Here is a 1153433-nt window from a genome sequence, read left to right on the forward strand (position 1 = left end):
TCGATTTATGAAATCCAGACTTTTGCATGGTTGGGGCACATTTAAGGATTAAAAAAAAATGCAAATTTAAGAAAACTTTTAAAATTGAAACCTTTCAATTCGAAACCACGAGTAAGACCGGAAAAGAGATGGTTGGAAGATACTACCAAAGATCTTACCACCTTGACGGTGAAGAACTAAAAGTTAAAAAGCCCAAAATGTGAAGATTTCGAACGATTTTGTTCAGCATGCCAAGAGTCACCGCTTATTGCAGTGCTGTATAAGTGCGTAAGTATATTACGGCTAGAAGCTATTTGATAACGTTAGTGAAATACAAATAATTTGTATCAAACCTAACTAAAACTAAAACATCCGGACTTTTTTATCAAGATAAATCTCGATTTATTAAATCCAGACGTTTGGTACTGTTGGGTTTCATTGAAAGATTAAATGATAATAATTTTTTTTTAAATATTTTAAAATTGAAACCTCTTAATTTGAGACCACGAGCAAGACCGGTAAAGAGATGGTTGGACGATACCACCAAAGATCTAACCACCTTAACGGAGAAGAACTGAAAGTTAAAAGTCCAAAACGTGAAGGTTTTGAACAATATTGTTCAGCATGCCAAGAGTCACAGCTGATTACAGTGCCTTATAAATAAGTAAGAATATTTTTGCTAAAAGCTACTCTATAAAGTTTGTAAAATACAAATATTTTGTATCAAATCAAATCAAAAATATTACATTGAGACATTTCTATCCAAGATAAATCTTAAATAAAAATCTCTCGTTCTTTCTAGTATTAAAAATAATTCCAAACATGCAAAATATGTATAATCGCATTTTAGTTGAATAACTGACGCTATAAACAATCTTTTCAACAATTATTTAACTCATTAAATGTCGCATAATTACAAATTATAATAACTTCAGTTCCTACATTGCGAAATATTAAAAGATAACGGCCAAGTATAAAGAAAATTGCTTCTAACACAAATTGCACCCTTTACTTTTAGGTAGTGGAAAAATCCATTATGCGTTAGAAATAAAGCCAAGGCCGGCTTCTAGAACTTGAAACAGATGAGTCCACGTGAATAATTCTTACGTCAAGAACGGCTAGAACTCCCATTGCCCTTGTTAATTTCATTCCCTTAGTCAGAGTTTAATGACGCTTGAGTGCGAGGAGTAGAAGTTGCGCTTAGACCGACGGATGGACAGTTAACCTTTCAACACTGATGTGGACCCCAATTCATCAGGGGTAACTTAGATCTTTGTGTTCATGGTTAGAGTCATGCACTTAAGTTCAGTACTTCTTTTCATGAATTAGAAAGATAGTTAATTTTCTTTCTTGTGGTAAACTATTACATTTATTCTCATTTCAAGAAATAAGGGCTTGGAATATTTCACACTAAATGAATTTATTTCGTTTTATAAACTAGTTCTAAAAAGGACAAATGAAAGTTTAATACATTCTTTAAATTTAGGGCATTTCATGTATCTAACTGGAAAATGAACATTTTCCAGAAAAAATTAAGTATACAAAAAAATAATTTTTTTATTAATTTAAAATGTTATCATATTTAAAAATAATTCTACAAATATATTTAAATATAAAAAATTTTGTTAAAAACAAATAATGTTTTCTGTTAGTTTAAAAATTTTAACTTTTTATTTCAAACGACAATTAATAAATTCTCAGGGAGAAAAAGAAGTTTTAGAGATTTTGCAGTAACTACAACTCGCAATTTTAGCAGGCGAAATTTGTCTATAGACTTGATAACCACCTGGGTCTATTTACGTTTTATACTAAGTATACAAATTCTCTAAATTTGCAGGGGATGCTGATTTCGGTCTTTTTGAAGATGCTCCATTATGTACCACGTGAATTAGCAATTAAGAAATAGGTTCAGGTCACGTGTGTTAGCAGGTCAATTGTGATGTAAGAAGGTATGTGAATGTTCGTAATACAAGTCACGATTTTTTTCAGTCTGATGTTTTTTTTTTTATTTCCTATGAGCTGCACTATCAGTCTTCCTGATGAGCAGACCTAGTGCGTTCTCCAGAAGTGGTATTCACTCTTTCAGGACCACCACAATAGGTGAGATACCGTTGGCCATGTTAATTTAGACGTCTAGTTTCTGCCACACTAGATGGCAGCACCGATGCTGCACTATTAAAAAAATAGCGATGCTAACATCACATTCATCTTGAAAATGTTGAATGTAAAGCAGTACATCACAATACAAAATGCTCAAATAAACATGCAGGCTCATGGAATGAACGGGATAAATTCCGAATAAGAAAACCCACATCCCCCTGCCGTAATTCGCAGTCAGACGATCTTACTTTTAACTTAATGGAGCTTTCCATTAACGGTGCTTTTCAAAATTTTTACCATTCTAACATTCACTCTTCTTAGCAAATTAATATATAAATAATTAAACCTAAACACTTTCGTTAATGTCTTGTAAAAGAGTTTTCTAAAACAATATTTTAAATATCAGAAGCATATTAGTTTTTCTCACAATGAAACAAAATTTACAAACGCAAATTATCTCGGTTTGGTTGTTATGATTTGAAACATAATGTTATTGTTATTTGTGGACAGCATTTTAGATAATTTACAAAATATTTAATGCTCTGATGGATATTTTTTGAACAAGAGTTGTACAAATGCACTATCTATTGATTGCGTTACTCATTTGAATCATTTTTATTTTATGAGATAAATTGAACAGCAAATGCAGTTTTATAATTCAATTTCTTTGCTTAGTCTGTTTGTTTGTGAATTGACAACAAATTTAAATTACCCACTTAAAACGAATTTGTTTCCCACATAAAAAAACATCGGCCAAAACTACATAAATTATGTGAAATAATTTTCACTAAAATATAGATTTAATATAAAGCGTAATCAAAGGTGAACTATAAAAATTAATACTTAAAACAAGATTAGAAAATTTTTATGCTTATTTCGTGCAAAATTCGCAGGAGCTGTCATTAAACCAATATAAATACTAAGCAGTTTTTCAACTTTCATAATGTATATTTTTTTATATTTAAGACACTTAATTTTAAGAAACACTTAACAGTTTTTCTACTTTCATAATGTATCTTTTTTAATATTTAAGACATTTAATTTCATTGTCAAAATTGCTTGAATGTTTCAAATTGTGTAAATGTCTAACATCACAATATTAATCTAGGAAATTATGAAATTTGTTAAAATATTTCTATGTATTTGTACTATATGTATTTGTATTTATAATTTACATTATAAATTAAATTTTCCAATAAAACTTCACATTTTTCTGGTTTTATGTTGTTAATTTAAAGAATAACGTTTCACAACGCTTTGTACACAAAAGCTAACGTAAACAAGTTGTTCCCAATTCATATTACATCCTTAAAAAGTGCATGATTTATAAGTATGAATACTTTTTACAAATTATTTTTCACTCAAAAACAAGTTCAAGAAGCGAAATAAGAGACCCCATATTTCATGAAAAATGATATTTTAAAAAATTGCGGCAAAGTATAAGTTTATTTCTAGAAAGAAATGCACAACAGCTATTATAATAATAATTTTATTAATACAACCATCGCATTTATCACTTTATTTTTACATCGCCATCTTCTTAAAAACAGTTAGGCTCTTTAACTTGATATTTAGAAGGTAATTATCTGCATCGTCTTAGCTTAAATATCAGGCAAAAGATAGGAGTCAGTAAAAAACACTTGACACAATTACTGTGAAAGAAATATTAGCGTTTTAAACTTTGAAGAAAAGAATATTATCTCAGTTACTCATTAACATACATATTCGACTACAGCGGCATCTTTATTTATATCCTTGGCATGAAAAAGTAGATTCTATCTTCCGTCTTAAGATTAATCCTTTTTAGCAGTTATCTAGGTTGAGTTATTGGTCAACGGTGTAGGTTTCACATTTTACACCACTATCAAACTCATGGCAGGGTCCTTCTCTTCTTCCTTAAACCATATTCTATCGTTCTAGAATTTTATTTTCGAAGGAACGTTAACGGAGTGAAAATAAATGTCGTCCATTAGTCTTGTCTCCTCATTTAAAAAAGAACAAATCTAGATTTATTACTATGGCTAACCGGTTTTATTCGGGTATTAAGAACTGATAATAAATACAGCAATTGAAAATTATTGAGAGCATTAAAAAGCAAGAAATTAACTTTTTTTTTTCTTACTTTGCGTGCATTCGGAGTTTCAGCAGGGATGAACTTTCATTTCGTTAAAAAATGTCAAAATAGTGATTTTGGTTACAGAAAAAGTTTTTTGATTGGAGGTTTTCTAACTCTGATTAAAACAGACTCGGTTCATAATTGCGTCATTTCGGTGAGTATAAAGGTTTGATTGTGAGCCATCGTAGCGTGAAAAATCTACTGGAGCGAATATTTCTAAAAACTCATTCAAACAGTTTTTTTCGTTGTTTAAATTCTTTTGAATCTTGTTATGTTTTTTTTTCGGTTCTTTTGGAAAATGACATGAAGATGGAGAATATTTTTATTGGCATCATTTTGATTCCTTTTTAATTGTAAAGACCGTTCCAATTAAGCCTCAGCTGAAATAGTAAAAATAAAAAATAGTTTGTTTTAATAAGTTTCTGAATAAATCTAGCATTCTTCATTTGTTTGGGACTAAAAGAAAATTCTTCGAAATGCATTAACTTTTTTAAAATTGTGAGTCTTTTAGAGAATTTCTTTCACTTGTTTGGAAAAAAAAATAGTAAAAAATAGTTTTCAGTAAAAGCAAATATCAATACTCGGTATATAATACCACTAAATTGTTTCATTTTCTATTATGTCGAAAAAAATATTTTTAAGGTACTTTGCAAATTCATTATTTATCTTTTTATGTTAACCTTGTAATAGAACTGCCTTTAATGATTTTATAATGTTACAAATACCACAGTCATTTTGCACAAATTTGGTTTCGTATGAAATTTCAAAATGAAAGAAATTTACATTTAGTAGTAGACTATAATAACTATAAGAAGCTATGATTACCCTCTGATTTCCATTTTGCATGTGCCACAGTCAATGAATGAAATGCCGATATTCTACAATGTTAAAAATTACGGATCAAATTGCGGTATAAAACACCGGCATTTGAGTATACCATTCGTAAAATCCATTTTACCGTGAAATATTTTTACCATGGAATATTATACCGCAATATTTATTTTAATTTTTCTCTGATAATTTTTTATTCGAATGATTCAATGATTTCCTAGTAATCATAATTTTATAAATTACGATATATCAGATTTTTTTTTCCGTAACATGTTCCTGTATAAAAGGATTTTCCGGTAAAAAATAGAGGCACCCTGAGTGCTAGTCCTTTTTACCATAATTTGATCTGAAATTTTTTTACAGTGTATATGGCCCTTGTCGTTTTTAATTCAAATTATGAACTACCACACACATTGCTTAGTTCTTGTATAAAGTGCATAGATTTTCTATAAAACGGTAATTGTTTACGCTCTTTAAACGCGCTCTTCAAAATTTAAAAAGATCACCTTTAATAATTCCTTAAAAAAAACTTTAACTTTGAATTCACATTTTCCTTAAAAATTGAAATGTAGACAAATTTTAACGAACTTCAATAAAATTAGTAGAGTTAACCATTAGAAAAAGGTCAACTCTCTTCTTTGAAAAAGAAATTCATCGAACATAGAAATACCTTGAATAAAAATCCTCGTGGCCAGCCTTTGGCTATTATACATCATAACCCTATATAGAAATTTTACAAAATACCAGTATAGAAATTTTACAAAATAATCTGGAACCAGTAGAAATGATACTACAATCTGCATAAATATACTGATAGTTAAAAGCCCAGAGGTGGCAACCATGCCATGAGTTTTGAATCCTTGTAGGCCACCATGCTAGAAAATGTGTAACCACTATGGAATTAGAATAGCAATTTTGATACCAGTTTCTTGAAATATTTGAAATTTTTAAATTTGTTTAGAAACATTTTAAGAACTATTTACGACAGTATGCTGGTTAATATATTTAATATGTCCCTATTCTGTAGGCAATAAATAAGTTGTGATGTTTTTAATCTACTAAATATTTGATACTATGTTGATTTACGAAAGTCACAAATAAATTATAGAGCACGTTGCTTCAAGGAAAAAGCTTTATTTTTAGAGCTCTTAATTGTAATTGCATGAATTATCTTGGCGTATGACCCATTGCACAAATAGCTAAGTTTTTTTTCTTTTTGTAAATCAATTTCTTAAGTCAATAAACTCATTCCAACTCCACGATCATAACATTTCTCTATTGATTTCACTGATTTTCCGGATGTAAAATATGCATATGCTGTATTCTTTAATTTTTTGAAGCAGTTTTAATACACTACTGGGTTACAAAGTATGTTTCTTTTTTAATAAATGCTGATGTGATTGATTTCTTATTGATATGTAGGCTTTGCATGATAAGAGGAGCTATATTAAGGAAATAATCTGTATTTTATGTAAACTGAAAATTTAGTAAATAGTCCCAAACTAGTAAATAATCTGGGGCCTGGATTGCTTGGTTGGCAGGGCGCTGGATTGGACGATTGGGAGTACGGGAATTTGAATCTTGCGGGCCGAAGACTTCCTAGGTAGTAGATTGTGACTGGTGCGCGTTAAATTTGTTTGGTCACAAAGTCATCCATGTTTCCAAAACAAATTATACCACTGAGAGTACTGAATTGGAGATTGAGCGAACTCTGGTTCAGGGTAAAATTGTGATCTTTGGATGAATGATTGGATGTATGAATGGGTCCGCCCTATAAACGGGTATGACATATGGGTGTGGCAGAAGTCTAATTCTTGGCCAAAAATGGCGGCACTGGAAAACAAGAGCAATTGCACCCCCCCCCCCAGCTTTAATGGCCTATGACTACAACAGTAAATAATCTCTAGTAAAATAATCTCTAAGTGCTTGGTGATATGTTTATTGATGTAAATTTAAATTAAAAGATTAATTATAACAATAATTTTAAATTTCCTTTGTATAACGGTTATAATTTAATATACTAATATAATACACTAATATAATATAACTCTAATATAATATAATACTAGTATAATATAATACTAATATAATATTATAATAATATAATATAATACTAATATAATACTAATTATAATACTAACACTAATATATAATATAATGCTAATTATAATACTAACACTAATATATAATATAATGCTAATTATAATACTAATACTATTATAATCTAAATTACTATAATAGTTATAAAAAAATTATTTTTCGGTAAAATGTAAAAGTTTTTATAAATTCTGCTCTAGATGTTTGCGATTAACGAAGTATGCTACATGCCTCAAAATTGCACGAATTAATGTATTGTTTTACTAAAATTTTTCAGCATATATTATAAAACAATATTCTTAAATATATACTGTAAAGGTATTGGGCGTGTGTTCTTAAACATATAAATAGAAAATTTTAATATTTATTCTTATTATCTTAAAAGAGTATTAAGTTTTATTTTCACGAATTATAATAGTTTTTATATTTAGTTACCTAACAGTTTTTATATGACTAAGTTATTTCCCTTAATAGTTTTATTTATTCAGTTTTTGCGAATACGTTTTCACAGAGTAGGTATAGATGTGAGCTAAATAAAAAGAGAGTTTTAAAAATTGTTTAGAAAACTTATCCAAGTGTTATCAATTCAACTTAGTGTGGGAAGCAGAAGAATCATAACTCGCTGTGTTTCCTTAAGTAACCATACGCTCCAATGGTGTGAACAGAATGTGCTATAATGGAAGAATTATTTATCATGAGCCTTGATGCATACTACATTCAATATATCTCCATCGACTTTGAGTAAAGCTAATGCAAAGAATTTCCCAATTTCTGCTTAATTTAAGTCTTCTTTCATTTCACCCAGGTGGCTCGTTTCCAAGAGTAGTTTCTGCCCTTCTACGCTAAATTGAAATAGGATGGGAACAAAAAAAAAGTGAATGATTTGTAAAGGCAAGATTTTCACCTCCACTAACTCCATCGTTTTGATGGAACTCAGAGACTCATCTTCACTTCTCCATAAATTCTTCTTAAATTGATTTTCTGAATGAAAGATAAGCCTTGAAACCAAAGAAATGAAAGGTAGTGAAGTTTACTTAGTGAACAAGACGTTTTTTTCCGTTCAATGTGCAAATGCGAAAATGAGGACAAATGCTTAATTTTTAATATATTCTGATGGATGGATTTTGTTGCTCATTCTTTTAAAATTTTGGATGAGAGCACTGTAAAAAAAATTTGATTAAGTTTTGAATGTGCCCTTTTTGTACACAGAGCAAAAATATCTTTTATAATTTTCTATCAAATTTCTACTTCTGACAATTAAAAAATTCCGAATCAAATTACGGTATAAAGTACCGGCGCACTTTGGGTGCATCATCCGTAAAATTCATTTTAACATAGAATCCATTTTTACCGTAAAACATTATACAATTACATAATTAATTTGTACTGTAATATTTATTTAATTAGAGAAGTTCAAGGATTTTATGGTAATTATTACTGCAAAAATTACGGTATATCAGATTTTTTTTTAAATTGATTTTACGATAAAAAGTACCGGCACTTTTAATGATTTTTGTGAGTAACGGTAACTTTTATCGTAATTTAAACAGGAATTTTCTACAGAGCAAGTACTCCTTTTATTCTATTACAGATTCTTTTGAGGTATTTTTAGAATAATGGAATTAAAATTAAATATAATAATATAATTATAATAGCATAATTAAAATAATGTAATTATAACAAAATATAATTTTACAATTATAATGAAATATATAAATAGAAAAACAATTTTTTAAAAAATATAGAAGAATTAATAAATGTTATTTAGATGCGAAAAGTCTCTTTGAAATTTCCATACTTAAATCATTTAGTTGCTCTTGATATTTTAGTTTCATCTTTTATAAGTTTTTCTAAAATTGAAACTTGAATTGAAATATAATTCTTCATAATAAAAAAAAATATTGTGTTTATAGATGTAATTATTATCATTATTATTTGTGTTATTATTATTATAGTGTTATTATTTTGTACAGTATGTAAGAGAATAGAGTTATTCTTAAGAGCTTGAGAGCAAAAATAAAAGCAAATTCTTAAATCTTAGTTCATTTTTATATTCTTTTGCTGGTTATATATTGTTTTAACAATACATACTTTATGTCTTGAAACTCAAAAAAAGTGTAAATGATGTAAAAAATAAATGAATTAAGAATTAGATTTCAAATCAATTAAAAAAGAGAATAAAATAAAAAAATTTCCGACACTTACTAAAAATTACTATTGAATTCAATTTTACTGACAAGTTAAAGGTGTTGAAAAATTACAATTATAAAAACAATGATACTTTAAGCTTTATGATTTTATTACGTATTAGTTTCTAAATTTGATAGATTTGTAGTTATTTTTTATCAATAAGTTGTATCGACGCTGTATCTCCTTTAAATATATATTGGCATTATTAACTAAACAACCATTAAACTAGCAAACTATTTAAAATACTATAATTCTTAGGGAGTGGTATGAATTATATCACTGTATAAATAAACAATTTCAGATATTTAAGTTGTTTTTTTGGACAGATGGACAGAAAAAAACAGAATTTTTTGAACTTGATAGAAATACGAATGTATGTCAAACACTTTAATTAATAACTTATTTATGTCAGAAAAAAACAAAGCAATTAAACTATCCTATACGGAGAAAAAAATTCTGATTAAATTATCGCACTATATGATAATGACATTGCCATTAACGGTAACGACATACCAAAAGAACCATAATTCCGATTAATAAAAGCCGAAATATACGGTATTAAAATAATACATTTGGTCATTTTTCTCATTTCATATCTCATCATTCATGTTGTAACTGTTTATCGGCAATTCTGGTTTTTAAAATTCCAGTTTTTATCACCACACATTTACTAATAAATACAAAACTGAAAAGTAAATTTAACCAATTAAATGTTTTTATGTCATGCTCTATTGTGTCATGATAAAACTACCATTTTTAACCACATTTGCCAAATTTCATCACGTATTATAAACCATATTTTATTGCTAACTTTAAAAATAATCATTACCAAAGCACTTTGATAAAAATATCGTGCTTTTTAGTCTTCCCGTAGAGCCAGAAATATCCATAAATTGTGCCATATCCAAGTAGTTTTTACCATTCAATTTTCTACGTTTTAAAAATTAAAAACACTTGTTTCTATGGAAATTCTTTTATTAAGTTAATTATGGAAATTGCCATAGATACTGTACGTTACAATAGACGAATATAAGGATTGCATTTATCCCGCAATATTAAAAAAAAATCAGAATTCCGCTTGTGTGATTTTAAAAATACTTCAATGCAACACTCTAGAGTTGGCTTTCGTGAAAAAAGTGTCCCCAATAAAAAGATATGGAGTCTCAAATAGACCCAGACGGTAGATTATAAATCAAAAAAGATCTCTTTTGATAACACTAACTTTAGATAAATTTCAAACCATGCCATGGGTCGCGCAGAAGTTCATCCCCGCTGCTTACAACTTCTAGAGCCATCTTCAAAATACACCATAAATAAGGTTTAGACGCTGCAGCGTCGGACAGCCAAGCACCAAATCTAATGAATTATTTAGTTTGCTCCGCAGCTTCTAAGCCCAACGAAGGTTAATAGTAACCTAATACGCAGGTGAAGACATACAATACTCGATCATAAAGCTGCTGAACCTAAAGTTTCTGTTAGCTCTCCTGTGTCTATAATGGCTAACTGAAAATGAGTGGGGGGCAATAAACTCTCATAAAGTTTTATGTTTGCTTTGTGTTTTCTGTTTTCTTACTAGAAGAGCAGATGGACAGTTGGACATTTAGGTTTTTACTGCCACAGAAGGACCAGCGTTGTTCCTATTCTAAAACCTACAATAGTTTTTTTTGTTCTATTTTTTTAAATTACTGACTAGATGGTTATATACAACTTTTGCTTTGCTGTTTCTGGCGTTTTATCTGTAAATATAGAACTCACATCACTACGTAATGGTTCAATTTAGTTGATGCTTCTTTTTTTTCTTATCAAGAAATCATAAAGTGATTCAATTTTCTTTTCTTCAGGGAGAGAATTGTTATTGGGCACGAAAGAAATTCTTTTTGATACGAACAAAATTAGGGACTTTTATCTTATTAGAGGCAATAATGGACTTTTCTCATTATTTTTCTCTTCGAAAAAAGATTCTAAAAAATGTGCTGAAAGTTTCCATTAGATTTATTATTTATTTTAAAGGCACTTGTACAATTGAAAGAAATTCTATCGTTCAGATGTTTTCTAATAAAAATCTAAACATTAGATCCCGAAAGAATAGAATGAAATAGGATTTTATAACCGTTATTTTCTTTAATTTTTTATTATATGTTGTTTTGTTTTCTGCTGATAATTATATTTTTGCACTTAAATATTCGTGTAAAGAATTATAATCACAGCAGTTTTAAGCCCTTAAATTCAAATTCGAGATTTTTTAAATAATAACAAACATTTACTAAATTATATGGATACTCAAATTTCGCGAAACTTTCTATGTTTTTGACGAAACCATTTCCCGATATATGATCTCAAAGTGGATTAAAGGCTGGAGACAGCTGAGAGATAAAAATACGCCCATTCTCAAAACGGGATTCAGACAAGAGATCTTCCCAGTACGAGGCCAACACGTTAACCACCATACAGGTGGACTGATTACTTTTCACTTTATTTTCGATCGTCTAGATTTCTTCTTAGTTTTGTCATTTTACTTAATCTCTCACAATGCACACTACGATAAGGTTTCGAGTTGGGCAACCATTTTCGTCATACATTTGAGCAATCGTGTTTCGTCACAAATCACGTGATTTCGTGACGAAATGATTCACTAAATAAACGAAGTAAAGCCCAAGGATGGCTAAATTGTCAAAATTGAGAGTTTAATTTCTGAGAGTGTTGAAATTACATAATTAACAGGACTCACATTCAAAAAATAAAATATATATCATAGATAAAAGATATCGATGCAAATTATATAACTGTTGTTGTTAAAGAGATAATTTCAGTAGATATAGAAAGTTAACTCTTTCCAGTCGGATCGCAATAGCACAGTCGTCCAAGCTAAGATAGAGATAAAAACTTGTCCCTTAGCCTGCACGCTTCGTAGTTAGTCAAATAAAAAATTAGGTACCAGATAGGTACCAGTTGGTACCAGATACATCAGACAACCTATCAGCACCTTGTGGAATCAATGCCTTGGCGGGTGCTAGCAGTTTTGAGGGCTAAAGGTGGTCCTACATGTTATTAGCAGGGTGGTCATAATGTAATGGCTATTCGGTGTATAGTAGCTAAAAATCCGTGCATGGAAAATTTTTATAGTACAGTTGCATAGAAAAAATATCCAGAATCAATTAGTTAATATTCTCCAATACCAGTATATAATTAAAATTTGTAATTGAAATCGACATTTTCTTAATCAAATAATTTTAAAGTAGAGTTTCAAAACTCAAAAACACAATGAACACGCCAGTTATCAATTCTTTTGCGAAAGTTATTTAATGGATGATCCCTCCATTCAACATTTAAAAATTCTATGATATGTTGACTGGAATTGATCATTTTTAAAATCACATGAAAGAAGCAAATCAATAATAATGAAATTACGAAAATTCACCCAACAAGATTTGTTACTTCATTTGCTTAAAATAATAAATAGGCGTAGTAATATGTTTAATGGTTAGAGGCAGACAATTTTATTATCAACTTAAAGATTCGAAAAAATGAATAATTACACGTATTTTAGCTCACTGTATTTAATCATTGTTTAGACAAGAATCTTGTTTGAATGATGCAATGACCTTACGTTTTCTTTTAGATTAACATCACAACGAGATCAGTATGATCTTAGAAAATGTGAGTTTTCTTCAAGCTATATTTATCGGACTTTATTAAAGTTGTTAACTGCCTCAACTCTTATCGACAAATCAAGACCTCTGGGGGTACTGGATTGGAGATCGATCGTTCTCTGATTCAGGTCGAAATTACAATCTGTGGATGTATGAATGGGTCCGCCTTATAAACAGGTGTGACGTATGGTGTGGCGAAGTCGAATTCTTGGCCATAGATGGCGCCACTGAAAAAAAAAACAAGAATCGCACACTCTGCCTTAAATTTGCTCGGTTTCACCAAGCAGGCTTGCTCGTGTGGCAAGAGGCATTAGAACCAACCAATATAACTTTATAGTGATTCATTTTTTTCAATTTTTAAGTGTTAAGGTATGTTAAAACACCTAAAACAGCATCAATATGGGCGTCTCATATGTGCCCCGCACTGATGTTCTTGCGACGTTCGTCACCTTCAAACGCCCCAGACTGTTTTTGGACTTTCACAGGAGAATAATAGGCTAGCTATCTTAGGGATGCTGCTAATTGAACTATATTTTGATCAGAATTTTTGAGTTTTGGTTGAATGAATACTTCATCGACACCAAGACAGTTGCGTCTAACATGGCGTTTCATTAATATTCAAATTAAAGTGAGGGAAAAAAAATAAATTGCATTAAATTATATCAGCTCTTTTTTCCTCTGACAATCTTTTTTTTTAATTAGTTAAAAGCAATTGTTAAGAAATATACTAGTGTTCTAGAATAGTATTCGAAGTTACTATACTTAAACAACACACTGAGAACAAAAGTATGGTCAAAACTATCAGAATATAGTAAAGTTCATCGAGCTTCTAGCTTTATGGAAACACCAAGAAACTCGGCTATTTTTACTAGAGTGATGATTTTTTTAAAGTTAAAAATAAAATATGGTTTTATTACCATGTTGTTTGGTGAAAATGTTTCAAAATCAGGTAATTTTATTATAATGCCTTAGAGCTGGGCATTAAAAATGTTTATTAGGTTAAAATTGCTTTTTAATTTTATAATTTTCACTAAATGCGTAGCTATAAAAATCATAGCAGAATTCCTGGTAAACTGTTACCATATTAACATAAAAATTACCAAATAAATGTTTCACTGTATATTTTAGTTTTATTAACCAAAATCATGTTGTTGTTTTTGTCAGAAACGTGATTATCATACAGTAATATTATCGCAATTTTCTCCGTGAATAAAGTACGCGTATTCTCTAATGTAATAACATTTTGTGAATCATATTTTCGCAGATATTCATAGCTTTTAACATAGTTGTTCACAGTCGTTAATGGCAAATACAATAAGCGTTTAAATTTCTGTGGTAACAACTAATAACCTAGTTTGAACAGCTTAAAAGCGTAGTCTTACCAAATAGTTTTTATTACACTTCCCAGTACAATCCATTGATTTCGATTAAAAATATTAAAAGCATTCTTAAGGTGATTTGAAATAATATACACTGAATACTTAACAAAGTCTAAGAGATTGCATCTTTGAAAATATAGAAATGGCTGAAGTTAGAATACTTATTTTATTCAAGCACCTTGATAGATATCCAAGGCCTGGGGGTTGAAAGAAACATACCGTTCCAATCATCAGTGTCAAATCTGGAGGAAGGCTTTTTGTATTCCCACTCGACGTTCAGAATTTTTGCGTTTCTTACTATACCGTAAACAAACTTGAATTTTTTTTCTTCTGATATTAAAACTGTGGATGCGGTGGTGAAAAAAAGGCTTTTAGCGCTTAAGGCATCAAACTTCAGACGAAGAAATTTGAATAAATGGAAAACAAGGGCAGCAAGGTTACTTCTTTGTTTGATCACATTTTTAAACGATGCATACCTAAAAATGCGGTTTAAAGTGCAATTGATTCGCCACATTAAATTTTACTTTATCTTTTTTTGTAACATGAATATTTGGAAAAAAACATAAATATTCGGTATCTGAATGCAGATCATTATACAATTAACTTATGAGTCCTTCTTTAATTTATTGGAAGGAAATCTTAGATTATAATACAGCATGTTCCATACCTTTAACATACAATTTTATAATAACATACATTTTATAATTGAAAAATAAATTTATTAAAGGTCGCAAATTAAAGATTAATCGAGAAAGAAACAAAAATCTTTAGTAAAGAAAGGCAAGTTTCAAAACAATGAAACCGTTAGATTCTTATAATTATCTTTCAATGTGTTCTCCGGCTATCAAACGTATCGAGATGCTTTTAGTCCCGCTTCTTTCTGTAGTGATTTGTAAATTTCTAAAAGGACTCTCCTTTTCCTGTCTTAAATCATATTTTTTTTTACCCATTAGTATTATCTTTGCTATTTTAAAAATATAAATGAAATGAAATTTTACAAAACAAACGGCATGCCGCAATTCATTGGAAAAAAAATTAAACTCGAGAATTAAGATTTTAATAAGAAATTTTTAAGATAAAAAAATAGTATTGCTGCCAGATTCAAATTAAACGAAGAAATAAATAAATATAATATATAAATTCAACTTTTAAAATTTATAAATTCGCGTTTTAAATTGTTCTGGTTTATTCTTAAATGTTAAATCCAAATTTTAGCTCCTTGAATTTCAATATATCACTGATAGCAATCTGTTAGCATACATACTTGAATTTGTTTACAACCTGGATTTTAAGACTAAATCTAAATGTTAGGAAATTTTTGATGACACAAAAACTTTGCGCTCTCATATTACAGCAGAACTTTCGAATAGTAAGAAGCTTTCATTGAAGAATCTGGATTTTTCTTCTCTTAACTGATTTAATACCAAGTGCTACTGAGTCTAATTACACATCTGATGCACATATTAAGTTTCTCTTTTTATATTAAGCTTACAAAACATCTCAACAAATCTTTCTTTTTTTTGGAAATGCATCTCTTAAATTTATCATTTAATTGAAACTCATCTTGTGTAATCAATTAAGTTAAATAAAGGAACAGTAAAATATATAAAATGTTTTTTTTTTGGTAATGGAGTTACAATTAAATAAATTTTGAAAATTTAGCTTATATGCTTTGTATATTATTATCTTACTATATCATTAATATTAAAAAATATTCGGACCATTAGTGTTTGGTTCATGTCTGCTTAGTGTCTACAAGGAAACTATATTTTTTCTTAAAGTTGTTGAGTTTATTTTCTGCAATTATATTTCTAGTTTTTTATTTAATTTTTTTAAACGTAAGAATAAGAATCGAATATTTTTTTTTCGTTTTTCTCCTCAACTGTAGTGGAAGATCGGAACTAAAAATAGCAATGAGATGAAAGATCTGCATCTCGACGAAGATATAACTTTTTCCCACATCGCCATCTATTGCAGAAAAAAGAAAGTTGTTTATTTATGTACATGGTTTACTAACATTTTAAGGTAAAAATCCAAGCAATGCAGCATAAATTTTGGTATTATTTCTTCTAACTGGAAATATCATAACAATTTCAAATGTACCGATTACACACTTTAAAAATAGTACATTATTAGTTACCAAAGTAATTAAAAATTCGAAGGAGAAAAATAAAATAGAAATACAAAATACAGTACAAAAACATTCCTTTCACTTAAAATTTTTTAATACAATATTAACAGTAATAAAACAGATTGTGCACAAACATATTCCTTTTTAATTCAAACTGCACAGTCATTTTCGTTTCTAAAATGCATCCCTCTAGTCAGCTTTAATGCCTTTGTACACACTTTTCAGTTTCGCGATTATCAGAACTTTACTTTTTGGAATGTGCACATTTTCAAGCACTGTATTTACCACATATTACCTATCTGTCTATCCACATATGGTCCATCTATCTATTCACATATGACTTATCTATCTACCAGTGCATCGAGATGTTTTGCATTGATTGTATACGTACAATGCAACAAAATTCCGGATCAAATTACGGCACTTTGGTCGAACCATTTATAAAATCCATTTTTCAGTAGAATCTATTTTTATTGTAAAATATTATAATAAAATAATATTTATTTAATTAGAGTAGTTCAGTGAGTTTATGGTAATTATAACTGCAAAAATTACGGTATATCAATTTTTTTTGTTCCGATTAATATTGATTTTAAGTTATCGGCACTCGAGATATTGATACTTTGTACCATAATTTGATCCGAATATTTTGCAGTGTACCACAAAATAACACAGACTTTGAGGATAAACCGTATCTTTTCCTAATTGTGTTGACCAAAATTCAAATCCTACCAATAGCTGGTTTTAAGAATTACTGATCCTGACTTGAATAATTACACTACTAATTAGTATTTTTAAAATAAAAATTATATATTGTGCTGACAGTGGAGCACTGTAAATAATTTTCACGTTAAAAAGTCTAATAGAAATCTATTAACTGTAGTCATTTAGATTAATGAGAACAAAAAAAAACGGAAAGTGTCTGCAGAACTACGGAAAAATATTTAAATATTTACATGAGACTTAGTAATTTAACATAAATAAAGCAGATCAGATTCAGTAAAAAACTTTTTAGTTCTTAGACATTAAACCTCTAAAGTTGGAATCAGAACCTTTTTACACGTGATTGAAAAAAAGTTCAATCAAGCTTTCAAAAGTTCAGAAATCAAGCTTTTAGAATAGAGAATCGAACTCTGGACTAACGTTGCTGATTCTACCCATGACATCAACAAAACTGTATGTACCAAACTAATGCAGAGAAAGAAATTTCGGTAAAATTACAGTACTGTATTTTAATGACATATCTGGTTTAAAAAATCCGCAATTCTGGTAATAAAATCAAAAATATGCGAAATTTAAATCTTTGATTTGGTAATTTTTCCTTTCAGATAGTAACGGTTTACCAGTGATTGTGGTTTTCAATTTTACAGTTTTTATTAAAACAAATTTAGTAAAATTGCAAAACTGAAAAGTATATGAAACTAAAATAATAATTTTTACGCAATAACGTATCATGATAAATTAACCAAAATTTACCACACTTACCAAGTCTTATAATGTATTATAAAACCATGTTTTATTGTTAATGTTACCTAAATCATTACCAAAGCGCTTCGGTAATAATTACTGAGCTTTTTGTTGTTCCCATTGAGTCAAAAACGCAGAAAATTTCCCTATATTCTGGTAGTTTTGACCATATGAAATAAATTACAGTGAAAAATTTGAAAAGAGAGTCCATTCTGCAAAAAGGAAAAGCTGGTATACCCCGTAATTCGTTAAGGGGAGACTTATATGCGTTCAAATTAAAACTACGTAATTTACTCCTCTTTGGAAAATATATTGCCTGTCATAAATCAATGAATTGTCATATTCTAAGAATTGCATACTGATTTGGTTTCCGTGCGACAGGGCTTTGAAGTGAAAATTTCTTTACACATCAGCTGTTTAACGCTGGTAAGAAAATAATATGAATTGTAAACCTGTACAATTCCAATTTTGATTTTAGTCCGTAAGATTGCAAACTGATCAGTATAATCCTCTTTGCTTGCCCCAAGTATGTAGCATGCACAAAAATGCGCATTGGTATACTGACCATAAGTTCAAGTAACATTATTTGTCGTTTTAACTTTCGAAGATTATCTTTATTTTCGACTCCACAAACCGGAAGAGCATGCCAGTTTCTGTCTTCTAGGACTATTTCAAATTCTATATATTTTCATTGGATACAGGTTTTTCGCGAAAAACAACTCTAGGGTGTTGCATTAAAATATTTTTGAATCTTGTTTGTTGCAGAATTTAGAAGTCAATTTGTCTTTTTGATCAGCTGTTCAACGCCGGTAATAAAATATAAAACTCTGAATCTAACTGCACATTGATAATTTTGTTTTTTGTCCCTGCGATGACAAACTGATCTCCTACATGCACCAAGCGTATAACAAGCTCAAAATGTTACATTGGTATACTGATCATGAAATTAAGTAACATTAATTGTTCTGACCTTCAGAGAATATCTTGATTTCCGACTCCATATATCGTAAAAACTGTAAGTTAAATCTATGTTTGCTTCAAAAAATTAATTTGTTTTTTGGGTTCAAAATATTAATACAAGAGGTTGGGAAATAAGATTCATTTACATGCATAAAGTCCCAAAACAACAATTCATCGATCAAAAACGAACTGTCCTTGCATCAGAAAGGTCCTGGGTTCGAATCCTGGGCAAGGCATGGATGTTACTTTCCCTCTCTCTGTCTTCTATGTCTTTTCTCCTTTGTGTGTGAATGCGACCCGCCCTATAAACGGGTTGTGGTTGTGTGAATGGCGTGGCAGAAGTCGAATTCCTGGCCATAGATGGCGCCACTGAAAAACAGGAACAATAGCACCCCACCACCACTGCCTAAACGAGCATACGAAAAAAAAATCTATCAAAAACAATTCCTTTTATTAATTTCAAAAATCAAAACCAAACTTTTAAACTCGCGTAAAAAAGTCTTTAATTCTTAAAATGAGCTTAGAAGTTCATAATAATAGTTTTTTTATTGTTTATTTTAAATTCTCCTAACGAAACTACGCTTCAAAGCACTATACTCAAACAAAAATTCAATGTTCCTAAAACTTGTTTTACTTCTATAATACATAACTCTTACATAAGATTTCGAACAGACATTCTATGAAAATAGCTTTTTCTATATAATACACATGTATCAACTTCTTGCCAGGAATACAACTCCATTATCTGAACGAAGCTAAACTGAAATCTTATTTTTTCTACTTCTTTATTACGAAATATAATCTGTATACTTCCTGAGACTCCACGTCTGCAAAAGATGGATAGGAAATTTTGTTGTATACTTTCCAGGTGCTGTGAGTCCCATATTTGCCAATCACGCGAAAGCTTATTTTGTAAAGAGAGTTTCTTAAAACTTTCTAGAATCACATTTTTTCTCACATTTCTTTCTCGTACAGTAATATAAAATTTCTAAACTAAATCATTTTTATAAAGATTTTATAAAGCTCAAAATATATGAAGCTTCAACTTTTCGAAATATTTAATAACCTTTGATGTTTATTAATTATACAAGTATGCAAAATAAACGTTTTGTTTGTTGTTATTATATATGTTTACCGTATTTAATTCAGATGTAAATTTAGTTATAAATATTTTTACCGTATTTAATTCAGTTTTAAAATTCTTAAGATAATTGGGCTAAGATAATTGGGCTAAGATAATTGGGCTAAAGCTTTAAGATAATTGGGTTAATTTGCAAGAAATATTAATCTACATAAATAGATTTCGTTTAATCAGAAACAGTAACTTTTCTTTAATCAGAAATAATAGCTTTCTTTTCATCCGCAATACTTGTTTCCCTCCCCCCCTCTTAATTTCGAAAATGGCTTTCTTTTAAAGTGAAAAAATTACTTTCTTTTAAATTTTAAAAATAGTTTTCCTCTAGAGTACAAAAATAACTTTCCTTTAATATGAAAAATGTCTTTCCTTTAAATTTCCTTAAAAATGGATTTCCGTTAAATTACAAAAATGGATTTCCTTCGTCCCGAGATGTGCGCATGCGTTAAGTTACGGCAACATGCGATTTGTGGCTGTTGCAGTCGGTATGAAGGCCCCTTAAGAGTATGATAGATTTGCCTTATCTCCTATCTTGCCAAATTTAACTTGGTTTAAAATTTACTTTCTGATATAATTTTCCCGGTGGTTTCAGAATTGAAGAAAGCTTAATGTCAATTCTGAGAAGTAATTGACCAAACTTTGCAGATTTCTATAAAAATACTGAGTTTCTTGTGAATTTTATTCTATATTTCTAAAAGAAACTTTTCCCAATTACTTCTCCACAATTTAATATGTGTCTCTTAATAAATAATTTTCATTCGATTTTTATGTAAAAAAAGTAATCTCGCAGTTGTCAATGTGTAAATATTTTAAGTGACATATTTTTTAATAGTGTTAAAGGTGATAGATTCCATTAAATGACATCAGCTAACCAAGAAGAAATTGATGGGAACCGCAAACTTTATTCTTTTATACATTCTTCGCAAAATAAAACGGAAAATTAAATTAAGTAGTCAACTGTTGTTCTTCTTACACTCGTTTTTAAACTTCTTTAAGCATGAATGTATTAAATTTGTATCAGCGATCATTTGCCGTTTTCTTATTTATTTGATCGCAAAGTTAGATCTGTAATGAAAAATTCCTTAATGTTATTATTTTAGTGTATTTTATCAACAACTTATAATCGTGCTGATAAAAATGGATCTGAAAAACGATCCTAAGATGCATCAAGTTTTCAAGTATTTAACGACAAATTACATAGAACCAAGCGAGCATTTAAAATAATATTTTCAACTTATATTAAAATTTGAGGTATCTACTATTTATAATGCCAATAGATTAGAACGAACACCTTAAGGAAACAAAGTGACTTGTAAGTAGTTTTATGTATTCGTCGAACTTTTGTGTCAGTAATTGCAATCTTCATTGCAGAAAAAACCTTTTAGCATAATTTTATTAATTGGTGTCCAACATAATTGAGTTATCAACTAATTATCTTGCTGATATGAATAGTAAAATAGCCCAGAATATGATCACGATCAGACCAAGTTTTAATGCACTTAACAGCGGTCTGAATTGTTTAAGAGCTTCATTTTAAAGTAATTTGATTAATTAGTGTTAATTAAATAACTCATTAATTAACTCAAAGATAAAATGTCCCTTTTTTCGATTAACCATAGATTTTTTATCAAACGCCAGACTTTTAATCTGCAAATTATGAAAGAAAGGATTCGGACTTGATTAAAAAAATCAATATTAAAATTGTGGAAAATTTGAATAGGGAGTCAACGTTTATAAGAGTTCTCGAAAGATTGGAGTGCTTATTATATCTTTATTAAATTTTTTCATGGAAAATAATAAATCTTCAAAAAATTTTATAATGATAATTGCTTAATTTTTTGCTATTATATATAATTCTTACTGCATCAAATAAATATTGTTGATTTGATAATCCAGAATCATAATTCAATTAAATAGTTAGAATCATTCTTTTAAAAAAATAAAAAGTAAAATATATTGTTTTTCAGAAGAAAAAAAATAATTAAAATAATTTTTCAATATTTTTTTCAGCGATATTTTATTGAAAACGGAATTTATTCAAGCAATTTTTTTTTCAAATATTTCTCAAGGCAAATTAAATTGTTTTTTATTTAACGCTGAAAGCCGGTTTAAATAATAAAACTATTAAAGCAAAAATTTAAAAATTTGATTTCCTTATAAATACTAAGAAAAATCAGGAAAAATAAAAAAGGGTTGCAGTAACAGAGCAAAAATATTAAAGACGAAAGCAAAATTATTTGAAAAAATTGTTTTATTGTAACATGAATTTTTCAATACTTATAAAAATAAATCCCAAAATCATGTCTATTGCCAAGTCAATCCATTGCCCGCCATTTGTGAGACACACATGGCAGGGCAATTTACATTTCGATAAGTACCTTTTTCATGCTATTGATATAATTTTAATACTTTAGCTTTCTAATATTATCTATTCATAAGTAATTTTTATATTTGCTTCTACGTGGAAGGCTATTGACAACAAAATTAATTTAAAACAGACATAGACTTTTTGGTGAAGAATTTTATAACTTATGAATCATTATGCTGTTAACTTACCCGGACTCGAAAAGATCATTTTCCATAGCGTGAGACTCGATCCAGGTGCTGATCTGTAATCTCTCAAAATTCATAAACTGTCATAACAGTTTTTAAATCATGTCAGCTATCAAGTAGTGGATGTAACTCATTAATTCTGCTTGTGCCATTTTTATATCTATGCTTCAATGTTTTTCAGCGAAAAGTACCTGGACTTTCATGTCGACAACAAGATGCTTCTGCACATCGTGCTGCCTTGCAAAGTACCTACATGGAAACAATTCTGTGAAAAATTGTCCCTTTTGAAAAAGGTGTAAACTAGGCTAAATAGCCCAAACTTTTTTATTTATTCTCATCACTTCACATGATGTCACAAATAACATGGCAGAAATTCACTGTAAAAAGGGGGGAATTGCGGAAAAAAATTCTAACACTTAGTGTACCTGTCTTGTCCATTTTAACAAGTCACGGAACAAAAAATCTGATAAAACCTTAATTTTTATATTAATAATTATCATAAAATCCTTGAATCATTCTAATTAACACTAGAAGGACGGAAAATTAGTATATACCTATATTGCCCAAAAGCAGTCAAAATGACTGGATTTTGAATGCGTAAATAAATTTGTTTAAAATTAATTTTTAACATTTTCTATATTATTTACAGTTATATAACAAGTTATTAGTAAATATTAACTATAGAAAAAATTACATTTTGCACAGAAAGTCACAAAATTCTAAGAAATCGTGTCATTATGTACATGATTGTTTTTCTAATTGAAATTAAAAGCAGTCAAAATGACTTCCTTAGGCAATCTAGTGTTAAATAAATATTATTGTAAAAATTACGGTTTAAATATTTACGGTAAAAATGAATTTCAAGGTAAAATGGATTTTAATGATGTGCCCAAAGTTCCGTTACTTTATACCGTAATTTGAAACAAAATTACAGTGTATATTATTTTTCCTTCCAACAAATCAAAATTTCTATGTTATCGATTAGTACTCTTCCTCAAAAAATATAAATATATTTATCTAATTTACAAAAATAAAATTGTTTTCTTAACTCTTGAGGGAGTCTTTTACCTCCATACTCTGAATCAGGGTCATTAGTTCGTTTACTATGAGCTGGTATAGTATGGACAGTGGTCATTTCAGGTAAACCATATGCTATAATTTAAATTTTTTTCTAAAAAGGACATATAAATTTTTATATTTTTTATAGGAAAAACTTGTAGTTAAAACAAATTAAGGAAATTATTAGCTTACGCTTTTAAACCCTAAAGTGCAAAGACGCTTTAAAAATTAATTTTGTATCTTCCTTATAAAAGCACAAACATGAGAACTATATAAAAAAACATTTTATTGCAAAACATGTTTTACCTTACCTAATTCATATTAATCTAAAAACTCAATTTAATTATACATATTAAATTTATAAAAATATTTCTCGCTAAAAATTCAAAAGTAAGTGAAATTATTGATATAAAAAAGGAGAGAAAAATTCCCTTTTTTTGAACCTGCACATAAATAAGTTATTTTCGTTTTCAAAGTTTTGCACCTTTTTGTGAATCAACTTAAGAAAAAGACGGATAAAAATAACAAAATATTTAGTGAGATTTAAATGAGCAAAATCAGAGAATTTTTTATTTTTTTAAACAAAAGACGCTCTCCTTTTTTTTCCGACTTTCATTACACTTTTCAACTCCAGCTGAAAAATTTAAATCCCCCACAAGTTGCACATACATAAATAATGTATCTTCATTCGGTTTCACTTTTCATTTATCTATTTTTTTGCTTCCTACTTTTTTTGTTTGTAGCTTTAAAATGCCAAAGGTAGAAAGAAAAAGGATTTGGAAAGGAGAAAAAAAGGAAAGCGTAGTTGTCCGAGTAAATAGAAAAAAAAAATTAAACAGAGAAAGCCTGACTTCAAAGAAATCAAAAATTCTTCCAGATTCACAGAAAAGTGAAGTGTTTTCCTATTGAAAGGATTTCAGTAACTTTCACTGAGAGTTTTGGAATACTTAGATATACATAAGAGGATTGGTTCTAATGATACTAAGTCACGTATGAGAAGGAACTTTAGAATAACATATTTCCCAGCCAGCGCCATTTTTTTTTTGCTCAAAGAAACATGGTCCCGGGGAAGATAAATGGAGGTAGGATAATCAGACGTAGAACAACCAATCTTTCCGGTATGATATTTTTATATATATTTCAATTTTCAAACATTGAGGAGATATTTATAGATGATAGGTATTAATATTTCTTATTTTGAATTTCTTTTTTCCGTTTCAAGATATAAATAAAAATAATTTATTTTGAAAAGAATGAAGAAGTTCCATTGTTTTTCTTGAATAAAAATTTTGGATTAAAGGATCCCTAAACATAGTATTCAAGTTAAGTTATCATAGTATTCAAGTATTCATTTACTTTTGCTGTGGCTGTATACGAAATAATTTAGGCTTTTGATGCACAGTGTGAAAGAAAAACCCGGACAAACAATTTTTAATATAATTTTTTATATATTTTTATTAAAAAAATAGAGTAATAAAATATGACAAATAATATGACCTTGTAAAATATTCCAAGTCAAATTACACTGAGACTAAAATTACATTTTACATAGATATGCATAAGAGAATTGATTCTAATGATACTAAGTTATGTATCAGAAGTGACTTTAGAATAACATATTTCCTAGCCAGTGCCTTTATTATTTTTTTTAAGAAGAATTGTGCAGGGGAAGATAAATGTAGGTAAGTAATCAGATGCAGAATAACTAATCTTGCAGGTATAATATTTTAATAAATATTTCAATTTTCAAGCATTGAAGAGATGTTTATAGATAATAAGAATTAATATTTTATTTTGAATTCATTATTTTCTCCGTTTGAAGACACAAATGAAAATGTATTATTATGAAAAAACTAAAAAAAGTTTTTCTTGAATCAAGCATTTGGATTCAAGGATCCCTAAACAGAGTATTCAAATTGCTAATATCGATTACTCATTTAATTTTGCTGTGGCTGTTTACAAAATAGCTTAAGCTTTTGGTGTAGAGGCATCAGAAAAGCCCGGGCAATTTTTTACATAAATTTATTAAAAACAAGTAAAGTAATAAAACATATCAAATGATAATGAGAGTATATTGCAAAAAAGCTTGGGACAAATTACGGTAAAAAGTACCATCATTCGTAGTGCCGGTACTTTTTACCACAAAATCCATTTTACTGGAGTATGTTAGGAAATTAAAAATTTGATATACGATAGTTTTTACAGTAATAATTAGCGTAAAATCACTGAATCACTCTAATTAAATAAATATTGCTGTGAAAATTGTTTTGCAGTAAAAATGGATTTTACAGACAACGTACCTAAAGTGCTGTTACTTTATACCATAATTTGATTATGAATTTTTTGAGTGCAGGCATTAACTAATAAATAAATTTAATTGGTTTGAAATTAGTCGCCTTTTGCAGTGGTGTAGAGGCGCAAACGCTTATTGAAATTTTCAGCAATGGTTCACAATCTTTTAACCTTTCTCATTCCCCCTGAACCAATTGCTTTAGAGAGTCTAATTGTTTTTATTTTGTAAGTAATGTTCATGACAAAAAGAAATGAACACACAAATTAAAAAGAAACTAGTTAACTTCTATTCTATGATGCAATAACTATGTCTGAGTGTTTTAGCCGCGGCCTATACATACTTTCGTGAGAAATAATTTTTATTGCTATTACTATAAATGGAGGCGGAATAAGGCAAAGTTGGACAATCAATCATGTCTGTATAATGTTTTTTCTTAATATTTTAATTTTTAAACGCAAAAAAGATGTTTGAAGATGGTAGTTATTAATATTTAATTTATTTTTTATATCTCAAGATATAAACAAAAATAAATAATTTTGAAAAGTGCAACGAAGTTTCATTGTTTTTTTATGATCCACTAATGCGTATGCAAGAATCCTTAAATCCAGTATCCAAGCTTGCAGTAAAATATTTCTATTTTGTTTTATTTCCTGGAAATGTTGCAAAATGTTTAAAATTTCAACGATACATTAGTAAATGTTTAGATTTTTCTTTAAAATATATAAATCTGAATTTGTTTCGAAACATCAATTACATATTCTTTTCCAACTTTTTAGATTATTTATTTAAAAACTAAGGAATACGCAAGGGCGTAATGTAACCATGCACAAAAACACAAATATTTGAAAGAAATACGAAATTTTAAAAACTGTCTCGTAGGATTTTTTTTTTAATTTATCATTTCATTCAATTATATGTATCTGACTGTTCTAATATTTAATTGAATTCGATACTCAACCCATATTTAATTTTTAATCAAAAATGGCGCAAATGGCACTTTTGATATGCTATCAATTAAATATCAAAGCTTCTTATTAATTAAAAATTTTTTTTTTAAATATTAAGACCAGTATGTGTGTTTCATTAGAGAATATTCAAATGGAAATCAAAACTGAGTTTATGAAACTAATAAATTCTAACCTTTTTTTAGTAGAATAACTCCCAATATCAATTTCTCTTCTCTACTAAAAGGGATGTAACAAAAAATAAAAATAAAATGCTAAAACAAGTAAAAACAGCCTCATTCCTGGAAGAATTACAATTCAATAAAAAGGAAAAAAAAACGAAAATCTTAATCACGTTCAAATTTAATAACACTAAATATTTAAGCACAATTTAAGGACGTGTAATTTCATCTCTTATATTTGGTTAGAAAGTGAGTCCGCAAAGTTTCACTCGTACTTCAAATTCATTTAAAGGCAATCGTGGAGGACTTTATTTTTCAAAACCACCATATTACAAAGCTGTTAAATTTAGTGTTTTACCAAATATTCCAACATGCACCATAGATTGCCGATGGCGTTCAAGTCAGGTGATCATCCAGGCCATTCGAAATGTAAGAGAGCGTGTGAGTATTAATAAAGATCATCGCACATTCTTCCAAACTAATAAACTTTGCTGTTGTCATCTTGAAAAATAAGAGTACCTGTATCAAGTACAAAATAAGTAATATGTGCATAAGTAATAGTAATATATAATATAGTATATCAGCCTGCATCATTATGACACTCATTATGATGATGCAGACTGAATAACAACTTCTGATTATCCATTATGTCAAAGTAAACATGTATGTTAGTGGTAACTTTAGTGAGTCTAACAAGGAAAAATATTTCTAAAATTTCGCAGACATTTCGTAATTTCTTTATGGGTGACTAATTTTTCATCCAGTTAGCTTATAGCAAAACCAACTTGGGTAAGTTCGAAGTTTTGTTCCTTTTATTCCTAGGCAGTAAATTATTGTTTAAAATGGTTCTTAAGTAATTAAATTCTTAATAATATTATCATTATTAATAGTATTATCATTATTAATAGCAAATATAGAGTTTCAGATTTTGAGTATTAGTAGTGTTTATAGAAGTACTGAGTATTAATAATATTTGCGTATTATCTTTATCTGGGTACTTAAATAATAAAATTAATAAAATTACCTTCGACTTTTAGTGCCCTTAAATTCACTTAGTGCCCTTAAATTCACTTACTTGACTTATTTAGTGCCCTTAAATTCATTTAATTGCTTTAAAAAAACTATTCAAGGCACTCCTTGAATGATTCAATATCGCAATTATGTTAAAAAATATAAAAAAATAAAAGCATGGAAAATTTTGCTTGTATGTAATTTTTGAGTAAAAATCCATGTCAACAAATATTTAATTTAATTCCATATACCATATTTTTATTTTCTAATTACCATAATTTTTTTTTGCCTTTTGTCTATTTATTTTCTTTTGATCATACTTATTAGAACAAAACTGGAGCTTAAGTATAATCAAAAACTCACAAAAACAATAATTTTAATCCACCACAATTCAGTTATTTCCTTTTATTTAAATAGTTATCTTATTTTTTAATTACTTATTTTCATTGCTCTTAGACAAAAAACAAACAAAAAATATTAAAAATCAAGAAAAAATCCATTAACAATACCTCCTGATATAGTCATTTTAAATAATGCATCTAAGATAAAACAAAAATACCATAAAGTACTAACTGCGATTACTATCTAATGATTAACCAAATTAAATTCAATTTTTCTTAACTAGAATAAAACTAAACACATTTTTATATTTAAGCCGCAGGGGTTGAAAGGAATACCAGAGGATAAGAAGTGTTATGTTGAATGGATAATGATTTAAGAGAAAATTGTTCGCTTTTTCTTGTTTTAATGGAATTTTTGCCGTTTTTGAAAAGGCCATTAACAGATATTCTTTCCCATTATCATAAAAAATTCCATATAATTCTTTCGTGGCCTTAGTCTGCTGTTGAAACCTTAGTAGAATAATGGATTTTGTCTTGAATAACGAAATAAAATATGCAATTTGTAAGTTGAATTATGTATGTAAAAAGGGTTTCCTTTCATATGATGCTTAGAGAAGAATAAAACTTTTTAATACCTAGAAATTATTCTAAGCGAATGTTCTAAAAATTGTTGCGCTTTGGAAAGAATTATATTTTAAAATTATTTTTTTGCTGCGTATATCATTTTTCAGTAAATATTAAATTTAAGTTCAAACTTCAAGATCTTTTTATATAGCAATTATAAGTATAATAGTAATCCGGGAAACGAAAAAGATTGTCAAAAATGCGGAGATTTTATTTTGCATTTGAAAAGACGGAATAAAATACAAAAACACAGAAATAATAAATACATAGTATTTATTATGAGCATGAAAGGAATCATTACTTTTTATAATGTAATATTAAAATATATTTTACTCATTTAATTCAAAAACTGGTATTTGAATCATCATTATCTACGAGTCAATCTCAGAAACTGATGACGTTAAAAAAAATTTTGGCTACATTATTACCGGAAGCGAAACTGTTGTAAATATTTTTATATGTAAAATTAATAACATAAGTCAACGAAATTGAAGTTTTTGAAAAATACAAGAGAAGTTATTGCTGATTTATATGTTACATGATGTGCTGATTCCAAAACTGACCATCATTTTTCACCAACATGTCAGGATTTTTTGTAAAAATTATATCGATGTTTTTACTAAAATCCTATTTGGAAAAGAATTCTCTCAAACAATTGCGCATGCACTATCTGGTAACTGGCATCTTTATTAATTTCGATCTATGTTAATTTGAATCTAGTTAAGGTAAACTAATTTTTGAACGACCGGCTAATTTTTTATAGGTTAAAGTAAATGAAAAATACTGTTGCCAGATCACACAAGTCACCTCTGGTGGGGAGAAAAACAATAAGTTCCTTGAGTTAAAACTTTTTACATCAGTTTCTAAAAGAAAATCACCAACATACCATTTTAATTTATTTTTATTAAGGTAACTTACGTAAAATTGACGATTGGCTAAGAATCGCAAATATTGTGTATGTGTACATGAAAGTTTCAAACAGAAAGCAAAACAAAACAAAAAAAGTTTCGATATAAGTATATACTCGTTTTCTTCTGAAAATTATTTTTGAGAATCTTCTTTTACGCTTAATCTCAGGCCTATCTCGAGTTTACATCTAACAGTAGTCGGCGAGCAATTTCTTGTCCCAACTTCCTTGATATTTACGATCCATATCTCAGATATCTTCATAAAACCCCTTGTTCTTCGCTGACTGTTCCTACATTTTTGGGGGAAAAGTCCACATGTGAGTGAAGGAAATGCATTTGGACACTCATGGAGTAATTCAAAGTTGTAAATTTGTCCAGTATTTTCTTTATGATTGCTTTACAGTCAGTATCCTTGCAGTTACCTGGTAAACGTACTGACAACATATTTGAAGGCATCCCAAGCTTCTCTTTCCATTGTTGTCATGTTAGTCTCAAAATCTTTATCCTTCATGAGTTGCGAATATCTGGACCAACAAAGATTCCCACTTTCAACTTAGCTTGGGATAAACCTAAAAACATTTTGCACAGGTATTTGAAACATATGTAGCAAAAGTCACCTGGGAAATTTTCACAACGTCTCGAGCTCGAAGACATGTTTCATGAAACGCACAGAGAAAAGTAGACGCTAAAAATGCTTCCAAAAAAATGACTCCCGATTACGTTTGGTGGTTTAGTGTTCCTGAGTGGCCAGTGAACCGAGATACGAATTCTTGTGACGGTATTGGTAGAGAGATACTGTAACAGAGAGGGTACTTTTGTGAATTTCACTAAAGGAGAATGCTGGTCAGGCAAGAAGGGAAAAAATTCAAAAACGAAAAATTTTTTATATTAAATATTCATAAAAATTCCGATAAAATTGAATTTTTTAAGAAAACGTTGCTTGATGGACATTTTGCATTACTTTTTTCTCATTTCTGCACCAAACAATAAATAAAGTTCTGCTATTATTCTCCTTGTATTTTTTTACATCGCAGGACTGTGTAATGTATAAAAAATCCTAATATAAAATCTTCGATTATTCTTTGGACTATTTCTATGCATACAAAATAAAGTTACATATTTTTTAAATTTTTAAATTTGGAGATCATAATTTATATAATTTCTTAGTCAGAGCGCAACAAGCAGTACATTTCTCTATCTTCCTATTTTTATTTAATTGATTTTTGCAAATCATTGCTTATTTATGAGTTATTCAGTAGAATTCTGTCAGTTGAAGATACTAAAATATTTCTGAACAATTTTTAAGTTCAACTATCCTATTAGAAGTTTGAAATTGATTCTGGCACTCTAGATTCTCAAATTATGGGCAAAGTCTTCCAATGTCATCTTCTCCGGCTAATTGTAAGTGACTAAATTGATGTTCTCATTGATTTGATCATTTCAATGTTTCTCATATCATATCATCATGATAGGAGCATTTTTCTTCCATTAGATTGAGTTTAGTTGTCTAAATCGATACAAAGAATTTAAAAAAAACTGAAAATTAAAATCCAACAAATTTTGAAAAAAATGAATAAGTGATTTTCTTGATACAGTGCTTACTAAACTATGCTTTGTGTATTAATGATATAATTGCGCAATTCTATGTCACAGTATTATTTCGACTCATGAAAAGTAATCAAATTTCAAAACTAATTTAACATTTTATTTCATTCCAAGTTATTTATTGGATTATATTTTTTCAAAGAAAATGTCTCAAGAATCTGTTTTAAATAGAATGACGAAGGCTTTACCTTGCTTGTTTTAAAATAATAATCAATGATATTTCTCATCTCATAACAATATACAGACATTGTTCCTCAATTAACTTGAATTTTATTGACTGAGTTGATAAAAGAAAATCATTTATTTAAATTTGAGTTGCGCTTTTTATTTTGTCTTCTTGAATAAGGTACTAATTATCATTGACTGTAAAGTAATGAAACATTCCACTGTTCATTTTTTCATTAACTCAATTGATGAAAATTTAAAACCCTTTTAGAATCGTTTGCTTTTGTTAAAAGCCTTTGAAAATTTTCAATATCATTTACATGATGCAAATTAAAGCATTATTAAATTCCTAAGAAATTCGATTTTCTTTCAAAAGATTTTATTCACTTACACATTCCTCCATCTTTTTTTTTCTTTTCATTTATCGGAAAGATTTTTTTTTCAAGGAAGATATTCGGTTTATTCATCCACATATCTTTCTTAAACCGAAGTGAAGTGGAGAAGAGGAAAACAGCGCGCGGAACGGAAGATTCCTAGCTCTTCCCTCAAGCAAGTCGGAGTCTTTAAATAAAAGAAAATAACTCTGCTATTTAAAAAAAATAAAATTCTCAAACTGAATGTGACTTCGTGACCAGTTGAAGTCGACTGAAAGGGTAATGCTAAGTGGTCACGTTCCAGTGGGTGTTTTGGAAGCGAAATAACAGTAAAGTTGCAATAGAGACCCCTGGTGAAAAAAAAATTAACTTGTTTATTTTTTTTCTTCATTCCTGTACCATGCCTATCGTATTCTGAAAATACCTACAACGTAAAAGTTGAATTGCTATGCTGCTATCAACTGGGGAATTTATTCATATCATAATGCATTTCCAACTGTTTATCTTTCTAGGAAAGTTGTTTTTCCTTTCTGAATGCGAAATCTAACAAGTTGAAAAAGTATTCAAACAGCGTGTATACATAAGTATCATTTTAAGAAAAATATACTCTAAAAGTAAAAATGTTTGAAATGTTTAAAAATAGAAGATAGCATAGAAGAAACATAGGAAATAGTAGGAGAAAACTGGAAGATAAAATGTACCATTGTACAAAAATCAATAATTTGAAAGAATGTTTTATCAATATACGTGCATAATTTTGTTACATTTTTCCCTAGAAAAGATGGATATTGATTTATGCTTTAAGCATCAACAGGCAGCCTGTAAGTGTAGATCAAATAAACTAATACGTATTCCTTAACTGTCCTTCAATACAAAGCGTAGGAACATGATGATGTCCTTAACATTCAAAAATGAATAATAATGTCTAACTGTGACTAATATATACATATTTTTTATTTTTAGCTATTTTCTCTTTAAGAGAAGAACATGACTCATTAATTTTTAAATTAAATGAAATTTTCAAACTGCATATAATTTCATCCTCACTTGAGTTCTATTTAAATGGTGATACTAAGTGAGCACGTGGCAGTGGGTGCCTTGAAATTGAAATGACAGTGAAGCTCCAATAGAAAATCTTGGTGGGAAAAAAATCAACTTATTTTTTTTCTGCACCATACCTTTTATATTCTGTAAATTCATCTTAAAATCTAACGCGTTATGTTGCAATTAATTAGGAAATTTATTAGTATTATGATGTATTTTCAGCTGTTTATCATTCATTCTAATCTGTATCTGTTTCACATTTTAAAGCCAAATGTAATAAGTTGAGAAAGTATTCAAACAGACTAATAGTAATAAAAATAGAGGATAGTAATTTTTATACAATGCGGTCTTTTTAATACTATCACTTCTTCGATATTTCATTTAACCACCCTTTTCCTTTAAGCCAGCTTTGAATCTTCGCTGCATGGAATTGATTTAAATGAGGCAAACTAGTCATAGACTCAAACTAGGATAAATGGATTGTGGCGCGTTCATAATACTTTTAGCAAGAGAGAGACTGGATGACTGATAAATCTTTATGACAATTGACACTTTCAAATGTATACCATACAAACACCATAGGATAGAGAACTGGGTGTTTAATTTATCAACGCAGCTAAGTAAAATCTCCATCTTGTTATTCAAACCTTTAGAATACCAGTAGTAGGACTAAACGTATTATCCCGTTGAAAGTACCACCTGGCATTGATATAAATAATTAGCATTAAAATATGTACTCTGTCAAGAACGATGTTTGAATGCTATTGCACGCAAAATATAGGTATTAAACCATGCGACCATTACACTAATTTTCTAGCTGTAATGAAGAGATGCAATAAATAATCTGAAGCAAAAACTTTTAGGTGATCAGAATACGTGGCCTTTCACTGAAAATAATAAACAATTTTGTATCAATATACTTCTATAACTGTATTATATTTATTTTTCAGGAAAATAATACGTAAATCAGGTGTAGATGCCCAATTTTTCAAGCAGACATGTATTCATGGCATCTTTTGAACTGCCAAAGACTAGAAACAATAACAGGCTAATGGAACAGTTACCAAATTCTATTAAAAATCAAGAACATTAATGCACCATCATTGAACAGACTATATTTGAATTTGCCCTTTGAATTATTTTTATTGTTCTTTGCCAAATTTTAAATTGTTTATTGTTCAGTTTCGAGTTTTTTGTTCACTGTTAATTGTTTAATGTTCTTCCCAATAACTTGCGTTGCAAAAAGCTATTATAATTATGAATAGGCGTCCAAATAAAGCCATTTCTAACACATACGTATAAAATAATCGAGTTTTCTTCTTTGAGTATTTGGTATATACATATATATATATATATATATATATATAGTAGTATATACATATATATGAAGTACTGCACTATTTTTAGATAGTTCCTGAATATTCAAAAAAGTCTCTCCTTATTTCAGGCTTTTCTCTAGCATTTTAAAATTTGTTTGAATTTCTTAATTTTCTCCACTCCGTTAAAATTATTACTAATTTAAAAATTATTTAACCCCTAAATGATCTTATTATTTTCAAGAAAACTGTCATGAAAGTTCCTGTTTTTTTATTCAAGAAAATTATAAAGAAAAATTGTACAATACAGATATGTACAGGTAGATGTATGTACAAACATTAAAAAATATATTTTGTCACAGAACAAAAATAACGCGTATTCTCAAAGAGCAAATGTAGCTGAGCTAAGAGTACAAATGCATGGCACAAATACATATATTTGGATAGTTCTGACATCCTGTTTAAAATAAACTATGTCCAATTACATTAAACATAGTTGGGTGCTGCTATCTAGTGTGTAAAATAATAAATAAAAAAATTCCTTCACAAAAGATGGATATATTTAATAGTTGATGCATTACTTTTGAAGGCTCTAGCCCGGAAATATTGCGGGTACGAGAAATAGGAAGCGAAGGCTTACTTCTTGATTTTAACGGAAGCGAGAGGGAAGGGGTAAATATGATACATAAATTCCTTAAATAATAAAAGTATATATATATAATGGATAATTAATAATTTTTTTGCATAACTTACAACTCAACAGCAACTAAATTACAATTATTTTTCTTTAAAATTTAAAAAAATAAACATTCTAGTTTATTATTCAAATTATCGCCTAAAATAAACAATGGACACCTCGAGAGAAACTAACTAACACATTCATTTTTAAAATTATTGATAAACATAACCTCAAGTGATTCATTTCAGAAAAATGTAATTAATTGTTGGATAAATTATATTCCCAAAAGTAAGGTGAAAAATTAGTTTATATCACTATTTTTGCTTCCATGCATTTCTTAAAAACAGAAAATGTATATTATTTTCAACTGCCTTACACTTAACGATTTTTAACTCAAAATTTAAAGATGATTAATATCTTCTAATAATAATAATAAAAATAGATATAAGTTCTAAGCTTCGATGTGCAGTTTTTTTGTAGTATAATATGAGAATAAATTGAACTTAACTTATGTCATCAGAGCAATAAAAAAACCAATAAAACTGACAAATATTTTGTCGAATTTAAAATCAAATGAAAGAGAAATAAATTGATTTCCCATGCGTAAATCAATACGATTTGCTTTCTCTTTTTTAAATAAATAGTATTTTAACTTTTTGGAAATTTAAAAGTGCAATACACATGTTAATGCCTTTTTACACACGTTAATAATTTAAACAAATCTATATAATATGAAAATATACACAACCGACCTAATTTTGGGTTTACGACTAATGTTCAGCTCCGTAGCCTTGTCATTTTGAACCCTAATCCAGAAGACATGTGAACCCTTGGATCAAGTATTTAGAGAAATTTGCCTTTGAGGATAACTGTTTGGTGGAACTAATCCGCATTTGCGTATCATGGAGAGGAAAACAACCCACGCTTAGTCTGACGGTTAGGGGACTCTAACTCATGATAGGTCTGCCACTGAGGATATTTTACGTCGATGAGAGCTGGTTGTGGTATTTTTAACGACCAGCTATAGCTGGGATTCGAACCCAGTTTTCCTCATTGGAATCCAAACGCTCTGTCCCCTGAGCCAACGCGGCTTCGTACGACAGTTTTAAAAATATCCAACTGGACATTAATTTTAATATTTCGCATTCAAAAAAGTGTAATTTATTTCAGTTAGTGTCTATGCTATTCGCGATCGCAACGCTCGAGTACGCCGTCTAGCGGGAGCCTGTAAATATCAGACATTAATTTATCACGTTTTCATTTAGTTCCATCAAAGTACAAAGACTGAATCAGACGCCATTTTTTAGCAGCAAATAAGAAACAAAATTTCCCTAAGGAAAAGGCCGAAGAACTTGAAAAAAATCTCCAGAATATTAGTAAATCTTTCAGGAACAGAACACGCCAAACATTTGAAGAAAAATTCCTCAATAATTTTTAATTTCTATTATCAACAAACTTGCAACTGATGACTTCCGATTTCGGATACTGTTACAGATGTGTGTATTAAGGTAAAATGCATTTCTTCTGTCTTCAATTCATTACGAATTAAAGTGAAGTCAACATTGCTTTCGTCATTCCAGTGAATAAATATGAATTCAGAACATACAGAATTGTAATAGTTATAGCATATTCTTCTTCGTTATAGAATAGTATATATTTCTGTATCCATATAATTCGGAAAACAACAATAAAAAATTATCCAAGTTACTTGAAATAGTGCCATTTGTGCTGATTCTTAATTAATTTTAATCGTTTTCTTGGTAAGTATTTTTTAGTTTTGAAAGAATAAGTTCAACTAGAATTCAGCTATTCTGTTTTTAGCTACATATTCAAATTCATATCAATTATAAAATTTTGCTGTGTAGTATGTTATCTAAAAGTAATGAAGGTATAAACTATGTATCTATTATTTGAGAATAAAGTTTTCAAACAAGGAACTTATCATTTTGGAATTCTCCGGGAATCATAAATCAGGTAAGTGCAATGATTTTTACAATAAAAAATTTGCTTGTAAATACTTTTTTTTTCATTTGATGATGGTTCTCTACAGAATGGTTTTTTACGTCTGATTAAGAACTATAAGAATAATAAAAAAGAAACAATATGAAAGTTTTTATTTCAATGTTAATAATTCTTAAAATCGTTTTTTTTATCCTAAGAATTCTTTATTTTCCGTTTTTTAGTTTATAATTTTTTGATAAAAATTGTTCTCAAAATACTTTTGAAAAATTAAATGGTATAACATTATGTGTTTATGTATACTTCTTGTATATTCCAATGTTTGAAATAATATGATTCAGAAAAGTATGGAATAAAAATTCGGTACTTACGACGTATTAACGCCACCGCCGCTACAGATTTGGCGGTTTTTAAGTGCCGCCAATCTACACTTAAAATTTTTGCGACAGTTCATAAAATAAAACACTTTATTTAAAATCAAAATAGTTAATTGGATTTCGGTGGAAAATGAGCCGATATAGAGTTTAGCATAGATTCAAAACAATCATATCGCCATATGAACTCTGATGAATAAGATTCCAAATGAAATAACATTTCCAAAACGTACGTTTGCCAAGATAAAGTTTTATGTTGTGAGAATTGGTACATTTTCGTTTTTTCGGTAAAATATTTCCCTCCTGAAAAAATAAAATTGCATCTTGTTTTGTTTTTGGCAAATCCCAAAGACGAATATTCGTAGCACTAAAAATGGCGACAAAAAAGAATTGTTCTTTTTTTTTTGTTTTTGTTTCGTCAGCATTCTTTATTTTACGTTTCTTAGTTTCCAAATAATGATTTTTATTGAAACTTGAAATTTTTTGATAAAAATTTTTGTCAAAAAACGTTGTTTACAAAATTAAATTTCATAAAATTATGAGGCTTATGTATACTTTTTGTTCATTTTAATTTTTGAACTAATATGATTCTTAAAACTATAGAATGCAAAGTTTAAATGGGCCTTTCATGTTATATCATTAAATTTAGTAATACTATTTCTCGGGCATTAGGTTTTAACTCTTATAAGAATATACATATTTTTTTCTGTTAATGTACAAATATTTTTCCGATGTGTTTTGGATATTCCTTCTCTAATAAAAAGAGATACCATTTTGTTTTCGGTTGTACAAGAAAGAATATCAAGCATTTTTCTTCTTTAAATTTAATAAGCCACATTAAAGAAGGAACGTTGCAATGCTACACGCTACATTAACGACGTCTCCAGAGTAACTGAATGACGGTTCATATGGAAATCGCAGGTAAGCGTCTCATACAACAACGCCCCCTATAGTTCGTTGCGATCGCGAATAAGTACGCCGGCAATAATTCATTGGTCTAAAAATTATTTTTGATAAAAATTTATTTTTTCTTGGAAAAATTGGATGTGCTAAACACAATTTAATCTTTATAATCCAGCTGATCAGCGTCATACTCACGAGGTTTCCTGACGAAATAATTCCAACTCTATGAATGAATAATTAGAAGTAATGAAAGCTATTTTCTGAATGTACACTATTGCAACAGGTTCTTATAGCGCAATAAATATTAATTAGTTTCCCTCAGAATATTCATTTGTTATTTATATATTCGTTACTTTTAATGCTATATTTTTTTAATAAATTGAAATAGTTAAAAAACATTTTGTTAAGGAAAGCGTCTTAAAAGAACAACTAAAATGAAGGATCGTATTGAAACTTAAACAATTGATTCTCAATTCAGGTTTCTAAAATGATAAAATATGTGAAAAAAAATTATAAATCATTGTGTAAATACTTAAAACCACGTTAAATGCTTCAGCTAGAGAAAAAATGGTTACAAAGAAGCGAAAGATCTTTAAAAACTGCTATTTAAAGAAAATTAAACATAATTATACACAAATCTGAATAATTTGCCGATTTTCATGCAAATATTTTAGCAACTGTCTACAAAATAAAGATAAATGAAACCGACAACAAATTAAGAACAATTATACTTCGAATAGATCTGAAAGAATTTATTTTTTTGAATAATAAAAACTATTGTTTGAATTGTCTAACAATGCCAAAAGGAGCAAAGATTTGTTCGCCAAACGCAGGTGCATGTCGCCCAACCAATCAAGTTCAGGTATCGCGTGCTGCTTGAGTGACACAAGCTACTACGCCTAAAGCATACACTTCGGAAAATTAGACTCACATTTCCTTTTGCTGACGTATACCTAAAGTTTTGATGAACAGTAAAAGTGGCATAAGCGAGCTCTTGAAATGGAGTCTGAAAAAATATGAGAAGTTTTTATATTTTCATTTTCAATTAAAATAATTATTATAATGAGTGTGACGATTTCACAATTCATTTCAATTCTACAGATAAACGCAGATGTCTGTCTTTGTCGAGATTAAGTTCTCTAATTACTGGAGAACGAGAACACCAATTTAGAATTTTAGATTTTTTTAAGCACTTATCAAATTTTGAAGGGGTGGTTTGGTTTGGTTTGCAATCTATCATATCTTTCCGGTGTTATGTGTTCCGGGAACAGTATGGAGAATTTCATTAATGAAAAAAATCAAAGCCTTAAAAATTCATTGAAGAAAAATATATATATATATTAAAACGAACGCTGTAATAAAAGCACCATTTTTTAAAAAGTATTTTGAAAATGGAAGCAGACAAAATCATTAGAAAAATTAAATACTCCTAAAGCTCGTAAAACTCATAGTGCAAAGATAAAGCGTGCTAGAAAAAGTATGCAGGCTAACATAAGTCATCGGAAAGTGATTAAAATTAACTTTCACCATCAGTGGTAAGGTTAAACATGAATATGCTTATGAGGCTGGGTTAGCCTTGCTCAGAGGGCGTTGAGACCATGTCAGAAACATAGTGAGTTCAATCCCAATACATGAAATGGTGACTGGTGCACGCTAAGTCTGTCACTTTGCAAAATCCTCCAAGTTCCCATAACAAATCTGAAGCATACTGAATCGGAGATTGATAATTTTCTGATTCAAAAAAGTTAAAATTATGATCTGCGGATGGATGGTGTGTGAATGTATCTTCTCTGTCAAAGGGTAAAGGGCGTATGCATGTAAATATAAACGGTGCCGTATGTATGAGTAAAATGTCGTATTCTTGACTCTAAATGACAATACTGGATATCCTCAACCTTAAAAAACCTAGTTAATGAAAATACAGAGCTATACGCTTATGTAGAGATCTGTGGGGATTTAATTTTTGACTGTGTCAACCTTCATCTATCAAAAGGTATCTCTGATTCTCTCATGAGGTACCTTCTGATAGATGAAGGTTGACACAGTCAAAAATTAAATCCCCACAATGATGACCTGCGGATGTGACAAGAACTTGCCAATATTGATGGATGATCCACATTAAACAGTTGATTTGCTTAAAAATATACTACTCAAAAAGAAATCCAGTGAAGTAAATAAAGTCTCTCGGTCATTAAACAAAAATTAAGAATAATAACAACAACAAAACAAAAATGATATTTTATCACAAAAATGAAGGAAAAAATAACGAGCGAAATGCTATGAAGTAAAAATATAATGAGCAAAATATGACATAAATTTAAAAAAAAATAGAATGAATCAACTAGTGGTATCCGTTCATCTAATTCTATCACAGATAAAATTGTGGAAGGGGAGTAATGTGACATAACTAACTACCGCTACAAATATTAAATACCAAATCGCTAGTGTATAAGACATGTTAACTCGATTCTATCAAGAGGTACCTTTTGATAGATGAAGGTTGACACAGTCAAAAATTAAATCCCCTCAACTATTCTACTAGCAAACAAATAAATATGCTTATTCTTATTCGTCCAAACGACATTTCAATTCCAAGGCTCTTAATTTTTGTAAGTAATTGTTGTAATTGCTGTATACAAGTAATAAAGTAATAATAATACAAGAAATAAAGTCATTGTTGACATTTTTCGATCACGAATTTTATTTCCTTGAAATGAAAATATCACATACTTTTTTTTAATAAAACCAGTAATCGGTTAGTGATAATGTGACAGTAAGTTCGCCAACGAATGGAACAGCTCCAGGTTCTGATTTACGCTGGTCACCGGTTACCCGTAATACATATGGGTACATCAAATAAAAATCTATCGTGAATATTATGCCAAGCAATAGTTGTTGAATATGACATTATTGTGAATGCTGATACATTTTATTTGGGTTGCAAAAATATTGACTACGATGAAGAAAATAGATAATTTGAGAAAATATCGCCATATATTTTTGACTATGTATCGCGATATTAAAAATTGTATTCATTGGTCATGGATGTGAATTTTTGTTCGGGTGACAACTCGAAAAGTAGTTGCTAGCACATGGTTTTTATAACCGATAAGTAGAAGTTGAGATTTTGGATACAACAGAGAAGGATAGATGCCCCTAACATACGTGAATTATATATTCGAGTACACACATGTAGGACTTATATCAGTTATGCACCAACTCTTGTGTCTCAATATTAAAGAAAGGAAAGATTTTAACAAAAATCATTCATCCGGGCTTAAAAAGTTAAATAAAAATATTTGTCAAGCCAAAGTCCGTTTTGATTACCAATTAAGCGTGTTAAATAAATGTAAAGATTGAGATTAACTTCCAAACTTAAATAGTCAGTTACTTGGTTACGCTATCTTTTAGTTCTTGAATATCACCATTAAATCTACATTACTTTTTCAAAATTTATTCTTTAAAATGTAATGTTTGCTATCTTAGATCTGTGTATTCTTTTTACTTAAAGAAAATTATTATAGCAGCTAAGTTTCGTTTTGAAGAAACGTTTCGTTTCGTTTTGTTCGTTCAAAACGAAACGTTACGTTTCATTTTGAAGAAAAGAACTTTACAAAAGAAATTCATTGGTTCGCTTAATTAACAGTAGCAAATAAGTACTTAGTTCAATTTTGACAATGGTAATTTGATTTATTATCCATCAAAAATGTCTTTGAAAAAGCTAGTGTATATATATATATATATATATATATATATATATATATATATATATATATATATATATATATATATATATATATATATATATATATATATATATATATATATATATATATATATATATATATATATATATATATATATATATATATATATATATATATATATATATATATATATATATATATATATATATATATATATATATATATATATATATATATATATATATATATATATATATATAATCATAGCATATGTTGTACTAAACATTTTAATAACAAATTCATCACGATACCCACTATACTATTCGAACATTTGGGGGACAAAAATTAAATCCACTCTACTCTCACGTGAACAGTATGAAGTTATTATACTTACATATTGCATATTCAGACTTTGGACTGTACCATTTTAAACCTCGAAGTAAATTCTACTTATTTAAAAGGACAGACCAGTTGGTTGCTGGAGTTGGCTGTTAGAAATATAAAAAGACATATTATATATAATTCCTTAGTTATTTACACATTATTCAGTTTCACTTGTAACTTTAGTATTACTAATATTATAATTCCACAAATGACTTACTCATTATTTTCTTTAACTTTACAATCACATTTTTTATTTTAATTTGTTGCTGAAACATTGATCAATTTCACTTATTACTTGCATATTAATTTGTTACACGTTTTTCATCTCATCGGCCACTTACTGCTAAGATTCATTTTTTACCAACTCAATGGCTAATTTTATTTGTTTCTTACACTTATCTTTAGTAAAATTTTTTAGTTTCGTTTCATACTATCCATCTCTTCAGCCTTCTCATGTGTTAACTATAAATTTCAAATTCCAATTCAACTTTCTTACTTTCTTTTCTTCCTCAGAAAAATTGATTTTTTTTGTTTAGTTTCACATGTTACTTATACATACGTATTTCCTTCTTACGCATTGTTTCACTTTCTAATCACGATAAAATGTACAAATAATGGGTGGATGAGTTAAGGACACAATTAAACGTCTTTGAATTTTTTTCAACTTTTAAAATCTAATCTAATTTAATTCTTTTTACTATCGAGTTTTAGAACAGTCCAATTCGCAGTTTCCACGTGACGTTATAGTTTATTATTTTACACTTTTCTTTTATCTATATTTTAAATAGTTTCGCCTTTAAGAACACGCTAGAACAGAAAATATTAAAATTTGACGTAATAATAATATTCACTTCATGACATATAGAAACTTAAGGATATTTCTTGCTGTACCTGCCTCTAATGTTCAAACTAAAAGGCGTGAATCTGATTTTCAATTTTCCATAGCATATTCAGTATGAATTTTCATTTTGATATAAAAAGTTATTGCAAAAGATGCTGCTGATCACACAGCGTCAGAAAATATTTTGCATTACAATTAAAATTTTGTTAATTAAAACATTTTATTTAATATAAGAATGCTTGTTCATATAAAAGAAACTCGGATTTCTCCATTTTTTTTTTAATTTTAATATTGGTTCAACTTTGAAAATCCTTTAGAATGTTAGAATTGCTTTAATGATTTGAGAGTGATCTCTACTAGCTCATTGACTGGGAATTAACCTAATATATGTTTCTGATTGCATATCGATTTGTGGGTGAAGAATGATACCTACAGCTACTGAATTTAATATGTTGATTGACAAATTAAAGATGAATAATGATACTTAATTAAACGTATAAGAATACGAATAATGTAGTTTTAAAAAAAATAAAACAAGCATCACTACTACATCTAAGTAACACCATCTTTTTCTACTTAATTTAATGCCAGTGCATGCAAGTACTTACAGATTTTTTTATGATGGTAGATTATGACCCATATTTTTGTAATTTTTTATTAGAAATATTTTAAATACATTTTGAATTTTACATTTTGTCGTATCAGCTATTTTTTAAGCTTTAATTCTTAAAAAATTATATTACCGAGACATTTGATATTAAGATTACTGTACGAATTTAAATGGGGATAAATTTGACTTAAATTGCTATGTTTAAATTACTAAACTACAAAACTTCCATCTGATGTTTAATTGCTACATCCATATTTTTAAGATTCATTTTATTTTTACCCTTATCTCAAGTATATAGAACGATAATCTCCATCTTCTATTCTTCACTGGCGCTACAGCCCAGAATGGGCCCTGGCCTTCTCTGGGAGTTTTGTCCAACTTTTTCTCTGTTTGGTGACTGTCCTCCAAATTTTGATTTTCAAAATGTTAATTTCCCTCTGAACACAGTCGATCCAAATAAGACGTGGTTTTCTTTCTCGTCTTCTTCCCATAAGTTTTGATAAAAAATATTTTCTTGCAGTTTCAGTCGTAATGCATTCTGATTAAATGTCCATCCCATTTTACTCTTAGTATTTTTATATACTTGCCAACATCAGAATACCGTAATATTGCATACGGCTCTGAGTTAGTTCTTCTTCTCCATGAGCTGTTTACCTGAGTTCCACCACAGATACTTCGTAGAACCCTTCTTTCAATCACTATCATATGTGTTAAAAAGAAATGGCAAAAATATCTAAGCTGATAATTTCTTAAAAGTCTTTTCAAAAAAGAAATTTAGAAATATGTATCATGAAGCTTGTAGTTAGTAATAAAAACACCTGAATTATTCCATTATAAATTACTATTCCAATGATACAAGAAATAAATAATTTTCTTCGACGAAATTCTAATTATTGCAAGACAGATTTCTCTTTTTGGACGAAAGTACATTACCTTGTAGTTAGTTTATTAACTATTCAAATTTCTAAATCCCCAAATTCTTGAATCATAATACAAATTAACGTATTTACCATTAACATTCTTGTAACTTAAAAAATTGAAATTATTCATCTGAAAACTAAAATCTAATTTATATCAATTCAAATATATTTTCTTTTTCCAGACAATCACAGATCGTTCAAAACGTTTGTTCATGACATGAAATCTATTTATTGGTTATTTTCATCAACTTGTCCTGATATAGTCAAGGAACTGGTAATAACTTCATTCTTATATCATTAGCTTTGCTCTATGTCAACAAGTTATGGCTATAGTTTGAAAGACTATATATTGAAACTGATTCTAGAAGGAGTGGTCTATTTTGGAAATGCGTTCTTGATGGATTTTTCACTCATTAATAATTCTTTATATCTCTCGACATACAATTTCCCCGACCTTAATCAGATAAATGCATCGTGGCGTTTCCTCCTCTTTGTATGCACCCCCAAACAACAGCTCAAACTTTTCTAATCAGCTTCAGCTACTTAAACGTACTGGGGGGCGACAAAGCGAGACGTACCCGCAAACGAAATCCAAATTTCTCAAATTACAAAACTCCAGAAAACGAGTTCAACGCTGTCTGGAGAAGTTTCATGTCTTCTTCTCTATCCAGTAAATTCCACCACGTGCAAAATTTTAGCATATTTGCAAAAGAGTTGGTGGACGCAGAGGAAATATAGTTCGGTCGGCTTTCTCCTCTATTTCCTTCTTAATGCGGATTTCTATCATCAGTCTAGATCTGCAGTTGAATATGGAATGCAGAAGCTGGCGCACGAAAGCGATGATGGGGGCAGAAAGTTATTCTATCCCCCCATCTCATTATTTACCTAGACACCCCGCTCGAATCCCAACACGAAATACATAAACGCAACCTTTTAAATAGATGGGCGCGTTTTCGGTCGTGTATGGCGGGCGTTGTCACACTTATCCCAGGAATACCGAATTAAGTCCGTTTTTCTAAAAGTCCCCAGATAATTACATGAAATCCCACATAAACCTAAACAATCACCGAGAGTATATTATTTTCTTTCATGAGATGGCAATTCTTCCTTGGAATATTTTGTTACCTCATGCATTTGTTGATAGCGTATTGTAAATTGAATTAAATTTTTCGATCATTGACATGACTATTTTTTCTTATAATATAAATTGTTCACGATGCTTTGTTCTGCAAACAAACTTGGTACTACCTTAGAAATCTGAGCAAGAAACTTCGAATTTGAGTCCAATTTAAGCCGTAAATTTAAAAGAAAAATCTCATAAATAAATTATATTCTCTCCCGAAGGAATACCAAATTAAATCCGTTTTCGTAAAATCCCAAGATAATTCCGAAAATGCCCCATAAACCTAATCAGTCACGGATGGTATATTATTTTCTTTCATGAGATCACAATGTTTTCGTGGGATATTTTATAACATCATGCGTTTGTTAGCAATATATTGTTAAAAAAAAATAATAATTTTTCCGTTTGCTTACATAAGTAATTATTTTTTATAATATTATAGATGGCATAAAAACAATTATGCTTTGTAGTATAAAGATGATTGTGAAAAGTTGAATCGAAAATTATTTTAAATGTATATTAAAATGGAACAATTTAAGACTCAAAATGGTACTAAAATGATGGAATTAAACTTTATTATTCCTAAAAGAATTACCACATTATGAGTGGGAAGAAAACTATTTTTTGCTTCTCTTATCAATATGAACATTTAAATAAAATTGCAGTCATGATCTGGGAAATTTTCTAAGATGTCTTAGTTTTAATAAAGTTTAGACTCAACTTTAAAGAAATTTACATCAACGCGCAATAAGACCCTATTTACATACATTCTACAACATTTTAAATTAGATTCATAATCATACATTCTTGAAACTCTTTGTTGTATTGCAAAAATAATCGGGAACTCATCCCAAATCACACAATCTTTACTCTGATAATTGCTTTAAAAGTCATTCTTTCACTTTATTTTTCGCTTCAAACTTTCCTTGTATGTAGCTAACCTTAATCAATTCAGCAATATCTTCTATGCTAGAAATTCTATTATTTTGATTATTGCTAAGTCCCTATCACTAGGTAGATATGAATGGATGAATTGGGGAAGAAACTGAGTTATATCTATAAATCGATCCGAATCTGTGAATGCAAACAAGAATTTAAAAATGCAGTGATTTTTCAATCGAGGAGGACATTTCTTACCTTTATTTTTAGAGCCATTATTAAGTTGATAGTATAGAAAGATTCCGAATCTAAATTCTGGTTGTTGTTTTTTTCTAATTCTTTATTTCCTATAATTTCCTGAAATTCCCAATATTGTTCAATTATTTTAAATATTATATCGTATATTTGTAATTATTTACAATACTATAAGTTGAAGATACAATTCACAATACAAACTATATTGAATACAATTCTGTCAACTTTCTAATTGATTTCAAGCCTTGAATATAGCCCCGAATAAAAGATTACTACAAAAAAATTAACCATGTGCCTCTTCTGAATCAATCCCTGAAATGACGATATTCTTATATGGATTGATAGATAAACTAAACTAAGTGGCACGACAGCCCTTAGAGGGCCAAGGACTACTGTGCCAATTTCAGTTTTCTTGACCTCTGGAGTGCAGATGTTCCGGTTAAGTGGACAGCCGAACGCGGAACCCCCAGTGTTTAGTTCTCAAGCATGTTTGGTACTCATTTATCGACCCACTGAAGGGATGAAATTCTGAGCATTGATAGATATCCCCATTAAATAGGCTAAAACTACTGTGATTTCAATTTTGATTAAAAGAAAAGTACCGTAGACATTTCTGCATGCAAAGATTTAAAAGCAGTTTCTCTGGTTGTTATGAACATTTCCTTCAAAGCTAGTGTAGAAATACTCTCAAATGTGACCCACGTTTAAAAACCGACTCCAGCCCTTGTTTTTATTTTATTTTACACACTTTTGCGGAAAAAAATGGCCTAATAATAATTTCCTTAATTGTTATTTTACCAATTTCAAACAAAACAGGTAAATAACCATAAATAAGTTATGAGCTGTTAACTGGGAGAGGAACCATTTTTTCACCTAAAAATTTTATACCACCAGAATTTCATCGCACCAACTAGACCCACCTAATGAAGCCACTTAGTTCCTTACGCATGGGTACATATTATATTCGAGAGAGGGTCCCGTATTAAATCATTTTAGTCGATTTTTTCTTCCAGATGTGGATTTATTTCAAAAGTGTGAAGTACTTGTGAAGAAGTGTGATCAAGAACAGCAGGTGGTGAAAACAAAAGTTGTTATAAGAGCCGGCACTGGAAGATGAGTCTAGAATCTAGATGGATGATGGACTCATCAAAGCGCATAGGTGCTTTAACTCCAAGGAATATTCGATGAAATGACACTGTGATGGCGCGTCCTTTTGCGAATTAAAATTAACTGTTGCAGTCACCTTTTCTTGTGTAGTGCCGAGGAAACATATTTAATCCCCGGACAGAAACACTAGGGTAGAAAATAAGACCTGTGAATTTTATTTCTTTGGAAAAGTCTTGGCTTTCATACCTAAACTTGTTTTTGCGAAACATTTTAAGATTTTAGACTGTCTAATTTCGCCTTAATCGACACTACAACCATAGTTTCAGTAAAGTGCTAGAAAAAAGGCATGTTACAACTAATACCAAAAAACTCAAAAAATCGCACGTGTCAATCAAAGAGACTGACAAACAGAAGCAGACGACTCGCAAGAGGAAATTCCAATGCGGCTGGCGGTAAGGAGGGAAAATGTGAATATTGGCAGTGGTAACTCGGTGATCCGATGTCCCAGTCAGGGCTAAAGAGAATAGAAGGGCTAGTTCACTCCGCTCTTAGAGCTGAAGCTACGATTTCCCTCCTTATGACGTCACTGTGTCCACAGATCTCGGAGATCGCAAGCAAAGATATTATGATAACTTTGCATCTTTCTCTTTGTAAAAATAAGTTTAGACTTTTTCTGGTTATTAGCTTTCAAACTTTACGTAATTAACACATTATTTCCGTTTATGAACATAGTTCAAAAAAACTTTTTTGGCCATTATATTAAAAAAAATACCTTTTTAAAGTATTTATAGTGTCATGTTAGCAAACTATTAAAATATTTTTATAAGTTTATTTTAAAAAGTTCAGTTTTAACTTTAATTATTAAGAAAAATGAAAGCATATATCGACACTTTTTTTATCTACATATTCTTTTATAACAATAAGTTGAGTTAAATTTAGAATCCCTGATTTTAAAATATGCCGTTAATAGCAATTTGTTCATACTTAATCATTAGGAAACATCAACCTTAAACGCTAATTACTGAAACAAAATAACAATTTAGGTTCATAATGATATTAGAAATTTTACAATTGTTTATAGATATTTAAATTTACGATGATATAATTTATAGATATTTAAATTTAAGAAAATATATTATTTAAGAAAATCATAAATATTTAGAATAACTGCATTGAAAAATATGTTATGAAATTAGGAGAATTTCAACTATATACTATATATTTTATTTATACTTTTTATTTACATTTTAATTTTCTTTGACTTTATCCATTTTTTAATTTCTTTCACCTGCCTTTCCTTTTGAAGTAACGAGGTGGTTTCTATTTAGATAATGATTTTTTATAAAAGTTCTTAACGACAGAATAAACGAATTGCTGTTTTATATTAACTGTGTCATTTCGGAATCCATTCTTTACATAGTTGTTCATTTACTTTAGGGAACACGCGGAAAATTATATTTTTTCCTTTATTTTTCTATCAGAATTTTTGCAAGTTGCAATCGCGCAAACTGGCATTTCGATAATAGTTTTGAATTCTTGTAAATTCACTGCAAAACCTGAGGAAAGTCATTATAGAAAATAACAAATGTCTCTGAATATCTCGCGAAAAGAAATGCTCCAATATTAGTTAGAGCTAATAAAGCCAAACGCTCCGTTCTTGAAGTAAAAGTGCGAGCTTTGCGCCAAAGTGACGTCACTGTAGAAAATCGGAGGATTGGCGCGGCGAGAGTTACTTCAAAGGAGTGAACCAGCCCTTCTATTCTCTTTAGCCCTGTGTCCCAGTATCGTTTGAATCAGCATTAAAGAAACGGAAAAAAATTCTATCATACTCATCACTGTTTTATTTGATCATAATATTTAAATTTGAAAGAAGATCTTTATCTTGAGCTGTTTTGTAATTCGATCAAATTACAAATATTGATTGAATATTAGTTCCCTTAGAAATGAATTCATTTCAATAATATATAATTTTAAAAATTTCTACTCACATAAAATATATGAAAATACAGAAATTGTTTGTTTTTTTTTTCTCGTTTTTTTTTTTTTTTTGTTAGATAAAAAAATATAAAACTTACATACCAAATTTTTATCGGTTTCATTTTAGCTATAATTGTGGAAAACCTAACCTTAAGCATTATACTATATAGAATTATATGTGGCACTTTATATTAAATGAAAAATAAATAAAAGACACTAAAGCAGATAATAAATAAAAGACACTAACTGACAAAACTAGATAAATAAAATAAGGACACTAAGTAAGATATTATTTGATAAAAAAAACTTACTTCGGGTCAAAAATATACAAATTGGAAATAACAATCAATTTCAAGCGCTCAAAAACAGGCTCCCATTTTCAAGACTTGCCAGACATGAATGTTCGCATGATTGTTAAGCTCAAAATATACACGGTAATAGTTATAATAACCTTGTTAAAACAGGAAGCAACAAATGCACAATACATTTATAAAAAAATAGTAGAAATTATGAAAATGTAATTATAAAGAACGTGAAAAATCATTTAAATCTGTACCATGAATAAACTTAAAGATTGCACTATTGTGAAAATAAAAAGAAAAACCATCTTGGAAAATTCATTGGCATGCATTAGTTCCAAACATTTTTATTTTAACCTTTCTTCATAATCAGCTTTCTTAATTTTTTGCCCGATCTATATTTCCACTTTTTATTCATTACAATAAAAATATTTACATATTTCAAAACTACGGAAAATTAATAGACAGTTTGATACCCTGATCATAAATAAACGATGATTATTTTTATGAATTTATATAGTTAAACTTTTGACTTTCAAAGTGTCTCGCAGCAGACTATAAACAAAAATAATTTTGTTTATTAATGTTGTATGCAATGCGTATGTTGGCGCGATATTTGAGAGATGAAGAACAGGTTCTTAGGGAAATTTTTCTTGATGTTCGAAACTTTATTGCAAACTTTTTTTTCCCCTAATTCAGTTTTATTATTTTTCAGAACCAAGAGATACAGAATTATATAGCGATATTTTTGCTTTTTTTTTCATAATGGTTTGTTATGATACAGATAACACTTGTAGTTTAGGTTCTTTAGCTACTTATAAATTTAATCACCGCTTAACTAGAAAAACCCATAAAATATTAACTTCTAGTGAATTGGAATAAATGTAAGTAGTGTATGCAGCAATATAATTATTTTTTCTTTTAAAAATAATTATAACAATATAATTATTTTTTTCTTTCCTTTCCTTTTTTTTTCTTTTAAATTATTTTTTCCTTTAAAAAATGTCCAAATTTAGCGACAAGGAGCTTTATTCGGCAAACCATTAGAAAGTGATATAAACAGGCTGCTGTAGCCTGGATAATACGTAAAAGTTAGCTTTGTTGCTTGATAACGATTTCACCAAGAGATTTTCTGATCAATCTTTATTGTTCTCTTTTTTTCTGATTTCGTCTTTGCAATTGTTTACTTTATTAAAATTGATTAGCTTCAAAATTTAGTAATTCAAATTGATGAATATGACTTGCAGTTCAATAATTATCTCAAGAAAAGGTTTTTCTTCTGAAAAATACTTATTTATCTAGGAGGTATCTGAACATCCAACAATCTCAACATTTACGATGAATCTGAACGATATCTGAACATTTACGATGATATTTTTCATAATGACGATACATTCATTACGATTTTCATTTACGATGATTTAACATAAATAACATCTCAGATATTTTATTAATGAGATAAATTTCGATTTGATTGATAAAAATTTTCGAAGTTTAATAAATGTGTACTTCCTGATAAGTGAAATTCAAAAATAGTACTTTTCATAAAAAAAAAAATCATTTCAACCTTTGAAATATTCTCTTTTTTGTCTCGAGTGTGATTCAATTTAGTCATTCAATTTAGTGAGAAAAATACATAGGGATCAATTCCCTACTTGTCAATATAGCATTGTAAGATGCTTAAAAAAGTGCAAGTATTTATTTGAGCCTTTTATGCTTCGAAACCTTCATAATGTCTCAATAATTTATCTTATTCGCTCTCGGTTTGTCTAATTTATAATACCATAATTATGAAAAGATCTTGGGTTCTTCCATTACGTCTAATTTTATTAGACTAAATATTTGCAAGGAAATTGTTGAAAAATTTATGAAAATAACTTACGATTTTTAAAATAAAAATTCAAATTTTATAGACAGATTCACACACAAATACTAGAAATATATCAATAATTCGAAATAAGAAGATTTTTTAAAAGTACGTTTCTTGGAATGCAAAGTTTCAGTAACTAAACAACTATAAATTTCCCTTTTACTATTTAATTGATTTTAACTGGGAGTGAAACAGTCAAAAAGCGTAAATTAAGTACTTTTCTTTTTAAGTGAATTTCCTTAAAAATTCTGATTTGGCAAAGAATTTGATTCAAAATTTCTTTCAACCTTTGATGCCGCACCAAATTGTTCAAAACAATTCTAGAAAAGAGAAAAAAACCATAGAATAAGTGATTAAATAGAGAATACTTTATTTTACAACTAATTAAATGAAAATCATTTCGTTTGAAATAAAGATGGAAATAGTTATCAATATCTAAACTATTATTTAAACTTACTTTACTTTAATTTCACTTTCCTTAACTATTCATTACAATATTTTAATTTCCCTTAAACATCGCGAATCCTGCGTAAAATGTAGAGGTACACAGAGCAGCATATTCTCATTTAAATATGAAATTATAACTTCGAAAATCTCTTTGATGCCCAAATTGAAATTTGCTCCTTCCTTGAATAGGAATGATTTACTTGCAAAAGCGCGAACTTCCTCTCGCGACGAAGTAATTTCTTCTAAACAGCTTTTCTAATTATTTCCATGAATGACTTACACTGAAAACTTTTGTAAACGTGAAGAAACAATTCTAGTTCAGTTAAAAGTACAACCCAGATTTACTAATTGTAATTGCGAATTCCGAAAATTTCAAGTCTTTTCCTGTTTCTATGGATATATGGCGCATTTAAGAATACGCAAAATTACATTAATTAGTCTCAGATATTTTATTACTTTTTCTCGCATTTTTAATTAACTCTTATTCAAATGTTGATGACAAATGCTGAACTGAGACTAGAAATTTATTTTACAGAATAAATAGTCAATGATATTTAAACTCGACTAAGTAAACTCTGTGTTTTAGAGTACTAAGTGAAGGAGAAATTTTTTTCGTGATTTTCGAATGATATAACACCTGTAATCAATAAGATAACTTAGTTATATTTATTATGTATGCATTTTTTAAGGATTTTTAATTTACTTAAAGTATTTTTATTAGTTCTCTCGGGGGAAATATAATCTTTCAATCGGAATTTCTGCCACTTATTTCAACCACCAAATTCAGAGGGCTCCAATCTCTACTGGAGCTTTATGCATTACGACAATGCGAGATTGAATTGTTTTATGGTCGAATAATTCCCTTACTTTTAAACTGAAATTTATTATTCCCTTAAAAAGAACAATTTGCCAGTAAAAGCTCAAACATCCACTCATTGAGAATTCTTTCTTTTTTTCATTCATTAAGAATTTTTTCATGACTTGAAATCAGTATATCACCTATAATCAATAACTTAGCTTAGTTACATTTTTTGCATTTATTTTAGTACTATACAACGAGTTTTTGACAAAAATTGTTGAATTTATTCTTTTAATTTTAATACATCAACAAAAGATATAGTTTCGATACGACGCAGCTCATAAAAACTATGATTTGTTTCCTAGTTTTTTTTCTACTATGAATGCTTTAAAACGCCTAAAAAATAAGTTTTCATTTTAGCGTTAATTCATTTATTTACCAAACTTAGATAAACAGAAGTCATCGTCAAATCATCAGCATTTACATAGGAAGAACAAGAAAACTAATGATTATTTATTGTCATGCTCATAGTCGTCTCATGAAAAGAAATGAAAAGTAAAATTTTTCAGATTGTTAAAACACTACTGTAGCATTTAAAATCAACATAATTTAGTTATCTTAGTCATCTAGCTATCTTTGCCAAGTTGAAAATAGTGTTGTAAGTATTTTTTGAGACATTTAAAAAAATGTTAAAAACTGAAAATGTACCTCCGTTATTGTAGGGTAGTGAATGCTCGTGTCAAAAATATTTTTTAAGGGATAAAAGTAGTATGATGCACAGTTACACAAATTAATTTCAATATTGAAAATTTTATATAATTGTAATAAATTCGTACCAAACTATTTCATTAACCAATGTTAAAAATGTATATGATTATTTTAACAACATACTCAAAAAGCATGTGCCTGCCACAGACTGCCTCATACTGTTATATAGGGAAAAAAACTTGGCCTTTTTTAAAAAGGCCTTCATAAAATGCACGTTAGGTAATGTCTCTTTTAACATAAGAATAAAAACTTAGATTTTTTTAACGAAAAAAGGTAAAATAATAAGTCGAAAGATAGAAAGATATAGAAAAAAACGAGAAAAAAAAAACATTAATGCGGAAATCGGCATAGATATTTGTATAAAAAATGCTAAGACCTTTCTCTGAAGCAAAAAAAGTTTTAAAAAAGGTTTTTATTAAAATAATTATTTTAAGTAACAAAATTTAAAATCTTTTGAACTTATTTATTTACTAAATATCAAATAAAAATATTGTTTCAAATGAGATATTTTTTTAAGCTTTTAAGAATTTTTATAAATAATTTAAAACAGAACAGTGAATTAGAAATAGAAATGCCAAAAACCCATTGCTACACTTCATGTGTATTTGTGTATTTTACATCAGAAGACCCTGGTTCTTTTTTTTTCAAAGAAGACTTAACGAACGTAGATAAGAATTTCCGTTCTGAGATAACCTGAATTTAATGATAATGAGAAAAACGATTTTCTGATGCTATTGATGTAAAAAGACTTCTCCATTAGAGCACGGTTCTTTGCATTTTTCTACAAAAAAAAATCAGATCTAATCGAGAAAAAAATCACAACTTTCAGCCTTATCTTATACCCCAGGCGAAATGTAATTAATTCCTCATTGATCAAAGAAGAGCAAAAAAGTATGCTTCTTCAACAATTATTTTGCTGCCTCGACTGAGAAAGACTTTTAAGGAAAAATAGCAACATGCATAGTGAAGTGAGAGATTTAATATGGTTGAGAATAGATATAGTTGAAGCAGTAAAATGAGATTTTTAATTAAATGCATGATCTGTTTTGTAATGATGTTTTTTAAAAGAGATTGTTTGCCAAATACTTGAACCCAAAGATGTCGGATCTTTTTGTGTATACATTGTTGCTCAAACTTAATTTGCGCTTTTTGAGAACTGTTATTACAGCAAATAAATTAAAAGGTCAATTGTTTGGTCTTATAAACAGAATCATGTAGTGTAAGTGTCATGTCATTGTTTCATGCCTGCCATCTAATATCTCTGTATTACCTAACAGGAAATGTTTTAAGTTTATTCCTTTCTTCCTTGCTTTCTTTTTTTTCTTTAAAGGGAAATATAAAATTTAGTAGATTTAATGCTTACAAAAAAAATCGATACTAAATCATTTTATAATCTTATGTGTCGCAGGCTAATTAGAAAATCAGGCTTTTCGCAGATATCAGGCCACTTTTTAATTCGCCTACAAGGCTCACTGCAATAAGCTCATCAAATGACGTCCGCAGTTATCAAAAAGCTGAGTAGCTCAGGGAATCGAGCGTTCGCTTCCTAACCAGGAGAACTGGGTTCAAATCAAAGCCATGGCTATTTCATACGAATTACGCACCCAGCTCGCAACGACCACATTGCTGACGTAAAATATCCTCAGTGGTAGACGGATTATGGGTAAGAGTCCCCTAACCATCAGGCTTATCGTGGAAGGTTTTCGCGGTTTTCCTCTCCATATAACGCAAATGCGGGCTAGTCCCATAAAAAGTCCTCAACGTAGGAATTTTTTTCTAATACTTGATCCAGGAGTTTGATTCTCTTCTGGATTAGGTACAAAATCACAAGATTGCAGAGTTGAACATCGGTAGTCTTAAACTCAAAATAGGATCGTCTGCTCAACAATGATTATAAAATAAAAGTATCTGGATCCCCTCCAAATTCGGTGAAGTTTGTGTTATGGTCTCGCTTTGCTTCTCTTGGTATAGCCAAGGATCCTTGGTTCAAATTCACGATAAGAATTCGTGATTCCTACACCTACTGCATTATATGGAATGACAATGTGATTCCTACTGTGAGGCAGTTAAGCAGTCATCCATGTTACTTTCAGAACGCAACGCTAGCTGTCATTTTGCGATGTTCACAATTAAACCTTTGAAGCAGAATTTTCATTAATTTACATTTTTCATTATTCTGTATTCATTTACTTCAAAATAAGTGAAAAACATTATGTTTAGCATTTTAATAATTTTTGATTATGAAATACCGCATTGGACATCGGCGTCCCTTGCTTTACAGGTAAAAACATTTAAACGTGGATCACCTTCAAACAATATTTTTTTGAAACTTTGACTTATTTGGATTTTTTTTAGGTCTAAGACAAGCATTAATTAATCATTGATTTTTTTTTAATTTTCAAAATCGATTATTGATAGAATTTTAAATATGAATAAAAAAAAATTCTGACTACTTTTTTGGTTTTTTTATTTCAGAGTATATAAAATTCTCAGAACTTAACAGAATTTTTTAAAAATTAGTTTCTCGGAAATAAATTTACACTTTTGACGATTTTGCAATCGTTGAGCTGTTTTCCATCAATTTTGAGAATCAGTTCAGTAATCTTGTGATTTGTGATGAAACGCGAACTCTGAAAAATATGATGAAAATGTGTCCTCAACTTGAAACCTCGTCATAGAGCATAATGAAAGATCGTTAACTGGAATGATAAAACTGGGATAAAGACTAGATGATCAAAACTAGAATGATGACGCTAGCCGACCGAACTGTATGGTGGACAAGGAGTCAGCCTAACACCTGGAAGATCCCATTATCCCGCTTTGGATATGGATGTACTTTAACTCGCTGTTCTATTTGTCCTTCTTGTGTTGTTGGGGTGACGATCCTTCATCTACATGGTTCTCACGAAAAGGTGATCAATGATGTCACGCGCACTTTTTTTTCGAAAAATAAAATAAAATGACGAAAGATTTATTTACTTTCGATGAAATCCATTACTTTGAAGAAGAAGCTATAATTATGTCGTCAATTTGACGAAATGTTCGCTGGGAGCATATACCAGGAACTGATTTCGTCAAAAACGAAGAACGTTTCGTTAGAAATGAGTATTCATTTTTTAAAGTGATGATTTTTGTAGCACACATTAATTTCAAAATTATATAATTAAATTCTGCCATAAATTCTAAGCTCTAATTGTGACCACATTACTGGCTTTTCTTTAATTAAGATATTCGGCATCGTAAAATATTAATAAAATGCATTTCTTCGTAAAAAGTAAGGAAAGAAAAAAACAAAAATAAATAAATAAATCAAAAAAATATATTTTTTACGGTATGATAGGTCTTTTCTGGTGCAACTTATTCCCAAACCTATTGTCAGTGTAAAACTGTAATTACATGAAATTGAACTCAAACTTGAAAAAAAAAATAGATTTTTCTGTACCTTAGTCACTTTTTCCCATTTAGGACGACAGAAACCTCGGATAATTGACATAATGGGAAGGAATTGAACTAAAGTAACTCTCACGGCAATTTAATGTCAGCTAAACAATGTTGTACAGATTTTATTACTTTTGTTCTCTTCTCAACAATTATTCAGAGACATGATGGAAATGTTCTATAATTAGAAAATTAAACTTTAATTAATAGAAATTGAAACTGAACAATCCTTAAACCAATAAAAAATTATCGTAATTTTAATTAACATTTGATTTTTTCTTAGTGAAAAAAAGGTTTTAAGTAGAATATCTTACGTTTTGTTTCTACCGTTTACAGCGCCAAGTATGAAGGGAATAAAAACGTGGAGAAAACCTCTGTTTTTTTTTTTTTTTCAAATTTCATTCGTATTGAACAAAAAAGTTAGATAATTGATAATAAAATAATTATTGAGTTAGCTCTTAAATCCAATTAAAATGAAAAAAAAACTTTTTCTTTCTTCTAAAGTAAATGAAGGTACGACCATATTTTTTTTCATGGTGGACAAATGCTTTAAGTGAAAGATACATTTTCGTTTTCTGGGATAATATCGTTTCTCGAGTGTGAAAATAACAAACGTCTTTTTTTCTACTTTATTTGAATTTAATGGAGAAAAGAGGATGGATAATTTATATTTAAAAAAATTATCAGGTTAGTTTAAAAACCAAATTGAAAAAAAAAAATTTATAGCTACCCTCTTTTCCCGAAAAATTCCTTAAAAATTTTAGCCAAGTAAATTTTTTTCTTGGTGAGCAAAAGGTTTTAAGTTATGGTGAGTTAAACTTGCTAAGTTTTACTTTTTCTTTTAGGACAAAGGTAAAATATTAAGTATGATATCAACTAAAACATTTATTTCCTGTTTTGCTTTATTTGTAATAAACGGCGAAGTTATGTTATGGTATTATAATACCTAAAAGAACTTAGGTATTAAAATACTTATGGTATTATAATACCTAAAATGGTATTATAATACCTCATAATACCTAAAACCCTTATGGTACAATAATACCTTATAAACCAAGTACTTTTATACCTGAGATTTTTTCATACTGAGAAAAATTCTAAACGAAAAATTTTCTACATTTTTCCCCTCTTTTTGTTTCACTGAAAAATCATTATTATTAGAACAACTATTAGCTTAAAAATCTCTGTATTTTGAAAGAAAGTAATAAATCATGGTAGAGATTTTGCATTGAAGCTGCAAATTAATTTTATTCCACTGGACTACAATCACTCATAAGAAAAATGAAGGTAAAAGGATGAAATGCATATTTCAACACTTTTCCCAAATGCATATGTTTAGCTGCTAGCTTTCTCTTTCACCGAAAAAGAATGGTTCTTTTGAACTATTACTTCTCGTTTTATTACATTTCTCCCATTTCGAGTAACACAAAAGAGCCATTTTTTCTATCACAAGTGATGAAAAATGGCAGACGATGCCAGTTGCAAGTTTTGTTCCACCATTCTCTCACAGTTTTCAGCTTTTGCGAACGGAAACTTGACGAATGATCATCCGTAAAGAACCAGATTATTCCGGATCCTCGTCGTTTTTTTCTTATTTTTTTTATCCTATCCTGGAAGACAAAAACAAAATTGCTTTGTTTGAATTTCACTTAGGTGAGTGTGCTATCAACGACCAAATCAAACAATTTTGAACTTTACCTGATACTAAAGTTTCTTTTTTGACTGCACAGTAGTTTATTTTTAGACTAATAATACTAGATTGAGGAGAGGGTAGATTGAAGGAAAGGTTTTTGAAAAACGGGTCCGCAATGATTGATTGGGTAGACAAAACTGATTTATTTTTTACCCGGCATTGAGTTTTTAGTAAGAAAACAATGGAAACTTTTTTTATTAAAAGAAAAAGTTTGATGGACGCAATATGGCAGGAAAATAATGAGTATTATACCTTTTACTTCCTTTTTCCTTTGCGTAAGTAAAGGTAAAAACTGAAATAAATGAGGTAGCATTAAAGAAAAAACGTGGATAGTTCTTTCAATAAAATGGACTGTTAACTATTATGAAAATTTTAAGAACAATTCTTCTGACATTCTAAGAGAAATTTAAACTAAAAATTATTTAATAAATACGAAATATACTATATAATGTTGTAAAAAATTTAGCGAATAATACATAAATTGATATCTATTTCACGTATTTGTAAAAGAAACAGTTATTTACTGAACATACTATTTTTAACTACTAGTATTAACTCGGCTTACCAGTAATTACCCTATTCACAACAAATTAATTTTTTCTCTCTCTATTGTGAGTCTTAATTTGATACAAAACCCATTGAATGAGTAGAACTGGAAAACCCTTATATAAATGAGATAATTTTTAGTAGCTATTTAAAACCGTTCTGATTTTACTCAAGTGTTTCTACAAAAAGTTTTACACAATATGAGTTTGTAAGCATTTTTCTGATATTATTAGCAACTGGAGTTTAAAAGTAAAAACTGAAAAATAAGCAAAATAAAATTGAGGAGTTTAGAATAGATTTTGTAAGATTTGGTTCTTAACGGGGCGCTTAGGCTGCATTAATGGACTATTGGCGATAGTCTGGCTTTCATTTATGATGGCACAAGCACATACTACGCAACCGTAATTTAGATAAAATTTTAGATGGTGGTTACTTATCATCCCGGCCTTCGCAGAACGTTCCCCAACCACCCAAACTCACTTCAACTTTTCTTGCCTCGCACTCCGATTAAAAATGGTGGCTCCAATTGATCTTGAATATTTAGATGCTATATGTATGTATGAGAAAATGCTAAAAATATGTTCTTTTTCACATCTGACAAATTTTGAAGGTTAAAATATAGAAATTTCGTCATACCTCAATTCATTTCACACTTTATCATATAAAATATAGAGGACATAAGTATACTGCCATAGATTATGTCAAAATTCTAGACCATTTAAGATCTGCTATTTTCGTTTTGAGCGTTTTACGTAATCTCGTTGGACTGAACTAGACGTTCGAAAGTCTATGAATACAAACAATAATTTTTTGTTAATTATAAAAGGTATAAAGGCTTGTTTGCTCTGATTTGAGTAAAACTTGTATGCCGCATGTATGGTTTACAATAACCGTTTCAAATTTCACTAGGAATGATGCCAGCGGTAGTCAAACTAGTTTCTATGTCTCAAATATTCCTAAATAAAATAATAATCTTGCTGTTACTAGTAAAAAAAAAGAGAAGAAAAGCCCTTTTTTTCACAAGTAACAGCAACACTTTTATTCGTTTTTAGTGATGTATAAGACATCGAACCTATTTTGCGGGTAAAGGACAATGTAGAACAGCGAAATGGTGAGTTCATATAGGCGAACCAGTCTCAAAATAAAATTTTGAAAAATGATTCATAAAATTCTTAGGGATTACTTTTCAAAACTTTAATGTTTTATTTTATCAAAGAAACAGTTAAGAATTTTGTTAATTTCATGAGAAATCTAAAAATCGCAAGTGCAATTTCAAAAGTAAGGTGTTTATTTTAGAAATAAAAAATCTAATTTCCAAAATATTATATAATTTATAAATTGAACATTCATCTAAATTTCTTTACACACCACCCATTTCGCTTGAAACAAATATGAAAAGGCTGTAACTGTTTTTGTAGGCAATATAATACAAGCTCCCCCTTCACATCTTTGCAATGAACTTCATTTTCTTCCTCGTCATTGGATCTGAATCTCTTCCATGACCAAATATTCTTTCAAACTATGTATTAAATGTCGGCCACTAGTCTGAAGTATAAGGCGAGCAGTAGTTTGTGTTCCATTGAAACTATTGAAGGAGAGCGGAAATTGAGACGAAGAGAGCGCGAGTTTCATTTCTTCATAAGGACATGGTGGGGAACTGAGCATACCAAAACAGAGAATGCGTGGTGGCTCAGAGGATAGAGCGTTCATTTTCCAATCAGCCGAACCGGGTTCGAATCCCTGCAATAACTGCTTTATACAAATTCAGCTCCCGGCTCGCACCGACCACAGTAAAATATCCTCATTGGAAGTCGGATTATGGGTTAGAGTCCCTTTGCCTTTAGGTTAACAAGGGGTGGTATTCGCGGTTTGATAATGTAAATTATAAAACTTAAATTAAAATAACTTGCAACTTAAAATGATGTTAATTATAAAAAACAAATTGATTTTGTCCTTAAAATGGTGAAGAATTACTTTTAAGATTGCACTCAAAATATGTATCATCTCCCGGTAGAGCTTTGCGTGTATTATGATTTAATATTACATGGTTTTTTACAGTAAGCACCATGAAAGCACCACGGATTGCATTCATATGGTTAAAATATGTGTATAAGTAAGCATTTGATTAACTTTCTGTATATTATTAGTATACAATATTAGAAGTTTTGGATAATGTTTAACAATTATATCGTTCAATTTTGCTGAATCATTAATGCGTGCTAAGTCTACCCATATTTTTGCAATTTTTAGACTCTTTTACAATATACTATGGTTAAAATTTAAAGAAAGTGTAGTTTAATTTATTACTTACCTAAGATTGCACAGCTTTGTACCATATTATGATTAAAGGGAACGATATTATACACCGATCAAAAAAATATGGTCAAAATTACCATAATATAGTAAATTTAACTGTGTTTCTGGTTCTATGGGACCACCAAAATGATGGGCAAATTTTATTGAAGCATTTTGGAAATAATTTAGAAAAAAATAACAATAAAATATGGTTTTTTATTACGCGATAAAATTTGGTGAATGTAGCAAAACTTGATAATTTTATAATGTTACCATAGAGCATGGCATAAGAACCATTTATTCAGTTAAATTTACATTTTCAGCTTTGCAAGTTTTACTAAATGTATGCTATTACAATCTTTAATTTCAAAAACCAGAATTTCCGGTAAAACTTTTCCATATGAAAAATTACTTAATTAGTGGTTTAAATACCATTAAATATTTTGGCTTTATTAAAAATAATTATGTTTTTTTTCGAAATATCCTTATCATATAATACGATATTTTTGACAAAATTTTTTCCTCCATGTAGCCTACTTCAAGCCAGTTTTTCTGAGTTATTCTATTAAGAAAGTTTATGCAGGACTCCAAAGCAAAGATTAAAATTGATGAATATTCAGAGGGAAATATTTTAGAGCTTAAATTATGAATATCCTTAATAGTGATTAATAAATTTTCGCCAAAAGTGTAAATTCCAGGCTACAGAAATTCACCAGATTAAAATAGCACCATGGTTCAAATCTATACACAATTTGAAACTCATATTCTCTCTCTTAATACAGAAATAAGGATAAAGCTAAGCTTTTCCAAATAAATAGCAAATTTTCTATTAGAAATGTGGAATTTTCAAAACCTGAGAAACATTAGAAGTGGAGAGCGTGAAATTAAGTTCTCACAATCTCTTAAAGGGAAGATTAAAATAAGCCTGTGTGCCCTCTTTAAAATCTTGGAGCGTACATATTTTATCAAAGCATTGAATATTTTCCAGAATTTACATTTCATAGGATTTTCTCCAAAACCACTAAGAAAATATTTCGCCTTATCGTGTTTTGTTTTTAATAAATGACAAGAATTTGTTTCGCTTTAAAATGGGTGTGGAATTTTTATTGCTGAATATGAGAAAATATACTTAAATTCAAAAACTGTGCATAGTATTTTTTACATGCAAAATGTAATTTATTTACAATTTTACCACCCATAATGAGGCGTATGTTGAAGTGTAGTCTCCATTTTAAATTTTGCATTTAAGCTATTCCAGAGATGCCAACTTGCTCCAGGCAGCAAATATATATTTTACAGTGGTAGTTTATCAATTGTGATTCTTAGTTTAATAAATTCAATTTAGTGGATTTTTATTCACCACTATTTCTAAATAATTCTTAGGCTTGTATAATTCACCACTTTATAGTCCTACCTATACCTTTTAAAATGCAAGCCAAAATAGTCAAATATTCGCAAAATTTACTTGCAGTTACTTACCGTTTTTTAAATTATTTTGGCGTGTCCGGAGAAGTTGGCATCTCTGCTATTCGTATTTTTTTTCTATTATGTTTCTAAATAAATCGTTAAGGAAATATATATTAACATAGGTGACTTCAATTGTTAAGGGTAGATCATACCCCTTTAGCTGCAAATAATTCCTCAAAAGTCTTCGAAATAAAAATTGGAAAGTGCAAAATCTGCAGTTTTAAAAAATTTCAAAATTTGTACCTTTGAAAAGAATATTACTTACAGACGAAGGGAATCAGATGAGAAACATTTAGATGTTCTTGAAAAAGTAAAATAAAAATCAATCATATATACAAAAGAAAAAATAGTTATATACAAGAAAGAAAAAAAAACTCAGTCATATTACCAGATCGGGTACGTTCTTAAAGAGAATTAAATTCTCTATATTTAATAAGAATCAGTTTAATGTAGGATTTATTACTCATAATTAATCCCTTCCTTCCCGCTCCCGTGAAAATGACGGGGTGAGTTTTCGCCCGCTATTTCTCACTCCCGTGATATTGACGGGCTGGAGTGTTCAGTTGCTCTTTTGTTCAGTTGCTGGAGTGTTCAGTTGCTCTTTCAGTTGCTTATTTCTTTTGCTCGAAAAAATTTTATTTCCCATTTTACGCACCAGATAGCAGTACCAGGATATTTTTTAAGGTAATTGTAGACAGTTTATTTTAAGCTAGATTTCAGCACTAATCAAATACGTTATACAAATACAAAAGCCAAAACAATAGGCACTTTTATGACCGTTTTCTTAAAAATTAACCGATCGTTAAGGGGTTAACTTATTTTCATTATATTTAAAGAGATTTACTGAGATTTTTATATTAGATATAAAATTAACTCTCTGTGAATATTATAAATCATTGTCAAATGAATCATCCAAATATACCATTCGAAATTCGTGGTGAATGTGAGTGACATAACGTGTGCACAAGAAACATAAAACTTATAGAAATGTATTTAATTTATATTGAATTTCTCAGTTACAGTATCCATTTGTAACAACCACCGTATAGAAATAACAGCATCACCCAACAGAATCAGTTATACATAATTGAAGCGAAAATATTTTAAGAACTTCTTTCTACTAATAAACTGAGAGAAATAAGCAGAATTATTTTCTAATTTTAATATCTTTTCATTGGTTTTTACCTTTTGGTATCCGCCACTTTTCACGTTCTTAGAGTTAATTTCTAGTCACTGATCGTATATTTCTCGCTTAACAACCTACATTTTCAAGTATATAGAGATAAAAACATACGAGATAATTTTTACCTTTTCTGCATAAAATATGCTATCGACACTGGACAGTAAAGGAAAATGTTGTACCATGGGACCCATACAGTTTTTAAGAACGAAATGTCAACATTAGTATATTTGAAGAATCCAGGTCAGCATGCTTCGAGTTTATACGCACTAATGCTAGATACAATACGAGCTAAAGGCTCGTTGATGTCGAAGTTTGTAAGGTGAGAATCGTGAGATTACGTATCATGGCCCTGAAGATAAAAGTATCCGAAGTAAGTATAAGATATAGCCCTAAACTAAAATATTTTAAATTATTTGTCATTTTCTCATTTCACTTAAGGGAATGAAAATAACAAAATCAAATTATTTATAAAAAAAAAAATTCTAATGTAAATCAAGAAATGAAATTAGAAACTTAATTTTAACTCCAACTTAAATTTACGTCTTGCTTAAATGTTTAAACAGCTCCTCAAAACTACGAATAAACTTAAATAAACCTCTCATAATATACTAACTCACAGAATGATCTTAAATTTTTCATGCGAAAACTCGTTAATTCAAGGTATATAATTTTACCTGAACATATGCTCAACAAACGTAAGACTAACCCTATTTGATGCTAAATAAACAGACTATACAGGAAGCTCCTCATTTCTGAGTTACATTGTATTAAGCGATGGGTAAAACCGTTGCCAACCAACGAGCTCAATCTTTATAGGAAATTAAGCTCTCTACTTATTAATCCACTTTACTATGTTTAGGGTAAGTTGATTATTTCCAATGCCTTCCTTGATTACGATAAACCTTCACACCAAACTCAATTTTCTTCCTCATTTCATGGTTATGGCATGCAACCTAACATAATTTCTCCCATATTGCACGGGAGATATTTATTATCTACTTTATCAACATACCTGCGACAAAATTTGCGATTTTATTCTGTAAAATTTTATACCTGGCCAAACGGATGGATGCTCTTAAAGCAGATTTGAAACAGCTGCTTTCTAAAATTTCAGAATTGGTTAAAAGGCCCATTGATCCACCTTTATGACCTTAATTTATTAATAATTAAATTAAAACTAAATTTCGCATTCATTTCATTCATTATAAGATATTCATTATATTCTTTACCAGACATACAAATCAATTAATTCATTATAAGACAAATAAATGCATTCGCATTCATTTCATTCATTATAAGATATTCATTATATTCTTTACCAGGCATACAAATCAATTCATTCATTATAAGACAAATAAATGTTAGCTAAAATAAACAAATATTAATAGTTATATAGTCATTGTTATTTTAAATTCATGAATAGCAATTAGATTTATTTCATTGTATGCAGAGTAGGATGATTTAACTATAAGAAAAAAATGAAACTTAAAATGAATAAAAAAATTTACAAAAATATTTATAATGAATAAAAAGTAAAGATATTTTTAAAATGAATAACATCTAACATATGTTTATTAGGAATAAAATTACTATGCTATAATTCTTACTAGCCCAACCAGGTGGCCGAGTGGCTAGCGTGCCTGACTGCTGAGCCGATGGTTGCGGGTTCAAATCCTGCTCAGGGCATGAATATTTTTTTCCCTCTGTGTTCTATGTCCTTTCTCCTTTGCGGTATAGTGTGAATGTGACCCGCCCTATAAACGGGTTTGTGGATGTGTGACGTGGGCGACGCTACTCCACCACCGTGGCTTCGCCACAGCTGCCCACTGGGTAACGAAAAGGGAGTAGCAGTTCTGGCATTGTCAATGGGACAATACATCCCAAGTGCCCGCCATTAAAATAATAATAATAATAATTCTTACAAAAAATGGGCATATTATTATTGCGAGTGTCATAGACAAACCCTTGATAAAAGTTTTATAATCTTATGAAATACTCATGCACCTATTTTGTTTTCTACGCACATTGATTTTAATTACTATATTGAGGTTAATAAAATCAATCTTGTTTCGTATTAAATATAAATCTCAGATAAATGCGAAATCATAATCAAATCAACAAAAAATTAGAAACCCATGCAATTTAGACATACATACAAAACAGCATAAATATGTAGTAATCGTCCCTGAAGGATCCACAATCATTGGTAAGATAATAACTTTAGTCACTATGCATTATATTTAACTTATTTTTCAAATTCATTGCGATGTAATATAACTTCTGTATAATTTAAGTAGAATACAGTTGGTTGTTACTTTTTGTTCATAACTGATAAAAATATGACTAAAACTAAAACTGTATTAAATAGAGTTTCATAGTTAAACAAAGCTTCCTAGTTTAATTAATTATCCGTTTAATAAATAATAAATTATCAGTTCTAAAGCCCAAAGCTCAACAAACAATGTGAAAACTATTACTATTTACTTTACATAAATTTAATGCGCTGTTCACTAATGTTCTTATTAATTTTAGTTACATTAATTTATATTTTGTTAGTTTTTTATTAGCTTATAATGGTTAGTAATAAGAATAAGAATAATTTGTTATAATATTGTTTGTAAGTTATGTATTACATTCTACTTTTTAATTATCCGTCTAATAAATAATAAATTATCAGTTCTAAAGCCCAAAACTCAACAAACAATGTGAAAACTATTACTATTTACTTAACATAAATTTAATGCACTGTTAACTAATGTTCTTATTAATTTTAGTTACATTAATTTATATTTTGGTTAGTTTTTTATTTGCTTATAATAATGGTTAGTAATAAGAATAAGAATAATCTGTTAATAATATTATTTGTAAGTTATGTATTACATTCTACTTTTTAATTATCCGTCTAATAAATAATAAATTATCAGTTCTAAAGCCCAAAACTCAACAAACAATGTGAAAACTATTACTATTTACTTAATATAAATTTAAAGCACTGTTAACTAATGTTCTTATTAATTTTAGTTACATTAATTTATATTTTGGTTAGGTTTTTATTTGCTTATAATGGTTAGTAATAAGAATAAGAATAATTTGTTAATAATATTGTTTGTAAGTTATGTATTACATTCTCCTTTTTAATTATCCGTCTAATAAATAATAAATTATCAGTTCTAAAGCCCAAAACTCAACAAACAATGTGAAAACTATTACTATTTACTTAACATAAATTTAAAGCACTGTTAACTAATGCTCTTATTAATTTTAGTTACATTAATTTATATTTTAGTTAGTTTTTTATTTGCTTATAATGGTTAGTAATAAGAATAATTTGTTAATAATATTGTTTGTAAGTTATGTATTACATTCTATTTTTTAATTATCCGTCTAATAAATAATAAACTATCAGTTCTAAAGCCCAAAACTCAACAAACAATGTGAAAACTATTACTATTTACTTAACATAAATTTAATGCACTGTTTACTAATGTTCTTATTAATTTCAGTTACATTAATTTTTATTTTGGTTAGCTTTTTTTATTTGCTTATAATAATGGTTAGTAATAATAATAATAATATATTGTTAATAATAATGTTTATAAGCTATGTATTACATGCTATTTTTTAATTATTAAGCCTTTTATGCCATAATCATAACACGCAATTATTACCAAGCACCTAGTCTCGTTTTCTGAGGTCTAACTTTCTAAAGGTCACCGTAAGAAGTGCCTCGTAATTTCAACCCCAGTCAGAAGACGTGGACAACGCCTAAGCTAGTATCTTTCCTTCTAAACTTTCGCATCACAACTAACGTGAAAGCTTTCAGCCACATACATACATTCCTACGCCATGCTTATATATGCCAGTCGTATAGTAAGGCCAGGATCGAATGCATGAACCCTGCTTTTAAGTGAATGACGCCATTTCTTATTGCGATATAAATATTCTGCTTATTATATATATATATATATATATATATTGCATTATTCTGTTATAAATATTACTTGCTTGTAAACTTGTAATTTGTATGCTCAAAATTAAATTAATGAGAAAAAAATTTGTTTCAATAATCAACTTAAACTTTAAATTAATAATTATCTCAACAAAAGCTACTAAAATCTTTCTAATTCTGTTAAGAAAATAATAATAGCTGAATGTCTTTCTCTTCCAGTTGCTTACAAAAATCAACAATCATTAAAAATGAGAGCAAAATGCTATTGTTTGAGATAAATATACATTCGAGAAAAAAAATTTTTTTTACTTACTTTAGCGTTTGAAAATGCATTGTTTCTATACAATGTTTGTTTAATGTAAGAAGTATTTGAAATTAAAATTTGCCTTCATGACTGCATCTCCGTGTACTTTGAGAACAATCATACGCAATATGCTTTATATTTTGTCAATTTCTCTAAGGTCATGGATAAACATATGTAAAAATATTAGTCATCAAAAAGAATTATTCATGAATGTAGAAATTAATGATAAAAAAAAACTATTTGATGAAAATCAAATTCATTTTTCCCATCCCCTCCTAGAGTGATAATCAAATTTGAAGAATAATTATTGTACTTTAATTTCAGATTTCTTAGAGAAACTGCTTCATAATCTCCTTCAAAGAAAAATAACAGGATTAATTCAATTATAATGAGTAATGATACATTTGTTTGGGGAAAGAATCTCGCAGGAAAAAAATTTTTCCTGTTTCTGCCTTTTCTTATTAGCTTTGCCAACACAAAGGTTCTTAATTTCCGCCACATTCAGTGACAGCGCCATCTATTGCTAAAGGTTGCTACTTTTAGGCCATAAATTTCACAGAAACATATTTTAAAAAAATTTATTCCTGATATACTTTAATTAGAATCTGATTGCTTTCAATTAGTAATTGAAAACGCTTCGAGAATATGAATGTTGAGAAGCATGTCGTCTAAAAAAAACTTAACTTCATTAAAAAAAATTTATATTTTTATTAGATGGACTTTACTGGATGCTTCGTAATGATTGATATATATATATATATATATATATATATATATATATATATATATATATATATATATATATATATATATATATATATATATATATATATATATATATATATATATATATATATATATATATATATATATATATATATATATATATGTATATATATATATGTATATGTATATATATAATATATAATATATATATATATATAATATATATATATATATATATATATATATATATAATATATATATATATGTATATATAATATATATGTATATATATATATATATATATATATATATATATATATATATATATATATATATATATATATATATATATATATATATATATATATATATATATATATATATATATATATATATATATATATATATATATATACACATTAAAATGTTCGGAAAAGGTATCGAAATAATATTCGAAAAAAATTCAGCTTTCAACTTTTATGATCTTCTTCATGAAACTATACAGAGTTCAAATTTTTTAATCCCATTTTCCCTGAAAGTAGTTCGTAAAATTTCAATAGTACTTTAGTGTTCTCGAATTTAAATATTAATTTGTGTTCTCTAATGTGTCGGACTATATTTCAATTTTGACAAAGATTTTAGAATATGCGTATAAAGGGAAGTGATTATAAAAAAAACCTTGCATATTCAGTTATAATTTTACTTTGATGGCTATGCTATGAGGTTATAAAACAAATAAAAATATTGCCGACAGTGATACGAAATTTTTATATTATTATTTTTATCACATTCAAACGAATATTTAATCAATTTTTGGGGAGAGTCTCTTAATAAGTCATTTATTTTTATAAAGCAAGGTTTAACTATGCAGCAACGAATTCACCGTATGGTGAGATTTTCGCTGTATAATGTAGATAGAAAGTTCTGTCACTTCTTCTCTGCTCTTTAGATATCTCATATGTTAGTTACAACTACGTATGACATGAACATGCATTAATTAAGAAGTTCAGGATGGTTCAAATTAAAACTGACGGTACTCAGAAAATTGTAACTCCTTTTCTGCTGAATGAATACCATTGAAACTTCAAATATATTCAACGCAAATCAAGGAGTGGAAGTTTTTGACAGAATAAAAAAAGTCAGCCAGTGTGCTCAATATGAAATGAAAGATAAGAGCTTAAAACTCAGGGAATTAAAAAAACTTTGTAAGCACACCTGCAAGCTCTATAAGAATGCCTTACAATATGCTGAAACTGTAAACGGCCGCACACAAATCGGCAGGAATAAGGGTGGCATGGTGGTTTACCTTTCCAAGTCCATAGTCTTAGTTATGTGTGCATAACTCAAAAATGAAATATATGATAATAAAACCAAACAACCTGATGTCTCAAGTGTTCAGATTCAATGATGACATAGAGAGAAAAATTCCGGCAACTGTATGCTAATGAACGTACATTACGGCGCTAAGCTTATCATTAGTCAAGATCCCTGTCAATACCAGAAGAATTAGTACTGTAACATAATTCCATATTCTGATATGCTGATACATATGCATGCCCAAATAATTATTGATTGATAGTGGATGAACCTAATTATGAACCTAAAGGTAATATTGTGAGAGCAGACAGTGTGACACAAAGAAAAAAAATCTTTTTTTGTGTGACATTGCATTTATTCACAATATTACCTTCAGGTTCATAAAGTACCGTATGGTAATGACATTCCAGATACAAAAAAAAACATAACTATGGTTAATGAAACCAAAATATAAGGCACTTCAACTGCTCATTTGATATTTTTTCCCGTTCATATGGTAACGGTTTGAAAGAAATTCTAGCTATAAAAATTATAGTTCTTCTTGTTACCACATATTTTGTAAAAAATACAAGACTTAAAAGTAAATTTAATGGCATATTCTAAGGTATCTCGCTAAAATTACCAACTTTTATCACATATAATAAAACCTTATTGTGTTGTTAATTTTACTAAATTACCTAATTGCTTCAGTAAAAATTGCAAAGCGTTTTGGTGTTTCCATAGAGCCAGACGCACTGTGAATGTTGCCATATTATGGTAGTTATGACAGTTTGTTTTTCTTACTGCATTAATCCTGACATGTTATATTTTATAACCGTCGTTGAACAGCTGACCCAATTTTTGGGGCATACGACTACTAATAACTAGCTTAATCCCCCCGCCCCCTCAAGGTGGCATCCGAGGACACACAGATAACTAGAAATGCGTGCAAAAGTTCAATCACGTAAGCAAACATATTCAAAATTTTCAAATAAGAGTTTTAAAAAATTGGGAGAACGTTAAATATGAAATCCAGAAGGCAGCGTTACTTAGAAATGAACTAAATACAACTACTAATAAATACATAAACACATAATACTATTACTAATAAAACTAATAAAACTAAATCCGTACAACTACTAATGTTCAACTCCATAGTCTTCCAATTTTGAACCCAATCCAGAAGACAGGAGAACTTCTGGATCAAGTATTGGCAGAAATTTGCCATCGTGGAATACTTTTTGGTAGAACTAACCAGCATCTGCGCTACATTAAGAGGAAAGCCACGAGAACCTCCCCCGGTTAGCCTGACGGCAAAAGAACTCTAACCCATGATCCGGCTACCACTGAGGATATTTTAAATCACCACTGTTGTCAGTGCGAGCCGGGTACTGAATTTGTGTCTACCAGCCATCGCTGGGAATCAAACCCAGTTCACCTCATTAGAAGGTGAATGCTCTTTCACCTGAGCCACAGCAGGCCACCGTGTTATATTTATAACGATTGATTAATTTCACTATTTATTTGCATAAGAATTTAGTAGTACTATCTTTTTGTTTCATTCAAATCCGTTCAGTAGAAATGGAGTTATGTTCCATCGAGTTCTAGCATTTTTAGTCATAATGTGCTATATTTTTAAATCTATAGACCATAGTTTTCCAGCCATATAGCTATATTTTGATATTACAGACAGCATTTTATCATATTAACAAATAATCTTAGAACATGCCATGACGATTTTGTTTAACATGCCAGTTATCATCAACTATAATAATCTTTCCCACAACTATATTGGAAATTTTGAACGATTCCATAGTGCCATAGTGTTTATCTGAAACACAGTTTTTATGAAATAGTTTTAATCGATAACGAAAACTTTAAACGAAAACCATTAAACAATTCATCATATTTCATGTGAAATTTGTAAGTTTAAAATGAAATTCACCAAGATATAAAATTTGAAACAGGAGGAAACCGCCTAAAGCATTTTATTCAGTCAGATATTTTTGCATGAAATTTTTAGTTAACAGTTAAATTTTAAGAACTAAAGAAAGAACTAAATTTAAAGAAAGAACTAAAGAAATACAGGTTTTCCCATAATTCTGTTTATTGCATACTCTTTCTTAGATATATAAATCCTCATGTATATGTAGATAGATAATGTACGCGTAAATAAATTTTTGATATATAATTAAATACATAACACTTTAATGATTGGAAATAACCGCATAAACGAAAAAAAAAAACAAAATACTATCAAAATCTGTTAAATTACTAGTAAGGAAAGCGAGATGAAAACAACAAAACCAATAATACTTAGTTACCTTATAATACATGGATATGGTAGTCTATTTCTTCCGACAATCAAACATCTTTTGATAGTTTCACAAAACCTTTCTCACTAATATTTCTAAAGTGTTTGTGTTCATCCTTTGTTTAAATATTATGTGACTTCTATTCATTTACATAATACATATTAAAATCATACATTCAGGACAGTTTTTCAGTATTAGGCAATTAAAGAGATTTTAATGACAACTAAGGTAAGAATTAAAAATTTCACAACTAAACTTTTGACACTTAAGAATTATACTTTCAATAAACAAAATCCAAACATAAATAAAACTGTATTTATTCTAGGTATTATTTTTTTAAACAAAATAAACAATTTGCCTTTATTACAATACTGTGTGCTTAAAATATTTACTTCCCTTTTCAAATAATTCAAATATTTATTCAAGCATTTTTGATGTTTTGGAAGGGACAATTTATTGGTTTTTTCTCCCGTTTCTTTCTTTAAAATACTATTCGATAGCATAAATATAATACTTCCCTTGAAGCACGTAGATTTCCTTTAAAAATATTTATTACTTTGAAATATATATGACAGTAAAACAACAACACTATTAATCTTATTTTATGCAAGTTTTATTCAAGAATCTATTTCCAGAAAATTCATGCTTCACTATGATTCTAATAACAACAGAAGTATCAATTCTTGGAATACATAAAAGACAATCATTAAGCTCCCTTTACAGAACACGCCAGCTTTTAAAAAAAATATATGCTTTTAAATCCATACAATTATAATTACAATAATTATTAGTTAGCTGTATAATAAACTAAGGTAACTAATTAGTATAATAAACTAACAATTATAATTACAATTATAATAAATACAATTATATTTTGCTGATATAACAAGTTACAGTACAGCAATTTGAGTATAATATTATTGAATAATAAATTATAAACACTATATAATAAATAAAATCTGCTTTATTTTTCACTGCATTAATCGCTATTTTTTACTTGGGCAAAGACTTTTGCACGCTAATATACATAAATGGAGTGTTCCTTTTTAGATATTGACAACCATCAATATCTAAAAAGGAACACTTCATTTATGTATATTAGCGTGCAAAAGTCTTTGCCCAAGTAAAAAATAGCGATTAATGCAGTGAAAAATAAAGCAGATTTTATTTATTATATAGTGTTTATAATTTATTATTCAATAATATTATACTCAAATTGCTGTACTGTAACTTGTTATATCAGCAAAATATAATTGTATTTATTATAATTGTAATTATAATTGTTAGTTTATTATACTAATTAGTTACCTTAGTTTATTATACAGCTAACTAATAATTATTGTAATTATAATTGTTAGTTAGCTGTATAAGTTATTATAATTGTAATTTAACTTTGCTTTCATATGATTCCGTTAGTAAGTATCTTTACACAGTTTTGCCATTTAAGAGGCTAATTCTGCAGTGATTTGTTGCCAGTATTTTACCATGTGTATTCTAAACATTTGCGCAATAAAATCACAATCATTAAAGAGTCATTTGAGCCATTATACAAACCTGTTGACAGATGTATGTTTACAGGCCAACTTGTCCCACTGTTAGTTGGGATGAAATCTGATGATTGCGGAAGCCACAACATCACTAAGAAAATTTTTCATACATATTTCATGTTTACCCAACTTTATTAACTACCGAACATTCTTTCTTCAGCATTTCTTCGAACAAGAATTTGTTATTGCTTTTTCTAAACTACTTACTTAAATCATTGATGCAAAAAAAAATTCTTTTTTCGCTTTTGATTTTTTTTTTAGATTTTTGATCTTTCTCAGTCAAATCAAGACGTTGCACCACATTTACTATCTCAAGAAGAACTTGCGGCAAAACATAAGATTATTTAAATCTTCCTTACTCTGTCACTCTTTCATTTCACAGTATGGATTGAAACTGAAGTTTATTATTTATTACTTCAGAGACATGAGTTGCTCCAAGTCTTTCATTTAGTTTGTACCTCAAAATAGTATGTTTTAATTTCAATTTTTGGTGTTCAATTTTTGTGCCATTTATCCCTGTTAATTTCCAAAGAGTCAACGTATACGTGTTACTTCGTCGTTTAATTTTCATTGATTTAGAAGCTTTTACCGAATGTAACCTTCTTGAAATAAAAGTTTTATTTTTCCGCCCTTCAGTTGAGAATTCTTATTTATAACAGTAACCGAACTAAAATATGTGTAATTATAAAATTTTATGTGTGAAATGTAAATTAATGTTAGTGTAAAATGATGTTAAAAATAGAATGTAAATGATTGCTGTAAATGTTAATGCGAAATAAAGCTAAAAAATGCAAATGGGTGTTGACGGATTATGAAAACAAAACTATAATCATGTTAATTATCCTTTTAGATTATTTTATTAATTCCGAAATTTCTCTAGAACATGTTGTTGTTGTTAATTTACGTCGCACTAGAGCTGCACAATGGGTTATTGGCGACGGTCTGGGAAACATCCCGGAGGATGATCCGAAGACAAGCCATCACAATTTCGATCCTCTGCGGAGGGGATGGCACCCCCGCTTCGGTAGCCCGACGACCTGCGCGCAAGTCGAGCACTTTACGGTAGCACAGTTTAACGAGGATCAATACCGCACACCCTCGTCTAGAACACGAAAGAATAAAAATTGATTTCATATGAATCCAGGAACAATATATCAGGGACAACTTACACTCACTAAGACGCTTATATATAAGCTTACAAATCTTCAGAATTATAGTTTACATAATATGACGTGCATCAAGAGGTTTTAGAATCTAATCAAAATTGATATTTGTTTTGAGTTTCATAACATAAATATTAAATAAATTATTTGGGAAAAGACTTTTGCACGCTAGTGCATATTTATATACTCGGCTTTTATGATATTAATTTTAGAATCTCTCGACACAATAGTTATTTAGGGTAGTATCTTTCGTTCTAATGATCAGATTTCGTGTATCAATGCCAATTTTAAAGACACAAAGTTACATATGCTAAATATATTGTGCTAAATATTAATAAATTTACAGAATTACACACAAAAAGCAAACTTTATATAAATAAACATACCTACATTCATTTTTTGTTGTTGATATAGTATTTACGCTGAGAAAGTAGAGGAAAGTTTTGACCTCTTAATGTTAATTTCGATGTTTGTATATTTCCCACTATCTCAGTAGAGAATCACAACAGTTTTGCTCTCATGTAAGACTCGTTCATCTAAAGTTATTTCCTTAACAAAAAATAATTTTCAATAATTCTTTATGAATTTAACAATAGTCTAAATAGTAATTAATTGTCAAGGTGACAGTTTCTTACATCATTTTAAACTACGTAGTTTTGAATGACATTATACAAAATGGAAAATAAAGATTAATAAATACGACTTTTACTTATTTTTTTCTTACTCATAAACCATGCGACTGATTCCGTTCAAATGATGCTGCTTCCATTATTGAAAATTGTGTTAAAAAAGTGCATAGCTAAAAGTGTAAATTTTTAATTATTAAATTATTATTTGTTTATTAATTTGATTTACTTGTGCAACTTGCCTCAAGATATTGTAACTGCATAGCCCTTCAAATAAAGTTGTGCTTTAACAAACAGACAGTTAAATATTATTCATCAGTAGTCAATTTCATCGCTAAGACTTGGTACTGAAAACGAAAGTAATTTAGCATCAGAGGATATGCAATCAGAGTAAATCAGAACTTAGCACACTTTGAATTACGTATACCATTTTAAACGTTTGCTTTGGATGTAATATTAATAGTAACTCCTCTATCGAAACGTCGATACTATCTTTGTCATTATAAAATACTCTAATATTTGTAATTTACAGAATTGATTCAGCTAGAAGCTCGAAGCCACTTGACATATTACTGCTTATAGCTTTCAAATGTTTTAGTGAAGTTGAGTCCGCATTGTTTAGTTTCAATTTCATCTTTAAGTAGTATCACGGCAGCCTTTAACAGTCCTTTTTAGATTGCTCTTTATGGAACATCAATTTAAACTATAGTTTTGAAAATAAGACTAGACTCTTCTTGAACTCAATACCCTCGGAGTTCGTAGGAAAATATGAACTGTGATCAATAAATGCTGAATCTTTTATTCAAAAAGATTGAAATCATCTTTCATGTGATTCTTATAATTTATGCCAAAAAGAACATTTTAAGAAATAATTTTTTTCCCATAATATGGGATCAATATATCATCATAAGAACTACGCAATACATCATCATAAGAACTGGATAATAACTTTTTTGCTGGAACTAACCCGTATTGGCGTTACACGGAGAGAAAATCCACGAAAATCTCCTCAATTGCTGGGAGATTCCAACCAACGATCCGTTTACCCCTGAGAATATTTTCATTGGAAGGCGAGTATAGCGCTTTTTTTATTTTATTTCATAATCGTCGTTGAGCAGCCATCCCAATTTTTTGGGTTTACGACTACTAATGTTCGACTCCGTAGCCTTGCTATTTTTAACCCAATCCAGCAGATAAGGAAACTCCTGGATCAAGTATTGGGTGAAATTTGCCATTGTGGATTACTTTTTTTATGAAATTAACCCGTATCTGCCTCACATGGAGAGGAAAACCACGAAAGCCATCCACTTTTAGCTTGATAGCAAGGGGTCTCTAACCAATGATCCGTCCACCACTGAGAATATTTTACATCAGCACTGTGGTCGGTGCAAGTCGCGTGCGGAATTCATATCGACCAGCCATCACAGGGATTAAAACCTAGTTCACCTCAGGGGAAGGCGAATGCTCTAACTCCTAAGCCATCATGGCTCAGAGTACAACACTTTTTATTTTATTTTATAACCGTCGTTGAGCAGCCGACCCAATTTTGGGTTTACGACCACTAATGTTCAACTCTGCAGCCTTGTAATTTTGAACCAATAGAAAAGACAACACTCCTGGATCAATACCCCTTGAGGTATGATTTGTTATGGGAACATGGATGAGTTTGTGATCCGACAGATTTAACGTGCACCAGTCACCATTTACTACACTGCCGGCGGGGATCGAACCCACAACCAGAGTACAACACTTATCTGAAACGTTGTTGGAATTTGTGGCTCGATGCAAATTTTTAAATCGCCTGCGTCCTTCTAAACATCAACCATAATTTTTAGTCGCTCCATAACAAGTACGGAATTATACAGAAATGGCTTATAAGCTATGCAAATCTTCAAACGAAATGCATCATATTCCCCTTGGAATACATAAATTTATAGTTTTCTTATAAGCTTATTACTTATTGAATTTTTAAAATCAATATAATTTTACACATTTCGTTACATTTTGCTATTAATTAATTCTGTTGTAAATCTCGTTTTAATATTATATATTTTAATATAGGATATAAACATTTAAAAAAGACGATAGCCTTAATAACTGAAAATAAATACATTTTTAATGATTTTCTATGCGGTAAACAAAATAAAATAAGCTAGTGAGAAAAAAGAAAAAACCAATAATAAAAGATATCTAGACTTCAGCAAAACTTCTCTTTTCTTAGATCAAAAGAGTATTTATTTATATTTTTTACTTTCAGTTCCATTCATTTACTCCGGAATGTAAAAACATGACCCAACACCAGTACAATGTTCTTTGTTTAAATCTTTTTTTTCCAGAATCGCTGTTTATCCACAGTAGTTGGCTGAAAATAAAAATGAACATATATGGCCTCCCACATAATCCTTTTTGTTTCAACAACAAACTACTTTATTTTTAGTTTAAAAAAAGGAGCTCCTTTATTTGACTGTGTTTTCATTTTTAGCACACAAATGATAGCGAGTCTGTGATGTGATGTATACATTTTAAAAATTTAGAATTCCATATAGTATGTTTTTTCGGAAATTTTGTAAACGTGTAAAATAGCGTGATATTCTATCGAAAAAAAAACATTATCTGTTAACATTTGAAATAAATTTAGTTTCAAAATTGATAAAAGTAATTTTATTTTGCACTTCTTCGTCAAATGAATAATTTTTTTTACTGGACTCTTTAAGTATTATTAAAATGCTAAACAATAAAGTAGAAAATAAATAAATCGCAGCCTAACTAACTGCTATATTCACACTACGAGTAATTTAAATTTGGGCCTCCTGTTTTCCAACAGTTAATCATTTAGTCAATTTCTTTTTTAAAAAAAGCTGGCAGCCTTTACAAAAAAGAAAAAATTATTTTAAATTGACCCTCTTTTTACTAAAATGGATATTAGAACATACTATTTATGTACAGAGCACGCAAAAATAAATAAATAAACGGACCATCACGAATAACTTTTGATCTAATGATCGGATCTTCGAGCTTTAGGACTCCATCTTAATGGTTCCAGGGGCGTGACCTCGAATAATTAGTGCTAATTAATTAGTGCAGGCAATATTTTAAATTACTAAATTAGATACAAAAACGTAAGTTATCTGAATACCTTTTATTAGACGTACTTGGATTTCTGTCCCAAAAAATATCGGGGGTTCTATTCCTAAAAATAGTGGAAAAGGATCCAAAGTTGAGACATCTTAATGTTAATTTTACTTTTCGCGTATTTCTCCATATCTCGAGAGCTTTCTAAGAAAATAGAAAAGTTTTTGCCAACAAATATAAAATTTGTTTCTCCAAAGGTAATTGCTTGCAAAATATAACTCTTAATAAGTGTTTAATATTTTTTAATTATTTCGTTTAATAATAGTGGAAAAATTTTGAATTGTAAAATATGAAATTTTTAATATCGCTTTGAAGATGCACTTTTGTTTTTCAAAATGCAAATGGCGAAATCGGTAAATAGTTTACTAAAAATCAAATTTTAAAAGCACGACTTCTTCACCAAACTTTAAGCTCTCTCGACCAAAATATTAATTAGCATACTTGAGGTCACCTTGTCAAGCCTTTAAGATTGAGTCTTAGAACATGAAAATCTGATCTTTAGATCAAAAGTTATTCAGGCCAGTCCGCTTTTTTATTTTGCAAACTGTATTGTCTTATAATACATAGTTCTATTTGGCGCAATTTAGCTTTGTGCTAAAAAAAGTAGAATGTAATTAATGGCGATAATTTCATAAATTTGAAATTTTAATACATCTCAAGAGAAATACCACCTGCCAACCACAAATAAAATCTACATATTCGTTGTCTCAGAAAGAGTTATTTGGAGTTATTCTGTTCCCTGAATAATCCTGGCTCAGAGTACACAGTATTACAATTTTTAAATTAATTGTATTTGAAATCCTTTGTTTTTACATGAATCTCTACAGGAAACTTAAAAAAAATTTCTTATAAATTTTTTAATCGTATATGGTTAAAACCTTTATTATTACATAAAAGAAAAAAAACATCCTGAAGACTTTACTATTCCGAATATTTTTTTTTTTTCATTAAGAGCAACACTTTTTAAAAACAATTCGAATTCGCAACCCTTAACTTTTTGAACAATTTAAAGCAATAATTTATTGTAATGGGTTATTTTTCTGCAGTTTGTACGGAAACATTTAAAACTTTTATGTAATTAAGACATCTTTTGAGCAGCCAAAATTGAGTTAAAGGTTATTTTCTCAATTATACAATTAATTTTATTTTTTAAGTCTTCAACGCTTTTTTACTTTACCAGTACAGAGAAGCAAAACTTAATCTGTCTCCAAATTATAAATAAAAATTTTAAAAAAAGATTATTTTTTGAAATTTTAAGAATTTACAGAAACTCAAAAATTATTTGAAGTAAAAAAACTTAAATTACCTATAAAGTTTAGTAATATGAAGTACTTAAAAAATATTATTTTCTGCAATTTTAAAAGTTTCACTTTTATTAACAATATTTCTTCAATTAGGGACATCCCGATTCTTTCTTTAACTAAATATGTACTCCAATAAAAATTTTTTTTTAGTTTGCTAGCCATAATATGCTAAATCAAATTTAAATAAAGGAAAAATATGATCCTACAAATAGTTCTGGATTTTTAAGTTATTCAACTAAAACTATATTTAAATGAATTCCATGGCAGTGCTCTCTAATCCCAAACTAATGGAAATGAAACTTACATTTAATAAAATATGTCCAACCCAAGATATTAATTTGTTTTTATATGAGCTTTACTATAAACACTAGATAAGATATATACAAAAAAAATAAAGACTCTCATGAAAAATTCATTACTTTTTTTTCACTTAAAGAGCTTACTTCCTTAATCTTCCTTCAATTATAGAAATAAGCATTCCTTTAATTTAAATTAAATACATTTTTATTGAAATTTATTCTTATTCAAATAGTCAGATTCTTTTTGATAAATCAAAAAAATACCATCCAGTTTTACTTCTTTGTTTTTCGGTAATTTAATAAAGACTATCTTTGAAAGAATTGACCAGAGATTTATTATTTAAAAATCCTTTTTTTTTATTCGCAAACTAAAAGAAAGCCGTCCACTAAAACGCAAGGTTTTGTTTTCTCAAAAAATGCACCCATTATTTCCAAAGAAAATATCAAAGAAAAACTAATTATTAAATTTATAACGTAACCAAAAAGTAAGCTTAGGATGAAAATAAATATTCATTTCAAAGAGTAAAAGGTCAAATAAGAAAAAGGGAAAAGACCATTTTCTTAAAAAAAAAAAAAATTTAAGAACAAAGAGGGTATCATATTACGCTACGTTACAAACCAAACTGAAAAACCCGTTAAAGGAAGATTAAATTACATAAAAAAAAGTTTTTTCAAAAATGTCTACATAAAAATATATGGAAAAAAACACCCAATGCTACTTAGGGAAAAGAGCTGTCATGCAGGTAAGTTAATTTGAAGAATACTCATTTTTTTGTTAAGCTCTCAAAGATGAGACAGTAAAATAAACGGACAGTTAATTAACTTTTCCGTCCCTTACCCTACCGTTTTTAAGGCATTATTTTTCAAGAATCTTTTACCCCCAAGTACTTTTCGTTCCCGAAGCTGAAATACACGTTTTTTGGTTCGGTTTTTTCTTATCTTTCAGCTACCTCAAAAAGCTGACATCAACATTTGTCATATTTTAAAACTGCAGCCATGAATAATACTTAAACTTCAGAACAAAACAGACGACTCTTTTTCCTATGTTTAATTAGGATCTGAAAAATGAACCCGAAATACTTACAACTAAATACAACGAGAATCATATTTTTTATTTGCAAAATGTCTAATAACATATTCATTTTTTTTGGTAATTCTATGATATACATATTTGTAGGAATTTAATGATAAAACAAACTGTCGTATCGAAATAATATTCCGAAATATTTCTTCATTTAATTATCTTTCACCTAAAATATTTTTGTTTTTAACTCATTTCTAAAATTTAATTTTAAGAAAAAAACCTAGGCCAACTTTTTTTACTAATTTAACTGAGTACCTATAACCATCATTTCACCCCCCTTTTATTCAAAGCTTTCTATTTCTTTTAAATAATTTCCTTTAAAATTCAAAATTAATCGCGAATTCGAACTACAGATAATTGACACATTGCCATTTGGCATCATTAGAATATGCTAATTTTCAAGGTTTATTTCAAACAGCCTCCAAACATTTTAATGCTTCCAATTTAATTATTCTCTGTTATTTTATGGTTCATATACATCTTCCTGCTTTTGCCTCCTTTCAAAAAAAAATAGAAGTTTTTTTTATAAATTTCTGCAGATGATAAATGAGATATTATTATTTCTCAATTATTGTGGTTGCAGCTAATACCATAATCACGGCATTTTCATCACAGTACGAACCTAATACGGTATAAACTTTGAAGAATTCTCATTATTTTCAAACCAAAATAAAGTCTCCCACTTAAACTCAGGATATTTTTTTCCAGAAACGTACCTATTACTTCAACAACAACAAAAAATACACGAAAGAAAAAGCTCGTTATCAAAATTATAAAAGAACCCAAAAGTAAGCTTTGGGTGAAAATAAATATCCATTTCAAAGAGAAAAGATCAAATAGAGGAAGGGCATAAAACCATTTCTTAAAAAGTTTGAAAAAAGGACTCAGTATCATATTACGCTACGTTAAAAACCAAGCTGAATAACCCGTTAAAGAAAGATTAAATTACACAAAAAAGTTCTGACACAAAATTTCTACATAAAAATGGAAGGAAAAACCGTTCAATGCTGCTTAAGGAAAAAGAGCTGTCATGCAGCTAAGTTAATTTGAAGAATCTTCATTTTTTTGGTAAGTACTCAAAAATGGAACACAAAAATAAACGGACAGTTAATTAACTTTTCCGTCCCTCAGCGTTTTCTAAGCATTATTTTTCAAGTCTTTTTCACCCAGCCAGTAATTTTTGTTCCCGAAGCAAAAAAAATACACGTTTTTTGATTATTTTTTCTCCTTCAACTATCACTAAAAGCTGACATCAACATTTGTCATACGTTAAAACCTCCCGTCCCGAATTTTATTTAAACTTCAAAACAAAACAGAAAAATATTTAGGTTTTTGTTATTGTTTTCTCACTGGCATCATACGTCAGTTTTTCTAATGTTTAATTAGAACTTATAAACTCGAATATTTGCAGATAAAGTATGACTCGAATTATAACTTATTCGTAAAATGACTTGAACATGCAATTTGTCACTATTCCGACATCTTTGTTAATGAATTGAATTTCAGTATAATCAATGAGGCTTATTTGTATTTTAAATTAAATCAATGAAGCTTATGTTTAAAATTATAGTGCAAATAAACTCATGCAATTTTAGACTCACATTCAAAAAACTTTTCTCTGAAAAATCAAAAGGCCTCAAAAAATAAAATTAAATTAACAACATTTTTCCGGTATGTTCATTTCACATTAAAGGTGTAAAATTCTACAGCACAGAAAGTAATATATTAACTTTGTTACAAAAAATAATTACTAGGCATTAATAATTACTTACACTGTAAAAATAGGTTTAGATATGGTATGTATACAAGGTTTAACTATATGGGGTTTCAAATTTGACTATATTTGTATCGAAACTATTTTGACTTGCTTTTGCTCAATTTTGTGAAACCCTTAAACTTTTTACAAACTATGACATATAGCCCTTATCAGGTTGAAGGACAAACAGCAAAAGATAGAATATGGGCATCACAAAGTTACGGGTTATGTTAGGATATTAACCCGCTAACTCCAGGTTACACTACGGTGAATGTATTTTCGTAATTGTATTTCTGTTACTTGTGCTATTTGTTTTTCAACTTGACTAAGGCTTATTATTAGCCACCTTGTAATCAGCATGTGGGGACGGAGTTATCGACCGTGCCAACCTTCATCTATCAAAAGGTTCCTCGTGATTGAATCAAGTTAGCATGTCTTATATACCAGTGAATTGATGCTTAATATTCGTAGAGGTAGTTACGTCACAATACTCCCCCACCAGAATTTTATCAGAGATAGAATTCGATGAATGGTTACCACTTAGTTGCTGTACTTGTGAAAGACCGGGAGAGCTGGAATTAAGATCACCGGGTTTTTGAGTGCTGAATGTGAGAGGTGTATTAACTTCACAGACGTGGTCACTCCTGTGTTGCCTTTAGCAGTCGAGTGTTTGCTGGCCGACGTTGTGTGTATGTTCGAGACGAGACTGAGCATCAGGAGTGAGGAGGTGGATGATGCCGCTATCACAAGTAGCAAGTCAACTGTTCAATGTGGATCATCCATCGAAGTAGGCGTTACTGTCAAGAGATTGCGAAATAGGCGTTACTGCGTGCACAAATCACGTCCGGAGGTCACCAATATGGGGGCGGAGTTATCGACCATGCCAACCTTCATCTATCGAAAGGTACCTCGTGATTGAATCAAAGTAGCATGTTTCATATACCAGTGAATTGACGTTTAATATTCATAGTGGTAGTTGCGCCACAATACTCCCCCACCGTAATCAGCTGAGCTTAGTTAAGTATTGCTTATAAACTATTGTCAATTAAAAGAAGAGATAGCACAATACAGAGAAGGACAGCTCGAAAAAACATCCAGGGAAACAGAAGGATACGAATCAGCAATCATTCATATGGATGTGTAACAATAAATTATATCTAAGACTATTTGGTTTATTTAGATTTTACTGATTTTTTCTCATCTGTGAACATTGATAGAAAGATAAGCAATATTCATTTTAATCTTCTTGCGACGTTTTAATCTCTTGCGAAGTAAAGAGTTCAAAATAAAACTTGAATAAATTATATTAACTTTAAATTTTCCATATGCCTCCTGAGTTGTCTTTTAATTCTTGAAGTAAAAATTTTACAAAATGTACCAAACAATTAAAAAAAGCATTTTAAAACACATTATTATATTTTATTTAAGAAAATTATATATTCATCAACTTATAATGCATTCAATTTCTCTTCGTCAAGTGCGTTATAAATACATTAAATATGAAAAATAATTGTTCCGTAATGCATAAATCTATTTTTCAAAGTAATGAATTTTCAATGATTTACATTAAAAAGAAAGTTATTTAATGTGTTTTTCGCAAGAGAAAGAAAAATAATGACTAATGTTCTTCAAAGAAAAATAAAATCAATCTTAAATTAAGCAGAATTAAAAAATTCTTTTGACATCTATATATTATTCATTAACAGTTATAGGCGTTTATATGAATATTCGAAATTTGCATTGTTCAAGATGCTTTTACTTCAGTAATTATTTTTTATGTTTATAAAAAAGAAAAATATTTAGAATTTCTATTGATTCAAAGAATTATTTAAACCATCTTAAATATCAGAATGGTTTAATTCTATTCTCTGCTTGCGTAAATTGATTTAATTAATTTAATAAACACTGTTTACTGTTTTGAGAGTTTAACATTTTTTTCAATTAAATATCATTTCCAATATTAAAAAATGTATATAATAAGGTTAAATTTAGCTATTTTGTAGATTTAATCAGGTTTTGGGAAAAAAATTTGTTTAAGAAATATAAAAAAAAATATTTCCTTACCTACTATCAACTTTCTCATTGCGTCTTCAAAATAATTGTCTGTTTATTTTAATCTATTGTCTTTAAATGCAAAATGCAACTTGTTTTTACGCAACTATTCGAAAGCTAGCCGAAAGCTTATTATTTAATAGTAAAACTCAACGATCAATACTTTCAAACATAAAAAAGCACACTCTCAGAAATAGAACTCTCACTTTTGGTCATTCAGTAATCCGTGAGCTGTATTTCGTTAATTTTGAGAATCATTTCGTCTCAAAATCAAGTAATTTATGATGACACTCTCATATATATGACGAAACAGTTTCTTTAACTCGAAACCCCATTACAGTGCATTGCGGGAGATTGTTGACTATTATGACAAAACTAGAGTGAATATCACACAATCGATAATGAAGGTGCGAAATAAGTCGACCGTGCTGTATGATGGTCAAGAAGTTTGCCTCATGCCAGAACGATCCGGGTTCGATTCCCACTTTGGGCATGGGTGTAATTTATCTCGCTAGTCTATCTATTTTCCTTCTTGTGATGTTATAGTGACATTGATACGTATGGTACCCACGATAAAGTGTTTATTAGAGAAGTTAGTGTTTATTAGAAGGCACAACAAGACTTTTTGGGGGAGAAAGAAGAGTGACGAAATAATTCTTCAATTTTGACGAAATTCGTCCAATCGAAAAAGTGATGATACTTATTTTGTCACTTTGACGAAATTTTCGTTCATGGCATAACACCAGGAAATGAGTTCGTCAAAAACGGAGACATTTTCGTGATATTTGAGTAACCATTTTTTACAGTAGAGGTTTCCTTATATGTAAAGGAATATTTTAAGACTTTAAGATGATAAGACTTTTCAAAATTAATCTTTGATACAAAAAAATAAGTTTGTTTACTGATAAAATCAACTGATAATTTTAATTTTGAATTTTTTGCCGTTCAAGTAACGTTTCAATTATAGTTTTGCATTTAATATACTTTTTATGATATTTAAATTTAAACTCAGAATCAAAACTGAGATAAAAACATGAAAAATTCGATTGATTTCACTCAGGATATAAATAAACTGCCATAAAATTCTCAAAAACTGGAATAAAGGGGAAAAAATAAAACGGAGCTGGTTTTTGAATTAAATTAAACTTTCCTTATCCAAACAACATTTTTATAAGGATTGTCATTTATGAGTATTTTTATGAGATTCTTTCCTAAAAATTGGGTCAAAATTGGATTAAAATTAATGCAACTGAAAACTTTTTACTGCGATTTATGTAAAATTTATAAACAAAATTTTATGTTTTCAGTCAGAAAAATAAGTTTCGAAATAAAAGGGATTGTAATTCAAAAAATCTTTCTTCAAATGAAACTTGATTCAAACTCTTACAACAAATGTCTTTGTTGACAATTTTTAAACCCTCTATATTTCCCAAGGGTCTTTGTTAACATTGGATCTCCGCTCATGGGTTCTATAAACTCGCTCACTTGGTTAGCTGCAACCTCGTATTTTTATCTATTTATTCTCTTTTTAGAACGATTATTAAATTTAACCTTTTATGGTGATGCTTCCATAAGCCTGTTTAGTGTTTAGGATAAGTTTTCTCCAGCATGGGTTTTCAAATATAAATCCTTTTCTTATCTTAACAATAGATCAGAATTTTAAGCATTTTATACATCAAATCCAAAACAGAAATCGTTCTCTAAGCCCATGTGAGTTATTTATTACTATAACTATTTATTCCAACAGGCATATACAAAAAGATTATTTTCAAATAACTTACTATAATCTAAAATATTCATGAAATAACAAATATTACAGTATATGCTAATAAAAGTACTATTTTTTTATTTTGTTTAGGGTATTTAAATTCCATCATATTTATGAGAGCAGTGATTCAATTGAATAAATTCCTTTGGTGATTTGGGCACTCTTGGATTTTAGATAACTAAGCATCTACTTATTTTTTATGAATTCTTTATTTTATTTCATTACTCAAGATTGATATAAAACCCTACACCGATGTAATTAAAAGTGCAAACCAATAGGAATTTTTTTCGAGAAAAAATATGATTAATCAAGTAACTCTTTACGATTATAACTCTGGCTTTATAATTTTGTTAAAATAATTTCCAATAAAAAGAATTCAAAAACACATACAATTTTCTAATATATTTTGCTTTGTTTTTTTTTTCTTTAATTTTAAAAAAATAAAGTGAAGTACAAATACTTACTCTAAAGCTGAAATTCAAACAATTTGTGTTTGAATGAAATAAAAGTATTTTCAATAATTTTATACAAAAACACAGAAATTTATAAGGTTGTCAAAATTGAAATTTGTAGAAAATAGAAATTCAATATTGTCGAAAATTCCGGATCAAATTACGATAAACAGTACCGACATTAATGATGCCGATACTTTTCCGTTAAACCCATTTTTACTGAAACATATTATAGAACAAAAAATCTGATATACAGCAATTTTTACAGTAATAAGTCCCTTAAAATCATTGAATCACTCTAATTAAATAAATATTACTGTATGACTTACAGTATAATATTTTCCGTTAAAAACTGATTTTACGGTAAAATGGTTTTTCGTTAAAATGATGCTCTCAAAGTGCCATTACTTTATTCCGTAATTTGATCCGGAATTCTTTAGAGTGCAATCGGTTGGTAGCTTTCAAATATTTATTTATTTTTGTTAATGGCGGGCACTTGGGTCTATTTCCCATTGGCCTCAGAAATACTAGAATTGCTACTCTCTTATCGTTACCCAGTGAGCACCTATAGCTAAGCCACGGCGGTGGAGTAGCTTCACCCACGTTATACAACCACAAACCCGCTTATAGGGCGGGTTACATTCACACAATATCACGGAAGAAAGGACATGGAACACACAGAGAGAGAGAGAGAAAGAAACATCCATGTCCTGAGCGGGATTCGAACCCGCAACCATCGACTCCGCGTTCACGCTAACCACTCGGCCACCTGGTCAGCGCTTTCAAATATAAGGAACTATTTCATTCATCAAAGTATGCATCCATATTTTCTCTACAATTTTGTCGTGTAAACAGTAGGTTGTTCAGACCAGTGCTGTAAAATCTTGACAGACGAGAGTCAATGAATTCCTAGACAGCCAACTTTTTGCAGCCATTTCGGAATTTAATTGTTTGTTCATAAATAAGAGGAGGCTATTGGGGGAAAGGTCTAGTGATATGAAGCATGATGAAGAAGTTCTAATTCCTGTAGTTTTGCCATCGTCTATGCATGCTTGTTAGAGCAGTATTCATCAATTGACTTATTTTGGGCTAGGTTTCTGAAAATTATGATGATCACACCTGCACTACAGCACCAAACCTTTACCATCAGTTTTTTTATTGAAAAATTCACTTTGAAGTGTGTTTTTGTCTTTCATCCTAGTATAAACAACATTAATGTCGATATAAATAGAGTCAAATATATTATTAATGTGACTTTTAGTCTGCTATGTCTTAACTCCACGTAAGAACTCATCTTTCTTAATAGCGAGCACTTCGGACTATACAGTAAAAAACAGAGCATTGTCATTATTATTCGAAAACATCATACAATTAATTTTTTCCTCTTCACAATTGTAATTTAAAGACACTTTATTTCCCAGAGTACAATTTAAAAACATTTAAAACAGGTTTTTGCAAAATATAACCTGGGAGTCTTAAATTTCCGTAAGAATTTAAAGCCTTTTTATTGTCAAACATGTATTTTACATTAATTATTAGTAAGCATCCTTTTAAAATAATCTCTTTATAATATTTGAGTTAAAAAAATTTATAACATCATAGATTCATGACTGCAAGATAGGAAAAATCTAACAATATTTTTATATCTCATAATTATTGCTTAAACTGCAAAATTTTATAATGTTCATGCTTAAAGGACATAAACCAAGAATATGTACTATTTTTATTGTTTTTAATGTTATTAAAATTATTTAAACCATAGGGTTTTGAAACTTGTTTACCTCAAGAATAGATCTCAAAAAAGTTTAATATTGTTTTAATACCTTAGAAGCCTATTTTTCTATTAAAGAAACCGTTATCTATTCTACTAGTAAACAGCAAACAAAAAAGATCTATTGTTATCAGAAGAAGAAAAAAAGCATCTCATTTGCTGTTTTCGTATCCGTAATTGGAATTTGAAGACTCTTTATTCTTCAAAATCCAATTCGCGAAGAATAGAAAACAAGTTCTTGTTAAATAAATTGAAACGGATAGTTAAATATAACCTGCTACAAGATTTTCGAAATAAACCTCCCCCACCGTAATTGAACGATCAATCTTTGTTTATTTGATTTTTACTCCTGTCATAATAAAACTGCGTATTTCTAAAGAGTTTCACCTCAATGCTCTTAAAAGTGTTTGCAGACCTCGTTAATCTTTATTTGCAAGAGTAGAATGAAAATAAATCGAATCATTTCTCGACCACTACTTTTCTGTTTGCCTTGGCGTTCAATTAAAAGAGTTTTGGCGAAAAGGCTTTCTCCGTGTTCCCTGATAATACGACCAACTGCATCCTCAGTTGGCTGTGTTAAAATTATAGACGGTAACGGGCCTGACATGTATCCGTTCTGATAAATGCAAATTGTTATGAGAACAAAATAACTAATCTGCTAATAATCTGAATTTTATGTCTCAAGATAATTTAAATTATGAAAATCTCTGAAAGTCCTGTTTCATTATTATTTCAGGTGCATTTACATGCAGAGTGAAAAGTTGGAGAAAATTTAAAACAGGATTATTAATTTATTTTCACTTCTTTTTAACTGTAATGATTTTAAACTAAAGTTTAATTGTAATTATTAATTATAAATATTGAATTACTTTCATGTATCTAATTTTATTCATTAAGCTTTATGTGACAGTAATTTCTTACTTGATTCGGCAAATAAATTTTATACAAAATTATGTTACATTATTGCTATAAATAATAATATTTTGTTTAGAAAGTGAGTAAAATATTTTTATTATGGTTACAATAAATGCAAATTGTTACGAGAACAAAATAACTAATCTGCTAATAAACTGAATTTTATGTCTCAAGATAATTTAAATTATGAAAATCTCTGAAAGTCCTGTTTCATTATTCTTTCAGGTGTATTTACAAACGAAGTGAAAAGATTAAGAAAAATTTAAAACAGAAACATGTAGTTCTTTTCAGATCTTTTTAAGTACAAAAGTTATGAACTAATAGTTTAACTGTAATTACTAAGTCTAGTTAAATAAATTTTGCAAACTGTTTTTTAATTATTATGAAATTTTAAAAGACACTATTTTCTTATTTGATTCTTCAAATAAATTTGGACAATGCTGTCGAAGTACGTTACGTTATTGTTATAAATAAAATTGTTTGCTTACACGTTGGATTAATTTCTAAGTATAGAGCATAGAGAAATATAGAGAAATATAGCATAAATAAAACGTGTGAAAAATTCGAATGTGTATAAATTTTCGTGTAAAATTAATATCACTCAGATAATATCTTAACTTAGATTGATTTCTTAAAAAAATAACTGAATAATTTAGAAAATTAATTTTAAAAGGGATACCAACTTTCCAAAAAATAATATGTTTAAAATAAATATAATTCCACAAGTATTCGCACTCTTTATCCAAAATAAAGTTCAAAGTATTATTTTTAAATGTTAATGAAAGTATTGTAGTGTTCGTTTTTGCAAACAAATTATAAATCCTTTTCGACTTCTAATATTTTAGGTATTTTCAGAAGTTTTTTCTAGCATCCTCTTTACTTAACTCTTACAAGCCAGAAATATTTTCCACTACAACTCGTAAACCCAGCCTGGAAAACGGTTTCATGTAAAAATAGTCGAAAATGGCAACATACTTCTTGCATTAAAAGTTATGGTAAACTATATACCTGCGGTTAAATTTCCTTAAGAACATAAGATTATTACTTTTTTTCAGATAACATAACAAAACATCGTCCTAAGCCTAGAATTTAAAACTAAACAAACAATACTAAAAAACAATTTTATTAAGATGAAACAGTTAATTTGTTTGTTTGTTTTTTTCAGAAGCTTTTCTTCTCAGAATCAAAGTAAATTACCGGATAATCAATTAACTTATTATCTTGAATTTTGCTCTACATTAATTTTAAAAATTGTTTAGTACAATTTCTCTTATCAACTCTGATCGTGAGAAGACAGGGTTTGATCCTCGACTCCGCTAAGAGCCACTGAGGACACGCGATATACGTGCTCGTAAAATCTGTGGAATCGAAAATTTTCTACTTATCACTGAGCATGTACAAGGATAGGTACAGGGATCAAAAGAAAACTTTCCTTCCCCTTCAGCTCTTTGTCTAAATTGAGGAAGCAGCCTCATGGTGCTGCCATCTATACGTGAGGATTTGGGCTAAGACGTATTTTCACTCTTGTCAAACGAAAGGAGCTACCTCCTAACTTAATTTGCAAAAGGCCAATAGCTGGCTAGCTTGGCTTTTCCAAATGTCATTAAAAATGACAAATAATCTTTTCTTCTAGAGTTTGTAGACTGAGGCATATATTCTATATTTTGTTACGGCAATAAATTTCCTGATATTATTTATGATATAAATCCTAAAGAAGAATTAATCTAGAAATAAATTTTTTCAATCAACTCTTAACATATTTTTAGTCTGAAGTAAAGTAATGAATTCATTTTTTTCTTTTAGTACAATGATGTTTCAATTATTTTCGACAAAAAAAAAGGAATACAATTTTAAATGTTACAGAAGATTTAAATCAGAAAAGTTTTGGGGAAATCATCTTTTTTCTTTTTTTTTGCGCACATAAATTCAGGCAGGACACTAATAACTGAATGGGACAATTAAGTTTTATTTTAAACACTTTGAATGAACTCCATTTGATTTAGCAAAATAATTGTCATAAAATTCCATAATTGTGTATTATTGATAAAGTTGAATCCCTTATTGTTTCATACAATTTCAAACAGTTTTAAATGTCTATTCAGCAAAAAGGCATCCCTCAAAAATTGGGAAATAAACGAAATTTTTGTTTGCATTTAATTATAATTTTGAAGAAAACAACATACAACAGAACAATTAAAAAAATGCTTAATTTATGAAACCTTTTATTAATTTTGAAATAAGAGTGGCTTATTTTTTCTCTTGAGAAATAGAAGTGAGCTAAATAGCTGACAGAAATTGCATGTTTTACTTTACCGACAGAAATTAATTCTTCCATTTTCAATTCTTAATGACAGATTTTAACTGCGCTCCAATGATTCATTGCTGAAACTCCGTCTCCATCCAATTCCGTCAAGAATGGTTTTAATGCTTCGTAAATAATAAATCACAACGGTGCTTAACCGTTCCTAAGAAATTTTTTTCTTATAATATTTTTTCTCCTTCTTTGTGAAATGGAAATATTTATCTTTCATTCATTAGTTTCTTTTTTTATATTTCTTTTACCTTTAACGCTAAATTGGTCATTGATATTTTTTATTCCAGCTTTTTTAAATGCCGCCAGAGCTCTTTGACTATTAATTTATTTTTTGTTTAAGTACATAAAGATAAAAAATAAAAGTAAAAAATATATTTTTTTAAAAGCTTTAAAAAGAATACTTTTTCTTCCTATTTTGCTTCTCAAGCAGAAAAAAGGGTGATTATAAAAGTTTTTACTGCAAAACTTGTCAGTATTAAAACAATAAAATATCAAAGATTGAGTCTGTTACGTAAAATTAAGATCAAATTTGAATGCATAAAGATTTAATTAATTTTTTTACATTAATTATCCTCATACGAGTTTAATTATTTAAACTAATAGTTGTCAACAAGTTTTCAACAGTATTTGTGTACACGACTTTTTTTTAGCCTATTTAAAAGTCGCATGTCTTTGGAGTTTTATGGAAGAAATATTATTAAAACTGAACCTTACAAATGAATTAACATATTTTAATATGTTGGAAGAGTTATCATTAATCACAAAAAAGCAAAGTATTTATGAAGAAGAAAACTGAATTCTTACTTTTAATATTTTCAAAATTTCGAAAGAATTTATTTCTTATAGAAGCAAAAGTTAATACATTTCCAAACTAAACGATATTTTTTTCACATTCAAAGATTAAAATGTACTTTTAGCTTCTCGAAAAGTAACTAAAAATACTTTCTTAATTGCTCTTTTTGGTAATTATCATAGTAAACGACGTTTGGAATTGCATTTTTTAAGACCTGTTAAAAAATTTGTATACTTGTCCGACGCTAGAAAACGTAAGTAATAACAAAATGGTACGGTAGCGGTACAGTAACAGAGGGTACAGTTGCACACAAATGATGATTCACTAATAAAAATATAAGGTAGACAATATTAGCACATATACTTAATAACACAAAAACTTTTGTTCAAAAAATTATAAATGTGGATGAAAGTCGACATCTTTTGATTGTTCAAAAAATAGGTGCTTATTCTAGACTCCTCAGTACCTCTCCATAACACGTGGAAATACACCGAAGAGCCATTACATTATGACCACCCTATATCTATAGCAATGGGCTCGCCCAGGTTTTCTTGGTTTCACGCCCAGGAACAATGTCTTCATGGGGCACATTAGGACCCATAGTCCTCATAGAACATTCCCTGACGTCTGTAAGCTACTTGAACAATAGTTGCAGACCAGGTTCACCCATTCATGGCAACAGTTTTTCCTGAGGGGGGGATGGTGTTTACCAACAGGATAATGCACAATGTCATAAGGGTCGAATCGTCGAGGAACATTCCAGTGACTTTCAAGTCATGTCTTGGGCCCCCAAATTCACCTGATCTTAATCCTCCAATAGAGCATTTGTGGTCCTTCTTGGAAAACCAAATTCGTGCCGCCACGCTACCCCCTCGCAATGTGAGGGAATTGCAGGACCAGTTGGTGAGCGCTTGGTACCAGATACCTCAAACTACCTATCAGCACCTTGTGGAATCAATGCCACGGCGGGTGCTAGCAGTTTTGAGGGCTAAAGGTGGTTCTACATGTTATTAGCAGAATGGTCATAATGTAATGGCTCTTCGGTGTATATTTTGTTCTGATTGACTGTCATTACGGTTTTGTCTTCGCGCTTATTTATTTTTAATTTTTTCGTTGACAACTTTACGTTCCTTATTGGAAATCTCTTTTGTTTTTCTCATTCGCGTCTGACGAATCTTGAGAATGGACGCCTATTTTAACTTTCGAAACCTTTTAACTCTTAGCACTTTCATAATTTTTTGACGAAAATGAAATTTTTACATCATCAAGCATATGCTTCCTCTTCAGTTTCTTGTAATCATTTCATTTAATGTCATTATTCATTAATTTTATAATTGTATTCCTCCATTAGTTATAATTAATTTTTATTCATCCATTTAGGTAACAATAGGTAAAACACCAGAAACTGTTGATTTTAAAAAATTACGTTTGACAAAAACATAATAGTATTTATTTTATTTTTAAATTATATATACTTTCATGAAATAAACTTATTGAATACCGGAAGCTCATCTTTATGAATTAAATACAGAAAAATAAGATAAAAGTAAACCTAAATTAAGCATTAAAAATTAAATATGAAAAATATAACAAAACATGGTTCAATCGGTTATAACTAAAAATTTTTAAAATGTACTGCAATATTTATTAAGGAATTAAATATCTTAAAAGTATATCATTAAAATATAATAGATTTTACTTATTCTAAATGTTAAGTAATTGAACATACTTTCAATTAAGGTAAGAAAATGAGTTTAAACGTATTTTTCAGATTTCAAACTAAAACTTTTCAGGTCGAATTATTTCTAATTTTTAATTAAACGTAATTTCAAGATTTTAAACTGAAACTTTTCAGGTCGAGTTATCTCTCATTTTTAAATATTTCTTAAAGTTTCAACATAATAATCCGGTAAGAATATCTTACAATTATACTTCTCCAAAAAGCAATTTTTGCAATTTTAGCATACTTTAATCAAAGTATTTAGTTTTCCTTAATTGACATTTTTCATTAAAATATCATAACTAACAAGGAGAAAAGGACTTTCGGATTGATTAATTTATAATTAGACCACTCGATGAAATGGTTTATTTTTGGAAGCAGAAAAAAAAATGGAAGCTTCTCAGAGAATGGTAATTATTATCGACGACAAATTATCAAAATTAATCACAAGTTTATCTCTAATTAAACATTTTACCAATTTTTCTCAACTAATGAATATCTTTGTCTGACTTCTCAGATTTTAATTATTCTGAACTCCAACTAAAGAATTCCTATTAATGATTAATGTTAATAACAGCTTATAATACTTTTATATTAAGTAAAATTTGTAATCAAATATCTTTATGTTTCTAATTGATGTCTTCATTTTAAACTTTTCTACAAGCACCTATTATTGCACTGGAATAATTATAGTTTCTTAATATTAATTTCAAGCTTGTTTTTAATATGCTGTTTACTGTACATTAAAACCACCTTTTTGTTAATATAACTTTCAAAAGTTGGTTAGCGTACTAGTTGTATTTTCATGCTCGTAAAACTATTGTTAGCATTTAATCAATGACCATAAGTAAATTAAAATATTGAAAAAATATATAAATTAGTTATTTGCATACTTCTAATTACTTTCATTATGCGTAAGTTTAAACGAAAATTATTTTTCAAAAAATTATAATTGGTTTAACTATTTTGACTAAACTCTTTGGATAAATTTGAGTTTGTAAAAAAACATTCACTAAGTAACGATCAAAGCGGACACGGGTTTCGAAACAAGTGGAGAAAAAATGAAATAAATTGGCTGTGTAACGTTTTTATTATTTTTTATAGACTTTTTTAAAATTATTACCATTAGTTTTAAAAGATAATTCTCACGAATAAAAAATAAATGCATAAGTAATATATATTGTGTTGTCAATCTCTGTTAGCATTCTACGGTGTAAACTGACTTTCTTTTTTAAAAAACTGTTTATGCGTGCTTATATATTAAGTCAATCTTAGTTTCAGTGCAATGATTGGTAAACAGAATATCAACTCATTCTGGGCTCAAACCAAATGTTGTAAGTGAACTTAATTCAAAGGATTTCTAACTTACAATGGATGATTGAAACTTTTTGTTTTGGATGATTGAAACCTGAGTGTCACTCTCAAATCTAGCTTAATATTTTTACATTTTGCTTTATTTGGTTAGGAAATAATACATATAAAACATTTTGCCTGTTTCTCAACGATGGCAGGCATATAAGTTATTGAAATTGTAAGTTTGGGTACAAGAATTAGAACGAATTACTGAAGTTTCACCAACTGATAGATGTAAAAAATTTAAATCCAAGCAATATTTATAAAAAAATATAATTTCAAACGATTTCTCGCAGGAATTCTTATTTAGCTAATAAATTTTAACTGTAAAAAAATTACCTATAAAATTTCTAACTATGCATTAATTTCACAAGACAATGCAATTTTTATTTCCCGTTTTCAATTTAATCTTTAAAATGCAGCTTTTTAAAAAGCAAAATCATTAAAGTTTGTGATTAAAGAGTCTTAAAAACTGCTTAAGTATCATTTTATAGCCAACAAGTCTTTTATAAGTCTTGAATTAAACTTGATAAAGTATTTAAGGTAAACATTGCCATTTTTGATCATTATAATTTATAATTACTCCAAAGTAGGCAAAATAACTTTTACATAAAATTTAAGAACCTAAAAAACTATTTAAAAATATGTCTGATAAATAACTGATGCTTTACCTCTCATGACAGTTGTTTTTCACAGATAAATGTCTTTTAATTAATCTGTGGAATGAATTTTATTTGACAACGTATTTCAGATAATCATTGCCACTTTTTATAATTACAATTTAATAATTACTCCGAAATAGACAAAATACCTTTTATATGGGTCATTCTCACGAAAACTGTCATTTTTCAGTTCATAAAATCCCAAAAAAGTAAAGTGCATAAAAAGCTCTGAAACTTTTTATATTAATAGAAATATGTAATGGCATTATAGAGAAAGTATATATCCTATAAATTATACTTAATATTTTAATTAATTAATTTTTTAAATAATTAATTTATAATTAATTAATTTATAATAATTAATAATTAATTAATTAATTTAATAAATATAAATTAATTAATTTAATAAATTAATTTATTAATTTTTTAATTTATTTTTCAAATTAATTAATAAGTAAATTAATTATTTTCACTATTTAAAAAGTGAGGGAATGACACTAATAGTGAGGGAATGATATTTTATTTTAATACATGTTTTTATCTAAGTTACATCTACCTAAAGTTTGAAAATGATAACATACTAAGTATATCTAATATTTATTATGATTTAGTCTTATATGTTTAATAGTTTTTACAGGTTTGGGAAATAAAATTGGCTGGCACGATTGAACAAAAAAAAATTTAATAATATACTCATCTTGAATCATTCCCTCACTTCAGCGTCATTCCCTCACTTTATACACTAGTGAGGGAATGACGAATTCAATAAAATTTAAAAATAACAGTTAGGCCTAATTAATTTCTGAAGTCAATCACATACAATTATATTCATACAAGAAAGCAACATATAATTATCCACTTTCTCGATGAAGTTGTATTTTATTTAACTCTAAAAAATGACATGAGGGAATGACAAATGTAAAAAATTTTACCTGGTTTGATTCATTCAAATTTATTCCACAGCAAAGCTTCTTTAAGTTGAAGATGGAAACATATTGCAATTTTGTTCCATGATGCCAGTTGTTAACTGCTGAAGTTTTTATTAAAATATTTTTATTCAAAGAAGATTGCAGGTGATAAGAACATTGTTGTGAGGGAATGACGCGAAACACTGGGGACGAAGTTTAAAATAGTGCTGTGTTAATATTTTTATCAGAAATTAAATTTAAAATTGATTTTCTGAATTCTATATTTCAGTATTCTGAAATAAAAAAACACGAATTTGTAAAAAAAAAAATTGTGTCTCAGAAACAATTTTTTTCTTTTTTTAAATCAGCAGTGGGGACAAGTGAGGGAATGACATATTGGTATATTTTAATTACCTAAAATAAATAAAAAATAAAAATTGATAATTTTATTTTTATTCTTTTGTTAGCTTGCATTCTGAAGGACACTTTTCCTGAATTTTTTTTTTTCGTAAGCTGTAAAACAAACATAAAATATACTGGGGACATGAAAATGACTGTTTTCGTGAGAATGACCCATATATGTTTTCAGAACCCAAAAAACTATATGTTAAAAAATTTCAGCCCGATAAGTCCCTGATGCTTCAAATTCCTTCCTTGATAATTCTTATCTACAGTGAAGTGCCATAATAATAAACGTAGTAACGTTGTGGCATAATAAACGTAATATATTATTCGAATTTATTATATAAGAACCTAAAAAATTATCTCCAAAAAAAATCAGTCCGATAAGCGAGTGGCACTTAGTGTACCTTCCTTCTTAGTTGTTATCTAAGATGAAGTGCCATATAGTTAGTTTCAAACCCATTTTAAATGTATTCTATTAACATTAGTAAACATGCGACGCTGAAATCGTTGGAAAAAACTGGTTAAAAGAGTATTGTGCTTTTTATTAGATAATATAATTATATTTAATAACCCTCAACTTATTTTGAAGAAAAAAAACTAGTTGTGAGTTTTATATGGTTAGGGTTATAATGTTTGCAGTATTGATGAAGTTGCAGGTTTTAGTATGCTTTTATTCATCAAATAAAAACTGTAAGAAAGATGGTAATAAATATTTCAACGATGAAGTTAGAAAAATGCTTATATGGTTAAAAAATTTTGTAACAAATGGAAAGGTAATAAATTTTATTTGCGTATTCAACTACACGAGAATTTTTATTATCTGTATTTGTTTCCGTCTTACTGCGCATACGTATATAATCTTGTTTTGAAACAAAAAAGAAACACAAATATAAAAATACGAACAATCTCTGTTAAATGAAATAATACAAAAGGATACGTAGCGATGTATTTTTATTCGTTTTACTCATGCAGAATCAGTAAAATGAAAAATAAAAAATATATATTTCTTTTTCTTAAAAAAAAAAAATCTACTCCCGATGTAATAAACGAACGAGTTTTAATATTTACGAGTGCATTCTGTAAAGAAATAAACTTCTTGGTGAGTTAAATTTAAAGCAGATAAAAAGTCTTGTCATGAGACAAAATTTAATTCCACCGACAAAATATTTCATCATTTGAGGAAATTCTTGAACATGAATAACTGAAGACTTTTTAAAACTGAAAAGTAATTTCAGTTGGAGAAAGAGAAGTAATTTTTATTCTGAGCTCGTATTCTCTGCGTATTACCGTAAGAGTTTAGAAGGAAAAAAAATTAAACTTTGGTTTCTTATCATAAATCTTATTTGAAAAATACATTTCATCGAAAGGCTTTCAGAATTAGTGAAATAATATGGATAGTATATTAAGATAAAACCGAAGAAATAATGGAGATAATAATCAAATTTATATTCATATTAGAATGTTTTATTCTAAAATTAAAGAGATAAATTTAAAAAGGAATTTTTTGTACTAAATTTTTACTTAAAAATATGAGTGAAATATTTATTCATAAGAAAAAAGAATCTTATGAAATGATTTTTTTTCCTAATTTCTTATGTTCTTCGAATTTAGATTACGATCATTAAAAATTAAAAGCTGTGATAATTTTGACGTTAAAATATTATAAATTACAACTAATTTAACTATAAGATTCACTTATGAAAATTTTATCATAGTAACATTTTTATCTTAACTGAAGTAAAAAAAATTAATTCATGTCGTAAGTGTTTTAATTTTAATATATATCGTATGTAAAAAGAGTGTCAGCTTTGATAACTGCCTAATTGCGAGTGAAAAAAGTTAAAATTCAAATGAAACACCTTTCTATAAAATTGAATTTAGTTTATTCTGGATTTCATTCGCGGAGGCTAAAATTCTAACTTTCACTTGTAATTAGAATTTACGTAACAATCTTGTTTACCTAAGTATATTGGGAGATAAATATAAAGATAATTTTTTGAAGTGGAGGTACTATAATTGGTTTTTACCCGTTACTTTAAGTTATACGAACTCAATTGTTAAGAGTGATTTCAATGCAGGTGAAAAGTGAAAAGTAGCTTATAAATAAATATTTTTTTTTTTAATTTTTCGGTTATTTTATTTTAATAATAGAGATTGCCACACTGGAATTGTGATTCATAGCGAAACACCAAAAGTGATTACATTGCGTCATATCTGTAAAACAAAATTTGGCACTATTCGCAGTTTTGCTCTAACAAAAAATAATCTCATTGACTATTTTTACTTACATTACGCGAGATACACTAACATATAAACTGTATCAAATTTTGTCCAAATTTTTCAGAATTAATTAGCCTTTATTCAATAATATTTTTAATTAAATGCTAATATTTTTGCTCCATCAGAGAAATTTCGAAAATAGATTAGGAAATAATTTATCCCAAGTGTGCGTTAGATTCTCATTACTAAATTCTATGCGCTTATAACATATAAATACGCCCTGACGTATTTAGGAAAAATTATCTTTTATCTTATGTAGAAGTTTCATTTCTCGAATTTTTTTATTTAAATTAGTTTATTAATAATAACGTAAATTCTGCCAGCTATCCAAATATGCATGCATGGGCGTACACTGTAAAAAATTCCGGAACAAATTACGGAAAAATTATGAGCACCTAGTACTGTTCATCGTAAAATCAATTCTTACAGGAATATGTTACGGAACAAAAAATCTGACTAACAATAATTTTAAGAGTATTAATTACCATGAAATCACTGAATTACTCCAATTAAATAGATATTACTATAAAAATTGCTGTATAATATTTTATGATAAAATAGATTTTACTGATGATACAACAAAATTGCCGGTACTTTATACCATTATTTGAACCGGAATTTTTCACATGTACGCAATTACTCTTTAAAAAGTAATTACTTTTAAATAACTCTTAACTTACGAACTTATTTCTCATGTTCCTTGCACATAAGAAAAATGTAAGTATTATTCATAGAATAACATATAATAACACATATTCTCAGCAAATATATTTTTAAATATAAAAATTTACGCATACATTTTTGAAGATAATTTCAAAACATAAATCAAATCTTAAAAGTACATATATTTCATTTTTTTTCATAACTTAATACACTTTAAAAAAAAACTGCGGATAAATAAAGTGTATAATTCTGTATTTAATGCTGTACCGAAAACGTAGTAATTTCGTGTATTCAGGGTAACTTTATCTTAACAATCGGGAAAAGAGGAGTAATTTTTTCCGGTAATCAATGAAAGAATTAAGAACGAAATTTTGATTTTAAATAACAGATATTTTAATTAAAAGAGATTTTTAGGGTTTTAAAAATTTATATGCGATTGCAATGGCAATATATAACAAAAAGTGTGTAAACTCTGCAAACTTTTAACTGAAATAGAAAAGCAAAAATCATAGTAAATATAAATATTGTTGTAATAAATATTTGTTAGAATAATGCCGCATTATGGTTTTCTCTTTTTTTATGAAAAAAGTTATATTTTTTTCATAAGAAGTTACTTGGGGGCCAAATTATCCCGAGTCTGCATTGTACACTTAATCCTTATGTAACTTAGACTTTATTCTTGAAAAGTTATTTAGCTATAACATTAAAAAAAATTGTTTTCAGTGCTAAAACAACTTTTATTAGCGTTTGACAATATTTATGATATTTAATTCAATGTATTATTTTCAAAAAATTTTTCAAAATAAAGTTATTTTTTCTAAAAAAAATGAAGTTTGTTTGCATTTCCTTTCAGAAAATTAAAGCAAGTGTTTCAATGATTTTTCAAACATATTTTAAAAGCAACCCTGTATGAGGTAGAAAATTGGTTCAATATATAAAAATGCAATTTCAGTTAAAAATACATTTAACAAAGTAACCCGAAAGAAAGAGTTACTTTGATAACAGTAACAAATTAGTAACAAGACGCTACTGAACATTGATTTTTTAAAAGCCTATATTAGTCATTTATTGAGCACATACTTTTGTGACAAATCTGAAAACTCAATATTTTTTAATTGGCCAGAATTTCCTAAACATTGTGAAAAAATTAGGCTGAAAAATTAAGGTGATAAATACCTACCTTGCTTTTATCATTAGGATACAAAAGATAAAATACTATAACAAATTCTACATGCCTACACTGTAAAAAAAGAAGAAAAAACTGTTAAGTTTACGGAAAGAAAACCATCCCTAATTGTGCCAGTATAAAACCATTTATTTCACAGAAAAATAGTGTTATTTAAAAACAGACGCTTGTTTTTTTAAGCAACTAAGTACTGTAATTGTAAGAAACTCTGTTAATTTAATAAAGAAATTCTGTTATTTTAACAAAAATTTCTATAAAATAACTGTGCCAGCTATGTAGTCTGTGTGATCTGAGAGCTGCACTCGTACGATCAATTGACACTGGGATTTGAACCTGAGTCACCTCCATAGATATAAAGTCCCCCTATATTAGTCCCTGGTCACCTCATTGGGATGTACCCGTTCTATCCTCTGATCTTCCGCAGCTCTAAAATCTCCGAATGAATAAATATCTTACAATGTTATTTTAAAACTCTTACTTATTGGAATAATATTTAAGTGTGAAAACGCTTAAAACTGCGGTAATCCACCAGTATAAAAAAAGACCCGTATAAAATTAGATTTAAAGAAATATAATAATCAATTAGAGTACCAATTTGACAACAAAATCTAATCACTTTTTTTTATATACGATATTCAAAACCGTAAAGTAATTGTTCAAAAATAAGTACACAAAATGAATTGAAAAATAGGCAGAGTTACCGTGAAGTATTTAAATCTCCATGGAAAAAACTAGAAACTTAACTGAAGGTTTCAAATCATTTATGATTAGAATAAAAAACTGGAAAAAAAACTTTTTATTAGCAAAACAGTTTTAAACAGTCAAATATACAGAGAAAGACTGTTAGAAGAACGAGATCTTTTTATAGTGTATAAATACTTCTGTAAAAAGCCCATTTTAGGAAAAATATATTTTTTAACTTGCGATTTTCCTTGATGTCACGGAGTTAAAGATCTTGCTTCTTAGCGTAATAGAAATATCCATTAATAAAAAAGAAAAGTCACGAAAATTCTCTCTTGCTTAAACTTTAGTACCTCACATATGCCCACTCATAACAACGAATCAGAAAAAGAATATTAAACTTTCACAACTAATTAAACAATATACAAGCTATCAAAAATTTTTATAAAATATGCTCTCAATTAATTCACTCTTAAATCTTTAACAAGGCATAGAAAAGCAACAAAATTATCCACTTCGTGGAATCTAACCTCCATCATGAACTAGCAGCGCTTAATAGAAGAAGGAAAAAAATCGTGCCGAAGAGAGCTTCAAGCTAACATCGTCATAACAGGATTTTTATTGCGTTTGTGTCCTAGACCATGTGGTGAGCGAACAACTTTATCTTGTACCGGAAAGGAAAGTTTACCTGACATTAACTATGTACTCTATCTTAATTAGCCGTCAAATGCTCCAGCTCAATATAAAAGAGCTATTCCCCTAACGAACAATGCAGCCCTCCAAATTTATGGCTGCACTTTTAAAGTAAATAAGATTGCCAAGCACTTATGTACAGCCTGTTCCAGATCACGCGAACTCGTATTCTGGGATGTTTAGTAGCTGTTTTGTGTAATTATATTTCGAATTAGAAGAACGTTGGCGTCCACAGATTTGTGAGGTTGGATGTTGATATCGATTCTAACTAGGTTAAGATGAACTTGAATAAAATAAAGACATAAAGTTCTTTCAATGTTGAAGATGTTAGTTGCTTGTTACAATCCATTAGGTTATTTAATTAATATTGTTTAAATTCATCATATGTTTTCAGATATTCAAAATAATTAGAAAAATAAATTGATGCAAAAAATAAAATTTTGAGATAAGATTTTGAGATCATTTTGTCTTTTAAGAAATATTTTATGAAACTTGTTCTTTGAAAATACATATTTTGTCAAAATAGATTTCGTCAAAAACTCAAAATATTTACTGCATCAAAAGCAAAAATGCATTTTGAAACACGTTTCTTGTGTCATTTTGAATAAATTTATTACTGGCAGCAAGCCAAATTGCATCTCTAAAACAATATGTAGGCAAATATTCTACGAATTTTTGTTAGATTTCAAAGACTTACAAATTGTTATTAGGCTCCTATGTTTCTTTCAGATATCAAACGAATAAAAGTATAGTAGTTTAATTTTATAATATCAACTGAGATAAATAATATCAATTTACTAAAGAAGTTGATTTCATGACAAAAGCAAACGTTTTGCACCATAAAATAGTAATCCTAATCATTTTAGAACATTTTAATACTCTATATTAAAAGTATTATTGTTATTATAAAGTTTTTTTTATCAAAATTGAATACAAATTGTGATATTTCTACTATTGCTAATAATAAAGTAATAATTTTATTTACCCTGCAAAAAATTGCGAATCAAATTGCTGTGAAAATACCGGCACTCAGAGTACCTGTACTTTTGTATCATAAAATTCTCTTTCACCGGAACATGTTGAGAATAAAAAAAATCTGACATACCGTAATTTTTACAGTAATAATTACCTTAAAATTTAATTTAACCCCGCCCCTATTGGGGGCATTCGGGAAATACAGAAGTCTCGAAATGTACGTCTATGTTTTATCAGTACAAGAAAACGAAAAGATAGTGATGAGCAAAGGTGGCCTTCTAGTGAAACAACCCCGAGAGGTATCCTGATGGGTAGCACAGGCGTAAATTCACAGATGAAAAGATGACAAGTTACAACTGAAGAATGTTCCGCAATATAAATTACAGTTGTTACATGCCCAATAGGCCACAACAATAAAATTTGGAATATAATATGAACATGAATTGTAAATGGTATCAAGATGTGAAGATGAAACGTTAACATCATTGACTAAGCGGTAAGCAGTTAGTAAAGTTTCTAAAGCAGCAAGAAAACAATTGTAAAGATGACTGTCTAGTACAAAGCAGAAAGACTGCAGTTGAAAAAATCCTCAATGTAAGATGTAAAGATGTCCTGTTTATAGAGCTCCAATCTAAAGCTAAAGAATTTTCCATAATATAAATTTACAGATGTAAAAGTATGTTGTGAAAGTCAGTATACAGGAGTTAAAATTTCTAAATATATATGACGTTCCTGGAAAAAAGTACTGTCACTGAAAAATGTTTTACAAAAGTAAAGATTAATCAAATCATATTACATAAATTTGCAGCTAGTTAAAGGTATAATGCATGTGAATTGATGACCAATGCCTATTGTCTTTGCAAACAGTTTCACTGAGTTTCGAAACATAAAGAAGGATGCATGAATGTAAATTTTATGACGTAATGATAAATTCTATGATTTATCCATTTTAGTATTTGAATCAATCGGAAGGCAAGTCTCAATAAAAGTTTCAAAAAAATAAAATCAGGCAAGCTGTATCTTAAAATAAAAGTTGCATGAATATTTGTGGTTAGGTAATTAAAGTGTCCATATCATTTCCTGAAAATAAACCACGCCTTCACAAAACCCGAGATTTTGAAACGAGAGTAACAGAGCTTTGATTAGTTTTATAAATTACCTTAAGATCATTAAGTCACTCTAAATAAATAAATATTACTGTAAAAATTACGGTGTAATTTTATACGATAGCAATGAATTTTACGGATGATGCACCCAAAGTGCTGGTACTTTTACTCTAATTTAATCAGGAATTGTTTCAGTATATAATGAAACTCATAAAGCATTGATTCATTGTCTTATAAAACCATTAAACATTTATTAACAACTTCTTCAATAACCATTTGAAAAGCATTATGAATAGTTGATTAAAAATTCGTTAATTTCTTTTTTTTTTACATTCAAAAATAATATTTTATAATTCAACATCTTACAAAGTTCCAGCTTGGGCAGGCTTAAATAAATTTTAAAAAAGCTATGACATTATATTGTAAAAAAAGAAAATAAAAAAAAAATATCAATTGAAATCTATTGTAATGTAAAGTGTTATTAAATAAAGTGTCATAAATTGTCACTGTGTCATTAACAACATATTAAGTGCCATTAAAAAGAACTGAAAATTTTGCTTATAAAATATCCGATGCACTAGTACCGATGCATTTTTTGTGAACTTAAAATCTTGATGCATCTTTCTAAATTACTGGAAATTTCATTGAAAAAAATTGAATTTTATACTTATGCAAACAAATAAAAATTTAAATTGGAAATTAATTAAAATTTTTTATATATATTAAAAAAGTATATTAAAATTACAAAACAATAACTCGTTTAAAAGTACTTAAATTATCATTTGAAAAATTACTTCCCTTCAAATAAAGAAAATTTAGATAAAAGTATTATTAAACAACTACTTCTTGTCAAAATTAAATCTAAATTACACTATTTTAACTGTTACTTAAAAGAATTAATATTTTTTCAGTTAATGCATATTCCATGAACACAAAATACTGATTATTTTGCAGGAATCAATGAAACCTATATTAACATCTACGTCATTAAATCTTTGAATACTGAAATAATATTTATTTTCTAAAAATTTAAATAAGAAATGAGAAAGCATAATCCTTTCATTTTTTCCCTTTAAAAAAAGTATATTATAATTAAATGTATACAAAAACGCTCGTTTGGAAAAATACTATTTCGCAAACATTATTCTTTTCATCTTTTAAATATTTGTTTTAATACTTTGCATTAGCTTTGGAAAAACCACTTCATTACGCCACTGAAGAACAACTAGCTGAAAAATGTTATGAATTATTCATCCATAAATTTTGTTCAAAGTCGGTAAACAGAAGCTTGCCGTCAATTAATTCATCCGTAAATGCCACAACATCAACCTAAAAACGAATATCTTTGAAACTAGCAATAACTAAATAATTTAAAAATAAATTTCTCCCTTTTTAGTCAGATTAAATTATGTTTTTACTCGAAGCTTGAAGCAAAATCTAGATGGTTGAGTGAGCGTGAATTGAAATATTCGCACTTAGGCTTTGAATAAAATTGATGAAATAATATTATAAACAAAACCGCTGATTTGCATTACAATATTTGTGTAAAAATTACTCTATTAAAAGAGAAAAAATAATGTTTGTTTGTTGTGGTAAGGTAGAGTGAAAATACTTATACTCTGATAATAACTTAAGATTTACTTTTAATAATTTGAAAAAAATTAATTTAGTTAAAAAAATTGCCAAATAAAATTCCTCCTTTGAATCCTTTTAATTATCATTTTTTAATCTACATATTTCGGTTTGAAAAGAATATTTACGTATGTTTGTTATTATATTTTTGTATCGTTTTTTCAAGAATGATTATTTGATATTTGTAGCCGATATAGGATTAACCTAATTTCTAGGCTCAAATCAAAACATTTAAATAATTAAAGACAATAAAATTTAGACAATTATTTTCATCTAACAATGAAATGGTTTTAGCTATTCGAAGGAATTTTTATACATAATTTAAACATTTAATTTAAAAATTTTAAAAAAATCCAATTTTGTTTTAAATCCCACCAGAAATCCAGAGTTCTCATTTATATAAATATTGTCATATTTTATATGTTTTAGCTTGTCAATATTGTTATATATTTATATAAATATTGTTACTTATATGAATATATACATTTGCATTTAAGTTAATATTATTAAGTAATGAAATGATCTTACAGATGAACTATTATTGCAAACATTGTTTCAAATGTGTTTGATATGTTTTAAATGTCCATGATATTCTTTGCAGTCTTCGCTTTGAAGAACGTCACCTTCGGTTTATTGAAACTTTTGTCTTCCTTTTTTTGATTAGTTTACTTTCAAGCGCATTATTTTATTTTTAAACGGACAAATATAAGAGAGGCTTCCGATTATAAACTATTGCCGAATTCCGAATCAGATTCTGGTAAAAAATATCTACTGGCACTCAGACTGTAGTATCTGTGAAACCCATTTTTATCGTGAAATTTTATACCAAAATTTTTTCAGTAATATTAATTGTTAAGTTAGTTACACTGCCTGAGTAATTTCACAGTATATATTACTGTAAGAATTATGATGTATGAGATTTTTTGCTTCATAAGATTTTATTTTCAAAATGAATTTTTCGGTAAGAAATATGGGCACCTGAGTGCCGGTACTTCTTATAGAGTGGATTTTACCAGTTTTTTGGTTTTCTTATAGTGCAGTCATTTATTTAATTTCTAAAACGATGGGAAAGAAAGCATTTATATATTTATATCTAAAATGCATTTATAAGCATTGATTCCATAAAAATTACGCAAGCACTACAGAAACACAATTTTATGTAGACATTGTAACAATAATTGTAAATATAAGAACAAATTTAATAATAGCTAATGTAAACAGTATAAAAATAATATTATTCTTAAGAAACATATTCTGTACACATAATTTGTATAATATTTTTTTGGAATTTTAAGGAAAGACTGCAACCTAATTACAAACTGAAGATGTATCACTTAGAGTAGGTTGTATGCACACGTTTATACTATGAACTATTTTCAAGACACTATGTAATTTTATTTTGGTTAATATGTATGGGAATAATTTATTGTAAGTTATTCATGAAATAAACATCATTTTAATCCATTGACATGATTAATGTCACAAGTAATTATTCAGGGTTTAATGAAAACTAAAATGCATTAAACCCTGATATTCTTAAAATAAATGTTCAGTAAGTTATTTATTTGCCTATATTGGTGTAATGATTCATGATTAAAAAAATTATTGCATAGATACACTGTTAAAATTTCCATTCTAAAATTACGGTAAAATAACCAGCAGAAGCCTGTCCGTACAATTAAAAGTAAAGTTTGCAGTAAAAAGAAATTTAACTTTCCGGTTTTGTGTAAGGAATCATGAATACAAAACTATGCGGTTCTTAACTATTTACAACTAGCTTGGTTTCATAACTATAAAAAAGAAATTTGATTGTACATTGAAGCTAGACTTTTTGTTATGGGCATTATGAGCATTGGATTTAGGTTGTAGTTGAGTTGTTTTTTTCCAAATGAATTTAGATTATTTGGTCGTTTCCTCTATCGTAAGAGCTGGGAAATACCAGTCATTTTGTGTTAAGCAGCTTTATGGTGCTACCCTCTATGTGTGAATAAGTATATTGAATATATTGTATTCTAATAGTCCAGGGTCACAAATCAGGGAGTGCTGGATACTAGATACTCTTCATATGTTGAAAAAAATGATGGAATTATTTTTTTGGTCATTTCAATTTAAAAGTCAATGCGGGAACCTGTTCTGTTTGTCATAAGATTGACATATTAGCCTTATTGGCTATAATATGCACCCAGCAGCAAGAAATTAAACGGCTTCATTAGGTTGGTCTAGTTGGTGCTATAAAAGTCTGGTTGTTTAACCATATAAATTTAAATCAGTTGATAAACTGGTTTTTTCACAGTTAACGGTTTAAATAGCATCATATTTATGATTATTTAACTGTTTTGCTTGAATATGATAAAATAACAATGAAATAAGCTGCCATTTAACCATTTTTCCCCAGAAATTTCCAACAGTATAGAACCTTAGTTCATTGCATCCAAAATATTTTTAATTTATGTTATTTGGATATAGCATTTTCCTTATTATAATACTAATTAAATATTTCTTACATCTATATTTCGTACATCTATATCCCAATTACGTGTATATTTGATAATAATTTTCACACTAAAATGCAACTTTATGATAAATTTTATGAAAAGTTTTAATTTTCATGTTTATGTTATTTAAATTCTCTACACCTTATTACAAAGGTATGAAATTATAATAAAATTAGTCCACTACAAGTGTAGCATTCTTAAATCATGTTATAGGGCAATAAATTTTTCCTACTATGAAGATCTTCATCTATATACCTTGTGATGGAGTGTAATTTTACATATAAATAAAACTTCATTTTTATGTGAAACCTTAAAATTAACCTTTAACATTTTTTTTTATTTTAACTAAACTTTTCTACATTCATTACAAATCTGGAAAATAGTTATAATAATATAATAATTGTTCATTATAATTAGGCATTTTTAATTTATGTTATTAGACTATAACTCCCTCTTAAAATATTTAACAAAATGTTGATGTTCTAACTCAAAAATATGGTGTGTTTTAAAGGAAACAACCACCTAGATATTTTTCACGTTTATAGCATACAATATTATCCTATAAATAGTTATATTTTTTTATTTGCATAACATTTAGTCATTATCATACTTGGCTAGACAACTCAATGTAAGCCAGTGCATTCATCTAAATTTTGCCCTACTGCATTATATTTTTGATACTTGTGTGCTAGTTTCTTTCCTGAGTAGTGAAGAAGTTAGATTCCTCCAAATCTATCCATTTTAATCTAGGTCTACCCCTTTTCCTGCTAGTTAACGATGCATAAAAATAAAAAAAATAAAAGAAAGAAATAGCATTTTTAATGTGGAATCATCATACATTCTTAATATATAATCTTCTAATTATCCGGTTTATTTTTATGAACTTTACAATATCTGACTCTTTATATATTTTATATAGTGCATACTTCATAGGATCCTACTTTATGGGATTATTTCTATACTATGATTAGCATGTTCACTCACAAAACATTTCAAGGTCTCAAAACAAATATTAAAGCTTTTTATTTATTAGTTTGTTTGAGATAACTTAAAGTACTGAGTCACTAGAATGAGTTAATCAAATCACCCAGACCCAAACCAAATTTTCAAGTATATATAAGTTTGCAATGTATTAATAAAGTACATATCTACATACAAACATAATTTTCATGATAAAACACAACTTTATATTTAATTAAAATTTTGTAAATATTCTCATTTAAAACTAAAACTTTTAACATCCATTTTTGTGTGCCTAAAATTTTCCATTGCTTAATAAATGTAAGGAAAATTATAGTTCTAATAGAATATTAGTTCCTTTTCCCCAAGGCGTTTTTAATTAATATTATCCGGCTATAACATCATCGTAAAGTGTTTATTTAAATGTTTTCGTAATAACTATTTTAACTCAATGTTTACTAAAAAAACATAAAAATAGATGTCTGTGCCACAGCTGTTGGGAGTAAATGAATTGACTTTTCTTAATCACCTTCCGTGATTAAGGAAGGGAAATTTATCACCAGTTCTTTTTTATTTATTTTCAAACTTAACAAACACCCTAAACAGTATTCTTAAGCTTCTTTTTTTTTTCTATTTTATACACTAGCACAATTTACAATGAGACAATAAATTAACTTTGAAAGGATTGCAAGCTTTTTTATTTGTTAAAAAAAAGAAGTCAATTTTAAACAGTACCGTATAATAATGCCTTATTTGTTATTATAATATTTTGAACAATATTGTACATCTATAAAGCGAAAACAATGCGCACCATACATTATTCGAATTTTCATTTTAAAGTTACTCAAAATAAATAACTGGCAGTATCCATTCAATTGACCCCAAAGTTTAAGGTTCAAAGCATTTCTTTAACTTCACGGGTTTGAATCCGTTTTCATTTAGTATGATTTGAAAACTGTGAAAACAAAACATAATGATTTTAAAACTATTTTCATTATACCATGGTTTCAATATCTTAAAATAAAGTTTAAATATACATTGAAGTTAGATTATACTAGGCTTTTTATTAGGTAATGGATATTGGAGTTAAATTGTGGTTGAGTTGTGTTTTGTCAAATAAACCATGGAATGTGGCTCAGTTAGCTTATCTAGTGATGCCATCTATCATGAGAAATATGGAATGTTGGACTGTTTTGCATTAAGCAACTTTGTGGTGCTGCCATCTATGCGTGAATGAGAATTTTGTTTTCCAATGGCAAATGATCACCAATTACAGAGTGCAGGATACTAGTAACTCTGGATCTGTTGAATGAATGGAGAAAATATTGTGATGTCAATGATAGCATTCGAAACCCCGTTCATCTGGTTATGAGAATGACGGAATGGACTTCCCGGCTAAAATAAGTACCCTGCTGCAAGTAACTAAATGGCTTCATAAAGTGTTCATCACACGCTTAGGTCGGTAGGGAGCAGGGCCTATGTCCAAAAGTTCGTGGGTTCGGTTAAAAAGTATAATGTCCTTTTATTTCCTTCTTAATATTCTTTTTTTCATTTACTTTCTGTTAAAAAGAATAAAGTATAATGCATAGTATATTCTGTTAAAAAAAAAATAATTCCGAGTAATGTATTCATTGCTCTGAACAACTTGTAATAGTTAACTTTACTATTAATTTGCGAATGAGATCGCATTTTTTATTAATACATATGATCAAAAGAAAAAAAAGAATTTATATTTTTTATAAAATAAAGAGAGTTGCATAACATATTTTAGTATTGCATTTCCTCAAGTTTGTACTTAATAAAATAATAATATATTATTCATAATATTTTTTCTGAATATGAATGAAATTGAATTTTGGAACTTAAACTAAAAATTTCATACCAACATTATTCCTTCTAATTTTTAATTCTCATTTGACAATACCGTTAGAGACAGAAGCATTTTCATGTTAAAGTAATACGATTTTGTAATTTTGTTTATGGAAGTTTTTTTTGGTAGCTCAAACAAAAACCATAAATTAAATAAAAATGACAGATTAAAGTTTTATAAAACAAATCATAAATAAAAATCTAAATATTTCAACACTGTGTCTAAAATTCATCCCTTAAGAGTACGTTGTAATGTAATATAGTCGTGATATGTGCGTCCGAGTAGTCAAGCGGTGAACGTCATCAACCTGGCGAAGCAGAGGTTCTGAGTTCTATTCTCCTAGAATCTAGGAGAAGTGAACGTCATCAACCTGGCGAATCAGAGGTTCTGAGTTCTATTCTCCTAGAATCTAGGAGAAGTGAACGTCATCAACCTGGCGAAGCAGAGGTTCTGAGTTCTATTCTCCTAGAATCTAGGAGAAGTGAACGTCATCAACCTGGCGAATCAGAGGTTCTGAGTTCTTTTCTCCTAGAATCTAGGAGAATAAAAGCTTAACCAGTTAACATATATATATTTATATTTCCATCCATCTAGAATCTAGGAGATGAAAAGATAAATATGTATATGTTAGCTGGTTAAGCTTTTACTTGAATGTCTTCTGGAAGTTTTTAAAAACTTCTATTACATCATTTCCCGCTCCTTATTTATTTCAGTATAAGTTCAGATGTTTAAGAAGAAATGGAGTTACCTTGTTCCATGTGTGTCAGGCGTGTTCAATAAATTTGTGTAATTAATCATCTCAATTCCACTTTTTTCTATGCGACAATAGCAGTTACCTGGATTTTCTTAGCATTCTAAAATTTTTCTCCAAAAATTTTTTGTTTCTAATAGGATTTTTCATTCAAGATCAAAATTTTCATTTTTTAAATAAAACATAAATCCGCTAGAAAAATTACATGAACCCAGTTGCTAAATTACAGTTATTTTTTTTTCAAATTAATTGTAAAACAGAATTTCTTCTCAGGTACTTTTGTAAATTAATATATTTCTAAAGAATCCAATAAAATGGAAAAATTCTCTTTAGCGACCATCGAAAAATATTATGTGATTGAACCAATACTTTTCGTAGCATAGAGTTTAATAAAACGCATTTTAATAAACCAGGACTTGTGTCACAGGTGGCAACTAAATCAGGTTTTTGAAACGAAATACTTGCTTGATTTTTTTTAAAAATTCTTGAGCTGGAAGAAAAATAATTGAAGTGTCTAATAGATAAAAGTTTTTAACGACATTTTTGAAAGTTTAGGAACAGCAATTTTTCGAATCTGTAGCAACTTTCACGAAATGCAGTTTTTCATAAAAAACTGTCCAACTTAATCCAATTTACGAGTTTATTTTATAGATTCCATAGAAAGAAATGCACCTCTACTTAAATCTTATTTATACAAATGCACATGGCTTGTTTTTAAATCCGGTATTTTGAGCTAATTAAGAATGCTGTTTGGTACATTCATCCACAGCACTTTTCAACTGTTTTCTACTCAATAAGGCAAATTTCTAATCCATTGTTTCCATCAGTAACTTGTCAGGTTGCCTTCTTTATGAAATACACAATTCCAATTCCATAACAACGATAAGATGCTTCGAAGTTGGCAATTATTATTTGTTATTTGATCTTATGTTTTGTTTCGCTCATGTAATTATCAGGATGCCTTGTTTAAAAAAATTGCAATTCCGACTCCAAAGCAACGGTAAGATAATTTGAAGTTGGCACTCATTGTTTGTTATTTGACCCTACATAGTCTTTTGTTTTGTTTCGTTTAGGAACTTACCAGTGAGTCTTATTTACGGAATGTACAATGTTAACTCGAAAACATCTACAAAATACTTTGGAGTTGTCATGTATTATAATCCCCTGTTGGACGATGCCATAAAAATGAGACAAATAAAAACCAAAAAATGGTACCCTAGATGGCGTTATATATATATATATATATATATATATACATAAAATAAATAAATAAATACAGGAAAACACTAATCGTGTGGGCTAAAGAAAAGATTATATCTTTTTTTTTCGGCCTTTTTTCCGGTTTTTAATTAACATTTCATTTTTTTTTATTTTTTTTTTATAAACTGTTGTTTGTTTTTTTTTTTTTTTTTTACTTATTATTTCCCACCCCCCTTTTTTTCATATGTCTATAATTTTTCTTTGTTTTATTCTTCATTTTTATATATATATATATATATATATATATATATATATATATATATATATATATATATATATATATATATATATATATATATATATATATATATTCTTTTCTTTTTTTGAAGCCCCTAATGCATGTGAATTTCCCTTGCCCAACCAAGTCTTATCTCTATTGCTTTGTTCAGAAACTTGTCAGGGTACAAAAAAGTATATCCTGAAAACTTTGTAAAAAAAACTAACAAAACTGCCCAACTGGAAAACTGTTACCAGTTCATGGTTTGTAAAATTATCAATTCCAATTCACTAATAAGATCTTATCTTCTTAATTTTTTATACATAACTTTTGATTATTAATCCTTTACACCGTAAAACTCATTAATACATTTTTTTTTTATTTTTGACTAAATTAAGCTAATTATTAGATTATTAAATAAATATGATTAAGGTCTGAATCTGTTTTTTTATCTAAGGTAACAGATTTATTGATGCTAAAACTTCAAAATTCAAAAAAACTTTATAATTCTAAAAAAAAAGCATAAATATTTTAAACTCGTGTATTTAATGTTTAAAGAAATTAAAATGTACAATTAAAATGTAAATGATCGCACAATAAATTCTTTTTACGTGATATTTTTAAATCAATCGCTAACCTTTGAAATTCCATTTAATTAAACTTATTGAACAAATGTATTGAACTAACTTTTAAAAATAACATTTCTGCAAAATTTACTGTGAAAGTAACTAAATAATCTTACTTAAATGAAAAATAATGTTTCCTTCAAACTTTATTAATATTAAATCCAATCAAGTTTTCAACGCGAATATATGTTTCTCCTTTTTAACCAAAAGTTAAAATAATTTTTATTTACCAAGCTTTTGAACAATTGCTCCAAATTAGCCTACAATAATTAAGTACCGGAAGGACTAAGATAAAGTAGAATTTTGGAAACAAATTAATTTTTAACGAATCATTAATACAACCTTCATTCCCTAACCCCATATTAAGCTTTCTTAAAACAGAAATAAATTTATTTAGCACTAGCTAAGAGAAACTGTATAGCTTTTCAATCATGAAGCTATTCCAATATTTTTTTTTATTTTTTGAAAATGAATATATGATGAAGAAGCATAATTTACAATAATTACAGGTTACTAAAGTCGAAGTGCCTTGCATCAATGAAGATGTTTGTTTTATGGATTTCTGCAGGAACTTTTATTCCTATTCTGCTTTCAGAATAAATAGTGAGAATTATACAAGGAAAGGAGAATTTTGAGTTACTACTGAAGTGTAAGGGAAGGCCGCGTTTGAGATGGGCTGACTCAGTGGAGTCTGATTTTCTCGCAAATAATGAAAAGAACTGAAGATCAAAGATAAATCGGAGGTCGTCACGGAGAAATCTTCAGAGGAAGGCATTGTCTCACATTGGGCTGTCTGGCCAACTATGATGATGAAGAGTGGAAATCAGTTCCACCAGGGAACCATTTTTTTCCTGTTGCATGAGGGTTTCTTTAGCGGGTCTTGGATATTTTCACGTCTTTGATTTCAAAGCTGCACTCGTGTCGCTGTCGAAGCTAATGTTTTTAAATGACATTTTTAGTCTATTTTTTGTTTAAATGTACAAGTTTAAAAACGAGATACATAACAGGGGGTCACGTAAATTGAACAACAAGCTTCTACGGGAGTTAGGGCATAACAGGATTAAAATTGTATAGGAACCCATTCCTGGAATTGCCATTCGCCATTAAGGGAGCTTCCCTATAATTAACAGTTTCTTCGCTTGCTTCTGATCAGATCATAATAGAGAAACGCCCCAAGTCGTATTTGATGACCGGGCAGGAGTTCCTATGTTATTTTAACCCTTACGATGTGCCGGAACTCCCTTTATGCTGCTCCTTGTTATATATAACGTTTTTAAACTTTGTCAATTCGACAAATATACGCTAATAATATCATTTAAAAAAATGTTTGGCTTTTATAATAAAACTAATTTCAAATTTGAAATCCCTACATCCAAATTAGGCAAAATCAAGTATTTGTCTAAATGCAACAAAAAATTTGTTCCTCAAAGTTATGTATCTAATGTAACTATTATAAAAATTGCTTCATTTCTCAAAATACACAGGTAAATCTGCAAACCACCTAAATAATCTGCATATTACATACTAGACACTATTTGAAATTTTTACTGAAAAAACAGCAACTTTTCTGTGCTCTCAAATGCACGCAATATTATCCATTTATTTTTCACTATCATAAAAAATCAAGTTATTGGAATCAAGCAATCATCATATTTTTCTACAGAACCAATCATCAATTACTTTTAAAACAACAATACAAAGAATCAAAGGGTGAAAAATATTATTGCAATTAAAGAAATTGACGTAATGTTATTCGTCTGTTTTTTAATGTCTAAAGAATCAAGTCAATACAATCAAACAATTGACAAATTAGTTGATAGATATACAGAAGCAAACTTATGAACATTAAATATACGGAAACAGTTAATACGCTTATTGCGTAGGTAAATTATAGAACATATTTGATTCCACACTTTAACGGATTACCCTTTATAATCCGTAGATTAGCTTGGTAAAGTTCCCATTAATGGTCTTCGCGCTTTAGTGGTAACATATCTGTACAAACTGAAAACGTATATAATAATATCGTTTTAAGTTTAATCTGAAAAAAAAAATTTAAAGCAAGCATTAATGCAATGTTTTTTCACCATGACTTATTAGCTTCTTGAACTTCTGTTCCAATTTTCTGTTCTTAAAGAAAAATAAATTTGATTCCCATTGGCTTGAAGAACCTGAATGACTTTTAATCAAGAAAATGTTCAGTCCAGTTTCTTAATTTTTAAAAATAAATATTGGATACAGAACGATAGTTATTTGCAGGTTTCTAAGCGTCAAGTGGAAAGTTTTATTAAAAGAGTTCCTTTTATGTATTTCAATTAGTTTTCCCTGGGGATTTTTTTTTACCCCATTATACACAATAATGTTAAAAAACTTAACCCTATTTAAAAAATTTTGAATAACAAAACGATTCTTTTTATTCCACACGAGTTTTAAAGATTCTTTTAAGAATCGTCAGCTTTTGCGAATTGGCCGACTAGTGCCAGGTTATATCTACACTTCCTTTTCGGTTAAATTTTACTTGTGATAAATCTAACTTTAGATATTTTTTTCTAAACGCTGGCAGCTCTTTTTCTTTTGTGTTTGCTGGTGAGCTTGGAGCAGAAATCGCTTATTTCAGCGCCATTTTGCCTTAACGAAAAGGGCAGCTCCGCAAATAAATGACTACTTTATACTGGGCCAGCCATTTACACATGGGAAACATTTATTCTTTCATTGGACCCTATAGGACAGCAAGTTTGCAATTTTTCTTCGCTTCCCTCCCTCAGTTTATGCGAAAAAGTCCCGTGGATATGTTTAATTAAAGCAGTTCCCTTTTTATCGAAAGTAGTTTGCCCCTAGAGATAGTTCTGCTAGCTGATAAGCTCCGCCTCTATTATTTTCTTTGCGTTTTTTTCCTTCTCATCGGAGTTTTAAAACAAAGCAGCTTAAAAAACACTCGTTTGTACGAAGAGTATTTTTTAATAACGAATACGAAAAATTATTGTAGCTGTAAATCATAAATGCCTTATCGTAAGAATCTTTAAATACAAGGTCTTTTTTCGCTCATTATATTTAGATGCGCCTTATCTGCAACGAACGTGAAAATTAATCCTTTTCCTGAAGTTTTAATGATTATTTAATGTCTAATTCTCGTAGAAGAACAAGAATTTCAGTACAATAAAGTTTAAACATAATCCATGTGCGCTCTATGTGTGTTATGTCTTTTCATAGTCAGTTTATTTGATCGCTTGCTTAATAAAAGAAATAACTTTCGGAGTTATCATGTTATCGCATTTGCTTACATTTCAGTTTCACTTCCTTTCTTTGGATATTTTTAGAAGTTACTTCAGTTAATTGCTTACACCAGTCAAGTTTCAAAATTTATTTCAGTTTGAAAAAATGCTATTCAATTTTGCTTTCTGTTTCTTAAAATTAAATACATAAATATCTCGATAAATTTATTGTTATTATTATTTTATTTAATTTAAGTGGATTTAAGGAATTTTTAAATAGAAATACTTTTTTAATCAAGACAGAGACAATTTAAATGGTAAATAGTATTTATAACTACGTAAATAATTTTGTTGAAAGTATGATCTCTAAACTATAATTGTTAAAATAAAAAAATTAACACTGAATGGTGTCGTAAATAATTTTATCAAAATAGAAAAAAAATTAAAAATTTCTTTCTTTCCTTTAAATTAATATTCAGAAGAGAATGTGTTTAAGCACTATTTTTACGTATATTTTTAATTGATTTATTTAATTGATTTATTTAATTAATATAATACATTTTGTGCATATACGGAGTTGAAATTCTCTTAAGCGCCCGTACTCTTTATGCGATATTTTATTCATGTGCATTTGCAATTTATCAATTTCTATATAATTTTAAGTCGTTCACGTGTGCAAGTGTTCCAAAATATAAAGAAGATATATTGTTGTTGTCTGCTTTCAGCTTAGGGAAATATGAAGTTCTTTCTTACCAAATTTCAAAATTAACTACAAAATTTGTCATTTGATGGCTCTGCTAATGGCAAAAGTTATAAAACAATGCGTTTAAGTCTTTGAAGTAAAATTTTTTAAGAACATTTAAAATGATCAACATCAAGTCATAAAATTCTGACCGGATTTGCGTTTGTTATATTTGTACTCAGTCTGCGCACCTGTGTTAATGCAAATGCAAATTATTTCTAAAATCATTGACTAATAGTAACAGCGCCATCTATTGAGAAAATTGGTAAAAAACTCAGTATTATATGATATATGGTGCCCTAAGTAGAGCACAGTAAGCAATTTGCTTGTACATTTCTATTAATATTCATTTTTCATTCATTAAATTTTACAGATCTTTGGTTATCTTTGTAATAGTCAATACATTTGCTCCTTCCTATCATTTTAAAGAATTTAAAAACATACATCTTAGAGACAGACACAGTTACATGATATTGATCATTTTAAATGTTCTTAAAAAGTAATACTTTAAAAACTTAGACATCTTAAAGGAGTGGGGGGAAAAAACTTTTACTTTTTAGTAATCATGAAAGTCTGACGATCTTAAAACATTTGAAGAAAGGTAAAATACTCAGAATAAAGCTTTTTAAACGTTGAAGAAAATTACTATTTCTTTCAACCACCAACCATTTGACTGTATATTTTAAATTTAAATGAAATAACTCAAATGAAATTCCACTTAGTTTTAAATCATTTTCGAATTTTTTAAATTAAGAAAAATTGCAACATTCTATATCAAGATGATTTTATATTACTCAGAATATTACTGGATTCGTTCTCTTATATTTTAATCAGTTTCTCATACCAAAGATAAGATTAACTTAAATTATTCATCCAGTTAAAATGTCTACAAACTTTCATCCTTGAAGTATAGAGATTATGCAAGGTGTGCAAAATAAAAAACGGTCCACTCTGAATAACTTTTGACCTAATAATCAGATCTTCACGCTGCAGGACTCAACCTGAAAGGTTCAAGAGGGTGACCTCAAGTATGCTGATTTTTAACTTTAGTGTAAACTTTCAACTACAAAATCAGGCACAAAACGAACTTTCTCAGTATCAGCATACATTTTTCGAGGGATTCAGATTTTTTATCCCTAGAATCTGGGAAGTATGGTCCCAATAGTTTGATCAGTAAAACGGTTCAAAGTTTGGATCTTTAACGTTAATTTTAATTCTTTCGTCTTTTTACGTAAATCACCAGATCTTGACACTTTTAAGCGAATTGAAACATTTTTGTGCACAATTATAAAATTCGTTTATCTAAAGATAATTTTATGCAAAAAATCCTTTTTAGTAAATATTTATTACTTTTTATTATTTCATTTAATACTAGTCAAAACGATTTTGAACTGTTATGCATGCAATTTTTTACATCATTTTAAGGAATGTAATTTTGCATGACAAAATCGGTCGAATTGTTACTTAAAAATCGAATTTTAAGTATAAACGACTATTTTAAAATTCGATTTCTCAAGAACTATTTGACCGATTTTGCTCAACTTTTGTATTTTTTCATGTAAAATTACACTTTTTAAAATGATGCAAAAAATTACAATTCAAAATCTTTTCGACTAGTATTAAATAAAGTTATAAAAGTAATAAATATTTACGAAAAATTAGTTTTTTAATGAAATTATCTTCGGATAAATGAATTTTATAATTGTGAGAAAAAATGTTTCAATTAGTTTAAAAAATTCACAAGATATGATATAATACGAAAAAGGGGAAAACATTTAGTGCTCCGAACTTTGTACCGCTCTCCCAACTAAAATATTCTGGTCATATTTCTGAGGTGACGACTGCCCCCTATATTTTGAAGATCAAAAATCTAAATCCGTCAAAAAAAAGCATGTTTGTATACAGAAAGTTTGTTTTTGTGTCTGATTTCGTCTGCACTAATTAATCAACATATTTGAAATCACCCTTTTGAACTATTAAGATTGGCTCCTGGAACATGAAGATCCGATCATTAGATCTAAAGTTATTTAGGATAGTCAGTTTATTTATTTTGTTTTTTGCGCTCTGAACCTCGACTGCCAATAACTTAACATTTTGAAAAACTATATTATTTTTTTTAATCAAATGCCCTAACATTTGAAATTGTGGATTTATTGGCATTTTCAAATTGAATGTGTTTTTTTAAACTGGTAAAAACTTCACAATAAAAATCTAACAAAAATCAAAAGAATTTCTCCAGATAAGTTTTATTTATTTATTTTTATAGTACATTTTAAGATCTTTTGGTACACTAGTATACGTTGTACGTTATTAGTTATGGTTTATAAAACGTTTGCTTTTCGTTCTATTCAAATAAGCGCTTGATATGATGCTAAATATAGTTCCCATTTTGGAAGCTTAAAAGTCTTGTATAAAAAATCGAAATCTGGTTTACATTTTGTTTAATATTTACAAATGATGCATATATGTTGAAGACCTCACAAGTTCAAGTTTGTATCTTCATTTTTCTCTGGTGCTATTTTAAATAAACTTTTTATGCGAAGAATCATTAGAGTAAATATAAATACAAATTAAATAACATAATTAAGCAGCGCAGTCATATAAACTGTGTTATGACGCACAGAAACTATATTTAGCACACTGATAAAAATAAAATTAATGTACAGTTATCTTTAAAAAAAAATTAAATGCAATGTGGTAGATCTGATTACAAATTAAATGCAGTCTGAATAAAGTGTCAAAATAAAGTATTATCTTGCAAATTAGTTGTTCGTAAACCTAATCGCCATTTAATACGTGATCCACCTGCAGTTCAAGTTAATACATTAAATTTTTGCAGCAAACTTACACAGTAATTATAACATTGAACTATTATTCCACCAGTGAAAAATAAAATAAAATCCTTGCTTCACGGAATATAATTTCTTTAGGGTCGCTAAAAATATTAAACGCAACATAATAATCTTGTAGCGTAGCATTGTTCGCATTAATATCAACATTAATATCAGCGACAGCTTAAATATTATTATAGTTAATACTTTAAAATTACAATTCATATGCGTGCGAAATATAATGAACTCACTTTATTTTAGATTATAATTTTCAAATTTGAATTTTGTTTTTTATTGGTCAGCATCACCGCACCTCACAGAGTTCTAGCTTTTCATACGGATACAGGGATAGTCGACTTCTAGGCACCCTAATCATCCTTCCGGTTTTATTTTGTTTATTTCCTTTTTATTTCAGTTTATGCATCAGACCTAGTTTATACCACATTATTTAATCGCATTCCCTTAAAGTGTAATATCGTATGTGTTTAGCCAGCATTAACTGTACTGAATTTCGTGTCATTAAATTCTGCATGCAATTCAATTTAATTAAAGAACCTTATTTCAAAGTCCTAAATTAATAAATTCTCAAAATTCCCTTTCACGGAGAATGCAAAAAATTTCCTTAATTTTGTTCAGTAAATGAGCCTTACATTTATTGAACATAGTATTAAATGTCCATGTAGAGTATTATATATTATTTAGAATTTCTTTAAAAATGCCTTCACATCAATATTAAATCCAAGACAAACTATTTACTTAAATAGAAATGCTTGATTTATCATTTTCTATCCCAAGCTTCGTAAAGTATTCCAGACGGACATCATTAGCATCAATGGATGAATAGTACAGCTATATTAATCATCTTTACAATGGCTAAGACTTCAAGAATTTTCACTGTGGCTAGAGATTTATTAATTTTAATGAGAAGCCAGTTCTGTTTTACGTCTTTATTCCAATATATTTAATAAATGCAGGTAAGAATTTATATGATTATCCAGATTGTACATTTTACATCAATTTGACTCGTTCGACACTAACCTCGCGTAGGGAATAACCTCACGTATTATATATATGTAACCCGCGTATATTATATAACCTCGCGTTACGAAAGCAATTATACTATTTATTTTTTCTGCTTCCGTTTAGTTTAAATTTAAATTATTAGTAGTCAAATATAAGCTCTGATAATCGTGTAACAATTTTTAAAATAATGAAAAATTTTGAAAATTTTATGACGAAAATTAGTACAATACACTGAGGAATAGACAAAATACACTGAGGAATAATTTTTTTTCGTTACATGAGATTTTTTAGCAGATACTTTAGTATCGCTGATTTAAAATCTGCAATCGGTTTCTCTCTCCAGACTCAAGTTTTTTTTCTATTTTTATTTAATGATTTTTTGTTTATTTTTCGTCAAAATGTATATAGTCAGTTTTTCTCGCTAAAGGTGTTTAATAATATTACCGGGCATCGTAACATTTCCGTTAACGTTTTTAAATTTGCACATTTCGATAAAAAGTACACAAAGATGCCATTAGAAAAATAAAATTCTGCAGCCTTAAGAGAAACACTAATTTCAGATTTAAAATCCCTTTACCCGAATTAAGCAATATCGAAATACTTGCATAAGTGCAAAAAACAAAATTGTTCTCCAGTGTTATTGATATTTTTTTCAATTCTCTTAATAGAACATAATTTTTAATGATTTCACTATCCCTGCGAAAATTTTTGTTCGGAAATGAATTTCAATATCCGTCTAAAGCTAGTTCAAAAAATACTACTTGATTATGACCTTCCTAGTAAGCATTCCCATTACGGGAAAGCATTCCCATTGCGGGGAGTAAAGCCAAATAGTTAATCACTTTTTCATTCCTTGATGTGGAAAATTGATGCAATACCATTCCTCTGCTGTCTATCTGTTTAAAATTCTGGAATCTTAAGAACGTTGTCTTCTCGCCGATGTCTTGGAAATATATTAAATATTGTGAATGAATTTATATTTGTTTTTAAAAGAAGCATGACCGTATAGAGAAAATGAATTTTCCATTGTTCAAAAGCGAGTAAGATCAAAAAAAATCATCAAGAGTTCAACATATCCTACGAAAAAGGCAAAAACAAATTATGTGTAATTTTATTGAAAGTTATTATTAGAAATTTAAATGTAAGTTGTATTTTTTTTAAAAGAAAATAATAAGTAAATAATCAATCACTCGTTTGCGATGTATTAAACTTAAATTAATAATGTTTATGCGTATATAACATGAAATAAGAATCTGAAGTAAAAAAATAAGTTCATTGAAATAAATTCAATTTTTTCTTTAATTAGTTTTTTTTTTTTTTTTTTTTTTTTTTTTAAATTTGTGTTTGCAAAAAAATGTTGCAATTGGCTAAGGGTAGAAAAAAGTAAGAGATTTTTTTTTTCAATCCTAATTCGAAGAGTCAACGAGATTGAGAAAACATGCGGTTAAATTACTTACCATTTGCTACCAAAGCTCCCATCTCAGGAATAAATTGCAAAATTAACCCATTTACGTTTTTGTATGAACTCTTTAATTTTGTTTTGCATGCATATCATGAAACTCAATAATTCTATAAATATTTTTAAGAAAATTGTCAATTGATAAAGCAGTGGTTAATGGGTTAACAACTAAAGTTTGCATTTTTGTTGACAGGCCAAAATCGGCTTCAGTGTCTTTTGTGAAACGTAAAAAACGAAAGTTTTCGGATAACTGGAGGTGGGGGGGGGGTACTGGAGTGGAATTTTTGGTGTGAATATATAAAGTACAAATCGCTGACCTGCTACTACTCAACAATAAAAGCAAAATTATCCTGGTCTACTTGAGTATTGGTAAGATTTATATTTATATTGTTTAATCAAGTTAAGATATGCAAACTTGTTTATTATTAAACGTCTGCTTTCGTATATTTCTCAAATTACCTTATAGGTACAATTAAAGGTTAGGAATCATATTAAACGTTATAATTAAACATTTGTGAACGCGTATTTTTCAAGTTACCTTATCTGTACCACCTGTATCATATTAAGCGTTAAAATTAAAGGTTTTTTCACGAATAATTCTTAAGTTATTCAACCAATACAACCTGAATCCTATTAAACGTATGTATATTTCTCCAGTAACCTTGCCGTTACATCCTGAATCATAACTTTGGAGCAGAATCAGGAAGTATACCATTCAATCGAAATTTATACTTGCAATAACAAAGCAGCAGAGAATTTTTTTCTCTTTCGAATTAGAGATAAGAGAAAGAAATATCCATTTTGTTTCAACATAGTAAATAAATGGTCAACCATTTTTTACCCATTGAGTAAATGTGTAACTCGTACAATCTTGCCAACTTGGCTTTAAATGATTAAAAATTAGTAGAAAATTTTAAAACTTAAAACGTTGGTGCTTAGATAAAGGTTAAACTAATAGGTAAAGAGAGCTTCCTAATATTTACCATATATTTTGAAGCTGAACAATTTTATTCTTCTTCCAATATTAAGGTAGAAAATTTGTAATAAAAGAAATTAAGATTCCTTTATAATTTATTACCTTCCACATAAGATAACGCGTAACTTTTTTTTGAAATTTAATGGCGCAGTAAAATTAGCCAAATCATAAATATTTGCATCACAATTTCTTAACTTCAAAAAAAAAAGAAGAAAGAAAAGCAGGTTTCTAAGAATCTGAAAAACTTTTTCCCTCCTGAGCTGTGGAAATTTTATGCATGAGGCTTATTAACAGTTTACTTCACTAAAGCGAATGAATGAATTTCTTTAAATCTATATATATATATATATATATATATATATATATATATATATATATATATATATATATATATATATATATATATATATATATATATATATATATATATATATATATTGTCAGGGTCACGTGATGTAATAACACGCATTTTCTGATGTTGCGAGCTAAAAGCTTGATATTATAGATATGATCATTTTTTCTTGTTTTGGTTTTTTAAACAATGGATGAAAAAGAATAATAAAATGGTGAATTAGTTTTTGTAGAATTTTGCGTTATTTCTTTTGTAAAAGGTTACGACTGACAAATGTGCGGGGAAACCCCAATGGATTTCGAAATAAAAGATTGGTAGTTGTTGGTTCTATGAATTTCAAGTTGTTTGATGGAAGATAGTGAGTTATTTAGATTGTCTTGAAATTGGTTTAGGAAGTGGCATTTTTTTTTGTAAGAAGGTGCAGTTTAGAAAGTAGTAGGTGAAAAATGGCATTTTTAGGAAGAGCTTTAAAAGTAGATTTGAAGTGTTTGGCGGAAGAGTTAGGAGAAACGGCAACGGAAGACATGAGAGTTACCGAATTAAAGAAGATTATATTGGCAAGTACGGAGTACGAAGAGGAGTTTGTGAAGGAATTATTAAAAAGAATAGTTAGTGGAAGAGAAGAAATAAAGCGCCAACAAAAAGAAGATGAAATTAGGCGACAAGAATATGAAATTAAGCAACAGGAAAGGGAAGACGAATTAAAGCGGCGAGAACAGGAAAGGGAAGATGAATTAAAGAGGCGAGAACAGGAAAGGGAAGGTGAATTAAAGCGGCGAGAACAGGAAAGGGAAGATGAATTAAAGCGGCAAGAAAAGGAATATGAATTGGAGAGGTTGAAGATAGAAGCTTCATTGGTACATACTGGTACTATAGGAGAGACGAGCAGCTCTCGAAATGAAGAAACAAGAGAACATGTACCTGGTGGATTGCAAAAATTAATGCGTACTTTTGATCCAAAAGAAGGTGATATAAGTTTTTATCTAATATTGTTTGAAAGACAAGCACGAAGAGTCCATATAAAAGAAGAAGATTGGGTAACGCATCTTGTTGGATTATTGCCTCTAGAAATGGCGAATTTAATTGCAAGGGAGCCTGAAGAAAAAGCAAATGATTATAAACATGTAAAATGTATGTTATTGAAAAGGTTTAAATTGAGCCCAGAAGCATTTAAAATAAAGTTTAAGAGACATTGTAAAGCGGCTGAGAGCACTTGGCGAGATTTTGGATTTGAATTGGCGAACTATTTTAACGAATGGGTTTCGGGACTAAAAATTAATGATTTCGACAGCCTGAAACAACTTGTCATTGTCGAACAGATAAAAGAACGAGTACCTGGAGACATACAAAATCATTTTATTGATGAGTGGAGTAGAATTTGCTCAGTTGACACACTTGCTGAGAAGTTAGATGAGTACGAGAATGCAAGGAAATATAACCAAACTACTAAATTCATTGCTTCTCAACCATATAGGAACTTATACCGGGAAAAACCAAACATGGTTAGTAGAAGATATCATACATTTGGAGAAGGATATAAACATGAGCATAACAACCATGGCAGAATTGATAAGCGGAGTTCTTCCCAAAATCCAGTCACATGTTTTAATTGTGGACGAGTAGGACACTTGGCACGATTTTGTCGAGATAATAAAGAGAGGAGAAGAAACATTGAAGGCAAAGTGGCCGAGGTTCAAGTATCGGAAGGGCAAGTATCCGAAGTTAAGGTACTCAGAAATGGAAATATCGAAAGCAAAGTAGTCACTGCAAGATTTAACGGTGAAGTCATGATAGGAAACAAAAAATGTAAAGGCGTTCAACCAAAAATAGCTGCCCTTAAGAAAGTTAGAATTTCATATAATGGAAATGAATACGAAGCTGTAGTAGATTCTGGTGCACAAATAAGTGTATTTAAAAACGATATAGTGGGTAAGGAAGTGGATTACAAAGGACATATAATACTACAACCTGCGTTTGGCGAAAGTCTAAAAGCTGAATTAAAAGAAGTGGAAATCGCTTTGGTAACGGAAGGATATATTACGCCTATAATTAAAACGATGATAGCAGCCGTCAATGGGTTAAATGCTGACATTTTGTTGGATGCTGAAACTTATGAGGCATTATTAGAACAAAAAAGAGTATACAATCCCAGTTTTACTGCTGCTATGAAGCTAAGATCAGATTCCCGAAAGGAGCAGTTATATATGAGTGCAAGTGACGGAGAAGAGCAGCAGGAGCCAACAGTAGGTGAATGCGGTGATAAAAAGAATGGAAATGAAACCGAACGATTCAAGATACAACAACAAAGTTGCGATACTCTCCAAAAAGCATGGAAATTGGGGAAGCAAAATAAAGGAGGGTATGTGATACAAAATAATATACTATGCCATGAAGAGCTGTTGGACGGGAATAGAATACAACAATTAGTAATTCCCGAAATTAGAAAAGGTAAAATACTAGAAATTGCCCACGAGTCAGTATTCGGAGCACATCTAGGAGCTCGTAAAACAATTCAAAGAATTAAATTTTCCTTTTATTGGCCAGGGATGGTCAAGGAAATTAAAGCTTATTGTAGCTCATGTCATGGGTGCCAAGGTAGAAGAGTTGTTCGTTCAGTAGACAAAATTCCGATAACACCTGTGTCACGTCCTGAACTTCCATTCCAAGTGGTGAACGTAGATCTAATTGGTCCTCTAGATCCAGTATCAGCACAAGGACATAAATATATCCTTTGTTTGATGGACCAACATTCAAGATGGCCTGAAGCAGTCCCGCTCAAATCGTTAACGGCAAGGAATACATGTGAAGCACTGCTCGAAATATTCTGTAGGACAGGAATTCCAGAAGTAATCGTGGTGGATAATGCGACAAATTTTACGGCAAGTTTAACGCAAGAGTTTTTGAAGGTTTTAGGAGCTTGTCCGCGATTTTCAACGCCATACCATCCGGAAGGGAACGGATTGATTGAAAGATGGAACCAAACTTTCAAAAATATGCTACATCACATTATTAGAGAAGTAGGAAGAAATTGGCATCGACATATACCATTTGTACTATGGGCTTATCGAGAAGTTCCAAATGCAACTACAGGAGTACCACCTTTTCTGCTAATGTACGGGAGAGAACCGAAAGGCCCGTTATCTATATTGAAGTCAATTTGGGCCGGAGATATGTTTTTACCTTTGAATATGAAAGGATCAGCGGAGGAATATTTAAAAGAGTTAAAAGGAAAATTAGAAATAGCAACCGAAAAGGCAAGGTTAACAAGTGATGTGCAACAAAGTAATTATGCCAAATATTACAATAGAAGGAAAAAATACCGGGAATTTGCGCCAGGAGATCAAGTACTTGTGCTAATGCATGATTCATCCAATTCATTATATGCCAGATGGATAGGTCCAGTAAAGGTAATTAGAAGAGTGAAACCGAATTCGTATTATTTGCAAATGCCTGAAGGAAATTTAAGATTATTGCATGTTAACAAAATGAGAGAATACAAAGCGAGAATTCAAACAGTTGGAGTTGTCTATGATATTGATGATGAATTTGGTGAAATATACGAAACACCAACTCTTCCTACAGATGTGGAAAGCTATGAAGCATTGAAAGGATTAAATTTGGATTACTTACCCAAAATGCAACAAAATCAATTGAAAGATCTTTTACATAGACGCAAAACGTTGTTTTCGGGGAAGATAAGGATAGCTAAAGTTGGGAAACATGCGATAAAGCTGAAAGCTGAGGAGGATACGATGAAACCAAAAACGTATAAGATACCAGAAAACTTAAAGGGGAAAGTGGATGCACAGATCAATGAATTGCTAGCGTTAGGACTGATTGAACCGGTGGTAAGTGAGATAGCACACCCGGTAGTATGTGTTCATAAGAAAGACGGAACAATCAGGTTATGCATTGATTTCAGAAGTTTGAATGCTCTTACCGTTCCGGATGCATATCCAATGCAAAATATGATGGAGTTGAATTTCTTAGTAGGAAAGAAGAAATTCATTACTGTGCTAGATATGTTGAAGGGATATTGGGCTATACCGATGGAGAACGGCAGCAAACACCTCACAGCATTCCGAACTCACCGAGGCCAGTACCAATGGAATGTATTACCCTTTGGATTAAGAAATGCTGCTGCAACCTACCAAAGAGCTATGTCTAAAGTGGTTCAGTCCATGTCTGATTTCACTTGTGCTTATATCGATGATTTAGCAGTATTTTCTGATACGTGGGAGGAACATTTGATTCATCTTGAAGAAGTTTTTAAGAGATGGGAATATTTTAATTTCTCCGTGAACTTGAGAAAGTGCGAATTTGCTAGACAAAAGGTTAAATACTTAGGACATATTATTGGTTCAGGTAAACATGCTCCTGACAAAGAACGAATAAGAGTAATACAGAAATTAGAGGCACCCAAAACCAAAAAACAACTGAGAAGTGCTTTGGGATTATGCAACTTTTACAGGCAGTATATTCCAAACTTCGCAAAGATTGCTCTTCCACTAACAGAGCTTACTAAAAGGAAAGTTCCTAATGAGATTCCTTGGAGCGAAGAAGCTGAGAAGGCATTCAAGGAATTGAAGACGTCGCTATGTAAGATCGCAGAGTTACAAGTCCCAGACATAGAGAAACCATACTACTTGCATACGGATGCATCTCAAAATGCGGTCGGATGTTGTTTAGGTCAGTTAGATGAAGAAGGAAATATTCGTCCCATAGCTTTCGGTAGCCAGAAGCTGAATTCAACTCAACAGAAATGGTCTACAATTGAAAGGGAAGCTTATGCTATTATTTGGGCTTTGCAGAGATTTGAAACCTTACTCTGTGGTGCTAAGATTATTTTATTAACTGATCATAATCCCCTAGTATTTCTGACGAGTGCGACACCCCAAAGCCCGAGGTTGCAGAGATGGGCGTTAGCCATTCAACGCCATGATATTGAGGCAAGTCACATCAAAGGATCGAAACTTAGTAATGCAGATGCATTGTCCAGACTGTAAATATAAACTAAAATAAGACTCTGAACATTTTTTCCTATTATTATTATTAGGTGATTAAAGTAAATACCTAGTGTTAAGTTAAACCTAAGATTCAGTGAATATTTGGGTGAATGTGAAACATAGTTTGTTTATGTGTAAAGTGTGACCCTTAAATTATTTGCCATATTCGATCTTTGGATCTAATATGACTCTGGGGGGAAGGTGTCAGGGTCACGTGATGTAATAACACGCATTTTCTGATGTTGCGAGCTAAAAGCTTGATATTATAGATATGATCATTTTTTCTTGTTTTGGTTTTTTAAACAATGGATGAAAAAGAATAATAAAATGGTGAATTAGTTTTTGTAGAATTTTGCGTTATTTCTTTTGTAAAAGGTTACGACTGACATATATATATATAAAGAGAGAGAGAGAGACAGACAGAGAGAGAGAGAAAGAGAGAGAGATAAGTTCAAAATGAAGAATAAAACAAAGAAAAATTATAGACATAGGAAGAAAAAAAAGGGGGGGGGGAAATAATAAGTAAAAAAATAACAAACAACAGTTTATTAAAAAGAAAAAAAAATGAAAGGTTAATTAAAAAACCGGAAAAAAAGATATAATCTTTTCTTCAGCCCACACGATTATATCCGCAAAACAGTGTGGGCTGAAGAAAAGATTATATCTTTTTTTCCGGTTTTTTAATTAACCTTTCATTTTTTTTTTCTTTTTAATAAACTGTTGTTTGTTATTTTTTTACTTATTATTTCCCCCCTTTTTTTTCCTTCCTATGTCTATAATTTTTCTTTGTTTTAATCTTCATTTTGAACTTATCTAATGAGTTCTGTTTACTTGCAGCCTAAGCGCAATAAATGAAACTTATTGTTTTTCTTAATTTTTTTCGTGTTTTCTTGTATTTATTTATATATATATATATATATATATATATATATATATATATATATATATATATATATATATATATATATATATATATATATATATATATATATATATATATATATATATATATATATATATATATATATATATGCTAAATGCAGCTGCCTGCTATATATTTATCCGAAATGCAGCTGTTATATATTTATTCTTTTTAAATGTAGTTGGAACATTAACTTTTCTAAAACAATTGGGTATACTATAGCCTACGTCACAGGTCGTGTTATTCCTACTAAATTTAACTAGTAAACAGCATTTACTGCGAACCTGATTTCTAGCGACAAGTAAACATTAAACGAAATGTGTTGTTATGAGTCGCTACTTGTCAGGTTGGAAATGTATTAGTCTAGTTCCTTTTGAAATAATTTATTTTGTTGTTTTGTCTAAGTTTATGAATTTAGTAAACATATTTAAAACTCAGCTTTTTAATTAAACTAAAAGGTAAATATTATTCCTAGAAAAATTTTCGGAGTGGAAGTAGTTGTGCTTTTTTCATATTATACCCAATTAAATATAGGTGGCTTAAAGTTTTTTTTATTTGAAATCTATCTACAAAGACTTTAGTCTGGTCTTTGATCGTGCTGAAGATTTTAGTGTTTGAGATTGATACAATATACTAGCAGTTTCGCTCTTTTACTACTTTAGCACAGTTGCGGGCTAGCTTTTAAGATTTGACTAAGCGCGTGTTTAAACTAACCTCATTGAGCAAGGTTTCTATACGAGGGCCTTCGTTTGTATAAAAATTATAAGCTATCAGAATAAAAAGCTTCATTTTTTAAGAAAGTAAATTAAGATTTATAATATTTATAAGAATAAATTAAATTAAATTAAATTAAAGTTCTCGAACGATATTTGGATGACTAGAAATTCTAAAGGACGGGGATAGTCTAGTTGGGTAGGACGTTGGACTCTTGTTCGTGAGAATCGGAGTTCGAATTCCGCCGGAAAGAATGAAACGGTAGATAATTTCTTTTTCTTTTTTTTTTCAGTGCACGTCAAATTTTAATTTAGTGCGATCAGTTTACGATTATAAATTTTTTACAGTTGAAGAAAATTATCAGTCTAAGGAAACTGCGGATAGCTATTAAACTTAAAAATATTTTAGGAAAAAAAAACATAAGTGTATGAATTACCAGGCAATGGCTTTTAAACTTGAAAAAATATCAGTGTATTACCGAATAATTGCCTATTAACCTTGAAAAAACATAAGAAAAATCGGACAAAATTATACTGGGGTTATTCCTATTCATCTTCTATACATCTTTTTAAGGTAATATTTAATGTTGAAAAAAGATGTAAGAAATGCCTTGCAAATATTTGGCTGGTAATGGTATACACTTCCCTATCAGGTTACCATCCCAGTTCATATTAACAATCGAAATGTAGAGCTTTCTTATTGAATAAAAGATAAATTAAAAAAATAGAATAAAATAGGGACCCTAAAAGCAGTTTTTTTCTATTAAAAATAAGATGCATAATCATTTTTTAATCTTGCCGGTTCGTCATTGAGCATTGTATACTGCTTAGTATACCTAGGTAAAATGAGAAATGTTTAATCATCCATACTTTGCTGGTTAATTTTCAACATTGTATGGAATGCTGGATTTGTCATTTTACCGATAAAGTATTAAAAATAAAAAAAACTTCAAAGTAAAAATAATTCTTAAGCGAATAAAATTTTTAATAAGCTACTATTTTTCTTAAGAGGATTAAGTCTTAGAAGTTATTGTGTATTTGATCTCACATGTAACTCATATGCTTTGAGAATGTATCCGCATTTGTGTCCAAGGCCATTCATACTGTATGCGAAAAATTCTCGTAGAATTTGGTTGTTGCTGTTGTTGTAGTTCATTTACGTTGCACTAGGGCTGCACAGTGGGCTATTGGCGACGGTCTGGGAAGCATCCCTGTGGATGATCCGAAGACATGCCATCACAATTTTGATCCTCAGCAGAGGGGATGGCACCCCCGCTTCGGTAACCCAACGACCTGCACGCGAAGTAGAGCATTTTACGGTAGAACAGTTTAACGAGGACCAGTATCGCACACCCTCGGCCCCTACGTAGACTGACCCAAGTGGTCACCCACCCGCACATTAACCGCAGCCAGTGATGCTTGACTTCGGTGATCTGCTGGGAACCGTGTCTTAACGATCAGTCCACTGCGGAACTCGTAGAATTTGGAGATTCGGGAGAGAACCTGATAGGTGATCCCGCAAAAAACGTACCTATTAGGATGCTGGTTAGTTTTTAATCAGAGGCCCCACTCGAAGTTCGCAATATGAAAATAAATGAATATATATGTAAATAAAAAAAGAATCAGTTGCATAAATGAAAACTAAAGTTATCGCGATGGCAGTGACGTCATTGAATGATGGACCGCAAAAATATCACGTACTTGTAAGTGTTTTATTTAAATGTGTTGTAAGTGTTTTATTTAAAAGTGTTGTAAGTGTTTTATTTAAATATATATTTTTCGAATAAAATGAGCCTAAGCAATTTTTTTTCTCACGTGCAAGTACGAATATTTAAAAACTACATATGGTCATTTTCATGAACAAACGAATGTATCCTCGCAGTGCACAGCTACTTTTACTGAATGCCGTTTCTGCATTTTCAATTTCCGATGAGGAAATATTACATGATTTGTGAGTTTTTTTTATGCAGCAAAAATATATTTCCCAAATCCTTCGCTTTCCTCTGTGGTAATCGAATGTGACGCAACTGCACTCACTCAGATCTGAGTGAATGCTACGTGCGATTGCTGAAAAACCTCTAGCAAGACTAACTTTTTGCGCACGCCTGAAGTGAATTTACATGGACCCCAAACCTCGCAGCTTTCGGACACGGACGGTGACGTCACTATTCCCCGGAGTCTATTCTATACCACCGTCCGATAGTAAAACAAAATCCAAACCTCGCAACTCCCGAAGAGAGCGGTGAAGGGAATCCCAGCCCTCGAACAAAGGTTGGGACCCTCCCCCTAGGAAGTGACGTTTTGTATCGATAGTTATAAGAAAGTGACCAATGGCTTTTGTTTATCCTTTAATCGTTCTCCCTTCGCTTAGGGGTCGTGACCTCTATCCCAGAGTTTACAATGCTCTTTCAGAAAGATAATGTATTCTTCTTTCATTTTGACAGTTACATACTTAGTCTAAAATAAATATCTACATATTTTAATCTTTGATCTTTCTTCAAGAATTTAATATGTAGTATTCGTTTTAAACTTGTTTGCATTATTGTATTTATTATTAGAGAATCGATTTACTTATAACTATATTTACTAACAGTTTGCCAAAAAAAAGTATTCTTAAAATAAAAAATAATACGTCAAATAAAACAAATCCAATACATCTTTATTTATTACCTTTTCTAAAAATCATACTTTGAATGTTGTTTTAAATAAATGTAATTGAGTCAATCAGAAATTTTATCACTAGATTTTTACTTATTTTATTATTTATAAAATTTTTATTATATTTATGATTACTTTATTACCTTCTATTATTTATAATTATTATTTTTTTTATATTATTTGCAATTGATAAAATGAGTAGCTTTATACTTTATAACACTAAAATCTTTTAGTTTTAAAGCTACAATAAGTATCAAAATAACGCGCAATAAATAAAATTTAATAAATCGGTAGAATGCATGAAATAAACTTTAAACTAGCATTTTTTAAATAATTGTTAGTTTAAATAATCTTAAAAAAAATTTGCTTTACAATTTTAAAAGAAACTGCTTTTTCAATTTTTCACTTTCTTTTTTGTTATGATTCCTCTTTATTAATTTTTTTTTTTGCAATTGCAAACTTATACATTTTAATAATTGTAAGTTATTTTTTCAAGAAAAACATTATTTTCTTCTTTTTTATAATATTTTTTATAATAAATTACAATTCGCAACTCAAACAATGCAATATTTATTTTTCAAATTTAATCATTTATCTCATTTTTGGAAATGGTATTTTCAATCGTTGTGTTATATTGAACTAGATTTGGAAAAAAATTCTCTGCAATGAATTTTTGGCCTTACATTTCCCTCTTACATTAAACCCAACTCAGAAGACAAGGATGCCAAGTAGTTGTACTTTATTTAAGAATTTCATGCTAGAGATTTTTTTTCATAAAATATTACATAATTTTTAAAAAACAAATTTTTGAGTATATTTCGATGTCATAATTATAAGACTAGAAATATAAATAATTTTTTCTTGGAATATTGAGAACAGGAAAATTAAGGAAAAAAATAATAAAAAAAGGTTTCTTAATTCTGCATCTAAATTTACCAGCAACTTTAAAACAATTAATTCAAAAACAATTTTATTAAAAAAGTTTTCTTTCTTTACATTCCGGTCTTTTTATTATGCTCTTATATGGAATCCAACTCAGAAGACAAGGGTGCCAAGTCATGAGAACTTTGTTAGAACTTTTGGGAGTTAGAACTTTTAGTTATACATTTCCATTGTACAGCAATGGAAAATGGTCTAGCCATAAGGATTATTCGTGATTTTATTTTATCACATATTAGTGTTAGTAGTTTAGCTCGATGCAAATATCAACTAGTTTTTATTGCACACATTTTTAAGAACAAAATTTTCTCAATTGTTTTTCTGATTGACGCAGGATATTTTTTTCTTATGATTTACCATTCTGTATATAATTAAATTATGCTAAAGCAATTCAAAAGAAATTCTCTCTTTTTACACGTCGCAAAAATTCGAAAAAAGCTTTTTGAAGTAGAATTAATCGCATACATTAAGATAATTTAAAGTATCACTTGAATAAAAACATAATAACGCTAGTTTAATAATAACAAATAAATATAAGTGAATATCTTTAGAATAACTTAGCTGATACTTAATGGAGAATCTCAAAACAGAAAAGAAAATAATGCTTAAGTTTTTTTTCCACCCTAAAACTTATTATTTACCATTTTATTAAAGGAGTAATTATTTTAAAAAGATCAAATGTCAAACAGAAGATTAAGAAATAACTCTAAAACGCTTTTCTTATTCAATTGCTTTTTTAATGCTATTTCTAACAAAAAAAAATGTAAAAAAGGTGATTTTAGAATTTTTTTAATCTTAATCTTAACAAATTTTATTCCTAAAAATAATAGATAATTTTTCAAAAAATAAATTGTCGAATATATTTTGGCATTATAGATAGATATAAGAGTAAAAATATCTTTTTGTCTTAGAAAATAAAAGATGAAATTTTCGCATTTAAAGTATGAACAGAAAAATAATAAAAATGTTTCTTAATTATGCATCTAAATTTAACTGCAACTTAATAATAATTCAAAAACCATTATATCGAAAAAATTTTCGTTCTTCATATTCCATGCTTTTTATACCCAACTCAAAAGACAAGTGAAAATAAATGAAATTATGCTTCTTAATGATGTATCTAAACTAATCAACTACTTTATAAAAATTACAAAACCGATCATATTCTAAAAGCTTCAGTTCTTTCAAATCTCTGATAGAAAATTGCATAGCGGATTAAAAATAAGCATACAATTTATAGTAATTCTTATTTAAATTTTATACGATTTAGTTATAGTAATCTTTTCTATTTATTGGCACTAATCTCAGTCATAACTCACCAATTTTTTAAAGAAAAAAATTCCTTTTTTTTTCTGCAGATATTTTGAAAATATTACGAGGTAATTAAAATAAAAGTTAATAAAAACATGGCAATAATTATACTAAACATATTATGGCTAAGAATACACAAAAATTTGGAACAGAAAAAATTTTCACGTTTTATTTAAAGTCGTGCAAGATTATTATAGATTTTATTATAAGTTCTGCTAGAAACCGAAACTAATTATTTAATCCATTTATTATATGAAATAATAAATTTGTGAGAGAAAAAATTATGTCTGAAATATTTTCATAAAATATCTAGGTAAATGATTATAAAAAATCATAAAATATCTGGGTAAAAATTATCTTTGAAATCGGAAATCTAATTTAATCCCAGCTTTAAACGCATCCTATTCGAACGTTCGAATCGCTTTCACCAGCAAATTGTTAGGTGAAAGCTTTCCGATAGATGGGAGGGAAAATGAAGATCGCAGCCCGTTAGCAAAATCCGTTCGAAAGCGCGAGGTTTCAGATGCTATCGCAGATGCAGTGATAGTTACCTCTTACGCATTTGTGTAAACTGGGACAATTGAAAACTGTCAAAGGTCTGTTTACTTTGCATGCAATTCACACGTTTATGAATTTCGTCAAGTGAGATATATATTTAATCAGATCGGGGAAATATAATCTTCCCTCAAAAGCTAATCAATCACATTCTCCATTTTTCTCGAAGGCTCTCAGAAAGGTTTAAACGATATGCAGTTAGAACGACCCTGTTTTGTTTTAGGGCTATAAAGCCTTAATATTTAATTTCAAAATTCTCACATATATATCAGGGCAGAAATAAGTAGCGTAAACCCATTGAACAATAAAGTAAACAAACATGATTTTTAAAAATATTTCATTTTAATTTTTAAACTATTACTTAACATTGCCTCTTTTGATTGTTAAAAAAAATATATTTTCACTTAATAAAAAGAATATAATTTGCTTATTGTTCAGAATCTTTACTAACTTCCATTTAACTAAGTTATTGCTATGTATTCGGCATTAAAATTTATAAGAACACTTAAGATTTCCCGTTTAAGTGCATTTTCGACATTTCAGAAAGAATTCTGCTCAAGTAGTTCAGAAGGTTGCACTTAATTTGTTTAATATAATATTGTTTAATTATAATGTTTCAGTATAATAAGTACATTTAATTTTATTTTAATATTGTTTATATTATAACTTAATTTAGCAATTTTATATACTATGCTATTAGATACTTCAAAAAGTGCTTTTCTAAGTTGAATAATAGTTATATTTCAGGCAATGAAAGTAAAGAACATTATTTGGGGAAGATTTCCATATTGTGATCTGCCGCAGAATAATCAGGGGTGTGTCTAGTTTTTTTTGAGAGGTACCTATTTGTGAAAATTTAGACATAATTTGTGAAAATTATATTGAAATAATCAACCCAAAAATATGGATTTATCGTTTCTTATGAGATACAAAAATAAAATTTTAAGATAAAATATTTTGTGAAACTTCCATTTTTCCTAAAGTTTAATTTGTGAAAGTACCGCTAAATGGTAGTAAATTTGACCTAGACAGATCCCTAACAATGATTTGTAACCATGTTTTGGCCACTTTCAAGCGACAGTCCGTGCGAAACTAAAAATAAAAACATCACAGTAGAGAACCAACTCGAAGAGTATAACTCGTTGCAATTTCTAGGCATGCTTCTAAATTTTTTTTCTCTATTTTTTAAGTTTAAAATAGAGATGCTCAACCTTTGGAGAGATTTCCGTATCGTGATCTGTGGCAGAACTATCGCCAAGTCTTGGAAACTTCTGGGCAGTGGCCCCCGAGAAACTAAAAAAAATATTACAGAAAGGGACCAACTCAAAAGGTATAACTCGTAGCCACCTCCGGGCAAACATCTACAAGTTATTTTGAAAAAAATTTGCAAGTTTAAAATCTATTTGGCATCTTGACGATTGTTGTTGGCAAGATAGATCATGATACAGAAATATCCCCCAACCTTCTTCAGTGAAGGGCCACTTACACCAGATTAACTAATAAAGGGCCACGCACGTATTTAGAAATTTTGAGGCAAATAATATTAGTATTTAATTTCAGCGGTAACTTTTTTTAACAGTAAACTTAATACTATATTTGTGAATTGTGCAAATATAATTATCTTATTATATTTATTTCATCACACTGAATTTATCATATTATATTTATTTCAGACGTGGTGGTTGTTACAAAGCTGAAAAAGTTGCATCTTATTGGCATTAATAGGCCTGAGAAGAGAAATGCCATTAATACAGAGACATCTAAACAGTTAATTAAAGCATTTGAATTATTTGAAGAGGATAATGATGCTTATGCTGCAGTTTTATATGGCAAAGGTAATTTATTTTGATTCTAAAAAACCTTGCTTTTATTTTGTGTTTGCAATTTAAATTAAGCTTGCAATTAATTAAAAGAAGGCCTGTTTATTGAAAAAGAAATCGAAAGCATGTCTGAGGAGTATGAGGTAGGCTCTTTTATTATTGCCTTATACTGTGGAAAAATAAAAAAGAGGAACTTTTATATGTATTCAGGGGTCTGTTTAGAGGAAATTTGGGTCCGTTAGCGGAACCTTCACAAAATATTTTAACTTAGAAACAAGACCCTTCACAAAATGTTTTTTCTTTTAATCAGACCCTTCACAAATTTGTTTATCTTCATTATTGTTTTGTTAATCGAATAAATCCTTCCCAGGGCCGAAAACAAGAAAGATGGATGTAAACGAATTAAGTTTTGTCTTCGGCAGACGATTCTTCCATTATTGGTTCAAAATGAATATTCTGCGTTCAGCAGTATAGGCTAAATATGAAATATTTGCATGTTACATCTCTAATTTAAAAGCAGCAATTGCTGTTTATTTTTGAAAATTAAATTTTTTTTTTAAAATTTTACACTGCCGAGCATAATCTTGTATCTATTTACAATTTAAAAACTCCATGAAAAAGTTTTTTGAAATAACCAGACACTATTTTTACAAATTCATAAAAACGTACCCTGACTGAAAGAATGTGAGTAATTTTTTCACAATTTCACGAAAAACGGACCTTTCACAAAATGTCTGGACTGACCCCTGGTATTATATAAATTAATTTGATAGACAAAGAGGATTCAGATGTTGAAGTACTAAATCTAAGAAGATGGGATAAGAATGGATTTGTATATACCTTTCCCAAAAAAGAATATAGATGTGTCACTGCCAGGTTAGATATAACCTAGGTCAGGGATGGCGAACCCATGGCACGCGTGCCATTTATGGTACGCGACACAATATTTTAGGCACGCCACCAATCACAATTGTTATTGCACTATGAATTGTTATTACACAAATGTCACACACTATGAAGCATATGTAACAATTAAATTAAAATTCACAAAAAACAAACAAAATAATAAACAATTATTAATAAAAAAATTTACAATTAATGCTAAAGGAACAATTAATAACCATAAAAAACAAGCTAACAATAAATAACTAGCAAAAAAATCGACAGTCCTGCTTAAACTAATATCTTACAACCTAATATAAGTTATTTGTCATTTAATCTGCTATAACAGAAGTCCCACTGATGCTACTTCAAGTTGAATTACGCGTATAACTGAGACATTGCAAAGTGTATTTTCTTTTCAATGTAAATAAAGAGTTTTGAGTTGATAGTATTTAGTATTATTATTTTCCCAATAATCATGAAGTCAAAATTATTTGACGGCACGTCTGTGATTTCATTAAACAATTTTTTAGAAAAAATGGCACGTTGGTGTATAAAGGTTAACCAGGCCTAGGTTAACCAGGTTAGAGCAACCTAATTTTCAAATTTTTAGAAATGGTACCCACTATGTATTTGAAGAACCTTTAAATTGTGAATGAATAGTTTAAACTAATTCTGTTTATCAGTTACTTGCAAACTAATTCTGTTTACCAGCTACATTATGTTTATCATTTACACCTAAAAAAAAAAATTCATGACGTAGACACTTTTTTACAGGAGGCATAATTTTAATTGTTTGTCATTCTGACAGTCATTTTGTCACAACAAATAGATGTTATTGCTAACCTGAGGTAAATTTTTCAAATTCACATTTTACAATGCTTACACATTATATTGAAAGTAAAAAGTTGTTCGGAAAAATAATGGCTGCATAATTCACTGAAACTGTCAGCTCTAAGCAGCATGCTGAAAGCTTGATTGCCAAGTCACACAAACAAAAAATTCATTAAATTACAGGGAAAAAAATAGAAAAATGTTTTTTTTCTCCCCTTATTGAATCACATTCTGCCAGTAATAATGATATACACGCGAAAATTTTTTTGTTTATTTGGAATTCGATGCATAGAATCTCCATTTAAGTATTATTTTGCAAGTCAAAATGCCATTCCGTCACAAATGGAATTGTCCTCATTTGATTATTTTTAACTATAACACTTTTTATACATTTATTTAAACTTGTAATTACCTGTTTTCTCCAAAGATGATTGTACTCTGGAACAAATCCAGATTTATGGATTTTCCGCTAATCGCCATCCAGACGTGTCCGGAAATCCATGTTCCAGAAGTTTCAAGAAATTATCTATCATGTTTGTGTATAGTTTGTATAGTTATTTTTGTATAGTTTGTTTAAAAATATTAGAACTAGAATTTGTACTTGGTATCTCTTTCATTTGTAAATATTTGTAAATGTCTCATCTCTTTCACTGGTAGAATAATAAATCTGATTAGACATAAAAGTGAACTTATGCATAATTATTTATTTAAATTATGTTGCATATCATTTATTTAGAATATGAAAATATCAATGATTTAAATTTATAAAGACATGAATTTTTTGAAATGCGTCTTTAATTATTTTACTCAAGAAATTTTCAGGATTTTTGAGTTGGGCTTGAAATCTCCTCTGTTTCTCTAACTTATGTTGAGCAAAAGTCTTGTCAATTGCTAAAACTAAGCACATTATTAATAAAATAGTTCTAATTACAAAATTTATTTTTCTTTGCAATAGGTTCTAAATTTCAGATTTTGATGGTTTTGCAAACAGCTGCTTGAACATAAATTCATATTTTATATTCTTCCCTTTTATTTTGTGGGAATTTTGTGTTTGATTTATACAAAACTATTAGTTTAGAGTTCATTTACTAATGTATGTATATCTTAAGTTTATGTTAACATTTTATTTGTAGGTGGAAATTTCTGTTCTGGTTATGACTTGAATGAAGTAGCTGAAGGAAAAAGTTTGAGTGAATTATCAGCTGAAACAGGACCTATGGTATTCATTACTTTCTATAATGTTTTCTAATATTATTTGTGTACAACATATATTTTTTTCTATTTTGAGCTTTTATGATTATCTTTTATAATTCTTGTGAATCTGTGAAAATCAAGTGTAAACAAATTAGTATTCTATTTAACCCTGCCTGATGCCATTTCCGTCAACCACATATTGTATGATATATATATATTTACTAAACTGTTTTTATCAGTTGCGATCTATGATAAACAATAATAATAATATATTTAACATGCAAGAAAATGCCATAGAGCAAGGGTCGCCAAACTTTTTTGGTCATCGACCCCTATATAATTTTTCGAAATCGCTATCGACCCCCATAAAAGTAATTTTCTGCTAATTAAAATAAAACTCTATTAGATACTGTGTCTGTACATTTATTTTATTATTTTAAACATTTATTAAAGTAATAGTACAATGTGTAACAATAGTTTTATGAAAAATATATTATTGTTGAAGTTTAAATTCCTTAATATTTATTAAATAATAAATAATTATAAATAAGTAATTATAAATAAGTAATTATAAATAAGTAATTATAAATAAGTAATTATAAATAAGTAGAAATAATAAGTAAAGTAACTACAGATTTATTGCTTCTTAATCAATGAGATGGGTGTGTCTGGTGTTTTTTTGCAGGGTTCGCTATATTGGGTTCGAAATTGGTCAATTTTAATCTCAAATCCCCTCGAAACTCCACATTTAATTTATTTCTGTACCTAGTTAAGATTGAATTTACGTGACTGAAACCGGCTTTGACCATATAGGAACTTGGAAATGCTAGCATGAATGGCTGAGCTATTTTGTAAAGTTTTACATAATTTTGCATTGTATTTATAGTTGTCCAAAATTTGGATACTGTTAAATTTTAAAAAAGCGTCTTTGCATCAAGATCCGATAATAATTCAGCAAGCTCATCTTGCAGGTCAATGTCCACATTTTCAATTTGAGCAGAAAATGGCACAATAATCTACTCAGGGATGTCGATGTTTTCCAAATCAACAAAGCGCAGTTTAAAATCGTCGCTCAATTTTTGAAGATGACCTGTATATATTTCCAAGTCTTCTTCTTTTATTTCTAATTGTCGCAGATTTGAAAAATATTGATAATCCTTACGTAGCAATGAAAATCTAAATAAATTTAATTTTACTTGGAAGCCTAGCGGTATTGTTTGAACTTCGATTATTGCTACATCTTTTCCTTGCAGCTTTATTTGGACATCAAAAAATTTTGTCAAATAAGTCCTCTAAATAAAAAATATGGTTCTTATTGTTTTGGAGTTCATCACTCAGAACAGGATTTATTTCACTGAGAAATTCGGTCGTGGAGTCAAATATTTCAACGAGCCTTTGCAAGCATACACCTCTAGACAACCATCTAACTTCGGTGTGCAGAAGTAATTGGCTAAATAACTCGTCGTTTTCCTCACAAAGTTTGGAAAATAATCTTGATTCAAGAGGTTGGGCTTTAATTTGATTGATACACTTCATACAAAGCTGTAAAGCTTTATGTAACTCTGAACTCAGATATTTTGCTACTAAATTGTTTGTATGCAACACATGATGAATAGTACGTATATCGGGCACTTTTTCTTTGAGAAATGTAGCAAAACCTCGGTAACGCCTTATCATAGCAGGTGCCCCATCTGTGGCTATCGCTATTATATTTTCAAGCAGAATATCATATTTACTTAAATATTTACTTAAATATTCATATAAACATCTAAAAATTGTCTCTCGTTTTCCATCTGTTTCAAAATATTTAGCAAATAAAAATTCATTAATGACTTGTCCTTTTATTTTACTGAAATATCTAACGTACACCATAAGAATAGCAGAAACGCCAAAAACAGATTCATCAAGTTGAATAGAGAACTTGCAATTTTTTACGCCGTTTTACAGAATTTGCACTAATGGCAATGACTTTAAAACATTAACGTAGTCTCTTTTCATTACATCCTCAATGACGTCTTTAATTGCAGGTATAACAATTTCTTCAGCGATTGTGTGTGGTTTCCCCCTCTCTGTTATATTAAGCGAAATCTTGAACGAAACTATTAATCCTCCTTCAGTTTCAACTTCAGTAGACTGCTTCATAAAACTTCTTATAGTTGGTCGAAATGTGAATTTTTCCTTAAGTTTTTTGAAAAATTCAAGTTCTTTATTTTTTTTATCTGAGTGAACCCTATCAAGTTTATCTTTCATTTTTGACTGTTTCATGCAGTCATTTCAGAAAGTTTTTTCGCATAGAAGACACATAGGAATCGTTTCATTTGTTTGTTATAAATGTCTGATGCTAAGTCAATTATAAAAAAATTCACAAATTTTACATACTCAATTAGGTATGTGTGATTTGCGTATTAAGAACTGTTTTTTCTTTAACCCCAAATCGATCCTTCCGATTCGGATCGACCCCCATTCGACCCCCTGGCTCAGATCGACCCCCGCTTTTGCTAAATAGACCCCTGGGGGTCTATATAGACCACTTTGGCGACCTCTGCCATAGAGGAACAGCTATTTATTTTTAGAAGATATTAAGGAATAAAAAAGAAATTTGTTTTATTTAAATATCTGAATAACAAATAGCTACCACAACTTTGTTCAGACGCCTATGCTCCTAATTTGTGTAGGCCTCAATAATATACATGAGGTAAAACCTGTTTAATTTGCTAGAAAAAAGCTTGATAAAATGCTGAAATATTAAATGGAAAATGAGTAAGGCTTTATTTTTATTTATTTTGAAAACTTAATTTTTATTTAAAGCTTTATTTTTAAGCTAAAATTAACTTAAATAACTCAATCAATTTAATAATTATATTCAAATAACATTATTTTTCTTTCTCTTTTTTCATATTATTTATTACTTGGTTATTTATTAAGGGGCCAACTAGAATGCTACTAAAGAAACCAGTTGTAGCTGCTGTTAATGGATATGCTGTTGGTGGAGGTTTTGAAATGGCTCTATGGTGTGATCTACGAGTAATTGATGAAACGGCTGTTATGGGATTTTTCAATAGGAGGTTTGGTTAGTTAAGTAATTTTTTAGAAAACTAGTAAATTACACTTAATTGATTAAGCTAAAAACAGAGCAGCATCAAAAAAAAAAAACTTCAGTTTGACAAAAAAATTTTAGCATTTAAAAATTTTAACTCACAAATTACTTAAGTACTTATTATAAAAACTTTTTCTCTGCTTTATTGGTTTTTTCATTAAAAATTTATCAAATTTTCTCATTAGATTAAAATTATATATTGTGCTACTTTGATATTATACTGACCGACTTTCAATCACTTATGATAAATATGCATGCCTGTCTTTTTAACTATGCAGTGTTAAATTTGCCATGCAAGTAAATTAAATATTTCATGGCTGAAAGTAAATTTGGTACAGTAATACACGGAAGTAAAAAATTATGTGGTTGTTGTTGCTCTATTAAAAATAGAGCTTACCTAAAAAATAGTGCTTAGTGCCTGACCATGGATTGTGCTATGTGTAACTATACAGTTAATGTCTTTTATCTATTGTGCAGAGCACGGGGGCTTGTTTTAATTGGAGATAATTGAAAAAGTCCTTATTGCTCCAAAAATTTATTATTAAAAACTTTCAGAAATGCAAGTATTTATAGCACTTAATTACAGCTCAAATAACAGTGTAGTGTAGCAAAAGACGGACTTTACAACCTTAGATCAATGATCTAACTCAGGTGAGAACAATACTATAGTCACGAGCAGACTACTAGTACTCCGAAGAAGTACACTCATGTAGACTTGGCGATGACATATATGGACATCATTTTAAACCATAAATATTGGTTCAACTGCTTTGAAACTCAAAGTTTTTAGAAGTATCGTTTTGTTGCCAAGTATCACCACATTGGTAAATAGGCTCCAAACTGAGCATTCCATAAGAAATACATTAGGTGTTATTTGCTCTCTAAATTATGTCAGAGTTACACACCTTTCTAGCAAATTTTCGAATTAAACTGTTTATTTAGGGACTGATAAACAAAGAATATTTGTAAAACTATACAAATATTTTAAAATTTGTAACGCTAAAATTATTTAGTTTTCACTATATTTATTTCTATTCTATCTATAACTAATATCACGTAATGTCATTTTCTGTATCTCCATTGTTTAAACCATTGTTTAAAGTGTTTTTGTTAACTGCTTTATTCTAAAAATGATTTTGTTTAAGGTGTTCCTCTCATTGATGGTGGCACTGTTAGATTACCTCAAATGATTGGTTTGCCTCGTGCCTTAGACCTAATACTTACCGGCAGATCAATTAATGCAAAAGAAGCTTTTGAACTAGGGCTTGCTACAAAAATAACAGCATGTGGTACAGGTAATTTTTAATAATTATTAATTTGATTTAAAATTTAGCGTGTGTGTAATATAATATGTAAACTAACATTTAGTTTTATTCAATTTCATTTGCAATATTTCTTTCTAACAATGTCTTCTCTGCAATTAGAAGTAAAAATTTAATTTACACAATGCTTATTGCTTTGACCATTAACTCTTTTTGCAGGGTGGCCATAAACAGGGAAAAATTAGAATTTTACTGGCAAATCTTTCATGTTTCTATTTGAAATTTCAAAAGTCTTTTATAATCACTTTAATTCTAAGATTTAAGTTTATCAGTTTTGATACTTAGATATTTTTAGATAGATATTTTATTAAACAAAACCATTCTATTTTAGAATGATGTATTGTTTTCTAAGAAGAGTTAAATGAAATAAAAAATGACTGATTTAGAGAATTACCTTTCTGTACTATGTGCAGTGCGCTAAATGAAAAAGACATCACCCTAAATAACTTTCATTCTAATGATCAGATTTTCACATACTAAGTGACAATCTTAATGGTTATTGGAAGTGACTTCAAAAATGCTAATTAATTAGTAGTAACTATTGATTAAGTTATGAAATCAGACTTAAACATGCACTTTCCATAAATGAATCTATATTTTTTTTTCTTATTTGGATTTCTAACTCCTGAAATCATGATCTTAATAGTTTAGTCTGAAAAGCAGTTGAAAGTTTGGTTCCCTTAATGTTAATCTCACTTTTTGCCTCTTTGGTCATATCTTTGAAACTAATTGCACAATTTAAAAAAAAAAATTTCACCCAATCATGAGACTCGTTCACTTCAAGATAATTTTTTGCAAAAAATAATTTTTAATAATTATTTCTTATTTTTTATTGTTTAATTTAATACTGAACAAAATAATTTTGAAACATGAACCATAAAATGTTTTATCATATTGAATTACATATTATTCTGTGGTGAAATCTAAAGTTCTAATTGAATGGAAGCATTTAGTAGGAATAATATATTTATGAATCAGTCAATATATATTTTAATAACTAAACAATAACAATATAAACGAAGATACTAGTTATGAAAAAAGTATCTTAATATGGTCTTATACCTAACGTTTGATATCAACAACGATTATCTGAAATATTGATGTAAATTTTTAAGTGTCTTAAAATATCTCAGTATCATATATATCATCCTAACATCTTAATTTCAAAATTAAACATAGCATCCTATGATTCACAGAACTCTTCAAACAGTTATTTGATTATGCTTTTGCATTTTTCAAATTCTCTTTCTTTATTCTACTATGTAGATTATTTCCAATAATACACTGATCTGTTTTGTTTAATTTTTATTAGTACTTAAAGTTTTTCTTTGAATTAACTCTCGTTCTAAATAATTATCAAGTTTTTTTCTAGTCTCAGAACTATAGCCAGTTAACTGATAAGAATTACAGAGCATTTTGCTATATTAAAATTACCTGGAGGAAAATGTCTGACTAATACATTAAATGACATTAAATAACCGCATCCTTTTTCTCAAAAAATGAACAAACAAATTATTTACTTTATTGTTTGTTTGATTTGTGAACATAAATATTTAATTGTTTTTAAAATGCCACTTAAAATTTTTTCAGTTATAGGAAAGAAATAGTGTACATTGTATAAAACTTTGTGAATGTACATTAGAATCGCAATACCATCTACATTTTTATCTGGCACTTTTTCTTTTTGTTTCTTTAAACTTTCTTGCCTAAAAGACTCAATCAAAGCTGTAAAAGTGATTATCTCAAAATTTTTTTTATATAATTACAAAAAGTTGCGTAAATTTGATTTTGGTATGAAATCCTCATATAACAGTAAAAACAATGTAAAAAACACAAGTAATGTCAAATGACAAGTGCACATGTACCAATTCTAAAAACTTGAAAATCATACATAATTTATAAATCAATTCAAATTTTCTTTTCGAAAGAGATTAACAGGAAAACAGTATTAGCTTTTTGATCAAAAAATCATCTCAAAAATGTCTTGCCAAGAAACTTTGAGATATTTTTCTATTAACTATTAATGTTGAGCCTCTCCAAACAATTGCAAAGCATTATTTTTTTATTGTCTGAACTTGGTTGCTTAGCAACGGTGTAAAATTAGGTATTGCTCTCTTGAATTTGTCTATGATTATATTAAATTACTCATTTGCGACGGCAACATCGCATGGCTGCTTTTTGAGACTTTATTTGCACACTGTGCATGCTAAGGAAATTGAAATACTGGGCACAAACTTATTTAAATGAATTTATTATTTTATATTGATTATTATATATTATTGGAAGTAACTTCAATTAATATTTATGAAGCTAAATTACAACAAGTTAAAGTTAATAATACATAATTACTTATTTACTACTTGCTGTCAAAATAATTAGTTTGGCATTATTAAACCTTATAAAAACAACTTATTGTTGTTATAGTAATATACTTTATAGTATTACACTAGTATTTATACTTTGCAGCTTAGAAGTATGAATTCTGCCAAAACTTCATTTAATTAATTAAATTATAAGTTTATCATCCCTTATTGACTATGGGTTTTCTATCCCCAAAAAAATTTTGCAGTTGCAGCTTTCTTCTCTTATATTTTTTAATCTACAAACTTTATTAAAAATTATGATAAATATCTTTTTTCTTCGAAGAAAGTAGACAACTAACTAATTGCCATGCTAGCTGAAACGCCCTCCAGTGGGTGGGTAATAGAATTCTCTGACTCTTGAGTATTAGTTGTGTATATGAAAAAAAGAATAATTAATCATTTAATTTATAATATAGTTGGCTTTAATTTACCTCATTGGATATTCAAATTTTTTATATCATATTGATGTAATTTTACTTTGTTTTTCCATTAGTGTTACAATATTTTTAATTATTTATTAGCTATAGGAAATGCTTTAAATTTAGCAAACAGTCTATGCAAGTTTCCTCAAGAATGTTTACGAGCTGATAGGTTATCAGCATACAATTCTGCTTATAATTCAGATTCTTTAAAGGAGGCATTAGCATCTGAGTATCAAAATTCTAAGCATGTGCTTGAGTTGGAGTCAGTAAAAGGTATGCAACATGAAATATCTACATTTACAATTATTACTAACATCATCTTAGCGATTGAATGGGCCTAGCTCTAATCCCGCATGTCCTTAATAGCTGAGAAATGCTTTTTAACTCTGGTTTGTGTTTAAAATTTTAGGCCTAGTTGTTATGTTTACAATCTATTGCAACTCTGGAATTTTAATTGAATTTGAGTTTTAATCTGATATAAGTTTTAAAAAATTTAATGTGTTCACAATAAGCAACAATAAGTAATTTCTAATTAATAAGGTTACATATTGCACAAATTGTTCTCTCTAAACTATTTGGATTCATAAATTTAAGTTCAGTTTATTTTTCGCTTTACCGTTAATTTATTTTTGCTGTTTATTAAATTGAGACACCATTCTTGTTGAGGTGCATGCAGCCCTTTAACAAATTACTGCTGCATCAGTATTGTAATTAAGTTATCTTTAACTTTAAAATTGGAGTTTTTAAACCAGGTGTTTAGAGTTATTGAAATTGAACATTGTGGAGAATGTAAATGTAAGAAAATACATCATTCTTGTTTAATATATTTTAGGTAAAATGAAAAATTATAAACTAATTAAATTTGTATTAATTTCGTGTAATGCCTAAATTTCAAATATAATAAATCATGTTGAGATTAAAAGAAAATTATAAGAGTTTAGTGAGGCGCAAATTATAAGTTTGTGATGTTGGAGGGCTCAATCTTCTCAAAAGAGATTCTGAACTCTTTTGATTGCATAACTGGGAAAAATAAATGTCATTCTCTCTTTTTTTGGGTTTATGTTTATGATTTAACTGAACTAGAGCTACTTCTTACTTGTACATAAAACTGGTCATAAATATAAACTCATTTGTCAATTTCTTATGAAATTTTGTATAAAAAGTAATTAAATGTTCTGTTTGCCCAAAAATGCAATGACTTGTAACAAGTGAAGTAACAATATAAGCAAACTTCTTTAATCTAGTGATTGCTCTTTTTATTCCATCTTGATATTTTGATTTGCAAAAACTATGAATAAACTCTACAGCTTTGAACAAATTTTTTCGTTGCATTGATAAAAACTATGCCTTTTTTTTCTTATTGTAATTGTAAATGGGACCAATTATCTTTGATTAAATAATTTTATGGATAAAAATAATTTTATTTGTCATTAGAGAAAATGCTGAAAAATGTTGATTATGCTCTTATTGATTGTTAAAAATTGATAAAAATTGGAAACTGCAATACTATGTAGTGTATGCAATTTATCTTACTCATTACCTCTACTTTTATATAGTGTACACAGTTATATATTTCTTTCCCCTTCATAATAGGTGCAGAAAAATTTGTGCAAGGTGTTGGTAGACATGGAACATTTCATATAGATGCTAAAGAAGATTTTGTTTAATGAATCTGTAACTATTTAACTTTAATATTTGTTACAAATAGTACTCATTTTTCATGATTTGTACAGTGATTAGTGCATAAATTATTTTTATATTTCTTCTAAACTCAATTTAGCCTCTTTTCTATCATTTCATTTTATATAATTTAGTTTTTTCTGCCTTTTAATCCTACAGTTACGCCATTTTTAAACTAGATTTTTTTTAAATATAATTTACAAAAATATGAAGAATATTGTTTCCTTTATAAAGATGAAAAACGTGTTTATATAAATTGAAGAAAATCCTACATATTGAATTTTTAATATTTGTATGAGGAATTCTTATAACATCGATTGATTCGCCTTTGACTTGTTAGTTATATTAAAAACATGATAATCTTATTTGACACACAAATTTTAAAAATTTAAAACAATTTTTTTTAAAGTTAGCTATTAAAATGACAAGTTCCATCAAATTTTCTGCATACAGGAATAAGATTTTTCCACCTTTTTGCCAGATTTGCTTATTTTTTAGTAAAATTTTCCTCTCTTTCACCCTTTGGGTCATCGTTATTTCTCATTTTTTCAGTTTTTTTTTCTGATAAGATAAACCACTTATTTTATCACGTTTCAATAAACTGTGTTTCCTTTCCACTCCTTCCTGATTTCCTATGTGTCCGAACATTCGACTTTTATACTAACTAAGGCTTAAGGAACTAAGGCTCAATATTTCATGTTTAACTAATATTGTTGTAATGTTTAGTATCTATAAAACTATTTTATTTGATTTTTGCACGCAATTAATGACTTAATATTTATTGATTTTGCATTAATAGGAGTAATCCCTCAAAATAATAACTGTTCAAATTTCCCCTGTTGTTGTTAGATTATAAAAACAGGATGACATTTAACATAGGTTAAGAAAATTGCATTTAAATAGTTTTTTTTTTCAGTATATTTTCTTAAAATATATTAGTTGAATATGTAGCATTTATTTTTAAGATTCAAATGTTTTTAAATGATACAAAAAATAGTTGCATATCAAACTTAGATTATAGTTGGAAAATAACCTTAAAAATAAAAGTAAATTTTTATTTGCAGATTAATTTTTTCATACAGTTTATATACATTTGTCAATAGACATGCATTTCGGGCTTTATTTGTATTTCTGCTTTTACAATGAGTTATTCTTAACAATTTTGTTGCATTATACTTCTTTCAGTGTCTTTCATTTTTATGTTATTTCTTCTCGGTGCTCCTCCCTTCTTCATTTGTAATCAAAGATTTATCTGTGAAAAAAAGTATTATTTTTTAATAATCATTGATGATTGTGATTATACTTATACTATTAGGATGAATCTAGTTTAAAATACTTGTATGCAATATTCCAAGAATTTAAGAAAATAAATGAATTTTCACTTTTAATAATTTAATAGTCACTATTTTATAGTTGACTAAAAATAGCTAGCACACTCGTTTTTAAGATATTGCTTTCAACATGAAATGGAGGTAAAAATAAGGAGGATATATTAGTGAAAATTTTTCTTGTAGTCAAATTTTTTTTTCTAAAATTATTTTTATTTTATGGTTAATTTGGAGTTAAAAAATCTTATAGGCGATGTTTATAGGATATTCACAAAAATATTAATCAAAAGCCTGTGGGCTCAGCACTGCCTTGAGAACAAGCCAGTTCCAGCTATAATTTTAGTACCACATCACATCCAAACAATCTGGGAACTAATCGAGTGATATAAGAGTGTGAAATTCCTCTCTCAATTTTCTTTATTGGCAATTAGAAGGTTTTTATAGCATTAGTGTGTCTGCTGTACCGGATGCTTTGATGAAAAACAGAATTGAAAATTTTACACTGTCTTTTAAAACATATACAGTTAGGTGACAGCAAGAATTAGAATCAATATCGCCTAATCTTAATCATTTTCATAAAATAATATTTTCTTACCTGTAATGAGTGAAGTATATAATAGACTAAATTGAAATTTAATAAATAATAAAGATTAAGCTAAAAAAATATATTATTAATCTCTATTTTAGTGGTGATATTAAGATTAGGGTGGGCAATCCTAAATAACTATAACTGCTTATACTATAGAAAAAGTGAATAACATTAATTTGGAACCAGAATAAATACAACACTTTACATAAAATTAATCAGAATTAATTTTATGAAAGTAATTAATCAGAAGAATCAGAAAATAAATATAGAAGAATCAGAATATTAATAAAATTAATCAGAAGAATCAGAATCACTTAGTGTTTTTTTCTTCTTCAAAAATAGCATCATACTAAAGAGTGATATGCCATCCTATGTAAAGAGAAAAGTTTTTAATCAATCTGTATTACTTACACTTACTTATGAAGCAAAGACTCTCGTTAGCAAATCCATGCATACGCTTAATACCACAAAAATGGAAATGGTGAATGATGTATGGAAAGTTGTTTAATTTTTATTACAAGAAAAGGAGAAAACAAGTAGTGTGAATTAGATAACAAATTTTTTAACTATCATTGGAAGAATTAAGGACCTAAAATGATAATGCTTTGATCATATAACTTAAAGAACAGACAATCAAGTTAGACAGAGAAGACCTTTATCCAAAAAATGGATTGCAAATGGAGATAATGATATTAAAAATTAATCCAATTGTTTTGATATAATATGACTGAAAAGTTAATTGAAATAGTTGAGGAACTTACCACATCCAGCTTTGTATGGTGAATCACAGACTTTCAAATCTGCATCAAAATGAAGACCGGGTGAACACTGTTTAGGATAAGATGTCCATTGAGAGCATTGGTAGAATCTTGAGCAGTTGCTTTTGTCAGGAAACAAACCAAACCTTGAAGGACACTCAAAACTTACTTTTATTTCGTTGGTTGTACCTAGAGTTGAGGTTTCTTGCTGTGTAATTTCTGTAGATAGTTCTTCTCTACCTTCTTTTTCATGCGTGTTTTTGTCATAAGTAGGAGATGCTTCCTCTGAATCGTTTGGTTGATAAGATTTATCTGTATAATCATTTAGCTTTGTTGAGAAAGTTGTTGATTGCTTATCTATAGTTTTACTTGTAGCAGTGAGATTAGCAGATTCTTCATTTTCTGCAGAATTAAATTCTATGTCTGTGATATTCTCTGCAAATAAAGTTTCTTAGTTTTTACTTCAGTTTATTGACTATTTTTAAAAATGATAAAATTAATTGATAGTTTCTATACATTGTTTGTTTTTAGGATTTTAAGTATGCTTTTTAATATCAGTCTGTAAAATTTTTGATTATTAATTTTTTTTCCATTTAAATAAAGATAATTATGGACAACAACATCTCAGATTGTACTACTATTATTTTTATGTATGTTAAGCTGCATAAATTCTATGATAGGATCAGACTTTTTATTCCAAAAACAAGTTATTAATTTTTTTATATTTAAGATTATTTTAATGAAAAAAAATGACCAAAATTATAGTATTTTTTTAAAAAATCAAAACTTATTTCTAATCTCAAAAGGAAATGTATCTTTGAACTATTTAGTAATTTCTATTTTCATGTTCTTCATTTGCAGTACAGACCAAGGCTGTCTCTGTATACTTTCAACAACAAAATCTACCTTTAATGTTTCCAGCTCTGCTTTTACACAATTTGACAGCTGTGATTAAAAAGAATATTTTGTTTTAAATTCATCTGTTATACATATTGTTTCCAAACTTTTATCACAAGCATTTTCATGATTTCTTTAACCATAAATCAAAAAGATATTTAATTTTTTAGATTGTATGTAGTTTAGTTTTTATTGAGAAAAAAAAATTCTTTCTAATGATTTTCCAAAATTTTAAAAGTTATGTGTTAAATTTTGTTTTTGCTATGAGATTTTTACTACAAATGTTTAAATAGCTTTAGCTCGAGTTTTTGATTATTATTTTGTATAAAAACTCTGTAGAAGATGAACTCATTTGGTCGGCCATTCACTTCGAATCATGATCAACCTATCTTTCAAGTCATAGAACTGATATAAGGTGAAGTGACACCAAAATGACCTGATCAAAGTAACCTAAAAATCAAGATAAGCTTTACTCTTTTCTTTGATTGTCGTTGTATTGTGCAATTAATCCTATATTCTGACAAGACAATCAATGAAGATTATTGTTTGATTGTTATGTACAATTTGTTGAAAATGATCTGAAATGTAGTAGCTGAAAAACTTATGCAACATAAACATATGGGGTATGCATCAATGAGCCTTTTCACACTGCAGTTATTATTAATCAATTTCGGCAAATCATTCAACAAATACTGCCCCACAAGCTCTGTGTTGGAGATATTTTCTAGTTTGATTTTTTCTTATTCCAAAGGTTGAGATATCCTTTTCGTTGTCATCGTTTTGAGTCCATTAATTCAAATTATTTTAAAGCATATTTTTGTTGATTTGAAAAATTGTTTTCTGAAGTGCATTGAACAAGATAAATTTTAACCAATTGTTTTATACCACCATTCCGAGAAATTTTTGATCACAGTAGTTAAAATAAACTTTATTTATTTTATTTTTTTCTTAGCCATATCCACAACCCCTTGAAAGACAACTGAGGATTATCTAAGTACTTAAATTTTTTGTTTGATATTTTAAAATTAGAATCAATGAATTGTTTTAAAAAAAAACAACTTCTAATTAAATTTTTATACAAATTTAGAATTTGAATTTTTCTAAGCAAATTAATTATGTCTTATTAACAAAAGAACTTAATTAACAGACTAATATATACTGATACTCCATTTTTTTTAGAAAAAAAAAGCATTCTGAAATGTTTCATTGTTTTTCCCCCCCAAGAATGAAGCTGTTTTTTTTATAGTTTTTGTAAATAAAAATATGCACTTATAATCAATAGAGGGATATATACTTACCGCAACCAGCATCAATAGGCCAATCACAAACTTGCAAGACTGGATTATAATGTAATTCTGGTGGACAATTCATGTGATTTGCTATCCATTGAGAGCACTGATAAAATCTGGAACAGTTATGTAAATCAGGATACAACCCAAATCTTGATGGACATTCAAAATCCAGTGGCTGCTCCGTTTCGTCAATAGTTGATTGCTTATTAGATGAAGTTACTGTTGTGGTATCAATACTGTCATTACTTTTTTCACTGGTTGACTTGTAATCGAAAGTTGTTTCGAATTTATCAGCATTTGTTGATATGTATTTCATTGTTACATTTTCTGTTTCTGTTTGACTTTTTGATGTAAACTCCTGTGATTCAGAAAATGTAACAATTTCTGCTCTTGTTGAGTTTGTACTAATCATAGTACTGTAATCACTGTCATTCTTTGTACTGTGATTCTGACTGTCAGAGTCAGTTGTTTCAGTTTCAGCTTCTTTTGTAAAATTAGTAACATATATAGTACTAAAATAATAATTATTTTTTGTCACAAACTCTTGCTCAGTGGGACTAGTTGTATCAATCTCAGCTTCTTTTGTGGAATTAGTGAGATTTATTGTACTGTCATCAATATTATCCTTTGTAGTAATCAATTCAGTATTGACACTAGTTGTTTCAATTTCAGTTTCTTTTGTAAATTTCATAGTACTGTAATCACTACCGTTCTTTGTCTCTAACTCTTGTTGTGTGGAACTAGTTATTTCAAAATTAGTTTCCTTTGTAGACCCTATAGTGCTATAAGCACTGTTGTTCTTTGTGAATGCTTGTTCGTCAGTGCTAGTAGTTTCAGTGTCAAATTCTGGTGTTGAGTCTGTAGTAAATAAGGTGCTATAATTAATGATCTTAGAGGCAGTTGTTTCATTAAATCTTGTTATGTCTGGTGTAGCAGTAGAACTTGGCTTGTATGTTGATTTTAAGCTTGTAAGTAATTTATTAGACTCTGAGGATGTCTCTTCTTTTGCAGACTCTGTTTCTGTTGAAATGATATCTTTTTTTGTTGTTTCCTCAGTTTGGTATTCAGAGGTACTTGATATGTGACTCGCTGTGTTGGTTTGAGGATGTGGTGTATAATCTGTATCAATTTCTTTAGATGAATCAGTTGAATTTAACTCTAAATAACAAGACATATTTTAAACTTTTTAGATATTATATTTACAAGTACAATTTATCAAAGACTTATGAAACTCATCATTTATTTATTTTAAGCCAGTGTGTATAATGATTATTGTGACCTTTTTTAATCCATATACATATTTTCCTTCTAAAGAATTGCTATAAGACTTTTAAGAAGTAAAATCTTATAAAATTAGAAAATAAAAATAAATATATATAAATAAAATATAAACTGTTTTACAATATAAGTAGGGAAATTGATGTTATTTATTTTATAATAATTTATTTTATAATAATTATTTTATAATATAATAAATAATTTATTATAAAGCAAATAACATAGAACACTGGTAGTGTAATGTGTACACCACTCCATCTAAATATAAAGTAGCTTAATTTGATTGAAACCATTTAAAATTATTACACTATTCGAAATTAAAGCTTGCAATTTTTTGTATTATTATCATTAGTATTATTGAGCCGATGTATCTGACATAAATATTACACCACTAGTAAATGTTTGAAAATAACTTTTGAAATCTGTGAATTGCGAAAACGATTCAGCAAATTCTATTCTAACTTTGATTTTTTTTTTTTTTACATATTTGTTTTTAACTTTATTATGAAAAATTTAAATGCCGATCAATTTCTTCAACCTTTAAACTACTATTTTTGTACATTAATTTACGATCAAAGAATTAAGTTACAAATTACCAAGAAAAAATTTATAATTTTTAGAAGTTTAAAGTCAGTACTGATTACTATTGAATTTAAATAGAATATTAATATAATATATTAAATAGGCTAACAAGAATATGGTAAAAGAAGAAAGCTGGCATAAAATATTGTATTTGTCGATAAATGCATTGAAATATTTAGTAATCAAAATATTTAATTGTTCTCAATGCCAAATGGTTAATATCTTGTTTAATAAATGAGGCAATGATATAAGACCCAAAAACTATTATAAAGGGAAATAGTACTTATACTTAAGAAAGTAGTTAAATTCATTTTGAAAAAATTAGCTACTTAGATATTGTACCTCAATGCATCAGTGCTACCCCTGATGACATGATTTTGACATAGCTATAAATTTCTCTCATTTTTGGGTTATTTTTATATTTTGTTTAAAATAATAGCAAAATTTATGCCTTCTTATTTCATTCTCCATTTAATGAAGTATTACTCCCATTATCTATAATAATAAAATGAAGGGTTTGTGTGTAAATTATTGACTCTTATAACTTCAAAATCATTTGTGCCTGTATCTTAAAATTTAAATGGTGGGTAAAAAGGACAATTTTAGCTCCTGATCCTAATAATCGTTCAGAAATTTTATTAAATAATTCAGGAGAGGCTTCTAAATATTGAAACATTTTCATTAGTTGAGAATTGCCATTAGTAAAAATGAGACTGCAGACAGTTTTCCTTCAAATATTTTAAAGATTACATCAGTGATATTTGCTAGCTTATAGCTCTCATTAAAAAAAAAGAAGTTTTTTGTATGTTTATTATGCTTACAACTTAAAGTAATTGGTTATTTATTATATTTTTATCATTTATAATTTATTTTTTATTTTTTTTTAAATATGTGAGTTAATATATAGTGAGGTGAATATACACAGTGTGTCTCGTTAATATTGTGACAAATTTCTTGGGGAGATAAAAGGAGTTGCACAGGAATTCATGATCAAAATTGTCATTGTGCACCGCTAATAGCGCTTCCCTATTATGAACTGTTTCTTTGTGTCTTTTTGAACAGGTACTTTTATTTACCTAAACAGTGTTGCCACAAGCGACTAAAATGCAACCATTTTTGGCATGAGGCGACTTTGGCAACTTTTTTTGCCTGAAAAGGCTAAAAAAGCAACTATTTTCAGGAAGAGGATTCTATTGGGAGACTTTTCTGTACTCCTAGCGATGTTTGTTTGTTTTTTAGCATAAACTGGGTTCAAAATCTGCTGCCCACGATAGCTTTCGAACACACTGAACTTTTTTTTCGTAAAAAATTTTGAAAATTTTGAATTGCACATTTGAGTCTTCACTTTTTAATTCGTTCAATCTGCAGATTCCTTTGTGAGTCTATTTCGTTTCCCGGTCACCTTCTCAATGGCTATTGCTTCGAAATTCCGCATGATTTTTTAAAACAAAAAAATTTAATACATTATTACGATGCATGAATTTCGAATTTGAGTAATCACTTTTCACACTATATATATATATATATATTTCATAGATAAATTATTGATTGAAGGGAAAATTGTGCTAGAACATTAATGTTTATATAAAAATTATCATATTTGCCCCCAACTTGAGTAAATGGATAATGGTATATGACAATTGAGTCTTTAACAAAATTTTAGTCATATTTTTGTTCTTATTTAGGCCACTATATTCATAGTTTTCGGCAACTATTTTCATGCTTTAGGCTACTAAAAGCAACTATTTCGTCCATTTTTTTTCTATGGCAACCCTGCCTAAACTATCTTAATTTTATGTATTCTTATAATTATTATTAAGAATTGCATTCAAATGAATTTAGGATTAACTACTTTATCGTAACTTACTAATTTGGCGACTAACTTGTCAATCTTACCAGTTTTCAATAATGTTTATTAGAGGACATGTAATTAAGATCAAGAGAAGTACGTAAGAAAAAGCAATTGAGAATCGTCCCTGGCGGCATATGGTAACGTTTCCTGTCATGGGTTCCTAAGCAATTCTCAATCTCTATCTGTGCCTTAGAAATTTTTCACCACATTAACAAGACACCATGAATAGTATTAATTGTAATGAATATTACCACAACCAGCTTCATATGGCCAATCACAAACTTGTAGAATGGGATTGAAGTGGAGATCAGATGGGCACTGAATGTGATATGGAATATAATGAGAACACTGATAAAAGTAATTACAATTTTCTGGATCAGGGTATAGGCCAAATCTGGAGATGCATGTAAAATTCTGAACAATTTCATCTGATGAAGTTTCCTCTGATAAAGTCTCTGTTGTTGTAACCATTTTATCAGATTGAGATGTTTGAACAGTCTGATTAGTTAAGACATTTGTAGTTGATTCTAGTATTTCGCTAGTGTTTTGAGTTGAAATATTTACCACAGGCACAGGGCTAGTGGTGAATGTTACAAACTCTTGTGTTGCTGTATCAGTTGAAGTTATATTTTCTTTCAGGGTAGAAATTGTTTTTTGATTATAATCTAGTGTTGTCATATTATAAGTTGTAGAAATAATTTCAGAAGCACTGGCTGTAAAATTATTTTGTAGTGTGCTAGATTGCAAATCAGTTACAGTTTCTGTGTATTCAAAATCTGCTTTTCTGGAGGAAGTTTTTAATTCTGGTGCATCAGTTATATTTTTAATAGTTTCAGTTACATTTTCAAAAGTTGTTACAATTTTCGTTTTCATGGTTTCAACTTCTGATGCAGTGTCAGTTTCTCTGGACCCAGAATTGCTGCTTGTTTCAATCTCTGATATAGTATCTGTTTCTCTAGATTCAGACTCGCTACTTGTTTCAACTTCAATTGTACTATCAGTTTCTTTAGGTTCAGACTCGCTGCTTGTTTCAATTTCTGATGTGCTATCAGTTTCCCTATGCTCAGACTCACTGCTTGTTTCAATTTCTGATACAGTATCTGTTTTTAGAGACTCACTGCTTGTTTCAATTTCTGATACAGTGCCTGTTTCTCGAGACTCACTGCTTGTTTCAACTTCAATTGTACTATTAGTTTCTTTAGGTTCAGACTCACTACTTGTTTCAACTTTTGATGTGCCATCAGTTTCTCTAGGCTCAGACTCACTGCTTGTTTCAATTTCTGATACAGTATCTGTTTTTAGAGACTCACTGCTTGTTTCAATTTCTGATACAATATCTGTTTCTAGAGACTCACTGCTTGTTTCAACTTCAATTGTACTATCAGTTTCTTTAGGTTCAGACTCGCTACTCGTTTCAACTTCTGATGTGCTATCAGTTTCTCTAGGCTCAGACTCACTGCTTGTTTCAATTTCTGATACAGTATCTGTTTTTAGAGACTCACTGCTTGTTTCAATTTCTGATACTGTGTCTGTTTCTCGAGACTCACTGCTTGTTTCAACTTCTGATGCAGTATCTATTTCTAGAGACTCACTGCTTGTTTCAATTTCTGATACAGTATCTGTTTCTTGATACTCACTGCTTGTTTCAACTTCAATTGTACTATCAGTTTCTATTGGCTCAAACTTGCTGCTTGCTTCAACTTCTGTTGTAGTATCAGTTTCTCCTGGCTCAGACTTGCTACTTGTTTCAACTTCTGATGTAGTGTTTGTAGGCTCACTGCTTGTTTCAACTTCTGATGAACTGCTAACTTCTATTGGTTCAGATTCACTCTTTACCTCAACTGAAACAGTTTTTGACTCTGGATTTAATGTTGTGCTATTCATGTCATTTTTTCCAGTAGTTTCTTCTGTGGAAAAGTATGTTACATTTGATTCCTTTTTTGTTGTATCAGTTATGGTAGTTTCAAAATTAACTGTTATTTCAGAAAAATCTTTTTTTGTTTGTGGATTCAAAGTTGTATTAGTAATGTTAGAAATATCAATTTCTGTGGTAAATTTACTTGAAGATGTTTTTCCTGTTACATTATCTGCTTTTGTTATGCTGTCAGTTACAGTAGATTCAAACTGGTTTGTTTTTTCAGTTGAATTGGTCTTGTTTACAGATGTTTCATCATTGTCTGTTAGTGGTTGGATAGTGATGTTTTCATTTGGAGAAATATTATCTGAAGATACTTCTACACTAGTAAAGTTATTTGGTTTACTTGTAGTAGTGATATCTATCATTGAAGAAGTAGGAAGGTTAGATATCAATGTTTTTATATCTGTGCTGTTTTCAGTTATTTCATTGACATCCTTAGTACTAAGACTTTCTTTTTCTGTCGAAAAAGTGTTCTTGACTGTAGATGACACATAATCTGATATACTAGTTGGCTGAAATGTTGATGAGGCATTCATAGTAGATGTGACGTATGTTGATGTTTCTATATCTTTTGAGGTCGTCTTTTCTAAAAATAGAATAAAATTATAAGAGGAAAAGGAATTTTTTTTTCATTTAATTTACCTACTTATTTATTAAAAAATTAAATTTTTTTTATATTTTTGTGTTTTTATTTTTGAAACAAAAAATTTAACAGTGGAAAAAGTGCATTATTTAAACCAACACATTTTTGCAAATTCAGTTAGGTATTTATTTATTTTTTTCTTTTTTTAAAAAACTTGTTTTTAAAAGTTTAGAAATATTTATAAATTATAAAATATATTTTTTATTTAGGTGTACTTTTTATTTCTTTATAACAAATTTTACAATGTTGGAAAGAGTTTTTCTAATTTATTTATCTTTTTACTACAGACTTAATTAATTTATATATAAATATACATGTAATAAAGTTTGGCTTTCTAATTTTTCTTCTTGCTTTCTAATTTTTCTTTGGCTTTTCATTTTAAAAATAATAATTTTATTCTAAAGTTTCATTTTGTTTTAAAAAGAAACATTTTGCATAATGTCTTGTTTTTATATAAATATAAATTGCAAATGAATTAATGCAACTTTAACATACTATTTTTTAAGAAATTTAAGGATCTGTGAAGACTATACTTTTATTTCCTATTTAGGGATACATAATGAAATCTACATTGTCTTGGTTTAGTAAAATTTGAAGTGAATAATTAATACTACAGTTTATCTCAGTCACCAGGTTCAGTTTTACAAAAAGGCTGAATTTCACATATTGTATAACTGCATACTCGAATATATTTTATAAAATACTTTCCTTATCTTTGTATGAAATTGGTATATTTAAATTTCGAAACAAAATAATAATAGAATAACTTTTATATTAATTTTTATAAACTAATGAAGCTATTATTAATTTTAAAGAACTATTATCTTTTTATTTATTTATATTTTTGATAGTTTACTTCTATAACATACGTTACAAATTTGCAAGAAGTTTAAACAGTTTTAAAATATTTCATCAACTTACCACAACCAGCTTCATATGGCCAATCACAAACTTGTAAAACTGGATTGAAATGAAGATCTGAGGGACACTGCATGTGGTATGGAAGGAAGTTGGAACACTGATAGAAGAAATTGCAATTTTCTAAATCTGGAAAGAGACCAAATCTTGAAGGGCAAGAGAAGTTGTAAATAGGGTCATTTCCATCTGATGTCTCTTCAGAAGACTGTCCTTTTGTAGTTATGTTATCAGGTGGTGTTGATGTACCATAGCTCTTGCTGGAGGAATCAGAAGATGTGTCAAAAGTTATTGTAGTGCTCTGAGTAATTTTGCTTTGTGTTGTTTCAGTATTAATTTCGCTTATAGTTGTTTTTTCAGTTATTGGTTTGACTGTTCTTTTAGAGTGTTCTGTAGATGAATCATCTATAGAAACTGGTACCAAAGTATTTTCTGTGGTCTCGTCATTTTTACTTTGACTAGTTGCTTCAGAAATATTTTCATCTTGGCTTTGATTGGTTGCTTCTGAGGTATCTTCATCTTGTCTTTTGCTGGTTGCTTCTGAAGTATCTTTATCTTGGCTTTGGCTGGTTGCTTCTGAAGTCTCTTCATCTTGGTTCTGGCTGGTTGCTTCTGAAGTAACTTCTTCACTAACTGGTCTTTGGTCTGTTGCATTTGCCTGCAATGTAGAACTTACAGTTTCAGGATCCATTTCAGAAGAACTTATTTCAGTAACATTTATTGTTGATGCACTTGTAGAGGTTTTGGCTTCATCTTTATCTGCAATTGTTAAAGTACTACTGCCATCTGTAGTTTCTTGCTCATCTGTTTGGGATGATGATGCTATATCGTTTACTGTTATTGGAGTTGTTTCTATCTCTGACAAATGTGAATATTTAATTGTTGAGTGAAGTTCAAAGTCTTTGACTGTTGAAACTTGCTGTGTGGATGAAATTGAAGGTGGCACTTGTGTCCTATTTTCTGAAAATACAATAAATAATTTTTATTTTTGGGGTAATTGTTGTCGTATGCCAGCAAAGCAAAGGGGGTGCCATCTATGGCCAAGAATTCGACTTTTGCCACACGTATACATCGCAACCCTCTTTATAGGGTGGATCCATTCATACATCCATTCATCCATCCACAGATCATAATTTTGACCTGAACCAGAGAACGAACAATCTCCAATTCAGTACCCCCAGAGGAGAGGTATTGATTTGTTTATAGGAACATGAAAGACTTTGTGACCTGACAGATTTAACTTTCACCAGTCATCATTTATTGCAAAGGGAGTCTTCTGCCAGCAAGATTCAAACTCAAGACCTCTTGACCATGGTCCCAATGTCCTACCAGCCAGCCTATCCCGGCCGTTAGATAATTAAGTATTATTTTATAATTTACTCCCTTAACTCATTACTCATGTATCACAACTGTTCCTTTCACTTTTCTGAAACATTTTAAGTGCTTAAAATTTTTTTTTTTTCATCTCTATATTTTTTTAAAATTGTTTCTTGAAAATATAGCATTTAGGTAGTGCATGAAATATATTTAGATGTTTTCTTTTAAATATTTAATTTTAATACATTTTTAACTTTTTAAAAACTTTTTTAAATATATTTAATGCTCTAATAATTTTAATAGAACTGCATCTATATTGAAAATTTAAAAACTATGTCTCACTATTTGAAATGCATCTTCATATCCTAGCTTGTCATGAAATTTTGATGATGTTACTCTCATAATGTATAATAAATATAATATCAAATGAAAAATATCTATAAAAAAAACCTTTTACTTCTCATTAGTAAAAAAATCTATAAATTTTTAACTTTTTAAATTATTTGCTAAAAGCTTTATTTTATTTTAATCAAAATTAATAAAAATAAAAAGAGCAAAAATAAATGCCATTTTGGAGTAGGATTAACTATCTCATTGATTGATTTTAAATTAATACGCTTTAAAAACATTGAAAATACGAGTCATAGTTTTTGACAATAACAAACCAATTACTTAAATAAAATATTTTCAAATTAAGATAATTTAAATAAAAGAGTTGAGAAAGAAACAATACTCTCGTTTTAATTCAATTTGGGAGTAAATTTCAAATGTGTTTTATACTAGAAAAATACTTATTAAATTATTCACTTACTACAATCTACGTTGTCTTTATAGTCGCATGTCAGATTCTCTTCATCAAAAAGCAGGCCAGAAGAGCAACTAAATTTCTGTACCATATCATCTATACAGATATAGTAGATACTGCAGTATATTTTACTGGGATGAAGACAGGGGCACGAATTATTTGAGCAGTCAGGAAGGTCATCACATTCTATACCAATGCATTCTGCACTGGACACTGGAACAACCAAACCTGAAAAATAGTATTCGAATTGTTATAGCTTGGGAATTTTTTTAATATATGAACTTAAAATCTGTAATGGATTTAATTAATCTGAATTTGGCAGTTGGATTGTACTTGTGGTTAGGAATATAAAGTTTTAATTACTTTTTTTTAGAAATACATTGTTAAAAATTCAATGATTTTAAATAAACATAAAAAGTGTATTTGATGTTCATCAAATGAAAGCATTTTTTTTTATTGTATTGATCAATGTATTCATATTGAAATAATTAACGTTTATTAGTTGCTTACAAAAGAAAAAAAACCTATTTAAATTAGTTTTAATTGAATTACACTATCTAAAAGTGACTTCACCCTATCACATTGATAGCATTTTTACTCACTCACCCTATTTGTCTGACATCTTGTTTCATTACAGTTTTCTTTTAAATTTTTTTTATAAAGAACCTTAATCTGTACTTTGCAATCACTGCTTTACTTGTAATGCAAAAACAACATTTGTGTGCTATTCTGCCGTTTAAAATTATAATTACATTGTGTATGGTGCAAACTAAGTAAATTTATTTACTTAATTTTACTTAAAAGTACTTATTTTAAAATACATAATGGATTGAAGTATGTATATGTACTATGTAGTATGCATGAACAGGCAATTATTGAATTCCATAATAAACAAATTAAGGCCGAAAATAGAATCAAAAGTAATTAAATTAAGGGGATCATTAAGGAAAGTGGTAATACAATGCTATTGTAGGATAACAATAAACCAATAGGTCACGTGAGCACTGTGGCTGGCTTGCACCGACCACAGTGTTGACATGAAATATTCTCAGTTGTAGACTGATCATGGATTAGAGTCCCTTTGCCTTCAGGCTAACTGTGGGAGGTTCTCGTGGTCTTCCTCTCCATGTAACGCAAATGCGGGTTAGTTCCATCAAAATTGTCCTCCACGAAGTCAAATTTCTCTCAATATTTGATCTAGGAGTTCCCTTGTCTTTTGGATTTGGTTCAAAATTACAAGGCTACGGAGTTGAACATTAGAAGTTGTAAAACGCATAAAATTGTGTCGGCTATTCAACGACGATTATAAAAATAATAAAAAAATAAAAACAATAGATTCAAATAGTCACAAAGTGTGAGGTTTGAACAAATTGGATAAACTGGTATCACCAAATTTAGAATAAGGTGTAAACTAAAGTTAATCAAAATCATAAATAAAAGATAAATAAGACAATGATATGCTATATCCAAATATAAATGTATATATCATAACGCAATTTAGAAATGATTCCAAAAAGAAGGAAAAAAGAAATACCCATAACAATAATTAAAAGTACTCACCACACACTGGAGAAATACAAGAAATACCAAAAATCAACAAATGAATTCACACATTTCTTTAATTTCAGCTCAACATTTAATTATGAACAGACTAGCATATTATTTAGTAACATATCTTTTGATACATTTAGTAACATACAAAAGGTCTTTATTCTAAATGGGTGACAAGAGATTTTTTTTAAAAAAAAAAAAAAGAGTTTTGCATAAAAATAAAATTTAGGAAAACGAGAAATTTAACGGTTGAAACGGATAAATACCGAAAGCTTAAATTTGAAAGGGTCTTTAATGTTAAAAAAAATGAAAGTTTTAAATGTAAATATTTAATTTACAGAAATTAATTACGGTTTGTGGATTTAATTAAAATTAAAGGCTAAAAAAAAGGATATAAAAGTAAATTCCCTGGAAACGGACATAAGTGCGCATCTCGCAGAGAGAGGCAGAGGGCACCCCTTGGTGTAACAAGCTAGCATGCACGATTGAAAATGTGCTAAAAATCTTTAAAAAATTCATTAACTGGTGTGAACCCAGAAAACCTTTTGTCAATTAAATTTATAGAGGGGAGAGTTTGAAAATCAAATGAAAGAAATCTGTTAATTTAGCCCTCCTTAAAAAATGACTAAAGAAAAAAGAAAGGCGGGAATAGAGGGGTATTTCTACTCACAGGAAGTGCAATGACCGCGTTGACCAGTGAGGTAGGGGGAACAGAAAGTTAATATTTTATGAAAAGAAAAGTGAAATTTTGCCAGGCAAGAAATTTTAAGAAAATTATTTGAAAAATTTTACATGAAATAAATTTAAACTGTTATATAAAAAGAATGGAAATAAAGGTTTAAAAAAATTAAAAGATTAGATTGTCACATTACGCAAAGTGTACATGTGAGCTATTTTAAAGCAAAATATCCTATAAAGAATGTTTCTTTAACTGAATGAAACTGAAACAGACATCGTGATGAATTAGGGGGATGTATCCGTATGGTAATTATTGCGTTATACTCAATTACAACTTAACTTGATGCAAAGAAAGCCAATGAGAACCAATTATGTGTGGAGGATTAAGAAAACCACAACTAAATTGTACAACGGCACCAGAGATTCGGGTAGGGAAAATTCCCGCTGCCTAATTTTTATGAACTAAAAGAAGCTACATGCATTCTTTCTACGATGCTGCGTACAGACATCTTAAATTTAGATATACTTAGCTTTTGATGTCTCTAATTCATTGTTATGCCTTCTTTTTTAACTATTGCCTTTTTTCCACCTTTGCCTCACATTTTACAATTATAAATTATGGGGGCTTGAGTCCGTGATTTTAGAAACTCCGACCGAGCAGTGAATTTTTCCCTTTTGATATCTTGTGCAGGGCAGGGGATGCGTATTCGTGCAGCAGCATTTAAATTTCATTCTCTCTTAAAAGATCAGTATAGGTAGGGGAGAAGGGGGTACAGTGGGTCAGGAGGTACAGTGGGTCAGTGAAGATATTTTTGCTTCAGTAAATTGTTTTCAGATGAAAAAATTTTGTAAAGTAGACACGAAACAGCTCTACTCTGTGTAAAAAGGTAAACAGCTCAATTTGATTGTGAAAGGAAGAAAGAGCCATTTTATTTTCTGATCCTCTGCAGGAAATTTGAAGTAAGTAAGACTTTTTGTTATTACACTTTAAATTTGTCAATTAAATATGAGTTATGTGGTATGTTTATATAGTCTAACTGATCTCATTTTGTATGATATTTTATTTAAATGAATATTTTAAAGAGTCAGAGTTTGAGGTGAAATATAATAAAATGGTACATGTGGGGCACACTGGGTCACTTGAAATGGGGTACAGTGGGTCGGTGACCCACTGTACCCCCATTTATATATTCATTGTCCTTCTTTTAATCTTTTACACTTTAATGTTTAAATTACCTTGATTTAATTTGTATTCCAGTTTATTAAATAAAAGAGTTTATACATACATCGGTGATACATTTATTAAAATAAACTACTGAAATTCATTTTGTTGACGCTAGTCTGTGGAAATGCAAAAACCTATTAGCTATCTTAAGTATAGTCAACTAAATTAGTATAAATATTTACACTTAAGTAAGAAATAAACCAGGGAATTGTTATTCAGGAAATTGTTCAAACGAATCTGACTTTGAGGATTTGGAACTTGAAGAAGTAGAAGATTTTAATATTGACATTGGAGATTTTATATTAGTAACAGTTCATGGCAAAAAAAATACAGTTTTAAACACTATGTTGCTGAAGTTGTAGGCAAGAAAGAACATGAATTTGAAGTTCACTACATGAAAAGAATTCTGCCAGGTTAAGCCTTTATCTTTGATGAGGCAGACATTTATACAGCAGACAGTAAAGATATAGTGAGAAAGTTGCCCAAACCAAATGTATTTCAAGGAGCTAAGAGAACAATGACAAAACTGACTTTTGCTGTAGATTTCCTGTCATATAATGTTCATTAGTTATTGTAAATTAAGTTATTGTAAATTAAGTTTTTGATTTAATGTCTTAAAAATAACTATACAACCAAAAGTTTTGTAAACTAAATAGCACTTAAAATAAAGTAATGTCTAATTAAAACCTTTTTCTTTAATTTTTTTATGCAATGTAGTGTATGTGTATATTAGAGCAAGAAAATATACTTTTCATTTATAAACATTGATCTACTTTACTGTCTAACTTAATACTAAATATTGTCAGGCAATAAAATAAGTTTAAAAACTCAATAATGAATGAAATAAAATTATTTATTGTATTTTTCGTTAGTTGACCCACTGTACCCCTTTATGGGGCACAGTGGGTCAGCAAGTAGTACTCTAGAAAAATGTCTTTTTATTGTAAAAAAACATTTTGCTAAATTGTAATAAATTTAATTAGGAGAGCTAATAGATTAGAAAACATAATGCATAAGTTTGATATTCTTTTCTAAGAATATTTTTAGAATTATATTTAAATATCTTAAAATTGACCCACTGTACCCCCCACTGTACCTACAAAGAAAATTAACTTTCTGAAATTCTTGGGAATGTTATTTTAAACGGAGAAATTTTTCATATTGCTTTGTCGTTAGTGGAAACTGACGTTTGACTAGTGCTTCAAAGGATATATTGTGGACATATCCCGGATTCAACTTCAGCTTAGTGGATGCAACTAAAGAATAACGTTGGCTGCCTTTCAGAAAATGAAAGAGAGGAGAATGCATTTGTTATGATAAAGTGACTCCGCCGACAATATTACTAAATTGAAAGTGAAAATAGAATCAACCGAGATATTTAAAAAAAGAGTTACAGAATTTTTTAAAAAGTTTATAGCTACCGCAGTATTCGAAAGGAAACAGGTATCGAACAGGGAGTTGAATTCTTGAAATAAAATGAAATTCTTGTTCAGTTGGAAAAACAAGAATTAGAAAGACTCGAAAAAGAAATGCTGTTACTGGAGGCGACAAACAAAGCGGCTGAACTTAATCCTCTCAAAATGAACTAAAAACAAATATCGACCTTACAAAAGCCGAAAACTTCAATCTTTTTTTTTTTCATTGTTAGAACGAGCCTTTGCCAGTTTAAATATTAATGAGGAACTAAAAGCCGAAATTTTAATATGCTAAGCTCGTGTCTTGTGAACATTGAAGAAAATGATATATATGTTTAAAAAAAAAATTAAAAGCTTTAATGTAGGCGTGATTTTCAACAAATTCCTTAAGAATATTTAGCGAATTTTTAAAATTTAAAGAAGAAACATTTAAGCAATTTGCTCTCGATTAAACTTTTATTTTAAGTATTATTGCAAATTACGGAAAGTAGACTCATTTAAAACCTTAAGTAACTAAATCGTATAAGATAAAATTATTGAGACGTTTAATAAGGAGGTGGCCAGTCATATTTTAATTTGTCAGGGAGATGATTGTCCTGTTGATTTAGTTAGCGCGAGAATCGAACATTTATATATTATTTAAAACAAAGAAACTTCAGCAAATATGCAGGAAACACATTTTTTAGAAGTTGCAGAAGAACAGAAACTTACGGAAAATGAGCATTTTCCTAAAAGTTTTGATAGACAACTAAGCGAAGGTAAACATTGCTTCGTGTGCGGAGACATAAATCATTTTGCGCAATATAGTCTGATGGGATCGAAAGAAACCACTCATCTTTCGAGAAGAAACAAATTAATCCTCATCGGAAAAAATCGATAAACAAACATTATAGTGTTAATTCCTGCGGAGATCAAAACGAAAAGATAAATAATGCGGGACCTAACACGATAATTCAAACTCTTTCAAATTAGTTTTTGCAAAGTGCAAGAAAAAGGTCCCTCAAGTCAGGAATTAAAGTTAGTGGATATTTTCGCAAACATTCAAAACCTTTATGCGACTTAGCGGTTGAAATTATGGTTTTAAAATCGAAACTTGCAAGTGAGGAAAAATCAGATTTTAAAAAAGGGTATGAAAAATATAAACCTGACTGTTTTGGTTTTAAGACCGTGGCAAAAATGTTCGATGTTCCTATGTTACTAAATTAAAGATCGCCGAAACTAAAAACTAAATGCGAGATAGTTGAAAGTCTGAATAATGAATGTGTAATAATACCCCAGCAGATCTTGCAACTTGAGAAAGTGGGTTTATTGAAAGAAAAATGTTGTATTTCTCTAATCACAAGTAATTTTCGAAAGTGTAAATCCTCTTCTAGTGTGAAAGAGAAATTTATTGCATAATAATACTTCTTGTATCAAAAATGATGGATATGCAGATTTAAATAGCCAAGGTAAACAGAAGGTAGCAATGAGTAATAACTATGTAAATGTTAATAATCGATGTAAACAAAACGTATTTGTCAATAGTAATAATAGTAGTCTTATCCCAAAAGTAAACAAAGGAAACGTTTTGATCAATTAACTAAGTATTAAACTTTTTCTATGGCTAATGATAGATTAAAATCTAAAATTGCTGTTTACCAGATGTTGTTATTGTCGTCGGCTATTAAGGCAGGGGGTGCAATTGTTTTTGTTTTCCAGTGGCGCAATCTATGGCCAAGAATTCGACTTCTGCCATACCCATACGTCCCACCCGTTTATAGGGCGGAACCATTCATTCTTACACAGATCGTAATTTTTGACCTGAACCCGAGAACGATCAATCTCCATATCAGTAATCCCCGAGGTATTAATTTGTAATTGAAACATGGATGTTGGGACTTTGTTACCCGACTGATTTAGCGTGCACCAGTCACCATTTACTACACGGGGAGTCTTCGGCCGGCTGGATTCGAACTCTCGTTCTCATAAACGTGAGTTCAGCGCCCTGCCAATCAGGCTATTCCGGCCGCTTGCCAGATTAATAATGCTTATTCCAATTCCGGAGAACGATCAATGTCCAATTCATTAACCTTAGAGGTATTGATTTGTTATGGGAACATGGAGAACTTTGTTACCCGACAGATTTAACGTGCACCAATCTCCATGTACTGCACTTCACATGTACCATCTTCGGCCATTTGGATTCGAACTCCCGTTCTCACAATATCGAACAATATTCTTAAAATTAATCTTCCTTTTTTTCTTACATTTTTTTTCTCCGAAATATCTCCAAACCAGGTGAATACGGTAATTTCTGAATTTAGATTAGGTTTAAAATAAATTTCGTTACGGTGATGCAGTCAAATACTCTTTGTTTATAGTTTGTAGTCTTCATTGTTAACGGAGAACAATTTAAATGTACACAGTAATAAATTTTATTCCAAAACGATTCTTTCAATTTTAAAAAAATCTTCATCTTTTGATATTCTCTCATACAAAACGTAATTTTTAATTTATTAAGTTCATTAAAAAAAGAAAAAAGAACTTAATGTTTGTTTTTGTCTTTTTGTGTTACGATATTTGAAATATTAATTCGAGGAAAAAAATAATTTTTCTATAATAATTTTTTGACTTGTCAATTTTTTCTATCATCAAAGTTAGCTCGTTATTATTAACAATTGTTTCTATTCTTTGGTTTGATAAGTTATTTTAGTTTCTAATTCCTTAGCTTTTACAGGTTTCATTTGCTATAATATGCATCAGAATTGCTTTTTACTTTTGATAATATAACACATAATTGATGTGCCTTTTTCGTTAAGCTGCCACTTAATCTGGGTTACCATCATCTCATTTTTTAAAAGTGCTCTGATATAATTAATTAAAGTCTTCTTTTAACCCATTACTTTTTAAATTATACTTTGTGCAAAGTTTAAATGTAATGTAATTCAAATTTTTAATTATGTAATGCATTTCACTTATTCAAAAAAAAATTTTTTTTAGGTATTTTTAATTTTGTACATAAATTATTAAATAGAGACACATTTCATTATTTTAAACCAGGGCATAGTATAAATTACTCGATTTAAATCAACTAGAATTTTTTTAAAAAAATAATTGGTTAATAAATATTTTTATAATTATTTTTGTAATTTTTATTATTGTTTTTATTTTAGGGTGTCATTTTTTAAAAAATCTTATTTGATTGATACGATTTTTTTTTGATTTTTTTGAAAAAATTATGAATTTTACCAACCCTGTTTAAAGCTTAATAAACATATTATTTAATTACTCAAATGATAATATGTAGTTATTTATGTGTTTTGTGTAATGCCTGATGTAATCAAAAATATCTTATTTTAGACATACCCTGATATTAAAAGAAAAACTTAATATTTGCCACTCTCTAATTACCTCTCTAGCACCTCTCTAATTATATATTTAATACTCAATGAAGGTCATTATGATTTATAACCGAAAATAAATAATCTTACCTTGGTACAGAAGAAAAGATGTGAAAATGTAGAATTCTAACATATTGTGAGAATTATTTTCAGAGTTGTAATATCTCAACTTTCCATGTCATTGACAGCCACAACAAAACTATCATTACTGGTCGTCAAGCTTTGTTTTTGTTCATATAAATATTTCGCTGCTCTTTTTGATGAACGGTTCCACCAAAACAGTGACATTCAAGATTGGGATGGTCATAAAAATTTGTATATCTGTATTTAGATATTGCTGAGTCAACTTTTTTTTCTTTCTTCTTTTAAGCTTTGTTGTGATAAATTGCATCCTTTTATTTCATATTATATTAAGAATTTAAAGATTATAATTGACACGTTCCGAAAGGATTGCCTTATCCACTTTTTTTTTCTTCAAATTTTTTCCTTGAATTTTCTTATTAGAGGAATTTATTTGACCTTCAAATGTGACACTTTTTTACCCTTTTATTTTAATACTTATTAAAATGTAGCAGATAGTATAATTTTATTTGTTTTTTTTATAAGATAAGATCATGTTTTATCAAGGAATAAAATTTCTTCAATGATAGAAAGTGGATTTTCTTGTCTTATTATTTGCTGAAAGGCAATAAAATAAATGGATTTTTATTTATTACTTTCTTCTCTTGAACACCATCCTGTTTCATTTTTTTTATTTATTATTATTTACTTGTTGAGGTATTTCACCGAATAATATCTTAGTTTGGTGAAAAGCCAATACTAAGTATAGCACCATTAATGAAATATTTCCGTCGTAGAGGTAAGCCGAGTACAAACGAAAAATATTTAATCGAAAAATTGTTCTGCAGCTATGCTTCGTACGAAACCGGTCTTAGCGAACTATAAGAGTAATCCCCAAAACATAATATTGGTTTGAAAATTTTAAATAAATTAAATGTTTAAGAAAAAATTTCTGATAGGGCAGGAGAATGACTTTTAAGTAATTTTGAATCTTTTTTTAGGGAACTATAAATGAATAAAATCGGGAAAATTATGTTTTCAAAGGATAAAAAATAGTAACTTTCTATCTCTAGCCAATCTTGCGATATCTTATTTCGCCATGATATTTTTAGGTTTTTTGAGAATCACTCATATGAAGTATTAGGTTGCTATCATTGGGCCACTTATTTTTGGGAAATAATTCGGTGACAGGCCAGGAGAATTAAGTAATTTTAAATCTTTTTCTAAGGAACTATAAATGAATAAAATCGGGAAAATTATGTCTTCAAAGGATAAAAAATAGTAATTTTCTATCTCTAGTCAATCTTGCGATATATTATTTCGCCATGATATTTTTAGGTTTTTTGAGAATACTCATATGAAGTATTAGGTTGCTATCATTGGGCCACTTATTTTTGGCAAATAATTTTGGCGTGAAATTTAGCTGTATTATAAGTATGTACAGTATGCAAAAAATAAACAGACCATACCCTAAATAATTTTTGATGTAATGATCGGATCTTCACGTTCTATGACTCAATCTTAATGGTTCGAAGGGGAGACCTCAAATATGTTAATTAATAAGCTCAGACGATATTTTAAGTTACGAAATCAGACACAAAAACGTACTTTCTCTAAATAAACTTACCTTTTTTATGATCGATTCTAATTTCTGACCCCCAAAATATATTCCCAATAGTTTGGTCAGGGGAGAGCTGTCCAAGTTTCGGACCCTTTAATTTTACTTTTTACGTATATAACCATATCTAGAGAACTTTTTAAGTGAATTGAAAATTTTTTGCACAAAATTATAAAATTCATTTTTCCAAAGATAATTCTGTGCAAAATATAATTTTGAGTAAATATTTGTTGTTGTTTTCTTATTATTATATTTAGTAATTGTCTAAAAATGTTTGAATATTGAGGTATACAATTTTTTTTACATCATTTAAACAAACGCGATTTTAAATGGCAAAATACAAAATTTAAGTGAAGTCGGTCGTATACTTCCTGAGATATCGATTTTTCAAAAAAGTCGTATTTTAAAATTCGATTGTTTAAGAACTTTTTGACCGAATTTGCTCAAATTTTGTATTTTGCTATTAAAAATTTCGTTCTTTAAAACGATGAAAAAAAATTTTTCATTACAATTCAACATTTTTCCGACCGTTATTAAACAAAATGTTAAAAAAACAATAAATTATTTCAAAAAAAATTTTTTTCGTGGAATTATCTTTGGATAAATAGATTTTATAATTGTTTTTCAATTCGCTTAAAAAGTTCTCGAGATGTTGGGAAATACGCAAAATCGTATGAGGACCAGAAATCAGATTCCATTGAAAAAAGGCATTATTATTCAGAGAAAATACGGATTTATGTCTTATTTCGTAACTTAAAATATGATTTGCACTAATTAATCAGCTTCTTTCAGGTCCCACTCTGAAACTTATAGATCGAGTCCTAGAACGTGAAAATATATGATAATTAGGATCAAAAGTCATTCCAAGTGGTCCGTTATTTATTTTGTGCACTGAATATGTTATAGTAATTATTAACTTCCATACTAAGCAAACCTAAGTATAGACGTTATAGTTGTAAATTATTATATAAGTAAATATTGGAAAAATAAGCAGGTAATTAATACTTTGTTTTCTTATTTTAATAACTTATTGTGTTACTACGAGTCAGTCAGTAAAATGTATAAAAATATTATAAGCCTGTGTCACTTACATGGAATAGTATAATTTCAATACTTTTTCGAGTGAGTTCTAATGTTTCGAGAATTTTATTGCGTGTATGATACGATGTACCAAATAGGAAAACAAACACTCTAAGTAACATTTGATCTAATAATCGCATTTTCACGTACTAAAACCCAATGGTTTGAAGGCTGAACCTCAAATATGCTAATAAATTTGTGCAGGCGATATTTTATGTTACGAAATCCGACACTCCGACTTTCTCTAAATAGATATCGTTTTTCCTTTTCTTTCTTTCTTTCTTTTTTTTTTTTTTTTTTTTTTTTTTTGGAGGATCTGGAGTTTTGACTCTTAAAATACAGTGGCGGAAATCTAAAAAATGTAGTCCCAATATCTAAGTCAGGAAAACAATAAAAAGTTTAGCCTTTTTTCACTTTTTTCATATTTTGCCAGATCTCCGGAAAATACCAAATTTATACTTTCTTGTATAGAATGTATAAATTTGTAATATATAAGCTTGTGCGTGAATAAGCTGAAGGTGATTTTCAAATTTATAAAGCTTGCTAAACGACATCACGGAGCGCTTTGCCAGTAACTACATAAAAAACGATGCAGTACGACGATAGCAGCCTTTCCTTTAATACAGGGATTGGAGAAATAAAATAATACGCCCCATTCTTTATTTCAGAAAGCATTTTTGGTAAAAACACAAAGATTTCCTTCCGTACAATAAAATAAATATGTATATTTCTGCCATCTAGTGGAAATTCTGAAAACTTGTGAACTACCAATCTGAAAACAATACTTATGAATTTATGTAATCTATAGTTTGATGTAGAAATGACACCTATGAAAAAGTGTGGCTTATCTCTTATATTACTCCAGATTCTTTATGAGTACTTTTGAATTATGATTTTAAAATTCATTGAGAAACATAAAATAACTTTAGGGTCGGTTGTCTATTAATGTAAAATGATTTTCTCAATTAAGAAAATATCAACTGAATGTGTTGTTTAATTTTTTGAACGTTGAATAAAAGCTTTTGGGAATGCGAAGCATTTAAATCCCATAAAAGTTTCCTATAAAAATATTTTTTTCCAGATCACATTACATTTTCCTCTTGGAATAGTATCCATAATTTATATTTTACTTTTTGGAAGATTTCCCAGAGGCGATCTATAAAAATGTATTTTGTTTCATTCTTTCGCTTGCATGTTTGTCAGAAATGATAAAATACATCTACCCAAGAGAGCTTATAGTATCTATCATCAAACATTTTTTAGTGTTTTGTTATAGCAAATGCTTTTTCAAAATATATTTATTGAAATTCATACAACAGGGATTTGCGTGTTGGGCTATATGTTTTCAAAATAAACCACCTTTAATGCTCCCGTAAGCTCTTCAGCATTTTTTATGGGAATATTGTTTTCTTAAATGGGATTATTTAAAATATTTAAAAATGTCATTTCCAAGATTTTTGGATTCATAGTATTTTTAGTTCATGCAAAAATTAAGTCTACTTTCAACTCTCATGTGGATTGCACGGCCGGATAATTTGCTTCCTTTAAGTTAAGCAAATTATCTTTCTTTTTTACCTTTACCTTTCTTTTTTAATAAATTTTAATGAAAAAAGAAAATAGACATTGCTCAGAATTCGTGCTTAAGAAAACGGACACCGGTCAAAATGCATGATTGAAAAAATGGACACAACTCGAAATAAATATTTGATTTAAGGAAAACAAAGCTTTTAAAAAATGAAGGCAGAGACTTTGCTCAACACCTCCTAGAAAAGAGGCCTTCGCATAGATGAATTTAGAAGTTCGCAGTAATAAACATAAACTGCGCAGTGGTGGTTTTTCGAAAGATGTCACTATGTTCGGGATACTAAACTGCGCTGCGCGGGAAAAATACAAAAGATTTCACTACGTTTGGACTACTAAAGGATACGATTTCACATTTCTGGTAATCCGTGAGAAGGCCATCTCATTTCTGGAGGTAAGGCTTTGCCACACAACGATTATGCTTGTTTACGAAAAGAAAGTGCGAAGTTCCTCATTTAGTTTGAGCATTGAAACGATGTATTTCGAGCTCATTTTGAGCTATGTCCGTTTTTTTAAACGTATATTTTAACCTGCGTCACAATACAAATCTCGCCGATGTTTTGCTTTTTTTCTTTGTTTTTCATGAAACTTCGTTGTCATCATGAAATAATGTTTTTGCGAGATATTACTAACAATTATTCTCAACTGCCTTTTAGGTTTAAGTTTTTGCCACTGTTAATCAGTGAATCGGTGATTATTCAAAATGCACAGAAACCTATAGTTATTTTTTAAATAAGTATTTGTAACCTTGTTTTTTCTCTTATGAACCTATGCAAAATGTTTTTCTCGATTTTAGGGGAACGTAAAACTCGTAACTAGAACCATTAACTAGAAACCATTATATTTATGAATATTTATTAAAGCTTCTGAAACAATGTTTCACAAATGGGATGCTTTAAATAATTTTAGTAAAAAATTTCAATATTAAGCACCAGTTTTAAATTTTTTAGTTATTAAGTTCATTTTAATGTTTAATGGAGCTTCCGACTAAAGTTATTGTATCAACCATTCGGCCATGAATTTGGTAACTTCGGCATAAAAGCAACTTTGAAAAGGCTACTTCGGGTTACAACCCCAACGTGAAGCGCATCGCCGAACATTTCGATACGAATTATCGAAGCATTCCGAAAATTAAAAATTTAATAATTCATTAACTTATGACTCTGCTCTCAGATTGCCTTGCTTACTAAACCAAATAATTAATGTAATAATACTTTACCTTAATTATCACCTATCGCTTTGTCAGTAGTACCTTAATAATAATAACTTATCGCTTTGTCAGTAGTACCTTAATAATAATACCTTATCGCTTTGTCAGTAGTACCTTAATAATAATACCTTATCGCTTTGCCAGTAGTAGTTCATTTTTGTCGCACTAGAGCTGCACAATGGGCTATTGGCGACGGACTGGGAAACATCCCTGTGGATGTTTCCGAAGACATACCGTCACAATTTTGATCCTCTGCAGAGGGATGACCTGCACGCGAAGTCGAGCACTCTACAGTTTAACGAGGACCAATACCGCACACCCTCGGTCCCTACGCAAACTAATCTAAGTGGTCACCCACCCGCACACTGACCGCAGCCAGTGATGCTTGACTTCGGTGATCTGCTGGGAACCGTGTCTTAACGATTAGTCCACAGTTGGACATCGCTTTGTCTGAGAATATGGCTTTTATACATCTAGCCTTTTACATTTAGAAAATTCCCTTTATCAATTCTGACATTACACTAGACTTCGGATGGGAAATTGTTAAGTGAAAGTCTTGTGTACGTTGATGTATAAAAATTGACATCACATGTCTTTTATAGTGAAGGGTGTTGGGGTGAACACAAGTTTTAAGTGCATATATTGAATAACTTTTATTTACCAGTAGAAGCCCTTCTGTGAAACATCGTAAATTGGCAACACTGGTGTAAAATTCCATGTGCGATTGCTTAATCAATACTTGAAATTTGTAAACGAAGATTTTTAAGGGGAAAAAGTAACCTTAACCTTCTTTTTACTACTCATTTAACATATTTTATTATCAGAATTTCAACTATGTTATGATTGATACTATTTTATTAAAAAATTTTTTTAAAAAATTATCATTGGCTCTGTGTAGCATTATGTATAAACGAACATATGTCTTCGTGGTAGGGCTAATATGGACATACTTTGAGTTGATTTTTCATTTATATATTATTTTTCTATTTTAAATCGCAATGATCAGATCGATATAAATGAATTGAAACTTCTTGACAACACTGACTCAATGGAGTTAATGACACTTTGCTAGTAAAGTTATTAAAATAAAGTGTTATGTATTAAGTTGAAAGAGTGGAAGTTGTTTGTAGGTTTAGAGATAAGAATGTTCAATTCTTAAAAAAAATGATGGGTATAGTTCCTCTAATCATGAATCTTTCCTTTGCCAGAAGAAAAACTTCTTTCAAATCTGAAAATTAGAAATAGTTACCAATTTCCCCTCGCTAATGACTAGTAGAACTACCAGGACTGCATCTCAATATCCTTTAATTGTTTTTTTTTTCTTCTGATAAATTAGAAAGAAACATTTATGAAATAAACCAAATTGAATAATGGTTTTAAAATGTGTGATGTGCGTCCAAAATGTCCTGTGAAATGCTCTATTACAAATTAATATTTTAATTAATATATGTAGCGTATCTACCACTACAAAATTACAACTACAATTCACTAGCATAATAAGACATGTTAACTCGACTCCATGTTGGGGATACCTTTTCATAGATGAAGGTTGACATAGTCGATAACTACTCTTTCCCTACATTGGTGACCCGGACGTGATGTGAACATGCCTACCTTGGTTGTTCGAAATGAACACGCCTATCGTGACAGTAACTCCCACTTCGATCTGGAAACGTCTACTTCGATGGATGGTCCACATTGAACAGTTGAATTGCTACATGTGACTGCTACATTATCTACATCCTCGCAATGTTGCTGCTCCGTCTCGTCTCGATCACGCAAAACGTCGGCTTGCATACACTCGACTGCCAACGGCAACACAAGAGCGACTACGACCGTGAAGTTATTACACCTCTCATATTCAGCACTCAGAAAGTACGGTGATATTAATACAGCTCTCCCGGCTTCTCACAAAACAACAATGAAGCGACTAGTGGTATCCGTGTATCGAATTTTATCACAGCTAAAATTCTGGTGGAGGAGTACTGTAGCGTATCTACCACTACAAAATTGCAACTACAATTCACTAGTATATAAGACATGTTAACTCGACTCTATGTCGGGGTACCTTTTCATAGATGAAGGTTGACATAGTCGATAACTACTCTTTCCCCGCTACAATATATATTAATATATATTCTCCAATAAGGCTTAGATTAAAATTAATTTCATTTTGATTTTTGATATACCTTTTTGAGCTGTACTAAATTACTATTTAACGAGTTATCAGTCTAGCCGCGTGTAGTAAGACCAGAATGACAAAAAAAATCTTTTTTTTTGAACAAATCATAATGAAAAAACTAAAATTAAGTTCAGATATGAACCAGAATGCAGTAAAACTTCCAAATTATTTCTAAAAAATGCTTCACGAGTTAAACATTATATTTAACTAGTTTTTTTTAAATTTTTTTTTTAGCAAATTTGTAAAATATGTGTGCGTATCTCTTGCCCTCATTTTCCTATATGAATAAGTCACAAAGATGTTATGTATTAATGTTTTATTCAAAAACACAACTTTCATTATAAAAAGTAAACAGTTAAGTGTTAATACAAAAATAACATTTGTAAAATAATTGGAAAAGGTCCTATATGAAGCATAAATTAAAATCTATTTACATTTGTTTGTTCGATTCTGCTTTATGGATGCAGAGAAAGCCCTGCGATTCTCAGCACTAGTCCTAGAAGAAAAGTAACAGCAAATTTATTTATATATATATATATATATATATATATATATATATATATATATATATATATATATATATATATATATATATATATATATATATATATATATATATATATATATATATATATATATATATATATATATATATATATATATATATATATATATATATATATATATATATATATATATATATATACATACACCAAAGAGCCATTACATTAAGACCACCCTCCATCTATAACAATAGACTTGCCCAGGTTTTCATGGTTTCTCGCCCAGGAACAATGTTTTCATGGGGCACATTAGGACCCATAATCCTCATAGAACAATCCCTGACGTCTGTAAGCTACTTGAACATAGTTGCAGACCAGGTTCACCCATTCATGGCAACAGTTTTTTCTGCGGGGGATGGTGTTTACCAACAGGATAATGCACCGTGTCATAAGGGTCGAATCGTCATGAATTGGTTCGAGGAACATTCCAGTGACTTTCAAGTCATGTCTAGGCCCCCAAATTCATCTGACCTTAATCCAATAGAGAATTTGTGGTCTTACTTGGAAAACCAAATTCGTGCTGCCACGCTACCTCCTCGCAATGTGAGGGAATTGCAGGACCAGTTGGTGAGCGCTTGGTACCAGATACCTCAGACTACCTATCAGCACCTTGTGGAATCAATGCCACTGCGGGTGCTAGCAGTTTTGAGGGCTAAAGGTGGTCATAATGTAATGGCTCTTCGGTGTATATCTATATACACAATGGATATCCAATTAATGTAATTAAATTCTATATAAAATCATTGAGTTAATTGAATTGTTATAATTATTAATAAATTTATTTAAATTTTCTTTGTTGACTAAATTTACTTTTTTACCATGTTCAAATCCTTGGCTAAAATTATTCTAGTATTTAATAAAGATTTATTAAAATGAAAAAACTCTACATTTTTATAATATTTATAAAATCAATATTAAAATTTTATAATTTAAATTAAACTTTATTAATTATAAACTTTAAATTATCCAGGATATCATCTTGCACATATCCAGTTTCAAGCCAATCTGAGGTAAGTAAAATAAATCAAACGCGCTTTAGTACTTCAGTAAGAATCCGCCATAAAATGATCCTATCATCCTCTATTTACGCTTCCATTTTCATATTTTGTAATCTGGCAAACTTGTCACGAAAATATTTTAAATCCTTTTTGAAACACTGCGGTAAGTGGAAGTACATGAGAATTCGCTACTCACTTTACTACATTTTGTGTTTGGATCTGTAATTTTCAGTGATTATACTATTGCGATTCTTAAATAATGCTAAATTAAAACTTTTAGAAATAAAAAATAACAAAATAAAGGAAGAAAAGATTAATATCAAATTATTAGAGAGAATTACGGAAACACTTATTCTATACTAACTCATTCTTTCATATTTTTCAAGAAGTACTTCATTTTGTTTTTTAAAGCTTTATTGATCTTGAACTGACAATCAAATTGAATCTGTAATTTTCATTGATTATACTATTGCGATTCTTAAATAATGCTAAATTAAAACTTTTATAAATAAAAAATAACAAAATAAATAAAGAAAAGATTAATATCAAATTATTAGGGAAAATTACGGAAACACTTATTCTGTACTAACTCATTCTTTCATATTTTTCAAGAAGTTTTTAATTTTATTTCTTAAAACTTTATTATTTTAGAAGCGTTTAAATCATGTGATTTCTCATACACATCAATTAAGTTAAAAGCCTTCAGAGATTTGAATGACTGGTAATAAATTACAATCGGAAAAAAAAGATTTTGGACACCCTGTTCCAAAAAGTATTGCGAACTTCTATTTATATAATTTACTTTGGTTATCAAACCAATGCAATAACTGCAAAAAATTTCGTAAACCTAGCTTAAATAAAATGGGCATGAAAAGATTAGTTAGCTTAGAAGTGTTTCCATGATATTGTCCGTGTAATCTTGATTTCCAAATATTAAAGAAAATTCTATATTCGCATATAGAAAACGAAATGTGTTTGAATTAGTTGGGAATTTTGAAATGTATTTCTAACTACTGATGTATGTCCATTTGAATCATAAATATCTAACTTACTGTGCTGAATTATTATTATTATTATTATTTTTTAAGGAAAAGAGCACTATCATGTGAGAAACAATGCTTTCTGAAATATGACCGACTAAGTCACATTTTGATTTACAAGTTACTATACACCACTATTTTGGGATGTCTTGTTAAATTTTAAAAATTTTACAAGAATTAAAAATTTTTAAGCTATTTTTAACATATTTCTTACAGAAAATGTGATCTTATAAAATAATGGAAAATGTGATCTTAAATCTTATACGTTCTTATTAAAAATTTGAATTTTTAAATGCTTTTATTACTAAGAATTTTAGCAAGATAGTTTTCATACAGGCATATTTTTTTTCAAATTTATACCTTTTTCCATGCTTTTTCCTTCTTGGAGTTTTAATTTGTTTGATTTCATTTATTTATTATTTTTTTTTTTGAAAAAAAGGAGTTATGAAAAATTTAGAATAGAAATTTTAATATTAATTACTTCAACGTTAGATTGGCTATTTTTTTTATCCTGTAATAATTTACCTGAAATATTCGAACCCCATCAGAAAATTGCTCAGCTTACCTCAAATTCAATAATATTTGTACTGCCATATGCATTTATTCCGCCTTTCATCGAATACACGACTTCTGGAGCAGCAACTTCTGACTACTTTATCGTGATCACAGCGATAGTAACAGCTTCTGTTTGCAGGATCTTTCATGTGACCCCTTCTCTTATGTTTGCAGGTTCCTGCAAAATCTTTCAAGCTATACGAATCTCCATCACCTAAACAAAAAAGTTTTTTTTTTAATTATTAAAAAATATATATACTATTTTCATACTTATACCACGAATTTGTAAATCATATTCTAACTTTTTATTCCCTCAGAAAACACTGGCATTAATTCACTGCCACGTTTTTTTGCCAAATATTTTTAGTGATTAAAAACTAAAGCTTTCAGAATTTTGGTTAACATTGTTTTTATAAGTTCGTAGGTTAAGGAAAATAAACAAAAAAAAACAGGATTATTAAGAAAACATTTCTACTTACTAGTGTTGCATCTGACATTTTGTGGTTCATCACATATTCCAGAAACAGCATTAAAGTAAAGCCCTTTGGGACATCTTCTGGAGCATGGCTTCCCCGTAGAACAGTCATAGAACATATCACAATGAGGATTAGCTAGATTAGTTCGATTTTCTAGACATTCCACATGGCGATCAAATACTCGACATCGTCTCTGGGAATGCTTGTGTGTATCATCTAAAAAGCAAAATTTATAACATACAAATCTTGTTTATTCATCAAAGGTAGGTATTTCACATAATTGGGATGTATACTTCTTAAGACTACAGTCTAAAAGGTAAAGTTGGTTTTATAAGTAGTGTTAAAAATATGGGAATTGGATATTATGTACTTCGTTTAGCTTATTTTGCTTTAAAATCAGCTATGGAAAAATACCCAAATGTTCTGTCAAACATTTTGAAATTAGTGTTCAAATGTTTAATATATTACTTCAAATTAAGATTTAAGATAAAAACTTCGTAGTTATGTTTTATTAATATAATAATAATGCATGAAATAGAGTATGAAAAATAAGATATTTGAAGCAAACGATTCTGTAAATACTGAATGGGATGCCTGCAAGTGACGTAGTGTGGGTATCTCAATGCGGATTGGTTGTTCAAACGTGGCATTTGTTTAAGTTAGCAACTTTTCCATTCTATTTCGAGTAAGCCTAGCTCGTTAAGTATCAATTCTCGTGACACATTTTCTATTCTTTCAGAAAGATTTCAATTATTTTAACATATATTGCTTACTTAACACAAAAAAAAGCATGAAGCGATGTAGAACATAAGCTAATTATGCATCGAAGTTGCCAGTTTCACAAAACAAAATCTATCACGGCTACACAACAAAAAGCATAAACGATAAGTAAATCTAAGTAAAAGAAGTAGACGAGTAAGAATTAGGTTTCAACAAATTTGATGAGCGATACGGTGCTCTATTTAATAAACTTCACAATAATTAATGTCGAGAAACTTAGCTCAACTTTAACATGGCATTTTGTTTATAAACAATCAGCTGGTTCTGACGTAATAGATCACATGTGTGGGTATCCATGATCTTCTTGTAGTGAAAGTGCCAAATTTTCAGAATCGTTTTTTATGTTAAATTTTACCATTTCCATGGGAGTTATATATTTTCGTTTTGAAAAAATTTTTCATTTAAAAAGATATTTTTTTGAACGATTCCATTTAAGACAAATTTGTCTTGTTTTATTAAAGTAATAATTCGTGAAATGGAGTATAAAACAGGATATTTAAAGCAAATGGTTTTAGAAATAATGGAATGTCGGAATTGCTTTCTAATGTTAAATTTTACTTTTTCTATAGGAGTTATACTTTAGTTTTAGAATAAATTTTAATGTAAAAAGATATTTTCTGGAATATAATATTGTATAAGTTGTATAGAATTTGCAATATATTACAGAGGTTAGATGTTAAAATCGACCTTTTTTTCTAAATTAATGGAATTTACTTAAATATTCTAGAATATTTCATAATTGTAATGTAATATTTGTTCTTTTCATATTAATTAAAATATTATGCAAGCAAAGATATTTTCAATAAAAAAACATATAAATCTTTTGCATATTATTTAGTATAGTTAGGAAACATATCAATATTGATCTTTTCCTAACTTTTCATAACATTTTTGCATTCTTTCTATTTTCAACATATATAATGGCATTTAAGCATTTTAATAATTTATGATCAGTAACCAAAATATTTCATCTGTTGTATAATTGGTTAAAGAAATGGTTAGTAGTAATTTTTTCCTGGTCCTGCTATTGATACTAAAATAAAGTTAGAAATAAGTTAATTAAATGTAGTGTGTACTTACGGCATTTTACATGTTTCGGCCAGTCACATGTGTTATGACTTGGATTAAAAAGAAGGTTCTTGGAGCAGTTGTGCTCATGCTTCACCCCATTGATGCAGATGTAAAAATTATTGCAATCCCTAGTATGACGGAAGTATCCGTAACTGCTGGGACAATTCCACTCCTGGTGGACAAAGGATTCAGGTACAAAATTGACACCTTTCATGAAGTTGGACTTACCATCATTCGCTTTTGTACCTTTAAAAGAAAGATTACTCACATTCAATTATCATCAACTAAATTTAAAAAAAACTTTAAGATTATGGAACGGAATTCGAATTATAACTTAGTAATATTTACTCGTTTTGAAACTATCGTAAAAATTCGATTCTAAATGGACAGTTATTTTGGACATCAAATCTTAAAACGTTGACATTTTAATAAAGATGTTTAAAAAAAATAAGGGAGAAGAAATCAAAAATTTTAATACGCATTTTAGTGATAAAGTTTTAAATTTAAATACGGATGGTTTTTTTAAGAATGTGCTCAACACAATCACAATAATCAAAACCACAAAATAAACTATATTTCTTTCAACTTTTCAAAATTTTTACAAGTTGTTAAAATGTTCGATTGTTCGAAAATGGAACATACAATTTTGAGGCTTGTTGCAATAACAGCGTAAATCTAATCTTTTTTGACTGTGAACAAGATAACTATCAGCTTCGATGTGTGCAAGAATCAGATACGAATATGAAATAGTTTCACTTCTGTGTAAGTATTAAGGCGAAACTATTAGCCAATTTTTAAGTTTCACTTCACTCTCGCTAGCATTTATTTTTAATCTGGATGTACTTTGAATGAAGCAAAATAACGTACATGAAGCACTACTAAATGCACAAAAATGAGCTTACTATTTTGGTTCGATAAACAAGAAGCTTGCATTGAAACCCAAAATTTTGTGTTTTACACTGAGAAAAGTTCTTGTTTAGAACCTTAACTATATTGTGTTCATTTTTGTGAATTTATTTGGGCTTCAATCCGTTGCTTTGAATTATTTATACGTAGCACAAAATATGCCATATCTTCATTCGGACTGGACACATTTTGTTATTGCATAAAACCCTTGAATTATATTTGAATGCAATTTGCCTTTAGGCTCTTTAAACGTTTGAAATTGCATGGTTACTTAACTATCTAGGACAGAAGTAGAAGTAAATGAAATACTTTGCCGAGATTTATTCAGTGTCAGGAAATAAAAATTCTCAGGAAAAAAAAATCAGCTAGTCATTTCACTAAAAATAAGTTACACTGTTTAGAAAAAAAGGACTTACCACACTTTCCACTTGACCACTCACATCTCAATGTCTGTGCATCAAACTCTAATCCAGCAGGACACGTCTTGATGTATGGAATGCCATTAGAACAGTGGACAAATTTATGGCAGTCTGCTCTATAAGGAAACAGACCATTTCGTCTGAAACAGATATCACTATGTCTACAGTCAACTCTGTGAGCCCAGTCGCATTCTCGTCTCTTACTGTCAAAGGTCTGTCCCCGAGGACATGTTTTTACAGTAGGTTTTCCATTTTTACATTCGATGTATTTCGTACAACTTTCTTCACTTGGCTGACGACAGTTAATGCATAAACACAATGGATCAGGTGTTATACCAGGCATGTTAGTTGTCTCTTCTGGCTGTTCAGTTGCGACACAGGCTAAATAAAAACATAACTCAAAAATGTAAAAACGACGAACAATTTTATTAAAATAAAAATTGCATTTGCAGTTTATTTGGTTAGGATTTCATTGCATAAATTAGGAAACACAGTGTGAAATCTTTTTTTATCTTTAGCAAAAAATCGCCTTAATCAAGAACGAAACAAATTGCATTTTTCTAAACTAATTATTCTGAACCTGCAAATGGCAACGAAAGTTCTCATCCTTTTTACGAAGCATTTGGACTATATCAAGGACTGGTAAAGGCCCCTTGTTCTGTGGATATGAAAAGCTTTAATGATATTAAGAAATAACTTTATAATTTTCAGAAAAAATTAGAAAATGGCAAAATGTCTGAAAAAATAATAACTTTTTGAAATTAATATTAATGGTGAAAAATTTTGAGTTCATGTCTCAAAAATTGGTGATTATCTTGGCATTGGTCTCCACAAATTTCCTTCAAAACTTGATTTTAGATTTTTTATTTTTTTTTCATTTATTTACTTTTTACTTAAGGTTCGAAGTTGCATGAGTTTTTCTGTTTTTTTTCTTTGAGAGAAATTTTTGCCTAAAGTTAACAATTATTTGTGTTAAACGAGAAAAAAATCAAGCCCTTTTGCATTTATCCAGACAGCTAATTATTTCACCTACTATTGGGAACATTTTTTTAAGCTTCTTAATTAATACAAGGTAAAAATTGGCCTGCTTTGTTCATTTGTCTAAAAATGTCCTTTAAATAGACCTGTTTTTTTTTTTCAAATAAATGTTGCTTTGTAAAAAACACCGAGTGCTAGAACTTATTTTCCATGTAAAATTATTTTGAACTTGTATTGACTGTCTGGAAACATTTTCTCAATTCGAAAGCTTGCAATTTAAAAGAAAATCATAATTGGCAGCTTAATGCTAGTAATACTTTATGCTAGTAATAATTTTTCTAGTAATAATTATGCTAATAGTAATGCTGACAATTATGTTACCACTAATTATTTCCTCTTAACATATTAAAGCTTATAAAATTAATAATATCCAGGAAATTGAAGCAAAAATGCATTTGATGATTAAAAAATAAAAATTTTGCTTCGTAATATGCAAGTTAAAATGGAAGAAAGGTCTATATGTTTCGATCACCACTTAAACATGATATGCTAAAGTACCGACCTATTTTCCATTTCTATTATGAAGCAAAAAGAGTTTTTTTAATTTTGAAATATATTATCTAAGTACTTTTTTAGATCTAAGTAAGAGGGATTATATTTTAAACACCCCTTATCATAAATATGGTAGAAATTTAAAAAACAATTGCTTACAGAGACTGGAATCACATTGTGCAAAACATGGATATTCACAACGTTCTGTACGAGTGCTAAAATGCAGTTTTCCAGGACAAGCTTTCACGAAAGGCCACCAATTAGAACAATGTATGAAAGAGCCACAGTTGTTAGGATTTCTAAACATTCCATTTCTTTGAGGACATTTAAGTTCTTTTGCTGTAGTGGTTGTCGTTGGAGTGGTAGCAACATAGGTAGTAGGTTTGACTGTGGGTGGTGTCGTAGCCGTAATTTCACAAGTTGCAGCATCAGCAAAGTTGCAAGTATTTTTATTTGCATCGAAAAGTAAGCCGTTTGAGCAGGTCATACGGTATGCTATCTTATTCACGCATAAATAGTAATCATTGCAGTTTTCTGTTGATGGTTTAATACATGTTTCACACGGGCATTGCATCCGACGATCTGGACGATACAATTGATTAGCTGGCTCACCTAATGAAATAAAGAATTTTAAAATTAGTTATTTAATGAAATTCCCTTTATATGGATATATTCAAATAGAGTATTGCTTTGGCTCATACAGTTTTACAAAATTAAGAGGCCATCTCAGCTTATTGGATTAGAAAATCATTAATTATCTTTTTTGTAGTCTAAATATCTCTTTAACTAGAAAAGTAATGTTATATATATAATTCGCTATTCTGATACGAAAATTTTCTGTATCTGCTATTGCTGTTAATTTCAACCAACCTGCTATTTTTTCTATTTGCTTCAATTCATTTTTCTAATTTGTTTGTTTTAAATTCATTTTTACTAATCCAGAACAAAAATCCTTGTTCCTTTTTGTTTCAGATGATTTTCCACCATGAAACTTTATATTTTAAGCAGATGGTCTAGTCACTCGGTGCAAGATACTAGCAAATAGTTGCTGTTGTCGGAACAGATTTTTTTAGCACTTTATGAACGGTATTCCTCCATAAAAATACTTAGTGACGAACGAAATAGAGTTTCATTTATCGTTTTTCCATTACCTCTTAACTAAAGCTTCCATGTCTCGATAAATATTGATCGAATACATTAAGAAAATTCGAGAAATTCAAAAGCTTTAAATACTTAAAACATTTTCTGATCTTGAAACTATTTTTAATTTTAATAAGCAGAATCAGAAATCATATTAAGGGATCATGCACGAAGTAGTTGCATTTATAATTTAGGGATTGCTTAGTTGCATTTCAAATTTATTCCTTCATATAATTTTATGCGACATTTTAACTTACCACAGTTTGCACGTGAAGGAAAATCACAAACTCTGCTTGTAGGGTTAAAATGCAGTCTAGGAGGGCATTTCATTTTCTTTCGAATACCATCCGTACAGTTGTAGAAATATGCACAATAACCTGGCACTGGCAAGAAATCTTTAACCGGGCATATAGTCAGTGGTAATGGCGTAGATGTAGTAGCTTCTTCGGGAATAAAGCAATCTGAAAAATTAAAAATAGATGGATTCGTTCTGTGGTTTTCTGTTCATCATTCAAATATTTCAGGAAACATTAGGGGAAAAAAAGTCGCAACAGGTTCTTCAGGACTATAGCAATCAAAGAAATTAAAAAATAGCTGAATTCGCTCAGTAGTCCTTTGTTTACCAATTAAGTTTAAAATAGCAAATATTGGACGAAAAAAATAAATATATAAAATATTACATTAACGAAACTGTAGAGGGCGTAACGCGAGGGGTTGAAAACTCAAAAGCCGATAATAATTTTTGAAAGATATTAAAACTTTTTATAAAGGTTTTTGTTAAATTTTTATCGCAAATTAAGATTTCCTTTGTTGATGTTGCAAAAATTTTAATTAAGAGAAAAATACAATTTAACATAAAGTCATATTTTATTTAATAGGTACTAAAATTTTGACTTAAAAAAATGCAGAAAGTTCGATAATCAACGCTCTTAATATTCACTCTTGATCAACGCTCTTATTTTTATAATCCATTTTAAAAATAAAGTGCAAATATATAAATCACAAATTTTAATAATATTTATGTATGGAAAAGAAAATCTAGAACATGACGAAAATCTGACTAATCACTGTTATAAAAGCCAAAAGGAAAACATAAAATCCAATTTGATTACAAGACAAAATTAGGAGTTATTTTTCATAGGTTAATAGTTTACTTTCACCTCCAGAAAAGTTTTGAACAATTTAATACCTCATGCCGTACTTGTTAATGACGAATCGCCAGCTTTTTAAATTTTTTCTTTTTCCTTGCTGAAGTAATAGTTTGTGCTTCATATATTTCCGATTTCATTTTCGAAAAGGGTTCAAAAACTATTAAGGGCAGTAATTACGAAATACCCTTTATTTGTAAAATTGATAAAGCAATAAAACTTACCAAAATTTGGATCACACTTAGCTACGCATGGATATTCACAGTGCTTAGTGGTTGGACTGAAGTGCAATCCTTCAGGACATTTCATATCCCGTGGTTTTCCCAACATGCAAGCAATAAACGAATCACAATCTCCTTGTTTTGGATATACACCGTCTCCTTGTTCACAGATGAGTGGATTTATAGTCGAGAAAATTTCAGGCTGCATACTGACTGTATATTGATCAGGATTTTGTGTTTTGAATTCAATGGTTATAAGTTCATTTCCTATATCTGAAGTCGAAACTGTTGTTTCCAGTGAACGAGCTATGTCGGAGGTATCTTCATCGGTTACAGAACTACCCGTCGTTTCAAAAATGAGTGGTAGTATACTGAAATTCGAATGACTTTCCTCCGTATCTGTGTGTAATGAAGGAGTAGTTTCATCTGGCATTTCAGAATGTGGTGTTGAATCACTAAGAGTGATACCTTCAGTGTTTGGTGAGGTACTCAAAAGATTTGCGTTTGTGAGAGTAGCTGCTACGCTGATAGCCACACAATCTAAAAATTATCCACAAAACAAAATATAACCGTTAAAATATGAATGTTTTTAGTTTTGTAATAAGGATATTTTTATTTCAATTTTCAAATATCTGTAAACTGTATCTAATAATTTTATAACTTATAGTTTCTATCTGCTTCTGTTCTGTTAAGCCTAATTTGAATTCGTCTTAATATTCTTTCTGTAGGGGAGAGTGGGGTCAATTGTAACATTTATTACTTAACTATTTTTAACTAACAAAAAATCCTATATATTATTAGTATTAATTGACAGACGAGCAAAGTAGACTATCCTCTACTAGAAAAAAAAATAAATACCTGATTTTAAATGTTATTATATTAGTTATTAACAATTTTTGACAGTCGTGCACTTGTTACAATTGTCCCCACTTACGGGGTCAATTGTAACAGTTCATAAATTCAACTACAACATAGTTAATTATACATATTATCATAGTTGTGATATATTTTTTTATTGACCAAAATAGTAGTGATATTTTAGGAGTAAAAATAATAATGAGCAGAGACCTAAAGGGTTAAACTTTTAACTTTAAGGGGTTGAAAATTTTAATTTATGCTGTGAAAGGTGACAAATAAAATAATGCACATGCAACATAATATAAATGATGTAGGAAACTATTGGTGGTTCTTAAAGAGTTAAGTAATGGTTTGTAAACTTAAGATTATTTATTTTCAGCTGTTACATTCGTCCCTTTACTTATTGTTACAATTGTCCCCAAGACGCCATTTCAGCTTCATTTGCTAAAAACAATGCTAGTTAATTAGCAAAACTAATCTTTTTTTTTTATTGAAATGTTAATTAAGGTGTCCACTTACATATTCGGATACTAATTTTTATTTGTTTAAACAAAATTACTTTGTTACAATATAATATTCTAATACCAAAAAAAGTACTTTCGGGGAGTGAAAATATCTTTTGTGATGTAACTCTTTCAAAAGTACATAAAAATGGTTGCCATCAGGGGTGTACATGTAGATTTATTAAATACACCTTGTGCGCTACCTAGGAACCAAATCTAGAACCCGATACTCGAAATTTTTGCTCTGTTACAATCGTACCTTGTTACAATTGACCCCACTCTCCCCTACTAAAAGTATGCTTGATTTGGAAACTAATTTTATTTCAAGAATTTGTATATTTTTGCATCCGAAATTGAAAAATAGTACTTGAATGTTTTCTTGTAAAAATAACTTTACCGACTTTTTTTTATGTGTCTTATCTTAGTATAATTATAAATATTTGTGTTGCTGAATACGAAAAATGATGGCACCAATTTGTGTAGAACATCATTGGAATTTCACTACGCCTATTCTCCTTGGTTAGACACCACTTTCGTGTAAAGTAGTAGGCACCATTTTCGGTAATTAAAATTCATTAAAATTTTTACAGTGTAAATTTTCAATCTGATTAAGAAATACTTTTTAAAATAATAAACTCTTTTATTTGATTTCAGGAATTTCAAAAATTATCAACAATTGGATACTTACTACTTAAGAAGTAATTATGAGAAGAAGTAATATTGCTTATCCTCGTGATTTCAATTAGATTTAATTGGATATCTGTAAATGACGTCACGCGTCAACTTGATTGGATTCTGAATCGATAATTGCTACGATTTACCTACGATGACGTCATTTTAAGGTATCAAATTGGAAAAACCAATTAAAAAAGCAGAAGGAGATAGAAATGTACGATTTACTCTGCTCTACGTTAATAAAAACAGGATTTTTATTGCAGCCAAATTTTAAATTAGCTATAAAGTTTGCCAACAACTAGCACTACCGTCTCGGAAATGAATTGTTCAAATAATTATTATATTAAATATAATATTGTGCTGCTTTCAAAATAATCATATTCAGCACCAAAATTAACAGACGTTTTTGAAAGAATTTTATTAGTCTGATTTGTAGTAGAAAAAATTGTTTTATTGCGTCTTCCAGTCAACAATGCCAACTATCGATGAACTTTCTGATTTATTTTGAAATTTTCCAGGAATAAATTTTCAGTTTTATAAGCTTAGTAGTGGAAACCTTACTTTTTTTCTCCTTTCGTTTCTCTTTAAAATTTATTTTTACATTTCTCAAACTATTATATTATTTTACGTATGCTAGATTGATATAAAAACCAAGTTTAGTAAATGATGCATTTTTTAAACTTATCAAGTTATTTTAACTTATTTCAATCTGTTTGTTCATTGTTGTAAAATACATAAATGTCATTAAAGATTTTGAAAATTCTTACCAAGATTTACATCACATAGAGCATCGCATGGATCTTGACAAATTTTATTAATCGGACTAAAATGATCATTCCCAATGCATTCAGACAAAATAGGCAGATAATCCACACACTTGTAAAACTTATTGCAATCTGTTGGATGAGGATAAAAACCATTCGGCTCTTTGCATACTGAGGCAGGAAGTGTAGTAGATGTAGAACATTCTGCGAAAAATAACCATAATCAGATATTCGTCAAATTACAGAACTCGTGCTCATTTTGCAGACAGGAACAATTTCACTCTTTAGAAAGTAAAACATAAGTCTTGATTTTGCTGAAAATGTCAAAACAACTGAATACGACCGTACTTTATCCTATAAAAAGCCATACAATACAGTGTACACTTTGTCCCAGAACTTTAATTCAACCCATTAAGACCGTGAAGTCGAAAAAAATTTCCTTAAAAATATTAGAAAAGATTTTAAAAGCTTAAATTGCAGAGACAGAGACATTGCAGGGAGATAATTTAGCTTTTTGAAATAAAAATATTAAAATGGAATTGATTATAGTTCAATGAAATTGATATAAATACATACCCAATGATTTATCACATTCTGCATCACACGGATCTTCACAACTGTCAGTGGATATGCTGAAATGTTGATTTACATCGCAGCTCGTTTGATATGCAACTCCTCCAACGCAATGATAATATTTCGAACAATTTCCAACAACTGGGAAGAATCCATTTTTCTCCAAGCATTCCGGTGAATACTTGGCGCACGAAAATTTACCAGGATAGTCACAATATGATGTTTCAGGATTAAATTGTAGACCATCCTCACATTTCAATTCATATGCACTGTTATTCAGACAGAGATAGTATTTGGAACAGTCATCCGAGTCAGGTAGGGCACAATTTTCACACTCGCATTCAACATCATAATTTCTTGATGTTGGCAGTGCTGGTTGCGTTCCTGAAAATTTCAAGATGCACAAAATTTTATCTTTAATAAATACTCTCAATCTTATATATTACTTTTAAATCGTTTCAAACACTATTTTTGTTGAGACAGAGATAGTATTTGGAAAAATCATGAAGATTAGGTGAGACAAAATTTACACATTCAACATCAATGATCAATGTTGATTGCTTTCCTGAAAAGTTTTTTAGAAACTGAGTTTAATCTTAAAACAATTCTCTCATAACATTAGTTATTTTGCAAATGTTTATTGTAAAGCAAGGCCTTAATATACATTTTTAGAATCTTTGTTGAAAATGGAGACACTGTGGGTTGCAAATCAATATGTAAGCGAGAAAAAAGACAGAAACGTTATCAGAAATTTGATCATATCATCACTCAAATCATATCTCAGATCAATTGTTTTGCATAAAATATTGATATATTACAAAATTTTTATCTTATAGTAGAAAAACATCAGCGCCCTTAATATTGAAATAAAAATAAGGGATCAATTATGAACCAGAGATCGCCATTTACCTAACGATTAAACTAAATGTTTGTTGTTAAAAATTTTATGTTTCGATACTGTTTAAAGCGGATTATTGCAAAACCATCAATAATAATTTTGATAAACATGTTAGCCAGTTTAAATAATTTTTCGTTATTGAAACCACAGCTGCCAAGTGTTTTAGAATCCATAATATTTAAAACGGTAGTCTAGTAACATTTAGTTAAACAAAACTATTTTTCAAACTTCATCCGTATATAAAAACACTCTCATTGTTATTAAGATCATCGAAATTTTAATTTATTTTTGTAAGGGATAAGTAATTTTTAGTCGAAGTTACTTGTATAAAAATGAAGTTTTTAAGCTTAAATGTTTCTAAGACTTAAAATTTCTAGAAATGTTTTTGCTAAAACATTTAAAACAGTAAATTTGTAGTATTGGAACAAGCAAATTATTACTAAAGCATGAAAATGAAACTTACCACATTCCGATTTTAAATCACATGTTCGTTTCGTTGGATTATAAAAGAGTCCTTCCGGACAAGTAATCTTGTAAGCAACGCCATGATAACAATGCAGGAAAGAAGAGCAATCTTCGGGATCAGGATAAAATCCTTCTCTATCAATACATTGACTTGAACTAGTGTTACAGGAAACTTTATCAAACGTTTCGCATTCTTTGGATATACTGCTAAAGAGGTATCTCAGTTGGCACTGTCTGGATACTTTAGACCCATTTTGGCAATTAAAATACTTAGAGCAGTCTGAAACATCTGGTACATTACAGTCATCACAATCTGGACACTCTGAATTAATATGTTTAGTAGTGACTGTTGTGCTTTCTGTTGCTTCAGATTCTATGCTGTAAAAAGTTCCATAGCTATCTGTTTGAAACTTTACTGTACTGTAATCCATAGTGTCTTTGTTGGATATGTCTGAACTAGTTTCATCAGAAGCTTGTGACGTTGCCTTTAATATATCATCAGTCGTATATGTATCAGGTTCTGAATGATCTACAGAAGGGAATGTCTGAGTTGATGTATCAAAATCAGTAGTAATCAAATACTTAATAGTAAAATTAATGGTGGGATCTCCTGTCAGACTTTTAGGATCTCGAGAAACACTGTCAGTAGACGAGATATCAATGCTGGATGTAAGAAGTATAGATGAATTAGTTGTAAGTTGGGTTTCAGTTATGTGGGAAGAAATTGGTTCCATTACAATGGACGTATCTGTTTCCATTTGGGGAGATATGGAAGTCTCCGTCTGAGAATAAATTTCAAATTCTGAATCTGTTGAAATTTTAAGGTTACTCCTTGTTAACACCTCAGTACTAACCACAGTTGAAGCCCTCGTGGACCACTGAGATTCAGGCTCTGTCGAAGACTGCACCTCGGGCTCTGTCGAAGACTGCACCTCGGGCTCTGTCGAAGACTGCACCTCGGGCTCTGTCGAAGACTGCACCTCGGGCTCTGTCGAAGACTGCACCTCGGGCTCTGTCGAAGACTGCACCTCGGGCTCTGTCGAAGACTGCACCTCGGGCTCTGTCGAAGACTGCACCTCGGGCTCTGTCGAAGACTGCACCTCGGGCTCTGTCGAAGACTGCACCTCGGGCTCTGTCGAAGACTGCACTTCGGGCTCTGTCGAAGACTGCACTTCGGGCTCTGTCGAAGACTGCACTTCGGGCTCTGTCGAAGACTGCACTTCGGGCTCTGTCGAAGACTGCACTTCGGGCTCTGTCGAAGACTGCACTTCGGGCTCTGTCGAAGACTGCACTTCGGGCTCTGTCGAAGACTGCACTTCGGGCTCTGTCGAAGACTGCACTTCGGGCTCTGTCGAAGACTGCACTTCGGGCTCTGTCGAAGACTGCACTCCGGGCTCTGTCGAAGACTGCACTTCGGGCTCTGTCGAAGACTGCACTTCGGGCTCTGTCGAAGACAGCACTTCGGGCTCTGTCGAAGACTGCACTTCGGGCTCTGTCGAAGACTGCACTTCGGGCTCTGTCGAAGACTGCACTTCGGGCTCTGTCGAAGACTGCACTTCGGGCTCTGTCGAAGACTGCACTTCGGGCTCTGTCGAAGACAGCACTTCGGGCTCTGCCGAAGACTGGAGTTCTGCAGACGTCAACGACGTAATTACAGTTAGCAGTTCTGTAGTAGTTTCTAAAAATTTAATTTTTCTTGACGATGCAGATGTGGCTTCTGTAGACATTATAATTGTTGTTTCTGTTGATGCTGAAGTCTCTGTCTCCGTTTCTGCTTCTGAAAACGGAACTGCCTCAGAAGTTTGTTTGGTTTGAGAAGAAGTGGCTAGTTCTGTTTGTTCATCTTTAAAATTTATCGTTTCTTGTTCTGATCTATTTTTGGGGTCACTTTCAGTTTGAAACCCAGAATCTATCGCCGTTGACATTTCGTTTTCAGTTCCTATTGAAGTTTCAGAAGTCGTAAACGCTTCGTTTACTGTTTTTGTTGACGTAGTCGTTTCGATAACTGTCTGTATTTTTGTTTCGGTTTCAGTCTGCGCAGTCGAGCTTTCGGGTGAAGACTCGCTTGAGATTTCGGAAACTGATTCTGTTGATGCTTCGTGCTCTGCATCTTTTGACGTTTCTAGTTCAGACTGTGTAGGCAGGGTAAGTTCATTATAAGTAGACATTACTAAATCAATCTTTGTGGATTTTCTGACTTCAGGTGTTGTTAATACAAGCTTGGTTTCAGTTGGAAAGACAGACTCTGTTTCTGTACTCTGTATAAATTCAGTTTCCTGAGTTGAAGTAAGATACAATTTTGAGTTTGGCGTGATTTCGTCGTTCACAAACTTAGATGCATTACTCTGAGTGGTTTCAAATATCAACAGTTCTATATTTGTGGAAGTCGAGGGTTCATTGCTGTTAGATACGATTTCTGAAGATGTGGCTGTCACAGTTTCTGTAGTTGTTTCTAATTGTATTTTTGGTGTATATTTCGTAGATGTTACTGATATATCTTGAAAAATTTGTTCTTTAGATGATAGTGATGTGTATTCAGTTGTCGATCCTGTAGATGATATTGTCGTATCTTCAGTGGCCAATTCTTCAGGTGTTTCAGGAGTGTCTTCAGTGACCGATTCTGTAGATATTACAGATGTATTTTCAGTGGCCAATTCTGTAGATGCTACTGGTGTAACTTCAGTGGTGAATTTTGAAACAAACGTAATATTCGTGATTTTCTCTGTTGTTCCCAACTGAGCTTCTGAGGACGTTGATGATCCAACTTGTGTAGTTGACTCAGAATTGAAGAGCGAATTATCTTCTGACGTTGTAAGCATAGTTCCAGCTGACGTTAGAGGTGTAATTTCAGAAGATGTTATTTCTTTTGACTTTACAGACGTGGCTTCTGTATTCTTTTCAAATGTGATTTCTTGAGAATCAGAAAAATGTGTTTCATGCTCTGTTTTTGGAAACATGGTAGACCCCTCTCTTTCTGTAAACTGGGTTGTTTCTGTTTTAAAAGAGATGAATGACTCCGAAGTTTCTAATATTGCATGTTTGGTTTGAGAAGATGTGGTTGGTTCCGTTCGTACTTCTTTAAATTCTGTCGTTTCCAGTTCAGTTTCTGTTTCGAACCTTGAATCAATCCCCGTTGACATTTTTCTTTCAGTTCCCGTAGATGTTTCAATTTCTGTTGATGTTTCTCTTTCTATTCCAGTTGTCGTATTAGCTATCTTCAATGTTGTTTTGTTTTCAGTCTGCTTTGTCGTTTCCGTTTCAGTCTGCTCTGTCGTTTCCGTTTCAGTCTGCTCTGTCGTTTCCGTTTCAGTCTGCTCTGTCGTTTCCGTTTCAGTCTGCTCTGTCGTTTCCGTTTCAGTCTGCTCTGTCGTTTCCGTTTCAGTCTGCTCTGTCGTTTCCGTTTCAGTCTGCTCTGTCGTTTCCGTTTCAGTCTGCTCTGTCGTTTCCGTCTCAGTCTGCTCTGTCGTTTCCGTCTCAGTCTGCTCTGTCGTTTCCGTCTCAGTCTGCGCTGTCGTTTCCGTCTCATTCTGCGCTGTCGTTTCCGTCTCATTCTGCGCTGTCGTTTCCGTCTCAGTCTGCGCTGTCGTTTCCGTCTCAGTCTGCGCTGTCGTTTCCGTCTCAGTCTGCGCTGTCGTTTCCGTCTCAGTCTGCGCTGTCGTTTCCGTCTCAGTCTGCGCTGTCGTTTCCGTCTCAGTCTGCGCTGTCGTTTCCGTCTCAGTCTGCGCTGTCGTTTCCGTCTCAGTCTGCGCTGTCGTTTCCGTCTCAGTCTGCGCTGTCGTTTCCGTCTCAGTCTGCTCGGTCGTTTCCGTCTTAGTCTGCGGTCTAGTTTCCGTTTCAGTTTGCTCTGTCATTTCTGTTTCAGTTTGTGCTGTCAGTTTAGTTTCAATTTGCACTGTCGATATTTTGGTTAAATGCTCGGTTAAGGCTTCGGGTTCTGTTCCTGTTGAAGTTCTGGGTTCAAATTCTGTTGTCTTTTTAGGTTCAGTTATTGTTGATACTCCGGGTCTCGTATTTGTTGACGTCTCAAATTCATTGTGAGTAGATGTTATTAATGTTTCTTCAGTGGTCAGTTCCGCGGATGATACTAATGTTTCTTTAGTGGTCAGTTCCGTAGATGATATTAATATTTCTTCAGTAATCGATTCCGTAGTTGATACTGATGTTTCTTTAGTTATTGATTCTGTAGATGTTAATGATATATCTTCCGAGGTCATATCTGTTAAAGTTTCTGGTGTGCCATCAGTAATCAATTTTGAAATCAATGTTTCATTTGTGGAGCTTTCTGATATTGCTAACGTAACTTCTGTAGATGTTGCGGATTCAGCTTTTGTAGGTAATACAGAATTGGAGGATGGTTTTTCTGTCCTTATGGGCTTAGATGTAGTTGGTGTTACAGAGCTTGTTGTTCTTTCTTTTGTAGTTCTTGTTGACCACTCTGTTACAGTTCCTGCTAAATTATCGGTTAAGTTCCCAATAATTGTCTCTGATGTACTTCCAGTTATTGTTTCTGTTATACCTTCCGTTTCAGGCCTTGAACTTTCAGCCATAGACCCTGTTGAATATTCAGCTACTGTGTTTATAGAACTCACGTTTACTATACCTGTTGAGCTTTTGGTTGCAATACTTATTGAGTTTTCCAATACTGCAACTTTTGTATTCTCTGTTATTATACCAGTTGAACTATCGGTTACTGCACTGGTTGAGTTTTCATCCATAGTTTCAGGTCTACTTTCGGTTACTGTCACAGTTGATTTATCCATAATATCACCTGTTGAATTCTCAGTTGTTTTAGTTTGAGCCTGCGTAATCATTTCAGTTTGAGTTTGTGTTATCGTTTCCATTTTACCTTCTGTGGTCGTTTCCTTTCCTGCCTGCGTTGTCGATTCGGTTTCAGCCTGCGTTGTCGATTCGGTTTCAGCCTGCGTTGTCGATTCGGTTTCAGCCTGCGTTGTCGATTCGGTTTCAGCCTGCGTTGTCGATTCGGTTTCAGCCTGCGTTGTCGATTCGGTTTCAGCCTGCGTTGTCGATTCGGTTTCAGTCTGCGTTGTCGATTCGGTTTCAGTCTGCGTTGTCGATTCGGTTTCAGTCTGCGTTGTCGATTCGGTTTCAGTCTGCGTTGTCGATTCGGTTTCAGTCTGCGTTGTCGATTCGGTTTCAGTCTGCGTTGTCGATTCGGTTTCAGTCTGCGTTGTCGATTCGGTTTCAGTCTGCGTTGTCGATTCGGTTTCAGTCTGCGTTGTCGATTCGGTTTCAGTCTGCGTTGTCGATTCGGTTTCAGTCTGCGTTGTCGATTCGGTTTCAGTCTGCGTTGTCGATTCGGTTTCAGTCTGCGTTGTCGATTCGGTTTCAGTCTGCGTTGTCGATTCGGTTTCAGTCTGCGTTGTCGATTCGGTGTCAGTCTGCGTTGTCGATTCGGTTTCAGTCTGCGTTGTCGATTCGGTTTCAGTCTGCGTTGTCGATTCGGTGTCAGTCTGCGTTGTCGATTCGGTGTCAGTCTGCGTTGTCGATTCGGTTTCAGTCTGCGTTGTCGATTCGGTTTCAGTCTGCGTTGTCGATTCGGTTTCAGTCTGCGTTGTCGATTCGGTTTCAGTCTGCGTTGTCGATTCGGTTTCAGTCTGCGTTGTCGATTCGGTTTCAGTCTGCGTTGTCGATTCGGTTTCAGTCTGCGTTGTCGATTCGGTTTCAGTCTGCGTTGTCGATTCGGTTTCAGTCTGCGTTGTCGATTCGGTTTCAGTCTGCGTTGTCGATTCGGTTTCAGTCTGCGTTGTCGATTCGGTTTCAGTCTGCGTTGTCGATTCGGTTTCAGTCTGCGTTGTCGATTCGGTTTCAGTCTGCGTTGTCGATTCGGTTTCAGTCTGCGTTGTCGATTCGGTTTCAGTCTGAGTTGTCGATTCGGTTTCAGTCTGAGTTGTCGATTCGGTTTCAGTCTGAGTTGTCGATTCGGTTTCAGTCTGAGTTGTCGATTCGGTTTCAGTCTGCGTTGTAGATTCGGTTTCAGTCTGAGTTGTCGATTCGGTTTCAGTCTGAGTTGTCGATTCGGTTTCAGTCTGAGTTGTCGATTCGGTTTCAGTCCGCGTTGTTGTTATGGTTTCAGTTTGTGCAGTTTTTTCAGCGTCAGTTTGTAGTATTTCTTTATCAGCTTGGGTTGTCATTTCGGTTGCGGTGGGCCCTGTTCTAATTTCTGTATCAGTTGTTCTCACGGCTTCGGTCGGAATTGTCGTTTTGACTCCTATCTGAATTTCGATTTCACTTTTTGTGGACGTTTTCGATTCAATCTCTGTTTCATTTTCAATTAAAATATTTGTTGAATTTTCAAATACAATTTTCGTTGAGTTTTCGGTAGTTGCTGATTCCGCTGTGTTTAAGTTTACAGCCGTTGTTAAACCTAATGTTACAGTCGAAGATGTTACTACCTCTGATTTCGAAACATGGTCTAACTTTGTTGAGTTTTCAATCGACGTTGCACCTTCCGTTTGAAATGACTCAGAATAATCCGTATTAGATGACGTCTCAGTCCTCGGTGATGTTGAAGAACTGCTGGAGAGTTTTGGTTCATTCAATGTACTATTTTCAGTTGAGCTAATTTCAACGCTTGAGCCTGTGGTAAGGTTTAGATCAGAGTTTGATGAATTCTTTGTTGCGAAAGATGCAGTTGTACTACTTGAAGAAACTTTCATTTCAGTATTAGAAGTAGTGGATATTTTTGTAATAAGGCTTGAAGGAGAATTCGATATGCTCTTAACTGTTGTTTCAATCTCTGTTACTGTGTAAGTTGTTAAAGGTGTATCAGTTGTCTTCAAAGGCATTGTGTCCGTCGATAAATCTGGATTAGTTTCAGTCATAGAAGGCAATTTTGTGTTTGAAGAACTGTTAGCGGATGGTGTTGACTTTGCTTCACTAAAAGTTGTTGATTTAGTATCTGCAAGATCATTAAATTCTGTTTCTGTATTTTTTATATTTTCAGTATTTATCTCGTCGTATACGGCAGATGAGGTGTCATTATTCAAAGATAATGGGCTACTTGAGTAATTATATGGATTCTTTTCCTCACTGCTAACAGTATCGATTGTTGATGGAAAATCAGTAGAAATTGTTGTGAATACTGATATAGTATTTGGCTCATATTTGGATTCTTCTGTCGTAGTTTCCGGTTCAGAATCATTTTCTTCAGACGGTTCGTTCTCTTCCTTTGAGAAAGAGATGAAAGAATCTGAAGTGCTTTCATTTAACTCAAAGCTCTCATCATCTGTAGTTGTATTTGTGTATTCTGATGCAGTTATGTATGTATCATCAGTTTTAGAACTATCGTAAGTACTTGATAAATTATCATACTGCGTTTCTTTTTCGGATGGTTCATTCAAAGTTTCTGTAGTAAATTCATTCATACTTTCTGTTACTTCACTTGTATTTGGAGTGAGAAGAGCTAGAAAAATAAAATACATAGTAGGTACTTTTTCAATATTTTTATGACTGAACCTCGCATGAGGAGAGCACAACTTAGAAAATTCAATTTTGGTGAAATTTGGCATATTAGTAGCATATTCATGAAGGTGTCTATTCTTTAAAATAAAGCGCTTTAGTCAGTCAATTCGAACACAAACGCATTTTAGGAATTTAACAAACCTTGTATATTAGTTAAATCTTTGCTTTGTTAACTGCGCTGAGACCCAGTGGTAGTATACTTTCCTACAAAAACGAGATGGCTTGCGTTCGATTCTCACAGTGGATAGCTTTCTTTTCTTTTGTTTATTTGTACAAATAGTATTAGTTCGAAAATAAAGTTATGTATTTTATTTTTTTACTTGTTAAATTTAACTTTTAAATTTCAGTGATAATACATTTTATTAAGAAATGATAATGGTAAAAATATTAAATTTATACGCAGTAATTATAGCAATTAAAAGTTAGATTTTGATTCCTCCAAAATTTGTTGGTCTTGGACAATTTTGAGATGTTTTATATTTATAAACAACTAATGAGTCTAGCAAAGTGTTTACAGAAGTCTGCAAATTTGAATCGAAATTCTCATGAAGAATGTGTGTTAAAGTCTAAAAAGCAGTTCATCGTCAATTTTCAATGTAAATTTTTGTTAAAATATAAAAAGGTTTGATTGGTACGTTTTTCAACTTACAGAGGATTGAGAAATCTTTTTGAATGTTAATAAAGTATGTTTTACCACAGGTTAACTACTAAACGTTGTTTAATCAACTTTTATTAACAATGTAATATGCTAAGTAATGGTCAATAATTATGAATTTTCATAAATTTTACCCACAGCACCACATTATTATTCATAAAATATATATATTAAAACTAATAAATAAAAACTACCTTCTCAGCCATTACTAATGAATATTAATATTTTACCCATAATTGTTTTATTGAAAGATTATATTATTGCTGTTTAAATATCAAAGAATACCTTATAATTAAAAAAAATTTATGAATTAGATTAAATGATTTAAATTTAACTTTATATTTCTAAACAGTAAAGTCTAAATAAAAAGTAAAAGAAAACAAAATATAAGAGACATCCACCTCGCAAATCATCACTATTCCTCTTGTTACTAGACAGGTTTCCTACTACTAGGCAACAGGACCGTTAACGAAGTGTGAAATTTACTGGTATGTTAAATGTGTTTACATTTTCAAATGTGTTTCCTTAGAAATTTACTGTCTAGTGCGCTTTATTATTATAAGAGGTGAAAGCCCTACGGTATACTAATATGCCAAGTTCAGTCCAAAAATTAGCGTTCCAAAACGTGTTCTCCCCTTGTGAGTTCAGATCTAGGAATTTATAGTTTTCGCATTCTAGCAACTATTGGAAAAATTTTAAAATTATCTCAATTTCGAATTTTTAAAACGATTGGATTAAACGTCCACGCTATAAAATTTTAATATCAAACACATTTTCTGTAAAACGTGTTAAAAATATGTAGCATGTGTGAAGTATAAAATCAATCGATTAATGTATTCAATTTTTTAAAGAAAAGTGCATTTGAAAGGTACTTAAAAATAAATTAAAATGTTTTAAAGCAAAATGTCAAAAGGAAGAGAGATTTCGCAAACTTGCGTTAGATTCCGTTCGTATGAAAAACGCAGTATGATGCATTTTTCTCTATGCCCGTAAACGAAGACTTAGTTTATTTAATCAAATATATCATAATTCAAGAGTAAACTTAATTATAAATTCCACATGAACAAAAAATGGGCCACAAAATATAAAAAATACGCGTGTTATAAGCATTTTATCACTAGTTATATCAAAAATAACTTTCATAACAAAAGTACGACCTGGGCTGAACTAATTCTCTAATCTTAGAATCTCAAAATATTAACGTGAATTGTCACAAAAGCAATGTTTCCTACCACTAAGTAAATTTTAATATAAATAAAGTAAATAAATAGTAAAGTTAAGTAAAAGTAGTTGTAAATCGATAATTTTTTTTAAATATTTACCGTTAAGTAAATAACGGTAAATAACAGTTGAAGTTGTATGCTAAGCTTAGTCAACAGTTCTGATAATGTCTTGTAACGCCAATTCAGGGAATGATTAATAATTTTTAAGTTAATTAAAAATATAATATGTGATTTTCTAAGTTCAAAAATTATTTGTGTCTTTCAATTCATGGTTAAAAAAAGGTTGATATTTTATTCAAAGACACCAATTTATGATTCCTCAATTTTATTCTTCAATTCTCAGCTGTCCATTTTGATCTACTTTCCAAGTAAGTCTCTCATAATTTTTTGCAGATTCATTAACATTTTCAACTGGTTATAAAACAAAGTATTCAATGTTTAGCTTTAACTAAAATTTCATAATATGGTGTAGGTCCTAAATTAATTTTATAAAAAAATGGAAAATACTGAAAAAAATATTTGTTAAAGTGTAAAATAAACATTACTTAATGGGACAAAAAGCTTCAAAGATGGATCAGTTTTTAATAGTTTGGTAAATAAAAGGTTAAAAGCAATAAAACTTTACAAAATTAGACGATATTTTACTCTTAAACTTACGTTCCGCACATCATTATTTTAATCACAGAATTCTTACGCAGTATTTTTTATTGTACGAAGTTCCTTCACATCAATAAAAATAAAATTAACAAGTTTTCAAAAAAACTATGTATCTACTATCAAATCACTATCACTATCAAATCAATCAATCAATATCAATCACTATCACTATGTAACCACTATCAAATCAAACTAAGCCCAAATTGAGCTCACAGCGTCAATGTACTATACATCTTCAAGCAAAATTTAGTTTTTTAATTTGAAGTAAAAGGGCCAACCTGGTGGCCGAGTGGTTAGAGTGCCTGACTGCGGAGCCACTGGTCGTGGATTCGAATCCTGCTCAGGGCATGGATGTTTCTTTCTCTCTGTGTTCTATGTCCTTTCTCCTTTGTGTGTGAATGTGACCCGCCCTATAAACGGGTTTGTGGATGTGTGACGTGGGCGACGCTGCTCCACCACCGTGGCTTCGCCACAGGTGCCCACTGGGTGACGAGAAGAGAGTAGCAGTTCTGGCATTTCTGTGGCGAATGGGACAACCCCCAAGTGCCCGCCATTAAAAAATAAATTTGAAGTAAAAGTACAAATTTTTTTCAAATATTTTTTTAATTTAATTTTTTTGTCAAAAAACGTGTGTAGCTTTCTTAAAAAATTAACAAAAATTAAGATAATTCTTTCGCAAAGCTATTATTTATTATTCTAGTTTGTTATTCTAATTTTTTATTCTCAGCTCTTAATACACTTAGAGCAAATAAAAATGATGCTCTTACAGTATACTAAAAATACTTACAACAATCGACATTTTCTTCATAATCGCAGGTCAGTTTCTGCTTGTTCATATAGAGACCTTTAGGGCACTCTTCCTTATATGCAATTCCATTTTCACAGCGGTAATATTCTGAACAACTGTGTTCACTGGGATATACGCAGGTGCACGTGTCCGTTTCACATTGAACATCGCTGGATGGGATGCTGATTCGATTTTCAGTTTCTTCCGGTGGTACATCTGGAAAAAAAAAATCATTCTAAAAGCTTTTCATGTGAAAATATTCACTCCCCTATCAGCGAATGACACTGAGGAACAATTTTTTTGTTTTCTGTTGTATGAGATTTTTTTCGTAACAGATCTTAGATCCTTTTGTTTCGCAGATATGAAATCTGCAACCTGTTTCTTTCTCCAAGCTCCTTTTTTTCAAATGACGTTTTTTAGTTTATTTTTTGTCGAAATATAGGGTAAACCAACCAGTGAAGGAACACTACCCAGTGAAGGAACATTTCATATATATTGATTAAAAATAAGAATTTGAAAGTTTTTCTTTAGATTGATTGGTTACAATAGCTTACTGCCAAACAATAGGAAGTCATCTAGCAAGGTTTTGGATTACCTGGTCAAATAGACTTCTCTGGGAAAAATTTTGAATTTGTTATTATTTCTGCAACAACTTGTTTCTTTGAAAAAATTATAAGGTGAGTGTTTGTATTTATATGTTTGAAGTGGAATTAATTGCAAGTAATAGTTTTATTTTTCTCACTGTGAAAAAGAGAATTCAAAACATAGTTATTGAAGTTACGTTTTATTTTTTTAAGCATCATAGCATAATAAAGTACTGAGGTAAGGGGTTGTTTATTCACTGGATCACCAAACGATGAAAAACCAGTGAAGGAACAAGTGTTCATTTACTGGCTTTTTCTTTCTAAGTTAATGAAAATAAAATATAAATTTTAATTTTCTTGTACCTTTAGTGATGTTCCGCATCAAAAGTATGTTAAAAATACGAAAAACAGCTTCTAACCAGTGAGGGAACAGGCATGTTCCTTTACTGGGCATAGATGTGATTACAATTTAATGAACAGTATGTGTTAATATGTTAACACTTTAATTTTCAATTCATGATTACAAAAATAATTTAACATTTTCCAAGTATTTATATGTTATAATTTCAAGAATAGGCTTGTTTTTGAATATTTGTATGACTTATAAATTCATAAAGAACATTAAAAAATTACCAAAATTAAGTGTTCCTTTACTGAGTGTTCCTTTACTGGTTAGTTTACCCTACAAGTTTAAAAACGTTATACATAACAGGGGGTCTCAAATGTCGCGTTAAACTTCCAGAAGAGCTAGGGCACATTATCTGAATTAAAACAGTAAAAATCCCTGTCCGGAAGTGTCATTCGCTAAAAAGGGAAGTTTCCCTATTATGAACTGTTTCTTTGTGTTCTATTGAACAGGTCGTAAAGGAAAAGAGCCCTTAGCCACCCACTACGACACTTTAGGCAATTTTGCTATCCCCTGATGATATTCCCTGACTCTCCTAGAAGTTAGTTGTAACATTTATGCACCTCCTGTTATATACAAAATCTTTTAACTTGTACATTCATTCGAAAAATAGACTAAAAATGTGCAACTTTGGGATTAAAACTAATTTCAGATTTGAAATCCTCATATTCGAATTTAAGCAAAATCAAATATTTGTATAAATATTAAAACAAATTGTTTCGCAGTGCTATTATTACAGGATGTCGCAATAAAAAGGCAAGCTTAAACAAATAAATTGAATTTTTAATTAATGCCAATATTTTCCTTTAATAAAAACGGTGACATGTTGCAATCGTATACTAAGGAATGCACATTTAATAAATATATGCTGATGCACTTGGTGCTTTAGAGATTTTCAGAGGATTTGATCATTTTTCTTCCATTCCAAGGTAATGTAATTTTTTCCTTCGTAGACGAGAACTTAAAGTGGTACGGATTTTACTTTTTTATCGTTTAGTGTAAAATCAAGGTATATCTAGTGAGATCGCTGTCCTTTAGCATTACTGTATTTAAGAGTACCTTCTAGAACACTCACTAGAGCAATATTTATTTTTTCGAGGTAAATTTATAATTTGATTTCATAATTTTATTTAGAATTTTCTAGAAAACTAATTTACGGGCTCCATGGTGCACGTGGGCATAGGGTTGGGAACTCTTTGTATAGATTTCCAAAATTGTAAAGTAAATATAATTAGTAGGTACAGGGAAGCACATTCATAAATTGATCACTATAGGAGTGCATTGCATTGGTTTTTTATTTTTTCAATATTGTTAATTTTATTCATGGTGTTGTTCATTTTATTACATATTTTATACATTGCGATTCTAGATTAACACAAAGTAAACTAAGTTTTTTTTTGAACAGGACTTCAAAATTTTACTAAGCAAGTACTACATAGGAAGTAAATTCTGTAGAATATAAATTGCATCTTATGATAGATAATTGGATTCCATAATTTTACCATAATTGGATTCCTTTTTTTTTCCATACTCGGATTGCATTTTTTGATTGGGTTCCATGATAAGTAATAGCGCAAAATTCGTGGGGATATTTATCGATGAATTATTCAGCTTATCGTTTCATCAAAACTGAAATAATAAAACAATAAACATACCAGTTCGATCAATAAACGCAAAATTGCACGTTTCGCAAACCAAAATTTGGAGGATACTTTGAATATCGTAACTGAAAGTATTTTACGCGATATTGATAATTTCTTAGTGCATAAAACAATGTCAAACCTTTAATTTAGTTTGAAATTGTTTGAATCATTTATGAAATGTATTTTTTATTTTGTGAACTTCGTCTTAAATCCCTGTGTACAATATTTCAGATGCATAGGTGATTTCTAATTCATTTTTATGCGATGACAACGCGCATCTACACTTTAATGAGTTGGTTGAGGATTACCTTGAAATCATAGATATTCAGAGGAGGCAGTGATCAGTGAGATATCCCGACATTAATTCCATAGAATATGAAATTTTCTTGACAGAGTAATTTGGCACCATCCGTCCCATTGTTGAGAACTGTTTTTATGGTGGAACGAACCTTTACATGAGCTATTTTACTATACATGTTTATATTTCTTGCTGAAATACCCATTTACTTATGTTTCGTACCATTCCCTTTTGTTAATAATTAAATGGATTTTAGATAAAATGTCACTTTATTTGATTCTCTACTTTTTAGTGAACCAGGAAAATGTGTTTGTTACTTAGACCTGAATGAACTTTTAAGACCATATTAGGTAAAATTTTCATCTTAGTTAACAATAAAATTTCGATTGAGTACTATGTTTGAAACTCATTTTTGAAATTTGTGAAAATAACATGGTAATTTTTGTGAGGTCAACTATTGCTTAATTTCGCATGATTGAAAAAAAACAGCATTAAAAAAAACATGGTCACTATTTTTCTAATTATTAAATTCTTATTCAAAATAATTGTTCAAAGTTAAAAGGATGTCGGTCTATTTTCGTTAAGAAATCAATTCATTTTGTATAAAACTAGTGATATTTGTTCATTCAGTTAATTTTTGGAAAAAAGATTTGGTAGTTTCCCTAAGCATCCTCTGCAAAATGCATTTTAATATCTCCATGTTAAAGAAATTAAGTTTCAACACATTTTCAGAACTTCCTGAGTCTGAATATTAAAATTGATCTATTCAATACGCATATCACCTTTCTTTATTAATGTTAAAACAGATAGTTTAAAAGCTATTGAACGATGGCAATTCATTGCATTGATTCTTATACATTTCATATTGAAGTCGATAAAGTATTATTTCTTTTGATGTATTATACCAAAGTTAGAAATTATCTCCTAACACCAGAACAAGTTTTCGCAAGATGTGCTTGCTATTCTTTGCATAGAATTGATATTTATTTAGTCGATAATAATTTTATTCAGCGAAGTCTCGACTTTTGTGTTACGTCTTAGAATTTCCATAAGTTTTGTTGAAAGACACGCTTGCATCAATTTTGGTGTAAATTTAAACATTCCATCATCGAATTTCTTTTTATGCGATAATGATTAGTTTTACAGATTGAAATCAAATATTTCTTCTTCATTGTCACCGAAAAATTAATAGTCATCGAATTAAAATTAAAAAAAAACTTTAATGTTGGAGTAGTTTTTAAATGTAAAATAAATGTGTTCAGCTGTAATTTTTTTAAATTCAATCGCAGTTTTAAACAAACAAGTTTCATAAAGTATAGAAGATAAACAAGGATATAATTTTCTATGTATAGAAAATTAATTATTTCGATAGTATAAATTTCTATCAATAGAAAATTATAAATTAAAAAATTTCAATATCGCGGCAAATACTTTCAGTTGCTATAATCAAAGTATCCTCTAAACTTTGGTCTACTAAATGTGCTCTTGATTTTGTGTACATTGACCGAACTAGTATATTTATTCTTTTATTATTTCCGTCACATACTCACTGTTTGCAGAATAATTTTGCTGCTGATTTTGAATTATATTCAACTGAAATATGTCATATAAAAAGAGGAATAGTTCTAACATGGGCAGAAGACTATTTATTTTAGGCCATATTTAAAATCAGTCTATATGGTCTATCCATCGTAAGAATACTATATATTCTCTATAAGTTCATCTATACGGGAAGTAATTATTGTCATGAGTAACCATCATTGGTGATAAGTTTTCCCCTCACCAACCATAAACTTCCCCTAACGCGATTGTATGTAATGCTAACGAAAGAACTTGTGGCATGGTCTAGCCTTTAATCTGCTAGCCAAGATAAATGAACTATTTAAAGAATGTATCCGAAATGAAATGACATATCTCAAACGGAACAAACTTTTCAGTAGTATCATTTCCAGATCGATACTTTGCAGGTCTTAGGAATTCCGTTAGCTAGAATTACAACACATAAACCCATCTTATTTCCTTAGATAACATGTTCTTCATCAAAAACTCTCATCAAAATAATTTTGAAATGTGATATATTACTCTGTTCCTATTCCACCACTTGCAGAATATTATTTACATTTCGCTATGAAACCACACATTGAAATTAAGAGTTCATTTCACTTTAGAATGTACAAAACAATATTTCGAGTAAAGGATTTCAGTTAATAAATAGTTATTAAATCATTCAAACCGTCAGCGGGGCAGTTAACACTTGTGTTGTAGTCACATGTTCTCTTTAAGGCATTAAAGAGAAGTCCAGTTGAGCAGGTTAACACTTCATAGGAGGTATCTTTGGCACATCGAATGTATGAGGTACAATCATCAACCTCTGGATTTGGGATGATGCAACCTTCTTTACCCTCACAAGGATTAGTTGTTGCTCCTTCAACAGTTGAAAATGCTAAAATACGAAAAAATTGCTATATAACATTTTATAATGTAAGAAATTTAGCGTTAAGATGAGGTTAAGAATCATTGTTATGAAAGAAATGTATAAATACATCTTAGATTTATCAGCTTTTAAGATATAACTGTTTTTTTTTTATCTTTTGGAAAAATAGTTGATGGGTTGAAAGTAGAGTTTTATGGCGTAAAAAGCAGAAGCGGCTAATGTGAAACAAAGGGAGCGTTCTCAATTTTATGTAATCATATGATAAGCAAAATTAAGTATGTTGTAAAAATCAAAAGGGAAATGAAATGCAAATGTGACAGACAACGGGGATGAGGAATCTATGTTTAACTGCTGCTTTCCACGAGGTTTAAATTCTAATTAGTAATTTTTAAACTCTTTTTAGTAATAAATAACTGAGAAACTTAAAACTGAAAATTAAACGTTTAATTTTATTAGGATTAATTTATTAAATTAAAGAAATTTTTTTTTTGTTAAAATGCATATTCACAAACAATAAGTTTATTCTGTGTATTGCTAGACAACTATCGAATAGCACCTTATTCCTCTACCAGCATATTAAAAATCGAATTTCGGTGCTATATATTATCTTGAATATATGTATTTCTCGTCGAAAACTCTAAATTGTCGTATAATCACGGATTTGCAATTCCACAATAAAATATTTTATTATAGTGATATATGCATTTTTAAGTGTTTAGTAAATCTGCGTACTTAACAATTCGAAACATATACCCAAACAATTTTAAAAGGATAACTATATAAGTATAATATCATTTTAAAGTAATATTTCTGATAATTTCTGATTATTTTCATTAAATTATCAATCGTTCATATATATGTGTGTGTTCTTAATGCTAATTTTAAATAATATCCAAATATGTAAAAATTCATGTTTTTCGTACTTAGGACAACTCATTTCTATAAATAAATAATAGACGAAATTTGAAAAAAAAAATTTCGACATTTAAACAGCACTTCTATTTTATAACCTTTCAAAAGGATTAGAATAAGACATTAAATCTCACATAGCATTAATTGTAAAAGCAATATATTGTTGTAAGGGGTATATCGCATACTTTCATATGATATATTGATATGATATTGTAGCACGCATAATTTATTTCAGTCATGTCGTTGAACAATTTTCATTTAGCGAATGTGAAGTCTTACAAAATCAAAACCTTTCCTATAATTTATTATAAACTGAATCAAGGAGGCCGATGAATTGATGGGTCAGAGATACGTATTGGAATAAACCTTTTTTGAAGATAACTTTTGATAAGAAACTACATTTGCGTTGCATTAAAAAATGCACGAAAATCTCTCGTGGTTGTTCTGAAGGAAATGTTATTTTGATCCATAACTTATCAATCTTTAGAGAGATTTTTCATAAGCACTGTGGTCTAAGAGCAACATCAGTGAGTAACTTACGCTGCACTAAAGTTGCACAATGGGCTATTGGCGACAGTTTGGAAAACATGTCTGAGGATGACCCGAAGACATAACATCACAATTTTGATCTCAGAGAGGATCTCATTAGTGAGGGCGCTTCCCCAATTTAAGCATAGATTTGAAGGGGAAGGAAATTTTCTCCAGATCCCTGTACCCATGAAATTACTCTGGGATCGATCACAGGATCTTCGATTCCACAGATATTTCGAGCACGTATATCGTATGTACTCTGTGTGCTTAAGGATTGAACCATTTCCCCCACGGACCTTAGTCCTATAATTTAGCCACTTGACTATCACTGCCCTAAGAGCAGCATGGGAAAGACCTGGGTTGTCTAAATCAGAAATGAGTGTCATATTTACATAAGAAGTCCACTCCATTAACACATTATAAAAATAAATAGTAATAAATATTAAGTTAGGCATAAAAAATATGTGACTAACTCATTATATCTCCGAAGCGAACAGTGGTAATTTTATAGAACTCTGCTACAGTAAATCAAAAGCAATAAAGAAAATTAGTGGAATTTTTAAACTATATATTATGCTACAAAATTTATATCTTAGAATATAAAAATTTGAAGTTATTGGTTTCATAGATATTGAGTAATAATTACTAAAAATTTCCTTAGCCGTTAATTTGGATTTAGTTTTTAAATTTTTATTTCACAGAAACTATAACATCAATTTTCAAATGTAGATTCCTCGTATTAAATATTACCGACAAAAATAAAATTTAAGAAATAATATTAATCTTTTTATTTAATAATTTTTTTTTAGTTTCTAATAAGAAAAGTATAAAGTTTTATTTTTTTATTATTGTCTATTTATACTCTTTGTATTAATAAAAGGTGCTTGATTTTAAATATCTGCACATTGTTTCAGAACAGTTTGCTTGAAAATTTGCAAACTTATAAACACACGAAATTGTTACGAACACATCAAATATTATAGAAGTAAAAATTCCTCAGCAGAAAGGTACTTTTCGGTTTTTATATCTTACTAACATTAAAATTTTAAGCCATTTTCATACAAAAAATATAAAACTGCAATGAAAAAGTTATCAATTTTAAACAAGTAGACAAATATTAAATATTATTTTGATTGTTGAAAAAATTATATAGCTTTAGTTTAAATATATCAAATACAAAAGTTGCAAATAAAAAGATATTGCTTTATTTCTCTCAGCGATTCTTGAAATTAGATTCCTACTAAAATTATAATGCAAAGCAATAATAAATAACTGTAATAAAACAGCAATAAACATCGAACAATTTCTAAATAGCAGCAGATAAGATAGCTGATAAGATAATGTAGCAATAGATAAAATATTTGATTAGAAAAAAAGATCAGCTTAAAATTTGAAATCATTAGTTTAAATGTGAAAATACCTCTTACAACCATGCAGGATTTCTGTAAAAGTCACATTGACATTGTTTATAGATTGTATTTAGTTTATCTTAAATATCATAACATACAGCATGGCACAATTATTCAAAAGATCATTAAAAACACTTCTATATGATCAGATAACTTCAAATGCAAATTTATAACATCCTAAACCAAAGTAAAGTTAATGAAATAACAGATATGATTACAGTGTTTTTTTTCTAATCGGGAATTTATTTTTAAAAATTTACTAATATTTGATTCACAGAATGAGTGGGAAATATAATCTAGAAAACGAGATACATTAATTGTGAGGCATAATGCTTTAAAAGTGTTCAAGAGTTTATTTTTCTTTTCATAGGTGGTAAAGGTTTTCACTATATGGATGGTTTTAGAAACATTACAACAACGTATTTATGAAAATAAGATTAAAAGAAGAATTAAAAAGTGCTTCAAGATAAATGAACAGTTAAGATTAAAGTTTTATAAATGAATTTGTATTTATTTAATTACATAAATAATAGTTTAAAATAATAGTTCAAAAACAACGCACATAAGATGCGATATTTAATTTAATCTTAAATGAAAGCAATGAAGTAAAGACACTTAAAGCTATTTTTTATAAACATTTCAAACCTTGAAGCAATCCCCAAAATACGACAAAATACAACATGCTGTTTACTGTGTATTATGTAAACTAATCATTTTCTGACGATATAATTTTGGAAGAACTAAATTCTCAGCTACGTGCATACGTGAAAGGAAAAGTACCAACTGGCAAAACTCAGGAGTTAAAAACAAACATAAAAGATAATAATAAATTAACGCTTAAACAGTAAAAAGTTACATGAAGTAACTTTCTAACTGATATTAGGTGGAGCTGCATTCTGTCAGAAAATGTAACACTTTAATTATTAAAAATAGGTAGGTTCCCGCAGTGGACTGATCGTTAAGACACGGTTCGCAGCATGTTACCGAAGTCAAGCATCACTGGCTGCTGTCAGTGTGCGGGTGGGTGACCACTTGGATCAGTCTGCGTAGGGATTGAGAGCGTGCGACATTGGTCCTCGTTAAACTGTTCTACCGTAAAATGCTCGATTTTGCTTGCAGTTCATCGGGCTACCGAAGCGAGGGTGTCATCCCCTCTGCAGAGGATCAAAATTGTGATTGCATGTCTTTGGAAGCATCCACAGGGATGTTTCCCAGATCGTCGCCAATATGTCATTGAGCCGCTCTAGTGCGACGTAAATGAACTACAACAACAACAAAAAATAGGTGGTAGGTATTTCATTTACGTCGCATTAGAGCAGCACAATAGGCTATTGGTGACGGTCTGGGAAACAACCCGGAGTATGAACCGAAGACTTGCCATCAAAATGTTGATCCTCTGCAGAGGGGATGGCTCCTCCGCTTTGGTAGTCCAACGATCCGCTCTCCAAGTCGAGCACTTTACGATAAAACAGTTCGACGAAAATCGATACCGCCCACTCTCGGTCCCTACGTAGACTGATCAAAGTGGTCACCCACCTGCTTACTGACCAGAGCCAGTGATCCTTGACTTCGGTGTTCTATTGGAAACCGTGTCTTTACGATCAGTCCAGTGAGGGTAAAAAGTAATTAAGCGAAGTAATTTTTATCACTTTACAACCAGGCAATTTAAGGAGCTTCCACATCCAAAGAGTTTAATCCTGATGACAAACGCTCTGAAATGAGAAGTCAACAAGTTCGAATCTTACCGTAACGTTAAACCGTAAGCGGAACCTATCGTAACCTTTAATGTATCTTTTTGCTCTCCTAATTTGCGCTACATATTTCCCCATTTAGCAAGGGCTTATATGTTGGTTATTGAATTGACATTTGAAGCCTGTATATGCATATATGAACATAAATCCCTTTATCACGTATAATCTGTTTGATTTTTTTGTTAATGTCGCACCAAAACGTGGCTAATAGATTCTTGTTGAAGGTTTGAAATTGATTCTCAGTAATAATGCATATGTACACAATACAACCCTAATTTAGACCATAAAACAGATAGTGGTAATGGTCATCCAATCTTCGCTCCCCGCTTCTGTCCCGCAGTGGACTGATCGTTAAGACACGGTTCCCAGCAGATCACCGAAGTCAAGCATCACTGACTGCGGTCAGTGTGCGGGTGGATGACCACTTGGATCAGTCTGCGTAGGGACCGAGGGTGTGCGGTATTAGTCCTCGTTAAACTGTTCTACCGTAAAGTGCTCGACTTCGCGTGCAGGTCGTCGGGCTACCGAAGCGGGGGAGCCATCCCCTCTGCAGAGGATTAAAATTGCGATAGCATGTCTTCGGATCATCCTCAGGGATGTTTCCCAAACCGTCGCCAATAGCCCATCGTGCAGCTCTAGTGCGACGTAAATGAACCAATCAAACAATCAATCGCTCCACGCTTCTAAATTGCTCAAAAGCGTGTGATCATTCACGGGTCTGAAAGCTTCAGTAACATTTCTTTAGAGTGGATTCCAAGACATATTCTTCCCGCAATGGACTGATCGTAAAGACGTGGTTCCCAGTAGAGCACCGAAGTCAAGTATGACTGGCTGCGGTCAGTGTGCGAGTGGGTGACCACTTTGATCAGTCTGAGTAGGGACCGAGTTTGTGCGGTATCGTGCCTCCTTAAACTGTTTTATCGTAAAGTGCTCGACTTCACGCGCAGGTCGTTGCGCTACCAAAGCAGGGGAGCCATTCCCTCTGCAGAGGATCAAAATTGTGAAGGCATATCTTCGGATCATCGTCAGGGATGTTTCTCAGATACTCACGAATTGCCCATTGTGCAGCTCTAGTGCGACGCTAATAAAGTACTTACCATCTAAAACATATTCGAAGAGAGTGCAATCGGATCAGGGATTATTGGCCAGTACTGTGGGGAATTGATTGTTTGAACCATCTGTTTGTATAGATCATTCAAGGTACAGTACAGCAGATTCAGTTAAGAAGTTGTTGCCTTCTTTTTTTAATTTTTTTTAAATGGATCCGTGATGATCCAGTGATTAGAGAATCGGACTCCGGTAGGGAGGGTCCGGGTTAGATCCTCGACTAGGGGTAACTCACTCGCATACTGATTACAGCCAGTTATGCTTGATTTTGGTGTTCGACTGGGAACAGTGTCTTTACGATCGTGCACTGTAGAGCAAATGCTAGATTGTCAAATTGTATTCCGTTTTAATTAATGTCACGTTAAATATCTTTGTATTGATTCCTTTGTGTTTTTCAGTTGCGTGACATTACTGCTTGATTATCTGATAAAATAGGTCTTGAACTATGATGAAGAACATCTTGGTTTCGATAACTTTGAATTCTAAATAACATGACTGATTTATTAAGTTAGACAATTATCCGGTTTATCATTCTTTATTTCTTACTTATACACATTTGTAGTATGGTGTCTATCTAAAGCACAGCTGTCCCGGGGTTTAACACTATGTGTAGTGTGGAGGTAGCGAGTTCGAATCCCGCTGTTACCCTGGATGTATTTCCGTGCTGTCCTTTTTCTGTATTGTGCTATCTTTTCTTCTACTATACAGTCCCGCAGTGGACTGATCGTTAAGACACGGTTCCCAGCAGATCACCGAAGTCAAGCATCACCGACTGCGGTCAGTGTGCGGGTGGATGACCACTTGGATCAGTCTGCGTAGGGACCGAGGGTGTGCGGTATTAGTCCTCGTTAAACTGTTCTACCGTAAAGTGCTCGACTTCGCGTGCAGGTCGTCGGGCTACCGAAGCGGGGGAGCCATCCCCTCTGCAGAGGATTAAAATTGCGATAGCATGTCTTCGGATCATCCTCAGGGATGTTTCCCAAACCGTCGCCAATAGCCCATTGTGCAGCTCTAGTGCGACGTAAATGAACCAATCAATCAATCAATCGCTCCACGCTTCTAAATTGCTCAAAAGCGTGTGATCATTCACGGGTCTGAAAGCTTCAGTAACATTTCTTTAGAGTGGATTCCAAGACATATTCTTCCCGCAATGGACTGATCGTAAAGACGTGGTTCCCAGTAGAACAACGAAGTCAAGTATGACTGGCTGCGGTCAGTGTGCGAGTGGGTGACCACTTTGATCAGTCTGAGTAGGGACCGAGTTTGTGCGGTATCGTGCCTCCTTAAACTGTTTTATCGTAAAGTGCTCGACTTCACGCGCAGGTCGTTGCGCTACCAAAGCAGGGGAGCCATTCCCTCTGCAGAGGATCAAAATTGTGAAGGCATATCTTCGGATCATCGTCAGGGATGTTTCTCAGATACTCACGAATTGCCCATTGTGCAGCTCTAGTGCGACGCTAATAAAGTACTTACCATCTAAAACATATTCGAAGAGAGTGCAATCGGATCAGGGATTATTGGCCAGTACTGTGGGGAATTGATTGTTTGAACCATCTGTTTGTATATATCATTCAAGGTACAGTACAGCAGATTCAGTTAAGAAGTTGTTGCCTTCTTTTTTTAATTTTTTTTAAATGGATCCGTGATGATCCAGTGATTAGAGAATCGGACTCCGGTAGGGAGGGTCCGGGTTAGATCCTCGACTAGGGGTAACTCACTCGCATACTGATTACAGCCAGTTATGCTTGATTTTGGTGTTCGACTGGGAACAGTGTCTTTACGATCGTGCACTGTAGAGCAAATGCTAGATTGTCAAATTGTATTCCGTTTTAATTAATGTCACGTTAAATATCTTTGTATTGATTCCTTTGTGTTTTTCAGTTGCGTGACATTACTGCTTGATTATCTGATAAAATAGGTCTTGAACTATGATGAAGAACATCTTGGTTTCGATAACTTTGAATTCTAAATAACATGACTGATTTATTAAGTTAGACAATTATCCGGTTTATCATTCTTTATTTCTTACTTATACACATTTGTAGTATGGTGTCTATCTAAAGCACAGCTGTCCCGGGGTTTAACACTATGTGTAGTGTGGAGGTAGCGAGTTCGAATCCCGCTGTTACCCTGGATGTATTTTCGTGCTGTCCTTTTTCTGTATTGTGCTATCTTTTCTTCTACTATACAGTCCCGCAGTGGACTGATCGTTAAGACACGGTGCCCAGCAGATAACCGAAAACAAGCATCACTGGCTGCGGTCAGAGTGTGGGTGGGTGACTACTTGGATCAGTCAGCGTAGGGACATAGGGTGTGTGGTATTCATCCTCGTTAAACTGTTCTACCGTAAAGTGTTCGATTTTGAGTGCAAGTCGTCGGTCTACCGAAGCGAGGGTACCATCCTCTATGCAGAGGACCAAAATTGTAATGGCATGTCTTCGGATCCTCCTCAGGGATTTTTCCCAGACCGTCACCAATAGCCCATTGTGCGGCTCTAGTGCGACGTAAATGAACAACAACAACGATCTTCTACTATACAAAGGTTTATAAGCCTTAATTGAGCACACAAACCTACAAATGTATGTTGTATCAATAAATCAGTCAATCAGCACCTTGTGGTTTTCTCTAGTATGGGCAATTCGTATATTTTAGTTATTGGCTGATTACGTTCTCCGTACTAGATCAATGACGCGTCTTGCTTAGCGACACAGGAAAAAAAATACACCAGAAAGTATTATTAGTAACAGAAACTATGACAGTGAAATTTATGAACTTGTCACTTAAAACTTTTGCTGCAGAGTAACTGATAAATATTTACAAGTTAAGTTATATAAGTGTTTGTCGACAGAAGACCAATCACGATCAATTATCACGAACTAGATGACAAAGTGAGTACAGAAAAAAATCTTAAATTAGCAATTTAAATGAAGATTTTTTATTTCTTTATTTTATGACAATTATATGTACGCAAAACATTAAAAAACGCAAATAGTGTAAAAGTATAAATCCGTTAAGCTCTTAGTTTGCTTTTAAAATCTAGATAATAATAATATATACATATATAATTATTATTATTATCACACATAGGTAGAGAAACTTTGAGCACTTCAGCATGTATTATGTATTCAGAAATAATTTTCAGACATTTTTTTAATTTCGCAAAATCAATATATCATTTGAGTTGTGGAGAAATGTCTTTGTAGCACTTCATTTTTTTTAATGTTTTAGGGACTTGCTATTGAATAATTATGATAAGGAATTTGAAAAATTTAAGAATTCAATATTTTTAGGACTAAATAACATTTAGCTGCTTTGAAAATTTTTGAATGCTTCCAATGGGACAAAACTTAGCTACTTTAATAAAACAGTAAAATCAACTGAAAGCCACTAACACTTGTTTCTAGTAAAAGGTTTTTATAAAAAATATGATTTGAAATCTCTAAAATACTGCACTAATGGGTTGTAATGTTATATGCACTTGTCTGATTTCAGCAAATTTGTTCCAACGTCAATATTGTTCCTCGGAACAGGAAGCAGGGTTTCATCAAGAAAATTTTGATTTATTCAATATTTTAAAAAAAGTTACAGTTCGTCAAATGTCTGGGATTTTTTTGTATTTAAATTTGCTAGTTATCATTTTAACTTGAAAAAAAAATGTAAAGTGTAATTTCTTGAAATTAAGCTTATTTATGAACTGGTGCAAACTTGTTACAAATATTTAAAACTTCATATCGCTCATTTTTCTACCATTACATTACGCAATTAAATTTAATTATTTGATTGACTATAAATCGTTTAATAAATCTCTAAGAAGATATTTTAATTTTATTCAGCTAACTGTGTGTTTAATACATAAATTTTTAAAACTAATACCGCCATTTCTAAAAATTAAAATCCTTATCATTTTCACTTTTATTTTATTTTTTTGTATTAATTTAGGTCAAAGTAAGAGATAAATATTATATTTAGCATTTTAATAATTTATGCTTAGAAATACAACATGAAACAGTGGTGTTTTTCTCCTGTTTTAAAGGTAAAATCCTCCATGCATGGAGCATTTCAAAGCAATAATTGTTATTGTTAAATTGCACTTATTTACAATTATTTACATCTGGGTCGGGATAGCCTGGTTGGTAGGGAACTGGGCTTATGTCCAAGAGGTCGCGAGTTTGATCCCCCCCGGCTGAAGACTCCCCGTGTAGTAAATGGTGACTGATGCACTTTAAATCTGTCGAGTCACAACGTCCTCCATGTTCCCATAACAAATAATACCTCTGGGGATATTGATTAAGGAGTTTCTTTGTCTTCTGGATTGGTTCAAAAGTACAAGGTTACGGAGTTTAACATTAGTAGCCGTAAACCCATAATTGGTTTAAATTATTTACATCTAAGAAAAAGTTATTCATCTTCGAATTTTTTTTTAATTTAAAAAATAAATTAGTGCTACATTATTTAATGTAAATGAACAAAAAAATGAAACTTGCATTTTTTGGACTTTATATTTTAGTACAAATATAATTCTGGTAATCTAACAGATTCTGTAAGTAACTGTAAGACTGTTTTCTTATAATTAAAAAATACCAAAATAAATTTTTGCATGCAATTAGAGCATCAGGAAAAAATACATAGGGTCCCGGTGTTCGATCTGCGTTAAATGGTTAAGGTAAATCAAATTGGAAAGTTTTGTTGAAAGCAAGATCTTTTTTTAAGAGATTTAGATTAAATTAGAATGTTTATAAAAGCTTTTTAAACAAAGGTTACAGTTTACATCAATAGTACGGGTGTCAAACTACTTTCAGAATTGTTTTTAAGTTAGTTACAACATACACAGACTGCGACAGAAGTAATTTTTTAGAAGAAAACGTGGTTGAGGTGATAAATTTCTGATTGCTTTATTCCTGAGGTGTAAACTAGAGATAAATTAAAAATGTTCAACCGCTAATATTGCTGATAGGGAGGTAAATAAACCTTGAAGTTTGTTTTTCCTTTTATTTCTAGATAAAAGGATTTATGGTAATCTTATTATTTAGATCTTTCTCAGTCTAACGCCTACAGATCCGGAAAGAATATTTGCTTAAATTATAGTTTGGAAATATTAAGAGTTTTTAAAATTTACGACCAACGTTTACCTTAGTTATTAGTTTTATTATGAAATAGTCAAGATAAAAATCTGTTTTATTTTATCATTCTTAATCAATTAAAATTTACCGACACTTATAAAATCAATATTAGACCCTCTGACTTTGTAATAAAACAAAAATCTGATAGGAGACTAGGGGTGATTATTCGAACATAAATTTTCACAATTTAATCAAACTGGTTTTGTTTTTGTTTAAACCCGCCTTCCTCAACAGTGATGCGACAGACTTGATAAAAATTTTATTTTCCACACTTAAATACTAATTTGAACTCTAGCAAGCGTATTTTAACCATACTTTTGGAGAGGATTCCAAATATGTATATTAAGAACAATAATTACGGAACACCTTGTATAATGAGTGATATTATAGCATTCTTACCTTATTGCTCAAATCTACTTATGCTTATTCCGAATTGCATTCTATTAAAATTTATTTGCTTTAGAATGTTTAAGTGTGACGTTTCTATTTTATTGGAATATGCTTACGGCAACGAAGAGAATGATTTTAATTCTCAAACTGAAATGTAAGGTATTAAGCAAGCCGCAATTTAAATCAACAAATTCTATATAAACATGCTAACAAACTAATGAATAATTGTTTTAAATGAATAATTGGTTTAAATGAATAATTGGTTTAAATGAATAATTGGTTTAAATGAATAATTGGTTTAAATGAATAATTGGTTTAAATCAATAACTGGTATAATTCAATAACTGGTTTAAATCAATAGTTGGTTTAAATCAATAGTTGGTTTAAATCGATAGTTGGTTTAAATCAATAGTTGGTTTAAATCAATAGTTGGTTTAAATCAATAGTTGGTTTAAATCAATAGTTGGTTTAAATCAATAGTTGGTTTAAATCAATAGTTGGTTTAAATCAATAATTGTTGTAAATCAATAATTGTTGTAAATCAATAATTGTTGTAAATCAATAATTGTTATAAATCAATAATTGTTGTAAATCAATAATTGCTTTGAATCTATAACTGTTTAAAATCTATAACTGTTTTAAAAAAATAAATTTCGCTTCTTTTATACATTTGTATTAAATAAGTTTATATAAACAACTGGAACATTAGATTACAAGTTATTGATTGGATATAAATATAATCATTACTAAATTAATAATCCCAAGAAACTGAAGTGGTAGGGTATTAACTGATAAAAACTTTATCCGCTTCAAAAGTATATAAACAGAAAATAATAGTGGACATGTTTCAAGCACTTCAGAAACAAGTGCCCATTTCCAAGACTTGCCAGAAGTGAATGAGAAGAAACGAAGCTGATTTGAAATAAAAAAACGTTTATATAAATATTGAAATTAAAAAAACCCTAATATTTTCGAAGTGAATGAATTTTTTAATCGGATTAATGATTATTACTGGTTAAAAATATCCTAACTTTTGGAACCTTGTTCGAAGGAACCTTAGGATTTTGTGGAATACCTCCTGGAAACTGCTGATTCAAAACGTTCTTAATAATACGTATATTATTGTTTTTATAGAGAAATAGTAAATACCAAAAAGTCTTCAATAGTTTACAAAATTAGATTTGAAATGAAATTGAGGAAACAAACATTTGAACGCCATTGAAAATTTTATTTCTTATTTTGACAATTTTAAACATGGATGCGTAACAAATGGATGCGTAATAATAGCTAATGAGTAAAAGTTTCCTTGGATTATAATGGTTTTTAGTGAACTTGAACTTTGGGAAATGTTCATTTTTGTATGGACATTAATTATTCAGTAATTATGTGAGTAATAAATACACACTCCCATTTTGACTCATGTCATAAAACTAAAACAAAATGCATGTTTTATTTTTAATTTACTTAAAATAACAAACATTAAAGGGTGATTGAAGAATTAAGTTTTTAAAAGATACTTTTGTAAATTTATAAAATTCATTTTATAAATTTTTATATACTGTAATAGAATTGAAAAAATTTTGTCGTAAAAATAAAAATCATAAGTCAATACAATTGATATACAATTGATATCGATGCAAAATATTGACACAATAATGATAAAAGTTACAATTGATAACAATTGATATTTACGCAATTTTAGAAAAAGAATTAAGTAGAATGAAACAGGATTCCCATGAACTTTCAGTAATCTAATAGGAAATTTAAGCTAAAATGACTGCCTGCTTTAAGATGACAGATTTTTCTGAAATTATCAATTAATAATTTATTTATATATTTTTTTTAAAAAAATATTCTTTTCTAATTTTCAGATAATTAGAGGCAAAGTTATTGCTGGTTTAGAAACTTGAAACGACATTCTAAAACACTTGAATGGAATTGAAACTTTAAAACTGAATGTTCGCAAAGTAGTTATAAACTATTAATCTCAGTTATTTGTTTAAAAATGTCCTTGCAGTGAGTTTAAAAATGTTTAATTAAATCTGAATCTCTGAAAAACTATTTTGGAATATTTTTATTCAAGAGAGTCATTATTACTCATCAACTGAACTCAGTGGCACAACAGCCCATAGAGGGCCAAGGCCTACTGCTCCCATCTCAGTTTTCTTGAGCTTGGGCTCTGGGGTGCATGAGCAGATGTTCCGGCTGTCAACTGAACGCAGAAACCCCAGCGTTTAGTCTCCAAGCATGCTTGGTACTCATTTTATAGACCCACTGAAAGGATGAAAGGCTTATTCAACCTCACCCAGTCCGAGGATCGAACCTAGGACCTGTGGTAGTAGAGCTGAAGCGCTATCACTTAGCTAGCGGGCGTCACTTCTAAGCTAATGTTTTAAAAAATCATGGGTGCGTTATGAATTATATTTACAGATTTTTGAACGAATGTTTTTTAAATATGAGTATTTTACATCAATGTAAATGGAAAAAAGGGTAACAAAACTAAAACATAAATGAATATTTTAAAACACTTTTGACCACAAATACATATTTTTTTAAAGAAAATATAAGCATGAAAATTCTTAGTTTTCAGGTATTTTAACTATAGAGTGGTATTTGAAAAACGGAAATTTTGCAAGTTTTAACAAATATTTACAGTCTATAATAAATTTTCTGAGTATCTTCTTCATACGGGGTTAATCGCTGGAATTTCTATACATTTTAGATAAGATTAAACTAATTTCGTGGTTGGGAACAATATGAAACTTAAAAACGCTTTTACTTATCATTATCGTGCTTTATTTATAGTTATTATGTTTTATTCTTTGATCAGTAAACATGGTGAATAAATTATAAATGCAGAACTAATATGGAAACTAATATAAAAATTAATATAGAAACTAATTTAGAAAAAAGTGTATTTGTTTTTGAAAAGTTTTTACTTTTTAATATCATGTGGTATTTTACTGAGAAATGGTTTTAAATTTTATTTCATGAACAAAATAAAAACCAAAAAAAATTTTGAAGGCGAAGAAAATTTATTACTGATAGTGTGTTTTAGACTTCTAGCCAGCGAATGTCAAAAATTATGCAGAGTACGCAAAAAAAACTCAACTATGCTAATTAGTGCAGATGATACGTTGAGCTATGAAATTAGACACAAAAAACGTATTTTTCTGAATAAACATACCTTTTTTTTCTCGACGGATTCAGATGTTTTACCCCTAAAATCAATGGCCGCAATCTGGGCAATATGGTTCTAATAGCTTGGTCAGGTTCAAAGTTTGGACCCCTTAACGTTAATTTTAATTTTTGTGCAAATCACCATGTAGACAACTTTTTAAACGAATTGAAAAATTTTTGCGCACAGTTATAAAATTCATTTATCCAAAGATAATGTTTTGCAGAAAATTAATTTCTGTAAATATTTGTTATTTTTTAATATTTCATTTAATACTGATCGAAAAGATTTTGAAATATAAGGTATAAAAGTTTTTTTAAATCGTTTTAAAGAATGTAATTTTATGTGACAAAAAAAAGTTGAGCAAAATCGATCGAATTCATCCTTAGAAATTGAATTTTAAGTATAAGATAATTTTAAAATTCGATTTCTCAGGCACTATTCGACCGATTTTGCTCAAATTTTGTTTTTTTTTTGTCATGTAAAATTACATTCCTTAAAATGATGTAAACAAAATGATATGCCTTACATTTCAAAATCTTTACGGCTAGAATTAAATGAAATAATAAATATTTGCTAAATTACTTTTTGATTGAAGTTAACTTTGGACAAATGAATTTAATAATTGTGTGCAAAATTTTTTCAATTTGCTCAAAAGATTCTCGAGATATGCTGGTTTTCGCAAAAAGTAAAATTAACATTGAGGGGTTCAAACTTTGAACCACTCGTCTGACTAAACTACTAGGACCATATTTTTCAGATGGCAGATTTTGGGGGTAAAAAAACGAATAAGTCGAAAAAAAGGGTGTGTTTATTCAGAGAAAGTATGTTTTTGCGTCTGATTTCGTAATTTAAAGTATCGTCTGCCCTAATTAATTTGCATATTTGAGGTCACCCCCCGAAACATTAAGATTGAGTCCTAGAATGTGAAGATTCGATAAAGTTATTCTGGGTCGTCAGTTTATTTTTTGCGCACTCTACATTGGGGTCTAATATTTAACTGAAAAAGAATGACAATTTAAATGAGATTTCTTTAAATTATTATTGGGCCAATGATATTAAAAGGGAGAATAATTCAAAATCAGTATATTTAAGAAAACAGATATATTATGAGTTTGAGCCTTAAAGGCGATTCGTAATGAAAGGTGATTCGTCTTATATTAAACCAGACAAGTTGACTTTTTTTATTTTTAACTTTAATCGTTATTGCTTTCCCCTACCTTGACCTCGATTAATAACGATTTGTTATAGTTTAGGAGCATTTCTTATTGATTTTAAACATTAATTTACAACACCTAAATGTGTATAGATTTTTTATGCCCAAAGATCCAAAAAACATATGTTAATGGTAGAAATTGTTAAACACCCTGCATTCATGTAACTAAACACCTTGATGAGTCACTGGATGAATAGTCTGTGAGAAATAAAGTTCAGAATGAAGTATTTATTATGAAAAATGCCAGAATTTGTATCTTTTATTTTTTTGAGATATTATAAAACCGTTTCGTTTCTTTCTAGATATAGCATAAACGGTCAAAAGTTTAAGAACAAAACAGAATCTGGTTAATATAGAAAATAATTTTTGAGTAGGAAAAAATAGTTACGTCAATTAGAGCTTGTTTAGGTGTTGCCACAGTTACAAAGACAACGAACCCGGCATTGTAAAAATGAAGAAATAAATTTGAAATAATGAGTGTTTAGAAAGATTCTTTTTCAGTTGAGTCATTAGTAAAATATTTTTCAACCAGAAAAGTAATTTACATTTTGTGAAAATAACACGTAATCAAGAGAAGGGAAATTAACGCTTGAAAATAATATAATACAAACATATTGTGCTCCAGTTTTAGATGAAGTATTTCATGTATTGAGTTATTTATATATTTTAAACACCTCCTTTTTACTTTTAATTACCTCATAACACTATACATATTATCTATTTTATTTCGAATTATCAGAAAAAGGACTTGTACAGGGTAAATTATCACAGTGGTTACGAACTTGAGGAAAGGTATGCCGCATAATAAAGATTTAGAGTTGAATAGCAGCCTCGTGTCCTACTTAGCATTTTCGGTCTGACCGTGAAAATACAATTTTATTTATCTAAATTATCTTATTTTATGACAATTCAAAATTTTCTGGGAAATATTGTCAACAATTGCATTTAAATAGCACCAAAAATAGCTATTTTTATCGTAATAAAATCATGGCAATATACTATCTGAGCTCCTAAAGTGAAGGTTTTTTTTTGTTTTTGGAAATTGGTGGCAGCGTTATAATTTGTATTTAGTGTTTTGAACTAAAATTAATTTGCTGTTTAAATATTTGATCATTTTACATCTATGTAAAAAGAAAACAAGGCTAAGGAAAACGTAACAAAAGTTAATGTTTTAATACATTTTTGATGTGATTGAGTCAATTTTCCCCCGCTTCGAACTTTGCCCCTATTACGACCACTGCTGCACATTACTTTTTGAAGGAAATGAAATTTTTGAAAATTCTTGTATCAAGTATTGAATTTGCAGAGTATTATTTTGAAAAAATTCTACAAATTCAAGAAAATTCTACATGTTCTAACACGTACTTATCATCCATTATAAATTTACTTGCTGGATAACCGTTCGTTCTTCATATAGGGTTGATCACTAGAATTTATTTTGAGTTATCAGCAAACAGACATGAGAGGGATGACAGTGATTGCGGAAAGAAGCGGTTTCATAATGATTCAGAATTGTAAACCAACCTCGTAGCATTCTTATCATTTAGGACTGGCCATTGAAATAGTACTTTTATATATCTAAATTATCTTACATTATCTTAATTCTACGTTTTTTTAAAATTATTGTGGAAAATTGCATTTATTTAGACCCAGAAATAGCTATTTTATCACAGTATGATTTGGTGACCAATTCTTGCATATCGCCAAAATGATCGCCAAATCATTAATATGCGATGAAACAGCAATTTCTGATCCTATTAAGGCTATTTTTTTTAAGGCTACGTAGTAATATGAAATAATGCTTTTTTGCGACTAATACTATTTTTATAACTGTTGTGAATTTGCAACAGTTACTCATGACCATTAGGCCATATTTAGTTTATCTAAGGTCAGCGCTGTCTACGTTTACTTTGAAAATGGCACAAAACGTCAATAAGGAGAAAAGCCCTTGTTTTGTGAAAATGAAAAGTGCTAGTGGTCTAATTTTTTAATATTTAAAAACTGAGCCGTGATGGCTCAGGAGATAGAGCGTTCGCCCTCCAAAGAGGTGAGCCAGGTTCGAATCCCAGCAACGGCTGGTCGATAGGAATTCCATAACCAGCTTGTACCGACCACAGTGCTGACGTAGAATATCTTCAGTGGTAGACGGATCATGGGTTAGTCCCCTTGTCAATCTAACCAGGGCAGGTTTTCATGGTCTTCTTTTCCATGTAACGCAAATGATGATTAGCTCCATCAAAAAATCCTCCACGAAAGCAAATTAACTGGAGTTCCCTTGTCTTTCGGATTGGGTTCAAAATTACATGGCTGCAGAGTTGAACATTTGTAGTCTTAAACCCAAAAATTGGGTCTGCTGTTCAACGACGGTTATAAAATATTTAAAAACTCACTCCAATGCTTCATTATCTGGGCTCGCAAAAATTTGCAAAAACTGAGAGACAATGATTTTGACAATTTTCATCTAGATGGAAAAATGTCGCCAAATTGACAATTTTCAATAAAGTTTAATAACTTTTAAATATTTAAGTTATTTGTTTGCTCTAAAACCCAGATAATTCTTCACTGTAAGATTATATATATAGTTTAAAATCATAGCTTTACTCCAAGTGTAAGATACTTAAAATATGTTTTTTTTTATTGTCCTTGGCGGCAGAGCTCCGAAAAGCAGCGTTAAAATATAATATTTAACAATAATGTAAAATTGACGAAAATACAGTTTAGATAAATAAAAGTAACGTTTCAAATGCGCATGAAAAGTCTTGCGTTAAGGAGAAGGCGCTTTTACGACGTACGATGACATTTATGGTTCGCAAAATTTCAATCCTTTGTTTACCTCTTCTCTAAGTTTGTAACCGCCGCGTAGAAAGAGCTCAGTGCAACGACAAGTATTATCTAACATCTAACAACACGTATCTTAACTCTCTAACTACAAGTATTTATCGATGTAAATAGAATAGTTTGGATAGAGTACGCTGTCTCGATCCAAACTGATTTTGTTTCTAAATAATACAGTTAAAATAGAATACATGTTTAGAATAACATATATTTAAAATATTATATATTTAGAATTATATATATTTATAATACAATACATATTTGTCAAAAACAAAATTCTTTAAACTTTATAAAAGCATCAGTTTTACACGAAATTCCTGGATCAAATAAATTCACGCTGATCTTATTTGTTCTTAACCCTGATTTCATTTAAATGTAAATGGAATAGAAATAGAACATTTAATGGAAATTTAATATCCGTTAGAAATCAAGCAGTTTCAGACATTTATTCTACGTACTTCATTCTTTTAAAATTTTAAGAATTATTTTATGATAATACAAAACAGTAGACACTACTGTAACAATTAAAGTAGGAATAAATGCAGTAAGAGTGTATATATGAATAAGTATAAATTGTAATAGGGTATAAATTGTAATAAGGTATAAATTGTAATAAGGTATAGTTGTAGTAAGGTTTAGTTTTTGACATGTATTATCGAAAATTGAACGTTGATTTAAAGTTCTGCTGACATTTTTATTGTTTTAAATATTTTTTAAATTACAGCATAACTTTTTCTGAGTTCTTATAACTTTAATGGTTGAGGTTTTAAGTTATATTTGATTATGTATTTAAAATACACTTGCATATTATCTTGAAAGTTGCATCCGGCAAGATTAAATGTCTATTTTTGATATCAATGACTGATTATAAAAAGTTGAGGAAAAAAAACAAAGTTTAAGTCTCCATATCTTATCAATGAGGTGAAAATTGATAAGAATTCGTTTATTTAATAAGCAACTGAATTGTAAATTTGTTTTATATCTAACATTAAATTATTTAAAATTGATTTTTAAATTTTAATAGTTTTATTTACTTTTTGAAGAAAACTAATTTTGTTCCTTATTTGTATTTAGTCAATTGTTTTGAGCAAAAGTAATTTTAAAATTTTTCTATACAAACGAAGTGAATATATTTATGTTAACTGGCTTAAAAAGTAATTTTTATTTCAGATTCATTTATTAAATTAGATATCAATAATCAAAAATTATATTCGTGATGCAATTTCGTAGTTACTTTTATAACAATTTCCGGCTACACATATGATGCAATTTTTACTTACCGTTTATAAAACTTCCTAAAATAAAAACTGCAATATGCAGTTTTTTCATCATTTCACATAGACACCAATTATTTTTCAACACAACAGCTAGGAAATCCTTTTCTTAACACAAAGTGCTTTAAAGGATTATCAACAAATGAAAGGATTTTATCATTCTTTTCCTAGACCTTAAGTAATCACGTAGATTCAAGATCACACTACGTCTTTTGACAGCACTTTATCTTATCTGAAAAAGGACAGTTCTATAATATGACCCTTACAATGCAGCAATTTTTACAGAGCTGTAAAGTGCCCTACAGATTTTACAGAATCACAAACAATTATTTTGCATTGTAAACGAAAGATATTTTTCTTCTTACATAAAACTGACTACACGTTTGGAGATAATGAATGAGTAAAAATTGTAATTTTCAGAATCGACCCTCTGAATTTCTACCATTATGGGGGAAAATAAAGTAAAGAAGACCGGTTTTTATTGTTGTTGACTGAGTCAACGATGCGCTATTGTCGTTGTTTACATCAGGGGTTTTTGTCTTTCTGCTATGGGTGTCCTTGCGAATTAAATAATATCTAAAAAAAATATACTTAAATACTTTTCTGGGTATGAATCGTTATTTAGTCATTTTAATTAACGCACTCATTATCTGAAAGTTTATTTTTCTTTCAAAAAGATGGATTTCTTATTACTTTATGTTATAAGACAAATAATTTCGTAAGTTTTTTGAATAAATTTATTTCATTGTTTTAAAATGTTTGGCTAAGTTCGTCTTCAGGTATATAGGAGTTCCTTGGTCTACAGTGATCTTTTATTTTGTATCCACCTTGTTTTTTTTCTTCTTTGTCCTGGCAGATTTATTAGAACTGGTTTAGAACTGGCAGATTCGAACTGGTGCTATTAAACTAAACATTCCTATCTTCACTTGATAGACTGCTTATACGGGGTTCCAATATTCCTAAGTTACCAATGATATTTCTTTTTACTTTGTTTCCTTTTTTCTTTTCCCATCACATTTAGTTTATTGCATTATTTTACTTCCTTCTGAAGTTTGACGCATTGCCATTATTTCATTTACTGGTACAATTAAACTATACGTTTAATTCAAAAATTTGCGTATAAATTGTTTCTTCTTAGCAGTATAGATATTTTGGAAACAAATATAGTTAATATTTAATTTATTAACCCCTTAACGATTGGTTAATTTTCAAGAAAACGGTCATAAAAGTGTCTATTTTGCCAAATACACGTATTTGATTAGTGCTAGTATCTAGTTTAAAATAAACTAACTATTTACAATTACCTTAAAAATATCCTGGTACTGCTATAAGGTGTGTAAAATGAGAAATAAAATGTTTTCCGGGCAAAAGAAATGAATTAGTTTTATTCTTATTGGCGCATTACTACGGAACACTCCATCCCGTCAATATCACGGGAGCTAGAAGGAAGGGGTTAATATAGTTTATATTTTCACAAGAATGGTAAAAATTTAAGTTAAGTAATAAAAAATAAGAAATTAAAATTTAAAAACTAATTTCCTACTTTACCTTCCTCTTTCTTCATTCTAAAGAAAATATTTCGTCATAAAAAGTTTTTTAAAGAAACATATGTTCTCATTTTGCTAGTTTGCCAAATTACCGATTATATTAAAATCAAACTGATTAAAAATAAAATTAAGTTCAAGCGATTCGTTTATTTTCAAAAGTGTTTTAGATTAACCACCTTTAACTATTTATTTTAAAAATCGTAAGATGTTCAAGGTTTTTGAAAAAAATAAATAAAAAAATGTAATTTAAAATAAAAATAAATTATGAAAACAGTATCATTATAGAACACTATACATAAAACGAAATATGTTTGTTTTGTCAATGAGAAAACTACATTTATTACAAAAATATTTAAAGCTTTAATATTCAATCAATCATACATCAATCATCGGTGACTCATATTTTCCGTTTAGGCCGTTCAGTCTTCTGTTATTGATAGTGTGAATTATAATAAAAATCAAAAAAATTTACATTCTCCTAAAAATTTATTTAAATTTGTTTATGAAACTTTGTTTGTTAAAAAGCGAATTTATATTTATTTCAATCTGTAAGCAGTACGCTTTATATTGCTATATCACAATAAGAGCCCTTCTAAGCAACGCACGTGACCTAATGAGGATTTCCTTAAAAATACGCTTGATGCTCAACGTGTTAAGGTAGAAAGATTCGACAGATTTTGAGCTTTCAAAATTATTGTTTCTTTTTGACGTTGTCTCTTTTCAATAATATCCCATGTTTTTAGTTCATCGATTATTTAAAACTCTGGTTTCAAGAATTTCACTACCTTTTATTAATTCCTGAATCGAACAAATTGCTTTCAAATTCTATGGAAAATGAGATAAGTGGATTGATTGTTTTGTCATAGAAAATCTTTTCTCTCATTTCTTCTCAGAAAAATCTTTAAAATTGTTCGATTCACGTTTGTCAAAAACTAACGATACATTTGTCTAAGTTCACAGCGAAACCGATCTTCAAGGGTTTATCTCTATTGTCACTTTTGCTAACTCCTTTAATCCATTTTATTTTAGATGCTGAATACAATTTTACTAAGCCTCTTTATAAGTCCTTGAAAAATGTTGTCATATTTTTTATACAGTCCCTCGTTACTTCTAACCACATTAATTGTCAGAAAATTTCTGCATTTTATACTTTCGTTTTACGTGCAGCTAGTCTTTGCTCCGACTTTTTCTCTTTAAATTATGAACTCTACTTTTACCGCCCCCTTGTTGCTGATTCCGGATTTAATGTAACTTACATAATTAATTAAGAAATAATTAAAAATATAATTAAAATGACATTTTTAATAATTTTAAATATCCCATTTTTAATTTAAATTAAATAATTGGTAGATGTCGGAAAAAAGCAAACCTAAGTTATTTAAAATCTTGCTTCTATTAACAAGGCAGATTGTATTTTCTAAATTGCAGAACATAAAAATCAATTTTTAAATAAAATTAAAGCATAAATAAATGGGCACTTTAAGGAGTCTTCTGTTTTTAATTTAATTTGCTTATCAGAAGCTATTTAAATGAGTTTCTTCTGAACAAACAAACATTTCTTGCTATGTGTGCATCCGGGATTTTTCGTAATCAAGAGTGTAAACTCACTGGCAGATAATGAAACAAGTCAAATAAGAGAAAGTGTTCTTATGTTCCTGGTGATAAACTAAACTACCCAATTGATAATTTGGCGAGAAATAAATAGAATTGTTTAAATCATTAAACTCAAATTATTTGTGAAGGTTTTTCTTTAAATGGAAGATAATGAGGTACATTTACACAGGAGAAAATTTGCTCTTTAGGTATCAAAGAACTTAATTAATTACAAGGAGGCAATTAGTCAGTGCTTGCGGGTAAAGTTGATACAATTCATTAAAAATAATGATTCCAATTCTCCTTTTTCCATTTTAAGTTTACTGTGATTAGAATCGAGAAAATTTATTACCTTTGTTAGATTTAAAATATTTAATTGCTTAACACGTTGATGCACACGTTTAATTTGATCGCACTCAGAAACACATTTTTTTTCTATTATTTATGACCGCCATATGCAAATGAGTCAGTCGTATGCTTGGAGGTGAAAATTATCACTTTTATTTGAGTTATATTCATTAAAGTTCTCGACAATTTTAACCTTCAATTGCACATCACATTTTTTTCCTTCCACGACAGCGGAATGCTATTTTTTAAACTACGTATTACTGAATAATTAATATATGTGTTGGTGCACATCGTACTAGTGATGATTTTTTATTAGTAAACTATGCAAGGCGGCTATAGGCCTACATATCTTCAAAAAATGGATTTACAATATTTTTTTATTAAATAATTTTTTCTATTCATATTTTTGAAATTCATTTAAAATGAAACAAACAATTTTATTGAAGTTGAAATATATTTTCAGGCATACTACATTCATCAAATGATATCACAAATATTTAATATACTGTTTAAAAAATAATGAAAAAGCTTCCAATTTAATTTTTACTTTTCAATCAATTTTTTTAAATGTAATATTTTATGTTTTAATTATTTTATAACAGCACGGAGGGCGGAATTTTTTTTATAATCTTTAATATACAAACTAACATTTTATGATGGAAAAAAAAAGATCGAAATTTCTTCTTTTTTATGCATCTAATGTCTTCGGGCTGTGACATTGATAATATTGATGCCTAGACATATTTTTATTAAAATTAAAACATTGCCGACAACTTTTTGTATTTAGTGCACATTTAAATTTACATCGTTACTTTTATTACTTTTGTCACAAATTCCTAAGGTTTTTTGAATTTGAGTACAATTCCATATCTTGTGATACCTACAGGAACTGTGTTACTAATGAATCTCTTTCTCAATCTTCAAAAACTTTTCAAGTTTATTGCGAAATTAAGTTTGTAGTGAAACTTAAGTTCTCGCTAATCAAATTTTGACTCCTCTCGACCTAGTTGGAGTTCTTCAGTCTATTTTTGTCATGAATTACAGTTTATATTTCTCCGTAACACGTAAATGCGATCCTTAACAATACGTCCTGGCGATGCCCTGTATTTACGTGTGCCGTATTTAGCCGGCATCCACGCGACGCCCTGTATGTACGAGAGCCGCATTTGACTGGCATCCACACGATGCCCTGTGCTTACGAATGCCGCATTTAGCCGGCATTCACGCGATGATGTGTGTGTATGAGGTCGTGTTTAGCCAGCTATCACGCACATTTGGCAAAAGTTTGCCTGCCTTGTTTTAAAAATTATCGTGCTGAATTAAATTGCATAGGTTTTTTTTTTAATCATTCAAAATTGCATTATTATTTATAATGCTTGCAAAACTCCAAAGATATTGTTTTTAACACTCGAATAAAAAAAAATATCCAAGCATCAGCTTACCGACATGCATTATATTCGTGGTAAGGTACGCAGTTCAGTAGTGTCACTTCAGAGAAGCTTACTACCAAACGAAAAGATCAGAAAAATGTAAAACGTTATTAAAGTTTATTATACGCATTAAATATCTTTTTAATTTCTAACATTTCTTTATGAAAAAATCCACTTTACGTTTGAGAAGTTAAATGCGAAACTTTTATGAAAGGATTTAATTAACAAATCGAAATAAATTTATTCTTCCGCTTCTTCAAATCATACTTCAGTTTATACATTATATTTTTCAATGATTAAGTACGTAATGGACATAACGAACTAACTACAAATTATAAGAGTTAGAGAAGAAAAGCGCACATAGGTTAGGGAAAACGAACTGCACGGATACGCCTTTTTATTGCTCTCAGAGGCCAAGGTATCTTGCGCTGCAAATTACATTTTTACGAGAAAATTACACTGTAATCTTTATTGGAAGAGGTAGTTTTATTGTCTATTTCATTCTAGGGTGGTATTAATACTTAGTTGTAATTGAACAAGGAAGAAATACCAACCCGTGTCTGCTTTATAGAAGTTAAAACATACTTATTATGACAATATTATATAAATTGATGTTTGAGCATTTATATTTAAAAATGACGTTAGCCAATTAAATTTCTAATGATTTAAGCAAAACAAAATATCATTCAAAACATTGAAAGAAAATTTGGATGATTTTGTTTCATTGAAAAATCAATCAGTAAGAGTTAAAAGAAATAAAGTGAGTATAATATGGACATTTATAAAATTAAGATATTTTTGTGACATAAAATAATTTTTAGCGATATTATAAAACTTAAGAAGATTTTTCCTTTTATGAAACATTTTCGAATAAAAAATAGGTAGGTGTTTGTTTTTAATAAATCTTAAAATTTTTACTCTGTAAAAAATAGATAACAAACATTAAGGAACTTCCTTCGCTTTTGACGAAATTGTTCCCTGGTGTATGTTCAGATCAAACATTTCGTCAAAGTGATGAAATGACTACCGTCATTTCTTCAAAGAAAAATATTCGTCAAAATTAAAGCAAAATAAATTTATTCTTCTATTTTTTACCCCTAAAAAAGGAAAAAAAATCTGTTACTGCCTAATGAACTTCTAACTTTTTTAATTACTTTATTGTGTGTTTCATGTAGGTGGATCAATATAACGCTAATAACTCAACAGTAGATGTAACAGAGATAAATTACACACATGCTTGAAGTGCTATTCGAACCCGGGACCTACATGGCACATTGCAAACTCCTTGATCACCATGCAAACGGTCGACTTATTTCATAAATTTATTTTCGATCGTCTTGTCTTCATTCTAGCTTCGTCATTCTAGTTAACAATCTCCCATAATTCATTACGATGAGGTTTCTAGTTGAGAAGAAACATTCTTCTTTTATTTGAAAGAATACGTTTCGTCACAAATCGCGTGATTGCTGAATCGTCAAAAGTTAATTTTATTTCTGAGAGTGTAGGTAAAAAAAAAAAATACTGTTAAAAATAGAATGTGAAAACTTTCAAACCACAAATATGTTGAGAAATTTTGGTTGGTAATTAATTCTGCCAAATCATGAGGATATTTATTTGTAGCCAAATGAATGTTATCCTGATGATACAAATAATAACGCCCTAAATGTGTGTTAAATGTAATAGATTTAGCAAAACAAATAAAGCAATTTTTTTTTAGATTTCGCTAAATGGGGTACATAATTCTCGCATTAGTGATTCACTTATTTACCACTTTTTTACTTATCTCAATTTTAGTATTATTAAATTTTAAAATAATAATGAGAAATACCAAATCCTTAATTAAAGAATTGAAATAAAATACTATAAAATCCATGATATAAAAAGTATTGATCAAAACGCAAGATCAGGAGGACATATTGAATTTATACATTTATTATATAAATTTTTTTAAGGTCTGCAGAAGAGAAGTCACGTAGTTGCCAAAATGCTGACAGCTAAATAAACAAGAAGTCCCAGCTCAGAGATCTCAAAACCCATTAGTATGACGTTTCAATCCAATAAATCTAGAAAATATCAAAATTACTGTCACACGTAAAAATTCGATCTGTTCTGATTTCAACTGAACTTCAGTAGCAGTTTTATTTTGTCATTAAACTTAGAGTGGTGGAAATATTTGAAAATATTACCAATGTGGAATTCCAAGAGTATGAAAGAATACCAATTGTATTGATATTATATGAAAAAATATTGGTAGTTTAATCACAGGTATTTTTAATTTAAGAACAAATAACGAATTGTTGTTATAAAATTACTTATTATTTGTTTTTCATGTTATGTATGCATAGATGTTTTCTCTTTCTTTTAAATAAATTCTTTAGTTTTCTCCCGTTACGTTCGAAAATAATCTAAGACAGAAAACTACATTTTTCAGTAAAGTAGGCTAAATTTTCTGCAAAGCAGGATTTCTACTTTTTATGTGTTTGGTTTTCTTATGTATTTTAGTGTTTCTTTCAAAGCAACTATGCTATTCCACCGAGGTGGCTTAAGGGGATAGAGCATTCGTCTCCCAATAAGACGACCCTGGCTCAAATCCCAGAGACTACTGGACGATACGGATTCCACACACGGCTCGAACCAACACTTCCTAGAAGTAGAAAGGCCTCAGCACGGATCAATTTAGTAGTCCGATGTGACGAAGTTAACTGCGCAGTAGATGAAAAATAAGAAAGATGTCATTACGTTAGGGGTACTAAGCTGCGCAGTGGTTGAAAATACAAAATATGTCATTACGTTTGGACTGGGATATTTATGGTAACCCGTGCTGAGGTCAGTTCTATCTAGGAGGTGTTGCTCGAACTGACCACAGTGCAGATGTAAAATATCCTCAGTGGTAAACGGACAATTGGTTAGAATCCCCTTGCCTATCAGCTAATCGAGGGAGGTTTTCGTAGTTTTCCTCAACGTGTAACGCAAATCAGAGTAAGATACATTAAAATCTTATCTATGAAAGCAAGTTTGATCCAATACTTGATCCAGGAGTTCGTCTTCCAAGTTGGGCTCAAAATTGCAAGACCTCGGAGGTGAACATTGACAGTCGTAAACTCAGAATTGGAACAGCTGTTCAACGCCAGTTATATAAAAAAATATGTTATCTATTATTTCATTGAAAGAGAATTGAAATGAAAACTAAAGATTAATGAATTAAATATGCAAAAAGAAATTGCATACAGATTGTTTTTCTATGTTATATTTGTTCAGGCGTCTTCTTTCAAAGTAATTATTTATGTCAGTTGTTTCCTATTACATTACAAAATTACTAATAACAATGGAAAAAAGTATATAGAAATCGATTGTGTTTTTATGTTATGTTTTCATCAATATTTTCTGCTTTATTTCAAATAACTCGTCAGCTTTTTCCTATTTCATTCAAAAATATTTGAAATAGAAACCACTGTAAATTGTTAAGTCATAGCTAAGAAATTGTATACTGGATGTTTTTAACGCGATATTTGTATTGGTGTTTGTTTCAAATAATTTATGGCTTGTTTTTGCTCGCAAAATCGAAAATTTGAGGCAATTCTGCATTGAGGGGGGGGACGGTAGATTGTGAACTCAGAGGTGTTGTAAGTCACGCAGGCCAAGTAAACATCCATAATCTTTTACCTCAATTCATCTCCAAATTAATAGAATCAAAGCAGCCCCGACGTTTGCAAGAATGTCCGGAATGTCCAAGGATGTTAAAAAATATACTAATGTACTTTAATTTCTATTTTGTTTTTGTGTTTTAAAAAAATTACAACAGAGATCGCCAGGCATAGTAGGCCCACAGAATTTAAATACATTCTTTTTGAATTGAAATATTCATTTTTATGATCTTATTTAATTCAAAAATTAGCCGCAAAAGTTTGTTGATATTGTTTTAAAAAATACAAATTGTGAATTTTATTCTTCGATTAAAAATGATTGGAATTAGTTTCCTGCATCTTTTTTTTTACAATATTTCGAACACGAAAAATCTCTTTGATTTATTTTATTTAAATATGTAGAAATACGTAAAATAATATTTTTTGATTAATGTTTTTTGAGTGTTTCCTTCAGACTACCTGTGGTTTGAAAGAAAAGCTAAACATAAACGGTTTTTATAAAAAAAAATTTTAAATTCATAATTTTAAATTTTTTTTAAGAAGTAAAAAATTATGTTTAGGTAATTCAATCTTTTAATTATGTTCCAAAATCTTGAAATACGATTTTAAAAAAAAATTGGGACTGATGGAAAATAAATATATAGTTTATTTCATAATATTTCGAAACAAATAATGAGCGTAGAATTTGTTGTATTTTTGTCCTAGAATAAATCGAGTTAGAATGAGTGGAATCTAGTAGGATATGTAATGTTATAAATATAGAACAAAACTGCTATTTAAATCTAAAATTTTTTTTACGCAATTTCGTTTAAATAATCCAGGAATTTATTTTTTAAACTAATTGAAACTTTTAGGTTGATAAAATTCTAACATTTGTGGAATTTATTAGTAACACGCTAATAAATCCCACAAAGTAACAGGGTATTCCATTATCGTAATAATAATATGTATTTTAAGTATTAATTAGAACTTTTTTCAAATTAATGCATATTGAGCAAAAGATTTAACTAACAGATAAAAAACTTTTAATCTAATGTAGGACTCGGCGGTTCTAGGGGATGATCTCAAAAAATGCTAATTAGTTTTTAATGATTATATACAATACCTGATTTAATGCTTTTTTTATTTTTCATGTTTGAAAACAAATACGTTTATTTTTTATAAGTTATTCATGCATTATTGATTATAAAAGTGCGCTACTTTGCTTTAAGTTTAAATAGAAATTTAAAAAGAAAATTACAGGGAAATAGTTACTATTTAATTTGTCATCAGGCTCGGATCTCTGTATCAGGTTTGAAATGGATCAGGATCTATTAGGATTCAAATTTTTATCAGCAATCAATTAACTTTGAGATAATGTGGTGATTAATTCTGATTGTTCTGGAAAGGATTGAAACTTACATTGTCATCAGGCGCGGAGGAGATTTTATATCGTTAATCAGAAAGTGGTAGGAAATTTCACCGACGATAAGTTTCCTTTGGCCAGAATTTCATGATAAATTCTGCTGGTAACGATTGCGAAATAATTGTAACTAGTATTGTAATTCTGTATAGAATTTCAGAAGTTAAGCTGGATCGGCCAAAAAGTGATTGAATCCTGAATTTACAGTAAACAAGGAGCTTTTGTACTGTTTCAAGTGCTCTAGCTGGTCTGAAAGTGATCTAAATTTTGACTCCGAGATTTCCCCGATATAAACATCCATCTATCAAAATTCTATCACAAAGGCAAGATTCCATTAAGTTAACATGAAAATAATAAAATAAAAAGGTTAATTTACACTAAGATGAAAATATTTAAGTGATAAAAAATATGTAAGTCAAAGTTTTTTTTTTGTTAATCTTATTATCTTAATTTCAGTAAAATTTTCAATAATTTAGTCTTTTAATTAAAATGCTATTTATTTTAGTTCAATTTTTAACATATCTTTGACTTAAGCATCACATGATACTAAAAAAACGAATGTAAAATACCAATACAAATCACTGTGTAAGCTATAAGTTCCCAATACGGAGGAAGAAAAAGATTGTGGAGAGGTACCGCCAAATGTGGTAACCATTCTATTATCTTTTTCTTTCGCGACTCAGCTGTTTCGGACAATTTTGATTTTAAAAATTCGGACAGTCTTGATTTTATTTTTATTTCGAACAATTTTGAGTTTATCAGGAACTCTAATGCTAATGATATTACATCTTCTGTAATACCAGCAAATGACTTGCATTATGAAGGTAGTTTTACGACTGATTTTTTTGATAATGCATTTCTTTTGCTTAGCAATTAATTTGACTGAAAGTAATTAGTAAATTAACTACATTTTTCAATTATTAGCAATACTGAATTATTAATCTTACTAGAAATAACCTAATTTTGTTTTATTTTCGTGACTGAAATGTTAAATTCGGAAAGGTTTATCAAAATTTCTTTTAAATTTTATTAATTACAAACAAAAAACCTTTTTTTATTTCACGGTTGTATAGATACATTAAATTATTCTGAAGGATGTCAACGGCAATGTAAAATTTTTTTACGACTTTATATTTAAAGAATAACGTAGCTCTGTTTTAAAAATAGCATGAATTGGGAAATACTCCCTACACAGAATTTTACTTTTATTTGATGCTGTTTTCCGTTTATTAAAAACATATCATAGTTTTATGAGGCAGTTGCGTCTTTTACACCAGTATCCGGGAAAAAAACGTCATTATAGATAAGAAGTGAAACGATAAAAACTGTTAACTTAGTACCTGTGTGAATTATAACTTAAAAGAGCCCAACAAACTTACTGAGTTTTTATTAAATTCAAATTTAAAGGGTAAATCTTTTAATGAAAAGTTGCATGAAAGATAAATAATAATAAGCAGATAAATTACTAAAACTGATATAACTGATTGAAAGGAATTGATCTAAGCATTTCTTTAATGTCTTTGCTTGAAGTAAAGATTATGCCAGTTTATAAAATAAAAAGTTATAGGTGCAAGTAATATCCTGAAAAAACTAGATTTGGAGAATATAGTGGGTGTGGCAGTAATTTATATTCAAGTTGTACGAGAGTTTGAAGATTTATTAAAATTGCGAGAGATTTCGCATTATCATGTGTTAATAATATTTCTCCATATTAATTATAATTTCTAAAGCTCAATAGATGGCGCTCTGCGCAGTAATGTAAAATCATTAGTTTCTAATCAGTTTCCTCCCTGACACTGTACCATTATCATCATCCTTTTGTTATTAAATATATATTATGTTAAAAGGCGTTTGTTATGATTGAAACCCCGAGGTCTGAGATCATATCACCGTATTTAATATTGGCGCACCAACCGGGAGCTAAGAATTTGATTAAAGGTGAGTGCACTTGATTTAAATAATGGATTCATACGATGATTTGAAGAATAAAAGGAAAACAATTCGCTCTTTAACAACTCGATTGATAACAAAAATTGAAAATTTAATAAATGATGATAATGTGGAATCTAAAGAAAAAATCGAGGAATTAATAGATTGTAAGGAACAGTTAATAGATAAAAATAAAAGATTAAAAGCAGTAAATAATCGAATTGAACCACTAATTGAAAGTGAGGAAATAGAAAATGAAATTACTGTAATTGAAGAATATACGGAAAAAATAATAAAGTGGTAATCTCGAATCGCAAATTTTTCTGAAAGAAAACAATAAAGAAAGTAGAGGAGGAGAAGAATCATTTAACAGCGCACAATATGAAAAATCTAAATTTGTTCCAAAAAGTAATGCAGTTAAACTCCCAAAACTAATCATAAATAAATTTTACGGCGAAACAACATTATGGCTTGAATTTTGGAATCAATTTCAAATCGCGATCCATGCAAATGAAAGTTTAACTGAGGTACAAAAATTTACTTATTTAAAAAGCCTACTGGGCGGAATTGCATTAAATGCTATTAAAGGGTTTGCTTTGACTAAAGAAAATTATATGAAAAGTATAGAATTGTTAAAAGATAGATTTGGGCTCGAAGATTTAGTGATTAGTAGTCATATGAATCGTCTATTAAATCTTGAACCCGTAAAAAATTCTAGTGATATTAGAGCATTACGAAATTTATATGATAATTTAGAAGTAAACATTAGATCTTTAGAAAGCTTAAATGTAGTCTCTGGAACATATGGACACTTATTATGCCCTATATTATTAAAACTAATACCAGAAGATTTAACTTTAGGATACAACCGCAAACGAAAATCAAAATCAGAATTTAATGTTTCAGAATTAATTCAATTTATTAAGGAAGAAATTCAAGTACGCGAATCATCTACATTATTCCATGATAATGTTAAGAAAAATAAACACTATAACTATTATAATCCCAGGGAAATAATAAATAACAAAAAACAGTTCAGATCGAATATTCCCACAGCTTCAGCATTGGCTACTAATGTAAAATTTAATTGTGTATTTTGTAAATCAGAACACGATTAATTTATTTGTGAAAAAATGTCTGTTTCTGAAAAAAGAGATAGATTAATGCGCGAAGGTCGTTGCTTAAATGTTTCCGTAAATCACATTTAAGTTCACAATGTAGGAGTAAAATTACTCCTTGTAAAAAATGTAATAGTAAATCTCATCACGAAATAATTAGCTTTGGAATTCCGAAAACTCAAAACGAAAGTTCGCAAGAAACCGCAGAGAAAAATACAATTGTAGCCAGTGTTTCTCATGTCGAAGAGGGACAAAAAGGGGAATTTCAATCAGTGTTTTTACAAACATGTGTTGCGAATTTGCATTTGGCAGACAAAACGCAGGAGATAAATATTTTATTTGATTCCGCATCGATGAGGTCATTCATTACTGGAGAATTAGCTCAAAAGCTTAATCTCCCGATAATTAGAAAGGAAAATTTATTAGTTTATACTTTTGGAAGCCGTGAACCGCAAGAAAAAACATTTGATATAGTAAAGGCCAGTATAAGCAATAAAAAATATTCTACTCGAAGGTCAGAGTTCGAATTATTGGTTACAAGTACCATAACACGTGCATCTTTCCCACCGCATAATAATAAAATAAAGTTGCTGCTTAAGGATTTTGCGCTTACTGATTTATGTCTTTCGAAAGGAATAAATTCCATTGATATATTAATTGGAGCAGATTATAATTGGAAACTCCACACTGGGTACATAAAGGAGTTGACTAAAGATTTGTTTTATGTCGAAACATTACTCGGAGGAAGCATAACTGGGATTACTCATTCAGATTTAAAAAATGACTCTATCATTGAATATTTGTGTTATTGTAAGGAAAAATTTAATTGTGAGGAATTAACTAGTGGAAATAATTCTTGTGATGATATAAATTAACAGTTACGGAAATTCTGGGATATTGAAAGCTTAGGCATAAATGATAAAATTCAGAATACACCTTTAGAGCAAGAAACTTTAAAACAGTTTGAACAAAATATAAAATTTCAGGATATCAGATACGTACTTAAATTACCATTTAAAGATGAGGTAAACATTTCTGACAATTTTAATTTATCTAAAAGAAGGTTAATTAGTTTAACATCGCGTTTTAATTAAAATCCTTCTTTGCATGATAATTATGCTAGTATTTTTAAAGAACAATTATCGGAAGGAATAATAGAACCTGTTAATGATAAATCAATAGTTCCAAATATGGTTTATTATTTACCTCATCATCCAGTAATTAGAAATGATAAACAAACTGCAAAGTTACGGATAGTTTTTGATGTTTCTTCTAAAGAAAAAAATTGCTACTCTCTAAATGATAACTTATTATCGGGTCCCAATCTAAACCCTAATCTTTTAATTTTACTATTAAAATTTCGCGAGTTTAAAATAGGAATAATTGCTGATTGTGAAAAGCCTTTCCTACAATTGTTAATTGATGAACATGATAGGGACTATCTTAGATTTCTTTGGTCAGAGCAATTCCCTCCCAAGAAAATTGAGGTTTTTCGCAATAGAACCGTAACTTTCGGAGTAAAATCATCAACATTTTTACTAGCTGGAACAATAAAGTATCATATCAAAAATTATAAAGAATCTCATCCTTTGGCGTGTAAGGTTTTAAATAAAAATTTGTATGTCGACGATCTTATTACTGGTACAAATACGATTGAAGATGGACTACTATTATCCAGGGACGCTAAATTAATATTAAAGGATGCATCAATAAATCTTAGGAAGTGGAAGAGTAATTCTAAGGAGTTATGCCAAAAATGGCAAGACACAAAATTTGAAAAATATCCTAGTGAAGAAACAGTACCTTTAAAAGTTTGGAATACTTTAAAGGATAAGTTTAATTTAGATTTAAAATCTTTAATTGATTCTTTGGAAAATGTGAAGAATACTAAGAGAAGCGTATTACGCATATCATCGAAATTATTTGATCCAATGGGATATATAACAGCATTCACGATTAGAATTAAAGTTCTTCTTCAAGAAATATGGGAACAAGGCTTAGAATGGGATGAGGAATTCGGAGATATTTTAAGACTGAAATGGCAAAAATGGTATAAGGAAGTAAATGTATTAAAGGAACTTTCACTACCAAGATATTATTTTCATGAAGAAGATAGCTGTTCCGAAGTAGGGAATTATAAGATAATTATATTTTGTGACGCAAGTGAGAAGGCGTATGGAGCGATTGCATATATTCGATATGAAAGAAATCAAAATTTTTACCTAAGCTTCGTTACTTCAAAGGCACGCGTTGCACTATTGAAGAAGTTGAGTCTACCAAGATTAGAACTGATGACCACTCTTATAGGTTCCAGATTATTGGATACTTTAAGGAAAATGTTTCAAATAAATAACAACTATATTCTATATTCTGACTCAACCATAGCCCTTAGTTGGATTCGAGGAAATGCAAATCAGTGGAAAACATTTATTTCAAACAGAGTAACTGAGATCCAAACTTTAACAGATCCTACTAATTGGAAGTACATAAAGGGAAATGATAATCCAGCTGATATCATATCAAGAGGATGCAGTGCTAATGACTTGCTCTCAAGTGCAATTGTATTTAATGGACCAACATGGTTGACATTAACCGAAGAAAATTGGCCGAAAAATGAAGAAAATTTTAGAAGAGCAGATGTAGATGAAGAAAAGAGATCGAAATTTATTGCAGTTAATTATGCAAGTGAAAATAATGTTCACGATTCAATTTTCGATATCCACAAATTTAGTTCTATTGAGAAGGTTTTCCGATTAACAGCCTGGATTAGAAGATTTATTACAAATTTGAGAGTGAAGGAAGAAGATAGAATCCAAAATGTTTTAACTGCAGAAGAATTAGAAGAAGCTGAAAACTTTTGGTTGAGACACGTACAAGCAAGGAACTACAGTAAGGATATAGATTGCTTAAAGGAAGGACAACATTTACAGAAGTGCTCAAAAATCAGAGACTTAAATCCGTTCATTTCTGACAAAGGGATTCTACTTGTGGGTGGAAGACTACAGCACTCCAATTTGAACTATTATGAAAACATCCTATACTATTACCATCAAAAACTAAATTTACTGAACTGATAGTGAAAGAAGCACACGAAAAGACCCTACACTCTGGTGTTTCAAACACATTAACACAGGTTATATTATATTTTAAATATTGGTACCTTACATTTGAGAAAAATAACTTTGATTAATATATGAAATGACTAAATTGTTATGAACTAAGAGTTCATCGGGGGGGGAAGTGCGTTAATAATATTTCTCCATATTAATTATAATTTCTAATGCTCAATAGATGGCGCTCTGAGCAGTAGTGTAAAAACATTAGTTTCTAATCAGTTTCCTCCCTGACACTGTACCATTATCATCATCCTTTTGTTATTAAATATATATTATGTTAAAAGGCGTTTGTTATGATTGAAACCCCGAGATCTGAGATCATATCACCGTATTTAATATCATGATAGAATACTTTATATTTTCGCTGAGCAATCTTTGATTTTTCTGAATGAGCGAATCAGTGCACAGTTAATAGCAGCATACTTCTGTATTTATCGTAATATTTTTCATAGAATTATTTTTAAAAAAAAAACCTATCCAGAAATCCTATTAAATATTTTTTGACAGGACATCAAACAAAAACTGTAGAATAACACTTTTTCACAAACTAATCTTTCTGTAGATGCTTTCAAATATATAATGGCAATGCGATTTAAATTTGAAGTTGTTTTACTAACAAAAAAATTAAAATTTCTGCTCGAGCTCTGTGTCAGATGGTAAAACAAGGACCAATCAATTCTTAACTGCTACAAAGGAATTTATCATTTTATAATTAGCTATAAATTTTGGGAATTTATCGTCTATCAAAATTTTATACCTGACAGATTAACAGAAGGCTCAAATTTTAACTGGAACTGGATGTTTGAAGAACTTACAGGTTTCAATAATTATCTGACTGCTTGAAACAAAACTTATAACCATATTGTCAGCGAAGATAATTTATTGATAATAAAAATTCAAATAAAAACATAATTTTACTTTTTGGTATAAATATTGATAGTATCTTGTCTTCTTTTTTTTATTTATAAAATCTAAATATTAAAGAAAGAGAAATAATCCTTAAAAAAACAAGGGCTTAAATTGAACTTTATTAAACTGATATAAATTAGATTGATTCTTTTTATTTAAATAACCCAGGAAAGTTTTCTTTTATCTCTTTTTTTTCTGAAACATCAGACTTAAAACCTTTATATATAATATGAATACGCATATTTAAAAAAAAATATTAATGCTCTTGTATAATTCTAAAATTCCAAAGCTTTCTTATGAAAAAAAATCCCCGTATCTCCTCCCAGTAAGTACACAGAAACATGTAAGAAATATGAAATGCATAAAGAATTTCTTATTCGCAACATCGAACAAATCCTTTCATCCTATTGAATATAAAAAATATTTTTAATCGGATTCATGCTAGTATTTTGAAAAGTATCTATTTTAAAAGTAATCCTATTTCTTCTTACTCCAACTTTTATTATAGTTTATAAGCAACAAAAAAAGATTGCATGAGTTTTATTAAATTTTTCTTGAATTTAAAAATTTTGAAAGTTCATTACATTTTTCCGGGATTTAAAAATACACTTTTTAAAAAACATTTCTAATTCACAAAATCTTTTTTTCTGACAGTAAAGTTTTTGCCATTACAAAATTATTTAAAAGTGACGTGATGTTAAATTGAGAACACCCAGCAAAGATATTTTTTTGAAAATGTAGGAAAAAAGATAGCTATAGATAAAAAAATTATCTATTAAATCTCTCTGTTAAAATATCATAAGCTCCGTCACATATAAATGTTAGTTAAATGTAGTACAGGAAGATGTGAAGGAGCACGGTGGAAAAAATAATTTAACATTTGATTATTAGCTCGAGAATTATGAACTTTTAAATTTGGTAAGATGTACTGTGCAGGCTGATCTTCAACCTACAACAATACAACCAAAAGCGCTAAAAATTTTACCTGATGAAAAAGCGATTTTTAATTTACCATCTAAACACAAATTGTATGCGAAAATTCAATTTTTTCAAATGTCGAGTATTTTTTAAGTAATATTTTTTTAACTTTAAATAATGTCTATTTATTCATTGCTGAAAAGTTTTTTTCACGACATTTTTATTTTAAATATTTATGCTTAATTTGACGTCGAAGGTAGCAAAAAATAATTGAATAAATAATTTAAAGAGATCAGAAGTAACATCTTAACATATAAAAAAATCAAATAAGTTAAAAAAAAATTTTTTATTTGAATTAATATAATGACTAAAGGTTAATATAAGTATCGTTAATGAGTAAAACTACTTTTTATTTTTCTTCTTATTTTGTTGCACATTCAGTTTTGGTAACTTTATGATTTTCGAGTTCCATTTGATTATTTTTCAAATCCAGGTACGTGGGTGGATCAACTATAAATGAGACTTTTTAAATAACTAAATATAAAAATATTTCTTTCAAAATATACAAAACTGTTATATTTCTATATAATTTCCGTAAAATTCTGCACAGTTTTTCCAACGTTTTGGACCCTGTGACATAGAAGGAAAAAGGCCGTGTAGTTAGCCAATTTCGCGCAAAATTTTCTACCTCTTCACTGGATGAAAATCTCCCTCCTCCCATGGCTTCTTCAAGGGACCCAAACAATTGATAGTCTTCAGGTGCCAGGTTCAGGCACCTGAATTTCAGGCACTTTATCGTATTGTCCTGTTGCAAGAGCATTTTGCGAATCAACACTTGACATGTTTTCAACTTCTTCATTGTCTTGTTTCAATAACTTGTGCCATTTGCCTGTTTTAAAAACCTTGGACATTTGCCTTTTTTAACTTAACTTAGAGGGAAAGGGATCTCTTGAATTATGCGCACTAGGACCAAATTGCTTCGAAGTGTTTTTTCATTTCAAAAGCTAACCAGCAAGTGTCTTACATAAAAAATTAAAATTACTGAAACCTTTCTCTGTTAGCGCAACAACATTTAATCCACAAATCGTCTTCTATAGGTAATATTTTGAGTTTGGACTATGTTCAGCGTAAGACGAGAAGCGTGTGGAAATTAACAACCCATTGGCGAGTTTCATACCTTGTTCACCTCAAAGAGAAACTGTTATATCCTAATTGTTAAGGGTAGGTCATGATGGCTCAGGAGATAGAGCGTTCGCCTCTTTGAGGTTGCCCAGGTTCGAATCCGAGCAACCACTGGGACTCGAATCTGGCAATTCTGTTTCCGATTCACACCAACCGCATCACTGACGAAAAATATCCTCAGTGGTAGATAGATCGTAGGTCAGAATCCCCTTGCCTTCTGGCTAACCATGGATGGTTTTCGGGGATTTCTTTCCCATATACGAACTGCGGGTTAGTATCGTTAAAAAGTACTCAAGTCTGTTCGAATGCTAGATTCAGGAGTTCCTTTGTCTCTGGAATGAGTGCAAAATCACAGGGTTACGAACCTAAGCATTGATACTCGTAAACTCATAATTGTTCCGGCTGTTCAACGTTGGTCGTTATAAAATATTAATAGAAAATATAAGTCACGGGTCACTAAATACCAACTCATATGAGTCATCATTTGGGTGTCAACATTTATGTCGACGTTTAATTCACGAAAGCATTAAAGGTATTGGCGAATTTCAAATGTTTTATCGAAAATATTAAGAATGCGTTTTGGTATTCTTGAGTATTCTTCAGTAAGTGAAGGGTTACCTGAGTCATGATTAGTACGTTTCATGATTGGGTTCCTAAAGTTTTCTAGTCAAGTTATATTCGAACTTTACATTGAAATTTTAGATTTCTTCATGTTTCCTTTTTTCTTAATGGGGGTAAAAAATTTAACGATTACTTAATTCTTGTTAATCAAAGATTGCATAAAAAATAAATCACTCCAGCAATATCAGGTTGTAGGAAAAGAGGTCGTAGGGTTGCAAGGCTCAGCTATTTTGTTACCAACGGCGTGAGGGATCAGCATTGCGGTTAGCATCTTGCCTGCATTACTTCCCAGAAAGCTTGATGCCATCGGTTAGAATCTAATTAAGCTCCAAACCGCGACTAGGTATAGGATCACAATCATTTACAGTGAGAGCTCAGTGCATTACCCACTGTGTCGTCGTTGTTCGGTGATGAACAAATAGCTTCCGCTAACTTTTCTTCTTATTCACCTTATAACTTACGTAGAATTTAGCATAGTAAGACTATTTCGAAATTGAATGTTTGTGATAAGACTTTGGTTTGAATCTACAAAAAGAAATTTAAACTAGTTTCTAGTAGCTATGTATTACTTTTGCTAAGATTGAATCTCGTTATAGCTGATTAATATAAAGATAAATAAAAAGTAGAATTTTCAATATTTGGATAAAAATATTATTATAGGCAGTTTAAGACTAAACAGGGAGTCTCAAAGATAACGATATGAAATATCAGTTACGGAAAAAAAGAGACAATGATGTGTGTTTTTCGGCATTCTGCTTAAGAAACCAACACATTATTTTTTTCAAAATGCAAAAATAACTAATACATTCATTAGCAAATGACACTAACGTGAAAATATATAGAAATAATTTTTTTTTCTCCAACTCTCCAATGGACTTTCTTAAATTTCGATCAGATTGAAAAACGTTGTTGATGCTAGTGTAGTTTTCTTTTTAAACTTTGTTTTACAGTTTTTCTTGGCAAACTGTGCTTCGTTTTGAGAAATAAAAAACTTTCATTAGCCTTGAAACTTTGAAGCAAAATAACTAGGGGATTTAAATAGAAGCAGCAAACCAAATGTTTCTAAGTCATTAAATTTTAATAAATTGTTTTTTCAAATGGCAGTCATATTTGGCATACCAAAGTTCTTCTCTTATTAATATATTAATAATCCGAAATCTTTTTTAATTGTTTGCATTTAATGATTCTCCAATGTTATTACAACAAGATACTTCAAATGGGAATCTTTTTTACTTTCTTACAGCAAAATCAGTATTTATTGATCCATTATGTAAATTAATTTTATAATCTAGAATAAAAAACAATGACTGTTGTATAAATCTTAGGAAGTCCTTATGGGAATTATAACTGTAAGGGAAGCTTATAGAGTCGTTGAGATTTTTTAAATATTTTGCTGATGTAGAATAAGCTGTTTATAGGCCTATATCTAACTTCCTTTGATTAACATAAATTTAATTGACAACAAAAATTGACTTTCTAATGATTGCCTTCCTATTTGTAACTTATGGCACTTTGTTCTTTTTCTGAAAACAAATGTTTGTCACATTTTTTATGGCTCCTTTCGTATCCATGACAATAAAAAATTACGTTAAAATTTACCAGTTTAAAAATATTTTTTATGCTCCCTTGTGCAACAACTAGTGCTTGCGCTATTACTGCATTTATCTGTAAATGTTTATTTGCTAAAAACGCATACTTTGTAAGTCATTTCCTAAAGTCAAGGTTCCGATTTGCACAGTAACTAACCTAATCAATTTTCACATAGTTGCCAGATATTTTCTCCCGGAAAACCATAGCTTTCAAGTCAAGTCATCGACCAGCATATTGCAAAACTACGCCATCTTGCTTTCTATATTTTTCTTGGCATTTGCTGTTATAGCGAATCTGTTTTAAGTGATGGATCAAAACAATTAAGCAAACCGATATATTGAGCTTTTACAATATATCAGCTTGCATCTACTACAATGTATGTATCTATTCGCTGCAGTTACTACCCATTAAAGAAGAGCGGATAATTACTTATTCCTAGAGGATCAGTATTTTAAGAATAAAATTCTATTGTTTTTACATTTTTTTACTTGAAAACCTGTATTAATCATAACTGACCTCAGTGGTCCTTCTAATGAAGTAACCCAGGTTTGAATCCCAGCGATGGCTGGTCAATACGAATTCTGCAACCAGCTCGCACCAACCACAGTGCTGACGTTAATTATTCTCATTTGTAAACTTATCATGGGTTAAAGTCCTTTTGCCTTTAGGACAACCGTGTCATGTTTTCTTGGCTTTCCTCTCCATATAATGCAAATTCGGATTAGTTCCGTGAAAAAATCCTCCTTGAAGACAAATATGTCCCAATATTTTATCGCAGGAGTTCTCTTTTCTTCTGGATTAGATTCAAAATAACAAGGCTCCGAAGTTTAACATTGGTTGTCGTAAACTCAGGATTGGTTCGGCTGTTCAACGACGGTTATTAAATGTAAAATAAAATGGTATGACTTGATTTTTTGCTTCAGTTTATATCACCTTTCATAGATTAGCACTATCATTCATATTTAGCACAGGATTATCTATTCCGTTCTTATGCCATTGAACTCTTATCCACTTTTATGATGCGAATTAGATCAAAAATTTGATTTGAAAAGGAATTTAAAATCCCGTACTAGAAAAAAAATCAGAAATACACCTATTTTTAAATTAATCATTGTTATAAGATTTCATTTGTTTCGACTTAAATTTTTTATTTAAAAAAATTAGTAATATATCAGAATGCGCAGAAGGCAAATAAATACAATTACAGATGAAAACACTTTTAATATGAAAATATTACAGACATTCAATAAACTTCATGTATACAATAATAGTCATTGTATATTTATAATATGTACAAGAAAAGTTCTGAAGAACATTATTTTGAAACAGCATAGACAAACATAACATCACAATATGCAGAGTGTATTGATGTATTGTCCACACACATTTCGTCATTAGAAATGTATACAAAATAACAGCGCAAAACAGTAGGCGTTCAAAAACTTGAGTTACTATGTCTAATTGGGAATTAAAAAGAAGTTGAATTAAAATTGAATACACTCGTATTGATATGTACAATACTTTGAGAAAAATCACTAAAGAAGCTAACAGAAATTATTTCAAATTTCATAAGTAGATTACGGAATTATTTCAAACGCCGTCTTTATGCTGAATCAAATTGGATAAGATATTAAAAGAACTTCTGCAATAACTTTTCGAATTATATTTAAAATTAACTAGTAAACAGGGAAAGGGAAATAAATTATCGCTGTAGTAAATTGGTAGCATTGAAATATGTAGAACAAAATTATTCTAGGCATACTTTTATGCTCAAAAACAACTTAAAATACTCAATTTTTTCATTATATATCATAAAATTAGTTATGGCTGAGAAATATTGTAACTTTTTCACTGAAGTGTATAAAAATTTTGCTTCAATTCAGGATAAATGGGAAAGAATGTTTTATGTAAATGAAAGCTGATTCTTGAAACAAAAACGAATTTCAAGTTTTAGAATTTTCAGTAGCAAATATTCAATTGAAATCGTAAAGATAAAAACATGTACGGTTGTCTCAGGCATTCTTTTACATCTTCTAAAAGTTTCAAGAAATTTAAAAAAATTCACATCATAAATTTGATGTTCTCGCCATCGTCTTTACTGCACTTTTCTTGCTCCTTGTTTTCTACTGTTGAACAGCAACCATTTTTGTGCAACTCTACCCATTTTCACTGTTTAATAACTCTCCGAGAGAACAGATTTTCCACGTTATTGGTTTGTGAAAACTTAGTAATCCTCAAAATAAATAAAATAGTGAGACCGTTCTCCCCTCTTGATTTTCAATTATAATTGAGAATCGTATTGATGTATTTGATTATTATATACCTACCTACTGATTGAAAAAAGTTATTAACTGTTTGAAGTTTTAAAATACCGTTAGATAAAGAAAGGTCGACATCATGTCTTTAATTAAGAGTGTTTTTTTTTTCTATTTTAATCAATAATTTAAAAATTTGATACGAATAGTTTGATTTTAATACCTCATGTTTTTCCAAATGTTTAGTCAAGGAAATTATTTTAGTAAACAAGAAAGATATGAATGCTATCAAAAATTAAATTTACGAGATATGCAGTTTTTTATATTATAATTAATAATCGTTAGAACAAAACTATGAATTGTAGATAGGAATTAATGATTATTCCCCTGTTTATAACATTGAAACAGACATGTCTTCAAATAGGATTCCTTCAATTGTTTCTTGTTTTAATTATATTAGAACGAATCTTTTTTAGTACGGTTGTGTTAAATTGTTGTTTCCAAAAAGTGCTGTTCCCAACAGGTAAAATTTCCATTTTTAAACAATTCTAATCAGTTAATCAGAAAATGAAAGTAAAATGTCCCATTTTTAGTCAGAAATCTTAACTCTCCTTAAATAGCTCGTTTTGAAAAAGAAAAAAAAAAGAAAAAATTAAAGGAAAAAACAAAAATAGCTGCAACATTTTGATTCAGCATAAGAAAAATAAATCAAATCATGAGCAGATATTTCTACAGCTAAAAGGATGAAAAGCATCCAAAATATTTGGCACAAAAATATATATTGGCGAAGGAAACGTAGAATAATTCTGGAGTTATAAATGCGTAATGTTAACCAAGCAATTGGTCAATTATGCATTCGCTTTCAGCTTTGTTGTAGAGATTGGTTTAATAGAGAAAAATATTTTTTTTTATTTCAAAATGTAGAATGAACTATCTAAACATCTAGCATTATATCTAGAAGTTTATTTTCTACTATAATTTAAGAATGAATATTTCTTAAAACATTAAACGTTGGAATTTTTGAAGTTTCCTTTTTTCGTAGAAACGCTTAAAAAGAAAAGTAGTGTAATTGAAATTAAACTTTAATGCAAGTCTTTCCTCTCAAAATATCTATTCCACATTTTGTAGATTGATAACAAAATTTCTAGATTATAAATTTTTCATTTTTATCTCTTAAAATTGATTAGCAAGCTCATTTGGTCATTGTCATCTCAATAAGCAAGTACTTTTTGCAATAAGTAATCGAAGATAACAAAGATTTCATTTAAAAAATATTTCACTCTTCCATGTAAATAATTGTCCCAATCATTTAAAATCAAGTGATATATTAAAATTTATAATCTTCCTTAGAGTTATAGATTTTTTTAATGTATATCTACCATGTTATTTCATTAATAACATGAACTAAATATATAAAGCTTTACATTTTTTCATCTATAAATTACATTTGCTACGCTATTTTGTACTTATTAACATTCATATAAATATTTTAAAATTTTTAACTTTTATGAATAAGCATTCAAAATTGAAAAATTTCATAAGAAAATTAAAATAAACTTAAACATTTTTAGTTTCTATATTTATAGCAGCTATGTTTATTACTACTCTGATAACACTTTGAAATAGATATTACTTTGTAATAAAAAAACACCAAATGAGTTAAAAGTAATATAAAAGTAAGTCGTAAGATTCTGTTATCTTTAATATTACTTTTTACTTAATGCATTTCATACAACAATGTTTAAATTTAAATTTTAGTGAATTTAACAATCTTACTTTTTCTAACACATACTTTGAGATATGTTTAGCAAAAACAGTGTAATACAAATGCATAAATATATATAGTTTTTTCACTCAATCGTGTCGGCACAATTATTGATTTAAAAGATGGATACGAAATATAAATACAACAAACATGTGTACCACACAATTCTTATAGACATTCATATAAATCGCTTTTATTTCACATTCAACAATACATAACACTGTTATTTGACATCAATCATACTTGCCGAACGCAACACTAATCAAGAGGTACTTTTTATTTCATGTACATGATGAAAAAGTATTTTAATAATGTCGATTTTATTTTACCTTATTTTAAATAACATTAGTTTTTTTTATAATTAGTTTGGGTATAACTAGTAGGGATAATTTTTTCTCAAAAACGAAACAGTTATATTTTAAAAGTATAAATAATTTGAATGAAGATGAAATTATTAGAAAGAAATGATTTGAATGAAGTTGAAATTATTAGAAAGAAATAATTTTAAACTAAGTAGTAATTATTTATCAAATGTTTTTTAGAAATGTAGAAAATATGCAATTGCTTCTATAGAGACGAGATAAATCAATTACTGGTTTTGCAAACAAGTTTTGATGTTATTTGAATTTTATTTAAATTATTTAAACTAAAATTAATAAAGAATAAATTTTATTTAATGAAGTAATTTAGTTACGAGTATAATTAAGTTAATAGACGAAATAAATTTAAATTCATATTGAACCGCACACTAAATTAACTATGCTCAAAAATAAACTAAACATTAAATTAACAAGTTAGTTCCTTGTTAATAAATAAGTTTTTGCAGCAGCTCTATTACTTTTGAAAATTTTTACTTTCAAAGTTATATTTTGCTTCGATTAATGATTTCATAATATTCAGTAAGAAAACCAATTGAAACAATAAACCATAACTAAAAACTAGAAAGAGTCAATAAGTGTTATTTAAATAATTGCAATTGCTTTTCTATCATATGAAATTATATTCGTGTGCACTAACTCTAACCTAAAAATAACATAAAGACAAAATATAGTTTAAAAAACATAATGCAAAAAATTTATTAATCAAAAAGAAAGTTATTAGTTTTTTAAAATTTTTGAAGGTCTCAAAATATTTTTTATGGATTAAACTGCATATTTTTCAATTCATAATTTGATTTTTTAATGAGCAAGTATTCGGATCAATATATTTTTTTTTACAATATCACATATGTTTCCTTCAAACCTCTGTTTTAATATTCATTTCGTGTTAATTAAGAATAAAGATAGTTTTCCGTAATAGTTAAACTTCATTTCTATGGACAAAGACACATTTGACTAGATTTTATAGATTTAAAGGCGAGTATAACATTGACATATAAAGAATACTTCGTATATAAACATATGCTGAGGATTATTATTAAAGCAAACAGATGAAATCCACAGCGAATTTGTGTAAAAAGGTATTTTATGCAAGTTGAAAAGTTTGTGCATAGTTTTGAAAGCTGCAGCTGTTACAAAAATGGCTTTGGGACATAAAAATAAAATTTTTGTTAAGTTTACTGAAATTTTAGCAGGAATGTTCTGAGCGCATTTATCAATTACTAAAGTGTTAAATTTTTTTTAAAATAAATATTAGCTGAAAAACTTAAAAAAAGAATGAAGCTGAAAAACGTTAAAAAAGCATAGCACAAATTATGCAGCGTAAGCATACACAGTTTGGGTTCTACAGTTAAGAACCATCTTCAGTTCTTCCTCATAGAACCGAAATCTTTCAAGAATGCCACATAAGTACTAAATGTGGCATTGTTTATGTTCTTTTCACGTTGCTTAGTATTAAATCACATGTAGCTACAAAGTTAACCCTTTATTTACTTTGATTTATATAACATAAATTTAGTTGTTAAAAAAAAGGAATAAAATGGCTTTTATTTTTCGAAAAATAGAAGAAGGAAATAATATAAAAATTTGATTTCGTCAAAAGTTTCTACCTCCAAGAAATTAAGATAAAAGAAATATGACAGAACATATTTATTACGATGACTCATTTGATTTGATTGAAATGGTAAAACGCAATTTATATTTTGTAAGAAGGCAAAATAACAAAAATTGTATCTGCTTCAAATAAAAATTTAATTTCGTATTTGTTTGTTAGAATAATGATAAATTTTATAATTAACATTTTCTGAAAAAAATGTGATTTTTTAAAAAAATTTAAATTGAAGATGGGGGGGGGATAATAGCCCAGATTCTTTTCAAAAAATTGACATTTTTGTATGAAGCTGTTCCTCATTATTGTTTTCAATTCATAAACTTTAGATTTTTGGGAATTTTACTAGTTATAACATAATATACAAAAATATCCTATTTCAATAAATCACTGTATTTTTAATTCAACTATCTCCTAAGCAATTTGAAAGTTTTACTTATCGTTATGGGGTCCTTTAAATAAATTTTCTTTAATTTTTGTTTGATTTAGATAAAACCAAAATGTAATTCAAACATAGAAAATCATGTAGCTTCTACTCTTAAATTATTTTATATCATATAGCATGAAATTCTGAAGCATTTTTGATCATAAAATATTTAGAATTTGTTGCATAAATATAAAATTATTTTTAAGTAAAAAAGAGAAAATATAAAAGTAGCAAAAAATGAGTTTTATAAGTTTGTTATTATAAATTTCAAAGCTATTCTCAGCTGTGCTTAATAAATAGTGTAATAAAATATTTCATTATAATGATCAAAATTTAAATTTTTGTAGCAGCTGCAGCCAAGTGCTACATTATGATAATTTGCAGCAAAAATGGACAGAAAGACTTTAATGGAGATATATTTCTCCGATATTATATTACCGTAATATAAGAAAAATAGCATCTGTTAGGACAATATAGTTTAAACATATTAACCATACAATTATAAATGCTAGAAGCTTTTACGTTTTATTTTAAGAGTAAACTTGGATGATTAAGTTTAAAACAAATAAAACTTTTTAATTGTTAACTTTGTGATTTTTTATTTTGAGTTGACAATCCTTAAAAATATATATCTCCCCAAGATAAGTTCTTCTTATTATAAGATAGCCCACTTTATAAACTCCTATAAAATTAACTCAAATTTTGTATTTTGCGTTGTAGTATTAACACTTTGCTGACCGATAACTTCATACAGAAAATAGGTCATATTAACGACTATTATTTTGCAATTGAATATAGAAGTAATGTTAAAAATTCTAAACATTGTCTTCTGCCCAAACTTTGTTGACCGATTACGAGTTGCTTCTTATTGGTCAAAGCGTTCAGACATGTAAAGAATAAAATTAGGTAAGTCAATTCTTCTATTTGATATTTCTTTCGAAATTGTATGAATATGTTTCTCGAAACAATATTTATAGTTGAATGCACTCGTTTGTTAGGGTAACAATTGCAATATATAATAGATTCAATGCATTTAATTAGAAATCTCATTCACTTTGGTATCGTGAAACAATCTTTAAGTTACGATATTCTTACTATTCATTATAATAAGTCATTAGCAAAATGAAAACAAAAAGTATTTTTCTTAAACTTTCTTCATAATAAATCAGTAACATAGAAAGATTTTTTTCTTTAGTTAAAATGTGTCCGATTATCAATTCTTTTATAAAGTTCATATATTCTGTCCATTTTTACTACAAATGTTTAGAACGATGATAAATATGAATAAACATTTAGACAAACACGGAACGAAGTTATTTTTTGTTGAAGTTTTTTCGTCATTTTTCTTGAAATGCTGCAGGATCTTGCTCGGCCACAACAAAAGGACTTGGGGGTGGCGTTGAGCCGAGGCTTTTGCCCAGTCCAGAATCTGAGCTAGCAGAATGGATATGATCTCTGTTCAATCCCCTGGTAGGGGAGGGCTGCCGATGAAAGGGCAGTTGCGGCAAAGGAGATGAAGAAGCACTCCTGCTTGGTCTGGCAGCAGCTTCCGCTCTCAATCTATTACTTTCCCCAGAGTGATGGTCAACCTGCAATAAATAATCTACATTGTCACTTCTAATTATGCTTCATATATTCATATATTAATAAGGTTCCACAATAGACGAGGGTGCCACCCGGCCTGTGTAGGGGGCAGGGAACTGTCCTTGCATCAGAAAGGTCCTGGGTTCGAATCCCGGGCAAGACATGGATGTTTCTTTCTCTCTCTGCGTGTTCTGTGTCCTTTCTCCTTTGTGTGTGAATGTGACCCGCCCTATAAACGGGTTGTGGTTGTGTGAATGGCGTGGCAGGAGTCAAATTCCTGGCCTTAGATGGCGCCACTGAAAAACAGGAACAATCGCTCCCCCACTGCCTAAACAGGCATACGACAAAAAAAAACAACGAGGGTGCACAGGAACATTCGCTTTTTTAATGGGAAATTAGCAAGTTGCAAAGTAGGGTTTAATTAATCATTTTTAAAAATGATGGTAGCACAGTTACATACGATAGCACAGTGCTCTTAATTTTCAGTCAAATATTGAACGTATTGTTCAATATTTGATTGAAATTATTCTGAAATTGAATTAGCAATAAAAGTAATTGAAATTATTATCATAATTATAATTAAAGTTACATGCGCAATTACAATTAAAAAATTTATATTTCAAAAATTCAAAAAAATTTGAGTGATAATTAAAATAATTTGAGTAACCAATTTTGTTAATACAAGCACGGAAAAGACAAAACTAACAGGATGAAGTGCATGTAATGACGATATTGCCAACATTATTGATTAGTTTAGAAAAATAAGAGGAATTGTACCAAATCTTTTGAGCAATTGCAATAACGATAATATTTATTTTCCAATGCCGGATTCCACCCGGATATTGACTTTTGTCATTCGGATATCAGAACAGCAGACATGTTACCACTTCCTCGTGGACCCCATAGTAAGTGAGCCAACGTTTCTCCTGCCGAAAGCAGGACAGATAGTACAGGGATGAGAAGAAAAGAAAACTCATGTCTTATCCGGGGTTTGAACCAAAGACCTTTCTGACTTGAGGTCAGCTCCCGGATCATCATACAGACAGGCCGACCCAACTTTTATATTCGACAAAAAAGAAAACATGTAACATTTTTCCCTTTCGAGATTAATTTGTAATTGTTCTAGTTCCTCAAATTTCATTAACTTCAAATTTTACCCTATGTAAGTCACTTTTGACAATGATCACTTCTGAATTATATGATATTAGTACTCTATATTGTAAATTAATTTAGCATTAACTTCCCAAAACTAGTTAAGATATAAACTATTTATTTTCTCAATTTTGAACCAGCTTTTAAATAATTATTAATGGGTTCGACAAGTCTCAAAATCTTAAGTAGCCGGCCAGGGGACCAAACGATTAGCTTGCCAGACCTGCGAAGCCAATGGCTGCGGGTTCGAATCCCGCTCAGGGCATGGATGTTTCTCTGTGTGCTGTCCTCTGTTGTGTGTGATTGTGGCCCACCCTATAAACGAATATCTGTGGCAGTGGGGTCATGTTACTCGCCTTTGTGACTTTGATCACAAGGTGCTCACCAGACAACGCAAAATGAACAACACCAGTGGCATCTTTCATGGCAAAGAACGATAATTTCAGTGCCGGCCGTTAAAAAAAATCCAAAACTTTAGTTTGATGAAATTGAGGTGCTCTTGTGTCCTTTTATCTTCTTACTTTTTTTTGGACTCAGACTTAGCTTTAAGCACCTTTCTTAATATCTCTTAGGATTTGTAGCAATGGTTAAATTGGAAACGGCATAGGTGATTACAGCGCCTGCTCCTTTATTCTACTTTAATTCAATTATATTCATCCAATTTTAAATAATATATTTATTATCTTTTATATATGTAATCAGGAACAAAAGTTGAAATTTTCAAAAATAATACAAATTATATTTTTCCTATTTCATTAAATTAGTTAAAATGAGTTTTTTTCAAAATGTTAAAATTTCAGCAGTGAGATTTTGATTTAACCTATAGAACTCTAAGATTCAAATTTTTTTTCCGAAAAAGCATTAAACATTTATGAGCTATTTTATTATTTCGGCTATTGCTATTAAATAAAAAAATATTTATCTATAGAAAGAAAAATAATATATATACAAAAATCAGTTTGATTTGTTAAAAATCTGTAAATATGATAAAGAGACATGCTTTTAATTTTAATCTAGATGGTCTGTTTTTTACTATTAAAACGATAAAATCAAGATTTACTCAAAATACGGAATGAAATCATGTAACTTTATAGGCTCAAAGGATCTAGTTTGATTCAATCAAATTGAAACCTCAATAGATTCAAACGATTGAAAGTGAGATTGAATAACATAATTTTAGCATAAACAAATAGCATGTCTATATTTTTTAATAGAAAACACGAAAAGATAATAAAAACTGAGGCAGTGAGCAATGGCAAACTGAGAAATGAGGCAGTGTCTGTGCTCGCATAAGCAATTAAAACTTAACGAACTAGTAATAAATTGTTGAAATGTATGTTAAACTACCACAGTTATTACTTTGTTTTACTAAATAACTTATGACCGGTTGATATTTAGTCGAGTGTGTAGAATTTTGTTCTACTGCATATGAGCTTAAACGTTTTAAATATGGGTAATGCTCTGCTAATCAAACTTAAAATGCAATTTTTGAGAATAAAAATCGTACAAATTAAAAAAATCTTTTAAATTAAAGTCTTGATAGTACAAAAGTTTGTGAATGGGTGGATATATCGAAAGCAATGATAATTAAAAATGCATTTAAGTGAATGCTAACGAAGATACTGAACAAAAGAAACAGATTTACGAAAATTTCAAACTTAACTGGAAAATATGAAGTTTTGTTGCGTCCAAAACGCGCGCAATGTTAGTGTACGCAATAAGTTGAAAATTTTGCTTTGACTGGTTTAAATGTTTTTGGACAGGAAAGGATCCACTAATGGCAAACTACTCACAAAATTACTCTAAACAAATTTCACGATTGGTACCACCATCAAGCAAGGGAGTTGCTGTTGAAAATTACTATTAGATATTGAAGAAGTAGCTTGAATTTTCAAGAAGAAACATAATTCACAAATATTAAGGGAAATTAAAAACTGTTTTAATCTTGTACCGCGCATGTATTAAAAATGAGAGTCATTTGAATTTCAATTGATTTTAAAAGATGCACTTATTAATTCCAGCAGCTTTAACAAAAAAGTTGAAACCATATTGTGGCTAAATAATGCTTGGGGATGAATAATGGATTTTTTTTCTATGTTTTATTTTATGCTTCCTAACACCAAATTATTTGAACTAACTTAGCTTATATTTAAATTCTCTATAATATATTTACAAAAATAAAATTACCTTCGTCGTTTCTGACATTTTGAGCTTCTCTTTTATTCCTCACAGCAAAATTCATTAATTTTATTTAGATACATCCTTACATAGAAACAAATTTTCCGTAACGAGTTTTTCAAAAAAATCCTAATGAATAAAAAAATTTAAAATCTAAAGCATGTGGGTAAGTTTGTATAAAATGTCTCTGCCATGCATATGTTTCAATAATATTGATCAAAAACAAATAGGTTAATGTCAAAGAAAGCCAGAAGTGAACTTGCGATGATTAAATATTTACAAAAAACATTCCTACATAATCAATTAGTGCTAAGAGTTCTTTTCCAATACACTAATATTTTGAATTTATTAGTGGAAAAAATTTAAAATGGTGCACATCACTTTAATGTATGCCTTTGAAAAATAAACATGCACTAACAATCTGAAAAAAGCTTTAGCCTTAGTACGTGTTCAACCGAAAGAAAATATTAACCCATTACACATTCTATGTTCTTTTCTTAATTTACAATACACACTTTCTTTAATCTACGTCTACAAAGTATCGAAGATGGAAATAATATTCACCTAAAAATTAATACCAAACTGGATGCTATACCTGTGCGTCCGGGGTGAGGTAAGTGAGACCTGAAGAAGTGGCATTGAGCATTGAATTGGTAGTTGGGGTTGATGGAGTTGGAACTCTTCTCTCACTGGGTGAGCTTCCAGTTAGAGACGTGTATGAAATGCGAAAGATTCTGAACGGCTTCACTCCATCAAATGGATATGGAGCGTAGCCACCCATAGCTGCAAAAAAGAAAGAGCTTCGTTATTGTAAATAATACTTAAGATGTAATTCTTATTTCTAACAAGTTGTGTTTTCTTTTAAAATTTTTCTTTTCTTTCATTCGTCGACAAAAAATAAAGTGTTTATGAGGCTGTTTTGAGGTTGACAGGTGTAAAAAAAAACACTTGAGGTGTAGAAAATGAAGTTATGTGTTGCACCAAAAATGACCTCCATAATCCTAAATTTCAACCTCATTTACACCTCATAAAATCAAACCTATATATAATTCAATAATATTTTTAGTTGAAATCTGGGAATATTCGCATTTCAAAGATAGTTATTTGATTGAACTGCAAAAAGAAAAAAAAAATGCAAATCTCAAAAACAACTTTAAGCCGGTTGTTCCAAGATAGATTTTTTCAACCTCAAAACAACCTAGTGTGACTAAATTAGCTTTATACACCTTGATTCCTGTTCACCAATGATACCAGGGAAGGTGTCCTGGTTGTGCTTTATCACTCAAGTTTTGTAGGCGGGACAGCCATCAGGCTTATCAGTTTGAATTTGAGACCTGTCTAATTCTAATATGAAAAGGGTTTTCCCAAACTGTGATATACTAGATTATCTGGGGCTTTCCAGAGAAGATCTTTTCACAAACTCGATTCTTAGAGGGACCATCACACTCTCTTACTGTGACAGACTTCATAGACCTGATTTAGCGTTGATAAACAACGGAGATATGCATCAACAACACCTTGATTATAAACCTTGGGAGGTTGTTTTCTTATAGTAGTTATTGAACTCAACTTCAAATAAATCTCAAATTCACCCTAACATCTCAAATAAGTCTCAAAAACACCGTTAATTGTTATAAGGTATAAGTTGCAGAGTGAAATTCAGCAAATGATCCAGGGAGTATTTAAAAGGTCAGGGAAATACAGGACTATAACTTCTTGAAGAGCATAATCTGAGGCAAAATGAACATCTCTTTATGTTTTTTGATCTATCTGCAAAAATTTGTTAGGGCAAAATTGACATCGGTTAAACGTTGGAGCTTTCTCGTTCAGTTAATTTCATATTTTGTATTGCTTAAGTTGCAATGCAATTACAATATCATGAGAATAGTATTAAACCAGATAGTTCTAAAACACCAGTTTCTAGAGTATAAACGTTTTTTTCCTATTTTGAGGGATATATAACCTGCCTAATAACGATATTCCTACTGAAAAAAGACTGGAAGAAAACCTACTGGAAATATTTTTTTTAAATCTTAACAGGGATCTGCTTAGAAGAAATTTGGGTCCGTTAACGGACCCTTCACAAAATATCTTTTCATGAAAACGGACCCTTCACAAAATATTTTAACTTAAAAACGGACCCTTCACAAATTTGTTTATCTTCATTATTGTTCTGTTAATCGAATAAACCCTTCCCAGGAAGGGGGGGGGGGAGAAAGACAGACGTAAACGAACTAAATTTTGTCTTCCGCAGACGCTTCTTCCTTTATTCGTCCGAAATTAATATTCTGCGTTCAGCAGTATAGGCTAAATACCAAATATTTGTATGTTGCATCGCTTATTTAGTAGCTGCATTTGCTGTTTATTTAAAATTTAATTTTTTTAATTACAATTTTACAGCATTGAGCATAATCTTGTATGTCTTTGCAATTTAGAAACTCCTTGAAAAAGTATTTTTTTTTGCTGTAACGGACCCTATTTGCACAAATTCACAAAAGCGGACCCTGGTCGAAAGAATGTGACTTAACGTTTATTTTATATTCACAAATTACGAGTAGTTTTTTCACAATTTTACAAAAAACGGACCTTTAACAAAATGTCTGGACAGATCCCTGCTAAGGTAAAAAATTTTTGACTTGTCATCTAAAAATCTTTTAAAGCAAAAATCCAAGTTTCTGCTAATCTTTTTTTTTTTCAAAAGATGTTCAATTTATAATTAATATAGACTATTTTTTTCAAAATATTTTTAGAAATGTGAGTTTTATGTTGATTTGACAGAAGAATTCAAATTCTCGTATATATACAAATTCCCGTATATACAGGGTTATTCATAACTCCCTTCGGGTTTTCGAAGCGTTATAGTAAAAAAACGAAGACGAATATGGCAAAAAAGAACATATGAATTATTCCGAAAGTATTCAAGTTTTAATCTAAGCAGTTGCCGGTAGATGGCAGTAACATGTACCACTGAAGCCAGTTGTAGCAAAGAAAAATGGCGTTTACAGGCGGAGGTAATTATGAATAACCCTGTATATATATATAAAGGTTCTAATTCATGCCGTCTTCAGTCTTTGGCGATATTGGATGAGCATGTGGCGAATTGACCAGCCTGATTTGTCCAATTGGAAGTAGAGAGCTTTATCACTATAGCCCCATAGCTATCTCGGATCGAAGTGCAGCCATTGTACAAAATATATATGAGTAAAATGTGTTAAAATAAATGACAAATTCTAGTACAAGTAGATGCGCCACTTACAATGAGGTGAGGGTGGAGGGGAAAGACTGGGATCCCGGTCCATCTTATCCACTTTAACTCGTTCTCTGCGAACCTGAAAACTTTCCGGTGCTGTCGTCGCAAATATTATATCACTCTGTAAAATGCAAAAGAATAATGAAAAAACATTAAGAACTAAAATATTAACATCCGATGGAAATTAATAAAAATTTTAAGAACGTGACGTCTTATCAAACAATCATCTTCATATGATTTTTAATTTACTTCTAATAAAGCTAATTTTGATTTGAATTGATAATTTCCCAGATATAGTTTAAAATGTATTAAGAGAAAATAGGATAAATCAGAGGGTGAGAATTTCTACCAGACTCTATTTTGCATAAACTGTTAAATATTTCTCTGAATTAAAAATAAATAAATAAAATTATTGCATTCAGGAATTATTTTTAACAACTGAAATTTATACTATTAATGCCGTATCTGATATTCTCTTTCAAGTATGGAAAACATTTCTTTTATATTCCCATTTATGTTGGTATTTTAGTTCAATAACACATATTATTATACCAATGGAGGGAATGCTAATTGGTTTTCAGGCTTGAGAGAAAAATAAATATTTGGAAGCAATTGCAAATTTAGCTCCGGTCATATTTTATCTCTAATGTCTTATTGATTCAGTTATGTTCAAACTATCTTAAACTAAATACTTCTAATCCATCTATACTCTATGATTGCTGGAATTTCTTACAGATTTTACTTTGTAAATTTTCAAGACTTATAGCTAAAGAAATGTCAGTAGAGAAGTGCGATGAAATTCCTTTTTAATTGGTTCTGATAATACATTGAAATATTATATTATAAATTGTAATATCGTTTCAAAAATTGTTTTGTGCGAAATAATATTATGCCTTATTGTAATACATAAATTAAAAATAGTTTCATTTCAACGATTGTTATGACGGAAATCAAATTTAAATGTAAAAAAAAATAATAGTCTAAATTACACCATACTTATCTTTGTCTGAAAAGTCTTTGAATCACTTTCAAGAAACATTTCGTAAATCAAATATTTATGAATGCCATTTAAGCCGTAATGCCATTTAAGAGAACTCTGTTCTACAAGATCAATTTGATAGATGAAATCATTAAAAACTAATTGAATAAAAAATTGCAGTTAAACATTCTTTAGATTTTTCCTTAAATATAAAACATCTAGTACAACACTCTTATTTTCTTTTAATTAGATTTATTCATATTATTCTTTTATAATATTTTTTAAGATTAAAATAACTCACGCAGCTCTCAGATTGCACTAGTTTATTACAAATTGCTCATGTAACGCTTTAGTTAAGCATTTTTCATATTGAAGATCTAATTACTTACCTTTGCTGTGATCAACCTGAGGCTCGGCATAACCATGCTTTGTACTAGGTTACCATTAATCACTAGACGAATCTCTATGTTATCTGATGTAAACGCCATGACGTATGGAAAGGCACACACTAAAAATAGATTTTGATAAAATATCTCTCATTAATTTCAGCAAATTAGGAGTAAAATATAATTTATGCAGTTTGCAGAGTTTAATAGTAAATTAAGCAAGATTCACTTTTTCTCGAAACTGTTTTATGAGCTCCTTGCAAGTTTTAAGCCTTTGTTTTACTATTAACCAAGTGTAAAATGAGACATGCAAGTTTCGGATTTCATTTAAAGACTTAAACATTTGAAACAAACTGCTATTATCAGTTTTGTTATTTCAAATTTTTGGTCACTTGAGCTAGCTACTGATTAATACCAATCAGTGGATAGATTAGTGAAAACGTAAGCATGGCATTACGGAAGGCTAGCTCTCCTTAACAAACTGCTAGTTTTCGGTTGTAATGAGCTAGCTCTGGCGAGTGGTCAAGCTAGAAACGCTGTTTTCTTTGCTAATTGGATTATTGTTCGATTTTATTTTATAATGCCGAGTAGTGTGAGCATTTTGATTTTACAGTCGAACTCGTTTATAACGAGCTCGGATTTAACGAGAACTCGGATTTACCGAGGGAAACGAGAATATTTGGTTGGATCAATGTTAAGTTTATGGAACAGAAGTCGCTTTTAACGAGCAAGACCCGGTTTTAGCGAGCAATATTTTTCTGTCTTGCAATCTTTTTTTTAAAATGATAAGAAATGCGCTCAAAATAAAAAAAAAACCGTTAACTGAAACTTCAAAGTAAGCTAACAAACTACTATTTTAAATATGTAGATTAATGAAAAAAATAAATGTTTTGGTAAGAATCTTTTCCTTTATTTTTCTTTCCGTTTATTGCTTCTTTCCTTTAAGACTGTAGCGCAACTAGAAATTTTTTGCTGGTTGGGGGGGATAGTTATCATTAAATTAAGAAAAGTATTTAATTAAATTAATTAAAGTAGGTAAGTATTAATTAAATTTTATGCAAACTCAATAATTTGACCTCCCAACCCTCTTCTGGTTGCAAGCCTGCCTTAAGGACCCGTTTATTACGAGCACTCGGATTTAACGAGTACATGTTACGGTCCCTTTGTGCTCGTTATAAACGAGTTCGACTGTACTTTAAGTAAACAGAATTTCAATAAGTTTATTTTTATACTCCGAAATGCTCTGATGTATTCTTAAACAGAATGATTTGTAGTCGATAGAAGAGAATATAGAAAACAAGTTTAAATAATAAAGCATGGTTTGCAAAGTTCCCTATTGGGGGACTTTTTTTTTTTTTTTTATCCCGGATGACCTGAACCCAATGCAGGGCAAAACTTTCCACGGATATTCGTCAGCATAGCCGCTCCAGGTTTTTATTTCTAGCAAACACGAATTCATGACCTGAAGGTGCCCCTGTTACTCTTTTTGTGTTTACCTTAATCACGGTTTTCCAGCACTATTTAAATATTCTTTCTTCTGAACGTATAATCGTAAGTTTCTTCAGTTCAAGTGCAGCGTAAATTTTATTTAATTTTAGTTAGACGCTCATTATACTTGCCTGGTTCGCTTGACATTAAATGTGTATTTAATTCTATAAATGTATCAATGAGACTAAAAGCAGGTAATCTCATTTTTTCAGTTCATGGATGACTTTTCGAACTATCAATTCATTTAATAAGGATGTGGCTAGTTTATTTGGTTCAATTTTGATTTTAAAAAGTTTCACTTAATATGCAATCTTTGCTTAATTAGTATGCAATATTTAAGATTTCGTAAAGTGATCCATATTGCTTTTGCAAAAACAGTTCAAAATGCAATATAATGTATTGAAAAATACATTTTGTCTTTAAATGTTACTTTTGTTGTCCACAATAATTGTTTCCTGAAAGTATTAAAATTAAATAAAATTTACGCTACACTTGAAGTGAAGAAATTTACTATTGTACGTTCAGAAGAAAGAATATTGCACTATTTAAATATTCTTTCTTCTGAACGTATAATAGTAAGTTTCTTCACTTCAAGTGTAGCATAAATTTTATTTAATTTTAATTTGACGCTCATTATACTTGCCTGGCTCGTTTGACATTAAATGTGCATTTAATTCTTTTAGATGTATCAATGAGACCAAAAGAAAGTAGTCTCTTTTGAGTTCATCTATAACTTTACGAACTACTAATTCATTTAATAAGGATGTGGCTAGTTTATTTGGTTTAATTTCTACTCTAAACAGTGTTTACTTAATATGTATGTAATATGTATGCATATGTATGCTTAATATGTATGCACTTAACATGCAATCTTTGCTTACTAAGTATGCAATATTTAAGATTTTGTAAAATAATCCATAAGAATAGTTCAAAATGCAATATGATGTAGAAAAAAATACATTAATTTTGTTCTTAAATGCTACTTTTGTTGTCCACAAAAATTGTTTCTTGAAGGTATTTAGGTATATCCACTTTTTTTTACAACAAAATTTTGAAAGTATTGATATTTTTTACGACTATCTTAATTTCACATTAATATCAATTTTTTATTTATCTATATTACTTTTACATTTTAATAAATTTATATCCACAATACAAAAATTTTTTGTATTTCAGATTAATTAAAAAAATAAATCATGTAAATTATAGTATAAGTATATAATCTAAATTAGAATTGTAACGTAAATAAATCTTACCTATAGCTTCTGGTACTGCATTCCATTGAAAATCAAACTCGCTTGTGCCTTCTTCAAAAAGCTTTTGGAAATGCGTCATATCTGAAAGGATTTGCAATGAGTTGATACTTTTCATAAGTATAAAATAGTCTTCAATGTTTGAATTGAAAATACCATTTTAAATTAAATAGTGTTAAACAGAAAGCAGTTTTCAAGATTGAACATTTCCAATATAAGCTGCTAAAGGGTATTTCCTTTTTGGAAAATAATCATAAACTTCGTTTGATATCCGTAATTATTTTTATAAAATATTTTCGGTTTAAGTAGATTTATAATTACTGCTCATAGCCTTAAATAAATCACATTTTTAAGTTGAGCGGGAATAATAGAAATTTTCTTGGGTGGTATCCTCAGTCAGAGGAAAAACTTCAATAAACTTGATACGTTAAAATTAACTAAAAAAGGAGCTTGACTTTATGAGAAAACAGAAAGTAGCATAGACTCTAAAGAAGACAAATATTGAGAAATCTGCAGAAAAATGTATGGACTGGCAGATTCTACGATAAAACTTAGTTTCATATTCAATCGCATTGGTTCTATTTCTTTTATATAAATGCTAGTCGATAGCCAGCAGGTAAAATGTTAGGGCAATACTTAGTTCACACACATTTTAATACCACAAAATTTTATAAGAATACACGTATACTATGGAGACTGTTAATATAATATTGTATTTAATTTTATTTATTTTCTTAGAATTTAAAAGTATGTATATAAATTTCTTGTAAAAGAAAAATGTTTTATTTACTTTTATGAAAACGTGCAAAACTTGTCTAAGAATCGTATTTTTTTAAAAAATACATAACTAATATTATTTTTAAAATATATCTAATTATTATATTCTCAATCTTTATCCTAATAACTGTAAAATCTTCATAGCTGATAACCATTTTTAATTAAGTGTTTTTCTTTATTAAATCTGCTATACAGCGAAACTTTTAATTATTAAATTTATTAATCTTTAATAATTCTTGTTAATTATTAATAATTCTTGTTAATTATTAATAAGTATTGTATTAATATTATTAATAATTCTTGTTAATTATTATTAATTGCTATTAATTATTGATTATTAATAGTTATTAATTCTTCTAATTCTACTTAATTTAAGAGTAATATAGAATCTGTATTCTAAATGCTCCTCAAATGTTTTGTTCGAATAATGTTTTATTTCATCGTCAGTTTCCCAATACAGTTGGCAAACAACGGCACTCGTTTTATTTTTTTAATTAATTATTGAGTCGGTGCCATGTCTTGGAGCTGTTGGAGCTCGCTCAAAATTCCGTTGAAAAATTAAACAATCGTTTAGTCAGTTTATTGAACACTCCAATTCATGCTTTTCCATAGAAGTCATTATTTATTTAAAAATAATTAATTTATCAAAATTTTAATTCTATTAGAAAAACAACTACAATAAAATAAAGTTAAAATTTTAAGGAATAATAAAATAAAACAAAATTCACGATATTTTGAACTGGAAGGAATATTCCTACTGAATTTGATTTGATCGTTCCGCTTAAAATGCACCAATCAAATTCTCAATTTCTAAATGGATATTTCATAGGAATTTTTATTTTGATGAAAAAGCTACAATAAAAGATACTGTTGGAGCAGCCCTGGTAAATGTAAGTTTATTTTCAAAATATTTTAATTCACCACAAAATTATTTATTTATAACGAAGAAAGAAGTGTGGAACATCTCCAAAAATTAAGTTTAAAATTGATTACATTTGTTTTCTCCTCTTTCAAACGATACCGTTAAAACATCTTAGAGCAAGCTCCAAAATTTCCAAGTCGGGGAACTAACCCATTATATAAGTTAGCGACTTGTTTAAATATAACAAAAGTACCAAAAGTGATACTTACGATTATAACATAGTAACAGTTCTGCTTCATCATCTTCATACACATCGATAGCTGCAATGAGATTACCCTAAAAAGGAGAAAACAAAATTAATAAGCTGTCATATAAATAAAATTCTTATATGAAAAATTCCTAAAAATTCTTAAATGAATGAATTTCTTATTTAAAACTAGACATCTCAAGAGAAATCAGTAAAAGCTTATTTTAATATTATGGATCTGTAATGTTTTGTGGGTGTTTTGTTTGGACTTGACCCATTCATTAAGATGAACACTAACATGAACCGTCATTTTCAGTTTAACGTTTAGATGATCAGGTGTTGTCTTTTGGCCAATCTCTTCACCATGAGTGTGCTCCTAAACCTCTAATTTTCAAGATGATCACAACAGAGTTCATCAGGAAGAAAAAATATTTGCTTGGTTTAACAGACACTCACAACCTTATTCATTTAGCCTGGTTGGTAGGAAACTGGGCCCATGTCTGATAGTTCGTGGGTTCGAACCCCACCGGCCGAAGACTCCCTGCGTTGTAAAATGGCCACTGATGCACGTTAAATCTGTCGACTCGGAAAAGTCCTTCATGTTCCCATAACAAATCAATAGCTCTGCTGAATTGGATATTGATCGTTCTCTGATTCAGGTCTAAATTACGATCTGTGGATGTATTTTAGGGTCCTCCCTATAAACGTATGGGTGTGGCAGAAGTCAAATTCTTGGCCATAGATGGCGCCACTGGAAAACAAGACCAATCGCACCTCTCTGCCTTAACAGGCATACGCAACAACCTTATTCATTTCGTTGGGCATACAAATTAACCGATTTCGCTGGCATACAAATTAACGGATTGTTAACATTGAGAAACAAATTTGTGTTGCATTTGTATAAATACTTGATCTTTTGTAACTCTAGTGTGGGAACTTCAAATATAAAATTAGTTTTCCCCTAAAACTGCATGTATTTTTTAAATGGTATTTTTATTCCATTTTTTTTTTCAAAATGTTAAAAATTTTAAAACGTTAGATACAATATTTCGCATAATTGCTACGAGAAACTTCTATTGGGAATTACGGCACATCATCAGGATTAAAATTGCATAGGAACTGAGGTCTAGGAATGTCGTCGTACGTGGTTAGGGATGCTTCATTATTGTGACCAATTCAGAAGCACACGAAGAAACTCGTAAGAATATGGAGCGTATGACTTCCCCTTGCATTGGTTCCTATGCAATTTTATCCTGATGATGTACCCCAACTCCCCTAAAAATTTGTCGTAGCATTTATGCTACCCCCCGTTATTGACTATAACGATTTTAAGTCTATATATTTTAAAAAATAGAACTAAAAAGGTCCCTGAAAAAAATTGTAGCTTAAAGCGTAACCGATTGTATATTTAAAATAAATGACGTGAAATTATCAAAATCTCATGCTACAGAAAAAAATATTCTCCGGTGTTATTAGTGGTACGTGCTAGAACATCGGTTAATTTATGCGAGACAGAATTCAGCATCATCGTAATTTGGGAAAATTGCATTATTAAGTCTTCAGCGAGTGGTTTAAATTGGATGTGACGATCTGAAAATTTTGTGGAGTTTCAGTAACAGAACAAAATTATGTTTATCGCAATATCTCTCTCGAGAGGCCTAATTCTTTCTTCTGGCGAGATTATTTAGTAGTTGATAAATTAAAAACAAAAATTACTTTATTTCCCTCGATCACATGAAGTCGTTGAATTTCGCCTGTTTTCTCATTCACCAAATCGAACTGATGCCGGTAACCAACGCATATCTGATTATCAAATCCAGTCACAGGACTATCCACTAATGTAATAAGTTGAGGAGTGTCTGAGAGGGAAATTTCCTGAAAAAAAATAACAGTTGATTATAAACTCGTGATATAAAATGAATATGTTAAGCAATTATTTTTTTAAAAAAATGGTAAAAATAATAATTAAAAAATAATAAAAAGAGAAATCTTCTACAAGGACATAAAGTACCTTTATTTTATATCTTTTCAAATCTGGTAGTGATTAAAAATGTACAATTCAAAGCAAAAATAAATATGTATTAAAAACAATTGCAATTGTCCATTGCCTTACTGTAAATTATGGGTTTATATACTTTATTTATTTACAAACTAATTAACGCATTCCTTTATTGGACGATTTATATGTTTTTATAGATCTTCTTCTCACTAATTCTCTTCCTTTCTTCTTGATTTATTTATTCATTCGTTATCTTACGAAGCATTCTTCGATATATTTTTCCAAGCAACTGGCTGTTCGAAAACAAATTATTAATGATGACCGCTATTAAAATAAAACTAAAGCTCACAATCTTTCTTCTAACTACCAGAGGTTTATAAGCCGATACAAAAAATACTTTTTAATTAATTAATAAATTTTTTAATTAATTTGATAGTAGTAGTTTTAGATAAGTATTAGGTTTGAATGTTACTTTTTTAAAAATAAATACTTTTTAAACATTAGCTTGCAATTTAAAATGCTTAAAATTTATACAGTACAGAACCCGTTTTCCGGAAATCAGAAAACCGGAAAACCAAAAAACCGGAACGAAATTCGATAAATTTCCCCCCCCCTATTTAAAAAAATTTTTTTTTTCCTCATAAGATTTTAGAAATTTTCTTTCTTTTTTGAAAGATGTTTACCTTACCATCATTTTGGAAATAATCATTTGTGATTACTCCATCGTTTTTTCTTCTTTTTAAGATTATTTCCAAAAAAAAAATTTTTTTTAGTTGGGTTTAACAATAAAAAAACGGCTTTTTGTAGCGATTCAGAAAACCGGTAAAATCAGTTATCCGGAATAGCGATGGTCCCGATCTTTCCGGATAATCGGTTCCCTACTGTATTTTATAAAATGGGGAACAGGGGGATATTTTATAAAATGGGGAAATGTTAAGAAGAAATTTGGGTCCGTTAAGGGACCCTTCACAAAATATCTTCTCATAAAAACGAACCCTTCATAAAATATTTTAACTTAAAAACGGACCCTTCAAAAAATAATTTATCTTTTAATCGGACCCTGCACAAATTTGTTTATCTTCCTTATTGTTCTGTTAATCCAATAAATCCTTCCCAGGAAGACAGATGTAAACGAACTAAATTTTGTCTTCGGCAGACGCTTCTTCCTTTATTCGTCCGAAATTAATATTCTGCCTTCAGCAGGATAGGCTAAATACCAAATATTTGTATGTTGCATAGCTAATTTAGTAGCTGCAATTGCTGCTTACTTTTTAAAATTTAATTTTTTTGAATATAATTTTGCAGTGTTGAGCATAATCTTGCATGTCTTTAGAATTTAAAAACTCCTTGAAAAAGTTTTTTTGCTATAACGGACCCTATTTGCACAAATTCACAAAATCGGACTTTGGTTGAAAGAAAGTGACTTAACAAATTACGAGTAATTTTTTCACAATTTTACATAAGCGGATCTTTCACAAAATATCTGGACAGATCCCTGGGGAAGTTAAATGTCGTGAAAATCATTCATGCAAAAGTGTCTCATTTTCTTAGTAAAGTTAAGTGGATTAAAAAAAAATAACTGCTTTTAATACTAAAACCATTTAGCTTTTTTTATTCTTGATAATGGATCAAAATAATTTATAAGCTCTTTTAGTGCACACATATTTTCACAATTCTGATGTTTGTGATGTAAGGTTGTAGAAATAGTTTCAAAATATTTAGTTCTTACCTTTGTAAATTGAAAACCATCAACAGTATCTGTATCTGATGCGGCACACCAAGTTGTCCATGCTGCAGAATGCCTCCATTGCAAAATAACGAGTTTCCGTCCCAAGGCGACAGCCATCCGCAAATGACTTCCACCTGGTCTGCTTAATGCATATAAATGGCAACCTGAAACGAATGATATGTCATAAGCGAAGAAGATTTGCTGATGCTTTAGTATCATTTGCAATAGCACTTGAAACTTTATATTTTGATATATTTAAAAACTAGGAGGAAATTTACTTCAATTTACTATTTTTTTTCTACAAATAATTTGCTTATTTCTATCGCACTGAAAAGCAATGATATTGAAAGTAATAATTAGCAAAATAATAATAATGAAAAATAATCAATTATGAATTATAACAACACTGCCTGAATACCCGTTCATTGTGTGGGGTGAAAATAAAGAAAATAACCAATAAATCAAATCTGAACAACATTACGAAATCACGCTCAAAACTAAAATACACGTGCCAGCATAATAAAGCTTACATAACTCCATTTTTTTAATTTGATATATTTTCCCCTTTCCGATAACTTTCCTTTGATAGATTAAACAGAACACGTTTTGAGTAGTTTATCCTATCAAGATAAAGATTAACTGTATCTTTATTATTTGGCATGATGTTGTTGCTCGAAGCCAACTAGTGGTAGTCATTGTTTACCATAATTAATTTTCTCTGGCATTTACCCCTTTCGAGGGCACGTAAAAACCCTTTCTACAGTATCTATACTAGAACTGCACTATATTGATGCAGTTTTAACAAATATAATATTAGTATAAGTTTTAATAAATATCATATAGAAGATTTTCTTATATGATAGATGAAATGAAAAAAAGAGTAAATAAAAATATGACAAAAGTATTTTTTAGACATGATTGAATTAAAATCTAAAATAAAAGATTTGAAACAGATTCGAAAATTTTATGCTTCCTCATAAATGCACGTTTTATTATTATCGAAGATTAAATTTCATTATTATAAAAGTTTAAAATCCTTTATTTTTATATATATATATATATATATATATATATATATATATATATATATATATATATATATATATATATATATATATATATATATATATATATATATAATATTGATTTTTGAAAATATACTCACTAAGTAAAAAAAAAACTATGAAAAAAGTGTTACCTTTAGATCTTTCAATTTTATGATCTCTGATGTCCGATTTCGTTCGTACTAGAGACTCGTTCTGTTCTCCTTCGAAATCGGATAGGCGAAATACATGAATTCGACTATCACGACCTACAAAATGAAAAAAGAACTTATGTGCGCAATTAAAGGAATATCAATCCATATTCATAAAATGATGTAATATTCAGTGAGTGTAAAATGCAACTTTTTAGTTTTCAAACAAAACCTACTTCTTCAAAAATATTTAATTTAATCGCTTGAAGCATAACATTTCAAACTGATAAGTAAACGATTTATTTAGCAGAAGTATAGCCTTTAATTTTAGACTCCATAAAAAGGAGACAAGAAACTGAATGTCTATTTTAATTCAGAAGACACGGAACACTTGAATCTTATATCAGAAAGATAAACGCGATTTGTGTAGAATTGTGTAAAGGCTAACTTCGTAGTTTTATTTTACGAGAGAAGAAAACGCAAAGAACCTCTTAACAGAGAGCCTGCAACAGCAATAGATATTTGTCTAGTACATAGAAGTTTGTATTGTAATCAATTTTGCTAAAGTAATAATTTTAACTGAAACTTGTATTCTAAAAATAGTGTGATTTATTGAAATTTGTTTTAAAATTGATGTACCTCCTACACGTTTTAAAACCAAAATATGCCACTTTTCATAAATTTTATTTCATTAGTGTTAAAAAGCTAAAGTTTTAAGTTTTTTATATTGAGCTATATTCTTAAATTTAAATTTTAAATTATAGAATGTTTCATTCAAAGAGCGATATTGAAAAAATATGGTACTTCATTATCTTTCGAACCAAATAATAAATCTATTCAAGGAGTGAGGTTTATTTTATAAATGGTACAGGGAATTTTAGAAATTGATATTACGACAATTCTCTTTGAAAATCACTGGATGCTTAGTATTACATTTAACCGAAGATTTTAGATAAATTTGTAGCAGTTTCGAATAAAAAGTAATTGACCGAAAGAATTTTTCTTTAAAGTTTCAAAAATAAATTATGTTTACAACTTAGAAATTATTATTATAAGACAAGGACGGCTATTAGACACGATTTGAATATCTTTTCAATGGTTTATTTTTTGGTAAAAATGTAGAAGGGGTGTTAGAAAACCAACCAGTGCACCATTTCTTTTTGCACAAGTGAACTGTTCTTTGTTAAATTGTAACTGAAGTTAAGAATTGATTATACAACAGCAAAATGATGTTTTTTTGTTTAATTTCGCTCCTTTTGTATGCGATGTTTAATGAAGAATTTATTTTATCATGAAATTTGCGCACATTTCATGTATCATTTAAATTTAAGCGTCAACAAGACAGGAAAGAATCATTAAGTATTCATGACCTAGTTCGAACATATAAATGAAATTTAACTGGGATATCTGAAAAGAGCAGTGTTTAACATTTTCTGTCTATTATAAATGAATCAGGCATTTCAACCACACAAATCTACATTTATAAGTATGTAATTATTTCAGAGAGCTACTTTTTCTGGCCGCAAATATTTATTTACATATTTTTTCCAATTTCGAGTTCCTTTGCTCTCCTTTGTTATTCAGTCAGGTTAATTATACATCATTTAGCGTTGCTGCCTTAGACATTGATTATGATTGCTTGAATTGGATAGAGTATAACCGAACGAGATCTTAGACCAATAAACAAAAACCAGTCATAATCAATTAGACCAATAAAGAAAAACAACCAACCTTAGCCCACAAATACAAAAAAAAAAAAAAAAGCAAAGACTCGTAATAGTTAGGTTGAAAAGTATGTGCATAACAGTAATTTCTATATTTTTCAAGCACAAAATAGTAGATAGTTTGCCAAGGCAGAAATTTATCTAAATATTCCAATAATTAAATAGTAATAAAAATAAAAGAAAAATACGCATTATTTGATATGTATTATTCTGTACAAAAAAATTCGTCCTTGATATATTTAAATTAGACTTTGTACCAAATATATTATTACACATTATAATACACAACTTTATATTTGGTATGAATAAATAACAACTCAATGTAGAACGAGTGTTCCGCAAGAACTTTCTTACATGAATTAATGGTTAAAAAAAGAAACAATATTTGTTTTGTGTTTTAAATACTAATATAAAAATCAAAATAAATATGTCATAACGAAATATAATTTTTCAAAATTTAAAATATGTATACCTTTATCAGCTCTAATAAGAAGTATACCGTGAGCTTCAACTACACTAAGTTGCTTGACTTGTACAGATTTATCAAAAATTAATCTATGGCTAGCACCCTCTGAAAAAGAAAATGCAAAATTATGTAAGCAATATTTAAATAAAATAAAGAATCAATACAATAAAAAGGAAAGAGCTTAAAAATCTAATTAATTTAGTTGTTTCAAAATTGTTATATGAGAAAATTTAAAGAATCATTAACCCCTTAACGATCGGAAAATTTCCAAGAAAATGATCTGAAAAGTACTTATTTCTTGTATCCCTGATTAGTACTGACATCTAGTTTAAAGTAAACTAACTATCTACAATTACTTTAAAAATATCCTGGTACTGCCGTCTGGTGCGTAAAATGAGAAATAAAAATGTTTTCCGGGCAAAAGAAATGAACTAGTTTTATTCTTATTGGCGCGTTACAACTGAACACTCCAGCCCGGAAATATCACGGGAGCGAGAAATAGAGGACGAAATCTCACCACGTCATTTTCCCGGGAGCGAGAAGGAAGGGGTTAATAAATTAAAATAAATCCCCTTTAAAAATTTTAATCGTGAACATTATAATTTAAATCATCAATAAAATAATAAAATTTCTCTTTCTTACGTTTTTTGAAACGGCAGTGTTCCATTCATGAGTTTTTGAAAAACTTTTTGTGCCAGAATTTTTATGTTCCCTTTATACAAATATTAATTTATTTTATAGCGCAATTAATATTTGCATAAAGGAAGTATTCAAAATGAGATGCAGGCATTTCTAAGATTAAAATAATCGATATCAATATTCTCGAGATTAAAACTTTTTTTATATCTTTTCTAGAATTTCGGGAAAAATATTTCAAAAATTTAGAATTTTTTTTTTATATACATTTTAAATTTCTTAAATACTTTTTTTTAGTGATAATTCAATAATGTGATTACATAACGCTTGATAATGACTCTAAACTGAAATCTTCTTTCTTCTTTTAGTAAGATAATAAACAGAAACTAAGCTGATTAAAATTTAATTAGCATGGCTAAAATTTAAATTGTTAGTGCAAATATGAAATGATTTACAGAACAATGCGTATGCGGTAACGCAGCGTGACAGACTAGGTGAGTAGAGAAAAGAAAATTATTCAAACGAGTGACTAATAAACATAATAGGAGTTTCAAATCAGCAAAAACATAAGCTGTGTTTTTTATATATCTAGTATCTGTACCATTTAGAGCATGACAGATCTGGTGATCGTGGTGGAAAGGAAACAGGTCACCAGATAAATCTATTACTGACGATATATAGCTTTTAAGTAATTTCTGGCAAAGGCAATTAAAGTGTGCCAGTGCTTTCAGACGCAGCGGTCAGTAGTTTGAGCAAAACCTGTTGCTAGAAAAATGAAGTATTTCGGGCCTTCCTAGTTAAAAAGAGTCAAATTCTACTACCTTCATGTGGTTTCGAATTCTACTAATTAGCGTATTAGCCAGCGGCTTAATTTTATATATCCTCTAACGTCTTTATGTTGCAATTTTAGCCAGAAAGTTTTGATCATTTGATCACCTTGTATAGACAGTAAATGCATTACCTTCAACTACAAATGTCCCATCCTCTGTGGCTAGAACTAATCTATTATCACCTAAAAAAAAACAAATTTATTGGTGAAATAGTGAACACTTTCAAAATGACCGTTAACAATGATAAATTTCCTTACCCCAAGAATCTCCACAAACAATTTCGTGTGGAAAATCTGGATAAAAGCACTGCGGCTCCCAGGGCTAAAAATAATAAAATAAAAATTGATTATGAATCAGAAGTGAAAGGCAAATAGATATTTAAAAATTAAAAGGGAATAATGTGAAAATAATTTATATGCCATTTAATTACTCCATGAAAAAGTGTGCAAATGTTAACAAAGGGTATGGTACTCTAGCGCATTACTTGAAAAAGAGGTAATTTCATAAGCAATAAACATGTTTCTATTTATAATAATTGTGTAGTTGCTATAAAGATATTTTTGGGTGAAGTATAATAATTCAACTAGTAAAACTAAATATTGTAATATTTACTATAATAAAGAAAATATTTAAGCTGTTATATGATTTGCGTTGTATAGTCATTAAAGTATTATTAGAAATGATATTTATATTTACATAAACAGATATTTATATTTAATAAATAAATTTTAAACTTTTTAATAGTCTTATTTTCTTAACGTACTTAAAATACGAAGTTTAAAATTAAAATATATATATTAAAATGCTGTTTTGGTTGCAAGCTCTTTATTTAATAATAAGATTAAATCACAAAAACCTTCCATCCTCCATTATTACAAATTAAATTTGTTACCAAACATACATTTTACAGGAGCTATGATCTCACTTTTAATTTTGACTTCATGTGTTTCAAAGAAAAAATCAAAGAAAACAGGAAAATTTTTTATTTAAATGTGTCGCTTAAATGGCGGTTTTAAAGAAAAACCTTATTGATTAAATTTATTTCATACTTAAACACGTTTTTTCAGTTAAATCGTGGGTCTAATTAAGTAAAAGCTTATATGATTCAAACATACTTGAAAATTTTTAAAACAATCATATAACAGCTTAATAAAAGTGGTTTAAATGGATAAAAATACTATAAAGGTTAATAAAATACGTTAGGCTTCTAACCAAGATCTAAACTACCAAAATGCAATTGAGCATGCTGTGAATATATTCTTACCCTGCAGTGCGTGTTCTTTGGCAGCTTGAACAAAATTAATACACAATTGCAATACAAACTTACTTATTATACTCACTAACCTAATTTTTTTTTTACACATCGTATTTGCTTTCATTTTCTCAAGTGAATGAAAACAAATTCAAATTTCAATATATGCAATAAGATATGATTAAAAATTATATTAAATACCATACTGACTGTTTGAAACTGTGTAAAAAGCTCACTACGGAAAATACTAAAAATATCTCTTACAATTATTTTCAATAAATTCAAAGTATTGAATAATTACGTATTTTAAGTATAATTTAAATAAACTCTGCGATTGAATATTTACTTATTTTTATTCAATTTGACGACTTTTGGTTTTACAAAATGTAAATTGTAGTTATGCCATTGAAATTGTAGTAAAATATAAAATTGTGTTGCATCACATGAGTTAACTTGTATAGTATTATGAGTTTGCGTTTTGAAAAATAATTGTCTATGCTCGTAATTTTAAATTGCACACGCACGCACTAAAGTATAGATAGATAAATTTATAAAAAGCTTTCATATATTCGCTAATGGAAGGGAGAAATAATATAAAATCATCAAAGATTTGTTATTTTTTAATATATAGAATGACCGACAGAATAAGATGATTTCTCTGAATCTTGAGGAAGCAAAATATGGAGGAGGTCAGTCGAGGTTTGTTCCAACTGTTGCTCATTGTGCTTTCCAGTGCGTAATCTTCTTATTTATTGAACAGGCGGGATTCGTTACATGCCCGCAGTATTCCCCGGATCTCAACCAGTGTGAATTTTCTCAGTAGGTCACCTTGAATTACTGGTCTATGTGATGCCTGCAGGTCCTAGGTTAGATCCTCTTCAAAAAACCTCAAAAGCATACCTGGCATCTGTACGCATGTCTGATGTCTGAGAATTGCTTTTACGTCATTGTAGATTGGGCAATGATGTCAGTGAGTTCCATTTCTATGAACTCTATCAATATTTAATCAAATAAATATTTTTATAGGGAGGAAGTTTGTAGTATCTTTTTCAGTTTCTAGTTTGGCGTCAAAACCTGTATTTTTTTTTTTTGCGATCCTTACCTCTTACCATAGTTTTTAAACCTATGTTCTGTGGTAAGATTGTATTAACTTGACGTCTTTTATCACTCCTTTAAGTTTGTCTGCCAAATTTTAGAATACACGGTATAGATGTGTTTCAAATTATCTATATTGATTCTTCCTAGGAAAAAAGATATGTAATAATTGTCAGGAAATTGCAATAAGTCTGGGTCATGACTAGCAGAATTATCTATAATTTATTTAAAATTTTGATTTGGTGAAATTGTAAAGAGAGAAAATTAAAGAAATATATAAATTTATTAAACCACTAAGATGCTAAGCCCCTTGTTTGCTGACGTTCACAAACCCCGATTCAACTGAAAATATATGTACTAAAAAGAGCACTTGTCCCAACACTTCCCACGCTCAAATATTTTCCCTTATGGTTACAATACCTTTATGACTTACATCAATTTTATTCTGATGACAACCAAACCATTTTGAAAATTAATGCGAGAAAACTGGATGCCACCATGTGATTTTCCGGCCAATAAAAATACACCGTTAGGGATGCAAATATATTTATAGGAAAACAACACTATTTTTGACTTATATCAATTTTATTCTGATGACAACCAAACCAATATGAAAACTAATGTTGGAAAACTGGATGATTTTCCAGCCGATAACACTGCCCCGACAGCAATGGAAAACTACGACACCTTCATTAGAATTTATATATAGGTAGACATTAATTACTTCTAAAAGCAACTTACAATCTCTTCAAAACCAACACCAGTTTCGTTCTGTTCTAAAAATTTTAATATCAAATAAAAATAAACTTTAAACTCGACGTTCATCATACTGCATTGCATGCTTCATTATTTTTCTTTCTTTTTTAGCTTTACTTTCTTTGAAGTCCTAAGAATAATCTTAAAACACTTTCTCCAGGCGCTTAAATCGTTGATTCCGTTCCAGAGTTATTACAGTACATCTTTACATAAAGACGTGAATAATATTTTTGCTGTATTAAACACAGGGGTGATTGTGAGCCCAACTAAAAATTCCTGAAAATTTCTTGAGTAAAATCGTTAATGACGCATTTAAAAAATTCATGTCCTTATAAATTTAAATTGTTGATACTTTCAAAACATGAAATTCTAAATAAATTATATAAATAAATGCAGCATAATTTAAAGGAATAATTATGCATAGGTTTACTTATATCTCTAATCACATTTATTATTCTACCAGAAAAAATATTTACAAATGAAACAGATGGCCAAATATAAATTTTGGTTCTAATATTTTCAAAAAAAATATAAAAGAATTTTTATACATGATAGATAATTTCTTGAAACTTCTAGACCTTGGATTTCTGGAAACTTCCGGAATCCGGAAATCCGGATTTTTTCCTGGGCACAATCATCTCTGTAAACAGTTATTCCCAGAAAAGATCCAACATGCATTCATGTTTTTTTTGTTCGATTTTTAATTTTTTTCCTATTTCAACCTCATTGTAATTTTTTAATCTTTTTATAAATTAACTGATATTACATAGTCAGACATAGAAAAATAATAGTTTTCTTATCAAATACATATGATACAATTCAAATTTCACAGATTCATTTTTAAACCAAACGTGAACTTACTTCTCTTTTAAAAAGACTAGTTGTGGCCAAGCTAGTAGGAGCATCCCCTTTTACGATCGTGTCTAATTTCAATGCCTATTAAACAATTTATAGAAATATAACAAACAAAATGTGCAAATACAGTAAATAAATTGCATATTCTGCGAGGTTAAACTTAACGACATAAACCTCCTTTCCGCTTCATTTTTTGTTTTTATAAATATAATTCTATTCCAAATGCTTTTTTTATTACCTTATGTAAGAAAAATGATCAGCGATTTTTAAAATTAACTAAAAACGCAAAAAAAAAAACAAAAAAAAAGAAATTAGAATTGCATTCTTCTTGGTAAACTCGTTTCTATAAAATTTAAAGTATTGTACAAATTTCGATTCCTAATGCTGTTTATATTAACTTATGTCAGGAAAATAAACAGCTATTGGAAAAATTAACTGAAAAGTGAAAAAAGAAATAGAATTGTACCGCTTGCTGCGTTTTTGTAAACGACGCGTTTTTTTTCACTAAAATCCTAAACTGTGTACAAAGTTTGAAAAAATGGTTCTGCTTATTTAAATTTATTGTGTTTTATTGCTCGTATTATATAAATTAATGCGTATTCAACTTATATTATTATAACTTATTGCACTTTCTGCATGCCCACCATTCCAATTGAAATATTTGCTCAGATTTTTGTTGTTTTTTTCCTCAGACAGAACCTCGCTTATTGTTGCTCTGCAAAATGTGATACTTAGAAAAAAATAAGTTTAAAAGCATAGTTGTAGACCAATTGTGCGACTGTTTTTAAGACTTAGAGAGAACTAAGAGCAACAATCAATATAATTATCAATTAGTCATTAATTAATTTTTAGTTATTAACTGATTTTCAATTATTAATTGATTAAATGATTTCTATATGTAGTTATTAATTTTTAAAATAATCATTTTTAGGACACTATGTAGCAGTTTGAAATTATGAGGTTTAGGTAATATTCCGTTTGGTAATAATCGAGTGTAAATAAATGTCAATATACACAGGAAATACTGTTCTGTTATCTAAAAAATTGCTGGTTTTTATAAAAAAGTAATTTGAATAAAATCAGTGCATTCTGAGATACGGAAAAATTTCAAGCAGTAAAATACCGTGAAGAATTTATTAGAATCATAATTTGTTGAGGAAATGGAAATTAAGCGATTTCTCTGTTGAAAAAATGAAAACAAATTTAAATTTAATAAAACACTAATATAGATTTAATAATTTTAAAACCAGTTGAAAATTTTTTGGGCCCCTTATCTCAGTTGTTTTCTTTATTATAATAATTTTCTAATCCTTACTCATTTTTCTTATGATCTGAAAGAATTGTCTAAAGCACTTATTTTAATGTTCAGTTTTAGAAGTAACGCTCAATTTATCTGATATTATTTTAAATCTTTTTAAAAATAAATTGAACTAAAGCTTTCTTGAGAATTACAAAAGCCTTTTATAAGCTTAAAAATATTACTGTATAACGTACGTATTGAAAGCTGTTTATTTTTGATATATATAACGGGGATAAAACGATGAGCCATGCATTTGTTTTTCATTTTTGATTTAAGTTCTTTATTTTTGAATAAAAGAGAAGTAAATTTTTAAAGAAAACAAAACTTTTATTCTAAATCTTGTTATCTCTTAAAGATTCATAAATACTTTCCTTGGAAAAGTGGATTTCTTTAAAAAGATCTTTCAATTAATTAAAAAAATATTAAAATGTATTTTGCGAACTAATTTAGATGTCGCCAAATACGAAATAATTCATTATTTATAACTTTTATAAATGCATGGACTTTGTGATATATACATCTCTTTTAATTATAAGAAATAATTAAATATTTCTTCAGAACTATTTTTTCATCATTATATATATTTAGGTAAAAATAATATTAATTAAATAAAATTAGTTTTTAAAAGTAAATTATTTCTTTCTTCGATACTCTTTTGCTTTTATTTAATAATGCAAGTCACTTCAATAAATTATTCATGTTCCTAGAAATAATTCTTGAGTTATGTTTGTAAACAGAGTAATTTTGTTTTTTCAGCTTTAGGCGATTCACTCCTTGTTTTGAAAGAACTGAGAAGATTACAATTTTTAATTAAATTTCACATTTATGTTTTCCGAATTTCATCGAAATGATGTTTATATATAGCTCTTTTTTATGTAGATAACAAGTTATGCATGTTGCTTCTGGCAAACATAAATAAAAGTAATCTCTTATTTTTGATAAGGATTCTAAATGCAAGACACTTCAAAAAATTAAAAAAAAAAAAAAAAAAAAAGCTTAAGCCTTCATTAAAAAAGTATCTTGAATATAAAAGTTAAAAGTATGTTGATTGATTTTCACTGGGATAACAGTATCTTAATTTTTAACTAATGAAATTATTTATTGCTGATTTTTTATTTTAAAAGTTTTATAAACTGCGGAAAATAGATATAAATACAACAAACACGGTTATAATTACTTTGTAAAAGCAAAAACGAATTAAAAAAAATATATTTAAAAGCCTTTATTTGAGTTGAAATTGTTTTTATTTAACTTGCTGAATATCCGGAAAAAATACGTAATTAAAAAAATAAATATCAATCAAATCTGCGAATTAAGATAGGAACTAAGATCTACACTACGAATTAAGATTTAATTAAGCTAATATAGGTCCTATTTTTTATTTGTTGTCCCTTTTTATTTGTTGTTATAACCTATTAAAAAAATATGAATTAACATAACACCAGTGGTACTTATAACCGGGGTAGCAGAAACCCACCTGAGCAGCAGGTGACACTGCAGATAATTACAATACCTGCAAGTTACTTTTTACCAATTTTTTATTTTTTGAAAAGGAAGGCAACAAATGGAAAGACATTGCTGAAACTCCTTTTTTTTAAAAAAAATTATAAACGTATTTCTTAAAAAAATATAAAGCTGAAATGATAGATCACTGTAAAGAACAAAAAGTAATGAACAGTTTCTGTTTCTTCATTGCAGACTTAACTGTGCAGGATTTACTCCATTCTTTGAGTGTCATTGTATAAAATTCAGTTTAAATTTAAGCAAAATAAAGTTTTTGTGTGTAAGTTTTAAGAACCTTATTTTTGTAAACATTGCAACAGGTACGTATGATTAACTCCTTCCTTCTCGCTCCCGTCAAAATGACAGGGTGAGGTTTCGCCCTCTATTTCTCGCTCCCGTGATATTTCCGGGCTGGAGTGTTCAGTAGTAACGCGCCAATAAGAAAAAAACTAATTCATTTCTTTTGCTCGGAAAACATTTTATTTCTCATTTTACACACCAGATGGCAGTACCAGGATATTTTTAAGGTAATTGTAGATGGTTAGTTTATTTTAAACTTGATGTCAGCACTAATCAAATACGTGTATAATACACGTGTATAAAAAAATCGGCACCTTTATGACCGTTTTCTTGAAAATTAGCCGATCGTTAACTGAGTTTTTACAGTAAAAATCTCTGACTCCATTAAGGTTGGAGAAAAAATTTGATTCGTGAAGACAATGCTGAGAATTCTCTCAGTAAATTACTAAAATCACATAATTCAATTATGTTAATTAAATGATGGTTTTCATCAATGGTTAATAAAAATTTTTTTATGATTTTCCATTATGAATGAGCTCCTTCATTCCAATAATTTTGATTTTTAGTACGAAATTTACCTTTATTTGAATTTCTACCAACGTACCAAAATTAATTCTTTTCTTTTGAAAATAATTAGTAACGACACTAATACTTACATAATTATTTTTGACAAATTATTTTTGACTCTGAAGACCATCAAAAGTCGCCTAAGTATATTTGACGCCAGTGATGTGGTATTAAATACTACTGGAAGAGCTTCATTTATACTGTTGTAACCAAAAGCTATTATGGCCAATGTAGGTGTCGGGTAACAGGTTTTAATCTCTGTGGTAATAGGTTTCTTATATCCCAAAATACCATTTTTTGCGAAACTGATCCGTATTCTAATATCACCATACTACACAGTCATGGTAACTAATCCACAATCTTTTACATTTAAATAAAAATGTTGGTAATAAAATTTTTCATATTGATTAAGGCATCCGTCTGGTTTCGACAATTTTTTTTTTATAAAAAGGGCTTATTTATAATTTTAATTTTATGATTGGTAAGCAGGGACCCTAAAATTATAAATTTAAAGTATAGTCTAAAAATTGTAATAAATATTTCCAAATAAGGGTAAATTTGAGCTTAAAAACTAAAAATTTTTCATGTCGAGCTAAAAGCTCTACAATAAATTATAATGCATAAATTTCAAAATAATTTTTTAATGATCAACAATCACGAATTTTTTTTAAAAAAAGACAATGCAATCGAACTAAATATTGTTTAATATTGAAATTGTCAAAGAAAAAATTTAATTCTTATTTAATGCTTGATAAAAATAACAAATTCACACTTAGACATTAGCATTCTGTTCAAAACATCATTAACATTATACAAAATCTACAAACAAAATTTAAAGAATTCTTAAGTAAACTTTTTTTGTAACGTTTGTTAGCATAAAGACATTTTCTCAAAATCAACGTTATTCGGAAAATGTATTTAAAATGCAAGAAAAGCTTGAAATTTAAGAAAAATCTGAGAAAAAATGAAGCTTGTTTCTATGATTATTCTACGAATAATATGAAGCTTATTTCTGAAAATGAATTTGATTTGCCTTAAAAATGTATTTAATTCCAATACAAAACATTAAAACACTCAAAGTATCAGAAATAATTTCATTTTAGAGAGTTTAATTCCGGTTTCAGTTTCGTTTGTCAGCAAACAAAAATACTACTATAACTTCATCTCTGAAATTTATAGATCAAAAATTTAAAGGATTTTATAAAGATAATGAATTAAAGTTTAAGAATAGATGAAAAAAAAAATTTAAGTCGAAATTACCATTTTTCACTCAGTTGAATGCCTGAAAAAATTAAACAGTCATATTTAACTGTTTAAATAAAATGTGTGTTGTTAATTCTATAAACACCTCCGTCTTACTAAGCTTTACCATTCTATTTCTGATTTAATAAGCTTGAGTATTGATTTTAACATATTTAAACTGGACTATATTTAAACATTTTAAACAATTACGTAAAATCTATTAATTATGTAATGAAATAAAATGGTGACTAGTTGGAACAAGTGAAGTTAATTTTATGCGCTATTTTTCTACCATTTGAAATATTGTGGAGTGCTAGGACTTCTGGGATAGTATCCATATAAATCGGTGAGTTGTTAAGTCATAATCAATAACAGCGGCGTAATTAAACAATACCATTTAAAACGTTAAACTGTGCGAATGCAAAATGCACCGAATATTTATTACGGTGATAAGTTTTGTCTCAGCCTTATAGAAAATTTTCTGAAATACTCAAATTGTTCAATATTGTAAAAATAAATATTAATTAAAAAAAGTACACTATTGATTAAACAATGTCTAATCAATTATTGATAAATATTTTTATAATTTTATTATAAAAAATAATACATAAATAAGCATTTCAGACCAAACATTTACATAACAAGCGTTTAATAAGAAAAAAAATTAAATTTTGCATGTATTGTGACTTTTCATCATCATAATTTATAAAACAAGATTAAAAAAGGGCGATTAAGATTTTAGATTGTTTGACTTTAAATCTTTGACATGAGTAAAGGTTTTCGAAGATTGATAAATATTTTGATGATTTTATTAAAGAAAGGAATACATAGATAAGCATCTCTGACCAATTATTTGTATAACAAATTTTTGGTACAAAACATTTTCTAAAATTATGCATATATTGTGAATTTTTATTCCTGTAATTTCTAAGGCAAGATTAAAAATTGGCAATTAAGATCTTAGAGTTGTCTGATTTCAAATCTTTGACACGAGGAATTTTTTATTTTGTATTTGAAATTAACACACAATTATATTTCAGTTAAAGTACATATTTAAATAAACAATTAGGATCATACTTGTCCAATCCTGACGAACTCAACCTGTCTTGCTTCCTCTTTTCTTCGTGATGTTTTTGATGCATCAGAAAGCACATCACTGAAAGCTCTTCGGTTTAACATTGTCTGTAATTAAACAATGTATTGAAAGTTTTTCGAAAGAAAACTGAATCTTAATAACAATTTTTGTTTTCTACATTAAGAAGCTAATTAACTCAATAATGCTGGATATTAGAGTGACAAGAGCTCGAAAGGAGAGGATTTTTAATCATGATTTTCATTTAAAAATTTTTAAAAAAAATCTTATCTTTAAAAATTAATTTAAAAAAAACTAAACAACTGAAATCCTCCTTTTTAAATTCATTCCGTTGCTTAAAAAACCACTTACCTCAGAAACATCGATAACTGTAGTCAATAATGCAGTTACCGATAAATGCAATACCAACTATTGTAGTCATTGGCGCAGTTACTGATAAAGGCAATACCGATTATAGTTGTCATTAATACAGTTAAAGATAAATACACTACGGATAATTGCAGTCCTTAATGCAAATCATTTTACTCCTCTAAGTGTTAGTATCAGCATTTTTGTTCATACTTAAAGCTTCAGGTTGTATCATAAAGCTGGTTTTCTTCATATTATTCAGTGAAAAGTAGTATGTAACGGGAAAAATACTGTTTAATTTTGCCCAGAGATTTATGGTTTGAACGGTGAATTAGAGTTTTATCAAAAGAACTTAAAAGAATATTTTATTTTTTAAAATCTTTAAAAAATCAAAATGTTATTTTTAAGACAATCAAATTTAAGAAAAATGAAAACATTGACATTAAAGGAAGAATAAGTTCGTTTGGTAAGTTAAGCTGTAATTGTTGCCACTAATTTAATATCTTAGCCATACTTGTGGTCGTCATTTGAAATGTGAGGAACTCTGGTTTTTCTCAACATTTTCAAAATCATTGAAATCTCGCATCGAAAATTATCATTAATAGCTCGTTTAAAACTAAATTCCTAAATTACTAACTTGATTAATTGATTTTAAAACACTTACCCCTCGATTTTCTGCCATATGCTCTGTATATAGATCCTTTATCAACATGTCTAAAGTCCTCTCCCTTTTCTGAGCAAATGTAGGTGTGTTAAAAGCAGCTTTTTCACCATTTATTACTGAAACAAATATGAACTTCTGTTATGGTCTGCTTCAAAAAACATTTATAAAATTGGAAGTTAATTTGTTCCGATTCTTTTTCTATCAAGCTCTGTTTCATTTAAAAATGAAATTTGTTCTGAATATAATGAACTAAAAATATTTAATTTAATAATTCATTAATTTTATTTAGTAATGAAAAACCTTTCCTTGGTAAAAATTCACACGAGTTTACTTAGTAGCTCACTATAAGAAAATTCACGTAAGATTAATCACTAAAAAATCATTGGAGTTGACGCTTAAAAAGTTTAGGAAAAGAAAAAGTGATATTTTTCTAGATTTAAACGAAATAATATTATGGGCGAAAGTGTTGCGATAAAAATAGAGAACCTAAGCAAAATATTACTTTTAAGCAGTTACTTCAATTACCATTTTTTCAATGCAGTACGAATTGAAACTAACGGTAACAAATAAGAGGTAAGTTATAATAAAAACTATGCTTGACTATTAACAACTTGACATTTAATTAAAAAAATAACTTTGCAGCTAAATTTGATAAATAAAAGCAATTTTAGCAACAACAATGGTTTGCTAAACTTTCTAACTGCCGTGGCATAATTAAAAAAAGCAAAATATTCTTGTTATTTTAGAATAAAAGCAATAGACAAAATAACAAATAAGGTTAAATTTAGCAAATTTATTAATTCAATAGACTTTTACAGGGTATAGGGCAAACATAAAATGTAGAAGGAAAGCGAGTGATGAGGAAATTAAATTTGAATTAAGAGCAAAAAAAAAGTATTAAGAAAATTTTTCAGGATAGTACACAACTCATATTAAACATAGATTAAAGTAAAACTATCATCGAAGTTATTAAACTACTGTCAATAAAAACATTAATATGTAACGAAACTTCATTTTATCAACCAATGAAATTGTATAAGACTGTTCTTTAAAATATGAAACTCCATTAAAATTGTTTGACAATTTGTATCTCTCGGCAAACACTTATTAAATAATCAGTAAATGTTTCTCTATTAACAACTAAACATTAAATTCAAGCAACAACTTCACAATTAAATTTTTTAAGTAAGTGCAATTTTAGTAAAAACAATGGTATGATGAATTTTCAAATTACAGCGCCAGAACTACAAAAAGTAAAATACTTTTGCTATTTTAGATTTAAAAAAATAGACAAAACAGAGAACGGAATTAAATTTAGTAAATTTGTTAATTAGATAGCATTTTTCAAAGCATAGGAAAATTATTTAGAATGAAGGCGAATCAATATTTTATACTAGTATGAGATGGATATCTTAAAATTAAACTTAAAAAAAATAATTTGATTTTAAGAGAAAGTTTTAGTATTATATTAATCAGATATTAATAAAGTAAAACTATCATAAAAGTAATTAAATTTTTCTTAATTAAACATGAATGAACAACGAAGCTTTAATCAACCATTAAAGTTGTAAGGAATATTATTTAAAATATAAAACTCTACTCAAATTGTTTGACAATTTTTGTAACTCAACGAAAGCTTATTAAAAATTCAGTAAATGTATACCATCCAATAATTTTATATCAATTCAAACTCAATTTTGAAACTTCCAAAGCACCACAAATGCAATATGTAGAAGGAAATACGACGCTTTATTTAATGAGTGTTAGCAATATGTACTTTGGAAATGGTATTGAATTCGATAGAAAATTGTAATTTTAACAATTTCAGATTGGTACAACAACGGCATTTGCCTTCCGTGAAGACGAATAAGTCTTTGAGATTGATTCCTTTTGCAAATTGCATTTCTAAATAATTTCCGCTATCGTTATTGAAATTGTGGTTCAATCTTATAGTCTAAAGCGTCTTCAATTGCTTTGATTTTGAATAGGGAAACAGCTATTAATCTCTTGACTGTAATTACTTTTAACTAAAACAATTTCACTTTGAGTATTTCGAAATGTAATTAGATATTGTCAATAGGATGAAGGGGCATATTCAGAATTTAATTCTACTTTGCGTTTGACATTTAATGATTTATTTTTATTGCGAATTTAAATTTAGATTGCATCATATTTATTTAAAAGTAGTAATTTGCGTTTAATGACATATTTTTTTTAAAAAAATTTAAATGTTTGAAAGTGTTGGCTAATTTTTTGATACTTAAAAATTGGATTCAACAGTATAACTGATTTCTACTGCTGTTTTTAATAAAAAAAACCGATTGCATATTTTATAAGAGAGTAGCAATTACTCAAATATTAAGACATTGTAAAGAAGTAAATTATTTTCAGCGAAATAATAATTCCAATTTTTATTGATTAAGACAAATATTTATGTAGGTAATACTAAAGTTATCAAAATCAGACAGTATATATATTTTAAAGTATTTATGCCAGATTTTTTTTAAAGATTGTTTAAGAAATAAGACTAAAACCTATTGGAGTTAATAATAATAAAATAAATAAACTGTCTTTTGCATTTAAAAAATTAGAAATGGATTAGATTTTTTAATATTTAAAATATATTTTATAACTTTGTAACATTAGCCTTAGTGCGTATTTTTATAGTAAAAATATGCATATTTTACTAATTTACAATTTAGCAAAAGGAAAACTCAAAGTTAAAACATGAAGTTTTGAATAGTTTTTGAACATGGCGTACTTTGAAAAAATAAGGTTACAGATAAAACTTGGAAAAAGTTCTGTTTAAGGCTAAAAAAAAGTATTTTTCTATTGATAAAAACAAACACAAACTTACATTTTACGAGAAGAAATTCCCTAAACTCTTGATGGTTTTTGAAAATCGGTGGATTTGGGAGAGTCGGGCCAAATAATGGAACTGACTCCTCTGAATACACTGATAGTCTGTAAAATTTTGAATTTAAATAAATATATAATAAAATGTTGACATTTTTCATAAAACAAATTGATCAAAAAAGGGAAATACTATTACAAAAAGGAACATTTCTTATTTATTCTTTTTAATATAAGTTCAGTGGTCGGAAAGACTACATTATTTTTGTAGTTTCCTACAACTATTTTGTTACAAATGTAGTTAAATACAACTTCTTTGTTTTAAATGTAGTGACTACAAACTACTTTGGAATTGTGGTAACTACTTCACTACTGTAAGGAGACGACTTTACATTAAATGTAAAGTAATGTAAATGTACAAAATATTTCACGTTGATATGAATAAAAAACATGATATATTTCTTCAGTGAAATATTTCTATAATTTATAATATATAATTTCGATAATTTGATGTATAATCAAATTATCGAAATTATATATTATAGATTATAGAAATATTTCACTGAAGAAATATATGTTTTTTATTGACGTTTACATAAGCCAATTTAATATTTCAAAACATTTTTTTCGAATTTGTTCATTTGATCTTCAATATTTCCTGCCTTTCTCGACCGCGAATATTTAATTTAAGAAATGATAAATTATCATACTTGAAATCTTTTAATTGTTTAATGGACTTTTATTTCCTTTAAAAATAAAGTACATTGAAAATACGTTCCCTTTTTTTAACATAACATCAATTTCTCATTTTCATTACATTTTTCATAAAACAAATGGATCAAAAAAGGGAAATACTATTACCCAAAGGAATATTTTTTATTTATTCTTTTTAACATATATTCAGTAGTAGGAAAAACTACATTTTTTGTAGTTTACTACAACTATTTCGTTACAAATGTAGTTAAATACAATTTCTTTGTTTTAAATGTGGTGACTACAAACTACTTCACTACTGTAAGGAGACGACTTTACATTAAATGTAAAGTAATGTAAATGTACAAAATATTTCACGTTTATATGAATAAAAAACATGATATATTTATTCAGGGAAATATTTCTATAATTTATAATATATAATTTCGATAATTTGATATAAAATCAAATTATCGAAATTATATATTATAAATTTTAGAAATATTTCACTGAAGAAATATATCATGTTTTTTATTCACGTTTACATAAGCCAATTTGATATTTCAAAACATTTTTATCAAATTTGTTCATTTGATCTTCAATATTTTCTGCCTTTCTCGACAGCGAATATTTAATTTAAGAAATGATAAATTATCATATACTTTAAATCTTTTAATTGTTTAATGGACTTTTATTTCCTTTAAAAAATTATGTTCATTGAAAATACGTTCCCTTTTTTTTTACATAACATCAATTTTTCACGAGTGTAATTCACATGTCAAAGTGTGACCAAAGTTATTAATTGTCTATTTTTTTGTAATGGCAAGTTTAAATGTTAGTTATACGTGATTTTAAATACGTAATTCCTGTTAATGCTCAGCTGCAGCAACATGGTCTTTTTTATTGCATTCACTGACAGACCCGCGAGGATTTTTACCCATAAAATTTGAAAAATTAGTTGCGAAAATTAGTGTGTGTTCGAAAAATTAGTAACAGCAGTGTTTTTTTACTAAACTATAGTTAAAAATAGTTTCCGGGAATCGCTACAAACTACTGTTTTATTTGTTTTTGTATCGCCCTACTCACTACACTAAATTTTTAAAAAAGTAGTTCACTACACTTCAAACTACGAAAAAAGTAGCGATCACAGTACTTATAGTGGGAGTTACAGTACTTGAGTTTCACTACTTATAGTTAGCTACTTTCGACCATTGCATATATGCAATGGTTGCATATATGGTTGCCTTGCATATATTCATTGCATATACACAGTATCAAATATGATATTGCGTACCATGACATACGCAATCATGACTAGCAATGTTAGTGACTTCAAATGCGCTCCAAATGCATTTTAATATAGTGCTTTTAACTACAGTATTTTACAAGTAAAATAAGAACTTTAAACTATGAGCATTTTACTATAAATCTTATAAGTAGTGTCTTAAAACCTAAGTTTTAATGTTATGAATGGCTTAGGAAAATATTATTTCTGATAATTTATTTTTCCGCACTATTTTTAAACTTGCAATTATGGTGTTAATTAAATTAATATGCATGCCATTATATAATTGATAAGTACATCGTAAATAATAAAACAGTTTGAACCAAATAATGATCACCAAATCAAGAATTGGAGATAAAAATTATCATTTTAATGGTGTTGATTGTACTGCTTTAAAAAATTCTCATTAGTGCTATAATTAACTTGAATAAAAATATTTCAGTAAAAAAAAATTATTTCATTTCATCACGTCATTTTTTGACTTGCAGTTTTTAATCCTATTAATTTGCTTATCAGTTATTCTCAAACAGTATATCATAAATAAGAAAAGACATCATTTCTGCTTGAAAATAAAAAAATTATCTCCATTTAGTTAGAATACTGAAACATCTTTTAAAAAAATATTACAAGAAAATATTCGGTAGTTTTATTCTATAAATAAATACAGCTGATTTCATCACTGTACAGGATGTAGTAGTGAAACTTTGAATTTTAAAGTAACTCACAAGAAAAATATTTTTGTTATTGTTTTTATTAAAGCAAGTACGCGTAAGCATTTTTCGTAAAAAAATGTCTCAAACTGTAAATTTCATAAAGATGACATCAAAAAAATCATGGAGTCTGCTATAAATACACTTTGAATGATTGTTGTTGCTCATCTTTCCCATATAATCCCTAAGAAGTAATGAGAGAATACGTGACATTCAGTAAATGATGAAGACATAAATGGGGCATAGTACGCGTGGCAACTAGAGCCTCGAATATATCTTAATCCCTTCTAAAGGGAAATTTGAAAATAAATCTTCCCTGATCAAGGGAAAGCTCAATCAGATTGGAAATGAACATGGTGATATAAACAGCATTCCGTGGAATCTATAAAATTCGGCAATTAGTATATAATTAAATAAAAATTAAGGTTTTTTATGAGAATATTTTGTGTAGCTTATGTATAATTGTGCTGTTTAATAAAACTGTAAAAGAATAATTGGGAAATCACTACAATAGTAAACAATTTAATCAATCCGATATCGAATAATTATTTCAGCATACTTGCACTTTCGTCTATTATTTTTTCCTGCCTTTATTTGAGCAAATTATGTAACTTCCATTTTCTTGTGCAACATTCATAATTATTAAGTACTCATAAGCAACACGTTAGAAATTAGTAAAATATTTGAGTATTTTGGGTAGTTTACGTGTAATCATGTTGTTTAATAAAGTTATAGAAGAATAATTGGAAAATCACTACAATAGTAAACAATTTAATCAATCCGATATCGAATAATTATTTCAGCATACTTGCACTTTCGTCTATTATTTTTTCCTGCCTTTATTTGAGCAAATTATGTAACTTCCATTTTCTTGTGCAACATTCATAATTATTAAGTACTCATAAGTAACACGTTAGAAATTAGTAAAATATTTGAGTATTTTGGGTAGTTTACGCGTAATCATGTTGTTTAATAAAGTTATAAAAGAATAATTGGAAAATCACCACAATAGTAAACAATACACCTAACCTGATATAAAATAATTACTCAGCATACTTGCACTTTCGTCTGTAATTTTTTTCTGCTTTTATTTGTTCAAATTCTGTAACTTTCATTTTCTCGTGTCACATTTTTAGTAACACTTTAGAAATTAATAAATATTTTTTTTTATTATGTCATATATTATATTTAAAAAGTTAAAAGTAAAGCAATTAAATTGCGAAACTCGTATTCATAAATAATGAATTTAAGGTTAGGGCAATTATGGCAAAAAATTATGCTATTAAAATGCGTCATTAAATGATGTCAAAGAAAATATAATTAGGTTATTATCATTAAACTTGGTTTCATACAAAAATTCATTTGATATATGGAAGTTAATGACTTCCTATAATAAAAAAAGCATTCAACAATACATAATTAATTATCTGTCTAATTATTTTGGGATATTATTTTAAAAAAAGAATGATTCATAGCGGCTAATTCTATTTTATCTTAGAGGTGAGCGAAGAAATTTCTAAAGAAATATTTTCACAGCCAAGAAGCTTATGATAGTAAAAAAATGTATAAGGCGATATGAATTGCCAAAATATTTTTTCCGTATACCACAAATTAAGATTTTATGGAAATAAAAAATGACTTTCAAATCGGTTTTTTAAAAATTCTTAGATCACATTTATTTAAATTAATGATAAGTATTTTTTGATGAAATATTTTTCTAATGGCAAGTATAACTTATTTTAATCCTATGGAAAAGGTATATAAATTTCAAGTGAAGTACAAGTCATTATTTTTATTTAATATATTTTTTTATTAATAAATAACTTTATTATTCATCGTATATAATCCTATTTACAATAAGAGAATTAATCAATAATTAGTTAGGATTAATGATATATTTTTAATAAGTATTTTTTTGGTTGAAAATTCTTTAATCAAAACCTATGTGAAATGTTAATATTTTCAAACAAGATTCGAAAATTTACAAAGACTCTATTTAAACACTAGAAAGAATAAGGTGCCCGTGTAAAAAAAATTTTTTGTTCAGTAATCTTCTTATTACTACGCTTTCAGAAATGAAACTCTCACTTTCATCAATTTAGCAATCTATTGTATTTCCTTAATTTTGCAAATCAGTTCATCACGAAATCGCGTGATTTGTGACGAAACTCCTACTCTCAAGCATATGACGAAAATGTTCCCTCAACTGGAATATCATCTTAGTGCATTGTGGGTGATTGTTAACAAGAATAAAGACCTGACGTTTGAAAATAGAGTAAAGAAATAAGCCGATCGGCTTGCATGGCGGTCATGAACTTTGCCTCGTACCAGGAAGATATCGGTTTTGATTCCCACTTCGGGCTCGGGTGTAATTCATCTCTATGTACTATCTATATTTGTTGTGTTCTTGGGGTGACATTGATTCACCTACATGGTAGCCACGATAAAGTGATTATTAGAAAAGTTACACTAGATACACTAGGCACTACAAGTTTTTTTTTTTTGTTGAAAAAATAGAATGCCGAAATATTTCTTTAATTTTGACTAAACACATTTCCTCAGAAAAGAGACGATAATTATTGCGTCACTTGGACGAAATTTTTGCTCGAAGCATATATCAGGTTTCGCCAAAAACGAAAGTTTTGTGATATTTGAGTATTCATTTTTTTTAAATGTATCTAAAAAGCAGTACGATTTTCTAAGTTTTCATATATGATCTAAGTTCGAATTAATTCATACGTGTAAATATTTTTTTTTATTTCCAATGGCAGGCCAATTTAAAAGAACAAAAAGGATAAAATAACAAGAAAAACAAGGCAAAAAGAAATAAATAGAATTGAATGCATAGTGACATGCTTAGCCCATACGAGCCCTGGCTTCCCAGTAGCGTCCACACACAGTAGTGGAGATGAGCGCAGGACAGATGGAAATATGGGGCAAGTCCATGTCCTCCCCAAGGCGACAGAGCTTGCATTTAGGAGAGTCAAAAATGTTTATGCTAAAAAGGTGTTTGGCCAGACAGTCATGGCCCGTTAAAAGTCTAAAGAGAGCGACTGCCGTAAACTTGGGCTGATTTGGGATAGTTAAAATACGGTTGAACCAGGTTTTGTGTATATTGCTTGTACGGAAATTCTCTGAGAGCATGTTCCGGAATTGGTTTCGGACCAGCAATTTAAATGAGTGCAGAGAGATGGAGCAACGAGATGCTTGGGCAATAGTTGTTCCTTTCTTGGCCAAGAAATCAGCTTTTTCATTACCCCAAATCCCGCAATGTCCCGGGATCCATTGGAGGACGATTTGCTTGCCTTTCAGTGTCAGGTCTTTCAGACAGTCAATGCATTTCTGAATGGAGATGGATTGGGGAATCAGTAAATATATATACGTGTAAATATAAAAAGGTGTATCTAGAATGGCGACTGGGGCAACAGTGGCCTCTGGGGTGTTTTGCCATCTTACAGAGAAATTCACTGTTCCTCGGAATCACAATAACATATTTTCTAGTACTAAAATACGTCCTCGTTTACATTTTCTTTATTTGTTTTCTTTTTGCTTCTTTTTTTTCAATTATTATGTATATAACAAAATTCGCTTCATTTATTGTTCTCTTTGCTTCAATTTTTTTTTTAAATTTAACTAATGTGATACGAATTATTGTCATCTTTATTGTCATCTGTATTGTGCAGTTATGAATTTTGTAATGGCTTACTTATGTGCCGAGTTTTGTGCGAGCTAGACTGTCGTCCAGACGTGGACTATACGGTTAAGGGTTTTACAAGCTTAGGTACGTGTCCACGTCTGGAAGAAAAAAAAAGAAAAGTACTAAAATAAAGTTTTATATATATCATATATAAATCTATTGAACTTCAGTAAGAAATATGAGGAAATAATAAAGAGCCTGATCGCACAATACTTCAATACTTGACTTTTTTTCTTATTCTACAGTAGTTTCAAAAACAGAATTAAATAATGGATAAAGACTTTATGAAAGAGAAATCATACAAGGAACATATATCCTGATTACACAATAAAGCGGTTTAAAGTAAATGCGCTTTAGAAGAAGTGTAGTGTATTGAATGTTTTGGAGGTAGTAAAAGATAACATATAAGTGTCATAAATTTTCAGTTTCATCAATTGAAAAAAAAGTATTTCAGTTTATTTTTTATCGTTTTAATTTTATCATTTGTAAAAAATGGAAACTCAATTATCTGAACAACGAAAAAATACTGCATGATTGAAAAAAAGACTGATACCATAATATTCCCATTTATCTGACGTTTTCGTTAGTTAAATAGAAAAAAGCTGTACTTATTGAGCTTCTACAATTTCTTCATTAAATGATTTTTTGGTACGTCACATCATTGGTTTAAACAAAAAATATCTTGGAAGGGTCCTACTGGCTCCCTCAAACTATCAAAGTACAACGAGAATTTCAGTCTTTAGTGTTCAAGCCAGATATTTTATTCAGATAAAAGAAGTTTAAATTTATATCTATATTGATATAAATTAATTTAAACATAAATAAAACAGATAAATTAATAGTAATTACCTATAGGAATCTTCCTCTCTCTCATAGGAAACAACTGCAAAAATATCTTATAATAGTTAAGAAAATAATTCCATATGTTACTCTAAAAATAATTAACTTTTTACAAAGCAATTGTAACAATTGAACCATAATATTATTTCAAAAAGCTAAATACACATGTTAGTTCCATGACATTATAAAATTACATATTATGTGTTTTTAACTAAAAACATATTATTAATTTTATCAAAGATGTATTCACAACTCTCATTTGAAATTAAAACTTTCCTAAAGTCAATGATGAATAATTCATATGCCATTGCCTATTTTTTTATTATAAGCAAATGATATTCACATGGGTCTTTATGGCCCAGAAGTAGGCGTTCAAGGTAGGTGGTCGAGATTTTGTTCAAAACGGAAGCTCCTTTATTCAATTCAATTTTAGTTTAAATAATTAGCTTAGTTTATATTTTACAGATTTAAAAAAAATGAAATTAAAATTTGAATTATTAATTTTATGAAAGCTTTAAATAAACAAAACACCTATTTGATATTAAAACATTAAAGCTTTAACAAAAATTACTTATGAATATTTGATATAAAACAAGTAGGAATTCCATGTAGGTGTTAGAGGTGTTAAGACATTCAATTCATACTTCAAATTTTTAAAAAAAAATTTTTTTTTTCAAATTTAATAAAACTTTTTGCAATATTTTTATGAACATTTCCTATAATTATTTATAAACTAGTTTTCATAAAATTTATTTTCACTCATTTACTACATTTACTGAACTTAAAAAAAACTGAAAACTATGGTTGAACCACTGAGGATATGAAAATATTCAGTGGCCTTTCTAATATACTTAAACAGGTAATGTGAAGAGAAAAAAAAATTTAAGGAGTACGACTGGTTTGAAATTCCTTTAACCCCTTGGGGACGGGTGATTCAGAAAAGCATTCGTACAAAATCAGAATCAGGATGTAATTAAATAAAAAACGGTAACTTTAATGTAGTCGTTTCTAATTTGACAGACTTACTTTGCTTTTATTTTAATTATTGTTAGTTTAATCATACATATAATCAATGTTAATTCAAAGTACAACTAAATAGTTTAATTTTGAACAAAGTAATGGTGAATAAAATAAATCAAACAATTATAACTCCGCCCACAAATAAACTGCTAAAGAATTGCTTTGATTACCAGTTTTATCTTTTTACCCTGGTTGATACGGTTTCATGCTGTCACGTATTTGTGACAGTCGGCGCGAAAGGGTTAACAGCAAATATTGAAGAAACTCACTTAACTTACCAACAAAACTCTTACAAATCAGAACCAAGAAAGTAGACATAAATTCGAAAGTAATCATCATAAAACCAGCTATGACGAAATTTTTTGAACAAAAAGAGGAATATTGAATGGGTTATACGATATAATTCAGTGGCTTGTCTTACGAGTATATACCTAAACTAGAAATGAAAATGGGAAATTAATTTAAAGAGTACGATTAGTTTAAATTTTCCTTTACCGAATATATTGAATGGACTTGCACAATTTACCAATAGAGCTCTCGCAAATCAGAACCAAGAAAGTAGACATAAATTCGATAGTAATCATTATAAAACCAGAGCTATGACGAAACTTTTAGAAAAGAAAGAGGAATATTGAATGGGTTATACAATATTATTCAGTGGCTTGTCTTACGAGTATGTACCTAAACTTGAAATGAAAATGGGAAATTAATTTAAAGAGTACGATTAGTTTAAATTTTCTTTTACCGAAGGGACTAACACAATTTACCAATAGAGCTCTCACAAATCAGAACCAAGAAAGTAGACATAAATTCAATAGTAATCATTATAAAAACAGATCTATGACGAATTTTTTTTTTTTTTTAAAAGAAAAAAAATATTGAATGTGTTATATGATATGCAGATATGAGGAAAATGAAACTCAGTATTTTTTTCCTTCCTCTTCCTCTTGAAGAATCATAATTTTATAACGCAGTTACTAAAATTATCGAAGTACCGATTATTCGACTGTCACAAGAATAGGGGTATGTAGTAAAATCAATAACATTAGATAATCAAGGTAACTTTTCAAGTTGAATTTTTGAGTATGAAATAATGAATAAAATTATGGAATAAAGTTAATAATTAGAGTATGTAATAATGCTTATTAAAAAGAACCTGCGTATTAATTTTCTGACATAAATAACTATGCAATATCTTGAAAAAATTATAAAATTGTTTTCAATTATTTTCAGGAAGTCAGATTTACATTTCATCGACATAAAAGCAATATGATTGGATTTTATTGAATTTTTAATTTAATGGCACAAGGCCTATAAAAGCAACACTTAATCTGGTAAAATCAGCTGTAAACATGTTGAAACCTGTGGGGGGGTCATCGAAGGGAGTGCCGGATAATGGGAGAGTCGTATGTTTTGGTTCTACCCCTTGTCAAAAAAAGAAATTACTTCAATTGTCTAAATGAAGAGAAAGTCGTTTGCTTCTTAGAAATGCAGGCCCTGACATCCAGAAATTACTCTTAAATATCAAGAATACTTAGATATTTGATTTAATGGTTTTAATGTAGATTGAAACCTATACCTATAGGACCACATTATGTAAACCTATAGGATCACATTATGTACCACCTAATTAGACTATAAAATTATTCCCTTGGTAGGGTACACTACTACTCGGTAATACTCGTATAATACGTGGTTCAATTTGAATATAGTAGTAGGAGTATATTTTTACATAAGAATCAAGAAGTTCTGGGGGACATCATTTGGGTCTCAAATATAATCAAACAAAATTTTATGTTTTCATGCTATTATAATAGATTTAACTACCTTAAGTTGTTTTTTTAAAAATAATTTTTCCTAACAGTTAGAAATTGAAAAGAATGACTTGTAATTGATAAAATGGTGATTATAGTATGATTAAGCTTACCACAATGCCGCTTCGAAAATCATGAATTGAAGTTATTTTTTAATTTTATAAATCACCTTTACTGTAGAAACAATGTACAGCGAAGGGAACCAATATGCTAGTAAATTATACTGTTAACAATGATGCGAAAGTTGGTGAGAGGTATAAAAGTTTGACTTGATCTCATCTAATCTAATTGGTACACAGCTTAAGAGTTAACGTGTCTTAGGTAAATTCAGATCCATTTTCTATCAGTAATTTTCTTGCTTTTTCTTGCTTTTTTCAGTGTTTCTACGTCACACTCAATTTAGAACAATTAAAAAGCACAATTTTATTCAAAACGTAATATCGTTCATTTTTTTAATTTGGTCTTGGCACAGAGATTCATTAATGTTAGGATCTTTGCGAAATAAAAATAAAAATATTGCATAATTTTTCATATGATTTAGCAAATGGAGCAGTATACTAGTATATGGATATATACTAGTTTTCTGATTTGCAACAGAACGAGCTCAATAATTTTTTGTTGTAAGAATAGCAATACATATTCTACATTTTATTTTAAAACCTGCTAAGTTTATGAAATAATCTGTAATTTATGTGCCTTTTAAAATTCTAAGCGAAATTCAAACATGTTAACTTAAAAAAACATAATAAAGAGCAGTTTAAACTAATATTTACCGTTTCATTATTTGAAATCTTAAAAAAATAATATAAATGGAACTTATATCTACAATACTTAATATCCGCATTTTATATATTAAAGATTTAAATCTTTCAACATTCATTTATAACGAATAAAAAACATAATAATTGAAAATTTTTGATATGAAAAATTCAAGTTTTATTTAAAATTTCAAAATACGTGAATGTGTTTGATCAAACTATTTTTAGTTTCATCTGACATTTTAATGCAGCCTAAAATAATAAGATATAAATTACCGAAATAAACATTTCTGATAAAATTTTACTTTAACTTATCTTCCTTATAACTCATAAAAAATTTATTCAAAATCCAGACTGAGATGAAAAATAAAATATTGAATGTGATGAAAAATTTTAAATACTTTACTATTTTTTGGCAGATTTAATCTTTCTGTTGACGTAATGCGCAATCAAATCTAATTATTTTCCTTTTTGACGAAGCAATTGGGGCTGTAAGAAGGATGATGTGTCACCATAGCAACTGGTGAAAATGCTAAAATAATAAAATGATGAGAACCTCACGATTAATTTTGAGCAATAAATAAAATTTTCAAAAAAATTCTTTTGTAGTGGGCGTAAGCGATAGGAAATATTTTAAGTTAGCGAAACACAATTTGTTTCTAAAATACGTCTTATTATGCTGAGCTACCAAAATTTCATGCAAAATATTAAGAATAAAGGACAGTTTTTAAGAATAAAACTAATAATTTCCTTTTTGGGTTCACTTATTAATGTAACTTTGAAAATTGAAAATTTTACAGCATATTTATTCTTTATTTATCATATTCTTTTATATGTGGCATTTCACGAGTAAGGTGTAGGTTTTGAAGTTTAATAAAATATGATACCGATATACCCTCCAACTGCTGCGGAATATCCGTAGTTTTACACAATATTTTTTCTAGTGGTAGCAAAGAGTATGTATTAATATTTCAACAGTTTTTTGTTCACCACTACACATAAAAAAATTTAAACAAATGTATACAATGTCCGCCGTGACTTTAAATCCTTATATAAAAGCTGTTAAAATTTCCACTTGTCTTGAAAATTTCTGGTTCCGTTCTCTTTCACTGGAAAATATTTCCGAAAAACCTTAAATGTTGGAGGATTTGAACAGCAAATATTTTTGTGGATAGAACATATTGTCGCACATAGAATAGGTATTTCTAAAGTTTTTTTTTTATCACTGATAAAAAGATGTTTGTTTTGCAGAATATTTTACACCAGATTATCAAAAAATATTATGGATCCTATCTGTAGAGCAGAGTTATGTAATGACCTGTTTTTCTGTTTGTTATAAATGTTTTAGTTATAATAAAATTTAAAAACTGAAAATTTAGTCAAAACTAGAATCCTATGTTCATCTTACTAAGCAGAATAAATTAGCATAGAATTGTATTTGAGTTCAATTTATGTGCCAACGATACGTGTTTTTAAATTCTTTTACAGCAATTATTTGAATCACTCGGTATGCCTCTTCTACAAAAGTGAGTGTGAAAATGTATGATTATTTAGCTTATTTACACTTTAAAGTATTACATTTAACAAGAAATTTAAAAAAATTCTTTGAAAGAATTCAGCCTCTCAACTATATTTTATTCAAGTTTGTGCCTCACTTCAATCTATTATTTATCCTTCATTAATATGTAATAAAAATACAAAAACTAAAATTAACTAAATTAAAAAAATGAATATCAGAAATGGATTCTTAATTTACAGACTTTCTTTAGTTAAAATATTTCTAAATACACATTTATAGCTATATTTTCTTATCTAAGTTTTTTTCTCAAAAGTTTCCAAAAATTATGGCTTTGCAATGTATTTGAAACTCCTTAATGAAAAGTAAATTAAGTTTTAAATTAATTTATCTTTTCTGAGCACGTTTCATGAATATGGGTTTTTTAAAATAATCTCAAATATTTGGATTTAACCACGCATTTGATTGTAAATCAGACGAAACTAATTATCAAATGAATTAGTACTTTTTTCTCCTTCTTTTAGAAAGTACATTTCTTTAAGCTGAGTGAAACCAACAATTAATTAAAATAGTTATTACGTTTTTTGCAATCAAATTAATAAGAAATGTAGCATAAAAATTTAACACTCCATTTGGATTTTACGAAGCAAATTTTGCTTTTTACTCTTATTTGATTAATTTTAATAACGTAAACAAGATATATAAGTTAGAACATTTACAAGATAATTGGAATTAGTAATAGTCTAATAAACTGTTATTTCAGATCAGCTTACATGTGTGGAATTAAATATCTTTAATAAAGTATATAGAATTATCAGAATATTCCTTCTATAAATTAGAATTTAAATGCATATATTAATAATTTTAAAATATTCTTAACAGTTAGTTTTTGTTATTCCCCTTTACGAATTATAACTTTGAATAGAGCATTTGAGTATTTTAAAAAGCGATTTGTATAATAAAATTTAAATTTTTATCTCAATTACAAAATGCTATTTTTAATTTATAACATATATAACTAAATTTTAAAATTTTGATGTATATTTTTTTTCTATTTTGAACCGAATGTTATTTAAAAACTTATTTCAACTAAGCAAATTTTTAAGAATGAAAATTTTGCATTTAGAAATTCCTGACAAAGAGATATCTCGCACACTAAGGCTTATAATTTATAGAAACTGTGAAGACTTGAGAAATAAATTATTATTTTTAAAAAAACTATGCATTCTTTAGGAGATTTGAAATCATTTTGTGTTTAGTTTTTTTTTCTTCAAAATTATCATTTCTCTTGCCGACCGGCCTGCCTAGGGGGCAGGGAACTGTCCTTGCATCAGAAAGGTCCTGGGTTCGAATCCCGGGCAAGGCATGGATGTTTTTTCTCTCTCTCTGTGCTCTATGTCCTTTCTCCTTTGTGTGTGAAGGCGACCCGCCCTATAAACGGATGCGGTTGTGGGAATGGCGTGGCAGAAGTCGAATTCCTGGCCATAGATGGCACCCCTGAAAAAAAACAGGAACAATCTGCCTAAAACAGGCATTCGACGAAAAAAAAAATTTCTTTCATTCCCATGGAACTAACGCAACAAATCAAACAATAGATAGATTATTCTTTCTCAAAACAAGATGCACTTGACTAATGTTTTTTTTAATTCAGAGTTGCAGATGATGCTTTTCTCAGTTTAAAAAATTTATTTAAGAAAAATTTTCACATTATACATTTGAAACATTTTGTTAGAAAACTTGAATTTTAAGAATCTTGTAGATGGGTTGTTGGAATATTTCAGAAACAGAGATTAATTTATTTATTTTTATTTTATGCGCAGAACTTCAAATATATATATATTAAAAAAACATTATTTCAAAACCTTTCTGTGAAAACGAAGCTTTGCGAACTTCTTCTGGTAGGTTCTTGTTTTCACCATTATTCCTTGTCAGACAATGAATTTCAATGAACAAGGTTCGAGTAAGAGTCAGAGATCACGAGTTCGAAAAACCTCTGAAGGAGGGAGTTCGAACATTTAAAAATAATTCGAAGACAGAATTTGCATAGTATTAATTTTGAATGTGTAAGTACCCTCATTATGCAAGTGTTATTTTGTATATACATAACAAATCAAGATTGGATTTGAAGTTTTGTTTCGTTTGATTTTCATTACTGTATGTATTGAATTCGTTACCTCATGTTATGGAGAGGATTGTTTTCCTTTATGATGTTTAAGTTAAGTTATGATTTTTATTGCTTAATAAAATTTATGATTAGTTAAAAGATGACTTTTTCATTATGCTTGCTGGGCATTTTCCACAACGCACTAAACTCTGCCAGCAAGGTTATGGGCCATGCCTGCCCAGCTTAGTTAAGCTTTTGTCGTCTTTGGAAGCAAGTTTATTATAACGCTACTGGGGCCGTTTAGATAGATTGGAGATGGCCGAAAATGACAGCAGCTCCATATTGGGATTTACAAAGCTAAACAGTTTCAATTATAGTAGTTGGAAAGTAAATATGAAAGTGTTACTCATCGATAAAGGATCTTGGGAATTTGTTGGTGGTACAGAGAAGCCATTACCAACTGATGCAACAGACAGAGACTTACGCTCTTATGAAATGCGAAAAGCTAGAAGTTACTCTACTATATTCCAAGGAATTGATGAGCAGTTTCAACCGCTGATAGCCGACACAGAGGACGGAAAGACAGCGTGGACTATTTTGAAGAAAAACTTTGAACCTACCTCCCGAGCACGGTTAGCCGGACTTATTGATGAATTCTTTGAATTGAAGTTTGATCCAGAGAAGGAGACTATTGGCATTTTCTGCAAGTTAGTAAATGAAAAAAGGAAACAGATTCATGAAGCAGGTTTTGTAATGTCAGAAAAGCTCACATGTTTCCAATTAATTAGAAGATTGCCAGCAGATTATGACAACTTAGTTCAAATGCTTTATCGACTAGAAGATAAAGATTTTTCGATTTCTAATGTTGAAAAGGAGCTCCTAATCGAATCTGGAAGGATACAACAAAAGCAGAAAGAGAGAGGAGAGGACATAGTCGCCGATGCTTATACTACTTCATCTACTAGAAAGCAAGCCTATCGGAAGTTGAATGGAAATAAAAGCAGTGGTCGCGTCCTGGGCAATGATACAACAACAATTATGTGTTCCTACTGCAATAAGAAAGGACATAGTGCGGAAAGATGTTTCCTGAAGAAGAAAACCACGAAACGGAATTCTAAAACTCAAGATTCCAAGGAAACTTTTTACAGTGATTTGACTACGATAAGGGATGCTGAAATTCACCAAGGGAAAGACAAGCAGTTTGTTGAATTCCTGATTGACACTGCCAGCACAGCTCACTTCTGTACACAAAGAGACTACTTTAGTAACTTCAAGACTTTGAATCCTAGTCAAGTACTTGTTGGAGATAAAAATAGTAAGTCTGATATTTTTGGTATTGGTGATATACATTTTAATGTTAAAGATAGAGATAAATTTGTTCCCATAAAATTAGAAAATGTATATTTTGCACCCAATATGCGTAGAAATTTAATAAGCGGTTCGAATATGGATTTAGCAGGGATTACTGTAAAATGGGGCAACAACAAAATGACTGTATTTGGTAAAAACCATAATTATTTATTTACTGTACCTAGAATTGATAAGTTGTATATACTTAAAGGCTATGTTGAAAAAGTGGTAGTAACTAAAGAATTAGCATTTAGTACAGGTCTAGATAGGGAATTGGTTCATAGACGATTTTGCCACTTAAATATTGGAATGTTAAATCATATGAGTCAAAACAATGTTGTGAATGGTTTAGATAATTTGTGTGGTAAATTTGATACTTGTAATACTTGTAAAATAACTAAATCGACTAGAACTAGTTTTAAAGTAAATCACGGTATAATGACTAAAAGTGTATTAGAGAAAGTACATATGGATGTTTGGGGTAAAAGTCCAGTAAATTCAGTTGGTGGAGCTGAATATTTTGTATCAGTAATAGATGATTTTTCTCGTTATGTTGAAATTTTTACTATAAAACATAAACATGAAGTTTTTAATTGCTTTAAACTGTATTTAGCAAAATATGAAAGGCAGTTAAATACTAAACTTAAATCTGTAAGGTGTGATAACGGCATGGAATTTTGTAATGTAAAATTTCAAGATTTTCTTAATGAATTAGGTATACGCATGGAGAGAACTTCAGTATACACTCCAGAGCAAAATGGGATAGCCGAATCTTATAACAGAGTAGCTGGAGAGGGAATACGCTCAATGTTAGCCGATAGTGGTTTAAAAGGTAGATTTTGGGCAGAAGCACTGCATTGTTTTGTTCACGTAAAGAATCGTAGTGAACACAAACTACTGGAAGGTAAAACACCGTTTGAAATTTTCTATGGTTATAAACCATCAGTTAAACATTTCAAAGTATTTGGATCTTTAGCGTATGCTCATATTCCTAAAGTTCAGAGAAACAAACTACAACCAAATGCAAAAGTAGGAATTGTAACTGGATATGCAGTCAATACTAAAGGTTATAGAATTTACTTGCCTAAAGATAGGAAAACTATAGAAACTATACACGTAAAAATTGATGAAAGTAAAAACGGAGTTAAAACACTATTTGGTAAACCTAGTAATGAAAACTTTTTATTTATAAATCTGAATTCAGATATCAATTTTGATGATAACAATGATAATGTAATAGATAAGGTTCATGCTAAATCTCCAGATTTAAAATTAAAACCTTTAAAAATAACAGAATGGACTAGAGTTGAGAGACCGCGTAATAAAAGTAGCAGAATAGATGTTTACTATTACCCTCCAGGCGATAAAACCAGATTGAGATCAAACAACCAAGCTAAAGAATATTGCGATAAAAACCAAATTGAGTATTATCATTCTAAATTTAATTTTAAAGCTTTAAGCAAAACTCAAAATTTAACTTCTTCCCATAGTGACACTGATAGCGAAAGTGAAGATTCGCCATCTAATTCTTTTGTAGATAATCAGATAAGTGATATATTTGAAGGTGAGGTATACAATGCAGAAATACCGAAAAACTTTTCTGATGCACAAAAACTACCAGAAAGAAATCAGTGGAATAAGGCAATGGAAAAAGAGTTAAATATTATGAACGAAAGAAAGGTATGGGAAATAGTTGATAAACCTCCCAATGCTAAAGTAATAGGAAATAGGTGGGTTTATGCAGTAAAAAGAGATGAAAACAATAATGTTAAACAATACAAAGCTAGACTTGTAGCACAAGGTTTTAGACAACAGCATGGTGTTGACTTTCTTGATGTATTTTCACCAGTTGTGAATTTTTCTGTTATTAGATTACTATTTATTATTCTTGTGTCTATGTTATGTTGGAAATATGCACAGCTAGATGTGAAAGCAGCATATTTGTATGGAAATCTTAGTGAGGTAATTTATATGAAGCAACCTCCAGGTTTTGAAATTAAAGGTGAAACGAATAAAGTATGTTTACTTAAAAAGTCGATATATGGACTTAAACAATCAGGTAGAGAATGGAATGCTGAGTTAGATGCTATATTAAAATCGATTGGTTTCGAAAAATTCAAATGTTGTAATTGTGTATATAAAATGAATAATATTATTTTATTAGTATACGTTGATGACATGGTGTTATTTTGTAAGACTAAAACTATTTTAGATGAAACTATTGAATTGATTAAGAGTAAACTTGATATTCAAAATTTAGGAAAAGTCAAATATTTGTTAGGTGTTAACTTTGAGAACAAAAACGGTAGTTTGTATTTACATCAAAAAACTTATATTGAAAAATTATGTAAACGATTTAATAAATTACCTAAAACTCATGTTACGTCACCAATTAAAGTAGGTTTTAAATTGCCAAATAAAGTAAATGAAATTGTTGAAAATAAAATAATGAAGAAATTTCCTTTTCGTACATTGATAGGGTGCTTATCTTTTATAGCAAATCGTAGCAGACCAGATATTTCATATGCTGTGAACGTTATGTCACAATTCTCGAATTGCTATAATTACCAACATTGGACTGTAGTTGTAGATTTAATGAATTATGTAATAAATACTAAAGAACATAAACTTTGTTTATCAAATCTTAATAATTCTTCTTTGATAGCTTATTCAGATGCAAATTGGGGTTGTCATTTAACAGATTTTCTACATCAGGTTATTTGATATGCTTAGCAGGTATTCCTTTTAGTTGGAAATGTAGCAAACAAAAATGTATTGCATTAAGTAGCATGGAATCAGAATTTATAGCATTAACCGATAAGGTTAAAGAACTTTTATGGTTTACAAACATATGTAATGAGTTAAACATAATATCAAAAATTGAAAAACCTGTTTTGTATTGTGACAATCAATCTGCAATTTATTATTGTAAAAATAATGTTGAAAATTTAAAGACGAAGCATATTGATATTAGATTTCATTTTGTGAGAAATTTGCTTAATGAGGGAAAATTCGAAATTAAGTATATTAAAAGTAAAAGTAATTTGGCTGATTTTTTGACTAAGGCTTTAACTAAGACTGAATTAAATAAAATTAAAGGAATTTATTTTGAAATGTTCGATGGGGCCGCATGTCAGACAATGAATTTCAATGAACAAGGTTCGAGTAAGAGTCAGAGATCACGAGTTCGAAAAACCTCTGAAGGAGGGAGTTCGAACATTTAAAAATAATTCGAAGACAGAATTTGCATAGTATTAATTTTGAATGTGTAAGTACCCTCATTATGCAAGTGTTATTTTGTATATATATAACAAATCAAGATTGGATTTGAAGTTTTGTTTCGTTTGATTTTCATTACTGTATGTATTGAATTCGTTACCTCATGTTATGGAGAGGATTGTTTTCCTTTATGATGTTTAAGTTAAGTTATGATTTTTATTGCTTAATAAAATTTATGATTAGTTAAAAGATGACTTTTTCATTATGCTTGCTGGGCATTTTCCACAACGCACTAAACTCTGCCAGCATTCCTCACTAGGTTTCAAAACATGAACTAATCTGTTGATACTATTTGACATATTGCTATTAATATCGATCAAATTTACTGCATGTTTATTAGTAAAGTGCCAGATCGAATATTTTTATCGCTCCCTCATCTTGAAGCGAACTTAATTCTCATGAAAATTTTCTTATGCGAAAATTTAGTTTTTTAAAGGTGATAATTCAATAGAAAATTTGACATATTGTATTTTGTTTGTTTGTTATAGTTTTGTATTCAACTTGATTACGGTTAAAAATTAGCAGTGATATTTTCATGTAACAATGTTTTTTCATTGAGGGTTTTTTTTGCGATTATTTTTTAAACCAGAAAAAAACCCTTAGATTGTTATAATTTGCATATTAATAAATGAATAGATATTTTTTAAGCACAGTTGAACGGAGAATTGATATTGAGCCGTAGTTGAATTGAGTACTCTAAGAAGCAATAAAATTGAAGCACTGAGCATCACTGGAATCTTTAACAGCTCTTGAATTTTAGCGTTTCAGACCTATGTTTCTTCATACAGTTAAACCAAAAATTTAAACGAGACATGTTCTTTAAGTTTAAAATTTAATATTTTTAAGCAGTGAAACTTCTTTGTGCATTCTAAATTTATTTAGAATTTGGCACAAAATAGTTCTCTGCCATCAATGAAAAATTAGTCAGAAATTACTGAGTTATTAAAAAGTGAAAGCGGTTTCTTGCGTGTTAATTTAAATATTATGCAAGAGTTGCAAATATCTAAATATCAGAAGAAATTTTATCAGGAAGATTCATAAAAAATAGCAATGCTTTTAAGAGTGTCAATTTGAGGAGTACATAAAGCTTTCCAATGTATTTATATCAGGTCGTGGGCTTAAATAAACAAAAAAAAAAAAAGAACAGGGTTTTCTCTCAGAAACTAGTTAAAATTAAGGTGCCAGTGTTGGGAAGTTATAGCGGTAAATAAGGCACGCACAGGTTTTCGAAGCTTACAGAAAGTTTTACTGTTTTTGGACGGTTGCCCGATGAAAGGTCTAATTCTGGTCACGGGAATTAAAATGAGGGCAATACTGAATTGCGCTTTTCCATGTAAAGAGTTCTGAGGTTTACAATTGCACAAAAAAGGCAATAAACTCCTGATTTATCTATAGAACGTGTAGTAAAACTGAGAAACGCAATTAAAATATCAGAAGTTGTAAGAAATCATTTTGCTAAGTATTTCTTCATTTTCCCTCATTAAATATAATTAAAAAAAAAGTTGCATTTTTACCGTTTTTTTCTTCAAAGTAAATGTGATAACTAGAGCTTATGTTATTATGTTTGCATTAGAAAAATTATTATACTTACTACTATTACTATAAGATTAAGATCAAAGTTGTAAATTCTTGTGTATGTATAGTATTTTTTATAGTTAAAATTTTGATGATTTTATTTCTATAAAATGTGTATTAATTAACGGCAAAATTTCAAGAACAACCAATACGCATAACTGTTAGATTTAATTTAATATTGATCACAATGACCAAACTGCCAGCGTTATTATTGATTTAAGTTGCAACTAAAAGAAGTCAACCTCTAATCCCTTAAATACATTGCTATTTCTCAAACTTACTCCAAATTTCTGGTGTAAATCACCAGTAATTCGCAATAAAGAGGGAGAAATCAGGTAGACGTTCTATACAGATTTAAGTGTAAAAAATGGCGCATATCATCCTGAATAACTTTTATTATGATGATCGAATCTTGATGATATAAGGGCTAACATAATAATAAGGGATGATATAAGGGTATGATTTAATAACGCGTCGATAGATCTTTCTTGGAATTATTCATCAAAGAATTAAAAAAAAATAGTGCAATATTTATTACATTTTACAAATAAGATTCCCTGTGAAAAAGATGAACTAATGAACAATTTTCCCGATTACTACGGAAGACATTTTAATATCTTAAAAATAAATTTCAATAGTTCGGTTCATTTAGTGCTTTTACCAGAAGGTGTTGCTAACTTCTATGTTTTATCTCTAGCACACTTCAGACTTTTACTAAGCCACGTTGGTAAAGCCTAAGTATTACTGGTAAAACTTAAGATTTACCATACTTCTGACTTTTGTAGTAATATATACATATTTATTTCCGTTTTCTATTTGTGAAAGTCGTTAATAAGGACTATTTTGCTAAAGAACCAAAAGAAGGATAATTTTCAAAAATTTCTAAACAAGTGGGACACCTATGTCCCAATATTGTACAAAGAGTCAAAGGATACGAGTAAATTGAGATTTTATCATTGTTGGTTTGAAGTTTATGTGGTCAACATGAGAACCTTCAAGAAATATTATATTCACAATATCGTTGCCTATATGCCTCTTTCTTTCTACCTAAAAAAGATTATAAATTTATTAAAAACAAAAATTAAATAAATGATTTCACATGCAATATAATTTAAAACTATTACAATTATTAAAGGGTAGTAAAGTTAAGGTACTATCTATTTATTTCCTTTTTAACGGCAATTCATCAAAGACATACTGTCAAGATGGACTATTCATTTAATCAAATCCATTATCTAAGTAATTGACAAACTTCTTATCGAGATTGTTCAAGATCAGTGTGTGTTTTATTTTCTGGAGACAAAATTTAATCAATCATGACATTCTTTCCTTATTAAAGCAACTCCATGTTAGAACTCTAGCCATAATCACCTGATTACAGTTCTATCTTGTATTTATTGTTTTTCTCTTCATAAATCAAAGACCAGATCTAATGTAATATGATTTGACTCCAGTACCAGATAAAAGTTATTGTTATTCCCATAAAAATAATAAAACTCATAAGAAAGGGTATCCCTTTATTAAATGCATAAAAACCCAATGTAATCAAAAAGAGGAAGATGATGACTCTTGTATAATAATTGGTAACATCATCATTGCTGAAACATAAAAAAAAAAAGAAAATAGGGGAAATACCACAGAATTATTCGAGATAACAAAAGATATTAACTTAGGAAATGCTGGTCAATAAAGAAAGGGAACAAGATTGAACAAAATACAATGATTTAAAAGAGCGTTGAAAAAAAAGAGTAGGGTAGGAAAAGACAAACGATGGTATCAAAGTGATAATAGCTTTTTTTTCTTCAAAGAAAATATTTTAAAAAGTTTGGAAAACTACGTTTTAACACTAAACATGCCATTACCGGTCAAATAACCGTTTAAGAACTTTCGCATCGAAAATGCGCTTATCATCTTATCGTTTCGCTCATTTGACTTAATGACTTTTTCTAACAATTATATACAGTTAATATCCTATCATTATTTTTTTTTGTATTTTGTGTGTTTCGAATAATATTTGTCGTATACCTATTTCTACCACAACCGGTCATTTGACCGGGAGAACAATTTATTGCTTTATAAGGTTATCGGATCAGAAATTACGATGTATTGCGTGTTCAACGTATTGCATTCGATTAGTTGTATATTTCTGCTAAGACTGTTGCGTAGCTAGTTCAATCAGAATAACTGTGAATTCAAATTTCAAAAAATTACCTAAAATTTTAAATTGGCATTTTTGCGTAAGAAAAAGTGACAAAAACTAAATGTTTTGGTAAGTAGCTTATATTTTATTTTGCTAGCTTTACTTCATTTCTAACTAACTTTTCGTTTCTACCCAGAAAAATATAGAAACAATTAAGACAGCACAAGTTCTTAGAAGAAATAATATTAATTATAAGAATAATTATAGGAATTATAATTCTTATAATTATAAGAATATTTATAAGAATAATTATAAGAATAATTATAAGAATAATTATAAGAATATTTATAAGAATAATTATAAGAATATTTATAATAATAAATATAAGAATATTTCTAGGAATAATTATAAGAATATTTATAAGAATATTTATAAGAATAATTATAAGAATAATTATAAGAATATTTATAAGAATAATTATAAGAATATTTATAATAATAAATATAAGAATATTTATAGGAATAATTATAAGAATATTTATAAGAATAATTATAAGAATTATAGAAATAATAATAATTGGAAGAAATATGTTTGTAGAAAATATACAATGGAAACACTCAGTATATGTAAAAAATGCGTTGAGCAATGAATTAAAAATTCTTATTCATTGTGTTTGTAATACATAGAAATTGGCAATATGCAATTTTGTTTTATTATAATTAGTTTTTTTTAGTTTATTTCCTTCCAATCAAGAAACATAAAGTCCACTCATTTGGTAGAAATAGGTATACATTAAGTGTTGGCATGTTTAGGTATATTTTGTTACAAGTATTTGTGGATTTAAGAGGAAGAAATCACATACATTCTAATAGTTATTTGGATGCCTGATGTGATGACAGCAAATGAAACGCAACTACTGGTGACACTCAATTCTATTTTTATAGAACAACGGTAACAGTAACTTTTGTTTTGAAAATTCTTTACACGCACACTTGATAGATACAACTTTTCAAAAGTACAATAAGACTGAAGCAATATGTTGGAACTAGTAACGATAATACTTATGACAAAGAAAATAAATAAATCAAGAGTTATTAGAGCCTCTAGAACAGGAGATTACAGCCTCACCTATTCAGGGTATGTTATCCATTAGTTAAGTAAGTTCTTATATGTTCTTATATGACGATAAGTTCTTGTATGACTACCAGTAGTACTTTCTTATGAAATGATTGAAGAAGATTTCATTATCTTTGACGATTTCAAATAGTCGTCACATTTCTTAATTTTGCTGTCCAACTCTTCCCTTAAAGTCTTGATAAGGTTCTGGTCATATTATAATTTCCTTTATTAAACTTTTTTGGTCACACCAGTCAGTACGGTTGACCCCATTATTGCCACACCTATCCATCATTGGTTTCGTAACATGACAGCTTAAGCATAGTCCTAACATAGTACCAATCCGTAAAACAGTTAACAAAATTAAAAAAATTGTAAATCTTTCATGTTTCTAATTAAAACATAATAGTTACGATAGTATAAATCAATATACCATCAATCAGGCAACGAAGTCTACCTCTAAAAGTAAACGTATAACTCTAAAATAACTAGTTAATAATCGTGTAGCGAATTTCAAAAATTAAATTAATAATTAGACGCATTTCAGCATTTAAATCATTTTACGAATTTCAACAATTAAATCAAAAATTTTCAGAGTTTCCAACAATGAAAATTTTATACGTTGGGAGTGAGAAAGATTTAAACGAGATGAGATAAATTTTTTAACCATACTTTTTGCTGTATAAATCCTATTTAATAGGTACGCCTTATTCTTAAGGTTTGTTACAACGAAAATTTTACTTACTTGTTGGCGATTGTCTTTAGAATAAGGCAGAAGGGTAGAGACATGAAACATGATTTCGTGACCTTCGTAAATTGTATAGGCTGAATATTTACCCGTCATATCACCTAAAATGTATATAATGAATAATTAATAATCTACGATGACAATACAAATATGATAATTCGTTTAAATATGTTAGATTATTATAAGTCAAAATAAGATGTAATTGAAATATTGAGATAAATTGTATAAATTAATTTATTTTATTAAGACATAAGAACAAATTTTTATTTACCATACGATTTTCAGTAGTTAATTTTCATTTTTAAGAAAAAAGATACTCTTCAAGTAAACAGACTAAATTATTGAGATTGCAAAATTAAACATAGCTAATGTGAACTAAGGATCGGAAAACCTGTTTTAACTGATTTTATTATAACAGTAGGGGAGAGTGGGGTCAATTGTAACAGGGTACGATTGTAACAGAGCAAAAATTTCGAGTGTCGGGTTTTAGATTTGGTTCTTAGGTGGCGCACAAGGTGTATTTAATAAATCTACATGTACACCCCTGCTGGCAACCATTTCTAGGTACTTTTGAAAGAGTTACATCACAAAAGATATTTTCACGCTACGCAAGTAATTTTTTTGGTATTAGAATATTATATTGCAACAAAGTAATTTTGTTTAAATAAATAAAAATTATTAACCGAATATGTAAGTGGACACCTTAATTAACATTTCAGAAAAAAAGATTAGTTTAGTTAATTAACTAGCATTGTTTTTAACAAATGAAGCTGAAATGGCGTCTTGGGGACAATTGTAACAATAAGTAAAGGGACGATTGTAACAGCTGAAAATAAATAATCTTATGCTTACAAACAATTACTTAACTCTTTAAGAACCACCAATAGTTTCCTATATCATTTATATTATGTTGCATGAGCATTATTTTATTTGTCACCTTTCACAGCATAAATTAAAATTTTTAACCCCTTAAAGTTAAAAGTTTAACCCTTTAGGTCTCTGCTCATTATTATTTTTACTCCAAAAATATGACTACTATTTTGATCAATAAAAAAATATATCACAGCTATGATAATATGTATAATTAACTATGTTTTAGTTGAATTTATGAACTGTTACAATTGACCCCGTAAGTGGGGACAATTGTAACAAGTGCACGACTGTCGAAAATTGTTAATTACTAATATAATAACATTTAAAATAAGGTATTTATTTTTTTTCTAGTAGAGAATAGTCTACTTTACTCGTCTGTCAATTAATACTGATAATATATTGGATTTTTTGTTAGTTAAAAATAGTTAAGTAAAAAATGTTACAATTGACCCCACTCTCCCCTACATATTTTTCACAAATTATAAGTTTAATGATGTTTTTATTTTTATTTGTAATCTAACTTTTCATTTGCAATATTTCATTTTGCCTTTGCGATGACGTCTTTTACTGTTGTAATCATCTAAAAGTATTTGTATGAAATAATTCGTCTAATTGGCAAAAATTTAATTATATTGTTCAAAAAATTCTGATCGTAAGTTCTGATTGACACGCAGTCCAAAAATCGATAGTTTCCGAGATAGAATGACTCAAATCATAAATAGTAATTTTCAATTCAGTAATTCCATCCCAGCTAGTATCAACTAAGAAAATTGAATAAAAAATTTGTTAATAATGAACTTATTAAATAAAAATTGAAAGTAAGATTGAGTAATAAAAAAGCTAGTAAATGCTCAACGCTAAATGACTACTCTTTCGCGTTCATGCACTGTGAGCTTCATGCACTTTTATTTCACCTCGATGACCGATGCCTACATCTACTATGTTTAAAGCTTTTGTTAAAGCTCGTGTATTGTATTGATACACACTATTGGATTGATATATTTTGCTTTGGCTATATTGATACGATATTAGAAAGCACTCTTTTTTGCGGATATAATCGTGTGAGCTGATGAGAAGATTATATCTTTTATTTTCCAGATTTTTAGAAATTTTTTTAAATTTTTTGTTCTCTTTTCTCCGGAAATTTTTTTTCTTCCGGTTTTTGTTATTTTTATTTTTATTCTTTCCTCCCCCCCCCCTTTTTTTTTCATTGTTCTGTAATTTTCCTCTTGTTTTCTTTACATTTTGAACTAAAACAGAATTATATACATATATATATATATATATAGCCTGAAATAGTTTGTGTTTTTATTTTTTCCAAATAGTTAGTAATGTGAAAAGAAATCAGCGCGTGCTTTATTACAATCACATGTAAAATTATTAGTGATTGTAAAACTAATTTTAACATAACTGGTTTTTAAATATAAGCAGGTGCATAGAAGCAATTTGATCATGCCACCACTCTTAAAGAAATTTAAATCATAACTTTCTCAAGTTATTTTGAAATGCTTATAAAGATTTAGTTTCAGTTAAATTTGAAACAAAAAAATTCGTTATTTTCCTGCTTTCTGAATTAATTTATAATGCGTACTAATACCAACTGAGTAATTTCTAATTAAACTGAAGTTTATGTAAATAAAGTATTTTTGTTTCATGATTATCCTTACGTTCAAAATATGCTCGACTTAATTTATTGACGAATAGAATCTTGCAAACCATATACCGTATAAGCATTCCTTTTCAATACAGAATCTCGCAGCTTAAAGATAAATATCACATTCATGAGTAGGATCAAAAAACTTTTGGGAAAAGTGTATAGCAGAGAAGCGCAAACCCCCTTCCATGAACTTTGACATTTAAAAGATTATTCAAATGGATTCTATAAGACTTGTTTCACCATCGATTCCCCATTTAATGTAAACAAAGAGGAATGAAAGTTTTATTATTTTGAAATAGAGGATTAAGAGTTTAAATATGAAACCCCTTTTACTAATGAGAGAAACTTTTTTTTCTCCATCCTTTTAAACTTGTACTGCACTTTTTATCCCAAGCATGAAGAAAATGGTTTGCATAATGATTTTAGATTAGTTGTTTGAAGTAATGTTATAGCGCTTTCTAATTTGGGAGGAATTAAGTGGAATTAAAGTAAATGGTATAGTTTGCATTTTCAATTTTAATGTTTTTTTAGCATTTTAGTTGCATAATTATTCAATTAATAATGTTTGGTTATAATATAAGTATTAAAGATCTAAGTATTATTTCTTTTAAAATAAAAATTAGTTTTTTTTAATAATTTATTGATAAATGTATAATTGGATTCACTTAAGGTGTATTAAAATTCCGTGTACGCCGGGATAACCTGGTAAGTAGGGCGCTGGGCCCATGTCCGAGAGTTCGTGGGTTCGAACCCCGCCGGAAGTCGCAAAAGTCGTCCATGTTCCCATAACAAATCAAGACCTCTGGGGGTACTGGATTGGAGATCGATTGTTCTCTGATACAGGTCAAAATTACGATCTGTAGATGAATGAATGGATGAATGAATGGGTCCGCCTTATAAACAGGTGTGACGTTTGATGTGGCGAAGTCGAATTCTTGGCCATAGATGGCGCCACTGAAAAACAAGAATCGCACATTCTGCCTTAAATTTGCTCAGCTTCACCAAGCAAGCTTGCTCGTGTGGCAAGTGGCATTAGAACCAACCAACCAAAATTCTGTGTGGATAAAACTTTTTGATTTCGGGTTAAGAAAATCTTGCAAGACAAAAGTTTATTAAAAATAAATCACTTATGATCTTCGAAAACATTCTAGTAGATGCAATATTTGTAGGATTATAATAAATATATTCAAGTGAAATTTTGACTTTGTGGGATCATACCGTTTCCGAATATTGAAGGAACTCTAGTAATTGATTGGGTACCACGAGTTACCAGGGGTCTGTCCAGACATTTTGTGAAGGGTCCGTTTTTCGTGAAATTGTGGAAAAATTACTCACATTCTTTCAACCTGGGTTCGCTTTTATGAATTTGTGCAAATAGGGTCCGGTTATTGCAAAAAACTTTTTCAATGAGTTTTTAAATTGTAAATAGATACAAGATTATGCTCGGCACTGTAAAATTATAATTATAAAAATTTGATTTTCAAAAATAAACGGCAATTGCTGCTTCTAAATTAGAAATGCAACATACAAATACTTGGTATTTAGCCTATACTGCTGAACGCAGAAAATTCATTTCGGACGAATAATGGAAGAATCGTCTGTCGAAGACAAAACTTAGTTCGTTTGCATCCATCTTTCTTGTTTTCTGCCCTGGGAAGTGTTTAGTCGATTAACAAAACAATAATGAAGACAAACAAATTTGTGAAGGGTCCGATTAAAAGAAAAATCATTTTGTGAAGGGTCCGTTTTTAAGTTAAAATATTTTGTGAAGGGTCCGTTTTTATGAAAAGATATTTTGTGAAGGGTCCGTTAACGGACCCAAATTTCTTCTAAACAGACCCCTGGTTACACATTGTAAATAATCAAAGAACGTATTAAAACTTCGCGTGGACAGAACCTCGGGTTGAGATTGTCTTGAAGGAACGAAGTTTACATTTTGTCCGTCTAAGTTTAATCCTAAGAAATGTTTTGTTGAATTATGTTTAAAAGGATATTGTTTAAGCGAAGATACTGGCTACGTGAGATGATGCCCTTATAGAATATTGACAAAGCTCTACAATTTGGCTGGATATCAAAAGTCACATATTGTAAATAATGAAAGAAAGTCTTAAAACTTCGCGTGGACAGAACCTCGGGTTGAGATTGTCTTGAAAGGACAAAGTTTTCATTTTGTCCCTTCAAGTTTAATCCTACTTAAACATAATCCTACAAAATGTTACGGAGAATTATGTTAAAGAGGATATTGTTTACCCGAATATTTTGACTACGTGAGAGGATGCCTTTGTGGGATATTGACAAAGCTCTACAATTTGGTTGGATACCACGAGTTACATGTTGTTAATTATCAATGACTTATTAAAATTTCACATGGACAACATCTCACAATCTCTGGTCGAGATTGTCCTGGAAGGGCAAAATTTTCAAAAAAATAAGCCTCACGAGTACCACCACGTGCTATAATAAATAGAATTTGATTTCATTGTATACAATAAGCTAGATATTTTCAAGAATTAAATATATATTAAAATTTATTTTATGCATTTAAAATTCCTTTATTTCAAATAAATATTAAGGTTATTTTTATTTTCATTTAAGTCCTATTGAAATTTTAAAAAAATCACACGAAAATCATACTTCGAAATAGTTATCAAAACTAATGAAAAAATTAAAAGTGGAAACAAATTTAAAGAAAAGCAATTCTGAACAAATACATGAAGTATGAAAAATTCTTAATGATTTCTAAACAGTATAATTTTTTTTGTAATGGTTTAAAAAATCCATAGTAGAAAAATAAATTACCTTTGACATCAAGTCCTCCCCTGTATTTATCCCAACTCTTTAGCCTTATTTTTTCACCCAATAAGCATACAAACTTGTCAAAATCTTTTGTGCCAACTTCTGAAATAAAAAATATATATATATATTTATTATTCACGAATATTTTAAGAGTATGTTTAAGTGCAGATCAGATACTGATAACGATATATTGAAAATACTATTATCCGTTCTCTGCACACATATTTTTTAACGATACGTTGATAGATTTTTATTTCATGTATTGACTTCCAGAAATGAAAAAAAAAAAACTTTAAAAAGAATTACTCAGAAGGAAATAAAATTACTTTAGTACATTTATATAAAGGAAAAAAATAGAAATAAAATATTCGATCATCCAATTCGGTGGTTTTCTGTTTTTAATTATGAGGGAAAAGAAATCCATAGTGCTGTATTACAATGCAATGTAATGATATTTAGACTAAATTGCTGAATTGCGTGTGCTTGTGACAGTGTATGTGGTTTTTCATAAAAAAAATTTAGTCATTAGATATCACTTGAAAAAGCATTATATTCCGTAGATAGATTTGTTATCGACTAATAAAAAAAGGTTTCATCTAACAAATAGAATTTTATTTTACTGATCTGAAATTACCATGTAAAAAAATGACAAACTGTCATCATTCAATCGAGTTGTTTTGGTAGAAAATAGTGCATATTTTAGTTCGAAAAAGAAAACTTATTTTCTTATTAACGTATCTCAATTAAACAATCATTTCTACGATCCCAGAACAATAAACCTGATGACACAAATTGGAATTTCTTAAATCTTTATTGATGATGCATCCCAAAGATTATATTATTCAAAAACGCATAATATTTAGTTAGTTTACTAGCATAATATCATAAAACAATTAATAGATCTTAGATTATTTGACTTCGTGATATTTCCAATGGTTGCAATGTTAACCTCATTTGCCATAATCATGTTGTTGGTCATGCCTTAACTTCAGTGGCTCAAAATGAACTGTCTCTGGAATGCGAGTGCTTCACTTTGAAAGAAAAATATTCGTTGGAAATATTAAAGTGTTTGAGTTTAAGGAAAAAGAAATGTTTCAAGAAAGTAAAGCTATGATTGCTTTGATTTGAATAATATGATTATATATCAATAAGAAAATATTCTGACTAAGGAGAGATTTCCTCTTTTAACTTAAGTACTTTGACTGATTGTGCAGCTCATTGGAAACAAAAAAAAAATAAATAAAAAAAACTTAAATAAAAAATTCTAGCAGAAATCCGTACATTATTTCAATTCCTACTTTTTAAACACCTTGTGAAAAAAACGTAAAATTGTATAACAGATCAGCCAATTTTCGCAACAGAATTTAAAGGGGATTAGAAATATTGATTTTGGGAACGACGATTTAAAATGAAAGTGCTATAATAAGCTAATCTCAAAAGAAAAAAAATATATAAAAATAAGCAACAAACGTATGGAATAAAAATAACTGTACGTATTTGAAGATTTGCGGAGTCAAAGAATAAAAAAATCGAATGCTGGCAAACAGTTGCTTTACAACTTGATAAATCCTAAAGCTTATTATTATTATTCAATCATAAAAGGATGTACTCTTACTCCAGTTTCTTATAGGAAGCTATGGCAAATAAACAATAAAAGATTAGTACACGAGAAAACTAATTTTCACCATAAAATGCTAAAAAATTGTTGAAAGTTTTATAATACACCTCACAGGTGGGTTATAAAATAAATTTTCATCTAGTGTGTGACTTGGGCATGACCTAGCACCCTAGGGAGATTAATTGCACTCATCGCGTAAGAAATCCTATAAAATTAGGTGAGCATGGGGTCAATTTCAAAGAAGAAATGCCATCTTGAAGGGCATTTTCTACCCAGTGTCGTAAGTAACACCCGCAGGTCCCGTGGTGTGTGACGAGGGTATGATGTTTGAGGATGTACGATCCAGGATAATGCACCATGTCATAAGGGTCGAATCGTCTTGGATTGGTTCGAGAAACATTCTAGTGACTTTCAAGTCATGTCTTGGCCTCTAAATTCTCCTGACCTTAATCCAATAGAGCATTCGTAGTCCTACTTGGAAAACCAAATTCGTGCTGCCACGCTATCTCCTGGCAATGTGAGGGAATTACAGAACCAGCTGGTGAGCGCTTGGTACCAGATACCTCAGACTACCTATCAGCACCTTGTGTAAACAATACTAAGGCGGGTGCTAGCAGTTTTGAGGGCTAAAGGTGGTCCTAATATATATAGTGCAACCTCGAAAATCCGGACTGCTAGGGGGTTTGGAAGGTCCGGATTTCCGAAATTTCCGGATTTTAGATACCTTACTTGAATTGATAGAATTATTGAAGTTTCGAATTCGCCAGGCCGATTTCGCGATTAATCACGCGTGTGTAGACCTCCGACGTCAATTTTAACATAAATATACTCTTTAAATAATAAATAAAAGACATTAAAAATCAAACTTTCGTCATTTTTCCCCGCAATCGATCGTTTAGATAACATAATATTAGCAATTAAAACTAAAAATATAGGCTTAAAACGCGAGCTGAATTTCAACTTATAACCGAAACAGATGCTTCTAGACTAGACTGTACCAGCTGATAATAATCCTTTTTTTGCTGGGGGATGAAAGAACTTGTCCCCGCTTCCTAAGCTTCAAGGTTAAGAAACAACCAGTTTTTTTCATCACAAGGGGGAAAAACAAGGAGATGGAAGAATTCCTCCTTCTGAGGGGATTCCCCTTCAGGAGGAGGGGGATTCCCCTTTATATTCTTTGTTATCCATACAGAGCTGATAAGAATGACTGGAATTTCCTTATCAGCTATGAGCTTTCATTCAATCCCCACCTCTACCTCTTCATTTACTGCTTCATTGTTGCAAAAGAGTTGTGGGATTCCCCTTCAGGAGGAGGGGGATTCCCTTTTATATTCTTTGTTATCCATACAGAGCTGATAAGAAAGACTGGAATTTCCTTATCAGCTATGAGCTGTCATTCACACCCCACCTCTACCTCTTCATCTACTGCTTCATTGTTGCAAAAGAGTTGTGGGATTCCCCTTCAGGAGGAGGGGATTTCCCTTTATATTCTTTGTTATCCATACAGAGCTGATAAGAAAGACTGGAATTTCCTTATTAGCTATGAGCTGTCATTCACACCCCACCTCTACCTCTTCATCTACTGCTTCATTGGAGATAAGTTGTGGTTTTGCATTAAAATTTTTATTTTAAGCGATTTTTTTAAAATTTTTCTGAGGAACTGGACGTATGAGTCCGGATTTTAGAGATTTCCGGATTTCAGAAGTCCGGATTTTCGAGGTCGTACTGTATATATATATATATATATATATATATATATATATATATATATATATATATATATATATATATATATATATATATATATATATATATATATATATATATATATATATATATATATATATATATATATATATATATATATATATATATATATATATATATATATATATATATATATATATAATCTTCCAGTTACATACGGCAATGGACTTTGCTAGAATTTGATAAGATACTTTCCATTCCAAAACTTATTTAAAGGCATTACATTAAAAACTTTAGAAATAAGATTAATAAACGTAATTATTACATTAAATCTGAATCGCACTTATTTCGCCACGCTTTTTGTTTTTTAAGAAGGAATTAACAAAACTCAGAAATATAATAATGGGATATTTTTGAAAATTTTTCTATAATTTAAAATGCTGCTAAATAAATTATTCTTAAAATTTTATTATAATTTTTAATTTTAGCCAGTTTTATTACAAAAAATCCCATTTAACTATGAAATGTAAGCTAAACTCGCCATTAATATTGCAAAAATATTAATTGCCTCTTTTCTGTGGTACGATTTGAATGTTAGAACAAAATTCTAAAACGTTAAAAAAAATTATTTAATACGACAAGAGCTTAAGAATGTATCTTTGACATTTTAGTGGAACACTTCAACCAGTTATAAAGGTTGTCATCCTTAGGTAAGCCCGGTTTAATAGGATTTAGGTTTTTTTTGACGAAAATGAAACCGATCCAATTAAATGTTTAAAGAGGAATTGAAATAAAGGAAGGAAATGAAATTAAAAATAAATAAATAGATGGGATTTTCTGGCAAAAATAATGTTTTATTTAATTTTGTTTTCCCCAAGATGCACATATTTTTTTATGTAACTTTTAAACATAGTGTGTCTTAAATTGCGTAAGATTTATTAAAAGGGGGAAAAACATACATAAATTGATTTCTCATTCTGGAATTAAGGGTTTTAATTCATAAATTGTACGACAGTTTGCTCTGTAACTATATTCGATCCGTTTCCCTGTTGCGTGTTGATGCATGTGTTGAGTTGCTTTTAGGTTATGTTATTGTTTGTCGAACATAGTTTATTTTCCAAAATAAGTATTGTTCGGACTGTGGTGAAATATTTTATTAAAAAAAGATGACATGAAGTTTTGTAGTTTCAATTGACTGAAAAGATTTAATTTTTTTAATTCAATATTTAATTCAAAAGATGAATGAATAAATAAATGTTAACTTACCATTACTGAACATTTCATCGTCTGTTGTTTGCCGTGCTTTCGCAAATAAAACACCAAACTTAAAGTTCACAGAACCCTATAGAAATAAAGATTTACAGTGAACAACATCAATCTTTGAAGTGTTAAATTGTATTTTTAAAATTATGAGAAACGATATTGCTCCAAATCAGTACTGAAATTTAGTGATAAACTAAAAACTTTTATAGTTAAAAATTATTAATTCCAAGATAAAAGTTAGTTTTTCCTACTATCAATAATGATAATAGTTATCTGTTACTTTTTCACGTTGTATTTGAAAATTATTTGACTACTATATTTGTTTCTAAAGTACATAATAATGTTAAACTGATTATATCTGATATTAATTTAATAATTCGCAACTGTCAAGAAAATTATTATGATTTATGATTTGCAATTAGTTACTATATTCTAAGTTAAGAAATTTAGATGAGCAAGAATTTACTTGTTCGCCATTTGTGCCGTGTATTTGTGCCAATTAAAGAAAAGAAACAGTGACAGTTTGTAGTTCAGGGTTAATAAAAATAGAGTGCTACGTTGCAGAAAAAACCGTTTTTATCATTCATAAATATTTTGAGTACTTTTCTGCTTATTTCCTGCTTTGTAGTTTTTCGTTTTTCATCAAACTTAGCTGAAGAGATAAGGTAATTTAATGACACTTTTTTGATCAGAGTTTTTCCTTTAAAGGCTCAAGTTTATGCTAACTAGCATCCGATATACTCGGAAATTCAGTGCTGTATCATCGACATTCAAATACACTTATGAAAATGGTCACAGAAAAATTTTATGAAAAAAAGAGTGCGTCTATGATAGAACACCTTCCTCTATAATCCGATAAGATATTTAATACATTTTTCTATATTGTTTACTTTACGAATCACAATTATTCACGACGAATTCAGTAAGAATCACAACTATTCACAATTTCGAAGTAAAAACCTGCGTTTTATTGAACTTTACTTCTTGTGTGAGTTTTGAGACTTCTTGTAAATCATTTTACGGATTTTTTACCCCTCCTAATCTTTTCTAAATTTAATGAAACTCAATATTGGATTACTTAAACCTGTTAAAAAGAACAGCTTCAGAAAAAGAAAGTAACAACAGCAGTAATCAGGAAATATAATTAAAATTCATTAATTGTGATAAATAACTTCACAATTCTTAACTCTGTAACAAATATATTTTTCTTTTTTATGTGAGATTTCTGGAGCCTAAATAATAAACTTCTTCGTTCTATTAGAAAAAATAATTTTAGAAAATATTTTTTTAAGGTATGAAAAACGAATAAAGGAACTGGCATATTTTATTAATTGTAAACTCTTATTCAAGAAAAATAGTTTTGATATGATTTTCTTCCTCCTCTTTTGGCTTTGAAGAAAAAAAAATTCTACCTAAAGAGCAAACTTTTTCGAAAATTAGCCCATTAGTGAATTACAATTCATTAATTGTGATAAAAAATAACTTCACAATTCTTAACTCTGTAACAAATATTTTTTTTCCATTTTTATGTAAGATTTCTAGAGCCTTAATAATAATCTTCTTTGTTCTATGAGAAAAAATAATTTTAGAAAATATATTTTTTGAAGTACAAAAAACGAAAAAAGAAACTGACATATTTTGTTAATTGTAAACTCCTATTCAAGAAAATTAGTTTTGATATGAATTTCTTCCGCTTCTTTTGGTTTTAAAGAAGAAAAAATTTCTACCTAAAAAACAAACTTTTTAGAAAATTAGCCCATTAGTAAATTACAACATATTTTTAATGAAGTGTATACTTTTAACCAGTTAATGATTCATTAATGATTAATGATCAATCCAGATAAATGACGCGTCAAAAAATCTAAGAAAATCCTCACTACTCATTTTGAAATAATAAATATTATTTTTTTAAAAATAAAGTGTTTGCTAAAGAGCATAAAAACTTGTTTTAAGAAGTTCCAGAATGAAATCTGAGGTTAAATATTTGTGTTTCTCATAAAGATATACTAGTATATAGTTTTTAAATCGTCTTTTAAGTTAACTGCAAATGTAAAAGAAAGAAAAAGTAAAATAAAATGACATTTAAATACAGATATTGTGACAATGCCACATTGATTAAATCTGTCAGGTATTGCGTGGGTAGTATTGTAAGGAACGAATTGCGTGGGTATTTTAAATTTTTCAGGCTCATAAATATGTTTATCTCTAAAAATGCATATTTTTAGTAACTTAGTAGAAGTAAATACATAAAGGTAAACGAAACAAATTAAAATACGTCAAATCATTAAATTTTAAACGAATAATTTAAAATAATTGAGAAATATCATTTTACACAAAATCAAAATATTCATATATTTTTGGGTTCTTCTCTTCATTTTCTCTTCTTAGTTTTTATTGCTAAGTGTCATTGTGTTATCATTGAAAACTTATATATATATATTTATTATATTATCTTATAATATTATATTATCTACTATAATGTATTTATTATATACGTTATTAAATATCTATAGATATATATATATATAAATATGTATACATCGTGTTTTCTTTTCTTTTTTAATAATGAAAGACTTTTGTCTTGAAAATAAAATTTTGAGTTTTTACAAAGTTAGAAAATAAAATAGCCAGAAATATTACATTAACTGGAAAACTAGTGATTTTTTTTCATCCAGTGCTTGCATTATAATAGAATTGAATCTCAGGAATATAAAACAATCGCTTATTTCAATTATCCTAACTATACCCTAAAGCATTGGGCAAACTCATAAAAGTTCTGAACTATTCACTATAGTACAATTTTAAATTTATATAAGCCTTTTAGAATATATTTTAATCTACTTACTTCTTGTTCTTCTAGCAAGAGTAAATCCTAAAAGAAAATGGAGCAGCAATAAATTTATTGATAAAAGGAAAATGGAATTTCAAAAGGGAAAAATTTTAATATAAATCTAATTTATTTCAAAATTATTATGTTTGAAAAATCCCTCAAATTATTTTCTTATGCTTCAGGATTTACACAATGTTTTCAAAATGTTTATTAATTGCACAGTAAAACACAAAAGCTCTTCTTTGAATTAAAGTTATTCAATAACTTTTATTCAAATAGGTCTGTAAATCTGTTCAAAAATTAAAAAAGTCAGTTCCCATTACAAAAGTTAGATATGAGGTTAACATCTCTGTAGTGACGATTGGTTAATTTAAAGTAGAATTTAATGGTAAAGTAAACAGGGGCAGCAATATCGCGTACCTCTAACCCAAGTGTATTGATTTGTCAGCTTTTGTTTGGTTTTAATGCATCAGTGTTTACGCACAATGTTTTTAAAATGTATAAAATTCTACGACAAAACACAAAAGAGCCATGGCTAAGGGGATAGAGAATTCGCCTCCCAATGAGAAAACCTGGGTTGAAATCTCAGCGATGGCTGATCGCTACGAAATCCGCACCCGCCTCGCACCGACCACTATGGTGACGTAAAATATCATCAGTGATAGATGGTCATGGGTTAGAATCCTCTGCCTTAGACTTAATAATGGGAGGTTTTCGTGGTTTTTCTCTAAATGTAACGTAAATGCCGGTTAGTTCCATCAGAATGTCCTCCACGAGAGCAAATTTATTCCATTACAGTATCCAGGAGTTCCCTTGTCCTCTGGATATAGTTTAAAATTAGAATGCTATGGAGTTGAACATCGGTAGTCGATAACTCAAAATTGCGTCGGCTATTCAATGACGGTTAGAAAATAATGTAAAACAAAATACTTCTTGTTAGAACAATAAATAAATGAGTACTTTTACTTTGATTTTAGTGAAGGAATAAAAAAAATATCCATCTTATTAAAAATGCAGAATTTAAGTTCTTAGCTTTTTCAGCTATGATCGATTGTAGAAGTAAAACTTAACGTAGAATTATAGATAAATTTTTGAATATGGATTAAAAAAATTCCATCAACTTCATTATGATTTATTATTTTAGTACAAACATAATTTCGATAATCTAACAGATATTTTTAGTAACTATTAGATGTTTCTTATAATTGAAAAAATACCAAAATATATTTTTGTTTGTAATTAGAAATATTTATGTAGAACAATAATAGAAATGAAATATGTATACAGCCAGAATATGAATATATATATATATATATATATATATATATATATAAAGGGTTAGTCATAATTCCCTCCACCCGTAAACGCCATTTTTCTTTACTACAACTGGTTTCAGTGTTACATGTTACTACCATCTACCGGCAACTGCTTAAATTAAAACTTGAATACTTTCGGAATAATTTCATATGTTCTTTTTCGCTATATTTGTCTTCGTTTTTTTACTATAATGCTTCGAAACCACGGAGGGAATTATGAATAACCCTGTATATATATATATATATATATATATATATATATATATATATATATATATATAATTATTTTTTTACAATAAAAAAAAATTAACTTTATATAAAGTTATATAAATAAAGTTATTTTTTTATTATTATTTTCCTTCCCCCCCTTTTTTTTTCATATGTCCGTAATTTTCCTTTGTTTTATCTTCATTTTGTATATTTATATATATATCGCAAGAAAATTGACACAAGTCAAAAAACAACAATTTTAAGGTTATGTCAATAAATAATATGTATGAAGTGCCCCATCAAGCTCAAAAAGTGTCACGTCACATCTCTAACTCGCAGTGTTTATCCAGCTGAAGATAGTTGTGTCTAATTCAAAATAAGCTCCTTAAGTTAATTTTTCTCACATTTTTCTTCTGCAGTAGGAAAAAAAAAAGATTACGCTCAACCATGATGCTCAAAGCTTTCTAAATTATAGTGAATAATGATCTTTTAAAATGTAAAGGCTAGTTCAAACCAAAAATGCATTTCGTTAATAATAAGACTAAAATGAAGGAAAATAAAGCTTTCCTAACCGAAGCTTACCAAACAAAAATATTACCATGTAAAGGAGAAAAAAATGGAAGAATTATTATAGTTCGAACAAATTGAAACTTTCAACAGTTCACGTTATTCCAAAATTCAATTTTATGTGCGAGAAACGTTCCTTATTATATATTGTTGTATAAAACAACAATTTAAAAATATAAACTGCTAAAATCATAGTTTCCCGTCATAAAAACGCACAAAACTTCGATCAAATACAAATATCTTATTGATTATTCATTCAAAAATATTTTTAAAGAAAACGAAAGATAGTATTCTATTATTTTTTCTTTGTTGAATGCATATTTATTGGATTTTTCCAGGTTTCTTCGAAAGCCTGGCGACACGAAAGAAAAAAAATCTAAAAGTGAAAATAGAAACAATTTTTTTTATCAATCCCCCTAGAGATTTTGTCGACAAAAATAATTTAACAAGATTTGAGATCAATTCAGAATGCACTTTCGAAAGAACCTTCTTTCGAGAAAGTCCAAAAAAATCTCCTTACACCTTCACCTGAAATGTGTGGTGTAAAGTGCTTGGGAAACTTACCGAAATTACGATCCCCAACCTTTTCCCAATCCGTCTTCGAACAAATCAATTCAAAGAGAGTCTTGGGAATAAATAGAAACTGCAAAGTTTCAAGAAAAATAGAGAACTGGAGAAATATATTCTGTGGAGAAACGTTGGGAATTATTTTTAGAAAAGCTTAAAAAATAAAGAGCTGAAAAAAAATGCTTTAAGATACCTGTAAAAACTCTGTGTTTGACAAAAAGGATTAAATTTACGACGGACTTGCGTCGTTGAGTAAAAAAAAAAATTATTGTTTGAAAGCATCTGATCATTGAAAAACTAATCTGAATCCTCCGAGCGAAAGAATTTTCTTTTACGGTGATTTAGGTTTATTTTTGATGGAAGAACTCAGCGTAAAAACACGATTCCTTGAGTAGTTAATATCATAATCTTATTTTAATTTTGATTTTAAAAACAATAACTAAAGGTAAAATTAAAACTATTAGTTCTGGAAATAAAAATTACTTTAAAGATTTTAATCCATAAATGGAAAAAAATAGTGTTTGCTTGCCTTTACCGCGTACCGTTTACCGAATTAAAATACACTGTTACTGATACACTCATAGTTTGAAACACGGAGAAAGTAATCATAGGCATTATAACATTATTCTAAATCATTTCGAGCAGGTCGTATGGAAAAAAAATTGTCTTGGAAGTAGTATTACTCATTTTGCAATTCAAAATGTCGACGATATTTTTCTTTAAAAAATGGAATTAAAAAGAAATCCCTTCTATACTCTGTTGCAAGTTAAGAAAAAACCATTATCTCTATGGAGAGAACCAGTTTGCATCTAAGTGCACGCCTAATGGATGCCAAGCTCCCAGCTGGAACGTATATCAACACTGCCAACTCTTGAAACGACGCTGCACTGCCTCTTTTATGGTTGTTTTCTTATGAACAACATCAATTAACAAGAATTAATAAACATTATATCTAAAAAATAAAAAATACACGCCTTACTACACTACACTACCATGAAAGTGAAATTTGTAGGATGGATAAAGCATGTTGTGGCATGCAAATGATTAGCTTATCAGCGCATTCATGCAAAGCAGGCTGCGGTAGTGACATCTACAATGTGTATTAAAAGAAGAGATTTAGCAGTAAGTTTCTCATACAGAGATTGAATTTGAGCGTTGTTCTTGTGTTTGGCAAAAAGAATTTTATTACGACGGACTTGCGTCGTTGAATGAAAAAATATTGTTTGAAAACATCTGATCACTGAAAAACTAATTCGATTGCTTTGAGGAATTTTTTTACGATGATTTAAGCTTATTTTTGATGGAAGACAAGATTCATTGAGTAGTTAAAATCATAATCTTGCTTTTGAGCTTTGATTTAAAATACAATAGCTAAAATTAAAATTAAGAATATTTTTTCCAGAAATTAAAGGAACTTTATAAAAATAATGATTTTAATATATAAATCCAAAAATTAATGAATGTTTGCTTTTACCGCGTACGTTTCTATAGTAAAAAATGCATGTTCAAATATCGCGATTATTTCTTCGCTTTTGACGAAACCTCTTCCCGGTATATGCTTAGAGCAAAAATTTCGTCAAAGTGACAAAATACCTATCGTCACTTTTTCGAAGAAACGAATTTCATCAAAATTAAATCTTTCATAATTCAATTTTTTTTAAAAAAAAGAAGAAAAAAAAGATTTGAATCCCAATGTATCAAACTTTTTCAATAACTACTTTAACAAGGGCACCATATAGGTGGCACAACACGATAAGGACGAATAGAAGATAGCTTAATCGGATGCTTAAATCGGGATTCAAATCCCGGATCATCCTGCTACGAGGCCTAGTCCTTGACCACCATACATGTGTTTAGCTTAATTTGTCACTTAATTTTTTATTGCGTAGTCGTCATTCTAGTTAACTATCCCCCACAATGCACTACGATGAAGTTTAAAGTGGAGGAAACAGAATATTCATATATTTAAAAGTTCGCATTTTGTCACAAATCACGTGATTTATTGACGAAATGATTCTCAAAATTAACGAAATACTGCTCAAGGATTGCGGAATTGTCAAAAGTAAGAGTTTTATTTCTGAGATATGTATCGTTTTCAGAATTGAAATTAAATTTAATATACTGATAGCATGAAAATATTGGCATTATAACATTAAACTAAAAACCATTTCGAGCAGGATGTATTAAAAACAAATTTTATCAGGGGAATAGCATTACGCGTTATTGCAAATTAAAATTCAGACAGCTGAAAAAGCAATATTTGAATAAAAAAAGCTGTTCTTTTTAACACCTCCACCTGAAATGTCAAGTGTAAAGTGCTTGGTAAATTGATTGAAATTACGATCCCAACTTTTTCCTAATCCTTCTTCCAATAAACCAATTCAAAGATTGTGTTAGAAATAACTTGAAACTGCAGAGATTTAAAGAAATAGGGAAATGGATAAATGTATTCTGAAAGAAAAAAGTTAGGAATTATTTTTAAAAGAGTTTAAGAAATGAAGAGCTGTAAAATGCTCTGAAATAACTGTAAAAACATGGTATTTGACTTAACGAATTCAATATGCAATGGGCTTATGCAGTGGAATAAAAAAATATTTTTTGAAAGAATATGATCAATGAAAAGCTAATCTGGTTATTTTCAGCGAAAGACCTTTTCTTAACAGTGATTTAAGTTTATTTTTTTTCACTTAATTTTTAATCTTTGTTTTTAAAATGAAAGTTAAAACTACTTGTTTTGGAAGTAAAAATGAATAAAAATTTGTTCTTCTTTTATTTTTTTATAAAAATTACAATTTCATAAATCTAAAATTTTAATTTTCGATTTATGAACATTTTGAAATCCCGGGCGTTCCTAAATTGTTCATCCAAATCCCAATGAAATTTTGTTCACTTATAAGACAAGGAAAATCTCTTAGGATAACATTTAACATGATAACATTTAACATGCTAAGTTTTAGCAGGAGAAGATAATTTTTATCAGAGGATTACTTTTTTTATCAGAGGATTACTTTTTTTTCTAACGTTAACTGTAAGTGTGGTACTTAATCTTTTCCCCAATCCTTATAACAAATCATTTCAAAGAGAGTATTTGGAATAAAAGGAACCTAAGAAATTTGATAAAAAATAAAAAAAGCTGAAGAAAAATATTCTGCGAACAAAAGTTGGGATTATTTGGAAAATGCTAAGATATGCCTATGGCATCTCAGTATTTGATAAAAAGGATTAAACTTGAGATGAATAAAAATATTTAAAAGCATCTGATCATTGAAAAATAATCAGGTTGCTTCAAGCGAGGAATTCTTCTTATATTATTTAATTTTTTTTAAATAACACTGCGTAACAAATTCAACTTGTGGACTAAGTAAAAAAAGACTTGATATTTATATTGTCATGTGGATTTAGAAAACAATGGATGGGAGTATAATTATTTGTTTTCACAGTAGCATTTAATAATACAGTGCACCCCCGATTATCCGGGTTAATCACCGGGAGAGGTCGCATGGACAATCGAAAAACACGAATAATCCGAAAACTCCTTTTATTAAAGAAAAAATCAATATCAATACAAAAAATATAAAAATTACTGACATTTGCATGCTATATAACATCAAACTAGGAATTTTCCTTTTAAAAAAATGTGTAATGCGCCATATATTGTCACAAATTTTACGAACCGCATTAATATCACCGCAATCAAGTACTCCCATATAAACTAATAAAGTTTCCACAGAGCAGTAGAATGAGAAATTTTATTTCCCTCATTTACTACATCTTCTGCATCAGTTACTATCATCATTATTTGATTTAACAACATAAGGACGTCTTCATCTGTCAAATACTGGATGCCGGGCTCACATGCCTCACTTTCAAACCAATCTTCTAAATTTTCTTCATTAAGAATTTTGAAACCTTCGATTTCTTTTGCTTGTTCAGGAATACTATTATCATATTTTTCTTGAATATCTGAAGAAGATTGTTCAACAAGCGGTATCATCTTTCTCCACGATCGTGATAACGTAGACAATTTTACCTTTGACCATGCTGCTGATATTCCATATACTGCAATCCAATAACAAATATTGTTTCCAAAAATTGGGTCGTGTTATAACTTCATGAATCAAATCTCTTTAAATTTTTTCTTGATTTCGGAATGAGCATGGATAATCCGCAAACCGGATAATCCACGCACCGATAATCGAGTGTACTGTAGATACTGCCGTATATAGTTTTTAAAGATTACATTTCGATCACTATATAACTTTAATATGTGATTGTGGGAATAATTAAATAATTAATAAAAAGTGGCATTATTGAAAAATTATTTTACACTTAATTTGTAAAATAACTATAGTTGAAATCAATAGATTTTGTGTCATTTGAATTGATCGAAACATAAAATCTGGAATTTACTAAGGAAAAAAAAATATTTATGAGAAGTGTGATAAAGCAAACTCGTTTTACATTTGAATGACCCTAACAAAGTTTTTATTTGAATTAGTGTGAAAGGAAAAAAATACTGATTCGCTTTTAAGTCTATTCGCCTATTTTTTTTCTAAATAATCATAACAGAGTATAATTAACAAAACTTTTATTTGAAGCATTGAAAAAGTTTCGGAAATGTTAATCATTTCACTATGGTAACAAAAACTATAACTTTGTATTAGTCACTTGAATGAGTAGTTTTTTTATTTTATTTCAGAGGAATAGCTGTTTGACAGTTAGTAATTTAACTCTTTCATTACTAACTATAATGCAAGTTAAATTATGATTTGAACCTTTGTAAAACAAAATATTTTATTAAATGTGAAGCCCTGTAAACATGAGCATTATGATTTTTAAAAAAAATTGAAATTTACGTTGCAATTACTTTAAAATAATCCCGTATCATATGGAAAAAATTAGTGCGTACTTACTTAATTCAGAAATTTGAAATTAAAATATGCAAACCATTATACGAATTTTTTAATTAAGAAACTGTGTTTAACGAAATTTTTGTTTCCCGTGACAAAATCTTTTTAAAGACAAACAAATATTAGTAAGTAATATATTGCACTTTAAAAAACATCTACAAGTTTGCAGCTAATTTCTTGCATTATTTTTTATTTTCAAAATTATTATTTTTTTAATAGTTAAAGATATTATTGATTGAAATAAAAACATTAACACCTAATAATAAGAATAACTCTATCCGATTTAAAATACTAGCTTTACTTTTTAATTCTTACAATCATTAATTAGCAAACAAAAGGCTCGAAATCGATTCAACAACATTCCATCTAGCACCGAAATTTTTTTATTTACTACAAATTTCCAATCTTTCGTCTCAGCTGTCGCCAGGAGCATTAACAACAACGCCAAAGTTACTTAATGCTACGTTATTGGCGATTCTTTCACCCTGTTCAAATATCGGAGGTCACAAATGTCGCGATTAATTCCCTCAAACCGGTGTTTTGAGATCCTATTTTGGGACCACATGTTTAGCCGCTATTGAAATCGGCATAGAAATTGAACATGCGTGTGCATAAAGTGCCTTGAAGACAAGCACTTCAGACACTTCAGACTTCGTAGAGTTGGTTTATTTCCGTAATAACCTGGAATGCCTCCATGTTATTACGTGATAAAGCGGTGGAAACTCATTTGTGCAAAATAACTGCGGGTAAATAAAACACCGCGGAATATTGCTTCTTCTAAGCAATTTTAAGTTTGTTTGGAACTCGTGATTTTATTTCAAAAAAACATTTCTTAGATTTTGTTACCCTTCACAGCTTTGGAATATAAAAGATGAAAATGTGTTTTAAGATATTTTTCGCTAAATTTTTATGTAAAAATGTGAGTTGTTCGCATTGAGGAGGAAAAGATTTGAAGAAGTTTATGAAGTAGGATTGTCAAAATATATCAATATTTAGTTATGAAAATAATGCGGGAGTTTTATACATATAACGAAACATAACAACGTTTTAAAAGATTAGTCGTAATTTTATTCGGAATTGTTTACAGTCTAAACTTACAGACAGGGGTGCAGGTCCTATTTACCTTAAAATTCTTTTTCATCGCTACATGTTACGGAACAAAAAATCAAATATACCGCAACTCTTACAGTAATAATTTCCGAAAAATCACAGAATCACTGTAATTTAATAATTGTTACTGTAAAACTGACACATTCTGTAACTTAATTTTAAAATTAAATTCACAACTGAAATATGTCATAAGAGACATAGATTTTACCCTTAGGAAAGAAACGAAAAAAAGGGGATCTGCTGTTACAAGGAGTCAATTCAATTTTTTGTTCATAACAGATCTATTCTATAACCGAACATTGAAACTCAAAACTTTCAAAACAAAAAGAACTTGTTCAAAGGGAAATCAAATCAAAGGTTTTGCAGTAATTTGGCATTAGTTCAATTCTTACAGTTTTAAGATGTCAGAAACAATTTTCTTTATAACTTGAAATTTAAGTAAACTCTTGAATTTCAGTAAATCAAGTATTTTTTTAAAGCAAGAATAGGCAATTATTAGAAATAGTTATTTTTTTATGTTAAAAAGAGTAAGAAATTAAATAAATGTGTCCATCGCAAAAGATGGTAGTTTATTTAAATAATATTCTTTGAATTTAAACTTGCGAATCAACGTGATAGGCATTGTCTCCATACTATTCAAGTCGTAAATCCTTGGATAAATTGCCCTGAAGCCTGGATTCGTCAAACTCCTAACTTACCCAGTTTTTTATGTTATTTCGAAGAAATTTATCACATAAAATAAGAATCTGTCAGGAATCAAAAATGTTGCTTTATTTTTTGTATTAAAAAGTGTGAAATTCAGAATGAAATGTTTCATTTATGCAAGCATTCCAAGCTCAATACAAATTCTAAATGCTAATTCAATTTGTAAATTAAAAAAACAAACAAACCAGAACCATACCGATACATATTTCCCAGAAATAAATGCCAAAGTATATTTTCTGAACATTATCCAATTAATTAAAAGAGGAAATAAAATAATTAAATATTTACACAAAGATAAAATATTTCCTCTGAAAACTATTTTCCTGTGTTTTGAGTTTCAATTACGATAAAAGAATCTCTTTTTTTTCCTAAAGTAATTAGATTAAAATATTTCCACTAGAAAAATTCCGTTGGAAAACCCCGAGAATAATTTAAAAATATAACAGTGCATTGTTCTCTTGTTGAAATTTTTTTTTTACTGATTAAATCCATTCAAGAAATTTATTCAATTAAAGAAAGAAATTGGATTACTCAACGTTGATTGTTGCGAAACATATTTTTGTTTTAAATTCTTTTAGTTCACAAGGAAGTATAAATTTGCCTTTCTTTAAGCTCATGCATTTACTTGTCATTAATGTTTAAACAATATAATTATACGCATAAATAAAACTCTGAATTTCTAAGTAATAAATTATTAATGGTAAATTTAAACCTTGAAAAATTCAACATTTAAGAATAATGAATAGTAAATGGAAATAAGCTAAACCGAAAGGATGCAAGCTTATTGAATTTTTAATGAAAACCATTAGGATTGTTTTACATTTTTTGGCTGATTAGTTGTCCTTTATTTACTATTTTTTTAAAAAGATAAAAATACTTAAAAAAATTTAATAAAGCTAAGCGAATTTCACAGTTTGTTTTGCATTCGCTAACTGAAATGTGATAAACGATAAGCAGTTAAAAATTTGTCTTTAAGTAGCTGGGTTCTCATGACTCAATAGCAATACATATAAACAGTATTTAAATAACCTTTTTAAATCTGGTGTCAGAGCATCATTACGTGTTAATAAAAAATCGAATTTATTTCGAAAAAGTTTTTATCTCTAGGAAATGTTTTAAAACTAAAATAAATTTTTGAATTTAATTCAAGATACAACGGTTAAAATAAAATTAAAAACAGACTGTTTGAATCAAGTCTGAGAAACAGACATGAACGCTACTTAAAAAAACTTCCTCGAAAAACTCATTTTTCCAGTCTTCAATATAGCATAATAGGTCTAAAGATCATACCCTATCATGATTAAAATTTCTTGTAGTTCGAAAACTAGAAATAGTGTGCACTGTTAAATGCATCAGCTTATATCTCGTATTTATTAAGGCTGTTTTTTGAAGACTCCGTCGTAATATGAGATAAACCATTTTTGGTAATAATATGCTATTCTTAGGACTGCTGCAAATTTGCTATTGTTACTCATGACCGTTTGATCAAGTTTAGCCTATCTAAAGCCACCTCTGTCAATGCATGTTTAAAAAATGGCCCAAAATATCAATGTTGAGAAAAGCCACAGTTTTGTGAAAATGAATTGCTTTTGTGGTGTAATTTTTTAATATTTAAAAGCTTACCCGAATGCTGCATTACCTAGGCTCATAAAAATTTGCAAAAACTGAGAATGCGGTGGTGATTCTGATAATATTCATCTAGGTGAAAAAATGTCACCGATTCGGCAATTTTTTGTTTAATAAAGTTTAAAATTTACTTTTAACAACTTTTAAAATATTTAAGTGAGTAATATTTAAGATATTAAGTGTATTTTACCTTGACCTTATTATAGGGACATTTTTACTTAAATTTGCTTTATTAATAATTAAAAATTCTGAGCAATTTAAAACTCAGATTTAACTATAACATCTAATCATGAAGCAAAAACAATAATACAAGTAATTCAAATAAAGCACGTATCTCTACTAAAGAATTTGTTTTTAAAACTATCGCTCACTAAGTCAGGCTTAAAATTTTCTTTCAAAGAATTTATTCAACATCGTTATATTTACAGGAACGTCATCACACAAAAAAGCTGCACAATAACTATTAAGTTATGGTACAGCTTTTAATAATTTTATTTTAATATCCGAGTGTTGGATTCATGAACTAAACATCAGAAGTGAAATGGTATACGCGTGGTTGAGTTTAAAACACTCAATAAATATTTTCCTCATATACAACATTTTATATTAAAAAATTATTTAATCTCATTAATATAAGTAATTTCAAAGTTTAGTGATTCTAAATAATATAAATACAATGAAAAAATTTAAAAGACTTCAGTTTAATCTCCATAAGATCATTCAACTCATTTAACAATTGATTCATATGTAAATTCGGTGCCAAACAGCACACTTTAGAAATTTAATAAAAGACGATGTTCAAAATCCCAAATAGTAAAATTTATTAAAGCACGTATACTTGTAATATACACCTTTTAACGTTTTATTTGTAAATTTGAATGTCGTTTTTTATTAAATTGCAATTTTATCATAAGAGATTACTCTCGTTGCTTTATTAAACTTTTATTTTTAAAATGGGAAGAACTCATTCAAATTTTAATCTGTTTGGAATATAGTCAGCAACAACAACAAAAAAAACTTTTTAGGAGTATTTTGACTATTTAAACTATAAAATTCGTATGGTAAATCGATACTTGCGACGCACATTATTAAACTGCATGGAAGTGGTCCGAATTTTTTAGAGTCTTTTTACGTTTAAGGTTTATTATTTCAAAGTAATAAACAGCTTACTAAGAGAAAGATCTAAACTGCCAATATCAAGTTAAATTACTTTCCTATCCTGGAATTGCTAGTTTTATTACATAATGAAAAATTGTACTGTCCGGAAGTTTTTAATTAAATAAATTCCTCCGAGTGTAATTAAACGTTAAATAACCTTTTTTAACGATTGGATTCATTATCGGTAAGAAAAGTTCGAAGCAAGATATTAAATTCTCCAAAGAATAAAAGTATCTTTGTCAGCTATTTCTTGAATAAAAATGTTTTTTTTTCTTTAATTTTTGGAGAAATATCACAAGATTGGCTTAAGCAGTGAAAGAAAAGAAATTTAGAACATCAAATAGTTTGAATTAAAAGTAAAATAGTTTGAGGAAACGTAAAATAAGGGAAGATAAATAATAAGAATATTATTTAGGCAAACATCATTAGGAATAGGCTGCACATTATTAGGAATGTAGTGAAGCCTGATGTCGCCGAATTGTCGACAATATGACTCGTCAATAAAATTATCTTTTGCCGAAGTATCTATAAAAAACTTTCAAAGAAGTGATTGTCGCCGTAATATTAACCCCGCTTTAATGTTTTATAAATTAAACACTAAAAAAAAATAATACTGGTTTAAAATACACGATTTAATGTCATGTTTTTTTGATTTTCATGAAATTGAAAGAAAAAAAAATAAACGGCTCAAATAAATTTAAAAAACAATAATACCATAACAGAGAAACTCGTATGTTAACTTTAGAACGTAGTAAAGTTAAAAACTCGCAAAATGCATGTATTTTTTCAAACGCTGAAAATTTGTCGCAGATCTTATTAATAAAAATTGACATGCAACTTATCTAATGTAAATTATCTTGTTTCTTTTTTTCTGCAGTTAATCAGTCTATAGCGACCACGTCTCTTCTTAATCAATTTACACAAACCACCCACTCATTCTTTTATAATTTTGTTTAACGTAAGGGTAAAGAATTTAAAAATATTTGAGTCAAGTAAATTTATCAATAAATTTAAATTTTTATTTATGCGCTTTGTATGCGCTCATCAAACAAAGAAACATATAATGTATATATTTTTTTATGTTTGTCATATCGAAACAGCTCTTATATTTATGTGAGTACCGAATTGATGTTTGTAAAGAAAAGATCAGTTAACTATTACATCAATTTGGAACTAGCCTTAAAGCTGATAACCTTGAGGCTCATACTGTTAACTGAATAACAGATATTGCGAAACTAAGTATGTCATCTATGTTGCATAAATATAAGAAATTACCTTAATTTTATGGCAAGCGATACTTTTTAATTTGTAAAAAGGAATTTAATCAATATTATATTTTTGTTTGATATCATCTTTTAATTAGTCATATTATTCAATCTTTTTGTGCCATTACCGTCCACTAACATAAATTGAGTAACTTACAGTGTGGTAACATATAAACTTTTATTCTTACTGCGCTTCAGCCGTTACAAGACTTTTCTTCTGTAAAGTATTTTGCATCAGTCATAATATATCAGGAATCTAAAAACGACCGAATTTTTCTTAATTTTAAGAAAAATTTAAGCAAACAGAAAAGTACGAGTTGCTGTAATCTGCAAGGGAATATATTCCCTTCTCTCTTAGTTTTAATAGTAGTTGCACGTCTCGTCAAGAGAGGGCGCTACAGACAATTTTTTCCCATTGTCTGTAGCACTTAGATTAGCTGGAGGCCCTATCGTTATCATATCTATTGTCTATGCTTTTTGTCTGTTAGCAGCGCTTCTTGACAATTTTCTGATTTACAAACTTGGTGAGAATAAAATCTTTATTCCCTAAGCAACATGCTGCAAAGCAGTCTTATTGCTTCCTGTTTTTCTTTTAATATATATTTTTCAAGTTATCGGTCTTTTTGGGTATACCTGGAACTTCAGTTTACAATTGTCCTGCACAAACTGAAATTGAATGAACTAAATTCATTTTTATGCATGATCTGAATTTTGATACCTAAAACAAGTTTTGAGAGTGAATGGTATGTATTTCGTCAATACATCTATTTTACTAAAAAATTTATATCTATACCGTCTATCCGTTTTTAATATCTATATATATACCACTAAAATCTAAAAATAAAATACTGGTAGCAGAAAAACATTTTTTTCCCGCTTATTTAAGAATAAAATTTTAATTTTGGTGGAAGGTTTTAGCTTTAGTTTAAAAAAAAAGTATCAGAATTGACCTAAACAGGAAATAAATAAAAAAAAAAAAAATTACTCAACCGAAAAATTTCAAGCTCGATAAATTTCAAAAGAATTTTCAAGTAGTTGTAGTTGAAGGTAAAAATAAAAATATTTCACTGATGAACTATCCTAAACACTAAGACAACCTGCCTTTAATTTTAAAACTTTGAGAAAAGGTGCTTTAAAATATGAAAGAGGGAAACTTTTATTTTACTTGAGGAGAGAAAAATCAAAACACTTATCTAAAGTCAAAAACATAAAACATCTTCTACGTGCCTTTTATACTAATACGTTTTTAACTATAAAAACAAGATCGTTAGTCTTGAACAATGTTTTACGTTGCAGAAAGAAGAGAGACTTGTCAAGATTAATGAGTCTGAAGAAATGGGGTAAACTAGAAGAAAATTTTTCATTTTATTATACTTCATCAATCACATTGTCCAAAAAAAAATAGATAGTGCTTGTGTTTTTATTCTTATCCACGTAAAATTTTTCATCAATTAAAACAATAAGAGCATGGTATTGTAAAAATATATCTTCAAGATATGTTGGCTTAATATTATATGTTATTTGCATGTGATTAGTGAAGTTGTATTTTATTATACATCGTCGATCACATTGTTTAGAAAAAAATTGTATTTGTGCATTTATCTTTATTCATGTGTTTGGGAGTATGATTTTGCAGTTTTAAATGCATGCACCAATTAGTTCGTATATTTAATATAATAACTTTAATATTGCATGTTTGTAAGTGATAATCTTATCATTAGAGCAAAATTTATTCCAATGTTCCAAATTTTATTCTGCGCTTTCCTAAAGGGAGGCTCTAAAAATATTTTTTTCAATTCTAATCCCTTCTTCAGAAGGGATAGTTTCATTAAAATACATTTGTAATGTTAATGTATTCAATAGATAAAAAAAATTAAAATCATGATTGTAAACTACAATTATTTAATTCTAAGGAATGTAGAGAATTATTGAATGAAGTAAGCGCTCGAATAAGTGAGTGAGAGTGATATCTTAGATTTTACATAGTAACATATTTTATTTAGCCTATTGATGTGCCTAACTAAAAATAAAAATTAAAAAAACAGCAACTAATGCTATAGCTTGAATAAATTTATAACTGATTTTTTCTTTACAAATTTCACTTAGTGCGCGTGCTAAAGTGTAAATTTTTAATATAATATTGTTATCAAAACAATTAACAAACTCTTATATTTCTTCTTTTTGTGCATACTTTAAGTTATTTTTTTCTTATTCTATAAAAATTAAATACTTAAAAATGATATTTATTAATATTTTTAGAAGATGTAGCTAAGATTATAAAGAATATTTTTCGATGAAGATAAAAATTTCTTCAAAGAAATCGCTTAAGAAATAATACTACAAAAATAATCATATGGAATCGCAAGACTTTTTGAAGTTCAAAATAATTTACGGCAAAAAAGCTCAGTTATAGCAAAAAAGAAACCTGTTTTTATAACCAAGATTAATATTAAATGCAACGGCAACAAGCTAAAAAAAAGTTGCATGAATATTATCAAAATAAATAAAAATCTTTTCATCAAAAATACAAAAATAATCAACAGACTTTAATTAAAAAAAAGGGGAAAATATCTCAAGAGAAAAAGCTTTCTTCTCTTTAAGGATAAAATTTTGCTAATTCTTTTTGTTTCTTTATAGTAAATTAGTTTTTTCTTTCGTTTTTGAACCATCTAAAATAATCCACTCTTAAGATGTATCAGAATATCTTGTCTGGAAAATACTTTAATTACGGTCTGCTTTTTTTTTAACACATGCCAAAAAAGCGTATCATGTTGCAGTATGCTAATTAATTCCTCTTACAGTTTTCAAAAGCTTTCATTAGTTAATCCTTATCCTAGCGTGGTATAGAATACTCCGGGTAAAAGTGATGACTTCCATTTGCGTAGGAGGGAGAGCTTTCTTCAAAAGGGTAAAAATAATGTTTAGTTGAGTGCTTGCTCATTCGAATTATCCATCAATTAATTTTAGATTGCATACTCGAGAAGCTCCTATTTAGAATATAGAGAAGTATAATAAAAGTCATTTGTAAAGGCAATCGGAGTTGTATGTAAAAGGATAATAAAAGCAACTGCAATTTGTTTTTCAATTCGGTACTAAATTTTAGATATTAGTTGCCTGATACTATCTCGCATAGAAAATAGTTTAGTTTTAAGGAATTTAACTAGTGAGAAAGTTAATCATGAAAATTAACAAATTTGAGAAGTAAGCAAGTAAAGGCAATAAGTAAAAGTGAACATACAATTTTAAAAGTATAGCTAGAGTCAATCAGGTTGTATGTAAAAGAATAATAAAACCTATTTTTTTACAATTCGTTGATGAATTTAAAGTAGTAGTTTAATTAGTTTCCAGATATTATCTTTTATAGAAAATACTTTAGTTTTAAGGAATTTAACTAGTGAGAAAGTTAATCGTAAAAATTAACAAATTTGATAAGTAAGCAATAATAAGTAAAAGTGAACATACAATTTTAAAAGTATAGCTAGAGGCAATCAGGTTGTATGTAAAAGAATAATAAAACCTTTTTTTTTTTCAATTCGTTGATGAATTTAAAGTAGTAGTTTAATTAGTTTCCAGATATTATCTTTTATAGAAAATACTTTAGTTTTAAGGAATTTAACTAGTGAGAAAGTTAATCATGAAAATTAACAAATTTGAAAAGTAAACAATAATAAGTAAAAGTGAACATACAATTTTAAAAGTATAGCTAGAGGTAATCAGATTGTATGTAAAAGAATAATAAAACCCTTTTTTTTTCAATTCGTTGATGAATTTAAAGTAGTAGTTTAATTAGTTTTCAGATATTATCTTTTATAGAAAATACTTCAGTTTCAAAGATTTTAAGTAGTAAAAAAATTAACCTTAAAAATTAACAATTTTGATAAGTAAACAAAATTATGAAAAAGTGAATATACAATTTTAAAAGTAAAGCTAGATTTTAAACTTGAATTCAAAATTTAAGTTAGTTTATAATAAAATATTTATCTTAAAAATACTTATCCTAAAAATATTTTTATATTCTTTCCGGAAAATATTTTAATTTTGGTATCCTTTTTTTAGACATGCGCAAAAGGAGAATCATGCTAATTAATTCATTTTGCAGTTTTCAAAATGCCGGGTTAGCCTGGTTAATAGGGCGCTGGACTCACGTTCATGAGAACGGAAATTCAAAGCCAGCCAGAGGAAGACTCCCCGTGCAGTAAATGGTGACGGAAGTACGCTAAATCTGTCGGGTCACAAAGTCCTCTTTGTTCCCATAACAAATTATACATCTGGAGGTACTGGATTGGAGATTGATCTTTCTCTGGTTCAGGTCAAAATTACGATTTGTGGATGAAGGAATGGATGTATGAATGGATTATTTTAACGAGAGGAAACATTTAAACAAAATTATTTTTTAAAGAGTTCTTAAACATTTAATCCAACTTAATCACCTTACCTCAGTTTTAAAGTAAGCGAAGATTGGTTTGATTTTTTTAAATCTTATTTCAGTTCCATGAAAATATTTGATTAAATATATTTAACTTACATAAATAGTTACTTTGTACTTTTAATGTGAAAATTGAAAAAAAAATCATGTTTAATAAATTTTAGGCACTAAAAAATAAAATACAGAATTTAAAACTCCTCAGCACTTCTGCAGTTAAATAGTTAACTTCAAATAAAATGCAAACTTAACACTGAGTGATAATGTTTAAAATGCGGTAAAGTTTATGCTACCCTGTTCGATAAATAATCAAAAATTTGATGCTTAATTAGACAATTTATTTTTAATTAAAGTTTTGCAACAAGAAATCACCTCTTGCGCATCAAATTGTGGGCGCACAATAACCTCCCAAGGGAAACTTAAATTTTCAATGACTACTAGAAATCTGAGATCTCGTCTTAAATGACGTCATTAAATTGTGTTTCGCAGTTATCTCCTGGTAAACAATGGGCTTGAGTTAATTGAGGGTTAAAAAACGAAATATTATTCTCTATCCTTAATCGGCAGGTAACCCACGAGTTTAATCGCCGAATCTGGCTTACACGTTATTCTCAGTCTTTGAGGGGTTATCAGTGGGGAAATCGTGCATCGAGCTTGTAAAAAAACAAAACAGCCGACCTCGATCACTGCTTTCGTGTTTGAAGATTTTGAATTTCGTAAAACTGTTGACAGAAAGGAAATATACGTAATGACAATAAGAATGAACTTTGAAGAATGGGAGATTGAATCAGAATGATTGAAGAACTAAGATCGAAATTTAACTGTCATTTAGAGTTACAAATAGATCGTAACAGAAAGTTTATCTGCTGCTCGAAATTTTTTCATGCGTTAAACTAAAAATAACTGTTAAGGTTACTTAGAAACGGAGCGAACGTTCCAGCAATCGAATATTATATAAATTTAAAATCTCAAAGTATATTTCTTTTCAAAATATTAATTTTTAAAAATGTTACGAATAAGAAAATCAATGAAAACAATGAATTTGTATTACATAATGTAAAAAAAAACTATTTTTTAGAAATGTTACAATCATTTATGCAACAAGTGTCTATTGTTTCATTTTTAAAACTGAAAATTTTAATCAGTAGATTTAGCATAGAAATAAATGCAAGTTTTTTTTAACCAGATGTACGTTTTTTTAGTAAAGTTAAATAAAATATGTATGTATAATAATTTTACAGTAATTAAATTTAATTTTATAATTAGAAATTTTGCACCCAGTTAATTTCCAATTACCTTAATAAATGTGTGTTTTTTATTATAAATTATCAATATTTAATAAATTAATGTATTTGTTTTTAAATAAATTGTAATCCAACATAACCTATAAAATTCAACACTTTCTCTAAAAATAATTAATAATGTTAAAAGGAGAAAATATTAAGCAAATTGTATGAAAGTTAAATTTCGAAAATGATGTAAAATTATTTTAAAGACTAGGTTTTTCAAATAAATTTTTAAAAAAAAGGAGAAAATGATTTGTTTTTGTCGGACCAAAAATATATAAAAAATGAAGAAGGGATTTTCGATGTTGATAACAATTTATTACGGAAATGAGAAGACGGAAAATTTTTGCATCTGGTCTGTCAAAAACATAATTCTTTTCTCCTGTTGTAGTCCACTTGAAAAACGAGGTTTTTAAAATTTAAATTTCTTTTTATTATTTTTTTTTTCATTCCTTTTTAATTCTCAGTTCTTTATCTGTAAGTTTGTTTATGGTAAATCCTCTAAAAATTCTTTTTCGATAAAATGATGAAAATGTTTCTCTCAGAATTTAAAAAAATAGTAGTTTGTATTAACATCAGACACAGAAATAGAGTTAAAATTTGAGCAATTTAGCTAATCGAAAAGTAGCCGAAATTTCGATTGGCAGTAAATTCAAATTAACAATAAAAGGGCGACATGATTTTGTAGTAGCAAGGACGATTGAAACTTGAATCGTCATTAATCATGAAAGTGGCGAATCGCGTGAATCATCATTAGTGAATCGGGAAAATGTCGATTCGTATAAGCATAAACAGTGCGCAAACGAAAAACTTATAGTGCGTCAAAATATGACGGACCACAATGCATCATTTTTGATTTAATGATCGGATCTTCACCTTCTAGGACACAATTTTAATAATTAAAAGGGGTGACCTCAAATATGCTGATTGATTAGTGCAGACGATGCTCCGAAATCAGACAGAAAACGTACTTTCTCCGTATAAACATGTTTTTTTTCCATCGAATTTGGATTTCTGTTTCTCAAAATCTGGGTGGTAGCAGCATACTGGGAAATATTGTCCTTATAGTTTGGTCAAGAGAGCGGTCCAAGGTTCGAACCCTTTAATGTGAATTTTATTTTTTACATATTTCGCCATATCTCGCGAACTTTCTAAGCAGATTGAAAAATGTTTGCTCACAATTATAAAAACACATTCCAAAGATAGTTCCATTATCTAAAGATAGTTCAGTGAAAAAAATAAATTTAAATAAATATTTAATTTCATTATTTTATTTAATAATAGTCGAAAAATTTTGAATTGTATGGTATATAATTATTTACATTATTTTAAAGTATATAAAGTAATTTCATATTGAAGTACATAATATCAGTGGAATTGACTGAAAAGTTCATTAGAAACCAAATTCTAAATATACTATTTTTTTTTAAAAGTTTGAATTCTCAGGAACTATTCAACTAATTTCGGTCCTCGTTAAACTGTTCTACCGTAAAGTGCTCGACTTCGCGTGCAGGTCGTTGGCCTACCGAAGCGGGGGGTGCCATCCCCTTTGCAGAGGATCAAAATTGCGATGGCATGTCTTCGGATCATCCCCAGGGATGCTTCCCAGACCGTCGCCAATAGCCCATTGTGCAGCTCTAGTGCGACGTAAATAAACTACAACAACAACTAATTTCGGTTAAATATTGTATTTTACCATGTAAAATTAGATACTTTAAAATGATGCAAAAAATTGTATTCAAAATTTTTTTTCGACTATTACGAAATAAAATAAATATTTTTTTAAATGTAATTTTTATATGAAACTATTTTTATACAAATGAATTTTAAAATTGAGTGCAAAAATGTTCAATTCGCTTAAAAAGTTCTCGAGATATGGTGAAATATTTAAAAAATCAAATCAACGTTAGGGGGTACTCTCCTGACCAAACTATTAGGGTCACATTATCCAGGTTGAGGCTACCCAACACATTTTGAGGATCATGACATTTGAATCTGATTTTGTGCCTGATTTCGTAATTTTAAATATCGTCTACACTAATTAATTACAGACTTTGAAGTCACCCCTCGTTCCAATAAGATGGAGTCCTAGAACGGGAAGATCTGATCATTAGATCAAAAGTTATTCAGAGTGGTCCGTTTTTGTGCACTGTACCTTATAAGATTTAGGATCACAAGTTTAAGCGAAGGAAAATAGTTGTACGCATGGTTCTATTTAAAAATTTTTGCAGTAATTTTGTAAACATACCCTTAAATGAGTTTATTTTAAAATGATTAAGAATTAGCTTGTGATTATAAACAAAAATAAAAACTGAAAAAGGATAATAATAAAATAAAGATTAAAGCATGGTAGTATCGCTACAATTGTTGACCTTTAGAACTATTAATATTTAATCTAGTTGCTTATAACTCAATAATAAATAGTATTACTAAAATCCCCATAAGCATTAATAAAACAATTTATTTACCTTCTGTATTTCTGGAGAAAATATCTCTTTAGGACCTTTTTCAATTTTATCCATATTTTGAAAATTGCTGAAAAAGAATACAAAGTTTAAATGTGATTATGTTCTTAAATACTTAATGTTACAGATATTTTTGAAAAATACAACTCGTAAAGCATATTAAATGCTTTAAATTATTAAAATCATATATGTATTATTGTACAACAGAAATCATCGTATTATAAGCTTACATAATCGAATAAGTATCAGTAGCATTACTCTGTGTAAATTCATTAACGTCACTTTAAATGCATTTGAGATTTTGGCATATAGTTTTGGGTATATTAAATCCCTTGAATATGAAATAATCATTAATATTCACATCATTATCTGCTAATGATGAATATGTCACAGAATACTAAATATCTTTGAATTCACAGAAAGAGACAAACCATGTATGAATTCAATATCAACTTTGTACTGTATCAAGTGAATATTTAATGATTTTTTTTTTAAATTTTTAATTATAATATGTTATAGTTGTATTACTATCATTTTTATAAAATATCAGGTTAATAAATTCTAGTGAAAAGTAAGAAAGAAGTTAAATATTTATCGAAATATAGTAATTCAAATATCGTGAGATTTAAAAATCTCATATGAAGGTTTGTAATTTACCCAATATATTATTCAAAAATGCGATTGAAATTCACGCGGTTTTAAAATATGTAATTGTGAATTGTTTAATATAATCTGGAATTAAATTGTATAAAATTACCTGCTTGTGTATGAGCTGTAGGATAGTTGATTTTAATTTTATGAATATTTTATGTAAATGAATACGATATATAACTACTATTGAATATTTTTTGATTTTGTTTATAATACTGCAAATTTAATTATTGATCACAAGATATTTGTATATCCACGTCATTATAAACGGCGTTAATAATTTTTGTTTCATTATGCAAGTATTTGTTATTAATTAAATAATTTCATATTTAGCCAATCCATCGATCTTTTTCGCAATTTCTAAAATAATTCAACCTTTAAAAAAATTAATAATTTATGAATTTAAACTACTTGTAATTGTCTGTATATCGAATTTATGTGGGATGAATAAATACATGCATATATGTATATACATAGTCCAGTCAGATTAATGGGATCAACATCTACTTCACTGCTTTTACAATGTGAAATAACCAATTGCAGAAGGTAGGATATTAAAGTCCGAAGGAATCGGAAAACGCTGCAATTAAATTTCAGAAACGGAGTGGTTTATGAGGCGTCTAAAGGGCATATGCATTAATTTCTGAGTTAAGGGTGGATGCATTTCCGAAACGGTTTTTTTGCTAACTGTTCGCATGCTGCCACAATAAAAGTATAGCGTACATGACAAAATGGCATTTTCCGTAATCAGCATAGTGCCAAATGTGGTCACCACGGGCTATGGATGACAGAGCTGAGCAATGGCCACGAAAACGTACAACTGCTGAGTAACTAATCGCGCAGATAAACCATGGGGCTACCAACAGAGTCTCCACAACGACTGTTCAGCGAACGTTACGGCGTATGAGTCGTCCCACCTGACGCGTAATTAATACACCAATGCTTACTCGAACTCTATGAAAGCTGGAATTTGCACAACAATAATGCAACTGAATGTCCAATAAATGGAGAGAGATAGCTTTTCCAATGAATCACATTTTATACTCCATCGGACTGATACACGTGTGACAGCGTGAAGTGTCTGAAAGCAAACAATGTGCAACAATTTTCGGAAGGGTCCAAGCATCATAAGAGACCAATATGGTCTGAAAAACTATTTCGTAGCATTCTTCGAGTGCACTCGTTGTTGTTGAAGGCACGATTGAGCAATACAAGTGCAAATCTGTCATTGCGGACCATATCCACCTTTACTTGAGAATCGATTCTCCTTAGGATAAAGTGACCACACGTCCCGATTTTGGCGGGACTGTCCCGCTTTTTGGTGGATTGTCCCGCGTCCCGCCGATTTTTAAAAATGTCCCGCTTTTTAGAAAATATCTGCATTTCTTATTTTAAATGTACTGTAAAAATATATTCCTATTATTTAAGTATTATGGTGAATATAAAGAAATAAAAAATACATAAAATGAGTGCTGAGTAAACTAAATTAGGCAATGTACCAAGTTAGATTTACTCGGTGGTGTGCGATCATTGTCTTTACGTCTCGGCTTAATCCAGATAAGTGCGGACTGCCGTTAGACAGCGCGGTTTGTTGTATTCAATTTGACGTTCGGTTTGACTCATTATTTGATTGACAAAGGTTGAGCAATAGTCGCCACAAAGTAACGGTCAATAAGGTAAAAGCCTTTGTAATAATTTTTTTTATTTATTTCTAGTATTTACCCACAAAATAAAAGATGAGTAAAAAAAGAGGATGAAAATTTAATGAAGAGCTAAGCAAAGAATTTCCATTTATTAAAAGTACCAAAATAGACTATATGGTACGGTGTGATAAACGCAATGCTGAATTTTGTGCCTCACATGGTGGAAAAAACGATATTACAAAACATCTAGCGACAAAGAGGCACAAAAGATTTTGTAATAATGCCGCTTCCTCATCTAAAATGGAATAGTTTTTTCGCAGTGAACACGGAAAAACAGCTAGCATTAGCGGAAGGGCTATTTGCTTTCCGCACCATAAACCACGATCAAAGTTTCAGATCAATGGATCGTACGTCGCAAGTGATCAAAACATTATACGACAAAAAATATGCATGTGCAAGGACAAAAACCGAAGCAATTATTTGTAATGTTTTTTCACCATATTCGTTTTCACAATTGCAAAAAGAATTAGAAAAATGCGCATTTATATCCATATATTTTGATGCTTCCAAAAGCAATGATTTAAAATTAATCCCACATATATTTTGATGCTTCCAAAAGCAAAGATTTAAAATTAATCCCACATGTGTTAGATTTTTCGATCCAGAAACAGGAATTAAAATTAGAATATTAGATTTTGTTTCATTGCCTGATGAAACTTCACAAATAATTTTTGATTTAATAAGTACTATTTTAAAAAAGAATAATTTTAACAATAAAATTATTGCCCATTGTGCGGATAACACTAACGTAAATTTTGGTGGAAAAGCTAGAAGAGGCATCAATAACGTTTTTACGAAACTTAACGAACCTTTGAAGCAAAAAAATATTCTAGTAGGTTGTGCAGAGCACATTCTATACCTATACTATTCAAACAGCATCCGACTTACTTCCAGTTGATGTTGAAAATATTTTTGCAAACATTTATTCGTATTTTTATATATATATTGTGCGTGTTGAAAGTTTGACTAAATTGTAATTCTCATTTCATCCCATTTGTCCCGCTTTGTCTCAATAAAAATGTGGTCACTTTACCTTAGGATGATGGCATCTACCAGCAAGACAATGCAAATTTGATATACAGCTCATACGCGCGTGACTCGAAGAGCACCAGCATGAGTTTACCGTAATCTCCTGGTCACCAAACTCTTCCTTGAACCCAGTCTTTAATCTGTGGGACCACCTTGATCGGGTTGACAGCGCCATGGATCCACAAACGAGTAACCTAGGGCATCTGGCTATGATATTTCAGTAGGCGGGATCACTTTCAAGAACCTAAATGCCTCACCTTGTAGTGGTCCACTCTTCTGAAGGTGGTTATTTTAGTTTTAAATAAGTGAACGTATTAATGTGACTGGTCTGTGCATTGAATACATTTTTCCGAGATAACAAGATAGTTCGATTTCTTTCTTTTTTTTCCTTCTTTTCATTATGTAGATTATTTGCTAGATTTAAGATGTGCGTTGATAAAATAAGCTTATTTTTTATAAATCCTTTAAATAAATATTTAATGCAAGTAAAAAAAAAATAATTATTTACAAAAACAATCTTCGTTAAGCCGAATGCGAAATTTAAAGTAAAGTTAGTTTTCTAATTTCCACGCTTTCGTTAATGCGATTATATATAATTTAATTTAAAAAATAAGTAGAATTTGCTTACCTTAAAATAGATTTCACAGTCAAAGGTTTGCCGGGAGAGTGGGAAAGACAAATCTTTTGTGCGCCCTAAAATAAATAAGAAATTGTGATCCAACTGTTTAGTTGGAATTGTTTAAGACAACATAAAATCGAAATATACAAACAGAATTCTTAATTAAGAGTTTTGTTGGTTACTTTGGTTAACCGTTACATAAACACTGCAAATTTTAACAAATGAATTAAAGAAATCTTTCTTAACGAGAAAAACAATCTTTATTATGCTTTTACGATAATATCAAACAGCAATTAAAGAGCTTAGTGAAAGAAGTTGCTAATGGCAATTAAGTAAGTTAGGAAAATCGGCTTTCAAGAATATAGAAAAGCAGAAATCTGTTTAAAAATGCATTTTACCATTAAAAACCATCTTAATGAAGTAAAAAAATTCGTGTTTTATCCGCAGTTGATAGCAAGCATTTTTTAATTCGAAATATTGAGTGTTTTAAAAATGTCAAGTGAAACTTTCTTTTAAACTTCTCAATTTATAAAAATAAATAAAATTTTAGGATTGTTATTTAAACTAGTTTTTTTGTTTCAGTTTAATGGGAGTTTTATGTATTAGGAAACCATTTAATTTATCTATTTTTAATAGAAATGAATTCGGTTTTGAAGAATTTTGCTACCAGCAAGTAGCATAACATTTTCAATTTTGAACTAAACTTCTCAAACATTGAACAGCATGAAATTTTTGAATTAGTATTTTCTATTGCACATTTTATCATATTTAAGGAGATATTTTAATAAAATAATAGCTATTTGCATTAAATGCCTTGAAACTTTGGGCAACTTTTTCATTAAGTAAAATAATTATATACTAATCAAAGAAACAATCTAAGAATCATCATCAAAAATGATCATCATGATAATTTAAGATGTTATTGAGTCCACTTACTTAAAAACTCTGGACCGAGAAAGCAGTTTATAAATTATGTGAAAACATATTTCCTTCATATGAGCATCAATAAAAAATTTTCTCTAACTTCATTTATACCAAATCGAACTACTTGATATTGCCTAATTCGGATGTGGGGATTTCGAATCGGAAATTAGTTTTGCTACTAAAGCTACAGATATTTTAAAAATGACTATCGTTTTTTCTGTCGCAAGTTTACTAAAGTTATATGTAACAGGAGTCGCGTAAATGTTGCAATAAACTTTTAGGGGAGGTAGGACACATCATCGGGATAAAATTTGCATGGGAACACATGCCCGGAAATAACGCCTCTATCGGCATATGATGACATTTCCAGGCATAGGTTCCGGTGCCTTTTAAATCCTGATGATATAACCTAATTCTTTAAGAGTTTGCCGTAATATTTATCCAACCTACTCTTATATATGCTTTTAAAGTTGAACATTTTGACAGAAAAATGACTAAAAATGTCAATAAAAAAACTGTAGCTTGGAGAGGGAAACCGATTTCAGATTTGACATCATCCATACGAAAGTATCTAAGATATGTTAAAAAATCTTATGGTACAGGAAACAAACAGACAAAAAATATCCCCTAGTGTAATTTATCAATATCATATTTAAAAATTTAATTTCGCCAAGACTGTAATTACGAATCTAAATGCATTGGGTGTCAAAAAAGTATGGAAATGGTCGCTTTCAAAAAAGTGCATTGGATTAAAATTCAAAGAATATATGAATGAAATATTTTTAAAATTATCCGTTTAATGACACCAAAATTGTTTCCCCAAACTCCTGGGGTGGAGAAATCTTCAAAACAATCTTCGGAATTCCTATTTTTAGTGACAATTTGGATTCTAAAGAACAAAAAAATCTCACAATTTGACTAAAGAGTCTCACTAGTTAGATTGACTAGTTACAGTTCTTACTAATTTTAGTTTAATGGTAGGTTATATTTTCTTAAAATGGAAATACCTTGAAAAATAGATCTCAGAAGAAAAAAATAATTCTTGTGTGATTTTTTGAGCATTCAAATTAATAACACCAAACTTAATTCCTACTTCGTTAACTGAAAGGACTGCAGGGGGGTGGATACAAGTTTGGAGCGTGGGGTCAAAAATGACTTTTACGTGTATTTTTCAATTTCATATGTCACAATTTCTTAATATATTTGACTGTTTCTACACTTTTTAGACACCCTGTAGGTATTTCAACATTTATCATATTTTATATTTTATGTTTCAATATTTTTTCTTTATGTCTCATTAAACATTTTCCCATTTTTACTTACCGTCTTTCGCCACAAAATTGCCCTGTACTGCTGTACTCCTTGGGAGTTCGCATCTGTGAGGACAACTGATAGAAAGAAAGGTATTTTTTCTGCATCAGCCCCAACATAATTCTGATGTACTGTAAGAAACACAATACAATATAAATTTGTAGATAAACTAACGAGGGAAAAAGTACGAGCAAAATTATTTATACTTACACTTTCCTAGAAAGAACTTGAAATACCAACGCGTTTGATATTCGGGATTTTCTAATACAGGAGTACTTGGAGATCCATAAACCTAAAAAAAATCAAAAGAAATGGACAATTCTCAGTATTTTTAGTTATTTTCCAATAAAATTTTACAACATTTAATTTCACTTGAATTTTTTTCCGTCGTGAAGCAAAAAAAAGCACTTATTGATATTTTTTAACTGTATGAATATTTTCTTCTGTTGGCTACTACTTGATTTTTGAAAAGAATCCAAAAAATAATTGCTTGACGTGAAAACAATCCATTTTGAGATAAGAATTCTCGTAATTCGCGTGACGTATATGTCACGTTAGATCAACATGTGTTGGAGAATAATAATGGAATTCACTGAAATAATTTTGATCTGATAAAAGGAAATAATTTGAATCTCATGCATAATACGTAAAAAAAAAATTTTTAAATAATCAAATTCTAAGAATAGACATAATCTTTTTTCTACTCGTAATGAATTTTCAACATACACTAAAGATCCAAAACATTGTGATCACCTACTCAATAACGCGTTGCGCTATCTTTGGTCTTCAAGAAAGCTGCAACTCACCTTAGCATGGTCCTTGGTAAATAACTGGAGAAACGTTTTACTAATGTCTAAGCAGTGGTCACGCAAACTGTAAGTAATTCCGAATGAAGTTACGGTAAAATGTAGTTGCACCCAGATTGCAGTCACTTTTTACATAAAAATCCTTTTTTATCGTGAAATTTAACGGAACAAAAATCTGATTATGATGCCACAATTGGTATTACATATTTATTTCCTATCTTTTGAAATATCTTTGATTACTTGAGCCTATTTTTATTAATAGAATTATATATTTAAAATAAATCAGAGACTTAAGCTTTTAAAACGAACATAAAATATTTATTTCTTCCCTTATCAATGTAACGGATACTTTTTATTTCAATACTAATGCAGACTTATTAATTCACTGTCGCGCCTAATCAAAAACAAAAATCTTATTTATAACTTCTTATTCTAATTTCTAACCGTAAAAATGTTTCAGTTGCATGATTGTAATAATTCTCATAAATTTGTGGGCGACTCGTGATCGCCAAGGTATTTTTGAACTCTATATTGATAATGCTGGGTTGGCTTTGTTTTGGCTACGTTATATTTTAATAAATCGCCAATTTTGGATCTCCTACCTATGCTTCTGTGCCCGCTGGGAACAAATTACACGTACTTTGAATTTGGCTTTAGTTTAGGCAGGTTGTGGGGGGTTTGTCTCCCATGGCCTGTCCTTATTAATAATTATTATGCAAAATTTATTCAACTGAAATTCTTATAGATAATAATTAATTTTTGTATCTCGAGCTCCGCAAATAATACTAAATAAAAGCTTTATATCAGTTATGATCCGGTTTTCATTTTCAAGTGTTATTTTCATCTTCTTCTGTTTTCATCACTATCTTTAGCTAGTCCACTATACAATATACCATACAAACTCCAACACCCTGAGATTTCCATCTTCACCATACTGATGTAACATCATTTTTACACAGTGATACTTATTGTAAAATCACTGTAGTTTAAAAATTATCACTGTAAAATATACGGTATCAAATTTTACGATAAAAATGGATTTTACTGTAAAATTAATTTTTCCATATGATGCACCAAGGATGCGTGTACTTTTTACTGTAATTTGATCCTGAATTTCTTTGCATTGCAGAGTTTATATATTCCGACATCCGTGACAATCATAATTTATTTGTGAGCTGACTTTCTGTCACATCCCAAGTGAGATATATTTGATTAAGATCCAGAACTTTAGGTGTCTAGGACGTTTCTTGTAATTCATTATTATGCTCTTTAAAGCACTCCATATTTCGAGCTTTGTAAATTGAGGCGTTGTCTTGCTGTACGATTCCATTGTCAGTTGGAAACACAGACTCCACTCCATATATGGGTGCGCAACTGATCCGAAATTATGTTCAGATCATTCGTAGGTTTAAGGGGTTCTTTTTTTGCACAAACTGTGTGCCTTAAAGCCCCCTTCCCCACGAGAACGATCTCTAAAGCTTAATTACTTAATTGAAAAAATTCATGCAAGAAAACTTCATGGGCTAAATTATAAAAAAATAAAATAAAAATACTATGGATTAAAAAAAAACAATCTTATATATAACCTTGCTTTCCATTTTGGATGTAGACATCTTATAGGCAGAGCTTTATCGATAAAGGGATCCAATTTTTAAAATTAATAAAATGTTGGGTTAAAATATTCAGATCTGATTGTAAAACTTACTTCATCTTTCTCTACTTGTTCCCCATTTTCAACTCGGAACCTTCTAACTAAACTTTCAGATCCTTCACTATCACATGATGCAAGCTAAAACATAAAATGTAAACTGTAAATGATTTTTGTTTTAATGAAATTCTAAAAAGGTCATTGACCTGACAAATCACTTTTACTACATTGATTGTTATGCTTAAAATATAAAATTTTGAAATTATGCATTAATTCTTTTAATTCTGCTATTTTAACCTCGTGTTTTGCAAAATTATGCAAGTTGATGCTTATATTCATAGTTAATGCATTTTTCGTTAAATAACTCAACGATAATTGAATATAAATCGATAATATCTGAGCTACTTAAAAAAGGAATGTGTTTTTTTTATTTAACATAATGTTAAGTTTGTTTGCATGAAGAGTAATTAAAAGCAGGATTGGTTTAATTATTTTTCTAATAAATTTTGTGGCATTGATTCGCTACCGTTAGCTATAGCTCGCTATCGTTAATGAATTTAATATTAATTTAGTTTATTAAAAATTCTGGGATTATTTAAGTTGCTTTCCTAAAATATTAATGTCTGAATCCCAATTAATTAACAATATTTTCTATGCTGGTGGTAAATGTCATGAAATTAATAAGAAAATTTTGTAAACAAATTCAGTTAAGAAATTTTTTTTTTTGTTAGATATAAAAAAAGGAGGAGAAAAAAAAGAAATTTTGAGATGCAATTTAATAAATTTAAATCTTACAAATTTTTTTACTAAGTTATTTTTATAATGAAAATCAGTTAATTTTTAAGCAATGATTATGCTTTTTCAGGCATCAAAAAGAAAAAAAGTACTTTTGTTTCAGACATTAAAATATTGTCAAAAATAATTATAATTTTGTATTATCAACAAGACTGACTTACACTTGATACAAATTTGAAGAAAAGGAAAATTTATTTTAAATTTAAGTCAATATTAATTACTGCAACCTGCTTTCACATTTTCACAACCATTTTTAAAAAACAAACTGCATTCTTTAACATATTAAATTACGCTTGGAAATCAAATATTATGATTTTTTTATACTTATAAAGTTCTTTTTTGACAGTAATTATCTTTTATTTGGCTTGAAGATTTGTTTCTATATGTGATGTGTATGTTATTTCTTTTTCATTTTTAACAGGAAGAATAACTCAAAATTAACCTTGAAAAATGACGAAATGAAAGAAATGTGCTATTTTTAATTGTCGCATAGAGTGTTAAAATAATATTAAAAAATTAGAATTCATTTCTTTTTATCATTACCTTCATAGATTTTACGTAAGGGAATGGTTAGTCATAAGTTTCAAAAATTTAAGATGTTTCAGGAAGTTGAGAACACTGTCTAAATCATTTCGGGATAAATATTTCTTTTATTATTTCTCTTAACTTTTCAAATGTCGTGTAATGTCCTTTAGTAGTATTGATTAGATTTAGGAGAAATACTTTTAATATTCAAAAAATGCAATCATATTGTCAATAGGCATGAATAGACTTTTCAGAATTTTATATAAAAATGAATCTATGTTTCTAGTTCCTCATATAGCAACATCATAAAAATACTTTTAGACACTCAAAAATATTTTTTTTCTAGAAATATACATTTTTGTGTTGTAAATTTAACTTGGAACATTTTGTTTCAATATCTATTTATCTATCGCCGATGTTAATAGTTGAATAAAATTGTTGTAAAACGAGTTTTGGAAGATTAAAAAATTAAAATGTGTTATACAACACAATTTCCATAATACTTGCTTACTTTCGTTTACTTAGGCGCGATATACTTAAAATTCATATTTCAAACATGTAGCAACAAATTAACATTTTCTAGTTATTCTTCACAGATATTTTAGTTGCGTAACTATTTCGTGACGTAACTCCAAATATTATGCATAATGTATTTTGTTATTTATAGAAATTTGGTCAATCAATAAAAAATGAAGACCTCACATAGTTTAAAAATTTATATTGATCATTTTATACGTCACGTCTGTGCTAACATTAAAAGTTTAAAGTTTTATTACGATAACAGCATTTCATTTGAGCCAAACAAATAATCTTAAAACATATTTCCTGATTTTTGTTTCTGAATAAATGATTGTCATAAAAACAGTTTTAGAAAAAAAAGAGAAGGCTTTAGATGGTATTTTTTCTTTATTTCTTTTCATTCATATGATACCAATATTCGATAACATTTTTTCCCTTTTTCATGAATCAATTTTCAGACACGAACCATAAAATTTACATTTAAAGTAACACTTCCATGTATTGACGAACTATGAATATACCCTGATTATTCTAAATGAATAATTTAGTTTGATGATTACTTAATTCGTGACGCAATCATGAATTTTATGGAAAATTTAGAATGCTATTTATAGATCCTGGTTGGTCAATGAAAAAAATTAAAGGCCACGCTAAGCTTTTTTTATCTTTATCGATCCTTTAATACAGCACGTGTGTGCTAACATTCGAAAATTAGTTTCGCAATGAGAACATCATTTTATTACTCTGGAGTGATTTTACCTGGAAGGTTTTTACGAAAAATTAGTTTTATGATATTTTAAATAGCCTACTTAAATATATATTAAAATTGCTTTTGAAAAGCCGATTTTGTAGATAAAAAACGTGTTTCTTTTTCATTTTTAGGAAGAAATTGGTGTTTGAATCTTTTATTGTTTCTTTTTTACTTTTTTTTAATGACGGATTACTTTTGAATAATTAATGTATCCGAACTTAAATAATATTTACATTAATCAACCAATTATCAATATCAGATAATTATTCCTTGTATACACCTCAATTTGATGAATATATAATTTGTGATGTTTTTGTTAAGTAATGTGAGGAGTTATTTATGATTTCTTGGTCAGGGTAAAAATTAAAAGCTTTAAGTAGTTTTTCCTACTTATACGGGTTTGAAGGTTGTCTTATGTTTCTACTAACAATCGACTTTTTAAAAATATCGTTATTAAGACTTCAATTTACATCTATCTAATAAATTATTTTTGGAAAATGCTTCATGTAAAAACTGGGGTTTTAAAATATAGGTTAGGTAGAAGAAGAAGTAAAATAATGTAAGGGGTTATTTATCTTTTCCTGGAGAGGGAACAAAAATCAAAAGCTTTACGTAGCTTTTTTGCCCATGCATATGTGCAGATTGTCTTATCCAGGTAGCAGGTTGTGCAGGTGTTATGTGTTGTACTAGCAATCAACATTTTAATAATATAGTTATTAAAGCTTTAATTTATTTCTCTCTTATAAATCATCTTCGGAAAGTTTTTCATGTAAAAATTGGGGTCTTAAAAAGTTAGGTAGAAAATAAAGTAATCGCTTTCATTGGTACATGTTCCTCTGTTTAACCTAACTGTACACAAATATCAACAAATGAACTGAAGTTTTAAAGCACTTTATAATTAAGGAAAGAAAAAACCCGTTGTAAGCCTGGGGTTCATAGAGATAAGGGCAACACAATTTCGTGACCAATGGCATTGTGGTAAGAAGGTTTGCAATACACACAGGCCATCTATGCTTCCCAGACAAGCTGGTGCCTATCAGTCTGTAGCTTTGTTGGCTATAGGCCACTCCTGGATTGAACCCCAGTTCTTTACAAGGACAGTTAAAGGCCTTAACCAATGAGCTATTGCAACCGCCACTTAACAAACCATAGCAAAAAGAGATTTTGTTTTTTACCAAGCTGTTAAATTATAACACAGATTTATATTACTATTTAAATAGATTATAATATTAGATAATATTTAAAAAAATAAAACCACTGGTTAAGAAATTTTTTTAAATTAAAAGAAGTCATGGTTTAGTTGTTGAGTTAGATAAGTTTTTTGATAAGATTTTTTTAAAGTTTATTATAGTATTAACCGTGCGCCATATATGTCTTAGGGCGTGTATTTTAACAAGAATTGTAAGAATTGTAAGAATTGTTACGTTCGACTTTAACTCATAATTCTTTTTTAAGAATAGCGTTAGAGTATCATGATAGGGTTAGTTCTTATTACGTTTTTAATAAGATGAAATACAAATTTCTTATTAAGGTGCTTTTGGTGCTGTTTTGAAGTTGGCAGGTTTAAAAGAATACACTTGAGGTATAAAATGAGGTCATGTTTTGATCCAAAATTAACCTCATCAGAGAATTTCAACTTTAACAACCTCATTCACACCTTATAAAATTAACCTTATATATAATTAAAACAATATTAGTTAAACGGTAAAATTATTCACACCTCAAAAATTATCTCATTTGTTTGAAGTGCAGAAAAAGTAACCTGTAAACCTTAAAAACAACCTCTCCAAGCTACTTCCTCTATGGTAGATTTCTCTTTACCTCTAGTGTGAATAAAATAACTTTATACACCTTGTTTATAAAGGTTAAGAGGGGGATTTTTTGAGGTTGTCTTTGAAGTCAACTTCAAATAAACCTCAAATCAACCTCAACACATAAAAATTCCTTAAATTTTTGCAAGAATCTATTTGTTGTTAGAAGGTGTCATTTTTATGATATAATCTACTTAAACTCTTTCGTAATTTCTGCTTACAATAATTTTTAATAGAGGCGTTATGGCTCAGCAGATAGAGCACTCGTCTCCTAATGAGGCGAATCCCAGTAATGGCTGGTAGTTATGAATTCCGCATCCGGCTGATATCGAGCACAGTGCTGACTTAAAATATTCTCAGTGGACGATAAATCATGGGTTACAGTATCCTTTCCGTCAAGTTAACAATGGATGGTTTTCGTTGTTTCCCTCTTCAAGTAACGCAAATGTAAATAAGTTCCCTCAAAAAGTCTTATAAGAAGGCTAGTTTGTCCTAATGCTTGTTCCAGGAGCTCCTTTGCTTTCTGGATTGAGTTAAAATTACAAGACTTCGGAATTGAACATAGGTGTTCATAACTTTAAATTGAGTAAGCTGTTCAACGATGGTTATAAAATAAATATAAAAATTACTGATAATCTAATTATATCTGCTAATACAATAGAAATTTTGATTTGAAAATAGGTTCTTAATTATTCTGAAATGTAAAAAAATTAATTATATATAAAAAAAAATTAAAAATAAAACTAAATAAAAGATTTTTTGTATTAATTTAATTTATTTTATCACATACTTTATAATTTTATTTCCTCTTGCAGCATGTGAGTTTTTTTTCCAAAAACTTATTTTTTTTTTTGAAAAAATACACTTAAATTAGATACAATGCCATTTCTAGGGGACTTTACTTTGAAACAAAAGAACCTTTTCAGTTATTAAACTTTAACAAAAACTAAAATTTAAATGAAGAACTAAAAAAGCAGAACATTTGATTCCGAGAGAATAGAACTAAAAATTGAGCTAATTTTTTTTTTCGATATACAGAGAAAAATAATTTGAGAAAGAAAAGGAAATTGTTTGTTTTTACCTAAATAAGTTTGTTCGGCTTATACGGGAAATAAAACATCAGATCCCCTTACTCAGAAATAAAACTCTGAACAAAGGAAAGGAAAAGTCATTATATTGCGTTTCACCTGGAAGCAATTCTTTCTCCAACAGAAATTTTTGTATGAAAAGGAAAGATTTCTTTTATGAAACTCTTTATTGGGAAAGTCATAGTTTCAATTTACATTTTTAATAAAAAATCTTAGTAGTTTTTTTTATTTTTTTTTTATAAGAAATAAGTTGAAATGTTTTTCATTGAATGGCTGCGGACAGGAAGCTAAGTAAGAAAAACGATATGTCTAAATAAAAAGTTCAAAAAGCACTTCCTATATGTCTTATCAATGCATTTGTGCATATTTTTGTTGTATTTATTATATTAAGAACATATTTTGGTTTTTGGAAAGGAGGTTTAATAATTTAAGATTATTTACAGCTAGTTATATTAACAAAAAAATACAACACATCTATGATAAGCTACAAATATAAACAAAAATATATTTTATTAAAAACGATGAGCTAAATAAATTATTCGAATTATAATTAATGACCCTGGGGAACAATTTGTTACATTTGTATAAATACTTGATCTTGCCAAAATCGAGTGATGAAATTTCAAATCTATAATTAGTTTCGCTCTAATAGAATTTTTTTTTAAATTATATTTTTCGTCTATTTCTGGAAATGTACAAGGTGAAAAGCGTTATATGTAACAGGTGGTTACGTAAGAGTTATTCTACAGGATTTTCGATACATCATCGGAATTAAAATGGCAGGCATACTAGTCCTACTAGTGACCTAAGCACACGAAGAAGTAGTTCATATCAGGGAAGTGCCTCTGGTGGCGTATGAAGATATTTTTGGGCATTTGTCCCAATACAATTTTAATCAATACAATTTTATTTGCTATAACTCCCCTAGAAGTTTGCCGCAATATTTAGGTGATCCCCTGATATATAGAACGTTTTTAAACTTGTACATTTCGACAAAAAATTGATTGAAAATGTATCTTTAAAACAAGAAAAAGTAGCTTGGAGAGAGGAAGCGATAGCAGATTTGAAATCATAGACGAAAAAATATCCAAGATCAGTTTAAAAAAAAAAAAAAAAAAAAAAGGGCTCAGACAACAAAAAATTTCTTTCCCAATGTGTCCCTCTCCACAAAATGCGATTTTTTTACGTACAATTATATTTCTTTTTAAGACACGGATACGGAAAGCAATATACTTTTACCGCACCAATCCTTCAAGTACTAAAAATTGTATAGAGGAAAAAAGATATGCACCATTATTTTTTATATAATATTTTACTTCCTTCAATAGTTTTATCTTCAAAAAAAATTTATTTGAACTATTTTTGATTTTATCTTTACACTACCATATTTCAATCAGACTTTTCTTGATCTTATTAGAAATTCATTTCTTAACTTGTAATATCTCTCAATATTATTAGATGAAATTGAAATATATATTTGAAGGGAAGGTATATTTAATATGAAATAAAGTTCGCAAGGAGCCAAAGCTATATAAAACTATTAAAAATTGAGAAAGTCATTTGAAATTTCGTGTTTTTTTCCTCCAAAAATTTAAAAGCAAAACTGTTCTTCCTTAAAAAGAAAGAATACTACAAGCTTAAAATGAATTTAATATTAAAAATCTTAAAACACAGTTAAAGCTAACACAATTAAAAAAATCAAAATCTTTAAATTTACTAATTTATTAGATCCCACAGAACTGACTAAACCTGATAGACACACAATATTATTGATTAGTTTTGAGATAAGTAATTGTAAGAAAATAACATATTTTTATTTTTAAGCAATAGACTACTGCGTTTGTTTAATAATGCGTTTTTTGAACAATTATCTCAGTTTGTTTGTTAATATAATATTTTCTCTGTATATCAAACTCATAATTAAAGGGTTAATTTAGTTAAAGGCTTTTTTTATATATACTTAAAATCAAAGTTACATTTTTCAAACAATAAGTTTTTCTTTCCATATAATACAAATTCTGTTTAAATATTCTTTAAATAATAATAAAGATTAAAGCCACCAATGGTCATTGCATAAAAAAAATAAAACCAAACTATGAAAATATCTGTAATGTCTACAATCTAAATGTCAATGTAATATTTTTGGGGTTCATAGTTTTTCTATTTTATGGGCAAATCGAAGAGTTGTCATTTTAGTTAAAGGATTTAATTGTCAAAATGACATAAAAAGTAATTTATTAATTTTAATTTTACACTTATTTTTGTTTCATTAATGGGCCCTTTTTCATTTTTTATGAAAAATGTCAAAATAGAGTCATGGAGTGTTATTCGAAAATCATAGATATTTTCTGATTATGTGACTAATTAAAATTAGCTTTAGGCTAAGTCCGAAGGGTCTTTTTTTTCGCATAAGTTATATCATACACAAATATGATGAACAAATAAATTTCCATCGTCAATCTAGTTCAGTTTTTTTTAATTGAAAACCTTGAACCAATCTCATCATTGTAAGCAGTGGCATTCGCTGTGCCAGGATTAGACACATACGTGTGACGTCGCTTACTGGTATATAATTAAATACGATCCAAATATCGATTCAGCATGATAATAAACCAAGGCGAATTGCTCTTAACCGCTGGAAAGTATAACTATTCATATAAGAATCGTAGCATTAGTCGATTCATAAGCCAATCAGGTTCGACACACACGCGTGACGTCACTTACTGGTATACAATTAAATCTAATTTTAATCACATGGTTAGGCATAATTATTTCACTTTTTTGTGAATTGTAACTACCCGATTACAGATTCATGTACAGAAAGGAGTCTAGAAAGTCTTTGCAGCAAATATCAATGGTGGAAAGTATCTTTCTTACCATTTATGTTCGCCAAGATTTATACTATGCTATATCAGCTTTTATTTTGTTTCTCTGTTTCAAGGAAGATTTTTTTTAAAATAAAACCTTATCCAAATAACTTTTATTTTTAATTTTAGAGGAAATATGGTAATTTTGCTTATTAACAATAAAAAATTATTTAGAAGTAGAATCGATGAAAAAAATATTCTATAATTTTTGAATGAAATATATCCAATGAAACATTTTTGAATGCACAATACGTTTCTCAAGTATTCACAAAGTTTCAGGTGATATGCAAAGTCAAAAACGAAAATTTATTTCGTTGGAAATATGACTTTAAAGGCGACACTGAAGATAACTGTTCCACGAAATAAGACGGAGAATTGTTTTCAAGAATTCAGAAAAATGGAACAGTGTGTTACACTTAAGTGCTGATGCAATCTCAAGATTCTGGGATTGTCCATCCGAGCGGAAGCAAAGCTCTCCAAGAAGGAAGTCAAGACATGCTCTATGATAGAATCAATATACCCAAGAGAGCTCCGTCCTAGTATCGAATACACTCCCGAGACGCCATTCTTTCAAAATGATAACGAATGATGGATACTTTCCAGAATAGGAAAATTTTTGTGTTATAATATATATATATATATATATATATATATATATATATATATATATATATATATATATATATATATATATATATATATATATATATATATATATATATATATATATATATATATATATATATATATATATATATATATATATATATATATATATATATATATACAGAGCAAAATAAATTAATACAAAAAAACATGAAGAAAATAAGGAAAAACAATAAGTTTCATTTATTGCGCATAAGCTGCAAGTAAACAGAACTCATTAGATAAGTTTAAAATGAAGATAAAACAAAGGAAAATTACAGACATATGAAAGAAAAGAGGGAGGGAAAAAAACAATAATAAAAAAATAACATACAACTTGGGGGGGGGGGGGGAAGGATGATATTTTTTTAAAAATCTGGAACAAAACGGCCAGAAGATATTGATATATTTTGCTTTGGTTATATTGATACAATATTAGAAAGCACTCTTTCTTGCGGATATAATCGTGTGGGCTGATGAAAAGATTCCATCTTTTTTTCCGGATTTCTAAAAAAAATTTCATCCCTTTTTCCCCCAGTTGTTTGTTATTTTTTTATTATTATTCCCCCCTTTTTTTTCCTCATATGTTAGTAATTTTCCTTTGTTTTATCTTCATTTTGAACTATATCAATCTATATATATATATATATATATATATATATATATATATATATATATATATATATATATATATATATATATAAAAACTGAATCAATGACGAATACAATAACTTGATTTCTTTTAATCAATTAAAGATATAACCTCTTTTTCAACTCATACGGTAAAATAAGGTGCTTTATAATAGCATTGTATAAAGCACCTGAAAAAGCATAAGGTGCGTTATAATGGCATTGTATCAATAACGTCAAAGCAAAACATATTTATGCAAAATGTATGTTGATGATATGATAATAACAAATACTAAAAGACAATAACAATAAGAAAACACAGGGAATTAATCAAAAGTAAAAAAGAACAAATAGTTTAAAAAAGCAAGAAGAAAGTGAATTTTTTGATTAATAGACCAGGAAAAGATACAATGTAAGTATTTCCGTGTAAAATCACGGAAAAGAGCACTGAGTGCTGGCACTCTGAGTGCTGCATCCGTAAAAAAAATTACAGTAAAACTGTCCGCAAAATTTTATATTGTGATTTTTACAAAAATATTTATTGAATTAGACTGATTCAGTGTTATGAAAAAAAAATGCAATTTTCATTATTTTTTGTACCGTAAAAGTGTACGGTAAAAATGGATTTTGCGATATTTTTCTTGCCGGTACTGCCGATACCCAGACTGCAAGCACTTTTTACCGTAATTTTATATGAAAGTTCTTACAGTGCAGTTTAAACCAGGTTTAAAATTATTTAATAACTTTTTTCTGTGACAAAATATTTCTTTTTTTTACTAAATATAGTCCATAATTTATTGCTGTCTTTTTTTCATTTTTTATGTTATAGATTTATGTTTTATAGCTAAGGCTGTTTTTTTAATAGTTAGTACTAAAGTTCGTAAGATATTGAAATATGCTTAAACAAAACATATTGTATTTGCAAATATGTATATGTACAAATGTGCAAACAAGATTCCCTATTGAATTGCATCGGTATTTTATATCTTTCTTTAGTTTTATAACGAAAAAGAATTTCTCATACATTTCTCCATTTTATATTCAGTATTCAATTTCACAAGATATCGAAAATTATTATAAAGGAATATATAAAAATACATTTGACTCTTTTCTGCACTCGAATAATATCGCTGTAAGCAACTTTCGAGTTATGTCAACAAAATCAAAGTTCAAGAAATGATAAAACTGAGCATGCCAAGATTATAAAATTGTATACTTTTGATATCAATTTAATATTTTCACTTCGGAAAACATCGTCACTTAAAGTAATTCAATTTGAATATTTATGCTTAACAAATCAACAATTCTAAGAATAACCATTCGACTTAACATTATTTGTCGCTCCTGCAATCCTTTCAGCTCTGCTCAAAACCCGCACCATTCCGTGACTGCATTCATTAGTTAGTTTGCAGTAGCTCTGGCGTGATGCTAACTACCTACAATGGGAGTCCAATACCCTTACAACAACATCATTAAGACTTGGGGTGACTAAGGTTTTGTGGCAGACGTGATAGTTGATTTTGGATAGGCGTGTTTTAGAATTTCTAGGGCGGAGAATGGATCAAGAGCGTAAATAAATCAGAAAGGATTGCCCGAATATTAGATATTAGATTATTAACATTTAAAAGTGTGTGGATTTAATTAATCATAGCTGTTGCATTTTCTACAACAAGTACAGAAATTTCTGAGTCATAAAATATTCCCTACTGTTGCTTAATTTTTACATGATTAAGATGGGTTGACTACTAAATTAAATTAAAACCGATAATGATATTTAGATAAAGTTAAATTTTTATGCATTTTCCTTTCACTATATTGATCTTAAAAAAGGATTTTAACCATCCTAATGTGAATTTGTTTAAAATGAAATCAAATGAACTACCATCAACAAAAGTTGTTCGTGAGTTTTCTAAGGAGCTTTTTTGTAACACGTACAAATCAAGAAATATTTGTGCTGTAATCCTGAAACTTGGACAGCGGGTGCACAGAGTAATTTTTGTCCCTAATTCTGAAAATCCTTACGATAAATCTAAATAGTTAGAAAAGAAGAAAAAGAGTTCAGCACTGAAGTACCTGTCTGCCAGTGCATCAATGGATCTGTTTGATTCTGTCAGACTGAAAATGATTTTGTTCCTGACCAGCGGAATCATGTTTGGCGCTTAAATCGGTAATCATTTAAATTTTTTCCAGCACAATATATCTAGCTTTTGAGGAGTTGAACTTTCGAAAACATATTTTGCGTAAACTAACAATATAAATTCAACGGGAAAATAAATAAAACGAAGTTATTTTAATATGTTCAACTATGCTGGTATATACTTTCAGTTTCGTACACGATAGTGTAACTTTAATAAATGCCAATCCGTTGATCATTTACCATTTTTTCTTTAGTTTCATCATTTTATTTTATAACCACCTTTGAACAGCAGATTCAGTTTTTGAATTTACGACTACCAATGTTTAATTCCGTATCCTTGTAATTTTGAAACCAATACAGAAGGCAAGGGAACTCCAGGATCAAGTATTGGGAGAAATTTGTCTTCGTGGAGAACTTTTTGATAGAACTCAGCCGCATTTGAGTTAAATGGAGAGGAAAACAAAGCGAACCTCGTATGGTTAGCCCGATGTCAAAGGGACTCCAACCCATCACCCGTCTGCTACCACTGAGAATATTTCACGTCAGCACTGTGATCGGTGCGAGCCGGGTGCGGAATTCGTATCAAAAAGCCACTGCTGTGATTCATACCCAGGTCATCTCATTGGGAGGCGAGATCTCATTGATGGTTGAATAAACGTAAATTCAAAATTGCTAAATGACAAACGTAAGAAGCATCTCAGACCTCTTCAATCATTTCCATTCGGCCTAACTTTGCATATCTTTCAATGTAGATTCAAATTTAATTTTTTTCAAAAAATCTCATATTTTCATTTTTTTGAAAATTGATTTTTCAGGTGAATATGTTCGTATCAATATATATCGTCATAGTCCTCCGCCATTAATTGATACTCATTTTTCCCCTTTATTATATGCATATGTAAAAATAGATATGATGACAGTAAAATGCATGTGTACAGGTGTTATTTTAGGAGAAATTTTATTCCGTTAACGGTATTGTGACTAAATGTTTTATCCTAAAAAAGAATCTTTAGCAAAATAGTCTTCCGTTAAAACAAACCCTTTATAAAAATTTTATTACAAAAGCAGATAAAAATCTCTACTTCCTTCAACAAAAAAAAACTTTACCTATAACTGCTCGAATTCATAATTTTAAAACAAAACTTCCTTAAAAAACGCTTTTATGTCTCTTTTCCCAAAAAAAAAAATATTATTTACAGGAATTTATTAAAATTTATTTTATCTTTTTTATTAGAAAAATCTATTACACAAAGTTGTGAATAGATTTTTTTTTAGTTTCATAAATAAGGTTCTTTCACAAAGACTAGAATAACCCTTGACCTTAAAATATTCGTATTAGTTTTACGAAAACGTCTAAAATATTAAAGAAGAAAATAGTTCCTTAGCAATTTTTAGTTCAAAGTAAAAAAAAAAATACTGTGTGAAACTCTTTTCAAAAAAAAATTATTTGAGTAAAATTTTTGTTCCTCAATTTTTAAATGAGAAAAGAAAGCCACAGAAATGATGAATTATAATAAATGGAAGGGGAAAAGTTTGAATATAAGGCACCTTGGAATCATAATTATTTTTTACTGTTTTATTTATTTTCCTTGCAATTTTATCATGGTTTCGCAGGGAAAAAAAGTGTTTCTGAAGTACCTGCTTTTTTAGGGTACATGAAATTAAATTATACGAAAATTTTCTGAAAATGAAAGCAGTTTTTATAATAATTGAATTTATCCAAATATTTTTTCCCGAAATAAAATCGAATACTTGATGGAATTTACAAGCAGCTTAAGTCAGGTATTTAAAATAACAAATTGAAATTTATATATATATATATATAATATTACACCAATATTATCTAATAGTAGTTTAAATTGTACTTTAAAGATAATTGAATTTAAAGATAATAATTTGCTTAAATGAAAATAAAATAAATGCTATTGACATCAGTTCTGTACTGAAAAATTAAAAGGTAATTTTCATGTAACGTAATTGCCTGTCAGTTTATAAAAACTAATTGCTAAATGCAAACTTACATAAACATTAGTTTATAAATAGAATTTTAGTAAAAGTATTTAACTTCATATTTATGGGCCTTTAACCATCCAAATTTACTTGTCAACCGCCAAATCACTCAAAAACTAATTTTATTACAAACATGAATGTATGAATGACTCTTTTACGCAGACTTTTTATTAAACATAATTTCATACTTTTTTCATTATTTTGTTTTAATTTAGGCAAAAATAAGTGAAAAATATATGCATAAATATAACAATTTATGGTTAGGAAAAACTGCATAAAACAAAGGTATCTTTTTCAGAGTTAAAGGTAAAATCTTTCAAACACGACTTACTTCCAAACAATAATTTTTAAAATTTGTACTTATTTGCAGTTGTTTAGACATAAGAAAATATATTCATTACTAAAATTTCTTTAATTTACAAAATCAATAATTAGTAATTTTTTGTAATATGAAATGTTATTTGAAAAAAAAAATTTCTTTTCTAACTACTTTTTTTTGATTTTATATTTTAGCATGAATATAAATTCGATAATTTAATAGATGTTTCTAGTAACTATTGGACTGTTTTTATAAATATAAAATATTTTTTCTTGTAATTAGAGATTTAGAAAAAATATATATCGGTGTCCCATCTACTTCAAAGGGTTAATATGTTACAATAAACGGTATTCTAAAAACGATTAGAAATCTTTGTTCCCCTAAATTTGAATGCAGTGAAATCAAAGGAAAAATGTTTAGCATCGCATCAACATGCGTGGGAATTTGTCTCAAAATTAGGGTTGTCTCGAAATTTTACTTGCAAAATGTAGCATTGTAGAATGAACATTTTACTGATAATACGCAAATAGTATAATGCATTTTAATTTAACAAATAAGAGAATTCCTTTTTAATGCCATATTACTTAACATTTACATACTATTTAATAAAAGGTCTTAAAATATTTGATGGGTGTTTATTTTGGGTAAGAAGAATTAAAGTAATTAAAATATCACTCGTAAAAATTGAAGGAAGTGTATTTTTTAAAATTTTTTTGTTAGAATATCAAAGTAGAAAATAAATTGCTTCATGAGTAACAATCACACACATATTTAATATTGAAATTTTTTAAGCATATGATGATACCATGGTACACGATATTGTTGTTATAATTTTGGCTACATACTGCATAAATGATGTTGATTAAGATGCTAGTGTTGATTCGATTGTGTCGACTAAGTTCGGCACATTTTCTTAAAGCAGCCTTAATACGATTTTTAATTTTATTTTTAGTAAGCACAATTCCTGACATTATAAATGAGTAAACTTTCGAAATTTTTAAATTTTTACTTCGAAATTAAGGAAAATTTGAGCATGACAACTGCAAATTTCTTCTGTAACCCTAACAACGCTTTAGCACGTTGTAAGGCATTAGTATGTATTTGTATGCGTTTAATAATGCATAAGTAATTTTCTTTCTTAATCACTAGTATAATTAACTGCATTTTGAACTAAAATCTTTAAGCAATCTTTAGGAAAAATCTTTAAACAATCTTTGTTTGAAATATTTTTCAAATATGCAATGATAAAAAATCTAAATATTCTTACTTAATGTGTGACAGGGTTGGCAGGTTTTTGACATGTGACAGTTTTTGACAGTTTAAACCATGGTTTAAACCGTCACGTCAAAAACCTCACTGTCAAAAATGTCGAAAATGTCAAAAACCTATATTCATATGTGAAATTTAATTAATACATAAAATTTATATATTTTTTAAAGGATAGTGTTTCTAAATATGTTCTAGAAAAAATAAATTTAAAATTTTGAAGAAACACTTATATTTTGAATAGTAACCGAAATCTTGTACTTTTGAAAACTCACATCTTTTGTAATATTATGTATTCATTTTCATGTGTTCTTGAAAATCTGCAGTGATATTATTAAGAAATTTATTTATAACCAAATTTAGTGTATAGTATAGATTATACTAAAAATTAGACATTTTTAAAGATAAACATTAGCAGTTTTGTACATTAGACATCTTCTTTTAAAGAAAAATCTTTTTAATATTCTTTCAAATCTTCTTAATAATCTTTTTAACATAAGACAATACAAATTTAAGTGCTTTCTGTTAAATACACAGAGCAGTTAGTGTCGATTTACAGTATATTCAGCCTATTCATTTACTATGCTGAAAATTTAGTTTATCCAAATACTTGTGAATTTCATTTTGCTGAATACGATATAGTTTTGTTGAATATCTAAATATCCAGCTGTTGAATAATTACTTCTTGCTTTCAAGATATGCATTATTTGTATTCTTAATACAAGTGGAGAAAAAAAAATTTAGAGATAAAAATTGTTTTAAAATGATAAGTGTAATAATTATAAATAAATATAATAAACAATATGAATTATATTTATCATTATTCATAAATATTACTTTTAAATTCAAATTAACATACTGGATAATAAAGATATTCGGTATAACATAAAAATTTTTTTTTTATACACTTGTATCTTGTATCAAGTTTGTATTTATACAACATAACTTGTAAGTTCCTTATGCATAGTAATAAACTTTTAATTTTCTTAAGTATCAAAAAGAAAAGAAAAAAATTTTAAATATAAATATTTAAACAATTTTTGTGCAAAATTTTTCTGCACATGCATTTGAATATAAATTTCTGAGATTTTAAATCTGTTATTTTACCTTAATTTTAATTAAAAAATATTTTAAAACCTGCTGATTACCTATAGTATAATTAAATTTCAATATAATGCATGGCAACTGTTGGTAGTTTTGAAGTTTATATATTTTCTTGGCAAACTTCAGTTTTTGACATTTTTGACGGTTTAAACCAGTATTATACCCTTGTCATGTCAAAAACCACTTTTTGACGTCAAAAACCCAACCCTGATGTGTGATAAAAGTAATGAATTCACATTTTGAATTTAGCGTCTAGTTCAAAGCATAGCTAATTATCTACAAAACCTGCATACAAAGTTTCCAAGAATTCTATAATAAATTTTATTTGTAATGTGTTAGCGTAAAGAGATTTTTTTTAAATTTGTCATTCTTTCTTATTTTCTTATTCTGTTTTGTCTGTCAGCAAGTGAAAAAACATCTCTTAAACATTTGATTCTAAATACTGAAGAACAAAAGTTTAAGGAAATTTTGAAAGCAACAAAAGTTGAAATCTTTAAATATATAAATAAAAAATTAAAACTCGAAATTTTCGTCGAAACTACCGATTTTTACTCAATTGGAAGCATTATGGTACATATATATATATATATATAGTATATATTTATTATATTTTTATTATGCATGTATTTATTATATATTTATTAGGTAAATATTTATTATATATAGTATATATTATATAGATTTATAGTATATATTTCCTTATGAAACTAGAAATACTTACTTTTAAAGTAAGGTGATATTTAACCTTTACTAAGCGAAATTTATAACTGGAAAAAAATTATTATTAAAAAAACTAAAGTTTTACAAAATGCAAATAAATATTTTAAAAATTTAGCAGAAATATATTAGCAGTAACCATTTTCAATCAGATTCTGCAGACAATGCATTAAAAAATTTTTTACATTGAATGGTATGCTTAGTTGTTAAGAATTATTATTTGAATGCAAACTTTTTCTGCTCTCTTGGGGATTTTATAAAATATTTTCCATCAAAGTAAGTTTACGATTTTTTACTTACTACGTGGAGAGGATAACACAATTTGTTGGTTTGATTCAGTTAAAAAATATGAATTATGAAAAAAGTCTTTTCTTAAAAAGAAACTGCAAAGAGCTTTTCATAGACTTGAATATTTCGAACAAAATTTCTACACTTTTTGAAAAAGCCTTGAGCGAAGTAGTTTTTTTTTTTTTTTTGACAAAACTAATTCAAAGATAAAATTTATAAAAAATTGGAAAGAATTCTTCTTATTTTTACTTAGTTTACTAGAATAGAAATCGTAGAATAATTTTCCAATTAGAATGTTTTATTCGCAGTAAAAAATATTTAAAATTTATATAAACTTACAAAAAATATGTTTAAGAAAAAAATTAAAATTTTTCGTGTTTTATGTAGTTTTTGAACTTTTATAGGCTCAAATTCCTAACTTCACATTAATGAAAACAATCGTAAAAAATGTCAATGCTTTTAAATATAAAATTAATCTTGCTGCCTCTATCTCAATGTTTGAAAATGAGAATAATAATAATGAGGCTTACGCCAACGAATGAAGTGTATGAACATCTCTATATGTAATTTTAGTTTGTAGTATATATCTTTGGCACATTGATCCTAACTGACCACCCTCAATATACCTGTTTGAAATTGTTGCCAAAGTAAAAGAATGTTTTGATATTTTCATTCCACTTTCCTCACTAGTGATTCATCCTAGCTTAAATATTAATTTACATATCCCCATGAGTAGATATTTTTACATCGTTTTTGATAAGAATTCGTATAATAATAACATATACGAAACGCGTTGTACATATTTTAAATATTATGTAACCGCATTCACGTAAAATTGCTTGTTTGGCTTAATTCTTAATGAATTAAACATATTATTTGAGGGAATCTCTAAAAAAAGTTATTAGGTAATTGAAAAAAGTTTCCATGATTCAAATAATTCGCTTTAAAATTAGACTCGATTTTTCACCTCAAATAATTCTCAAGTACGATCGAATTTCTATAACACACGAAAGAAACTACAATTAAAGAATGAAGAGTATACGATGGAGAATTGCAGTTAAAAGGCATCTTTTAAATTTAAGTTTATAAGCTTTTTGGAATTTATTATATTATTAATAACTTTTATAAAAAAGGGCTCAAAAATTAGATTGTCTACTATGCTATAATGGAGCATGTAAAAAATCCCATAGGGCACATTTTTTATTATCAATACTTACATGTGCGGACATGTAAATATTGAATCAGAAATATACTATAATAGCAATTAAGAACTTTTCAAGGTTTGATAATAGAGGAAAATTGATTATAAATAAACAAAAAAACAAAGTTAGCTCATTATTCTTGCTCCTGCGCATAAAAATAAATAAATAAATAAAAAATTTAAAACTGAAATGTTTTCGGCAAAAGAGGGAATGATATCACTTTAATTACATTAACTTAACATCTGCTTTGAATCTTTAATGAAATGAAGGAGCAGGCTATTTTTTTTTTAAATGCTAAAACTCGATCCTACTTAATCTTTTTTTAGAAGTTGTTTTGTCTTACTGGTAAGTGCAGCGGATTGTGTGATAATAAGTACCTTTAAATGAATAGTTACACTTAAATGGGTGCATTCATAAGTTTTTATTAATATGCAATTAAAAAATAAGTTAGGATAGGTAAAATATTTTTTCGATATGTATTCCGTTGACTAACATGACCTGTAATTTAAAAACAATCTTTACCCCCATTCAATCTGAAGAGATATTGCGAGCGTTCCGATTGGATCATTCGTCAACGTCATTCATGACGTATTGCTGTTCCTTTATCCAGAACTCAATATTTCTAACATTGAAAGATTTTTGTGGATAAACTATTTTTTTAAACTAGCAGCATTAGCCTTTTCACCATGAAAACAAGTCCCTTCATTAATAATGAAATTGAATTTATTTTGACAATTATCGAGAATATAAATTAATAAGAAACTGATATTTATCCGATTTATTAAATGGCATTGAAAGGACAGTTTTAAAGAGCAGTTTCTTATGGATAATTAGTTATAAAACTGATATATTTTACTCATGGTACGCTCTTTTATTATGGAATTAGTAAAAAAGTAGCTTGAAAATTAAAAAACTTTAAACTTGTAATTAATTTAAATATTACCGTTCATTAGTTAGAGTTTTAATTTTTTCAAAACAAAAACATATTTAATTTTATAGAATTAAAAAAAGTATTTTACTTATTTTTTTCTGTGAAAAAGTCTTAACTTGAATCTGAATAAAATCTTATCTATTTATTTTAAACAATTTGCAAAAATATAATAAAGTACAAGGCAAATGAACAAAAACAAAATTGAAGTTTAAGTCAAATGAGATTTCAAAAAACATGCTATTATTATTCAAAAAAACCTAGTTGGTGCTCTAAAATTTCTGTAATAGGAATTTTCCTTTGAAAATTCATTTGTGAAACAAAAATCGTTTAACATGTAAGAGCTGATTCGTGATTTACATTTTGTAAACAAGTTTTGCAGAAAGGCTAAAGATATAGTTAAGAGGTTCTGCAAAAAACAGACAAACCTAGATTACTTTGAAAGAAAAATAAATCTAAGTGCTCAGAATCTCTATTCACATTAAGATGTGTTAAGGATCGATTTTATGGACATTTAAAAATTTCGTGACTTTTCAAATTCTGATCATAGTATCTATATTTATAATAACGCTTTTGAGAGAACACTTATTATTAAACAATTGTTTGTGTTGTAGAATTTTTTTGTGGCAAAAAATCATGAGGCAAAGCAAAAATATGAGTTCTCTCTTAATAAAGTAATAATTTTAATTAAGAACTTAATCACTATATTAATCAAATATTTTTCTACGGGATCTTGCGAGCAATTTATGATATGAATAAACTTTTCAATCCAATGTAATATTTCTTTCAATGCATTTCGTTTGCATATAATAAAAAAAAACATATTCACCAATCTAATACTTTATTTATTTCCACATGTGTTTAAATGCTTTTAAATGTATTCATGCTATCAGATTCGATATGATTAAAAATTGAACTAAAATAAAATTATTCATACCATTTCAACAGAGCCATATCTGCGTCTACTAAAAACGCCTCGTCTAGCTGCTAGATCTGTTGTTGAGGAGCTGAAAGAGGAAAAAAACATCTATTGAAACGTGCAATGGTAATATTTGCATATTTTATTGATAGTTTTAAGAGCATCATGAAGGAAAAACGAAACGCTCTATTCGGTGAATTTTCAGTCCCTATTTATTGAAGATTTATGCTACTTCATTTTGAATTTCAATTTAATTATTTGTGTTGCGCGGATTTAGAACTGAAATAGATTTAGTTTAAAAAAAAAGATTTATGGACGGTAGTGAAACACACAATTAACATATAAACCGAAAAATTTTTCCAAAATAAGCATTTTATTTCAAAATTGGTATTTGTCTCTGTAACCATTAAGGCTTTGAAAGAAAACAATTTGTTTTGCCGTTCAGAGTTTGTATTTAATAAACAAGTATTGGCAACAGGCAAGAAAATTTTTTGATTATGTATGTTTATCCGAAGAAAGAAGTTAACAATATTGAATTTCTTAGTTTCTTCAGTTACATATCTATTCTATTTAAATGAAGTCAAAACTGAATGACAATTCTTTTGATGGGAAAAATTATATATTTCATCTAATTTTAAATGTATACAACTGTCAATGTTCTTACGAATACCGAAAAAGACTTAACTTCAATTGTTTAAAGATAATGACACAAACATTTAAGACAAAAAAAGTATTTTTACATTTCTACAAATAAAAGAAAAAAAATAGTAGTTTCGGCCAGTAAGAAATAGATATTTTCTCATTTTACGAATAAAAAGTTTTTTTTCCCTTTATCAAACGGATTTTTGTGAGTAACCTTTAATAACACACATTTTCAAAACAAATTTTAAATAAATAGCTTATGTTACCATGCATAAAATATGACTTCCGAGTTACTAGTGTAATATATAATCTATAGAAATGTGGATAAACGTTGTGCTGAAATAAATTTTAAGGTTCTTCTAAACTGATTTTTATGAGTTTGGTAAGTTATATTTATAACTTACAGTGCTTAACACTAATTCTTATTGCACAGGTGCCTATTTAAATAAATTCTGCTTGCGAGGTGAAAAATTGATTTATAATTTTAGAAATGATTTAAATGTATTATTAAAGTATTCAAATTTAAAGCTGATCATAATGAATTGAAAGTAGAATTTTATGCACAAAGAGCCTGTAGCGATTAATCAATAATGAACATTACACACCTAATCTAGAAAAATCAAACAATGCTTATTAATAGGGTACTTTGGGGAAGTGGAGCTCGTTATCACCTCTATTCACCTCTTATAAAAATTCTAAACTAAAAAAGACCTGAATAGCAAACCTTTATTTCGATTGAGTAATAATCTAATTCGATAATAGCTTTATGCTTATTGAATATTTCTCACATATCAAATGATGAATAAGTTTTCAGAAAAATATAGTGAATGCAAACTACAAAACAACAACAAATATTCATATTTCTTTTAAATTTGATAAACAGAAGTTAAAATCTCCGGATAAATTTTTGGTTCGGATTAATTTTTATCTACAACAAAACCATTTAATACTATATTTATTCCTTTTATGAAAATTAAACCTTTATTTCGATTGAGTAATAATCTAATTCCACAATAGCTTTATACTTATTCAACATCTCTCACACATTAAATGTTGAATGAGTTTTCAGAAGAATGTTGTAAAGACAAACTACAAAGCAGCGTTTCGTGAAATTGCATTTGCATATTTAACAAATGTATGACATAAGATCTCGTAACAATACGCGGTGTTGTGTGCCATATCACGTGGGCATCATTTGTAATGCTTGGACTGAGCTGTGAAATTTTATCAGAGCTGTTGTCACCTAAAATCTGCTTCTCATTTAATTACTTAATGGAATAAATTTCAGTGAAAGGTTACACACATAATCACATTTATTCTTGAAAAATATATTTTTTTCACGTTTATTTATTTTAATTTTCTTTCATAACAATATTTTTAGAATAAAAATATTGTTATGAACTGAGTAAGAATAAAAAAATCTAAACTTTTCGTTTAAAAAAACAACCTTGCAGTTTATGCTCATGAAAAAGTGTAATATTTATTTAATCTTAAGTATAGTCAGTTCTTCCAGAACATTCAAACTTTCCAAACTTCTGACATGTCTTTGCCAGTAGATATAAGGTTTGAATAACTACTAATCTTTAAGTGTTAATTCCTAACTAAAGTAAATATCTAACTAAAGTGTTAACTATTAATATAATTACCAAATTATATTAACTTTCTTCAGCATTTAATTTATTTACATCTTTTTCACACTTTAGGCTTTTATTTAAAAAATAATAATTGTTTTTGTACACTGGAATTTATGGGAAATGTTTATGCTTTAATATATTTAATATTAAGATTTAATATTAAGATTTAATATTAAGATTTAATATTAAGGAGTCTTTTATACAAATTTTTTGATTGAGAGTGGTTTCAAAAATGGATTGAATGAGAATCCTAACAAATTATGAGAAACAAATCCACTTTTATGATTTCAGAATCATTGCTGTTGATAATTTGTTGTTATGGGAATATAGGTCAAAAATAAATTTTTTAGCATAGATTTAAAAAAAATCTTTTTTGTCAACATTGCGCGCAGATTTAGATATTGCAAAATCATTCTATAATAATAAAGAACTTTTTAAATTCAAATTTGAGTTCAATGATCAGCTATCATTTTCTATGTCATTCAATTAGGTTACACTAAATTTACAATCGACTAAAAAATGAACAGACAGAAAAACTTTTGTTCTTGATCAGATTCTCTTTCAATAGGAAAAAGATTACAGCCTTGAAGTAATTCTTTACGTCATGATAAAAACTTCGTCCGACAATTAGATTTTACTTTCTTTCAAAACCCTACGTTATCATATATAATTTTAAAATTGAGCTTAAAAAAAATTATTAAAAATGAAGAAAAAAATTTAGTAATTCATTTTTAAATAATAAAACTTCATCTTCCTACCTTTTAAATTTCATTCAGCTCGTTTAGTTGAGACTTAATAAATCATGTAAATAAAGAGTACATAAAATCTTACAGGAAAACATTCAATCCGTTTCCTTACTTGCAATGCTTATTTATATCTTTTAAATCAATGGGTTGACATGGAAACGAAATTAAATTATAGCATGAAAAATAAATTTTCCTATAATCATTTATTATAACAGAAACAGCCTGCTGTTAAATTTAATTGGAAGCTTTCTTGTTAAATACTTTGAGCACTCAGTTAAAGTTAGTAATTAAAAGTAGTTAATGTTCTCAGCAGGAGTTTGAAAGCGAGGGTGTAAACAATTTACTTACTAATTGCACTATATTTAAGGAACATGAAGATTCATATTTATATTCATTAAAATCTCAGCAACTTATTATACATAACTTAATAGCTTATGATAAAGCATTGATTGAAAAACTTTTCTTTAAATACATAACTTGAGTACTAATACAATAATTCTTTTTAATGGATTAATATTTTCTAAATATTTGGTAGGTCAAAAGGGGTTTATTTATTTATATATATAATCTATTAGTATTAATGAAAAATTAGTATTAAAGGTACTATATATATATATATATATATATATATATATATATATATATATATATATATATATATATATATATATATATATATAATACCTTTAATACTAATTTTTTACAGTTATAAACTTATAAAAATCAAATCAATAATACAATTATTAACTTAGGTGCAAAATGCCACAATATTATTTTTCTAAATATATCATTTTTATTGAAACTATAGTTTTTTGAAACTGCTAGAATTATTTTATAAAATTATTCATCATAATTAAAAATAATTAACTTAGAACATTTATACGCTTACGGCTTAAGATTTTACTTATAAAGTAAGCGGGTAAACAAATACTATTATAAGCTTATTTTTCAGAAAAAATAAACATAAGCATTTGGAGATTAATCATACATTTAGCTTTGTAGAACAGTAACTGAAGGGTGTTCTTTGAAACTTTCTCATGGAAGAAAAATAAAATAAAAGACCCCCCCCCCCCCAGTTTCAGTGCTTTAAATCGAAACGACTATATTAACTATCTAACTAACGAATTTAAACGAATTGACGCTTATTATTTTGAATATTTGAAAAAATGATTGTTTTAAAAAAGAGTTTCCAATTTGAAGATATAGCTTCATTTAGAATCACTTCAATTGCTTGGAAATATCATGAGCCCCTATTAATGAGGAGTGAAAATAACTTCTCAAATGTTTCAAAAAGTATATTTTACATTTTAAAAAAACTGAGGCTTTCCTTCATGAGTGCTAATTTGAATATCGGATTAGATATCGCTGGCTGGATATTAACACAGACAAAACATAACAGTCGTGAGTAACTCATAACAGTTTAAAAAAAGTAATATTCTATGTAACAAAAGTACCTTAATGAAAAGCCTTACAAAGATTTGATAAAATTGTTTTAAAGCTAAAGAGTTTCAAATATTAAATATGTTTTATTAATCTTTTTTTCACAAGTAAGTAGTATCTGATAAAAGTGAAACATTTAATTTTTAAGGTATTTATGTGCATATTTTACTTTTTTTATTAAAGCTCTTACAATCTCTAACATCGATCTAATCTTTGTCAAACAACGAGATCACATTTCCACAATAATCCTTAACTGCTTTCTTCAAAGTCCTTGGATTAGAACTAACGGGGAAAACAAAGAGGTTGTTAATGCGATTGCAAGCCCAGTTTCCGTTTGTCTAAGTCCCGATTGAGTGAAGCAAAACATCGAAAAAATAAAAAGCAAAACATCGAAGCAAGGAATACTTGTACGCTTAGCTAATTTGTTAGCGAATTAATAGCAGTTTTTTTTCCTGAATAATAATGTTAGATATATCATAAATATTACTTTGAAAAATCTAAAAACTATTTAAATCTACCTTAAAAAGTTTCTAAAATATCTTTAAATATTATTTTGGCTAATTAATTACATGGATTATACAAGCTAACAGATTAATTAATATAATTTTGTAATGCATTTCTTATGTCACTTAGATTAAGTACACCGTACTGAATATTATAAGCTTTGTGCTAAAAAGTACACTGTACTGATGACTTTAAGCATTGTGCTAAAAAGTATACTGCACTGATGACTATAAGCATTGTGTTAAAAAAGAACACGGTATTGTTTAAAAGTATGACATTTTATTGAATAAACGCATTTTATGCCAATTTTTATAGTGAAAACGGCTTTATTACACCAAATATGAACGCTATTAAGTACTCAATGTAACAAAATTGAATTTTAGTTTATACCATTGTAGCAAAAACATGCGACGAATTGTGCTCGTGACGAATTGGGTTCCGCGGAGAATTAATTCACGATTAATTGTACTTGACGAATTTTCACCGCGTCGAATTGTGAGCGACGAATTTACGTGGAACCTAAATTTAGCCATGCATTAGTATTGTAGAGACAAGATTACCACGTAACATACCAATACCAGATAATTCAAAAGTTTTCCCAGTTTAGTACGTAATTTTGGTTGTCACCTCTATTTTTATATCCATGCTAAGATAAGGTATTAGATAACTAATCATTTTGCAAATTCTCTTATGTTATAACATAATCAATAAAACCTTATTATTTTAATGATGATATCGTTAGCAGCAATTTGAAATAAATGCTAACATTTATTTATTATCAGCTAGAATTTTACACTATTTCTCTTATAAAATACAATAAAAGACGAAATATTGCTATTACTAAGCGCTATTTTACACTAACATTTGCCCATAGAAAATGAAATTATACTAATAATTCACACCATTAATAATTCATATAATTACAGTCTTCGGAGTTAATTCAATATTCAGGAAGATATTTCAAGAAACTAAACGAAATTTATGAACGCACTTAAATAAATTAAGCAAACAAGTATATTAGTATCGTAGAGACAAGATTACCACGTAACGTACCAATACCAGATAATTCAAAAGTTTTCTCAATTATTCCCAGTTTAGTATGTAATTTTGCTTATCTCCTCTATTTTTATACCCATGCTAAGATAAGGTATTAGATAACTAATAATTTTTCAAATTCTTATGTTATAACATAATCGATAAAACTTTATTATTTCAATGATGATATCGTTAACAGCTATTTGAAATAAATTCTCATTTTTATTTATTATTAGGTAGAATTTTACACTATTTCTCTTATTAAATACAAAAAAAAAGACGAAATATTCATATTACTCAGCGCTATTTTACTCTAGCATTTACGCATAGAAAATGGAATTATAACCATAATTCACACCATTAATAATTCATATAAATACAATCTTCGGAGTTAATTCAATATTCAGGAAGATATTTCAAGAAACTAAACGAAATTTACGAACGCACTTAAATAAATTAAGCAAACAAATATTTTTTTTTTTCTTTTTACTGAAGTTCATTATTTCCCATTTTAGTAAAGTTGCTGATTATTTCACATCGCTTCTGAGATAAGTGAGTTATAAGAGCTGACAATATTCAATAATGATATTCCCCCTTCCCTTCACTTATCATTTTTTTTGCAATCACTTCCAATCCCATCAATCTGCAAAAGTTATTTTCGAAAAGTTCCCTCGAAAGATTTTTAACAATATAATTGACACGATTTCTTATGCTGTCATCAAAATCCATTACTTGACTACTTTTGAATTGACAGCTATAATTGACGTCCAAAGTTTAAAAAAGTATTCGTCATAAATGATACTCTGCAAATCTTATGGCTCCATTCAAAAATTTTTTTGAAAAGTTGAAGTATATGAGTGAATTAAATGTAAAATGTTTTATTAAGTAATTTTTTATCTGCTAAAATTCATTGTAGCAGATTTTGTACGACTATTCAATGGTTCACTATAGTTAGAAGGCACACTTCTTCTGAGGAGAAATTTTTACTGTCAAAACAAATTCTGAGTCTTTTTTCCTAAATGGTACTCTACAGGTTTTTGAAATTTTCTTAAGAAAACAACACAATACGCTGTAGCATTTTACTACTTACATGGAAGTTTTAGTATTTTTTAGAAAAATGCTCTTAACGATTTTCTGAGCAATTTGGAAATGAAAATTACCACAATACTACCCCATTTCTTTACGTTTCTGCAAAACAAAAACAATTGTTTCAGTTACTTATACAATTGAATATTTTACCGAAGTATACTAATAATAGCCTTTCTCATTTTTGTTACCAGGGGATAGAACACTCACCTCCTAATGAGGTGACACTAGTTCGAATTTCAGCGATGACTGTTAGATACATATTCAACTCCCGGCTAGCACCAACCATAGTGGTGACGTATTTTAGTGTTAGACGGATCATGGGTTAGACGAGTCATAAATTTCTCCAAATACCTGATTCAGAAGTTCCCTTGTCCTCTGGATTAGATTCAAAATTACAAGGCTACGGAGTTGAGCGTTGGTAACTAAAAATTTGGCCGGCTGTTCAGCAACGGTTATAAAATAAGATAAATATTATGTTTTATTTTAAGAGAATATTAGAAATAAGATGCTATGAATAAACTTGAAAATTTAAAATGAAGTATTGAGAATTAAAAATAAATGACTCTGAATACGTTATTTTTTACGCAATCTAAATTCTAATTGGACTTTCAAAATAAACAAGCTTTTTATTCACATAAACTTCAAAAATAAAGACTGGTTAGGGATATCAATTTCTAAATTATACGAATAACATATTTTTGCTTATGTGCGTATAACCTTTGGAATTTATTTTACTCTGTCAGCAAAGTTTCGTAGAAAAATCTATTAGAATTGTAAATTAGGTTCCTTTACTTCAAAATATTTTGAAAATGATATTGCTAATTTTATATGCAGTTTTAGAGTAGATTATAAATTAGGAATATTAAGTGATAGTCGGCTTTATGTTTCTGAAATAAGTAATCTTGAATAAATATGGAAAATTATACATGAAATTAATATGCTGTTTAATGCCAGAGGCTATCTCTGAAATACTGCTTGAATAACTTAACTCAAAATTAATACCCACCTGCATTATATGAATAAATTTATTAATAAAAAAATCCCATTCTTGCATTAATTATTTTTTAAACCATTTTTTTCTTCATAAAATAGTTACGAAATTTCTGAAATCTAATGATTTGATAATTGAAAAATCTTTTTCTGGAATAATTAAATTACGTTTTGAATTTTGAACAACAGCTATAAATGTGTTTTAATTAAAAAAATATTTCATTCAATATTCACTAAGTATAAAATCTAAGTATGAAATCAATTTTTAGAGTTTTTCAACACAAACTTTGGATAGGTATTACACCTCAATTTTTACAGTGAACAGAAAAGAAAATCATTCTTTAGATCGGAGGTCGCAACATTAATGCACTATCTCGCCGTTTATAAATGATAATGAGATCTAACAACCAGGAGGTTTACTAACTTTAAAAAAACAAAGAACAAATATCGTTATACAATATCGTCAATACAAATATCGTCAAAACAAATACATTTTGTCATCTAGTAAATATGATATCACGTTTATTTAAACTGTATCTATTAGAGAGAAACTGAAACTCAATTGTGATTGAGATATTGAAGTGCAGTTAGTACTAATAAATAACAAATCTTATATCTGATTTTTTTATTAGACTAATTAATTTTAATGAGGAAGATGGAACTGTTTTTTGCTATTAACGATTACCGCCCAGCAGAGGAATAAAAGTTATTCAACTGGAGCGTTAATGCGATATATCGAAAATGTTCCAGTGAGCTACTTAGTATGGCTACAATTGACGATTGGGAGATTACTGATTAAGACAGAGGTCCGTCTGCGAATTTTTTGCAGTTGTTTCGTTTATTATGAATAACCTGACGACTCACGTGACTACTTATATGAACCAGCATGTTTATTTGAACAATCTGAACAATCAGGTCTTGCATTTTACTCCGCATGTTCATTGATGATTATGCTGTAGATACACTTATTTTTCAGAATGGCAACAGAAAATTCATCGCTCAGGAAGAATATGAGATTCACATACCCATTACATCTTTATTTGCTTGAAAAATCACCTGACATGAGCCGCAAATAAGAACTGTAAGACATTTAGGAACAGCTGGATAAATCCCGTAATCGGCCAAATTTATGATGCTCTTTTTATTAGTGGCTTACTAGTTTAAAACCAAACCTAAATTAAGGAAGTATGTAGAACCTAGGGTAATCAAAGAAACATGTAGGGTCTTATAGGTATGCAGAAGGCTCTACATACATCACTGTCTTAGGTTTGGTTTAAAATAAGTAAACCCTAATTTCAAACCAAGCCTTGGCAAAACTGAATTATTTACTGTAATTCCAAAATTGTTTATCCAAACGTTTCGATAAAGAAAGCAATACAAATTTTTAGCAAGCAAGACATTTAGAAGTAGAAAAAAGACGAAAAGAAAAAAATTATACATCTGAAATAAGAAACTATTAAAATTTTAATAAATAATCATTATGTGCTAAAAAATTCATTACTGCTATTAATCTTTTGGTTAAAGTATTGTTTATAATAAAATTTTTCTGCCAAATTTCTAAACTTGTTGGGCTAGGCAGATAAAATAAAGCCTATATACATGGCCCTGGAGGTATAAGAGGTTAGTTCTACATTCCTCTCCACTTACATGAATACCTATTTCAAAATATACGTTCTTATAAATCATTTTTCTTAAGTCAATATTTATTTAATTTATGGCAAAGTATTTTTTTCTAACCTATTAAGTGCCGTATGCAATTTCCCAAAATCTTTAAATCAAATTTAATACGATCTTAAAAGTGTATCGAAGTACTCTGAGAGTGAATTTATATAAAAATGTCGAGGTTCCCTGATGCATTATGCATTAAAGCTCTTAGCCGAGGAAGTGTTAAGGTATCAGCTCAATCTGCTATTCCTCAGCAGGTATCCCTCTTAAAATTAATATACCCCGCCGATCCTAACAGCAAAAGCGTGTCTACGATAGTAAAGCAAAGAAAAAATAGGAAATAAAAAGCAACATATCTTGATAATGAAATCCTGTTGTAATGGAACCCCATATATTTTTAGCGGGTAACCCCGTCATTATCGCGCTTTTGGGATGGAAATGCAAACACAAAAAAAAGTAGTTGTCACGCTAAAAAGAACCCCTGATGTAGGATTGTTATTCTATCTGGGAGGAATAAAGCTTTCATCTTATTTGCTAAAGTAAATAATTCTAATGCGGTTACATTTATTTGTCTTGAAGGTTTGAGTTGAAATGATTTCTTTGCCATGAAAAAAATAGAAAAGTTTCAGCATAAACAGAATAAGAAATCGGAAGAAAATAAAAACGAAATGTGTATTTTTATGCTCATATTGAATAAAATGTTACTCTTATCACAAAATGCATTAGATATATATTTTGATCTATTTCAAAATATATCAAAAATAATATATTGGATACCTTTTTAAAATATATATCACATTGGAAATTTCAAATAAATCATAAAATACCTTAAAAATAAATTTAGGATTAATTTAAAATAATACGCACTAAGACTAACTCACAAAATACATTTTAAACTATGTCATAGCATACACTTTGCAATAAATCATGTTTTTGTATTAAAAAATAAACTATAGGATGCATTTTCTCAAACCATCATAGGATACATTTTTAAATAAATTACAGGATATATTAATAAAATTAAAAAATTTATATAAATCGTAGGAAGAATTTAATATTGAATACATTAAACTCCACTTGGAATATATTTTAAAAAACAAATAGTTCGTAATCATGTAATTACCCCAATTATTGGGATAATATAATATAAGCTTAGATATATACACATAAGTTTAGTTATCTCCTACTCAAAATTAAGTTGTTGTCACTTAAAAAATAAATACAACCCAATATTTAACTTCTTTCACATGAGTGTACTTAAAAGGCTCGAGACTATATAATGATAAGCCAGACCAGAAGACTATATTTGCCCATTGGCTCCTAGCTCCTACATTAGCATAAACAGTACAGTTTCTGATTTGGCAAAAGAGATATTGTGTATCTATCAGGAAACAGTAGTTGCATGTAAAAATTTCGCATTTCGAAAAATTAATAGCTGATCGCTGCTTTGCACTCATGCTCACTCGTAATATTAAAATTTCAATTAAAAATATAAAATTATTCTTAACGCAGACATACACAAAAAGTAAACAGATATAATTAGATATTTTTCTTAAATAAATAATTCCAAGTAACTGAAGCAGTACGCATTATTTCCTGGTTGGAAACTTCATTCCCTTCAAAAATAAACAAATCTGAACAATCGACGTGTTTCAAGCGCTTCAAAAATAGGTGCCCATTAAAAGACTTGCCAGACGTGAAAGTAAAGAATTAAAATAAAAAACGCAAAGGTGCCAGCGAAAAATGAAAAAATATAGGTAAGAAACAAATCTGGAAAAATCATCTAGAATGCCGAGAGATAAAAAATATTAAAAAAAATTTGCAAGGAAAAAGGTTAACATAATTAATTTAAACCAGAAAAGAACCTCTTTACCACCATGTTTTTTCTTCTTCTGTTTGTCATTATTTTTCTCTTTCGGCTTCTGTGATTTTTCTAGTTTTGTTTCTCACCCTTATATTTCTTTTCGTTGGCAACTTATCGTTTTTTTATTTATTTAAAATAATTTTTGTTTTCTTTACTTTCACGTCTGGCAAGTCTTGAAAATTGGCGCCTATTTTTGAAGCACTTGAAAAATAACGACTGTTATTTTACACTTATTTATTTTTAAAGCGAATAAAGTTAACAATCATGAGATAGTTTCCATATTTTAAATTTTCAAGTCGTCATTTAGTATTGTTTGTGTTGTATAAATTACTACGTTTGTTCCTAGAATCATAGAAATATTTGTCAATAAGCTATAAATAGGCCTTTTAAAATTAACCACGTAGCTCGTGAATGTGATAAACAGCAGAATAATGGAAATACCTCCCACATAAATGCCAATTAATTAGACATATGATGTAAAGCCTACGCTTTATTGGCACTTTCATTACAATTTCTAACAGTTCGTCCAATGTTCACATACTTAAACCGATTACAATTCCGTTTAATTGAAATTCAAATTAAAAGAGATTATTAACTTTTTGAAGCAGTTTCGAATTGAAATCTTTAATTTAATTGAAATGAAAAATGTATATTAAGTTAACATAAACTAAAACAATTTTTGCAAAGTAGAATGAAAGATTACATTACGAGTTAAATTAATTGAATCAGGATTTATTGATAAATTGAAATATTTTAATGAATGTTGCAGTCTTAATTATGTTTCGACAAAATTTATTTGGAAAGTAAAAAAATTTTATTTGGAAGAAATTCATAAATTAGTCAGAAATTTAGTTATTTGTTGGAAAACGGACAACTAAAGAAAAATTTTGAGCATTATAACTATCTATTAAAAAATAAAGTAAAAAATTATCTATGAACAAAATATATCAAATTCCATAAATGTTTTACACGTATTTATTAGCTTCTACAAAATTCTCTATCAGTTGTTATGTTACAGAAGATAAGCGAATGTTACATACATGGGTTTGCTTCATTAATATATATAAAAAAAATATTCAATAAAAAAATAGCAAAATTTGTTATTGAGTCAAAACGAATTTCGTAAAACAGATTTAACTACCAATTTTGTTGAGGGAAATGTTCACTATTAATTTACTTATTTACTATTGCAATTTCATCCACAAGCTCTTGTTTTTATATATAATTATTTAACTTGGATACAATTCATAGGTTGTTAAATATTTTTCACTAAAGTTACAATGTCACAGCATTATGAAAAGTCAATTCTTGATTTAGTTGTCACTATAATTTTAAAAATTGTAATAATAAGCAAAAATGTCTTTAATGAAAGGATGGCAAATAAATATTGCTGATAAATAACGTTATATATAAAGATATAGTCAATAATAATTTACAGATTAATATCGTTTTAATTTTCCTTCTGTGATTTTCATGCCTAATAAGAGTTCACGAAATCGTAAGACCATATTTCCTATGGTATATTGAGATATTAGTTTCAATCAAGTTTTAATTTTAAAATAAATTCAAATTGTTATTTTAAAGAAATGAAATATTTAGATAGAAAATCTTTTTTAAACTTCAATTTTATTCATATATTTTAGTAAAATATTCATTTAGCTCTTTCCAGAAAAGTACCCACAGAAAAAATTTCTATTTCTATGTCCGGATTTTTCTAATAACATTTGTCTGAAACTAATAACTCAATTCAAAAGTATACTCACAAAACAAATTTCACCGGATAAGTTTTTTTTCAATCACCCAATAAAAAAACATAGTGGCTACATAAAGTCAATATACTACTAAACACTTGTTTAGAATTTTTATGGATGATTAAAAACTTTCTGCTGACACCTTTTGGATGAACAACGAGAACTACAATTGGTTATAGAATGAATGCAATTATAATTACGAGCATAAGAAATTAATTTAAACTTAAACACTATTAAACCATCCTCCCAATATACATCGTAAAAGACGCCAGGAGACGCTAAAATTTCAGCTTCTCAAAGAAAAAAAAAATGGTGGTCTCGTAGAAAAAAATTTTAACTCTTATAGTTAAAATAGAAATGGCTAAAACCATTAGCCTTAAAAAACATTTATGGCGAATTCACAAAAGCTTAGTCTTTTCAAAATAAAATTAATTTTAAAACAGTTATTACAAAACTGATGTTAAATTGCTTCGCGTAGGATTTTTTTTTCAATTTAAAAAACTAGAACAATTATCTTTTAAGAAAATGAAATAAGATCGTATTATATTTTACATATTTTTCAAGTAATATATAAAATTTAAATTCTTGTCATGAAGTAAAATGTTTATGCGAAAAAATATGGACATTATTTGATATTCATATTTTTCCTTTAACATTCCATAGAATTTTTACCATAGATTAAAAAAAGTCACTTGAAACAACAAATATAATAATAGTTATTTGATATTTATATGAATGCTTAAAATTTGTTATTGATATTGTTTACATAAACAATGAGAACTGGGTAAAGGAAAAATTCATTTATGTTTATAACCATGAGCTTAAATTAAACTGAAATTTCTTTGCGTTTTTTTAAATGTGCAATATGTTACAAAATTATCATTAAACTTTATTATTTAATAAAATAAAATTGAAATTTTTTAATGCATTTTTAAATAAATTATACATTGTAAGTTCTTTTTGTAGGACTATTAATATGGAAAAAAAACTTCCACATATTTTAAACTCATATTTTTTCAATAATTTGTCTTAAACTATTAATCTTAAGCAAAACTATGAGCAAAAACAACTTAGTTCGATAACTTTATTTTCAACCATTTAAAAAAATACTATTTACAACAACTGTAATAAACGCTGATTTAATTTATTTTTGTAGATAATTATTAAATTGCTTCTGATATTCAGTTTTAAACACATTTTCAAAATTTCTTGGTACTTTTCTGAATATCTAATATGATGCATTAGCCACGCGAAATTTCTTACAATTCACAGGAATAAAGAAAATTATGATGTTTTTCTTCAGACACTTGTGAAAAAAAACTTTAGTTCTTGAAGATTGAATAAAAATGGCGAATGCCATAAGCTTTAGCAAACAATTATGGCGAAATCCTCGTAAACCTAGTCATTTCGAAGGAAAATTGATTTTAAAACTGTCATTAGTAAACTGAGGAGAAAATCACTGATATAATAGAGATTGCTTTCTAATTTTAGTACGAAACAGATGTTTATGGATTTTTTAAGTAAATGCCGTTTTTATCTAGTTACAAGATTTTAATCTTTATGCGTTCGAACAAAGAAAATAGTCTTTCCAAAAGTGATCGTTAGGTAAAATAAAGAATGTGTAATAGTAAATAAGTAGTAAAGCAAACTGGGAACTAAGCATAAATAAAAATGTAGTTTTTATCTAACTTAGCAATTGCATAATGAAAAATTAAGTATTAAAAGTTTCTGAAGAGCTTATAAGTCAAATTATGTTAATTCATTGACTTAGAATTTTCTACTTTTTTTGAAAAAAGAAGAGTATCATTTCTGAACAAACATTTTCATGATTAACTGAAAGATTATATTTAGTTTCATCAAACAATCAAAGTATTAATTATTCAGATACTTTATGTTAATTGAATTGAAACACATAAGATTCAAAATGTATATACAGTACCGTTCACTGGACACAGCATTATTACAGTACCCTTCACTGGGATACAGCATTATTACAGTATGTATCGCTTATTAAATTTGCATGGGAAGAAACCCTTCATGGCGAATTTTGTTTCTCTCCATTGGTAGTTAAAATTCATAAAATAATAATATTAAAAAAGCGTAAGTCATGAAGCTTTAAATGCTGAAAAGATTTTTTTTCTAAATTATCAAAATATAAATAAATTATGGTAGGATTACTTTATTTCTGCGTGGTTATGTAAAATCCTGCTATAGTTTATTCATATTTTGAAACAAAATCAGCACTTAAAGCTTCATGGTTTATACTCTTTATATCAAAGTTCACTCTGTATATCAAAGGTCACTCAGTATATCAAATTTTAAAAAGTTTCCTCTTGTAATTTAGTGTACTCTTCATCACTGAGCAGCAAACCATGTTAAATATTAGGAGACATTTTGCCTAGATAAGAAGCATTACGCTTGAAGCTTCATGATTTACATTTGGTTTATCTAAATTCAAGTTATCCTTATTTTAAATTACAAATAGAGGAAAAAAAAGAATTTGTCATGAAAGGTTTCTCTTTCAGCATAGTGTATTCTTCCCATCAGAGCCAATAACTACGTAAAATATTAAACATTTTGTCAAATGTTCAGTGGTTTTAAAATATATTTCTAAAATGGATTCGTATAGTGTATAAAATAATTGAAAATTACAAATTTCATTTACGGAATCATAAGTAAGTTATTTTTTAACATAATGTATGCAAATAATAACTAAATGAATTATTAATTCAAAACTGATGAGACTTTGTAATCGGAAGCATTTTGAATTTATTTTTTAAAAATTATTTTGTAGTGATTTCTTTTTATTATTCCAAATTTTCCATTTTTACCATATTGCGAAATTCAAACTATGAATAATTATTTTTTATTATTATTATTATTATTATTATTATATATATATATATATATATATATATATATATATATATATATATATATATATATATATATATATATATATATATATATATATATATATATATATATATATATATATATATATATATATATATATATATATTTAAATGGTGTTATATTGTATAGAGATATAACACGCTTGATTCAAATTATAACTGAAGGTATGAATAAAGCAAAAATTAGAAGAGATGCTTCCGTCAGCACTTAATTTCTTTTGACAAGATGACATCCCTTTGAAGTAAACCTTAAATAAACGCATTATTATTAATATTTTTAAGAGTTTATATGGTTCTTATATGGTTATATGGTTCTTATATGGTTTGCTTTGCAAACAAAGCTCGCTTTGCTCGCTACTAACTTAGGTACATTGCAAATGCACAAAATTCTAAGACTTCAAAACAATCATTCAAATCCATATAACAACTTTTTTTAAAAAAAAAATACATCTTTTTAGTAAATACTAAGTCATTAAAATAAATTTGAATTCAAATAAATGACATGTAATTCGTTAAACCTGTTAGAAATGTGCTATATTATGAAATCTTAAGATAAAATTTCTAAAACTGATATCTCTTTAAAAAGGTTAAAATTTTGGATATAATTAAGTCTATTAAAAATTGAAATAAGTGAACTGCAATGGAAAAACCTGCATAAACAAATAAATTCTAGTAAAACAAATAATTTCGTGATATAAATCAAAAATCGTCAAATAAATTCGTAATATATAAATTCGTGAAAAAAAGCGCTTTCGACAAAATTCTAAAACAGAGATCTATCGACAAAGACTACTCACTTCTGCCTAGCTTATGCTCTCTCTGGTTATTTCAGTTTCCGTTTTTAAAAGCTCTATATGTTGAGCCATCTCAGCTAGATTTGTCACGTGACAAATTTAGCGGCAATCATTGGTCGATTTTCTAGCGTTGCCATTCGGGGAGTTGTAATGAGGCTTTTTTTGTCGCCGTGTAAGAGAAATATATATAAAGATTTGTTGTGAATTTATATTAACAAAGTGATTAAAAATTTAAAAATTTCATAAAATTTTGTATCTCTTAGAAAAAAAATTAACAAAAACAAACATTTTAAAATATTGTTTAAATTAACAAGTTCATGGCATGTTTTAAATATTTTATAACAAATCAGGATATGATTAAAAGACAGATTTGTTTATTGTTCAAATCGAATTCTTGTCATATCTGGTGGGTCACGTTTCCCTTAAAAATGAACTTTATATCTATATCTATACACATTTATATGTTATATATATATGTATCTATATCATAATATATATATATATATATATATATATATATATATATATATATATATATATATATATATATATATATATATATATATATATATTAAATATTATTGGTGAGGCTAGAGTGGTCACAACTTTGAAAATAGCATTTTTAGCTTCATTGATTACATTGATTTATTGAAATCGTTTAAAATTTCAAGAAGAAACGTAGTTTGATTGACATGTTTTATGATTCACATAACTAAGAACGAATCTCTTGAAAATATTTGGTGTTTATGCTACAAAACTAATTACAAATAGAGCAAATGAGTTTTTCTGTAGAAGTTTTTTTTAAAAAATATCTGGTCATTGTAATGAGATGGAAAAAGTATTTATTTGAAAAACATGCACTTAAGATTAAAATGTTGATTAACAATGTTTATAATAACGTTAAACAAAGGTAACAAAATATTTGATACTATTGTTTTTTACTTAAAACCAACAAATTGATGGATTTAAGAAACTTAAACTTAAAAAATATTATTTGAATTAATTATTTGTTCGGAACATAAAATTTATTATTTAGAAAAATATGAATTATTAAAATTGTTTGTGAGTCTTTTATTTTCTGTTCGAAAAAAGGAAACTTTTTATTTCAAATAAGAATTAATGCATTGAAAATAAATATACAACACAAAAAAAAACGAATTATGCAGAATAACTTTTGATCAGATTTTTACGTACTGGGACTCACTAATTCTTCGATGCTATGACTATATATTTGCGCAGCAGAAATTTTAAGTAATGAAATCAGAAAAAAACATACCTTTTTATCGACAGATCAGAAACTTTGACCCTTTAAAATGTAGAGGAAAGTCGTAATCTAGGACAAGTGGTCCCAATAGTTCGGTCTGGAAATCGGTTTAGAACTTTTACTACTTTATGCTAATTTTAATTTTTGTTGTTTCGCTAGTTCTCGAGAGCTTTTCAAGTGATATTAAGTTTTTTTCACTCAATTATAAATTTCATTTATCAAAAGATACTTACAGGCAAGAAATTAATTTTTATAATTATTTATTATTTTTTGTCATTTTATTTGATATTGGTAAAAATAATTTTTAAATGTAAGATGTACAAATTTTTACATCATTATAAAGAATGTTTTTTTTTTTGTATTTTGACTTATCAAATTACATTCTTTAAAATAATATAAAAATTTCCTTACCTTACATTTAAAATTTTTCGACTGTTATTAAATAGTAAAATATAATAAAAAATAATTAAAAATAATTTTATTATCTTAATTTATGTTTCGAAAAACAAATTTCATAATTGCTTGCAAAAACTTTCTAATTTCCTTGAAAATTTATCGCGATCTAGCGAAATACGCACCCTTTGTGAAACCGTAATAACTTATAAAGAAGGAGAACTGCAAAAGCAAATTCTAATTCAATGTGTTGTGAGGCTTCTCTTTTTGGACATGAATTCAATTTTTTGAAGTCATATAAGAAAAATATCAAACATGATTAATATATTATTTTCACTGTTTTTCTATTTTGTGTTTCGATGTCGTCAGGAATTAATCAAAAGCAGGCAGTTTTGTCAGCATATTTTTAGATTATTCAGAAAAATAAGTAAAATTAAGTTTTCATGCTTATATGATTGAGATATTTTTTTTTCAAAAGCAAAATGTCTCGAAGTTAAAAAAAGTTGAATAAATCTGATAATTATTGATTCAATAACGTTTATATATGTATTATGAATATTATTGTATTAACAATCGTTCCAAGAAAAATACTGAATGGTTCAAGAAAAATTACTGAAATTATTTTAAATTTAAAGTGGTGTCGATATAGTTTTAGTTTTTTGCTTAATTGTGTTGTGCTAATTAATCTCTTTTTAAAGATTTTACTTGAATGGATATTCAGCCAGTTCATTTTAAATAATATTGAATCAACAATGATATTTCAGCAAAGGAATAATGTCTTTTTATTGCTATAGTGTTGATACTAAGCACTTTTTATTTAACGGGTATAGAAAAAATCGACAGATTTACAAGTAGATCAAGAAACATATTATTCCTTGATTTTACTATAGGACAATATTATTATCAAAACTATAAGTGCTCTTTTAAATTTTGTATAGGTGCACATTATAAATGTGCTTTGTTACAAAATGTACGTGCTTAGGATGGTTGAAATCAAAAACCTTTAAAATAATATATTTTTACCTTGAAGATTCGCATTCTTCTAAAGTTGTTATAAACGGGTAGAAGAATAAACTTAATTAAAACTTAATTTAGAAAAATATTATTTGGCGATTTCAATATAATACAATCTTATTTTCAATATAATAAGTACATTTTTAATTACAACGTATGCGCAAATTATAAATGAGCATTGTCTGTTACAAAATGTATGGTGTTGAATCAGTAATAATATAAAATAATATAGTTTTCCCTTGGAAATTCACATTCTGCGAAAGTTGATAAAAACGAGTAAAAAAGTTGCTATAAAAGTGAAAAATGGATGCAAAAAATAAACGTAATTACAACTTAATCAAGAAATATATTATTCAAAGATTTTAATAAAATACAATCTTATTTGCATTCTAATTAGCACATTTTTAATTTCAACATATGTGCAAATTATAAATGTGCTTTGTTTGCTACAAAATGTGCGTAGGGTGGGGTGCAGTCATAAACATATAAAATAATATAGTTTTACCTTGGAGATTCACATTCTGCTAAAGTTGCTGGATGGCACCAAAGTAGCATATTTGTTGTGTGAAAAATTCCAACAATACCACTCGATGAGCCCCTCCGTCCTAAAAAGGGGGGTGATGCCTTTGCTTCCCATTTTGGTAATAAGGGAGTTGCTCTATCAACGCAAAGGGATCTTGATCTGTCTCGTTTGGGAAACGAACCTTTGAAGTTTGCAATCTGAGGATTTGGATGCTGTCCGTGCTTTAATGGCATATTTTTAATATTTGAAAATTTTACAGATATTAAAAGTTAATTTAACAGCAAATTTCAAAGTTTTTACAGTTGTCATATTGTATATTGCAATTTTTTTGAAGAAATATCAAGAGCAGAAATGTGCGCAGTTTTCTTACTTTTGAATATTTTTCCTCTTCCTCGACTTTTAGCGAATATATAAGTATATATAATAAATTATTCCTACTTTAGTATTTAAACAAAAAGATGGAATAAAATTTTCGTATATAGAATAAATGTCACGTTGGACGATTGCAACTAAATCCACAGGTGTGCAAAAGTCAAGTCGAAGATTTTTTCCTCTATTTATTTTTGCTTTCAGAAGAGAGGATATATATTTTTTCTTTTCCACTAGAAAAGGGTGAAAAAATGATTCACTAGAGTTGCAATAAATAATAAATAACAGGAGATGTGTCTACTTTTTCGGTTGAAAATCCAGGTATCTCCCCGCGTCGCTTAGAATCTTAACTGTGAAATACCTTGAATCACTTTGCAGATAGGCTACCCTAACTCCGGCCACGCGTGCGCACTCTGCTACATCGAACGCATTTCTGGCGTTCGGCAGCGCTTCGACGAAAGAACACCCTTTTTTACTGAGAGTGGAAAGAAAACTGCAACAGGGGGAAGGCAAAGCGCGAAAAGAAAAACAGGGAAGAAAAAAAAAGAAAAAACAATGCCTTGAATGTCGGTCTTCAGTTTATCAGGTGGATCTCTTTTAGTTGAAATGATTGCAGTTGTTTCTTAGAAATGAAAGCAAGAAAAATATCGTCTGAGAAATAGAAATTTTTCTTGTTCTTTTTTATTCCATACAATTCTGGTTTTTCATTTCGATAGGCTGTTTGTGTCAATCGCAGGTGCGATGTGGTGTAAATGTTTGATTCATATTACGGTATTTGTCTGCTGAAAGAAATCTTTCCACGTGAAGAATTTTTGTATGAAAAAGAAATGCTTTCTCTTGTCAGATTTGATCAAAGATATCATACAAGTAAAGATATCTCAAATTTTGCATGACGCAGCGTTGCGAGCATATAGGTTATTGCTTGGAATATTATTTTAAATTACAAACATATGGTAGATTTATATCTGTAAACATAACATCTGTTGCAGCTGACATGTACCATTAAGAAATGAATATTATAAGTTTATATATCCGTTTAGTCTGTCATTAGTGTAAAGTAAATTATATGCAAAATGAGCTTCAAACTTAATCTTTAATTTCTAAATAGTAAAAGATTTAATGTTTTCAAATAAGGACTTTACTTCTAAGGACTGCTATTCCATACAAAATTAAATGTTAGAATATGGAGAAAAAATCAAATGTTTTCACAAAAAAGTCTCAAAGTTTTACAAAACATTATTCTCAATTTTTTTGAGTTATAAATTTCAATATTGCTTTTAATTTTTTAGCATATTTTAAAGATTTAAAATAATCGTAATAAACTATGCCTTGAATCCGCTTTTTCTTGCAAATTTAAATGTCAGAATATTGAGGGGAAAAAAACAAATTTTAAAAACGACATTTAAAAAAAAATAACTCATTGATAAAAAAAAGCCTACAAAACATTTAAAAAAATTAATTTTCTAAAATAAACTCTTAATTTTTTGAAAACGCGTTTTTCGCAGAATGTATTATCTGGTATTGTTTTTATTATTTTCTTTAATATGTATGCATAATTTTTTTTGAGCTTAATTTTCTTTTAAGTTTCAGTACTCTGTCAATTTATTGTATGAGACATTTCTTTCAACATATTTTTTATTACAAAATTCGATTTTATAATCCAAATCTTTACACTATTTAAATAATTTTTTAAAAATTTAAATAAATATTTTAATTGTAGCCAAAAGTGTAATTTTCTTAGAGATTATTTCTTAATTTAATATGAGAGTTGCTACTTTGAAATTAACCAAAATATTTTAATCTCGTTAAAACAATTATGCTGAATTTTTATCAATGTAAAAAAAATAATATTTCTGTACTTGAAATAAATTTTGAAAACATTGAAGAAATGAAGGAAATGTAATGAATTCTCTTTTTAATTTCCAATCATTTTACAAGCTTTAATTTATAATTTTATCAATCTACTAGCTGAAATTATTTTAATTTTTATTTAAGCAGACAATTTTATTAAACAAATCTTGACACTTAAATGTATGGAAAGTCAAAATCGTAATACCTATAAGCAAAATGTTTTCCTTTATTAAGTCTGAAATTATAACATTATTTATTTACTAACTCATTATTTATTTATTATATCAATTTCGTGATCTTCAGTTACAGTTTTACTAAAATTGAATTAATTATTGATAATTAATATAATTTCCCTCTTACTACTAACTCTATACAAACTATCAATATTACTATATGAACTATCATTATTATAGCAAATGATTACGTAATGAATTGTATAATTGAATCTTATTAAACATGTAAGAAAGATTTCTTTTAAATCTTGCTTTGGGTTTCGTAATTTAAAAGCAATTGTATAGTAAAGTTAAAAGTATCGCATTTTAAAAGTAATACATATTTTTAAATAAACTATTTTTACATAGAATCTTTGAAAACTTAACGATAGATGCGTTAAGTTGGAGTCAGTTTTAATGAGAGTGTACTAGTATATAATTCTTCGCTCCGAGTATATACTGTTTACTATGTAAATTCCAAGAAAATGATTAATTTATCTAATCATCCTCGATGAATCTTCTTTGATTTATTGATTATCTACTTATCTTGATTTACTTATTTCATAATCTAATCTTTGCTTGCTGCAAAAATAAATTGCTAGTGATTATTTTTTAAAAGCGTTCTAACGTGTTTAAAAAGTTCTGGTGAGGACATAGACTCCACACATCTTCTCTGCTGCTCTGCACTTTGCAGGAATTCTATCACTGAACGCTATTGAGAAGCTAGAGACATGTCGTGATTAATAGACTCTGTTGCAGCATCTTTTGTTTGTGTTCTTTTTTTAGATGTTTATGGATGCTGTTATTGTTGACATGAGGTATGAGGACATTGAGGTATGAACTGCCATTGGAAATTAAAAAAAAATTTAAAAATTTACTTAGATTCGATTCTGCATTACACTATTTGCAAAAAAAATCAAAACTTTTGAGGAGATAATGCTGCTATTCTTCGTAAAGAACAATATTAATCCATCAATGAGTTTTCCTTTTATGACCTTTTCCTTTCATAAAGAGATACAGATTTAAAATATAATTAATCAAATATCTTAATGTAATAATATTGATAAAGATTAAGTTTGTTCACTGGAAATTGTGAGCAAATCTCATGCATAACTCTAACAATTTTCTTAAACCAACATATGGTTAAATAAAACTTGTTTAAATAAAAGCGACAGCAACTGCCACATCTGGAAATAAGTATTCGTGAAACCATCACTTCCAGTTCCTGTTTAGCATAACTATCCTCATTTTCACATTATCATGGAAACTTAGAAATACCACTCGCGGTCTCTCGAACAGAATTACAATTTACATAAGTATCATAATGTTCGAAGTTCGAAATGGGATCAGAAGGATTCGCCATGTAGAAACCACCCAAAGGACCAAATATGTTGAGGACATTGAGGTATGAACTGCAATAGATTTGATTCTGGAATACTAATATCAGAAGTACAAATTCAAATGAAAGTGGGTTTCTAATAAAATGGTTAGGATGAAATGTCTTAACAAGTTATAGTTCAGAGAAACTTCCTACTTTTCAAGAATGCATTTGTAATTTTCAGATAATTTCAAACTTGGCTTAAAATAATAATTTTATTCATGGTGTTTTGTTTACAATACTGAGGCATCAAAATATAGGAAAACTAAGGTAAATATTATATAATTAAAACAATAATTGTCTATCTTGAATTGTAATTTTAAGCTAAATTTTAGTTCAAAGATGTTAAAGCCATTTTAAATGCAGATAGCACCAATTTTTTTTACAGTAATGGAAATAATTTCTGTGTCTGCCTAAATTATTTTGTATAAGTGCTAGTTTCATAACAGGTTTAACGAAATTCAGCAATAATTCGCAGCATTAAAAGAAGTATTAACTATGATATTATTCTGTAAAGCATGCTTATTTTAAAGTCAATTTAGAAAAATTTTACGAAATATTATAGTATTATTGGAAACTTTTGCTTTGAAATAGCATCAAGTGCATTATTATTTCGTGGATAATGATTGCTTGGAAGCAGCTTTACATAAATTTGGCAAAATTTTCGTAACTTCAAATATCGTTTGCACTAATTAATTAGCATATTTTAAGTCACACCCTTGAACCATTAAGATTGAGTCCTAAAGCATGAAGATCTGACTATTAGATCAAAAATTATTCAAGGTGGCCCTTTTTTTTCATTGTTTATAAAAAATATTAAAAGTATTATAAACATTATTAACTACACTGAAAATTATTTCTCATTCTTTCATAATTACTAATCCTTCCTATGCTTACGCTGAATAGAATTAGCTAATTTGTTTTTGATATTGTTATTGCGGACAGGTACGTAACTCAGATTTTGTTTTTGTTTTGAAGAAGTAATAAAACTGAAAATTCAATATAAAAGATGCATATTGAATCTTTAGAGTTCATTTAAATTTTAAAGTAATGAAAATATGTTTTTCTAAGCATCAAAGGATATTATTCTAAAATTAAAATTATATTTACGAAAGATTTTAACAGTTTTTTTTTTCATTTATTCGTCAATTTTAAAGGTTAGTGTTTAAATCGCTTCACTATTTCTGCAATATACTTATATTTTCCTTTACTTAATCTTTAAACAAAATATCTTGAAACTTTAAGTCGCTATATATAATCTAAGATTATTAAAGTTTGCCTCCTTTTAATGTTCTGCAATAAAATGTCAAATGTTTTTAGATATTTCATTGTAATTGCATTCTGATTTATTTTTAAATGCTGCAATGAATACAGATAGTTTTCTATAGAAACTGTTTGTCTCAAAAACTAGTCAGACTGGCGACATAGAGATTTACTTGGATCTGAGCCAGCTCAAAGTTTGAGATTTAGTAGAGATCAATAACTAAATTGAATTTTCATCTCGTTAAACTAGGCAGAATGTAATCTTAAATAAATTGCAGAACTATTGCTTCTGACATATTTTAATCATCGTTAGTGTTAAAATTCAACGTGAGCTTAACATCCTAGTTAGATAGATCAAAATTTAAAAATAAGTTAGCAGATCATCGTTACTTTATTGAGCGTAAAACTAAACATTTAGAAAATTGAAAACGCCTCCCTCATTATACTCAACATAGTCGAAAGAGAGTTTTATCTTTTTTCATTCTATCTTGTGACAAATCTCAGTTAAAAATATAACTTGAGAATCATTTTTTTTCAATCTTAGATCGTGTTAAAATGCAAGCAACATGACCTTATCCATGAAGTTTTGCGAATTAAAATTCAAAAGTCATTAACAGCATGTTCTAAACATGACCAAGCATTTTAAAAAATGATTGAAAGATACAAAGAATAAAAGATAACAAATCTCGCCTTCGGCTTCACAATATTTATTTATTGCCACTAAGTTTCGAGTTTAGTTGAAAAGCACGTTAATGCTGCTAACTTGAAATTATAGCGCTGTTTTTTGAAGCTCTGTCGCCAAGGAAAATTAAAAAGTCATAGTTTAAATGCCTTACACTTGAAGTAATGCAGTGATTTTAAACTGTATATATAATCTTGCCTTTACGAATTATCTGGGCTTTAGAACACAAAAATAACTTAAGCATTTTAAAAGTCATTAAACTTTATCAAAAATCGCCATTTTGGCGACATTTTTCCACTTAGATTTAAATTATCAAAATCACTGCCTTTTTCTCAATTTGCGCAATTTTTATGAGCCCAATAAATGCAACATTGGAGTAAATTTTTGAGTATTAAAAATTTAGACCACAGTCGCTTTTTTTTCGTAGAACTTTGGCCTTTCTTCATATTGACGTTTTGCGCCATTTTCAAAGTAAGCGTAGATATCGCTGTCTTATGATAGTCTAAGTATATGATATTATAAGTATTATGATAGTGACTACTTGACCAAGAGTCATTAGTAACAGTTTCAAGCTCGCAACAGATATAAAAATCGAAAAAGAGCCATAAAAGGATTTTCTCGAAATAACCTTCATACAGCAACAATCTTTTGCAGTCTATGAACAAGTTTAGTTGACTCACATTCAAAAGCTGCAGATTGAAAAGTTTAACACGCAGCAGAAAATATTGTTTTCGTACTTTTCCCATGTATCTGTTGAACTCTGATTAAAAGAGTCATTAAGATGATTTATTGATACTGTAACCCCATCTATGAACAAGTCTATGAACAAGTTTAGTTGACTCACATCCAAAAGCTGGAGATTGAACAGTTTAACACGCAACAGAAAATACTGTTTTTGTACTTTTCCCATATATCAGTTGGACTCTGATTAAAAGAGTCCTTAAGATGATTTATTGATACTGTAACCCAATCACTCATAAAAAATAGTATTAAGGAGAATATCTAAAAATTAATTACAAATGTAGCTTATGATGCCATCTAGCAGATAAATTCAAAGTCAAGAATTACATCGTTCAGATCGTAAAAATAAATAAAGAAAATTGTTGGTTTAGCATAACAAAATGGTGATACGTAACCATTAATGTTAAATAAATTTGTAATTAAAGTAAGTTTGCTTATACTATACTTTCAAATTTTTTGGGGATATTTACGTGTCGTGATATGTCGCACCAACTACAATCGCCAAGGTGCCAAATAGATTTTAAACTTGCAATTTTTTTAAAAAAAAAGACATGTAGATGTTTTCTCGGGGGTGGTTACGAGTTATACCTTTCCAGTTGGTCCCTTTCTGTGATGTTTTTTTCAGTTTCATCCCGGGCCACTGCCTGGAAGTTCCCAAGACTTGGCGATTATTATGCCACAGATCATGACACGGAAATCTACCCAATTTTTTTACATAACGATAAAATGTCACAAAAAATCATTGTTTACTGTTAGCCATTTTTACAATTTGTTGATATGTTAATATTTCCTAAACAGGAAGATTTTTTTTTCATGTGACGTGTATCAATAATTGTTTGTTTTTCTGAGATACGTAAAAGGTGCAAAGGGCACTGCTAATTATCCGATAAAGCACACATATTAAGTCGTTTGGGTTAATTTAAGATTTTTTCTTTAAATTTTGTGATTTTTTATAACTTTTACATAATCAATGTTGATCATGTCAAAGTTGAAATGATGAAATATCTTTATTGTTTAAAATGTAAAAAATTCTAACTAAATGTTTCTCAAATTTATTGTTAAAATTTATGCATCGAAACATTGGCATAAAAAAACGTATGAAACTTAGCCTAATACATGCAACTTAAACTAATAGATGCACATGCTTATAAATATAAACTTCATTCTTAGATCCAGATAACAAAATGTTTTGAAAAATATCACTCAATTCTGTGCTTAGTAGAAATGCACATTTTACATTATTTGTTTAATATCAGTCGTTCTCTAAAATATGGAATATTAAATTTAGGGAAAAGGTCTGTGTGTTTAACTGAAATGACAATTACGGCTTGGCCTCGTTATCAAAATTAATTGTCATGAGGGTAAAAGCTGATTCAGCTATAATCTCCAAACTATGCCACATTAATCCCTCTTAAGGAATTATTAATAGGTATTATTAAAACTACATTTTCTTAGATATTAAAAACTTGACCTCATTTAATATGAAAGCTTTGAAAACTATACAACTGATCAGATAATTTAAATTTGGAATACTGATTGACAAATGGTTAAAAGTAAATATAGACTTTAATTGAAGTTAACTATTGTATGGAAACAAAAGAATTTTTCAGATTTAATAAAATTACATTTAATAAAATTTAAATGGTTTTTAAGTGCAAAAACAAATTTAGCTTAATTTAAAAATTATTGCCCCAAAAACTGCATATTTTAAACTATTCTGCTAACATAGAGTTTTGTATGAAACGGAAAAGTATGCAGATTTGGAATCGATGGGTTTATCGTACGTGAAATGAAGTTTAAATGAAAATATAAATATCACCTTTCCACTTTTATATTAGTCTTGTTTATGCTATTCTATCTGCAGTCACACTTTGAAGGCAATTTTTTTTAAATCATTTAAAGCAGAGGGGTGTGCTTCTTCTTTTCCAGTAGCGCTAACTACGGCCAATAATTCAACTTCCACCAAATACATACTTCTCAGCCTATTTTACAGGAAAGACACATCCACACACTATCCATCCATCCGCAGATAATACTTTTGACCTGAACCACAGCATGATCTATCTTCGATCCAGTACCCCCAGAGGTACTGATTTGTTACGGGAACGAGGACTTTGTGTCCCCGACCGATTTAGTGTATACCAGTCACCATTTTGTACTCATTTCGAACTCACGACTTATTGGACATGGATCTTATGCCCTACCAAACAGACTATCCCAGCCCAGTAGATTTAAATATAACATGCAAATAGGAGGATATATATATATAATATAAAATTCCATAACTGTTACAGAATATTTTACAATGGAGATATTAAGGAGGTATTATGGATATAATGAGCCTTAAGTGAAGGCTATACTTATATAGAATTTTTTATTAGCTGCAGAGAAAATCAGCCGATCACAGGCGCAATTTTAGGGAAGATTCGCCTGGTATAGTAGTTGCACGAGATTGAATTGAATGAAATGAATTTGACCACTATGACACGTAAATAATTAATATCATTTTCATTAAATCATATAGAATTTCTTAAGCCGTGGCTCCCTATCCTGACAAATATTGCAAGACCTGTACCAGGGATCACCAAAATCGTTAGCAATTACGATTCTTCCTTAATTTATTATAATTAATTTTTATATACTGTATCGGAAAATAGATTAAGATAGGACTATATGAATAAAGAAAAAACGAAAACATTCCGACGCATTTTTTATTGTATTTTATTTTTTAGCTTGTGACTTACTTAAAATTTTCACATTGCTCTATGTCTTAAAATTAAAAGTTAAAGCTAATGACCAATGTAGTATATTGCGAGTAAAGAAACTGACAGCTTTTTTACGTAATGCATATGGAGTCCCCCGCAATGTTCTTAAATATAATATGGTATTCATTCCAAAACATTTAAGAAGCCCAGATCTAGTAAGATAATAGGTATGGTGATGATCTGGTAAAAGTATGGCACTGTATTTCACGTCTCTAACAAAATATCTCAAGGATCTTGGGAGGTTAGAGGAAAAAAACAGGTCCAACTTTACAAAATGGAAGTGTTTTTGAGGTTGAAAGGGGTAAAAAAATATACACCAAAGGTAGAAAATGAGGTTATGTTTTGTACCAAAAATAACCACATCAATAAACCTCAATTTCAACCTCATCTACCCCTGATATATTTCTCAGCAATACTTTGAGTTAGTATCTGGGAAATTAATCATACCTCAAATATGCTTATTTGCTTGAAGTGTAGAAAAAATAACTTCTCTAAACTGATTGCTCTAAGGTAGATTTCTATTAGCTTCATAAAAACATCATGCTTTTCGATTATTAGCCTTGGGAGACTGATTTTTTAAGGGTGTTTTTAAAGTAAACTTCAAATAAGCCTAAAACAACCTCAAAAACACCTACAATTTTTGTGAGGGTAGAGTAAATTATATAATAATCAGTCGCGTATGGAATTTTTTAATATCAGTAGTGGGAATAAATCGATTGCAGTGATAAATTACACTTCTGAGTGGGTAGAGGAGTGGCTTTTTATAGTTCTTATGCGAGGTCTGAGCATCATGATTGGTAAATGGGATGTGACCTCCAGGATACGTGGGAAAAGTAGATTATCATTAAATTCAGCGCTTTTAGTGGAAATCCAATGAGCATTTAGGTAAATTACACTTGCCATGTGTCTAGAAATTTTGCTTGTACAGTTATTATGAGACACCTTGAGGGCCTTGTTTCTAGGATGTTGGATTCGTTTTCGTGAGAACGGGAGCTCGAATCCAACCGGCCGAAGAATCCACGTGTATTAAATAAAAACTGGTACTCGTTAAACCTGTCTGGGTCATGAAGTACTCCAAGTTCCCATATCAAATCAATACCTATGGAGGTACTGAATTTGAGATTGATAGTTCTCTGATTCAGATCAAAATTACGATATGTGCATGAATGAATGGGATATGATTGAGCCCTCCCTAAAAAACTGGCTGTGATGTTTGTGCGGCTAAAAGTCGTATTCTTGGCTATAGATGGCGCCACAGGAAAAACAAGAAGCTCACCTCTGCATTAAAAATTCGCTTGCTTTTTAAGCAGGCTTTCTGATGCTGGCAAGTAGCATAAGTAACACCACAACACAGTTATCATACATTTCCCGTAGCCAAAAGGTTAAGATATTTTTTACCATTGATGTATACGTAATTTAAAGTGCTTAAAATGTCCAGCATTCAGAGACCATAAAGTTTCTGTCGAAGATTAAAACAAATTTTCTTATCTTAACAGCTAACTACTTTTTTTTTTAAATTTAGAGTGTGGAATATAAAATATCAGATTTATCAATTGTTTTTTTTTAATTCTTCGTAAATGCCATGTAGTTTCCTTAAAAACAACCAATTTTTTTACTAATAGAAAAATGTTACACATTAAATATTTATTTGTGATTCATTAAACTTGGTGTAAAATGACTTGAAACATTTTTGTATACAGTTAAGTTATTCCCAACACATAAGAGACCTGAACAGATAATTAATTGATATTGTTTCCAAGCGTTGTAGACATTTCTTTTTTAAAAAATAAGTTCATTTTGAAACCCTAGTTCACTGCAACTAGGAAATATATTCCGAAAAAATTTGAAATGTATTAGTGTATAGAACTTTCTGATATCATTATCATTGAGAAATTAAAGGGTTTTTGCGTTAATATATATGATTGTAAAACTGGTACACGCGTTAGTGTTTTAAAATTTGCCATAAATATGAAAAAACAATGAATGGTACTTCCTACCATTTCAAAACAATATTTCCTTAAAATTTGATATTCAAGCTCTTTACATTTTCAATATGATAAATATAAATTCTATTCAATTTTCTTTTAACTATGACCTGCTATGACAACCACTAGTTTTAAACCAATGATATTGATCATGAGTATTAAATATAAATAAGTTTATTGGAAATAATAAAGTTCAAGAATAAAAAATAAACTAAAAGATAAATAAGGCTCAGCACTGCAAAAATAAAAATAAAATGCTTGTGCACTTTAAAAATAATTATCTCGTTTAATGGACGTATTCAGAATTTTTTTACAATTATTAATGAATTTAACTTTAATAATTATTGCAATTAAACTTTTTTAATTAAAAAATAATAAATATAGAAATTTACTTTTCTTATTATAAGCTTAGAGCATCATTATTTCTATGAAAATAAACAGTTTTTGGCTTCTAAAATTTTCCAAAGAAAAAGCATTTAAAATAAACCATACGTAAAAACCTTTATTTTTTAGGTTCCTTTTTCGGAAAGCTTTCAATCCTACGACTTAAATTTTCGTGACTTTTTTAAGCCAAGAACATTAAAAATGAAATTTCATTTTCTTTCTCGTGATTCTTTTCAATCTAGATATATATTATGACGACTTCTTTTAAGAAAATATATTTGTTTTGTTTGCTTTCCTTTTTATTATTATTGTTTTTTTAAGAAAGTAACTTTTTTTAATAAAATCTTCAAGGTATCTAACAATACTTTATTTTTTGTTGCCTTTCGTTTCAAAATAAATCCGGAGAAGCAAAATTAAATTGGGAAAGCTTATGAGAAATTTTAAAAAAATTAATAAATCTTTACATTTTTTTAATAATTTCTCATCTCAAATGGTAGCGAAGTTCGGATTTCTTTTTATATGAAAATTGGTTTCAAAAATTATACCTAGCGTTAACATTTTTTTACTGAACTTAGAGACTGATAAATTACCTTAAGTTCACGAAATTTTGAAATTGCACAGCTAAAATTATTCATTTTTTTAAATTTTATCGCACACAAAGGTTTTATAGGAGAAGTTAGGGTAGATTTTATCATTTTACTGTGCTATTACAATTCTTATAACTAAAACACATTAAACGTCACATATTTTTCTAAAAGAACTGTCAACAAAAGCTTTTATCTATTCACATCGTTAAGTTATGTCTAAACAAGAAAATGACTTAGACAAATCTTATCGTTTTGGGTGACTGATGATTTAAACTTTTTTTTTCACGTCTGATTTCACATAAATTAGATAGATGTTAAAACACATTTCTTGCAGTAGGGTAAAATTAGGTACAGTGACAATGAAAAACTATGCAAATGTTTCGGTAAGCGAAAAACAATAAAAGACGAACGATTTAAAATGTAAGTCATGCTTTTAAATAAATCAGATATGTATGTTTCATAGCCAGATTTTTCTTAAATTTTTTATTTTTTTATTTTGGTGATAAATTAATGATGATAATCAGATTGTAAATAGTAACTTGTAGTGTTCAGAAAGTTTACTTCAAGTCTGAAAAGGTAACGTAATATTTTGAATGCATTCAAATCAAATGTATACATATCAAGTTATAATTATGTATGATAATATAATTAATTATTAATAGGCGCTTATTAATACGTAGTTATAATTAACAGTTAATAATAAATATTACGAAATTTAAGTAAATAAACTAAAATTATGTCATTTAATTATAATTCATTATTATAAATAATTTATATTAATCTATACATAATAATAAAAGCGGCTGTGTGTGTGTGTGTGTGTGTGTGTCTGTAATCACAATATATCGCCCCAGAAGCCTCGCCCAGGCACGAAACTCGGCACATAATTGTGTTTTGACATAATGAAGAAGTTTTTTTTTTCTTTTTCAAAAATTTGGATTAGTTTTTTAGTTATCAGTCATTTTGTAAGAAAATCTATGCTTTTTCGTCTTCAAAGAGCCATATTCAAAAAACTATTAAAAAATGCATATCTCTTATAAATGTATGCTAATGCGAACCTTACAAATGAAACATTAATTTTCGACAACTTAAACCAATAATATACGAAGGAATTAATAATTTAATTGTAAGGTTCGCATTAGTTTACATTTATCAAAGTGGATAAAACTTTAACTTTTGTACTAAAAATGTGGCAACATATTAGATACGTAAATAGAACGCTACGCTTTGATATATTTATCGCTGTTCATAATTGTTATAATAAGTTTTTCTTCTTCTTTCCACGCTCTTTTTTTTTTCTTAAGCGAAGACGATAAGGGAAAATTATACTTCAGGATGCCCCTTGGCGAAATTGGTGACTTATGTTTGGCGCTATTCCTGTTTGCGCGGAACACCGTGGTAACAGAAATAACGGCCAAATCATAATGATATTTCAAAAAACATTGGAAAATTTCAACAAAGCATCGGATAAAGCTTGCAATGAACCCAATATAAGCAAAATTAATGAATCCAATAAAAAGGATTTTGAATCGAAGCAAAAATTAATGGAGTAGGTGCAGAAAGAAAAGGAAAAAAACAACAACTCACTTCTTCATTAAGCTTGAATATTCTCAGATTTAGGTGCACAGAATTATCTAATAACAGTTAGATACGTACTGTCTAAATTTATCGTGAATAGAATCTGTGTACCTCCATCGTCACATAAATTCGGCGAAATATGAATCGAAAATGGCGTTTGTGGTACCGAACTGGTGATGACATTTTCTTATAAAGTCCCTTTTTATGACTGCCCACATACCTTCGATCTTATTGACCAGAAGTAAAAGTAACCTTACCAGCCGGTATCTAACGAAGAACTAATGGACCTCTGAAATTACGTATACCGTTGAACATTAATAACGCTAAAATCTAAACCGTTGAGAATCACGATTGGGTTTCAACATCACCCAGCTTGGCGATCACAACTTGGCGAGAATCAAGGGGCACCCTCAAATATAGTCTACCCGACGTTAATTTTTGTAGCGATATAGAAATAGAAATTGATACCATAAAAAAATTATAGAGAAATAGATACCATAAAAAATTAATTCGTTTTCGTGTTCTTTTCATGTATTTAAAGCAACTTTTGTATGCTTTTACAATTTCTGAGGCCTTTTTTTAAGAAAAAAAAAACAAGTCTCCACCTGATAGTTATATTATAGGTTAGGTTACCATAGCAAAGTTACATCTTCAAACATCCTCAAGAGCTATAACACATCTGCAGCAGAACTGGATATGAAGACAAAATTGCAGGACAGAAACACTTTAATTGTCCACTAATCTTCAGATTTCCTGCTATGTTTTAAAAAACTTTATTTGTGGAAACCTTTAGCGTGGCGGACAGCTGGCCGCCTTTGCGGCTAGTAATAAATAAATATGTTAATTATATACTTTAATTAATTATTAATTATAATAAATAATTAATAATTAGCAATTGATAAGTATTAGTTATTAAGTATTATAATTATTATTAATTATGCTCATTAATAAAAATAATAATTAATTAAAAACAATAATAATAATTAATTATAATACGTAAGGAATAATGTAATTGATAATTCATAGAAATTAAAATTTGATTATAATTAATAATTAGCAACTATTTATAATTAAAAAATATAACTGTTTGATAATCAAGATATGTTAATTATATACTTTAAACACTTAACTACAATGACATTTAAATTTGATGAAACCACTTATCAATGATCTCTAAAAAATTATAATAAACATATATTTTTGTTTTTACTCCTACATCTCACGATAATGCATCTTTAACACATGTCCTTATTAGATCAGTATTGGACACGTATATTAATATAATTGATGGTATCATTTAGTATACAACTTAGTAATATTTTTAAACATAAAATCGTCACTGCCATTAAACTTACTAACTAATCTAACTAACACAAAAAACTATTTATTTCACATTATTATTATTATAATTTAATTTTAACGTTATTCTAACCTGTCTTATGTAATGAACATTTTAAGAAAAAAATTATATCCAAATTGGCAAAGAGTTTTTCTAATATTAGCATAAATATTAAAAGTTATACCGATTTAAACTGCATAAATGCATCAAAATTTCGAAATCAATAAAATTATTCATTTTTAACTATTTAAAGTCTAAAAACTAACTTCTTTTGTTTATATTTCATTTTCAAACTGAAAAAAAATAATTACTGATGAAAATGTATTATAATTTATAGATATATTCTATAAATGTATATTTCATTTAATTTAAAGTATTATTAATTATTAAATTATTTTTAGATTCTTTACTATCAAATATGCTTGAGCGGTTTTACGTATATTTGCATAGATACTATTTCAAGATGTTTACAGAGACTGGAAACATTAATCGTGTTTTACAACAAATCCAACTAGAAATTTTTTTAACAAGGGTTTTGTTTTCAACCAATCAAGTGATCAACTATGTTGTTAACAACCTTTTACCAAATTTGCAAAGCCTGAATGCTAAATTCCGATTGGAATTGATCTCCGAAAATTGGAATTGAAAGATATCTGGAGATATTATTTTGAATATCATCCAATTTTTATATATTGTACACCTTTGAAGAAATTAGAGGGTGCAATATAGGGTGAGTATGTTGTATGAGACAATACTTCCCACCCCAATTCACCATTTTTTTCACAGTTTGGTTTTTCTCAGTGATTAGAGTAGAGGATACCAAACTACCCCATTTGACATCTGCCAAGTACAATGCACTTGAAAGAGCATTGCAGATGTTTTTGCTGACAAATGTTACTTTATTACACTTAAGAAACTCAAAATGCATACAATGCATGATGTGAACTTTCTTTTGTATATGGCTGACACTTTTACTTCAAATTACAAAAAATGAATAAGATTATTTTTTATGAGCAAAAACAAGCCACTCTAGCCTTATAATGTCTTTACAAAGACTTTAAAGTTCACAATGAGCTCATAAATGGCAAACGGATATTGAAATGTTCGGAAACGACGTTATTTTCCGGTCTTCGTAATAAACTACAAGAAAATATGAACTACATTAGAACAATTAAGTTTATACGAAACTTACCACTTAGAAGGCAATTTCAATTCTAGACACTGTTCCTGTTTCGCTAATGAGAGGAAAATAATTTTATTTTTTAAAACAAAAGAAATGGTTTTCAGTAATTAGGTCTAAGGCATATGTCAGTTTACAGAGCTTTATTTAATGAAGCTACTCTATATACGTCCATTTTAATTAATAAAATAAAGCCTAACTGAAAAGGTCGGAAATAAATTTACATTTCTATCCGGGGTTTGAGTAATCTTTTTAATTAGCGAATTTTCAGTAACCGTGAGATTCTAACTAAGGACATTTTTAAAACTTAATAATAATTAAGGTATAAATAATTATTAAAATACATTTTCTAGAAAGAATGGTTTTTAGGTTTTGAATCAACAATATTAGAGCAATTTTTAGCAAGTCTAAAAATTAATCTCATTTGTCCTTTTTATTGCAAAGTTTTATGAAGCAAATTAATATTCTAATTTTGTAACAATTCCTTCATTTTATACGTTGAACACCTTTAATATAGCAGGAATTCAATTATACTTTTTAATATTTTTGTTCTTTTGATGGTATTTAATAAATTTTGGCGAGGATTGACCCTTTGGGGAAGGGTGAATCATAAAAGCATTCGTACAAAATCAGAATCAGGATGTAAATAAATAAAAAAACTTTTGCGTAAATGTAGGCGTTGCTAATTTGACAGACTTACTTTGCTTTTACTTTAACTATTGTTAGTTTAATCATATATATAATCAATGTTAGTTCAAAGTATATTTAAATAATTTTATTTTGAACTAAAGCAATGGTGAATTAAATAAATAAAATAATTATAACCCCGCCCACAAATAAACTGCTAAAGAACTACTTTGGTTTCCAGTTTTATCTTTTTACCCTGATTGATACGGTTTTATGCTGGCACGTATTTGTGACAGCCGGAGCGAAAGGGTTAATAAAATTTTAGAATTTAAAAAAAAATATTTAATTTATGCATTAGAAACTGATAATTCATTCATTTTTTTATGTTTAATTCCAAGAAAATAATTATCTTTCCGTATTTTAAAGACTGAAAATTCGAATTCGATTATAAGTTCATGACTATCAATGTTCAACTCCGTATCCTTGTACTTTTGAATCCAAGAAGAAGACAAAGAATTTAGAAGGCAAGGGAACTTCTCGATCAAGCATTCTAACAAACTAGCTTTCATGAAAGACATTTTGATGTAACTAACACGCATTGCTTTACATGGAAAGGAGAACCAAAAAAAAAAACACTCATGGTTAGGTCGATGACAAGAGGATTCGAGCCCATGACCCCTCTATCACTGAGGATATTTTACTGCAGTTACGTACTAGGAGCAGAATTCGTATCAACCTCTGGATCACCTTATTAGGAGGTGTACGATCTATCTTCTCAGCCACCACGGCTCTTTTAAAGACATTTAAAGTTGGGCTCTCAAACTACTAATTCTGAATCCTAATACATAAAAATTCGATCACTAGACCAAAAGGTTCACTTTTTGCTCACGCATTTTGCAATACATTTTTTTTATCCTTAGCATATACATACGCTTAGAAACAATGTAATTATCTCAGTAAAAACAATTTCAAATATCGTTTCCTTTTAATTGCATTTTTTTTATTTTTAGTTTAAATTTAAAATTTATTTTATAGAATAATTTTATATCATAAAATTTTTTATTGAATTTTTAAAATTAGAATTAAATTGATTTTAGGAACAGCTCACAATTACTTTATCTTTTTCCATAGAGATACTCTACATTTTTTTCCCTCTAGTTGACTCCAATATGCTATGATTCGTATAAATTATAAGTATAATGTAGTCAGTAATGAAAACAACACAGATTTTAAAACAATAAACGTAAAACTACTTAATCTAAACGTGTTTTTGTGTCATCATGTAAGAAACATTAACAGGGTGATTAATTCTGAACTGAAAATGCCACCGGCATTGAAGAAGATAAGTTTATGAGTTCAAGTTACCCACATCATTTTATAAATGGCTTTTATTTTTATAATATTTTTCCTTGTGCTTCATGAACACGTGATTTAATGCATTCATATATTTCGCTTGTACAGGTTGGCAGTAACAGAGATGCAAAAGTTTAAACTTTTAATTTTTACGCAAAAAATGCATATATTTTAATGGTTAAGTGTAAAAATATTGAGTCTATTTTGATTTCATAAAAATTAAATATAAATTTAATTTTGAAAGAGAGTGTTAGGATGTTAAAAGAGTAATAGAATTCCATTTAACAATAAATAATTTCGTAAACGAATGTTGTATAACACATTCCATGTTCATACATTAAATTCAGAGAAGATTTTAAAAAATACATATGTTAGTTATATGGCGAGTCTGAGCAAGATAGAAAATCTGCTAGAGGAGGTAAGGCATAGGGCATGTCAAAAGTATTAAGAATAGCACAGGAACCCATGACTGGTAATGTCATATTACGCTGCTATTGGCGCTTTCTTATTATTAAGTTTTTGTTTGTGTGTCGGTGAATATAAACTTACATTTCTATAAATTATCCTAATGTCATGTTTTCTAATAATCAGTGCAGAAAAATTAGTTCGGTACTATATTTTTAATCACAACTTAATGATTTGGCGACTAATTTGACAATCTTGTACTCAACTGTTTATACAACTGTTAGGGATGTTTTTGAATTTTCGTCAATATTTTCGAATTTATTATTATAGATGGTATTGAAAATGGCTGATTCAGAATATATTTTCAAGGAAAAAAATGCCTTTTTTAATAATGTTATACTACTAATCAGTTATAGTTAGTAGTCAGTTATCATTTAATTCCAACTATAGTAAACGTTTTTTTTTTCTTCAGATTTTTGCTCAATTTTAAGGAATTTATCGAACACATATGCGTAATCGTAATTAAAAGAGCCTTGTTAAAGAGTTTTATTTTATAATCTTCGTTGAACAGCCGACCAAATTTAGGGCTTACATCTACTAATGTTCAGCTCTATAGTCTTGTAATTTTTAGCCCAATCAGAAGACAACGTTACTCCTGAATCAAGTATTGGGAGAAATTTGCTTTTGTGGAGGACTTTTTTTGATGGAAATACAAGTGTAATATTTTTTCATAAAGAACATATACAAGACATTTCACGAGGATCAAAAATGTCAAGTATCGAAACCTGCATGATTTGCAAGATTTTAGAGTGAAAAACTATTTGAACGCAAAATACTAACCGACTTCAACGTTTTTTTTCTCTCTATTTTAACAAATCTATTCTCAGAGAATTAGAGATAATAGGTTGACAATATTATTCTGGGCATTTAAAAATTGGTAAATTATTTAAACAATAATTACTTGATAAGCTTGAGTTTAAAATTGTGTGATGCCATAATATTCTTTACATATTTCCTAGTTTTAAAATTTCTTAAATTACTTAAACTTATTATTTTTCAATCATTATTAATCGAATTATATTTAAATTAAATCAATTAGTTAATTTTTACAAAAAGCGAACATAAAATATTGTATACTTTTCTTATTGATCAATGTAACGGCTAACTTTTTATTTCAATACTAATGTAGACTCATTAATTCACTGTCTCGTCTAATCGAAAAAAAATCCATTTATAACTCTTTATTATTAATTTCTTATCACAAATATGTTTCAGATAATAATTCTCACAGTCTTGTTGGCCATTCGCTATCGCCAAAGTATTTTCAAACCTAATATTGATAAAGGGGGGGTAGGCTTTATTTTGGCTATGTTATCGTTCGATAATTCGCCAACCTTGGATCTCTTTCCCGTGCTCCTAACAATCTGTTGGGAACAAATTCATTTATTTACAATTTCAAATTTGTGGCGACTAGACCTCCCAGTACCAACTGTTAAATGATTCTCGTTCAAAAAAAATTCTCGATGTAGGGAATGTTATCTTTGATCCCTTTAAGCGATTTCCTTTTTTTATTATTTTTATATTTTAAATATGGCCATTTTTAATATACCAATTATGAAGACGGGGATCGCCATTATTAATATCATAGTGTTGGTTGAAATATGTCTAAAAATATTATTAAAACCATTTAAGTAAAAATTTGATTTATTAAGTAAGAATTATTATATTCAAAATGGCTATATTTAAAATATACATACCATAAAAAAAGGGAATCCCTTAAAGGGACCAATATAACATTCTCTACATCGAGAAGTTTTGTTAGCATGAAAAAGATATTTTTTAACGGTTGGAACTGGGAGGCCCAAAAGAGCACCCCCTGCCGCCACAAATTTGAAAGTGAAAATGAATAAATTTGTTCCTAACGGATAAAAAGAGCATGGAGAAGAGATACAAGATTGGCGAATTATCCAAATATAACATAGCCAAAGAAAGCTAACCCCCATAATCAATATTAGGTTTGAAAATACTTTGGCGATCGCGAATCGCCAACAAGACTGTGAGAATTATTATAACGATGTAACTGAAACATATTTGTGGTAAGAAATTAACAATAAAGAGCTATAAATAGATTTTTGTTTTCGATTAGGCGCGGCAGTGAATTAATGAGTCTACATCAGTATTGAAATAAAAAGTTAACCATTACATTGATCGATAAGAAAATAAAATATTTTATGTTCGATTTTATAAAGATTAACTAATTGATTTAATTTAAATATAATGCAATTAAGAATGCTTAGAAAAAGTAAGTTTAAGTAATTAAATATATTTTAAGGGCTAAGAACTACGTAATGCCAATTGTAGCAGCGCACTAATATTTGCTTAATAAATCAACTTTATACTTAAACGATTTTATTCATCTCCTTAAGATAATTATCAATTTATTACATCCAAATTAAGATGTATATGTAACTGCCAAAAGTCAATGATGATACTTCAACTACCATTAAAATATTAGCAATGGCAATCAGCGCCACCGTAGAGGGATTTAAATGTTCTGATATCTACAATAATGTTATAGGTTTTTACAGAAACTTTTATAAATAATGATTTATCAATTATGAAAGAATGAACAGCACCACTTGAAATAATTCTGTACTATAAAGAATAGTAAAGAATTCTTTTGAGTTACGTACCTTGGCACTAGGTTACATAAGTGTTTATGTCTGTGTAAGCGTGTGTCAGTTTTTCAAATGTTTTGATATTTTCGAGTGCATTTTAAGACATTTTAGAATTTAATAATGAAAGCAGTTTTATTCTCATGGTAAAAATGTTTCATATAAATTCTTAGCTGTCTTGTAAGCAATTCACAAGTCTTACTCGGTAGACATTTATAATATTACTGTTTTGACAGGCATAAAGCGTGAAATATTCAAGAAACAAGAGACTTAAATTCATTTTTTATTACAGCATACATATACAATAAATATTTTCTAAAGATTTGAAAACTTCTAATTTTAAAGTAATTAAATGAAGTATGGAATCGACTCAAATAGTAAATCGAAAATTGCGAGCAAAATTGTTTTCTTCCAGAATACTTCAGACTGATCACGCTGCTTTCATGATTAAAATGATCTTACGCATTTTTAAATTATTTAATGAATTAAAAATTACATTACGATATTTTTATATAATAAACCATCGACCGCAACAAATGTTCATAAAATTTCTCGAAAGTAAATAGTTAAAGTGCGATCTAAAAAACCAGCAGCGTCATCTGTAGTGATATAGTTGAACCAAACCAGAAATTCTTGGAGCAATAATTATACATTACATTTACACTGAAAGAACTTTTTTTACTCATAACTGTTTCTCTGACTACATTTTTTTTCACAACTGCATAACTGCTTATAATTTTTTGTAAAGCATCAGTCTAATCTAAAAAACCTCTTTGTTTTAAGTTTAATAAGCATAGAAAAGAAATATCTCTTCATTTTAAATATAAATATGAAGAGTCTGAAATATATCATATTGAAAATTTTTTAAGGCAGAGTATATGTCACTTCTGCTTATATATTTGTATAAAAAATAGCAAAATATTTATTTTTATGTTCTAAATATCCTTACCAGGCAATTGTTCGTTTATTAACGCATAAATACCTTGACGAAAGTTACTGAATCTCAAAACCAAACAAGATTAATTTTAAGACCTCTTTAATCATGCGTGAAATTATGAATGGTGCGCTTAATGGGGATAAATTTTTCCATGGAGAGAGGCACAATTTAACTTTTTATTGGCTCTTAGTCGAGCTAAGGGATTGTACTTTGACTTTATTGTTCACTTCGCTTCGATGTTCCGGAAATTAAAACAGTGGATTTTAGAGCATACGAATTGAATTATTTCTCCTACTTAAAACTTAATTTTATCATCTGTTATACTTAAATAGAGTTTTGAAAAGGTATCAGTAAAATGCTTTTGTGATAAAATGCACTTGTTTTTGCAGTGCTCAGAAATTTTTAAGAATAATAAGCTTTCGAATTTTAAAAATTTTAATTAAATGAACTTTTCCAGAATTGTCTACTTTTAAATACTTCTAAAATAAGTCGTCGATCTTAATAAAGCGGATAATTAATATATAGTTGGTAGAGTCAAAGTAATCAGCTAATACGTATTCGCATTAACGATTAAATTCAGGTTAAAGAATTGTTTTAAAAATATTTAATTTTGTTTTAGGTACTTTCACAAGTAATATAAAATTATATATATATATATATATATATAACATCTAGGACCACCTTTAGCTCTCAAAACTGCCAGCATCCGCCATGGCAGCACGAATTTGGTTTTCCAAGTAGGACCACAAATGCTCTATTGGATTAAGGTCAGGTGGATTTGGGGGCCAAGACATGACTTGAAAATCACTGGAATGTTCCTCGATCCAATCCATGATGATTCGACCCTTATGACATGGTGCATTATCCTGTTGGTAAGCACCTTCCCCCGCAGGAAAAACTGTTGCCATGAATGGGTAAACTTGGTCTGCAACTATGTTCAAGTTGCTTACAGACGTCAGGGATTGTTCTATGAGGATTATGGGTCATAACGTGCCCCATAAAAACATTGTTCCTGGGCGGGAAACCATGAAAACCTGGGCGAGCCCATTGTTATAGATGGAGGGTGATCATAATGTAATGGCTCTTCTGTGTATATACATATATATCTTCGATGCAGATTTTGAGGGTTTTGCATAGACACGTCAAGGGCAGGGGAAAAACCAAGTCGTAATCGATCTTGCCCTGAGGGCAGAGATTTATTGAAACGAAACAGAACAGTGACAATATCGAAAGAAATACTTATTGTTTGTTAGAATATGACTCTTCAGTGAACGTATAATGAGCTGAATTGAACATAATTTTTATAACTGTAACAACCAATAAATAATTCTAGGTTAAAAACTTGAGACAGCAAAAGAAACACACCTACACAGAAGCCGTGAATTAATCAGCTCAAGAATATAGTAGGTTCTTAGTAGTTAGAAAACAGAACTAATTTCCACACTATCGAGGTACCCAGTCTCACCACACTACCTTGTCTTACCCTACTTTCCCCCATATATGTAATAATTAATTAATCATCTAAATATTAAAGATCATTATCTGAAAACTGAAGTTGAGAGTTTTTTCTCAGAAATGTTTTATAATTAAATAGATTTACCTTATGATTTATTATTTTATCATGCGATTAATTGATATTAAACATTATGAAATATTCCACCTACGCGTATAAGATATTCTGAAGAGATATACTTATTTGTTCTTATCCTCTTTCTCTTTTCCAGAAGTTGGAGATATTATCTTCGTTGATGCTTCGAAGGTGGGACATTTTATACAAAACATGAATTAGAGAACATCATGTTAAAGACTTTAATCATAGAACATGCAGATACAGAGAAATTAAATGTTAAACTTTTCATTCTTCACTAAATTTCCACTCAAGAATTACTTCCTGAAGTCCTTATATTAATTTTATTGGGAGCAAAAAAACCTGCATTTATTTTCGGGGACCTTGTTACTATAAACCAAGAGCACAATAAGGGACGAAAGCTTAAATGCATCCTACGGACACTAACATCTTCCTGGAATGTTCAAATAGTTTGTCATTTAGAATTTTCCTTTTAAAGCGATTTTGTTAAATCCATCATTTGATTTAAAATCTAACTATTAATTAATGATCAGTATCTACATTTCAAACTCATTACATATAAATTACTCCAGAAAAATCAGTTAACATTTTCAGTATATACTTATAAATTATCTTTTGGAAATATTAAGAACGGGAACATGAAAATAACGATACCGTTTAAATCGTTAACGAGAAATGAGTGGAATAAAAAAAGTGAATCTCTGCAGAAATACATATATTGACAAGATGTATTCATAAAAAAATATTTTTCGTAGAAAAATTAATGAGATGCAGACACAAATTCATTATTCCAATGCCTAAATCGTACTCTATTATCAAGATCCTTATTATTTGCTTAGAGATGATCGAGTTACTTGTCTTGTCCTTTCAATTGATTCCTTTTAACGAACAAAATTTTTGCTCCCTGCGAAGCTCTCCCTTAATTACTTTCTGCAACATGTTCCTCTTTATGTAAGTAATGATAATGATTCTGTTTGCACAGTGCAGCTGTAGATTGCTAAGTATACAGAAAGGAAAATAATGATGCTAGAGAAACGAATAATAAAGTTTTAATTATTTCTCTTTCTTCGGCATTGTTAACACCTTCTCTAGTACTCTTTTTTATTCAAGTAAGCAGTTCGATGAATATTCAACACGAAAATATTATTTTTATAACTCTTTTGAGTTAAAATGAAATAGATTCAGCTTCGTTTAATGTTAATTGCCAAAAGTATATAAAACATTTGGTTCCAAATCCGCTATTGTTCTATTCCTTAAGTGTTGCAAAAGAGAAGAACCAAACGTTTATTTCAGATTCTATCTTTTAAATTGAAAAATCTAATAAATGTGTTTAAAATAACACAGTAACAGATTATTGTGTGACGGTTTCAGGGTAAAAATTTTAAGTACAGTGAGCAAACAAGTAAATGAACCATCCAGACTTGTTAGTGACTTGATCATGGAATTATCTTTAGATAAACGAATTTTGTAACTGTGCAAAAACTTTTTAACTCACTTAAAAAATTCTCGAATATGCAAAAAAATTACTTTAAGGGGTCCAAACCTTAATCCATTCTCCTGCCCGAGCTATTGGGACAATATTTCTCAGATTGCGGCTACCCCCTAATAAATATCCATAAAATAGTAAACATTTTTACATATTTCTTTTACTTGCATGCATTACATGCGTAAATTCACAATAATTATGATCTTATCATTCAAAAATGCTAGTTTTATATTTAATAATTTTTAAAATATTAGTGCATTATTTTTTATATTTTTAAAAATTAATAATTCACACAATTAAAATACCAAGAAAGAAGTAGTAGTATAATATAATTACTTTAAGTAGCTGAAATATTGCACATTAAATCTAGTTCAAATTGAAATAGAAATAGTGAATTTTCTTTATTTTAAAAATGCAGAGTTCATCAAGGTAAATGTCTCTACAATGAGGATTACATTTTTCTTTCGTCAGCAATTTTTATTGACTCAAAGGATTTAGTTATTCAAATTCAACATTTTTGAACAAAATCTATTTGCACATTTGATAATGGAAACCTTTTGAAGAGCTAATTCATCGATTAAATATAGATATTTGAAATCTAAATGACTTAAATTTTCTTCGATAAAAGATTATAGGAAATAATTTAAAAGGCAGTTTGTTTATAGAAAGAAACGTTAAATTTGCAAAATTTACAAAAATAAAATTTATAATATTAATTATATTAAAAACAAGCATCTATTATAATACTCTTTACAGAATGAAGTTTGTTGCAAAATAATATACTTTTCTTTTTAATAATATCCAAATTTCCAATGCTATGTGAGTTAAATTAATTATTAAAAAATGCTGAAACTTAACTAAGCCTTGCATCAATATTTCAAAATTTTGATGTAGCTATGAGAATATCGAATGTTTATAAGAAAAGAATAAAATAAGTAAAAGCAATACGTTGCACATATACCCACGAAAATAAGTTCTATGGAATGTGAAATAAAGTATTGGGATATCAGAGTAAACTAGGTATAATTTTGCCATTGCAAATATTGAAGAGTCCATGAATCCATGACTCCTTTAACTCCATGAGTTAAATGTAGCAAAAGTAATATTTTTGGAAATAATTCTTTTCCTTCTTCTGTCTAAAACTTAATTTATTTTTGAAGTTGTTTTATTTTTCAAGTCAAAGTATTTAAAAAATATATATATTTTCCATTTATGCAATGCATTGATATTTAAATTTATTTATCCTAATTTCATGGTATTTTATTTTAAAAATTATTTCTAAATAAAGTAAATATATGTTATCAGATTTGCGATTTATCTGAACCTTTATTTAATGCACAGAAAGTCATTTTACTGTATAAATAGTTCGAAGTATTTTGCAGAAAAATATTTTTAAAATATAAATTATGAATTAACATAAATTATGATTAATATTAATTTGCAATTCGAAAAATATTTTTAATTCATTTGTCGAAAAGTTAGTAGCCCATATTATGCTTTTGGTTTCCACTATTTTTGGCTGGTGATTCTAATACAAACATTGTTTTAATAATAAAAATATTACTAAATATGCATAGCATACCAGGGAAATAATATTTACATAGATACTTAAAATGTTATTTTCCATTCATTTTTTACACTTACATTTAACTATGTTTTAGATTTAGATTATGTTTTGAAAACTAATAAGTATTGTTAATTGAGCCACTCAGAATTTTCCATTTTGTCTTATTTTTTCATAACCTTCTTTTTTTTTTAAATATTTTGCAATTCATGTTTTTATTTAAGATAAACTGAGTTTTGTAAAGCCAAATAGATTAAATAATTTTTATTTCTTAAGTATACCTTCAATATTCATAATTTCTTAAAAAATCAAAAATACGTGACGTTTGAAAAGCTTCAATTAAATTCACACAAACATTCGAACATCTCTTTTCATTTTAATTTTTTTTATCCCAAAGACAGTAGCGGCAGAGGAACACAAAAATGAATATTGCAGTTCTTTCCGGTGAATCGAAAAGGGTTCATGATTAAATTAACCTCCCATCATAAATAGTAAATTTTCCATCAATTCTTATGACACTTTCTTTTCTAAAAAAAATCATAAAATATTACAGGACACATAAAAAATTCAAATAACAATCTTCCGCCTTCTATCAAAAGCAGACAGAGCCACTCATTCAATTTCTTTCCTCCCTCTCTACACCATAAAGAAGAAAGAAATCTGTGGGAATAAGGTTGATATATGGTATGGGGTAGCTGGCACATCTTCGTGGTGGAAATATGGGCATGTGTGTATGAATAATCGATAATCGTCTTGTGTGTTTTCCTCCTCACCTGTTATGAACTCCACTTGGCACTTTGGGCCATCCATCATCCCCAGCTGTCGAAGAGTGTAACTGGAGGGCCTTCCTCAAAGTATCTATCAGCCTTTCTCAAAGTATCTATCAGCCATGCCAAGGTTTAAGTGGCAGTGTTTCTCAAAACTTAAACCACTGAAACATGAAGAAACCGATGAGTCTGAGTATGAGAGCTTTAGCATCGATCAACCGTAATAAAGTTTGAGAGGAATTCAACTGTGACCATGCTATTAGGTTTGGGTCAAATTATAGCCTATATCAATCCATATTTTTTTTTCAATTCCATAAGGAGAATTTTTAAGTTTTTAAGATGTTAGTCCATTTTATCTCAATGCATGATTTTCAGCGATCAATATTGTCCCTATTTCTATTTTTTTCGTTTTACCATCGGTTATACTTAATTTTTCTTTGTAATTTTTATTGGAATTATGTGTTTTGTTTAAATGTACCAATAATACCTTTTATTTTATTTTAAGTTCAGAACTTTGAATTGACTTTCCAATAGGCTGTTTATTTAAAGACGACCCAGTTGAAATATGTAGTAATACCAACTCACACTGATACAAGCAGTCGTACTAATTTTGTTTTAAATTTTTTAGCTTCTATAGCACTTTAATGCAAATTCATTTTTTTTATATGGAGTATCAGTAGTTTCTAATATCTCTATAAGCTATTAAGGCCAAATTCAGATTAACTGTGGTTAACACACGTAGGTTGCAATTCTATCCCTATTCTTGATTCACGTAACCATTAACTTATGTCCAGGGAAACTCTTCCGATTCATTGCTAGGAGTAAAGCCTCTTTATTTGGCAAGGTTGACTTCTCAACTTGAAGGGAAAATACGTTGGAAATCAAAAGTTTTCATAAGGCTCGGCCACTTACTCAGCCATCTCATTAATTTATTGCCGCATTTGAAGGAGCGCGAGGAAACCTGCCTTTGATGTTTTTGAAAAATGATAAATCTTTATTTTGTTAGTCAGAACAATTTTTTTTTTTTTTTTTTTTTGCAAATGCTCCTGCAAACGGGAAGGCCTCATTAGATAAAACTTTGTTATAAAGTAAGGACATAGATAGTTGAGAGTTCGACGGTGATTGAGCAAATCTGAATTTCAAGTACGTGGCACTGTATTGACGACACTTCTTTTTGTTAATTGGCATTGTTGGCGGCAACAAATTACAAACGATGAAAGAAAATCAACTATTTTTCAAAATTAATAAATAATTTATGATAAAGAACTAATTCACGCCCGAGTCTGACCAAATAAACAATGAAATTTAATCGAAACTGGGGAAAAAACTGAAGGGAAGCGAACAAAAACCACTTTTCATTTAGAGTAAAATTTCAAGGATGAGAGAATGCAGTCAACAACTCAACTCTACTCTATGACGTGTGTATGGAACACGGGACAAATCAAACATACATACTGGAAGCACATGGTGCATGCAATTCAATTTTTGCCAAATGTCTTGAATGAGTCTGAGGTAAAAACAGCTGACTCATGAGCTATACTGGTTCGGATTGGATAATATGCGTCGCATAAGTTCGTTTCATTGCTGGTACAAATAGTGAATCAGATATTATTAATTTATTATATTAACTTAATCTTTTTTCTTCAATATTAATTTTAAATTTACTTTATTTTTGAATTTATAATAATTTAATAATTTTATTTGGAGGTTTTAAAATTAAATTTGAATGACAAAACATGCTCCCCCCTCCAGCCAAAAATATATCCACCGCCCCCAACGCCCAAATAGAGCTCACCGCCCAGCAACATACTCCTATCGCCCCCGTTGAGAAGCAATGCGCTAAAGTAACAGCATAATGAAATGATGCATAATTTCAAAATATAATATTGGAAAAGCCTTACGTCTTATAATTTGTAGTTATTAAAATTATGTTTCACAGAACATTATACAAAGGAAACATTAAGCTTGTTTTTAAAGTAATTTTGTGCTGCTTATACAGTATGCGTGCAAATGTAATTGCGTTTCGTTATTAATGCATAATACATACTTTATAAGTTAGTATTAAAATTACACATTTATCTTTGAAGATTAATTTGTATGAATACATTTCGCCTTGAACTAAAAGGCATATAAGTATATGTTGAAATTATTGTTCTGTGATTAAAGTGTGTGCTTTAGCAAGCAGAAGTCATGTTTTTTTTTAAGAATTAATAATATTTTTGAAGAATCAAGTCACAGAAATCAAAAATGTTCAAATTCGGTCAAATTAACCACACCTTCCGAGTGATGAATGAAACAGTAACTTAATGAGAAGTCTGATATGCTTGTTATTAAAATTCCTAAAATATTTTAATGATAATTTAACTATTTTCTGAGGCTATTAAAAATTTTTGTACAAATTGTTAATGCAAATTATTACTTTGAAAATAAGAAAAGATGTGTTAGAAATTATGTAAATGTAACAAATCTTAATGGATACACCCTTGACACCATTTATTTTATTTAGTGGTGATTTCATATTTCCCCACTTCATTATCACATTGCTACCTCTTATGTGTAAGGTCGTCTTACCTTATTTCTGACAAGGAGTCTAAAACATACATATTAAGAGCAGTTGTTACAAAAACCTGCCCTGTATAATATGCATTATAATGCAATAAAATTTATTAAAAAATTATCAAGAAATTAATATACATTAAGTGTTAAATAAATTACCTTCTGATTAATTTTATTTTTTTAAATATTAAATTAGTTTTTCTGTACACCAGATGTGTATTAAAATATTAATGAATTCGTATATAGTTTTTGAAATTTTGCAACTTAGTTGAAGAGAAAGCAGCAGGTGCAATATCTCACAAATTTATTTCGGAATTTAATTATTTTTTATATTTGTGTAATTTTTTTATTGCTAAGAATCGTATTTTACACAAGAGAATTAATTATATATATTTCTTTTAGTAGTTGATGATACTTAAGATTCAAATTTAACATTGCATTTAAATTGAATGTTGTACTAATCTTAAACTAAATCATAATTAATTTCTTACGGTTACGAAAGAATTGGAAATAAAGGGAAAAAAAATTTTTGAATATTAATCTAGATTTTTACTTCATTACTTATGGAATTTTTACTTATTCGCTATCTTGGATTTAGGCAGAACCGTAAGGGAGCGAAAACGTAAGTTTAAATAAGTTTTAAAGGAGAATTTATTGTTTTCAGAGAAAAAAATATCATTTGGAAAATTATTGTTGCTCTAAAGTTAAATTGAATGCTTTCGCCTTGACTAATTGAGTTACGTTACGTAAATATTAAAAAAACTAATGTTTAATTTGGTATGTTAAACTGATTTGATGGATTAAATCAATATTTGTTTGAAAATTAAAGTTTAGGGATTAGTTAAACTATATGAACTTATTTTACGTAAATAATTGGAAGAAAATATCCAATTCTCGATAAATGAAGAAATTATGCGTGTAGTATTAAGTAAATTAATCAGCAGATTTAACACTAGATTATTTTTAACAAACATGAGTTTTTCTCTAACTTTTAAATCAATATAATATTGGACAACACTAAGTGGTGATGCTTATTATTTATTTATCTGTATTTTTCATTCATTAAAAGATAAATTTGCTGAAATGAAACCTTGAAAATAAAATGGCTTCGACGCTAACGACTCTCACCATTTAGCTCTCCCACCATTCGGATCATAATTTTAGATGTTTCATGTACATGATCCTATGAATAATCCTGTCTGTGATACTACGGTAAATTAAAAAGGTAAATTTCGCTCTCTTTATATATATATATATATATATATATATATATATATATATATATATATATATATATATATATATATATATATATATATATATATATATATATATATATTGAATATATTGAATATATATATATATATATATATATATATATATATATATATATATATATATATATATATATATATATATATATATATATATATATATATATATATATATATATATATATATGTATACAGGGTGTCCCGAAACGACCGCATAATCTCTGCATAGCTAGACTCCTCGTTGGGAGTACATAAAAACTGCCCAAAGAAGCGTTCCTGTACGATCCATAGTTTACGAGAAAAATACGAAAAACAAAGTATGACGTCACTGCCGGTGCAAGAAGAAAACACTTTATTGGACATATCCACGGCGTGCTCAAGCCTGCCTCGACATGCACGGCGGACACTTTGAACATCTGCTTTAAATTGTGCATAATATACTGCTGTTGATATGTTCAATTAAGTGTTTTTTTCTTGCACCGGCAGTGACGTCATACTTTGTTTTTCGTATTTTTCTCGTAAACTATGGATCGTACAGGAACGCTTCTTTGGGCCGTTTTTATGTACTCCCAACGAGGAATCTAGCTGTGCAGAGTTTATGCGGTCGTTTCGGGACATCCTATATATATATATATGAGAGAGAGACAGAGGGAGAGAAATAGATGACATTTAAAAATGTTTTTCTTCCACATATATATGGTTAAAACTTCAATTAATTAAACTTAAAGGATTAATTGAAGTCATTGACCCTTTCATTCAAAATAGTTAGATATATTATTTAAACCATCAAAGAAAAGATAATTTTCAATCGATAATGTTTATATACACACATTAGACACATTTTACTTCTTAAAGAAAAGCAAAACATTAGTCTAATCACTAATCCAAACACTTAAGGCATATTTTCAAAGCAAAGAGATATTTAAATGTTACTGCGAACAATTGTCAGTTAATTTAAATGCTTCAGGTATATTTTTTCAATTAGCGAAGAGTCGAATGTGTTTTGCCCATTTACAAAATATTTTTCCTTACTTTTCCCGGATAGTAAAATATTTCTGTGAACAATTATGGATTAATTTAAAAGCTTTAGGCATATTTCTACCATTAGCGAAGTGAAAAATGTTAGTCAAAGGAAATACCCATTTTTATAACATTAAATCTGGCTTATTTTCACCCAAAAAGTGTTAAATATAATTGGAAAATATTTATCTGCTCATTTAATTGATTCAGACATATTTCTACCATTAGCGAAGTGAAAAATGTTAGTCAAAGGAAATATCCATTTTTATTAGATTAACTCTGACTTATTTTCACCCAGAGAGAGTTAAATATAATTGGAAAATACAGTGGTGGCCAAAAGTGTGGACACTTTTTGAAAGTTTCATGTTTTTCAACTTTGTGTGCTTGTAGAATATATTAATTTTCACATAAATACAAACGTTTACATATCAAATTGAAGGTAATTTAATGTAGAATATAATAATAAATGCAGTATTACAATATCTGTATTACAAAAAAAGTTATGCAATTAATAGTAAGATCTATCTTAGATTTGCCTTTTTTTTAAAGTGATACTTACACAATCAATACGTTGTAGGATAGCCCTTAATTTTTAAGACAGCTTCACAGCGTCTTTTCATCGAGTCAACGAGTGTTTGGAGTTCATCTTTCGTAATCACATGGTGCCAAGAATCAATTATAGCTTCACTTAGTTGCCTTTTATTGGATGGACGTTTTTTTCGTACAAGAATTTTCAAACGTCGCCACAAATTTTCAATTGGATTGAGATCAGGGCTGTTTCCCTGCCATGGTAATATATCTATGCCTTTATTTTGAAACCATGCTTTGCATACTTTTGCTGTGTGGCATGGAGCTGAATCCTGCTGAAAAATAAATGGTTCGTTGTTGGGGAAGAGATCCGAGATGGAAGGTATCAATTTTGGTTTCAGGACAGTTCGTTGTTGGGGAAGAGATCCGAGATGGAAGGTATCAATTTTGGTTTCAGGACAGTTTCGATGTATTTTTTGGCATTCAGGATGCCAAATCAGGCCTAAAAAAATGCACAAGTGCTACTACAGAGAGAAAAATTAAATGGCTATGCCTTCAAGATAGAAAAATGTCATCAGATGCCATTAGATGTGAAATGAATGCAGTTGGTATTGCAGTAAGTTCAAGAACAATAAGAAGAAGCTTATCAGGACTTGGACTACAAGCTAAAATTCCAAGGAAAAAAACATATTTAAATCAAAAGCAACGCGAAAAACGAGTTAAATCGGCAAAAGAACACATTAAATGATCAGATTAAATGGTCAGAAAATCAATGGAAGCAAGTAATCTGGAGTGATGAGAGTAAAATATTGCTCTTTGGAAGGGATGGTAGAAAATACGTGAGACGTAGAGTAGGTGAAGCGCTTCATCCTGATTGCATTGAAGCAACTACTAAAAATCCAACAAATGTCATGATTTGGGCATGTATATCTGCAGATGGTGTGGGCCGAATTCAAGTGATTGATGGCATCCTAAATGCCAAAAAATACATCGAAACTGCCCTGAAACCAAAATTGATACCTTCCATCAGGGATCTCTTCTCCAACAACGCACCATTTATTTTTCAGCAGGATTCAGCTCCATGCCACACAGCAAAAGTATGCAAAGCATGGTTTCAAAATAAAGGCATAGATATATTACCATGGCCAGGAAACAGGCCTGATCTCAATCCAATTGAAAATTTGTAGCGACGTTTGAAAATTCTTGTACGAAAAAAGCGTCCATCCAATAAAAGACGACTTATTGAAGCTATAATTGATTCTTGGCACCATGTGATTACGAAAGATGAACTCCAAACACTCGTTCACTCGATAAAAGACGCTGTCAAGCTGTCTTAAAAATTAAGGGTTATCCTACTAAGTATTGATTGCGTAAGTATCACTTTAAAAAAATGCAAATCTAAGATAGATCTTACTATTAATCGCATAACTTTTTTTGTAATACAGATATTGTAATACTGTATTTATTATTAAATTTTACATTAAATTACCTTCAATTTGATATATAAACGTTTGTATTTAAGTGAAAATTAATATATTCTACAAGCACACAAAGTTGAAAAACATGAAACTTTCAAAAAGTGTCCACACTTTTGGCCACCACTGTATTTATCTGCTCATTTAATTTACTTAGGCATGTTTCTACCATCAGCGAATTGAAAAATGCTAGTTGAACGCATGTACCATATTTATTACAATACATTAACACATTTTCTTACAGAGTGTTAAATATTACTAGAAAATAATTGTCTGCTAATTTAAATGCTATAGGTATATTTCTATCATCAGCAATAAGAAAAATACTAGTCCAATGCTCGTATACTCGTGTGATAGGGTTATATGCTCGTTGAATACTCGTGGGTAGAGAAGAATCGAATACTCGTGTAAAAGGTTTACATGTTAGAAAATTGATAAAAGGAAAAACATGTACCTTAAAATAAGATGCATCTTTTAAAATAAGATGAAACTCGGAGAAACATGTTTTCCTTATCTTCACACTAATATGAATGGCATAAAACTAGTTATGAAAATGCCAGGAATAGCATTTCACTTCGTGAAAATGTTTTAACTGAAACACGCTTCAAATGAGTTTGTGAGAGGGCATTCGTCCGAGAAAAATCTTCGTTTATTAATACAAGAGTTAAATTTGGAAACTATTTGATGTGTTTGGGCGTTGAAATTCGCCGAAGGAATGGTATTGTGTCTTTTACTCCCAGAAGAATCGATTTCCATTGTCGAGTTTAGAACTTCAGAATTTAGAATAAACTCTTATTCTAATGTTTGGATAGATTTAAGAATAAATAGAGCTGGTTTTGTCAGCTGCCAAGCATTTGCAAAGATTTGTCGGATGTTGTATAGAATTCATTCTAAGAATATTATTCAAGTTGTTAAACTTTGGAAATACATTTGGAATTTAAACTTATTTGTTATACAACAATGCGCACACATAATCTCAATGGTGAAAATATTAAAATTTGTATTTATTTTCAAATATTAAAATATTCATTATATTTGAAATTAGAAATACTTCGTGATGGGAAAAAATAAACTTATGAAAAATTTAATGAATTAGGTTTATGTTTTTATTTTGAATTTTATTAATAACAATTAATGCAGAATTCACATAAGACTTTTTATTTTAAGGTAAATATAGATGGAATGTCCCTAATTTCACCAGTTACCCTTCATTTATTTTCTCTATTTTTTTCTCTCAACTCAATGTATTATACCGTATGATGCTTATAGCCAAATTTCACTATAAGATTATATTTGGCGTATTACAGATGACCCCTATTCTAAGTAACTTAAAGCAACAGACAGTTGCTGGTCAAAGAGGACATGGAGACTACGGTTAATGACATAATTGAGACAATGTGATAGGCGTTACGAACTTTTCATTTTTACTTCTCTTATATTTATAAATCTAAAGCTGAATGGGCTTCAAGCCAATCAGGGATAGACCCGAGCTCTTCACACTGACTATTGTTTACCTGAAACACTACTTCATCGTTCGTTCTGACTTTTGTTCTTGAAACAATACATTCAATTGAATTTTTTTATGCTGCAGAGCTGATTAAGTATTCTGAAGTTTTGTCTTCCCGAATACGAAGTAAAATTTTTAAAACCTAGAATTAACATCAGCTTATAATCAGCAATTGAATTAGGGATACACTTCTGTTGCTGCAGATTTTTGTTGCGGATATTAAAACTTTATATCAAACTTTATATAAAACATCTGAAGTGTTTAGCACTAAATCATGATAAGTACACACTATGATGTAACGGCATCAAAGAAAGCCTAATGCTGCAACACGCAATGAATAATCTGGATCATTTATTAAGCCACATAAAGTTTCTTACTTAGTTTAAAACCGTGTTTGGATACAAAAAAATTTACATAATAGCCAATTTAGAGTAATTTATTAAGATCTAAATAATAAACAAAAATACCAATCATTTAGTCAAAGAACAAAAAATCGAGAACAAGAACACGCTTGTCATGTCAGATTTAGAAAATTATTAGAAAATCGCGATTCTAGCAAAAACTTCACTATATTGATGCTCGTAGTAAGCAAAAACAATGCCAAATCTCTCACTAAGTCTGAAACGTTATTCTAACGTTTTGTAATGCATTTTTTTTTTTTTTTTTTTTTTTTTTTGCATGAAGACCAACATCACAATAAAATATGTCTGGAGTTCCCCAGAGTTAGTGCAAATAGGATACCGGATACTTTTTCTTTATAGTGTTATCATTGAAATTTTTTAAAACTTAATATGGTTCCAAGTTATATCATATCATAGCACTACTTAAATTTGTATACATGGTGCTGTGTTTCACTTCATCTATGTTTCAAGTTCATCTAATAGCAAAATATTAGAAAAATGTTTATCCTCAGAACACTATTTAATCCTTTGACTCAGATAGGACAACGATGTCACTTATATATACATATATATTTTCTGACACACTAATTATAAATAAAAATATATATGTTGGCATTTTCGAATTATAAAAATTAGTCTAATAATTACTAAAAAAATTGCTAAATCATCGGAATTAAATTTGTACAAAAATATAAAATCCAAAAATAAATTAGTTTGATTTTTTCTTCGTACATATTCAACAACTTATCAATAATTGATTTTACAAATTCAAGAAATTTCAATGGCGAGTAACTGTTTCTCTTAGTTTCTCTTATTAGTAATAATTGTAAATAAGTGCAAATTTAAAACCAGTGTTTGGAAGTGAGCCGTGTTTAGAAGGTTTTAAGTGAGATGCCGAAAAAGACACTGGTGTTTAATAAATTATTAAAATGATAAAAGTAACATTTTCCATTTATCTTAACCCACATTAACAGTAATAAAAAATATGTTCACTAAAAATTCTGCGTCAAAAGGTTAAGATGCGAAAAAAATTAAATTGCTAATATCAATATTTAAATTTAACATTAAATTAAATCATAATAATGTAAGAGGATTGAAGATTATCCATTTAAAGTAATCAATGACAACATTTCTACTAAAAGGCAAATGATTGTTGTCAGAAAATTAAATTAAAATCACTTGTTTTAAAGATTAATTTTACAATTCAAAGGTGTTTGAAACTTTATATATAATTTATTTTACACCATTGACTTTCCTGCGTGCCTAATATTAAATCCAACATCTCTAATAATTCGAATGCAAATTGAAATGGACATCAAATCATCAATCATTACTCTGAGTTTCATTCGGCAATGTTCTCTTAAGGCATCGAAGAAGAATAAAATAGAAATCCTTCTTCACCACTGAATGATGGTCGTGTAATTAAGATAAGAAAAAAAGAAAAGAATTCTAGAATTCTGATGAATGGGACTTAGGGTTGTTAGAGGTCTAGAATAAATGTCTGTTGGTACACGAGACACGGAGGTTTTTCTTGGACTTAATGATTGATTGTGATGTCAAAAGGAATTTAGAGTAACTTGTGATTAATTAGAATGGTAAGATTTGGAGTGAATGTGTGTGTGTTACGGAGGAGAATTCGCAGGGTTAGAGAATTAATTATGTTTCATTTCAATTAATTTCAAATTTCACGAAGGTTGGTTTAAACAGAAATATGCAATAAATTAAAGCTTATCATAAATAAATGCAATTTAATATTTATAATAAAGTCAAATTTATTTAAAATAATTTAATTTAAAGGTAAACTTATTTTGTAAATAACCTAAAAGTTATGAATAGTGAAAATAGAAACTTTTCACATCATGCTGAAACAAAACAAACTCGTGTTTCTTGTTATTCCCTGATATTCCTACTGTTTAGTCTTATTTAAAAGAAAGATATATTGATGAAATGTGAAGTTATGTTTGTAACGAATAATAACATCATGAAGAGAAATTTGGATACTTAATATAATCAGTGAAATACAAAAACTTCCAACAAAATCTATTTGCAGCTTTCAGTGATATTCGTATCAGAATTACGCAGTTTCTTCATACACGGAGGCAGGTCCAGAAAGTACATACTGTTCTGGAAAAACTAGCTTGAAAATGTTTTTTTTTCCTTTTCAAATAAAGTTTGTTCTTACAAGCAAAAGCATTTCGAAAACTATTTTTCTACATAGTTAACACATTATCCAGACATTTACTAAATTCTCGTAGTGAAACTAACTTGTCTGTACTCTCTTCAAAAATAAAATACCTTCATTGAAGATAGTCACTTCTAAACGCAGTTTTTTGCGTCTTCATCACAGTCAAAGCGCTTCTCTCAAAAAACAAGTTTCAAGTTCAAGAAGAAAGTAATCTGAAGGAGCAAGGATGGGGCTGTACTGCAGGTGATCAAACCGCTTTTAATCAAATTGTTGAATAAAGTTTTGAGTTACAATAACAAATTGGGGGCATGTGCAGCCATGGACACTAGCGCATTTATCATTGAGTAGTCAAACTCATTTTCTCGCCATTCCATCACTTACTGCATGTTCATCATAAATCTCTATAAGTTGATGACGAATTTTAGCTGGCTTAACATTCTTTGCACTCAAAATCTTTATTTCAGAAGGTGGAATCTATTTTAGCTTTAATCATTTCGAACGCTCTCCAACACATGTAATCACAACACAATGCGTAATGGCGTCAGTGGACAGACAATCATTTATAGACGCAATTTCGCATCCATGAAACCGACACTACAGCTACGAAAGCGATTGAGTAAAATGGTACTTACTCTCCGAACATGCCTTATAGTTACCATAATCGTAAAAAAATTCATCATGTGTGCTACGTTCCTCATAAGAATCTCGCTACATACGCTAACTTGTATGTGTTTACAATTTAATATGAATAATAATTTAATATTAATAATAATTTAATATTTATAATATTATAGGTAAAATTTAATACTTCAATATATTCTCGAAAGTTCTTGAAATATTTAAATGAAAATGATAGAAGTATGGGCATCTATAACGTATTTCTAAATATTTGAATCCATCGCCTTTTATAATCAGTGTTTAGTACAAAAATGAAATAACATATTCTTCTTCTGTTATACTACGTATAAAAGGAATTTATGACTCGACATAAAACTACTTTTTTAGATTACATTTTGCGATTGTACTGTACGTAGAAGTTACTGACTAGTTTTATAATATTTTTTGATAGCTTAGTTCCTGTCACTAGCCTACAACTATGACCGGTGTAGTTTAACCTGAAATTCTATAGGTTTCAGTCTAAAATATGTATTTTCGTGAGAAAGAAATTTAATTGCGCATGGCCAAACTTATTCATGTTTAAAAAAAATGGGCTTCTTTGCATGTAAATAAATATTAATAGCTTAGATTAAGAAAATTTTTTGTATGCATTTTTTGCAGATAATATTTTTTCCGATAGTGCTTCTTAAAGAGAATGGGAATGTTTGTACATGCTCATGGGAAGATAAAAGTGCTTATACGTATAAAAAATCCCGACATGATTTGATTTTTTATAATTAAATATAAAAACTCAAATAAGTTGTAATAAATTGGATATATATATATATATATATAATCATGACATATTTCGAAACAAAGAAATTCGTGAAGGAACATTAGAATGCATTGTCGAATTGTTTAAGACAATTAGTTTCATATTTTTATTTATTATTTAATTGCATATTTATTTCGTTGGTGATATGGAGCTGTCTTTAAGGAAATTGAGAAGTAAATACATTCATATAAATGTGTATTTTCTAATTATTTCAGAATATGATAAAAGTTTATCAATAATATTCCAAATTTAATAGAATATTAAAAGATCTGATTAAGTTATGATCTTGCGAGTTATGCTTCAATACAGCCTCTTTGCACGCAATTAGTTTTTAAATTTAATTTAAAAGCCTTTGTTTAAATTAAAGTTCACAAATTTTCGCTGTTATCATTTATATAATATCTACCGATTTAAATTGGACTTGATAATTATTGAAAGTTTTTAAATTACAAAGCAGATACACTCTTTATCTGTTTGGTTTCGAAAAAAAGAAAACTTGAAACTTACGTTATCCCTATCCAATAATATATGAAAATTGTTTATGCTATGCGACTTCGCAAATCGAAAGGAGTCATCTTTCATCAAATAGATAATGGGAAAACTTGAAGTATTTAAGAAACTTACGATTTCATCGTATAGAAAACTTTCAAATAATAATAATTTAAGAAAATATGCCTAAACTAGAAGCGCGCTATACCACTCTTAAGGATATACAAATGTTGTTTCTCCCATATGCTGTTTCACTATCTACTGACATGGGAGCATTTTGGCAGAAAATCAATATATATCTTTTTTCACCAGATAGACAGTTTTATGACATATATTTCAAGTTATGCTAATTAATTATCAGAAAATTTTCAAAGAAATTTATCTGTGTAGCAGACCTGCGGATTCGCTGCTCTTCGGCGGACACTTCTGTGGTCTTACTGCAACTCCGGCTTATACTTAATTTTAAATTGAGTGGGAATTTTTATAGTCCATTTCGTGTACGATTAGATAAAATGGAGTTTTAATTAAAATAATACTTTACATAGTAAAAAAAATGAAAATATATATATTTGAATAAAATATTAAAATTGTGTAAAATCATTATAAAAAAGAGCTGAATTTCAATGCCATGCATCCGGTAAATTTAATAGACCCTAATGCCTGGTATCTGGGCCGGTATGTTGTCTTAAGACAGGGTGCCTGGTACCCGGATTCGGCCAATTTTACTAGATATCCAGAGCCGGGTAACACTCATTTATTTTCGACGCACTCATTAATGCCATTCTTCACAATAAATTCAAAACAATTCATGAAATGAATAAATGCATTGCTTCTAATGTTGGAGTTTATAAGCTTTCTGTTTTATCGAAGTATAACAGACTATGGTTGCAAACAAAATATTTACGTAAAAATAATACTTCAATTATTCTAATGTTATTAGTAGTTTAAAAATTATAAAATATTAATTTCTTAGTAAATAACAGCAAATGCTAGAAGCGTGACTGTTTCAATAAAAATTATTAAATACATTTTTAGAAAGATTTTATTTGAAAACAAGAAACTTAAGTTTAATATAAGTCAACAAAAAACTTATAATTAGAGTGCAATAAAGCATTTTCTAATAGGTATATTCGCGTTTATATTCAAAAGAAGTATGTATAAATAAAATTGGTTATTGGTAACTGTAAACTATTCTTTTGGCTAGAAAACCAGTTCTGAAGTTCCCAAGTTCTATATTTTATTTTTTACTTTTTTACCGTCGAGATGACCATATGAGGTTTTCGTGGATTTCCTCGTGTTATGCAAACACGTGTTAGTTTGAGAGAAAAAGTTTCATGAGAGTAAATTCCCCCTTGCTTAGTTCTTGATTGAGGAGTTACTTTATGTTTTGGGTTTTAAAGTAACTAGGATACGGATCGTAACATTAAGGGAGGCAAAACCACTATATGAATTTTAGATCACGTTTGGCTATAAGAAAAAATCCCCCCCCCGCCCGAGTATCGAAAAGATCAAGAGATTGTGCTTAGATCGTTATCCGTTTAGATCTATATCAGAAAAGTTACGTAAATTACGTTTTTAAACTTTTGAATAAAAGCTAATGGAATTTTAAATAAATCAAATGAGAAGTTAAATAATTACAAAGTCCACTTTCAGCAAATGTCTCCCCTTCGTATCAAAGCTTTACGTTTTTCATTCTATATCTAAAAAGTCATGAAAATTTCTTTTTTTAAAATCTTTTTTAAACATACTAAAAAATTAAAGCACGCTTTCTTTTCTTTTTGTGTAGATCTTGTAAAATATTTATTCAATAGAAAGATACACGATTTTTAGATCGTTTTGCATAAATGTTATAATACCAGGTAGGTACACTGAATTCCAACCGCGTAATAATCCAACTTTTACCAGATATCCAGAGCCGGTAAGCGAAAAGATTTAATTTTCATCGAGTACTTGAACCCGGCAGCGATTTTCCTATCCAGCGGCTTTTAACTACCACTTCCCTTCTTATCATTTTATTAAATAAATAAATAAAAAATTATAATAAAAAGAATTGATTCTAGATTTTTTTTTTTTAATTTGGAAAACATTTTTTTTTCCTTTCATAAAAGCTTGCATTATAATTTCGACCCATTACAGCCAAAAAGAAAACTCCACAAAAAGAAAGAAAAAAAAAAAGAGAGAGAGAAAGGGGGAGTCCTTAGAAGCTGCTGGATTGCAAATTAGCGAGACGACAACATTTAAGGGTAAGGTAAATTTCTACGAACAATACACTACTCTAACTAATCGAAGTCGAGGTCTAGAAACATTTTTTCAGAACTCCAACTCATGCAATATTTTCTTCGTCACCATAGTTCTTACTAAGAGGTCGCATTACTACAAGAGAAACGCATTATGCCAAATTATTTTAAGTGCTATTTTTTTTCTTTCAAAATACCAAATTATAAACAAATTGTGACTATATTACTTCCTATTTCCATCACGGCAATTAATCCTGCTAATTTTTGTTCCACAATTTTATATTTTGAAAAAAAAAAAAGCATTTTAAACTTCAAAATATACTCTTATTTTATCTGAACTGAGTTTTTGGGGACATTAAATTTTAATTTGCTAATGTAGCTGAAGAGAATTTGCTATAAAGACTTTCTTTCACTTTATAGTTGTCCTCTTAAGGAACTAAAAGCAAATCACAACGAAGCAGTTATGTTGGCCAGCGGTTAAGTTGACCGTTTTAAGCCGGTAAGTTTTGTAGGAAGGCTGAGCTGGTTTCGAAGCTATATGCATTCTAAACTAAGTAGTAAACAGAAGTTGTGAGTAAAAGTGTGAATATAATTAATTGAACACTAAAAAAATCATAAAAAACTAATAATAATAAATAATAATTAAAAGTAAAAATAATGAAAAAATAATAGAAAAAGTATTCCATTTATCTGTGAAATATTCATTATATTCGAAAGATTACAAATGATATAAATACATTTAAGATATATGACATCCAGGATATGAATATGATCCAAAACTATAATTGCAGATATGCTTTCCTTAATGATAAATCTACAATTTTCAATCTAAATTGGAGTATATCCAACTTGACAATTATCCAAGTCTTAAAACGACAAAAATTTCTTTCTTTCTTCTTTTTGTGTACTAGTGTGACTATATTTGGCACAACACCAGTTTCTTTAACGAAACTATAGTACTTTAATGACTTCAAACATGAAAAATTGTTACTTAGTTTCATGAAAAAAAAAGAAATATTTATCTTTCCTATGAGAATTCAGCTGATTAACTTACCTTTGAAAATCGTACCAAATTGTTGAAGTCATTGTTCTCGGTTTCTTGATAGTAAGAGATAGCCATCGCTGCTTTCTGTTCATTCGCGAAAAATGAAATGATTAGTTTTAGAAGAGCAGAAACATATTGTTAAACTCACGTGTTCAATTAGCATTGATAAGATATGAATCTTATCAAAGGTTTTTAATTTCTCTACGAGGCGTGAACAAGAGTAATTTTTTACTGTAAGAAAAATGCATTTATTTCTTCAAGCTAGCTTATTTAGAACATTATTTTTCTGTCGTTCATTTTAATCAGTGAAGTCAAACAAAATTATTTCTATATAGGTAATTTAAGAATAAATAAGATTTAAACCATCCAAAAATACTATATTTAAAGAAATATCCTTTTTTTTCCTCCAGAAAAACTAAAAAACTTTCTTGAAATTATTTACTGTTTAATAAAATTGTCTATTATGAATTTGAAATGTCTTATTTTATTATTTTATTTAATAGAAGAATTACTTGTTTTCTAGTGGCAGCGTTTTAACACGTGTGCGGACAACTTGCCGGGAAAAGTGAAAATGCTGGTACGGGAAAAGAGAAAATACTGTTAGAAGAACTATTTCAATATTAGATAATATTCGGGAGGAGTTATTCTATTCTCAACAATAACAATTCACTGTAAGGAAATTTATCACGGCGAAGAAGCAATTCAATATAAAAATTGCATCCGTTAAAAACAATGGATTTTTATGGATTTTTATTATTCCGTGGAAAAAAAAACTAAAAAATGAAATTTATTGTTACCAGTTTTTACTCCGGTGCACTGCCAAGGCAATCTAGCGTGACCCACCGGTGGGTCACCCCGGCGTGAACGTGTTAAAGATCTTTTACACAAGTTTCCCTTGCTCATAGGAAATTTTTTTGATTATAATGTTTTTATATATTACACAAAAATATATTTTAAAGATTGAGATTGTAGAGAGATAAAATTTTTCAGTTATATTTCCATTTGTATCTTTAAATTTTTCTCAATCTCCATTAAATATAAGCAGAGAAAATGGCTATAATTGATTTGTTATAAGACATTGTAGAAATATTTTTTCTCCTGAAAGCTTTAATTTGCGAAAAATGAAATAATTCTCACATTTACATTTATGAACTAAATTTTCATGATAAAAAGAATTAATTTTTATAAATAAGCTACATAGAACTTTCCTTTGAAACTGATTTTTATCCGCTGAAGCAATAAAAAGCAATAAATGAAGCAATAAATTAAATAAGGAGCGATTAAAAATTGTTGTTAAAAACGTCTTTGAATTTACACGCATCGTTTTACAAAAAGCATGTTCTGAAGGCATACACTTAATAAACCCTAGAGGCTATTATTTTGATAAAAAAATAATAACTTCCTTATGTGTACTATTTCCCTAAAATATTCAAATAAGATATTTTTCTTTTAAAATATATATAAATGACTAGATAACTACGTTTTAGAAACAATGAAAACATTCATAAAAATTGAAAAGTTAGTACGCAAATATTTTATCGACTATGTAGTCCAAAATATCTTTTTTTCCACAAGTTTATTTTTCACATGTATGTTACACTGGAAATTTGATTCCCTTAATTGAAGAAAATAATTCAAAGTTGTTTATTAAAGTAAGAAATATTGATATTAAAAAGTAGCTGTTCTGAAAATTAATTTTTAATTGACAAAAAAATATTTCCATGTATTTTTGCGGAATTGTATGATTTATTTAGTAAAAGAAAATAATAAATTGATACTAAATGAAAATTTAAAAAAAAAAAAAAAAAAATGACTAATTTCTAAAAATTTTTTAATGCAGCAAATATGTTCCTTTTAAGCTAACAGAAAAATATTCCTGTATGGTAGTTTAAGAAAGTGGGTTAAAATTATGTATTATAATTTTATAAAGAATAGTGATGGGATATCTATTCTAATATTAATATAAAAATTTCATGTAATATTTTGTTCTAGTAATTTTTTTTAAATTAAGCTATTGCATGTTAATTATTTTAGCCGTACTAATTTATTTAAAAATAGTATTTAGAAAAAAAATTATAAACAATATGACTAACTAAAAATATTTAGGTCAAAATATATAATTATACTAATTTATTAAATCGGATGATACATGCAAATAATTTTTTATTTTTTTATATAAGTGGAATCAATAATTTATTTTTTAATTATTTTTTAACATTTATAATAAATAATTTTAATATTATAGCACTTTCGTTACTAAAAAGAAAACAGAATAAAGAAATTACTATAAAATAATTTTCTTTATAAAATAATTAATCTAAAAAACTGAAAAAGCGTGTTTACTGACGAGTTACTATTGTCACTGATGTAATTAATGTAATTGATTACTATATCTTGTTAAAAAACAATAAGATAAATCATCATACATAAATATTTTATAAGAAATGCATAGATATAAATTATTATACTTCGCGTTCAAGTGAGAAAATACAGATGGCAGCACTAAAAGAGAATTGTATTATGTCATAAAATAGCTGCCGTTTTTCTTCTTAAATTATTATAATTCCTAGTGAAGATTATAAATTACCTTTCTATGTCAAACCAGTTATAAAAAAAAATTATCATGTATCTCAATAAAAGTGTGTATCAAATTTAACACACAAAATACAGAATGTTCCATTTTTTTCTTGAATAAAAAATATTTTGCATGTTTACTATTCACATCATCTATTAATTATTTTCAGCTTTTAAAAGATATTAAAATCTTATGAATTTAATAGAGAGAGAAATTCAAATTTTATTTAAAATATAGTTAAATTTTTAAGGAGGTTTATAAGTTATTAGAGACAAAATAATTCAAAATTAAGCAAACACGCTACAAAATAACAGTCTATTTTATAACAGTCTATTTTAAAATTAGCATGTGAAATGTCTCTCATTATACATCTTCCAGATATCGGAATAAAATGAAGTTGTAAAAAAGAAAAGTTTCAAATTTCCAATAGTACAAATCATTAAATAATTTATTTAATAACTTTTTAGGAAAAATTGTTCTCAGCCATATTTTTTTCTTGATATTGCAAATGATAAGATGAATAAAAGATTTTCTGAGTTGTTTTTAAATTTTGTTAATGGATATAACATGTTACATCAAGGAAGGCTCTTTTTCAGATAATGATTGTTATTTAGCTAAATTTTTAGAGTTTTTGACTTTTATCAAGTATATATGTTGACTTTATCTAACCAATTAAACTTTACTACTGTGGAGCATGATTTATACCATGATTTACTTGACAGAAACGATGAAATTCCCAAGTGAGGTACCCCCAATCTTATTTTAAAAGTTAATTTTTTTCCCCAAATGATGTCACCTAGATAACCTGAAGATTAACTGATTTGCTCCGTCAAAGTGCACATCACCTAGATAATCTGAAGATTAACTGATTTGCTCCGTTAAAGTGCACATCACCTAGATAATCTCAAGATTAACTGATTTGAACCGTCAAAGTGCAGAATCAAGTGTTTTCTGCTTTTCGCATAGGTAAATTGCACATTAACGAATAACGTACTGTTTAAGTTCAAAATTTCTCTCATTTGATCGACTATAATGTTGATTGTTTTGTCTTAATTCTTTAGGTACGAGAAATAAATTAATGACATAAATTCAATTTGCTTAATAATAATAATATTTTAAACTGTTTGATTTTTGGTATTACAGTGCTTAAGGCGGTTGATGAATGTTTTTATCAATTAAAGGGTTTGTTTACAGTAAATCGTAGTTTTGGATTGAAAAAAAATATAAAATTCCATAATTTAAGAACGCGGAAATATTGTTGTTGTTCACCCCTACCATGCACCTTCATACTACCAGAAATTTTATTTTATTTTTCCTAGTTGGGGTAATGGACTAATTAACTAGGTGGTTTTCACATTACCTAGATAATTTGAGAAATGAAACAAATTGTTTGGTACTTAAGTGGATCATCCGAGTAAATCTGGGTTTTACCTAGATAATCTTCTGAATAGCTGATTTCTAAACTTCAGTGGTGACATAGAATTTTTTTTTTATCTTTGTTGACTGAGAACGTCTCTACCTGCTGCAAAGATATAAAAATCCCAAGAATAATGATGCCAAAACTTAATGATGTTTAAAAACTTTTGAACGGAAATTCTTTTCTCGTGGGGACAATAAAAAGCTAAAAAAAATGAGCTATAAGTTAGGAAGCATTGGAAGGTTTAAAGCAAATAATTCATACCTCCAAAAAAGTGTTTTTTATTATGTTTTAAACATACTTATTGTTGCATTATGTTCTGTACTTTGTTTTAATTATAATTATGCTTTTTCATTATAATAATTAACTGTCTCAAAAATTTTTGTTTGATTTTCGATTACAACAAATCAAAGTTAGAAAGAACAAATCTAACCCGATAGAAGAAGTAAAAAGAGAAATAAAGATGATACCATGATGTCATAAAATGTTAAGAGGACCAAAAAAAATTGATTCACGTTAGATCTTCTTAGCCTTTCCTGATTGCGGAGGACAAGACAAAGCCCAATAATAACATAGCAAATACAAATGTTAACGGATTTTAAAAAGAGCCAGAATTTGGGGAGCATAGAAAAGTTATCTGATTGATAGTACAAACTTCATTGGTTTCATAAAAAAAGAAGATGGTAATAAAAGCTGGCATGTTTCGAGTGCACAAAAATAGATGCCCATTTTCCAGACTCGCCGGACATGAATGAGGAAACCATAGGTGATTTGAAATAGAAAATATAAAGTTGCCAAATAAAAATGGAAAGTAAAGGTGAAAAAAAAACTAAATAATTCATAGTATTCGACTGAAACAGAAAATGAAAAATAAATAAAGGCTTAAAAAACTGGAATGGTCGAGTGAAAAAAGGCAGCGGCCGAGAAAGGCAAATCAGAGCAGAATTTTTATCGACGCGCATAGAGAAATTGTGGGAAACTCATGTCATTAACAAGGGGTTAGATATTAATATGAATAAAACAAGATTTCAGAGCACCAAGGGTCCATTTTCGTTAGCAATCTTAAATTTTCTATTTCAAATTATTATTTCCCTCATTCAAGTCAGACGAATCTATGGAATAGGCGTATATTTTTGACGTAGCACGTCAACTTTTATTACCTTCCTCACTTTTTTTTCTATTTAATGTAGTTTTTATAATCATGTGTATCTTTCCGCATCATGTTCTTGGGATTATTCATTTGAAGTTATCTTAAGTGCCAAAAGTGCCAAATGATTAAAAATGCCTTAAGTGCCAAATAGGAACTTAAACAGAAAAATTTTATGATTATTAACTATTTACTAAACTTATAGAAGAACCCTTTACCATGCTCAGTTTTAAAGTGTATTAGCTTTTTTCAGAATACCATGCATCAAAACAAATCGAAAGAAAAAAAATGACTCATCATTATTTCGCTGTTTCATTACCAACTTTATAAAAAACTTTTTTTTTATAAATATTGGTACTCTAAATATTTATTTTTGTTCTTCTTTCAGAATAAATAGCTAAGGAAGAACCAAACAAATAAAACCAAACATCCAATATCGACAATTTCTAAATTAATCATATCTGATGGATCTAAAATAGGTAGCAGGAATTGACAACATCGGAACCATTTTTTTATATTTTACTATCACGAAGAAGAAAAAATATTCCTTTAAAAATATTTTCTCCATGCCAGCAGTCATCAGTCATTTAAATAATAAGAGGAGGGTGAAGCGAAGTGTTGGTGGGAAAGCATAAAGAAAAAAAAATGGAATAAATAATAAAAATGCTCTTAAACGACATCATCATTGATTTTAATAAATAGCTTAGCCATCAGAATGTGATTTATGGCATGGAGTATTTGTGAAAGAGTAGTTTTCCTTATTTTTCATGGTTTTTCTGTTTGAGACAAGTTCGATGAATCACAATTTTCTTCCAGTTCATCAAAATTTCGTTTGGTCTCATTTTTTTTAGTCATTAAGAAGCGATAGCGTAAGCACCGATACCTGGTGTTGAACAAGTTTTCATAAAAAAAAGGTCAAGTGTCATTAATACATAATTTCCAACTTCAACTTTTCCGTCTACTTTCTTTTCAGACAAAGGAAGTTTTGTATTTTTTACCCGATCAACCACGATTTAAATTGAGTAAATGAATTATTTCACCATTGTTATTATTGTGGAGCATAAAATCCTGACTCACGATAAATAATTTAAAGAAAACATCAAATCTAGCGTTAAGTTTCTGTATTACTTTATGTTTTCATTAGGAATGATTTTTAAAAACTTAGCCCACATATAATTTGCCGTGCTAAATTAGTGCAAAATGTGTTTGAGAAGAATGATGAATTGAATAAGAAGGCTATATTTATTGGTAAAAAAATTTAAAAATTGTAAACAGTACAAACAAACAATATGATGGTGCGGTATTTGTTAGGCTTCCAAATAAACCTTCCTTTGTAATCCGTTGCCTGCCACACAAATGAAACTTGTTGTAGAAAGGTAGTCATATGATTCACTGAAAATAATTAATAACTATAGATCTCGTATTCAGTATTACGTCAGACCTTCATATAGATTGATTCTTTAAGAAATTTACCAACATATGATCATTACATAAATATTTCGTTGGAGAATACGAAGACATTTAAGGCATGTGCTTATAAAGGTAATTCAGCTTTTTATAGATATGGTAAACGAATCATAATATCGAAATTTTCAAGTAATCACAGCCATTTTTTTTTAAATCAAAATTTAATACTTTTTGCAAAAGATTTAAAATGGAATTAAAAAGGTATTCAGATAAAATAGACCACGGAATGTGGTGGACCTAGGTTAAGATGAATTTTCTTTTATTTTATGAATTTTTAAATAAGGTTCTGGTTTTGTTTACCTCAATATGGACCGATTTTAGTGCGAAGGATTTCATCAATCTTTACGATTCGAACGCTACTTTAAAAGTTTTTGCTTTCAATTTAATTTTAAGAAGTAAAATTTGAACTTTTAAATTCGTTAGTGCTTATTACTCCGAACAGACGCTTCTTTTGAAACTGTAAAAAAGCAAACTTCGACCAATTACAGAGTTGGTTCAGCTCATGTGACTTTTTATAATTTATATCTTTTTCAGTTTTGATAATCAGAGATATTTAACCGAAGATAGGTGCACTGCCCTGTGTACCCCACTCTAGCGTTTTTCTTAAGGTTAAGTGCCACTGCTCGGTATAAATTTACCAGGCTTACACTACAATGATGTTTTTTTTTTTAAATTTAAGTATCACTGCCTGGTAAATGTTTGTCCAGCATACCGTCCTAATGAGCCGAACTCATGCTCGGATTGGTTCAGGTAAGTGGTTTTGTTGCCAAAAGTCGTCTGAATAGCGGTGCAGATATTCTACTGAAGATCGGTGCAATTGCAACTACCTTTAAATTTAAGAAATTCATATAGATCATTACAAAGAATTATCTTTATAGTTTTTTTTAATAATCCTTTTTAACTTTTCATTTGTTCAAAAAATGACAAAATGTCATTTTTACTATTAAAAATTGCATTATAAAATATTATTTATAAAAATTTATTAAATCTGCTTTAGTGAATGAAAGTTTCGCAAATGAAAACAAAATAATCTAGAATGTTGTTGAATTAGAATATATTAATATTTTGCAATCGAATGTTTTCAGACATTGCTTTCATTTTTAATAACACGAATAAGTTAAAGAAAAATTATAATTGAACTTTATTAATATAATGCATTTGCATAGATCTGCAAATGCTTAAGGGAATAAAATTATACTTATTTTCTTGGTTATTTCATTCTACTGAACAATTAAATTATTCAAAATAAGAAAAAACTGTGCAATTCAAATAACCTGCAATTTACTAACTAATAACGTTAGAAAAATTGGAGGAACAAGTTTAAAAATGTTTTCCTCAAAAAAATCTCTACACCGGACATTTTGATATCGATATTTCATAGTTACTGATAACTTGTTATTTTTTTAAACAAAAAATTATTAGGCTTATGTGTATTGAGTCGAGCCAGATATATATCTTGCTGTTTATTGTCCTGTGCATTTTTTTAGAGGTTTTAAACGGCGTAAATATTTTTCTAGTAACTGAATTCCTGTTCACAAGAAAATCTCGTACAGAATTGCATGGGAATAGCTAAATTTATAAATCCGGAAAATAAGCAAAAGTAGGTATAGTTTTCGTAAAAACAATTTACTTTATATTGTATAAAAATAAACACCCTTTTTTATGCATATAATATACCTATGATTTCTTCAATAAAAGAATTTTGAGATTTAAATAGCATTGCAAACGTGTAGTTAACATTTAGCAGTGATCTGATGAAAGTTATATAATAAAGCAAATTTGAAAAACGTGTTTAAAATTTCAAGGTTTCTTTTGAAGCACTATTATTCACAAAATTGGCGTTAAATTATGCAGAGAGGTTTTCCAACCCTAACATTATTTTGGTTTTATTCAGCAGCGTTTAGGTTTATTTTTAAGAAAACAAACATCCATTCCTTAAGAGTTTGTTTATCTTATTCCTTTATAGCAGTTCTCCAGGGATTCCTGTCATGCAAATTTCACTAACATCTACATTTTATTATCCGCATTTTTCAGCGAGCATCTATATTTTATTCATAAAAAAATTACGTTGATATTAAAAGTTTAATTTTAATTTATTTCTCTTCTATTTACATGCAATATTTCAAGCCATACTAAAAAAATTTTAAACACGTATCGATGCAATCGTATACGAATTTGGATGAAATCTACTTGCAAAAATGTGCCGAATGTTTGCAAAAAAATAAGTAGAACGATTCAACTGCAGAAAAATTCAGTTTTGAAAATATAGTATAGATTCAGTTTTCAGTACTTTATACCAATCCTATTTTAAAAAGCGCTGTTTCGTAATCGCGTTTCCACAATGCAATGGATTGCTCACCGAAGTACCATTTCGAAAGTTGGAAATGCTTCTATTTTATTGCATACATTCCTCTATGTCATACATTTTTTATCAGGCTTAGGATATTGTTGAAGGGATTTATTCATTACACGTGTATATCTCGAAAGTTTACAGAAAAGAAATACCTTTATTTTGAATTAAATATTATCCGTAAAAATTTATCGAGGTATGATAAAAAAAGAACAAGTATACAGTTTCTGATAGTAATTGTTTGCTCAAAAGTTATGTTATCTTTTTATTGGTGCGTTAAAACTTAGTTACATAATATATAGATTTTTTTTAAATAGTAGCTGCATATAAAAAAATTTATATAATGCATTTTCAAATATTTATATATATATATATATATATATATATATATATATATATAAAGTTCAAAATGAAGAATAAAACAAAGAAAAATTATAGACATATGAAATGATGACAAATGAATGACAAATTTATATATATATATATATATATATATATATATATATATATATATATATATATATATATATATATATATATATATATATATATATATATATATATATATATATATATATATATATATATATATACATTAGTATATGTCTAATTATATTTTAAATTTCTTTTTAAAAATAGTTTACTAACACAAACGGTTTAAAAAATGTTATCCTTCAGAACGCAGATTATTCATTTCTAAGAATATTATTATTTCAATGAAAATAACATATTAATGAAACTAATAGGTCTTCATGCATTTTAAATTGTATTATAAAAACTTACTGTTATTACATAATGCTTATTTTGTGAAAGATTTACATAAATAAGGTAAACCAAATACATAGATATAGTATAAAAATGTAAACACAATAAAAGTTTTGTATTTTAGATAATTACCTAATATTTAATAGTGAGTATTTATCTAAACAAGAAACCGACTTTCATATATACTATAAATCCGTTTATAAAGTAATCTAGTTTATTGATAAAATGCTCCAAATGTTACGTATGAGGAGATAGGCTCAAAGGCTTTTTATTTGTTCAAAAATAAGATGGTTTAATTATTCATCTAACCGATCAGTTTAATTCTGTTGAGTAAAATTTAACTTTCAATTTCTGCAAAAAAGCAGGAATAAATTTCAACAGATCTCCTTTTATTCTTTTCCAACAAAGGAAATTTTGCCTGCAAATTTTAGACAAACAACACATTAGCAACTACCAACTACACTTAGTAACTACACTAAGTAAAGAGACTCACCGGACAAAAACTTAGTCAACCTTATTAGACAATGCACAAATTAATACAGTAATCTAAAGCAAAACTTCATTATTGTATAACTGGATATACTGCAGTTTTGGTTCTCTAAATAAGAATCTTCTTCAGCGTCTGTACACCTTGCGTGTACCAAAGCGTGTACAAGTGGTAGTAGATCAGTAAAGCGTTAAACTTTGCTTTTCTACAGTCATTAGAGGTTTAGTTCTTTACATTTCTACTGCCATTGGGTGTTTATCTCTTACTTTTCTACTGTCATTTAGTACACATTATCATATTAACCTTGTACACTTTTAGTACGAAAGAGGATTTGGTATGTATGTCAAGACTCTTGCTTAGTGAGCCGAGACTAGAGTATGTCCATTTCTCTTCTTTATTTGTGCTTTATTCATGTAGTTTTTTGCTTTTATCTACGTTACACAAAGTATACCATATTTTCCTTTTGGATAATAACATGTAATTTCATCTTTTGTCTCTACAACTGCATGAAACTGCAGTGACTCACAAGTTTATGCAGCTACTTCTCATCCTGTTTAAGTAACTGGCTGATGATTCATCACGCAAATCTACCGAATTGTAAAAGTAATGATTTCATTTTTTTCTACTACGTCTTTCTGATTTTCTATGGGGATCAAGTCAGGTGATTATGCAGGCAAATTCAAATATTATAGGGTATATGAGTGTTCATAAGACCTGTCACATGTTCTTCCAAACTAAAAAAACAGCTTTGCTGTTGTCATCTTGAAAAAATAGGGATATCAACAACATATTCCTGATTAAAATGTTGATGAAAGGCCACACGTGACCATCTTGAATGCTAAATTAAAAACGTTAGCTTTAATTTTAGTGGCTATCTCCTTGACGAAACATCACGTTTTAAAATCATGCTCTTCAAGATTTCCCGAGATAAGATACATTTTTTTAACATTTGTAATGTTGATCAAAGAGGTTTCTAAACAAAAATGAAAGTCCAGTGGAAATTTATACATTTCAAGAGATTCATAAAATTCGAAAAATTAAATGGTTTCTAACAGTATACTGCAGGCTGTGTCAGAACGGAAAATCTGCTTTTTTGACGAAACATTTTTGACAGTAAATGATGGACAATGATAAAAAATCTGCATTTTAACCTTGATTAGCAATATGCATTTTTGACAACAATCACTATACTTGTTTTTTTTCTTCTTCTTTTTCCTTTTTACTGCGTATTTATTGTTTTGATTGCGTAAAAATTTGAATGGATAATTGCAAAGTTGTTATCGCATTACAAGATATATAAGATGCTGTTACTATATCAGTTTAATAGTTGAATGCTTAAGACCATGAAAAAAATTTTATTCAAGTTGAATTGAAATTAGCAATTGTCATGTTTTTTTAAAGCAAATTGAAAATTTTGAAAATTAAACAGTGGTAGGATTAAGGAATTAGCTAGAGTAAAAAATATACAAAGGAAAAAAATATATGATATTATTATTATCATTATTATTTTTATATCTTGATTTTTCATTCCACAAACTTAAATGATTCCACTAATGATTGATTGAAATAACTAAAAACTAAAATTGTGTAAAGGTTTTTCTTTTATGAATAAGAATGAAATTAATTGTATGTAGCCTCGTTTGCTACGAATATATTTCAGGCATAGATACATAATTACAAGATGATTTATGACTAGTATAATAATTAATTTCATACGTCACGAGCAGGACAGAATCGTCGAATTTCAATATGCATTTCTGACAGTAATTCTTTTTAACGTAATTGTTTAGCTGTTAAATCATTTAAAGACCCGTATTATTGTTTATTAAATTTATTTTTACATTAAGTAATTTCTATCCTTTTCTTTGCAACTATGTTTTGCGTAAATGGTGTTCGTTTTTCTCTAATTTTACTCCAATTTACCTCATAACTTCGAGATGCTTTTTCATTTACTTCATGATTTTTTTAAAATCAATATTAAAATTGACAAAGGAAAATCTGTATTTTTTTTAGATAAATGCTATCGAAAGAGTGTATATCTTCTTTAATGCATTAATTTAATTTTAAAAAAAGCTTTTATGCTCCTTTTTGTAGTATTTTCTAGAAAAAAAAGAAATTTATTTCAAGAAACTGACTATTGCCTATGGGATTTTTTATAGTTAAAAACAAAATATAGCGTTTACAAAAATCAATCAATTGAATTTTACTGCCAAAAGGAAAACTTGTTATTACAGCGACATCTTATTTTCTCCAGGAATATATTTTAATAAATTTTATTTTCAATAAATTTCTTTGATTTATTTTTGGAATTTATTTACAAAATAGAACTGGATGGAAAAAAAATTTAATTTCGATAATAGGCAGTTTTATTTTACGAAAAGTAAGATGCAAACAAAAATAATTTTTACCAATATTTTTAACTCTCAAATTTACTTTTATTTCCCCTGTGAGATATCATTTAAAAACATTTTATTTTTCAAGCATTAGAAATAGAAGCACAGTGGCGAAAAAGCTTTAGAAAGTAAATACAATTTTAAAGCAAGATACGTTATAGAATTTTATTTTTTCTTCCATTACACAAAAATGAAATCCACTTTCAATTCTTTGATTAAAGATAAAACCTGAAGCAGGTCTATTTTAGAATTGTATTCCGAAAATAAGTGGTTAAAAATGGCGGGGATCTTCAATTTAGGATTCCAACTGAAATCATCTAGTTTCGAAATAGTAGAAGAAAATTGGAAAACGTATTATGCTCTAAATTTATTTTTTATGCCAGAGAAATTTATATAGATTGAAAACGTAGTTTATAATGGATCACAAGTTTAACAAGACTTACCACTTCTTACAATCTTTTTTTTTCACTAGAAACAAGTTTGTTTATTTTTCTTTGCCGGTAAAGGATTTATTAAAACGTTGAGTTTAAAACAGCTATTTAGAAAATTTTCACATTCACTTTGTAGCGCTGCTTTTTAAAGTATTTCCTGAAGAATTCTATAAAACTTCAGAGAATTTTGCCCCACTATTGATTTTGTATTCTATTTTTATGTATATAATTTTCAGATGGGAAAAGTCACTTTCTTTAGATAGAATGTTAATGGGATGGTTTTTTATTCTATTTTCGGGATGAAAAAACACATTAAAAAAAAATCAATTGACTTCCTTAATAGTTTCATTTATTAGTCCCATTTACTACAGATTGTGAAGGACTTGATATTTTACTATGATGGGTTTTTATTCTCTTTCAACATTTGTGTTGAATAAAAATAATATACAAGCTTTCATTTGTTAGAAGTTATAGGAAATCTGAAGCTATCTAATGATAATCATATGCTTATAAGCTAAACTCAATTTGAAAATGCAACATACATACCTTTGAAGTAGTAACTTTTTTTATGCCCATTTCTTAGCGTGTGGTGACAGCCATGACTAAAATGATTCGTACCGACTCAAAGTAGTTTCGTTTATAAAGCTATCATTGAATCGGTACAAATCACTTTAAGCCAAGAATTCTGGTTCTTGGTTATAGCTAGATCTTCTCGCTCAGCTTCTTAATGTATATTGGAATAAGATATACCAGCATAATTATCATTTTTCACAAAAGACTTACTGTGAAACTAATTATAATAATACTATATATCCTAAAGATAATAGAACTACATAGTCAAATATGAGATATACTGATTGCTTCACTTGGAGCTAAATATTTCACAAAGTGGAAGTGCATTAAAATATGAAACTTGTAGAATTTATTTTAAATTTCACCATAACTTTAAAATACTCACGACTAGAAAAGTGACACAAAATAACGTTTTATATATTGCATAAAAAACGCTTTTTTGTATTTTTTTTTAATTATTTATATCAAGTGGTGGGTGAAATAACTTTCCATCTGATTTCTTGAACCATGAATCATCCATTAAGGCATTTCATTTGTTACCGCAAGTAAAAATTCATCCTCAAAGAAGAGCAAGTTGGCATATTTATATAATACTAAATACCACATAAACAAACGTATATATAACTAACGAACATTCTCTTAAATATACGACCTCTTTGAACTTAGAAAAAGTATTTATAATTCTAAGTATTATATTATGTTTTAACATCAAACATGCTCATGTATCTAAGTACGTAAATAACATAATATAATTCTAAGTATTATATTATGTTATAACATCAAACATGTTCATGTATCTAAGTACGTAAATAGAATAGTCTTATGCAATATATCTAAATACTGATATTTGATGCAATTGTTAGAATATATGCTGCAAATATTAAATTTCCAATAACAAAGATTTTAAGGACTCTTTAGTCTCAAAAATTCCTCTGATTTAGGATCAAAATTGCAAGGATATTTAGGATCATAAAAATATAAAAATATACTAAAAAACATTTCAACTATTTTTAAATTAAACTTATATTCCAAAGAAGTAAGATAGTTTAAATGTCATAGAATGACTATAGGATTATTTCTGTAAAATTAGCGGTATAGACTATGTATTGAATCGTCTATTTATTCAAGTAATCTACTTAGCAAATTACTCATGGACTAATGCAATTTTTTTATTAAGTCATGCATTTATTATTGAAATGAAATTTAGTAAATTCAGTGCGTACTATTTCGTAAAGTGCGTACTATTCGTATTATATCAGTTCCTTGGAGCATAGTTTATGATTGATTAAAAAAAACGCGTCTTTAATGCATTCATTTCTTAACAATATATTTCAAAATTATACATATTGTTTTTAGATTACATGTTTAATTAGAACACTAAGATTTACATTATGTTCTTTTGATGGTACAAGAAACAATCAGAGAATTGCGAAATTAAATATTTCAAGCTGAACTTTTCATATCTGAAATAAAGAGTCTGTTTAAATAAAGTGTAGTTGCTAAGAAAATGTTACCCCAGTATCTGTATCAAAACCTCTTTTGGCGACGTAGAAACCATTAAAAGAATAAAACTTCAAACGTTTCTTTGATACAAAATGAGGAAGTTTTGAGCATTAGTTAAATATTTGCAGATAAAATAAATATAATGACGTAGGTAGAACTGAATGCATTTTAAATGTAATAAATTTAATTGCTGTGGTATAGTGGTTCGATATAAAGTTCAGTAATTAATCCTGATGTTTAATAACAAAATGCAAAATGATTTTCAACTAACATTATTTTTACTTATCGTTAAGTAATAACATCAATTATGTCTAAATTAACATCGCTTTCCATTTTAACATAATGGAGTCTAAGTACATACTTTTTAACCATTCAAAAAGTTGAGAAAAATTTCTTTGTTTTATGAAAGTTGGCAATTGTACAAGAACAAAGCAAAATAGAGGTATTGTTTTCATCTGTTTATCTTTGTGTGATGAAGGAGTGGATAATATTTTTAAATTTGATATTAAATTATTTGCAAAGACTGTAGTACTTTGATTACAACAGAAAATGATTAAGTAGTGGTATAAATTAAAAATTTAAAAAAAATTGACTTAAGAACAGGAACAGAACATATCATAAATTAAATATTCGAGATATTTGCGATAGATTAAAAATAGAGCTTTAAGTCAACCAAAAGAGGGAGATGAACGGGAGGAAAGTTAGTCTGCATTATTAATGTAATACAATTACCCAATTTAAGTATATTTTCTTTCAATCTCTCAGGAGAAGAGATCGTACTTCGTATTACATTTGAATTATTGATCAACTTTTCCTTACTTTTTCAAACATCACAAATATGATTAATTTTCTTGAGTTCTCTTTTTTGTTGAAAGGTAAAGTATTAATTTGTATCATATTTAGAACTAATGGTTATCTTTTAACATGTAGTATTGTTTCCGAGCAACAAAATTTTGATGAATTCTCCCACATTTTGTTTTTGGATTAAAAGGTATTTTTTTTTAATATTCGGTTTTAATTTGCATGACGTTTAAAATTATTCCGTAACTTTTAAACATGCGTTCTTGTTTCTGAACAACAAAATTTTTATAAATTCTCACAAATCCTCTTTTTTGTTAAAAAAATCGAGGTTTTGTTATATCATATTTTGATTTTGTTCGTATCATATTTAAAAATATTGCCAGACTCTTCGTCATTTAGTGATGTTTCCAAACATCACTTTAATGAAAACTTATTTATTTTCCTTTTAGTATAAAAAGAGAGATTTTTTGGACTATGACAACGCTTCTTTTCTTGTAACTTTAAAGTTCGAATTTGATTGCCATTTTGAGAATGTATATTTTAAAAGTTTGTTGAGAAAAACGTTGTATTTTTTTAAAACAAAATTTAAAAAAAAGCGAAAGTGCTCTGATAGGTCATTAATGATCGTAAAATCAATGTTTATATTAGAGGAATTTTTTTTTCCCCAATGACCACCTGGAGAATGACCTTTCGTCCTACAGGCATCATTGGGCAAATTTGTTAACCACTCTTTCAGGGTCATCATACTGGATGAACCAACGTTGCCCCCCCCCCCTCCCAGTAAGGACAGATAGTACGGAGAATGAAAGAATATCCTTGCCCGAGATTCGAACTTAGAACCTTTCTGATGCAAGGACAGTTCCCTGAGCCCTACATAGGCCGCTAGTCAACAAAAAGGTACAAAAAATAGGATACGTGTCAAAATATTAAAAAAAAACACACACACATCTTTATGATTCTTGAAATGCAAAATTAAAAATCTCTAATTGTTAAGAAACATTTTTAATTTTATAAAAATAACTAGATGCTTGAACTTATTGGGTAAAGATATTGAACTTGATTCATAAATAATAAATGCTAATTTATTAAGTAAATAATGACTATAAAACTGTAAACAGATCAGAGGAATTATTAAACTTGCTAAATTAATTTTGATTCATACAAAACACATGTCAAAAGTACGAGTATGATGCCTGTCAAAAGATTCCATCCGTAAAATTGATTAAAAGCACAAAACCAAATTATTCAAAAGCAGAAAATAAATTCAAATTTCTGAGAAATATTTCTAAACCTCCTAACAAATAAAATTCACTTTTGAAATGTTGACAGATGATTTTTTTAGTGGTCGAAACAATTTTCATACTTTCATTTAAAAGCAATAAAGGAAATTCGTTGGTTACATCTTTAATCAAGAGAATAATTTAAATGAACGCATTACAAAGAAGTGTAAAAACTTTTTTTCGTATAAAAAAGATGAAACGAAGTATTCCGTACAAAGTAAAAGCATTTCATTCTCTTTTTACAGAAATCAAAATGCATTATCAGAAAGAATTTAATCAAAAGCTTTTCCTTTTTCTTGTAACGTCAACCTACATTACCGAAAGTTTCGGATGTTTGAGAAACACAAAAGTAGGTAGCATAAGTAAATTATTTTTAATGTCAACTGAAAAATTCAGATTCATTCTGATTTGCAGGAAAAACATTTAAAATTGGGATACTGTACAAAAGAATAATCAAAGCTTTGGAATTATTTTCATTCATAACGGAATAAAATATTTTTTTTCTATGGATAATATTTAATCCCTGTTATCAAGCAATTTTCTAAAAAAGCAGAAGTTTTTTTGGGTATATGCTGATTATATGAACTTCTAAAATTCAGATATATTTTGAATTACAAAAATATAATTAAAGGTTATGATATCGTACAAAAGTTTGTAAGTCTACATGCACTATGGTGCCAAAAATATCATGGTTAGGGACCAATATTTCTGTAATCTAATGGATGAATAGAAGAGCAGCGTCATTCTATTCTTCGCTGTGTTTGTTTCTTGACATTTTTAACTTTTTTGGGAAGAATTTGTTGGTAACTGTTTAAAGTTTGAATAATTCCGTACAAGCGATTTTGAAACGTTATATTTTTTTAAATTTAATTTGAATGAATTAACATTTTTATTATATTCTCGCCCCACGCTATAAAAATCCTGGAGCGTAATGTTCATGAACACATATTAAAATAAGTCTAAAAAATATTTTTATGTTAATAGCTAAAATAAGTAACAGTAAAGATAAGAAAACTGTTAATCTCAATACTTCATTTTTCGTTTTATTTATTAAACTTTCAGCTTATTTTTGTGTTGCATAACAATGTCATAATTTTCGAACGAAAACGTACAAAAAATAGATCTTCCTTTTAGACAAAAATGGGTCAAAGACATCTTTTTATGGCATTTGAGACAGGAATGGAACACATTTTCTGTTCTTTTTCTTAAATTCTTTTATCTAGTTTCACCAAAAAGTAGAATTCAGTTTTATAAATTACCAACAAAAACTTACTAACGCACAAAAAAAAGAATGAAGATATATTTTCTTCGTACTACGTTTTTTTATTGAAAATATGAAGTCCATTCTTTACGATTATCATATTCAACATTTTCTTTCTTTTGCAGTTGATAGCTCTAGACTCTTCATTGAAAAGAATTTCCTACTAGATCCGGTAAGGAAAAAAGAAAACTCTTTCGAAATATCATGCAATCTTTTTCTTCCTGAAAGGTGCATCAATTCAAAGATAGTAAGTTGCTCTCAAATAAGAAGAGGCAGCAAAATTCTACAAAAAGTAAGTTTGATGCATTTCAAAAAAACACGAAATATTTTGAGTTTTCTACGCATGCATTTTCCATCCATCAAATTCTTAAAATAAATGCAATATTTCAATTATTTTCTGGAAAAAACCTCGGATTTAACACTTTTATAAAAACGAGAAAGTGCCTTTCTAAGATTTATTCATCTTTTAGGAATGTTTATATAATTGATTATTTTATAAGAGACATTTTAATATTTTAACATCTTTATTAGAGAAATAAAAGATATATATATATATATATATATATATATATATATATATATATATATATATATATATATATATATATATATATATATATGTACATCTTTGTTTAAACGGAATCATATACAGTAATTTCAAGCAATATTTTCGTACAAAACGATAAAACAATGAAAAAGAATTGAAATGATTAAAAAAATGAACCACTTAAAATAGATCAAAGAATTTGAATTATATTTGTTGAGAAATATTTTAAGATCAATTTGAGGGTTGTGGTGGCTCAGGGGATAGAGTACTCGCCTCCCAATGAAGTAACTCGAGCTCCAGAATCCCTGGCTGGTTGAAACGAATATTGGACATGCCTCACACCAACCACAATACTGACGTAATCCAAACGGATCATGAGTTAGAGTTCCCTTGCCTCAAGGTTAACCATGGGAGGTTTTCATGGTTTTTCTCTCCATGTAACGCAAATGTGAGTTTGTCCTATCTAAAAGTCCATCACGAAGAAAAATTTATCCAAATACCTTAGCACAGAAGTTTCCTTGTCTTCTGGATTTTATTGAAAATTACAAAGCTACGGAGTTAAACATTGGTAGTAAACTCAAAGTTTTTGTCGGCTGTTCTGTGGCACTTAAAAAAATTTCATTTTGAGATTATCAGTATGCAGCATTTAATTACGGTCAAAAAAATAATTGTTATTCCGTACTTTAAAGTAATCTCTTAAAAAAAATAAACACTAAAATCGTATAAAATATCCCAACCAGATATCATTCCTAAACGCAATCCTAAAAATATTTCCTTTCTACTCATTTTTACAATAGAAGCTTTAACTCAACTATAATCAACGACATGTTAGCTAGCAAGTCAGCCGCTGACAAAAACATTTCAACATCTGTTCTGAGTGTTGAGTTTTCTTGTTGTGCGTGTCAAACACTTTAATTATTCTTCGTAAGAACCACAAATTTAACACACTTAGAATAAACAGGAATAGTTCCATTTAAATAAGCTGTTAGGAATATTAATGTAACATATCGTTTTGCAAAATGCATTTTAACAATTTTATTATATGAAATATGAGATATTTAAGAAATAATAAATACTAATAATAATTTTCTTACTAGTGCTTATCGAGAAACATTTACGGTTTAACTATCTCCCCAACCATAAGCTAGTTGCCTTACCCTTGTTAAACATGTTTCTAAAATTTGTGCAAATAGTTATCTCCTAAATGAAGAGCTGCTTTATTTAAAGCTATCGCTGTAGACCGTTGCCTTCCTTTTAATGTTATTACCTATAGAAAATTAGCTTCGCAATCCAACCCACTCTCCAAGTATAAGTTAAACAATTTGATTGTATCAATGCATTATCCGAAAATTAGTTCTCGAATCTCTAAAATTTTGAATAAACTAAATCACAGCTATCTTAGAGACCCTATTGCTGCTATTAAGATGTGGTATTTATCAAATTTCATGTGAATGTGTTTCTTGCGTAGATATTTCATAACCGTTGTTGAACAACAGACTCAATTTTTGAGTTTACAATTACAAACGTTCAACGCCGTAGGCTTGTAATTTCGAATTCAATCAAGAATTGGAAGACATTTGTCTTCGTGGAGGATTTTTTAATGGAACTAACCCGCATTTGCGTTGCCGCATTGGACAAACCAAACGTACCTTTGAACTTTACATTCAGAATTAGGGATTAATGTATTTAATTGATTGATTGATTGGGTGTATGTTTGCGGACACACAGTTCTAAAAATGCTTCAAAATAAATTTTATTTTACCATAAATATTTAAAAGAAATTAATACAACTTTTTACATTTTCAGCCGCTTGTGGTATTTCTGCTGTAATAAATAAAGTTCTCATGGACGCAACGATTACATTGTTATATTTTTGTTTTTCTAGTATACAAGACATGTAGTTTCTTTAGAATATAAGACATGCTAACTCAAATCTATCTCGGAGTGCCTTTTGATGCATGAAGGTTGACGTAGTTGATAACTCCGTCCGGATCACCAATGTGGGGAGATTCATTGTAAAATCACGTCATCCTTCATCTATAAATTGGTACCCCAAGAATGAATCGAGTTAGCATGTTTTATAAACTAATGAATTGATATTTAATTATCGTAGTGGTAGTTGCTCTTTTTTTGGGGGAATAAATAACATCTCGATTTTTATTGTTGGTTATAAGAAGAATCTGTACTTTATGTGGTTACTTAGAGTGAATTTAGAAGAATTATAAAGCACATATTAAGATATAATACAAAAGTACGATTTGATGAAAGTCTTATTACCCTAGAAAAAAGTAGGGCTTTGATCTATTATTTGCCCAAAATAGATAAATGTGTATATTATATTTCAAGTAAAGCAGAGAAATTTAGATTTTAATATGAAACATGTAATTCTATGAAGTAGTTTTGTACGTTAAATTACTTTTATTCGCTATCTTGATTAAATTATTTTTAACTTTTATGAAAATAACAAGAATGTTTTTAAATACTTCTTTAAAAAACCTTTTATTATGCTGATAGCTAAAAGAATAAAAATTTCACATAAAAACTTTACAAAATGTGAGATCGTGAGTGAAAATTAACCACATCTATAAATATTAAGTTCAAACAGGAAATAGTCTTTAACCATCAAAACCGATCTCAAGTAAAACTTTTATGCCCAATAAAATTCAGTTTTAGTGCCGTCTTTCGACACTGCAGCTTTCATGATCTATGCTACAAACAGTAATTCAATTTGTGCCTTTTTTCTACTTAACGGAAATCTTTTCCGTACTGATGAATACTTTTACGCTACTTGGCGAGATTGGCTATTTAATTAAACTCATTTTTAGCGGTAACGGCAACAATCAAGAGTTTAATGACTGGTATCCTAACATTCTTTTAATATAAAATTGAATTCGCTTTTTCTACTACAAAAGAAAGAAACATGTAAGGTAAACGAAGATAATGGTAATAAATAGTTAAGAGACTTTGAAATATTTAATTTTTTTAGAGTTACTTAATCAATATTATGTAATTTTCTTTATTCTAACGTAATATATTTGTAACGAATTTTTTTTCAAGCGTATCTAATTTTTAATACAAGGTGAATCTGATAAAGACAGCTAAACTAAGGGAGATAGGGCACATCATTAGGATTGTACGCCAATACGTGATATTCCATATCATGAACTGAGTACCTTTGATCAGGACAGGTGCTTTTATTTATATACATTATATTGATTCTACGTTTTCTAATAATTAGTTTCAAAAATGACCTTTTAAGTTGGTTCAGTATTAGGTTTTTATCCCTAATTTAAAGATTTGGATTAAGGGAGCTTGCCAAATTAATCTCCAAATCATTTAATTATGATAAAAGATTTAATACCGATTTCTACATTAATTGATAGAATACCTGAAACTATGAGAATTTAGATAAATAAAATCATCTATTCACTGATACACGAGCACGAGTTCATAATATGGAAGCACACCAAGCAGCGTATGATGACATATCCAGTCATGTGATCGTTTGTAATTTTCAATACTTATGATGCGTCCTACTTCCTTTGCAAGATATTCAGTCTGTGTTCTCCGTTTTTGTACTGCTCTTAAGAAACAAAGAATTCAAAAAATTATACTTCGTAAAACTTTTCAATAAAATGAAAAAATACATATTCACAAGTGATAGTTTTACAAATCTAATTATATGATTTATATCTTATTGATTTATATGCCTATTGATGTTCAAGTTTTTATTTATGCATAAAAGTGACGAAAGCGTAATATATCTTTGTATTCATTTACGCTTTGCTATTAAAATTTCCTTGAGAAAAAGTATTTTAAATAATTTTAATAGACCTTATAGCAGTATAGAAAACCTTACGGGATCTACAAAAAGGAATGTATATTAAATCATGTGATAAGTTAAATATTAAACAATTTAGTGTTGCAGTAAGAGCTGGACTGAGCAATACCGCGTCAAACGTAAATTGCACTGAATTTTCTATGTATTCTGATTAAAAGACACTGAATTATATCTGAGAAAAAAGAGAAAAAAAGTTATGAGACATCTTAAAGGCATATGGCTACACTTGGCTGTTAACTTAGCATATATTATATATCACAGTTATATATTTACTATGGTGATAGTTAGTGATCAGTGAAATAGATCTATAACGTGGTGATTACGAATACTTCTAATGAGGATTACGTTGTAATAATAAGTAAAAATATATCAATTTTATAAAAATAGCAAAAAGTAATGTAATTTATTAATAATTAATAAAATTTAAATTAACACTCTCAAATCATAAAATTCAATTTCTCTTCTTAAAATCGCGCCATATTTGTCATTTTAATACACTTTTAGAGTTAGTTGGATAATTTCAGCGAAAAAGCAATTATTATTATGTCATGATTATTATGGAACTTAAATTTGTTTCCTTTCATTTCTAAGGTTTTAAGAGACTAGTTATTATTTTAAGAAAATAAAATTCACAATCATACGTGACATAGCTTCCGATTTCTAAAACATGATTTAAGTTCAATATTAAACATAAATGCAAATGACACCGATTGCTAATGATTCATTTGCTAAAATCTAAACGAACAAAATTCCCTCGCTAATTTGTGCACCTGAAAGTGATAAGATTTGATGAAAATTGATAAATATTTTTCTCAAAACAGCCAGATGCGTTTCTAAATCCAAATTTATATTCCATTAGACACAATTTAGCTTGAAAAATGATGTTTTTAAGCTAACATCAGAGTAAACAAATTGAATTCCGGATCATTAATAACAAACGGAGGAATGCAAAGTTTGCCCATACCTTCCCATACCATTACAGAGTACACACGATTAACATTATAGATTTATCGGTACCCACCCCCTCTTTTATCCTAACTGTATTTAAGAGAAATGAATGAGTTCTCTTCATCACGTACAGCGTAGGCTAGTAAATTTCAGTAGGCGGCCATCTTGTTTATTTTTCAATAGCCGTTAAAAGATAGGTTAAAAGCTCGAGCGAAGAGAATTCTTTTGTTCATCATCGTCCTGGTTGTGAAAGTACTTGGTAGTCAAGCCCTGCATTAAATGAATTTAAGACTTTCTTAGGACTAGAGAGAGAATTTCTTAATGGAAGTGGGTCTTTGTTTAATGAGGGATGTATAATTCAGTTTGCACTTCTGCTCAACCCATAGTTAGTAGATTGGTAAAACCGTTAAGAAGACGATGAGTGCTCCTAATTTTTCTTGGCATCTATTCTTAAGAATCAATTAGGCCGTTTCCATTAGATTTGCAGTGTTCTAAAAGCGATTAAAATTTACATTTTTAATGTTATTGTGTTCCAAGTCCATATTAATACATGGCGTTGAGTCTTAAATAGGCATATTGGATTAAAAATTATGTGGATTACAGAGGACAAAAAATGGTTGTATAGTGGATGTATTGAATTTTTGAATTTTTTTAATTTTTTATATTGAATTTTTTTAGAAATTTAAATGTTTTGGTTTTTTGGTTTGAATTTGTTGTCGTGTAAAGTTAATAGATTGGCAAAACCGTTGAGAAGACGATGAGTGCTCCGAATTTTTCTTGAAGTGTATTCATAAGAATCAATTATACAGTTTCCATTAGATTTAAGGAGTTCTAAAAGCGATCAAAATCTATATTCTGGATGTTATTGTGTTGCAAGTCCATTGTAATACATGGCGTTGTTTGAAAGGGCATACTGGATTAAAAATGCGGATTACAGTGGAGTAAAAATGAATGTATAGTGGACGTATTTAATTTTTTTAGTTAAAAATATATATTAAATTTTTTTTTAAATATTAAATTTTTTTGCTCAAATTTTTTTATTGTGTCAAATAATATAATGCAGCATAGAAGAATGAGAAAAGGGATTTTCTACTTTTATGTAATTAAAAATTAAATTAATATTGTTTTAATGCTTTTAATTCTTCATGATGATAAACTAAATCTGAATGACATACGTAATATTGTAAAATTGTGCTTTAGTGTTGTTTGAAGTCAGGCATCTTATAAGTACCCCGGATGTTACCTAGATAACAGTTGACAGTTCATCTAGATATCAGTTGATTGTGTAGTTAAAGAATCGGCTTGTGTAATTAAATCTTATCTTAATTTTAAAATAAATATTGTTTTAATTACATAATAAATAATTAAATGTTATTTATTTAACGGTAAAATGACCAATTAAAGGCTATTAGGGTATAGAGTGTAAAGGGCACCTGCTGTCGAAACTTTATGCAACGTTTATCCAATTGCATTAGACGTTTTCAAATACCAGTAGTAGTTTTATAAGTTTAAATATGGTAATCTTCATATATTTTCGATTTGTATTGATCAGTAAGACCAAACCCAGAAAATAAAATAATTAGAAGTTGGGAGTATTGTCCCAGTCATTTTATTTTACTCATCTGATAATGCATTAGCGCGATTCCATTTATTCCAATTTCAATAACATTTGCAAAAAATTAAAAAAGGAAATGAATGATACCAAAACTTTTGATCCAGATATTTTTCTCTAAAAACAATAGATAATTTACAAAATTTTCCAGCTGCAAGGAAAAAGGTAGTAATTATTGAGGGTAATTGCATGATTGATTAAAACAATAACTTATTAAAATTTCACCTATTTGAATTTATTATTAAAAAAGCTATAATTCTTTCAGTTATTTTAACAGAATTTTTACGTCTTTAAACAAATATGCATGTAACGAATTCCAGACAAAATTACGGTATAAAGTTCTGGCAGTTTAGGTTTTCAATCAATTTACTGTAAAATCAATTTTTAACGCAAAATATTATACAATAATTTTCACAATAGCAATTTTTTCATTTCAGTGATTTAATGATTTTACAGTAATAACATGCTCCGGTAAAATTGAATTTTACTCTACTCTAAGTGCCGGTACTTTTTACTGCAATTTGATCCAAAATTTTTGGTGTGTATAAATAAATTCCAGCACTCTAATCTACATAATACGATGCAGAATAAAAACTTGTTAAATGAAAAAACTCTATACTCTGAATAAATCCCCAAATCAATTTCCATTAAAAATAACATAAATTTATTCTTCAAAAAAACACGTGAGTAAAGGCTTAAGACAATGACTAAGAAAGAACAAGGTTTATGGTTCATAAGAAATACATTTTAGTATACCAATTGAATCATGTCTTAGTATTTAGACAATTCTTCTGAAGTATATTACTAATATCATCTCTTAAATTTAACTAATTAAAATCTGAGAATTATTTCGGAGATATAAACAGTTCAAAGATTATAAACTCGAATAAATACATTATTCCCCATAATTTATACACAATAAAGAACTAAAGCTGGAGATTTTATTTTAAGGCATATTGCTTTATCAAAGTAACACTCTCGTAAAAAGAAAAAAAAAGATAAAACCTAATTCCCCATAAAATGGCATTATTCAAATGAAGTCAACGAAATGATTGTGGAAAAAATCACCTGGATCCCGGCCAGCAAATTCTTTCCTATTGAGCCATATATTTAGAGTTTCGAGACTTTGCCTGACACCATTAAGTAAGATCTTCCTTTTTTGGCAATGTCTTTTAAAGTTCTTTGTTATCTTCCCAGTTGCATTTCTCCTGAGGTGGGTTAAAACTTACATTTTTAACTCATAAATAAGAGATTTGTCGTTGATAATTTTAATGGGCAATAAGGCATTTTGTCTTTTACTAGCCTATTAATGTAAGCAAAAGGGTATTTTTATTTTCTTTAAAATAAAAGCTAGTTAAGACTTTAGTGTTCATTACGCTTTCCATCTTCAAAACTTCAGTAAGCTATATTTATTTTTCTGTACGTAAGAATTTTGAAATTTATGAACTGATATTATTGCTGCCATTTAAGCAATTTGTTGTTATGCTTGCAAGAAAGAATGAAGAAAGTATTTTTGAATAAATTTTGCATTTTAGTTTCCCCTTTTTGGACAACTTATTTAAAGATAAAAATGAAATGGAACGGGAATTGAACTTTCAACTATACTAATGTGTATATGTTTATACGAAAGGTATTAAAATTAAGTTATGGACTAAATAAATCTGATTCTGCAATTGTTGTTAAGCTTTTTGCATTATGAAGGATATTTTAAATCAGGATTTAAATTTAATTATTCACTTCTAAATTCATAGATCAAATAGCTGTTACCTAAGTTTTTGACAATTGAAAAAAAAAACTTTATTGAAGCATTAAACTGTTGATGCTCTTCTGTAAAAAATATTTAAGTTATTATGATTAGATTATTTTTCGTATTTCGAAATATTGGAAATGAATACGGTGAAAAATATTTATATTTATGACACCATTCTTTGCACTTTGAAAAAATTTAAAATGTAATTATCCAGTAAGCTATGAGTTAAATTAAAATAAGTATAGATTATGGCAGTTTTATTAGCCTTGTATAAATATTTTGAATAACAGTCACTTAATATTAAACAAAATATACTCAAGCAAAAATCGTGCACTGAGAAGAGAAGTATAGCAAAAACAACAAGAATATGCTATAAAAGTTACCTTGTTTCTCGCTCCATAGGAACAACAAAAATTTGGAAATTTTTACCGAAGCACTCTGATAAGGATTTTAGTAAAATTAACTATAAAATATGGTGTTCTAATATGTGGTAAAACTTTGTAAATATGGTAAAGTTTGGTAATGCTATCATGATATATACTTTTGAGCATGTGATAAAAAATCATTTATTCTGTTAAATTTACTTTTCAGTTTTGTATTTTTTACTAAATGCGTGATTATAAGAACGGCAATTTTGAAAAACAGAATTTCTAGTTAACTCTTACTATATGAAATACAGTAAATTTTGGTTTCGCTGACTGAAATTTCTCCGTTTAGGACACATATCCAAAACTTTATATTGATTTTTTTAAAAATATTATGAAGGTTCAAGTAAAATTTTACTTCCCATCAGCGAAAACTTTTTATGATATGATATGAAAGATAATTTTAAAAAATGCAAATAATCAAAATACCAGAAAATGCATTCAAATATAAATAGTACAAGCGATGTCTTTTTTCAAATACCTACAACTCAGAAAATAATAATTGAACCAACAAAATTGCATCACTAATTAAACGAAAAAATTTTCAAATATTTATACTAGTAAAAAGTACTTATTTTTTAAAATTTCGTATTATTATATAACAATTATTTTCATTACTACTTGAAATAGTTAATTGTTTTATTACTTTTATAATTAATAAAATTGTTATTAGTTTTTTATTAATTTTTATTGTTAATTTTATTATTAAATTATTTTACAATTTATTATTATCAATTATTATTAGTTATTATTATTTATGCCAGCTATTTTTAATTTAAGAAGGCTCCTTGAACCAATATTAAATATCAAAAAAAGTATTTGTTGTTAAATTTGTTCTGAATGAAGGCTTGAAAGCAGAAGGAATTTAAATTCCTACATGTATAAGAAAATGTAACCACCAGAATTTCAAAATAAATAAACTACACATATAAAGAAATCAACTATTTAATTGAAATTGGAAAACAAGATAACTTAATTATTTATGAACCATTCATATTTTTGAATTACTTATATTATAATCTTTTAATATATATATATATATATATATATATATATATATATATATATATATATATATATATATATATATATATATATATATATATATATATATATATATATATATATATATATATATATATATATATATATATATATAAAGAAAAATGAAAGCATTGCTATTACTTAAAACTTGGACAGCATCCAATTTTATTTTATAATTGTCATAGAACAGTCGTCCCAATCCTGAGCTGAGCTTGCAAATATGAAAATTCAACTCCGTAGCCTTCTAATTTTGAACCCAATCCAGAATATAAGGAACTCTTGGATAAAGCAGAACAGACAAGCCTTTGTTGGAGAGTTTTTTGATTTAATTAACTCCCATTTGCATTACATGGAGAGAAAAAATAGGAAAACCTCCTACGTTTAACCTGACGGCAAGAGTATTCAAACCACTTACGATATTTTATGTTGACATTATGGTCCGTACGAGCTGGGAGTAGAATTCGTATCAACCAATCACCATTGGGATTCAAACCTGGACCACCTGCCAATCCCCTGAACCTGGATTCCCTGAACCACCGCTGCTCGAACTCAAATAATTTAAAAATGCTAGAGTTTCATTTAGTCTCCTGTTATTCATGTTTATTCGAATTAAATCTCCAGAATTTCTTATTCACAAAAATATAATAACACCAATTTTTGAAACTCTTATTCAAAAAAATTCAGAAAATAATGTTAGATGGGGAATATTTATGTTTTATCTTTTACTCAAATGTTACAAAGATTATTAAAGCTTATAAAGATTAAAAAAAAGTGCTTAGAAATATTCACAAAAGCGAACTCCAAATCGAGGACAATATCTTGAAGTTTGTTAGAAATTCCATCACACTACTTTTCCCATTTTCTCCTCCTGAGTGTAAAAAAATCTTTCTTTTCTCACATGCTAGGGAAGAGTTTATTAATAATTCTTATAGCATATTTCAAAGCTTCTTAGCTATTCGGTTTGCATTTTATTCCCTCTTTTTGACGAAACGTTCTGTACTTTTTTCGAGTGATCGAACATAAGATTATTCTATTCCAGGAATATATATTTCTATTCAGAATATTTCCGGTGAAATTGCTATTTCTGGAAGAAGTAAGAATATTCGATGTACATTAGTAGATTCATTTTTTTAAGCAATTGTTTCAATGTAGTGAGATAAAATTATTTATTTCAAATGAAATTGGCTTCATTTATTTAATTTTTTTTGTACATTTCTGAGAAAAAGATAAATAATTATTTTTCTAAATTTTTCACAAAATAATCACAAATTATGGTTTATTTTTGTATCATTTGTATGCAACTTTAAAAATAGGAGACGACTTTAAAGTATTTTTTGCACAGGATACCCACAAAAATCAGTAACCAAAAGCTGCTTACAACTCCAGACTGAGAAAAAAAGTATGGACAAAACTACCAGAATATAGTTAAATTTACCATGTTTCTGGCTCTATGGGAACATCAAAGAGCTCGGTAATTGTTACCGAGGGTAATTGTTTCTTTGGGGGTGTTGGTAAAATTTATGGTTTTGGTATTTATCAATAAAATATCGTTTCTAATCTGTGATAAAATTTAGAAATTAGGAAAGTTTCGTAATTTTTCCAGACACCTTGGATCATAGCATAAAAAAAATTTATTAGATTAAATTTAACTTTCAGACTTGTATTTTTTACTAATTTGAACTATAATTTTGCAAACCATATGTATATGAGCGGAAAAATTACAATAGGAAATGCTTATTTCTGTTTATATCGTCCTATTAACAAGAAGGCTTTTTTTTTTACCAGAAATGTAATTACTATACTGTACTATAGTTTTCCAGAAAAATTGCATGATTAGTGTTTTTTTGGGAAAATAGTAAGATGTATGGAAGAAGGATAAATTGAAAACTTAAAAGCTATATCAAAAAAATATGGTCCCTAAGAACATAATAAGAAGACTTTTAGAAAAGTAAGAAAAAAATATTTAATGTTCAATATTGCTTTTTTTTCCATTTTTATAATTCAGAATTTGAAGTATTTTCTTCTAAATTACTTCGCTTTGTGAATGCTAAATTAAACATAAGTATTTCTGTATATGTTTTATTAGAATAGAGAAAAAATTATCGCATAAGGTCAGCAAATTAAGCATAAAGTATTAAATAAAAATAATTAAATTTTTCTAAAGTAAAAATTTATTTAATATACAAACTCATTTTTAACTGGAACTCTAGTTTTAAGTAAAAGTAGCATGGGGAGAATAAAAAATTGATGCGAATGCTTATCGAAAATTAATATAATAAAGAATATAATTAAATATAAACAATACAAAAATACATTACTTCAAGAATAAAAAAAAACTCATTGTGCATATATTTCAATAAACACGCTCAAATAACTAATATATTGATATATACACTTGCTTTCATAATTCAAACGTAATAGTTATTTTAATTATTCAGACAATTGTTGTTTATAAACCTCTCATATTCAATAAGAAGGTTTTGATACTACATAACATTATGACAATATGTATCAAAAATCCATGAGTTAATGTATTTTTAAACGTTATAAAATTGAAATGAAATATAAATTTAAGCTTATCTTATAAGACTGTTAAATAAATTGATGCGAAACAATTTAAGTAAAGAATTGATAAGCAAATTTGGAAAGTCAAATTGCCGCAGGGATTTTGTCCCATATTGGTACTAACATTATTTAAGCTGATGAAATCTCTCATAGCTTATGCTCTCTTTTCCCTATACAAGATGCTGAAATAATCCTTTGGCATTTTCCGTCATGTTTACAGTATTTACTATTTTCCGCCTCGTCATTATTCAAAATTAGCTACTTCATTTTAGGATTAATAGAAAAGTAAAAAGTAAATCATTAATGTTAATTTAAAGCAGTTTGTGAGATTTAAAGTAAATATTTCAATTACATTTGCCTGAAACTAAGGCTTATTTGTAAAGCATATTATAGAGTGTCTTAGCGTTAATTTGTACATTTTTGAATGTCTTTATTTAATCCTTTTTCTAAAATTGATTATTAAAAAATATAATTTTTCCTAATACATTTTATTTATAAATAAAAATACATTTTATTGATTTCCCAATTTTGAAATGATTGTTTTTCAAAATGAAACTAATTTCCAAAAATATTGTGAATTATAATGGGATTTAAATTTACCATCTCATATAAGATAGAAACAATGGTAATGAGAATTGAATATACATGTGCACATATATATTTTGTTACAAAGTTTATCCTAATACAAAAATTAAAACATGATTTCATTCATTCTAGCAAAACAAAAACAAAAAAAATCAGTGTTTCGCATACTTTGACGTTGAGGCCAAAATAAAATTAGTATTATGTTAACGATTTGTACAAATCTAACAAATCAGTGCTCATGTGATACTTTTTTTAAATTTAATTCTACAATATTTGAGTTTCGTTTGAATAATTATGAAAATAAAGTAAAAAAAGAACTTAAGTTATTTATTTTTTATTTATTGAAAGGAATACCACGAGACTGGTAATTTTTTTTCTTCAGAAACCACAATTTAAGTTAGATTTTTCACTTTATCAGTACATTTTACTTCAAAAATTTCTAAAACAGCAAACAAAAGATATAATAAATTAAAATAGAGAGATAGATGAATAAAATGAGCTCTATGTAGTTTAAAGTATATTATCCGTACATATATTCAACTAAATATCTGAACTAATGAATTTAGAATATAGATAAAATTTTAATCATTTATAAACAGAAAACTTAAGAAAGAGAAAACAAAAACATTTTTATCAAAATTGCAGCTACGATTTTTAGTGTTTTCCTTACTTCAACAAACCGTTTCATTATAAAAGTAAAACATAATTATTTTTCTGGAAGTATATCCAACTCAGAAAGTTCAGGTTACTTTTATCTTCCTTCTAAAGAAAATCAAGTTACACGTAAAAGTCTTATCTTTTGGAAAGTCTGTTGTTATTAAGGTAAAAATTACAAGCCAGATATGACATTAGCTTAACGGATAAGAAGCCATCTGCACAAAGCTCCCGTGACCTTTTTTTTTTTACATTTAGAAGTGCTTACTTAAAGAGAAAGAACACATAATTTGTTCTTCGGTCTTTTTAAAAATAAATACTTCCACCTTTTAATTTCCAGATAAAATGAATTCAGTTACTCATTCAACTGCACTAAATCTAGTAAATTTAGACTTAATTACATAGTGTGATGCTGTGGTGCATAAGGGGGAGGGGGAATGAACGGCAGTCGGATAGCTTTTTATTATTTTATTTTGAACATGACTATATATATAAGCACTCACGACATTCACAGACACAATGCATTAAACCAAAAAAAGAAGAAGAAAATAAAGGAGCGCTGCATGGCAGGCTGCTCATTGTTTGTCCACTATTTCCTCTCTCTCTCTGAGTTTTCTTTGCTAGTTTCTCACTAGGAGGTGTTGCTAGTTCTAGTTTCTTCACAACAGTTTAAAAAAATTGCCCCGAATAAATTTCTCCAAAAATGTTGAAAGAGAAACGTATGACAAAAAAAAATGCATGGCAAAAAAATTAGTTTTTAGAAAAATACCTATATATCCATAAAAATGTAGGCTAGGCTTACGAAATTTAGAGCATTTATTGCATTTAATAGCAGAATTAGGTGTTACAAGTTACAAATTTATTGCTACATTTTTTGGCACAGGATGTTCAAGACTCTATTTTCCGTTTGTAATTTATCGTCGGTCTCTCAAATCTCTAAAAGCTTAAAACGTGATTAATAAGTATGAGAACTTTAGCCTTCAAATAGAGTCTTGGAGCTGCCATCTAGTGTGTTAGAAACTAGATGTCCAAATTAACGTGACCAACGGTATCTCACCCATTGTGGTGGTCCTGAAAGAGTGGATACCACCTGTGGAGAACGCACTAAGTCTGCTCATTGGCCGGATCGATTGTGCAGCTCATTGGAAATAAAGAAAATAGGTATAAGAAATCGCATAACCTAAATAAGTTTAGATTTATAAAATTATTTTTTAAGAAAGTATTTTTTTTATATATAGTATTTTTTAAGAAAGATGAAAAATGTGTTAGTATACGAGTAGTATATATATTTATAAGGTAAATATATAGAGGGAACATGGAGAGAAATATAATAGAAACATAATTTAAAATGTCAATAAAAACTAAACTATCCGTTATGCGCGATTATTATCAGTGATATCTGATATTTTAAAATTTTTATTCTTGATAACTACTTTCAATTAAGCACTGATATTAAGAAAACTCTAACCCAAGTGGAGAAAAAATAAAAAAATAGACCATCTGCCGATGAGTGGGATTTATTTCTCAATTTGCTACACGATTTTCTCATTTGATGTTACACAGCGTAAATCGCGTAACTTAAGGAATTGAAAGAGGTATCTGCGTGAGAACTGCCCAGAATCCTTTTATCGAAGCTGCCATTTGTCAGGTCGACCTTGTTTCAGCTACGAGGACAGGAAACAGATATTTTCAGTCTTCAATTCTGTAATTTACTTGAAAATCAATAGAATTTCTTCCATTAAAGTCATGTAAAATTGCTTTCTTATTGTTATACTTCAAATCCCAAAGCAATTTTGACGGAAAGGAATTTGAGAATCTCATCAAGTTTTATGCCCACATTCCAAGACGTGGACTAACTTTTGAAACTGAGTTTTAGACTTTTATTTTTGGATATAGTGAAATAGTTAAAGATATATTTCTTTAAGAAATGCTTGCAAATTCGTATGGATTCAAAGTAATTTTATTTCAAATGAAATATAAATATTTAAAAGTATCATTGATTTTCTCAGTTTTTAATTTTTTCCTAAATTTTTATAATAATTTTTAAATAATTTTTTCTTAAAAAATATCCTAAAATCTACAAATTTTTAATAAATGAATATGAAGGGAGTACAGAAATAAAGTTACATTGAAATTAATACTGCAGGAGTCTTAATTAATTCGAATTATAATTAAATCTTGGAACATAATGTTTATATTGCATTTGTTTACAAAAAGAACTATAGTAAGTTTAATTATTATTTGATTAATTCAATTTTTTAATATATTTTGAACTTATAAGTTACATGCTTTTGTTTTATTTGTATCAACGTACTATTATAATTAATAATGAATCTTTACTATTACTATGCAACTGCTGCGTATGTATTATCTATTCAGCATTTCTTTAATGTTGAATTTCATTAATGGTCTGCGCATTGTACCCTTGTATTGGTAATTGTACCCTCTGAAATAAAACATTTTTCCTATTATTGAAATTAAATAATTTTTAATATTTGTCTTTTAAAAAAATGCTTTTTAATACTTTAAAAGCATGTTAATTTTAAAAGGATTTTATCAACATATGCTCATATGATTTTATCAACAATATATTATTTTCCCCAAGAATTCTTTTATATTTTAAATCTATTTTTACATGACATGTTTATTTAGAAGCGTAGAATTCGCTATATATATATATATATATATATATATATATATATATATATATATATATATATATATATATATATATATATATATATATATATATATATATATATATATATATATATTGTTAAATTAGTATTTCACTATTAAACCTAATCCACATTTTGCTACACGCCGGTAAGTTTAGTTTCTGCTTCCTTTTATTTCTTGTTCTTTTTCAACTAATTTTTTAGCGATATCGACGCATATAAAGATCTATATATATATATATACATATAAAGATCATGTACATTTCTGGTTACATAAATTTTTTGGTGCTGTGGGTAGAACTTTATTATTATAATAATAATAACTTTATTATAATATATATATATATATATATATATATATATATATATATATATATATATACCATCGCGCGTGCGTGGCGCGCGCAGCGCCCTCTGAATTGATGCTGAAAGCGTATAAATAAAGTGCTGTAGCGGGACGTTGAAAATAGTCTATGATTATTTGTTAGTGGCAAACGTTTAGTGAGACCTGAGTATGCCTCCACGACGGAAGAATAAGAAATTCAAGCAACTTACGGAGTTTGAACGAGGGAGGATAATCGGCCTTCGAGAAGGAGGATTTTCCTATCGCGCAATAGCAGCTCGTATGCAGCGGAACAGTTCCACAGTGATGCGAGTTTGGAAGCAGTGGACCGACGAGCACCGAACAACTCGAAAAACAGGCACTGGACGACAGAAGGTGACGTCAGAGCGCGATGATCGACACCTGCTCCGCATGGCGGTGAATGATCGCACAGCTTCCTCCAGGCAGCTGGCAGCACATTGGTCTACTGCTACAGGTGTACAATTGTCGGCTTCGTCAATTCGTCGTCGTCTGCTGCGCCGTGGATTGCGTGCAAGGGTGCCATTATACAGGATTCCCCTCACGGCGGATCATCGACGGCTGCGTCGGCAGTGGGCTCTTGAGCACAGAGACTGGCGAGCTGATTGGCACCAAGTTGTCTTTTCAGATGAATCACGCTTCAATTTGTGGACCCATGATGGCCGTGTTCGTGTTAGACGTTATGCCGGTCAACGCTGCCTTCCTGAGTGTATTATTGAACGACATAGTGGTCGAACACCCGGAGTTATGGTCTGGGGTGCGATTTCGTATCATGGACGATCCAATTTGATACGAATTGAGGGTAATCTCAATAGCAACAGATACGTCCGTGAAGTGCTACAGCCCGAAGTCGTTCCTTTCCTTCAAGGCATCCCTGGAGCTATCTTTCAGCAGGATAATGCACGCCCACATGTTGCGCGGACTGTTAGAGACTTCTGTTCAGCACAACGCATGCAACTTCTTCCTTGGCCTGCTTATTCGCCGGATATGTCGCCTATTGAGCACGTGTGGGATACGGTTGGTCGGCGTCTCACTCGTGATCCGCGTCCTGCAGTTTCCAAAGACGAACTTTGGTTGCGCATACAAGCGATATGGAATTCTCTTCCTCAAGCAGATATTCAACATCTGTTTGACTCCATGCCACGTCGTATAGCAGCACTTATTGCAGCGCGTGGTGGCTGCACCAAATACTGATTTCGGACGCTTAATTTGTTTCTTTTGTTTTGAAAATTTCATCATTTATTTGTATCAGTACAAGTCGTTTCTGCATTAAATTTCATTTGATTCTGATGATTCTTTCATGGTGTTGCATTTTCTACAAACAGCAGTTATATATATATATATATATATATATATATATATATATATATATATATATATATATATATATATATATATATATATATATATATATATATATATATATATATATATATATATATATATATAAACCAAAATACCACGAAGCTACGAAACATAATATAAAGAGTATTAATCTAAAATCATTAATAACGTCTTTCAAACTAATTAACAAACAATTTTTTTCTTTCCTTTTGGCATCAAAAATATTAAATCTGCTTTACAATTCTAAGAAGTGTACTCTAGAAACATATTTCTTTCAGTGCAATACTTGATCTTCAAATAACCTTATAATCACCCATTTTCCAGATACCTTTTTTCCCTTGCACTATATCTAACATTAGTTTTTATTTCTTTTCCGTAACGAACAAGAAGAAGAAAAAATACCCATTCCGACTTCTCCTGAATATAATTTGAGGATTTGCCAAGAACGGAAATCAATAAAAACATAGGGTAGAAGAATCGCAGTTGACTAAACGTAAACATATATTTACCAATAAATATTCTCATTTATTGACCTTTATGTATCTTGTTAGAACAAACTGTGCATTCATATATACATCACTCAAGGAACACAATCACCGAAACTCTAAACTGACAGAACATGTTTCAAAGACTGGTTGAATAGCCACACCTGCTTTCCATTATTAAGGTTTACGCTTTACCCTTGTGATTAGACTTCCCCGTTGAGCAGCAAACTCACTAATTAAATCATTTAATTAGAGGGCACACGTTTCAGTCGATAGTGCATTAAATTTTGATGGTGCTATGGATGCATGGAGAAAATGTCCTGGATATTCGATAGGACACCTCCAGGAAATGGTGGTCTAAACCTACAATTATTTATGAGACCTGATTGGTAGGAAGAATGGATTTTGGTTCAATAGTCTTTCCTTGTAGAGTCATTCACTGAGAATAAAAAGGTAGAATGAGGTAATTCATATGTTTCAGAAACGAGAGATAATCAATTTTAAATAGATATATTTTAAAGTGGTTTTAATGCATAATATTGTTTTCTTTTATTGGTTTCATTGCTCTAGGAAATGATTATGTTTTAAATTTTGGTCATTTCTCTAAATTAAATCTTTTTTTTTCATTATTATTCTGTTGTTTAATTTTTTTCATTATTATTCTGTTGTTTAATTTCTTCTTGTTTTTTTTCATTATTATTCTGTTGTTTAATTCTGTAGTGAAATTAAAAATATGCTCTATTTGGGTTTGAATATTGTTAAATGCTTACTTTTTTTGGGAAATCATTTAACAGTTGAAACTAAATAAATATAAATAAAATAATTAATCTCTTTCAGATTTTATTTTAACAAAATAATTTTTTCTTTATATTAAGCCAGAGAATTTGTCAGAGAATAAGCCAGAGAATTGTTTGTATTTTTTTTTTAATTCAAATTAATCTGTGTACATAAATCAAATTATCTCCAAATTGTCTCTACACATAAGAAAATTCTCCTTAGAGCTTTATTTTTTTTTCATAATATTTCATGTTATGCAATTCAAGTATTTGAATAGCAAATGCTTTATCATTAAACATATTGTACTAGTTTTTAACGAAAATAAAATCTTTAGTTTTCAGGGATAGATTGTAAGCAATTCTTTTCTGTCCTTAACACAAAGAACAACTTAAAAAAAAACAGTTTGTTTTTGCCAAGTTGCAATCCCCCGAGACAATTCTCCAAAATATAAAACACACACGTGAAAGGAAAAAAAAAACAACAAAAAAACTTAAATTTCTTCTCTCATAGTAAATAAACTAAGAAATTCTGTACAACGTAAAATGGGCGTAAAGCACTCAGATGAGGCCTTAAATTCATTTTCCTTTCCCCATGGGTGACATTAAAGTAGAAGCGTACTCAGAATTAAATCAAGTTTCTTGAAAATCTGGATTTTTGGATTCTAAGTGCTGATTAAAACAGTTTGAAAAAACAATCATTCGGAAATTGCAAGCATGAGCAGGAAATAAGAATGCAAGCTCGTAAGATTTTAAAAAGGCAATTATAGGGTTGTGAACTGCTAAAGCTAATGACTAGTTTGCTAAATTGTTTGTTTTTAAATGTTAAATTTCGATAAGAAACGAAGGAACTTTCTGTTGCTTGAATACATAGAAACTTTGTCTTTGTTACTGTTTAAAATGTTTCAAACTTTAATTATTTATATGTATTCTTAATTCAGATTAATTACGATTCAGTTCTTCCAAGCTCAGCTTAATAACAAATAATGCCCAAGTGTGTCTTTGTTTACTATATTTACACATTTAAAAATTATTTATGTTTATAGTTTTGGAATTTTAACTACGATTTTAGTTTAATCCACTTTTTTTTCATTCTGGCTCAGCGAAAAACTGATTGTATCCAGCAATTATAGATATGCCTTTGTTTTCATTTTTATTTTTAATTCCAAATCTCTTTTTAAAATTCAGTAAAATTTAAATTAAACTATATAAACAGTACAGAAAAGCATTTAAGCAGTCAATATTCAATACTACTATATATTTAAATTTATTACTATCATGTTTATTTCTTTAGAAACATTTAGAATTAATGTTTTAGACGTTGTTTATAACCAATACCAATATGAGATTAGAGCTAATTCTTTTCAAATGTAAATACATATTATTTTATTTAAAAAATCGAATTTTTGATTCAATAAATTAATATTTTATGAAATGTAAATTCTCATTTGATGGGCTTATTGGATTAATAATAATAATCAGTGATTACTATTATAACAATTTACTAATTAGGGTATAGTATGAAAAAGATTGTTACAAGTGTATATCGAGCAATATTTCGCACATACTATTTTCCATGTTATTGCTTTAGTTACTGGAATAACAAGTTTATAAAATGAATAAAAAAGTAAAATTTTGTTTTCGCATGTGAACCTGAAAAGATGTATGGTATAGCGTATGCTAATTCTTAAAAATACAGTAAAATCACAGTTTTTTTCGAATGCTTGTATTGAGATTCGTTAAAATATACTTTAAAATATATTTTTTCATATTGCAAATGCATTTTAAAAACATTCTTAAGTTTCAAAGTAACAAAAACGTCTTATTGATATGTGTACATAAAAATAAATAAAATGCAATTCTCAAGAAAATTTATTTACTTACTCAGGTAGATGAAATGGTTTTCTAATTTCAAACACTTACCTAAAATGAAAAAACAAAAAATTGTTAACAAATATATCTGGAAAATGCAAGTTTTAATCATAAAACAACAAGAAAACTGTATTATAATAAGTACAATAATAAGAAATTAAATTACACAGCAAGTTAGCTTTATATAGATTTAAAATTTTTTTAATTTAAATAAATTTTACGAATTAAAACTGCAATTAAGTGGAACTGAAATGAAACCTGATTCAAAATTGGCTTTTTTCCCTCTCTTCGATTTTTTTAAAAAAGCGTTATTAAATAATTTCCATTCTTAACTATATGCTTTAGTAAATGATGTAAATTAAAATATGGTACTGTAATTACAAATGCGTAACTTTTTTAATTAACTTATCAGTAACTAAATAGTATTTCTTCTCATTTTATCTTTTAAGAAAATAATATCTGAAATTAAGTCATTGTAATTGAAGAATCATTTTTTAAATTACGAAAATTATATAAAACGCTAATTCTACGCAGCTAGGACATTAAATGCTCTGAAATATGTTAACATCATTTAGAAACTCCTTAAACTTATACTTAACAGAAATTTTGTGTAAAAGAAGAAAAAACTTAACTTAAAAGCTAGAAATAATCTATATCCAATAAACATAAAAGCCATTTGTTAAAAAGAGCATTTTTTTTAAAATTTTTTGTTTTTGATAAGATTACCACTCATTATGCAGATTGCATTAATTTAAAGTCTTATAAAACTAGTTGAAGTATTTTGTTAGAACCGTGTATACAGTTATAGCATAATTATAATTGAAAATATTTTTTTAAGCGTACTTTGAAACCAGAAAAAATAGTTGCCGAAATCTGAAATTAATCGATAAAATAAAGTAAAAGTAGTTCAAATTTAAAACTTATTAGACTGAATAAATTGATCTTAAATACAAGCACATTAATTAAATGTATTTTTCATGGGTAACTATGCCTATGTTTCGTTATTAGTACTGAAACTCATGCCGTAGGTATAGTTTCACTTTAAGTCATTCATAAATATTTTAGAACAATACGAAAAATCAAGTATCAAAGCAGAAAATCCCATACGAATAAGTAAAAGTAACTTCCTAATTAGAGAAAAATTATTTATATTAATAAGGGAAACTAATTAGTTTAACTGACATTCACTAAATGTGTTTTCAATGAGCAACTGTGACTGTGACATACATTTTGTTATACCTAAACTCATGCCATTCCTTATAAAAGTTTAAGGTGTTTTTTAAGTTTATTTGAGGTTATGTTGAGCTGTTAAGGTTGATATGAGGTTTTTTGAGCTTGGTTCCAAAAACAACCTTAAAAATTCTCTGTCTTAGAAGGTTTAAAATCAAGGTGCATGAAGTTATTTTATTGACAATTGGTATTATTTTAGGTAGATAGAAATCTATTTTAGAGCAACCAGCTTAGAAAAGTTGTTTTAGAGATATACAGGTTATTTTTTTCTACACTTCAAGCAAAAAAGTATATTTAAGGTGTAAATAATTTCACATGACTTCAACTGAAACTATTGAGGTATTTTCTGAGGTGTGAATAAAAATTCGTATTTATATCTAAGCTTGTTTTGAGGGTGATAGAAATCCAGCCAAAGGCTTTATCACACACTTAAAAAGGTATTATACAAAAATACATGCAAATTTGTTCATTTAAAAGCTTTAAAGTATGTAATAAATCACCTTTCAATCAAAAAAAATTTACTTAATGTGTAAAAAAACATAACGAAGGTTTATATATGACAGATTCACCAGAATTCGAATGTCTGATAGTTGTAAAAAATAAGCAGAAGTTAAAATTAGGTTATATTTAGTACTGAAAATAATCTCATCAATATACTTCAATTTCAAAAGCATTTACACCTTCTATGTATCTCAAAAACACTATTTTTTAAAGAGGATAGTTAAAATTTCACTTTACGTTATTAAGTATTTTAAATAGGATTAATTGAGTACTAAGCAATTAAATTGAATAATAGTGTATTTAGCTATCTATTGGGAATCATTGTTAAAACCTGAAGCAAAAGTTTCTCTCCCAATAAATGTTTTTGGTTTACCCTTGTGGATCTCCTTTTGCCAATAATAAGTAATATAACCTATTATTAGTTCACCGAGGCATAACGTCCTTATGCATCAGCTTCAACAAATATTACTTCAGTTATGGAGCTTGCTGTTTCATCGTATTGATTCCCAAGTCCATTACGATCAGCCGGCATCCCCTTTTATTCCAGAGACACAGATCGGCATAGAAGATCCGAGCAAGTGAGTAATTATCCCCACGATTGGCGCTCTGCGTTGGATTGACAAACATAGTGCCACACATTTGGCAATAACAATTTATATTGAGCATGAGTTTGGGTTATTAAACAGGCAGAGAGCTGGGCGATTGCTAGGATTGCATAATATGGGATGAAAGCTAATTGCTGCATAGGGAACATGTGCTTCAGAACATTATACCTCGCTTCTCACTGAATAACTTATGGTATTATATATCAATATATTGTAAATATTTAAGTATTTCATTACAAGAAAGATAACAAACTGCCCACTGAACAGTTATTAAATAGCAAAAAAAAAATATTACATCAATTTCGAAATTGTATTGAGTATAATAAGCTTTATAGAAATGTTCTCTTCAAAATCATGTAAGAACATTTGTGATTAAAAGTTAAAATACAACCAAGGGAAATCGAAAGAGAGTTACAACAGATAGCTCAAGATATTTTTTTAAATGAAGCGTTAAGTGATATAACACGTTGTCATTGTTAAGAAATAGCTGTATCCTTTCCTGGTCCCTCAACGGTAATTAGAATTGACTGCCCAGATCATGCGTCTGTACCTTTTTTATGAGGAGGATTACAAAATGACACAAATGCATGATTACAAGCGCTTTGAAGGATGAAATTAAGGGCAATATCTATAGGAAATTTAACCATATTTATGCAAAACTTATTTCTGAGTTACTTGATATGCTGCTATAGGCTGTTCATAAATGACGTCACACTAAAAGGAGTTTGTGTAATAGTAATAGTTTGTGACATAGGAAAAAGAGGGATAACAAAAAGCGGGCATAACACATTTCGGTTAAATTAAAAACAGTTAAAATCACTGAGGAAATATTTTAATATTATACTTTAATTTTTTTTTCAAAATATGAATCTAATTAAATCATTATTAACGTTATGCTCATATATATTATTAAAAGAAATAGATAATTATTATAAATAATTATCTATTATCGACAGGCAAATAGATAATTATTATAAATAAGTGCGAAATATGCTTTACAAACATTTTATTTTCGGAACTGATGAAATATTTTTACGCATTTGACAATGAAGGCGGAAGAAGATGGTAAAGCAGTGATACTTATATACGAAGATAACTTTGATACGAAGGGGATGGGGCTCAAAAAAAATTTTTTTAAGAAAATGTGATCGAATTTTTAAACATGTAGCTATCAGATTTAACTTTATAAATTTTGATAAATTTTTTAAAAAAATTAAAAAATGACAATTTTACAACAGCTTATTTTGTTTTCTTTTTATTTCTAAAAATAACTTAATAAATCAGATTTCTAATCATAATACATTTAGCAAAACTAATTATCTACTTTCGTGTAAAAATTTAGAGGCTCTATTTAGTATCTTGATCTTAGTTTAGAAATTTAAAAATATATATGATTTGATGAGTGGTTTATTATTCCAATTACGAATAAAATCAGATACTTAATCCATAAAATAAAAACTTTTTTTAAATTAAATTTAACGGTGACAGGCATTCTTATAATTAATTTGGTATTCGTATTTTTAGTTTAATCCTGAGCATTATAGGAATTTCTCCATTATTTAACTTAAAAATGCACATAAATCAACGCATTAGCTGATTAATGCGCATTTATTAGTTTCGTTAAATTGAAATTAAAACTAAATTGACTTTATGTCTAAATATGTTATATGAAATAAATGATGCCCATAGGCGAAAACCTTAATTCATTATTTCTTGTCATCTTATTTTAGGGCTTAATATATTGTGATTTAAAAATCAACCTGGTTTTCTTTAAAGTAATAAGAAATTAAAAATAAATTTGAAATTAATTATCGGTGAAATATTCAGATAAGTCTTAATTATTTTTCATTCATTTTAAGTGAAGATGATTCACCAGAAAAAAGGCAATTTTCTGGTGAATAATTTTTAACTTTTCTCAACATACCTTTCCTTTACGTAAAATGAAACTGCTTTATTTCTGTAAAGCATTTCATTTTTATGTTCTTTAAACACTAGAAATAAAAGACAATTGACAACTGTAACTTAAACGATGATTTTTTCCAACAGATTATTTAACTGATATGCTACACTGAAAAAAAAATATTCGTGATTGAAATACGATATAAAGTACCGACACTTTGGTTGCATCATCCGTAAAATCCGTTTTAATTTGAATAACGTAATATTTTATTAGATGGGTTCATTGATAACAAGATATTTTATTAATACTCTTTAATTAATTAATACTTCATGTTTAATTAGAGTGATTAGGCTTTGTCCTGTACCATTAGATCATGTAATTTTACGTGATCATTACAGTAAAAATTCCAGTATATCACATATTTTGTTCTGTAGCATGGTCCTGTAAAAATGGATTCAACGGTAAAAATTACCAACATCCTGTCCGTCAGTACTTTTTACAGTAATTTGAACCGGAAGTTTTCTCAGTGTATCTGAATAACGGTTAATATCAATGAATTTTAGATTTTGGGGCAAAAATTATCGCTACCACCTACTTTTCAAGAACTTTAAAAGACTAAAACGGGACATACACAAACTCATCTTTCTATTATTTATGCTTTCATTTACATTATAATACGGCAGTACAAGTTCTCAGTTTGCATCTTGTAGTAAGATAATAACTATAAAAATATATATTTATGCAAAAAATGATGTTCTAACTTACAAAGGTATTTTAACCACCGAAAAAAGAAATTAAGATTATTAAAACGTTTACCAATGTTTTAAAATTTGTTTGATTTCGGATATTATTCTGGTGCTTATCAGATTTGTAAACGAAAATCTATGTGCAATGGTAATATTAGGGGGACTGGAAAGTGATGTCGTTTCGGTGCATTTGATATTTGTTATCAAAATTTTATTTTTAATGAATAATGTTCACTCTTGTTAGCAACAACCTTTTAATGTCGGATCGAAAACGAATCGAAATGGAGCGAAAAAAATGGATTGGTTCTTTATACCAACGAATATTTCATGCGGTGAAACGACATTACTTTCCGGTCCCCCTAACAGTTTTGAAAATATTAAGAATTAGAGTAATAGATTTGTTGAAGGCTTAGTGGCACATTGAACCGCAATAGCTCAATGGTTAGAGGCATTGGGCTGACATGTTGAAGGACCGTGTTTCGATTCTCAGTGGCGTGATTCACAGTGGACAAAAAAAAAGGAAATTTTGGCCCCTGATTCTAAATATTGTAACAAACTTCATTAATAAGTTCAAAGGGAAAAGATCGTTGAAAAATGCTTTTTTTCGTATTGTACTCGTTGATATAAATGAATATGTACCTTTTTATCCTCTTCAATTATATTAAAGATAATTCAAAGAGATATATCAGTGATGCTTGCTAGTTTACAGCTCTTTTTTTTAAAATTAAAGACGGAGAATATTGCACCCTGATAAAATAATTTGTTATTAGTTATTCACACATTCAAACTAACTTAGCACTTTGTTTGTCGAACATTTTTCATAGAAACCATGTCATGTCACCGGCAATTAATTTTGATGCACGATGCGTAAAGCTTTTGCAATATTGTATATGACCATGGGTTTCGTAAATTTAAAAATGCAATTATGAGTTAACTCGTCATCGCTCAATAACGTTTGTGCATGAAAAGACGAGTTAAGTTGTAGTTCATTAAGAATCAAATGCGAATTCCAAGTTCAGATAATCACTGAATTAGTATTCCTAAATGTATCTGAAACACGCGTTTAGTTTGTTTCTAGTTTAAATTGAAGCTCGCTTATATAAAACTAAAGTATTTAAAATCAATTGTAAAAAAAAGATAAGCTATCTACATTGGAGTAAAAAAAAAAAGTCAATTCTTGATTCTGGCAAATTGTGACCATACTATTTCAGTTTATACTGCGGCGTAACTACCACTACGAAAATTAAACATCAATTCACTGGTATATAAAACATGCTAACTTGATTCAATCACGAGGTACCTTTTAATAGATGAAAGTTGACATGGTCGATAACTCCGCCCCCTCATTGGTGGGCTCCGGACATTATTGCATACGCGGTAACGCCCAGTTCAATCTGGTAACGCCTACTTCGTTGGATGATCCACATTGAACAGTTGACTTGCTACTTGTGAATGTAACATAATCAACCTCCTCACGCTGTTGTTACTCAGTCTCGTCTCGATTAAACACAACGGCGGACTGCATACACTCGATTGCTAATGGCAATACAGGAGCGACTACGACTGTGAAGTTAATATACCTCTCACTTTCAGCACTCAAAAACCCGGTGACTCTCTCTCCCGGTCTTTCACAAATACAGCAACCAGTGGTATCCGTTCAATGAATTCTGTCCCTGAAAAAATTCTGGCGGAGGAGTATTGTGGCGTAACTACCACTACGAAAATTAAATATCAATTCACTGGTATATAAGACATGCTAACTTGATTCAATCACGAGGTACCTTTTGATACATGAAGGTTGGCATGGTCGATAACTCCACCCCCACAATACTAATATATTGCTTGCCGGTCGGGGTAGCAAACAATACTGAGAATAGTTAAATTTTATTTAGGTGAGATGAAATTCTAAAAACATATTTTGCTTAAGCCTATAAAGTAAAATCACCGGGGAAGGCAACGAATAATAATAAATTTAAAGAACTGAAATTCCATGAATTTCGTTAATAGTAAATGTAAATGCTTTTCAGTTTTCTACAAATTTCGTAACGTTAACTAATTGTGATTTATTAGTTATTTTATTTTGTGTTTATTCATAGAAAGAATGGATATTCATCCAGTTTTTTACTTAAAAAAATATTCCTTTTTATTTTAAATTTCTAAAGAGCACCAGGAAAATTATTAAATTTAAAATAAATATATACTAACGCATCATAAATCTTTAAACACTTCAAAAATCCTATTATGTATCTTATAAATACTTAATAAAAATTAATTGCTAAGCATTAACATTTTTTTCGTTAGATTTTAAGACAATTAAGAATTTTTTCACGATTTTATTCAAGCTTTTATATTTATTTTCTTCTTTATGCAAATCTTTTTATTGACTGCTACTACTCATTAGCTTTCAAAGAAGACAAATTCAAGAGATTAACCAGAAAATTCAATCAACTTTGGAAACATTTTTTTAAAATTTTTATTTTGAAAAGAGAACAAAAAAGGTTATTTTATCGCTGCTAAAATAAATTTCTTTTACATAAAATATTGATCCTTTGAGTACAGGTGCAAAACTTCAAAGTAAAAGGGGTGCAATTTTCTTTTCTACCCGTTTTGGATACAGCAAAATCAATAAACAGAAAAAGATTTATTTGGATAATAAAATAAAAACTAAATATATCGATTCCCTACATGGGCTCAGTAAACAAATAAATAACAAATACTTCCTTAAATAACGTTTACATTAAATACGTCGATATAACTTATTTTGATATTTCCGTTGTAGTTTATGAAAAGCCAAGATTTAAAAGAGGAAAATAAAATACTAAATCTCTGATATGAATATGTCAATTTTAAATATATAATCTGTCCTATTTTAAACACTTTCTGATATCAACATTTGCCTTGCCTCTTAGATTTTTTCAACTGAAAACACAAGGAAATATTACCTCATAAATAAATAAAATAATTAGTTATTTGTTAGGATAAATAATTATACCAAGGTAATATCTTATTATATCTTATTACATCATATTATATTATACTACAGCATATTATATCATAACATATATTATATCATATTATATCAAGGTTCTAACATATATCGAGACTGTTAGATGCGTTTGAATACCTTTTGTTTAACCCGCTTTCATGCATGCAAGGGAAAATTTTGAAATCATTTTTACCTTCTTTTCGACTAACTAGAACTCTCAACTCTCTAAAGAAGGTATGTGCTTAGTAGCTAAGTGACAAAATTTCACTCTTTCCTTGATGGGTGCAATCAAATTTCAAATTACATTTTTATCTTCAATCAAGAGTTTATGGTTAATCAAAATTTGAGTACTTTCTATCAATTTAGAGGGCTCAAATTTTAAGTGGAGATCAGTGCTTACTATCAATAAGAAATACAACTACTTTTTAATTGACCCAAACGGTATGTTTGCCATTTTGTGACTGATTGAAATTTTAACCATTTTGCAAAATAAAATTAAAACTATAAGACACATTACTAAAAAGAGAAAAAATATGAAGATGGAATTAAAAAAATTATAAATAACTTTTTTTCAAGTGGACTTACAAATTTAGTTTCAGAAAATATTTGGAGCTGTAAATAGCACTTTTCTAATATGTGTTTACAAATTGAAATGCATTTCAAATATAAACATACCTGGACATACATTCGATCAACCTATAATTAACAAATATTATATATGGAATTTTATAAACATTCCTTTTAGCTAAACATTTAATTTTATCTCATAATTTTGAATTTAAAATTAGTTTGTACATCATTTTAGAAAGCAATAAATTTCATGCCATCATTATTAAAATGATTGATATATTCTCATGCATTAAGTTTACTTTTTTTTTTAAACTAACTACTTAAATTATTTTAAACGACGAAAATCATTAAATAATCATTTGTCTTGTATTGAATATTTGATATATTATTTGAACAACTGAGATGATCTTAGTAGCTTTATCGCATATCTATATAACCTTAACACCTATATTAGCCTTTTTAACGAATTGAATTAGTGATTGTTATAAATCTTAAAGAAGATGCATTTTTGCTTAGTTAACTTATAAATGAATAAATATTTAATGCAAATTTGAGATTTAAAAATGGAAGCAGATATTGGAGAGTAACTGAAAAATTTCATTTAATAAGTTTCTGTGCTAACAAGAAATTGGATAAAAATTTAGATGCCATTTTTATGTATGGATAAGCAATATTATAAGGTGTGAAGTTGCTTTCATTACCGTACGGTAATTTATTGAATGAAATTATTTATTCACAATTGAATTAAAAAAGCATTTTTGGCAAAGCCGCAATTGAATTTGGCTGCTGACACTATTTTAAGATGAAAAAATATTATTGTTTAGTTTTAGAATTCATTTTTACACATAACATTAATTCTGAAGATAAATTATTCACATTTTTTAAAAAAAATGAGCTAAATCAGTATTATATCGCATTATTAATTATCATATCAACTATTAGAAATATCACTTTTTTTATTTTTTGTAAAACAAATTTCATTTTTTAAATTCCTCATACATGTATTCTTCATGCATTGCTCAACCGTATAAAAAATTCAAAACTGTACACACATTTAAAATGATATTTCAAAAATTGGATTCAGACTCTGAAAGCAAGAAAGTAAAATAGCTCTAAAATTTAAATAAATGTCATAAAACTGATTGCAAAACATTTTTTGTGGCTGTTTTGGTGTCCTGCCACAGAAAATCCTGGAAAATGTTTTACTTGCCAAAGTATGTTTTTTTTGCAAAAAAGAAAGAAGTAACATACAGTGTAAGTCAAACAATGTAATCATAGCATAAGCAAAAACACTTGCACTAAGTGAACTTATATCATTTAAAGAAATTAAGTGAATGTATATGCTGTAGTGTTAAATAAAAAACCCATGAAGAATGCCTAAATAATTTTATCTAAAGTATCTAATTTCCATATAACAATTTAATTTTACATTCCAAATTTCAATATTTTAAGTTACAATAAAATGTAAAAGGAAGAAGTTCCCTGAATAACAAACTATTGGTTTCGATCGTAGCTGAAAATGGCGAATAGTGGAGTAGATTTGTACGCTTAAGTACTACCTCAGCGCAATGTGAGGTAGTACTCCACATTGCACTGGGGTAGTATCAGTGGACACTGAAACTGGGGTAGTACTATTGGGGTAAACTCCTATTCATACATTCTTTTATAGTGATATAATTTAATTAAGTGCATTTCTTTTTAAAAATTTATATTTTTTTAAATAATGGTAGTTTGGTATAAACATCTGAACTTAACCTGAAAAAAGTCAAAATATAACGACACTGAATAACTTTTGATCTAATGATCGGATATTCACATTCTAAGACTCAATCTTAACGCTTTGAGGGTTTGACCTTAAATATGCTAATTATATAGAACAGATGATATATTTAGTTACGGAATCAGAAACAAAAATTAACTTTCTCTGAATAAGCGTACCTTTTTCTTAAACGGATTTGGATTTCGTACCCCCAAATTATACGGGAAAGTCTCAATCTAAGAAATTTGGCATCAATAATTCCCTCAGGATATCAGTCCAAAGTTCGGATCCTTTAATGTTAATTTTACTTATTCTGTATTTCACCATATCTTGAGAAATTTTTAAGCGAATCGATTTTTTTTAACACAGCTATAAAATTCATTTATTCAAAGATAACTCCATGAAAAATACAACTTTTACTAAACATGTATTATTTTTTACTATTTTATTTAATAATCAACAAAAGCATTTTGAATTGTAGGGAATACAAATTTTTACATCAGTTTAAAAAATACAATTTTAAATGGCAAAATACAAACATTGAGCGAAATCGTTTGCATAGCTCCTAAAATATTGAATTTTTAAAAAATCGAATTTTTTATTGAATTATTAAGAATCATATTGGACAATTTAAGATTGAGTCCCTGAACGCAAAGATCCGATCATCTAAGGTGGTTCTTTTATTATTTTAACTCACTGTACATGGATTATCTTAAGAGTACTACCCCAGTGCTACAAGGCATGCAGTTTAAATGCTCACTTAACTTATATTTTCTTTAACTAATAGAAACTAATTTAAACCGCATTTTAAAATATTTAAAAAAAATATCTATTTAAAAAACTTTTCTCGTGTTAAAAGGAAAGGGCTTAAAATTCGCTTCTTTACTATCCAACGCACGTAGATTCAAGTGATCTTTAAAACAAGAGAGTTCTCTTTTTTGTTGTATTGATGGCATCTTCCCTTTCACAGTTAAATCTTCAGAAAATTCTTCCCTCTACCCACAAAATACCGGCAATACGCTTTTCGAGATAAAAAATGGGATGAATACCCTATTTGAAGTACTTTGCAGTGTAAATAAAGTCTTATTTTGACGCATATTCGTAGTCATGGTGACCAATATTATTCAACCTCTTTATTTTTCCTGGAATGGTCTCTGAAATTTGTGGACTGTAAGAAAGTCTTATAAACCCCTGTTAAACTTATTTAACGTTTTTCATTCGTAAAGAGGATTATAGAAATACTTCATTGGAGTTTAAAAAAAAAATTGCACTAATAAGTTTTGGGGACTATATTTAAATTGAAATTTGCATTAAGGTCTGGAAATATAGCTTTATCCCTGGAAGTGAAGAGAAAAACAGCAAAATATTTTGAGCTGTTATTAAATAAATAAAGTATCCATGAAAGAGGATTGGATACCTGTTAGGAAAAAAAGAAAGGCTAAAAACGTTGCAAAAAAATTGAAATCATTGATTTTTTATTGTCCTCAAGGTAATTTGATGAAATTGTATGCAAATAATAATAATAATAATAATAATAATAATAATATATATATATATATATATATATATATATATATATATATATATATATATATATATATATATATATATATATATATATATATATATATATATATATATATATACATTTGAATAATTTATACAAAAAATTATTTATGTCAATACGAAAATTAACTTTTAGAAAATGTAGCGTTATTTGAATAAGATTTTACTATAATTTTATTTTATAACCGTTGTTGAACAGCCGACAAAATTCTAAATTTACGACTATCAATTCCAGAAGAAAAGGGTGCTTCTTTTGAAAGGGTACTACCTAAAGAAGAAAAGGGTACTACCTAAACAAAACTACCCTTTGTTTAGGGTTTTTTTGATGAGGGTAACCCACATTTCCGTTACACGGAGAGGAAAATCACTGAAAAAATCAATGATCAGCAATACAGAAAGGTGATTCTGACCCGTAATCCGTTCACCACTGATGATATTTCACGTCAACCCTTATGGTCGGTGCGGCTCTAGAGCAGAATTCGAATCAACCAGCCACTATAGAATTGGATCCTGGGTCACCTCATTGTGAGGCATATGCTTTATCCTCTGAGCCAAAGTTGCTCTATTATTGAAAATATTTTTGAGGGATAAAGTTTTAGATACAAATGGGATCTATCTTTGTGTTTGATATTTAAAAAAAAGTAGAGATGGTCGAGTTGAAGAACTTGAACGCACCTTGTATCAATTGACAAATTAATTGGAATTAGCAAATAAAAAGCGAAATGGGAGAAAATGCATTGTCGTTATTTAGCAACCACAAAACGCACACGATTGATTAATTGTTTGAGGACAACTTATCGAATTTAGAGTTACTTGTTTCACATATCTCTCATTATTGATGAAATATAACTCTATTAATTTTTCATTTCAAATAGTTTTGCTTGTATTTCAAACAGTTATGCCCATGCTTATCATTAAAGCATCAAATTCAGATCGATGGGTCAAAACTTCTCGCAGTCACAATGTTGATCACATTGCCACCCTCACACAAATATTGTTGAATGATATCGGTGAGCCTTAACCTCTATAGCCTAAATTGGTCAACTGCTTACTGTTGTAGTACTTTATTTTGGTATAGGGTATAGTAGGGTAGAGGATTTAAAGCACATTGTTGACAAATACTAGAAGGGCTAGAAACCTTGACCATGGAAATAATAATTAATCCCTAAGTATTTATAACATTGAATATTCTTAAGCACTTAGGGATTTGTGGGAAAAATAGTTAAATAAAAATTTATTTGTTATTTTGCAATATTAAATAAAACAGCCAAATAACCAAAGCAGACTGTGTTCAAAATGTTAACTGTCAGAAAAATTATCTAGGGGCTATTTTCACCTAATACATTTAAACAACCATGATTTTAATTCATGGTTCAACAACCGGAATAATCATAATATTCGGTTAATTTACTAGGATTAGGCCCACCTTATGAAGTCTTTTAGTTTTTTGCTGCTGGGTACCTACTATAGCCGAGAGAACTAATTTGTCAGTCTAATAGCAGACTAAACCAGGATTCGTATCATAGCATCGCAATATTTCTTCCACTCCTTCAAGATATGATGAACTTCCAGTATCCCGCATTCCCAAATTGGTGACTCTGAACTATTACAATAAAAACTCCCGTTCAAGCATAGATGGTAAGCACAGAGTTGCTTGACGCAAAAAAAGTCTGGTATTTTCTATCTCTTACGATAGATAACATAACCAGATAAACTAACTGAGCCACATTCTACGGTTCATTTGACATAACACTACTAAACTATCACTTAACTCCAATGTCTAATACCGAATGGGAAGCCTAACTCCAGTATTCAGTTGAATAGTTGAATTTCATTTACTGGTTTGAAAGCATGCTACTTGTAAATGGTTATAAAACCATGTAGTTTTGTTGCATTTTTTAACCAAACCTACTGCAAACAATTTAAAAAAACGTAAAGGTAGAGAAATGTCAGATTGCTGCCGGTTATTTTGCCGTAATTTTAGAAGAAGAAAAAATTGCGTAATGATTGAAGCATCATGGGATAGATTGACATTATTTTATTGCTAACATCGTGAGGGACATAATGTTTTCTCTTTAATGCATTACGCCAATACGGGTTAGCTTCATTACATTAAAAGTTTTTTTATTTCTTATCGAGTTTAAAATTACCTGAATACAGAGGTTGGCTATTTCGTAAACAATACTCACATGAATCGTTAATTGAGGGTAAGTACGGAAAAAAGAGTTTTAAAGTCATGAGTTTCATAACACTAAAGGTGATCTAGATCGTACCCATTGATGTAGATGCAAGCTGTACCGCTACGGAGATTATCTGGCGGATCATCACAACTCAACTCTATTTCTATCAAGCACCGGTAAGTGCAAGTTGCAGCATTTAAAAATGTTATTGACGAATAGAATATGTTACAAAACTTCTACTTTTAGTTTTGAAAGTTCTTTTAAGACAATCTAATTCTTAAAGATAAAGTACGGGAGCCACTGACAAGATGTGCATATAATTTACTAATTAACGTAGAAAAATTACTTTAGAGTTTGTAAATAACGATTCGATAACTTCAAAAGCCACTTACTAAAAAACCTCGTCAAATTATAATTAAGTTAAGAAACTGCCAGAAACTTACTTCGAAATAAAGTGCAAACTATTTTTAAATTGCTCAGATACATGAGATTGAATTTTTAGTATAGAAATAGCTTTGCTTTCGCTGTAGTTCATACTAAAATATTTTATTTTATAACCGTCGTTGAACAGTCAAACCTATTTTGGGTTTACGACTACTAACGCTCAACTCCTTAACCTTGTAATTTTGAACCCAATTCGGAAGACAAAGAACTCCTGGATCAAGTATTGTGAGAAATTTGCTTTCTTAGGGGAGCATAAACATCTTTGCGTTACATGGATAAGAAAACCACGAAAATCTCCCGCGGTTCGTCTGACGGCAAGGGGACTCTAGCCCATGATCCGTTTACCACTGAGGATATTTTACGTCAGTACTGTGGTCGATGAGAGCCTGGTGCAGAATTCGTATCGACCAACCATCGCTGGGATTCGAACCAGGTACACTTCAATGAAAGACGAAAGCTCTATCCCATGAAACAACACTGCTCTATACTAAGATATTGTTACCACTTTAATAATAACTTAATAATAACAGTTTAGTCAAATTAATTTCTCTCTCTTTTCACGCGATTACCAGCACTAAATACCTAGCTTTCTCTTTTCAAATGCTTACCAGAGCCGAATACCTAGCTTTCTCTTTTCAAATGCTTACCAGCGACGAATACCTAGCTTTCTCTTTTCAAATGCTTACCAGCGCCGAATACCTAGCTTTCTCATTTCAAATGCTTACCAGCGCCGAATACCTAGCTTTATCTTTCCTCATGCTCACCATCACTGAAAACCTAGCGGTGGAATCTTATACTGCTTAAATCCAATGCTAGCATAAATAATACTAATTTCAGACAGATCATATGTTAATATGTCGATTCTGCTGTATTAATTGAGAAGTATTTTCAAGTTTTTTTTTTTTTTTTTTTACAGAGTAACAAATAATATAAACACAGCTAGTTTCAATCAAAAGTTCAGTAATTTAATTGATGTATTCTAGGGTGAAAGAAGAATTATAACAGTTAGTTCTGTAGTTAATAAACATCAAAGATTATTTTTAAACATACTTTATATTTTTTAAAGTTAAACACGTCTGTTTTAGATTTTAAAAAAGATCTATACAAATTGCCACATATATTAATTTTTTTAGATTCATTTAAAAATAACTTTGTTTTGAATTAGAATGAAAACAACATATTTTATTCAATAGAAAACATTAATCAATCTTTGCAAAAGACTCGATAAAAGTTTCGCTTGCTTATTTAAAATAAGAGTTTCAAATCACAAAAGATAAATTAATTAAGAATTGTATATAGCGCCCGAAGAATTTTTGGGTACCTGTTTTGAATAAAAAAATTTAATTTCCATGCCGAAGAAATTACATTTATCTACATTACTTGTCAGAAGCAATTGTGTAAAAGCATATGATTAATAAAAAATATTGACAGAATTAAATGCAGAATAAACTAGTTAATCGATTTTCTTGAGGAAGTAGCCGCGTGTTGTGTCCGTCACAACATGTAAATGTATTGATTATTTAAAATATGAATTTAACTTTATCTTCGAAAGATATTAAATCCAGATTAAACTAATGAACATTTTTTTACATCAGATAAAATTGTATTTTAAAACTAATTTTCTAACTTTTATTTTCAAAGAACGATACTTATTGTTTTGCCTAAGATTGACTAATTTTAAAGAGTTTTTTTTTTCTTTTTCCTTTTAAGAAAATTTTTATGCCTTTTTTTAAAAATTTGACCAAATACAGATTAGTTCCTTAAAAGAAACACAATAACCCCAAAACTAAATAAATAAGAAAATTTAAATACTTCAAATACGATTTTTCTAACTAATAAAAATTTTATACTAATAATACTATTAATAGCAATAATAATAATGAATAATAATAATAATGATAATAATAACAATAATAATAATAACAATAATAATAATAATAATAATAAATAATAATAATAATGAATAATAATAATAATGATAATAATAATAACAATAATAATAATATTGAATAATAATAATAATGAATAATGATAATAATGATAATAATAACAATAATAACAATAATGAATATTTTCTTAAAACATTGATCATCATAATAATATGTAACTTATCGAAAAATTGAAACGTTCCAGGAAATAATAGTTACTTAAAAATTACTTTTGGCTTTCTGAAAACATTATACTGAAATTCAAATGTGTTATTGGAAAATACTCTCTTCCTCATAACTTCAGAAATATATCAGATTGTAAAACTAATCTTCTTATATTTTTTAATCTTAATCTGTTTTTTTAGAAATAAGCCTAGAGAATTTGGAACATTGTTTAAATGTAAGTCTACATTTCACTGTAGTTAAAATAAATAATTTATCACTCTTAGTATTTAAGTTTTGGCTTTTGCTAAAGTTATATACTTCGATTTTTACTTATATGTTTACATTAGGAAAACAAATTTTTTTTTCACTTATATGTTTAGGTTTCCAAATACAATAAAACTAATTTTTTAATTAGTATTTATGTAACATTTAATGTCATTCCGCCAGACTTATTTACATTATTTTTGCATATAATATGACATCTTACAAGTTAATTCGTTACGTCAATACTGAGCAAACTGTTACTTTATACCATTTGTTACCATTTGTTAACCAGATTTGCATATTTTCAGGATTATTTTCCTCTAAATTCAGTGAGGATGTATCGAAACACATGATTCCCACCATCATGATTCCAACAGTTATAATTCTAGTGTAATAAGTTTAGGAATCTTAAACTAGGTTTTAAAACCAATAGTCTTGCGGTGGAGCAAGTTCTTTACAACATTTCGACAAGATTGTTGGCAAATATGATGGGCAAATTAAGTCAGTGGTGCCGAGATTCGGAGTCCTGTAGCACTAAATTCAAGACTCATTCAAGATTCTCTCAGTTTCTTTTAGTTTTTACTCAGCAATGATTGATAACACAATAGTACACTCCTACATTCGGAAATTATTTTTTCGGATTGATTGATGTTGAGGTTGTAATTAATTCAAAATAGTACGATTTATCTGTAATATGCAATAGCGTTCCAAATTTTATATTTAGAAACTAGCTTAATATGAAGTTCAGTAAATAATTTCGAAACTTGATATTTAATTAATAGTACCCGGGAGTTACCCTTGTAATCTGTTTTATAGCGTCATACATACTAGAGCTTGATTTATGGTGGCATTCATAGTATTGGTCATGTTGAAGACCTTATTAAAGCTGGAGTCATTGGTGGTTGAATGACGTCATCAACCATCGGCAAGAAATATTTGTAAATATACCATGATATAGACCAAAGTTTCTAAAACTGTCGGTCTCGGACCCAAATAGGATCGGAATATTTTTTTTTTGCAATTTCGATATTTCTTTAATTTTACAATTACCAAACTTTTTCACAAAATGCGACTGATAATAGATAAAGATAAGAAATAGGTAGTGGTAATCTTATACAGTCTCACAAAAGTTTCGTAAATATTATAGGGTTCCCACACCAAAATTTTAAGAAACTCTAGTATAGCTCAACCTCATTAATCAACCTCAATCAATCTCAACAAATTATTGTGACGTGCAACTAATTTTAGTATTGTTCAAATACACACATAAATGTTCAAATGTTATATTTCGTAACTGGTATTAATTTTTAAATCTTCTCTGTGCATCTCGCGTATCCATGCTGTGGCAATATGTTCCCTGAAGGCTTTAATATCTTAATCTGAATGTGCTCTTGTCGATTTTTGAGATTTAATAAAGCCTTATGATGAGGCAGCCTGCATCTAGGTGGAAGCATATGGAGTAATACTTAAGATATCTTCAGCAAGAAGATAACAACACAAAACTTTAGAGCATTTTTCTTTTATTCCTCACCATAGATAACGTAAGAAAATAGTAGGCAGGACTGTACACACGCATATGCAATTATCTTAGGACTTTAATGACTTTTATAGTCTTTTCAATAAATTTGGTTTAATTTTAAGCAACTCTTTGTTTGTGATTAAAAACTAAGAAGTATATACTCGAAAAATATACGAAACATTTTGTAAAGGATTATTTTCAGTTCCGAATTAAAAAGACAAGTTAGCACTGATTATAAAACTTGTTAATCAAGAAACTATAATCTTATTTTCTAGTGTTCTATTATTCAAGATTTTCAGGGTAATTATTAATAGTAGTATTACTCAAAGATTATAATTTCTGAAAACGTAGCCTCTTGAAACCATTTTTCGTCTAATATAAATTTTCTAAACAATATTTTCCCAAGCGAGATTTCTAGCTTTTCATATTTGAAATGCATCGGAGCAATCCTTTAAAATTAAAAGTTCAGCATTAAAAGAGTAAAACTTTTAGTCTAAAACTTAGTTTTAAAGTCGATTTACTCTTATAACGACTTATATTCCGAATTAACTCCAAGAAATTAATTTATTTTATAGCATCACAAGTTCAAAACTTCTCTTTCTCTGAAATAAAGTTATGCATTTTGCTGATTAAAATAATAAATTTTGCTTAATTCTTACCCTGTCGCAGTTTAAATTTTATTCAAAATGCTTAAATCCGATCCAGTATACATTAATGGTTCTCGTCTGCCGCGTGTTTAATGCGAGAATTTAAGTGGATTAGGTTTTGAAGCGTTGCTTTACATATGTAATCGATGCTTTTGGGAGGGCCTTCATTAGTAAATTAACATATATGGAGATGAATCCGGACTACTAGTCAAAGTAGGACTATCAATTCAGTATACGAAAGATTTCTCAATTTTTAATCCTTATTATGTCATTTTTAAACTAAATAAATTTTAAAGTTAATTCAAGGCATTAAGTATTACAAAACTAATTATAGTTTCAAAAAGAATAAAAATAGGGACAAAACTAAAAAGAATAAAGAATAAATAAAAAAAAATTTAATTACTGAAATTAAGGACAGTTATATATTTAAATTCCTGAATTAATCTAATTTCAACAATGGTGTCAAAAACATGTCACTATTTTTTTTAAATCGCAGTTATATTTAAAATTATTAAAACTGACATTCTATGTAGTTTGTTTTTGGTTAGAATTGTTAAACATTTATTATAAAAATTCATACGAAACAGTTACGAAATTTCATTATTTCAATAAATGGAATTTTTATTATTTTTTTCATGTACGTTGTTTTTTTATTTCAAATTTGACATGTAAATATTGTTGTTACTGCAAAACTCTCCGCCGTTCTTGTTATAATTCAAATTGTATTTCTCATTAAGTTCAAAAATATTCTATAGAGTATCTTGTTAAAAAAATCTAAGACAAAAGATAAAGAGGTGCTTTTCCCCTCAAAGTCGTACTTTTTCAAATGCAAAACAACTGAAAAAATAATAAAAACAGAAATGAAAGACGCAGGAAAAGGAAAAAAAAGTTTCAATTTTTTATTCGCAATTGTTGTCCATTTTTTCAAAAAATTATTCTCTCTAATAAATTCATCTAATTTTCGAATATTAATATGGAATCGTCTCCTTTTAGTCAGTTACGTTGTACATATGAACTCGTGGCTGCGTGAACCTCTTACTTCATCTTTGCAATATGTAATGGCAATAACTGATAAAAAAAATTCAGTTACAGCTATACTGGATTTTAAAATTTAAAATATTAATGAGACTCCAAGAACTATTGATATTTTAAAACATTAACTAAATCTTAAACCACGTTCGCGAAGCATGCTTTTCAGAGGCTGAATTCATATAAAATTTAAAAGTCATGAATCTAAAAGAAGATAACTTTTCAAAAATCAAATTTCAATAAAATAAAAAGCTAATATTTTTTTAAAATGTCAGAAAAACAACATATTGCCCTTTAAGTGTCAAATTGAAATACAGATTTATTTTTACTGCAAAGCTTAAATTTTAATCCGACAGCAAAATAACAACTGATATTTATTTATATCTATTTGATAATTTGCAATTGAAACCTATTTAAATCCGTCTCTAAAGAAAGTATGCGTCAGTTAAATTTGGCCCAAGGTAAATAATGCCATCTTACATACATTATATCCCAGCTATATGTTCTTAAAAATTCATGAGAAAAAAATGTTTTACGTTGGGAATAAATTTGATTGTAAACTATGTAGATCTAATGGATAGTTATATGGATCCATAACTCTCTATATGAATATCAATAAAAATGATATATATATATATATATATATATATATATATATATATATATATATATATATATATATATATATATATAACTTAAACTAGAACTGTAACTGAATGTATGAATGTATAAATGAATTTGCTTGAATTTTTTCGTAGCTTTATAGTTATCAAAATACAAAACTCACGTTTATCTTTTTCTTAGACATTAAATTCTCAATTATTTTCGAAATCAAATTAATAACGACGCAAATCACCTAATTAACATTTATACTCTTTAGTTACAGTAATAAAGCAAAATTGTTGCAAATGAATTGTCTGCATATTTTGCTTCTATATCACTTTTGAAATCGTAACACGATCTTGGCTTTGCGCCATGTTCCAAAACACTAATAGAGAGTTATTATTCTCGACTCTGCTCTAAGAGTCACGTAGCTTGTATGTTTTCTAGGGAAATATTTTTCAATTTTAACGGAAATAAAAGAAACGAAGTAGCTGTCTAACATTTTGAATTATTATCATATTTGCTTTGAACTGTGCATTTAAATAGTACTAAAAATTTTAATATTCTACTATTTAAATATTTTGTTAAATTGAATTAGAGGCTGAAATAGTTTTACCTCTTATAAATAATTTAAAGGGTTCTTGAACCTCTTGCTTATAAAAGCAAATGAAGATAACAGTTTCTAAATATTTAATAATTTACTATTAATTTTAAATTCTTTAAATTAAGGTTTATGTAAAACTATTTCACCCAAAAATATTTTTCACAAATTCTTATAATATTTTGATGCACAAATTTAATTATGAATTGTGTGTTTATTTGTATTAATGAAAGTTTACTTCATCAATTACATTTTGTAAGCTATTTTTTTTTCAATTTTCTTTATTATTTTCAAACATAAGCTGATTAATTGTGTATTTTAAAAAGAACTTAATAGTAATTTTAAACAGTTAATACATACTGAAATAATTTACCAGAGTTTATTTTTTGAATAAGTAAAACAATACAAGAAGGAAATCATTACGCTTAGAATATTTACAATGAAATTCTTCTTTTGGGAAACTGAAATGACATATTCAACCATGTATGAATTGAATAACACTACACAAAGTATGATCATATAACAGATGATGTAAAATGTAATCCAATGATACATTTTAGCAAAATGTGTTCTAGAAAAATATTAAAATATTAGGATTATTTTGTGCTTTTATGTAAATTTTTGTAGCCTTAAAATAATAAGTAGCAAAAAAAAGAAGAATTATTTTGTAAAAATAACACATTTATTTTCATTTTAAAATAAAAAGCATAACTACTTCAACTTTTAAATTAACGTTAATCATTTTACTCACACTTTACCTTTAATTTAACTCAAGTAGAATTTAAAATATTGTAAACGAAATATTGTAATTTGATTGTCTTGAAAATTTTGCTATGAACTTGAAGTTGTATTCCATATAAAGATTTAAGTTATTCATAAAATATTCCTTCTTGAAATATTCAAATTAGAAATGAATCCACCACAGTGTTATTTAGACGAAACTTCATAAAATTTACACAAACAATCGAATAACATTTTAACAGGTTAGAGGAATTTCTTTTTTCATTCAATTACCAAGCAAATATCTTACTAAGTTAGCACCGGTAGCGTTTAGTTTTAGGTCATTCAGATAATTTATTTATCAACTAGCTGAATACCCGTTCTTTATACTGAGTGAAAAAAATATTAAAAATATTGAATTAATTCATTGTAATTCATGAAAATAATAGGCAATGAAACTAATATTTTTGTAATCATTTTTAGCGAACAATACAAGGTCGGTTTTTATTTCGAATGCCGTAAAAAATCGTCAAACTATTATTGACGTAGGCAAAGCTTTATTCAATGTGCTATTACATTCTTTTGGTATTTCCGTGGTTATGAGAAACTATTTTACCAAGATGCATAAAATAGGAACTGTACTAATAGATTTTTTACCGCCATTCGAGATGGTTAAGTACCTTATATTACTATCCTACACAGTCATGGCACCTATATATATATATGACCTTTATTTTTTTATAATTTTCTGGTGTGGTTTCGTAAAATAAGATTCACCACAATCTTAACTACCTAAAAGAAAGTTCACCTCACTAAGGAAATATTATTTATGCATATATTATTATTCAAAATGTTATATTCAGGACTCCATAGTTAACTTCTATTTAATTTAATTAGTTCTTGTTCAGTTTCCATTATTAAGGTTTATACAGACATGCTTTAAAAAAGCAAGTATCAATAAAAGAAACAGATCGTAGCAACACTTTTTTAAATATGAATGAAATTTGTAACGTCATTATCATATATCGTTGAATTATTAAAGTTGTTTCTACTTTGCATGATAACCTAATATATGAAACCAAAAAAAAAAAAAAAAAAAAGCAAAGCAAAGATAAACCAAACATGTACCGGAAACAACTGCATAGCCTGCATTAGTATGTTTATTTTATTTAGTTTACTTCTCTTATCTTTCTTGTTTATTAGATATCGTTCTGTATTTTTTGACAGTTTGTATGATTTAAGTTTTGTTCTATATTATGTTTTAAAGAGTGCTGTGTGTATCTAAGAGCACATACGCTTATGTACAATACCAACATATATTTAACTATAAATAAGAACATGCGATAAACTAAATTTTGATTGATTCGACCTGAAAGTAAGCAAATCACCTTAGAATAAAATATTTATCAAATCTTACGGAAAACTCCTTCTTTTGGATGATGAGCGAGAACCAGTGGTCGGAGGTAGTTTTTAAGTAGACAATCAGGTCCACCTAGTCTTAGAACGTTTAGACACCAAATTTGGAAAGAGAATTGTGGATTTGTATAAATTACATACTCATATACACAAAACATTTTGCTTTATTATATTTTTTTAAATTTTTTTTTTTAAAATTTGCAAATGCAAACCATTGCATTCATTTACTTCAAAAATTAAGAATTGATTAAAATTTAACCTTTCTTCTTCTATTCACTTTTTAAAATTTTATTAGATTACCAATAGATAACTAATTCCAAAGATTACTAATACAGATATTTCCACTAACATAACAGTTTCTAGTTTTTGTAATTAATGCAATTTTAAACTGTAAAATAATTTGGCAAAATAAAATAAAACGAAAAGAATCATCTTCAGCGTTGCAAATTTTACTCATTGATTTAAAAGAAGACATCGCTTATACTCTAGAATTCCAGTTTTGTAATTCAGCACAATATTTCAATTTTTTAAAGGAAATATCATATTTTTTTCTAAGCCTAGCAACATTTTGAAATTAAAAAAGCAGTTTGTTAGGATATCAGACCACTGCAAAAACATGATTTTGGGTAACGTTTTCAAAAATGAATTTATTAAGAATTTTAAATTCCTAGAGGAAAATAGCTTTCTAAAATATTTTACTTTTGCTTGTACTATAATTATTTACAAAGTTATAGAATTTTTTGTGAAAGGTGATAACAGTAAATAGACTAATAATTTTAAGTTTTTAAATGCGATTATTTTAAAACCAGATTTTTTCTCATTGTACGCCACCTTTAACACGATATCTCATAATATGCTAACAATTGTCGACAATTTTTTCATGCATGTTTATGTTTATAGTACGTATATTTTTAACTACAGGCTAAGAGGTGAAAGTAGAATTTAGTTTTTTATGCATGTTTTTTCGCAAATATAAATACGGAAATGTTTAGAAATTTATTCTCTTATCTACATTGATTCCTAACTCAATAGTACATACACTTGCTTTTAAGGTAATAATTCGAAGCACAGTTGATAGTCTGCTAAATAATTTCCCCAAAGAATTTTTGGTTTTAGGAGATAGAAAATATTTTTCCTGTGTTTAGCGTATATGCCCTGTTTTTACCTAAAAATAATCATTTTAAAAACTATATTAATACAAATCTTTTTGCCAGTTTTATAAGCTTTTACACAAAATAAAACAAATAAACTAATCTTTTTTTTTAAATCTTTAAAAAAAGGTGTCGAATCTTAAAAGAATAAATTTTTCTAAAGACAGAATTTTTTATCCATAAATAATTTATCTTTTTATTGTAAAATATATAGACGAATAAAAATATCACCTGTTTTCATACTTTAATTATAATTACTTTGCAGTTTTTGTCATCAATATTTAAAAGTTTTCGAAACTTATTATAGTTAAAAAAAGTTAAAAAAAGACAACAAAATAAAAAAACGTATATTTAAAAGAATTTTTAATGCGTATTAAAAAGTTAATACACGTCTGTAATCGATAAAAAGCTTCTTTGCCGCGCGGTTTAGTGTCACTTCAATTTAAAGTGAAGCGCCAACCATAAATTAAATATTTATAAAAGAACATTTCTACAGAGAAAATCCATTTAATACCAGTAAGCAAATAATACTCAAAAAAATAAAAACACAAAGTTGACGGTAAAGCACTTTATGCTAGCCTACTGTTAACAGTAAAAAAAAGAGGAAAATATTTACACCTTAGGGAATAAACAGCCTTACTTTATCCTAAGTTTTGTGAAGCAATAAAATAATTTTAAACCACGTCAAAGAATCCGTTGGCGTCTAATGAAGATTTATGGCTTACTTTTAAGTACTCTGTGATAATTAAACTAATCTGGATTATTAAATAGTTCATATGAATTGTAAGTTTACGAATTTCTCTTTTTTTAAATAAAGAATAAATGTAATGTGTAATTTAATTTACTTAACAGTGTATTGAAGATTACATAAACTAGGTTTAATTAAAACTATCACTTTTATAAGTAAAAATTGTTTCTTCCAGATATTAGTGTATTTCCAGAATTTAATGTATGTATTCGTTTCTTTATGGTAAAAATTTAATTAAAAACATACAAAACTGACACTTAATCTGCGATAATCTGCAACTTAATATGTAAATATAAATTGATAATGCAAATTGTCACTTACTTTTTTAAATTAAACTTTTAAATCACGTTAAAAACCAATTAGAAAATAATGAAAATGTATGACTTTCATCAGTACTCTATTATAATTAAACTGTTCAGAATATCAAATAGTTTATAAAAATTCCGTGTTTACGAGAATCTTATTTTTCAGAAAATAAAAATAAATATGCTGTTTAATTTAATGTATTTTGTAGTATTGAAGATTACATAAGCTAATCAGATTATTCAAAACTAAAAAAATTTCAATTAAAAAATTTTCATTATTAAATGTATTTAGTTATTCTTTAATTTACTTAACTACTATGTGATTATTAAACTGTTTAGAATTATTGAACAGTTTATATGAATTCAGTGTCAACGTGAATCCTCTTTTTCTTAAAATGAAAATAAACTGTGTACAGCTTTGTAATTAAATTTGTTGTCTAGTAGTAATAAAGATTACAAAAGCTTCCAACTTAATTAGAGCTAAAACATATTTTAATGTTTGGTAAGACACTGACGATTGCTTCTTTAATTATTTGAATATTTCTTTTATTTTTACTTCGAAATGAGACTTTAAAAATGTGTAAAGTTAGATTTAAACGATTATAAATGAAAAATTGAAAATTTAACTGTTATCTCTTTTTTTGGAAATTAAGATTGTTATAATTTGAATTAACTTTTTTAAATTATAATTTGAATAATTAATGTTATAATTGAATTTAACAGGGGAAGTTGTTGTGCCCAGAACCAGTGTAAATACTCGTAGAGGAAGTTTTATTTAGTACGTATCGTTAATTTCTGCAACAAGAAATGGTATTAACTTCTGTTTTAATGACCATAGATATTTTTCCACACGGATAAAAGAAAATAAATTCTGGTAAAATTACCTTAAAATTCTGGTAAGTTTCTGGTAAAAAAAAACATAATTCTTGTATAAAATTAATTTCAAACTATACTTTACTTAAACCATTCATTTAGTAATTTCTTCGTTCATGCTATATCATTTTATCGGAAATTCTACTTTTCTAAGTTATAATTCGTATAACCACACATTTAGTTAAAAAATGCATAAACTAAAAAGAAATTTAATCGAATAAATGGTATTTTTGCCATACTCTAAGGTATCATTATAAGGTAATAAAATTTACCAAACTTTATCACAATTTATAAAACTACAGTTTATTGCGAACTTTATTCAGGGTGCTTCCGTAAAATTACCGAGCTATTTGGCGTTCCCATAGAGCAGGGGTAGCCAAGCTCTTTAATAGTCGAGCCATTTTTTTAAATTTGAAATTTTTCGTGAGCCGCAATAAAATACGTATTTAAAAGGTATGCGAAAAAGGTATTAATTTTTTTTACATGAATTATATTTATTGAAAACATATAAGTAAAAGTGCAAGATATGCGTATTGAATTTAAATATTAAAAATTAAACACATTTATTTTACTTCTCGTGATAATTCTTTAAAATTTGAAGAATAATTGGTGACAGCACTTCTCAGTAATTTTTTTGAGATGCTGGTTAGTTTATACTGATCAGTGCTTGGATTTCATGAATTTTAAAGTGGAATAAAATGATTCACATAAGTACGTTGTTCCGAATATTGAAATAATTCGACAGGCAGCCTTTCGATTGTGGTACAAATTTCCAAAATTCAGTAATCGACGTCGTCTTTTATTTTCATTTTAGAGCTTAATCTTCTTGCATCTCTATTAATTCTAATTCCCCAGATGCTTTTTGTGTCATAATTACATTAGAAATGGAAAACTCACCTTGAATTGAACAACATTGCACTTAGTCTTTTATATTTGTTCTCAGTAATTTAAAATACATTTTGAAACACGTACGGAATAATAATATTTTTTTAAATACAATAGCACACAAATGAAAAAGGAACTCGGGTACGTTTATCAAGAGCCACAAATAATCCTTCAAAGAGCCTCATGTGGCTTGCGAGCCGCAGGTTGCCCACCCCTGCCATAGAGCTTAAAACATGGTAAATTTCAGTATATTTAGTATATTTTAACGATACTGTGCTTGCCAGACCACGCATACACTACCAATTCCTTTTTTTTGCCCTTTAATTTGCTGAAAATTTTTAATCAATTTAATTGTGAAATAAAACTATTGAACTCGCATTTGGAATTAAAACTGAGGTATATAAGATGGCATGCAATATTACTACTTAATAAGCCTGCTCATCTTTGTCACAAGTGCTTGGGAACTAAACGATTTTCTTTCATTTTCTAATATTAACACAAAAAAGTACAATTTCATTTACTGCTTAGTAATTTTATTGTTTAATTTTAAATAATTTGAAGTAAAAAATAAATTTAAATGCAGCAAAAATTATATTAACTCACATTAATTTAAATTACATTAGTTTAGATAAATATTGAAAATAATTGGAAGAATAGTTACCGAGAAAGGAAATTTTAAATATAAATATATGCGAATTCCTGAGTTTAGACTAAATTGTAATTTATTATGGATTTATTTCATATTATATATTATATCAAACCCATTTTACTCTTTTACTTTCTATTATATGACTCTAAATTATTTAATGTTTATAATAGCTCGTCTAAATTTAGTTTATTAATTAATTTTAATTTACTACCAGTTCTTTAGCAGGGCAACAATCCCCGATCTAAACTGCCTGAGAAACATCTCCGCTACAATAGCTAGGTTACGTACTAGACATTTCAAAGGTATGAAGATCTCTCACACCAACATAAAATCCTATCCCATCTGCAAGTACTGTCCTCATTTACAACTTACTCCAGACCATGCTTTTGACTGCCAGGCCATTATCGGCTCCCTCTTTCAACTTGGAGCACCCCCCATCGAAATTCTCCACGGCCATCGGGCTCCAGAACTTGCAAATCTCGTTATCAAGACTTATGGAAGACTCTAATCTTTGCACTAGCACTAATTGCATAGACACGACAACAACAACAACAATAATTAATTTATGAGCTAAACTGTCATTAATTTATTAACTAAATTAATTTTCGTCTAAATAATATTTATGATTTCGTCGTTATATTTATAATATTTCGTATTATTTCCTCCAAATTTTTCAAACCATTTTAGTTTGGTTTTAAGTGCTAAAATTATGAATTAGTAAAATAACAGCAGATGGTTCTTAAATTTATTCAATTTAATTTAAATTTAACCCATTACTTGACCCTCATGTGTTTAAATCTGACCTTGTTTAAATTGCATATAGATAATTCAAATCAAAGGCTTTTGTCTTATCTTCGCATTTCGATGCCAAAAATTTATATAAAGTCTTATGAAGTACTCTTATCTTAAAAATTACTATAAGAAAAAAAATTAAAAAAATATTAGTTTACATGCCGCATTAATAGATGAGTTCAGTGTCTTTTCTTTTCTTTTTAAACTTCTCATCAAAATTACTTTTAAACGATTGATGTCAAGTGAATTGTATTCGAATTAAACACCATTTAAACATTTACATCTTTTAAGTTACTCTTTATCTTTTTTAAAATTTATTTGACATTGTAAATAAATACATCCACTCATGATTTTCAAACCAGCATAGCTATTACCAACCCAGACTTAAGTGCCAAAATGTCTAGTTTCCAAGAAAAGTGACCGTTAGAAATTTCAACTTGAACTAAACAATATTAAGTTTCAATATTCTAACTTATTTCACTATTATCTTCGACAAAATTCTCCAGTGAATGCATAATTAAATTGAAACGATTTATTCTACCGATTAAAGGTCGAATGCTTAGTTTTTTATTTCGCTTCTCAACCAACGAACAGCTTGTTTAACATTAAACACGCTAATGCGTCGACAGCTGCACGTAAACTCAGTTATGGTCTCCAATGTACTGCCTGATCAGAAACATGCGGGAACACGTTGTTGAAACATAAGGGGTGTTGATTCAGTACCTTTATGTTTGTTTGTTGATCTCAAGAATGCTGTTCATTAATAATGAAATAGGTGCGTGACATAGTCCACGAAAAGTTATTTCGAAACTGTAGCATTAATTTTACTACTTTGTCAGATGAGGAGAGTCTGTGACAAATAGGAGACAGCGAATAACTTGTATCTTAATCAACTAAGACTACTTTTAATATGGTAAAAGCTTTTATAAATAAATAGTTTACGCACAATTTTCTTCATTACAAATTATGTTTTAAAATTTGAATGAGGATTGAAATATTTAACTGAAACAGAAGTCAAGTAATAAATAGTTAAATTATACATTTTTATTACAAAATATATTTTAAAATTTGAATGACAATTCAGAAGTTTTACTCATATGAATGGGACATAATAATTAATAATTAAGTTACAATTTTATTTATTACAAATTATGTTTTAAAATTCGAGTGCTAGATTTAAGGTTTCACTGATACGTGTATTTTGTAATAATAAATAGCTAAAGAATATTTTTTTAAAACAAAGTCTATTTAATATTTGAATGATGATTTAGAAATTTAATTGATGCATATGAATCAAAATAATAAATAGATAGATTATAATTTTATTAATACACAATATGATTCAAAATCTGAATTATTATTTGAAAATTCCACTAGTGTAGATGGGGTGAAGTAATTAATTAATAAAATATTATTTTATTCATTACAAAATATATTTTGAAATTTCAATGATGATTTAAAAATTTGACAGACACAGATGGGGTAAAGTAGTTAATAATTGTATAATGAATGTAATGAAATAAAATAACAGTTAACTATAATATTATGTAATATTATATTTAACATAATAATATAAAAAGTTAAATTAGGATTTTATTAATAACAAAATATGAGCGATTATTTGAAAGTTTATCTCATACAGGTGGGGTACAATAATAAACAGTTAAAAACTCTATTTATTTAAAGTTTAAATGATGATTCAGAAATGTGTCTGATACAGATGGGGTATACGCATTGAATAGTTAAATCAGAAATTAAGCAAATTAATTGCGTAAATTGATAAGAAGGAATATAAGAGGATCATTAAATCTAGTTGGAAGTTGTAGCGATTAAAATATAATTGAAATTATACTTTAGTAATATATTTTTCATTATATTTTAAGCGTTAGTACTTCTCTTCATGTACTTGAAGTAAATGAAAAAAATTTGAAACGCAGAAGGATATTGATGACAACAATTTTATTAGATGTAACAGATTTTTCTCAGTATACACTGTAAATTTATTCTTATTAGTTTTCACCTAAAACAAATAATTGATTTTAGCCTATTATTGTAGTATATTTTTTGCATTTTATATCATAATTAAATTACACAAAGTATACGAGTGATATTATTTTAGCAAGAATATTTCTATTTGTCATTTCACTATAAATTATAAAAAATTATAAATATTTTGTAATTAGTATACCTTAATGACCTCTTCTGAATCTTGCTGAGCAACTATTATGTAATAATAGTTGTTCACTTACTTTAAAACTAAGAGAAAATCAGTTTAAAATCATTATTAAAATAAAATATCAAGTTTTGTCATTTTTGAAATTTGCTAATTGTTTCCAATTTTCGGAAATTAATGAACTCTTACCATGTGAAAAGAAATGAGTATAATTAAAACAAAATATATATTTTTTTGACTACCCAAGTTTGTGTGTCAAGTTGTGGAACTTGTTGCTGTGCATGCACTATAATCTCGAATTATTTACTTAATTTAAACAAAGTGCTATAAAGTTAGGAGTTGAGAATACTAAATTAACTCGCAGTTTTAGACCGTATAATAAACTCCCAATGACTGCATTTTCATTTATTAAGAAATCAGTTAAGTTGTACTTATACTAATATTATCGTAAATAAACAACAAAAAATAAATAAATGTGTAGTTAAATTCGACTAAGAACTTAATATTCACTCTCTTGATATCCTCTGGTTTCATTTTGAAACAATATCAGACATTTTCATCTGCATTTAAACTCCAAAAATGACGTCATTGTTATTCTCCTGGAACAATATGATGATTTAAAAATTGCTAAAAAAAATTAAAAACCGGGAGTTAAAACTTATATTCATTTGCAAGTAAAAACAATTCGATACAAAAATGGGTTTTAGTAAGGGAACTATTTTAAGAGAAAATTAATGATTAATAGTGAATTTCTTATAGCTAATAAATTTGAAATTTATTTGCCGATAATCTAAAATTGAACTGCTTTTACTACAATTAATACAATTATTGTTGTTAGTTGGTCATTTTTTGGGGTTTACTATACAGAATTTTGTTTTCATACATTATGGGTGGGTAATTTGTAGTTGGCGATGAATAATTTTATTATTGTTGATAATTGTCCAACAACCAATTTCCAATGGATCATTTCATTCCGCGAAAATCTACATCAAAAATTTAATGTCGAAAAATTTAAAGTGTTCCTTTCTTCCCGTATATCCCTGAAAGGTTGGGGGAACATTTTAGACCGGGGCATTTCAGACAGACCCCGTGAAAATGCTGTGGCAGAATTTAGACTTGCGGTGGGTCATGACTGTCTTGCGCACCACCTCCATCGCATTGGTATTTTTACGAGTCCGAATTGCTCACTCTGTAGGAAATTTCAGGTAATGGGTAGGAAGCACTTGATGGGAAGTTCGGCTGTACACGGAGACTCCAAGATGAACAGATATTGGAGTGCTAGGCATCTGCTAATGAGTCATTGACTTTTTTGTCTTATCTATGTTTATTCATCTTGTTAAGAGTTTGTCAATTTCTGCCATTGGAAATAAAAAGAAATTTAAAAAAAATGAAAACAAAAAAAAATTTTGATAATTGTTGTTGATATGGTTGATAATAATTTTATTGACCGAAAAGTTTTATTGTTGTTGATGATGATAGTTTTTAAAAATTTATTTGTAAAAAGTGTAGTATTTCAAAAATATGTGAACAAACTTCCCATATATTCCCATATATATAAGTCCCACATACATAACAAAGATAATATATAATCTACAGGCAAGTAAGTAAGTTAGTACTTTCGTATAAGTTGGTTTTCTTGATTTCTAATTTAACATGATGTTTTGAAATATATAATTTACCCTTTTTCTCAAACATTTAAATATACAAATAAACTTCTAGAAAAATATGCTTCCAATTTCTAATCTCAAACATTCTTTTACTAAACGAATGAAAAAAAAGAAAATATTTTTAAAGATTGCTAAAAATGTATTTCCTTCTTTCATTTAAACTGTACCTTCATCAAAAGTTGAATCATAACTAACGAGTAAGGAATAATTACCAAGGGGTACGGCGCAACTTTAGAGAATTTAGTACTTTTTTGGCGATAATGAGAGAAAAGATTAACGGCTGATCTTATCACGGAGAGAAATTTTTAATTAAAACCAGCTAAAACATTTGCGTTTTTATTACTTTACTTCTATGTCAGCCGCTTTTGGCGACAGGGGGAATTTTTATTTTAAAATTTGTGTACATATGTTGCGATTTGTCACGAGAAAGGTTACGAATCATTTGAAATTTCCATTTGTAACTGTAATTTGTTTTAAAAAAATATCGACATTAATTAAAATTCAGCTCATTTGCTCTGCAGATAGGTAGGCATGGAATATTTGTTTCGTTGCCTTTTCAAATTAATTATTCATCACTTCATTTAGTTTCAAACTAAATAAAAGTATCGATTGAAATGTTTGAACAAAAAAAGTTGCATAAACTGTTATTTGAGTAGAGATTTATTTTAATAAATCAAACTTGTCAAATCCACTAAATTTGGTTAGATATAGAATAAATAAGTTTTTGAGATTCTTTCGTATGATGTTTGGATTTCATGCTTTAACATTTTTATTTATAATGATGATAAAATTACGATATCATTAAAAAGATGAGTATTAAAAAAAATAGCAAATTCAAGAATGAAATAAGTAATTAAGTAAATTTTGCAGCATATATATTTAGATTTATTAATTTTATCAAAAAATAGAAAAGAACAACAAAACAACACAGTATAAAAGTAGGAAAGCACAATTTCAAATTTCATTAAAAGAGAAATATCGTTGTTAAAAATAGTTTCAAGGTTTGTCGTTTTTTTAATTTAAATTGAAGTTTAAAATATCTTACTATTTTAAAACAATAAGTTTAGTCTTACTAGTTTCATTAAAATTTTTATTTGTGATTTTTTTAAAATCATAATTATGCTATTATTATTCATTATTATATATCTTTCTCAGTGGTTTACTTTTAAAAACTTTACATCGTATCAACCGACTGTCATTAATTTAATAAAATATGTGTATTTTCAGTAAAAAAATTTGAATATTTATAAGAATGATTCTGCCAAATTTCATAAAATCTTCTTTTAATGATACTACTTTCAAGAGAGACCACGCTAAGCAAGTGAAATAAAAAATTAATATTTAATTTTCATTCCACAAATGCTCAACAGTAATAAGTTATAATATAAGGTAGGTGTGGTTAAAAATATTAGAGTTTTCAGTAAATAAAAATTCATATTTTTAACAAAAGCTATTCTTTTTCTTAAAATATACTTTACCATTCACTTTTCCAAAACGATATATTTATTCATAATTGCCTGTCATAGGAAATTTTGGTCTTTAGAATCAATAAACTCTGATATTTATTTTTTCAGACTGCCTTCGTTTTCGTAGTATTTAGCCAGTAAAAACTATGATAAATCTTAAAGAGAAACAGAATTCGGGGAGTAAGCTGGTAGCTGCACAATTTTTCATTTTAATTAATTTCATTTTGCAATCTTTTTATAGGGTCCATGTGACCGACCATTGTCATGGAGTTGTCAAATGACTGAGCATTGTCATTCATTTTTCTTTCACTTTTCCAATTTCAAAAAAGTATCGTGATATTGTTGTATGGTCAAATTTCAGTCTGGTATCAAATTCTCTGAATGATAAAATGGGATTCAGCTTAAGGGAAAAATCTCTAGACCGAAATTTCTTAAACCTAACAGTTTGCAGGAAAAGAGGCTTGTAATCCATATTCGTAAGAAATTCAAAATGAATAACAAAATGAATCACTTTTGAGAAAAATCCATGTAGAAATGTTAATTTAGTAATCTAAATTATAACTACAAACAAAAGCATAAGGAAAATAGGGTGACAAACGTTCTTCTGTAAATACATTTCAAATGCAAATCACGCCATTTTATATACAACAATCTAATACATTTCCAATTGGAAATGATATCATAAACATCATGCCTAAATCTGCTCGAAATTGAACACAGCCTTGGGTTGCAATAGCGAAATCACACTCCTTGTACTGTGTGATAGACTGCCATTACGTGCGAATATCATAGTGGTTGTAACTGTCTATTTATGAGTGACCCAAATTAAACAACAGTGGACAAATATTCACTTGTTCAAGTTAATATACAAATTCTGTGATCTCATTTAAATATTTTAACGTTCCATTTCAGTTAGTCATTGGCATTTTCTTTCCATTGTCATTGTCTTTTAAATTTTCGATAGAATTAAGTTATGGTCATGTACATGAATGTTTATTTCTACTAATGTATTTTTTCTACTTTATTAACTTTGTTTCGCTGCTGCTTTAAATTACAAAAAGTTATAATCGATGCGTTTCTGAGTACATTTATTAGACTTTTAACGTAACTGCAAGTGCTTGCAAGTAGGCCTAAATAAAATTCAAGAGTAAGTTGGCCTAAACATACTTCAAAAGTAAGTAGACCTAAATAAGAGTTTATACTTAAGAGATGACAAACGCATTGAAACAACAGAAATATAAATTTAATTTTCAGTGCTTCGTCTGAATTGGAAAGTAATTAACGAATTACAAACAGAAACAAGTTACATGTAATTTCTTTCAAACTTTGAAGACAGTTATAAAAAAAGAAAATTAATATGATGTAAAAGGAAATTGATTCAAGGGTAAGTTTTAAGCTAAGTATGATAAAAAATTTTAATTTTATTTTAATTTTATTATTAATTTTTTAATCATAATTTTGAAAAATAAATTGGGAACTTTTATCTTGACATTAAAACGCTAACAATGCAAATTATTGGGAGTCAAAAAGAGACCTACGTTTTGCAAAGGAAATGGAGGAGAAACAGAAATAAAATTCATAGGTTAGCCGCATTCTATTTGGTGGGGATGCATATTTTGTGAACACCTAGTTTCAAAGCCTTAAACAATGGCGAAAGGCATCTCAGATCATTCAAACTGGAATATTTGGAAGGTTCTCTCTTAATTTATTGCTCTGACTGCACTATTTTGTTATTGCAAACGAATTTTTATTTAAAAAAATCAGCCATTTTTCTTGTAGCAGTTCTTTTTAAACAAAAATTGCAACTACTTCTGAAACTTATTGGGGAAAAAGTAACAAAGGTAGTGTACGAAATCAGATCCTGAGAATAACAGATACTCAGACGTTGTTCTTTTTTTTTTTTTTCGTGAATTGCACAACACAAAACTCGATAAACGGAGAAAATCTTAAGCGTAAAAATGGGTTTAGTCCATTAGTTATATTATCTAAAGTATATATTTTTCAGTTATATAATTATTTGTATTATCTAAATTCTAATTATATTTATTCGTGAATACTAAATGTAAAATTTTCATCTAGAAACAAATCATCAACAAACTATGAAAAAACAATTTCTATGCATTTAAAAGAAACTTGTAAGACGCTTTCCAATTTTTCTGATATATATTTTGCTTAAAAAGCATTTATTTTTTTATACTCTAAGACGATATATGTCAAGAATAGAATTGTGTTTACTTAAAAAAAAACGATCATCAAACAGGACATTTCCAGAAAAATAAATCTCATTTGGATGAAAGACCTCTAAGGACAACTCTTAGGAGAAGGAAAAGTTTTTATAAGCACAAAAGTCTAGCACCGTAAACAGTTTATAAGATGGCTTGCTTAGCAACGCAAGAAACATCAAAGCAAGCCTGAACTTGCACCATTATTTGCTTCGATTCAATTTTTAGTTTTGAAAAGACTTTACTTTTTCTATCTTTCCACGAGTCCAACGTTTCCTGGAAATGTTCAGGAAGAAAAAAAGAGGTGTAACGTGGGTAAAAGCAAATAAAGCGACAGAAATCGGGAATTTTTGAAACATTTTGTTTTTTTTTTCTTTATTTTTGTAGCCAAAAGGGAGTTGGAAAATGGATTAAGTAGCGCTCGCCTTCTTTACTTTAAGAAATCCTATTAAGAAAGTTAAATTTTTACGAGACTTAGTAACACTTATTTATTTACTATTTTATTTCACTATCTTCATGTATTGCCATGCAAAATTGTACATGATTATTTATGGCATTTTATTTTGCTTTTTAAATTTTAAAGATAGGCAATATAAATTTCTATCAAAATTTTAAATAAAATATACATGCATTTAATTTTTTCTGTCCCTCAACAAAACGTTAAAGATATTTCACTTGTATTTGCACTTAGTAACAATCATTTATCTACAATTTTTTCGCACTATCTTCATGTATTGTCAGGGAAAAATGCACTTTCGTATTTTATGGCATTTGTTTTCAAATTTTAAAGATATATAGTATAAATGTCTATCAAAATTTAAGTATAGAATTTTATCCAAATATTTATTAATTGTATCGTATTAATTTATCATATTATATTTATTTAGTTTAAATAATTTAGGGTTGTATTCAACAACACTAGATTTCCTATTAATATTACTAATAAAATTCTCAGTAATACTTTTCTTAAAACTTTCACAAACTTTTTTTAAGTAGCCAAAAGCATATGAACACAGATTCAAAATATCATTTTTCTTGAAAACTTATTCTAAATCTGTGTTTATGTTTATAGAAATTGAAACGAATTTACATAAATAATGTAAACTTACTCAGAAAACATTTAAATGTTTATGATGTAAAATAGTACTTACTCATGCATTAGTAACCTAAATGCTCTTATTCTATTACAGTAAACATTTACCATAAAATTAAATTCAACTTTATGATCCTCCTTGCTTTGAGTATTGAAAAGTTATATCTTTGAATCGTAAACCAACTTTTTCTATAACGGTAGTGTAAAATCTAACTAGACATTAAGGATTGTATCTTGGTTTATTTGAATCATTTATTATTTTTTAAGTGACAATAATTATTTTAAAAAATAATATCGTTGCAATTTTTTAAAAGGTAATCCTAAAATATAATTTTGCAAATTGTAATTTTTAAAAAGGTAATCTTTGTAAATATAATTTTTGAATGAACATGGACTTCAGTAATAAATTTTTGAATTTTTAATCAAATTCACTTATACAATATTGTGTGTTTTATATAATATATAATATATATGTGCTATATTATATAAATAGCTGGGTATATAATATAGCACAGAGTGTTTATTTGTTTAAATATAGGTTTTATTCTCCCTTTTTAAACACTATATTACAAGAAAAATTTCCTTGTTTGAAACCTACTAATTTATTAAAATATTTTACAATTTTTCTTGTAATTTTTAATTTAAGTTTCATTGATTCACTGATATTTCACTGCTTTTCAATTTAAGTTACTAGATATTGTCGAAATATTTTACATGTTTAAAATTCATCATAATTTGTTCCTTTAAGATCTTAAGATGATCAATACATTACAGTTTAAATATTTATTATGCCTGGAAAATGATTTACTAAGATTGGTAATAAAATCAAACACAGATAATTCGCAAATAATTAATATAAAAAATTATTAATTGAAATTTAACTAAAACTATGTAAGAAGCTATTATATCAATAATTTGTTTAGTTTTGAATAAATTGTTACTTTTAACTCGAAGAATATAAATTGCCTAAATATGCCAAATATCTACAAAGATATTAAATGAGTAAATGCCTTAGTGTAATCAAGCTATGAATAATTTAACAGACGGTTTGAAAATTAATCAAAACTAAATTGAGTTTCCATAGTTTAATTTAGTTTTGTGGAGTCTTGTAAATATTTAATTAAATTTAGTATATTCGTATAGTTCTTAACAAAAAGGATATTTTTCAGAGTACATAATAATTATTAAAAGCTCACAGTAGTGCGTAAGCGAAATATATGTTTACAAAATCCAATTTTTGATTTGATATCTCTTGTTACGAAAAAAACAAAATTTTATAAACGAATGTGAAAAATCATAAACTTCTTAAGTTTACCGGTTTTGTTCATAGATTAAAAAATAATTTCTTTTGTAAAATTTAGTCTAATATTTCTGAGTGTTTTATATATATATATATATATATATATATATATATATATATATATATATATATATATATATATATATATATATATATATATATATATATATATATATATATATATATATATATATATATATATATATATATATATATATATATATATATATATACAAAATGTAAAGAAAACATGGAAGAAAAATACGGAACAATTGAAAAAGGAAAAAAGAGTAATATTGAAAATAATAAAAAACCCGAAAAAAAGGAAAAAGAAAAATTTCTGAAAATCCGGAAAATAAAATATATAATCTTTTCATCAGCTCACACGATTATATAAACATACGAAAAAAACATTTTTGAACATTATTTTAGTTTATTTTTACAGATAATTATATTTTAGATCATTCTAAGATAATAATCATTTAATTAAGTTTAAAAAACAAAAAAAAGAGATTGTATTAAGTGTTTGTGTATGTGTAATTTTTTATTTATTGAATAACATGATCAAAAACTAAATACCATCTCCCATTTTTATTTATTAAATAAAAACATGTCTAATATTATTTTTTGTGACTTTAGTTACAAAACTAAGACTGGTTTCATTTTGACGATAATATCCATGAATTAAATGTTTCATAAACTGATTTTTATGAAATAAATAGATATGTAATTCAATTCTGAGAATAAAAATCTATTCAGTTTAGAAAATATCGCTTATCATGTAAATATACTTAGTAAAGCAAGCCCAAACATAGAATAAATTTAGGAGGTAAAACTTCCAAGAAATGCCTTTGGAAATCTTATTGATCAAAATATTGAGCGAAGAATTCAGTCCTTTGTTGAATAGAAGTAAAAATACGAAGAAACATTTAAAATACAAAAGGAATTTCTTTTATTCAACTGCAAAAGAGGTCGATGCAAGTTATTTGAAAAGTTTCAGGTTTCTTGGCAAGCGAAAGCTTCGAATTCTAGTTTTTTTAGGCAAAGTTTTAGAAAAAATGCTTCTGATGCTTTGTATTTTTTCATATATAATAGTAAAATAGAAATCTTTTAAATTATAAATTGTATATGCACTACAAAAAAAATTCGTATTAAAAAAAGTTTATTTTATATATTTAAAATTATTTTCAGAATAAAAAGTAAAAGTTAACTAGTGGTTGCAAATACAACGTTTTTTGCTCTTAGTTCAGTTTAAAGTGAAAAAAAAAACACAGGCGTGTTTTGAAAGCCAAAAAACAATGCTGTTCTTAAATTAGTTTATAATATGTTAAAAAAATAATATACTATTGTTAAAGTTTAAACGCCAGATGAAGTCAAATTTTCACAATATGTCATAAATGTTTATCTGAAGAAATTAAAATTTAGTTGTTGAGAACAAACAGAACCTCTTTCCATAGGCCTCTAAAAGATGAGTGTCTTGGCAGAAAACATTTTCATAAATCTCTTACATAAATTTTGAAGACATATTCTGGACAAAATTTCGCTAGATAATAAACAAATGATTTAACCTAAATTTTTACATAGTTGAGCTCGAAAAAAATATGCAATTGAATTTAAGGAAAACAAAATGCAATTTACCGACGCACCTTGGTAAAGATTTCGGTGTAATTAACAATGAAACAAAAAATATGACTTTATATTACTTGATAAAATTTTGTAAATGAGGTAAAATTTGATAAATTCTTCCTGATACCTTAGATCTCGTCAGGAAAAAATTTTAGTCGATAAAATTTACTTTTCAGTTTGGTACTTTGTACTAAATGTGCGGAAAATAAAAACTGTAATTTTAAAAACCAGAATGGCCAGTAAACCGTTGCCATATGAGCGAAAAAATTACGAAGTTAATGATTGGTGCATTTTGATTTTTTTTAACCAGAATTATGTTTGTTTTTTATTACCAGAAAATTTATTATTATACGGTACGGTAATTTTGCCAAAAATTTTCCCCCCAGTGTTTTAAAATAAATTGCGTTTATAAAAAAAGCAAACTTATTTTAACATATCAGCATTAACAAATTCTTATCTTGTCAAATACATCAAGAAGTGTGCAAGTTTTCAATAAGGTGGTTAAATTTATTTTCACCATTAAAACCTTTATTTCCTATCTTTTTCCTTAACAATTAGAAAAACTATGATTGATTTAAAAGTTTATAAAACTCTTCTTCACATATTGTACAATAAAATAAAATTTCCCTTTAAAAAAAATAATGAAAGTCTTAAGTCAGAGGTCAGATGATCCCTTTTTCTCTTTATAAATCCTCTGATGAAACCAGTCCTCGTTAGCGTGGCTATCAGACTTAAGAGTTTACACACTCCACAGCAATATTAGTTTCATTCACCTTCTACACTAATAGTTATATTTCTTTTCATCATTCCAGGCATTCTAACTGCAATTTTCAATAAAATGGTCACTGGTGCAAAAAAAAACCTATACTCAAAATATATACACACAAAATGAGAGAACTCATATCTTCATTTGACAATATCAAACATACTTTTGAGAAGCCAGTTACCTTACTTTTCGTACATATTACAGGTCATTAATTTGACTTTGAGAATTTTAAAACTCTTAGATACAATAAAAGATAGTATTCGTTTCATACTTTTTCCTGCTTAATTTTTTTTAGAAATCAAGATCTTTCTATACATTTTCTGAACCATACCTATTTTCAAACTGGTATGCTTATATCTTGGCTTTAGATGTTTTTTTCTTTTTCTGAAGGTACATGATTTTGCTAATCCTTAAACCAGACGTCTACATGTTCTATATTCCTTCGGAATTTTTAAAATTATAAAAATATTTTAAATTTGCTTGTTACCAACGGTTTAATTCAGAATTTTATATTTTCTATAAGTTTAGTAGCATTTGGAACCTTAAATAGCTAATGGAATTTCAATTTAATTGCTTTAAAAAATTATATTATTATTTACTTCTTATTTAAAAGGGAAAAAAGTGGTTTAAAAGGTTTTGCATCACTTTCCTTCAATATTCTTTTAATATTTAAGCGTCATGTGCTTTATATAATGTTAAATACGAAATATTTTGTGGAAAAGAATTTTTAAATTTCTTTGTTTAAGAAAATAACTCACATTTTTCTGATTTTCAAGTGCTGCAAAAAGGCAGCAAGGTGAAAATATTTGAAGCATTATATTCAAAATAATTAAAAATTACGTAGAATTAAGCGAAAACATTTTAATATTTTTAACTTTAAGTATGATATGTTTGAGACAAAATAAAATATTTTAAAATAACTAGTTAAAAATTTTTTCAGATACTAAATTTACAATACATACCCTTATAATCGATGAGAAAAAGTTCATAGAAGACACTTACCTGTAAAAAAAAATAAGATTATTAGTAAAATACTGGAATAAAATAAAATATGACATTATTACCATAAAGAATGCAGCATAGTTAAATAAATTATGATTAAGTTACAGAATTTTAATAATCGTTAGGAACGCATATGATACTTTTATTTTTAACTCTCTAAAACATTTAGAAGATGCAGAAGTCAGAAATATTAATTGCATGAATATCGTTTGGCATGAATATTAGAATTTCATAAGTATGCAAAATAGTGTGACTTGGATTATTAAAAATTAAATAATCAAATGAAAAAGTAGAAAGAATACTTTTTTGTACATCAAAACGAAATTGAAATTGCCTTGAAATAAAAAAGTGGAAAGAAGTATTTTATTTTGAAAGTTAAATTATTGGGTATAGAAAAGTGTGTTTTTGCGAAAAAAAATATCATCTCTATACTAATAGTGATTTTTAAATAATAAATTATCGAAATAAAATTGCTATAAATCAAACAATTCAATTACAAAAATTTAAATATTTCACTTTAATCATAAGAAATATGCAAACAAATTTGAACAGTATTCCATTAAAAGGTGCAATTTTCCTTTCCTCCCTTTTTTCAATATATATATATATATATATATATATATATATATATATATATATATATATATATATATATATATATATATATATATATATATATATAATAAAAATTCAGTTTTATCAACAAAAAAAATAATAATAACTCTTAAAATATCAAGCAAGGGAAAATAAAACTTTATTTTTTTTCTAAAAATCTGATTCTCAAGCAGTTGCAGACATAATTACAAAGAAACTAATAAATACCCTTTATATTTTGCTTCACGTCATATCATTGCTTATTTTCAATTCAAATTATGTTGTTCAGCCTCTGTTTAAAAGCTGCATTTTATATTATCATCTGTAATCCAATAGGCACTGAAATGTTTGGTAAAGGGTTGGAAATTCATTTTATTATCAGTATCAGTTATGTCACGTGATGCTTTTTATGGTCTAAACTTTAAATCGTATTAAGTGGCATTATTAAATCGATCATTGCTATTTCTCAGCCCAATTTGAATAAATATTTTTTAGAAAATGTACTTGTTAAGCAATATGTGTAGACAGAATGCGGTTATCGTTATAGTTATACTTTAAAAGTAATGAATGTTAAATGCTTGATTTTGAAGGTACAAATAATTTTTAAATAAAAAAATTGACCACTTAGTGCTTTCTTTGAAGCTGCAATAATTCATCAGGGAGTACATTTTATCAATATTTTTTTATGACAAAAGGTACTTTTAGTTTCAATATGTGTTCATAGCCTATGTCTTTTTTTTCTCTTTTTTTTAAGATAAAATTCCTGTTATCTTATACAACATTCAGAAAGAGGTTAAATAATACGATTTCCTTAAATCTTTCAGATACTGCATGCAATTAATAAATCAAATCTAAAGCACAAGATAATAATGTAAAATTAATAATCTAAAGTACGCAAAATGACTCTTTCAAATGTTAGATAGGATAAAAACAAAGAAGAAAAATTTCAAGATTATCAAATTTTTTCATGTAATCCTCAAGGTTACTATAAAGACTGAATTAAAATTGTAAACTCAACTTTTTTCCCTTGGATAGATTAAAAAAAAGCTGTCTCACTATATTCCAGTTACTAGAATAATGAAGAACCCATGAACAACTCTTAAAAAGTTTAATTTACGAAATATGTGTTAACGATTTTTTTCCCTCTTGATTTTAGATTTCAATATTTATTAATTGTTTGGGGATTTCGCTAAATGCTACTTAAAAAAAAAGAAAAAAAACTACACTCCAATTACACATGTAGGGTATTATACTCATGCAATATTCAAAATTAAAATTAGAGAGCACCACAAAGTTTTTAATCTTATGGTTTGATTTTAAAAGATGCGATCTTATTAATTCCTAAGCCTAACCTTAAGTAAGCCTAACCTTAAAACTAAAACTAAACTAAACTCAGTGGCGCGACAGCCCATAGAGGGCAAAGGCCTACTGTACCCATCTCAGTTTTCTTGACCTTGGGCTCTGGGGTGCAGGAGCAGATGTTCCGGTCAGGTGGTCAGCCGGACGCGGAACCCTCAGTGTTTAGTTCTCAAGCATGCTTGATACTCATTTATCGACCCACTGAAGGGATGAAAGGCTGAGTCAACCTTGCCCGACCCAAGGATCCAACCAGGGACCTGTGGTACGACAGCGCCTAACCTTAAAGCCTAACCTTAAATATGCTAATCAATTAGAGCTGGCTATATAAAATGAATGGAATCAGTAAAAATAATACATACTTAATTTGAATAAACATGCTATTTTTTCAATGGATTTAAATGTTCACTCAAAATTGTGGGAGTAGCCGCACTCTGGAATATCCAAAGTTTGTTTTCCAATTTTGTGTACTGTAGTTTAATGGAAATATATATATATATATATATAGATCAAAATCCCTATCAAAATGAGGTCAAAGAAAAAAGTACATACTTTATGCTAATTTTAAAGCGATGAAGTAACAAAAACGATATTGAAATCTGAACAATCACACTAGCGAGAAATGCTGTGAAGTTTTACAGATACTTAAAGTCAGAGCATAACTATAGAAAGAATTTTTTCTAACATTTGTTAAAATAAAATGTACTTTGTAATCTACAAGTTATTATTTTTTAAAGTTTGTTTATCTTCCCGGACCAGAAAGAAAACTTATGTTTGTTTTGAATTTATACAATATTTTTTTTCAGAAGCATCCGAAAGTAGTAAAAAACCCATACATCCCAAAGACACGCTATATGCAGTTTCGTTGTCATTAGCTTTTCTGTTGCATTGCATGCCATTCGGTCGTTTCATCAGTTCAAAAGGCTTCATTAGATAACATTTTTCACGTTTTTTTGTGCCCTCTAACTGTTCGTTTGTATTTTTCTTTTTTTTTCGCCTCGTTATTTCTCTCATCGTAACTTTTCATGTTTTCGTTCATTTTTACTCAGGCGATTTAGAGAAGAAAATCATTAATTCTAAATGCTGTTATTACCGTTGAGTTCTTCTTCGATAGTTTATTTAGTTTTTTGTGTTTATTTTCTATAGTTTTTCGTTTCATTTCGTAAGCAATTAAACGAGCATCCTCTCCACTTCATTTCTCATATCCTATAATGGTATCATACGATGCTGAAGATTGAATTCGGAGTTGAAGCTTCTGGAAAAGCCCTTTTATCTTAGATTTATTTTCTGTAGTCTGATTTTGATTTCAAGAACAGCTGCTGCGTTTCATCTTTTAAAGGAGTTATTAAACTCAATAATGCATAAACAATAGATTAAGTTAGTCAGTGGATATTTATTAAAGAATTTATTTTATTTTATTTTTAAATAAGTAGGAATTATATATTCCAATAGAGATGAAAATCACACAGAATCAGGAAAATGATACACCAATTTAAAGTGACAAAAAACGGAAGAAAATTTTTAATGTGCAACCTTTTTTAAAATAAATACCTTCGTACTAAAAGGAATACAAATGATTATTAATTACTTAAACCTATTTTTTAAAAAGAAAAAAAGAATATGATAGTCTAATACAATAAATAAGGCAAATGATGCTACAATTAACAAAACATAAATAAATAAATAAATTTATTTATTACATATCTTTATTTAATTTTTATTTATTTTTATGTTATACAATTTTTATTTATAATCTTATATAATAATCTTATATAATTTTTATTTATTTTTACGTTATCCCTATAAAATAATTAAATGTATTTACAATCACCTTTCTATTAGAGATATATACTGATGTTTCTTTATAAAATCCAAAATTTTATTTAAATTACTTTACATAACTTTAATTTAAATTGCCTGTTGCAGAACTACGTAAAAAATTATAATTCCTAAACAAGTTGAATACTTTTTATGTACCATTTAATAATTTGAGAAAGGAAATGCTTAAACTGGCAAAATAATTCTTTAAAACAAGATTTTGAAATTTTATTAATAATTTTTAAGCTATAAATGTGTTTTTGCTTTTATTTGGAAGAAAGTATTAAATATAGGAAAGTGAAAATTAGATACATATTTTATTTTCAGATGAAAAAAATGCAATCTCTTACCCGTTGCTTTTAAAAGAGATCATGCATATTTTACTACGATGTCAAAAAGTTTTTTTAGGTATTTAACTCATAGTTGAGGAGAAATTTTTCTTTAATATGAAACGTCTATTTAAGTGAAAGTTCTTCTAAATAATAAAGTATAATTATAAAAGCGAATATTTTTTTATTTATTTGTTAACACATATCTCTAGACATAAACTGTAGCAAGTAGGTGTACATCTTAAATATGTTTTATATCATTTTTTATGTCATGTATGCTTCCAGCTAAGTAACGTTGGTGTTTATTTAGTTTTTTATAAGTTTTAAAAAATACATAGTTATTTTCCTTTTATAAATAATTAAAGTCTTGTAAAGATGTCAAATGTTTAAAAAGTTGTTTTTATCCAATTAAATTATATTATATTAAGAAAATGCAACATTCGCAGTTTCTCAAATTATAAATAAATTTGGTAATATGATCTACCATAAGTTAAACAACTCAAGCATTAAGCCTAGTGCCAATGTTTTTTTGTTTATATAAAAAGATTTAGACAAGAAATAATTTACTAAAGATTTTGCAGTTAACATAGAAATAATAATTTGCATAAAATATTTCTGAAAACAGACGAGGTTTAACAATTATTTGTTTCACAAAACTGTATGTAACTATATGATGTCTTAAAAACAGAGTTATTTTTTTAAACTAACATATGTGTATTTTCTAAATACTCTAATTTGCTTGATTATGTTTAAATTTTTATCCAAATTATTAATGTCATTTACTTGATTTTTCCAAAGTAAAGAAAAAAAATTTATATTCTTTGAAAATTTAAAATTATCTAGTGTTCTAATATGATTTACATAATACAAACACCTCAAGCAATCAGTCTAGTGCCAAGTGTTTTTTGATGTAAAGGATAAGTATATAAATAATATTAATATAATATTAATGAAAAAAAATATTTTAAAAACAGGTCAGGTTTAACATTTGTTAGTTTAAAAAAACATTCAATAATTGGATACAAAAATGCTGTTTAAAAAACATTTTTATTAAACTAAGATGCATGTATTTTTAAGTACTTTAATTTGTTGAATTGTATTTCATTTTATATTCAAAATATTAATGTTTCTTACTTGATTTTAATTTTATAAAATTTTCTTTGAAAATTTGAAATTTAATTCAAGTATTTAAGCAATTTCTGTAAATGTAATATAATTAGTAACCAATAATTTTTTCAGAAGGAAAAAAAAGATAAGTTAAACTAAATTCAAAGGAGAGGAGATAAACTCTTTCCACAGCAAAAATTAGATTCTCATTTTCCTAACAAAGAAAGAGGATATATGATCCAAGCAGGTTAAACGACAGGTTCTCGGAAAGTAACTTAAGTACTTATCTGCAGTTTTCGTAGTCCTTGCGGAATCTTATCTAAAGTGGTACGGAAATTGGGGACCATATATCATAGTCATGAGATTGACTGATGTAAGTGTATAGATTTAACAACATTTATCATAACCGGGGAATCTTGCATTACACATTTCTCGCACCAATTAATATTCATATTGGACACAAAATAATTATATTTGTGCACAAATTGTAATTTACCTAAAAGTTTTTACCTTTAGTGTAATTTATTCATTAAACATTATACGAGAAACAATGTTTTATAGTATTTTCATGATATTATGATATTTATTTTGGTATTTATCATATTTATCATGATAGATATTATAGTATTTTTATGTATGATATTTATCATATTTAACATGATATTATAGTATTTTTATGTATGATATTTATCATATTTATCATGATATAGTATTTTTATGTATGACATTTATCATATTTATCATGATATTATAGTATTTTTATGTATAATATTTTTTATACTTATTATTATATTTTGTGTTATTATAGTATGATATATTATTATAATATGATACTACAGTCTTTTTATGATATTTATAGCAATTGCTTGATGATTTAAGGTAAAGCCGTTGTTGTTATGGGAACACGGTGTCAAGTTTAACGATTTTAATAAAGAGCTTGTTAACGTATAATTTTTTGTAACACAATTTTTTTCGTTCATTCTTTTTAATTTTTTCGTTTGGAGACAGGGATAAATAGAGAGGAAGAGCGATTATTAGCTTATTATCGAAAACCAAGTCATTGTTCATTTGAAATTCTGTTTTATTTATTGATTATAAGGGAGTCTGATAGAGGACATGCTTTTTTCCCCTTTTTTGTCACACGCGTTTTTTACCTATCTTTTTAATTTTATTTTGTTATTTTTCGTTATCCTTTTGTTTATAAGTGATTTGATTATATTGTAGACAAAGAGAAATCATTAATTATTTATTTAAATTCAAGTCAATGTTGTTTTGAAACCCAGTATTTTCATTAGTTTACGAAGTTAAAAAGAAAAATGATAAATGCATTATTTTTACCTTACGTTTCTTTATCTCATCCTTAATTTCATTTTTTATTTCGTCTTTTTGTTTATAAATGATTTGATTATATTTTATGGAAAGATGAATTTTTAATTATTGATTTAAATTCAAGACCCTGTTGACATTCAAGACCTGAAATTGTTGTTTTAAAACACAGAATTAATATTATTAGTTCATTAAGTTAAAAGAAAAATTGATAAATGTATTATTTTTGCCATACGTTTTTTCATACTCTTCGTACGTTATAAGTGTTCTTTTTTATTATTGCAAAATAAAAAAAAAACTTAAGCATTGTTATATTTAGCGTAAAACCTATAATAGTTTGTTTTAAATTAAAATTGAAAAATGCATTAGTTTTTAGTCATTCTTGTTCTCATATTTTGCGTTTTGAAACTATTTTTTTTGCTATTACCTAATCACTTAACTATTTCTTATTCTTAGCCACTAGTTTACCAATTGATACTTAGTTTGGCGTAATATTTATTAAATATGTAACTTTGTGTAAATTTAGTAATTTTATTTAATTATACTGAGCGGTACATCCTCGCATGTGGCGCGGATGAGCGAAGTGATACATCTTCACTATCCCATGCCACAGGTTCTTGGTTCTATCTTAGAACTCAGCAAGGTTGACTATGCCTTCCATCACTTCAGTAAGTCGATAAAATTATTACCAAGCATACTTGGGGACTAAACACTGGCACTAACCAAATCTAGCATACGACTAATGCCCAAGCGTGTTAACCCAATCAGAGCACAAAGTAAAGAAAACTGCGATGGGCACAGTAGGTCTTGGCCTTCGATGGGCTGTCTCGCTACTAAATTGAATTAACTTAAAATGCAAAGAAATCATTCTTACCAGGATTTGATACAATTGAAAGTTTTCAAATGCATTTAAATAAACGTGAGGGGAAAGATGAAACTAAAGCAAAATAACGATGTAATAAAGAAGTAAAAACGAGTAATATTGCTTTCATGGATAAATACTGGAGAAAGCATTTATTTATCTACTTTGACTAATAGCTGAACTCTTTTTTAACCTTCAAATGAATTTTGAAATAATAATTCTTAACACGTTACTTTTAATGACCAATATATATGTCCTGCACGTTTCAATTAAAAAAAAAGAAAAAAAGAACATCATTATTTCGAAGTTAGTTCGGTGCATTTAGTTTCCATTTATTCAGCAACACAATGAAAAAATTTTGAAATAACATTACAGATAATACATGCGAAGCAATTTTTTTTTAGTTGTGTGCAAAGAATGATTACATTGATCGAGATTTCAAATGGAAAAATTGTGACACAAAAGATAATTTTCACTTTCTTACACACGATTGACTTTCAATTTAAGTTTTGTAATAATTTTCAAAAACATTTAATTTCATTGCTGAATTTCTGCAGTAATAAAATTTAAAAAAAATTTGTTTCTGATCTTGGTCGTCAAATTAAAAGTGTGACACAATGCGTTAATAACAAAATAAATCAATATAACCTTAAGAAACTGCATAGTGTTTAGATTTTAGAACTTAATACTTGATTGTGGTTAGTTGTGTGTAGCCAACGAAATTCTAAAAGGCAATATTCCTTCTAATAATGCCATATTCTTTTTTTCACAATCCTTCAAAACGCGTGACAAGAAAGAATTTAACTATTCAAAAAATGGTGCAACAAGCTTTTAATTTGCCAAATTGTAAAATTAAAAATTAAGCAATAGAAAACTTCTCACTACCTGTATAGTTAGAAGTTATTTAAACTATTTTATGACAGTCGTTGAACATCAGATCCAATTTTAAGTTTACTACTACCAATGTTCAACTACGTAGACTTGTAATTTTGTACCCACCCATTCCAGAAGAAAAAGCAACTCCTGGATCAAGCACTTGGAGAAAGTTTACTTTCGAGGAAGACTTTTTTGATGGAACCACCACTCATTTGCGTGACACGGAGAGAAAAACCACAAAAATCTCCCATGGTCAGAATGATAGCAAGAGGGTTCCAATTCCTAATCCGCTTACCACTGAGAACATTTTACGTCAACATTGTGGTCAATGCAAGTCGGGAGCGGAATTTGTATCGACCAGCAATCACTGGGATTTGAGACCAACTCACCTAATTGGAAGGGTAGTTCTCTATTACCTGAGCCACCACGGCTCTATTTATACTATTTTAAAATCATGAAAAAGAAGCACTAAATATAGTTTCGTAATTTTCCTTTTATCAAAAATGTCGAATTTATGTGCTACGTTTACCTCACATACAGACATATAGGCTGAGAGTAGCATTAATTTATTTGTAAGAACAACTTTTACAGTTGTTATAAAAGAGATCTATCAGTACCAATATTGATCTATATTTTGTGATATTTATAGATAAAACCTTGTTAAAATTAAGATTATAATTAATTTAATTGATAAGAGCTGTAGTCTTAAAGAGCCAACGACAAATTTTGTTTTCCTTTTTTTTAATTTCTTAACTCAGAATTATTTAAGTAAATTAAATGTTAAAGGTAAATCATTCCCACTACAGCCCGTTTTGGGTGGGGGAGTCATGGAAGTTAATTCACGGACTAACAGCATAATTATGGAAATATAGTTAGCATTGCACAAAGGCCGCTATAACTTCATAGACAAGTTTTCAACCACTCATCTGAAGCTCAGTGGACTTCAAACTGCCAATCGGGGATCAAGACCTTCTCTTAATATTATAAATTAAATAATATTGCATTTTAAGTAGGTCAAATAATATTGAGTTGAATTACATAAGTTGTAAATATTCCAGTAGAGCTGTGCTTTGATGTAAACACCATGTTAAACCATACTAATAAATTTTATTTTATTATGTTTCATTAAAATATGCATTTTATAGCATGCATGTATTGCCAGAATGAAAGTTATCTGAATTACTCTCTCCGAATTAAATCAATCTTTAAGTTGAAGACACATATTTCTGCGCCAGAAAAATGAGGAAAGCAACTGAAGCAGAGAGGAAAAAAACGATGAATATTAAAAACACTATAAAATTAAAATTAAGAGTGAAAAGTCGGGAATTCGATATACAGGAGATCCCCTTAAACAGTTCAAACGCTTTCAAGATTTTTAGCGTCATGAAAGATCTTTAATAATAAAGATCTTTCAGATCTTTCAGATCTATCAGATCTAAAGATAATAAAGATAAATAAAGATCTTTCTTACAGCAGAATCGCAAGGAAATATTTTAACCAAATCAACAGTTTCAAATGTAATTCTGAAATCAAACAGTGATTTTGAATTATAATGAACATTACCAACCAAGTTTTCTCAACTTTAAATTTATGGAGTTGGGCAAAAATGTTTTTGGGATATTTGAATGTTTTCAGTTATATTCAAGAACCTATCGCTTTATTGCTAAAATAAGTTTTGAAATTCAGCGAAGCCGTTCTTTCGTTTATTACTTAGATTAATTCTCGATGAAACAATCGGAAAGGACAAACGAAGTATTCTTAAAACAATCGTCAATTCCAGAAGTTAATTAGAGAAAAATCAAAAGGGGTTAAGTTTTGCATTCTGATAAGGAAAAGAAAGGAGTCTGTTTTTACTTAATCCCACAATTTAAATATCAACGTTGATTATCAATCTTCAAGTCACTTGTTTGAGCCAGAATCAGCACAAGTACACAAAATCACTGGTACACATTGCATATAGATATATTACTAGTACCTACTCAATGGTAGTCGCCAGAAACTTTTTCCATCATTATAGGTTTAATTTATTTAATAACGTTGTAGACATCTAATCTTCTAAAAAAACATGTTTATGAAATCATAGTTAACGTCTACATATTTGTATCATATTATAAGAAAATCGAAAGTAATTATCCCACCTTTGCCATCGCAATTTATATAGATCTCTACTACTCCTCCATTTAATGCTAAATAAGCTATTTCCAAATCACCAACTACTCTTCTTTTCATAATACCATTTTAAATCACTTCCAAATAAAATTCCTGATCATTACCGGTAGATGAAGCAGCTTTTCAAAGACCAGAACACTTCACGATAATAGGTCTACCGAAATTCCTGGATGGCCTACAATTTAATCATCGCGTTAAATAGTCCTTTATCAAGCGCCTCCTATGTGTCCGCAAGTCCAGAATTATATTCGCAAGTGTCTAGTAAGCAAAGTAACTGGTCTGCAATACACTTAGTAATTTCACTAGTACTCAAAGTTGTTCACCGCTACTAAGTAAGATACTTACCCATTATTGCATGTTTAATATATTTATAATTATTTTAGACATTTAATCTTCGGTAACAATCATATATGTAAAATCTTTGACATTTTCATACAATCAGTCTCGTGTAATTAGTTTTTAGTAATTTAAAGTTAGTTTAGTAATTTAAAACTTATAAAGACATTAGGATAGGAAAAGGGGCTGAAGAATGAGAATATTTACACATATTTTTCGGTGAATTCAGCTTTGTTACCACTGAAGTTTACATGCCGTGCATGGAAATTTTAAAAAATGACCAAGGTGATTATCAAAGGCTATTAATATTTTTATAATTTATTTAAAAATTTACTAAGCTATACAAACCATACAAAAGGAATCATAGTTAACTTCTATATATTTGCACAATCTTAATGTCAAAAACAAAAGTTTAAGCCCTACATTTACCATCACAATTTATAGATATCTACTACTTTTCCATTGAATGCTTAATACGCTATCTCCATATCACCAACTACTCTTCTTTTCATAATACCAATTTAAATCACTTCCGAATAAAATTCCTGATCATTTCCGGTGAGCTGAAGAGCAGCTCTTCAAAGACCAGAATACTTCACGCAAACAGCTCTTCAGAAATTCCTGGACGGCCCACAATTTGAATATCAACTTTAATTATCTTTCACCAAGTCACTCCTTTGCGTCAAAATCAGTCGAAACGATGAAATGAAAAGTCAAGTCATTCTCTTACCAGGTGAATTATTTCAACCAAATAATCTTTTCGCCTGTCAACTCGGCATTTGCGAAACATTGACCACGCTTCGCTCAAAGAGAATAGTTTCGCATAACTTCTGAATAACTCTTGTTTAAATTAATAGAGATGCGAGAGGTATTTGAGAATTATATTACTTTAGTTATTTTGTGAAGAAATTTAGAAAATAAATTTCAGTTTTTGATTTAAATGTTAAACGTAAAATAAATAAAATTAAAAAAATATCAAATGTAGTTAAATAAATGCTAAAGAACGTTTAGTATGGTAGTTTTCGCCAAATTTTTTTAACTGAAATACATATTCAAAAGAGCTTCTATATTAAATAAGAACATTTTAGCTTTTGTTTATTAAGTTATAAATCCATTATTTTAATTTTATTAAAGTTATGAACATTTATAAAATTCTCTTTCATATTATTATTAATGATTTATGTAAGTTTCTTTTTATTAAAAGCATTTTTTCATTTCTTAAACCAAAAACAAATCCATATTTATGTAACATAAAAAGCTTTAACAAATCTTTTTATGTTATTTTTTAATCTAAATTTTCTTTCCTAATTTCTTATTCCAAACTAAACTATTTTTCACATTTATTATCAATATCTGGTATTTATTTCTAAATTTAGATTAAAGTATCCTATAATTAATATTTAAAGCTTTTACGTTGACCAAGTGTGAGATCAGGAGAAAAATATTATTTGAACGATTTATAAGAAAAAATTCTTTTTTTTGCATATGACTTAAGTGTTCATGATGATAAGTTTGCAAGATTTTCCCGAATTTTTAGACAGAAGTATTTTTTGTGTTACTTGCATGATTGCTCTCTTCACGATAATTAATTAAAAAATATTTCCTTCGCTTTCTTTATTAATAAATATTATATATATATATATATATATATATATATATATATATATATATATATATATATATATATATATATATATATATAGATATATATATATCTATATATATATATATATATATATATATATATATATATATATATATATAGATATACATATAGATATACACATATATATACGCATATAGATATACATATATATATACACATATATATATATATACACATATATATATATATACATATATATATATACACACACGCACGCACGCACACACACACACACACACACACACACATATATATATATATATGCATATTCAATTTAGTATAATCTAAATATATATAAACTTTTATTTTTTATGCATTAACCTTATAATTTTCACTTTTATCGATGCTTATATCTCTCTTACATTCATTTAATTTAACATTATTAGGAATACATATGCACCTTCTTTATTCATAAACTACGTAAAAAATATTTCTTAAGAGATTATTCATTGATCAATTCATCAATTTGATTGAGGCTTATAAATATTCTTATTCCGTACATAGTCAGTAAGTTCCTAATGCATTTATAACGATTTGTATTCATAAAATGTGCCTGCAAGCAATGAGTATATCCCATTACCTCAAAAGACAAACTATTGATTTCTGAACAAAGTTTATTGCATTAATTCTCGTAGCCTCTGGATACTAATTTCTCATACATTTAATGCAAATGGTTTGGAATTCATGGAGTAAAATAAAATAATAACATACTCATTTTTAAAATCCTAGCTACCTAAAAATTCCTATTTACATGTCGGAAACATTTTTAATTTCTAATAAATGCAACGTATATTTATAGTTTCTTAACAAAGATTACGTGTTTGTGAAAGATTACATGCAATTCACAATAATATATTTTAGTTCTAAATTCAATATTTATCGATTGTTTTGCCTAAAATATTTTAGCTTTAAAAATATGTAACAATTTGAAGACTTGCTAAAATATGGTGGAATAGTAATTGATAAGAAAACTTCAAAACAATTTGAAAATTCATATCAAATAGAAAATCATTACTGTATTTCTAGTGATATTAAGATAAGATAAAGATAATGAATCAATGATAATCTAGAGAATAACAGTTATAACGCAAAAGTGCAAGTTTCAAGTAAGTGCACTTAATAAAATATGGTTTTATAATACGCCGTAAAATTTGGTAAATGTTGTAATATTCGGTTATTTAATCATGATACCTCAAAGTATTACATGAAAATCATTCATTCAATAAAATTTACAAAGTGCATGGCAATTAAAACCATAATTTAGAGAGCCAGAATTTCTGGAGAACCATTACCATAAGATCAGAAAAATTACTAAATAAACTATTTAAATACCATGCATTTTGGTTTAATCAGCAAAAAAGTTTTTTTTCTTTCTGAAATGCTATTATTATACAGTATAGTAATTTTACAAGAATTTTTTTCTGCATGAAGAATGTGATGGGAAAAAAGTCTATCCTAAGATTAATATAATCTCGTAAATTAAATTAATTAAAGTTCAATAATAATATTTTATGCAGATCCAGGACTTTGTCCAGTTAGGTTAGTTTTATAGCTGATAAATGTACAGTAGCAAGATACTTTATCCATTATAACTTCTTGTGGTTGTGAAAGCAAACTTATACACCCGGAAGAATGTCTTGGCATAGGCTTGTTGAGAAGGCCAAGGCCCATCCTGGGCTGTCGTGCCAAAGAGAAGAAGAAGAATATATTTTGTAAAATTCAGTATACGAAAACTGTAAAATTTAATATAAGTAATAATTTATTATAAGTAATAATTTATTATATAAAATTGCGTATGAAAAATAAAGTATGCGTTTAAAATTAGAAAATTATATGAAATTTTATGTATGCAAAATGCGAAAATTGCGCAAAATTGAAAACCAGTTTAATAAAAGTTTTTAACAATGACCATTAATGATTATACGATATTCATAAAAATTCCTCGCTGATATGTGTCAAAAATGCAGCTGTCTTGAAGTCTACCAAACGTGAATTTCCATGATACAATCAAAAAGACGATGCAATAAGATCAAAGAGAAACTGAAAGTACTCCTTTTGTTAATTCAATGGATTAAGATTAGTGATTTTAATTAAGTTTCTAAGTTGACTTAAGTCGAATCCAGTTTCAAACGCATTTGTAATGAAATTTTGAATTAATTTTTACAACCGAAAATTTGCTGTATCGTGTACTGCATCACTTTCATTTCGCAGATAATTTAAACATTAAGTTTAGATATAATTAGACTTACTACAAAGCTGAATTAACTATATATTAATTATCATAACTATAACTAAATTATAGTTATTATAATTAGCTTATAATAATAAATAATCATAATAATTAACTATAAATTAATTATTATAACTGTATAGTTAGTATAATAATTTATAGTAATAACTAATCATAATATAAGTAATTATAATATTTAACTAAAAATTAACTATAAATTAATTATAAATATTAGAAGCTAAATTAACTTGTTTACTGGAGTTTAAAAACTTTCGTTCAACACATTTCAAAATGGGGACTTTGAAACTCTTCATAATTATATACTTTAAGTAACGAAATATTTCATCTTATAAGTTACCAATTATATAATTGATTAGAAATTGGAATATTAAATAGTGATTGGAAAATGTTAAAAAATATTTTTTTTCTATTCTTTCTCTATTTATTTATATTTAGTTAGCTTAGAATTTATGAAACAAGATTCCAAAAATAATATTTCTAACTTTAATAATGTTAAGAACTTGTACAATCTGCAATGTAAACTACCTAAAAGTGTTTCAGCATATATCTTTAATAAGTATTTTAAAACTTTTCAGTAAACATCATTATTTATATCATGCAATTGTCAGGAAAAAAAAAACATTTTCAGAAGTCTATAACCAGAGCTCTTCAGTCTTCCTACAAATTGCCTACTTAGACATTTAAGTTAAAATAAATAGCAAGCACCGCACATATATAAATAACTATAACTCTTTCTCACACGTCACATCATTAGGTAAAATTTAAGCATTTCCTAAGAAGCAGGAAACAATGATATAAATTATCGACAAGTTAGAATATCAATCTGAGAAGCTTTGAGTTGCGAGGTAGTTTCTAGCCGGAAGATCTTTTATTTATGATCCTATTTCTTTCAATTACTAAAATAATAGAGTAATTAAATATATATTTATTTACAGTACAGACTTTATAATGTAAATATAGAATTCAATAAAAATGATAGTTCAGTAATGATATTTATTTCACTTCTGAAATAAATTAAAAGCGTGCAGAAATAACAACTGAAAACAAGACTTGCTTATCGAAAAAAGAAGTTTGAAATAACTTATTACAGTAGATAGAATAGTTCTTTTCCGGCTAGTCAGTGTGCTAAGTTTTTTTACCTTCTTCTGATTAGTTAATTTAATTCCCTCCCGATGTTGATATATTTTCTTCCTGCCTTAATTTTACTTTTTGTTTCCAAAATTTCTAACTTTCATTGGCAACCCTAAGACTAGTTTCGATTTTGAGAATTTATTCCTTTCAATAAAAGCTAATATCTCTAAAAATTCTGTACTTTTAATTCTCTAATTAGCTTTGCTTCTGATATTGTGAAGCAACCACGTTTAAGGCCCATCACTTTTGCATGTTTTGCATTTTCTTCTAGAAATAGATTGTACATATATATATATATATATATATATATATATATATATATATATATATATATATATATATATATATATATATATATATATATATATATATATATATATATATATATATATATATATATATATATATTCAAAATGAATAAGTTCAAAATGAAAATGATATTAGTTCAAAATGAAGAATAAAACAAAGAAAAATAATAGACATATGAAAAAAAAGGGGGGGGGGAAATAAGTAAAAAAATAACAAACAACAGTTTAGAAAGAAAAAAAAAAAGATTAAATTTTATTTAAAAAACCGGAAAAAAAAGATATAATCTTTTCTTCAGCCCACACGATTATATCTGCAAAACAGAGTGCTTTCTGATATTGTATCAATAAAGCCAAAGCAAAATATATTAATACAATAGTGTGAGTATTATTTTTTTTAACTTTCTTCGTGTTTTCTTGTTTTTATTTTTTTATTATATATATATATATATATATATATATATATATATGCATACACATATATATATACTCACATATATATGTATATAAAATATATATAGTAATATAGTAATATTTATTTATCTAAAAAACAAATCGATAAACTGTTTCAAAATTTGATTAAAAATAATGGATACCCTACTAAAATAATAAAATTTTATATAAAATCATTGAATTAATCGTATATTTTTGTGGATATATTTACTAAACATTTTTTTTATAATTTTTATAATTTTCCCACGTGCAAATCCATTTCGGGTAAATCCATTGCCAAAATTATTTACTAAATAATTTTTTTGTTAATCTATATAATTTTTCCGTGTGCAAATCCATTTCGGGCAAATCCGTGTTAAAATTATCCATTAAAATTTTTTTTCCTTGATAATTTATATAATTTATCCATGTACAATTTCATTTCGGGCAAATCCGTGGCTAAAATTATTTGCAAAACAGGCAATTTATGTTTCTCTTTTCCATTTTATATTTTTTCTTAAATAAACATCGATTTCCTAAAACTATTTATGGTCAACATTTTTTAAATTATCCACTATAATATTACCATGCGCACATCCATTTCGGGCCCATCCTTGGTAACTAACAAATCAATGAATAACAAATCACTTCAGCAATGCAGTAAGAACGGCACTTCAAAACCCTCCAGTTACACTCAATTTGCGCTTTTGTTTTCATATTTTGTAATCTGGCAATCTTGTTGCGAAAACATTTTTAAATCGTTCTTGAAAAATTTCAAGCTCATGTAAGTACATCTGATTTCGCTACTCGCTTTATAGTGTCTGTTTCATAATGTTTTTTCTTTTTCTTTTATTTTATTTTCTGTTTTTACGTGTTATTTTTCCTCATTGTGCTCTATTTTATTTGTTGTAATTTTTGTAAAAAATTTTTTTGAGTGCTCCTCACACTATTGTATTAATATATTTTGCTTTGGCTATATTGATACAATATCAGAAAGCACTCTTTTTAACGGATATAATCGTGTGGGCTGATGAAAAGATTATATCTTTTTCTTCCGGTTTTTTAAATAAGATTTCATCCTCTTTTTTTTAAATCAGATGTTTGTTATTTTTTTAATTATTATTCCCCCTCCCTTTTTTTCATATGTCTATAATTTTTCTTCGTTTTATCTTCATTTTATATATATGTTGTTGTTGCTTTTTCCGATCCCAGCTGGGATAGCGGAGCTATACAAGATCCATGAGGGCGTGAATCTTCAAAAAATCGAGGAAAAGGAGAGGTCTCTCAAGAACCTCTTCCATGGTGAAATACAGGCAATCAAGTAGATGGTGAGGACTAGCCTCGCTGGAGTTGCACTTTTTACAAGATGGAAAAAGTTTAATTTGTCCACTGAAAGTGAGGCTCTTAGTATGCCCACTAACAAATCTACAGGTAGCGGTTTGGTCGGCACGTGTGCCCTGAAAGTCAAGGGCTCCTCTAGGACGCTTGCGGGGATACCGATTGTGATCCGGTGGAACAATCCAAGCTTTATTAACTTTAGATTTGCGGATAGAAAATAATTCAGAGTAAGTGAGGGCCGTGTTTGGAGAGGCTGGGAGGGAAGTACCTTCTTTTGCCAACTGATCAGCACATTCGTTGCCAAAAAGTCCCACGTGCGAGGGTATCCACTGAATATGGATGTCATGGGAGACTGAGAGGGCATTTAATAAGCGAAGTATAGAGACCCCAGCCCGGTCTGTTACTCTCTCATAATTGCTTAGGTGCTGAATACAGCTACGACTGTCCGTGAAGATCCAGACATTCCCAAAAGTGGCTCTAGTCCTGATATTTTCCTGACCTGTTTGAATAGCAATAAGTTCACTGCGAAACACTGAACAGAAATCTGGGTTTCTTGGTGATCTTGATTCGTTAACTTCAGCAGGATATATAGTGTAAATTCCACTGCCGGCGTGGTGTTGATCGTCACCGCTACCTTCCGTGTAGATCTTAAGATCGTCGGCAGGGACAGGGCTTATTATCTCCAAAGCCAATTGCTTCAAGTACTCCGGAGGGTGGTTGCCCTTAGTAACCTCGGAGAGCAGTGTAGTATTGAAAAAAAACTCTGGGCAAGCCCGCAATGGGACATACAGGACTGCAGATGAATCATGCAGATGATATATATATATATAAGTTCAAAATGAAGAATAAAACAAAGAAAAATTATAGACATATGAAAAAAAAGGGGGGGAATAATAAGTAAAAAAATAACAAACGACAGTTTATTAAAAATAAAAAAAATAAAATAAAAATAAAAAAATAAATAAAAAAATAAAATAAAAAAGATGAAATTTTATTTAAAAAACCGGAATATATATATATATATATATATATATATATATATATATATATATATATATATATATATATATTATTTTTTATATTATTATTAAAATTTCTACAGTGATGTTATAGTCGTCTTAAAAAAGGAAGAGGCCGACTCAATCTTCTTAGTATACAGCAATGTCCCGTCACTTATTCAAATTTTTTTAAATTATATTTAGTTTTTCTTTAACATAGTCCCTATAATTTTTAAATCGTTAATTGAAATTTTATGCGGTGTAAAATGTATCATTTTTGTGCATCTAGATAAAAGCAAGAAAAAAAACATCAACGCACCCAAAACAGTTTACTACAAAGTAGTAGCCTCGGAACAATGCAGATCATCATGAAAACATGTAGTTGTATTATAAGTAAGCATTTGTAGTAAGTATTTTATGAATTCACATGTTGCATTATTTATTATACTCCTGCTTTTTCTTCCATACAAGTCTAGTTATTCTGATTTAGTTTTATACTGACTGTTCAATGATCTAATAATAGAAAAATAAATGACAAAAAATTATCAAATATTTTCTTTCAGTTTCACACAAAGTTTAATATTTCGATCCCTGTTATTTCCTTTGGCTATAAGAGAACTTTTTGAGTTCATTTATTTTTTTTATTTTATTTTGCAGATGCTTTCTTCTTGAAAATAAATATTTGGTACGGCATGTTACTGTAATCTCCGAAATTCCGTCATTTTTTATAGTCAATTTCATATATTAACTTCCATACATATCTAATTATTTGTATAATTAGTTTTTACTGCTACTTCTAAAATTCAATAATTGTTAAGTAAATAATAAACTCTAAAATTCTTCCTTTCATGCAAAACATAATAACTCAATCCCTGTTATTTTCTTAAGCTTCAAGGTATCTTTTTGAGTACATTTTTTCAATTTTATTTTACGCATGCTTTTTTTATGAAGATAAATATTTGATACAACATGTTACTAAAAACCCCAGAAATGCATTGATTTTACTTGTCAATTTTATGCGAAACTTCCATGCATGTCTTGTTATTTATATATTTAGTTTCATACTGTCTGTTTTATGGTCCAATAATAGTAATATAAATAATAAATTCTCAAATATTTCTTTTCGGTTACACGCAAAGCTTAATAGCTCGATCCCTGTTATTTTCTCTAGCTACAAGGGATCTTTTTGAGTTTATTTCTTTCTTTTTATTTTACAGATGCTTTCATCATGAAGATAAATATTTGGAATAACGTTTTCCTAAAATCCCCGAAAGATAGGATAACCGATAAAACTCTTTACGCCTTTAGGTGACGATTGTATTCTTCTTGAATTCTTCGAGGCTTCGACTTTTCTGACGGAGAAAACATATTTCTCATAAGTATTATCCGTATATAAGAAAAGCGGATAGCTAGATAGTGTCAGAAAGGGGAATCCATTATCCGTTAGAGTAAAAAAGATTCCCTTTATTACCAGATACGTTTCTTTTTTTGTAAGCGTAAGATTGGGCTTGAATGCGGATGGAATATATTTCCTCTTTGCAACAGAGCAGAACAAGAATATTTGCTTTTATTGTACTGAGAATAAATAATTTATAATTGCAACACTCATGTTTACTAAATTTATCGCTAGTTTTGAACTTAAAAAAATTTGTATAAATTAAATTTAGAAGTTACAATTTATAGTTTCATTTAATAAACTGGTTAAATAGTTTCAGATTACATTGAAAATATAAACAATAAAATAACACTGAAAATGTAAACAATAAATAATGTAAACATAAATTAAATTTAGAAGTTAAAATTCATAGTTTCATTTAATAAACTGGTTAAATAGTGTTAGATTACATTGAAAATGTAAACAATAAAATAACAATGGAAATATAAGCAATAAATAATGTAAACATAAATTAAATTTACAAGTTAAAATTCATATTTTTATTTAAAAAAATGGTTAAATAGTTTTAGGTTACATTGAAAATAGAAACAATAAAAAAAAACACTTTTTCGATTATAAAAATTTCAAGTAATTACATACAGAGATGTTTGCATATTATTTTTTCAGCGAAAGATGAAGTTTGAAAGCTGATGGAATATACTTCTTTTTGAATTATTACACAAAGAAAGATAAAAAGGATTTACTATTGTTCAATTAATGTCTCATAGTTTTATTGTTAAATTTGAATGGAAAGTAAGAATGAGTAGAATTTTAATGAATAAACTGTTAAACTAATTTAAAATTTCTTTGAAAATATATCAAGTATCATAAGCCAATTTAATAAAAAATAAAATCTGGAATAACCGGTATAATTCTATTAAAATGTCACATTAATGATGCTTCGATTACAATGATAATAAGCTATAATTACAAAAATCTAGAACTAAAAATAATGCGAGTGATGCTGTATAAATAAGTTTAGAAAGATATTAGAAAACGCATGTTTTTTTACTAATTTATCATTATGTTTTATAATATATATATATATATATATATGTATATATATATATATATATATATATATATATATATATGTATATATATATATATATATATATATATATATATATATATATATGTATATATATATATATATATATATATATATATATATATATATATATATATATATATATATATATATTATATATATATATATATTATATAAAGCAGTAAGTCTGTAAATACAAGTGTCAAAACAGTTATATATTTCGATATATAAACATTTATATATCAAAAACATTCATTATATTTCTCTTAAAAGAATACCGAAACATTTTCTATAGCACTGTTTTTGGACATTTTAAGCGTAAAAGTAAATAGAGGAGGTTTACCACACATAATGCTCATCTAAGTAAATAAGAAACAATTAGCAAAGCTTTTATTAGTTTATTAAAGACGAACTCTGTCAGAAACTAGATTTTATTTCTTTCAAATTCTGTCTTCACTACCATTGTTATTAAAAAGTAAAATACAAGAAATTAGTTATTGACACATTTTAAAACAAAATATACCTGATATCATTATTTTTAATCTTCAACTAATCACTGAAAGATGAATTTCAATATCGGAGAAAGAATGATATTTTAAAAAAAATATGTCTCATTGCAAGACAAAATAACTCTGTGAAATCTTAGTTTTGGTTTTGGATTAAATTGGTTTAAAACAACTTCATAGTTTATAAGATCTTTTTATAAGACGGCAAGTCTATAATTACAGTATGAAATAAGATATCAAAAACATTTATTATATTTCTTCTAAAATGATACCAGAATCATTTCTATAGCACAGTATTTGGACAATTTAAGCGTAAAAGTAAATAGATGAGGTTTACCACTCACAATACGCATCTAACTAAATAAGAAACCTTCCACAAAGCTTTTCGCAATCTATTAAAGACGACCTCTCTTTGTCGGAAACTGGAGTTTATTTCCTTCAAATTCTGCCTTCACTACCACTATTATTGAAAAGTAAAATACAGGAAGTGGAACCTGTAGAAAGGGAACATTTTCTCTCAGCCGATCAAGTTAACAAGGGTGAAAAGGTAGGGAGGATGAGCATTCAAAAGACAGAAAAGACCAGGATAAACAAAACTTCATAACAGCAATTGCTATTGATCGTATCCCCCCTGCTTTTCGTGATGATGAAAAAGGAAGAGCAAGAGGAAGGATTATATCTACTTCATCTTTCGAAGAGCAATGAGAATCACAGAATGATTCAGCTTGAAAAGGAGAAAAATTCTGGAGAAAGATAGAAGAATATGAATGGTGCAGAGTGGAGGAGTTTCCACCAGCCCTATGTTTTCATTGTTGCAAATACAGTGGAAACAATGGCATCAAGATTGCGTGTATTGGGAGTTTAGCAGACGGGTCATGTTTTTGTCAGTTGAAGATTCGCATTATAATACATCACAGATAAAGAATGTCAAAGAGCAAATATACGGAACGATATATAACGAATAAGAATCTTTCAGGGGGAAATACGATTTGAATCGATGAAACATTGGAGCAAAATATTGAAGTTTACATTTCAGTTTTTTTGGGGGGTAATCTTTAACTGCTGGAATCTAAATAAATAGATAACGTCAGATTGTTCTGATACAGTGTTGAAGAATATTATTTAATGCTATGTGATTTTTGGCAGATATCTCAAATACTTCAATTTACTACTTTTATTTACTGTATGTTTCATTTCTTAAGTATTTTAAAAAAGGAAACAGTAACTATGCAGCATTTAAAAATGTATCAAATATATGTTAACGTGATTCAATTTTATATTTGTAGACAAATATTCTTACACTAACAAATTACTAATACGTTATTTCAAGGAAGCTTGAGACTTATCTATCTTTACTCAGCTGCAGGAGCTTTATTTTTAGTAGTTTTAGTAATGTTATTATTATTGATATTGCGACATAATTATAATTAAATATCATTATTTATTTATTATTTTAGGGAAATATTAAGAATAGTATTTGTGTAGTAAGAACTTTAGAGACACAACGTTCGCCAATAAGATAACCAAACTAGATTAAAAAAGAATTTATTGAAATATTTATCTTTTTAAGAACTGTAAATAATTAATTGCAAAATTGAAATTCTATGTTGAACTGAAATACATTTAATTTTTGTTTCTTTTCTAATTATAGGTATTTTCTATATTTAGATTTTATATGTACTATTTTTAAATTTACATGAGCTTCGTACTTTATGAGACATAAAATTCTCAGTGGCATGTAAAATCAAATTTTATCTTATTTTCTTCTTACGTTAATGCAAGTACGAATAATAATTAGCAATTTTGAGCATTAGCTGAAATTTTGTCAAAATTAATTCGTGACTAAAATTCCTTTCAAAATTAGAAGATTTTTTTTAATGAAAACTGCATTAATGCTTAAAAACCAATGCTTGAAGGTATCAGAAACTATTATTGTTAAGTTTAACTCCAAGCAATTAAAATAACATTGAAAATTGTTACTATAGTAGCGTTTTTTTCTGTAATTTCAATTTAGCTAGTGTTTTTTTTTAAATATTTCAAACCCCTGCCAAACTTATGGAACCGCATTATAGTTGTATGCTGTTTTATACTGTGCAATTTCAGTTGAAAAAATAATATTTCATGAACCAATAATTTCAAAGTAATAACATAAATAATTACCCAGCAATTTAATACATTTTTCTGTTAAAATCTAACGACAATAATTCTGCGAACAAATCCGGTACAGACGTTGAATAAAATAACACTGTTTTGACGTATAATAATTTCCTTTGCTAAAGCACATAATTTTTAAAGTAAAATATGTATATATTTCATGTTAAAATAAAGTAAAATCAAAATCTATTCATTAGATATATTAAGAATAATATATATATATATATATATATATATATATATATATATATATATATATATATATATATATATATATATATATATATATATATATATATATATATATATATATATATATATATATATATATAAGTTCATAACGAAGAACAAAACAAAGAAAAATAATAGACATATGAAAAAGGGGTATATAATATATAAAAGGGAATATATATATATATATATATATATATATATATATATTATACACCGAAGAGCCATTACATTATGACCACCTTGCTAATAACATGTAGCACCATCCTTAGCCCTCAAAACTACTAGCACCAGCGGTAGCATTGATTCCACAAGGTTCTGATAGGTAGTCTGAGGTATCTGGTACCAAGCGCTCACCAACTTGTCCTGCAATTCCCTCACATAGCGAGGGGGTAGCGTGGCAGCACGAATTTGGTTTTCCAAGTAGGACCACAAATGCTCTATTTGATTAAGGTCAGGTGAATTTGGGGGCCAAGACATGACTTGAAAGTCACTGGACTGTTCCTCGACGATTCGACCCTTATGACATGGTGTATTATCCTGTTGGTAAATACCATCCGCCGCAGGAAAAACTGTTGCCATGAATGGGTGATCTGCAACTATGTTCAAGTAGCTTACAGACGTCCGGGATTGTTCTAAGAGGATTATAGGTCCTAATGTGCCCCATGAAAACATTGTTCCAGGGCGAGACCATTGTTATAGAATGAGGGTGGTCATAATGTAAAGGCTCTTCGGTGTATATATATATATATATATATATATATATATATATATATATATATATATATATATATATATATATATATATATTATTCTTAATATATCTACAAAAAATATGTCATAAGTTTTATTATTTTAAAAAATGAATAATTGACGATATAGATTAGATAATAATTGAAGTTAATAGATTCAAAAGAAAATAGTTTATAAATTTTACATTGTTATTTAAAATTAACTCTTTTTTTAAAAAAAATATTAATGATTATTTTTTAATACACATATGATAGTGCTCTTTTTCTTCTCAGCATACAAAGCTGTAAGAATAATATGTATAAACAATATTTATATGTTTTCAAATTCCATAATCCTATTTAAAAAAATAAAGTTTTTGATTTTAACTGCAATTTAAATTTATATCTATTTCTTTAACAAAGTCCATGACTTTGCAGACTGAGATAACTGTGATACTGAGAGTTCTTGAAGTGAAATTTATGCATTTATTCATGCCCATGATCCGGAAGTTACACGTAAAACAATAGAATTCTCACCAGGAAATTAATAAATGCATGTTGACAGCTACGCAATCAGTGTAACGAACAGAACAATTACAATGACTTGCGTAAAACTGAAAGTGAATTTACGATTGCCGTATCTAATAGAATAGCTGCCAAAAATTTGAGTGACGCAATAATTATATTTAAACTGATTTATTCCATCGAATGAAAAAAAATGAAAGTGAATTTGATTTATGCTGCAATGCAATTACAAATATGAATCAAAAATGTTTTTTTTTATCCTATTAGAGAACTCTATCTGTAAATCACGCGATTAACTATGAAATAAATTTTTGATTATTTTTTCTGCCGTTACACTGTAAGAAATTTAATATCAAATTACAATATAAGGAACTGGCACTGTGGGAACATCATACGTAAATTTCGTTTTAACGTGAAATCCATTTTTGAAGTAAAATCTTTTTTTGCCATGAAATACATTTTTACCACAAAATACTGCACCGTAGTTTTTCCAGTAAAATTTATCTAATTGGATTTATTTTGAAATTTTACGGTAATTATTACTGTTTAAATAACTGTATATGTAAAAATAGATTTACTCGCTCGATACTCACACCCTGAGTGCCAGTTCTTGTAACCGTAATTTTATCCGGAATTTCTTACCATCGTTAAATTTTCACACATAAATCTTCCCTCATTAGTTTTTACACATCTCTATTTTCGTTCGATTTATGCAAATTATGCAAAAACACAAATACTAATGTAAAAAATGCTAATAAAACTGATTTTTTTTTACATATACGGTAACAGACATTTGAAATAAAGGTGAGTGAAATGTTTAGCACTTTATTCAGGAACGAAAATTATGGGAAAAAAGTTTGCAAATCATACTATACAAAATACGTTTAATGTTATGCAGAACATTTAGCTATGTCAATCAGTTATTTAAATGTAAGTCCAATTCATCTGTGAAACAACATTGTATTCAAAATTTTAAATACAAAAACAAAATACTTCCAGATGTTCGGATTGAATTTAAAAGGTGTTATGTTCGTAAGCAAAAAATCTCAATCAGAATTCTGTTGTTTATGCTAAACAATGCAATTAAATAAATTAGTTTGGCTTGAATGAAAGATCTTATTACAGCAGAAGTTAAACACTGAAACATTATTGAAGTTAAACACTGCAAAAATTTCCCGATCAAAATAGGATAAAATGCACCAGCACTTGGGGTGCCGGTAATTCTTATGTGGTTTAATTGATACATAAGATTTGTATTAATAACTTTTTTAATAATCTTTTCATGCATTTTTATTTAAAAATAATTTAATATTTTAAAAACACTTAGTACAAAACACACTTTAATAACATGTCAGTATAAGTAAAAGTTACTTTTTCCTCCCTCAACTTCAATTTCTCCTCAAATCCTCAAATAAATTATTTGTTCAAGTGTTTAAAACTATGTTTGCAGTATTTGCTTTAAATTGAGGTATTAGTAATCCAGTATGGATAAATGTGGTTTTTATATGACTGCCCGTTATTTTCCCTGCCTACCTTTTTACTTAATTTAATGAAAAAATATGTAACATTTTTCTTAATCAATTCGTTATGGCCGTGCAGTTCGTCATGGCAGATGAAATTATGATGAAAAGCTTTGTCGCATACTCTCAGTGGCTTTACTTTTTAGCATAATTTATGAGGAATTTATTTGCATTTTAATATTAAATAATATACTACTGAAAAGCATTTGTTTTCCAATAAACTTTCAAATTCTGATCGCAGGGTATATTATAAATTAAAACTTTACAGATTCAATGCAGACAATAAATTGATTTGTAGTATATCCAAAACTTTAAACTCTGTTCACAGAAATGATTTTTAAGGGATGAGAAAGTAACTGATCATCAAAGATAGTGTAAGGAATGTAAATTTGTTTAAAATATAAAAAAAAACATTTGAGAAGTATTTTTTTTATTATTTTGCATTTATTATTTATTATACATTTTTTCATAATCCATTTGTTTCATCCATTTTTTTGTTAGTATTTTTTGTTGTTTTTTCTTAATCCACATAAAATAATTATTTCTCTACCTTAGCATTTTTTTCTTCCTTTTGCATCATTTGAATTTTAAAAGAAAACATTCTTTTCTGTTTACGTTTTCAAAATATTGTTGCCGTGCTATTTAGAAACTATTGTTTCAGTATCAACAAAAATTTGGTCAGAGTCTGTTATGAACAAATATAATTTAGGTTTTTAAAACAACTGAGAAAAAACCATACCTATTGTCATGAATTAAATTTCATAAAAATTTAGCTGATATTTTCTCTTAATTTATTTGTTTTTCAAGCAATATAAAATAATCATTTTATTTTATTCATATAATAATGTTTTCCGTTCCATCTCTCTCTCTATTATTATTTTTTTTCGTTCAAGACTTAAAAGTATGCAAATTATATTTGCAATGTTTGTTTTTCATTAAAATATTACTGAATCAGTATAGACAAAATATTGGTTTGTGTTATGGACAAAAGTTTAGAAAATAAGATATGTTTACATTATCTTCTTTTATAAAGATTTATGTTATCTTATTTTATGGTTGTCCTTAATTAAACTTAATAAAAAATATTACAATTATTTTTCTTAATCCATTTGTTTTTTCAGTAATATAAAATAATCATTTTCTTCATCTTACCAGATTTTTTTTTTCCTTTTATGTCATTTTTTCAAAATAATATTCATTCAAGTTTAAAACTATATATCCATCTTATGTTGTAAACTGAAATATTAGTGATTCAGTATAGGCAAAAAAATAAATGGTTTGTGTTATGTTCAAAAACACCAGAGTCTGTTGGGAATAGAAGTGATTTTGATGGCAAAAAGCAACTGAGGGGGTAAAACTGTTTTATGATTGTTATTAATTTAATTTCTTGAAAAAATTTTGACATTTCATTGAAATTCATTTGTTTCTTCAATAACACGAAATAATAATTTTATTCACCTTATATAAATTTTGTCCTTTAATGTCACTCTCTCAAAGTAATACTTTTTTCGAGTCTTCACTCTATATTTGCAGTGTCTGTTATAAATTGAAATATTACTGATTCAGTATAGGCAAAAAATTGCTTTGTGTTATGTCCAAAAAACACCAGAGTCTGTTGGGAATAGAAGTGATTTTGAAAGGAAAAAAAACAACTGAGAGGGTAAAACTATTTTATGCTTTTTATTAATTTAATTTCAAGAAAAAAATGCTGACATTTTATAGAAATCCTTTTTTTTTCAAGAATATAAAATAATGATTTTATTCACCTTATATAAATTTTCTCCTTTAATGTCACTCTCTCAAAATAATATTTTTTTCGAGTCTTCAAACTATATGTGCAGTGTTTGTTATAAATTGAAATATTACTGATTCAGTATAGACAAAAAATTGGTTTGTGTTATGTCCAAAAAACTTCAGAGTCTGTTGGGAATAGAAATGATTTAAGAGTTGGGAAAATAACTGAGAGGGCGGAACTATTTATGATGAAAGCATGACACATCTGTTTAGTTTTGGAATTTATACGGTTGTATTGAGAGTCTGAAGTCAAGAAAATATTCAGCTCCTCTGGGAAAAGAAAAGCTCTATCTACTTTTTTTTAACTTCATAAATCATGTATTTGGAGTGTTTTGTTCAAAGAAACATAATCTTTTATTTTAGTTTTGGACAAAGAATTCTTTCATCTTCTTGTCTTCTTGAGTTCATTGAGTTTCACATAAATGAAATTGAAAATCCTTTCGCAATATAAATTATATCAGAAATTTTATTTCTCCTATTTGTTGTCAAAAAAATGATTTTTTGTTGTTGTTTAGAAATAAAAATTAATTCATACTCTTCTTTAAAAAAATGTTTGTTTGTAGTTATAGGCACACATAAGAAATCCTTAGATTAAAATTACTAACTGCGTGGCGAATCATTTTCGTAATTTTGATGCATATAACAAGGAAGCATTTTGTTTACGTTAATACATTAATAATTTTTCATTGATTTTTCGAATCTAATCGTTGTTTGCTTTTTAAACATTAGAATTTTTTTTACAATAAATTAATTGAAATTTATGTACTTTTGAAATACAATAAAACGTACATTATACACATACATAAACAATTTGTACTTTAAGGGTGAATCTCAATAATCAGCACAATTTCAAAAAAAAAATATCACTCTAAGTAAACATTTCTAAATCTTAATGATTACCAACCATTTCATATAAGGGCTTCCAGATACATGGAAGGTTCCTAAAATCTGATTTATTTTTTGTTAAACTTAAGTAGTTTCATTCTTTTCTTTTAATTGGCCAAGCAACCTTGACTAGTAAGGATTATATATTTTAGTACTAAATAGTTTATATGTTAATACTAAATAGTAACTGATAATTCCCTTTCAAATCAGTGCTAATTTCACATTATAGTTACTATTCCATGTATTAAAATTACTAATACCAAACATTTAAGAAATGCATACAGAAGGTAGAAGAAAACAAATTTTGTAAATCTTCAAAGTTTCATACCGAAATTTGATAATGAGTTCTCTATGTAAATATATACGCGTGCAGTATACAATTATATAATGTTTAGTTATGATGTCAAATGTCTAAATATTTGTGATAAAAATATTGTTTTAAAAACAAACAAAAATGTTTATAATAGTTGAATAAATAAATTTAGTTATTATTGGGGTTGCTAACCATTTAATTATTACTACTAACATAATCTACTTACATTCAATGATATACTTAATATAAAATGTTATGTTTATTCTACATAACTTCATACTTTGAATTACTTTTTGTAAATTTTATTATTTTAAAAGAGTTTTCTCTACAACACATTTTTGGCAGTTAATATAAATATTTGATCTATGTGTAGAACTAAAATTTAAGCTAAAATAAAATGTTACGAGGTTCTTAAACATTCTAATTATTATTCTTTACTTGAAAATGTAAGTATTAAAAACTCTATCCTTCATAGTTTAAGTATTAAAAATAGATCTAAAAATTGTAAAACTTTAATGTAGTAAATTTTATTTTTAAAATATTAAAAAAATAGTTTAAAATATCTATATAGATGCGTATTTTTTATAGATATTTTTATAGATATAGTAGTTATATAAATATATATATATATATATATATATATATATATATATATATATATATATATATATATATATATATATATATATATATATATATATAAGTGAGAAAAACAAAAGAAAAATTTGCTGTAGCGCACCGTTATTAGAAATATAAACTTGGAAAAAAAATATTCCGTTACTTTTTATTTGATGAAATCAGCTTCAATTCAAATTACTACAAATGCAAATAACTGTGATTGAATGCGATATTTTAGACAAAAAACGAAAATATAATTTTTTTTTCTCATAAATGGGTTTTATAACCAAAAATAGCCTCTTCGTAAACAATAAAAAATGAATTAAAAATGAAATACTTTTCCTAAATTAAAATTTCTAAATTTCTATTATATTTTGTGACATTTTGAGTTAAAATGGATTACACAAGCTACTTACATCAATAAATATGAAAATAAATTAACAAAAAATTCTAAATTCAATTGAAAATACAATAAATAATATAATAATTTTTTAATGTAATAAGAATTAGATCCAAGTTAAATTACTTTGCTTCAATGTATTATATAAGTCAAATATATATCTGTAATAAATCTATATGTTCGCTCTGGATGAATAACTTAATTTATGCAAAAATAAAATGTTTCAGAAATGAAAAAATAACGCTCCATATTAATTTGAATTTAAGGTAGCGCCAAAAAAGTTCACTAATGTTAGTTTAATGAATTTTTTATATTTAAAACACATCCTGGAAGAAAATGCGATCTTCGTAAGAAATTAAATAATTTTTTTTTCTGCATTAAAATAGCTGCGGGTTATTACACATTTTAATTTTTTGAAAAACTTCTAGTACTAAAATTTTTTTAAGAAAGTCGTTAGAACTAATTTTTAATTTTTGCAACACTTTAAAACGAAATATAAATTTCCAGTGTTAAATTTTGTTTTTATTTTCATGACATTTTGATTATTAATTAAATTTGCAGACAGGCAAAAGTTTACAAAAAAATAATGACATGATTTTTTTAATTTATTTTTCCAGTTCAAATTACAATTTTCTAGTGAAATTTTTTTTAAATTAAATTATTCAGTACTACAGTAAACATTAAATATTAATTTCAATTGTGTGTTTAAATGCATATCTTACCTTCCAAATTCAAAATTGAGGGGAACAGAGTTCACAAAGCAAAGCGGCTCCTTCAGTACCGATGTGAGACAAAATTGAAAGTACTACAGTAAACATTAAATATTAATTTGAATTGTGTGTTTAAATGCATATCTTACCTTCCAAATTCAAAATTGAGGGGAACAGAGTTCACTAAGCAAAGCGGCTCTTTCAGTACCGATGTGAGACAAAATTGAAATTACTACAGTAAACATTAAATATTAATTTGAATTGTGTGTTTAAATGCATATCTTACCTTCCAAATTCAAAATTGAGGGGAACAGAGTTCACTAAGCAAAGCGGCTCTTTCAGTACCGATGTGAGACAAAATCCCCCAACATGATGAGCTGATTTTTTCTTTCTTCTTTTTGCATGTGAAGTAAGAACCCTTCGAAGTTTGCTTACTTCTGCAGCAGGAACAGATTCCTCCTTTTGTAATTCAATTAAATCTTGAGCAGAACCACTTGGTCCTCGATACCAAGGCATTGTCGATGCCTTTCACTGAGACTAATGTATGTTCCAAACTTTTACGAAATTACTTTTCTCTCCTCCTAATACAGTTCTAGTTCTTTCTCCTAACAAAGTGATATGTCTTCACGAGTTACTTTAAGTAGTATTAACCACACTATAAGCACCAGTATTTAAAGCTAATGTAAGTGATATCGGTATTATACCTTCAGTAGATAACGGTTTAATAAATAATTGCAAACATCAACCATTATTAACATCTCGATGTATAGCATGATTCATTTATTCAGTACGAATAAAATTTGTACTTTGATTTTGAAGCTCGAGAGATCAATTAGAGTTTATTTGAAATTAGAGAATTAAAGAATTTTATTCAAATAACAAGGTTATTTGAATTCCCAATAAAAGATAGAGAGAGAAAAATGTACTGGAATAGTATTAGATTTTTTAAAATTTTTCTTGCTTTACATCTTTCAGAACGAATCATAATCATTTCCAGACATCACTATATTTTTAAATAGATTAGAATTTCTTTTAACTACCTAATATCACATCCTTATATAGCTAAAGAACACAAACTCGATGTGATATGTCACAAATTCGATATATTTGACTTGAAAATAGCACACAGAAACACTTATTGCATTCCTTCAAGACGAAAAAAACTGAAGCGTTTCTAAAATCGATCTTCAGTTTTACATCTGAAGAATATAAATATTAAATAATTTTTCGTTTTTTATGCCTCATTCAATAAAACATTTACGAACTCTAGCGAATAAAAACCGTTTACTTTTGGGAGTACCGTGCAAATTTCAGCAAACATTATTTTCCGTATCGAAATCGTAGCGTTCGCAAAATCTGTAAAAAGTAACGGCCGGCGAAATATAATGAAGTGCTACTAGAAACGAAACTGCCCTCGCCCCGTGCGATCACACGGGCTTTTTGGGCGTGCTAGTAGCGGGTGTGCGCGAATCCTCTTCTACCGGGAACCTCTCACTCTATAGGTGGAGGAAGCAGTGCCTTGTTGGGGGTGGTGATAAGACAGGGGATGGCGTAGCCTCGATCCCAGTACAGGTGGAGAAGGAATCGTCCGCTCTCAAAACGGAGGAAATGGCCTGAATGAAAGTCTGTAATAATTTTAATTTAAAGCTTGTGTATAAAGTAGCGATTGGATACTCTGTAAATTGGTTTCATTTCGTTGATCCTTTTCTTGCGTTTGCAATTTGATCAAAACAATTGAACAGCGTGAAAATTAAATTTTAGTTTCTTGTTTTTATTTCGATGTGAATTACACAGTACATGATGTATGATATTGTTGATGATTCAACCAATGATTAAATTTAAAAAAAACAAGAGGAAGATGATATAAAATAATATCATCGAGACTTAAATGATATTCAGAATTTATATAATTGCTAAAGCATCCTTGCACGACTAATAAATTTATAAAGTTTTTTTTTTACAATTATTTCTAATAGTGTTAAATTGATGCATAGATCAAAACCTGATTTGATGTAAATTTTTGGTTGTAAGATAATTAACTCAAAACTTGTGCAAGGAGTAAATAGACCTTTTTATTATTTATTCGTGTAAGTGTATAAGCAAATTGAAATATGTATGTATTTACCATTACATTTATTGCTTTAAAAAATAGTTGTTTCTGCTTGAACTGTTTATTATAGGAATGAAGGAAAGGAATACATTAATATAAAAAAAGTTTCGTTAAGCATTTTGAATGTCAAATAAAGTGAAAGTATTAATGAATCTAATAAAAAAACTTAAATTTATTTATTATAAAAAAATATTAATTGGAAAAAGTAAAAGTGCAGACTTCACCTGATTAAAACTTTCATTCGCTCAAACAATATATGAATAAAAAACAATAGTTTACATTTTTCAAGTGCTGAAAAACAAGCGCCCATTTTCAAGACATGGCAGATGTGAATGAGAAGAAACAAAAGTAGAATGATTTTTCTCATTCACGTCTAGCAAGTTTTGAGAATATGCTCCTATTTTTGAGGACTTGAAACATATAGACTATTATTTCTTATTTATATATTTTTTAGGCAAATAAAGTTTTTAGTCAATTAATTTCCTACCATTTCATTTTCATGAGGTTATTTAAAAAAAAAACAGATCGTTTAAGTAAAGCGATGCACCACTGTACAATATCATTGTCTATGTAACCACTAAGTTCTCACACCTGTTATAGTTTCAAAATATGATAGCTTGCACAACTGTATTTTCCCAGCCGTAGGTGTTTTCGGAATACAAATGCAAATATTTATCTATTTTAAACTTGATATTATTAGACATTATTCCGTTTCCAGTTTCTTCTTAAAATATACCTCATTATATTTAAATATATAAACATTTTGCTCGACAAATGTTTTTACACAATGCAGACGTCTACCATTTCTCCTCAACATCGGAAATCTTTTATCTATGGCATTTAAATTCAAATGATGATAAGTAAAATAATATTGTAAAATTAAAGTGTAACATGGCGTTAGACTGCCTGAATTTACTGCCTTTTTATAATAATAAAATAGAAACATAATGATAAAATAGAAGCCCTACAATACACAGCTGTTTAAGAAAAACATTAAATCACATTGGATGACAAAAGGGGAAAGATTGTGTTCATTAGTTCAAAATAATAATATTTTAAACTTACTGAAATATGCGACTTTCTTACTCAAATTTAATTTCATATAAATTAGCTAATTTAGGGTAATATATGGGTGATTCTCACGAAATATGACAATTCACTGTCCCTTGCTCCAAGGTCTAATACTATAATACTAAAAGAACATTTTTTTTAAAAAAATTAATAAATAGAATTGCTGTTAGCATTTTAAAATGACTCTGCACTACCATTGACTGTTTGTATAGTTAAAAAATTTAATTGTACTTCAAAATGTAATTTGCCTGGCATGTCCCAAACAATGTTTCCAATAATAACTAGCTTCAAAACTTCTCATAAATTTTTCAATGTCTAATTTTTCTTATCTCAACCGGTGTAAGCATTTCTAGAATATACGCAGAGGGTATTATTTACTAAAACTTCGTTTAAAATAATTTTTTTGTCTCAAGAAAATCTGGCCTTTTCCTGGCTACTTTTATTTAGTGGTTTATAACCAAAATAGATAGAGCCAGCAATCAATATCTTATGTTAATAGATTGATTAGATGCCCTCCTATATGAACCTGTCTTGTTGCATGAATAAAGAACCAATTTTCTGGTTCAAAATCTATTTCAAAAATTTTTTCAAGGTGAGTAGGTTTTTGTTTTGTCATTTTTCTGGCTTCTTGAAATCAGTAATAACATAAACTACATAGATTTATCTGAGTTATTTTAAGAAATCCTGTTGTTTTCTGCAGAATATAAACGTCTTAGGCCAAAATATTAAATTAAAGTAAAGTTATATGCTATAAAATGGCGAATTTGTCATTATCGTGACTTTCATTTTCCTGCTTAAGAATGCCAGAACATTGAAGTGTTGCCAGAATTTTTTTTAAACTGCTAATACTGCAAGGATGGAAAGCAAATATTAACCTTTTACCAAGTTTATGTACGATTGTAATATGCTTGAGTGTAATCAAAGTTATTTATTTATCTATTGATTGATTATTATTCACAATTTTATTCTGTACATGTCAGCAAAAAAGTTTTTTTTTATTCTTCCTACAGTGGATAAAAAGAATTAATTTATGCAATTTATGGTCCATCTAACATAAAGGCCTAAGTTGAGGAGTTACTTACTAATAACATAAAATGACTGTTTTTTAAACTAAGCTAATATGTCATTTTCCTAGTATTCAAGATTTGGTGAATTTCTAGTTTACTTGTTTTCTCGAGAAAATGTCAATAAACTACACTGCTGCCTGTAAGACATTAATAAGTGTAACTAAAGAAGCAAACAAAAAGAAAATTTAAATTATTTTGAAGAAATTTTTTGGTCCGAATCGTCATGTTTGGAAAGAATCACCCATATACTTTCAGATACCGTAAATTCAGTATCGGTACCATGCACTGTAATACAATGCAAGTTTTTCAAGTAATATATAACATAACTATGAATAACATAATATTAATATAATATAATATTAATATAATACAAATATAATATAAATATAAATATAAATGTTAATGTTAATGTTAATGTTAATGTAAATGTAATATAATATAATATAATATAATATAATATAATATAATATAATATAATATAACATAACTATCCTTATATTATGAACCTTATATTATATATAATATAATATAATATAATATAAGGTTCATATTCTTGTTATGTTCAAAGCAAACCTGAAAGAGTTTATTGTTTGACAGTCTGTAACATTTCTCACAGTGTAGTGTAACTTAAAATTTTTATTTATTGAGACATTATATCTTAATGTGAAATTTTATAGAGGCCTCTTTTAGCCAGGTATGAGTAATGTCATATCGACTTGAAAAGTTTAAATGAATTTTTCATAAATTTATAAGATATTTTTTAGTCTGCTTGCCAATTTTGCCACAAAATATAAGTCAAACACACAGTTTGGTTTAATGTCTCAAAGTGCATCATTATATTTTTTTACCTGCGTTGAACAGCCAACCAATTTTTAAAGTTGCGTCAAACAATGTTCAACTCCATAGCATTGTAATTTTGTATCCAACCCAGAAGAAACCTTTTAGGGGAACTAACCCTTATTTGCGTTACATGGAGGGGAAATCCACGAAAACCTCCCACGGTTAGCCCTAAGGCAAAGGATTCTAACCTATCATCTATTTGCCACTGAGGATATTTAACTTCAGTACTGTGGCTAGTGCGAGTTCATACCAACCCATACGACTAATACTCGGGGTGGTATGCATAATCCATACCAATCAAACACAGCTGGGCTCATTGCATCTGACTATACTTCATAGAAGTTTTTTTCCTCCTCATTTTTTATTGATTTAAGGGATTTCATGATTTAATGGTTTACATCCAAAATGAATAAAAATAAAATAATTATGCATGCATTAAAATTTACTTATAATTATCTAAAATTTCATTTTAAATTTGCTGCCTGGAAATAAGCATTGAAATGATAAATCACTTAAAACCCTTACTAGTTAAAATTTTAAATATTCTATTTAGTCTACTTACATATTAATCATTTCAATCAAACATGAGTAATTAATTGATCACGATAAAAAAAAATTAGAAACTTTTTTTACACATTTTTTTTCTAAAAAATAAAATATTTGAGTTTTTTTTTTGTATAAATTTTATTTGCATAAATGAATGTAAAAAGAAATAAAAAAATAAAAATAAAAATTTAATAAAATTTTAAATCCACAATTTTGATATACGCTTCATTTAGCATAAAATGTTAAAAATATGAGGTTTTTTATGATTTTGTTTCGAAAAAGATCTTGTCAGACAATAAAATCAGAGTAAACTTCTGCTCATGGCAGTGATTTCTTTCTAAGGATTTCGGAAATAAAAGTAATAATTTAAACCAGAGCTTTTTTGATAAAGTTGTACATCCTCCCCTAAAATGACATATTACCCTTTCAACTTTAACGAGTACTTACTGTAACAAGTTATATAACTGCAGTATGTACTTCATAGTGTCAACTCAGCAATTTATTGCATTGTCATTCGGGATGATTGGGACGTTTTTACGGACATATCAGGAAAAATGTATGGCAGGAAAGTGGGTCAAGCAGTATATTACCTTGTAATTGCCAGGAAAAGTATGAGGGTATTTTATTTTTATACTAACGTTTCAAAAGGATAAAAATCTTTAGAAATATATTATTTATTTATCATGGGTAATTTCTTTTAAAAATAAATTTAAAAAAAATATATTTATAATATATTTTTTAAACATGCATTGTATCAGATTACAATTATTTATAAAATTTTTGGAGAAAGTATAAATCGCATGAATCTCTATATTTATATTTGTTATACAAGCATTAAAATCAATAAAAATAATTACCCAACCATCAGTTTATTGATTTGAAGATTCATGTTTAAAAATTGTGCTATGTTATTATTTGTAAAATTTATGTTTTAAAATTCTGTTTATGAGAAAAGTAAAGTAAAGCACTTTCGCTACAGCCCGTTGTAGATATTGGGGGTCACAGAGGTTAGAGTTTTGACAATTTCATGACCAACGCCATGATTGCAGCAAGGTTGCCAGCACGCAAGCTATCTTTACTCCCCTGACAAGTTGGTACCCATTGATCTGAAGCTGGGTGGACTTCAAGCCACCTCTGGGATCAAACCCCAATTCTTCACAATGACAGTGTTTATGAGAAAGCTTAAGAAAAATAAAAGAGAAAAAAATCACTTGTTTATATAAAATTATGAAAGAATTAGGCTAGTAGAAAGAGTGATTTCCATGAAGGCTCTTTTCATATCTCTTGTTGATTGTAAAAACTTTAGGAGAATTTTCAATTATTAATATCCTTATTTTTTTACAATTATAAATATATATTATCAAACGAATATTTTGCAAGGACTATCATTTTATCCAGATCAGCAGTTCCAACAAGTTGTTTCGCGGAACCTTAGAGTGACTTAGAAATATAGCTGGGTCTCTGGAAATTATGATTTTTTTTTAACGAATAATGATTTTAAAATCTATAACTAACAAAATTTAAAAATATATATTTTCAATAGCATTATTTTACACAAATTAAAATAAGGATATGCATTTATAAATTGAAGCAGTAATTCTCATTGCACTTTATAATTAAAAATTAAATAAACCAAGTCAAGAAAAACAATTCTTTGATAAACATTATACCTGTTTAATATAGCTCATTTTTTGAAAACAAATTTAATTAAAACTCTCTTATTCAATCATAACATAACTAACAACTAGATGAAAACAACCAGGCAACATGCCGCTGCATATACATTGCTTTAACTGCCTAAGTACAAATTTTAAGACTGTTCTTAATAAAACAATTTTTAAAAAAAACTTCTTCCAATTTTTTTTTTTTGGTTAGAAAATTTACAGCTAATGAACTTTATTTATTATGTCTAGGTTCCACTAAAAGAAGCTTGATCGCTTATGGTTCTGTTGCTGAAAAAAATTTACAACTGCTGATCTAGAGCATTGTTGGTGAACATGATTCAGGTTCTATGCACTGGTTATGCAATTTTTAGTGTTTCCGCAACAGCAAGCAGCACCGACAATCGAGTGTAAGACGTAAAAGTTTCTAGCCTTAAGAAATCAGTTGAACGTTGAGCTCTAATACACCTTGAACCAATATATATCATGCAAAATTAATGTAATCCTCATAACGTGTTAAATTGAATCACGTGTTCATTTAAGTAGAACCATATTATTATATAATCATGTTTAATATATACGATAATATGATTCAGATTATCATCATCTTAAGGTTGCTTAAAATATGAATGGAATTATAGTTAAACATGTTCATAAAATTCTAAAAGAGCTTGGATATACAAGATTGTAAAATAAATCAATTTCACGTATAAACACATAAAAACCAATAATTGTTAACATTAAATGTAATTCGATTTGTTGTGAATACGGGGAATTTATACATACATGTTAAAATATTGTGATACGTAAGAATATCTTACAGTATGGTGATGATTCTGGTTTCTGTATGGTGATAATTCTGGTTAATAAAAACCAGATGTAGGATATCTAAACCATTAACTACGTAATTCTTCCGTCCATGCGGTGATTGTATACCCGGAATTCCGGTTTTCTGTAATAGTTAAAATTACCGCACATTTAGCAAAAAATACAAAACTGAAGAGTAAATTTAACCGAATAAATAGTTTCTACGTTATTCTCAGAGGTAGAAAGATAAATTTACCATATTTTATTTCATAATATAAAATTATATTTTATTGTGAATATTACCAAAAGCATTACCAAAGTACTGACTGCGGTAAAAAATACCATGCTTTTTGGTATTCCCATAAAGCCAGAAAAACTGAAAATTTAACCATATTCTGATTGTTTTGATCATGCTTTTTTCTCATTGATAAGGACATTTATATCTATTAATCCCGGATATTTTTAGAAAACGAAAAGAATTTATCCCTTTCAGAATTTTTTTACGCTATGTAACTAGAAAATTTTTTTTATAAAAAATGCAGAAAGTTAATGTAAAACCTGGTGAAATGATAAATCTAAATATTGTCTAATATTGAAAACATTCATTTAGTAAGGTTTAGTATGTGCCTGCCAAAAGTATGGCATTGCTGATTTGCGTAACACATGGTACTGGCATTTGAAATCGAAATCCAAGAAGGCATGAATTGTAGTAAACATTCGTGAAAGAGCTATTTATGCATGATTAAACCGGAATCCTCGTTTTGATTACATTTCTTTATGTAATCGAAAATAAGCATGTCATATTTTTCGTATTACATTTAGAAAAATAAACTAAAGCATTATGTTTTGGTCTTTAATAAAAACGTTTATAATATAAAAGACAAAAAAATAAGTTTACATCAATGTAGAAAAACTTATTTCATAATAAAATATGTAACTTCCCACTTGATCAATATATATATATACTTCAAACAGAAATATTTTGAATTCCAAAGCATTAAATTATTACTTATAAGGAAGATATATAAATTATTAGTTTATAATTCAATAATATTTGGAAATTATTATTAATAACCACAATTATTTTTATTAACTCTTTCTTTTTCATACATATACACTATCACTCTATAATTTCATTACCTGCACTTTTTTTTCTAATTTTCGTTAAAAGCATGCAAAATGCAGTATTGCACGGTATTATTCACGTAGTTGTTGTCTGTGTGTTGCTTTATTTCAGTTTTATATTAGTACTTCTTCATAGTGAAGAATAAAAATGCATTTCATTGTCTTAAAACAAAAAATTAAGAGCAAATTAAATTGTATTTGTTCACTGCATTATTTTATGCACAATATGCATGAAGCAAAAGAGGGGTTGGCCATCCCAGATTTCAGGCTACAACTACTTTGAAATAACTTGGACAATCCCATGAGGGGAAGTATGCATCAAAAGACCTTAACAATTAATTCAAATATTAATACTTAATACTTAATAATTAACTTAAATAATTAATTTAAAATGCAATTGAATAAAAAATTTTGAACGTGAGTGAGTTAGATCGTGGTTAAAAGTGGTAATATTAACCTATTAAAACCGTAAAAAAAATCCAAGTAACCTTTGCCCAAACAAAACAATTAAAGCAATAAAAATAAAACATAAAATATGCGCGAATAAGCCACCTAACATAATATTTAACATTAAATATATATCAACAATATTGTTTTCTTGTCATTGATACCTCATTTAAAGAAATCAATATCAATTCTTTCTTTTTTTAATATTTACGCATTAACTAGGCTGATGAAATACACTATACTAGACCTGAGAATAACCACTCGCTACGTTGCTAGTCAAAGAAAAAAAAGGTGGTGACTTCAGCAACCGAAATTTCTGTTCCATTTTTTTTCTTCATTTTTTATGAAATTTGCTTAATGATAAAAGTATATCAATGCAGAAAGACTCTGGTAAACAGAATTTTCATTGAAATATCCAACATCACCATTCGCGATTTCGATTCTACAGAATCTATCAATTTATGTTGTAACGATTCATGTTGATGACGAGGTTCTTTACACTTCACGTATTTCAAAATTGTAATGCAAACAATAAATGTATTTCACCTCCCCAAAATATTTTTAAATAAATTTCTTTAAAGTCCATATTAAGTAAGTTTAACTAAGTTTTGTCATATATTTATATTATTTTTATTGTCGAATTAAATTTTATTTTAATAATAATTTTGTGATATGAATTTTCTTTTTTAAAAAATGCAAATAATTCATTCCAAAAAATGTGCAAAATGCTGCTATTAAATGAAAAGAACCTATCGATATCAGTTCCCGACTTATAAGGTTTGAGAAAAAAGTGGCTACTAGGTTATTAGAGTGTGCTAGGCACTGGCTGCTTACTGAAAAATTAAATTTTCAGATGTATTTTATACTACGTTAATACTTCAGATAATTTACTATAAATATACTTTTTAAGATGCTATAATCTAATTACATAAAAGTAAATATATTGAAAGTGAATTTTTTCTCACAATGAAAAAATACATCAGTAATTTAATGCCACAGTATAAATAGAAATGTTTTGCTCCATTCATTCAACCTTTTGTTCCACAATACAAATGTCGTTTGATATAATTGCACTGACAGGGCAATCTCCGCTAATAAACATATAGTATCATGATGAAATGAAATAATAAATTGTCTATTCATGTAAGAGTGATTCATATTGATTTCTGCAGCTTTGAAAATATCCAGAGACCGGAAGTCAAGACTAAACTCAACTAATAAATCAAATAATCAAAGCACTTACTGATAAATGTATTATACATTTCATTGAGACATTATATTGGACATACATCTTGTTTGATTGGAATGGTTATAATTTATTAAAATAAGAATGCTCTTTATACTTATAGTCTGTTTTTTTGTATTTTTTTTCTGTGTCCTTAGATGTTTTTATTTAAATGAGGAGTATAGCTAACTTGTATTTGATAAATAGCCTTGACCCAAAGAAAATGTGTTTTTCGATTATCACATGTAAATTAAATAACGTCATTTGATGATTTTTAAAATATTTAACATCTTGAACGCGTTTTAACTTATTACTTTGAAGAAATAATATTCAGACTAAATCTGTGCACATCCCGTAACATCTCATCACACGTGAACATAATATAAAAAAAATTTATAATAAAAAAAACCTAAAATCTTACTGTTTTAATGAAGTTATTTAGAATGAATTTGTAAGTTTCTTTATTATTCTAAAATATTCAAATGTTTAAATGAAGTCGCAAGCTTTTAAAACAGACAAAACTGCTTATCTAAATATCATTGTTTTAATTTTTAAATGAAGGTATTGTGGGTTAGAATGACAAACCACATTTTAAACTTTTTCTGAAAAAACGTTTTTGGTGAAAAGTATCGCGAATTTTACGGTTGCGATAAGCTGTTTAAGTGTTATGTGCTGAGATCTAGTTGAAATTCCATTAACTTTTTAAGATCTTAAAATAGTACATAAGAACAGAATACTAAGGGAACTTGTCAAAATTTTCTCTTCGGAAAGCAGTGGCTTCAATAACTATGGGAGATCCTCCCTACAAAAGTCTGAAGTTGTTTACTGACATAGACTACATTCTTAAAAAGGAGGAATCGAACAAATGATGTAATTCTCACAAACTAAGCCAGTGCACAACGCATAAATTTTGAAATTCTGCTTAAAATGACTTATTTCCACAACCACAATAATCAAATTTACATCAGTCTGGGGTCTGGAGGAAATCTTGGGAAAGCAGGCCAATATATTTACAAAATCCTTTAAATTATAAATCACTTATTCACTGATTATTTAAATAGTTGGACACGCACAAAATTCGAAACATAAACCATCAAGCACATGAATTTCTTTCATCTGCGTAATCTAAGAAAATGTTTTACATAGTTTCGAAAACTCGTTCTCATTAAATATTTTCATGAAAATCGATTTTGTTATTTAATAGTTAAAAAGAAAAAAATATTTTTAAGTAAAAAATATATATTAAAGTTTTTATTTTTTGAATTTTCTTTTTAGTTCTCATTTTGAATTGTTTCTTTTTTGTTTCTATTTTTTATTTTTGTCAAAATAGGATATATCGTAGATCTTCAAAAATTTACTTATCAGAAAATCAAAGAATTAAACTCTGAAAATATGGTTAGACCTACAAAAAAAGTTATAACTCGTATTTAATTCTGTGTAAATCTTCATAAATAGAACAATATTCAAGTTTTATTTATTTAAAAAATTACTTTAAGATATGCATTTAACGTCAATAAAAATTAATTTTCTAACTATGCATTTAACATCATAGATATACTATGCAAATATTTAAAGTCAAGTATAAAAGTCTGAAGTAGGAGCAGAATTAAATTAACAAGGTGAGTAAAATTTATTAAAATGAAACAATAATAGAAATTTAAAGTCAATTGAGATTAATAATTCCATAGAAGAGGTGAGTTTAGTAAAGGGAATATAAAGGGAGTTCTATTTAAATGAGAAAATTCTAAAACAACATCATTTAACTTCATTTCATCAAAATATTCAGTAGTTAATTGATTAAATAATATCTCGCTGCTGAGGAAATTTCTCTTAGAAAGTAAGTTATATCTATCTAAGCTTTTTTCTATTCCTTTGATGAAAATCTTGAATAAAGTATTATTTAATAATGAATCCAATACTGGGAAGAAATCACTAAAAATGTGATATGTAGTGATAAATATTTAAACTTAATTAATCAGAATATTCAAGAAATAATTGATTCAATAGCAAGACAAATATGCAAAAGTACACTTTAATGAAACCACCCGATTCATTTAAATCTTGGGCAATGAAATAAAATATGAAAAACTCTTTAACCAATTAATTCTGTATTTAAATCTAAGTTTCATTTTTCTTATGTGTCTAATAGTGTCTGCTTCACTTTCATGAATTATTTATTAATGAATGAAAACTGAAAATTAATGTTAAAAAGAATAAATAGACTAGTATATATGATTCAATTCCAGGAAATATGAAGATATTGAAATTATTGTGACATCTTTTTTTTAAAAAAAAATAGCTATTGTACCTGTCTAAAGAATTGTGTCTTTATATCTGCTAGCAAAATTCTCCATAGTTGTTATTAGAACTTGTCACATTCTATATAAAAACTTTAGTTGAAACTTCAAAGTCTTTATGACAAGAGCGTCTAAAATGACTCAGTGTTCCGTTGTAACTTTGAAAAATTTAAGGTGATTGCTATGAAACCGTTTCTAATTGGAAATGTTCCTAGAAGTGAAGTTTCAATTTTCCTCATTCTATGTTTTAGAAGGAGAAATATCGTCAGTTACGAAAATCAATAACGAGTTTCAAAACGGTAGTATAAATTTTAAAGGTAAAGATGCAATACTTCTGTACCATATAATTGCTCAGCAAGTTTTATTTTTACAGAAAATAATAATATTTTTTACTGTCTAATGCATATTCCAATTTTAAATAGAACCACATAAAACGATAGTTTTTAAAAACTAGAATGCTTTTTAATTCTTAACGACGCGTTTTAATTCGGAATATTCTTCTTATATTAAATCTGAAATATTTATTTCGTAAATGTTTTTGAAATAATATCTCTTTAAATTATTATTTTTTTTCTGCTGTGTTATATTTTTATAATTTTGTGAAAATCAGAAATATTTTTTGGAAGTTTGCTTAGAAATGTTTCATTTTACTAGAAATTTTTGTTTTTGATACTAGATGGCACCATAAGAATTCAATGTGTTTTGTAATGCTACATTTAAATAAATACATCATAATAAGATTTTTACTAATATCAAATGATAAATATTTCATAATATAAAAATGAATGATATTATTCAAATTTTATATGAAATAACTGTTGATGGAAATATATGTTAATGATAAATCAGTAACGTTCAGGACAAAACGGGAACATCTGATACTTCGAATTATAACTTAAGTTTGGAATCAAGCCAAATACAGAACCATAAAATACTATATCATTAAACAGCTGTGTATTATAATAATGCTGAATATAGGAAAGCCCGTACGAAATCTTTAATGGGCCAAATATTTAAAAAATTGTTTGACAAACATTGCATAATAGTAAATATTTTATGTATGAAAAACAAATTACACATGATTAAAATTATTGTTTTCAGTAATTAACGCAACTTACAAGTTAATTTTTCAATTTGAACTCATTACTTGTAAACGCGTTACTTTCATATGAGACTATTTAATCAAGGTGGCACCAACTTATGTATATAATTATGGAATAAGAAATTATTTTGTTTTATAATAATTTATTTGAAATTTTAAATATTCATTCTCGGACAGTCAATGATATGCAATGGCGAAAATACGAACTTAATACTTTGTTTCGGATACTTAATGCAGCCTTATTCGAACCATTTTGAAATTTGCTTCAAAGATTAAGGACTTCAGTAAAAAATATCCAATACAAATTTAATGTTATATCTACCTATTTAGATACATTTTTATGAAATTGATTTCCAATTATAGCTCGCTGAAGGTGTGATCAATCATGTCAGTTTTTTTCTTCTTTTTCTCAAAAAATAGATATTCTTTTTATAATGCTACATTTTTCATGTATCGTATCAAAATAATTTTTTCTTTCTATTTTTTTAATGTTACGCTTTTAAGATATCACTTTACTAAATAAATATAATTTAATTTAAGTAAATGACTAAAGTTAAATTAGATCTTTGATAAGCAATCAAGTTTGAGAAAATTAATTAGGGTAGAACTGAGATAGATGGCCATAGTTCATTTAAATCGACATAAAAAAAAACTAGGAAAGGATATACACTAAATGTTTATTCATATTTTAAATTCTCATACATGTTAACAGATTTTGAGCAAAAAATACTGGAATATTGTAAACAACATATGAAACAAAATAGTTTGAAATTAAACTAACTAGTGTCTATCTGTTCCAAATGTTAGAGTAGAATGGTTATCTAAAGAAGTTGTTAGGAAGTGGAAAGAATTGAAGTTAAAATATTGAAAATAACACATTTCATAGACTTTACCATTAGAAACTTACAATGAGCAGTAAGGAATGAATTTTTTCTTGAAAAATAAGTAAAAATAATCAAATAAACAAACTCTAATGAGGCAGATTTAATCAATCACTTTCGAAGCAACTTTACTACATTTTGGCAAAGGTTTTCAAAATTTATACATGTTTCATAGAGTCATTGTATGCACTCTATATATATTATTATTATTATTAGTTGCAGTATTATATTCTTCTCCACATCTAACAAACTGATATTCTGAGTTTATAGAATTGGATAATATGCAGGGTTCTATCGGATAATATGCTTGATTTTTAGTATAGCAAAGTAGTAAGCAGGGTGTGTATGATTCACGGTAATTTGAGTCCTAATAATTTTAAGAAAGCGGTTTTAATACTGTAGTAAAAAACAGTACTTCTTTTTATTCACTTTAACCTTAAAATTACGAAACAGAACCAAACCAAATGAAAAAAATTCACAAACCCAGAACTCTTAAAATTATTTATTTTTTTTGAAAAATTAAGCGTGGTGATTACAACACATTTACTAAAATGCATCCTAGATTCTAATTTTCTCTAACTATTTTTAAGCTTTTAAAGGACCCTACGATCCTTGATGTGTTAATATATAGTAATGAAAAGCGGCCATTGTTGCTCGATTTTTTGTGGCTCTCTCTCCAAAAGCTGATGATGAGATAGCCACCTATTTATTAGAATAACTTCATTGTAATATTCCTTTGCTTTTTATTCAGGAACAGAGATTGAAATATATATGTTCTTTAAAGGGATAGCTGGATGAAAAAAATATTTGATCTACGCATTGAAAAACAACAGTCCCATGAAATAATTGAGCCCTAAATAAAATAAAAATTTAAATTTTACATGATTATTTTTGTCACGAAAAGCAATGCTTTGTCCAAATTGATAAACAAGTAAAAATGATTTCTACGAAACAACTACAAATGCTGCAATATAGTAAAAGATATCTGAGATATTTAAGCTGAGATATTTAGATATCATCGCTCCTCTATGACAATATAGCCTATAGAATTACCCCACTAAAACATTTGCCATATTGTTAACTGTTTGCGAAAAAATGATAAATGTTATAGCAATAATATGGAAAATTTTGATAGTAAGATATATATAAATATTCACCATTATTAGTTCTTTTATTGAATTAGATATTTTATTCATAATAAATTTTTTATTTCAGATTCATAAACACTTTTAAATGGTATATAATTGTAATACTGTCTAGAAACAGGAATAAACACAAGATATTGCAAAATTTTCTATAAATTCTTCAAAAATATTTTTTTCCCAATTGAAACAAGCAATTTCGAACATTCTTGATGTTAATTGGGCCATTGTAATTCTATTTTTTAAATGGTGTCCAGATTTTTCTAAATAAAAATAAGAGTATAAAGTCTTAATACCATGGTTATTTAATGATGTTCTTAGCAAATAGTAGACATAGATAAGTTAAAATTTACTGTATGATATATATTTAGAATGGCAATTTAGTATTTTGATGCAGGTTCAAAGTAGTAACGTTTGAAATCATGCTATTATTTTAACAGAAAATATATTAAAGTAAGTAATTTAAGCTTATTTATCTAATTATAAAATAAACTTTTAAGCATTTAGTTGTGTTCATATGTTTATATGTCCGTAACAAATGCCATTTTCATGCGCATAAAGTATAGAGTTGTCAAAATCATAAAACGCACAAAACTTTGATAGTTATTTTTTATGAATTATTTAAAATGATCCCATGTCATGACATTAAATGAAACAAGTATATTTTATTTAAAAATAAACATGTATTGCGAAAGCAATGAATATTTAGTGCACATAACATAGCATCAGTGGAAGTCAGAATTTACTGTTGTTGCGGTGACTCGATGTTTCCCTATATCAATAAATAAAATTTATTTTTAATGTAAATAACGTTATGCATTGTACTTCATTTGTAATGTACATAACATAAAGTCGGTGATATTGCTTTTTGACAATCAGGCAAACTCCACAATGCATGTACATATTTCTAACCTTGCTATGAATTAAATTTTTGAGCAATTGAAGAGTAATATATGCTTAACTAATGCTGATGAAATGATATTTTATGCAAACACGAAATTTCGACAACAAATAAATATTTCATTTACCATGAAGGACATGAAATTACAGAAATGTGAGGAAAAAAATGTTTAATTTGAATATTGTAAAACGAGTGTTCGTCGTTCGTAATAAACTGCTTACAAATGTATTGTAAAAAGGTTTAGAACATTAATTTTCCAAAGCAACTTAGTTTTAATAATATATTTTAGATTATCATTATTCTGGATCTTGCTTTAACATTTTATGAGGCCAAAATTTAAAAAAAAATGCTTAACATTCTCATAAAGCTGTTTGTAAATAAATTGTTTGATGTAACATAGTCTTTAATGAAAAGGTAATTCCGAAATAATTATCGTCAATTTTAAAAGCTATTTAAATGATTTTGGAAAGAGATAAAAATATGCAGTTTATTGCATTTTGCATAAAAATCTTTTCAACCACCTGATCTGATTACTATCAAAACTAAAAGATTTTTCCAATCACTGATCATTTTTGGAACACCAGGTACATTTCTTAATGCAGTTCTTACAAAAAAGTCCTCTTTATCATAAAAATAAATTGAATAAAGAATGTTTTATGAGTTAAATTTTTAAATCCCTTTTAACATTACATTGCGCTTGTAATTTAAAAATTTTATTTCTTTGATTTTTACAAAATTTACAGTTCAAAAATAGAATTTTTGTGAAATGCATTCTTTTAGCGCATTTTGGCACTTTTTGAGTAAATAACAAAATAAATAATTTCTTAAAATATTTTTAATTGACTTCATCTAATATGTATTAATACCAGTTACAAAGAAGAAATGCAAACCAAAATAGAAATTCGCTGCGCCTTTCCACAAAACAAAAGTCAGGGAAAAACTAATTTGTCTTTTTTTAGTGAAATACCGAAACATCGAAACACATTTATGAAAGTATAGACAATAAGCTTAAATCAGTACCTGAATAATAATGCACTGAAAAAAAAGTATGTTCTAAAGTACCAGAGTGTGACAAAGTTTTCCGTATTTCTGGTTCTATGGGAACACCTAAAAACTCATTAATTTTTACCGAAATGCTTTGGTAATAATTTTAGTAAAACTAACCATAAAATATTATGTTATAATGCGTGATTAAATTCGTAAGTGTGGAAAAATGTGGTAATTTATAACGATATCTTAGAGCAATGCATAAAAACTATTTATTCTGTTTGTCTTTTCAGTTTTGCATTTTCTACTAAATGTTTGGTTATAAGAACTATAATTTCGAAAGCCCAAATTTCCTGCAAACTTTTACCATGTGAACGGAAAAATTACCAAAATAGTTTATAAACACCTTATATTTTGATTTCATTTCCCAATTTTTTTTTAAACCAGAAATGTCATTACTATACAGTACTGCAATTTTAGCAAAATTTTATTTTCCGTGCAGTCCTTGAAACATTTCATTAACTTAGTATTTTATCTTGATCAGGTGCTAGATTGCTTTCAAATATTTAGGGTGCCCGTACTTTGTCTTTATTATATAAATCCATATTTTACAACAAAATAATATTACATGTAAAAATAATACTAAAAATAATTGAAATGAAAATAGTTCTAAATAGTTCTGGAAAAATATGAACAATATTTAATACATATGTCTACACTTATATTTATTTCACTGAGTAAATCCTGAATTCAATTTCTCTATAAAGCATGTTTTTAATGAATCCAATACCGATTGTACTTATAAATATTGACTCTTCTGCCATTGTTTTCTCTATAATTATTTTTAAACTATGTTTTTACAATAATTATCAAAAAATACATATCCTTTTAAAAATAAGAAGATGAGAGCGTCTATGTTTCTTATATTTCTTATATTATACTATTACCTGTATATCTGTATCTACAAAATCTGTATTTCCGAAACATATTTAGAAAATTGGTTTAAATGAAAAAGTTAATATTTAAATTTCTTTCTTTTATTTAGATAAAAAAAAAGTATTACTTTATTTGTATAAATACATTTAAGAAAGGGTATTTACCGAGAAAGTTTTTTCAAGCACTATAAGCTATTTAGAAAAATGTTATTTCCACGGAAAGTATTTTCTCAGATTCCATAAGAATGAATGATATTGAACTTAAACCAGTTCAATAGAATTAAAGTACGAGCTCGCTTTCTCCAAGAAATCTTTAAGCACACTCCATTAGCAAAATTCATTAAAGTCCGAAAGTGCATTAACGGTATTGGTAAACGTTAATCCAATGAATGCGAGCGCTTATGAAATTAAAAATACGTAAACTCTCAGCGTTTTGCGTCTAGACGATCCCTTTCCTGCAAATGTTATGTAAGCCATCATAATCAGGCGCTGAAGAGTGCTGAAATGTTTCCCTATTAATGGTATGGAGCTCAGGAGAGGTAATTCCAAAGATGGAAAACTTATATGGGCTCAGATATGATACGAAGAAAATTGCATTTGCTCTGCCCCAACACGCCAGTGCAACTTTTAAAAATTAAGAAACTTTCCCGTTCGTAAAGTAACATTTTCTTCTGTTTATATTATTATTTCGGAAAATGTTAATCGTGAGATCTGTTGCTTAAAGTTCAAGTAGTATTTAGATACTGTTCATAAACCTCATTAGTTTTAAAATGTAAAGAAGCACTTCGCGTACTTAAGTGTACGTGAATGAGATCGCATTTTAAGATTCACTCCCGTGTCTGCTTTGTTTAGTTTATCCAAGTTGTAACAGACTTATTAATTTATATGTATGTTTACATTGTATTGATTAGTTTTAAAGAATATTCTAAAAACTAGGTTTATCTTTGTCAAGTAAACATACTAAGTTTTGTTGGTTTGAAGTCTGATTTTTAGCTTTGAAAACTCGTTTGGTTTTATTACCTGTAGAATGTTGTAGAACGAAATAGATGGTGCCATTTAAAAAACAGGATACACACCCTCTGCAATAAAAATCCGCAGAATTATTGCTTTGAGTAACTGATTAAATTACTTCTAGTACTAGTACTTTAGTTACTGCAAGTATCTTTATTCCTGCCTTAGTTACTGATGCGTTACTATTTTGACTTAAATTATTTTTTGTTATTTAAATTTTTTACTACACTGTAAAATGCTTATAAACTCTAAAAACTATGGTGCAGTACTTGGTGTCGAAAACTCTCGAAATTGTGTGACTGATCACTCACTTTATTTCAAGTTAATACCGAATCGAGTGTTCTTACATACTTTAAAGGTTGTAGTTAAATCTTAACACCAATAAATGATAAAACTTACTTTAATCTGTAGTGCTACTTAATAAGTGCGTGCCTAAAAATAAGTGCATATTTATATTATTTAACTAAATTTTTGTGTAAAATAATGGCAGGACATGTATTTAAACTAGCCTCAGTGGCGTGACAGCCCATAGAGGGCCAAGGCCTACTGTGCCCATCTCAGTTTTCTTGACCTTGGGCTCTGGGGTGCAGGAGCAGATGGTCAGACGAACGCGGAACCCCCAGTGCTTAGTTCCCAAGCATGCTTGGTACTCATTTATCGACCCACTGAAGGGATGAAAGGCTGAGGCAACCTTTCCCGGTCCAAGGATCGAACCAGGGACCTGTAGCATGACAGCGCAAAGCGCTACCACTCAGCCACCGGGCGTCGGTCATGTATTTAACATATAACAAATTTGAACCAATATTAGAAATATAATGGAGAATAATTGTGCAATTTGAAGAAAATTAACAATTTGGCTGCCAAGGTAATGGTTTGGTTATATGAAGTGTACTTATTGTCAGATTTAATCTTCATAACTGATTGATAAGAAATAATAGATAAGAAAGATAAGTGTACATGCTTGATTAAAACTAATTTTGTTTTAAGAAATATTGTATACATTCATCCTAAATGTATAGCTATTGCTTTAAATTGTATCGTAAAACAACTTAAATGATTCTTATATGTAACATGTCTTACTTTAATTATAAACTTTAGTGTTATAAATAACAAGCATGGTGGCGACTACTTACACCAAGTAGTTTAAATAACTGTTTTGGTACTTCACAGCACCATTAACTATCTTTGACTCTTGGTGTAGAGGAACACTTAGTGGAGCACCACTTTAGTGCAAAGAAGTTGCACCATTCTTGGCTGAGATTTACTAAAATATTTTACTTTGTAAATAGAAACATGATACTCGTACTTTAAAATTGTTTCTAGGTTTTTCCCTACACCAGGAGCTATTCGTGATTTTGGTACAGTGGAACACAGCTTTAATGTTAGTAGTTGCCACTATTTTTGGATTAGATGCAAGAAAAAAAATCCGTATTCTAATCGAGAAAGTTGCATTTTTTACAAATTTAAGAAATAGTATTTTAATTAAAAGAAACTTAAAAATTTCAATTTTCATCTTTTTAAAAAGCCCTACGCCTGAATTATTATTTTTCTGATTTCAAATAATATGGGTATTGTATCATTGTATTGCGATCACGTTATTTCACTTCAATATTTTTTTAATTTAAGCGCTGAATAGCGACAAGGAGAAGAAAAATGTTTTAATACAAAGAAGATAAAAAAAACACACTAAAATGTTGTATTTGTTTTCAACAAATCTCAAATAAATCCATTTAACACCATGAAACACATTTCATTTTACAACTCCACATTTCATTCAATCGGAACAGGAAACAAATCATTTGAGATCTTGGATCAGCTGCCTTGAAAGCCAAAACAATCTCCAAAGGTTTTCTCCGTGTTGAAATCGAAAAGCAATGCAAATGGCACTGGAAACAAGCAACAAAAAATAAAAACAGAACCGATAGAAGAAGAATGTTAGGTAGTTGATGGCTTCTCACACAGATACATAAAAACACGGAAAAAGAAATTCAAAACGTTTGTGTAGTTCCCAGTGTTACCATTGATCAAGAAACATAACTTTTCTTTTTCTTCATTTCTCTTCAGTGTGGGTTCTTCTCACAAAATCTTTTTCCGAGAAAACGTTTTTTGCTGTTTTTCCTTTTCATTTACAGGAGGTTTTTACTATCGGACTAAACTTTAAAAAAAATGCTCATATGCGACTTTAATTTGCAGAAGCTGTTCTGAGAAAAATGTTTTTTCTCCGCAGATCTTGGCTTATAATAAATGATCTGGTAGTTATACAAAAATATTGTAATATTTTAAACGTATGTAGTATTTATTAATACGCAATATTACATGTGATATTGCATGTAATTTCATAAATATTACATGTAATATTGCATGTATATTGCATGTAATATTTATTATTTTTGTGGTTATTTTTAATGTTTAAAAAATATTGTAACATTTTCTTATCATTGATTTAAAACTAAGAGAAAACTAAATTTGTTTTTTTTTTATCCTTTCAAATTACTAATTTAAATAATTACATAATAATGTTTTTATATGGCAAGAAACTAACGTTTAGGCAAATTCGGATTTTTAAATATTGCAAGAAAAATGAACGTCTTTCTTCCCATAACCAAAATTTTTAAACATTTAAACAACTAATAGAATAAACTCGGATTTAATACAGTTAACACAAACCGTAACGTGAATTTAAAATTGAATTTTTAATCAAACGTACAAGAAATCGAAATAGAATAAACTGCGAAACCTATTTATCTGTTAATGGGTAGTCAACGTTCAAAACAACTAAATTGACTTACAGACATAAGTCATTCACTAAACACAGGTCAAATAAATTTATTAGGTCAAGTATTCTCATACAAACCATGTGGTTATTCGAAATTTATGTGCAAACCAGAATGCTCTCAAGTCAAGTGCACTTATGTCCTAAAGGAGGAAGCGAGTTTATATCAGATTAATTTATACATTAACACGTACTTTTATGATTACTTGATTTATATGTTTATTAGCTAGGGAACAAAATTTCAATAGTTTTTAAATGTTTGACTAAGATAATTATTACACTAATTTAATGTCCTAATGGATATGTCATAGTTTTCATCTTTAGGGAAACGTGTATCAATCTATTTCATTCCATGTAACATCCAGAGAGTAAAAAATCGCATGATTCCTTAAAATGTACGGGTGATTTATAAAGATGCTATTAAGTTGAAAGGGCAAAGGGTCCCTCAGTGGATTGATCATTAAGACCTGGTTCCCAGCAGATTAAGCATCACTGGCTGCGGTCAGTGCACGGTGATCACTTAGATTAGTCAGCGTAGGGACCATAGGTGTGCGGTATCGGTCCATGTTAAACTGTTCTACCGTAAAGTACTCGACTTCGCATGCAGGTGGTCGCCGGGCTTCCGAAGCGGGGGTGCTATCCCTTCTGCAGAGGATCAAAATTGTGATGGTATGTCTTCGGATCAACCTCAAGGATGTTTCCGTCGCCAATAGCTTATTGTGCAGCTCTAGAGTGACGTAAATGAACTAAAACAACAGCAACGACAGGGCAAAGAAGGCACAGAATCAAGAATCAAAAATTTCATGAGAATATGAAAGTTCACATGCACCTCGAAACCACTAGAGAGTATATTTATGAAAACACATGGCCCAATCATTTGACCATCATGATCACCATATCTTTCTTTTATACACTGCTGATAATTTTTTTTTCAAAAATTTTATTTTTCATTGTTTACTTTATAAAGAAATAAAAAATAAAGCATAAAATTTTAACACAAGTAAATGAATGTAAATACGTTGAGCTAACTTTCCATAAGTAATGCATAAATAATTGATGCTAAAACTTTGAAATTGCCATGGTTTTTATCTGATTAATAATGATAAAAATTATTATTTTATCTACGTTAAGAATGTATCATTTTCGTGAAATGAATTTTTAATTTGATATATTTTAGTTTCGAAGCGAAAAATTTTGCATTGGAGTTTTCGTAGAATGTATTAAGATTATGTATTAAAATATTTCTAACTACTTTTAAAATTATGTAAATTTTATTCCTTAGTTTTTATTACGAGTTAACTAAACTATTCGTTCATAGTTTACAAGTAAGTTTTTGCTACAAATCTTCTAAATTGTTCAGTAGTTAGAATATTATAATTACATATTCTTTCTTTGTTCATGAATTTAAACTAATTTATTCGTAAAATTGTTGCATATCATAATTAAATTATTCTCGGGAAAAGGAATTTTCATCCAGGTAATTTTTTCAACTAATTAAACCCTCATATTTTTCTAAGATCTAAAAATTGATTAAATTAGTCCTTTTTATTTCCTCTTTCTTAATGAATTCTAAAAGAGATCGAACAAGAAAAAACATATCCTTTTCTTTTCGAGTTTTATAATATTCTTTTACGCAAAAACATATTAAAGGAATTCACTTAGATTAGATACCCTGTTGTAATTACGAACGAACGAACGAATATTTTTCAGTGTGAAATGAGTTTTTTGTTTAATTTTTACGGTCAAAGAAAATATCTTAGTTCTTAAAAAAAATTCTTTTCCTTGGATATCCATTTTTATAGAATAGAAAAACTTGCAATATGAAAACATTTTTTGCAATTAATAAAATCTTGCTATTTTATAGTCAGAGTTAATTAAATTCATTCATAAAAGAAAATATTGATTTTTTTTTAATTCTGCGAAAAAAATATTGATATTTCACAAAACCGTGTTATCGTTTCCTTTGTTTTTTTCAGAATTTATGAAAAAACGAATTGCGGAATTCGACTAGCCTCGAGTCATCCTGACTTTTCCAAGTTTTAATTCCTTTAATTTATTACATCATTTTTTAAGCAAAACGGTTATAAAAATTTACAGATGTTTATAATTTTTTGTCTCATTATATAACTATTTATATTTTGTTTTCTGCACAATATTAGAGTCACTTATGCATTAAATTGCTAAAATGTGTCAAGCATGAAGAATTAATATCTTCACAGAGTTTATGATTAGTTTTCAAACATGCGACTCTTTTATGAGACAATTGTGAGAATTGGGATACATTTAGTTTGACTTTGAAATATTTAGATTTTAGTTTGAAATATTTAGATTAATCAACTTTGTTGATTAATCTAAATATTTCTCTATAATAAAAAATGTTCTTCATATAATAAATATCGCTTTACCTGTATTAAATTGTTCTTATTAGCTTTGTTCTATTCATTCGATTGGACATTTAATTCATAAAATTGAATTGAAATATTCCAATTTAGAAAATTTCTTATCACTGGGAATGAATTTTTAAACACAAATGAAATAAATGTATACAATTCTTTTGTTCTGGTTCTTTGATTTCTTTGTAATTCAATGAACTAAATAATAGTGTAATTATTAGTTTTGTGTAATAATTATTTTCAGAAAACTATCCTTAATGCATCAGATTAACGAATACTATTTAATTAGAAAAAAATTATAAATTTTGTTAAAAAATGTATTTTGTTATATTCATAAACACCATAAAAATATTATTAGGAACAGCAAACTATTAAAAAATTAGAATGAGCAAAGAAACAGATTATTGAATACTGACTTTTTGTTTAAATAATTTTTACAATGTTGCTTCTGTTTTTCATGAGCGTTCAATAAAAGATGGTGCATCTTTCAATTGCGCACTAAATGACAAGTAGTAAAGATAATTTGGTCTCGATTTAAATGGTAATAAACCACTGCAATAATAGTCTAATTAATAGAAAAATAAACTTCTTCACTTAAATGAAATAACAAAATTGTTGAAATAAATATGTAAAAAAGGACAAACTTTTAGCCACATAAAATAATTGCGGCATATTAACAATGATCATGATCGATGTTACGCTGAAAAAAAGTTTATTCGAAACTACCAGAATAGGGTAAAAAGTATCGTCTTGCAAGCTTTTTGAGAACACCAAAAAATTCAGCGCTTCGGTAATGATTTTGGTAAAATTAACAATAAATTATACTTTAATACATACGATATTAATACGAAATTTTAAAAATGTCGTCAAATTTGATAATTTTAATGAGGAATCTTTAAACAAGGCATAAAAATCCTTATTCCGTTAAATTAACTTTTCAGTTTGTGTTTTTATTGTTTTTTTCGTTTAAATGTGTGGTAATAAAAACTAAATTTTGAAAGCTAAAACTTTCAGCAAAACATTATTATATGAACGAAAAAATTACCAAGATAATGGTTTAAATACAGCATAATTTGGTTTTATTAATAGGACTATTTGATTTTTTTTTTGCCTGAAATATCATTACCATACAACAAGGTAATTTTGGTAGAATTTTTTCTGTGTAGGGGAGAGGGGGGCACATGTGAACATGGTATGTTTTACCAATATGGTTTGAAATAAAAAATCTCGAAAAATTTCCAATTGATGGCAGTACTAGTCCTACCTCTCTGAAAAACTTTCAGAACAATGAGACATTTTGTTGCTCTATTCTGACAATTTCTTTGTATCAGCTGGTGTTGTATATATTATAATCACTCGCTTCTTCAAGTGAAAGCATAGTACAGGGGTGGCGAACCTTTATACACCAACGTGCCATTTTTTCTAAAAAATTGTTCGATGAGGTCATAGACGTGCCGTCAAATAATTTTGACTTCATGATTATTGGGAAAGTAATAATACTAAATACTATCAACTCAAAACTCTTTATTTACATTGAAAAAAAAAATTTTGTAATGTCTCAGTTATACGCGTAATTCCCCTTAAAGTAACATCAGTGTGACTTCTGTTGTTGCAGATTAGATGACAAATAACTTATATTAGGTTGTAAGATGATAGTTTAAGCGGGACTGTTATTTTTTTTGCTAGTTATTTATTGTTAGTTTATTTTTTATGGTTATTAATTGATTTTTTTAGCATTAATTGTTAATTTTTTATTAATAATTGTTTATTATTTTGTGTGTTTTTTGTGAATTTTAATTTAATTGTTACATATGTTTCATAGTGTAATAACATTTGTGTAATAACAAATGTGATCGGTGGCGTGCCCGAAATATTGTGTCTGGTGCCATAAATGGCACGCGTGCCATTGGTTCGCCATCCCTGGCATAGTATATATGAACTAATAAACTAAAATTAACTATTGCAGACCAATATATGAACATTCGGGTAAGTTTATGACAATTATTCTTTTTTTTTTACTCAATTAAAAATTCTTTATTTGTCAAGTTAGGTTTAAGAAGGATGATGGGGCACTTGTGAACAAAACATCTGGGGCAGATGTGAACAGTTCACAAGTGCCCCTACATAGTATTAAGATAATTATCCTCATGATATTTTAAGTTTAAAAAATATGCATGTATTTAAAATTATTATTATTTAATTTTCCATAGTTAATTTATTAATTTTTTTCTTTAAATTTTTTTTTATTAAATGATTGATCGCGCATCATGCATATTAACTGATACACCTGAGAAAATAGAATTGCTAAAGCTACAAATGAAAACATAGAAATTTTTTTAAAAAAAACATGAAGGAGTATTAGAGAAGAAAGAAAAAGGCCCATTACAACTCCCGTGGAGCATGAAGTTGCGAAAAATCTAACAACGGAAAAATTATTGTACAGCTGAAAAATTATTTTCTTTTTGACAGTACTGTTGTACAATTTAAAATCACATAGTAAGCTACAATCCCTTCAGTATAATACGTATCTATATCTGTTATATTAAAGATTTTTTCTTTGAAATATGATGATTGCTTTGTGTTTTTAATCTTGTTCACATGTGCCCCCCAATAGGGGCACATGTGAACAATTGAAGTCATTTTTCTAAAATATCATAAAGTAAAGAAATATTTTATTGAAAATTCTCAAAAAATTCCGTAAGACAAAGAAAAGACTATTTAAACATATGGACTTCTTTACTATGAAAAATTGATGATAATTTTGGAAAAATGAAGAAATAAAAAAATTTGTTCACATGTGCCCCCTCTCCCTTATATATAATATAACTGCGTGATAAAATAATGTACCAAGCCATTACTTTGAGTAGTTGAGGGGATATTAACTACCACAAAATAAGTAGTAGAAGACAGAATGTTTCTAAATATATATAATAATAAGCACATAAAATTTATTGTATCTCCTTTGAAATATCAAAATGATACAAATTTGTACCATCCGTCTGGGGTCTTTAATCTGCAAGCTTGATATATGGGAACTGTATAATTCAATTAAAAATCTATTATATAATTAAAAATTAGTAAATAATAATTTGCAGAAATGAAATAACTGATAAAGGAATTGAACTTGAGCATTTTAACATGATTGGGTAACTGAAATTTACCCGAAACACTTATCAGTAAAATTTCTTACTATCGCAGCACAACATACAAAACAATTTCGTTGGTGTTGAAACGAACAATGACACGTAATTTATAACAAAAATTTGTTAGTATGAGGAAACTCTTGGGAGTGATACAGAGAGGGTGATGTATGGTGAAGAAGATTTAATCATGAAATTCAAAAGCTATTTAAAAAAAAGGGATATTATTATCTGCATTGAATCCAAACGAAATCCAATAATTGAGACACATAGAAAGAATGAATGACAACAGATGCACAAAAAAGATCAGTAATAGCAAAAGGTTAAAAAAATGCGAGAGAGTAAAGAAAGAGATAGATGGATGAGGCTAAAGAGACCTCAAGAGAAAATACCAGACCAAGGTTTTGGAGTAGAAATATTACGGAAGTCATTCAACACAGATTGTAGTACCATACTGTTAGAAATTTCTCGAAAGAAAGGGAAAATAACAATTAATTTGTTACTTTACGATATTCAAACAAAACATTAAAATAGCCATAAGTAGGATGATATTCAAACAGTTAACTGAGGGAAAAAACATTTATTCACTGCTTTCATCAATATGGTTAGACAACCAGATTTTCATGGCTCCAACTAAGCGCAGCTCGTGAAGACACTTATTTCCTTACAGTTGGGTACATGTTTTAGCCGAGAGTGCTGTTCTGTTAATCTCATGAGTGACAGAACAGGGGTTCGAGCCCCAGCGTTGACAATACCATATTTCCTAAATTCTTTTCAGCGCATGAAGAGTTTCCCGTGTCTTGCAATCCCCAATTTGTGACTCTGGATTGTTAGAATACGATACTCTCATTCACACATAGATGGAAGCACCATAAAGCTGCTTAACAAAGAAAATGTCTAGTGTTTCTCATGAGCAAACAGCTCAACTAATTGAACCACATTCCAAGGTAAATTTGATAAAAGTCAACAACTACGTAACTCCTATATTCATTATCTAACAAAAGGCCAAGCTCTAATATTCAGTAAAATTTCTTTTTTTCGGTTTTGAAACCACGCTAGTTGTAAATGGTTAAAAAAATCGCATAATTTTGTATTCGCGGTTTTTTAACCATATTTGATGTTCTGTTTCAAACCCGTAAATTTAAAAAAACTGCTCTTTACCGTAAGCTTTACGGTTAATTAGATAGACAGACTGTTGTCGATTATTTAACACCACTTTTCTGTAAAATCTAACAGTGAAGAAAGTAGGTAAGATATACTGGATAATGTGTAAGATATGTGATTTTAGACTTTTCCAAAACTGGGTATCACTTTCTCCTTTTAATTACGCAAATACTTACTAGATCTACACTTTTGAGTTTTCCAGTGTAGTAATTACGATAAAATTTTTAGACATCTGGTAATTTTTGTGAGAACATACTGAAAAAAAGCCAGTGAAAATGAGAAAAATATTCTAAAAACTATATATAAAACTACTACTTTTTTAACTTTATTTTTTGTTATTGAAACAGTTTACACATTCTATTCACATAAACTTTTCATAATTATCTGTCAACAAATATCTAAGTTTTCATTTACCCAAAAATGGACTAATAAAACTAATTCAGTTAAACGATGAACTATAATGTCAGTATTTTTTACCATATTACGAAGCAAATTTGTTGTAACTCTAATAAGGTGATACAATGAATAATTTCCAGTCCTACTTGAAAAATAGTGTTACAATATATAAATTAAATTTAAAAAGAATAATAATATTATTTAACTTAATACCGTATTAAGATTAAAGCGAATTCGTACAACATTATTTCTTAACTTAACATTAATAACAACATCGAACAATATCATGACTAAAACCACCGTATTAAGATTTGCAGCAAATTTGAACAATATTATGGTTAAGATTAACATTGTATTAAGATTTTACCAAATTCGGAAAATTCTGTAGTTCAACTTAACACAGTACTAAGATGGCAATAAATTCGAACAATTTATGTAGTTGAACCTAACATGGTATTATATTTGCAGCAAAATTTTAACAATAATGTGGTTCAACTTAGCACAGTATTAAGATTAAAGCAAATTCGAACAATATTATGCTTAAACGAGCTCAAAAACTGTCACCAGCGTAATAATAAAACCACTTACTGAGCTCTTCACATCTCTTCAATTGACTTTTAAACATAAAATTTAAGTGCATTTCAGATAAGAAATGACGCCTGTTTGATACAGGCGAGAATGAAATAACTTTTCTTATGTTTTAATTCCTTGAAATCAGCGAAAAAAAACACTTTCTATAATATCCTCAATGTTAAATATGTACTTATCCCCTAAAAATAAGTGATGCATTACTCTCAAATAAATCTTAACTTCTCTCTCATCATCATTTCGCATCTTGGGAATACATACATAGAAAAAGAGTACCTCTCAAGATTAAGATTATTCTTTTTTTTCTCCATTCATATCAATAATTTCTTTCTTTTTCTTCGATATTTTACCCTTCATTTATCTGCCGTGTTCTTTCCAGATGTTAGACTTCTTTCTAATCTTTTGTGATAGTCCTTCCCTGCTCTATGTATCTCTTCAGTTTTCTGTCACTATCATGAACATCTGCAGCATGGTATCAGGGAACACAAAAGATATAGGTACTACTCCATAGGAATGAATCAATTATTAGTAATTTATTTGTTTCCTATAGCTCTTTTACTATGGGAATGTTGTACAACTTGTATCATTTACATAGTTTGCATATATATTATTCAAAACAGGATAAACCTTTTCAATAACAAATTCAGTAAGCAAAACATAAGTGTGCTTATAAAATTGTGCGTTCATTATCCATCTCGGTTGTAGGGATTATTACTATATAGGAATGAATAAATTATTAGTAATTTGTGAGTACTTAAATCTGTTTTAACGTAGAATGTTTTAAAAAGTATTGCTTACTTATGTTGCATACATCTTTATCATACTATTTCTATAAATCAGTCTCAAAAAAGCTGCATATCACCACAAAATTTTATGCTACACTGTGAAAAAAGTTTTGTATGTAGTTTGTACCATTTTGCTTGCTGTTGGGGTAAGCAAAATACTTTTTAAGTACAGAACTGTAGTTATCGTGCTAAACATTTTATGAAATTGGCAAAAGAACATTTGTTTGAAAGAATAAGTACGAATATATTACAGAAAATGTGCAACTTTTTCAAGTAAAATGTTTTTTATAATGAAGCTATAAAGTGATTTTAATGAGCATGAGAACATGCATCATCAGTGAATAAACAAACAAAAGCAAAAAAATAAAATTATTAAATAAAACTATAACAGTAAAACAGTTAGTAAACAATTAACTAACAGTGAATTAAACTAAAAAACTTTTAGTTTAATTCGACACCAAAAAATAGTAGCAGCTATACGCATTCTTGTTCTATAATATAGTTATAAGAATAATACAATTCCGAATCATGTACATATTAAATTTTATAATGCTTTTTCATGATTATTTAAAATAAAATTATGACTCTAAAAAAACAAATAAAAAACAAAAATGAGCATTTTAGGAAACTGATATACTTGAAGCACTTGCGATTTTTATCATAAAAATTATTAGTTGGAATTTTAGTTGAACTTTTTTATATTTTTGAACACTATGGTTATGATCTGCTTAAATTATAGATAGTAAAACTTAAATTTTTGTATCTGTTGATTATTATATAAACAGTAAATACGAAATAGATGTTTCGGGTAATTAGTGTTTGACTCATTTCAACATATATAGTAGGAATTTAGATTCATAGTGTATTTTGAAAAGCCTATCAGAGAGATCTCATTAACTTTATGAAAAAGGATTTATTATTTTAGAAATAAAGGAAGAAAATAATAAAAATTAAAGTGCTTAAAGAAGATCACAGAAGACTACTTAAATTAAACTGATGTATAAAAAAACTAAGATGTATACTCAGTATTTTTTAAGACACATTTCTAATTTATCCGGATACATTTTGCGAACTATCGTGTAATTAATAAGGGAGGAGATTAAAACACAAATAACTATTTCTTAGAGAGGAAAATAAGGAGAATTCAATATATATTAATACAAATAATTTCCAAGAAGTAATTTAACTAAATACATAATTTGTTTTTAAATAAAGAAATCTGTACTTACTTATACTTAAAAGTATAATTAATTGAAATCTTACTATTTAAAAATAACTTAAGGTTTTTTTATAAAAAAGAGATCAGATAATTAGCATTCATTAAAGTAGTAAGGAAATTTTTTTATCAGTAGAAAACCAAGCTCACTTTAAACAAGAATAAATAGAGAATTTTAATTGAATATTTCAAAAACCTTTTTATTAAGTTTTTTTTTTTTGGATAATTTAATTTTAATATTTTTGTTAGAGCGAATAAATACAATACGATAAGCTGGTATTTCATATTGCGAATAAAAAATATCATACAGATGAAAAACGATTTTTAAATATAAAAAATAATGTTGAAAATTAACTAAAACTAATGCTGTAGATAAAATATCTCATCAAATCATTTGGTGAAAGAAGCAAAAGGAAATGTTAGTAATAGAGAAATTTTGCTTTAAAAGAAATATTTTAATGGATATAAGTATAATTATTTAGTTTAATTATTAGAGTCGTATATTGCGATCCAAAACAGTAATATATTTATTAACTGTGAGACAAGTTTTGTATATTTTGAAAATAAATTATTATTTATATATAAATATTTTTAAAGCTTAAAAAGAAAATTAAAACTAAACTACTTTATTTATTTACTTTAACTCCATTGACAGCGTAGAAAAATATTAAGAGTTGAAATAATATTTGATATAAATATTATTAAATAATTTATTTTTAGTATTAGTAATGTAATTTATTTACATAAAAAATGTTTATCAAACTTGTATTTAAAATAATAGCTAAAATATTTACATTTTATTTTTATTTATTTATTTATTTATAGCAGGAGTTACATTATTAGTTTAGTTTTTTCTTGTTTATCACATAAAAATTCTCTAAAAGGTGACTATATCTATTTTTGTAAGACAAAAATACTTACTTTCAATGATATATTATTAGTTTCTGAACTATTGATTAAACCAGTTTCTTACCGGGAACAGCGATAATAAAGATTCAAAAATAAAAAAGCAATATATAAAATAAAAATAAAAACACACTAGAAGGGAAACCTGTATCATTAAACCAATATCATAAAAAATATTATTTACAGCATTCTTAACATCATATTAACTTATTTATTATTGTTTAAATTCGTCTTTTTATCATAAACTTTAAGGTTTCAAAATAAAAATCTTTAAAATTAAGTAATTTAAACATAAATAACAGCACATAAACCATAAAATATATTGGGAATTTTAAATACAACAATTAGTCAAGCTCAAGTCTAGAATATATTATTCAATTAATATCAGCAAAAATTTCAGTAACGTTTTTATTTGGAACTGGTTCGGAAATGTCATGTATATGCATATAAATGCTTATTTAGTTATGTTTTTGAACGCAAAAATGAACGAGAAAAACTGACTCTGCTGAAATTTATTCGTAAAGCAGGTGTGCATGGAAATATCACCGATAAGTGCGAGACGGAATATCAATAACCTTTGACACTTTCCAAGTATGCTGCACCTTGTTTTTTTTTCGTTTTTTTTTTTACTTACTAGTTTAAAAAAAATACACCTGTTTGAATTAAAGCTATATCTTAAATACATATTCTTATATTGAAGCTGAAAATAATTAAAATATGAGTTTTAAAAATAAAATTTTATTTCATGATTAGAAAAAATATATTGGGTTATAGTTTTATTTAGCGAAATATTTTTTTTGGAAGATAGTATCAAATTGAAAAATGAAATTTGAATATCTTAAGACTTAGAGTTTTTCTTTTAAATATTATAGGATTTTTTCGCATATCTAAACAATAGCATGATGTAGGGTTTTATAATAGCATAATGTAGGGATTGCAATAGTATGATGTAAAATCTTATAAAAAAATCCAAATGTTTATTTTTGTTTTCGAATTGAAAATCAAAGCATCTTTGTGAGTTCAAAATATAAAAATCACCACTTTTACAAAGAAAGATCGACTTACTTTTATATGAAACAGACGCCTTTAAACGGATCTAGATACATTTTTTAAACTTCATTGCAGTTTTCTAATTCATTGCACTATCGTACTCAAAATATATTTAAAGTATCTTCAAATAAAAATATGCTTTCAACTAACGTCTTTCATATATTTTTTTTATTGAATTATCCGAATTATATATTATTTTCTAAATAATTTTAAAAGTGCATTTGAAAATAATAAAAAAATTAAAATTAATTCTTTTTTAAATATTTTTTCATGCAAAATATGTACCAAAGTTGCATTTTCAGAAGACAACTCTATAGTAAAATATCAAAAATATTCTTCCAACTTTCTAAACTATCTCATATAATTTTCAATCAATCTCATATAGATTAGAGACACATTATTTCAAAGTTGAACAGAAACGTCAAAAAATAACTATAGTTTAAGATGCATTCAAGGCTTCACTATCTATAAAACCTCTTCCTCTAAATCAGATACAAACACAATTGTTTCATAATTTTAAATGAAACTAATATCTAATTATAACTTAATATAATAATAGTAAATTATGCAAAGAATAAAAGCTAATTTTTAATAATAAATACATCCCCCATATTTTAAATTATTTTTGTTCAGACGCCCTATATATAAAAAATGAAAATACAAAATTAGAAATTGCTATTCATAACTTAATATAAAAATAGTAAATTACATAAAGAATTTAAGCTAATTTTTAATAATAAATGCTTCCCCTATAGTTTAAATTATTTTTGTTCAGACGACCTACATATAAAAAATGAAAATACAAAATTAGAAATTGCTTTCCATATAAAGCAATCAATGACTTATCCCTTCATTTACTCTTAAGTAAACAATAATTGCACGAAGTTGTTGTATATATATTTTTTCGATTCCTTTTTCTTTTTCCCTTCTACCATCCCAATTAAATGAGATCTTCTGTATAAAGGCACTGAAGGGGGCTACATTGCATTAGAGGATATTGCAGAAGCGTTCAGCGATTTAGCAAAATCTTGGACATCAGCCAAACAGGCAGCATCCGATTTTGATTTTATGGCGGACGAAAGGAAATTCCCGACAAACAACTATCCGTTTTCAGTTAAAGTTATCAGAAATTACTGATACCGTTGTCTGTTAAAATGTATGTTTCGATCAATTTCCGGGATATATTGAACAGAACACAAACGGGAAAAGGATAATGGAATTTACGGGAAATATTATAAATGGGGAATCGGATCTGAAAATTTCAACGATCCATCATAATGGCTGGTTCAATCTAAAGGAATTTGTAAAGCTATAGAATTTTTAGAAGTAAACCTTTTCGATTAAAATAAGAGCGTCGTTTATTATTGAAGGTGTAAGCAACATATTTTCAACTTTCTTTGAAACTTATTTGGGTCATTAATTTTAATGATGCTGTTAAACTTTCTGATGAATTAGGAGATTTTGGATTATAATATGTTTCGATTACAAATATTGAAGCCAACACAATCAAATTTAAGTGTGGTATAATAGTAAATATATTTTTAAATGACTTTTGGAAATTTCAGGAGATTTCAATAAGTCAAGATGGTTTAAGGATTGTTGTTTACTTTGCCAATTTAGCTAAATATTAACATTTTATAACCGTCATTGAACAATCACCTCCAAATTTGGGCTGTTGTTCAATGACGGTTATTAAATAAAATAAAAAAATTATATTCAGGTGATAAAGCCCTCGCCCTCTCAAAGAAATTTCTCCGGTTCGAAACCCAGCAATGGCTGGTTGATACTAATTCCAGTCCCGGCTCACACCGACTACAGTGCTGACGTAAAATATCCTCAGTGGTTGACGGATTATGGTTTAGAGTCCATTTGCCATCAGGCTAACCATGGGAACTTTTCGTGATTTTCCTTACCATGCGGGTGTTAATGCGGGGGTTACGCAAATGCGGGTGTTAATACCGTAAAAAAAATCCTCCATGAAAGCAAATTCACCCAATATTTGATCCATGAGTTACCTCGTCTTCTGGATTGGGTTCAAAATTACAGGGCTGCGGAGTTGAACACTGGCCGTCTTAAACTCAAAATTTGGTCGGCTGCTTAACTATGGTTATAAAATGTAAAATCTCACTAACTTAGAAATAAACTTGTCACAGTAAAATCAGAAATTATTATAGGTAATATTAATTAAATATTATAAATGGGTAATCGAATCTAAAAAAAAATTATAATTCAGAATAATTGCACATTTGCATGCTACAAAAGTTTTAGATCCAAAACTGTTTGATTGAAATAAGATCACCGTTCTTATTATTGCAGATGTAAGCAATTTTTCAACTTTCTCTGAAACTTATTTGGGCCATTAATTTTAATGAAGCTGACTAAGATTTCTGATGATTTAGGAGATTCCGAAATTAAATATGCTTTGATTACAAACATTGAAGCCAACGTAACTAAATTTTAGAGTTGTATAATAGTAAATACATCTTTAAATAGCTTCTTTAACTTCGAGGAGATTTCAGTGAGTAAAGAAGTCTTAACGATTGCCGTTAACTTTTTTATTTAGTTTGTTAACTTAGTTATTTTTTAACTAATTTGTTTCTACTTAATTAAACAAGTGACCCAAAATTAAAAATTATTTTATCCAATTGGAAAATCGAATCTGAAAGCTTCTACTTTGCAGCATAATTTTAGAGCTAAAACTAGAGCAAAAACTGGGGCCTACTTTATTAATGGCGATATAATTGACTACTTATTTTCAATCTTATATGATGCTTATTTTAGCTATTGATCTTAATTACGTTTTTAAACCTACTAAGACTTTTAAACTTCCTTCAATATTTATTGTGAAAGCATATTCGATTTTAAGGTTTTGAAATCAAATATGCTTCCACTATAAACATTGAAGCAATATTAGCTAAGTTTACTTGTTGAGTAAAATTAAATGCATTTTTAAAAAAATATTTCGGAGCTTTTATGAGATTTTAGAGAATTTTTCAGGATTGTTGTTCACTTTTTAAGAAATTAACTTATGCATACAAGGTTTTCAATCGATAAATTATAAACTAGCAAACATATTACTTAGTTTAATGTTTTATTTATAGAAGAGAATTTTAAAATTATGAAATTAAAGTTTAATGTGAAATGTTATTAAAGTCATTAATAGGTATTGGATCAAAATGTATAGTATAATTTGTTGTTTATAATCAAATGGAACTCTTTTTTTCACATGGAAGAAACAATAAATTTAAAAAAAAAATCTTACTTATCGTAAAATCCTGTGCACAGTCCAATTTTTGAAATTAAAAAAAAATGGTTATAAAAAAATATATAAAACTCAATTAAAGTTTATTCTTAAGATTTAATTTGTCTTATTTTAATTTAATATAGATGTGTAATAGTTAATGAAATTTAGAAAAGTATGTATTTTTCAAACAGCATAGGAGCATTTTTACAAGGATTGTATTTTAAAAACTATAACTTAATGAAGTTATTTTATAATTGTTGTGTTGCAACCAAAACTAGTTTTAAAAATATTTTATTTTTTTAATTTTTTTTCTTATTTAATGCTATTAGTTAAGATATATTCGATTTACTGCAATACATAAATATAATTGACATAAGTTTATTGACAATCATTCATAAAATATTTTTCTTTAAAAAATAATTTTGTAAAGATATTCATTTAAAAACTCATATATACGTAATATTTATGTTAGTTTCTTACATAAGGAGATACTTATTCTTAAGTATACTTATATTTATGCTTAAAAACAAATGTCTTAAGAACCATGGGAGGATGTACGATAAAGTGAGATAATTTTTTTGAAAATATTTTAATTTTAAATTTGATTCTTCAGAAAAACAATAAAACAAATTAAAGTTGGGAAAAAAACACTTAAGACTCACTGTATAAAAATATACCTTATTTTGTTCACGTAAAAATATCTGGCTTTGCTTCTTGAGAAATAACAAGTTTCCCTCAGTATTTAAAAAATACCTAATGCAAAACTATTAAAACTAAAAAGAATAATAACTTCATCTTTGTTTTCTTCGATATTTCTTTCAAAGTAATTACTTAGCCTTTTAACATTTTTGTTGCCTTTTTTTAAATATTTACTTACCTTTAATCTTAACAAAGATATAATTACTGTAGAAAGTTAACTTCATTGTGCTATACTCTATCCTCATTAAAAAGGAAATTGCATTCTTACTTTAAAAATGGTTTTTGATAAAAACGAAAATTCTCGGTCTTTAAACTTAGTTAATTCAAATTCACTCTACATGTGATTTAAACTGAAGTAACGAAATTAAATTTTAGAAACTTTCTGAAAAGTCCTTGTCTTTTAATCTTTTTCTTAAATGCAATATTTCTAGAAACAGTAGAATAAACTCTCTGATGAGGTTACTGAAGAATTGGATGAAAAAATTGACTTTCAAGAAAAAGGAATACAAAAAAAGGGAGTCTTTTAAAATTCTCGTACCATGAATCGAGGAAAATTCGTGAGGATTTCAAAAGAATCGTTCAATAGAAAAAAAAACACAGTCTAGTTCACGATCTCATTAAAATTTTCCGTTTGAAGATGCGATGTATATTTCATGAGACTATAAAAGGAATTCATGATACAGATGAAGAGGAAGTTTTGAAAGTTGCTCTTTTATCAATTTAGTTGAGACTATTTATTTGTTTGTGAGACGAAGAGATAAAATATGAAAGTTCATATTTATAGAAAAAGAAAAACATAACATACCCTTATGTTCAAGTATAAAAGAAAAGAAAATCGAAACTTAAGATTTTTTTTCAAATAAAATCAATGATACCGTTTCACCAATGTATTTGTTATCATCAATGTATGAAAGACCTGTCATTCTATATAATATCTTATCTTTTTAGGCTGGGTAAGATTCATAAGAATTATTATATGCTTTGTACAATGTATTTGTTACCATCAATGTATGAAAGACCATTCATTCTATATAATATCTTATCTTTTTAAGCCAGGTAAGATTCATAAGAATTATTATATGCTTTGTACAATGTATTTGTTACCATCAATGTATGAAATACCATTCATTCTATATAATATCTTATCTTTTTAAGCCAGGTAAGATTCATAACAATTATTATATACTTTGTCCAATGTATTTGTTACCATCAATGTATGAAAGATCAGTCATTCTATACAATATCTTATCCTTTTAAGCCAGGTAAGCTTCATGACAATTATTATATACTTTGTCCAGTCATTGTAAAATATTATTTATTGGATATTCTATAGAATGAAAAGTGATTTTAATAGAAAATACGAAACATGAAAATTATTGAATATTTTGTCTAGTCATTGCATAGAATATCTTGGCACTCTATGGAACAACAAATAGTTTTTTTGTTGCCAAAATCAGAAATCTAAGAAGTATTTAATGATTTGACTTAACATTGTATAGAACTGGTGTAATTTTTTTCCTTAGTCAATCTCTAATCATTCATTCATTAGTCATTCTCTAGTATGCCTAAGCAGTGACAGAAATCATTTCACACTTTGAAAGTTTGTCATTAAATATTCCTATTTATGGAAAAAGAAAAACGTAACATATCCTTATGTTCAAGTATAAAGGAAAAGAAAATCGAAGCTTAAGATTTATTTTCAAATAAAATCAATGATACCGTTTCACCAATGTATTTGTTATCATCAATGTATGAAAGATCAGTCATTCTATATAATATCTTATCTTTTTAAACCAGGTAAGCCTCATGATAATTATTATATACTTTGTCCAGTCATTGTAAAATATTATTTATTGGATATTCTGCAGAATGAAAAGTACTTTTAATAAAAAATACGAAGGATGAAAATTATTAAATATTTTGTCTAGTCATTGCATAGAATATCTTGGCACTCGAAAGAATAACAAATAGTTTTTTTCTTGCCAAAATCAGAAATCTAAGAATTATTTTATGATTTTGCTTAGCATTGTATAGAACGTATGTATTTTTTTTCCTTTAGTCAATCTCCAATCATCCATTCATTAGTCATTCTCTAGAATGCCTAAGCAGTGACTGAAATCGTTTAACACTTTGAAAGTTTGTCATAATATATTCCCCATATTCCTTAAAATGACTATTCAGAGAAGCATTAATTATTTCACAAATTGGATATCGAATTTTGGCATTCTAGGTAATTTCTAGACATCCTATAAAATGCTTGCTTGCATAAATTGAATTTGACATATAAACAGCAATTAAAATGTTTGAAAAAATAAAAATGAATTTATATACCTAACCTTTATACATCACACTTGTTTATTAAAATGAATTAATATTTTTTACTGTTTCCTCCCATTCATTTTCTTAAAAATGAAAATAGTTTATTTGTTTGTCATTGTACAATACATTAATTCAGAAAAGAAAAACTAAGAATTGATATCAATACCACAGTCCTTGTTGCAATGATTCTTTTGGCTTTTTTCAAAACAGAGATTAATAAATTATCTAATTGAGAGTAATTTTTTACAACTACTGTGAAAGAAAATTAAAGATACTTTCGGAATAAATTAAAGAAAAAAATAGTTCAAGCTTGTATTTGAATCACCCTCCTCTATAAACAGCTGTATGACCTCATATATGATCAGCTGGTCTGCGCTTTTTAAAAATTTATTGAAATTAAAATATTTTAAATTTTTGAAAGAAGAGTGTTATGTCACTACGAATTTGAGATAATAATGATAATGATTCTGTAACAATGCAATTCTGTGAAATAGTAACCAGAAATAAAGGCAAAAATATTTTTCTATGCATTTACTTCACCTTGGAGAGGCGTAAAAATAAACGGAATGATACAGAAAATAATAGTAAGTTATATTTTCCGTAAATAAATTAAAGCATAGAAAATAATAGCAGGAGTTATTCAGAGTATTAATCAATTATACTTTAACAATGTACTTAAATGCATCAATGATACTATACATTGGATACTTTGAAACACTGGAAGGTTACAATGGTTGATGAACCACCCTGGGTTATTTGTATACTAAGAAATTACTGTCAGCATGCTGTGCATGTTTGCATGTTGTATTAGATTATAAGCAAAATGAAATTATACGAACTATAAGAACTGTAATGTATAACTGTATACAAACTATAAGAGCTGTAATGTATAACTGTATACAAACTATAAGAACTGTAGTGTAATAACCATTTTAACATTTTAAAATTGATCTGAACAATAAAAATTCAATAACATTATTCAGAATAATATATTAGATTATTATAGTTCAATAATATTATTCAATTCAATAATATTATTTAAATGTATTATTCAATCAATATTCAATATATTATTCAGAAGTTTTTTTTTCTAACCTTATGCAAACATACATTTTTATGACCATTTATTAATTTCCTTTATTTAATGCATAACGAAAAATTCAAAAATGAGAACAATAAGCCTTATTTTTACTTTACTCTAAACACAACTCTTTATAATAACTAATACAAACTAGTTTACATAATTTTGCTTATTAAAAAATGAATCAACGAGGTATGAAATCAGTTTACGAATACCTTAAAGTCCAATTATTTTATTTATATAACATTCCATAAACTAAATTAACTCAATCTATTTATATGTTATATTTTAAAATACTGCAATAATTTAAAAAATGCAAACATATATTCTTTTTACTTCGTCATTATTTTATTTTTCAAACAGAAATATTGATGCAAACAAAGGTGATTTAAAAGGAACGAGAACTGAAAATCAAATGTAAAACGAAACTTGTTGTTAAAAATACCTGGAACCCAGGAATAAATAATGTGCAACTCTCCCGGGAAAATTTTAGTTGATATATATCTTAATGAGCAACATATATCAGCGGAATTCAAACCAACCTCAATATCACTGCAAACAGAAACATACCAGGCAAGATCATTATTTATGTTTCAAAATTTGATTTTATTTGTACTCTCTTGAGAATCAGACGTCGCTTTATGTTTATTGAAAAATCAATTTTAAGTATCTTTTTTCGGAATAAATTACTTTTGGATGTTTCTCTTTTCGTTTCATTTCTTTTGCTATCATTAAGTAAAAAAGCTCATACGAAATGATAAAATCAAGGAAAATTCGAATTTTCATTGAAAATCAGAATTTGTAAAATTTATTTACTTGGGTCATTTCGTTTTGCCGACAAATTTCCTTTCAAAATAAAGTTTTTGATGATATCACAGGGTTTAAATGACAAGTATTTTTTATTTTTTATTTTATAACTAGCATCTAATGATAAATCCAATTTGGATTCATAGCGTGTCTGTTTTCTAACTAATACGGAAGAGGTGGGAAATTTCTGATTAATCACTTGACAAATTTCTTCATCGTCGAGAGTTTTTTGAGTTAAACTTATATACAACTACTTTACCGAAGAAGAAAGTCAATTTCTCACAGCTAGCTTGACTGAACTATAAACCATGATCAGTCAACCACGGATGATATTTTGCGTCAACACTATGGCCTGTGCAAATTTGGAGCGCAATTCGTATCAACCAGCCATCGCTGGGATTTAAACCTGGTCACCTTGTTGGGAAGTGGCATTCATATATCCCTGGAGTTATCACGGCTGTGGCTAATGAGGTATTGTCATGCACAGTTAATTTTCATTTCACTTAAGGAATAATAGCGTAGAAGATAACAACAAACCTCGCCAGCTCAATTGATTGGATTTCCAGTTCATGCTGGCAATATTTAAAGCTGTCCAACAATTATGTTTTTGGAAGAAAAGGTGATTGCTGTATAGAGAGAAAGCGCGAGAGTTTGGTGTTAGCTTACTCAATGTCAAGAGTTAAGATTCAAATTTTTCGCTTTAAATCATTAAGGAAAGCTGGATTCGTTGTTAAATTAGAAAAAAAAGTGTTCCTTTGTGCAATTTTTTGGGCTGTGTAAAATCATATTTGGAGACAGTTATATTTTTTACAGTGGCATGCAAACATATAATTATTTTTCTTAACATCTAATAATTATGAATTCAATTAATTTTTTTGTATTCAATTCATAATAGTTTTTATACATTTAATTAATTTATGCAAAATTATGCATATAAAGCTTTTACGTGTAGACTTTTCATATATTTAAATCTTATTTATTTTCAGTGATCCTTTTATAGCTAATTTTTATACGATAATTGTAATATGAAAACAAATAATTAATTCAACTCTTTTGAGTTTTCAAATAGTTATTTCTAATCAATGTAATTTAATATTTTATTAAATGAGACATTTTTACTAGATAACTATAATTTAGAGACTATTTTCGAAAGATTTTCTGTATACTAAAATACATTTTCTATATATTTAGCTTATAGATATTGACTCCAAAATGTTTCATATTTCCACACTGATTTGTTAATAATAAAAGAAATTTCAAACATTCCTGTACGATTATTCTTATTTGCATTTTAGAAATAAATTTATATTACGAACTTTCAGGATACAATTAGTCTTTGTTATGATAACCAATTGTGTTTCGAGTAGTTCTTTTATTGCTTGCATTATTGTATTATTTTCGCTATGTTCTTAATAGCAAAAGTTTGTTTCAATCACAGTAATAAAGATATATAAACTAAATAAAAAAAAATTTCTGTTTACATCAAATATTTCTTTAAACAAAATTATTTTTAAATACAAATATTTAAATAAAAATATTATTGAGTTTATCACTTAAAAGCAATACAATGGTAAGGAATACGCTGAACTATTACACTGAGAAGAAAAGTATATCCAAAACTACCAAAATATGATAAACTTTTGCAATGTTTCTGGTTCTATGAGAACATCAAATAATTCGGTAATTTTTATTGAAGTGCTTTGGTAATCATTTTAGTAAAATTAACAATGAAATATAGTTTTATATATTTGATAAAATTTGGTAAATATTTTAAAATTTGATAAATGTGATAAAATTTGGTAATTTTAACATGATACCTTAGAACATGGCACAGAAACCATTTATTCGATTAAATTTACTTTTCAGTTTCGTACTTTTTACTAAGTGTGTGGCAATAAGAGCACTAGAATTTCTGGTAAACTGTTACAAAAGGGAAATAAATTGCTATTTACCCATTTTTTCATAGAAAGTTATAACAGTGTAACCAATTTATTTTTAATTTCTAAAAAACAAGTGTCTCAATTCATAGATTCCTTTGAAAATTCAATTCACATTTATTTCTAAAAATTATGCAATTGAGATTCTTTTCCTTTTCTTATTACACAAAATTATAACTATATATATATATATATATATATATATATATATATATATATATATATATATATATATATATATATATATATATATATATATATATATATATATATATATATATATATATATATATATATATATATATATATATATATACTCACTTAAAATTTATTTAAATTATGAAAATATTATGTATAACTAGTATTTATTTTTATTACAGATTCTAAAAGAACTTGATGAGATTTTGCGTCTTATCTAAAGAATGTCAAACAAAAGACCAGTCCACTGAATCCCATTCAGCTGATAACAATATCGCACTTGTTCTCTCCCTAGATTTTCACATAAAATATGTTTTGAACTTCAGACTTCAAAATGATATATCGCCTTCTTGAGCCGCTTCCATATATCAACGTCTTATAGTATCTTTTTTAAACAATACATATTCGCTTTGAAAGAAGTTACTTTTATAAATTATAAAAATAGTCAGAAATAAATTGCTTTACAAAATTTACATTAAGTTAATACAAAGACAAATATGTTTATATTATTGTAGTTTTAGTTCTAATTTTTAAAATCAATGCTTCTTAGCATTGTACACGATTTAAGGAATTTTAGTGAAGTAATTTAAGAAATGTAAATTGATTATATTAGTTTATAGAAGTTTCTAAATGTATTCAACTAAAAGTTTAATCATTAAATAAAATAACTTATTGTTTTTCAAATTAACTGTGTTTGAAAGTAAATTTGTATAGTAGTGCAATTCATGTCAATCTGAATAAGACTGTAAATGTACAGGTTAAAATACTAATTTATTTAAACTATGAACTTACTCAGATTAAGTAATTTTTATCAAATCGTAATTTTAATGTCAAATAATCAACAGTAATAAGAAGTTAACATTCATATGATATTAAACGCATGCAGTTTGAAAAAACATAGTCAAGTTCTTTGGCAACTTCATTTTATCAATATGAAAAGAAGATGTAAACGTTAAACTTTGCTAAAATCAATTTGGTTTTATTATTGAACTTGGTGATTTGAACTTCGTTCTTAAATATAGTATATTTGAAAATAAGACAAAAATATATTTATCAAAAAAAGGTGCTGTCATAAAACAAAAGTAACAATAGAGATAATATTAAAAAATCAATGTATTGAACATTGAAAATAAAAGTTTTTTAACAGTTAATAAAGTGAATTATTGAGCTTAGTTCATCAATGAAGCATAAGGATTCTATCTCTGCATAATACTAGAATTGTATTGTTACTATAGTGTGCAGGGAAAATAATAAAACTATATTAAAAAAAATTGGATTCCAAGCTATGTTTTAGTTTAACAAGAAAAAAGAAAAACATTTATATTGTTTTTTTGTTTTTGTTTTTTTTTTGTATTTTAAGAAAAAATTGGTTTTGTAAGAATAACAAGGACATCCAAAGTACAGAGAATTATCATTTTTAAAAATTATTTCTTGCACATTAAACTTACGTGTTTGGTGTTTTTATATCGACATTTTTCACCCATTTTTAAAACCAGGTTTAGGTACTTTCAAGCAAGTATTTCATTTAACCTATTTTGGGAAGAAGAAAAAATTTTAATAAAAAAAGCTATCACTAACTTCATGCATATCAATTTTTTTCCTTTCTTTTTTGTTTAATAGCTACTACCTAAAGACCAGCTTTGACCTATAAAAGGAATGTCTAAAATTCCCAAATGGCAATACTAAAGTTGATATTTAGACAATAAAACATATAAAGCGGCTCATTCCAGGTACTGAAATTTAATTTAGACTAATCACGTTAATCCTAAATAAAAAAAACACGTCAAGATTCCAAACAATTTTGGAAATTTGAAAGCGTCTTTTATCAACAAAATCTTTTGTTTTTCCTACAACCAATTCTGAATAAACTAAGCGAGAATACCAAGACACTTCCAGAAAATGAAATTCCATACGCTCTAAATGAGAGTTAATGCCAAGCTCCATCTCAAAAGCGATTTTTCCCTCTTCACATCTACATTTCCCTGTTTTTTTACTACTTTTCGCTTCTGGACGTAAGAAAAAGAGCTTCATTGCCTTCTGTTTAAAATTTTTACGATGCAATATTCGAGTTGAGTAGTTTTAGCTGGATTAACTAGCTTCCATTTTTATAATCATTTGTTGGGAAAGGGCAAGAAAGAAAAAAAGTGAAATTTCTGAGTATTCTAAAATATACGAGTAATGCTTAGTGCTCACTTTTTAATGTATGCACCATTTTAGCTTAAACTAAATCATTGCATTTAATGCATGCTTATGCCTTTTTAGAAATTTATATCTTTAACTAAAGCAATAAATTATCCGATTAATCATAACATAATTTATTGAATCTTTTTTTTTTCCATTAGATCCACAGCTCCAAATTTTTAGAAAAAATTTTCGGAAGAAAAGGTTCAATAACAATTTATTTAACTGTTATTTTAACATATTGAAGCAAAGAAGTAAAATAACCGGAAGATGGTATTCAAACCGCTTATTAACTGCTTTAATCAAATACGGTTGAACAACTAAAATCTTATCCAACCGAATGAAGCCACTGAGTTCTTTGGTGCTAGGCACATATTATAGCTGAAAGTGCTAATCTGTCTATCTCATCACCTACAGAACGGGGCTTCGAGACCCAACTTAGACATCACAATATTTCTTAATCACTTGAAGAGTTTCCAGTGTCCTTTCCTCCTCAATTTGTGACCCTGGACTATTAGAATACAATACTGTCATTAACGAATAAGATGCTTAACACAACACCGTGAAACTACTTAGCGAAAAAAGTCTAGCATTACCCATCTCTTACGGTATGTAAAACAACCGATAAACTAATATAACCACACTCCACGGTTCATTTAAAAAATACAATTCTACCATCCAATGCACATTATTTAACAAAAAACCTAGCTTCAATGTCCAGAAAAATTTCGTTTTTACGGTTGTGAAACATTGCTAGTTGTAAATGGTTTGAGAACCGTACAAATTTTTATTCACGGTTTTTTTAACAATACTAGCCGTAAATAGTTTCAAAACCGAAATTGTTCCTTACTGTAAATGTTACGGTGAATTGGATGAACAGACTACTGCCGGTGATTTTACCGCAATATTGAAATGAACAGTCTATCAGTGCAAGACAAAATATTCTGAGAAGATACGTATAGTTCGGAATCAAATGAAATAACCTAAAAAACAACCTAAAATGCTTAAAACAAGTAGTTAAAAATATTTAAATTTTCAAAATATCTTAAAATTCATTGAAAATTGCAGTATTAGAATTTTTTGGAGTGAATCGAACATTTCAAATACTCGAAAGACTTAATATAGCGACATGCTGAACCATATTATCGTTCTACTAAAACTTGATAACACATTGCTACGGTTTACCTTCAATAATACAGGCGAGATATACGATAAATTTTATATATTATTGTGCTAAATTGCACCGTACTGCACCTAATCTGCTTCTTATTATGATCCACAGTGGTATAATGCATGTCAAGGAATACTATGACTCAAAATTAAATCGATTTTTTCTAAAAATTGATTTTCTTCTTTAACAAGTACCAAGTTAAAAATAATTTTATTTATCGTAAATGAACTCAAAAAAATCTAAATACTGATTTTGTAATATAATAGAATAATCAGATATTTTAAAATTAATTTCGACAGTGGCATTATATATTTAATTGTTCAATCTTTCATCAATCCATACATCATCTTGCGTGAAAACTTGCATTTCGATTATGAAAATTATTTTAAGAGACATCGCTTTTTAAATTTTCAATCATATAAATGCACATAAAGGGTTCAGAAACCTGTATAGTTAAGATCTCTGTTTTCATTGGAGCTGATAGCTTTTCTTAGAATTTCATAATGTAATTATGAAAATTATGACGCCAAAATCGATCTGTAGTTCTATTTTGAAGACGATGACACGGAATAACATAATAATTTGCATTTCGAATTAAATGGTATTCTTGATGTGTTTTTGATGCATATTAGTAAAATGCGTGCATTATTAGGTGACAGCATTCTTTAATTTCAAGCAATATTTATAGAGATTGTTCTATGAAACTAATAAGCATATGGTCTAGACGAGAATTTATTGAAAGGTAATGTCTAGACATAGATTGTGAATCAGATATTTTTCTATTTATAATTAATATTTGTCTTCATAAATTAAATATGATATTACACTAAAAAGACTAGCACAAATGAATTTCAAAAAAAAAATATCAACAGCTTTAACTTACTGGTTTTGATATAAAGAAAAATGAGAATTTAAATAAACTTTTATTAAATGTAAAATATATCAGTTTAATTATATTCAAAATTTAGTTTGTTATATTATTCAAAGGTACTTCATTATATGATATAGGTATAAAATTAGAGGGTTGGTCTATCAAAATTGATTTAAAACACCAATTAATTAAAACTATGGATAGGTAACAGAATATAATTGTAACGGAAACATGCATTCTTTTAACAGAAGTTATAATATTAAATATATAATTTTTAATTATGTTCTGTTGTCTAGGGAAACTTCTGGAAACTTCTTAAGTGTCCATTTTGAAATAATACTTAAGGATAGCTAAACATAAAAATGTCACCATTGAAAAAGATATGACCTATTACTGAATGGTCGTTAGCATTTGTGTAAACACATTCAAAACAAAAGAATGCTAAACAAAAGAAAATATTTATCATCAGATTGCTGAATTAATAAAGGTTTAAAGAGTAGTTAACAATTACATATAATGTGATAGAAAAAAATAAATTTATTTGCGAAAATGCCGTGAAATGCGGTGGCATTAAAGTGAATTTGATTAATCTTTGATCAATCTCCCTTCTTCTTTTTTCTGTTTCCTATTTTTTTTTCCAAATATATAAGAAATATTTTTCTAGTTGTCCTTACATTTGTGTAATAATATATTTTGCTTTGACTTTAAAGATATATAATTAAAAAATACGATGCGTACACCGTAATGTAAACTGTCAATATGCAAAAACTCTAAATCGCACCCATGTAAAAAGTGAAAGCTGTTATAAATTTATTTTTAATGATAAAACTATACAAGATAAGATGAATGAATTTTGTTTATATTTTATTACTAAACTCTCTAAATGATATCTAGTAAAGTTATTATTTCAATTAATCTTAAATTTTTTATTAAAAACCATTTCGGCGTTCTCAAACTAGATTTCATTGCTAAACGAAGTTTCAGCAAGTAATACCCACTGATGTCAGATGCGTAAATCTAAGGAAATGCAATATATTTCACAAACATGTTTATAAAGATAGAAGTTAGGCAAGTCTATTGCACCAATTTCATTCTGGAAAGTAAAAAAAATGAACAAAATGCTCCTATAAATGTATATCATATGAGGTAAAAAAATTCTACAAAAATGAAGCGGAAGAAACAAGAATCTCTATCAAATCACGTGAGATCTTATTTAGACTCACATAATTAAGTTTCATGGTAATTAAGGAAACTACCAGGTAAACTCATGTGATTTCCTTATAATCACATGTTCTGTTAATATTTTCCTGTTAATATTTCCTGTTAATATTTTCCGGTAATTTTACAGAAACTTCCAGTTTTTAATTTGCCGTAATTTTGCATGAAACTCTTGATAAACGATTTCTTGTAACGATTTAATAAATTTTTTTACAACAATGAAACATCGCTGTTTACTTTTTGTGAAATGATTAGATCAAACAATGCGTATAATTATAAATGTCCTGACCTCTAATTAATAGTCATCATACTTTTCAAAATAATTCTATTATAAATTACTTCAGAAACTTGCTAACTGTTTAAAAAAATAGCAGGGAGTATTTTACCACCTAATAATAATGTATTTCGCAAAAAATATGTATTATATTTTTCTAAATATTATAAGCATACAGTAGCAACACTTTAAGAGTATCAGCCAATGGGATGCTATACTCAATAAAAGAGAAATACCAAACATTCCTGTATTCTCCAACACGCATCCAAATGATAAGATTCTTTTGGTTGGCCAGACATACAAAACAGCTGAATTATTGAACATTGTCTCGCCAACCACAGATAATTTTGCATTCTCTCCATTACTATTATTATGTGAAGAATATCCGCACTTCACGGTCGATTGTGTCACGAGGTGGGCTTTTATCACGGTATATAAGCTTCCTTATATTTATTGCCATAATGCGTCTGCAAAGAATCGAGAATATATGGAGATCCTCATTTCTGTTTATTCTCAGAAAATTCTAGATTATGTTTTCATAGTGCTAAAATAATAACAAATATTGTCAATGCTTCTGTTATATAATAAAAAAGAAATAATTTATACTAAGAGGCTTTAATTTCTGCTTCCTTAGCTCAAAATAACCCATTTTTTTATATTTTTTTGACGATTAAGATATTATTACATCTAAGTTAAAGAACGTTCAACTAAAAGATTCCAAAATGTTTTTCTGTATTAACCCAAATTTAAATCCCGATTCAAATAGGAAAAAAGTTTAAGCCTAATCATTTTACTCGGTTACTATTTCTATTTCATTTAAAAAAAATTTTATACACCAATTTCATATTTGGTTATTATAAAAACCTTGTTAAATATTTTTCATATATATTGATTCCAAAAAGATGGACAAAATTTTAGGTTTTGTTTTCGACCATGCATTCTTTGATAAAAATTGCCTTCTTGGGTGTGTACTATCACTTCCTACAATTTTGCCCATCTTTTTAGAATCAACCTGCATATATATATATATATATATATATTTAAAAAAAAGCAGTCAATTTAGTGCTGCAAATTTTTAGAGTTAGTTACAAATTAATTAAAGATTAAAACAGGATTTTCAATTACACATTGAGAAAAAGCATAGTCAAAACTACCAAAAAATGGCAACATTTACCGTATTTCTGGCTCCATGGAAACACCAAAAAGCACTGTAATTTTTACCGAAGTGCTTTGGTAATGATTTTGTTAAAGTTAACATTTAAATATGGTTTAATAATATGTCATAAAATTCAGTAAATTTGATAATTTAATGATGATACTTTAGAGCATGGCATAAAACCATTTATTCAATCAAATGTAATTTTCCTTTTCATATTATTTACTGATTGCGTGGTTATAAGAGCTATGATTTTAGAAACCCGAATTTCTATTAAACCTTTACCATAGTAGAAACATTACCAAATTAGTAGTTCAAATACCATCTATTTTGGTTTTTATCACAAGAAATTTTGTTTTTTTCTAGAAATGTCATTATCATACAGAACGACAATTTTACCAGACTCCTTTTTTCCTTGAAAGAAATAAACTGGAGATTAAAACGGTTCATAAATTACGATTCTTTTAATGATTTTTTCATATGAAAAACTAGTAGTTATGTGAATAGCTACTTACTCATTTTTAGAATTATAATAATAGGGCAGGATAATTCCAGAACCACTTACCTAGAAAAATAAAAAATAGAATTTAATGCCATCAAATAAAATTTCAATTTTTACGAAGTTATTACAGCTCTTTTGTATTATTTCATAATTAATAAGTATTTAAAATATTTTCATTTACTTTTAGCTGGGCTTTTTTCCGAAATATTTTAACAGTGATAAGCAAATTTGTACACATACTTGACAATGTATTTAGTGTTAAAAAGATATTAATTTGCAATTTTAAAAATGCATCCATATAACGATTTAAAAGAACAAATCGTTTTTATTATTTATAGGATTTCTAAACCATGTTGTTTGAATCAAATAGTCTTTGAATCTATTTACCTGATCCCGACATTTTCACTTACAATGATTACAGATGTATTGCATATATAAAATAAATATTAAACTTAAAACGCTTTAGTAAGTAACTAACGAAGAGTCAATTCTTTACAACTGTTAATAACAAAATTTCTTTGCATGCATTTTGTTGCATGAACGGACCGAAAAAAAAATGGACCACCCTAAATAACTCTTGATCTAATGATCTTCACGGATCTTCTAGGATTCAATCTAAATGGCTCGAGGGGATGACCTCGAATATGTCAATTAATAAGTGCAGACGATACTTTAAATTCTGATGATGTATTCTAATTTCTGACCTCCAAAATATAGAGGGAGTCGCAATCTATTGTGAAATATGGTCCCAATAAAATAATTTTAAAAAAATTTCTAAAAGTTATTTGTATGAAATTGCGAACAAAATATTTTTCAATTCGCTTAATCAGTTCTCGAGTTATAGCGGAATACGCAAAAAGTAAAATTGAAATTAATGGGTCAAAACTTTGAAGCGCTCTTCTAACCATATTTCCCAGATTGCGACTATACCCCTATATTTTGGTGGCCATAAATCCGAATTCGCCTAAAAAGGTATGCTTATTCAGAGAAAGTACGTTTTTGTGTCAGATTTCGAAACAAAATATAGCATGAATTTATTAATTAGCATATTTGAGATCATCCTCTCGAGCAATTAAGATTGAGTCCTAGAACGTGAAGATCCTCTAATAAGATCAAAAGTTATTCAGGGTGGTCCGTTTTTTTTTTTCAGTGCATTACACATATTTGTTTTAATTCGAATATCTAAGGTTTTGAATGCAGCCATTATTTTGTTTTTTTCTTTTTTATTTGAGGGTAAAATTAAACGATAAGAAAGAAATAAAATTTTTGTTACTGTTTTCAAGTTTTTTTTTTTTCAACATAAACATCTAATGTAGAGAAATTATTGTATTTAGGAATTACATCGTATATTGGAATCTCTCATGAACTGGTAACTGATAATAAAATATTTCCATGATTTTTAATCTAGCGCTTAAGCTTCAAATCGATTCTTGAATATTTTTTAAATTTACAAATAACCTATCTGCCACCAACTTTATTGTCAACCTGGGTATGTAGATCGAACTCAAATCAGGTGGTTATTAAATACAAAATGAATAAATCGGTTGTAGTTTGCTTTTTATGAGTCATATATTAGTACAATGTTATTTATAATTCCCTCCGCCTGTAAAGGTCATTTTTCTTTACTGCAACTCACTTCAGTGGTTCATGTTACTGCCATCTACCGGCAACTGCTTAAATTAAAACTTGAATACTTTCGGAATAATTTCATATGTTCTTTTTTGCCATATTCGTCTTCGTTTTTTTACTATAACGCTTCGAAACCCCGGAGGGAATTATGAATAATCCCGTATATAGTAACCAACGTTTTATCCTATGAACTTATTTACTTTTAATTCTAAAAAGATGTCATTAGAGAACCACAAAAAGTAGTCGGGAGGCTAGTTTCGCATTTCGTTTTTTACTTTTTTTATTTCGTTTATTTCTTTAATGTTATCCTTTTTTTTTCCTTCCGATTTTTTAGAGAACGTCATTAGGAGCAGCAGTTTCTAAAATGTGTTCCACTGAGCTCTTAGGCAGTGGTTCCCATATTTTTTTTCTAAATGATCGTTTTTTGTTTAACAGAACCCTGAGTTTTCACAACTAAATTTCATTAGCAATTGCGAACATATTAATTAAAGAAAGACTTTTAATTATTTTGAAAATATGCAGTGATATAAATTTTGTTAATTGTTTTAAATTTATTTAGTAAATGAATGAAGGAAGAAAATTTTTCATTCGGTTCTTTCATCAATGTAAGTTTTAAAATTGAGTTTTGTGTCAGACAATCACAGTCTGTAACGACACATAGTATAGTTCTAGAGCTGATTTTAGCGCATGCATAAGTTGAAAATGATTGAGATAAAATATATTATACTTACATCCGATTAATGGCCTAATATTTGTTTGATATTTCCATTGTTCCTTATTTTAATTATTTTATTCAAACACCAGAGAAAAAACGAAATAGTTCACAATTTTAAAGAAATATGCATTTACTATTCGCTATATATTTAAATGAAAATTAAGTGAATTGAAAAATGTAATCGTATTTTCTTATTTTCTTCGCAATATTCCAAAAAAAAAAAATTATAATAAAATTTATCAATAATATAATATGAATTCTTTAAAACTATTTTCACCCTTTACAGCAATTCTTTCTCGTCGTTATTACAATAAAAAGCATTTAATTCAGTTTCAGCATATCCATACACCAAAAATTATTTCAAAACTACTCTGTAAAAAATCCAGGTCAAATTGTAATAAAAAGTAGCAGCACTCAGAGTGCTGGTAATTTTTACATCAAAATTCGATTTTACCGAAACACATTACAGAACAAAAAAAAATCTTATACATCATAATTTTCGCAGTAGATAATAGCATAAAATCACTAAATCACTGCAATTAAATTAATATTACTGTAAAAATCACAAAAAATATTTAACGGTAAAAATGGATTTCACGGTAAAATGGATATTACGGATGATGCACCCTAAGTTCCGGTACTTTATACTGTAATTTGTTCCGGGATTTTTCACAGGGAAAGACTAGCTGCCGAATTCAAACGTCGAGCATAAAAATTAATTTAAAGACAAAATATGATAAGTTTTTTTCTCCCCTAAGTTTGTCAATTTAAGGAGGCTAATAATTTTTTACATATTTCTCAAAATAATTCAAAAACCTCATTTTTAGTTTTAAATATTGAAAATAGATAATCAATGGGTAATACTACTTTATTCAGAGCATTACTCATCCTGGATTATTCTCTGATATATTTAACGACTTCCATGCGGTTAAAATTCCAGTAATGTCATCGTGGTTAAGGTCAGATGGTGAATTCACTTAACTGCTCAGTTCATCAAATGATCCATTGCATACCTCTTCACGCATCATATAATTTTGAGGATTTTACTTTACTTTTAGGCGATCTTTATTTATTTCGGGTATACAAAGAGCAATTTGAAATGAAATTCGCTCGCATATTATATAATATTTAAAATAATTTACATGATTTTTATTGTTGTAATACCAAATATATATATATATGTATGTATATATATATATATATATATATATATATATATATATATATATATATATATATATATATATATATATATATATATTCATTCGCGTCGAAAATTTAGCTTATAAATCTCATTGTCACATTTTACTATTTAAACGATTTACATGTATGACAGTGGTTAATTAGTTAACAGTTACAGCTTGCTAAATTTTGTTTACGAGATAGATAATAATTAACTATTTAACCGCTCACACTTTGGAGAATTACACTTATACAAAATTGATGTTCTTGCAACATAAAACGATGATTCAAAACTAATTAAATATGCATTACTTATCTTTTTAAAATATGTTTTTTATACATTTATTTCATTGTTTAACTAACTATTCTTGTTGCGTAAATTTTTTCTTCGTTTTATTTGCATATGTTTTTTTTTTCTGAAGTCAGTTCTTTCTGTATATACGAATGCCTCGTTTAAATTATTAAAGGCGCCATCATTTTTGAAAGTTTAATAAGTCTATTTGTTAAGTGGTATAATTCCAAAGCTTTTAAGGTTTAGTGTTTGAGTGAATTTAAAAGTATTGGTGAAGGTTAGTCAATTTGGGTGATCGTAAAAAATAAAGTCGTAAAGTCAATCGTAAAAAAATAAATAAATGACTAATAGCATCTAATATATTTAATCCACTTTCAAAAATAGCGGATCATAAGTACAATTTTGGCAATTATATTTATATGATTACCAAAACTGGAACTAAAAAAAATTCTTTTAGTTTTCGTTTTTAAGTCGATTGTAAAAGTTTAACTTTTAAACTTTCTTTACGAGTTTTCGCGTGATAATATCAAAAAAGGTAGTTTAATGCAACGCATTAAAATTAGACAATATGTTTTTTATTAAAACATTGTAAATATTGGAGTATAATAATAACTTTATCAACATGATGCTGTTCTGAATCGGAAATAAATGACAGGTAAAAAAAAAACCGAAGAAATTGTTTATTGTTAAAAGCTGCCCCATTTTCACTTGAATATTGCAAACACAATTTTTTATTTCCTTCATTTAATTAAAAAAAACAAAAACAGAAATTGGTTAATTTCGTAATAAATTGTTCTCTATAGCATAGAGAAGAATAAATTGTTCTCTATGGCATAAAAGATTAATAAAATGCTTTGTTCCTTAACTTTAATAGCCTACATTAAAGTCGATTAAATATAGCAGAGACTATAGGTTTTAAAATGTCCCCGGTAGGCTATTAGACCCGATGATTGATTTTAAGGTTGCTTTAACCCTAAATGATTAGAAGGAAAAATAAAGACGCCTCTGAATAATTCTTTGTCCATTTTGTACGAGTAACAGCAGAGACGAAGAGCATACCGAAAATATCTAATTGTAAAGCGAGGATATAAATCCATTAGACATATTGGATTACTAAGCTGATTATTTTAAAGCTGATGTTTCTAAATTCCCGAAAATGTCCCTCATATCCAATCAAATCCTTATTATTAATTAAAATGTTTACAATTCCACCGTAATTATATTTCATGAATAAATTCTTTTACTAATTAATCAATTTGAGTTATTGAATTCAAAATAATTGACGCTTAGTATTGTTGAATTCTGGTTTCTGTAAATCTCAATAATTTAAATTCTTGGAGGAGGGAAAACTTATTGCTTGAATTTTTCCGACCGCACATATTTATGAAATTACCTTAACTTACCTTTTAATTACTGTTAAAATTACATTTAATTACTTTTACTTTTTTTCATATTCTTAATTTAGTTGTAATATTAGTGTAAAAATTACACTATATTATTTTACAGTAAAAATGGATATTGTGGTAAAATGGATTTAACGGATGATACACCCAAAGTGGCTGTATTTTATACCGTAATTAAATTTGGAATTTTTAATGATGTGGTAATAATTAACGCAAATTGTAAATCTAAGAAGTTTTCTATTTGACCTTTGTGGTACCATTAACAAAACATATATTTTGTCCATTTAGTATGAGTGACACCTTGAACGAAAATCAAGTTTTAATGAAGCAATTTATTACTTATTCTCATGGGCAAAGATAGTAAATCAATTTGATATTTTCAGATAACGGGATTAGAAAAAAAACACTTTCTCAAGATCTCGTTTCACTGTTTTTCCAAATATCCTCCTACATAACGTACTTTCACTTATTATCTTTATATTTAAACAAACCTCTTATTGATACTCATTTATTGCAAACTCGGGTTACTTCGTTTTCCTTAAAGAGAATGCAGTGAATGTGTATTTAGCATAACATATCAATTATTTAAACCCATAAAATATTTTCATATCTTTAACTGTGAGAGCAGTAACACGCGAATAAATGTCTGAACAAAATCACCTCAATTCATAGCATTCGAAAGGTTTATTTTTGAATAAAATTTTCTTGAAAGCACAAATTACATGGAGTTATCATCTGTGCAATTCATTTTATTCAAAATTTTCGCTTCAGTTTGCTTGAAAAATTAATCAAATGTTCTAAAACATTTTATTCAAATTAGTTTTCTGTTCGTATTATCGTTGTTCCCGAGTTTTACATAACTAAATTTTAAAAAAAAGGAAAACCATTTTTTTGTTGTTGCTTACTATTGTTTTAAGGCAAGGTGCTTTAGTACACATTTAGCAAAAAGTTCAAATTAAATTATAAGCAAAGTGTCCTAAAGTCATGCTGCATTTTTTAACTGTCAGAGGATAAAAGTGAATCATGGTTTTCGAGCAACGAACGCACCACAAAAATGCACCATTTGCAGACTCACTGCATAATGAGCTGAAGAATTCAACGATGGAGTAGCAGTTCTCTTCTTTCTGAATGTATTTCAATATTCTACACTTTTTGTTTCGGCGATATTAAATACATTTTAGAAAGCACCATAAAAGTTCAGAATTATATAAAAGTTGACTGCTAAAGACATATTATGTTTTTTCTTTTTTTTTCACATTTTGAATAATCCTACATTTCCGAATTTATATTCAGTCGAATTTCATTATTTTTTTTCCTTTACAAATAAATTTCAGTGAACTTATTCTTAAATATACATATTTCGGAAATAATACTAATAAAAAAAATCAGTTTTATTATTTCTTTCGAGATGGCAACTTTGCGTAGAATACAAAAAGAATTTAAATAATATCCGAGGAAAATAACATCTGGATTTGATTATTTAAGGGATTAGAAAGTATGCATTTACAAATGGCATTTCCTTTGTTATGCAACATAAACATTTTATTCCCTTCTAAGACGAAAATAATGGCATCTTGCAATTTACAAACCCAAATGCTTTTAAATATTTTTGAACCAATAACTGTTTTTTTCAATAATGGTTATAGAAAACAACATGTAATAGCTAATGTATGTTCTAAGAGCATTTCTTAATATTGAGTAAGTCTAACTAATTTTTTACTTGCACATTTATAATGTTTATTGATTTGAAAGAACAATAATATATGCATTCCGTTTTAAAAATTATGTGATGAAGTTACATTTTTATTTAATGAGTTAAGTTTTTTTAGAATAGTTTATGAATTATTAGAATGCCTTAATAAAGTTACATTTAGTTCGTTATTTAGATTTATTTAATTTTAATTATTTTTTTTTCAATTAAAAAAGGAGCTGAATTATTAAAAAAAAAGGAGAATGCAATAATATTCCTATAGTACTCAGCAAAAAGCGCCATAAAATCTTGCTTCATTATTTCTCCTTTTATGCTTCACAGCAGGTTAATTTAAAATAAAGAACATTTATCATTTTATTTTATTAAAATAAAAAATACTTTTTTTAAAAATGCCCACTTGTTGAATGCAAGACGATAGATGGCAGCATGTTATACGATTGACTGAATGGTAAATTTAATGATTTGAATTTCCAACGTGCTGCCATCTACAACATTTAATCGCAACTATATAAAATATAATTAGTATATATAGTAGGAAAAAACCAACAATAATTTGAAAAAGAAGGTATGGGTTTTCTCTGATAAAAAGTTTGTGAAGCCATCTTTTTATTTAACACAAAAAGATAAAATCAACAAGAGATTATATTATATTATATTATTTGTTGTTAATTATTAATACTTTTATAATTATAATAATTTGCGTAAAATTATGCGTTCTTTATTTTTATTGAAAGTATCAGTAACTAAGCATTAAATAGAAAATAATTACATTGAATGCATTAAATAATTTAGAAATATATTGATTTAAGCACTATCTTAATTTAAATCACTCTTTAAAACGGCTGTATATGTATGAAATATACGATTGAAAATTGTTTCATGGTTATGTATTCGAACAAAAAAATATAGTTATACTAATTTTACATAAGCTTAGATTATTATCTTCTTTTCCTTCACACGCAATCACTTTTAACAAAGACAGATATTTACCGTATGTAATTATAATTAATGGCATAATTAAGTAATTAAATTAAGGTATAATTAATGCCCAATTTTTTTTCTTTTCTATAGAAATTTCAACACTAAAAAGTCTACACATTTCTTTGTTAAAACTTGCTAATAATTGTTTTTTTCCGATAATTCAAAGTTAAACAATAAAATATAATGGCAACTTAGTTACTATGATTAATTTTCATCACTGTATCCATATATATTCTAATTATTTACGCAAACTTTTGATGATTTATTACGTTTGTACAGTGTTCTCAATATAAGATTATTAATTATAATAAAACTTAGTTTAAACTCACAAATTTGTAACTTGTAGAGCTTTCTAGACTCAAGAAATTTGACTTTAATATTAACGTAAATTTTTGCATTTAGTTGATTTATATTGATTTACGAACATTCAGTTTTTTAAGCCAAAATAATAAGAGATTCATTGACGTTTTAACGTCAGTCGTCAGTATAATTCTGTTCATATTCTCTGTAATTGAAGCAGTCAATGCTAACATTTTTCAATGTCAGCATGTAAAATTTTCACGAAAATAAGTTTTTTGTTGGTTTTGGAATATGAATCAAGAATTATCAAAAACTGAGTAATTTTCCCGACTGCCTACAGAGGAGAATCCAACAATTTGAAAGCAACTAAAACAATCTTTTCACAATTGGCACAATTTGTTTGGTTTTTCTTGAAAGTGCAGATTTGTAACATACCCCTTTTAACACTGACCGCTTCAATTATAATATTTTTTTTTCCCGCTTCAATTATAATATATATTTTTATAAAAAAAAATTAAATAAAGAAAATAAGAAAATGTTCCAAACTAGAAAATAATAAGTTTGGTATATAAAGCTTTATTTTTCATCTTTAATAAATATTTTTTTTTTTCCTTTTTGCTTAAAAGCTAAATTTTACTACAAATCAAGGCGCACTTCATTATTGGATAAAAAAATTTTGTCCCTAAGACTTTTCCAATTTAATAACTTGTCTTAACTTTTAAAATCTGATTTTTCTATCAAATTCCTTTAGTAATATTTTTTTTAAATAACTTTCACATAGATCTTTACTGACTGAATATTCCATAAAGACAATGTGTAATTTTCTCGATGCATTATAGAGATTTATTATTTTTAATATTTAAAAAAAAATAAGTTGAGACGAGGTTGTTCATTGAAATTTACGATTTTATATTTTCTTCTTACTATTTTATTTTTTCTTCTAATTTCACTTGAGGGTGGTAAAATTTAATCAAAAAATGGTGATAACTGTGGAAACTATGAAACAATGTTTTCAAAGTATGTATGGAACATCAACGTGGTGTAGTCCCAGAAAATATTTTAAAGACGTCCATACAAATAATCCAGTTGGGATAGTTAAGCATGAAGTGAAAAGTTGCGTTTCATAGTTATTTCAGTTAAAAAAAACCTTTAAAAAAATCCGAAGAAATGAAAATTGTTTCCTAAGCAAAAGGAAGTAAATCCTACATTTCTCTCTCCATTAATTTTTCTTCAATTGATTTTCCATACAGTCATCTGTCATTTTACGAGAAAAGACTTTTCAATTTATGCTCTAACGTTCCATTTAAAAATTTTGAATGTTACAGATCTTGAAGTGTTTTAAAACGCAAGCAAGAATGCAATTTTAAAAATTTCATAAAAGTATGATACAATTCAAACATATATACAAAAAAATTTATCATCATTATATATGTGAAATGAAATTATTAAACGTGTTGCATAATAAAAGCATAACATCAACTAAAAGATATTAAAATCTGCAAATTACCCTACAATTATTATGAAACTATTAATAATTTATCACTTTAGCAAAATTCCAAAATACATCCACTAATTGTATTCCAGTTGTGTGTCCTGCTATTACAGTCTGATGTTCAACAACAACATAATACTTCACTACCTAAATTAAAACATTCATTTTAAACTCTTCTGTAAACTCAAACCTATTTCATTAAAGCACTCTGAAAGCAATTTTCACACTTGAAAGATTTCGGCGAATGCGGAGTGTCGTTACCATGACAAAGGTTTCAAACGAAGCCTGAATTTTACCACGAATCCATATCGCTTCCACTTTTGGTGTGAATTGATTTGCCCAAGCCTTCAAAATTAATTCGTCGACATAATCATTGTGATTTGTGATTGTTAGGCGAAATAATATCTTTACAGAGTAAATGGGACACAATCCAGGCCCAGACAGTTAGACTCCGCCACTTATTCCTCCAGAGACTTGATAACAGACTTCTAGATTGAGATCATACATACCACACAATACATTAACTCTATTTGCTTGCATATGCGAATATATATGTTTGTGGGCATTTCTCTTGATGAATCCATTAGGAATGTACAGTCCGCAAAAAAAAAAACGAATCACCCTGAATAACTTTCGTTCTAATGATCGGATTTTCACGAACTAAGTGTCAATCTTAATGGTTCCTGGGGGTGACCTCAAATATGTTAATTAATTAGTGCTAACTATTAATTAAGTTACGAAATCAGACACAAAAACGTACTTTCTCTGAATAAACATATAATTTTTTTTACATATTTGGAATCTAGACTCTTGAATTAGTGGGGGTAGACAAAATTTTAAAAAAATTGGGTGGTAAATTGGGCCACAATAAATGTTTATATATTTGGCGATAGTCCAGAAAACCGCCAAAAAAAGTCGCCTGCGCAAATAAATATTTTAAGATAACCCATTGACTAATTCAAAAGAGGAGTGCTTAATTTTACTAGGTTGCTACGCAACCAAACTCTGATAGTAAAAAAATTGAAATAATGTTCAGTGATTGCTCGGAGGGGCTTAATTTATTGTTAATAGAAAATATCTCGAAGTTTTCATGCCATAAACAATTTTTTTAGGGGATTTCTGTCCAAAAAGCAAAAAAAATATTATTTTAATCTCCTTTGAAAAGTAAATTTGAATCGATTTATAAATTATTTATGATAGTTTTTAGAATTTAAATACATGAACTTTTTATCTGATATTGTTTAGATTACACTGTTTTTACTATATTTATTCGAGGATTTTATACTAAAATAAAATGAGCATAACTTATTATAGCTATATACAAAATTTTAGGGATAATCATTTTTACAGTTTTAATCGAGTCTTCTAGGCAAGAAAATTTGAAGAAAAAAAAAGTGCTTGAAAAATAAAATGTAGATTGTATAATAATTTTAATGCACATTCACAAGGCTTTCTATAATTTACGATATTTCTTTTTTCTATAACTCAAGGAATTGCTGAATGTTTAGTGGCATTTTAAAAAGATTGAAATATGTTATGTTTAAGAATAAGATATTGAAATAATATGTTGCAAATTGTAGGATTCATTGCTTAAAAAATCGCTTCATTCTACTAGATATTTAGGTTACATCGTTTCCTTTGGATAAAGATGATTAGCAAATAGCATCCTCATGTTTCGATACATTCTGAAACTTATACGTTCGCAAATTCACCATAGAATGTCGCACAGCATATTCTTCAATTACGATAAGCTACATTTACCACCAAATACTGCTACTATGGTTATTTTTACTTTCTTATATATATCTGATGATCTCTTTTTAAACAGAGCTCGTAAGATCCTTAAGATACTGAAATGGGGGCACAAAAACTTAAGAGATAAAATATTTAATTTCATTAACTCAAAATATCTGGTGTCAAAATGTTAATTTTTAAGTTAAATATAACTTTTACAATATTGATGTTCTTACATTTTTAAAGACCATATGAATCCTGATAAAATATTAAAATGCATATGTTTACTTTAACTAGTGTAAAATCCTTATCAAAATAATGATCAAGACAAGACCCAAACAGTATAATTGACGATAAAAACTCAACTGGCTTCAAAACATATGAAGAGGGAGGTAAAAGTCCACATGTTTCGAGTTTTCAAATATAATCGCCCATTCTCAAGACTTGTCAGGCATGGATAACTTGTGACTTTTATTATTGGACGCTCAAAACATTATTATCATCTATTATTTTTTTAAATCAATGAAGTTTTTATATTTTCGATTCAGTTTCTTGGGATTATCCATTTAGTTACACAACATATTAAATTATTTCACTCGATATTAAAATAAGTTTTACATATGTTATAGGCACAGGTTCTTAGATTGAAAAAATAATAATTCACTACTTTGTAAAAAAATTAATGCAGTAAAAAAAAAATTTATTTTTTTTGCTGCAAGCCTTAACATTTTAGTTTAAGGTCATAGAAAAATTCCGTTTACAATTGAAATTTCAAAAGTCGAATGTGAAAATGGAATGTCCCCTAGTACCAGGAATCGAAATTAAATAGTAACAAGGACAACTTTTTTAAACAAGTTAGCGTTTCCGTCCTACTCGAGGTTGTTTGAAAAGGTATTTTTTATATATCGATTCCAAAGTTTATTCTACATATATTTCAGGGTATACTTTCGGAGTATTTCGATCGAGTTTATTTTTACACCCTTATTTGCATAAAATTATTAAATAATTTACTTAAAATAAATTATTCAAGCTACATGATTTAATGCATTTATAGTATAATAATAAACGGAGCTTCCGACGCATATCCTTAACCTTAATACCGCTAGCATTAAATAAATGGAATAAGCTTAGATAAATAATAAAAGTTAATTTTTCCCTCGTGTAATTTTCAAGGAATAATATGTTTCGATCAAACAGATTTCATTCTGGAAGTAGCGAAATTATTGAGTAGGTCCCTTGGAGCAATATCATTCTTATCCTCTTTTGACGAAATATAGGAAAAATTAGTTTTCACAGTTTCTGTAAAAAGTATGTTAGCCTACTTGCCACGTTTTTTTTTAAATTCTTTTTTATTAAAATGAGGTCGGAAATTGTGTATTGTGTGCACACCTTCGGAATCCTTACAAATTTCAATTTTTAGTATTTCCTGATTAACAAAATAAGGCATTTTCCTGATAACAAATTATACTACAATAATATCTTGGAAATCATGCTAAAGTAAAAAATTAAACTAAATAGTTTAGTATATTATCAGAAAAAAAATCTACTTGGTATCATAAAGAGTAAAAGATATTATGAAATAATTAGCGAATCACACGTGGTCAGATAATTAAAAATTTAATTTCACAACTAAGATAGTAGGACGACATTTAAGATACTGAGATATTTTAAGACACTAAAAAAATTGGTTACGTATTCCACAGCTTTTTTTGTTCGGTATCTTTATCCACTTTGTAGTGACTTATAAAACATCAACACTATTTTAGATAATCTAAGTTGAAGTCACAAGAAACAAAAAAAAGAAGACAATCAATAATTTATATTCTTTTTTCAAAAAAATAGTATGCTAAGTAAATAATCAGCTGTTTTGCATTAAATAATTTTAAACAGCTGAATGTTTTTAATTTCTTAACAAGGTTTTATTCTTAGCTAGCAGACAATAATTCTTTAAAAAAAACTTGACTATAATTTGAAAAGGAAACCTAAATTAAAGAAAATCTAAATTAAAGTTCTAAAAAAATTATTAGTATATTAATGAAGAAATAATAAACGTAAAATGGAAAAGAATAAGAATTTTAAAATGTTAAAATTTTATTAAATAGTTGGTAAAATAGTTCTGCGATACACTTCCGGAAATTTCTTTTAAGATTAGGATGATATAGGGTAAACCAACAAATGAAGGAGCATTTCATAGATATTTCTTAGAAATAAGATTTTAAACGTTTTAATATAGATTGATTGGTAAGAGTAGCTTACTACCTAACAATAGGAAGTCCTTTAACAATGCATTTAGTTATCTGGTCTTTGAGTCTTCTCTGGAAAAAGTTTTGAATTTGTTAGTATCTGTTCAACGCCTTGTTTCTTTGACAAAATTATAAGGTCAGTGTTTGTTGTTATCCGTTTAAACTACAATTAATTGCATATAATAATGCTTTTTCTTTTCATTGTGAAAAAAAGAATTCAAAATATGGTCATTGAAGTTACGTTTTATTTATTTTAAGCATCATAACATAAGCAAGTACTGAGATTAGGGGGTGTTTATTAACTGGATTACAGAACAATGAAAAACCAATGTATAAACAAGTGTTCCTTTACTGGGATTTTTTCAAGTTAATGAAAATAAAAGAAAAATTTTAATTTTCTTGTACCTTTTGTCATATTATAAATCAAAATTATGTTAAAAATAAAAAAAAACAACTTCTAACCAGTGAAGGAAGAGGCATGTTCCTTCACTGAGAATAGATTTCCCAGTGAATGAATAGTATGTGTGAAATATGATTTTACTTGGATAATTAGTAGTTCAGCGACATAGAGGACTCCTAAAATTCAGTTAAATGTTGTATGAATAGTTCCTATAACTATTTCATTTAAATATGCAAATTTAATTGCTATATTTATTTAAAGAATTATAATAATAATTAATTTATTATTTATCTTTATAAATGTAGTGATTAGTTATTACATCATACCTTAGACTCCTTAACAAACTATGTTTATTAACTAAATATAACAACTAAATATAATAATAAAAGCTTGAATGGAATCTTTGCAGGATTTTGTGCCAATAATTAGCTAAATTATTATCCTATTGTCGTCTTTAATGTCCTAACGGGAACTGGTAGGAAAAATTGATTTAAAGACAATTATCTAGGTGAAAAATGGGTGAAGTTTTTTTAAGGTGACATCCACCGATAACTCAGTGCAATGCGAAGATAATTTCAAAAGGCAAAACTTCCCTTAGAGAATAATATTCGAAATACTGGTTTTAAGAACTTCAGAGAATATTTAGGAGGGAAGTAGCCCTGGCATCCTTTTATAAAGTGATTGCATTTACAATGCGAATGAAACAAGAGTTGAATAGAGTTGAAAAATAAGAGTTGAGAGTTCCCCTTAAACGGGAAAAATCTGCGGCCTTAAAAATTATAAGGATTTATATTCTAAAGTACCTAGGAAAGAAAAAATACCTCCATTGGTAGTTTTTCCTTACAGAAGAATTCGTAGAGATATTACAGAATCAGTCCCTGCTACATATTTCATTGGAAAAATCTATTCATGAAATGAAACGATGACCGCAGCAACATTTTACAAATATATTGCAAATGTTTCTACCCATGGCTAATTAAAAATGCAATCAAATTCCTAATTTTGCTTCTTCTGGATAGGTATAAATCTCATATCAATTTGAAACTGAGCAAGTTTTGTTCCTCAAAACAAAATTTCTGGTTTAGTTTTCTACGTAATTCTTGGAAATCTCGTTAGATCTTGAAAACAAAAGAATTGTAAAACAATATGTCTAGAAAATTTTACATCCATTTTTAAATAAGATTTGAGGCATCAACTGATGAAGTTAAAATGCTTTTATGAAATGCGATATTTTTTCATTCGATGTAGAAAACGTTGACTGTAACAAATGCATGCAAAACAGACACCAAGAGTTAATGATCAAGACAACTTATCAACAAAACACATGCTTCGAGAATAACGATGCGCTATTTTTTCAGAAGCTTGAGAAGGAAATCTCACAAGTTATGTTGCAAATTTTTGAAGGAACATTGACAGAAAAGTTTAATCTCCCAAATATCCAATAGCCTGCGCTTTTCTCAATATTGAAGAATTTATTTCAAAAAGAACAATTGTATAATCAAATTTTGGCTCTGAAGCTGAGACAACTAACACTAATAATGAAAGTATCTTGAAAACCGATTTTGAGATAAGTCCTCTTGAGGCATTGTTAGTTGCAAAAACGATTGGTTTCATAAGTAACTACTAGATATAAGATGGGTTTTACTCAAACTTCGAAACTCCTTTTTCTCATTTATTATCCAGTGAGGAATTCTGGAAATGGAACTGGAAAATCAAAAGAAATTTCGAAGATACATTTACATTGGCCAAAAATTTGGAAAAAAGAGGAAGGTTAAATCAAAAGAAAAAGATATAAATTACTCATGACGAAGAGAAAAAAAATACTTAAAAAGATTTTAAAAAAAGCTTAAAAAATATGAGGAAAAGATTAAACAAAAAAATGATCGAATTATAATAATAATAAAAACATCATCAGATTACACAATGATAAACATTCATAATTTAGAACGGACTATTAAACTGTGAGAAAAAAATGAAAAACATTTTTTTTAAATTATGTATTCAAACATATTTTACTTTCCATTCCATGACTGAAAAAAAAGTAAAATTTTCCACATTAACTATGGTTATATGTCGTAATTCCAAGAAAAATCTTGTTTTTAGACATTTGTGCGGCCTATGGATTCCTAACGAGCATCAAACATTATCAAAATTAAGTGTTCATTCTCTGGAAAATTTAGTGTTTATTCACTGGTAAGAACTGTTCCTTCACTTGGTCATCTTACTACTTATTATTTAAACCACCAAAAGCTTAAAACAATATTATGTAAGTTATCTAACTTTTTTTTACATAATTTGCATTTAATAACAAAGATGTCGAAACCATCATTTAGCTAAAATTACAAATTTTGAAATTTTTATGAATTTTTTTTAAAGGCAAGCTAAGCTTAAGTGTTCCTGCATTGTTTAGTTTACCCTATAAGATGTTGAGAAATTTGCGATGTTGTGAGAGATGTTTAAAAATGTTGACTACGTATTTTTATTAATATTTATAAAATATATATTCAAGAAATTGATAAATATATTATTCCAAATCTATGCATACGTATGTATATTATTGAAATTGTATCAGTTATTGAAAAACAAAATAAAAAGAATAAAAAATAATCACATTAAATAAGCACAATCTGGTGTATTCTATCAGAAGCACGCTTTTTTAAAACTAGACATTTGTTGAATAAAGTGTTTTTTATTCAAAATTCTTTACTAAATTGCAAATAAATTATTAAATGACTAAAAAAGAAACATCGTATTTTATAGTGTGAAAGAAATAAAAATAAAAAGATTAGCAACCGATTATTAGCGAAAAAAATATGAATGAAATTTTACGCTACGCGCGCGAAGTCAAGTTCCTGCCAAGTTTATCACATTTTAATATTAATCGCCCCAATTGGTTATTTCTTTATTGTCGCCAAATTATTTTTTTAAAAATAATTAATTTTAATTTTTCTCAGCTTCTAATAAATAAAAACAGTTGAAACTTTAGATTTTTCAATTGAAAAATATGTAGATTAATATGGTATAAAAAAATTCATACCTTATAATTCAATATTTTTTCATCATCACTTTAATTAAATAATAAAAAATAATAAATAATTATTAAAAATTATTTTTTGCATGAAATTATCTTTGGGTAAATGAGTTTTATGAGTGGGTGCAATTTTTTTTGAATTGCTTCATTAGTTTTGAAAATATGACTGAAAACGCAAAAAGCGAAATTAACATTAAGGGGTACGAACTTTGAATCGCTCTCCTGACCAAACTATGGGGACCACATTTCCCAGATTGCGGCTACCCCCTATATTTTGAAGATAAGAAATCCAAATATGTAAAAAAAAATGCATGTTTATTCAGAGAAAGTACGTTTTTGTGTCTGATTTCGTAACTTAATTAATAGTTAGCACTAATTAATTAGCATATTTGAGGTCACCCCCAGGAACCATTAAGATTGACACTTAGTTCGTGAAAATCCGATCATTAGAACGAAAGTTATTCAGGGTGATTCGTTTTTTTTTTTGCGGACTGTACACACGACTTTGTCAACTCTAAACGGTGTTTTCATTCATTATTGTTTTCGCTCTTATTTAAATATGCATGAATCAGATGAGGCAATTTGGAAGGAAATAGGAAGGATTTCAATAATTCTGGTAGAGTATGGTTATAAAAGTTATTTAATTAAGAACAGTAATACGTGAATAGCGCAAAATGAAAATTAAAGATCAAATAAAAAGTAGAATAGAAATTAAATTAATCTGCTATCAAAATTAAAGTTTCAACAATTACTTTCAACACTTTAGATAAATTCTAAATAGGAACCATTCATTGTATTCCAGTTCTGTATTCTGCTATTATAGTCTGATATACAGCACCACAATACTTAATATTTTTAATTCAAACATTTATTTTATACTCTACTATGGACGGGCAACCGCAGCAAGCTAATTCCAAGTGTTGCTAGGGGTTAAAAATCCTCTTTGACTTTTAGGTTACTACATCCGATTTATTTTACGCCTATGATTGAAAAAGCGCGCCATTCAATATTATTATACTTGTAGTGTTTAAAATATAAAGCGTTCATGCAGCAGACAAATTTGGAATACTCCGCAAGTATGTTATAATGGTACCCAAAAAATTATTTATATATATATATATATATATATATATATATATATATATATATATATATATATATATATATATATATATATATATATATATATATATATATATATATATATATATATATATTAATATATATATATATATTAATATATATATATATATATATATTAATATATATATATATATTAATATATATATATATATATATTAATATATATATATATATATATATATATATATATATATATATATATATATATATATATATATATATATATATATATATATATATATATATATATATATATATATATATATATATATATATATATATATATATATATATATATATATATATATATATATATATATATATATATATATATATTACCGACTGGCCTTTGTAGGGGGCAGGGAACTGTCCTTGTATCAGAAAGATCCTGGGTTCGAATCCCGGGCAGGGAATGGATGTTTCCTTCTCTCTCTGTGTGTTCTATGTCCTTTTTTCTTTTGTGTGTGAATGTGACCCGCCCTATAAACGGGTTGTGGTTGTGTCAATGACGTGGCAGAAGTCGAATACCTGGCCATAGATGGCGCCACTGAAAAACAGGAACAATCGCACCCCTATTGCCTAAACAGGCATACCACAAAAAAAAACTTAATATATTACTGGGATATTTTACCCAAATCTAGTCAAATAATTAAAAATATTCAAAACATGTCAAACCTTAAGCTTTATTTATGTGGTAATATTTATTTTCTCAAATGTATTTGCTGCTCATGATCTATTAGACCTTATAAACTACAGAAAACTCTTATGAATGGTAAAATTACATGAAAAGTTAAACGCAAATGACAATAATAAAACTTCCTAGAATTCCAAGCCTGTACATGCATCATATAGAATTCCAATCCTGTACACATAACATAAGCGGATGGATACAGAGGAAGTGTCCCACGATCATATATATCACACAACAAATTAATTCTATTTTCTTACATATTTCTTTTTCGCTCTTTGCCCAGTTTGGTTGTTTGTTGTCTTGCTGTCCAATATAAACGCAAAATACCAAAAAAGGTATCTTTAGTTTAAATACCTTTTCATTTGAAGCAAATACGATTACCCTGCTCATTTTAAATAACCATCCTAACTTACAAAGAGTGATCCTTTCGTATACACTGATACAGTGATATCCGTGTAGAAATTCATTGCCTGTCAGCATATAAAAACAGTAACTGTTCTTATCTTGTAAGAGATTTTTCGAAGCAACAGTTTCAGAACCGCGGAGTTTTCTGATTAAAAAATTTGGTCTTACAATGATTTATAGTTTCTCAAGTGGAGAAAAGATATGCGTTTCGACAAAATGAAATCTGACTTTGCAAATGCATTCACTTCTTCATTGCCAGGTATCTTCAACATGACTTTTGTTTTATAATTTTCTCCCCATTTTCAATAAGATGATCAATAGTTTCTTTATAAGAAACTTCTTCGGAAGTAGAGGAATACTTTTTATTAATTAAAGCCTGAATTGAGAGCTTAGAAAAGACAATTTTCCTTCCTGCAAGTGAAATTTTAAAGCCTTAGCTGCAAGAAGCACTGCTGAGATATCCCACTCAAAACTGTCACAAAATGCCACTTCAAGACTTTTGGATTAAATATAAACTTAAATATAAGAATATTTTTTGCGGCCATTTTCTCTTAATGAAAGAAGTGTATGTTGATGAATCCATTAGACGTAAACACACAACTTTGACAACTGAAAATCAATTGACAGCTGAAGTTTGCTATCCTTATTATTATCAGCATTATTAAAATGTACTTTAAGCAAATAAGAGAGTTGGAAAGGACATAGTAAGAATTTTAATCATTTTGATGTGTTGTGTCCCGTTTTTGATTTAAAAAATTGATGATTTATAACTTATTATATTAAATAAATATATAAGGAATTTACGTATAAAATTAATATATTAAAAAACTTAAATTTTCCTTTAAATTAAAAATGCAATATTTACAGATTTAATGAGAAATATGTAATATTTAGTATAAAATTTTAGTAAACACTCTCAAAATTCCTAACACTATGGCTCTATTAAATCAATATTATTGACGTTTTGCAATTATTTTATTATTTTAAACATAATTTTACTAGTGAACAAATATATTTGTAATCATTGATAAGTAAACACCTAAAAATAAATTGTATTATATCTAATTATAAAGTTACATGAATTATTAGCTAATAAGGGTCTTGCAGATGCATTTACACTAAAATGTCCTAGAAGTATCATATTGATATAGCAAGATAAGGAGAGATTAATGAATCAAAATATTCTACGATATTTATCTCCCTTTTACCACAAAATGTTAATAAACTATTATTTTGTGAAAACCTGATTTCTAAGAAAGTTTAAAATAAGGAAACTAAAACTATTTTTAATAACTTGTCAATATACTTTTAATAACTCACTGTATGATTTCATGCAATTGTATGTACCAAACCTCTTCAGAGAATTCTGACCATTACTTAATTATATCTAAATTAAAATAAAAACTAAGTAAAACATTTTATAAAGACGTGAAAACTTAAAATAAATTAATTAAAGAACTTCGAGATGTTGAAAAATTGCTGAGATAAACTGAGAACTTATCTACAAACCAGGTAAGGTACATTGAGAGAAGAATGTAGATGGAAAGACCTACGACAGAATATCTTAGAAATAGCAGAAGAGGTTCTCCCAGAAATAATCCAACGAAGAATAAATCTAAGGGGTGGTGTGGGGATGGCCTGCAAGAGAGCAACCGAGAAAAAGAAAGAGGCCTCTATGCGTATGATTCAGGACATAATACTAGGCACACTGAGGATAATTAGAGAGAATTGAGAAAGCAGGAAAAACAAACACACTGAACGAAGAAGAGAAAGCTTATGGAAGAGCAATTTAAAGATACAGAAACACACCACTCATAGGAAAAATTAAGAAAATACTACCAGTTGATCATTTTACATTGGACAGGAATTTAACCCAACAGTTATTACGAGCAGTAAAAAAGATGGAGAATTGACGTCAGAAATCAGAAGTATTGGGAAGATAGAAATGGCACTTTAAAGAATTATTGGATGGCAGGGACCTTATTGTCAGCGAAGAGACTCGAATATCCCCTAAAGCAACCACTAATTTGTATGCTCTCAATGATTTTCTTTTCGTGGGCAAGGGTAACAAGACAATAGAAAAATTTAACCACAACCAATCTGATGGATAGGACGATATTAATATGGAGCTACTGGAAATTAATGAGTCAGAGCAAATAAAAGCCGTTCATGAAATCATCTCTTATACCTGGGGGGTGGAAGGGATTCCTATTGATTTGGCTGAAGGCTCTAAATGCCGAATTCACAAAAAGGAGATTAACTAGAATGTGGAAATTACAGAGGCATTACCCTATTGATTACTGTATTTAAAAGATTCTCCAAAGACTCTCTACTGATTTTCAAAGATTTTCATTATTAAAATGGTTTTAGCAATAGGTCACATAAATTGTTAAACCGTCCCAGTGAGAGAGGAAGAACCATTATAAATAAAATACTAACACTTAGACAGATCTGAGAAAAGACTGTGTAGTTAAACATTCACACCTATCCTCTCTATATAGATTTTAAAGCTGAATATAATAGCGTAAAAAGAAATGGGTTATATATCACCATGAATGAACTTGGAACACCTACAACATTTATTGGTCCAGGCTACACTTAAGCAAATGAAGTGCAAGATCAAAATACAGAATATACTTTCAGATGCATTTTCTACATTGAAAAAGACTTATGGATAAGTTATACTTTGTCATGTTTGCTATTAAATATTTCTCTTGAAGATGCGAGGTACAGGAATTACTACCAGAGGAGAATGCTGAGAATGAAAATAATATATAACGAATAATTACAACAGTAAGTTCTATAACAAATTTAATAGAGTCCAGCATTAAAGTATATCTTCATAAAGCATTGAAGCATAAAATCATTACATCCTATTGTATAAGCTAACTGGGACACTTGCAAAGATTAGAAGGCCAAAATTCTTTAAGGAAATTGACTTTTAGAAAACCCTCTATCACGAGGAAAAGAGGTCACCCAGCCATCACGTGGCTGGACTTAGTGGAAAAAGATCTTGGCATGTTTGGAATTGACGAACAGAAATTGACATTTGAACAGAAATTGACATTTGAACAGAATTTGAATTTGGAATAGAAATTGACGAACCACGGCCTTGAATCGACAGCGATGGTGGAGGTTGACTGGGATAATGTACTAATGTGAATAATGTAGATGTGAATATTGTAACAATCATGCATGCTTCAGTTATGAAAACTCTGAGAGTAATTTAGAAAGCTGCTTGTTAAAATTAATGAAATAAAATATGTAATAGATGCTACGTAAGATTGATATCGATTGCAAAGAGAGAAAAAAAAACGTTTGGATGCTCAAACATAATTTCTAATAAAAGAATTTACGAAAGAGAAATTGAAATAATCAAGAAATGGCTATTTCAAAAAAAAAAAGAAAACTTTCAATGAGACAAAAGAAAATTTCACAAAGAAAAAAGATTTTTTATTTTTTTTATAGCCATAACTAATTTTGATATAGATAAAAAGGATCTGATAGAGAATAAAGGGAAATGTGAATGGCGGATTTTATAAAGCTATAGATTTTTATTTGAGATATTTTCCACCTCAATTAAAGGAAAATAAGCATAATTTCCTTTGAGGAATTTCTACGAAATGCAGATTAAATTTCCAAGAAGTATTTTCAATTTCTAATGTAAAAAGAATATTGGACGAATACTTTGAAACTCTTGTATCTCATTTTTTTGTATCAGTTTCAGACTTTTGAAAATTAAAATGAATAGAATGTTCAATTCAAAGAAAAGAGTTAAAAAGTATAAAATACGGAAGAAGCTTATATTCCGGACCAGATCAAAAAATATTGTTTGCAAAACAACATATGCGTCTAGATAAACGGTTTAACGATTTCATGTCTATTCTTTTTCGTTTTTCGCTTAATTGGAAGACTAAGAATAAGAAATTATTTTGAAAGCTAATTATGGAATTAAAGCCTTTCAGAGCTCTTTAATGAAAGTGTAAAATAATCAATCAACGTAAGCTACATTATTTCGATTTGTCTATAAATAGGAAAATAATGAATTTTTAAAAATAATATTTAATTATTTATTTTTTTACGGTTAAAATTAATATTTACTTACATACGTTTTATACGCTTACACACGTGGTACAAACGTTCTTAAAATAATTATTACATTGTTACAGAAAAGATATTTTTCGAACGCCATCTAATATTAAACAATCAAAAAGATTTTAAACAGCTTTTATGAAAACCATTTGGCAGCAATATCAATTTATTCTGAGTCAAACTCCAGCTTCGGAACGGTATGTTTTGATGTTTCATTATGTATCTGTTTAGTATGCACTCATTTTATATGTTACAATAAATAATTTAGATCAAGTATGGGTTTGCTTTTGTAAAATAATGCACAATAATAATTAAAAGTATTTATTAAAAATCATAAAAAATTCACATATTTAATTGAAAAATGTTAATGATTTCAGAATGTTATGAAAATATAAATAATACTCTACAACTAGATCTTCAGGTCAATGACTTCTTTGTACATGTTCTTTGGGACAGCTAGAGGTCATTATGTATTCATATATTCACATAATATGTATGTGACAGATTTTAATTTTTTAAAAAGGATCCGTGACATATTTCTTTTGTACAGCCCTTACAGTCATTTAACTTTATTGCATTGTTTTTCTGATGAGCATAGACATTTTGTGACAAATTTTCTGAGAGAGATTTTTAAAAAAATGCTATTAAGACGTTTTAAAACTGTTTAAGCGTTTTTATGTTGGTATGACTGAAAATATTTTTCCTAAATACTAACAGTAATTTAATTGCTACTAATAAAGATATCCAAACTTATATTTGTTTCCAGAATTTCTTGCTGATAGCACTCAAGTGCTAAAAAATAATTTCAAATCAGCAAATTTATTTTATTTGTATTTTAGTTAAAAAAAAATTCTATGAAAATTTAAATTGGATATTCATTTTTCTAATAACAATGAAAAAAAGTAAAGTAAAAAGTCTAACTTATAAACATTCTAATTTTAATGGAGTTATCATTTGTTTTTAATATTTTTAATACAATATTTTAAATTTGAAAAACAAAATGAAAATTATTGAAATAAAAACCAAGCCTTCAAGGCTTCAACAATGCTTTAAGCTCAAAATGAGGGAAAAAACGAAATTCAGCTTTTATTTCTTGTTCAAATTTTAATTCAAACTTATTTTTTACATCATTATAAGGCGAAGCAATTCCCTTTTGATTTTAAATAACGAAACAAATCCTTAAATTTTTAAACTTTTTTCTGCACACTGAATACCTTAACCATTGAAAAACTTCGTTCAAAATGTTGTGTCCTCATGTCTTTTGCCACCTTTATTTTTCAATTTATCTGGATTCCTCAGAAACTGAACTACAATATACGAAAAAGATACTTAAAATCCTATTTCTCCAAAATTTCAAAATAAATGACCCAAGATAATCACTTCTCTATGAAAGGAAATGTGATTCAATAGATTTTCAAACATAGTGTATGGAATAGATATTCTGTTTAAATCCTATTTTCTTTGAAATGTTAAACTTAAGTTAATCCCATTTCCACGCGAGAAAGTGTGATTTAATAGCTTTGAATTAATACATACAGGAGTTATTCATCTCTTAAGAAAAAGAGAAAGATAGTGGAAAGAATATAAATACTGTATTTAGGATCAGAGAAAATAAATGATGAACGAGAAATACGTAAAATTTTGACCTGCAAGAAATGCTTAAAACGACGAAGATAGTTCATATTTCAGCAGCACGTCGTATTACAGCAATACTTGGTGGAATATAATCTGCTACTGTATCTTCTCCAGTTGACGAAAAATATGTGTCGCCATATATACTTGTATTTATTTCAGCAACACATTATATTCCAGTTGCTGGGAAATATGTGTTGCTGTATATCAATTTGTATATATTCCAGGAGTATTTGTTGATATTCAAGCAATATTTGTATATATTCTAACAATGCATTATATTCCAGCAATATTTGTATGTATTCCAGCAAAGATATTAAAATGCGTAAGCGTTGGAATACATTTATAAGAACACACAAACAAAACTTAATATCTTACGAAGATATTAAGCAATACAGGAAAAGAATAAACGGATTTTGATAATATGAAATGCTAGTAAACACGTGAAAATAAATATTGCTACGTATGAAAATACTATGTATCAATAAAACACACATAAAACGCCGCATAACTATCAAAAGTAGTTTGGGATTAAGTGTCCAATTCAGTGAATTAGTTCTGTTAAACACCATTTTTTCGAAGTAAGATTTGTTTAGAAATATAAACTTTTTAGCGAATTACGTGTTATTTTCATAACTAGTATAAACTAGTCATAGTTATTTACAACTGCTAAGATAAATTTCACTTGTCTGTAACCAGCGCTAGCTATGAAAGTTTATGAATTTTTTTTAAATGGCCCAAAATAACATGAAGAAAAGAAAAAAATGGTAATAAAAAGCGATTCTGGTGTAACTTTTTAATATTTAAATGATTATGATTATTCCTCCACTGCATTGTTTGGAATCAAAAAATTAATTATTTTATATTTTATAACCGTCGTTGAGCAGCCGACTCAATTTCATGGGTTTACGATTACTAATGTTCAACTCCGTAGCCTTGTAATTTCGAACCCAATCCAGAAGACAAGGGAGCTCCTGGATCGGGTATTGGGAGAAATTTGCCTTCCTGGAGGACTTTTTGATGGAGCTAATCCGCATTTGCGTTACATGGAAAGGAAGACCACGAGAACCTCCCAGGGTTAGCTGAACTCTAACCCGTGACCCGTCTACCACTGAGGATATTTCCCGCCAGCACTGTGGTCGGTGCAAGCCGGTGGCGAAATTCGTATCGACTGGGATTCGAACCTGGTTCACCTCATTGGAAAGCGAACGCTCTGTCCCCTGAGAAATCGCGGCTTTCAGAGATTAACAAGAAAAATATCACCAAATTTAGATAATTTGTTTTAAATGCTCTTAGTATTTCTGTTTCTTTAATATCTGTTTGCATTAACGCCCAGCCTATTTTTTATTGGCGAGATAGGATATGTAATTTTAAAATGAAAATCAATTTGACTTTGAACTAAAGGTGCTTTATTTCCTTCATAGTGAAAGAGTTAAGGAAACACTAATATTTGCACAAACCTATGACATCCACTACAGTTTAAGTATGTGTTTTCTTTCCTTTTCTTTATACGAGTTTCTGTAAGTGTTCAGAAAAAGAGCAGGGTCATATGAATTATTTATGAACGGAATTTAAATAGTTCATTACCGAGTTTTTCAAATAGTCTAAATAATCTTTCTAATAGTTCAAATTGCCTGCATTGAGTTTTTACTTCCATATTTTTACCTAAAATCACAGATCAGTTGTAGATAGTTTATAAGTTTCATTTTTTTTAACTGTCAAAGGAAATCTTGGAAATATTATTTTCCTCCACATTTCGGACGTAATTCAATGTCTTTCATGTACTCTGGCGATAAGTATATTGCCGATAACCAAAGCAAACAGCCAGACAGCCTTAATTGAGTATGTGAAGAATGTTCAAAGAAATAAAACTAATGTATAGTAGTCATAGGGAGACAGATAGTTCCATTTTTCCCTATGCCAGTTATCATCCGTTATTGAATATCATTTATCTGTCCCTTTTTTCTTCCATTTGTCCCCCTTTCCTCAACCTTTAGACAGCTTACGCGTATTTATTATTTTCCAAGATATGAAGAAACGATATTGTAATGACTACATAGTTATTGAATAGTAATAGTATTTTCTAGTATTTTGCTTCGCATAAAGATCGATACTTTCAGTTAAAATTGAAATAAATAATAAACAAAATTACGATAAATAACCATTCTTTTTTTTGTTTCGATTGTTTTAATTTAAGGGAAAAACAAATCTATGGCTATGTTTCCTTTTCTTTTTTCAGTTGTAAATATTAAGACAACTTATTATTTATGTTTAAATATTACATGAAGTATATTTAAGTAATTCTTGTCCCCCTTTTCTCAACCTTTAGACAGTCTTCGCGTATTTATTATTTTCCAAGATATGAAGAAATGATATTGTAATGACTACAAAGTTGTTGAATAGTAATGGTGTTTTGTTTCGCATGAAGTTCGATACTTTTAGTTAAAATTGAAATAAATAATAAACAAGACTACGATAAATAACCATTCTTTTTTTGTTTCGATTGTTTTAATTTAAAGAAAAAACAAATCTATGACTAAGTTTTCTTTTTTTTCCCGTTATAAATGTTAAGAGAACTTATTATTTATGTTTAAATGTTATATGAAGTATATTTAAGTAAAAAAATTTCAACCATACAAGAGTTTTGTGTGCATTTCATTTGATTATTTAATGAACTCGCGGCTGCTCAATTATGATTCACTTAACACAAACAACTTGTTATTATGCAATTATTTTTTCATTATTGATAAACAAAATTCCTGATTGTCGACGTAGTTTTTCGACTTCTATATGTTTTTCCTATTATATAATAGGCATAGAATTTTAATTTATAAGCCTAATGTTTTGCTGTAATTAGCCAAGAAAGAATGAAGTTTTAAAAGTTCCGTAGCAAATTTTTACTCTGTGTTGCAATGCTAATAGTGAAATTGTCTATTTATTAGCCTGCATCCTTATGATGATCAAATTATCAAATGTTGGTCTATTATCAAATATGATGAAATTTTGAATGTGACTGGCTTATTTTGGAGAATTTAAAGATATAATTATTGTTAATTTGATGTTATATGAGTTTATTTGTTGTTATATGAGTATATGTTATATGAGATTCTTTTGAATATTTTGATGTTATATTTGATGTTATATGAATATAATTTTCATATGAATTAGTATCTAACCGTCCTTCTCAAAGCAACACAATCAAAAATCATTCAATGAAAAATAGAATGATATGTTTATAAGATATAATATTATAAAAATATTATATAATATCTTATAACATTATTATTATTATAAAAATTTTTATATTAAAAATATTTAATTTGTTGCATTTACATTTGTCATTATTTTTTTCAATACAGCTGGACTTTTTAATTTTTGTACACTACTAGATCCTAATTAAAAAAAATCTTTCGTCCTTTTTGATTGATCATAAAACAGATTTTTTTGAAGAAATTAATGCAGAATGGGTGTTTACGTGTTGACGTAGTTCAAACTAGTCACAGTTAAATGAACTATAAAGCTATTACATAAAACTATATCATTTAGACAAATGGAGAGTGGCCTGAAATGTAGTATGGCCTAAAGCTTCTGCATGGATTGCACTCCCAAAGTGGCAATTCTTATGATGTAAGTAATGATAAATATATATTGACCAATCAACTGCTCGTTCATTCTTTCAGTTTCAGAAATTCTCAAGCAATGGAGGGGAATATCACAAAAGACGTTATCGATAGGCTGGAGCAATAAGGAACTAGTCAATTGGGTACTTGAAATTGGAGAAGAAGACGATCACTGAGACTCAGTCATGTGACTTATGATCTATGCGCCATCTGATCATTTATAAGCAAGATGGATTGCTGAAGTCAAGCTAAATTTCTCCACACAATGTTAATTAATGTGAACTTAAATACAACGCAGTATCGCACATCGAAGTATGGCACCGTATCACACTTTGAAATATAATTCTTTCTCGTCTACATCTTTTACTAAGATTTATTATTTGATTATGTATTTTATTGTAACCGTGAATTATTTTTGTTTCGTGTACCTGGCAGCCTCGATGCCCAATTAGTTTGTCAAGGTTCTACATAGCCTTGCACCTGTCTTATCTAAAAATGATCGAAAATTGGCATTTAGATTAATCAACTGCGTTATTATAGGAGATAAAATCATTTCCTACCTCACATCCGTGTGAAGTGGTGGCCAATCGAGCCCACAGCTCCCTGTTTGCACTCTCAATCGTGTTTTTTTCTCCTATCGGACAAGTCAAGCCAATCAAGTGTCATTTCTCTTAAGTGGTACATTCTATACTCTTTCAGAAAGATTCTTTCACAAGGATTTCAATTCTTTTACCATACAGGGTGTCCCAAAACGACCGTATAAACTCTGCACAGCTAGATTCCTCGTTGGGAGTACATAAAAACTGCCCAAAGAAGCGTTCCGGTACGATCCCTAGTTTACGAGAAAAATACAAAAAACAAAGTATGACGTCACTGCCGGTGCAAGAAAAAGCACTTTATTGAACATATCAGCAGCAGTATACTTCTCTTAAACTACCCCACAGAAGAGGATTTGTATTCTTTTAATGACATAGAAATAACAAAAACTATTCAAGCACACCATGAAATATGATTCAATAGAGGATACGACACCAACCAACCAGCAGCAGTTTACTATACACAATTTAAGCCAGATGTTCAAAGTGTTAGGCTTTAAATATTATCGTCTGGAAAGATATGCAAATATTGTTGTTGATATGTCCAATAAAGTGTTTTTTCTTGCACCGGCAGTGACGTCATACTTTGTTTTTCGTACTTTTGTCTCGTAAACTAGGGATCGTAGAGAAACGCTTCTTTGGGCAGTTTTTATGTACTCCCAACGAGGAATCTAGCTGTGCAGAGTTTATACGGTCGTTTTGGGACACCCTGTATGGTAAAAGAATTGAAATCCTTGTGAAAGAATCTTTCTGAAAGAGTATAGAATGTACCACTTAAGAGAAATGACACTTGATTGGCTTGACTTGTCCGATAGGAGAAAAAAACACGATTGAGATTACAAACAGGGAGCTGTGGGTTCGATTGGCCACCACTTCACCCGGATTTGAGTTAGGAAATGATTTTATCTCGTATAATAACGCAGTTGATTAATCTAAATGCCAATTTTCGATCATTTTTAGATAAGACTTGCCAAATTACAACATTCATTAAACTTCGATACCTTAAAAATATTTATAAAACTTAGAAAAACAGCCCTATCTATTTAATTTAAATAAATAGTCTTGAAAATACTTAGAATATTTCAAGGCTTTGAAAATATCGATAATTGATAGTTTATGATTTTCTTATATAATACAAAAACCAAAACTGAAATAAATGTGCCATTACAAAAAACGGATTTAAAATGTATGAAGTTTATTATTATTTTTTTTTAAATTAAGGAAGTATGTGTTTAAGAAATTGCTTTGTTAAACTAAAAAAAATATGTATACATATACAATATAACTTGTATAAAACAAATATTAAACACCTAGACAAAAAAGTTGCTATATGATAAATTTCAAACAATTTTTACAAAAACTTTCTCTTGAAATAAGTAAAAAAAAATACTTAAATAATAACTTGTGAACTCATTTAAAAGCGCAGTAAAATAGAGATAAATAGCTACTTCCATACCAAACCAACAAAGTTCTCCAAAATTTAAATTATTTTCTCATTCTGAAAAAAAAATTGTGAAAAAAAAAAAGAATGAGAATGGGAGAAAGAGGATTTGTAGCTGAAACGAGAGAACCTCTGATTGGCTAAAATCCTGTTGACAGCAAAAATGATAAATGGGTTGTAATATCCAAATCATTTTTTTCTTTTTAAAGGAGCAAAATATTTGGGAGCATTTATCTTCTGCCAATCCTTTCAAAGGTTCAGATAGCATCAGATAATGTTGGCTTGGCTAAAATGGTGGCTTTCGATTTTTCGCTTTCACCCATAGCTTTTCTATTTCGATTCGGCATTATATAGAGATTTATGTTGATCAGATGATTCTCCCTGTCAGTTAAAGGTGTAATTTAAATTACGAGTCCTCAATCTCAATCCTGAATCTTGGTAATTTCCTGTGAAATAAATTGCTATGACAGTTACATATACGAATAGATAACGATACGAGATTTATTTTTAATTCTACTCAGATACAAGAGCCAGTTAATTAAACTCGATGACATATACGTTAAAAATCTTTTTTTACGAAATACTTACTTGGTTCGTAAACTCTGCATCGTTGATTTCGTAACATTAAAGGATCAAAGATTTACTTGTTAAGTGAATATATAGTTTAAATTTGTATTTATTTTAAAAGTATACTAGTAAACAAGTAGTTTCGCAGTATTTTTGTAATATTTATTTCCAGTAATTACAAAAATGTTGAAATCTATGTCTTATGTTTATACGAATAGTTCTTATTTGTCAAAAAAAAAACACATAAATTACTGATTGTATTTCGTAAATATACAAGTATTATAATGATGTGGCTGAATAAATAAATGTTATCTTCATATTAATAAATAAATAAATATGAAAAGAATTAATAGATTTTATGCAATGTTAAGAAGACACATTAAATTACGAGACAAAGCATTTGATTTTTCATTTTTACCTATAGATTTTATACTTCGGTACATCATATTGAGATTTATGACGTTTCCCTCTGTTAGTTGCAAATGTAATTTAAATTACGAGTCCTCAATCTCAACCCTGAATCTTAATAATTTCCTGTGAAATAAATTGCTATGACAGTTGCATATACGAATAGATAACGATACGAGATTTATTTTTAATTCCACTCAGATACAAGAACCAGTTACTTAAACTCGACGACTTATACGTTAAAAATCTTTTTTGAGAAGCTGAGAATATTAATAGAATTTAAGTTTAAATTTGTATTTGTTCTAAAAGAATGCTAGTGAACAAGTTGTTTCGTTAGATGACTTTGTTACTTTTTAATTCAAGTAATTTTAAAAGTGCTGAAATTGATAATGTTTAGTTTTTTTTTTTTTTTTAGGACGAAAAAAAAAAGAAACGCATAATTTACTGATGATATCGAAGACGTACAAGCATCGTAATGATGTGTCTAAAAAATAAAAGTTATCTTCATATTAATAAATAAATAAATTAACAAAAAATAAAAAGATTTAATGTAATGTTAAGAAGCACATGAAATTAAAAGAGAAATGGAGGTATTTGATTTTTGTTTTTACTCATCAGTGTTCTCCTTCTGTCCGCAATACAGATTCTTGGTAATTGTTTGTGAAATAAATTACTGTGACAATTAAATATACGAATTACGAGATTTATTTTTAATTCCACTCCGATAAAAGACTCGTTTAATTAGACTTCACGACTACGCGTAACAGTCCTTTTTAAAAAAATGCTTTTTTAATCCTACACTAATTTTTACGCAAACGCTAATTTTTTAATCCCTACTTTTGGGTTATTAAAGTATCAAGCATACACGAGCCTTAGTGTCCATATATTTTAAATTTATAATCATACTCTACACTGTACTGATAAGCGAGTATTTTCTTGAAACATCTTAATTATTTTTAAATTCTATTGATTTTGAACGTATTAATGTGTTTTCTATTTTTTTTTTACGTTGATATAAATAGTAATTTATTTCTTCAAAAATAGCAATTATCAATCATCAATGGCTGAATTTATTTATCGTAAACATCCAATAATTAAAATGCTGTACCTAAAATAAATAAATTTATGATTTATTTTAATATAACGTGAAATATGATTTATTTTAGCATCCGCGATCAATATAAGAACGCACAGAACGTTTTTGTTTTTATATTATTTTAGTTGTTATTGTCGTTGCATGCGGAAATATTTATGATTGTCTTCTGCGTGTGAAAATGTCTGTACATGGAAATATTTACGATTGTCTGCTGTATGTGATATTTGTGCGAGCTTGGTTTAAAATATATTCTTGTTTCTTGTCTGTTAAATGTGATATTATTTGTATTGTCTGAAATGGAGTTTTCTGATCTTTACGGATTACCTTTTTATTTCAATTATGTTGGTTTACTATATATGTTTAGGCGTCTACAGGTTATATGATTGTCTCCATCTTCATACCTTTACGAACACCATAGCCATAGTTTGAGTAAATCTTGCGTTTCGGCTCGTCAATTCGTTTCAGTTAAAAATTGGATTATTTCATTGAGGAATAAAAGTAAGATTGTCGAAAAGATTACGAAAAGGGGAAAAGTGTGGTGAGTTGAGAAATCGCGTAACCTTAAGAGACCCAATTTAGTAAAAAAATGTATAGCTTATTCTCTCTTAAAAGTTTAAATTATGAGTCCTTAATCTGATTACCGAATTTTGAAATCAGTATGCATTTTGGTAAATCCTTGTTAAATAAGTTCCTATTTTAGTGATATATATGAAAATGTAACGGCAAGGAATATGTTTTTAATTTCACGTAGATACAATATTATTTAGTAGATACAATCTCGCTGAATTTTATGCAATTTGTTTGTTTCTTGAAATTATTTTTGATTTAACGGAATTTAAATTCTTCTTCTTGGAATATCAAACAATTATAGATTAGTAAGTTTTAAAGACTAAAAAAATTCAATTTTGCATTGGTTTTCAAATTCAAACACGTATATGAATTTGTCTTTGAAAACAGATATAAAAAAATCACTCTTTTAACTTTTAAATGTTGTAAATTTAAGTCATTTTAAATGCGCTGCCATGTTCAGATAATTTATTACGTAAATCTAATGTTTTAAAATAATGGATCCATGGAAAATTACTAATTTTAAAGAATAAGAATATGACTATGTGTATTAACTTCTGTCTTTCATTAAATATTTTTTCCGTCATAATGTTATACATAACTGTCTAATATTTTTTTATCACCGTTTCAACACACATATCTTCCAATTATTACTAAGCCTTAACACTAAAAGCGCCGTTGGGGTCATTTTGATCGTTTTTCACCGTTTCTTATGTCATTTTTGAGAGATACACGTGAGATTCGAAGCTCATGCTTTTTTTTTGCTTTGTTCGAAGTATACTATATCATAATGTCATGCCTTTCTGTAGATTGGTAAAATAAATAGTTATAAAATTACCAGAAACAGCCAAAAGGGGTCATTTTGACCCCTATAAGAAGAACATTCATTTTTTTGAAATTTTATGTCTGTTTTTGATTTTGTATAACTGCACATATTATGAAGATGAATTGTAGAACAGAAATAATTATCCTTCGAGATAAAAAATGTCGCACGCAGCACTTTTCGTGAAATTATATGGTATCTTAAATTCGATTACCGTTGTTGCTAAGTTGAGTTTCTACAAAATTATAATTTGAAATGATAGAAAACAAAATGATAGAAAATGTCGATGTTTTGTTTTCATTTTCCTGTCATGCAGATCTACTGTATAATGATGGAACTCAAAATTTAAAACGTGTTGCGTGCTAATGTATATTATATATCATGTCGTTTGTTTATTTTCATAGTACTCGCGCTCTTATGCAAGATTAATCTGCAATACAATATTACAATATATTGTAATATTTTTATAACGATAATAGAAAAAAAGAACAAAATTTTTGTGCAATCTCTAAAAACTCTTGCATATTGTATTTCTTGCACATTGTATTTCTTGCATATTGTATTTCTTGCATATTGTAATTCTTGCATATTGTATAAACAATATTGATAATTCAAAAAAAATATTTAGTTTGAAATAACATCAATTTCTTATGAGGGTCAAATTGACCTCAAATGGTGGTTTTAAGTAATTCCAAAATCTAGCTGTTCTAGTGTTAGTAAGAGTTTAGCATACTACAAGGTTCAAATCAATACTACCGAATTTTTAACTACTAAAATGATAATATTCCTAAAAAATGTTATAAAACTTGTTTAATAAATAGGAAATTGAACTAATGTCATTTATTTATGAGAAGAAAACTATGTTTAAAACCATGTTAAAATCAGAAAGTTGAATTTTTAATAATTAGTAGGTATTATTCTGGGACCATTATCAAGGATAAATTTCCGACCTTTAAAAGCAGCCTATTAGTGTAGAAACGCAAACATCGAAATAATTTAAATCTTATTTAAGCCAAAAACATTATCAATTAAGTTTCACTGGAAATATATATCTATTCCCAGAATAGAGTTCCCATTTATAGTAAATTATAAAGGTAATTACTTAATTTAGAAAATATTAAGTTGACATTTACATAACACTTCACAATTAATACATCTCAACTCAATTTAATTTCCATTTGTTTTGAAACACTTTAATTACTTTTACTTATTACAAGCAATAATTTCTGAAAAACTTGTCTTAATAAGCTTATCCAATATATATATTTCCGTGAAATATTTATCTATTTCTATAGCATAAAGTTACTATCAAACATAAATGATAAATTCCCAATTGAACTTCAACCGTAATTTATTAGTTTATGCTAAGTATTACAACCACATTTGTAAATAATTGATTTTACTTAATTTAGACGAGCCAAGTGAGTGTTTGTTGGCTGGATAAATTTGGGAGTAAGTAATTGGTTAGGGGTAATGGAGCGAGCAGGAATGTACTGATAAATGTAGTTTCGCGTCTCCTAATTCCTATGAAATATTTGCCGCAATGAGAGAGTGTGGCTTTCTAAATTAAATGTTATGTTTAACGATTCGTTGATATATAAGCCGAAAGTTAAATTTTAGAATATAACTGGCTGGAGATAAACAGTTGGCTTTCGAAATTAATAACTATTTGTGATTTATCTTCAATGTAATTTTAATTTAAATACCATGGCGTTACTTTAAAGTGTACAATTAATAAAAAAGTTATATATATATATATTTATATTGCTATTTTATAACCTTGATTTTAAAAATATAGCATTCCTCCTAGATAATGCAGTAGTTTCACAACGTGTGAAACAATTTTGATGCTGCCTCTACACTTGGTAGAAAAAATTCAGTATCTGTGTTACGTAGTGTCTAGTGTGGTTTATATTTCCTGTATTAACATCTTCTCACATTTACATTGCATTTTCCATGACGTTTTACGCATGATAAAAAATTTTAAGTAGACACATTTAGCACAACAAACAGGCAGTTAATTTTAACTTTTTTAATTTAAAATTGGAATAATATTTAGATTTCACTTCTATTTTAGATTAAAATTGAAATATTTCCTAGATTTCACTTCTATTTTAGATTAAAATTGAAATATTTCCTAGGTTTCACTTCTATTTTAGATTAAAATTGAAATATTTCCTAGATTTCACTTCTCGTTTAGATTAAAATTGAAATATTTCCTAGATTTCACTTCTATTTTTGACTAAAACTGAAATATTTCCTAGATTTCACTTCTATTTTAGATTAAAATTGAAATATTTCCTAGATTTCACTTCTATTTTAGATTAAAATTGAAATATTTCCCAGATTTACCTTTAATTTTAAGCAAAAACTAGAAAAATATGTTAGGTTTTATTTCTACTTCAAGTTAAAAATTAAAATATTTTTTTAGGTTTTAATTAGTATGACAGAAACCATTTTTCAAAATCAAGAAACAGAATTTTCATGTATGAATTGCGCACTTGAGAATCATTCTATCTTATAAATCACTTAAAATAAAATAATCTACACTTCGTTGTAAACATTGAACTATTTGTTGTAATATTTTCTTTTACATTTCATCAAAAAACTTTACATCTGTTTCTTTATAGAGTACTAGCTAAATACCCGTTCCGTTCTCAGTAAACAAGAAACAAGATGTACAAGGGTGTACAATAAAGAGAATAATCCATAAAACAGTCCTGGTCAGTACAAAATCGTGCATTAAATTGAAAGACATATACTAACATAGTTAATAAAACTAAAATAACTCTGATGTTTTTTTTTTATTTATTATTAAATTTGTCCTTCCAGGTAACTTAACGTTATTAGATCAAGCAAAACACATTTTTAGTATTAAAACAGATTTTTCTGGATATCCTATTAAAGCAAAGATTAACGGTAATCAGTATCATTTGGCATAGTGCTCTTTCTCAAATCAAACTTATGGTAGTCAAAATTTACCACAATCAAGCAACTTTCCTCTGATCTTATTTCGAAGGAGCCTTAAAAAAAGTCGTTCAACACTAACTATATTAAAACTACCCAGTACTTGTGCAGTTTTAAAAGGTATCAAATATTGTGATGTAATACTTTGTTACCTTATATTAGTATATTTGGGACCTATTAAAACCGGATCAATTACTCTACTTACTTTACTACAACTTTTATTTCGCTTGGTAACTATTACCAAAATTAATTAAACATCATTGCCGTCAACAATAGTTGGGCAATATTTTACACTTCCTTGGAATGAATTAGTACCGTTCTCAATTAATTTTACTTTTTTAGTGCTCAATTATTTTTTTTATTTCAATTAGTACACTTTGTCTCCATAATTAAGGTACTAACAACAAGTAAAAGAAATAAATAAAAAAATAAATCTGAACTTTAAGTGTTTGAAAGAAGTTTGAATCAAATTAAACAGATTTAAATAAAATTCTTGAAAAAAAATCGAAACTCCTTGGAATTGTAAAAGTCTTAGATAATTAGAAAATTAGAAATAAAATGCTGTATTCATGCAAAAAAGGGAAATAATAAGTGAGTGAATTTTCTACTTTATCTAATAATCATTTGCTTCAGCATAAATCATAGACTGTTGAATTTAGTTGCAATGCTAATCCTGAAGTTAAAGAAAATACTTACTTTTAGCTACTTGCAAATTAAACATAGTTAATATTTTTGTTTTAGGATTTCATTTTATCAGATCTGTGGAAAAAAAAATCAAAATATACTTTTTAATTTTAATGTGCAACGCAATTTTTAAAAATAAATGTGAGATATAATTTATTAACAAAGAATTTCTTTTTAATTTTTTTACAAGTTTCTTAAAGAAAATTAGAAACTGTGCCTGAACTAAGTTAATTTATATCTTTATTTAGTTTGATGTAATTCCATTGAATAAAGGTTTATTTTCTTTTAATTTATGTACAAGTTCAAAAATAATCTGCGGACTTTTCTTTTTTTTTTAATATAAGGAAATGGACAGATTGAATAGAGAAAAATTATAGAAGAGCTGAAAAATTGTTTGCTGAATACATGATTAAATGAATCTTTAAATGTAAGAATAAGAAAAAAGAAGCTAGGAGAATTAATTTTTATAAGCAATTGTAATAAGAAATGCTACACTTAAAAAGGTGCAATTGAGAAAAAAAGAACCAAAAACATAATACTTCTTTACGGAATTAAAATTGTTAATATAATTTATAAATGAGTTGACTTAAACGTAGAAAAAAATTTTGAAAAAGATAATTATTTCCCAAAGTAATTAACTCATTGTGATTTAGAAAAAAAAACACAAAACAAAAATATAACGAGTAAAAAAAAAATAAATTTCAAAGGTTATTTAGCAATAATAAAAACTGCGTAATGTACAGATTTAGTGGAAATAAAACTATTACAAGTAAAACAATAAATTATTTTATGAACTTCGAATACCGAAAATTTAGTTCTATTTTGTTTCAATTAGGGGCCGTTCAAAAAGTACGCACACAAAAATGGAGAAATTTTAACCCCCTCCCTCCTTAGAGTACGTACATTTTATTAGTCTACTCCCCTTTTTCATAAAAATTAAAATAATTATGTTTTAAATAAAATTAAATATTTATTTAAAACAATTTATTGATTTAAATTATTTAAACAATAACCCCCAACGGGGAAATACCGCCAATCGGGGAAAGTTTGGTGTTTGCAATTTTTTATTTTGGGAGACAACTTGTTTTGAGAACTGATTTACTCATTCTAACAAATGGTCGCCATGTGAAAAAAAATACAAGAATAAACATATAATACATGTGTAGGAAAAAGTCAAATTTAAATTTGGTGTATGCTTATAATGTACGTACTTCGTATAATACCTCCCCCCCCTTCCCATCATACAGTATCGTACAAAATAGCAAATCCTCTCCCCCCCCCCCTTCGGGATGTACGTACTTTTTGAACGGCCCCTTACAAATTTAGTACAGCAAAAATGTACAAATAACGATTAAGACTAGTACAAGTTAAACATAGTTGTTTAAAAAATAAATGAAACAGCGCATATAATTTTTAAACGATGGAATTATGAAAAAAAATTATTATACACTGGTTATCATAAATTAAGGAAAAATCACAAAAATAGCGATAACTCTTTCAAAAGTAAGCCAAACCGTGCAAAATTTGCATATGTTGTCCACTAAGAGTAGCTGAGTAAAATTGCAATATGCAAATTAGTGGCGCTGCACTCGGCTTACGTCATCTGCCTGGAGCATAAAAGTCCAAGTTTGAGAGAAAGCACACAAATTTTACTGTGATTGCGACATTGAAAATCTGAGATAGCCAATTCGTAATAATGACCTCTAGGCATCATTTGCCTGAAGAACTACGATGGAGAGCCATCGGGAGACTAGAGGCAGGGCAGAGTCAATCAGAAGTGGCCAGATGGCTAAATGTGAGTCCATCTGTGGTTCATAGACTTTGGAGGCAATTTCAAACCACAGATTCGGCATCTAGGAGGTTCAGTCAAGGACGGCCAACTGTTACGACCAGTGCCGATGACCGATATTTGACATTAAGTGCACGCAGGAATAGAACCGCTACTCCGACACATCTTAGATCCTCTCTTGCTGCAGCCACCGGAAGGTTGGTGTCAACGTCAACTGTGCGCAGAAGGCTCCACGAAGGTGGTCTGTATGCGAGACGACCAGCCATTTGCGTGCCGCTCACATCACGCCATAGGAGAGACCGTTTGCAGTGGGCCCGACAACATGTCCACTGGACGTCAGATCAATGGAGGCCTGTTCTCTTTACGGATGAGTCCAGGTTTAGTCTAGAAAGTGACAGTAGACGTTATTTGATATGGAGAGAACCTGGGACCCGTTATCATCCATCAAACATCCGTGAAAGAGATGCATACGGAAGAGGCAGTGTCTGTGTTTGGGGAGGCATATCCTTAGGAGGGCGCACATACCTCCATGTCTTTCCAAGGGGAACCGTGAATGCTCAGGTTTATCGAGACAACATCCTTGATGCTTATGTGCGCCCATATGCCGGGGCAATTGGTGATTGCTTCCTGTTACAGGACGATAATGCAAGACCACACAGAGCTCGCATTGTTGATGATTATCTTCAACAGGAAACAATTACTCGCATGGAGTGGCCAGCTCGATCCCCGGACTTGAATCCTATCGAGCACGTTTGGGATGCTCTAGGGAGGCGTGTATCTGCCATCAATCCGCCCCCTCAGACCCTTGCCACGCTTGCAACTGCTTTACAAGAGCAATGGCTCTCACTTCCTATTGAACTGATAGACCGCATAATTGAAAGCATCACACATCGCTGTTTGTGCTGTATTGCTTCTAGAGGCAATCATATTCCATATTAAAGGTACTTTTTCTATTGCAAACCGATACTTCCAATTTGTTTATTTTATACATGTGCTAATTTCTATACTACTATTAATGTCTGATAATTTCTTTTTATGTTGTTTAATACCTTACTATGTGTTGTATATTGTGGGTAAGTTTCATAAAATTCCATGTGTAATTTCTTGAGTTATCGCGATTTTTGTGAATTTTCCTTAATTTATGATAACCAGTGTAGATTTTGTTATATTATTAGGTGCTTTAATCTCTCAAAAATACCTTCTGTATGAATATCGTGACAAACAAAATATAATGTCGGAATATCTGGTATCCATCTTTCAATGCAATACAACTTATAATTGACATTTTTTATTGCCCTCTGAATCTAGAAATAAGCTCACTAAATTCAAATTAAATATGTGAAAATAAACAGTAACTACGGCAGCTATCGTAGCACACCCTTTACCATTTTAAGCCTTAAATAAGCGTTACAGTTATTGAAGATTAGACAAGTTATTCCGTCTCAACCAGCTGTGCTTGAAATTCACAACCTTGTTTTCATAAATCACCCGGAATATATAAATAAAATAGCATTCTATCACCGTATATTGTATTGTATTGTATTTTAATGCAACGAGTTGCATATTAATACAAAATTGTATAACAAAACTATTTTTCTATGTGAATTGAGGTTTCTTTCGCACGCGTTTGAATTTTTTACTGTAAAAGCCGCAAACGCTTTATGACTTTTGCTCTAATATAATACGCTAATGATTGGATTCTTCACTTTAGGTTCAATCTAGAGGTTTTTAAGTCCTAAGCTAGTTAGTTGGTCCAAATGATATTTTAAGTTACAAAATCGGAAACAAAATCACACTTTCTGTGTATAAACATAATTTTTTTTTTCCGATGGAGTTAGAATTTTACTCGTTAAAATATGGGATTAGTTAAACAAATATATAAAATATGGTCTCAATAGTTTACCCAAGAGAATGGTCAAAACTATGAACCCATCAATGTTAATTAAACATTATGCGTATTTCGAAATCATTAACTAACAAATTAAAATTTTTATTCTCAAAAACTATTTGAACGATTATCTTCTAATTTAGAACTTATTGTCATTAAAAAATCCGTATTTTTTTTTAATGGCGGGCACTTGGGATGTATTGTCCCATTGGCCTTTAGTGCCAGAACTTCTACTCTCTTCTCGTTACCCAGTGGGCACCTGTGGCAAAGCCACGACGGTGGAGCAGCGTCGCCCAAATACGTATTTTAAAGTGGTGTAAAAATTGATATACTTAAAATTTCAATATTTTTTTTTGCCAATTAATAAATTAAATATTGTTGTTTCTAATGACACTAGTACAAATCCTCGCCAGTTATTGGCCTTTTGAGAACTGAGTCAGGATGGTGTGCTCTTCATTTGACAAGATACCACAGCAAGGGTGAAAGTGTGTCTTAGCTCAGTACCCTGCAGATAAATGGCAGCACCACTTCCGCACTTTGGGCTCAGATCTGAGGAAAAACGAAATTTTCATCACATCCCCGTACAAATGGTACTTCTCAGCGATCGACCGTTGGACTTTCAATTCCACAAATTTTATGAGCACTTATATAAAAAAAAAATTAATACTTGAGAATTATAGCGTATTATAAAACATTTTATACTTAGAATTGCCTTTTGACAAATAAGTTTTATAGTTTTAAGTACAAGTTTTATAGTTTTTAACTTAAAAGTAAGATTTAAAACCTACCTTTTTGCATGAAAAAACTCAAAGAAAATTTATAATATTCACTGAGAAATTTTTATGTTTTTTTTCTTTCTCCTAACACCAAAAAGGGTCACCTTTCGTGGGCGATATCGTCATTAAAGAATAGCAACTGAACAAGAACTCTTCAACTGCGTTTAAGCTAATTTAAAGAAGAACATTACAAAAGAATACTCATCAAATATTCCAATACTTCGTTAGTGATTTCAAAAAATCTTCTTTTTCTTCTTCTCCACTTCGGTAAAATGTTTCTTAATTTACTGAAATCGTCGCTCAAATCACAAATCTAATATCACTTGAGAAAATAAAAAAAGTTGCGCAGTTCAAATGAAATAAATTTCTTTATAATGATGTCTCTTGCGATGTTCATAAGAGTAAGAAAGGATAAAATAAATCTGATTCTGTGTTATTTCTGTATAATGAAAAAAGATTTTATTTAAAATTTTTTTCCTTCATTCAACTTTTAATAGGACAGACGCTATTAATGGTAGTTTAAAATTTGAAGCGCCTTTGCTTTGAATGTTAGTTTAATGGATTTTAGTTGAATGTATGCACTCAATCTCATCTGAAAATTAAACATTAAGAATCAATCTTTAATCTCGATAAGTGTTGGAATTCTAGTATTTGGTACTTAAATTGATAAAAATTAGTAGAAATTGTTCCAATAGTTTAAAAATTAAGATATAAATAAACGAGATAAGATAATAAATCGAAAGTTTAATTTGATACTTATTAATATTATTCAAAGGAATGGATATTAGAACCGAAAACGTAAAAATGTCATTCAATTTACAATCTGAAAAATGAATTGTTATTAAATAGCAATATTTGTAAATACAGTGTTCTGACTATTTTTGTTAATTAAAATTAATAGAATGATCTAGATTTTTTCAAACAACTATTTATAATAAAAGCTGAAAACACGGTGGAAAAAAAGGGTGGTTAAAACTATTTGAATATGGTAAAATTTACAGTGTTTTTATTTATAAGGGAGCACCAAAAGACTCGGTAACTTTTAGCGAAGTGATTAGGTAATGATTCTTGTGAAATTAGTAATCAAGAATGGTTTGATGATGCGTGATTAAGTTTGGTAAATGTGGTAAAATCTATTTATCATGATACCTAAGAGCATTACATAAAATCCATTTACACGATTCAATTTACTTTTCTGTTTTGTATTTTTTACTAAATGCATTGTAATAAGAACTATAATATTGAAGCCGTTCTGGTAAACCTTGACCAAAAGAACTTAAAATGTTTTGAATAAATTGTTTAAATACCCCTGTATTTTGGTTTTTAACACCAGGATTATGGTTTTTATTACAAAAGATGTAATTGCAATACAATAAATCTTTCCAGAATCTTTTATACAATACAATTTATAACAATACAATAAATCTTTACCAGAATCTTTTCCTTCGTAGTGAAGTAAAGTATTCAACTGCTCAAAACCAATTTGAGCCTTTTTATTAATTTATGCAACTTTTAATAAGAGAGACAATTTAAAATAATTTAAAATTTGATACGTCTTTTCTCTAAATGTTAGGTTAATACATTTTAGTTGAATGTCTGCATTCATTATTATTTGAAAATAAAACAGAAAGGATATGTTACTTGTTAAGTATAAAATCCAATGTCAAGTACCGCAATTTTAGCATCTTACCCGTAAATTTATAAAAACAAGTCGAAGTTTTTCAGCAGTTAAAAACTAAAAATCAGTAGAAATATAAATAAATGAAGCAACAAAAATATATTTTGATTATTATTAATATTATTGTAATATCATCAAAAACATGCCAACATCATTAGTTTAACTTCTGGAGTTCAAAAACTTTTTGCTCATTTTTTTATATCTTTTCGATCTTTAACTATAACAATTGCTAATACGTAAAACGATAATGATATTAAATGTTAGAAGAGTTAAAATACAAATAAAGTATACAAAAGCTAATAATTAATTTTTCATCCTTTCCTTTATTCAACCTTCAGTAAGACAGACAGTATTAATGGTTGTTTAAAATTTGATACGTTTTCGGTTTAGATGTAAGTTTAATGGATTTTAGATTATGGTCTACATTTATTGTTATCTGAAAATTAAGGCGAAAGAATCAATCTTAAAGAATTAAAATATCAATTCTAGTATCTAACAATTAAATTAATAAAAGGGAGTCGAAATTTTTTTAATAGGTGAAAAATTAAGTTGAAAAAATGAATCAAGGAGATATTTTTCTAATGGAACTGTAATTTTGCATATATTAATGTTATTTTAAGTAAAAAATACAAGTAAAAAATGAAAAATAATTAATTTTTACATCTGAAATTGAGTTTTAGTACATTATTCTAAATAAAATATTCTGCCTATTTTATTAATAACAATTAAAAGCATCTGGTAGTTTTCTTTAATCGCTGATATGAAATCGGTATTTATCAGGGTTTAATTTTAAAGTTTGTTGAAACTTAATAGCACAATATAAATCGGGCTGAGATAAGTCAATCAGAGTTAATTTTTAAAGTAAAGTAAGGGGTTAAAAAGAAGTGTAGGATTAATTTGTATTTCGATAATGTAAAAAAATGAAGAGATACTATTTTCATTTTCCTTTTAAATGAGGTTTTAATTAAAATTTCGATAGTTATGGCTAATGGAATTCATTTAAACAAATAGTTAAAAGAGTAGAAGTTACTTGAGATGCATTTCTAGTAATAATAGTGAAACAATAGCTTTTCCGTTAGAGCTCTAAATATAGTTTAATAGTTTCCTGACTAAGTTTGTAACTCGTTTGTAAACTAAGTTAGAGCAAAAATCTCGTTTCTTATTAAATGCGCCCTAAGTTTCTGTGATTCAATTTATTGAAGGAAGCTTTCTTTTAAAAAATACTTTACCCACGCTATTAAAATGGGAATTGTGCTGAATGAAAAAATAACAAGGGCATAAAGTTAAAATACTATAAAATTGATGGAAATTTAAAAGACGTTTTAAAGACAACGAAAATCAAGAAAAGAAACATTTCAATTTAAATATTTAAAAATGTTTCAAAATATTATAAAAGTACCTAATACTATTGTAGAACTATTATTTAATAGTCGTTTTATAATTTTTCGATAGGAGGTAAAACTATACAACGTAGAAATATGGTGTTGCGTGATTACTGCTCGTAACATAATATTTCACTCTTTTATAAAAAAATAGCTGTATTTGAGAACAGAAAAAAGAAAGTACTATACTAATCTAATGAATCATTAACAAGGAAAGCGATGCTTAAATCAATGAAACCTATTCTATTGCCTGAAGACATTGAGATGTTGAAAATATTATTAAATATTATATAAAATTAATAAATAATATAATAATAAATATTAATTAATAAATATTATATATGTATATGTTGAAAATATTAATGATATTAATGAAAATATTAATTCGCAACAATTTAATATTTCCTCAAGTAATCTACCTGTTTTTGATATTTTAATCTCAGCTTTTTATCAATCGGCAGTTATTCGTCAGATTTTGGTACTTTTTTCCCCCTCTCTTAACACCAAACATATCAACACTTAATCTATACCTATTAGCCGGTCAGATAACCAGACTTTATGCTTCTTGATTGAATCTATGGAATATGGATGTTGGAAAAAAAATAAACTATAAAAAAAACTTTATTATAATGAAACAAAATTGTATATTGCCAATTTGTATGTATTACAAACACAAGGAATAAGAATTTTTAATTCATTCATTACATATACAGGGTGTTTCCATTGTATATTTTCCGCAAACATATTTCTTCTAATTATTTTTATTTCTATAATTCTTATAATTATTCTAATAATTTTAGGAATACATAAGAAATATAAATCTTACAATTATTCTTATAATTAATATTATTTCTTCTAAGAACTTATGCAATCGTGATTGTTTCGACATTTTTCTGGGTAAAAACTACCAGTTAGTTAGAAATGAAGTAAAGCTATGGACATAAAATATAAGCTACTTACCATAACATTTAGTTTTTGACACTTTTTCTTACACCTACTCTAAATTTTAGGTACTTTCTTGAAATTTGAATTTACAGTTTTTCTGATTGAACTAGCTACGCAACAGTCTCTTCAGAAATGTGCAACTAACGTTGTGTGAATACGTTGAACACCCATTACATCGTAATTTCTGATCCGATAACCTTATAAAGCAATAATTTGATCTCCCGGTCAACTGACCGGTTGTGGTAGAAATATGTACAGGGTAAGTATTATTCGAAACAAACAAAATATTTAAAAATAATAATAGATTTTTAACAATATATAATTATTAGAAAAAGCCATGAAGTCAAATGCGCAAAAATAATAAGATGATAAGCGCGTTTTCGATGCCAAAGTTCTTAAATGGTCATTTGTCCGATTATGGTATGTTTAGTGTTAAATATTAAAAGTTCATTCTTTATGTGTATAGTTTTACTTCATTTTTGACGAGGATTATGCATATATGTATTAACACTGCTGATTACGGAATAAACGCTGGCTCAAACCAGAGAATAACCGATCTTTTCCTTTACCCCGTTTGTAAGAATCATTGCATTCGAACAAGAACTTACGTATTTTAACAGAGATTCTCGTTTCTTTCTCTGTATTTTTACTGGCAAGTCCTTATGGTTACTTTCATAGAGATTACTAAACGTAAGCTGCAGTTAATTTTTAAAGTGATAAACGTTGATTCTGAATCTTAAGTGCGAACATTATCTGCTGTGACATGTGCTTTCATGCCATTAAATAAAGGAAGAAAAATCAGAAATGGGAATAAAGTATATGCTATTGAACTGCTTAACCTAGTAAATATATTTTTGCTGTTGTTGTAGTTGTAGTTCATTTACGTCGTACTAGAGCTGCACAATGGGCTATTGGAGGATGATCCGAAGACATGCCATCACAATTTTGATCCTCTGCAGAGGGGATGGCACACCCACTTCAGTAACCCGACGACCTGCACGCGAAGTCGAGAACTTTACGGTAGAACAGTTTAACAAGGAAATATACCGCACACCCTCGGTCCCTACGCAGACTGATCCAAGTGGTCACCCACCCGCACACTGACCGCACCCAGTGATGCTTGACTTCGGTGATCTGCTGGGAACCGTGTCTTAACAATCAGTCCACTGCGGGACTATTTTTTATTTCAATATCGAACATACGTATTATTTAAACGCTGGAAGTAAATAATCCACCGTCTTTTACAGAATAATATTTAAATGCCTAAGCAAATCGAGAACAAAAGTAGCATATGACAAATTTATGCTGCTATTTTTTTTAAAATTTAAATGTAAAATTAATTGAATTTGAGATTTTTGTTCCATTGACTTTATTTATTTACCGAATCATTTATTTAATTACTAAATACATTGCCGTCACGTCCATTTTCCGTTTTAAAGGATGGCTATTTTGGATTGATAAAATAAATATATTTATAAAATATAGCTGATTTTTTTTTCCAACTTAAATTATCATTTTTTCGAAGAAAATTATAAATTTCTGCTCCAAAAATGTATTTGTAAAAATGGGGAAGAAGAAATGCCCAGTTACTTTTATAAAATTATTCTGCATGGGTATCTTCATAGAAGTTACTAACCATAAGTTGAAGCAAATTCCTAAGGCGATATTTTTATTTTCAAATTCTAGAATAGAAGCTCCATCCTTCGAGATATGAGCTTCCATCTTATCGAAAAAAGATTCCATAAACTTCAGAGTTCCTTTTTTCTCGCTATAAAAGTGAGAAAAAAAAAGGTGAAATGCATATTTATTTAAATGCGTACATATTGCTATTTTGATCTAGAACAGATAGCTCGTATACTAAAACATAAAATTTATACTTTTTTTAAGAATTGATGAAACTTTCTTCCAAAGCGCTAACTGAATTATACTATTCTTCGAATGCAAATGCTTTTGAATAATTCATTCGAATTTATAACACTCGGTCTTTGAAGTTCAAATAAAGAGAAAAAAAACTATGTTTTGAAGCTTCGAAAAATTAGGTATTCTCTCTTTTCGGAAATAAGTTTCGAAAAACTTTGAAATCATTCTCATAAATTTTGAAATCAGACAACGAGGCATGGGAATTATTGATAAAATCAATGAAAAGGGATGAAATAGACAGTGATTAATGAGATGATATATAATAGCCTTTTCATAATATGGACGCATGATTAAATCTTTTAAGAACAACAATTTTATCACTTTAATAGAAAATTCAAAATAATGGTATACTGAAACCTAGCAGGGACTAAAATTAAAAAGATATATCTATTCAAATGTGTATATAATGTATTTTTACACACAATGATTGATGACGAATCAGATAGAATCTTCAAAAAGTGTAAGTGAATTTTGCAAGCAAGATTTTTAAAATATAAAATGAAAATGCGCATTTTCCTTTTATGCATAATATTCTTATATTTATGGATTAAGTAAACATTTCAGAAAAATATTTCTTAAATTAAAATTGTAACGCTATCAATGTACAAGGCACGTCAAATATTATGGAAAGTATTATTCATTAAAATTGTTTTTTTTTACTTAAATTATAAATTATATACATTTAAAAATCCATAAAATGTTATCTTAAATTAAAAACAAACGTTAAAAGTACAAGTAATTCAAAATTAAGTAACGGAATTAAAAAAAAAATCCCAATTTCATTAGGAAATTTCGGTCTGAAGAAACCTTATACGTTTTTTTTACCTCTTCTTTGTTGAATATTTTTTTTTCATTGAGTAAGCCACAAAAAAATAATAATAAATAATTATACAATTAGAGAGAAATGGAAATTTAATACTTTCAGTTAAATAGAATTTATTAAAGATGCTGTAATTTTAAAAAAATACGATCTAGATTCGAATTAATTTATGCAGTTTTTAACGATATGATACAACTTGTACAATTAGCGATAGGATACAATTAACAATTAACGATATGATACAACTTGTACAATTAGCGATAGAATACAATTAACAATTAACGATATGATACAACTTGTACTATTGCCTCAAAAAAAAGTTAACAGTTATATTACGTTGTGCGTAATTTTATCGAAACTAGTAAGATGATTACATTTGAACATGACATTCTTTAAATTTTAAATATAACTGAAAATAATTATTTTACTGGAGTAGTATAGACAGCGCTACAGCGTACAGCGGGGGGTCCCTATTCCTGACGTCATAGTCAACCAGAGCCTATTTCTGCCCCAACCGGAAGTTGCTTATTTCTGCCCACCTACAGACCGGAAGTTGCTTATTTCTGCCCACCTACAGACCGGAAGTTGCTTATTTCTGCCCACATACAAACCGGAAGTTGCTTATTTCTGCCCGCCTGAAAATCGAAACTTCGTCTGCAGCGTCATGGGGAGCTTGTTTCTTTTTTTCTTAAGCCTAATATATTTTTAGTTTCGGTTTCTGTTTTTAATTTAGTTTCGTTCTTTTAAATATTATTTAATTTATTAGTTTTTTGAGGGTGGCAACACTTATTATTTTAATATTAGTTTTTAAGGATGGCAACACTTAGAAACTTTGTTATTTGGGGAGATATTGTATATTATGAAGTTATGACGTCATCTCTTATTACATAACACATAAATAATATCATACTTTTACTCTAGTGGCGCCATCTATGAGGGAATTTGAGAAATAAAATAACTTTAAATCTATTTTAATATTTAAATCTGTTTTAATATTAGTTATTAAATATAATTAAGGCTGAGGATCGAACTCGCGCCATTAAAAAGCCTTCGTGGGTCAGTAGTTGGATATCATAACCACTGACCCACGAATGCTTGGTTAGATACGTGTTAATAAGTTAAACTTTTGTATTCTGAACACGTGTATAAATGAAAAAAGGATTTGATATCGATATCATCCTACAGTTTAATCGATATATTTTTCACTTAACCTTTGACAGTTATTAAATAATTATTTCTGCCCCTCTTAATGTTATGATAGCTTTCTCTGGGTGGCAACGGTACTGACCATACACATGTTAAGATTTGACGTGTTTTTGTGTGATAACACAACTACTGGTTACAGAGCGAGTCATTCTGATAACATATAACAAGCTAGAGCTTGGTCTATGACGCGTGTGTTGAATTCAGTTCCTTTCACTTGCGCTGGTAAATAGTTAAGCATGTGACAGTTTAACATTTTTCTGATTGGTTGTTAGAGTTATACTTTCATGATTTGGCAACTAGAAGGATAGAGTGACTTAATTTCCCCTACCCCCCTCTTATATTAGTATTTCACTTGTTCTTCTGTTGTGTCTCGATTAAGTTTTTGAAAAGTTTTTCAATTAACCATTTCGTTATGGACGGTTATTTAAAGAGAAAACATGCTGAAACTGAAGTAAGTACTATTGATTTCTTAGTAATTTACTATGCTTTTAAATTTATTGTTAATAGAATTGTTTTATTTTAACTTCTAGCACTAATTCGTTTTTAGGCAGAGCATGTGACAAAACTTAGTTAACTTTAAAAATTTTATAACTACGTTATTTTTATTATATTGATGATAAATAGTATATTGATAATGTTAAATAGTATTATTTATAAAACTACTGAGATGCGTTAATCTGTATCTTTAATTAACCAAGATAAAGTAAATTGTTTTGTACATTTTAATTAATTATTTTTATTTTGTTAATAATAAAAATTACTCATCTTCTTAGTTACAAATTAGGAATAGTTATTATTTTTTTTTCATTGCGTAATCTAAATGAAGTTAATATTTCTTAAATTAACTTTCTATTTGTTAAAATTTATTAAGTATGTCTACTGTGAATATTAAAAGTATTAGAATTAAAGGTATATTAATTTTAAATTAATAAATATTAGTTTATACGATTAGGTATTTTTATCCCTATCGTATGGATTTGCGGCTATCAATGTTGTCATTTTTGAACCCAGAAGACAATGGAACTCCTAGATCTTGAGACAATGCATGTCTTCAAAGTGGACTTTGTGAGTACCCATGTTATATGAGGAGGAAGACTACGAAAACCTCCTACCCTTAGTCCGACGACAAATAGTGGGATTGGTTTCGTTAACCAGTATCCTGTGAATGTACAGAGATCAGAGGAAAACTTAAGGTTTTAATAAAATAAATTTGAATAATTTAAGAAATACTATATGAATTCTAATGGTGTCATCTATACTTAAAATGTTAGAAAGAGACTATATTAATAACTCTTAATTTTAGTTATTTTTTAACGTAAATACAGTTGATATAAATCACTATAATTATTATTTACCTATTTAATATTACCTATTATTAACCTATTCAATAAAAAAATACACCCTTTAATAATTAATACCAAAAAGTTTCATAAAAACTAGAAACTTATTACAGAAATATAAAAATTATTTTTGAAAAACTAGAAATTTTTCACAAAAGTAAAATTATTTTCTGAAATATTAGAAAATCTCCCTCAGTAATAAAAATATTTTCTAAAAACTAGAGCATTTTGTTAAAAAGAATAAATAACGACATATTTATATTATCAATTATATATTAAATTTCCTTAAAATTTCAAATGAATTATTTTAAATCTAAGAAACATGTAATGGGAATTTTTGCCGCTTTAAATTCAATTATATTAAAAACATGTAATGGGAATTTATCGTTTTATTACGTCGTTTTATTCAGTTATTACAATATACGATTCATTTATTACAATATTATTACAATTACGTCGTTTTATTCATTTATTTCATCGTTTTATTCGTTTTATTACAATTTAATATTATAATAATGCAAATAACTTACTTTATTTTCAAACTAGGAGGCAATGTTAAACTAACTATAGCCTTTCTATTTGAAAGTATATATTTAAATGATACTGATTACAGAACTTGAACATGTTATCTATTTCTCACAAAATTTTACAAAGATAATGTCTGTCCGGGACGTTTGGGGCTTATCCACGTTTTATCAATTAGTCATAATAACATAGTGCTTCATACTTGTTATAGAACGTGGGAATAAAATTATTTCTTAGAAAATTGTTAAGAAACATATGATGTATGCTCGCAGAACTGATTGGGTGAAACCTTGAATATAATGTTATTTATTTTATTAAAATATATTTTGTCTTTATTGATCATTTTCACATGTGAAAAAGTTTATATTATCAAGAAAAAATTACACTCTTTAATAATTAATAGAAAAAGTTTCAGAAAAATATATAGAATTTTTTGAAAAACTAGGAGATTTTAGCAAAAACTTAAATATTTTTATAAAACTAACAAATTTTTAACAAAAAAAGTAAAAATATTTTCTTGAAAGAGAATTTTTTTTTTTTTTTGTAAAAGCATAAATATTTTCTTAAAAGATAGAAAATTTTTAACAAAAAGTTAAAATTTTTAACAAAAAGTTAAAAATTTTTCTTAAAAGATCGAAAATTTTTCTAAGAACATAAATATTTTCCTAAAAGATAGAAAATTTTTAACAAAAAGTTAAAATATTTTATTAAAAGACAAAATTTTTTGCAAAAACGTAAATATTTTCTAAAAAGATAGAAAATTTTGTGAAAAAGTTTGAAGTATTTTTATAAAATTAGCAAATTTTTAACAAAATGTTTAAAAGATAGAAGATTTTTTGTAAAAAACATAAATATTTTCTCAAAAGATAGAAAATTCTGTTAAAAAGTTTGAAATATTTTTATAAAACAAGTAAATTTTTTTTGCAAAAAATTAAAATATTTTCTTAAAAGTGAACGTTTCATATTTGTTTTTGTAAAAAGATTTATTTTAGACAGAACTCAGGAGGTAAAGACTTTTACTTTGCAAATAAATTCTTAATCGTAGTAATCGAAAGGAGTTATGAACATTATCATAAACATTTTAACTGTGTGTTGTTAATTATTTTTCTTGGTGTCTCAAAATTTTCTTTTTTTTTTATTGTAGGAAGGAAACAGAAGAGGATTCTCAGCTTTAGTCATTGATTTTGAAGGTTTTCAACTTTCATCAGGGGCATACATTGTCAAAGAACTTGCTTTTCATGCTGTAAAAGGTAATTCCATTACCGGAGTGTGTACATTCCAACCACCGTTTCCGTTTGAAGAACTTCCAACACAACAGAAAATGCAATATTCTTGGACAGTCCGAAATATTCATCAAATAGATTGGAACCAAGGAGAATTACCCTACGTTAAATTTCATACTATGTTGACTTTTTTGTGTGATATGTATTCACATATCTATGTGAAAGGACTCGGAAAACGGAAATTTTTAGAAATTCTAACCGGCAGAGTGTTTTACAGTTTGGAAGATTTTGGCTGTCCTAAAGTAGATGAACTGATACCAACTTTTTCATCTTGCACTATACATTCACTAGATTTTAAGCATTGTGCTCTCGTTAAAGCGAAAGCATTTGGACGATTTCTACAAGACCTATAAATAGGACAAGCACTCGGAATTCAGCATAAAGTTGTTCCTGGAAGTAAAAAAGTAAATCTTATAAATGACTTTCTTGCGAAATAGAAAATCAGCTCCAGTGGGGGAAAATGTATTTTTAAAAACATTAAACGATGTTCAATTACCAGCAAATTTATATGTAAATAGAAAAATTTTATAGTAAAAATAAAAATTTTAAGAAAGTAATTATGTTTTTATAAAAACAATTTCTCTTTTAAGAAAATATTTTTACTTTTTGTTAAAAATTTGCTAGTTTTATAAAAATATTTCAAACTTTTTAACAAAATTTTTCTATCTTTTAAGAAAATATTTATGTTTTTGTAATAATTTCCTAGTTTTTCAAAAAGTTCTAGATATTTTTCTGAAACTTTTTGTATTATTTATTAATGGGTGACATTTTTCTTGATAATATAAACTTTTTCACCTGTGAAAATGCTCAATAAAGACAAAATATATTTCAATAAAATAAATAACATTTTTATTCAAAGTTTCACCTCGCCACTTCTGCGAGCATACATCACGGCTTTCTTAAAAATTTTATTTTTACTATACAATTTTTCTATTTACATATAAATTTGCTGGTAATTGAACATCGTTTAATGTTTTTAAAAATACATTTTCCCCCACTGGAGCTGATTTTCTATTTCGCAAGAAAGTCATTTATAAGATTTACTTTTTTACTTCCAGGAACAACTTTATGCTGAATTCCGAGTGCTTGTCCTATTTATAGGTCTTGTAGAAATCGTCCAAATGCTTTCGCTTTAACGAGAGCACAATGCTTAAAATCTAGTGAATGTATAGTGCAAGATGAAAAAGTTGGTATCAGTTCATCTACTTTAGGACAGCCAAAATCTTCCAAACTGTAAAACACTCTGCCGGTTAGAATTTCTAAAAATTTCCGTTTTCCGAGTCCTTTCACATAGATATGTGAATACATATCACACAAAAAAGTCAACATAGTATGAAATTTAACGTAGGGTAATTCTCCTTGGTTCCAATCTATTTGATGAATATTTCGGACTGTCCAAGAATATTGCATTTTCTGTTGTGTTGGAAGTTCTTCAAACGGAAACGGTGGTTGGAATGTACACACTCCGGTAATGGAATTACCTTTTACAGCATGAAAAGCAAGTTCTTTGACAATGTATGCCCCTGATGAAAGTTGAAAACCTTCAAAATCAATGACTAAAGCTGAGAATCCTCTTCTGTTTCCTTCCTACAATAAAAAAAAAAGAAAATTTTGAGACACCAAGAAAAATAATTAACAACACACAGTTAAAATGTTTATGATAATGTTCATAACTCCTTTCGCTTACTACGATTAAGCATTTATTTGCAAAGTAAAAGTCTTTACCTCCTGAGTTCTGTCTAAAATAAATCTTTTTACAAAAACAAATATGAAACGTTCACTTTTAAGAAAATATTTTAATTTTTTGCAAAAAAAATTTACTTGTTTTATAAAAATATTTCAAACTTTTTAACAGAATTTTCTATCTTTTGAGAAAATATTTATGTTTTTTACAAAAAATCTTCTATCTTTTAAACATTTTGTTAAAAATTTGCTAATTTTATAAAAATACTTCAAACTTTTTCACAAAATTTTCTATCTTTTTAGAAAATATTTACGTTTTTGCAAAAAATTTTGTCTTTTAATAAAATATTTTAACTTTTTGTTAAAAATTTTCTATCTTTTAGGAAAATATTTATGTTCTTAGAAAAATTTTCGATCTTTTAAGAAAAATTTTTAACTTTTTGTTAAAAATTTTAACTTTTTGTTAAAAATTTTCTATCTTTTAAGAAAATATTTATGCTTTTACAAAAAAAAAAAAAATTCTCTTTCAAGAAAATATTTTTACTTTTTTTGTTAAAAATTTGTTAGTTTTATAAAAATATTTAAGTTTTTGCTAAAATCTCCTAGTTTTTCAAAAAATTCTATATATTTTTCTGAAACTTTTTCTATTAATTATTAAAGAGTGTAATTTTTTCTTGATAATATAAACTTTTTCACATGTGAAAATGATCAATAAAGACAAAATATATTTTAATAAAATAAATAACATTATATTCAAGGTTTCACCCAATCACTTCTGCGAGCATACATCATATGTTTCTTAACAATTTTCTAAGAAATAATTTTATTCCCACGTTCTATAACAAGTATGAAGCACTATGTTATTATGACTAATTGATAAAACGTGGATAAGCCCCAAACGTCCCGGACAGACATTATCTTTGTAAAATTTTGTGAGAAATAGATAACATGTTCAAGTTCTGTAATCAGTATCATTTAAATATATACTTTCAAATAGAAAGGCTATAGTTAGTTTAACATTGCCTCCTAGTTTGAAAATAAAGTAAGTTATTTGCATTATTATAATATTAAATTGTAATAAAACGAATAAAACGATGAAATAAATGAATAAAACGACGTAATTGTAATAATATTGTAATAAATGAATCGTATATTGTAATAACTGAATAAAACGACGTAATAAAACGATAAATTCCCATTACATGTTTTTAATATAATTGAATTTAAAGCGGCAAAAATTCCCATTACATGTTTCTTAGATTTAAAATAATTCATTTGAAATTTTAAGGAAATTTAATATATAATTGATAATATAAATATGTCGTTATTTATTCTTTTTAACAAAATGCTCTAGTTTTTAGAAAATATTTTTATTACTGAGGGAGATTTTCTAATATTTCAGAAAATAATTTTACTTTTGTGAAAAATTTCTAGTTTTTCAAAAATAATTTTTATATTTCTGTAATAAGTTTCTAGTTTTTATGAAACTTTTTGGTATTAATTATTAAAGGGTGTATTTTTTTATTGAATAGGTTAATAATAGGTAATATTAAATAGGTAAATAATAATTATAGTGATTTATATCAACTGTATTTACGTTAAAAAATAACTAAAATTAAGAGTTATTAATATAGTCTCTTTCTAACATTTTAAGTATAGATGACACCATTAGAATTCATATAGTATTTCTTAAATTATTCAAATTTATTTTATTAAAACCTTAAGTTTTCCTCTGATCTCTGTACATTCACAGGATACTGGTTAACGAAACCAATCCCACTATTTGTCGTCGGACTAAGGGTAGGAGGTTTTCGTAGTCTTCCTCCTCATATAACATGGGTACTCACAAAGTCCACTTTGAAGACATGCATTGTCTCAAGATCTAGGAGTTCCATTGTCTTCTGGGTTCAAAAATGACAACATTGATAGCCGCAAATCCATACGATAGGGATAAAAATACCTAATCGTATAAACTAATATTTATTAATTTAAAATTAATATACCTTTAATTCTAATACTTTTAATATTCACAGTAGACATACTTAATAAATTTTAACAAATAGAAAGTTAATTTAAGAAATATTAACTTCATTTAGATTACGCAATGAAAAAAAAATAATAACTATTCCTAATTTGTAACTAAGAAGATGAGTAATTTTTATTATTAACAAAATAAAAATAATTAATTAAAATGTACAAAACAATTTACTTTATCTTGGTTAATTAAAGATACAGATTAACGCATCTCAGTAGTTTTATAAATAATACTATTTAACATTATCAATATACTATTTATCATCAATATAATAAAAATAACGTAGTTATAAAATTTTTAAAGTTAACTAAGTTTTGTCACATGCTCTGCCTAAAAACGAATTAGTGCTAGAAGTTAAAATAAAACAATTCTATTAACAATAAATTTAAAAGCATAGTAAATTACTAAGAAATCAATAGTACTTACTTCAGTTTCAGCATGTTTTCTCTTTAAATAACCGTCCATAACGAAATGGTTAATTGAAAAACTTTTCAAAAACTTAATCGAGACACAACAGAAGAACAAGTGAAATACTAATATAAGAGGGGGGTAGGGGAAATTAAGTCACTCTATCCTTCTAGTTGCCAAATCATGAAAGTATAACTCTAACAACCAATCAGAAAAATGTTAAACTGTCACATGCTTAACTATTTACCAGCGCAAGTGAAAGGAACTGAATTCAACACACGCGTCATAGACCAAGCTCTAGCTTGTTATATGTTATCAGAATGACTCGCTCTGTAACCAGTAGTTGTGTTATCACACAAAAACACGTCAAATCTTAACATGTGTATGGTCAGTACCGTTGCCACCCAGAGAAAGCTATCATAACATTAAGAGGGGCAGAAATAATTATTTAATAACTGTCAAAGGTTAAGTGAAAAATATATCGATTAAACTGTAGGATGATATCGATATCAAATCCTTTTTTCATTTATACACGTGTTCAGAATACAAAAGTTTAACTTATTAACACGTATCTAACCAAGCATTCGTGGGTCAGTGGTTATGATATCCAACTACTGACCCACGAAGGCTTTTTAATGGCGCGAGTTCGATCCTCAGCCTTAATTATATTTAATAACTAATATTAAAACAGATTTAAATATTAAAATAGATTTAAAGTTATTTTATTTCTCAAATTCCCTCATAGATGGCGCCACTAGAGTAAAAGTATGATATTATTTATGTGTTATGTAATAAGAGATGACGTCATAACTTCATAATATACAATATCTCCCCAAATAACAAAGTTTCTAAGTGTTGCCATCCTTAAAAACTAATATTAAAATAATAAGTGTTGCCACCCTCAAAAAACTAATAAATTAAATAATATTTAAAAGAACGAAACTAAATTAAAAACAGAAACCGAAACTAAAAATATATTAGGCTTAAGAAAAAAAGAAACAAGCTCCCCATGACGCTGCAGACGAAGTTTCGATTTTCAGGCGGGCAGAAATAAGCAACTTCCGGCCTGTAGGTGGGCAGAAATAAGCAACTTCCGGTCTGTAGGTGGGCAGAAATAAGCAACTTCCGGTCTGTAGGTGGGCAGAAATAAGCAACTTCCGGTTGGGGCAGAAATAGGCTCTGGTTGACTATGACGTCAGGAATAGGGACCCCCCGCTGTACGCTGTAGCGCTGTCTATACTACTTACTGGTGTAACTCATATTTCTTGAGGTCCAATGATACATTTTCCCGATATAAGTACACGCATAAATTTTGTACAATTTTTAACCAATTTCTTTATTTGAATTTTAAATTCTAAACATCACTTCTCTCAATAAAAAACAGTTAATATAGTTTTGAATTACAGCAGCTTTTACAGTTTTGCATAATCTCTAAGCCTTAACGAAATTAAATTATTTAGGTAATTTTAATAAAATCGCTCGATAGCCATTTACCACAGTAGCAAAAAATTATAACCCTTTTAATTCTTTATCTAAAATACCTACATAAAATTAAGAATTCCCAAAAATAAATAAGTAAAAATTCAATGAAACGATTATTTTAGGTAAATAGAGACGTGAACCCTCTCTTAAGTAGCAGGTGACATTAACCGCAACCCTGGCAAAGGATGCGGCAAATAAAAAAATTAAATTTTTTAAAAAAAATAATGTATACACTTTCTTAAATTACCAACGATGTTTTGTTTTACATCAATTACAATTGTTTTTAAATTATCTGTATATAAATATACAATTTGAATAAATTCATACCAATACATATGAATTGCATTTGTATGATTATTATTACATACATAAATGTAAAATCTGAGTCACATGAAATGCATTTATAAGTAAGTAACATGGTTTTTTTAGAGTAAATAGTAGTTTACTATTTTAATAAAACTCAAATATGACGAAACGTTTCATCCCATTAGCTACTTTTTTAAAAAGAGTTGCAAATTTCATTTGAAATAACTGGGTATAGTGTATTATAAGTTAATAAAAAAGCATAAAATAGTTCATTAAGATCATTTTTAAATATATTTCACAATCAATTTATGCGACAAACAAAAATAAAAATAAAAATTATTTGTTGTACAATAAAAGTTTTCTTTGAACATTATTCTTTAATGGTGAAAGTGGATTCAACACGATTCGTTAAGTTTTTTTCCATCCTTTCCTTTCTTTGAAATGCTTTTCTATTCCTAATATGCATAAGAATGCCCAATTCCTTATTCTACTTTGACTAAAAGCATTGTAATTACAAAGTTTTCTTGAGAAATGTTTCTCTAAAGCATATAAAAGGCTTAAAGTGAAGATGGAAAATATTATTCTACCTTTTTAAAAGGATTAAAGAACACCTTAAGAAGTGTGTGAGAAAGACGACAAAGAGAACATAAATGGTTTTGTTACTTCTGCCGCCCTTATCTTTACCATTTAATAATATTTCGGTTTCAAAAGGACAAAGATTGTCTACGTTATATGTTTTAGTTGTTCAGTTACTATTTTATTTGTGAAGTTTAGAATATATATATATATATATATATATATATATATATATATATATATATATATATATATATATATATATATATATATATATATATATATATATATATATATATATATATATATATATATATATATATATATATATATATATATATATATATTAGTACAGTAGTAGTAATTTCACAACAATTTATAAAGCCCTAAAATATTGTGATTTGTGCAATAATTTGTTTTTTTAGGTCTTTAAAATAGTTATTAAAAGAAGTATGACCCAAAAAGTACATATTGTATTCAAATTAACAATTATGAATCTGATTGGGGTTGAGATAAAAGCAATAACAACGCCTATTTTTTTAAGTAACATTCTTACATAATGTTTCTTTAATCTTGTTTTTAAGCAGGAGCTTTGAATGTTCCCTAATTTCTGCTGTATAAAAACCTGACACAGAAACACCTGATTAGCTATATCAGATATATGGTGCTTGTTTGCTCTTGACAATGTAATTAAAATGTTTCGGGGTAGATAATAACAAACCACATTTTTTTATTGCAATAAATACATTTTCATACAAATTTGTTTCTTAGTATTGTTTCCAAGTAAGTATTTTAAGAGTATTTCAGTGGATAAAAGTACAATATTCAGAAATATCACATTGTCTGCGTGTTGCTTTTTTCGCAAAAACAATTACAATATGATAACTGATATTCAACTAGAAAGGCTTGGGGTAAAGTAGTGATGAGTCACATGTTTCAAAATGTGCTACTTGGATATTAACTTTTATTTAGTATTGTTTGAGGACAAGTAATTCAAAAGTTCAAAAAATTTCCACAAGATAAATATCGCAATTATTTATTTTAAGTGATGTGAGGTTTTACCTTGGTAAGGTGTTGAAAGCTCCCTTCTCCCCCCGCCCCGCATTTATCCGGATATTAAATCAATTCTAACACAAATATATGAAGAACTTCAAATAAGAGCAATCTTGTGTAACAATATCTGAAATAGGCAATGGCGTTATAACGAAGAAAATTTCACATAGACTTGATAGTTTGAATGCGCAATAAAGATATAAGTGATTAATTAACTTTATCATGCAATTTTAAATAATAATTTCCAGCCATTATCCACAGATGCAAATATAATGGCCTTTCTGCTATGTTGCGTTCAATATGATATGATTTCGGAAAATGGCGTTGGGAGCACCATTATCCCCAAGAATATAATCCTTGATTAAGAATATGGCTTAAAAATAACCAAATACGCTTTTCATTGACCTCTTAATAGTGAAAATTCTATTTAATTTTATCTAAGCTGCCTAAAGGCCTCTAAAAGCTTTAGATTTTAAGAGTTTTAAGTGCTAAAACATTCAGCTAAAGACACGAATCAAAATTAAGCAGATAGGCGGCTATTAAATAGATGCATGTTTAGAGAATTTCGAATTCAACCCCAAATTAGTATTTGTGTTCTCCTACTGCCTGTTCCACCCTTTTGAATCCAAAGATAGTTCTTCCCTCATTCCCATTAATGGTTAGATGGTCCTCATTATTGGAGGTATTTTATGCGTGGCTAGGGATTTTAGTCGCTTTGCTGTGCTGCTATTTATCCTCTCCGGAATTCATGTTATTGCCTAACATTTGCAATTACACACTTATGTTTCTAAAATTACGTATTAGTTTAAAGAAGTTTATTTAGTGCAAAGAGGAAAACGTTTATGAATTTATTTCCATAAATTATTCACTATGAGTAATTGCAAATATTTAAACAGTTTTCTGTAGAATTTAAATAATTGCTGAATACTGACTGACACGTTCATATATTTTATATAGTATATATATATGTGTGTATATGACTTCTTTGTCTAAATTATGTTTATTTTTTTTATTCTGATTTGTCTATTTTGTGAACGAGTCATAAGAAATAATTACCCCTTAACATGTGCCTTAAGAAAACATCGGGATAAATTTGCAAGATTTTCCATAGCATTTATAGTGAACTTCGATTTTGTGATTCGGATGTTCTCAATAAAAGCAAGCTCAAAAAGCTTAGCTTCCAGACTAAATCTCTGAAGATATTTAATATATTTAAAAAACAAATTCACGCCAGCTAAATATCAAGCCAATTGCCTTAATAGTGTAGTATATGTATAGTAAAGTGTCTTGAAAATATTACTCATATTATCTTCTAGCACTTAAACTTAGCATTGGAAGAAGTTTTTACAACATCTTAAAGTATGCATGTTACATGAATAAATAATTTAATAAATGAAAAAAGAGACCTTAAGGTATCCGTGATTTAGTATGAAAGTACCGAAATCTTATATGCAAAGAATTACATTCAAATATGCAAAGAATTACAATCAAATATGCAAAGAATTACATTATGCCAATGCTGAAGAATTTTTCCTTACCGGACAGGCATTTTGTTCAGAGACTTAACTTAGGCAACTGAAATTTCCTTAGGAGCTTATATAATTACCTCACGGTATTCAACTTATTTTTTTGAAGTAAACTTAACAGGCTTACCTTTTTTATCTCATGGTTCCACTATATTTGAGAATTAATGAAAGATCCCCGGAGTGTTTAGTTGAAAAGCATAATAAAATATTGGAAGAGAAAAATAAGGGAATTTGCTTGACGTTATTCGTACTTTAAATTTCTGCTTTTGTATTTTTTGTGTGAGCTGAAATTTATTGAACTCGGTTTTTAAAATAATAAGTTAAATAACAGATTTACATATCCTAGGTCACGCTTTAATGTAGCTACATTATTTAAATATTATTTGTCTGACGGTTCCTAATTAAAAAGGACTATTATTATTTTATAAATTCAGATAAAGAAATTACTTATAAAGCGTACAAAATTTAAGCATATTTATAAAATTAATGCATGCTCAAGAAGCTTATTTTCTAGAGTAAGTCTCTAAAGATATTTAATATATTTGAAAAAAATTGAAGCCAGCTAGATCTCAAACCAACAGCCTTAATAGTGTATATGTATAAAGTACATAGCAAAGATTACGCAGAGCATCCTCCAGAGCTTAAATATTGCTAGCTTCATACTTAGTATTGCGTGTACTTTAAATTACTGCTTTTATCCTTTTTTGCGTGAACTGAAATTTCTTAATTTATTATTCAAAATAAAAGGCGTTCTCAAATTTATTAATCACATCTTGTATGTTAGTTTTAAATTTAGATTGAAGGATGAGGTTGATAGAATAAACACTTTAAGTTTCACCCTTAACCATGCGTGAGAACCACAAAGTATTAATCAAATCTTGTATGTTAGTTTTAAATTTAGATTAAAGGATGAGGTTGATAGAATAAACATTTTAAGTTTCACCCTTAACCATGCGTGAGAACCACAAAGTATTAATCAAATCTTATATGTTAGTTTTAAATTTAGATTAAAGGATGAGGTTGATAGAATAAACATTTTAAGTTTCACCCTTAACCATGCGTGAGAACCACAAAAGCCCTTCTACGTTTTTTTTTGGAAAATTTATAAAAAATCCTTCCCTAATATTTATATTGAAGGATGTTCTCCCACTAGTATGAAATAATATAATAAATATAATTACAATGATTATATATATATAAAGAGAGAGAGAGAGAGGAAAAGAGCGAGTTACTACACATGCAGTTATTTAAATAGGTGTGAAGAAATGCACTAAGACGTGTGATGTAATTCCACGATAATATATCTTAAAATTAATTTTTTTTTAACTTGATAGTTTTCAAATTTAGTAAGGAAGTAAGTTATAATAACTAAACGTAAAATCCATTCTTAATGGTATCAAATACGAGTAAAAAATAAGGAAAATCGAAGAAGGAACTCGCAAAGTAATATAATAAATCAGTTTTTTATAATTTGCAAAATAATATACACATTCAAAAGCATAACAGTTTTTTTGCAAACTAGTTAATAGATATGATTTTTGAGGTTTATGATTTTTTAGTTTTTATTGTTAATTTTCTATTAAATTTTAAATTGATTGAGATCTCAAATATATATGGAACAGGCATTTCAGTTAAAGTTTGTTAACGTAATTTATTTCCTTAAAACTACTACTTTTTTGAAAAAGTCTTTTAAAAGTATCCTAGAAAAATTGTGTTTTGAAAATAAAGATTAATTGAAAATAATCTTATTTCTTACTTAGCAACATAGAAAAAATTTATAAATTTTTTTGCAAATTTCGGAAAATAATTCTCTTAACGGAAAACTTCTGTTTATGTGGATTCCATTCAGAGAAGGTTCCGCTATGTGAGCCTAATTGTAAACTGTTTGTTACCTCGCTATTCTAATAACTTCTATTTACAAGCTAAAGTATTTACAGAGGTATCTATGAAAACATCTTATGATTTCCTTATTTTTAATATGTCTTTCACAACAAGGCGTTACAATGATCAGTCACTATCATTTCCATCCGGTTAAATGAATGATTATACATTTATCTTAAAAATGCAGTTTTCATAGAATTATTCTCATTATGAAGTTAACAAATGCACTTAACTTATTTGCTTTGAACGGAAATATATATATCTATATAGAAATGCCAACTGCTCCTAATACCACAAAATATTTAAAAAAAAACAGTAAAGAAACTACGAATTAAAAATTTAATATTTTCGGCTACTTTTTCCAACACTTTAAAGGGATCAATACGGCTTAACTGCAACAATGTGATATATCACATAAATCTGTATATTATTTAAAATTAGTGGTGAATTAAAATTCTCTAAATCGAATTTACTAAATCAAGTATCATACATTAAGAGACTACCACTTGAAAATATTTATCCGCTGCTAGGAGCAAGTTCACATATGTGTGTATAATCAGTTTCAAACTCCTTTTAATGTATGATTTAAGTATCAATTTATTTTTAACTGTGTTTAATCTATATAAGCTTGTCTGCATATGTACTATAGTAGGTGATGCTTGTGACAAGATAATTTTTCATGCTTTTTAAATAAGTTTGCTTAAAAAATAATTTTTCAGTCAATAAAAAAAATGTATCATAAAATACTAGGAGGGCATCTCTTCTTTTAAATAAAAGAAACAGGGGTGAGAGAATATGTATTAATATTTGTATTCGATATTTAGCAATAATTGCTACAGTTAAAAATGAGCTTAAGAAATCATCTTATATTTTAATACATTAAGTATATAATAAGTAAGCACATAAATAAATGTATTTAATTTATAACTCCTACGGAAAAAATTAATTTAATCATCAAAACAGATTAAAATAGAAATTGAATGCATAGCTTATCTTTCTTAAAAATCAAGTTTTAACAATTTCCTTTAATTGCTGTCCACAGTAAACAAAAAAGATTTATAAAGATCAAATTGCTTCATCTGTGACCCAATAATGTATTTTAAAAGTAGTTTCATATAATAATACTATTTATGAAATATAAAGATCAAGTTGCGTTTACATTTATAATCTTTATTTTAATATAGTAAAAGTCTTTAAAAATCAAATACCATTTCACAAATTACATTTTATTTCTTCCATATGTAAGCATTTATATCGATTAATTCTGTTTGAAAATTTACTCTCATTTCCATGAGTCTATAATTTAATAACAATCAAAGGTAATTTAATAATATTCAATACAATGTCTGACTCAATAAAATGTTAAAGCAATTTGAAATTGCAATACTATTTATAAAAAATTAAAGATAGAATTGCGTTTATATTTGTAATTCTTATTCCAAGATAATAAAAGTCTTTAAAAACCAAAAACCCTTTCACAAATTTCATCTTCTTGTTCCCATATTTAAGAATTTTTTTCGATTAATTCTGTTCGATTGTTTGCTCGTATTTCCATGAGTCTATAACTTAATATTAATCAAGATAAAATCGAGATAAGATGGAGATAAATACTTATCGATTTTTTTTGTCCTAAGTATGTATGAAAACATAACGTTCCAAATAAAACTCAAGTTAGTAATCCAGTTAAAGAAAATGACTTCTCTATAAACTTACGGTTTTATTCGATTACTTCTTTTTCGAGAACATTTAATCTACTTTCTTAAATGGATGTAGCAAAATCTTCAAATATACAGCGAATTACATTTACCCCAATGCTTAAGAATTTTTCTATACCAAACAGCCATTCTGTTCAGAGACTTACCTTAGGCAATCGAAATTCCTTTAGGAGCTAATAGAATAACCTCACGGAATTCGACTTATTTTTTTTTTAAGTAAAGTTAACTGACATACCTTTTTTTTATCTCATCGTTCCACTACTTTTTGACAACGAATGAAAGAATCCCCTGAGTGGTTAGTTGAAGAACATGATAAAATAATGTAGAAAAGAAAAAATCTGAACAGTAGAATGAGGGAGTTTGTTTTTGCAATTTTTCGCCAGAAAATAGCGTGATGGCATTACTCGTACTTCAAATTTCAGTTTTTTTTTTTTTTTTTTGTGTGTGTGTGTGTGTGTGTGTGTGTGTGTGAACTGAAAATTCATAAATTCGATTTTTAAAATAATAAGTAATATATCCTAGGCCATAGTTTAATATTTAAATATTATTCGTAATTGAATATTAAATATTTAAACTACATATTTAAATATTATTCGTAATTGAATATTATATATTTAAACTACATATTTAAATATTATTCGTAATTAAATATTATATATTTAAACTACATATTTAAATATTATTCGTATTACATACTTAAATATTATTCGTATTACATACTTAAATATTATTAGTATTACATATTAGTATTACATTTAAATATTATTCGTCTAACTGTTTTTAATAGAAAAGAAATGATATTAAATTTCAAATTCAGATAAAGAAACTTCTTATAAAGCGTACGGAATTTTAATGTATTCACAAAATTAAAGCATGCTCAAAAATGTTGGTTTCAAGATTAAACCTCTAAATGCATTTAATATATTAAAAAAAATGAAGCCAGCTCTATCTCAAGCCAATTGCCTCAATAGTGTACATGTATAGTAAAGTACATAGTAAAAATTACTTATATCGTCCCCCAGTATTTTAAATATTTCTAGTATTGTAACTAGCATTGCTTGTACTTTAAATTTCTGCTTTTGTCCTTTTTTGCGTGAACTGAAATTTCGTATGAGCGGTTTTCAAAAATAGTAAGTTAAATAGCGCATGGAACTGATTGTAAGTCTAGGCCGTAATTTAATGTAAATATATAATTTGAATATTATTATTCCAGTTGCTTTTGATTAAAAAAGGACACTTGTTTTTATAAATTCTGATAAAGAAAACGCACGAAATTTAAGCATATCTACAAATTAAAACATGCATAAAATTATCTCAAAAAGCTTAGTTTCTAGACTACACCTTCAAAGCAATACAATATTTTTAAAGAGATAGAAGTCAGCTAGATCTCAAGTGAATTGCCTTAATAGTGTATATGTATAGTAAAGTGCCTTGAAAAAATTACTTATAGAGTCACATAGTGGCTAAACATAACATTGGATGGAGTTATGTAATTTATACAATATCTCAAAGTAAACATGTTACAAGAATAACTAATTAAATAAATACTAATAATAATTTTGAGAATGTAGGATATCCGTGATGTTGTACGAATGTTGTACGGAATATTTATGTAACGAATATAATATTTATAATATAGAATAATTGTATAATAATATGTAACGAATTACATTTACCCAATGCTGAAGAATCATTCGATACCGAATAGCCATTCTGTTCTGAAACTTAATTAAGGCAATTAAAATTCTTTTAGGAGTTAATAAAATAACCTCACGAATTTCGACTATTTTTTAATGAAGTTAACCCGCCTTTTTTTTCCTTATCATTCCACGACCTTCTGACAAAGAATTAAAGGGTCCCCTGAGTGGCTAGTTAAAGAGCATGATTAAATGATGCAGGGAAAAAAACCAAAAATAAGATTGGGGAAATTTTATTGGTAAATTTTTGCCAAAAAGTCTGCGGTGCTCGCCACTCTCACCAGTCTTACCGCCAGCTTGGCGATTTAAGATCTTCAGGTAAAAGCAACCCTGTGATCCTAGTGATATATATTCTGTCCTTCAGAGGAAGAACAGCCACTTACCTTTTCAACTTTTTCACTAGCTAGCTTGGTCGCAGGACGACCCATAATGTTTAATTTAGTTTATGTTATATTGATGTTTGTGTTCATGAAATAAATATGCTTTAAGAGAAACCCGCATTTCGTACTCACTTCAGTGGTGACCCGGACTTCGCAGCATGCTAAAATCAACTTTCATGGAAGAACCCTTGGATTATACTGTATGAATTATGGCATTACAAAGCTAGCTGGCGACGATTCAAGTATGTTTTTATGGTCATTCGCTTGGTTTAGGTATGCAATTTGTCCCTCTTAGTCATTAAGTTATCAGTGGTAGTATTTATATTTAGGTAACTAGTCAATTCTAAACTTAAAATACTTGTCAAATTACGTTAATACATGAATTAGTTTTAGCTGTTTAAACTTGCTTCTATTTAAAGTTCAAAATGCCAAATGAAGGTGAGCAGAATCTTGCCGAAGCACAAATTGCTCGTATAGCTGTTAAACTACCACCAATATGGAGAAATAATATCAAACTTTGGTTTGTTCAGGCAGAAAGCAATTTTGATTTATCAGGAATTACTAACGACCGAACTAAATATAACAATATCATTGCAGCAATAGACCCAGAGACTTTATCAGCAGTTTCAGATATTTTGTTTAATCCTCCAACTGCAAATAAATACAATACTCTTAAAGAAAGACTTATCGCGGAATTTACAGACTCTGAAAGTAAGCAAATCCGTAAACTTCTTTCTGAATTACAATTAGGAGACGACAAACCGTCCCATTTATTGAGGAAAATGCAAACGCTGGCAGGTACATCTTTAAATGAGGATTTTTTGAAAACCTTATGGCTGCAGCGTTTACCATCAGAGATACAAACAATTCTTTCCGTTAGCTCAGAGTCGCTAGAAAATTTAGCTAAGCTAGCGGATAAAATAGCCGAAGTTAGAACGGATTCCCTTCCAAATGTTTGTGCAACGAATAACGCCACGAGTTCGAATCCCTTACTCTCAGCAAAAACACGAGAAAATCCGTCAACATCGAACCCGCTATATCAGGAAGTATGTGCACTTCGCCAGCAAATAGCTTCACTTAGCCAGCAAGTTGAAAAATTTTCTCGCGAGAGATCACGCAATCGTTCTCGAACAAGATATAATAATTTTCGTAGATATACATCTAGCTCTAGGGATCGGAAAAGATCGTCTGAAATCTGTTTTTATCATTCGAAATTCGGCCAAAAAGCTAGAAAATGTTGTTCACCGTGTTCATACAACAATAACCAGGAAAACTAAAGCCGGCTGTCGCTATTACAGCGACAAAAGATCCGACAGCCTTACGTTCGTGTCGCTTATTTGTATATGATAAAAAAACTCATTTAAAATTTTTAGTGGATTCAGGTTCAGATGTGAGCTGCTTGCCCGTCCCAAAAATGATTAAAAATTTACATCCTGGTCCCTTACAGTTAACTGCAGCTAATAATTCAAAAATTTTTACCTACGGAAGTAAATTATTGAACATTAATTTAGGATTACGAAGAGACTTTAAATGGAAATTTTTAGTTGCTACGGTGCCTATTCCAATTATAGGAGCAGATTTTTTAGAGCACTTTGGACTGTTGATAGACCTAAAACGTCGTAAATTAATTGATGGTGTCACTAATCTTTCTTTATTGGGCATAACTGCCAAAACTAATGTTTTTTCAGTAAAATTAATTTCAGGTGACACATATTATCATAGATTATTATCAAATTTTCCGGAATTAACTAAATTAACACCAAAAATTAAGCAGGCGTGTCATAATACTGTGCATTACATCGATACAACTGGTCCGCCTATACACAATAAACCTAGGCGATTAAGTCCAAAAATTTACGATGTTGTAAAACAAGAATTTCAGTTTATGTTAGAGCAGGGTATTTGCCGGCCTTCGAAGTCACCATGGTCCTCTCCACTCCATGTCGTTACTAAAAGCTCGGGAAGTATTCGACCAGTTGGAGACTATAGGAAATTAAACGCCGTGACAACTCCGGATCGGTACCCTATTCCCCATATACAAGATTTCACACACGCGCTGAATAACAAAAATATTTTTTCTAAGATTGATATAGTCCGTGCTTATTTTCATATCCCAGTACACCCAGATGACATACAAAAAACTGCTGTGTGTACGCCTTTTGGGCTTTTTGAGTTTCCTTTCTTAAATTTCGGTCTATGTGGAGCCGCGCAAACTTTTCAGAGGTTCATGAATGAAATTCTGGGAGATTTGCCTTTTTGCTATGTTTACCTCGATGATATCCTTATTTTTAGTGAATCAGAAGAACAGCATAAAATGCATGTTCAAACCGTGTTTCAAAAATTAAATGAATACGGTTTAACGGTAAATGTATCAAAATGTCTGTTTGGTGTGCCAGAGATTTCATTTTTAGGCCACTTAATAACTAAGGATGGCACCAAACCATTACCCAATAAAGTAGACCCTATTTTAAATTACCCACAACCAAAAACATATAAGGTATTGAGAAGATTTCTCGGACTTCTAAATTTTTTTCGTCGTTTTCTACCTCGCGCAGCTCATAACCAAACTCACTTAAACGATTTTTTAAAAGGCTCAAAGCGCAATGATAATCGTATGATTAACTGGTCAGAACAAGCAATAAGCGAATTCCAAAACTGTAAAACTCTTTTAGCGAACGCTACGCTGCTTGCTCATCCTAACCCCGATGCAAATTTAGTATTGCAAGTAGATGCCTCGGATTTTGCTATTGGGGGAGCATTATTTCAAACAGAAAATGAATATCTTCAGCCGTTAGCATTTTTTTCGCGCAAGTTATCCGAAACTGAAAAACGCTATAGCGCATATGATAGGGAGTTGCTTGCTGCATACGCTTCAATCAAACAATTCAGGTATATGCTCGAAGCACGAAATTTCGTTTTGTTCACAGATCACAAACCACTCACCTATGCATTTAAGCAAAAGTTAGATAAATTTTCTCCACGTCAAGCTCGTCAATTAGATTTTATATCGCAGTTTACAACAGATCTAAGACACCTAAATGGTTCTGACAATATAACTGCAGATGCGTTATCAAGAATAGCATCTATAAATATGCCAAATCCTATAGATTACAGCGAAATTGCAAAAGCTCAGGAAAATGACAAAGAATTGAACTATTTAATCAAAAATTCTCAAAGTTTGGATTTAAAAAAAGTAAATATGCCAGATCCGAACACTATTTTATATTGTGATATTTCTACTAAAAACGTTAGACCTTTTATTCCAAAACAATTTCGTAAACAAATATTTGATACTATTCATAACTTATCACACCCAGGAATAAAAGCAACTAATAAATTGATTAGTAATAGATTTATTTGGCCTAATTTGAATAGAGATTGTAATATGTGGTCTAGACACTGCATTCCATGCCAGAAATCTAAAATAATAAGGCATACTAAATCCCCTATTTTTAATTTTCCAATACAGTCCAAACGCTTTGACCATATACATCTTGATATCGTTGGCCCATTACCGCCATCTAAAGGATTTTCATACTGCTTGACAATGATCGACAGATACACTAGATGGGTGGAAGCTGTTCCAATTCCTGACATTACAGCGGAGACAGTAGCGGAAGCTTTCCTTAAGAACTGGATTGCTCGCTTTGGATCACCTTCAGTGATAACGACCGACCAGGGTCGCCAGTTCGAAAGTAGACTCTTCAAAGCGCTAGCACAACTTCTGGGCATCAAAAGAGTTCGATCCTCACCTTACCATCCTCAAAGTAATGGGATGATAGAACAATTGCACCGACCCTTGAAAGCTGCACTCAAGGCCTACAGTACAGACCATTGGTCAGACGCCTTACCAGCTATCCTGTTGGGTTTTCGAGCAGCATATAAGGAAGATCTACAGTCATCATCAGCAGAGCTCGTGTACGGGACAACACTTCGTCTTCCAGGAGAATTTTTTGACTCAACAACAATGGACTCGTCCCCAATTCAACTAGTCGAGGATTTAAAGAAACATTTCTCTACTATCAGACCATCTCCAGCTTCCAGCCACTTTACAAAGTCAGTGTTTGTGCATCCAGCCTTAAAAGAATGTAGTCACGTCTTCATTAGGAATGATGCTGTGAAGAAACCCTTGCAAGCCCCTTACGATGGACCTTTTAAAGTGATTCAGAGAACTGATAAAACTTTTGAAGTTGATATTAGAGGTCGGAAGTCGACAATCTCCATAGATCGTGTGAAACCTGCCTTCATTGAAAGTGAATTATTACAACCTTCTGAAATAACTAAGACTCTAAAGTTTGAAATACCGTGTACTCCTGTAATGCGGGAGACCAAAAATAGGTTTGGAAGAACTGTGCGTTTTCCAAAAAAGTATAGTAAGTGATACACTGCGGGGGGAGTGTGCGGTGCTCGCCACTCTCACCAGTCTTACCGCCAGCTTGGCGATTTAAGATCTTCAGGTAAAAGCAACCCTGTGATCCTAGTGATATATATTCTGTCCTTCAGAGGAAGAACAGCCACTTACCTGTTCAACTTTTTCACTAGCTAGCTTGGTCGCAGGACGACCCATAATGTTTAATTTAGTTTATGTTATATTGATGTTTGTGTTCATGAAATAAATATGCTTTAAGAGAAACCCGCATTTCGTACTCACTTCAAGTCTATAGCGTAATCGACTTAATCGTACTTTAAACTTCTTCTATGGTTATTGTGTACATCCTGAAATTTCGCAAATTAGTTACTAAAAGACTGATTCAAATTACTTATAGGATTTATATATGAACACACATTTGAATAATTGTTGCTGCTCGCTTAGCTGCTGTTGAATAAATAATAAAGATATTTATTCATATAAATTCAGATTAAAGCATTTGCAAACTATACGAAATATTAGCCTCCTCTTAAAATCAAAACACGCATTCAAGGATCTCAAAAAACTTGTTTTAGAATTTATAGACTAAGTCTTTGAAGCAATTCAATAATTGTATTGAAAAAAATGAAATTGTATTTGAAAAAAAGACAATTACCTTACAAGTGTATGTGTAACCTTTCTTTATATTATTGTTCCACTATCGTTTGACAACGAATGAAAGAATCCTCAGAAAGGCTTCTTGAAAAGAGCACTAAAATAACGTAGTAAACAATTTGAAAAACAGTAGACTGAGGGAATTTGTTTTGTAATTTTTTTGCCAGAAAGTTTAGAGTGATGAAATTACTTATATTTCAAATTCTTTTTGTTTTCATTATGTGAAACTATTTTTTCGTTAACAAATTTTTTTTCGTTGATTAGTTATCAAAATATGAATTTTAAAAACTTACGGATTTTTATTAACACATAATATCATGAACCCGTTTAAATTGAATAAAGTTAATTTGTTCATTTAGTTATTCCTTTTTTTATTTTAAGATAGGTTATATTTATTCTATAAAGTTTAAATAAAGAAAACAGCAATAATTTCTACACAATTTAAACATATTTAATAAATCGAGATAAAGTATATTTGAATATCACGAAATATGGGCTGCTATAAGTAGTTGAACCAAATCAATTAATCAATTACTAAAAATTTTAAGTCTGACAGTTCCGAATTCAACTAATTGTCATACAATTCTGTATGTATTTACGAAAGTGTCTCGATACGTGTCTAATTGATAATGTATTATTTATCGTAGAAATAACTAATTAATTATAAGAAAAATAAATCAAAAATCGGAACTTGTATTTCTTATCTCTTTATATATACACTTTGAGCGCCTGTATACTTTACCATGAAATCCATATTTACTGCAAAATTTTAGGGAATAAAAAATCTGATGTATCATAACATTTATATAACATTATTTACTATAAACTAACCGAATGACTGTAAATATATAAATATTAATACAAAATTTATGGAAAAAAATTTTACGGTAAAAGTAACTTTCACAATATAATGAATCTTACGTATGATGTAGCGAAAGTTCCAGTATATTTTGCCGTTAATCGTTCCGAAATTTTTTACTCTGTAGACAACAGTTTCCCTACTACTACATTTTACCTACTACTACTACATTACACTTATCAACGTATTTTATTATTGTATCTCATATATAATATAAAATTATACAAACTTATGTTGGAATCTTATTCAGCATTGTATAATAAATATTTATTTGATTTACTTTTAAAAATAAAGCTTCTAATTTAAACCTCAATTACTTTATGCATCTAATTTCGAAAAAAAAATTTTGAAAAATGAATGCATAAAAATTAAATGAGATATGAAATTGTCTTGAAACTTTAATATTGGAGAATAGCTTTTTAAAAGAATTATAAAATAAAAATGAACTTTTGAAGATCTCGTCTGTGTGCTTATAAATCTTCCATAACACTTAAAGAGTTTCTTTATTTTCATAAGGATTTACAAATTTTGTCACTAAGAAATATGAATAATTGTGTTTACGGAGATAGCTTTTAAGAGAATGGCTTTGGTAAAATAATTTTTTTAAATTCCCTCTTGCTTAGACAAATTTCTACTTACCTTAATTAAGAATTCTTTCATTTCAAATTTGTTTTTTCTTTAAGCAATGAATATTTTAACTATAATTAGTTGCTGAAGCTTTTAACATCTTTCCATTTGCGTTTCAAGATTTGAAAGTTTCAGAACAGTTCAAGCGGAAGATTATTTAATACATGTTAAGTTTGCTTCTTTTTTTTTTTTTTTTTTTTTTTTTTTTTTTTTTTTTTTTTTTTTTTTTTTTACAAACAATAGTAATAAAATAATAAAAAAACGGTGAGAACACAAAATTTTTTAATAATTTATATATTTTTCTACTAAATTTGTTCATTATTATATTTCATAATTTTATAAATTTGTTCATTATTACACTTCATGTGATAATTATTATTTGTTTATTATATAGCTATGCAGCTAGTGATTTATTATTGGTATATAATATGAAACTATAGCTTGTTTCAATATATTAAAAGTTGTTCAGGTAGAAATTAAAATGTATTTTTTACTTGGGTTTAAAACAAAAGCAATTACTTCTCTATTTTCATATATATATATATATATATATATATATATATATATATATATATATATATATATATATATATATATATATATATATATATATATATATATATATATATATATATATATATATAGATAGATAGATAGATAGATAAATAGATATGTAATACGAAAATTAAATACTTTTGTATTAATAAAAGAATTAAAACTCTTTCGTTTTCATAAAATGTCTTTGTTAAAGAATAAGCGTAGAGAGATTCTATTTTGGGAATTCAAGGCTGAAAACATACCATTGAAATATAAATAGATTTATATTTCAAAGGAAGAGTTATTTTTAGAATCGTTCCCTTTTTCACTTCCATTTAAGGAAGCAGAAATGATTTTCCTTAATGCGTAAGGTTACAAGGAATGTACGAAGTGTGCCTTTTTACCTCAAATCTGTGTTGGTATAAAACGTAAGAACGCATAGTTTTGCGTGTCCTTTCATCATGAGTTGATCCTGATAAGCTGTTCCGGAATTGTCAGGAGTCTTGTCCACTCCCCCTCCTTTGCAGGAGTGGGGACGTGAAATGTTATCAGTACCAGCCTACATTTAAATAAACCTGTTTAGAACGTCTGATGGCTTAAGACTGCAATTATTTCAAACTAAATACTACACTGATAACAGGGTTGTAGCCCTGTTATTACATATATATATATATATATATATATATATATATATATATATATACACTGGTTATCATAAATTAAGGAAAAATCACAAAAATAGCGATAACTCTTTCAAAAGTAAGCCAAACCGTGCAAAATTTGCATATGTTGTCCACTAAGAGTAGCTGAGTAAAATTGCAATATGCAAATTAGTGGCGCTGCACTCGGCTTACGTCATCTGCCTGGAGCATAAAAGTCCAAGTTTGAGAGAAAGCACACAAATTTTACTGTGATTGCGACATTGAAAATCTGAGATAGCCAATTCGTAATAATGACCTCTAGGCATCATTTGCCTGAAGAACTACGATGGAGAGCCATCGGGAGACTAGAGGCAGGGCAGAGTCAATCAGAAGTGGCCAGATGGCTAAATGTGAGTCCATCTGTGGTTCATAGACTTTGGAGGCAATTTCAAACCACAGATTCGGCATCTAGGAGGTTCAGTCAAGGACGGCCAACTGTTACGACCAGTGCCGATGACCGATATTTGACATTAAGTGCACGCAGGAATAGAACCGCTACTCCGACACATCTTAGATCCTCTCTTGCTGCAGTCACCGGAAGGTTGGTGTCAACGTCAACTGTGCGCAGAAGGCTCCACGAAGGTGGTCTGTATGCGAGACGACCAGCCATTTGCGTGCCGCTCACATCACGCCATAGGAGAGACCGTTTGCAGTGGGCCCGACAACATGTCCACTGGACGTCAGATCAATGGAGGCCTGTTCTCTTTACGGATGAGTCCAGGTTTAGTCTAGAAAGTGACAGTAGACGTTATTTGATATGGAGAGAACCTGGGACCCGTTATCATCCATCAAACATCCGTGAAAGAGATGCATACGGAAGAGGCAGTGTCTGTGTTTGGGGAGGCATATCCTTAGGAGGGCGCACATACCTCCATGTCTTTCCAAGGGGAACCGTGAATGCTCAGGTTTATCGAGACAACATCCTTGATGCTTATGTGCGCCCATATGCCGGGGCAATTGGTGATTGCTTCCTGTTACAGGACGATAATGCAAGACCACACAGAGCTCGCATTGTTGATGATTATCTTCAACAGGAAACAATTACTCGCATGGAGTGGCCAGCTCGATCCCCGGACTTGAATCCTATCGAGCACGTTTGGGATGCTCTAGGGAGGCGTGTATCTGCCATCAATCCGCCCCCTCAGACCCTTGCCACGCTTGCAACTGCTTTACAAGAGCAATGGCTCTCACTTCCTATTGAACTGATAGACCGCATAATTGAAAGCATCACACATCGCTGTTTGTGCTGTATTGCTTCTAGAGGCAATCATATTCCATATTAAAGGTACTTTTTCTATTGCAAACCGATACTTCCAATTTGTTTATTTTATACATGTGCTAATTTCTATACTACTATTAATGTCTGATAATTTCTTTTTATGTTGTTTAATACCTTACTATGTGTTGTATATTGTGGGTAAGTTTCATAAAATTCCATGTGTAATTTCTTGAGTTATCGCGATTTTTGTGAATTTTCCTTAATTTATGATAACCAGTGTATATAGTTTTTTTTTCTTTCTTTGAGGTTTGGAACAATCTAGAGATTATGCATAAAATGTATTTATATAAAAATTAAAAATTTCCCATAATACGCATTACTTCAAAAAATTATAGCTAGATGACAGTACATTCCTTCATTATCCCAATTGAAATAACCAAACCATCTTTTACGTATTCCAAAAAATTCGGCTTGTCATTAAATTTTCTAAGCGCTTGAACTAAATTTATATTATCATCATAATTACATTTGAGCAAATAAAATTGTTATTTAAATACCAAAAAATTTCTTTTTGTACTATAATAATCTTTTAATAATTCCTTTAATTATTTGCTAGTAAACATTGGAATATTATTTTGATACCTGAATTTTTAATGTTTAGTTTTGCGCAGTTATTTAAATTTTATTTTAGAGATAAATATGTATCTCGTCGAAACAGTGTTGTATAATTAACTTCATAATAAAAATGAAATTGATTCAACTATGCATTTGGATTTTTCAGTTAAAATTTAAAGATTTGAAAATTTGAGATCTTATTACTTCAATTTTTGCTAGTAATTATTAAAGGCACATATTAGTTTTTGTAACATTTCAATCTTGAATAAAATGTATTGTTTGTCTATTTATAGGAAATAATTATTTTCTGTGAAGGTCTGATACATCATAAAATAATACACCGTACTGTCAGCATACATAAATGTGATGAAAAATACAAATTAATGAAATAGATAGCTTTAACTGGATGGACACTGGAATTTTAGTTCTTGCTTTAAGTTTTAATAGCATTTTAGAACACATTTCAGAGAAGCATTCTAAGATATAAATTTAATATCTCTTTTATACAGCAATAAAAAAGTTGTAAATCTTTATGATGACATTTATGATAGAAAGAATAAGGAAGAAAGTGTATATTTATCTAAACTTCTTGTATTTATTTCCAAAAGTGGATGTTGTATGCAAGAAGGACAATATTAGTTTTAAAAACGAAATTTCTAATTCTGCTCTTAAAGTTCTATAAGAAAATGTTTGATTTTTACCATAGCCAAAAATATTTCATTCATTATGAAGATTTGTGGAAACTATGTAATTTTAATTAATTACTTTTTCACATTTGTCATTTTTCACTTTCTTGAGACTTAGTTTTGAAGACAAGTGATTAAGTTTTCAAATAGTGTAATTTTGTCATCAAACTAACCCAAAACTTTTAACTTTTATCTCCATTCACATAAAAAGTTGTCATTTTAAAAGTATTAAGCAAAGTAATTTATAAACTTTTCAATAAAAATTGTAATTTCTAAATTCGAAAGTTTAAATATTTTTTTATATTACATAATAATTGTAAAGCTAAGCCTAATAACTGTTTTATTTTTATAACACGATATTAACTTAATAAATAAACATGCTAGAAAATTCAAATTTATCCTTATCTTGCCCAAAAAAATGGCTTTTTGAAAAAAAAGATAATTTTTTTAAATCCATATATGGAACGCGTCATCCTTATATTAAAAGTGAATATATTTGGAGGATTTAATTTTACTCACTTGCTCTTGAACTAGAAATCTAAAGGTGTGCATAAGAGTGCAAAACAATGACTCATGTAATTAAAAGTAAATATGTAATTAAAAGCAAACATGCAATAACATTAATCATGTAATTAAAAGCAAACATGCAATAACATTAATCATGTAATTAAAAGCAAACTTTCTTTAGTTATAAACTTTAAACTTTAGTTGCAAACTTTAAATTTTTCTAAATTTTAAGTTTTTAAAACCGTGCAAAGGCCGATAGTTTTGGAATATATTCAATGCGAATTTAAATATTATTTCCGAAAAATGTTGATAATTATTAAATAATTTTTCCTTAAAAATTATTGCTGTATCAAATATTTTTTGGAATGGTTATTTTTGTTTAAATTTTTAAGCAGGTATTTTAGTTTGCTACATTTTACTAAAAGTTTCCAAATGATCTACTTTCTACTGTAGAAATCTAGTTTCAATTCCTTCTATCTCCAAGATTACCCATGATTTTTTTTAAAAAAAATCCTTTTTCGTCAAGTAAATAGTAACATCTCTGAGGTAATTCTTTGCATCTGATTACTTACGCTTTCTTTAAAAACTATGAAAGATTTTGAGTTTCTCTAAGAAATATTTTTTATTGCATTTACAAGAAGATTGATACATTATTATGTAACTGTTAACTCATTGCAATAGGGAAATTAGAAAAAAATGTTTGCGCATTTATTCATTTTAGTTAACATAACTGTTTGATTACAAACAAAAATATGCAATAGAATTATGCTGAAATTTTTATGCGATTACAAAAATGATTGGACGAGAAAAAAGTTTTTTTTTTTTGATATTGTTATACTTTTAATGGCTCTATGTCTGAGAAAAGTTCAATTTATTGTCAAAGAATTTATTTCGGTTTGATAAATCTCTGCAATTTTAATAAGAAAGGAAAACCAAAAGGAAAGGGCACACCAGATATCGATATTTATTAATATGAAACTAGAATCGTTATATTTTCTTAATCATCCTTCGTCTAAAATCTATCATGAACGGATGGGTACGCTGGGTCACTTTAATCTGACCTCATCGCTTAGTTAATCAAGCGCTTCTGACGAATTCAACATTGCTATGGTTACAAATAGGGAAACAAGGTAAAATTGGAAACTTTTTTGGATGGATTTTGTTTGAACATCGTGCTTAGCATCATGAGTATTGATATGAGATAATATTACCAGAAACTGTGATACTTGATAGATTCTTATTTTTAAAAATTCTGCGGCACATAAACGGTACATTTATTTTCTCAATCCATTGTATTTCCGAAAATAATAAATTCCGTTATATTGACAAGATAATTTCAATTGCACGTGGTGGTAAATGCTACTGTTGCTTTGATTCCTTTGATAACAGGACGAAACGCACATCTTTTACCATTTTAAATTTTCTGATAGAATTCAAGTCCCCCGAAGTATCATAGTTGTAGCTAGAGTTCTTATTAAGTACTAATCTCAGCAATTTTTTGGTAAAAAACAAAGAGAAAATCCTACTTTTTTTAGAAATTCTTAGGTATATCAATAGATAACAATTCTGACGTGATGTGGCATTTTATGCAATTTTATTAACTTGAGGAAGATCTAAAAATTTAATGAAAACAATCTTTGAGATATAACAAATGCAACTGGGATTGAGTTGCTAAAAATTGGGTGACGAATAAAACTTGAAATTCTGGGTTAAGTTCTGCTAGTAGCAAAATGAATAATACAATTAATTTTATGGTTATAGTTAGCTTTCCAACTATATATGAGAAAAATATTTATTTGTTAGCTTAAAGGCAATTAAAGCCGATGTCAGTTATAAAATGCGGAAGCATTTAAAGCTATTGTATTAATTTGAGACAGATCTAACAATTTAATGAAAAACAAAATCTTTGAGATATAATGAGTAAAACTGCTGTTGTGTTGTTGATAACGGGTGATGATTCAAACTTGAAATTTTAGTTTAAGTTATACTAAAAGCAAAATAAATATAAAACATAGTGTATGGGTTAACTATATATGAGAAAAGAATCAAAATTGATGTATTCGCTGATTTAAATACGAATTCATTTATTATGATTTTAAGTGTTTATTGCAGACGGAATAACAAAATATCGTTAACGATTATCATGCTATTTCTCAAACTAATAAGTTCAATTATAAATTTATGTTAATTTTTTTAATTACTATTTTAAGAGATGTGGGATGTCTACTAAACGATTTTGTTATATAGTTGCTGAAACGAACATTAAAAAAAACTAAGTCTGCCTATAGCCCATCTGGAAAATTCATGGCATAAGAAATTGCAAAAAATATAAATCCTTCTCTTTTTATAAGTTACTACTGTAAGTTGACCAATATAGAGAAACCATCATAAGTAGTCAACTTACTTATGTTTCGCTGTTGTATGCGAACCCTTGGTTACAATTATTTAGTGTATTAAATTTTCAATGGTATCCATAGATTTTTCAGAGTATAAATTAAAATGATAGTCTAAATTAAAACGACGCAATTTTAAAATTTAACTAAGCATAACAAAATTGCAGGACTAAACACGCAAAAAGAATAATAAAGCAAAAGGAACAAATATTCATACCGCCGTGCGAAAAAGAAATCAACGGGATAAAAATTTAAAATTGAGAGTTTATTTGACATTTTTGTAAGATAAACTACTTATTACAAAAGATACGTTTCTTTCAAAATTAAATTTTGCTTTATCCGGTTTTTTTTTTTAAATTCTATTTTAGAGTTCAAAGCATTTGCAATGAAAAGAAAGTAGTTGCTTACCCATTTTTTTCGAAACCTACAGCGAAGCACTTACATTGTTAGTCTAATTTCAGGGCAGTATAAGTATACGAATGTATATGAACTGTGGGATTAACTACAAAATTTGTATCACCAATGATGGCAACTTGAACCGCTGTGACTCAGGATATAGTCCGCTCGCCTTCCAAACAAGTGCCAAAGTTCAATTCCTAGCGAAGACTGGTTGATACGAATTCCGCACCCGGCTCGCCCCGACCACAGTATTGAAGAAAAATATCCTCAGTGGTAGACGGATCACAGGTTCGAGTCCCCTTGCAGTCAGTATTTTTATTGTTTTCCTCTTCATGTAACACAAATGTGGGTTAGTTCCATGAAAAAGTTCCCATATCAAAAAATGTCAAAGATTTCCCCCAGTTCTTGATCCAGGAGTTCCTTTGTCTTCAGAATCGGGTTCAAAATTAGTAAAGTCGTTGAACAGCCGACATTGGCTCGGCTGTTCAACGACAATTATTAAATAAAATAAAATGATGGCAACTAATAGTAAATATATACTCCGAATTTCTCATTTGAAAGACAGTAAGAATATATTCAGGAAATCATTAATAGCAATTTTTGCTATTTTTTTGACTTCTGCAATGCACTATTATATATATTTTTTAAAACTCGAAATAACGTTTTATTATTTTTCTAATTAAAAGTTACTGTTTCAATGAGGAATAGTTAAAGAGTTCATCAATATCAGGTAAAGATAACTTGCCTGGGTAATTTAATTTTGAAAATATCAATTTGACACATGCATCCTAACGCATGAGGTATAATTAACTAAGGGAAGGAAATTAAGCATAATAAAAGCGGAGTCAACGAAGTTTATTGAACCAGTGGATGAAGAATTATATAGCAAAATATTTTTGCATCTTTTCCTAATGAGGCAAATATTGGAAAGTCATAAAAGTACACAGTTAGAGAGGTGATTAGCATTTAGAATCTAATACTTTCAATGAAAATACACATTTCGATGGTAAATGGTAATGCTTTATTGAATGCATTTCTAATCGGCAATCAATACATAACTTTTCGAATTGCACTGTCTAGAGAGGACTGTTTATGGTCTGTCTCTATATTTAGACTATTAGGGGGAGATAACGTTTTTTTTTTTTTTTTTTTAAATGAGGAAAATAAAAGTAATGTTAGAAATGAAGTGGATGATTTGGTAATCAATATGGAATGAAAATTTTTTTTCATGGATACAAAAATATGATTGAGTTAAGCTGGAAGAAAATTTAAATAAGAGAAACACATAAAATCAAACTAATATGTGCGATTTCATAAAATTTTTTATTTAAGGCTACTGATTATATAGTTCTCAAGATATGGTGAAAGTACGCAAAAAGTAAAGCTTATAAAAAGTAAAGCAAAGTTTTTAATCCTGTCCGGACCAAGCTGCTGAAACCATATTTCCCCTATATTTTGCTGATCAGAAATCCTAATATGTATAAAAGAAGGAGTGTTTATTCAGAAAAAAGCGTTTTGTGTCTCATTTTTCAACTTAAATTATCGTCTACACTAATTAAATAGCATATTTGAGTAATCCACTCCAACCAATGTAAGATGAGACCCAGAAGATGAAGATCCGATCATTATATCAAAAGTTATTCAGTGCACCCAGTTTTTTTTTTGCCCTTGTACAATGAGGTTGATATTTTTATTGTTAAAAATAGTGGCACTTAGCAGAGATGATGAGGAATCGATGGGTTCCTTCTCAACTCTACTTAACGCGCTCTCATGAAAACGAGTAGGAAGAAGAAGGTATGGTGGTTTAGATGTTGCATCTTGCTCTTTTATTGAAAAGCAAGTTCCATATAATAAAGTACACAAATGAAATTATAAAACTTTAGCGAAATATCACGTATGCATTGGGTATTTCTCGTATGAATACGCTTCACGTTAACAAAAGTAGAATTGCGGAAGTGTTATATAAATAAATTAATTATTTGTTTTCAGGTTAGCGTCAAACAGCATTACCTAATCCCCTAATTAATATAATCATAAATTTCATCCCTGAATCGCAACAGGAATGTGTTTCTATTCAAATTCATTTTCTAGGGCAGGTTTTAAACAAAAAATTTGAAACAGAAGAGCAATTTTAAAATTTATCCTCTAAGAAAACTATGGTATCACTTAAGAAAAAATAAATTATTCACTATATTACTTAAAAAAACACTATAACCAATTATAACACTTTAAAAAGAAATGCAGAATCCATTTGCATCATTTTTGAAAAATTAAAGTTTCGATCATTATCAAATACAAATTCACGCTGCAAGAAAAGTGCTAAAGAACATATTTTCGTCAAGAATAATTTGAATATCAAAAGGAAATTTCTCTAGTCTCTTCATATTACCTTAACCTCGAAACATATCAGATGCTTCTTAAATTCAAAAGCATCGAATAGAAAGTCATAATCCTGAAACAAACTATTTTACGTTCATAAATTCATTACGGGTTTTCGGTTTGGCGTTAAACAACATTGCCTAATCCCATAATTAATACCATCATAAATTTTATCTCTGAATTGCAACAGGCATGTGTTTCAATTCTAATTCATTCTCGATGACATATTTTAACTAAAAATTTAAAAGAGAAAAGTAGTTTTAAAATGAAAGTTCATCAGAACCAGTCGCTCATTTCACGCATGTAAGTCGTAAAGTTATAATATATCTACAACCTATTTAGGGCATTAACACTTCATTAAATATTTAATTAAATTCCTTCACAGCCCATTCGTGGTTTTCTTTAATATCAGTTTCAGTGACAAAACGTCAATTACACATGCACGAGCATACCTTTTAATGAAGATGAAATGTTAGTATGGATTTAAATTTATTTTTCTTCAAATTTTTTTAAATGCGTAGAATTTCCTGACATGGCAGGATAATATGCTTGTTGTTTTTGTTTCATGATGTCTTTAGCAAAAAGTGTGGTAGTGTGTTAGGAATTAAAATTGCAATTATAATCAATTATTACCAGATAGTCAAGTTACAGAAGTTTCAGAAAAGTATTTATTTATTTTTATAATTAGTGCAATTTTCCACTTATTTCATGTTATTTAATTTGATGCTATGCTTACATCTATGAAAATGTATCTTAATGTAATGAATGAGAAAGATGATAGTATGTTATTTAATTGTAATCAATTTTTTCTAATAATTATTGTTATTTTAATAATTTTCATTGCATTACTTTCGATGTCAGTTTTTAATAGTATTACCCAAGTTATTTATTTTTAACCTGGTTCTTAATCTTATCACATACTTCGTTGGAAAAATGTAAAGCTATTATAAAATATTTTCTCTAAAGTTTCCTTTTGCAGACATGCTTTTTACTTTTTAAAATATTCATTTTTTAGGAAAACAACTTGTTTAAGCCTAGTACTAATGATAAGCATACGTGTGGTGTGTAAATTTGGTATATTGTTATCCCCTTTTTAAGTGTTTTTCCCTTTTTTATATGTATTCAAAGCCATATAAAAGACATTTGCACATAAAAAGTATTGAGCCGGCCAGGTGGCCGAGCAGTTAGCATATGACTGAGAAGCCAATGGTTAGGGTTTCGAATCCCGCTAAGGGCATGGATGCTTCTCTCTGTGCTATCGTCTGTGGTAAGAATGTGATCCACCTTATGAACGGGCTTCTGTGGCAATGTGGAGTGAGTAATATTGCTCATCCCCCGGACTAAGGTTCACAAGTGCCCAACGGGTAACGTTAAAGAGCAACACTTACAGCATCTTCCAAAGCAAATGAACGAGGGTTCAGTGCCTGACGTCAAAAAATAAATAAATAAAAAGTATTGAGTCAAAGAATAAGTAAAAACAACGTCAAATAGAAAAATACCTATTTTTTAGCAAAAATGTGAGAAAACAATGAAATTGTTTTTTTAAAAAAATTAACAATTGCAGAGTATTAGCAGATGCACAAGAAAAATTGAAAAAAAAATAATTAAGCCAAAAGCCTAATGTTCAATAATTTGAATAACAAATAATTGTATTTCGAAACAAGAATATTAATGAAATAATTGTATTTTAAAAGAATGTCGTTTAACCTGATGAATGAGCCCTTCAAAATATGAAGAAAAAAACTATTATTGAAAACAAGCTTTGAAGCCAACACTTTAAGAATTTGTGTTTTGCTAAAAAAAACTGGATTTCGCAAGAAAAATGTGCTTTAGTATCTTGATATATGAGCTTTACAAAACAATGAAAATTAATTTTTGAATTCAATCTTGACAGTCAAATTTCGATTGTAAAAAATTACATGTAAATATACGTTTATTTTTTGGTCATAACCTTTATTTGTAACACAGGTAAAATATTATTATTTTTATGTTCAAAGGCATTTTATGTACAATATTTGCGAAATAAATGTTCAAAAAATTAAGTAAATTAAAATCTTCAAAATACCTTCTAATGGCCCTTTTTTGCGCTAATAAACATATTTCTAATACTTATACTGGCGTCTCAGGACTAAAAAGGAAATAATTCGAAATTTTCAAAATACTTTTAGTTCTAATTGGCAATTGTTTTAGCTATAATAAGCACATTTCTAATCCTAACACTGGTTTCTCAGGACTAAAAATAAGAGATAAAAAAAGAGAGTGTAAAAAAATAGATATTCGTATTCGATTATTTTTAAATAAAGAATTACAGGGAAAAAAACAGATAAGAAAAATACTATTTGTTATAATTATGCGAATATCGATGCCGCATTGAAAGGGGGTATAATGTCGGATTTCATGAAACTGGAAGTCAATTTATTATCATCGAAATAAATTAACAACAGAATCATAACCAGCCTTTTGTTGCCGAACCATACATGATAAATAATATAAATCTATTTTAATTCCCTTCTCTTCGATATAAAAGATGTTGATGAAATTTATCGGCATTTTCATCTGTTAGTATCCCTATGCGGCAGCTTGATTAATGATGCGTTTCTTCATAAACTATTTTGATCAATAGAAAAACAGTCAGGTAAAATTAGTCAAATATAGTTAAGCAAATAATTATTCAACAATTTATTCTAAGCAGTTAATTTAAATTTCAAATTATAAATTGTGAATTCGAAATTTAAATTTTCTCTGAAGTGATTTTTTATTCTCTTTTTTTTAAAAAAAAATAATATTAATTAAGTTTTATTTGAAAACACACAGTTATGGCAAAGTAGAAAAATACAGGAACTTTTAAAAAATATTTGTAATTAAAAACCCAACTCTAACCAACATCCTCTAAAATGTGACAATAGAAACCTTTTTCTTTCACTTAATTGTAAATAATTTAATATTTCAATCATTAAATTGTCTAGTTGATATTTAATAATTATCATAAAGACAGATACAACAAGCAAAATAAACGGGGAGTTAAACATGCTTTCCAAAAATTTTCAATTTAAATTATCAAGATATAAAAATTGATTTTTACTTTAAATATATATTGGTTTTCTTAATTTCATGGTATATAGAAAAAAAATATTTTCTAAATTACCTTTTTTTTCGACGTAGTATTATTTTTTCGTTAAAAAAAATCTTTATAACTGTATTCCTAATTTAAATTATTAAAATAAAAAATAAAAATTTGTGAACTGATTTTTATTTTTATTTTGTAACTTTATCTTAAATAAAAACTACTTTAAAATTATTCATATGTTTTTAATGTAAGAAATTATTAAATAATTTTAAAAAATTGTTAATGTTAGGAACTATTTTAATTAAAAATTAATCATCTCTAATTGTATGAAACTTATGTCTGAAATTAAAATTTATTTCGGGGAAAAAAAATTACAAATTATATGCATTTGTTTTATTCTCTTTAACAATGCAATATTCAAAAGCAATTTCTCTGCAATTCAATATATATTACAAATAAAACTTTAAATATTTTCTGTTTTTATGTGATATTTTTACTTATAGTGTTCCATTTCATTTTATGTAAATTTTTTGCATTAATATTTTTTTTGGGAGCTCCTCACACTATTATAATGATAAACTTTGCTTTGGCTATATTGATACAATATTAGAGAGCACTCTTTTTTGCGGATATAATCGTGTGAGCTGATGAAAAGACTAATAAAAATCCGAAAAATAAAAGATATAATTTTTTTCCATTTTTTCTCTTTTTTTCGGATATTTCTTTCCGGATTTTTATCATTTTCCTTTTTCTATTTTTTCATTATTCTGAAATCTTTTCCATATGTTCTCTACTTTTGAACTTATTTTATGAGTTCCACTTACTTTGCAGTTTATGCGCAGTAAATAAAACTTTTTGTTTTTCCTAATTTTTGTTCGTTTTTTTTCCTTTAGTTTCTTTCCTTTTCTTTTTGTCCATTTAGTATTTATTTATTGTGCTATATATATATACGAGGGCTGCTACTTATATTTCTGGCCTAATAATGAAAAAACAAAAATGTAGGATCGAAATGGGTTTTATTGCTTTTCAAAATATTCTTCATGATGATCAATACTCTTTTGCATGCGTTTGAACCAATTTTCAAAGCACTTTTTCCAGTCCGATTGAGGTAACTCCAAAACATGCGTTTTGAATGCATCAACCGCTTCTTCGGGGGTCGAAAATCGTTGTCTACGTAATTTATTTTTGATGTGTGGTGCCAAATCAGGGTCAAATCATTGGGTGCCAAATCAGGGCTGCACGGTGGATGACCCATCAGTTCGATCTTTCAATCCGTCAGAAATGCCTTTGTTTGAGTCTATGTGTGAGAGCTCGCATTGTCATGGTGAAGAATGATTCGCCTGTTCTTCTGCTTTTTTCGAATTTCTCCGATGACTTCTGGCAAACAAATGGTCGTGTACCATTCAGAATTGACCGCCCTGCGTTGCTCTAACGCCACTGTTGCCACACGACCGTTAATGCCGAAGAAACAGGCAATCATTTGTTTCGATGTGCTTCTTCCTCGAGCAAACTTTTGTTGGTTTTGCCTCGTCTTGGAAGACCCATACAGTTGATTGCTGTTTTGTTTCCGGCTCATATGCATAGATCCATGATTCGTCACCTATGTAGATGTTATACACAGCCTTTGATGTACCTTGAACGTATTTTTCCAACATTTCCTTGCACCAATCGACACGAGCCTTTTTTTGAGCGTTTGTCAGATTATGCGGGATCCAACGCGAAAAAATTTTTTTTACGCTCAAATGTTCATGCAATATTTTATTGATGCTAGTGATACTAATGTCCAAAGACGCCTCTATCTCACGGTATGTCTCATGACGATCTTGCTTTATCAGTTCCCGCACAGCATCGATCTTTTCTGGCACAGCAACGGATTTTGGACGACCTGCACAGGATTCGTCCTGGATCGAACATCGACCACGATTAAATTCGTTATACCAATTTTTTACAGTGCTGTTGGATGGCGCTTTATCGCTGAATAAAGAATTAAGTTCATCGAAGCACTCTTTTCTTGACAATCCATGTCGAAAGTTATGAAAAATAGTGGCCCGAAAATGTTCACGTTTCAATTCCATTTTTTGAAAGAGAAGAACTTTTCAATTTACTGTCAACAACACAAATGAAGCTATAATGGTAAATCGTCTGCTGAATTTATGTTTAAAAATATCAAACTTTCGATTAAAATCGTCTGCGGTCGCCTAGCAACACTTACTGTTACATATATATATATATATATATATTATATTTTTAAACACCATTTAATAAATTAATTTAAAAAAATTTATAAACTATTTAATAAAATTTAAATAACGAGGCACAATTTCTTTAAAATATATAAATATTCAAGTAAACTTTTACTGAAATCAGATTCAATGAGCGGAAAAATAGTCATTAATCAATTTTTAGAGAACTCTAATTATTTGAAGTATTAATTAAATAAATATATTTTTAACTGTCATTATTTGACATAGATTAAAATTCTTACTTTTCCTTTTTAAATACAAACTAGAAAAGAGAAGATATATGAAAGCGTAATTTTTAACAAACTATTAAATTTTTAAAAAAAGGAAGGTAGAATTATTACCTTTCAATTTGCATAGTTTGAAATTTAATTAAAACCTTTTATTTTATTTGCTTATAATTTTTCACAGCCACACATTAATCCTATCTCATTTTCACCCACTTGAACTCATTACTTTTCCTTATTTTTATATTACCTGGAAATCCGACAGGTGTTCCTTTAATCGTTGCCCAGGATGCATTATGCGAACGATGAACGATATCTTGTTTTTACACATTTTAGTTGACACGCGTATTATTACATCCAAAGAGGTTTAAAAAATCTGGAATTTTCGTAAATATTTCTTTAAAAATCGGAAGATAAATTGTACTTTACTTGGCTTTCAAAGCGTGAGTTTTGTTGAAGAGTGAGATTAATTACGCAGTTTCACAGTTGAGAATCAAATGTTTCCGAAACCCTTAGAAAATAAAAGTGTTTTGTTTGAAAAATTACTCTATTAATGTTGTAAGGATGTTTGTTGTGAAAAATTATATTTTCTAAAGCTTTACAGATTATTTAAGGTGTAAAATATGTTATAGCAGAAAGGTATATAAGGAATGTCCTAATTATAGCAGTTTGTTTCATAATTAATGTTTCTGTTTGGTTGAGTTCACGGAATTAAACGTAATTTAATTTTTCGCGTAAGAATCACTTCACGTTTTAATTAAAACATTATATATTTTTTGGTTAAGGCATGTCTAATTAAAAGTGTTACATAGTATTTTTAATATAAGGTTGTATGCAGGCTATTATAATGTTTTTTTAAAAAAAAGATGTTTGAGGCACAAACAATCTTAATTACCATTTAGTATTAATAACGGCAATGATCGATTCAATTCAAAGGAATTATTTTATTGTATTATAAGCAAGATTTTTCCTTTATTTTTTGTATTATGAGTATTAAAGTAATATTTATGCAGCAACTAAATGTATTAAAAAACAGGTGTTTGGGTCAAGTGTTTTACAATACATATGTAAGCAATTACTTAGTAAAAATGTTATGAAAAGTAGTATTATTTGTTACAGTACTATAAATTTACGTATTTGTCAACTAAAATAAATATATATATAGCTTGGTGGAAGTACTAAAAAATTATTTACTGAGCGCTGTCAAATATTAATTGCGTTAATATCTTTAATATTGGGGTTAAGATTTTTAATTATTTTTGGCAATAATAGCAGCGAAAAATAATCTGAATTTATTTCAATAGTTTAAGCGTTAATCAAATTTCCCGATCATAATTCTTAATTGTTCCTGGCTATTATTCAAATCAAGGAATTTCGTAGTAAATTATACACAACACATTATTTCCCTGAATGTAAAGGATGTTTTTCAAAGTTATTTTTGTAACAGGAAATAATACTACCTTTGAGCAAATAGTAACCATTCTTAAACTTTTGTGATTTCTAAAAGTTATTTACGATCATGATTGTAAGGTCAGATTTTGTCTATGCTAAATAAAAAATGCATGCATCATTTATGCTAAGTAAGAAGAAAAAGGTGGGTAATATCAATGCTTAAACAATCTACAGTTGCGCGCAAACGAAGAGCAATAAATTTATTTAACAACTATTAAATATATAATCTTAAGAAACTGAAGTGAAAAGATCTACTTGAGATTATGAAAAACGTAGCTTAATATTAAAAGTAAAATTTGAGATGTTCAGAGCATTCATTCTTAAAACTTGCCAAACGTGAATGGAAAAGACAAAAGACGTTTGAAGCAGGAAACTCAAAAACTGCCAACGAAAACATAAAAACAATATAAAGTTGAAAAACAATAATAGAAAAACCGCATTAGTATAAGCTGAAACTGTAAAGTAACTTACCGAAAAATAAATAAAAGCGAAAAAAAAGAAGAAAAAAAAACAGAACTAAAAACACCGCTATGGCTGAGAGAGGCAAATCAGCAAGATACCAGGGATGAAGAGTAGCTGATGCGTTAAGGATAGGAAGAGTTTTGGCGTTATAGAAATTAAACTTTTGACCAATATTCTGATTTCTGATAATGTGGATAGTATCTACTATGTTCTTTTAATCAATCTAAATTTTAAACGGGCTTTGTATGTCCAATGTAGCTAAGGTTTGTGACAAAGCCCTATCGATTTTCAATATTAATAGGATCTTAAGAGATTTCAATGCTGATAGGATCTCACTTTATGGGACTCATCAGTAGTCCCATAATAATCCTACCAGTAGTTTTTTCTTCTCCAGCAAATCAGAACCTTTTTTGCCCATTTTCTGTTTAATCTTCATCGAAAATTGGTTTAGTTGTGTGAACGATAAAATTTTTAAGAAATTTAAGATACTATATCTAGGTACAATTTATATATCTATGTAGGTGAAGTAGAATGCTTGTAAGTAGTATGAGTATGTATAAAGTTTACACAAATCTGCAATTATGAACCGATGTGCCCCAAATTTGCTGTACATGCATCTGGAAATATTTTGGACCAAGTTATTTACTTTAAAACACTCTCCGAATATCAGTTCTATCCGACTGTGTACAATAAAAAGGGATGTGCATCTATTTTGTTGGCAGGATAGAGTAATATTTTTTATGCAAAATTAAATAGCTATTTATCTCTTCAAACTTAAATTTACCTTATAATTTTTTTTATTTCCAATGAGCTGCACAATCGGTCTTCCCGATGAGCAGACCTAGTCCGTTCTCCTGAGGTGGTATTCACTCTTTCAGGGCCACCACAATGGGTGAGATACCGTTGGTCATGTTAATTTAGACGTCTAGTTTCTGCTACACTAGATGGCAGCACCGAGACTATTTGGATGCTAAAGTGCACTAGAAATTTAATTTTGCCGCAAATGCCAAGAGCCAATAAAGCACTCAGCATAATCATACGACATGGCAGCTGAGGATTTTCTGCATCCTGAAAATCCGGTCTCTGGGCCGGGGATCGAACCCGCAGACTTGTGCTCAGAAGGCCGACGACAAACCAACTGCTCCACCCAGCCACTATTTACCTTATAATAGGTATCCAAATATTTACTTTAAACGAAACATACAATTGTCAAACAGAAACGTATAAGCAATGAGACAATGGATTTCGATTGCTGATTAAAGGGCTATGCATTTTGATAGCATCATCCAGAAGAATTGTTTTATTAGATATTGCTCCAGTTAAGATTTCTAACAGATGAACAGTCAAAAGTTTAATGAGCAATAAGCGGAAAACAAATTAAGCTTGTAATGGTAAAAAATTATTGAAAAATTATTTTCATCAGACACGAAGTTCCAAATGAAAATTAAGCTCTAGCTAGTTGGAAAATGGTTTAAAGTTCTGTAACAAAATTGAATCATATACATGTCCATTTAGAGGGGTTTAGATTACCATTTATTTTTTTTTAAATAAAATATCTACTTTTAGAACTTTCTTGATTTTCCTGATAAACTGATAATAGATAATTTCACTGATAAGAGAATACTTACTATTATCCTTATTAATCTCGGATATTAATATTTATTGAATTGCTATAAATAGTGACTTAAGTTTTGCCTTTACAGACTAGATTGCTATAAATCTTAGTTAAAGTTTTGCTTTTATTTGTCACAGAATAGACAGCATCGATTTTAAATTCAGTTATCGCAGAATACCAACTTCAACCTATATATCTGTTAAACCAAGTTATCTATCAATGTCGACTTCAATAGGTATATTGGAAATATTAAACTCCCTTTCAATAAATATTCAGATAGGAAAATCAATCATTTTCTGAATTATGAAACACCTCGAGCGATTAAAAGTGATATGAAACGAAATTAATTTAGATTTTGGAATTTCTCCGAAAACGCAATTAAATTTAAGTGCTTTAATGTATAATTTGCAGTTAGTTGCATATTTGTTTTAATGAAGTTAATATTTTGTTTTAATGAAGTCACAATCTTCTAATAAGAAAGTTACTTTTCCATTTTTTCTACAAAAAAATATAACTATCCTTTTCTCTAATTCAACTTTTAATTTGGTACATCAAAAAGGAAATTAATTGCGATTCTTTATTTGCCCGAACTGAATATAAATGATGTTTACTGCTTCGAAAATTAATTAGGGTTAATATAAAATATGATAATGTAATAAATTGGTTATTGATGCGTATTATGTTCCAAACTATATTTTGTTTTTCGTTTTAACATTTATATATTATCAAAATCTATTAAATATCACGTAACAAAATGACCATTTAATATCACGTAACAAAAAACGAATCATTATTCTTGTAAAAATCAATTTCATTAGCTGAGTTATAGTTACCAGCTATTTCCCACTGGGGCATAAGTTAGATGAAGCCTCAATAAACAATGAGGTGGTTAAATTAGGACTAAAGAATGAGAGCTAAAAAAAGATGAAGTAAGACTTAAGAAAAAACAGACTAGCCAAGGGCATACAGACTGTTAAATTTCACAAAAGTCGTATGATCAAGGGAGGAAAAAGAATAATAAAAATAAAGAGACTAGACGGCTATGTAAATAAATTGAATAAGTGAATTTAAAAGACATATCTCTATATAAAATAAATTTTCTTAGAAAGCATTTTTTAGTAATTTAGGAAATGAACCAGATTCGTAAACACTGCTTAGTATTATTTGATATGTTAGCAATATAATTAATGTTTTGGAAATTTCATGGTCATATTCTTTATAAAGTTACATTATCAAAATTATTTAATTATGAATTTTTAAAAAAATATTACAAATATAAATCTATAATAAAATTAGTAATTAGATATTATCATAATAATATTTAACTACCAATTTATAAAAAGTAAGAAACTAAACTTATATTTAATTTTTGTATAAAGAAATTATTTAATCAAACACATATTCGGAACAATATGTGTTTATATGAAAACTATAAAAAAAATATTTGGTAATGTAATAAATTATGTAGTAGTAGTAGAAGTTCTTTTACGTTGCACTAGAGCTTCACAATGGGCTATTGGCGATGATCTGGGAAGCATCCCTGAGGATGACCCGAAGATATGCCATTACAATTTCGATCCTCTGTCGAGGGGATGGCACCCCCGCTTCGGTTGCCCGACGACCTGCACGCGAAGTCGTGCACTTTACGGCAGAACAGTTTACCGAGGACCAATACAGCACACCATCGGTCCCTACGCAGACTGATAAAAGTGGTCACCCACCCGCACACTGACCGCAGCCAGTGATCTGCTGAGAACCGTGCCTTAACGATCAGTTCACTGCAGGACTTCGTAATTTATGAATTATTAAAAGTATTTTCAAGAAATGTTCAATGGTGTATGACTCATTGCGATATATATATGATAATCGATCTTTAAAAATGATGAATTGTTCAAAATGAACATCAAATTTGAATTTTATTTCCTCTAATTTTAACTATACCAGTTTTTTTCTTAAAAGGAATAGACTTTTGTTACATCTTTGAACATTTCTGTAAAAACTCAAATGTGTCTACATTGTTTTTCAATCTGTAATAATCTCTTGAAAAAAATCTATAAAAACGATCAATCAATCAAACAATCTATAACGATCTCATGAATCTTTCTGAAAAAAAAAGTATAAATGTTTAACAATATTTTAATTAAAATCAAGGATTAGTTTAAACAAACGATTTAAAGATAAAAAGTTTTTAAATTGATAATAAAATATTTCTTGGAGAACTTTTGCGACACGTTTAGTATTTTCGTTAAAAAAAATAACACGTTATTTTTAATTTGTTTTAAAGTTGCAGCGTTTAAAAATTTTCGAAATTTGTTCTGAAATTTTTTACTTAATATTTTCAAGAATATGTAAAATTTATTATCTTTAGAAACGCATAATTTTCTACCTCTGATCATACTATACTTTTATGTAATTATTTTATTTTGTATTTCTATAAAAAAATATGACTTTAATGTGCCTACAGAATTTAAGAATGCTCCGATTAAGAACTTAAGAATAACTCCGATTTTAAAATTTGCAAATTTTGTAATTTTTTTTATCATTATTTTTCACTAAATTAAAAACCGAATGTTTGTCAATTTTCTGAAGGCAAGTAAAAGTAAAGTGTCTGAAATGTATATTAAAAATATCTTAAAAAAATATATCAATTTAACTTTACGAATATATCTTTTTTATACACTTACCTGTATTTTTAAAAAAAAATGAAGAAAAAAAATTATCACATTAAATAACGCTTTTAAAGTTTCAACATTTAAGACATCATTCAATAAGAGAAACAAATCTTATATCCTTCTCTAACTTAAATACAAACATGACTTCGCAATTTTAAAGCAATAAAACAACTACTTTAATTTAGAAATTGTGCCTCCCAAAGCATTTAACAACAAAACTTTTAAACATCATAAAAAGTTTTAACATTTTTAAAATCTTACGCTAGTTCATAATACCAAAGTAGGAATAAAATAAATCATAAGGATAGTCTAAATTCGAGTCATTGTATAGCATTAACTAAATACGTTATTTTCACTTTCAATTCATCTGTTTTAAAGTTTATTTTTTGGTCATATGGTGAACCAAAATATATCCGTAGAAATTGTTTTTTACATTCTATGGTATTGAATTTCACGTTTTAATGCACAAAATTGGCTGCGCAGGCAAAACTTTAATGGGAAAATAAGATATTAATTACTTGTGCTCAGTCATAGTAAATGTATTATTAACATTCGAAACAAGTTCTGATAAAACTACAGTAATGCATGATAATAACCTTTCCAAAACAAATAAACAAAAATTCTGGTAATAAAAACCAAAATATACAGTATTTAAACCATTCATTTGGTAATTGTTCATTTGGTAACGGTTTATCGAGAATTCTAGTTTTCAAAATTGTAGTTCTTACTACTACAGAATTCAGTAGAATGTACAAAACCAAACAGTAAATTTAACCAAATAAATTACTTTTATGTCAGTTTTTAAGGTATCATGATTAAATGACCAAATTTTATCACAGATTATAAAACCATATTTTATTGTTAATTTTACCAACACTACCATAGCACTTTGGTAAAAATTACCGATTTCTTCGGTGTTTCTTTACAGCCCGAAGTACCGCAAATTTTATCATATTCTGTTAATTTTGACCATATTTTTCTCTTAGTGCAATATGAGACATATATAGACGTAAATTTTGCAGTAATATATGTTTTTTGTTTCTGTGATTAAGCGTTTTTACGCTAATTGTTTCCATGAAAATTTTGGTATATGAGATTTCGTTCCGTGACATGGTTCAATAAAATTGGATTTTACTGTACGGTTAATAAAAGTGCCGGTAGTTTTTATCGTAATTTAATTCTGGATTATTTACTGTTCATAAAATTTATAGACGTATATATTTTTATTTTAAAGTGACATAGTCGGATGCTAAATTAGGTAAATGAAACTTTCAAAAATTACATAAAATACAAATAAATTTACAATCCAATCACTATTAATTAACTTTCAGTGCATCGAAATTAAATATTTCTAAAAATGAAAGATAACTGGCAAATATTTATAGCTAAGTTTGAAAACTGCTTTTCAAAATTTACCGTTTTCCAAATATATACTTAGCTATGATAAGTAATTAGACAACAGGTTTCAACTGGACTTTAAAATTTTAACAATTGAAGAAAACTTATAGATATTTACCTAGTCCAAGCCATAATTGGTGGTCTTGACATCACCTCCAAACTGGAACTTCTTCGATCAGATTTTAAATAAAGTCTTTCAATCAAAAGATTATTCATCCCTCATCTGCAAAAAAGTTAACTGGACTGTTATACTCTAGAGCAGTCCTTATTTTGAGTTTTTATTTAAGTCACAGTCTTCCTTCGAAAATGTAATTCTTACTGCAATATAAACTTAGTTCTGTTCAGTCAATATTTTCCTTAATTGAGATAACTTTGAATTTCATTATCTCCGATTTTGCATGTAGAAACATCTGTTCATATCTCCAGGAAATTTTCCACATTTTTCATTTATCAATCTTTTAGTTCTGATTGCAAAGGCTTTGATTCATTTTTAAGTACAGAGGAGTTTATATGTCAATTGACTTTTTGAAGTATTTGGCACAACTTTGGTTTTGTTAAAATATCTTTACATTCCTTTAGATAAAACTTTTCTATACTTTGATTTGCTTTAACAGTTATAAGACCTTGCATCTCGGATGCATTTCTATAAAATGAGACTTGGTTAAAACGTTCGCTTATATTAGTAATTATTGCATCTAAAATTGGCACTTCTAACAGGCTAACATGTATATATGAATAATGAAACACTTATTTTCCTAAATGCTATTCAAACATATCTTTCAGATGTAGTATAAAGTATGCTTATAGAAATTATTCTGTTTTACAAAACATATTGCTCTTAAAACGCTGTTAATACTTTTATACTTTAAAAAAATATTGTTTCATGTACAAGAAGTAGCAAACTATGAAAATAAAATAACTTGAAATTACAAACATGCAACAGTTATATAAATTTAATTCACTTTTTTTATTGCTACTACAAAATATCATGCAAAATTATCGAAAGCTAAAATTTATTGCAACCATTTACTTCAAGTATAGTAATGTGCAAAACACCAACAGTCAGCAACTAACTAGTCCTATATAGCAGTAACTTCTAACAATTATAAATCATTAGCAAAAAGTAACAAATATGTTGACTTTTGTTTTTAAAAAGAATTGTATAAAGTTGCCTTTAAGAAACTTTATTTAAAATGCTTCGTTCATATACTTTGCAATTCTTTTAAGATATCTTATACTATTAATGCATCAATGTATCTTACTCTATTCGATACAATGATGATTTTCCTGTTAAAACTTGTCCTCGTTTTATGAATGATTTTATCGAAAATAAATAAATTCATCTCTAATTTTTTCATCTCAATATAATATTTCAATCTTTTTTAGATTAGTAAATCTTTTCATTTCTAAAAAATTCTTTGCTTGCAAGAAGCGTAAGAGTATTAAATATAAACATTTCATAAATCACCCTTCCAACAAAAACAGCCTTTCTTTCTAATTTAAAAACTTTTTAAAAACAGAACTGGCTCCTCTTCAATCCGCCAATTAAAATAAATAAATTCTGCTTCGAAAAGAAGCATTAATTAGCTTGTATCGCCTTTCATTCAATCTTCAAATATCCCAAGAATTCAAAACTTAGAATACCTGTGGCATACCATTGTAATTCATGAAGAAATCGAAAGTCCTATCAATACCTTTCTCTTCCAGAACCGAAATCGAATTGTGGGGAAAAATTCTCCCCTCATTTAAACTTGGATAACAGGCCGGTTCAAAAAATGAAGTGTTTTGGGGAGTGGTACAACCAGTGGAAGTTCTTTCGAAGGGCTGCTCTAGGTCTGGTATAGCTCGCCCCTCCTCTGATAAGTTTTCTTCAGGGCCCAGTGGTGTATTTGGCAGTGTCGTTGGCGGCAGTGGCGATGCTGGATACTCAGCCAAACGTTTCGATCGATTGGGGGGATGAGGGGAAAGTGATGCTTCTCGTTTCTTTGTCACTTTCCTTCCTCCCTTCCCTTATCCTCCTGGAACCACCCACAACAGAATGGTTCGAGAAAAGTGGCAGGAAAGAGAGAAGGATTTGCGGAAAACAGGATAGAAGATATTTTTTATAAGAAACTTCGAATAAATGAATATGTAAAGAAATGTTTTAATGATAAATATTTTTTAAAGATCGAAACTAGGATTAATATAATTTATTACCCTAATGATGTGATGCATTATTTGTAAAAGAAGTATTTTTATTAGTTTATTTGTTCGCTTTGAATTTCCATCTGCATATTAAATTGTTACAACAGTAAATCTCTCCGAGATAGAAGCAATTTGATTTTTTTCGTTTTTAGTAAAAAGAGAAAAATTCAAATCGGATTACATATTTTGTGTTTTGAAAACAATTGCTAATGTGGATGTTGTAATTAAAAAATATAATGTTTAAAATTAAAGATATTACTAATTCTACAGCTGTTTTTAGATCGAAGTATTTTGTTTTCGCAAAAGTTAATGGCTTTTTCGCCTAAAAATAAAACGATTTGCGCAACGATTGTAGAAAATGCACATTTGAAATTGTTACGCATCTTATATCTGTTCATCCTTTTCTAAAATAAATAAACTGTAGACAGCGGTTTTTTCAATCACTGTCCTAAATTGTAGCACTCTCTGAAATGAAAGAGCTACCTAAACGGATGCAAAAGCTAAGCGGATCCTAATTGTGAAATGTATGATAATGTGAAAAATTGATCTTTGGTACACACTGAAAATATGATATATCTGTAAGATAAATTTAAAAATAGTTTACTTATTATTCATCGTACATTAATAAAGTAGCACGTCAACAGAAAATAAGATTTGCATCGTTTTAGATTAGTTATAATTCTGACATTGTCTCTAAAATTTGCAAGAAATACCAATACCATTTGGTGTCGACAAGAAATACTATGGTGGTGTCAATTTAAAAACATCTGACCCAAATTTTCTTTCTGATTCCAAGATGCGTCTTGCATCAATTTAATTTCTTTCGAAACTGTACTTTTTCTTATATCTTTGACAACTCATAGTATGCGCACGCGCAATTATTATCTTCCGATAATCACTGGGCATGAATCCTAGACTAACGACAGTAATACATGTGTGTACACCGATGTTAATACTCAAATTCAATGTATAAATGGATAGAATTTTTTAAATGAAAATAATTAATTAAATTAATTAATTAACTGACATGATTTATAAATAGATAGAACAAAATATCTAAAATAGTTTATAAATTAAATGAAAAAATATAGCTAAAATGTGCCTTATAGAATGCTTTTATTTAATCATAAAAATAATATTAAAAAAAATATAGTTATTCAGTATAAAAAATTATTTACATTTACTTTAGTTACTTCAATTTTATTTTTCTGATTCAATGTTTTTTCGTTTAGATATCTAGATAAAAATTGATTGCATATGTTTTTTTTTCTCCAATAGCATTAAATATTTGAAAAATGCTCTAAATTTCCGCTGATAAGTAAAACACTTTGCTTGGCTATCAATAGTTCCCTTCTCATAAAAAGTACAAACTCTACTTTTCTTTACCAACTAGCTTTTACCTTGTTGATTAATTAACTTAGAAAATGCAATGTTTTAACTTGTTAGAATTTTTTTCGTTGACTGTACTATCAAGACATCATTTTTCAAACTAAGGATTTTGTGCTTAGAAGCAAGTAATTAATGCAATGGCCTGAGGAACACAGAGTTTTGCTTCCAGCTTAATTTCATCACACCTTGTTTAAAAAAAAATTGACAGGCTTTTTTGTCAAAATTTATCAAACGTTTTAGCCGTACTTTGCTAATTAATTTAACTTTCTAGAGACGACAAATAAATTGCGTTCTATTTTTGAAAATTACTTTTGATAGATATAGAGCTGTTTTGTATTTTTAATATTTAAGTGAGATCCATTTTTTCTCTCTATTATTTCCTTACTGGTGAACGTTTGACATGTGATTTTGTAAATTTGTGGAGATTAAGAATAAGTGCAAACATTCAGCTTTAACCATAAATCATTGGCTTTTAATTTAGGTACGATAAAAACGATAGTGCTTCTTTTTAAAACGTATGCGAAAAGTTGCAACTTTTTAAAAATCTTTTAAGGAAATTGCACGTTTTGCCTTAAGTACTTGTAAATAGAACTATGTTTCAGAAATTTCAAGGCTATTTTTTTAAAAAGATATCAGGAAGACTGTACAAAAAGAGATATTAAACAAACTTTTTGGCTATGCTCTTTAAATCCTTGACCAAAACATAATTTTGCAAACTATGGATTTTGTTAGACATGATGATATGACAGTTAATTCTTGTTTTAGTATAATGAATAGAATTATGTAACAATGGAATTCATTTATTATCTACTAATTCTTTAAGTAAATCCTCACGCTAAATTGTTAGATGAGCTGAGTTAAAAATTTTGCACTATTTGTATGTGAAATTTAAATTACCCCTGAGCAGCTGAAACAGGAAATAATTTAAACTAGAATTGAATACCCTCAAGTAAAAAAATTAATATATTTTAAGGAATATACCAAATTTTAACGCATGCATTAATCTAATAAATGTAAGAATGGTATGGCCCGTAAGGGACCAAATATTTTAGCTGGACCAAAAGTGAGTAACAAGTTTTTTTTTAACATATTGACGTTCGTGTTTTGATGTTTTCTGCATGCAAAACTATATTTCAGAGTTCGAAAACAAAAATCCATTCACAATTGCAGTTGTATTGACTTAATTAGATTCTTTTCTTTATCTTTTTTTTAAAAAAAGCATTTTGCTTAGTATTTCCGAGAATGACTCAATTTTGCAGAAGTGAGATATAATATATTATAGTATTAATTTGTTTTTCACAATAATAACGATCACTGTCAAATATTTAATATTATTCTTATCGTCATTTACGCTATCAATACAGTTTGTGTTGCTTTTTTTAGAGATCGTTTATGAATGATATAAATATATCCATATACAAAGGATAACAAAATAATTAGTAACAACAAAAAATAATATGCTTTTATGGAGAAGATGACATCTATTCTTTTTAGAAAAAAAGGACAAAAATTTTTTTGTAATTAATTAACGGGGTTGGACAAAAGAGCCCTTGTGCATCCTAACGCAACCCCGCCTAGTCCTAACGCCAAGAATTTTAAATTAGAATTGCAATGAATAGTTACAAACGAACATTTAGGAGCATGGGAAGACATTCGTAGTTGTCGATTTATCAATTTATAAAATCGCCAAAAACAAAGCCAACCTCGAGTTATTAATATTAAATTTTCAATAATTTGGCTTCAGCTTAATCACAAAGAAGACCGTGAGATATTAGGTATCACTGTAACTTTAACATTGTTGCGGTTAGAGAAAGAAAGAAGCTTAAGGAATAAAGAGTTAAAATAGATTTTGGAGTATATCTATGCGAAAAATAGAATTTTGTCCCAATAATGATTTAATGATTTATACATTTGTATTTAATTAAAAAAATTTTAGTAGTTACCTTCATTGTTAATAAAAAATGAAAATATTTATTTTTACGCTTCATAAAATACTATGAAAATTAAATTATTGGTTCAGTTTAACTAAAATTATATCAATAAAAATTTAAAAAAAATTAGTTTTATGAAATTAAAAAAAATTAAAAGGTAGCAAATATTTAATAACGTTAAGGGCATCACATATTCCTTTAACAATTTTACTTAAAATATGTTGTTTTGCTTTCTATTTATTAACTATGGAAATAATAATATACACAGGATAAAATTTCATTGTGATATTTCATTAAACTGTCAGCCTTATATTAGATTTAAGTCATAAATTTTGATACTAAATTAAATACACATTCTCGGAATGTCACAACATTCTGCACAACAATTCCGGAAGCGAATTCTTTCAAATCTCAAACGGAATGGAAGCGTTGGAAGTGACGGAGAATCAACAATTGTACTATTCTTAAACTCTTTTCAACCATCAACTTTGGATTGAATTCCTATAGAATGAAAAATGTTTGTGTACATCCTTGAAATCTCTACAATTTTTCACAATAAAAAAGTATTAAGCGTAAATTTTGAATATCTTCCGCCGCTGAATGCGCCATGAAACATTCGGTAACAGATGACAAAATAAATCACTGCAAGCTGCAAATGCTGCATATTTTTCAGAAGTGGCCTTCTGTCGTAAATAATATGACATACCACAACGATGGGTAAGACTTCAGCTTATTTCATATCTCTATTCAAATTTCTTCAAGGGAAGTAAAATGTAGCAGATCTTAAAGGGAAGCTTTTGATTTGTGACTTTTAATATTTTAAAAGAAACTGACACCAAAAATAAAATGTTAATGTGTTCGACAGAATAAGGCATTTGAAACATAAGCATTTAAAATAAGTGGTAAAATAAAATGAATGCAATTTTTGATTTTAAATTAAAAACGTTGTTGGAAAAATATTTTGCATGTATACTTAATATTTAATTCAAGAGTTCTCAATTAAAGTAGCTTTGTTTTTAAATGCAATAAGTCGTTTTTTATAAATAAAGAAAATAGATTCTTTCAGGATTTGTTTTCAGTAACAAAAGCACAAAACATTATATATTTGCAATCAACGGAATATTTTAATGAGCATCACATATATTTTAATGTAAATATATTTTAATCATTTGATTTTCCTGGTTTATTTTCTAGACTTCTTTCAAAAATTAAACTATATCTAAATTCATTAATGGAGTAAAATGGAGTAAAATTCATTCATGAAAAGAGAAATTATTAATGGATTCATTCATTAATGGAGTAAAATTCATTCATAAAAGGAATAAATCAGAAGAAAGGTATTGGAAATGTTATTCATATCTAATTACTAAAATATGAGCAATTTTATCAGGCATTATGTAAAGCTATCATGCAAGCAAGGGATGGAAGGAGCTGACCATCTAATGCTGCCCCCATGTAAATGTACAGAGAAAAGAAATTTAGTGACTAGGCCAACTGGGAATTGACCAAAGAAAAGCCCACATTCATATGGTCAGATTCCGTAGATAAGGATTTCCTCGTACTGGATTATAAAAACTGGACTACTGTTGCTGAGATCAGCTTAGAATGGAAGAGAATCATTAAGAAGGCCAGGGCCCACCCTAGACTGTCATGTCAATGATGTTCATGATGACAAGCGGAGTATTCCAGGTAGTAGTCAAAGGTACTTTCTAATACATTTTATCTCTTTATAATTTAAATTAAGCCTACTTTGATATTTTAAAAAAGACTCATTCCGAATAAACACAAGCTTTCTCAACAAAATGTCATTAACTTTTAGAAGAATTATAAAAAAATATATAATACTGTGTATTTCCTAATCTGAAGTCAATATAAGTCAGAATTCAATTAGAAAGCTTGTCAATTATGTTTTCCTGATGCGTCGCATCTAATTAAAGTCAGTCAATGAGGATCTGATAGACCAAACTCACTATACTGTGGGTCAAATCCTTGGGGGGGGGGTTAAAATCAGGTGATCTTGCAGGATTAAAAAAGAAGTAATAGAGTAAGTTATTATTCATAAACTCAGTTATATATTTTCCATCTCAATAAGATTTGCATTGGTTAATTTGAAAATTTGAGAAGCAACAGCACTGTAATGATGTTGATTGAATGGAAGTAACTGATAATCCAAAATATTGTGGGAAAAACATGTTGGCTTATATCCGTGATTACTTCAGTGAAACCTTTCCGTAATAAGAAAAACAAACCCTAAACATCAGGAACCTAATTCGAACTACATTTATTTAGTCCATTATTTCACGGGTGACTGATGTTTTGACAGCTTATTGATATCAGAGAGCTTCTGCATAGTGTTTGTCTTACGTTAGACACACTATTTTCTAGCCTTAAGGGACACGTTGATTTGTAAGAAAATTTTCGGGCATTTGCAGAAGCTGATATAGGATTAACGTTAATATTAGAGGAAACCCATTACTCTATGCAAAATCTCTCAATTTTTTTTTCAAGCTAGAGCTAAACGTAAGGAAAAATTCTCACTTGCATGTTGTGTCAAATTATTTTTGTTTTAATTATCATACATGAATTCGTTCTTTATTTAAATATGCGCTTTTAGAACATTCAAATTATATGCTATTAATTTGCATTATCATGAATATGAGTAAACATTTTCAAGTTCTTTTGCATAATTATTGAATAATCTGGTATTGATCTGATAGAAATTTGATACATATTATAATATATTAATGCAAACATATAGAATGATAAATTTGAAATTTGAATATAATAATTAACTACTTAAAATCTTAATTTAAAGCAAAACAGTATTTAAACAAATACTTGATTATGTAAATATTTAATTTATTTAATACGTTTATGTTTTTAATTAAATTTTTAACATAGATAAAAGGAGCAGAGAATAAAAATATGGAATTAATATTTTTATGATACCTAATAGATATTGAAATAATTATAAATATGCATGCAAATTGGAAGTTAATTAAATAATAATAATATACTGAAATTCGTGTAGTGTTTTTATTGTTCATGATCAGATTTATTTCAGTGATTTATTCTGTAGTTAATAAGTTTTTATTATTTATTTATTTATTTTAATATGCTCTTTTATTTCTGTTTCCAATGTTGAAAATCAAAAAAGGTGCTCGATGAACAAATTATGATTTTTTTTCCAGATTCGTTTCAATTATTTTTTGTTAAATGTATTTTTGTTTAAGTGTATTCGTGTATGTTATTATAAACAAATATAGAATGATACATTGGAATTACCAGATAAACTTCCAAGATCAGTAGTAATTTTTTTGTTGAAGTATACTTTAAAATAATTATCAATAAGAAAAACATGAAATATTAGCTTTTTATGCATTTTTTTCGCGATGGAGTTATGATTTTAATTAACAGTTAATTAACAGTTGAAACTTTCATAAATACATAATGTGATCAAAAAAGTAAAAAAATGAAGAAAAAAATTATTACAATTCATTTTTTAAATTAAAAGGAGAATAATTTTATTGCAACTCCAACGAAAAATTTTTAGCTGAATTAAAAGGAATTTAGGATAGTTAGGATTTTAGGATAAAAGGATGTTACGTAAAGTTAACAGAATTAAACAGGTTTACTGTATAAGCAGATAAATTTAAATAAGATATTACGAAACAGAATTGTAAACTATTCCAAATATTTTTAAAAATGCAACCGCATTGACTTTAAGTACATTTATCTGAATTTCCGTGCTATTGAGTAATCTAATCAAATAGAAGTTTATTTTTTAAATTTAAGTTTGCAGAAAAGTTGGCTTAAAGTTAGGAATCGTAGCTTTTATTAAAACATACTAAATCTGTTAGCAATATCTTTTTATTTTTAAAAATAGTAAATTGAATAAATGATATTTGTTCATGTACTATTCATATTCTTAGAACATAAATATTATTACTATTTATTTCAATATCTAGGGACTTAAAAAAACAAGTTCCACAAAAAAAATTGGTGTTTATGGAAAGCAATTTTGAAGATTATTCATAATGCTATTACTCTAAATCCGTAGAAACTCTGTTTTATTTTTACTTTTCTTGGACATGATATTTATAACTTAAAATAAAGCAGTTTGGCGAATATTTCTTAATCCTGTGATAAATTTTTATCATATATTCTTACTTATTATTTCATGTTTGTCATCAAAAGTATGAAAATAACAAAATAAAAAGTTCTCTATATTCTATGATGAAATGTTAAAAATAATGCAATAGAAGTATTTTGAATTGTGTTCAATATCTGTTCTTAACATAACTGAAGTCCTCTGCAGAAAGAAATTTTATTTCTTCCAATAAATCGTATGCAGTGTTTTAAATTTTATACAAAACCTGAAATAAATCTTATTACTAGGTTTATTTGAAACAGTGCTTACATTTACATGATTGAAAACTGCATTCTGTCCAGATATAAATATGAAATAACAGTCGGAATATTTCAAGCGCTTGAAAAATATGTACCACTAAATTTTAAGTGCTTACTTTTTAAGACTAGTCTGTAAAATATGTGCCTATTCTTTAAATGCTAGAAAGATATCGATTGCCAAATAATCAATTAGGAGCCACGGGGGAAGATGGGATAGAGCTCTCACCTTCCAATGATGTAAACGAGGTTCGAATCCTAGCCATGACTGGTCGATTCAAATACCGCACCCAGCTTGCACTGACTAGAGTGCTGATATAAAAAATCCACAGTGCTTGAGTCCCATATGCTATCAGGCTAACCGTGTGAGGTTTCCTCTCAATGTTACTCAAATGCGGCTTAGTTTCATCAAAAAGTCTTCCACGAAGGCAAATTTCCCCCAATATGTAAGTAAGAAGTTCTTTTGTCTAATGGATTGAGTTCAAAATTAAAAAGGCTACGGTATTGGACATTGGTAGAGGTAAAACCAGAATTGAGATGAATGTTCAACGACGGTTATGAAATAAAATTAAATTAATAAGTAATCAATTAGGTAATACCTTAAAGCTTCAGTTTCTTGTAATTATTTTTTTAAGTTAAGTGCTTACATCTATTAAATTCCGGATAGTAAAATTAACTAACATTAACTAAATTAAGAAAAAATATTTAGAAGTAGTAAATATTTATCTGCTAACTTTGACAACTTAGGTAGCAAATCTTTTTATTCTTTATAATAGATTTCTTTAGTACAATTAACAACTTTGTTTAATTCCTTTTTCCAAATAACAAGAGGCGTGGTACACCTCAAGATAATTTTTGATTATTGAAGATTGTGTAAGGGCGCTCTTGTCCTAGAAGCAAATGGAATGTGTGTAAGTCAGATTTTCCCTTCGTAATTTATTCTGGACTCTGAATTCACTTACACTGTAAAAAATTCCGGATCAAATTACGGTAAAAAGCACCAGACCAGCTCTCAGGGTGCCGATATTTTTCAGTAAAATCCATTTTATTAAGTAACAAAAAATCAGATACACTGATGTTTTTATAGTAATAAATACAGCAAAATCGCATTTTAAATCTCTATTGCTTCAAAAATTACGGAAAAATGGATTTTACTGTAAAAATTTGTTTACTATAAAATTGAATTTTACAGTAAAATTGAGTTTACGGTGAAATGAATTTTGCTGTAAAATTGATTTTACAGTAAAATGGATTTTACGGATAATGCACCGGTACTTTGCAATGTAATTTGATCTGGAATTTTTTACTGTGTATTTCTTTATAATACTGACAGATGAATTTCAGCCAAAAGTAATTTTAATTTTTATGCATTAGCATATAATTGAAATAACGTTTTTATTTAAGTATTTAATAAAATTTATTTTTCTAATAGAGTATAATTATTATTTAGGCTAGTTAAATTAATAATATACGCATTGACCGCAGCACAAAATCATTGTTGTCATATCTTGTTTGAGTATGTCTTATATTCAACGACATTTTAAACTTTGTTGATTTTATTTATAATCTTGATATAAAAAATAAAAATAAATCAGAAAAGTTTTTACTTAAAAAAGTTACTTTGAAAATGTTATCAATTAAAGAAAGTTTAAAACATTTAACTGCTGAAAACAATAAAATGTTCTTGCCAGAAAAAAAGATATTTTTAAAAAATCAATTTCTTGGATGGAATTATTTGTGTAACTTTCAAAAGATAATTTTGAAGTTTATTTTAAACATTTTTCCTTTAAGAAAGAACTTATAGATATAGAAAAATTTCCTTTTTTTATCATTTTTCTAGAATAATATATTAGAAATAGCTACATTTCGACGTATTAGAACATTTCGACGTATTTGTCGATCCTCTAATGAAATTTGCATCTCCTACCCATTCTTGAGATTTCATGTCTGTTATTAAAAGTCAGAAAGTCACAACAACATATATTCCTCCTTAGATTCTAGAAGGAATTGAGCAAACAAAAATGAAGCAATAAAACTTTTGCGTTTGACATAACATTTGGCATTCTTTGAACTGGAATTCTCTATTCAAGGAAATGATATTTCTTTTTTTTTAAAAGTTACATTTGGTATTTCAAATCTTCCATAGAACGCTGAATGAATTCCATTATGTTGAAGTTAATAATTACAATCAAGTCTTGAAAAATTCATTTCATTATTTATTATTCGAAATTAAATAATACATTATACTTACTTCAAAATTGATTGCAACTGATAGAAACTAAGCCATTATTTTGTATTAATAATAATGGCTTAGCCATTTTTATATGGTATGGTTTAGTATGGTATGGATAATGGTTTAGCCACTTTAGCCATTATTTTGTAAAATATTTTCATGGATTCAGAACTTTCTGATTGCTGGTCTTTTTATCTACAGCTATTTAAAGTAGTAACTATGCTTAATTCTTGGTTTAATAATTTTGGTTAAAATGATTCAAGCTACTACGTAATAGGAAAGATAAATAATTCCAAATCAACTTCTTAAATTTTTTTATCTCGTTTAAATTGGATGCTTATTCTTTGTGCAAGAGCATAGTCAAACATATGCTATTACTGATGCTCGAAATAATCGAAAAGAAATCTGCAAACATTTATTAAAATTCACTCCCTTTATTATTAGAATCGCAGACTGTAATAAAATTTCTTAATAAAAACATTCTTTATTACCAGCAAAATTCAGGTTCTAAGAGGGTTCTCCCTAGAATCCTAGATTTGTGTGAAAATAAATTTAAATTTTTCAAAAAGATTCCTGAATTTATAGTTCGTAGAGAATCATCTTGCTGATATTCATCTACGTTCGCACTTTTGAAATTAATAAAAGAACAATATGCAAAATATCTTTTTTTATAGACTTAAATTAACAATTCTTTTTTTATAGGCAAAAATTAACAATTTCAAGAAGGATTCACAAACTTCAATAAAAGTTATGTTTTTATATCTAATCACCGATTTTTGTCATATGGTATGTCAGAAAATGATACTGACCACAATCGACCATTTTGAGGGCAAATAGGGTTGTTCCAGAACTAAAAATATCTGATCATGGAAGTCAAACCTGCCTCCGGCGTGGCCTGAAGAAATTACTCCACTTTTTATAAATGTGTTCGTTTTCTTATGTCTTATGATACTCTGTGTATTTTTGTTAAAGTAAAAAGTTTCTTCCACTCGTATAAGTTTCTAATACATTATAATTTCTGACAGTTTATTACATTAATTCTATGCAATAAATTGTCAGAAACTAAAATGTTTGTTTTTTGCAGACGTTAGGATATAAATATTGAACGAGTACTTAAGGGACACCCTGGGTATTGAAAGCTTTGCTGGAAAATCATTTTATATTTCGTTAAATTGCTTCGTTTTAGTAGAAACCACACCATGAAAGAAGTATGGTCAAAACTACCAGGATATGGTAAGTTTTGCAATTTTTCTGGCTCTATGGAAACACTAAAAAGCGCATAATTTTTTACTAAAGTGATTTGGTAATTATTTTGGTAAAATTAACTATCAAATATAGTGTTATAATTTGCGATGAAATTTGGGAAATGAGGCAAAATTTAGTAATTTTATCATGATACCTTTGAAAGTGGGAAAAAATCATTTTTTGATTGAATTCACTTTTTCAGTTTTGTATTTTTTACGAATTGTGATGTAATAAGACCTATAATTTTAAAAACTAGAAAATCTTTACCAGTGAACGGAGAAATATAACCGAATAATTGATGCAAATACGGAACAATGGAAACATTTTTTTATTTGATTATCAGAATTATGTTTTTTTTTTTACCATATATGTTATTACCATGACGAACCTTAATTTTATTAGATTTTCTTTCTCACTGCAGTTGTTTATTCTATTTGAGAAGAATTGTAAACAGAATAAGACATTTTACAGAACATATCCGGCTGTAATATTACTGCTCTCCAATTAAGTTTCATAGACGGATGAAACATAAGTAGCAATATGGCGAACTGCTCTCTGGCACAGAAAAATATAAGAAAAACTAAAAAACAATCAAAGCACACAAGGGGAATATGCTAAATTTCTCAAGAGTCATATAACCTGAACTTATTTGCATTTTTAAATTAAGCCCTATAAGTTAAGAAAAATTAGTCTCCGAAAAAAATTAAATCGCAGCAAAGATAAAGTTATCAACGTTTATGAACTCTTTTAAGGAAGCGAAACTCTTTTCGTGAAACGAAACTCCATTATAAGGATACACAGGGGAGCATAACTTCAATTTAATAAGATCACCTCCAAAAATATGTTCTGCTACTTTTATCGTCTAATATTATCACCCTTTTTTAGACGAAAATAAAAACATACTGTACATGTTTCCAAAAATATAGCACCTCTCTATGGCCAACATATTTTTTAGGTCAACTAGAAGTAAACAGCTGGTTCCGAAATCGTTTGTCACATTTTTTTTTGTGTTCTTTAAGAAGTTTTCGATTCCTTGAAAAGCATAAAAAAATTCTTTTGAGAGAGAGCTATTTTTTAAGGACATTGTTCTTCTGCCCTATGCATCATATGAATAGTAGATGCCAAGAATGACAAATGTTCTCAAGAATTCTGTGGAATACTTAAAAATTTTCTAGATTGTTTTCTTTTCTTTTTTTTGTAAAGAACGGTGGCTATTATTTTTTTTTTCTTTTATTGAAAATGGAAAAATCACTTTACAGTAAAAAAATATAAGGGCAAAATTTTTGTTTTGCAGAGAGATTAAAAAATTTTATGCAAATAATAAATATAGTTAAACTATTTAATTTAAACTAAAATTTATTCCCAGAAGAGTTTCTCAGTATTTGCGCAAATAAATATGAGATAAACATGAGATAAAAAAATATTTAAATAAAGGTATTCGATATTCTTAAATGTCCTATAGACAATTTTTACTTCTAACAGCATATACAGTACATACAGTTCAAACAGCATATACAGTACATACAGTTCTAACAGCATATACAGTATATACAGTTCTAACAGCATATACAGTAAAACTTCAGCTATAAAGTTTACTTTGTTAATTTTGTTGTTAAAATTTACATACTAAAAATAATAAATATACTATGAGCAATCGAAAATTTGATTTGATAGTTTGAATATATTGTACCTTTTAAACTACGCAAAAAGTAGGTTAAGTAGTAACTTCAGAAAATTTTGATAATTTTAGTTCCATCTATATATTATATAAATCTACTATTATCACATTTATAGCTTATATTTCATTAGTTGTTCTTATTAAATTTAATACATTAAATTTATATTTTATTCTTATTATAAGACTTTCTACGTTAAAATTTCAAAGCATAACACAAACTCGATGTTTTAAATATTTAAGAAAAAAAATTTAGTTATTATTCACTTAAAAATGTATAATTTTAAATTATTTTAATAAAGTTTTATATTTTTAGTAAAATACAATGCTTAGTATAAATTTATAAAATTCCATTGCATGAATTCCAATTCCTATACATTTAATTCAAAATAAACAAATAGACTACTCTTTGTTTCCAACTATATCAAGATCTTAAAATAAATTAATCATAATAGTTTATTTACTAATGTAAATCTTAAATACATTTTAAAAGAGAATTTGTTTATTATCAGAGACAAACTTTAAAGTAAATCTTAACTTATATTCATGTTCTCTTGGCAAAAGCAATTGCCTTATGGCCAAAGGGGAGTAATATGTTGTAAAAAAGGCATACTTAAAATTGAAAAAGATATGGAACTAAATCTACAGATTTAATAATAAGTATGTTTTATTATTTTTTTTATCAAATCTTGAAAAATATTGAGCCTTAATTTAATAAATGATTTCGTTTTTTTATGTGTATAGATAATAATTACTAGTGCTTAGTGGTAATTAAATGTTGTACAATAATATTGATTATATTATACGAACAAGTTTGATCAAACTTAAAAATCTTTTGCGAGTTATTTTAATTATTAAATTTAATCGTGACAGCATTTTTGAGAAGACTACAGAGAACATGACAGACTGTCTCTAAAGTGAAGTTTCTTTGAAAAGAAAGGATATTTTTCTATGGATTATTCTTTAAACCAGTTTAAGTTCTTTTTTTCTTACGAAAAATTTTTCCTAGGAGAATAGATAGGGAAAGAAACGGTATAACATGAAGAACTAGATATCCGACTGTTTCACCTGTCAATGTTCTTTCTGTCTCCAATTTCGGCCTTCGATCTGGACACATATTTTGAAATGTCCCGCTTACGTCGGTAAAAAGTGTCTCCAGAAAAAATGACTTTCTTAACTAAAAATAAAAATATTTCCATTTTTTTTGTTGCTGTAAATGATTCATATGCATATAGCCTTTATACTGTTACGATAAATTTCGTGAATTATGACTATTTATATGTGTCGACTAGGATAACTAGCACTTAATAGAAATTAAATGCTGTACAATAATAGTGCAAATATTATACGAACAATTTTACTTAAACTTAAAAGTATTGCGAGTTATTTTAATTATTAAATTTAATAGTGACAACTTTTTTGAGAATCATGCAAAGAACATGACAGATTGTCTCTAAAGTGAAGTTTCTTTGAAAAGAAAGGATATTTTTCTCTGAAATATTCTTTAAACCAGTTTAAGTTCTTTTTTTCTTAGGAAAAATTTTTCTTCGAAGAATAGATAGGGAAAGAAACGGTATAACGTAAGAACGAGATATCCGACTGTTTCACCTGTCAATGTTCTTCCTGCTCCTGATTTTGGCCTTCAATCTGGACACATATTTTGAAATGTCCCGCTTACGCCGGTAAAAAGTGTCTCCTGAAAAAATGACTTTCTTAACTAAAAATATTTCCTTTTATTCTAACTATAAATGATTCATGTGTATGTAGTCCTTTATACTATTGCTATGAATTTTCTGAATAGTTATATATTGACGAAACTTCATGGATAAACTACGTTAAAAAAATATGTTCAAGAAATTTTTCCAAACAAACTTTCCAATTTTTAACTTTTTTTCCATGTTTCAAAACAAAGTTTTATTAATGGACTTTATTTAATATACCTGAATTGTTACATAGTTATAGTGAAAACTATTTTAATCTTATTATTTATTTGTTGTAGATGGAAATATTTCCATTTTTTTAACAAAATTTCTTCTTTAAAGTAGCATTTTTTATTCTAATAAATTAACTTTTAAACTAATTATTATTTCCGAGCATTTTTTCTTAAAAATATGCACCCAAATACTTTAATTAACTAAATTTCAAAATGTTTAATTAAGATTTTTTCATTTACGCATACACGAGGCATTTATATAAGTCGAATTTATTAAAACATGATATAAAATTTGAAAAATTTGAAATTCAAAGTTTCAAGTATATGTGACTGACATATTTTATATATAAGTTATAAGAGATAGTAAGTAAATCATGTAATGTCTCCTGATGTGAAAATAAATTTTTTAAAAGTATCATAACCTCCTGCTCTATAAGAAAAAGCATCAGAGGTCAAATGTTTCAGAATGAGTGATAATGAATAATTTACTTTTACTTTAAAATCTGAAGTTCAGCGGTTTAATCACACCTGGCTTAAAAAGCATTTGTATACTTTAAGAAACTTCTTTAGATGTATGTATTAACAATATTTTGACACCTATAAATTATTTCTATTAGAATAAGTCGACTTTTAAATAAATATTATTCCAGAACAAAGTAATAATTAAGAGTTACAATTCCATGAATTTGACGATTGTATGACGAATTATTAGATGAATTTGACGAATTATTAAATCCGTAGTTACATTAACTATAACTATCAGCCTTTTTCCTAAAAATTTACAAATCATAATTGAAAATAATGTGTACTTTTTTCTACATCATCTACTACTAAAATCCAGATCGAACTTTTTAATTTACATATAGTTCCAGCTATAATTTTGAAATTGGTGTCTAGGTATAATCTAGTGCATATGCTTTACAAGAGGAAATTGAATGTAACGTTACAAGCATAAGTGAAAACTGTAGATTTAACATTCAAATTTCGAAAAGGTAGCAAAATCAAGGAACAATTGAAAACTACTGAGTTAATGTTCGTATATCGAAAATATTACAAAATCACAGAATACGTAAATTACACAATTTTACGCCAGGTGGCAATATAAAGGATTTTTTCTTGTATCACGCAGTCTCTTTGTTATACCTAAGCATTAATTGCATAAATAGAAATGGAGCCGTTTGAAGGTTAAAAAATTGGTTGGGCACGGGCTTCTAAGGGCATCTTATATATGTTACAGCTAAGATGATTGCACTAATGTTTATAGTATAGCAAAATATTTAATCTGTTTGAAGAATTCCGATTTTAGGTTTAATTTTCTAGCTACTTAAATTTTTCATATTTTAGTTAGCTCAAACAAATACCTCACCTATGAAATTGGCAACGTTCCTTTTATTGCATCGATTATTATGACAGATCTAATTTAATAACATTACATTCTTCTTCTCTTCGTAATAGATAATTACAACTGTTATTAACACTATTGTTATTCAATTAACATAATCAAGCTTAAAAATTGTACTTGATTGCAATTTCTTACTTTTAAATAAGCAATGTTCACTTTCTGGATGTTTGTTACAACTGTTATTGCCGCTAATCTTACTTGAATAACATTGCTCTGTTCGAACACTTTACTTGATCGCATTTTTTCTCTTAAAAATCAGTAAAGTTCTCTTTTTGATTTCTTCTTACAGCAGTTATTACTCATTTAACTTATTTAACATAATAGTTTAACAATTTTACCTGCTTGCAATTTTCTTCTTTTAAGTAAGCAACGTTCTCCTTATGACTTCTTATTACAATTATTATTGAGCTTAATCTGTTTCATTTAACGTAATACAGTTTGAAAACAGGCTTGCAATTTTCTTCTTTTAAGTAAGCAATTTTCCTTTATGATTTATTATTACAATTATTATTGTGGCTAATCTTACGCAAGTAACATAATGCATTTTGAAATTTCAACTAGATCGCAATTTCGTTTTCTTAAGTAAGCAAAGTTCTCTCTATGACTTATCTATTCTTATTACAATTATTATTGCGACTAATCTTCCTTATTTAACATACTAGAATTTGAAAATTCTACTTAATTACAATTTTCTTCTTTTAAGTAGGCAATGATTTCATATAACAAGTATTATCGTGGCTAATCTTACATAAGTAGCATAACGCAGTTTGAAATTTCCACTTGATTGCAATTTCCTTTTCTTAAGTAAGCAAAGTTTTCCTTATGATTTCTTATTGAAACTATTATTGCGACTGATTTTACTTAATTAACATAATACAGTGTGAAAATTTAATTTGATCGCAATTTCCTTCTCTTAAATAAGCAGACAACAGAATGAGTGATGACTATTTACCCGGTTTGTGTTTCAGCACTTAGTGCAGTAAGTGGAGATGTGTCGAAAGCGGCGGGTAGGTAAATGTCTATCTTGTTTGGAGCAATTTTTCTTTTTACTTCCAGATTGAATATTGGATGCACCAAGAAAAGTAAATGAAAGAAAAATAAATTCTTTTAAGCGCAACGGTGAAATCTTTTTTATGGTTGAGTTTACAGTAAAACTTTGTATTTTATTATGCCCTCGGGAAATTGATGAGCAAAGAAAAAGTAATAAAGTGAAATTGGAGAGATTAAATTAAACATTTCTTTTATTTTAAGCTTCCAAGTACTCGACAGTTCTCAAGGTAAATAATGATTATTGGCTTTTTTAAAGAAATATGTAAGGACTAAATAAACTTAATTGATCGATTTTTACGAAATAAATAGGCAGTAATCTTCAAACTGGAATTCATTTTGAGTAAAAAAAAATATAAAATGTGTGGAAAAATACTAATCAAATTGAAAATTAATTTTTACATAAAAACATATTACGTTAAAAAAATACCTAAATAGATTCATTTAATGGATGTACTTAATTTTATTTGATAGACTAATATTAGCTTTTGTGATAAAATAACCAGAGTTTGCTTTTTTACTTTGTTTTTCTTCAAATTATTCCTCAATTTTATCGATGGTGTTTAGTTTTTGTCACTGATGAATTTAATTTCTTGCAATTTGATAGGACAGCTCGATTCGTTTTAGTTGTTATAGATTTAACTAATAAGTATAAAAGTTTAAAATAATCTTAGGAAATTATGAAAGAAAAATTTCTCTTTAAGAACATGGAAATGAGTACAAATGAAATTTAGTATAGGAACTCGTTATGAGTTCTTTGAAATTTAAAATTTGGAACGGAGTTAAAAAAAAAAGTTCATAAAATAATATGATATAAATTTTTTTAAAATCTGAGTTTAAGTTTTAGTTTGCCATAAATCTCCTTTCTTCAGCTGTAATCAATCTTTAAACTCTTAACTTATTGTTCTTAGGCAAATTATATTTGCAATTTCATGTTCTACACCTCTAAGATTGACGCATTTATAAAAACATAATGCATAAAATAACATAATGCATAAAAACATAATGCATAATGTATAAGTTCTACTATATTTACAAAGCTTCACTTAAAATTTAATATACACGCACTGTAAAGAAGAAAAAAAAGGTACGTTACCTTTTTCTTAATATTTACGTATCTTGATGTATCTAAAAGTGTGATAATTTAATATTATAAATGATACATAAAAGATTACCATTAATTTGCCATTTCAGTAAATCTATTGCAATAACAAACCTAATGATGTACATTGAATACCTAAATGAATTGAAATGTTACATAAAACAAACTTATTCACCTTACGCATATAAAGGGATTTTTGAATTTGTTACAAAGATGATTTGTTTCTAGATTTGTTACGGAGTTAAAGAAACCCCTGCTTTATAAATAGAGAAACCAATCAATATATCATTAAAACTCAAATCAATATTGCATAGCTAAACAATCAATGAGTTCAAAAATTACCGAATTAACCCTATTTCATAAATAATATGAGAGTGAACAATGGAAACATTTATTAATTTGATGTTAAAAATAACAGTAAATTACTAAATAACAAACCCTTTTAAAAAATGTGAAATTTAATCAAATAATCAAATAAATTTTTTAAAAAAACCCTAAAATTGCACAGTTTTTTCTACATTTCTTAAAAGCAAAACCATGCTAGAGAAATCTTTATAAATATGCGTAACACTAGATTGCCCAAGGAAGTCATTTTGAATGATTTTTAATTTCAATTAAAAAAAAAACAATGATGACACAATTTCTTAGAGTTTTGTAACTTTTTCCACGACATGTACTTTTTTTTATTGTAAATATTTACTAATAACTTGTTATATAACTGAAAATAATATCAAAAATAATAAAAATTTATTAAAAAAATTTCTTTATATATTAGTTATTCTTTCACAATGTAGTCATTTTGACTGCATTGTGAAATTTTACTTTTTAATTTTACTTACAAATTTTAGTCAATATACAATGTCTGTAAATGAATTTTTCTTACTCATATTGGATTTTAACAAATATTAATACTACTTAAGAAGGAAAAATTTTCACACGATTGGAAACACGTAATACTATGATGTTGCATGGGCTGGTACATCTTTACAAACATAAGAACATATAATTTGCAACCCATTCTAGCAGCTCTGAAATCATTCGTTATCCCAAAAATTATATAATTTGAATTCTTGTTTAGACCTATTTAACATAAATGATGCTTGCACCTAATTTAACAATGCAGCATGTCCGTGCAGTTTTTTTTATTAGGAACCAGTTGCATAAAATATTACATGATTGAATACGTTGTAGCAAAAATATAAGACAGCCATTAAGTTAGAAAAAAATATTTGTTTTCTCAGTCACAGTTTAGGAACAATAGTGATAACTTTGTAACTACGATCAGTGATGGCCTGTTTAGGAATTTGCTTTAAATAAGAGAATTCTGGATCTTCTGTATTTAAATCAGCATCTACAACAATAGGTGGCAAGTTCGCTTTTAACAAAGGATCGCCTCAGGTATAGAATTGTATGGAAATCTGAATTTGCAGTAAAGGACTTCTGCTTACAATAAACCTAATCTATATAGAAGTTAATTCTATTTAATCTCAATGTTAAGGAGGTCAACTGTTATTTCAAATAATCTATATGTTTTTGTTTGTGTTAAAATTACAATATTACATAATCGGAAAATTTTTTCATGTATTTACATAAGTACTGAAAAGAGTGTCAATCGCTACAGTGAAAAAAATTAGAACATAGATTTCAGGATATTATTAAGTGTAAATAAAAATGTCATGGAACAACGTAAAAATGAAGCTAATTTTTGTTCTACAACTCATGCTTCTGAGTCTTTGCTTTCAGATACGCATAGATTATCTGCAACATTAACATCCGGAGAATCTCTCGGTTGTTTCTGAAAAAATTATTTTGTTTTATTTTGGAAAATCTATTATATTGACAAATCTATTAGAAAGATTCCATCGTTAAATCTGATAATTTTTTATTTTATTATTTCCACAACCAAAATGAGTATTTCTATACCATCGTATGGAAAACTACCCTCAACATTTTCATTTTCTTTCCTCCAGCACTACATCACTTTGTAGGCTTTGGTTATAGAGTTTTCTCTTTCTTTCACCTGTTCTTTATTTCCATAACCCTCAATATGGTCCATCCATCTCAGCTTTGGACTCTCTTTTTTTTCTGTTGCTATATAGTTATCCCTTCATAATGTTATTTGGAATATCTTTTGCGGATTCCCTGTTTCTGATATGATTTTTTCGGTATGGATGCTTTCTTAAAGTTAGAAAATATTTTCAGCTCACATCGACCTGACTGCTGACATAAAATATCCTAAGTGGTAAATGGGTCGTGGGTTAGAATCCCCTTGCCGTCGTGGTATATTTTTATGGTTTCCTCTCCCTGTAACGCAAATGCGTGTAAATTAAATTAAAAAGTCTTCCACCAAGGCTAATTTGTATCAATGCTTGATTCAAAAGTTAACTTATCTTTTATATTGTGATCAAAATTTAAAAAAAAAACACGGCGATATTGAGAGCCAAACTCAAAAAAGAGTAGGTTGTTCTAAGCCTGTTATAAAATAAAATAAAACAAAATTTGCATTCTTTAATTCTCTTCTATTTAAAAGAAATATTTAGCTGTTTAGTCTTCCTAGACATTTTAGTTAATTTTTTAATTGTAACATTTAAAAGTTGGCAGCACTTTATGTAGAAACGTCAACTTCTGAATTTATTTTCTAGACATCTATTATCTAGATTGCAGTTCATTATTTATAATAAACTTGATGAACAGCATTTCAAGAATGTAAAACTATTAAATTTGCTTCTTCTTAAATTTGAGTTCCAGACATATTTCCAGACGATAAACAAATTCCCCGTTTATATACGTCAATGAAATAAACCTAAATTAGTTAAACTAAATTAAGTATTTAAAATTATGGAGTTAAAATTGTATGTTTTGAATTCTAGATAATTGCGTTTCTCTCTAGTTTTGTTAAATTATGATATAAAATTAAAACTAATATTAAGTGAATTTTTAAAAGAGTTGTTGATTTTACTTAAAATTAGACAGATTAAAAACAATTTAAAGCAATATAAAATTACTGTTAAAAATCATTGAGTAGCTTATTACAATGCGCAATTAGTCTTAATTGTATCAAAGGTGATATTTTAACATCAAACAGATCCTCAAAGTTGTCTCGAACAGTTCATTAAAATTTATTAGAATCCTAACTAGATGGCAGCACAATACACAGAAACATTTTACATAATGTCTACATGAAAATTTAAGTGTTTTTTCACTGAAAACACTTAATCCAGAGCAATTTCAAATTGTGGCTTTTCATTATATTGCTCCAAGACTTTCAACTGTTCGATTGTCCTAAACTCAGAATTTGATCTGCTGTTTAACGTTGGCTATAGATTAAGATGTTTTAATTCTATGAAGGCATTGTTATTACTTCTCAGAAATTATGATCGACACATTTAACATTTAATAATCCTAGAAAAGAAGAAAAACCTATAGACAAAGAATTTCGCAATAATTCTTAAAGACTCATAGGTCTACAAATTCCGCAACTTTCCTTCGATAATAATTATCTGAGGTTTTCAAACACTTGCATTTATGATTCTAATGCGAAAGAATGCAAACTACACAGATTCGTCTCTTCTTTCAGTTTCAGATCTTATTCCTTTCTCTAAATTTTTATTCCTGTTTTTTTTATTGAAATATTTTTTATCTCGAATAAATAACTGTTTCAATAAGTAAGTTGCTGGCATACATCCGGCATCAATAAAGGTAATTTTCTTTAACATATGGGTTTATTTATATATAAAAAAGCAGCTCTAATCTCTCCTCCCAGAAACTTTCTGGACATATGGTAATGCGAGAATGTTTTTGTTAAAATGTTTTTCATCACGATTAAAGACCTGCTTCAAGTTGTTGTGTTCCAAGAATGCAACTTGTTCAGTGTAATTAATAACTGTTTTTATTACTAATATTTTATAATCTTCATATTATTATACCATCGTAATATTATTTAATCTTTGAATTATAATATTCAGCAATCATCAACAAAACCCTCTGCTACATGGGTTTATTCATATCTACAAAAATTGATCTAATATCCCCGACCCACCAACAAACTGGAAAAATGATAATACTTGACTGTCAGAATAAAAAGATAAAATTTTAATCCTAACCAACAAGACAAAAAAAAAGTCAGATGATAAAGTAAAAAATAAATAAGCATACTCACCCTTTGTATGTTCGTCCAGCAATGACTTCGAATTCTTCTTCAGCGTCTATACTGATGGACAATGGCCAAGATGTCTGTAAGAGGGATTCCCGGATGAGGGAATGCCACCCATAACTAAAATCATAAGTATTCTCGGATCGAGTGAGGCGTTTCCGCCGTACTTGGCGGATATTGTTCATCATCTTCATGGGGGGTACTTCCGGAAGAGCGAAGCTTCAACAAGAAAAGATGATGATGCTTAGAGATGAAAAGAGTACGCCACTTCAGAGTCTTGACTAACTGTTCGTAAAACGTTCTTGTTCAAAACAGTTTCGGCTGGAGCTAGAAAAGAATGATTTTCTGGCCATTGTTGTAGTTCAGGAAGATGGGGAAAAAATTTCAGCTTTTTATCGTCTAGCCTGGGGAACTGAAAAAGAACAAAGATATTTCAGCTTTCATTACAGTTGCTGAAGGAGGTTGTTGAAACTTTGAGATAAAGTTTAGTTGGAGAATTTGTGTTTATGCCCAGAAGGAATAACGCAATTTTGTCTTAATGTATTTAGCAGTTTAAATCCTTAATTAGTTTCTGCTATGAAATATATTTGGTCGATACATTTTTAAAATTAGAAATGATGCAAATATTATAAGGTATAATAAAAATAATGTTATTGAAGGCATCGGGACAACATGAATAAAATAGACTTTCTTTTAAGGGGACAAGTATTTCCCATTTTTCGCTAGATAACAGCACAACACAACAAAAAAAAACATTTTTAACTGAAATAGAAATAAAGACGTTTTTCACAAAGAATCTTAAAAACGTTCTCCCGAGCTATTTGAAAACTTTAACTATTTAGTCAGTTTCAATAATTGATTTTCGTTTTAAATTTTTGTTCTACTACTTACGCCGTCGCATTCCAGCTCCTACTTTTTTTCCCAAACATCTTTGAAAAGAAATTTAATCTCATTTTTTTCTGTTTGAATTAACTAATTTATATACTATAAAAAAATCAGAAAATTTTCTTGTCTGCTTTCTGTTCTTTGTGTTTTAGGATGTTTGTAGTGTTTACTTTATTTCTTCTAAATATTCTTAAGCTGAGTTCCTACATAAGCTGAGAATATTTAATTATTCACTTTTTGAAAGTATGTGTTGCGCAATATTAATAAAATACTAGTTAAGAAAACTTTTTTTATGTAACAGGTATAAGCTTTTCAACATTTTCAGCATTCACAATGACTGAACTACTGATGTGTAACTATTCAGGAGAATTTTTTAAAACTTTAAATAAAAAAATTCATGCCTATTGCTGAAAATAAATAATTTATTCATTAAGTAAATAAATGAGAAATTTAATATTCCAAAAGAAATAATTTAATACTATTTATTTTATCAGAATACATATTATATCTCATTTAAAAGTATAGATAAACTTTAAAATTAATTTAATAATCCACATAAAAAAAATACTAATGCAATCAACATTAATGCTGAAAAGACAAACGGATAAAAGATAAATACAATGTATGCAACGAAAATATAAAACATCAAAGAGTAAATTATAAATAAAACGTTCTCACAAACCATAATGACAAAGTTTTAAAATCATTTTTAGATGTTTTAAGAAAAATATATATTATTCAATTAAAAGGACTTCATAATAAATAGAAAAATTTAGCGAGAGATGAAATTGAATATTTTCATTTTTTTCCCAATTTGCATCAAAAACTTTTCTAATCATCTTTTAAAATAATTCCTTTATTACTTCATACATCAACCAGTTCCATTTATTTGAAGTGTTTAATCTTTAATGATGATGAATGCTTTGAAGAAATCGCACAGAAGTTGTGAATAATGATGGTTTTCCAATCATTTGAGCATGATTATTCTAAGTGGAAAAGATCTTTCAGAAAATTCTAGAATGTGTGATAGGATTAAGTTTCATGCTTCAGGCTTTAAAGGCTTTGAACCATTTATTAATGATCTAGATGCTCAATTATTCGTCAGTTAAACTTTTTAAATGACATTTCATTTTTAATTGAGCTTCAACAACAAAATTATTTTAATTTTGTCTTATTTTTATTTTCATAGAAAACAAAACAAAACAAAAATTAAAGTACAATTTACAATGAGTAGTTCAAAACTATTATACATTTTAATTTTGATTCAAATTAATCTAATCTAATTTGATCAAAAGATTAATTTAATCAAATTAATCTGATTAGAAGAAAGGAATGTCTTTTTCAGAAAAAACCTATGATTAAAAAGTAAAATAGTTCTTTTTTATTTGATTTATTTCAAAGCGTTTATTTTTAGTTAATCCAGTTTATAGCAATGTTCATAGTTTTATTAGTTTAGAAAAATTTTATTCCTAAGTGCTTTAGAAATATTTTTTAAACTTTGCATTAAAACCTTTTTGCATAGTTTTGCAGGAAATAAAATTATACCATATATCTAAACATTCTAAATTAAAAGCTATTTAAACATATGCTGAAAATAAAATTTTTAGATCTAAATTAAATATATTTTTATCATAATAAAATAAAGAGTAAATATTTCAGATTTAAAATTAAATGTACTGTTGATTTAATGAGTTAATGAATTTGTTGATTTTTAATATTAATTAATATTTAACACCAGAATAAAACTTAAAAATCTGCATCTTACCTCACATCATTTTGTTGATATAATTATTTGTTTTCTTACATCGTTTCAATTATAATTTGTATGCACGAACAGTGTTAATTCCTCGATTTTATACATTTAAACAGTGCGATATAAAAAAAGCAACTGAGTTTCATTAAATTTGCTCTACTAACAAGACATCTTTTTAAAGCAGTCGACTTAAAGAAATATTTTTTTAGAATAACTCATCTCTTTTAACTATAACCAAATATTAAATTTACGTGAAAACTTCCCGAGCGAAAATATCTTTTTTCTTCGTATTTATGTATTATATCAGCGTTCAGTGAAAGCGACGTTTTTTAAACTTAAACAACTTCATGCCCTTGTTATGACACTTCGGGTTAACATAAAATATTATGTCTTGTACCAAGGGAGTTCTTGTTTATTTTTGTAATATCCACAGCTTTTGAGGTAACTATAAATTTCTGGAATTTTTTTAAACATATTTAAGAAACGATAAATGTTCATGGGATATATTAACTCCTTCATTCTTTAAATTTTGTTATAATATAAACAATTTGGAAAAATATTTTTATTTTTCCATATTAAACGAGCATGTTATGCTTGGCTTTATTTACTTATTTCCTATGTAAATGAAGGATGGATCTCTTATTTATATCTTTGCATTATATTTTTATACATTAATACCGCTACATTAGTTTAGATCAAATCGATAGGGGAAAGGCTGAAATGACCGTTATTTGGTGAGTTTCCCAAAGCAATACAAACATTGCAAAACATTTCTATAAAGAAAGTTTAATTGATTTCTTTTGCAATTGCTGAAATTGTGAGTCCTTGGAAAAAAGTTGGCTGCATTGGGCCTTTTATTTCAGTCCATTTCCAAATTTTAAATTGCAGCTGTAATAGTTTGAATATAAAGTATTTGAAAGAAATTTTGTGCAAAAGTGTTAGTGTATTTTAGTGTGTTTCATTTTATTGATTTTAACTTCTAAAATTCTTATTTAAATCGTAAGTAGAAACCGCGAAACAAGGATACCATTCCAGAACTTTAAAAATACCCTACCATATGATTTGTGCATTTTTATTTTACCCAAACCGCGAATTAATCTGGTGTTAATAATGACCCCTAAGTTATTTTGATCATATTAAATTAGAGATAAGATTTTACCATACTGTACAGACGTAATAACATTATTTAAGAAAGACGGAACTACAAGAAGTAATTTTTCTCCAGTTTTAGTAAATTTCCTTTTCCTTTAAACGTTTGGATTTCTGGTGATTTTGTTGTGGCAAAATATCTACTGTTATAAATAGTATTTTGCAAGATTATTTCTTAATATTTAAGCGAAGGTTTTATACTATAGCTAGCCGATTACATAATTTTCGTTTTTTTTATACTCACCTAATACGTGTAGACATTGGCGACTTTACTCTTTAAAACTTCTATAGTTGTTAAAGTTAAGAACAGTTCCTTTTCAGCATGTATAAAATTACGAAATCAAGGTACCAAACTCAATATTTTTGCGTCTTATCAAGTATATACTATGAATGAGCATTTATAACATTAAAAATAGGTTATTATCTTACATTCTCATCCGAGTTGGAATAAATCAGCATCACAACTCTCTATGTCTATTTTGCAAACAGCTCGTCATTGCCATATGAAGCAATTATTGTCACATACTATATGTCTAGTATTTAACTTACATCTCTAAGAATTTTACGAAATATATTAATTGAAAGACTACTATTCGTTTATGAAACAACACAGGAATGAATTATAATGCCTATTACTATTTTGCAGTCACATAACTTGGAGTAATACGATTAGAAGAACTACTCCAAGAAGTACTATCATTAATTATAATGCCTATTACTATTTTGCAATCACATAACTTGGAGTAATACGATTAGAAGAACTACCCCAAGAACTTAAAGCAAAAATATATACTTAATTTACAGTAAAATTTTATCATTTCATCATTTTAAGAAACGTGAAGCAACTTAAGATTTTAGATTATCAAGTACATTGTACATTTGCCTGGTAATACAATTTTTTGCTGATGCATATATCATATAATACAATTTATAACTTTTTAAAGCAAGAAAAACTAGCTCAAATATGGAGTTTTACGTCAGATATGACACTGTTACTTCTTCGATGACACTCAATTTTGAGTTTACATCTTAAAGTAAGTAAAATAGGTCCACAGTAAACATGGTGTTGCATGTTGGATGTAACATTGTATGTTACTACTTTCATAACACTTATTTTGAATTACTTTCTTGTAAACTTGTTTGCTGATTGAATTTGATTACTATTGCAAGTAAAACTCATTTTTCATGCAATCAGTATGGACTTAAATCAATAAGAATAATCACAAGTATTATACCGAAATAAATATATTATATTAGAATATTCTGAAAATGTATAGCTTTACACTGAACATATATGTTCATTGTAAAAAACTATTTTTTTAATTATTTTTTTTACAAATTGTGAAGTTTACAGTCTACAGAGAAATGTTGTATATTCGAACTAACTAGATCTTCGATACGAAACTTAAATCGGTCGACGACACAAGAAAGAACCTGTTTTACTTTGCGATTCGCATACACTTATTTAATTTCGTTAGAAATGAATTAGAGGAATAAGAGCATTTTTTTCAAAAAATGCTCTGATTCCAGATACAAAACTCTCGCGAGTCAGCAACTATTACGGGAAAAAATTTAAATATGTTAAAAAAAAAAGTAGAATACTGTAACATTTCCCTTTTAAATTGAGGGGAAAACAGACATTACTTGAGGGAAATATAGTGGTATACAGAAATCAAGGACGAAGTGGTTTTTCGAATGTAGGTTTGAACAGCAGTGTTGAAAATCGATAAAATATCGTAACATAGGATCTTCAAAATGTCAGAATATGGAAAATAAACAACTTGCAAAAAAATTTAATACACAGGAACAATAAGGAACTTTATTGAAATATAGGCATAAAACACAATTGCACAAAGGACCAAAACACCAATGTTACACAGGATTGGCAAGGGGATTCCAACCTTTAGTATGGAATACGATCGCCTCTGACTGCTATGCAGAATTGACATCATCTGTCCATGCTGAGGAACAGGTTGTTAAGAAGCTCTTGATGAATAGCTGCCCATTCCTGTTGTAGTGCAAATCGCAACTGCGGAATTGCTGCTGGCTGCTGAGGACGTGCTGCTAAGCTTAACCCTAGAGTGTCTCACGAGTGTTTAACTAAATTAAATTCCGGGGACCTCGCCAACCTTTCCACGCTTGAAATCTTCACTCTCTGACAGTTTTGTTACAGCCACTGTACTATGAGATGTAGCATTATAGTCTATGAAGATGAGGTCAGAACCCATAGCACCTCTAAGAGGACGTATATGAGAAAGAAGAACCTCGATACAATATCGGGCACCAGTGACTGAAACACATTGGAAGATGTGTAGATCAGTACGGGTACCAAGGATGATACTGCCCCATACAAGAACTCCTTCTCCAAACTGGATTCTTTCGATGATGTTAGGAGAGTTATTTTGTATTTATTGCTCTCTCCCAATTTGTATGCATCCAGAATAACTGGTTAGACCAAATATGCTCTCATCAGCGAAAAGTACTCGAAACCGTTGCGCATCTGTCCAGTAATGAGCTCCTGGCACCACATAAAACGACTTCTTCTGTGAACTGACGTTAATGGAACACAAACAGCGTAATGGCCGTCATGCAAATAGACCACCCTTGTCTAATTTCCTGGTTGAGGTAAAACGCAATATTGGGGGTCCAATACTTTTCTGTATATGCCTAACGGTTTCCTCTGTTGTCAGACGTCCGTTCCTTATAGCCTGTATGACAATAAGCTGGTCATCCTTTGCCGTGCTTGTGCAAGAACGACCTCTACTAAACCTCCAGACAGCTGTTCATGTCCCCTAAAATGTGTTCCAAACTCGTGAAATGATTCTAGGGGTGATCCCGAACTCCAGAGCCACACTGGTTCTACTTTGAGACCTTCTTCCAACTTCCGAATGATTCAACCTCGAGTCAACACACCCAGAAATCATCTTATGTGTTATCTGTATGCCATATTACACCTTGAAAACCATATGTATACCATGCAATAGCTTTCTCATCAATACTGAGCTTCCACAATCAGCTAGTTTTATTTACTTACGGCATGCCCCCTCCCCCTGTACGTCATGGTGCATTTATACAAATATTCTACTTTACCGTGATTGGTCTTCTCGATGATATTTCTCTCCGTTGTAAATGTCTCTGTTGTTGCTCTAGTTTTTCCATTCCACGTTTAAATTTTGCTCACCAGTGCATGTATGTTGTCAGTTAACAGCATTATAAACTATGGATTATAAAAAAGAAAACTTGGAAGTCAGTAATTTAGATTTAATTTTCGCCATTTCGCTGGAATTATATTTTTATATCAGATGCTTTAAAAAAATATTATTTTATTTTCTATGGTGGTATGTTCCATTTCAAATGATTGTAATATGCTTATTCAATTTAATGAGCTTAAATTTGTTTCACTTAGCCATCTTAAAAAAACAACAAAGTAAACAGAGATTAAAAACGAATTATTTTCAAATGAAGTAAATTATATTAATCTAAAGCTGCTTAAGATTACTTTCTTACAAAGTAATATTATTTTAATGGAATTTTAAGAATTCTGATCTGTATTTCGCTTTTCACTATCTCCATCTCCGAAATAACCAACATTTTTGAAAGGAAGGGGGGAGAATTCGGTTTTTATTTCTATGAAAGCACGTAGCAAAATAAAATTATGTGGCTTCCAAGACGTTTAATTTTCGAAAAAGGTTCCAGAATTTCCCTTGTTGCTGTTGCTAAACGCGAGTGGAATGTTTAAACTGGAATTCCAGTTAGATTATGCCGTAGAACTTGGAATAGGATCACGTGATGCAGCAATAATAAATCAAATGAGAGTGGGATGGGATTTCTTTACTTTTTAAACACTAGAATGATACATATAAAATAAAATAAAATTTTTTTTTGTTCTTAGGTTTAAAGTTTCAAGAGTATTTTAAAATTAACCACTGTTATCGAATATAATTGATATCTCCAGTTTTTTTCTGAAACTTATTAAATTCGCTTTCAATTATTGTTATTAAGTGTCTCACAATTTTTGTTACCTTATTAGTCACGCTTACACATAAAACATGCAAATGAAGTATGCATGTCTTATCTTCCATGTATGAAATACTGACTGTCTACAAAGTTCTTTGTCATTAAATAAAGTGACTAGTCAGTGTTTATTTATTAATTGCTTCTTACTTTGTAGGTTTTGTAATTGTCATTGCACAGCCGACTGAATTTTGAGTGTATAACTAGCAATGCTCAACCTTGGAGTGAAATAATTTTGAACCCAATCCAGAAGATAAGGGAACTTCTGGATCAAGTATTGAAATATTTTCTGAAGGAACTAACCCACATTTGCGATACATGGAGAGGACACCCACGAATACCTCTCATGATTAGCCCGATGTTAAAGGAACTCTGCTCTCTAACTCATGATCCGCATTCCACTGAGGATATTTTACATCAGCAATCTGGTTGGTGCGAGTGGAGGGCAGAACTCGTATCATTGGGATTTGAACCTGCGCCACCTCATTGGGTGGCAATCGCTTTATCCTCTGAACCACCGCTTTAGTTAGTTTTTATTATCTATATTTAACCGTAGTTGAACAGCCAACCCAATTTTTGGGTTTGCAACTACTGGTGTTCAAATCCAGAGCCTGTAATTTTGAATACAATCCTGAAGACAAGGGGATTCCTGGATCAAGTATTGGGAGAAATTTGCCTTTGTGGAGAACTTTTCGATGAAACTAATTCACATTTGCGTTACATCGAGAGGAAGACCACAAGAAACTCCCACGGTTAGCCTGACAGCAAGGGGACTCTAACCCATGATCCTTCTGCCACTGAAGATATTTCACATAAGCACTGTGGTCGGTGCAAAATTTGTTTCGACCAGCCATCACCGGGATTCGAACCCGGTTCACGTCAATGGAAGGCAAACGCTCTATCCCCTGAGCCATCGCAGCTCTAGGTAGTCGGTTTGTCGCTAGTCATTCTTTTGGTTAATTCAATCATGAGTCTTTTGCTATTTTGCTAGTCGGTTTTTGACAATCATTGCAGAGACTAGGCACTCTAAATACATATTTTGCAGATAGCCAGATTTTTCACATTGATTTAATATAAAAAGGATATTAAATGTAATTCAGAGTCTTTTGTTGTAATAATTGGAATTTGCTTTTGCTCCTAACTTCACTTTCAAACTGCTGTAAACTTTGATGTGATTGCATATTCAATATAATAAAAATCAATGGCGTTATAAACCTTACCTTATGCACCTTTCTAAAACATCGATTGCTGTTTTAATGGTAAAATAAAATAAAAAAAAGGATTTAAGGTGTGAGAAATATTTTTGTTAATACATAATGAGTTGCTAACAGTGTTTTTATTTAAATTACGATTTTTTAACAAAACGAAATGTATAAGGACAAAAGTACTAAAAAATCTCTAATTTGAAAAAAAATATATTTAGTTTTCTGATCAGTCAATGAAATTAACTTCCATTATTTTAAATAGAACTTAAAAAGCATTACCAACATCTAATTAGATTTTAATAAGCATATCAGCTAAATCTTTCTTTATTTAAAAATTAAAATGGAAATCATTTTTTTCCCTTTTAGATTCATTTTTGTCTTTCATTTTCTAATACGCTTAATTACCTCATTCTGTCATTTATACTCTGCTGGACAAATAACGAAGATTACATACTGTTCTTTCTATTAACATACGACATACCACCATTTCCACGCCTAATGAATCTTGAAGATAGAAAAGAACGTGTCCTGGTTAGTGAAACTCAACAATGAATGTAGCCAGCTAAAATAATAAAAAAAATTTGACAGTGCTGCCGCGAATGACAATGAAAAAAACTAAAAGAGTAAAATAAATGACTCAGATCGAAAAGAGAGGGATTCAAATGTGCGCCAAGAACAAATGAAATTAAATGGAAGTGTCAGTGAGAAATGGAAATCTTGCGAGCTACCTCATTACCGTCAGAATCTGGGTGTTGGAAAAGAAAATGTGGGATGAAAATCAATGGGATTTTTGAAGAGGAAAAGTAAAGATTTGCAAGACAAAGATCTATAGAAAAGTATTGTGAACAAATGCAAAGCATTGTAAGCCATCAGATTCGTTGATAATAAAATTGTTGTAATTGAACGATTTCATTGAAAGGATTTGGGAAGATACAGATGGGTTTATTGGCAGTTTGAATCAAATGATACGATGATTGACTGATACGATCATGCTTTGTGACGATATGAATCTTGAATTAAAATGTTTGATGATAAAATTTGAAATAAATTGATTTATTTTTTTTGTTTTTTATTTTTTAATAATTACTAAACAAATTATGAAACAGTAAATAAACGGACAGTAAACAATAAAAATCAAGAAACATGAGTACAAATTTTGCAAATCCCAGTATGCGCAAGCAAGTATATCGTAATCACTTTCAAATATAGTTACCATTTGTGGCATCAGATTAACATAAAATGGGGTTATACAATTCTGAACTAGATCAGACAATCGTGTAATAATTTCCGACTTACTCAATTAGAACAAAGAAATAAGTAAAATCATCAGGAACCTATTTTTGTAACATTTTTTCCTTCTTCATTGTCTTTATTTATGTTGCTGACTATTTTGTAACAACGCAAAGATTGAGAATAATAAGAAAGAAAAAACTCAATTTTGAATTAAGTTCAGTTTTTCAATGTTACGATGAGTTTCAAAATAGTGTCAACGACTTTAAAAATTATTTCAATGATCAAATTGAAAATTTCTATCTAAATTCATGAAGACTAATCTGAATAAATATTTTAAATTATTGGAAATTTGCATGATTTTTCTATTCTTTAAAAATAACAATACCAAAAGATTTTAAAGAAATTATATGGTGAAAAAATCAATACCTTTTTTTAATGGAGAAAAGTAAAGATTTGTGCGATAAAGATCTGTAGAAAAATATTGTGAACAACTAAAAAACATAGTATGCCATCAGATTCATTGGTAAAATTGTTGTAATTGAACGATTTCAATTTAAGGAATTGTGAAGATACAGATAGCATATTGACAGTTTGATTTAAATGATACGATGATGATTTGTGATAATATGAAATTTAAATTAAAATGCTTCATTATAAATTTTTAAATAAATTGAACTATTTTTTTTATTAATAATTGAACTTTTTTATGTCTTTTTTTAAATAGTTGTTAAATAAATTGTGCAAACAATAAACAGGCAGTAAACAATGAAAAAAATAAACACGAGTACTAATTCCACAAACAATAATATGCACACAAGTTTTCCATAAATAGTCTCCATTTTAGGTCTCAAATTAGCATAAAATGGGGTCATACATTTCTGAACTACATCATACGATCGTATAATAATATTCGATTTACTCAATTTGAGCAAAAAAGAAAACAAAATTATCAACAACCTAATTTTTGAAATTTTCTTTATTGTTTTTATTTACATTTATGACAATCTTGTAAAGCATAATACAAAGATTTAGAATATTACGCAGAAACACAATTTTGAGTTCAATTTATTTCGTTTAATATTATTATGATGAGTTTCGAATTAGTTTCAACTGCTTTGAAAAATTATTTCAACGAGAAAAGGGTAAAATTTCTGTCTAAATTCAGTTAAACAAATTTGACTAGATATTAAATACTTGCATGATTTTTCTATTTATTAAAATTATTAATACCGCACGATTTTATAGAAATTATTCGGATCAAAAATGATTGGGAATCTGAAACAGAAAAAGAAAAGGAAAAAATAATTTTGAGTGCAAAATAAAATTATATGCCATAATAACATAAATTTATTTCATTCTTAGTCTACGCAGAGTATTGTGTGTCAGGGATGCATTTAAGCTAAGCAGTATGATTATTTCCTTGTTTCTGTATTACTAGTTTTAACTGTCTATATTTATGTTTGAAAATATTTCACATGTTACTTATTTCATTCTTAACTACTTACATGTTTTTATAAAAGAAATTATTTGAAATTTCTTAATATCCTAAATAATTTTAAATATCTTGAATGCCTCAGAGTGCTTAAATGTTTTTGTTATTGCTGCACCTAAAAATCGAAAGAATATATTCATTCCAAAAAAAATAAAGTTTTCAAAATGTGCCCAGGACCCTTTTAAATTACTTTCTTCTCACGATGCACGAAATAACACTCATGACAAAGCTAAAACTTGCTATTCATCTCTTCGCTCCAAACTTAAAAATATGTCATATATTTCAATTAAATATGTCCCGCGTTTAAACCTTAAAAGCAAAAGGATATTTCAAACTTTGAGTAATATTAATGCTTCTCATAATATTTATCCTTCAAAACTATTGATCTGGGAATATTCACATTTTCTAAACAAACCCAAAGTTGCGATATCAATAATGGAAGAGACTTGATGCTCCTTTAAAATTCATCACTTATTGAAGTCTTGGAGGAGGATAATCATTCTAGAATAACAATTCTCTTTTAGAATTTCCCTCATCTTTTCTGAAATTACACTCAAATGACGTATATGATTTTGTTCATGTTTTATTTTAGGACATACCTTCCTGTACTATTTATTTTATTCTAAGAAGTTCTTCTCGTATTACTTTTGTCCATTACTTGAGCAAAATTAAATGCACAAACGATGAATAAATAATAATGAATAAAAAAGAATAATAATAAAAATAAAAGGAATAAAACTATAAATTTGATTTCTTTTTACACATTCTAAATTTTAAATTCATTCCAAAGCTATCGGAAAATATCATTTTAAGGGGAGTAGGTAGGGAATATACCAATAATGCTAAAACCTTTCCTTTGCATCTAACCAAGATATTACTTCAATTTCTTTACACAATATTTACATACACATGTTTACACTGTGATAACTTTTAATTTCTTAAAATGTTTAATCAAACATCTTTCATAACTCAAAATCTATTCGTGTTAACACTAAAATATTGCCTCAGTATACAACTGATATAATCTCAAATATACCCAAAGAATTTCAAATCACTATAAGTACATTCTTAGAAAATGTACATTAAAAAAGGTCAGTTTTCCGTTATTTATATATGCTCTACTGACTCCTCTTGAATTATGAATGCAACAAAAAATTACATTTTTAATAAAACGATATAATTATGATAATTAAACATGAAATTACCATCCATGTTATTGTATTTGTATCACTTTATTTATTATTACATAATTAAAATAACTTTTTCATCAATTTTTGTAAGTTGTTCTAACAGTGAGAAAAATAATTGTCTTGCCAAATATTAAAAAAAAAAATGGAAATATTTCTAGGTAAGATCAGGGTTGCGGCACGAATGCAAATCCTTTAAAGACGGTGTTATTTCCAGTATTTCAAAAAATAAATTGCATCGTAAATTATTAGGGTTTGTGTTTTCTTAAATGGGATAAAAAATTAATTTATCAGTAGTAAAGGATATAAAAGAAATTCGTTTTATTGAAAGAAAGAATTGACTATACACGAGATTTAATGTTCCATTTTAAATTTTGTTAAGTATTAACTAAAAATCAGAGGTATAATGCTCCTCCTGCACATAATTGGTACAGTGGAAAACAGCCTGGAAGTTCTCTGAATTTTGATTCTCTGATTGCGCAATTTTGACGGCATGATAAAGTGGGAACTTAAAGTCTCTAAGATTCTAACTTTAATCCTGTATAAAAATATCTTCCCATTCGGAAAATGCAATAACTCGAATTCCACACCCGATAATTTCCTCGGCTCTGAAACTTGAGAGAAAAGAATTGAAACAAAGGCACTTCCTTGTTTTAGATATTCTGTACGCATTCGTACTTATAGAGCTGGCCTAGCCTATTTTCTAGACCATTTAGGATGAGCAAAAGCAACAACAGAGTTATGTTAACAATTTTCTTTGAAAAAATAGGCCAATTTGAATATCAAAAGGGTACCAAAGAAAATGCTAATAAAGATCTAATTTACAGTTTTTTTTAATAATATTTGTTAATATTACTTGGTATCTTGTTAATATTGCTAAATAATATTGATTCTTTTGGCAAATTAAAAATTTATTTCGATGAATCACTTTTCGTGTCCACTTTTTGTGATCCTTCTTCATTTAATCCAACTATATTTGAAAACTTTTTTATTCTGATTCTGAAAATCTGTTGTTCCTCGACATTTATTCTTGTTCTCTCTCATGCAAATATGATATTCTGATGTGTGTTTCGAAAAACTAGTAGTAAAGAAAAAACTAGTACTTCTCATTTTCTCTAAAAACAGTGCTATTGCCTAGTCAGTTATTATTTAACATTTACGTAACAGTAAAAAAAAAATAAGTGATTTTCGACAAGATTTCCATCTGAATTTGTCTTAAAATAACATTCAACTGATATGACGTCGATGCTTTACTGAATTTCAATTAATAATTTGATGAAAATATCGATTTTTTTACATTTTGTTTCGTAATTATGTGCAACTTTATTACTACTTTTTTTCTGTTTGTAGATTATTTGTAACATGATTACATTATATCAACTACCATGTCGCCATCTAGTAAGCCAAATATAAATTATGTTGCTGCACCCATTTTCCCCAAATGCCTGTCGTGCCCAAACTAACATTATTTAAGTATGAAAACTTTACATGCTGAAAGTTTTTTTTCTCCTTAATTTTTCGTAATAACTTATGCAAATAAAATACCACCTTTTAATAACTTCCATTTTATCTTAAATCAAGCTAGCAGTAGTTTTTTTTTATTCTTGTTGATTTTGAAGTTTCGTTAGACTATGTAAAAGTAAGGAATATATGTAAACACTAGTTTATGTAGATTTGTATATTAAAGTCATTTTGTCGAAATCCCCACTCAATTCTTAAAAATTACAAGCGGTGAAAAATAAATAAATAAAACCTCTGCATACATTTTAATGAGCTCAAAAACCATTTTTAAACGTGAGTCTCAGTGAAAGACGTTTTTTTTTTAAAAAGATAAACTGATATTACTCATCTTTTCTGAAAATAGAGTAAATAAATAAAAAATATCGAGTTAAGTAAACAAATATACTAAAATTTAATTAAGTAAAAAAAACGTCAAGTAGATTCAAAAATTTCATTCTATTAGAAAAGTTTGTGTATACCCATTACCATTATTACGCAGTATATTACATACAATTTCCTTCTATATTTAAGGAACTGTAAAGAAAAATGTAATTGCATTTGTATAAACAGTTATTTGAGTTTTTACGAAATATTCTTTAAAACCACCCTTTTGGAATGTTAAAAATAACGCTGATTATACTGCCTATTAAGCTATTAACGAAACGAACCTTAAACAACAAAAACCTGATCCGTAATTCGTAAAGATAAGTACCGTGAAATTATTTTTCAATTTCCTTAAGAGAAAACACTCATTACGGAAGCGTCTGCATGTGTTTTTCACAAAGGAAAGCTAATAATTTTTTTTAATTAAACCTTATCTTTATGGTAATCAGATTGCTTTCTTTCTTAATTTTGATAATAAAATATGAAACAAAGATCAAAGACAAAGTTGATCACATTTTTTTTTGGATCGTTTCCATCCGAGTATTGCAAAAGATTTAAAACGATAAAGTTAGTAACTTTAACTTCAACTATTTCTTTTTCCCATTCTCAGCTAGCATTTGATTTCAGATTTTTATTTTATTCTTTTTTTTTCTTTTCTGGGGACTTCTTTTTCCGAATGTGCCTATGACAGCGAAGATCAATTGCTGAGCATGGCAAACACATGTTGCATTTGAAACGGAATGTGAACTTTGAAAAAAAGTTTTTCTTCGTTTACATTTGGACTTTCAATGCATGTGTGTCTGCAATTTCGATATGTATTTTTTATTTTATTTTCTCGAAATACTTTTTTTTTAAATTCTTTTCTTTTTTTCTTCTTCTTTTCCAATGAATGACAACTGCACTGCTTTTACAATTCGATATTTTTTTTACACTTTTACCATTACAGTTTTGTTCGCTTACCTCATAGGAATAAAGCTAACAGGAAGATTTTACGTATCTTATTTATTCACGTAGCAACTGATTTAATTTATGTTAATAAAAATTGATACTAAAAAAGTTTAGCGTTAGTCATATTTATTTTTCTTCTATAGTTTTTAAATAACATCATTAAAACTCATTGCAACTGGACATTGCAGTTGGACAACTGGGAAGTGGACGCTGATAGCGCAAGAAATACAGTAATGATAGCAGCGCCATCTTTTACGTTTACAAATGAAAGTTAGAGGAGTGAACAGTATACGTATAAATGGCTTATAATTTTTCATGAGAGTATTTAAAAAGAATGCATTAATTTTCTGAGCGTGCATATGACAGCAAAGAACAATTCCTAAAGCAGAAAAAACGTGTACTGGATTTGAAACGGACTGTAAACTTTGAAAATGCATGAGTTTTTAATGTATCGGTTTTCGTTTGCTCTTTATTGTTAATTTGTTATACTTTCTAGCGAAACAGAAAACTTTCTTAATATTTTTTTTCCTTCCTCAGTGCAACTACTTTTAAGTTTCCATGTTTCTTTCACCATTTTATTTCACTATCACAGGAATAAAACTCAAGACTATTATGATTTTTATTTTTACAAAAAGATACTAATTTAATTTTGTTCAATTTTAGAGTGTCTGTGATTTTCGTCATTGTCATAGGTCATATATGTCATGTCTATCATACTTTTTCATTTTATGTTATGTTTTTAGTTTAGATGGCGTGGCAAAAACTGTTTTTTGGCCATACCTGCAGCTGTTTTCATCTGCGTCCAGTTCTCGTCTGCAGTAAGTGTAATTATTGTTTAAGCCTTATATGTTTCGAACACTCTTTAAAATTTGCTTGAATTGCAACTCTGAAATGAAATAACTATAAAACTATTTTTTTTTCCTTTTCTATTAGGTCAGTTGTTTAGTTGAAGTGTTGTCAATATCGCTTATTTCTGATCGGAAATAATTTTTATTAAATCTGTGGTTGTTACACATCTGTGTCCTTTATGTATTATCCTTCCTTAATATATTGTATTATTTCCTTTTTTAAGTTCAAAATGTTTAAATAAGTACCAATTATTCGCTCATTGTTATATGATTTAAGTATTAATGATTTCAGAAATTTGCAATATATCAAGAAAATACACACAAACTTTTCGCGTATTTAGAAGTTACGTTTTCATATATAAAAGTTTTATTTGAAAACAAATGTCACATGTTTAACTAGAAATAATTTAAAACAATTCCAACTTCTCTCAAAATACGTTTCCTTTCCTATTTAAAAAATATCTTCCGACTTCCTTAACATGAGAAATTCAAACTACGTTTCTATAAACACTATCATTTAATAAATTGCAGCAATTCATATTCCTTTACGAATCTATTTCAATTAAGCCTCTTTTCAGTGAAAAGGACACGCTAAAACCAGCTCTAGAATCCGATAAGCGAGAAAAGACCATAGACATTAGGGAGTTTGAGCATGTATCATCCAACTAATGCGAGACACACCCCTTCCACCCTCAAACATAACACATCACGTGCTAAGAACTATTGTAATTAAGTCCTCTCGATGCGAAGATATGAATCGCTAGCACGACATCAGCAGCAGGTGTTTTGATGAATCTTGTGAATGTTATGATATAATGGACGGTAGCTTTGGTGGAATGTTTGATGGCTGCTACTGGGTCCTCCTTTATCGGCTGTCCTCGATGCCGATGAATATATCGATTCCATAAGAGCTGATAAGCAGACGGGTGAATAAATGCAAGACCAGGATAATGGGTATAACCAGGAAATTACAGATCTGTTTTCAAGAAATTGCAATAATTTGAGTCTTGAGGAAAGTTGGAGTTTGGATCTTAGAATGGAACGAGATTTTCGAGGAAAATGTATTCATCTCTTAAAGCCTTGAAATAGTAACTTGAATAAAGGCCATATCTTCTCCGTTAAAAGCTCTCTTGATTAATCCTTAGAAATATTTCCTGCTAATTTTATTTCCGCAATCCATTCTAAATTATGTTTATAAATGCACTTTTTTTAAAAATTAGAATGTTAAATGTTAAACTAGTTACATTTAAATATATAAGGAGTTAAGTCAAAATATTTAAGTTATAATTTAAGCTTATAATCAAAGCAGTCAAGAAAGTAAAACATTTCAAGAGATAAACTGTAATTAAAAGCAAAATGGGAAAAGGGAAAAACTATTAAAGGTAAATAGCTTTAAAAAAAACAATTAACTAGTTTTTTTCTCCAAACATCTAGAAATATAAAGATTCGAAGTTGCTATTTCAAATTAAGTTGCGCTATTTGGTACACTTTATTATAAAATAATTAATTTATTATTGTTTTTGAATTTAAAAAATTTAATATATAACTGTAAAATTTACTCTGCAAGTGTTGCAAAGCATAAACGTAACCATGATAATTAAATAAATTCATTTAGACTTGACTTTTGTCATTAGAGTATTGCATTCCTCATATATTTATTTTTTAATTTCCAATGAGCTGCACAATCGGTCTTGCCGATGAGCAGACCTAGTGCGTTCTCCAGAGGTGGTATCCACTCTTTCAGGACCACCACAATGGGTGAGATACCGTTGGTCTTGTTAATTTGGACGTCTATTTTCTGCCACACTAGATGGCAGCACCGAGACTCTATTTGGAGGCTAAATTGCACTAGGAATTTAATTTTGCCGGAAATGCCAAGAGCCAATAAGGCACTCCAGGTATCTTTTACATGCCGTATAATCATACGACATGGTCGTCATATATATATATATATATAGTTTTAAAAAGTTTATTTAAGTTCAAAATGAAGATAAAACAAAGAAAAATTATAGACATATGAAAAAAAAGGGGGGGGGGATAATAAGTAAAAAAAATAACAAACAACAGTTTAAAAGAAGAAAAAAATCATTAAATTTTATTTAAGAAAACCTGAAAAAAAAGATATAATCTTTTCATCAGCCCACACGATTATATCCGCAAAACAGAGTGCTTTCTGATATTGTATCAATAAGGTCAAAGCAGAATATATTAATACAATAGTGTGAGGAGCACTCAAAAAAATTTTTTACAAAAATTACAACAAATAAAACAGAACACAAAAAGTAAAAATAACATGTAAAAACAGAAAATAAAATAAAAAGATAAAACAGTATAAAAAATGGACTAAAAAGCGAGTAGCGAATTCAGATCTACTTACATGGTCGGGAAATTTTCCAAGAATGATTTAAAAATGCTTTCGCAGAAAGATTGCAAGATTACAAAATGGTTGCTATTTATATTTCTGACCTTGGCAACAGTAAGTGTTGCTAGGCTACCGCAGATGATTTTAATCGAAAGTTTGATATTTTTAAACATAAATTCAGCAGACGATTTACCATTATAGCTTGATTTGTGTTGTTGACAGTAAATTGAAAAGTTCTTCTCTTTCAAAAAATGGAATTGAATCGTGAACATTTTCGTGCCATTATTTTTCATAACTTTCGACATGGATTGTCAAGACAAGAATGCTTCGATGAACTTAATTCTTTATTCAGCGATAAAGCGCCATCCTACAGCACTGTAAAAAATTGGTATAACGAATTTAATCGTGGTCGATGTTCGATCCAGGACGAATCCCGTGCAGGTCGTCCAAAATCCGTTGTTGTGCCAGAAAAGATCGATGCTGTGCGTAAACTGATAAAGCAAGATCGTCATGTGGCATACCGTGAGATAGAGGCGTCTTTGGACATTAGTATGACTAGCATCAATAAAATATTGCATGAGCATTTGAACGTAAAAAAAATTTGCTCGCGCTGGATCCCGCATAATCTGACAAACGCTAAAAAAAAAAGGCCCGTGTCGATTGGTGCAAGGAAATGTTGGAAAAATACGTTCAAGGTACATCAAAGGCTGTGTTTAACATCTACCGAGTGACGAATCATGGATCTATGCATATGAGCCGGAAACAAAACAGCAAACAACTGTATGGGTCTTCCAAGACGAGGCAAAACCAACAAAAGTTGTTCGAGGAAGAAGCACATCGAAGCAAATGATTGCCTGTTTCTTCGGCATTAACGGTCATGTGGCAACAGTAGCGTTAGAGAAACGCAGGACGGTCAATTCTGAATGGTACACGACCATTTGTTTGCCAGAAGTCATCGGAGAAATTCGAAAAAAGCAGAAGAACAGGCGAATCATTCCTCATCATGACAATGCGAGCTCTCATTCATCGACTCAAACAAAGGCATTTCTGACGGAGCGAAAGATCGAACTGATGGGTCATCCACCGAACAGCCCTGATTTGGCACCTAATGACTTCTTCTTATTCCCACACATCAAAAATAAATTACGTGGACAACGATTTTCGACCCCTGAAGAAGCGGTTGATGCATTCAAAACTCATGTTTTGGAGTTACCTCAATCGGACTGGAAGAAGTGCTTTGAAAATTGGTTCAAGCGCATGCAAAAGTGCATTGATCATCATGGAGGAAAAACAATAAAACCAATTTCGATCCTACGTATTTGTTTTTTCATTATTAGGCCAGAAATATAAATAGCAACCCTCGTATGAAAACAAAATCGCAAATTGAGTGTAACTAGAGGGCTTGTAGTTTTTATATAGAGGCTTATTGTTTTTCTTAACTTTCTTCGTTTTTTCTTGTGTATATATATATATATATATATATATATATATATATATATATATATATATATATATATATATATATATATATATATATATATATATATATATATATATATATATATATATAACCTTACAAATAAATAGAATGTTTGAACATATTGTCCAAATTCTCATGTAATTTCTCATGTTTGAATTAAATTTAAGAGCAGTATAAAGAATAATAAGAACACATCGAAATAAATGTTTATTTCTACTTCACTATAGAACTTTTAAATTTCGGAAACACTATAAGGTTATATAATCTTGTTATGAGTAATTTTAATAGTAATAATATAATCAATATGATTTCATATCAAAAAGCTCTATCAAAAAGAAATAAATAAATGTCTAGACGTAATTAGGATACAAAATAACCTAAATATAGAATGACTTTCATTATAAAGTTTCTGCTTAAGTTATTTTCGGACGATGAAATGCGATATAATTTTTCTTCACTATCCTTTTATATTAACGCTTTTTATTAAACAACTTTGTTTGTTTTAAACTTTGCAATTGAAATAAAAACTAATGAATATTTCACTTCGGGGGGGGATGAAGTTTTTTTTTTTTTAATTTCCAATGGCAGACATGAAAGACAAATTTGTAGCCAAGAACAATATAAAGAAAGAACAAAAAACGGATACAAGAGCTACAAAAATAAAGAGTCTATAGGTCTGTAATAATGCATCTCGCCCGCCAATATCGTTCCCACAAGGGCCCAGGAGGAAGTGCAGGGCAATGTCTTAGATGGTTAGCGTCCATTTCTTCTTGTTGGTTACATAATGGACAGAGGGGGCTTGAAAAGATTTTAATTTTATACAGGTGTTTTGATAAACAGTCATGGCCAGTGGCGAGGCGAAAAAGGGCCACAGATTTTTCTCTTGGCCGTGACGGAATATCTTTAATTCCTTCCAACCAGTCCTTATTTTTATTTGCTTCTTGGAGTTTTGCTTCAAATGTTGTTCGCAGAGAGATTTTTATTAGCCTTTTCGCGGTGTGGAAAGGAACTGGCTTAAGAGATATTTGTAGAATCTTGGCGGCTTTTTTGGCCAAGAAATCTGCAGTTTCGTTACCTTGAAGTCCACAATGCGCTGGTACCCATTGCATGGCGACATTTTTGATGAAGTATATGACATATAAAAAAACTTAATAAAAACTTAATAAAATTTTTACTTTTGTATGCTACGTTTAATATGTGTAAACTTTGATTAAAATGAAATATCGCAAGTAAAATACATTTGTACTTAAGAGACTTTTTCTATCGAAATAAGAAACTTTTAGGGTTTAGTTTTTAGGTAAGGAGTTTAAACGCAAAACGAAATATTTAGTTTATTGTTTTAATCATTCTTTAACTTTGACAAAAAGTGATAAATGTTTATTTTAATTTACTACATCCTTCTGAACAAGAAAAATTCAGTACCGTTTTTCAATTAAAAGAGGATAAATTTTAAATTTCAACAGAGTTTTGAACGACAACTATCATTACAAAAAAAGTAATTTATCTACCGTTAAGAGCTGAAAGAATAACGTATATGCGTCCGCTTAAATTGTGCTGTGTTTTTTGAAAAATCTAAATTGGGTTTTTCCTGTTAAAAATGAAATATTTTAAAATTAAAAAGATATATTCAAATATGCATTATAAATTACGTATCCAAACTTACTAGCCACATAATGCCATTCTTTTTCATTTATGAGAAAAATCTATACAGAAATTCTCAATGTTATAAATTAATATTATTATTTTTCATAACTTTATAAAGTGAAGTCGTTATTTTCCATATCAATCTTAAGGTAGTGTTAGTTTTTCACCAATCAAATGTAAGTAAAAGAAAACAAATACTTATTTATAACATTGAATCCTAAAACTTAAAAAAAAAGAAAATAAATATTTAACTTATGTTCCAAAGTTGCTTAGACTACTATAATCAATTAAATCAATCCAACGCTAATAAGTATTAAATCATAAAACTTACCATTAACAATCCAAATTTTACAAAATAATTGCTATTGTTTTTCCTTTCTTAGCGTTATATTTTCTCGGGGAAAGAACATAAAATGCACAAACTGACTCAATTGAAATAAAAAAGATCACATCAGATGTTTATGTTTCCATAGTAAACAGATAAAAAGAGAAAGTTGACAGCTGTGTGTTAAAAAAAGCTATTTAAACGTGTTTATTTTGGCTATCTTTGTGATATACTTGTCGATTCAATAACTTCGAGTTAAGACTACGTTTTTAGTGCAATAAATGAACAAAGGTATTTATTGTAAAATAAGCACTGATATCACATTTAAATAAAGTTTCAATGTGGGTTCATATAAAGTTTCAACTACTGGGACTTTTTAACTTAAGTTATAGAATGTAGCGTAAGATAAATAAAGTTATTTTTTCGAATAGAAATTAATCGGTAAAAAAGCTCCAAGTGTTTAGAAACAAAAAAAATAACATTAGTTTGCCTTATCATCGATTGATGAAATAACGGTTTTTGTAGCGGATATGACGTTTTTAATGGTTATCTTCGTATTTTTCCCTTTTTTTTTATTTATTTATTTTTGTTTTTGTTGTTTTACTTTTGAAATCAGCTTAAAATGCACGGTATAAGAGTTAAGCAACTCTTAAAATTTTTTTTAAAAGAGAAACTTTTGAGCAAAACTGTTACTTTTTTGTAGGAGAGTACGCATCTCGAAAATTCCAATTAAAACAGAGTTAAGCCTAAATTAAAGGGTACGTTTGAAAACCTTGGATAGGGTACAAACTAGAAATCTAATCTGCCCCTAGGGTAAAATATGCCCCATTAGAATTTCAGTTCATATATTTTTAAACTAACGAAAATATTATTGCCGATGTGTAATCGTGGTAAGGTAGAAGGCTATCCGCCTTCTACCTGAGAGATCAAAAGTTCAAATCTCAGCTGAAATGATTGAGTTTTATCTCCAATTTTCTTTTCTTAAAAAGTTGATAACTATTTAATAGTTTTAATAAATTTATAAATTGTTATTTTTTAAAAAAAAAAATAAATTTTTAAAATTAAAAAAAGTATTAGACATTTGCTTTAATTTTTTTTATTTTTATATTAAAATGTTAAAAAAATTATGATTTAAAAATTTAACTAAAGTTTTGAGATTCTTTTAAATTACAAAACAAATTTATTAAATTTTGTAAATTAAAAATTTAATTAAAATTCTTTACTTAAAAAAAATTACAACATTGAGACATGCCATTAAGGTAAAAGGGGTGCGATTTTTCTTGTTTTCCAGTGCTGCCCTCTATAGCCGAGAATTTGACTTCTGCCACACACAGCTCATTTATAAGGGTGACCCATTCATTCACCCACAAATCGTTATTTTGACCTGAACCAAAGAACGATCAATCTCCAATTTAGTATCTATAGAGATATTATTTGCTACGGGAACATGAAGGACTTTGTGAACCAATCGATTTGACGTGCACTAGTTGCAATTTAAAGCATGGGAAGTCTTCGGCTGATGGGAATTGAACTTACAACTTCTTGGACACGGGCCCAACTATTTTGTAATTTGAAATTTAAATTAAAATTATGAATTTTTTTTTTTAAAAAAATTCCATAAATGAAATGGAATAAAAAATATATAAATATCTATTATTTCTTTAAAAAAAACTCAAATTTTTAAACAGTAAATTAATTTAAATTTTAAAAAAATTTATAAATTCAATAAAATATATTAAATAGTTATATCTTTAATTTTCGTTTCTGGAAAAGTTGATAGTTCATTCGTTTCGACTGGGATTTGAACACTGGACCGCTATAAGGTTAGATAGCATAACCAGTACACCACGAGAACAAATCAGTTGGAAGGTTATTGCAAGTTTAAAAATTGAAGTGTTAATGGGCCTTAAGTGTTAAGTTTTACCTTAGGGTTAGATCAAGCTGGTAATTTTTAACCTTTCCAATTTTTTCAAACATGCCGTTTAATGTAAGCTTAACTTTGCCTTAATACGGATTTTCGAAATGTGTATTTCTCACATTAGTGATTATTTAACTTTTTTTATTAGCTTTTGATTCTCATGTATTCAGAAAATTAGTTAATCAATTTTCAAAAAATGGTTTAAAGGTGAAAATTTCGGGTGAAGTTCGTATTTTTCGTTTTTTTTTTCTTTTTTTTTTTTGGAGATTAGTGCTATATTAAGCTGATAGCTGTTTATATACATTTAGTAATTTTATAGTTCATGTTATTACACATTATTAAATACTGCTATTCGAAACTTAGATAAAAACTTAAAAATGAAACAATATAAATGGCTACATGAAAGAAAAAGCGTTTTGATTATTTATTTTTGTGTATCTGAGCACCAAAAATGGGGACAACTACTTTACACCAAAACAGTGTTCCACTACAACAAGAAACACAGAATATTTCCTGACGCAATGAAACCACTAGAATGTTCTTTTACACTTCTTGGTGTTAAGAAGTCGCCACCATATTTGTTATTCAGTTAAACTAAAATATATAACTACAGTAAGATGATGACGCACATAACTAACTATCATTAAAGTCATTTTTACGAGACAATATAAAGTAATAATTAGTAATTTAAGCTGCATTTATACACTTGTTCTTAAAATAAAATTAGTTTGTAAATTAAAAATGAGAGTATCACTAAGGGAATATCAAGACAAATTCAAACTGGCCCTAGCAGAGAAGAAACGGATAGAATATATACCCTATGAAATATTTAATACAGTTTATAGAGACTTTCAAAATTAAAATATAAATATCCTTATAACGCAAATAAAAACATACATGCACATTTTAAAAGTGAACTTTAGTTACTGTAGAAGAAAGGCATATTGAAAACAGCCTCAAACGTTCCTTCACTCGAAATCCATTGGAAACAACTACAAACAATATCGGAAACGCGCGAGCGTTGGAGTTTTCAGAAGCGAAAATATTTTACGAGTGATGTCTAGGAGCGTGATATTGGTTTACATTTTTTGCTTTATAAATGTTTGAAGTTTTCATACGCCATTTAAATTATAAATAAAACTTTGATTTTCCTTCACAAAATTGTTAGGGTTGTTCAACGTCAAGTTGGAAGAGATATTACACCACCATTTTAACATTGCACTAATCAAAATAAATTGATTGAAACTAAACTTGATAACTTAAAAATTTTATAAATAAAAAACAAACTTCATCAACGTTTTCTCGACGCAATACTTCACTCACACACACACATATATATATATATATATATATATATATATATATATATATATATATATATATATATATATATATATATATATATTATATATATATCAGCATTTGGTTGGTTTGTAGTTTTCTCTTTCTCATCTTGCACTATATTATTTGAACATCAAATGTTAACCACAAATGCTTTTACAAGTTCAAGATATTTTGGTAATAAAGTCCAATATGCCATGAAAAAGAGAAGAGTAGTTTTCCTGACATGAAGTGCTGGAACCGAACATATTCAGTCTAATTAGCCGGAAGAATAAATAACTAAAAATCCTAGTTTTCTAGACATGCTTAAAAATTAAATTGTTTTAATACCCCTAAAAACATATTTCTTTCCCGGAACCATATTCCGTCTCAAAAGACAAAAATAATTACCTTTGAACTTTAAGCAAAAACTATATAAAGCAATAACTATGTAAGCAATATAATAAGCACTATGTGATAATCAAAAATACGTTATTAATAAAGCTGTATGCGGTGCAATAAAATTTTAAAAAAAGCACTGTACTTTAATAACTGTTGATCAAATGAGTACATTTTCACGCGCAAAGATGCAATCTTAATGATTGAAGAGATTTACATTAAATATGCTAATTGATTTAACACAATTGATTTAATGCTTAATGATTAAACAGTAGAAAATTTATGATGTGAAATTAGACGAAAAACATATTTCCTCAGAAAAAATATGCCTTTTTTCAAGGGATTTGAATTTTTTTCCCTCAAAACGTGGTTTCATTCAGGAAAATACCTTACGAAGAGTTAACGAAGGAGAGGTATTGAAAGTTTAGAACCTTTAATGTTTGTTTCATTAATTCCTTCTTTATACATCTCAGAAATAGTTTTAGAACTGTATATAAAAAATTGTAAAGCTTGTAAAACTAATTTATCAAAAGACAGTTCTACGTAACATATATATATATATATATATATATATATATATATATATATATATATATATATATATATATATATATATATATATATATATATATATATATATATATATATATATATATATATATATATATATATATATATATATATCGTCTTCACAAATTATTTAGCATATTTAGAGTAAGTCACATGGTACATCCTTAAGATTGCATCTCAGTTTAAGAAAATCTAATTATTAGATCAAAAGATACAGATGATCTCTTTTTTTTATTTTGTTCACTGTACATTAAAGTAAAGGAATCGTAAAATAAATATTCAACAATGAGTAAAGCAAATGAAATTCTGAATGAATTTTCTCTGAAAATTATGAAACATACTTTCTTAGAAGCGTCATTTCTGTGGAAAATTAAATTGTAACTTAGGATAGCTATTGCTGCTACTTTCTGAGATATTTCAGTTTGTAAGTTTGTCAGCAAAAATTTTATGTTCTTTTATTCTGTAATTTTGTTATCTTTTTATTTATAAAACAGCATCGCAGTGGCTTTTTGATTCTAAAATACATTATATTTATCAGAATTTGAAAATCATTCGTCGAATCCCTCCAAAAATCTTACAAATAAAAGAACAATTTCAGAATACTTTCACAATAACAGAACAATTCAGAGTAATAGAATAATTTCAGAATATTTCAAATGTTACTTAAAGTTTATAAGTACTTACTCTTTATGGCAAATAATATATGACTTGACTCATGAAAAAATATCACTTCTATTGTATAGAGCCCTAAACTGTTTACGCAATCTTTACGAATACTAATATTTTATCTTTCAAATAGAGCACTGCCGTAATTCATTTTTTCTTCTTGAAAGGGTTCCAAATCAAATGAAAATCGATTATCAAGACCATTTCGTTCAAGGTACAAGTGATCCTCGCTAAAAACACTTATGGTGGTCGGTGCATGGCACAGTTGGGTTCAATTTATTTAAAATTGATTTTCAATATTTACCTGCTTTGAAAAACATCGAGAATTGGTTTTCCTGAAAAATGTTAATTCTTAGATAAAAACCATAATAATATTTGTAGTATAAATCACGTACTAATTTACTCGCACACAAATATGGATTAAAGCAACTAGCAAATTCCTAATATAATCACAACGATTATTTGCATTACAAAAGCAAACGTGAGAAAAGCATATTGCACAAAAAATTATTATTTTATGTAAATATCTATTTTGAAATTTATTACTTAAAAATATAATTAGCAAAACATGTTTTCGGGAAAGGTTTTTATAACCTTAATTGAATCCCAAATGTTAATTGTTTGTTATATAACTATAGTTTGCTATAAATCTAAATTATTGATTTGCATTGCAAATTGCTTTATTTTTAAAGAAAGCATTTTTGTTTGCTTTTTTACTGTAGTTTAAGAGCATTATTTAAAAATTTGAACAACTAATATTTCTTAATGCTTAATCAGAATTTTTAGCAGTGTCCTTTAGCAATGATAATGAACAGTGTAACAATGATAATCTAAAATCAGATACATATAATCCTAAAATCTGTTTAGACCTTTAATTCTAAAATCTGTTTAGACCTTTAATCTGAAATCTGTTTAGACCTTTAATGTAACAAGAAAATTTGAAAAAAAAAATTTGAAATTAAATTGCTTGGGATTTAATTATGTACTATTTATGTATGCAAAATAACGTCACACATTAAATAATTGTTTACATCTGACATAAAATTATTCAAGTCTTAAGGGACAAAGGTCGTTCAAAACAAAAAAGGGCGAATTTTTGTTTTCAAACTTTAACAAAATAGTGGAAGCATTATTAGAAGTATGTTCAGGAAGTCTTATAAAAAATAATAATTAGTTTGAAAGTTATAGTTGAAATTATAGCTTTTAAATGCTGATTTAAAAGGTTGCTAGTAAACGAATTTCAATTCTTTTAATGAAATTTTTATCCGAATCGCTGTTTATAGGTATTTAAATAAATTTAGGTTGTTATGGTAACCGTATAAAGTTATAACATATCTAGGAATAAAATATTTATTCTTTCATCAAAAATTTCTTCAAAAACACATCTCAATTATTAAAAAATCAATTAATTGAGGCATTGAGCTAATTAATATACTTGATACTAAACAATGTACTTCAAAAAATATCGAAAAAAAATTTCATAACAGTAAAATCAATACTGATGGGCTAGGAACTCTTTTAATTTTCGAGAACATTGAAAAATTCTATAACAAAAAAAAAAAAAAAACTTTCTCAAAGAGAACTGTGTATTGATAAATAGATCTTCACAAATTCAAAATTTAACTTGGCGAAAGAAACTCCGATTTGAACCAACACTTCCTAAAAGAGAGAAGGGTTCAGCACAGATAGATTTAGTAGTCCGATGTAACGAACAAAAACTGTGCAGTGGAGGCAAAATAAGAAATATGTCACTACGTTTGGACTATTAAAATTAAAAATTTATTTTTATGGTAACCAGTGCTTAGGATTTCTGGTTTCTAGAAGGTATTATTGTTTGAAAACGATTAATTGCAAATTTTTTAGCAAAATGTGAAATCTTTTTAATACCTTAATAACCAAGTGATAGATTTTTGAAGGATTTTTTTTATTCTGAACGAACTTTATATACTGATTTCTGAAAATTAATTTTTTTATATGATAATCTTCTGTGATTATTTTTATAAAATAACTCATCTAAAAAAATATAGTTGCAAATAAAAATAAAAACTGTTCTATTAATAAAAGGAAAATAAGTAATAATTTAAATTTAAACCTAACGTGAATTGTAAGGTTACACATTAACAACATAATAATAAAAAATAAATGCGTCTTTTACGAAATTATAATCTAAATTAAGTACTAAACCTATCTTTATGTATAAGGTTACACCTTAACTTAATAATAGAAAATAAAAATATGTATTATATAATTATTATCTAAATTAAGTACTAAGCCAATTGTGAAACATAAGTTTATACCATAACAACTTAATAATAGAAAATAAAAGTAGGTATTACACAATTATAGCATAAATTAAGAATTATTTCAATGCATTCAAGTTAAAATTAAAATTTTGTCTTTAAAAAAATTTCACTTTACTAATTATAACACAAAGCTACTCTTCATGTTTGAAGTCGCAAGGAAGCAAAATCCACTCATATTCACCAATCTCGCGCAATTTTATTTACTTTATACACCAGATAATGCTGAATAATCAATAATTAGCTTTAATTACGTGAGATTAATTAGTTATCAAAAGAAACTTTATTATTCTCTCAGCTCACAACATCCGAATAATTTGTGTTCCATTCATTGAAAGGACACAACACACTCCCTTATCTCACTCTGTTGAAAGCAAACATTATCAAAAGAAGCGAAGCCCAGAATAGTTCACATCAAAGGGAATAAAATTTTTCAAAAAGTGAAAACGTAGATCGATTGTAGCTGTGCATGCAAATCTGACAGAGGTTCACATTTATTCTGTCTTCAAAAGAAGAGCGTCAGTGCACATCATGGGAAGAAGATACGCCTGTAATTGACAGGGGGAGCTTCTGATAATACTGAATATGTAACTTTGCCTGCTTATCTTTTGGAGATAGATGTCACGTACTTCCGAAATGCCGCTTGCAGATGGAAATGGAATGAGTCAATTGTGAAACGTTTTATTTTTGGAGATAGTTTTATGTGCAGGGTTGAGAATGTTACTTAAATACTTAAAAATAGACTTAGTTGTTCGAGAAATGCAAACAAGCACTGCGAGTGCAATATGTCACGACTGCAAATCTTGCAAAATTACCATACCGTATGATACGGTAAACTATACATTTCAACCGCATATTTTTTACTATCATAATCTACTATCATAATTTTTCATAATTTTTAATTGTACTATCACAAATTGTACTATCATAATTTTTAACAATCATAAGCTTATTTTTTATCCTTGTTTAAACTTTTGACGCATTTTTGTTCTAAAAATCTTTTTTATTATTTTGTATTTATATAGGACAAAATAAATGGAAAATATTATATTTAGCATTTTAATAATTTATACACAGAATACACATTCTAGGAAAATTACCGAACTCTATAGTAGTGACATTTCTGGCTGAAAAAGCAATACTTTGGTTAATAAAATCAAAATACACAGTATTAAAACCATGCACTTGTTCTCCATTCGTATGTGAACAGTTAATGGGGAATTGTGGTTTCTGCAATTACTGTTCTGATTACCAAACATTTAATAAACAATACAAAACTGAAAAGTAAATTTAACCGAATAAATGTTTTGATTACTTGCTATAGGGTATTGACATAGGGGCTGACATATCGTCCATATTTTACAACATCTACTGAATTTTATCATATGTTATAAAACCATATTTTAGTATTAATTTCACCAAAATCATGACCTAAGAGCCTCGGTAAAAACTACCGAATTTTTGATGTTCCGATAGAGCCAGAAGCATGGTAAATTTTACCATATTCTGGTACACTGTAAAACATTTCGACAAAAAGTGCCAGCACCTTGGGGGTATCATTCGTAATATCCATTTTACAGTAAAACTAATTTTTATCGTAATATATTGTACCGCAGTTTTTACATTATTACTTATTTAATTAGTGAGATTCAATGATTTGGTGGTAGTTATTGTTTTAAAAATCACGGTAATTCAGATTTTTTGTTCTTTAATGTGTGCCGTTTGAAATTGATTTTAGGATAAAAAGTATGGGCACCCTGAGTGATGATATATTTTACCGTAATCTGATCTGGAATTCCTTATAGAGAAGTTTTGAGCATACTTTTTTTCTTTGTGTGCATTCACAGATTGCAAAGAAATTAGAAACAAAATAAAAGAAAGTGAAATGGGAGTTGACGTATAGGGTAAATATTATCAAACAATTTGAACAAGATAAACTAACGAAATAAATTAGATAAAAAAAATGTGGTGAGGTTTAGGTGTAATTAAGAACAGTAGATCATTTTACGCCATCTTTTGTTGTGAGATCAATGTTATTTTTTATCCCTTAAGCAATTAAACAAATAATTGCCTTTTTATGTATATAACAGTTTCATAGATTTCGACAATAAGTACAAAAAAACTCAACATGCATTTTTAAGAAAAAAATAACTATTTCATTTTCCAAAGCAAATTATTTTAAAGAAATGCTTCGTATTTAAATTCAATTCTCTGCATTTGAATAAGATCACTCAAGTATTTTAGATAATAAAATAAAACTTTTGCCTAAGCAAAAAACTTTAGTTTTAAAAAAAATGGATTGAGCTGTTTTCTAAACAAATCATTTAATTTTTTAATTACAGAAAATATTAAAATCAAGAATTTACTATCATTCAAACTACTGCTACAAGTGTTGGGCATACTACAAAGATTTATTTTTCTGAAAGTAATATTTAATGAGCAGAGAAGATTTTTTTGAAAATTGAGATTTAATTAATGAACCAACCAATTAAAATATTTCTTTCTTTATATTGTAATTTCCCCACAAGGGGGTAAGCGTATTAATTAAAAATGAAGTAAAGTATATTTACTAGAGGATTACCTTTCTAATAAATAAAATCTCACTAATTTAAAAAATGTTATTGAAATATTTTTGCTATAGTCGGTAAAAGACGAACTTATTTAAGAGGAAGTATTGATTTCAGTTATTAATTTAGTACTTTGAAGTTTCTTTCATGTTTTGATAACTTCGTGGATTTCATGTTTGAGTGGTTGCAGCCTAGTCAACATCTCTTTTTGACAATTAAGAGAATTCATTTTCTTTTCTTTCCGAAATGTTTATTAATTTAATAATTGTTCTTTTATTTCCTCTTTACTTCTCTGGGAAAATAGGAAAAATAGGAAATTTAGGAAAATATTATATTAATCTGCAAGGATTTGTTTTCTTTCATAGCAAAATATATAAAACTTTAAAATGCTTAGTATCCCAGAAGAAGTTTAAATTAATTCAAATAATTGCTACGCAATTTTCTTAATTTAAAACGTTGAAAATTTTTGCTAATTAAAGATATCCTTGAAGTACTAATTTGGTTCAGCAATTATGAAATTCTTACTTCAGTAGTATCATTATCAGTATCGAATATTTGTTTAAATACATGTTGGGGGATATTTCTTTTAATATTAAGCAAATGCAATTTTTTTTAAATGTAAGTGAATTAACTTATACGATCATTACGCTATTAGTTAAGTAATGATAAAGCTGTTGTGACGCAATTATACGGGATTAAATATTTCCCAGCTTTTAAAATTTCCATAATTTCAAAAATAAGACTTTTCTTAATCATACTTAATCCAATTATAATTAAATTAAGGCAATTATTTAAGTTTATCAAATTTTTTGTAAAAAGAGTATAAATATTTTATTACTTAACAATCAATGTAACGGCTAACTTTTTAATTACTTAAAAGTGCATAACTCATTACTCACTGTAGCGATTATTCGAGTATTAAAATATATTTTTAACTATATTTTCCTTAAGCTGATTTATTTCGCTAAAAACAAAAATATTTTGGATGCAGAATTATATTAATTTCTTACGTCTTTTTGGCTATTAAACCTTAGCTAAATTACTTTAAATTTATTATTAACAACGTTGGTTGGCTTTGTTTTTGTCTATTTTATCTATCTATAACTTGCCAACTTAGGATCACTTCCCGTGATCCTAAGCGTTCGTTTGTTACTATTCCTCCACTGGTAATTTAAAGTTCTTGGCATTAGGCGAAAGAGGCATAAGGAGACTTGAGCTTTTAATGACCACCTTTAATATATGTTTTTCGAACATTTATCATAATTAAACCTATCAAGTTATACACTTTAGGAGATCTTTCATATGGAAACGAAAAGAAAACTAATCTATACTAAATTCAGATGAAATACAATTGAGGAAGATAAGGCTAAACATTCCAAAGCAAGTTTTGCTTCCATATGCAACTTGAAATAGTTTTTAATATCCATTCATCATTCTTTAATCAGTTTCCATCAACAAATTTACTATTACTTTTTTTCATTATTGTTAGGTTTTGATGATATGTATGATATAAATTATATAGTTATTTGTAACACCCTATCTATCTATCTATCTATCTATCTATCTATCTATCTATCTATCTATCTATCTATCTATCTATCTATCTATCTATCTATCTATATCTATATATATCTATCTATCTATCTATATATATATATATATATATAAAAGTTCAAAATGAAGATAAAACAAAGGAAAATTACAGACATGTGAAAAAAGGGGGGAAGGAAAAAAATAATAATAAAAAAATAATTTAAAAAAAATAACAAACAATTGGGGAAAAAAAGATAAATTTTTTTTAAAAAATCCGGAAAATAAAAGATATAATCTTTTTATCAGCCCACACGATTATATCCGCAAAAAAAGATTATATTCGCAGATCGTACGATTATACCAGCCTTTTTGCGGACAAAATCGTGTGGGCTGATAAAAAGATTATATCTTTTATTTTCCGAATTTTTTAAAAAAAATTTGTCCTTTTTTTCCACCAGTTGTTTGTTATTTTTTTTATTATTATTTTGCTTCCCCCCCCCTTTTTTTTTCATGTGTCTGTAGTTTTCCTTCGTTTTATCTTCATTTTGAACTTATCTAATGAGCTCTGTTTATTTGCAGCTCATGCGCAATAAATGAAACTTATTGTTTTTCTTAATTTTCTTAGTGTTTTCTTTGTATTTTTTTTTATTTTGTTGTGTATATATATACATATACATTTACATTTATATATATATATATATATATATATATATATATATATATATATATATATATATATATATATATATATATATATATATATATATATATATATATATATATATATATATATATATATATATATATATATATATATATATATATATATATAAATGTTTTTTGATATTATTTAAAAATTTCATGTTTGCATATTTTTAGAATACGTTTAGCCCCAAAAATAATTTTCTGCAATTTTGTACAAGATATTTTTTTAATTTTTGCACACTTTATAAAAATTAAATGTAATGTTCTTTTTTATTATTTTTACAATTTGAAAATTGGAAATATATGTTTAATATTTTGCTGTATTTCACTATTGTAAACATAACAGACGGATTAGCATGAAATAAAAGTATTTACTCATTGCACAAATATTAGTTGCTTACATTTTATAAATGAAACGAAAACGAGATTTAAGTTTCCAACAGTTTTACAACTATTCAAATACTGCATACCGAATAATGCTTGAACCACAGTCTGATAAGTCCTTTAAAGCGTTCACAAATACCTTTTATGCAAATGAAGGACCAAAATATGATATTGGAACATGGCATTAGTAGTAGAAAGGAGTTTGTTTTCAGAACCGAAAATAATGACTAGGTTATTTGATAAGTTTGTTCAATACAGTGAGCTTTTATTAGTGTACAAACTTATGCATTGCAGATCCAAATATTTAATGTTGACGTATTTGATATCGTAAAAGATTTAAACAAATCTTAAGTATAAACCTTTTGCATACTATTTTGTGGAATTTGTAATCAGACGAAAGAATATGTTTTGGGCTGATACCTCAATAAATCTGTAATGAATAAATTGATATTACATTAATAAGCATTTGTTAAGTTGCTAGATTAGAGATAGTAGGTCTCTAATCCATGAATTGGTTTTACATGAAATGGCTCAGTTTTAAGTTATTTTTAAAGGAATTGAAATTAAGGTATTTTTTAGAAAAGGCCCAATTTAAATGTTCCTTTTATGAAATGTCTCAAAACTTAATATTTTTTTTATTAATGGCTCCAACTTAAGATTTTTTATAAAATGAAGCAAAATTAAGATTTTATGAGGGTGGATAAAGCAGTACTCAAGATAAAAAAAAATTTGTCTCAGTTTAAAAATGTGATGTAGTGCACTGATGCTAACCCTTTTTAAATAAAAATTAACTTTTTTAATACACAGAAGGAAATTAAGTTATGATAAGAACTACAAGATAGCAAAATTTCAATAAAGTAGAGGGAAAAAAAGTGGTCGATAGATCCAATTGAAACTATATTTTAGGTTTAAAAGTGTTTTAAGTTTCATATAACAGATAACTACTATAAACAACGAAACTCACAGATTCAGAATAACAAAATCAAGAAAATAAAGAAAAAAAAGTATTTCTCGTCTTCAGAAATCGCATTCGCGACTTTACCTATGATATTTTCCACTGTGAGAGTTTTAATTTCCTGCATAATTTTGCTACGGAGGAAATAAAATATTTCTGCAGTTTTGGTATAGTTATCAACATTTGCAAATTATCTTGAATAGTTATATAATGTAGTTTTAACAGATATATTGCAAGATTATAGAAGAGCTATAAATTCAAAGATTATAGCAAAGCTGTTCATAACATAATATTTTATTCACCACAATTTTAAAAATTGTTCAAACATAGAGCATATATATATATATATATATATATATATATATATATATATATATATATATATATATATATATATATATATATATATATATATATATATATATATATATATATATATATATATATATATATATATATACATACGTAATCGTAAATTTTCTTTTCTAGCTTTACTTTCAAATAAAAAAAATTTGAAATTTTCGTTTGTTGCAAGATATTTCGTATTAGAACGCGTACCCCCACTAAACTGTTCCCGTACCCTTGTGGGTACGCTTACCGCACTTTGGGAAACTCTGCCCTTTACCATGAAAAAATATGTTTTTCTAATCCCTCAGATGGGTTATTTTTTTAAATTTTTTTTTATGATATTGATCACCTAAGACTTATCCCCTCTCAATAAAATTAATTAATCTTCAATGATTTTTAGTATTTACTAGTTATATTATTTTCCAAATAACTGAAAATTTGATATTTTTAAAACTTTAAGCTTACTAAGCTTTAAGTCTTAAGAACATAAAGCTCGTTTTCTTCTTGTAAAACTGTGATATGAACATCTGTGAAAAGGAAAAACACGTGGGTACGTATGAAAAGTTCCTCCAAAAAGTGAAAAGTTACTGTAATAGTACAGCAATTCTCTCTGATTAATTGTGTATCTTGTAAATTAAACGTTTAATATTTTAAGAATTAATAACTCAACAATCCTTGATAGAATTCATATTCAACTAAATTAAATGTTGTTTTCTAGATAAATTTTGTATTGAAAGGAATACGGACAACTAACTGATAAATTTTTATACAAATATGTACATGTTTAACTTCTAATGCAGTTATGTTCGTGTGTAGTTTAAAAAGAATGTTAATGGAATTTGAATAAAAATGTTCATTGAAAATGGTACTTCTTATTACTTGCAATCTATTACAGATCAGAGATAATTATTGAACATAAAAACACAAATATTTCTAAATTTCTGACTTAAAACTGGTTACAATCATTTCACAAAATCGAATATGGTGAATAGACTTGGTAAACATAGTTTCAATGATTTTCTTTGGTCCTGTGTAGTTTACAAAAAATGTTTATGGAATTTGAATAAAAATGTTTATTGAAAATGGTACTTCTTATTACTTGCAATCTATTACAGATCAGAGATAATTGTTGAACATAAAAACACAAATATTTCTAAATTTCTGACGAAAACTGGTTACGATCATTTCACAAACCGAATATGGTGAATAGGCTTAGTAAACATAGTTTCAATGATTTTCTTTTGAGATAGAATGTTTCCAGAACCCTTTCGGAACACAAATAGCTGGTTGTAAAATTCCGAAAACTAAGTCGTAAAGCAATCAACTAACTACATTGCTGTGTCTCTGGAAAGGGGACAAACACAATTTATTTCCCTTTTCCCCCTACCACAATTCTTAAGATTCTGAAATATTCCCTTTCCCTGGCCGTTTTAATTAACAAAGTCGCCCTTCGCTATTCACAGCGGCTGAAAGAGATAAATGACTCATAACGTTGGAAATAAGATAATACTGATTTTATACGCAAATGGGTGTCGGGAGTTCTTCGAAAGAAAATATGGCTTCACTTTTAATGTTTGCGGGAAAATTGCGGCCAAACTTCAGTAAAGTGGCACGGATTCGATTAAGGGACGCGTAACTCAGGAATAAAATTGCTGTTCTACATTTTCTTTCCGACGTTTGAAACGCTTGTTCACTTGGAGAGTAAATATTTGAAATTACCCGTCTTCTTAATTGAATGAGCAAACTTTGTTACTCGACGAAAGTTAGAATACATCTAATTCTAAATAATTATAATGTTTAGGAGAAAATTTGAAAGTGTCATTTGCTATTTATAAGGAAAAAAAAACATATTGAGAAAATTTTCGATTTGTTTTATTTTTTAATTGGATAAGTATTTTATTTTACTCGTTGCTTTAGAGCCTTTATTTAATTTCATTCTGGCAATATGAGATAAGTTGTGATAATTAGCATGGATTGAAACAATAGGAGAGATTTAGCATAAGGAGAGTCTAAATTAGTAGGCTGAAAATCAAATTTACTATCAAATAAGTTATTGTTATATTTTTTTGTGTAATTATTTACTATAGAAAGAGAATTATTATTTTTTAAAGTGAATTGACATTTTATGTTATTTATTGCTATAGAGGTTAGAAATTTTTCGAAAATAAATCATTTTAATTTATAACCTTTATTGAATTTTGCTTTTCTAATGTAAGATAAGGTGTTAAACTAACACGGACTACTAAACCTACTAGGCAGCAATGCTAGAATTAAAGCTCTTCATTTTAAATTTGAAGTTACATTTTTCGTGTGAAATTGAAAAACTTGTATCTTATTCCTTAGATTATAATCATTAATATCGAAATTTTAAACAAGAACTAACATTTTTCCATACTTTGTGTGTAAATTTTCATAATATATATTTAATTCTTTTTTATTTGGTTTCTATTTAATTCCTTTTTATTCGTCTTTTTTTTTACTTTGTCTTGTCTCAAATTTTTTAAACAAAGCTGTGGCTTCTAATACCACTTCCCATTTACAGCAAGCCTTCTTGGTGAAACCAAGTGAATTGAAGGCAAAGGACGCATTTGTTGGACAAGAATAGGCCTTTAGTCACACACACACGTCACAGCCCGGCATAAAGGGTGGAGTCATTCATACATCCATTTATTCATCCACAGATCGTAATTTTGACTTGAACCAAAGCACGATATATCTCTAATTCAGTACCCTCAGCGGTATTGATTTGTAAAGAAAACTCGGGGGACTTTGTGACCAGTTAGATTTAACGAGCAACAGTCGCCACTTACTACACGGTGAGTCTTCGGTTGGTGGGGATTAAACTCACGACCTTCTAAATATGGGCCCAACACCCTACCACCCTGGCTATCCCGACCCTGGCAAAACAAAGCAAATGTAGACGGATCATGGTTTAGAATCCCCCTGCGTCAGGCTAACCAAGGGAGGTTCCCGTGGTCTTCCATTCTGTGTAACGCAAATGCGGGTAAGCTCCATCAAAAAGTCCTCCATCAAAAGAAGACAAATTTCACCCAATACTCGATCCAGGAGTTCCCTTGTCTTCTGGAGTGGGTTCAAAATTACAAGGCTGCGGAGATGAGCATTGGTAGTCGTAAACCCATAAAATTTGGTCGGCTGTTCAACGATGGTCATAAAATAAAATAAAATATAATCACAATTATTTTGGATAGTTATTCTTTGGTCAGAATCTTGGAGATATGATGTAACTGGAATGATTTTTTTTCTTGTTAGATTAATTTTTAGAATTTTTATAATATTTATTACATGGAGTTGTGTTTTTAGAGTATTCCTTCTATGGAGTGCAGATAATAAGGATTTTATATGAGTAAAAATAAGATTATCTTCTATACATTAAACAATTTATACTCAACCACCAAGGCCTATCTGAATTGGAAAAACAGTTTTGAAAAGAGTACTAGTGTTAATTTATTTATATCAATTGAATACTTCTTTTTGTTAGCGTTACAAATTCACAATATTAGCAATATTAGCGTTACAAATTCACACTTTTTTTTAACTTCAAATACAAGCATAATCATCTACATATTAATGTATTTCGGTACTCAGAATTATCTTATTACTGCAAAATAAATCATAGTAAAAACATTTTTGAGACAAGCGTTTTCTTTTTTGAAATGAGGAAACCATCATTTAATAAAAATATGTGGCACAAATGGGTTAAGGAATAAAAATCTCTTATTTAGTCCTCGATTCTCAATTTTTTAGAAATAGCCTACAGAAAATCTCTGATTCAAGAAACTTTGATGTAACGTAACACAACGTTGTTTAGATATAATAACTGCAAAAATTTTAACACTTTTTAGCTATCACACACATTAACTGGTTAAGTATACACATATTAACTCAAAATAACTAAATTGATTCGTAATAAAATTAAATAAATTAATTTTATTAGTTGAATTTATCAAACTTAGATATTCATCATGATGAATTCACCTGAAAAAAATTAGTCTTACATTTCTCAAAAAAATCCTTAGAATTCTAACCGATTGTTCTTTATAAAATCTATTGATTTTATAAATATATCAGCTAATATAATAAATTAAATACTATAAACTGATAAGTACTTTAAGTAGAAATGGGTTTAAAAGAGAAGGACATAAAGTTATTAATTCCAAGTGCTGGCAATTTTCTGTTAAAGAACGCAATACGGCATTGTAATCCATTTTTATTCCCGCCAACCGGATTAATATGTTAGCACTTGGTATTGCCCACTTACTGTCATATTGTTCAAAATATTTCAGACATTCAATAAAAGAAATATTTCGTACTACAAGACAACAAGTGGGTGATAGCACGTGGGTGTAGCCATTTTCCCATGACAGTTGTCTGTTGTTGGCTAAGTTGAATACTTTTTCTTATTTTCTTTTACTATCTAAATATCTGTTGTTCGAACTGAGTAAAAAAAATTAAACAATCAATAGATAAGCATTAATGAACACTGCGATAACAACCCCAAAATGGAAAGACATATACCCACACAATTGATTAAGCTAGAATAATTCCAATTTTATTTCAGTTTTTATTTTGGTCTTTCCAGATTGCTGTATTTTATAAAATTAAGCAAAACATATTCTTTGAAAGCCATCCGATAAAAAAAATAATTAATTTTATTCAGTATCATTTGACAGAATGCCATTGCTTGAGATCGACTCCGGATATTTAAAAATTAATATAATCAGCAATTTTCTCCGGTACTTATCCGGTTACGTGAGTCGTGTATACTTATTTCCACAGTACTTATAGTAGGTATCTCTGCACCAATATTAGTATACATAATACCAGTAGTGCCTATTACACTAAAATAAATTTAGTATCATTAGCATCGAAAATAATAAAGCAGTTTTTATGGTTTTCCTATACATTTTCTCCTTTGATTTTCTTTTAAATGAAGAATTACAAATCACACTTATGATATGAAAAACCATGAAAGACACATAGAGAAAATGGAAAAATTTAAAAGCTCTCTTAAATCATAATCCTTCCCAAACTGATATCAAAATTGAAATAAACAAACTTGTATGAAAAGTTCTCATGAATCTGAAAACAGCATAAGACACAAGATGGCCCGAATTCTTTGTCTTAAACAATACCATAAACAAAAGATACCAGGTTGATTCAGCAAGTATATGTCGTCCAGCTATAAACGGGATTGCGTGCTTTTCGGCAATAAAAAAGAGTAATTTACCTGTTCCAAACGGCAATAACTATTAATAGCATAACCGGAAAAAGGACCGAAGCGGTGTATTTAACAGGCAACATGACGGAGCTTAACCTATAGTGGAATTCCTTTGGATTCAATGTCTAAACTAGTTCAGCATTTTTGATTCTTCGTAAAAACATGCTATCAAAACTTGAAATTAGTAAATATGAAAATATTTATTTTTTACACTTTGATTTTTTGGCTAATGTTTTCACTTTTCGTGGTATCTTTTTCACTATCATTTCAATTTTTTACCTTAATTACACCATCAGTAAAAATATCTGAAAAATATCTGCAATATTTTAGAATTTATAAGAAACATCTATGGGTGCCTAATCCTTCATGACGCAGTGTGTATAACTACTATATATTGAAATTAAAGTTTTGAATTGAAATCGCTCAATTTAATATATATATTGATACATTATATATATTATACCGAGAAATCATTTGAAAAACTTTATCAATATATATACTCGGTATATATATATATTGATAAATTTTTTCATATGATTTAAGTTCAAAATTTAGCCAAAGTAATGCCTAGTATTAGTTTTTCTATTTCCATAGTTTTTTTAATGTAAATTAAAGCATATCGATAATTATACTACTTGCTGATTGATTTCTAGTATGGGTGATTTACCCTACTTCTATATCACTGTTTCTCAATCATTATGTCACTGTTGATATGCTGATATGATTAATCACATGTTGATATGTTGACTCACGCTACTGTTTGTCTGTGAGAATAACATAACAAATTGTTAAATAACTGGAAAGAAAAAACTAATTTAATAATAAAAGCAGAGCAACAAACGTTAGAAAATTACAATAAAAATTAACCCTAAAATAATCGATTTTCAAATCATCTACCTATACAGAGATTAAATAGATCGATATAAATCATTTTTGCGTAAGATTTACAAAGATTCTGTTTTTTTTTAAATGTTTATTTCCGTAAATAAAGTATTTGAAAATAAAGGAGAAATTGGATAGCAGCAAACAAATCCTGGATAAAAAGTAGCCTAATAGGTTTGTTCAAAAGCAACATTTCTACCAAATTTTTTTCAATTCCGCTTCATATAAACGTCTCTAAACCTAGACAAATATCCAGACATTATTAAAAAAAAAGAAAAATGTTTCAAACCATTTTAATATAAATAAAGTTACATGTTCGAAGCTCAGCGCAATAAGGAAACTTTACTAATACGAAGATATATTTCTCTGAATATTTGCATTTCTAAAGTAATCTGTTATTCCAACGAAATGTAACTTCTTTAATTAAAATTAGCTTTTTTTATGTGTGCGTATAACATTTTTATTAAATAAACAAGAACTAAAAGTATAAAATTACTTAAAAACTCTAAAAATTTAACAAGAAAATAAATTACTATCTGTCATGTATACCAGAAAAACTCACTAAAATAAAATCAATGCATTTCTGTGATCTTTTCCTCGTACAGATTATATTATTTATTTGAATTTCAGTTAACTCTTTGAAGCATCTTCAAACTCTTTGTAATTAACGTGCTTTATTCGTTAATTAGAAAGTTTCTTAGTTGTTCAATTAGTCGTGGTTGAAATAGTTAAATATTTAATAAAATCAAATATAAGCAAAGATGAGTTTCACCCCAACGAATTATAGTATAATGTTTAGGATGCTGGTTTTAATTTTTAATGTATGCATATGGTAATGACAGTTGTGGTAAAAAAACAACATGCTTCTGGTTTAAAAAACCAAAATATATGATATTTAAGCCATTCGTTTGGTAATTTTGCCATTCATATGATAACAATATACTGGAAATTCTGATTTCTAAAACTATAGTTGCACACGTTTATTACCACACATTTAGAACAAAAGACAAAACTAAAAAGTAAATTCAACCGGATAAATGTTTTTATGACTTGATCTATGGTACAATGATAAAACTACTAAATTTTATGGCATTTACCAAATTTTATCATACGTTATAAAACTCCATACTTTATTGTTAATTTTACCGAAGCATTCGATTATTACCGACCTTTTCGGTGTTACGATACAGCCAGAAATTCTAATGTACTGTAAGAAATACCGGATCGAATTGCGGCATAAAGTACCTGCATCTTAGGGACATCATCCGTCTAAGACATCATAAAAAATTATAAAATTTCACTATATTTACCAAATGTTAAATATAGAAATTAAAACAATATTTCAGTCTTAATTTTACTAAAATCAGTACCAAAGCACTTCGGCGGAAGTTACCTAGCTTTTAAACACTCCCATAGATCCTGAAACACGGTAAATTTTGGCATATTCTGGGAATTTTGACCATATTTTTTTCAATAAGTGTATACATTAATGTATCGCTAAAGTACAGAAAACAAGGATAGCGTCACAGCTAATATAAATAAACGCTATGCAAAATTTTTATTTTTACGTGTATTGAAATTAAGTTAATTATTCAGACTCTGGTATGTTTTGTCAGTCTGTGTTATAAACAGAATTTAAAGTTTAGATAAGGCTTTAAAATATTCTTAATAAGCATCTTAAGCATATTATCCAGTAGCAAGAGAACAGTTAATGCAAGCAAATAAACCAAAATAAATTACACTGCGCTACGAATAAAAGCATTATAAATAATGCATAGATGGTTAAAATTTTGATGTATGCACATTTCATTTTTATAAAATAAATAAAAAACTATGAAGGATAATAATATTTAAAAATATGAACAACAAAATAAAATTGTTACAAATTACTATCTGTCATTTACTTGAGAGTACGTGAGCTGATATTAAATTTAATTTTATAGCGGCCTTCTGTTCCCTCTCCATATCATAACATTCTTTATTTATTTAAATTATAGTTGGGGCTCTGAAACATCTTCAATCCAGCCACATTTTACGCGTTTTATTCATTAACTAGAAGGTCCTTACAGTAAAGTAATTACTATGACCAAATGAACCAAGATAAATTACACCAAGCTACGAATAAAAGTATAATGGTTAACGCGTAGCTGGTATCGATTTTTCATTAACTTAGCACGCCAATATGTACGATGTTTTACTTTGGGTGGAAAATGCAAATTAAACCAGCAAATATCTTTTAAACTAAAGAAGCTTTTAATTGGTTGAAGAGGAAGTAGTGATTAGCCTTTTACGATGTTACGGAATCAAGCAATTGGGTGAGAGAAATGAAGGAACTTCTTTTGAAAATAATTTTCTTTTTAATCAATTCCGTTGGGAAAGGTTTCTTACTTTTAGAGGTATTTAGATCCTAGGAAGGGTACAGAGACACGCAATATTGGCCTCGTAAAGACTCAACCAATTAAAATTTATTATGCCAGACTTTAACAAACTTACTTTACACATTTTTTTCCGCTTTTAGTGAATTGTGTTTTAATGCTTTAAGATAAGTTAAAAAGTTATCAGCACAAATTGTCAACCAAGCGTTATTATTATTTGACTTTCTGATGAAGCCAATTTGTTTTATCTTTCTAAGTTTTCTAAGTATTCAATGCTTTCATTTCATCTAAACTTATTTAGCTGTGTGTAAGGTGATGTTTACAAGCGAAATAGCCAGAATTGGTTACACTGCACCAAATGCACATGCCTAAGCATAACGCAAATAATATAAGATAAATGATAAATATCCATGTTAGTATTAGATTTATTTCTAGAGTCTTTATGGCTAATGGTTAAAATTGTTTCAATATATTTTTCAAATTTTATTAATACTCTACTTTTTTGTAAGGTTAGTTTTGTTATTTGATTTATCTAAAGTTTTTCGAGGTTTTCATGTTTACAATTCATCAAAATCTTCCTATTTAAATATGCTAATTGATATGCTTAAATAAACTGAAAAAATTATATGGTGCCGTCCGGTTGATATGGTGCTCAAGGAACTAACCTCATGTCAGAAAGGCTCTAGGTACTAATCGTGGTTTTTACAACATAAATATCCTCACATTCTCCGTTTTACATATCCTTTTTACTTAGGGAGACAACAATGGCTCCGCTAATATGGTGTCCTTAAAAAAGATGCAAGCACACCTGACCTTCTGATACCAGACGGATGAATAAATGGGAAGGCATTGGAACAAAATTACAGTCATTTTAATATTTTATTTTATTTTTTAACATTATTAACTTTTATAAGTAAAAAAAAGCCCTTTATTTAAGACCAAGCTGGTACTTCTCAGTCTGAAGCAACCTAGGATTTAAACTTCCGCGGATAATGTAACTCCGATTCTAGATTATGACAGCTTATTATCTTAACCACTGATTGAATGGTAATTTGCAAGACACTATGAAACAATCCGCATGCATATTTAATGTATTATTAGCGTGCTTTTAAATCATACAAAAAAAAAACTCGAATATCTCTGAAATGGACAGTTATATCTATTTCAATATTGTTATTATTATTATTATTAAAATATTTCCCACATTATACATGATAGCAGAAAGCAAGTTTTGAACTAAATATTTACTCTAAAATTGTTAAAAAAAGCATCAAAGACGAAAATTCCTATATATGTCGATGCAAAAAAAAATATATCATTGCAACAAAAAGATTATGTTGGTTATCTTTCATGAAAGTTAGACTTTTTCCTTTTTAAGGTAGCCGTCTAGGTAAATAAGGCCAATTTCGATGAAAATTCCGATTGTGAGATTATTTTATTTTAATTTAGAGTGAACTTTTCTGAATCCAGAACAGTTTCACTTTTGTTTCTACGTTGCTTAGATCCGGAGTTATTGTGATTTGAATAAAAGCAGTCTTATCATAGTCGATCATAGTAACAAACCGGAAGTGGGATTTGGAAACCGAAACTAACTATTTTTCACGTTCTACGTTGTTTCTTTTACCTTTTTTTTATAGAAATATTGTCAATTTTCAACTTTTAAATTTGTGCTACTTATACAGCCCCATACATCAGTTTTTTTTATTATATTTCTACAAAATACATATGGCAATACAGCCTTTAGTTTGTTGTTTGGATTCTTTAGTTTGATGTTGTTTGTTTACTGTCTTCTTTATTCTATTACGCTTTATAACTACTTTTCCTTAGTAAAAATACAATACTTTATTAGTACCTATATTATTTCATCTTTTTTATTTATTAAATATGGGAAAAGCTAGGAATTATTCGAAAAAAAAACGAAAGTTTCATGGAAATCGTTTCTGTAAAGACGAAGTAAAAACAAACGCGTCAGTTGAAAATTCGGATTTGCTCAATATTTCTACTGCAAGTTCTTCCAAATTGGAAGAAAACATGAAATATTTTGAAGAAAAAAAGTCGAAAAATACATCGCAGTTGACAGGTAATAGAATTTTGGACATCGAGATTTTGATAAATGTGATAACACTCAGTGTTTCGCTCCAAAATTGGACTTCGGACTTCAAAGAAGACTCAATGATGGGATTATGCTCAAATTTTACAATTAATTGTAAAAGCTGTGATTTCTCTGTGGGATTCTCTTCAACTAAAAAGATAAACAAGAACAATATTATCAATACACTAATGGTATTTGGCCTTCGACTGATTGAAAAATCTTTTTTCTTTTATTTTACGTTACGATTCTTGTCATTAGTTGAAATGTAAAATAATTTCTTTTATAATATTTTGCAATATTGTTTATTATAATGTATGAAATATAATTGACGAGCAACTCTAATCCAAAACATATTTTGTGATTTCTGAGTATATATGTAGAGGACGTGTATTTTGTTTTTAAATTTATGTTTTCACTATATAATTTCATAACATACGTAAATACTGAAATATATGTTTAGTTTGTAGTTCAGAACATTCCTAACAGTCTCAGCTAATTGTATTAAAAATATGAAAGAGATATATCAATTACTTTTTTCTCTAGACCATTAGTCGTTTCTTCAAAAAATATTTTGAATTGTCGATTTTTAACAAAATTCATAAACAACCACAACAAAACTAAACAGAAAAAATAAGAAGGAAAAAGGAAAGAAATTATGCTAAAAAGGTAAAAAGAAGGTTTTAGAATCCTAGAGACTTTTTAGAACTTTACTGCTTTTTTTTACATTTATTTCAGTTGCTTGAAAACTTTAACTGTCGTTTCTGAGAAAGTAGTTTTTAGCTCATTTTACCCTACGACTTTTGTGATAATTCAAAATGTAAAAGAGATATCTTTAAAATATTAGGCACAATTGTTCGCTATAATAAATAGAGTGTAATGAACTACAAACTTTGTTCCAGCTATTTTATTTTTCATTTTATGTCCACTTTAAGTGCTGGTAGATAGTAATTTTTTTAAACATTTTTATGTAATTTCAATGTATAAAACTATTTTATGTGTAATTATTTAAATAATTCTTAGTTTTTAGTTCATAACACTCTTAAAGGTATCAAGTACTTGTAATAAAAAAATAAAAGGGATATGTTAATAACTTTTTTGTGTAGAGCATTAGCCGTTTTCGTATTAAAATCCAAAATTTTTGCTAAAATATTACCATTTTTCAAAAGTTTAAATAAATAATGATTGATTGTTATTGATTTCACTGTTTTTTATCTACAATACACCAAACACAACGTTTAAAATTAGAGTTTTTAATTTTTTTTAAAAATTCTGTGCCGAACGTAGACGGATACCAAACGCAGTTTAAGGAAAAAGTAAAACACCATCTAAGTTTTCGAGATATGGAATGTTTTGAGGTAAGAGTTTTTTAAAATGTGAAAAGCTTTATGCATCTTTTCAGTTGAAAGTTCTTTTTTTTCTGCATTGATTAGAGTTATAATAATTTCTGCAAAAACCAAGTTTCTTAACTTTTGAAATATTAAAATCATCTTTTGCGAAATACAAGCACTATTGTAAACTTAGTTCGTCTTTTTAATCACAATTGAACAGAAAAATTTAAATAATATTTCAAGCAATAATACACTTAGAAAAATAACTTTAATACATAATCTTGGTTAAAGTTTTAATGTAATTAGGCATGTAAAAAATATTAATGATTGATTAGTTCCTAACTATCTTTCATTACTTTTTATATATTTAAGAGGAAGTCTCCTTAAAAAAAAGTTTTTCTGTCAAACTAATGTTTGATTGATTACATATTCTACATATATCTCTGAAATATTTTAACCGTTAATTGAAAAGAAAAAAACATATTTCTGACGAAGCAGATGAAATTCCATTTTTTCCACCAACGGATTAATTCCTGATTTTTAATTTTTCTCCCCAAATCGAATAAAAAGTAAATCTTCCAACCATGTTTGAATTGATCGATTTTCCATTAACTTTTCCGCTTGAACTCCCTTCAAACGCTAACCCTTCATTTAGCTTTTCCTCTGATTTCATAAGACTTGCTGAGTATGTAAATCAGGCGGAAGAAAATAACGCGGAACACCGATTAAACACATTAAATTAGAAGGAAAACTGAGTGTGAACAACAGATGACAGTCGTTAAGGAAATGTTTTAAGAATATACTGAAAAGATAATTATCAGGCATGAGATAAAATTATTTGCTCTTTAGTTAGTTACGCTTTCTCTCCTCTTTTGTAAACAAGACTTAAATTTTAAGTTTAAGAATTTAAACAAAGAACATTTCAACTTCTGATTCAGTTCCTGTTTTTTGCTTTTTGTAAGAATTTGTGTTTCTCAATTTGTTTATGCATTCTCTCATTTGCTAAAAGTTATTTATCAGAATCATTGTTAGCTCATTGTCTGTTAGCAACTGAATATTTTTTAGTCTACCATGTTAGAGACAAAACTAATTAAACATGGATTTAATTTTCAATAAAAACGCATTGAATTAGAAAGAAAACTGAGTGAGAATAACAGATGGCAGTGTTTGGGAAAATCTTTTAAGAATATACAGAAGAGATAATTGTCAGGCATGAGTTAAAGTATTTGATCTTTAGTCAGTTACGTTTTCTCTTCTCTTTTATAAACAAGACTTAAATTTAAAATTTCAGAATTATAGCAAAAAAATCTTTTTCATCGCATATCTTTGTTTTTCTATTTATTCAGGCAATCGTTTATTTGTTAAACGTAAATTTATCAGAAGGATTGTTAGTTCCTGATTGGTTAGTTGATGAAGATTTCTGGGTCTATTCTACTAGGGATGTAGCTAATAAGACATTCAACGGTGGAAAAATTATGTTCACATTACTGTAATATATGTTTAAAGGCATTTCAGCTAAAAACAAAATACATTTCTGGTAATAGAAACGAAAATATACAGTATTTAAATCATTCATTTGATATTTTTATGAATGTTGTTCCTTTTTTATGTTCTGATATTCTCCTTTGTCCAAAGATTTATCTCTTGCATTTGTAACTATCATACATTTATGTAAAGATTTATTGTTTACGTATCATTTATCAGATACATATATTTACAGTTACTATAAGTTCATGCTGGCCTTATTTTTTAATTTTTTATATGTGAATTGTCATCATTTAAAATCATATCTAATTAATCGCGTTTTTTATTGTATATGTTAATACTTCACTCATTTATTAAAAAATTTAATCGTCAAAAACTACTTCACTGTAAAAACCCAATTGCTTATATCAGAACTTAAACCAATTAATGAAATATCTGTATAATTAAGTGCTGAACTGTTTCCTAAGAAGAAGTAAAATTTGTTGATGACTAACTAATCTCATGACTATAAAAACATTGTTGTTCATGTAAGTATGAATCTTTTTATTGTCTCTTGTCTTAATGATAACTTTTTACTACTTTCCACTAAAAAATATTCATATAATTAACAACTCGACTCCTGGAAATTCAGATACCCAAAGTTCTACTTATTGAAATGCATCAATGAATAGATAGAAACATACTTATCAGGCATTATGCAAAATCAGCATAATCATCACGTTAAAAAAATATCATAAATAACATTGTGTATGAATGCCTTTTTTCTGTGTAATCATTGGAATAGAAAAAGTAGTATAGTAAAATGCGATACTATTTACTAAATAATACGCACGTTACGATTGTCTAATAGTAACGTGATCAGTTACGTTGCTTATCATTCTGCAATATAATGAGGAATGCTACTTGACATTTATGATGATTCCTTAAAGGAGTAACAAGCCTCAAATAAAGAAAAGGAATGAAGGGTCACAGTTTCTTCTTTTAAATAAACACGTATATGATTATTTTCAATTACACGCGTAATTATCTTAAATTTCATGAACGCATCTTAATTTTCATCTTCTCATTCTGAGTACTCCCCATTCAGTAAATAAGGGATAACTCTTCCTTTAATAATAAAGAGGATAAACTTGCGTCTATTTTTTGTTTTAACGAACACTTATATGGCAAATTTTAATTACACAAATAAGCATCTTAATTCAATCGTTTATCTGCCATTGTTTCAATTATGAAACGTGAATTTTGAGTTCAAATTTAACGAGCAGTTAAATTCTGAATAATATTTTTTCATGCATTTAAAATTTGAATTATAATGTGTTTATTTTACTTTTAGTTTGATTTCGTTTCCTTATTTATTTAATTTTAGAAATTTGATGTAATTTAATCCTTTTCCTGCTTCTTGATAATTTACCAAACAAAAAAGTTTTTATATGACGACTACAATGTTCACTAACTTCTAAAAGGATAATATAGCCATCTACTAGTCATCCTATTCAAAATTTTATCTTAAAATTTTAAGGAAAAAATATTTTTTCAAAACAAATGGTTCCATTTATGGAACATTGGCGTTCTAGGAGTTCTGGTTTTAGAGTCTTTGTGATTCATTGAACTATTTTGTGTGCATTGCAATCCATTGTTATTTTAACACTTATTTGGAGACATAATGATGTTGAAATAGATAAGGAGGCAATAAATGTGTCTGTGTTCAAATTCGATTAAATTTGCAGATTGGTAATAATAGAGTGATATTGACAGCAGTTAAAGCTATACTTAGAAGGGAATGCAAGGTATATATTCCTTCATTAACAATATTATTCTCGAATTGAATAACTATTGAAAAAAATTCTGTTAAAGTGATGACTGGGGAAGAATTTCATCCTTTTTTTTTGTATTGTTTAACAATGTGGTGAGGTTTAAAATCAAAATGGTTTTTCTACGTGTTCCCAACAATGGCATTGAATAGATAATTTCTATTGATAGTTTTTCTTTCCTGATGGCTGGCCTACTGACTGCGGAAATGCAACTACAAAATTAAAAATTGACATGCAGATAGGGCTATTTAAAATTATAAAACAAACAAAAGCTTTTTATTTAAATTGCGTTTTTTTTAATTTATTCCGAATTTAAGTGGGTTTTTTTAAAGTTTTTTCCTGAAACAACACTTTATCCATTGATGTAGAAAAAATTAATCTGTCTCAGAGTTTTCCTTTTATAGGCTCGTGCTTGACTTGATGTCAAAAGTAGATAATTAAATAGGAAAATAAGATAGAGGTTACATCTAATATTTTTAAGAAACACAAAGACTGAAGAGCGATGAAAATTGTTTCCAGTGTGAACTGTTCTATAAGGTTCCTCTAATTATTATTATTAGTAAAGTATAGGTTTATTAATAAGTAAAATTGCTTCTCATTCATTACTACTTATTGCGTCACAAATTTTATATATTTGAGTTTAATTTTCTTATAAGTTCAATTTATAATTTTTCATTTTGTTACGTTTAACATATTAATAAAATGGGCTTACATAATAATATCATAATTACATATTTTATAAGCAAAATTATATTTTTATTGAGGTTTTTTTTTAAAAAAAAAAGAATTGAAAACAACCACGGAGCAAAAAAATAAAAGCCCATCAGTTTTTTTTAAACAATAACAGTTATATCAGATTTATAAACAAAATTTAATTAGTTTCGAAGCCATAAAAATGCAATTTTATTTTACGCTTACATCTGAAGTTTGATTATTATTTAGTAGTATTTGTCTGTAAAAATGTTGCCAATCACTTCAACTACCTGTACATAGCCTCAATGACCCTGTGTGGACCCATTCGTTCAACACATTTCCTGCACCAACTGATTATAAACTAATGATTGTTTTTTTTAAACAATAAGAGTTATACCTGAGATATAAACAAGATTTAAATAATTTTGAAGGCATAAGAATTTAACTCTTTCATTTAACGTTAACATCTGAAGTTTTAATATTATTTATCAATATTTGCCTAAAAAAGTTTTGCCAAGCACTTCAAATACCAGTGCATAGTCTTAAGTAGACCTATTTTTCTACCATATTTTTTGCACAGACTGATTATAAACTAATTTCTTTCTTTTTTAGCAAGGCAGGTTTCGTCGAAGAAACAGCACCAAAAAAAAAACAGATTTAATGCCACTGTAGGAGTTACTCTTCCTTTCACGGGCAACTACTCCAAGTAAAGGCATCATTTGTTTTTTTCATTTTGATGTAAGTGATATTCTTAGTAAGGTCTTGTACCTGCCAGTAGGAGAATTAGTGAGTAAATTGACATCTTTGTCAGAAAGTGTCAATCTAACTTGATGTTCTTGACCCACATGTAAAAAGAAACATATTCATCTCATTCTCAGCTTATATTTTATTCATTTGTTTAGTGTTATTTCCCACATAAATAAAGTGTCGCTAAAATATGATAAGCATGTTTTTTATTTAAACTTCTGAATTAATCTATGGCTACGGGTTCGAACCCCGCACAGGGCATGGATGATTCTCTCTGTGTGTTGCTCTCTATTGTGGGATGTGTGAATGTGGCCCACCCTTTTAACGGGTATCTGTCGCAGTGTGGCGTGGGCAATGTTGCTCGCCTCCGTGACTTTGGTTCACAGGTGTCCACTGGGTAACGTTAAATGAGTAATACTTTCTGCATCTTCCTAGGCGAAGGACGTTAAAGTTCAGTGCCTCCCATTAGAGAAAAAAAACTTCGATTTCAACTCTATTGAAGATGTTAAATGCCTCTCATTTGCATAAACTCTTCGTTCTAATTCACCCACAAATTCTCCATTGGATTATGATCAGGAAACTTACCTGGTCATTTCAAATATTCAAGGGCCAATTTGTTTACGTAAAACGTCTCATATTGGTTTCAACATTAAACCCTCTATTTTGTGTCTCTGCAGCAACTGATGTTTTGCGAGTTTTGCTGTCTTAATTAATCGTCCACAACTTCGAATTTGCAATACATTGTTTTTGGCAAACATTTAACATTTAAACTTAAATAAGTTTGAGGTGCGAGAAGTTTCAAGTAGGTGCAGGTGCTCTTCTTAAATCATACATAAATTAAATTCTTCTCACCTAAACTGTCTTCCAGTTATAAGAAATTAATTTTTTTTATTTCCCCATTATTATCACAATAGTACGGCAACTCACTCTTATTAAAGAAAAAAGCTCAATGTGTCTTCTTCATTATCAGTTACCTTCTTTTCCATCACTGTCTTCATCAAGAGAACCAATGCTTCAAAAAATTTATAAAAAATTTGCAAGTAAAAGTGTTTTTAAATTCTACATAGTTTTCCTGATATTTGAGACTATATTATATCAAATTTATTTTTAAAAAATACTGGTTGCCTTTAAGTTATTACTCAGACTGAAATATTAGTATTAAGAGTCAAATAATAAAATAAAAAGCATTTGAACGTTATTGTATTTTTTGATTTTCTTAAATGTTTTCACTGGCCTAAGCGTATTTACTCAGACCGTACATGATATCATTAACTTTTAAAAGTTTTCGATATATTTTAGATATAAAATTATATATAATGATATAAATTATACCATTGTATATAATTTGAGGTATATATTTTAATTTAGGCGTTCAAAAAATGTAAAATAATTCTTAAATAGAAATTAAAAGGAAATTTAAAGAAAATTGAGCTGGAAGAAATCATTAAGACAACGTTTTATTAAAATTTTTTCAACACTGCAGAACAGCAGTAGTCATACTTTTCTCATAAGCAACAGTCACAAGATCAGCCGCAATCGTAACCATTAAATCTCAATTTATTCCAACAATGTTTCGAAAAATTTAGGTCATTATATATTTCAATTTCACTATTCTTTTAATAGCAAAAATTCTCTTGGTGTGTGCAAATGAGTTAAAGTTACGGAAGAAATTCAAAATAATGGTGTGCCTTATTATTAGACCCATACTAGAAATTGTGTTAGAAATCGCTTGTATATATTTTTTTTAAAATTACAAAAAACATATTTTTATTAAATTTCTGTGAAGAATAATTTCTCTGAAACATTCTAATAAAGTTTTAATAACTGGCTATACTACTAGTGATGCTGATGGAGAATTCCTCATAGTTGTCAAGAAAATATACCACACAAATAACATGTTTCTTCGAGTCTAGTTTCTCTGCCCAATACTGTATTTAGGTTTAAATTGTTTTTATCGCTAATTTCTGATAGGCATATCTGATAGGCAGAGTAATATTTCAGAATTACTACTTAATGACATTAAAGATTTTAAATTCATGAAAAGTATTTTTTTTTTTTACTTTATGATTGCATTACCAATAATTAAATGATTGAGTACAGCTTATTTAGATATATTAAGATGTTTAACAATATAAGTGTAATTAATTATTAGATATTTTCAGCAGTTGCCATAATAATATGTATCAGCTATTGATAGATTTAAGGTGAGTGTCGAGTTTAATGGCCGAGAACTCACAGTAATCAAAACTGATTCAATACTATATTTTACCCCCCGAAAAGTATGGTCTATCATAACAAAAGATAATGACAAAAGATTAATAACTAAAGTAAAAAAAATACATTTAGGTTTTAAAAGACGAAAAAATAATTATAAATGAGTTCGTGCACATGATGTCATTTGGCATCAAAAATGCAAATATCTAGATACCAACTGATAAAAATTTTGGAAAAGAAAAAATAATTTTGAATAATGCGAGAATTATCAAAATAAGTCTGAAGTAAAGACAAAAGCATAGCTAAAAATGACAGAAAACGATCTGTCATTTTAGACACGTCATTACGTCGCATCTCATTTTATAGTTCTTTTTATATTACTTTGATGATAATCTCAGTTAATGAACCTAACTTCTCTTAAATCATATATTATTCATTACCTTAGAACAGATGAATTTTAAAATCATTATTTTAAAGTTTTATTTCTATACAATCAACTAGTTCAGGACACTAAAATATGCACTAATTAATAATATCAATAATCAGAAATTAAATCACAACTATCTGATAGCTTTCCAATGGAAAACATTTTTGAATTATCCTATTTTTTAGTTCTTATTTTCATCACAATCTATTTAATTAAGTATTGATGTTTCAGATGAAAGGGTTTAAGATTGTAAGGATTAAAAATTTTCATGCGAGAAAGGAGGAATCGTCTTTATTGCATTAAATTAAATTTTATGCAAATTTAATTCGAAAATAAATTGTAATTTTAGTTTACGAAATTTTGACTTTATTGCACTAATAACGTCCTGAAGAAAGCAATAAATGTTAGTATAAACTAATACTGATTCCCATAGAAAAAGTAGGCAAATCTAAATGCTAATTTGGTATCATGAGACCAATGTTTAATTGAAGGAAGCGAAACCCTGTAGGGTAAGACTGATAGATTGAAATCGGCTGTAATATACCAAATTGAGAAGGTTTGGCCATTCTAGAATTTGGAAAGAATTTTTATTGGTAGTATTATTATTTAGTTTAAAGCTACCTTTAATGCCTTAAATAATCACATATCAACATAATTTTATTTAAACTTAATTAATGTTTCTGAACTTACATAAGGTATTCGAATTTAAAAAGTGGTATTGAATGCTTATGAACTGAAAAAATAAGTGCTCGAATTTGGAATTTTTACATTTTCCTTCTCATTTCACTGAGTACACCCTAAATACTTTAATCGCCTTTCCTTTAAGCTGTATTTTTTCTTATCAGTCTAACTAATAAATTAGACGAAATGTCTCCAATTGACTTTAGATTTAAATTACATATTTAGATGTTCATATCTTTCATAATGCATAGGATTATATTTTAAAAGAATTCAATTTTTTTCAACATGCAATTCTTTCAAAATTAGATATATAAAAAAGGAGAAAAAAAATTATGTAGATATCAGGAAACACAATGAAGCAGAATTTTGAATAACGCAAAAAATTTAAATAATGTATAAATAAAAAGTAATGAAATGGGCATAATGTAATGGACAGCTATAGAATGTCCATTTCTGTGTCTTGATATGTGCTTTATTAATGTTGTTTTTATTCATTCATAAGTATATCATATCCTCATTTGTATAAAAACAATTTTGTTCATCATACTGACTTCGAAATTACAACTACAGTTGATTCGTCCATATGAACTTTGAAAAGAAAAGCTTCACCTAAACAAATGTACACAACCACCATTTTATTTTGCATTGCTTTGGGAAACTCATTTCTTACAGTTTCCTAACTGTATGCTAAAAGAAATTTTCTAAATATTTGATTTATGCTATTATCTTGCTAAAAAAATATCCCCAAAATAACCTTTCTTATTTACTCGCTAGATATCCCTAGACCCTTAAATAATATTACATATCTTGATAATAAACTTAAATAGCGCTAATGAAAGGTAACTTTAATAATCCACGATCGTTGGTCGCTTGTATACCCAACGAAAGAAATCCTTAAGTGGATCGATACAAGTAGATAATGATAAAGAGAACTTAGGATTTCGAACATTTGTTAATTACTAACTATTTTCGTTGAGAATATGTATTTTATCTACAGAAAAATCAGATGCTGGGAAATTTCTTTTATAACTTTTGGCAATCAAATATTTCAAAAAGTCAAACAAAGTTCATAAAAATAAAAACTAGTTAAAACATCATAAAGAAGGCACATCAAATCTGTTTATTATTCAGCTCATCGAAAATACAAATATTGTTTTCTCGAAAAGATCAATGGAAAGAAAGATAAATGAATAAAAGAATTTTAAATATTCTGTATTGAAATTACGTGCGCTTTTCTCACTTTTGCATTGAACAAAAATTTGGATCAGAACAGTAAATAAGATCTCCATAAAATGCAAATTAAGAAAAATTTCCATAACTTCTTTCTAGCTTTAAAATGCTGAGGTACTTTTGTATCTTGGAATTATGAAAGAGATCGATAAAACTCATGCCCATTTTTCTAAATATGGATATAAAAATAAATTATAGCTGAATTTTTCAGATAATACTGAACGAGCATTAAAAATTTTATATGTTTTCTCCTAGAATTCAGTTTATCGTCAAAGTTGAATGAGGTATTTATTTTCTTAGAGCATATTTAATTAAGGGACAAATATTTTATAGTTTCTATACAGCATCTGACGATTCTCATAAATATTTAAGTTCCATTTCTTATTTGATAAGTAGGTTTGTTTTCCTTTCCCTCTTTAGACATCAGACACATAATTGGTAGTATTTTTCTTAATAAAGCACATAAATGTGAAATGTGTTTCTTTATAAGAGTACAAGTGGCGACAATTTCGCAGCGATTCTTCTTTAGCAAGAAAAATTTCGTTAAATTAGAAGAAAACTTAACTTAGTTAATACGAAATAACAGATATTCTAAATTGCAATATTAAGATTTTTTTCTTCTTAAAAACTTCGTATTTTTGTTTTAATAAACGTGACAGGTTTTAGCAAGGATTAGGCATAACTACTAACTATCAGACGCCATTTATTGTTTTTCTTATGTAAAGGAAATATGCCAGTTATTGTCTCTAAGCAATCTTTTTCTTACAAAGAAAAATTTTGTGAAGAAAACTTATTTAAATTAAACGCAATTAAATACTTAAAGCACATAAAAATATTGCCCTTAATATTTTGAATTGTATCAAAATTATCAATGTATATATATAATCTAATTTGAACTTATCTAACTTATCTAAATCATAGTAAGTAATTATCTTTAATCTGTGGTTTTTATTAACCTATTAGATAAACATTAAAATAATTGAGTTGGAAATATTTTTAATAGTATACTATCATTATGTCACTAGTTATTTTCAACTTAAAGATGGTATAATGCTACCACTGATATTGGACATCTAATCCAATATAAGATTTACGACCAGACCAATGTTTAATTACGTAGGTTTAAAATTTGTGACTTAATTCAGAAGACTAAGTAGTCCTGGATCAAACATGGGAGAAACTAGCTTTTAATGAAAGAAAAAGTTTTGAGTTAAATTGACCACCATTAATCCCACGCGGATAGGAAAACCATGGAAACCTTGAATCAAGGATAGAAAATCCATGGTTAGCCCGATGGTAAGAAGACCCTAACCTATGGTGATATCTTTACTCAACACCATAGCTGGTATAACTCAGGATTCAATAGGTCATCACCAAAATTCGATCATTGGTCACACAGAAGATAATGCATCAGAAGGCAATTGGATAATAAAATATATTTAAAACTAGCGTCTTTTTCAGATAACGCTTATTGAACTCTAGTAAAATGGTGAATTAATTATGTTGTCTAATTATTTTTAGCGACGATTAAACTACTATTTGCGTCAAGAATGCAAGACAGAGAGATAAATTGCAAAACTTAAAATCTCTTTTTTTTTTAAATATTACTTTTGTTCAGTTCAGCGTAAAGATAAAAAATAAACAAAATAGTTTAAAAAATAAAACTGCAGAGAGAAATGCCTTTAACAGCATTGAATCAAAAATAATAGACATTGAAAACAATATTTAAATGTTCGAAATTTTTTGAATTTTTATTAATTAAATAATAAAAAAATATTTAACTTCATTAATTTTTAAATATTTAGTACCATAAAGTTTATTAGATTATTCTTCACTCGAGATCTGAGATGTCGTTGTTTATTACTTGCATATTTTGCTTGCTAGTATTCTGATCTTCGCTTGTGCACTGAGTGAACTGAAATATATTCCACCAACTCCCTCGCAAATCTTATTTCCTAAAAGACAACGTCAAAAAAAGAAGACAAACTCTAAAGTCAGGGTATTTCTTTTCATCCTACTGAAAAAAATACAAAATAAAATAAAATTCCAAGCCTTCCAATAGAGATAGGGTGATATTTCAGAAAAACGATATCCTAGTTTCTAAATCCAAGCCGATTGGCTGACGCTTATTATACCCTTCACAGCAAAACCTACGATGATGGATATGATAGGATACTGTAATCGATGGTTATCCTCATCGATAGATGTTGATCTCTTCCGATTGGTTTTTGCCAACTCAGAAAAATGGCTCACTAACATATGTCATTCTGATATTGAAGATAAATAGGGAGTAGTTTTTCACTATTCTTGCATATCTCCCTGTTGAATTTTCAGCAGAAAAGATATCATTCATCTTCTAATATTTCATATTTCAAAACTCACAATATTTCACTGCGATTTTATGATTTAAAGCATTTTATGTTTAATTCAATGCAGCTTGAAATTTTAAAACTGGTTATTTATCTCAACTATAAATTATGTTACGAATCTTTTAAACGTAATATATGTTTAGATTCATCATCAATATTTTGTCTCTGACCGCTAGCTCCTCTGCACAATGTGGTCTAATAAGACAACCTTGTGCATGATCTCTTTCTCAGCTGTTTGATGTCAAAACAGTCCAAGATGCTAGGTAATTGCCTGTTATTTTAGTTATTCGTCCAATCCATTCAGTTTCAATTGTTTAATTCTTTCAATTCCAGCAGAAAATTTTATCTGTTGCTTTAAAACAGAATAAGTATTTCTGTTATATTTTAGCAGACAAAAATCTGGGATAAAATCCGTTTGCTGAAAATGAGCTACGGATTTCTTGTTCATTGCTTGTTTTCGGAAAGTTTTCGGTTTATACGTGTAAGTCGTCATCGAATAGTTACTCTTGCCTTCCAATTTATATTTGCTTCTTTTCTAATTTAATTAGACCACCTTTGCGAAATTTTTATTCCCTATTTGAATGTCAAAAAGATACTCATCCGATATGCCATAAATTCAGCGATTGTCATTTTGTGGAGCTATATGGAACTAGATGTCCCGTTTATTGTAAATTTGAATATTTAATTTTTACGCAAACTTATCTCTGTTATCTTATTCAATATTTAGCGGGGTACTAGAAGCAATCTTGCTTTCGTTTCACGAAAGAGTTAGATTTGTCTGTGGGGGAGTGATAGTCTAGGCTGACATTTTCATTGATGGGAAATGATCTCCATATCATTCGAAATGGAGCTTGACCGGTCGCCGATATAGGGATGAGATCCTGAGATCTATTGTAGTCCCTTACGCTGCAGCAATTGGAGATTACTTCATGTTAATGGACGAAAATCACAGGCCACATCGTGCTAACTTGGTGAATAATTTCTTTCCGGAGAAAGGAATCATATGAATGGATTGGCCAGTGTGTTCTTCGGACATGAGCCCAATCGAGCATGTTTGGGACATTCTAGGCAGGCGAATTGCTGGACAAATACCACCTCCACAAGAACTAAAAAAGGCTCTTCTGGAGGAGGGGGACATAATACCCAAGCCCCTCATTAATAACCTCGTTGACTCGATGCCTCAAAAGCGTTCAACGTTACTGGCCATCCGGGGAAACCATACCCCCTGTGCTAAAAATGATTCTCCTTTAAGGAAACACCTTTTTATTTGTTTTTCTCACACGCACAAATTGTGTTTTTTGTTCTTTTTGTACCCAAATGCTCAATAAAACGAATTTTTTTTGCCAAACAAATGTCATTTTTATCTCATATATCCTACTACGTCTGTTGATAATGCATCAATCATTCAAACAATTCTCCAGACGCTCAATATCCTTTAATGTTTCGAGCAGTGTAGATTAAAATAAAAAAGTACGACGGTGAATTCACTTAAAACTGGATTTAGGTTTGCTCCCGCTGGTATTAGTTTTACAAAGGAAACTTATCTAACTTTAAAGAGTGATGCTGCATGCCGAAAATTGTAGATCTATAGAGATCTAATTTCCCAATACAGCTGCACTCCAAACGTGATCACCAACGCAAGTGCTCCAGAGCTGTCATTAAAACTGTCAAATCTAAGGAAATACTCATCTCTAAGAATATCCTAGATCAGTGTTTCCCAAACTTATGACTTTTGTGTACCCAATCTAAATTTTTCGTAACTCTGTGTACCACTAATAAAAAGATGAATGTATTTTTTACTATAAAAAAATTGCACAAAAGTCAAAAATCAACCCTTGTTGTTGAAACCACTAATTATTAATTGTTGACTCTGCAAAAAATGGTCAATAGAAAAATACATAATCGTAAATTTTCATGGCAAGCTTTGTTTTTAAATAAAAACAATTTGAAAGTTTCGTTTGTGGCAAGATATTTCTCATAGAAACACGTCACCCCGCTAAACTGTTCCCGTACCCCTGGGGGTACGCGTACCACATTTGGGAAACACTGTCCCAGATTGTTGGGTTCTACTGGAGAGTTTGAAGATTGAGGTACAACAAATGGATTCCAGGACATTGCGATATTTCTGGCAATGAACAGGCATATATGCTTGCTTAGAACGGTACTTAGTAATTCAAGAGATAAATATGTATTACTATTTTCATGTCACTAAACTTTTTACCAAAAATCTGATAGAATAACATTAGAATGCATTCTAGTATTTATACTAGAATCCGAAGGAATAAATTGAACCGAGACATTTCGTAATAAAAATGTGGTGGAATTTAAATTTGAGATGACAACTAATACTAACGGCTGGACCACCTTCATCGTATTGGTATTTTTGGGAGTCCAAAGTGTCCACTCTATGGAAAAGACGGAGTCATGGACAGGAACTATTTAATGAGATGTTCGACTCAGCTACGAGACAACGAGTTAAAACGATAACTTAAGGCTAAACATCTATTGATGGAACATTGACTTTTTCACGTAAGCCATTTCTTTTCATAATTCTTGTTCCTTTGCTTCTTTAGGAGAATTTGCCCTTTTCTTATGCCATTGGAAATAATAATAAACATTGAATGTGAGTGTTTCAAGTTCGATTTCTAATTATTGCAGCAAACTTCTCAATCATTCCGCTCTTGCACTTTTTGTTCTGTTTAGAGGGTAATACACCAGCTTTTTTTTGATGCAATCATTGGAATATTTTATATTTTAAATATCGATATTTTTTTACAAAAACAGGGAATTGCTAAATTTTGCTTATATAAGTGATTAACTTGTTTAGTTACAAGATATTTATAACACATATTCGTCATCTTTTATTATAAACCAATTCATTTGTTAAAGCAAGAACGAAATTTTAAAAAAAATTTGCAGTTTGAATTATCTTTAACGTGAATAAAAGATACTAAGAGATGTAGTTTGCGTAATAAAATATCTATTATTACGTTCTGCCACTTAAAATTTCAATTCGAAAATTTCTTTTCGTGTTTAAAATAAATTACATAGGTATTCGGCTTAAGACGTATGATAAAAATATAAATGAACAATAAAAATGTTAGATACTGCATGGATGTATTATATATGTTTAGTTTTGAATCAATGTTTTACAAAGTAGTGATATTTAATTTACAATATTTTCTGTATGACTTGTCATATCCACATAACATCCATAAAACTAATCTAATAACTTTTTTCAATCCAATTATCAGTATATACATTTATTTTCAACAGAATATCTTAAGTTTTAACGGCGTGCTATATTGCTCGAATTTAAGTAAATTCAAAATAAAGTGTTAGTATTTTTACGAAAAAACTATAAAGTATTTCTCGTATGCATGTCCCGTGTAAATTATAATTTAAAGCAATTTCAAATTTCTGAGAAATTTTTTAAGTTAAATATAATAAACAAATAATATAAGATTGTGTTTTAAATAGAATTAAAATAAACTTCCAACAAGTTTCAAATGCAAGTTAACTATTATTAATTTTTTCTTCGCCATCTCTGAAGATTATCTGTAACTGTTTTCTATACAGACTTCATGATTCGAAAGATTTTTAATCTTTTTTTTTTAAATCACAGCAAATATTCAAAATTTTAAAATAATTTTAAGGTTACAACAATTTAAAAAACGTTTTTACAGATATTGCTATAGACATTTACTGTAGTATTGTGGATGACTACTGTAGATTCTGTGATATATATATATATATATATATATATATATATATATATATATATATATATATATATATATATATATATATATATATATATATATAAGTTCAAAATGAAGAATAAAACAAAGAAAAATTATAGACATATGAAAAAAAAGGGGGTGGGAAATAATAAGTAAAAAAATAACAAACATATTACTTAAAAAAAAAAAAAAAAAAAAAAATGAAATTTTAATTAAAAAACCGGAAAAAAAAAGATATAATCTTTTCTTCAGCCCACACGATTATATCCGCAAAACAGAGTGCTTTCTGATATTGTATCAATAAAGCCAAAGCAAAATATATTAATACAATAGTGTGAGGAGCACTCAAAAAAATTTTTTATAAAATAACTACATAAAAATAGATCATAAAAAGTAAAAATAACATGTAAAAGCAAATAATAAAATAAAATAAAAAGAAAAAACATTAAAAAGGGGGGACTATAAAGCGAGTAGCAAAATCATAACAACTTACATGGACAGATATTTTTCAAGAATGATTTAAAAATGTTTTCGCAGAAAGATTGCCAGATTACAAAATATGAAAACAAAAGATGAAAGCAAAAGCGCAAATTGAGTGTAACAAGAGGGTTTTAAAGTGTCGTTCTTACTGCACTGCTGAAGTGATTTGTTATTCTGAGTTTTGATTTGTTAGTTACCAAGGATGGTCCCGAAATGGATGTGCGCAAGGTAATATTATACTGGATAATTTTAAAAATTGATCATAAATAGTTTTAGAAGATAGATGTTTATTTAAGAAAAAATATAAAATAGAAAAGAGAAACATAAATTGCCTGCTTTGCAATTTTAGCCGCGGATTTGCACAATATGGATTAGCACATAGAAAAATTATTTAAATTATCAAAGAAAGAATTTTAATAGATAATTTTTACACGGACTTGCCCGAAATGGATTTGCACATGGAAAAATTAACAAAGAAAAAATTTTAGCAGATAATTTTAACCACGGATTTGCCCGAAATGGATTTGCACATGGAAAATTGTATAAATTAATAAAGAAATTTTTAGCAAACAATTTTATCCACGGATTTACCCGAAATGGATTTGCACATGGAAAAACTGTATAGATTAACAAGGGCAATAATTTAGCAAAGGAATTTTTAGTAAATAATTCTAACCACGGATTTGCCCGAAATGGATTTGCACATGGAAAGATTAACAAAGAAAAAATTTTAGTACATAATTTTAGCCACGGATTTGCCCGAAATGGATTTGCACATGGAGAATTGTATAAATTAATAAAGAAATTTTTAGCAAACAATTTTATCCACGGATTTGCCCGAAATGAATTTGCACATGGAAAAACTGTATAGATTAACAAAGGAAATTATTTAGTAAAGGAATTTTTGGTAAATAATTCTAACCACGGATTTGCCCGAAATGGATTTGCACATGGAAAAATTATATAAATTAACAAAGAAATTATTTAGTAAATAATTTTGGCAATGAATTTTGGCCTGAAATGGATTTGCACATGGGAAAATCATAAAAATTAACAAAAAAAATGTTTAGAAAATATATCCACCAAAATATACGATTAATTCAATGATTTTATATAAAATTTTATTACATTAGTTGGGTATCCATTGTTTTTTATCAGATTTTGAAAGAGTTTATCGATTTGTTTTTTGGATAAATAAATATTACTACATATTCTTTTAATTCTGTTCATTTCATTAAAAGTGGTATTTAAATAGATGCTTTTAGAAAATATGTCTTTTTGACATATCTTTGTCTTTATTGATACAATATCAGAAAGCACTCTGTTTTGCGGATATAATCGTGTGGGCTGAAGAAAAGATTATATATTTTTTTTTTCCGGCTTTTTTTCCGGTTTTTAATTAAAATTTCATTTTTTTTTTTTTTTTTAAGTAATATGTTGTTTGTTATTTTTTTACTTATTATTTCCCACCCCCTTTTTTTTCATATGTCTATAATTTTTCCTTGTTTTATTCTTCATTTTGAACTTATCTAATGAGTGCTGTTTACTTGCAGCTTAAGCGCAATAAATGATACTTATTGTTTTTTTAACTTTCTTAGTGTTTTCTTGTATTTATTTATTTATTTATTATATATATATATATATATATATATATATATATATATATATATATATATATATATATATATATTAATATATAATGTAATAATATTTCTTTCTCAAAATTAAAACGTTTCAAAAAGCTGCTATAAATTTTAACCATTTCACTATGTAAAAATAAACTGTCTTACTGTACGTTTTAATTTTGAATTTGTTTGACATAAATAATTAACAAAGTTAGCTTATTAACTATTATTAAATTTTTAAAAAAAAAATTTTTTTTGTGAAGGAAATTATGCATTTAAACGAGTTTTTTAAATATTTCACAACTCTTATAGATAGTAATTTAATATGTTATTTTAGTCATAATAAATGAGTCAGAAAATATATCAGAAGAAATACAGCTGCATTCAAAAGATAGGAAAAGCTCTAACAGCTTGTTCAATAAATAGGTTGTAATGCTTCACCCCATATTCACTCCACTCACCAACCCCGGTGATTGCTTCGAATTCTTTGTTTTTTTCCTTAAAAATCGACATCATTCAAACATAATTTATATAATGTATAATTATTATAAATATATATATGCACATTTTATTCAGATGTGAAACGTAGTGGTATAAAAGGATTACTAGATTCGAAAAATAATCTACTGCTCGTGAACTATATACTTTGAAGTAGGAGTACGAATGTGCCATAGAATTAGAAGTAATAAATGAGAAATAATTTTACTTCATAACTATATATAATAATAATCTCATATAACAGATTGTATTGGAAATAGTTTTTATCCCCACTTCAGTCCATGTATTTTCATGAATTTCTATTTTAATAGGTATTGTTACTTTTGAAATCAAAACACGCGCGAGTTTATTAAATGATTCCAATAAAATTATTAAATAGAAAACTTTTCTACCACAATGGGTGCATAATTACTATTTAAGGAATAAAAAGCATGTAAAATTTTAATAACTTTCAAACCAGTTTTAGAATTTTGAAAAAAGAAAAACTCTCGTTAATTTTAAAATGCAAAATGGCCCCATCAGCACATCAAATTTCAATTCTGTAGCTGCATTTCAGCAGGTAGTAGATCTATGAACATGATTTTTTTTAATACAAGTCTAACAATTAATAATTTTTGTACAATTAATCGATTCGAATTTTTTCCATTCTAACGAACTCCTTGTACATTTTTTTACACACCATTGTAGTTAACCACTAAGTCTTATAGTTATTTCAAACCAAAATAAAATTCAACTTAAAGCAAAAAGTGAGAAAAGCATGTAAAATTGCAATAACTTTCGAACAAATTAAAATTAAGAAAAAATCTATACTAAGTTCATATACAAATATAGCCCTTTCAACGAGCCAAATTTAAACTCTGCAGTTGCATTCCTGCAGCTGGTAGAGCAGCCCGAATGGCATTTTTTCCCGATAAGTTTAACAGTTAATTATTCTCAAACCAATTGTAAGATATATTTTTTTTTATTTCATTGGAATTCTTGTATATTTTCTACACATCGTAATAATTTCAAGCGTCTAAATCTTTTAGTTTCTGCAAACCAAAATGTAACGATAAGTTGTACATCCGAAACAACGGCGTCGTTAGCCTTTAAAATTTTCTTATTATGAAGAGATATTTGTGTTCATATGCTAGGAATTATTTTGTCTGCATATCAGTTAATTTTATCTTATGGAGTCAAAAAATATTCAGAGATTTGTAACATGAGAAAAAGGCCTTACAGTCACTTCAAGATTTATTTCATGTCCAAAGTCATTTAAAAAATAATTCAAGATACAGTTTATTATAATTTTATGGAATGTTTATAAATTTATTTATTATTAATTTTTTTAGTCCAATGACTTTATTTATATTTTTTTTCTCCAAAAACTAACCAATTTATGTCTTTTTCTAAGTAAATTTACATTATTTCGAGAAGGTATTTTTTCATTGAAAGCACTTGGGACAATAAGATGATAGGCAATACTTAGTTTCAAAAAATTCATTTTTTACATCAAGCCGTTCCCTAGTATTGTTTTCAGACAAATAATTCATTTTTATTGACTTGAAGTCTCAGTAGATGGCAGCATAGTACAAAAACATGCATAAAACTATGTTTTCCCATCAAGAAATTATATTATTCCACTAAATAATTCTTTTTAAAGCAATTAAACTCAAAATGTAGTTTAAAATAATATTGTCTACAACCCTTTTATTTACAAGATACTGATACCACGAAATAAATCTAATGCTCTAAATGCAATTTTCAAATTCTAAATGATATAGTAAAGTTTACATGCATGCTGTAAAATCTTTTAGTTTTTAAAAACGCTCATAATAGTATTAATAATTACGATATATTACTGGGGATTATTTATGAAATTCTAAGTAGTAATACTTTAAAAATCAGGGTTTTTAGTGTTTTATTTAAGTATTTTAAGCAATTGGATAAAATCTCTATTTTTTACAAAAAGTTGGATTTTGCTATTGTAGCTTATAATATTTGTCTTTGAACCTTTTTACCAACTGGCGGGACAATTTTATTGAAAATAGGTAAAATATTTCTTGATCTTTTATTCTCTCCAAATCAAGCAAAGTTTAGTATCTAAAAGACTTCTATTTAATCTTCTAAAATCTTGTTAAGCCAATAAACGAATCACTTGAGTGGTTAAATCTGGGACTAAACAGATAAAAACTAAAGTTAATTTATTTGTTTTGAGTTCGAAAACAAGACACTTTAAAAAAAGTTTTAGGGTGGTCAAAAAATTATTTTTTATTTTGAGCGCAGTTAGCAATAGATTACTTTACATTAATGTGTAAACGTTTTAAAAATACAATAGTTTATTAACTAATGTGACATTAATCTGCTTGAATGTAAAATGTAATTTGTATTAGTTAACTTTTAAATAGAAGTAATATTTTTCAGGGCAAGAATTATAGTGTCTAATGTAGAAATGTTAATACAATTTTAAACGTTACGAGCAGAATTATCAATCCACAGAGGACCAGTTTATTCTATAAAAGAATAGACAACATTCATAAATCAATCTGTGAATGAATGATCTTACGTAAATATAAAAATTTATGGCAAATTTCAGCAAAAACAAGTTGATTTTTTAGAACTTCCGACCATTCATTTCTGTAGCAGTTTTATACGATGCATTCAATGTGGCTTTGGAAAGTTAATTGGAATTTGAAGTTGATTAAATATGTAGAATGTCTTACAATTTTTAAGATGAAAAAAGTAAAAGTTTGCATCCATGGAGTATTTATATTCTTACAAACGTTATCCAAAGCTGTTGAATCGATACTAATGCATATAGAACTATTTGCCATACCTATGGAACCATTATTCATAATTCTGGAACCTGCGCTGCTTATAACTCTAGAACCATTATTCATACCTAGAGAACTGTCATTCATACCTAGAGTCATACATAGCAATAAAACCTTATATAACCTTTATGCGTAGCAATAAAACCTTTAACACTGAAACGACGAATGGAATCGATTTATGCCCCTCTCGTTTTTGCAGCTCGGTATTTTAAAAAAAACTGACTGAAAATGCTGAGTATTTCTGAATTTCTGAAATTTTATTTAATTTAAATGCGTAATTAATGATTCACGTGCTAAGCTCCTAGAAACGTATATAGAACCTTGTAACTAGAATGACGGGTGGGCCTTGAGTGGATGCTTAGGTAATTTGGTAGGTATCAAATATATCCAGGTAAATATGGGTATAAGGTACCCCTTGGTAAGTATAAGGTATCCCAGTTTCTTTAAAAAAAAGCATTTCAACATGTGTATAAATAATATTTATTGAAAAAAGTAAACTCAATTTTCTAGGAAGCGAATGTTTAAGTGCAATCGAAAAGTCAAGGCTCTGCTTAATTAAATAATTTCGTTAACCAAGTCGAATAAAATACAATAGAATTTCGTTGATCGAGTCTATAATAGGTTTAAATAAATAAATTATGATTTCGTTTTAAGATTTTGGACGTCTAATTGATCTACTCATAAACACTTTGGGATCACCCTTTCAGTCTTTCTAGGTACACAACATTGTTCAGTCTTTTTAGTGTTACAGAAGTTAACAAAAATTTAGCTTAGTACCAAAACAGTAAAACTCTTATTTTTATCTATAAAAACCATATCTATATCTATAAAACCATTATTAATATCTATGAAACTGTTTTCCAAGTCTGTATTATAGTGCATTTTCCTTCCAAATACTTATTAGCAAGGTAAGCAGTAAAATTGATTACGCAGTTTATACTTTTAGCTTTTCTGTCTCTTATGTGAAAAACGATGTTTCACATAACATTTTCAATTTGTTAAACTAAATTTAAATTTATTGAACAATCAAAAAATTATGTTATAAAAAAAAGATTTATACCTGTATAAGGTGTATGTAAAACTAATAGTCTATTCACCCAAATTTTATTCGACAATAAATCTAATATTTTGGGATAAAGCATATAAAAGTCGACCATGTCGAAAAAATTGGTCCTAATAAGAGTCAATAGAGCAACATAATGTCATGCGAGAATTATCATTTTTTTCTAGTATTCCTAGTTCTAAAGGAATAACTGCGAATAAGTGTTGTTCTCTTTATAAGCTATGGGATATCACGCGTGGCTTTTATTGCTTTGATGTGATCCGAAGAGATGTACGATCTTCTCTCCTCCCAGGGGATATTAAAAGATTTCTTATGAGAGATGGATAACGTAATATTAGAAATGTTCATAAAAATTCTGGCTTGATGCCTTATTTTGTGAGATACGTTCAAATAAGTAGGAAATTATGAACGTGCCTAATTATTTGGACTATTTTGTAATTAAATATATTTCATCATTCTACTTTTAAGGATTATTTCTGTGCTCGTTTAGCTAAAAGAATACAATAGCATTAAAGCAAGAAGATTTTTCTTCTTCTTAAAATTTATTTAAGTCTCTGTAAATAGTAGCAATTGATGATTTTTAGCAGGTTTTATGTTTCTTTTTAGCTTTGAATGTTATTTATATATTATTATTACGGTTTTGAAACAGAATATTTAATATGCTATATTGTTCTTATTAATTTAACTAATAATTAAAAAATAATTATTAAATAAGTATTGGGGCAAATTAACCTTCGTGGAGGACTTTTTGATGGAACTAACCTGAATTTACTTTCCATGGAGAGGTAACCCACGAAAACCTCCCAAGGTTAACCCAACAGCAAGAGTATTTTAACCTATGATCCATCCACCAGTGAGGATATTTTACGTCAGTATTGTGGTCGGTGTGATCATGAAGCAGAATTCGTATCAATCAGCCACCGCTATATTTCAAACCTTATTGATAGGCGAACGTTTTATCCCAGAGTCAACGCAGCCTTCCCAATCACTATTGCTGACAAGAGAAATGAGGAAATCCAAATAACGGATGATTGAACTGATCGTCGCAGTTATATATTCATCTATAACTGCGCCACTATTTAAAATTATGACCAGTTAAGTAACCTGACTAATGATTGTAACAGTACTGTAATGATTGTAACCGTACAATTTGATTTAACTATGTACAGTATTGAAATGTCAAAATCACTTCAAATCAATATCATTAAATAACAAACACCCTATTAAAACATACATTTTCCAATCATTATAAATATTTCAAGAAAAACTTATGTTTTCTATGTTTTAAGTTGCTTAATTTACAAAATTTTTCATTCAGGATTCCACTGAAATTTCCATCATAATATTGAGTAAATTTTTTTTTTTTACTCAGAACAAGTGCATTGTAAATTGGTTGTTGTTGACAATTTTTTTCACTACTATTGCACAATAAGGAACGCAGCTGTAAAAAAAAATCAAATGTCACAATCATTACAGCGGGCTTGAACTTGTCATTCCACTGTTTGTTGTGGTTGGAGAAACGTGCGATTTCTTGAATACTTTTTTTGAAACTAACCTGAGATTTTGTGCTAATAGAAGCAATGATGAGTGAAAAAAAGTTATTTTTTTGTGTCTGTTATTTTCTATGCAATTTATAACGTATACCCCAAATAATCTTCCTCAAACCATGTGTCAGAAATTTACATCACTGTGGAGTTGTTTCACTTTTGATGTGCGACGAAAATGTTTTTCACTATATGTTTATTTTATGTTATTTTTTTTTAGAAAAATTTAAAAGAAAGAGACATTGAAGAATTCTTGGATTAGTTAGAAGCTTTTTGCCGATCAGAAGATGCACTTGATGATGAAAATTCTAATGACGAGAGATTATAAGAGTCGTGTTGCAAGAGGAGAATAATAATTATTGTTTTTCAATTATCATCAAACATAAAAAAAATGATACAAAGATATTTTTTATTTATTTTATACTGAGCGTAACACATAAATTTGCATTATGATGAATATTTCCCTCATTCATTTTTTTTAAATATTTGGTATTATGTACTTATATTAGAATTTCTCTAAACATTTTTCCTTTCATCTAGAGCATGCATAATATCACCCTAATTTTTTTCCCAAAAACGGAAAACAATTATTTCAAAGAAGGGTTAGTTATTGTACTGAAAAATTTTAGAGATGAAAATACTCAGATTTGAATGATTAGCCGTGTGAAAGTATGAAAAATGAACCTTTGATTGTGGAATTATCACAGATCTAACAATTTATCAGTAAAGCATATTTTTTTTAAAAAAATTATGCATCTCTATTGGAAAGGCTTAGATTTTTAATCTTCAAAAGATGGGAGGCACCTGAAATCAATCAATAATTTCCTTTATAGTATGGAAGAGTAATTTTTAGAAGAATTAGAAGAGTAATTTTTACTTTAGTTTCAGCAGTAAAACTTCTTTTCGTGGAAGCTGTTGAACGTTAACACCAAAAAGTCAAACTCCAAGTACCTAATTTATTTTATTTATTTAAAATTACTAAAAGTATTGCTCTGGAAATATATTTTAATAATTATTTAACTTAAATCTTTGGCAGAGGATAGTTATTGTTACTCAAATTATCTTCGTTTTAAATTTTCTTGGCATCCGCATCCTTCTGAAAATTTTACTATGCGTATTTGTAATATCGGAAATAGTTCTTACATTTTATGTAATATTATCGTATTTGGATAAGCCATTGGATAAACCATCTGCATAAGCGTACAGATGTGAATTCATATATATGAAATATGAATCAACCTGCCTAAATTGTTACAATGTTTATCTATTTAATAGAAATAACTATTTATACCTGTCTACGGATCTAGTTTCCATTATAAAAATTGCTTTTACAATGTTGTTGTTCATAACCTGAATCATATGATGTCGATTTTAAAATATTTCAAAACATATTTTTATGATCCCATTATATTTAAACTTACATTTGTTATTAAAAAAATATTAAATTACTTGCTTCATTTTACTTTTTAAATTAGTTAATGGAATAGTTTTTGTTCTTCTTTGAATTTCGTTATTTTGTAGCAAACATTTTAAAAAAATGTGTCATAACATTAAAAAGAAATAATTCAGTTTTCGAATTTTAATAAAACTTGTCATTTATTTTAATAAATTGAAATAGATGAACCAAGCCTTATAAGAACTAAATACGTTTAAACTTTTGATCACAATTTTACTAAATTAAATAACTTTGAATAAGTAACTATTTAGAAGTTCTTGATTTAAGCAGCATATGCACGTAATTACCTCATGGAAAATTAAACAAGCAATTTACATAAGTGGGAAAGGCTGAAATTTAATTACAAAACTCATGTGTAATGCTTTTGAACATAAAATATGTACATATTTAAATGCTCACAATACTGTTTTGCATTAGCGTATTAGTTTCATTTAGTTCAGGTTCCCTTTAATGATCTATAAGTTATAAATATTTAAATTTAAATTTTATGAATCTTATAAAATTTAACTGGTTTTATTGAAGTCATTTTAAAATATCAAATATTTATGACATTTTATCAATTTTATTTATTCATTTCATTCAGAATTATATGATATGTGATACGAATTTATTCTTGGTACGTGAATGGAATAATCATATTTTTGTTGCATTTGTCGAATTATTTTCATTGTGTTTAAACCAAGTGAAGAAAGGTCAACTGGGTGCTTTAAATAAAGGTTAAAAACCATAAAATAGGTCATTAAATCACAAATGAAGTCACATAAACGTACAAACGTGAAAACTTTATATAGTTTAAATTCAAGTAAAATTTTTTACAATGATACTAAAGGGAGCCGTGGAGGCTTAGGGGATACAGCACTAGTCTTCCAATGAGGTGAACTAGGTTCAAATCCCAGGGATGGTTGGTTTATTAAAATACGTACTCTGCTCGCACCGACCACAGTTCTGATGTCCTCAGCCGTAGACAGATCATAGGTTTATCTTCTGGTCGTCAGGCTAAACGTGAAAGTTTTTAGTGGTTTTCATCTCCATGTAACGCAAATGCCGGTTAGTTCCTCAAACAATTTTCCACGAAGGCAAATTTCTCCGAAAACTTGATCCAGGTGTTCCCTTGTCTTCTAGATTGGGTTTAAAATTACAAGGCTACGGAGTTGAACATCAATAGTTGTAAACCCAAAAATGGAATGGATGTTTAAGGACGGTTACGTAAAAAAAAGGAGATGAACTAAATCCTTATACATTTAAGCATGTAATTAATTAACAGATAAAAATTATTCTTTGCCCTCTGTGGAGTTTCATCATCTCTCTTATTAGAACCGAGCTGTTACTCAAAATAAGCTTAGTTATGTTTTAAAATAGAATCTTTAAAAAGACAATTTCTCGATATTTGATTTTCTTTTCGGAAAAGAAAAAAATTAGATAAAGTTACTGTAATATTTTGCAGCACTTGCTGGAGGGTTTCTGAGTGGTATGTCATAAAAAGTAGAAATTAAAAGAAAATCGATTTCCAAACATTAAAAAAAAATATCACTACCTACATTTAGTTTTTTTAAATATGAAATGGCTCCAGGAAATATAGCTCAATGGCTGAAAATGGCTTTTGCAAAATAAGACTGAGACATGCGATTGGAAATTCAACTATATAGATTGATAAGAAATCATTTAATGTACTAATTTTGAACAATTATTATATTTCATGTTCTTTAAGGCGAAGTTTTACACTTAAGTAGAGTTCTTGTTTCATTCATACATTTCGAAAATAGTCATGGCAGTATAATGTGAAAAAATATATAATATTAATAATATTCTCCGAAGTATGGCGAATTTCCGTACTTTTGCTATTTCAACTTTTTCCTTCCGACTGATATATGTATCTAATTATTTTATCTGATGCTAATTGTCGGAAAATTCCTACTGATAGATTCTCCTAGCTCCATTGTGAAACTACAAACGCAGAGAAAAACAAATTTTGAAAGAAAGAAATATTTTAATAAATTAATTTTATCACATTCTGCAATGTAATTTCATCGAACTTATATATGATTTAATATAATATCATAGAGATTTCAAATTTTTTAATCGCTTCATTAATAGAGCTCGGCTTGCAATTCTGTGACTCCTGTTCTTTTTTGTATACAGGATAGGTGAGCTTTTCATCTGCAGCTTGAGTCAATTACATTGCCGACGTTATAGATTTTCAGTGATTGATGAATTAGGAATAAATTTCTCCATTCTATCGGTTAAATCATGGGTGGTTTTCCTGCTCATCTAACGAAAGAGTGGATGGTTTCATTTTTTAAAAAAAAAACTTTCAAAAACACTAGCTAATCACAATACTTCATTCACTGGTCATATGGGTAGATTTTAAAACCACTAGGCTATGCTGTTCAATTTTTGTATCAAATTTGTTTTGTGGAACGGCTATTCAACGCCGGTGTTAATTGTAATAAAATAAAATGTGATCTAATCACAGCAACTTGCATTTAGTCATTAAGATGACGAAAACGTACCTATGTCTTTCCTCATTTCTATTGATAACTGCTCTTCAAGTGAATTTGAAAAAATTCTTTAACAAAATCTTAAAAGTAGACCTAAAGTTGTTTTGATATAAAAAAAAAACAATGCAAATTTTAACGTTTATTATGTATACTAGCCGCCTAAGGCGGCCAGCTGTCCGCCACGCTGAAGGTTTTCACAAATAAAGTTTTTTAAAACATAGCAGGAAATCTGAAGATTAGTGCACAATTAAAGTGTTCCTGTCCTGCAATTTTGTCTTCATATCCAGTTCTGCTGCAGATGTGTTATAGCTCTTGAGGATGTTTGAAATTATATAGCTACAACGCTTAAGAAGGAAAAAAAACTAAAATGCCAAATACATGAAAAGAACACGAAAACGAATAAATTTTTTATGGTATCAATTTTTATTTCTATATAATTTTTTATGGTATCAAATTCTATTTCTATATCTGTTACGTCAAGCACTCAGGTATTATAATTTGATCTAGTTGTGCTTGTATAATTTTGATCTAGTTGCGCTTTCTACGTCATTTTGTTAACATCGTTTGGTTTGTTATTTAACATCGTTTGGTTTGTTATTTCTAAGTTAACTTTCAAAAAATTGGCTGGCATCAGCATTTTTATTCTTTAAGTTGTTTACTTTTTCTTTTGGAATTCGTTCCTTTTTAGCGAAATGTTTTTCAACCTAATCGAATTCTTTGCCGACTGTTCTCTGTATATATAAAGAAAATAAAGTAAATATTTTTAAAGTGTTGTGAAAAGAATTTTTAGTTGTACAAAGTACTACTATATCGCTACAAAAATTATCGTTTTCGCTTAAGAAAAAAAATAGAGCGTGGAAAGAAGAAAAACTTATTATAACAATTATGAACAGCGACAAATATATCAAAGCGAAGCGTTCTATTTACGTATCGAATATGTTGCCACATTTTTAATACAAAAGTTAAACTTTTCTCCACTTTAATAAATGTAAACTAATGCGAACTTTACAATTAAATTATTAATTCCTTCGTATATTATTGGTTTAAGTTGTCGAAAATAAATATTTCAATTGTAAGGTTCGCATTAGCATACATTTATAAGAGTGGGGAAAAGTATATGCATTTTTTAATAGTTTTTTGAATATGGCTCTTTGAAGACGAAAAAGCAGACGAAAAGCATAGACTTACAAAATGACTGATAACTAAATAACTAATCCAAATTTTTGAAAAAGAAAAAAAATACTTCTTCATTATGTCAAAACACAATTATGTGCCGAGTTTCGTGCCTGGGCGAGGCTTATGGGGCGATATATTGTGATTACAGACACACACACACACACACACACAGCCGCTTTTATTATTATGTATAGATTACAGTCCATGAAGGGAATGCCTGGCGTTTTGGGTAAAGTATGAAATCTAAGAATAAACATATATTTTGCTTAGTCAGGGTACAGATTGTTTTAAGCTTCTATTAGTATTTATAAAGAGTGCCAAAGAAAAGCGTGAAATATGTTATGTTTTGCTGGTTTGTCATTAGTCATTATTTAAAATGCGTAGATAACATGTGAAATATTAATAATTTCACTCTTTGTCATTTAACAATTAAATATTAGTTATAGCATAATGCGATGTGCAAAGCATTTATAAATTTTATTGCAATGAATAGAAATACTATAGAATGAATGCCAAATTTCCTGCAATAACTTAAATATATTCCCTAATATTCGAAAAAATTTGAAGTAACTTCAAAATAAATGAAATAATTTTATTTAGTAAAATGCACATTTTCAGATGATTTAAAGAAATGTATTTAATTTCATATGAATTGTTACAAAAACTAGCCCAGTTTCCTATTTAAGATCAGATGTGATTTCAATGAAATTAAAAACAATTTTTCTTAAAAATCTATTTGACATCTTATTTATCTTGCTGGAAAAAATCTTCGAAATCATCTCACATGAATTCCTGTTCGTATATTTTAGACCTTGATTATTTTGTAAAACTTGAAGCATATAAGAAAATTGATTTATAGTAAACAATAAATCGTCTTTATTTGCGTTAGGTCTTTCCTAAAATATTTTAAAGAACTATTTCATTTATCTTAATAACTTTTATTTAGTGAAATTTATTGTTTTCGAAAGTGAAATAAACATTCCATTACCTTTATTGAAAAACATATTTTATTTTTGAATAGTCTGATTCATCTTTCAAAATAAAATATTTCTTTCTTGCTATAGTCATATTTTAGAGTGATTTATGAAGAAATAAATGTTTGCTTAGTGCTTCCAGATTAGTTAAATTAATGATGATAACTATCTTCAAATTGTCATGGACATATCAGTAATATTTACTCTTAGTTTTTAGTACTTTTACTATATTTAAGTAGTAACTTTCTAAATATTCTCCTTTCTTTTTTATATGATTTTTGTATATATTTCATATAGTTAGTATTAAAAGAATTAATAACATAACATTAATAACATAATTTTTAACATAAAACTCAACATATAACTTTCATTTTAATTAAAAAGATATTTATTCAGAAATTTTTAGATAAGAAACATCAATTGATTCCATATCTTGTGATAAGAAAACTACCGCTAAATATTTATACCCCTAAACATTTAATCTGTTTAGGTACACACGAATGAATGCATTGATTGGCTAGTTGTGACGGTTTGGAATTCATCCTCAATGAGGATTCAAATGCAATACTGGTGCACGCGTGCACTCTACAACTGCAAATTAGATCGGAAGAAATATTTATCGGTAGGAATCATTCAGTTTCCACTCCATGCTCCCATACCACCTAAGAGCTTGTATAATAGCTCTGAATGAAGCGGGGACATTATTTAGAAAAGATTCCTTGCACAAGACACAAACTGGGAATGCGTAGTACAACCAAACAGCAAATCTTTATGATAAGAAAAGCGCCAAAATTTTTTAAGCCGACGCATGCGCACATCGTTCATCCTTCGTAGCGTCCCTAAACTTGTTTAAACAAATTTTTCGCCATCTTTAAAGTGACTGTTACTATAACTATATCTATTTAAATATTACACCTATGTTAAAATAACAAATTATATTAATTTTTAATGAATTCGTTACAAATAAATATTTTCCCTGTTTAATAAGTTAACCTTTTTCAAAACCATATAAGGTTGCAAAGGGCAAAAGCAGACGGGTTTCGAGTCACTTTTCATTAGCTGTTTACATGAGTGGGGAAAGACAAGGAGAAATGTGTTTTTTGGGAGCGGAGGGGAATGGGGTTACTTACGGGGTAAGGACGGAGGGACCCTCTGTTAGGAGGCAGGTTGTTTTCCTAGCAATACTTCCATACCTCGATGTAGTTGACCGGTGCTTCCGGAACAGGTTTACACGCGGGCCTTAACCAACCCTTAACTCGTCAAACAGGATGGAGAATCGCAATCTTATTTCTACAATATTTAAAATTATCACTTTTAAAATCAAACAATAACTTTATTAATGAAAATGAAAAAAAAAATATTACCTAAAGCATCTTAGCTTGAAACTGAAGATATTTATTTAAGTAAATGAATTATTAAAATTATTAGCTTTGAACAAAGTCTTGATAAATCATGGTATTGATATTCTCTTAGTTTAAATATGAAGTAGTATTAGAGCACCTCGGAGATAAAATTTGGGAAAGTTAATTTTTGATTTTTTATGAACATGAGAGGTTTTACCAACTCTACAACATTTTAATTTCAATACAGTTGTTGAGCTCATAATTACATGATAGCAGCATAATGTGAAGCGAAATCACATATCACTTCTGCCTATCAGTCACTTGCAGCAGAACTTAAAGGGAAATCGCAGGTGATATTTTTATACAGATTTTTTTTCCATTTTTTTTCGTTTTAAACAAAAATTAAATTTCTTGGCAATCATTTTCTTCGGCTTTCAGTTGTATCGCTTGTATTTAAGCTTTCCAATACAATTGCAATTTCTTATTATAAACTTTAATATTATAAATTCATTATAAACTTTTAAAATTATCCGTCATTGATTTCTGAAACTAATTAAATAGTTTGAAAAAAGAAACCATTTAATTGTATTCTTGTGAGTAATATGATTCTAAAAACGAAGCTTCCAAACTAAGTGAAAAATTGATGAATTCCGAATTAAGTTTTTCTTCAGTTTATTCTACCACCTTTTACACAGAATTAAATATTTTCGTTTACTTATATTTATAAACAAAACACCCCTAAGCAATTTATTTCAATTAGATGTTTCACAGTTTATTCCTTATTTTTCCATCTGAAACTTCTGTTCCGAATTAATTAGTACATAATCAGAGTTTGCAACTTACCCTTTTGTGAAAATTAATAACAGAAACAGGGTTATAGGGATCTAAGTTTAGAATAAATTTATTGATATTATATTTATCATGAATTCATTTTAAATGTAGAAACAAAACTATCAGTAGTGCGGAATTTTAAACATTTCCAACAATTTAATCATTTTTTTACTTAATTTAGATAAATGCAGTAAAATTGTCAAACTAATATTTTTTTTATTTTCTAGTATTTAAGAAATTTAAATTTAAAACAGGTTTTCATTATATATCGCTTGCAAATTGTTATTTCGCTAAAATTTAGATACAATTATTTTCATAAAAGCACAATGTATTTATTTGAATATTTTGTAACGTAAGCGTTATTTAGCACAGATAAGTAATTTAAGCACCTCCCTCCAAAAATTCACAGCTATGGACATGAAGGCCAAACTATTCACTGTTCGTAGTATTTTGTTTTAAAATATATAAAGTATGTAATCGACGGTATGTTATGATTAAAGTATGCAATGGTAGTGGATCTTACAAATTTCTTTTAAATTCTTGGACCTAAAAATTACATTTAATATGATTTTAACTACCACTAAACACAAATAAATCAATCTTATATATAAGAGCAAGTTATAGAAACAAAAATGAGTAAGTTTTAGCATTTGTGAAAATTTAATTTTATCAACAATTTCATTTTAATTAGTTTTTCACTAACGCTTGGGAAATGCTTCCTTTGTAAAATAAGAGTAGGCAGTTCTGTTAAGGTGAAAAGGCGGTTAGCATTGCACCAACGCCCTCAATTCTCTGACCAGGTGATGATACTCATCTATATAAACCTGGGAAGGTATCAAGCCTACACCAGTGATAGTATCCCTTTCAAAGAACCGGCCGTAGGCTTACATTTTTAAAAATTTGCACAAGGCTATCAATAAACACTGTATGAACAAAAAGAAATGTGGAAAAGTAAATGTTTCTTAATTATTAACAAAAACAATAATACATTTACTGTATATTTGATCAGTTTAAAAACAACAGTGGATAAATAATATTTTTCCCTCAAACAACAGCTGTCCTAGTTACGATGCATGGCATAATACGCTAAGTTTAGTAACATTAGCGTGTATTGACTTAACTATTCTCGATAACTCTTAAAGTAAATATTTTCCTCGTTTAGTATAGATCCTGATTTAAACCATTCAATTTCAAAGATATACTACTTAAACAGGAAGTTAAGATCATTCTATATATTAAACAAACGATTCAAGTTCTGTTACTGGATGCAAATAGATGTATAAACTAGATATATATGTGTATGCTGCTTGTTACTTTAATGTATGATTGAGCAGAATTAGATATCTCTGGATTTCTTTACAAATAATAATTTATTACTGAAGCAAATAAATTACTTTAGTGATTATTTTTATATTACTTTTTTCTGATATAATTGATTAATAAATATCCTTTTTGATATAAGTTAACAATGCGCAAAGTATAGAAGAATCAATAGGATTGTTATTAGGGTGGATATTTAAGGGTGGGTATTTTCAAAACGTTACAGCGTTTTATGTAAAAATAAGCAACATTGTATGAAACATGTTAAAATCTGTTAATATTTCATACAATCTGTTCTGGTCGTATATCGCTCTTGAAATTTGTAAACAGTCAAAATTGAACTTTTTTCCTAAATTTTTAAGACCACTTAAAAATGTACAACAAACATGTTATAGTTTCTTATGAAAAATTATAGCTTAAAAAGAAATATGATAAAATACCATCGTTAATTCTGATCATATCATTTGCTCAATGTGTTTTAAAAACAGAAAGTATATAATTTTTCACGTTTTTCGCCATCTGCTTCTATCTAAGATAACCTTTGAGATAAAAGCCGTTCGATTAGTTTTAACTTATTTTAGGGGTTTCTGAGGCTTTGAAAATATTAAGATATTTGACAAATAAGGGATTCACAAAACTTCTGGCTTGTTTTATTTTTTAAATTTAATTTGAAGTTAGAATTTAAGATCAAAATTTCGTCCACAAAATATATATTTCCCTCTTCTTGGAAATGTATTTTTCTATGTTAAATAATTAAGGAACTTTTCAAATTATTTTGCTTCCTCTAACTTTTTCCACATTGTTTCTAAAATTTTCAATATTGTAGCAAACCTGGTTTACTCTTGTGAATCAGTTAATAACTTAGTGTAATTTATAAACTTTATACTTTTTTGCCTTTTCGGTTGGAAAAATAATGTTTATTTACAATGAGCGCCAAACAAAATTACTAATTCAATGAGCCAAAGAATATAGTGACAGGTCTTTGAACACCCCACAGTTAGGTTTTGATTTTATTTTTCTTTGCAAATCACAGATACATGAATATTTCCTTTGGATGACTCAAGGAATAGAGCGCTAGAGGCGAATCGGTTTCGAATCGCAGCGATGACTGGTAATAAGAATTCCGTACCCGGCTCACTCTGATCACAGTGCTGACATAAAATATCTTTACTGTCAGACTGATCATGGGTTAGAGTCCCCTCGCCGTCAGACTAACCTTGAAAAATTTTGGGACTTTGCTTTCCGTGTAACGCAAGGTCAAATTTAAAATAGGCCCACGAAAGCAACTTTCTTTCAATATTTGGTCCAGGAGACCCCTTGTCTTTCGGATTGGGTTTAAAACTACAAGGCTATGGAGTTTAACATAGGTAGTCGTAAATTCAAAATTGGATCGGCTGTTGACGACGGTTATAAAATATTTTCTTCGATACTTATGAAGAGAAATTCAAATTGTCAATTTACGCTCTTGCCATTAAAACAAATGGCAAGTACGTAATTTGTCTAAGAAGCTGTGACTGAAAAGGAAAAATAAAAGACTTGTACAACAAAGATTATAACCCCTTGTATTGTCGAACTACAAAGCAGTTCAACTTATTATTATTCATTTTAAATTCAATTTTAGAAATGAAAAATTTTTGCAATTAGGTATTTGCAACTCGAGAAGAAGTTAAGTGATTATGAATAACAATGTGATTTAAATTAGAAGTAATTGGGTACCTGTAAGCGACGTCACGCGTGTGTGCCGAACCTGATTGGATTCTAAGACGACAAATGTCTCTATTTACTTCAGATGACGTCACTTGTGGGTATCCAATTGTGATAAACACATTAATTTAGGCAAAAGTGAAGCGTGTTTAAATTCAGAGCTATTACACTTTATGTCACTACTTGTAAATCGCTGCAAACTGCATTTTTTAATCTGCATTTTTTAATCTCATTTACATAAGTAATTCCAATCAACTACAGTAAAAATTCCAGGCAAATTAACCGCTTTTTAACTGTTAACTGCGAATAATAAATAATAAGTTTATGATTAATGGCCGTTCAATCAGTCTGAGAATTTGAGGAAACAAAATCTACATATTCATGTTGAAATGATTCATGCAGGCGTCTTTTTACGTGAGAAAGAACAAATATTTTATGTTTGGAAAAGATCATTTTCAAATGATTAACATCACATGACCGATATGAATTGAAATAATAATGATATTTAACACATTACACTTTTTAACCATAAAATAAGCAAAGGAAACTTTAGAATAAAGATTGTACATTTTGAGTGGCATTAGAAAGTTTAAGAAAAATTAATTCCATCTGTTTTAATTAGTGCGAAGCACGGCTAGAAGATATCTACTGAATTTAAAATTTGATATCAATTTTCTTTTCTTTTTTTTTACATAACAAGTTACATTCTTTTTCTACGAACTATAGTAGTGTATTGAAAAAAAATGCAAACTTTGGTGTATATATACATGAATGATAGATTAACCCATTAATAAATCATCATTTTTGTTAGGGATACTATTTCAAAAGTACCAAGGTGACTCAAATAAAGGACTTTTGCTTCTAGAACAAGCTGGTCCAATAACCATAGTGATAAGTCTGCTTTGTTTATGTGGTGTGTGTGATATTTTTTTACTCAGTTGTTTTATTTGTCCATGTAACTACCCGAAAATTAGTTTTTTCCGACACCGTGAAGGGTTTATTTTTTACCGAATTCGACTTAATATTATTACAAGAAAATTTATTTCAAAATCAAGTGTCACCTATTCGATATATAGGTGCTCTGTTTAAGACTATTGATACATTTTTGAAATCAGAGTTATTATCTAACTTTATCATCGTTTTCAAAATATAATACGGACATAAACTTGGCGAGTAAATTCTTTTATACATCCAAATAAAAATATTTTTTCAGACATTATGTTAGCGAAGCACATTTAGGTTTTACCTTTTTAATCACCTGAAAAGCATAAGAAACAGATTTAATATGTTATTTACATAGCATATAAATAGAAGTCATAAATAAAGCACGAAATGAAAAGATATCTCCGCTACATAGATTGAGAAAGGTCGTAAAGATATGAAAATGGCAATTTTTCTTTATTATACTTACATTTCAAAATGGCTTCTAAACGCATTTCATTTTGAAAAGAGAATTAAATAGAAAAATTTAAATCCCTTCCGAAAAACGCAACCATCAGCAAAAGAGAAATCGTTACATTCCTTGTATCGCTTTTTTTTAACGATTATCGTTTGCTTCGTCTTTAAGAAAGTTCGATTCTCAGGAGAACAATAAGAAGGTGAGGTAAAAGCGCCACATGCAGAGAAGTAGTTAAAGAGTGTGATACCCTGCTAATTGCGGAGGAAGTAAAATTCTGTGCTGATGGTAATGAGAGACTGTGAAACAATAAACTAGAGAGAGTTGTTATCTTTAATGATGCATATAAAAATGAAGACCAGGACGTAAGGTCTTATACATTTCATCATATGGTATCCATAAAGGAATTAACACACTGGAGGAACAATAAACTATAGATTATAACTCCTTTATATTTAGTTCGAAAGACAGCTTATTAATGGAACATGATAAGTCACCGAATAAAAGTGATAAGAGAATGTTTAGTTTTTGCGAACGTCCAATATATTTTAGAAACTAGGGTAAGGCTTTGTATTTTACTCAAAATGAGTATTTTATGTTAATTGCGTTAATCGTTTAACTCGTAATTGGTGAAAACTTTGAACCTTATACCATTTAGCTAATTAGTGAAAGCAATTTAAGCACTGAAGTTTAGTTTCATATTAGAAATGACTATTTCATAGAAACTATTAAAGAATTAAATGTTTTCAATCATCTACAATAAGCAGACGATACAACTAGCATATCCAGTTGTTTAGCATCTTTCCCTTGTAACTTTTCAGCAAAAAGGAAAACAGTAGCACTGTAAAATGTTGCGTGCTAAAAAAATTTTTGAAATTTTTATTTCTTCTTTTAATTGACAAATGCTCCGAGCATCTTTTCGACAAAGTTTATAAACAGAAAAAAAAATCTAAAGTGCTCTAAAATTAAATTTTTTCGTAGTTTGCACAGTTCCCTACGTTTGACATGAGTTTTCGAAGGAAAAAGACATTTTTAAAATTTGAATAAACAAATAAATAAAGCTTGAATAAATATTTACTGATTAACTTGAAATTAGGATTATTCTAAACTGCATTCTTTGCAGAAATTTATAAAGTTTTTTATTTCATTGCATAAAATTTCTGCGTAATTATAAATGTTCTAGCACTTTTTCTTGAGAACTTTGATTTTTTAAATTCAAAAACAATCTCCATTTTTACAAATTTGATTAATCAAAAAATTATTTATCTCTATAGCTATTTCTATATTTCGTATTTGTTATTCTATATGTATCTCTAGAGTTATTTTCGTTCACTTTATCTTAAAAATTGCTATGCGGTAGATATATCTGTGCATCTTTCAGAAACTGAAAAAGAAAACAAATAAATAAATCAAATTAAAATACCTCTTCGTAAGTAAGCTATACATCTGCCATTTTTTCCTGAATCACTTTGACAAAATCAAATTTGCAGTTCTCTAGTTGTTTAATAAGTAACAGTTTTGATTTATTAATTAATACAATTATCTTGCTATAAGAAATTCCCCCCCAAAAAACGTTGTTACCCTCTTATGTATGCTTACCTCCTTACAAGCATTAAAATTAGAATACTTTTTAAAAGGATTAAAACAGGGGAAGTAACCTAAATTTGAGGTGTTAAAAATATTAACACGTAAATTTTTCCCGATCAACCCTGTAGGCCGAAGGCCTTAATTAATGGTGTATCTGCCATAAAGAAGCTTTCATTTATAGGAATATGCTAAGCACTTTGTTTTAGAGATACCAAAAAATGAATGCGAATGAGTAATCAAATGAATAATCAAATGAATGAAATGAATGAATGAAATGAGCGAAATGAATAATCAAATAAAAATAAGGTAAACGACGTTATCCATTAAAAGTTTTATAAATCTTTATTTGTTGGCAGCAAAAGTATTTTAATGAATCTAGATGGTGTAAATTACATTGCAATCTTCATGCTTTGAGGTTCATTAAAGTTTTTTTTTCATTCGAGCCATTCAATCGCAAAGCCCTTTCTCTTTAACAAAAAATAAAATTTACCATAAAAAATTATGCTAAAACGTATTTAAAACCGTTCTTAAAAATAAGACTATACATTAATTGGTTAATATTTATTCAATAACTAATAAAAGCGAAGATAAATATGATAAAATCCAAAATAATTACGTCCATTTTCCGAAAATCATTAATTATATATAAACTACTCTACATTACTACGTGTATAATTAATATTCATGCAGATAATGTTTAACACTAAAAAAAAACGGAAAATTAGCATATATTGCCCAAAAGCAGTCAAAATGACTGGTTTGTGAATGCGCAAATAAATTTGTTTAAAATTAATTTTTAGCATTTTTTATAATATGTACAGTTATATAACAAGTTATTAGTAAATATTAACAATAAAAAAAATTGTATGTCGAACAAAAAGTGACAAAATTCTAAAATATTTTGTCATTTTATGCATCATTGTTTCTCTAATTAAAGTTAAAAGCAGTCAAAATGACTTCCTTAGGCAATCAAGTGTCAATGATATTTTTGCTTCTTAACATATATTTGAATTAATCACTAAAATTAACAACTCATAGCTAAAATTATCAGTACATAGTAATAGATCGCGAAAATACATGTTATGAATCAAAATAAATTCTGGAAAAATTAGCTTAAAGTCATTAAATTCTCATTACACACAAAAGTATTTATTAGGCATATTGATATAACTAATTACTAAATATAATAATTAAAAACTAATTAATAACTACAAACGTAATAAATATAGAAATCTTTGATATGATTCAACGCAAAGAACTTTTTGGTGAATCGAAATATATTATTTTAAATGGCTTCACTTCATACTATTGCTTAGAAAACTAATCAGCTGTTTGAAATGAGATATTTTTTGTCAAGTCACACATCGTTTGGTTTGAAGGATTCGAAAGTACAGTAATTAAGGGATCTATCTATGCAATATAAAGTATGTTCTCCTCCTATCCAATCAAAATTTCCGACGGTCGTTTGTGAGACATGACATCATCATTTCAAACTGTATTTTGCTTCCCTATTTTCGGTCTGAAATGGGCCATTTCATTTAAAATAACCGTTAAAACGCAAAATGGCAGCTCCATCTAACTCTCCCTTACTTATTAGCATTTCAAACATTCATTGAAGCTATTTTCTGCTAAGACTACAGTCAAACGTTTTGAAAACCTAACAGAAATAGAGGAAGAAACGATGCTTGCATTTTCATTAAAGATTACAATCTTTATTATCAATCAAACGTGGTATGTAAGTTTAAAGGAAAAGATTAAGGCTTAAGTGACGTAATTTTCAATATTATCACATCATTGTTATAACGTTTGGCAAGCGTAATTGGAAAGATTGCTTGTTTATTTTATTTATAAGGAAGCATTAAAGCAGTTAGTGCTTGCATTATCAGTTTTATGCTGATAGATTTGTATTTTAAAATGTTTATTCCTTTTATATGCAAGTAACAAATAGGTAAAATTTAATATAAAGGCAATGCGTCATTTTCATAAAAATAAACGTAATATATATATATATATATATATGCACAAAACATTTACAAAAGTATCCGTTCAACAGTTTAGGAAATATTTTAATATTTCAAGACATTTTATTTATTGTGTATTCTAAACAGTACAATGAACGCCAGATAAAATTATTTATATAAATCAGGGTTTTTGTTTATTTACTATTAAGATTTTACTAGTTAGAAACTAGTAAGATTTTTACTATTACGATACAAGTAAGATTTACTAGTAAGATTTTTTTTATTTACTATCAAAATTGTAAAATTATAACGAGTTACTCGTTTTTTTACTAAACATTAGATTTTCACAATGATTGAAAAAACAATTTTCAGGTTATATATTTGTTATATGAAAGAAAAACTTGCAACTGCCTTTAGAAAATCTTGAGTTTTCCTTTGAAGTGAATTTCTTCTTCTTCAGGAGCGCAACAGCCCTTTGCAGGCCTTGGCTGCCACAACAGCACGCCTTCTCCAGCTCCCTCTGTCCATGGCAATTCCCCTCCAGTTCTTAAGTTTTTAAGTGAATTTGCAAGTCAATATTAGCATTGACAAAAAGTATCTATATCATTTAAAAAACAATGCGTGTTCGAAATATTCTAATTTTCACAATAACGCCATTAGTTATATCGAAAAGTCTCATTAGTAGAATTTTTTACCCTTTTAAAACATAATTAAACGCATCTCATGTGAAGCATTTCTACGAATAGATGCTCAACTAAAATTGTAAAAAAAATATACCTATATTCACTAAGATAAGGGAGCTGCATCCCATACTCGCTGATTTGGTCAACCAGAAAAGCTTTCGGAGTACTTTGTAAATTTGTACGTTCATAGGATACTGATATATTTTAGACTTATCACTACTCACTGAAAAGAGTACCTCTAGTACCTGTATAAAAAATGGTACTCCTAACAAAATAAATTTCTAATTAAGTGCAACGTATCAAACCAATGTGAAACCTTCAATTTATAATTATTCAGATATTATTCTGTTTTCTGTGACAGTAAAAAGCCTGATACTACAGTACTTATATTAGCGTATAAGATACCTATTACCTTAACACTAGTAGAACACCATTTTTCAACATTATCATGTAGCATCCGCATTAACAGTAAAATGTATCTGCCTGAGTTTCAAAAAAAATATTCTCATGCATTTTTCTCAATATTTGAAAATAGCTTCGCTTTTTATTAAACTTAGTTTAAAATTTGAAAAAAAATAGTACTAAAAATGGGACTAAAACAATACTAAAAATAAGTTTTTTAATGATTTATAAAAAGTACTGAATTTCGATGCATTGTTTGTTTTCTAAAGCAAAATCTACTACCTCAGACGATTCTACTTCGAGATGGGGTATGAACTGAAATTATTAGAATTATAGCGCGAGGCACCACCCATGTTTAAGCAAACACCAGTCACCCTTTCTCTATTATCACACCTTTTTTGAGGACATTGAATCACCTAGCGCATGCGTAAAGGCAGAAAAAATCTTTGAGTATAAAAACATGCGTTATGAAGGATCTATTGTTTGTAGTGAAAGTTTAAAAAATATATGCAAAATCTAATTAGCTTTATTGTATATTTGTAGTTTTACATTTTAATATTTTCGCCCATGTTCGAGACTATACTATAAAAAAAATGGATACTATAAAAAAAAAGTACCTACAAATCTCGTTTTGAAAAAGAAAAAAAAAACACGCATTGCCCGTAATATCTGAAAGTATGAATTCTTACAGACTGATGTTAAAATTAAAGGGAGAGTGACTTCTCGTATAGAAAATCTAATTGGCTTCTTTTTTATATTTATGGTTTTAGTTTTTAATATTTTTGCCAATGTTCTGTAAAAAAAATTTATGTACAAATCTTGTTGCGAAAAAAAACATTGCGCGTGATATCTAAAAGCATGAACTCTTGCATACTGATGTTAAAAATTAAAGGGTCAGTGACTGCTCTTATGAAACTTTATGGTGTCCTTGAGGTTTATTTGTGGTCGTTTTTAAGTGTTAAGGTGGATTTGAGTTATATTTGAAGTAGACTAAAAAACAACATTAAATAGTTAATTTCTCCAAAGTTTATAATCATGGTGTATGATGTTTTATTCGCACTTCAGGTTGCCTTGAGGTTAATAGAAATCTGACTTGGAACAACCAACTCAAGGAGGTTGTTTTAAAGGTGTACATGTTATTTTTTTTTCTACACTTCAAGCAAATAAATGTATTTCAGGTGTGAATAATTTAACTGAAATCAACTGATTTATTGCCGAGCTATATATGAGGTTGGCGTTATGAGGTTGAAATTGAGGTTCATTGATGATGCTATTTTTGGAGCAAAACACATCCACATTTTCTACCTCAGGTGTATATTTTGTCACATACCAACCTCAAAATCGCCTATTTTTTTGTAAGGGTTATCAAGGGGATCGTTTTTGCAAATACACAAGCAAGTAATATTCAGTTTTTTTTAAAAGTAGATTTTGAATCTTTAGAAATTTTTATATTCTAATTAATTCACAAATCATTTCAAAAGATAACGAAGCATTTCAAATTAAAATTTATCAATAAATAACTAACCCTTCAGAATTGCGAATAAGGACATAAGTCTAAAAACACAAAACTCCACCCCTCTGCTTTGTTTGTTTGTTTCTACTTCTCAAGCGAGAATGAGAAACTTAATTAAATTTTCATCGCACTTCAAATATAATAAATAAGGATGCTCAAGAAAAGATAGAAAAGTTCTTGATTAGCTTAAGATTTTGCCACTTGAATGCACCTTTCATCCTTCAAGCATCAAGATGATAGTCATTATTTTGGTAAATTTCGAACCTTCCCAGCTCAAAGAAGTACGGGATAAAAACATGAAAACTTAGAAAGGATGCAGATGTTTTTCCGCTATAATGACAGTTCACCTTGATCATAAATGCTTGTCTTATTTCCAATAACTGCTAACGAGCAATAATGATCAGGAGAAATTCTAATTTTGTATCTACTGAGTTAGGTTGATTGATTATTATAAAGTTCTTGGTGTGAAAACATGTTTTTGATTTCTGAGCTTGTTTATATATTAAGGATTAAATTATTTCTAATACCTAAAGAGTTTTTTTTCGTTATCCAATTATAAATTAATAAACTCTTGATGCAAAATGGTGATATAATTTAAGAAAAGCTTTGTTCTGGTTTAATAAAGTTACACGAAAAATTACAATACAATATGTTTAGAAAAAATTAATTAGACTAGGGTTATTAACACTAGAACAGCCGAATTTTGGGCATAACCTGAAACCGCTCTTTGGGATTAACATGACCCTCATAAGAAATTGCTGTTATTTCAGAGTAAATGATTTTTTAAATGATGAATATTGTTGAAAACACATGTAACAATTTTTGCAGATTAAATTTTGATTAATTTTTTTTTATTAACACAATGACAATATTACATTGTTATGTAATATTGTATTACAGATTATTCTTTCGCACGAGTGCTAGTAACACGAAAATAAACTAGCTACATGAATATAAATAATATACATTAGCGCGCTGCATGTTTCAAAATGTTAAGTTCCATCACTAGTTAGGCATATGCCAATACAGTATATCCGCGAGACGTGAAGGATAAAACAATACCTCGACAAACTATTTTCTAGCATTTTTCATAGCTAGTACTTGTTTTATTTCGCGCCTTGAGATGCTAAAAGGCATGTTTCTTATATTTTAGAGGCTGAGTTTTATCATATAGGGGCTATCTGATAAGCAAAATACTAAGTTGTAGTTTTTCAGCAAATACAAGAATGGATTCGTAATGAGTAAATGGGCGAGAGAAGGATTCAAACATTGAGGACTGAGGCAAAAGACAGTAATCCCACTGCACCTGGAGTTTAGGTGTGTTTTTATAATTAGAGCACTCTACTTTTCCTAGTTCGTAATTCATTTTCCAATTTTTCAGCTTACACAAATAAAAATAACCATTCAAAGAAATTATTATTTTTTGGTCTTTACATCAGTTGAAATCAAAGTAGTGTGGATCAAACGTGATACAATAAATTTTCATTCAGCAAATAAATGTTAACTGCATTATAATCTATCGATTTAAATAAACATATAAAAAAATAGTAGCTATTTTACAACTTGAAAACCATTTATATTCATCCTTTAACCTTTCTTGCTAACATCGAAATTGCAAATAAATGTTTAAAAAAGAATGCAAAAGAATAAAAATCTTATTTGTGAAACGTAAAAGGTCCTCTTTTTAATTGAATTTTATAGTTCAAAACATATCTCAACAATCCACCGCCATAGTAAGTGACTGGCCATGGGGTTTACTAGAGGAAAAAAAATCGTCCCTGAATCACGTGAGAAGGGAAGAGGGACTGGTTCTCTTAGTAAATCACTCCTTTTAGCATTCTCCCTGTTAACCCCCCCCAGTTTATGTTCGTTACGTCAGCCTACCAAATTCATCCACGTGGAGGCTGTTTTACTTTTACAAGATGTTAGTTTAGTGAATTATTTTTGCCACAATTAAAATAATTTCAGATTGTTAACAATATCCCTAAAAATTTTGACACAATAAGCGCAATAACTGTTTTGCTATCAAACAAAAGTCCACCAACTGAGTATAAAAATTTTCAAGGTCTTATCAAAGATCTCGCTTTTTCACTTATCAGTGATGGCACCAGCTTACATGCTGGAAATCCAATATTGAATCATGAACTATATGTTGATATAAGAAACAATTATTGACTGAAACTAGCATATTGGAAAAAAATGCTCCAAAAGGAAGATTGCCCGAGATATCGAGATATGAAAGAATCTGCAATTTGTGTACAAACTTTGTTTGCAAAGAGCACTTAATTTCTGTGTGTAGCAACTGTCTTCAAGAAAACAAAATATAAAATATAAATTAAAATTGGTGTAGATGGTCACGTTTGAATTAAAAAAATCATATCAAATACAATTTAATATTTTATCTACTTATTACCAGAGAAGTAGGTATTATCAATATATGCATAAATACGGATTACTGTCTGTATGAATGTTGTCTGATGACTCGATACCAGCAGTACCACACTGGGTTGGGGATTTTTTTACAGTTTGCAAATTTCTATGAGTTGGTTTGGAAACAATCGCCACTTTTCGGCGTCATGCAATGTGGGCACAATATTGAAAACACGAAATTCCATTGTCAAAAATTTAATTTTATTTAATATCTTTTGAAAGGCTTCACGCAATGACTCGGAATTTATATATACTGATTGTTTGTGTTATCTACTCAGCTCCAATCTTGAGCCTTACCTATTGAAATACAGAGCTATAAGCGAAAGCAGAGAGCTCGTAGCACTTTACAATACTCTATACTGATTGTTAATATTTTTTGGATCATTTTGCCATATTTTCCATGTGTTATTGAAGTTGTACTTCTTATGCGACTTCCAACAAGGTTGCGTTAAACGTTTAACTCTGCATTTTTATTGACCGGGAAATCACGTGGTAGAATCCAATTTTCCTTCACTCATTTCCATATTGTCTTGGTTATCACTAGCATAAAAATAATAAAAGTCATAAAAGTATTGTTTTTCTATAAATATTTTTGTTAGTTTGTTTTGATGCACATATAATTTAATATGGTAGTACTTTTTTTTCAAATTTAGTGGATAACAATTGTAAAAATGATTGAAAACAATCCCACGGACAATGCGACGGATTTAAGGTTATGTCAAGATACGTCTCTTGTGAATATCAATTGATTGTTAGGTTTTCTCTTCTGAAATTACATTATGATGCATTCACATACATTATTAATACATTTTCCAGGGCGAGATGATGAGGCAACCACAAGCACTTCCTCTGGTTCAAGAGGTCGACAAGGGAAAAATGCACAATATTACCGTGATTACAGAGCACGGAAGCGAGTGGAGCAGGTAAAAGAGTCGTTCAATAGAACTAGTGATTCTTCTACGACTGCTGATTCTTCTACAATTAACGTTGCAGGTTGCGAAGTTTAACTTCTTCCACGCGGAGGGACTCCACGCATTATTTTTTTCTTCTATGCCACCCTTCTATGTAAGTTTCTTTTAAGCAGTTATCAAAACAATATTTTTTTCATTTCTCATTTTAAAAAAAAAAATTCATGGAAACATCATAGTGGGGAAATATTTAAAGAATAATAAAATAAGATGAAATCTTGTTAAATATCCAATTAAAGCTAAGCTAATGTTGAATCAAGAAATTCATTTGTTGAATCAAAAAATTAATTACAAATATACTGGCTAACATAAGAAAAAATCATAAAAAAAATCGGGTATTTGCAACTCGAGAAGAACACATGGTTTGGTCAAACCATGTGATTTAAATCGTATGGTAGGGCTTTACGACGGGATTGTTTTTGGTGGGTTTTGGTGGGAACATTACAGCCATTAGGCTTGGTTTATAATCACGATAAATCAGTTTTTGGACCAGATTTAATTGGATACCTGAAAACGACCTCCTGTGTGCATGTCTAACCTGATTGGTTTGTGAATCATGTCATATATTTAAGTATCACAGGTAACTTCTAACATAAATATACTCATTCTTATTTGTCCAAACAGCATTTATTAAACTCTTATACAAACACTTTTGTTACAAAACATAATTATAATATTACAAATATAATAATATTAATATAATATAATATATTAATAATTTTTAAATCTTTTTAAACGCAAATTCTTAAATCTTTAACTATATATCATTATCCTTAAAATTAAATAAATCTTGAATTTTACAAAAATAATCCAAAAAAATAATCCGAGAGGTTATGCAGCAAACGCGGCTATGTGCAGTAAACTTACATAAATTAGATGTTTTTCGAGTTTATCAGTTAAGTTGTCACTTATATCAGTTAAGTCTCAAATCCTGAGTCTAAATTTTAAGAAAAGAAGATATTTTAACTGTAAAATATATTTCTCCTAGCTTAAAAGTGATAAAAATGATGGGCAATAAAAAAAAGCTTTTAATTACTAATTAACAGTATCACATGAATGTAGGCTTTTAACTTTTTAACGTAAATACTAGCTTATTTGGTTATGTTGAAGTTTATTTATCCATTAAATTAAATTATTTTTCAATTTGTTTTCTCTCTTTAAAATGCATTTCTGCTTTAAATCCAAGTATTCTTTTTACGTTAAAGAAATTTATTACAATAAAATTTCGTTTCGCTTTGCCAAAATAATCCTACAAATAAAATACATTGGCTCACAAAAGTTATTTTATTTGACGTTATTCATCTATAGAAAATAATTGCACAGTTTGATTTTAGCGAATTCGCTAATTTGTTTTATTACCCATCGACAGCGGCAATGAACAATTTAGAATATTTCAAAAACGAAATCTTCGACACTTATTTTCGTCAAATACTTAAAAATGTCCCAAATAACTCAAGATCTAAAAATGCGAACATGCAAGAGTAAAAGAAAGAGTAACGCGTAAATTTAAATCCAGTCTCACTTTAGCGATTTGTGTTTATACTATTATGCGGTCTTGTATTTTGACTGTACGATATCTCGAAATACTTCAAAATCTACTTACTTAGAAAAGTGAACCAAATAGATATAAGTAGTGACTAAGATCTAAAAATGCAAACATGCAAGAGTAAAAGAAAGAGTAACGCGTAAATTTAAATCCAGTCTCACTTTAGCGATTTGTGTTTATACTATTATGCTGTCTTGTATTTTGACTCTACGATATCTCGAAATACTTCAAAATCTACTTACTTAGAAAAGTGAACAAAATAGATATAAGTAGTGACTAGTGTCTTATTAAATTTTATTGCAAATTTAATTATAAGAAGCTCAAATAATTGAGCAATAAATATTCATTGTCTAAGAATCAAAACAGTTATATCTCCAATTTAATCCAGAACGTCTTTATCAGCGTCTGCATGAACTTTGGTTATTCCTTGGCTCACGCGCGAAGAGACGCATGTTCTGCTAAGCTAAGTATCAGAATTTGCAATGACAATTTGGCGATTTTTTACGCCTCTCCGAAATGGAATAATACTGTTAAATATTGACTCTCTTAAGTTTGTATAGTAACATGTAAAGCTTTTGCTTAAGGACCAACTCAGCAGAATATGTATTTTTATTTTTATTTTCTATATAACATAAATTTTGTTGTTCAGAAACTCTTCTCTTAATAATTTGGGAGATCTATAACAAATAAACAAAGCTAATACTGAACCAAATGTTTCGTCAGTATATTTCAAATATTGGAGTTTTACCATATGTGCATTGAATGGCCCACATATAGGTCTTTCTGAACAAATTCGCACAAAATTCGGTGGTGGTAAATGAGCCAGATTGGAAATATATCACCCCGAAAATTTTGTTCTAATGATCAGATTTTTATTTCACAAAGGAAAAATCTTAAAGGTTTGGTTTCTAAATTACGAAAACAGTTTTATATTTCATAAGCAAAAATACGTATTTATCTTAAAACATCCTTCAGGAAACTCAAATAATGTTATGTCGAAAGGAATTAGTTAAAGAAAAATTTATGCACTGAATGCCAATTTACTTGATAAATTATAATCTTGGTAAGTCTTGACAAACAGGGAGAGAAAATACAAAGTATAAACAATTTTTTTAGTGAGTTGAATTTCTTAAAGTCTGTTTTGATAACTCTAATAATGTAAAGTCACAAGGAGGGCCAATTAAAATGCAAGTGTCGTTTTAAGTGACAGACAAAAATATCATTTATTGCAATGTGATGTTAGTTCGCCAAAAATTACTCGTTATCTATACATAATAATAAAAGCGGCTGTGTGTGTGTGTGTGTCTGTAATCACAATATATCGCCCCAGAAGCCTCGCCCAGGCTCGAAACTCGACACATAATTGTGTTTTGACATAATGAAGAAGTATTTTTTTTCTTTTTCAAAAATTTGGATTAGTTTTTTAGTTATCAGTCATTTTGTAAGAAAATCTATGCTTTTTCGTCTTCAAAGAGCCATATTCAAAAAACTATTAAAAAATGCATATCTCTTATAAATGTATGCTAATGCGAACCTTACAAATGAAACATTAATTTTCGACAACTTAAACCAATAATTTACGAAGGAATTAATAATTTAATTGTAAGGTTCGCATTAGTTTACATTTATCAAAGTGGATAAAACTTTAACTTTTGTACTAAAAATGTGGCAACATATTAGATACGTAAATAGAACGCTACGCTTTGATATATTTATCGCTGTTCATAATTGTTATAATAAGTTTTTCTTCTTCTTTCCACTCTCTTTTTTTTTTCTTAAGCGAAGACGATAAGGGAAAATTATACTTGAGGATGCCCCTTGGCGAAATTGGTGACTTATGTTTGGCGCTATTCCTGTTTGCGCGGAACACCGTGGTAACAGAAATAACGGCCGAAACATAATGATATTTCAAAAAACATTGGAAAATTTCAACAAAACATCGGATAAAGCTTGCAATGAACCCAATATAAGCAAAATTAATAAATCCAATAAAAAGGATTTTGAATCGAAGCAAAAATTAATGGAGTAGGTGCAGAAAGAAAAGGAAAAAAACAACAACTCACTTCTTCATTAAGCTTGAATATTCTCAGATTTAGGTGCACAGAATTATCTAATAACAGTTAGATACTGTCTAAATTTATCGTGAATAGAATCTGTGTACCTCCATCGTCACATAAATTCGGCGAAATATGAATCGAAAAAGGCGTTTGTGGTACCGAACTGGTGATGACATTTTTTTATAAAGTCCCTTTTTATGACTGCCCACATACCTTCGATCTTATTGACCAGAAGTAAAAGTAACCTTACCAGCCGGTATCTAACGAAGAACTAATGGACCTCTGAAATTACGTATACCGTTGAACATTAATAACGCTAAAATCTAAACCGTTGAGAATCACGATTGGGTTTCAACATCGCCCAGCTTGGCGATCACAACTTGGCGAGAATCAAGGGGCACCCTCAAATATAGTCTACCCGACGTTAATTTTTGTAGCGATATAGAAATAGAAATTGATACCATAAAAAAATTATAGAGAAATAGATACCATAAAAAATTAATTCGTTTTCGTGTTCTTTTCATGTATTTAAAGCAACTTTTGTATGCTTTTACAATTTCTGAGGCCTTTTTTTAAGAAAAAAAAAAACAAGTCTCCACCTGATAGTTATATTATAGGTTAGGTTACCATAGCAAAGTTACATCTTCAAACATCCTCAAGAGCTATAACACATCTGCTGCAGAACTGGATATGAAGACAAAATTGCAGGACAGAAACACTTTAATTGTCCACTAATCTTCAGACTTCCTGCTATGTTTTAAAAAACTTTATTTGTGGAAACCTTTAGCGTGGCGGACAGCTGGCCGCCTTTGCGGCTAGTCTATAATAAAATATTCGTTTCATAAGCGTTTGGCCGAATACGAATTATGATTGCGATAAATCTTGAGTAATATGAGATTTTATGGTAAAATCAAGAGCTTCAAGAAAATATTAATTCAAACGGAAAATTTACAGTAGGGATAAATAAGTTATTAGCAAAAAGCAAAAAGGCTTTATTAGCCTTTTTGAAGAAAATATTAATTCAACAAGAAAATATTAATTCAAATGGAAAATTTACAGTACAGATAAATAAGTTATAAGCAAAAAGCAAAAAGGCTTTATTAGCAAAAAGGACAATGGAATGAGGCTGGATGCACTTATTTACCGAAATTAAATATTCTTCATAGATCATTTCAAAACAAATGTGCTTTTATTTTATCTAAATAGTATCAGGTCAAGTTGCTGGCAATTTAAATGAAAGTGAAAAAAAATATATATTCAAAATATGATTCGAACTGCACTGCATTAATTAAAAGTAGCGAATACAAGTATAAAGTAAAATCATCAGAATTTTTTTCTCTGAAAATATCAATCACAAAATTGTAAGCAACAAAATTTAGAAAAATACTGAAAAAAATGTATCTTACCGATAAATCATATTCGAGAACTGTGAATTACTCCCCCATTATAGTATAAAATTCTGAATTATAAGCATAAGTCGCACTTTACAAAACAAGTAGCAATTTATTAAACTTTATGACTACTTTTGATTTATTTATTTTAACATTTATTTATTTATTCTTACATGCATGTATGCTCACTTGTGTGCTCATTCCAAATTATGGCTTATAAGCTTTTGTCAAGTTGGAGAACTGATAGCTCAGGTCGGAGAAAAAGATCACAATATATATCCCAGGTTACTGGAGGTTTCGAACCTACTTCTACACGCAACAAAGAGTTTGCTGGAGCAACTTTTTAAGTTTATTATTAATCATTACATCAACTTATGAAGACTGATATTAATTATACTTGTATTAAAGTACACTTTAAAAACCTAAGGCTCTTGCCAAGTGTATGAAACGATAGAACAAGGTAGAAAAGGAGAATACTAAGATTTATCCAGAGTTGAGATGAGATTTGAACTCGCTACCTCCACGCTATCGAGCCCTTAGCAGAACTGCCAGACAGCTAGAACTGAGATACTCAGTTTACTAAATTATTTATTTACTTAATAAAATATGCGAATTCTTATCACACACATATTGATATTCATATCACATACATATCTCCTCATGTATGCTTAGCAAGCAGCACTTATCACGCTTTATCAAGCAGAAGGACAAATATCACAAGTTAATGGAGGTCAGAAAATGATATAGGGCTACGGTGGCATTCGAACTCGCCACCTTTACAGTGGATAATGCTGGTGGTAAGACAGTACCTCTCGACCAAAGAATTACAACCAAGACAGTACCTCTCTCTGTTTTTTGATTTGGCTCTGTGAGAGGTCCTCTTAATAATGACTATTTTTGCAATGCATAAATCACAATGAATTCGACGAATATCACATGATAAATAAGATAAGCGACGAGGGGAAATTTGCGACCGTTGAGTATCGCACTTCTGCTATATGCTGCAAAGCATGGAGGTGTTGGGTTCATATCCCACAATAACCATGGATGCAGTCTTGTGATGTCGTGATCTGCTTTCAAATTGGCCAGAGCTTATAAGATGTCTTGTTGTTGTAGTTCATATACGCCACGTGAGAGCTGCGCAATGGGCTATTGGCGACAGTTTGGGAAACATCTCTTAGGATGATCCGAAGACATGCCATCGCAATTTTGATCCTCTACAGAGGGGATGGCACCCCCGCGAGCACTTCATGATAGAACAGTTTAACGAGAACTAATACGGACCAATACCCTTCGGTCCCTACGCAAACTGATCCAAGTTTTCACCCACCCGCACACTGACCGCGGCCAGTGATGCTTGACTTCGGTGACCTGCTGGGTACTGTGTCTTAACGATCAGTCCACTGTGAGACTAGGATCTTTTGCTTTACATCTTTTGACGATAGGACAGAAATTAAATTCGAAAGGGAACATGAAGATATCTTTGTGACGTCGTTCTTTTTTAATTTCTTCATGTTGATAAGGGCTTATAATCCGCAATATATCTATCTATCTATCTATCTATCTATCTATCTATCTATATATATATATATATATATATATATATATATATATATATATATATATATATATATATATATATATATGTAATAACAGGGCTCCAACCCTGTTATCAGTGTTGTATTTAGCTTGAAATAATTGCAGTCATAAGCCATCAGACGTTCTAAACAGGTTTATTTAAATATAGGCTGGTATTGCTAACAATTCACGTCCCCACTCCTGCAAAGGAGGGGGAGTGGACAAGACTCCGGACAATCCCGGAACAGCTTATCGGGATCACATCAAGATGAAAAGGACACGCAAAACTATGCGTTCTTACGTTTTATACCAACATAGATTTGAAGTAAAAAGGCACATTCGTACATTCCTTGTATCCTTACGCATTAAGGAAAATCATTTCTGCTTCCTTATATGGAAGTGAAAAAGGGAACGATTCTAAAAATAACTCTTCATTTGAAAACGTAAGAACGCATAGTTTATATATATATGCGTGTCCTTTTCATCATGATGTGATCCAAATAAGCTGTGCCGGAATTGTCCGGAGTCTTGTCAGCTCCCCTCCCGTAGGGAGCTTGGACGTCAACTGTCAGCAATACCAGCCTACATTTAATAAACCTGTTTAGGACGTATGATGGCTTATGACTGCAATTATTTCAAGCTAAAACAACACTGATAACAGGGTTGGAGCCCTGTTATTATATATATATATATATATATATATATATATATATATATATATATATATATATATATATATATATATATATATATATATATATATATATATATATATATATATATATATATATATATATATATATATATATATATATATATATATATATATATATATATATATATATATATATATATATATATATATATCTTATACTATAATACGAGGAATGGTTGCCAAGTCGAAAATCGCCCCAGAATTAATAAACTCCGGTAAACTTGGGGGTCTGGGGTTTTTGGCCACGAGGAATCGATTGGCGCCGGTTTTGAAGCGCTACGGTCGAGCAGTTCGGAGTTACAGATAGGATATTTTCAAACTTTATTAGTTCGCCATAATGGATATAGATACTTTTCTCCACTCTTATAAATGTATGCTAATGCGAACCTTACAATTGAAATATTAATTTTCGACAACTTAAACCAATAATATACGAAGGAATTAATAATTTAATTGTAAGGTTCGCATTAGTTTACATTTATCAAAGTGGAGAAAAGTTTAACTTTTGTGTTAAAATCACCGTCAACAAAGTCTGACATTTCAACATTCATCAGATTTCAAGCTACATTTTCAACATGCAGAACGCACCTCTACATGAAATTCTTCAAGGAGCCGGAATTTTGGAACAACAAGCGACCAACTCAATTCTACCCGCAAATGGACAACTAGAAGATACCGTCATTGTCAGAATGCTTCTCCATTACGCCGAACAAGCTTACCCGACCGTCAAAGTTGCCGTACTTCACCCTGAATTTGTCGCACGCTTCTACGTTACAACAGCGGATGGCGCTTATGAAGGAATGGCTCTTCTCAACGATATCAGCGACCAGAACAAGGCTTCCAACTATCTATACGGCGTTCAACAAGGATTCGACGTGCTACTCATTCCCATTCACCAGAGAGCTCAAATGGATAGAGGCGAGCACTGGATGCTAGGAATTTACGAAGCAAGCTATGGAGAACGTCAACTATTAGTCTGCGATCCAGTCGACAACCCGCTGCCCATCGATGCTGTTTTGAGAAAAATACTGCGACATGTTTTGAATACCGTTGTTACGAATGAAAAGCTGAAAGGATGCATCGTGAAACCTCGCAACGCTTACAACCACCAAGATGACGCGTCTTCCTGCAGAGTTTACATCGTCTTTTATGCTCGACAATACCTCTCTCATCGACGCCTTTTCCTGGACAAGAATTTTCAAGAAGCGGATGAACGGAAGCAAATTTACGAATTCGTTGTGAACAGTGACCAATTGAACATGTCGGGACCATCTGAAGCCGCATCTTTCACATCTTCGACCAATATGCACGCTTTGAATATCCAAGACCCGATGATAACGCCGTTGCGCCCGACAAGAGCAGTCAAGCAGCGTAGGTAGCAAGGAACGAATGTCGGATATATTGATGGAACTTAATGCATCTCAACGAGTAAAATACCGCGATTATGAAAGACGCAAACGAAAAAACGAAACAATGAGGGGCCGCAACATTCGCCTAAAGGAACAACGCCGCCGTAGTGAAAGACTCCGTAGAGCTGATAATACGAGGAACATTGAACATGCGCGTTGATCCCGAAGAAGAAGAATTCGCGAAATACCTGCTAAAGCTCGGCGACGGGGAACTCGAAGTGAATGAACTCGGCGAAATAGAAGTCCCAGAAGAAATTCGCTCTGGTGGTAACCTCATCGATGAAATCTTCGGACCATGCCTCAGAAGTGGGAACTACGAAGCAATGAAGAATCGCGTTATTCTTGCACCTTTGAACGACGATAAGGACAAGATCAACGAGCAGATTATCACTATGCTTCCAGGCGAAGAGAAGACATACACAAGTTTCGACTCGGTAAAGGATCAACATGAAGGGGGAATTCAATTCGCGCCTGAATTCCTGAACTCGATCAACATCGCCGACTTGCCTCCACACAATCTGAAGCTCAAGAAGAACGCCATTATCATGCTTCTCCGAAACTTGGACGTCTCTGAAGGAATGTGCAACGGAACACGATTGATTGTCACCGAACTTTGCAACAACATCAACAAGGCTAAGATCATCACCGGTGAACACGCAGGCCGACAAGTACACCTTCCAAGGATCACCCTCGACCCCAGCAAATCACAGCTTGGCGCAACTATGCAACGGCACCAATTCCCAGTTACTCCAGCATTCGCCATTACGATAAACAAGTCACAAGGCCAAACATTCGAATTCGTCGGCGTGCTTCTCCTCACGACGGTCTTCTTGCACGGAATGCTCTACGTCGCGTTTTCAAGAGTCAAGCGTCAAAGTGTGTTGAAGGTCCTGCTGCCTCCTGAGAATCCAACCCACACCCGAAACGTCGTATGGAAGGAAGTCCTGAACAAGAGAAACTCACCAGCCGCACCTGCCTCTCCGACAAGAAACTACCTGGACAACATAGAAGACTTCGCAATCGATGATTAATGTTTATTATGTTTATGCTGTTATAGGTTTATAATATGTTTCTTATGTATGTATATATGTCTGGTTTTTCTAAATAAATTTGTCAAAAATATTGAACTTCAACACACTTCAATCTTTACACTGCTCACTTTGTACCATTTCTTTAATTGTATAATTTTTTGTTATCAATTACATTTTATTTCCTATGACTTTTCAAACTTTACCTTTGTATAGAATAGTTCCCTTTCCAAACTCTGTTTAGATAGTTTACAATGGTGCACTTTAACCGGTTATCTTTTCACCAATGGTTTCACAAATTTTCTTATGGCATGTATTGTTTTGATAAATCACAATTGAAAATTTAAATCTTCGAGTTAGCTTCGATACCTGTTTTCTCCGAGCGGAGCTCGGTCACCCGCTGGTATATATAATTTCAGTGATTTTATTTCACAAAACCATCATCTTAGTCCACATTTCAGATTCTTATTTTCAGTAAGCAGCTTTTCCAACTAAGCTCCGATCGCCCCTCCCCCCAAAATTAATTTCAATGTGAATAAAAAATATTATACGAGCCTGTAACAGGCTTAAACACAAATCAAATAATCGGGATTAAAAGAATTTGATTTAAAATTGTACATATAATCTATATGGAGTACAAGTCATGCTTATAGGACAAATATTTTCCACATCTTATATAAATTCAATTGCCCGGTTTTATCGCTCTCCAACAGAAAGTCTTAAAGGTGGAGGTAGCGAGTTCGAATCATATCATCCTAACCCCAAATGCATCTTAGTATTGTGATTCTCTATTTCGTGTGATCATCATCAATTTGCAAACGTATTTATTTATTTTAGAATTCGCATTTATTTATTTTGTTCATTTACATATTAGTGCTGGTAGCTATTAAACTTTCTTGGCGGTTCAAATTGCCAATCTTTAAGCCCTTTAATTACGATACCTTCTTTTGTTTTGATTGTCAACAAAATAATTGCACAAAATGCGACTTAAAACATACATTTCATTTTATTATGGCTGCATTTTAATGATTGCAGAAATCTGCTTGCCCTAACTAATGAGACAGCCAAAGAATATTAAAGTTATCTGCATATACCATGCTTAAGTTAAGACAGAAATGTATTAATCATGTCCATTCAATCCTCGGATCTTAGATCTTAGATTTAGAGTTAACATCAGCACACAGTGTAACATTATATTGGGAGTATTTGACCAAAAGAGAGTCCAGGTTATTAAGTGTTGAACCCATTGAGTCAGGTAAATGACAAACATCTGTGAGTGAATCTGGAAGGAAGCACACAATCGCTATGGCAGATAACTAGGGAATCATTTCTAATTCCCGTTCCCAACAAAACCGCTGCTCTAGGTTTCTCTCTGAATGAATAAATTTTAAGTTCGTTTGAGAAGAACGTGATTTGACCATTTTGTTGAAAGTAGGGTTCGTTGAGACTGATGATTTGAAAATTTAGTCGTTTATATCAAGATTATGTTGTATGATTGCCAGACTCGAATGAATGAAGGTTAAGATGCCCTATTGTAAGATGTTTAATTATACCACTTGCCATAATCGGTGTTTCTGACTTAGACAGCCTGTGCTCTCTGATACTGGCTCTACTGCTTGTCAAATGGGCTATGGCTGGTTTCGAGATTTTTCATTCCATATTTTTTATTTGCTAGTTTGCAGTTCACGCAATCAGACCTCTCCTCGCATTCATGGATATTGTGTTTATTTGAGAAACAAAGTCTGCAGATTGCATCTCTTTGAGATTCTCTTGCGAGATGGCCAATGCCAGCACAACGGTAGCATTAGCGTACAGAACAATATTCTTCGTAGTTGTGTCTTCTCTAGCTGATGTTAATTTTATCCTTGATATTATAGGGACATTTAATCCCATCCAATAATTATTTATCAACAGTCTGGTAATTTTCTATTAACTTTATTAGTAACCTTTTTGTTTTACAAATTTAAGATTATACCTCAAAGCATATTTTTTTACAATATATTTCATAGAAACAATAAAAATTTCTACCCTATTAACTGGCAATAAATTGAGAGAAATTAAATCTCGAAACCTTAACATGTGTAGTCCCAGAAATATTTAAAGTACTTTTGAGGTTTATATGAGGGTTGTTTCAGGTTTCAAGGTTGATTTCATTATTAGGTTTCAAGGTAGAGTGGCCGGGTGGTGCAGTTGGTTTGTCGTCGGCCTTCTAAGCCCAAGTGTGCGGGTTCGATCCCCGGCCCAGACACCGGATTTTCGGGATGAAGAAAATCCTCAGCGGCCTTGTCGTATTATTATGCGGTATGTAAAAGATCCCTGGAGTGCCTTATTGACTCCTGGCATTTCCGACAAAATTAAATTCCTAGCGCACTTTAGCATCCAAATAGATTCTCGTTGCTGCCATCTAGTGTGGCAGAAACTAGACGTCCAAATTAACATGACCAACGGTATCTCACCCATTGTGGTGGTCCTGAAAGAGTGGATACCACTTCTGGAGAACGCACTAGGTCTGCTCATCAAAAAGACTGGTTGTGCAGCTCATTGGAGATAAAAAAAATGGTTGATTTGAGATTTATTCGAAGTTTGTATCAAAACAGCATAAAAAATAAACCACCCAAAGAGGTGTATAATCAAGGTATATGAAATTGTTTTATTCACACTTGATGCTGTTTTGAGGTTGATGGAACTCTGCTTGAGAACAACCAATTGGGGGAGGTAGTTTTTGAGATGCTGGGATTTTTTTTCTACACTTCAAGCAAATATGTATATTTGAGATTTGAATAATTTCATCCGATTTAAACTAAAATTATTTCCGAGTTAAATATAAGGATAATTTTGTAAGGTTAAAATTGCGGTTATTTAAGAGGATATTTTCTGAGCAAACCTAACCTCATTTTCTACCTCAGGTGTATTTCTTACATCTGTCAACCTTTAAACAACCTCAAAAACAACTTATTTTTGTAAGGGTAAGGAGTTCAAGTAAAAAGCGATAAGGAAAGTCAGACAAAATCATTATGCAGTACACTATCTGAATTTTTCAATACTATGCTAATATTTAATGCACGCTAAAAATGGAAAATTTCTTATATCTAAATAAATGTAAAATATGTAACAAACATAGCGCTTTTTTATTTAAATACAATTATGTGCCTTTTTTGAAATTCTTACAACACACTGCGTTTTATTACTGCGAGTAATAAATATCCATGGACATTTAGACATAACTTGGCTTTCAATATACACTAACAATCGAAATGTCAACCTTAAACTACCTCGACACATTAGTTTTAATTTCTAAATTTAAAAAGCCTTTTTAATTAATTGAAAAAAAGTAATTGGAATAATAAATTAAATTCACTTTCTTGTGTTACAGCCCTTTGTTTAGTGGCAATTAATGGTTTAAAACATTTTACAGAAAATAGATTTTTTTTTTATATTATTATAATGATTTCTTAATTATGAATAGTTAATTTGTAAGCAGCATCTAGAAGTAGAAATAAACGTATTGAACTCATTTCAAAACTGATGAATATTTATAAATATTAAAATCAAGAAATATTCACTAGAATTTATATTATTCGTAAAAGAATTTTTTTTAAATAAGAAAATAACAAACTGAGAAAGTAAAAGAACATTTGCATAAATAATTTAAAAGCTTAAAAAATGTTTCAAAGAATTAATTTTTGAGATTTATTCGTAGTTGTTTGTTTTGCACTTTCTTAATTGTAATTTGCTTTTATTTTTTTATTTATTTCTTTGCATTATTAGTACAAAATGCTTTTTAAATAAAATTTAAAATATTCATTTTCAAACGTGGACTAAAGTCAAAAAACAATTATGGTGTAGTTTTGAAGATACATAAATAGTGCATATTTTTAGATTTTATATTTCTAAAACTATTTAAAACTCATATATTTTAAAAAGACAATATAATAGAATTTCTAAGAAATGTTATAATTAACGTTTTATTTTTAAATTTTCTTATTTTTTTTCGCTTTAATGGTATAATTTTTTAATTGATATCTGCAAATACCATTTGAAGAATCTTTAGAAAAGAAAAATAATAATATCTTGTTTTTAAAATGTGTTATAATTAAATCAAAAAAGTTTCTTCCTAAAAGTTACTATTGCTGTAATTTTTTACATGCGGGCATAGTATGCATGTCTTACATTTATCAAAAATGAATTTTAAAGTATTCAAATCATGTTCGTTTAAACTTGTTGCTTTAGCCTTATAGTTTTCAATATTTTCAAATCCTGTTAATTCTCTCATACCATGCTCATTTGTAAAATTAACCATTATTTATTTTCCTTACAGATTACAAGCAAAATGGATTAATAAAGATAGATGAAGTTCAAGAAAACTATTTTTTTATTCAGACACTATTAACAATAAGCTAAAAATTGATTTCTGTGCTTAGAAAATTCAAGAAATGCATTTTGTACGTAAAAGGTTCACATAGAGTGACAATAATTGAACAATATGAGAAAAGGTGTAAATTGCCTAAAAACTTTTGAGTACACAAACTATATTCAACATGTAAACGTCACTTAAATTTTTTTATATTTTATAACCGTCGTTGAACAGCCGACCCCAATTTTATGTTTATGACTACCAATCTAACCTTGCAATTGTCTCCGTAGCCTTGCAAATTTTAACCCAATTCAAAAAAGGAGGACTCCAGAATCAAGTATTTTTACTAACTCACATTTGCGTAACATGGAGAGGAAAACCATGAAAACCTCCCAAGCTAGATCAAACGACAACTCTAATCCGTGATTAGTCTGTCACTGAGCATATTTTTATGTCAGCACTGTAGTCGGTGCCAGAAAAGAGTGGAATTCGTATCGACTGGCCCTCGCTAGGATTCGAACCCGGTCCACCTCATCGTGAGGAGTACAATCTATCCTCAGAGCCACCACTGCTCTCACTAACGATATTCGAATTTAGTTCATGACATGTTCGATATGCCTGCCATCATTGGCTATGATATAGCAAAATTCTGCACAACTCGCTGAAATGCGGGAGATTGATGGTGACCTCTTGAATGACAGTTTTCAGCTCAGCAATGGTTTTGTGGCTATTTCTGTACACAGTGTTCTTAATATAGCCCAACAAATATAAGTCACATGCGTTCAGGTCTGGAGAATATTGTGGCCAAATGAGTCTCATTCCAGTGGCATCTGTGTACAACAGAGCTAGAATGTGATCTCCAAAATGCTCTTCCATAACAGCAAACACTCTTTTGATCCGATAGAGTCGAGCTTAATCTTGCATGTGAGCCGCAATCGGACTGTAGATCTTCGGACTATAGGACAGAAATAAAATTCGAAATGGGAACATGAATGTATCTTTGTGATGTCATCCAAGTTGTGCTATACGTTCTTCACCTTTAAAAGGTCTTATAATCCGTATTTTCACGTAATGAGCATACACGCTTATATATGCGTATATATATGCGTCTATATGCAGTAAGTATTACTGTAAAAATTCAGTTTATAAGTTTTTTTTTGCTCCGTAAATTTTTACGACACGAAGGGGTTTAATGTTAAAAAAATGCCGGCACTCTATGTGTTTTACCGTAAATTTACCATTATTTGATTTGAAATTTTTCACACTGTTGTACAGAAAGTAATAACATCATCAAGATAAAAAACGCAACAAAATTGTAAAATCTGACAATTTTCTAACAAAATTTGTTTAATTGGCTCATTGACAACAATCATCTTCTAGTTCTAGCATTTTATTTGAGGCATTTAAAAACAGAAAACATAATATGAGCTAATATTACTAAAATTTCAGTAAACTACAAGTCTGATATCAAATTACTGACTCAAGGTCTATTAGGGAAACACATTTAAGCAGATGGAATGGAAAAAGATAGAACTGATAAGCCTGAAAACTTTATTCAAATCAACCAAGACAAAAATAATGACTTTGTCTGTAAGGAAATCATTAAAGAAACACGATTACATTTGGAGGCAAATTTAGAAATTTTTTATTTGGAATATATTACCTGGATTATGATTGAAAAATACTGGAAAACATGGTATTAAATATAGAAACAAATATAAAGAAAATAATTTTTCTGGAAAACATGGGAAGAAACCACCAAAATCCCTCATATTTTCAAAATCACATAGCTTTGTTGAAATTTACTATTTTTTCATTATTAAAGATTTATAATATTCAATTAACAATTTAACTTAGGGAATAGATTACGCATTAGATATTATATTGATTTTTATATGTTTTACAGCAAATGCCAAAACTTATTTGGGGCAAAAGGGCAAAAATTGCAATCAGTTATTTTTATTTTAGCTGGAAAATGCAAAAATAATAGTTTAATCATCTAGTCCGTAGTCTGTTCTCTTGTTAAATGTATATTAAACATGCATGCAAAATTTCAAGTAACTCGAAAGAAAATCATTTTGCAATATTGCATTTGATATAAACAAAAATAATTCAAAAATTAGTTTGGAGAAAAATCATAAAGAAGGCACAGTTAACAATGTAATAATCAAAATAAATGATGATTTTAAATCATCATAACTTCAATTCGATTTGACGTAGAAACAAAACTCGAACGGTTTCCTAAAGAGAATTAGGTCATAGTTTTATTATATATAAAATCAAGAAAATGGTATTTTGGTCGAAATGGGCTTTAAAAAGGTAGTTAAACTGGTGAAAATAATGCAAATATTTTAAATTTAGCAACTTTTGTTTCTCATATGTTTACCATCTGTTTATTCGAAGCAAATAACACAATATAAAAATAATTTCATAATTGCATTAAGCAATAGATAGTAACTGAATTAAATGCGTACTGAAAATTTCATGATGTAAAAAATAGATCCTTAATGGATAAAAAATGGATCTCAAAGGAGTATAAAAGCAAAGCATCATACACCATATTCAATCAATTGATTTATAAATAAGTTTCATTAAAATGAATGAGTGTTTAACTGTTGTATAAATCATGTAACCTCTAATAATTAAATAAAGTGTGGCTTAAAAAAGACAATAATTAAATGCTTTTTTATTATAAAATTATTTTTACCTAATGTAATATGTTAAAAATGCTTCTAAATAAAAATAAATAAGTTTCCATAAAATAACAGAAATTAAATACTGATCTTAAAATATCTTATTAAATAATGAAATTATTTAAAATTTACTATTTTCTTATCAGTTTCATATGGTTTAAAGCATTATTTTTTAAATGATTTAAAGTATTTATGACCAAACATTTTTAATAATCTCTATTTAATTTTGAACTAACATATTTCAAATAAGCTCCGTCAAAATTAATTTATTGTTTAAACATTTTTTTTTGTTTTTATCCTTAAGATGAAATGATACTCAAATAAATTAGAAATAATTAAATTCAAGAATATTTATGATTTATATATAAGGGAAATGCATCGTTATTGTCAAAAGAAAAGCTTTCAGAAATAAAAAATGTGGTTAAATTAAATATATGTATTTATAGCACCTTATTAAAATCACATAAATTTAATTTTACATCATTCAATACATTTTAAATTGTTGATAAAGTAAATTTGGTGAAAAGAAATACGTCCTCTAAAGTTAAATGCGATTCCTCTAAATATAAAGTTTTTGCTGACAGTCTAAAGAGTATCTCCAAATTAAATTATGCATTATATAAAATGTTTTTATAATTTTCTAAACATGTAAAAGCGACGGATAAATTGCGGTATGTATTTAACAAAAAATATCTTTAAAATTGGGGCTTTTAAAAATAATCACATCAATATTAAAATCAAATGTGTAAAGATAACTTATAAGGATATATTACTCTCGGGCATTTTGTTATAATTCTATTTAAATTGGCTCAAAATAAAGACCTTATAAATAAGAAATGTATTAAATTTTCAAAAAGGGAGCTCTTATTAAAATACGATTTTTAATTTGATTTGCAAAGTAATAAAAAATTTGTTATTTGCTTGAAGTATTTAGAAACTATTTTTTTCCATTCTCATTTTTAGATTGTAAGGAAAACCGTCTGTGTAAATAGTACATTCCAGATAAAATACTATTAATAAAACCAATATAGTTCTACAAAAATATAAATTCCAAATAAAATATTTAAAAAATATGTATGCACTAATTTCTATATTTATTTGTTTATTTTTCTTTGTAAGTGGGAATGAATTATTTCATTTTGATTAGTTATGTTATAACCAAAACGTAGTAGTATCACTTAATATATTTTGTTTTAAAATGGTTCAACTTGCTTTGAATTGTTGTTAAAAAGAATTAATTTAATATTATCTCTTTCTTAAGACATTTTGCAACAGTCGTTTGGAAAGAAGAATTCCTGTAAAATTACTGTACTCTAACGTAACGACATTTCTGGTAAGAAAAAAAAATACAATTTTTAAACTTTATACGAAATATTTCTCGTAAATAAAACCAAAATATACTGTACTTAAACCATTCATTTGACACTTTTTTATCTTATATAGCAATAGTTTATCGGAAATTCTGGTTTTCAAAATTATGGAGAAAACAATATAATAACAAGAGCACAATAAGTATTAAAAAAGGTGTCTTGGGATATTCATCCACTTTTAAATGCCCCTGGATAATTTTTTCTTAAATTTTTTTCAGCACGTGCGCTGCATAAAGCAACTACTTCAATTACTCTTATCTGGCGCAGTTTTTATTATTATTTTTTTTAATTTTAAAGCAATAATTTTGTTATCAGTTTAAAATTGATTCAAGCGCTTTGTTTATTTTTTTTTAAATATTAAAGCTATAGCAAAAGTGGCACTAAACCTAGTATATATTTCGGACATTTACTAATGGTCTAGTCATACTAAGTATGGTTAAGTTCCATTGCCCGTTATACATTTGCCCAGCATATCCTACACTGATGTTTTTTTAAGATAAAGTGCCATTGCTCGGTATACCCTACACCGATGTTTCTTTAAGGTTCAGTGCCACTGCCCGGTATACGTTTGCCCTGTATACCATACACTGTTCTTTTAAGGTTAAGTGCCACTGCCCGGTATACCCTACACTGATGTTTTTTTAAGGTCAAGTGCCATTGCCCGATACATATTTGCCCGATACTCCAAACGCTGATGTTTGTTCTAATTTTTCGTCAGTAAGTATTAAAATATCGAATAAATGTAATTATATCCACGAATAAATTAATATCAAATCGGATGTAATAAATATTTCGGACATTCACCAAAGCGACTAATTTGATTGTCAACATTCACCGGTGAAAGTCAACAACCACCGATTTCGGTCATTCACAGTAACATGCACATCATTTACATAATAACCTCATCAGGACGATTATTTCATACTTTGCCGAAATAGCATCCGGCATTTCAAAAAATAAAAATAATTGGCTGTGTTGGCGATGATCTCGTAAAGCGATAAAGAATCATGCATAGTACAGGTAAGGAAGATGTTAACCTCGAAGGAAAAGTGGATGAATACCCCAAGGAACCATTAAAAAAAGAGCTACAATCAAAAAAGGGGTGTTTGATTGTAGTCAGTTTAGTATGCATTAAATCAACTATTGAAAACTAAAATCAACCATTATTTTTAATGTGCAGATTAATATTCTAAATGATGCATTTATTCAAAAAAATTATCTTTTGTTCATATTTTACACGATTTTTTTTTCTTGCATTTTTTTAAGTTCACAAAAAAACTAAAGATGATGAATTAAAAGGACATATAAAAACAATAAAATCCCTTTTCCTTTATTTTAAAAAGTGATGTTGGAACTAAAAACTTGAGATATGAAATATTAAAAAAAACAATGTATTGTTTAAATGTAAATGATTTCAGAATATTCAAAGTCTAGTTTATTTTTTCCTTTCAAAAATATCACAAAATGCTAATAATTGGCATTTTTCTTTAATTGCTATTTAACAAGTACTGAGTTTGATTAAGTCTTCCACTTATTCAAACATAATCATGCATGGTAAATATAAGTATGCAATTTAAATATACATTGTAAATTATGGAATGTGAGTTATGGCACAAATAATTTTTACAATTAATAATTGCTAATATCTCACTGTAAAATACAATACAAATGTTCGTCAAATACAACTTTCAGCTTATATTTCTCAGAATACTTGCCAAGATGAGTTAAGATAATGTTCTCTTTTGAGATCATACGACAATATTGATGAAAAATAAATTCTATTAAAACCTAATGTATACTTATTGGCGTCAAGCAGTGTATCAACTTCGAGAAGCGGAATTTAAAGCATCAAAACAAGTCTGATTCTATCTTTAAATTTAAAGTTTCTTATAATCGTACTTTATTCCAACTTCTTTATCAAAATGTGAAAGAAAAGATAACTGACAGTTTCCTTGGTTTTGCTGATTTTAATACTGTCTTTACTGTTGTGATCCCTGCGATAATTGCTAGATTTGTTAATATTTTATTTACTAGATAAATATCATTTTTCAACACCTTATACATATATGTACATTATTTTTTAAAAAAAACAATGTACATTAAGGTATCTGATTAGTTAAAATACACAGCTCTGAGCAAATTTTTTTAAAGTGAGTTTATTTGAATAGTGAAATTTAAAATTCTTGTAGTTTTAGTTTTCTGAAAATAATTTCTAAAAATACTTCGCTTTTTTTTGTACTCTTCATATTTACTAAAGTTATAGCAGTTCTTATGTAAGGTGATAACTGTGGTCTTTGTCTGCGTTTATCTCAAAATAAAAAAAAATTTTCACATTTTACCCCACCTAAAACACGATATCTCATGCTGTTTTTAAAATGATTACCGACAATTTTTCATGGGTGTTTATAATTATAGCACACGTGGTTCGAACTGCAGTCTAAGAAAAAAATGCAGAATTTAATTTTATGCGTGTTTTTTCGCCAAGACAAGTGAGGAGACTTTTAAAAATTTGATTTTTTAACTAGATTGATCCCAACCTCAGTAGTATATGTACTTGCTTTTAAGATAATAATCAAAACGTAATTGAATTCTAAATAATATCCACAAAGGATTTTGCTTGTTTTAGGCGATAAGAAATATTTTCCAAATATTCAAAAATAAATGCCTTACTTTTTTTATCTAAAAATGAATGGCCATTTAAAATAATAATAATAATATTAAAAATTTGCTTGGTTTTCACACAAAATAAAACTAATAAACTAGTTTTTTTTAAAAATTTTATAATAATATTTTTAAAAAAAGCTGTCGAAACTAGTCTGATACCTTAAAACAAACAATTTGTGTTTTAGATTATGATGCATTAAAATTTAAATTCAAATAAAATTAGCTCTTACCTGATTTTTTGCTTTGAATAAGTATCGATTATTCGAAAGAGTGAAGTGATTGCAGATTGGAACAACATCATCGTGAGTTATACGCTAATCTAAACTATAAATAAAAAAAACTTTCGTTGATTGTCTTCATTCCTTTCAAGAGCCAGCACAAAGCACTGAAAAATAAAATCAAGTTTGATCAAACAACATTAGCACATCTTGCGAAATATCAGACCACAAATGACAAATATAATAATAATAGCACTCTGTCTTATAATAAAATATAATACACTATCCTTAAAAAGTTTAAACACAACCTGTTCTCTGCGTCTAATTTGAAAACGAATGGACATACACTGAAATCAAGTGTACCACCAAAAATGGTGGTAACTAAACTTTTTTCAAATATTGAGATATAGAACTCTAAAGAAGTGGATTGTGTATCTTTTCGATTTTTTGAGCCCTCTGTGAGAGTAGAAATAAGCTGGACGAGCTGCAGTTTTAAAATAAGGGAGAAACAACTTGTATGGGCACAAAAGTTGAACAAATTTTCATGTTTAATGGGAGTTGAATAACTATTCAAATAAGTTATTCAAATAAGAATAAAAATTCGTACTACCTGCCTGAGTTGTTGAGTAAACAAAATATAGTCCCTTTCCAGTTGAAAACTAAGCAGGATGCACATTAATGCAGTAAAACCTCTCGGGAGTGATCAATCTGGTCATTAATGGAGGTTGGTCGTTATTAAGGGTTACCTCCATTGACTTCAAAATGTTGTAGAGAGTACATGACTTTTCTCAAACGAGTTTAAGTTTTCAGAGTCCTTTTCTAGGTATGGAAATGCCACTTGTGTTGGCGTCATAAAAACCAGATCGATGAATAAAATTTAGCGTCAGTAAAAATTATCCCTACTGATATAATTGTGTATAAAAACAAATTCACCAATTATAAATGATAGAACTATTTTAAATAATGTTTTTTCATTTAAACAATTATGCTTTTTGTTTAAGTTTACATTTAATTTTATATCATGAAAATTAGTTAGCTTTAAAAAATTGGAAAAGGTTTGCTTGAGATGCTTAGTTTTTTTCTAGAATAACTTTTTTTCTAATTTAACTTTCAACTCTAAAAATAAGTCAATGATAGCATCGGTTTCAGTGTAATCTGACTGCAACATAAGGATGTAGATCTCTTTCAGAGATTATAAGAAAAAGCTCTCCAAAAAAGAACCTCACACAAATACACCGAAGAGACATTACATTATGACCACCCTCCATCTATAACAATGCGCTCGCAAAGGTTTTTATGGTTTCTCGCCCAGGAACAATGCTTTCATGGGCCACATTAGGACCCATAATCCTCATAGAACATTCCCTGACGTCTATAAGCTACTTGAACATAGTTGCAGACCAGGTTCACCCATTCATGGCAACAGTTTTTTCTGCGGGGGATGGTGTTTACCAACAAGATAATGCGCCATGTCATATGGGGCGAATCGTCATGGATTGGTTCGAGGAACATTCCAGTGACTTTCAAGTCATGTCTTTGCCCCCAAATTCACCTGACCTTAATCCATTAGAGCATTTGTGGTCCTACTTGGGAAACCAAATTCGTGCTGCCACGCTACCCCCTCGCAATGTGAGGGAATTGCAGGACCAGTTGGTTAGCACTTGGTACCAGATACCTCAGACTACCTATCAGCATCTTGTGGAATCAATGCCACGGTGGGTTCTAGCAATTTTGAGGGTTAAAGGTGGTCCTACATGTTATTAGCAGGGTGGTCATAATGTAATGGCTCTTCGGTGTATATTGAGTACATTTAAATTGACTCACTTGTTCTGTTAGTGTTTTTTGTTTTGAAAATGTTTCGTGTTTCCTTATTTGACCATTTCCGTAGTTGGTGCAGAAGTTTGCTCGGTCGGTGAGAGAGGTTTTGATGGTCTCTCCTAAAGGTTTTCTTCAACACAAAGTCTGCAGAATAAAATTTCATGCCAACCGAAAGTGGTCATAAATATAGGAGGTCACTACATAAAGGTGGTCTTTCCTGGTGGTTTCACAGTACAATGGTTAAAAATCTTGAACATGCCTAGGTATCCCTTCCAAAAAAAGCTAGGAAACTGTAACATATAGTGCTGTGATTTTAATCATAGTTTATTTCAATCACTTACCATCTATTTACTTCAATTCAAATCATCTGGGAATTTTTTTTCATCACATTCCCTACAGACTAAATAACATTTAATGATAGATGTCCTCCGATGAATTTTGTCGGAAGTTACGTTGATTCTTCCACTTCACTAATTTCTGCTCTTCATTAGTTTTTTGTTTCATTTTTATTGAAGAACGATCCCTATGATTTTGAAAATCGCTTTCACTCTACACTTTCATTTTTCTGTATCTCCCTAAATATAATGTGTTTCAAACATTCAAAATAAGTTGCTGATTACGAAGTATGCAGTGCTTACGATTTTATTTCATAATTTTATTTTAATAACCATAAAAGGAAGTGCTTTTGCTTCAAGAGCAGGCAGAGGTTAAACCATTAAAATTAATGAAATTGTATTATCATTTCAAAAAGAAACAACTATTTCTTCAAACCGTAAGTTAGACATATTTGGTTTAATAAAAAATTGTTTCACTATAGAAATAATTTTAAATCAAACACATTCAATTCTCCAATTCCTCCTAATGTCAATAGAATGATGTTGCACATTTAAACCAACTGTTCAAGGGCATGTTCACATTGTTCATTTCAAAATGAGTTCAAAAAAAGAGAATATTTACTCATTGTACATTTCTTTTTGCTTTTCCATTTGAAAGCAAATATATATTGTTACTACTCATTTGTTTTTCAAGCGGAACTTAAAACCATTTATAACGTAACTACTCTAACGTACATTGTCAGCATAAATATTGACAAATTTTTTTTCAACTAATCAGTTTAAAAGCTTTCTTCAACCGTTTTGAAAAGCAATTTGTAATGATCTTACTTTTTATAAAATTACTTTTACCAAGTTACCGTAGCTGTTTTAAGAGCAGTGAAGATATCTGTAAATCTTATTTATTATGGACTGCATAGAAACAAATACGATCAATGCCGGTAATAAGGAATTGCTTAGTAAAACTTAGTTCATAAAAATATCCAGGAACAACGATCCATGAGATAACCTGGAACAAATATCAAACTCCTACGTTTAAAATATTTTTAGTACCAAGAATGAGAAGACGCTTAAAGGGCAAAAATTGAAAGTCATTTACACGAATTCAATCCAAAATGAATCGAAAAGTCGATACGTTTTAATTTTTATTAAATCAATTATTGAAAAACCACGATTGTTATGGAGAGAGAAAAGATTTTTTACCGTGACTTTTATTTTTCAAAAATTTTAATGCTCCGGATATCCTAGCAAAATTGTGAATCAATTGTAAATCTAAAATTTAATGGAAACCATCCCAAATTAAATTGCCTTTTCAATCACAATAACCACGAAGACCTTTCAAAATATTAAAAAGAAATTAAACTTTTCATTAAAACCACTTGAGAGTTAAAAGAGAAAATGCAGGAAACAGTAAAGATAAGCAGAATAGAGAAAGTGATCACTCTTCATTAAATGTCGTATTACTGATAAGTAATTTATTTCATTTTGCAAAGGTCTTGATGCATTACATTTTAAATTCTTGCGATTTAAAAATATTTTATAGTAAAACTAAAAAGTTCCAGAGTCGGAATTAAATAATTTGTTCAAGAGAATGCAGCCCAATGGCATCCTCTTTTCTCCCGTCGCTGACTGTAGTGTAAGCAAAACGCTTCGCTGTTCTACCATTCATAACGAGCTAACTTATAAGATTAAATTGATAAATACAGTTCATTAACTAGCTATTAATTCATGAAAAATTTATCCTTCTTGAATTTGATTATACGACAGTATAATTTAACCAAAGCAAAAACGATGTATCAATAAAATGGTTTAACGCGTTAAACCTAATATTTATTATTAGGTTTTATTATTATTAGAAAGAAAACTAAAAAGCCGAGAACAAAAAAAGGGAAAGATATAATGTCGCCATCAGCTCACACGATTATATTCGCAAAAAAGTGCTTTCTAATATGGTATTAATATAAACGAAGCAAAATATATCAATACAACAATGTGAGGGGCACCGGAAAAATTGAAACGAAAAAAAAAAACAACTTCCGTTTCAATTTTTTTGATGCTTTCGGTTTCAATTTTTTTTGGTGCTTTTGGTTTCAATTTTTATGAATACAATCTTGGAAAGCTCTTTTTTTGCAGATGAATTCACGTGAGCTAATGATGAGATTAAGTCTTTACCTTATAAACTTTATTCTATTTTTTTCCATGTTCAAAATGAAGAATAAAACAAAGAGAAATTAAAGACACATGAAAAAAGGGGGAAATAATAAGTAATAAGTAAAAAAATAACAAACAGTTTAAAAAAAAGGGGATAAAATTTTAATTAAGAAACTGGAAAAAAAGGCGGAAAAAAATATATAATCTTTTCATCAGCCCACACGATTATATCCGTAAAACAGAGTGCTTTCTGATATTGTATCAATAAAGCCAAAGCTAAATATATTAATACAATAGTGTGAGGAGCACTCAAAAAATTTGTGTCGTTCTTACTGCACTGAAGTAATTTGTTAGTCTGTGCATTGATTTGTTAGTTACCAAGGATAGGCCCGAAATAGATGTGCGCAAGGTAATATTATACTGGATAATTTTAAAAATTGACCATAAATAGTTTTAGAAAATAGATGTTTATTTAAGAAAAAATATAAAATAGAAAAGAGAAACATAAATTGCCTTTTTCGCAAATAATTTTAGCCACAGATTTGCACGAAATGGATTTGCATATGGAAAAATTGTATAGATTAACAAAGGAAATTACTTAGTAAAGGAATTTTTAGTAAATAATTTTATCCACGGATTTGCCCGAAATGGATTTGCACATGGAAAAATTATACAAATTAACAAAGAAATTATTTACTAAATAATTTTGGCGATAGATTTACTCGAAATGGATTTGCATATGGGAAAATTATAAAAATTAACAAAGAAATGTTTAGTAAATATATCCACAAAAATATACGATTAATTCAATGATTTAATATTATGTTTATATAAAATGAAACTTATTGTTTTTCTTAACTTTCTTCGTGTTTTCTTGTATTTATATATATATATATATATATATATATATATATATATATATATATATATATATATATATATATATATATATATATATATATATGTATATATATATATATATATATATATATATATATATATATATATATATATATATATATATATATATATATATATATATATATATATATATATATATATATATATATATATATATATATATATAGTATATAGATAGTGACAAATTAAATATAAATTTTCTTTCTAATATGGAAAAAGACTTTAATAAACAATATAGCATTAAAGCAATTAAAGATTTTGTCTTCTCCCTTAAGAATTATGAAGTAAATAAGTTCTACGATCTTATTACTGATTTTTCTTTCATTAATCTACATTTCAAAATTCTTTGTTTCGATCATATAAAAGCCAAAATGAGCAAAATTTCGCCTAATAAAAAGAAAAGTTTAGATAATTTATATTTCGTCATTAACTTTCAAAATCCAATTTTCGATACAATCAAATTTCTCAAAATTTTTGAAAATTTTAAAGCTTTATTTCGATTAAAAGATTTTAACATAATTAAAAGTTTTAAATATAACAAATCTCTTGGTAGAACCATATTTAACTATAATGATATAAGCAAAAATTTAGGGAGTATTAATATATCCGATTATGAATGTCACTGTGAGGAGGATAAATATTTTGATTTTGTTGATAAACATCATAAACATATTATTACTGGTAATTTAAATATTATAGAAAACGTGGAACTTAGGAATTTAATGAAAAAAGGCACAAAATTTAGACCCATTTACAATATATATCAATCAATAAAATTCTAAGATACTTCCTTAATGATCTCAATAGTTTTTGTTTAGAGATATCAAATAGATTCTCTTTACCTTTAGGTATGCTAACAGAATGAAAATGGGGTGTTTATTATTACTTTAAAAACTTTATTTTCAGTATTTAAATAAGAATAACAATTCAAAAATTTTTTCTAATATTGATCAATCAATTAAGCAACTTCAAAAAATTTTTGTAATTACTCCCATAGACAAAGCTAACAATAATTATGCTATATTCTGTAAAAAATTCTATGCTGAACTTTTAAATACGGAATTAAAAAATAGTAAACATTTTAAACTTAATAATTTCAATAATAGTATTGTCATTAAAAAAATTCTAGCTTTTTACAAGAGATTAAAAATTAAAATTAGCATTATACAATTTCCTTACTTAATTATCAGACCTAAATTTCATAAAATTCCAGTAAAATTTAGAACTATCACATGTGGGTCTAATACTTATTTAACGAAACCTGGCAACATTTTCTCTAACTACTTAAATAAGATTATTAACAATATTACTAAAGAAGGTTTCTCTTGGATTATCACTAATAATCAACCGATTTTAGAATTCATGAAACATAATAAAATTAATTCTATTGCGAATTTTGATTTCCAGGATCTTTTCAATAGCATTCCCCTTTCTAAACTAAAAGATGTCCTTTTGAATTATTACTATGATTTTAAAAATATCCCTTGTTGCGATTTTGATTATTGGGAAATTCTAATTAATATTTGTCTTTTTAGTAATTATCTTTACAATGGAAAGGATATTTTTCTTCAAATTAATGGAATACCACAATGATCTAATTATTCATCTCTCTTAGCTAACTTATTTTTGCATTATTATAAAAAAAATTATACTCTCAGTATTTAATATGTTTTTAGATATATTGATGACTTAATTATCTTTAATTTCCAAGATTTTACTATTTTATTTAATGATATATACCCTGAGGAATTAATCTTACTTCGTAATTATGATGATAATATTAATTTCAATTTTTTGGATTTGGGTATTATAAAAGTTGAAAATATCAGCTTTGCTGATTTATACGATAAAAGAAATGATTTTAATTTTAATATTAATAAACTAATTACTTGGAATTCTAATGTTTTAAGGAGCATCTATTTAAATACCACTTTTAATGAAATGTACAGAATTAAAAGAATGTGTAGTAATATTTATTTATCCAAAAACAAATCGATAAACTCTTTCAAAATTTGATAAAAGAAACAATGGATACCCAACTAAAGTAATAAACTTTTATATAAAATCATTGAATTAATCGTATATTTTTGTGGATATATTTATTAAACATTTTTTTTGTTAATTAATATAATTTTCCCATGTGCAAGTCCATTTCGGGTAAATCCATTTCCAAAATTATTCACTAAATAATTTCTTTGTTAATTTGCATAATTTCTCCATGTGCAAATCCATTTCGGGCAAATCCGTGGTTAAAAATATTTACAAAAAAATTCCTTTACTAAATAATTTCCTTTGTTAATCTATACAATTTTTCCATGCGCAAATCCATTTCGGGCAAACCGTGGGTAAAATTGTTTGCTAGAAATTTCTTTATTAATTTATACAATTTTTCCATGTGCAAATCCATTTCGGGCAAATCCGTGGCTAAAATTATCTACTAAATTTTTTCTTTGTTAATTTTTCCATGTGCAAATCCATTTCGGGCAAATCCGTGTTAAAATTATCTATCAAAATTTTTTTCTTTGATAATTTATGCAATTTTTCCATGTGCTAATCCATTTCGTGCAAATCCGTGGCTAAAATTATTTGCAAAACAGGTAATTTATGTTTCTCTTTTCTATTTTATATTTTTTCTTAAATAAACAACTATTTTCTAAAACTATTTATGGTCAATTTTTTAAAATTATCCAGTATAATATGACCTTGCGCACATCCATTTCGGGCCCATCCTTGGTAGCTAACAAATCAATGCACAGGATAACAAATCACTTCCGCAGTGCAGTAAGAACGGCACTTTAAAGCCCTCTATTCACAGTCAATTTGCTCTTTTGTTTTCATAATTTGTAATCTGGCAATCATTCTGCTAAAGCATTTTTTAAGTCATTCGTGAAAAAATTGCAGTCCATCATGCCGTCATTCAGCCCCTGCCGTTCATGTAAGTAGATCTTATTTCACTACTCGCTTTATAGTCCATTTTTATACTGTTTTTCTTTTTCTTTTATTTTATTTTCTGTTTTTACATGTTATTTTTACTTATTTTTACTTTTTGTGTTCGATTTTATTTGTTGTAATTTTTGTAAAAAAAATTTTTTGAGTGCTCCTCACACTATTGTATTGATATGCTTTGCTTTGGCTTTATTAATACAATATCAGAAAGCACTCTGTTTGGCGGATATAATCGTGTGGGCTGATGGAAGAATTATATCTTTTTTTTCGGTTTTTTTAAATAAAATTTCATTTTTTTTTTTAAATTGTTGTTTGTTATTTTTTTACTTATTATTTCCCCCCCCCCTTTTTTTCATATGTCTATAATTTTTCTTTGTTTTATCTTCATTTGGAACTTTTCTAATGAGTTCAATTTACTTGCAGCTTAAGCGCAATAAATGAAACTTATTGTTTTTCTTAACTTTCTTCACGTTTTCTTGTATTTATTATATATATATATATATATATATATATATATATATATATTTATATATATATATATATATATATATATATATATATATATATATATATATTATATATATATATATATATATATATTTTATATATATATATATATATATATATATATATATATATATATATATATATATATATATATATATATATATATATATATATATATATATATATATATATATATATATATATATATATATATATATTTTATATATATATATATATATATACAAAACATTTAAACAACATCGCTCATTTGAAGAAACAACTTGTATTTTTAAAAGGCAAGCATTGGCTTCTACAAGCCTTGGAAATTACTTATTAATTGTAAAAAATAATTTGAATGTTATTTCAGATGTTTGTTATCTTTTCCGCGGAATGAAAACATGCAGTTCTGAAAAGAGTTTTGCAAAATGGTAAAAGGAAACACTAAGAAATGCAAATAAATGGAGGAAATTTTTATTATAAACAATCTTTTAAATAATAATTTGATTACGAAATTGTAGTTCCAAATTCTAAGCCATTGCATGAGTGTTGATGTTTCAAGAATATTGTATTTTTAATTTAACTATTTCTCCTTCCTTACAATAATTTTTGTGAGAGATTCTAATTTTTTTTATCAATATTCTTGATCTAATTTTACTCTCTGATCTGGAGTAAGTAAATATTATTGAATAATACATTCCGGTATGTTCCTGTGTTTCTGAGCAAGTAAATTAAATAGAAATTTCATTTTTAGCATTTTACTATGAACTTCACGCGCATCATATTATCATCTAATTCGAAAGAACTAAGTAAATGTTATAGTAGGTTATTTTTAAAATTTAATTCTCTACAGAATTAAAAAAGATTGTTTTATTAATTGTTTTAAATTAGTCAAGTTTTAAAGATTAATTTTTTGATTCTTTTTCTAAAAAAAATGTAAAATATCGATAAAATAGGTTAAATGCTTGCAAAATTGGACATAAAATCTTTATTTAAAGATTTATTTCTCGAAAAATTTTATATTGAATAAAGTTTGGTTTTATATTTATCTTATATCATAAATCATTGAGCTTTTTAAAATATTTTTTTGTAATTATAGGGCTCTGTAATCAAGAAACGGTTGTGCGTGTTTAAGCAATTAAATTAGTATACCAACTGAATTTATTTAACTTTCCTATACTAATGTCATACAAAAGTTTCAAAATTTCTAAAGTTTCTTCTAAAGTTTCAACAGTTTCAACACCAACTTTAGAAGTTGCAGTCAAACTTAAGGATTCTAAATTTGTATTTATAGTGACCACCGCTTATTAAAATTACATTCCCTCCAAGACACAGACAAGACTCCAAGACAGAATTAAAAAAAATCGTTTTTTAATTCTGAATAAAAGTTTGAAAACGAAGAAATAATAATTATTTTTTTAAAATTCAAGTGATAAGTAACAATGCTTAACAAATAACTAAAGAACAATTTAAAGTTCTAAATTTCAAAAAGTACGTAACATAAGTACATTAGCACATGTAGATGTATTTCAAATCAATACTCTCCTAAAAAGAAAATAACCACGAACCACTGAAGATTGCAGGATTTTGGAAATCCAGCCTGAGGTTAATAAATTTAAAAAAAAGCTGTTAGAAGTAGGCTCCCAAGGAGAAAAACGAAATAGCTTTTTACCATAATGTGCCTTTCTAGAAACAGAAAAATGAAAACTTAGCTTGCAACTGGTAACATCTCTGACCAAAATCAGATAAATACCGCAACAACAAAACGAAACAAAATTCGATTTTGCAGAAGCCACGTACAAACGATAAACTGTTGGGAAAAGGGTCAAGAAAAAAAAATGGATAAGGGAAAACTGATAAAAGAGAGACACTTTTATTTGCTGCTCCAATCAATATCACCTTTTTCTACTTTCTTGCACCGTGGGCTTCAAAAAATTCAATAGTATTTGTTGGAAAGTAGCGGCATAGCACTCTTTTCAGAAATTCGAAGCTCTTATGAAAGAGTGCTTCGGTAATGAATGAAATGAAAAATCAAGATTTCTTTTCAAATATTTTATTCTTTTGATCTATCTCCTGTGCTCACTTAGTTTGAATCACCTCTCCCTTTTTTTGGAAAATAAAACTAAGTAAAATTTGCTAAATTTTGTTAAATATCATTTTAGAAATTGTCGATGCTTTTTTCAAAAAAAAAAATTCGATTTAATCGAAGGAATTTCTTACTAACTGTCTTGTTTCAATGAACTATCTTATTCATTAACTCTTTTTCAGTTCAGGACAATATTTTCACATTAAATGATCTTTTTTTTAAATGTTTTAATTAATTTTATCAAGAGACAAATTATTTCTCAAATTCCATAAGAAAGTAATACAATTTCAGAATTGAATGTATCATCACTTAACCTAAAATCGTAATACTATCTACGGTGAGCTCATGAAAACATTACTTAAAAATTTCGCTTTTAAAATACTATAAATATATAAAAAAAATTTAAATTTAGCAGAATGAAACTAAAATTTTTTAATTAAGAAATGTAACTCAACAATATTTACGTTTGTATTTTGTTCTCTTTATAAATGCATGGTATGCTATTGCTTTACTGTATTATTGACTTAAAATTTTTGATATTAAAGTTTTTTAATAAAAAATAAAACAAATATATATTGTAAAAATAATAAACATTTAAGTCTTTTTATACATGAAAAATACTTGAAACTTTTTAGATAAAAAAGAATATGAATTTAATACCTACAAATTTCTTACGCCCTAGAATGTTTTGTAATATACCCATATTCAAATTTTGAGAATTGCAATAAAAATATAAACAAATGTTATGTAACAATAAAAAAAAGCAAGATTTAAAGAAAACAAGTAGACCACTGAATTTTACACTCTTTTTAATAAAGATGAGAAAAAAAATATTCTATCATCGTCTTTACAATTAGTGAACTGTCAGGAATTAACTTTTATCTGAAACTTTATCTTCACTAACCAGCTACTTCTACACGGGGTAAAATTGCTTAAAACAAGAACTTATTTTTGTTTTATAACTAAATTTTGACATTTTAAGTAACAAATTATTCATTTTGTTTTTCAAAGGGATATTTTTGTTGATTATCTTCTTTATAAGAAGTATTACATTTTAAACAGAGGTGCTTAAGTTTTAAAAAATATTAACATAAAAAAATACTTTTTACAGCAATTCTGCTTATTTGTAATGTTCAACTTTGAAGGAAAGCTTAAATTTGAAATTTTAATGTGTTTAAAAATATTTAAAGGAATATATTCACAAAAATAATGCAATGTAAACTCTTTAGTAATTTTCTCCATTGATCCCCCTTATAGCCTGAAAACTATTTTAAAACACTTTAAGAAATAACTGTTAAGCAATTGACTTATTAACAAGGTTAATACGTTAGTTCAGTTACTCATTTAAGATCAGTGTACTTTTTTAATAACGAGAAATATGACAAGATGTTTTCAAACTTTTATGTATATAAACGGATGAAATAAATAAAAAATATGGATCTACACTTTTGTGAGACTCGCTGTCCAAATATGGATCCATATGTTGACGGCGAACTAACACCAAAACTAAAACTTTTAATCAAATAGCAATTAATAAATTAATGACTAAAATATATAAAATATTATATAATTCAAAGTGGAATTTTTATGAACTTCACCCGGAGTATATTTAAATCAGGAGTAATGAAAAACTTTAAATGACAAATGACAATGAAAGTTTTTTTTAATGACAGGATCGCTAAGTAAGTTTTAATAGGGGCTAAAATATGGATAGAAGTGGATATTTTTTTGAAATGAGTCCATATTGACAAAATATTGGCTTTTAGAAAAAGTTTCAAATCACTTTACTATTTAAATAACTTTCAAAATTGTTTTCACTTTAAACCATTATTTCCATTGACGTGACCACACAATAAATATAAAAGAACTATGAATTCCTGTTGAATGAAGGAACAGTGACATGACCCCCTAAATTCTTATCCTAAGTACAAAATGGTCAACAATTAAAGCCATTCATAATCAGTGTATTTTTTTTCAAAGCATACAACCAATAAGCAACACTTTCCTTTTTTTTAAAAATTGTCTTAGCCTCATATTCGCCAAAGATTTGTGAATACTATTTCAATGTGGACCAGATTAATTTTGTTACTAAGGTTTATATAACAAAATGTACAATTATTCTAATAAATACCAATAAGTTTTTTATATTTATAATTTTAATTCTACACCACAATTATAATGATGGTAGTAGGGTAATCAGTTAATCAGTAATTTATCTAATCAACCATTTAGTTAATCAACAATTTAGTGGAATATAAATATTTAATTAAATACCACTGCATAAAATCACATCCTCTGTAAACGAGCAGAAATTTCAATTAATGAGTACTACTCTAAATATTTTAACTAAACATTAAAACTCTAAATATTTTAATTAAACATTAAGCCTTTTTAATATTTATCTAGCAAACATGAAGTTGCACAATCATTTCCACTTTTTTAAAATATATTTATAAGTGTTAGAAATAGCATCACTACTTATTTTATTTTATTCACTACATTTAATTATTGGTAAATAAAACCATGTCAATAATATTTAGTAATTACCATGGCAGCAAAAGAATTTACACCTGTGCTATATTTCTACATTTCTGTCTCTTAACAACTTAACATAATTTCCGTGTTTTCAAACAAATATTTACGTGTTGAAATTTTGAAGCTATAAAAATTTGAAACCATATAAACCATTTTAGAAATCTTTAAAAATAAACAGTAAAAAAATTTTTTTGTTTTCAACTGTCGTTTTTCGCAATAGATGAAAAAAAAACTAAAAAGAGTGTGTAAAAAGTTTATAAAATATTATTATATGGATTAAAAAACAAAGTATACTAAACGAGCTAGAGAGTTTAGGAAACAAATAGAAGATCAACAAGATGTAACTAAAGTCGGAAAAGATTGCAAATTCTACATCAATTAAATTGCAATTTTTTAAAAATTTGCAAATTCGAATTACTATCTTATATATTAATTAGATCTTTAATGAATAGGTAGCCATAAAAAATATTAAAATTGAATAGGAAACATATTTGAGATGTTTTGCTTTGTAAGAAAAGTGAAATGAATATTTTTATGTTTTGGAAACAAATGAAAAGAGTTTTTGTGCATAGCAATATCATGCTTCAAACTCACAACAATTCGTTAGGTTTTTTATCATTGATAATAAATTAAATAAAATATGTTATTTTCTTATTTTTTTAAACACTTTCATTTAAAATGTGTAACTAGTTAAAAATGCATAAACTACATATTTTAAATTATAATTTGAAGAATTAATTAATATAATATTACCATTTCCCGTTTTTTTTTGTATTGTATAAAAAACTAAACTATTTGTCTCACAGCCTTTTTTGAAAGTTCTTAGTTTAAAAAATGTATCTAAAAATTATTGATTAGTTAAATTAGAAAATGTTTCTTCGATTAATCTATAAGCAGCAAATTTTTTCTGTACATTCATGTAAATTGTACAAAATTGTCCTACTATCAATTTTTTTTATGAAATACTAATATATTTTAATCACGATATTTTAGAATCCATATTTTATTCATACATTTTATTTATATTAATACACTTGAATGATTTTACTAAACGTATGTACATAAAAAAATCTTGTTCTGTGATTAAGCGTTTTAATACAAAATTGTTTAACAAAGAACTAAATAGGACACCAAAAGTAATTTTGTACGGAAAATTCTTTCGAAGTAAGATAATCAAGTTAAGATTGTTTCACGTGTAACATGTTTTTTTGCTTTTTAGTTTACATATTGCACTATATATTGAAAGGAACTTCAGTCAGATGCTATTTTTACTTTACATAGTACATTAAAACCGATATATTCATTGTAAATTTGAAAGATTCGAATATGTAGACAGCTTGAAAATATGAACATCATTCTGTGAAAATATGAACATTTTTCACTCAAAAACCCCAGATAATATAAAATCCTGACTTTGTTTGATGATTTTGTGCTAATAAGAATATTCTATTGTACTATTTAGTTTTCAATAAATTAGTCCAATTAATTTTTTTTCTTCTTTTTTTTTAACTATTACTTTTAAATTTGTAAGGGTAAAAGAAATAAAGAGTTAAGGTTGAAGCAAAACGAAAACATTTAATTTAATTTGCCAGCATAATTTAACCTCTAATTACAAAATTTAAATTGATTAAAATAAAAAAAACTATACAAGTCCTTTTATTAACACTATTTCTGTAACTAAAAGCTTAAACATTGAAACAAAGTTTCCTCATCATTAAAAAAAAGTGTTCTAGCAATTTCAATGTTCATTTTAGTTTATACATATTTCTGTGTTATTATCTTCACTTTGGAACACATATATGATTTCATATGAAAATGTCAGATACCCTTGTTTATTTTAAAAATAACATCATTGTGGTAAAATATTTCAAAACAGATAACAATTCTCTTCGTCTTAGATTTAATAAAAAGGTATAATATTTCATGTGCAACATTGTCTGAAATGCGAAATTAGCAATAAATGGTATTACTACTGAAGAAATATTTTTCATAGATATAACCCAATACAATTCTCTTAAAATGTCTCCATTTACTTCTCGCATGTCAACGATATAACAAATGCATTTATCGTTGGACATTTATAAATGCTCTGCCACCTGTTGATCCCATCTGTCAAGCTAACACTTTCTCTACCCTCCACTAAAATGATTGAAGTTCCCGCTTTAGAGTTCCTTTCTCCAAAACTCACTCCATATTCCTACTCAAGCGCACACGCCCCCGCATTCCAGGAGAAACGGGAAAAAAATCTGGGGAAATAAAAAAAATGATATTAAGACAAAACCAAGCAGCTTCCTCTTACCTGGTTAAAAATTTGCTCTTGGAAATGATGTAGCCACAGACCGAATGTAATAACAGAAGTGGAGCAGCTTTAACTCTCGCGGTCACAGTTACGTTTAACGTTCAGCGCCCCCAGCCGGTTGAAATAAATCGATAGAATATGAAATAGCCCTGGAAATACCGGAGCGTGTAAAGAATAACTTCTGAGCTCATTTTGGCCCGAAACTACTTAATAGAAACTCTCAGATCTTGCCAAGATAGCTATTTGGGATCTTCTTTCAATTAGATTTAAAAAATGCATTAAAACAGTTGATTAGAAAATCGAAGATGATAAATTGTAAGCAACAGTTTTAGTTGCTAGCATTTTAATGAATGATCGAGTTATATTTAATAACAGGGACCTGAGTGTAAAGATCTTTATTTAATAAGCAACTTAAATGTAGATAATAATTTTAAATAATTTTCAATCTCTGTAATCGAATAATTAAAAATTACTTGAAAAAGAGAATCAGAGAACATAAATGCAGTTAAAAACTAATATTCTTGTTCATATTTAATTAAATTTTATAGCCGTCTTTAAACAGCTGACCCAATTTTAGGTTTACAACTACCAATGCTCCCCTCCGTAACCTTGTAATTTTTAAAAGAATCCTGAAGACAAGGAAACTCCTGGATCAAGTATTGGGAGAAATTTCGCTTTCGTCGGGGACTTCTTATGATGGAAATCACCCACATTTGCGTTTCAGGGGGAGGAAAACCACGAAAACCTCCCATTGCTAGTTTCACAGCAAGGGAACTCTAATTCGTGATCCGTCTACCACTGAGGGTATTTTACGTCAGCACTGTGATCAGTGCAAGCTGGGTGGAGAATTCAAATCGACCAGTCATTGCTGGGATTCCAACTTGGTTCACCCCATTGGGAGGCAAGCGCTCTAACCCCTGAGCCACCACTCCACTTTTGTTCGCATTTCAAAACAGTCGTTGAACAGCAGACTCAATTTAGGGTTTAGGACTACCTGGTTCAACCCCGTAGCCTAGTAATTTTGAACCGTGGGAACAAGACAAGGGAATCTTGGATCAAGTATTAGGAGAAATTTGAATCGTGGAGTTTTGATGGAAGTTACCCGCATTTGCATTTCATAGAGAGTAAAATACGAAAACCTCCCATGTTTAGTCTGACGTCAAGGAGACTCTAACCCCTGATCCGCTTGTCACTGAGGATATTCTACGTCATCACTGGGGTCGTTGCGAACCGGGTGCGGAATTCGTCTCTACCTGCAATTGCTGGGATTCGAACCCGGTTCACCTCACTTGAAGACGAATGCGTTATCCCTTACGCCACCATGGTCCAATTTGTCTGTATTTAAGAAACTCTTTGATGTAGTGAAATTTGATACATTTTTTCTCCGCCTTGTTTTCTGCGCAAAAAAAGGTCTGTGAGAAAAACATCAAATTTACCGACAATCACTCATGTATCATCTCTTCTTGTTTATTCATTATTCGATGTAGTTGGTAAAAATAGTTATAGTTGCTGATTTTTCTTACAAAAGAATATTTACAAAACTTTTTCTCTTCGAAAACAAAGTATCAAGATTCAATAAATACGTATGCCTATGCTATTAAAATAATTGATTGAAAAAACTATATTTTAGTAAGATATTAAATAAAAACAAATAAGCTTACAAATCTCCAACGTAAAAACCCAAAAAAATCTTTTTACCATGATAGAGTTTGCATTTGAATTAAAAAAAAAAGTATGTAATATACGGATCTATTAAATTTGTTTCCCTGAAAAATTTTGTAGGCTAAAATTTTTAATTTTTCCTTCATTTGTTTAAAGAATTTTGCAAAATAAAATGAGTAAAATTCTGAATTGAATAAAATTCTGGAATGAATATAATTCTTTTCGATATCTGTTATATGATACTTAATATCTCCTCATAATATAAAAAAGCATTTCATCAAAAATTTACCTCAGGTTAATAAAAATTAGTCCTAGAAATTGGAAAACTATTATAAATCATTCCCCCTTTTTAAGTTTTTTAAAAGTTCACAAAGAAACTTATTTTAATTGATCACTTTTTTAAATGGATATGTTTGTTCTATCTATATATTTCCATCTATAAAATTTTAATTATAATTTGCCTAAGATATGTTAATCTAGTCTCTGGGGCAAAAAAGGTAGACACATAAAAATATATTTAAAAAAAGCATAATTCAATTTTCATAGCTTCGTGATTGTATTTATTGATTTATTAATTTAAATTATATGTCTTCAACTGCTGATGAAGTAACAAAATACACGATTTTTTATCTGTCAAAGAAATTTTCAATAAAATTCTTTCAAGCATCTGTATTATGATATATATCTCATCATATGATACCCCTGTAAACATTAGCCTTAGAAATTGGAAAACTATTATCAATCATTCCCCCTTTTTAAGTTTTTTAAAAGTTAACAAAGAAACTTATTTTAATTAATCTCTTCTTGGAATGGGTATGTTTGTGCATTCAATATACTTTATAATACTGTATTCACTATAGCTATAAATAACGATAAGTGCCTAAGTTATGTTAATGCAGTTTCTGGCGCAAAAAAAGTAAATACTTAAAAAATATTTTTTTAAATATTCTTCATTTTTTATAGTTTCATGATTGCATTTATTTATATGTTAATTTAAATTATTTGTCGTCAAGTGCTGCTAAAATAATAAAATACAATATTGTTTTGATTTGCTGGAGAAATAGAATAATACAAGGAAAACGAAATTAAAAAAATTTAAAATAAATCTTTCGATATCGATGTTAAATATCATAAAACCATAATTATTTTTTAAAAAAAGAAAACAATTTCTGTTCCAAAATCCATTTTTTGGTACATTAGAAAAATATATGAGCGTATTACGAAATGTTCAAAGAAAATTAAAATAGGATATGATGTAAACTTAAACAAAAGTAGTCTTACAATAAATTTTTTTTAAATATTTTCTGAATAAAATTTAGTTAAGGAAAAAAAATAATCCCGGATAAGTAAATAAACGATTAATTTTGTATGTCTTAAATTTAACTTGAAAAAAAATAAATATACGATATAGGCATACCAACTAAAATGTAGTTCCACAGTTGAAAATTGCAAATCAAATAAAATCTAAAAGCAATTTTCTGTAGAACTGCTTACCATTTTTTACTTATTTTTTAAAATATTTTTAAGAACCATCACCAAATGGAAAATTCATGCATTAATGTATTAAGACAAATGGTTTTGTGCGTAAAACGTTACAAATTCTGATAGGAATAACTTTTTTTTTATTTCTACAAATGAATGTATACATAAAGCACTAAATTTGTACGTAACTATTTTTTTTAAAAATAATTTTAGCAACAATTCTAATAATAAATAGTTCATTTTTTAAAAAAGGAATACATTCTGCAAATACCAAGCTTATTGTAATGATTTTGTCAAACGTGATAAAAAATAATTTTTTTTTTTTGTGTCATGCATATTAATTTCTAGGCATCAAACAATGATACTAAATTGCATAACTAATAGCTTAATAAATTCAATCATTATAAAAAATTCTAATAATAAAATTTAAAAAAGAAGCTCGTATATTTTAATAAATTGTAAACAATGTACATTTTTTTTCTTAGAATATGCTTCCCAAATCTATTACGAGGGCAAAAAGAGAGAATTTTTACCCATCTAGTTCGTTTTCTTTTCATTATTTTCGTTTCTTGTAAAAGCAATTAAAGTTCTTTCGCAAACAATAGCTCGTTGTTTTAATTATGTATGAGAATTAAGTAGGCTAATTTTATCTCGCTTTTGTTGATTAAAGTAAAAGAGGTTTTTGCTCTCACATTAGCAGCGAAATTTTTATCGGATCAAAGGAGTTTTACACAAAAAAATAATAATCTCAAAATGCATTTCCTTAAGGTTCTCTAAAATTTAATTAATATTTTTTTTAAATTGCACTAATTCGATTATTTATTTTCTCATAATAATTTTTTACATTAGAAAACAAAACAAATTATTTTTCTATTTATTATCTAAACATTTTTAAGATATTTTCGTTGTTTTGAAAAAATTAAACCCTAAGGGAAACGGTAATGTAACTTAGAATATTAAAAATAATTTTTCAAGCATTTTTGTTACGTAAGCAACATATCACATAAAGACAAGTTTCACTGCAGTTTAATCAATAATTATTTGCAATGAAAAAGAAAGGTTACGATGAAATAAGAATTAAATATTAAAGATTTACTAAGTATCCATTTGCTCATTCAATATTCTTACCGATACTGTAATATTGCAGATGTTTAAATGTATATTATTTATGCTTGTATTGTTTAGATTTGCGTAATTAATTTATCATCAATATCTGAATAAACTCGTGTGATTGATGACACAGACCCTTTAATTTCTACTGATAAAAAATACATTTTTATAAAAATATAAATTATGGAGCAAAATATTAAAAAAACAAATTAATTTAAATTTGAAAGATTTTCTATTGCGTTATTGGGGAGTAATTGTGCTATAGGTAATAGAAGTTTTAGTTAAAAGTACTTACTGGTAGAAATTTTCTTGAAATTTATTATAACTAATAAAGAAATAGTTAACAGTATGCTTAAAAATCTTCCTTGACATTTAAACACAATATAACTGCTAAGAGTCAGTTTGAGTTTCTAATATCTATTATTAGTTTTACAATATTCAAGCATTTGACAATATTAACCCGGTAAGACTCGTGCTTGCTGCATAAAATCTAGGAAAAGTGCGGATCATGAAATGACCTCAAATTAAATTCAATTATACGCTGCGAAAAAACGTTATAGTTTTTGCTAAAAATTTATTACTTTAGTGTGTTACACATTGATCATGTATAGCTTAACTATTTAAAGCTTGTTATATTTCTTTTTCTGATAAAATTTACTACTCTAATAATTAGTAAATAAATCATTAATTTATACTCCATATGATTGAATAAATGAAAATTTAAATGTTTGAATTTGATTTTTATATTTCACTTTTTGGGTAAAAACAACTATCAACGCAGAAAAAAAATGTTCCTTAAAAAAGGGGGGATGCTCAAATTACAGGTTTTGCTAGTTCTTTATTTCTGGAACAATATTTCATTTTCAGGCAAATTTTAATTTCTATTTTGGTAGATCAAGTAATGACTACTTACTGTCTAAACTTTTTTTATGATGAGAGCAAGTTTGCTCACGTGGCTCATTAATAAACCACAAAGCAAGGATAGAGTGTCTTCCGTTTTGCAAAGTTGTTGTGGGTTTTGTTATATTGCAAGGAAGCTTTTTCTCTTACTGCTGTAAAACATTCATGACCAATGGTAAAAAAAAATCATTTTAATTAGTAACGAAAAATAACAGTCTGAATACATCAACTGCTTGAAATAAAATGCTTTGTTGTTAAAACCGACGGGACAAACGAAATTTCGTACGGGGTCATTCCATGACCCCAGTAGCTGATATAACTGGCTGATAAAAAAATAGGCAGATAAGGATGGAAAATTTGGCTATTAATAAATAAAAAAAAATGGCTAGTTTTCGAGGAATCAGAACTTTAGAATGCATGGGGTCTAAAAATGACTCCGCATATCCTGCCAGACTAAACATGCATTTTTTTAAAAGAAATAACTTTGTAAATACTTTCACTCGTGGAACAGCCACTTATAGATCAGGAGGGTCATAGCTGTTATCAAAATATGTTACAATGTTATACAAGGATAGTTAGTTTTTTCCAAAATCGAGACTTTGATAAAGGCTGTAAATTCATTAAATTATAATTCAACAATTGCATCAATTACAATCAATACGATTACAATCATCAATCAATTAAAAATGCATTCATGATTAAGGATGTCTAATATATTTTATATGCAATGATACAGAACAGTAATTTGAATTTTTTCTTAAGTCGTTTATTTGTAGGAAAGAATTTATGAAATAATGAATATGCTCAACGTAGCAGTCACAATATTATCGTGTTATGATAACTCATAGTCCAGGTAAATTAATGTGACATCCACGTACTTTCGACGTCTAAGTAAAATAACCAATCACAGGTTTCAGGTGGTAGAACATTGTATAATGCATATATAAAGGGTTATCGAAAGAATCGAAAAACGTTGCACTCGGTGGCGTAATGCAGAAACGAAACGATTTCTGCTACGTTCAAAAGGGCAGGATCGTTGGCTTCCGGTCTAAGGGGGAAAGCATCTCCGAAACGACTAAATTTGTAAACTGCCCACGTGTCGCCGAGACAAAAATATACCGTATATGGCAAAATAACACTTTCTAAATTTAGCGATGCGGTGAAAGCAGTGCACCATAGGTTATAGATGACAGAGAGGAACAAAGATTGCGGAAATGCGTTCGGACGAATAGACGTGCAACTGTTGAGCAACCTATGGGGATGAAGAAGCTACCAAAATTTTCTTCACGAAGATGGTTCAGTGAACGTTGCTGCATAAAGTCCTCCGCAGCAGTTCATAGGCAACGAAGGCTAGAATTTGCACATCAGTATTGCAACTGGATGTAAACTGAGTCCTCTCCGATGATTCTGTTTTTATGCTCCATCGCGGACACATCCATGTTGGCGTATACGGCTTGAAACGTCTGAAAGCAAACACCTTGCAATAATTGTCGGCAGGGACCAAACTGGAGGAGGGAGCATAATAGTTAGGGTATTGTTTTGGCTGCATTCATTATTCTGAAAGGCGCGATGGATCAAAACAAATATACATCTGACTTTACAGACCATGTACACTCCTACATACGAATTGGCTTTTCCTCAGTGTGATGACATCTATTAGCAGGCGCAATACAGCTATACCACAAGTAATACAGCTCATAGAGTAATTGCGTGGTTCTAAGGAAACTAGAATGAGTTTACCTTACTGCCGTGGCCACCAAAATCCCTGCACTTAAACCCCATAGAAAACCTGTCGAACCAAATAAATCGGGTTTTTGTACTCAATGGGCCACGGCCAACGAGTAACTTAGTGCAGATAGAAACGGCACTGGAATCGGCATGGTTCCACGTCCCAGTCTACGAATACCTTTGAAGTATTTTTCAAATGTTAAAATATTTTCTAGTCTAAATATATTAATTTGAAATTACATTACTATAGAAGTAGTACTTGAAATTACATTACAAGAATAGAAGACGAATACTTCCTATTGCGTACATTTTAAAAACAAAAGTGCTTGTCATTGCAAATACACTTTAAAGAATTTATTCGATAGTGATCATAATATCAATATCATGAGCCCTAACATGGTAAAAATGAGTTCTCAATCTTAATAAGGTGTGTAATTGGACAGTGTTTCCATATTGATCCGTAGTATCGTGCAATTAAATTTAATATGTACGATAATATGGTTCAACTCAGCACCATATTATGGTTGCAGGAATTTTGAAAGAATATATTGTTCAACGTGTTCTAACATCCCTAACAGTACATTTTTAGATTCATGTGTGTAACTTAGTCGTTAGTTCAATTCTATGTTACGTCAATGTAAAATAAAACGTGATTTTAACGCTTGTTGAATAAAGCATTAATATCCATTAGACATATCGGAGGTTTTATTTATTTTATTTATTTATATAATTTACGCTATATGCATAGTAAAATCCGTAAAGAATTCAATGCATAATAGATTTGTATTCATTCTAAACATGAGCTCTAAGAATATATTTTTAAGAATTATTTGTAAATTAATTGATAATTATTATATAATTTGCTAAGTTTATTTATTCGCAATGCTTATCTAATATGATAGTGACTTTTAATTTTGTATAAAATGCATAAATATTTCGAAAAATTACATTTTATTTAAATAAATCAAACAGCAATAATAAAAATAAATTCGTTTATTTATTTTTTTTAATTATTTTGGAACTAACTCCAATTAGTTCATTAAACAGCAACGAGAATTTCATTATTTGCAAGAAAGACAGTAATTTTAAAAATGTTCATTAAATCACTAATTATATGAAATATTTGTTTACCAAAATATGACTCTATGATTTCCCACGAGACAGACACTAATGTATATTAATTTCCTTCCGACTTCTAAACATATAATGAATTTCTACTTAGTTCATTTTTTTAAAAAAAGCGCCTACCAGTTTAAAATATATTCCAAAGTGCGTTCAACTGTTATTATCCGTTTATTTAACTGAAACACATAGACTTTAAAATATATAGAAAATGTCTAATTACAAACCTTCAGCCATTTTCACATTTTTAACCGATAAATTATTTTATTTTGAAGGAAAGTATTATATTTCAGAGCGATACTTTATGCGAACTTACTTAAAAATGCTTAAGCCTGATGTATCAAAATTTTTACATTTTATTAAACTGCTTCTTAAAATTGCTTTTTTATTTTTATAATACTAAACACTGAATTTCTTTTCTTAATTGTAACTAGTAATTTGGTTGAAGTAAAAACTGGGAATGTGTGGAATATGTTGTTTAATTCATTTTTTTAAGATATGAAGTTTCACAATAGTGTTTAAAAATCTGAACTATTTTTTTGCACTGATCAAATAAAGTAAAAGTGAGTAAGATTATCAAATCAAAAACTTATTTTGGTTAGAAGAACATGCCAATTTAAATTTTTATAAATATTTCTAAATTGTTTTTTTTTAAATTTTTTGTCTAATAATATGTTTAGTTTTTATTAGATAAGCTATGTTACGATATCCATGCTAATTGTCTAATTCCTTTTCATTACCAAAATAAAAATCTGATCTGTGCTTATTGTTAATTCAGAAATTATCACCCTTTCATTGCATATAAAATAATTTCAATTTCAATTCAAAAACGTTTCAATACAGAATTTTAGCATTTATAATTATCTTATGTTGTAAAAAAGGCTAACTATTTCCACAAAATCTAAGCTTCTCCATTTCATTTAATGCAAACAAGTTCAATTAGCTGTTTTGTTATTTATTTATTTTTTAAAACAATATTCTTTCAAAGCAAATAATCCTTTAAAAATTTCTTTAAATATCTTTCTTTGATTTAAAATGCAGATTTCTCAATTGGAAAAGAGATGCAAAATGTTGTTTTGACTTCTCTTACTGAATTTTGCTTAAAACATTTATTGTTTTGGAAAAAAATATATATCAGAACAAAAGATCAAGTAACAATGTTTTTTTGATCTAACAAAGTTTGCAATTTAGGTATTAAATTTCTACTGTTTCTTTATCTGAAAACAATTCAGGACGACAATTTCGAGTTATTTTGCGAAATTGTATCTTTTAGAGAATTGAATATTTTTATTTCTTCTTCTTTATGTTCTAGCTCCTTTGATTTAAGACCCATTTTTTAGCATTTACTAACAGTCTCATATGTTATTCTGAATTATCCAAATCAGGTTTTGAAATTGGATGATTGTTTTACGACATACAATACAAAATTAAGCGAAACAATTTTATCACTAAACCACATGTTTTCTATAAGTATATCATCCAATTATAAGTTAAACAAACTTATGTGTCATATGATTTCAAAAAGTTTAAAGAATAACGGAAAATAGATATTCATTGTATGTTGCTCAATATGATTCAAATCAATTTAAAATATAAATATATATTGCATGGTTTATCGTCAATAGAAACTTAATAAAAAATAAAACATTATTGCACACTATTATTTATTATTGCATACTATTATGCGTTTTATTGCATACTATTTAAATAATTATCAAATTACTGTTTGATTTTTAACTTATTGTACTCTTTTATTCAATTTTGGTTTTAATTGCATATTACAAGTGAAATTTCGCAAGTTAGTTTTCTCTAACTTTTGACCAATTAATCCAAATATTAATTAATTGATCTAATTTATCCAATTAATTTCTTAACATAACTATTTGAAAAATGCATTAATATTATCATTTAATTATAATTAATTAATAATTATTTCCCAATTATTTTTAATAACCTATGCTTCTGAAATTTTGAATTTTAAGCATGTATGTGCTATTAGATAAAATACAATATTCTAATGTAATAAAAATTAGACACAAAAATACATTATGTTAAAAATTAAACACTGAAAGTTAATAATGTTATTTCACTTTTAAAAACCCAAGTAATTTCATTTATTACACCAAATATGTAATATGTTTATGTTTCTTTTACTGGAGAATGAAATATATTGGAGAGTGCTGTACCTGGAATAGATAATTCATACTTTCAAAAAAATCTGGAGTGTAGGTTAAAATTCTTTCATAACACAATTTTATTATGCACAGCCTAGACACAAAATAAGGTCTATATGTGAGCAACAACAACAGGAAAAAGTTGCAGTATATATTTGTCTATGCCAAATGGATATTTCATTTTTTTACCTACCACTTAAGCTTTAAAAAGTACAAAACTTTGACTGAAAACCAAAATATAAATATTTATACTCAAAATAAATTGCATTTGACGGAACGATCTTGCTTCAGAAAAATAAATCTTAAGAATGCCAACCCTGTGCTGCCATTTTCTTCTTTGAACCCAGTTACAAATGGGATGATAGAGAATTTCGTAATACTCTTTTTTAGCAAAATTTTCTAATTAAATTTTATTATTGTTTTCTGTATATAAAAGTAAAAATTAGAATTGTTTCCAGATACAATCCTCCCCCTACTACTTTTAGCAATAAATACAGATTCAAATATTGCATTGGCTAGCACACAATTTAATGCTTCCGTACTTTGAATTGATTTTCTCTATACCTACAGTACTGAATATTTCTGTATACTGAATACTGAATATTCTATATCTAGAAGCGAACAGTTTTGTTCCAGCAGAAAATCTTTTTAGAGATTTCATGTGTCTAAGATGCAATATATGCTAATTTTACAGTACAAAAATGCGATGTTTGTTGCATTATCAATAGGACATTGAAACTAATTTAGATTATTTTTTTAATTTGCTCTGATGTAAAATAAAAAGCCTTAATTTGAATAATAACTGATTATATAAATGTTTCAAAAGGAACATGCATATTCTTTTAAATCTATCAATTTAGGTAAATACAGTGTAATTATACTAAAACTCTAATATTAGATTAACAGTGAGAATAATTAAATATTCAAGCATTTTCAAAGCTTAAAATAAGTTCATCATATATTATCGAAATAAATTTTTATCATTTTATAACACGAAGTAGCAGACTTTTTTCCATTTATTTTGGAAATGAGCGAAGATAAATCCCAAAAATATAGTTCAACGAGATTGTCTGTTTATTTGGAATCCGCGTAACGCTTATAAATGCTCATAAACGGAAAAGCAGTTTCGAAATTCCTGAATCCAAAAAAATTATAGAAGTTACCACCTTAAGCAATAGTTTTTTTTATTAAACATACCAATCCAGAAATACATATGTTATAACTTAATATTTACAGAATTTGTTAGCCGGTTAATGCATTCCATGGCACTAAATGAGTGCATGCAAATTTAAGTTTATTATCGTTGATTGCGAATCATCTTAATTTCTCATGTTGATTGCAAATCCAACTGAAGTTCTTATATCATACATGAAGCATTTAGTTTCAAATATAGTCCATCCTTTTTAATTAAAAGCCTACATCTATTCTATCATTGAACAATGCTTAACATGAATATTCTTTCCTTTTTATACATCTTTGTATTTGTTCTTTCAAAAAGTTTGCAATTTAAGTTTTTTAACTTCAAACTATTTATGAAACAGAATAAAGGTAACTGATAAAATACTTAAAAAATATGTTTAAATATAATGCTTTTAAATATTTTAATAAGTATTTAGTTCATTATCCGCCTTGTGCTGAAAACATACTAGCATTATATAGTTAATATTAACAAAAACAAAATAATTTAGGTACCGCTTAGTTTTCTTTCGAAAACTGCATTGTTTTAATCAAAACCATTCTACATACAGTGTACGTATATAGTACAACGTGGTTTGTATAGCAATTAATATTACACGTCCCATTTTAACACGAATCTAAACACGCACATACGCCAATGTCTAGCAGAGCCTGCTATTTATGTAAAGGAAACTCAATAAGTTAAGTAAACTATTCTGATAGGGTAATATTTCTCTAATCTATCATAATATGCGTAAAAATAAGTACATATTAGTCAATTGGCAATAAATAACAATATATATTGATAATAATACATGGTAACAGTGAAGGAATACACATTAGTCTACAACTATAAGTAAAGGAAACTATTCTGATAAGGTAATATTTCTCTAACCTATCATAATGTGTGTAAAAACAAACACTTAGTCAATTTGCAATAATAACAATGCATATTAACAATAATACATGGTTACAGTAAATGAATACATATTAGTCCGCATCTTTAAATAATTTTTTTAAAGTAAGAATGAGCGTAAATTATCAATTTTATCACCGATGAAATTATATCTACTCCAGTCGCATCAACTTATCTTGATGCCCAGGAGTCTTGCCTTATTCATATGAATGTTGATTCCTTTTTTACCGACATTAATTCTTCCCCACATCTCAATAAAGCGTGGAAATGCATTTTACTCTGATTTGTCCCTCTCAACCACTGTGGGTTTTCTTGTTCCATTTTTCATCTTTTGTCTATCACGTCTACTATGGTTTTTCTAGTTTGGTTTCTCATCTTTTTCTTTTCTATTTTTCGTTGGCAACTTTACGTTTTATATTTCAAATTGCTTTTATGTATTCTCATTCAAGTCTGTCAAGTCTTGAAAATGGGCGTCTATTTTTGAGCGCTAGAAACATGTCGACTGTTATTTCCAATTTGTATACTTTTAAAGTGAATGAAGCTTTTAATCAAGTTTCAATAATTATTTTATAACACTTCTAAACATTCTGACCATTTTGACGTTCTAGTAGTAGTATATTTTACCAAATTTCCAAATTTCTTTTAAAAAAAATTGAAACCACATACTGTGTTGTTTATATTTGCCAATCTTTTTACATTCGGCTTTAAATGCTCCAAGCTTTATTAATATACTTATATCGGCTCTTAATGGTTCACATTAATTTATGCACATGAGTTTATTTATCTTATAATAATCAATATTTGTGTAATTAGCTATTAATCGAATAGAGCTCCCTTTTAGGCAAATTCCGGAAATATATTTTAAATTCTATTTTTAGGAGATTTTGAGTTCAAGAAATAAAAGACATAGCACGAATTATTTGATTTTCTTTAGTTCCCTGAGCTCTTCCATTTTTAATCTACCTTGACGAAAAGAGACTTGCCCTCAGTTTTCGTGCAGTCGACGAAATGTAAAATTTTAATTTAGTTTCGAGAAATATTAAAGAGACCGTTTGTCGTCCCTTCTAATTCGCGAATTCCACTTTTTAAAATTAAATGCCTTGTTAAAACCGCACATATTAAATACTTGACGTTCGTGAAAGTGCAACTCATGAGAAAATGCATGAACTAAAAGTGAATATTTAACTTAAAATTATGAAAATAAGCTCATTTGAAGGAAAAACGTTTAAAGGTTGGATTTGTCTTTGCGTGAGCGGAATTTCATTTTGTTCACCGAGGTGAAAAAATGGAATTATGCTTTTAGCTTTAAAAAAATTCATTAATTTTGATTTGTTTTTTCATTAAGGAAAAATAATAAAGAAATTTTTCACAGAAAAAATTAAAACTGAATAGTATTATAATCTCTTAATATTCAAAAGAAACTGTGAATTTCTTCGATGAAAATACCGAAGAAACTATCGAAAATCATTTATTAGGAGTCTTATGTAAAATTACAAAACAAATTATAAACGAAGCATTTCTGTAGAAGCACAGAAAAATATTCACATGAAATTATGGTATTTTACAAAAATAAAATAATTAGAACTCTGACATTTAATCTCGACGCTTAGACGCTAAGCCTTTACAAACACCATGCTGTTGACATGAGAAATTGAACCCTCATTGAAAACGCAGCAGGCGAGGACTCTAACCACCATACCAAACAACCAGCTGCTCACATTGGAATTAAACAAAATTGCATTTAAGTGTATTCATCTGGAAAACGGCAAGGCCGGTACTTTCCGTTAAATCTGCAACCGAATATTTCACTTGTCTGCGTTTGAACAAGAGCCTACGTATTAGATTAGGGATTCTGGTTTTTCTGGCGATATTTTCCCTATATTTTTTTACAATACCGTGAAAAAAATGCTATAACTTTCTAAAATATTTTTATTTATGAAAATACGAATGCCATTGAACTTTCCAGTTATCGTCATCTGGGGTTTTTTAGACCATTTAGGAATTACTTATAGAACATTAAAATTTATATCCATTCTCAAGTAAACTTTTTTTTACCGTCTTTTATATCACATAACACTAATATCCTCTATTTTAAAAAAATAATATTATTTTATTTCTTGATTTTCAGCGAATAATAAGTTACATTTTGATTTGTCAAGTAAGAAATATCTTTCTACGCAAACTGTAATGATTTTAAAAATTCATCTAAGTGCAGATCTAAACTTTATAAGTATTTACTTTATAACTTTAAAGTAAACTTTATAAGTAGATTATACTTTATAAGTTTTGGAGTAAGAGGTTTGATAAAAGATTCTTTCTTTCGTTTTTTTTCATCGTGCAAAAATTTATTTAAAAAAAAAGATATTCAGCTGCGAAAATTACCTTTAAAATATACGAGTATTAGCATTGATTTAGTTACAAGAGTAGGACAGGGTTTCGTAATAACTAAACAGATCCTTAATTGTACATAATTCATACATTGGACATTAATTATTTTAAGTATAAAATGAAATCCTCTATTATTCAACTGCATCAGGTCCATTACCCATATGCCACTTCATCTTAAATTCCACAAAATATGAAATCTACTTGCCTTATTATACGATATTCTAATGAAGTTAAGGGATATGACAGTTCACGTATATGACATTTATTTAAAGCGATTTCTGATGCACGTAATAATAGGTTTATGTAAAATAGTGTATGTTATATGCAAATCAACTTGTATGCTCCACTATTTTAAAATGCTTGTGTTGACCAAGGGCATGGCTGGATAATCTTCAAGGAAGTAACATTGTTATCTCCCAATAACTAATATCTTATACTCATATTACACTCGTGATTTATACATTGCAACAGTTAAAATGGCTATAAAGGGTTTATTATTCAGTACAGGCAATCTTCTGCTATATGTCATGCTGGGTGACAGGTAATAAACTTAAGTTTATTATTATGCGTATTTGATAGGTAAGAGCTTTTAAATCCTGATCTGACCGAATGCCTAATCCAAAACAATATTATATCAGTAAAAAATTTTATACTAAATTAAATTAAAAATACCACGGAAGTGTATTTAAAATTCAAATTAATCAAAATTTCAAAAAATCTATTCTTAATAAATTATTAATAACTAGAATTCCAAACTGGGATGATCTAGGTTTAAATCCTGGCGTTATCAGGTTGGTTTATATCTCCCGTCAAGTTCGTACCAACTACAGTGATAATGTAGTTGGAACATCCCTCCGGCCCACTCTTGGTATAATGGACAGACTCCTGGTGGGGCACTTACCATAGGGGCTGATAGAGCCATACAGTCCACTATAAGTAGGCTCATAAGTGGGCACATCAGGTGTCTCTCTTTTGAGCTTGGGCGAAAGACCTTTTCCACGTGCACGAGGTGTAAGGCTTCTCCCGATCACATTTCACACTGTCTTGGTCTGGAAAAGAAAGACCTCTACTCTGGTCCCTTACTTGTATTTGATTTCATGAAGACTTTCGAGCTCATTGACTTGGTCTAGCCTGCGGATGACCAAGAGGAATAAGTCAACAACAACAACAACAGTGATAATGTAAAATATGATTAAGAGTATGCATTTGAGAAAAAGAATAACAGTGAAAGGTTTTCACAACTTTTTTTTTCTCTGTGTAACACAAAACTGGGCCAGTTTGTCTCAATGCCAAATTTTACTACTCCCTTGTCCTTTGAGAAAAGAAAGAAATATGTATTTATTTGTTATTATGTAAATAATTTTCTTCCAAGAAACGAAAAGACAGAACACATAGTTCAAACTAAAACAAATTATTTATAAAATGTTAAAAAAAATAACTTTCAGAGAAAAAGATATGATAAAATAATGTGTTTTCCTTATTTTTAAAAAAACTTGTATCTGCAAATTTGCTGCAGTTTCTGATGATTTTTTGAATGGGTATACCTAGTTTAGTGAAATTTTTACTATTGAGTGTCGAACTGTATACTGATAATTCGGAACTTTAATTAGATATATTTATCACCTATAGCGAATGCAAATTTACTTTGTTTATCTTTATGAAATGAAATGAATCAAATCTATTTTAATACTTTTCTAAATAATAAAATATACCTCACAATTTCTAATTTCGTAATTTGTTACTACGAAAAAATTCTAATAATTAATAAATAATTAATCTACTTCTTAAAGAGGAACAAAATATATACTTAACTATATATTTGGTTATATTACATTTGACATAATATATTATTGACATTTGCTTTAACAATATTAAAATTCTCAATCTGGGCCTAAAATTTATTCTTTTATAAGATATACTCACAACAGGACTAGAAATTTGCAAATTTATATTGTTTTTACTTTATGAAATGGAACACTGCTAATCCATCTGAAAACTTTTTCTGAAACATAGCCTATTTCACAATTTCTTACATATCTCGGCTACAACTAAGAAAATATAAATGCAGGCTCTGTGAAAGGAATAAAAGGAAAAAGAAATAGTTAAAATGTCACTTGCTTTTAAATGAAGATCTAAGCATGTTCTATCGCTAGTTTATTAAACTATTATATAGAACTGCGTACATGAAACTTGATCCTTAAAATAGATCTGTTCATAATAAAAATAAATATTTTCAAATTTATGTTGTTTATTTTTGTCAAACGAAGCACATTCATCTGAATATTTCTAAACAATAACTTACTTCATAATTTCTTCTTAGCAAAATCTAACAAAATAAAGAAAAAAGAAAAAATGCAACCTGTAAAAATTAGTGAGAAAAGAAACAGCTAGATTGGCATCTGCTTTTAAATGAATAAAAAAGTGTAATCTACCACTAGTATAGTTTTTGAAGAATTAAATATAGTACTGTGGGCGTAAAAGTTAATTCATTAATAATGCACACAATATAAAGAGACATTTTCTAATTTATGTTATTCTCCTTTGCCAAACGAAACCTTTCACATCAACCTGCATACTTTTCCAAAACGTAAAACCTTTTTCACAATTTCACTCTTGAATATTCCATTTCAAGAAGGAAAGAAAACACAAAGATTTAATAAAAACAGGACGAAAACAAAAACAGTCAGAATGTCACCCACGCTTGAAAGAAGATCCAAGTATATTCTGATATACCATATTGCCGAAGTCAAGGCGACGAAAAACTTAAAATCTCCCACAAATAACATTTTAACGTTCTCAGGGTGATCTGAACATTCAATATAAATCCAGAGAAAATAAAAGAGATGAACTATTTCTAACTATTCGAAGTTAATAAACTATAAGAAAATCATTTATTTCTAAACTATTTTCGAAGGATAAATCATTACAGAAATTTCTCCTATCAAAATCTGACCAAACCAAAAAAAAAAAAAAAAAAAAAAAAAATACGAATGCAATCTGAAAAAAAGAAAGAAATAGAAACTGTCGGAATGGCACCTGCTTTTGAAGGAATACAGAAATATAATCTACCACTTTCTATAGCTTCAACAGTACTAAATATAGAACTAAATATAGTACTAAATATAGAACTGTGGAAATAAAATTTGATTCTTTAATAAGATATGCGCTCAACATAAAGAAGAATTTGCAAATTTATGTTGTTTACCTATGTCAAAGATTTCACATCCTCCTGAATACTCCTCCAAAGCATAAAACTTTTTTTCACAATTTCATTCTTGACTATTCCATTTCAAAAAAGAAAAGAATCGAAGAATTAATAAAAGCAGAATGAAAACTAAACGAGTCAGAATGTCACCTGCTTTTGAAGGAAGATCAAAGTATATTCTGATATACCATTTTACAGGCGTCGAAGCGACGAATAACTTAAAAATCATCCACAAATAACATTTTAACGTTCTCGCAGGGGTGAACTGAACATTCAACATGAATCCAAAAAAAAATAAAAGAGATAAACTATTTCTAAAAATTTGAAATTAATAAGCTGTAAGAAAATCATTTATTTCTAAACTATTTTCAAAAGATAAATTATTACAGAAAATTCTCCCAGCAAAATCTGATAGAACACAAAAATATATAAATGCAATCTGAAAAAAAGAAAGAAAAATAAACAGTCAGAATGGCACCTGCTTTTGAAAGAATATAGAAATATAATCTACCTCTTTCTAGATCTTCAACAGTACTAAATATAGAACTGTGGAAATAAAATTTGATTCTTTAATAAGATATGCGCTCAACATAAAGAGGAATTTGCAAATTTATGTTGTTTACCTACATCAAACATTTCACATCCACCTGAATCTTCGAAAACATAAAACCTTTTTTCACAATTTCATTCTTGAATATTCCATTTCAAAAAAGAAAAGAATCGAAGAATTAATAAAAGCAGGATGAAAACTAAAAGAGTCAGAATGTCACCTGCTTTTGAAGGAAGATCAAAGTATATTCTGATATCCCATTTTACAGAAGTCGAAGCGACGAAAAACTTAAAAATCACCCATAAATAACGTTTTAACATTCTCGCAGGGGTGATCAAAACTCTCATAACATGAATCCAGAATTTGCATATACTCGCTACACAAGCATAAAACGGCCTAACGACTCGGGCTTCATCATGCCAAAGTGTTCGGGATAAGACAATTTTCAGACATAAAATCTCCAAAATAGTTTTCTGGAAGGACATTCTTTGGCTCGTCGTCTTTTTGATGTCGCGTAGAGATCAGAAGTCGAAATATACAATATTTTTGTTAAAGTACGGCTAGCACATTTAGAATTCAAAATGAAGTAATGGGTGCTTATAATCTTTTTTTCTCAATTGTAATGCGTGTTTCGACGGAGTTAATCTTCGTTTTTATTTACTCCAGTGTAGCTTACTAAGTGATTTTGTCCAATTTAGTTTTCTGTTTTATTGCATATTTTAAAATTACTTCTGGCAATTCATAAACTCTGTATTTTAAAAGAAACAATGCTGTTGATTTTATTTACTCAAACTAAGCATATTTTTAAATAAGTTTAATAAATTATATCCTTTACAAAATTAATTTACTTGTTATTGTTAGAGTACCAGATGTTTGGTATGGATAAATGTATTGAAATTCAATGTTATGCTGTAGTGTTCTTAAATTTTATCTGTATTCGTCCTTATAACTAAAACCTCAGTACACTTAATAATTTTACTAAAATGGAATGTATCTTAAGTACACTTATTAATTTACTATTATGATTATAATTGGATATTTAGCCCCATCCCCTTCTTTTATTTAGAATTCTGAATAATAAATTTATTCTGAAATCATTATTTAAAACAATTTTTTCATTTTTTATTTAAAGGAATATTGTATAACAAAGTCATCAAGAAGTATAGTAATTGTAAATTGCAGCAAACAAATAAATTTCACGGACGCCTTTTTAATGTTATTCAAATGAACTACTAGTTCTACAGATGAATAAACAGATACAAATTAAAACTTAATAAACATTTATTAATTCTAAAGCAATCTCAATTTAGTGATATTTTCAAAACCTAACTAATTCGAACACTAAATAATCAACACAAAACATTTCAAGAAGGTTGCCAACATAAAAACCAAAGTTAAAGAATAAAAATTAAATGAAAGCAGCAGCAGTCAGAGTCACGTGACACCAACTATAAAAACATATTACAATCTCTAACATACTCCCACCTTGCAAAGTTAGGCTTATTGAACTTTGCAACCAAAATTTTACGAAAGTTGGAACTTTAAACTACTAGAGCTAAAAATAAAAAGAATGCTCATAAGTCCAACCGAACAGGAACTTTGATGATTCTTCCCGACTTAGTTTTAGGAAAATAATTCACCTCTAAAGCTTCATTGTTTTCTACAAAATCGTCAGTCCTTCTAGCAGCTTTTAAGACCTCAATATCAGTTTTGGTAGACACTTCTAATGGGTAAAGCCTTTGAAATGGACGGATCCTTTCCCCCTTACTGGTCCTCAGTTTTGCAACTCTAGGAATACCATCTTTACCAGGAAAAATTTCTAAAATAACTCCAAGTGGCCAATCGATGCGACGGACATTGTCATGTCCTATTAACACAACATCACCAACGTCTAAAACGTTATTTCTTCTTACCCCTTTGTGGACTAAAAGAGCAAGGTATTCATTTCTGAATCTTTGTCTGAGATTTTCACGTAGCTTCTGTAAATACTTTATTCGTTTTATGAGGCAAGATCGGTCTACATTATCTAGATCTGGTGTTTCGCTGTTACCGCCACCGTGAATAAACATTTCGGGTGTCAACGGTACTAATTCATTTGGATTATCTTGTATGTAAGTGAGTGGCCTTGAATTTATTACTGACTCACAGTCACACAATATCGTGTAGAGTTCTTCGTAATCGATGGTATATTTCCCTAGAACTCGACGTAGCAGTTCTTTGAGCATTCTGACCATTCGCTCCCACCACCCACCCCACCATGCTGCGGTAGGTGGAATAAATTTCCAAGTGATTCTCTGAGCGGTTGAGTATGCGGCTATTTTGTCCCAATCTAATGCTTTCAATGCTCTGTTGGCTCCCACAAAATTTGTGCCGTTGTCGGAATAAAGGATTGAAATCCGGCCTCGTCTGGCAATGAATCGTCTGAGGGCTTGGATATAAGCATCTGTGGTGAGTGATTGTACCAGTTCAAAATGGACCGCTCGGTAAACGGCGCACGTAAATAAAACGATCCAAGCTTTTCCTTTTGACTTCAAGTAGAGAGGACCAGCATAATCTACACCACTTACCTCGAAGACTTTTGTCAAGGTAACTCTTTCTCTAGGCAGCGGAGCGAAGGGAACTTCAACTGGTTTAGATTTGAAACGCTTGCATGTCACGCATTTAGAAATGACATCTTTTACTAACTTCTTAGCCTTAAGAATCCAAAACTTCTCCCTAAGTCTGACAAGTACGATAGAAGAACCAGCATGCATTGATTTCTCATGCTCTTCTCGTATTAACTTCATAGCGAAACTATTACCAGGTAAAAGAATGGGAAATTTAAAATCTTCAGTTTCATCACTATTTACAAGTTTGGTTCTTATTCGCAGTAATCCCTTTTCATCTCTAAATGCTTGCATTTTGTTAAGAAACTTCTCATCTTGAAACACTTTTAATTGCATGGATTTGAGCACTTGAGTTTCTGCTTCTTTGAATTCTTCATAGCTCAAGTTACCTTTTAATTTATTTTCATGTGATGTGTTATGTATGAAACGAAGAATCCATGACACCACTCTGATGTTTCTACTGTAAGAGGAAAAATGATCGCTCCATATTTCTGTAACTTCAATATTTACAATTGAAGATACGATCGTTCTTCTTTTTTCTCTAATCACTTCTTCTTCATTGACATCTTCCTCTGAGTCGTTAGTTGGCCATTCACGGGATGGAAGGTACAACCAACAGGGACCCTCCCACCATTTTGACTGGCACAATTGCTTAGCTGAACAACCTCTACTTGGCCGATCCGCGGGATTCAAGGATCCAGGTACATGTCTCCATGCTTGAACTGGTGTCAGTTTCCTAATTTCTTGAACACGGTTCTGTACGAATACACCCCACGTTTCTTCTCTTTTCAACCAAGCTAACACTGTGGTGGAATCTGTCCAAAAATACACATTGTGGGTTTTAAACTTTTTTCGTACCTCAGTGGATAGACGAGCAGATATTGTGGCACCAAGAAGTTCTAATCTTGCAATTGTTGTCTCTTTTTTCCCACAAGGGGCAATTCTTGTTTTACTTTGTACCAGCTGTACATAAACATTAGTCATATAACAAACTCGCAGAAAGACTACTGCCGAATAGGCATACTTGCTTGCATCACAAAAAAAATGAAGTGAAATATTTTCAACTCCCTTATCGCAGTGCAACCATCTTGCTACCTTCACATTCTTCAAACATTCAAGCTCATTTAACCATCTTAGAAATTCTTCGCCCGTTTTTTGATCAACTTCAGCGTCCCAACCAATTTTAGACTTCCACAAATTTTGTAACAAAAGTTTTGGACGCATCATCACTGGACAGGTTATCCCTATGGGATCAAAAACTTTGTGTGAAGCTGATAAAATATTTCGCTTTGTGATCACTTCATTCTTTGTTTCATTAACATCAGGAATATTTATGGAAAGAGTATCACTTTGTCTGTCCCATATCTTTCCTAGAATGTTTGTTGACCTTACAGTGGATTCAGCGGGATTAGTGAACTCCCACCCTCTTAAATCAAATTTTCTTTCAGCCATAATTTCTGTGGCAACTTCAATAAACTGTTCTAACTCTTGCTCAGTTTCAACACTAACTAAACAATTATCTACATAAAAACTGAGTAGCAGTTGGCGGATAATGCCTTCAGGATATCTTCCATTTCCTTGTGTGGCTTCATCTAGTTTGTTTTCTAAGTGGTATCGTATGGTTGACGCAAGCAAAAAGGGACTACAAGAAACACGGAAGACAACTCTTCGATGACGGTAATGTTTGAGCTCACCTTGTTCGTCGTGCCATAGAAAACGTAGAAAATCTCTATCTGGCTTATGGAGACCTATTTGCAAAAAAGCTTTGCGTATATCTGCTGTTATGCCGAACTTATGGAGGCGAAATCTTGTCATTATGGAAGGAATTAATTCGATCAAATTTAGGCCCTTTTCAACACAGTCATTAAGACTGGGATGTCCCTTTTGTTTAGACGAAGCATTAAACACCGGCCTAATCTTTGTTGTACTGTTCTCCTTCACTACGTGACGATGTGGCATATAGTGACAAGTCAATTTCAGTTCTTCTACAGGAACTTCTTCGATGATGCCTTCTCGTTCCCATTCTTTGAAAACATTTCCATATTCCTCAAACAAATTTTCTGCTTTAAGCTTCCGAGTTGTTACTTGCAACCCTTTTAGCGCTAAATTAAAATTGTCGGGCAAAGGCAAATGTACGTTAAGCCAAGGTAGACTAACAAGGAAACGTTGATCTTCAACTTTAACAGTCTTTAAGAAATGATCTACCGAAGCGTTATAAAGTTCTTTTTTAGTCTCCTGTTCTGATGGATCCTGTATCCCTATGGTATCCAATGTCCACATATCTGATATATCCATTTCTTTCACTAAAAGAGAAGTTACCAACATAGAATTGCATAAAGATGTATCGCTTTCAGGCACTTTTCCCGACAAAGTCCAACCAAGTAAAGTTTCTATGGCGACAAGTCCACAAGTTAATACTTTACGCTGACCTGTCATAAGCTTCCCTATCACGTCAGCTCCAAGAAGTACTTGTACAGGTTGCAATTCATTACCAATATCTGATAAAGTTATCTTCATTTCCTGAAGCTCCTTGATCCACGGACCTGAAGTTACAGGTGTAATGTTATCACATATAGAAGACTGATCCAAAGCTTCCATGTTACAAGTTATGCTGCTTTTAGGATTTCTTAATCGAATTCTATAACATGTGTGTTCATACTTATCAGAGTTAATACCACCAAATAAAGAATGTATAAGTGTTTCTTTTCTTACCGGAGTATATCCCATTTGTTCCACGAGACTTTTCAAAATATACGTTTTTTGGGATCCGGAATCTAATACAGCTCTCACTAGAATTTCCTTGTTATCTGAAACCAGTTTGATTTTTAATGTCTGAAGAAACACTTTGGGACCATAAGTAATGTTAGACATGTTAATCTCAGAACTTTCACATTTCTCACCACTTTCTCCTGATTCTTTACCTCGGGTATCTAGCTTCTCACACATAAGTGGCACATGTCTTTTACCGCATACAATACATTTGATAAACATTTTGCACTTACGTACTGGATGACCAGGATTCAAACACGCAAAACAACACTGGTTTTTTCTTACTATATCTTGTCTCTCGGCTAAACTCATCCTTTGAGCGGTGAAACAGTCTGAGCTGGAGTGCTTTCCAGAACAAAAAACACATAATTTCTTTACCTCTTTTGAAACCACAGTAAGTAAATTGGCAGCTGTAGGCACTCTACCTGAAATCAAAGGCTTTCCTTTTTTCTTAAAAGTTTGGCGATTTTCACTTGAACCCAAACCAAACCCAGCCATGGCTAAATTTATTCGTTCCTCTCCTTCAGTTTCGGTTTTCAGGAAATTCATCAAATTGTTCAGTCGTTCTTTAGCATCAGTTGAAGCTGCGTAAGAAGGACTTCTGTTCCATGCTTTCAGGAACTCTTCTTGAAAACAAGATTCAACCATTGGATAAAGTATTGAAGCACATTTATCAGTCGTTACTCCTAGTGTCTCTAATGCTCTAAGGTACGATTCAAGCTTATCATAGAGAGAAGTCATTAAAATTTTTTCATTTTTCTGAACCGAAATTATTAATCTTAATAGTTCGCGAACATAAACTTCTACCAAAAGTTCATCTCTTCCAAACCGAGCTTTCAGACTATCAATTACCTTGGCGTAGTTAGCTCCGGTTGGCGGAAAGCTCTCTACAACTTCTCGCGCTCTAGATCCGCTTACAGTAGCTTGAATAAGGTACTGAAATTTATTTTCGGGAGCAATATCTACATCTTGATGAATCTGTTGGAATTGGCTCCAAAAAGGTAACCATTCCTTGATATCCCCACTGAATTGTCGAAACTCTAATTTGGGTAAATTAAATTTCCTCCTAGCACTAGTAATCATAGAATTTTCGGACTCACCTGCTATTGCCACTGGCGAGTTTACTTGAATTCGCGCCAACTCCAGTTCATGTAATCTTATTCTTTCCCGTTCTTCATATTGCTTTTGCTTTTCATCACATTCTAACTGTTTTTGCTTTTCTTCATATTCTAATCGTTTTTGATCCGCCTCTGCCAATTCTTTATGCTTCCGGTCACTAACAGTTGTTACCAAAATATCTTCAACAAACTGTGGATCTTCGGAATACTGCTTACTTTTCAAAATTGCTTCTTTCAGTTCCGATATTGTGACCTTTTGTGGTAATGTTGCGCCAATTTCTTCAGCGACGAACAACAAATCTTCTTTTTTAAATCCTTTTGCTGCTTGAAACATTGTTTCGAATCGGAAAAAATGTCCTGTCACGAACGCCAGAAAATGTAAATTGCAGCAAACAAATAAATTTCACGGACGCCTTTTTAATGTTATTCAAATGAACTACTAGTTCTACAGATGAATAAACAGATACAAATTAAAACTTAATAAACATTTATTAATTCTAAAGCAATCTCAATTTAGTGATATTTTCAAAACCTAACTAATTCGAACACTAAATAATCAACACAAAACATTTCAAGAAGGTTGCCAACATAAAAACCAAAGTTAAAGAATAAAAATTAAATGAAAGCAGCAGCAGTCAGAGTCACGTGACACCAACTATAAAAACATATTACAATCTCTAACAGTAATCGTGTGATATACTTACTAATCCTCAATAATTTAATTAATATTAAACATTCATTTGGATTTCTATTATACGCATTCTTTTATACAGACGTTTAGCAACATACTTCTGACAAGATTTTTAGGCTTTTCCTTTTTCGTTTAAGATGGTTTTTTTCAAAGTGGCATTTATTTTGCTTAACATCGTTATTTTTCATAAAATTTGTAGGATTTATTTCGTAATCAATAAAACTTTTATTTGACAATTTGATTAGCCATGTTAAGGTCAGTTTTACGCTTTGAATATATGATTAAAGCTCTTTTAAATGTTATGGTTGAGTTAACAGTATAATACTATTATAAAAAATAAAAAAAATAAACATAGTTTGAATTTAATAGTATATTTTTTCCAAAGAATATACCTTAGTTGAAATGGAATGCTGAATAAAATAAAAATTGGCAAAAGAAAATACATTTAAGTATTATTTTTTATCATTTGCTCTCCTAAGAAAAGTTAAATATTTTGCGTATTAAAAATTATTACTTGCGAAAGATTTTCTCTCTTGGCTACTGCAGTTTTTCTAGCTTCTCACCCTTATTTTTTCATTTTTCGATGGCAATTAACAATTTATATTTCAAATCTCTTTTGTTTCTTCTCGTTTACGTCCGGCAAGTCTTGAAAATGGGAGCCTGTTTTTGAGCGTTTGAAATATGCGAATTGTTATTTCCAATTTCTATACTTTTGAAGTGAATGAATTTTTTAATCGAGTAATATCTTATCGCTCCAGTTTCTCGGGATTATTTATTTATTATTTTTCTATAGTTTAATCTCTAATGACGAGTCAATTTTAAACTACATCACAATTATATTTTAAATTACGGAATATAATAGTAAAACTAATTTACTTCTAAATGTGCCTCTAGCTTTTGCCATGCAAGTATTAAAAAAATGCTCGCAGTCAAACTTGCGGGTCTTTGTATTTTAAACAATTCCGAGTTACTTTATAAAAAGTTACATTTTATTCTAAGTTTCAATGTTTATTATGTATTAAAATATCAAAAACAACTGAATTCACCGCAACAAGCGATTTCTGGCTCTCCTCTCTTTAAAGTATGATGGATGAACTTTCGAAATTTTGTTCTTATCCAGCAGGATGGCTTGCCATAAAATCCATTAATTATAATTTAACTGATGTAGCGGATGAATTCTGAAAGGAACTACTTAGGGATTTCCAAAAAAGATTATTCCTAAAAGCAGACAGATGTATTGAGAAGATGGATCAAAAGTGCTAATGCAACATATTTGTAAACATAATTTTACATTAATTATAAATTTATAACTTGTTTAAAAATGGATTATATTAGTCATTTTAAGTATTTAATGTCAATATTATGACATGTTAGTAACATTTGCAGCGCATAGCTGACCGCATTGCTGCCATCAATTCATTGATTTCGAAATTGTAGTAACTGAAATCTTCATTAAGCTAATCGGACAAAACAGTGGGTCTTGTGGAATTGATTTGCTTTCTATTGTGACTTCTACAATGAGAAAAATATTGTCAAAACTACCAGAATATTCTAAAATGTACCGCGTTTCTGATTCTATTGAAACACCAAAAAGGTTGGTAAATTTTACTAAAGTGCTTTGGTAAGGATTTTGGTAAAATTAACCACAACGTATAATGTGGTCGTAATTTGTGATAGGTGAGGTGAAGAAAGGTGGTAGATGGAGCAAAATTTCGTTATTTTATCATGATAACGAAGAAAATGGCATAAAAACCATTTATTTTACTTTATAACAGACGTTGAACAGCCGACATAATTCTAAGCTTATGAACATCGATGTTCAACCTCGTAGCCTAATAATTTTGATCCCAATCTGGAAGACAAGGGGACTCCTAAATAAAGAATTGTAAGAAATTTGCTTTCGTGGAGGACTTTTCATTGAAACTAACCCGCATTTGCGTTACGTGGAGAGAAAAACCACGAAAACCTCCCACACTAAGCCTGACGGCAAGGGGACTCTAGCCCATGATCCGTCTACCACTGAAGATATTTTACGTCAGCATTATGATCAGTTCAAGCCGGAAGCGGAATTCATAACGACTGGCCATCATCGGGATTCAAACCCGGCTCACCTCATTGGAAGGCGAACGCTCTATCCCCTGAGCCATCACGTCTCCTTACAATCACTTATTTTATTTTGTTTTATTTTACAATTATCGTTGAACAATGGACTCAATTTTTGGGTTTACGATTACTAGCTTTCAACTCCGTTATCTTGTAATTTCGAACCCAATCCAAAAGGCAGGGAAACTCCGGGATCAAATATTGAGAAAAATTTGCCTTTGTTGAGGACTTTTTGATGGAACAAACCCGCTTTTCCGTTACATGAAGAGGAAAGCCGCGAAGACCTCCCATGGTTATCCTGTTGGTGAGGGGACTCTAATCTATGATCTGTCGACCACTGAGGATATTTTATGTCAGCACTGTAGACGGTGCAAGCCGAATGCGGAATTCATATCGACTAGCTATTGCAGGGATTCAAACCCGGTACACCTCATTGAAGGCGAACGCTTTATCCCCTGAGATGTCGAAAATGGCGCATGTGCATTTTATTTTATTTTGAATATGGAATGATGAATATTTTATAATAACCTGAAAATTATTTTATTTTATGCTTATTTCTTTTTTTCATCTTATAAATGTACATTGTAATCTTTCTTCTATTTCGATAATCTTTATATTATTAACAAGATGAATACCAGTTCCTCTTACTGGGTGAAAAAATATTCATCAATAGATCAGTACTCAACAACACAGCAAAATCATGCTCGAAATGATCAAGTAAATACTGACACAAATAATGAAGCTTAAATAATAACATTGTTCTTTGTTTATTGCTTGCCTCCCTTCTCGTTGCCTTTACGTTATTAGATTAAGCAAAATTAGTAATTCAGACAATCAAAATAAATATTAACTGTATTCAGTTCATCTGCCAGAATTCTGCTGCTCGAGGCAACTCCTGATAACTGAAATTTACCACAATTAAGCTTTTTATGTGTATAGATAGATAATAACAGTTTTCTCAATCATTAAAAATTATAAATTTTTGAAACGTAGCCACTGTTAAACATATTACAACTAGCCATTGACCCACAGCTAATTTTCCGATTTTTTTAACAAATATCGGTTTCTCCTATTCTAAACAGTTTTTTTCTTCTTCTTAAAATTGCAATTAATCTTTTATTTAGACTTCTTTTATTTCTAAATTGTTTAATTGAGAAAGATGTATGGGAAAATACTATTGCCACAAATCATCTACTTGAATAGACTACTTATCGAAGGTAATAGGTAACAGTCGAAACCCTGGAAGATATTAGGTAAACTGCTGTTCTTAACAACAGTGCGTTTACCACCAATATCAGATTTAGTTTTTCATATTATGTTACTTATTGGATTGACTTTGACAAGGATGCATTAAATGTTGCAGAATGTTAATGTGGCGTTTCTTCGACTTGGTTAATGAAAGGCGAAAAGTAATGTTCTAATGCTACTTGCCGAGACCAGCAGGCCTACTTGATGAAACCAAGATAATTTAAGGCAGAGGGTGTGTTTCTTGCTTTTCAGTGGTACCATATATGAACAAGAACTATACCATTTTTCCTCAAACTATACTATTTTTCTTAAAATTCATTGAAGCAAAATTCCCATTAAGACAAGCATAATGTATGAATATTTAACTTCGGTAACTGTATTTACATTGATAAGGATGAATTGTTCATTGTAGATAATAAAATAAAATGTCACGAAATATTTTTCAAACGATTGCAAATTTAAATGTCAATTTAAGTAGTAATAATGTTGACTTATACATTGTTTTTATGAAAGCAAAGGAAAATGTTTGTTTAAAATTAAAATTTAATTAAATTTAAATTTAAAAATAATTCTTCCAAATAATACGTTTAAATAGTAATTTGAAAATTCAAATATGGAAAGTTTGTTTTAAAATTCTCAAGAGAGAAGATTGTAATTAGCATACCAAAAATCTAATAAAAATTAAAAATAAACAATTATACAAGGGGGCATTAAAGTTTCAACAAACATTAAAAACAAATAGACAGAGAGAGAGAGAGAGAGAGAGAGATTTTGTAATGGTTTATTATTAAATACTATGTCTCTATATTTTTATATTTGAATTGAAATGGAGCAAATTTATCTTTTTGTCTCAAAGTAAATACGTATTGCGTTTATTTGTCTCAATTTTATTTAAAATTATTTTTTTGAAAGATAAATACTAAACACTGCAATAATACAATACTTATTTTAGTTTTGCTAGATCTTCAAAAAATACATATAAATAAATAAAAAATTATTAAATTAATAAATTTTTTTAAGGAAAAGAGTGAGAATAAAAAAAGTTTTAAATCTTTATTCGATATACAAGTGTAAAATATGGTGCTTAATATAGATTGGGGACTACTAAGAAATTTTTATAATCTATTTTCTTAAAGTTGAGAGAAAAAAAAAACACATTTTTTAAAAAAAAATCAGCTTTTTAGATTGGGTACAGAGTAAATTGACTAAATCTATAAAACAAATATCTAATTTTCCTCCTTGCAAAATCTTTAAAGCCATTGTTGTACAAAATAGACAATTTATATATTCAATCGGAACTGTTTAGTTTCTGATGATCAATTACATAATAGCCACACTCTTATATAAAAGAATGTGCTGGCAAGTAATTAATTAAAAAATTTCATTTAAATTCACTATAAAATAATAAATAATTGAAATCTAAATGATAGGGAAACAGTCTTTTAGATGAAAAGGAAGAAAAGAAACTCTTCAAACTACAGCACAATGTTAGTTAATCTTATTTAATTGCAATAAGTGAAATGTAGCGATAGTAGAGGATTCCTACATTATATTCTGATATGGAATTTCTTCATACAATTAAATTTTTTAATCAGAATGCTAGATAAAATTCAAGTATTCTGTGAATAACGCATTGGTTGTCAGTACCTAGCAAGGTTTTTTGTCGTCATGCTTTCGATTTTATTAATTTCTAGAAAAAATTGCAATTGAAGGTTGGATTTAATGTGCAACTAATTCGCTCTGGCATGTGCCTGTTTTTAGAACGGGGCGCAATGATGCATATTAATTCACATAAAAAAAGGCCGAAAAAATTACTGTAATATATAGTAAAGGTATTTCGGGTAAAAAAAAGAGACCACAATATTTGCAAATTCTTTTAAACTCTTCGGTTGGTAATTTTTCGGCTAATATGGAAACGGTTTATCAGAAATTCAGATTTTAAAAATTATAGTTCCTGTTACTACAACTTAGTTAAACATACAAAGATGAAAACTAAATTTAACGGAATAAATGGCTTTTATGCCATCTGACTATAATAAAATTACAGTTTTTTGCCACATTTGCCAAAATTTATCTAATGTTATAATACTAAATTTTATTGTTATTTTTACCAAAATTGTTACTTAAGTACTATGGTAACAATTACCGAGCTTCTTTTGTTCGTATAAAGACAGAAACACGGTGAATTTTACCATATTCTATCAAATTTGATTATAATATTTGATGTGTAGAAATTTTTGTTAAGAGACTGGTTAGATGTGTAAATTTTGGATGAAAATTTAGATGGAAATGCAAAAAATTGATATCACTGAATATTTTTTTAGCAAAACGGCGTAAATTCCCGCTACTGCATATTATTGTCTAAATTGAATTACCTCAACTTTTGAGCAATTTTATTTGTATATTAGAAACTGTAGAATTTATTCAAACTAAAAAATATTTCATTTTTAATTAAAATTCAGAATTATATGCTTTGGCGCATATAATAACGACTTAAAATTTCGTAACCTATTAAAATATTGCAAATTGTGGAACCTAAAATTTTAAATCTAAAGTTAACTGTAAAAATTTATTAAATATTTTCTTTTCAAAATTAAGGTAAATTCGATCATAAAAACTACAAATTTTTGATACTACGTTATCAACTCTACAACAAATAGTAATTCATAAATTTCAAAAAATATTTTTTTTAGATCAATAATATGGTTACCTATGTTTGGAGTTTAAGACTTTAAAACATTTTAAAAGATTAATGAGATAGAACTAAATATATATTATTCAATATTGAGATTTTAAAAAAATATTTTTAACCTTCTTAGATAAAATACAATAAAAATAATAAATTCTTTCTCATAAATTCACTTTAGCTTTTAGTTCAAAATATAGCTATATAAAAAGTACACAAGATACAGATAGAAAATTTCCAAGATTTCTAAACTAAATTTTTTTTATTGTTCTTTAGCGTAAAGAGATTTTCTCGAAATCAATTGAAAATGTATTTAAAGTATGAAATTGCTATTTCTGTTTCATCTGTCAGCATGCGAAGAAGCTATAACGCTGATTCTTAGGATCGGAGAAAATAATTTAAAGGCATGTAGATAGCTATTGAAAAGAATTTTAAATATAAAGAATAAAATTAAATTGCCAATTTACTCGGACTCCCAGTCGGATTCTTTAAACAAACGCTGAAATTTCTAACCTCCATACATAGGAAGTTTCTTTTTAACGAATTTCTCAAATAGTAGTAATTAATTCCATTAAATTTGGAGGCATATAAATAATTTAATAATTAAGCAATATCTATCTATATGCCTTCAAATTTTTATAGATAAATAATTTAAAGTTATATAGATAGCTATCAAAAAGAATTTCAATTATAAAAAATTAAAATTAAATTGCCAATTTATTGCCAGTCGGATTCCTTAAATAAACACTAAAATTTCTAACCTCCATACGCAAAAGTTTCCCATTAACAAATTTTTCAAATGGTAGTAATTAATTTCATTAAATTTGGAATCCATTGTTACTTATTTTTTATCCAGTTACATTTTAGTTAGCTACATTTAAAATAATGTATTTATCATCAATCGATATAAAGTAATCAAAAATGACTAAAAACACATAAAAAATAAATAACGCTTCAAACTCCCCCGTATCTCAAATCAGATGATTAAATTTCTTAATTCTCTGAGCGCTATAAAACCTATTATGTTTTATTAAAGCCAAAATTTAATAACATAATAAAGCTAACAAGGATTTTTATTATCCTTTATCAAATCATCTTGTTATCCTTATTCTCGACAGCAAAAATAAAAGACCTAACCTTATGAAGTACCGTTTAAACCTTATCTTTATCCGCCATTGCTGTTGAAACAGATAACCCAGACAACTATTTGTTTCACTTTGTCACAAGACGTGAACACTTATCTTAAGTGTCGACCTAACATTTAGTCGTTGGTTTTTATGAAATTCTACTTTCTTTCTATCAATCTCTGCTTCTAATCACAGGGAAGCAAGTTTAAGAAATGCTTTCCCATTTTATCGTTTATTATGTTTGTTTTCATTTTCTTTAAGGGGTTCTTCTTGTCCTAAAGGCAGCCTGTTCACCACAATCTATTTGGATCATTGGGTAGCTTTCGTTTTTGTCGAGGTTGAATCTTTTTTTTCTTCTTTTTTTGCCACCAACTTCCCGATTCCTTTCACTCGTCTTTGAAGCTTTTCCAGGTTGTTAATTTCTTCTTGGAAATCTTTTCTTACATTTCCTTTGATAGAAAGAAAGGGGTTCGGAAAACAGTTTTTTTTTCTTCTTCTTTTCATTGCACGTTTTGCACTGCTTTTTGTGACGAAAAGAAAGCAGAAAGTTTTTATGTGCCTGTATTTCTTGCGGTTATCTCTCAGCGTGTAAAAGGGTGAACTCTTTACTTTTTTTGGAATCTTTAAAAGAGCAGTTATTCTAGAAATGTTTTCGAAAGAAAAGAACAATAATGGAAATTCTCCACTTGGGTGATTGCGTCTATCAAATTCCTTTTTGGTTTCAACAATCAAAAAAGCATTTTAAACAAATTCACGCTTTCATTTATTCTTATACATTTTTCGAAATATTTTGTTGTTTTCTTATAACTTCATACAATACCTAAAATATTTATCATATTTTTTTTAATTAGTAGGATTTGAGGTTTAAGCATCGAGAGCGTGCTTATAAATATTACCTTTACAACAATCACGCACCTGTTTTTTACTCACCACATAGATAGTTTAACGAATTTTGGAGTATGATAAGACATAATAATGCTTATATTTTTAAAATCTTAACTTGAAGCGAGGTTGAAGAGTTCTATCATACTTCTAATACTTAATTGCATGATTATAGCAGAGCTCGAAAAACCGCCCGTCCGCCCGTCCTCGGTGGTCAAAAATTCCCCGCGGACAACAAATTTCTGCAATCCAACGTCCGCGCGGACGGCCATTTTCCCGTAAATGTTCGTACCCGTAAATGTACATTTTCAATTTTTGTTATCTTACAAGCGTTTAGCGCCTCACTTCTAAAATGACCCTCTAATCTAGAAATGCAGCAACATACTGATCATGGTGGAATTGATGTTTTCTCTGTCTGGGAGTATTACAGCGGTTGAAAGAGGATTTTCAGCAATGAACTTACAAAAAAAACACAACGTACTGGTCTTAAACAAGAAACGTTAAACGCAATTAAGAACATCTACCTAAATGGAAAACCCTTTTCAGATTTCTGTGGAGAAACCTCTGTTAATCATTGGCTTGATTGTGGAACTGGCAAACGTCATATTTGATTCATTTAAAAACGCTGTACTCTCGGATAAATTGACATTCCAGATAACTTGACCTTTGTCATTTAAATTATTTTATAAAAGAAATACTAAGTTTTACTATTAGTAACCTAGTATTTCTTTTACTGTATAATGTAATCCTTGTAACTACTAATTCATTGTGCAATTTATATAAATGTTTGTAATAAATAAGAGAAAATTATATTTTTATTTATTTAGAAGCTACGGGTTAGTTTCAAAGGAGGACGTGTACATTGTTGGACAAGCCGTCCTCGGGGACGGGTAAAATTTCGGAGTTTTTTCGAGCCCTGGATTATAGTTCAACTTACGCTGAAATATGATTCGATTCAACACTTTCCCGGAAAGCATGTAACCTTACGACAACCTTGTGTTAGAATTTTCTTTTTATTGTCAAGAAAGTGTTTATACCAAAAACCTTTTTTCATTATAGCAAAAATATTGCAATTTCAAACCTTTCATACTAAAAGGATTAAAAATTATTTTTTAAAGCTTTTTTAAAAAATATTGTCACTAAGGTCCATAATGAAGTTTTAGTTGACGTCACACTAGCGATAAGATCAAATTGCATCGTCCTTTAAAATTTCGTGACAAGGTGGATTTCAGCTGAGCATAGAAGACTTTGCGAAAAGAAACCTTATAATTACCTAGATTTAATATTTTCACCTTGAGACTAGCTTTAAAAAAGGTTTTGTTTCACGCTTGAAAAGCATAAGTCAACATTGACTTAAGGTTTTTATATCGAAGGTTGTTTTCCAAGGTTTTGGATTAGGGTAATGTACGTAGAATAGAGCAGATTGTCTCAGATCTCGTCTTAAGGGTAGAAGGTTTGCACGTAAACCTCATTACGAACCTTTCTAGGTTTACATTAAAAGATTTTTGCTTATTGGAAACAAACCCTTTTTTCCTATCTGGGTTAAAGTTGTAGCAAGGGTGCACATTAGTATCATTTAACATTAAAGCTTTTTATGGGAGCGTGAAAAACTTAATTTCGTTTTGTGATTTAAATCTTGTGGCTATCTTAAGCAAAAATATTAAGGAAGAATTAAAATATGCATCGCTTAGTTACAATCTGATTTAATTATTGATACTATTAAATTATGACAAGAGTGTATTAAGTTGGTGTCTAATTTTGTATCTAGTTAGTATTTAGAATTATTAACTATTAACAAGTTAAATTATTATTTCGTTATTTATTCCAAAAAATATTGTCATTTAACTGTAACGCATCTAGATGGTATTAAGAAAGTGCATGCTGAGAGATAAAAAAAAGTTTCTAGAGCAATGAAACTTGAAATTAAATGTCTATATTACCTTACAGTGATATAAGTTTAAAATGTATACACTGAATGTTAAATTCTTCACTCATTTCAAATCCACTTTATTTATTTACCAGTTTAATAGCATTAAATAATCAACTATATTCAACAGCAAATTAAGAAAAACCTGCACAAAAAACAGCAAATTAAAAAAAAGAATCTTTTTGTGGATCCCTGTCCTCTTGGACATCGAGGGAGTGCACAAATGTTCTTGTTAAGTAAGTCGAAGGCTTGGATCTTGTCTCCATCATCACCTCTGAAGTCGCTAATGCAAAGCGCAAACGTTTCACTGAATCTTTTAAAGAAACCTTCCATTCCAGACCTAAGGGGTTCTAGGAACCTGTCATAATGATCTGACTGCAAACGCGACATTTCAAGAACATGACGGTATCTCCAGACAAGAGAACCAAATACTACCCTGTATGCAGACATTTCTCCCAAACTTAATTAATGCAAGAATACCGGGGTCTCCGTGGCTGAGCGGTATCGTCTGCCAAACGCTGTGCAAAGCGTGGAGGTAGCGGGTACGAATATCTCCGTAACGCTGGACTTCGTGATGTCCTTCTCTGAATTGCTCAGTCTTCCTACTCGACAAAGGTTTATAAACCTAAATTGAGCACACAAGCCTGTAAATGTATCTAATTTTAATAAACAATAAAGCAAGAATACATTTTCAACTGCAAGGCCATTTTAGCTAGAATGCTTTGGCTCAACACCAGAGAACATCCTACCCTTACAAAATTTTAAGGTGTTTTTGAGGTTTATTATGAAGTGTTAAGGTTGGTTTGAGGTACATTTAAAGTATAGAACCAACTTTAAAATATCCATCTCACAATCAAAAGTGAAGTCGTAATGTTCACACTTGAGGTTGTTTTGAGTCTGTTAGAAATCTACATTAGAGCAACCAGTTTAGAGAGGGTGTTTTTCAAGGAAATAAATATATTTGAGAAATAAAAAATTTACCCGACTTCACCTAAAACATTGCTGACCTACAAAAGTATTGCTGAAAAAACCTACAAACAAAGCTGACCTACAAAAGTATTTCAACAAAAGTATTGCTGATCCATATATGGGGTAAATCTTATAAGATGTGAATGAAGTAGAAATTAAAATCTAACGATAAATTTATTTATGGTGCAAAAACCTATCATTTTCCAATTAAGGTGTATTTTTTACACCTGTCAACCAACCATTGTAAAAACGTTGTAATTTTTTGAAAGAGTAAACGGTCCTCAGGCGCCACCAGAACTTGCAGAATACATTCTTAAAACTTTTGGAAATATTTACCACTTATATAGACAAGACAACTAAAACAACAACAACAACAATCACATTCAATTTAATTTTTTTTCAGAAACTTGACATAAAAAGAAGTAATTTGATTACTTGAAAGTAATTTACTTTCATAGTTTTTATTGCCATTAAAAAGACACAGTCTGTAACCTTTACAAAAATTGTAAAGTAAAATCGCAGGAGAAAACGACAATAAAAAGTAACAGAAGGAATCGAAATTCAGTTTTAAAATAAGGAAAAATCCAAATCCCAACTCAATCCGTATTCACCCCTATAATATCTTCTTCGTATGATCGTTTTATTTGCATCCCATAAAAAAGTTGAGATTCCAGTAAAAATGAAAATTCTGAGAGTCCTTACCACGTACTACTGAAAGTTCAAATGCCCTTTTCTTTTAGCAATAAAAACTACAAGAAAGAGTTGCAGTTGGCCGTAAATCGTAGAAAAGAGACTGTTACCTAGAATGTCATTTGAAATAATCCTGTCCTCATAATCCATCCCCTATCAGTAAAATTGTATTTGGATGAAATGCGATTTTTAAGTAATAACACTGAGAAAAAATGTATGGTAAAAACTACAAGTATATTGTAAAACGTAATGCTTTTTGCCGCTATAGGAACACCAAAAAGTTCAATAGTTTTTACCGAATTGCTTTGGGGATAATTTTGGTAGAATTAGCAATAATATATGTTTTTATAATATGTGATAAATGTGGTGAGTGTAGTAATTTTTCATGATACCTTAGAGCGTGGCGTGAAAATTATTTGTTCAGTTAAATGCTGTTTTTAGTGTTGTATTTTTTACTAAATGTGTGGTAATAAGAACTAAAATTTTGAAAACTAGAATTTCCAGAAATCTGTAACCATATGAACTGAAAAATTTCTAAATGAATGGTTTATATGCTGTATATTGTGGTTCTTATTTAAAGGATTATGGTTTCTTTTTATTAAAAATGTCACTAACATACAGTGCGGTAATTTTACCTTTATTTGTTCTTCCTTGACAGATCCAAATTTGTAATTAAAATATCCATTATGTAGCATATTTAAGATCATTTATCACCTTACATAATAAGAAATATTTGACAGTAGCGGATGTTTCCTTTTGTTGGGGACATTCATAATTCGGATCCTGACCCTGCTTACTTCAACTGCTAAGATTCTAAGTGGTACTGCAAGGATTTTTGTTCTTGCAATAAATTAGGATGGTATTGTATACATTAGCTTCCCTGTGACAACGACATATTTTATTCTTTGGATTTGAGTTTTTCTGTAATTTTTTTTCACGTTTCCTGATTTCCTGCTTATTTCGATGTAAAAGATACGATACTTTTTTGGTACCAATTAACATGTTTAAAATTACATGTTTTAGACAGCAACAAAAAATTTATCTCAATATTTTAAATTTTTATTTGGTATTTACAAGTAGAGCAATTTTCTTATTAAATTTATTTTGAACTTGAATCGATTGATTGATTGATTGATGTAAATTTTTGGCGCAAGAGCCATGGTTTGGCTATACCGAGCCGAAACATAGGTTAAAATCATACCAACTAGGTAAAAATTTCTGTAACTTTGTTAAAACCAGAACAATTAAGTTGAAATAAGCAACTTGTCCGAAATTAAAACAACTAGTTTAAAAATTTTCAACTAGGTTAGAACTAGTACTAAATCAAATTGTAAAGTCCGATATGTTTGATGTACAGTATTAAATTTGGATGAGGTGTGTCTCCAAGTAAAAATGATGAACTCGAATTGAATTTTTTAACATTGTAAATGAGCAAACTTTTGCAAAATTGTAAAAGAAAGCAAGTTTGTAACAGGTATTAAAGCAATAAATCAAAAATTACGCAATCATATTTTAACTTTGCGAGTTTCATTGAGTAAGCATTTTATTAAAACCAACAATGTATCGAGTTGAATTCACTGGTAACAAATAAAAAGATAAGTTCCAAACCAATAAGCAATATTTTTCATGTTTCATTCTTTTTCTTGGATCAACAATTACATTAAACTCAATACAATATGAACAATGATACAACGTTAATAAATGAATAAATAATATGTTTCGACAAATCGACTTATTAATACCGATATTTGTTGCTATTTTAATATTGATTCAAGATTATTTCGGACTATCATTATTCTTATTTATTATTATTCTGCATCGTTAATCTTCGTTAGAAGCTCATTATTTATCGTCTTTCTAACATAATTTCTTGAAACTCAGGTGCACATAGGTAAATTGAAATATACTGAGCATTAGTAAAAAGAAAACTCTAAAACCAGACTCATAAAAATTTTAACCTCAACATCAAAGCTTCTACTCAAGTCAAGCAGTTCTTTAATCATATTATATTAAGAGAGAGAGAATCCATATCTATTTACTCCATTAAACTGTAGAAGCTATTTCGGACTATCAATCATAATTTGCGCCGACAGTGCGCCAACGGCAGTGCATAAAATTAATGAAATGATATAGAAATTTCGTGAAGTGATTAACTACGGCACAATTTAATCCCCAGTAGCCCATTTAGCAGCATCTCTCAAAATTCTAGGGTTTAAACTTTCAGGAGAGATAAAAAATCCTGATAAGCCGATAAAAAGTAATCGAAATTTTAAAAAAAACGTATAAAATATTAAAATTAACTTCGAAAAAAATTGAATGCAAGATATCGTTACAAGGCGTTTCTTCAAAATAAATTATAATATTTAATTATTAATTTTATGCCTAAAAGTTAAGATTCCAAATCAAAACTCAAATCATGTTTTTGAAGTTATACTTCTGATGCGACTTCCAACAAGGTTGCGTTAAATGTTTAACGCTACATTTTTATTGACCGGGAAATCACGTGGTAGGATCCAGTATTCCCTCATTCATTTCCATATTGTTTTGATTCTCACTAGCATAAAAATAATAAAAGTCATATAAGTATTGTTTTTCTATAAATATTTTTTTAGTTTGTTTTGATACACATATAATTTAATAGGGTAGTATTTTTTATTTTCAAATTTAGTGGATAACAATTGTAAAAAATGAGTGAAAACAATCTCACGGACAATGCGACGGATTTAAGGTTATGTCAAGGTACGTGTCTTGTGAATATCAATTTATTGTTAGGTTTTCTCTTCCGAAATTACATTATGACTCATTCACATACGTTATTAATACAAAAACATTTTCCAGGGTGACACGATGAGGCAACCACAAGCACTTCCACTGGTTCAAGAGGAGGGGAAAATGCACAATATTACCGTGATTACAGAGCACGGAAGCGAGCGGAGCAGGAAAAAGAGTCGTTGAATAGAACTAGTGATCCTTCTACGACTGCTGATTCTTCTACAATTAACGTCGCAGATTGCGAAGTTTAACTTCTTCCGCGCGGAGGGACTCCACGCACTATTTTTTTTTTTTTATTTTGAAATATTTAGGTTTTTGATTTCTTTCATTCTTATTGAAATTTCGAGGCGTTTTGATCCATAATACATTTCAAATTTGCGCAAATTTAATATGGTTCTAAGATCAACCATATTATTGTAATCTTTAATCTCAATTGTCTCTTACTATGCTTCTCATTGAAAAAATTAAATACCCAGTTAAAATGGCAACAAATTTGAACCGTATTATGTGCATGGATAAAATAAATCTAGTAACACAGCACAGCACTGTATGTATAATAATATTATTAGTAAAAAGTATTCCCAAAATAATTTTTAATAAAAATATACGGAATTTAAATCCTCCATTCGTTAATTTTTCCTCCCATATGGTAACGGTTTATTAGAAATTCAAGTTTTCAAAATTATTCTTTTTACTACGACACATTTGGTAAATTAATTATAAAATTGAAAAGTAAATTAGACTAAATAAATGGTTTTTATGCCATTCTCTATGGTAAAATGATAAAATTACAAAATTTTATCACATTTACAAGATTTTGTAACTGATTATATAAGCATATTTTATTGTTAATTTTACCAAAACGCTTCGGTAAAAACTACCGAGCTTCTTGGTGTTCCCATAGAGCAAGGGACACGATAAAGCTTACCATATTCTAGCAGTTTTAACCAAACTTTTTTCTTAGTGGTTTAAGTTATTTATATCATGTTTCAACTTTAAGCTGAGTTTTCTAATACCATATTCTTAGCAGGTAATGCCAAAAAAGGAATAATATTTCTTATTTAATATCATAAAGAAGAAGAGACCATATTTATTTTTGAAATATTATTTACATAATGAGATTTTTATTTGGAAAATAGCCCAAAATGCACATTTAAGAAAATGGACACTTCTCAAAATGCACTTTTCAGAAAATGACAGATTTCAAAATTCACATTTAAGAAAATGGACACATCTCAAAATGCAAATTTGAGAAAATGGGGCGCATTTTAAAATGCACATTTAAGAATATGGACATAGTTTTCAAAATGCTAATCAAAGAAGCTGAACATTAAAAAAAACTTACTAAGCTAATTACTTACATATGAAATAAGAGAATTGCGTGGTGCACCATATTGAAATATTACACTAGTATATCATCTATATATGCAATATTTATTTCATTCTACATTATTTACTGTTCAAAATCTGCTTCAGTATTTAAAATTTAAGGCCATTATGCACCATTATAACTTCTAAATTAACGTTTCCATTACAACTTTGAATCAATTCTACGATAGTTAGTTTTCCACATTTAGTTTTATATATTCAATAAAAATATCCACTATCAGTATTTTTAGAACGTTTTTTTTTTAAATACCTCTGCACTTCAAAATATCTCTTATGAAATTTCCTATCTGAATATTTTTTATCACTAAATCACTTTATTGAAATTCATATGCGCATGAAATTTCGTTAGATTCCCTAATTTCAGGTTGCATGCATTTTTTTTCTGACTTTCTTTTCCGTAAGAAAATTTTTCCCAGATGCCCTACGGTTATTAAAACTGGAAATAGGGATGTTTCAGCTTTGATCTTTCCAAACTTTTATTGGAAATTTTTATAAATAAAATATTTCAGCATAGAAGTTGATTTTATCAATTTTTTTTTTTAACTTTGCATATACTTGTTATTTATAGAAAGATAGGAAAAACCGCCAAATGATCCAAGCAACTTGAAGATTATTTTACAAAATTAGAATGGTATAATATTAACATAAGTAAATATGTCTATTTGATGTTTCAAGAGCAAATGGATACTTTTCCAGTTTGTAATTTTTAACATATTTGACACTACGCTGGTAGTAAACAAACGTTATTGCCCGAACAGATTTACGTTACATTAAATTACGTCGCCTAAATTTACTCATTAAAAAGGTAGAATCAAACATTAAAAAGCTGGAATCAAATCTCAACCTAGCACTTGCAAAAGTTCAGGATTTTGCTGCAGAACATAAACTAACATTCAATGTTTCCAAATGAGTGACAAGCTTTTTCACCACCAATAAACATATTTATAATTATCATCCCCAGATATCTCTGAGAGGTATTCCTCTCACTTATGAAAAGTACCCTAGATATCTGGGTTTTGTACTAGACCCAGAATTTACTTGCAACAAACATATTGAGGCCCTGGTGGCCAAGAGTAGAAAGTGACTGAACGCCCTTAAATACATCTCTGGCCATGACTGTGATTCAGACGCGACCACACTAAGAACAACACACATAGCTCTTGTGACACCTATATTAGAGTATGATCAACAAATTTATACGAGTGCGTCAGCCAACATAGTGCGGGACTAATAATTACAGGTTTGCGACATTCCTGCCTTGGTGAAATTGTGTTATTTGAAGCAGACCTTCTGCCATTAAATATGAGAAGAGAGAATTGTCTAGTGAAATATTTTAGTAAGCTACTTAGTTATGGGGCCCAGCACAGAACAGCTGACTACCTCCTACATTGGACCAACAATCAGAGACTAGGAAGAGATAGCCCTTTCTCACGTGAATTTTCCCTAAATACAATCTACCAAGATGTCGAACAACATGCCCATAAAACTTGCGTTGACCCCTCACAAGGGTTTCCGAGAGTACGCTTTAGTCCGGATTTGGCATTAAGCACATATAAAACTTCAGACGTTCCTGAATTGCTGCAACAACTGGCTCTCGAAATAATCAACAACATCCCAGAGGAGGGTTTCTGCGCTTATACAGTTGGTAGCAGGGACGACCGGAGTCGTACTGGAAGTGGAGTCTACATCAAGAGACCTGATGGCGATATCAACATTAAAATGAGAAACCCGGACTCTTGTTCTGTTGTCCGATCGGAGCTTCTTGTTATTGAGGCAGGACTGCACGCAATTGAAGAGGATTTGCTGCTGGACCCTATCAGGATTCTAACGGATAGCAGAAGCTCTATCCAATATTTGAGTGCATGGTCCAGATTGGGCGATAGGACTGCAATCGTATAAATTCTTAGTAAACTTTCCGTGAAGCGGGATATTTATTTGGAGTGGATTCCGTCCCACGTTGGTCTATACGGGAATGAGATCACTGACTTGCTGGCAAAACTTGGCACAAATGAACCTCTGCCGGAAAGTTTGGCACTCACATACTCCATTAGAAAGAAAGGTGTGCAGCTAGTTTGTAATACATATCTGGTACTCTGGGGATAAGCCGGGTCGTGCTTTGACCTTCAGATGTAATAGAGGAGATTAGACCGCGTTCACTAGATTCATCAGTGGTCACATAAAGTGAATGAGGTGTGAACAACAGCGAAAGGTCTATCCCACCTGCAACAAATGTTTCTCCTGTGCAGCCAGCCCGACCCACCTCTTTATCTGTGTGGATTTTGAAAAGAAGGATTTTCTGCGCGATCCGGACGTGTTTTTTGGTTTCCTGAGGGTGAATGGACTCATGGACCTGGTCTAGCTCCGCTGGATCAGTGGAAATGAGAAACAACAACAACAACACGTTGCATAAATTTACTAGAAATCACTTAGTAGCCTTACTCATCAGTGACTAAAAAAATCATCTGTGCCTGATCTACAACTAGCTTTTGCTTGTTTGACTATAGGAGAAATTACTGTAGCTCTCCTAGCGTCATTTAAAACTTTTCTCCCCCAACCTTTCAACTTCATTTTTTTATTTTTTGAAAGACAAAAGGATTTTTCGCATAGTGTCTGCAGGATTTTGCTTAGTTGATCCTTCCTGGCCTAGTGGCATCGGTTGCTAAACGCTCTATATAGTGAAAGTCGCAGATTTGAATCCCTTCGTTACCCTGAATGTATCTTTGTGGGTCCTTTTCCGAATTTTCTATCAGTTCTTCTACTCTCTGCTGCCCGGAGGAGCAGGAGTTTCTGATCAAAATGATTAAAGAAAATTTTAGGGACAATATTAAGTTAAATTAGATTAAAGCCCATGTTGGTTACCGTGGCAATGAGGAGGCTGACAGTCTAGATAAATTAGCATGAAAAAAACCAAGAATTGATTCAGACGAAATTAGACCTAAAACTCAATAAAAACAGCAAAGCAAAATTTATTAAATTGGCAAAACCAATTGGACGATATTTCAAATCAGGGAAGACACACATACGAATTCATTAAAAAAGTAAACCACAGGAGAACCCTATCGAATTTCTCTATTAGTCAGTGCTTAACTAATCACGGAACTCACGGCACGTATCAGGCAAGATTCCACAATAAAACTGATCAGTGCCAATTGTGTGGTTGTCTAGACCAGTGGTTCTTAACCTTCTTAAGCCGCGACCCAAATTTGAGAAATATGTTCATGTCGCGACCCAAATTTGAGAAATATGTTCATGTCGCGACCCAAAAAAAAGTCAAACTTTTTTCATTGCTTTATTTTAGATCGTATTTTTTAAAAATCTTCAATCCTACGATGATGATTTTTTTTAATTTACAAATTTTTTATTTATTTTTTTAATAATAAAGATAAACAAAAGTACTTTTCGATCCAAGGAATATTTAATTAATAATCAAGTGTTTTTAATAATTTCTATTGACCAAATTAAAATATATTTATAACTTTTTGAAAATAATTGACATTTTAATAATTGACAATGAAAATAATTGACAACTTATTCCTAAAAAAAAAGAAATATCAATACATATGTTAACTCTTTTAAATTTTAAATGCAAGTCATACAGTTTTAATGAGAACCTTATGCTTGAATAGATTTTGAAAGATCTTCAAACCTCAGTTGAATGCTTGTCAAGGAGCAACTTATATCTATTTCAGGATTTAACTTGTTCCGGTAATTGTTTTTGATTGCACACAGAGCCGAAAAACTAGCCTCACACATATATGTTGTTGAAAAGGGCAATAATACTTTTGGGGCTTCTTTAACAATTATTGGCTTTTCGGTTTTTAATTTTAACCAGAAAGCACATAAAGATTCAGTGTTTTTGTAGAAATTGTATCGAAGTGCTTGGCCACTTTGTATTTCTATTAATTGTACTTGAAATTGATTAATATTAACAAATTCCTCATTCCTCATTAAGCATAGGCTGAGTAAGCCACAATGACTTCTTCTAGGAGGTGTTGGTATTACTTATGATTTGGTGTATTACTAACTTTTTTGGTTCAACTCAGCGCGACCCAAGAAATATGCTTCGCGACCCAATTTTGGGTCGCGACCCATAGGTTAAGAACCGCTGGTCTAGACGATCTTAAACACATACTACTTACCTGTCCGAACTTTGGGGACATCCGTAACCTTTACTTTCCATCAAATCTGACTATCAATTCCATTAAGAAATTATGGACAGTCGCAAGGATAAGTAAGGGAATTGAACAAATTATTAAAAAACGTTTTGAAAACAATCTTCCAGAACTGGCGGACGATGGAGCATACCCTGACATGCTGGGGCTACTGTTTACTTGTAAATCAAGTGTTTTGATTGATCTCATATTTCTATCTGTAAATATTCACCCTCCACAATATTTTCAATTTTATGTTCTTTAATGCTTTCAATTTTCCATGATGTAATTATGTTTGCAATCTACCAGTACTCCCTGGATGCCCCCTGGCAGGGGCGGGACAAGGTTGAGTTATGAAAATCAGTTCTTCTACTTATAGCCACAACCCAATAGTCATCCTTATGTAATTGAACACATAAGTTTGCATACATTTGTGTACCAATAAATTTGGATAGTATTATTCTGCTTTTTGATTGAGGATTTTTTGTATCAACTAAAGGTTTCTTAATAGCGTTGCAGGTGTTTTTCTTGCATATATACTAAAATTTTCTCACTGAAAGTACTACAGGCTACTTAGTAAACATATAAAGAAGGTATATGTTATGCTACTAACAGTTCCTTAGTATAGTTACCAAGGAGACCGATATGTTCTTCGTTAAGTTTAATCCTCTGTAATACTACTTGAAAAGAAATTGTGTGGATTGCTAGAAAAAATCGAAGAATACTGGTTTCATCGAGAATTTCCAGTAATATAATTTTTTTAACAGTGTAAACTTTGTGTTACGTATAAATAAAAAAAAAAACGTGAAAATAGCTTTGATAATGTAAGAGAAAATTTCGACATTATTGTGTTGTATTTACGCTGTTTCGTTTTATTCATACCATATAGGATTTTAAGAAAAATAAGAATGCTTTGATAGCTGAAAAGTTGTATCGCATAGCATAAAAGAAGGTAATAGTACTAAAAACTTAGCCGAGAAATTTATTTATAATTTTATGTCATAATAACAGATTCTGTTGACTGTGGATAAGACAATGAGTGAAACAGATTTATTCAAGTTCAAAACTTTGCAATCGATAAAAACAAGACGGTATGGATTAGAGGGTAAAAATGGCCGCCTCTCCTGCAGATAAGGTGCTCCAAGTTCAAAACCTGTAATAGGTTGGCTGACTCATATACTGCTCCTAGTTCACATCGACAGTAGCTAACGCAAAATATCCTTAGTGATAATACTCGGTCATGGGTTACAATCCCTTTAACGTTAATCGTATAATCCTTTTTGAGTTAATCGTGTAGTTTTCCTTTTTATATAACACAAATACGAATTAGTCCCATCGAAAAGTTTGCCTCAATATTTAATAAAAGAGTTCGCTTGTCCTCTTATTTAAAAGCAGAATTACAAGTCTATATTGAGCTGTACACAAATATATACTAATTAGTATAAAATCAGTTGTTTAATATCGATTATATAATACAATAAAATTAATAAAAAGAAATTTATAAATTTTGAAAATGTTTAAAAATTTAAAAAAAAAAATATGTGTTAAAAGTATTTGTTGATGCTTTTATGCATAAAATATAACAAGAAGAAAATATGTACTGATGTTACGAGTATAAGCCCTTGAACTTAGATATGCGTGTAGAATTTTAATTTTCTTCAAAATTCAACAATGTTTAAATTTAAAATAAAACATTGGATATGTTATTTTTATATCAATAAATCTTTAAATTAATTAATTTATAATGTAATAGAATTGATAAACACTGATTTACTCATTTTTCAAAAGTGTTAAAATTGAATAAAAAAAAATTTACATATCAAAAGTATTAGTTGTGTATTTTAATTGATATTGCTTCGAAATCCAAAAGATTAATTTAAAAATCAAACATTGAAGTTATTAATATTAAATCAAAGAGTCTTTAAAGTAATTGAATTTGCCTATCATTAACATGCGAAATATGTCTAAAGTCATACCGCTTAAATCCGAAGAATGTTCATTCTTCGCAAACATTAACGTCAGAATCAACTCAACGTACCTCAAGAATGCTTGAGTCATTTTGCATGTCGCGACCTTAGGGAGAGTAACAAATTCCTCCGCACGACCCGAAGAAAGTTTTCTCTGAAATAGTGTCTATTCTGGAGAAAATTTGCATGATAAGACCTCCACTGAAATGTGTTTCTGGAGGAAAATTGTCAGCTGTGAGGAGGGAAACAGAGTGGAAACTAGAAGCAAATCTGAATTTCTAAATTTTGATCCCTCAGGAACGATTTAAGGTTTTCCAAAAATATGTATTAGTTCCGCACAATATTCCAGTGTTTATGTTCCTCGAGTTTCTTGAAAAATTTTATTCCTTGATCGACAGTAGCAAGGCTGAAATATATCATATTTCAGAAGGAAAAAAAAGAAGAAAAACGCATCATATTTTTGAAAGAAATATGAATTTTTTTGTAAGCAGGATACTTTTTTTTAAATAAAAAAATAGCGTATGTTATTACGATACGGTTTTCTTGGTCAAAGAACTTTCGTGTTATATGTTGTTTTTGAGTTATAATACTTTAGATAAAGTTTAGCTGAGTTCAGATTTTAAAAAAATGAACTTCAGAAGATTTTGTTCCCTTAAATACTAATACTCATTACTTTATATGATCTAATTAAATTTACATGAAATAATAGTTTATTTTAATTTTCATCTCTTTTAATTTTATATTCGTTCACTTTAATATGACCGACATACATTACGAAATAGTATATAAAAACAAAATTATTACACTGATTGTTAAAGTATGAATAATACATCTTGTGTTATGTAATGTTAGAAACGTAGATGCAAGTTGCATCATATCATCGATCACATTTTCTGCAGTCTTAATAACCATTCAACTAATTCTTTTTTCACTTGATTACGTTATTCTGTGGTATAGCTTAAGAGGAAACATAATTTAAGCAGTTCAACACTAACGACCAGTGGTCATTTTAGGCGCAAACCAACTTTAAGAGGTTCAAAGTCCTAAAATAATTATACCAGCTTACTTGACTTTCATGAATTTTGGTAATTTTTTGAGATTTTCAAAAGCATTAAATTTAAATTTCATTTAATCCATGCATTTTAATTTTAATTTAATTAAACTTTTGAAACTTACCTAAAACTAGAGAACAATTTCTTTTCTACAAATCACTTCCACAAAGCTACATTTAACACGTAAACGTGCATATTAGCAACTAAATTTATACCTAATACTACTTCAAAGAACGAAATAACTTTTACAAAATTTTGAGATTTATAAAAATAAATTTAAGTAATGTATGTTACAAATGAAATAAATAGTTCCCTATTGGATTAATTTAAAAATCGATTTCAGTTTAAATCTTTTTATTCGGGAAATGAATGAATTGTTTGAAGAAAAGTAAGTTTTTAACAAGTGAAACATAGAAAGACCATTTCCATCTGTCTCATTCTTGACAGAAGTGGTTTGATGTATAAAACAAATTGCGAATTGCTTTTTACTAAAATGGTAAAGTACCAAAACCTCAATTTCTTTATCTTTAAAGATTTTTGAAAGTGTTTCATTTGCTTCTTTTAGCCCTTGAAAGAATTTTTTTATATTTTTTTTTCAGAAAACTATAAAGTATGTACTTTTTTTTTCATGTTCATTAAATTTTTATTTATTCCTGATTCAGTTCAAGTTTTCAATAAATATTATATTATTTCTTTATAATTTTCGATATATATATTTCTGAAAGAGCTTCAATAATTTCTGTTTACTTCCTTTAATTTCTTTCTATTATTTGACTAATTTGTGAAATAATCTTCATAATTATTTATAATTTTTAATTGCGAACATTCTAGAATGTATATTTCTCAGAAAAACTTGTGCATTTTTAAAAAAGATAATAATTTGTTCAACGAGTTTTTTTATTTAATTTCTGTTCTTTTTTCAGGTAAATTTATTATTAATTTGTACATCAGCTCAAAACTTTAATATTTTGCTCAACGAAATTTCTTATTTTTTATTTATTTTTCTGGCAAATTTACTATTAAGTTATTTATCAGTTTTTGATTTAATACCGAAATAACATTTGAAATTTTATGTCAAGAAAATAAATTCCGTATAGGAAAAGAAAAATGCAAGCTTGCATTTTTACCGAGTGCTTTGCATTTGAGCAAGTTTGTATAGAAATGTTTTCTCAATACACAACTTTCTTTTTGAATAACAGGAAAAAAAACTGGTTCCCAGGATAGAAAACAACAGATGAAAAGACGTCTATACACTGCAAAAAATTCCGGATCGAATTTCAGCAACGAACACCAGCACTCAGGATGACGGTTCTTTTTACCATTGCCATTTTTACCAGAGCATGTTTTGGAACAAAAAATCTCTTACAACGTACTTTTCAGAGTAATAATTACTGTAAAATCACTGAATTACTCTAATTAAATAAATATTACCGAAAAAATACGGTTTTATATTTTGCGTTTAAAATGGATTTTACGGATACATCCAAAACGTATCATCGCTTTGAAAGAAAAAAAAACTAAGGCATGAAAAAGAGTTGGAAGTATTTAAAAATCTTCATCAAATGAGCTAAACAGAAGTGCTATGAAAGTTTTTCTATAGGAACTGATGCGAAGAAATGAAACTATGCATAACTTATATGGGGGAGAAAATTTCGAATTTGAAAATTTATTAAAAGCAGAGGAAAAAATTTTGCATTTTGCTGCGCTGTAGCGCACTTTCCCAATAATAATAAAAAGTAACGCATTACTTTGACTACATACATTGCAATTGGAAGATATAGTTATTATAACGTCAATAAATGAGCAGTAGATTTGAAGAAAGATCTGAAATGTGCTATAATAAATAAGAGTGAAGTAATATATTTTTACTGTCACTAAGTGGTAAATAGGTTTTTCATCATTGTTTAATTATTTGGAAGAAGTTTATACTCATAAATAAAGATAACGTTCACTGACTGGTTAAAACGAATTAAATGAAACATGATGGGTTTGATCGTAAAGGCTATTTGTTCAGGCTATTTTTTATTTATTTAAATGATGAGAACCATATTGCAGCATGTCATTCAAGCAGAATCACATCATTTCATAAACTATCCGTTATACAATAATAATGCAATCCGTTACTTCCAAAAAAATTAATTCTTTGTTGTAAGTTCTTCTATTTTTTCGTCATCCATCATTAATATACATAGAAAAAGATGAATTCTTTTATTAATAATCTAAAAATCAATAAATTTACCTTTGATTTTACTTCCTATTTAGTTCTTATTTTAATTTTATGTTTTTGCTTATTTATTTACTTTTTTTTTTAAAAATGCCAAAAAAGTGTTTTTTTTTTTTTAGCGAACATATAAAATTAAAAATTTTGTCAGTTACGTCTGTTAAAGAGAGTATCAAAAACATATATAGCATGAAAAAAATAAGAATATGAAGGTGAATATAAAACAATTTTTTTTAAATTGTTTGCTAGTTCAAACTGGGTTCATATAAAAATTGGCTCAATTTTTTGTTTTCATCAATAACTGAATATTTGGCATTTTCTTAGACACAACTATGATTACTTTACATAACTAATCAATTTTACATAGATGTTAATACCTTCTTTTTCAATTCCGTAAGTTAAACTTGTCTGTATGCAATAATCGTTAAAATGTAAAATTGAAAAAGGGTAAGCCAAATGACTTGAAATTTGGAAAATTCACTACTGAAAAGCACGTAAAAACATTTTAAATAAAAAAAATTGAATGAAAAAAATTTTCAACACGTCTTAAAGGTGTTCCATTTCTGGAACATTGGCGTTTGGCAGAAGCTTTTTATACTGACTGCAGTTGCAATTGTTTAAGCTGCGTTCCGGTACACATCAGCGGAAGGAACAAAATGGTATGGTGACCCCTTAGAAGTCCAAGAAAACGTAAAATATCATTGTGGTAAATATATGAACAGTTCAACCTTTTCAAAGCATGAACTGATTACCAGCTATTCTAGATATTCTGGATATTGACGAGCTATTCTAGATATTATTAAGAAATTGTTCTAAAAATAAATCAAGAATAGTTGCGTTCGTGAAATTTAAAAAAAAATTGCTTCCGGCTTTTTTAATTCTGTTGGCTCGAGGATATAATTTTCATTTCATCTTCTTCAATATTACTTTTAAAAAATGTATTCTATAGACATGGAATGGCATAACACACTCTAAGTTGTTTTCATCTATGTTTTTTGGGTGAACTAAAACTCTTGGTTCATCATGCTCTAGCTGGCAAATATCAATATGGATCTTCCAAATCTAAATCGGAAATTCTTTCTAACATGGCCATTGTCTGTTGTATCGGTTTACATCTCTGAAACCAGGAGCTAGGGGAAGGCAAAATTTGTAAAGCGACATATAAAAAAGATACACTTTACTTTTACTCACTTTGTAACAATATTTTTCCCCAGAAGAAAAATAAATCATAATAAACAGAAAAGAAAAACTGTTAATAGTAAGAATATATTCAATGTCATTGCTGGGATCACATTTTAGAACCCTTTTGATTCTAAATTTTAACTTTTTTATTGTCAAATAAGACAAAAAAGTATTTTAGCAAATGGATGCTATCACTTAATCATCAAGAATTTCTTTCGATGGTCAGAATTTCAAAAAAAAGAAAAACACTGAGTATTAAAGAGTACATATCTTCTAAGAATTCTGTCTCTGTCTTTCTATCAGCTACCTGCAAATTAACATCAAAATGTGCATCACGCTATTTTTAAAACAAGCATTATTATGTATCTTGTATATGTGTAACAATTGAATGAGAAGCATACAACATAACCCAATGCATTACTTTAAACTTAAAATTAGAATCCTTGAAGCCCTAATGTCCTAAAAGTGGAACATCAGGTTTTTAATTAATTTTTTGTCTTACAAAATTTAAAATGAAAATTTACATCGGATGTCTAACCCAGGATTATATTATTCCTTTAAAAGTTTTTAAGTATTGTTGTCTTACTTTGAAAGTTCGACTTTTGGGAAATTCCATTAAACCGGGATCAAACTTATTAACAAACTATATCAAATTTCCAAAACTCATAAAAAAATAATGCATGAATGATATGGAACCAAGCTAACTGCTAAAAATTACTTCAGGATGAAAGATTTGAATAAATGGAAAATATTCGGACTTTAATTGCTCACTAAATTCAAACTCTAAGTTCTGTTCCATTTTTTGAACATTGGCAAATAAATGGTTAATGAAACATTTAACAAAACGGAGAGAATGTAATTTAATTTAAATTTAATTATATAAATAGCTAACATTATGAGTCAAGTAATTATATTATTAGTACACTAATTACATTATTAGAATTAAAACTAATTTCAACTTGAAAATACAAAACAAATAGAAAAATATTTTTTGTATAAAGGATATCAAATATCATATTGTTCCCTAATTTAAAACATATGTTTTGCCCCTGAAAATAGTTATATATTTGTTTAAACCAAGAAAAATCACAAATTAAGGCCAATATTTTAGACACATTATGATAGAAAAAATTTGCAGTGTTGGCATTCAGTAGCTGTCCAAACAACAACATTCAAGTACAGTAAGTATCATCTTAGATAAAATACTTCAGACTTGATACATGACATTACAATTCTAAAACTTAGCACTACAAATTTGATAAAGCTAAATCCTATCTAAATACTTTAAAAAATTTTGTTACTATTTAAAACTAATTAAATTGATCAATTTGTCAAGAAAAGCCCGCAAAAAAATGAAACTAGATCAGATTTTAAACTCAGATCGAAACTCAGATTTTCAAAATTATAAGAATATGAAATTAAAGAGTAAATTCTACCAAATAAATGGCTTATCTCTAAGAAATACTTATAAAATAACTAAATTTTACAATTTTTACTGAATTTATCACTTATTACAAACCCATTTTGTTAATTTTATCAAAATTATTACCTAAGCGATTTGGTAAAAATTATTGAGCATTTTGGTGATCCCTTAGAGCCAGAAAAGCTGTATAATGACAACATTCAGGTAGTTTTGATTATATCTTTTTTCTCAGTGTGAAAGTCTCATAATTTTGTAGATGCATCTTTTTCCTAACAGTTGAATTTTTAAGAAAGATGCATTTTTGAGCCGAAAGCTATACAAACATTAAACATTTAAATAAAATTAGGGAGTAAATTCACTTTTTTAAAGTAAGTTTCTGGAAATTTAATTGATTTAAAAAAATTACAAAATGTACAATTATTTTTGTGAAACAAAACATTTATACTATATACATTTATCAACTCTCGTAGATATATTTATGTGTGGGCAGAATAGCATTAAAGATAAACAAGATAAATACTGTAAATAAAATAGCGATAAGAAGATTGTTGTTTCTATCTTTATTAAACGACCTTGATTCATTCTTGCTATTGCACCTTTCTTTGTATAACAGCATTCTATTTATTTCACTCTTGTTCCTTAAAATTTCGCTCCATTTGCTGAATAAAGTCTCATTTATCTAGAATAGCGATTAAGCAGAGAAAAAAGCATAGACTCGTTTCCATCCAGAAAGTAGTCTCGTTTGTCAACGCGAGACCGTCTTACAATCAAACTAGGGAATAAGGGAGGAAAGGAAAATAAAAATCGTCTGATTCGAAGGAAATTGTTTTCTAAGAATAGGGAAATCTGGCGTAAAAGCTCCAAATCGAAATAAATAAATGATATAAATGACTTCCTCTGTTTATATAGATATATCAGTTTTTTTATATATGTGTCCTGCAATTCTTCTTTGGAAAATCGTGTGTCTCCATCGTCTTTTGAGATGAACAAAAGGGAAGGTGTTGGTGTGTGAAGAAACCTTATCTGTTAGGCTTAAGAAATGGTCGTTCCTAGAGAATTTCTGTTTATTATTCTTTTCCCTTGGGTAATCCTTAAGTTTAAGTGAGTATCTCTCCAGAGAAGATAATAGTATTTGTTTCTGAAATACGACTTGTGTTTGAAAAGTTCGTGAACTCATTTAAATCGTTATATTAGGAGGGTAGCATCAAAAGTGAGATTTCGCATTTTTTAGGTACGCAAATACTATTTGCGTTCCATGAAATATGTATCATTTTAAAGACTGAATATTTGTTTATATTAAACATAATTATGAAATCGGTTAAAACGTTTTTATATACTTTCGTCCAACAAGCTTGTTATGTCCTTGAGAAATCGATTAACCTCATTTTCACCTCACTGTCGGGGCATAATTGTTGTATTGAATTTAGGCCTACTTGAATCAAAATAAACGCTAAAATGATTCAGTAAAACAATGATAAAACGACTAGACGGGCATTTAAAAACAGTGTAGTGATAGGCAGGAGAGTGTGCATTTTCTTTAAGTTTAGTTTTTAGGACTACCACCAGTCCATAAGCTTAAAAAAACATTTGGTTGAAAGTTGATTAAGTTCTTTGAAGAGATGAGGGTTTAAGTTGAGACAAGCCTAGGAGCTGGTTACATAGTCATGCAAAAACTATCTTCAGCAAAAATGCTTCGGCCAATATATTGGGAAAAATATAAACGTTCAAAATGATGCAAACATTTTAGGAAATAAATTAATTTTAAATTTATGAGATAAATAAGAGTTTTTATTTTTAAGATTATCCTTGTATTACTAATTCAGAAGAGGATACTAATAACGAATATGTTATTCATGTATTTTAGTATATTATTTATTATCTATATTAACGTGAGGAAACATTCTTCATACATAAAATTTAAGTTATTCATAAATATGTATTAAAATACAGGCCAGATAAAAAAAATCGAATTATTAAATATACATCACAGATCATTTACTTTAATCAAATTTCACTTTCTTTCTTCCAAGCGTTAAATATATTCTTAAAAAATTATGCACCTGTTATGCTTCCTAAAATTTCACCTACTGTTCCGCTATAAATAAGTATCTAATTGAAAAATATCAAATTTTGATAAATCATTATTCTGATAAATCAGAGCAAAAATAAATTTAAAATTCTAGAAAGTTTATACTGAATAAAGCTCGAAGAGCTCTTTAAAACGACAGGAACGCATCTATTATGTCTATAGTCCTGAGTTCCAATCCCGGACAAGGCATGGATGTTCCTTCCTTCTCTGTACTATCTGTCCAACGTTGAGTATAACGATGAGTACAACGTTGACCATGAAAGAAGGGAAAACAAACCTGCCCTAATACGCCTGAATTGACGAATATCAACCCTGGTGAGCTTTGAAAAAAAATGAAATGAAATTGGAATTTATTAATTAAAAAATAATTGGAGTTTTAAATAATCCATCTCATTTTTATACACAAAATGCATACTAAGTAAATAAAGAGTCAATACAGAACACAAAATGGAGAAAAATGTATTGCATCACTAATTCTGGTTTTGTTTGATTCCGTATTATATTGTTTGGTCTGTCAGAATTTTCGAATTTTCTGAAAAGCGAAAATTACAAACAGCTAAAGCGCTTTAAACTTCTAATTATAATGTAGAGTTGATAATGAAACTGATAAACAATTCAAAGTGCAAATTTTTTAAAAAAGCTAATTTTAAGAAAATTTACAGCCCTTTTGAGATAAGAAATTAATAATAGCATTGCAGCAAATTTATCACATTGATGCAAATTTGTTTTAATCCTAATTGCTTTCAGTCATTTCATTGCCATCATTTTTAGTGTTAGAAAATTTAACATGGCTGGTCATTTTAGGATTTTTATACGGTAATTTTAAAGAATATAATTTAAGACAATGGAAATTTTTAGAGCAGCTTACAAAAAAAACATATTTATTGAAAATATTTTTCATTTAAAAAAAAGTAATTTAAAAATAATCTAAAATGAACTTGAAATGTTTAAGTAATCATTATAAATCCCCCAGATTTAAAATAAATTTTAATAAAACAAAGTAAATCTTATTTTTATCGAAAAGTAAATATTGATTTAGGACGCTGCTGTAGACTTTTTTTTTTAATTTTCACAGAAGAAAGTCATAAATCTCATAAGCTATTGTTTGCTTTTTAACAATAAAAAATTTATTTTTGACTCTAACAGTTTTATATTTCACATTTTCAGACATCAAAATATTGAGACCGTAAATGCTCAACCAAACTTTCAGTGTGTTATTAAATCTCAGAAAGAAAAACATAGGAGAAAGAAAGTATAACTTGTTTAAACTTGATATTTGTCAGAACACAGAGAAAAAAAAGTTCTACCCCAAAACTCGGATAAGAAGCATACACTGTCATCATCGTGTTTCTTATGAAAACAGATCAGATTTCGCAAAATTACATTTTGCTTTCTTTGAGCTACACTTCTCTGTTGTAGTTCTTGGCGACATTTTTTGTCTTAAATGCGTTGGAATGACACATATTCGATAACTGTGATTTCCAGAAGTTTCTTAGAAAGACTTATACTGGAATTGGTAGGAGCTTAAGTGCTAATGCATATTTCGTTTAAAGCTAAAAGATTTCTCTTAACAAATTTTTATTGTGTAATTAGATTACTTTTTGTAGTTTACTGCAATGCTATTATAGGTGTTACATATTTCCTAGCAAAATTTCTTTAAATTTATGAATTTATTTTTTCAATCATTCTTAATCCAATTTTAATTAAATTACTTCAATTATTTATTTTTATTAGCAATCAATGACAGCTGACTCTTAAATTCAATACAAATATTTACCTCATTAATTCACTGCCATGACCAAGATCAATTTTTAACTCTTTACTGTTTAATTTCTCTAACCACAAAAAAGTTTCAGTTACAAGGTTAGATTAATTTTTCACGGTCTCTTTGGTGATTAAGCTTTTTATCAAAGTTATTAAAACCTTAATAATAATAACGCGGGGCTGGCTTCGTTTATGGCAATTTTATGTATTGATAAATTGCAAACTATATGCCAAATTCTTCAAATATTAACATGAGATATCATGAGGTTGGCTGAATTGGCTTCACTTTGTGGCAGTGTATTTTTTCGATAATGCGCGTATAATGAATTTCTCCTGTCTTACAAAGTGTTGATTAAATAATACTTTTAATATGGCTTTTGACTAAGCAGGTCATGGGGGATTTGTCTCACATGGCCTGTTTTTATTAATATTATTATGCAAAATTTATTATTTCACTTATAAATTCATATGGATGAAATATTCTTTTAATTTTGTATCTCAAGCTCCTACAGCTGCTACTGAATAAAAGTTTTATTATGATTATGATCCTGTTTTCATCATCAACTGTCATTTTAATGACCCTGTTTTGGTCATAATCTTCAATTAGTCATCTACTCCAATCACACCAAACTTTGCTATTATATTCACTTTTCATGTGTTAACAAATAAGATTAGCATATTTTGGTTTCAATAATAAATTCAGCGTTCATTAAAGTAATAATAAAAACAATGATTTGTGAACCCGATGCTTGCTTTGTTCTCCAATCCCTTGATTAATTTACAATCCTCTTTGTTTCTTGTTGTAAAACAGAAATTGCATTAATATAATTAATTTATTACATTTCATGCATTTTATTCGTGAGGAATTATCATTCACCTCCTAAGATACTTTTTATTCTTGAATTTATTTTAGAAAACAATTATTGACGAAAAAAGCAGCATTTGAAAAGTAATTTTCTTGGAATATTAATAAATAGTATTATAATATTCTTTTCTTATAAATCATCAGAAATATTATTTTTATACATTTTGATAATATTCTATAGATTAATTCCACTTTTTTTCTCTACAAAATTGAAACAAAAGTATATAATCCTACAGATTTTTTTTTCTAATGTAAAAAATAGTAATAATTGCAAACACAAACATGGTAACTTTTTCTGATTCTTTAATTTTCTGAAATTATGTTTTTTCAATTTTCGATGCTTTAATTATTTATTTGAAACATTCAGTTATGAAATTATGATGTTATTTAACGAAATTCTTTTAACAATTTTATTCATGTACAGGTACCATTTTTTACGAATTAATTGTAGATATTATTAATAACAATTTCTCCTAATTAATAAGCAATCTCTCCAACACCGAGAAGATGGATTGTGAAAAAGAGGATTCTTGGTCTTATTTTAAGATAAATATAAAAACGCATAGAAAAATTTTTTTAGCATTCATTATAGCCAATTTAGCAAAACAATGAATGCTTTCTATTTTTAAAATTATTTCGTGGAATTGTCCGCAAACTCACTAAGCAACTAATTTTATGCAAAAAGTTGATCAAGTGTTTTCAGCACATTAAAGCTTGCAAATAAAATTTAATGTCCTCTCAATAAATATGAGTTGCATTATTTTTAACAAATCGATCACCGACTGAATTAATTACAAGTATATTTTACCTACACATAATGACCTTTAAATACAAACAAATATCCATATGAAGTACAACAAAAGAAAAGTTCACTCATATTACAAATAAGTGCACTTTAATTTCAAAGTACCCATTTTTTACTTTGCAAAATCTATGCACAAAAACATATACAGTTGAATGAATATCTTTTGTTCAAGTCAGTACGAATTTCAGTATACACTACATAATTTGATCTTAATCTTTCATGACCTAATTGAAGAACACCTTAAGCAATTATCAACACTATCACACGCTGTCAAGCATTGTATTGTTTAGTCTCCATAACGTTTGGATAATTGCTTTTCCTTAAAAATGCGATAAAGTACTTTTCATAGTTGATTTTTTGATGCACCTATCAAAGTGACTCCCAACCCGGGCTGCATTCTTGATTGTAGCATGGTCTTCCATATCCATCATATTTTAGTCTTGAGTGCATTGCTTATAATATGATATTCAATTAACAAATACAAAATGCAAGACTGGCATGGAATAAGTCTTTTATTTTAAAAAGCTCTAAGAAGCGTTCTATTAATCTAAATAAAAATAATTAAGAAATAAAATTTGATTTACAGATAATTCAAATAGTGTGCTTATCAACTATTACAAAATTACATCAAAATTTCTTCGACATATGGAACTGTAGCAGACATAAATACATTTAAGACGTAGTCTTCATAAATGTTAACTAATACAAAATAATGGAATCAAAACTGCTTAATATATTCCTATTTACTTTCAACAATGTGCTTTAATCGCAGAATCATATTTTTCCCAGTCAATAACAGTTATTATTGTGTTAAAATAATTTTTAGTTTCGCGTTGCTTTCAAGAGCAGGTAAAAACTGCAGAGTCACTAGTACTAGCACTAGTGCAAAGTACTAGTACTCGGGAGGAATATGCTGTTCCTTTTATCCACAGAATATTTCTACCTTCAATATAGCCCGGAACAGAATATAGCCCTGCTCAAAGCATTGCTCGCCAGACTCGTCAACCAGCCTATCTGCTTTTGCAGAACCTTTACGGCTCTTTTGCACGCTCATTGGATATCCATGTATTTCTTAACTATGTCATTTTTAACCATGTAATGTAGCATTTGTATACATAGTGATACTCTTTTTAAAATGAAATTTTAAAAATATATCTAAAATATACATGTTGTCTTCAAAATATTCATTTCTAAACATTCCATTTAATCTATATACATTGCAATTTAATTTATCTACATTTTAATGATACGTGATAATTACTTTGGTATAAATTACTCATGATTTTAAATTTTTGTTTTTGAAGTCATAACAGTTTTAAGTCCTTCAATGAACAACTTATTTCTGGCCAATACCTGCTCACAAAAAAAAAAACAGTTTAAAGGCTTGAATTAACTATTAAGCATCATTTATATAAGTATAAAGTATTATGTTACCTCCGTAAGTTCATTAACCCACGAAGAAAAAAAAATTGGTAAAATTACTGTAATTGAATGATAATAACATTTCCTTAAAACCAAAATATGTGGTCTTTAAGCCATTCGTTCGGTAACTTTTTGTTCACCCGGTTGATGGCTTACCGGAACTACTGGTTTACAAAATTATAGTTATTGCTATCATACCTTTCATAAAAATACAAAATTGAAAAATAAAGCTAACGGAATAAAAGATTTTTATGCCATGCTCTAAGGTATCAAAAAAATTACCAAATTTTGCCACATATACTACCCAACAACGCAATTCTATTATTGTTAGTATATTTTATTGTTAATATTTTATTGTTAGTATTACAGAAAGTCATTACCAAAGCTCTTCGAAAAAATTACCGTGGTTTTTGGTGTTCCCATAGAGCCTTAAACACGGTAAATTTTCTGGCAGTTTTGACAATATTTTTTCCTCAGTGCATAGTTAAACAAAAATTTAAAACAGTTTGTTTGTTAATATTAACTGTTTGCCTTCAATCTTTTACTTCCGCCATATGTATTGTTCAGTTAGTTTCAGGCTTTTGTTTCCATTGCGAGTAAAGAAATTTCATCAGGTTTGTTACAAAATATACGAATTAGGTGGGTATTTTTTATCCCACAGATAGGCTTGTGTTGTAACACAAATGCTATTTTACCTTTTTAATGCGTGTTATTCAATACCATTTGTATTTTATCACAAACTCTTAGTTTATTTTTTAACCATTTTTAATTTAAAAATAAATGTCAATCACTGCGTTTGAATTACGTGTAATTAATTTTTATTTTTTTTTATTTGGAACATTAGAGTGAATTCTGAGAAAATCTGACAGAAAAAGAAAAAAAAACCTAAAGGGGGATGCATTCATAATAAGAATTGAATATAGAATAATAGAATTCAGTTGAATTATAAGAACTAGAAATTGATTTAATAATATAATTTATAGTCTTTAAATACCTCTTAACCTTAACATATCAGATTAAAGCTCTGACTCTTACATTTATGTACGATATCATTAGTTTTGTCGGGGCGTGATACATGAAATTCTGCATACTGCCTCCTTAAATTTATTTTTATTTATTATTTTGCATTTTTTAGATTTTTTATTATCTGTCCAATCAAATCCTTTTGTAATGTTTGTGTCTAAGCAGATTTAGCTTTTAGTTAGAATTTTAGTCCAAATAGTTTTAAAAAAAACTTGTTAAGAACATAAAGGAAAAGAGCATTGAACTAAAGAACTAAATCTAACAAGAACTATAAGACATCAGCAAAAGAAGCCGAAACTTATCTTAACAGATCGGGAACTGCTTTTACATCCAGAAACTGTTCAAAACATGGTCTTTGATCCAACGAAACGAATCGTTCCTGATTCGTCTGAGAGATTTGAGTTTTTCGCCTGAACTCTCAAGAGAGATGATATTTGCTCTCTTGTGCAAAATGTTATTCCATTGTTTGTTGACGTTAGGGTTGTGTCACTTGTTTGGTTACAAGGATTTAAGGTTATTTCTTTTAGGAAAAAGAACAAAATGTCGGACTTGGGAAGTTTTGTATTACCCATGACTCCCTAAAGAATTGATTCAACCCCTTTCAAATAATAATTTAGAGTTTCAAAGATTCTTAAACTAAGGAATCGTATTTTCAAGTTTAACTTCTTAAAATGTATTTCTAAAGGTGTTATTTTTTTCTTTACTTTAAAAAAAGGCGAAACATTTTATAATAGTTTTCTTTAAGAACATAAGATAAAACTGTTTTAGAAATTTAATTAAAATGCATAAATAAATTTATTAACAAACTACTAAAGTAATACTACCTAAAATAATTTTATTTAGTCGTCTATTTTTGTCGAAATGAATTACTGTGATAGACGTGTGTAATAATTTGTATATTTAACTATATATATATGACTCTTCATTTGCAAACATAATGAGTTATGTCGTACTAATTTTTAAATTAGCAATTTAATATGAGTAATGTGTGACACGAATTAAATTTTAAGCATATAAAAACACATTGTTTGACTAAACTTATTTTCAGTATAACAGAAACCATCAAAATAATCGGAAAAATAATGCTTTGGGATGATTAATGTTAAAATATTTTGTCATTAGTATTTAAATAACAGCTATAATTTACACAAAAAACACAATTACAAAAAAATATGTCAAATATATCAATTTCTCAAATATTAAATTCGCTTTAAAATATGATACATTGATTTTTTTTTAAACTTTTCCTTTCGTTTGATAATTTTTTCCGTAAATTATTCCTTGGGGAAACTAGACTTTTCTATTCAAGCTGTGGTAATTAATAATTATAGACCATTTACAAATGGTGCCTTTTAGCTCAACAAATGTCAACGGAAATTAATTGCTTCATTAAAAGTTCTCACATTTTTGGTAATGACTTTTACGAAATTCACTTCGCTAATATGACATTTAGTTTCCTTCGTAAGAAGATATGATGTTGCTTAAAAGGCAAATTGTTTAATAGAAAATTAATCACAATCTACCAGAAGCTCTCGCTTAATAAGGTTATTGAAATTTTGGCTTGTAAATCTATGATAGAATGATGCATGTTAAAAAGAAATCATTTTTTTTTATAAGCACCTATATTTTTATTGTCAATTACAATTTAATGTAAATAATAAAGAAAAAATGCTTAAGATAACAAATTTTTAAGAAAAAATTTGCTTTTTTGATCATTGTATTTTAAATTTTTAATTCTTAAATTAAACTATACATTGAATTTGATACTTGAACTTTTCTAGGCTACAAACTAATTACGTACGCTTATATAAACTTACATACGTGAGGTTCATAAATGTATATTTGTTAACTAGCTTGATGTATTTTAAATTATTGCTTATAGAATAACAATTTTTAATGAAGATTATCATAGAATTTTACTTACATCACAATTTCTTAATTTAAATACGTTTAAATAAATATTTTATGATTAATAAAAAATTCAAAAAAAAAAAAATTACTAAATAAATCTTTATAAAAGTTTCTCATTGACTGATATATTTTACAGGAGGATATAAATGCAGCAATTTAGCTGATACTAATTTTTATTAACATTTAATGCACTCTTTTAGAAAGCCCAGTTTTAACCCACAATATTGTGTCTGATTTTCTTCGAACTTGAACTCTAGATTGTTTTAAAAAAAGAAGTGACATTTTTGTCCAATTTTTATCAAAATGTACATGTTTAAAAGTGTTAAATATAACAAGAGGTCGCGTAGATGTTGCAACAAATTGAGAAATTAAGGCACATCATCAGGATTCAAATTGCATTAGAACTCAAGCCTGAAATATCATCGCATGCTCTTAAAAGAGTTCCCCTATTATGACGTGTGCACAAGCACACAAAGAAACCGTTCATAATACATCATCATACGCGCCTTTAGCTGCGTATGATGACATTTCCAATCATGAGTTCCTATGCATTATTAATCTTGATAATGTTCCTTAACTCCCCAAGCATTTAGTCACAATATTCATCCGACACCTTGATATATATAACGTTCTTATACTTGAACAAAAATTGATTATAAATGACTCATTTAAAAAATAAACTTTAGATTGGAAAAAGAGAAAACTATTGTAAATTTGAGATCAGCGGAACGAAAGAAATTGTTCCCTAGTGTTATTTAAAAATTTGTCTTTTTAATAATTTAAATACCCTCCATCCTATATCAAGAAAAGATATCTAAAAATTCAACAATATATTTGCTTGAACCTAAAATCGACTTCATGCTTAAACTACATAATTATGTATGCAATTTTTGCTTGCAATATTTATATGCTTATATTACAATATTTATATGGAATATAAAAATTCCAAGCAATATTTGTTTCTAATTCTTCGCATAGACTTTAACTATTTCATTTATGTTCTCTGTTTAGTTCTGCATCACGTTTAAACAAATAGTAAGCAGTGCATTTGGAAACATTTTGAATAAGGATCACATGTTTAAACTTACTTTTACTTCATAGAATACTCCAAAAAAATAAATAGATAGCGGCGAGACCTATTTAAGACCAAAGTACACAGAGGTTTCTTTATACACGCATCCTTCTTTTTACAAATGCTTCAAAAAGAGATAGAGAAAGAAAATCCAGAATTTGAAACTGCTGCCTCAATCTTTCAAACTTGATGCCTGGAATTCTTTACAGTAAACTCGATCACTCTGCTTTCTCTAAAAGAAAATGGAAGAAAAAAAGAATCAAGGAAGAGTAAAAATAAACAGAAAACAGTGAGAAAAAACTTTGAATGCAAAATGGGAAAAGAAAACTAACTGGAATTCCGGAGTGTATTCGGAACGTGGTTTTCAAGTTTCAGAAAGGTAATACGAACAATAAATCAAGGCGATTGAAATGAAGAGGTCTCTGTTTGCATTGATGCTCGCTGGAATCTTAAACAAGATTTCTTCTTACTTCAAAACTTACTTTTTAAGAAACTTTGTTTTTTGCTTAAAGTCTTAACAAAATCCGAATTAAAAATGTTATTCTGCTATGAAGAATGCCCCTTAAAGGCAAACTCGGTAGTTGCCCAAAATTATATTTTATTTTATTTTACAACCGGTGTTGAAAAGTCGGCTGACCTAATTCTGTATTTACGAGCTTCAATGCATAACTCCGTAGCCTTTCCAAAATCATCAATATTTTAAAATAAATAAAATATTCAAATATATATTCTTAATAAAAACTTCATAGATAGAATAATAATAAAGAGAGATTAATACATTTTTTTCTTAACTGATATAAAATTATTTGCAAAGAAAATATTAATAACATATTACAAATTCATAACTCTCCTATTTTATAGATTTTTAGCCTTTACCATCGAGCCCAAAATTTCTTGATGTTATAATACGAATCAACTGTTAGATATGGAAGATAAAAAGCTATGACTATTTCGAGCTAAAGCAAATAATAATGAATGTTGTAGTTGTTATAGTTATTTTACTTTGCACTAGAGCTGCACAATGAGCTATTGGCGACGGTCTGGGAAACATCCCTGAGGATGATCCGAAGACATGCCATCAATCACAATTTTGATCCTCTGCTGAGAGGATGGCACTCCCGCTTCGGTAGCCCGACAATCCAAATAAATAATAATGAAAGCAAAAAAAAAAAAGAAAGAATATGATTAAATCTTAATATAAATTGCATCGTAATAAATTAAAATAGAAATTGCTTTTTAGATACTTTAGTTTAAAAGTTTTCTAAATTATAAATTCAAGTGGGATGTTTTGATTATAATGTTGTAAATGAAGCTCAATGCAGTATATTATTTTCAGAAGCAAAAGAAGACTTTAAACAAAGAGCTATGGTTTATAAAATTACAAAATATATATCATTAGAAAATTTCTTATAAAAAAATGCAAAAAGAAAAATCTTTAACAGAAAAGGGAAAAAAAATAACATTTTCTTTTTAGCAAGAAATAATTTACTTTGCTATTTTGTTTGGATATGCAAAGAAAAAAGCTAAAATTTTAGTTAAATTCTATCACAAAACACTTTTGGAAGTAGGAACATAATTGTTATATATTGTTGTGGTATATGGACACTTACTAATCTGTGGTTAGACTTTTTTTTCCTCGAAAACTGGTGAATTAACAGTAAGCGTAATTGTAAATCACCACCAAATCACCACCAATCGCATCCAAATACTAAAATATTATTTTAATAAAAGTAAATTTACAAATAAAATTATTTACATTTAAGTTTAAAAAATACGCATATTATCTAACATGATTGGAAAAATGGATCATGAACTTTAAGCTTCGTTAATATTGCAAATGATGAAATGAAATTAAGCAAATTTTTGAACATTTAATACAGAATTGAATGCTAATACTCGTAATATTCGAAACTCAGCAACACTATTACATTATTCTAAGGTATTCCGTTTCGTTACCTGGGTATTAGTTACAAATATTACTATAGGAACTAACATATAACAGATTTTCTAACTGAAAAGTTAAGCTATGGATAGGAATATTTGCAAATGTTCCTCGAAATGCAGTTATTCGAAGAATTCTGAAAAGTTTGAAGTGTCACAAATTAATCTTCTCTTAGAAGAGGAATTTCTTTAAAGTAATCGAAAGGAAATTGCTGAATATAACTTTCTAAAATCCGGCTCCTAAACTATTAAGCTGACAATTTAAGAAATGTTTAAGGGATTTCTATAAGAAAATAAGTCAGATTTATTGAACCCAGATCAGATATATTACATTTAATAAAATGTAAATACGTGATTAATAAAACTTTTTATTTCACTTTCTTTTAATCATAATTGATACGGACTAAAGTATTTTTTCAACTGGTTCGTAACTAATATATAAAGTCAACTGAACTTCCTTAATTGAATACGCCATAAAAAAACAAGTGTAAATGTACTAAGCTTTAATTCATGCATTTCCGATAGAAATGTAGTATTACCTTTCTAAAAGTTCTTTTTTTCCTATGTGTTGCGTTTAAGGATGTCCTCATGTTCTCAGAAATAAAACTCTCCCTTTTAAAGAATCAGCAATCCTTCAGTAATATTTCGTTAATTTTACGAATCATTTTGTCGCGAAACACGAATTCTCAAATATAGGACTAAAGCATTTCTTCAACTTGAAAAATCATCGTAGTGCATTGTGGGAGAACTAGACTGACGTAACTAGACGTTAACTAGAATGACGTAACTAGAATAAAGACTAAACAATTGAAAAGAAAGTGACGAATTATGCCAAACGAGATGTATGATGGTCAAGGAGTTGCCCCCCCACCGGGAACATCAGGGGCTCTTCATTATTCATAGAAAAGTTCGATACGTTTTCCTCTTTTGGAACAAAAATAAAATCACAAAATATTTCTTTAATTTTGACGAAATTCGCTTCCTCGAAGAAGTGACAAGAGTTATTTTGTCACTTCGACGAAAAGTTTGGCCAGGAAAGCTTTCCAAAGTTTGGACCTCTTAATGATTTTGAAATATCTTTTTTTTTTGCGTATTTCGCTAAATTTCAACAACTATGAAAGCGAATTGAAAAGTTTTTGCACAAAATTCTAAAATTCGTTTATTCGAAGATATTTTAATATAAAAAAAACAACAAATAAGTTTTAAAAAATTTTAATAATAATTTTCTGTTTTCCCTAAAAACTTTTCTCGCTTAACATTTTATTTATTTATTTATTTATTTTATGTTTCCTTGGATTTATGAATACTCTGAGAATAAAAGTATAGTCAAAATTACCTCAATATCGTCAATTTTGTCCTGCTTTTAGTTCTGTGAAAACACTAAAAGGTTCGGTAATTTTTTCCGAAGTGCTGTGCATATGAGTTTCGATAAAACTAACAATGAAATATGCTTTGTTAATATTTGATAAAAGTTGGCAAATGTGATAAAATTTAGTAATTTTAAGCTGATATCTTAGATCATGTCATTAAAACTTGGTTAAATTAAAACAGTCTTGTATTTTTTTACTAAATGTCTTGTAATAAGATTTATAATTTTGAAAAGTAGAAATTCTTAGAAGAGCTATAATTTCTATTTTTTTTTTATTTTTGCTTACTAATTTATTATGGAAAATTATTGAGCTTTTGGTTTTTTTCATAAACCCAATTATTTATAATTTTACTGTGAAATTTGCTAGCTCTTCCGGTAGTGGAAGATCCATTTTTTAATAATAATGAAAACTCAAGGGATTAGTCCTAAAATATATTATCCAAATTAGCAGAAAAATGACAGTTACAATAAAACTTATTATAATTATATCATATCGGCCCGTATATTGTCAATATAGTGATAATAACGTAGTTATGAAATAAAAGGTAACAGATTTAGCGAAACGAAATGTTATCTAATGCTAAAAAAGTGAAACTAGTGTAAAGAATGTTAATTGAAAGTTGAAAATACATGCTTCAAATATTAAAAACTAGGTTACAATTAAAAAAAAGAATGTCTACTACTTCTATTTTAAATATAATAAAAGTATAAAAATCATCGAGAATTTTAAATGAGTACCTTTATTTTAAAGCAACCAAAAGTTAAAAAATTTTATTAAATATATGTTGAACGCGCAAATTAGTGGTAATAAACAAATTTGTGGAGATGGCATATAGTTTGAAACAGAAAAACTAAATTAAAATGGCTCTTTATCTAAATATAATAAGAAATATAAAAAGGTATCTTTAAAAAATTATGATTTGAAAAGAACCTGGAATAAAACGCATTATACGCCAAGGCATAGTTTATTAAATATGAGTGAATCAAAAATTTGTTAAACATTAAATGTTCCTCGTTTTTCTCTCTTTCAAAACTCATTACTTTGCATGCGGCTCGTTTGATAGTTAAGATTGTATTAAGGTAAATGGTTAAAATTCAAAATATTGATATTTGTAAGTTTTTTGTGTTACAAATAATTCAAAAGTTTCTGCTGACTTGTATAATATATAAAAGAGCTTTTTTTTAAACTTTCACTTCAAAGCCATCCATGCAAAATTCGTCATTCAATATTCAAAACTAGCGATGCAAAAGTTGCTGGAATTTCGGTAAGTTTTCAAACTGACATTATGCCATGACTCGCAAGCCAGAAGGGGTCTGGAAAAAACGTTCCAGAGTAAAAGAAGGGGTGGGGGAGGGGTGCGGAAAACTCACTCTACATTCCCATCTTCCAGAACTCACATTTAAAGCTCGTTTTCTGCACGACTGGGTCGTTGATTCAATAATTTGGGAAAACGGGGCGGCACCCGTTGTGACATTTTCACCGAAGGTAATACTCATACCTTTTAGTGTCGGTGCGCCGGTTTTCTTGGAGAAGTTTTGCCAGCGATTTTGTGTCATATTCATAACGAGAAGTTATGACAGCAAGCTACTTTTCGATTACCGGAGACCCCAAAAACGAACGTTATATATATTCTTTTTGACGTTAAGAGATTAAAAGTGTCTTCGATCTGCTTCTGAATGTAAACATCAGAGTTAGTTATTGAATTTTGAGTTTTTACGCTTTTTCGAATCTTCTTTTACGGAACTTTATTTCCTGTCGATTATTAAATGCTGGATTTAGCACGCTTGGGGTAGTCTTTTAGTTGTAACACTCTGAATATAGAGGTGCAATGCTAAGCATTGATATTACTTTTTTTGAAAAGAACATGCATATTTAATAAAATATGTCTGCATTCCTTACACCCTTGCACTTGAAGAGTAATTAGTTTTTGTGTTTAAGGAAACTTTAAGTAGTAAATTCAAATATTTATTTTATATATCATCATTGTTGTTATTAATAGTTAAAGCAAATATTAATAGTTACATTTATTAATAATAATAGTTATTAATAGTTAAAATAAATGTGTGAAAGTAATATGTACTGTGAAGGAGATGTTGAAGGAAATGTATTATAAAAATATTATTTATATTTTTTATTTTATAACCATCGTTGAACAGACGACCCAATTCTGAGTTTGCGACTACTAATGTTCAACTCCACACTCTTGCCATTTTGAACCCGATCCAGAAGACAAAGGAACTCCTATATCTTCTTAATCTAACTAACTCCTGGAACTTTGGGAATGGGACTAACTCGCATTTTTGTTACATGGATTGGAAAACCACAGAAACCTCTCACGGTTAGCCTGATTGCAAAGGGACTCAAACTCATGTTTCGTCTACCACTGAGGATATTTTAACGTCAGCTTTGTATTCAGTGTCAGTCGGGTGCGTAATTCATATCAACCTGCCATGACTGGGATCGTATCTGGTTTATCTCATTGGATAGCGATCGCTCTATCTCCTGTGCCACACTGCGGCTAATTTACACATTTGACATCAGGTGTAACAAAACAGACCGACAATTTAGATCAATTAAATAAGAACAGAAAATGAAAAAATAAATATTTTTGTTCTATGCTTAGGAAACCAGTTAGTTTGACTTGCAAAATTTCAAAATAGTTGACTAATTTCAATAACAGATGGAGCTGTTTCGACAAACTAGAAAACTGAGTATTCTGCTGCTTGCTAGACCATTGCAACTGAAATATTAAGACGAGAAGACTGTTTATCTTGCCCTCAAACTGTGTCACAATATCGATACAAATGTTGTTTTCTTGAAAATGTTATTTAATTTGTCAGTTGAAATTATTTTATAGTTTTGATGAGAAAACCTTGCTTCCTAAGCAAATTCATGTATTGTCAACTACCTCTACCATGTTTCTTCCAACAGACTTTTCTAATCGTCTAACTTTTTTAAGACATCCGATTTTACAAAGTGATATACACAATTGTCTTATATTTTCAATAAATACCAAGCTCTGTAAAACCGTTTTACTAGATATTGTAACTAAAAACCACTAAACACGCAGAAATAAATATATTTTGTTATCTCTTTATGTATTTATTTATTTATTTTTGGAAAACCTTTCTATAGGCAACTATAAAAATTTTCTTAATAGAACAGGATGTAATACAAGAAATTATATCATAGCTAAAAAAAATGATTCAGCTTAGAGTAGCATTCTATCATTTATTTTCTTTTAAAGAATCCGATTGAAAGAAATGTATGTGAACTAAAAACTTTCTGATTTCATACGTCTATTTCTATTTTCTTTCATTTCAAATTTGTTGCATTTTTCCTTAAATTCAACTATGTTTCTTTCTTAACATCTGATCATATGAATGCTAAAAATATGCATTATAAACTCAGGAAAAGTAGAATATAAACAAAATCTAAAGTGAAAGAGAAAATTTTCGATACCCGTATTCTCGAAATTCTTTTTCTTCTTGTAAGTATAGCTGAAGATATTTTCACCAATACTAGAGTTCCTTTTTTAGTTTCTTCTCTTCGTGAATTCTAACTTCTGAAAGCGTATAAAATTTATAACATTCATAGTATGAAATGTAAATCTTCAAAACATTTGTTTGGACTAGATTACTTTATAAATACAGTTTTTTCTCTCAATTGCAGGGATAGAAGTTTAGATAATACCAAAGTAATAGGTCATAAATAAGTTAGCTTTAGGTTAATTAAATTTACGTTATTCAAAGACTTGTGGCTCTAGTTTAACTGAATGAATAACAAAAGAATTTTAAATGTCATAGCAGAGAAATGGCAGAGGAAAATATAATAATTGCAAAGAAAAAATAATAATTTGAAATTTTACTAACATATAGCGCTGAAACGAAATAAAGAAAAGGTAACTATCCAAAAAATGAAATAATAATATAGTATTTTATCTTTTTACACGACTGTATGTTCTGTGCGAATAATTTACAGATCAACAGTATGCTGAAACCATGCCATCACGTTATTAATGTTCTCACACAACATATCAATAGAAATGAAACAGACTTGGCAGTTTTCAAAATCATCTTTACACATGTCCTATAAGATCTTTGAAAAAACCACGCAACCTGAATCACGTAAACCCAAAGTACAATGCTGACCAGGTAAATTTGAGGAACAATGGAAGACCCTACCCTTAACTTTCGACTTACGAAACATGAAAGATAAGTTCATAATCAGGACTTATGCAGGGTGAAAAAAAAATATTATCTTTCTTCACCCTGCATAAGTTGGAATTTTAATCACAGGTTTAAGCTTTCTTCTGCAAAAAACATTAAATACTAGTCGTCATCAACTGAGCTTGATTTCTGGGAGTCATTCTACATTTCAAAAAATTTCCAATGATTTAGTTAATAATCATTCCAGTATCCCATACTTTCCCAATGATTGGAAATATATTCTAATTTAATCTTTTGCCCCCTGCGGTTCCCGTAAAGCACCTCACACCTTTTTCTTATAACCCCTCATTTTTTAAAAAAATTTTTCTAATTTGTTTCTTTGCTTCCTTTGATAAAACCACTTAGCAAGCATTTATCTCCATACTTTCGTTCCGTTATATTTTGTTCATGGCACACAGGAAGGGGAAAGTAACTATGGAAAGTCTATTCTATGCATGTTGGATTTTGTTTTAATCTGTTAATACATTATGTAATCCTATCAGATGAAATTTTGTTAGTTGTAAGATGTTTGAAAGCATCTTTTCCCGGTATAAAAAAAAGTGGTCGTTACGAACAACACAAATTTTATATGAAAAATAACCTTTCTAATTGTATTGCGTGCCAAAGCCTCATCGCTTTATTTCCAATCACAAATATCAGTATTATTTTTGCACAGTCTTTAACCAATGAATTGCGGTCATCATCACTTTTTCCTGACTAAAAACCGAACTCTCGTATTCTTAATAAATGATTTGTTTGTCTACATTTCCTGTGCAATTTTATGATTTGTTTTCTTGTATACTCAGTGTTACACAGCAAAAACTTTGTCTAGGAGCAAATATATCTATATATATCAGGGAGAGATAAAGAGTTTCAGGATATATGTGTCCCTTTCATCACTCCATAACAATTTGTTCTGGGATCCTGAAATTTAGACACGGCATAAAGGGAGAATTTCAGCTTTTATTCCGAAAACATTAAAAAAATTAAACTAGTCTGTTCGAGAGAGACGTTCAAAAAATGATATTTTCTCATTGGTTTAGCTTCAGTCACTGTTTTAATTCAGTTTTTTTTCTTTTTAATATTTAAAAGATAATATCCATTATGTATTCTAGGTAGGTACTAGGTATGTTAGGCAAAAGGATGGTAGGTAGGTATGTTTCTTAGGTTTACTAGAAACGCGTTCTTTACGATTTAGCAATATTTTATTTATTATATTACATAAGGTCAATGGTCAACGTGTATAGCAAGTGAGGGCTAAATCACTGAATCAATATTTCTAAAGAAACCCCATGTCTTCTGAGCAACTTCTGCCTTCTTCTGAAACCACATGTTTATTTTGTTTGTAGCACGCTTTCTATAAAGTAATATTACTAAATTTCTATAAAAAAAAACTAAAATTAATTAAAAAATATTTTAATGTCAACGGTAATTGCAATGAAAAATAAGTTCTATACTGAAAAGTAAAATCAACGGAAAAAAAGCACTTATTCATTTCAAAGGACTGTAAAACAATACAATATCATTATTGAAGCCAATGATGCTTAACTGGAAGCTGATCTAGATCGGTAACTTAATTGTTACGAATGAGGCTGTATCAATATACTAGAATAGTTTACTCAAAAACAATGTTGCTTCTGCTTGGTTTATAACAGCATTCATGTAAACAATAACCATTCAATCAAACACAAACTAATGACTAAACGTGGCAGATAATTATGCTATTAATTAGTGTTATCCGTAAGCAATAATGTGATTAATACAGTTCTATTTTATACTAGCAAGTCTTGTTAACTATTAATGTCAATAATACTCTAATGTAATACTCTGCGTACTGTAATATTATAAAACTCTAAAACTGTTTAATACTCTATTGCCATAACTGAATAAATCATAATGCTCCCGTCTCAGTCCAATCATTTATATTCCTTCCAGTGTTTATTTAATGTCACTAACCAACTTTTTTGTAGTAATCTTAGACAGGCGGGCTTTAGTGGGTCTGTAGGTTTGGAGTATTTTGCACAAAGTGCAAGGGACCGCGCACACTGCATCTGGGTGATAGCTAGTGGTTTCTCTGCCCGATGGACCCGAGTTCTTTAGACCCCTGGAGTGTTGGGGATGATTTGATTACGCAGTGGCCATCACGAAGTCTAGAACCTGCTCCGTGAGTCCTGCAGTGGTGGCCACCACGTAGCTGACAAATACACGTAGTCATTAGTTCGGGTTTCAATGCTTACTCATTAGTTTTCGATATATTTAGACAAAACTGTTTTATGGAATGTGATGTTTGCGTTAACAAATAAAATAAGATTTATCATATTCAGAAATTTATACCTGTAGATTTATCTTTAAATAAACCCAGAAGAATTTAAAAATCAAACGCTTTACATTGCATAAGTTAGAAATGTTCTTTAAAATCATTTGTGCATCATTACTTCAATATTGTAATGATGAATTCAATGAAAACATTTAAAGTAATAAAGAGAGTTATTTTTATTAAAAGATAAATATTGTATTACATTTAATAAGTTCAAAGACATAGTACCATTCATGACAAAATAAAATATCAGTTGACCAATGCAAGGCTGCAAATAATGCCTAATATCTAATCTTTATAAGGCCTAGAACATCGTACGTGCAAAACAAATGACTGGACTTTTCTTCTACACGAAGACATAACAAATACACTGTAAAAACAAAGCTCTTCACCACAATTTCAAGTTCTTCTTCGCTTCAACTAAATAAAATCCTAAATATGAGATAGATTATTATTTTTTTTGTGGGCCAAGGCAACTAGATCAAGCCTCTTGATGTTGAAATTTAATATGTTAGGTCACAGGTAAATTATTAATTTGTTTTTTGTTGAGTTGGTAACGTTCTTTGGATTGCTAGAGTTGAGTTGTTCAGTCAGATTAAATTCAGATAATGAGCAAGAGTATTATGCAAAACTGTTACAATCATATTCAGCCACGCTTAATTAGTTTCGGCAATTAGTAATACTAGTATTGAGGTAATACTTGATGCTTTAATAGGTAACAAATGCACTAAAGTAGGTACCAGGGTATCTATACATGAAATATGGTAACATGGATTTTTCAGCTCCGTGTAGGTACCGGAACATATTGCTTGATTGTGGTAAATTTCGACCATTATGAATTGGCATTAGCATCATGCTAAATAATACTAGTTATAGTTGATTTTTATTTTGATGTAGCAAACTGCTAAATACGTCTTTTATCTAATCCGATAACTACTGTGAAGGGCAACAAATAACAATAAAAAGAAATCAGAAGCATTTTTACTGATAAGTTTTATGCATGCTTTCATAATGTTTAATAGTATTGATTTATTAATCAATGACTGATTATTTTACTCTGTTCAGTTAACTTATGGTATTTAAAAAGACTTAAATGCAATTACAATTACTTTAGGTATGTATGGCAACATAGATAAAATACTTATTATTCCTTATACATTTGAAAATTTTGAGTAGTTTATTAGTTCTCATTTGAAGAATCTAAAGAACTTTAGATATATAAAGAAAATGAAATTTAATTTTCTTAATTATGATAAAAACTATTATTTATCTTAGATGTGACTGAAAATTATGAATCATACACAGATTTGTAATTAATTCGGTTTCTTGTATTTATATCGTATCGATAAAATGGACTATATTCTCAGATTCTCCCCGATATTCGATTGAGTTGCATTCCTAGCTTATCGTTCTTATCTGTTAGATTTAGCTTCGAAATTACGGACTGTTGTATAAGATTCGTTGGTATTGATTCGATGGTAGTTCAATAAGGAAACGTGTATTGTGCTATATTTAATACAATTCGAAGTATATTTTGTTGTGAAATATTTTTCTATCAAAAGTTAAATATTATTATCAATTATGTGTACATGAAAATCATTCGGACAATAATATTATGATAGGAATAATGAAATCTTCTTTAAACTTCGAAAAAATAGTGAACATTTCATTTTTAGAAGGAGAATTTGCGAGTGTTACCAATTAAATAAATGCTTCCGATAAAATTTCCTTGCAGTTTAAAAATTGGTTAATTGAACTTATTTCATATGTTGGTTTGTCGTCTGCGGGTTCGATCCCCGTCCCAGACACCGGATTTTCGGGACGCAGAAAATTCTCAGCGTTCATGTCGTATGATTATGCGGCATGTAAAAGATCCCTGGAGTGCCTTATTGGCATTTCCGGCAAAATTAAATTCCTAGTGCACTTCAGCATCCAAATAGAGTCTCGGTGCTGCCATCTAGTGTGGCAGAAACTAGACGTCCAAATTAACATGTCCAACGGTATCTCACCCATTGTGGTGGTCCTGAAAGAGTGGATGCCTTTTCTGAAGAACGCACTAGGTCTGCTCATGGGGAAGACTGATTGTGCAGCTCAGAGGAAATAAAACTTATTTCATACAGTTGAATTTGTTTTTATTCTTGACACTCGTGCAATGACTACGTGTATATAATGACTACGCATATGCAATGACTACGTGTTTCAATTTAAAGTAAATTAATATTAAAAAATCTTATAGAGCTTTATGTTAGCCATTCAGATATAAATTGCAATCTAGTGCATGTATTTACTAGGCAAAATTATAAATGAAACAAGGGATATGCATATGAAACTTAAATTTAATGTGTGTTACTTAAACTTATGTTCATTAAAAACGCACTTTTACTCAATATGATTTATTTATTTAGTAAGCGTTTAAATTGCTTACCTCTTCGCGACTTTGTAGTTTTTTTTAGCTTTTAAGATATCCTATAATGTAAAAGTGCTTAAAAATTTATATGAGACTATTAATAATCCACTTAAAATCCTTTAATCCCCGTAAAATCTCGTGATACTGCGAGATAAGCGTTTCGTGGCAAATTCTGTTTCACCTCCATAACCAATTTAAAATTCGAAGTATAGGAAAAGATAGTTCAAGCAAACCTAGAGTAGGATTTGAAGATTTAGTTTGCTTTAAAGAATATTTTAATGTAAGAAAATGCAAACAAATTATTGCAGGAGAACTTCTCATTATTTATTTTCATTTTAATATTAAAAACACTGAATACAAAAAAAAATTTCAGTATTTAAAATTTCATGGCTTTTCTCTAGGTTTGTCTATATTCTTGACTTTTTCTGAACTTTAAAGTTAAATTTACGTATGGAGATGGAGGAGAATTTGAGACGAACAGTTTCTTTCGTGGCATGGCATCCTCGTAAGCACCTGTTTTAAAAATGTCCTTTTAGCAATTTTTATTTACCTTGTTGCCCACGTAATCTTATAGGAAAATATATGAGAACCCTTTCCCATATATTTTGTCACTTATTAATTTTGTGAATTACTTTTTGCTTACTATGCATTAAAGTGTCTATCATTGAGATTAGTAACGGAGTTTTAATAAATTATTTAAAGTGTTTTCAACTTATGTCGAAGTTCATCGAAGCGACAAACGTTAGCTTTCTATATATGTATAAAAATATACATAAGACCTTAAAAATTAAAATCTGTTAACTAAAATCTATAAAAGGTATTTTAATGAATAAAATGAAACAAAAATACTCTAAAATATTAATAAATGCCATAATAAATAAAAAGACGTGGTATCTAGGACCCCTTAGTAGCCATTTCGCCTTACAATGCATTGTGTCCGAAATTCAAATTGAACCACTTAAGTAGCCTAAGAAGCTTATTGTATTTCCTGACCTTCTTGGCAAACCTCTCTCGGGCACTATGCCTCCTTAGGGATTGGTACATTTGTGCTAAAATATCTGTGCCACGCCAAAGATGTTACTCTCTCGGATCTTTTCCTGCCAAGTACAAGGAGGGCAAAAGCCAATAAAAGCGAATCTTGTTCTAGTTCCCTGGAGGACAGAATTTATGACCGCTAGTAAAAAGCCTCGGAAGATTATCGACTATCTCTCTCGTCCGACAAGATAGAAACCCTTTGAGACAAACTCTTAAACGGCTAGAAATATTGAGTGGTGGCTACATCCTATGAGCCAGAAAAGGAAATTAGCCGGAGGATATGGGGGAATTTATAAGTCCTCTGTGAAAATGGGATTAGAAGGCTTGGATTGAAATATAAGTGTAATAGAATTCAAATATCTGAAACTAATTGAATTTCAATACTGATTTCAGATGAGTTTTATTTTAGCGCGTGTTAATGGAAACATAAAACATTAGAATCCTACCCTAGGTAAAATATTGTATTTGTGTGATTTCAGCAAATTGTCAGTGTTGTTACAATATGAGCTGGATACCATGATTGACTAAGGTGAGGTACTTATTATACATAAATTTTACATATAAAATGAACAGTTTAGGATTTGAGGGGTTTTCTGTCGCCATTCACGCCTTGTTTATATTAACACTTGCGGGGAAGAAATTAGAATGTCCCTTTTATTTCTGGTCTATTTTACCAAGATTCTTGGTAATTTTTTAAGGTAAAAGGTGTTTTATAACATTCTTTTTAGTGATTTTCCAGACGGTAGTCTCACAGAGGATTGATCGTGAAGACTTGGTTACCAGTAGAACACTGAAGTCAAGCATCACTGCCTGCTGTCAGAGCAGGTGGGAGACCACTTTGATCAGTCTGTATAGGGACCGAGGGTGCACGGTGTCGATTCTCGTTAAACGGTTTTGCCATAAAGTGCTTGACTTCGCGCGCAGGTCACCGGGCTACCAAAGCAAGGGCGCCATCCCTTCTACAGAGGATCAAAATAGCGATGGCATGTCTTCGGATCATCCTCAAGGATGTTTCCCAGACCGTCGCCAATAGCTCATTGTGCAGCTGTAGTGTGACGTAAATGAACTACAACAACTACAACAAAAATCCCAAGAACAAAAAGGTAAAATTTTGAAATAACTTATCTAAAGCTTTATTTTTTCACAATTATATCGAAGCCAAGCCATCGAAATTAACTCGTTGTGCAGCTCTAGGGCTACATAAAGTATCTACCTATCAAGATTGTAGACAAATTGAAATTTAACTTTTTCCCCTTCTTTAGACAACTGTTGGCTTTGTTTTTCCTAGGTTTGACTTTTGGTTAGGGTTTTTCTTTAGGATTTTCGGTTCCTGCACCGAAATCAGAGTGAGCCGGAAGTTGAATTAGAATGGATCAGCCATTTGAACTATAATCACATTTTTCCATTTGAATTTCTATTTATTTCGTAGTCATTAAAATAAAATTAATGAAAGTTTCAAAGCATTGTTTCCTAGATGAAAAATTTTATATCCGTAATTTGAAGGTATTTACTTTTGATTTCGATTATTATTCGAAATTTAAGACTTAATTTAAACTTAAAGCTAAATTTATTAACCATTTTACAAAAAGTAAACAATAAGATATTATACTAACTTTTATTCTAAGCTCTGTGTATGTTTATTTAAAATGATAAATACAAAATAATAAAACAATGTTAGAAAAAGATTATTTGCATTATTGCTAAACAATCTTTTAGGAAAAAAAATATTGAACGAATTTATATAGCAACCAAAAATATAAAGAAATTTAGAAGTCAAATTGAAGGTAAAGTTGCACTGGTAACTGAGGAACATTGTTAAAATAATAAAGCCCTGATTATAAATGTTATTTTAATAGTTATTTTAATAGCTGTTATTTTCATTGCTAGAAAGAAGGATTTGTTTTTACAAATAGATCGTAGCATCATGAGAGAAATATTTGGACGTAATAAATGGGAAGCATGGGTGTGAGCAAATGGAATTTATTTTAATAGATTTTCAGGGAATAATTTAAAGTTTTGATGGAAAAAAATGTTTTGTGTAAAGAAACAAGAATTATTACGAAGTAATCATGGGTGTTTGTGAGTGGGAGTGAAGAAGAGGCTCTTTATCCTAGTAATACATAGAAAAAGATTATAAAACAGTAGTATTATTTATAGTCATTTATGGTACACGGTATACGAATAATACAACTATAATCCCATTTATCTTTGTTTTATATTTTTACAAACAAATTAATTCTTACCTCTAAAGTATCATTAATTATAACACAATTTTATTATTAGCTCAACTACGAAAAGAAAATTTAGAATGAAATATCTTCAGAATTTTTATGCAAAATTAATACGATTAAGTGCATTTATTTATTTTTTTAAAATGTTACTAAATGTTACCAAAATTATACAAATATAAGTCATTCTGATTAAAAATAATAAAAGTGCATAAATTTATGTAAATTTCCAGGTGATGCCAGGCAAAAGCTGTTTACTTAATTTCTCAGACAGCGCCGTTGCTAGATTGCTTCTAGCAGTCACAGAGAATCATTTGAATAGATGCATGTGACTCTTGCAGCGTCGATGGGTAGGCTTAAAAAAGAATACTATGCCTGATTTGGTGAGGTCACATTTCGATGTCACATAGACGCAAAAATGAGACCACAATGAAACACTTAATTGTAGCTGGCCAAAACACTACCAAAACTATCTTGCAAATTTTAAACAATTATTTGTATTTTACAGGGTCAAATATCCAAAATCGTTAATTGAGGTGTATTATTATTTATTTTTTTATTTCTAATGCCCACCTGTGTTAACATTTCGTCAATTCAGACATTTACACGGCGGATTTGTTGGTACCATATAAGAGTCACCCTATTAGGTAGGCCAACGTTGCACCCACAGTAAGGACAGATAGTACAGAGAATGAAAGAACATACATGCCTTACCCCAAATTCGAACCCAAAACCTTCCCCCTGCAAGGTCAGTTCCCTGACCCCTACATAGTCCGGTCGACTATGTGCATTATTTTAAAAGGAAGATAAAAATTAAAAGAAATGTGATCACAAGGAAATAAAATTGACTTAGAATAAAAAAATAAACACCCAATAAGCATTTAAAAACGAAAAAACCTTCAAACAATGAAATTAAATTGAATTAAAATAATCGAAAAATATATCAAAACATATCAATATTCCTTAATCATCAATCTTTTTATGCTAACTAGCCTAAAAGTACCAATACTAATTTATTCTCTAATATAAGAAATTTTCTCTAAAGGAAAACAAATGTCTCAGTGACTATCAACTAAACAGTGTGACTATCAACTAAACAGTGTGACTATCAACTAAAAAAAGTAACATTAGTCAAAGGGGTTTTATGTCATAACACAAATAAGGCAAAAACGGCCCCACTTGTGCCTGCCCTGATCGATTTAACTTAGTAGTTTTCAGATTTATTTTGTTAATATGCCATTTAGGAAAATTAGAGACTTTTCACCAAATATGTGTAGTTTTTCATTTTGCTCATGTGGAGAGGCAGATTTTAGTAAAATTACGTTACTGTAATGAAATGTTTAGTGGAAAAAAGAACTAAGTAAATAAAAAAAAACATAAATACAATACATAACATTAAAAAAAAAACATAATTTCGGTTAACAACACTAAAATACACAGTATTGAAACCTTTCATTGGGTAGTTTTCCGTTCATATGGAAACAATTTCTTTGCAATTCTAGTAATTACCACATATCCATATTTCGTAAAATATATAAAACTGATAAGCAAATTTAACCGAATAAATTGCTTTTATGGCATACTCTACTGTTAGAAATTTCTCGGAAAAGATGGTTGAATAACAATTTATTTCATTGTTATTTCACCATATTCAAACAAAACAGTCAAATCACCATAAATAATATGGTAATCAAACTGTTAACTGTGAAAAAAATCGTTAATTGACTGCTTTCACATAATATGATCAAACAACCAGAATTTTATCGTACCAACTAAGCCAACCTACACTGTTAGAAAATTCTGAGAAAAATAGTTATAGAAAAATAGTTTCCAAAACAGTGGAATAAACGTAAAAAATATGGCATTCAAACAGTTGACATTGAGAAAAACCGTTGATTGATCATTTTAACCAAGTACGTTAAAACAACAGTAAATTTATTCGCGACATCTAGGTCTTTCGCCATAGAGAAGCGTTAGAAGCTCAAAGCTCATGCGATAATGGAAATATAAATATTATTCCATATCGCGTGAGCTTTGATGGGATGCATGGGATCTCCATCATCATCGAGCAAGACTAATAAGATACAAAAAGTAAGTATTTCATCATCAATTATTTCATGTTATTATATATTGTATTTAAGTTTGAATCCCTCGTAAAAATGTAATTTCGAGTACATGTGTTCTTATGCAGTGTCAAGTGATAAGTAATTTTTTTCTGAAGAAAAACGATAGTTACTTTTTGTATTCAGCAATTTATTTGTTTTGATCGTTATATTATTACTAAAAAACTTAAAATGTAAATCGCTAATGCTGTAATATTTTCATAATGTGCTTAATTTAACGCCATTGCACTTCAATATTCTACTAGCAACGAACTTTGATTTTCGAATGAAAACACAATTCTTAATTAAATATATTATTACTATTAAAGTTTATTCATTGCATAAGAAATATTATTCGTGAAAGTCTAATACAGTGTTTCCCAACCTTTCTTGTACCATGCCCCACCTAAGCCTTTCTAAAATTCTTATACCCCCCCCCCTATGTAACATATACGTAATTTTAATATAAGAAAATCGAATTGTTCATTTAAGAAACTTAGGAAATTGTTAGCGAAACAAAATAAGTAAATTTTCAGAACATATAATAAAAAATTCAAATTCGAAATGATTTTAATAAAGATTTTTCTATAATAATTTAATATTTAAATTTAGTGAGATTCTTGCCCTTGATGCTTGCTGCACATAGATTTTATCTTAGGTTCCAATTTGGTTAGCTTCAGTCTCAAGTCTCCCCATTGTGTTATATCCAGACGATTTCTTTTTTTTTCCAATGAAATCATTTACAGCACTAAATCCACATTCAGCTAAATATGAAGATGGAATCGGTAACAATAGTTTTCTTGCACATTTGATTGAATTTGGGTATTTGTTTTTTGTTTCCTCACGAAGCCATGACATCACTCATTTCATATTAAATAAAGTTTTAACTGACTAATCATTTTCCATTTCTGCAAGTTCTTGATATATCAGACAAATCCACTAACATGGACTGCAACATCCATGTTGGAAAATAAATTTGTTTTAAATCAGAATATCTTTCTCTCAAATCAGCCGATAGAATTTTCAGATGATAGACAATAACAAGTAAAGCGGTATCATTTACTTCACATTTTTGGAGCCAATGAAACTGTTCAAAGTTTTTGTTATTAATATATTTCTGACATAACTCAATAAGGGTAATGAAGCCAAATATCTTCGTTTTTGCATCAAGAAGAGTTTTACTGGTTCCTTGAAGTTTCTTATTTAATATATTCGGTTTTTCAAAGATATTGGCTAAATAACTCACAAATGCTTTACCATCGACTGTAAACAGATACTTCATTTCAGGTTTGTCGCCTTAAAAATCCTTAAGTCACATAATATTTATTCACTGCAATTATTTAAGAATTTATTATTGTATTTTTGTTGTATATTTGTAAGTCGTATTTTTTTTCTGATTCTTATTTTGTTATCCTAAATTTGGTAGTTTGAAATTCATTTGGCACATTGGTGATAGTGACAGCACAGATCCTTGTATGGACTTATTCCCTAAATTATTTTAAGAAGTCTTTTTTACCTCAATATATATAATTAACATTTGACCTTGTGATAAATTAAAAGTTTTGAATAGTTCTGTTTTATACTAAATATTAAAATGAACTTGATGACATTCTGGTTACTTTTGATACTATGAACCAACTCAAAAACTCATTGCTTTAATAAATTTGTCGAGAAAAAAAACTGACTGGTAATAATTAATATTAAATGTTTATCTGATTGAAACAGCAAAAGTGGTTAATGCTACCTTGGTTGATAGTTTGCGAATTAACCGTAAAATAAAGTTCAGAATATTATAAAGTCTTCTTAATGATTCCAATTTATTAAAATAGTAGTAAAAGGCATATTTTTTATGAAAAAAGTGACAGTGTGACAACTAGCTAGCGAATTGCCATTTGTTATGTTTAGTGCCTTAAAGTAGGTGGTGACTGTTAATTTTGCACAATACTGTAAAATATTGACAAAATTATACTGGAAATTGTAAAAGTGTTCTCTTCTAAACAAAATAATAATTAAAAATAGTAGGTTTTGAATTTAAAAATAGTTTTTTCTTTCTTTTATGTTGAAATTGCTTTTCTTGCACTTTAGTGGAGCAAATTATACTTCAGTTTCATTTTATTTTATATCCGTTGCTGAACAGCCAACCCAATTTTTAGGTTTATGACAACAAATGTTCAACTCCGTAGCCTTGTAATTTTGAACCAATCTAGAAGACAAGAAAACTCCTGGATCAGTACTCCCTGAAGTATTGATTTGTTACAAAATTATGAGGGACTTAGAGACTCGACAGATTTAATGTTCATCAGTCACCATTTACTACACATGGAGTCTTCGGCTGGCATGGATCGAACCCACGAACTCTTGGACATATGCCCTGGGCCCTATCAACTAAGCTATCCCAGCCTTTTATTTCAGTTATAGTTAGTCTGGTACATCCATTATGTACAAAAAATGTCTTTATTTATTTATTGTGCTTTTTTTCAGGCCGACTACTAAACCTGAACATACCTAAGTATTGAAAAAAGAGTCAAATGAAAAAAAATTTCTAGTTTTTATTTGTTTTTGTAAAGTGTAGTAGTGTATTTAGTAATTTTACACAATTAATTCCTTTTTAAAAATCACATATTCCTGATTTAGTCTTTATTTTCTAGCTTTTATCCCATTAATTGCTGTTACAACATATCTAGTGTGTTCATTTTTATTACTTAAATTCACTTTAAGTTATTTTAATGTAATGAGGCAAGGTGCTATATGTTTTTGCAGTTTTCGAAAGTGAAATGTAGGCTAAATTGAAAATGTGATGAATAATAATTTAAAAGCAAAATTTATAATGTATCATTGCAATATATGTAATTATGTAAGTTACTCGTCTAGAGTGTACTATCTCCACATGTCAACTCATAGACATGAGTTCCGTGTTAAGTTTAAGTGTAACTCGTTAGTTGCAAATAAATTAATTTGCTGTTTTACTATTAATAAGTTTATTTAAATATAAATGTATTTCAAACTTATTAAGTATGTACTTAGTGTAGGTACATCTAAATAGTTAATTTTCTTTCAGGTCTTCAAACCACTTGATCTGCAATCGTTACCAAAGCATCCATGTCTTAAGTAATTGTGTGATCCACAAACATAGAGTTTCAATTTGCCAGTGACTAAAAATGTCAATATATTTTTAGTTTAATTTTAGCTATTGTTAAAAAGAGAAAACTGATTAAAAGAATTAAAATAATTCATCTGGGATATTTCTCTCCCTATTTAAACTTGCATATTGAATTTCATGAGAATAAATGTTGTAAGATATTTTTATTAATAATTGAGAAAATTAATTAGAATTTTATAAAATTTCTCACTGCTGGGAGATGTATCTCCACACGTTTGAAATAATCTATATCTAATTTTTGTTGTCTTAGCATTTGAATGTTTTCAGAAATGTTTAAATTTAAAATTTTGTGAAAATTATAAATTAATTTATAAGATAATGTATTTTTTTATTCTCATATCAATCATTATTATTATTTTTTTTTAAATTTTAGGTACATCAATGTTGAGGTGTGAGGAACTATGGATGGCATAGCCGTAAACACCAAAATTAAAGATGCAGTAGCTGTAGCAACTTGGTTTGCATCTTATTACATATTAGAGGTACTAAAAATTTTATTGATTTTTCTTGTATTTTTCTTCTTCTCCCCCCCCCCTCCCCTAAGCTCTAAAGTTCTTGAGTAAAAACAAAAAAAAAAGTTTTAGCAAATCGTTAGAATGCCACAAGACCTATAAACATGACTTTTTATACCATTCTTCCAATTGTTGCACAAAAATTTACCTGATGTGTGTTTCAATATATTATTCATTAAAACCAATTATATTTTAAATAAACCTATGATTGGAACAATATCTTATCAGAATTGCTGCTTATGATTAAAATTTAATTATTAATTCAAATAGTTCTAACTAATTACAAATGAATCTCAATTCAATTAAGGGATGATCCATCAGTTATTTTGTGCTTTTTATCATAATGTAAACAACTTAAATTAACTGGGGTATGTTTAGAAGAAATTTGGGTCCGTTAACGGACCCTTCACAAAATATCTTTTCATAAAAACGGACCCTTAACAAAATATCTTTTCATAACAACGGACCCTTCACAAAATATTTTAACTTAAAAACGGACCCTTCACAAAATAATTTATCTTTTAATCAGACCCTTCACAAATTTGTTTATCTTCATTATTGTTTTGCTAATCGAATAAAACCTTCCCAGGGGGGGGGGAGAAAGACAGATGTAAACAAACTAAGTTTTGCCTTCGGCAGACGCTTCTTCCTTTATTCGTCCGAAATAAATTTTCTGCGTTCAGCAGTAAAAGCTAAATACGAAATATTTGTATGTTGCCCCTCTCATTTAGTTGCAGCAATTGCTGTTTATTTTTGAAAATTTAATTTTTTTTATTTATTATAATTTTACAGTGTTAAGCATAATCTTGTATGTCTTTACAATTTAAAAACTCATTGAAAAAGTTTTTTTGCAATAACGGACCCTATTTGCACAAATTCACAAAAGCGGACCCTGGTTGAAAGAATGTGACTTAACGTTTACTTTATATTCACAAATTACGAGTAATTTTTTCACAATTTTTACAAAAACGGACCTTTCACAAAATGTCTGGACAGACCCCTGATTAAAGATTAGAAGCTCTGATTTAACTCACGATTTTTTTTTTTACTGAAATCAAATCACTAATAAATCAAATATTATGATAAATAAGTTTAATTATGAGAAATTTTAAATATTTTGTTTTACAAATTAACAGTAGATTCTGCTTGAATGTGCCTTCGCCTTTTTTTTATTTTTATTATGCTCTACTCTTAATAGATTAAATTAATTTAAAAATGTTTGCAGATTAAGTCTGTTAAACAAATGTATGTGATTTTCCAATATTCTATAATTGTTAGCTTTCTCATGTGAAAATGTCATATCTAAAATGTTAGAAATGACTGAAAGTTACAATTCCTATGTTACTAAAATACTTTAAACAAAATGAGGCTGTCACTAAAACAGTAGTGTTGTATTATGTTTTAAGAGCTTAAAAAGCTGCTGAATATATGCTATGTATCAATTTTATTCATTGAGTGTTCATACTGATTGAGAATAGATTCTTTTTGCTACAGATAACACATATTTACGCATTTTTTTAATCTAGTTCCGAGGTAATAAAATAAATTTGTTCATTAACTTTTGCATCAAGTTGCATTTGGCTTGGTCAACCTTTCTGTGCTGAGTTTATTAACAACTAACTGGTTTCTCTAATAATTAACAGTCTATAACTAATAATAAACTTGTCAATTTGTATAAATGTTTATGGTAATTTCTAATTTGCCTTTCAGTTGCTTTTGTTGATAGCCATTTTTTTAGCTTTTTGCTTTTATTTTCTTACATATGTGTATGTTGAGCGTTTCTAAATAAAAGGATTCTCCATGAAAACTTGGTATTAAAATAGTATTGAAAATATTTTTGACTTCGTGGAGTTATTTTTTTTTCTATTTTCGTTTTCCACAATATGAGATTTGAGATATGGTGTGGCAAAGTTTTCTATTTTGGCTAAATTTGTTTCTTAAAAATCAGTATTTGGAATATTGATATCAGTAATGTTTGTCTTGCAAAATTTTCAATAGAAAAAGTCAGTTTGCTATTATATTGAATTTTATCATAATTACAGTTGTTTCTGAAGCCCAAGAAAATTGATGTACATGAAATTATTTTTTACTAATTTTAACATATTTTTCAGGTGCTTTGTTAGAATAAATTCAGTGTCTGGCTCCAAAGTAGAAAGGGAAAAGATTGTTTATCGGAAATTCACCCAAGTTTTTAAGCTTTCTATCTATGACAGTTGGGTGAAAGATTGTCGACATTAATAAATTCATCAATTTTTTATTCTTTCCTTCATTCACAGGGTGCGTAACATTTTAAAAAAGTGTTTAAAGGTGTTTATTTTGCTTATATGAAATTATCTGTAGAAATTAATAAAGTCATTTTTGTTATTTGTAATTGTTTTCTTTTCATTATCTGCAATTTATCAACATGTTTATGAAGTTTTAATAAAAAACTTTATTTTACTTAAAAAGTTGAAACAGTTGATGTTAGAATTACCTAGTTTAGTTTTGAGAATAACTTAACTTTCAAAAATTGTGGTATAAATTGTTCTAATTATCATTTATATTCTGTTTTCGAATACATTAAATGATATATCTTGAAGTTCAGTATCTAATCTGTTGAAAATTTCATTCTTACTGGCCTTATGCCAAACAAGCAATAAGGACCCTGTTGTTGTATAGTTCCTATTCAGGTAGACAAGCAATGTTAAGAAAATGGTCACCCGACAGGCCTTAGGTTACCATTAAATTTATTAAGTTTCTCCGCCAGTGTAATTTTATAGCTGCGAACTATTTTCATATTTCTTAGAAAAATTTAAACTATTTCAGCACCTAATCTGTTTTCTGAAATCTTGGTCACTAATATTATAGAGTTAACAATTTACTAAACAGTTTTAATAAGCTGTTTGCATCTTCTGATCGTAATTCAATGTTTTAGTCTCATAAATTTATAAACGGCTTAATGTTAATTTTTTTTACCTGTATTAGTTCCAATTAGAAAATAAATCGTAAAGATTCCATACATATTCAGTGACATTCCATATGAAACAATTATTGTATTTTATTGTTATAAATGATAGTTATCTCTTTAGCCCGATATGTTGTAAATAGTTTCTAAACCATAGACTTTTATATTTACTGTTATTAAACAATGCTAAACTATACGGTTATAAAGCAATTAAATTCTTTAGACCTGGTTAATTAACTGTATTAGGTATATGTATTAGGTACTGCGTACTTGCAATACTTATAAAATACTTATGCAAATACCAATTACTGTAAAAATTAATTTTTGGGTGTTCCTATAGAAGAGCCAGAATCACGGTAAACTGTACCTTATTCTGGTATTTTTGACAGTTTTTTTCTCGTACATCGTGAGCTCATATTACACTCGAAATAAATAATAAGACATAAAGCTGTTTTCGATTTTAAATAAAGTTGACTACCTAAATCTTTAAAATATCGGTCAAGATCGTAAGTGATGAATTTTAAGAATTTTAGATATTTTAGGATTTTTTTTCAACAGTTTTTTCTTGTTTAGTTTTAGAACAAATAAATTGAGAACAGCTACTCCATTTTATTCAAAAAAAGAACAGAAAGAAATGCAAAATTATGTCGTCGGTCTAGTTACAAAGTGCAAAATAATAGTAATAATAAAAGGAAAATAAAGGAAAGGAGAAGTATATTTTAAAAATTATTTCTTTTTCAGACATATTTTAAAAACAGTTTTTTGATTTTTAATCTTTACGTTTACACTATATTCTAAACATTTTCACAAATTTTTTGACAATCTGACTAAATGTGGATAGTCTAGAACGCATGGTTTCATTCAGAAGACAGGTTTAAGTTTGGGAAAATTCCTAATATTTTCAGTATTTTTCGTTATTTCTCTGAAAATAATTGCCAGAAATATAAAATTTTCACTACAACATTAGAAAAGTAACTTACCTTTTTTTTAACAATCAAGTAAACGCAACGAACTAACTACTAGTAATAGTTAGTTATTTTATTTATAGTTTTGTTTAAAATTGTAAGAAAATATTTAAACTATAAGGTAAAGAGTCTTACTTGATATGAAACTACATAATTTGAATTAAAAAGTTTTAGTTTTGGAATAAAGTGGTTCAGCAGTTAAATTTCATTTTTTATTTTTTTCCTAGTACCACTTAACTGATTAATGTTTAGACTTTTCAAATTACAGTGGCTAATATGAAGTTGCAATTTTTAAATATTGCTATGAAAAATATTTTAATCATTATTGAATGAAATATTAAAAAAAAAAAAATTATTTTGACAATAAATTATTATTCGGTCCTTGTAGTAGGCACAAATGTATTACACCTTATAATTACAGAGAGATAGCGAAAAAAAAGAAGAAGAAAATGAGTTTCCCTTAACTACGTATTAATAAGTTAATTGTGTATAGTTTACGACTTTCCTTAGCGTATCTATAATGTTCGTTATTTATTTACGCACTTATTTCGATTGAAAAAGATACTAAGATACGAAAACAATTTGTCTGAAAAAATACTCGTTTTTATCGGTTTTAAGATATCTAAAACATAAATTGAAAAAAAAATATATATGAACATATTTTAATGTATTTAACTCTTAAAAATCTTAGCGGTTAGTAGTTTAATGTTTTGGAAATTAATATAAATAATAATAAAAATAAGTAGTTAAATAAAACGAAGACAGAAGATTACTTTTTTAATAAAAAATTTCATTTTTCTTTGCATCTCAATTCTCAATTTGTAGTTTTTTGTTCACTATGTGATTAAAAAATAGAGAAGGAAAAAATTATGTTTACAAAATTTCTTTTGTAATATATTAAATATTTATTATATTACGTATTGTTTTTATTGATAACTAAATGGATTTTATTGATTTGATACTCTTTATGTCATTTCTATTCATTTTAAAATGACTCATAAAATATTCTCGTATATTTAACTTCTAAAAAAGGATTTAGTTACAGTTGAAAACAATCCAAACCATTAACATTCTAAGAACATCGAAATTCTTCAGAGATTTTAAATAGAAAAAAAATGCCACCATCATCCGACCTTAATAGTTTCCTTTTGCTGAATACTGTATATGTTTAGCCTTGAATGAATAAATCTATTCCACAATTTGCGAGCTTCCTATTATCTTCCCTAAAAACTCAAGTTTGGAGAGAGTATTTTTCCTAAAAGTGTGCATTATCGGAAGCTCCCATGGGAAGTATTGCAACAAATTAGGATTCTTGAATAGCTGTTGTTTTGTTTGTTCTACGCTGTGTTTTAAGTAATCTAGGAGCAAATTGCTTTAACTTACATTCTTAGGAAATGATAAATGTATTTCTTACTTCATTTGGAATTTTTGTTCATAGGAAAAGTAGATGAAACAATTTTATTTCATTAGATTTTCGGATACAAGATCAGTTTCTTTCCTTTTACTTTGTTATTCCTTGAACTTATTCACATGCTAATTATAATAAATGTTTTATAAAGTTTCCTTCTCCACTGTTTTGAGAAATTATGGCTGTATGTTATGTGTTTGTAAACAAATATTTTACTTAATGCGAGGAAGATAACTTATTTCTAACATAGTTTATCTCTTTCTTATATAGTTTAGGGTTATCTTTACATAGTTTATCTCTTTCATACCTTATTCAAAATTTTCACTTTAGCAAAATATTTTATAAATTTTATGCATTACATACACTTAAATTATAAAAAGCACTCGATAATATTTAAATTGAATTTTTTAATTCCAAATTAATTTGAAATTAAATTTAAAAATAATCGAGTATGCTTAACCTTTAAAAAAGGCTTCGCTTCTTCCGAGATCATTTACATTTTTTAAAAAAAACTGGGAGGCTCCGCCCCCTGCTCGCTAACGCTCGCCAACCCCCGAGAATTGCTACGTAATCCTATGTGGTTCACGCCGTGAACCATGGCTCGCTGCGCTCGCTCGCCAATGAACACAATGTTCTAGCACAAAGACATAATATATTATCATCAAAGACATAGTATTTTACCATCAAAGACATAGTATTGTACTTATGTAGAAGAATTCTATCAATGTTCTTATTGGCTTTTAAAAAAGTATATTAGCTATTTAGATTGTATATGGTGAAAAAATCAAAATATTAGCTAAATGAGAAACATATTAGCAAAATAAATTATCAAATATTGCAGTTACTCACCCAAATTCAACTAAATGTGTATAATAAACTAGTTAATGCTAGAAATTCTGAAAGTTTTAGAAAAAAATTTTATTATTTAAAAATATAAACTTTAAACCCTAACTTTTCCCTGTGAGATAATAACCCTCAAAAAGTCTTTCATTTTCAAGAACACAAAAATTTGTTTTATCGCCAAATGAAATATTTTTTGGTGATCAGCATTATTGAAATCAATTTCTATATTAATTAACATTTGTGATAAAGTACATAACATTTTAGAACAAAATAAGGATGTTTTACATACAATAAATTAAAATGCATGGCTGTTAGCATTACCCGAGAAATACCATGTGGAGGTCGCCATGCTGCATTTCTAATCTGGGAGTTTTGATTTTGGCAGATATTATACTCTTCGACATCTACTGTTACATCTTGAACAGTTATTATTGAACTTGATCTCTGCAATCTACGTTTTCCATAACATTCCTCAACACTTTCTTGGGCTCTTCGAACACGTTTTCTTTCATTACGTTTAAAAGCCCTAGCAGCTTCACTAATATTCTGCATTTTAAAGCGTGAAAATTCAATGCATAAATAAACGCGAAATATAAAAAAATTCAATGCATTCAATACAAACACTTAGACGTTTTTTAGACGTTTAGGTAGCTCCCAGTAGAAAAATATCAATTCAACAGCGGCCTTTTAGAGCATTCTCACTTCAATTAATTAATTAATTCCTAATTGAGTTTAAATTAAATATTATCATGTTTTTAGGGCATGAATCTGAATTGAACAACCTGATAATGCTCACTCTGGTTATTGTTTCCGTTTTTAAAAGCGCTATATGTTGAGCCACCTCATGTGACATTTGCCATGTGACATTTTTAGCAGCAATCATTGGTCGATTTTCTAACGATGCCATTCGGGGAGTTGCAATGAGGCTTTTTTTTGGTGCCATGTAAGAGAAATATATATATAGATATTTGATAAATGTATGCATTTTTGAAATTAATTAATATAAAACTGTTAATGCTGCTTAAGAATAGTTAATTAATATTAAATTGAATTTGAAAATAGCCGAATGTGCGCAACCACTAAAAAGGAAACTTTGCGTGAAATAAAAACAATCCATATCATTAATATTCAAAAAAAAAAGAAAGAAAGAGAAAGAAAAAAAGTTAAGAAAGAAAGAAGACAAAGGGAAACGCAATTCAATTTTCGGCCACACAGTAAAAGATTCCCGATCAAATTACGGTATAAAGTACCAGTACTATGGGAGCATCATCCGAAAAATTCATTTTTACCGTAAAATATTATACGTAAATTTTACAGTAATATTCATTTAATTACAGTTATCAGAAGATTTTACGATAATTGCTACTGTAGAACTACAGTATATCAGATTATTTTTGTCCCGTATCATTTTTCTGTAAAAATAGATTTTATGGTAAAAAGTACGGGTCAGGGTACTGCTACTTTGAATACAAAATTCGGTGAACTGGAATTTTTTATAGTGCAACTTCCATTATTTTATTTTGCAATATAAGGTACATGTTTAACATTCAATCATTCTACCTATCCCATAATTTACAAGCATTTAATATATTATTGTGCCAAAAACTTAAATTTTGAGAAAGTATTTTTCGTTAAAGTGTGAATAATCGGTAGCTTCACTGAGTATTATTGCAACAAAAAAGGATTCTTGAATTGTCGTTGTTTTCCCTCTTTCTCACCGCCAAGTTTCAAATATCTAAAGGAAATCACTACAATTCCATTCTTATTAAAATATAAATGTATATATTTATTCATTTGGGATTTTTGTTTATAAAAATGATAGCTGAAATGTTTTTTTCGTTAAATTTTTAAAAACAAGTTCTTTTTTTCTTTGTTGCTCCTAATTTTATACATACGGTAATTATAACAAATTATTAATTAATAGCTTCTTTCCGTCTTAGTTTAAGCGTGGCTGGACACTTGCGTTTTGTAAATTTGGCCTAATCAAGTAAAACAACTTATTTTTTAATATGAATAAACATTTTATGATTTTATTCAGAAATTACATTTGATCAAAAGACTCTTATTGTAATCCAAGCTTTTCCTTTTTTTTTTACCAAAATTCAAAATGCCAAACTCAACCTGCAGATAGAACGCACAACAAATTTTACATCATAGTAAAAGGCAAATTTTCAAATTTGATTGCAACCTCGGAAATTTCTTTGTGCGAAAAAACATTTTGAAGTTTCATAAATAATTCTCTCTGATATTATAGAGTAATGGATGCATCGTTATCTTGCTTCTGTTAGAATGTTAAACGAAAGAATCGAAATCTGTGCACACTCAGAAATAAAAAATTTTACTTTTGACGATTCAGAAATCCTTAAGCTGTATTTCGTTAGTTTTAAGAATCATTTCGCCACGAAATCACGTGATTTGTGGCAAAACGCAATCTCTTAAAGTCCCGCTGTGGACTGATCGTTAAGACGCAGTTCCCAGCAGATCACTGAAGTCAAGCATCACTGGCAGCAGTCAGTGTGCTGGATGACCACTTGGATAAGTCTGCGTAGGGACCGAGGGTATGCGGTATTGGTCCTTGCTAAACTATTCTATCGTATAGTGCTAGACTTATCGTGCTGGTCGTCGGGCTACCGAAGCGGAAGTGCCATTCCCTCTGCAGAGGATGAAAATTGTGATGGCACGTCTTCGGATCATCCTCAAGGATGGTTCCCAGGCGGTCACCAATAGCCCATTGAGCAGCTCTAGTGCGACGTAAATGAACTACAACAACAATCTCCTAAATTTATGACGAAACTCTTTCCTCAACTCGAAACCTCATCATAGTGCATTGTGGGAGAACTAGAGTAGCGTGGACTGTGTGGAGTCAACTAGAATAGCAAAACTAGAGTAAAAATCAGAAGATCGAGAAAAAAAAGTAACGAGGACTACCCACCGGCTTGTATCGTGGTCAAGAAGTTGGCTAGCTTCGTACCAAGAATATTCCGGTTTTGAATCCCATATGGGCATCGGGCAATTTATCTGTCTCTCCTGTCTATTTTTCTGGTGCTGTTGGGCTGACATTCATTCACCTGTTTAATGCCCACAATAAAGTGATAACTATGAAAGGTAAAAACATTAAGCACTACGAGTTTTTTTTTATTTAATTTCATTTTTTTTGAAGAAAAGAAAATTACGAATTATTTTTTTTTAATTATGACAAAATTATTTTCTTCACAGATGGGACAATAGTTATTCCGTCACTTTGACGAAATTTTTTTCTGAGCAAATATTAGGAGACGATTTCGATAGAAACAAAGAAATTTTCGTGATCCACTTTTGTGTATCCACTTCTTACAGTGTGCTTTTATACTTTTTTTTTGCTTCATAAATTATTTATTGTGTCACAATTAATTAGTAAGATTTAAACGACGAAGCCAAATTTGAAAAAAAAATTTTATTACTAACAATTAACTCAAATGCAATTAAACTCAAGTACAAATTTAATAATTTTAATGAAATGAGCAAAGTTCTTCCAAAATATATATTTATGTAAAAATATTTCCTCTTTCAAAAATATTCTTATTTTGAAAAATCAAAAATGCGATAGCATAGCCGCTATTAAGGTTTATGAAAACAATCTTTTTCAAAAAGCGATAAATAAACTATAAATTTTCTAAAAATTCAATATTTTAAACAACCCTTATTAAAAGCCGGAAGGCATGATTGATTACAAAAGATATCAAACTGGAAGCGAATTGTTGCTCAATTTTTATTATAATATATTCTAACAAACTTACGATATTCATCCATCATTTTAATTTTTCATGCATTCAGTTTTCTAGTGGAATGAACCGCAATGGCATCACCCCAAGGAATGAGGGTCGATTCAGGAGAAATATTTGCATTTATAGTTTTTATCTTGACATCGTTGACGTATTTAAAATTATATGTTTAAAAGTTCAGCTTAGATTTACAACTTTGGAACAGTAATGATTTAATGAGAAATTTAAATGTATGTAATGCACGATTAGTTGCCGTAATTTTTCATTTATATATTCATAGCTAGCGTGTAAAAGGAAAATTAATATACAGGGCCACTATCATTATTAGAGATAGATATATTGTTGTTAAATTGTAGAATCAGTCATTATACAGATAATCTAGTTAGTGTGCAGATAAGCTAGTTGATTCATAAAAATGTTAAATCATTACTTCAATTCTCAAATTGCCTACGTAATCACACCTAGATAATCATAGCATTATCTGCTAGCAATCAGTTATTTTACAGATTATTTTGTTAACGCGCAAATTGACTAAGTAATCCGTTAAAGTATCATTTGATTGTTTCATTTATCAGATCATCTAAGTAATCTGTCAACTGTCTAAATAATCGGAACATTATTAACTAGGTGCTGGTTAAAGTGAAAATAAGATCTTTGTTGGAGCAACAGCAACTTTCTTGCATTCTTAAATCAGCATAATATTATTTATTTACTTTTCACTAACTAGAAAATTACGTTAGTACAAACAAAAAGTCAAAACAAAAACATTAGTTTATTGAATAATTCACTTCAAAAGCTATAACAAGAATAATAAATTGTTTAAAATATTATTACAGTTAAAAAAATTAACGTATTTTTTTCAGTATTAAAATAGTCAACCCAATAAATTTAATCAGTAAATTTAAATGCATGAATTATACAAATAACTGCAATAACTTTTCCTTTATTGATTCGTCACCAATGCGTAATAGGAAGATAAATATAAGTAGTTGTTATCATAATTAGGTATATATGTTATTGCTAAATTCTTCTGTCGAGAATGTAGATAATGCTAAGACAGGCAAACTTTGAAGAAAAAAAAACGACAATGCCACATTAGCACAAACAACACATTAGTTGATAGGATCAATCACTTTAAAAACTATCATAGAAATGATAAAACAGTTTAAAACATTATTAAAATTAAGAAAATTAACTTAGTTACTTCCTTTTTTTTATTTTTCATTATAAAAATAACTAACTCAATAAATTTAATCAAAATATTTAAATACATGTGTTATATGAATAGTAGTAGTAATTTTTCATTTACTGATTCGTCGTCAACGTGTAAAGGAAAAATAAATATAAGTAGTTGCTCTCCTAATTAGGTATATATCTTATTGCTAAATTATTCTTCAGAATATCTCTCTAATGTTAAAACAAACAAATATTGAGAAAAATGACAACATGAAATTAGCACAAGCAAACACTCAACACATTATATGATAGAATCAATCACTTTAAATGATCAAGAGGCTTATAATATTTTTTCTATTAGGAAAAGTAACGAAATTTCTTTTTTATACTTTTGGTTGCCTAAATAAGTAACTTAAAACAATCAATTTATCAAATTTGAGCATAAATTTTGCAAAATGGCTCTGAAAAAAATATAGACGAAGTTAAAAACTCCATGTATTCTAAATAAAAAAAGAATATGCACAATTTTGAGCAAAATACAAACGTCTTAAAAGTGATGTGGAGAGAGAAATATACAGAAAAGATATTCGTTGGCAAGAGATAAGGAAACAAACCTGGGATCTCCGCTAGTTTGCTGATCTCACCACCATAGTCATACACCACAGTACAGGACGAGTTTGGAAGCTTTATTTAGTGGCCTATACAATGACACATAATTATATACTATTTTCTAATTTCAGTGGTACAGAGTTGTAATTTAGAAAATATAGCTTAGTCAAAAGATCGGTAATTTTATTTTAACTTTTTGCTTAGTTCACTATCTCTTAAAAACGTTTAAGCGAATAGAATGTATGTTTTGACTATTTCAAAATAATTTTACAATAATTATTTAGTTTTAATCTGTAATTTTAATATATTTTTCCTAAACAAGCACATGAAGTAGTGCATTTCAGAGTGTAATATGCTATGTTTTTAACTGTTGCGTTGTTCGTAACTGTTGGATAAAGTTTCCAAGTTCGCTAGGTTCTCTATGCTGATTATTAAAATAGCAGAAAAGAAATTGTTTTTCTGAAATAAAAACAATATTTTAGCATTTAAAAAATTTATTAAGCACTGCATTGTACTATTAATTGCTTTTAAAAATTTTCAGCCTGATATTAAAAGTCATAAAAATTGGTATTTTTTCAAGGACGCATTTTAAATACTTATGGTTGTAAAATTCAATTTACAGTCAATTCATCCCACACGATAGGCCATACAGATTAAAATAAAACCTTACTTTAATAATTAAGCCTTACCTTAATTAAACCTTGTGAATCACTTAACTTTGTTTTTCTTGACTTCTTCTGAAAAGGGGTGCATAAAATACTCTTATAATTCGTATTTTATTCCATTTATAACGTCAAGTTCAATTAATCAGTAAGAAAAAGTTATTGTCTGTAAGACTTGACTTTAATTTAAACATATTTTATTCCTGCAGCTGGATGCTGCGATGAATAAGAGATAATATTTGAAAGTTTTATAATACTTTTTTCATGTAAAAAATTTAAATTATTAAGAAAAATTCATCTTTCTACTGTTGTGTTTTCTGTTGCTGTTTTGTATGCCAATTGTTTTCGGAATTCTATTACTGTTATATTTTTTAGAGTTTTGGTAATATTTCGGATTGCTTGGTGCATATAGAGAATTTCAATTATTTATTTTGTTTTAAGAATCTTTCGTGTTTCATATAATGGAAATAAAAAATAATTTCAGATGCGATATTTCGATTCCGATCTCAATAAGAGTAAGTGGATTTATGTTTTTTTACTATTTTTCAATTGAACATTTATTACCTTATTTAATCTGGAGCAAATTGTTGTTCTGTGCTTAGTAAAATAATGATATTGGAAATCGCAAAACATTTTTGTTTGTTTAAAACTTTGCAATGTTTAAACACAAGAGCAAATGAAGGTAATCGATGCGATCTAATATTTTGATATATGGCAGTAAATTATTAAAATAACTTATGTGTCTTCAGCAATGTTTTTAATAATAATATCAATTTAATTTCCATTTGAAGTTGATCCCCAAAAAATGTGCGATCAAATCGAATGAAAATAATCGCAAAATATTTTCATTTATTTAATTAAAAGATCTTATTTGAAAAAGATTTTTTCTTAATTTTTTTTTATTATTCATGAAGGCGATATAATATACTTCTCTGCTTAAAATTCGTGACATCATTCCACATCGTATTTATAACACACAGTAAAAAATGATACCCATTTTAGAATGTTATCCAAAATGAAATAACACCTATAATGGTTTTCAAATTCAAATCCGGGCGTAATATACACTATTTAAGTTAATCAGACCCGTAATGGGTCTAAGATCTTTCCAAATTGAAAGAAACCGGTCACGTGTTCGACGTCTTCCAGTTTACAACACCAGTTGGGAAATGCTGATATCCAAATTGAATCAAAGCTCGGCTGCTTCAGCTGTCAACCGAATTCGTTTCATTCTCCCTTCTACACCATATTTGTTTTCCAACAGTTGGATGTTGTGTCGATAAGTCAAAAAAGGCGAGTTTATGATCTTTTTCTTTCTTTTTATAACTTTGTCATCATTATAATATTATTCTTAAACATTATTTTTTTGGTTTTACATGCTGCAGAAGCAGATTTTTTGATATTTACTACTTTATATTACTTTACATCATCAAGTTAATATTTTCGCCAATATAAGATTTTTTTGTAGCATATTTGTTTGACTTGAAGAATCTCCGATTAGGTGACCAAAATTTAACATTTACCATTATAACTTACGAAGTTCAAATTAACATAGCAAGAACATTTGCCAAAGAACCTAAATCAATTTTTCAACTTTAATCTATAGCAAATATGACATCATTAATTAGTCAGTTTGGCTTCAATTTTTAAGATTGCGCCAAGCCTATACCGTCAACTCTAGTTTTACCAAAACAATTCATATTTCTCTGTTAGATTTAATCGCATACTTGAATTGGAGTTTAACATGGGTGTAGATCTGGTCTCAATACTGGGAAAAAATTAAACTAGTTATAATCAGATTGCATTTTAACTCTAAACAATCAAGAGCAAAAATAAAGAGATCGTTACAACGTATATTCTTGGTAAAGAGTAATAATTGAAAAGTGATCACATTTTTTTGTTGATGTACTATTTGTTGATGATGAAAATGTTTATAGTATACCTGCCAACTTTTAATCCCTTCCATTATCATTTTTCCCAGTGATATTAAAATGGAATTAAAACTTCAATTTTAAGCATACAAATACGTTGCATTTGAAAAAACTTAAGTTGACAACCTTGATAGTAACGCATATTAATATATGTGCTTCATTTTTGTAAGAATAGTGGTGATCAAAATCATTTAAAAATTAAGTTTATAAAAGAAAAAAATAGTATATATTTACTACCACTTTAAATATGAAAATAAAATCTTCCGGAAAATCCGGAAGAGTTGGCAGGTATGTTGTAGTAATTTTGTTTCAAATAAAAATCCTAAGATGATAGAGAAAATTCCAAACATTACTGAGAAAATTATATAATTTATTAGTGGTTAGAAACTGTGCGAATTGGCCTATTTTTTCATCATGAATAGTTTTTGAGCTTTCAAGCATCTTAATCTTAAAATTTTATTGCAATGCTTTAATAAGAGCAATAAGTAAATGAAACTGTTAGTTAATCAAGGTGTATAATAAATTCATAAATACTAAATGTACTGAGAAAGATATTTAAATCTATGTAAATTGTAAGTGGAATTCATTCTAAAACAGGATTTGAAAGGCATCCAAATTGAGAACTACTGTGTCAAGAAAAATAGCTGAAACGGGTATCAAATATTCTCCAAAATAGGCTCTAAATTATATTATCTGGTGTTACGATATCCAAATTGGATATTAAACACTGCTTAAAAATTTATTCCCAGTCGCGTCCGGAATCGGTCTTGAGCTATCCAAAATGGTTACTTAGTGATAGCTGAAACAGACATGGGCCGTGATCCACTTAACTATGAACCCAAATTGGGTAACTTCATACCTAACAATCTTTCAACTCAAATTGTTATTTTTACCCAATTATCAAGTTACTTTTTTTTCCATAATGGATACACAGGGATATTCAAGACAGTCATGGCTCATGGCCCTATTTAGTATGAACCCTAATTGATAACCTCATACCTCATCTTTCAACAGTAATTAGGTCTCTTTCTTTACCCATTTTAGGTTTTTACTGTTTCCGTGCAGACATCAAAGCATGCTTATTAAGTATATTGGTTCAAAACGACGCATGGTGCAAATTCTATCTACAATCAACAGAGGAATTATCAATTTTTACTCTAGGAAAGTAAATAAACGTTCAATTAAGATTGGTTCACATTTTTTGATTCTTTAAATTCCGTGAACAATCTGCGATAAACTATTGATCACTTTTTATAAAATTTAATGACGGATTTAAAATGCTTCATAATTGTAATCATAACTTTATGGTAATATATTTCAAGCTAACAACTAAGTATTTTGATCCAAAAAATGAGATTTTTCATTTAAAGTATATTTCTATTCCTACTCTGGGTTTCCACTTTAAGAATTAGATTGAAATTTTGGGTAAAAGGAACAAATAAAGCGAGAAAAAATATCAAGAAATAATTTTTTCAAAATAACTTACCTTTGCTTCGATAATACCACAGAAATAAATTTTAAAAGAATTGATATTCCTAAACGATGTAATTATTGATGATGAAAAGAATTCTCTGCTTAAATCAAAATTAAGTAAATATTTATATACTTATTTTCTTAGGTAAATGTCCATTTTATTTATTTCAATGTCATATTTATTAGTGTAACCAAATAAAATATAATTTTTATGTTTAAAATAAAAATTTTAGAATAAACTATTTGTTAACAAAACATTTAAAAAATTACCCAAATATCAAATAATATCAAAGTTATTTCATCTAAGAGACATCTATTACAACCTTATACATCATTTTAAGCAAATAAAAAACCTGATAATATTTTAACAAATAAATAATTCTTCCCTTAATAATAAAAATTATGTAATAAATCATTCAGATTTATACTTCCCAAGTAAAATCTTATAAAATATTAGCTAATGATAGAATGACATATCTTCCATTTTTTTCCAAATTCAATCAAATAAATGATTTATTTAGAAGAAGTTTTTTTCAATAGATTTTTTGAATTCATGATTTGTAGAATTTAGCCGATTCAAAAGTAATGAATTATTACTTGTTTTATATTTTTAATAAATAATAAAATCCTAAATATCCTTTCAAATGAATAACCATTTTTTTTAAAAGTAACAAATTGTCAAGATTCTGCCAAAGAGTAATGCATTAATAATAGTTAAATTACATTTTATAAATCATATAATCTAATAAACTCAATAAATAAGTAAACTTTCTTTAAATTAACAAATTTTTAAAATTCCATCCCATAGTTGAGAAATACTTATAACAGTTAGATTACTAATGGAAAATTGTAAATTCTAATATACTCAACGAATAAATAAACTATCTTATAAAAGTGCAAATTTTCAAGACTCTGCCTAACAGTAATGCAATAATGATTGTTTAATAATCTTTTATAAATAATATAACTTAATAAACACAACTAATAAATAAACTTTCCTTTAAATGTAAGAAATTCTTGAGTTTCTATCCAAGAGTTATACATTAACAATAAAAGTAAAATTACTTTCGTAAAACTATAAAACCTAATATTCTCCACAAATTAAAAAAAAAATTAAATTAACAAATATTTAAGATTCAGCCCTTGAGTTATACAATTATAATAATCGGATCACAATTGTAAAATAATAAAACCAAATGACCTCATCTAATAAATAATCTTTCCTTTTAAAAACAATAAATTTTCGAAGCAACAACTCAGACACAAATTTTGAAAGTCTTAACTTTATAAATTGTTAATCAGTGATAAAATCATGGATTTCGAACACAAGATAATATACACTCCATTTAGAAGAAGCTTTTTAAAATAGACGCTAATAGATCTTTTTTAATTCGTGCTTTGCAAATTCCTTGCATCGTTTATGCAAACAATTAAATAGCGTTTTTACTCACTTAGATCTCGCAAGTTGTCGATGAAAGCATTTAGAAGATAATTTTGGCGTAATTAAGATAAAAGCTAACCCCCGGCTATGCGACTACGTCAAGAGAAGTTTTGACCGGCGGATGCATTACTTGAAATCCTACTCGCAGAAGCTGGAATCTCTTTTACCCCTTTGTCCTGGGAGATGTTAAGCTTCCTATTAAGAAGATGCAGCTGAGGCCTATATAGAATAATTTGCTTTGTGTGAAAAGGGATGCTTAACCCACATTAATGCTTTTGAGATTTTAATTATTATGTGTCTTCAACATTCATCAGTGACTTTCAAAAAGAATATTAACGAAGATGATTCGCATATTCGAAGAGATATATAATTGAGAGAGAGTTGCGAGAGTGTTTAAATCAGCACCATTATCTCAGTATTTTACTTCAGTTATCTCAGTTATCATTTTTTTTTTACAAAATTAAACGTTCTATTTATTAAATTATCCTTTTATTATGAAACTTTTTATAAAATTAATACTAATTGCCCATTTATTGTTAATTAATACTGTAATTATAACAAGTTAAAATAATTTTTTTTTATTATTATCAATAATATAGTTTATTTATAAATAATGCCGACTGGCCTGTTTAGGGGGCAGGGTACTGTCCTTGCATCAGAAAGGGCCTGGGTTCGAATCCCTGGCAAGGCATGGATGTTTCTTTCTCTCTGTGTGTGTTCTATGTCTTTTCTCCTTTGTGTGTGAATATGACCCGCCCTATAAACGGGTTGTGGTTGTGTGAATGGCGTGGCAGAAGTCGAATTCCTGGCCATAGATGGCGCCACTGAAAAACAGGAACAATCGCACCCCCACTGCCTAAACAAGCATACGACAAAAAAAATTATAAATAATAGATTAACAATGACATTAGTAATATAAAAAAATGCTGCTTTTTATGACTCCACTCACCAATATCACTAAGCGTGCTAGGTGAAACCAAATGAATTTAAGGCAGAAGGTGCGTTTTTTTTCAGTGGTGCCATATATGGCCAAAAATGCGACTTTAGTCACACTCACGACACAGCCCGTTTATAGGGCGAACCCATTCATTCATCCATTCATCTACAACTCGTAATTTTGACCTGAATCCGAGAACGATCAATCTCCTATTCTGTACACCAGAGGTATTGATTTGTTATGGGAACATAAAGAACTTTGAGACCTAACTGATTTAGCATGCAACAGACCCCATTTACTAAATGGGGAGTCTTCAGCCAGCGGGGATCGAACCCGCAACCGTTTTGACATGGGCACAGAGCCATACCAGTTGGGCTATTCAATTTGTTTTCCAATATCAACCATGTATTAATATAATAGTTTGTTTTTTTCTTTCTTTTTCAAGTTCATTAAAAAATGATTGCTTGTTAAATGATCATTTTACAGAATTTTTAAAAAATAAATTCAAAATATTTCAGCTGACGTATTTATTTAAAATAAATCTTTTTGAAGAGAAAAGAAATCTGTTGCAAAATAGTAATTCTATGCATGAAATAATTCATTTCTTTCGGAATTCATTAATAAATTAGCGCAAAAATTATTTTTAATTTTGGTAATGTTATGAAAAATAATCTGCTTTTCAATTTTTTAGTCTACCAAATTGTTTCGTGATAAAATATACATAGATAATTTATAAATGGTACATATATTCAATTGTGTATTGCACTGCAATATATAGTAATAACTAGTTTGATTTCTACTAGCTGAATGCCCGTCCTCCGTATGGCATGCAAAAAAAAAATTTTACTGTCAAATATATTTTTTAAGATTTTATCCCATTATTCAATTTAAAATAAAACAATAATAAAACGCTAATTCATCTAGATCCAGGATTTTCATCACATCAGGAAAACTTCATGAAACATTTTAAAATAACGAACTGAAAAGAAAAACAATCCTTTTATTTTGTGAGAACATGAAGATTTCTATTTGAAGAACTGATTTAGTTTATTAGATTAGAATATACTTTTAACAGGTGCTGTTTTAATCTCAAATATTTAACTTACCCACCATAAATATTCCGGAAAGAATTAAAATTTACTTTCGAAAAAATGGCCACAAGTTAGTTGAGAAAGAGGATTAAGTCTCAAGTATTTTGTGACGTAATTTTTACATTGCAGATTTTCTCGCTGAGTTTTTATAACAATCAAAAGTAGCTTAAGCTGATATGATGACATTATTTGCTCCACTTAATTTATTTTTCAAGACTTTTAACTGATGTTTTTGAAAAATATTCGAAAAAATTCTTTCATTCTTCGCTTTTTTATCTCTATAAACTAAAATTTCTCAATTTTTTTTTAAAAATTTTGAGATCTCTTTTGCAATTCCAGAATTATTATTAGATTTGTTTTAGTAAATGTTGTGCTTAATTTTATTTGTTTTTTAATGTACACTAATTAGATTTTTTTTTCAGATAATATGAACCACACATTTTTTAAAAAAAATAACTCCGGGTATAATCACACGCAAAACTTTCATTAGTACTCTAGTTTTTGACTCAGAAGAAATATTTAGTTCTTAACTTAAACTAATAGGAAAACTGCACTATGACATTTAAAAATTAAAAAAAGTTAGAAAACAGCAGAAAACTCGGCATTTTTTATAGAAGTTCTTTGGTACTGACAATAAAATATGGTTTTATATTTTAAGTTAGAATTTGGTAAATGTGGTAATATTAGGTAATTTTATCATCATACCTTAGAGGATGGCATTAAAACCATTTATTTAATAATATTTACTTTTCAGTTTTGTATTTTCTTATTAAGTTTCTGGCAATAAGAAATATAATTTTCAAAACCAGGTCTGGTAAACTGTCATTGGTACAGGTCTGGTAAACTGATCTTTCTGGTAAACTGTCACCACATGAGAGGAAAATTTACCAACTGAATGATTTAATAAACGTATATTTTGACTTTTATTTCCAGAACTATGTTTTTTGCAAGAAATGTTATTACCATGCACACAGTAAAAAATTCTGGATCAATTTACTGTAAAACAGAACTGGCACTCAGGGTGCATCATTTGTTAAATCCATTTAACCTCAAAATTCATTTGCAGCGTATGATTACAGTAATTTTTGCAATAATATTTATTTAATTGCAATGATCCAGTAGTTTTATAATAAATTCTTCTGTAAAAATTTTCTATATCAGCTTCTTTGTTCCATAAATTTTTAAAAGAAAGAAGCAATTTTTTATTCAAAAGTACTGGCATGGTGCCGGTACCACAATTTAATTCCAAACTTTTTACAGTGCAGTACGGAAATTTTACCTGATCTTCACCTTTGTGTATAAACAGCAGCGAAGAAAATCGCCTGCGCGTGAAGACGTTCACTTTACAGTAAAACAGATTAATGAGGACTGATACCGCACACACTCGGTCTCTACACAGGCTGACCGAAATGTCCACCCACTCTCTTACTGACGGCAGCCAGTGATGCACGACTTCGGTGTTTATTGAGAGCCTTGTCTTTCTGATCAATCCACTGCGGGACGATTGTGAATAGGATGAGGGACTCGAGATAATATTTATATAGATGTAATGGGCACTTAACATGGAAGTAGAGTTTTACAGCTATGACGAACTAAGAGCTGAGAGCAACACGAAATATTTAGACTTGTAGCTTACAGTCGAAATAAAGAAATAAAAACTTGACTCTTAAGCTTTAAGTTCTTGGTATGGCTGGTGATTCTCCTGGATGGAGACCCCGTCATATGCACAATTTCCGCTTGAATGTCATCCATTTTATCCGGACTTCCAGGGCGATTAATTTTCTTTTTCTTGCGCTTTCTTTGAGGAGAGTGGGAGTTATTGTTGTTAGTTAAAGAGTTGACAGACAATAAGTTCTTAAGTTCGGTGTCGTCCATTAATGCAGCAAAGGATGTTTGTTTTTAGAACGTTTCAATCATTGTTTTTTGCTCGAGTAACCTGGGTAATCATTGTGGCTAGACAGGTTGCTAATTATTGGATTGCTGATTAAAATTCTTCTTTGGTTACAGATTTGGATGTTTAATCAGATCCTGTAATTTGGGAGTAAGCTTTTTTTTTTTAGTGATAAAATGCATCTGGCCTCTGCTATGGTCATGTGATTTTCTGCCTTCAGTGGCAGATCTTTAATTATTGTTGATAGAAAGAACATCGAGTGTCTGTGATTGCGTGAACTCCATCACATCGAGCGCAGTGTACCTCTGCAGTGCATTTTAAAGCGTCCTGTTTGGAGGATAATTGTTCCATAGTTTGTCTACATCAGATGCATACTTTTTTTTGTACACAAGTTCGAGTTGGGTGGCTGAAGTACGTGCATTTGAAGCAGACACGAGGTCTGTCTATGAATAACATAATGTTATATATCTGGTACCAAGTTCTTATTTCTGCTGGTATCTTGTTCCGAGAAAAGTGACGAGGACGATAGTTGTTGGTAATCTATTTTAGTCTCTACTTTAGTATTTGATGAATAGAAATTGTTCAAGAACTAGATTAGAATTGGCTGTTATTTCAGCAGGATATTTCTGATCTAGAAATGTTTCTGGTCTTATTCCTTTTAGTAGAAATTTGGCTGACAGGTGTTCGTTTTAGATTCTTGCTTTTACAGGTGCGTTTAGACTTTCAGTTAATGAAATTGCGTTGATATCGGTATCCATTACGTTTGTACACAGAAGAAGTTGGTTAAGGCATGTAAATGTTAAATACTCAATCGGACCTATAAGTTTTAAATCAAACTCTTTTTTAAGTTAAGCTGGTTTTGTCTTGGGTATTGGGCTGGATTTCTCATTCATTGGTTCAACATAGATATTCTGAATTCCATTATCCAACACAGATATTAAAACTCCATTTTCAGTGGCAAATTTTGATATAACGAAAAGAAATACAGACAAGTAATCGAACTCAAGTATAACACATTATATATATATATATATATATTTATATATATATATATATATATATATATATATATATATATATATATATATATATATATATATATATATATATATATATATATATATATATATATATATATATATATATATATATATGAATATATACAACAATATATATATATATATATATATTGTTGTTGTTGTTGTTAATTTACGTCGCACTAGACCTGCACAATGGGCTATTGGCGACGGTCGGGGAAACATCCCGGAGGATGATCCGAAGACATGCCATCACAATTCTGATCCTCTGCGGAGGGGATGGCACCCCTGCTTCGGTAGCCCGACGACCTGCGCGCGAAGTCGAGCACTTTACGGTAGCACAGTTTAACGAGGACCAATACCGCACACCCTCGGTTCCTACGCAGACTGATCCAAGTGGTCACCCACCCTCACACTGACCGTAGCCAGTGATGCTTGACTTCGGTGATCTGCTGAGAACCGTGTCTTAACGATCAGTCCACTGCGGGACTAATATATATATATATATATATATATATATATATATATATATATATATATATATATATATATATATATATATATATATATATATATATATATATATATATATATATATATATATATATATATATATATATATATATATATATATATATATATATATATATATATATATATATATATATATATATAGGAATATATCTCCTTAGGAATTTTACTGGGGAAGTACAAATAAGTGTTTTAGTATCCAATGGTGCTTACAGATTTTTCAATGAAATAATGAAATATGCCAAATTTAATCAGATCGGTTAAGCACAATGAATGCTCCTGTTTATGTAAGCTCATCAAACCCATCATCATTCATTTTTCAACTCCTTCACCAAATACAGTCAAACAACCAGAATTTTATTGCACTAACTATGTTCACCTATTAAAAAAAATTAGTTCCTCGCAGTTGGGTACATATTATAACCGGGAGAAATTATCTGTCAATCTCATGATGGACAGAAAGAGGTTTCGAGTCCCAACGTTGATACAATCTTTATTTCCTCCATTCCATTAAACACATGAAGTGTTTACAGTGTCCTTCACTTCCCAATTTGTGACCCTGGACTATGATATCAAGATAGTCTCCTCCACGCATAGATGACAGCACTATAAATCTGCGCAGAACAAAACGGCTAGTATTTCTCATCTCTTACAATAGGTGAAACAGCTAGATAAACTAATTAAACCATACTCCATGGTTCATTTGATAAAACTCAACTCAACCACAACCTAACTCTAATGCCCATTACCTAACGAAAAGCCTAACTCAAACATCCAACTAAATTTCTTTCCAATGGTTTTGAAACCATGCCAGTTGTAAATGGTTAAAAACAGTATATTTTTTCATTCATGGTTTTTTATCATACTAGTTGTAAATGGTATTAAAATCGTAAAAGTGAAAAATGTTCCTTACCTTATAATTTGGAATTTACTTGAATGGTCAGTTTCTGCCCATTATTTTATCCTAAGTTTAAATTTAAATCTCTGACAATGTGGAACACTTTTCACAAATTATTTTCTTCACAAAAATTACTATTTTAACTAAGCATTATTTTTTTAAATATCGTTACAAATAAGCATGCAGAAAAAGCTTGCAAAAACACAAGTTTAAAATTTCTTTAAATATTTTTTTTGGTTGCAAAAAACTTTTCTGTGTATCCGAAAGCATCATCTTTTCTATAAAGTAATCATTAGTGTTTAATATAGAGAATGAAAAGGAAGGACTGGATGAAGAAAGGAAATTTTTAATAACTAACAAATGACCCGGAAGATTGAATTTCCACGCGGATGAAAGAACTCTCCGGAGTGAAAACTCAACGGTTAATTGACTGCGAGCAATATCTGAAAATAAGATAACTTTAATAATATCTGCAAGGATTTAATGAGTACCTTCTTTTTATTAAATCAACATCTTGTTCGAGTAAAGAGGAAATGTTGAATATTTAGTCATTAACGTTTAGTTACACTTGAAAATATTTTAATATTTTCGAAAATTTACAAACACTTTTATTATGTAAGAATTTTCAACTACATGAAATAGGATAGAGAATACTTGAGTTTACCAAGCAGTTTTTTGTTTATTTTCTTTTTTGTTATAATTATGAGAGATTATTGTAATAATTAGATTTTTTTATACTTTGGTTTCAAAAGTGCAATGTTGCTAGGAAATATTACTTGATGAATTGTTTTTTTAATGCACATTCTTAGAAAATTTCTGTAATTTTATAACAGAACTAACTTGCTCATATCAAAATTTTATAGCAGCAAATACTTAGACAATAACAAAAGCTGAATCAGCTGAGTAAATTATATTTGATGAGCATACTTTTTACATAAAAAATGCCAGTAAATGATGATGTGCTTAAAAAAAAGTTTAAGTCGAAATTAAGTCATTGGTATCGAAATTAGAGAACTATCTGTGCTGTTACCCCGATTGTTACAGAAATGTTTTATTTTAACATAAAAAATTTAATGAAGCATTTAAATAATTATTAAATATTTTTTTTTACATTTTTAGGCTTCTTACTATATTTTTAATGATATTGATCATACTCATGCTTTAAATATTAAGAAACCAAATATAAAGTTTCGAATATAAAGTTTCGTTGAACAGATCATGCCAACATAGCACATGATCGTGGCAACGTGAACAGATCATGCCATAGTGCTTTACTATGATCAGCATAGTAAAGCACTATGCTGATCATACAGAGCGCTGGCCATCTGTATGTGTTGGTCTCGAAATCAGCGAATTATCTTTGATGTCAACCCGATTGTTTCAGAAATGCTTTATTTTAACAAAAAAGAAATTAATGAAGCATTTAAAAAACAATTAATTATTTTTTTCACATTTTTATGTTTCTTGCTATATTTTTAATAATATTGATCATACTTATGCTTTATATATTAAGAAACCAAATATAAAGTTTCGAATATAAAGTTTCGTGGAACAGATTGTGTCGGAAAATATTTTGTTTCAAACTTAAATCATTAATGCAAAATTTCGAAAGCTATCATTGGAAATTAATATAAAAAATACTTGCAATTGAACTTATTGATTTGCTTTTTAAATACAAGTAAATAAATTTATTATTAAATTTAATAAATAGTTAGCAAATAATTATTTATTTTCTTGTAAATGAAAAAAAGACAATTTTCAAATTACAATAAAAAAAGGCATACAGGTTTCTGCTTATAGAAATTGTAAAAACAAATAAATAAATAATATTATTTTAATATTTCATATATTTGTAAACAACAAATTTAAGCAAGAAAACTTTTTCAAATCAAAATTAAGCAGTGGTTAAAAAATTCATTGTCTAAGAAAAATATGTTTCTTAGCGAATACACATATAAAATTTGATATTAATAGCATGGTAAACGAAAAAACTTCTTATCATTTAATTAATTCCATTCGTAAAACAATTATCTGCCTTATGAAGTTTGACTACAACGATGTAAATTACGCATTAAACATTTTAAATTTAAAATATCTAAAAACAGATATTAAACTACTGAATATTTCAAAAAGTTCACCAAAATCACCTATCTTGAATTTAATATGCACGAAATTTTGACTATATCAACTTATAAATTTAATATTTTAGTATCATTCAGTAGTAATGCCTCAAATATTTAATTTAAACACGATTGTGATAGAGACTAAGTTGAAAATCATACAGTACATTTAAAATCCCTTATTAGTTTAAGTTTATCAAGGTTTATATTTCATAATCTGATCACAAGATATTGAAATTAGAATTAGCACAAAAGACTTCATATTTTGATTAATATATCAGATACAAGATATATTAAGTCAATTGTATTTGCTTAACTATAACAAATGATTCCTGTTATGCTAAATTTTTAAATTTTTATTTAAATTCTGAGAAACGTTAATGATTTAGCAATATGAAACGTAAAATAATATATTAAAATACATCATTAATCAAATGGATACTAAATATAATGTAATATAAGCATTAATGACAAAATATATTCAAAGATTAAAACATTAGAACTTTTTTTTAAATGTAAAAAATTTTGAAGCAATTTGTTGAGGATTTCTACAAACAGAAAGTCTCATATATATATATATATATATATATATATATATATATATATATATATATATACAAAAACCTTCTCTTTGTAGAAATCCTGAACATTGCTGCAACTTTTTTTACTTTTTTAAAAAAGTTTTAATATCCTAATCTCTTAGTATATTTGTGTCTGGTTTCCTTGATTTTTACATTAATGCTCATATTACATTATATTTATTTTTTATTTTTAATGTTGCTCTCTTAATGCTTCTTAATTTACATAAAAATTCGGAATGCTTTGTATAGCGCGCTTTCTGGTTTCACCATGGAGATTAAAAGAGATAGATTTTTAAGAGAAAATGATACAAACTGATGACTTTTTAAAGATTACATCGCGAAGTTCTGGTTTGTGAAGATGTGCTTTGTGAAGGCATTCTTATTCAGCAGACTGTTATGAAAGATTCGGAATGCTTGGTGCAGTATGAAATCTGACAATGAGTTCTGCTTTAAAGAATAAAAAAGGATACATAGTGACATTTTTTGGTTCTCTTTAGTTACTGTTTTCATGCATTTTCAATAATAAAATAATTCCCTGCCCTTATTTGTTAAAATTACGTAATTCCAATTTTCCAGTATCCCTCAGCAAAGCTGTATAAAAAATTTGAAATTATTCTTTTACTAAGGATATCATAAATAAAACTGGCAAAAAAAATGCTTATTATTTAATCAAAAAATTCATAGGATGCATTTATTACCTAACTTCAAAAAGACTAGTTTTTTAATAGTCCTCTTATGCTTAACGTTTGATTCAGTTGGTAACTTAAATTTCATTGCAACCAAACATTAAATTTTATGATTTACTTTTGAATTAATCATTTTATTTTTCATTAAAAATTCTATAACATCGACAGTAATTGAAAACAAACAAAACAAAACAAAAGCGAAGTACATAGAACATTTAAACAAATTTTAAAAGATTTTTTTCTTCTTTCAAATTGTGATTTTTTTAAATTTAATTTTGGATTTGAGAAGTAATTTAGTTTTCTCCAAGCATATTCACAACTTCAGTTTATTGCTGAACTTTAGTAATTATCATTTTATTTCTCATAAAAAATTCGATAACATTGACGGCCAATAAAGACAAGAATTGCAGAAAAAAAATATCTAGAGCAAATAAATCAATCTCAAAACGTTCTAATCGTCTATTAAAATCTAAATTTGTATTCAGTTATAGTAACGTACATCATGTTATCCATAACGTTAATTTTATGAAATGATTATTAATCATTTTATTTTTCATCAAAAATTCCATTACATTACCGGCCAATAATAACAAAAATAGCAAACGCGGAAATACCCGGATCAAATAAAGAAAATAGAAAATTACTGAAGATTCTGGGCTCCTTTATCATGGTAAGGGGGGGAAATAATCCCTTTAACTTGGAATCTTGAAGATCCGAGACTGGTAGAGAAAATAAGATTTCTTTACTTCTCAGTCGGGGTTACAGCAACAGAATGAGGGATAAAGATGAAGATGTCAAGATCAATCAATTAAATGTATAGCAAATCGTATCTTGCGATGAAAGAAAACCAGTGAAAGACTGGATTAGCGTCTCTTTCATGGGTTCTTTTTATTCGCTAACCTCATTTAGAGTACTTTCTAGTAGGAAATCGTTAGATTATTTTCCTTAATTCCGAAAGCAATTAAAGTAGAAAAATTAGGAAGAGGGTATAATCAAATAAAGTAGTTAGCGTCTTACTGTAATTATAATCCACTAAAATCGATGAAGTGATGGATATATTTAATTTAAAAGATTTAAATGATAGCACTACTGTAATTGTTTTGTTTCCTTTATTATTTTTTTACGTAATTGGAGACAAGACAAAGGACTTCAGACACTTTTAAATATACAGAATGGATGTTGATTTCCCTTAACTATTATTTTGGAGATGTCTGATAGTATGCCTTATTACTCACGTTTATCTCTAGTTTACCTAAAAATAGTTTTTTATCCATAACACAATTCCTTTGCACTTATTGCAATTATAATCCATTGAAGTCGATAAAGTGATAGATATATTTAATTTAAGATAGCACAACAGCAATTGCTTTGTTTCTTTTATTATTTTTTAACGTAATTGGACGAGGAATAAGACTGCAAAACCTTTAAATATACAGAACGAATCTCAATTTCCATAAACTTTTATTTGAAGATGTCTGATAATAAACCATTCTACTTATGCTTATCTCAATTATACCTAAAAATATTATTTTACTCATAAACTGTTTTGATGTGTGGTTACATCTACTGCAATTCTTTTTATATCTCAAAAATAATTAATTTAACAAATGCATGGCATTAACTTTTTTCAAAATTTAAATAGTCAAATCGAGTTTTAAAATTTAAATCAAGCATGTTTATAATTGTTGATTCAAAAGGCATTTTAATGCCAATCCTATTTATTTAAAATTTATCAGCATATATAAATTTTATGCAGCTTTTGTTTCCTACATCCATTTTTAGATCAATTGTATGTAAATCTTGTTTCAATGACTAGAAATTAAGTCCTGATTCTTAAAATAATTTGTTTTTTTACAATATGTATCCATTTTTTTAAAATCTCAAGCCAAAGTCATGCGTGCAACTGGAACTGCACTACTGTTGCATTTTTAATCAAATTTAAAAAGTCATTACCTCTTGAACTTTTCAGAAGTTTCGAAAGAAAATTTTACGTTGTTAATCATGCGAATATTTCAATTTATATTATCTTCAACTAAACAGTTTAACATTAGTAAAATCTGTAAGACAATGTAAAAATACATAGCAATTTTTGTATTTCTTTTGATAAATATGACATAACGTAATGTATCTTCCTTTGATTGTTGTAGTTCAATTCCATATGCAGTTCAATTGTTGCAGTTGATGTTGTAGTTCAATTTCAGTGATGTTCTTCCTAAAGGCTAGCATAAATTGAAAGTTCCTTAAAAGGTATATTTCTAAAAAAATTTTTATAATTTCCCCCTCTATTTTAGGAACATATACTTAATATTATTGTTTTCTTAATTCTTAAACCTAAAGGTTTACTTTAAAATCTGCAGCATTCTGAGACCGCATTGCACTTTTCATTAAGACATATGAAATTTTTAATAATGTAACGTAAATTTATCATAATTTATTATAATGTAAGGTAAATTTGTCGTGATTTATTATAATGCAACGTTAATTTATAACAATGAAACGCATATTTATAATTATTTATTTTAATGTAATGCAAATTTATAATAATGTAACGTAATGTATCTCCCCTTTATTAAAACAATTTCAGTGATGTTCTTTCATAGGCTAGCATAGATTGAAAGTTCCATGAAAGATATATTTCCAAAAATGTTTTATTACTTTCCCTCTATTTCAGGAAAACTCTCCTCTACTTCCGGAAGATATACTTATTATTATTGCTTCCTGAATTCTTAATAATCTCTAAAGGTTTATTTTAAATTTGCAGTAATCTGAATCCGCTGCTCATTTTTCATTAAGAAAGAGAAGGAAATAAAACAACCGTCAACAACGAAAATATGGTTGAAATTCTGATGAAAACAGAAACTCGAAGGGCTATTATTCCGATAGAATATTTCTCTAAGCGCTAGACATAGATGATACAAAACAGAGATAATTACAGAGAACAATTATTATTAAAACAAGTTTGACGGGAATAGATGTGTGCTGGCGCACAATTCTCGTAAAGAATTTTAATATAAGAAAAAATATTTTTATAGCCTGATTTCCATATTTCAATTTCCCTGGACTTTCATTCTTCTTCAAGTTTAAGAAGCATAAAATATTTATGGTTGAAACCTATGCAAACATTTTACAGCATCGGGTAGTTGAATATAATATTCTGGATTCTAGATTACAGGAACTCGATTAACTATATTGATATTTACATGCAATTGAAATTATATTTAAAATTTCAAATGTTATCAAGATTTAGATGTAATCATAATTACTGATAAACTTATATAATAATTATTTTTAATCATAATTTAATATTTGTAGTTTTTATTGCTATTCAACAGAATGTTTTTCTCTGTGCTTGAAGCACAGAGAAAAACATCCTGTTGAAAATGCCGTACTGTATGATAATGACAATTCTGATAAATAAAAGCATAACTCTGCTTAATGAATACAAATAATGCATTTAAACCATTCATTTGGCAATTTTTCCATTCACATGGTATTGGTTTAAAAGAATTTCTGATTTTCAAAATTATAGTTCTTATAAGCGCACATTTAGTAAGAAATACTATAAAGAAAAATTAATTTAACCGAATAAATCATATTTATGCCGTGCTCTAAGATATGATAAAATTAGCAAATTTTACCACATTTATCCAAATTTATAGCATTTTATCAAACCATATTTTATTATTTTTATTTAAAATTATTATTTTAAATTATTATTTTAAAATTACCGTGTAAAAATTAGCGAGCTTTTTAATGCTCGTATAAAGCAAGAAACACGATAAATTTTATCATATTTTGGTAGTTTTAACCATACTTCTTTCCTCAATGTGAATAAAACTGTAATGATTATTTATCACCTCAATTAAAAGTAATTAATTATTTGTAATTAATTTAAATTTTACCCATTGCTAGTACACGACTTGAGATTTTTTATCCGTTGATTGAGGAATGTTTTAGATTTACCGCAAGTTAATAGATATTAGAATTTTAATATGGAGTGATGAAAACTTATTTTAATTTTACTTAAATATATTCCACTTTATAAAATACAAATTTATATGTTTTGCCTATTTCAGCAATTACCACACACAAAATAAACCTTTAAATATCTGAATCATGCCAGTTACAATTCCACATGCGTAAATTTCATTCCATAAAACATAGGCTTGATTTTAGCACATGTAGACCAGGGTGGCAAAGAATGTTGGATTATATGCTGCTTTGGGGCTCAGTAAATAAAAATAAAGCGATCACATAAGTCAATATTTATACATGTAATAAGTCAAAGCTTAATTTCAGTAAGATTAGTTTTGAATGATTTTTTTATCTATTAAATGATGCGTATAAATTCTATGAAAAAGAATTTTTCTCATTCATACTACCTATAATTCTGCTGTAAACTAAATTGATTTTAAAACTACATGGTTATAAAAATAAACATTTTTGTAACAATTCTACTAAATGGATAAGCTATCAGTCATGAATAAATGAAAAAAAAAATGTACGGAAAAGTCTAATCAACAATAAATATAACAATTAAATAAACAAGTACACAAAACAGAAATGAAGATTTTTAAATGCAACAATTTTTATTTCAGCGAAACAAATTTGTTTCAATACATTACTTTGACCACATTAAGTTTGTCAAAAAAATTAACAACTCATTTTTTATCGAATATAAATATCAAAAAAGACAATAAACTATATTTCATTTAAGTTCTTTCTTCTTTTAATTAATATAAAAATTTATAAACCCCATTGTTACATTATATAAGTATGCACAGTAATTTGAGTAAATTGAAAGAAATTAGAGATCTTGTTACAAATTTCGTCTCCTTCTAAAATGAAAAGTAATAATACTTCTTAAAATATTTTAAATTTTCTTTCCCATTTCGTTTCTTTTAAAAACATGATTTCTTATTTCATTTCCAAAAACTGTTGTAGGACAAAGTAAACATGATGAAAATTTAATATGTTTCATCCTCAAGAATATTTTATATTTTATTTTTTGTTTCGTTCTATCAATAATGCAGTTTATCATAAATATTGTTTCTGCTTCGAATTAGGATATTTTTAAATTTAAATTTCTGATCAGGATGAAGAAAATATCTTTAGAGCCATTTTTGTTTGCGATTAAAAATACGTATAATTTAGAATATTTTCGATGAAGGGGTGATTTAAATATTCCTATTACTTTCTCAGGATGAACCATTTTTGAAAATCTTTAGTAAAATATACGCATTTGTGTCCAAAATAAAGATAATTTTCAAATTATGTAGATTATCCTCTGAACTACTGAAATTTGATCTGAGTAAAAATTAGCATAATGCAAGAAAAATAGCCATTCAACGGTTAGAATGTATGTTCATCATGGGACAGAACAACCGTGGGAATCAGGAGGAATGATATTAATGGGAAATGTGGTAAGTGTTTACAAATAAGGTTCACACAGTGGTTTCATTAGGAAAAAAAAGCAGTACGCTTTAAGTCACATAAGTAAATATAGGTTTATCTACCCAAAAATTTATATGGGATGAGTTTTGAATATATACCATGGTACCATGAATGACCAAAATTAAGAGAATGAGGATTTGCACCGGTGAATGTCAACAATCAAATAGTCGCTTTGGTGAATGTTTGAAATATTTGTTATATCCAATTCGATATTAATTTATTCGTTGATATTTTTATATTTATTCAATATTTTAATATCTGCTGAGAATAGATTAGGAGAAACATCAGTGTTAGGAGTACCGCTTAAATGCCTACTGGGCATTTGACTTTAAAAAAATTGATGTAGGACATATCGGGAAAATGTATACCAGGCAGTGGCCCTGAACCATAAAATTTTAAAGTCGAGAATGTAGGTAAGTGTATACCGGACAATGACACTTAACTAAACCTAGTATATATTTCGGACATTTACCAAAGTGACTATGTGATTGTCAAAATTCCCCTGTGAAAATCAACGACCCCCAATTTCAGTCATTCACAGTAACACACACACACACACACGTATATATATATATATATATATATATATATATATATATATATATATATATATATATATATATATATATATATATATATATATATATATATATATATATATATATCTACACTACCGGTCAAAAGTTTGCGAAAATTTTGAAATCTACAAAAAAAAGGTCTAAGTTCAAATGTTCATAGAACTGCGAAGAAAAATCGTTCAAATTTCATGAAAATTTGGTATGATCTAAAGTGAACCCTCTACAGTTAGTTGCATATGATCAAAGTGCAATACTTTGTTTTTTGCGAACTGAATCCAGCCTTTCATCATGGGTTGTTTTTATGGTGAAAAAAGTTGTTAAGTTTGAACACTTGCCAAACTTGCAAAAAAATTTTTTTGTACTTTCTGTTAATAGAAAATAGTTATTTGAGCCGTTCTATATAAGCCCTCAAAACTTCAGATCGATTTGATTTTTTTTGACGAAGTTGTAGAATTTTGAAAAACATGTGTATTTTTCTCGATTTTGGAGCATTCCACATATGCGGTCTTTTGGTCTATACATCTTCTACCAAAGAACTTTTTAATTTTAATGCTTTCTATACTTTCAAATAATTAATATTGATTATAAAATAAATATTCTTATTAATTATTGTAATTATTGTTATTACAAAGAATTTATTATGAATATAATTAAAACAATATCTCAGGGATGTCACATTTCATCGAAAATTTGTTTGTTCTTGCAAACGATGCTCTGATATTTCGAATCGAAATCAGTTATGGAACATTTTACAACAGGAATGGAACTCTATATCACTTGAAGTGATTAATGGATGTTTAGAACGAAAGTCACACATATGTAAGGCTATAATAAAAGCAAAAGGTGGATGGTTCGAGGAATCTAAGATTTAAATGTTAATTTATTTAATTACAAAATACGAATAAGAATATGTTAAATATTTGACCTGTTATAAATAAAACAGTTTAGTAAAAATGCAAATTTTTTATACTTTTGTTATTATTTTTTTAGATTTGTTTATGTAATTATTGTTATAACTTTTTATTTTAATTTAATGTAAAGTAAAAATATCACAACAAAACTAATACATAAAAGCAATAAATATAAACAATAATAATTACAATAATGAATAAGATTATTTGTTTTATAATAAATATAAATTATTTGAAAATATAGAAAACATTAAAATTAAACAGCTCTTTGGTAGAAGATGTATAGACCAAAAGACCGCATATGTGGAATGTTCAAAAATCGAGAAAAGTACACATGTTTTTCAAAATTCTATAACTTCGTCAAAAAAAATCGAATCGATCTGAAATTTTGAGGGCTTACATATAACGGCTTAAATAATTATTTTCTATTAACAGAAAGTTCGGAAGTTTTTTTTGGAAGTTTGGCAAGCGTTCAAACTTCAGAAATTTTTTCACCATAAAAACACTCCGTGATGAAAAGCTGGATTCAGTTTGCAAAAAACAAAGTATTGCAATTTGATCATATGTAACTAACTGTAGAGGGTTCACTTTAAAACATATCAAATTCTCTTGCAATTTGAAGGATTTTTCGCAGCTCTATGAACATTTGAATTTAGACCTTTTCTTTGTAGATTTCAAAATTTTCGCAAGCTTTTGACCGGTAGTGTATATATATATATATATATATATATATATATATATATATATATATATATATATATATATATATATATATATATATATATATATATATATATATATATATATATATATATATATATATATATATATATATATATACTCCAGTACCGCTTCACCTCAGAGTCTCCCACACAGAGCTGAGCATTTCAATAGATGGCCCCTGTTCATAAGTTCAATATTCGAGCATAACGGGCAATTGGGGTCAGCAAGAATGCCGATGCGGCAGAGGTGGTTCGCCAGGAAATCATGGCCCACCGCAAGTCTGAATTCTGCAACAGCTTTATTGCGGGGCTTATCGGCAATACCCTGTTCTAAGCTGTTCTTCCAACTTCTTGAAGAAATACGAGAAGTGAGCAACGCTTTCCAGTTTTATCTCATAAAATGTTTGGTATGGAGTTTTGCTGAATTAAAGGATTTAAGACTGCTTGGCTGTTAAATAATTTGAGTGCCTTTCTCAGCCAGCATATCGGCCTGTTCATTGCCGTAGATATCTCAATGTCCTGGGATCCGTTGGAGTGTTATTTGTCGCCCTTCTATCCTCAAACTCTTCAGAAGAACCTGGCAATCCTGGATAGTCCTAGAGATAGGTATTTTACGAGATCTAATAGCTTGAATGGCAGCTTTGGAGTCAGACAGTATAACTACCCTATTGTAAGATCTAGGGGTAATTTGTTTTAGTGCCACATAAATAGCCATAATCTCACCATCAAAGGCAGTTTGCTATTTTCCAACTAGCACATAAAAAGAAAAGATGGAAGAAAATATCATAGCTCCCACATTCGGGGATAGTTCGGTCAAGGAGCCATCTGTATATACACATAACCATTCAGGCTCAGGGTAGAGAGTGCCGATAGTTTCAAGTGCAAGGATCTTTGAGCTGCTTTGAGGCATTTGGCTCTTAAGAAATGGTTGTGCATGGTCCAGATTGGTGGATATCTCAACATGGTTTACAGGGTTAGGGGGTTTTAAGAAACCCTCTACAGAATCATTATCAAGTTCCAGCTTTGTTCTTAGTTCTAGAACTCTCTGTAGAAAACCATTTTGTCTCTTTAAGTGTCTTGGAATATTTTGGTAGCAATTCCAAAAGGGTACATTTAATCTAATTAATTTTTCATAAAGTATAAGAGCTTTGTCTTCAATAATTGATTTGATTGATCTTGTATTAGTCAGAAATAGAAGAGAGTCAATGGGAGTAGTCTTCACTGCACCAACAATAAGTCCTGGTAACAATAAGAGCCTGGTTTTGAATTAATTCAAGTTTCTCAATCAAGTTCTCTGGGGCAGAAACAAGAACTTCACAACAATAAGTTATTACAGGCAAAATATATATTTTATTGGAGTTTTCTAGGGTAGTTCGAGCTCACCCCCAAAAACAGCCAGCCAGGCATTTAAGAATGTATAGGTGCTTTTCAACTTTTCCAACCACGCTTTCATTGTGCAGTTTCCAGCTTAACTTATTGTCGAAAACCACACCTAGGTATGTAAATTTATCAGTGTGTAATAAGTCTTGGTCTCTGTAGACCATCTTTGGCCTGATGCATTGACGCATCAATGAAAAAGTTTGCACAGCAAACTTTCTGAGGTTCACCGTCATGTTGTTGTCTCTACACCATTCAGATAGAACGTTTAGCGCTCTGTTCAAGAGCTTTTAGGTTTCATATTTTACATTCTTCTTTGGAAATTGGGTCCACATAACTAGATCATCTGCAAACAGAAGACACTCCCCTCCGTCCGCTCTCAAGGCAAGGATCAAGTCCTTCATGTAAACATTAAAGAGTGAGCAGCTACTCACTGCTCCTTGGGGCAGTCCAGTCTGGAGAATGTGACTTTTAAAGGTAGACGGTCCGAAGCGGACCTCGCAGTTTCTCTGACCCAGGAATGAAGAGAACCAATGTATCATCTTTTGAATTTTTACTTATTTATTTCCTTATATTATTACTTATTTATTTATTTATATTATTACTTATTTAAACTCACGTTTGTGAAAATTGCAACACCACGAAGGACTTACGTGAGTGAGCTGAAATTTTCAGGAAATGCAAAATAGAGCATGATATGCAAATGATTAGAATTTCAGACCCGTAGCGCATGCGTATGCTGAGCAGCGCCCTCTGAACGCCGGATGGATCCGAATAAATAGACGGCTGTAGCCAAGCGAGTATGGTTATCGGTGGTTATCTGCTAGTGGTAAACGTTAGCTTAGTCATTACTTATGCCTATTCGACGAATGAGAGTGAGATTTCAACAACTTACGGAGTTTAAACGGGGGAGAATCATCGGCCTTCGTGAAGCTGGATTATCTTATCGTGCAGTAGCCGCTCGTGTGCAGCGTAACAGCAGCACAGTGATGCGTGTTTGAAAGCAGTGGATGGACGAGTGTCGGACAACTCGGAAATTCGGGAGTGGACCCCAAAATGTTACGTCAGCTCACGATGATAGACACCTGTTCGGCGTTGAGCTAACCGAAAGTGCGGCTCCCTCTAAACAACTGGCAACACGGTGGTCAATAGCTACAGGTGTTTCATTGCGTGCTTTATCAATTCGTAGACGTCTGCTGCAGCGTGGACTGCGCGCAAGGACTCCTTTATACAGGATCCCCCTCACGCTAAACCTTCGCCGCCTGCGGCTGCAGTGGGCCAAACAGCATAGGGACTGGCGTGCTGATTGGCAGCGTGTCGTGTTTTCTGACGAATCTCGCTTCAATTTGTGGTACCATGATGGCCGCATTCGTGTCAGACGCTATGCCGGTGAACGCCATCTTCCGGAGTGCGTTATCGAACGCCACAGTGGACGAACACCCGGAGTTATGGTCTGGGGTGCCATAGCATATCATGGACGATCTCAATTGCTACGAATTGTGTGTAATCTGAACAGCAACCGGTACGTCAGTGAAGTTCTACAGCCCCAAGCTGTTTCCTTCCTTCAAGTCTTGCCAGGTGCTGTATTTCAACAGGACAATGCCCGCCCTCATATTTCTAGGACTGTTAAATCCTTCCTTGCATCGCGACAGGTACAACTTCTTCCTTGGCCGGCGTATTCCCCGGATATGTCGCCGATTGAACATGTGTGGGATTTTGTTGGTCGGCGTCTCGCTCGTAATCCTCGTCCTGTTGCTTCTACAGACGAACTTTGGGTATGCATACAAACAGTATGGAATTGTCTTCCTCAGACAGACATTCAAAGTTTGCTTGACTCCATGCCACGTCCTGTAGCAGCACTTATTGCAGAGCGTGGAAGCTACACAAAATACTGATTTCGATCTCTTGTTATTGTTTGTTTGCTTTGAAAGTTTAATCATTTATTTGTACCACTACCACTCAACTGTGTATTAAATTTCAATCAATTATGACGATTCCTTCATGGTGTTGCAATTTTCACAAACAGGAGTTTATTTACTTATATTATTACTTATTTATTTACTTATTTATTAACTTATTTAAATATTTATTTCAGCAGCATTTCTTATGTCGAAGTTGATTGAAAAAAATTACTTATGCTGAGTATTTTTTGAATAGTCAATATTATCTGTCCAACATTAATGAATCCGTAGTCTATAGTGCCATCACTTGTTGAGAGTCGTGTTGAATGCCCTCTTTGCTGAGAGTTATTTCTTGACAAAATATCATTTCCAGTTTTCGGAACTTTGACATGTTCCTCGTTGATGGGATCAAGATCGAAAGCCAGCAACTTCACAAAATGCAATTACAACTAGTAGTAACGGCCATAAGAAACCGCCCTATCAATGCTACTTGAATGACAAAACACCTTCACAGCGCTACTGATACCAGAGTTTCAATTCAAACTGTTCGAAATGGACTCCAACATGATTATATATAAGATTGGAGTCCTATGGTATGTGTTTATTTGTCAAGGATCCCATCGTGCATCCCATAGCTACAGCCTCGTTGCATCCCATAGCTGCAGACATTGCAGTCTCATTGGGGAAGACGAGATGAGTTGATCGATGTGCTCGTCTCGTGTATCTCTTCAATCTGACAGACACGGGTAATCACACGAAAAATACGGTGCAAATAAAATAATTAGACATTTGTGCATAAAAAAGACTGATTTGGTGAAGGCAAAATGGTAGTCCAGGATGTATTCCTATCATTGTCCAACGACTGGTACATAATTAGCAATAGAGTGACTCAGCGTCAGTGGAATAATATCTCAGACATCGAAGCATCCAATATGCTATTATTATTATTATTAGTGACTATTCCTTTAATTTAAAACAAATACTAACGTTTAACAAATAAAAAAATTGCCTTTCGTTTTTCGTTTATCCAGCTCGGACGTTTCATTGCAGAATGTACTAATGTCGACAGTGACCTTCCTTGTGTATAGAACTATCTGTATGCCAAATTTCAGCGTTTTTTGTCGGATTTTCTTGGGAGTCTATAAAGAACACTCCCATACAGGGACAGACAGACATTCATTTATATATATAGATAGATATATTGTGCAAAGAAGAAAATAGATTGTTCGAACCAAAATTTCCAAATATTGCAAATTAACCATGCACTGTCTCAAGATTTAACCACAAAAAATTGCTTCGGATCTTTTTTTGAAGAATTAATTTATTTTAACTATGGTATGACTAACTAAAAGCGTTGCCGGGAATTTCATGAAACTTCTTTTGCGCTAAGTCTTTAATTCACTTTATTAAAGCAATTATTTGAGAAAGAAAAGATCAAGATAATTGTTTTCGTCATTTTCAATGGAATAAATTTAAATTCTGTGAGTCGCAACGAAATAAAATCGATCGAAAGGAAATAAATATGATAAGTCAAAAGGAAATAAATATATAAAATTTGTAAAATTGCATATAAAGATTCGTTGGAACAAAAATAAGTGAATAATGTCAAAGCTAAAATTGTCAGATAAGAAATATCGCATTCCTTGGTCTAGATATTTACTACGGCAAACATCAATATCAATTCGATAAACATATATGCTAGAAGAGTTTTATTCTTAAAAAGTTGATGCAGCGGGATCTTTTATGTATTTTTAAAGCCAATAAAACTTGTAAGCTATAAAAATGAAATTCAAAAAATGATGCCTATATAAGTTTTATTTCCAAAACATGTCTATTTTATTTCATTTATATTTGTAATCCATGCAAAATGTGGAATTTCTCTTTCGTTTCATATCTCTCAAATGTGAAATTTGTGACAAAAAGTTTGTGCCCTAAAACGCAAAAAATTATTATATGATGTATGAAAAATGTTTGTTGTTCGACATGCTCACAATATTTATTATTTTCATGATAATTTCATGCAAAATAAACTACATTCATTATAACATCCAGAAATATTGAACATAAACGGGATTGAAATTTAGATTCCATATATGACAAATTTGGAATGCACGCAGAAGTTACACTGAGTGAAAAGTATGGTCAAAACTATCAAAATATAGTAAATCATACTGTGTTTCTGACTTTATGGGAATACCAAAAATCATTAATTTTTATCGAAGAGCTTTGGTAAAATATGGTTTATTTAATATGTGATTAATGTGACAAAATTTGGTATTTTATGACGATACTTTAGAACATGGGTTAAAAACCATTTATTCCGTTCAGTTTTGTATGTTTTATTAAATGTGTGGTTATACGAAATATAATATTTAAAAACAAATCTTCTATTCAATTGTTATCTCCTGAGCATAAAAACTACTAAATGAATGGTTTAAATACCGTATATTATGGTTTTATTAAACAGAATTATGTTTTTTACTAAAAATGCTCTCATGATGCACTATGGTAATTTTACCAGAATTTTTCCCTTGTATCTTGGATCATACAGTTGTCTCGATGCTACCAAGAAGCTTTATACATGGTGTCGTGTAAGGAAACACGAAAGATAGACCCTGATTTAAAAGCTAAAAAGGACATGAATCAGGGAAAAAATTACGAAAAAATTACAACGACATTGAACAAGCTGTTGAGAGGAAAAAATTAAAACAAAGAAATAGGGAATGTTAGAGAAATAAAACAAAGAAATAGAGAATGTTAAAGAAATAAAACGAAGAAATAGGAAATGTTAGTGACGCAAATGATAAGTCAACGTGATAAGCCATATTTAATGCATTGAATAAATTTATTTTCAGAAGGCAAAACACATGCGCATAACTTACAAATTTATCCGAGTTTTTGTGCATCTATCACAATCTTCTGAATAACCGCAAATACTTATTTTACTTCTAACTCTTTTATTCAGTTCCAAATAATTCTCGCATGGATTGAAACTAATTTTAAAAATGAATCTTAAAATAGTATTTTTCCTTGAAATTTTAGGTTTTATGATGATTTTCTTCAATCAAAATGTATATATAGTTCTTATTACTCAGCGTATATATTTGATTACATTATGAATTATACGTATTTTAACTTTTTTCAAGCATATTGTGAAATATTTTGTACTTGAAATGTACTACATACAGTAAGCTGAAATTTGATTATAAAAGCAAACTTAAATTAAGGAAATTTACTTCAAAACTAAATATTGACTACTGAAATTCAAAGGGTACCAAGGCAAGAAAATATATTTCCCATGGTTTAAAATGTTTTTAACCCCTTCCTTCTCGCTCCCGTGAAAATGACGGGATTGAGGTTTCGCCCTCTATTTCTCGCTCCCGTCATATTGACGGGCTGGAGTGTTCGGTAGTAACGCTCCAATAAGAATAAATCTAATTCATTTCTTTTGCCCGGAAAACATTTTATTTCTCATTTTACACACCAGGATATTTTTAAGATAGTTAGGTAATCTTAAACTAGCTGCAGCACTAATCAAATACGTAATACAAATACAAAAGTCAAAAAAATGGGCATTTTTGTGACCGTTTTCTTGAAAATTAACCGATCGTTAAGCGGTTAAATATCAAATTCAATAAAAAAAATCATAATTATCTTTCATTAGAGTTTATCTATTAATATTTTATATGGTCATTCATGATTGTAATGGAATCTTAATCTTGGTATTTATTAATAATTTTCGTTTACATCAGACGGGAAACTGTAAAACGAATTTTCATGTTCCGACACCGATCAATTCCGTTTGGGATAGAGTTTATTGTACTTGTCTAAATCGTGTACACTTATTTGGAATGAATAACGTACCGTGCATTGGTAAGGGTGATATAAATCATCGCAAGAAAAACATTCTTGCAACACCCAGCATGTGGGACAAAGTGCTGATGTCTTCACGATATCGAACTTTGCATCATTGTGGCAAAATGGTCAGATTTGCTCACCAGCCACAATGCAGGCACCTATCAATATTAATAAGCTTAGTTAGCTCCAAACCATCCTCGAGAATAAAATCCCAGTCCAAACAGTAGTTGATCAGTGGTTAACCAGAGAATCCCAGTGGCTAATGTACGACAGCTAGCTCAGTACATTAGATCGACGATTATTGTTAATTGTTACTACTAATAACTTTTCGCAAAAAATTTGCCTTTAGAAAAATTTAGATACAAAATAAAACGTTTGCTAATTAAAATAATTTTTACCCATATCTAACTAGTTATCTAATCTAATCAAATTATCTTTATTTTTCTTCGAAATCAATTGCCATGATTTACATGATCTAATATCTCTTGTCCAAAAATCAGTTCTGGTACCTTATTGCTGAACATTTTTTGTATCAAAGCAATTGAGACCACTTATCTTTAAATTTGTCTTTTTCTTAAAGCCAGTTTCAATTCTTCAATCATTATGAAGCTTTTTTCCAAAACAGCATCTTCAACTTCTTGATATTGACCTTTAACGTATGTAATGAGACGGTTATTTGTATCTTCTTTTCCATCCTCATCATTAAAAGCTTTATCATTAAATTTAAATGAATCATTATGACTTAGTTTCCTCAATCCTTTTGTAACTCTGTTTCCGCTGTTATCAGTGAAAAAGCAGTTAACGATGTTAGCGGGGATCTGCTGATGCGTTTTGTTTCTTTGATTGTTTATTTCTGGGATATCGAGACTGTTTGAAGCATTGTCGAATTTTGGGTTTGAGTTGTGACTTTTTCTTGAACGTAGCGGTGATATTCTTCTGTTTCCACGTTTCAAATAATTTTCGTCTGAAAAGTCTTCAATTGAAAATTCCAAAAGTATCTTTTTAGACTCCTTTTCAGCAACCATAGATTCGTGGCTCTTTGGTCCTTCCAGAATAGTTTTTTCTTGAATCCATCTGGTTGGCTTTTCAAAACTATTTCCATTGCCATGGTCGTTATCGTTTGTTGAGTTACTGTCGATCTTGTTAAACAAGTAAAAAAATCTTCTGTAAGTAAAGAGGGAATTAGAATGAAAATTATTTTCTGAAATAAAAAATTAACACTCACAAAATTAAAGATTTTTTTATAGCGAGAAAAATCTCCAACATTGACAAAAAATAGTTTTCTAATCTCCGAATTAAACAATTGCTGCTGTTGTTGTAGTTACTTTACGTCGCACTAGAGCTGCACAACGGGCTATTGGCGACCGTCTGAGAAACATCCCTGAGGATGATCCGAGGACAAGCCATCACAATTTTGATCCTCTGCAGAGGGGATGGCACCTCTGCTTCGGTAGCCCAACGACCTGCACACGAAGTCGAGCACTTTACGGTAGAACAGTTTAACGAGAACCAATACTGCACAACCTCGGTCCCTACGTAGACTGATCCAAGTGGTCACCCACCCACACACTGACAGCAGCCAGAGATGCTTGACTTCGGTGATTTACTGGGAAACGTGTCTTAACGATCAGTCCACTGCAGGACTTTTTAAACAATTGAGAATATAAGTAATTGCAATCATAAAAAAATTAGAGTTTTAGTAACTGTGTTCTTACTTCAGTGAGGCTTTCCTTAATAATTATAAAAGTATAAAGAAAACATTCAATTAAATAACCATTTATTTCAAAAATATGAATCTCATTAAGTATTAACTTGAAATATAGTGATGCATATTACGAGTTAAATTTATAGGCCTGGGGTGCCTTTTCAAGGATGAGAAGCCAGCAGATTTGCATATCCCGGGTTTCCAGTGGTCACTTGAGGTGTCACTCAAATGCACAGGGACAAAGGGCATTTAGTATTTGCGCTAAGTGTAGGACTGCTCCGGCATAACCCGGACATAGTTTAAACTGAATTAATTTTATTTTGGAGTGGGTTGCTTTCAAAACTTCTTTTGATTTCAGACTGGAAGTTTATGGACTTACATAATTTATCCAGTTGTGTTAGACCAGTTGGAGATTAGAAACAAAAATAGCTAAATTTATATTTCTCAGTTTATAAAGGACATAAGTATGATTTCAAAGGTGAAATAATTAAATAAAATAGAAAACAATTGGTAGAAAAGCGATTGTATTTTACGAGTGCACTATAAATATCAATTTTCATTATTTTTGTATTTATTTATTAAATTCTATATATATATATATATATATATATATATATATATATATATATATATATATATATATATATATATATATATATATATATATATATATATATATTGGGCCATCCAAATATTGAAGGTTTGGTTGGATTACCCTGCAACATAATCGAGTGTTTATCTATTTTTACAATAGTTTTATTAAGGTTAATTTATTAAATTACTATAGAGTTTATTTTATATCTATTTATGTACTTTTTTATTTTTATTTATTATTTTTCTTTATCTTTTCATAAATTCTTGGACCCATATACTCGTTTGGTACTCGAACCTTCAACTTTCTAAGTTCTATTACTCATTTGAAAATTTCATGTACCTCAACTTCGATTCTCAATATATAGGCATATAGTCTTCATCTGACTTGCTGTTGATTTATTTTGTTTCTTACTTGGGGCAGTAGGTGGTATGTTTTTTTTGCAGTAACATAGCACCAATTGCTGTAATATTCCACCAATAAATTGCTTTCGCATTGACTGCATGGTAATACCCCCCCCCCTCTCTGACGATGCTACCATGTATGTCAGTGCTTCCACTTTCATTTCTATTTAATATATTTCTTTTTTGATAGTTAGGTTGTTATTTCCAGTAGTGCTTTGTTACTTCGTGTTACTGATTTTGGTTATCTTCTGCTGTGCAGATACTTGTAATTCTCTTATGAGGTAACAATTTATTTTATTTTATCTTAGAATATTTTCTTCAAAAAACTCAAAGGATATTTATTTTCTATAGGTCGATATCCGTGCAGTTTGTTTTTAAGTTGTTGCACACGTTATCGGTGATCTCGTGCTCTGAGGCTTTATTTGTGAAACGTCAGCTGCGCGAGAAAAGGGAAAAGTTGCTTTAAAGTCAATGTTAGAGTTTTATTTTTATCGAAAGTCATGTTCTCACATCATTACAGAATACAGCAAAGGAACATTCTTATGAAGCTAAGAATATTGTATACTCATTATGTGAAAATTGTAATAAACATACTAACCTCATATCAGAACTTTTGAAATATATATATATATATATACCTCAAAAATCTTATTTAGCATTTAGATTTTGCAGGAATAAAAGTTGATATAACGCGAGAGAATGAAAGCATGAAAAGTTCATGTGCTTCATTCAAAAAAACTAATTATAATTAAATAGATCTGCAGAAGTAGAAGAAAGTTAGTCTACATAGCTTAAAATATATTAAGTTGATAATTATATTAATCTTAATATTTTTTAAGTCTACTCTAGAAAGGTATTACGATTAATATGATTATTTACTCCATATATAGATCAAAAAATACTTACCTGATGGGAATAGAAGACTTTAACATGATTCCAATAAGTATTGTGATGCAAATGAAAAACATACATGCTAGATTGAAAAACCAAGCCATTGAAAGACTTCGAAAATTATGACAGAATAAATTAATTTTGTGTTAGCTCTCTTTTAAACAGATATTGATTTGCTTCGAAATTAAGAAAACTAATTATCTGAATTTCTTTATTTAAAGAAACAATATAATTGCTTAAAACCAATAATCAATCGAACATATTTTTAGAAACTAATTACCAAATTATAATATTAAACAATTAGGAAGGATATTGTTGTTAACCATTTTACAACAAATAATAGTATATGACAATTTTACAATAGATATCGTAAACATAACATTTTAAGTAAATGGATAAAATGGCTCGTTTCCTTAATGTTACTTTAAATAATAAAGAGTATTTCAAATCAATAGTAAATTGCTGAAAAAATGATTGAAATTCATATTTTTAGTACTTTAATTTAACGTCGGTAGCACAAATTATTAAAGGAAAAAGAAAAAAATGCTCTGCAGGGCAGAAAAAAGAAAAATTCCATACTTTCAATTTTTTTTATTTCACTTATTTTAAGATCTTATTAGTCAGCAGTTTAAATTAGAAGTAACTATAATCTTTTCTTTAATTGATTTCATTTAGTATTCTCATTTCTAATACTGCTAGCAATATTTTTACTCTAGCAATAACAGTGATAACATGTTATGTAACAACCATCCGCGCTGCGTTTTTTCACCGGCACTTCTCCAATTATCGTGTCACATTAAACCAGCGAGATTAGTTAAGATTAGTCAGTTTTCGTAAGAAATATGATAAATATATATATATTTTCTTATTATTTTTAGTTCTCATTTGTTTACAATATATGCAAATAAATACAAACATTTTTCAATTAAATAAGTAAAATAATAAAAAGAGCAACTATGTTTTATAAAATTTATAAATAAATCATCAGCATAAAGTATTATTCTCTATTTTCAAAACTCTTCATGGGAAATAATTATGTTAAAAGAGCAAATGCTCTTTTGCCTATCAAGTTTTTAAATTTAAGACATTATAATGTATTTCTCCTAATTATCGGTAAAATCTATAACAAATTACATTAAAACCTATGTTGACTTAGTGTGACATATGAAAAACTCGAATTACTTAATTGTACGAAAATTCTTATTTGAAGCAGTGCTGTTCTCACATAAAGCAAATGTTTTTTTTTTAATCTTTTCAAAAATCAAGTAGTATCTAACAGAAAAAATATCCATTTAGCTAAAAAAAATAACTGCTTTTTTAATCGAAGCTTTTTTTCTTCGTGTCAAAAAATGCAGGCGTTAATGTGTTAAGAAAGAGATAAGTTTAAGAAATGACTGGAATATCCATTTTAAGGAAACAAACGTCAAAAAAAACTGTTTATTATTTTGACAATTTTGAATTAAAGAAGAGTTATTTTATTTTACGCTTCTTTTAATAACACGATTACAATGATTACCTTAAGAGGATTGTGAAAGAAGCATAGTCGTATCTATTAATGTTAATCATGTGTTGCTAATTATAAAATGATTGGTTGAATTACAGACTTAGAAACAATTTGAAAATGTAATTAAGATATGCATCCAACTATGATCGATGTTCTGTCTCGACCAAATTTAATTAGTGCTCCGTCAACTAAAGCTTCCCGCAAATCAGGCTCCGTCATCATTTAGCACTGAAACGTGATCAATTTAGTATCCGAGGAAAGGAAACAAAATAACCGTACGAAAATTTGATTTTTTAAGTTTTTTATCTTAAAATTTATGTTTCGTTTCCTTACTAAAAACATGTTTTCAATTTATTTTGCTTTATTCTTTAGTTAAACTTTAAAATTTTTTTTTATCATATTGAGATTATTTTTCCTTAAAATGTTGTCGTTTTTGTTATTATAGGGGAGAGTCGGGTAGCCCCGCCGACTTAAGGAGTATTGCTTATATTTCTGTATAATATTGAGTAATAGTCAATATTTTTGTATGTTTCTATTGTTTTATCATCTAATTAAATAATGCAAAAAGAATAAACCAAAAAAAGAATAGTTTAACTTAAAAAAATAGAAATTTAAAGAAGCATGTTTATTAGCTCTTTTCAAAATGTGTCGGGTAGCCCCGTCCAGTTACAAAAATTATGTTTTTCGACTGTTTTTTCAGGTGTAAATGAAAATGACCAATGTATTGACAATAGATAAACCTCACTTATCATTTTTATCACAAAGATATTACATATTTATATACTTTCAGTGAATTCTATCATTTAATAGCAATAATTTAATAACAACAATATTTGTTGCTAAAAATGTATGCAACATTCAAATTTGAAGCAATAAAATAATAATCTTTGCAACCGTACATTTATCGACGAAATAAAATTGGGCGCTGATACCCGACATTCATGTGAGTGGGGCTACCCGAAATCCAATTTTTTTGTAAATTTGTAATTACTCGAGCAATTTTTCACATATAAACTTCTTTCTTTGTGAAAATTAAACTTATGACTACATACTTTAATGCTGTATGTATAGAAAAAATTATTTTTTTAGTATTAAAATGAAGTTTAATCGAAATATTCAACCCATTTTTCTTAATTTCATGACTACTGTATTCAACATATTGTTGTGTCACAACAACCAGAAATAAGACGTGAGTTGTATCAAACAATTTATTTAAACATTCACACGAAAAATCACAAAATATTACCCAAACGAAATATCTCTTCTCAGAAAAAAACTCTCTTCTTCAACAACAAAAAAAAGAACATCACTTCTCGTGTGTGTCTCTCAAGCAACATCATTTTAGCATTACCTCTCGAGGAGTTGATGCTTTTAGCTCAGTTGTCACACTGTTACGTTACAGTCTAACTCCTCCCTTCCACAGAGTTTTCTTTGCAAAAGTAGGAAATGGCAAAAAAACATACATAAAATTTTGTCAAAACTGATCTATATAGGTTGACATAAAACTGTTTTGTTTATCGGTATATAGGAAAATAAAACAGTAAAGGAAAATAAACAGGAAAATTGGAGTCACGAATCTTTTCAGTGAGTAAGTCATCGTTTTTCGCCGTTTGATGAGAAGTAACGATGTGTTCATTGGAATCGACTATACCGAGCTGTACATTATCTTTATTTTCTACTTCCCTCCTTTCATTCATATTTTCTTGTTTTCGAGTCATTACAGCACTTATCATTGGGACTTCAAACGAATTTTCCAATAGAGCAGCCGTTTTATTACCCAATAAATAATACCCTTTATCAAGAGAATCACCTAATACAGCTGCCTTAGTAACCACTTTTCCTAACTTATAGTTTAATTCAACTACGGCTAATGGAAAACAAAATGATTCTTCCTGCATTGGAGTTTTTATCCAAACAGATTCACCCGTGTACATTTCAGGTTTTACAAATCTCCTATGAATTAAATCCAAGGTTGCGCCAGTGTCTCGTAGTATTGAAATGCCAACGCCATTTACCACGCCAATGCTCGTATATGGTGTCATTATATCAGGAAACCTTGATTCCGAAACGTGAAGCGGTGCCACAGTTTCAGAATTTGTTTTCGCCTTGGGACATTGAGGGCGTAGATGATCATAAGAACCACATTCATAGCATCTAAGCTGTCTTCTTTCAAATTCTCTTTCGCGAACATTTTCTTTAACATTATTTTTCTGCCAAGTCAACTTTTCTTCAGTTCTGGTATCACTTTGGTTTAGAGATCGCCAAGAATCATCTTGGTTACTTCGATTATAAGACACAGACTTTTCCTTGAAACTGTTTTTTAAACTTTCATAGTCGTCCAATTTTCCGGCTAATTTGGAATAAGAATTCAATTCCATCCAATCTTCAAGAAAATGATCTCTCATGTCATTTGGTACATGACGTTTCATTTGCTCGGTAACCATCAAACTCTTAAGATCATCGAAAGTGGTAATTTTTACTTCAGAAATCCATTCGCTAAAATAGCAATTTAATTCTTGAGCAAAATTTCGCCAAGATTTTTCAGGTGATTTAAAATGTCGATAAAAATTTTGTTTGAGTTCATCTGCATTAAGCTTATATTGTTTAAGAATCAATTCTTTTACAAAGTCGTAGTTATTGGCATCATTAGGAGACTCTCTCGCCAACATATTTGAAATGTCGGGTGGTACTACGCTCAATAGGTAAGGCACCCATTCATCTTTAGGAATTTGTGCAATTTCTGCTCGACGTTCAAAATTTATCAGATACAGCGACATTTCATCTTTACCTTCATTAAATTTTGGTGTTATTTGTAAAATCTGTATTTTATGATTTGTTTCACCTGATACCGGTCTGTTTTGGTGCTGAATTTGAGAATTTGCTTCTAATTCGAGTTTACGCAATTCCAATTGATATTGCCGTTCAAGTTCTTCTCGCCGTTCTTGTCTTTCAAGTTCTTCTCGCCGTTCTTGTTTTTCAAGTTCTTCTCGTCTAATTCTCTCCTCCGTTATACGAGTCAAACACATCTTTACATCCTCAACCTCATAATGTTTACCAGTTTGAATTATTTTTTTAATTTCACAAACATTTGCTTGAGGTGGAACAGATTCACCTAATTCGTCGGCCAATTCTATCAAATCCACTTTTTTCGCTTTATTAAGAAAAGCCATAATTTACAACTGATAAAAAACTACATATACAATCACTGACTACCTTAAATCAACTACTCTTACTATATCCCGCCGCTGCCACCAGTGAAATTCTGTTGTGTCACAACAACCAGAAATAAGACGTGAGTTGTATCAAACAATTTATTTAAACATTCACACGAAAAATCACAAAATATTACCCAAACGAAATATCTCTTCTCAGAAAAAAACTCTCTTCTTCAACAACAAAAAAAAAGAACATCACTTCTCGTGTGTGTCTCTCAAGCAACATCATTTTAGCATTACCTCTCGAGGAATTGATGCTTTTAGCTCAGTTGTCACACTGTTACGTTACAATATTTTCAAAACTATTGTTTACTATGTTAACAGCTGCATAAATACTTGAAACTTTGAAAATAATCTTCTTTTAATATAACAATCAATGCCCGATGGCCCATTCACTTGAAAAAATATTCTATACATATGAAATTGATAGTGGGCGGAGGTACCCGCTGGGTGGGGCTACCCGACTCTCCCCTATAAATTAAATGTTTATTTCAGTCACCAATTTCTAAAATATCTTCCATATCGTAGTACACTCTCCAACTTTTTAACGATTCTAAAACATTACAGACGAAATCGAATTTCCCCAACATTTTATAGTTCATTTTATAACCGTCATTGAACAGCTGACCCTATTTTGAGCTTATGACTACCAATATTCAACTCCGTAGTCTTGTAATTTTGAACACAATCCAGAAGACAAAGAAACTCCAGAATCAAGCATTGGGAGAAATTTTGCCTCCGTAGAGGACTTCTTGATGGAATTTTACCCGCATTTGCTTTACATGGAGAGGAAAACCTCGAATACCTACCATGGTTAGTCAGAGGGCAGGAGGACTCTAACCCAAATCCGTTTATTACTGAGTATATTTTACGTCATCACTGTGGTCGCTGCGAGGTAGCAGCGGAATTCGTATCGACCAGCCATTGCTGGGATTCGAACCTGTTCACTACATTGGGAGGCAAATGTTCTATTTCCTGAGCCACCATGGCTTAACAACCGACATTAGAGTTTTCGGAAGCAAAACTGTTTCACATATGGTGTAAAGTAAAGTAATTTTTGGTGTAAACATTTCGCATTTTCATCGTGGGCAGCTTTCATACATCCTTTAAATTGTTTATAAAAGTTCGTTTTGGTGTTAACTTGAAAAAAACGTGTACCTTTACATAACGTTTAGGGTTCTTCAATATCGAATTCGAAGTGATGTTACGAAGTGTTTTTGCAGTGTATAACAGAAAAAAATTAAAACCAAACTATCATCCAATTTACTGTTTTTGATTTATTACTGCTTGCATTGCTATCCTGGTAAATACAGCTAATAAACTAGCACAAGTGAAGAACTTATTCATTAAACTTTGCACCTGATAAATCTGTAAACAACGCCTCAACAATTTAAAAAAATATATATAATTTGCAAATATTTGTACTTCAAGTTGTAACCATTAAATTCTGACTTAAATGCACAATTAAAGTTAAAGCTTCCTAACTAAATTATTTTTAAAACATTTTATTAAATTATTTCTAAAACTTTTCATTGTCGTTGCCTTTAGCAGTGTATAATAGTTATCGTTTAGGCTTTAAAAGTTTGAAAATTGCTCTTCCCATATTTTATCGTTTTACTTAACAATCTATTGCAGTTAGGCCTCAGGATGTCTAAGTTTGAAAATAGTTACTTAAATAATAAATGTTTGAACTTCATTCAACAATAACCTAATAACATTTCATTTCCTAAATAATATAATATAAATAATATAATAATTATATATGGCTTTAAATTCTTCTTCCTTGCTTCATTTTCCTAAAAGTTTTAAATTTAAAAAAAAGAAAAGATTCTGAACAACACGAAAATCAGAAGTCTATCGATACTTTTAGAAAACTTTCAAAATACTCTACTTCTTTTTCTAACTAAAAACATTTATTTTGATAAAGAAATGTCTTTGAAAAGTAGGAAACTTTTGATTTAAAAAATAGTTCAGAAAGTGCATATTCATTTATTCGTTGCCATTTGAAATTTTGTAACACTTTTTTCTAAAAATACAATATATTTCTTTCTTTCATCTATACAGTCGATTCCTAAATAATTTTTTATTTAAGTTCGATTAGATTGAATAAATAAATATTTTAATTATAAAAGGATGCCAAGGATTCTTTTTACATAAAAAAACACGAATATTTGTATGAATACAATTAACTAATACATCTCAATAAAAGCAAAAGAAAAATACAATTATTTTCTAACATTAATTTGAGTTTCGGATGTAGCTGATGCTAACAAATTATTCTATTAAATTTTTCTTTAAATTATCTATTAAAGTAGTGTAAGTAAGACTAGTTTTGTTCTAAAACTACATTCAATATTTTTGATTTATTTATATAGTTTTTCCTTTCAGTTGGCTTTACGTTATTAGATTAAGCAAAACACGTTTTTAGTAGTTTATCCTGTCAAAATAAAGTTTAACTGTATTCAGTATAATTTGGCATCATACTATTGATCAATATTAATTCATAAATGTCAAAATGCAACAATCAAGGAATTTGCTCTGTTACTTAATACTACTGATTATCATAAACAACTCATTCCACAGTTTCTATGTTAAAATGGACCTATGTGGACATTTAAAAGGTACCAAGTGTTTCTGGTACTAATTGAAACTGAACTAATGACGAAAACAGCAGCAGTGCCTTTTTTCATACTTAATTAAGTATCTTATCTTAATAGTTAGGCGATTTTTTCACGTTTCTGATAAACAAATTAGTACAATTCCTCCGTTATTTTTCTCTTTAGTATATAATTTATTTTTTAATTTAATACCCTAGACTTCAAATTATTTCTAGTTTTACAGAAACACATTTTTAAAACATAGCTATAAACAAAATAAACACGTCATTTCATATAACTCTAGAAATATTAATTTTCTAGCATAGTCCACCTATACTCCCACGTTCGCGTTGATCATTGAGCTTATTTGGCATAAGGAATTAAAATAATTAAATTTTAAAGAGTGTTCTATAAACTTCGTTTTTTAATAAGTGCTATTAGCAAGAAAACATCCCTGGGGTAATCTTTTAAATATAAACAGAATCGTCTAAGGGCCATGAATGGCTAGTTGAATGAAAACAAAGGCAATTAATAAATAAATTCCATGTTTTAAAGACCTCTCTTGAGTGATCTAATTAGAATTTTTGAACGAATTTTCGCTAAAACTGTCTCCTTTCTCCCCTGCCAAAATTTCAAGACTTTAGAATAAACGGTTCAGGTGTTATAGGAAGGACAGACTGGCCTGCACAAAAGCTTTTCATTTTATTACTATAGATAATTATACTTTTACAACTCTTAAGTTTAAATAGATGTACTTACGCCAAGCACTTTGTTCATTTATTACTCAAGCTAAAAAGTAATTCTTAAGTTTTCTGATCCAGAATATCTCATTTTTTCTAGCTTGCAACATTGGTTCGAGTTTTTTCGGACTTAAGGTAGTATCTTGCGGTCCGCTCAACGGTTTATCCATCCAATTTCACCGAAATGAATACCAGGTTCGTTCAAGAAAAATAATAATGACTAAACAACATGTTTCTAAACACTGGTAGAATGAAATACTTACCAGAGACCGCGGAACCGGGGAGGCAAGACAGACCTTAACCCCTTCACATTTTTTAAATGACGGGACATAGTTCCTTCTAAGATCACAGTTTTTCACTCAATATTTGTATAGTTTAATTAACAATTAAAATAATACATAATTTTTTTCTGAATTGTAGGAAAGAAGGTCGCTATTTCAAGTGAGCTTCAACATTTCCTCTTGGTGAACCTGCTGCTATATACGTATATATAATACAGAAATTAAATATTTTTGTATTAATAAAAGCATACTTCATTCGTTTTCATAAAATATATTTGGTAAAGGATAAGGGTAGAAATTCTATTTTGGGACTTCAAGGCTAAAAACATGCCAATGAATAATAATTAGATTTATACTTCAAAAGAGAAGTTATTTTAAGATCTTTCACTTCCATATAAGGAAAGATTAAACGATTTGCTTTGAGTAATAAATAAATTGATGAGGCGTAAGAATACAGAAAAAGGCAATAATGACTGGCCTCTTCACAACTTTTAATCATCCTATAAAATGCAGGAGCAATGTTTTTGCATGTGCGTTTTGCTGTTTATCATGCCTAACAAAAATCCGTCAGCTTAGACGGGACATGGGTCTCCCCCCATCTCCAGCTTGGAGGGGGCTAAGATGTATGCTTTCACCATCGCTACTAAATAAAAAAGAATATTCACAATATGGACTCGTTAATCATGCTGCTTTGACTGTAAATAACTAAAAAATAACGGTGTGGATACACCGTTATTATATATATATATATATATATATATATATATATATATATATATATATATATATATATATATATATATATATATATATATATATATATATATATATATATATATATATATATATATATATATATATGTCACATATATATATATATATATGTCACCTTGTACAGGTGAAAAGTTGTATCCTGCTAAAATGGTAAAGATTAAAGCATAGTTTCTCATATTAGTATCGGCAGATTTAGTTATATTTAAGCCGGTACTGCAGCTTAACAAGTAATGTAACTTCGTATTCCTTAAATGCTCAAGTAAACACAATGCAAATTTCAACTGATACCCATGCTAAATGAAATGGATAACTAGTTCACTTAGGAAAATTACTAGGAATCTAGCTTTTAGATGATTGCTAATAGTTTTGAACACTTGTCATGAATGGGGAACGTGTCATGGGTTAAAGCTACTTAACTGGTTTGCTTTTTATGTATATAGCCTCAGCCTTCGTCACCCGAAAAAATTTGTGATTGATTCTCTCACTTAATGTATTTATATTTTATTAAATTCAGAAGGAAATATCAGTCTATCTGCACGTTTGAACTTTAGAAAAGTACTTAATTTAAAAAGAATTTAACTTAAGAAACGAAAGAAGGAATTTTCGAAGAGTTGGAGAAACGTTTACGTTTTGGCTAAGAGGATGGTTAACAGTGATTTTTGCTAGTTCACAAAAAGAAAAAAAACATGCGATTTCTGTTAGTAAAATGAGAGTTAGAAGTTAAATACCACTGTAGCTGGGATGGAGAAGGTTTAGATTTTTAACTTTGTTTCGGCAGATATTGTTATATTTGAACCGAGACTGAAACTTTACATGTAATATAACATCCCCTTCTTTAAATTCTGAGTAAATTCGTATAGCAAAGCCAACATAATGAAAAATTTATTGATTTTCGAGGTCAATCAAATGCATATTAAGTTTTTTTTGGGGGAAGATAATTGGGAATCCAGCTACGAGATAGCAAACATTATTTTTGGACACTCACCATGAATTGGCAAAGGAAATATTAAATGGAGCAAGCATGATTAGACAATGCCTTTTCTACTATGGAACTAGCACGTTTATTAATATTTGTTTGCAGAACAAAACTTTACAATTTATGTAGCATACAATTTTGTCACGTGTTCTCTGCCTACGCTCCTGTTGGCTGCTATGCATCTGCCTACGACGGTGAAATCGAGGCTATTCTAATTGCCTTAAAACAACTACAGTGTCGTACTGATCAATTTTCTAGTGCTCTTATCTGACTCTAAAGCAGCACTTCTTGATATTAACTCTCCCTTGACTCCCCAATCCATCTCCATTCAGAAATGCATTGATTGTCTGAAAGACCTGACACTAAAAGGCAAGCAAATCGTCCTCCAATGGATCCCGGAACATTGCGGAATTTGGGGTTATGAAAAAGCTGATTTCTTGACCAAGAAAGAAACAACCATTGCCCAAGCATCTCCTTGCTACATCTCTCTGCACTCATTTAAATTTCCGAAACCAATTCCGGAACATGCTCTCAGAGAATTTTCGTAAAAGCAATATACACAAAACCTGGGTCAACCATATTTTAACTATCCCAAATCAGCCCAGGTTTAAGGCAGTCGCTCTCTTTAGACTTGTAACGGGCCATGACTGTCTGGCCAAACACCTTTTTAGTATAAACATTTTTGACTATCCTAAATGCAAGCTCTGTCGCCTAGGGGAGGACACGGACTTGCCCCATATTTCCGTCTGTCCTGCGCTCTTCTTCACTACTGTGTGTGGACGCTACTGGAAGGCTAGGTCCCGTATGGGCTAAGCATGTCACTATGTATTCTATTCTATTTATCTCTTTATGCATTGTTTTTCTTGTTATTTTATCCTTTTTTGTTCTTTTAAATTGGCCTGCCATTGGAAATTTAAAAAAAATTTAACATACTCTTTCTCAAATGCACTAAAATTGCATAATAAAATTAAGGCAGTGGTGAATTTTACAGCGATCAATAAAAAGGATATCAAGTTCTCTTGAGAAGATAATTGGGTAATCAGCTATATGATAGATGACACTTGTTCCATTCTCTTGCTATACATTTGTATATTGATTAAAAAAGAAAAAATATTTAAATGCTATGGAAACGGTGATATATAAAGTATAATATACCATTCCCTTCAGGTCACTCTTGTTCTTTTAGTTGCATTGGTATTCAAAATTACCCTGAGTTTGGACCAGCTCTTTTAGAACATATTTGTGATTGAAAATACTTTAAATCATTACTTTACCAGTAAAATTTAGTTCATTGATTGTCAAGTACATTGAACTGTGAGAAGTATATAGACAGTTGATTTAAAAAACCCTATAACTGAGATAGAACTAAGGCACGGAGACACTTTTTTTTCGTCCAAAGGGCGATTGGAAACAAATTTCGTTAGTATGTGAAAAAGTTAAGTTTCATCTCTATTTCTGGTGAACACGTAGAATAAAGAAATCATTTAGCATGATATTTACATGTTATGCTTCAAACTTATTTAATAATAACAGGAATAATCTAGAAAAATGTACAAAGACACCCAAATGCGAAACATTGATTTCCACATTCATATCATGGCACATGTTCCTGTTTTTTCTTTGATTGTGGAAATGGAAAATAAGCAAATTTAAAAAGTAGAAAAAGCCTAAAATAAGCAAATATTATAAAAATATTCGTAATTTTTTTTTACTTTTGCAAGTTTTATAGTCTTAATTATAATTTCACTGAAACTCATTGCATGGATAACAATTTAAAAACATGCACGTTTTGGGTTTTTCTTAAATCACGGATAGAAAAATTTCGCATAGTCGAAATGTTTTGTGTACCATGAGAAAAACAGTTATTCATGCTAAAAAATAACCATCTAGAATACCAAAAAAATGTCAATAGGAACTTGGAGAGTTAAAATAAATGTTACATTTTATTGATAATATTTACTTTAAAATTTTTGGTTTCTATAAAGTTACATTGGTTCTTTTAAATTAAATTAAATTTGCCATTTTTTAATAATTTATAAAAATATTTTTTCAGAAATTATCTATGAAGTCATATATTTTATGTTCATTTTAGAACATTTAATCATAGTTCTGAGTAATTCCTTTTATAAAATAAGTTGTCATATTTCAATATCTTTTTATTCTGCTTGAAACAATTTACGGTTTTATGATTCTATGTCTAGACACTTAAGCCATGAGGTGGTTTTGCAGACTTTATTAACTATAACATCGTAAAGAATATCATGTAGCATCGGATAAATTAATTTTGATGCTGAATGTCAAAAATAATTTCTACCTATCTATATAAAGTATTAAACAAATATTGAAAATATTATTATAAAAATTTATAATATATTCTATTAAGTTATTAGTTAGTTAGTATTAGTAATATTTTTATTAAGTTATTAGTTTTACAATATTATGTTTCTTAATAATTTGCAATATTTATCATGAATTTGAAAAAGACATTATGCAATCGAAAGGAAGGCTAATTTGTAGTTCAACAGTCCTTAAAGTTAACCATCAGTATGGTGGTACAAGTTGAATGTTGGAAAAAATATGTAGACTCTGAAGTCGGTCTTATTTTTAAAAAACTAAGGAACAGAAGGGATTTTTCTTAAGAGAAAAAGTAAAATAATTCCGAAAATTCCCAAACAACCCTACAAAAAATACACTTATAGAAAGGTAACATATTTACGAGGGTCGTCAGGAAAGAAAATTTCTAATGGTGTTTAAAAAAAAGATGAAACTTTGGAAAGATTTATTAGAGAAGATGCAGCAATATTTCATATATTTCTGAACAGGAGAACCACGAAAATCATCAGAATACAGGATGAGTATTTGTATTCCAGTTTCAAAAGAGCCTTTCATCTGGGAATTGTAGCGCCTAGCAGAAGTTACTAGAAGATGCAGAAGGTAAGTCTCTAGAGCACCTAAAGTTTTACCTGGCGATATTTAACCGTCCACCCTGTATTAATAAAATCTAAAGAAACTGAAGCAGCAAGGTCAGAAATTTAAAATTTAGATTTCAGGACAAGGATAGATATGTCTATTATCAAGAATACGGGAAATTATTTATTGCTGTAGGTTGTTGGATTCTTGGGTAAAAATTCAATTTCGACAATGCCAAAATTATTTCCATTCTAGTCACATCAGCTCATCTTGATGCCCTGGAATCCTGTTTTATTCATATGAATGCTGATTCCTTTTCTAACGACATTAGTTACTCACGACTTCGCAACAGCGTATGGAAAGACATCTTGCCCTGGTTTGTCTCTCTCAGCCACTGCTGTTTTAAGTGTTCTCTTTTTCATCCTTTTTTTTCTAGGCTACTGTGGGTTTTCTAGTTTTATTTGGCTCCCTTACTTTTTCCTTTTTTCTCCACGCAACTGCCCCATATAATCAGAAACGTTTTGGTATTATTTTTACAGTGCAGGGACAGCCACTTTATCTTTCCGAAAGACTACAAAACTTATCCCAGAGCCGCGAAGGCTCTGGGGATAGAGCTTTCGCCTTCCAATGAGGTAAACCGGGATTCGATCCCGACGATGGCTGGTCAATACGAATTCCGCATTCGGCTTGCACCGACCACAGTGGTGACGTGAAATATCCTCAGTGGTAGACGGATCATGGGTTAGAGTCCCCTTGCTTCCAGGCTAACCATGGGAGGTTCTCGTGGTCTTCCTCTCCGTGTAACGCAAATGCAGGCTAGTTTAATCAGAAAGTCCTCCACTAAGGCAAAATTTCTCCCAATACTTGATCCAGGAGTATCCTTGTCTTCTGGATTAGGTTCAAAATTACAAGGCTACAAAGTTGAACATTAGCAATCGTAAACCCAAAAATTGGGTCGGCTATTCAACGACGGTTATAAAAAAAGAAAGAAAGAAACTTATCCCAACAATTACTAATGTAATAATTTCAGTGGATTCTATATTAAAAAGTAAATAGCGCGTTTCTGCATCTTTTCCATTGAATCTTTTAGAGTAATAAAACTTTGTTTTTCTTATGGACGAAGGAAAACTATCTTTTCAACTGACTCTCGTATCTGAACTAATGTGCTGGAGGATTCGGTCCTTAAAAGCATCAAATCATTTTTTTAAAATTTACTTCCTGATACGATTATCATTAACACCCTTAAATATTTTTTCCCGAATTAATTACTTTTAAGTGAAAAATAACTATAATTAAATTCTTAAACTACAGTATAATTCAAAAATATAAATCTTCTTTTCATCATTGCTAATTTTTTACTGATTAGAGTAATTTTATTATAAATTAATAAAATATAATACTACTTCAATTACAACGCCTTTTTGCAGGCCTTGTTTACCTCAAATGCACACTCCTTGCAGTGTATTCTAATTACAACCTTGTTTAATTTTCACTTTCAAAGTGTTTAAGAATTTTTTTTCTTCCAATGTCATCGAAACATCAAGCCTGGGGTCTTTTTTTATTTCTTTACCTAGAGATTTCTCATGCTTTTTGATTGTTAATATCTTAGGGGTATTTCTTCCAAACTTCCCTAAACTGCAATCGGACATCGAAATTATGGAGAATAATGAAAGCAGAGAACAATGTAAGTAAGTGATTTGTATCTATGTCTGTATGATTGGTTCTGTAGCAACCGCATTCCCGAATTTTATCAAAAATTTCTCTATTTTTTTTCCCTACGGCATTTAAAGTAAGCATTGAGTCTCCTTGCTTAGAGCAATGTTTCCCTTTGGACCCGAAACAAAATATAAATAAAAAATATGGAGTTCTAAATTTTTTTATCGATAACCTACATAACGTAAAATATACTAAATTAATTTGCTACATGAAAATAAATCATACATTTGAATAGTTGTACACTGTTAGATTTTTCATGCCAAAATTATGGTAAATTAACCATTAGCAGTTCGTCCATCCAATTCACCTTGTAGTTTATGATAAAATAACATTTTTTAACCTTTATGGATTTGAAACCGCTAACAACTATGGTTAAAAAGTCATGAATACAATACAAGACGAGCTTTTAATCATTTACAACTAACATGGTTTCAAAAACATGAAAAAGAAATTTAGCAAGACATTGCAGATAGTTTAGCAACCTTATGATGCTGCCTTTCATGCGTGAATAATAGTATCTTATTCTAACAGCCTAGGGTTACAAATTGGGAATTGCAAATACTCTTGCAGGAAATAGTGAGATGGCAACACTTGGACTCGAACCCCCGTTCTGTTAATCTTAATATTGACAGATTAGCCCTCTCGGCAATAATATGTACAAGGACCTAAATGGCTTCATTAGTTGGTCTTAGTTGCTGCAATAAAATACTTGTTTTTTATCAATATTTGGCGAAAGCAGTTAATAAACGGTTTTTCTCACAGCTGATAGTTTGAATATTATCTTACTTATGGTCATCTGACTGTTTTGGTTCAGTATTTTAAAGTAAAAATGAAATAAATTATTGTTTAAAAATATTTTTCCGAGACATTTCTAACAAAATTAAAAAAATTTCAACAGTGTACAAAATATCTAGATTATAAACCAAGTGATACAACAACGTACACCAGTGTAATATTTTTTAAGTGTTCTTTTTAATCTGGTAGACGTAGATTCTTACACAAACGGATAATTAGCCAAATTACTAGTTTCATAATCTAAAAGATCTCATTTCAGTATCATTTTCGCACCAAAATAATACCACCCCTATCATTTGAAATGCATCTTATCTGAACTCTCCAATAATTACCATTATTCATTTTCAACTATTTATTTTGTGAAACATTTTATTTTGCTAAGCAAAACTTCTTTATCAAACTTTTATACAAGATGTAAAAACATGAACTCCCAGTCTATCAAATAAATAATGAGTATCCTAAGAAATGAAAAGATAAAGCGAGGAGCAAATAACACAAGTTGTACTAATAACACGTTTCACAGTCATCTAATTATCAGTTTTTCTCAATCAAGATCGTGTACAATTCTTTCCTTAGAATAATACAACACTTTTTTATTGATTAATTACGCCTCCGTAGAACTTTTTGAGTTCAGATGTAACAAAGAGAAAAACTATTGACCTTAGCAATGGATATCGATTACGATGATAATTAGATTACATGGTAGGCATGTAAATGAAGAACCACAATTAATATAATTAAATAACTACCGTAAATCAAAATAAGAAGAGTTTTTCCCATCATGTAAACTTTCTTTTATCAGATAAAAATGTTAATTTGGTATTATAATAGCACCACGAATGATTTATTTCGTGCTATATCGTAGACGCATAAAAAGTTTGTTAAAATGGGTTTAATTTATTATTATTATTCTATGAATACAAAGAAATTTGTAAAAAAAGTGACTAATTCTCAATGTTGTTATTATAAGTTTTCGAGACATTTATTGTTTATGCTTTATTTTGATGGTAAAAATAAATTTGTTTAATTTATTTTTATTTTATTATATTATTAGGAAAAGTAACAGTATTAAATTTTGAAAAGTTGCGGAAAAATTATTCTTAGAAGGTAATACATAGATTGTAGTACATAAGAAGGTAGTGAGTAAGAAAAGTTATTGTCAAATAATGGTAGGAATGAGAATTTTTGTCGAAATTTTTTCCCATCGAAATTTAAATGTAAATGTACATTTAAAAAGGCACTTTTTAATTATTAAAAATAATTTCGCAATTCAGTATTTACGTAATATACAAATTATATCTATACATCACATGCATTTCTAAAAATAGATTTATTTAACTTTAATGGTACTTCAAAACATGAATAATTAAGTATATCTTTCGTTAAATATAAATAACATGCATTAAATTCACATCGAACAAACAATTAGTTAGGAAGGTCAGGCGATATATTAATGTTCATTCTTAATCTATAGTACCATTGTTCGATCCAGCGTGTATACAAATTATTCTAATTTGCAACTATTCGAAGTGCAATTTATATGCTAAGTATCGGCTAGCATATAACATTCATAAATCGATCTACATTGATCTGAAATGACTTAAGTAAGATAACACAAACTATTTGCACAAAAATTAAAAGGAGTTTCGAAGTTAATATGCAATAGTTTCAAACGCAATATGAAGCACAATAGTCAGCGTTATGTTCTGAAATAAGCATTCTGTTATATATAGCATAAAATTATTGATACAACTAAGCTTATTTGAATCTATGCACCTTACAGTTTTAGTATATGTTCTATTAATTTAAAGCATTTAGAGTTGCATTTTTATAGTTTATTGTGAAATACACCATAGATATAAACTGCTGTTTGTAGAAAATGCAACACCATGAAGGAATCATCAGAATCAAATGAAATTCGCAGCAAATGTCAATTATAGGATATTATGCAAATTAATAAAGTTTCAGAGCCATCGCGCGTGCGTGGCGCGCGCAGCGCCCTCTGAATTGATGCTGAAAGCGTATAAATAAAGTGCTGTAGCGGGACGTTGAAAATAGTCTATGATTATTTGTTAGTGGCAAACGTTTAGTGAGACCTGAGTATGCCTCCACGACGGAAGAATAAGAAATTCAAGCAACTTACGGAGTTTGAACGAGGGAGGATAATCGGCCTTCGAGAAGGAGGATTTTCCTATCGCGCAATAGCAGCTCGTATGCAGCGGAACAGTTCCACAGTGATGCGAGTTTGGAAGCAGTGGACCGACGAGCACCGAACAACTCGAAAAACAGGCACTGGACGACAGAAGGTGACGTCAGAGCGCGATGATCGACACCTGCTCCGCATGGCGGTGAATGATCGCACAGCTTCCTCCAGGCAGCTGGCAGCACATTGGTCTACTGCTACAGGTGTACAATTGTCGGCTTCGTCAATTCGTCGTCGTCTGCTGCGCCGTGGATTGCGTGCAAGGGTGCCATTATACAGGATTCCCCTCACGGCGGATCATCGACGGCTGCGTCGGCAGTGGGCTCTTGAGCACAGAGACTGGCGAGCTGATTGGCACCAAGTTGTCTTTTCAGATGAATCACGCTTCAATTTGTGGACCCATGATGGCCGTGTTCGTGTTAGACGTTATGCCGGTCAACGCTGCCTTCCTGAGTGTATTATTGAACGACATAGTGGTCGAACACCCGGAGTTATGGTCTGGGGTGCGATTTCGTATCATGGACGATCCAATTTGATACGAATTGAGGGTAATCTCAATAGCAACAGATACGTCCGTGAAGTGCTACAGCCCGAAGTCGTTCCTTTCCTTCAAGGCATCCCTGGAGCTATCTTTCAGCAGGATAATGCACGCCCACATGTTGCGCGGACTGTTAGAGACTTCTGTTCAGCACAACGCATGCAACTTCTTCCTTGGCCTGCTTATTCGCCGGATATGTCGCCTATTGAGCACGTGTGGGATATGGTTGGTCGGCGTCTCACTCGTGATCCGCGTCCTGCAGTTTCCAAAGACGAACTTTGGTTGCGCATACAAGCGATATGGAATTCTCTTCCTCAAGCAGATATTCAACATCTGTTTGACTCCATGCCACGTCGTATAGCAGCACTTATTGCAGCGCGTGGTGGCTGCACCAAATACTGATTTCGGACGCTTAATTTGTTTCTTTTGTTTTGAAAATTTCATCATTTATTTGTATCAGTACAAGTCGTTTCTGCATTAAATTTCATTTGATTCTGATGATTCTTTCATGGTGTTGCATTTTCTACAAACAGCAGTTTATGTTTACTTAGACAAACTATATTTAATCCCGAGTGTCATTAAATACTCTACCTGTATTTAAGACATTGTTTATAACAGTCCTGAAACACCTCATATATATTATATATATATATATATATATATATATATATATATATATATATATATATATATATATATATATATATATATATATATATATATACATATATATATATATATATATATATATATATATATATATATATATATATATATATATATATATATATATATATATATATATATATATATATATATATATATATATATATATATATATATATATATATATATATATATATATATATATATATATATATATATATATATATATATATATATATATATATATATATATATATATATATATATATATATATATATATATATATATATATATATATATATATATATATATATATATATATATATATATATATATATATATATATATATATATATATATATATATATATATATATATATATATATATTGACAGAACCTTCAACATTCAAAATTATACAACTTTGCTAAGTAATATAATATTTAAGCCGAGGAATTAATCTTGCTTCGTAATCATGGCGATAATATTAATTTTAATTTTTAGGATTTAAGTATTAAAGAAGAAGAAAATATCTGCTGATTTATCCGATAAAAGGAATGATTTTAAATTTAATATAAATAAACTAATGACATGGAATTCTAATGTTTGAAGAAGCACTTATTTAAATACCATTTTTAATCAAATGAATAGAAATAGAAGAATTTGTAGTAATGTTTATTTATCAAAAAAAAAATAGACGAACAATTTCAAAATTCAATAAAAAAACAATGGATATCCAACTAATGAAATTAAAATTCAACCGTACGAATACTAAAATTTTAAAATTAAAATTCTGCTTTATCAATTATAAGTTTTGAATTCTCCATCATATTAATTATTAAATTGCTAACATCCAGATTCGGGCCAATCCAAGGTAACTAACAAATCAAAAGCGTTTCCATATTTCAGTGAGAACGCGTCATGAGTTGATTTCATCATCCTCCATTTACGCTTCTATTTTTATAATTTGTAATCTAGCAAACTTATTACGAAAACATTTTAAATCATTTTTAAAAAATACCGGTTAGTGTAAATGCATTTGAATTCTCCACTCACTTTATGTATTACATTTTGAGTTTTATTCTGTATTTTCTTGATTCTCTATTTTTCGTTTTATTTTGCATTTTTTCACATAATAAGTTCGATTTTCGTTTGAGTTTTGGTGCCCCCAAGATTATTGTATTACTATATTTTGCTTTGACTTTTGACTCAGAGCACGAGATCACCGATAACGTGTGCAACAACTTAGAAACAATCTGTATGGATATCGACTTATAGAAAATAAAATGAGTTTTTTGCTGCATTATAGACCATTAAACTTAAAAGATCACAATTTTAAATTCCTTTAGTAATAATTATAATGAGTTACCACATAGACACGAATTTTTAATGAAATAAATGAGTTAAATGCGTAAAATAAGTTTTATTAGATCAAAAAAACAAAAATTCCCTATGATATTGAAGCAAAGATAATCAAAATTTTTAAAGCATTGGACACACGATAAACTAACAAAAAAAATTGTTTTATTTTTGAACTCCTATGTGAAATTTTCAGCTTAAACGAATACTTTAAACACATGAAAAACTCCATTTTTGAGAAAAATAATCTTTAAAAAATACAACTGCTTCCTAATTTGAGTAAAGTAAATCGTATATTTTACTTTATTCATAACGATAATCTCATTTTAGCAGTAACTTATAAAAGTAGCAAATATTTCTGACAGCTTATAAATAACTGAAAGTGTCATAAACTTCAATTATTTAGATTTACTGGACCTGAATAATCTTTGGTTAAAGAATGTATCAACGCAGTTCAAGAGAATTTGTCTTAGTTCAACACAAGTACACCAATCGATATTCCCACAGCCATATTATGTGTCAAAAAGATATATTTGTTTCGGCAGAGTAAGATATTTATTTTCCTTACTATGACATGAAATATATTGTTTAATGAAGCAAAAGAGATGAACCCTGACTCGAGTATATATGAAAATAAAATAAAAGAATTCAGCATCGTTAACTGGATTAGATTATCACAGTTTTTACACAGAAAATAAAGTAGTCATTATCAATATTTGTATCAGTATACCATTACGAAACGTTTTATCATAAAAAGGAGTAATGTTGGAAAATAAAACTTATCTGGAGAAAGTTCTTGGGAAGTTTTTTATTTAAGTCGAAAGCCATTAAAATAGTTAAATGTGTTTAGTTTCTTCCTACACGAAATTATGTAAAGATTAAATTTTTTAAAATTTAATTACAAATTTTAAAAAAAAAACATGAATGTGTGTGAATACGTGTTTATCTAAAATATTGAAGATAAAAAACTTTTTGCTTATTTCTCACTTCAAAAATTATTTTCTGCTAAAATTAACTAATTCTGATTTATATTATTTGAATGTTGATACAATAATTTTGAACACAATTCTGTATTAATTAGTGCATTTAAAGTAAAGCCAAAAAGCTACTACGTGCAAACCTGATCACCACACCGTTAGAATATTTATTATAAAATTATGTTAAAATACCGGCAGCAATCTATACATTCGATTAACCTTAAAGTTTATGATTAATACAAAAGATTATCTTAATGGTTTTGAAACAGTTAACAACTTGTACGGTTTGAGAACTGAGAATGCAAAACTGAACTGTTTTGTTACCATTTAAAATTAGCATAGTTTCTAAACCATAAAAGCAAAAATGAAATGGACATTGAAACTCTGCGGGTGCTCTGTACTAGCTTCGTATTCTAATAGTCCAGGGTCAGCGATTGATAAGTGCGGGACACTGGAAACTCTGCATAAATTAAACGAATTTAAGAAATATTGGGGTGTCAACACTGAGAGTCGAACTTCTGTTCAGTCTGTCATAACATTGACTGATTAGCACTCTTAGCTTTAGTATGTAACCATCTGCATGAAACAAAATAACTTTATAAGGTGGGTCTAGATCAGTGGTTCCCGAACTTTTTTATCGTAGACTCCTTGCCATGTTTTTCGGTTTTGAGTAGACCCCCTGTTTACCTGATATTGATTTTTTGTAAATTCATCATTTTCAAATTTTATTTTTACAGCTGGTATAGTGCTACTCACTGTGAAAGGTTGAAATTTCTAACTATAGTGAAGTGTAAGGTGAAAAACTTAAGAAGAAACATATGCTAATTTTATACATTTATTAATTGAATTCAAACTAATTTAATTACTAATTTAATTAATATAATAGTGTAAATGGAATAAAATAGTGCACTTTTAAACCCGTACTCCGCTACTACTATTATAATTGCGGAAATAAGTTTGTATGCAAAATCGTAGTAGTGTATTACCGGTCTGTTTATTACGTTTTCACGTAAAAACTAGGCAACAAATCTCCGTGATCTTGCGCGCAGATGAAGTTGGAGTTCTAGCTAGCTAAAGAGTTGACACAGGCTAGGCTACAATTTATAGCTCTAGGGTATTATTTTTTTGTTAAAATGAAACCTTGCACGCAAAGAAAATTTAAACGTATGAGGGTGGAGCTGCAGGCAACTGCTAGTTTATAATAATTCAGTTTCATATATTAAAAAATAATCCTAATAACTTAAATTTTAATAAAATTTTTACTTCATAGCTACTTTTATAAATTATGTAGAATGTATATAGACGTATGTCTTTATATAAGGTAGTATAATGTAAGTAAATAAGTACAATCAGTGCATGTTGATTATTCCATTCATGAAATGTCAAAATTAAAAGTCACGACCGGCTTAGATGAGATCCACTATCGTTAACCCCCATTTTCATTTCATGGACCCGCAATTTTTTTTCACTTGACATGGACCCCTTGCAGGTTGTCGTCGACCCCTTGGGGTTGATATAGACCACTTTGGGAATCCCTGGTCCAGATGGAGTAGATCGAATTCTAGTTGCTAAACAGTATTAGGTAAAAACAATCAATAAATTTTTCTCACACTTAACAAATTAAATATCATCTTCTTTTTGGTTATTTGACTGAAAATATGGTAAAATATTAAACAAATAAATTGCTATTTACTCATTTTACGGAGAATTTTCAAACAGTGTAGATTAAATGTTGTTAAGATGTTTATTTTCACGCTATATAATTTAAATGATGTTAGAATTCAAAAGCTGTTTATTATAAAAATAGCATTTGGACATTTTATTCTACATTTGCACATTTGGATATCAAACAATCTCCGATTTTTAATCAAAACACGTTTATGCGCAATGCTTGCGGAATATACTGTTTAACCAGTGTTATGCAACATAATATTGAATACGTAAAAATATAAACAAACACGTGATAAACAATCATAAAATTTGCTTAAAAAATATTTATTTTGCTGGCAAGCTGTTACTTTATAAGAACTTTTATTGTATCCAATGAAAAAGATATTCCGCTTTACAAAATATACCCCTTTAAAAACCCTTCATTGACTCAAAAGAATAACATATGCATTCAATTTCTTTTTCAATATTCTATCCTTCTATTTCTATTATTCTTCACTTGGACAATTTCCCGCAATTCCTTCTTATTTGGGTAAAGAAGAGGGCATGAATTTAAATTCCCCAGACAGTATAGAAAAGGTGCAGTCTTTGTAGGCAAATAACCGTACGTCTTCTCTCAATTTACTTCAGGAAGAAAAACATCAAAGCCCATGCCTGGAATTTTTATTTTCTTTGGTGCAATGGCGTCTCACTTGAAATTTTTTTATTCTTTTTCTGGAAGAAGAGGTGTGGAATATTTCCCCGGAAAACATCTGTCCGGTGGGCTATTCATTAGAATGCATGCTCGTCACGTAGGTTTGACTCGTTTCCTTTTCAATTGGTTACGGAAAATGGAAGAAAATATTCTTTTTATGGAAGAAAAAAAACTGTAGGAAAGACTTTGAATAATAAGTAAAATTTTTGTTCATACAAATGTTATTATAAATAATATTAATTAACTGATAGTTTTAATGATAATGATATTTTTAATAAAATGATTTAGTTCTTTTGTTAAATGCATACCAATTTAATATAGAAAAAGAACCTTATATGAAGAACCATTCCTCTGGAGAAATTCAGAAGAAATTTAACTTTTTAGAGAGGTTAAATAACTGCTCTTTTAAAAGTCATTAAAAATTATTAAAAAAATGATTTTGTTCTTTTAAATTACATGTAATTGCGCAAAGATGTTTGCAATTTAAATTTTTGTAAGGTTAGTTATAAAATATGAAATACTTATTATGTGTCAATCGAAACTATTGAGTTTCGATTAACACTTAACAAACTTTTAACTTATTTCATGCTTCCAAAGTTTTTTTTTTGAAAATTATTATTTTTTCTTTATTAAGTAGTTTATTTAAAGTTGAACCCCCAAATTATTAAACTTGATTCTCAGCAAAAGAAAATCTGATTACTAATTAAATTTTATTAGAGTTCTGTTATCATTTCATTCATCATTTTTGAGTGCTGTAAAACAAGGCCTCATTAGAGGCTTGAATTCTTTAAGGCGAAAGAATTCCTCCAAGCTTGTCTTGTAAAAAAACATGCTCGCCACATAGAATTTAATTTCTTTCCTTATCAATTAATTACAGAAAATTAAGAAAATTATTCCTTTTTCAGAAAAAGAAGGACCTATAGATAAGGATTTAAATAATCAATAAGTTTCTATTCCCAAGAATGCATGATATTAGTAAAAACTTACATTTTTATGGTAATTAAAACATTTTTAATAAAATGTAATATTTGTTTTGTTAAACGCAAACTGATCGTCGTTTTTAAATACTGTCTTGACAAGACAGACCTAAAATGTTTCTAATAATGCGAATATTAAATTTATTTCATATATATTTTTCCCAAAAATGACATTTTAGTGGAATGGAAAAATTTTATGTAGAATTTTTAAGTAAAATGACTACTAGAATAAAACACCACGTGAGTAAAGAACAAATTCTTGGTATTTTCCGTTTTAGTCCACATAGCACAAAGCATACCCCATTCTTTTTTGAGAATAATTATATTTGCAAAAATTTTTGTGTGCTGTTAAATGGTTTCGATAATGTTTTAACTTAATACAATAGTCGTTACGAACTTCCGATTACTGGAAAAATTTAAATTTCTTAAGTTCTAAAATCTCCAAACGTTATACCATTTACAACAATCAATTGCTATTACTGTCCAAATCATGGTTGGGGAAATGCGCCATAACGTCTAATTTCTTTTCGACTTCTGGCAGGCAAGAGGTGCTCGTTTTGAATAATTCCCTTTTAGTCACTATCTCCTGGTCTTAATTCTAAAAGCAAGATTAACTCATTTAAAAATGCCTTTTTTCACAAAGACGGAATTGTTTTAAAAAATACTGATTTCTCTTTCCAATAAAGAGAGAAAAAAATATAGTAAAGATCAATAAACATGCTTTAAATTCTTTTTTTACATAAATTATTATTAGATTAATTCTTTTATGTTGTTTAAAAATGCCTTTTTTTCACAAAGATGGAATTTTTTTAGGAAATACTGATTTCTCTTTCCAATAGCAAGGGAAAAGAACACAGCATAGATCTGTAAGTACGGTTTGAATTCTTTTTTTATTTTTATTTTTATTTTTTTATAAATTATCGGAAAAAGACCAATGTGAGTTGAAAACATTGATACTCTGTTCGTTAAAACCATTCTTTATATTTAAATATAGCAATAAACTTGAACAATTATTTAACAAATGTTTTGTTTTTTTGAAATAGAATATTAATTAATATCCTTCTAAATAAAACGTATTTGTCTATAAGCATCATAGAGGAAAGGGAGTTAGTGTGGACATGTTGTACAAATTTGTCCAAAAACCATATTTAATGTAATTTCGATCTCATGAAGTATTTTTTAACAGCAATTTCAATTATACCTACTTTCTGTTTCGTGTCTGGAATTAAGAGATTGTTTATTTTTTTCTTAATAATTTTGACGGATTTTTTTGTCCAAACTACTTCAACTACACGGATGGGATATGGACGAGATATAGAACAAGTGTGTAAAAACTTGATAACTTACTAATTAACCATTCAGAAAGCGATAATTAGCGAAAATTAAATTAATTTCTATCCAAGCCTTTTCGGGGGAATAAATATTGATATATTTGAATTAAAATACTAATTTTTAATAGAGCATTTCGCTATACTAGGAAATACATTTTGAATGCTTTGAAACCATTATTAAATTTGATTCACTTAAAAGAGCAGAACTAACTTTAAGTATAATCAATTTATATCCATGGTTTTAAACTAATGATGAAATGGTCCGAATGGACAATAGACAGAGTGCATAGCTTAGCGATATTTCGCTCTATACTGGAGCAATATAAACAGTGCGCAAAATAGAAGACAGTAACATTCGCTGCTATTCTGTTTTACTTAAATGAATGACAAATATTCTTCTCTAATTCATCTACATTGATTTATATTCTCTTAACAAATGTGATAAAATATCTCCTTTAAGGTCTCTTAAGATATTTAAGGAATCATTTATTATAAAGTTTCGAGCTAAATATTTTACTTGATATTGGAATCATTAAAAGTAAATGTATATTATTCTATAAAATTAAGTGTAAATGTATATTATTCTACAAAATTCTATTTATGACAAATATTCTTCTTATGACAAATATTATTATGACAAATTATGACATGACAAATTATGACAAATATTCTTCTCTAATTCATCTACATTGATTTATATTCTCTTAACAAATGTGATAAAATATCTTCATTAAGGTTTCTTAAGATATTTAAGGAGTAAATTATTATAAAGTTTCGAGCTAAATATTTTACTTGATATCGGAATCACTAAGTGTTAAATATATATCATTCTATAAAATTAAGTGTAAATGTATATTATTCTGCAAAATTCTATTTTAGAAAGTAAATAAAATCTAACGTGTTACATTTACAACCAATTTATAATTCATCCATTGGAAATTGAATGGGTTCAGAATGAATACGTCCAATATAGCCCCACAACCATGTGTGTTGGACTAGCTATGCTAAGACATAGTTTTTTGTGTCAAATACTGGTTAATTGAAAGAATACAGAGTAAAATTTACTATCAAAATAGGTAAAGAAATTCCTCATTTATGCCATACTGTCACCTTTTGATGAAATTCTGAAAATAAAATAGATTTTTAAAAGAGTAGAGAAGAAATATGAAAGTTACTTTTGCAATTTAAGGAAACTTTTATAAACTTCAATTTAAGTGTTTGTAGTTTAAATATGACATTACTCATGGATGGGACCATCAATGTTGCCTATATACGATATACACCGAAGATCCATTACATACCACCCTGCTAATAACATGTAGGACCACCTTTAGCCCTCAAAACTGCAAGCACCCGCCGTGGCATTGCTTCCACAAGGTGCTGATAGGTAGTCTGAGGTATCTGCTACCAAGTGCTCACCAACTGGTCCTGCAATTCCTTTGCGTGGTTGCATGAATTTGGCTTTCCAAGTAGGACCACAAATGCTCTATTGAATTAAGGTCAGGTGAATTTGGGGGCCAAGACATGACTTGAAAGTAACTGGAATGTTTCTCGAACCAATCCATGACGATTCAACCCTTAAGACATGGTGCATTATCTTGTTGGTAAACACCATCCCCCGCAGGAAAAACTATTGCCATGAATGGGTGAATCTGGTCTGCAACTATGTTCAAGTAGCTTACAGAAGTCATGGATTGTTCTATGAGGATTATGGGTCCTAATGTGTCCCATGAAAACATTGTTCCTGGGCGAGAAACCATGAAAACCCGGGCGAGCCCATTGTTATAGATAGAGGGTGGTTATAATGTAATGGCTCTTCGGTGTATTCTTCACAATTATGATCACAAAAATTTCAAATGACACTTCATTATTTTAAAACCCACGTTGATCTAGGATGACATATACGTCATACGAATTACGGGAATTCTTCTTATCTAAAGCAGGACTGCATTCACATGAATAAAATGCTTTTCGTTCTTTTCAGAAATTAAATAGTAGATAATGAAAGAAAATATTCATTTAATTAAAGAAAGTAACTAATTTTTTAATCGGACCAATTTGGGTCACAGCATATAAGAAAATGCAGTCGTTAATGGGTAAGCTAGTTAGTTTTAAGTTTTGTTCAAAACGTTTTTTTAGGATTCAAAAAGCAAAGATGTATTATTGTTCAAAATTTAACAATCCTACTTAAAATTAAAATTAAAGTTGTTCGATACAAACAAATTAAAATATATTCAATGTCATGATAAATCATTAAGATACAATTTATGTATAGATTACCCTCAAATATGTGCATTAATTACGCAATATAATTTTCTTTCTTGTTTTTAATTTTAAAAACATTTATACTTTTATGAAAATAATAAAATTAAAGGGATATGCTAAAAATATATTAATAAATGAAAATACAATTACATATAGAAATATTGATTTACTTTGACCATCAGAAGTAACTTAACGATAATGAAACAATGCATACTACATTTACTAGAGTGATCTCAAAGGAAAGTGGTGCTGTTAAGTTATCCTCGTCACACAAAAATAAAGTTTGGTTACTAAGATACCTCTTAACACTTGTTCACAAATAAACATTATTTACATATTTAGCGCATAATTTCCAGTTTATTATTCACTACAAAGCTTATACAATAAGAGGTTATTAGCAAAGGTTTTGAGGAAAAAATACAACCTTTAAAGAGAAAAATTAAAAAGGTAAGTTATTCACCGAATGCAAGTAATAAGTTAATTAAAAACTTAATTGATATTTTATTTTTAATTTTGTCTTAAGCAAAAAATTCCCAAAAATAATTAAACTAATGTACTTAATCCTTAATGCTGGAGGGAAAAAACATACCTATTTGTTCAATGAGAAATAAATTACTTATAAACACTACATATTTTTTTTCCGAAGATTATTGAAACTCTTAATAATTCCAGAAATTTAGATTTTTTTTCGGAAAAATTAATACCTGAAATTTTTTTTTCATATAAAGCTTTGTTAAATTATAAAAAATAATAAGAGGAAACTCCATATCTACTTGCTTGCTTCAACCCTCCCTCCCCCCTATTTTTTAAGGGAAATGGGGGTGATGTAAGAGGTAGAATTGAATTTCTTCTACTCAGGCACACTGTTTACAAAATTCGTGTTTACAAAAATATTATTCTTGTTTATTATTATTCGTGTTTACAAAAATAGAGGTACCTACTTTTCACGAAAGTGCTGGTCTACTAAACGTTCCACTATATCAAGAATGTTCTTGGTGTAAAGTAGGCTCCAACATTTATTTATTTATCTATTTTTTTCAGTAACATTAAGTTTTTTGATAAAAGTAGAGTAAGATAAGTAAATACATAATGACGTAAGAGTCAGTAAAGTTATTTTTATAACGCAATATAAAGTAAAATTATTAAATTTATAACGCATATATATACAATAATTATTAAAATCGAACATAAAATTATCACAGAGAAAAGGATAAGACGATTTCGAACTAGGCTTAACAGAAGGAAAATAGATAGAAATTATCTATGATAAAATCACTTAGTACATTTTGGAGATTTAAAAATTAAAATATAATTATTCTTATTGAAAATCTAAAAGAGTACATCATATTTTAACGTCGACCATTTGTTAATAGAAGCGCTGAAGATTTCTACTATCTTACGACCAGGTGTATTAAAATGTAAACAATCTACGGACGATATTCAAAGCTTGCCAATATAGGAAATTTCGGAGTAAAAATAATTCTTGTTTTGTGTGAATGGGCGAGTGTTCGGTGTAAGCTTCATCTTTTAAAAGTGTTTAGATTTGAATTACACCCTTTAAATTATGTATGGATACTCCATTTGGTGTTAACCTGAAAAAAAAGTGTTTCTTCACTCAATTTTTTTGGGTTGGTCAAGATTATGTTTGGAGAGATATTACAACAAGGTTTTTACAGTGTAAGTAAGAATCGTTTTTATGCTATTTTTTCATGCTGCATTCAATGAGGTTACACTGTAAAAACTACCTAATCAAATTACGGTAAAAAGTGTTAGTACACTGAGTACAGCATTATGAGTACATTTTACTAAAAAATTTGATACTGCAATTTTTACAGTAATATCTATTTAATTTCAGAGTGTCATTGATATTAAGTAAATATTAACGAAAACTCGATGCAGATTTTTTTACCGAAACATTTTACAATAAAATTGGATTTCACGGATAAAAGTACTGGCACCCTGAGTCTGGTACTTCTTATCATCGTTTGATTCGGAATTTCTTACAGTGAAATCACGAGACCATCAGGGCAATAGTTTAAGTATTGTTACCTTTGTATTCCAATGTGCTAAATTATTTACTATAAATTACTAATTTTTTGGGTGTCAAGTTAAAACCAATTTTAAATGCAATTTTTATTAAATACGATATTATGAATTGGAGTAACAGATTTGCATATTTTGCACCAAACTATATGAGACACGAGTCAATAGGACAAATATATCGTTAAGAAAGACTAATAGTTTTTATGAGTGTCAAGTTTAAATTCAAGCTCTTCCCCATCAAATATACCCCCATTTCACCTTAAAAAAGTGAAACGTGCAGAGAAGAGTAGGGAATGTTTCAGCCATTGCTTATAATGACATAACATAGCTTTCCATAAAATAAATTCATGTTACCGTCTCGTAATTGATCTAATTCGATTCAGCAAAAGAAAAAAAAAGAAAAAACATCAGAAGCAATGCTTTCACTCACCTGTGTCGAAAAAATGCAATCCTCCCCCAGTAATTAAAACATCTTCGACTAATCGTCGACTACTTCCCACCAAAAGGAGAAACGTATGGCTGAGAGAAGAGAAATTATCAGAAATAAAGATTATGATTTCTTTGGTAATGCTTGTCATTCCTTTCATCATTATGAAATTTGCTTTCAATGCCCATTATAAAAATATCAGAAGAAATAATATGAATGTGCGAATGAAAGTATTTTGTGGTTTAAGTTTTTAATGTTTGAAAGCTTAGTGCTTCATCGTTTGCGATTATAAATGCGGGCAAAAAAAACAAAAGTATTAATGTATTTTCCTTTTACCCACGTCCATAATTTTAGATTGATTCAAAATCACACGGAAATTGAAATCTAAATTAAATTTCACCAGTAAAATTAGCTCACACATCTTCAAGAAAATATGAAAATTACAAGAAGCTACCAGATCACACTGACAGTAAGTCGCAATGATGCTAGTGTATGAGAAGTGTATATAAGGAATGGCGGCTAAGAACTAAAATTGTTCGTAAGCACTCTGTTAAGCCTCTGATTCCATGGCCAAATGGTTATGAAACAGAGCACTCAATCGGATGAATTTTTACTTGGTAGAGTTTTCGGGCACTTGGTGTGTGGGCAAATTCAGACAGAAGTATCTGGAGAGCTTGAAATAGCTTAAAATGTATTTTCTTGGCTTTGACAACAATTCCAAGATGATGAAAAAGTCAGAAGACGTAAAAGGGGTGCAGATCGCACCGAGTTACAATGCAGGATGAAGACCGGTATTGTCAGTAAAGAAATCAAACGGAAAAGAAAATTCAACTTATCTCGACAGTTATCTGCAAGAACTGGTTCCACAGTTTCAAGGCAAAATGTATACAGACGTCTGGGAAATATTGGTCTGTACGCTAGCAGGCCCGTCAGATGTATTCCGTTTACCTCAACTCACTGACAACGCTTAACCTGTTGGAGAAAACATTCAACGTGGGCTTGCGAGATGTTTTTCGACAAGTCCAGGTTTAGCTTGGCGATTGATACTTGCGGACTTTCATATAGAGATCTCTAGATACCAGTTATAACCAACACAGCATCATTGAACCACACCGTTACGGAGCCACATGATTGCTAGTTTGAGGTGGAATTCTGCTGGCATCCAGAACAGAACAGGTTAAATTTATCAGGGCATAATTCTGAAACAACGACTGTCCCCACCAAACAAATATCATAAACGCATGCCTTCAATCGTAGGACAACCATATGGAATGGCCAGCATATTCACATGACTTCAATTTGATAGAGCATGTGTGGGATATGTATGGCTAATGAGTTGCAACTCGTACTTTCTACTTGTGCATCGGAACAATGGAGATCATTGCTTGCTGAGTAGAGTAATCTTGCCCAATATCAAGCTCGATAACTTGATACTCAGCCTGTCTAAGCATTGTATGCAGTGTATTTTATGACATGGAACACATGCACTGTACTGACCATCATATAAACCATTTGATATTAAATTTTGTAAAGGAAATATTCTTTGTTATTTTTCCAAGAAGCAAAAATCATATGGAAATATGAATGGAATCATGCATACACACCCTTTTCGATCCTTTATATTTTGTGTTTTTTAAATGGATATGTGGTGATGGGTTCGCCGCTAATCGTGAAATCAAGTTTATTTCATTTTATCATCTGTTTGTCTTTAATCAATTGTGTTTTTACTCATTTTTGAAGTGAACTGAATTAAGAGTTCTGACGTCATCATATTCTTTAGCAGTCGAGTGTATGCTGCCCGACGTTGTGTGTATGTTTGAGATGAGACTGAGCAGCAACAGAGTGAGGAGGAGGAGAATGTCTCTATCACAAGTAGCAGGTCAACTGTTCAATGTGGACTGTCCATCGAAGTAGGCGTTACTGTCAAGATATTTGCGAAGTGGAGGTTACTGTGTGTTCCAATCACGTCCGGGTCACCAATGTGGGGGCGAAGTTATCGACCATGCCAACCTTTATCTATCAAAAGGTACCTCATTATTGAATCAAGTTAGCATGTCTTATATACCAGTGAATTGATGTTTAATTTTCGTAGTGATAGTTACGCCACAGATATATGTATTACATATATATATATATATATATATATATATATATATATATATATATATATATATATATATATATATATATATATATTGATTTTGATAATCACACTGATTTTGTTATATTTCCGTAAATATTCTTTACCAGGAATGATATTTTATAAACACAAACTATTAAATAAAATAATGATTACAGATATTTATTATTCATACTCGTGACAGATTTTAAGTAAATCAATAAACCTTAATCTAAAGCAAAATGTAAATTCAGATACGAAAAAAAAAAAAAATTTAGAAAATCTAAATGAGTATGTATTGCACGGGAAACAATCATTAACTTCTTCTGTTCCTGAAAAAAAATTCAACATGTTAAATTGCATTTAATGACAAGTATCTAAAATTAATTGCTTTTTAATTACAGAACTATTTCCTTCCTAACGCTTTTTAAGCGAGGGTTTTGGTTCTTCAATTTAATTCTGCATACAATGCTGAACTTCTTAAAAAAAATTAACATTTATATTTTTATTGATTTGTCCTGAAGTTTTTTGTTGCAGTTAAATTCCAATAAATTAAAATTTGCTTTTTTTTAGGGAATTTGTTTTCTCGTTAATTAAGTGAAAGTCATTGATTACAAAAGCTTTTTAAAGAAATCATTAATAATATGTAATTTCAACGAAATATCGAATAATTTATTTCTAATTGGAATATGCTAAGATTCAATTAAGCTGTCAAAGATTGGAAAATAATGCTACAGGATAGTTTTAACTCGATCATATTAAATGTTTATGTAAGAAAATATTGTCGAATAAATAGATATATGAGGATGAATTTATAGAGGCAATATCGTCGATTGAACGACTTGGGCAATTTAATTTAGTAGAGATCAGACTGTTAAATACAGAATTTGAAATAGTTCAAAGACATTTTGATAATTACATCCCCCAGAGTGTCGTGTAATCGCATTGCTTTCGGTGTTTTCTTTATTTACTACATCAAATAAAAGAATAGTCTAGAGATTTTGGAGCTCAATATGGAGTACAATAATGAAATGGAATTTTGCTTCGAATTTATTTTAAATTTCTATTCATGTACTGATCAATATGTCTCGTTTGAATTAAATCACTGATACGACTTCCAGTTTTAATTTAGATCTAGAAGTTTTGATTACAGCAATAGACTAGGATCGATGCTTTGAATTAAAATCACGAAATACAGAAACTTAATATGGTTAAAACTTCTCAAAATGTTTTTTTTTTTTAATTCAAAGATCAATTATCGTAATAATAATTTGTAGTGGGAAAATAAAAATTGTTTTATCAAACGTGATAAAAGCAAAATAATGCTAGGTTTATCGTGAAACATGTAATGAAATATTCTGAATGAATTTAGAAAAAAAAAATGTCTGGAGAAACTAATAATAAATTTCGTATAAACTGATTTAGTTTAGCAGTTTTAAAGGTCTTAAATATTTATGAAAATTTCTTAGTAAACTAGTTAAAGGTTTGACTATATTTTGTAAATAAATATATTTTCAATAAATATATTTTGTAAATATATCATTCAGAAATATAAATAATTATGTAATTCTAAAAACCAGAACTTTTGGGAAACCGTTACCATTTGTACGGAAAAACTACCAAATGAATTGCTTAAATATTGTATAATTTGGTTTCATTAACCAGAATTATATTGTTTTTTTTATATCAGAAGTGTACTTATGCAATACGGCTATTTTACTCGAGTTCTGTTTTCTCCACTTCAATGAAATTTACTTAGTAGGTATCATTATGAAAAAGACAATACTTTAATAGGATAATACCTAAGCAGTAAAATATTCTGGACCATATTACGATTAAAAGCACTTGCAACCAGAGTGCAAGTATATTATACCGTAACTTTTTACAGTGTAGAAACTAAATTTGCGACAGGTATTTTTGGAACTAAAAATGCCTTTTGGGGTAAATATGACAACGGATATAAGGTGACATCAAAATAACCCCTTCGTAGTACTCCTGAGGCTTGAGGAAATGGATGTATTTTTCCGTGTTGTACGGAATATTCGCGTATATTTCATATCAAACTATGAAAAGCAATGAACAGAAGTCAATATTTTTATACTTTCTGTAAATGTATAATTATTTACTTGTGGTATTTACAATCAGTTTAATTATAAATTATAAATTGCTCCCCAAAAATTTTATTTCGTTTTATTTAACATTCGTCATTGAACAGTCAACCCAAATTTGAGTTTACTGCAACCAATGTTCAACTTCGTAGCCTTGTAAGTTTGAACCCAATCCAGAAGACCTCCTCCAGGTGAGGTTAAAAAAAATTCTGGTGCCTATTAACATCATGTAGCTAAGTTTGTGGAGTTAGGCTACAGACAGTGTTAACCGTCATCTATCTTAAGGTACTGCCAAGTCAAGGCCGACTCGAGGGGAGGCCAATCCTGACGACAAGAGAACTCCTGGATCAGTATCACCAAAGTTATTTATTTTTAATGAGAACTTGGAAAACTTTGTGAACCCCGCAGATTTAACGTGCGCGAGTCGCCGTTTAATACACGGGGATTCTCCTGCCGGCTGGATTCAAACTCTGTTTTTCACGAACACGATTCCAATGCCTTACCAACTAGGCTATCCCGGCCAGCTTCCTAAAAATTTTATTCTATAACCGTCGTTGAACAGACGACATAAATTTTGGGGTTTATGACTACTAATGTTCAACTCCGTAGATTAGTAATTTTGAGCCCGATCCAAAACTCTAGGAAATTCCTGGATCAACTATTGGGAGAAATTGGGTCGTCTTGGATGACTTTTTGATGGAACTAAACCGCATTTGCGTTACATGGAGAGGAAAATCACGAAAACATCACACGCTCAGACTGATGACAATGGGACTCCAAGCCATGATCCGTCTACCAATGAGGATATTTTGAGTCAGCACTGTTGTCGATGCGAGCCAGATCGTATCGACCAGCCATTGCAGGGATTCGAACCCGGTTCAAATCATTGGAAGGTGAACGCTCTATCCCCTGAGCCATCACTGCTCCCTCCCTGAAAACTGAAAAATATTAAGTACCATTGAAAACTATATTCTGGAACATTTAAGTGAATTGTGCGTGATTTCTTTTTAAATTTTAATTTAAAATTAAACTTATTATTAAACCATTTTATTCATACGCATTGAAGGAGTATTCATAAAATATAATGAAGAATCAAGTAAGTTATTTGAAATTTGCAAACAATTTACTTATCTTTAAATTCTTGTACAGTACACAAGAAAAAAATGGATCTCTATGAATAACTTTTGATCAAATGATCAGACTTTTTGGTCGGGATAAGAAAACCTTTAACGATAAATCCTAAAATCCTAATATAAACTTTTAATGATAATAAACTTTTAATGATAAATCTTAAAAACCTAATATAAACTCTTAATGATAGAAAACTTTTAATGATAATTCCTAAAATCTTAATATAAACTTTTAACAGTAATAAACTTTTAATGATAAATCCTAAAATCCTAATATCTTAATCCTTCATTATGCTAATTATTTTTAAATATTTTAATTAATATGTCATTTAATTTTTATTTGCAAAATCAGACAAATTTTTTTTTCATAAGCTTGGATTCCTGACCCTCAAAATCTAGGGTTTCTATTAAAAACGAAAATAAATATTATCTTTTGTAATAGAGAATAAAAATTTGATTCTAATTCTTTAATAAATCAGTAATAAAATTCAAAGAAATAAATCAATTAATATTTTTATAAATAAGTTTATAGCAATATTCAATATCTATTTCGAAATGTGATAACTTTAAAAAAATTTTGGCTTTCACCGATAGTCAGTTTCAAGAACAAGAAATTTAACCTCTCTTTTTTTTCGGCATTTACCATAAAATATATTTATATCTTTTACAAATATAGTGTATTTTTGTCAATAAATAAATGATTTAAACAAGCATAACAGGAATACTGAAAACTAATTAATCACAAGGAAAGGAAAACATATATACTTTAAAGAAATATTTGAGTTATAGTATTAATATATTCTGCATTAATGTATGGAAAATAAAATTTAAAAATAAATATAGAGTTTTCCGATATACTTTTTGATATTAACGTAATTTGCTACTTAATTAAATTAAGTTCATGAAATATTTAATAAATACTTCACAAACGATAAAAATTCATTTTTTTTAAATGGATTATTTTGCATGTCCATGCGTCAAATTTAAATGCTTAAAGCAGATAAATTGAAGTATTTTCATAAGCAGATTACTTGAAGTATGAAATACTTTATTTATTTTTTTCTTAGATTTATTCACGTTAGGTACGAAAGTAATTTTTTATTGACAGTAATCGAATTAAATGTTTGTCATCATCAAAGAAATTGAGACCTCTACTGAATTTAAAAAACATACATACATATTTTTGTTATATCAAAGTTTCTTATTAATGTTTTTAATCAATTTACGAAAAATATGCATTATTTATAATAATTTTTATTTCAAATCTTTTCACAATGGTATTGAAAAACACTTTTATTTATTTCAAAATTTCGTGCACAATGTAGTAAAGTTTTTTTTAAAAAATTGTAATTACTAATTAAAAATTATATCTCTATTTTACACCTGTGATGCTTAAAAAAGCATAAAGTAGGAATGTTATTTTTTAAGCATTTTTTTAACAAAATTAGTTTCTGTTGATTTTGCGCAATTGCCTAATTGCACAATTGCCATTGAAAAACTAGTTCGAAAGTTGGAAACTAAGTCATTTGTTGTTCGTATCCCAGCGCTGACACCACATTTTTTCCTCCATTCCTTCAAGACATGAGGAGTATCATTTATGCCACTATGTTATTCGAATACGAAGTTCTCATTCACGCTTATATGACATCACCACACAGCTGCTTAAGCTAAAAAATCTAATATTTCCTATCCCTCACGAAAGATAGCACCACTAGATAAACTAATTAAACTACATCCCCGGTTCACTGTACGAAACACAACTCAACCGCAGCCTAACTCTAATGTCCATTACCAAACGAAAAGCGAAGTTTAACTCATACCAAACAGTCGAAGGAAGCATCCGAGGAGTAGAGCACCTTTATATCACAATTCACGTTAGCTTCACTCTAAATCGAAAGGCCTGCCAGCGACCACCCTCGAACCTAGATCACCTTGACCTAGAAACTTACTGCAACATGATTAAAACAAAACTAGCGTAAATAATGTTTAACATATTTACAATATTTGCAGTAAAACCGTGATTCAAGTCAAAATTGTAAATAAATAATACCCATTAAGATATACGTGGGAAATGTACGGAAAGACTTACAACTTAATTTAGAGTAATTGCAAGCTAATAAATGGGTAGTTATAAAGGTATAGTGTTGATTGCCTGAAAAGATAATAACCTGTGCTCAATTACTTCCTTGATTCCTTGCATTATTTTGGATTGCCTCCAGAACTATTTATGGTATTTATGATTATAATCCTACATAAAATTCAATTCGATAGCAGTCAATTGAAGAACAAAAGAGTAATATGTGTTAAGTTGTACACGAGGTCTGAGAACAATCACAGTTTGGGTTTTTGCTAAAGAATCTTGCCTGCTAGATCACGTGGCATCCGTGGTTCATTAAGTATTGATTCAAATACGTAACAATGTTCTGTGCTTTAGTTTCAGTACAAATGTTTGTCCGCCATTTCCAATTAGCACGGTTTTGAAACCAAAAAGGTAAAAAAAAATCATAATTGTGAAACTTTTTGGTTAATTTGGTAAACAAGCTGCTGTCTGTTATATTACCGTAAATTCAGAATGAAAATTCTGTATGTGTATGAATAAGTGCACATCCACGTTTTCATTGTTATGTTCCTAAATCTTTCTATAGTTGCCGGATGCTCTGTTAGTATATGTACTACTTTTAGTATACGTTTTATGAATCTTAGTAAAAGTATACTCTTTAGGGACAGCAAGAAGTAATATAAGATGGAAAATAAAAAAATAAAAATGCCGAAAGCAGAAAAAGCAAATTCTAACAAATCACTGCACAGTAAATAATTTTGCATAAATTTACTAGAAATCCTTTAGTAGCGTTACAGATTACTCATCAGTTTCTATAAATTCACCCGTATCTTGATCAGCTACCTGTTCTTGCTTTGTTTCGGTTGGTTGGTGTCGTATCCTCAATTGAATCATATCTCACGGCGTGCTTGAATAGTCTTTGCTATCTCTATAGCATTAAATGAATATAAATCTTCTTCTGCAGGGTAGTTCAAGAGGTGAAGGCCTGAAGCGACTGCAGGGCAGTTAAAAACATTATATGGTGTGAGTTCCACATTAAGATTATTTTTATTAGATTATTTGTCCACATTAAGATTATTTTTATTAGATTATTTGTCCACATTAAGATTATTTTCCACATTATTTTTTCATTACTAAAAATTTTTATGATCTACTGTGTGTTCCTAATAATACAAATGTATTTTTTTCTGTATATTTACTAAAGGCTTCTTAGTGAAGTACTAAATGCCTCTTGGTAACCATACAAAGAAAACCCCTGTAATTCTGTAATCAGTTTCTTGGTATATTTTCTAAAGAGTTTCTAAGTGTTCTTGGCTAAGTTTAATCATGTAATACTACCTGAGAAGAAACTGTATACTAAAGTTTTGTATACAAGAAAAATTCGTGGAAATCCTAGTTGCTTAGATATCTTCCAGTAATAGTGCTTTTTTTTTCTTCTTTTTATAGTGTACAGAGAAAGACGCATGTAAAAATGAGCCTGTTTAATTGAAATCAACAAAATGGAACAGAAGGGCGATTACTAAAACCACCTCAAAGTTTCACAAAACAATTAAACTGGTTCTGTCATTTCTCATACCGCCCTCCTCATTTCCTCGGATTCCGGTTCGACAAATTTTGATCGTGACTTTTTCTTCACTAAAGCATTGTTTTGTTATACTAAACTTTTTACAGGGATCCTAAAAAAAAGTACAAATTAAGTGTGGTTATTACATAAACCTCTGTTTATAAAAACAAATATACTTAATAAATAATCAGGAAAATGATATATGCCTGTCCTCTGCATAGAAAAACATTGTTTTCAGAAAATTTTTATATTAAAGCTCCTCACGAGGAAAAGTCTAAAAAAAAGTTAAGTCATCGCATTTCAGGTTCATTCACAGAAGGAGAGTAATAGATGCATTCAATTTCTTTTTCAATATTCTTTCTTTCCGTTTTATTATTTTCTTTTTGGACAACTTCGTGCAATTCTTTCTTATTTGGATAGAATGGAGAGCATGAATTTAAATTCTCGTGACAGCAAGGTGATGGGGCAGTCCTTATAGTCAAATAACCGTATGTCTTCTCTCCATTTACTCCTTGAAAAAAAAAGTGTTTTGACGCATACCAAAAATTTTTTTTCACGGTCGGATTCCTTTCAAAAATGTAAAATTTACAATTTATTTTTTTTTAAAAATGAAGGGTCTTTTTTGTTAAAAGGTATGTCCCGTTTGGTGAACAGTTTAATGGTATATATATTTTCTTACATAAATTAAATTGCTTATTTATATGAATCAGCAATATAAGTATCAACACTAAATTATTTACTAAGAATTATTAATAATTTTAAGAGTAAATTTGCATATGATAGAATTAAATTTTACGGCTTTACCTTAAATTTTAAATACATCAGTACGTTTAAAAGGCAATATCTTAGGAATTGTTACAAAACTTATTTTAACGTAATTAAATTAATTAGTAAACCTTATTAAATTAATATAAGTATAATTAGATTAATAAAAGCTTATACATGAATCGAAACAGGGCATGATACATCTGATTGTATAGATACAGGAAAATTCTCGCTGAATTCAGTTATTCTAGGATTTGATGAATTTTAACTATATATTTTCGATAATCAGGTAAATAAACTCATGATCATATAATTAAGAATAATGCCAACTCCGGCACATAAAGAATCAGAAACAAAACAAACGTATCTTATTCATAATGCCCATTTATTGAACAAAAAATAAAGAACTAAAATATGATGTTTTAGTTTTGATACAATTAATAAAAACTATGACATTTTCTCCATGGATCAATTGTAAACAGTAAGTCCTTTGAAAAAATTAATTATCCTCTTAGATGCACTCAGTACAGCTCCTTGACATGACGTGTTTCATATCACCCAGCTTATGTGGGGAAAATTACCTCACTCAACAAGCAATGCTCTCCGTTACACGTGTTGGGGTTGGTTGGCGGGCTGCAACTCGTCAGCCAAGCATGTTTCATACATGATCTATTGCGAGCAAGTCAGGTGAGAATTCTGGATTATATCTTGGCATTGATTGAAGGCATTCGTTTACGATGTTTGCTCGGGGAGGACAAGAGTTGTTATTCATAAGCACACATTGTGCGCCCATCACAATCTTAAATAAACGTTCATTTTGTTCCAAAATGATGTCCCGGTAAATTCGGATTGCCATGGTTCCGTGTAGCATGCAGATCTGTTTTGGAAACCAGTCCACTTCCGCCTCCAAACGAGCAATCCTACACCACCGTATCGGTTCTGTTCATTGATGTTGTCATGGTTGTAATGGACATCTGTGCGTTCTCCATATGAAAGTCCGATGTGAATTAGAGTGCAAACTTTCTCGGTCTCGTCGAAAAACGTCACATAAGCCTCTTGTGACGATGTCAACATTGCCTGTTCTTTTCTCCAGTCTTGCCGGCGACAATGAATTACAGTGAGCGGAATGCATCTGAGAGATCTGCAAGCATATAGATCATTATTTTCCAAACGTCTTTACACTGTTTCCTTTGGGACTGTCCTGACAGTTATTTTACTTGCCCTAATGTAGTAATTTAATAACAGTTAAGCTGATTTAGCTCAGCCTTGTCCAGGCATTTGTACATTTGCAAATGTATATTTTTAATAATTTTAAATGTTGGTAGATGTTAAATTACGGCTTACATAAGAAAAAAAATCATCGACGAAAAGCAAAGTTAATAAGTTTACTGCACTTTTAAAATTACCTCATTTTGCAGCAATTTAAAACCGAACAACAATGTAATAAAAACCATATATATATTATTGTAGATTTTACCAAGAAGTCATTACCAAAGCGCATAGGTAAAAATTAATATGGTTTTTGGTGTTCTCACAGAGCCAGAAACACTGTAAATTTGACCATATTCTGATTGTTTTGACCATAATTTTTTTCTCAATGTAAGTTAAGTGGCCAGTTTAACCTAACTAGCTAGTATAGGTCGCTATAAAACATAACTAAATATTAATCGTTATTATGAAAGTGTCACTATCCCTAAATGTGTACAGTTGTAAGATTAGTCAGCTTAAAAAATATTTCTCATTACAAATAGTTTATACTATATCAGAAAGCAAATTAGTATTTGAAAAATGTACTGCTATGTACTCACCAAATGGAACCAGCGTTCATTCATTTTTACATAAAGTATTTCTCGTTAAGATCATAAAAGCGTGAAATTATTATGACAACGATACAAAACTTTCAGAAAATATCTCGCATTCATTTCCATATTTTTATAATCACTAGCATAAAATCCATAAAAAGTATGTAAAACAAAACATCAAGAACTATTGTTTTTGAGGCTATACAAAAATTTATGCAGATATCATTACCATTAAGTTATTTCCTGCTGGAATTGATTATTTCGCAAAGTTGTTTTTTCTGTGTGTTGCTTTATATCTAAGATATTTCGTGTGTTTTACTACTTAGATTATAAGCTTATATTTTTAAACATTAAATGATGTACGAATCACTAAGTTCTTAAAAGCCCCTTCAAATAAGTGCACAAAATTGATTGAAAAAATCATTAATTTATAATTGCTGAAAAACAGACAGCTCTTAACCTAAACCGATTTTTGATGAACTTCTAACGTGTATCATGATGAGAAAGGGATATTTATTAAAAAATGAATTTAAAATTAACACTAGTGACATTTGTATAATTTATTACATAAAACACTAATTTGCTTTTGTAATACTTGAATTCAAATCTATTAAACTATTGCGTGAATCATATTATTTTGCTTTCCAGTTTAATGTCAATATCAAAGCACAATCGGTTAATAATTTTCTAAATCATATGCACCAGAAAATTTCATTTCTTAGACATTTAACAACATTAGAAGCAAAAAACAAGAAGGATTTTATCAAATCCCAGCATTTAATTCATAAAAGTGCAAAGAAGTTCAGTGGTGAATTGTAAATAATATTAATTTACCATCATTGATAAAAAATACACTAGCAGGCGTATTAACTGAATCAAACAAATATATTAGAAAGCATGCATATTTTCGAAGTATTAGTATACATTATATTCTAAATATTTAAAATGCCCTCACCTCAATTTTTGAACCAGTTTATCTTGTTTTGGCTTAGATTCTACGAGACTCTATGATTTAATTTTTGACCTTTTGCTATCTATATCCCATATTTTTTCTAATATCCTTTTTAACGAGTTTTTTTTCTTTGAAGATACCTATATAGGATTAAGATTTAGAGAGTTCCCTCTAATATACTTAGGCTGTTTGCTGATATTAATTAATCCCAAAGAACTGCATATTAAGATTGTTTAACCACTGGGTAGTGCTGCATTTGAGAACACAATTTTTTGATCACCTCAGAAGTTAATAAATTTCATCTTTTTGATCAATCTATATTTTTTATTGAAACATTTATTTAGCTGAAAGCACTAAATAACATTATATAATCAAGCAAAAATATTTGTTATCGCTTTTCATATGTCATTTTCATGTTTATTTACGGAGAAATTGAGCGTGATATAATTTTAACACTTATAATTCTTCCTTCAAAAAAGAGAAAAAAAATTATATAGTTCAAAAAGTTTTTTTTTTTTTTTTTTTTTTTTTTTTTTTTTTTTTTTTTAAAGTTTTCTTTCTGTGCCATCTGGCATTTACATATGTAGAAAAAAGCTTAATGATTATGTAGTTGGATAAATTTAATAATAGACAGTTTGCTTACAGTTTAACTTTCAGTTCTGTTTTGTTTAAGTGCTTTTTAAGTTAAGTTTTGTCTTATAAAATATTTATAAAGGAAGACATTTTCGTACTAAATTTTAACCGTGGATAATATGAATATTATGCAAATGTATAAAAGCAATAAATCTTCAGAAAAATTTTAAGAATACCGCAAAGCAAACAAAAAATATGAATAAAAGAATTGTGTTCTGATATTTTATTTTACTAATTCAAATTAAATTCATTTAGCAATTTCATTTTCATCAGTTAATTTTAAACATTCGCTTAAAAGCAACTACTGCTTAAGACTTTTATTTAGACTTACAAAAAATATTAATAAAAGGGTTAGTTTACAATTTAAGTTAAACTAAGGAGAATAGATGACCATCAGTATCAAATACAATCAATTCAGAAATTTTATTATGATGTTATCAAAATAGAAGAAAAAAAATTTTCGTATTTCGCAGGAAAAGACTTTATTGATTCCCTCTTTTTCATTTATTTACAATAGCAAGGAGACGTAAATTTCCTTAAATTTCATCTTTGTGTAAAAATCTTTTGATTAATACTGGTCACATTTCTTGTCATTTACCATTAGCTGTTCATAATTTCTTAACTCCTTCTTTCTCGCTCCCGAAAAAATGACAGGGTGAGGTTTCGCCTTCTATTTCTCGCTCCCTAGAAATTTCCGGGCTGGAGTGTTCAGCAGTAACGTGCCAATAAGAATAAAATAATTAATTTCTTTTGCCCAGAAAATATTTTATTTCTCATTTTACACACCAGATGACTGTACCAGGATATTTTTAAGGTAATTAAAGATAGTTAGCTTATTTTAAACTAGATGTCAGCACTAATCAAATACCGGTATTTGGCAAAATAGGCACTTTTATGACCGTTTTCTTGAAAATTAACCGATCGTTAAGGGGTTAAACTGGTACGAACCCTCATTTTTCTTCTTTTAAATGGAAAATCTGAAAAGTTGCTCTTTATTCAATTTACGCTTTCATTATTGCACACACACAATAAACTATTCCAATTAAATCCTAACAGGAATAATTTTAATATATATATATATATATATATATATATATATATATATATATATATATATATATATATATATATATATATATATATATATGTATATATATATATATATATATATATATATATATATATATATATATATATATATATATATATATATATATATGTATATATATATATATATATATATATATATATATATATATATATATATATATATATATATATATATATATATATATATATATATATATATATATATATATATATATATATATATATATATTAAAAAATACAGAAAGTGTGTTCATAATTATAATTATACTTCTTCAATTTATTATATTTTTAATTCTATACAAATTAATACGCTTAGAATTAAAACTAAAATTATCTAAACTAATTTAAGACTGTTTATACTCGTTGAACACACGAAATAATGTAAAAAGATTTCAACAAATGCATTAAATTTCCTAATCTTTTAAGCTAAAAAAAACTATCAATTAAAGGATCCTGATCTTATGCAAAATATTTGCCTGCAGAAAAAAAACATTTTTGTTACTCTTTATTAAAGCTTCGAAACATGTGCAAGAATTTAGAAATAACATCATGACTTTTCTGAATTAAGCATTAAATCGATGCGATACAATCAAAGGATGAAAATAACGTTTACAGAATCGATTTTGCCTTGGAGCTTTTTTCTTCACTGAAAGGATTTGCTCCCGAAGCTTTCAGCTCCTTTCTCAGTTGGGCAACAAATGATTGAATAGCGTGTTTGTCAGTTTTTTCCCCCGCATGATTTGCATTTGAATAATTCTTACAATATTTACTGGAAAATGTTGCTGTCGCAATTCAAAGAAGAAGTTTAATAAAAAATAAAAAAAAAGATAATTTAAGGCCTTATTACTAAAAAAACCTCTTTCTTTTTCGACAATCAGTAATATGTTTGGAATGATGAAAAATACATATTTTTTTTTCATTTGTTCAGCAAAATACTTACTTAAAATTAGTTCTTTGATCTTAACAAAGAATATTTCGAAAAATATTTTATTTTATTTCTTAGAAAATTAAATCATTATATATGTTAACTTGAAGAATATTTTTGAAGAGCTTTTTTTAATCACAAAATGCAAAACATCCATTAAAATATTTTAATAACGCATTAACCAGAAATAAAAACTTAAAAGCTATAGACAAGTACCTGAAATTATTGATGTTGCAATTTAATGTACGGATTAAATAAGTAAAAAAATACTTCTTTATTTTATCCTCAAAATTATTTTATTTTTTGGTAATAAAATAAGTTTGAAATTATATTCTACAATCTTTTTTCAATTTTTTAGCAAATTAGTTGCTTATAACTTCACTTCTTAGTTAGCCAGAAAATACTTCTGTAACATTTTTACTTTCTAAATTTAAAATTTGTCAGAATTTCATTTATTTATATACAATCGTCAAAATTTTCTCCCATAATACAAAAAAATAAATTATGTATGTTTGCAACGTGTTAGCCTAACACAAAAAATTTAAAAAGTAATGAACGAAGTATCACCTTCATCCTTAGTTCTGAGACGCAGATTTTAAGCTAAACGATAAGTAAAGAAATACACAATATTCCGTGACTCGGCACTGTGAGGATGAAAATATTTTATTAAATCAAAATGGCTGGCTGCCATTTTGAGCTTTGAATGTTAATTTATCTATTAACTGAGCAAAAGAGTATGGTCTAAACTACTAGAATATATTAAAATTGATCGTGAGCTTGTCTCGATGGGAATTCCGAAAAACTCGGCAGTTTTTACCAAAGAGCTTTGGTAATGATTCTTGTAAACATTATAAGGAAATATGCTATTCTAATCTGTGATAAAATTTGGTAAATGTGATAAAATTTGGCGATATTTTTATCATAATACCCTACATGCATGTCACGAAAACCATTTAATCGGTTAAATTTGCTTTCCAGCTTTGGGTTTTTTACTAATGTGTGGTAATAAGAACCATGATTTTTAAAACCCGTAATTCCGGTAAACCAATACCAAATGAACATGAAATAACTAAATAAACAGCGTATGTTTTTGTTTTTAAATAGAAGAATTATGTTATTTTTTTTTTTTGGAATGTCATGACTATGCAATGCGGTTATTTTACCAGGATTTTTTTCTCTGTGTTACAAGCACATTACATAATAGCCTGGGATAAAGGTAATACAGTTTACATCCTATACATATAGCACATGTTAATAGTTTTATTGATTCTGTTTATTATCATTTTCCATTGATTAAGTTTCAATAGTTTTTGCTTAATACTGACAGCTCAGGTGCATCATTTAAATCTAAAAATTCCTTTAGAACAAATATTTTCTTGAACGTACGAAATTAATGATTCATTTTTCAAAATTTCCGTTTCCACAGTAAAAAGTTTTTTTCAATCTGAATACCACAAATGGTGGTAACTACTTTAACATCAAAGTGGTTTTCCAGTAAGAGTTTCATTGCACCAAAACCAAGGATAGTTCCTGGAGTAGTTAAAAACCTAGAATGTTCGTTTACAATATTTGGTGAAAAGTTGACGCCATTTTGTTTGTGATTTAGTAACACTAAAATTTATAATTACTATATGATATGATGCACATTAGAATTCGGAAAGATACTTTTACAATGCCATATAAAGGGAGAATATTAAATTTGGGATGAATGTACAAAATAATTTTTGAAATAAACTTAGTTTGATAATCCAACATACACACGACGCAGACAGAATTTAATATGAATTCGAACAAAGCCGAAGTGAACATAAGTTAAATATTATGAAATTACTTTTTACAATTGAAAGATTTATAAAAATCTCATGATTACAAAAGTATTTTTTATACAACTCTAAAAATTCATGAAATTTGTAACAATTTACAAAGTAGTTTTTCCAATCAAGAAAACAAAAAGATCCAAATTAATTGGCAAATAATCAACCAAAATCAATATTTTTTATTAATCAGTAATTAATATTGAAACTTACTTATCTATGCCCAGTTAATCAATTAAATCTAACAAAAATTAATCATATTTCATCAGTAGGGGAGAGTGGGGTCAATTGTAACAGGGTACGATTGTAACAGAGCAAAAATTTCGAGTGTCGGGTTCTAGATTTGGTTCCTAGGTGGTGGACAAGGTGTATTTAACAAATCTACATGCACACCCCTGATGGCAACCATTTTTATGTACTTTTGAAAGAGTTACATCACAAAAGATATTTTCACGTCACGCAAGTATTTTTTTTGGTATTAGAATATTTTATTGTAACAAAGTAATTTTGCTTAAACAAATAAAAATTAGTAACCGAATATGTAAGTGGACACCTTAATTAACATTTCAATAAAAAAAAGATTAGTTTTGCTAATTAACTAGCATTGTTTTTAACAAATGAAGCTGAAATGGCGTCTTGGGGACAATTGTAACAATAAGTAAAGGGACGATTGTAACAGCTGAAAATAAATAATCTTATGTTTACAAACCATTACTTAACTCTTTAAGAACCACCAATAGTTTCCTATAGCATTTATATTATGTTGCATGTGCATTATTTTATTTGTCACCTTTCACAGCATAAATTAAAATTTTTAACCCCTTAAAGTTAAAAGTTTAACCCTTTAGGTCTCTGCTCATTATTATTTTTACTCCTAAAATATCACTACTATTTTGATCAATAAAAAAATATATCACAACTATGATAATATGTATAATTAACTATGTTTTAGTTGAATTTATGAACTGTTACAATTGACCCCGTAAGTGGGGACAATTGTAACAAGTGCACGACTGTCAAAAATTGTTAATAACTAATATAATAATATTTAAAATCAGGTGTTCAACTTTTTTTCTAGTAGAGGATAGTCTACTTTACTCGTCTGTCAATTAATACTAATAATATATTGGATTTTTTGTTAGTTAAAAATAGTTAAGTAAAAAATGTTACAATTGACACCATTCTCCCCTACATTTCATGTAAACAAACTACCATACTGGGAGCCGTATGTCAATATCTAAATATTGCACAATTATTATCGTCTTTTAATTTCTAATAATACACCAAAAGCATTTTTAAAACATATTTTCGCTTCATTTCATAGAAGAATTTAGCTAAATGGTTTAAATATACATTAATCATTCGCCATATTAACGGAGTTCTGAAAAGCACCACCTCTTTTCACAATGAGCTGCGGATTGATGTAAGCCTCATCACTTCTTGGGTTTAAGTTTTAATTAAACCCAACCTTTTGAAGTGTGTAAAACATGCTCTGTTTTTCGAAGTTCTGTCGCCAAGGAAAATAAAAAACTATAGTTTAAGTGCCTTACACTTGAAGCAATGTCATAATTTTGTACTATATATTTAATCTTGCCGTGAGGAATTACCTGGGTTTTAAAACAGACAAATAACTTAAATATTTTAAAAGTTATCAACTTTTTTTTTAAAATTCGCTAATTTGGCGACATTTGTCCACCTAGAGGGAAATTATCAAAACATTGCCTCATTCTCAATTTTTTCAGGTGTAAGCTCTTAAATATTTTAAAATTAGACCACAAATGCTTTTCGTTTTCACAAAACTATGTTTTCTCCATATTGACGTTTTGCGCCATTTTCAAAATAAGCGTAAACAGCGTAGATAGGCTAGACTTGACCTAACTGTCATGAGTACCAGTTTCAAACTCACAGAGGTTATAAAAATTGCTTATTATTCACAAAAAGCATCATTTTACTTTACGACGGAGCCTTCGAAAACTTTTACCGTCTGCTTACGGCTGGTATAACAGATGGACCAGAATGGCGGGTTTCACCATACTCATACTACGCGTCGTAACCAATGGTTTAACTTGAAAAACATTTACACAATTTTTAGACTTTTTCAACCACAAATTCGGGTAGGTGTTACACGACATCTTCTTCAGTCTTCATTATTGACACGTGTTCTATAAAAAAAGCATAAATTATGTAATAATATTATACTATATAACTTTAACATTTATTTCAAACAAAAAGTTAGTAAGAAATTCAAGTTTAAATAACCACTCTGCAATTACATTTGCAATATTAATAAAAACAAGTCAATATTGACAACATTAAAAACTATCTTATCTAACATTAAGCCATTTTTTAATTATAACATAATTACACTGCAAGTATACCCAAATAAAACTATAAAGTCCCATTTCATTTTTTAAAATACATTTGAATGTTCTCTTTTGTTCTATCGAAAAAATTAAAAGAGCAATTCTTCTTTATCACATGTGGAGAAAGAAGAATCACGTTATTAATTTTCTTTCTAATCATGCCATTAAAAAATCTGATTCTGATTGATTTTTTTCTTTTGCTTTTTAATTTTAATGCTCACCTCGTAAGAGTTTTCTATTAAGGTACGAATTCTTTTATTAAAATTTGACAATAAGACAATCCCAATAATGATACGTGGCGATAAAAATTCAACCTATTTGAAATAAAATGAGTTTTCCTTTTTTTCCATCTCTATAAATGGACACTTCATTTTAATGCCTTATTAGAAACTGCTCTTTTAAAGATGTTGATGTATAATGGCTTTTCCTTATTGCAGGTTCTATACTTTTACATTTATGTACTCAAAATAAGTTTAAAATCTTTATTATGGAGGTATTGTTTCCCTTTGTCTCTTATTTCTGCCTTCTACACACAAATGCTTTTTTATCTAGAAAATGTTACTATGGTTTAGTAAATATTTACTTTTTTATTTATACTTGTTCTCTTACTATTTTAAGTGAAAAAACGAATAATAAAAAGTTTAACTTTTATAATTTTTAATGGATATATTAAATTACACACTGTAATTAAATTTACTTAAGCCATCTCATTAGTGTTATGCCATTTTAGGTGTTACATATTTACTTGCTTTTAAGATTTCTTTAATATAATAAAATTGATTTTTAATCATTTTTTATCCTGTTATAATTAAATGAGATCAATCATTTAACTTAATTCAGTGTCGTGACAAATTAATAACCAAAACCTATTTTTAACTCTAGTTTTTATTAAGCTACTTTATTTTTATTGCCACAAAAATGTTTAATTTACAGGGTTAGATTAAATTCTAGCGGTCTTTTCGGTGACTAAGCTGTAGAGAATTTAAAATTTAATATCACTAACGTGTGGTTAGCCTTATTTTTTGCTGTATTATATCATATCGATAACGCGCCAAATTTTGGATCTCATCCCATGCTACAATGTGTTAGTTAACAATTATGTATTCACTAATAATTTGAATTTTTTGCAGTTATAACTGGGGAGTTAAGATATCCGATGGCCCCTCATTCTGATAGTTAAAATTGGGACACAATTTTTACGTAAGATTTGATGCCTGAAAAGAAATTGCTTTCGTCTCTATGAAAGAGATGCTTAATATTATATTTTGTTAATATAATATGTCTTTGAAGTTTTAAATGTGGCCATAGTTATCAATTTAAAAAAAAATAATAATCATAAAAAAAAATATTTTAAAAATAAAAATGGAAGGATGATTTTTTTTTTATTTTATCATATCTCAGCAGTTTCCATGCCTTACACGGCATGATAACTAAAAGGACTTAAAATATATCATTGAGCTTTGAAAATTATATATTTTATGAAACTCTGCAAATAATATGCAAACACTTCTATTATGCGAGAGAATATATAATACGTAAATCATTTAAATTTTTACTTGTAGATTAAAGCATTTCATGGTTGATTTGAGTTGTATACTTTTGGCAGCAAAGGGGTAAAATATGTGTTATACATAAAAGAAATTATCATTGAATGGTGCATAAATTATTGGAAAAAATTCAAATTTGTTTTAAGATAACATGTCGTTGGTATTCATAAATAGGATAAAATTGATTATAATTTGCTCATAAGTTTACATATCAACAAATCTGTATGCCATTTTTAAATTTTAGTCTGAGTATGAAATTGTCGTAGTTTTTCAATAAGACTAATTTAAAAAGCATTTTTGAAACAGAAATAACACTAGCACTAAAGTAATGTCACCACAATTAAATGATTTATCAGTACGCAATGCAAATGCACAAACTGAACCAGCAGTAAGAAAAATTTTAAAAATAAGTTCTATTTTTGAATTCTACTTAACCACAGATCTAGAGGTAAGTCAGTCTAGGTTTGATTTGTCAAGTGTAACTGGAAAGTTAGAACATGTAACAGTCTGAGTAACAGGCTGAGCCGAAGTTTATTGAAAAAAATTAAGCAGAAATTTCATCACAAACTTACAACTCAGAGAAATCAACAAGGTATATTAACCTGGCGGAATCTCAAAGTCATCAAATTGACCTTATCCATTTTAGCATATATGATGTGCAAAAGTCTTAGAATACGATATATTTTGTAAAAAAAATAAGCTATTAAAAACTAGACCAAATAAAACACTGTAATTAAGATATTCGTACTATTCCATGCCAAATAAAAAGTTGATTTTTTGGACAAAACATTAGCTTTCTTTCTAAGAAGTATTTCTTGTGAAACATTTCGCGAAACGAACTGAAAATAAGATAATGTTTTTTTACGAATCATTTAATCAATAAGAATAATTTGCGGAGATATGAGTGGCAAAAACCGAAACTTAATTCGATACAGCGATTACGATTTAACATCACTTTAACGTTTTGTAAAAAAATGAAGTTTGCTATAAACATTCCCAGATGAGCTAACTAACTCTAATAGCTTTATTTTTTGCTTCCCCAATCAGTACAATTTTTGAATCTATAAGCCGTAACTCTGTAACTACATTAGTTAAAGGCACTACATACTGAATAAAATTTCAGTGTATCCTAACTCCAAAAAGGGTGTCAGGGTGATGTTCCACTACACCAAGGACTTTCCTTACTTGATACAAATTATAGAGGCATAATTAGACATAGTTGCATTTTTGCGTATCCAGTAACACTAAAGTTTCTAATTATAGTAAGATAAGATTCAAATAACAGCCCGTAAATTAAATTTTACGATACAGTGTAAATTAAGAATCATTAATTTAAGATGTACATATATACATTAATTCTGAAAATAATGTTATATCATTAATAAAAACATACACGTAGCATAGAGAAAACATTAAGATAAAATTGAATTAAGCTTAAAAAAGCAGAAGCGTATTGACATTATGCATTAAATAACTTAATACCGCTCACAAATATTTAAAAATTAAAATATAGATATTCTTATTAGCCAACTAAAAATTATAGACTTCCGTGTCAAAGACTTCCACTAGCTTACGTAAACTCGTACTGGATTGTAAATAATTTACTGGTGATATTTAAAACTGGTTAACATCAGTGTTTTCGGAAGTGAAAATAATTCTCGTTTGATTCGAAAGAGCGAGATTTTGGTGTAAGATATATATGCGTTATAGGTACCATTATAGGTGTTTATATTTCAATAAGTTTACCCTAAAATTGTATATATGAAAGCTTGATTTGGTGGTACTGAAATAAAGTGTTTCTTCACTTAATTTTTTTTGATTAGTTAATATCATATTCGGAGACAGTATATACAGTGTAGAATGTAAAACCTTTTCTTGAATCTGAATACCAAAAATGGTGGCAACTACTTTACTCCAAAAACGTGTTCCCCTAAGTGTTCCTCTACACCAGTGTTTCCCAAAGGGTGGAACGGGAACAGCTATGCGGGGGTACGCGTTCTTATGTGAAACATCTTGCAACAAAAGAAAATTTCAAAAAAATGTATTTAAAAAAAGCCAGCCATGAAAATTTAGGATTGCGCATTTTTCTTTTGGCTATTTTTTGCAGAATTAACAGTTAATAATTAGTAGTGTTAACAGCGCCAGTTGTGATTTTTAACTTTTGGGCAGTTTCTTTATAGTAAAATAGACATTCATTTTTTTTTATTAGTAGTACACAGCGTTACGAAAATTTTAGAAAGGGTACACAAAAGTCAAAAATTTTGGAAACACTGCTCTACACCCATAACCAATGAAACTTCCCAGTGGAATGTAGCACCTAGAATGTTCTTTCACACAACTTAGTATAAAGTAGCTGGAACCATGATTGTTATTCAATAAAACTAAAATTTATAATTAGAGTTAGATATGATATATATAAGAATTAGTAAGTAAATTTACTTTTACAATTCAATATAAATCAAACATCATAAATTTAGGATGAATAAATATAATATTTTTCAAAATAAAATTAGTTTGTTAATCAAACATACACGCAACACAGAGTGAATATCGATATGAATTTGAACTAAGCTTGCCGAAAAAGATTTAAAAAAATTAGTTAAGAAGATGGAAGATAGTTTTTTAAATGCATTTAGATAGATTTTTCTTTAAAGTTAAGTACTTTGTTAAGTACTAAAATTCTTGATTTGAATTTGAAGTCACCAAGTCCATGATTAATGAATCCCTATTCCGCCCATTATTTTTAAAAGACTTAATCGTGAAATAAACTTTTTTAATGACGAAATAATTTAATTAGAAGTTTTTAAATTAAAGTCGTAGAAAAAGAAAGAGTGTTTTGCAAAATACACTTTGTTACATTAAACATCATAAAAATAAGGAAATGCAACAAAAAAGTGTCAGCAATACAAAAAAAATTAACTGATTGTAGTCCAAAGTTACTCTAAACACATATCTTTTAAAATTATTACCTATAAATTTTGATATCCGAAGCAAAGAATAAAGTAATAAAATTTAATAAATTAATCACTACTTCATTTTGTATACACAAATTATTTACTCTAAGCAGGAAAATTTATGGATATCAATAAAAATTACGCTAAAATATTTCATCAAATATATCCTTGAAAGCTGTTGATTTAAAAGTGTTTTAATGGTATTAAATATAAATAAAGTTTCATTTCTTTACAGTTTTAATAGAAATAATAATGATAATAACAACATAATAAGAAATTAATATTCTTAAAATTTTTGAATAAGAAATTCACTAAAAAAAAGAATTCAAAAATACAATTTATTTCGACATACAATTCATACAATTTAAAATTTATTCTGAATCTAAGACAGTATAATTATTTTTTAAATTGATTTTCTTTCACTAATTAATAAAAGTTCCCATTTATCCTGGATTCGAATGTGTATTAACAGTTTTAAATAATATAATTTTTTCAAATATTTTACATTTATTCCAAATATATATTTTTTATTTTTTTTTAATCATTTGCAACGTTTTGACAGATAAGTCGTTCTATGAATTTATTCTTTTCTTTTCGGGGATTTTTGGTTTTATCAAGTCATTAAAAATCATAATGATCTCAAATTTGTTTTGCAGAACATGGTATAGTGGGTGTAGGAATGGGCACACACACACAATATATATATATGTATATATATATATATATATATATATATATATATATATATATATATATATATATATATATATATATATATATATATATATATATATATATATATATATATATATATATATAGTTAAAAATATCGAGACAACATAGAAAATAATGAAAAGATAAGAAAAAAATAAAAATTAGAGAAAAAAATCAAATATATATATTAAAAACTCGGGAAACAAACATATAAAAAGATATAATCTCTTCATTAGCTTACACGATTATATCCGCAAAATGCAGTGCTTTCGAATATTGTATAAATATAGCCAAAGCAAAATATATCAATACAATAGTGTGAGAACACACTAATGATATTGACTATATTGATACAATATTAGAATGCATTTCTTTTTGCGGATATAATCGGGTGAGGTAATGAAAAGAAAGATTATATCTTTTCATTTTTTTGTATATATATATATATATATATATATATATATATATGTCGTAGTATTCAGTGTTTAAACACTGAAGAATTTTCTTATTTATAGAACTGAAACTATAATATGTCCATTTATGTACCGTGGGCCATAAAAACAGACCACCCAGAATAAGTTATGATCTAAATCCCACATTTGCACGTTCTGGGACTCTCTCTTCATCGATTGAGGACGTGACCTTAAATATGCAAATTTATAAGAGCAAATAATAATATAAGTTACGGAATCGGACATAAAAACGCCCTTTCTCTGAACAAACATACCTTAGTTTTGACGGATTCAAATTTTTGACCTCCAAAATAAAGGGCGTAGCCGCAATCTGAGAAATATGGTCCCCATAGTTTGGTCTGGATCCAAAGTTTGGACCCCTTAACGTTAATTTTACTTTTTGTGTGCATCGCCATGTCTCGAGAACTTTTGAAGCAAATTGTGACCAAAACAGCTTATCATTCCTTGACATTGATTGAAGGTCCTTGGCACCACAAATAATTTATTTTTGATGCTCTCAAAATTTAGTGGTCAGATATCAATGACTGAGGGATCACTAGTGGTCAATAAATGCAAATAAACTTAACAAATGAACAGTTTCTCATAAGTTAGGTTACGATAAAATAAAATAAAAATTTTGTCATTCTTAACAACTTCAAATACACTCTATGGGCATTACCTCTGAATGTGAGCTCCTGACTATCCCAAATTATATATCCATACTTACCTATATTATTCAACGGGAAAGTAGTGCATAGCAGAATATCTTCCATATAATGTTTCTAAGGAGCATATCACTTGGAACTTTTGGTATTCGGAGGAAACAAGTACAAGTGAAACTTCATTACTCTATGATAATGATATTTCTGTAAGATGAAGACTAAACCATAATTCTGTTTATTAAAACCAAAATTTAATGCATTTAAACCATTCAATTTGTAATTTTTTTTATTTAAATGGGAAAGATTAAACGCAAAATTCTGTTTTTCAAGTTCTTATTGCCACACATTTTGTAAAAATTACAAAACTGAAAAGTAATTTAACCGTAATGATTTATTTGCCATGCTCTAAAATACTATAATAAAAAAATTTTTAAAATTTATTATATGCCATATTTTGTCACAGATATCAAACTTTAATGCATATTACAAAACCTCATTTTATAGTCTTATTTTACCGAATTAATCACCAAAGCACTTCGGTAAAAATTACCGAGTTTTTTTGGAGTTCTCTTAGAGCCAGAAACACGGTAAATTATATTATATTATATTATATTATGTTAGTTATAATTGAACTTTACTTCTCAAAGCAGAGAATTAGATTTTCAAATTTAATTAATCTATTCAATTTTGACAAATATCTAATAATATAAATATCGCCCTCTAGTTTTCCTTTTCAAAATGTACGTTGCTCTTCTAAATAATCTACTTATAATAATGAAAATATAATATTGAAAATGAATATAGAAAATATACTATGACGTACAATTTCGCAAAATTTGTATTTGTGTTTACAATTTTTCTTTACGGATACCATTTGAAAATTTGTATAGTGTAAATATAAGCAAGAATTCAAAATTATTTAATCGGATATTTTCGACATTTTTGCTTAAAATAAAAATCCAATTCCCAGCACTGGGAAAAAAATAATTTAAGTTCATAAGAAAAATTTATAATATTATTTATTATATTATTTAAAGTGTTAATAATATTTGAAAAAATATTTTAAAGTTTTAAGGAATAAATTTATAACTCTTTTGCTTCATTTGATATCTTTTTAAACAGACCCTATATCTTAATTAGCTTTTAGATTATTGTTTAGTATCAGTTCATTTCAAAATCTTAACAGCAGAATAAATCACGCAACTTTAAACCGAACGCACCTGTTTTATTTGTTTTACTCGTTTATAATTAAGACAGATTTCTCTCTGAAGTATCATGCATGGTAGCTCAGATGGAAATGGTTGAAGAGAACAAATAAATTCTCATTAGTTTTTCTAACTCTTTAGCGTTTTATTTGTAACTTGTAGACAGTATTAAATGAACTATTTATTCTTTTGAAGTAAAAAAACATTTTAACTTTATGGATGGTTTTTTTTCAACTGTATTCGTAAATTCCATAATCGTAAATCAAAACGGAATAACGACCACCTGAAATATAACTGTCAAATGTATTATTTTTAAGTTTTTAATAATATTTCATGTATTTAAAATTTAACTACATTGCAATAATATTTAAATTCACTGATAATTCATAAAAAAAGTTAAAGAAACTTAATTAGATAATTCACAATTCATAAAAAAAGAATATTCATAAAAAAAGATAGTTCATGAAAAAAGAATAAAGAAACTTATTTTTTTAAACTTTTTGGATATCATTTTATTACATTGGGAAGTTTAATATGAATCTTCATGGTTCTAGGATTATAATCAACTAATTTATATTGATAATAAAATTGTGTACCCAAACTTCTTTAAATATTAATTAGAACTGAATTTGAAGTAATTTGGTACAAAAACGTTATTTTTAAAAGAGCGTAAGTTGTAAAAAATATATTTTTTGCATATTATTTGAACTGAAATATGATTGACATACATTGTATATACCATATTGCTTCTGCACACAATACAAATTAAAATGAAAACAAATATAGCATCATCTTTGTTAATACACAATCATATTTTAACGCTTTAAAATGAATCTGGTTATCTAAAGCCAAATACCAACAGAATTTTAACAAAAATATTATAAAATGCATAATGACATAATGACTTAAAAACATTCCACGTGACATGCGTGTGAAAACGTCTAAATCAAAACTATTTCCATAATTAATATTTACTTTAATGGCATTACTTAATAAAGAGAACAGGTCAAATATAACCTATTTCATGCGAAATTCGGGTTTGTTTAACATCGGAAATCTATTTAGCAATTCAACTTGAATTCATAAGATGAATTACATACGTGTTAAATCATTATATTGGCTTCATTCATAATTCATTCATAAATGGCTTTAATGACTAATATATTCGAGTGCTTATGCATACTGCACTGTTCATTTAATCGATATGGTATTAGTTGCTATAATTCGTACCTGATAATAGGATAAATTGAATAATTGAGCATAGTAAAATGTCATATTGCTTTAAAAGCTATTACATTGATCTGGCACTGTGTGCAATTCTTCATAATTTCTGCCAATATAATATATGCAACTGTATAGGATTTAATAATTTTGAAAATCCTATTGAATAATTTCAATGCAAAGTTTTGGATTATTTTCAAATCTTGAGAAATGTTAAAATCAATACAATTTAAACAATTTATTTCATATATAAGTTTGCGTTTGTAGTTCCGCGCATTTTTTTAGGAGTAGCAGCACTTGATACATATATCATTTGCTGGGGCGCGAAAACACTCCACGCAAACATGCTAGGAGAATAAACACTGGACATAAAGCGACATCTATTTAAACGTATAACATAAAAACATTAAGTATTATAAGCATTTGAAACATTAGAGCATTGAAAACATTAGAACATAGAAGAAATATGAAAATATCAAAAATATAAATGCGAACAAGAAGTTAATAGAAATTCATTCAATTTGCAGGGCTTGTAATAGCTCATGAGCTTTCTAGTATCTATCGTAGAAGTTTCCTAATCCTGTTCGGCAAGCCCTTGGGTGCTCAGCATTCTTCAGGGAGTCCTCCCTGATGAATGATCCTCACTGATGATCAGGGAGTCCGCCATGCACAAAATGCAATTTGGGTGGGAAAGGAACTTAAGTCTGTAGAGGTGAGCTGCAAGATAGTCATGTCCAATTGCCAATCTAAAGGCAGCAACCACATTTCCTCTTGAGTCATCTGGAATCTTGATCAGAGTGTCCCTCCAAGCCTTATCACACATTTGTCCATTTAAATGATTCTCATTGCTCTTACTGACGTTATTTTTAATTATTATGTTTAAAGAAGAATAAGGAATTCATTTCTGAAAGCACTAACACATAATATACTCCTTTGCAAGGTAAGAAAAGACCATTGCATCATAGGATTCAAGTAATCATCCGCGACTGCGTGTAGTTCCTTTTTATTTAGCCATCATATTATATAATTATGCTTTCCAAACAATATAAAAACTTTTAAAAGTTACACTCGTAGGACAGAAATTTAAATCATTCTATTTTTACAAGAAAGAAGGAGGCCGTACTACGTGGTTTCAAGAGTTGGCGATGCTGATATTCCTTCGCGTTTGGAGCTTGCCATCCATTTAGCGTTCATTTAGATGAAAACAGCTCTCTCCTTAAGGATAATGGTTTTTTCTTAACTTGCAACAGAGAATACCTCCCTTAGCTAGGACATCAATCATCTTTTTTTAATATATATTACAATGATAGAGTAAATAATCCCTTAACTCGAGACATTTTAGATTGCCGCTTCCAACTTGAATACCTAGCATCCCTTACGAAAACCATTGTTCTCCAGTGGGTTCCTGCCCGTTGCGGGGTTACGGGTAATGAAAATGCAGACTACTTAGCAAAAAAGAGGGCCTTAATTATTCAGACTTCTGCGCACATTATGCCCTTCTGTTCCATCAAACAGCTTATTAAGAGGACCTTTAAGACATGTGCTCATGAAGAACTTATCGACCGTACTTCTACTAAGTCTTGGAGGGCTGCCATCCTAAATTTGCGAAATGGCCCAAGACGAAGAGCGGTGTCTGAATTCCGCTTTGCCACCGGTCACGACTGTCTGCGGAAACATCTGTCTGGATTTGGTATCGTTCCTTCCCCGGTATGCACTCTTTGCAGTTCTGGTGAGGACATGGACTCCACGCACCTTCTCCGCTGTTCAGCACTTTGCAGGAATTCTATCACTGAACGCTATTGGGAAGCTAGAGACATGTTGTGATTAATAGACTCTGTTGCAGCATCTTTTGTTTCTGTTCTTATCTTTAGATGTTTATGTATGCTGTTACAGTCTATAAACTGCCATTGGAAATAAAAAAGAAAAAATAATGATAGAGCACTGCAATACAACATTCTATTTTTAGGTACGGATATGACCCTAAAATCTCTTTACTGCTTTGAATTAGATCAGCACGTATGGAATTGTTAATTTCCAAAATTAAAAAAAAAAATTAAAACTTTATCATTAGCGTTATTTTAATAAGCATAAAACAGCAAAAATTAGTAACCATTTTTTTAATTTCTCTGATTTCAATTTTAATTTTTGCATTTTTTTATAATTTAAAACTAGTTTTTACTCAATTATTGTTATATTCTTATTTTGGAAAATTGTGGTATAACAATTTATTTCCCAGTAATAATAAATATATGTATAATGCTATAACTGTAGAAAAATGACCATTATTCTTTTTATGATGTCTCCCTGAAGAGTTTTTGGAAGAAATAAACTATGAGAGATACTTGTGACGATATAATTGAAATTTATTACACAAGGCAATAAAGTAAAAAAAGACGACAGAATTAATTAATACTGTGCTGAGGAATTTATTCGTAACATTTCATAAAAAATAGATTTCGGAACTCATGTTATTTATATGAAAAAAATAAGTAAAAAAGTTATAGCAAATTTAATAAAGTTGAAACAAATTTAATAGTTAGAGCATAATTTTTTTCATAATATTGCAAAAATAAGGTAGGTAGGAGAGATGAAAAATTGTATCTTTGTGGTATTAAATCAATTTGAATAAAATTATATTTTCTATTGTAAAAATAATTATCAAAAAGACAAAAATTAATTAGAATTTACCAACAATCGAAATAGCATTTAAGGATATTTTTAAAATCATAGTAGTAATTCAAAAGGACTTCTCTCGCTTACTTTAGTAAGGGGAATATACTTACTGTCCCTTGATCCAAGATCTAATACTATACTGAAAGAACTTTTTTTTAAAAAAAAAATTATAAATTGCATTGCTGTTAGTGTTTTAAAATGACTTTGCACTAGCATTGACTGTTTTGTATAGTTAAAAAATTTTATTGAACTTCAGAATGTCATTTTCCTGTCATGTCCCAAACAATGTTTCCAATAATAACTAACTTCAAAACTTCCCAGAAATTTTTCAATGTCTAATTTTTTTATCTCAACTTATGTAAGCATTTCTAAAATATACGCAGAGGGTATTATTTACAAAAACTTCGTTTAAAATAATTTTTCTGTCAATAATTTGTTTGTCCCAAGAAAATCTGTCATTTTCCTGGATACTTTTATTTAGTGGTTTATAACCAAAATAGATAGAGCCAGCAATCAATATATTATGTTAATAGATTGATTAGATACCCTCCTATATGAACATGTCTTATTGCATGAATAAAGAACCAATTTCCTGGTTCAAAATCTATTTCAAAAAAATTTTCAAGATCAGTAGGTTTTAGTCTTGTCATTTTCCTGGCTTCTTGAAATCATTGATAACATAAACTACATGGATTTATCTGAGTTATTTTAAGAAATCCTGCTGTTTTCTGCAGAATGTAAACGTCTTAGGCCAAAATATTAAAATAAAGTAAAGTTATATGCTATAAAATGGCGAATTTGCCATTGTCTTGCTGTCATTTTCCTGGCTTATGAATTCCAGGACATTGAAGTGTTACCAAAAAAAATTTTTAACTGCTAATACTGTAAGGAGGAAAAGAAAATATTAACCTAATACCAAGTTTTGATTGTATCATGGTTGGATGTAATCAAAGTTATTTATTTATTTAATGATTCAATATTATACACCATTTTATTCTGTACATATCAGCAACAAAAAAATTGATTCTTACTACAGTGGATAAAAAGAATTAATTTATGGTCCATCTAACATAAAGGCCTAAGTTGAGTTACTTACTATTAACTTAAAATGACTGTTTTTTAAACTTCTAAGCTAATATGTCATTTTCCTGGCTTTCAAGATTTGGTGAATTTCTATTTAATTTTTTTTCTCGAGCAAATGTGAATAAACTACACTGCTGTCTGTAAGATACTAATAAATGTAACCAAGGAAGTATACAAAAAAAATTTAGATTATTTTGAAGACATTTGGATTATTATCCAAAAATTTAAATTATTTTTGGATAATAATTTTATATAATAATATAATTTATAAAATCATTTAAACCCAAATTATTTACCGATTTTAGCAATGATTTTAAAAAATGACATCGATTAGTTTTAATCTAACATGAAAAATACAAAGCAGAGAAATATTTTTCTTTGAAATAACTAAGCTAAAAATTCACTTTTCTGTTCTCAAAAACAGGTGACAGCAAATATAAAAAACGGAAAAATGACATAGAAATTTTGAAGCATAATACCACGCTTTGTTAAATCTGCCTAATTTTTGTCTTCCTTTTGCTATAACAAAACTCCACGATGCGTTGAATTCCTTTAAAAAGAATCTTTCAGTGAAGAAAAAATTGAAACATGACAACCACATCGGCGTATTTTTTACGCATAGAATGTTTTAAAAATATTAGATTTAGGAGATGAAATAAATGATACCGTTTTACGTCAATTACCATAACAACGAATCAGAAAGTGATCATTTTATTTTATCGGCTGTTTTCTAATAAGAAAATGGTAAATCATTTTTTAGTATTTAATTTTACATAAACAATTATATGTTTTCTGTTATATGTTATTTGCTATTTGTTATATGATATTATATAATATGTCTATGCCATGATAAATGTATTTAGCAATTTTTTAATGTTGATCTCAGCAGTTTTGTCACTTAAATATAATTAGGAGACTCCTTATCGTTTCCTAAGTTAATTGCTAAGCAATATTTTTTTTTCTTTAAATAGTGTGTTACATCAAATTGAAAATTTCTAAATTAAAAAATTCCAATTGAAAATTAAGGGAGAAAGGCTTTATGTGCATTGTTTTACAAATATGATGGTCGCTATATGTCACATTTTAAGGATTACTATAATTAGCATAATCATTAACATAGAAAATCGTTTCTTCTCTGGAGTTATTGCTCTGTAAAGACGTGCCGTACTGGAGGACAAAGGTATCTGTGTATGCGTAGACAAAAAGAGCAAAAATAAGTGTAGTGAATAACACTCAACGGGAATATTAAAGAGAAAGTATTAATTAGGAAAGAAAATTTTTTTTTTCAACGCGATTTTCAAATTTTAATTTTTCCAAGATAAAAAAATTATAAACATTTCTTTTTAAATTTCTTTTGTCTTTTTATTTTCTCAATTTTAAACGCTCAATTTCAAACTCTTTGAAATTGGCTTTTCTCAAAATCGGATTCCATAAACATAAACAATTTTCCTACTTGATCTTCAATTATTATTTTTTATTATTAATTTAGTGATAATTCTAAATATATAATCCAAATTCAGTCGCGGTAAAATAGAAACCCAATAACTTTGCTCGAATACCATTGAAATTTTATCTACAAACTCTTTTCAATAACGAAAAAAAAACAAAAAAAATTAAAATATTTTCCCAAAGTATAAACTGTAACGGGGAATTTTTTTTTTCTTGTCTGTGATTTTTTTTACAGATCTTAGATATTTTTATATCACTAATTTCAAATCTACAATCAGTTTCTCTCTCCAAGCTACAGTTTTTTTCAAATGACATTTCCAGATTATTTTTTGTCAAAATGTATACATTTAATACAGTAATATACACCGAAGAGCCATTACATTATGACCACCCTCCATCTATAACAATGGGCTCGTCCAGGTTTTCATGGTTTCTCGCCCAGGAACAATGTTTTCATGGGGCACATAAGGATCCATAATCTTCATAGAACAATCCATGACGTCTGTAAGCTGCTTGAACATAGTTCACCCATTCAAAGCAACAGTTTTTCCTGCTGGGGATGGTGTTTACCAACAGGATAATTCACCATGTCATAAGGATCGAATCGTCGAGGAACATTCCAGTGACTTTCAAGTCATGTCTTGGCCGCCAAATTCACCTGACCTTAATCAATTAGAGCATTTGTGGTCCTACTTGGGAAACCAAATTCGTGCTTCCACGCTTCCCCCTCGCAATGTGAGAAAATTGCAAGACCAGTTGATGAGTTTGACCAGCTGAAATATTTTATTTTATCATTAATATTTTTTTGAAATAAGAGCATTTATTAATAACTCATACAAAATAACACTATTAAATCTCATTTACTATCAGTTTCACTAAGTATACTCATACTTACTTTCTCGCTGCATACTTAAACTGTTATCATAAAATTTATCAAACGTAACAAGCGTTTGCATGGATAACAATTTATTTTATCAATGATTCTTCGAATTCAGATCATTTATTAAGAAATACTTACTAAATGATGCTACAAAATCCTTTTTTAGTATGAATAGTGGGCCGGGATAGCCTGGTTGGTAGGGCACTGAGCCCATGACCAAGTGGTCGTGGGTTCGACCCCTGCCGGCCGAAGGCTCCCCGTGTAGTAAATGGTGACTGATGCACGTAAAATCTTTCGAGTCTCAAAGTTCTCGTAACAAATCAAAACATCTGGGGTGCTGAATTGGAGATTTATCGTTCTCTGATTCAGGTCAAATTTAAGATCTGTGGAAGAATGAATAGATGCATGAATAGATCCTCCCTATGAACGGGTGTGACGTATGGATGAGGCAGAAGTCGAATTCTTGGCCATAGATGGCGCCACTGGGAAACAAGAACAATCGCACCCCCTCTGTCTTAATGGCATACATCAACAACAAGTATGAATAATACTAAGTATACATATCCTAAATCTTTCGCCTTAGAAATTAACTGTTATCAGAAAATTAATCAGACATGCATTTGTGTTGATAACAAGTTTATTTTATCACTAATGATTCTTTGAACTCTCAGCATTCATTAATAAACTCTTACTAAATGATAAAAGTTTAAATCTCAAACTTCATTAATGGCATAAAAAAGAATCCAGAAGATCCTTTATTCGAGATTCATTATACTTGTTATAAGCTGTGTTAAACAAATCTAATATTACATCTCTTCATAACCGTCTATTTTGAATGAACACAAATTTCTGGTAGCCTGGCTATTCTTCTTTGCGTGAATATTCATGATTTGATTTAAATTTGCATAAAACCTCGATAAAAATTCACAACCATCTCAGAGAAAGATGGAAGACGAATTAATGCTCTAGTGTTTATCTTGGCTCTATTATGCCATCTTAATAATGTTTTAAGTATTCGTACTTTCACGAAAGAGCCATTAAAATCTAATCCTGTTTCGGCTTTTTTTCAGTAAGAGGAACAATATAAATGTTTATTTAATACCTTCTGAAATCTGCTTTTTTTTAAAAAAAACACAGAGTACGAGTCTATTTATTTTATTCAGAGCATTTCTTCAGAACGAAGACTCTCAAAACATTTGTTTAATTTAATTTGATCACTTTCCTTTAAAAATTTAGTTCGAAGCACTACAGTATGTTATAACTGTTATAGAAATAATAATACAAAGAAAAGATTAAAAAGTTTGGTTTTTCTTTGATTTCAAACATTTTATCAACTTATTAATATCACATAGAGTTTTATGAAAGAGATTTTTTAAAATCATATTTTCTTCGGTTTTACGAATAGATTAAAATTTATTATGCCCATGAAATACTTTGAGTATCTTTAACACTCTAACTAAGTTTGGGTAACAAAAGAAAGAAACTTCCGATTCTCTGTCTTTTTATAATACTAATAATGGATACCAAACGTATTGAAAAAATTAAATTAAATAAATAACTCAATATAAAATTGAAAAATAACTTATTTTCGAATGTAACTTATTATTTAAAGTAAATAGCATTAAAATCGCCTTGCCAGAAAATGTATTGATTAAATAAAATACTCTCTTTTCACAAAATACTTATATACTCAATAAATAGCTGCGTAACCTAATCTTTTCTCTAGAAGTGAGTAAATATTAAGTTCTGATCGAAGATTCCTTAAGATCTTTCTGCAAATTAAATTTGATAATTCTACAGCTCTTATACTGTTTTGCGAAGTACAACATATTTGCATTTCTTTAAGATTTATTAAAACTGCGCTCCTCTTTTGATTTTATATATTCTCTCTATAAGCATACCGTTAAAAATATAATGAGATTAAATTTTTTAAGAAATGTTTAATGGGTTATTGTTCTCTCCAATTTGAAATGTTATTGCATAACTGCGCGCTATCTTTATAAAATATTTTTTTTTCTTTTAATTGACAAAATATTTTGTTCAAATATAGTTAAAAGACTTTCTTTATTAATTACAAAAATATAAATATAAGTACGCATCTGTTTTTCTATTAAACTAATTAAAAACAATTCTTACTTCTTTTTATTAAAAATATTCTTTTTTTACTTATTTTCCTCAAATTAAAATTTCTTTTCCCGGATAATATGAAAAATAATCAAACTAGAAATTTAGACGATAAATTATGCTTCCCTCTTAGATAAAATAGAAGTAATAGTGACTTAAAATCATACTGAGAAAAAAAAGTAAGGTAATAGCTACCAGAATATGGTAAAATTTAACTTGTTTTTGACTATGGGAACACTAAAACGCTCAACAATTTTTTCTCTTAAGTGCTCTGTCAATGGTTTTGGTAAAATTAATAGTAAGATATAGCATTTATGATATGAAATAAAATTTGGTAAATGTGATAACTTCATCATGATACTTTAGAGCAGGGCTCTAAAAACCATTTATTTAAGTTAAATTCACTTTTCAGTTTTGTATTTTTTACCAAATGCGTGGTAATCAAAACTATAATATTAAAACCAGAATTTTTGGAAAACGTTACCATATGAGAGGAAAAATTTCTCAATGAATGGTTTAAATACCGTATATTGTGGTTTTTATATCCAGGATTATGGTTTCTTTTAAAAAGAAATGTCATTAGCATACAGAACTGTAATTTCATGTATTTCTAAATAAAAATATCTATTTTATAGCATATTTAAGAATATTTAACACCTTACATAATATTTTAAGGACATCTGTATGACAGACTTTTCATTTTGTAGGGGACATTCATACATCGGATCCTGATGCTGCTTACTTCAACTGCTAAGATGCTATGTGGTACTGTCAGGGTTTTTGTTCTTGCAATAAATTAGGATGGTATGGCATACATTGGCTTCCCTGTGACAGCGACATATTTTATTCATGGATTTGAGTTTTTATGTAATATTTTTCACGTTTCCTGGTTTTTCGATGCAAAAGATACGATATTCCTTTTTCTTTGGCACCAATTAACGGAAAATTGCCTGTTTTAGACAACAACAAAAAATATTCTCAATATTGATTATTTTTACTTGATATTTACAAATAGAGTAATTTTCCTATTAAATTTTTTTTGAACTCGAATAGAATTTATTAACATTGTAAATTAGCAAATTTTTGCAAGATTGTAAAAAAAAAAAATTATGGTTTGTAACAGGTATTAAAGCGATAAATAGAAAATTACGTGAGCAATTTCGTCAATTTTTAACTTCGCTAGTTTCATTGAGTAAACATTTTTATTTCAACCAAAAATGTATCGAGTTGCATTAATGGGCAACAAATAAAAAGATAATTACCTGATAAATAAGCAATATTTTGCATGTTTCATCCTTTTTCTTCGATCTGTAATTGCCGTCATTCGGGGCTACTTTGTGCAGGATTTCGCAGTTTTCGAACTTTGACATGTAAAATAACTATGTTAATTCAAACTTCAGTAAAATGTATCGATATTATATTCATAACTGGACTCAGACGAGTGAATTTGATCAATATTGGCATTATTTGTATGTAATATTTACGAATAATAAGTCAAAACATACCTTGCACAAAGTAGGCCCCAAATGGAGCTACTTTGCGCAGCGATAGGAATTTAGTTTAATAATCATGTTTTTAGTAACATAAAATTGTTAAAAAAGTTAATTGTTGACATTTTTAAAGACAAAAACATCAAGATATGTAAAGATATTAGTTTGAAAATAATTTTCAGCGTTAAAAAACCATTTTTTTTGAAGAATTTTTTCTTAAAAAGAATGTTTATTTCAAAACATTTGAGTTTAAACAAAAGGAAACCATATACTTTTTTTAAAACTGAAATGGGTGATATTTCAAAAATGATAATTATTACATATTCATTAACATTTATTATTTTTTTTTAAATGGCAGGCACTGAATTTGAATCTTTTGCCTATACTATGCCAGAATTGTTGCTCATTTCGCGTTACCCAGTGGGCACCTGTGAACCAAAGTCACGGAGGGGAGCAACATTGCCCACGCCACACTGCCTCAAACCCGTTTATAGGGTGGGCCACATTCACACATCATACACACACCCACAACAGAGGACAGCACAAAGAGAGAGAGAAACATCCATGCCCAGAGCGGGATTCGAATCCGCAGCCTATGGCTTCGCAGGCAGGCACGCTAACCGCTCGTCCACCAGGCCGGCCATTAACATTTATAATATTGATAAATTTGAACATAACATGCTTGAATGAACACGACAGAACTTGCTCTTCAGTTTCTGTCGAGATCACCTGATGTCCTATAAAATATATTTTTATGTGTTAAATCGTTTGATTAATTCATTAGAAGAAAATAATAGTTTACCAGCACGTTTCACGTATTTCTTGTGAATTTTATTAGAGATAGTATTTCTGTGGATTTCGTACTTCCGAGAAGCTTCTGCAATCGACATACCACCAGCAACTGCTTGCAAACATTGCTGCAGCTTTTCTAAAGTGTAATCAAAGTAATTTCTTGTTCGAGGTATTTTTTATAACGTCTGACAATTTTTTGTCGAAAAAAGAAACGAATGTAACTTTGCACAAAGTAGCCCCACAGAGCATTTTTTTTTCATTTTCCGTTTATTTGCTATTATTTTTAATTTTTTTTAACGCTAACATGATATAATTGTTTATTAATGTATAAATAAAAAAATTTTGCACTTACGACAATTGTTTTGTCAACGTCTTTGCATTTCACAGCTAAAGTTTCCACACACACTTTTCGACATCCGACGTCCTCGGAAAATTTTTGACATTGGATGAACGAAACGCACTCTGAGATTGTTTTAAAATTCGAAAAAATGTTTGTAGTTATAGAAGAGACTTCTATCTTCAAATTCCACACATTTTTAACGTGAAATAAACATAATACTGAATAGCAGCACTTGAAAAATGCCAAATTCGAATTTGCACAAAGTAGACCCCGCTGCACAAAGAATGAGGGAACTATAATCTCAATAGAATATAAAAAATGATACTACGTTAATAAACGAATAAATAAGAAATTTCGACATATTGACTTATTAATACCGATATCTGTTGCTATTTTAATGTTGATTCAAGATTATTTTGAACTATTATTATTATTATTTATTATTATTCTGCATCGTTAATCTTTCTTAGAAGCTCATTATTTATCGTCTTTCTAACATAACTTCGTGAAACTCAGGTGTACATAGGTAAATTGAAATATACTGAGCATTGTTAACCAAAACTGTTTTTTTTTTCACAAAAAATGTCATTACCATATCGTAGGGTAATTTTATCAGATATTTTTAGTCTGTAAAATTACTTAGATAAAAAGCTGTTTTCGAAGTTTATTTTTTCAAATCATAAACAACTATCAAACTTATATTTCGAACTATATTTACAAACTAAAGTTCACTTTAAGGTAAAATAAAAAATAGAGGTATATTTAAATGTTTTCTAAATCGTCTTTTTAATTACTATATTGAATTTTAAAAAAAAAAATTAGTTTATAAGATATGAATACATCCCTGATGCAAAAGAAAATAACTGAACATTCCTTTTTAAATTCTTAAGTTGCATCCAACTTTTCATTCAACTTCTGTAAGTCAATATTTCCTTTTCAGACATATATCAGCTTCAATCATAGCCTTTTATTTCAACAAGATGTTCGGTATGTTGGTGCTGTGGAAACCAAGCTCTGCATCTCCAGCGATTGAAATCGAAAAAGTATTTGTCTCGCAGGAATTAAAAATGTATCACCTTCAAAATAAAGGAACATTTTACTCCTACTGGATATAAAATGAAATCTCTGCCTACTATAATCAACACATACACTTCAGTATATTTCCTGGATTGCTTGTGTACTTGAAATATATTTCCTTCCGAGTTTTTTTTCTCATAGATTTTTCTCTTTCTAGCGAATTTTAAAAGAAAAATGTTTTACTTCTCTAGTTAAGTTTAAAAAAATGAATCCCACAAGGTTTTTGACAGATTCTTATATCAATAGAAAAATTGACTATCCGAGGTGAAATTATAAAATATATTTGAAAACACGTTTCAGAACAAATCCTGTTACATGGAAGAAAATAAAATTATTTTTTTTATTAAGTTCTTTCTGATTTTACAAACTTATAATTTTCTGGAATGTAAAAAATTGCACAAATATTATGGTAAAAAATGCCGGTACTTAGAATTTTACCTTAAACATGGTACATATCTTGAACATAGTAGATGTGATATTTTTTTAAAAAAGTAAGCAATAAAAATATTAAAAACAGTTTTTTGATGTTAAAAGAAGTCTAACCGAAAGGAATTAGAAGTCTAACTGAAAGCAATTAATGATAGTGAGAATTGAGTGATGGCTGCACTGGAGATTTAGCCCTATATAATATTAAAAGATTTTCAACTCCATGAAATTTTTACTGAACAATTTAAAATTGGCAAAATAAAACTAAGTGCAAATAAAATATTAATAAATGTGATGCGAAATAATTTCACTATGAGTTTGGTTTGTTCGTTCTGAAGAATCTCTTTGTTATTTCTTAAAAAATAGTTTTATTTCTTCAGAATTTAAACTAAAACTTATGTTCGATTATTAACCATCGGTTAACGAACGAACAATTATAAACCCTTTTGGCACAAGCCCACATTTCAGAAGAGTAGCTGCCAAATTGTTGCAAACTATACCTGTTATTCATAGATCGGTCAAGATATTAAAAAATATTGATGAAATGGCATTATAAATGACAATATTCTTTTTCTTCAATTGCGGTACAACCCTCTGCAAACCAAGGCGATCTCCTCCAATAGACGTGATTAGAGGCATTGGTCATACAGTGATTGATTTTTTTTTAATCTTGAGATATGCTTCTTATTTTGTCTGCCTCTAGTTTTCCTGATAATCTCCGTACAGGCACTTTTTAAACAATTTTTTTGATATAACGACTAAAAATATGCCCAAACTACCTAATATAAGAGTTATAATAGGTAGCTTGAACGATTAAGCAAACCATGTTACAATGGTTTGTTTATATTTTCTATTTAATTCGCTGCTAGAAAAAATTTTCCATATGTCATAGTCTCAATTTGGGCAAAATATTTTTTTTTTTTCGAATTTTTTTTCTTCCGAAGATTAAAAGTCGAAATTCATCTGTTTTTTTTAATATTCAGAATTTACTGTCATACAATATGAAAGGTCTAATGAATGTTGTATACGTATTTGTGTCTTGAAATTAATATATGTTTTTCGGGAAATAATTTGACCGGTAAAAATAATTTCAGAAGAGATTATTTTGTCTCAGTAATTTAAAACATTATTCCGATTAAATAACCATTAGAAACTAAAACTGCATCCGTTACATTCACTAAAAATAATAATTTATGGCAAATAATAGCTTAAGAAGCCTGTGGTTAATGTTATATAACTTTTACTGACCTAAATTTCATGCACATAAAGGAAAGTAGTCAGACATAAATTACCCTAATTTATTTTCCGATTAATAATAAGGTTTACGTTACAAATTTACAGATTATACATAATTGTTAATAAAAGCTTAGATCAATTTTTAAAAAAGGAAGCTGATAAGACATTTTATTTTGAGTATAGAACGTACATTTCAGTATTTATTTATTTTTTAAATAAATGTAACCTACTAGTAATTTGTAGAATTTCTTTACGAAAATGAGTTTTTCACATTTTATAATAAATCAATTATTGTAACAGAAAGTAGTTGAATTATGATGCAGTTAAACTGAGTAGCAAATTAAATATGAAAGCTGTTGGCTACATCATGTATTAATATCAAAACACTAACCTTTTGCCCTTTAAAATCTCTGTGTTTCTGATTCTAAGGGGACATAGTAATTTTTCCCAAAGCACTTTCGTAATAATTTTTGAAAAATTAACAACAAAATATTGATTTATAATATGTGGTAAAATTTGATAATGTATGATACCTTAGAGTATGGCATAAAATGTATTTGGTCAAAAATACTTTTAAATTTTGTATTTTTTACTTAGTTTGTTGTAATAAGAATTATAATTTTTAAAACCTGAATTTCCGATAAACCGTTACCATATGAACGGAAAAATAACCAAATGAATATCGTATATTTTAGTTTTATTAAACATAATTATCAATTTTTTTAATCTGAGTGTCATTACAGTAATTTACATTGCAGTAACAGCTCAAGGAAAAATATCATAAGTACGCAACATATCAAGAAATTTAATATCTTCCACTATTAAAGTTAAGGAAATTTTATTTTGAACTGTATTACATGTCAAACAACTGCTGTTTACCAAAAATAACCACTTTGAAACCACTGGTAGGTGTTTATCATTTTATATCAATCAGTTCTCTTTTTATCAAAATAAACAAATGAAGAAAAATTTCACAAAACTGCAATATTATTTTAAAACCAAAGAGATTGTAATTTATTTTGCTTATTACTTAATTGGAAGGAAAAGTTTATGAAATAAAAATACATACTGAGCTCTTTAATTACATTATTCACGCAGTTTAACTCAATTTTAACCTACTTTACGAACAGAGTATATGAAGATAATATGCTTGTACAGATGCGGATTCTTTTTCAATTACGCAGTTTACCTCGTTTGTTCCTTATAATTTTATTATGAAAGTTGAAAATAAAACTTTTTGACGTTGTTCTAGTGCTAATTATATTAGTATCAGATGCTTTATTTTCATTTCTTTTTTCACGTTTTTTTTTCCGCCACCGGAGATGTCAGGAAAATTTGTCTGAAAGTTTCTTGCTTAACGAGAAGATTTTTGCTTACTACATAACAAAACTTGTATTATAATAAGTTTGCTTAATTTAATAATAATATTTTACGTGTTTCATTGAATTACAATTGTTTTCGATCACGCAGAATCACTTAAACATTTTTTAATAAGTTTTAACAGCTATTTCAGAATGTTACATGCTGATAAAATAGAAGATGAAATGAAATAAATAAATAAAGAAAAACAATTGATTAACGCTCAAATTTAAACTTAAATTTGTTTTATTTCGTATATTTAAAAAAAAATATTTTCAAATTAGTATCTAATAGTACATAATAACTTCAAACTTTATTTTGTCGCCAAAAAATAATGAAAAGAAGAAAAAGAGAAGAAAGGAAATTTCAAATTAGTTCTTTTAGTGTTAAAAGATGCAACTGACAATATTTTAAAAAACAATTCTGTCAAATTATTTTAATACCTTAAAATTATCCACTATTTGTTAATAAATTAGATGTTATAGGTTAATATGCAGGTAACACACAAAATAAAATGGTTAACTTACACGGAATGAGTTAATGATGGTCCCGAAATGACGATCACACAAAAAGATGGAATTACATGATAATAGAAAACCAACTTGTTTATTAGAAGTAACTAAAAATTATTCACGTTTTTTCAGTTATAAGCAAACTAATTTTAGTACTTTTAAAGCAGCTTTTCATTCTTGTTGACTTTTATAATTCGACTTGAATTTTATATTTTGACTTTTCGTGTTCAATATTTTTTTTTTCTAAAATTAGCATAATGGTATGTGAAACAATTTTATTTCTTTCTGCAAAAAAAATAAAACCCATAATAGGTGTTTCAAAGTTAGTAATGTTTCTGAAAAATGGGTAAATAACAATTTATTTAATTGTTATGTTACCATACTAAAGCAAAACAGTCAAATAATGATTATTATTATGGTCTCAAACTCATTACAGTGTGAAAAAACATTTTACTTACTAACTGCTTTCACCTGATACTGCTAAACAACTAGAACTTTATCTTACCCACTAGAACCACCCATTGAAGCCAATTAGTTCCTAGCAATTGTGTGCATATTGTAGCCGAGAGTGCTAATCTGCAATTTTGAGAACAAAAAAACGGAGGTTCGAAACCCAGCATGGACAACAATATATTTCCTCCATTCCCTTCAACATATGGAGAGTTACCAGTATCCTGCCCTCCCCAATTCGTTTCTTTAGACTATTGCAATAGTGCTGCTGAACTATTAGTAACGTTAAGTTATATTACCTTTTGTAATTTTGAAACCATGCTAGCTTTAAATGGTTAAAAAACCGTATAATTTTGTATTCATGGTTTTTTAACCATTCTAGATATAGATGGTTTCAAAACCGAAAATGTTAAAAAAAATTTCTTTACAGTAAACTATAAGATCTATAGGAGAGACAAGCAGCTACCGGATGGTTAACCTTAATTTTAAGAATGAAAACTCTAGCAATGTTATATACCTCGAATTTCATTTTATATCGCAAATACTACTTTTCTGAGAAACAAATGATACTTTTTAAAAGAAAAGTAAATCTCTAATATTAAAATAAGTCGATATTTTTCTAAAGCTAATTTCAGCCAATTGGAAGACATATCTACACTCTGCTGAACACTCTGTGTCTTAGTATCTGAATTAAGATGAAATCATTGTCGTTTATTATTATACAGCAGTGAAAGGGAAACTTAAAAATATTATAAAAATTATAAATACTTTTCTTTTTTCTTTTTAAAAATGTGCTTTTTCTATGCTTAAATCTGGATTTATTCTCATTTTCAGCTTAGTTTGTTCAATAAATACATATTGTAACTAATACAATTATTAATAACTGCTACAAAATCTGAAAAATAATGTTATTCACTGAAATACATAATTCCTTTAGCAGATGCAGTAAAGACAAATTAGTCAAATAACAAGCGGTAACCTATTGGAATTTGTTAATGGAGGTCTCAATTTGCCTTACACCAAAGTTCCTTGAATTCCTATGACGGGTTTTGGTATTCAAGGTACGAAAGGGGAGGGTTGTAATACTTATATTTCACTAGCTACATCATTTACTGCGCGTCTTCGCATTTATAACTAACTTAGTTTTGAATTTTAGACCTTAGACTCGCTATTTATTAATTAAGGCAAACGTCTTTTGTGTATTAAATAATTGTACTATTATATAATTGTTCTTATATTTACCATTTACCATACTGTACAGTAAGGGCATTTCCGGAAAAAATATAATTTTCGTTAATAAAAAAAAACTGAACAGTACTTATTTTTCGTTTATATGGTAACGTTTTATCGGAAATTCTGATTTTTCAAAAATATAGCACAAATTTATTAAAAATCTACATTATTGCCACACATTTAGTAAAAAATACAGAAAATAAATTTAATTTAAATAAATGGTTTTTAAAACCTCTAAGGTTTCACGAAGAAATTATCACATTTAGGAAATTTTATTTCATATTATAAAAATATATTTTATTGTTAATTTCACCAAAATCATGACCAATTCATTTTACCGAAGCTCTTAGTTGAAATTTACCGAGCGTTTGACGCACTTAACTTCACCTTCTTCATGTATTTTTGACCATACTGTTTTCTCATTTAATATATGAAATATGAGGTAAGCGAAGATAGCTCCTTCAAGATACTAATATTTTATTTAATATATTTACATTTATTTACAAGTTGGTTTGATTTACAAGAACATCATCACGGCAAGTGATGGGAGAAATTACTGACAGGCTGTCATGTGCGTGCTGGTATTTATACAATTCTAATATGATGACGTCAGAACTCTTAATTCAGTTCACTTCAAAAATAAGTAAAAACACAATTGATTAAAGACAAACAGATAACAATATGAAATAAACTTGATTTTACGATGAGCGGCGAACCTATCACCACACAGTATCCCCCCAGTGACAAAGTCACGATACCAATAATGATTGTTTAAAAACAATCATAAAATACAAAGTAGTAAATTCAAATATACGTCTTAATTACGAAGAAAAAAAATTTAACTTAGAAATTGGAATACAATTAATAGATACAAAATATTTAGATGCTTTTATATTCCATATTCTTTAACAAAATATTTTGGGAAATGCACACGGCGACCAGATTTTGTTACAATTGGCTTTTCTTCCTTTGTTGGAGATAATTGCTTTTCGACCATTGGAATTTTATTTATTTTTAATTTCTCAGAAATTTGAAAAGCTGGTTTAATTCTATCTATTGAGACAGTTATTTTCTTACTATGAAAATCAATAATAAAGGTTTTTTCAGAACGTTCAATTACCCGGTGTGGTCCAGTGTATGCAGGGGATAGTGGAGGACGAATTTTATCTACTTTTAAAAATATATGAGAACAAGATTTTAAATTAGGATTAATATAGAACTTATTTTTACTGTGTGCTGATGCTGGTACAGGACTTAATTTTCTCATTGCGGTCATTAAATTTGTGACATAATTTTCTGTTACTGGTGGAGATAAAGAATTTGTGTTTAAAAGATCCGAAGGTAGACGTAAGGAAGTACCATAAACAAGTTGTGCACAAGTTGCGTTAATATCAGCTTTTAAAGCTGTGCGAATACCTAATAAAACAATTGGTAAAATTTCGGTCCATTTATTATTTTCCTGTGCTATTATAGAACTTTTAAGCTGTCTATGAAATCGTTCTATCATTCCATTACTTTGCGCGTGATATGAAGTAGTATGGATGTGGTTACTGCCTAAGATATTAGTGAGATTTCGAAAAAGAGTTGATTCAAAATTTCGGCCTTGATCGGTAGTTATAGTAACGGGAGTGCCAAATCTAGAGATCCAACCGTGAATAAGTGCTTTTGCGGTGGTCTCGGCAGTCATATCCGTAGTAGGGATAACTTCTGGCCATCTCGTGAATCTATCTATTATTGTAAGGCAGTATTGCTTACCTTCAGAAATAGGAAGTGGGCCAATAAAATCCAGATGGATATGGGAAAATCTTGCGTCGGGTTGAGCAAATGTACTAAAAGGAGCTTTAGTGTGTTGAAAAACTTTAGCTCGCTGACATTTCTCACAAGAACGAACTTTATTTTTGATATCCACTTTCATGTTGGGCCACACAAATCGTTTAGAAATTAAATTCGTAGTTGAATATATTCCAGGATGAGAAAGATAATGTAAATTATCAAAAATAATTTGCCTGTATGATTTTGGAATAAAAGGTCTTGGATACTTAGTTGAAAAATCACATATTAAATTAACATCTTCCAAAGAAAAGTAATGTTTTTCTAATTTTAAAGATGAATTATTTGAATTTAATATTTCTCGTAATTCTGAATCTTCATTTTGTTCCTGTTCTAGTTTTTTAAAGTCTATTAATGGAGGTTTTGAAATTGCATTTATTTCTATTCGCGATAGAGTATCAGCAACTGAATTAGATTTTCCTTTTACATGTTTAATATCAGTTGAAAATTGAGAAATATAATCAAGATATCTGAATTGGCGAGGGGAACATTTTTCAGGTTTTTGTTTAAATGCATAAATTAGAGGTTTTTGGTCAGTAAAAATAGTAAAACTTCTACCTTCAAGCATGTGACGAAATTTTTTTATTGACGCGTATATTGCCAATAATTCGCGATCGTATGTTGACCAATTTTGCTGACTTTTATTTAATTTTGTTGAGAAAAATGCAATTGGTTCCCACTCATTATTTTGATATTGCATTAAAGAACTGCCGATTGCAAAATCAGACGCGTCAGTCCACAGACTTAAATTAGCACCAGGTTTAGGATATTTTAATAGAGTTGCATCGGCTATTGCTTGTTTTGCATCAGAAAAAGATTTGTTTGAAGTATCGGTCCAAATTAACGGTAAATCAGATTTTTTTGATGATTTGTTAGATTTCTTAATATTTCGCTGTCCTTCTAAAAACTTGGTTAAAGGTGATAAAATATGAGCTGCATTAGGAATAAAACGTCGATAAAAATTAAATAATCCTAGAAATCTACGTAATTGAGTAATCGTATTTGGTTTTGGAAAATTTAGAATTGCATTAACGCGATCATTTAAAGGTTCAATACCTTTTTCGGAAATTTTAAAACCTAAAAATTGTAAACTATTCTGACCAAATAAGCATTTAGAGGGATTTATTGTTAAACCAAAATACTGCAGTCTATCAAAAAGTGATTTTAAATATTTTATATGCTCTTCGGGAGAATCGGAAGCTATTAATATATCATCTATGAAAGCGTAAACGCCTTCCAAGCCTCTAGTTACTTCGTCAATAAAGCGTTGGAAAGTACTGGCTGCATTGCAAAGTCCGAATTGCATACGAGTACTTTCGAATAATCCGAAAGGAGTTATTATTGCAGTTTTATGTACATCTTCATGGGCTATAGGTATTTGATGGAAAGCTCGAATTAAATCAATGTGAGAAAATATTTTAGTTCCATGTAGTTCACTAGTAAAATCCATAATATTAGGAATTGGATATTTATCTTTAACAGTTTGAGCGTTTAAAGCTCGATAATCACCTACTGGACGCCAGTCCAAACTATTTTTCTTGGGAACTAAATGCAAAGGTGATGAAAAATTACTTTTGGATGGGCGCATGTGACCTAAATCTAACATATGTTGAAATTCCATTTTTGCTATTTTTAACCTATCGGGCGCTAGACGCCGAGGTTTAGCAAAAACTGGTGAACCAAAAGTTTCTATATGATGTACAACATTATGCTTAACAATTTGGTCTGAGCAAATAGGTTTCGTTATTTCAGGATATTGGTTTAACAATTTTTCATAAAAATTTTCACCAAGAACCGTTTTAATTGAAATAATATCAGAATTTTTAAAAATACAATGAGAATTCAAATTAGTAGTAATATCATTTAAGCAACGTTTTCTAATGTTAGGTTTAAGATTAAAATAGTATAAAAAATCTGCACCTATAATATGATTAGTTATATCACAAATATAAAATGGAAAATTAAACTTTCGTCTAAGACCGAAGTCTAAAGTTAACAATTTCTTACCGTATACTTTTATGATGGTATTGTTCGCAGCTTTAAAAGTCTGAATCGGAGAAAGAGTTTTTTCTTTTTTATTTGCTGGAATAATTGAGCAGTCACTTCCGGTATCCACTAGAAATTGTTTGTTAGTTTGTCTATCTCTAACAAAAAGGCGACAATTTGTTGGAGGCAAGATGTTAGTCGCATTCACTCTTGCCTTTCTTGGTTTTTCTGGTAGATGCAGGGTTTGACACATTTTCTAGCATCAGATTTAAATTTCCGATGATAGAAGCACATTTTGGAGTTTCGATGTGGAGATGAGGATTGGCTTTGACGATTACGAAACTGTGCATAATTCCGGTTGCGAGACCTGCTGCGTGTCCGCAATGCAGCTACTTCTTTTCGTAGAGCTCTAACTTCTTCTAAAAGTTCAAAGGTGCATTGTTGGTTTGAAGAAACTTCGCTAACTTCACTTGAAGTTGACACTTCCATTACTTTATCAGCGATTTCTGCTGCTCTAGTTGAACTTAGTGAAGGGATTGCGGCCAATATCGACTGAACATGCTGCGGTAGCTGATTTAGAAATAGTTCCAAAAGTAGAGAATCTGAGATTTCGTGGGATTCAGCTCTTCTCTGCATAGTGCGCAAAAGTTCACTGGGCTTTCTGTCACCTAGCTGCTCTCCGGAGAGTAAACGTCGAATTTCCTGGGACTTTGTTTCCCCGCAGCGTGCAATAATTTCTTCTTTCAGCTTTTTGAAAGGATCGTCTACGTCAGGAGTTATAATGACGTATAATGACGTTATAATGACGAAAGGATCGTATACGTAAGGAGTTATAATCAGAAGGTTGCGTGTTCAAATCACGTCCGGGTCACCATTGAGGTAAGCGAAGATAGCTCCTTCAAGATACTAATATTTTATTTAATATATTTACATTTATTTACAAGTTGGTTTGATTTACAAGAACATCATCACGGCAAGTGATGGGAGAAATTACTGACAGGCTGTCATGTGCGTGCTGGTATTTATACAATTCTAATATGATGACGTCAGAACTCTTAATTCAGTTCACTTCAAAAATAAGTAAAAACACAATTGATTAAAGACAAACAGATAACAATATGAAATAAACTTGATTTTACGATGAGCGGCGAACCTATCACCACAAATATAAGAGATAAAATATTTCATAAACGAATACATTTCTTTTTACATTTAGGTATTAAAAGATATTTTGAATGAAAATATTCTATTTCAAAACATCACTGTTTTTGATGACTATAATATTGCAACTATAAAGGACAGTATTTGACTCTGTAAAGGATATTACTATATCTTGGGAAAGAAAAACATTATACTAAAAGAAGCAACCAGTATAACTCATTTCAGTCTGATATTTGTCAAAAGAAAAGTCATACCAAAGAGGATCTCGAGAAAATCAAAAAGGAACCATCTTCCTTGGGAAAACAAATCAGATTTTGTGAAATTTAATCTAGACTCTATATATTGAAGTTGTTTTTAGAGAATAACACTAAAATGGTTTAATCTTCACCCCTTTTCGGGAAAATTGTTTACTTTTGGTATACAATAGTTTTCTGTGGTTACTATGTTTTTAGATATTAACTTTATACTTTTAGTAAAGGATTTATTTTCGTTAGTAGCATACATCACAATTACAAATTCTTATATATTCTTACATTTTTTTTATCTGTACAGCTTAATTATCTTAAGAGTCACTCGATTGATTATTTCATGTACATAAAATATTTTTTAAAACAAAACTGTTTTGTTGGTATGGATTTTTTAGAATTTATCACATCTATTGCATATTTTCTTTGTATTGCTTTGAGGATGCTTAATGTGAAGAGAATAAAACAAGAGATGAAACATGAGAATAAAAACGTCACACCCTTCCTCAATAATATTTCCAGACTATTTACAAAATTCTATTTTTTTTTACAGAGCAGCACAATACACACAAACGTGTTTCAAACTTAAAAGAAAACAGTATCGCAGACATTTAGACACCTTAATTTTAAAATGCAAGATGTTGTTGTTGTTGTTGTCTTGTTCAGTATTGCAAGGAAAATTAAATTTGTCCAAAAGTATCTATAACAACTGTGGCCACATCAATAATCTCTTAGGAATAGAGGAGTTGCTGCGGGGGATCCAGATGCATCCTGAAGAGCTTCGCCAGTATGGCTGGGCAATCAAAGACATGGTCGGGAGAGAGTTCGGTGTCGATGCAGTGAGGACAGCTTCTGTAGCTTCGATAGCCATCTGGAGATATTTTCATTTCCTTGAAGTGTTTAGTCCTCAATCTAGCTATGGTTGTGGAAATGGCTCGATCACAGTTTAGGGCAGGGACGGAGTGCTTCAGAGAGGTGGTAGAAAGTAGTATGGCTGGGTATCAGTTAGTGTCAGGCTGTAGGAAAGTTGGGAGTTATCTCGGGCCTCCTTGGCCAGGATATCATCAACTTTCTCATTACCATCGATATCGACGTGTGCTGGTATCCATTGAAGGATACAAGTTCTTTGGGCTGTGGTTATTAAAATGCAAGATAATCTGTCGAAGATGGCTAAAAGGGGGGAAAACTTTTTTTTAATTATTTTTTGATCTTACAGAAAACCTTAAATTTAAATACACACATGGCTGATGTAAGTTTTAAGACCATCTGCAGTGATATACAGCTTGAATAAAATACGCTAAGATTTACTTAAAATTAGAAATATTGAACCCTTTATATGAATTTCAATCCCTGTTAAACTTTTTTCACAGAAATTCTAAACTGAAAATCTTTTTTAATTTTTTTAAATAAAATTACTGCATTAAACAAGTAAATGCCATTTAGAGTCTAGGTTGATAAGAACAACGTATATGAAGTTATAAATGTTAAGTTGTAGTAATAACTATCAAACATACAAATTTTAATAATACAAAGACACAAATCAGAAATTATTGTTTTTACCAAACTTGTTATATTTTTTCCAACCAAACATTCCAGGAAATCTTAAGTGTTTTGAAGTTTGTTACAGAAAATTTGAAAAATCAAGCCCTGGCGCTTGAAATAAATGAAGATAGTAGATATAATTAAGGAGTTGTATGAGTTGTAAAAAGAAACAGCATGGCCAAATAACATTTTCTTTTCTATTTTTTTAATTTTACTCTTAAAATATATAATACTATTTTAATGACGAACAAAAAATGTCGAGTAAAAATACAACATAATTTTTCTTCAAATTAAATTATAAAATTTAGTTTTTCGTTAAGGAGGTACCTAAAAAAATTGAGGGCTCGTCTTGCATCTCCAGAAAATCCTCTCTCAATCCAGTCCTGCATTTACAAAAATATTCACAAAAGATTTTATTTATCGTAAAAAAAGTTTTAAATAATAGCTAAAATTTACAATTAAATAAAAATTACACATTAAGGAGAAACGGCAGGCAGCAAATGGAATATTTTGACATTTTACGTAACTAGAATAACATGGACATTTATTGGCATAAAAAAGAAATGAAAGACGATCGATAGATTTAGTTGTTTATATTTACTTGAAGGAATCTGTTTTATTTTAAAGTAAAAGAAACATTCATTTCAAGATAGGGAATTTTATTTTAATTTTAGTTTATTTCTAAGAAAAGAGAACTTCAAGTATATAAAATTATTTTCGATGGAGAATGGAAAAAGTAAGTTTGGTGCGATTATTCATTTTATTATTATTTGTTTCAAAATATTGTTAAGCTTATAAAACAATAAGCTTTTCGCAATGTAAAAATATTCATTGAAATTGTCTTTGTCATATTTTTTCCGTTTTCTCTATGTACTGTTCATTAATATTGACACATTTCTCGTCAGCTATGCATTGACAAATCTAATTTTCTTACTTTATTAAGAGGAAAAAAAATAATGAATACGCGTTTGATGCTAAAGAAGAGTGAATAAGCAAATTGTATTCGCAGATAGATAAGGTTCCAAACATGCATTTTCATTAGTCTTGTAGTAGTTTGTCATTCTATATTAAATAATTCCTTGATTCCAAATGAAAAATAAAAATTATTGAGGAATTATTTCCGTTTTACAAACGCACACAAAATCTGACTAGAGTCGGGTTTTACTCAGAGTACAGTGAGAAAAAATGCATGATCAAAATTACCAGAATATGATAAAATTTAAAGTGTTTCTGGCTCTGTAGGAGTGCCAAAAAGCTCGATAATTTTTATCAAGGCTCTTTGTTAAAGATTTTGATGAAATTACAACAAAATACTGTTTGATAATATGTGATAAAATTTACAAAAATGGATAAAATTTTAATCCTAAGGAAGGTATTTATCTAAGACATGCTTGAGTGCAGCACAATAAAAATCTCTGGAAAAAAATTTCTTATTAACGTAAGGCGTGAAAAGAGTCACACAGCTTTTGTTAAAGACCATAACGTTTCTCTCGGTAATAATATTTTCCATGATACAAAATATTTCTATATGATTATTTATTCATTTCCTGGGAAACTTTTCGTGTACAATTAAATTCATTTAAGTTAAATTAAAAATTCAACCAAAGTGAATTTTCATTTTGCTTGAATGTTTCAATTTCCTTTTTTAACAATCTTCACAAATAGGAATTGTAATTTTTTAACCACGTTTTTTGGCAAAATACTTATTTAAGTAGCTTGAAGGCTCCCCCTCCTGTTCGCTCTACTTACCAACCCATGTAATTGCTTCTCATTCATTATTGTTTTTTTAAACATTAGTATTTTCTAAATAAAAAAAAGAATATGCGATTACCTAGATTTGAAAATCTCTCTCTCTCTCTCCACATAATTAGAAGTCTCTTGAATAATTGGTAAATAACGATTTATTAAAGTGTTATTTTACCATATTACCGTTTATTAACTGATTTTATCTAATACGGTAAACAACCAGAATTTTATCGCCCCAATTTAACCCATCAGATGAAACCACTTAGTTCCTAGCAGATGGGTACATATTAAAGCCGGGAGGGCTAATCTAATAATACCATGACAGACAGAACGAAGTTTCGAGTCACTGTAATATTTCCTCCGTTCCATTAAGCATATGAAGAGTTTCCTGGATCCTGCTCTTCAATTTATGATCACAGACTATAAAAACATGCTACTCTCCTTTACGCATAGATGGCAGCACCATAAAACTGCTTAACACAAAAAAGTCTAGTATTTTCCTTCTCTAGTATCAATATAGCAGTATCTTCGATCAATTTGAAACCATGCTAGATGTAAATAGTTAAAAAAAGGTATAGTTTTGTAGTTATGTTTTTTTTACCATACTAGTTGTAAATGGTTTCAAAACGGTAAATGTGAAAAAAAAATTTTACCGTAAGTTTTAGGATTAATTGGATGGACAAGCTGCTGCTGGTTACTTTATCATAATTTTAGAATGAAAATTCTAACAGTGCAATCTACCTCATAAAATATTTCAAACTTATTTAATTATTTTCAAGTTCAATTACATTATTATCATTATTGTGCTGCCTCCTATTTACTTGAAGAAAAAAAAACTAATGTATCAAAAAATTAGGAAGCAAACATCTTACTTGAAATTAAGGACAATAGTAAACAATTAAAAGCAAATTTGTACATTAACATGAAATCTTGTTCTAAGAAACAACTAAAACATTACAATCGTGGTAAATTAAACAAATAATTTTTAAAATAAATAAACTACGTTGATTCAGCTCATTTTAATGGAATTCTCTTACCCTTATTGGTGCTTTGAAACAAATTTTAAACTAAAAATTTTAAAGAGATCTATATTTTCCTCTGGAAAGCTTGCTGACAACCATTTGCTTACATAATCAGTATTAAATCTTATTCACCACGTTGGAAGCAGTTTATCTTCACAACTAATGTTTCATAGGAGAAATTTTGTCATAAAACTTGAAAATATGAGGAAAATATTTTAGCGTCTTCATAAGAAGTAGGAAAGAATGTCTTAGTTTTGCGTTCTTTCTGATTATCTTCAAAGTAGTTAGGTAATTGCTTAGTCATTTTTTTATAACTTCTATGACTAGCAATCAGTGAAAGAAAGGCATGTAAAATCAATTTGCATTTTATTTTATAAAAAAGCAACCCAACAAGTCACTCAAATATCATAATTTATTTTATTCAGTTAGGCTTTTGGTTAGCAAATAATATGAGTATAAAACAATTTCTACTTCTCTTTGGTTTCGGTGATATAAATTATTGAAAATATATATAGGAAGGGAAAAAAATATTAAGAATCACAGAACTTTTGTCAAATTTGCCATAACGAACACAGTTATAGTTCTTTTTCTCTAATAGTTGATGTAAACTCTGTATGAGAAAAAAATCTTTTCTCCATTTTCCTTACAACAAGATTAAATCCTGAAAGTATTTGTTTCCTAGTCAGAACTGTACTGAATTTATTTTAATTAGAAGCACCACTTTGTCAATTCCACTTCCATGTGGAAACTTATTTTTTATGCAAATAACCTTACCTAACCTACAAATGCAAATGTGGAAAAATATGAAACTCACGTCAAATAGTTAAAAGCAAAGTAAGTCTTATTTAAAATGTTTAACATATTATCCTGCAACTATATTCTTCAGCAATAATTGAAAAATGAAAAGATTTGACATCATTCGAAGGAATACAAAAATTACAAGTTTTCTTTGCCTGACCAAAAAAAAATGGAAAGTGATTTCTTTTTTTAGTTTTAATACAGCAAACAAATAGTTATCTTAAAGAACAATTGTAAAATGAAGCGTCATGCTTAGATATATATTTGAATCATTGTAAGATAATTATTCGAATGTATAAGTATACAAATATTTAACAAAACTGAAGTAAATAAACCTAAATAATACAATACATTTCGAAAACAATATTTTTTTAAGAATTGTTATTTCATACAGTTAGGTTCGTGATAAATTTTGAGTGGAAAAAGTAACTTAAAATACTTATATAGATTCAATATAATATTTTTTTTATAAAATGGGAACAAAAAATTATGTTCTTAAGGTTAAACATAGTAAAAAATCTAATACACCTAAAGATAAATCAAACATGTAGAAAAACAACATTTAAAGAAAACCGATTATACCTAAATAATATATAAAGCAATTTAAAATAATTTTTTCTCCTATGACATCAATCGATATTCCCACAACTGTATTACGCGTCAAAGTGATGTATGTGCTACCGAAGAGGAAGATATTTATTTTCATTTTTATGGCATGAAATATATTGTTTAATAAAACAATATATAGTAAATTTCCTTGTGATTGAAAATGGCCCATTTGTTCAAAAGAAGCTTAAAAGGATTCAATTTTTACATTTTTAGTGATGTAAGGAAACAGATGCAGAAAGAAAGTTAATGAAACTTTAAGATATGTGTTAAAATCGTACATATATTGCCAAAATTGTTATGTTTTAAAAAAAAACAGATCGATGTAAGGTATGACGAAATTAAAGTAGTCGCACCAAAATGTCATGACTACAGGTGTGAGGATTTCTACAACATTGACTCTGCAACGAAAAAAATAAAAAAATAAATAAAAAATAGATTACCTTGAATAAATTTTGTTCTAACTTCACGTTTTAGGATTCCATCTTAATGGTTCAAGGGGGTGACCTCAAATATGCTAATTAATTAGTGCAGACGATATTTTAAGTTACGAAATCAGACTCAGCAAATTTTCTCTAAATAAGCATACCTTTTTTTAACGGATTCGGATTTCTGACCCCCAAAATATTTGGGGTAGCAGCAATCGGGAGATATGGTCTTAATAACGTTCCAAAGCTTGGACTCCTTAATGTTAATTTTACTTTTCGCGTATTTTGCTATATCTTGAGAACTTCTTAAGCAAATGGAAAAAGTTTGCACACAATTATAAAATTCGTTCATCCGAAGATAATTCCATGCAAAAAAAAACTATAAGTAAATATTAATTATTTTTTATTTTAATTAATAGTGGTCGAAAAAATTTCGAATTGTAAGGTTCAGAATTCTTTGCTTCATTTAAAGAAACATAATTTTACATGGCAAAATACAAAAATGAAGCAAAATAGGATGAATGGTTCCTGAGAAATTGTACTTCAAAAATGTCAGATATTTAAAATTCGATTTTTCAGGAACTATTCGGCCAATTAATTTTTTTCTAGCATTTCCTATTTATTTCGTGAAACAACGAGATAAATTTATTAAACAGCATTCCACGGTTTATTTGATAAAACACAACTCAACCACAACCTAACTCCATTGAGTATTACCTAACCAAAAACCTAGCTGCAATATAAAGTAAAATTTCTTCTTTAGGGTATTGAAAACATGCTAATATAAATAGTTAAAATCCGTATAGTTTTGTAATGATGATTTTTTTTAACCATGAACTTCAAAATCATAAAGGTATGATATATTCTTTACCATAAAATTTACGATAAATTGGATCAACAGACTGTAGACGGTTATTTTACCACAATTTTTTAATTAAAATTTTAACAGTGTAGTTCATGATACCTAAGATTTAGAAAAAATTAATGTTATTTCAGAAAAACATTTGAAAGCTACAATTTTAAATTTAATGTTTAATATCACTAGATTGTCACTTATTGGAAAAACCAATTAATAAAAACTCTACAAGTGATATTTCGAGTGATATTTCGATTTATCCATTTCATAGGATTCTATAAAAATATTTTAAATTTTTTCATTCTGATATCATATTGTTAGGTTATAATACTGTATCACCAATTTATTTGTCATATTATAAACATAAAAAGTAAGATGTTGGGAAAACGGAAATGGTCTTATAATCTAAATCTTTCTATTAATTCTAACACGTTTTTAACATATGGAAATTTAATGACATATTCAAACATTTATTTTAATTAACTTTAAAGACGAACGAAAATGTTTCCAAAATAACTTTCGCTAAATAAGCTTACACATCCAGATACCATCATTAGTGAGCAAATTATTTCTATGAAAAGGAATTCAAAATATTTTTCGTTACTCCGCTCAATTAAGTAAAATTAATTGCATTTTAATATGCGCAACTATTTTTTTAAACAAATACTTAAAATGTTTTATCTCATCGTTTTTATCAAACAAAATTCTGTTTATTAGTTCGATCTTGAGGGATTCAAGTTCAAAGACAATTATTATAAATTTGAGCAGAGATCATTAATTATATAACTGTCATATAGCATAATAAATATATTTCAAAGATGACTCAATGCAAATTTATCATTAAAATTAAAACAAAAATGCATAATATATTTCAAATGAATAAATTTCATTATCTCTTAAATTTCAAATATATTAAATATTTACAGCTTTTAAGGTATGAAATATTTTAATGCTGAAATAAAATAAAAAATTTCATGAAAAATTTAAAATTGCCTTAAATAATATTTCATATTGATTCTTTTTAAAGGAAAAAGTATGTAACCAGTGTTTTTAAAATCATTAAGTGCACTAAAAGAAATTGTCAAAATTTTATGAAAGTAAAGAAAAAGCGAAGCAGCTTTTATCACCCGAAGATATGCGTTCAAGAAACTTCAATGATGCGCTTTAACTCCTGCATGTTCGCAGGTTGAAGGCAGTGTACATAGTAGCCAAATATTGCATCGGGTTGTTTTTACCAAATTGGAAATAGTCGATATAAATTCATTACTCAAATCAGTCTCATAAAATATTGCACTCTCGTTGTATAAAACATTCCAGTCCCTGTATTTCCAGTGAAAAGAAATTGAATTGTGCAGCGGTAAAAACCAGGCATTTGCGATATTCATAGATGTACCTATCAGTATGCAATAAGAACATGCAAAACTATGCACCCGAAATCTATACACTATGGCATCAATTTCATAACCTGCACCCTCTATAGACCCAGAAACTGTTTCGTTCAATCAGGACACATAAAAGTTTATCTTCTACTTCACACTGTAAAGAAGAAGAAAAAAAACTGAAATGTTACTGGAAATTTCTTGTAGAAAAGTTGCCGGAGCATGACCGTATTCTACAGATTAAAAGAAAGTTGACAAACATTTTTTGTAATAAAACTTTTCAGAATGGAAGGTTGTTGTTGTTGTTCATTTACGCCGCACTAGAGCTGCACAATGGGCTATTGGCGACGGTCTGGGAAACATCCCTGAGGATGATCCGAAGACATGCCATCGCAATTATGATCATCTGCAGAGGGGATGGCACCCCCGCTTCGGTAGCCCGACGACCTGCACGCGAAGTCGAGCACATCACGGTAGAACAGTTTAACAAGGACCCATACCGCACACCCTCGATCCCTATGCAGGCTGATCCAAGTGGTCACCCACCCGCACACTGACCGCAGCCAGTGATGCTTGACTTCGGTGATCTGCTGGGAACCGTGTCTTAACGATCAGTCCACTGCGGGACCAGAATGGAAGGATACGGTGAAAAATGTTATTGTTGATGTCAAAACAGTTCATCGTGAAACTTGATATTGTTTTCTCCTTGTGAAAGCAAATCGTAAAAAGGGACGATGTAGTGTTGTGCTTTCATCTGTTGAGAAGCCAAGTTGCATATTCATTGGGCGTGGGTAATAATGTGGAGGTTTGTGTGAAATGCGTTCGTTGGCCGCCGACTGGAATCGAACCATGGATATTTGTGCCCGTAGCCGAATGCTCTGTAAATACCACAGAGAAGAATATACACTATATCAAGGTGAGTTAGAGAGCGTTACCTAGTTGCAGTCGCAGATACAATAATACGGTTCAGTTGAATAAAGTGAGTTCGATAAAGTAAACTACAGAATACAAGAAACGTATGTCTTTACACAACATCATGAGAAATTCCGCTGGCGGGAGATGAGAATATTAAATTACCCTTTTGTTGTTGAGTTAATATAAAAATTTCTCATGTTCGAAATAAAATGAAAAATACAAATTTATACTTAAATAAAAATCTGTATCAATGATAGTGTCAGGGTTTATCCGTTTATTGAGAAAATATTATTTGCAACAGATTGAGACGTGATTTTACAGTAAATTTTTGTAGTTTCCCAGGGAAGCAAACGATAGAGTAGGGTACTGTTCAAAATCCACGGAATTCTACGACAACTGATTCCCTTAAACTCTAATTCCGCAAAATATAGTATTGGTAATATTATATTCGAAAAGAAAAGAAAATTTCAAGTTGAATCAAATAACAGTTAACCGTACCGTATGTTCGTTAACCATGCCAACTTGTCTTTGACGGGGCTGTGTAAGATGAATTGACATGTTTTAAGATCCATGAATATCGGTGTGCATAGGATTCAGGTAAATCATTGTCACCCATCCGCCTAATCCATCTAATGGACTTGGGCTCTAACGCAAAATTTATACTGACTCTACGCTATATATATACACAAAGTTATATACAAAACTGAAAGACATATACCCACAAAATTAATTGAGCTAAGACAATTCCGATTTCTTTTTCATAATTTGTTGCCTTTCCCAATGACTTTATGTTATTGGATTAATGACTTTATGTTGAAACATAATCATAACCAGTTCAAAAACATAACCATAATATGGCAAGAATTTACCGTATTTTTTGTTTTATTGGAGCATTAAAAAGTTTGGTAATTTTTACCGAAGAACTTTGGTAAAGATTTTAATTGAACAACAATAAAAAAGTTTTGTTTCACGCAGCTACTGCGGTATTTCTAGTTTTGTTTCTCACCTTTATTTTTCCATCTTTCGTTCGCATCTTACCGTTTTATATTTCAAAACACTTTTGTTTCCTGCCATTCACGTCTGAAAGTCTTGAAAATTGGTGCCTGTTTTCGAGTGCTTGAAACGTGTCGACTGTAATTTCCTATTTAAATATTTTTGAAGTGAAGGAAGTTTTTAATCAAGTAATATCTTACTACTTCAATTTCATGACATTATTTATTTAATTTTTTTAGAATGCATTAATAAAATATTTTTTTTTTTCGAATGATCTTTTTAAAGCTTCATCAGATTCAAAATAAAATTTTACAATTTAAAAAATATTCAGATAAAGCTCTGCATTGTACAATCAGAATTTCAATACAACATTAATACACTGCAACATAAAACAATTTCTTAAGGATAAACATTTAAAACCTAGTTTACTTGAATATAATAGACTACGCTTATAAAAATCGATAAAATATCTCAGAAATCTGAAATTTTATTGCTCTGAAGAATCCAAATGTATGGCTATTTTTCTAAAAAACGAACATACCTTCGTATTCAGTTAATCCTCCTTCGATTCAGAAGTGAAGATTACTCCAATATCGAACACTTCGTATGAATGGGTATCAAATCTTATTATATTTTTTTTTATTCTTTTGGAAACTCTTATAGTAAAATTTATTTTCTTAGAAATAAATCGAAGTTTTTTGTATTAATGAATCTATGATTTTCTAACTCGTAAAACATTGAAATGGAGTAAATAATTGTAATTAAATTGTAATCTGTGAATTAAAAAAGTGCTACTAACTAATAACAAATAAAGTATAGTTGGTATTTGTTTAGTTTATTTTTGTTGTTGTTATGGGCTTTAGAATAAATAAGAAGTTCTGAAAATTATAAAATAACAGAACTTTAAAAATCATAAATTCAAAATTAATCAATTTACGTTCTTTATGAATAAGTGAAACCATTAGATTTTGATCTAAAAAAATAAAATTTTACAATTGTAATTTTGAAGCAATTTTATAAGTATCGTTTTTAAATTTTGTTTACATATGATGCCCCAGAGTATAAAACTCATAGATAAATATTAAATTAAAAACTAACTATAAGAACTTATTTAATAATTAATGATTAAACTAAAGAGTAAAGAAACTTAAGGAAGCATAGTTGCTTATTTAAGTTTATAGTTATTGTTGCGATAGGTTTTAGAACAAAGCAGAATTTCCCGAAATGAAAAATTATATCTTTTAAAATTATAAATATAAAATTCATAATTTAACGTTATTTCATGAAATCAAAAAAATAAATAAATTATTGAAACCATTAGAATTTTTATCAAAAAAACTAAATTTTTATCATCGCAATTTTTACTCAATTTCATAATCCTATGTATATAGTTTTTAAACTTTGTTTACACATGATGTTCTAGAGGAAAAAACTAAATTTAAATTGCGTATACAACGAATACGACGCATGGTATTGCAAAGATTTTAACAAAAGTAACATTTCCCATATATTCTCTTCAGCAACTAAATGTTCTTAGAGAAGATATGTATTCAGAAAACAATCATGAATGTACAACACTAATAACAAATCTGTTTTCAATACTTAAGATGTTACAAAACTGATAACTTTAATTTTAACCAAAAATATTGAAAAACAAAGTTTTTAAGTTTGCAAAAACAAATAACTTAAGCACATTCATAGTGTTATATAAAACCACACATATCAGTTAATATAATTAATCTAAGCAACTAAACACAATCATATCTAACAGCAATAATCCTGTTAATGAAACTTTACATCATTCGCTTTAAACTCAGTGATAACGTTTTAAATCAAAACAAATATTTATTAAAACGGTTACAAAGTTAAGTATATAATCGAAGTGCAAATCTCTGAAAAAACAGTCTTAATGTTATGAAGCTAAACATAATTATTTCTAAACACAGTCATAATTTTATGAAACTAAACACTAATATATTTAAACACAAACATAATCTTGCGAAAAATATAAATTTTAAACATAACAGAACATATAAAAAATCCTTATTGCTCAAAACCATATTCATAACCATATTTGTTTAAATAATTAATGCGCACTAAAAAGAAAATTAAAGAAACGATTTGATAGATAGCTGAATTACATTTTTATTTGCGAACATTTTAAAACATTTTGATGCATTTGCGCTCCATTTCAGTAAAAGTTTCATAAATAAATAAGTGATGCGTGGATCAAAACCTTAATCCAACTTTACCGTTACAGCTCGAAGCAACAATAAGGTAGGTAACTTTTTCATGAAAAATGAAAACAGTTTTCGCTCTGCTTACATGCATGAAAGAATATTACAAAGAAAAAGTGGAAGTTTTTATTTTCTTAGTAAACACCGATAATATCGTAACAACATGATGTTTGATTTTTTATAAGTTATAATATTACAGATACTGTGACTTATGAGTCAACATAAATTGAATTTTCAGGATATATTATGTTTTAGGTAAGCTTTTATATATTTTGATAAAAAAAATTATTTGGCGTTATTTCTGAAATTTCAGATATTGCTATTATAGAAATATATTTTGAGCAAACAAAATAGATGAAAACAAATATTTGAAATTTTTTAATATTCTTTATTAAAGCATATGATTATATTATATTAATCAATATTTATATAATGATTTTTTTTATATTAAACATAGAAAGTAAACTTTCTCAAATGAAACTAATCCAAAACGAGTGTGCATAAATTAGAATAACGCATTTTCATACTCTGTTAAAATTTTCATTCTAAAATTATGGTAAAATAACTGGAAGCTGTCTGTTCATCTGATTAACCGTAAAGTTTAAGATCAAGAATTTTTTTTCCTTTACGGTTTTGAAACCATTTACAAAAAGTATTGTTATAAAACTATGAATACAAAACTATACGGTTTTTTAACCATTTACAACTAGTATTTTTCAAAAACTTTAAAAAAAAATTATTATTTAACTAGACATAGAAGATCGACTTTTCGTATGGTAATGGGCATTGGAGAGTGCCGTACTCTAGAAATTACTCGTGTGTCGAAGAGAATGGAGGAAAGATTGTGGTGACAATTCTGGGTTTCGAACCCCAGTTCAGCCGTTCATGAAAGTGACTGATTAGCCCGCTCAGCTATGGCATGCACGCAGTTGCAAAGAACTAAGGGGCTTCATTAGGTGGTCTTAGTTGGTACGATAAAATTCTGGTTGTTTTACCGTATTAGGTGAAAGCAGATAATAAACTGTTTTTCTCACACTTAACAGTTTGATTAGTATTTTATTTATAATTATTTGAATCTTTTGATTGAATATGCTGAAATAACTATTTAATAAATTATTATTTAACCGTTTTTTTTCGAGAAATTCCTAAGAGTGTATCTGAAACTAATTTCTAAAATTTCACTAAAATTTGTTTATTTATAATTATATAAAATTTGTTTATTTCACTAAAATTTGTTTATTAATAGTTTATTGTTCATTTCTATTTTCATTTATAAGTATAATAGTAGAATTCATTTATTAGTAGATCTTATTTATAAATCGAATAAAAATACGAATCTTGCAAAATTTGATTACCTAGATATATATGTTACATCTCATTTTATAGCATAATTGAAAAAGAAAATATGCTTTTTAACATACATTGTAACAGCAATGAAACATATATATTGAAGGTTACAAAATATTTAAAACTTTATAAAAATCTAAGATCCCTCTTCACTATCTATAAAAGTGCTTAAGCATTAATGACCATATTATTTTTAAACTTGGTGATTATCATTAGTTATTTAAACTATTCGAAATAAATTTTATTTACGCATTTGCATTTTATCTCTATTTAAATCAACTAGAAATAGCGTGAAACTTCTTATTTCTCAAAATGTTTACGTATTTTCCTCCTCTGTAAAAAAACCTTGTTTAACTAGATGGTAATTGTGAGATGTTCGCTTGTATGCACTATGTAATATTTAAAATTATGTCAATGAAACATATCTTCATTAAAATGTCGCAAGATAGTTAATACGTTATAAATATTTATTACAATAAAAGCTAATATGTTATTTTAAGCAAAACAATAATATTGTATTGTTCTTATTTAAGACTAACTTAATCAAAGCTTATTCTAAATTAAAAATAATTAATAGTTTAAGCAGTTACGGAATTATACTCTTTAGCTACTTTCTTGTGCATTCCCGTCAATATACAAATCATTTCGTCAATGTGTTCATGAACAAGACTTAATTTGAATAATTTCTTTTCCAACCAAAAGTTTAATTTTTGTTTCATCGATTCCTTTTACTTCTTAATACCACATATTTAGTTAAAAAATGCAAAACTGAAAAGTAAATTTAACCAAATAAATGCTCTGTAATATTATGATAAAATTACTAAATTTTACCAAATTTTAACTCAAATAATAAAATTATATTTAATTGTTGATTTTATCAAAATCATAACTAAAGTGCTTCGATAAAAATTATCGATCTTTTTAATGACCCCAAATAGCACAGAAACACTGTACATTTTACTTTATTCTTATAGATACTTTTATACATACTTTTTTCTTTTACAACAATTCCAAAGACCATCCTCTCAACAAACCTAATGATGACTGAGAAAGTATCTTTATTCGTGTTTATAAGGCTTGTAATAAAAAATATTTTTCTTTTAAACTATAATAGCTAAAGAATCTATCTACCTTTTCAAGATAGGAGGTAAGAAAAAGGCGCCTAATTAAGCTTTCATAATGTATTGGCATTTTTTTTTTTTAGAAATAAATATTTTTTTCAAATACAATTATTTTTTTCTCCTTTAGTTTTTAAACAAAATCGTGTTTGTGCTCAGAAAAGAAAGAAACAAGCTTATAGATATAAAGATTTAATCTTTCAAAAGCTGACACATTTTTTGAAAAAAAAAATTTCAGTAAAAGTCGTAATGGAAAATCCTAATCCTATTTTTATATTTTTCTTTCATAATATTTACTTGACTTTTTATAGGTTTGGAACAAATAGCCCATTTCTTTTAAAGATTTTTTTTATAATAATTTCACATTTCACCCTCTAATTATCTTTTTTATTATCTTTGTAAGAGAAAATAGCTTAAAATGTAGTTATTAATTGCTTAAAACAGCTCAAGTAGTGAGCTAAAAAAGAAATATTTTTTTTTATCTTTAACTTTGTGATAATTATTAGATAAAAGAATGATTATAAAAACTTCATTTTTTATATCTTTTAAATTTGAAACAAAGTTTGCTTTGAAATTTTTTGCATATTGATTATCATGTTAACTTAAAGTATGGAATTTCAGTTGCAATAATCTCACTTTAAGTACAATATATGGAAAAAAACTTGCAATAAGTGTTGCCAATAATTTTCAAAACAATATTGTTGTTATGAAAAGGACCAGGCTAATATCAAAATAAAAACTTGAATTCATTTTATGCTTTCTATAAGCAAATACATGTAGATTTATCATGAAAAAAATATTGTTTCTTATTTTTTCTTACATTTTTGAGGGTTTTGTTTTATCTTACATGTATATAAAGCTTAAAAAAGTAAGTTATGGAAAATAAGAATTTTAATTTATTTATAAACAATTAGTGTTAGAATGTTATAACTAAGCAATATCTTCCATCAGAAAAAGGGAAGTCTTTTTCATGTCTTATTTACAGACTAGTAAGCTTGAAAGATACTTAAAAAAGTAAGATATTTCTGTTTTTATCAGTGTTTAAAAATACATTTAAAAAGTGTTGACTTACTTCTGTAAAACATTTATTTTTGTCGTGAGCAAAAAGAATGATTATATAGTGCTTTTAAGTGTCCAAAACTAACGTATTTACAAAAACATACTTAAAATTCACATTATGTGCACAGAATAATATAAAAAGCAAATTGTTTTCAGAGAATTTTATATTTTGTTTCATTTATTAGTCACAGATTTGCAGATTAAAATATTGTTACCTATCAAAATAAGCTATTACTGCTTATATGAATGATTTAAAAAAATTTCAAGAACTTTCAAGCATCTTTATAAATATGTGCACCACGTTTAAAATTAGTATTAGTAGAGCATTTTTAATTGTTCAAAACTAAAGTATTTATTATAATTATGTAAAATAATTTTTCTTTTCAGCAATATGTGCACAGAATAATCGAATAAAGCACCAACTGGAAAAGTAATTTAATGAAACATTTGATTAAAGAAGTATAATGAAACGATGTAAATGATATACGATTAAATTGCGCAAAATTTGTGAACCTTATTAGCGATAATCTTATTACCGACAATGTAATTATAGATATACAGATACACGCTTTGTTACTTATTAGAAGTAGGTACTGATGCTCATATCAATGTTTTTAAACATATTTTTAGTTATTTTTTTGAAAAATATATTGTAATGGGTCATGAGTTAAATGTATATTTGTTGCTTTTTCAAAAATTCGAAACTGAAGAATTTATTATAGGTACGTAATATGCTTTTTATGTTTTGGGAAAAGGATGTTACAAATATTTCAGAAGTAAAACATATTTTATGTATTTTTGAGAAAACAGGAGACGTTTTTGTCTTAAAAGCAGTTGTCCAAAACAGGAAAAAACCAGTGGAAATCGAAACAAAAGCTTTTGTAACACGATGCTGCATGCCTTGTTAAATATGACAGATTTCTGTCTTTTGTCTATAGGGAATTCTTTTAAACCAGCTTGAAGCAACGAAAAAAAGAAGATATTCGTTCACATAAATTTAAAATGGAATAATTTAGAATGCAGCTGCTGGCGTCAAAATTTTACTTTTCACTTTCGAATTGAATTTTGATTTAAATTTTTTTTTTTTAAAAATTGACAATAAAAAATATAATTATGTGCTATTTCTTAAGATTGACATTAATAATTAAGTTGATCATATTACTGTACAATAATACTACCACACATAATGTTAAAAAAAAGGTTAATTTTTTTTAAAAAATTGCGAAAACTGATTATTCTGAAATTAAATAAAATTCACAAAAAATTAAACAAACTAAAGAAATTAATGCCGAGCAGGGCAATTTGTATTTAGAAGCATGCTGAGAATTTGAGTTTCTTCAAAATGTAAAGAAATTGGAATATTTCAATTCAAAATGCAAGATCCTCTTTCTCCTAATCCATTTGCATCATTACCATGAAAAACTGGTTATATCATGCTGGAGAAAAGTTCTAAACGTAATCTGAAACCGGAGAACAGTTACATGTAGTACAACTACTTTAATTTATTGATCACCATTAAATGATATCTGTAGTTTAAGAAGAGGGGAATAAATCATTGTTGTTACACATCCCCCTGGAGAAGGAAAGCCTAGACCAGGTCCAGAAGGCCCAGTCGCGTCAGTCCCCCATATATCTGCAGAAAGTCCGGATCAACCAGCAACTGCTTAAAAGAAGCGCCAAGGCAAAAAAGAAGGTGATCAGGACTAGCAGGTTGTGAGCAGGAACAAGGTTGGAAAGTCTTCTCCCCATTTTGAAACCTTAAACACTTAAGATCTACGAAATCTACGAAAAGTACAAAATCTGGCCATGGCCGATTGGAAAGGCCGAGGGCCGCAGCATGCTAATGATCGGCCAGGGCGGTTGCCAGCATACCACTAATGGGATGGAGTACGATGCCACACTGGAAGCAAACGATGTTTTCCCAGGGAGTGGATCTCATTGGGAGTTAGAATAATACTGATATATATATACTGATAAAAATACTGATATCTATATTTTTTAGAATAAATCATTAAAAACATGCAATCAGAGCTACTAAGCGTTACCTCTTAATTACTAGGAGTTTAATAGTTGCAAATATTTAAAAAGAAAACGTCACACATATGATCCTCATTATAATTAATATACGAAATGTGGTTGCTCGGGTGAGGGAGCTCTCTCCTCCCAATGAGGTGTTCAGGTTCAAATCACAGCGATGGCTGGTCGTTGCGAATTCTGCACCCGGATTACATCGATCACAGAGCTGACATAAAATTTCCTCAATGATAGATGGATCATGGTTTAAAATCCCCTTGTCGTCCGGCTAATCATGGGTTGTTTTCATGGTTTTGCCTATCCATGTAATGTAAATGCGGATCAATTCCATCTAAAAGTATTCCACGACGTCTAGTTTGTCCCAATGCTTAGCCCAAAATTTGCCTTGTCTTCTGGATAAGGTTCACAATTACAAGACTAAGAGTTGAACCTTGATGATCGGAAACTAAAAATTGAGTCGGCTGCTTATGGCCGGTTATGGAATAAAATATAATTAATTTAAAGTTTTATTTATGATTTTTTAAGTGATTTGCAGGACATCAGCATGTTTCTACTGAGTTACAATTCATAGAAGTTGAACTAAACATTTGTTGAGTACCAGCAAGTTTCTTGAAAAACAATTTTAATGCTAGATTTCAAACTTAGAAAACCACATATCTTTAAGAACACCCTAGAAAGTCAAACCATTGATGATAGTATAATGATAAAAACGGTATAATCCAATTTAAAGCTAACTTAAATATTTTAAGAGTATATATTTTGCACTAACAACAATGGATCTCTATTACGAAAATTAAATTTGCATAAAAATTATTAAACATCATAAAAACTAACAAAAGATAATTTTTATGTTTATAATTTTTAATTATAAAACTTAACATAAAAATTATAAAAAAGATAGGGTATTTTTGAATTTTAATTACCTAATACGTTATGAAATTAAAAATGGTGAAAAATAGAATAGTGAAAGAATGTGCAAGTTGCAAAATCAAAAATATGCCTTTTTTAATTTTTTCTATGTAACAAGCCATAAGAAAGAGAAATACCCAGCCACGAAAAATTTGTTTAAAAGGTATGTCTATGGTTAATTTATTTCAAAACATTTCATCTTTTTTAAGAAAAAAAAACTTGGCAAATGTTGAGGCATATTTCGATATTTCTTTGCGTCATGACACGGTCTAAAAAAGAAAAGAACTTAGAAAAAAGAGAAAGAAGTTCTTTTGAAACTTTTTAATAAATTCATTGTTAAAAAAGTAATTTAACATTCGGCACTGTAATTAAACTCCACCAAGTTTTTCAATTTAAGATCTGAAATTACAGTATGAATAACAAAAATATTTGAACGTGTTTTTATTCATTTTAAAAACCTTTTACTTAACGAATCATAAAAAGTACTTAAATGCAACAAGCGTTAAACATTTTATGTATTGTTAAATTTATATTTTAATTAGGTAAAAAGTTATTTTTTATGCAAAAACTTTTTTATAAATCTAAATAAAATATATTAAAGTTTGTTTAATTTTTCGCTTCTTTTAAGAGTTAGCAATTACCTGGTAAACTTTATTTGAAATTTATTTGCTATTTTTTGAAAGTTGCTAAGAACAACAACTTTTCAATCCTTGTTAGAGTTTTTATAGTTCAGAACTAAATGAGCAGTTCCAATTTAGTATTCAGTTTCATTTCAACCGACAAATAAGTTACTTCAATCAATATATTACTTTTATTTCTAAATATTTTAGGTTCAGTTCTATTTAAAGTGCTGAGATTTGGTTAAAGTAAACATCTGAAGGTTAAAAAAGAAATTTTTTCTTAGTTAAAATTATTGATATTTTTTTTTAATAAAAGTAAATCATCACAAAAAAGTGGTGAAATCATTTACAAGGTCAAATTTCTGATACGTATGAAAATATTCTCATTAATACCGCTTGATTATGCTTAATGGGGGTATAAAGAATTACTCCCACATAAGCTAAGAATGGAGTATAAGCATGCTAATGTGGCATAAGCAAGCTAATGGAGGTATAAGCATTCTAAGATCATAGATAATTTTCATGCTGGAAAAAACTAGAAACAAGCGACAACTTCAACATACACCGAAAAGCTATTACATTATGACCACCCTGCTAATAACATGTAGAACCACCTTTAGCCCTCAAAACTGCTAGCCACCCGCCGTGGCATTTATTCCTCAAGGTGCTGATACGTAGTCTGAGGTATCTGGTACCAAGCGCTCACCAACTGGTCCTGCAATTCCCTCACATTGCGGGAGGGGGAGGTAGAGTGACAGTACGAATTTAGTTTTCCATGTAGGACCACAAATGCTCTATTAGATTAAGGTCAGGTAAATTTGGGGGCCAGGACATGACTTGAAAGTCACTGGAATGTTCCTCGAACCAATCAATGACTATTCGACCTTTATGACATGGTGAGTCATCCTGTTAGTAAACACCATCCCCCGCAGGAAAAAGTGTTGCCATGAATGGGTGAACCTGGTCTGCAACTATGTTCAAGTAGCTTACAGACGTCAGGGATTGTTCTATGAGAATTATGGGTCCTAATGTGCCCCACGAAAACATTGTTCCTGGGCGAGAAACCATGAAACCCTGAGCGAGCCCATTGTTATAGATGGAGGGTGGTAATAATGTAATAGCTCTTCGGTGTATATCTCGAATCACTGCTTTTTACAATTCTTGTTCATTCTTGCATGCGTTTGTTGCTCATTTTTGACATAAAATACACAATTAGACTTTTTTTTAAATTATTATTAAAATCAACGGTAGCAGTCTATTCATCCGATTAAACATAAATCTTATGATTAGGAACATTATTTACCTTTACAGTTTTGTAACCGTTTACAACTAGCGTGGTTAAAAAACCATGAATTAAAAACTATCTGGTTTCGTAACCATTTACTACTAGCATAGTTTCCAACTCCTAAAAAAGGAACTTAAACGGATTTTGGAACTCTGTCGGTTCTGCGCCATTTATACGTGAATGATAGTTTCTTACTGAAATAGTCCAGGATCAACGACTGAAGGGTGAAGGACACTGGAAACGCTCCTTGAAGGAATAGAAGAAATATTTTAGCATCAACTATGGGATTCGAACTCCCGCTCAGCTGGTCAGGATAGAATTCTGGTTCTTTAACAGTATTAAGAAAAAAAAGGAGTCAATAAGCGTTTTATCTTTCACTTAGAGTTTTGAGTAGCATCTGTTTTATGATTATTTTAGTTCAATATGGTAAAATAACAATTAATAACAATTCGCTTTCTGGCTCTGAGTTTTGATCAAAAAAAATCTAAAAGCATGACATAACGTTTTCAAAAAGTTATTCCAACGCGTTGTGTATTTACCTAAAGTAAAACCATCTGATGAGTCAAATTTTGGCTGGAAAATACTTCAACATCCTCCATATACCATAGATATTTTTACCATTGTATAATATGTAACACCTGTAAGGAGATATTGGAGGACGTCGGTTTCATTCGGATGATAAAGAGCAGAGCACATACGTTTTTCTGCTCTGATTGTCCTATCCTTTTTCACAAAACTTATCGCCTTTCCGTTACTTAAATGCACAAACACTTTCAGCAATTTCTTTCGAATAAAACCAAATTCTATGATCACTTTACACCGAGTTTCAATTTTCATTTGACGTATAATACCACAAAACTGGAGAGAAATTAAATTTTTATATTCACTTTACGCAAAACATTGCTTGACTCATAAATAAAATAAGACAGTTCCTTTGTCTGAATATAAATATAGTAAATCTGAGGAACACTTTTGTCATTTGAAGATATATTAATCCCGAAAAAAATTATATTTTTCTTCTTTTATATTACATTTTGCTTCGAAGTTACATTCTATAAACGAAATTCTGTAATACATGTAAATCATGCATTGTTAGAATTTCCACTCCAAAATTAAGTGAAAAACTTTGAATGAAATATTAAAATAACTGGCAACAATCTTTCCATCCAGTTAACCATAGAATTTATGGCTAAGAATATTTTTTACTTTATGATTTTAAAATGATATGGTTGAAAAATCGTGAATAAAAAAGAAGCGATTTTGGACCATTTACAGCTAGATTTGTTTGAAAACCAAAAAAAGAAATTTAATTGGACATTAGAGACAGTTTAGCATCTTTATGGTCCTTCCATATCTGCGTGAATTAGAGTAATGTATACTATTGAGCAGGGTCACAAATTTGGGTGAGCCGGGCATCGGAATGTCTTCGTGTTTTATAAGAATGGAGGAAATATTGAAACGTAACGCTGGGACTCGAACCCCCGTTCTCTCGGTCATGTGACTGACCGATTAGCCCTCTCGGCTATAATATGTACTCAGTTTCAAGGAACTAAGTGACTTCCTTAAATGGATGCGATAAAATTCTGGCTGTTTAACAGTATTAGGTGAAAGTAGTTAATAACACAATTAGTAGTGTGAATACCATCTTACTTATGGTTATTTAACTGTTCTGTTTGAATATGGTAAACTAAAAATTAAATAAATTGTTACCTAACCATTTTTTTCCTGAGAAATTTCTAACAGTGAGCATAGTATCTCTTAAACATCTTTTTTGAAGCATATTAAATCAACGTTAATTTTCTTTCTTTTTAAAAAAACACAGAAATTTCTAAAATAGACAAAATAATTGAAAAGCTCTTTCAAGGCGCCTTTTCCGCCACGCCGTTCGCACAACCACAATCTGTTTATAGGGTGGGTCACATTCACACACAAAGGAGAAAGGACAGAGAACACCCAGAGAGGGAAAGAAACATCCATGCCTTGCCCGGGATTCGAACCCAGGACCTTTCTGATGCAAGGACAGTTCCCTGCCCCCTACACAGCCCCGTCGGCATAATAAAGAATAACAATGTTATATAGAGTATTAACTTGCTTAGAATATCGCTTATATAGCACATATAGTTGATTTAAATTTCAGTTAGAGTGTTATAAGTTTAAAAGTTGCTAATTAGTTCAAATATATTAGGTTGATAATTAATTGTTTACTTGTTTATAAAATTTATCTTTATGCTAATTTCAGTATGTCTATTAGTATTTTCTTATTTTGTGCAGTATTGTATTGATAAAGAGTTATTAGGTATTGATTTATAAGTTTTTAAAATTCTTAAATATTATAGTTTAAGCATAATTGATAATTTTTTCGAATAGAATAGATTAGAATAGAATAGAATAGAATAGAATAGAATGGAATGGAATGGAATGGAATGGAATGGAATGGAATGGAATGGAATGGAATAGAATGGAATAGAATGGAATGGAATGGAATGGAATGGAATAGAATGGAATGGAATGGAATTAAATGAAATAGAATGGAATGGAATAGAATGAAATGAAATAAAATGAAAATGGAATAGAATGGAATGGGATAGAATGGAATGGAATGGGATAGAATGGAATGGAATGAAATAGAATGGAATGGAATGGAGTGGAATAGAATAGAACTAAATAAAGTATATAAATAAATGTAGAAGATATGATTTACAAGACACTTGATTTATATAAATTACATACACCAAATTGAAACTTAACAAATAATTTGAAAAAACAAATCATTGTTTTAATAATGTAACATATATTTTTATATATAATAATATCGCAGCATAAATTGTATTATACGCATGAACGAAACCTTATTTAATTTAACAATTAGTCTATGAACGAGAATTTTATCAAACAAAAAGGTAAAATTTACTTAATATAATCTCCGTGTAAACTGATCACATGTTTCCCAATTTCTAAATGCAATATGCAGTAAAGATAAAATAAATGTTTTCTCTGCTTTATGTTACCGCACTTATAATTCGATGATATAGTACTCATCTACGTTAATTAAACTCACTGCATGCGTAGAGTTTCAGACAATATGTAGAAATTGCATTTTGCTAATGAAATAATTTTAGTTAATTTCCCTTTACTCAAGCAATGTTGAACTGAGTATTACATATTATAGGGTGATTAAATGACATTTCAGATTTATGTTCGTTGTATATTAATACACTTCTATATGGAATTGCGTTTCTCAATGGAATTACTTTCATTTAATTTTGCTTTACTTCGTCGATGTTGAAATATTTATTACATTGAATAATTGGTATTTGTGATCCATTAATGTTATATTTTTATACAATCGTATTTGAAACTGCTCTTCTCTATAAAATTACGTCTAGTTATCTTTGTTTAATATTGATAATATATATAATTTGACATATATATATATATACAGTCCAGTCACATTAATGTGACCACCTGTCAAAAGCCAGAATAACCACCTTTGGCTGAGCGGACCGCTACGAAACGAGCAGGAAGAAAGTCAATTAGGTTTCTGAAAGTGTTCACTGGGATGTTGAGCCATGCCGACTCTAGTGCCGTGGCCAGCTGCGCTAGATTACGCGGTTGAGGATCTATGGCCCGAACAACCCGATCGAGGTGGTCCCACAGATTCTCGATTGGGTTCAAATCCGGTGAGTTTGCTGGCCAGGGGAGTACGGTAAATTCATCCTGGTGCTCTTCGAACCACGCACATGCACTGCGAGCTGTATGACACCTCGCATTGTGGTGGTGGTAGATGCTATCATTCTGAGGGAAAATCATTTGCATGTAGGGGTGTACATGGTCCGCAAGGACAGATATGTACTTATACTGATCCATCGTGCCTTCTACAATGATGAGTGCACCCAGTGAATGCCAGGAAAACATTCCCCAAACTATAACGCTCCCTCTTCCAGCCTGCAGCCTTCCGGCAATTGTTGCAGGGTGTTTGCTTTCAGACGTTTTACGCCGTATACGCCAACGTCCATCTGTCCCATGGAGCATAAAGTGTGATTCATCGGAAAAAGGCACCTGTTGCCACTCTGTGGACGTCTAGTTGCGGTACTGGCGTGCAAATTCCAGCCTTTGTCACCGATGAGCAGCAGTCAGCATAGGTGCATTAACCAGGCGTCTGCTGCGGAGGCCCATGCGCAGCAACGTTCGCTGAACAGTTGTTGAGGATACACTTTTGGTAGCCCCTTGGTTCATCTGGACGGTCAGTTGCTCAACAGTTGCACGTCTATTCGTCTGAACGCATTTCCGCAGCCTTCGTTTGCCTCTGCCATCTTTGGCCCGTGGTGCACCACATGTGCCCCGCCGTTTGTTTCGTATAGTGCCATTTTGCCATGCACAGTATACATTTATCACGGCGGCAAGCGAACAGTTCACAAAATCAGTCGTTTCCGAAATGCTTCCACCCTTGGCCCGAAAGCCAATAATCATGCCCTTTTGGACGTCGGATAAATCGCTACATTTCTGCATTGCGCCAACGACTGAAATGCTTTTCGATGCCCTAGGACATCCAATATATACACTACACTGTAATGTGCTGCCACCTGCACTCTGTGAGTGGTTATTTCACGTTGACGTCGAAAGTAGGTGGTGGTCACATTAATGTGACTGGACTATGTATATATATATATATATATATATATATATATATATATATATATATATATATATATATATATATATATATATATATATATATATATATATATATATATATATATATATATATATATATATATATATATATATATATATATATATATATATATATATATATATATATATATTCATATATATATACATATATATACATACATATCAAGTTTAAAAACATTAAAAATCTTTAGGAGAAAGGATAACATCCACAAATTTTGATAGTTATTGCTCAATTTGTAGCTTTTCAAGTCAGGAAAAAGATTAAGCCAAATATTTATTGGGATGATGGCAAGTATCTCTAATCATTAAACATATGTACCGTTATTTAAAAATAGTTAAATAAATCCATTTTTTCTATAGCGAGCTATTTAGGAGTTGACGTTTCAATGAATTTATAAATATCAGGAAAAGTTAAACAATTTGGGTGTTTGTTTTTAACGATATAATTTGGTTAAACTTTAAAATACATACAAAAAAGGATATTCAATCTTAAAAAGAAAAATATTTTTACTCCAAATTCACTTATTCCATTTCAAAGAATATAGCTCAGTTACTTCAATGCTCACTTCTTGAAGCATGTCTGCAGGTTTATTATTTTTATAATATTTCATATCTTCTTACCGAAACCAAAAAAATCTTTTAACACACAACATAATATTTAAAAGGTATTCTGTTCATAGTTCATAAGCAGTTAATTTGAAAAATAAAGATTCAACAACCGTCTAGTGTTATCTAGTTAACAGTGACATATTATCAGTAGCCTGAAACAAAAATATAAGGAATTTTAAAAGAAAAGTAGCTTTATACCACGGACAGTTGATTCAAAATACAGAACTTCAACTGTAATTTCACTCTATATTTTCACCAACTTTGTGAAAAGTTATCGGTATTTAAAAACAAGAACAAACAAGAACAGCGATAGTGCAGCGGTTATTGTGATAGGCCCATGTTCCATTCCTGGTGGTGACTAGAAAACCCTAGTCAGCTATATATCAATTGCTGCAAGCAGGTCAAGAAATTAAAAATGGATTTGTACAACAATGACCCATTTTATCATGTAATTTGACTTGAAATTATGATGCATTTTCTATCCTGATCCCCCTTGGCCATCACCAGCTATTTCAAGGGTGCTTTACTTACCTATATTTCTTACTTTCAAAGTGACATCCAACAGAAACTAAACAAACAAACTTTAACAAACAAATTGAAGTTACAATGTACATACAAATAATTAACTATTTCAATATTTCAATCTATTTTTTAATTCAAAAATAACACATACACAAAATTTGAAGACTTTGTATAACATTAAATTCGAATAACCAAAACGCTTACTTTATCTATTAGAGAAATTTAAACAGGAAGAATTTCCATTCCTCGTAAATCCATACATTTCATAAAGAGATCTGACAACTTCTAGTTAATACGAGTGTTTCAATAGCATAACACTAATTGAAGTTGGAGGAAACATATTATAATTCTCAGTGGATTGTATATCTTAAATACAGCATCGAAATAATGCAAGTTCAGCCATTCAACCATTCATTTTATAGTTAGCATCCATCATACTACACAATAGGCTTGAATATTATCGTACGAAATATTGTAGTTTTGTACTATTAAAAGTGTAATGTCAGAGTAGCCACTTTGCAGGAAAAATTATAAACTGATAGAAATAAAATGCTTAAATTAATTAGCATCCACCAATAAAGAATTAAAATAAATACCTGTGCTGCAATTGACCAACTCAATTCTTAAAGTTGACGTGAAATTAAAGTCTATAAAATCTACGATAACCTCTTAAAAAATAGTCACAACCTTTTAAGTTTTTCCAGACTTTAGCTTTCCTGAATGTTTACTTATTTTGTATACACTAACTTGAAAAAAATTGTAGAAAATACTTTTTACACGTGTCTTTGAAAACACAAAACGGTAACAGGTTGAACAGATGTATAAAGTTAGATAAGGGTCAGATGGTGTGAAGTATTCATACATCAAATTAAAAACTAATTTCTGCTAGTTTTTATTTTAACTTTTAGTAGTTATTAAGAAAATTAAATCATAAAAAATACATTAATAATCATATTTTAGCAAAAGAAAAACAGATGTTTTGTTCGTTAAAGTGAGATAAAAAAAAGATTAAATAAAATGAAAGAGCATGAAATATTTCTACTACTTTGTTTAATTAATTTTTTGGTAAAAAATAAAAAATTCCATACGCTTTTCAAGACTGCCTTATCGTTAGCTACTTACGATATGAAACAGAATGGAAAAAATTAGATAAATTCTGCTCTTTAAGAATTTTTTTACATACTATGGATAACAATGACTTTAAGAATGAGTGTTGGGGAGCTAAGGGATTTTTCTGGTTTTCAAAAAAGTATAACAAGAAATAAATTTTTTTTGATTTTACTATTTTAAATGGATTATTCTTTTAATTCATTAGAATAAGTTTAACACTAGCAAAAAGGAAAGTATAATTAATGTAATTTATGCGGGAGATTTTTTGTATTTTTTATAAATAATAATTAGTTAAAAAAGGGTTCAGTGAATGTTCATGATTGCTGTCATGTTTTTTCAACGTCTATCTTCTTTGCGATTATATGGGAACAAAACATATATCAGTTTAAAGGACAAAGACACTAGTTGAAATTGTTTGCTAAAATTCAGATAAAACAACATATCTCGCTAGTTTACTTAATTTTCCACAGTAAAAAAGGGCCTTTACTTCAGACGCTGGTCACTGCTATAGCATGATTACCTGTGTTAGCAGCTTCACTGAATGCTTTGTATGCTTGTAATCTAAAGGAAGCCGCAAATAAAGCCCATTTGCATGTATGTGGAGCATTTCTTGGTTACACTCAGAAATTGTTAGATATTGATGTGAAAAAACTGTTTTAGGCAGTGACTTCGTTTTTTTCTGTCTTTGTTTGTGCTTTTTTTTCGGTTGGGGTTGGCTTACAAATGTAAAAAAAAGATTTCTATGAAAAAATATTTATTTTTATAAAACTTTTGTTTTTATCAATCCTTAAAGTTGTATTTTTGAATATTTATCTTTTTTTTTAACTTCGCTAAGTATAATATTTTTTTTGTAAAATATCTTAAGGTAAAAATGCATGCCGAAACAAAAAAAAATTTAAATTCTTATACATCAAGCATTTTTAGAAGCATTGAACTTAAAAACATGAAATAAGAAGAGGAAAAAAAAAACAATTCTATTACAAAATACCACGCATTGTTTAATCTGACAAATTTTTGTATTTTGTTTACAGAGACGGAAGTTTTTGATGGGTTGATTTCGTTTAAAAAGTGAAAGATTACGTCAACTGTAAGTAAGTAGAGCGACATGACAACAACCGAACATTTTTCTCTGTACGTTTCCATGGAAATAGCCTTAGCTGAAGAAGTAAAAAGATAAAGAAAAAACCTCTCTATGAAAAACAAATAGTAAAAAAAAATCTATCGTTGGAAACCTGTGTTTTTAGAAAAGACGACTTGTGTCAGAAAAAATCTAATTGACCGTGACATTTATTAGTCATAAAATAGACAAGGAATTGTTGTTATTAAATAGGAAGTGATTTTATATACAATAGAGATTAGGATATGCAACCAAAATTTGTGTTTTGACACATTCTAATTGACGTCTGATAAACTCTGATTAATTAGTGTTCAATATTGCATATACATCTTAAAATAAGAGTAAAAGCAAGGAATGTGTTTTTATGCGCGTATCAAATAAAACAGAATTGAAAGAAATAAACCTAATATATAATAAATACAAGCGATATAAAACATTTAAAATTTTGAGCTTTAATTTTTTTAACCAAAACTTTAACTTTTTTTAACTAAACAAACACCTAAGTAAATTTTAATACACTTTTGTTAATTAAACATAAAATACTATTTTAATAAATTTATTTTTATAAGATAATAAAAAGGAATAATGTAGATAGGTAAAATGAAACGTTAGCATAAAATGTAACATCTTTTAGAGTACACGCCTATCAGTAAAAAATGCATTTTAAAAGATTCTGGGATATAAAATTTAAAAGATTTTGAGAATAGTACTATATAAATGAATACATAATTGATTGGTAAGAGAATAAAAATATAATAGTATAATAAAAATATAATATAAAAAATATAATATAAAAATATAATAAAATTTATTAAAAATATAATATAAAAAATTAATTGATAAGAGAATAAAAATAATAACGGAGTTGTGAAAAAGGGGACGTTAATATAAAATGCAACGTCTTTTAGGGTACACACCTATCAGTATAAAATGTATTTTTAAGGATTCCGGGGTACAAAAGCTAAAAAAAATTAAGATATTTTTATTGCTACATAAATTATGCAATGATTCGTTTTCAAATTATAAAGAAAAAAATTGCGTTTTATGATTTTAAAATTACTGTTTTCTTGGTTTAATTTTTTTATATTGAATTTTTAGTTTAGCACGTTGCGCTCACTTTTAATTTGACGATCTTGCTGAGAAACTTTTTTTTCTCAATTGTTAAAGACCACCTTGTAAAATTAAGTGTTAGTCGTATGCTTGGATAAAAAAAAATATCGCATTTTGTCACATTTTTTCCTTGAAAAATTTCAATGGCTGTAATCAACATTTGCTCATAACGACATTTTTTCTCCTCCCAAGCAAATTTAATTTTCATAACATCTGTATTTTATCACAGAATATTTTTGACTATATTTTTGATTGATCAAAATTATATAAAAACCACTTAAAACTTAAGTCGTAAAAATTTATACAAAATTTGCAATTGATCAAGGAATTAACTTAAATTTTGGAGGTGTGCTGATTACAAAATTGCAGCAGATTAAGTATTTAGGTATAAAAATTGATCACAAACTACAGTAGAAGGAGTATATTTCTTATGATTCCAATAAAAATGAAAGAGTCTTGGATTACTAAGAATGTCGAATGATGCATTTGGAGTGGAATGCGATCTTCTTTGGCTGATTTATAAACTATAAATCGTTCCTTTCATATCTTAAGCATCGAATTCTTGGGGTCATTCCTTAAAAAAGAAAATAAATTGTATTCTTCTTCGAAGTGCACAACGTAGATTTCGGCTTTGTGTCATTAAAGGGTACAGTACTGTTAATTATGAAGCAGTGTTTGCTATTTCTGGTCTACCATTTATTGACTTAGTTGTTTTAAACAACCTTGAAGTTAAGAATAGTAATTTGAATACTTAATGGCAAACTTCCGGTAACATACTTTCCTCACCCTTCATATAAGAAACCTATCAGGCTTATTACTTATGCTACCAAAGTCATTATTAGGTGGAAAACCTTTTTTTTCTTACAGATTTGAGTAAATTGGAGAGAAGAGTTAGACTTGCCTGTGTCATTTATGAAGACGGGGCTGAAAAAGTTAATTTTCAACGTCGATGATCGTCTCTGTGTTTAAAAGACATACGGAGACATTTTTCCCCATTATGACATGTTCATGGTATTACAACTCTAAATTCCTTTACATATAAAAATATTAAAATAACCAGTTATAGTAAATCATTCTTATCTAACCTATCAAATATCTGCTTCTATCTATTTAAATTCAAGAAAAAAGGAAGTGTTTGAAGAATCAATTAAAATTTATGGAGTATTACTCAACATAGAATATAGATTTAAGCTACATATAGAATATGGTTACAAAAATGCGAAACATCTAGAAGTCAGGTCCAAATTTGGAAAAGCAGCATTTTTCTTTCAAATAAATATCACTAAAATGTTGTGCTTTCATATTTATAGCCACCATGGTTTTTTATTCCAATAGATTTGGGTACACTCTAAAAATTGTGCCATAATACTTATCCGAATTTGGTGCTGATTAAGTTTTACAATTGCATGAAAGTTTACTTTAATTCAAGTTCATTCATAATCAAGCGTTCTTACTTACTTCAAAGGATGCAGTTAAATTGTAATACTATTAATTAATAAAGCGCAGACCAATCACGTGCTTTTTACTCCCTTCTAGCTGATGAAGAAATTAGAAATTTGGCTCATGATTATTCTATATTTGAGTTATTTCGTGAAATCATGGTAGGGTATGTTTTAAACGCATAACAAATGCTTTTGGATTATTGTTGGAAGTTCAAAGTCTAATAATTGTTCAAGATACTGTCTAGTTTGTGGCTCCTTCACATATTGCTAATTGTGAAATTTAATTTCCTCTTATTGGATTTAATTAACTATTTAATACCAAATAAGTTTTTCCAATTTTTTTAATGACTGTTCAAAATTGCGGTCCTTTATTTTCCAAATAATTACAATCTTCCTGTTGAAATGTTTTGACAAAATACACATGCAAACTAATATAAAATTCATGTATATTTTTAGTTGAATAATAAAGATTTTCAACATTCATATATTCTAATAAGATTTACATAAATCTGTCAATTGTATTACATATTTTTGTAACATTTAATATCAGTTTTGCTCGAATTCGTATTAATATTTTTTCTGTGCAGTGCGTTGATTAACAAATTATTTTTACTTTAAGAAATATTATACATATCCATCCTAAATTTATGATTCCCCCTCTATATTGTATCATGAAAGTAAGGTTACTGATTTTTTTGTGTATCATATCTTAAGGCCTGTTTGCACGGTCCAATTTCTTGAGTCCGAGAAATTGGACGGATTTCTCTGTCCAAGAAATTGGATGATTTGTTGACACTATCCAAGTTCTTGAATGTCACTGATTCATTGAAAGAAAAACTTGCGCATTGTTCCTATTCAACATTATAAAATAATACTTACATAAGTTTAAAATTACTAAATAAATTCACATAAAATCATAATAACACAAATAAACCGCAACAGATCAATTTATTTGTAAAATATATGAAAACAGACAACAAAACGCCATGATTTGCTGCCTGCTTGTTGACGTCACAAAACCTAAGACGCTGATTGGTAAAGGGAGAAAAAACTTGGATGGAAAGTAGAACATGCTCTAATTTCGTCCAAGAAGCTGGACCAAGTTCTTGGGTGACTGTTTACACGATCCAAGCTCAAAGCAAAGCAAGTTTTCATCAATATCAATCAATCTCTGTCCAAGAAATTGGATCGTCTAAACAGGCCTTTACTGTAATTGTTACCGAACAACAAAAATGTATAGTAAAAAATGCCGAATCAAATAATGGTATAAAGTTCTGGCACTCACTAGAAAAAACTAAAAAGCATAATATATTTTGTTTTATTATTATTTTCATTTGTTTATAGTCATAAAATTTTGATAAATCAACTGAGACTTCTATTTAATCACTCATGCGAGCAGCAATAATAAATCATAAGCCAATTTCTCACTCATATGTTTTGATTTCTCTTGACTGAAATATATTACAAAACCTCTTCAAACTATCGTATATCTCTAAACAAATAACTTCTCGATTGAAATAAAAATGCTATAAGAATATCGATTTTCTTTCCACACTTAATTGGTTTTGACAACCTCATTTTCATTTCTGCGCAAGTTTTTGGAGTCAATAATAAAAGAAAGAATATTAGCTTCTTACTTTGATCTCATTTAAAGGGATTAAGTTTGAAAGTCTAGGTGGAAAATTTAAAATTAAAATCACCCCACCATTTTATTTATCCTGCTATATTTGAGTCATTTTTTCGCATAAGCGAGAGAAGAGATCTTCATTTTCAGAAGATGATTTTCTCTGCTGTTTCAAACTCTGGAAAGCATCGTTATTCATTTTGCTTTATATCTTGAGAGTGTATATTCTTAATTAATGGGATTTTCTTAATGAATAATTTAAATTAACGTAGAATTTCTGCAATGAACATTCAACATGGAATTATACAACTAGACCTAGTGTTTTAAGAAATTGTTCAACTGTATATTTTTTTAGATGTTAAACAGAAAATTATGAAGTAATTTCACTCTATGCTCTGGTCTCTATTTGCAATTCTGGTGTCTCAATTTGAAATTTTAATTTATTAATGTCTTCTTAGATTTTATTGAAATAATTTCTTAAATAATGTAACTATTTTAAGAGAGTCGAAGTAGGTTAAAAGACATTTTAATCAAGCTGCATTAACCCCATTAATGAAGAATGATGTTCATTATCCATTCAGTTTTAAGCATAAACAAAAGCATTAAAGTAAGAGAGAAAAGCTGAACGTTTGAGAACAAATTTAAAAGGCAAATTTTGACTTATCATTTGTAATAATTTTGACAGTATGTTGGAAATAGATCCTGCTTTTTCGATGTCTTTTCAAGGAAACCTCTCGTCAATAGAGCAGAAAAAGAAATCCTAATCAAACAGATTAAAATATTTCCATAAATTTATATAAATTTATTTAATAGCATAATGCAATAAATACGAATAAGTTCTGTAAGTAGCAGATCAATTATAAAAAATATTGCAATTTATTCTATTATTTTTTAAATTTTATATAATACATAAACTACAAGTTAGAATTATGACGTTAGGCGTTTACTGGCGAGAGATTGAAATTAAAGAAAATTATTTATAGTTTTCAATTTTGTTTGCCAAATGACAAATATATAGCAATATATTTAAAAGTAGAATGCGTGATGAAATACAAGTAGGTTGATATTTTAAAATTGAAACTTTAAGAATACCATAAACGAGAAATTTAACTTTTGTCCACTGATGCTTCCATTTAAAAAATAAAGAAAATTGTCTTCTAATTTATAAAAAGGATTGTTTTTTTTGCTGCTATTAATCTTTTTTCTTTTGTTGCTATTGATCTTTTTTATTTCAGGAAATTAGCAAAGTGCCAAAATTACACTTTAAAATCCTAGCTAAATTGTCAATAAAAACTCGGAATAGATTAAAATTTTATTCTGATACATAGCTTAGGATTTTAAATAAAAATTAAATCATTGAATAAACAATTAGTATGTTCTTGTGCATTATTGCTTTTAGAAAATAAATGTTTAATTTGTTGAAGTGCAAAACTAAACTGGTCATAGCAAAAAAATTTAATAACTGTAATAATTGATACATATAGAAACTCATCTAATTGTGTGTATAATTTTTAATTTTTTATTTTATAAGTAAAGTTTTGTATTTTGTAAGTAAAGGTTTTGTATTTTATAAAAATAACAAAGTGTTACAGAAATTCAAAGTGTTTTTAAGATTTATTTGAGGGGTTGATTTGGGTGATACAGTTGATTTCAGATTGACTTCAACTTCAAATCAACTTCCCAAAGTTCACAATGAAGTTGTATGAGTTTGTTTTATTCACACTTGAGGCTGATAGAAATGTACATTATGGCAATCATCATAGAGAGGTAACCTTTGAGGTGTACATTTGATTTTTTTTAAACACTTCAAGCAAATGGGTATAATTGAGGTAAAAAAAAATTACCCGATTTTCAAGAAATGTATTGCTCAGCTGTTCACGAGGTTGATTTCATGAGGCTGAAATTTAGGTTTCTTGATGAGGTTATTTTTGGTGAAAAATATAACCACCTTTTCTCCCACAGATGTATTTAATTAAACCTGCAAACCTCTAAAACTATTTATCTTTATGTAATGTCTGAATTAATATTGCATATTTGTTTATTGTATATTGTGTCTTCCAGAAAACAAATGCTTTGATAGAACTTTTATAGTTAAGAATTCTAATAATGTTTTGGTGATGTACTTAACAAAATAGTTCGATGAAGTTAGCTCACATCTAACTCATTGAATTTTTTTAAACATATAATTAAAATAAATTTCTATGTGATTCCTTTAAGGAGAAATAAAATCAATAGAATTTTTTAAATATTAAGTTATTTTGCAATTGAGTAAAAGCATATAAAAACATTTCATGCAAAGAAATGGTGTATTTGAAATGACTGTTTTTCTTTAAACGTACAAATATAAGCTCCCGCTTTGCTAAGAAAATTTGTTATGCACACTATCCAGAACGTAACTTAGAACAAAATAATTTTTACTTAAAACTGACGAAACAAATTCAGTTCTAATTTGTTGTTAAGCTCCCGAGGAAACAATCTCTAAATCAAGCTTCTACTCTATTAGAATTTTCATTCTAAAATTATGGTAAAATTACCGCAGCTGTCTGTCCATCTGATTAACCGTAAAATTGATGGTGAAATACACTTACGGTTTTAAAACCTATTAAAACTATTATAGTTATAAAAACATGAATACCAAACTATAAGGTTTTTTAACCATTTACAACCAGCATGGTTTCAAAACCATAAGAAACATTTACTAGACCTAGTTGGCTTTTCGCTCATTGATGATAACATGGTCATGCATGGCATGGTAATGGTCACTAGAGAGTGCAGAACACTGGAAACTCTTCATGTGTTAAAGGGATAGGAAGAAATATTGTGGTGTCAACGCTGGGATTCGAGCCCCAGCCCTATTCGACCTGAGCGTGATAGATTTGCCCTCTCGACTATAATATGTACGCAGTTGTAAGGAACTAATTGACCTTATTAGGTGGGTTTAGTTGGTACGATAAAATTCTGATTGTTTAACCGTATTAGTTGAAAGCATTTGTTAGTAAACGGATTTTCTCAACAGCTAGTTAACAGCTAGATTGACAGTTAACATTTAACAGATGAACAGTTAACAGCTTGATTACCATATCATTTTTGATTATTTGGATGATTTGATTGAATAGGATGAAATAACAATTAAATAAATTGTTATGTTATCATTTTCTCCGAGAAATTTCTAACAGTGTACGAAGATTATTCTTTTAAAATTTTAATGAACTTTGAGTGGAGGAAAAACTTTTGAATACATTATTGTTCAGAAATTTCACAGAATAACAAATAAATTCAAAGCAAACTGAAGAGAGATCACTCAAATTATCATCATTATTTTTTTACGAAGAAAAACAAGTTTAAAAAAGTAATGTTATTTTTAACCAATCGTTCAATCGTTATTTTTAACTAAATTAAATATAATAATGTTTTAATTTCTTTAATATAATTAGTATTCTTAATATAATAATTATTAAAAACGTTTGTATGAAATGAAAGAAGATCAAAGATCAATTTACGTACATAGCTAGAAATTTTGCACAGTGATTCAATGTAAAAATAATTATAATATTTTTAATAGAGAACCATACTTTAAAAATTTCTTAAGAAAATATCTAAAACACGTCAATTAATAGTCATAAAATAATTCATAAAAACTTTTATATATTCATAACATTTTTGTGAAATTTTCGGATCTTACAATTGTTTAAAAACAAATAGTTTGTTTTTAATGCCTTCTTTTAAAGGAGACAAAATGTCTCAGAGTATTATTTTTTTTTGTTTCTATATTTTATTTCTGTTTTTGATATTAGTGAACAAGATAGTTATTTTCTTGACCAAAGGATACGAGAGCTCTCTACTAGCTCTTTGTTCGCCAAGGTTATTTTTATTTATGCAAATTTTGTTGCAAACATTACGTTTTAACTATTAATCTTAAACATTCAATATTTAACTTCTAGTTTAGGCTTTCTGTTTATACCGATCTCTTATTTTATTCTTGCATTTCTTATGGCTACCATTATACTAGCAAAATATGTTAAAAATGTCTGCCTTTAATCAAAAATAGTAATTTTAATACACAAAATATATTTAAATTAAGGAAACCCTAATAGTTTAACTGTATTTTATCAGCGTCTTAATCTTAATGAGAACATAAAATTTTTCAGTAGGTTAATTAACATAACTATTATAAATATATATGTAATATAGAATGTCTCATACGAGTCCTTCTATAGTAAATCATAAGCTTAAAATAGATTTCTCTAATTAATTTTAAGACGTAGAACTTGTTTTTTCACAAAGAGCCATAAAAAGTCAGGATGCCAATTAAAGCATTATTTTCTGAAGTTAATGGGTAATAATTCTTAGAAAAATACTCATTAAAAGAAATCCCGAAAATTCCCTATTGTCTGAAAGGTGGCATGCTTTGGAACATATCGAAATCCCTAAATTTTCCCATTTGAATGACGTTTGACTAAATTAAAGATATTCTTGCATCTGAATCCTGTTCAGAATCTCTGTCAAAAAATAGCGAGAGACATTAAAAATGCGCGGCTTTTTCGTATTTTCATGACTAGATAAATCTGGACGAAATCCCAACATTCCTGATGTAGGAAACCATCATTGTCATCCATGTAAAAATCCAACCTAAGCTGATAAATAAACTTAATGTAAATTAATAAGACCCCTATTTATTTAAATTAGCCAAAGTCTCCAGAATCATCCAGCCTTTGAAGGCATTATTATATATATGCATTTATTTAATTTACATTTGCTCATCATTCGACATTTTTAATTAATGTAATTTTTAGAACATATTAACCTTCCTTTAATTTTAATGAGTTATTTTAAATTATTTTCATAAATGCGTCAATAATCTGAATTTATAGCAAGTATCGATTTCTAAATGAAAATTTATTTTTACACGATTCGAACTATTTGTCAAAAACTTTCAAAACTGTCAAAAAATTTTCAACTTTTCAAAACAATTCACGTGACTCTAAAAAAATGTTTTACGAAAAAAGCAATTCGGTTGTTAGACTTCTTCACCTTTTTGAAAAGGATTTCTATTGTTGGTGTTTAAAAATAATTAAATTGCTTTCTTGTATAAAACAATTCCTAACTTCAAAGGTTCTCGAGTACCGCATATTAACTTTAGAACTGCAACTTTAATTACCGTTGAACTCAAAGACAAAACCATGACATTCTGAGTCAACAAACAGATTCTCCGTATGTATTTATTCAAAGCTCTCCCTTAATTAATTAATAAAGTAATTAAATACACGAGAAATGAGATTTTGTTGACTCCTTAACATTCCAAGTATTGAGCCCCAGGGTAACATTTTCTGACATTTTCCTAAAATGAACTACCTTTCCATTGAAGGACATAAATTGTTAGAATTTTCATTCTAAAATTACGGTAGTCTGCCTATTCAATTAACAGTAAAATTTACTGTAAAGAATATTTTTTACCCTAACGATTTTGAAACCGTTCGCGACTAGCATGGTTTCAAAACCATATATAAAAAAGAAATTGAACAGGGCATTGGCTTTTCATTAAGTAATGGACATTGGAGTTACGCTGTGGTTGAGTTGCGTTTTATCAAATGAACCGGGGAATGTGGTTTAATTATTTTATCTGGTTGTCTCATCTATCGTAAGAGATGCGAAATGCAAGACTTTTTTTGTGTTAATCAACTTTATGGTGCTGCCATCTATGTGTGAATGAGAGTATCGTATTCTAGAAGTATACAGTTACAAACTGGAAAGTGTATGACACTGGTATTTTCTCGTGTGTTGAAGGTGTGGTGATTAGATTAAATAATATTAAATAAATTGATTCAATAAAATTAATAATCACAACAGTTTAATAATAATTAAAAAAAGAAGAAATCATATTAAGTTACAATGTAAAAGACTGACAAGATTAACGACAGCAGCATTTTTAGAGAGGTGAATGTTCACCGGCTAGCAAGCCCGAATGAATGTTTATCTTCGGCTGTTGCCAGATTCTGGAAACTAAAGTTTGTACTCCAGGGATGTTGTCATCTCATAAAAAAGGTTGAGGGAAATGTTTTGCACTGCCATCTGGCGAGCAGAGTTCATCGCCATCTGGTGAGAAGGTGGTTCACCACAGTACTCCCCCCCAAGTGCCTTGGCACTGAGGTCACAGATATTGAACAGAGTTGAAACGGACAGAGTTGAAACGGACCCTCCTCCCAGATCGAGTCACGCTTGTCTTTGGCAGAACAGTGTTCGTTTCAGCATTTACCATGCTGGAAGTTGACTCTGGGGAAGGAGGTCTCGAGATAGGAACGGATGCTTTGGAAACACTTTCTGTTGAGCTGGTTTTGTCGAAGTTCACAGAAAAACTGGGTTTTAAACGGTCAACACTAATAGTTGTCGGTTTGTTGTTGATGGAGATGGTTACGAATTTTTCAGCTCTTTCTATGACTTGAAAAGGTCCGTCATAGGGAGTTTGGAGTGGTTTCTTAACACCACCATGACGGACAAAAACATGGGTGCAGCTCGCAAGGGAAGGGTGGACAAATGAGCCTGGCTCACTGTGTGATGATGCTGGGGTTGGAGCTAGAGACTGCATCATGTTCTTCAGTTGATTAACAAACTCGGACGGATGAGGTTCGTCGCTATTTGATGTAGGAGCTAGGAATTCACCTGGGAGACGAAGTGTCATACCGTAGACAAGTTCGGCAGAAGTGAACTTTAAGTCCTCTTTGAATGCAGAGCGTAGTCCCAGGAGAACTATAGGTAGGGATTCAGTCCATTTAAGTTTGTTGTGGCACTTGAGAGATTGCTTGAGCGAGCGATGAAAACGCTCTACCATGCCATTGCTGACAGGGTGGTAGGGGGTAGTTCTAATATGTTTAACCCCAAGCAATCTTGTTAAAGATGTGAAAAGGGAAGACTGGAATTGTCTCCCTTGGTCCGTTGTGATGATAGAGGGAACACCGAATCTGGACACCCACTGTGACACAAATGCGCGTGCCACAGTCTCAGCTGTTATGTCACCCACAGGAATGGCTTCTGCCCACCTTGAAAAACGGTCGATGCGGGTAAGAAGATATGCGAATCCTTCAGAAGGTGGCAGGGGTCCAACGAGGTCTACGTGGACGTGGTCGAATCGACGAGATGGCTGAACAAAAGGTTGTATCGGACTACGGGTGTGTTTGCAGACTTTAGATTTCTGGCAGTCCACACAAGCCCGAGTCCAAGTGACAACATCTTTTGCAATTGATGGCCACACGTGGCGATCTAGAATCAGCTTCTTGGTGGCTCGTATGCCAGGGTGAGACAGGTTATGCAGCTGGTCGAAGACTAATTTTCTGAAGGCAACGGGAACGAAGGGACGCAGCTTGTCTTTTTCAATGTTGCACCAAAGTTTCAATTGGTTTGGTATGGTGACGACTTTCAGCTGAAGCGAGTTTTCGCTGTTTTTCAACAAGTTTTGCAGCTCGGTGTCAGTTTCCTGCGCTATAGCTAGATCCTCAAATGTCAGGACTTTTAACTCATTGATTCGCGATAAAGCATCAGCAACGACATTTTCAGAACCGGATATATGCCGAATGTCTGTACAGAATTGAGAAATGAAATCGAGGTGTCTGAGCTGTCGTGGGGAGCAAGAGTCAGAGTTTTTTGTAAATGCAAAAGTTAAGGGACTATGATCGGTAAATATAATAAATTTTTGTCCTTCTAGCTGGTGCCGAAAATGTTTAATTGAAGTGTAGATAGCTAGAAGTTCCCTGTCGTAAGTACTATATTTGGTTTCTGTTGCACTCAGTTTACGGGAGAAAAATGCTAACGGTTTGAACCCGTCGGGGGTTGTACAATTTAAAACTGCTCCAACCGCAGCGGAAGAAGCATCAACCATGAGACTAATTTGTTGGTCAGGAACGGGATACGCAAGAGTTGTAGCGTCAGCTAACGCGGATTTACATTTCGAAAATGCGAGTTCAGCTTCCTGATTCCAAGGTACGGGACGTTTATCGTTTTTCTTACAGTTTGAAAGCATTTTATTAAGAGGATCTTGAAGTTCAGCTACATTCGCTAAAAAACGCCTATAAAAGTTGAGCATTGCCAAGAAACGCCGAAGCTCCATAATGGTATCAGGTTTCGGAAAATTACATATTGATTCAACTTTATCGGGAAGTGGTTTAATGCCTTCAGCAGTAATAAGACAACCCAAAAACTTAACTGACGTTTTCCCTAACACGCATTTATCGGGATTGAGTTTAAGGCCGTACTCTCTTAAACGGGAAAAAACTTGATGCAAATGTTCAATGTGTTCAGTTTCGGAAGATGAAGCTATGAGTATATCGTCAAAGTATGGAAAACAAAAAGGGAGATTTGATAACACTTGATGAATGTGTCTCTGAAATGTTTGTCCGGCATTACGGAGTCCGAACGGCATAGCAGTGTATTCGAAAATACCGAACGGTGTAGTTATCGCGGTTTTAGGGATGTCTGCTGGGTTGATTTTTATTTGATGGTAAGCCCTTGCGAGATCAACAGTGGAAAATATTGTTTTACCGTGAAGATTTTGTGTACAGTCTTGAATGTGAGGGACCGGATAGCGATCAGGGACGGTTACTGAATTAAGTTTCCGATAATCGCCGCAAGGTCGGAAATCTCCGTTTGATTTTTTTACTACATGGAGGGGACTAGCCCAGGGGCTTTTTGATGGGCGTAGAACGCCAAGTGACATAAGATATTCGAATTCTTTACGAACTGCCTCTAAAATTTTTGGCGCAAGACGGCGGGGTTTTGAAAATACAGGGGGCCCTTTAGTTTCAATATGATGCAAAACTTGGTTTGAGAGATTAGTCGGGATTGGTTGCGAAGGATTAAGTAATTCGGGATATTGTTTTAAAATATTATGATACTGAGTTTTACCAATCAAAATGGATATATTGGATTCTAAGAAATTGATTTTAGGGGGTTGGCCGTTAGAACCTATCATAGTTTTCGCATCGATAATTCGGTGATTTTTACAGTCGACATATAAATCAAAATGCTCTAAAAAATCTTTGCCGATAATTGGTTGGCGTACGTCAGCAATTACAAAGGACCAAATGAATTGCCGTCGCAGATTAAAATCTAATGCTATCCGTTTCGTGCCGTAAGTTGGAATAATAGTGCCATTAGCGGCAAATAAAGTGATATCATTTCGTAATTTCGCGTTAGGAGCATAAGCTTTTGGCAAAACGGAAATATCTGCACCTGTGTCGATTAAGAAAGTCATATTTGAAGAAGAATCGGCCAACATAACGCGTTGCAAAAGGCGGTCGCCGTTTTGGCCGGTGGACGATCGCCGACCTAGTTTTCCGATGTGTGGGGAAAAGAACATGGTGGGGTGCATTTTTTTGCTTTAATACCGAAATTGGTGTGATAAAAACACTGTCCATTTATTGGTTCTTTAAATTGTTTGAATCTTTGGGAATTGCTCCACCTTCTAACATGTTTGTTGCTCTGGTTTTGGGGATCATTCTGCCGATGAACCAACGCTGTTAATTCACTAAGCTGCCTAGATAGCTGTGCTATTTGTGCCTCCATATCGCATGTAGTTTGGGGCTTAACGACGCTTGCTGCGTAAACGGAATGTGGGTTGCACGTTTCGTGAATCTTGTCGGCAACAACAGCCAACTGGCTAAGTTCTTGGTTCAGAGCCGCGAGAATTGATTGAGTGTTGTGGGGCAGTCTGCCCAACCAGAGCGATTTAAGTAATGGCTCACCAACAGATGATCCAGCTAAGGAACGCATGCGCGCAAGTAACTGTGAGGGACGCTGATTGCCCAATTCCAAACCTTGAAGCAATGTGCGGATTTTCGAAGATTCGCTCTCGGAATGCGAATCTATTAAGCGCTTTTTAATAGCAGAATACGGAAGATTGTCAGGTGGAGTAATTAGTATGTCACTGACAGAGGTTAGTACGTCAGCGTCAAGAGCTGCTACAACGTAATTAAATTTTGTTAGTTCAGTAGTTATATTAGCTAATGAAAATTGAGCCTCCAACCTAACAAACCATAGCGTTGGATTTGATTTCCAGAAGGGGGGTGGTTTTACAGAAACGTGTGCGATTTGTGCCTCTGGGGTGATAGGGCCATCATCACCAGCCATTATTACAAAATCAAGATTTGCCAAAAAACAAATGAAAAAGAAATTTAGAATGTTGTTTTTATGGGTGAAAATGAAGAATTACGATCCGGAAATATTTTACGTGAATTTTTTACACATTTTTAAGCTAAATTCAGAATTTTACAGATAACACGGTAAGTAAACAATTATGCATGAACTGAGTGCAAGAGGAAACTCAAATACACAGTATTTTTAAAAAATCAAAGAGTAAAAATTAAATAAACATACCATTTTGAGGCAGCTCGAGGATCGATTTCACGTGCACATGCAATACATGAAGGAAAAATAAGTGCTTGCATTTTTATAAAAAAAAATTGTTGTTAACCTTAATTTTTAAGAAAAAATTTAGAAATATTTAAGGTCCAGAGCAATCGGCATAAAATTTGAGCCGATGATTAAAGATTTAGAAAGTTACGCGTTAAATTCATTTAGGGTCACCAATCTGTGGTGGTTAGATTAAATAATATTAAATAAATTGATTTAATAAAATTAATAATCACAACAGTTTAATAATAATTAAAAAAAAGAGGAAATCATATTAAGTTACAATGTAAAAGACTGACAAGATTAACGACAGCAGCATTTTTAGAGAGGTGAATGTTCACCGGCTAGCAAGCCCGAATGAATGTTTATCTTCGGCTGTTGCCAGATTCTGGAAACTAAAGTTTGTACACCAGGGATGTTGCCATCACATAAAAAAGGTTGAGGGAAATGTTTTGCACTGCCATCTGGCGAGCAGAGTTCATCGCCATCTGGTGAGAAGATGGTTCACCACAAAGGGAATAGAGGAAATATTGTGGTGTCAGAGCTGGGTTTAAAACCCCCGTTTTGTTGGTCACGAGTTTAACAGATTAGCCCCCTCGGCTATAATTATATAATTATATCATTATTATATAATATCATTAGGAACTAAGTTGGCTTCATTAGATGGGTCAAGTCGGTGCAATGAATTTTCGGTTATTTAACCGTTTTAGGTGAAAGCAGTTAATAAACGGTTTTTCTCGCATTAAACAGTTTGAGTAGCACTTTATTTATAGTTATTTGACTGTTTTGTTTGAATATGGTAAAATACCAATTAAATTATTATTTAATCATTTTTTCCGAGAAATTTCGAACAATGTAAGAAAAACTCATTTTATGATAAAGAGAAGCCTTTAGCTGAACTTTCCGAGGTTTGAGTAATTATCTTAATAGTTTGGTCAATAAATAATTTGATTCCTCTAAGCATTTTGTTATTCCAACTAAAACTTTTAGAAATTATATTTTTATTGTTTTTCTTTCACTTCAGCTTTTACTTAACACATTAAGACGAACATTTTCTCAAGCTGTCACCCTTTAAAAAATTGCCTTTATGCTTGTGTTGTGTATGAAGATCTCATTATTTTGACTCAAAACCAGCATAACAGAAATATATTTTGGGTACTTTTTAAATCATAGATGATTTATTTTTGGCTTTATGCGTGGCTTTATGCTAGTAAAGTAACAAGCATTTTTAAAAAATTTAGATACCTAAACTTAAAATACTTATTTCTGAATAATAAAAATCTAATTCTTTCGTCTGAGTAAAAATGTTCATTAATATCAATACTTATAAAATTTCGAAATGAATTTTAAATTTATTATATCACACTATGTTGTTTTATGAAAATAACAACATATTCTACTTTCCTGTAATAATCTGATATATATTTTAAATAGATTGAGTTTCTTTTGAAGTACACAATAGGATGATTCATTTTCGAAAAGATATTTAATAATAATTTGGAAGATGAATTTCGAAATATAGTTAGTATACTGTCAAATCCAACTATTTCACTAAACAAATATGAAATTAAATTATTTTAAAAGATATAATATTTATTTAAAAATAACTGGGTTTTCGATTTCTAAGAAACAACACAATTGCATGCGTTTCAATGCTATAATTTCATGATATTCTATCAATTGTTGTTTAAAAAGAATAAGACATAAAAATATAATAAGATATTTTAATGAAAATTTGTATTTATACGTTGCTAAAAATATTATATAATATTATTTTCCTTACTTTTACATATAGGATAATAGAGCCGTAGTAGCTCAGGGAATGAAACGCTCGTTTTATTGCCAGAACCATCCGAGTTAGAATCCCAGCGATGGCTGGTCGATATATGTCGGATTTTGCACATATTTTAACTATCAATAAAATCATAACAGCCTTTGCTTTTCACTATATATGGATAAAAAATTCAAATGGCTACATTTCTCGTCTTCTATTACATATTCAAATTGATAGCTCATTTAAACATGTCACTCTTTTTCCCTCCATATTTGTTCTAATATTATTTACCCCATTGTTATTTTACGCATCAAAAACAATATCGAATTTATACTACTTTGTTGAATAAAGCAAATATTTTGCTTCTAAAATGATTCCGTCATATTTTCCAAAGGAAAATTTTTATAACAAGAAACAGTGAAGGACAAATAATATCTCCCATGAGCTTATAAACTAAAAATGTTGAGTTTCTTTTTGAGTTCTGAACTGGTTTTTGTCTTCCAAAATGGATCAATAGCAATATGTTTAACACCTGCCAGATATAAAACATTTCTTTACATGTTTAGCTAAGAGCCACCTTTTCAGTTGAAGCCCAGTATTCTGTTGAGATTTAAGAACTTTGTTTTTATCTTCTTTTTATATCTTCCTACTTTTTTTCTCAAATCTTTTGACGTTCTGTATAGAAGAAAATAAAAGAGTAAATTTATATTTTACTTTATTTCAGCTATGGTTCTTACTTCGTCCTGTTTTTCAGACATCTGAAATAATTTTTTTTTATTATAACATAGTATTTATTATGGTCCCATCATATAGTTCATTAGCTCGTTCCTAATATAAATATTTTTCTGAATTTTTTCATAATATATATATATATATATATAAATGATAAAAAATTTATGGTTAAAACTGCCAAAATATGGTAAATTTTCTGCCTCTTTGGAGACATTAAAAAGAATGGTAATTTTTACCGAAACGCTATGGCATGACATTCGGTAAAATTAACAATAAAATACGGTTTTATTACCACGCTGTTTGGTATTTAATATAGTATAACTTGGTAATTTTAACAAAACTCATATAATTTCAGTAGGCGCAATATTGTTCTGTTTGATAACCTCGATTTTTAGTAACCCCCTCTTATATTTTCATCGAGTTTTAATTCTATGTAAACTGTAAGCTAACATCCACCACCTTTTAAATTAATAAGAAATGAGCATTTATAAACTTATAAATGCTTGAAATAGGTTTAACTAATGTCAGTAGCTTCATTGTTACGCAGTAATAGTAGGAGTAGTACGCTGCTGCGTTCTAGTAGTGCTACTACTCAATAAAGCAGAATAAAATGTACTACTGTCGTCGATTTGGGAAGCATCTCTGATGATTATTCGAAGGTATGCCATCGCAATTTTGATTCTTTGAAAAGTTAGTGGCTTCCCAGTTTTCAGTAACCCAATGACCTGTGCGCAAATTCGAGACAAATTCATGGCAAATTCGAGTATGGTAGTGTAACTTGGAATAATTACCAGAGGCCTTCGTTTGGTATCGATATTTTGCTAAACATTCTGAAGCGTGAGGATGTAGTTCGATTGAATCTCGCTTTAACACTGAATGTACAGTGTGCAAAAGAAAACGGACCACCTTGAATAACTTTTCATCTAATCATCAAAACTTCACGTTCCAGGTCTCATTCTTAATGTTTTGAGAAGGTGACATCAAATATGTTAATTAATTAGTGCGACGATATTTTGAGATATAAAATAAGACACAGAAACGCACTTTATCTGAATGAACATCACTTTCTGAAGATAGGAGGCAGTCGCAATATGGGAAATATGATCCCATTAGCTTAGTCAGAAGAGTAGTTCAAAGTTTGGACCCCTTAATGTTAATTTTTTTTTCGTGTGGTTCGCCATATCTCGAGAACTTTTCAAGAGAACTGAAAATTTTTCGCACACAATTATAAAAATCGTTGATCCAAACATAATGTTAAAATTAACTTCCAGTAAATATTTATTATTTTTTGCCATTTTATTAAATTCGAAAAATTTTGGATTGAAAAATACAAAATTTGAGCAAAATTGGTCGAATAGTTCCCGAGAAATTGAATTTTAAAAATACAACTTTGAATTTTCTTATTTCGTGAACACTTATTAATTCGACACACTAAGTTTAAAATATTTTGTGGAAGGTTCAACATATAAATTGAATTCTAGGTTATTATTCCTATACTTTTTGGTTATTTCTATTTTTTTTCTAAACTTGTTCACTTTTTGAAACTTTCATTAACTTTAGGCTTAAAGTTTCAAAAAGTGTAATTTTACTTCATTAAAATGCAATTTTACATGTACTTTATTGACTTTGAGTCAACAAAAAATGAGCTATATTGCAAATCAATCCATTAAATCCCCAATTATCTGTGGAAATACGAATTTAACAAGTTTATTATACCTTTAAATAATTGATTCCTTTTTCCTCTTTGGTTCTCTTCACACAATGGTATTGATATATTTTACTTTGGCATTAAAATACAGTATTAGAAAGCTCTTTTTTGCGGATATAATCGTGTGAGCTGATGACAAGATTATACATTTTCGTTATAATTTTTTGTTCAATTTTAGTTGACTTTTAAACTTTTTCTTTAATCTTTAACATTTTTTTTTACATTTTAATGTTTGTATTATTTTTATTTCTTTTATTCTCTTAAAAACTATTTTTATTCTCTTACATGTACCTTATTTTCTTACATTTAATTCTCTCTTATTTTCTTACCTTCCTTTTACATTTGTAGTATCCTTTTCCGAGTTTTGGGACTATTTTGAATACTTCTTTTTAAATTTTATACCTAGAAAGTAAAAGAGTCCGTTACAGATAGCAAAAAAATATTCCCTTTAGTCTTTCTATATCAACGAGTGCAGTTAAATTCTTTCCCGTTTTTACCGAATTTCTAACCAGAATCTTGACTTCTTTATGAGTTGCAAGAAAGGAAATAATCAGACGAAGATAGTGTTTTTATAGGGGTGAAAAGGAAGACCAATACGCTTAAATAACGATTTTCTGAACTTTAAACTTTTGTATAATTTCTGTGTGTTCAATACCCGGCTATTTACATAAAATGTCTTTTGTTTTATAGTTTCTAACTCTTCTAAATAATAGTAAATAATAATAATAAATAGAATATACCCTACCAATTGTTTACAATAAATTTAAAAACTAATCTTCAAAAATTGTAAGAAATAGTACATTTTTACGTTAAATCAAATATTTTCTACCAAAAATTACATTATAAAATTTCGTATATTTCATTTTTAATTTTTAGCTGCACTAGATATAGAAATATTACATTTTAAATTTAAGATGATAAATCAAAATCTTAGATTATTTATATAAACAGTATGGACACATTAGGAACTAAATCTTGTATTTTTTTCTTAGAAATTTGCTTTATGCAGTGGAAAATTACTCTGAAAAAGCTTTACAAAAATTTTTAAAATTATGTAAATGGCTATTTTTTGTATTCTTTTCAATATTATTAAATTATTCTATAATGAATATTTTAATGTAAAGATTTTTATATTATTTGTAAGTTATAATGCATAATATTTGTCAATAATTTATTATTTCCATTTATTATGAATTATTATAAATTAACTGCATGGATCCATCATTTCAAAATAAGTTTTGAGAAACAATTCACTAAAAAATGAAATAACTTCTATTATATTGAAAACTCTATTTTAGTATTATGTATTCTAATTAATCATGTAACTTTACTGATTATTGGTATTTTTTCTGTTCTAACAATCTTTTCTCGTATTATACTCGAACTATAATTTGCATAATGCTAGAAAGTCGTTTCAAGTATTAAATATTCTGTTGAATCATGCAGAATGTTCAATTACTGCCGGTTTTTTTTTGTGTCTGAATTATCAATTTTTTTGAGGAACTTAGGCTGACATAACCATCGTTGCACTTTACACGACTCAAGCGGACGCATTTTTTTATCTCTAAACTGCGAATTTCTAATGAAATATTAACGATTTTTCAAATGAAGAACAACAAAAAATTAACAATGTAGATTATTTTACAAAATACTTAATGAAAAAAGCAGATAATAACGAAAGTACTTTCTGAAAATATTGAAATTAACACTCATGATAAATAACAAATTTCTATAACTAAATTATCTATTGTTGTTGTTGTCGTCGGTTATTAAGGCAGAGGGGGTACGATTATTCTTTCTTTCCAGTGGCGCCATCTACGGTTAATAATTCGACTTCTGCTACATACGTATAAGCCGCACCCGCTTATAGGGCGGACCCATTCATACATCCCTTCATTCAACCACAGATCATTATTTTGATCTGAACCAGAGAACGATCTATCGTCAATTCAGTACCCCCAAAGGTATAATTTGTGATGGGAAAAAGAAGGGCTTTGTTACCCGACATATTTAACGTACACCAGCCACCATTTACTTCTGCGCCGGCTGGATTCGAACTCCTGTTCTCATGAATGTGAGTCCATCAGTGTCCTGCCAACCAGGCCATCTCGCTCCCTAAATGATTGATAAAACAACAGTATTGCAGTCATTTAATTACTTTTGATTGTATTATTCCTAATGAGAGACATCTCCGGATCAGTTCAGAATTGATTTTTTAAGAGTATTGCGTGGTAGAAACCCTGATACATTCGGCAAAACTGCTGTAAGTGTCTTGCACTCATAACCAAAAATCATTTTTAAGTGCATCCACGAGATCATACATCTACTAATATTTCAAGATCCAGCACTTCTGTGAAGCGTTCACTCTCTTATACGAAACATCGTTTTTTTTAATGCACAGGGTAAAAAAATTGAAACAAAACACCCTGAGTAATTTTGGATTTAATCTATTGAAGAAAAAGTATGTTTATTCACAGAGAGGGCGTTTTTGAGTCTGATTTCGTAACTTGAAATATTGTCTGCACAAATTGATTAGCATAATTGAGATCAACCCTATAAACCATCCTAGAATGCAAAAATTCGATAGTTAGATTAAAATTTATTTGGGGTATTTCTTTTAGCTTTGTATTAATTATTTGCCCAGAAACCTAAAGTCGCAATTATCCGATTCCGCAACAGTCAATCGTGACCAAACAGACATCCCATTTCAAGGCTCTATCTATCAACAGCCATTGTAGGAATGCCACGTAATTTTGATCCCTTTCAGACTACGTGAACTTCGCCTAAGCTAGTACCTTTAGCCACAACCGATGTAAAGACTTTCAACCATGACATATTTGAAGTTAACTTAGCTATGCATGCACGCCGTTTGTTCAGTTTCCTGCTAGAATCAAACTCACGACCCTGAGATCTCTGTCATTGGTGTAAGCGACACCTAAATGAAGTAGGCTGTCGGTGCAAGTTATTTTATGTATTGCACTTAAATGCAAAAATCCTTTTTTCAAATGTACCGACTTTTACGGAACTTCTACAGAAATGTTCAAAACACTTTTTATAACATCTGAAAATTTTATGGTGCACAACGTAAAAGATTGAATCCTTAATTAAATCCTTAAATTCCTCCATGGTTTCATTTTACAGTGATTTCATGACATGTACAACACATGATTTCCTACATGTACAACAATTGATTTCCTGTTGATCACCGAAGTCCAGCATCACTAGTAACTGGCACGGAGCTGTAGGTGACAACTTTGATCCACTTGCGAAAGGATCGAGGGTGCATAGTATCGGTTCTCATTAAACTGTTCTACTGAAAAATGCCTGACTTTGAGCGTAGATCATCGAACTATCAAAGTGGATTATCCCTCCCCTCTGTAGATGGTTTTCGGTGATTATTTTAATATATTAAATTTTGATGATTATCTTAATGGATGTTTCCCAATATCCCTTTGTATAGCTCTAACGCGACGTAAATAAAATACTACCACTACCCTCTATGTTTTAAATATTTGTGAAATAAATTACTCCTAAAGTTTATCACATAAAGATATCTAGCTTTCAAATGTTGAAAATATATTGAAAGTCCTTAATTTGTCGTCGAAGTAAATGTTTATTAAGCTGACAATTTCGTTGAATAGCCTATCATAATACTTCTCTTATGTAATTCGGCATTGAATCTATTCAATAAATATTCAAAGTTGTCAGACATGTATGAATAATACGCTTATCAATGAACCAGGACAAGATTGGTTTAAAAACTACTCTTTACTATTCACCCTTTTTATTCTGGAAATAGTTACTCAAAATTATGCATCAAGATACAGGATTTGAGAGTGCCTCATACATTATTCAAATTCACTCTGAAAACTATACTCTGTGATTATATAATGTCTGAAGAGTAATTAAGTGGCATTATAGAGATTAATGATAGAATTGCTTTGAATTACTTTTTGGTAATCCTTGGAATTAAACGAACAAAAGTATATATTTTCGCTTGTATGTAAATTACTTAAAATTGTTGAAGGAAAGAAAGAAAAGTTTAAAAGTCTTCCTTTCTGCGTTAAGAAAGAAAAATTATGAGACGTAGTTAAAATTGATGTTTTTATATTTCCTAAATTTAAAAGTAAACATTTCATTGAAGTTAATTTATTATAAGTATGTTTTTGGAAACGTTATGAAATAGTATTAGAAATGAATTTATGTTATAGCTGCTTAGTTGTATTTTATTTATTATGAGACAATGCAACAGTAATATTTGAACAATTACTCGTTTTTCGGTATTTCCTTTTAGGCAAATACAATAAATATAACTCAAAAGTTTTTATTATATGTGCGTTTCGATTACGCATTATAATAATTTTAAAAAGAAAAGGGCGCAAAAAGGAAGACTATTCTCAGAAGTGAGGATAAATAGGCATTCTCAAATTGATTCGACACAAACACTTTTGCAAAGCCAATTAATTATATATTGTTATGAATTGAAAATTTAATTAACTGAGTGATATCTATGCAATTACATCACTTGTGATACATTGCTTTAGAACTTAAATTAGACTGGTAGCAAACTTATGAAGATGGGTGAGTACTGGTTTTTATCATTTCTTATATTATGCTCTTGTTGTAGTTCATGATTATTGGCGAAGGTCTGGGAAACATCCCTGAGGATCAACCGAAGACATGCCATCACAATTTTGACTCTTTTGAAAGTTGGTGACTTCTCAGCTTTAGTTAGTAACTCAACGACTTGCGTCCGAATTCGAAAACTTCACAATAGAACAGTTTAATTCGTTCCCTTTTGTAGACTGATCAAAATGTTCACCCTCCCGCACATTGACCGTAGCCATGGCTACCAATAGTAACTTCGGTGTTCTATTGGTAGCCATGTCTTAGCAATCACTTCGCCGAGGGACTCTTATATCAAACGAAAATATAATTCGATAACTGATTCGCACGCCATATTTCGAGGTATGAGGATGAAATTACATACGTTTCCTCAAAAATGCCATTTATCTGATCATTTATTTGCAAATTTTACTATTCCGATGTGTATTCCTTTTAGAATTGTAATAAGCTGTTTATACTTCTGTGGTTTATTTATTTAAATAACAGATAAGAGTTAGGTGAATGTTCATTTTCTTCCTTAATATATTTCTCGATCAGAAGGAAGCTGCCCCTAAATGATGCTTTCAAGCGGTTTAAAAAGACTGTACTCGGATAGATTAAGCTAAGGTTTTAGTTGTATATATCTTTTATTAGGTTAGTGTGAGATTTAACTACTTATTCCCTGCCATACTCGGGTTTCTTTATAAAGTTAAAGAAAGCGGATGAGCCGGTGCGATTTTTGATAATCAAATATTACAAAATTACATTAAAGTTAAATTAAAATTAACAAATATTAATACACATTAAGTAATATCACAATATCGATGGGGTTTATACATGAAACAATAAATCAAACATTGTCAACCATAGGGGAAGAGTAAAAAAATTGTCAAATTCATCAAAACAGAGTGGCTTTTATGGTTTGGTCACATGGAAACATGGACCAAAGAAAACATGGATGGATGATGTCTTGAATGATTTAGAAATTTTAAAGATCTCCAGTCGTAAGATCAAGGTCAGGGATAGAGAGAGCTGTTTGGAGAAATATGGCTGTTGTGAAATAAAGAAGATATTCTGCATTTACTAGATAAAAATTAATTTAAGAAAATAAAGTATTGTTTTAAATAAACTATATATGAGTGCAATTTATACCCGAGTGCAATTTATTATGTTTCAGAATGTGTTTTCGTATCGCAAAACGAAAGGCGTACCTTACGGACTTAATTCGCTTCTGACTTGCTTGGTTTATCCAAGTATCATAAAGAACAACACAACAATTTATAAAAACATAATTATTTTTATATCACAGTTTCACATTTTTATCAAGTGCAAAGAGGTTTTTTTTAAGTTTAGTTTTTTGAAGTCATAATTTTCCTACTATATGATGTTATAAACAAAAAACATTCTATGTAGTAATAAAACTAGAATTATAAAGAGAGAAATTAAATACACGGTTTTAAATAAAGAATAGAGATAAAATATGATATAAAGATAATAGATATCTAAATAAAGAATAGAGATATTTTTAAAAAAGCCATTATATTTCAGCGGTTGTCGCGTAATTAGAAGCTTGTTTCAAATAATTCTTAAAATACGTATTTTAAAAATTACTTCCTCGTTAAAACGCATCCAGTTTATAAAAAATAATAATATTTTTCTCATGAGGATGCTTAAATATGAAACGTTTCAACGACATCTGTTACATTTTAGAAAAATAAAAAAGGAAAGAATGTTCGGTTGATGTCATAGTAACAGATTAAATTGCTCATTCGTTGGATAAAGGCTTTGCTTGGAAAGTTTAACATAAATATTAATACATAAAATTAATCCTTTACAGTAATGATGGAAGTTATTTTTTGAGAATATTTCAGCGTAAGCTATAATGTTGTCAGGAATAATTATGGTAGACGAGTCGGAGGCGAAGAATTAAAAAAAAGGTACGCTTAAATGATTTAAAAACAGAATGAATTGTATAAGATTTTCAAAATGGGCTTCAAAAATATTATCATCATTTGTGTTGTCAAAAAAGCTTACCATAATGTGTACTTTTATTGGCTATTCAAGTTATAATCTTTTTTGAAATACCACTGTATTCTTCGTCAACTTCGAAATGTTTGAAATATTTGTGGTATAAAAAGTGTTAATGTGTCATATAGATGAAGCTGTTTACTTTTGCTTTGGATTTGGATTTAAAATTATTTAACGCGGTTTGAGGTTTAATTAATTTTTAACCTAAATGGAGAAAATGTGTTATTTAAAAATATTTTTATTTCGTTCATTTTCATAGAATTTATTAACTTTTGTAAATTTTCTCTCTCTCTCTCTCTCTCTCTCTCTCTCTCTCTCTCTCTATATATATATATATATATATATATATATATATATATATATATATATATATATATATATATATATATATATATATATATATATACTACGTGCTTTACGCGTGTATGCTATTACAATCTCAGAAATAACACTCTCTCTTTTGACAATTCTTCACTCCGTGAGCTGTATTTCTGTAATTTTGAGAATCACTTCGTCACGAAATTCGTGATGAAACATGAACTCTCAAATGTGTGACAAAAATGTTTCCTCAACTTGAAAACTTATCGCAGATCATTTTGGGAGATTGCTAACTAGAATGACAAAACTACAACGAAGTCTAAACAAACGAAACTAGAATGCCGAGACAAGCCGACCGGTTGCATGGTGGTCAAGGACTTAGCCTCAAACCAGGAAAACCCGGGGTTCGGATCTCTGCTTTCGGATGAATGTAATTTATCTCTCCTTTCTATCAGTCTTTGTGTTGTTTAGATGACGCTTGCCACCCTTACTTTTTTTTTTATTGAAAAATAAAATAAGAAGATTTTTTTAATTTTGACGAAATCTATTTCCTCGAAAAAGTGTCGATAGTTATTTCGTCACTTTGTCAAAACGTTTGCTCGGAGCATATACCAGGAAATGGTTTCAACAAAAATGTAGAAAGTTTCGAGATATTTCAGTAAAAAATGCTTAGAGTGTACTAATTGAAGAGGCGTTGCTGCTGTCACACGCCTTTTGGCAAATAAACTAGTGCGCAATATTATCAGAACAAAGGATATGAGTTGAATTCTAGAATTTTTTAATAATATTTTTAATAATTCTTAACATCATTCACAGCTAATTAAGAAATGCATGAAAAATCAGTAAATCAGTGTTGGAGTTTATTTCTGCTTCGATACTATTAACAAGTACCGTCCTCTGTGTTAAGACGTAGATTGAATAAATTTTCCACATATAATTAGAAACTTTGCTTGAAACAATTGAGTTCTTTCATTGATTTTTAATAATTATTAAAAGTTCCTCCTATAAAAATTTTTGTTCAAAACAATAAAAATTTAAAACGTGATAAAATAGTAATTAAAGTTTGAATTAAAGTGTTTTTTAGACGCTATTACTTTTTCATCGTGTTTTGTTTTTTTAGTTTCTATTTTTTATTATCTTCTACTATTTTTTAAGTAATCAAAGAATAGTTTTCCCTCTGTATTATGATTCATAAGTGTATTGCAAATAATTCGGTTTATTGCAAATGCATTACAAAAATGTTTTAAATTCTGTTTAGATCATGAAAATGCGTATTTATAACTCTTTCATTTTTGAGGCTAAATTATTACCTTAAATAACAATAAAAAGATGGTCAAAAAATAATAAAGTTCATGATAACAAGCTATTTCATACATTTTTGTTCTGAAACACATTGATTCGCAATGCACAAACTAATTTAAAATGAACAATATTTTATGATAAATTGTTTTGTATATTTTGATAATTTAGCATATCAGCAGATTCTAAGCCTCCTAAAAATAGAAAATGCAGCGTTTTATATACAAAAAGCAGAAAAATAAAAAATATTCATCTGTTGTAGTTACGGTAATTAAAATAGAATAAATCAATTTTTCTTACCTCCTACTTTTTCAAAGCTTAGAATATATCAAGACTAGAATATTACCTCGAAATGATTTAAACAAGACAAACCAGACTTAGAAAAATAAACTTTTCAATTATTCAACGTATATATTTTAAATAAGAAAACATATATTACAAAGATTTGCATTATTTTAGTACACAACTTAAATTTCTATTTGAATTCGAAAGTATAGAACAGAAAATTTTGCTCATTAATGCAAAAATAAAAGCTGCCTAACAAAAATAAAATAAAACATTTTCCTTTTTATTTGTATTGCCTTCCAAATAATTAGTAAGGGAAAAAAAATAATTTTATATTCTCATCCCTCGTGAAAGGCAAAATGTGTAAAAATAAAAGAAAAACTATTATTCTTATTAGTCGGTTTTTATTTCCTTCGAAACAAACTACGAAAGAAAAATCTATCTTTTGATATATAACTATACTTGTTAAAAAAAAAACTAATTTTACCCTAGTTACACTAAATAAATAAGTGTACTAAAGTAATATTATACCTATTTAGTACTTTTTTCAGAGCTTTTAGTTCTAAATATTATTTATATTTACAAAAATAGCAAGCATTATATTTAACATAATCTAAAATAATGGATATTTTATTTTCATTCTCTTTCTGAAAAACTCCTTTATAAAACATCTAAATAGAAACCAAAATAAACCCTTAAATTCCTTAGAAGCAAAACATTAAGCTGATGAAACAACAATAGGAAAATCCTAATTTGTCGTCGCAGCACAAACCCTGGAGACTAAATGATAACAAGCCGTTACGGAAACAATAAACTCGAAGCAGTAACTTTTCGAAGACGGAAAAAACTACATAAATAAATAAATATAGCAGATAGAAAAGCAGATTTCATTCCTTAAATTCAGATATTAGTACTAAAAGCCGCAAAAAAATCTCTAAGTACGTAGCATAATTTTTTTTCTTACACAGTCAAGAATTTAAATATCGGTTAAGGTTGTGTATTTAACATAAGAATGCTGTTGTTTTTCACTAAAAAAAATAGGGATTCCTAGGTATGCGTTACTAATTTAAATACATATTTTATGTAATTCTGTCTACAATTTAGTGTTTATTAACAAAATAAAAGCTCTGACACACTTGGAGCTATATGATTTACCTAACACTATATTGCTCTGCGTGATATAAAGTAGTAATCAAAACTTTGCTCAAAAATTTTACTTTTAGACGAGAAGCTAAAAAATATACGGCGGATGTTAGATACGGAAATAAGGTAAACAAAATTGCAATAAAATACCGTGATTTGCATCTTTTTTACTTGTGTAAAATTTTTTACAATGTTGACAACAAATTACTCTTGTAAATTTTATCTAAAGACAGTTGGTTATTTTTTTTTAAATTTAATTAAGCTCTCTAACTTTCTTAAAAGTCTAAAATAGAGTGAAAAAAGAATTTTACTTGTGAAGCCTGAGAATTAAGTACTTTTATAAACTGTACAGAGCAGCATTACAAAATAAAGTCTTCCAACACAATTAACAAGGCTAAATTGATTTTAATTTTGCTTTATTTGCTATTCTTTTTTGTCCTTGCCAGAGTGTTTAAAACAAATCACATTTTTATTTGTTCTTCCCATAAAAATAAAGATTAACTCTGTATTTAGTATTATTTATCATGATGCTGTTGCTCAAAACGAACTGATGATAGTCTAAATTTACCACAATCAAACGATTTTCTCTAGCTCAGAAAAAAACTCTTTCCACAGTATCTATCTTAAAACTACCTGTTAGTATATTTAGTATCAATTAAAATTGCACAAATTATTATAACATCAAAAGTAACTATTACTAAAATTAATTAAGCGTCAATAATAATTAGGCAAATTTTACGTTTCTCTTGAACGAATTTCGTCATTTCACCATAATTTTGCTTTTCAGTACATAGCTTATTTGTTTCAAGTAGTACCTACCACTAAAATTTATTAAGCATCATATCATAAGTGTCAATAATAGTACGACAAATTTTTATGGTTCCCTTAAGAGAATGAGTACTTTTTCTTGATTTACTTTGCTTTTTAATGCATAGAATTATTAACTAAAATTAACTAAGCAACAATTCAAAAGTCAAAATTAACTAAGCAACATTGGTGCCAATAATCGTAATTCGATTTTTTAAGCTTCACTTTAATACATTGGTACCATTTCCAGACAAATTTTGCTTTTTAGTACGTAGCTTTTTTTAAATCAATTTGAACCTAGTACCGTAATCAATGAAACATTATTGGCATCAATTATAGTATAGCGATTTTTTTAACAAATTAGTTTTATTTCTCCATTAAGTTTGCTTTAACTTTTTTTTTCATTTCAATTACTATAGATTTAAAATATTTAGTTTCATGCGAACTTCTTTTAAAGCATAATTATAAACAAAATAAACACGTGGCTCTAGATGTATTGATACTAATTTGGTGATGATCATGCTACTACGCTCGCATAAATCAGAGTTTATCTAACATACAATTAAACTAAAAAACAATTAAATTTAAAAAAACATGCAATAAAATTATTTATTGAGAGCTATATCCTAGCAAATATCACTATTGTAATCTTTAATATATTTGAAGAACAGAATCATCTGTAGTTTAATTTTTATCAAATATCAAGTTCCGAACCAATGAGAAAATTCCATTTTTTAAACGTTTCTCACGAACGAAGTAATTGAAATTTCCGTGCGATTCATAGGATTGACAGCTAAAATCGACCCCTTTTGCTTACAATCCAAATTTTGAGATATCTAACGTTTTGCAGTTATAAGAGAAAAACGCAACAAATTTTTCTTTTTTTTTTTATTACAGATTCTGTATTCAACAAAGAAGCATTTGCAATGCATATTTTAAGCTACACTTTTAATACGCACATTTCCAGACACATTTAAATAGTAAAATAATTTTTTATTTTGACCAAATCTCAAATCGCTCAAAACAAATTAATAATATGATATAATCCTTGGTATTTAAATTCTTACTCTAAAATATATTTAATGGTTTTGATCGCATTTTTCTAAAGATCTTTTCGGATCTACTGGACATTGGAAAAAGCAACTTCTGAACGTTAGAGGGCATTTAAGAGTATTTTTATAGGATTTTATCTTGCAAGATTCGTTAACCTTCAGAGAATTTTATTGGTGGTCATAAATTTTTTCGCTCAAAGAACTCCAAGATTCAATTTCACTGACTTTTCCCCTCTTTACGTTACAAAAGAAAAGTGAAAAAGCAACATCTTTCTTCAGAAGAAATATTTTAAGGAAAGAATCTGCTTCTCAAGGGAACAATTGCCCCAAAAAAGACTCATTCAAATCTCTAGATGCTAAAAGAAATGTTTAAATTCTCATTAGAATGTTTTTTTCATATAAATCCAGTATAAAAAATGACAAAACTTGTTTTAGGTCATTTTTATTGAGGAAAATTGAATATACGTTTTGTTACTTTTGCTTTCTCAAAACATGGTGGGTGTGGGGATAGTAATTAACGACAATGTAAACCTTCATCTATGGAAAGGTACCCCAACATAGAATTCGAGTTAACATGTCTTACATACTAGTGAATTGGAATTGTATTATTGTAGTGGTAGATACACTACAGTACTCCCTTACCAGAATTATATCTGTGATAGAATTCGATGAACGGATATCACTAGTTGAGTCACTGCTGTTTTGTGAGAAGCCGGGAGAACTGTATTAGATCACCACCGTACATTTGCTGATCGTGAGAGCTGTATTAAGTTCACGGTCGTGGTTGCTCCTGTGTTATTATTAGCAGTTGCGTGTGATCGAGACTGAGTAGCACCAGCGAGAGGAGGTGGATAATGTCGCAATCACAAGTAACAAGTCAACTGTTCAATGTGGGCAATCCAACAAAGTAGGCGTGTTCATAATGAAGTGGGAGTTTCCGTCAAGGTAGGCGTGTTCACATCACATCCGAAGGTCACCAATGTGGATATAGTAGTTAACGGCAATGTCAACCTTTATCTATGAAAAGGTACCTCAACATGGAATCGAGTTAACATGTCTTATACACTAGTGAATTGGATTGTGCTTTTGTAGTGGTAGATACACTTCAGTGGGCAAGGTCAGTAACATCACACGCATCAAAGCTTCATTTATATAAATGTAAACAGCGCGTTGCTGGAGCACCGCAATTTCAATTACAATCCTGACGTTCTATATATTTGGATAATAAAGAAATAATGGATTTAAATATTTTCCCTTATTAATAATGTATGTAATAACTGGAATCAATCATGCTTATGACTATGTGTTAATTTGTAAATAACTGTAGATATTAAATGTTAAAATATCGCCAATTTGTTTTGTATTTATTCATCCAAAATCCTATATTGTAGGAAGACTAATCACATTCCCTTACACGCTTACAATAGTATCAATTGATATCTGAAATTTCTAAACTGTTCAAACTTGGTGACTATACTGTGTAGGCGATTTCGGATTTGATAATCTTCATTTAGGAGGAAAAATGTCGCCAAATTGGTGAGTTTTAAAAGAAATTTAATGATTTTTAAATTATTTAAGTTATTTGTCTGTTCTAAGGTCATCACGGCAAGATTATGTATATAGTTTAAAATCATCGCATTGCTTCAAGTGTGAGGCACTTTTCCATTTTCCTTGGCGGCAGAGCATCGAAAAACAATGTTAACGAGGTACTTAAGTGATTCTCAATATATATTAGTGAGTGAAACTTTTCATTCTTGTTGCTTAAAGCTTTGTCATTAGCTATTTTTTACCTATTTAAAAATCTGTAGCTTTTCGTTATTAGAACTGTTATTGTAACACCTTTATTCTTTTTTATAATTGATAGTTAATGCTGTGGAAAGTAATTATAGCCTAGGTCCATCTTAAAAGCCTATATAAAGAGCATCTTACAGAGCATCGGCACCAAAACAGAGATGCCAACTGCTCCGGACACGCCAAAATATTTAAAAAAACGGTAAATAACTACAAAGTAAATTTTGCAGATAAATGAGTATTTTTGCTTGGTGTTAAAAGATGTGGCTTGACACAGGTTCAATAAAGTGTTGAATTATATAAGCCTACGAATTATTTAGAAATAGTGGTGGACAAAAACGTACTAAATTGAATTTATTAAACCGAGAATCGCAGATTACTACCACTCTAAAATATATATTTGCTGTCCGGAGCAAGTTGGCATCTCTGCTAAAATAGTGATTTTGTTTTAATAATTTAAAGTTATTTTTCGCCTTCAAACGTATAAAGCTATGATTTATACTCATCACTGAACATTTTTTTAACTATTGAAAAAGGTTTTTTTTCAATTAAATAGAATTTTTCACTTCACTCGCTTTAATTCTCTTTACGTTCAGTAGGAAAAAATAAGACGCTACTTACGTTTTATGACCGGTTTTCTTTGTAGTTTAAATGCTTCTCTTTAAACAAAAGATAAAACCCGTTTAAGTTTATTTAGAGGACATAAGTGTCTGATTTCGCATGTAATATATTAAGTCACTAAATAGCTTTTATATTAAGTTAGTTTCTTAAATAATTAAGATAGAGTTCTAGTTCATGATAATTCAATCAATAGATCTAAAGTTTTTCAAATTAATCCCTTTTTTGCCCATTGTACATTCCGTAGCAAAAATTTTCAAGGAAAAATGTATAGGGCATGTTATTTAATTTTTTCAGTCGTGGGCTCATAAATTGAAAAGCATATACGAATAATGCGAACTAATTAAAAACTAAAAACTGTAGATTTTTCAAAAATTGTTCAACGATATGTTCCCATTCTCCTAGATATAAATATAAATTAGTTGAAAGTGATGACTAGCCCTTGTCTTCACATTGGAGAGAATAATCACTTGGCATGATACAGTTTTATCTTTTAAAATTATTTCTTATTATTATATAATTATTATATTTTGCCTTAGATAGTTTTAACTTTTTTATTACAATTTGTACAAAATTAATAAAAGTTATGAGTACATCAATTGCTTAAAAATTATTTCTGCTCCAAAAACTTAATGATGGGGCCTCCATAGTCAAGCGGCATCTCCCGACAGACCCTCTAAAAAGTGATGGCAATAATTTCAAATCCCACCTTAACCCTGGATGCATGTTTTTATTTTACTTTATGTCAGTCACTGAATGGCTGACCAACTTTTTAAGCTTACGACTACGAATGTTCTACTCAGTATTTTTGAACCCAAACCAAAAAACAAAGGAAATCCTAGATTAAGTATTGGGAGAAATTTTCCTTTGTAAGAGACTTTTTGACGGAAGTAACTTGTATTTGCGTTACACGGAGAAGGAAACTACGAAAACCACCCTTGGTTATCCTGACGGCAAGGAACCCTAACCCATGATCCGCCTACCACTGGGGATATTTTACGTCAGCACTGTGGTCGGAGCGAGCCGGGAACAGAATTCGCATCGACCAGAAATTCGAGAATCCCCAGAGCCACTACAGCCCCTGGATGCATGTTTGTGATGTCTTTAACTAAATTCTGTTATCTGCTTTTCTATGTGTCATGTATTGCCTTATGTTTATAAGCTGCACCAACCATGTTTACTTTCCTATATGAATGACGAATGAGTATAGCATAATTCCATTAGTTTGCCATATGCCTATGATACTTTTCTTTAATCTTACTATAAAACTATGGTATCTAGCCATATAACACCATACAAATTCTATGGTTACCATAGGTTTATGGTGTATTGTCATAAGAATGCAAAGCAAATATCTATGATAACCAAGCGTATGGTGTCTTGTCATATAAATGCCATTTGAATTTCTATGGTTACTATAGGTAAAGGTATCTTGCCATATAGGTTTCTATGGTTGCCATAGGTTACTATAGATTACAGTAGGCGTGCCTATGGCAAATTTTTATTTTACTTCCCTTCGAATCATAAAAGTACACATATTTAGATATTATAATTTTTGGCTTAGTTGGTAAGAGTTTTAATATAAACTTTGCATCAAATTGAACCTAATTCCTATATGCTGTTAAAATAATTGATATAAAATTGTTACATGTTAATAGAAATTCACAATTTGCGCTATTACTAAATAATTTTTTGACTAAAAACATTTAACAACTTTTTAGTAGGTAACCGAGCAAACTTGCTCGGAAAATAAGGATTCAATTTTAAAAGTTATTTTTAAAAAGTGATTTCTGCACAAAATGATTAATTTTCGCAAATAAATCCTAAAATAAATATAAAAATGCGCGAACGTTAAAAGTAGAGAGTACAAATTAAAGTAAACAAAATTCTTTTTACTACGTGCATTTTGAGTGAATAATTTTGACTCTTGGAGAAAAAAAATTGCATTGTGTTAAGAAACAAAAATTCTTGCAAACAAACCATGGAGGCTGGTAAACTGCAACAGAGTGCACCGCATCCTAGTTTCCTTATAAGATTAATTGATTTTTGTTGGCATGGTATACAACAAGAAAAGCTAAAATTTCGATAAACTGTTTTAAAAAAAGAAACGAGATTTCTTCTTAAAATATGAGATTTAACCTTACGTAGAATTCGTTCTTAAATTGAAAATATTGGAAAATACCTGATCTCAAAAAAATTTCGAAACCACTGCTATCATAGGGAAAAATGGAAAATAAATTGTTCAGAGTATAGTTGAAAAAAATAAATGGTATATAGGATTAAGAAATGAAACAAAAAAGAATTTATTAAAAAATGTATATTATCGATTGAAAGATATGAAACAAAACGCAATTATATTTGATCGTTTGATGATTGTTTAGCATAATATCATATATCTGAAAGTAAAGCAGAGCAAAAATAGAGGATGAAAACATTTATGAAAAACTCCTTGTCGTTTTAAGCTTTCTTTCAAAAAGTACTAACACTACTTAGAAAGTACCAACACGAAGTACCAACACTACTTTATTGCTTGTAACTTTTCAGATATTTATGATATTCAAATCATACCTTTTTCTTTAGTTGCCAAATACGATTCACTACAAAAGTATGAGAAAAAAAATTTTGTTTTCATTTTTTTCCCACGCATGCGCAGCATAAACTTTAAATGCACCTACCTTGCAGACTTTAAATGCACCTACCTTGCGCAGTATAGAAAAAAAAAATTTTTAAAATACACATATCTCGTACGTTTTTTTTTTTTTTTAAATTTGGAACAATAATAATTTTGTCATCATTATTAAATTGCTGCAATTCTTTCTTTTTTTTAAATTTACTAAATATTTTTAAAATTATAGCAAAAAAAAAAAAAATTCGTGAGACAAAAAAAAAAATTATTTTATCATAATATCTATATCTCCATAAATATTTAAACCAAGTTTACGATTTTTTTTTTGCAGTTATTGCGAATAACAAAGTAAACGATTCAAGCTTATTGCTTAATTTTCTGGCATAGGGTGTTCAAAAATACTCGTTTTTTACTTAATTTATTGCCGGTCCCTCAAACCTCTGAAAGCTTGAAACCTTACTCCTAAGTAGGAAAAATAATTATGAACTTAACACCTTTAAACTCACAAAATAATCCTTTAATTTCTTGAGAAATTCAAAAAAATGTTCAAAACTGAAAGTGTCTTTTCCATTACTGTAGAATATTTCTTCTATACCGCTCCATAAACTCAAGTATCTCATTATCTACAGTTATTTTTCAATTAGTTTGTTTTAAGTAATAATTTATGTACTGTTAAAAATGAGTTATGCTTTAAATATTTACTTTGAATAACTTTTCATTTTTATAGAAATGCATAGTTAGTCAAGTTATATATTTAGTTGCGTTCAGTTACGAAGTTTAGTTTGCATTTTTATGGAAATATATATTTAGTTGCTAGATTTATTTTTCATCCCTTTAAAAATTTAAACATTAACGGTGCTATGCTGCCGCATACTGTCATACACATTATACGACAACAATACTAAGGTGATTGGTGTCGGAGTGCAAACATAATTTTAAGTTACGAAATAAAACACAAGAAAGCTCTTTCTCTTAATAAACATGCCTATGTTTTGACGGATACAAATTTCTGACCCCCGAAATATAGGGGGCATCCACAATCTGGGAATTGTGGTCCCCATAGTTTAGTCAGGAGAGCTGTACAAAGTTTGGTGCCCAAAAAATGACCAAAGTATCGAATTTTTTTTTATTGCTTAGAATAGAACTTAAAACTATTTCAAATTCACAGAAAAAAAATCATCTTTCTATTTACATTGTTAAAAAAGTTATGAATGATTTTAGATTGTCCTAATACAGAAACTTGCACAGCAGACAGACTTTAGAGTGCTTTTTCTCATAGATGATAATTTTGTGTTTTAATCTTAATGAAATCCCTAAGGAATTTTTTCTATTCAAGATAAAGCTTTGAAGTAAACTTTTTTATCTTACGTATAATACACTTATTTAAACTGTGCATGGAATAAGCATTTTATGAGGTATTACAATTTTTGCAGCATGTTATATATACCTAACAGGAATTTTTAAACTTTTTTTTATACATTTTTGCAAATTAATCTATCAAAAATATTCTAATTGATATATCAACAAATGAATGCACAAAATTGTTAAGATGAATATTCTAAGCACTAAGAAAAAAAAATTTAAGGTTAATTTTATTTTTTGAGTATTTCGTCATACCTCGAGAAAAAATTCTGAATTGTAAAGTACACAATTTCTTCATTATTTTCAAGAATGTAACATTATATAGCAAAATATTTAAAAAAAATGAGTGAAATCGGTGGAATAGTTATTTAAAATCGAATTTTAAAAATACGGCTTCCTTGAAATTTGATTTCTCCGGAATTATTCGATCCATTTCACTAACATTTTGTGTTGTGTCTCTTAAAATTACGTTCTTTAAAGCCACGTCAGAAATTGTATACCACACAATTTAAAGTTTTGTCCAATATTAGTAAGTAAAATAATAAAAACTAATGAATTTATAATAAAAACCATGTACTACCATGGGATTATCTTTGCATGCACAAGTTTCATAGTTATGAACAATAAAATTTCAATTCTCTTAAAAATTTCTTGAGATATTTCGAAATGCGCAAAAAGTAACATTAACATTAAGGGATCTTAACTTTGGACCGCGCTCCTGACCAAACTATGCGAATCATATTTCCCAGATTGCGCTACCACCCCCCCCCCCATATATTTTGGAGGTCAGTACTCTAAAATCAAAAATAGGTATGTTTATTCAGAGAAAGTGCGTTTTTGTGTTTCATTTCGTAACTTCAAATATCGTCTGCACTAATTAATTAGCACATTTGAAATCACCTCCTTGAACCATAAAACTTGACTCTTAGAACGTGAAGATCCGATCATTAGATCAAAAGGTATTTAGGCGGGTACGTTTTTTATTTTGCGGACTGTACATACGTATGTATCTCTTCCATCACTCGAAACTGTCTCTATTATTTGTTCCCAAGCAGATTCTCAACCGATTTCCAAAATCATCTCAAAATATCATCACAATACAAAGAAACATTATATTTCCTACGAGAAAATTGCGGGGAATTTCATCTAGAACGTTCTTCACAGCTATCTTAAACCATTTACATATGTGGTTTATCATGAAGTTATATGAAGGAATAAAGTTAAAAAAATAATAATAAATAAAGTGGTTACTGCAACAAATAGCCCCTAAAACGCATTTGTATCGAATACTGTAATGAACAGTAGAAATTTTGAACATGTTTAAGTAAAACGTATTATTACAAAACCACTTGTTCATTTAGAAAATATTAGAGAAGTATCCATCCATCAATCGAATTACAACTAGTACCGGGTGATATCGGAATTATAAAATAGTGATATTTTGTCCAGAAATATCGATATGCTGCGATATTGCTCTAATTTAACGAGTTTTTCTTATTTAATTAGTTTATAATTTTTATTCTGATCGATACATTTTTACTCAAATGAAAATTAACATCAATCACTACAATATTCTATTCCATTACTGTCGTTACCGACAATAGACGTGATATTTTTTTATTCGATTTTTTCTCTTTAATAAAGGCGTCATTATAGTTTTCAATAATTATTACAAGTGCAATACTAAGGCATAAAGCATTTACATTACACCTTAAGACATTTTAAATATATATTACAATACATTTCAGAGAACAAAAGTTTATATCAACCAGCTTTAGTTACAACAAATTGTTTATAAGATCGAAACAGTCAATTGCCTTCACCTATTTTTTTTTGCGCTGTTGATCTGCGTTATTATGTTCTCTAGAATTTGAGAATATCTTTCCGAAAAGGTCATTTCGTTTAAGCAATTTCAGCATGTGCATTATAAGTACTTTGGATAGCATTATGGCTTATATTTGAATTTATTCATATTTCAAGTTTTCTTGACAGAAAAACTCTTGCATAATAGTTTATTGTATAAGATCTTTTATGTGAAGAATGAAAGTTCTAGAAAGCTGTTTTCAACTCGAAACTGTTTTTCCATTCTGTTATGAAAAGGTTTCTGTGAATAAGAATTTTTTTGAAAATATAGAGCTTAAAGATTCAAAATATTTATATTTTAACAATATAATGCAAACTAAAACTAACCGAACAGCGTAGGTTTTTTGCAGAAGTGAAGAAAAAAAATATTAAATATTTTATACTTTGCCCAATATACATTGCGTTTCGTAGTCATCACTTTTAAAATATATTTTTATATTAAGTGTCAAAAATGAAGCGTAATGAAAAATTATGTAACCAATCACGAATGCGAAAACACCAAATCCTGTTTCATGTAAGTTAATAAAAACAAATACTTTTCAGTTTTATTCGGCGAGAAAATTGGTTTTAATGTTTTTATCTTTATATTCAGTAAACTTGCAATAATGCTTTTTTTATAATTTTTAAACGCTTTTAATCTGAAACGAATCATCTTAATGACTCTTAGTGAAATTTTTTTTCGTTTTAATAAAATTTAATAAACGCTTTTAACAATGAATTAAATAAATGCATGAAATTTAAATATAATTAGAGATTAGATTTATTGTTCATACTTTCTATCACTTGAAGTATTTACTTAAGATGAAAAAAAAATAATGTATTTAATAAAAGTGCTTTCAGGAAAGGTGTCTTTGTTTTCAGGAAAGGTGTTTTTCTTTTCTTTTTTTTTTTTTTTTTTGTTAAAGTTTAAATATAAGATAAAAGATCTCTAGATATTTTCTACGAATACTATTTTCCCGTAGTCTGGCGAAGACGCGTTTAAATTTCGTGTTACAGTTCTTTATTGAGATCACCGCGTAGTCTCTTAATTCAATTATTTTAATCATTATTATGTGGCGTGTATGAATTTCAAACAAAGGTGCATTTGAATAATGTTTTATTTGTTTTATTAAGAAATATAAGATTTCCATATCCTTTATTGCAGCTATTTCAATCCTTAAGGTGTTCCAAAAATAATACATTTTAAGCAAAGGTACATTTAATTTTTGTACAAGAGTCTTTTTTAAAAATATAAGATTACCAGATAATGTCTTGATGCAACTGCTCCAATTCTTTTTTTTCTTTTTCAAAAGAAAAAGATTGCTAGATAATGTCTTGAGGCAAATAATACAATTCTGAAAGAATGCATGGCTTCCATGATGCAGTTTAAATAAAGGTGCATTTGAATTCCACTTAAGAGTTTTTTATTGAAAAATATAAGACCCCCATGTAATCTATTGTAACAACTGCACTGTGAAAAATTCCGGATTAAATTACGGTAAATTACCATCACCTGCGAGCAGCATAAGTAAACTCCATTTTACCCTAAAATTTCATACCATCACTTTTACTGTAATATATATATTCAATTACAGTGATTTAGTGATTCTATAGTATCTATTATGATATGAAAATCATTATATATCAGATTTTTGGTTATGTGAAATTTTACAGTAAAAATGGGTTTTACAGTAAAAAATATCCATTAAAAGTAAAGTTGTTTCTGTTCTTTTTTACCACTTACTTCAATCCTTGAATGTTGAATTCCACATTTATGGCACTAAAATAATTTTTTATTGTTCCATAATTAAAAATTTATGAAATATGAAAACTTGTTTAAATTTCTTACTTAACCCAAACAGAAAATTTTCAAGCAAAAAGCGAAATTTCTTGAGATTTTGTTTTTGTAAAACTTAATAATTTTAAAGTCTTAAATTTATTAAATAATCTTATTGTTCTAACAAAAATTTGAATGCATAAATTTTCAATTGTGCCATTTTTTACAATTCCTGTTTTTTCTTTGCAAAAGTATTAATAATTTTAAATCTATAGTGGATTATTAAATATTCATACCTTATTTATTGCTTATAGTGAAATATACTGAACAACAAAATATTAGCACTGAAATTTTATTAAAAAAACTAATTTCTGCATTTTAAAACTTAAATATAAAGGACAAAACTGATGTTAAAATCGTTATTGCTAAAGAAAATTAACTTTTCATCACTCATTGAAGTTAATTGCTAAAACTTTCAATTTAATTTGCATAATAGTTCACATTAGAGAAAATTAAGTTACTTTGAAAGCCATCATCCTATCATCATTTTCATCCCGTCAATTCTCGATCAGCTCATCACCTGTTTCATAATGATTCTGTAATACACGTTTATGCAAATCGTGGTTAATTTCCCTGAAAGTTACATAATATCTATGTTTAACCAAAGAAACATATATATTAGTGATTGAAGAGTTTAAAAGAAGAGTAAAAGGATAAAAAGCGTTCTGATATTCGGAGATTTGATTTGAGCTATTAGTCCAATCTGCTTCCCGAAACTAATTGTTAAAAAAAAAAAGTTTTAATTATAATGGGTTCATAATATTAAATCGCGTCTATTACACATCAAGTAAGTGAAAAATATTCGAGAGTTTAAAAAATGGCAAATTTTGAATTAAAAATCTTTATTTCAGGATTATTATCTTATCTATATCTTATTTTCGGATATAATTATGATTTGATTCTTTATTTTTTTACGCTTTTTATTTATTAGACGCTATAATATTTTTCTTAAAATAATGCATCGTGGACAACAAACTACTTTCCCTACTTTTGATTTTATAAATTCTGCTTTAAAATGTCTAAAACCGCTAAATGATTCAAATGTTGATTATCAAATGTTTTTGCCTAAGTCTTAGAGAATGCTAGAAGTTTTTATTACGTTAGAGAGTTTAGAATTACTATAAAGGAGCAATACTTTCAAAGAATGAGAAGTTCAGTGGCTGCTGTTAGACAGAACAGAATTCTTTTGAGTTTACTTTATTTACTTTAATAGGATTTATAGCATACCCCCCCCCCTCATTCTTGGTTACATACATTCTAAAAATGCGATAGTCAACGCTTGCAAACGTATAAAAATCTGAACGTAACAACTTTTTTTTATTTCCAACGAGCTGCACAATCAATCTTCCCGATGAGCAGACCTAGTGCGTTCTCCAGAAGTGGTATCCACTCTTTCAGGACCACCACAATTGGTGAGATACCGTTGGCCATATTAATTTGGACGTCTAGTTTCTGCCACACTAGATGGCAGCATCGAAACTCTATTTGGATGCTAAAGTGCACTAGGAATTTAATTTTGCCAGAAATGCTAAGAGACTATAAGGCACTCCAGGGATCTTTTACATGCCGCATAATCATACGACATGGTCGCTGAGGATTTTCTGCATCCCGAAAATCCGGTGTCTAGGCCGGGGCCCGAACCCGCAGACTTGGGCTCAGAGGGCCGACGACAAACTAACTGCGCCACCCAGCCACATAACAACTACACAAAAAGAATTTATACAACAGTTGCCTCAAGTGTTGTTTGTCTTTATCAAATCAGTTCTCTTCTCCCAGATCCTTAAGTTGCTTTAAGTTTCTTGAGCTTTAGTAGTATTTAATTTACTTCGGCACTTGAGCAGCACAATGGGCTATTAGCGATAGTTTGAGAATCATCCCTGAGAACTATCCAAAAACATGCCATGCTAATTTCTATCGGCTATAGAGGGAATGGCTTCACCACTATGGTAGTCCGATCTAACTCACGACTCGGATACTTTAAGGTAGAACAGTCTAACAAAGATCGATTCCGCTCACTCTCAGTCCCATAGCAGACTGATCAGAGAGGTCATCCTCACTGCTCACTGACTTTAGCCAATAATGCTTGACTTCGATAATCTACTGGGAAACGTGTCTTACAATCAGTCAACTGGGGGATTTTTACTTTCTTGAAACTCAGTTAATTTATTAAGA

At 28.8% G+C, this 1153433-nt stretch overlaps 12 protein-coding genes and 2 long non-coding RNA genes across 24 annotated transcripts; 4 read left to right on the plus strand and 10 right to left on the minus strand.

The window, feature by feature from the left end:
• The first annotated feature begins 139956 nt into the window (after positions 1–139956).
• LOC107436144 (uncharacterized) lies at positions 139957–167934 on the plus strand. Of its 4 annotated transcripts, none has more exons than XM_087159289.1 (8): positions 139971–140256; positions 141359–141520; positions 144355–144440; positions 147341–147485; positions 148658–148807; positions 151719–151892; positions 153213–153293; positions 167503–167934. In XM_087159289.1, exons 1-7 carry the CDS (start codon positions 140160–140162, stop codon positions 153284–153286), a joined length of 888 nt encoding a protein of 295 aa, XP_087015415.1. In that variant the 5' UTR covers positions 139971–140159; the 3' UTR covers positions 153287–153293; positions 167503–167934. The 4 variants fall into 4 exon arrangements, with proteins under 4 accessions (XP_015903212.1, XP_087015417.1, XP_087015415.1 ...); XM_087159290.1 differs by lacking the exon at positions 167503–167934 and adding an exon at positions 156836–157077 and having other exon boundaries at positions 139982–140256; XM_016047726.4 differs by lacking the exon at positions 167503–167934 and having other exon boundaries at positions 139957–140256; positions 153213–154049.
• On the minus strand, positions 154334–176001 carry LOC147813789 (uncharacterized). Its single transcript, XM_087159287.1, has 7 exons — positions 175813–176001; positions 167480–167701; positions 165358–166311; positions 162127–164379; positions 158170–159321; positions 155978–156409; positions 154334–154551 (listed from the first exon to the last, which is right to left on the minus strand). The coding sequence occupies exons 1-7, from the start codon at positions 175853–175855 to the stop codon at positions 154502–154504; spliced, it is 5106 nt and encodes a 1701-aa protein (XP_087015413.1). The 5' UTR covers positions 175856–176001; the 3' UTR covers positions 154334–154501.
• Positions 176002–183754: 7753 nt separating this feature from the next.
• Positions 183755–235117, minus strand: LOC107436137 (uncharacterized). 2 transcript variants are annotated; one of them, XM_087159292.1, is made up of 14 exons: positions 234935–235117; positions 215005–215214; positions 209841–210056; positions 199035–206459; positions 197677–198057; positions 197104–197304; positions 194304–194840; positions 193189–193392; positions 191951–192403; positions 190259–190642; positions 188946–189182; positions 187089–187301; positions 186620–186823; positions 183755–183949 (listed from the first exon to the last, which is right to left on the minus strand). In XM_087159292.1, the coding sequence occupies exons 1-13, from the start codon at positions 234984–234986 to the stop codon at positions 186627–186629; spliced, it is 10710 nt and encodes a 3569-aa protein (XP_087015418.1). In that variant the 5' UTR covers positions 234987–235117; the 3' UTR covers positions 183755–183949; positions 186620–186626. The 2 variants fall into 2 exon arrangements, with proteins under 2 accessions (XP_087015418.1, XP_087015419.1); XM_087159293.1 differs by lacking the exon at positions 234935–235117 and adding an exon at positions 218703–218903.
• Positions 235118–249129: 14012 nt separating this feature from the next.
• On the plus strand, positions 249130–251013 carry LOC147813790 (uncharacterized). The gene has a single exon (XM_087160102.1). The coding sequence runs from the start codon at positions 249130–249132 to the stop codon at positions 251011–251013; it is 1884 nt and encodes a 627-aa protein (XP_087016228.1).
• An 11558-nt stretch (positions 251014–262571) lies between these two features.
• Positions 262572–869921, minus strand: LOC107436145 (GTPase-activating Rap/Ran-GAP domain-like protein 3). 7 transcript variants are annotated; one of them, XM_071179217.2, is made up of 31 exons: positions 869819–869921; positions 854239–854393; positions 739555–739960; positions 387499–387568; positions 367017–367100; positions 364716–364797; positions 364518–364636; positions 362280–362344; positions 358272–358338; positions 336676–336702; positions 333834–333909; positions 329246–329344; positions 323914–324017; positions 320848–320959; positions 306506–306551; positions 299276–299382; positions 296419–296534; positions 295391–295495; positions 289408–289482; positions 285701–285764; positions 285575–285625; positions 283984–284082; positions 281791–281904; positions 280593–280756; positions 278581–278739; positions 276887–276953; positions 274982–275062; positions 272241–272359; positions 270879–270993; positions 268218–268405; positions 262572–264297 (listed from the first exon to the last, which is right to left on the minus strand). In XM_071179217.2, the coding sequence occupies exons 3-31, from the start codon at positions 739740–739742 to the stop codon at positions 264046–264048; spliced, it is 3015 nt and encodes a 1004-aa protein (XP_071035318.1). In that variant the 5' UTR covers positions 739743–739960; positions 854239–854393; positions 869819–869921; the 3' UTR covers positions 262572–264045. The 7 variants fall into 7 exon arrangements, with proteins under 7 accessions (XP_071035318.1, XP_015903216.1, XP_071035321.1 ...); XM_016047730.4 differs by lacking the exons at positions 854239–854393; positions 869819–869921 and adding an exon at positions 761964–762121; XM_071179220.2 differs by lacking the exons at positions 739555–739960; positions 854239–854393; positions 869819–869921 and adding an exon at positions 714966–716759.
• On the minus strand, positions 550335–552365 carry LOC147813791 (uncharacterized; the record flags this gene model as incomplete). The annotated part of the gene is made up of 1 exon (XM_087158500.1): positions 550335–552365. A coding segment is annotated over one exon (942 nt), but the record flags the coding sequence as incomplete, so codon positions are not given.
• On the minus strand, positions 565160–566986 carry LOC147813792 (uncharacterized). The gene is made up of 2 exons (XR_015432542.1): positions 565503–566986; positions 565160–565364 (listed from the first exon to the last, which is right to left on the minus strand). It is a non-coding gene; the product is annotated as an uncharacterized LOC147813792 (long non-coding RNA).
• LOC147813793 (uncharacterized) lies at positions 760657–761097 on the minus strand. The gene has a single exon (XM_087160103.1). The coding sequence runs from the start codon at positions 761095–761097 to the stop codon at positions 760657–760659; it is 441 nt and encodes a 146-aa protein (XP_087016229.1).
• Positions 842049–842930, plus strand: LOC147813794 (ATP-dependent DNA helicase PIF1-like). Its single transcript, XM_087160105.1, has one exon. It carries the CDS (start codon positions 842049–842051, stop codon positions 842928–842930), a length of 882 nt encoding a protein of 293 aa, XP_087016231.1.
• A 19884-nt stretch (positions 869922–889805) lies between the features above and the next one.
• LOC147813795 (uncharacterized) lies at positions 889806–895058 on the minus strand. The gene has a single exon (XM_087160106.1). The coding sequence runs from the start codon at positions 895056–895058 to the stop codon at positions 889806–889808; it is 5253 nt and encodes a 1750-aa protein (XP_087016232.1).
• Positions 895059–951663: 56605 nt separating this feature from the next.
• LOC147813796 (uncharacterized) lies at positions 951664–958308 on the plus strand. Its single transcript, XR_015432543.1, has 3 exons — positions 951664–951752; positions 955297–955405; positions 957547–958308. It is a non-coding gene; the product is annotated as an uncharacterized LOC147813796 (long non-coding RNA).
• A 39403-nt stretch (positions 958309–997711) lies between these two features.
• LOC139426955 (uncharacterized) lies at positions 997712–1000957 on the minus strand. The gene is made up of 2 exons (XM_071187178.2): positions 1000829–1000957; positions 997712–998385 (listed from the first exon to the last, which is right to left on the minus strand). Exons 1-2 carry the CDS (start codon positions 1000915–1000917, stop codon positions 997779–997781), a joined length of 696 nt encoding a protein of 231 aa, XP_071043279.1. The 5' UTR covers positions 1000918–1000957; the 3' UTR covers positions 997712–997778.
• A 1368-nt stretch (positions 1000958–1002325) lies between these two features.
• LOC139426444 (uncharacterized) lies at positions 1002326–1005094 on the minus strand. The gene is made up of 2 exons (XM_071185344.2): positions 1004109–1005094; positions 1002326–1002362 (listed from the first exon to the last, which is right to left on the minus strand). The coding sequence occupies exons 1-2, from the start codon at positions 1005092–1005094 to the stop codon at positions 1002326–1002328; spliced, it is 1023 nt and encodes a 340-aa protein (XP_071041445.2).
• A 119257-nt stretch (positions 1005095–1124351) lies between these two features.
• LOC147813797 (uncharacterized) lies at positions 1124352–1125314 on the minus strand. The gene has a single exon (XM_087160108.1). The coding sequence runs from the start codon at positions 1125150–1125152 to the stop codon at positions 1124352–1124354; it is 801 nt and encodes a 266-aa protein (XP_087016234.1). The 5' UTR covers positions 1125153–1125314.
• Positions 1125315–1153433: the final 28119 nt, after the last annotated feature.

Source organism: Parasteatoda tepidariorum, chromosome 3 (assembly GCF_982258835.1).
Source record: "Parasteatoda tepidariorum strain Cologne lab strain chromosome 3, Ptep-v5.0, whole genome shotgun sequence".
In the NCBI taxonomy this organism is placed as follows: domain Eukaryota; kingdom Metazoa; phylum Arthropoda; class Arachnida; order Araneae; family Theridiidae; genus Parasteatoda; species Parasteatoda tepidariorum.

Coding starts and splice junctions, on each gene's coding strand:
- LOC139426955 (XM_071187178.2), bottom strand. CDS start 1,000,917: ATGGCTTGGTTTTTCAATCTAGCATGTATGTTTTTCATTTGCATCACA. Junction 998,386..1,000,828: donor AAGTCTTCTATTCCCATCAG/GTAAGTATTTTT, acceptor CTTTACTTACAG/AAGATTTTTTTACTTGTTTA.
- LOC107436137 (XM_087159292.1), bottom strand. CDS start 234,986: ATGATGAAAAAACTGCATATTGCAGTTTTTATTTTAGGAAGTTTTATA. Junction 197,305..197,676: donor AGAATGTGATAAATCATTGG/GTATGTATTTAT, acceptor TATTTTTCGCAG/AATGTTCTACATCTACTACA. Junction 194,841..197,103: donor TCTATGTGATGTAAATCTTG/GTAAGAATTTTC, acceptor GATAATTTTTAG/ATTGTGTGGCTATCAGCGTA.
- LOC147813794 (XM_087160105.1), top strand. CDS start 842,049: ATGCGCGTTGATCCCGAAGAAGAAGAATTCGCGAAATACCTGCTAAAG.
- LOC147813795 (XM_087160106.1), bottom strand. CDS start 895,058: ATGTTTCAAGCAGCAAAAGGATTTAAAAAAGAAGATTTGTTGTTCGTC.
- LOC107436144 (XM_016047726.4), top strand. CDS start 140,160: ATGTATTCGGCATTAAAATTTATAAGAACACTTAAGATTTCCCGTTTA. Junction 141,521..144,354: donor TGCAGTTTTATATGGCAAAG/GTAATTTATTTT, acceptor TTTTATTTGTAG/GTGGAAATTTCTGTTCTGGT. Junction 148,808..151,718: donor AATAACAGCATGTGGTACAG/GTAATTTTTAAT, acceptor ATTATTTATTAG/CTATAGGAAATGCTTTAAAT.
- LOC147813790 (XM_087160102.1), top strand. CDS start 249,130: ATGGTTTATTATTTACCTCATCATCCAGTAATTAGAAATGATAAACAA.
- LOC147813789 (XM_087159287.1), bottom strand. CDS start 175,855: ATGTTAGAATTCTACATTTTCACATCTTTTCTTCTGTACCAAG. Junction 156,410..158,169: donor GCCTATTGATGCTGGTTGCG/GTAAGTATATAT, acceptor CTTTATTTGCAG/AGAATATCACAGACATAGAA. Junction 154,552..155,977: donor ACCATACAAAGCTGGATGTG/GTAAGTTCCTCA, acceptor TTTTTTTCACAG/ATAAATCTTTGATTACAAAT.
- LOC147813793 (XM_087160103.1), bottom strand. CDS start 761,097: ATGCAATGGGTACCAGCGCATTGTGGACTTCAAGGTAACGAAACTGCA.
- LOC139426444 (XM_071185344.2), bottom strand. CDS start 1,005,094: ATGTCGCTGTATCTGATAAATTTTGAACGTCGAGCAGAAATTGCACAA. Junction 1,002,363..1,004,108: donor GGTGATTCTCTTGATAAAGG/GTATTATTTATT, acceptor TAACATTAATAG/ATACGACTATGCTTCTTTCA.
- LOC107436145 (XM_016047728.5), bottom strand. CDS start 407,976: ATGCCATTAAAGCACGGACAGCATCCAAATCCTCAGATTGCAAACTTC. Junction 276,954..278,580: donor ATGTGATCGAGGGAAATAAA/GTAATTTTTGTT, acceptor TCTCCTTTTTAG/GGTAATCTCATTGCAGCTAT. Junction 270,994..272,240: donor TCAGGTTGATCACAGCAAAG/GTAAGTAATTAG, acceptor TGCATTTTACAG/AGTGATATAATATTTGCGAC.
- LOC147813797 (XM_087160108.1), bottom strand. CDS start 1,125,152: ATGGCTGGTGATGATGGCCCTATCACCCCAGAGGCACAAATCGCACAC.